Source organism: Macaca nemestrina, chromosome 19 (assembly GCF_043159975.1).
Source record: "Macaca nemestrina isolate mMacNem1 chromosome 19, mMacNem.hap1, whole genome shotgun sequence".
In the NCBI taxonomy this organism is placed as follows: Eukaryota; Metazoa; Chordata; class Mammalia; order Primates; family Cercopithecidae; genus Macaca; species Macaca nemestrina.
In genome coordinates, this window is record NC_092143.1 from 59,211,737 (window position 1) to 60,344,500 (window position 1,132,764).

Here is a 1,132,764-nt window from a genome sequence, read left to right on the forward strand (position 1 = left end):
TTACTAGGGAAGTTTGTTTGAATTTCCCTCATACAAATTTGTAAAATACCTTGGTGTTCTCTCAAATTCTGTGTGCATCTTTAGTGGTACTAACTGAAGAAAGTCAGGTAATTAAACTTGTCTGAATTTGTCCAAATGTGTGCTAAGAAAGAGTGATCCCCCAAATATAATAGTTTGTTTTATCAAAAACTAATACAACTACCCCTTGTAAATTTGTTTAAGTTCCTTGTAGATTCTGGGTATTAGCCCTTTGACAGACGGATAGATTGTAAAAATTTTCTCCCATTCTGTAAGTTGCCTGTTCACTCTGATGGTAGTTTCTTTTGCTATGCAGAAGCTCTTTAGTGTAATTAGATCCCATTTGTCAATCTTGGCTTTTGTTGCTATTGCTTTTGGTGTTTTAGTCATGAAGTCTTTGCCCATGCCTATGTCCTGAATGGTATTGCCTACGTTTTCCTCTAGGGTTTTTATGGTTTTAGGTCTTATGTTTAAGTCTTTAATCCATCTTGAGTTAATTTTTGTATAAGGTGTAAGGAAGGGGTCCAGTTTCAGTTTTCTGCATATGGCTAGCCAGTTTTCCCAACACCATTTGTTAAAGAGGGAATCCTTTCCCCATTGCTTGTTTTTGTCAGGTTTGTCAAAGATCAGATGGTTATACATGTGTGGCATTATTTCTGAGGCCTCTATTCTGTTCCATTAGTCTATATATCTGTTTTGGTACCAGTACCATGCTGTTTTTGTAACTGTAGCCTTGTTGTTTAGTTTGAAGTCAGGTAGTGTGATGCTTCCAGATTTGTTCTTTTTGCTTAGGATTATCTTGGTTCTATGTGTTCTTTTTTGGTTCCATATGAAATTTAAAGTAGTCTTTTCTAATTCTGTGAAGAAAGTCAATGGTAGCTTGATGGGGATAGCATTGAATCTGTAAATTACTTTGAGCAGTATGGCCATTTTCACAATATTGATTCTTCCTATCCATGAACATGGAATGTTTTTCCATTTGATTGCATCCTCTCTTATTTCCTTGAGCAGTGGTTTGTAGTTCTCCTTGAAGAGGTCCCTCACATTGCTTGTAAGTTGTATTCCTAGGTATTTTATTCTCTTTGTAGCAATTCTGAATGGGAATTCACTCATGATTTGGCTCTCTGTTTGTCTATTATTGGTGTATAGGAATGCTTGTGATTTTTGCATATTGATTTTGTATCCTGAGACTTTGCTGAAGTTGCTTATCAGCTTAAGGAGATTTTGGGCTGAGACAATGGGGTTTTCTAAATATACAATCATGTCATCTGCAAACAGAGACAATTTGACTTCCCTCTTCCTATTTGAATACACTTTATTTCTTTCTCTTGCCTGATTGCCCTGGCCAGAACTTCTGATACTATGTTGAATAGGAGTGGTGGAAGAGGGTATCCTTGTCTTGTGCTGGTTTTCAAAGGGAATACTTTCAGCTTTTGCCCCTTCAGTATGATATTGGCTGTGGGTTTGTCGTAAATGGCTCTTATTATTTTGAGATATGTTCCATCAATACCAAATTTATTGAGAGTTTTTAGCATGAAGGGGTGTTGAACTTTATTGAAGGCCTTTTCTGCATCTATTGAGATAATCATTTTGTTTTTGTCATTTTTTTCTGTTTATGTGATGGATTACATTGATTGATTTGTATATGTTGAACCAGCCTTGCATCCCAGGGATAAAGCCGACCTGATCGTGGTGGATAAGCTTTTCGAGGTGCTGCTGGATTTGACTTGCCAATATTTTATTGAGTTTTTTTGCATCAATGTTCATCAGGGAAATTGGCATGAATTTTTCTTTTTTGTTGTATCTCTGCCAGATTTTGGTATCAGGATGATGCTGGCCTCATAAAATGAATTAGAGAAGAGTCCCTCATTTTCTATTGTTTGGAATAGTTTGAGAAGGAATAGTACCAGCTCTTATTTGTACCTCTCGTAGAATTCAGCTGTGAATCCTTCTGGTCCTGGTTTTTTTGGTTGGTAGGCTATTATGAATAACATGGGTTTGAACGACACAGGTTAACTTATACACACACTTTTTTTCAATAAATATATTGAAAACTTTTAGGGGGGATCTGTGACAACTGTAAAAAACTCACAGATGAACCACATAGCCTAGAATTATTTTTAAAAATTGAGAAAAAGTTCCATTAGGTCTATTATGAATGCATAAGATATATGTAAATCTTAGTCTATTTTATTATTTACTACCATAAATTTATACAAATCTATTATTAAAAGTTAAAATTTGTCAAAATTAACACTCGAAAACCTTTGCAGACTGTCACGGAATCATTTGCAGTTGAGAGAAAGGCAAACAAATGTAAAGATGCAGTGTTTAACCATACTGTAATAATTTTTTAGCCACCCCCTGTTGTTACTGCAATGATCATAAGCATTAGGAGTATCCACTTAAAATGCCACATGACACTAACAATCTTCCTGTGACCAGTCCAGTAAATTACATAGTGCAATAAAAAGTGATCATTTGTGGCTCTTGTGTATTTCTCATTGTGTTTATCACAACACTACAAGCATTGAATTGAATACAAAGTGGCACTAGTGATGCTGGAAATGTCCCCAAGAAAGAGAGAAAAGACATGACGTTTCAAGGAAAGGTTGAATTGCTTGATCTGTAACATAGATAGAAGTCTGCAGCTGTGTTACTCATCATTTCATGATAAATGGATCTAGCCTAAGAATCATTGTTAAAAAAAAGAGAAGGAAATGCATGAGATTGTTGCTGCAGCTATGCCAGGAGGTAAGAAAACATTGCACTTTTTGTGAAATACCTTTTTATCTTATATTGAAAATGCAACTTTTGTGTGGGTGCAGGATTGCTATAAGAAAGGTGTGCCTATAGACTGTAATGTGATTCGAGAAAAAACGAAGTCATTATATGACATCTTAAAGCAAAATAAAGTAAACAATCTAAAGCTAGATAACTCAATACCAGCAAAGGACAGTTTGATAATTTTAGAAAGAGATTTGGTTTAAAAAAAAAAGTCAAGATAATAGGGGAGGCAGTTTTTGCCAACCAAGAGACAGCCGACAAATTTCCCAGATGCCATTAAAAAAGTCAGGAGAACATGGATGGAACTGAAGGTTATCATCCTTAGCAAACTAACGTAGGAACAGAAAACCAAATACCACATGTTGTCATTTATAAATGGGAGCTAAATAATGAGAATACAAGGACAGAAAGAGGGAAACAACAGACATGGGACCTACTGAAGGTGAAGGATGGAAGGAGGGAGAGTTTCCAAAAAAAAAAATACAAACAAACAAAAAAACAATGAACTGTTGGGTACTATGCTTAGTTCATGGGTGACAAAATAATACATACACCAAACCTTAAGTCATGCGTTTACCTGTGTAACAAACCTGTACATGTACCACTTAACCTAAAATAAAAGTTAAAATATTTTTTAAAGGGAAAAAAAAGAAAATCATTGAGGAGAAATGATGTTTGCCTGAACAGGTTTTAATGCACATGAAAATGTCCTATTTTGGGGGGTGTGGGAAACACACACAAAGGACATTAATTAGTGAGGCAGAGAAGTGAGCACCAGGATTTAAGGCCCGAAGGGGTAGGCTAGCTCTACAATTTTGTGCCAATGCAGTTGAGTTTATCATCAAAACTGCCCTTATGTATGAAGCTACTAACTCTTGAGCCTTGAAGGAAAAGATAAGCACCAGCTGCCAATCTTTTGGTTGTACAATAAGAAGCCTTGGACAAAGAATTCTTTTTCTGGATTGGTTCCATTGATGTTTTGTCCTTGATGTCAGGAAGCACTTTTCTAGTAAGAGCCTGTCTTTTTGTTTTTTGTTTGTTTGTTTGTTTATTTGTGACTGAGTTTCGCTCTTGTTGCCCAGGCTGGAGTGCAATGGCGCGATCTCGGCTCACTGCAACCTCCACCTCTCAGGTTCAAGCAATTCTCCTGCCTCAGCATCCCAACTAACTCGGATTACAGGCATGCGCCACCACACCTGGCTAATTTTGTATTTTTAGTAGAGATGGGGTTTCTCCACATTGGTCAGGCTATTCAAATTCCCGATGTCAGGTGATCTGCCTGCCTCGGCCTCCCAAAGTGCTGGGATTACAGGCATAAGCCACTGTGCCTGGCTGGGCCTGTATTTTAAAGTTCCTTTGACATTGGGCAATGCCCCTGGCCACCCAGAAACCCATGAGTTCAATACAGAAGGTGTTAAAGTGGTCTACCTACCCCCAAACAAAATATCTCTAATTTAGCCTCTAGTTCAGGAATCATAAAGACCTTTAAGGCTCATTACACACTCTATGGAAGAGAACCCTGATAGAACATCATGAAAGTCTGGAAGAATTACACTATTGAAGATGCCATTGTTCCATTGTTGCTATGGAAAAAGCCATGAAAACTATCAAGCCCAAAACAATAAATTCCTGCTTAAAAAAACTATGTCCAGATGTTGTTCATGACTTCACAGGATTTATGATGGACCCAATCAAGGAAATCATGAAAGAAATTGTAGATATGGCAAAAAGGTGGGGGTGTGTGAGGGATTTCAAGATATGGATCTTGGAGAAGTTGAAGAGCTAATAGACACCACATCAGAGGAATGAACAGAAGATGACTTGATGGAAATGAATGCTTCTGGACCCGTGCCAGATGATATGGAAGAAGACATAAAATATGCTTTGCCAGAAAACAAACTGACACTAGACAATCTGACATCAGCTCTTTAATTACTCAAGACTGCTTTTGACTTCTTTTATGAGATGGATCCTTCTATGATATGGGCACTGAAACCAAAGCAAATGGTGAAAGAAGAACTGGTAATGTTTGGAAGCATTCTTAGAGAAATGAAAAAGCAAAAAACTCAGACAGAAATTATGATGTATTTCTGTGAAGTTACACAGAGTGTGTCTGCCTCTCTTGCCTGCCTTTCCCCCACCTCCACCACCTTCATCCCTGAGACAGCAAGACCAATCCCTTTTCTTCTTCCTTCACAGCCTACCAAACTCAAAGATGATGAGGATAAAAACCTTTATGATAATCTGTTTCCACTTAATGGATAGTAAATATATATTCTCTGCCTTATGATTTTCTTAATAATATATCCTTTTCTCTAGCTTACTTTACTGTAGGAATACAGCATATAATATATATAACATACAAAATGTGCATTAATTGACTGTTTATGTTTTCAGAACGTTTTCGCATCAACAATAGTTAATTAGTAGTTAAGTTCTTAGAGAGTCAAAAGTTACATGCAGATATTTTACTGTGTGAGGGATTGGTACCCCTGACCCCCACTTTGTTCAAGGGTCAACTGAACAATATCAACCAGTATTTATGCATCATTTTATTTTTATAAATTATTTCATGTACCTTCTTATTTTCTAACAATAAGAGCTATTATGTATGAAGGACTTTCTGTTTGCTAGTCATTAGGCTAGAAAATTAATATGCATAGTTCTGTTTGATGTTAAAAAATCTCTAAGACAAGTATTATAATTGCCCCCAATTTATAGATTAGAAAACTGAGGTTTAGAGGAATTGATAACTTGGCCTTACAGCTAGTAAATTACAGAGGCGGAACTTGAGCCTAGTTTTCTAACTCCAAAACTTGAATCTTTTCTACTAAAACACACTTTGGAAATTTTATTTTGTGTTATTCTTATTGAAATACTCCAAATTCTTTATCAGAAGTTTGTTTCAAAACACTGTGGTTTGGGATTTGCTGTTTTTTGGAAAGCTTACAAAAAGATTAAGAGTCTTAGAATTGATGTTATTTTTTAAGAGTCACAGAGCTAACAAAGAATATTACCAAACCCTGAAATATTTGGTTAGGACTACAGTCCTGGAAAGGTACTTGGTTAATGCCTTTTACAAATTTAGCATTTAGCTAGGTGCTAGGGTATTTTTTAGAGGCTTTTTATTTTCCCCCATCTTCTAAGACTATTTTTAGTTTTTATTTTTAATGTTTTTAAAAAATACTATTTAAGCTACATTTAATAAACTATTGAAGTATAATACCCCAATTTATAAGTATAATTAAAAATGTACTTAAAATTATTTAAATCAATTCCTAAATGTTGTATTTATGTTCTCAAAAAATTATATTCTCCTATCTAATAGTATTTAAGAATAACACAGAAAGAATACTGGTCTCATCCGTGTGACTCAGTAACTATCCTAAGTTTGTGCTTTCTATTAAAATGAAGACAGTAAGTCAATCTTTGCAGTGCATCATAAGTCAGTAAGTATTAACCTTTGTCAAATGTCTTAATGTTAAAGTTATGGTTAGAAAATGGAAACGTTTAAAATAAGATCTCCTCTCTGTGCTGATGGAATAGACTTAAAACTCCCATAGATTTTCCCCCTAATTCATCAGTCAACCACAGTTAATTAATTATGTATTTAGGTGTTCATTTATTTAAAAACATATGTTTTAACAAGTATAGTCTCTAATGCTAGAGAAGCAGAGAAATAGAGACCAAAAAAAGAGTAAGACATGGCTATGCAACAGTTTGTGTTTATGATTCCTTTCCTGCAATTAAATTGTATTGACTCAGATGGTGTATTTGAATCTATTGCATAATCAAGTAAAATTTTATACGTGTTAGCACTTTAAAGACTGAAAAAATGCTACACAATTTAAGGTGTTATTATCATTAGTGCTATTTTAGTACAAGCTGAATCATCTTATTGCCTGGCCCAGTTATCTGTAGGCTGAAGATGGATGAGATAAAAGTAATAATATAATTAAATGTTTGATGGCCAACATGTGAGAGTTTCTCTAGGATTTCACTGGAGTGGATACATTAAGGAATGTTAATTTGTCAGCATTCTTGGTGGATTGATTTGAAGATATGACTAGACTCACTCTAGAACACTGATTCTCAAAGTTGAGCAGGCATCAGAATCACCTAGAAGGCTTCTAAAAACACAAATTACTGGGCCCCACCTTCAGAGTTTCTGACTCAGAAGGTCTGGGGTGGGATCCAAGGATTTGCATGTCTAACAAGCTCTCAGATAAGGCCAATGTCAGGGATCATACTTTGTGAATCACTGTTCTGTCATAACCAGGGTCACACCCAACTTTGGAATGTGAAATTTAATAACAAATTATCTGTGCAAGTGGATCTGTTGCCATCCCATTAATGAATGTATTAGTAAAGGTAATTGTGTTAACAGTTGTAACTGCGTTTGTAGCAGAAAGAGAAAGAAAAGAAAGCAGGGTTAGGGGGAAGCCTCTAATAAATAACTTCAATAACTGAGCCAACTAGTGAAGGAAATAGAGAATCTTACTCTGCTTGCTGTATTTACACATCATCTTAACTTAAAAGTCAGTAAGGTTTAGAAGGGCTGTCCCTCCACAAAGATAATGACTTGATAGCATCAACTTTGGAATTAGAAGAAATAAAAACCTTAATGGGAGAAAAGAAATACAGTTTTTCCATCCTTACGGTAAAAGAAACACTTCAAGGAAGCTTTGAATGTCTTTAAGACACTGCATTTCATCCATATGTAACAGTCTTTGCCTTAAGTCTGATAAAGGTTAACTTCATGGAGCATAGAGGGCACCACTAAATGATCAATTGCTTTAACAGGCAATCGAGATTCTTGTATGTACAGGTGTCCTTGGGGCTGCTGCCCTCCCTAGAACCCCCTTGGCCAGCTGCAACTGCAAACCTGCGTTCTGTGGGCACAGCCAAAGGCACACATACCTTTCTGCAGTTGTAAGCAAGACCAGGAGTAGGCCTCTGACTCCTGAGCCCACAGAAACTTAACAAAATCACTACCGGTATTCAGAAACACCCTCACCCTCACAGTCAATAATAATGCTTGGGAAAAGTCGGGGTCATCTGAAGTGGAGAATTTAGCCTGAAGTGAATTTATAACCCTAAATGGGTTTCTCTACCAGTTAGTAATCTCATTCATCTACGAATAACAATGATCCTGTACCCTCCCCAACAAGGGATAAAATATGCAAGGTTTTAACTCTTTTCATGTAAAAAAAGGTCCAGTCATAGGCAATCCAGAACTAGTTCAGTGGGTTCACAAATCTTCAGAGACCCAGAGCCCTTCCAGCTCTCTGACCCACCAGTCCTAGGTATCAGCCTTGTCCTCCCAGTCCAGGCTGTGCTACTGGAGCTGCAGCAGATAGAGGCACAGTCTAAGCAGAAGATTGAAGGAAAGGAAGAAAAAGGTCACATGCCCATCCTTTGAGGGAGACTTTGTAAGTCCCATACAAAAGCCCCCTTTGTATCTAGCTGTCAGGGAGGTTGACAAATGTGAACTGGGCAGCAAGGAGCTCAGGGACAAATTAAGTTTCCATTACTAAAGAGAAAGGGAAATATGAATATTGGGTAAATAAATAGTAACTTATGCCATCAGGTCCAAGAAAATGAACATTCTTCCTTTCCACCATAGAAAGTGGTAAAAGGGGCAGCACCTCAAAACACACCTACATGACACTGTAGGTCCCACACTTTGGGGAATGTAAGAGCTACTTGGAATACTTGTTAGAGTCCAGAATTCTGGAACCCTCAAGATTCTAATTTAGCAGGCTTAGTGGTTATTGTGATTTAGGAGGTGCCAAGGACCACACTTTGAGAAACACTGCTTTATGGTTTTATTACTATTTGTCAGCCAATTGCTGCTGCCTGAGTTGTTATTAATTATCCTTGGTAACAAATTCTGTTCTGTCCCTTTTTAACTCTTTTATTCTCCATAATTAGATCTTGTAAATGGGTTGGACATGCTCCCTAAATGTTTGTTCCATCAGTACAGCAAGATTGAAACAATAATGACAGATGCATTTTTAGCAATGAAATAAGTCCTTCCTTGAAGGCAAGCAACAGAAAGCTTCCCCAGGAGGAGTTAACCTGGGTTCCAGAGTGGAGCAGCAGAGTCATGCCTTGTGGTGAGTCCGATGGCTAGAAGTAGCCAGGGTCAGGCATGACAATCAATCTAACAGTGATGATTAATAGCCAAATAGAATCTCTGGAGCTTTATTCCTTAGCCTCTGCTCTGCCTCCTCTTTAACACTCAGGTAAATGTCAAAATAGGAACTAGGGATTATAGCTGACAAGGGGTAAATGCCTTCATGTTGTCCTCCAAAGGTTAAGGTTTCCCAGACTTAGTGGAAGCCCCAATCTCCAATAACCATTAATCCACTCTACACTGGTAGGAGTGAGTATATTTATGACTACAGTCACTAAAGGGTGAAATAAAGATTAGTTTTTAGTTAGGAACGCAAAGCTTTTGAGATCAATACAAACACACTGCTGAAATCAATCTAAAGTTTGGAATTTTTAAGTAAAGATTTACTAGGCTTCTTTGTACAGTTAATTTTCCAAAGGGAAAATAAGCTCAGAAATGTAACATAGTAATCAAATTGAGTAAACACTAGTCAGTTTGTAAACTGACCTTGGTTATGCGCATATCAAGTAAGTGTGTAAAGCAATAAAAATGCCCATGATGTGGACGGTAAATTTGCCAATCAAACAGGTAAAGCCAAAATACACATATAGATTTACATGATAAGAATACTAGCAGCTACGTTTGCCTATTTGAAAACATAAATAATCAATAGATGTTAATATTGAAGTTATTCATGCATTTCCCTATTACTGTGCATATTAAGTGTTTCAATTATTTCTACTTAGTTTGATAGATAAATGCAGAGCCATATTTTATGAAACCCTTTAAAAAGAATATAGAACTGTTCTCAAAAACAAAAGCTACTGTTTGGATGAAAGAGCAAGTGGACTGGAAATACACAGCTTGTTACAGTCCTCTGCTGTTCATGTTTGATGCATGTATACAATTTATTATGCAATTTCTTGAGATTTGACAAAGTAATTGTCTGGCAAACCATAGCTTTAATGACTCTTTTTCTGTTTCATATGAAAAGACTGTAGGTATTTTAGGAAAATGGCTTAATAGATCCGTGTCTATAAGTACTCTTTTGCTTGTTATGTATGTGTAGGTTGCGGAGACCCAGAGATATTTTCAGAGGAGTGTGATTCCATGTAGTAAATTCATTTTCTTCAGCAGAGTAAGTGCATGAAAGCTTACAGTAAGCTATAACTTGCAGAGATTGTTTAAGCTACCCATGGACCCTTATAGTGGAGCTGCATATCTTCTCAGTAGAGAATGGAGAAGAAAGAACGCGACAGCACCTCCGATGGGAAGAGGATACTGGGATGCAGGCACAGCCTTCAGTTAATGCCGCTAGGCTACTGTGTAACAGGTTGACATTATCTGCAGTTGTTAGAGGGCGGAATTATCAACCACACTCTAACTGACTCTGCAGCTGAGATTCATTTGCCACTGTTTGCTGCCTGGATGCCAGAGATGGACTCCTAAAGCTCTTTTGCCTAAAGCATATTCCGTCCATTCACCCGGTGCTTTGGGGCAGAGATGTACAGAAATTTGGGTTCAGGAGATTGATGTTGTCCTCTTTGAAATATTTAGAGAGCACAACAAAATACTTTTAGTTGTTTAATGTCAGCATCTGCCACCTAATGCCACACTCTTGGGAAATAATGCCAATATTATTATTTGAATGTGCCAATAATTCACACTCAAAGCCAGTGAGCGCATATGTGTATATATTCTTAAATAGTAAAATCCACACTGGTCATAGGAGACAGTAATTTTTGCTCTACTAATGCTATCACGTAGGTCCTAAAACAACATTTTAGCAGAGCATACTCTCCAAGAAAGGGTAAAATAATTCTTAAGTTCTATGAATTGCACATATGCAGTAATTACAATCCTACATATACATGTATATGCACATACATAGAAATGTATTGAGTAAATTCCTATGTTTTGTGTAGCATACATACTATATATGTACACACATATACATATAAACATAGATATATACCTACAAATAAAATCACTATGTCTGCACCAAGATAGAGAACTTGACACCCAAATTGTTGTTCAGGTGTTTTGATCAATGATACGTCACTTTCCAGAATAATTCAGCAAACTTTAAATTATTTTCATAAATTTTACTTTTAATTAGGAGATTCATTTAGCAATCAAGATGATCCACCCTCAGATTCTGAGTGTTAATGACATGTGACAATTGGAATAAAGAAGTTTGGAGTGGGGATAGCTAGGTTGCCATCATGAATCCATATAATTACAAGAAAAGCCAGCTTAAAGTTATGATACTGGAAGAGTTCCCAGGTTTCTGTAGATTTCAGAACCATATTGATGAGCAACAGAGGGTTTAAATGATCAGCTTTTCTTTTTTTTTTTTTTTTTGAGACAGAGTCTAGCTCTGTTGCCCAGGCTGGAGTGCAGTGGCCGGATCTCAGCTCACTGCAAGCCCCGCCTCCCGGGTTCACGCCATTCTCCTGCCTCAGCCTCCCGAGTAGCTGGGACTACAGGCGCCCGCCACCTCGCCCGGCTAATTTTTTTTGTATTTTAGTAGAGACGGGGTTTCACCGTGTTAGCCAGGATGGTCTCGATCTCCTGACCTCATGATCCGCCCGTCTCGGCCTCCCAAAGTGCTGGGATTACAGGCTTGAGCCACCGCGCCCGGCCATGATCAGCTTTTCTAGCAGCACCAGTTCTTCCACTGTACAAGTCTCTAAATATTTGTTCTAAGAATCAACATATAAACACAAAAGCCATCTTATATATAACATTAAATGTTTTGTTGAACAAATCAATGAATCAATGATAAATGCATAGTGGAATCCATCTATGAATCAGCACAACTAGAATAAGCAAGTCTAAGTCTCCAATCCCCAGTGATGACAAGCTAATTTCCTAAGTGGCTTCCAATAGTTAATTGGGCCCTTGGGAGCCACAGTATTCTTCTAGGTCAGTAAGGGAGGAGGTTGCACAAACAGAAGGAGAAATCCTAAGAGCCCGGGATTTCTAGGAGAAGGAAAACACTGAAGGCATGGCTCTAGGAGCTTCCAATTCTCATTTCTCAAGAGAAGATTCCTGAAATGTAAAGAATCTAAAGGAAAATCTATATTCAGTCCTACATCTTTGTGTACCAGAGAAATCCATCTATTTCCACAGCTACTTGTTACAGATTCTATGTGTTGGCAGGATTCTCAAAGAAGCAAATGTAGGGTAGATACAGGGGCAAGTACACATTCTATGGTGCATAACATTACAAATTTTTAAAGCTAACAATACCATAAACATTGCCAAATCCAGGAAAATAATGTAACATTAATTAACTGTGTGACAGACCTCTACAATACTCCTTTCCCTGAAATTTTGGCTTCATATTATTAAAGTAGCAAACTGACAAAGGTTTTATAATGCCATTTTCTAGAGGAAGAAAAGTAAATCAGTTAATCTGTCTTCTAATGTGATTGATCAAAATTTCTTTTCTAAGGCTGAGGCAGAAGGATTGCTTGAGCCCAGGAGTTCAAGACCAGAATGAGAAACATGGGGAGACCCCATCTCTACCAAAAACAAAATAAAACAAAAAACCCAGGTGTGGTGTCAGGCGCCTGGGGTCACAACTTCTTGGGAGGCTGAGGCGGGAGGATCTCTGAGGTCTAGGAAGTCGAGGCTGCAGTTAGTGGTGATCATGTCACTACACTACAGCCTGGGTGACAGAGAAAGACTGTGTCTCAAAAAAAAAAAAAAAAACTAAGAAAAAAATTTAATTGTTTTTATTATTAATAGCTTAGTAAGTTTTTTTTTCAGCTTCCCAAAGTTTCTCTAGAGTTTCATGTCTTGTTGCTATGTAAGTCAGCACAGTGGGAAGTCAGAATATTCCTAGTAGTCCTTCCTACATCAGGTCAGCTTGCAACAATTTAACTCTACATGGAAGCAGTTGTGAACCACATAAATGCATCCTTCTACATCAATCCAAACCAGATTCCCGAATCAACTTCCCTTTAGCTATGTCTCAAAGTATTCACAACTCCTCCAAAGCCATCTGACATGAGGGGAAGTCAGAGTAGAAATGGCACTCTTAGTTGATTACAGTAAAAAATCTCATTTTTGTAAATTTTACACATTGCGAGTGCCCCTCCTAGACCCTTGGAGGGGGCCCATAAGAGTGAAGTGCCTATCTAGTGGACAATTGCCTCTAATCACTCAATTGGGGTGTAGTTTTTCTGTGGCCCCTCATAGCTAAGTTGGGAGGGCCAATCCCTCCACTTATATCAAGGGAATTTACCCAGGCCCTGTTATGAACTAGGATCCCATATCCCATGCACCAATCAGCATTTCCGAAAAACAGAGAGATTCAGAATATGAACTTTATAGATGGAAAGAAAGGACATTAGCAACCACGCAATCCCCTTTCCACCCCTCAGATGATTAAACTGAAATCCAAGGAAGGTTAACATGTAGATAGATTTATTTCTCAGTTGTCTTGTGAATCAATTATTTGGGTTTTACTAAACCAACATTGAGTATTTTCCAGGTACAGGGTATTCTCCCATCAAATCCTTACAATGAGCTTATAGGATAAATGAACCCCATTTGACCTATAAGAAAAGTGAATCAGAGAAATTAAGGGTCTGTGGCCTTATTTCACACAATTGGTAAATTGCATAGTTCGGGTTCACATTCTTGCCCACTATGCTATGGCATCTCCAATTATCCAATGGGTATGATCTCCTCCCACTAAAGATAATATAAATAATAATTCTTTTGTATTATTTTATTATTTCACAAATTACTTTCACACTTCACAGTTTTCTTAATTATTACACTGCCGCTTAAAATAAATTTTGTAGGAATTAATACTATCCACTCTATGAAAAAAACTAAGGTTTAAAGACACTGGGATACTTGTGTTACCAATAAACGATGAAAGTAAGCCTCAAGTCCATTTTATTTCTAGTCTAGGTCCTGAATTCTTCCCTCCTACTCCCACTGGTCAGTGAGCCATTAGGTGCACTGTAGCTACAATTACCCCCTTATAGAAACTTTCAGTGACTGTCAAAAGCCATGACCTATAAAAGTAAAATCAGCATCGACTGAGATCCTTTTCTTATAGCTTTCTCCCAATAGGTCTGTGTTTGAGGCCTTCTTCTAAAGCTAGAAGATCCTTACAACTCTCTTATTGAAGATAATGGATTTCAGTTGCAAAGTATTTATTTTCTGCATGTTACACTAAAAGTATTTGAAGTGTAACCCTAGTAAATAATAAAGTTGAAAGTTGTTACTACAGGATGTAGTTTATTCCTTCATTATGTCCTGTGAAAGCTCAGTGTAGTCTGTGGACTCATCAACTCCAAAGTAGGAACACTGTGTTGCCTGTTCTTCCTTCTCATGTCTTTCCCATATAAACCTGTTAAGTTAAAATAAAGTTGGCCTATAATGTATTAGGGTTGGAGACATGAGTATAATCTCACATTTAGCTTAATTTAAATATAGATGGTTATACATATGTAAACATGTATAGATATGTGTAGATATAGGGTTAGTATACACACATATTTCCGTGATCTTTCAGCTCAGAGAATCTAAACGAAACAACACCTCAGTAGCAATGAGCACACTTAATGGCCAGAGTTTTATTTCCAATACCATTCTCCAATAACAGGATGCAGTGTTCCTTCAAGAAATGATTGATTCTAAGATTGGGGTATAAAATATACAAGATGAGCCTGCAGTATATTCTTGAGAAGGAAGGAAGGAAGGAAGGAAGGAAGGAAGGAAGGAAGGAAGGAAGAAAGGAAGGAAGGAAAGAAGGAAATATATGTCCTTTTAAAGCTGGAATAGTTTAATCAGGAAAATAAAGCAGTATTGGATTATAATCCAAAGTGTAAAATAAATATCCACGAGTTTCTGTTGATATAAATAAATAAATGGGGGTGGGAATAGACAAATTTTTCTTGCAGGTGAATTCCAAGTAATTTATGTAAATACTCCACCCAGAAGGAATTGAAGAAGTTGCTCTCCACTCCTTAAGATTGGACTGTGCATAGTGACTTTTTTCCAAGAAGTACAATATGGAAAGAGTAATAAAAAGAAAATAATATCTTATTATGGAGAAACATGACAAACACTAAATCAGCTAGGTGAACAAGTTTAACATCAGCAGTGATGGGTCATATTTATCACACATATCCCTGATATTAGGTAATGAAAAGAGGCTTTACCATGGTGGTCCTCCTCCCCAAAACCCATAATCCCAGTGTAATCATGAGAACATCAGACAACTTTTAACTGAGGATCATTCTACAAATTATCTGACTGATACTTCTCAAAATCATCAAGGTCATCAAAAACAAGGAAAGTCTGAGAAAATATACAATCAAAATGAACCTAAGGAAACATGACAATTAAATGTTATGTGGTCTCCTGGATGGGATCCTAAAATCGGAAAAAGAACATTACATAAAAACAAAGGCAATCTGAATAATCTATGCATTCAGCTGGTAATGATTAATTAATATTACTCATCAGTTATAACAAACGCATCATACTATTGAGATATGTTAACAAAAACTGGGCAATGGGTATATGAGAACTCTGTATTCTCTTCTCAATTTTCCTATAAATCTAAATATGTTCTAAAATTTAAATGTTTATCTTAAAAGTACTCTGTATCTTAGAAAACAACTAAATAAATTTTTTATACTAATAATAGTTTCAAAAGATGAAGTTAGCACATACTAACAGCTACCCATGCTGAGAAATACTAACTTTGGGAAACAACAACAAACACACAAACACACACAATTTCACCTTCAAAATTAAATACTGTACCTATTACCTAAATAAAATCATCATATTTTCGTTTTCCCCCAAACAGCTACAATACATTTCATTAAATGGGCAAATAAACATTTACATATAAGATTCAACTGACAATTTTTACCCATTTCAGAGACTCCATAGAATTTTGTGTCAATAATATATGTATTTCAGGTTTATGGAAACAATTACATTAAAAGCATCTCTCAAAGATGACAGCTGTAAAAATCTGCATCTTACACAATTAGAGTGTTTCTCTTTCACAGGGAGTGAAATTCTCTCTGCAAGTATTTAGCTGCTTTTGACACTACTGTTAGAAAGTCAAGAAAATTAATACACATAAAAAGGAATAAAACAAGACCAAATACTCTAGCAGTTGGAATTTAAAACCCTACAGAAGACTTGAATCGGTCCTTATCTTGACCCATGTTTTCCTCTAAGCTCAATTACGATATAAAGACAAAATGAAAAGACTTCGGTGCAGATGTATCGTGTTGTGTTAGCTGTGACTACATGTTACTATTTGATTTTGAGAAAATATATCCTTTAGTTCCTGGGTTGTCTCTAAACAACTAAAAAGAAATACTCATCAGAATTCTTGATTTGTCACCTTAGACAATGGACTCCCCAAGTTTATCCAAACTTTCAGACAATACTTCAATAATTACTATATTAACTCAGAATTTAAACAATTTGAACAACTTTACTGGTATACTATGAAATATGGTATTATAAAATAAACAGTAGAAATGGAAATAGGATTGGGTGTACTGGGGTGGAGTGGAGGAATAAGGAGGATAAAGATAAACAGAAAAACAGAGAAATATTTTTTTAAATGGAAAGTTGGAGAGATTTGCACTAACATCAAAGAAGCAAAGAGCAATAATAAATAAATACCACAAGATATAAACAGGTCACCTGTAGGGAATCTAGCACTGCAGTCAAGGTAATAGATCCTTGTAAAGATATAATGATATTTGATTACTATCTGGACATATAAATATTTGACTAAGAAATTTAGATCATTTATTTCCATTAACTGTAAAACTTTCAATGGGCTGCTGAATATTGCAACATAGCAATACATATATTCATTTTTAAGAATTGGTAAGAGAAAGAACAAAATTATTGCCACAAATGAAAGAAAAATTTAAGGGTGGAGAAGGTGATTTTAATAATTTGCAAATTTGGATGATAACTCTTTATGATAAAGATTCATTATCTTGCTTATAGAGAGTTTCATACCCTTCTAAAATGAGCACTCAGAATATAAAAAATACTTTCCAATAAACTCCAATCCTTTGAAAACTTTTGATGCATATAAAATAATTTGTGAATATAAGTAATATAATTTCTGCCAATGCACTCAAAATACATTGACATGTTTTACTTGTTGTTTGTGATGATTTCCACAAAGATGACTGGGTAAATTCTTCTGACCTCCAGCCTCTGGGAAGTTTTCAAGGGGAGAAGAATATGTTCCTCCTTATTCTCCTGTTTAACCTCCAACTTATCCTGCAAATCACCAGGAGAGCTCCCAGTTATACTTTGGGGAACATTCAGTTCACTTTTCCTGAATGCAAGCCTATACAGTAGTTAAATGAAGGAAATGCTCTCTCTCTTCACATATGGGAAAACTGAGACCTGAAAAAAGGAAAGTGATTTGTCTAGAGGCCCAGGTAATGTCAGAGACAGAAGCCAATCACAACACCCTCTCTCATCTCAGTCATCATCATGAAGGCCTAGTGCCAAAAAGCTACTTTTCAGAGTCCTGCATCTATTAAGCAACCTGTTATTAAATCATCATTAGTAATAAATATCCTTAGTTTTTAATACCCAATTGTGTTTATTGGGATCGTTCTCCATCCATCTTGATTCAGAATGCTTTTAGTGCTGCTTCCTCCTGCAGGAAAATCTGTACATCCTGCTTTTTCTCCTGTAGGCTGGCGGAGGACAGTGCAGCAGCCAACACTCACAACCATCATTGGTGCATGGCTAAAGACCATGGCGATTTTACAGCATCTTGAACATTTCACATCCACAAAGTAGGAAATGGAGCGCTGCATCAGGCACTTCTTGTGTTTCCTCTCCTCCTTTTTTGAAGAAGGATGAAGAATTTCCTTTACAAGAGGCATATTCTCATGGGGAGATCATCACTGCCAGAAAGGCGAAATATCCTTAATTTTTAAAAATCTTAATTACTCAAGACATGCGTGAAACACCAATGTCCCCAGAGGGAAAAGTGTGATGGTTTTTAAAACTACAGGTAAACAGCATATATAGACATAAAATATCTAGAGAGCAAAGCCAAAAATAGTAGTACCTTCATTAAAGTGACTAGTTGCCTCTTGAATAGCATCATGAATCCTTACAACCCTAAGAAAAGTAGATGTATTCTTTTCATCATTCAATATTTGTTAAGCACGAGGCATAATCTGTAGAAAAGAAAAAAAGGAAAACTAGGAAGAGAATTCTCTAGCTACATCTGTCTACTTTTTATTTAACAAATGTTCACAAAGCATTCACTATGTGTCTGGCACTGTTTTAAGGACCTACAAATATTTACAACAATTTAAACACCGTAAGATCTGTTGAGATAGGTGCTATAATTATCCCATTCTCAAATGAAGAAAGCAGGCACAGGGAGGTTACTTGCCCAAGGTCACACCAATAGAAAGTGGCAGAACAGGATTCAATTCCAGGGAATCTGCTTCCAGAATCCATGTACAGAATTGCAGCTCTGTGCTACCTTTGTTGAGTAGTTTAATTACTATTAAAGCAACTACTCTCTTCAAAGTTTTGAAGAGCTTTGCTGGATGATTGTGGCTATAGGTAAAAAATTTGGATGAAGCACTTACTGAGGTCCCATCAAACTCTTAGCTATGTGCTGTGAGTAATAACTTCACAATAGAATAAATATTTTATTAATTTTAAGACAGTAGATCATTATAATCTGGAGATTGACTAATACCAGTTTAGTCAAATACCTGACAGTCTCTGCTTGTTAAATTCTTCCCTTGTTCTCTCTGCTCTTTCTCTGAGACATTTGAAAATTCACCTGCAATAGTCCATCAATATATTTACTGAATTACGGCTATGGGCAAGGCACAAAGCTATGTATTATGGGAGATTTTTACCAGAGAGAGGGCTTTTTCTCCCCTTGATGCTTATAATCTAGTTAAGATGGTAACAGATTTCCCTGAATAAGCAATTAACAAAGCAGTAAATAATAAATGTTGAAAGAGTGTTACAGACAATAAGTACTCTGAGGAAGTTAGAGATGTGTTTCTTTCTGCTTCAATAATTCCTTATACATACTCTTATCAGAGCAATTATCAAGTATAATTATTCACTTGCTGAAGCTAATTTACCTGCTTGTCTCTTCTACTAGAATGTAAGCCTCTTGAGGACAAGAATGCAGTTTTATTCATCATTGTTTCCTTGATGTTTAGCACAGTGTTTGGTATTCAATAGATACTTAATATATACTTGATGAATGAATGAATGCATGAAGAAATAAATAAATGTTTCCTAGAGGCAGGCATTTCTTTTGTGGCCAGTGCAGTAGAATGGTAAATCCCTGGAGTCAGGCTGTGTTGGTTTGAACCTAAGCACTGCTTTTGAAAAGTTGTGTGATTCTGAAAAATTTACCTGATTTCTCTGCATTTCATTTTGCTCATTAGTAAAATGAAAATAATAGTACCTTTCTTCAGCAGCTAATTTGGCTATGGAACAAATTACCCCAAAAGCTAATGACTTGAAACAGCAGCCATTGATTTAACTCAGGGTTCTGTGGATCAGTCATTTGGAATATGTTGGTTCTCCTGTCTCAGCTGGGCTCATTCACGCATCAGAGTTCAGCTATTGGGCAATCTGGGGAATGTTTTGTCCATGTGATGTGTCATCTTCTACCAGGCTAGCCTGGGCTTCATCACATGACATCTGGCAGGCCTCTAAGAGGGAGAGTTGAAACACACAAGGCCTCTTGAGGCTTAGACTCAGAATTGGCACAAGGTCGCTTCTGGGGCACATTCCATTGGTCAAAGCAAGTTACAAGGCCAGCTCACATTCAAGGATTGGGTAAGTCGAATCCACTCTTGATGAGAGGAGCAGCAAAGCCACATTATAATGTGGTATGTATACCAGGAAGGGTGGAGACATTGAGCTATGTTTGCAATCTGCCATACTCTTTCATAGGATTAGCAAGAGGATTAAGAACATAAAACATTTAAAGGACTTAGAACAGTGTCCACCACGCAGTAATAAACCCAATAAGTAGTAGCCATTGTTATTCTGTTGGAGGTTGCCAGGAAAGGTTTTATAGTGGAAAGAAATCTGAGTTTACTCTTGAGAGGTAAGTGGGATTTCTATTTGTAGAGAACGAAGGCCTCTCAAAAGGACACAGCCTAACAATAGGTGCTGTGGTTTAACAGTGGAGCGTGTCCAGAACAGGCTGCCCAGAGGAGCTAGAGCTAAACACTGGGAACCTAGAATGCCAGCCACAGAGTTGGGCTTGACAGCAGAGCAATATCAAACCATTGGCTTTTGCCTAACTGTTAGCCAATAGCACCATTTCTTATTGTTATTTCAGATGCTGTGTTCTTTAATAAGCTTCTCAGTGCTGATGGTTCTGTGGTATCTTTGACCCATCTACTCAAGATTAAAAAAATAAATAAATAAATAACTAGAAATCTGTGAGTTGTGTCTGGATTTTGCTGCTCCCTAACTTTGAAGGAGCTATGTGGTCCTTCTTTACTCAATTTTATTCCAAGTGTAAAATGGAATAATTTCTTGCTTTATCCATCCATTCCACAATAATGGTAATCTTAAAGGTCAGATCACATTGAAGTAGTGTTTACTATCCAAAAGACACAGGGGAGACCAGGCTCTGATGTTTATGCAATTTGATGATAACTCATAAATCCCAAGCAGAAAAGTCAAGAATAAGGAAAATAAAGTTTCAGTGTGGCTGCACCTATATGTCAAGCAGCAAAACATTTCTAGAACTGCTCTAAAGATAATCTTCAGCGCCTCCAGTCCAGTGAGACGATCCTGAGCAACTGGAGCCACTGATAGGCCTGGATCTCTGCCACCTTGAAGGCTGACCAGACCACTAGAAGCTAATGGCAGCTCTAGTAGACTGCTCAGTGGCTATGGTTTCAGAATCTTTCCATTGTACATGGTTTAAATGCAAATTCACTAATGAATAATTTTGATAATTCTATGGAAGTATGAAGATGATTTGCATTAGGCGACTACACAATCATATTTAATTTTTTTAAAAAAAGACAATTCTGGCTCTTCTTATGCCATGTGAAATCCATCCTGCTGAGTGCTCCTGACTAGTCACGTCCTTCCTGCCATTTTAAAAACAATAGTGGCAGAGATGCAAGCTGCTGATAGTGCTCAGCAGGACAGATCAAACACACAGATGCAATTTCTGTATGTTGAACACTGAAGTAGGATAAAATTCAAATACTTACAATCGCTTAGTAGCTAGCATCTGATTGCTGCAAATTGAATCTTTCATAACGAGATTTATTGTAAATAGTGTCATCTCATTTGTGAGTTCTGCAATAATTTCAGTCAAAGCCAGTATAAGATACTGGAGGTGTGAGATTTATAGGACATATATGCTAGTTTATGCACAGATTATGAAGAGACGTTTTATTGATATTCTTTTTTAATTGCTTAGAAAATAACCAGAATTGTATTTTTTTCTGAAATTTAAACATTATCAGATAACTTTAGAATGCAGAAGAAAATGTTTTTATCCACTTCAACAGACATTTTTGGAATTGCCAGCTCCCAATCCCATTCTCTTCCCCTTCAACCCTAGTTGTTAAATAAGCATTAACATTATAGGTAGCTAATATGTTTGAAATGTGGCTTTTATATTATTTGGAAGCAATAAAGAGCCTGGTAATCATAATTCGTGACCAATATATCCTATCCATAGAAAAACAGAAATTTGAAACTAAGCTATTTTGAGGCCTACGAACATACTTTCTTTCATGATAAAACAGGAAGGTGGCCATAATTTAAGTGATCAAATACTATTATTGTCTTTGGGCTTAGTTCCAAATACTTCATGAGAAGTCCATAAAAGATCAACATCAAAAGCATAAATAAAAATTGCACTTTACATGTATGAGAGTTTTATGACACCCCACATACTTAATAGCTTTAATTGCTAGTGACACAGAACTCCAAAAATGTTCTACCTTAGAGTCACATGATCTTCCTGTTCAACACCCAAACAAGGGAAATTTAAAAAAAAAAATCAAAACAAATAATAGGGCCGGGAGAATTGGATAATCTGTTCTCTTTCCTCTGCCCTAAACAACAGCAAAATTCTTTTATATGATTTAATCATGTACTGGGGCATTTCCATTATAAACATAAATATGAGAATGCAGCATCTCAACAGGATCTGAATAAAGAAGTCTTACTCTCAGATAATCTAGAACCTTGACAAAAAAAGGGGGGGGGGCTTTTGTGAGGGTTAAATGTTTCAGTTTGATCCTTCTTCATTTATTTAAGAGTGAATATCCCATGTGCATGTTAACATTATCATTGTAAATGGGGAATCTCTATTTCTGAACCTCAGAATTGTTAGTTTTCCTCCCTTTCCTAAGCAGGTGTCTTTCCATCTCTCACAAATCAAAGAGATGATGGGGGGTGTGAATAGATGTCTTGCAGTGGTGCCCTGATATGTATTTTAATAAGTTTACTCATCAGAGCACATATAAATTAGAATGAATCATATTCATATATTTAATAGCAAACAAAGCTCAATTTAGCTCATGTCCAGTTTTCTTCGCGTTCATTTTACTTAAGGGCGTGCCTTCCTTTTTCTGCTTCTTTTTTTCTTTCTTTCTTGGACACCTCCAACCCCCATTGATGACCGAAATGCAGGGCTATAAATGTAAGGGTGCAATACATCATGAGATAAGTCTGGAGAACATGTCCTCTACCAAAATGCACATGAATCTCTAGTACAGCTAAAATTCCAGAAACATGCTGGGGTTCCTTTTGCATGGTAAGCAGGGTCAAAAATGTGAGCACTAGGTAGTTGCCCTTATATATCAGATGAGTTCCAAAGTTGAAAGGTTACATTTGTGAAATTGCAGCTGGGTTTCCTAGCACTTGATTCTACCTCCTGCAAAATAAACACTCCTAATTGAAATACAAATCCAACAATATGATAATCTTTCAGTAAAAAAAAAAAAAAATGTGACTTCTGCACCCTTATCTGTTGAAGAGCTGACAGAGAAGTTCAGAGGCAGTTGTTTCACCAGACAAAATGATAGAGAAAATATGTTTTCAAATAAGATCATAAACCTTGCATAGTGCTTTATGGGAAGCAAATGTAAAGCAAAGGGCTGTCCTCTATTCTGTCTACCAGCACTACTCCCACCACCCTGGTGTGTATCCTCAGCCACTCACCTTTTAGGCAAGGGCTAGTATCTTCTAGATCAGACCCAAATCCCAAATAACAAAACAGAATAAAGTGATATCTTAGCATACTTTGAGATCAGACTGTTTCTGCATTTCATAGTGCTGGGGGTGAGGGGGAGGTGTGGGGGGAAGGGAAAAGCAGCATACCAATGTAGTGAAATCTGGAAACAACAGCATATATACAGACACAAAAAAAGTTTGCATATTGCACAGAGCGCTTGAAGATCATAAATCTATGCATGAGAAAGATGTAGTGGAAATTTTGGGGGGGATTAGAGTTTATTTTTGTCATCTCTGTGAGACAGCTACTCATTCATCCAGATCACAGCTAAGAAAAAAGCTGGTCACAGAAATTAGCAGTTTCAGCTCAGCAGCGAAGTCGCCAGCCTGTGAAGGCAGAGAGAAATTGACTAATTAGCAATGCGCACTAAAACTTGACGGTTCTTTATAGAGAGAGAGAAGAGAGAGGGAGAGAGAGGGAGAGGGAGGGAGGGGGGGCTCGCTTTTTCCCCTTCTTTCTTCCAAAGATGTTTGAAATCGCAGTCATTTACGCTCGACAATTTTTACAATAGCCTTGAGCCATAATTTTGCGAGTCTCTCCAGCATCCATCCCCCTGTATGGTCTCTCTCTACTGGCCAAGCACGACCGTTTCTCTCCCCAACCGTGGATTTCCTATTACTCTCGTTACGACTCACTGAGCCCCAGGCCCAAGGATAATGATGTGTTGTTTCTTGGTAGCATAATTTGTCACACGTACATTTTTTCTTCTTCTTCTCTTGCAGAAAGCTCTGCTCCCTCTCTCTCTCTCCCTCTCTCTCTCCCTCTCTCTTTCTCTCTTTTCTCCCTCTCCTACATTTTCTTGCTGTTGCTAATTCATGGTGATCAAATGATGTACGACAAAATAAATTGTAAAGAGTGACTGCCTGGAGTTGGGAACCAGAAGGTGTTTTCCCCCTCCCAAGGAGAGAGCAAACCTTTAAAAAGGAAGGACAATTGATTTTTGGGGGGAGCTTAAGTGAGCCTTGACTTTGCAGCTGGTTGAGAGCAGGTAAGTTTCTGGCCTTGTGTCTGCCTTGTGTGTATTTTGTTCTGTCTTTTGGGTTGTTGTAGGGGGAAGGGCCGGGGAGGGAGTCTTTCAGAGGTGTTGGGGGGGTAGTTGTATGGCAAACGCTCATAAAGAATAAAACTCCTATTGCAAGAAATAAGCAGATGAGGAGGAAAGGCAAGGGAGGAGAACAAGAAGGAAGGGGAATAGGAAAAGATGGGGGGGGGGAGACAACGAAGCGGAGAGAGCTAGAGAGAGGTATGACCGGGTCCTCTTAAAGGGAGAGAGACTCTAAGATGTTTCAGGCAAGCCAGAGCTTTGGGGGCGGGCGTGGGGGTGCTGCCGAGGGAGGGAGCGCGAGGGAGGGTAGGGTCCACCTGGAACGGGATGGGAAAGTGAGTGGAAAGGAGCTCAGTCCGGTATAAATAGGAAGCCGGCGATCCAGGACCGGCGCCAGGCAGGGCAGAGTGAGCCGCAGTGGAAGGGGCAGGTCCGGCGGGATCCCTCTGAGCCGGGAGGCGGCGGCGGCGGCGGCTCTCCCGGGCGGGCGGACGGGCGGGTGCGCGGGCGGGATGCGAGCAGAGGGTCCCTTTCTGCTCAGCCCTGGAAGGTGCAATTACAGGTTAAGGACCGGGCGTATCGATTTCGCCTCGCCTCCCCCACCCTGCCCTCCTCCGCCTAGATGCCGGCGGCTCAGACTTTTTACAGAAGTAGTTCCAGGGCCGGGGGAGTGGGGGTGCCCGAGTGGGGGGCCGCTGGGGGCTCTACCGAGGGGGTCAGAAGGCAGCTGCGGCTGCCGGCCACGATGCTGGGTGGGGCGCAGAGACCCCGCACCCCACTGCGCCCCCGCCCCCCCACTCGTTCCACAGCCCCCACCCCTCCCCCCAACACCTGCCTTCTAACTTGAACTTCTCATAGTTACTGGAGTTAAAGCGACTGCGCCTGGTGCCCGGGAGAGAAAACCGTGCACACGAATCCCTCCCGGCCTCCCGGCCTCCCGGCTCCCGCTCCAAACGCGTCCTCGCAGCCCCACTTCCTCCCCTTGGGTCCTCGGTGCTGCCCCGCACTGGAAGGGGAGATAGATGCCCGAACTTCCGGGCTTTGAAATGAGCGAGACGGGGGAAAGGGGGCCACCGGGTGGGGGTGGGGGTGGTGGAAGGATTCTCCTGCCAGGTTTAAAGGCGTCTCTGAAAAATTAGCCAAACTGAGTGGTGACGGGGAAGCCAACAGTTTGCGAAGCAGGGAAGCGGGCAGGGCCAGGGTGAGGGAAATGAGCTCGAATTGATAAGGACAGCTCCCGCCTCTGCCGAGTCCACTGAGCGGGTCCTCACCGCGCTCCGCTGCACTTTCCCGGGAGAAGAAAGGGCTTTATCTCCTCCCTCAGACTACTAGCCTAGGAGTTTCTCGGGGCAGCATGGATAATCGAAGGGGGTCCCAGCTTTTGGAGAGCTAAGATCGCCCACCCCGCACGCTTGTCGGGCCCCTGTTCCTACCCCCTCCCCCAAACTGGGCCAACTGCGAAAAGCAAAGCTTCGGGCATAAGTTGACCTGAAACCTTCACCGTCGGTCGCCTCTGCGCTTTCAGGGCACCCCCGGCTCCCCACTCCCCAGCCTTTCCCTTCATCCGGCCCGGCATGGACACGAGCCCACGAGGTGCCTCGGCCTCAGCCGCCACTTTGCCGTCGCTGCTGCCACTGCTGTTGCTGCCAACAGCTGAGGTGGTTTTAGGAAAGTGAGGTACGAAGTGTGTGGGAGGTGGCGAGAGGAGTCGCAGGGAGCAGAACCGGCGCCGGGACCCCAGACAGGGCCCTTCTGGTGGCGCTCACGGATCCAGCGTCTTCGGACTTTCCTCCTAGGGTCGGGGTCCGGAGCGCGCCAGGAGGGAGCCAAGCTGAGCCTTGTTTCTTGTTCTTCGCCCTCCCCTCCCCTCCACACCCTTCCCCACCCCGACCACACCCCACCCCATCCACCACCCTGCTCCCCTCCCTCCCATCCCCCACCCCTGTCTGCCAGGTTGGAGGAGGGTTTAAAGCCAGGTGCACAGAGTCAGCTCGCCATGTCCAGATCCGGGGACAGGACTTCCACCTTCGACCCCAGCCACAGCGACAACCTGCTGCACGGCCTCAACCTGCTGTGGAGGAAGCAGCTGTTTTGCGACGTGACCCTGACGGCCCAGGGCCAGCAGTTCCACTGCCACAAGGCCGTGCTGGCCTCCTGCTCGCAGTACTTCCGATCGCTCTTCTCCAGCCACCCCCCTCTCGGGGGAGGGGTCGGCGGCCAGGACGGCCTGGGGGCCCCCAAGGACCAGCAGCAGCCGCCGCAGCAGCAGCAGCCGTCACAGCAGCAGCAGCCGCCGCCGCAGGAAGAGCCCGGGACTCCTTCTTCCTCCCCCGACGACAAGCTGCTGACCAGTCCCCGGGCCATCAACAACCTGGTGCTGCAGGGCTGCTCGTCCATCGGGCTGCGCTTGGTGCTCGAGTACCTCTACACGGCCAATGTGACCCTGTCCCTGGACACGGTGGAGGAGGTGCTGTCGGTCAGCAAGATCCTGCACATCCCCCAGGTCACCAAGCTCTGCGTGCAGTTCCTCAACGACCAGATCTCGGTGCAGAACTACAAGCAGGTGTGCAAGATCGCCGCGCTGCACGGCCTGGAGGAGACCAAGAAGCTGGCCAACAAGTACCTGGTGGAGGATGTGCTGCTGCTCAACTTCGAGGAGATGCGCGCCCTGCTGGACTCGCTGCCGCCCCCCGTGGAGTCGGAGCTGGCGCTCTTCCAGATGTCCGTGCTGTGGCTGGAGCACGACCGCGAGACCCGCATGCAGTACGCGCCTGACCTCATGAAGCGCCTCCGCTTCGCGCTGATCCCGGCCCCGGAGCTGGTGGAGCGGGTCCAGTCAGTGGATTTCATGCGAACCGACCCGGTCTGCCAGAAGCTGCTGCTGGACGCCATGAACTACCACCTGATGCCCTTCAGGCAGCACTGCAGGCAGAGCCTGGCCAGCAGGTAGGAGACAACAAAGAGGAGGGCGGGGGTGGCGGGGGTGGGGGGGAGAGCCAGAGAGGCCGGAGGGAGGGGAGGGGGCAGGGAGGAGGGGAGAGATGGGTGGGCTGGGCGGGTGGCTCTGGCAGGATGAAAACAAACGCAAACAATTCAGAGTGTGTTGGGAAAGTTGATTTCAGAGTCCCTGAAAGGTCAATAGGGAACTGGCCTAACAGCATCCCTGAGCGCTCCAAAGCCGAGGTTCTAGATATCTCCAGAGTGTAAACATGGGAACTGTGGACTCAGACTGAAATTGACAGGCAGGTGGGGCCAAAGGCCAGGAGAGTTAGAAGTGTAGCTTTGGCAGTCTCTCTAAGCCAGTTCTACCTACAAATCTCAAGATGGGCTTGTTCTAGAAAAGGGATCCTGTGGTGAGGAATGCCCACTCCACCCCTCTTCAGTTCTGCCTTGGGTGAGCAGAAGAGCCCAGGCGATGCTTGCAAAGGAAGGCTTTCATGGTCTTGCTGTCACACACTCAAGTTGTTTCTTCATGACTGGGATCTGCTCCCTGTGAATGTCAGAGCTCCAAAATGCTTTGTCTATTAGGGTCACTATTGGAAATGCTGGTATCATGTGCCCAGGCAAACTTTTCTATGTTGTGGAAAGCCTTTCCTTTTCACTTTTAAAGGAGAGTAAAGCAAGAGATTTCAGGGTGATGGGGTGAATCTTGCCTAGTAACTCCCATTTCTGAGAAGAGTGCAGTTGAAAATTGGGATGGGGGAGTGGAGAGGCTTCTAGCTCCAGTTGGGCTGTGTGCCTGCTCACCAGTGACAAAGAAGTTGGGGAGTTGTTGCTGCTCCTGTTGTTGCCAGTTAGAAACGTGGCTGTGTGTGTTGCAAGTAGGATTTCAGGGGAGAGAGAAATGATGCCTTTTAAAAATGCTGCTGAGATAAAAAGGTTGTAGGAATTGACAATCGTGTTTTATTGGCTCCAATTTTAAAACCATTTTTAATGAGCCCTAGCAAAGGGTTTCTTTCTCTTTTTAGAAAAGAGAAACAGTATCCTCTCAGTTTCTCATGATAAAACATCATGATTCCAGATGCTAGGCTACTCCAGCCTAACCACCAAAGTGTTACATTAGTAAAGCAAATGGTTTGAAAATCTAGCACGGCATTTTCCCAATCAGAATGATGTCTAAAGGATGGGGCCCACCTTGTGCAGCCTTATAGAATTAAATGGTGTGTGTGTGTGTGTATGTGTGTGTGTGTGTGTGTGTACTTTTCATTGTATTTCCAGCAGACCTAGGTAACTAAAGTTTCAAGAAATGGAAGATATTCTCTACACTTTTTTAGGCGGCTCTAGTGTTAAGGAGAGGCCAAGAGTAGGCATGAGGAATTTTGAACTTGTAACAAAACGCTGTAAGTTGATTTTTCTAACATCCGTGGGAGATGAGTTAATGAATCGTGGTGTCAAAAGATGATAATAGGACAATAGAAGAAACAAGAATCTAAATCCGCTTGTGCTTTTAACAGTGAGCACAAGAGGCCAATGAGGAAAAAAAACATGAAAAGTATTTTTATTTTATTGGAATTTTTCGCTTGTCTAAACATCCAAATGGCAAACTCAGTGTGATGGGCAGTGGGCATTGGTGATTAATATTCTGTCATTTTAATATTTACCACTTTTAAATGACCTACAAGTATACTTCATTTAGCATATATCATACATAGTCAGTAATTCAGACAACACATTATAGTTCTGCACATACATTTACTCATACTTTTAAAAATATGTATAATGCGGTATAAATTCAGAAACCCAGAGGAATAATCAAATTAAGATTTAACTTATTCTAAAAGTAATTTTGGCAGAGGAGCTTTATAAATTTGATCCAGTAAATAATTTCTGAAGCTCTCAATGCACTTTTATTTAATAGGTATGTCCTAAGATTCAATGTTAGAAGAGTTGACTTTCAAAATGCAAAATCCATTTCCCACTTTAGTCAAGATTCAGCACACCAGCTAAGGCCTGCTGGCTCTGTCCTGGTGGATGACTGAGATACCAGGCTGCCTGCCTCCGTGACGACACCTTCCAGCTTCACTGGGCCACATCATTTGAAGGATATGTAGTGGTGTCTGACCACTAAATGCTTACAAGTGTCATGGATGCTGGAAGAATCTGATACTTCTGCAGTAGGAAGAAAGCTGTATTTTCTTTTAAAAGAGAAAGATATAGAAAAGAAAATAGTTCATGCGAACCTGTCATTGACCTCAAAATAATATAATTTGGGTTTTATTCCATTATTCGTAAATGTAGCACTTTGAATTTTACAGACTAATTACATTATTTTAATTTTAATTCACAGGAAGAATGCCAAAATAACCATGAAGTTCCTAACTTTAAAGTAGACAAAAATGCTGTAAGTTGCAACCAGCAGTATTAAATCAGCCCATTTATTATAGCATCAGTGTAATATAAAAATGTTCCCTCAGCCTTATGTGTCGCTTAACAGGGGGATAAATGTGTTAACCAATTGGTTTTGAGATTACATCACTTTTATTGAAGACAATTGAATAGAAGGACCTTGTATTTATTACTTTTTATCCACCTGTAGTTTTTAAACTCTAAATATAAAAGAGTTTATTAAATTCAGAGAGGGAGATGAAAATGTAAAATTGACCAGTCTTTTGGAGTAAGTACAAAGTATAAGCAAATAGAATAACTTCAAAACAGAATTGACTTGTTAAAGAATATATTATCTATAGAAAGTAGAGATATTAATATAATCACAATTTAAGCATTTTAAAGATCATTAAATAATTTTGCATTTCTATTAAGTCTAGAAAAGTAAAGGAACTCAAGTATAAAATCTTTATACAAATGCTCAAATTAATTTAAAAGATTCCCTCTTGTTGCTTAGTTTTTCTAAGTTTACCGGTTGCACTCAAATTCGTATTCCGTTTTACCAAACTTAACATAAGGACAATAAGTAAAACAAGAAACTTGTCACTCTGTATTCAAATACACACAAAAGTAATTTAAGATGACAAGACTTGACAAAGGATATAAAGTTTCAGTTAGACAGGAAGAATAAGTTTTAGTGATCTATTGCGTCAGCAACGTGACCACAGTTATTAAAAAAGTATTACATATTTCAAAATTGCTAAAAGAGTAGATTTGAAACATTCTCAACACAAAAACATGACAAAGAGGAGAGGTGATGGATAGATTAAATCAGCTTGATTTAATCTTTCTGCAAGTCAATATTAACATCATCTAAAGCATGAAAATTTAGTTTCATAAAGTGACATGATATGCAGTGTTTAGTACATTAAATGTAAATAACAGAAGACTTATAGTCTAAATTTAGCTTAAGTAACCCAAATAGTTTTTTTATTTGCAGTTTGAAATTTTAATATATAATTTAGCAATTATCCCAAATAAATCAAATTGGACTAGATATTAATTAACTGGATAAAATTAACTAATGTTTTACATTTTCATTGCACCTCACACAATGTAACACATAAATGCTTATTAAAAGTTGAATGAATTAAGATTATGAAATAAGAAAGGCTCAATGTTGTACTTCATCAATACATTAATCTACGTTACTATTGCACATAACAAAAGTTTACTGAACCTTCTCCAAGAAAACACCTGTAATAGAAATACATTCATGAAATGATCATATTTTTTAAGCATTTAACAACTAGCTATTATGTCCTGTGTGGGGTTCCATATCAAAGTGTAGTTTTAAAGAAATTATATTTTATAAACAACAGGAGACTACCTAAGATTTCATTTACTACAAAACATAGTCTATTCATAGATTTCTCATAAATTAATGTAAAAATCTATTTAAACATGAAGGGTACTAATTATCTATCTGCTAAAATGACTTGCAATAACTAAAATGCCATTACATTTCCTAATATACAGTTTTGATTCCTGGCTTTGGTGCTTAGAAAGTGTTTCATTAAATGTAGGACAATATTTTCTATTGGTTCTCTTTCTAAGAACTGAATAATAACCTTAACAAAGCAAACTAATCTTGTATCCATGCATTCTCTAAATTGTTACTTCCCTTTATATCAATTTGATACCCTCAGATTAAAAATTGTTAGGTAGTTAAATTTTGTATCAGAAATTATTCAACCATTCAGAATACAATTTGTTTATTATCTGAAACAGGACCATTGATTACAAAATTACATCAACCGGTGTGGGAGTCAAATAGTTACATCCTACAATCAGAAGGCAATTAAAAAGGATACGAATGCATTGTATTGAAATAGAGGACTTACTGTTAAAAGTGGACATTTTCCAGTTTTAATTCATGCTTGTATTTTTACCATTTTTATGAACATGAGGTTCACTCATTACCTTAGCAAATTCTAAGTATCCCAATTTTCTTAACTTAAAAAAACAGTAAAATATTTGTTACCTTTTTTGCAACTGCTACTGAGTAACAGGTGATGTTGACGCACTTCACAAAACCTTAATTAATTGAATTTTCATAATAGCCCAAGGTATGGGTACCATCATTAGCCTCATATAGATAAAAAACTGATTCACAGAGAAGTTAAGCATTGCTCCCTGATTGCACAGCTGAACCCAGGCAGTGTGGCACGTCTATGTTGTCATTCACAGTGTGCTGTTTTTTACTATCACTCCTCAAATGCTAGCCAGGCTGTAATCTAGTAATTGACTGAAGAGTTACATGTAGACTTAAGACTTTTCTTTTAAAAAGAAACTTGTGAGGGTTAAATATTAATGTATCTGATTTTAAAAAATTAGGAGAGTTGTTTTTCCAAGCCAGGGGTCAGCAACTTTTTTTCTATAAAAAGCAACACAGTGTTTATTTTTGGCTTTGGGGTCACAAGGTCTCTGTTGCAACTGTGCTACTCTTCCCCTGTTGTGCAAAAACACAACTGACAGTACATAAATGAATGGTCATTGCTGTGTTACAGTAAAACTGCATTTGTGGGCACTGAAATTTCATATAATTTTCACATCATGAAATATTATTCTTTTAATTTTTTCAACCTCTTGAAAACATAAAAGACATTCTTAGTTTTCAGGCTACACAAAAATATAAAAATAAGAGGTGGACTGGATTTATTCTGTGAGCCACGGTTTGCCAACCCATGTACTAGGCACTTGGGATATATCAGTGAAGAAAATGGACAAAAACAATTTGCCCTTATTCTAGTGGAAAAAAATCCCCATTAGTCTTCATCCTTCCATTTGGAAAGAACTCAAGTCTAAATAATTCTACCATGCTAAGTTAGAAGTTAATTTTTCCAGAATATGACTTAAGGATTTGAATAGTGATCCTTGGAAGCTAAATAGTGATTAATTAAAACAATGGATGAGTTTCTCATTTTTTCAAGCATACTGGATATAAAACCTCCTAATGTAGAATGGTCATCATTATTCAGAAGAGGCTTAAACATTGTTTATATGATATTTTAATCATTTCGAGTAGGAAATCAAAGTAGGCGAGTATATTTAACACACTATTTTTCTGAGATTAACGGGCACATATTCAGCAAACTAATCTAGGCAAACTAATCTAAACTAAATGAACATGTGAACAATTATTTTTCTGAGTGTCAGTCTGTATCTCCAGCTGCTTTGATCAAATGGCATGTGTTATCAGGATTCCTGACTTCTGAGTGGATCAACTGGATTGAGTATAGATCCTGCCTGCCTTCTGCAAAGTGAACAGCCTCTGGAGGAATACTTACCCCATCGTAGGTTTGTCTTATGTGTCTGTCTCAGACCCCAATAGACAGTGACTTCTCTGAATATTTGTAACCAAAGCACTTAACTCAGTGCCTGACACTTGATCCAAAAATGTAAGTTCGTTATATATTGCTATTGGTCTTAAATATAATTGAGATAGACACTTAAGGTTGGCTCAGTGTCAATCAACAAAGCTAATGTGCAATAAAAATTTAGGTAATTTTAAAGATGATTACACACACACAAACATACACACAACCTGTTATTTGCCAACAATAATAGTAGCTATCACTGACTGAGCAACTACCACAAAGCTTGACTTATCACTTCCAGTGTTTCTAATCTTTACAGCACCCTTTCAGCCTTTTTAAAGATTAGAAAACTGGGACTCAGAGAAGATAAGTAATTTATCCAATTATCTGAAGAGCGTTGAGTCAGAGGTCCTTATCACCAGGGGAATACCCTGCCATTGTGAGTGTATATTGGAGATGTGGCATCGACAAAAGACAAACTCTGATCTACACCTTCCACTTCTGTTTTACCACACCACAAAAGTCATTAAAAGTTCTGCCATCTATCTCTTCTTCAGGCCACTCAACCAATGAAGAATGAGGGGAAGACATTAGAAAGTCAGAATTCTATCCTTCTGGTCTACAGCACTTAATTATTAGTTCTGAATTAAGGGGCTAAATAATGAAGTTGCTGAGATTTGGCACTATAATATTGACTTACTAAAAATAGAATGAGCCAATGCACTTTAAATAAAGAAAGAAAAATAAGAACTTTCAGTTTAACTATGAAAAATAACTATGGGGGGGAAAAAAAAACAAAACAAAACCTTGAAGCTTGAATTTAAAGCAAAAGTTGTTTTTCCTGGATTTCTGTGCACTGAAGTACCAGAGGGGTGTCAGATTTGTTTTTGTGACAGTAAAACACTATTCATGTTGGTGATGCTTTCAGGTGATTAAATAACCAGGTAGAAGCTGGAATTATAAAAATACCTGTATATTTTACTAACATAAAATAAGACCTCTCTAACTGAAAATTCATTCTGTTTATGTTTTGTTTCAAGAGAATCATTTTAACAATTGTTAGATCATAAATGTTTGTCTTCTCTCATTCATTCAGAATTCAGAAAATACGTTCATTTTCCATGTCCTTTTCATTGATTTCCAAGATAATTCACAATACATGAATTACTACTGATGATTTCTTTAAATTAAAACAAAACAAAAACACTATTTTGATATGGGTAGGAGGGTGACTTAACCAGAGAAAGGCTATCTGTTGTAATAAGATGATATAATGAGTGTGTTCATTTTACTGTAAATACCAGAGAGGTTTATCTATTCACAAATGATATTAATGCATATAGGATTAGAACTATTTGCAACATTAGAAGTAAAGCAGAAAGGTGCTAGGGAATGCCTACCATAAAAAGTGAACATAAATTATAGGGTAATGAGAAAAAGAAGAAAAACAAGAAGTAAGAAAAATGCAAGGAAATAAGGGGCATCAAACAAGTTATTAAGAATGTGAACTATCTGAAAAAGGAAGAAAAAGAAGATGGGCAAGAAAGTTCTAAAGACTGGAAATTAGGTGTTCAATATTTACAAATCAAGATAAGTACAAATCAAGACACACTTAAATCATGGCATACCCAACCTTATATAATATAGAGTTATAGACAGAGTTTCATTAAAAAGAAAACAAAAAAGTCAGTCCTCAAAAGAAAGAAAATATTGTCACAAGAAAAATGTGTCAATCATGGTACCTTACCGCCTATAATTCCATTCAGTTCAATAACTATGTATATGTAATCTGAGTTAATAAGATTTTTTTTTTGTTTTTTTTAAACCCATTGTTGTGCTAGGTAATGCAGTAGTTTCAGAAGTGTCAGAGTTCAAGGGGGACAACCCGTTATGTGAATATAACGAGATAAACATATAACTGCATTTGTTGCAAAATCATCTTAATTCCCACTGTAATTTGACCTGGCAAAACACCTGAGAAACAAGGAGAACTTCAGGACCTCTGACAGCTTTTTAAATGCAGGCCGATGACTGTGTCACACTGATAGTGAAAACTTAGAGTGATGTACTGCAATTTACTAGTAATCAGAAGTTGTTCTGTGGAATATCCCCCACATTTGTATTGAGCATTTATGGTACATCAAGCTCTGAGCTAAGTTCTGAGATACAGAGTTGAACAAGACAGACACATTTCTGACTGCATGCAATTTACAGTAAAAAGAGAAAGAGTAAATAATAACACAAAATAATCACACTGGCGATACATAATCTACAAGAGAAAAGTGACATGGGCTGGGACACTTTGTAACAGACAGCTGTAACCTTATCCGAGTGACTGGAGAAGACTTTCTCTGCAGCAAAGGTATAAGATGAGCCTGAAAGATGAGCCATTCTAAGTAAGGGGCCTGGGGAGAAGGCAAAGTATGCAATTGGAGAGGCAAAGCTGAGAGAAAACCACGTGCAAAAGCTCCCAGGCAGAAAAGAGCTTGGCACCTTCCAGGAACTAAAATAAAAATAAAAATAAAAAGGGTGTGTGGCTACATTTGTGGCAAGAGGGGTTGTCCAAATCATACAGGAAGCTGTAGGCCCTGCTAAGGATTATTTACAACATAGATACATTTTAAAATGGAAAAATCAGCATGTTTTTCAGTTGAACTGAGAAAAGAAGTAATACTATTGTGGAAACACGGCTGCCTTTGAAATCATAAACCTAAATGGGCCTGGTTCCACTTCAGTCGAGTCCTGCAGCAGTAAAATGGGCTAATAGTAATAGTTCTAACTACTTACCAGGGTTTGTAGAAAGATCAGCTGAGATTGTAGAAAAACTGAACATAAAATGCTGTTTTAAGTTTGTATATTATTAATTTTAAAAGACATATTTAGCAAAATTTACCTGAATGCACTTTTGCCTATCAAAAAAACACTAGGACGTATTCGTGATGTCACTGATAGCACAGAAATAGTCAGAGACTGTTAACACCAGGAGAATGAAGTTGGAGGGAACCAAAGGTGAAACCAAGGGCATCAGAAGAAAGTGGGAGCATTAGAATTTTCGACAGCTCTCAGCAATTTATATTTCATTCTTCAAAAGGAACATGATGGCTGGTTGAGTTACAAATGTCTTTCATTTCTTCCTTTCATAGAAGAGAGTTCCTTTTCTTTTTAATCTCATAAACTTAAGCTTAGATACTTTCTTTTCTGCTGCTCCCAAAGCCTTTCACATGCATATGTCTGGCTTCTTTGCTCCCAGAGCACTTGTGAGGGGGTTGGTAAATTGCACCTGCGCGGGGACTCTGAACTTCCTCAGAGCTCAGCTGGGCCACCGTATGGAGACTGGCTCACTGGAGGCTGCAGAGAAGTGAACTGAAGAATTACAGTCGGTTTCACTTCCCTGCCTTATGTGCCTTCAGGTGCCTCTGAAGACAGGCGAGGCTAGTGAAATGGAGAGGAGGAAGAAGAGAGAAAGCAGCAATATCTGAGAAGAAAAAGTCCTTGAAAATGTAGAGGCATTGTTGAAAAATATGGAAAGATGAATGTGTGTGTGTGTGTTTGTGTGTGTGTGCCTGTGTGTGTGTACACAGTCCAATCGCATATCGTTGGGTGCTCCCTTCAAATTTTCTACAGAGTGATTTCTGAGATGTGTTTTTATCAGATAAATGTCTATTTTGAATGTCAGGGTCGGGGTGGGATGGTCCACAATTCACAATCTGGCACTGAGTGAGGAATTATTGGGCTGGGAGGGTCAATTTGTCACCAAAAAGAAAATAGTCATATTTGTAAATCCTTCTTAGAGCAAAACAACAGACGGCTGTCTGGCTCTGATTTTGAGCACCCCTCAAAACCAACCACATCAGAGCATCCCATGCAAAATGATGGGATTAAAAGAGGGAATAACCTCTGAGTCAGAGAGGGAAACTTTAAAGGAAGCACTTCAATGCTATCAGGGGTACACTAGGCCCTCACCACTTTCTATTTCATATGCATTAACAGGAGTTCACTGATACAGTGAGAGATCCCAGTCAGTATGGGTGTATTACAGAGGCAGAAGTGTGTGCCCAGTAGCACAGATGAATTTGGTGGATTGGTTACTATAGCAACTGTACCACCATGTCAGTGGCAATTCCTGTAATCTCCCTCTCCTAAGGTTTCGTAAGCATTCACTCCAAAATGACGAGAGAGAGAGAGAGAGAGAGAGAGAGAGAGAGAGAGAGAGAGAAGGTTATAATGCAGATATCTTAAACAGCTGTATTGTGTAGTAATTAAGACCTGAAAGTTAGACAAATGCTAGTTTAAATCTCACCTCTACCACTTACAAGCTGCTTCTCCTTGGGTAATTTACTTAACCTATTTTCAGATTCCTTACCTATAAAATGCACATCAGAATACCCACTTCATTAGGGCAATTTTAAATGTTAAAATAATGTATGTACATCACTTAGTATAGTGCCTGGCTATAAATATTCAATGATTGATAGCTTGGAGTTTTATAGGAATAGTTCCATTTACATCTACTTACCTTTCTGTTCAGTTGTTAGGACTTCCACTTCCATACAAAATGTTTAGAGTTGGATTTCCACATGAGTCCTGGTACTGTTCTGATAATGATTATGCTTCTGCTGAAGCATTATCCATTTTAGTCATCATTTTAAGTTTATGTTCACTTTATCCACCTTCGAGTGATGTACAGAGCCCAGGCCAATCCTGGAATTTTATTCCATCCTTTTGATCTATTCATGCAACCAGAAAATTTAGAAAACCCATGGTAGATTCACATTGAGCAGTTTTATTGAGATGTAATTAACATACTATACAATTCACCCACTTAAAATATATAATTCAGTGGTTTTCAGTATATTCACAGAGTCGTGTGGCCATCACCACAATTTTAGAACATTTTAATCACTTCCTCCCCCCAAAACCTCTATCTGTTAGCAATCACCAATCATTCCCTCACCACCACCGTCATCTTCCCCACTCTTAGCCCTAGGTAACCACTAATCTACTTTCTGTCATCAGAGATTTGCCTATTCTGGACATTTCATTTAAATAGAATCATCCAATATATGGGTTTTTTTGAATGGCTTCTTTCATGTAGTGTATTTCCAAGGTTCATCTATGTTTTCGCAGGTAATACTACGTTATTTATTTTTATGGCTGAATAATAATAAACTACATTTTGTTGTTTATCCATGAACATGTGGGCTGTTTCCACTCTTTGCTATTATGAATAATGCTGCCCTGAGCATGCCTATACAAGTTTTTGTATGAACATATCTTTTCATTTCTCTTGGGTATGCATACACCTAGGAGTGGGAATGCTGCCTCATATGTTAATTCAGTTAACATTAAACAAATATTTAACCTTTTGAGGAACTGCCAGATGGCTTTTCAAAGCAGCTGCACCATTTTACATTCACACCAGCAGTTTATGACAGTTCCAATTGCGCCACATCTTCACCAATACTCATCTGTCTTTTTCATTATAACCATCTTAATAGATGCGAAGTAGTATCTCATGGTGGTTTGCATTCCCCTAATTGCCAATCATGTTGAGCACCTTTTCATGTGCTTATTGGCCACTTGCATATCTATTTTGAAAAATGTCTCTGGGCCTGGTGGTGCATGCTTATAGTTCCAGATACTTGGAGGCTGAGGCAGGAGAACTGCTTGAACCCAGGAGTTTGAGGCTGCAGTGAGCTATGATCGGTCCACTACACTCCAGCCTGGGCAATAGAGCGAGACACCGTCTCTAAAAACAAAAAAACAAAACAAAACAAAAAATACAAAAGAGAGAGAGAGAGATGTCTACTCAAATTCTTTGGCCATTTGTTTTTTAGTTGTGCTATGTGTCTGTTTATGATTAAGTTATAAATATCCTGTAAGCATCATAGGACTTCTTATGGTACCTAGATCACAGCTGGGGCTACCTTCTGCAGGAATAGGTTATACTATTTGCAAAAATGAAAAGAAAATACATGCAGATGTACAGTGAAAAATTCTCTAGATGATTTTATATGACACTTATGACTATTATTAAAAATCTTGGTATTTGGTATGGCAGAGAAAAATATCTGTGATTGATTTTGGTATTGTTTATTTTCCTCTTCATGTAATCATTTTAGCTTTGATGACTTGGGCATCATATTTCTTAAATGATATTCTGGACTTGGATAAGCAAATCTTTCATTTCAAGGAAAATATTTCCATTACTTGAGTTACTTAAATTTTCTTAAAGACACATAAGAAATATTTTTTTCAAGCAATGTTAATACAATAATTACTTTAGGAAAATAAGGTGAAATTTTTTTAAATTCCAAGACGTGATATCTGTTAAGAAGCACTATAGAAGAAGAAGTACTGCATGTCAAAAGAAAACAAAACAAAAAAAAACCCAGCAGCTCTCAATTTAAAACGTTCCTTGTGGGGATCAGCAGGAAACAGCAAAGCACGGGATTTTCAGTCAAGGCTGAGATTCGATGGAGGGCTTCACCACACATAGCACCAAGTGGATTCCAACATGGAAAAGCTAAATTTATCATGAGAATAACTTATCTGGTTTCATCTTTCCTTTGCTACAGTCTCCCGGCAGTTTTCCTTTGGGACAAAAACTGCTGCTACTGCTGCTCTTGAAGAGAAATTACTTTTACTACTCTTAGTAAGTTGGGTACCGTTACTTCATTGTCGCTTCTAGTGTGTGGATATGGAAGACTGGTCAACAAATTGTTTCTTGGGCTTAATGTTTATGCTGCTGAATAGAACAATTTCTATTTTGATTATGTATTTTCATGAACAATCAAATTCTTGCTTTCTCTGAAAAGATTTACATCTTTGATACTTAAGAAAGAAGACTGAGTCACCATGACAGGTCTGAGAGCAAGATGGTATGGATTGTAATGTGGATTTCTTTATGTTTCACGGACACAAGGTATTATCAAAAGTATGTGATTATTTTATAGGTTTTAGAATGTATTTTCAACAAATCCCAAGAATGCAGAAAACCTCTTGAAATTAGTTACAAGTTTTTGTCTTCAGAAGACATCTTCTTCCCTTGGCAGAAGTTCTAGTCATGTAGAGAAGGTACCAATTCTAGACAGTCACTTCAGAACACCTGGAATCTGGACAAACTTCAATTGGCATTCTTGTATTCAAAATTGAAAAGTGAAAATAGACAACGCAAAACTGAAATCTTTAAACACCACCCTTGATGCACTCAAATAAATTCAAGATTCGGGATTTTTCCAGGGTTAAGGAGCAGCAAATGAAACCAACAGAAAGTAGTCTAGGTAAAAATCGATGCCAGGAAAAGGGACACCTCTCATGCAGGAAAGAGCCCCTCAAGCCTTCCATCAGTTTAATCAAACTGACAGTCCAACTTCCAGGAAACAGTCGTTCTTTTGACCTATTAAGAGAAGGAATCATTTCACCTTAGAAAGGTTTTTTTGCATAGTGTTTCACATTTGCATGCGTGTGTTTGTGTGTGTGTGTGTGTGTGTGTGTGAAAGAAAGTCTAAACCCTAAAGTCTCCAAGTGGCTTAACGAAAATTTATTGTCTCCAATTTCTGGTGGTTGGAAGTTCAAGACCAAGAAGCCAGCAGGGTTGATTTCTGTGGAGCTTCTCTTCCTGGTTTGCAGACAGCTGCCATCCTGCTGTATCCCCATATGGCCTTTTCTCTGTGCTTACATGCAGAGAAAGATCTGGTGTCTCTTCCTCTTCTTATAAGGACACCAGTCGTATTGGATCAGGGCCTCACCCTTATGACCTCATTTAACATTAATTACCTCCTTAAGACTCTATCTCCAAATATAGTCACTTTGGGGGTTAGGGCTTCAACACATGAATTTGGAGGGAACACAGTTTAATCCATAACACGGCCAAGTCTAGGACACAAAATTAGAAAACAGGGAAATTAACTGAAATACTACTTTTCAACTAGATCCATACAAGCAAAGTTATCTAGGCAGTTGAGCAGTTATCCAAGTCAGCAGTGTATAAATAGCTCTTCCAGTAATGTAAAGCTAGTAGAGGAAAAAAATGCAGATCCTTTTTCCTCAATTCCAGAAAGATCTTGCCTAGATCAGTAGCTTTTTAAAGAATCAACCATAGAGTTTTTAAATAAAATATATCTTCCCTAGCTCCACCCCAGAGATTCTAAATAAATTGATCTGAAAGGAGGTCCCAAGAACCTGCATGTTTAGCAAGCGACATAGGTAGTTTTGCTACCAGTAGATTTTGGACCACATTTTGAAAATCATGGAACTAAACAAATCATTGCTTCTGTTTTTTGAATTTGCTACATGTCTGCAAAAGATAGGAGAAAATACTGAGAGTAATTTATTAAAAGATAAGTTCGAGAAAAATTTTTGCAAAATTAAAAGAAATTTGATTAATTGATATGAGAAAAAGGGAAATGAGTCATAGGGAAAGTTGCTGGAATGACCAAATTCTGGGGGATTTATTTCCCCGAGATGAAATTTGGGTCCCTACCATGCTAGAGAATTTGCGAAATAATTCAAGCCACACAGTATAGCATCCACAATTCAGCTTCAGAGAATATGGTAAACTTTTCAGAATAATTTGTTGCTGCATGTCAAAGATCTGATAAGGAAAAGAATATTGCTCCAGATTAGCTGATTGGGTGAGTCTCAGAGGCTTCTGTGCATTCCCTTTCCAGCAGGGGATGACCTTGGAGGGTTTCCTAGACACCATGGAGCCCTCCACCTAGGGTTCATTGTGGCACCATTGTCCCTCGAGGGTTGGTGATACAACAAAGAAGAGAAAGAACTGGCTCCCTACAAGGAGGGAGAGGAAAAGCAGAGGAAGATAAGAGATTCCATTTCACCCACAGCAGCAGGGTGTCCCTAAGCAGGATTCCACAAGCCACACTTCATTGTCTCCACAGCACACACACCCACCAGGGCCTGCCTCCCTCCCTTGCTGCAGACCTACCCCAAACTAAGGATAACCTTCTTCTTTTATCTTTACCCTGGGATGATTTCACAGCATTTTTCTTTCCCTAAAAATAAATGTTGAGTCCTTTTAGAAGGAATCCACTGAAAGTCCCTTCTTGAAAATGGACACCTGTTTGTTGCCATGAATATTCCAGGAGAAGCCTGGAGAAAACTATCCTGTTACTAACTTTTCTCACTATCTCCCTGCATGGCCACTCCTGCAGTGACTCTCCGACTGGAAACAGCCTGCTTGGCAGGAGGCTGGCTCCAGTTCCTCAGAAAGAGCCTCACAGTTTCCCCACAAGGAACCTCCCCTTGGAGTTAAAGTAATGAATGAAATTGGACTTTAGATCAGGAGGCTGTTGTCCCACATCATCTTGAATGACTGAACTTCTTTCTTCAGAATGTCATGTTGCTGTCAAAATATTCATTTCTACCATTATGTCTCACTCTCTGAGAGATAAAATTTTACTGGAAAGATGTTGCATCCTTCTGAACTTGAATTTTCATTCTTATTTTGCGACCTTGGCGTCTTTCTGCACTTTTTCTTCTGCAGCAGGTGCCAAAGTTTCCTTAGGTCAAAAAGTCACTCTTATCTCTTCCAAAAGCCAGCCAGATGGGAGGGAGAGATAAAAAGAGAGGACGAAGTCTCAGTAATGAGATTGGCTCTCAGGAGGCAGCGTAGTCTAATAATTGGGCTTTATTAGGAATTTACATGCAGGCATTACTTACGAGTCCATCACTAGCCTCAGAGTGATGCTTTATCTCCTTTCGTCACTAGGCTATACAGAACTTGAATGACTCCACTGTGACAGGCTGCACAGAACCACTTCTCTCTTGAACAAAGAGAAGAGCTTTCTCCTGTCACGCACATATTGGTTGTCTCCACCAGCTTGCTCAGTAGCAAGCATCTGTGCTAGAGAGCAGCAGGACCCTGCATCGCACTTGCAGGCAGGAGGATTAGTCTGAGAGCTAATGCTTGCCACGCAACTTCCTCACAGGGATGTGGGGAGGATTAATGAGATGCTATTTCCATTGCAATTTATGCTCTTCAGAAGAAAGGTGCTAAGTACTAGGTATTAGAATTAGGGATTATATAGGTAATCAAGCAAAGAAGATATTCAGCTGCTTCTAGTTACTAAAGGAAGCTTTAATCTGGGAGGTGGGGAAGGAGGGGGAAATGCAGTGAGTATAAACTTGGCTGGAAGCCGTTGTCCCTCATGAAGCAAACGACCAAGAAAGAAGTGTCAAGTGCTATGTACAATATAAAGATAAACTCGTCCTGATCCTTGGGGCTTATGAGCTAAGGCTTGGGTGGTGGGGGTGGGCTACATTTCATGGATTCAGATAAAGGTCTTATGACTTTTTTGTTATATCTGCCGCTGCCATCACCAGCCAGTCTATAAGTTTGGTGCCTAGAGGAATGTGGTAAAAGCATAAGCCAACTCCTCTAACTGCATGCTAGAGGACACAGTAACATTCTGGAAGAATTGTGGAGGACCGGTGTGAGCCACAGGGGCGGGATGAGAAGTGAAGGGGTGGTAAGATGGCTAATCAAAATTGCAGTGTGTAAAGCAACAGCCAGCAAAGATGTTGATCTTCACATGGTCACACAGACGGGAAGTGGCAGAGTTGGAATGTAACAGGTTTTCAGAGCTTCAGATATTAAAGTCCTGGTTTCTTCCATTTCTTATAGTGCATCCCCAAGTAGTATTTATCTGCCACTGGTAGAATGTCAGACAATTTCAGATGGTACACAAGAAATCATTTTAACATTTATAACAAGCTAGGTATTGTTATTTTTTAATGTGTGTTCGAGATAAAATAATTAACCCATGAAGCCCACGATTTAGTAAATATAATTGCTTAGAAACATGGTTCTCAATACTGGTTGCATGTTATTAATAGAATCAGTCAGAAAGCTTAAAAGACACACACACACACACACACACACACACACACACATGCACACACAAACGATGCTGGGTCCCATCCCAGATCATTGAATCAGAGTCCCTGAGAAGTTCTGATAGCTTATAAAAGTTCCCACAGCCCACATTGGGAACCACTACGATAGCCTGGGATTTTTAAGGAAGCATTTTTTTAAGTGAGGAGTTTTAAATAAAATATTTAGTAAATAATTTCAAAGTGTGTAGCTATGGCAAAAACAATGAAAGTCCTTTGTTGTACTGGTAACTGAAGTTTGGTAAACATTGTACTCTGTCATGGTAGGTAGGCTCCTATTCTATAAGACAACACTAGAACTAAAGAGCAAAGATAAGCAGAGACATCCAAAGAAGAATGATGAATGTGATAATGTACGAAGAGAAAGACTCATTATTTGGACATGCGCAGACAGGGATAAAAGGTGGAGGGTCTAGGGCAGTACATAGTAAAAATAGCAGCTTAGATTTGGGAGTTCGTTGATATGAACGTCCTTTCCCCCAATATACAGTTCTGAGTCTTCCACCCTGTGGTTCAGAAATGTCACTTTTTCCTTTTTCCCAGTTGCCTTTTGACACCTCTACCCCCACGACTGAACCTTGAAACAAGTAAGGAATAAAAGGATGTAAAGAATCTATAACATCTTCCTGGATAGGGATTACAAGTGACTTTTAGTCTTCCCACCTATTCCTTCTTTGTTGTTGTTGTTGTTGTTGTTGTTTTTGAGATGGAGTCTCACTCTGTTGCCCAGGCTGGAGTGCAATGATGTGTCCTCGGCTCACGGCAAACTCCACCTCCCAAGTTCAAGTGATTCTCCTGCCTCAGCCTCCTGAGTAGCTGGGGTTACAGGCACATGCCACAACCCCCAGCTAATTTTTGTATTTTTAGTAGAGACGGTGTTCCACCGTGTTGGCCAGGCTGATCTCGATCTCGAGCTGCTGACCTCAAGTGATCTGCCCACCTTGGCCTCCCAAAGTGCTGGGATTGCAGGCATGAGACACTACGCCGGACTCTATTCCTTCTTTTATTCGTCATATCTTCATTTATACAACAAGCATTTATTGAGCACCTACTATGTAGTAAGTTCTTCTTGCTTTTAATTATAGTCAGAATTTTTTTCAGTGAGCATGTATTATCTTTATGATATGATCAAACAAATCTTAAGGTTACTTCCATCTTAGGAAGGCACATGACTGACCATTCTCCAGTCACCACATAGCCAGACTCCACGTCTGAGGAAGAAGGGGAGCCCAAAGTCAGACTCTGGGAAGTAAGGCATTTTCAGCCACACCTGAGAGCCAAGAAAAGTTGTGTGAGAAAACCCTGGAGATGTTTCCTGTGTGAAATGGAGGAAATAAAACCCATCCTGCAGCACTGGAAAAGCTGCTCAAGCCCCTTTTCCTCTAGTCTTTCATCTGTTAAATGGGGATAATGATACTTTGTGTTTACCTACCTCAGAGAGGCATTATCAGGTCTATTTAAAGGCTCTTCCGATGAAAGCTGCTGTGTAATTACCAAGAACAGCTATGATAAAGAAACCTAAATACAACAGCAAATCAGCTGGAACAAACTCTCAAGGGAGTTTACTTTGCTGGAAAATTTTAAGAGAAGGGTAGCAGCTCTCCTTGGGGGAGTTTTGGGTACCATTCAGGCTGGAAGTTTAGGGAAGGCTAGCTGACTTTCAAAGCTTCCTTCTGGCCAGGCCAATTACTCGCAGTGGAGGGCCCTACCTCTGTTTACTTCTTCCCCATGATCTGAGCAGTTTCCATATGAAATTCCCCTTTCACATTTCTCCAGATCTGGACCCACAAACTCTTTTATCCCTCAAATGAAATTCCAGGAAAACATTTACCAATAGGAGAAAAAAAGAAAGGAAAGAGAGGTTGTAATAAGTAATTGGGAATTCAATGGTTTTTATGAAGAGGACTGATGTAATTGATTATTAATGTTTGGCTTTGCTAAAATTCATTTGACAAAATATGTAGTGTAGATTAGATGGGGATAGGGGCCCAGAAAGCAGGGCTACCACTTTACAACAGCTCAAGGGAGAACCGACACAGCTGAATCCAGCTGATGGCAGCTCGGCTGGAATGAAGGGAAAGATTTAAGAAATATTACAGCCTTAGAAACTATACAATATAGCAAGAAAATGGAAGAGTCAGGGATACCTTGAAATTTTGCGACTTGGATATCGTAAGATTTGGTGACTATCCTAACAGAGGCAGCTGGCAGCAAAGAGAGTAAGTAGATTATATTGTATGAATGAGATCTGAGTCAATACCATTGTAGGAAGTCCAGTGGTTTTATATTTTTGTTAAACTTGCTTATGCAATCAACGTTCTGGCTATTTATATACAATGTAACATATGGTATCTGCAAGGCTTCTAAGCAATAAAAACTCCATTTCCAAAGATGAATTTTCAAATGAGTACTTTGTAAAGTTAATAATTACACATAATAATAATAGCTATCATTTATCAGTTTTGAACTATATAAATATTTTGTTTCTATGTAACCCAGATTTCAGCTGGAGGTGTAACAGATCTGGTAAAGAAATTACTATGAACCCCTATAATCCTATGGCCTGTGGAAAACCAAAACTATTTTGGTATGGTCTAAATGTTTGGGTCTGCCCCTTAAAAATTCATACCTTGAAACCCTAATCACCAATAAGATAGCATTTGGATATGGGACCTTTGGGAGGTAATTAGGTCATGAGGGTGGGGCCCTCATGATGGAATTAGTGGCTTTGTAAGAAGAGAGAGGAGAGCACACACATGTGCACTTTCTCTCTTTCTCCTCTCTCTCTCTCTCTCTCTCATTGCCCCCCTCACCATGTGAGAACATAAATGGAAAGTGAGCCCTCACGAGGAACAGAATCTGTCAGCAATCTGATCTTGCACTTTTCAGCCTCCAAAACTGTGAGAAATAATTTTCTGTTGTTCAAGCCACACAGTCTATGGTATTTTTGTTACCGAAGCCTGAACTGACTCACACACCCATCCTCATGTCTGTGAGTCCCTGGAGCTTGTGTTTTCCTGGCCTTTTCTACCTCCCAAATCACTCCCATACATTGCTGCTGTACTATCAGATGTGCAACTGCCCATTTACTGCTTTTATGCAATACTAACCTATCAAGAGTTTAGTAAAGTCCACTGGAATTGGGAGGACATGGGAAAGAGTCGAGACTTCTTTCCATTTTCCACAGCCCCTTCCTACTGGATTATGTTGAAAGTATCAATATTTTCCCCCTTCAGTATGCAGAGACATTCATCTTTCAAGCAGCACAAAGGGCCTTTCATTCGCTGCAGGGACTGGCTCTACAAGGTGGTTTTTGTTACAAGCAGAAGGCATTTATTTTCCTATTACACCTAGATGACTTTGTTTAACCCTTACAACATTCTTGTAAGAGGGTACCATTATTCTCACTTTACAGATGAAGCAACGGAGGTTTAGAGTCAATCCAAGGAGATAAACATAAGAAAAGGTAGAAGATTTAAATCCAGGTCTGGTGACTCTTAACTTGCAATTAACTTGGCTTCTGAAAGATGGGATAATGATTATCTACTCTGGATCACTTTGCTGCTTCAAAACTGCTTCTTGTTGTTGTTGTTGTCGCCATTTTCCTTTTTTCTTTTAAACTTTTTTTTTCAATCAAATCTCCATGTTTCAAAAAACAGTCATACACTCCCAAAGACCCTATGCAGAGAATTAAAGTAAAAATTCCAATGATTTAGTATCATTTCAGGAAGAACGAGTTAGCATAATTAAAATAACAAAACCACTGAAGTACAACTCTTTATTATCTTTAAGTTATAAAACTGGGATGGGGACATAGGCCACCTGCTTGTCAAACCTGCAAATTACATAAAGGAACAGATAATACTGATGATAATGAGGATGAGGATGAGGAGGATAATGATGATGTCAGTAACTATGCAGATGATGATTGTGGTAATGATAATTAGCATTTATTGAGCACTGTTTTAAATGCTTTACATATATTATGTCTTTTAATTCTGAAAATTAAAGATGCCTGTGCCTTAGATCTTGTTAGTGTTATCCCTATTTTATAAATAAGGTTAAAGAGGGGCAAAGAGGCCAGGCCCAGTGGCTCATGCCTGTAATCCTAGCACTTTGGGAGGCCGAGGCCGGGGGATCACTTGAGGTCAGGAGTCAGAGACCAGCCCGGTCAACATGGTGAAACCCTGTCTCTACTTAGAAAAAAAATAAAATAAAAGCCAGGTGCGGTGGTTCATGCCTGTAATCCCAGCACTTTAGGAGGCCGAGGCGGGTGGATCACCAAGTGGAGACGGTGAAACCTCATCTCTACTAAATATACAAAAACTTAGCCAGGTGTGGGGGCGGGCACCTGTAGTCCCAGTTACTCGGGAGGCTGAGGCAGGAGAATGGCCTGAAACTGGGAGGCAGAGCTTGCAGTGAACCGAGATTGCACTACTGCAATCCTCCCTGGGTGACAGAGTGAGACTCCATCTCAAATAAATAAATAAATACATACATAATGCAAAAATTAGCCAGAAATTGCTTGAACCCAGGAGGCAGAGGTTGCAGTGAGCCAAGATCACGCCACTGCACTCCAGGAGACTGGGCAACAGAGCAAGATTCCATCTCAAAAAAATAAAAATAAGAGGGGCAAAAAGGCCAACCTAAGTTCACTTAAAACAGCTGAAACCAGGCATCTCACCTTAGCTAAGAGGTCCGCACCCTTAACAACTAGGCTACTTTGCCTCAAAGACTGTGATGGCTTCCATAGATGTCCCCACTAGGGTGGAATTAAGTACCACAGTGAACAAGGAATTTACTCCTCTTGCTCCCATTATTATCTCCAATTCTTAGAACACTACCTGGAACATAGTAGGAACTCAATTAACAATTGCTAACTGTAAACGAATTGAAGCAAAGTGTCTATATCAGTAGAGGACAAAAAATGTTAAACAATAGTCATGCATAGCTGTTCAAAATATCTTAATTAGAAGAAATATAGGATAGGAAAAACTTGGCTTGAAAACACTTGTTTTTGTTAAAAAAAAAAAAAAAATCGATATTGATAATCAGCTAGAAGCTGAACAGGGGCCCAACATTGCACTGCTAAAAGACTACTGTGATTTTAGAAAGCCTTAAAAGAAAACTGGTATTTTAGTGTTCTTTAGTCCGTGGCCTGTTAGGAACTGGGCGGTACAGCAGGAGGTGAGTGGTGGGCGAGCTAGTGAAGCTTCGTTTATATTTACAGCTGCTCCCTATCGCTTGCATTACCACCTGAGCTCTGCCTCCTGTCAGCATCAGATTATCATATGAGCGCAAACCCTACTGTGAACTGCACATGTGAGGGAACTAGCTTGTGTGTTCCTTATGAGAATCTAATACCTGATGATGTGTCACTGTCTCCCATCACCCCTAGATGGGACTGTCTAGTTGCAGGAAAACAACGTCAGGGCTCCCACTGATTCTACATTATGGTGAGTTGTATAATTATTTTATTATGTATTAATAGAATGTAATAATAGAAATATAATAATAGAAATAAAGTGCACAATAAATGTACTGCATTTGAATCATCCTGAAACCATCCCCCTGGTCCATGGAAAAACTGTCTTCCATGAAACCAGACCCTGGTACCAAAAAGGTTGAGGACCACTGCTCTAGGAAACCTAGGTAGGTTTTTCAGCTCAGAATAAGAGGAAAAAAATATATCTAACACAACTGTCCAACAACTTTTAACAACAGAGTGTATTTGAAAATCTAAGATTCATTTCAAATTTCCAAATACATAAGAATAATTACTTATTTAAAAAACTATTAGAAGGATTTCTACATGATGTAGGGGCCTAGACCAAGTCAGTGGCTCCAACTCTGGCTATGTGTTAGCATCAACTGGAAGGCTGTGAAACGGCATTGATTTTTTAAGACTCATCCTATTGAATCATAATCTCTGAGAGACGAGAAGTGAAAATCTATACCTAGAATCCAAAATTTCTAATGCCCTCAGTTGATCCTGGTAACTTGCTAGGGTCTGGGAATCACTGAACTAGATTGCCTCAAAGTTCTCTTCAAACTCTATGAATTAATGATTCTTAGAACATTGCAGAATATCTTCTTTCATAAATGAGAATTATTTGTTACCTGTAAAATGAATTTTGCCTAAATGTGCATTGGTGAATTTAAAGTGCCAGCATATCAGCTGATTTCTTAAATAGGTTAAACGTTTTTTTTTGCAATCTAGTTCATGAAAACTTTTCTCATGTATCATGGAAAGGAAAACTTTATCTGGCCTGTTTCCCAATTATTGAAGTTCCAAATCACTGAAATATAAATAAATGAGATTTTACAGTACTTAGAACACCAGTATGATGAAAAATGTGTTTACACCAGGAGGTGTAGGTCATCCTTCAATCATTCATCCCGGGAATGCGTGGTATGCACGCCAGCACTCACGCATACAGACGCACACACACGCCCAAATGTGACACATGGTAAATGTTGGGCAGTTACTGGGATGGAACAAAGGAGACCTTCAGATTCCATCGCCTTTGCAACCTTACATTTTTCTATGCAAGAATCAAGGAACTCAAATCAAAGACATTCAAATATTATCAACCACGATATACTCAACGTTTTGTTTACATTTCTATTATTCCTTGTCTTTCAATACATACTTTGGTCTGGGTTGGGCAAAATGGGTAAAATGAAGAGTGAAAGGAATATTTTAAAATAATAAAAGGTATGAAGAGAACATATTAATTTTGGCTAAATTGGTTCCCTATGTATAGAGCTTCTAAAAAGTATAATATGTTGCCATGAGAAGAAACTCTAGTGATTGCAATGAGGCTACATTTATAAATTTTGACTAATCTAAAATTAAACCTGTAAAGCTCTGCTGGAATTATTTAAAAAAGAATAATTAAAACCCCCTTCAGCACAGTTAGTTCAGCTTCTCTTCATTTTACTTTTCTAGTTCACAGGTATCTTTTTTTATGGTGTTTTCAAATTGAAGTTCACACACATCAAATAAATAGTATGATAATCAGAAGTTCAGTATTCAATATGCATTCATTATTAACTGTCGTTATTGTCATTGTCACTATTATAATTGCGCATTGTAAAAAGAATGGAAGCTTTTCCACAGGAATTATTCACGTGTATTGCTTTCTAGGAGTAATTGAATAGTTGACATTGCATTTATATCAAAGTAAAATATGTGATGGTTATTCTCATTTGTATTATTCTTAAGCAATAAGAAATGTAAAGTAATCTCCATTAGGTTTCTTCATTTGGATTCAGAAATCTTCATAGTTTTCTGTAATGTCCAAATGTGTACTTTCTTATAACAGCTATGGGAACTTTCTCTCCTCTCTGTAAAATGGAGAGTTATATCTACCACGTTGAGCTGTTGTGAGAGTCAATGGAGAAAATAGTGAGAAAACCACTCAAATGTGTTTTGTTACTTGATGTGTTCTTTCCTCTTTATGATCCAACTTCTTACATGTTTTGTCTTATTTTGGGTTTCGATTTGATTCATCTTCACAAAGTAGAGCTTCAAGTTTTATTTAGAATTAAATAATATTGAGACTGGCTTGGAAAATTGAATAACACAAGATTTAGAGAAAAAATTAAGTAAAATGTCATGACAAATTGAATGAATGATGATGTAAATATAACAATGCAAAAGATTTGGAAGGCATCTTGATTCACTAAGAAAGCCATACATAATGGCTTCAAAGCACTGCCCCTTTGTAGAAAACACACAGCCATTGAGGGTAAGTAGGATTTCCTTTTCCTCCACGTAATTCTTTATTACAGTGTCTGCAGAGGCCTGAGTAGCTTAGAAATTTACCTTAGTTATGTGGAATCTTTCTTTGCTGCTATGCTAGCTAGCCCTTGAATCATGTCACTGTTGGCGGGGTGGAGGGTGTTACCATTTGCCCACCGTTCACTGGCTTTTGTATTTGTAGTCAGTCCAGTTCTTAGAGGACAGATGGCAATGGCTGGCAATCTGGGCAGAGAGAACAAAGACATTAGATCCTCTCCTTATCAGCAGAGATGGTCCATCTAAATCAGGATGGAGAATCACCAGTGTAACTTGTCCAGGGAAGTTCCTCTTATCAATGAATGAAATGACCTTACAAACATGTGTGAGTCATGCATTCATCTCCCTTTGCCATCCATTAAACACATTTTTTTTTGAGATGGAGTTTTGTTCTTGTTGCCTAGGTTGGAGTGCAGTGGCATGATCTCGGCTCACTGCAACCTCTGCCTCCTCAGTTGAAGCGATTCTCCTGCCTCAGCCTCCCAAATAGCTGGGATTACAAGCATGTGCCACCACACCCAGCTAATTTTTTTTTTTTTTTTTTTTTTTTTTTTTGACATGGAGTTTTGCTCTTTTTGTCCAGTCTGGAGAGCAATGACACAGTCTCAGCCCACTGCAACCTCTGCCTTCTGGGTTCAAGAGATTCTCTTGTCTCAGCCTCCGAAGTAGCTGGGATTACAGGCGCCCACCACCACACTTGGCTAATTTTTTGTATTTTTAGTAGAGATGGGGTTTCACTATGTTGGTCAGGCTGGTCTCGAACTCCTGACCTCAGGTGATCTGCCTGCTTTGGCCTCCCAAAGTGCTGGGATTACAGACATGAGCCACCACGCTGGGCCCCATTAAGCACATGTTTTAAGCACTTAATTTATTTATATACTAAAACATATTTAATTATGTTGCTTTTGCACAACCACCACTTCAGTGAGTTCTTTCCTCTGTGTCCATCCTGTTGATATTGATCTACCCCCAACTGCAGTCTGGTGGCATGTGGACAAGTGATGTTAGGACAGCCACAGAATCATGACTTCCAGTTGAACAGGTCTGTCTACACATGGTCATTTGCAGCAACCTAAAAAGAGTATTTGTTTTCATCTTGACTTCTCTTACACACACAGAGTAGTTGATTATTTGGACTAAAGACTACAATAAGAAAAAAATATTCATATATCAGCTCTGTGGCCATGTATTTAGGAGATTATATAGCATGTGAATTATGCATGTATGTTTTCTAAATGAAAGAGACGTACTGACTGCACTGATTTTTCTTAACCCCTCTTGCAAAAACACCCCAATCACTGAAATCCTCCAACTACGGGGGCTCTTTGCTGTTGTAACAACTACTAGTTGTTTGCCAACTACTAGTTGCCAACTACTAGTCTATAAGGCATATGGGTACAGTTCGAAGGTACTTCAAATTCAGAGTTTGGGTTTGTTTACCTTTTGGCTCAACTATATCCACAGAGTGGCAGAATTAACACTGCAAGTTGCCATCATATTACTCCTTCCTCTGTAAGTACAGCTCCCTCTATCGATGAGTGTCTAATATGGGCAATTCTCCAGAAGGTATTTTTCCCACTGAGGCATAATAATGCATTCAATGGCACCAGAGTTTCATCAAAGGAATTCTCTTGTTCCCTTCCTTCACAGGGAGATGTCATTAACTGTGTTAACTCTCCGAATGTTAGGTTCTTAACCAACAAACAATGCTTCTCCACAAGGGCATACTTCGCCAAGCATTCTTGAATCAGAACGAGCTGAATATGTAATCATAGACTCAGAGCCATGCCATGGCTTGTGATCATCACTAAGAGGAACCCTTTTGTATTTATTGACTTTTTTCCTTCAATCATTGTTGTTCCGTTTCTTCCACCACCACCTTGAGCCTTTCAGGTACATGAAAAGTTCAATTATATGTAAAGCGACTGTTAAATCAGCAGGCCCTTTGTGGGGGTCTGGGCCTCCTCTCCCTGCTTCAAGCACAAGTGTGCTCAATCCATTACTGTTCCTGAGGATTGTACATCCATCAGGTCGAGTGTGCCGGCCAGGGTGCATCTTACAGCTTTTACTGCATATGAGACATTGCAGGCCTTTCTCAGGAACTGCCAGGCGGACTGGGAATCACAGTCACGGTTAATAGCAGCGAATTGCCAGCTCTTGATGGGTGGGTAGTCACTCCTTTCAGTGGTTGCCCCCTGGGGGAGAAGGTAGAAAAACAGAGGGAGGGAATTAGAGTGACTTTGCACAGTTGAGCAGGTTCATGCCGCTGGATCAGTGGCAAGCATTGGCAGGGCTCCACTCTGGGGAGGCTCACAACAACATCACAGTCTCATTTTTACCAATTGGTGCTGCTATATCGCCAGTGGTGCACAGGGGGAGAGCAGAGGGGAGGGGGAGAGCAGAGGGGAGGGTGAGCTGGGAGTGGGGGAAGGGGAAGAAGGCAGAAGTCTAAGCTAAATTAAACAAACAAAAAAATGCATGTTCAAACTGGTTAACCCACCCCAGTTAGCCCTGTGCTACTAATTGTACCAAACTGGTATTTGAAGTTCCCTGGGTGATTAAAGAGTTGGCTCACAAACTCCCTGCATAACCTTAATTTTTTCAAGGTTCTTTGAGTGGAGAATGGCTTATAATAATGATTTTGACTAATACGATTTTTGACATGCAACTTTAATGCTTAACCTTAGTACAACTCCAGAGCATTTCATGTGTACTCAGCTGTAAAGAGTGATGATTTAAAGGGATAATATAAGAAAAAGGTCGTTCTAGAATGAACCTCTAACAAATTGCATAAAGGGAGCTTATTATTCTATGAGTATGGGGATGTGCAGCTCTTCTGATCATTTTTCTGCTTGGTTCAAAAAAATTGTTGAGACATGAATGGGGGAAGAAACAGGAAAAAATGAAATAGATATCTGCAAGCAAGGAACATTCTTTGATGGTTATGATTTCGTTGCCACTAAAAAGATTCTACAATAATGTGGTTATTCATCTCCTCTTTTGTTTTGGGTGAAGAATTCGCTCTAACAAGAAAATGCTGTTATTGGTTGGAGGGCTGCCTCCTGGACCGGACCGGCTCCCCAGCAATTTGGTTCAGTATTACGACGATGAAAAGAAGACGTGGAAAATACTCACAAGTGAGTGCGTTATTTATTTATTCACTCACCTATTTATTTCAGGTTAGAGCTGTCTTGATGAATTTGAAAACATGGTTAATCAAATTAGACATTTTATTGATTTGTTCCCCTTTGGAGGTTTGTTTATGTATCACGGGGGATTTAGAGTAAAAGACTAAATTAACATTGCAGAGGTGGCCAATTTGGTAGTCGAGTAGGCCTAGCCTAAAATCACTGTACTGGTTTATGTTTCTGTATGTGCTGCCATGGAGGGTGTGGGGGAGGAGCAAAGATCTTCCCCCCAAAATTCTTCTGTTCTTTTTGTTGTTGTTCATTGAAAAGCAAAAGGTTGGTTTGTGGCACTCACTAGTAAATTTTCTCACATCAAAATGGTTGTTTAGTTCATTGTCTCTGTAACTAACATTCATTTTGCTTTTCAGGCATTTTTGCTCATTAATATTTAGTCTGTGGAACTGGGTGTTTAGAGAAACGTCCCCTTATACTGCTGCATAGTTTGAATGGAGAGATGTATTTGTGGCCTATTCCAGCTGCAGGAAATTGTGCTTGCAAACTTCTACCCGGGATTCTTCTCCTCCCCTTCTTAAAGGGCAATTGTGTTTTACAGCAAACCTCTTGCCTTGGGCACTGAGATTTGGAACTTATTGTTATATTGGTTATGATTCCCAATCGGACTCACTCATGGAATCAAAAATCATCGTTTCTTGAGTGCAGCAGGCTGTGTGCACCAGTCCCCTCGTGGGCACAGTGGCTGCACTGGTCAATAAAACTAAATTTTAACTGTCAAAATTGCCTAGAGCTGTATAGATAAAATAATAAATGAGCAATTTTAATCCATAAATCAAAGCCATACATTTGAAACCAACAAAAGCGAATGTTAGATTTTCTTATTGCATGTGTCTTAAACAGTTACATATTTTATCATGTTTATTTTTCAAAAATCGTTTCCTTTCCTCTTCCTGAAAGCCCTTTAAAATAATAGAAACTGGACAGCAGTTTACCCATAAAAGCAGAAGAGGAACAGAGACATGTGTGGTGGTGCTTGAAATAATACATTTTGGAGCTGGCGTCCCCCAGCGAAACCTGCAGTAGCATTGTCCAGGAACTGCAACAAGAAAGCTCCCTGGACACCAATGCGCTACGGCTGTAGTAAAGAAGTAGTGGAATAGTAGCAGTGAGATTAAGGAGAAGAAAGAAAGAAAAATAAGTTACTGATGTCTTAAAATGATTTTTACTTGTCTTTTGGACAAAACTACCATTACTAGTGGTTTAAACATCTGAATGAGCGGCCAAGCTGAATTTTAAACGTTCATCAGAAACAAAAGCTAAAGCAAAACCAAGGAATTTATTTTTTAATACTTGACCAATAGCAAAAGCCTGCATAGAAAGAAGCATGGAGACTAGGAGGAGGAGAGAGAAAAGAGGAAGGACAAAAGATTCTCAAAGAGAGATGACAGAGCGATAATACACTCAACCAGTAAATGATATTCATTCATAAATCCATTTGTTTTCCCAAATACACCAAGCTAGGTCCAATTTGTTACTTGCTTGACATCCTTCAGTAAAGACAACAAGATTAATTACAGCATTGTGAACAATACCTTAGAAAAGTCTTACGTGGATTTTAAACCTTGCTCAAAGATAGGTTGATTGTTAAACATTGTCCATACTGGGGCATTTTCGAGCATGAAAGGGGAATCTATTAATTACGCTAGGATAACAGGTATAGACTGGAACATATGGTCACCTTACTTCAAGTTTTCACATTGCCTGAATTAACTCTCCGCTTGGAGGGATGTAGGAAGAAAACATGAACTTTGAATCAGACAGACATGGTTGCAAACCCAGATCTAGGACCTTGAGAAAATCATATAAATATTGGGAGTCACGGTTTCTTCATTTTGTGCAAGTCACTGTAGTATTTTTAAAATAAAAATGGTGCTTATAAATCATCTAGCACATAGAATGCACTCAAAAAATTGCAGGTACTACTGCTATCATTGTAACATCACTATCAACATTAGCATAAGGACTGACCTTTATTCCTAGAGGCATCAGTGAATCAATGCAAGCTCTCCATGCAGACAAGTAACACAGCAACAGACATACCACTTCAACCCACTGCCCTGGAGTAGGGAGCATATTCTCCATAGTTTTCATATGTTAGATTTAATAATGTATGGATTAAGAAGTAAAGAGAAAAAGGTATCTGTTGACACTATTTATTAGATTTGAAATTGAAGGAAATAAATTGTGTGTGTGTGTGTAAAGTTCTAATAATGGGAACATATTTAAAGATCTTGAACTCTTTTTCTATACTCAGACATACTTATGGCTTTGAAATAAATGTTTACTCTACTTAACAATGTTCATTTCACTGGGACTTGTATTTAAAAATATATAGTTTATTACCTGCTAGGCTATGACTATGTGGCCCCAAGTGAAGGCATATTTTTTACATTTGTTGAAGAAATGTAGACAGTTTACCTAGATAATTTCTGCTTTTTGTTTTATTAAGATATCTTATTCTGCAAAACTGAAAAAGGTAACTGATAGATTGCTATGCTCTGGGCCATGTAATAATAAATGAAGAAATCTTTCTCATCAGAATCCCAGATTCTTCCCAAATTTAATAAAACCTAAGGGTTTGGAGAACTTTCCACTGCCATTCTTTTTGCCCCAGAAGAAATACTAAGCTAATTTGTCAGGGAATGGAAGATGACAGCTAAAGGTAGGAGACAGTCCCCTGGTTTGGGGTCTACTTATTTGTTGGATGACTTTCTCCATGCAAACTAACAAATTACCTAGCAGATACCTAAAACATGAGGGTGGCTGGAGTTTCTGAATCTCAGCATACTTTGCCCACTTACGTTGAGCAAACATTTCTCAGTGTGCCACACAGACATGCTCCTCTTAGAAAGAGGCCAGCCCACAGGCAGGTGCACATATACTCACTCATGGGAGCCGCCACTCCATTTACACACCTTATATCACAGAAGAATTAAGAGGAAGGCTAGTTTTCTTTAGATCTTATCCTGTTATGTTATTTATATTTCGGAAATATGGTGTAAGGGGTACACTTAAGTAATAGTGAGTTGAATGGGGTGGAGGGGAATAGGAGTGAAAAAGTGGGTCTATGTAACACAAGGAAAACAACATTTAAATAGCAGGCCAATCAGTTGTTCCTTTCCCAAACAGTAAAGGAAACAATTATTCTCACCGAAAAGATTGTTTTGGTAACATGCTGGCACAGACTGCATGTTTATCTTCCTTTTTGGAAAAAATCATTTCATATATCATCATAAAAACTGATTATAAAAAAAGCTTCTATCAGAAAAGTATGGAGAAATAACATGTAAAAATGATGCAACATCTTTTTGTGAATGTGGAGTGTTAAGTAATAACATTATAAGTTTGGCATTGTTGTTCTCTCGCCTGTTAATAATAAAAGGGAAGTAGAGATGCACTTTTGTTCATCTTTATTTCTCAGCACTGCTTTTCTTGCATCTCTCACTCCTGCACGCAGTCTCCCGTTTCATCTTAACTTATTAGAAAGCAGTACAGGAGACATGAATACTAAAACGGCCAATGCAAAAATCATGCCTCTTGCACTTTGCAGGCCCTAAATCCTCTGTGCAAAGATTAAACAGAACAATTTCTGGGGCTACCGTGTACTTTGGATAACAGATTTCTTATATATCAAAGTTTTTATGAAGTCCACATGTGGAGACCCTTTGTATTTCTCCCCACAGGGCAGCACTGGAGAGCTCTCCATTCCATTTTTATTCCCTGTGGACCAATTTCTTTACTAATGGGCAAGGTATTTTCCAGGAACTGGCATCCTTTTTCCAACGTTTCAAATAAGACATTCTATTTATTAGTTATTCCTTTGTTGCCTTTTGTGACCAACAACAGAAAAAAGGGGACTTTAAAGTACAGATTTATCCTTCCATGTACCAATGATGACTTCTTTTTAATAACGTTAGAATGAAAATTATGGAGCTAAGTAGAAAGGCGTGTTCCTTCTCTTGATAACTCTTAAGTTCTCTCTGTTAAACGTAGAGGAAATGCCTTTTGTTTCTCTCCCCTTCTGTTGATTTACAACTCTTTTCTCTTCTTTGTAGTGGAAGGATTTGGGAATTCTCTATTGTTCAGTTGTGAACACCCAAAGGAAACTGTTGGGTGGTGGTTTCCTAGGTTGTCTCCTCTGGCCCATGAACGACATTTAACGTGATCCCATCCAAACAGGAGGAGTCCTGGGTCTGGTTGTTATTTCTTTCTTTAAGAGGAGTCACAAAGATCAGAAAACTCATGGATTCTTCACACTTTTGAAAAAATATGCTTTCTATAAGTGGTGATGGAATAGTCATAAGCAAACAAAGCTTGTATAAGACTTTGAACTTCAGTTCTAAACGATAAATATAGGTTTGATCATATTCAGTAGCCAAGCAATGCAGAATGGTTTAGTTGTTGCTTATTCAGGGAATAATTAATATACCTGCATGCTGATACATTCAAATGGACTTTTTTCCTTGGCCCTTCTGTTTCTTGATTTCAGTTCATTTCTCTTCCCTAAGGATATAAAGAGAGGAAAGTAAAATTAGTCTAAACCTAATAATCATTTATCATTATTTGTCTTGAAGAAAATAAAATGTAAGGTAAATTAAGGGCTTTGTACCTGTGCGTTTCCTTTATTCATATTATCTTTATTACCAAGAACTAAAACCCACAAACCATTTAATTTAATGTTATTTCTAGACAGGTAGGTAGAGTTCATAGATAGTGCATTTCTCATTGCAGGAGAACTTCAGAAAATGACTCTGAAAGTGCCTAGGAAGAATTTAGACTTATTTATAGACCTTATTCCTTTATGCAATAAGCAATTATTGAATACCCACTCTGTGTTGGATGGTAGGATAGAACATGCACAAGATAATCTCTCCTCTCAATAACCTAAGGAAGTAATTATAATACAGGGTGCTAAGAGATACATAGAGAAATTCTAGGGTGCATTGGGAACACGAAAAGGAGCCTCTGATGTAGATATGAGAGGTTAGGAAAGCTTTCCTAAAAGTAACCATCTGTAACTCTGAAAAAATGGGTAGGAAGTACCTAGACAAAAGGTAGATGGGGAAGTATTTTAGTTAAGACCACTCAGTATTGAGAATGCCAAAAGGCAAGAGGGAGTATAGTGTCTTTTGGCAACTGAAATAAATTTGTGTATCTATAGGAAAGTCTGAAGTTGGACTCATAAGTGATGGGGCTGCAGAATTAACCAAGAACCTTATCACATGGAGACTATTTCAAGGAATTATCAAGACAGATTCAAGAATTAAGAATTGCAAGTAGGGATACCCCTCTAATTTTTGTTTTCAGTATTACTGAAAACACAGTGATATAAATATTACATAGAGTATCATAGCAGTTGGTGTCTCTTAGCTTGGAATTTTTTGTTTCAGTTCATGGAGCAATCGTTTCCATGGCTTTGGACAAAGAAGGAGAGACAATTGTGTTTGGACTTTTTAAATATGTTAGCATCTAATTTTACCTTCAATGAGCTCAATTCTAATTTGAGATACATGGCTGCACATTGCTATATATCTTGAATTATTTGCTACTGTGTATTCATGCACCAGTGCATTAGTGGATTTCTCATAGATTTTTAAGAAAATATGTGTGGTGGTCACTCCAAATACCGTATTTCAAGGAAGATGGGTACCTAGAAAAACTGGTTGACCTTCTTTGGCCATCTCTCATTTATTTCTGGCTTACACCTCTCTTGAATATAGCAATTGTTTTTTCTCCAGAGAACAGCATGTGTACAAATAATTCTGATACCTTCTTTAGACACAAGCTGTGGTATGTGCTACTGAATCTGAAATGAAGGAGGTATGAGTCACGCAGGCTGTTTAAATTTGCTGTGTGTCATTCCTGGGCAAATTACAGACTAAGTCTGGCAAACCATTGAATGTGAGTACTGAAAGATTAAATGATCTCCATGCCCAACCCTCTCATTTTACACACTCATTTCATTCATTTAACAAATATAATTGGTATCTCCTATGTAACAGAGATTGTGCTAAGCACAGAGGATACCACACTGAGCCAAAACAAGTATCACCATGTTAATAGTTTAGAGAGGGAAACCAGCATTAATATATAATCCCAGGTAGCAATATATAATAAGAAAATGTGATAGTGCTCTGAGAGAAGGGTATAAAATCTATAAGATCTGGCAATGGAGAGTCCTGATCTAATCAAGGAGTCATGGAGAATATTACTAAAGAAATGGCATTTGCACTGACAACTAAAGGATGAGAAGGAGTTAGGCAGTGTGCCGGTGAAGATGTGAGATAAGATTGTTCCAGGTTAGTTAATAGTAAAGGCAAAGATGCTGCAAAAAGAAGGTGCACGGCTGAACTCAAAGAGTGAGGGGGAAACAGATAGGAGATGTAGCTAAAGACACCAGCAGAGACCAGGTCGTACAGGAACTTCAGTGGCGGGCTCACAATTTTTTCATTTTGGCTTTTACTTTAAGTTATGCAAAGAGAGGAGGTGCTGTATACCTAGAGTCACACAGTGATTTAGTGGAAGGGTAAGGAACGGAACACTGGTATCTGTGTTTCCATCAAACTATGCTGCTCCAGATCCCACACCAATTCATCTCACCAAAAAGTGCCATTAGTCAAAAAGTCCAAACAGATGAATGGAATTTAATCTGTGCTCACCCATTTCACCCATGAAAATCTAAATGGATCCAATGTATTTGATGTAGTACCATGTTCATAGAATAGAGTAGAATAGGCTAATTGAAATAACAACCTACTCTTAGAGGTCAATAATATAATCTTGGTTTATGGACTAAACTGCAAATTACGATGTTTAAGTGACAAAATTTGCATTTAAGATTATGGACAGACCACAATTCAATGCAACTTCTTGACATTTTAACTGTGTCTTGGAAGCAACATAGTGTCAAAAATGAAACAGCATGTGCACACACACACACACACACACACAGTAACATCTTTAGAGACAGATAGACCTGAATTGAAATACACACAAGATATGTGTTGACTCTGTGACTTTGGGAAACTGCTTACTCTCTGATCTTTTAATCTCATCTGCAAATTAAGAATAATTATACTCACCTCACAGGGTTATTGTGAGAATTAAATCAGACAATACAAATAAATGTCCAGGCTCAAGATCTGGAATCGAGTTGTTCCTCAATACATTTTTATTGTATTTTTGCTAACTTTGCATTATTTTTTAGCAAAATAAAGAAAACCAAAATATTGAATCTTATCTTCTGCTCATCTAAAGTTTGAGAAAGAAGACACAGTTTGATTCAGAACGAAATCTCTATGTCTAGCATGAAGTTTATGTGTATCAGTCAGGATGGGCTAGATTATGCTGCAGTAATAAACAACTCCAAAAGTCTCAGGAGCTTAAACCAACAAGAGAAAATGATTTCTTGCTTATTCTACATGTCCAACACAGGTCGATAGAGAGCATCTGCTCTGCAGAGTCATTCAGGGATCCAGGCATATGGGGGCTCCATCTTGACATTCATTTCCACCATGGATGCAGCAGGGAGAAGAAAGAGCTGCAGGGTCTTGCACTGGTGATTAAAAGTGACATACATTATTTCTTCTCAGTCACAGAACTACACCCCATTTCAGGGAAGCAGGAAAGTGCAAGCTCACCAGGGTTCAGAAGGAGGAAAACCAGAGAATTTTCAAACAACACAATGTGATTATCCTAATTATACTACTAGACATCAAATATTCAGTGTACTCTTCTGCTGTGCTCAAAGCACTCTCGCCTCTCCTCCAAGGGGAGATTACCCCAAATCATCAAGCTCACTGTGGAGGATCTCTGAGTGAGAAGAATAGTCATCCCAACATCAAGCTGATTTGAGACTCCTCTTGACCCGGAATGAATAAACTAAAGAGACTAATTATCTAGTCCCTCACACATAATGCACCATGATGGAATAGGGACAGGATCACCCCAGTGAACACATTCATTTGGAAAGACTGTAGCCATTTGGCAATTCTACCAAATAGACATTTTGAAGGGCACCTGTCCAAGAGGTGGGTTGTGTACCTTGATTAGGGTCCTGCCCAATTCTGTTCATTATTATTATTATTTTTTTTTGAGACGGAGTCTCGCTCTGCTGCCCAGGCTGGAGTGCAATGGCAGGATCTCAGCTCACTGCAAGCTCCGCCTCCCGGGTTCACGCCATTCTCCTGCCTCAGCCTCCCGAGTAGTTGGGACTACAGGCGGCCGCCACCTCGCCCGGCTAGTTTTTGTATTTTTTAGTAGAGACGGGGTTTCACCGTGTTAGCCAGGATGGTCTCGATCTCCTGACCTCGTGATCTGCCCGTCTCGGCCTCCCAAAGTGCTGGGATTACAGGCTTGAGCCACCGCGCCTGGCCCTGTTCATTATTTTTTGTTGTTCTCCCATGGTCCCTGCTTCTCCCCGTGGGAGATCCTTCTTTTCCCGTTATCTTCATTGGCCATGTCTGAAGGGACCCTGATGAATATGCTCTTCCTGGGAATGGAAGAATTTGCTAAGTACATTCCATGTCTGTAAACACTTAGAGGACCATAGTGGTTTTAGGCATCAAATTGTCAACAGCTTCTTTTACTCAAGGCTGGCAGTTCTTTCGGCAATTAACTCTCAAGAAAACTTAGCTGTTTTCTTATGTCTCCAGCTACTCCAAGGTCGGTGACCATGCTACATTTCTTTTCTGGTAAACTTCTCAGATTGCTTTTTCCTTTGTTTTCTTGTGCCCCTCTCTCTCTCTCTCTCTCTCTCTCTCTCTTTCTCTCTCTCTCATCTTTCTCTCCCTTTCTCTTTCTCTGTCTCTCTCTCACATACACACCACCACCACCTAATACTCTTTATATTTCTGTATCTGTAAGACTTCAGTGGGAGAGTTTCCTTTTAACTCTTTTCTCTGAATTTTTAGAATTTACTGGTGGTTGTCTCAGCCTTAATTGAAACTTTCTTCTAAGACATCCCAACTCAGTGAAAGTCACACCTTTAATTTTTTTCTCTCTCACTAAGCTGAGTTTTAACTTACCTTACCCGATGAAATTGAAAAACATCCATCTTCCAAGGCTACACACCCTAGATTTCTGGACTCTGTTTCCTTTCAATACTGCTCATCAATGGGCCAGCTTTTTCTGAGATCATCTCTTTTTTTGTAAATCTTGCCAAGTCCATCCAACAGCAACCAACACATAGAATCAACATTCTGTTTTCAACCTCTTCCCTTGGAAGTAGAAGTTCATTAAATAACTGATTAGCCTTCCAAGTAAGAGCAAATAACATTTGTACCCAGTGATGTTTCTCACCGTGATATCCATTTCTATCTTTCCACTCTTCCATCTCAGTTTCCTTATCAGCCACTGGACATTCCTTTTAACAGCAATTGTATCAGTCAGGTTAGGTGGTGACAGCAATCCCCAAATCTTAGTGGTTTATGTAAGTAAATAGTTGTTTCTTTTCATGTCACATGTCTATTGCAGGTTAACTGGGAGCCTGTTCCACATCTTCTCATTCTAGTCCTCAGGTTGATAGACTCCACTATTTGACATATGACCATTTTCATGGCAGAGAAGAGGAAATGTCACACTGACTCTTGAAATTTCTGCCCTGAATAACATGGTGTATCAGCAAAAACAAATTGCTTGGCCACATCTAATTTCAAAGTAGCTGGAAAAGTGCAATCCGTCCAAGGTCTCAGAAGGTGGATAATCAAAATATTTACTGGCCCCTAATGTTTATAACAGTGCACCCTTATGTTCTCAAACATTTGTTTCACTCTTCTTGTCACATGCAAAATATTCTCACTTCTCCCGTGAGGGGAAGTTATTAGTCAGAATACAATTGTTCCATGTATCTTTCTATCACTTTCTACATAGTTTATTGTCAGGAATGATATTCATTACCAGGATGTAAAACCATTTCTTTTTTCTTTTTATTCTTTTGAAATGGAGTCTTGCTCTGTCTCTCAGGCAGGAATGCAGTGGCACAATCTCAACTCACTGCAACCTCCACCTCCCGGGTTCAAGCAATTCTCCTGCCTCAGCCTCTCCAGTAGCTAGGACTACAGGCGTGTGCCACCACACCCAGCTAATTTTTGTATTTTTAGTGGAGACAGGGTTTTGCCATGTTGGCCAAGCTGGTCTTGAACTCCTGACCTCAGGTGATCCACCCGCCTCAGCCTCCCAAAGTGCTGGGATTACAGGTGTGAGCCACCACACCCAGCCAAAACCATTTCTATTAAAAGGAAGTTTAGAAAAACACTCTGAATATTATTATGATGCATTTTGAGTGAATTTTTTAAAGTCTTATTTCCCTCAGATAGTTTTAATATGTCTGAGTTTATACAGTTGTCATTGTTTCTAGTATTTATTGTATGTAAACTATTATACATCTAAAATATAGTTATGAAAATATGTATATATATAAATTATTTATATAGATATATACACATAGATCTCGTAGAACAGGATGGTTTTCAACATTTAGAGAGACCTCATTTAAAAAAACAGCTGAAACGACTTTCTTTTTTTTCAATTTATATTTTAGGTTTGGGGGTACATGTGAAGGTTTGTTACATACATAAACACATGTCACAGTACATATTATTACCTCACTCAGGTATTAAGCTCAGTACCCAATAGCTATCTTTTCTGCTCCTCTCCCTCCTCCCACCCTCCCCCTCAAGTAGACCCCGGTGTCTATTGTTTCCTTCCTTGTGTTCATAAGTTTTTATCATTTAGCTCCCACTTATAAGAGAGAACATGCAGCATTTGGTATTCTGCTCCTGCATTAGTTTGCTAAGGACAATAGCCCGAAATGACTTTCAACATGACAACAACAACAAAACAAATAGATAATTTTGGCCAGCAATTATTATGGGTACATGTCCCCATCAAATAAAGACGTAATGAAGGCAAAGTACAAATAAGTCAACTGTTTCTTTTCAAATCCATGAGGTGACTCTATGGTGACATCATTAACTAAACCTACATTTTAGGAATAGCCAGCCACTTGGAATTTTTGGTTTTGTGGATCATACATAAATTGACTCCATTGCTGGGGAGTGTATGATTACTCTACAAGCAAACCTTTCTAGTCATTAAGTGTCTCCGATGGAGCAAAGAGCTGTGCTGATACCTTAAGGACCTGGCCACATTTAGCTGGGCTAAGGATGGTTTTGTGAAAGGGGCGTGCTGAGCAGACACTTTCATACCTCTGTGCCTGGTTGTCAAGGCAGACGACCGCTCCTCACAGCGTGTTCTAATTATGAATCCTACCGACCTGCCTTGCTTGGTCATTAAGTCTTAATTTATTTTTTAAAACATTGAGATTGAATTCTAGTTATTTAGCTAGAACAATAATCTTTGTGAGTTTCAAAGACCAAAATGTTCCCACATTTTTATGTTGAGAACCGCAAAGCACTTTCAGAAAACCCTACTGCTAAGGCAATGATGTATCACTTTCACTTTCATTATATGTTTTTAATCAGAGCGTGACTTCACACTAGACAAAGTGATGCTTTATGCATGGTCTCACTTGTTTTTGCTAAAATCTTTTGACATGATTAATTTTACTTTAATGCTTTTGTCTTGTTGTAATGGTAAGGATGATGGGTATAAACCAGACAAAAATACATGCTTTTCTATTATAATGCCTCTGAGCATTAAAAATATCTTATATGAAAGGGGAAAAAATCACAGGAGACTGGTCTGACTAGAATTAAATTTCTTGCTACCTGAACACAGAGTACATGAGATTTTTGTTTTAATGGCTCAGTCATTGTTTTTGGTTTTATTTTTGGTATTTTCATAGCAATTTATTCATCTGTATGATTAGATCTGAAGAGGAGGAGAGAGATCGTAGCTCACAGATTTCTTGATCTCATTTGTTGCTTTGCAGCATTTCCCTCCTTCACAGTGTTAAGGGAGCAAACATTAACCAATTCTCTACGAGGTCCATCTCCAGCAGATCAAGGTGAAGCAGGATATACTTCTCCATGCTGATCTCTGTCATTAGATATAAGCCAGTTTCTGGCTATACTGATTTTCAGTCTAAAAGAATTGAATATAGTAAATACCCTTTGTTCAAACTACAAAAAAGCAGTGATGTACATGACTTTAAGATGAAAACAACAGACCATTCAACAAGTGAGACCTGCCTTGTGTGCAGCTGTTGAAGTGTCAATTCTACCATATTCTCTCTTCCTTTTTCCTTAATGAATTATGGAGTTGCTTGTCTGTATTACAAGAGCATCTAAGTGTAGTGAGTTGAACTGTGTCCCCATGAAAAGAGATAAGTCCTTACTCCCAGTACCTGTGAATGTAACCTTATTTAGACATAGCTTTCTTACAGACAAAAGCAAGTCAAGATGAATCCTATTGGATTAGGTTGGGTCCTAAAACCAATGATATTATGACAATGACATCTTTCCATTTTCTACCCAACCTGTCTGCTTACTGTCCTTGTCTCCTAAACAAATCCTATTACAATGTAAATATCATCTAGCGCAGGCCAATAGCACTTTACACAGGGATGGAAATGTCCTGTATCTTTGCAGTCTAACATGGAAGTCACTAGCCCCATGTGACTATTGTATGTATTAAATATGACTAGTATAACTGAGAAACTCAATTTCTAATTTTATTTTTTGTAATGAATTTAAATTTAAGTAACCCCTGTGGCAAGTGGCTTCTGTGTGAACAGCACAGCTCTAGGTAGTAGAGAGTTCACATTCCCACAGAGGCACTGCCTGCCATCCTCACCCTGCCCATCTCCCTATAGGCAAGGAAACAAATAGGTGACCCCCACGAAATAAGGAAAGTCAAAGAACACCCAACAAACTACGTGTGAGCCTCGTTCTAGGTACTGAGATTTCATCTTTTGGCTTCTCATTTTCTCCTTCCACAAACCCCAACTTCTAGGTTACCTGTAGGATTCGTTTTCCAGGGCTGCCATAACAAAGGACCACATATTGGGTGGCTTAAAACAATGGAAATTCATTCTCTCACAGTTCTGCAAAGTAGTTGAAATGAAGGTGTCAGCAGGGCCGTGGTTCCTCCAAAGACTCTAGGGGAGAAGTCTGGATCTTCCTCTTTCCTAACTTCTGGTGACTTCCAGTCCTCCTTGGTATTTCTTGATGACAGCTTCATCACTTCAATCTCTGTCTCTTTCTTCACATGGGCTTCTTCCCTGTGTCACTCCTCTGTATCTCTGTGTCTAAATCTTCCTCTCCTTTCTCTTCTAAGACTTTAATGCTGTTGTTTTGTTGTAATGGTAAGGATGATGGGCAAAAATGCATCCTTTTTTTTTTTTTTTTGACCAGGCAAAAATACATCCTTACCATTACAACAAGACAAAAGCATTGGCATTAGGGCCTACCCTAATCCAGTATGACCTCGTCTTAATGATTTTATCAGTAAAGACTCTTCCCAAATAATATCATGTTCACAGGTACTGGGAGTAAGGACTTGACATAACTTTTCATGGAGACACGATTCAACTCATTACACCTAGAGAATGACACACATAAGAAAAAGGTATCACAAAATTCTAAGCACTTCACTTGCATTTGTTAATTTAATTCAGACATCAGCCCTCTACCATGGTAGGCACTATTATTTTTCTACTTAAGATGCAGAAATAGAGGCACAGAGACATTAAGTAATTTGCTCAAGGTCACACAGATGGTAAATGGCAGAGCCAAAATGTGTACCCAAATAAAGCTTCAGAGCCTGCAGTCTTTGCTATTTCTCATTACTGTAGTTAACCACAGAGTGCATATTGTAAAGAATCAAAGGTGAAGCAAGACGAACAGGTTACTTCAGCATTTCATGCAGAATAAAACTGAACATCCTCTGCACAAATAGAGTATACCAATATCCTAAATATACATGTATATTTGTTGAACCTTCTACTATCCTCTTTGTTATTAATTAAAGATTGAAGAAAGAATATAATATTAGATTATTTTCTAGATGAAAATTATTTTAGAATGAGGCGATCACTTCCAGGGGAGTTGCAACTTCTACCGTTGCTTTCTGTGTATACTTCCTCACTTGCAAAAATCACAATGGTAAGGTCTGTGTGCCAAGATGTAACTTTCTAAAGAGAGAAAAACTGTATTTGTGCTCTTGGTTCTCTGAGGACTAACGACATGGGGGTACTCCTCTGTCTAATACATATTGGTAAATCTCAGATCTTTGTTTTGTGTTCATTCATACATTTGTTTGAAGTTTTTCATTACCATAATCATTAACTTCATCAAATATCAGTAGCTGCTCTTGTGTGTACATAAACATTTCATGGGATTAAATTACTTCTTCCACTTTAGAGCTTTCAGTTTAAAAAATGATAAAGCATCCTTTTTTTGTCCTTTTTCTTGTTAAAAACCCAAATCATTTCCCCCACCTCAACAATAATGAAAGGACGTACGTGCACATAAATTAAGGGCATGTGTAGTGGTTATTTGTTTTCAATCTATCATTACAATTTGCAAAGATTCAATATGCTATATTGTGTTTGTCACAAATACATGTAAATAAGTTTCTAGATGTAATTCCAAAGATAATCCAGGATGGTTCTCACAGTTTATATGTATCTTTAGTGCCCAGTTCATCTGCTAATCTCAGCACTGGGGCTTCATCTTCTATGTCTTACTCCATCTGATGTCAGCCCTAAACGTAAAAGCCTGAATAGATATGGATACAATGTAAAACCAGGAGGCGGGCACTACTGAGTACTTCTGCTAGACAGGATAACCTTTCTTGGCCATTGGAAAATTGTTAAGTTCCCCATACTTTGTTTTAAAAAGACCAGAATTATAAAATACATACCTTTTTCAGAAGCAGCTTTTGTTCCTTTTACCAAATAAAATGTAGTCATTCACAAATATGGTAGCCAACACCTGATTTTATTGCGGCCTGCATAAAGCCAAGGATGGGAGTTCACTCCCCTTTATAGCTCAGCTGCCTTCTCATATAGGGAAATTCTTTCTCCAAGCTACAGGCTGCACCCCAACCAGCTTGCCCCTTATAAGCATATGTGACTGTGGATAACGGAAATCCATTGAAAGAGAAGATGGAACAATGCAAATCCAGGAACACTACTGGAAAATAACAGGACGTTTATTCTGCTGAAAGTGGGTTAGTAGCATCATCCTCATGCATGATGCTTTTTTAAGCAGAACTGATGAGGATGAAGAGAGCACATGGTAGACCCATCCGAGGCCTTCTCGGTTGCACTTATCACAGTGTGTAATATGTCCCTTGAAAGAATGCAGAAGCATGAATATACACATATTTCCCAGAATAAATCATTGCTGTGCCAATTTTTTCTTTTGAGAAAAATATGTTTTTATTTTATTTTATTTTTATTTATTTATTTATTTTGAGACAGAGTCTTGCTCTGTCACCCAGGCTGGAGTGCAGTGGCACGACCTTGGCTCACTGCAATCTCCGCCTCCCGGGTTCAATTGATTCTCCTACCTCAGCTTCCCAAGTAGCTGGGATTACAGGCGCCCACCACCACGCCTGGCTAATTTTTGTATTTTTAGTAGAGATGGGGTTTCAACATGTTGGCCAGGCTGGTCTCAAACTCCTGGCCTTAAGTGATCCGCCCGCCTCTGCCTCTCAAAGTGCTGGGATTACAGGCATGAGCCACCATGCCCGGCCAAGAAAAATATGTTAATAGTAGTTGTCTATCCAGGGGTCAGTCAGCAAACTTTTTCTGTGAAGGATTAGGTAGTAAATATTTTGGGCTTTGTGGCCATAAGGTCTCTGTCACAGCTACTCAGCTCTCCCATTATAGCACAAACACAGCCATAAACTATACCTAAGTAAATAAGCATAGCTGTGTTCCAGTATGACTTTATTTATAAAAATAGGTAGAGGGCTGGATTTGGCCAGCAGGCCATATTTGCTAACCCTTGCACTATAATCTAAGGCCATAACTATTTCACTCACAAATCACACCACTTGGTAATAAGGCAATACTGATAGTAGTAACTCTAACATATTAGACTGACTGGGCCACTTACATGTATTAATTCATTTAATCCTCACATCAACCATATGATGCAAATTCTACTAGAACTTCCATTTCATAGTGGAGGAAACCAAGGCACAAAGAGGTAAAGTTGTACGACACCATGACTAAGAAGCAAAGCCAAGAATTAAACTCAGATAGTCTAATTCCAGAAATCACACCTAAAGTCACAAGCTGTACTGATTCTCAGGGGATATTTTGTGACCTTCATCTTTAACTTCAGAGGCAGACTTTGTTCTGATTATAAAAGAAACACTTTCTATGTCAGCAACATGAGGGCAGATATTATGTCTACCTCCATGACTGACAGCTCCCCCATGCCTAGCTCACGGGACATATTCCACAGACACTGGACAATTCTTAATCAGGGAATTAACTCTTGTGCTGTGCCAGGGCCATGGGCAAGCACCAAAGGGGGCCAGACATTGGCTCATTAGCCGTGGGTTCCTCCAGTGGAGCATCTGCTGGTTGTACTGAGACAACAACAGCCTTTCAAAGATATGTCCAGCTCTTAAATGTATGTAGTGTGATTTTTCTTCTTAATACTCTCTTTGAACTGCAAATATCTGTTACATAAAATGAGCCTATTTGATGACTCCATATGCAAAAGAAGTAAGGAATAAAAAGGCAAGGAAGGCCAGGTTTGGTGGCTTACACCTATAATTCCAGCACTTTAGGAAGCCAAGGTGGGAGGATTGCTTGAGCCCAGGAGTTTGAGACCAGCCTGGGCAACAAAGCAGGACCCTGTCTCTACAAAAAATTAAAAAGTAAGTAGTCAGGTGTGTTGGTGTATGCCTGTAGTCCCCTCCCAGCTACTTGGGAGGCTGTATCAGGAAGATTCCTTGAGCCCAGGAAGTTGAGGCTACAGTGAGCTCTGATCTCTGATTGTGCCAGTGCACTCCAGCCTGTGCAGCAGGGTAAGATCTTGTCTCTAAAAAAAAAAGCGGGGGGGAGGGAGGGGAATTTTTACTTTAGCAACACCATGCTAAACATGGTAATGGACATTTTAATTGAGCACTTATTATGTGTCCAGCATCATGTCAAACACATTACAAACATGGTTTCATTTAGTTCATAAGGCAGATGTAACTAGCTTGATGAGGATGGAAAAACTGAAAACTTAGAAAGATTAATAATTTGTCCAAACTTAAACAGTTAGTAAATATGTAAGTTAATATTCCAAGGTATGAAATTTTTAATTTGAAATCTGGATGCTCAACCACTGTATGACACTCTGCGTTGAAGTGCTCTCTCTGCACCTCTAATGGCTTGAGGCTAACATAGACGAAGAACTTCTATATACAATACATTGTGCTCTGTTTCTAACATAAATTATCTCATTAAATACTCAGAGTAACAATGTGAGGTCAATAGCATTACCATTCCTTTTGTGTTGATCAGAAAACTAAGGTCAAGGATGTGTCCAAGCTACTTTGTTCTGCAGTCCAAGCAACTGGCTTCAGAGCCTGCCTCTGAAACCCAACACTGCACTGCTTTTATCTGGCTGCTATGATTTTAAGGATAAGAGTAAGGACATGTATTGAGGGCTCTCTAGGGTAATGGAGGTTTACACATTTATTTATTGGATAAATGTTATCCTCATCACCACTCTGGGTAATATCCCTGTGTAATCTTCACAGTTGGAAAGCACTTTCAAATCTGTCATTTATTGGTTCCCCCATAATTACCCCAGGAGATAAACAGGTCACTGTTTATTATCACTATTTGACATATGAGGAAACTTAAGATCAGAACGGTTAAGTGACCTGTCAAGGTCATGCAATAACTGATGAATTTGTGACTTAAACCCTTGGCTTCTGACCTACTTTAGTTCAGTGTTCTTTCTATTAAGCCATGTTCTATGAAACCTTATTAGGAGTTCTTTGACCTGTAACTGACATTATTTGATCTCTTTCTAACATGATATATTTTTTTCCAACTGGATTTATTCAGAAAAGTGTTTATATATTGGAAGCTTTTAAATCACTATGGCCACTTTGAAGTGAAAATAATTAACTCTTTGTTTGCAAATAATGCAGAGAGGAGAACCCACAAAGTGCCATATTAAAATTGAGCATGCTTGGTATATAACATAGGGTTCCAATAGGAAACAGATGACACTGTTTAATAATAAGAGAGCTACTTTGAGAGCTGTGGTCAAAAGGCAAGAATATCTTAGAACGAGTGTACCCCCCTCTCCAATCCCTGGTGCTAGTAAAAGGGGCACTGTTCAGTTGGGCTCATAATTTGACTCTAGCACAAAGTAGCTTGGACACATCCTTGACCTTGGTTTTCTTACCAACGCAATGGAGATAGTAATGCTATTGACCTCACATTGTTACTCTGAGTATGTAATTTAAGCTCTCAATACATGTCCACAAGGGAAGAGAGGATCACCAGAACCAGACACAGAGAGGGCTCTGTGGAAAGGGCCAACTGAGGAACTTCATTAAGATGAGAAAGGCAGCTTGCACTGACCCAGAAAAAGAAAGCGAAGAGTAAATACCCTGACCTTCCTCTCCTACCTCCCTCAGTCTTCTGAAAGCATATCCATCCAGAAGCCAGAGGCAAGAGAGCCCCTAATTTGGTCAGTGGAAGAACAGAGTGGAAGCACAGAGCAAGGACCTGGGGTGGAGAGTGCATCTGTAGGGTCAAAATCAAAAGATGCCAGCATCCTTGGATTCACTACCTTTCATTAGAGATCAAAATCAACTATTTAAAATGTCAAAATACAGATACATTTTTGGTTCTTTGGAACTGTAATATCTAGTTTGGCTTAACCAAGCTCCTTAAAACCTTAGCTGCTTTATGTTTTCTATTGTGTCTAACTGACCCAATAGCAAATAAACAAATTGAAATGGAAGCAAAGGGGAGTGACATGATTCCACTGCACAAGCCTGTCCTCCATTGAAGGAGGAGAAAACCAGTGTTATCCTAGGCCCATTCCCTACAGTGAAAATGACCACATCTGTTAGGTTTTTGTTTTTGTTGTTGTTTTTTTAAAGACAGGGTGTCACCCTGGCACCTAAACTGGAGTGCAGTGGTGTGGTCATGGCTCCCTATAGCCTCCAACTGCCAGGCTCAAGCGATCCTCCCACCTCAGCCTCCCAAATAGCTGAGACTACAGGTGTGTGCCATCATGCCTGGCTAATTTCTTAATAGTGAGACGGGGTCTCACTATGTAGCCCAGGCTGCTCTCAAACTCCAGGCTCAAGCAAATCTTGCCTCAGCCTCCAAAAGTTCTGAGATTACATGTGTGAACCACTGTACCTGGCTGGATTTTTAAGATGGATTACTTTTTTTTCCTCTCCCATGATTTTCTTTGCCAGCTGAAGGTAGTGTTCATGGTACAGTGTTGTGTTGTGCACACATTCATGGTTATGGAGACAGGTTTGATTCACCTGTCTCAGAACGTACAAGTGGCATATTCGTGGTGAGAACTGAGACCATGGTGTCTTCAGTACCATGGCTCCCTGCTGGGCTCTAAGAGTTTTTATTTGAAGAGCTCAGCTCTGTTGTGACATCTCCTCTCCATTTTCCCAGGTTCCTTCTGGTTAAGCTTCTCTCGTTTTTTGGTTGTTGTTGCTCACAGCATATTGGGCTTGAGGCCGTTTCTGGTAAAGTCACTGCATATTTGACAGATGGCACAGGTTTGAGCTGGAGACTCCTGATGGTCACAGAATGCTGAAGGAAAATGTATTAGTCTGTTCTCACACTGCTAGTAAAGATATACCTGAGACTGGGTATTTATAAAGGAAAGAGGTTTCATTAACTCACAGTTTCACATTGCTTGGGAGGCCTAACAAGCATGGTAGAAGGCAAGGAGGAGCAAGTCACGTTTTATATGGCGGCAGGAAAGAGGGTATGTGCAGGGGAACTTCCCTTCTGTAAAACCATCAGATCTCATGAGACTTATTCACTATCACAAGAAGAGCATGGGAAAGACCTGCCCCCAAGATCCAATTACCTCCCACCAGATCCCTCCCAGGACATCAGGGGATTATTACAATTTAAGGTGAGATTTGGGTGGAGACGCAGAGCCAAACCATATCAGAAAACCACGGCCAGGAGGATTCTGGAGAAGGGTCACAATTTTTAGGTCACGTGGGTATTCGTGGATTTAAATGGGTGAGTCAGGTAGGTGGGTTCACTATGGCTGTGATTTGAAGAGACATGATTGGTAAAATTTTTCCCAACTTTGTTTACACTGGAGAATTAAATATAACCTTTTTTACCACATGAAGAGTTTCAGATTGGTACCTGAGGAAAGCCAGTCACGCGAAAAAGAAGAGTTGGAAGAAGAGTTTGATTAATTATCCATTGAAAAATAACGTATCAAGGTTGGGAGAGAAGATCCCTTCTCTAGAGTGAACAGAAAATAGGTAGAAATACAAATTTCATGGGAATAAAGCCTGAACAAATGCTCAGTAAGTGTAGATATCAATAATGAATCATTTTTTAGTATTATTAACTTTAAAAATTCCAGTTTGAAAGTCATTTTTTTCCTTTCTTGTATCCCTGACATATCTCCCATTAGGAAGAGCTTATGTCTTAGCTCTTAGCTCTACCCATTCTTATGACAGGTGGCACAGGGGTATCAGAGTGGCAGACAACTGCTGCATGCCCAGCCTCTCTAACAGTGCACAAAGGTGAAGGTTTCTCTGCAGACTACAAATAGAAGCCTGTGTTTTCTCTCAGTAGGATATCAAATGTGGGTTTTGCCCCTTTTTTTGTCTCCTGCTGCTGTGGTTATCTAAAGTGTCCAGAGGCATGGAATTGAGGGCATGATTATTGGAGTGCTCAAAAACCGCCAGCCTCAAAGCACTGCCAAGCTCCTGGCCCATGTGGAAGTCAAGAGCCTTCTCTGTAGAAAATACACTTTGTTGGCAATTGTGCTTTCATTTTGCCACTTTGCCCTCTCATTATTCTCCCATATTTCCATTTGATGAAACCAGTGTGAAAAGGATGATCTTAAAATACACGTGCTACCAAAGGAGAAGAGGAAGGACTTGAGGAAGAGGAGAGTAATGACCATTGTGAACATGTGAAGAAGGCTGATGGGCATGGCATTGAAATCATGAAGAATGCAGAGTATTTTCTTTGTCAATGACTTCTGGTCCAGAGACAATTCATTTCGTACTTGTAGTAGTGGTGAGATGGCCTTCATCTCAGTGAAAGTCACATCTCTCTGGCTAAGTCATCTACTTGGAAAGCACAGCTTTGTGAAAAATGTGCTTCCTCATGTAACTTCCTGGATGCCTTTTTAATTCTAGTTACTCTTGAAGCATTAGTGTTTGGCAGCATGTCATCCCAAGCCCCCTTCTCATCCTGAACATTCGTCCTTGTGACAGCAGCCATAAGAATTGTTGGGTGACCACTAGTCTGAGTTTCCTTCCCAGACTTCTCTCTTGAGGCAGACTACTGTATTTCTGACTGCAAATAGAAACCCAAACATCTCCAGTTGGCCTTAAAATTACCTTGCCTTTGAACCCATTCTGTCTTTGTTGTTCTCTGTTGGGAGAAATACCATCTTCATCTCTCCAACCTGAAATCCTATCTGTCATCCCTGACCCCTCTTTCTCCTCCAGCCCCTTCCTCAACCCATCATAAGTGCTGTCGCTACGATCTTCTGCTTCCATTCTCATCCATTTCCTCATCCCATTCTCACTGTCAAGCCTTAGCATATAATCTTTCAATGAATCTTCAGAATGTACAAGATGAAATCCAACTCTTTAGCAGGGCTCCTAAAACCTCCTTCTCAGATTTACTTTCTCCTGTCTCTCCTATCCCACACATCTTCCTCCAGTTTTTGCTGAATACATGCAGACCTCTAAAATGTGCTGCTGACATCCAGGCCAGTGGTCATGCCTCTTCTTCTGTATGGAATGTTTTTCAGTCCTGTTTAATTCTACACACAATTATGCTTTGTGCAGGAATTCTGGATACAAATACAACAAGGCCCACATTATTAAGGTCTCCACAATTTTCACAGAACACATAAATTAGTCAGTTACATATACTGCCATTGGCTGAGAATGAAGTAGGTACAGGCTGTGAAGGGAGAACATCCCATTACACCCACCTGGCTATGCACATCCTTCTGACCAAGCACCAGGATAACTCCTGACCCACCTCTGACAAATGATTGCTATCTCCTCTGTGTTGTCACAGTTCCCTGTCCATAGGTACCTTAGAAAGCTTGTTGTTTTGTGACATAGTTGTTTAAATGTCTGCCTGCCTATGCTGAAAGCAAGGATATCATGCCTTTGGAAAATCTTTTAGCCACTGTGTCAAACACATGTAGTAATTATTGAATAAATGAATGAATAGTGCCTAAACGACAAGAGCAGCTTAAGCAACCCTAGCTATCTTTAAACTGATGACATACGAGTCAGTTTACCTTCACATCTTATTTATACAGGGATCAAGTCAGACGCATTATATCAACTCGTTTGACATATATAAAATGTTATATAGTGAGGCCTCAAAATGCTTATACTTGTTAATAATGAGAGAAGTATACATTCATACATTCATCCTCATCTTTGACTCATTCGTGGACTTACAAGATATAGACACAGTATACTTCAAGTTCAAAAATTCTAAATTTTTAAAATGTATTCTTTCCTATGGACAGTTTTATTAAGTGCCTGCCATTGGTGTACAAAACAGGCATTAGCTTAACATTAGTTGAAAGTGCAGGTTTCCAGCTTGGCGCAGTGGCTCACGCCTGACCAGGCTTTGGGAGGCCGAGGTGGGTGGATCACCTGAGGTCGGGAGTTTGAGACCAGCCTGATCAACATGGAGAAACCCCGTCTCTACTAAAAATACAAAATTAGCCGGTTGTGGTGGTGCATACCTATAATCCCAGCTACTCGGGAGGCTGAGGCAGGAGAATCACTTGAACCCGTGAGGCAGAGGTTGCGGTGAGCCGAGATTGTGCCATTGTACTCCAGCCTGGGGGACAAGAGTGAAACTCCATCTAAAAAAAAAAAAAAAGAAAGTGCATGTTTCCATCAAATTATAGCATGATATAGTGAAAATTGTGATGAAAGTAGCAGGTACCATTTTTACAAAATGTTTATGGAAGCTAGACTGTATCGATATTGTCAGTATATCTATATCACTGTAAAGATACACAAAGTTTAAAAAGAAGGTAGAGTTTATCATAATAGCTATAAAATGTTGAAACTATTTTTTAAACTCTGATTAGTGTTATAAATCAAAAGATACATGGAATTTTAAAATGGGCTTTGCTTTCTGTGTAAAAGAAACCAAATATTATATATGACACCAAATATTAATGGAAATCTGTATTCTGAATTCATGTTGGCGGTAAAATACTACACTTCATCCTAATCTGTTTTTTGGTGCTACTGCCCACTGATGTTTAGTATCTGGGCTCTCTTGCTAATCATAAGCAAGATTAGCTTGCTCAGTATGTCACCTACACATTCAGAACCTTAACTCTTCCAGCTTTAATTTTGGGGGGAAATATCTCTGCCTACCTCACAGAAGGTGCATGGGAAATTTCACTGTAAACTGGAAAACAACATACAAATGTGATGGGTTCTTATTGTGCCAGGAGAAAGAGGATAATGTGAGCAAGGCAGAATTTGACATTGCATTTTAAATTCAGGAAGTTGCTCAGAGTTGGGGAACTCATGAAAGGTGGGTTGAGATCAGGTGTAAAAGATTATGTGAAAAGCATTTGGATCCTATTCTATAGTCAATGGAGAGTCACCAAAAATCTTTGAGCAGATAAATAACATAATTAAATCTGTGTTTAAAAAGCGAATTTAGGATGAATTGGAAAAGGAGAGACTGGAGGCAGGGTAATCATTTATTTCATAACCCAGACTAGGGATAATAAGGGTCTGATTTACGGCAATAGCTATGAAAACGATGAGACGCTAGCAAATGTAAAGCTCGTTTTATAAATAGAGTTGACATCACTTGGTATCTGCTGGGCTGTAGAAGTAAGTGACAGCCTGGCTTGGTTGGCCAAATTGAGCTGATGCCTTTGGTCAAAAGATGAAACCAAGAAAATGAACTTTTAGAGGAGGATGGAATGCAGTTAGTCTTCAGTATGTCAAGTCAAAATATCTATATTCATCATACTCAGACTTGCCCGTGGCACATGATAGGTGTTCAACGAATATTTAGTGAGTATATCAATGAAGGAAGGAAGAATATTAAAGACTGAGAGAGATTCAAGGGAAGTTCTACAGAAAGAACTAAAAAATGTTGGTCTACATGACAGAGGAGAAAAGAGTAGAAATACCAATTCAGAAGTCAGCATTTAAGCAAATAGCATCATTGAGATCTGGAAGGGGGAAGAGATAGAGAGGAAAGAGGACAAAATACCCAACTCCAAGAAAATAGGATTACGTATGCCCAATCCTTGGCATAGAATAGGGTTCAGTAATAATCATTCATTGACTACATGAATGAAGAAATGCATGAATACCAACTTTTCAGGGGTAGATGAAGAAAGAGCAGCTGGGAGTCTCAGAGTAGCCCTTGGTGTTTTCTGAGGCATTTCGTATGAATCATAGACTAATTCTACAGTTCAACATCTGGCTCCCATGAGGATATGTGAATGACATACTCTAAATTTCAAGCAACCATGAGGAATTTCTTCCTCTTGCTTTTCTCACTTAGACATGCTTTATTTTTTATTTGACTTATTTACTTAAATCTACCATCAAATTGCACTTGCAACAGATTATTCTTTCCTTAAGATTTCACATACTACATCAAAGACAGGTATTTATAACGTTTTCTCGCGTAACTAAACGTGGGCCAAAGAGAATAAAAATACTCATTCCATTCACCTTATTTACTATGGTACAATCAGGTTGACCAGAGGTTTTGGAGCTATTAGTTCAACATCTTGCCCGTTATTTGGTAAAGCCCTCCAATTTGGAGAGAGAGGATATTTCAATCTTGTTCTGAGTTGGCCTTTCTCTTATAGTCCCAGTCTAGACATCTGTCTAGCAGATGAGGATAGTGGGACAAATAAGAATATGTAAATAATAGAAAATTAAAATTAAACTAAAGCTTTTAGGAGTCATAATGTAAAAGGCTTATATCTACAAAAGTCATATTTGAAAAAAATAAAAATATAAACTAGGTATAAAACAATGTAAAGGAAAACTGATCAATTTTTAAATATCAGCTATATGAAGTGAAGGTATAAAATTGATTGTTAAAAGTGAAGCAAGCTAGGGCTGGGTGCAGTGGCCCATGCCTGTAATCCCAACACTTTGAGAGGCCGAGGTGGGCAGATCACCTGAAGTCAGGAGTTTGAGACCAGCCTGGCCAACATGGCAAAACCCCATCTCTACTCAAAAATACAAAAAAAAAAAAAAAATTAGCTGGGCGTGGTGGTGGGTGCCTACAATCCCAGCTACTCAGGAGTCTGAGGCAGGAGAATCACTTGAACCTGGGAGGCAGAGGTTGCAGTGAGCTGAGATCGTGCCATTGTACTCCAGCCTGGGCAACAAGAGTGAAACTCCGCCTCAAAAAAAAGGCTAGCAAGCTAAAAGCTTCACAATTTATAATAATTTTAACTTTCATCATTCTGTTCTCTCACCAAAAAAGCCAGTGTTTTTCTACAGCTGATACATGATTGATAATTTGTATTTACCACTGCCCTTTGGCTTTGCCCACTCTCTGAAGAATTAAATAACAAAAAGACAGGTTGAAAGGAGGTAACTGAAGAAATAATAATATTGGAATAATATATAAACCAGAGCACTGGTCATTGAATAATCATGAGTTGCCTATATTTTAAAAATATAGTCATCGTTTATCATTATAATCCAAGAAATCTTGTTTCTCAGTTAATAAAAATTTTTCCCATAAAATGACTTCTAAATGTCAGATGAATGTAATTCAAAGAATGAGAACATAAAATTAGTGTCTGTTTTCAGAAGCACCATTAAGGCCTTTTAGTAATTTCACTGACTTTTTAGATTTTCCAATTGAAGATCCACCTATAGACATTTCTTTCAACTCATTACTGTGTAGTAGAAATAAACTTTGGGCAGCTCTTGTCAGCTCAAGAGCCCTGACTGGTTTGAAAATTATTTTCCCCATAAAGGATGATTATATAGATTTGCTACAGTCATCTTTGACTATTAAGGATTAGAAAGTTAACTGCTACTTGAGGTGAGGAGCTATAATTCATAAAGGATCTAGGTTAAGATGACAAGAAAGATTAGAAGGTATGTTGAAACTGTTTAATGAATAAAGATCACCCGTATTGAAATATATGTGTATTTGCAAAAATCTGAGAGGGCACCTTAAGGTAACTTAAAGACTTTTTATCTTTTCAACTTTGTCATTAAAATGTTTGCTCCTAACTTAAAATAATTTATTATATAAAAAAGTGATTTCATTAAAGTAAAAGATAGGTTGAAGCTACTAAAAAAAAAACCATCCATTGGTAAATACCAATGCATTTATAAAAATCTGAGACACCTCTTTAAGGTAAGGAGGAAGACTTTCTCTTTTAACTTCTCTAAAATGTTTGTCTCTTAAAGCAATTTACCCATTTTGAAAAGTGAATTTAATGTGTTTGACTCCGGTGTGAAATTATTTCCTGAAACTCAAAGAAAACCATATCATTTTTCCAAACACATATACACCCTATATAGAAATGCAAGTTTATATTGAAACATGGATCAAAGTTGCTTATAGACTAAAGGGCAGAGCTAAATTCTAGCTCATTACATCTCTGCTATGTCAACACCAGGACTTATCTGCAGATTTTTCAAGATATTGAGAAACCTGACCTATTTTTAAACATGTATGTTTAACAATATTAGCATAGGGTATGCCTGCTAGGTGTCTGTACATATGAGTTTCTAAAGGAGAAACTATTTTATAGTGCCTTCAGGACTCATGTATGAAATTCAAAAATAGGTTGCTGTGAAAGGTTGAAACAGATTTTGGTCCAGCTCAAATATTTGGTATACTAAGGAAGAGTAGAGTCAAGAAAATAATATTGACATTCTCCAACTCAGTGTAATCTGCATCAGAAAAAAAAAAAAAAGATGAGCACCAGAATTTTAAAAGAGAGACCCTTAATTTTGGCCTTAGTGTTGTAAGTTTTCCTCTTTGTTTTTGTTGGCCTTGAAATCCTGTACCTGAGCACAGTTCTTGATGCTTTTTCTGGGGGGTAAGCAAAGAACAGTGTACACCATCTAGTGGCTCAGTTCAAAATTGCTGCAGTTAACGAAAGGCGAGTTTGAACAGGAAGCAGCAACGGGTGTTTGCAACCATGGCAATTAACAGACCTCATTCTTCCTTCTACATTTCTCCAAGAGACTGAGAAACGCTGAAGTGGTTGCCATGAATTCCAGAGAGAAGCTCTCACAGTACATAAAAAGATTCAATCTAGGAAGTTAATTTAAATAGCCCACAGTTAAAATCCTACTTTATTTCAACTATGTATCTATAATTACTCTGCTTTAATGAGAACTTTTTACTTGCCTTCTTAGTACCATAATTAGTATTACTACTGTAATACTTTGTTCTATCAGGAAGTGGGCAGCTTGGATGAAAGAGGAAATGCGTTCCATTTGTGATCATATGCTAAATGAATTGCTTCTTTAAATAATCACCAAAGCTGTGGTCGCCAGCCTTTAAATTCATAGACAGCCATGGAGCTAACACATAAGGGATTCCTGAATCCACAATCAGAGGCACATTCTCTATAAATTGAAAGTATAATGTCTTCTATGTACACTGGGTTCACCACTGCAGTTCAAATGCAATTAGTAAAAGAGCATTACTAAATTATCAATAATTTACTTGTTACATAATTTTCATCAACAAATATTGTATATCACCCTCATCCAGGAACATGCAAAAATATGTTTGTTTATATGTAAATGTTATCAAAGGTAGATTTTTTAAAAGAAATTTAATGGTGTTGATTCCTGCAGTCCCAATTCTAGGAATTTACTTCAAGAAAATAATTATTCACATGTTCCAAGATATTCATTTCAGTGTTGTTTATAACAGCAAAAAATTAGAACCAAAATTAAGTGTTTTACAATTACAGATGGTTGAATAAATATTAGTTTAGCCATACCAAAAGAAATAGCATACTACTATTAAAAACTATTAATGAACATCTACATTTATTAAAATGAAAATAGCTTACCATATATTTAGGTGAAGACAGCATATTAGAAAAGCATATACACCATAATTCATGTTTATGTATTAGTGAGTGGGCAAAGAAAAATGTCTAAAGGTTGTTATTTTCTTTATAATAGAGATGGGGTCGCCCCATGTTGCCCAGGCTGGTTTCAAACTCCTGGGCTCAAGGGATTCTCCCACCTCAGCCTCCCAAAGTGCTGGGATTATGGGCGTCACCATGATCACCTAAAGGATATTTTTTATCTCAAGAGAAATAAGTCATTTATTTTACAAAGCATAATAGAAAGAGAGGAGTCAGGATGACCCCAAGGCTTTTGTCCTGAGCAAGCAGAAGGATAGAGTTGACAATGGCTTAGGTGGGAAGGGGAATATTTGGAGAGAAAAGTCAGGGGTTTGTTTGGGGGCACTGGTAAGTTGAAGAGCCTATTTGATACCCAAGTGGAGTTAGATTGCGGTTTTTAAAGTCATACTCTGGGGTTAACTTTATTAACCTTTTCTGGGAGGAGGAAGACAGTAGATATTTTAGGCTTTGCATGTCATTAGGTCTCTGCTCCAACTATTCAACTCTGCAGTTGTGGCACAAAAGCAGTATAAACTGTTGGGAGTGGCCATGTTCCAATAAAACTTTATTAACAAAAACAAAGTATTAAGTGTGGATGGAGGTGAGAAAGATTTACAAGCAAGCTCTTGGAGCACGCTGAAGTTTACAGATTGAGGAGATGAAGAGCAACCAGCAAGGAGTATGAACAGGGAGCAGCAGCCAATCAGGTAAAAGGAGGATCCAGAGAAAATGATCTCCTGGAAGAACACATTTGAAGGCGTGATCTACTAGGTCAAATGTTTCAGGTAGATGATATGAGGTGAGCGTCGAGAAGTGACATTAGATTTAGCAACATGAAGGTTAATTTAACAACACTGTGTCCATGGAATTATGAAAGTGAAAACCTCATTGGAACAGGTTGAAGTGAAAATGGGAAAAGATACCCTAGAAATCTTGAGCAAAGACAACTTTTTTGAGGACGGTTTATATAAAGGTGAAAAGAGACATGGGATAGGTAGAAAGAAGGGGATATTGACTCAAGACATGTCCTTTTTTTAAAGGGACCAATATAGCAGCATGTTTCCCTGCTGATAGGAGAGATCTGATAAAGAGGGAAAATTAATGATGCAAGACATGATATAATTGCTGGAAAAAAACATCCTTGAGTATTTGAGAGGACCTAGTACACAAATAGAGGGCTTGACTTTAGAAAGGAGCATGGAAGGTCCATCCATGCTAACAAAAGGCAGGCAGAGTACAGGTCTACTGATGCAGGTCATTTGGTAGGTATGAGGCAGGGAGGCTGTAGGAATTCTTTTCTAAATGTTTGTATTTTCTTAGTGAAATAGAAAACAAGGTTATCAGCTAAAAGTAAATCAGGGAGCAGATGTTAGAGACTTGAGGAGAGAGAACAAATGTGAAATAGTCATTTAGGACAAAGGTAGGCAAACTTTTTCTGTAAAGGGAAAGATAGGAAATATTTTAGACTTTGCAGATCATTAGGTCTCTGCTGCAACCATTCAACTCTGTGGTTGTGGCACAAAAGCAGCCAGAGACAATACATAAATTGTTGAAAGTGGCTGTGTTCCAATAAAACTTTATTAATAAAAACAAATGGTAGGCCCATTTTGGCCCATGAGTCCCTCGATTTGAGAGAATAGAATAATTAATGGACTAAGAAAACATAATAGGAATTTTAGGCAACAATAACATGAATGTAAAATGAGGTTTATTCACATAGTGATATAAATTTATCTAGTCACATTCAGCCCTGTGGGTGTTCACATGGGACTGAATATAGGCAAGATTTGGTTCAGCTATACAACTCTGAAGAATAAAGCAAGAGGCAAGAGAGTTGAGTGTGTATGCCAGGAAATTACTGCAAAGATGAGCTATGAAAACTAAACGGAGTCAGGAGGGAATAAGGATATGATGGTACGATGTGTGAGGAACAGTGAAAAAGAGTCAGGCTTAATGGATTTAGGTCTTGCTACTAGCCCTTGATGCTCAGATACTCTTCCTGAGGGAAGAGGACAGTTCATTAACTACTTTATTAAAGAGTAAGAGATAAATTGTGACTCAAACTTGTTGAGTGACTGCATAGAACAGCCAACGTTTTGCAGGGTAAGAGTGATGTTGCTCCCCATTTTATCACCAGGAAAAACAGAATCCAAATCTATTCAGAAGTAGTACTTGAATAAATCTGTACTGTAAACACAATACATTGAATAGATTTGTATTGAATAGATTGTATTTTAAAGTCTTGTTTATAATAATATCTAGTTTCTTAGTTATTAAAATTACTCCTTTTCTTCCTCTTTATATTACATAAAGATGTTCTTGCCTATTCCTTCTCCCCAAATACTACATATACCCATTGTCACATGCCAATTAATGGTCTTTTTTCTTTTGCTGTCCCACATTTTCTTTGCCTCTTAAGTTTTACATGCAGCTGTGCTTTATTTTTTCTGGGCTGTGACTTGAAGAGTTTTATACACTTCATATTTTTTCCCTAGAGACCTTTCTTTTGTTGGATTTCCACATTTTGAGATGATGGCTTTTTTATTTTGGCAGATTCTGCACAGGTGATGAATGTGACCAAGATCTAAGGAGGGGGCCTATTTGCTGCTCATACAGTTCAGGATTTACTCCCCTCCTTAAACTCTTCCAGGCCTTTCTACTGAGAGCAGTAGAGTTTGTGGAATTCAGGGACCTCCACCATCTTGGCTCTTGTTATTTTTCCACTTTACATCCCATTGCTCCTTATACCTCCCCTACACGCCAGCCAACTGTTAGGCACCCAAAGCTGCACTCCAGCCACCATGCCTTTGTGCACACAGATGACATTGGTGGGACCTCCCTGAAACCCTCTCCATCTGTCCACTTCTCACTCTTCCTTCAATGGCCCAACACAAATCCACCTGTAGTTACTATTTTCCAAGACAACTGAAAAAAGCGATTACTATTATCATGCCTCATCTTTTTCTGTACTTTGGACCTCTATTACATCATTAACTACAGTCAGCTTTATGTTAAATTTACATGTGCATATAAATTATCTCTCTCTGAGACATGAGCTCCTGGTAGAGATGCTTACATTCTTTTCTGTTTCATATACAGCACATAGTAGGTGTCTGATACATGTTAGTTAAAAATTAAATGACATCGCTTATCCTTCTCATGCAAATATGAGCTGTTAGCTAGTAAGTTTAAACCAATGTAACTCTGAAAAATACGGGTACCTGTGGCACTTCATCCTATCCACATGTCCAGATATCATCATCTTCTGGAAACCAAACATTCCTGCCCCCTTATAACTCAAAATAGTATTATGATTCAGTTCTGTAGTAAATCCATGCTTCAGCAAACTTTTGTTAAGTAGTTAGTATCTCAAAGACACTGTTTATTTGGAGATGTTTTGCTTGGAGAATATTTGTGAAGAAACTACAGAAAGGGGACAATGAAAGAACAATGTTTTACAGTTTGTTTGTAGTGAGCCTTGTACTTTACGTAAGTTATCCAATTCAATAGAATTCTCACAATAGCTCTGTGAGGTAGATATTATCATCAACATTTTACTGATGAAGAAAATCAAGGCTCCTAAACTGACACAGGTAAATGATATCAAACCTGATTTGTATGACAATACACTGTCTTCCATTTTAAAAAGCAAATTGTACATAAATCTGTAATATTGAACCAAGTATATAAATCTACATATTTAATTACCTTTTCATCTTAACCAAATTGTTTTTCTTTATTTAAAATTTATAGTGTTATTTGCAAATAACATAACTCCAATTCTATATCACTTTAAACTATTTTGTCTTTAATTTAACAAACACTTATTGGGCATCCACTATGTGCAAAACATTTTTCTACACATTAGAATTTCAGTGGTGAGCAAGACAGTCCTTGTCTTACTTATGCAGTTAATACACTAGCATAGAAATAAATCACTTGAGGCCAGGAGTTCAAAACCAGCTTGGGCAACATAGCAAGACTCCATCTCTGCAAAATATTTAAAAATTACCCAGATATGGTGGCACACACCTGTAGTCTTAGCAACGTGGGAAGGCTAAGGTGGGAGGATCCCTTGTGCCCAGGAGTTGGAGGCTGCCGTGAGATATGATCACATCACTGCACTCTATCTCGGGTAACAAAATGAGACCCTGTCTTTAAAAAAAAAAAATTCTAAAGGTAGGCATTATCAAGTGTTATCGAGATCACAAAAGAAGGGTAAGGGAGCAGAGAATGATAGGCAATGGCTTTCTAAATGGCACTGTCAGGAAAGGTCTCTCTTCCAGCAGACACCTGAATTAAATGATAGAGTGAACCATGAGAATATTCAAAGGAAAAACATGTCAGAGGCAGAGAGAAGAGCAAGTGCAAAGGCCTGACACAGGAATGTGCTTGGAGTGTTGCAGAAGCAAAGCAGTCAGTATGGCTGGAGCACCGTCAGTGAGGCAGAGTGTGGAAAAGGAGCTTGGAAAGGTAGCCAGGGCCAGGCCATGCGATCTTTGCAGACCGTTCTGGAAACTTGAAAATGTATTCCAATGAGAAGTAAGGAAATGACTGAATAGAAGGGAATGTCATCACCTGACTCTGGTTTTGGAAGGACCTTTCTCAGTAAATTGTGAAAAATAAGCCAAAAGGGGACAAGAATGAAAACAAGGAGACCCGTGAGGAGGCTGTCGCAAAGGTCTATGGAATATAGGGGGTTTACTGGGCCACATGACTGGGAGGGCAAGGCAGTACTGGCCTAAGAATGACTAAGAAACCAAATTTCAAAATCCCATCAGGATGGCTTCTCTGAAGGTCTCATTTCTCACAACACGAGCTCCTTCTTTGCTCAGACCTGCTTCTCCATTACTGTAAGCAGTTCCAAGATTTGTGGTCAGAAAAGAAACGACTCTCCTTTCAGCTCCAGTGTGAAAACCCCTTGCAAGTACCTGGCTGGATCATGCAACCCTCCCTAGACCAATCACTCACATTCTATTGCTGTGTGTACAAACCTGGCTTGGGGGGTCAGGTAATGGGGTGCTCTAGAAGGGGCAGCTAGAAGGGAGAGCAGGATGAAAGAAGTTTGCATTTTCTTTATTTTTTAAAGATACAGCAGGGGACCTGTGAAGACAGCAGAAGAAGGTAGTGTCTGGGGAGAGATTGAAGAGGGCATGCTGCTACCTAACTAAGCCAAACCCCAGTGATTTCTCCTATCTCTAGATTTTGTTTTGACATAAATCTTCTATACCACCGCCCTATTCCTTTCAAATGGCCTCATATGGATCTGTATCAGTGTTTCAAATGCATTGCAAATGTCCCTAGGGCATAAAAAGGGCGATAATGCCAATTTCTCTGACAAATCCTCTAGTACCTCTGGTGGGATGGTGTTGGGCACTAGTGGATTCTCAGGAGAGATACGCACATTGGCTCCAACCAGAGGAAAATGGAGCCATGCTTTCTTAAAAAGTGTTCCTCGGGAGCCCAGAAGCAGTTTGTCAGAAATACATCCATCCATCCATAATCAGTTTACTGAATGAGCTTCACATACGAGGCCAGCCAAAAACAACTTGATTTTTTTCAGCCACCGATTTTCAAACCCTCTCTGTTGGATGATTTATCTCTCCCTGCGGGTTGTACCTTGAAAAGTTCTAAAGTGGACCCAGTCACTTTGGACCATTAAATCATCCACTAAATACATTTAAAGTGTCTCCATCTCCTACTGTATCAGGAATTCTCAAGACCACCCCCGGGTTCAGTGACTCACTGGGAGAACTAACAGGATTATGGAATAGCCATACGCACAGCTGTGACTTATTACAGCAAAAGGATACAAAGCAAAACCAGCAAAGGTTAAAGGCACACAGGGCAAAGTCCCAAGGAAACCCAGCTCAAGCTTCCTAGCGTCCTGCTCCCGTGGAGTCACACAGGACACATTCATTTCCAGCATCGAATTGTGACAACACGCTTGAAATGCTATCTAGCAGGGAAGCTTGGTTAGAGACTCCAGCCACGGGTTTTACTGGGGGCTGGTCAGGTAGGCATCTTCTAGAACGTACCAAAATTCCAGACTACCAGAAGAAAAGGAAGTGTTCAGCGTAAATCACATTGTTTATACCAGCAGTTTGGGTACAGAGAGCTACTCTTATCAGCTGAGGTAGTGGGAATGCTCCTGAAGTCTTAAGTTCTCAGATGCCAGCCAAAGACTAGTTTTGCAGGCAGCCCTTTCTGAGGAAGCAGCCTCAGGCCTGCTATGTGAACTCTTTCCTGCACACCTGTATTAACATGAGAGTGAGCCAGGCTGGCCTGCCCTGAAAGAAATCAGCCATGCTGTGTATTCTGGTTTCACCAGGAATACAGCTAGAGGAGGGTGTGGGGTAAAGGGAGAAAAGCTCTTATTTGCCTGGTTTCCAGGACCTGGCTTCCTGCTCCTCAGGAGGCAACTGATACAGAGCTGAGTTTCTCTGGTGATGAGCTGTCTTTATAAGTTCTGTTGTGAGCCTCTTTCTGAAGACATCCTACTGCCCCATGGGCTATACCCACCACATAGCTTTTATTAGGGTCACCTTCGACTGCCAATTAATCTTCTTGTGGTGGAAGGGGGTGTCCTTTCAAAACAGCTCTGGCCAAGCAAGCCTCCACTGCACCAGCTTAGCCTGCAGGAAGGTGCCAGGTACCATCGTCCCACCAAACCCAGAAGTGCAGGTGACTTCTCCCCCAGCTCTCCTCGTGACAGACAGCTTTCCCCCAGCCTCTTGCCTTCAGACGTCTCCCTGTGCCTGTCAAGCTCCAGGAGACATGCACACATCTGATTCAAGAATTGTCCCACTCTCTGCGTTGTCTTTAGGGTGGAGGGTGAGAGGATCATTATTTTCTCTTGTTGATGGAAGATGCACAGTATTCCCACATCTACTTAAAAAAAACTACTCACCAATTGTCTTTAACATCTTTGTACATATAGACTGAATACGTGTGTGTGGACACACAGACAACCAGTTCAAACCAGTTTTAGGGGCCGAGTTATCAAGTCCGGTATGTAGCTTTAGATTGTCTTAGCACTAGGGTCTCGGTCTATATTCTAAGACTGGAGAAGTGGCAAATATTCATATCATTCATAAATACATTCATAAAAAAATATTACTTAGTATTCAGTGGATGTCTAGTTTTGCCAGTTAAAAAACAATGCCAAAAAAGGGGTAAAGGGATTCATCATGTTGTTCTACATGCTCTGACCTGCACTGCTTCGGTTCTTCACCTTTTCCCAGCAATCAAGATTGCAGAACGTCCTGGAAAGATGGCTCTAGGCCTCATCATGGCCCTGACCATCCACCTTGGGCTCATCTGCTAAGATCACGGACTGCACCTTCATTTCCCTTATGTGTGACGAGCTGTTGACTCAATATAATCCTGATGTCCTGCTCTAGTACTTACTGGACATAACACATACACCTGCACACACCATGAAATGGCCGTTGGAGGACTGTATGACAGAGTCTTCTGAATCTTTGCAGTGAAATCGGCTTTGAAGTCAAATAAGTGCAATGGCACCAATAACACACCGAGATAGCTAGAACAAATGCAATGACAGATTATCTAGCAGGAACAAAGGTATTGCTCACAGTTCTGATAATGCTACCAACTGCTTCCAGAATGATTAGGTGGCTCCACATGTCAGGAAAGATTTAATTACAGCAGAGGCTGTGATCACCGGATTGTGTAAGAAGAGAGTGGTCCAGAAGGAAACCTGAGTAGGTAGAGCAGACCCGCTGTCCAAAAGGACAGTGTAGATAAAAGCACGTTCCTCTTATTTGCACCATTGTCTCCCAACACATTTTCTCAGACCTCAATTAAAAAGTTGATTCTGTAATAATTTAACATTTATTTATTTGTTTGTTTAGTTAGTTAGTTAGTTAGTTAGTTTGAGACAGTCTTGCTCTGTTGCCTAGGCTAGAGTGCCGTGGTGTGATCTTGGCTCATTATAACCTCCACCTCACAGGTTCAAGTGATTCTCCCGCCTCAACCTCCCGAGTAGCTGAGATTACAGGCATGTGCCACCACAACCAGCTAATTTTTGTATTTTTAGTAGAGATGGAATTCCAACATGTTGGCCAGGCTGGTCTTGAACTCCTGGCCTCAAGTGATCCACCTGCCTAGGCCTCCCAAAGTGCTGGGATTGCAGGCATGAGCCACCGCACCCGGCCATAGTACAATAGTTTTTAAAATTTTATTTTGTTTTGTAATTGACAAATAATAACGTATAGGGTACACAGTGATGTTTTGCTACATATAATGTATAGCAATCATATTAGGGTAATTAGCACATTAATCATCTCAAACATTTATCATTTCTTTGTGTTGGGAACATCCAACATTCTCCTTCTAGCTATTTGAAGCTATATGATATGTTATTGTTAACTGTAGTCATGATACAGTGATATAGAACACTAGAACTTATAAGAAGATTTCAGACATTGATCTAATTCTAATAATTCATTTTTTTAAATTTAAGCTAATATTTAAAAATTATATCACAGGGCCTCGCCCAAGGCCTGGCACTTAGCAGGTGCTCAGTAAATATTTGTGGAATCTATGTGCCTTTTCCTGATAATGACACTTACTGCTGCAACAGCCTGGAAAAATCTCTTTTCAGCCTTATGATTAAGCTTAAGCCTCACTTTCTCACTGAAGTTTTAGTCATTTCCTCCCTAGAGCATCTATTGCTCTTCTACCTGGAGTACTCTGTATCCTATTTATCTGTTCTCATGTTCTCTCTCTCTCTCTGTCTACACGGTGAGCTCTGGGATGAAGGAATGGTATACAATTCATCTTCATATACTCAGAGGTTAGCATACTAACCCATAGGTACACAGTACATATTTTTGAATGAAATGAATTAGCTGCTTGAAATATGATTTTTTTTTTTTTTTTGAGACAGAGTCATGCTCTGTTGCCCCGGCTGGAGTGCAATGGTGCGATCTCGGCTCACTGCAACCTCCACCTCCTGGGTTCAAGCAATTGTCCTGCCCCAGCCCACGAGTAGCTGGGATTTACAGGCACATGCCACCATGCCTGGCTAATTTTGTATTTTTAGTAGAGACAGGGTTTCAACATGTTAGACAGGCTGGTCTCGAACTCCTGACCTCTGGTGATCTGCCTGTCTCGGTCACCCAAAGTGCTGGGATTACAGGCGTGAGCCACTGTGCCTGGCCCGAAATATGATTCTCAATTAGACCTTCTGATACCTTGTAGGTTTTCAAATGAACCACTAGAGTTCACTTTCCCATATTTGAGTATGAGGGTTTTGCATCAGAAAATGCCTCTTATAAATCCTCATTATGTAGGCCACACCCATTTCCTTCCTTCTGCCCTCAATAACTTGGGGCAACTATGGGGCCATCATCCAAGATAATTTAAACTACATAACAATCATTTTTGCTATCCTGTTGCCATATCATCCACCTTATAAATCGCCCTGACTCCCTTAACCTTTGTCAAAGATTTTATTATCAAATGCTTAAAGAATATATGTTGCTCTACTACTTTAATTCATTTAGAAGGTTTACTATTTTTTACATGATCCTTTTGGGGTGTAGAACAATAAAAAGTATCAGAGTGGTACTTTCTCCCAGAAAAATATGATGTGGAAGATACTGTGTTGACACTTGGAAAAGGGCAATCATCAAAGCTCTAGAGTGTTTCATTGACATGTGTCTGAAACACACAACACTTTGTGAAACAGGAAGAAAAACTAACCTTTGAAAGAGAGGGCAGCTTTCATTCCCAAAGATGTTTTATTCTCCAAAAGTAAAAGTAAAACTATATTTAAGTTCCTACTAGCATGCCAGGAAATATTCAAAGTAAAACAGTTGATATTAAAATAACATGATCATAATTTAGGAATATATTAGTGAAAATATTTGAACTAAGATAAAAATAAGACTTTGAAGGTCAGTTTTGCTTAAACAGGTAATAGAAGTACAATGTGAAATCTCATGAATCTCACTGCTTATCAGCACTTCCCCAAGTTAAGTGTTCAGAACTAAAACTGTAAATCAACAAGGTTTTACTGAAAACCTTTGCCCTTGGCACAATTAGGTGTTATCATAGTTCTGGAAAGAAATAATATATGGTCAGCCTTTGAAAAGCTTACAAACCTCCTTTGCTTAAAACTGACATACGTGTTGCATGGTGACATCAATCCTAGAAGCCATAGAATCCTTACCAAAGGCACCCTTTCTTCTTCTTTTCTTCTTTCACTTCCTCCCTCCTTCGCATCTTCTGGCATCCATCACAATTTTTTCCACCTTCCAAAAAAGTGAATTCCATAGTCTCTTAGCTAGCACTCAGTCATTTGTGCTATTCATTGATCAATAAATCAACATTTACTGATTCATTAATATTTCTGATTACTATGTTATGCCTAAATGCTATAGGGATGCCAGAGTCTGGCCCAGTACTATATGCTGGGTTCTGTGCTAGGCATGAAGCTATGGAGATGATAGCATCTGGCCTTCAGGGGCTCATAGATCTTTTGGGGGTGACAAGCCAAAAGCAAGCCATTTTAATACACTGTTTCATCACTTGGCAAGTGATACAGTAAAAGCATGCATTTAGTCCAATCATTGCACAAATGAGGGAGTGATTAAATAATCTTCATAGTCAAGAAAACTGACCCCTAGATACAATTTTGAACTATGAGAGACAAGCTCTCTTGGTTCTTGCACAGCCTCCTAAATGCACACTTTTTTTAGATTCATACACCTTAAACTCACTTAAGTAAATTCATCTCCAGGGATTATGAAAATCTGGCTTGATATGTGCAGAACAAGTCGGAGGTAAGGGAGAAAGTGCTGGCCACCTTTGGGTTAATTCAGAACATTTGCCAACTCATAACTGGATTCAGACCATAAAAACTCTTACAGGGTTAAACTTTCCAGACTAACTGTCCATAATGATCAAATCATCCCCCAAATATACAAAATGTTTCCATTTATTTGTAGTTTGAAACTATAGTAGAGTCGAAATATAAAAGAAAAAAAGTAGCAGAGCTTTTTCTATGGATTATTTATTCAATAATATCTATCAAGCACTTTGTAATGTGTAAAATGTTTTACTGTGTAGCTGTTGCTATCTCCAGGAATGCATTAGCCAAGTTGCTAGATCTTTGCTGTAAGACTGAATGGTAGGATTAAACTAACTAGCACATTTTAAAACATTTATGTTTCTCAATTGCATTTACTTAAAATTGCAGAATTTTTCTTTTTTTTTCATTTTTTTTTTTGAGACGGAGTCTCCCTCTGTCGCCCAGGCTGGAGTGTAGTGGCACGATCTCGGCTCACTGCAAGCTCCACCTCCCCGGTTCATGCCATTCTCCTCCCTCAGCCTCCCAAGTAGCTGGGACTACAGGCGCCCGCCACCACGCCTGGCTAATTTTTTGTATTTTTAGTAGAGACGGGGTTTCACCATCTTAGCCAGGATGGTCTCGATCTCCTGACCTCGTGATCTGCCCACCTTGGCCTCCCAAAGTGCTGGAATTACAGGCATGAACCACTGTGCCCAGCCAGAAGTTTTCGTTTTGTTTTGTTTTTGTTTTTTTTAAAAAAACCTTCTAAGATCCCATGGCAAGGAATATTCAATATTATTAAAGTGAAGCATCTTTCTTTCAGGTTATTTGTTTTCAACAGCATGTAATTGCTATTTGAATTTGCTTCAATGAGTAAATATTTCACAAACATATATTCTAGCAGTATGATGCTTCCAAAATATCATTTATTTTGTTTATTCCTAGAAAAGAATACCTTAAAAACAGAAATTATGTAATTATGAGTAACAAATTATATCAAAAACTCAAACTCAACAAAAATGTGTAAAATACAAATGGATTTTAAATGTAGGAACACTTGCTGCACCTGTACCACAAATAAATAAAGATTTAGATTTTAACTAGACATGAATTGTTCACTCACCATATTGGCAAAGATACAAGTGTAAAAATGGGTACAATATGATGATATCCATCAAAATGTAAAATGTACCTATTCTTTGGCCCAGAAATTTCACTTACAAGAATCAATCCTACAGATAAACTATGCACGTGTGTTCTGTATCTGCAAGGACACTCAACACAGCACTGCTTGTAACAGCAGCAACCTTCAAAGCATGAACCTTCTGTCCATCCCTACTGTCCCCTCCCGGCCAAGCCTCCATCTTCTCTCATCTAGATCACAGAAGGAACCTCTGCTTGGTCCCCCTCTTTTCCTTCTTTTCCTCCTACAACCTCAATAATAGCCAGACTGATATTTTTAAAACATAAATCAGATTATGTCTTTCTGCGACTTAAACCCCTCCCATGCCTTTTCATCATGCTTAGCATAAAATCCACCATGCTTATTCTGGCTCATAAAGACCTGCATTTCAGCCTGTGTCTGCCTGCTGACTTCATCCCATGCCTGTTGGGCCCTCACCCAAGGTGCTCACAACACACAGGCTTCTCGGGCACAACCAACTTGCTTCTCAGGCACAACCAACTTGCTTCTCAGGCACAACCAACTTGCTTCTCAGGCACAACCAACTTGCTTCTCAGGCACAACCTGCTTCTCAGGCACAACCAACTCATTCCCACTTCTGGACCAACTGCTTCAACTAAAATAATAGACAGGCACTCACTCTCTAGCACATCGTCCCATTGTATTTCTCTTTATGTCATCTGTCATCACCTGGCTGTGCTTCTGTTATTTATTTATCTGTGTTGTTCTTCCTCTCTATCATATAAGGTCTAGGAGAGCAGGGATGTTGTCTGCCTCGTTCAGTTAAGTATTATCAGCAACCAGAAAGGCGCCTGCACCTATTGAGTGTTTAGTGAATGTTTGTTGAATGAATTAACCATCAGAAGGAAATGGAATCAATGATAGAATGCCCATCAAATGGAACACTGTGCAGCCACTTAAAATATTTCAGTGGACAATAATGCCAGCATTATCTTCTGACCATGTCCTTCCACACTGCACGGGTCTGCCCTGGGCCTCTCTCCTCATCCTCATCTCAGATCCCTGTGTTCTGGTCTTCTTGCCGTCCCTCACACATTTCAAACCTGTGCCTCAAGGTCTTTGCATTTGCTGTTCTTGTACCTACACCCTGGACAGCTCCCTCACTCACTTCATCTCCTCACAAGTCATCTACTCAGAAAGGCCTTCCCTGAGCACTGGTAAAACTCACTAACCTTGCCACTCCCTCTCCCCGACCCAGATTTATTTTTCTTCTTACACTTATCATTTGAAACAAAAGAGCTTATTTCTTTGTGTCTGTGTTTATTATGTGCTTCCCCTGACTAGTGTGTGCCTGGTTTGCTGCTTACCACGACCTCCCCTGCAGGTACAACATTGCCTGGCATGGAGTAGCACAAAAACACATACTTGATTAATGGACAAAGAATGAATGAATGTATTATTAAGTGCGAAAAAGCAAGACACTAAACAGTATGTCTCTAGTTTGCTGCTGCCATTTGTGTTAACAAAAATGACCCAGATGTATAATGTCTCTGGAAAGAAAACCCAAGAACATAGTAACAGAGAGTGCCTCTGTGGTAGAGAACTGAAAGGCTGAGGGCGGGCCGAGGGTAAGAGGAAGACTTATTTGTTCTGTATGTCCTTTTTTTAAGATTGTATTTTTACCATAGGCATTAATTATTTTTTCAAAACAATTGAGAACTTTGTTATATCTGACAGTTTTGCAAGCTTATGTGTTTGAGACTAAAAATATCAAGGCCTTCACAAATGTTACATCTAATTGATAAACATTCAATAACCATCTAGTTAGCAAGTCTATATTCTTGGCACAGCCCTATGCAATCTCTTGTTCGGATATTCATGAAAATTTGGGGGTTGCAAAGGATACCTATGCTTTCTGCGGAAGAGGTTTACATTCCGTAGATGTAAAATGTGAGAAGAGGAGACACAGTAGTGTGGATCTCTAGTACAATAAGGCCCTTCAGGAATACAAACAAGACCCCTGGACATTTTATAGGCCAGGAAAACAGCCTCTGTAACCAAGATATTTCAAATTTCAAGGTTGAAATATGTCCTCATTGCTTAAAAAAAAAAAAAAAAAATCTGCCAACAGACTCTACCCACCCTTAATGGCTGATTTTCTCAGTGTTTTTTCTGTCTCTATCAAACAAATGTACTCTGCTTTAAGAAAACCAGCTATTCGAATATCCAGATTTATAGGAAATCATTTAAAGGAATATCTTCTTGCTTTAAGGATTCATTCAAATATCATAGTAATAAACACGTTTAAAATACGATTCAATATAAAAAATTATACACAAATTTCAAAAACACCATCACTGAACATTCAGGAACTCAGTAATTACTTGCTGGATGGATGAACATACCTATTGAAAATCAGTAGAGTGAAATGGATAAGGGCGTGAGTCGGGGTCCAGATATCCCCATGTTTGGATTCTATCTCCGCCGTTTGGTACCTGAGTCTGACCTTCAACAAGTGACTTACCCTCTCAAGGCCTTTTAGTATTTCTTAAAAAATGAAATGAATGAGTAATGCCTCCTTTACGATTAGTCGTATTAAATGAAAGATGTGAGCCAATTTAGGTAGATATACTATCAGTATATTTTATCATGTATTATTTCCTTCACTTAATTTCTGCTTGGCCAAAAGTGAACAAATGAATAGCAAGAACGCAACTGTTTTTGTATTTCCAAAGTCATAATATAGATAAATATAATTATGTATTTAATGTACATATATGTGGCACATAGTAAATGTTTGGTCAGTGCTGGTTATTATTGCAAAAAATAATAAAGAATTCCCAGAGAGTTTCACTCCGTTTTCCCATCCACAGAGACCAATTTTGTGCATAAGATCTCAGGACATTTTATTGCTCTGGTACAGGGAGGGGTAAAAGACTGTGTAAATGAGATTTTTATGGCCTTAAAGTTATGGGGAAACAATTAACAGGTACATAAGTTAATTGTGGCAGAGATTCAGCTTGTTACAATTGCTAACATCTATTTCCTGCGTGATGATTAGTCATTCTGCAGAGTAAATACTGTGACAATATCCTCTCCAAGTTTATTTTATAGCATTACCTGATTCCTACTTTCTTAATTGAAAGTATTAAATGTAAATGTTTTATTTAATTTCCCAAGACTAGAATAGAATTTTGAGTGCTTGGAGTGGAAGGGAACAATGGTACAAATTGCTTGAAATTTAGAGATGAAATGAGGTGCCCCTTCAGGTGATGAAAAGTGTTTTCTTCTCCAATTTTCTGGCTTTTTTTTTTTTCTTTCCTCCTAGCACTACCTGTTTGTTTAATAAAGTTGAGAAGTCTCGCAAAGGGCCTTATAAACACGTGTTATTAGATTTTAAATCTGATCTGAAAGTGCCTCTCTCCTACTCCGAGTAAAGTGACCTTTTTAAATGGAGGGAAGTGGGTTTAGATGACAGTCATGATAAATGCGGTCATGTTCACTCAATAAAATAAGGCCCAGTGCATTTGAGGATAAATCAGTGAAATGTACAGCCCCACCTGTCTGTCTCCATCATTCATTTCCACTGTCACTTTCACAGTGGCTGATGGATCACAGTTGCTGTAAAATTAGACAGCCTTTAATCTCATTTCATCCTGATTAGCTTCTCTTTCCCCTTTCCCTCTAACTCACTGACTGACACGCTAAAAACTCACACTGGGCTGTATGTGAACCTGGAGTACAAACCTCCCCAACTACCTGCTTGTGAGGGCGAGACACTTGTCCACCTCTGGAGAAATCTGGAAAGAAGCAGGCATGTATCTGTTATTTAAAAGAAAATCAATAAGTGCAGTACCCAAGGCCATTTTAAACAATTGTTTGCTCTTGTTCACTACCCTATTTATTTTGCTTTTCTTTGGGCTTAATCAGAAGTCAAAGAAATTAGGTCTTTTGCAAAATTCAAACATTGATTGAATATAGATTTTTTAAAATAAATTTGGGAGAGTTTTATATTCAGAGTAATTTCAACGAGCATTTGAGTATATTTATAGCCTCTCAATCCACAGTAATAATTCAGAAAAGACAATAATTCAGGAATGAGAATACTGAAATGCTCAGCCAAGAAATATAGCAGACAGGTTTTAAAACAAGGGTAAAAATGTGTAAATAGATGAGAATTCCTTCAAGTAGCCTTTAAATTAGGACTTCAAAGACCTTCTTTTCTCTTATTTTGAAGAGTTCAATAGTTAGCTTAGTGCAATAGTTTCATTTGTTTGCATAAAGCATAACAATAGGGGTAATCAAATGAAAAAGAGGCTTAAAAATAAATCATGTATTGTTTCCTTTACTTAATTTCTGCTTGCCTGAATGAGAGCAAATGAATGGCAAGAACAAAACACAAGTGTCATTTTATTTTCAGAGACTGTACTTTATTATGAAGCTGGACTTCTGGTTTAAAAAATAATAATACCATTTTTCATTATTTATAAGATCTGGGCAAAATGTTGAACTGACTGAAAGTTTAAAAGAAATATTTGAAGAGCTGTGGTCATAGAATAAGTTCGTTGCAGCTGATGGCCTCTATGACTGCTCTGTATCTCATGTGAATTGATGCATACAGCTGACAATTAATGCTGAGTAAGTTTACCACTGGCCAGAGGACGTTACCGTCAACTGGAGTGGCACCAGGTTGTTCACAATATGATAACGGAAGCTTCGTTTTGTTTTTGGTATTTTGGAACCAGCATTATGCTCCAAACAATGATGAACTAATTAAAGGGAAGAAAATCTTTCAAACATATTCCACCTCTGTTGCTCAATGAGCCTCACGTATACTCTGCCACAATGAATTCTGAGTAGTGAAGGCTGCAGGATCTACACAGGTAAAAGTGTTTTTCAAAGAGAGAAACTGAGGATTGATGGGCTAAAGGACATTCTTGAGATGACTCTCAAAGTCAATTGACCTGATTCATGGACCGCACAAACCACTGCCCACCCAATTTCTACATTATCCCCCAGATTGGAGGTTTACCTACCAATGCCTTCTGCCTTGTGGGTATAAGTTCAAAAACAATGCATATTTACAGTACAAATAAATAAGTCAGTAGGTAAATAAACAAAACAAAACTCCTAAAATCCCATGGTAAGAAGCTTACATGATCTGATTTGCTCTTTCAGAGGCTGTGTTGTAAGTCTCAAACCTGTGCCTGTTTCTTATTTTTTATTTACATATCTTAGCCAGCATAAATGCTTCCTGAGAAAAATAAAAGATAATAAAAACAAAATGAAATGAGAGCTATATAGCACCCAAAATAAGTCAGGCGTGAGATAGGTCTCCTCACTTTCTCTCTCTCTGCATTGGCAAAGGAGCACAAAGTAAGAGTTGGCCCTGACTCATATTGATTTCCCACTGCACTGGTTTCTTAAGTGCTCTGTTGATCCGTGTCGAGGAATAAGTTCCCTGCCTGAACATGCACATCACCTCCCCATTTGTCCTCACCTAGATTTAAGGTGCCCATATGATGAGCTGAACAAGGACATCATTTTTCCTACTGGGCCCAAACCACTGTAGGAGATATAACGAATGCTCTATACGTTTACATTTACCATAGGATATTATTGTAGCAGAGACTAACACTGCACAGCACGAAAGGAGACAGGAGCATCCTATTCTGGTATTTTGTGTCTCCCTAAAGGAAATGTAAATCAGAACAAATACAGAGAAAGCTGGCATTAGTGGGTTTCTGAATAATGTCCCCTCCTCACATCCACCACATTTGGGCAGAGAGAAGGGAGAGGCAAGGAGAACAGATATTTGTGATGTTCCTGACAGTTTTCATCTTTGTTACAGAAGAGCTCCTAAGCAGATAGATAGAAAATGTGTGATTGTGCTGCTAATGACATTGTACAGGAAATTAAGCGTATACATTTGGAGGAGGCATTAAATCAGCAGGACCTTAATTTAAAAACTTAAAACTGTATGGAAATTCAGCTTGTTCATTGCTGTGGAATAGAAAGCTACCAAGCACCCTGAGTCTGTTTATGGAAAGACTGCCAGCAAACCAAGTTGGGCAGAGCATCTTAATGGCTCCAAGTGTATTCAGGGATACTTCTTCCAAGAAGTAACCCCAGCCCTGACCATTTAGGAGTGTCAGTCGTTCAGATCACCATCCACATCATCAGGCAGGTTAGGAGAACCTAGGAATTGAAAGCAGCATGACAGGTTGTTCTTGACTAATTTCTGGAATAACATTATGTAAAATTAGTCAAAAGGGGTTGGGTTTGAAACCACTGGGAACACACCGCTGAGTCACTGCATAGGGATCCCTGGATTGGTGACTAGTGGCTTGGCTACCTGTGCGTTCTTCTTCCTCTGAGTCAGTCTCACATTTTATGCACTTCAGTGAAACAAATAGCCAGTGAGCCAAGGTAGAAAATCCTGAGATGGAAAATTTCATATGTCTTTTTTTTTTTTTTCTTAATTTCAGTTATGCCATACAACAGTGCCCACCACTGCGTTGTGGAGGTGGAAAACTTCTTGTTCGTGTTGGGTGGAGAGGACCAGTGGAATCCGAATGGTAACTATTGAACAACTTAATTGGAGGTGCTCAGCAACTATGTGTGTAATGAAGGGCATCAGTAGCAGTCCATTTTGTAATTAGTGTGGAAAATACATTTCTGTGCAACGGGGACAAATGAAGTAGTCAAGAAATGGGGCTGACAATTGGAGAGAGGGTCAATCATTGAGCTAACTGGGGACATGTGTAGCAGAGCGATCACTCATCAACTGTCTGGGGATTTGGCTTCGCAGTGATACCCCAGCCCCTCTCCTTATCCATCCCCTGAGGAATGCTACAAGCATGAGCACAAACTCCCTAGAGGAAGGGAGGAAGCTGCAGCTGTTAAGAATCCTCACCATCTTCTCCAACACCTTTCTCCCATTTTATCAACAGAATAATGTGGGTTGCAATACACAAGCATTATGTCCAGTCATGCTGCACATAACTTTAGCTGAAGTTATTTTGCAGCAGGTATTACTCGACATCCATTCCAGTTGCTGTACCTTTTGCAAGCGCTTCTTCCATAGATTATCCACCATCCTCCCCGTTGATGTGATTACGTCATAAACTTATTGCAAAGAGAAATTAAACATTTTAACGCACTTCCCAAATCGAACACAAGAAGAACACTGTGGCTTGCAGAATATGCAAAATTATCAAGATATTTTTGGAAAGCTTGCACATGAAGGAGGAGTTGCAGTTGTAGCCTTCTGTGTAACAGAGATAATTATGACTGAGAAACTATAAAACAGCTTGCAGGTACACATTTTTACTTTAAAACCCCAGAACATCCAGCTGAAATTACATATACTGCATATATTTTATTGTGAATGCTCTCTTTCAGCATCTGCACCAAGGCAAATTATAGAAAATTGTTACAGCTGTTCACTCTAGAAAATCTTCAAGGAAAACAATCCAGGCCACCCTCCAAGAACATTTCTTTTAAGAGAGGGGGACATTCTTTCTCAAGACCTGCAGCTTTGTTGTGCCACATTTTCTAGTGTTGGAAAGAAGACAGTTCCTGGGCTCTGTGAGAAACAGATTTGGAACAGGAGCAAGGATGATACTTCATGTCTCTCCCCTAACTTACTTTTATAATGATAGATTCGATATGTTACCAGAAAACCCTGACATGCGCACAATGCATTGTAAACTCCTCATTTACTATTTAACTTATCCTTCTTCAGAAGTGATTCGAACTGTAAGGAGCATTTGTAAGCAAACACACAGTGTGCAGCCACTGGGTTTACCTAAGCGAATAATCTGCAGAACATTCTTTTTGAAGGCCTGGTTAAAACTAAAACATGACAAGAGAAAACAGGAACGTCTTCAGCCTACTGCGCTTCGCAGGTAGAACAGGCCTTTGTTAAAATAGCAGTCTTGGTGCCACAGTTCATTCTCACAAAACACTGTGAATCTGCCTGACTTAAGGTCTTAAGTCAGACCTTAAGCAGCAACACAGAAAACCTGTTCCACAGGCATATGCAAAGAAAACAAACAAACAAACAAACAAACAAACCTGTAGCTACTTGCTGTTCAATTTCTAATCAAAGACACATCTGAGAGAACTGGGTGGAGGGAACAGGGGAGAGTTGAAAGGACATATTCCTTCCTCTAGTCTAGAGAATCAAGATTTTATCTTTGAACTAATTCAGACTCCCATAAAATCATGCTGTTGGATTACACTGATTTTCTCTTTCCCGGCCCTGAGAGGAACAGCAGTTGGGTTTAAAGCCATCAGTGAATATGCTGTGAGAAATGACTAGAAACAGCACACAACTGCATTTACCATAGGGATGGTTCTCACCATTGCCACTCATGGGCTCCCTGTGAAGCCCCAGAGGATAAATTCTTTAGACCAAAGTACTGAGGCATTGTGTGCTTTTGAAAATTATTACTAATGCTAACCATGTGACTATTGTGTCTCTTCTCTTTGCTTTAACCACTAGGATGCACAGAACTAAATTTTAGTATAACTTTAATTACTATATTTTAATTTTACCTTTAGCCTTAATACAGGCCTGGGAGTGCTCTCTCTCTCTCTCTCTCTGTGTGTGTGTGTGTGTGGGTTTAAGATCCCTTTTTAGAATTTTGGAAGCTTCCACATGAAAGGCTGAGTCATTGTGTCCCTGACTCATTTGGCAAGTGAAGTCATTTAGCATAGATTTGGGCAAAGGAGGCTGGACCATGGGCTGGGCTCACCTAAGTAGAGGAGAACTGGTTATGCCTTACGGCAAGCAGGCCAGTCTTATGCACTTCATGTCAGTCATTGGCTAAAGCCTTCCCCCAGGTGGGGCATGAGGGAAGGCAATGAGGTGGCCTGTTCAGCAGCAGGAGCTGCCGTGACCATGAGCAGCCAGCATTCAGCAGCCAGAGAATGGGTGAACCGGTCTGGTAAAGGAATCTGGGCTAAGGACCAAGAGCATCCACCACAATCCCATGAATCATTTCCATACTCCATCCATCTGGTCAACAATAGTTAACTTCATTAGTATTATTAGTAGTACTTATTGAGTACTCCTTATTGCCAGGAACTTTGCTAAGCACACACCTACATCATTTCACTTAGTCCTCACAAGCATCCTGCAAATCATTCCATGGTAGCTCTAGTTTTACTATGAGAAGACTAAGCCTGAAGAGGTTAAATGACTTGCCAGCAGACATAGCTTACAAGAAGCTGAGCTGATTTCATCCTAGGTCTATCTGATTTCAGAGCCGTCATCTTTAGCCACTGTAATATACTGTGTTTCACATAACCATATGTATTTGGTTAGATGTGTAACAGTCATGTTTTGCTTTTGATCTTGATCTTGTGAAATTAAATCAACATTGGATCACATGGAAAGTGGCTCCCACTCACTCACAAGGAACTCTTCATCATTCCTCATTTTAAAAACTGTGAAGAGACTCAACCATCTCTAAAATATGAGCGTCTTGTATTATAATACCTCATGCAATTAATACCAAAACATATAAAGGATAGTAATTCTATGATAATATATAGCATGCTTTAACATCACTGCTGGCACGAAGAAAGCTTTTAAATCCGTGGGTTCAGATGTTATGTATGTCAGTCCCAAAGATGAAATCTTCTTAAGTTAAACATTAGTTCTTATGACAATGGTATCTGAGATGTGTGCCCTTGAAGTACAAAATTGCAAATTTCAATACATGCTCATAAAACACAAACATATACTCATTGAAATAAATATAATTATATCTATTGATGATCTATTGATGACCACAACTTGAAGTCAGCAAATATATTAGTTATGGGAAATATAATCAAAATATACACATAAGGTTTTCTACTCAGATATAATTATTAACTCCTATCAACTCTCTTCATGTCATTAGTGATAGGAATGCATGATCCTCTTCTAATAGATATGCATAGACTCTGTCAGTGCCCCAGCTTATAGAAACCCAGTTTACATTTGTCACTTCCTGATAACTGGCTCCCAAAACAACTGCTCATAGGGAACTTCTTTTCTTCCCACCTCCTTCTCCTCTACATTGGCTGGAAACCGCCACCCTTTGCCCCATTCATCCCATCAGCCCAGTGCTAAGCAACAATGTTGGTGACAGGGCACCAGCACAAAAAAGAAAAGTGGAGGAAAATGAGAAAAAAATATGAAAAGGATGAGGAAAAAACAGGATGTGTGAAGATAATCCAAAATTTCATAGCATATGGCCGCCACTCTCAGGCTGCTGGTAGCATCTCCATAGTAGCCACAAGGAAGGAGAATAACCCCATTTCATCTCACCTTCCTCACTCTACCACACTCATTTCTCCTGAGGTTCATTATCCTCTCTGCACCTCCTTTGCCACCTCCAGAATGCCTTCCTTCTTTTCGTCTTCCCGGTCCTCCATTCTTGCCCTATTTTTGCGTCGTCTTTGGGGGTTCTGGGGACAGGGTCTCACTCTGTTATCCAGGCTGGAGTGGTGCAATCATAGTTTACTGCAGCCTTGAACTCCCGTCCTTGAGCAATCCTGTCACCTTAGCCTCCTGAGTAGCTGGGACCACAGGCATAAGCCACCACACCCAGACTCTTTTGCATCACTGACCCTGCCTCTGGAAACCATTTTCTCATCTCACATCCATGTTACACCAGTTTCTGCTTAGCCTCTTCTCTGAATCAAGGCCACTACCATTACAACCCAAAGTAAACACTGCTAGTTTCTACCACCACTGCTCAGCACGTGAAGGCACTCTCAGCCCCATTGCCAGGAGGAGGCAGATATCATCTTCCAAATGGAAATTCTAAACCAAATATCTAGAGAAACATTCCTATACATAGTGGGTAGGTTCTACTTTCTTATGAATATCATTAATCTTCACCTGAATTTGGGAATTAACCTTGGAACTTGACTAAGAATGATGATATTTTTTCTACATGGAAATGATTGCAGATTTCACAAAAACTCACTTATTAACCAGCTCTAGACATAATTCTTTCTTGAGTTGGAGCCTCCTTATGTGAAATACAAATCTTCTGAGTCTTCCTTTCCCCCTGGTACTCTTATTTCTTCCTGTGTGTCCCCAAATAAAACTCAATTTACCACTCAACCTAACCATCCAAACTTTCCCACATGATTCCTGTAACTCATGATCTCACATCAGCAAAATATCTATAATCCTTAAATTCTCCTCTGAGTGGTTCCTTTAACTTCTTTTCTAATCAAAACCTAGCACTGTTTTCTTTTGTTTTGTTTTTGTTTTGTTTTGTTTTTATGGAGTCTCACTCTGTTACCCAGGCTGGAGTGCAGTGGTGTGATCTTGGCTCATTGCAACCTCCACCTTCTGGGTTCAAGTGCTTCTCCTGCCTCAGCCTCCAAAGTAGCTGGGATTACAAGAGCCCACCACCATGCCTGGCTAATTTTTGTATTTTTAGTAGAGACGGGGTTTCACCATGCTGGCCAGGCTGGTCTCGAACTCCTGACTTCAAAGGTTTGCCCACCTCGCCCTCCTAAAGTGCTGGGATCACAGGCATGAGCCACCACGCCCGGCCAAAACCTGGCTATCTTCTGAGAGTACTGCTTTCCTACCCACTCTTTCTAATGGGAGCCAGTGTATATCTACTTCCCCCACACACGTTATATTATTAGAGGCAAGCAGCTTCTCTGTTTTCTCTTTATTGCCATTCTCAATCCCTTAAAACCCCAAGCACTTTAAAGGATATCTGCAGATTATACCATTTGCTGTCTCTTTATGTGGCAGTAATCCACTGTTTTGCCGGTAATGCCACCTTTACACTGACCATCATCCCCTCGTGACCTTACTTCCCATTTTACTGAGCTTAGCTTCTATGGCCCATCCCTACAAACACTCTCCTCATACACCTGCCTTTTGTTCTCTCTCTCCTTCCTCTGTATTTGCCTGGCAATACTAGTCCTGGTTAAACCTAACCCTCTTCCCTCTCTCCCCTGCCCCTGAGCAACTAAATGTGGATAGAGAAAACCACACAGCCAAACTGGCTACTACTCAGCTCCACTAAATTTCTGTGGTCAATGCACCTTTCTACCCTCCAAGGTAACTATTTCATTCCTCAGTCTTTTCAAATGCCTCGTTCTTCAAAGTCACCATCCTCACTCTCAGTTGATGGCCTTACTTTTTAATTCAATAGAAGCACTCAGAAGATAAACTCTTCATTTTACTACCTTCAATCTATTCACTTATTTCCATTGCAACTTATATATTCTGTCTTCCCCCTATTATTGTTTCTGCCCCAATCCTAAAGTCTATTCCTCATTCCTTCTTGCCTGCTCAGGACTTTCCAGTGTGACTGAACTTTAAAAACAACCAAACAAACCTTCCTTCAAGGCTGCATCCTCCAGTTATAACCTTCTTTCTATTGCAAAAGTCCTAAGAAGCAGTGCCTCTCCTCTTACCTCCACTTTCTTACATCTTAGTCTTTCCTGAGTAGTCTGCACTCAGGCTTTCATCCCCTCCGGGTCACTGAAGCAATGCCTGTCGAGGCCACAAGCAACCTTCACGCTGCCAAATCCTATAGTCACCTCTCAGCTGCTCACCTCCCTTCCTTTGAAACACTATTTGCTTTCAAAATACCACACCTTTCCCCCTATTTCTGAGCATTCTTTTCCTTTGTCGGTTTTGCTTCTTCTATTCCAGGGCTCACTCTGAGGACCCATTGTCTTTCATTTTCATACACTCTCCATAAATGGTTTCACTCAACCCTATGGTTTTAAATAACCCTGGACTAATGACTCCAAAAGTTGCACCCATAGCCGCATTTAGCCAGTGGCCTACCAGACACTTCCTGTTTGAGATCCTATAGGTCTCTTAAGGTTAATTCCAAAACAGAGCTCGTAACTTCTCTTCCCAACTCCCTAGCTACTCCTCCTTGGTGTTCCCCACCTCAGCAAATTGCAAACCTTCCATTCAATTATTCAGGCTAAAAACCTAGCAGTTATCCTGAATGACTCACTTTTTCTCATACCAATGTTCAAGCCCGCAGGAAATTTTATTTGGCTATGCCTGCACAACAGATTTAAAACTCAACCATTTCTCACCACCTCCACCTTCATTCAAGCCACTACAGCTCTTACCTTGATGATTGCAGTGGTCTCCTGACAGTTCCCCTCTTCCACAGCGGCCCCCTATAGTCTACTCTTTACACAGCAGCCAGCGTGATAGATTAGACTGTTTTTCACTTGCTCAACACTCTCCAGTGACTTGCTATTGTCCTTATAACAAACTATACAATCCTGCATCAGCCCACAAGGCACACTATGTTCTGGCCCTTGACCCCTTTCTGACCTCTGTCTAGTCACCCCAGCATTCTTGCTGTTTTTGAACTTACTGCCAGCCCAGAGACTTAATTCTTTCCCGCCCCTTTGCCTGAGAGACTCATTCTGTAGATATTTGCATGACTTGCAAAAGACGTCTGTGAGCAGGTGACTCTCCTACTTAAGCTGGCCTCCCTTTATCATTCCTGGCTTCACTTTTTAATAGCATGCATCACTACTTGATATTATACGTTTGTTTATTCATTTATAAGGATACGGACTATGTCTATCTTGCATACCAAAGTATTTCTAGAGTCTAGAACACACAAAACACACAGTAGGTGCTAGGTGCTTGATATATATTTGTATATATCAAGGTAATAATTGTATTGGGTGGACATTTCTGTGTGAGTATATGCACACACACTCACACACCCCTATCTGTTCAGTCCTGTAGTGAAGTTGGGTACCCATCTCTCAATGTTATATGTATAGTTACACATATATAAATAAAGGCAGACTTAGAGTTAAGGCTTCAAGTTCTCTAGATGATTATCATCTCAGGTGCTACACAGAGAATGTAATATATTATTTTGCTTCCATTTCTTGTCTTATATATAAAATAAGATTCATTTTAATACTTTGGAGGCATTACCATGCTTCTCAGGCTCAACAGAGGGGATAAGCTAGTTAAGCAGCTCAGAGGACTCATGTTTCCCATTTCAGCACATACACCTGTGTATATGTCACAGCAACTGTGCTTCCCCCAAATACACACACAGAACTTACATGGTATGTGTAGAACAAAACTAACTTTCCCAATCAGGCTCTTTTTGTAGTGGCTATATTATTGAACACAGAGAATCCCCCTGATAGAGAGGCCGTGCACATGTGAGTGGAACTGATAATTTACAGACAATAACTTACTGTGTTTAAAGCATTAAAACACCAATAACACCCCAGATATTTTTATCCTAACACTGTAATAAAAGCCAGTTTGGTAAATATAGTTGCTTTGATTCTTGTGGTTGATTTAGTTTTATCCTAACTCATTGCAAAAACAGAAAAAGGAAAGAGAAGGAAAGAGGAAAAACACTTGAGGCGGCACATTTATTTTTCCATTGACTCGTCGCCTGTGCTGTGGTAGGCATTCCCTCTACTTAATTCATCTATTTGTTAAACCTGAGAACAGAGACGTCTTATAAAATACGACTACATGTGCAAATCAGCAAAAGAATCTCAGTTTTAAATGTCTCAAATACATTTTTACAGGCAAACACAGTACAAATTTTGTCAGCCGTTATGATCCTCGATTTAACAGCTGGATTCAACTTCCACCCATGCAAGAAAGGTAAGTGTTTATTTCTTGCACCTGAAGTGTTTGTGACGACTTTACAGGGGGCATGGGTGCTAGGTGATTTTTCATGAGAAGGAATGCTAAACAGAGTCAATGAAAGACGTATGAGGCAAAATACAAAACTTGGCCTAGCCAATTTACATGACCTTCCTTGTTAATTCAATAGAGAAAAATAAGTCAATTATTTGTCCTAATGTAGGAAGAAAAAAAAAATGTATGACTTGTCTTTCTTGATTATATTGACTGGTATTTTGCAAACAGAGCTAAAATTTCTCTGGCTGTATCACTCTTTTTGGAGATAATATATTTAAACCCTAAAATTGAAATATAAAACACTATACTTGCAATGATGTGCATTTTGGTACAGACATTTCAATACTCAATATTAAATTATTTAATATTAAATTCAATATTCAATATTAAAATTCAATATTTAAATATTAGACGTTTAGATAATTAGATATGAAATATTGAAATTTAACATTTCAATAGTAAATTTTGTCTTGTTTGCATTTACCTCCCCAAATGTCTTTGAATCCATACATTCAAGAACAAGTCATTCGTTAGGTTTAAAAAAAAATTAGTCTTCCAACGTGTCATCTCATTTTTTGCATACCAAGTAGTTAGTTATCTCAGCCAAGTCTCCTGGCTACCAAAGGACAAGATGGCTACTATATTTACACATAGTTTGTCTCTCCTAGCTGTTCCTCAGGCATGACACCATGTCTTTATCTGCATATGCAAATTCACAGCCTAGATTTTGAACACTTGGTTCTTTTCAAATAATATCTAGACATCCTCTTGAGCAAATTCTCCAGTGTGATAGACAGTAAGCTGCATCCTATTGCCTCTTCAGCATGCACTTTGGGAGGCCAAGGCGGGTGGATCATGAAGTCAGGAGTTCATGACCAACCTGGCCAACATGGTGAAACCCCGTCTCTACTAAAAAATACCAAAAAAAAAAAAAAAAAAAAAATAGGCAGGCGCGATGGCAGGCGCCTGTAATCCCAGCTACTTGGGAGACTGAGGCAGGAGAATCGCTTAAACTCGGAGGGCGGAGGTTGCAGTGAGCCTAGATCGCGCCACTACACTCCAGCCCGGGCAACAGAGTGAGACTCCATCTCAAAAAAAAAGGAATCATCAGCATTCTTTCTCTTTTCTATTTCTTACATGATCTCTCACCTGAATATCTCTCTTTTTATAACACTCAAGTAGATTACCCTGAGATTAAATTGGATTCTTAATCCTAAATTCCAAGCTAAAAGAAATTTTCATACAATACCATTTATTGAAAAATGTACTTATTGCAGCAAGACAGCATGAATCCATGCTCTAATGAAACTCAAGACCCCTAACTTTCTACTCTATATACAGGTAAATATATTAAAACTCTCTTAGAAGACTAAAGGCTATACAGTGAAAATGATGAGGCATGCATGATACATTAAGGACCAGAGACACTTTTAGGAATGTCTAGTTCATAGGTACCTGAGGAAATAATTCTAAGTCAATTAATAGTTTGACCAACTTAATGAATCTGAAGCTTCCTGGTATCTTTCTGCAGTGCACCCTGTTTCTCTCTTTTGGAGGTTATTTCCTGGTTGCTGTTATTACAGCTGCATCACTTTGCCCTTTAATCAAAACTATTCCAAAAAGTTTTACTTAAAACACAACTATCAATACATGTTTGAAATGTCATCATCTCATCACCACGGACCCCTTTGCTGGGGGCTGTACACCATGATAATTAACCTTCATGCCTTCGGCTTGGGAGGCATAACTCACGTTGTGGTCAATTATCCCACTGTAGAACCCCTAAGGATGGGAAGTATTGCTGCAAAACCTAATTAGTAATTTTTTTGAAAATGTGTATTGTTTACTTGATAGTCTGTAATGACTTCCTCTGAGGCACTATGGCCTATCATGGCAGGGTCCTACTTAGACAATTTTTAGCAGCTCATTGACCTGATAAAAAGACCTGCCACGGTCTGTCGGCGCCCGGCAGCCACCATTGACAGGATGGACTGTTCAACGTTTCTTTCTAAGTCATTATGGTATATCATGTCACGTCCCTAGTAAAAGAAGTTTTTTTTTAGATTTAGAACAATCAACTCGATAGACCAAATAAAGAGCTCCTTACAGCACTGAGTGGGAAAAGGCAGATCTCACAAATGCCCCGTCAATCTTGCAGCTCCATCTCTCCTATGGGCTGGTTGACCCAGGCAACAATCCATAACTTAAAATGAAATTTTTCTGTCGTTGCCAAGTTTCCATTCAAAATAGCAAGTACAATCAGTTACTAGTGTAGATTAATTGGTGGTTTTAAAAAAAAGAGGAAAAAGAATCTAGAAATATATGAGACACTCTTCAGATCAGAAAAGTTGCTTAAAACATTTAGTTAATTTTACATTGTGTAGATCATGAATGAAACCGGAAGTTCCCGCCTACCCCCTTCCCTTATGCTGCTACCAAACTGCTGAAAAATTATTATGCTGAGAAATCACCAAACCAATTGAGAATAATGAAAACACATTGTAAGCCACCTCCAGGGTAACCTACCCTTACAGAGCTGTGCTTGCTACTTTGAATGGAAGCTTGGTAACGATAGAAAAATTTCATTTTAAGTTATAGATTGTTGCCTGGGTCAACCAGCCCACAGGAGAGATGGAGCTGTAAGATTGACGGGGCATTTGTGAGAACTGCCTTTTCCCACTCAGTGCTGACAGATTGAGTCCCAGGATACCCTACCTAGCCAACCCTTCCAAAAGAATAGAGAAAAAGTGCAGAACACCTTCCCAGTTTAGCAGGGAAATGGGCCCATGGCCTTCAGACTCACTCAACCATGAGTCGGCTCATGAATTGCATACCTGCTGGCTATGAATTTACTGTCAGAAATGAATAGATGAAAATATAAATTTAAATGTAGTGCCAATGAATTGTTTTGCTCTCAGATTTAGAATTTAATTCTTCAGTAAGGAGAGGAAAAATTAAAAACTTGGATCAGTAGAAATGTTTTGGTAACTTAATTTTTTTTTCAGTAAAACTTGACGTTTGAAGTATTATTCTTATGGAGATCTTACCCCCTAGCTAATCTAAAAAAAATAGAAGAAAAAGCAGTTTGGGAAGCGTTAAGAACAAAGCCTCTATTTCACAGAGTAAATAAAAGACAAGAATTTCATATGTCAAAAAAATGCGTCAATGTTTAAATATTTTGTTTCTAGTAATATTTTGTGTTACAGGAAACGATGGGAGACAATATTCTTTTTAACATATCTATTGTTTTTAATCCAATGACAAAAGTCAAAACTTCAAGCTGGGTAAGGATATAGTAATCCAATCTCATGCTTTAGGATATAAACTGACAACTCTAAGGGCCAGAAAGAACTTGTAAAGATGTGTAAAATAAGCCAGGTTTAAAGTATATTTGTATGCATTATTATTAATCTTTTTAAAACTTATCTCACAAATACTGAATATTGCTTCTGGCAGTGGGGGCAGGGGAGGCTGAAGGAGGGAGAGATGAACAATTTGAAATAGAAACAGTGTAATCACACTAAAAAATCTTTAACAATCTTGAACTTACTTTCCTCTCAAAATAAAATAGCCTAAACCTTGTATGTTCTTCATGTGGCGAAGAGGGACAGGGAGCATTGTCAAGAGAGACCTGATATGGTAAGATTTTAGCCTAGAGCAAATGTTCACAGTTGCTGGCAGACCATTAACAATCAGGTTTCTAAAATGCATTTCAGGAACTCTCACTTTGGGCACGCAAGGGAATAAGTCAAAGATTCAGAATCTTTACTGTTGGAATTTCTACCTAAAAATGCACTTTTCCTCAGGAAGTGAAACCTGCTGATTTTTTCCCATTTAGATCCTAACAGTGACACTGTGTGGATAAAGCTAGGAGTACACACGAGTGTCACATGAAGAACGCCTTGGCTAGAAAATAGAGCAGGTTCTGACAGGCTGACCAGGTGTCACGGTGAGGAAGGAACCAGATCATAAAAAGTGAAAAAACTGAATTTTAGACAAGAAAATGAGTTCACCAAAGGGAGATCTTCCTCTTATTCTCCAAAATCTAAACTCAGTTAAATAGAAGGTTTTCATACTAATTGGCATCTTTTCTTCTAAACTAATGCTGCACAGAACTCACCATGACCAGCTTACAACCCATATAGTCCCAATTCTTTAAAGATGGCCCATTAGTGAAAAAGAAAATGTACTGCTTCAGAGGCCCCTAGACCTACTATAGAATCACATGGAAGAAGTATACCGAACTACCCTAGTGTCAATGGTGGAAAAAAAAATATGTGTTACTTTAGGACGGATTTTTGTAGACATGTGTCAGTCTTTTCAATGAAACGCTTAAACTTGAAAAGGTAAACGTACTAGTAGAATAACTTTGACCTATCATATTCAGTGAGAAAGTAACTGAAGTCTGGTTGAGGAAATAGAAGGAATCAGTAGTTTATCTGTATGCACTTAATTTTGCAACTGCTTTGAAATCTTATTTTATATTTAGATGAGTTTTTAGTCCCTCATACCAGAAAAATCTCAATTTTTTTAAGATCAGAAATCCCTTTGATGATCACATTTAAAAGCTGCCTCTGGCCAGGTGCGGTGGCTCACGCCTGTAATCCCAGCACTGTGGGAGGCCAAGGCGGGCTGATCACAAGGTCAGGAGATTGAGACCATCCTGGCTAACACGGTGAAACCCCATCTCTACTAAAAATACAAAAAAATTAGCCGGGCGCAGTGGCGGGCGCCTGTAGTTCCAGCTACTCGGGAGGCTGAGGCAGGAGAATGGCGTGAACCCGGGAGGCGGAGCTTGCAGTGAGCCGAGATCATGCCACTGCACTCCAGCCTGGGCTACAAAGCTAGACTCTGTCTCAAAAAAAAAAAAAGCTTCCTCCAAAAAATGCACATGTGCAAAAACATCTATCTACAGCATTTTATTACAATTTCAGAGCCTCACGAACCCCACAGAAGACATGGACCCAGTTAAGTCTTTACTTCATGAAATCTGACTCATCTTCTCTTTATTTTATTCCTACTTTTCTTCCTACTACTGTTTTCATTATTGTTGTTCTTCATCATCTTTCTGAATTATCCAAGGCACATATTTCCTTCAAATATATCAAGAAAATCTAGAAAAAAACCAAACATAGCTAAAATACTGCTCTAAAATTATCAATGATGTCTATTAGGATAATTTCAGGACTATTAAAAAATGAATACATTACCATCCATAACAAATATCATGCCTGTATGGTAACAAATCATCTAAACGAATATTAAAGAATTTAGTTGTCACTTAAACATTATTCGGAAACGTTTACATGCAAACATCTTGATGGTCAATTTTTAAAAACCTTTTATCTGGGTAATATTAACTGACAGTTCCTGAACATGAACAAAATGCTGGACACTATGACAAGCACTTATATGTATTTGCCAATAGCCCTGTGAGAAAGAGACCATTATCGTCCCCAAGTTCCAGATGAGAACCTGAGGCTGAGAGGGGTTGGGTGACATGTCAAAGGCCACACACCTAATACATCATCTAGCCAGGCAGTCTTACTCAAGAAGCCAAATCGTTAATCACCATGCTACACACTACCTCCTAAATGTTTTGGTACTTCCTAAACACAACCTGGACAATCTCAAAGCAACATGTTTACTTGATAAAAACCTGTAGCACTCCTTGTCTTGCAATCGACATTGCACAAGAATCTTGGCATCTATCTTAATAGAGATCATTAATTCATTAAATATAAACTACATTATCTGAGGGACACGGCACTTAACAGTTTATACTTATTCAATATTGGATCACATGTTTTCCTTGTGAAGTATATTATTCCAGTAGTATCAATGAAAAAAAGAAGCAAACAGTCAAAAGCTTGCTTAAAGTTTCAAACTAGTCATCCTAACTCCAAATTTTTGACTGCTATTTGAACGTTATTCTCCCTGAGCTCCCATATTTTATTACTTGCCAAGTTTTACATTTTCTAACTTTAAAATATCTTTTGCATCACCCCTTTCCATTTCTTCTACTACAGCTCTAATTCAGGTCCTCAGTATCTTCAAATCTCACTCCTAAATGATGGCATATCTTAGGATTGTTCTGTCTACAGTCCTTCCAACACAGCTTGTATCTTTTGCTTTGATGGCATAATGGGATAATATAGTCAATAGCCTCTCTTAAAAAGGGACTTAAAATATCTTATAGCCTTTTAAGAATCAATACAAAAAGCTACTTAGATGAAATTCCTGTAACTGGTTATATAAGTGCAAAATTTGAACGTTATATGAAGTTCACAAAAGTTATTCTATTTGTAGTAGTACTAAGGGTAAAAAAAAAAAGTGATAATTGAAGAAAAATTTTGATGATGTAGTTCTCTTATAAATTGGGAACAATGACCCTTGAAGGACCATAAAGAAAGTGAATGTCAAGATAATTTATTATTGTTACATTATCTACTTCATTTTTCACTTTGTCTTACAGAGCTACGATATCCTCACAAGGTACCGAATATCCCAAATATTAATGAACACTTAACAGTGTATAAAAAGCAAGATAAAAAGGGCTGAAACAAAGAGTTGGTGAATTTCTCCTCTACTATTACTTTAATATCAAGAATATTAACCAGAAAGGGCAATACATATGATTACTGTAGAAGGTCTCAGACTTACAAGGTATATGTGTAATTTTTAAAGATTTGCAACCCTTTCTGAAGCAGAATGCACCCCTTTTCCTGACTACCTGGGTTGGTGCTTACCTTATTTCAAAAGGTAACATTTCACAGCTCCTCTTGTGATTTACTGTGGGTTGTTTTCATTGTAGAAGAGCCAGTTTCTACGCATGTCGGTTGGACAAACATTTATACGTTATTGGCGGAAGGAATGAAACCGGCTACTTGTCCAGTGTGGAGTGCTATAACCTAGAAACAAATGAATGGCGCTATGTGTCCTCTTTGCCACAGCCTCTGGCGGCTCATGCGGGAGCAGTGCACAATGGAAAAATATACATTTCAGGCAAGTAATTCCTCCACTTTTTGTTACAAAGTTCAGTTCCAAAGGACTCTCTTGACTTGTATGTCTGTGTTTATTTCACAGGGGGTGTACACAATGGAGAATATGTCCCATGGCTATATTGCTATGACCCAGTAATGGATGTCTGGGCTCGAAAACAAGATATGAACACAAAACGCGCAATTCACACTTTGGCTGTAATGAATGATCGCTTGTATGCAATTGGAGGAAATCATTTGAAAGGTCTTTTTTTGTTGTTGTTTTGTTTTTTTAGTCACAATAACATTTGCATCTCATATTTCTTGCTAAGGGGGTTTCTCCTTAGATAATGATAGTTAATCAAGTAAAAAACATGTTGATCTAATAAAATCTACTCTGTGTAAATTGGCAGTACCCTTGAGCAAGCATTTATTTTGGCTTTTCTGCAGATAGGATTATTTTTTAGTTACCATACACATAAAAGAAATGAATAATGATGTCTACAGAAAATAAGAAACAGGAGCATTAATAACTGAAGAGCACAAACAATTTGTTGTAACAATGAATTCACTGAAATAAATTATTTCTTATCACCAAAGTGGTAGTAATAAATTTTTTCCAGAAAAATTTTTTTTGCAGTAATCATAAAGAACTTTAGTCATAAGTGCACAAAGCTAACATGATTTTTTAAAAGGTAATATTTATCAGATTTTTATGTCTAAATTTAGAATTTTTAAAGAATTGAATAGCAAACCACTTATGATTATCAAATTCTGTTGCTTTTTTCAATAAAAATCTTAAGGCATAGCATTTTCAGAGATATGTTTTGGCACCTTTCCTGCCCCAGATATGTATGTGACTGCAACTTCTTGTAGTTTATGTGTACATATATAACATTATGTGCAAGCATGTAACACTGAATGTGACAGGAAAATAGGGAGACCGATGATATCGAGAACATTATTGAACTTCTTTGGGCCTCCGTTTCCTCATCTGAAGATGAAGAAACTGCTCTATGATCTCTAAAATCTCCTTCAGCTCTGTTAGTCTATGATCCCTGAAATTGAGCTAAATGGGAAACAGGCTATCTAAGTATGGTAGATAACACATATATGTGCATTTACTTTTTAATAGTATATACATCTTTTTAGATGGTTTAGACCTAGATGTTTTTTCTATTTTCCTAACACATGTTTACCTGTAAATGTAATAAAGTGTGAACAGGTGTAATTTTTACGTAGATACTTCCAAGTTCATGTTCATTCAGTCAAGTTCATGTTCAGAAATGCCAACAGCCTAGTGCATGTCTGCTGCTCAGCTTAAGTGCTCTCTCCAGTGGGAAAAGATTTTATTTACTACTGTGACTCTTCCCTTTTTATTCTTTATCTCTTTCAATGGTGCCCTTTCATTTCAAGTCACACACCATTCCTTTATGTCGACATGTTTTATATTAACTTTGTATCCTTTTATGTTAAAATGTGATTTCTTTTCATTTCTTCTGCACAAGATTTTGTCTATATGCTCTAGGATCTTCTCACATTTAAGGTTGGGTTTGGACAGAAAGACTTAGGTAATGACAATCTAAATGAGAAATAGTGCACACACATCAAAACTGGGTTAGCTCAAGGAGGCATCGTGGTGAGGAGAGGATATAGACATTGCATCTAAGCCTGGGTTTGATTCTAGTTATGCACTTTCTAGCTGTGTGGTCTCACTCAAGACGCTTAACCTCATGTCTGTAAAGGAGAGATAATTAATCTTGTCTTTGTGGTTTCTATGAGGATTACAGTCCCCATGTATAACACTGGTACAGAGAAGGCATATATATCTTCAAATGATGCCTCTAAGGTCAGAACTTGGAATTTGCCCAAGTGCCCATTCTAAGTGTATATGTTTCAAAAATCATCATCAATAATCTTAATGGTAAAGGAAAGGAATATACTCTGGAGTTGCAGTGAGCACATTGTTCTGTTGTTTCACCATCTATGTGATTTATTTTCTGTAGGAAGTTAGTAACCAAAATAACCTGTCTACCTCTTCAAGAACAAAAATTTCTCTACTTTCTGATTCATCTTCTCAATTATTTTAAAGAATCCAGTATGTTGGTTACTTTAAAATACACACTGTGATTGTCAGCTAGCAAATATCCATAGCCTGCATTTAACTACAGGAAAAAATAAAATAAATAAAAACATTAAGGGTTTGATCTGCTTGGTGAGTATGAAGCTCCCACTAGGTATTTCTCACCCTTTAAATTAAAGGCAGGGCTCCCGTAGAGTCCAGGAACTTAAGTTGTTCTCAGTGACCTAGGTACTGCCCCAGACACTGGGAACCCTATCAGAAGCGGTAGGAGAAGCTCTTCAGTGAAAGGTACTCAGCCTCCTACTCTAAACCTTGATTCTTGGTAAATATTAGAAACCATTTACATCATCGGAGTTGTTTATAAACATAGTCAAATTGTGAAAAAGGTAAAAGATGCTGAACAACATATTTTTAATTTATCAAAACATTCTGAGAGAGTTAAATATTCATTTGAGGAAAAGCAATACAATTTAGTATGCAAGAGTCTGAGTTCTGAAGCCTCTCCCGGATTCAAATCTCAACCTGTCTACTTACTGACTTGTGACTTAACTCAAGTAATTGACTTTCTCTGTCCCCAAGTTCCCTTATCTATAAAATGAAAGTAAGGACAGGGACTATCTCATAGAATGATGGAAGGGATTAAATGAGTTCATTTAAATAAAGTCTTTAGAAAAGAAAACTAGCATATTGTAAGTGCCCTGTAAAATGCTTGCTTAAACTATTATTTTAAACCTTTTTAAATAAGGTTTTAATAAACCATTTTAATAAGATCTATCCACATATAATCAACCTTTACTAATGACATCTGCTCAGGTATTCTTGCTTTGAAGTAATCTAAAACAACTAGAGTTTCTTTGGGGTTTTTTAGGTCTTTCTGACATTTCTCCCAATCTCAGTGAATTTATGCTTTTGTATCTTCAAAACCATAATTATCTATTTTGGCTTGAGACCTGTTTTTAAAAGAAGGCCTAGCATTGAATTGGGACCCTGAGCATTTATTATTTTGTTGTTCCACTTTGTTCTGTCACTTAGGTTTCTCCCACCTTGATGTAATGCTTGTGGAATGCTATGACCCGAAAGGTGACCAGTGGAATATACTCCAAACTCCCATTTTGGAGGGTCGAAGCGGCCCTGGCTGTGCAGTGCTTGATGACAGCATTTACCTTGTGGGAGGCTACAGCTGGAGTATGGTATGTGTCCACATTTACTGCATGTTCCTTTATTTTGTTTGTGCTTACTTTTTCTGTATCCTTCCAAATGTGTTATCTTCCACACATGTACCTTTTAAAAGTATCATACTTACACGCAAGCAGTCAGTTGCTTTAGGTAGTAAAACAGAATCAGCCTGGTGGCTGCTGAACGGGCTTGCTGGCTGATCAACAGCATGATAAGGTGCGGCAGGTCTCTTTCTCTCCTATCTCTATGATCTTGTGATTCTGGCTTCTCAACTAAAAGTCAAACTGAGGTGATTTTACAAATGGTCTGCAGTTCATTAAGAGAGTCTGAAAGGTTTCTGACTAGTAAGGCATGAAAAATGGAAATTCATTCTCCAATATTCATGAAGTCTATTTAGGATATATGATTTGCCATTGATTTTTCCCCTTATTTTCCCTCTTTATCATGAAATTTTCTAAACATACACAAAAATCGAGATTAGAATGGGCCCTCATTAACCCATCATTCAGCTTCAACATCCATCAACATTTTGCCACACTTCATTTATCCCCTCTTTTAAAATCTTTAGCTCAGGCAATATGAAGTAGATCCCAGATGTCATATCATTTCACCCTAAATGCTTCAGTATTTACCTTTTAAAAATTGTTAACTTACGTAAATACATTCTCCAAAAAATTAACAATAATTCATTTATAACCATTTTATATTCAGATATTTGCCAATGACTTAAAAAAAAGATGTATTTTTCAAATTGATATATCCAAATCAGGATCCAACAAATCTTTCTTATATTTCATCATTATTTCTCTTATATCTCTTGCAATCTAGAACATTACCCAGCCTCTTTTTGTTTCATGCCATTGACTTTTTGACAAAAGAGGGTCAGTTATACAGAATACCCTACATTCTGAAATTGGTTAATGACTTCCTTGTGGAGTCATTTGAAATAGTCCTCCGTCTGCATATTTTCTAGAGACTGGAAGTTAGAGATAAGGGCATAATTAAATTCAGCTTTTTTCTTTTTCCTTTTTTTATTTCCTTTGCTAACGTCTTTCTTCTTTTTTAGCAAGAACACCTGAGAAGGTGGCTTTGTAGTTCAAATTACAGTACATCAGGAGACACATCGGGTCTAGCAGATTACATATTCACTTTTAAAATGATGAACATTTGTATATTTTCCTAATTACCTGTGTTCGTTTTATAAGATTAATTTGGGCCGGGCGCGGTGGCTCAAGCCTGTAATCCCAGCACTTTGGGAGGCCGAGACGGGCGGATCACGAAGTCAGGAGATCGAGACCATCCTGGCTAACACGGCGAAACCCCGTCTCTACTAAAAACACAAAAAATTAGAAGGGCGAGGTGGCGGCGCCTGTGGTCCCAGCTACTCGGGAGGCTGAGGCAGGAGAATGGCGGGAACCCGGGAGGCGGAGCTTGCAGTGAGCTGAGATCTGGCCACTGCACTCCAGCCTGGGTGACAGAGCGAGACTCCGTCTCAAAAAAAAAAAAAAAAAAAAAAAAAAATAAGATTAATTTGGTGATTTTAATAATATTATTTAGTTTTATTTCTTTTGCCTCTAACAAGATTGTGACATAATGTTTTGGGGAGCTTTAAAACATTATTAGTTATATGTAGGCAAATATGTATTGACATATATAACTAGATATTCATATATGCACTTGTTTGCTTGTACAAATTGTTAGCTGCAAGAATATATACATTTGGAAGTAGACATTGGGGCATTTTCAGAAAAATAATTATTAGGTTGGTTGGCTTTTCTGTTTGTTTCCTATGATAAACACAAAGCTGCCTTGGTTTCGGGAGGGAAATGTTACACAAGCACTAGCCTCTAAAGTTGACAAAGAAAACAAGATTAAGGACATTTTATTTCTCATGTGACCTCTTGAAAATAAATAAATCAATATATGAGAAAGTTGACAAACTTTCATGTCCAGTTTACTTTAAACTGGTTTTCAATCCTAGCTCTCATTCTTCACAGTAGCAGAATAAAAATGGAAAAGTGAGACAACAATCTGAAATATCATTGTCTTAACTATTTGAATGTTTAAAGTAAATTTGTTCTTTTTTTTTAAACTTAAACCAGCTGGATAACTTCTATTTTTAGTATATTATTTTTATTTATTTATTTATCTATCTATTTATTTATTTAAGCCAGGATCTTACTCTGTTGCCTAGGCTGGAGTACAGTGGCATGATCAGAGCTCACTGTAACCACAATCCTCCTGTCCTAGCCTCCCAAGCAGCTGGGACTACAGATGTGTACTATCAGGCCCAATTTGTTTTTATCTTTTTTGGTGTGTATGTAGAGATGAGGTCTTGCTATGTTGCCCAGACTGGTCTCAAATCCCTGGGCTCAAGTGATCCTCTTGCCCTCCCTACCAAAGCTCTGTAATTACAGGCATGAGCCATTGGGCCCAGCCAATTTAGGATTTGTTGAGCATCCAGGATCCTCTAGGTATTTATTTGACTTTTATTGTTAGTCACACACACAAAATTTTGTTTTTAATTTTATCAATCTTAACTTTTACCTTGGAATAGAACAGTTTAAAATCCATTGCTTTCATTTGGAATTATTTAGCAAGAATGGAGAACAGATATTTTCTTTTCAATATATTAATAAATGTGATCAGTAACATTGCCGCTGCACTTCTCTGACTTCCTTCTCTAAATTCTCCCTCCTCTGTCATTACAGGGGGCCTACAAGTCATCTACAATATGCTATTGTCCAGAGAAAGGAACCTGGACAGAACTCGAAGGTGATGTAGCAGAACCGTTGGCAGGCCCTGCCTGTGTGACAGTTATTCTGCCCTCTTGTGTGCCATACAATAAATAACACCAGGAAACTCTGGAATTAACGGTATCACATTCTAGGAAGCAATGGCACGCGACATCACTATTATAATAGGAACAATGCATTCTAATGGTACAACTGCCAAAACCCACCCCTGGTTTCTGATGATTTATAAGTAACTACAAAAGGAAGACACCTGTTCTTGAACATATACTGTGTCTGTAACCCAGATCGTACCAAACTTCCTGTGGTGACAGACTCTTCCATTTCAGACTGGTTTTAACTTATCCCAGCTTTACAAAAACTCTTCATGTGAATCTTAACTTTCAAAAGGAGAAAGATAAGATACAGAAGACTGGCCCCAGAGAGACCTGAGATCAGTATTGTGCATTGTAGTCTACCTGCATGGGATCTATGTTGACATTTCGGGGATATTGTGTTCAAGAATGATTCCAAATTTGAGCCAGCAAAATATACTGCATTACAGAAATTGCCACTTGATTCTGTATTCTTAACCTTTGGCTACTTCACAGACTCCATTGGCAACACTGTTATTGAAAATCATATAAGATTAAAGAGAGGCATTTTCGTTTCTATACAACTTCATTTCATACACCTTCTGCCCTTATAGCACCTCATGGGATCAGAAAAGAGAAACATGTTGGCTCTTGTAATAAATGCTTTCTACCCTAGGTTCTAAGCTAGACAATGTCATCATTTCTGTATCCTCAATTTTATCTGAAAGATTAAAACAAAACACATTATGTCACTATTCAGTTCATGGAGGTTGTGCTTTTTCCTAACATGTTATTTACTTCAAAAGACAGGATTGACAAATTCAGTCACATACTATTTTAGAGATTCTGTTATATGATATGTCTGACCCAAATTTAATCCATAATAAAAAAAAATGAGAGATTGTTTTCAGGAATTCAGGGACGAAAAGAAAGAATAATTTCTGTTAAGTACAATTCCAGTTGTCTTTCTGTTTCTAAAACACAGAACTTACAAGAGCCACAGGAGCCAATTATATATAGCACCTGACAAAATACTTCTCCTCTTCCTCACCTTTGGGTGGCTCTAGACACTTGACTTACGATCGTTATTCCCCCAATTCATCATATTTTGTTTGTTATCACCAGAGATGCTTGAACTCAGTTAAGCGAGCAATTGCTAGTTGTCTTGAGGAGCATGAGGAATTCAGGAGCAGAAGGTCAGGATAGCATGAGATAGTCTCAGTGTGGCCAACCAAAAGGACAAAACTGACAGGAATGCACATTCGATTTTCACGCCCTTCAGAGCTTGAACAACAACTTTAGGAGTAAATAAAAGCCTAAAATATTTTTTAACCATCCAGAGATGGCGTTGAATCCTTCAACAAATGTGTCATTCAAAACAATAATTAGGGAAATCCCACAGATGAAAAATGCCTTGGTGATAAGCTTTCATGGCAGAGCACGTCAAGATAAATGGGTATACTGGAATCCAATGCCGTTTCTACAGTAAAGTGCAATCTTCATTGTTTTTGTATTTATTTGTATGTTCAGATCCAAAGGATCCGTTGTAAAAATATATATATAAATATATGTATATCCAGTGCAATCAACTTTCATTTCTTTTTCCTTGAAAACATATGAGTATATAGAAAGAAAAGTTACAGTACTCTGTGGGAAAATCTCAGCTGACATCATGAATAGAACGAGGTCTGTTTCAGAACCTTTTGTTGTCAACTGTCACTGTTTCTTCCAAAAGTCACAGTTTATACAAGAACATTTGCTTTCCTTAGACTTGTTCTGAATTTTATTTTTTATTTCTCGCCAAAATAAATAAAAGCATTTATGAGAACTATAAGTAAAGCTTTCTGTATTTCAGAAAGACATAAGTTACTAGAAAGTGAAAAGTGAATAAATAAGTCACAGAGAATGTAAATTTTGTACAGTATTAGAATGTGTAAATGAAGCTTGCTTGGAAGGGGAAAACTTTAAATAAAAACTTTATGTACTAATTCAACTGTTTCTCATATCCTACTTACATAGCATATGTATAAATCTCTACATTAAACTGTTTGAAGGTTTGTGATATGTAAATGCCTAAATATTTTCGTTCTGAAGCTATGATTTACAAGTGTATTTGGCTTTCTCACAATATGTAAATGTATACAGTATGGACAGTGCTAAAATTATGGAATACTTCTGGAAAAGGTTGTCAGTTAAAAATCATATGGAATCTGATGTTTTCACTACAAGGGTGTTACAATAAGACATAACTTACCTGAGATCAAATAACTAAATATTTACACACATTATTAGAAGTACCATATGTGTTAACAAATACTTTTTAAAGGATAATGAATCACACATTTTATTAAATCAATGATCAAATACATAGTATTTAATTTTATTCTCTTTTAAAGATCTGATGAAGTGGTTGTACAGGGCAATTAAAGGGGCTATGGGAGACATAGGGGGAGCTAAGGCTTGTAGGTGAGGGTAGTAACTGGGCAACCTTCCAGGCAAAGAGCTATGTAAGATCAGGAGCTAGGCTCGGAAGCCTGTAAACTTGGGGGAATTTACTTTAATGCTTCCCAGACAAATCTATCATTAGTGATGATTAAACTCAGAATTAAAGGATCTTTTGATCCTCCCTAGTATTCCACGAGAAAGAGTAATGGAGTTTCTTTCTCCTTCCATTGGATCTTCTCCTCCACATACTAGAGTAGCACACTGAAAGAAGACCCGTCTCCTGAGCCAAAGGCTGGTTGCTGAAGTGCTTCTCCAAATCCCCTGAAATACCCAAGGCTCCGGTGCTGACTAAATATTATGAGATGTTAAGAAGACATGCTTATCTTTTCCCTAATCTCAAGAAACCACCTACTTGGTGTCCCTCGCTAGATGGTACTTTCATGTTTTATATTTAGTTAGTTAATACTTGAAGGAATTTTGGGTAAAGTGGAAATATACTGAGGGGGCAAAAAAAGATATTTTTTCTAAGAATACGTCTTAAAACTGGCTAAAACTACAGACCAGAGTTTTTAAATTAATTAAGCTGTGTCTGTGAGCTTGAAATTAGTGTCTGCATTTGTTCTATCCTAGTCAGTCAGACGCATATTTTCCCAGCTCTTTGACACTTATATCACTTAACAAACTATATCATTATCAACATGGTAAGTATCAAGTATTCACTGAATATATCCCAAAGGGCATCATTATAAATGCCAGATTTCTGATTAAACTTAATTCTTCAGGTCAAAAGAGTTTTAAAAAACAAATAAATAAGCTAAAATAGGATTAGTAAAGCACACCGAAGCCAACTAATACACACTGATGAGAACCTTGATAGACTGAGTTCTCACAGAAAGGACTGATCATGACTGATCATGCCTGACTTTCTAGAAGCACCTAACCTTGAGGATATGAAAACTTCGGTGGGAAATATTATGCCAATAAGAAGAAGCAGAAGGGTCTATGGAGGAATAAAATATTCAAATGCATAGTATATTTGCTTTGTGTAGCTGTAGCTATATAGTGCTGCTCTGAATTGTAGAATAAATATACACGAAATATAGGGTGGGGTGTCTTTATGGAGGTTATCTTAGTCCATTTTGTGCTGGTAGAACAGAATACCTGAAAGTGGGTAACTTATAATGAGCATAATTTACTGGTTCACAATTCTGAAGGCTGAAAAGTCCAATACCAAGTTTCTGCCATCTGTCCAGGGCCTTCTTACTGTGTCATCCCATGGTGGAAACCAAGAAAGTGAGAGACCCAAGAGAGGCCCAATGTGCCCTTTTATAACAGCACCAATTCCACCCACGGAGGTGAGACCCTGTGACCTAAACACCTCTGAAAGACCTCACCTCTTAACATTGTTACAATGGCAATTAAATTTGAATATGAGTTTTGGAGGGGACAAACATTCAGGCCATAGCAAAGGTATTCTATATTTGTTGACTCCATAGGCTTGGTGCAATAACAAAAAGTGCATTTCTAGATATGCATAGTAAAAATGTGCTTCAAGAACCCAACACAAAGTTTAGAATAAGAAAAATTTTCTGTAACTTGAAGCTTGAGTGGCCTATTCTATTCTGTTCATTCTATTCTATTCTAGGTTGTTGCTTAACTTATATTAAGGACCCAGTAAATGTTAATTCTCAACATTAGCAGCAGTAGTATTATTTTAGTGTATTTTAGTTCACTAATGATGCTAAAGACAGGACAATGAAGTAAATTAATGTATGGGACTGTCTATTCCTCAAGCACAGAAGAATTATATCACTTCAGATAGAGTAATAAAGTGATCCTTGATTGTAATCTCCCTTTCCCTTCTTTACTTATTAAGCTGACTCTTATTCTGTGGCCTTCCAAATCCCTTACATACAACACAATGATCTGTAGGGGTAAGCCGGGGAAAGGTGAACATCTGGTTGCAGGGAGATAGCAGGCTCTTTGCTTCCAATCACGTTGCTTAAATCTGGAACATTTGACCCATCAGTCGCCTCAGGTGCACATGTTCACCATAATACCAGTCCCACAAAACCTGCCACCAGCACCCAAGCATACCATCGAAACCTGAGAATCACCCCACCTCATCTGCCACCACTGACATCTGTGCACTCTTCTTGGAGGCCGGAGAACAGGCCCACCCAGCACCACCACCACCACCACCCACACATGTCACCAGGGGCCTGGAGACTGCCTCACCCAGCCATAGCAGCCACCACTGACACCAGCTCATGCCATCTGAAAGCCTGAGGTTATCTTACTACTGATACTGCCATCATGTATGCCATACCCACTGCCCAGCAACCTGAGGCCTGCCCAGCCACCCAGCCCATTGCTGTCACTGCCATCGTGTAGCCTGGAGGCCCAAGAATTAGTGGGTCTTTCTAGACCCACTAATACCAGTGCCCATGTATGCCACCAGGGGGACCCAAGGACAGGTATACTTAGCTCACCACTGCCACTACAGGGGCCCAAGGACTGGCCCACCTGGCCTCCCCATCCTGAGCAACATCTCACCACAACCTCCACTAACAACTTCAGCCTAAGTCACTGAGGAAATCACAGACACCATTGACACTACTTACAGCCAAAGAAATCATAAACATAAACATACTGCACATACCCAGAATCAAAACTAAAGTACCCTACCCAACTAATACCATACATACATCTACAGGAAAAAGTCTTTGTTTATGAAAGGCAATCCAAAACCTGGAAGAAACAACTGTTATACCAGATGTGCAAATATCAACATAAAGACACAAGAAACATTAAAAAAAAAAAAAAAAAAAGGAAATACGACACCTCCAAAGGAACACAATTCTCCAGAAATAGATTCCAATGAAAAATAAATGTATGAAATGCCTGAAAAAGAATTCAAAATAACGATATTAAACTAGCTCAGTGAGATACAAAAGAACACAGATAAACAATATAAAGAAATCAGAAAAACAATTCAGGATATGAATGAGAAATTCACCAAAGAGGTACATGTCATAAAAAATTAACCAAATAGAAATTCTAAAGCTGAAGAATTCAATGTATTGAAATAAAATATACAACTGAGAGCTTCAACAATAGGCTAGATCAAACAGAAGAAAGAATTTCAGAACTTGAAGACAGGTCTTTTGAAATAACCCAAGTAGACCAAAAAAAGAAAAAGCAATTAAAAAAAAAAGAATGAAAGAGGCCTATGTTACATATCAGACATCATAAAGTGACCAAATGTTCAAATTTTGGGTGTTCCAGAAAGTAAAGAGAGTGGCAAAGGCATAGATAATCTTTCTAAAGAAATAATAGACTTCTTTTAAATTTATTTTTTAAATTGTTTAAAAATCTATTTAGAAACAGATTTTTATAAATATAAATCTTTATCTTTATCTTTATATATAATATTTATGAATATATAAAATATTTATAATATATAATTATAAATCTATACAAATTTATATATCTTTACAAAAATATTAATACATGTCTATAAAAGTTTATATTGATAAAAATAGATTTTTATAAATAAAATTCATAAAGAAATAATAGATTTCTTTTTTTTTTTCCAAGGCAGAGTCTTGCTGTGTTGCCTAGGCTGGAGTGCAATTGCCCAATCTCAGTTCACTGTAACCTCTGCCTCCTAAGTTCAAGTGATTCTCATGCTTCAGCCTCCTGGGTAGCTGGGATTACAGGCATGTGCCACTACACCCAGCTAATTTTTGTATTTTTAGTAGGGATGGGGTTTCACCATATTGGTCAGGCTGGTCTCGAACTTTTGTCCTCAAGTGATATCCCTGCCTTGGCCTCCAAAAGTGCTGAGATTACAGGCATGAACAACCATGCCTGGTTGAGAAACAATAGATTTCTTTAAAATTTATTTTAAAGACTTCCTGAACAAAAGATTTAGATAAAAGAAGCTCAAAAATCCCCAGGTACCCAAAAATCCCCAAAAAGGTCTTCTCCAAGGCAGATTATAGTCAAACTGTCAAAAGTCAAAGAGAAAGAGAGAATTCTAAAAACAGCAAGAGAAAAGCATCCTAGCCCCATATAAGAGAACTCCCATCAGACTAATAGTGGGTTTCTCAGGAGAAATCTTACAGACCAGGAGAGAAAGGGATGATATATTCAACGTGCTGAAAGAAAAAACTGCCAACTAAGAGTACTATACCTAGCAAAGCTATCCTTTAAAAAAAATGAAGAAATAATCTTCCCCAGACAAGCAAAAACTGAGGGAATTCATTACCACTAGACTGGAGCTATAAGAAATGCTTAAGGGAGTGCTATATCTAGAAGCATAAGGATGATATCTACCATCATGAAATCTGGAACATTAAGAACTGACTGAACTAAATTAAGAAAAAGAAATAAAAAGAAGGGGATTCAGTTAATAATTCAAAGTTGTTATATTAATAGTATCTTCTACAACAACATAAAATGTCTATTAACTTAATGCTTATTATGAATCAGGTCCTAGGCTGAACATTTTTTACATTTTCCCATTTGCTACTTTGAACAACTTTCTAAGATAAGCATTATTGAAGGTAAGGACACTTAAGCTCAGAAAAGGTAAACTAAATAGTTAATAGATAATGTTAAACAGCTGAGAGTGGAGCTATAATTAGTACCAAGGCTTTATTCTAACGTCATTTTCTAGCCATCATACTTGGCTGCCTACAAAAAAAAAACTTAAATCAATTATTTTAAGTCATGTGAATTTCCTGGTGGCTGCCTTTTTCACACATAAATAGGATGTGCTAGAGAAAAAAGTGATCAATTATGATGCATTATGACAAATGCAACATATTTTTGGTGTGAGTGAACAACTAGGAGGCACAATACGGACAGGAGAAGAAACTTGCTCTGTGATTTTGGAGGGTCATTTAGTTTTTCCAACTTTAGTTTTTGTTATCTGTATATGGGGTGATAATCTCTTCTCCAAAACATTATTATGAAGACCACATGTAAAGTATATGAAAATACTGTACACCTTGTAATATACACATATTAGCTCTTAGAATGCAATGACCATGTCCAACTTTTAGCCTAGCATGCAAGCAATCTAAAATCTGGTCTCTACCTCACTTTCAAGTCACTTTTTTTTTTTTTTTTTTTTTTTTTACTACTTTGTTCATTGAGCAATGTGGATCTTTGCTGTTCCACAAATATAGCAATGCTTTTTTCATCTTTCCCCTTTTGCTTGTGCATTTTCTTCACAAAGAATGCCATTTCATGCTCAACAATAATCTATTAAATGCCTATCCTTCGATGTCTGTTTCAAACTCTCCTGCCTTGAGTAAGCCTTCATGATCACAATAGTCTTACATGAATATTTTTTATCTGACTTCCTCTGGCTTGATCTATTTCACACTCTTTGTTAGATATTATATGTCTTACTCTCTTACTAGTTTTAGAGTTCCTTGAAAGTAGAAATAATATCTATTACGTCTTTGAGTCCACCATAAAGCCATTAAATATTTGTTGAATAAAAGTATTGTTTTAAAAATTATTAATATAATAAAATTACAAAATGTTTAGGAAGTATAGGGGGAGAAGAAAATTATCTTTAGTCCACCATCTAACACTACTTTTATCTTCTGGGGTCTGAACTCTTCCCAGTTTTAGGTTTGCACTTTTTGCATCCTGTGTAATTGAATTCTATGCAATTGAGTAGTACAACAACATAGTTCCCTGGTTTCATGTGATGAGGTGGTCTTTATAGTAATTATTTTCTTTTTTTAAGGCATAATGCCTTGCTTTGTGGTCCAGGCTGGAGTGTAGCGGTGCGATCATAGCTGCTACCTCAAATTCCTGGGCTCAAACCAGGGATCCTCCCACCTCAGTCTTCTGAGGAGCTGGGACTGCAGGCACGAGTTGCCAAGCCCGACTAATTTTTTTTTTTTTTAATTTTGTGTAGAGACAGGGTCTCACCATCTTGCTCAGGATGGTATTGAACTCCTGGGCTCAGTCTATGGCCATATCACCCTGAAAGTGCCCGATCTTGTCTGAACTCCTGGGCTCAAGTGATCCTCCTGCCTCAGCCTCCCAAAGTGCTGGGATTATAGGCATGAACCACTACACCCAGACTAATATGCTGAATGAATATTTAAACATTGGCAAATTTTGATTTACGTCCTGGTGTCACAGATAGTCCTCAAACAGCATTCTTATGTCTGTTTTTTTTTTTTTTTTCTGATTTCCTTTCACCAGTTTCACTCTACAGTTCATGTTCTACCCAACTACTAATATAATTTCACCATAACACTTTGAAATCTCTAAGTTTTGGCTCTCCAGAGACATTGTTTATTTGGTTCATCTCTGATCCTTTTTTTCATTTAACATTTCTGATGAGAAACACTGCAGCTCCTTCCGCCTGCAGGCTCTTCCAGAATAGCTGTGGTGAATTGTACTTTTTAAATGAATAGACTTAGACCACCAAGCTTCCACACCAGGCCGGATGGCATTCATAGACTTTGCCAGGAAGTTCTTTACTTGTCTTACAAGTTTTTCTTAAAAGCAATTGAGACTATTAAAGCCAGCTGGGATGGAAAGACATATTAAGTTTATTCATTTCTCTTCCAACACAATTGGTTATATCAATCCAACTTACAGGAAAGAAAGAAAAAAAGAAAAGAAAAGAAAAGGAACTTTAAAGCCAAAGTCCCTTGAGGCTACATAAGCTACATGAGGCTATATGATGTCCCGTGAGAGGATATAATCCAGGTCTCTGGCAGGACCACCCGTAGAATGGTCATCATCTCCTCTACGTCCTTAGAATATTTACTAGCTGCATTATTCACATAGCTTCTGTCACATATTTTCTAATATTGATGTTGTTTTATTTGTAATATTTATGCCTTGTTTTAACTATGCCTCTTGGTGTAGAAGGGGCAACGTCTGAATGTTGTGTTTCCCCACAGTGTTTGGCTCACAGCAGTGCTCAGTTGCTCAAATGGTGGTTGATTTTAGAGGTATTAGAATTCCTGGAGTAGCAGAGTCATTTCTGACTAAGAAATTTTATTTGCATAATCTTGAAAATGTAAGTTGTACATGGATATTCTAGACCCTAACTGCTACTGAGAGGTGACAACGTGCTAGCAGCCCTCGCTCTCGGCACCTCCTCGGCCTCGGCGTCCACTATGGTGGTGCTTGAGGAGCCCTTCAGCTTGCCACTGCACTGTGGGAGCCCCTCTCTGGTCTGGCCGAGGCCGGAGCCAGCTCCCTCTGCTTCCTGGGAGGTGTGGAGGGAGAGGCACCTGCGGGACCGGGGAGGCACACAGCGCTCGTGGGCCAGCGCCAGTTCTGGGTGGGCACGGGCTCTGCAGGCGCGCACTGGGAGCAGACGTCAGGCACCCCCTGCCCCAGGCAGTGAGGGGCTTGGCACCCTGACCAGCAGCTGCCGAAGATGCACCAGGTCCCCCAGCACTGCCGGCCTGCCCATGCTGTGCTCGAATTTTCACTGGGCCTCAGCCCCCTCCCCAGGGGGCAGGGCTCGGGACCTGCAGCCCACCATGCCCCAGCTGCAGAGCTCCCAGGAGGCCCCAGCCTCCCTAACGGGTGCCACCCCCTGTTCCTTGGTGCCCAGTCCCATCAACTGCCCAAGGGCGGAGGAGTGTGGGTGCGCAGTGCAGGACTGATGGGCAGCTCTGAACGAGGTCCCAGCAGCATCCACTAGAGGAAGCCAGCTGGGCTCCTGAGTCAGGTGGGGACTTGGAGAACTTTTATGTCTAGCTGGAGGATTGTATATGCATCAATCAGCACTCTGTGTCTGGCTCAGGGTTTGTGGATGCACCAATCAGCACTCTGTATCTAGCTAATCTGGTGGGGACTTGGAGAACATTTATGTCTGGCTGGAGGATTGTAAATGCACCAATCAGCACTTTTTGTCTAGCTCAAGGATTGTAAACACACCAATCAGCACCCTGTGTCTAGCTCAAGGTTTGTAAACACACCAATGGGTGCTCTGTGTCTAGCTAATCTAGTGGGGACTTGGAGAACTTTTGTGTCTAGCTAAAGGATTGTAAATACACCAATCAGCACTCTGTGTCTAGCTCAGGGATTGTAAATGCACCAGTCAGCACTCTGTCAAAATGGACCAATCAGCTCTTTGTAAAATGGACCAATCAGCTCTCTGTAAAATGGACCAATCAGCAGGATGTGGGTGGGGTCAGATAAAGGAATAAAAGGAAGCTGCCTGAGGCAGCAGTAGGAACGCGCTGTAGCCATCTTAGGCACTGTGGAAGCTTTGTTCTTGCACTCTGGAATAAATCTTGCTGTTGCTCACTCTGGGTTCACACTGTCTTTATGAGCTGTAACACTCACTGCGAAGGTCTGCAGCTTTATTTCTAAAGCCAGCAAGACCACGAACCCACTGGGAAGGAAGAAACTCCAAACACGTCCAAACATCAGAAGGAACAAACTCCCAACACACCATCTTTAAGAACTGTAACACGCACCACGAGGGTCTGCGGCTTTATTCTTCAAGTCAGTGAGACCAAGAACCCACCAATTTTGGACACACTACCAATATAATAAGCCCTATGATAGCTTTTGATACAAGGATCTGCAAGTATGTGAAGACTAGTTGCCTTTGTCATATTAACCATGTTTCTCTTATTTAGTGGCGGTGAAAAACCAGAATTTTAACCCTACTATTATGAAAATCTTTTTTCCAAAAAGCAAATGGATGGTTCTGGTGTGATTCTTGCCTCCAGCTCAGGAAACATTCACAAATATTGCTTCCTAGGTGGTCTCTTCGCAAACAATGAGGATTAGTATGTAGTGACTCACTTGGTATCCCCAAAATGTAACCCCAGTATTATAGTCAGTCTTTTATTTATTGATTCCTTCCAGTGTGGATGAAGCTCTTAATATACCTAAGTAACCATAATATAAAGTATATGTGCAATAAAATCATATAAATAAGGTGTTGCAGGAGTTCCAGAAAGAAGTTTATGTCCAACTAGGGGACTCAAGGAAGACTGAGGCAAAGGCTGTATACAAAGTCGGTCATGAAAAATAGGGAGAAAACGAGAGACATTTTTCAATTAGTGTTTGTAAGGTAGTCCTTGAAAATAGAGTAAATAATAACACAGCCATTTTCACTTGGAAAAGTGCTAGATCAAAAATAATATAATAATTTCCAGATTAGTGTATTGAATGATCGTTTGAATAATGAAGTGTGAGGGGAAGAACCTTTATGTCCAGATAGAATAAAGTAGTCCAGAGCAGGCCAAGACTTCCACTGTGACAAAACAACTAGCAAAAGATGAACGGTATTTTATTTAATATTTTTAAAGGCATGAGAGATCTATGAAAGCAATTAGGACTAGATTAATTAAAATTCCAGAGGGGAACAGAGTTCGTACATGAGCTGAATAGTGCCACTAATTTTTTCTCTAGGAATGTTTTCCAATTCTGACCAAAAGTTGATCAACCTTGGCTCAGAAAGAGGCTATGCTACTGGAAAGAGAAACCAGCAAAAGTGTTAGCTGCCACACAAAACTGGACTGACAAAAATGAAAACTTGAGCAGCCTTAAGCACATAGCCAGTTTTCCTTGAAGGGAATTTTGGAGTTCTGGTATTGCCCAGGAAGATAAAAAGCTAGGCCAAAAACTTCCAAAAGGCAGAAAATAGCTCCCACAATCTCACAGTGCTTAGAAATTAAAGATTTTCAAGGTGAAGAAAACTATTTCAAATGCATGAAGACATTTGCCAATATTAAAATAGCATGATTTGTGAGGATAAAAAGTTACGCTGATGGAAGCAAGAAAATTGCTTGAGCCCAGGAGTTCAAGACCAGCCTGGGCAACATGGCAAGATCCCTTCTCTACAAAACATACAAAAATTACTTGGGCATAGTGGTGCATGCCCGTATTCTCGGCTACCCTGAGGCAGGAGGATCGCTTGAGCCTGGGAAGTAGAGGTTGCAGTGCGCCGAGATAACGACTGCACTGTAGCCTGGGCAACAGAGTGAGACCCTGTCTCTAAATAAATAAATAAATACATACATGTTAGGCTGAACTCCTCTAAAGGGAAAATCTGAATCTCCTGCAAACTGCAGGACTGAGGAAACACTAGACTCTCAGCCAAAAGCCTGGGAGGGCCTACCCTAGGAAGAGGGACAAACCGAGTATAGATTGAATCTTACTAAGTTTCAAGCAAGCTCGATCCCTGAATGAATTAAGATAATCACTTCATCACTCTATCAGCATAACACAAAAGGGGACTCCTTTTCTGATAGAAGATAAAACCACATGGAGCCTACAGTTATTCCATACACAAAAGCATTGCATTCAGCCAAAAAACATTACACTTGAAAAAAATGTCATGTGAATTATAATCTACAGAATAAAACAATGAAGAGAAATAGACCCACTGATGATCCAGACGTTTGAATCAGCAAACAAACAACTATGATCAATATGTTAAATAGAAAATAGTAGAAAGTATAAATGAAACGATGAAGACTCTAACCACAGAATTAGAGTCTATTTTTAAAAAATCAAGTAGTTACTCTAGAACTAAAAAACGCAGTATCTTAAATTAAGAATTCAATGGATGGCATTAATGGCAAATTAGACACAGGATTGGTAAACTGGAAGAGAGATTAACCAAGTATACAAAATGAAGCACAGAGAGAACAAACAATAGAAAAAATATATAGATTGAAATGGAAGAGACTTCCGACATGCTCAAAATGTCTAACATATGTATTATTATTGTTCAAGAAAACAAGAAGAGAGATATTGGCCAAGAATTTTCCAAAACCATTAAAGGGTATTGACTCCCAGATTTAAGAAGTTCAACAAACACCAAGCAGGATAAAGACAAAGAAACCACACAGTACATTTCTGAAATGTACTGTATAAAAGTACAGTAAAATTCCTAAAAAACAGAGATTCTTAAAAATAGCTGGAGAAAAATATATTATTTTCAAAGGAGCAATAACGTGACTTTCAACTTAGTTCTGAACAGAAATGATAGAAGCCAGAGACATTAGAATAACATTTTTGAAGTGCTGCAAGAAAACAAAAACCATTCCAGAATTCAATATCTGGTAAAAATACTCTCTCATCACTGAAAAAAAAAGACAATTTCAAGGGGGAAAAAAAAAAAACTAATGGAGTTCATTGTCAGTAGGTCTGCATAAAGGAAATACTAAAGGAAGATTTTCAGGCAAAGGAAAATAATCACAGATGGAAACATGGAAAAAAAACAGGAGAAAATTAAGAACACAGGGGCCAAGTGTGGTGGCTCACGCCTGTAATCCCAGCACTTTGGGAGGCCAAGACAGGTGGATCACGAGGTCAGGAGATGGAGACCGTCCTGGCTAACACGGTGAAACCCCTTCTCTCCTAAAAACACACACACAAAAAAAATTAGCCGGGCATGGTGGCAGGCACCGATAGTCCCAGCTACTCGGGAGGCTGAGGCAGGAGAATGGTGTGAACCCGGGAGGTGGAGCTTGCAGTGAACCGAGATCACGCCACTGCACTCCAGCCTGGACCACAAAGTGAGACTCTGTCTCAAAAGAAAAAAGAAAAGAACAATACAGGAAAGGATAAATATGTGAACATGTGAATAACTATAAATATAGATTGTATAAAAACTGTGAATTCTTGTGAAATTTTAAGTTTATAGGCACCTAAAATGTATAACATGAATTATTCAAAAGGCAGGAGGGAAAGATAAAGCTCAAAGGTTCTAGGTTTCTAGTAACATTAGGAAAGAGTTCAGAGTAATAATTTGTAATGTCAAGGATGTATGTTGTGTTCTCTAGGACAAATATTAAAAGAAGAATAAAGTGTAAAATTAATAAATGAGCAGAATGAAAAAGAAATAATGTAAATATTTAATTCAAAAAATCAAGAAAGTAGAGAAAAGAGAATATTAATACAGACAAAATAGAAAGCAAATAGTAAGATGGGAGGTGTAAAACCAAACATACCAGTAATTTCATTAAAGAAAAAGGAACTAGTCTTAAGTAAAAGAATAAGTTTGTCAGATTGGTTTTAAAAACGAATTATGCTTATAAAAGACAGCATTTAAATATAAAGATAGACCAAATGAAAGCTTATATAATTATAATACTATCCGGCATAGCATGAAGGAAGACTAAACAAAGTTCATCAAAATGGCCTTTCTTCTACATTGAAAGCCTAGGACCTCTGGGTTGACTTTTTAAATAGCTCATGACCTTGAACTGATAGAGACGTAATGTAATATTTTGGCAAATTAGATGTTTTATGGATAATAAATCAGTTGTAGGTAATCAATGTTTTAAGAAATAATGTTGTATAATTATTTGACTTGAAAGAAACAAGAAAGATAGATGAGAGAGAGAGATGGATGGACACAGGTAATCTTGAATATTTGTTATAAACTCTCCAGGATTTATAGCTGGGAAATTTAGGTTTACATTTCTTTTTTTTTCTTTTCTTTTCAAATTTAATTAATTTGTTTATTTATTTGAGATGGAGTCTCGCTCTGTCACCAGGCTGGAGTACAGTGGTGTGATCTTGGCTCACTGCAACCTCCGCCTCCTGGGTTCAAGGGATTCTTCTGCCTCAGCCTCCCAAGTAGCTGGGACTACAGGCGCACACCACCATGCTCAGCTAATTTTTGTATTTTTAGTAGAGATGGGGTTTCACCACATTGGCTAGGCTGGTCTCAAACGCCCGACCTCTTGATCCACCCACCTTGGCCTCCCAAAGTGCTGGGATTAGAAGTGTGAGCCACTGTGCCTGGCCAGCTTAAATTTCTAACATGAGTCTTAGATATCGAGGCTATCCCCTACAGTATGCTTTCTTCAACCACAGTGCACACCCTCCAGGAGGTCTGAATGGCATGAGTCCAACACCTACCTTTCCACAAACAGCCCCCTCAGCAAAGGAGACCCTGGCACAAAGAGCCCTAAAGCTGGTGGGGCAAGGGTGTAAAGTCATGTTGGAGGCAGTATGACATATTCTGAGAATCAAAAGATAGGGGTTTGTTCTGCAGAAAAGAAATATATAAAGGAAATATCGTTCATCCTAAAATTTCAAAAGAAAAGTTCTATTTGACAGTAAAAAGTTGATATGGTTTGGATCTGTGTACCCGCTGAAATGTCTTATCGAATTGCAATCCCCAATGTTGGAGGAGGAGCCTGGTGGGAGGTAATTGGATCATGGGGGTGGGTTTCTTATGAATGGTTTAGCACAATCCCTTTGCTACTGTTCTCCTGATAGTGAGTTCTCACAAGATCTTGTTCTTTAAAAGTGTGTGGCACCTCCCCATTCTCTCTTCCAGGAGAGAAGAGAGGGTTCTCTGCTCCACCCATGTGAAGATGCCTGCTCTGGCTTTGCCTGGTACCATGAATAAAAGCTCCCCGATGCCTCCCCAGTACAGCCTGCAGAACCACGCATCAACTAAACCTCTTCTTTCTAAATCACCTAGTCTCGGGTATTTCTCTATAGCAATGCAAGAACGGACTAATACAACAGTCAAGAACTATGTTTCTGGTATGTATGACCTCAGATATCAGTTTGACTCTCAGATAGAGGTTTGACCCTTTAAAATGCCAGCAAAGGCACATCAAATGGATTGTGTGAGAAGGGAATAGCTAATAGGAGAGGGGAAATGATGTTAATAAATTCCAAAGGGCTTGTTCCATCAAGAAAGATTCCACTAATCTGCAGAAGTCTAACTCGTAGGACTTCATAGGACACATTCTGTTAGTGTCAGTGTTCCACACCAATTACAGATTTCTGAAGGACCATCAGAGCAAAACTATGCCTTTAATATGTAAGCCAACACTGCTGTAACTAAGATTGCAATTGGACTGGGACAAATCTCTATGATCTTGATATATGAAAATCCAAATAGATGGTTTCCATAGAAATGAATAAAAACATTTCCAAATTACTTATTCAAGATTAATCCACTGTAGCTGTGCAAAGCAAATACATTTGATGAGGCTCAGTAAAGCAGCCAATAAAAAATAAACTAAAATTGTCCAATAAGGTGGTTCCTTTCATAACAGAAAATCCATGCACAGGTAAAATATGTATTTAGACAAAGTGTTATTTTTTAATTTCAAGTGTATAAATCCATAACATTAATAATTGGAAACACCTTAAGGATTACTGGATGCAGTTTGAAATAGATGAAAAGAACAAACACTATATAGCCACCAACCCTTCTATCCAAATTTTTATCCTATTGTGTCCTAGCTAGGTTAACTTGGGCAAGTTAAATTCTTTTTTCTCAGCCTTAGTTTTGTCATCTGCAAAATGGGAGTCATAATACTTTCTTCTTGGGTATAATGAAATAATTTCATATTTTTCAAATCAAGAAGGCATAATGCAGAGAGATGGAGGGATGCATTCACAACTATCGTTAGTAAGGGAAAGAGATAAATCCAGGAGCCAAGTGGCTGGTCTCAGTCCCAAATCAACCCTCTTCTGTTAGTGTGCCATTTCCATTATAGTTGAGTTTCCATTTATACAAGTAAACTGAACTAAAAACCTGGAGAATTATCTCAGGAACCTATACTAAAATTATTTGTCTCAAATGTTCTATTGATTCCAGTTTACTCCCCCATTCAACCACCCAAAAATGTTTTCGTTTTAAAAATTTGGCATTAAATCAAATATTCCAAAATTTGAAACTACAGCATAAGTAGCAAGACATTAAATGGGATTTTTTCTATTGTCTCAAGTTAGAATTTTAGCTAAGTCTTCAAAACAGAGGACAGTGGGCATTAAGTACCAGTGTGTTAGTTTGGGTTCTCTGAGAAAACCGTAGATGTGCAATAGATGTATTGGGGGAAATGCCTACTAGGGAAAAAAAAAGGGCACCAGTGGAAACAGAAAGAACCTTGAAAATGCTGTTCTGCTTTGACTCCTGTGAAGGAGAAAGGGAACAAAGGGTTGGATAGGAAGTTACTCAACTTACAGCAAAACTCTTAGTTCTGGAGCAGACCAATGGGAAGTCCTAAAACCAAAGTTATGCTTCCAAAAATTTCACAGTAGAAATAGGCCTGTCTTAGTATCCCTGACACATTCAATCACTGGCTTGGCTGGGAGTCAACTGTGGGAATTGTGGCTTTGACACAAATGCAGTGATGGATTCAGAACAAGTAGCTGGGATTGTCAGTCAATTATGCCTTCTGCAGGAGATCTGAGTGGCACATTTGCACAGGTACCACACCACATTTTCTACATATGAGTCACATACCCAGAAGACTTGCTAAGAAGTAGGCAAACAGATCCAGTGACTACAACCTTCAAGCACTTCTGAAAGCAAAGACTGTAAATTAATTAAAGGGAGATCACCAAAGAGCATCTGTAGCAGTGAAGAGTGCTGGGACATTTCACATCCTCCTGAACACTCAGAAATTGGAGCCATCTTGATTGGATAGAAGCTGAGATTCTCATCTCCTTCTTACCCCAAGCTACTTGGCTGTTAAGATACAGAACACAGAGCATGCCCAGTCCTGTTTCCAGAGCAGAAAGCAAGAGTATCCTTAGCAGAACCTAACACCAAGGAACAGTGCCTTCCTTTAATCTGGAGAAGCCTGGGAGTGGGATCGTGGTTGAAGAACTTCTGGTTTGTGCATGTTAAATATACCCTCTTCACATCGGCTCTCTCTGTTATTTGGGAGGCAGATTTGTAAACCCACAAAGGGCAAAGGTGGTGCAATGACAGTGTTCTTTGCCTTGCCACTTATTTGTGACTTGAAGTAGATTATATTACTTCTCTGAGTCACAATTAACTCCTCTATAAGTGAGAATAGCAACTTCTACTCCAAAAGCTTGTTTTCAGAATTAAATGAAAGAATATATTTAAAGACCTCAGAAACCTCAACAAATAGTAACTATATTCCCAAGAAAAAAAGTAAATTTAGTGCTCTGTAATCCTATTTATATTTGAGGAAACAAGACAAATTTGTAATTTAAAAATCACTTTTAAAGAATTTGCTGCCTGTAAGTAATTTTCTTTTTATTTTCATTTTTTTAATTATTATACTTTAAGTTCTGGGGTACATGTGCAGAACGTGCAGGTTTGTTACACAGGTATACATATGCCGTGATGGTTTGCTGCACCCTTCAACCCTTCATCTATGTTAGGCATTTCTCCTAATATTATCCCTCCCCTAGTCCCCTACCTCCTGACAGGCCCCAGTGTGTGATGTTCACCTCCCTGTGCCCATGTGTTCTCATTGTTCAACTCCCATTTATGAGTGAGAACATGTGGTGTTTGGTTTTATGTTCTTGTGATAGTTTGCTGAGAATGATGGTTTCCAACTTCATCCATGTCCCGGCAAATTACACAAACTCATCCTTTTTTATGGTTGCATAGTATTCCATGGTTCCATGACGTATATGTGCCACATTTTCTTTATCCAGTCTATCATTGATGGGTATTTAGGTTGGTTCCAAGTCTTTGCTATTGCGAACAGTGCCGCAATAAACATACATCTGCATGTATCTTTAGAATGATTTATAATCCTTTGGGTATATACCCAGTAATGGGATTGCTGGGTCAAATGGTATTTCTGGTTCTAGATCCTTGAGGAATTACTACACTGTCTTTCACAGTGGTTGAACTAATTTACACTCCCACCAACAGTTTAAAAGTGTTCCTATTTCTCCACATCTTCTCCAGCATCTGTTGTTTCCTGACTTTTTAATAATTGCCATTCTAACTAACATGAGATGGTATCTCATTGTGGTTTTGATTTGCATTTCTCTAATGAACAGTGATGATGAGCTTTTATTCATATGTTTATTGGCTGCATAAATGTCTTCTTTTGAGAAATGTCTGTTCATATCCTTCACCCATTTTTGATGGGGTTGTTTTTTTCTTGTAAATTTAAGTTCTTTGTAGATTCTGGATATTGCCCTTTGTCAGATGGATAGATTACAAAAATTTTCTCCCATTCTGTAGGTTGCCTGTTCACTCTGATGATATTTTCTTTGCTGTGCAGAAGCTCTTTAGTTTAATTAGATCCCATTTGTCAGTTCTGACTTTTGTTGCCATTGCTTTTGGTGTTTCAGTCATGAAGTCTTTTCCCATGCCTATGTCCTGAATGGTATTACCTAGGTTTTCTTCCAAGGTTTTTATGGTTTTAGGACTTACATTTAAGTCTTTAATCCATCTTAACTTTTGCATAAGGTGTAAGGAAGGGGTCCAGTTTCAGTTTTCTGCATATGGCTAGCAGTTTTCCCAACATCATTTATTAAATAGGGAATCCTTTCCCCATTGCTTGTTTTTGTCAGATTTGTCAAAAATCAGATGGTTGTAAATGTGTAGTGTTATTTCTGAGGGCTCTGTTCTGTTCCATTGGTCTATATATCTCTGTTTTGGTACCAGTTCCATGCTGTTTTGGTTACTTGTAAGCCTCGTAGTATAGTTTGAAGTCAGGTAGCGTGATGCCTCCAGCTTCATTCTTTTTGCTTAGGATTGTCTTGGCTATGCGGGCTTTTTGGTTCCATATGAAATTTAAAGTAGTTTTTTCTAATTCTATGAAGGAAGTCAATGGTACCTTGATAGTGATAGCATTGAATCTATAAATTACTTTGGGAAGTATGACCATTTTCACGATATTGATTCTTCCTATCCAAGAGCATGGAATGTTTTTCCGTTTGTTTGTGTCCTCTCTTATTTCCTTGAGCAGTGGTTTGTAGTTCTTGAAGAGGTCCCTAACATCACTTGTAAGTTGGATTCCTAGGTATTTAATTCTCTTTGTAGCAATTATGAATGGGAGTTCACTCATGATTTGGCTGTTTGTTACTGGTGTATAGGAAAGCTTGTGATTTTTGCACATTGATTTTGTATCCTGAGACTTTGCTGAAGTTGTTTATCAACTTAATGAGATTTTGGGCTGAGACGATGGGGTTTTCTAAATATACAACCATGTTATCTGCAAACAGAGACAATTTGACTTCCTCTTTTCCTATTTGAATAATCTTCATTTCTTTTTCTCGCCTGATTGCCCTGGCCAGAACTTCCAACACTATGTTGAATAGCTATGTTGAATAGGAGTGGTGAGAGAGGGCATCCCTGTCTTGTGCCAGTTTTCAAAGGGAATGTTTCTAGTTTTTGCCCATTCAGTATGATATTGGCTGTGGGTTTGTCATAAATAGCTCTTATTATTTTGAGATACATTCCACCAATACCTAGTTTATTGAGAGTTTTTAGCATGAAGGGCTGTTAAATTTTGTTGAAGGCCTTCCTGACTCTATTGAGATAATCATGTGGTTTTTGTCATTGGTTCTGTTTATGTGATGGATTATGTTAATTGATTTGCATATGTTGAACCAGCCTTGCATCCCAGGATGAAGCCAACTTGATTGTGGTGGATAAGCTTTTTGATGTGCTGCTGGATTTGGTTTGCCAGTATTTTATTGAGGATTTTTGCATCAACACTCATCCAGGATATTGGCCTGAATTTTTCTTTTTTTGTTGTGTCTCTCTCGGGTTTTGGTATCAGGATGATGCTGGCCTTATTTTTGAGATAGGGAGGATTCCTTCTTTTTCTATTGTTGGAATTGTTTTAGAAGAAATGGTACCAGCTCCTCTTTGTACCTCTGGTAAAATTTGGCTGTGGATCTGTCTGGTCCTGGACTTTTTTTGGTTGGTAGGCTATTAATTATTGCCTCAATTTCAGAACCTGTTATTGGCCTATTCAGGGATTCGATTTCTTCCTGGTTTAGACTTGGGAGGGTGTATGTGTCCAGGAATTTATCCATTTCCTCTAGGTTTTCTAGTTTATTTGCATAGAGGTCTCTATAGTTTTCTCTGATGGTAGTTTGTATTTCTATGGGATCAGTGGTGATATCCCTTTTATCATTTTTTATTGTGTCTATTTGATTCTTCTCTCTTGTCTTTATTAGTCTGGATAGTGGTCTATTTTGCTGATCTTTTCAAAAAATCAGCTCCTGGATTCATTGATTTTTTTAAGGGTTTTTCATGTCTCTATCTCCTTCGGTTCTGCTCTGATCTTAATTATTTCTTGTCTTCTGCTAGCTTTTGAATTTGTTCGCTGTTGCTTCTCTAGTTCTTTTCATTGTGATGTTAAGGTGTCAATTTTAGATCTTTCCTGCTTTCTATTGTGGGCATTTAGTGCTATCAATTTCCCTCTAAACACTGCTTTAAATGTGTCCCAGAGATTCTGGTACATTGTGTCTTTGTTCTCATTGGTTTCAAAGAGCTTATTTATTTCTGCCTTAATTTCATTATTTACCCAGTAGTCATTCAGGATCAGGTTGTTCAGTTGCCATGTAATTGTGTGGTTCTGAGTGAGTTTCTTAATCCTGAGTTCTAATTTGATTGCACTGTGGCCTGGGAGGCTGTTTGTCTCTGTTTCCATTCTTTTGCACTTGCTGAGGAGTGTTTTACTTCCAATTATGTGGTCAATTTTAGAATAAGTACGATGTGCGGCTGAGCTGTAAGTAATTTACTGAAGACCTGGTGACTCAGCTCAGTGGTCCTGGGGAAAGTTAATGAATGTTTCCAGCACCCTATTATTTGAGGACAATATTTTAATAAGACCCAATGTTTGATTATTTAATAACCCTAATTATCCTACAGATTGCTTGGTGTCAACACAGGTGATATGTGATACAATAACGAACCATCAGAGTTGACCTGAGGTTACCATGGAAAGTGTTGCATCTCAGAGAACCCCTCAGTTCCAAGCAAACCAGAACATTGAGTCAATTTTATGTGAAGCTCCTAAAACGTTGTCAAGAATATTTTGAGGCATTCAGTAAATATTAACTATTAGTGTTATTACTTCAGTTTATTGACATTTTGATCTGTCCTTTATTAGCAAGACTGTGTTGTGCTTTTGAGTACAAAGGTGATAAGGCTCAATATCCATTCTGAGTGGAGCTCCAGGGTTAGCCTAGTAAATAGGAGAATAGACATCGTATTGACTCTCAAAATTAATTTTTGATACAATGCACCCTTTTCATCTCCATAGAACCTTTACAGGGTAAATATAATATATATACTTTCTAAAAAGCATAAAGGATGGGAATAATAGCAATAAAAACAAAGATTAAATGTATTGTCAGAAATTGTTAAGCAGTTTCCTTGCTGAAATATTGTCTTGAAAAGGGCTCTTCACAAAGTTTACTGAATTTCTTGAGCTTCCTACAAACTGGAGGCAAGTCTAATTGTCCTATCAAACTGTTTCTCTTCAATGCATTTTCATTGAACTTTACAAGTCAAATGAATTTGATGAATTGAAACTAATGGCAAATCAATATGGCAAATCTGCAATTCTTAAAAGATCACCATTGAGATCCATAATGTTTCATTTGACCAATTTAGATATAGCCAAAAAAAAAGAGCATTGACACCCAGTTCTACCTTATAAAAATCCAGCTTGTACTTCATGCATACCATGGGCCAGGTCCTATGACCAGCATTAAAATGAAAACACATCTTGTAAATTTTCCAGGACTTAAAACTGAGGGAATTCTTGCATGCATGAAGGGACCTGACTCAACCTTCAAGAAAGGAAAGGTAACTATTAACCGTAAAAATATATAGCTCAGAGGTAGGCAGAGCGAGATGGTGGCATAGAAGTCTCCACTGATCATCCTCCACCCCTCAGGGACACTGTCTACACACACCAAAAAAGCATTTTAATAAGAATCAAATATCAGGTGAGCACTCATAGTACCTGGTTTTAACTTCACATCACTGAAAGAGGCACTGAAAATGTATTAAAAACCATATTGAATTGCCAACGCCACCCCTCTCTTACTCCTCGGCAGTGGCAGCATAGTGTGGAGAGCATTTACATGCACTGGGGAGAGGGAGAGCCAGCAGTTGTGAGGCATTGAACTCACTGCTGCCCTTGTTATAGCAGAAAGCAAAACTGGACCAAACTCAGCTGATCCCTGCCCACAGAGGAAGCATTTCAACCAGCCCCAGCTAGAGGGAAATTGCCAATCGCACTGGAAACTTGAGTTCCTGCAAGCCTCACCACTGCAGGCTAAAGAGCTCTGGGGCCTGAAATAAACTTGAAAGGCAATCTAGGCCACAAAGACCACAACACCTAGGTGAGTTCCTTATGTTCATCAGTCTGACCTGGGCCCAGAGCCAGTGGACTTGGGGGGAAGGTGGAAACATAACTTACTGGGACTACTGGGACATTAGTTTGGACAGTTAAAGGAGTGCTAGCATTACCCCTCCCCTAAGCCCAGGCTGCACAGCTTATAGCTAAAAAAGAGACCCCTTTCTTCCACTTGAGAAGACAAGAAAGTGGGGAGGATTTTGTCTTGCATCTTGGAGACCAGCTCAGCCACAGCAAGATAGGGCACCAATCAGAGTCATGAGAGCACCTTTCCAGGTCCTAGCTCCCAGATGACATTTCTAGGCATACCCTGAACCTGAACGGAACCCTCTGTCTTGAAGAGAAGGAATCAGTCCTGGCAGCATTTATCACCTGCTAACTAAAGAGCCCTTGGGCCCTAAATAACCAGCAATGATTCCTAGGTGCTACATCAAGGACCTTGAGTGAGACTCTGAGACTTGCTGGCTTCAGGTGAGACTCAGCACATTCCCAGCTGTGGTGGCTGCCGGGTAGGACTCCTGCTTGAGAAAAGCAGAGAGAAAAGAAAAGGGGGCTTTGTCTTGTACCTTAGGTATCAGCTTGGCTACAGCAGGGTAGAGTACCAAGCAAGTTCTTGGGGTCCCCAATTCCAGGACTTGGCTCATGGATGGCATTTCTGGACTTGCCCTTTGCCACAGCAAAGCCCAATCGCCCGAAGGGTGAGTCTCAGGCAAGTAAGCACCACCACAAGCTGAATGAAGAGCCCTTGGGCCTTAAGGGAACATTAGCGGTAGTCTGGGAGTACTCCCTGTGGGCCTGGGGTGTCAGTGGCCATCAAGCGAGGTTCCTTTGCCTTTTGAAAGGGGAAGGAAGGATGGGAAAAACTGTCCTGTGGTTTGAATCCCAGCTCAGCCACAGTACAAGAGAACACCAGGAAGACTTCTAAAGTTTTTGAATCTAATCCCTGACTTCTGGATGGCACACTGAACTCACCCAGGGCCTGGGGGAACTTGCTGCCCTGAAGGGAAGGACACAGGCCTGGCTGGCTTTGCCATCTGCTGATTGTAGAGTCCCAGATCCTTGAGCAAATACAGGCAGTAGCTAGTCAGGGAGTAGTTACAGCAAGCCGTGGGCAAGACCCCATGCTGTGCTAGCTTCAGGTCTGACCCAGGGCAGTCCTAGGGTGGTGGCCACAGGGATGTTTGTGTTATTCCACCTCCAGCTCCAAGTAGCTCAGAACAGACAGAGACCCTGTTTGTTTGAGAGAAAGTGAGGTAAGAAGACAAGAATCTCTGCCTGGCAATCCAGAGAATTGTTCCAGATCTGGTCTGATACCATCAAGCCAGTACCTTTATGAGTCTGCAAGAACCACAGCATTACCAGGCTTGAAATCCCCCCTAAAGCAGATACAGCTTGGATCACAACACCCAAGTCCTTCTGAATATTTGGAAAGCCTTCTCAAGATGAATGGTTACTAAGAAGCTCGGACTGCAAAGACTACAATAAACACCTAACTCTTCAATGTCCAGACACAGATGCTACAAGTATCAATACAATTCAGGAAAACATGACATCATTAAATGAAATAAATAAGTGACCAGGGGTCAGTCTGGAGAAACAGATATATGACATTTCAGACAGAGAATTCAGAACAGCTGTTTTGAGGAAACTCAAAGAAATTCAAAAGAACATGGAAAACGAATTTGGAATCCTATCAGATAAACTTAACAAGGAGATTGTTAAGTTAAAAAGAATCAAGCAGAAATCCTGGAGCTGGTAAACGCAATTGGCATACTGAAAAACACATCAGAGCCTTTTAATAGCAGAATTTATCAAGCAGAAGAATTAGTGAATCTGAAGACAGGCTAATTGAAAATACACAGAGGAGAAAAAAGAATAAAAAATAATGAAGTTTATCTACAAGATCTAGAAAACAGCCACAAGATAGCAAATGCAAGAGTTATTGGCATTAAAGGGGAGGTAGAGAAAGAGATGGGGTAGAAAGATTATTCGAAGGGATAATAACAGAGCTTCCCAAACTTAGAGAAAGATATCAATATCAAAGTACAAGAAGGTTGTAGAACACCAAGCAGATTTAACCCAAAGAAGGCTACCTCAAGGCATTTAATGATCAAACTCCCAAAGGCCAAGGATAAAGAAAGAATTCTAAAAGCAGCAAGAGAAAAGAAACAAATAACATACAATGTTGCTCCAATACGTCTGGCAACAGACTTTTCAGTGGAAAGCTTATAGGCCAGGAAACAGTGGCACGACATATTTAAAGTGCTGAAGGAAAAAAACTTTTACCCTAGAATAGTATATCTGGTGAAAATCGCCTTCAAACATTAAAGAGAAACAAAGACTTTCCCAGACAAACAGAAGCTGAGGGATTTCATCAACATCAGTTCTGTCCTATAAGAAATGTTAACATAAGTACTTCAATCAGAAAAAACATGTTAATGAGAAATAAGAAATCATCTGAAGGTAAAAAAAAAAACCCACTGATAATAATAAGCACACAGAAAAACACAGAATACAATCACACTATAACTGTGGTCTGTAAAATACTCAAGTAGAAAGATTAACTGATGAAGCAATCAAAAATAATAACTTTTTAAGACACAGACATTACAGTAAGATATAAATAGAAACAGCAAAGAGTTTAAAAAGTGAAGGGGCAAAGTTAAGGCAAGTTTTTATTGTTTTCATTTTACTTATTTGTCTGTTTCTTTATGTAAAAAGTGCTATGTTGCTATCAGCTTAAAGTTGTTATCAGCTTAAAATCATGGATTATAAGATAGTATTTGCAAGCATGCTAACCTCAGACTAAAAACATATAACAGATACACACAAAAAAAAGCAAGAAACTAAATCATATCACCAGAGAAAACCACCTTCCCTAAAAGGAAGACAGGAAGGGAGGAAAGAAGAAAGAAACAACCAGAAAACAAATAACAAAATGGCAGGATTAAGTTCTTACTTATCAATAATAACATTGAATGTAAATGGACTAAACTCTCCACTCAAAAGACATAGAGTAGCTGAATGGATGAAAAAACAAGACCCATTCATCTGTTTCCTACAAGAAACACACTTCACATATTTATAAAGACATACATAGACTGAAAATAAAGGAATGAAAAAGACATTACATGCCAACAGAAACCAAAAAAGAGCAGGAGTAGCTATACTTACATCAGACAAAATATATTTTAAGACAAAAACTATAAAAAGAGACAAAGAAGGTCACTATATAATGATAAATGGGTCAATTCTGCAAGAAGATGTAACAATTGACTGGGCATGGTGACTCATGCCTGTAATCCCAGCACTTTGGGAGACCGAGACAGGCAGATCGCCTGAGGTCGGGACTTTGAGATCAGCCTAGCTAACATGGTGAAATCCCATCTCTACTAAAAATACAAAATTAGTTGGGTGTGGTGGCACACGCCTGTAATCCCAGTTACTCAGGAGGCTGAGGCAAGAGAATCACTTTAACCCAGGAGGCGGAGGTTGCAGTGAGCCGGAATCGTGAAACTGCACTCCACCCTGGGCGACAGACTGAGACTCTGTCTCCAAAAAAAAAAGTAACAATTTTAAATACATACACACCCAACACTGGAGCACCCAGATACATTCAGGAAATGTTATTAGAGCTAAAGAGAGAGATAGCCCCAATACAATACTAGCTGAAGACTTCAACACCCCACTTTCAGCATTAGACAGATCTTCCCTACAGAAAATCAACAAAGAAACATTGGACTTAATCTTCACTGTAGACCAAATGGACGTAATAGATATTTACAGAACATTTCATCCAAGGTTGCAGAATGAACATTCTTTTCCTCAGCACACGGATCATTCTCAAGTATAGACCATATGTTAAATCACAAAACAAGTCTTAAAACATTCTAAAAATTTGAAATAATATCAAGCATGTTCACTGATCACAATGGAAGAAAAATTAAAATCAAAAAGAGGAATTTTGGAAGCTATACAAATACATGGCAATTAAACAATAAGCTCCTAAATGACCAGTGGGTCAATGAAGAAATTAAGAAAGAAATTGAAAAATGTCTTAAAACATGTGATAATGGAAACACAACATACCAAAACCTTTGGGATGCAGCAAAAGGAATATTCAGAGGGAAGATTATAGCTATAAGTGATTACATCAAAAAAGAAGAAATATTTCAAATAAACAACCTAACAATGCACCTTTAAAAACTAGAAAAGCAAGAGCAAACCAAATCAAAAATTAGTATTAAAAAAATACTAAAGATCAGAGCAGAAATAAATGAAATTGAAATGAAAATAGCAATACAAAAAATATCAATGAAGCAAAAAGTTGGTTTTTTTGAAAAGTCAAACACAATTGATAACCATTAACCAGACTAAGAAAAAAAGGGAGAATATCCAAATAAATAAAATTAGAGGTGAAAAAGGAGACATAAAATTGATTCCACAGTAATGCAAAGGATTGTTAGTGGCTACTATGAGCAACTATATGCCAATAAATTGGAAAATCTAGAATAAATGGACACATTTCTAAACACACATACAACCTACCAAGATTGAACAAGAAAGAAATCCAAAACCTGAACAGACCAATAACATAAAGAGATTGAGGCTGTAATAAAAAGTCTCTCGGTTAAAAATAAAAATAAAAATAAAAAAAGCCCAGGACTCAGTGCCTTCACTGGTGAATTCTAACAAACATTTAAGAAAGAACTAATACCAGTCCTATTCAAACGTCTTTGAAAAATAGAAAAGGAGGGAATACTTCCAAACTGATTCTATGAGCCCAGAATTACCCTGATACCAAAGGCAGAAAAAAAAAAAAAAAAAGAACTACAGGTTAATATGTCTGATAAATATTGATCCAAAAATCCTTAACAAAATACCAGCAAACTGAATTCAACAATACATTAAAAAGATCATTCATCATGACCAAGTGGGATTTATCCCAGGGATGCAAGGATGGTTCAATGAGAATCAATCAATGTGATGTATCGTATCAACAGAATGAAGGACAAACACCATATGATCATTTCAATTGAGGCTGAAAAAGCATTTCATAAAATTCAACATCCCTTCATGATAAAAAAAAAAAAGAAGAGTTTTAGAAGGAACACACCTCAACATAATAAAAGCCATATGTAACAGACCCACAGCTAGTATTATACTGAATAGGGAAAAAATGAAAGCCTTTCCTCTAAGATCTAGAACACAACAAGGATGTCCCCTTTCACCACTGTTATTTAACATAGTACTGAAGTCCTAGCTAGAGCAATCAGACAAGAGAAAGAAATAAAGGGCATCCAAACTGGAAAAAAATAAGTCAAATTATCTTTTTTGCAGATGATATAATCTCATATTTGGAAAAATCTAAAGACTCAACAAAAAAATTATTAGAACTAATAAATTCAGTAAAGTTTCAGGATACAAAATCAACATACAAAAATCAGTAGTATTTCTATTTGCCAACAATGAACAAGTTGAAACAGAAATTTAAAAAGTAATCTCATTTACAATAGCCACACATAAAATTAAATATCTAGGAATTAACCAAAAACTGAGAGATCTCTACTTTGAAAACTGTAAAACACTGATGAAAGACATTGAAGAGGAGACCAAAAAATGAAAATATATTTCACATTCATGAATTTTAAGAATCAATATTGTTAAAATGTCCACACTACCCAAAGCAATCTATAGATTCAATGCAATCCATATTAAAATACCAATTACATTCTTCACAGAAATAGAAAAAAAATGCTAAAATTTATATGGAACCACAAAAGACTTAGAATAGACAAAGATATCCTGAGCAAAAGAACTAAACTGGTGGAATCACATTACCTGACTTCAAATTATATTACAGAGTTTTAGTAACCAACATAGCATGGTAACAGCATAAAAACAGACACATAGACCAATGGAACAGAATAGAGAATCCAGAAACAAATCCATATGTTAATAGTAAACTTGCTTTCAACAAAGGTGCCAAGAACGTACATAGAGGAAAGGACAGTTTCTTCAACTGGAAAAACTGAATATTCATATGCAAAATAATAAAACTAGACCCCTACCTCTTGCCGTATACAAAAAATCAAATCAAAATAGATTGAAGACTGAAATCTAAGACCTCAGACTATTAAACTACTACAAGAAAACACCGGAGAACCTATCCAGGACATTGGTCTGGGCAAAAATTTCTTGAGTAATACCCCACAAGCACAGGCAACAAAAGCAAAAATGGGCAAATGATAACACATCCAGTTAAAAAGCTTCTGCACAGCAAAGGGAACATTCAACAAAGTCAAGAGACAGCCCATGGAATGAGAGAAAATATCTGCAAACTACTCATCTGAAAAGGGATTAATAGCCAGAATATATAAGGAGTTCAAACAACTCTATAGGAAAAAAAAATCAAATGATTCAATTTAAAACTGGGCAAAAGATGTAAATAAATATTTCTCAAAAGAAGACATACAAATGGCAATAGTTACATGAAAATGTGCTCAACATCACTGATTGTCAGAGAAATGCAAATCAAATCTACAATGAGATATCAAATCACCCCAGTTAACATGGCTTATATCCAAAAGACAGGCAATAACAAATGCTGGTGAGGATGTGGAGAAAAGAAAACTCCCACATACTGTTGGTGGGAATGTAAATTAGTAAAACCACTAAGGAGTTTGGAGGTTCCTCAGAAAACTAAAAATTAGAACTACCATATGATCGAGCAATCTCGGTGCAGGGTATATACCTAAAAGAAAGGAAATCAGTATATCGAGGTATCTGTATTCCCATATTCATTGCAGTTCTGTTCACAATAGCCAGGATTGGGAATCAATCTAAGTGTCCATCAACAGATGAATGGATAAAGAAAATGTGGTACACATACACAATGGAGTACTATTCAGCCACTAAAAATGAGATTCAGTCATTTACAACAATATGGTTAGAACTGGTGATCAGTATCTTAAGTGAAAGACAAAAATCAAAGTTCTCACCTATTGGTGGGAATCTAAAAATTGAAACAATCGAACCCATGGAGACAGTAGAAGGATGGTTACCAGAGGCTGGGAAGGGTAGTGAGGAGAATAGGGAGGGGTGAGGCTGCTTAATGGATTTTTAAAAATTGAATGAATGAATAATACTTAGTATATGATGGCACAACAGGGTGACTATAGTCAATAATAATTTAATTGTACATTTTAAAATACGAGTATAATTGGATTGTTTGTAAAACAAAGGATAAATGCTTGATGAGGTGGATACTTTACTTTCCATGATGTGAAGATTACACATTACATTCCTGTACTAAAACATTACATGTACTTCATAAATACATACACCAATTATGTATCCAAAAAATTAAAAATTATTTTAAAACATATATATATGTGTGTGTGTGTATATATATAGCCCAAAGTCCAACAGGGATGTGCATGCTTTATATGCATTATCATATGTAGTTCTCAACAACAACCCTAAGAAGGGAATATTATTATACAGATCAATAAACTGAGGTTCAGAAAGATCAAGTAAATTGCTCAATATCCCATAACTAAAAAGCAGCAGAGGAAAATGAAGTCTCTCTCAGACTCCATAGTTTATGTTTGTCCATAATGCAATGTTCTTTACATTAACAAAGAATAAAAATAACTATGGAGCAATTGTGATGGATAATGTTATGTGTCAACTTGACTGGGTCTTGGTGCCTAGATATGGGGTAAAACATTCTGGGTATTTCTATGAGAGTATTTTTGGATTAGATTAACAACTGAATTGGGTAGACTGAGTAAAACAGATTGCCCTCCATAATGTGGGTGGGCCTCATCCAATCACCTGAAGGCCTGAATAGAACAAGATTGACCTTAGCCTAGCAAGAGAGAATTCTGCAAGCAACCTACAGACTGGACCTGCAGCATTGGCCTTTTGCGAGTCTTTGGCCTGCCAGTCCACCCTGCAGATTTTGGATTTACTAGCCTCCATAATCATGAGACAATTCCATAAAATAAATCTCTTCATATATATATATACACACACATCCTACTGGATCTGTTTTTCTGGAGAACTCAGACTAATACAGTAACCTATCTTCATTGTTCATTTGTGATGTTGGCATGTCATATCCATCTAAAAGCTAGCATTTCAGAATCTTCTCTACTGTCAAGGACACCTGACTGCACAAAATCAATTGAGTACCACATTTAAATAGGAGGCAAATTTTTTGTACTTGTTGTGATTCTTTGATAACTGTAAAATCTTCAATTTACCGGCTTGCTAAATTGAGGTCAAGAAAACAAACTATTGAATAAATTAAAACAGTGTTCATTCGACAAGAAAAAAGCAAAAAAGGTAGCTTTAAATCTTCTACATGCTAGGAGGCTTTGAGCAGCAAAGCACTTAGGAAAAAAGGCAGATTAATCATCTTGTTTTACTCTTCTTCACCAGTGGCAATAGATTTAGTTTTCAGGACAAAATATTGCTTCCTGCTTTTGCAAAGTGACAATTTTCTTATTTCTCTTCATGTTCCAATTCGTGGTATTTCTAGTGGCAGGGAGATGTTTTACAACATTAAACAACTCGTATTATTCTTGAAATACACACACACACACACACGTATATCTAGCTCAGTGGTTATCAACCAGCAGTGATTTTACCCCTTAAAGAACTTTCAACATGTCTGGAAACATTTTTGTTGTCACAACTGGTGGGGGAAGATACTAGCATCCAGTGTATAGAGGATAGGGATGCTGCTAAACATCCTACAAGGCACAGAATAGCTCTCACAACAAAGAGTGCATGCATGAATTTATACTAACTCTTTACCCTAAGATACACTCTAGCTGTTACTTTGAGAGATGGCGACAATTGCAATATAAGGGATAGTGCTGTGTGTGATTCAATTAAAATACATTTAATACTTGCTGCATGTAATGATCAGTTTTGTGTCAAGTTGTCTAGGCTACACTCCCCAGTTATTCAATCAAACACAAATCTGGGTGTTGCCATGAAAGTACTTTGTTGATGTGATTAAAACTTATCATCAGTTTACTTTCAGTTAGAAAAATTATCCTAGATATCATAGTGGGCTTGATTCCATCAGTTGAGCTGCCTTATTTATTGCATATTTCAAAATAACTAAAAGAGTGGAATTGGAATGTTACTAACACAAAGAAATGATAAATGTTTAAGGTGATGAACATCCCAATTACCCTGATTTGATCGATACACATTGAATTCTTGTATCAAAGTATCATATGTACCCCCATAAATACATGCAACTATTATGTATCCATAAAAATAATTCTTAAAGAAGGAAAAGAAGAAGGAGGATGACAAGGAGGAGGAAGGGAATGGGAGGAAAACGAAGAAAAGGAGAAAGAAGAAATTCTATCTGTGAACTGCATCTTCAGCTTGTGCCTGAGGGTTCCAGCCTGCCCTTTTCAACAGCCTACTATGTGGATTTCAGTCTTGCCTAATCAGTCCCCACAATCTTATAAACCAATCCAGAGATAAAGACAGAGATAGGTCCATATACATACACACACACAAACACACACAGATCTCGTGCTGGTTTTGCTTTTTTTATGGACCCCTAACTGACACACTGCATAATAATAATTTATAATATGCAAAACCATTGTAGTGTTTAAAGGTGATAGATAAAATTTGTGTTTATTTCATAATCTAAGTGTTGCTTTAAATTTTTGATTGGTAATTCCAGTTGCTATTGTCTCAGTAAAAGAAAGTGTATTCAATATGTAGGCCTTCACATCCCCCATATACTATGAGCAGGCCTGAAATTTAGGCTTATTTATATAATTTTGGTTTCTCCACCCTTACCATGCTATCCAAATAAATTCCCAAGTTTCTGGGCCCCATAATAGTGTAATTTTTCTATATTATCAAAAGTAGGGCCGGGCGCAGTTGCTCACGTCTGTAATCCCAACAGTCTGGGAGGCCGAGGCAGGTGGATCACTTGAGGTCAGGAGTTGAAACCCTGTCTGTACTAAAAATGGTGAAACCCTGTCTGTACTAAAAATACAAAAATTAGCCATGTATGGTGGTTCGCTCCTGTAATCCCAGCTACTTGGGAGTCTGAGGCAGAAGAATTGCTTGAATCCAAGAGGTGGAGGCTACAGTGAGCCAAGATCATGCCACTGCACTCCAGCCTGGGCAACAGAGCAAGACTCCATCTCAAAAAGAAACAAGTAGTACGAATTTTTCTATATTACCAAAAGGTTAAAAAATAAACAGAGTTGAAAAAAATGCAAGTAGAACTGAATGGCAAGGGCTATAAGAAAGACAGACTGACCTGAATGGACCTGATGACCAGAGGTTATTGTAGGATCATGGGCTTCAGGGAAGATGTCAGTTGCCATATATATCATTGCCCTAAAGAATAAATTCCCTCCTGGCAGTAGAGTGTGACGAACAGCCAATACACCTACCCTCAACCCTGATACTCTGAAGCTCTGTAGACACCATTTTGGAATGAAGGGTTGGGGGAAAAAATCTTTGAAATTACTACATATTAAAATCTGAGATGGAAAACCCAAAGAATTTGGCATCCTGATTTCTGCCTCAGGGAAGATGGAGTAGATGTACTTTTCCTTATTCCTCCCGCAAAATACAACTAAAAGCCCTGGATGTTATATGTAAAACAAACATAAGAAGACTCTAAAAGATGGAGGGGGAAAGGGCAGGTCTACTAGGGACCTCGGGAACCAAGGAACAACATGGTGATGAGTTTCTTGGGTTTTCTTTTTGCCTCATCCATTCAAGATTTGGAGCTGAAGGAACCAGCAACTATAAAACACCAGTGGGAACACAGATACCCACACAGAAAAATCTCCAACAGAAACTCACTCTTGCTAACTAATGGCCCAAGAAAAGCACAGCGGAGGAAGACAGAAAAAGCTTGACAGTAAGTGGTCTACTTCATTCAAACACCACCCCACCCCTACCAGTAAGGGCCAAGAGGCAAGGCTAGACTTCAAAAATATACCCTTCAAACATCAATCAAAAGAAAGCAGGAGAGGCTATACTAATATCTGATAATATAGACTTCACAGCAAAGATAATTACTAGAGACAGACATTTTATAATAACAAAAAGTCAACCCACCAAGAAGACATGGCAATCCTAAATGTGTATGTAACTAAAAACAGAGCTGCAAAATATATAAAGAAAACACTGATAAAACTGAAAGGAGGAAAAGATAAACCCACAATTACAGTGGAGACGTTAATACTTTTCTCTCAATAACTGACAGAACAATCAGAAGGAAAATCAGCAAATATATAGAAGAAATAAAAAATACCATCAAATAGCAGGATCTAATTAACATGTATAGAATACTCCACCATACTACATAAGAGTACATTCCTTTACACATTCTTTTAAGGTGCCCACGTCCTAAATCAAGATATAACATATTCTGTTCTATAACACAAACCTCAACAAATCCTAGAGTGTATTTTGAAATCATACAGAATACATTCTCCAACATACATAATCAAACTAGAATTCAATAACAGAGGTAACAGGAAAATTTACAAACATTTAACAAATAAATAACACTCCAAAATAATTCATGATCAAAAAGGAAGTTTTGACATTTTTCTAGATTCCACATAAAAGTGAGATCATGCAGTATTGTGTGTGTGTGTGTGTGTCTGTGTGTCTGTGTGTTTCTGACTTACTTCTCTTGACATGATGTCTTCCAGTTTCATCCATTTTCCTGTAAATGGCAGACTCCCCTTTTTTTTAAGGCTGAATAATATTCCGTCGTATATGTTTCATAATTTTTTAATTCATTCATCCATTGATATAGACCTCAAATGTTTAGCATAAAAAAGAGGAAGTCTCAAGAGAAATAAAAAATATATTGAACTGAAAGAAAAGGAAAATACAACATAACATTTATGGGATACAGCTAAAGCAATGTAGCAAGGGAAATTTATAGCACCAAATGCTTAGATCAGAAAAGAGGAAATGTCTCAAATCAATAACTAAGTTCTCATCTAAAGATAAGTAAGAACAAAATAAACTCATAGAATCATAAGAAAAGAAATAAAAAGCAAAAATTAGCAAAATTGAAAACAATAGAGAAAATCAATTAAACAAAAAGTTGTTCCTTCAAAAGATTAATAAAATTGACAAACCTCTAGCAACACTGACAAAGAGAAAAAGAGAGGAGACAATTTACCAATATCAGGAATTAAACAAAAGATATCACTATACACCTGCAGACATCTAAAAAATAATAAGGGAATACTATAAACTCTGCACAGATAAATTTGACATCTTACGTGAAATGAACTATTCATCAAAAAAATGTGAAATGCCACAAATAAGCCAATATGAAATAGATAAACTGAATAGCCCCATAACTAATAAGAAAATCAAATTCATAATTTAAAAACTCCACCAAAAGAAATCTCCAAGCCTAGTTTCACTGAAGAATTTTATCAAATAATTAAACAAGAGAGACACCAGTTTTACACAATCAATTCTAGAACCATTAAACAGGAAGGAACAATTACCAATTCATTCTATTGTCCTGATACCAAAACTGGTACTGCCCCAATATCACAACCAGACACATAAATTACAAAAAAGAAAACTTCACACAAATAATCCCACATGAGAATGGGTACAAAAATCCTTAAAATATTAGTAAAAAGAATTCATCAATATATGGAAATATTCATCATAACCAAATGTGGTTTATTTGAACCACATTTGATTCACAAGGCTGATTCACTATTTGAAAATTAATCAATGCAGGCGGAGCAAGATGGCCGAATAGGAACAGCTCCAGTCTCCAACTCCCAGCGTGAGCGACACAGAAGACCGGTGATTTCTGCATTTTCAACTGAGGTACTGGGTTCATCTCACTAGGGAGTGCTGGACAATCAGTGCTGGTCAGCTGCTGCAGCCCGACCAGTGAGAGCTGAAGCAGGGCGAGGCATTGCCTCACCTGGGAAGCGCAAGGGGGAAGGGAATCCCTTTTCCTAGCCAGGGGAACTGAGACACACAACACCTGGAAAATCGGGTAACTCCCACCCCAATACTGCGCTTTAAGCTAACGGGCACACCAGGAGATTATATCCCACACCTGGCCGGGAGGGACCCACACCCACGGAGCCTCCCTCATTGCTAGCACAGCAGTCTGTGATCTACCGGCAAGGCAGCAGCTAGGCTGGGGGAGGGGCGCCCGCCATTGCTGAGGCTTAAGTAGGTAAACAAAGCCGCTGGGAAGCTCAAACTGGGTGGAGCTCACAGCAGCTCAAGGAAACCTGCCTGTCTCTGTAGACTCCACCTCTGGGGACAGGGCACAGTAAACAATAAAAAACGCAGCCGAAACCTCTGCAGACGCAAACGACTCTGTCTGACAGCTTTGAAGAGAGCAGTGGATCTCCCAACACGGAGGTTGAGATCTGAGAAGGGACAGACTGCCTGCTCAAGTGGGTCCCTGACCCCTGAGTAGCCTAACTGGGAGACATCCCCCACTAGGGGCAGTCTGACACCCCACACCTCACAGGGTGGAGTACCCCCCTGAGAGGAAGCTTCCAAAGCAAGAATCAGACAGGTACACTCACTGTTCAGAAATATTCTATCTTCTGCAGCCTCTGCTGCTGATACCCAGGCAAACAGGGTCTGGAGTGGACCTCAAGCAATCTCCAACAGACCCACAGCTGAGGGTCCTGACTGTTAGAAGGAAAACTATCACACAGGAAGGACACCTACACCAAATCCCCATCAGTACATCACCATCATCAAAGACCAGAGGCAGATAAAACCACAAAGATGGGGAAAAAGCAGGGCAGAAAAGCTGGAAATTCAAAAAATAAGAGCGCATCTCCCCCGGCAAAGGAGCACAGCTCATCACCAGCAACGGATCAAAGCTGGACGGAGAATGACTTCGACGAGATGAGAGAAGAAGGCTTCAGTCCATCAAACTTCTCAGAGCTAAAGGAGGAATTAGGTACCCAGCGCAAAGAAACTAAAAATCTTGAAAAAAAAGTGGAAGAATTGATGGCTAGAGTAATTAATGCAGAGAAGGTCATAAACGAAATGAAAGAGATGAAAACCATGACACGAGAAATACGTGACAAATGCACAAGCTTCAGTAACCGACTCGATCAACTGGAAGAAAGAGTATCAGCAATTGAGGATCAAATGAACGAAATGAAGCGAGAAGAGAAACCAAAAGAAAAAAGAAGAAAAAGAAATGAACAAAGCCTGCAAGAAGTATGGAATTATGTAAAAAGACCAAATCTACGTCTGATTGGGGTGCCTGAAAGTGAGGGGGAAAATGGAAACAAGTTGGAAAACACTCTTCAGGTATCATCCAGGAGAACTTCCCCAACCTAGTAGGGCAGGCCAACATTCAAATCCAGGAAATACAGAGAACACCACAAAGATACTCCTCGAGAAGAGCAACTCCAAGACACATAATTGCCAGATTCACCAAAGTTGAAATGAAGGAAAAAATCTTAAGGGCAGCCAGAGAGAAAGGTCGGGTTACCCACAAAGGGAAGCCCATCAGACTAACAGCAGATCTCTTGGCAGAAACTCTACAAGCCAGAAGAGAGTGGGGGGCAATATTCAACATTCTTAAAGAAAAGAATTTTAAACCCAGAATTTCATATCCAGCCAAACTAAGTTTCATAAGTGAAGGAGAAATAAAATCCTTTACAGATAAGCAAATGCTTAGAGATTTTGTCACCACTAGGCCTGCCTTACAAGAGACCCTGAAGGAAGCACTAAACATGGAAAGGAACAACCGGAACCAGCCATTGCAAAAACATGCCAAAATGTAAAGACCATCGAGGCTAGGAAGAAACTGCATCAACTAACAAGCAAAATAACCAGTTAATATCATAATGGCAGGATCAACTTCACACATAACAATATTAACCTTAAATGTAAATGGACTAAATGCTCCAATTAAAAGACACAGACTGGCAAACTGGATAAAGAGTCAAGACCCATCAGTTTGCTGTATTCAGGAGACCCATCTCACATGCAGAGACATACATAGGCCCAAAATAAAGGGATGGAGGAAGATTTACCAAGCAAATGGAGAACAAAAAAAAGCAGGGGTTGCAATACTAGTCTCTGATAAAACAGACTTTAAACCATCAAAGATCAAAAGAGACAAAGAAGGCCATTACATAATGGTAAAGGGATCAATTCAACAGGAAGAGCTAACTATCCTAAATATATATGCACCCAATACAGGAGCACCCAGATTCATAAAGCAAGTCCTTAGAGACTTACAAAGACACTTAGACTCCCATACAATAATAATGGGAGACTTCAACACTCCACTGTCAACATTAGACAGATCAACGAGACAGAAAGTTAACACGGATATCCAGGAATTGAACTCATCTCTGCAGCAAGCAGACCTAATAGACATCTATAGAACTCTCCACCCCAAATCAACAGAATATACATTCTTCTCAGCACCACATCGCACTTACTCCAAAACTGACCACATAATTGGAAGTAAAGCACTCCTCAGCAAATGTAAAAGAACAGAAATTATAACAAGCTGTCTCTCAGACCACAGTGCAATCAAACTAGAACTCAGGACTAAGAAACTCAATCAAAACCGCTCAACTACAGGGAAACTGAACAACCTGCTCCTGAATGACTACTGGGTACATAACGAAATGAAGGCAGAAATAAAGAAGTTCTTTGAAACCAAAGAGAACAAAGATACAACATACCAGAATCTCTGGGACACATTTAAAGCAGTGTGTAGAGGGAAATTTACAGCACTAAATGCCCACAAGAGAAAGCAGGAAAGATCTAAAATTGACACTCTAACATCGCAATTAAAAGAACTAGAGAAGCAAGAGCAAACGCATTCAAAAGCTAGCAGAAGGCAAGAAATAACTAAGATCAGAGCAGAAATGAAGGAGATAGAGACACAAAAAACCCTCCAAAAAATCAATGAATCCAGGAGTTGGTTTTTTGAAAAGATCAACAAAATTGACAGACCGCTAGCAAGACTAATAAAGAAGAAAAGAGAGAAGAATCAAATTGATGCAATCAAAAATGATAAAGGGGATATCACCACTGACCCCACAGAAATACAAACTACCATCAGAGAATACTATAAACACCTCTATGCAAATAAACTGGAAAATCTAGAAGAAATGGATAATTTCCTGGACACTTACACTCTTCCAAGACTAAACCAGGAAGAAGTTGAATCCCTGAATAGACCAATAACAGGCTCTGAAATTGAGGCAATAATTAATAGCCTACCAACCAAAAAAAGTCCAGGACCAGATGGATTCACAGCCGAATTCTACCAGAGGTACAAGGAGGAGTTGGTACCATTCCTTCTGAAACTATTCCAATCAATAGAAAAGGAGGGAATCCTCCGTAACTCATTTTATGAAGCCCACATCATCCTGATACCAAAGCCTGGCAGAGACACAACAAAAAAAGAGAATTTTAGACCAATATCCCTGATGAACATCGATGCAAAAATCCTCAATAAAATACTGGCAAACCGGATCCAGCAGCACATCAAAAAGCTTATCCACCATGATCAAGTGGGCTTCATCCCTGGGATGCAAGGCTGGTTCAACATTCGCAAATCAATAAACATAATCCAGCATATAAACAGAACCAAAGACAAGAACCACATGATTATCTCAATAGATGCAGAAAAGGCTTTTGACAAAATTCAACAGCCCTTCATGCTAAAAACGCTCAATAAATTCGGTATTGATGGAATGTACCTCAAAATAATAAGAGCTATTTATGACAAACCCACAGCCAATATCATACTGAATGGGCAAAAACTGGAAGCATTCCCTTTGAAAACTGGCACAAGACAGGGATGCCCTCTCTCACCACTCCTATTCAACATAGTGTTGGAAGTTCTGGCTAGGGCAATCAGGCAAGAGAAAGAAATCAAGGGTATTCAGTTAGGAAAAGAAGAAGTCAAATTGTCCCTGTTTGCAGATGACATGATTGTATATTTAGAAAACCCCATTGTCTCAGCCCAAAATCTCCTTAAGCTGAGAAGCAACTTCAGTAAAGTCTCAGGATACAAAATTAATGTGCAAAAATCACAAGCATTCTTATACACCAGTAACAGACAAACAGAGAGCCAAATCATGAATGAACTTCCATTCACAATTGCTTCAAAGAGAATAAAATACCTAGGAATCCAACTTACAAGGGATGTAAAGGACCTCTTCAAGGAGAACTACAAACCACTGCTCAGTGAAATAAAAGAGGACACAAACAAATGGAAGAACATACCATGCTCATGGATAGGAAGAATCAATATTGTGAAAATGGCCATACTGCCCAAGGTAATTTATAGATTCAATGCCATCCCCATCAAGCTACCAATGAGTTTCTTCACAGAATTGGAAAAAACTGCTTTAAAGTTCATATGGAACCAAAAAAGAGCCCACATCTCCAAGACAATTCTAAGTCAAAAGAACAAAGCTGGAGGCATCACGCTACCTGACTTCAAACTATACTACAAGGCTACAGTAACCAAAACAGCATGGTACTGGTACCAAAACAGAGATATAGACCAATGGAACAGAACAGAGTCCTCAGAAATAATACCACACATCTACAGCCATCTGATCTTTGACAAACCTGAGAGAAACAAGAAATGGGGAAAAGATTCCCTATTTAATAAATGGTGTTGGGAAAATTGGCTAGCCATAAGTAGAAAGCTGAAACTGGATCCTTTCCTTACTCCTTATACGAAAATTAATTCAAGATGGATTAGAGACTTAAATGTTAGACCTAATACCATAAAAATCCTAGAGGAAAACCTAGGTAGTACCATTCAGGACATAGGCATGGGCAAAGACTTCATGTCTAAAACACCAAAAGCAACGGCAGCAAAAGCCAAAATTGACAAATGGGATCTCATTAAACTAAAGAGCTTCTGCACAGCAAAAGAAACGACCATCAGAGTGAACAGGCAACCTACAGAATGGGAGAAAATTTTTGCAGTCTACTCATCTGACAAAGGGCTAATATCCAGAACCTACAAAGAACTCAAACAAATTTACAAGAAAAAAACAAACAACCCCATCAAAAAGTGGGCAAAGGATATGAACAGACATTTCTCAAAAGAAGACATTCATACAGCCAACAGGCACATGAAAAAATGCTCATCATCACTGGCCATCAGAGAAATGCAAATCAAAACCACAATGAGATACCATCTCACACCAGTTAGAATGGCGATCATTAAAAAGTCAGGAAACAACAGGTGCTGGAGAGGATGTGGAGAAATAGGAACGCTTTTACACTGTTGGTGGGATTGTAAACTAGTTCAACCATTATGGAAAACAGTATGGCGATTCCTCAAGGATCTAGAACTAGATGTACCATATGACCCAGCCATCCCATTACTGGGTATATACCCAAAGGATTATAAATCATGCTGCTATAAAGACACATGCACACGTATGTTTATTGCGGCACTATTCACAATAGCAAAGACTTGGAATCAACCCAAATGTCCATCAGTGACAGACTGCATTAAGAAAATGTGGCACATATACACCAAGGAATACTATGCAGCCATAAAAAAGGATGAGTTTGTGTCCTTTGTAGGGACATGGATGCAGCTGGAAACCATCATTCTTAGCAAACTATCACAAGAACAGAAAACCAAACACCGCATGTTCTCACTCATAGGTGGGAACAGAACAATGAGATCACTTGGACTCGGGAAGGGGAACATCACACACCGGGGCCTATTATGGGGAGGGGGAGGGGGGAGGGATTGCATTGGGAGTTATACCTGATGTAAATGACAAGTTGATGGGTGCTGACGAGTTGATGGTTGCAGCACACCAACATGGCACAAGTATACATATGTAACAAACCTGCACGTTATGCACATGTACCCTAGAACTCAAAGTATAATAATAATAAAAAAAGAAAATTAATCAATGCAATTCACTAAAGAAGATAAATGACACGATCATATCGACTGAGACTGAAAAAGCATCTGACAAAATTTCATACCTCTTAATGATGAAATCTCTCAGAAAAAAATGGAAATAGCAGAACTTCAATTTAAGAAAGAGCATCTAGGAAAAAAATAAAAAAAAAGTAAAACCTACAGTTAACATTATACTTGATGGTGAAAAACATAATCGTTTCCTGCTACGATTAGGAAGAATGCAAGAGTGTCTACTCTCATTACTCTTATTTTATTCAACAGAGTGCTGAAAGTTCTAACCAAGGCAATAAGGCAAGAAAAGAAAATGCAAGGCATATAGATCAGAAGGAAAGAAACAAAACTGTTCTTATTTGCACACGGCATAATGCCTGTAGAGAAATTTCAAAAATCTACCAAAAATAATCCTAGAACTAACAAGTATGTTCAGCAAGGTTGCAGGATACAAGATAAACATTCAATTGTTTTTCTCCATGCTATCAATGAACACATGGACACAGAAATTAAAATTATAATACTATTTGTAATTAATAGTATTAATTACAGTATTTTTAATTAATAGTATTAGTATTAATTAAAAATAAAATACTTAGGTATAAATCTAACAAAACATGTGTAGGTCTGAAAAACTTTTGCTGAAAACTACAAAATGCTGATGAAAATAATCAAAGATCTAAATACATGGAAAGACACACTGTGTTAATGGATCTGTAGACTCAGGATAGTAAAGATGTCAGTTTCCCCAAATTGATGTATGGATTTATCACAATTCTTATAAAAATCCAAGCTTCTTTACATGTATAGACAAGATTATTCCAAATTTTATATTGAAAGGCAAAGAAACTAGCATAACTGAAACTATTTTGAAAAGAAGAACACAGTGGGAAGAACCAATCTACCCAATTAGGTAATAGCTACAGGAAAAAAGACTGTGACGTCTTAGCAGAGAAATTAACAGATAAACCAGTGGAACAGAATAAAGGACTCAGAAGTAGACCCACACAAATAGGCTCAGCTGATTTTTTACAAAGTGCAAAAGCAATTCTATAGACAAAAGACAGCCTTTTCAACAAATGGTGCTGGAGCTATCTGACATTAGTAAGTGATGGGGGAAGAAATTTTGACATAAGTCCCCAAAGCTTCTGTAAAGATTAACTAAAGTTTGATCATGGCCTTAAATGCAAAATATAAAACTAAAACTTTTAGAAATAAAAGGAGAAAATTTTCAGGATATAGAATTAGGAAAATTGCTTGTAAATTTGACACCAAAAGCATGACACATAAATGAAAATAATGATAATTGGCGCTTCATTAAAGTTACAAACTTCTGCTTTGTGAGAGACCCTGTTAAGGGAATGACAGGACAGCCACAGACTGAGAGAAAATATTTGCAAACCCCATATTTGACAAAGGACTGGTATCTAGAAAAAATAATAGTAACTTTCAAAACTCAATGGTAAAAACACAGAAAATCCAATTTGAAAATGGGCAAAAGACAAAAACAGATATTTCACCAAAGAGAATATACAGATGGCAATAAGCAGATGAAAAGATACTCAACATCACTAGCTGTTAGAGAAATGAAAATTAAAATCACAATGTGATAATCCTATATGCCCATCAGAGCAGCTAAAATAAAAAGTAGTGATATCACTAAATGCTGGCAAGGATGAGGATTATTCAAACAAATCTAGTGGTAATGTTATACAGCCACTCTGGAAAAGCGTAGCAGTTTCTAAAATTCTAACTACGCCACTACCATATGATACAATAATTACACTCTTGGTCATTTATCCCAGAGAAATAAAAACTTATGTTCACAGAAAAACCTGTACACAAAAGTTTAGAGCAGATTTGTTCATAATAGCACCATCCTACAAACAGAGAAAATTTCTCTCATTAGATGAATGTTGAACATACTGGTACATCCATACCATGGCACGATGCTCAGCAACAAATAACCTAGATAAGTCTCTAGAGAATTATGCTGAGTGAAAGAAGCCAATCTCAAAAGTTGACATGCTCTATGATTCCATTTACAGAACATTTTTTAAATGGCGTAAAGAATGGAGAACAGATGAGTGGTTGTCAGGTGCTCAGGAGGAGGTAGAGGCTGGAAAAAGGTGGATATAATTACAAGAGGACAGCAGGAGCAATCTTGTGGTGAAGAAAATGTCTGTATCTCTTTACTTTGTCATTGTTAGTATCCTGCTTGTGATATTTAACTACAGTTGTACAAGATATTACTCTTGTGGGAAACTAGATATGTAGCACACAAGATCTCTCTCTATTATTTGTTACAACTCTGTGTGACTTTCCCATTACCTCACAAGAAAACACTTAATTTTAAAAAGACTGAAAGTCTAAGAAAAGTTCCAAAGTGGTGTAGTTTAATTGGAATTTACTAGATTATGTTACCTACCACTATAGGAAATGACAATTGGAAAGAAAGATTGGGATGAGTTGTCAAAAACAGTCAATCACAGTTAAAAAAAAAAAAAAAAGAAAAGAAAAGAAATAAAAAATTTTAAAGAGACACAAAACACATTAAGCATTTTATTGTAACTTAAAATATATAAATGTACATTTATTTGATGATAATTTGTTGCTGTAGAGCCACAGACTGGTCTTTGATTCTCAATTGTTGCTAGAACCATGTGTGGTTGCACACACCTGTAGTGTGCTGTCAACCATTTCCAGTTTGGTTCTTTAAAGGAAAATACAAAAAGTTTAAAGAACTTGGGACACAATCAGGGTGTTTCATTCCTAGATTTTTCAGGGTTTTTTTGTTTTGTTTTGTTTTTCAAGTATTTTACAGCAGTGATTTCTCACACAGGTCTAATTCAACAGCACTTTTTAAAGCAGCTCTCTGGTTCTCTCCAAAGGAACCATAAAAATAAAATAACTGCACTAGTAATCCCTCCTCCAGGGATAACTACACTTAATATGTGGATCCTTTTGCGCAGATCAAGTCCCATGAATTTTTAAATGGAAGTGAATTTTTAGATGTGCTTATTTGTATTTTTTCCTATAAAAAAGTATTACTTTTATAGTAAAAAAAAGTTATTGAAAAATTAGTTATTAATGTGTCTACAATAAAAAATCAGCTAAATAAATTCATGTTTTCATAATAAAAAAGGTATTAACGTCCCCACAGTCTTCCTTGGTCTCCTTTCCACCCCCACAAAAAAAGGGACGTTTGCTTCTCTGTCCACGGCAAATGTCTTATCCATTTCCTTCTCCCATTGCATCCAATACAAACTTGGACTACGTCCTCCAACTTCAGCTCATATATGTGTGCAGGAAATTTAAACTAATTTGCACTATCAGTTATAAGAAAGTATAACTAGAATGGGAACTATGCTATATAAGGACACTTTTATAGTATATTCCAAATCCAAGTGTAAGTTGCTTGAGAGAATTCTTGGCTTTGTTGTCCTGGTGCATATTAAACAGGTGGAGCAATTCATTAATGAAACAACAAATCTGCAAAGGTGAAATAAAATTAGAACATATAAGGTATTCTTTTTTGGGAGTTCACACAATAGTTGTGTGATTGCTGTAAACCCCTGTTTAGTGGTAACTGGGTTGCCCATTTTATTAGTCTGTTTTTACACTGCTGATAAAGACATACCCAAGACCGGGCAATTTACAAAAGAAAGAGGTTTAATTGGACCACGTGTCTGGGGAGGCTTCACAATCATGGTGGAAGGTAAGGAGGAGCAAGTCACATCTTACATGGATGGCAGCAGGCAAAGAAAGAGCTTGTGTAGGAAAACTACCCCTTATAATAACCATCAGATCTTGTGAGATTTACTCACTATCATGAGAATGGCACAGAAAAGACCTGCCCCCACGATTCAATTACCTCCCACCAGGTCCCTCCCACAACAGGTAGGAATTCAAGATGACATTTGAGTGGTGACACAGCCAAACCATATCACCCATGTTTTGGAAGTAGTGTTCATGATCACCAGGGACCTTTTGCTCTGCCTAATTCAAGTATGTCCCTGTACAGAGAAGTTTGGTTGCAGAACATTCTGTGTGTATATATATGCGTGCTTGTGTGTGTATATATATAGGTGAGTGTGTATATATGTGTGTATATATATACGAAATAATCAGGTAAATGTATAATTACCTGAAGTAATGGAATATGTGCATTTGTACATAAAAGATTGCTGTCTGTGTGTGTGCATGAGCACTCATACTTGTAGAGAAGATTAAATCTTTTGATTCTATTCCAAAGCCAAGTAGATACTATAGATGACATGTTGTACTGGAAAGACCACTGGAGGAGAATCCAGGAGACCTCCCACCAACTCCATCTTTGATAATCCAATTATCATGCTGACTTTGACTTCCTGCTTAGAGCACCAATGCCTCTGCTAGCAAACTACCTGATGACACTGATTTCTTAGAGACACTGAACAGAAAAGAGAAAGTGACTGAAAGAGAAATAAGTACACTCAGAATGAACCCCACAAGGGAAACCTGAATCTTGAGGCTTAGAATTTAATTTTTCTGGTAATGGCATAATTCTGCTCTCAAGTGAATCACTCCTTAATCCACTTTATTTTGCACATATTATCTCTAAGGTACAATTTTTAATCTATAATTATCTTACCATGTGATTTAAACCTGGTATACAGCAGTAAGATATGCATTATACAAAATAGTCTGGTGCTAAAAATGTTTTGCCAGAATAGGTCTTATCATTCCCATTTGTTTAGACCTCTTTCTTGAGACCCCTACTTAGCCAAGTAATGAAATTATGAAATCTGCATAATAATGGTTGTGAAAATATTAAAACAAGCCCCCAATAAGCTTCTCAGTCAAAAGGTTGGAAAAGGATGATCAGAAAATATTCTGCTTTCTGCCAAAGGAAGTTTAAAACATCTCATCTCATGTCCTCCCTTCTCCAAGAACCTAAGAGTCTATAGAAAGAGTGAAAAAGTGGAAGTCAGACAGAGTCACACCAGGAAAGAAAGGAAAGGAAGAAAAAGAGGGAACAGGGGAAGAGCTGGGAGAGAGACAAGGAATTCTGAGTGCAGAAAAGTGACAGAACCTGGAAGAAGAAAGTATAGATATAATTAGGGCAAAGGCTATTTTTTCAGTCATCAAGACTATGAGACACAACCAATTTCTTTGCCTTTTTGGGTAATCTCAACATTTACCTCTACTGTTTCTTGCAGAGTGTAGCATAGTATTAATACTTAATCTTGGGATGGGTGCTAAAACAAACAAACAAAAGGACTTGAAATATCCATCTATGGCCCATCTTTTCTGTTTTTGGTGGGAGGGCAGCCCTTCTACAGGAAAAAATCTTACAACTTCCAGCTCTCTTTCTCTGGGTTTCCAATAAAAATACCCCCAAAAATCTCAGCTTCCCTTATCCTTTGTAAATTGTATAATAAACAGAATCTCATTTGAAATTTTGTTCATTGTCTACTGATGATGTATCTATACCTGAATTTATATTAATCTGTTTTTACTTTAGCTGCGAGTTTCTTTAAGAAATAAAACTGACAGCAGATTCTAAGCAAAAAACTGGTCCAAATTTGCAAACATTTGTCCAGCCTTCTCATACCATCCCAAAGTGTCTAACATTGAAATTCCAGCTTCAGTGAATTCTATTAATGCATATTTTAATTAATGCAAACTGTGAGGTCTAGCGATGTAGTGGAAACATACCCTTTAAAAAGAGAAACAGCTCCAGAAGGATATATGGATTTAACTCACATTCATAATTTTTAAGGAGCTTATTCCTAATAAATATAGGAATGTCATATTACCTGAAAATTCCAGTAACTTTAATTAGTGATTATATGAAAACTTTAGAGTGTATCATGCCAGTAAAAAATGAATGAACAAACATCAAATCACTGAAGGAAATATATTATTGAATGTGTCTTCTAGGGTATTGCCCATAGAGTGTTTTAATGGAATCATTTCTCATATTTTTAATTCAAACTCTCATCTGAAATTCACCAAAAGATTTGTAAATAATAGTGCATTATTTTCAAAAGTCATTTCATCCCAGTACATGTATGGATGCATGATACCTTATAGTAAAAGTTAGTCAAAGGATATAAAAACAAGGTGGAAATCTAAAAATAAAAAGGTTTTCAACTGAAGTAAGGGCAAGCAGGACAGGCGATATTATGCTGCAGTTACAAACACCACTCCCCACAAAATGTTAGCAACTTCACAGAACAGAGATTTATTTCTCACTCAAAACTTGCTGTAGGTCAGGATGACCCTCCAGAGCTTCACTCTGACACTGAGGACACTCAGTGAAGCAATTCACTGATCCACATGGACAGAGCCTCCAGTCCCTGTCAGGAACACATGATTTCCTGATTCAAGAGAACCAAGAGGCGGATGGAGAATCAAACCAACAACTGTGTGCCTCCACCCAATTCACATCTGCTCACATACCATTGGCCAAAGCAAATTCCATGGCTGTCTTTAGGGATAAAGGAAATTTAATCTTCTATGTTACTAGAGAGGAGACCAGATACATTGGCTAACAAGAGCAACATATACATCCCAAGGAGACAAAGCAAGTTGTGGGGGTGGAACTTGATTTTTCTAATTATATATGGGATGACTTTTTTTTGCCAGGAAGTATGTCATTTATGCAAAACCCTGCTAAGTAGGGCTACAATGTAGAGGAGAGGGAACCAGCTGCAATCTTACACCAATTCTGATGTGCCCCCAGGATGCTCCCCTGTCTCCACCCTACTGTCCCTCACACTCCCATCTCATCTCCACTTTCATTTAAGATATTCACCATCTTACATAATCCTCCTAAACTGGATTAGATACTCTCCTCTTATGTGATATCAGAGCATCTAGTAGTTACTCTTATCTATCAGGGTATTCAAATAAAAACCAAATGTCTTGATGCATGTAAATGCAAATAAAATATATACTTGACATGTAGCAAATATTCAAAGAATTGTCATCATCATTATCATAGCACCTAGCACTTTTCATCTATTAATTTAACAGTCACTCTCACAGCACAGTGAGTTCTTTAATCTCAGGAACTATGACTGAGTCACCATCATATATACAATGTCTAGCATGAAGGCTGCCACATAATAAGTACACAACAGATATTTGAATTGAATGAATGAATCAATCTTTCAATTTTCCTAGCCTTTTAAAATAATGAATTAGTTTCCTTCTGACTATCTTGGGAGTGACATTTAATTCACAAGCCATCTCAGATAAGCCACCTCCCTCCCTATCCTCCTACTTCAGTCTTGCTTGAGGACACATTCTACTCCAGGTCACTCTGCTCCACCCAGCTCATTCCAGCACTGACCATTGACCTGGACTTGAGTCTCTCACAGGCTCTGCTTCTCAGTGGCTCCATGTACCCACTCCGTCAATGACCTGAAATTCCTTTGTATTAACCTTCTTCTACAGATGTGTTTGGACTATTACAGAACATATAGGAACTAAGTCTTTCAGTTACACATATACACATTAGTAAATGTTTCATTTGCAATGAAAATTGATAGCAGGGCATTCCAACAGTTAAATTAAAGAAGCAAATGTTCAATAATGGTTACTGTCAACTTCCATGCATAAAGTTATTCCAGGTAATTTTTTCTGACAGCCTATGTAACTGTCATATGGTTACAGTAAGGATAGTTCTTTTTCAAAGTGTATTTGTCCAGTATCTTTGCACTTTTCCTAGAATTCCACAAAGCCCTTTCACTTGTTCAGACATCAGACATGATTTCATCATTGAAAATAATTTACATATACAATATTTAATATACATATGTTCTTCTATACATGTATGTCACTTAGTCAGCAATAGATCACTTTAAAGCTCCTCTTGTAAGATTCATATTGAAATTAGTGTATCATAGGATAAATAACCAGTACCAACTATTAATTTTATCATAGAGTGGCACAAATTAGCATCTTATTTTTATACACATTTGTAAATGTCTTATTAACATTCACTCTAAAAATAGGTTTTATGGAAATACTCCATGTATCTGGTTTTCCTAAGAATAACTCCTGGCTTCTTGGGGTGTCACCAATGTCTTCTCCCTGTAGAGTAAAACTCTTGATCTTCTCATCAGTGTCAGCCATGAATAATTTTACAACCTCCCCAGTAGGTTATATGCTTTGAAATTTTTCATTGGCCTGTGAAACATTTATTATATTCTGAGAACTTATTAAGCATGGTATAAAACATGGAAAAGATATAGTCCCTATCCAGTGCCCTCTCCATCTAAATAGCATGAGCGACCAAATAAAAATAGTATGTCGCAAAGATTGGTTTCAATTTCCTTCACTTCTTTTTAGGATTATGATGTCATTTTTCAAAGACCATGTCTGGGAGCTTCGGTCTAAGGAGAGCCTGTGGTCATATGAGATTAGAGGATGATTCACCAAAGAAATGAGTTTTGAGCAATACTCACTGAAGCAGAATTTGGGCCATACATCAGAAGAAACGCTGAAGTAAAACTTAGCATAAAAGAACCAAAACACGAGCTTTTTAGGCAGAAAAATCTACTATAGATAAAGCTCTGAATTTAGAGTAAAGAAATATTTAACTTACTGGTCCTTGTTCTCAATAATGATGAATTCTGTGACCTTAGAAATGATTTCACCTCTTTCTTCTTCTGTTTCCCCAGGTATGAAAAGGGGATAAATTTTCTGTTCTGTACTGCTTCCAGAGATGTTGGTGGAAGTACACAGAATAAGACACCCAGTGAGCAGTTAAGATTCTTGTTTGAAGGAGCCTAAGCACTTTGTGTTTGGATATTAGTTCTTTTCTTCCCACATAAAAGGAGCGGATCAATAGAGCATTCATAATCCAGGAAGGGTCCAAGTCTCCAACTTGTCTGCAGCACATGGAGGAGAACCATTCTCCCTTCACTTCTACCTAGATCACCTTGGTAGCTTGGGGAGAGAACTAACATCCCTACAACTTCATCATGCTGCTCTGTCCATAGGAGTGGCCAAGATCTGTGGACACTAGCAGATACGGTGTAGCCAGGGAAGCCACTCTGAAAACATATGTACAAGATGATCATGTGCGGAAAGATCTGGCAATGTTTCTCGACTCCAAATTATGTTAACTAGCATTTACTCAGGGCTTAACCATTTATCAACACTGTATTATTTCATTGTGTTTTCATAAGGCCTCAAATGGTACCATCCAAGAGCAATGCTGTATAGCAGTAGGGGATTAGACTCTGGAGACAAGCAGACCTAGATTTAAATTGCACCTTAGCCATTCAACAACTATTTAACTTTGCCCAAAACACTCCACATCTCTAAGCCTGAAATTTCTATCTACAATAAAAGGATCATGAAAAGGGATCTTATAGAAAAATAAGCATAAATTCAAGCATGGCACTTAGTGCAGTCTGGCTCATTGTAAGCACTCCATAAATGCTGGCTATGTTATTAATGCACTTGTTAAAAAGACATAAAAAGATTGTGTAATATGCTTACAATGGTTGATTTTATGTGCCAACTTGACTGGACTAATGGACACCTATATAGCTGGTACAACATTACTTCTAGGTGTGTTTGTGATAGTGTCTCTGGAAGAGATTAGCATTTGAATCAGTAAATTGAGACAAGAAGATCCACTCTCACCAATGTGGGCAGGCATCATGCAATCCATTGTAGGCCCAAATAAAACAAAACTGGTGGAGGAAGGAATAATTTTTTCTCTGTCTTCTTGAACTGGAACATCCATCTTCTGTCCTCAGATGTCAGAGCTCCTAATTCTAAGGCCTTTGGACCCCAGGAATTACACAATGACGCCCATTCTCAGGCCTTCGGCCTCAGACTGTGAGTTAGACCATTGATTCCCCTGACTCTCAGGCTTTTGGACTCTGACTGAATTCCACCACGGGCTTCTCTGGTTCTATAGCTTGCAGATGGAAGACTGTGAGACTTCTCTACCTTCATAGTCACGTGAGCCAATTCCCATAATAAATCTCTTCTTATATACCTATATATCCAACTAGTTCTCTTTCTCTGGAGAACCCTGACTAATACAATACCCTGTCTCATACAGCCAGTAAGCAACTAGTCAGGATGTCAACCCACCATTGCCATCTAGCCTCAGGTGAACCCACATCACTGGCATATTCACTGACATGAAAATGTAAGCCCCACTTTGAAGGGATGGTCAGTAGACCTTGACTATTTCTGTTGTTGGACAGAAAGTCTTATTTGAGTAGAAAGAGAATCACTACTGGAACCCCAGATGGATGGGTCTGGGGCCTGTGGTGGAACACAGAGAGCTACCACAGGAAGCTCCTGTTTTCTCTCTGACCCCAGAGCAATGTCCCCCCAACACAGACTCTGATGCAGTGGGTCCGGGCTAGGGCCTGAAATTCTGCATTTCTAACAAAATCCCAGGTGATGCCATGCTGCTGGCCCATGCTCTAGATTTTGAGAAGGAATGGGGCTAGCCTCTCTTGCTCTCCATCCAGGAAGACAGAGGTCAGAGATGGAAATACAGAGATAGCTACAAATAGTTCTTTACCGAACAAAAATGACTCCTAAACGTGTGGGAGGACAGCATGGGGAATTTACCATGGAGCCGATGCCAGAGGCCAGAAGAACTGCCCACTACAGTGAGGAGAACAGCTAAAGACCACGGATTCAGAGATCAAATGTGGCTTTCTCCATGGTAACAAAAGCTTCAAAACAAGACATATGAGTGAACCTGCAACTGCTGAGAGAATTCTGGCTGATGGGCAGAGGGAGGAAACTACCTGGGGAAATAAACCAGAAATTTCTTGAAAAAGAGAAGAGAAAAGAAAAAACTTATAAGCTGAGAGCCCTCACCATGGCACAACCCTGAAAGATAAGAAGGAAGGGACTGAGTTGACTCCCAGATGTAGCAAGAGCCCAGCTGAAAATGGTTTTCTCTGCTTCTTGGGCTGAGAAGTTGACCTTTCTCAGATGGATTTCAGCTACTAGGCAGAAGACAGAAATGTTTCAACAATTCATTCAACAATTCTTTATTAAGTATCTATCACATACTAAGTACTAGCCATCCAATGGGAAGGGCGCAAAAACTACTATGGTCCCTGTTTCCATGGAATGTGCATTTTACAGGAAAAAACAAACAAATAGTTACAAATTGCAACAAATGCTACAGAGGGGAGAGAAAGAGGGCTGGAGACAGATTATATGGAAGCAAGCCGAGGACATTCTTTAGAAAGAGAAGGCCTCTCTAAGAAGGTGTCATTTAAGCTGAGATTTGCAAGATGAGAAGCTAGCTATGCAAAAAGCAGAAGAGAAACATTCTAGGCTGAAAAGTACGTTAACGTTCCTGATACGGCAAAAGAGGGGAAGAAGAATTTCATTTTAGTCCATTTGTCAGGTCCCAGGATCTGGGTCCAGCCCATGCTGAAATCCTAGAGGAGTGGGTGGATGGGCAGAAAGAACATTCGGGGATGGGGGGAGGGGGCATAGGCTGGTGAATACGGTTTTATTCAGCAGCAGCTCTCATCAACAGCTTACTCACACTAGGTCTCTCACTCTGTCCAGCCTGTCTCAGCTGCTTGAGCAAGTAGTTCCTACACACAGCTGTGCAGCCGGCTCTCCCTTGCCTTCAGGATCAGCACATTAACTCTTCTTTTTTTTTTTTTTTTTTTTTTTTTTGAGACGGAGTCTCGCTGTCTCGCCCAGGCTGGAGTTCAGTGGCGCCATCTTGGCTCACTGCAAGCTCCGCCTCCCGGGTTCACGTCATTCTCCTGCCTCAGCCTCCCGAGTAGCTGGGACTACAGGCGCCCGCCACCACGCCCGGCTAATTTTCTGTATTTTTAGTAGAGACGGGGTTTCACCATGTTAGCCAGGATGGTCTCCATCTCCTGATCTCGTGATCCGCCCGCCTTGGCCTCCCAAAGCGCTGGGATTACAGGCCTGAGCCACCGCGCCTGGCCAACTCTCTGTCTCTCGGCACGAGCAAGCTGAGCTATGTTCTTGCTCCCTCCTGTCCGTCTGCAAAGACAGACTTGGCGCGCTCTCTCTCTCGGCACCAGCACGCCCTTCATGTCAAGCCATGTTTTGCCGAGCCAATCCCCAAGAGCCCCTGTACAGCACTAGCAGGGCAATTATACCTTTTATAGACAATAGTGATTCAGAGCCACATGTAAACTTACATAAACAGGTTATATAACAAGTGGAGGTATGCACCCGCACACCAAACCTGCTAAGTCATGCAGGCCTGGATATCTGCTTTGGCCTATTCCTTGACCAAAGCACATCCATGTACCTTACACCATTTATTCTACCTGTCATGTGGAGAATGGTCTATAGGGGAGCAAAAGGAGGCAGCAAAAGAACTAGCCAGAGGACGCTGCAAGCACTCAGAAAGGAGACAATGGAATTCAGGCATTTGGTGCTGAAATAAAGCAGAAAAGATGCCCTGGCAGAAGAGAGACAGCCAGGAGCAAATGACCCTGAGTTTTCTATCTCTGTCCTCAGCATCAAGTCATTCTACCCCAGAAACAACAAAAAGGTGCCACAAAGAGAGAAAATAATCCACAGCTTTCCTCATGGTAAGGAGGAAGCATATGACCGTGGCTGGAAGATTCTCCAGGCAGTGGCAGTGATACTGAAACTAGACAATGTCCCAAATCTCTCAAGCTGTGCTGTCCAGCATGGTAGCCACTAGAGCCACATGTGGCTAAATTTAAATGTAAATCAATGAAAATTTAAGAAAGTTAAACTTCAGTTTTTCAGTCTCATTGGTCACATTTCAAGTGCTCAATAGCACACATGGCTTCTGGCTATCATATCGAACAGCACAGATTCACAGAACATTTCAATTATCATAGAAAGTTCTATCACACAGTGCTGCTCTAGATGGCTAAGACACAAAGGAAAAGAAAGGAAAATGCCAGCTCACAGGACAGTCCCTAAAGGAATAATATTTACTATTTTCTGGCACATGAATGCTAATGTGGCCTTATTCTAGAGGATATTTGCTATGCAAATAAGCACGGGCAAAAATATGTGGTGGGACTTCCACAGGATGAAGATTAGAAAAAGAAGTACTATATGATAAAAAGTGAGTAGGAAATTGAAGTTACGGGTATAAGAATCATTTTATTGCCAAATTCAAAAGAGCCAGCCCAAGCAGGAAATTAACTGAAGCCAAATGAAAACAAATGGATCCTGAGACTGAAAACTGAGAGTAGGAAAGAAATGGGAGATCTGGGTACTGATGAATTAGGGAGAATGAATGGGAGTGGGCAAAGTGAAAAGTGAGTCCAGATAAGGAAATCCTATGGTCTGAAATCTTGGAGGAGAAAAAGCCTGGGTGATGTGGAAGTCCAGTATGTACCGTTGCCCATGGTAACTGACACAGAGGTGAAGAATGTATTCAAGAACTCTAAGACCAGGATTTTGAAAAGAGTCATCAATATGGAGTGTTTTAGCTTTTTGCTATGAAAAGCTTCGATCGTGTATAAAAGTAGAAAATTAATATAATAAATACCAATATATCCTTCACTCAGTATCAACAATGAATAATTTGTGGCTAATCTTATCAACATGGATTTTACTGTTACCATTAAAGACATTGAAAGGTCTGGTCTTGGTGTGGAGAAAGGAAAGTGGGAACAGGTGGTAAAAACAGGAAAAGAAGGATGGGAGGTCCTCCTCCCATGGGTAACAGTGGAACAAATAGAAGAAGTGGAATTGGAAGTGGTGCTATTGCAAGAACAATGGAAAGCACCTAGCACAACATCTGGTACAGAGTACAGACTCAATAAATAAGAAGGCAGAAAGGGATAGAGATAGTGAAGAGCAAGGAATGTCTTATTCCCATCTCACTACATCTGTGGGGAATTTAAGCAGCAGGAGACAAACACAATGAAAGAGCAACCCCTTTAGAAAAGACTTTGAATTTTTAAAAAATCTAGGTTGCAGTAATGGATACAGCCCCCATAGCTTGTAATTGTAATAATCCAGTCAAGCCACATTATATCAATAAAATGTTGAGCAAAAATGACACAGCAGAGTTCACTCCCTGCTGACATTTGAAAATAAAACATGCTACGAAGAGTAATCTCCATTAATGTGACTCCCACCAGCCCTCTGTCACCTTTCCCTTGTCCTAACGAAGATCAGCCTCACCTGTGTGATTTGCCCTCAATAAGCACAAATATTCTCCATGGCCAGTGAGCTACTCTTTCAGGTTAAGTGGGCATGACTACAAATGTATAGTCCTATGATGCCTCAAAGGCCTTCAGTGGTTTTCCGTATTTCTTTCCATTTTACTAGAAATTTGCAAATGACAAAAGCCCAAAATCACAGCAAATGCTGGCTTCAAAGTTGGCCTCTTGGGACATTCTTAGTCCTAAAAATCTAAATGCAGTAAGTAAAAGCATTCCTGTGTGTTTAAGAAAATATGCTAAATTTACCTTCCCTTTCCTAGAGGTAAAAAAAAAAAAAAAAAAAAAAAAACAAGAAAACAAACAAACAAAAAACTCTAAAGTCTCCTGACATCACACAAGTTCAATGTTTGGTTTCCTAAAACACTCTGGTTCAGTTTCAGCCTGTAAGTCTATTGAACTAGTAAGATGGGTACCACTAATACATGTGGTTTACATTAATGCTATTCATGATGTTTATCCTAACTCTCTGCAGGAAGCAGTTCCACCATATGGTATTCATGTTTGTGTGTTGCTAAAATACATTCAGAATCCCCATTCTAAAGAATAATTCATCAGTTGCAACATAAATAAAACACATGCCTCTGCATTTGTTATTTAAAGAGCCGTTTTCAGAGTGGAAATACTGCAACAGTACACTCAGAATTAAATGTTAAAATCAGAGTCTTTCCAAGCCTGAATATTGTGATTTGGGATCAGCTGATACCTGTAAAACAAAACAGATGCTTAGAAATGAGAATTTCAAATAAGTGAGAGTTTGGTGGCTTTAAAGAGGAGAGCAAGTGATTCAGTGCTAAAAAGAGTAAATTTCCTCAGCACCTTCCTAACTGTGAGGACATTGTGCTCATCTCAGGCGGATAGTAAGTGATGCAGTAAAGCAGCAAATTAGAAGAATGTAAATTCTTTAGTAGGAATTGCACGCAGGGGAAAAATGCCTCCTAATGCTCATATTTGTTTTCATGTAAATAATGTACACTCTTCCTAAAATCAGACTGTCACGAGGCTAAGTAAGATGTCAAAATCTACAATAGATAATAAGCTGGACTCCAAAATGGCAGGTAGAGTTATATTCCTTCTTGGGTGCAATTCTTCCTGGTAAATGAGAAAGACCTACTCAACGTTGAAATCCAGCAGTTTCCGTCTTTTGCGTTCTCTCTTATTTTTGGTAGGCGCATGTGTTCTTGTTCTTATCCTCTCTTTTTCTCCCTTTCTCTGATTGCTTATTACACTAAATTGTATGCTAATTGGTTGAGTGATCCCAGATGATATCATTTCTATTTTAATTGGCGTAACTGTTATTGTTATTCCTCCTTCATCCCTCTGTTTGTCACCTTTGCACAGAACTGGTGATGCCTGTAGCTCTCTCTGAGGTTAATCGAAGCCTCATTGTCCCACAGTGGGTGAATCAGAGTTCTGTGTGTTTTCCTCCACTGTCTCTTACAACTGGGTGACTTAGGACAAAGGCTTATAGCCCCATCTCTGAAATGCTTTTAATTGGCTTCCTATCAGCCTCACCTTTGTTTTTCTATGCCTAACCACGTTTATGGCACTTACAGACCATATCCCAAAATTTAGCACCTAACTGTAATGTGCCTGGTATTCCACCCTCCCAAGGAAGCTTCTCAAGGGTTCACATGATGGAGCACAAGGGGTCATTTGCTGCCTTCTGCTCTGCCCTGGCAATGAGGAAGGTCCTGCCCCAGCTCTCGGGGAGCTCACAACCTAACGGCCAAGACAAACAAGTTAACAGGATTTACAATACAGTGCTCAGAAGGGAGTTAGCACAGGAGGTTTAAGATATCCTAGGAGGACACCTGGCATATTTGGAGAGTCTAGATTTCTCTGTATAAAGGGATATCTGAGATAGGACCGGAAGGATGTGTAACAGCAGGAAAAGGACTGGGACAAAACAATCTCAGGCAGAGAACATAGGTCAAAGTCTTTTTGGGAGGTGGGAGCAAGGCAGTTGAGAAAGCAGCAAAAACCACATCACAAAACCAATGAGATAGCACTCAAGTTCAGAGACTCTCAAGGAGTATGTATTAGGTTGAATCATATGAAATTGCAAATCTTTAGAAATGTCTAACCAGAAGTATAGCATTTTTATACACTATGAAATGTAACGTTCTTTCTTTGTTCCAATCATGCTACCTATGATTTTAACATATTCCCCTATAGACAATGTTGTGTAGGTAGTTTTCATCTAGCTGGAGAGAGGGGAGTCAGCTGCTCTAATTGAGAATATCCATTCCAGGGTGGTTGGATAGAAATTGAAAGCCTCTAATGGAAACTTCACCCTCCACATGAGGCTCTATCAGTATTTCAGCAGTCTTGACAACTGGTCAACTCCAGAGACTTTGTTAGCATCATAGATGTAAAAAGTGATTTTTCACTGGTGAAATGAGTGATCAAGATGTGTGTATTGACCAAAATATTGTGCAGGCATTCCCATTCGTGCATAATCAAGAATCCAGCAACCTCGATAGCCTATGCAGTTCACAACGGTGCCTGAGGCTTGATTCGGGAATTATCTTGGGGCCAGCTGCTGACTCAGAGGTTTCTCCTCTCCTGAATCTGGCTGTGACTTTAGCTAAATCCTGCTACTAAACTACTGCCTCTGTGTCTCTAGTGAAGCATTCATGCAAGGAGCTGTTGGAGCACTCACAGGGACCCAGAGCTAGGACTTTGTATCAAGCTTATAGAACAGGTTCTCTGACTCTCTTTGTGACTCTTGGCTAAAACAAATGTTTGTATATGCAGCAGAATTCAAGCTGAGACTTGCTGTCATTAAAACCTGATATCAAGCTTGTCCCAAAAGAGATTTATCACTCTCACCAGCTTTCAATTAGTTGAGGCTATATTTATATGCTAATACCAATATACCAATATTTTTCCCAAAAAGCTTAATGTGAATGATCAAATTGGCTTTGTTTCGTTCTCAAAATCCCTCCAGCGTAGTGATAGGCATGTAGTAGGCAGTCCATCAAACTTAATTAAATTAGGATTTTGACACTGGTTGAAACTATAGGATTACAGATACATACGGGCTAATAAGAGAATGTTACAGATATTTGGGAAAAGATACTTTCTAAGAAAACATCAGAGAGAACAGCCAGTGTTTTCTCTAAGAGATGTTTTGTTCCATAATCAGAATGAATCTCAGCCCTGACCAGGTTTGGCACTATGAAATTTTGTATTCTGGCCTTCACACTCAAGAATGATCCCTAACATGCCCTTAGGTATGTAGAGTGTTTCCATAGAGATGATGACAGTGTACAGAGTCATCTCTAAATGGTTTTTTACCATAAGTGACCATTCCTACTTATCTGACCTCCAGTTACAAGTTGAAATAGTTTATTTCACTGTACAGTGGCTCTGAAACTCCATAGTCTTCTGATCCTCCATGGGGTCTTTCTCAACTTTTTTGAGAATTACCCACAGTTAACAGATAGAGAAGATGAGGCCAAGCGATCTTTAATCACTTGGCCACAGTTTCACCAAAACTTCATGACAATTACCATCACAATCCAGGTTTTCTGACTCCCAGTAAGGTGTTTATTTCACCATACAAGACATGCATCACAGTTCACAGCTTATTAAAACACAGACTGCTGGGCCCCATCCCTCGAGTGTCTGATTGAGTGTGGGATTGGGGGGAGTATTTTGCATTTTAAGAACTTCCCAGGTAAGACTAATGCTGCTGATTCAAGGACTACACTTTGAGAACTCCTGCACTATATCATACTTCTTTCTTGCTTCTTAACCACCCTGGCCCTGTAACCAAACACACTCCTTCCTATGTAATCTGGATCAACCAAACACACTCCTTCCTGTATAATCCGGATCAGCTCCACTTATATGACCTCCAGCTGCAAGTTGAACCAAATACACTCAAAATACCACTCCATCTTCTTGTGACACTCAGCTCTAGGCCCTGCATTCTCATCCTACGTTTAACAAATGGTCTATCTTCAGGGAACTTCAAGGGGACTTTATTTTCTTTTTTGGAACCTTGGATGTCTGAGAAGATATAATGTAAGTTGAGCCTGGAAAAACTTCTTGGGGCCAGATCACAGAGGGTCTAGATCACATTAAGGAGTAGAGACGCCAACTTTTCTGCTTTAGCACTAAAAGTTCTTCATCCTGAAAAACTTCTCAGGATTTGGCAAACCAGGATAGTTGTTCCTTCTGTATAGCATGGAGTTTGATTTGTGATTTTAGACAATGAAATCCAGCCATTTTTTCAGCATATATGAGTTACCATGCTTTGTTCTAGCATTATGTCAGGTCCAGGAAGATGACATACTACTCCAGACCTTCGTGATCAATTGAAAGAGAAAGATAAGTAGGCAACAAATTATCTTATTATAGGGTACATACTTTAATAGAAACTGTCTGCACCATAGTTTTGGGAGCAGTATTGTGCTTTAGAAATAGGAACCAAGAGAATAAAAAGCATGTAATTTTCAAGGACATGATTTTTATAATAGAGAATGCTGAGTATGTTCACAGGAAAGAGGGTGGGAGATAATACAGGGGAATAGTTCTCAGTTGATGGGAGAGAATAAAACAGAGATAGTAGAATTACATGGAGAGGTTTTGGGTTTGTTTTCATTATACACCCCATACCGTTAACTTACCTTTCCTGTTGAAAGTGAGCTTTGTTGAGAATCACCAACGCAGTGGGAGAAACTAAAGGTATGAAAGAGAGGAAAAATTAATAGAGATTGTCCTAGAAGAGGCAGGAGGAGGAGGAATCAACAGTATAACTGGAGGGGTGAGCCCTGGATAAGCAGAGTGCCTCATCTTTCTCAGATATTAGAAGAAAGGATGTGTCTCTTTGATGTCCTTAATCTCTGTTCTTAAGCCCTTTATCTCCCAGGGCTCTTTTTGCCCCTTTTTGAATCCCAGATTCATCCGGTTCCTGCTGAGTAAATCTGAGGAAATCATCTAATTTTGCTGAATCACAGTTTGCCTATTTAGAAAATAGAGAGAGCATCACCCTGCAAACTCCTATTTGTAGCTCCTCTTTCAGTTACCTGTAACTCTTAACCTTTAGGAAAAGCACTTCAAGAAAGCTCTAGGTACACCTTGTCTCCAGAAAAGTGCTTATCAATTCTAAATACTATTTCAGGGGGTAGACCAACACTTTGGAGCCCATCATGGATTTTCCCAGATTAAGACCTCGCATTTAAGAGCGGGAACCAATGAAGAAGAATGTGCCACACGATCTATTAGGGATTGGGAGAAATGCATAATTGATATACATTTATATTTTCATTATTATTTGTGCATTAGTATAAGGTATATAATATTGGTGCTATAGTACATACATACATACACACACACACACACACACACACACATTTTTTTTTTTTTTTTGAGACAGAGTCTTGCTCTGTTGCCCAGGCTGGAGTGCAGTGGCACAATCTCGGCTCACTGCAAGCTCTGCCTCCCGGGTTCACGCCATTCTCCTGCCTCAGCCTCCCAAGTAGCTGGAACTACAGGCACCCGCCACCATGCCCGGCTAATTTTTTGTATTTTCAGTAGAGACGGGGTTTCACTGTGTTAGCCAGGATGGTCTCTATCTCCTGATCTCGTGATCTACCCGCCTCGGCCTCCCAAAGTGCTGGGATTATAGGTAGGAGCCACCGCACCCGTCCAGTATGTGTATATTTTAAGGTAATAATAAACCTATTTGGGGTGCTCCTCAAATTCACTAAAGGGTAATATTAAATTACTACCCACTTAGAAGAAATTTATATTTTAAGTGACTAAGGCTTAAATAATAAAAGAAAGTAATAGAATTTCAGAGTGTCCAGTACATGAGGGAACACTGGCAGTCAGGAAGGATTTAAGGCTTTCCTGGAGGTCTTTGTGATATCCTGAAACCTCCCCCTCGGCTGCTACCTGCTACTTTTCTGCCTAGGCATAGCTCTGAAAGGAAGGAAGAGAATGATTACTATCATCCTAGCCCACAAAGACAAAGAGAGAAGATTTATTGCTGTTTAACACTTAAGACCTCTATATTCTGCCATCATCCATTCCCCCTTAAACAAATGCTGGTAGTCACCAGATGATTATTATTACTATGCAGCCCAGATCCTCTGATGAATCGAAGCTGATGAAACACTCCTCTCAAGTAAAGAGACTAAACTATTCCCAGGTGGCCTGATTTATCCCCTGGAAGTTGTGGTTTTCCAAGTGGAACCCTGGTTGCTGAAAAGCATTCCCTCATTGCAGTAGGATGGAAAGTTAACCCTGAAGAGCACTGTATTAGTTCCTTCTCATTCTGCTAATAAAGACGTACCTGAGACTGGGTAATTTATAAAGAAAAGAGGTTTAACTGACTCACAGTTTGGCATGGCTGGGGAGGCTTCAGGAAACTTACAATCATGGTGGAAGGGGAAGCAAATACATCCTTCTTCATATGGTGGCAGGAGAGAGAAGTGCAGTGTGAAGCAGGAGGTGTGGAGGAAGCTCCTAATAAAACCATCAGATCTCGTGAGAACTCACTCACTATCAAGAGAACAGCATGGAGGTAACCACCCCATGATTCAATTACCTCCCACTAGGTTCCTCCCATGACATGTAGGGATTATGGGAACGACAGTTCAAGATGAGATTTGGGTGGGGACACACAAACCATATCAAGTAAGTTTCTCCAGAACGGGAGATGGACGTGAATGTACATGCAGGTGACAAAAGAAGAACAAGATTGTTCCCATGGATCTCCCTTACAGCAGCATCCTCAACCTTGAATGTTTGTAAGAATTCCCCAGAGAGCATATAAAAACAGGCTCCCGGACACCATCCCCAGGGATTCAGATTCACAAGTCAGGGCAGGGTCTATGAATTTGCATTTCAAGTGAGCCCACAGGGATGTCTGTGCTGCCAGAGTGGCAATCACCCTTCAAGTTACAGAGCTGCCTGGCAAGCACCCTGGTTAGAGACCCCGGACAGTGTCATATCAATAGCCTCCCCGGTGGTCTGCCTCCCTCAGTACTCCCTGCTTTTGCCTCTCTAATTTGCTGGCTGCTAGAATGACCTTTCTAACACCTTAATGTATCCTTATCTTGTTTAAAATAATGTTGACTGTGGCCCCCAGCTAATTCTACAATAGGTCAACATGACACCATCAATGATGTAATACTGTAGGCCAAATTTGTTTTGTTTTGATTACAGTTTTCAGCTGTGCCAGCACAGGCACATACACATCTCCTTTCCAGGAATTCCTTTTTCTCCTGTTAGAGAAAATCTGAAGATGCTCAGGGACATGCCAAGTCATATCAGAAGGTCAGTGAGGTGACATTCACCAACCACATGCTTTCTCTTAGATTCACCTTCATGAAGACACCTTTCCACAGCACACATCACAATCTTATTCTCACCAAAACTAGAATGTCCCAACTCCATGAATTTTTCTTTTCTTACTTGCTTTTAATAAAATGAGAGTGTTTCCTCTTCCAAGAGATTTTAAAAATATGGAGAAATAGAGGGGCTAGACTCAAACTCCTGGGCTCAAAGGATCCTCCTGCTTCAGCCTCCTGAGTAGCTGGGACTACAGGCGTGCATCACCATGCCCGGCTCAAAAGTGTTTCTTAGTCATACCCTTAGTCTAGGTCATTCTAAGAAAAAGCCATTTGTTTCTCAGCATTGCTTGGCAGTATACTGTGAGAATTGAGAACACGTGACGATCTTAGTCTTCCTATCATAGCTGACATCTAGAAGTTCTCCTGTGTGTTTCTGTTTTAAGTCAGCCGGCACCAATGACCCTGTATTGGTCATCTTGTTAACAGTCCTACTGTACTGAGAGTGGGAGAAACTGAAACAGTCACAATTGCGGAAGGCAAAAAACACTTTGGAACTGTCCACCAAGGCCTTTAGAAGAAATTCTGTCTAAAGACCTCTTATTTAGGTAACCACTGAAACAACTGAGAGAAGAAAAAACTAACCAAACATATCATTGGGAAATTAGTTTCTGTTTAAGAAAGCCTAAGGCATTCTTGGGAAGATATCCCAAAACAGTGTGTCTGAATCTGCAGTGCCCAGACCAAGCCCCACCTCAGAACCTGACTCCACCATTCTGGCCCTTCTACTTGCAATTTCCAAAACCAAAATGTTCAGGAATTTAATTCTTAAGTTTTCAAATTTTTATTTCAAACAAAAACTGTGAATAGATTTTCCTTAAAGAATAAATTGATTTGATCAAATAATTTAGAAATGTATGTTTATTGTAGGATTTATCTAAGTCCTTAGCTTATTAGAGTAGAATCTAGATGTGAAACCTGGCATGTATCTACACACACACACTCACACAATCACATGTATGAAACTTAATTCACTTGCTACATTAACAGCCTTGCTGGTACTCTCTCATCTTTCAAGAATGGTATGGTTGGCTGCCTTTATGTTTTCATTTAGCATCTCAAAATGGGCACTTCTTATTTGAGAAGGGTTACTGCATGACTCAGCCATTTAGTTAATCTGACTAATTAGCATTCTGTTGCCCATTAACAGCACTAAAAACAACAACTCGAGTTCCAAATATTTCTGATTTCCAAATAGACCTTTTCAGTGTCAAGGACATCTGTTGCTTCCTGACCTTGGCAAATTTTGGCCTAGTTAATGCCCCAGAAGAAGCCCTCTTACCACCCTGAACAGAGAAGGCATCATTTTAAATGACCCCCTAAATTGGCAGCCTCCTAAACCGTACCACCTTTTCAAAAATACAATTCCAAATTAAAATTCTGTGTCAGGAGGAAAACATTAACCGAATTGCAAGCGTTCTTATGCGCCTCATTTAACTCAGGTGCATGAAGTTGAGAAGGCAAATTTACATAAAGCTTGTTTTGAGTTTGAAACTCAAACTCAAAACCAGAAGGCGGGGGCGGGGGGAGTGGGATCTATATATTTATAACTGTGAAAAGGCTGTAGCTAAAATTTAGATATAAAATTACAAAATTAAAATTCAGCATTTGCTCTAGGGCAGTGGGGAGGAAGAACAAGAAAGCTAGCTAAATATTGAGACAGCATAACAGTATGTGGACTGCGTGCCATGCAAACTTATCAGGTTCCCTTGATTCAAAGAGGGAAACCTAAGAGGCAACTTCATTGAAAGATTCAAAATACTCATGAATCAAACCAATGTTTTTAGTATTCTTAATTTCTCATTTATTTTATGTACACTTTTGCTGTAAAAATGTGAGAAAAATGCACAAATATGTTTGTGCAATTTGTCCTGATTGTATGCTGATGATATAGAGAATAAAGACATGATTCTTAATATGAAAGAATCCACCCTCAAGGGGGAAGACCTTCGGGAGAACAGTAATGTAACTGAAACGGGCAGACATGACCAGAGCAAAGAGGAGACCCCCCCACCCCCATCCATAGGCAAGGGAGTGGGTCAGGGAATGTGTTCTGGAAGAAATGACCCAGGAAGTGAACCTTTTTACTTCCTTTTCTAGCTAGGCAAGCACTTCCTTTCTAGGTCTGCAGGTTTCTTCTCATCTGGGTTATTTATTTAGTAGTTACTATAGGTAAATGTGTTAATTGTATTATACATATTTTCTCAATTATTCTTCCCCAAATCATATGAAATAGGTTTTACTATTATCACCTTTGTTATGGGATAAATGGTGTTCCCTGCAAAATTAATATGTTGAAGTCCTAATCCCCTGGACCTTAGAATATGACTATATTTGGAGCTGGGACCTTTAAAGACATAACTAAGTTAAAACGGGGTCATTAAGATGGGCTTTAATCCAACATGACTGGTGTCCTTACAAGACGCAGTGATCAGGATATAGAGAACACAGAGAGACAACCAAGTGAGGATGCAGCAAGACGGTGGCCATCAGCAAGCCAAGGACGGGGCCTCTGAAGAAACCAAACCTGACCTTGGACTTTTAGCCTCCAGAACTCTGAGAAAACTTCTACTGTTAAAGCCACCTAGTCTGTGAGATTTTGTTATGAGAACTCTAGCAAACTAATATAGCCTTTTTGCAAATAAGGAAACAGAAACTTAGAATAGTTGCTCAAAGTTATACAAAAAGTATCAGAACCAGGATGTGAGACTGGGTATCTCTAATCCAGAGCTTCAGTTAACTCTCAAACACAACTGCATCCTATGAGCCCTTGCCTTTCTAGGTGTGCTCTGAACCCCACCAGGAATAATCCCCTTTGTAGGGCTTCCCACTCCCTTTATGAGCCCCTCTTCAGCACACCTAACTCTCATTAAATGAGAACTTGCACCAGCGGTGTATTCATTAGCATGGCAAATTCTCTCTGGGACTTAGGATCAGAGACAGACTGGGACCTGAAGGAAATCACAATCCCATGGGAGACGAAAAGTAGCAGTTAAATAGCATCCCAAGGAATCAAGTGAATGCTGAACGACTAGTGCAGGTGACAAAGAAAGAGCTATCTACCTCCCCATTGCCATACTCTCCCTTACTACTATATCCGGTCCCCATCCCTAATCTGAAACTGCACTTGCCATGGTCTCCTAGTTTCCAAATCCAATGGACACTAATGCTCTTATGTGACACATTTGTAAGTTTGACAGCACTGGCTCTGCCTTTTAAAAAAAAAAAAAAAACAAAAAACCCTTTTCCCTTAATATTCTTGGCATGATTCTCTGGTTTTCATTTTTTCTTCCTGATTACCCTTGTTCTGTATCCTTTTATGGTTCCTTCTCTTTATCCCATCTTTCTATATTGGTGAGTCTTGGATTCTTTTCTCAGTCTATCTCTTTTCTCTCTACATACTCAACCTTGATGATGACATCCATTCCCATATTGTCAACCCCACCCACCTATGACTCCTAATCTATAGCTCTGGCCCAGACCTTGTTTTTGAGCTCTAAATCCACACATCCAGCTGCCACAAAAAAGAAACAAAGTATCTTCTCCCAAAACTTATTCCTTCTCAATTCCACTTCTTGGTGAATTGCATCCAGTCACTCATGCCAGAAGCATAGGATGCACAGTTTAGAAAGTTTAGGATAGGCAGGTATGGAAACCATGCAGGTCTTCATTTACACTAAGATTTCATTATTCCTTACTTAATTTCTTTGATCTTCAGTGTCCTCATCTATAAAAATGAAAATGATAATATCCACCTGAGGAAGCTTTTGTAAGGATGCAGTTCCGAAGTCCCCAAACCACTCTGATGTTCCATAGTTGGCCAGAACTCACAGAAGTCAGAAATGCCGTTATGCTCTCGATTACAGTTTCTTACAGCCAAAGAATAAAGACTCAAATCAACAAAAGGAAGAGGTGCATAGGGCAGAGTCCAGTAGAGACCAAGCACAGAGCTTCCAGTTGTCTTCTCCCGGTGGATCACATGGACAGCAATAACTTCTCCTAGCAACAGTGTAGCACAAAATGCATGGAGTATTGCCAACCAGGGAAGCTCATCTGAGCCTTAGCGTTCAGAGTTTTTAATAAGGGTCAGTCACATACACATGGTTGACCACCCAGGTGGCTAACTTTAGCCTCTCCAGATGTGAAGCCCAAAGCCCCCACTATAAATCACCTTGTTAGCATAAACTATCTGGCATGGCCCAAGGCTCCAGGTAAACATCGATATTCTTATCAGGCCTCCAGGTTGATAAGAACCTCTGGGTTCCCAGGCACTGCTCAAGGGTCAATACCTTTATTGCACAGAGGATTAATGAGTTCACCCATGTAATGTGTTTAGCACAGTGCCTGACACATAAGTGCTCAACAAATGTTAATTGTTGCTAATATTTTCACTTTGTGTTCTTCTTTACTTGCCATGTTTGGTCAGCTACCAAGTCCTAACAACACCATCCTCTTTCTTTTCTATTTTCCTTTATGCCCTTCCTTTATATAGTGGAGGAAATATCATAATGAAATAAGAAAAGATGTAAAATGAACAGGTGAATTTGAAAAAAAAAATCCAAATAAAACTTCTCAAAAAAGTGATCTTTGAAATTAAAAACTCAGTGACTGTCATAAACATCAGATTAGCCACAGATAAAAGAGCAATAAAAATTCCAACTTTAATTTTATCCTAATTTGTCCACTTTTTCATAAGAAAACATGCAAAAGGATTCATTGTTCCATTATTTGAAATAGTAGGAAATTAGAATCAATATGGAAGTGCATAAAAATAATGGTGTATTTTCCATGGGATACTATGTGGCCATAAAAAGGAATGAGATCATGTCCTTTGCAGGGACATGGATGAAGCTGGAAGCCATCATCCTCAGCAAACTAACACAGGAACAGAAAACCAAGCACCACATGTTCTCACTCATAAGTGGGAGACGATCAGTGAGAACACATGGACACAGGGAGGGGAACAACACACATCAGGGCCTGTTGGGGGTTTGGGGGCAAAGGGAGGGAACTTAGGGGTCAGGTCAATAGGTACAACAAACCACCATGGCACACGTATACTTGTGTAACAAATCTGCACATTCTGCGCCTGTGTCTTGGAACCTAAAGTAAAATAAAAGAATTAAAAATAAAAATAAATTTTAAAATAATGTATTTTTACAATGGAATGAGATTCAGAAGTTAAAATAAATGAACTAGATTTCAATGTATAAATTTGTATAAATGCATAATAAATTATAGTAGTGAAAAAGTAAGGTAAAAATGGATAAAGTATTATGCCATTTATGTAAATTTCTAAACCTCAAACTATAACACTCAGTACTTTATACACATTTACATATTTTGAAAATGTATAAACATAGATTAGAAGGAGACACACCAGATGTAGAATATTTCTTATCCCAGGAGAGGAGGGGTAGTGAGCGGGGAAGTCAAGAAGAGATTATAAGATTTTTCTACTGCATTCTATTGTTACTTTTTTAAAAAAAATTTCAGCCTGGGCAACATAGCAAGACCCCATCTCTACAAAACTTAAAAATTTAGCAAGGTGTGGTGGTGCATACCTGTAGTCCTAGCTACTCAGGAGGCTAAGGCAGGAAGATCACTTGAGGCTACCCAGGAGTTCAAGGTTGCAGTTAGCTATGACTGCATCCCTGCACTCAGCCTAGGTGACAGAGTAAGACCCTGTCTCTAAAAAACCTAAATAAATAAATTTTTTAAATGTAACTTGAGCAAACATAGCAAACATGCACCACGGATTACTTTCAGTTCTACAAACGTGTCATGCTCTTTCTTTCTCTTCCTTTTCCCATATCATACCTTTGTATTAGCCAGGGTTCGACCACAAAGAAAACCCAGTAAGAGATATATATAGTAAAGAATTATTACATAGAATTATCATATGACCCAGCAATTTTATTCTTAGGTATTTACCCACAGGAATTGAAAGCAAGGACTTAACACAAATACTTATATTTCAGTGTTCATTGTAGCATTATTCACAACAGTCAAAATGTTCAACCCAAGTGTCCAGCAACAGATGAATGGATAAATGAAATGTGGTATATACATACACTAGAATATTATTCAGCCATAGATACATGCTACAACATTGGCAAACTTTGAAAACTTATGCTAAATGAAATAAGCCAGACACAAAAGAACAAATATGATTCTACTCATGTGAAATATCTAGAAGAGTCAAATTCATAGAGACAGAGAATGTACTGGAGGTTACCACGACCTGAAAAGAAAGGAAAAGGGAGAATTATTGCTCAATGGCTACAGAGTTTCTGTTTGGAATGATTTAAAAAATTTTGGAAATACACAGTGGTGATGGTCTCACAACATCGTTGATATAACGCCACTGAATTGTACACTTAAAAATCTCTAAAACAGTACATTTTGCTAGCTCTATATTTACCAAAATTTAAAAAATAATAATAATGTAATATATCAAAATCCATTGATTTGTAAACTTTAAATAGGTAAATTGTATTGTATGTGAGTTATGTATCTAAAAAAGGGAAAGAGATTTGTTGCAAAGAATTGGCTTATGCAGTTGTGGAAGCTGTCCAGGCAGTGGAAATCCATGGGACAGGCTGTCAGAAAGGGCAGTTTGGAAGGCTGATGTGCAGACTGAAGCTTCAGTCCATAGGAGGAATTTCTTCTTCCACAGGGAAGCTTTTCTGCTCCTTAGGCCTTGCGACGAATTAGATCAGGCCCACCCAGATTGTCTGGGAGGATCTTCCTTACTTGAAGCAAACTGATTGTAGATTTTAGTGACACTGCAAAATATCTTCATAGCAACACCTTGATTCATGTTTGATTGAATAACTGGCAGGAGCCTTGCCACATTGACCCACAAAGCTAACCATCGCACTCATGGTTTATGTAATGAGTACATCTTCTTGTCCTTGACACTTACATGGATTCAAATGGCCAGAAGTTCCATAGGGTCCAAAAGTACTATGGAATCATTTTGAAAAATATGAATTACTTAATGTATGATATGCAAATTATGAGTATCATAATAACCCAGTGGTTTTTAGTATCTCCTGACAAAGGATGATGATTAATATATTCTTTAAATGTCTAGCAGAAATTCTACACTTATCCTTTAACAAAAATAAAGTCTGTGCCAGGCACTGAGCTTAGGTTGAGGATATTAAAATTAATAAGGCACAAAAACTGGCTGAAGGGAGTTCCCAGTCTACTCCTATTTACACGATAATAAAACATGAGCCTTCCGTAGTCACAGGATGATGGACTCCACTGATTACCTGGGTCTGCCCTGCCGTCCACTCTGGCTCAGATGTCTGTGTAAACATCCTCTGCTGACTGGCTTCCAAACCTCAGGCAGAAGGCTATACAAGTTGGAAACTTCAACAGTAAAAAATTAAAACACCTCCCATTCTTTCCAAAACATTACAGCCATTTCTCTCTGCTATACTTCTTTTCATGAAGAAACTTCCAAAGGCAAAATTTCAAACTTTAAAAGAAGCAAAAGCAAGACATTGTTTGCAACTGAGATGTAAGACAACAACGGTCTCCATATCTTAGGGAGTCTCCCTGTGCTACAGTTTATCTGCTTCTCATCTTCTCCCCTACATTCTTGCTCCTGCTCTTCTTATCTAACTCTTCTTCTATATCTTTATTTTCCTTGGCCCCTTCATCATTTCCTTGATGATCATTTCATCCTGTGATAGCACTCAGGATTAAAGAGAATGCCATTCAGAGAAATGCAAACCAAAACCACAGTGAGGTACCATCTCACACCAGTCAGAATGGCCATTGTTACAAACTCAAAAAATGACAGATGGCAGACGCTATGGAGAAAAGGAAATGCTTACACACTGCTAGTGGGAATATAAACTAGGTCAGCCACTGTGGAAAGCAGTTTGGAGATTTCTCAAAAAACTTAGAACTACCATTTGACCCAGCAATCGCATTACTGGAATATATCCAAAAGAAAATGAATCGCTCTACCACAAAGACATATGCACTTGTATGTTCATCACAGCACCATCCACAATAGCATAGACATGGAATCCATCAATGGTGGACTGGATAAAGAAAATGTGATACATATATAACATAGAATACTATGCAGCCATAAAAAAAGAATGAAATCATGTCCTATGCAGCAACATAGTTGCAGCTATCACGAGGTCAGGAGATCGAGACCATCCTGGTCAACACGGTGAAACCCCGTCTCTACTAAAAATACAAAAATTAGCCAGGTGTGGTGGTGGGCGCCTGTAGTCCCGGCTACTCGGGAGGCTGAGACAGGAGAATCACTGGAACCCAGGAGGCAGAGATTGTAGTGAGCCAAGATCACGCCACTGCACTCCAGCCTTGGCGGCAAAGTGAGACTCTGTCTCAAAAAAATAAAAATAAAAAAGTAAGCCATTATCCTAAGCAAATTAATGTAGGAACAGAAGCCAAATACTGCACTTCCCACTTTTAAATAGGAGCTAAACTTTAGGTGCATGTGGAATAAAGATGGGAACAACAGCCACTGAAGACTACTAGAGCAAGGAGAGAGGGAGGAGGGCAAAGGTTGCAAAACTACCAGTTGGGTATTATGCTCACTGCCTGGGGGATAGGATCATTCATACTGCAAACCTCAACGTCAGGCAATAAGCCCATGCAACAACCTGTACATGTATCCCCTAAATCTAGAATAAAAGTTGAAAAAAATGAAAATAAATATTTTCATTTTTTAAATGAACAGAATTCCACAATTCACTTTCTAAGCTGTTGGGTGGAAAGATGCAAAAAAAGAGCAAAGCAAAGAAAAACTCTGTTCAAGGTGAAATGGTAAGTAACTGGAACTTCCAAAATTGTTTTCTTTAAGTTTGTCTAACAGTATAATTTTTAAAAAGATGCCCAATAGTTATTTCATGTTGATGATAATAATGAACTACAAATGACCTTGTACTTTCCTAAAAGTTGGGAAAAAGGTTGTCTTCATGAAAAGACAACCACTGCTGTAATGTTGCAGCATATTCCTTTCTTAAGGCTTAGGAGTTTTGCCTCCCCACATTTTCACTGCCTTTAATTCTTGAATGTCTTTTGAAAAATAAAATCAATATTTTGCAAACTGAAACTACAATCTCCACCCTTATTGAACATCAGAAGCATGCAATCATGCATGTAAACTTAATTGTGAAAAATGAATCGGAATTCTATGAAAATTAATTTAATTATGCTCTCAATGTTTTCCTATTGATAGAATGTGCATATAAGTCCTTTAGGACAATAACATGGATTATGAAATCTAACTCATATGAGCAAAGGGGTTTTTGTTGTTGTCGTTGTTATTGAAATTATTTAATTTCTCGTTTCTCTCAGGAACCATTTCATTCAAGTGAGCAGTTTCATTGCCATTCTAAAGGAGAAACTGAGGCAAATATATGATTAAACCAGGAGATTCCTAAGCAACATTACGACATATATTCCTGTTTATTTGCCTTCTATGCATCGAAATATCAGTGCAATGTTGTATGCTATTAGGCAATACAGAATCCCAGCACTGTATATTTCCTGACATTTTGGTTGAGCAAATACCCAAAGGACCTTCCCAGGTGGATGTAACTTGGCTCTGGGCAATTAGTGTCCAAAGCCACATTAATGTTGTCTTCCCGAATCTGCAACTTGACAGTCTGATAAACAATAGCACTGAGAGAGGTGTGAACTTCCACTATTTATCTCAATGGGCTGTTAACTTTGAAACCTAATTATGATCACTTAAATGCCAACACTCTTAATCATTTCACTGCTGATCACTGTACCAGAAACGTCCAGCCACAGTAATGTGCTTCTTCCTGGGGCTGCTGGACTCAATTGCCATGTCCTGATGTGTTTTTTTAGAATATCCTCTTGTTAGTAGTGTCAACCTCAGACTGGCTAAATGGGTATATTCAGTACTTGAGTTATTGGGTAAGCAAAGCACCTATGATTGTGCTTTAAACAAAGAAAAGGAATGAATATCTGTTGCTTCATTTTGTTTATTTCTTTTTAAATACTGGGCTTGATGACTTTTCTTCATGGAAATCTCTTAAGTCCTTACAGAAATCGAAATCCTTCAGAATACCAGAGTCATCACTGGGAATTATGTAACATAGGAGCAGAAAAGATGATTTTCCAAAAGTCACTGGCATGAATTTACAGTATAATTGAACTTGAGAAATTTCCAATGTCATACACTTCAACCTCCTATCTAAAGTGGGAAATATTTTATACAGTCTGACCAAAACCATGCAGCCTCTCTCTTAATATTTTCTGATTTAGGTAACTTACTGCCCCACACAGAAATTCATCCCATTGTTTGCTTCTTGCTTCTTACAAGGTTCTTTCTTGTATTCAGTGTAATTTTCTATTTATCCTTTGGACCGAATTATCTTATCACAGAGAAAATATCCTTTCATCATCTTCAAATATTTTTAGCAGTTCTTCCAGATCTTCCATCCTAAATAGCACGTCATTGATAACAGCCTCTTTTATTGAACATTTATGTGCCATGATCTTTGCATGTAACTCATTTAATTATCAACACTTCAAGAAATAGATAAATTACCACTTTACAGATTAAGAGATTAAGACTCAGCAAGATTAAGCAAAAAGGGTTGGTAAGTGAAAAGCTGGGGCTTGAACTACCAGCTGGCTCTCCTGTGTCCTCACCACGCTGCCTTCCAACCACAGTTTCTCCAATATACCTTCTCATTGCAATATGGCCCCCTCTTTTGAATCTCTTTCCTAGATTAACAGTATCATCTAATGAATACATATTATCATCCTTATTTTACAGGGAAAGAACTGAGGCTCTTCTAATTCCTGTATCACTGTTTCAGTACTTATTGACATTTCAGGATCACATTGCTTGATCTTTCCTATTTGCATATGATATTAAAACAAGCCAGAGTCCGCCAGCATGGGATTCACATGCAGCCATGTTCCCCACAAGACTCAACATTGACGTGACTGATGATGGCATTCTTCCCCACTGAGCTCAGATACAGTCAAAATTTTTCTCAATCAGGGCTCCAAGCAGCCATTGTATACCTATCAATCAACAGAAAGCACAAACCCTGTTAGGCTCTTCAACAATGGCCACTAATGGGTTTATAGAAATAACATACTAAATTGAATATGACAAATTTCAAATGTGACAAATATGGGTACATTGGGATGAAGAACCTGACAAAGATATTATAATGAGAAAAATGTACAACAGCAGCCAGGCAAAAGGCCATCATTAAATAAAGAGCAACCATTTACCAAAAACACAAGTCCAAATGAGGTCTTGGTCTTAAAGGGTATACAGTTAGTTCATTGATGTTCAACACTCAGAAATTCAATAAACAAAGACTAAGAGCAAAATAAAACTGGTTCCTTCCCACTCCAGAAGGAATTTGCATTGTCACTTGTTTGCAGTGCAGAAGAGGCATGCATAATATAAATTTATTTTGTCCAGAAAAATCACCCAAAAGGTAGTAGGTGTTGCTTCACATATGGAGAAAGAAAAGATGATGGAAGAAAAATGAAATGAAGGGCACAAACTGTCTTTGAGTTCAGTATATGTTATAGCAGGATTTCACTCTGACTTAAGTAAAATAGGCATACAATAAAAAACAAAAATCAGCAGAAAGTGGAAGGAAGGTCCCCTGGAAAACAAAAGTTCAGTCTTCCCTGAGGGAATATGGAAAAAAAAGACTGAATATTTTCTTTCTAATGAGCTTCCCACTCTGAGGCAAGAGGCACCGTACTGTCACACAGGAAAGGACCTGGGCAGTTGTTCTCTAACTGTGCTCCTAAAAATGCAAATTCTCAGGCTTACCCTGAACCAAATGACTCAGACACTCTGGGAGAGTGGGGTGTGAGACTAAAACAGCAAGCATCCAAGGATCCTCGTGTTCTCTGAAGTCTGAGAACTATTGGTCTATGGGAAGCCTACAGTGAAGAAGCCAGGATTGGCCCAGCCACAGCCAATATTGTCTTTATTTGAAACCAGCCACTAACTAGTTCTCTGCACTTATTACAATTAATTTATTTGCAAAATTAAGAAGAAGGAAAATCCATATACTCATACTTAAAATCTGTGCTCCAATGCACCACTGTCCAAACCCTGCCTGGGAGCTCACATATTTAGGCTATTTTTTCACACAGTGTCCTGAGTAAAAGGACTGAATTTTTTCACACAAACCCTGCGCCTGAGCTGCTAAGCAGAAAATTTTGGAAGAGATTAGATATGTGCATGAAATTTTAAATAGTTTGAATAAAACCTTTGGGTTCAACCTTTCAAGTGTACGTCTCTTGCATATAACTTAGGAAAACATTCCTAAAATCTACTGAAAATTGTCGACAACTCACAATCTTTTGCCTCATATTCTGAAAATGCACAGTATTCAAAATCATTTTATTAAAATAAAATTGTTATTCTTTGTACACTCTAATGTTCACTTTTTCTGAGCCAACTCTACAACTATAGTTCCTCCAGTAAACTTGTAAGATTTTCTCAAACAAGTGTTATTTATTAAAGAGCGGCCCTTTTCCTGAATTCCTGTTTCTCTTGGCCCTAGATAGGTTCTGTTGTTGATAGATGTGTGCCAAGCCCTAAAATAAAAATCCAGGTTGAGTGATTTTTCTCTATGTTTATTTTATCCATCCAAATGAGTCCACATCCCTTAAGGGCACCAAGCAAGTCAACTCAGCAAGGTCCTCGTCTATTTTGCAAACTTAGGTTGGAAGCTCTGTTTCAAGATATTCTTAACCACAATTAAGCTTCTTGGCTACCTCCAGAAAGTTATTTTCTCATTTGTACATTGTATTTGTTATTTAAGAGAGGTGGAGAAGAGCAGGAGCTGACACCAGGGATATACTAAATGACAGCAGTTCATCAAAGATATTTGGATCATCGGAAGGCAACTAGTTCTCTCAAAATATCACATTATTTTTTAGTTCTGGTGCTTTACTAGTAGTTGAAAGAATCATATGCTGTATATGGAGGCAGTCAAAAACGATGAAATGTCTGGGAGGAAGAGGCTGATTAAGATGGCCAAATAGAACCCTCCAGCAATCATCCTCCCCACAGTAACACAAATTGAACAACTATCCACACACATAAAAAGCACCTTCACAAGAACCAAAAATCAGGTAAACAATCACAGTACCTGATTTTAACATCTTATCAAGGAAGGAGGCACTGAAGAAGGTAGGTAGAAAAGACAGTCTTAAACTGCTGACACCACCCTTCCCCATCCCGCTAACAGCAACTCCATGACACAGAGAGAGAATCTATGTGCTTAGGGGAGGGAAAGCACAGTTGTTTGTGAGATTTTGGACTGGAACTCAGTGCTGTCCTACAACAGCAGAAAGCAACACAGGGCAAAAATTGACTGGCACCTACAGAGGGAGCCTTTAGACTTGCCCTAACCAGTGGTTGGAATATGAGTTCTGGAAAGTCCCACCTCCAAGAGCTAAAGCCCTCTGGTGTCCTAAATAAACTTGAATGTCAATCTAGGCCACAAGGACTGGAATTCCTGGGCAAATCCTCATGCTGTGCTGGGTTCAGAGCCAGTGGACTTGCGGGGCAAGTGACTTAGTGAGACACCAGCAGGGATGCCCAAAGTGTGTCACCTTTCCCCCAAACCTAGGCAACATAGCTTGCAGCCTCAGGAGAGACTCCTTCCTTCTGCTTGAGAAGAGAGAGGATATTAAATAGGGCTTGACCTTGCAATTGGGTTACGGTTGCCAGCTCAGCCACTGTATAAGAAGGCAATAGGCAGAGTCCGGAGGCCCCAATTCCAGGCCCTAGGTCCAAGAAGAAATTTTTAAACACACCCTGGTTCATAAGGGAACCCACTGCCTTGAAGGGAAGGACCTAGTCCTGGCAGAATTCATCAGCTGCTGGCTAAAGAGTCCTTGTTAAGTTTTTTCAGTTTAAAATAATGTGCTATAAGATCTTATTTGCAAACTTCATGGTAACCTCAATTAAACAAACATGCAACCAAGAAATAAAAAATAAAAAGCAGGAAATTAAAACATTCCACCAGAGAAAATCACCTTCACAAAAGAAAAGAAGATAGGAAGAGAAGACAACAAAACAACTAGGAAACAACAAAATGGCAGGAGTAAGTTCTTACTTATCAATAATAATATTGAATGTAAATGGACTAAACTCTCCAATGAAAAGACACAGAGTGGCTGAATGGATTTAAAAACAAACAAACAAACAAACAAAACAAGACCCAGTGATCTGTTGCCTACCAGAAACAGACTGCACCTATAAAGACACATGTAGACTGAAAATTAAGGGATGAATAAAAGGTATTCCATGCAAATGGAAACCATAATAAATGCAGGAGTAGCTCTTCTTTGTCTGATACTTATATCAGGCAAAATAAATTTCAAGACAAAAACTATAAAAAGTGACAAAGGTGGTTACTATATAATGATAAAGGGGTCAATTCAACAAAAGAATATAACAACTTTAAATATATATGCACTCAACACTGGAACACCTAGATATATAAAGCAAATAGTATTAGAGCTAAAGAGAGAGAGAGCTCCCAATACAAGAATAGCTGGACACTTCAACACCCCACTTTCAGCATTCGTCAGATTATCCAGATAGAAAATCAACAAGGAAACATCAGACTTCATTTGCACTATAGATCAAATGTACCTAAGAGATATTTTTAGAACATTCTATCCAATGGCTGCAGAATACACTTTCTTGTCCTCAGCACATGGATCATTCTCAAGGATAGACCATGTGTAAGGCCAAAAAGCAAGTCTTTAAAACTTCAAAACAATTGAAATTATATCAAGTATCTTCTTTGATCACATTAGAATAAAACTAGGAATCAACAACAAACACATGGAAACTATACAAACACATGGAAATTAATACATTACTGAATGGTCAGTGAGTGAGTCAATGAAGAAATTTAAAAAGAAATTAAAAAGTTTTTGAAACAAATTAAAATGGAAACACAACATCCCAAAACCTATGGGATATAGTAAAAGCAGTACTAAGAGGAAAGTTTGTAGCAATAAGCACCTACACTTAAAAATTAGAAAAAGTTCAAATAAACAACCTAATGATACATCTTAAAGAACTTGAAAAGCAAGAGCAAACCAAACCCAAAATTAGTAGAAGAAAACAAGTAATAAAGATTGGAGCAGAAATAAATGAAATTGAAATGAAAAAAAAAATACAAAAGGTCAATGATACAAAATGTTCCCTTTTTGAAAAAAATAAACAAAATCAACAAATCTTTAGCCAGACTAAGAAAAAAGAGAAGACCCAAATAAACAAAATAAATATTTTATTAAGAAAAAATAGCCAAATAAATAAATATTCTATTAAGAAAAATGAGAAAAGACCCAAATAAATAAAACTAGTTATCAAAAAGGAGATATTACAAGTTGCAGAAATTCAAAGGATCATTACAGACTACAATAAACAACTTTATACCAATAAACTGAAAAACCTAGAAGCAATGGATAAATTCCTAGATATATACAAACTACCAAGATTGAACCATGAAGAAATCCAAAACTTGAACAGACCAATAACAAGTAATAAGATTAAACAATAACAAATAATAAGTAACAATATCAAAGCCCAGCAAAGAAAGTCCCAGGACTTGATGGCTTCAATGCTGAATTTTACCAGGCATTTAAAGAAGAACTAACACTGATCCCACCCAAGTTATCCTAAAAAATAAAAGAGGAGGTAACACTTCCAAACTCATTTTATGAGGCCAGTATTACCCTGATAACAAAACCAAAGACACATTAAAAACAAAATTACAGGCCAACATCCCTGATGAACACAAATGCAGAAAATCCTAAACAAAAGACTAGCAAACTGAATTCAACATGTATTAAAAAGATAATTCATCATGACATGATAAATCCCATCAAAGTGGGATTTATCCCAGAGATGCAAGCATGGTTCTACACAAAACAATCAATGTGATACATTATATCAACAGAATGAAGGACAAAAACCATATGATCATTTCAATTGATGCTGAAAAAGCATTTGATAAAATTCAATATCCTTTCATGATAAAAACCCTAAAAATAAAACTGGGTATAGAAGAAACATACCTCAACAAAATAAAAGCCCTATATGACAGACCCACAGCTAGTACCTTCCAGAATGGGGAAAAAGTGAAAGCCTTTCCTCTAAGATCTGGAACACAAGGATGCCCCCTTTCACTACTGCTATTTAACCTAGTACTGGAAGTCCTAGCTAGAGCAATCAGACAAGAGAAAGAAATAGCTGGGCGCGGTAGCTCACGCCTGTAATCCTAGCACTTTGGGAGGCTGAGGAGGGCGGATCACCTGAGATCGGGAGTTCAAGACCAGCCTGACCAACATGGAGAAACCCCATCTCTACTAAAAATACAAAATTATCCGGGCATGATGGCGCATGCCTGTAATCCCTGCTACTTCGGGGGCTGAGGCAGGAGAATCAATGGAACCCGGGAGGCAGAGGTTGCAGTAAGCTGAGATCGCACCATTGCACTCCAGCCTGGGCAATAAGAGCAAAACGCCATCTCAAATAAATAAATAAGTATAAGTTAAAAAAAAAAAAAAAAGGAAATAAAGGGCATCCAAATTGGAAAGAAAAACGTCATATTATCCTTACTTGCAGATGATATGATCTTATACTTGGAAAAACCTAAAGATATTATCAAAAAACTATTAGAACAGATAAACAAATTCAGTAAAGTTGCAGAATACAAAATCAACATACAAAAATCAGTAGCATTTCTATACACTAACATGAATAATATGAAAAAGAAATCAAAAAATCAAAAAAGTAATCCCACTTACAATAGCTACAAATGAAATAAAATATCTAGGAATTAACCAAGGAAGTGAAAGATATCTATAATGAAAACTATAAAACACTGATGAAAGAAATTGAAGAGGACACAAAAAATGGAAAGATATTCCATATTCATGAATTTTAAGCATCAATATTGTTAAAATGTCCATACTTCCCACAGCATTCTACAGATTCAATGTAATCTCCATCAAAATACAATGACATTGTGCACAGATATAGAAAAAAAATCCTAAAAATTAATTTGGAACCACAAAAGACGCAGAATAGCCAAAGCTATCTGAGCACGAAGAACAAAACTGAAGGAATCACATTACCTGACTTCAAATTACACTACACAGTTACAGTAACCAAAACAGCAGGCTACTGACATCAAAACAGACACATAGACCAATGAAACAGAAAACAGAACCCCAAAATAAGTCCATGCATCAACAGTGAACTCATGTTTGACAAAGGTGCCAAGAACTTACATTGGGGAAAGGACAGTCTCTTTAATAAATGATGCTGGGAAAACTGGATATCCATATGCAAAAGAATGAAATTAAGCTGGGTACGGTGGCTCTCGCCTGTAATCCCAGCACTTTGGGAGACCAAGGCAGGCGGATTATCTGAGGTCGCAAGTTGGAGACTAGCCTGACCAATATGGATACACCCCATCTCTACTACAAATACAAAATTAGCCTGGCATGGTGGCGCATGCCTGCAGTCCCAGCTACTCCGGAGGCTGAGGCAGGAGAATCACTTGAACCCAGGAGGCAAAGGTTACAGTGAGCCAAGATCACACCATTACACTCCAGCCTGAGCAACAAGAGTGAAACTCTATTTCAAAAAAAAGAAAAAGAAAAAAGAAAGAAAGAAAGAAAGAAAGAAAGAAAGAAAGAAAGAAAGAAAGAAAGAAAGAAACAAACAAACAAACAAACAAACTAGACCCTTATCTCCTCTCACCATATACAAAAATCAAATCGAAATAGGTTAAAGACTTAAATCTAAGACCTCAAGCTATGAAATTATCACAAAAACAAAAACAAACAAACAAACAAAAAACTTTGGAAAAACTCTCCAGGATGTTGGGCTGGGCAAAGATTTCTTGAGTAATACCCTATAAGCACAGGCAACCAAGGCAAACATGGACAAAGGGGATCACATCAAGTTTAAAAATTTCTGCACAACAAAGGAAAGAATCAACAAAGTAAAGAGACAGCACACAGAATGACAGGAAATATTTGAAAACTACCCATCTGACAAGGTGTTAATAACCAGAATATATAAGGAGCTCAAAAAACTCTATAGGAAAAAATCTAACAATTCAATTTTAAAATGGGCAAAAGATGTGAATAGACATTTCTCGAAAGAAGACATACAAATGGCATGACATCATTGATATAGGGCATGACATCATTGGTTATCAGAGAAATTCAAATCAAGACTACAATGAGATACCATCTCACCTCAGTTAAAATAGCTTTTATCCAAAAGACAGGCAATAACAAATGCTGGCAATGATGTGGAGAAATGCGAACTCTTCCACACAGTTGATGGCAATATAAGATAGTGTAGTCACTACAAAAAACGGTATGGAGGTTCCTCAAAAAAAACTAAAAATAGAACTACCATATGATTCAGCAATCCCACTGCTAGGTATATACCCAAAAGAAAAAAAAAATAGTATACTGGAAAGATATCTGTACTCTTATGCTTATTGCAGCACTATTCACAATAGCTAGTATTTGGAAGCAACCTAAGTGTCCATCAACAGATGAATGGATAAAGAAAATTTGGTACATATACACAATGGAGTACTATTCAGCTATGAAAAAAGAATGAGATCTTGTCATTTGCAACAACCTGGATAGAACTGGAGAACATTATGTTAAGTGAAATAAGGCAGGCACAGAAAGACAAATTTTGCATGTTCTCACTCATTTGTGGGAGATAAAAATGAAAACCATTTAATTCGTGGAGATACAGAGTATAATGATAGTTACTAGATGCTGGGGAGGGTAGCGGAGCCAAAGGGAAAGGCAATGGTTAATGCATACAAAAATATAGTTAAATAGAATGAATAAGATCTGGTATTTGATAGCAGTATAGTGTGACTACAGTCAATAATAATTTATTGCACTTTTTTTTTTTTTTTTTTTTTTTTTGCTGCGATGGAGCCTCACTCTGTTGCCCAGGTTGGAGTTCAATGGTGCGATCTCGGCTCACTGCAACCTCCGCCTCCCAGGTTCAAGCAATTCTTCTGCCTCAGCCTCCCAAGTAGCTGGGACTATAGGCGTGTGCCACCACGCCCAGCTAATTTTTTGTATTTTTTGTAAGAGACGGGTTTCACCATGTTAGCCAGGATGGTCCCGATCTCCTGATCTCATGATCTGCCCTCCTCCACCTCCCAAAGTTCTGGAATTATAGGCGTGAGCCACCATGCCCAACCTATTGCACATTTTAAAATGACTAATTAGAATGTTTGTAACACACAGAAAAAAATAAGTGATAAATGCTTGAAGGATGCTGCATTTAGCCTGATAGGATTATTGTACATTGTATGCCTATATAAAATATCTCCTGTATCCCATAAATATATGCACCTGCTATCTACCCATAAAAATAAATAAAATAAAATAAGTATGAAGAGTCTGAAATTTTATTTTTTTAATGTGTTAAAAATGTTGAAAACATCATGTTGCTTTCTTTTTTGTTTTTTTAATTATTATTTTAATAGTTTTTGGGAAACAGGTGGTGTTTGCTTACATGGATAATTTCTTCAGGTGTAATTTCTGAGATTTTGGTGCACCCATCACCCGAGCACATGTACACTGCACCCAATGTGTAGTATTTTATTCCTAACCTCCTTCTCACCCTTCTCCTCAAGTCCCCAGAGTCCATTAGGTCATTCTTATGCTTTTGCATCCTCATATCTTAGTTCCCACTTATAAGTGAAAATATGTTTGGTTTTCCATTCCTGAGTTACTTCACACAGAATAATGGTCTCCAAACTCTATCCAGGTTGCTGCCAATGCCATTATTTCATTCCTTTTTATGGCTGAGTAGTATTCCATGGTGTATTTATACATATAAACCATATATATATGTATATATATGTATGTATACAAATATATGGATAAAGATATATATATATGTCACATTTCCTTTATCCACTAATTGATTGATGGGTATTTGGGCTGTTTCCAAAATTTTGCAATTGCAAATTGTACTGCTATGAACATGCATATGCAACTGTCTCTTTCACATAATGACTTCTTTCCCTCTGGGTATATACCCAGTAGTGGAATTACTAGAACAAATGGTAGATCTACTTTTAGTTCTTTAAGGAATCTGCGTACTGTTTTCTGTAGTGGTTGTACTAGTTTACATTCCCATCAGCAGTGTAAAACTGTTCCCTTTTCACCAAATCCACGCCAACATCTATTTTTTATTTTTATTTTTAAATTCTGGCTATTCTTGCAGGAGTAAGGTGGTATCACATTGTGGTTTTGATTTGCATTTCCCTGATCATTAGTAATGTTGAACATTTTTTCATGTTTGTTAGACATGTGTATGTCTTCTTTTGAGAACTGTCTGTTCATGTCCTTAGAACACTTTTTGATGAGATTATTTGTTCATTTGTTTGTTTCTTTGTAGATTCTGGATATTAGTCCTTTGTCAGATGCATAGTTTGCAAGAATTTTCTCCGACTCTGTGGGTTGTCTATTTACCCTGCTGATTATTTCTTTTTGCTGTGTAGAAACCTTTTAGTTTATTAAGTACCATCTATTTACCTTAATTTTTGTTGCATTTGTTTTTGGGTTCTTGGTCATGAAGTCTTTGCCTAAGCCAATGTCTAGGAGGGTTTTCCCAATGTTATCTTCTAGAGTTTTTATGGTTTCAGGTCTTAAATTCTAGTTCTTGATCCATCTTGAGTTGATTTTTGTGTAAGGTAAGAGATGAGGATACAGTTTCTTTCTTCTACTTGTGACTTGCCAATTATCCCAGCACCATATGCTGAATAGAGTGTCTTTCCCCCACTTTATGTTTTGGTTTGCTTTCTTGAAGATCAGTTTGCTGTAAGTATTTGGCTTTATTTCTGGGTTCTCTATTTTTTTTCTATCGGTCTATGTGCCTTTTTTTTTTTTTTTTTGAGACAGAGTCTTGCTCTGTTGCTCTATCGCCTGGGCTGGAGTGCAGTGGTGCGATCTCCACTCACTGCAAGCTCCACACCCCGGGTTCACACCATTCTCCTGCCTCAACCTCCCATGTAGCTGGGACTACAGGCACCCGCCACTGTGCCCGGCTAATTTCTGTATTTTTAGTAGAGACGGGGTTTCACAGTGTTAGCCAGGATGGTCTCGATCTCCTGACCTCGTGATCCGCCCGTCTCGGCCTCCCAAAGTTCTGGAATTACAGGCGTGAGCCACCGCGCCCGGCCTATGTGCCTGTTTTTATACCAGTTCGATGCTGTTTCGGTGACTATAGCCTTGTTGAATTTGGGTAATGTGATGCCACCAGATTTGTTGTTTTGCTTAGTCTTGCTTTGCCTAGGTGGCTCTTTTTTTGTTCCATAAGAATTTTAGGATTGTTTTTTCTAGTTCTGTGAAGAATGATGATGGTATGTTGATGGGAATTGTATTGGATTTACAGATTGCTTTTGACAATATGGTTATTTTCACAATATTGATTCTATCCATCCATGAGGATGCGATTTGTTTCCATTTGTTTGTGTCATCTATAATTTATTCAGTGGTGTTTTGTAGTTTCCCTTGTAGAGATCTTTTGTCTCTTTGGTTAGGTATATTCCTAAGCATTTTTTTTTTTTTTTTTTTGCAGCTGTTGTAAAAGGGGTTGAGTTGTTGATTTGATTCTCAGCTTGATCACTGTTGGTGTGTAGTGTTGCTACTGATTGCTGTACATTGATTTTGTATCCTGAAATTTTACTGAATTCATTTATCAGATGTAGTAGCTTTTTGGATGAGTCTCTAGGGTGTTCTACATATCATTGGTGAACAGTGACAGTTTGACTTTCTCTTTATTGATTTGGATGCCCTTTCTTTCTTTCTCTTTTCTGATTGCTCTGGCTAGGACTTCCAGTACTATGTTGAATAGAAGTGGTGAAAATGAGCATCCTTAATTTGTTTCAGTTCTCAAGGGGTAATGCTTTCAACTTTTCCCTGTTCAGTATAATGTGGATGGTGGCTTTGCCATAGATGGCTTTTATTACCTTAAGATATGTCCCTTCTATGCCAATTTTGCTGAGGGTTTTAAAAATAAAGAGTGGCTGGATTTGGTCAAATGCTTTTTCTATGTCTATTGAGATGATCACATGATTTTTCTTTTTACTTCTGTTTATGTGGTATATCATATTTATTCACATGTGTATGTTAAAACAACCCTGCATCACTGGTATGAAACTCACTTATGATTATGTGTATTATCTCTTTGATATGCTGTTGGATTCAGTTAACTAGTATTTGTTGAGGATTGTTGCATCTATGTTCATCAGGGATATCAGTTTATAGTTTTCTTTCTTGTTGTTGTTATATCCTTTCCTGGTTTTTGGTATTAGTGTAATACTGGCTTCAGAGAATAATTTAGGGATGATTCCCTCTTTCTCTATCTTTTGGAATAGTTTCAGCAGAATTGATACCAATTCTTTGAATGTCCGACAGAATTCAGCTGTGGATCCTTCTGGTCCTGGCTTTTTTTTTTTTAATTGGCAACTTTTCATTACAGTTTTAATTTTGCTACTCGTTCTTGGTCTGTTCAGAGTTTCTATTTCTTCCTGGTTTAATATGGGAGGGTTGTATATTTCCAGGAATTTATCTACCTCCTCTGGGTTTTCTAGTATCAGTTGTAATATCTCCCACTTCATTTCTAATTGAGCTTATTTGGATCTTCTCTCTTCTTAGTTAATCTTGCCAATGATCTGTAAATTATCTTTTCAAAGAACAAGATTTTTGTTTCATTTATCTTTTGGATTGTTTTTTAGTTTCAATTTCATTTAGTTCTGCTCTGATGTTTGTTATTTCTTTTCCTCTTCTGTGTTTCAGTTTGGTTTGTTCTTGTTTCTCTAGTTCCTTGAGGTATGAGCTTAGATTATCTATTTATGCTCTTTCAGACCTTCTGATATAGGCATTTAATAACATGAATTTTCCTCTTAGCACTGCTTTTGCTATATCTCAGACGTTTTGATAGGTTGTGTCACTATTATCATTCAGTTCTATGAATCTTTTAATTTCTATCTTGATTTCATTGTCAACCCAAAGGTCATTCAGGAGAAAACTGTTTAATTTCTGTGTAATTGAATAGCTTTGAGGGCTCCTTTTGGGGTTAATTTCCAATCTTATTCCACTGTTTTATGAGAGTATTTGATATACTTTCAATTTCCTTAAATGTATTGAGACTTGTTTTGTGGCCTACTATATGGTCTATCTTGGAGAATGTTCCATGTGCTGATGAAAGGAATGTATATTCTGCAGTTGTTGGGTAGAATGTTCTGTAACTATCTGTTAAGTCCATTTGTTCTAGGGTATAGTTTAAGTCCATTGTTTCTTTGTTGACATTCTGTCTTGATGACCTGTCCAATGCTGTCAGTGGAGTATTGAACTCCCCTCCTGTTATCGTGTTGCCATCTATCTCATTTCTTAGGTCTAGTAGTAATTGTATTATAAATTTTGGAGCTCTGGTGTTACATACATCTATATTTAGGATTGTGATATTTTCCTGTTGAACCAGTTCTTTTATCATTATGTAATGTCCCTCTTTGTCTTTTTTTTTTTTTTTTTTTTTCTTTTTTTTTTGACAGTCTTGCTCTATCACCCAGGCTGGAGTTCAGTGATGAGATCTCAACTTACTGTCACCTTTGCCTCCCAGGATCAAGCGATTCTCCTGCCTTGGCCTCCTTAGTAGCTAAGATTACAGGCACACTCCACCATGCTCAGCTGATTTTTGTATTTTTAGTAGAAACGGGGTTTCACCATATTGGCCAGGCTGGTCTTGAACTCCTGAGCTCAAGTAATCAGCCCATCCTGGCCTCCCAAAGTGCTGGGATTACAGTCATGAGCCATCACTCCCAGCCCCCTCTTTGTCGTTTTTAACTATTGTTGCTTTAAAGTCTGTTTTGTCTGATGTAAGAATAGGTACTCTTGCTTGCTTTTGGTTTCTATTTGCATGAAATATCTTTTTGCAACCCATTTTCCTTAAGTTTATGTGAGTCCTTATGTGTTAGGTGAGTCTCTTGAAGACAGCAGATATTGGTTGGTGAATTTTTATCCATTCTGCCCTTCTGTATCTTTTAAGCGAGGCATTTAGGCCATTTGGATTCAACATTCTATTTATCATACTAGTTGTTGCCTGAATATCTTGTTTTTGTTTTTTTTTTTTTTCCCATTGTGTTACTGTTTTATAGGCCCTGTGAGATTTATGCTTTAAAGAGGTTCTATTTTGGTGTATTTTGAGATTTTGTTTCAAGAATTAGAAATCCTTTTAGCATTTCTTGTAGTGCTGGCTTGGTAGTGGCAAATCCTCTCAGCATTGGTTTGTCTGGAAAAGACTTTATCTCTCCTTCATTTATAAAGCTTAGTTTCACTGGATACAAAATTCTTGGCTGATAATTATTTAGTTTAAGGAGACTAAAGATAGGATCCCAATACCTTCTGACTCGCAGGGTTTCTGCTGAGAAATCTGCTGCTAATCTGACAGGTTTTCCTTTATAGGTTACCTAATGCTTGTTCCTCATAGCTCTTAAGGTTCTGTCCTTTGTCTTGACTTTACATAACCTGATGACTATGTGTGGAGGTGATGATGTTTTTGTGATGAATTTCTCAGACATTCCTTGAGCTTCTTATATTTTGATGTCTACATCTCTAGCAAGACCAGGAAAGTTTGCCTCAATTATTCCCTCAAATAAGTTTTCCAGACTTTGAGATTTCTCTTCTTCCTCAGGAACACTAACTACTGTTATGTTTGGTCATTTAACATAATACCAAATTTCTTGAAGACTTTGTTCATTTTTGTTTATGCTTTTTTCTTTGTCTTTGTTGGACTGGGTTAATTCAAAAGACTTATCTTAGAGCTCTGAAGTTCTTTCTTCTATTTGTACAATTCTATTGTTTAAACTTTACAGTGTATTTTGGATTTTTCTCAGTGTGTCTTTCATTCCCAGAAGTTGTGATTGGCTTTTCTTTATGATATCTGTTTCTATGGAGACTTTTTCATCCATATCCTGTATTTTTAAAAATTTCTTTAAGTTGGTTTTTACCTTTTTCTAGTACCTCCTTGAGTAACTTAACAATCAACCTTCTGAATTCTTCATCTGACAATTCAGAGATTTCTTATTGGTTTGGATCCACTGCTGGAGAGCTACGGTGATCTTTCAGGGAGTGTTATAGAACCTCATTTTGTCACATTATGAGAATCACTTTTCTAATTCCCTCTCATTTGGGTAGACTCTTTCAATGGAAAGATCTGGAACTCAAAGGCTGCTGTTTAGATTCTTTTGTCCCATCGGCTGATCCCTCAATGTGGTGCTCTCCCCCTTCCCACGGGGATGGGGTTTCCTAAGAACCAGACTGCAGCAATTGTTATTGCCTTTGTGGGTCTAGCTCCCAAGCAAGGCTACTGGGCTCCAGACTGGTGCTGGGGAAAGTCTGCACAGAGTCCTGTGATGTGATCCATCTTCAAATCTCCCAGCCATGGATACCAGCACCTGCTCTGGTGGAGGTGGCAGGGGAGTTAAGTGGACTCTGTGGGAGTCCTTGTTTGTAGTTTTGTTTAGTGTGCTGGTTTTCTCAAATGCTGGTTATGCTAGCAGTGAAGTTGTCATGTGGACAGACTGAGGACTTCTGGTTAGCCAGGGTGTAGTAGGTGGTGGAATTAGCTGTTTTTTTCTCTATTTTTGGAGCAGGGTTGTTCTTTTATGAGTTGCTGTGATGGTTTGAATTGGTTGGCCTCCTGCCAGGAGGTGGTGCTTTCAAGAGAGCACCAGCTGAAGTAGTAAAAGGGGGATATAATCTTGCCCTGCACTGGCCAGGATGAATACTTGGGTTTTTCAGGCAATGGGTGGGGCGATAGAGCTCCCAAAAATCTTTTGTCTTTGGCTGCCATGGCAGGTAGAGAAAAACCATCAGGCGGGGGAAGAGTTGAGGTCTGAGTTAAGACTGTCCTTGGGTGGGGCTTGCTCTGGCCACTGTGGGGGATAGTAGTAGTTCTCAGGCCAACGTTCCCAGGGGGATTATGCCTGCCTCTGCTGCATCATACAGGCTGCCAAGGAAGTGGGAGAGAGCTGGCAGTGACAAGTCTCACACAGCATCACCCCAGCCAGCAAGGGCAGTCTCATTCCCACTGTGCCCCCTTACCCCCACCACCAACTGCAGAGTTTATACCCAGGCAGCCAGTGAGCAGAGCTCAGATCTTGCCCCAGGCTATAAGCCTCCCCACTGAGAAAGCAAGCAGGGTTCTCAGGCCTCACCCCTCCCTGCCTGCCCACTGTGGTTTCTGCACTCATATCTGCATTTCCCCTTCATTCCCTACCCCCACCCCAGATTCTGTTCAGGAAACTTTGGGCTCAGTCAAAATTATTACAAAATTCAGCAAGGAGCATCCTTCATTGTGGCCCTTCCCCAATTTCACTAGCTGCCTTCCCTTCCCCAAGGACCTCTGTGAGATAAGGCCAATAATGGCTTCCCTGGGCTCAAGCTGGGGACTGGGAGTTCCTACAGGGCTCTTCCCACTGCTTCTACTTTTATATTTCACTTGGCTCCCTAAACCCATTTCAGCCTAGGTAAGGCTGAATCATTCCCATGATCTGGATTTTCTGATTCTTCCATGGAGATGTGTGTTTGGAGGCTGACATTTCCCCCTCTCACACTTTGATAATTCAGTTTTTCATCTATATTATAGCATTTGCAGCAGCAGGTGCTTCTTTCAAATGGTCTGTGAATTCTTTCAGTTTTCCTGGTATGTTCCTGACATGGTTCTTGGAGCAAGAGATCACAGTGTGAGTCTCCAGACACTGTTTCGCCTGTCCAAGTGGGAGTTACACGTTAGCCCTGTCTCTCATCTGCCATCTTCTCTATTTGAGATTTTAATCTAATTGAAAGCTAACAAGTTAGCCTCCCACAGTTTCATAGAAAAAGACATGATACTCAGATCAGAGACAAAGGATTTTATTACTCACAATAGTAGTATCCAGAAGATCAGCATTCATACCAGTTACTCTAACCTCAATTCTCACAAAGTGATGCAATGAGGGCCAGGTAATGCCTGCACACATGCAGTGGCTTGCATTATAGGAGAGGAATCATGAGCTTGGGGTACCTGCATCTTTTTTTTTTTTTTTTTTTGAGACGGAGTCTTGCTCTGTTGCCCAGGCTGGAGTGCAGTGGCACGGTCTCGGCTCACTGCAAGCTCCGCCTCCTGGGTTCACGCCACTCTCCTGCCTCAACCTCCTGAGTAGCTGGGACTACAGGCGCCTGCACTACGCCTGGCTAATTTTTTTGTATTTTTAGTAGAGACAGGGTTTCACTGTGTTAGCCAGGATGGTCTTGATCTCCTGACCTCATGATCCACCCACCTCGGCCTCCCAAAGTGCTGGGATTACAGGTGTGAGCCACCTTTCCCAGCATCTGCATATTTTATAATGAACGGTAAGCCTGCCTAACTAGAGCCAAAGGCACTGGAGAAGACCATCTTCCTGGGTTCAAATCACAGCTCTCAGTATGCTTCTGAGAGAAATTCAAACTTGGATTTCAGCCAGATATCTCCTTTGGACAAGACGCAGAAATGTGGGCTGGAAGAAAACACAGCTTGGTAGACTTGTAGGAGGTTGAAAAACCGAGTAAAGAACTTCAATTAACTAGAGGCAATAAGGTTTAGTAGGAACAGCATGATTTAGACAGATGTAGAATCAAAATCTAAGTTCAGTACTTGCTAGCTTGTGTAACTCTGATTAAAGATTAAATGTGATAATGTATGCAAAGAGTTATTTGTAGTATCAGAAACATGGTAGATGTTCCATAAAAGCTGTTTTCCTTCCATTTCCCCCATTAATTAATCCACGCCAACCCACAGGAAATTTTGTAGGGCTTGAAGAGCTTTGTCTCTGTCCTCCTCACATTTTCAATTATTTGGATAAAGGTGACAATGGTATAATTATAATATTTGCAAATGGCACAAAGCTGGGAGAAACGGGCGATATACTGAATAGCGGAATCTCTATTCCTAGAGCACTGAACAGCCTGGAAACTTGGCCTCATTCAAAATCACAAGATGACATTTAATAGGGATAAATATAAAGCCCTCTACTTGGTTCCAGGTTCCAAAAGTTTAGCTCCATAAATTACGTGACAGAGAAACTCAGACTTGTAATATTTTTAAGTTAACAAGAGCTGAATATGATTCAGTGTTTTCACAAAAAGTAGATTGTGAATGTCTTTCAGTTCCAGGCTCTGGGGCTGACAGTCCAATCTGTTTTCCAAATTCCGACTTTCTTTAAATCCCAGAGTTTGTGGGCAGAGGAACTGTATCCAATACTACAGGATTGCTGCCTGTTTTATCACACTTTCCTGAATGGCATTTGGCATGCAGTCCCCTTGCATTCAGCTGGGGGAACTTGAAACAGAAGGCCTTTCAAAGGGACTCCACAGGCATCTACCAGAGTCACCCTGGAGAGATGCAAGCACCTTCCTTCCCCTCCAAGGCTGAATGCTTTCACCACCTCTCCTGCTGGGGCTGCTCTAAAGCTAGCCTTATATTCTCAAATTATTAAACAATTTCATTAAAGAAATTAAATTACATTTAAATTATTGACATTTAAAAGGACTTCATGTTAATAATATCAGATAGGAGAAAGAGAAAAGGACATACTTAAAAACCAATTATCTTGACTAAATTCAATCTTGCAATTTGCCTGCAATTCATACAATGATTCCAGCTGTGTTTCTTTTGGCTTTTGCTGCTAGGAGTACTTTAGTGAATAGTCCCCAAACCTACACTGTGTCTTTCTTGATTCCCCTTAGGAATCTTTATAGTGAAATCACCAGTTTTTCCTCCCTGATACCTCAATAGGATCACATGATAAATTCAAAAGACTATGGTACTATCGTTAGAAATAAAGGGCAAGGGCCTGAATCTCCCCTCTAAGTTTAGGAAGTGCTGACTTCAGATTCCAGATCGAGTGGAGAGGAGCTGCTTTGCATCCCTTCTGCCACCATAAATTCTTTCTTCCTATGATGCTCTACCTTATCCCCTCATCTTGCCTGCTGAATTGCTGAGCTTGCTTGCTCTGAAATTGTAGTCCTGGCTATGCCCTGGAATCTAAGGACAATCTTATATTCACCCTAGGAACTGGGAGCATGCTATGGCAATGCTGGAGTGCTTTGGCATCAGCACAGCTTAACTTCTAGTCCTTCCAGAACCTTGTGTCCAAGCAACTGGGCTTTGGTCCCAACATGCCCTTGTTCCTAAGCTCCACTGCAGAGTTGCCATTTCATTTCCCTATGCCTGAATCCCTTTTCTACAGAGTGAGTGTCCCTCTCCTCAGTTGCACTGAGTCCCTTCATTTGATAGATAATCCCTCACCCTTTCCCCAAAGTTCTGCCCTTGAACTCATGAGGGTGATGAGGAGTGCACGGAGAATGCTATAATCTGCTTCCTGACATAAACTGAGTTCTATTAACATCACCCAATGAATCCGTTCTTTGTTGTTTCTTAAGGTAACCAGTGACTTCCTAATCACCAAATTCAATAGACAATCCTTAGTTGTCATTTTAATCCATCTCGTTTTTAAGTATTTAACACTGTTGATCACTCCTCTGTCATGATTCGCTCCCCTACCAAAGACAATTTAGTGTCTTTTCAGCCTTCAAACATATATTCCACTTTGCACTCATGGTAACACCATCCTTCTAGGCACCCACTAAAACTCTGAGTCTTCCAAGAACTCCTTCCACCCATTTGGTTCGTGTATCCATCTTTCATAAATCCCGTCGATTCTCCCTCCTAAGAACCTTCCCCCTCTCACAATCATCTCTGCCACTGCTTTAGTTCAGTTCTGATGATCTCTGAGACATTTGTAAGAGCCTCCAACCAGCCTCTTGCCCCTCCACGCCATCCTCCATCCCATTGTCAAGGACAGTTTTCTTAATCAAAGATCATGCCAGGAAAAGATCCCAGTTTCGAGAAGGCTGAATATTATCCAATTGGAAGAGCCCTCTGTAAAGTAAATGATTTTTTATATCTTACTTTTTCAAATTTTAGAAAGACATACGACCACAGGGATACACTGCTTGGGATCTTCCCAGGTTCTTGGAAGGGTCCATGCAAGTGACAGGCCCTAAAGCTTTATTGTGATTAGTTTCATGGTAACTGCATGTCTAGCAAATGCCAATCCCATGATGAAAACTTTCAGTGGCTCCCTGCCAGCCGGAGGATGGTATTCAAAGTCTCTTCTGAACACCCATCTGGTTATCATTACAGTCACATATCTTTTCACTTCCACTATACACGTTACACTCTAAACTCTTAGAATTAGTTACCATTCTCCAAGATGCTTTTTCATCCCTTCATCCTCTTTTACAAGCTGTTCCTATATCTATAACACTTTTCCTTCTTCTCAACTTGGCCAAATTCTGTGAACCTTCCAAGGAACATGCAACTTTTACCTCATTTACCTAATTTGTGAGCACTTCCCAGTATGTTTTAGTGATTTACTTTCCTTGGATTCATAAAATTTTGTGTTTAACTCAATTCTACACAACCCATTGTATTGTAATTGTTCAGATTTTGCTTCCATCACTGGGCTGTAAGGAAGACGCTATGTGTTATTCATCTTGTATTTATACCGCCTAGTATAGTGGCCGTCCCACAAAAGACACTTAATTAATGCTTAATGAATAAGTAAATCAATGATTCTAAGCTTGAGGTCTCTTGCTTCAAAACTTGTGGACATCATGCCCTGTCTAGCTTACTTACGCTCCCTTTATGAACCACCCTGACAAAGCCCAACTTTCAGAAGTGTTATCTACTGCCCCTACCTGCTGCCTGTCATCACACTCCTTGAATAACTTTATCCACCTGGCTGGATTCCTTGTTACCAACTACTGAGTCCACCTTTCTATTCCCCAAGCACATGCTTCAGCCCAAAGGAGATATCTTTTTATGTGTGTGTCACAGACATTGTACTGGGCACTAGTTTCTTCTTTATATCCATTCATTATCTTAAGCAAATAATGTTGCAACGTAAGAGTGAGGGGGTATAACTTGAACAGTACATTACTATAACTACCACAAGTTATTGCAATGTAACTGTAATTGTAATAGGGACAAGTGTAATAGGAGAAAATAACTACATCCTGCCCGGAACATACATATCTTTCACTTTAGAAAAGTCTTCTAGTAAAACAAAAGATGTAGGAGAATCACCTCTGCTTTTTGTTCATTGGCTTTCCTATAAAGCATGCCATTTTAATGGCCTCTTCTTCCTTGTTGGTCAGGCAAATTGAGCTAATACGATATATTGGGATTGGGTCTCTCAAAACTTGCTCCTCAGAACCAGCCATATTTATGTGCAAACATTTCTAAGAAACAATTATCCTTTGAAATTGCATAATGGTAATGAACATGGTAAAGAGTAGAGAACATCCATTCTAGAGTCATCAAGCTGACCTGTCTGGGTCTCTCAGAGTGTTTGCTGTCTTCAGGCCTATGGAATCTCAGTACTACCTCTTATGATCTGTGTTAAGATATGTCCAACTTCTTGGACAAGTTATTTAACCTCTCTAAGCCTGTTTGCTCAGCAGAAAAATAAACAAAGTTAAATGAGATTTTGAACATAATGAATTTAATGCGAGAGTTTAATAAATGTTGTTATAACTCTTAACCCATCTGCTCTTGGCTAAACACACACACACACACGCGTGCATGCGCACACACACACATTACTATTTTACAGGTAACTTAAATGCCTGCTAAATAAATACCTTTTACTGACTACAGTTAGACAAATTGCACAACTTAAATGTGGTGCTGTGGATTTTAGCTCCAAAATATAACTGAAGTCAACTATACTAATGTAGGAAAGAATCAAAATATGAAATAAATAGAAGTTTGTATTATCAATATAAAACAGCTACTAGTTCCCTAAATCTAATTGTTAAACCACTGTATATATGAAGCTCTACTCAAAGTAAATTGACAGCATTGCATTTAGGCTGTACAAGTATAATGTAATCATGTTACATAAATAGCAAGGTCCTGTAATTGACCAAGAGATGTTCAAGATAGAGTGACATCCCTGATTTTTACTGTCCTATCAAGTTCTTTGTTTATGCCTCTAAATTCAATTAAAGATGCAATTATGGATGTTTCAATATATTTATTTGCTCTGCCCAGGGTTTTTAAAGCAACTATGATAAATTCGTATATTCCTGTTAATTGACACACACTTTGCATCCAACTGGTAAATTCTGGCTCTTTTGCTTTGGAAATTGAGGCAAAGCAAGCCCATGCAAAACTGATTCTACACAGGTTTCATCACTACTTTTCCAGCCACTCCAACTGTGAGCAGTATTATGTTTCCCACAAGGGCTGCTGCTTAGAGAGGCTTGGATGAAGTCATTTTGCCAGAAGAGTCTCCAGGGTGGGCAAGTCAGCCATGAAAACAGTTTTGAGATAGGCCTAGAGTTCAAGATGAGAAGAAAATTTCACTGTTCAGAAATAAATATTCCCAAAGACACGAGTTAAAAACAAAATCCAATCTATGGTTGGCTAAAAAATATTTCAAAGAATATGCCTGAACACTTTGGAGGGAAAAAACAACCAGCATCTTTTAAAAAAAACAATGAAACTCAAACAATATAAGACTCATTAGCTTGAAAATGGAAGCTTTTATCAGCAAAAGATACCCCATAGTTTAGATGGTCCTGCCTTTTGCCTAAAATGTATTTCATGATGTTAGCTGCGTTAAAATTTTCATAGAACACAGGAGAGCATGAACACATATAGCTGAGTTCAAACGCCGAATGTTTGGATTTGATCCTTCTGGGGTTTGTTTGTTTGTTTGTTTGTTTGTTTTTGCTTTTAGTCCCTGAGTGATAATATTCAATCAGACTTTGTCAAATATTTATTAAGAGTTGCTTTTTCTATAAACTGATATGGAATGATTTTCAGGTTACATTTTTAAATTCAAAAAGCAAGGTGAAGAAGAGTTATAGTAGGCTACTTTTTATGTAGTGAAAAAGAAAAACATAAGGATATATAAAATTATTGGGTTTTGCCAAAAAGAAAGAATTGTAAACCAGAAACTAATAAATTTGATGATCTGTAATGGGGTGGGGGCAAGAGATGTCAGGGAGAATAACCTCAGGAAAAAAAGAATCAATTCAAGTAACTTTTGAACATAATATTCTGACCATTGATTTTTGTGAGATATGATCTAAGGATTGTAAAGTAACCATATGCTTTAGTTAGTGGACCTATTGCTAGAGTAATATTGGTATTATAACTTTCAAATTATTGTATGTGTATTGTGGGATTAAACAAATAAGGAAATCCATTAATGGTATCAGGAATATAGATTTTCACTGTAATAGAAAAATGATACAAATATAAAGCAAAAGATAGTGAAAATAAGTTATCTTGAGATGCTAAATTTGAATTGAAATATCAGCACACTTCTTACCTATTTCTGTTGAAATAGTAAAGAATAGTGTTTCACAGAGTATGTTCCATGGTCTTTGCATCAGAATTAAGTCCAGTTATTTTAAATTTATTGAGATTTGTTTTTTGTTTTTTTTTTTGTTTTTTTTTGAGACGGAGTCTCGCTCTGTAGCCCAGGCTGGAGTGCAGTGGCCGGATCTCAGCTCACTGCAAGCTCCGCCTCCCGGGTTCACGCCATTCTCCTGCCTCAGCCTCCCGAGTAGCTGGGACTACAGGCGCCGCCACCTCGCCCGGCTAGTTTTTTGTATTTTTTAGTAGAGACGGGGTTTCACCGTGTTATCCAGGACGGTCTCGATCTCCTGACCTCGTGATCCGCCCGTCTCGGCCTCCCTAAGTACTGGGATTACAGGCTTGAGCCACCGCGCCCGGCCTGAGATTTGTTTTATAGACCATTTTTTTCTCTATCATTCATGCTTTCTTGTTTCTTGAGGGTCCGAGATTTCTTTTCTCAGTTCCTTCTACTTAGGGAACATCCTTTAAGCAATACTTTGAGTAGATCTGTTGGTGACAAATTCTCTTAAGTTCCCTTCATCTCAGAATGTCTTCTTTCTCCTTCATCCTTGAAAGATAGTTTTACTGAATTTAGAATTCAGGGTTAACAGTTCTTTTCTTTCAGCACTTAAAAATGTTGTGCCACATACTTACCTGGCAGGGGAGATACCATGATCACGAAGGTGGTTTTCCCAGGGCGAGGATTATCCATTGCACTCCGGATGTGCTGACCCCTGCGATTTCCCCAAATGTGGGAAACTCGACTGCATAATTTGTGGTAGTGGGGGACTGCGTTCGCGCTTTCCCCTGAGTTATTGTCGTTTTCAAAGTAGATCTTGTTCGTTGCAGGAGCAAATACTAAGCGTTTAACGTGAGTTGACACACAGATCTCCTTTTCCCGTCTGTAACTTACGCTGAAACTAAAGATTTTATCAGGTAGTGGTTCTCATGCTTGTAATCCCAGCAGTCCGCGAGATATGGCCAGCGATATGTTTATGTTAATGTCGTTCGAGCTCAGGAGTCAAATATGGTGAACTCGTCTTTACTAATCTCTTAGCTTTTTTGTTGTTGTTGTTCTATAAAAATAAAACTAAGTTTTTTAAAACAAAAACAAAAAAATGTTGTGCCACTTCCTCTTGGCCTCCATGGTTTCAGAAAAGAAACCCCGAGTCATTCAAATGGTTTCTCCCCTATAGGTAAGGTGTCATTTCTCTCCTGCTGCTATCAAGTATTTTTCATTGTCTTTAGTTTTCAGAGGTGTGACTGTGATATATCTTGCTATGGATTTCTTTGAGTTTATCCTGTCTTGGTTTTACTTGGCTTCTTCAGTATCTTGGTTTATGTCTTTTTCCAAATTTAGGGAAAATTTTAGCTATTATTTCTTTTGAGTACTTTTTCAGTCCCACCCTCTTTCTGAGACTCCTTCAGAGATTCTGGTGCATGAATATTAGATCTTTTATTATACTCCTTCAGGTTCCAGAGGCTTTTTTCCCCCCAGTCTATTGTCCTCTGTTGTTCAAATTGGAAATTTTCTTTTTTTTTTTTTTTTTTTTTTTTTTGAGACGGAGTCTCGCTCTGTAGCCCAGGCTGGAGTGCAGTGGTCGGATCTCAGCTCACTGCAAGCTCCGCCTCCCGGGTTCACGCCATTCTCCGGCCTCAGCCTCCCGAGTAGCTGGGACTACAGGCGCTGCCACCTCGCCCGGCTATTTTTTGTATTTCTTAGTAGAGACGGGGTTTCACCGTGTTAGCCAGGATGGTCTCGATCTCCTGACCTCGTGATCCACCCATCTCGGCCTCCCAAAGTGCTGGGATTACAGGCTTGAGCCACCGCGCCCGGCCCAAATTGGAAATTTTCTACCATTCTTACTTCCAGTTCACTGATTCTTTTTTCCTTTGTCCCATCCATTCTGATGTTGAGCCCATCCACTGAGTTTTTTATTTCAATTATTCCATTTTTTAGCAAAATTTCCAGTTGGTTCTTATTTATATTTTCTATCTCTTTGCTAAGAGTTTCTATTTCTTTACTGACACTTTGTATTTTTTCATTCGTTCCATGTGTGTTTGTAATTATGTGTTGGGTCATTTTCATGATAGCTACCTTAAGGTCTGTTGTATAATTCTAACATCTCTGTCATGCCAATACTGGCATCTAATGATTTTTTAAAATTAGGTTTACGATCTTCTTGGTTCTTGGCAGGATGAGTGATTTCAATTGAAACCTTGACATGTTGGGTGTTAGGTTCTGAGAATCTGGATCTTCTTTAACCTTCTATTTTATCTGACATTAGTCTGGCAGAGGAAGGCAGAGAGCACCACTTTGTACTACCAAATGGAGTAGAAGTCCAGTTTGCCCACTTTCCCTTTGGTAATCCCTGAGAGGTGAAGGCTTTTCGTTACTGGTAGGTGAGGGTGGGAAGTCAGACTCCCCTACAGTTTTCCACTGATACCTCCCTGCCTGGGAGGAGTAGGAGTGACTCATTACTTCTTTCCAGGTAGCCTCCACTAACATCATGGTAGGAGTGCGGAGGTGGTTTTGCCACTGCTGGGCAGTGGTGAAAGTCCTAGCTCCCTACCAGGCTCTCCACATCGTCTCCACTGACACTATAGTGGGGAGAGGGCTCATTACTGTCCAACAAGGATGAAATTTCTGGCTTACAACTCAACTTGCTCTGATATCCCCCGAGTAGAGATACTGGGGCTCTGTGTTACAGCCTTGTGAGGTTGGAAGTATAGATTTCCCACCCCGCCCTTCCTGGCCTTGGTGCGAGTGAGGCCAGTTTTTCCTTTGGTGTTTGGCTGGAATCATGTAGCTACTGTCTAAAAGACCTTTATTTTGTTAGGCCACCCTTTTCCTCAATCTTTGACTAGAGGAAACAGTCCTTTGTTTTGTTCCTGTTACGCCCACTGGTCGGTCTTTCTTTCTTTCTTTCTTTCTTTCTTTCTCTCTTTCTCTCTCTTTTCTTTTCTTTTCTTTTCAAACAGTCTCACTCTGTCTGCCCAGGCTGGAGTGCAGTGGTGCAATCTTGGCTCACTGTAACCTCTGCCTCCCGGGTTCAAGTGATTCTCATATCTCAGCCTCCTGAGTAGTTGGGACTACAGGCGCACACCACCATGCCTGGCTAATTTTTGTATTTTTTTTTTAGTAGAGACAGGATTTCACTATGTTGGCCAGGCTGGTCTTAAACTCCTGACCTTCAGTGATCCACCCACCTCAGCCTCCCAAAGTGTTGGGATTACAGGCACGAGCCACTGCACCCAGCCTCCACTGGTGTTTCTTGATTGCCAGCTTCTTCAGCTCCATGTCTGGAAAATATGAGGCAAAAAGGAAAATCCAGCCAGTCACGATGGTAGGCACCTATAGTCCCAGCTACTTGGGAGGCTGAAGAAAGAGGATTACTTGAACCCAGGAGTCCAAGGCTATAGTGCACTATGATTACTCCTGTGAATAGCCACTGCATTCCAGCCTGGGCAACATGACATGACTCCTGCTCAAGTAAAATAGAAAGGAAGAAAGAAAATCCAGGGAACTCCCCACTATGTCATTCCTTGTTCCCTGAGGTCGCTAGCCAATCCTACTTTTCTTCACTTTGCAGAATCTTCTTATTTTTTTCAATATGTCTAATGTCCAGGTTTTTTAGTTGTACTTAATAGGAAGAATAGGGGAAAGAACATCTACCCTATCTTCTCAGGCATGAAATTCTCAGGAATATAAACTGTTAAAAGCTCCCTAGATTATTTTTAATGTCTCTAAAGTCTAAGGACAAGTGGCATGGAAGCAATGGCTCCCTGGTAGCAAGGAGGAGCTTGTAGTCTTAAAATACTATTTTCTACAAAAGGAACCAGGTCTCTCTGTAGGAATGACTGATTCTAAGCCTGGAGCAGGGAAACAAATGGTGAGACCAAGTCTTCTTGTGTTAGAAAGTAAGAAGATGCTCAAGAACCAATGGTGGACTAGTAAAAGGATTCTGAGAGCCATGGTAGAAAGCCATAGAACTAGAATACTCCCCAGGCTCACTCCCAACCTCAGCAGTCTGTACTTCTAGGACTCTCAGTGACACCAGGAGCTATGGGGTACTCAAAAGCATATGTCACTTCCCGGTGTGGTGGCTCACACCTGTAATCCCAGCGCTTTGGGAGGCGGAGTTGTACGGATTGCTTGAGCTCAGGAATTCGAGACTCATCTGGGCAACATGATGAAACCCGTCTCTACAAAAAATACAAAAATTAGCTCAGCGTGGTGGTACATGCCTGTAGTCCCAGCTACTTGGGAGGCAAAGATGGGAGGGAGGATCTCTTGAGCCTCTCAGGCAAGACTGCAGTGAGGCAAGATCATGCCACTGCACTCCAGCCTGGATGACAGAGCAAGACTCAGTCAAAAAACAAACAAACAAACAAACAAAACTGCCATTGGCTAAAAGCAGTTACATGGAATCTTCAAGCTCTGAAAACTCTACTAAAATGATAATAACCATTATGGGTGTAAACTATAATCAAGACATTACATATCTTCTCATTATATTTATCAACCCTGTTAGGTAACTTTCATTGTTTCCAGTTGCCAGTTTTAAGGAGTTCTCACTGGCCAAACTTGGGACAATTTGAAAAATAAAAAGCATATTGGCAATAATGAATTACAACTGATTGAATAAAGAAAAATCCACTACTAATACAAAAGAGAGAAAGAAGAAAGCTCATATATATAGAAAACTGCCTACTAATAAATGTAAAAGAAATGCTTGAATTAGAGAAATAACCATTTTGCAACCACTAATATAATAATTAATTCTGGTAAGAATTATTAATAAATATTAAAACTAATGGTGAATAGTTTTGGAGAAAGTATATATACCCATCTCAAAGTATTACCCCATAAATCACTTACTAATTACAAAAAGACAAAGGCCCTTTTACAAAGAAGAGATTTGGCAGCCACACCTTAGCCAAGTGGTCAAAGTTAGCATCATTAATAGAGAAAAAACGACCTTATATGTCACCTAATGTTACTCTGACGCAGTAAGAAGTATACAACCTCACCTGTGCACTACTTTGACAAAAACAAACTGAAATTTAATCATGAAAATTAAATTTCAAGGACTCAAGCAGACATTTGCAAACCATTGTTTATAGCAACATTATTCACAACAGCGGAAAGATGGAAACCACCATACACTAGAATAACAGTAAGCTTCTTTTTTTTTTTTTTTTTGAGACAGAGTTTCACTCTTGTTGCCCAGGCTGGAGTGCAATGGTGCAATCTCAGCTCACTGCAACCTCCGTCTCCAGGGTTCCAGCGATTCCCCTGCCTCAGCCTCCCGAGTAGCTTGGATTACAGGCACGTGCGACCACGCCCAGCTAATTTTTTTGTTTATTTAGTGGAGACCGGGTTTCACCATGTTAGTCAGGCTGGTCGCAAACTCCTGACCTCAGGTGATCCACCCACCTCAGGCTCTCTTACTGCGGGGATTACAGGCATGCGCCACTGCGCGGCTAGAGCTTTTAATAAGAATAAAGTTTTGACACATAATTCAACATACATGAACATTGAAGACATCAGTGTCATCACTGAATGGCATTAGATCAACATTGAAGACATCAATGTGAAATAAGCCAGACACAAAGGACAAATATTGTATGATTCCACTTACATAAGGTCCCTAGAAGTAAAAATCATAGGGACAGATAGCAGAATGGTGATTACCAGGGAATGGGGGAGGACAAACTGGGGAGTTATTGTTTAATGGTTGCAGAGTTTTAATCTGATGAGAAAAAAAATTCCTGGAGATAGATAGTGGTGATGGTTGCACAACAATGTAAATGTACTTAATGCTAGTGAACTGTAAACTTAAAAATGGTTAAAACTGTATTTTTTCTAATATATACACATACGTGTGTGTGTATATATACATATGCACACACACACACACGTGTGTACATATATATTACATCAGTAAAAAAGATCTCATCATGAGAAAGAAATCAGAAAATGTTGGAATGTGGAACATTCTACCAGAATGTTTAAAAAAGAAAAAGCAGTGTTATGAAAAACATAAAAAGGTGCAAGTATTGTTTTAGAGACTTAGATTAGTGACATAATGACTAAACACAATGTGTGAACTTTAATTGAATCCTAGGTTCCTTTTTTAAAAGCTATAAAAGATATTTGGGGACATCAGAAGATAGGCTATATTAGATTACATAGAATTATTGTTAATTTTCGTGACAACAGTATTGTGATTGTGACGGGGAATGTCCTTACTCTTGGCAGATTTTGTGCTGAAGTATTTTTGAGCTGTGCTGTGATCTACCACTAAATTTCAAATTGTTCAGCAAAATATAAGCATAGTGAGAGACAAAACAAATGTGGCAACATGTTAACAATTGGTGAATCTAGATGAAGGGTATATGGGTAGTCATTGAACCACTTCTTCAACTTTTTAAAAGTTTGAATTTTTCAGAATTAACCATTTGGCTTGAGGAGTACTGTTTGCTGACTTCTCTTCAGTATGGCAGATTGGGCAGAAGCAAGAAATTCTCCCAGTTCCTACTCTAAATATGTAAAAATTCCATATAAAAATATGTTTTTCCCTTAATACATGGTGAGGCTTGCAAGCAAGAAAAAGAAATCTCAATTTCCAGAAATGAACAGAATTTAAAGGCAAAGAGTTGAATAGAAGCTTAATCAAACAGCCCAGAAGCATCCAAACCAGGAAAGGGTGTTGAGGGCTGGAGGGGACCATTCCTGGGTGTCTGCTGACAGGGGCTCGACTATCCTTCTGGGATAGTCAATAAAAGCCCCTCTCATATACGGAATCTGTTTGTTTGTTTTGAGACAGAGTCTCGCTCTGTTGCCCAGGCTGGAGTGCAGTGGCGCAACCTTGGCTCACTGCAATCTCTGCCTCCTGGGTTCAAGAGATTCTCCTGCCTCAGCCTTCTGAGTAGCTGGGATTACAGGCAGGCACCACCACGCCTGGCTAATTTTTGTATTTTTAGTAGAGACAGGGTTTTCGCAATGTTGGCCAGGCTGGTCTTGAACTCTTGACCTCAGGTAATCTGCCCACCTTGGCCTCCCAAATGCTAGGATTACAGGCATGAGCAACCACACCTGGCCCCATATATGAAATGTAAAAACAAAAAACCCAGCCAAGCACAGTGGTTCACGCCTGTAATCCCAGCACTTTGGGAGGCTAAGGCAGGCAGATCACAAGGTCAGGAGTTTGAGACCAGCCTGACCAACATGGTGAAACTCTGTTTCTACTAAAAATACAAAAATTAGCCAGTCCTGGTGGTACACGCCTGTAATCCCAGCTACTCAGCAGGCTGAGGCAGGAAAACTGCTTGAATTCCAGCCTGGGTGACAGAGTGAGACTCCATCTCAAGATAGACAGACAGACAGACAGATAGATAAGATAAACAAATAAATACAAAACACCCTCGACCTCACAGACTCTGCATGTCTGCTGGCTCTCTGCCCAGAGATATGAGTGGAAAAAGAAAGGGAGAAATCAGAAACTCAGCCCAGCCCCATGAGTGGGTGTGGGAAAATTCCCCACTGCTCCAGAATCTATAAAATCCCAGCGAAAGCAAATGGGAATGAGTCCTGCAGGAGCATGTCCATGATCCATGCAAGAAGAGAAGCCAGACTGGGATAGAAATGAAAGAATTTGTTGTTACTTCACTTGGCTTTGCTTTTAAAAAAAAAAACAAAAAAACAAAAAGTCAACTCTTGGTAAATGTTGTTAGAATTTCCCTTGCCTCTTTGCCTCTTTGCAGGAACTGGAGGGTAAGAGAGAGATATTTCAAGGTGGTGTGGCCTTTCCTCCCTAACCTAGCATCTGGAAATACGTTTTAAACCTAAGCATCAAATGTTTCTGTGTGGCCTTAATTAAGTGCCCTATTATTAAACAACTAGTATTACTCAGGGGAAGGAGTGTCATTTTCTCTTTTATTTGGAAGCAAAGGGGCACAGATTGTTTCCTGTTAATGTAGCACTCTGGATATTTCAAACCTTCACCAAAATGCATCCTCTCTTCCTGCTTTGGTTATACATTTCTGAAAGTGACTTCCTCCCAGAGAACTTTCTGTCTTTAATGTTCTGATGATTTACTGAAGAACTTATTCTTCCAGTTCAGTGACCTTTCCTTATCTCTTAGCATTTTCCTCTTCACTGTTCTATAATCTACTAAGTGCTGCTTGTGGCTTCCAACATCTGACAGCTTACAAGAATAAAGGACATTTATGCACACATTCCCAGTTAAAAGAGCATTGCTTTTTTTTTTAATGCTAGATATTGTCCTGATTGAAATTCCCTTTTCAGTATGAAAAAATGGAGATTGATTTTATAGAATGATCATAGTGATGGTAACTATATTTGGCTTTTTCTACTCTTTCTGCAGTCATTGCTCATCTCATAGCTTGTGGCCTTCTCTCAGGACCTAAATACTTTTCGCAAGGCCACTTAAATCATGCCCCTTCTACTAGAACACGTGCAATGATAGGGGCTCACTGGCAAGCCTGTTGTTCTCTTGATGGACAATTATAATTAGTATAGGGAAACACGCTTTTTGAAGCAATGTGAAAACTGCTCTCCTAGGATATCCACCAGTCAGTCCCAATTCTTCCCTCCATAGGTAGTCAATCCTTATGATTTGCAAATTCTGTATTTGCAAATTCACCTACTCACTAACATTTATTTGTAACCCTACAATTAGGACTTGCAGCATGTGCAGACTGGCAAAAAGACAGAGTCCCAAACATGCACAATCCCAACTGAAGTCAAACAAGGCAACATTCTGCCTTCCTGTTTCTGCTTACATATACAAGCATCCTTTTCATGGTCTATTTAGTGCCCTTTTTCTTTTTTTTTTTTGCATTGTTGTGCTTTTTTTCAGTGATTTTGCTATTTAAAATGGCCCCCAAGCATGCTGCTGAAGTATTGTCTAGTATTCCTAAGCACAAGAAAGCTGTGATGTTCTTTACAAAGAAAATATGTGTGTTTAAATAAGCTTTATTTAGGAATGGATTGTAGTGCTGTTGGCTATGAATTTAGCATTAATGAACCAACAATATATATTTTAAAACGTGTCTAACAAAAACACACATAAAACAAGGTTACATGTTGATTGGTTGACAAAGGAGTTGTGACCAGAGGCTCTCGGGAACCTAACCCTGAATTTCTCCTAAGAGGAATGGTTCATTATTTACCAAATCAGTGTTGACAGTGAGTTTATAAAACATAACTACCTTGAATAATGGAAATTGACTATACCTCTTTATGCTGGCACATAGTTCACTTGTTATTCAAGAAAACAAACAGCTTTATATGGGTTTCACTTCTTTAGAGATGGAATAGATGAGGACAATAGTAGAGATTAGTGAGGAGGAATGGGGAAAGCTGTGGACACAGATAACCTTTGAATTTTTCTAAGTTCTTGTTAGAAATACACTGGGTGTCTCTCAGTACATGTTGAGAGTCTGAGAATAATTACACTAAGAGTATTTCAATCATAATCATCATAACAACCACTTCACTCATGGTGTACTTCACATTTTATGAAGTGTTGTCATAGGCATTATTTCACTTGCCCTTTGCTTATAACCACACTGTGAGATAAGGCAGGGTGTTATCTTTGTTCCTAAACGAGGAACTGCAGGACTTACAGAGGAAGCAGATTGATCGGGTGTTACAGCTTGTCAATAGCACAGCTGGAGTTAGTTGCTATTATACCACGGTTTTCCAAGCAAGCTGTGGCTCTCCTGCCTCTTTTTGCTCCTTCCCTTTATAAGTGCATCATAATTGACCCTCAATTTCATAATCCATCAAGCTAGATTATTACTAAGGACCAAGCCCTCAAAAGAAAAGATACATGTCTTGGCTGCACATACAGCAACTTAGAAACATACCATTGTTAAAGAATCATTTATCGCCGGGCGCGGTGGCTCACGCCTGTAATCCCAGCACTTTGGGAGGCCGAGGCGGGTGGATCACAAGGTCAGGAGATCCAGACCATCCTGGCTAACACTGTGAAACCCCGTCTCTACTAAAAATGCAAAAAATTAGCCGGGCGAGGCGGCGGGCGCCTGTAGTCCCAGCTACTCGGGAGGCTGAGGCAGGAGAATGGCGTGAACCCGGGAGGCGGAGCTTGCAGTGAGCCGAGATCGCGCCACTGCACTCCAGCCTGGGCGACTAAGCGAGACTCTGTCTCAAAAAAAAAAAAAAAAAAAAAAGAATCATTTATCAAGAGCAGGTTGTATGCCCAACTCTAGACAATGGGAACAGAAAAGTAGAAGTTTTGTTGGTCTGGGAAGGCAAAATAGACATATGTAAAGCTGAGTAAATGAGGACTGTGTAGTTAAACCATTACCACTTAAATCATTTCACGGTTGGGGCATGCTGGTAGTGCAATCTGGAGACGGTAGTGATTTGCTCGTTGGCAAAGGAAAATTTAGCTTTCAGTTTGGAATATATCTGCACATCTAATATGGAGTACAGCCATACCCCCATTTAGTGCTGAATATACATTCTAGAGAATGAAGAGGTTAAGGGAATCAGCAGAGACCTTTCGGAGAAGCAGTTTCAACATCATTTGTATTGCCTATAATCACAGCCTACAACCACTACTCAACCAGGGGGTGATTGGCTGTTATTTATATATCTCCGTATTCTACAGAGTTGTTCTAATGGTGTACCTAGGTAGGCCTAGGTAGCCTAGGTACTATCTAAGTAGACTCGAAGCTGCATTTACCTGACCAATGATTACCTATATCCAGTCAAACTTGCAGCTGTTAACCTTTAAAGTAATGTCATTTATTTATCTTTTGGGGAACAAGCAAATTATTGGCTATGAATTAACAGACTATGATAAACAAATAAGCTACTAAAGGCCAAAAATGTCCCTATGAAAAAACAAAACAAAGAGATGAGCTAGCGTTTGTCAAATTAAAGATGGCAAAGTATGACAGCCTCTACTTTCTCGCTGGTCCATCAGCTGCTCAGCCCCAAAATGAGGTGGCTCTAAGGAGATAAGGCTCTGCTGGATACAATGATTTCAAAAGCTCAGAATCAGCCTACCTAGTGATGTGGTGCATGGAGTAGCCCTACACACACACACACACACACACACACACACACACACACACACACACACCCCTGCAGAGAAGTACCTTGCAAACTCTGGGGAATGCGCTGGGTACTTTAGAAAAGCATCCCTTAGGGTCACTTACCTGGGGATAGGGAAAGAGTGAGGAAGGGGTAGAAACCCTAAAGGTACTCTAAATTTATCTTCAGGTCACATATGTAACAGTCCACATAGTCCACATTCTCCTTCCTGAAACTGGAAACAGAGTGGATGCAGAGAAAGCTGGACAGACAAATAAAGCCCCTCTCTAGATACTCCCCGCTGCTGACCTGGGGCTTCCAGACTCCAGAAGGCCATCCTAACACCCACGCCATTTATCTTCCTGGGCTGAAAATTCCCAGCCAATGGAGCAAGGACTCAGAGAGATGAGAAGGGAAAGACTTCAAAGACCCGAAAGATAATGTTTCTTAAGGAAATACTAAGGGATAGTAAGGCTGGGAAAAGAGGTTTAGGAATCAGATACATTTGCCATGTTTTAATAATTGAGAAATACTAAAAATATCTATTCTATTCAGAATTAAATGCTAGTTTAAAGGATAGGTGAAAAGAAAAGCTCCACTCATCCACACTCCTGGTCTCACCTGGGCAGGCGGGGATGGAGAGAGCCAGTCCTTTTGAACAGAAAATATTTGCTGCTGCGGCTGCTGTTATAGCTATTATTATTATGAGCAATCTACTTCCTTAACAATGGAAAAATGTATTGACTTATTCACCTGATCAAAACCGTTTTGAATGTCTAAAAGCCATTAGCAAATAATTGGGAAGGGGCGGGGATGACCCATTGCATTTCTACGCTTTCCTAACTGTCACCAACAGACTTTGGGTTTGTATTTTACATAAGAAGGAGACTGGGATTCTAGGTCTGCCCCTCAGTGAGGGGGAAAAAGAGGAGGAGGGAGGTGAGTAGCAGGTCACTCATTTTTGCCTTTCTGACAGAAAGTGACATTTATCCTTACCACTCTGCCAGATTCCTGAAACTCTCGTGTCTTTACAAAATATTTTTCTATTTAGTTGAATCAGGCAGCACAACTACAATATGTCTTCTCTCTGTGACTGCCTTTCACAGCCTTTGCCTTCACGAGACTTAGATGAGGTTTGGGTGATTCATGGCGCTTAAACTTCTCCAGAGCACTTTTTCAATTGGAAAATTCTCCTAAACTGAATGCATCATCAGCAGGGTTGTCCATGCATAAAAGAACTACAAGCAAAACAATGAGCACCATTTTTTAAAACCTACGCTTAAGCCAAGAAAAACAGTTATATCACAAAATGTTAAAAGACCTTATTTTTCAGTTTCCAGGAATCTTTCATGGAGAACATGGCCTATCTTAGTCTTAGAGCCCCTTATTCTAGGCTTTCTAAATTACAAATAAAAGAAATAGTTTATATTCAGTTTAGCTTGTTTTCAAGTTATTAACATGATATATAGCAACATAAGTAATTCCACCTGCTATATTTATGTAGAAGTGATTATCCTTCACCCTCATTAATTCTTTTCTGCATTCTCTGGGGAAATGCTTAGAAGTTTTTTGCATTTTAGGTGGTTTTCTCATTATTTTTATTTTTTATGCATTAAAGAAGCAGTCCTTTAAAATATTTTAATGTAGAAGATAGTCTTTTGGGAAAACATAAGTTATACTGATAAGCCCCAAATCTTACCTGGAACTTCAAATTAAAAATAGTTGCCTGGATTTTTAATTCATAAGTCAGCATTTTATAATGCCAAAGGTGTCTTAGTAAGAGTTGAGAGACACAGGCTCTAGTTCTGCTCATTATTGACTCAGTTTCTCCAAAGGTAAAATGGGTATCATATCCCAGTGTCAGAGATATTTATTCCTTCATTTAACAAGTAATTACAAAGCATAACTGTAAATCAGGGAAAGCAGTGGAGGGCACTGGTTAAGAAACTGACTGTGTAAGATTGAATCTCAGCTCCACCACTGACGAGCTATAAACATCATTTCTCCATCTATAGAATGGTACCCACGTCCTAGGTTTATTGTGAGTATTAAACAAGTAAAACATATGCATCTGTGCCTGGCACACATAGTAAACACTCAACATGTGTTAGGCACTATCAATATTGTTTTAACTGTTTTCTAAAGATTTTTTAAAGGGAAATACACAGCCCCTGTCCTCAGGAGGCTTACGGTCTAGTGTGAGGTAGGTAAACAGAAGAAACCAATGACATAATTTCTACCACAGTAAACAGTGTAAGAAGGTAGTGGCACACACCTGTGGTCCCAGCTCCTCAGGGGGCTGGGGTAGGATTGCTTGGGCCCAGGAGGTCGAGACTGCAATGAGCTGTGATCAGACCACTGAACTGCAGCCTGGATAACAGAGAGAGATCTTGTCTTAAAAAAAAAAAAAAAAGAATTTAAAAAAACCTAAAAAATAAAGCTATGTAGGAATGACTTGAGTAGAGGTGAACTTCACTTGCCAGGTTCGGTTGAAAAAAACTGAAGCTACTTTGTTCTTCCAAAGTTACATTTGAATCCACAGGGTTAAACATATGCTGTTGCATTGTGTCTTCTCCTTGCAAAAATGAACATTTTTCACACCAATAAAAATGTTAGAAATTTTTATAATAGGACTTGAAATCAGAAGACATGATGTATAAGTTAGAACTCTTATTATATGGAAAAGAAATTCAAATCAAATTCACTTAAGCAAAACGAGAATTCATTGCCTCATGTAGCTGGGAAATCAGAGTTCAGCTCACTTAACAAGGTCGGTATCTCCCACTCCTGCTTTCTTTATTCAATGTGTGCTTCCTTCTCAGGCACAGTCTCCCCAAGGTGGGACCAGAAACCTCCAGGTTCATGTTCTCCCCTTTAAGTAGACTTGGCATGAATAGAACTCCTCTGCCCATAGGCTCCAATCAGTCTCCCTGTGACTCTGATTGACCTAACTTGGGTGACAAGTCCATTCCTGAACCAGTAGGGGGATGAACTACTTTGCCAGATTTTGGTCACATACCCACCTTCGGAGCTAGGGGTGTGGTTATTTCCATCAGAACCACATGAAGTAAAAATGAGGAGTGGGCAGTTCCCACAAGGGAAAAGGGATGGTGTGGCATGGAAAGGGTCATTACAGTCAGAGGAAATGGGTGCGATGTCCTGAGACAACAAAGAGCACGAAAGTCGGACATAGTGGTATGTACCTGTAGTCCCAGCTACTTGGGAAGCTGAGCAAGGAGCATCTCTTGAGCCTAGGAGTTCAAGACCACCCTGGGGAATATACCAAGACCCCCATCTCTACAAAAACATGAAAGAAAGATAAAAGGAAAGAACATGGAATTTTTGGTAGGCTGCAAGTATGCTGGAGGGCATGTGGAGTGGGGAGATGAAAAACTGGTAGAACCATGTCATGATGATACTTTATGCCCCTTCCTCCTGTGACCACTTGAGAGTGTCTCCTGGTAGACACTGGGGGTTCTAAGGGAAAACTTTAAAGGATGAAATGGAGAGAGGCAAGACTTACATATCTGAGAAATGTTGAGGAGATGCTGTTAGACACTGGAGGTTCTAAAGGAAAACTTTAAAGGATCAAATGGAGAGAAATAAGACTTACAGATCTGAGAAATGTTGAGGAGATGGACAAGACAGTATTTGCTCATTCAGTGAATAATTCTGACCTGTTTAAATTAGATCAATGAAACTTTTAATTGACAAATTACATGCATAAAAGAGACAGAAGACAATCTCATTCAGGGATGTTTGTTAAAAGGTGCATTTTTTTTACTCATATTCTCAGCAGTTAATCTTCTAAAAAATAGTTCATAAATTTATGTTTCCAAAGTACCAATATTGAAACCAATGTTCATCATCACATATGATGTTGAACGTTTCCTGCACAGTCTTCTCTTCCTATGGCTGGCTTCATCTTGAAAGCTTTCAATAGGTGCCCTATGACTCAACGCCATAGTAACACTTTGGTGACCGTCATTCCTAATTAAATCCAAATGGCTATTTTCTACTCCTTATCCACGTTTCAGCGTAAACACTACTTCCTCCAGGAAGACTTTCTTGATCTCCCAATCACCCCCATCCAAGTTAAGAGACTTTTCCAAGTATTCCCAGAGCCTCTGCCCTTCCACCGTCATAGAACTCACCTCACTGCATGATAATTGCCTATCGGTCATCTGTCTCAACCACCAGAATGTTGGCCTCTGAGGACCATAACTATGTTTAGCATGTTTACTATTATCCCCTTAATGTTTGATTCAACATCTGTCACACAGTGAGCACTCAATACTCCTTGAATAATCAAATCAATGCATGAATAAACAAGTAGGAATTGAGAGAATCACTGTCGATCAATCACCATTGCACAATTTATAAACATATAGTGAGTGCTAGCTATGTTCCAGGAATAATGACAATGTTGAATTTATATTTTAAAGGACAATAGGGGGCGGTTCCAAGATGGCCAAATAGGAACAGCTCCAGGCTATAGCTCCCAGCGTGAGCGACACAGAAGACAGGTGATTTCTGCATTTCCAACTGAGGTACCGGGTTCATCTCACTGGGGCGTGTTGGACAGTGGGTGCAGTCCAGTGGGTACAGTTCACCAAGAGAGAGCTGAAGCAGGGTGAGGTATTGCCTCACCTGGGAAGCATAAGGGGGAAGGGAATTCCCTTTCCTAGCCAAGGGAAACCGTGACACACAGCAACTGGAAAATTGGGTCACTCCCACCCTAATACTGCACTTTTCCAAGGGTCTTAGCAAATGGCACACCAGGAGATTATATCCGTGCCTGGCTTGGAGGGTCCCATGCCCACGGGGCCTCCCTCATTGCTAACACAGCAAGTCTGAGATCTAACTGCAAGGTGGCAGTGAGGCTAGGGTAGAGGCGCCCACCATTGCTGAGGCTTGAGTAGGTAAACAAAGCAGCTGGGAAGCTTGAACTGGGTGGAGCCTACCGCAGCTCAAGGAGGCCTGCCTGCCTCTGTAGACTCCACCTCTGGGGACAGGGCATAGCCAAACAAAAGGCAGCAGAAACTTCTGCAGATTTAAATATCCCTGCCTGACAGCCTTGAAGAGAGTAGTGGTTCTCCCAGCACGGAGTTTGAGATCTGAGAATGGACAGACTGCCTCCTCAAGTAGGTCCCTGACCCCCGAGTAGCCTAACCAGGAGGCACCACCCCATAAGAGCAGACTGACACCTCACACGGCCAAGTACCCCACTGAGACGAAGCTTCCAGAGGAACGACCAGGCAGCAACATTTGCTGTTCAGCAATATTCACTCTTCTGCAGCCTCCACTGCTGATACCCAGGCAAAGAGGGTCTGGAGTGGACCTCCAACAAACTCCAACAGACCTGCAGCTGAGGGTCCTGACTGTTAGAAGGAAAGCTAACAAACAGAAAGGACATCCACACCAAAACCCCATCTGTACGTCATCATCATCAAAGACTAAAGGTAGATAAAATCACAAAGATGGGGAAGAAACAGAGCAGAAAAGTTGAAAATTCTAAAAATCAGAGCACCTTGGCCGGGCGCGGTGGCTCAAGCCTGTAATCCCAGCACTTTGGGAGGCCGAGACGGGCGGATCACGAGGTCAGGAGATCGAGACAATCCTGGTTAACACGGTGAAACCCCGTCTCTACTAAAAAATACAAAAAACTAGCCGGGCGAGGTGGCGGGCGCCTGTAGTCCCAGCTACTCGGGAGGCTGAGGCAGGAGAATGGCGTGAACCCGGGAGGCGGAGCTTGCAGTGAGCTGAGATCCGGCCACTGCACTCCAGCCTGGGTGACAGAGCGAGACTCCGTCTCAAAAAAAAAAAAAAAAAATCAGAGCACCTTTCCCCCTCCAAAGGAACACAGCTCCTCACCAGCAACGGAACAAAGCTGGATGGAGAATGACTTTGACGAGTTGATAGAAGAAGTCTTCAGACAATCAAACTTCTCCGAGCTAAAGGAGGAAGTTCAGACTCATTGCAAAGAAGCTAAAAACCTTGAAAAAAAGATTTGATGAATGGCTAACTAGAATAACCAATGTAGAGAAGTCCTTAAATGACCTGATAGAGCTGAAAACCATGGCATGAGAATTATGTGACAAATGCACAAGTTTCAGTAACCGATTCGATCAACTGGAAGAAAGGGTATCAGTGATTGAAGATCAAATGAATGAAATGAAGCAAGAAAAGTTTAGAGAAAAAAAGAGTGAAAAGAAACGAACAAACCCTCCAAGAAATATGGGACTATGTGAAAAGACCAAATCTACATCTCATTGATGTACCTGAAAGTGACAGGGAGAATGGAACCAAGTTGGAAAACACTCTGCATATTATCTAGGAGAACTTCCCCAACCTAGCAAGGCAGGCCAACATTCAAATTCAGGAAATACAGAGAATGCCATAAACATATTCCTCAAGAAGAGCAACTCCAAGACCCATAATTGTCAGATTCACCAAAGTTGAAATGAAGGAAAAAATGTTAAGGGCAGCCAGAGAGAAAGGTCGGGTTACCCACAAAGGGAAGCCCATCAGACTAACAGCAGATCTCTCAGCAGAAATTCTACAAGCCAGAAGGGAGTGGGGGCCAATATTCAACATTCTTAAAGAAAAGAATTTTCAATCCAGAATTTCATATCCAGCCAAACTAAGTTTCATAAGTGAAGAAGAAATAAAATCCTTTACAGACAAGCAAATGCTGAGACATTTTGTCATCACCAGGCCTGCCCTACAAGAGCTCCTGAAGGAAGCACTAAACATAGAAAGGAACAACCGGTACCAGCCATTGCAAAAATATGCCAAAATGTAAAGACCATTGATGCTAGGAAGAAACTGCATCAACTAACAACCAAAATAACCAGCTAACATCATAATGACAGGATCAAATTCACACATAACAATATTAACCTTAAATGTAAATGGACTAAATGCTCCAATTAAAAGACACAGACTAGCAAATTGGATAAAGAGTCAAGACCCATCTATGTGCTGTATTCAGGAGACCCATCTCATGTACAGAGACACACATAGGCTCAAAATAAAGGGATGGAGGAAGATCTACCAAGCAAATGGAAAACAAAAAAAGACAGGGGTTACAATCCTGGTCTCTGATAAAACAGACTTTAAACCAACAAAGATCAAAAGAGACAAAGAAGGTCATTACATAATGGTAAAGGGATCAATTCAACAAGAAGAGCTAACTATCCTAAATATATATGCATCCAATACAGGAGCACCCAGATTCATAAAGCAAGTCCTTAGAGACTTACAAAGAGACTTACACTCCCAAACAATAATAATGGGAGAGTTTAACACCCCACTGTCACTATTAGACAGATGTACAAGACAGAAAGTTAACAAGGATATCCAGGAATTGAACTCAGCTCTGCACCAAGTAGACCTAATAGACATCTACAGAACTCTCTACCCCAAATCAACAGAATATACATTCTTCTCAGCACCACATCACACTTATTCCAAAATTGACCACATAGTTGGAAGTAAAGCACTCCTCAGCAAACGTAAAAGAACAGAAATTATAACAAACTGTCTCTCAGACCACAGTGCAATCAAACTAGAACTCAGGATTAAGAAACTCACTCAAAACCACTCGACTACAGGGAAACTGAACAACCTGCTCCTGAATGACTACTGGGTATGCAACGAAATGAAGGCAGAAATAAAGATGTTCCTTGAAACCAGTGAAAACAAAGATACAACATACCAGAATCTCTGGGACACATTTAAAGCAGTGTGTAGAGGGAAATTTATAGTACTAAATGCCCACAAGAGAAAGCAGGAAAGATCTAAAATTGACACCCTAACATCACAATTAAAAGAACTAGAGAAGCAAAAGCAAACACATTCAAAAGCTAGCAGAAGGCAAGAAATAACTGAGACCAGAGCAGAACTGAAGGAGATAGAGACACAAAAAACCCTTCAAAAAATCAATGAATCCAGGAGCTGGTTTTTTGAAAAGATCAAGAAAATGGATAGACCACTAGCAAGACTAATAAAGAAGAAAAGAGAGAAGAATCACATGGACACAATAAAAAACGATAAAGGGGATATCACCACTGACCCCACAGAAATACAAACTACCATCAGAGAATACTATAAACACCTCTATGCAAATAAACTAGAAAACCTAGAAGAAATGGACAAATTCCTGGACACATACACTCTCCCAAGACTAGATCAGGAAGAAGTTGAATCCCTGAATAGACCAATAACAGGCTCTGAAATTGAGGTAATAATTAATAGCCTACCAACCAAAAAGAGCCCAGGACCAGACGGATTCACAGCCGAATTCTACCAGAGGTACAAGGAGGAGTTGGTACCATTCCTTCTGAAACTATTCCAATCAGTAGAAAAAGAGGAAATCTTTCCTAACTCATTTTATTAGGCCAACATCATCCTGATACCAAAGCCTGGCAGAGACATGACAAAAAAAGACAATTTTAGACTAATATCCCTGATGAACATCGATGCAAAAATCCTCAATAAAATACTGGGCAAACCAAATCCAGCAGCACATCAAAAAGCTTATCCACCATGATCAAGTGGGCTTCATCCCTGGGATGCAAGACTGGTTCAACATACACAAATCAATAAACATAATCCAGCATATAAACAGACTCAAAGACAAAAACCACATGATTATCTCAATAGATGCAGAAAAGGCCTTTGACAAAATTCAATAGCCCTTCATGCTAAAAACTCTCAATAAATTTGGTATTGATGGAACATATCTCAAAATAATAAGAGCTATTTATGACAAACCCACAGCCAATATCATACTGAATGGGCAAAAACTGGAAGCATTCCCTTTGAAAACTGGCACAAGACAGGGATGCCCTCTCTCACCACTCCTATTCAACATAGCGTTGGAAGTTCTGGCCAGGGAAATCAGGTAAGAGAAAGAAATAAAGGGCATTGAATCAGGGAAAGAGGAAGTCAAATTGTACCTGTTTGCAGATGACATGATTGTATATTTAGAAAACCCCATTGTCTCAGCCCAAAATTTCATTAAGCTGATGAGCAACTTCAGCAAAGTCTCAGGATACAAAATCAATATGCAAAACTCACAAGCATTCTTATATACCAATAACAGATAAACAGAGAGCCAAATTATGAGTGAACTCTCATTTGCAATTGCTTCAAATAGAATAAAATACCTAGGAATCCAACTTTCAAAGGATGTGAAGGACCTCTTCAAGGAGAACTACAAACCACTGCTCAATGAAATAAAAGAGGACACAAACAAATGGAAGAACATTCCATGCTCATGGATAGGAAGAACCAATATCATGAAAATGGCCATACTGCACAAAGTAATTTATAGATTCAAGGCCATCCCCATCAAGCTACCAATGACTTTCTTCACAGAATTGGAAAAAACTACTTTAAAGTTCATATGGGACCAAAACAGAGCCCGCAATGCCAAGACAACCCTAAGCCAAAAGAACAAAGGTGGAGGCATCACACTACCTGACTTCAAACTATACTACAAGGCTACAGTAACCAAAACAGCATGGTACTGGTACCAAAACAGAGATATAGACCAATGGAACAGAACAGAGCCCTCAGAAATAATACTACACATCTACAACCATCTGATCTTTGACAAACCCGACTAAAGCAAGAAATGGGAAAAGGATTCCCTATTTAACAAATGGTTCTGGGAAAACTGGCTGGCCATATGTAGAAAGCTGAAACTGGATCCCTTCCTTACACCTTATACGAAAATTATTTCCAGATAGATTAGAGACTTAAATGTTAGACCTAAAACCATAAAAACCCTAGAAGAAAACCTAGACAATGCCATTCAGGACTTAGGCATAGGCAAGGACTTCATGTCTACAACACCAAAAGCAATGGCAACAAAAGCCAAAATTGACAAATGGGATCTAATTAAACTAAAGAGCTTCTGCATAGCAAAAGAAACTACCATCAGAGTGAACAGGCAACCTACAGAATGGGAGAAAATTTTTGCAGTCCACTCATCTGACAAAGGGCTAATATCCAGAACCTACAAAGAGCTCAAATTTACAAGAAAAAAACAAACAATCCCATCAAAAAGTGGATGAAGGATATGAACAGACACTTCTCAAAAGAAGACATTTATGCATCCAACAGATACATGAAAGAATGCTCATCATCAATCGCCATCAGAGAAATGCAAATCAAAACCACAATGAGATACCATCTCACACCAGTTAGAATGGCAATCATTAAAAAGTTAGGAAACAACAGGTGCTGGAGAGGATGTAGAGAAATAGGAACACTTTTCCACTGTTGGTGGGACTGTAAACTAGTTCAACCATTGTGGAAGACAGTGTGGCAATTCCTCAAGGATCTAGAACTAGAAATACCATTTGACCCAGTCATCCCATTACTGGGTATATACTCAAAGGATTAAAAATCATGCTGCTATAAAGACACATGCACATGTATGTTTATTGTGGCACTATACACAATAGCAAAGACTTGGAACCTACCCAAATGTCCATGAGTGACAGACTGAATTAAGAAAATGTGGCACATATGCACCATGGAATACTATGCAGCCATAAAAAAGGATGAGTTCGTGTCCTTTGTAGGGACATGGATGAAGCTGGAAACCATCATTCTCAGCAACCTATCGCAAGGACAGAAAACCAAACACCACATGTTCTCACTCATAGGTGGGAACTGAACAATGAGATCACTTGGACACAGGAAGGGGAACATCACACACTGGGGCCTGTTGTGGGGTGGGGGGAGAGGGGAGGGATAGCATTAGGAGATATACCTAATGTAAATGACAAGTTAATGGGTGCAGCACACCAACATGGCACATGTATACATATGTAACAAACCTGCACATTATACACATGGACCCTAGAATTTAAAGTATAATAAAATATTAAAAAATTAAAAAGTATAATAAAAAATAAGTAAAATAAATAAAACATAAATAGAAAAAATAAATAATAAAGGACAATAAATGTAATCACTTTTTTCCTCTTACCAAAATGAAATGGCATTATAAGAAATATTGCTTAATCATTCAGAAGATTGTTTTTTAACTAGTTAGTAGATAGTAGTCAATTTTAGTCTTCCCAAGATGGTCATCTTTGGAATGCCAAAATCGAAATGCTTAGAAAGACCATAGATCAAAATAAGCTGTAGCAGCCCCATGCAGGAAAGGCTACCCCTAGAGACCCGACAGAGGACAGCCACAAATCAAGTGAGCTCTTTTTATTTACTCCTACAAAATTTATCACCATTAAAGCTTTTTAACACTTTATTGCCAGCATGTGTTGTTAACACAGTTCTTATCTGTTACATCTATTGTAAAGATCACTTAACCAGCAATTGAAATGTTGTGTCAATATAACTAGAGACAAGGTATATAAAGTATAGTAGTACAAAATGATCAGTGCCTAACATGAGGCAGGGGCTGGGAGACTTGGGCGTAGATGGGATTCAACAACTGAGTTTTACCGTCCAGTAGAGGAGTGTGGTTGTGAGGGGAAGAAAATAGAGCACCTGCTAACTAGAAAGTGGGAGGATATTTAGGATTGCAAGGATATTCTAAATGAGTTGATATTTTAGTATATCTGGGTCTGCGAGGAACGTGTCAATAAAGAGGGAAAAATTGAAAACACAGAAAAGAGGGAGGAAGAAGGCCAGAGAACAGTCCAGAAGGCTCCAGAAAGACAGGAGAGAGGACACACCTAGAAAACATCTACCTGGGGAAAGTCAATGGAATCAGAGGATGCTCACCAAGGAACAATCCTGGCAATGCTTAGAGTCTAGTCCTCCAGGGTACTACTTCTCATCCAAGCTTCACAGAACCCTGGGACCAGGGAATTAGTACAAGGGGTCCAGGAATTCAGAAGTGAGCTAAGCATTATAAGCTGACAAAATAAACACTTATTCTCAGCTGGACTATTTATTTAAAGTACATAGATGCTGTTGTGAATACTTCCATACAACTGCAGTTAAAAGTGTAGTGAATCCATTCTAATGCGGAAATAAGGTGCTTCTCTTTTTTTAACTTTAAAAGGCATCCTTATTACTCTGAAAGATCGGGAGTTTGGGTCTAGATAATGTGGAATCATTCATGATTCCTGAAATAGGGAATAACATGATCACTGCAGAGTTTTTTGAAAGATCCATGTGTCAGTAGTGGATCAGGTGAATTGAAATAGGAGAGAGAATCGAGGCAGGAAAGTCATCCAAGCCAATCCGAAAAGCCGTGAACAACTCTCTGCAAGCATCTCACAGCACCTATACATTCTGTCTCTTCCTGACATTTCCTCTCGGCTTCCAAAAGAAAACAATGCTCCCAAGGATCCAATGTCATTTAAAATAGCAAACCTGGTTTTTGTTTTTGTTTTGAATGCCCTCTTTTTCTGAAGATAAAATCAGCTGCAGCATCTGGACAAAACAATGGAATCTGTGGTTCAATCCCGCCACAGCTGTGCTCTGTCCTTTCTAAAGAGTGTGTCTGTCTTAACTTGATAGAATTCTGCTGTGAGAGCAGCAACAGCCGGCTCTGACTACGGCACTTGCAGCCCCCTAGTGGGGCCTCGGCGGTTCCAAGTTGTAGTAAGACTAACTGAGAACAAATGCAGATAAAATAGTAAAACCATAGTAGGTGAATATAAGAATGTCCTGAGATGTAATGAAGTATTTTCTATAAAAGTCCCATCATGGAAAAAAAATACAACAAACAATAACAGCAACAAAAGCTAAAGCTGAGACAATGAGACTGAGTTTAAGAGAAACTGAACATGGAGACAGGAGGAATGCTGAGAAAAAAAGATTAAAAGAGCAACATCGTTTGCAAAATGGATGTATGTGGAAATGTAAATGACAAAACTGTCGTCCCAATGAGAGAGTAAGGGTCTTTTCCTTTTTTAATTTTTTTTTTTATTATTATTTTTGAGACAGAGTTTCACTCTTGTCGCCCAGGCTGGAGTGCAACGGCGTGATCTTGGCTCACTGCAACCTCCGCCTCCCGGGTTCAAGCAATTCTCCTGCCTCAGCCTCCCAAGTAGCTGGGATTACAGGCGTCTGCCACCACGCCCAGCTAATTTTTGCATTTTAAGTAGAGACGGGGTTTCACCATGTTGGCCAGAATGGTCTCTCTCTCCTGACCTCGTGATCCGCCCACCTCGGCCTCCCAAAGTGCTGGGATTACAGGTGTGAGTCCCCGCGCCCGGCCAGGGTCTTTTCACAAAGGGCAGGCAGCACAGCCTGCAAGGCTGAGGATCACAGCCATAGCTTCACTGGGTCCCCACAGTCCACAGGGTTTTCTTCTGGTGGTGTCACCCTACTAGATTCACTGCTTGCTTAATTTGGAAACTTGGGGCTGGTTAGGGGAGGAAGAATCGTTGTTTTGTTTTGTTGTTTTTCTCTAGAATTTTACTATCTTTTCAAACACAAAAGTAAAAATGGTGACGCTTAGACCTGCTGTGTCTCTGTGCTAATTACCACCTTCCATACAGTCCTGTTGGGTCAAAATGCAAATCACACTGGTAGCTGTTGGTGACTCACGGATAGTTACCAAGCTTGTTGGACTCTCTGAGGAGCATAAACTGCATGAAACCCGGGACTGCAAGTTGGCAAGTCACATCTAAGATGTGGGACTAGTAGAGAAAGGCCATTAATCTCTTCATCCCTCTCATCACCCCACAGCCCCCCACTGCACTCACCCTCCCTTCACTGCAAACTTAGGCTTCAGTTCAGGATCCTACTTTGTCCAAAGAGAGAGAAATCTATGCTACTCGAATATCCCATGCTCCCTTGTTGATTCACACCAATAAATAATTCTCACAGTCTGGAAAGTCTTCCTTATCTTCAGCCAAAATCTAGGGAGGCTCTGTCCACCCTATTTCTTCTTTTCTGTCCTCAGGGAAGATATACTAAAGTTGATCATTATGTTTCGTGTAAGAGCCCTTTGTGTCAAAGAAAAATTAGATTTGCTCCTGATCTTAGAGAAACCTCACATTTTACAGCTGGAAGTGATATCAGAAATCATCTCAAGCAATTACCCTCTCATTTTCATCCCACCCTCCACAACTTAAAATATGAAGGAACTGAAGCCCAAAGAGTTTGGGTGACTTGGCTAAGGACACACAGTGAATTAATCGGGTTTTTCCAGGGCACTACGTATTTTTCCCTGGTTCCTTTAACATTTCCTCATGTATTTTTCAACTACAAAGAAACGCTGGGTTTTCTTGGAAGTAACAACCTGTACCCAGGTGATCACAAGCCCTAATGCACACAGAGGCTCCCAAATGTGAGGGGAGGAAGATAACATAATAGGAGTGGTGTATTAGTCTGTTCTCACACTGCTGATAAAGACATAGCCAAGACTGGGTAATTTATAAAGGAAAGAGGCTTAATGGACTCAGCTCCACATGGCTGGGGAGGCCTCACAATCATGGCAGAAGATAAAGGAACAGCAAAGGGATGTCTTACATGGCGGCACACAAGAGGGCATGTGCAGGGGAACTCCCCTTTATAAAGCCATCAGATCTCATGAGATTTACTATCATGAGAACAGCATGGGAAAAAAACATCCCCATGATTCAATTACCTCCCACCAGGTCCGTCCCTCGACTTGTGAGGATTATTACAATTCAAGGTAAGATTTGGATGGGAACACAGAACCAAACCATATCAAGGGGCAATACTGTAGCAAACTAAATTTCCTATGTCTAGTACAAAGATGGCAACCCTGCAGGATGGTTATCATCGCTATTATTCAAATTGAAAACTATGACTCCAAGTGGCTAAGCAGCTTGTCCATGGGCCCCAGCAGGTGGACAGCACAGGCAGCCTCTGAACTCAGCTCTGCCTCCAAAGTCTTAACAACATAGGATATATTGGCTCTGATTAAGAACATTGATTGCTATTAAAAACATAGGGCATATTGAAAGTGCTTTTTTAAATTAACAGAACATTTGTTCCTAAAGTATTACAATGCTTTACTTGTAAGTTCTGCATTGAATCTTCAAGACTTCATGTAGAAGTTAATCTGAGTGTTGTCCCTTTTAGCCTGTAAGATGCTGGAGAACAGATATCATATTTTTTAGAAGAGTTGCACAGGCAAATATGCAATAACTAATACTGCATTTTACTGGTCTGAAGTTGGCAATGCTGAGTACAAAAGGAACATTTTCTCCAGTATCAAATATGCCCTGCCTGTGCTTATCACTGAACTAATTTTGCTTTTTAAACCAACTGGCTACATGGCTGGCCCAGATGCAGTGTCTATTCTGCCATTACTGCTCATTACAACTACATGCACTACCACATGACATATTTCATGTAGCCCATCGCCTTCCCGTTGTTTTTCAAAGGTTGTTTTTATTTCCCCTGCATAATCACACCACCTTTCACTGTCCATGCTTCCATCTCTCCTCCCAATTCACAGGGTCACTGTAGATTCTGATCTTACTCCCCAAGGATCTAGACACCTGATGACTCTGTTCTGCCAAGCTTTGGAAAATGTCTCTCATTAACTGACGTACTGTAGTCGAGGCTCTTCTTGTTACATGGAAAATAAATTCTCTCATGCCAGATCAAGAAAGCAAGAGGGGTCTGTTCAGAGAATGTGAGACAATCTCACGCTTTCTAAGGGCAACAAGTAAAATGGACTATTATTTCCAATGTCTTATGCTTTGTGTATACTTATCCTTCTGCATTTAATGTCTCAACCTTCTGTATATGATGGTTCATCTGAGTGCTGTTTCTTTAATATTATAAGCCTGTAGAGAGCAGAGGCGGTATTTGTTATTTTAGATGGGCTCCAAAGTCAAACATGTGTCTCCTGGGATAGGAGATGGGAATTGAAATGTGAGGCACAAAGCGCTCTCAGTCTCTTTGAAAAGTCTTTTCTTCTGTCTAGTCTTTGTCATCATCTCTTTCTCCAATGTTATCTCTGCACTCTCTTCACCATCTTTAGCACCATTACTATCTCTTCATCATTTCTTAACATTGTCATTTTTCTTTCTCCTTCAGGTTTCCTTTCCTGTGGATGACCCATTATTTGTTCCCTCAGTCCCTAGGTCTGCATGAACTTAAAGCTCAAGGGTTCAGAACCAACCATCAACAATGCTCTCTCCTTTCCTTCACTGCAGTTCTCAATAGGGATGCTGACTTGGCATCAGTCATCCATGGCATCAGCTGGTCTCGGCTGAGAGTCCGTGCCTGGTAGCCACAAGGGAAATGGTTTAGGTAGCCACATGGGGAATGGTCGAGGAGAGAGATGTGTCTCCTACTGAGCTGCTCCAACCAGCAGCAGTGAGTCCAGCAGGTTCTCTAGGAGGAGCCAAAGCAGTATAGTCAATCAAATTTTTCTGGTACATTCCCCTGCCATGGCATTTGCAATTCTAAAGGCATGTGTACATACCTGACATATTTAGAGTATCCACATTAAAATCATAATTACTTTTACCTCTACCCAACAATCCAAGATCACAGACAGCTATTCTGTCCTGAGGTGATGCCACGAAGGTATTTTTCTCCAAGTAAAGTCTTCTCCTCTTATAGCTCTACCTCAGTTTTTCACATTATGGATGCAATCATAGATTTAATCACCACCTCCAAACATATATTAACAGAGGAAAAACAGAATGCCTACCAAAAAGATAGAGGAGAAAAAGAAAAAGGTCTGCAAGATGGCACCAGTTTAAAGCACATACACCAGAAAATAGAAGCTCTGCCTTACCATCCTTCCCCACCCCAGACACAGACACATACTTTGTTGCATCAGGACCCATGACTGGCACTGGAGGTGAGATGATCACATTATGGTAAATTATAGGACAGGTTCAGCAAACCCCAACCACATCAGCCTACTGACATTTTCTTCGCAAGCTAGCGAACTGCCTTAAATTTGATGTAGGAGGAAGGCTGCCCACTGGAGGATTTCTCCTCTCCATCTTCCATCAATGAGACTAGCACTAGGGAGCATTCCCACCTCTCGAACACTGCAGCAGTCCATTTTTACAGACATAACACTTTCTGGAGATTTGACTCTGACTTGGAAATTACTTGAGACAGGAACCTACCTGAAGTCTTGGTCTGAGTTGAAGGCCCTTGTCTTAGCTCTTACGTCCAGTTCCCTAGAAGCAGAGCCTGACATAGGGAAATTTTATTTAAGGGATTTATTGGAAGAGTGCTCTAGGAGAAGGGCAGAGGAACAGCGCGGAGACCTTATCATATTAACCCCAAGAAGAAGTGGCTCTTATTTGTCTGAGGCAATTCTCTGACAGGATGCCAGCAGCATCCACTCCGTGTCTTAGTTCAAACTCTCAAAAACAATCTGAATTGTTGGTGGCCAGGGCTGTAATCCCATGGCATTTAGCCCTGCCCCTTTTAGAGGCTGTGAGTGATGCAAGCTTTTTGGAAGTTGTGGGCAGAGTAAGCAGTGAAATCTGCACATATGTAACATAAATTAATGAATATTTATTTTACATCCGTTTTATCTGCATAAGACTGTGGGAGAAACAAAGGAAAATAGCAGAGTTTCTGCCTTTGAAGAAATGTTAATGTAATTGGAGGGCAAGATAACCACACCTAAAAATAACAACACATGATAATAAATTAACAGTCAGATGACTGTATCAGAAAATAAATACTGGCTGGGCACAGCAGCTCATGCCTGTAATCCCAACACTTACGGAGGCCAAGACAGGAGCACTGCTTTAGGCTAGGAGTTCAAGACCAGCCTGGGTAATACAGTGAGACCCCCATCTCTACAAAACAACTAAAAATTTTAAAAAGCTTAGTCAGACATGGTGGCATGCACCTGCAATGCCAGTTCCTCCAAAGGCTGAGGCAGGAGGATCATTGAGCCCAGGAGTTTGAAGCTGCAGTGAGTCATGATCATGCCACTATACCAGCCTGGGCAACAGAGTGAGACGCTATCTCAAAAAAAGGAAGGAAGGAAGGAAGGAAGGAAGGAAGGAAGGAAGGAAGGAAGGAAGGAAGGAAGGGAGGGAGGGAGGGAGGGAGGGAGGGAGGGAGGGAGGGAGGGAGGGAGGGAGGGAAGGAAGGAAGGAAAAACCAACACAGGAGTTCAGAAGAATGATCAATTTTGTCTCAGAGAAACTAAGATATGTGCCAAGCTAAGTGTAGGAGTTGGCACACTTTTTCTGTAAAGGGCCAGAGAATAAACTGTTTAGGTTTTATGGGTCACACAGTCCTTGTTGCAATTGCTCAACTTCACCATTGTAGTACAAAAGTAGCCGAGATAATATGTAAACTAGTTAGCATGGCTGTTTGCCAACAAGACTTTATTTACAAAAGCAGATAGTGAGCCAGATTTGGCCCATGAACTATAGTTTACTGCTGTGGACTGAATGTTTATGTTCCTCAAAATACATAAGTTAAAGTCCTAACCTCTGGTGTGGCTGTATTTGGAGATGGGGACTCTTAGGAAGTGATTAAGGTTAAATGAGGTCATAAGGATGGGGTCCTGGTGTGATACAATTAGTGTCCTTACAAGAAGAGCCATCAAAGGGCTCTCTCTCCACTCATGCTCTCTTCCTTGAATTATCTCCCAACCCCCAAGGGCATGCATGGAGGAAAGGCCATGCGAGGACATAGAGAGAAGGTGGCTGTCTGCAATCCAGGAAGAGAGTCCTCACCAGAAACTGAATCAACCAGAGCTCTGATGTTCGATTTCCAGCTCCAGAAAGTGTAAGGGAAAAAGTTTCTCTCAAGGAACTCAAGATTTAAGACACCCAGAGTGGGGTATTTTGTTATGGTAGTCTGAGAAGACTAATACCTTTACTAACTCTTAGCTAAACGTAATTTAATACACAGGTAAGGAGCAGAGCACTTGTACAGGGCAAAGTGTGAAGTTGGACTCTCATAGAGGGCTCCAGTGACCCCTTTACTCCCAAAGCCAGTGGTCAATGCTCTTCTAGTCCTCTTCTTACCTGACCCATCAGCAGCATTTGAAGCAATGGATTCCTTTTTTCTTCTTGGTAATCTTTCTTCATTGGGCCTAGAAGCCATTGGTTTCTTAGTTTTCCTATTCTGTCCACCCTAGCTCTTCAGTCTATCTGATTGGTTATCCCCATCTTCCTTCCACTCTCTTAATGTTGGAAAGATCCTGGACCTTGTCTTTGACCCTCTTCCCTTCTCCGTAATCTACACTCACATCCAAAAAAAATTACAAATGAAATAACATAAGAGAGTGTTTTTGGAGTTTAGAAGGCTTATGTAAATTAAGCCCTCACTCCTTTTTTAGAAAAATGTCAATTTGGGGGGAACAGGTGGTTTTTGGTTGCATGGATAAATTATTTAGCGGTGATTTCTGAGATTTTGGTGCACCTGTTACCCAAGCAGTGTACAACATATCCAATGTGTAGTCTTTTATCCCTGACCCTCCTCCCACCCTTCCCCTGAGTTTCCAAAGTCCATTATGTTATTCTTATGTCATTGCATACTCATATTTTAGCTCCCACTTACAAGTGAGAACATACTATATCTGGTTTTTCATTCCTAAGTTATTTCACATAGAATAATGGCCTCCAACTCCATCCAGGTTGCTGCAAATGCCATTATTTCATTCCTTTTTATGATGAGTAGTATTTCATGGTATATAAAGAGAGATATACCACATATTTTTATCCACTTATTGGTCGATGGGCATTTTGGTTGGTTCCATATTTTTGCAATTGTGAATTGTGCTGCTACAAACATGCATGTGCATGTGTCTTTTTCATATAATGACTTCTCTTTCTCTGGATAGATACACAGTAGTGAGACTGCTAAAATCGAATGGTAGTACTACTTTTCATTCTTTAAAGAATCTCCATACTGTTTTCCCTAGTGGTTGTACTAATTTACATTCCCACCAACAGTGTAAAAGTGTTCTCTTTTCACCATATTCACTCCAATATCTTTTTATTTTTTTAATTTTTAAATTATGGCCATTCTTGCAGGAGGAAGGTTGTATCTCATTGTGGTTTTAATTTGCATTTCCCTAATGATTAGCGATGTTGAACATTTTTTCATATGTTTGCCAGCCATTTGTACATCTTCTTTTGAGAATTGTCTGTTTGTATCCTTTACTCAGTTTTTGCTGGGATTGTTTCTATTTTTCTTGCTGATTTGTTTGAGTTCCTTGTAGATTCTGAATATTAGTCCTTAGTCAGATGTATAGTTGGAAAATGTTTTCTCCCACTCTATGGATTGTCTCTTTACTCTGCTGATTATTTCTTTTGCTGTGCAGAAGATTTTTAGTTTAATTAGATCCCATTTATTTATTTTTGTTTTTGTTGCATTTGCTTTTGGGTTCTTGCTCATAAATTCTTTGCCTAAGTCAATGTCTAGAAGAGTTTTTCCGATGTTATCTTCTAGACCTTTTATGGATTCAGGTCTTAGATTTAAGTCTTTGATCCATCTTGAGTTGATTTTTGCATAAAGTGAGACATGAGGATCTAGTTTCATTCTCCTACTTTGCGGCTTGCCAATTATCCCACCACCATTTGTTGAGTAAGGTGTCCTTTCCCCGCTTTATGTTTTTGTATGCTTTGCTAAAGATCAATTGACTATAAAGATTTGGCTTTATTTCTGGATTCTCTATTCTGTTCCATTGGTCTAATATGACTATTTTTATACCAGTACTATGCTGTTTGGGTAACTATATCCTCATAGCGTAGTTTGAAGTCAGGTAATGTGTTGCCTTCAGAATTGCTCTTTTTGCTTAGTATTACTTTAAGCCATCACTCCTGATTAAAATTTTTAGTGTGATACAAATAGAAGCAACTTACTAAAATTGACAAAGGATATAATACAGAAATATATGACAAACATCTTACTTAAAAGTGAAATATTATAAATATTTATGTTAAAACTATAAACTGAACAGTGGTGCCTGCTAACAATACTTCTATTCCACATTATTTTCTATACCTCTATATCCTAATATTTATTCATGAGAAGACAACAGTATTTTTGTGGAGGTGATATAATTGTATATCTAAAAATATCCAAAATAAGTAACCGAAAAACTATGAGGACTAATAAATATACTTTAATGATGCACTAGATTGAAACATAAATTAATTGCTTTCCTATCTAAAAGTAATACTCAGTTAGACACAGTAAAAAAAAAAAAATTAATTGACAATTGCATACCAAGAAACAGTATGCCTAGAAATAATCTTTAAAAGCAAGCAAGAAATATAGACAGGAAATAATATTTTGCTGAAGGACATTTTTAAGAGGGACTGAGAATAGAATACATTACCATCATCTTGAGTGAGAAAACTCAATATTCTAATTGCTCTTAAATAATTCACAAAGTCAATGTAATTCCAATAAAAATCTCATTGAGAATGTATTTGTGTGCCTGTCAAAATTATAAAGTTTATCTAGAAAAGAAAATGTACAAGAGCCAAAATATTTTGGGAAAAGAATAGTTTAGTCAAATTTGATCTACTAGTTATCAAAGCATAGTATTATAAAAACACTATAAAGTTATAGGAATTAGAACAGTGTGATATTAAGGTTGGTAGAGAAAGATGAATTAGCCAAAGTAGAAATACATACACAGAGCCACGTACATATGAAAATTTAGTACACCATTATAATGGCACTTCATAATAATAGGAAAGGATATAGTATTCAGTAAGTAGTATTGTTAGAGGCGGCAGAGATCTGAGTTACACCGAGTTACCAGAGGCGTATTCGTATGGGTCTGTAGCAACTTCAGCCCTTGCCTCCTCAGAAGAACGAACTTGACTGAAGGACATAAAACAGAAAAAGAGACTAAGGCAAGTTTCAGAGCAGGAGTGGAAGTTTATTAAAAAGGTTTCAGAACAGCAAAGAAAGTAAAGAACCCTTGGAAGAGATCCAAGTGAGCCCCTGAAGGTCAAGAAGAAAAGAAAGACAAAAGAAGCACCTTTAAACTTGATCCTGGGACTTTATAGGCTCACCTCTTTCCCATGATTCTTCCCTCAGGGTGGGTTTTCTGCATGCGGTGCCTCCTTACCCTTGCGAATTGAGCACATGCAGTACATTTAGGATTTGTATTCATGCCCATCTGAGGCTTTCTTCCTTTTTCCGGCGGAGTGATCCGGGAAGATCATACTTCGCCATTTTTGTCTCTTAATGTGCATGCCCAAGAAGCTGCTTCTCTCTGGGGCCTGCATTCAATTAACATTTTAATGTTAACAGGTGTGAACCATCAGAAAATGGCCTCTCCCTGGCGCCAGCTGCCAATTTATCACTTTTAGAGATGCAATGCAATCATTGCCGAACCATCACCCAACATTTCTAGTGGGTGGTGGGAAGAGCCCTCTCCTGCCCCACTCATGCCTATCTACCTGTAACAGTATTGAAACAATTAGCTACTCATTTGGGGAAAAAATTAAGTTTAATCTGTATATTATGCAAGTCATAAAAATATCATTCCAAAAACGTTTAAAAATCTAAAAGTTTTTAAATTAAAACATCTGTGTAGTAAAAAAAATACTACATCTGTGTAGTTAATTGACCCAAACAGAGGTATGACCTTTGTGCCAGCCTTGGGAAGTAATCTCTAAACCCTTAAAATATCTCCAGTGATTGGAGTGCCTTTGTTATTCAGAAGGGGATCCTCAGACCACACCTGATAATCAGATGACTCATCATGGGCCCCTAGATAGTTTGTGCTAAAGAGTTAACTCAAGATGAGAACTGGCCACACCAGAAAGACGAAGGCCATGATTAAAGGATTGAGGCTTTGAGCCACATGGTATCAAACTGATCACCCCAACAGAAGGGGCTGGAAATTGAGTTCAGCCACATGGCCAACAATTCAATTATCCCTATGCAATGAAACTTCAATAAAAACTTTAGATATCAAAGCTTGGGTGAACTTTCCTGGTTAGCAACACTCTGAATATTGTCACACACCAGAGCTGGAAGCGGTAACATGATGAAGGAATCCACAGGGAGAAGATAACTGGAAGCTTTGCATTTGGACCCCTCCCAGATATCAGCTATGCATTTCTTTTAGCTGGTTCTGATTTGTAATTTTTTGCTATACTAAAATTGTAATCATAAGTATAGCACTTTGGGGGCATTCTGTGAGTCTTTCTAGTGAATTATTAAACTTGAGGGTAGCCATAGTAATCCCTGAACATGTAGCTAGTTGGTCAGAAGTAAGGGTGACCCCAGAGACCCCCAAACTTGCAGCTGACATCTGACATAAGAGCAGTCTTGTGCAGGGCTGTGCCCTTAACATTGATTTTCACAAACATTTTAATGTTATGGTTTGAATATGTCCCCCCAAATTAATGTGTTGGAAACATAATTACCATTGTAACAGTGCTAAGAGTTGGGGCCTTTAGGAGGTAATCAGACCATGAGGGCTCTGCCATCATGAATGAATTAATTCCATTATCACTAGAGTGGGTTAGTTATCACGGGAATTTGGCCCCCAGCTTGTCCTTCTGTCTCCCGCACTCACTTCTGCTTTCCACCACAGATGACCCTTGCCAGATGCTGGCACCATGCTCTTTGACTTCCCAGCCTCCAGAACCATGAGCCAAATAAAATTCTGTCCTTTATAAATCACCCAGTCTGTGGTATTCTGTTACAGCAGCAGAAAATGGACCAAGACAACATCCAAAATAAAATAGAGGTATACAATAGAATATACAAGGCCTTCCTAGCACAACTCAAAACATAGAAACTATAAAGAAAAAGATGGACAAATCTGATAATATAAATATGTAAACTTTCTGTACAAAAAAAAGGATACCATAAAACAAAATTAAAAGATAAGAGACAGATAATGAGAAATATTTGAAACCCATGATAGAAAATGAAATGTTATTTATTAAAGGAATTTCCTTAAATCATAGGAAAACGACAACTCATATTTTTAAATGGGATTCATAGAACTACAAACATCAAAAAAAAACCACACCAAAAAAGAGACCTCTTCAATCATAATCCAAAAATGCAAATTAAGCAGTGAAATATTATTTTTTAGTCTTAGAATGGCAAAAAATAAACATCCAGTATTCACAAAGACTTGAGCAAAGAAAGAACCTTCTGAACTGGTCAGTGGAAGATACTTTGTTTCAATATTTTTGCTGTTGAAATTTGGCAATATCTGACAAAATTTAAATATGGATGTTTTTGAATTTTAGGAATCTATGCCATAAAATCACTCACATTGTAGTGTCCCCCCTTCCCTCTCAGCTTTCTTTTTGTGTCCTGACCAGAAGTCACAGAGTGCCTTGACCACTCCGTGACTCAGCCAGCTGCAGGATTTTTGAACTCAAACTGGGACCTTGAACATTTCCAGGCACTGATAAAGGTTTCTACATTGTCGCCCAAAACACTGAAAGAAACTGGTCCTGGCCTTGTACCAAATTCCTTAAACTCTCACACAGACTTCATACCCTAACCCTCTTGCTGTAGACAAACCTAGATAGAACACCCCTTTTCTCTTGATGTCCATCACAAACATTGCTGCAGTACTCTATAAGTAGGTACCCCTTATAAGCGCTTTGGACTGATTACCCTGGTATTTAGTGCTTGTTTCTTTGGAATCCCAGCCAGCCTCATATCCAGTTTGGGGCATTCTCTTGTGGGAATTCCCCTGCTACCATTTTTGGGGCAATTCCAACTGCATGTTTGGTGGATGAAAACACACATATGCACCAAAATGTACATGCAAGTATGTTTCTGCTGCAGTTTTAGTTCCAGCAAAAACTAGAAACAACTTATATGCACATGCCGGACACTGTTAAAAAAAAAAATAATGGGCTCCATTCACATCCACTCATGAAGAAAGCTCTCTAAGACATATTTTGTGTCACCATACAATATGTTTAAACATATTATACTTTTATAAGTCATATACTAGGCCGGGCGCGGTGGCTCAAGCCTGTAATCCCAGCACTTTGGGAGGCCGAGACGGGCGGATCACGAGGTCAGGAGATCGAGACCATCCTGGCTAACATGGTGAAACCCCGTCTCTACTAAAAAATACAAAAAAACTAGCCGGGCGAGGTGGCGGGCGCCTGTAGTCCCAGCTACTCGGGAGGCTGAGGCGGGAGAATGGCGTAAACCCGGGAGGCGGAGCTTGCAGTGAGCTGAGATCCGGCCACTGCACTCCAGCCTGGGCGACAGAGTGAGACTCCGTCTCAAAAAAAAAAAAAAAAAAGTCATATACTACACATGTAACATAATTAGGAAAAGCTGTATTAAAAAAAACAACAAAAAAAAACTAAAACAGTTCACCACATTGTGGAGGGTAGTGCAGTTTGGCTTTCTCAGTCACCTTTATGGCCTCATCCTAGTTCAAAAGGTTGAAAAGCTAAAAATCACTAGGATTCTGGATACGAATGAGGCTTAGCATATTACAGGAACTCAACACAAGATTTGGGGAGGTGGCTCTCAGGCAGAGGCAATTTCCCTGTTCATCTTGACTGTCTATTTTGCTTTTTCTTTTTTTTGAATTTTTATTTTTCTGAGACAGGGTCTTGCTCTGACACCCAGACTGGAGTGCAGTGGCGCCATACTCCTGGGCTCAAACAATCTACTCATCTCAGCCTCCCAAATAGCTGGGACTACAGGCACATGCCACCATGCCCAGCTAATGTTTTTTTTGTTTTGTTTTGAGAGACAAGGTCTCCCTAGGTTGCCCAGGCTGGTCTCAAACTGCTGAGCTCATGCAATCCTTCGTCCCCAGCCTCCCATAGGGCTGGAATTACAGGCGTGAGCAACTATGCCCAGCCTTGGCTGTTTATTTTGGCAAGCAAGGTTATAGAAACAGCTTTTCTTCAGAAATATTCTAGCTTCCTGGTGCTGACATGCAGTTGTGGCGACAGCTGGTATAGTAGTGGATGCTCGATTCTGGCTTTCTAATCCATCACTTACAGCCACAGGTGTCCACCTTCCAGCTTTCTGGATGTCAGGAGGCTGTTTCAATAGTGACTTTGGCAGCAGCAGCAACTTTTTGAACTCGGGGTCACATCTACAGTGATGAGTTGTTGAACTCATGTTAGCTCCCCTAGTGAGTCAATTCTAGATCATTCTAGAATCCCAGCCTATACCTTATTCCTATATCCCTTTCAATGATTTTGTAAGCCCATAAAGCCCTGTTATGGTTTGAATGCTTGTCTCCTCTAAAACTCATGTTGAAATTTAATTGCTATTGTGATGATATTGGGAGGTGGGATGTTGAGAAGGGTGTTTAGGTAATGAGGACTCTGTGCTCACAAATGGACCAATGCTATTATCATGGGAGTGGATTTGCCTCCTTTTACTCTTTCTTGGGCACCATGTGATGTCTTCCATCATGTACAGTGCAACAAGAAGGCTCTCACCAGATGCTGGACCTTGATATTGGACTTTCCAGCCTCCAGAACTATGAGCTATCATCTTTCTGCTCATTATAAAGTACCCAGTTTCAGGTATTCTGTTACAGCAGCACAAAATGGACTAAGATAGTCCCTGTCTTCAATCTCTCTTTGTTTAGAATGCCTAGAGAGTTTTTCATTTTCTTCACTGAATCCTTACTAGCTGAGAATAAGGAAATTGGTGCAGAGACCCAAATCATTTCACACTAGGAAATTCTCAGGTGTTTCAGTCATGTTTCATTTTGAGATGCAATGCTTTAGGAAGTGAGTGTCTGCCTCAAGTTTCCCAAATGTATCTGTAATACAATTTGGTTGGCTTCCTAAATGCCTCAAGACTTGGGGTATCACCTAGAGGCTTGGCAACAAAGATGTCCCTATTGGGTAGCAGGGCCTCTAGTTAGCTATACTAGAGCTTACTAAGTTTATAGGTTTGGGAGGAGTGAGGTCAACACAGAATTACTTGAATTACTTATCTGACAAGATACAATAAATTGCCATCTAAAGAATAATTTTTCCAGTTTTAATATAATTTAGGGTTTCCTGGTTTGATAGATAATCACAGAATACATTATGGTCAAGTTTCCACAGTTCACATATAAGTTAACAACTAAGTATAAAACATTATGCCTTTAAAAGAACTCAGAAATCCTAACTTGCATTCTAGTGCTTTTTTTTCACCCTAACACTATGTAATAGACATATGATGACTTTATTTGCCCAATATCCTTTTTCCCTTATTTTGGTAACAACATCTCAGTGTTCCCTCAGGAAGCTATGCCTCCCCACCCTCAGTGCAGAGTGAGCAGGCCAGTCACTGAGCCCATACTCGTAAGCCCAATGATTGGCTTCAAATGGGTACATAACCATTTTGGTCCAATTAGACTCCCTTTCAATATTGTAACTGGAAAGTCTGGGAAAGAGAAGCTTTCTTTTCATTGGGGGTGACTACCCTGGAGCTGCTGCGGGGGAGATTCTACCCAGGAGTGAAGCCACACAGACCCGAGAGACAAGGATCCTGGAGGCATTTTGAGGACCAGCACCTCTTCATGCTTTGCAACTTCATGAAGCAGTAAACTTCCTTTTCTGCTCAGGCCAGTTTGAATTGGGTTTCTTTCACTTGTGGCCAAAAATCCTGACAACAATTGCCCTAAAAATTATAAAATAAAAACAATTGCCCTGACTTATTAAAAAAAAAAGTCTTCTTGGCCTGGCACAGTGGCTCATGCCTATCATCCCAGCACTGCGGGGGACCAAGGCAGGAGGATCACTTGAGGTCAGGAGTTTGAAACCAGCCTGGCCAATATGGTGAAACCTTGCCTCTATTAAAAATGCAAAAATTAGGCCGGGCGCGGTGGCTCAAGCCTGTAATCCCAGCACTTTGGGAGGCCGAGACGGGCGGATCACGAGTTCAGGAGATCGAGACCATCCTGGCTAACACAGTGAAACCCCGTCTCTACTAAAATACAAAAAAAATTAGCCAGGCGAGGTGGCGGGCGCCTGTACTCCCAGCTACTCGGGAGGCTGAGGCAGGAGAATGGCGTGAACCCGGGAGGCGGGGCTTGCAGTGAGCTGAGATCCGGCCACTGCATTCCAGCCTGGGCAACAGAGCTAGACTCTGTCTCAAAAAAAAAAAAAAAGTGCAAAAATTAGCCTGGCGTGGTGGCATCCACCTGTAGTCCCAGTTACTTGAGAGGCTGAGGCAGGAGAATTGCTTGAACCCAGGAGGTGAAGGTTGCCGTGATTTGAGATTGCACCACTGCACTCCAGCCTGGGTGAAAGAGTGAGACTCTGTCTCAAAAAAGAAAAATAAAATTCTACTTGACCATCTACTATTTGGTATTTATAATTCAAAAAGAAATGAGGCAGCCAGTTCTTACTCCTCCTTCAGAGATTCAGTCTTAGAGGAGACATATAGGTTTTTGGGGGGTTTTTGTTTTTGGGTTTTTTTTGTTTTTTGAGACAGAGTCTTGCTCTGTTGCCTAGACTGGAGTGCAGTGGCACGATCTCAGCTCACTGCAACCTCCACCTTTTGGGTTGAAGCGATTCTCCTGCCTCAGCCTCCTGAGTAGCTGGGATTACAGGCACGTGCCACCAAGCCCAGCTAATTTGTTTTGTATTTTTTAGTAGAGACCGGGGTTTCACCATGTTGGTCAGGCTAGTCTTGAACTCCTGACCTCATGATCCGTCCACCTCAGCCTCCCAAAGTGTTGGGATTACAGGTGTGAGCCACCGCGCCCAGCTGGTTTTGTTTTTTAATGTAATACAATGAGGGAGGTCACAAAGGTCAAAAGAGCTCTTGATGCAGAGATGGGACAAACTAAAACAGCTTGGAGGTTGGTCAAGGTCTTCATAGGGTTTCCCCCAAATAAGGAAGAAAATGAAATCAAGGCGCTTCAAGTGGAGGATTTTCAGGTCAAGAATGGCAACTTGTTCTGCGGAGCTGAAGTGCACAGGACACTGGAATGAAAACCAGGGGAGGAGCTGGAAAGGCAGATGGGAGCCAGCATGCAAATTTCGTTACTGTGACAGGGTAAGGAAATTAGATTTTCATCCTGGAGACACTGTGCTGAGATTTTGAAGGATTTTCAAAGGATAGTGTTATGATTGGATTTGCACTTTAGAAAGATAATTCTAGTTGTACTGTGGAGAGCAGATCACAACATGGGACCACTAGGAGCATGTGGCCACCATATTTAGGAGTCTGTCTGCAGTAGTTCTCCACATGAGGAATAATATTAATAGATGCTTCATCAAGATGCAAAGGAACCTGGGATCTATTTAGCAAGACTCAGAGACTTAAAGAGTAATTACGCATAATGGACCAGAAGGGCAAGGGCAGTGGAGAGTTAAGATTTCTATCATGAGAGGCTGGGCACAAGAGAGGAACAGCTTTGAAAAGGAAAGTAATGAATGGCTTGGGACATAATAAATTGGAGGTGTTAGAGATACATCAAGGATAGAAGACAAAGATCAGCAACAAAAAAGATGGGGTAATTACAATCAGAGAGGCAATAAATAACTACTGAGATAACATACAGGCCTCAGTTAAAAAAAAAAAAAAAAAAAAAAAAAAAAAATCTTAATTCCAGACCAGGTGCAGGAGCTCATGCCTATAATCCCAGCAATTTGGGAGAAAAAGGTGGGAGGATAACTTGAGGCCTAGATTACCCTGGGTAACATAGCAAGACTCTATCTCTACAAAAAATTTTAAAAATTAGCCAGGCAGGTTAACACACACCTGGAGTCCAAACCACTCAGGAGGCTTAGATGGGAGGATTGCTTGAGCCCAGGAGTTCAAGGTTACAGTGAGCTATGATGGTACCACTGCACTTAAGCCTGAGTGAAAAAGTGAGACCCTGTCTCTAAACTTAAAAACCTTAATTCCACCACGTTATAACTGTGGAATCTGTTTGAGATTTTTCTGATGTGTATAATGGGAAGAACATCACTTCTCAGAGTTGTTGAATGAACAATATGAGACCACACATGGAGAACAGCTACACACTTCATGACACAAGAAATAAACCCTAAATGTTAGTATCTTTCCTTCCTCCTACTGGCTCTTGCTCCCTGAAATTTTACAGCTAACCTATGTGGCCATAGGAGTGAGGTAATGACCATTGCTTGGATACATCTACTCTGCTGTATTTGAGAGAAAAGTACAGTGTAGTGGTTAAGAGCAAGACCTATAGTTCAGGCATTTAATCACAAAGACTAGGGCAACCTTGCCTGTTCTTTACAGTCACATAAATATGCCACACTTTTAACACAACTGCATACATTCAATATATTCTGAAGGAAGAAAAGGTAGATTATAATCACATATTCCCATATGTGGGTTTAAAGAGGAATGCTAACTTTACCAGTAAACCACCTTCTCTTCTGGCCCATCAACTGGAGTTTTTGTAGTCCTGTCAATGAGCCTTAAGCTCTTGTAATTGGTAAATTTAATAAGTACTTTATTGACTATGAACAGGAAGTTGATTCTTAAGGAAAGAAATATTAAAGATTGATCTTGCAACTTTCCATTATGTTACATGATGGTTGGTTTCATATTAAGAAACAAGTTGCAGATTTTTTTTCAGAATAATGATCAATGTCAGTGTATGATATTTATGGGTATTTCTTGAGAACATGGAAAATTTTATCTGAAATCAGTGAGCTCTCTTGGTGTTTCTTATTTTTCACTTTTTCCTGACCAGTTACTAAAATTGCTTGAAATGTCATATAAAGACAAAGAATTCAGGCATGCAATGAATATTGACTTGTGTATTTTTCACTAACATTTGCTGACCTCTTAGGTCAATATGTTTTGAAGTTTACTTAACAAGTCAATATGATTTATTTCAGCTGAGATTTAGATTGTTTTAAATTGTCAGAATTGTTTCTTGTTTACTCATACAAAACCACTGCCAGAGTATAATAACATATATGTTAAAAACGAGTTCTTTTGAGAATTAGAAATGTCCTGCAAGATTATGTTATTTTTCCAAATAATATAAGCAAATTGAAAATGACCCTTTGTCTTTCTCTCTTTCATTTCATGTGCCCTTATTTCCTTTAAAGAGCTCTAATGTCTAGAAAGCTGTACAAACAATTAAGCTAAATCATTTTGTAAGCGGTTCTACGAAATGCAAGAGTGATTTTTTTCTTAAAGTCCAAATGTGTAACTCAGCTTACATGAGCATATAAGCATATTTTGCTTAAATTACATTTCCATCTGACAATATTAATTTCATCAAGGAAGCTTAGTATAAAATTAATTATAGCTATCATTTATGTTATTTCATCTTCCCCTTCCATTGAAGCTTCAATGAGAATTCATCAACTGAAGGGCATGATTCACATTTTAACAACAATAATAAAGAAAATAACCAAAACTACATTTTTCCCCCTCCTACTAGAATTCCGTGACTAAAGACCTATCTCTTAATGTCATCCGAAATGTAATAATGTATTTTGAGGTTCAGAGGAAATGCTTCCAATGGATATAATGAGAGCTCTTCTAGTCATATTCTCCTGCTGACATAGAACATTTCAGTTTCATTGACTTTGGTGAATAACCTCCTGTGATTGTTTAAGAAACAAGTTTCAAGAAGGAATCTGTACAAGTACTCAAATGCCATACTGTTAAACATGCAGACAAGGACACCAGCTTTTATTCACTCACCAATTCCAGAACATCAAGATTTACATAGAAAATAACCTCAGCTGGGCACAGTGGCTCATGTCTGCAATCATAACGCTTTGGAGGCTGAGGCAGGAGGATCACTTGAGGCCAGGAGTTGGAAACCAACCTGGAAAATAGAGCAAGACCCTATCTCTATGAAACAATTTACCAGGCAAGGCGGTACACACCTGTGGCTCCAGCCACTCAGGAAGCTGAGTATATTGCTTGAGCTTAGGAGGCAGAGGCTGCAGTGAGACATGATTGAGCCACTGTGCTCCAGCCTGGGCAACAGAACAAAACCCAGAAGAAAAGGAAGGAAGGAAGGAAGGAAGGAGGGAGGAAGGGAGGGAGAGGGGAGGGGGGGAGGGAGGGAGAGGGGAGGGGGGAGGGAGGGAGGGGGGAGGGAGAGGGGAGGGAGGGAAGGGGGAGGGAGGGGGAGGGGGGAAGGGGGGAGGGAGGGGGAGGGGGGAAGGGGGGAGGGAGGGGGAGGGGGGAAGGGGGGAGGGAGGGGGAGGGGGGAAGGGGGGAGGGAGGGGGAGGGGGGAAGGGGGGAGGGAGGGAGGGAGGGAGGGAAGGGGGGAGGGAGGGGGAGGGGAGAAGGGGGAGGGAGGGAGGGAGGGAGGGAAGGAAGGAAGGAAGGAAGAAGGAAGGAAGGAAGGACCAACCCATATTTTAGAACTCCACAGCCCAATTTCCCATGAAAGTTCACTGTTGGCAATGGAATAAATGCTTCTAGGAATTGACAGTAAGGCATGATCCACGTTGCAGGAAGCAACATCAAAGCAAACAATAACAATACACACCTCAGCCTGGGCCAGTGGTTCATGCCTGTAATACACACCTCAGCCTGGGCCAGTGGTTCATGCTTGTAATACACATCTGAGGCTAGGCTAGTGGTTCATGCCTGTAATCCCAGCATTTTGGGAGGCCAAGGCCAGGAGTTTGAAACCAGCCAGAGTAACATAGTGAGACTCTGTCTCCATCAAAAATTGAAAAGTTAGCTGGGCATGATGGCACATGCCTGTTGTCCCAGCTACACAGGAGGCTGAGGGGCAGGAGGATCACTTGAGCCCAGAAGGTTGAGGCTGCAGTGAGCTATGACTGTGCTACTGCACTCCAACCTGGGCAACAGAGTGAGACTCTGTTTCAAAAAAAAAAATACACATTTCAGATATCCAACAAAGTGAGAAGATCCCTGAAAAAGACAAAGACTTTCTGAGGTGTACAGAGTATGGATAATTATTTTAAAAATCAATTTTCATGTCTTCAACTTTATTTGTACATCTTCCCAGAACTGACCTGCCTGAGAACCTGGGGGAGGATTAGCCTGTTTCTCTTTCATTCCTTCCCCTCCACAGCTGTTCGGTACTGGAGGGTTTCCACTTCAGGAATAAAAGACTCACCTCTCACACACTGTGAACTGAATTATGGTGTAAAAACTTCCAGGACGACACAGAACGGGACATTCCAAACACTGGTACAGGTGAAGCCTCCCTCGGCCATCATGTTCATTCTGCTGGAGAATGGGGAGGCAGAAGTGAAGACTATTTCTTTTAACCTTACCTCTTCCACCCCCTAATTATGGTCAAAGAATGAAGCACTTCTGAGAGAGGAGCCTGGGAAGGCAAAGCAACAAATGTGGGTACAAATGGAAAGAGTGTCACTCTTATTCCATCGAGGTGACAACACCCAGCAAGATTCCAGGCCTTTTCTATGTATCTCACAATAGGAGATGTTCGTAAAAAACAAAACAGAGGGTGCTGAGAAACACCAATTTGCTGCAAAACCAGTCTTTCTGCATTTTCACCAATTTCAGTACTAACAGTTTAGTGTCAAGATCTATAGATGAGATACTTACTGCATCCTATTGTCTACCTTTTAGGCCCACCTTTGCATGCCAGCCAACCAACTGCATTCCGGGATAACCTCGTTATCACTCATCTTCTACCCCAGTGCCTTCCTGCTGCTGCCATGTGGGATGCTACATTTGATGTTTGCATAAACCTGGAAGTGGGGTAAAATTAATATCTCATGAGGTGACCCTTGACCAATAGTAACAAGACCCAAAGGCTAAATACTCCTCTAATACATCCCTTGGGTGGGCAATTTTGAGGCGTATCTGACACGGTTCCTCAAAGGGTCCCTAAGAGAATTGAACTGCAGTTGCCCACAGTGGTGACCCAACTCAGTTAACATTCACCTTTAAATAGCTTTTCCTTCTTCTTTCTTTCAACCCTTCCTATCTCCCACTCCCATTCCTTGGGAATCACTTCTCAAAAGAAGCCATCTGCATGCAATACCTTGTCTCAGGCTCTGCTGTTGGGGGAAGCCCAGGCCAGGGTGTCTTCGTTGCATATTTTGCATGATTTCAGAACAAAAGACCAAAATTTCCATTATCACTTCTGTAGAAGGACGGTATAACTTTGAGTATAAAGAATATATGGTAATAGGTAAGTTAATGTCTTTTTTTAATATTATTCACACAGGTAGAAGAAACATTTTATTAACCTTTGCCAAAGCATTATTAGCTATAGGCTGGGTGCGGTGGCTTGCACTTGTAATTCTGGCACTTTGGGAGGGTGAGGCAGGTGGATCACCTGAAGTCAGGAGTTTGAGACCAGCCTGGCCAACATGGTGAGATCCCATCTCTACTAAAAATACAAAAATTAGCTGGGCATGGTGGCACGTGCCTGTAATCCCAGCTACTCAGGAGGCTGAGGCAGGAGAATTGCTGAACCCAGGAGGCAGAGGTTGCAGTGAGGTGAGATCGCACCACTGCACTCCAGCCTGGGCAACAAGAGTGAAACTCTATCTCAAAAAAAAAATTTATTAGATGCTATAAACAGGTATTCATTTTTCATTTGGGCACAAGTCTCCCATTTGCCTGCATTTGTCAACTACATCCATGCGTATATAATCCACAGACTTCAGAGTTTAAGATTAAAATAAAAGGATTATGTTATCGGCGTCTATCATAAATCATGTACTGAGAGCAATATTTAATTCATCTTTTAATTTAGTGCATCTTTTAATTTAAAACATCTTTTATAAGCCCTATAATTAATAATGGTCTACAGTTTTTATGTCAATTTTTACAAAAACTTAAACCTATAGTCTTAAAACAGAATATCCTCCTATATGCAGGTGTCAGACAAAATGTTTCCATATCATATTCTAGTACATAACATATTAAATCCTAGAAAACCAGCTTCATTGAATTAGAATTAGTTTCTCTTTTGAGGATTCAAATCTGTTCTAATTCTGTCAAATACATAATTATAAAAATTTATTTTCCATTAAAACATAATATTAGAATTTATATATAATTCTCAGATGTCATGACTTTTAAAGACTTTTGAAATAATTTCCTAGATAATTGAAATTTGGCAATAATATATAGATCTCTGCTCAGAAAAAAATGGGTACATTCCTAAAGTACAAAGCATCCAATTTATGGAGTTATTTTTACCCCAGTTTTATGTCATTTTAGCCCCATAAACAAGGGTCTCTAAGTTAAAGACTAATGGGAATAATAGCTAATAAGTTGTATTCAAGTCTTTTCAATATACTTCCTAGATATTGGGAAATTAAATGATTTGCAAAATCAGAGGGTTTCCAATGCTTGCATTTGATAAAACTACATGAGGTCATCAGCTGCCAAATAATTAAAAATATTTTTGATTATGGATTACTATATTGTTCTGGCATACAACTTAGAAGGACTTCAAATAACTGAATGATAGTCCTATCTCAAAACTCCTTCCATTCCGCCAACTTTTGCCAGCAACATTTCTCAGGACCCACCCCTAGGTTAAGAAAGAAAGGGAAAAAGAGAATGAGGAAGAAGGATGGAGGAGATGGGGAGGCACAGAAGGAGGAGAAAACTGAAGGTGAATTCTGTCCCTTTATAGAGATAAGAAATATTCATCTGCAGATTGGCAAACTGATGGGAGGAAATGCCATCTTTATCTATTTCAATGGGAGATGCATTTTTCAATAAACTTTACACTTTATATTTTATAATTATGAATTTTGCAACACATTTACATGCTTTTGATGAAGTCTATACAAGTAATTTTGTAGACAATTCAGCACATTAAAAACTGTTAGCAGTTACAGACTCATCAAGGGTAGTAACGGCTCTTTAATTGAAATGTGCAGGCATACTTTTATTGTCATAGCAGTGTGCTTCTAGGAAGCAATTTTAGCAATCCAGGCTTGAGATTATTAGGTCGCAGACTGACGTGACTTTAGATGTAGAAAGGAAGGAGCAAAGCTCAGATATTTTTTAAAAGATTCTAAAGGCACGATGACTTACAGGATATGGGAGATGAGATTAAAGAAGGTATAAAAGAAGACTCAGGAATTTTGACTCTGGGTTCCTGGGAGAATTGTGATTTTAGTGACCTGATAATGATTAGGCCACTGCTTTTGTGAAGCTAAGGCTTGCGAGGGTAAGTCAAAACTAGTGTTCCACAAGGTCTTAAAAATGCAGAAGGTAGGATAGCAGGGGGCTTGTAGTCAGAGTTTCATATCACCTGGCATCTTTACTTTTTTTTTTTTAAATATTTCAGCAATCTTGGACCAAATTAGGCAAGCTTGGACCTTGCAGCTAGGCTCCATCTATATATAATGGTCATCTCTATTTAGATTATTAGTGGCCTCTGACATCATTTTAATTTGAAGAAGTCATTATGATTTTATTCTTGTTTTTCACAACACTCATTGACTAAAAGCTTAAGCACCAACTGTGCCCACTTTTCTCAGGAATCCTGCGGCTTCACTGTTCTAAAGAGAAGGTACCAATTTTGCTAAATCTGCCCAACTATTCTGTATAAAGCCATTCCCCAAGAGTTAAAATGCTAAATCACAAGCACTTCCTTGCTTTCAGACATGACTCATTCTTCAACTCCAGACCTGAGGGGTTGATGCTTTTTACAAAATTTAATGCTTTTCAAAATGCATTTTTTAGAGCTGTGCACATCTCTCTGTAATTACATGCCACATGACTCAAGTTTGAGACGCATGTTTTTCTTCTCCCCAGTGACGTCTGCTATCACCAACTTCTCAACCTTGTCTTATTGTTAAACATTTATTTTAAGTGACACCAACAGCATTTTAATTTCACTTGAAAAGATGTCGAAATTAAAACAATAAGATGGGCTGGTTTACTTCAGCTGCTGCAGTGCCATGTTGTGTATGAGGCCATTCTCACACTGCTATAAAGAACTACCTGAGTCTGGGTAATTCATGAAGACAAGAGGTCTAATTGACTCACAGTTCTGCAGGCTGTACAGAAAGCATGGCTAGGAGGCCTCAGGAAACTTAGTCAGGTGTAAGGTGAAGGGGAAGCAAGCACCTTCTTCCCAGGCCGGCGAGAGAAAGAAAGACTGAAGCGGGACGTGCCACACCTTTTAAACCATCAGATCTCGTGAGAACTCACTCACTATCACGAGCATAGCAAAGAGGAAATCCACCCCCATGATCCAATCACCTCCCACCAGGCCCCTCCTCCAACACGTGGGGATTACAAGTCAACAGGAGATGTGGGTGGGGACACAGAGCCAAACCATATCATTGTTGTTTTAGGAAAACTACATTGGGGGCCGGGCGCGGTGGCTCAAGCCTGTAATCCTAGCACTTTGGGAGGCCGAGACGGGTGGATCACGAGGTCAGGAGATCGAGACCATCCTGGCTAACACGGTGAAACCCCGTCTCTACTAAAAATACAAAAAATTAGCTGGGCGTGGTGGCGGGCGCCTGTAATCCCAGCTACTCGTGCGGCTGAGGCAGGAGAATGGCATAAACCCGGGAGGCGGAGCTTGCAGTGAGCTGAGATCCGGCCACTGCACTCCAGCGCGAGACTCCGTCTCAAAATTAAAAAAAAAAAAGAAAAAAAAGGAAAACTACATTGCATGGCTCATGTAATGGTCCATATTTTCATCTGCTTTTAATAGTCTTTTCCACATTGCAAGTTCTATTTCATAAATTTGTCTACTTGACAATAGGTTAATATTCCTGCCATCATTTGTTTACTGACTTTACTGTATAAATCACTACATGTTGACCAATGAAATTATGCTTACTTCTGCTCTACCAAACTTCAAATATTATGATTCTTGAAGCATATGGCAACCAAAGATTATTTTGCTTTTTTGTAATTTCAAATGGCTCCCCACAAAAATAATTTTTCCCTTCTTTGTTAACAGTGCCTCAAATGGCTTTTTTTTCTGCTTCTCTTTCCCATTCCCTGTAATCATGTTTTGTCTTCCTCATTCTACTTCATTTAGCTAACTGCAACTCCACCTATATTTCTTCTAACATCTGGTGTAACTTCATTCCTCTCCCATTACCATGTGTATTTTTCCTTTTCACTTATCTCCTTCAAGAAAGGAGAAATAGGTAGGATGGGTAAGGAAGGGAGGGAGAGAAAGAGAGAGGGCAGGCACCTACAATGAACATTGACAGTTCTGCATTCCTCTTCATGCTTGGACCACTCGAAGGCCCATTCAGCTGTATGTCCTTCAAATAAATTGTGCCTTATTTAGCCAAAGGCATTTACTGATGACATCCATCCATACACATATTTCTCTCTTCATTATTGTTACAGGAGTGAGTTATGCCTTCCTGTGCATTCTACTAGAACTAATAGAAAGGTGATATTAAAAATTATTACTTTTACCCTAAGCAAGTCAATCTTTCATGAGGTCTAGAGTAGGCTAAACTCCTACATATAAAGAATAAAACCATGCATGCCTTTGCCAGTACTGCAGAATAGTTTCTTGGGTTTTCAGTATTGCTTTAGGAATGTGGAAGCAGTGAAGTCGCAATATCTGAAACTCCATCATTTATATAGATAGCTCATTTCAAGATTGTTTTTAAAAACTTTGACTTCGAAAGTCACTTCTATGGAGCTTATTGAAAATGATCATTTAAATTGAGTTTTTAACAAAGAAAAAAATCTTTGACTTTATAATATGTTTCTAATATCATTAAAAATTTTATCAGGAATTTTAAATTTGCTTTTTAACATATCATTCTAACACGTCATTTTAACAGTGACAACTTTTTAGAGCATTAAATTTATTCTCTGTTTCCGTGACTCTTTTTTATACTAAGAATCATACAATCTTAAACACTCTTGGTAACTCATTCTATTTCTTTCTCATTGGAGATCAAGAGAATTAATTTGTCTAGAAGCCAAAGACATTCATAGAGTTGATGAATTTTCAAGGATATATGTGCAAAGGCCAATCCTGCAAAATTATAAAATATTCATACTTCATCTTGAAATATGCAAACTTTGTGCTTTGGCCTGTTGGTTTTGAACATTTTTCCCAACTTTAAAATGATCCTTTTTTCATCTGCCAAGCATCCACTAACTTCATGCTCACTCTGTTATAACTGCCTTTTGGAAGAAAATTTGACACTAATTCTCATTGGACTGTAATTATTGTTTTCCAGGTGGGGATGTGAGGCCAGGAACTGCTCCAGCTGAATTGAATATAAGTCTTTAAGCTAAAAGATTCAATCTTCTACATAGGAATTTCAGAATGCTGTTGGAACAAGATGTGTCAATGTGAAGATCTCCAGCTGTTAAGGTTCACTAGGCTCTCATGCCAGCCTATATTTTCCGGGCCCTTAGCCTGTGGTACAGGCTAGGCCCTCCTACTTGGGGTCCTGCCACTTCTCACGAAGAGGACTTACCCAGCATACTTTGTGCCTTTAGATAAAACCACTACCATTCTATCACTTTGGAGATTTGAAATTACAAAGAAACTTTTCATGAGGCTTTCTCCTTTCTGTGTATTCTTTCACTGGAAAAGTAGGCCCTGGCCTTAGTGAAGATAAACCTAATGTGGGAGGTGGGGAGGTGAGAGCCAAGTTACAATAAAGTAAGATAAAGGTTTTAAAGAGAGGACATTGGTATCCTCTAAAAAGAGAAAAGGAGCACTGATCCAGGATTAGGAGGTCAAGGAGGGCTTCCTGGCAGAGGAAGCTCAGCTGAGCCCCAAAGACCAATCGGGATTAGCCAGGCAAGGAGGATCACAAATATAGTGAGAAGAGTAGGGATGCAAAGGCTCTGACGTGAAAGTGACTATGTTTCACTTGAACAGCCACTTCCAAAATAGAGAGTGAATGGCGCAGGAAAAGGGAAAGAAGGGAGCTGGACGGGAAATCAAGGCTCAGGTCCTGGATGACTCTGTAAGTCACTTTAAGGAATTTAAACTTAACTCTAAGACAACAGGAAACAATTGTAGGGTTTTCAACAGAAAAACGTCATGCAAGTTTATATTCTAGAAAGTCTTTTCTGGCAGCAGTGTGAAGACTGGGTTAAAGATGGGCAAAACTAGAGTCAGGAAGACCAGTTAGAAGGCGGCTGCAGCAATAACTCAAGCCAGCAATACTGAAGGCCTGAGCCAAGATAAGAAAGGCTGAAGTGAAGAGCAAATAGCCACAAGCATTCCTAGATAGTAGGAGCCATAGGACTTGGTCATTGAGTGGACAAGGTGGTGGTCAGGAAGAGAAACCAGCATTGCTAGATAGTAGGAACCACAGGATTTGGTAATTGAGCTGATGAGGTGGTGGTCAGGAATAAAAGTGCCAGCAATGACAAAGGAATGAAGGGGGCATCATACCCGGATAAGGGCTTTCAGAGGGGCAATAATGAGTTCACTTTGGGTCATGTTATGTTTGAGATTCCTGAAGAAAGCCTGCTGCAGTGCACTACCTAACCCCAGGGGGATGCCAGTCACATAGACTACCATGAGAATGGCCCCCCATGGAAGTACAGGGACCAAACTGTGTCAATGTATATGGTGGCTCTGGCTGGAGCTCAGGAGAGAGATTCTTGTTGGAGATGAGGACGTAAGGGTCATCAGCATGTAGATAGTATTTGAAGCTCAAGAGTAAATGAATTTCTCCTGCCCCTCAAAGAGAGACTGTAGAGTAGGAGGGTCAAGAACCTAAAGAAACCACGATATTTACTGAACAGATGAAAAAAGAGAAACTCACAGACAAAAGTGAGAAAGAAGAATCAGTAGGAAGAGAGAAGGCAAAGAAAAGTAGTCACCAACACCAAGGGAAGAGGTACTTGCAGTTTAGGTAAATTGCCACCAGGTGGAGTGTGGTCTCTGAGTAAGCGTCTCTTCTTAAAATCAGCTGCGAGGGTGTCGGGCTGGCAAACGGATTCGCACACCCTATAGGTCACGTGGTTCCTGACTCCTAATAGACCCATAAAAAATGGAGGAACAAGAGTTTCATGTAATAATGTAGAGAAGAAGAGCATTGATAGAGGAACAAAACTAGGTTCCAGTCTCACCTTTGCTACTCTCTAGCAAGAAAACCTTAAGTAAATCTCTTTCTCTCCCTGTCCTCAGTTTCTACATATTCAATATAAAAAGGTTGGATTAGGTGTTTTAAAGCCCTTCCAACTATAGCATTACGATGAGAAAATAACAGGCCAGGCACAGTGGCTCACACCTGTAATCCCACCACTTTGGGAGGCCGAGGCGGGTGGATCACCTGAGGTCAGGAGTTGGAGACCAGCTTGACCAACATGGTGGAATCCCATCTCTACTAAAAAATACAAAAATTAGCCAGGCGTGGTGGCATGCGCCTGTAGTCCCAGCTACTCGGGAGGCTGAGGCAGGAGAATGGCTTGAACCTGGGAGGCGGAGGTTGCAGTAAGCCGAGATCACGTCATTGCACTCCAGCCTGGACGACAGAGCAAGACTCCGCCTCAAAAAAAAAAAAGAAAAAAAAAAACGAAAAGAAAATAACAATGACAAACACATATACAGCACATATCTGGGTCTGATACTATGTTGTGAGCTAGAGATGAAAAGTAAAAAAAAAAAAAAAGAGAATAGAACAAAGTCAATTCCTGCCATTGCAGGTCTAATACACTAGCGGGTTAGATACACTTGTAAGCTCGGAGTCACAGCAGTGTGGCAAGCGCTGTAATGGTCGTACACACTGCTATGGAAGCACAGAGAAGAAGCTAACTGCTCTCAAGTCTTCACGGAGGAGGTGACCCTTGAATGAACTTTATTTTTTTTTTTTTATTTTTTTTTTTTGAGACGGAGTCTCACGCTGTTGCCCAGGCTGGAGTGCAGTGGCGCGATCTCGGCTCACTGCAAGCTCCGCCTCCCGGGTTCCCGCCATTCTCCTGCCTCAGCCTCCTGAGTAGCTGGGACTACAGGCGCCCGCCACCGCGCCCGGCTAATTTTTGAATGAACTTTAATCGCGAGTAGAAGTCTTCAAGAGATCATGGTGAAAGGCATCTTACCCAGAAGATATAGGCTGTGCAAAGGCCTGGAGGTATATGACAACGCTATGTTTTCAGTTCAATATGGCTAAAATAGAAGCACACGGAGGGACATAGATGCAACTGGAAAAGTGGACATGGACCAGAGAGGTCACTACAGGTCTTAAGTATTATAGTACATGTGTATGTTTAAACCTTATTTAGTTAACAAACATTTCTGTAGAGATAGCTGTATACTCCAAGTACTGTTTTAAGTGCATTATGAGTATTAATTCATTCAAACCTTGCAAAAATCCTACACAATATATACTATCATCAGCCCCTATTTTACAGTGAAGAAACTGACACAGAGGTTAAGTAACTAACCCTTGTATAAACATAAGCCTATCAAGTGATGGAGTTGGGGTTCCAGCCGAGGCTGTTTAGCTCCCAAGCTCCTGTTCTTAACAATGCCATATGCTATCAGAGGAGAGAGTCAATTAAATTTAACTGGGAATAACAGCATCTAATTTGCATCTTAGAAACGTCAACCAGCAGAGGTGCAAAGGCTGAAATAGAAGGAATGACACGCGGGGGAGGGGGTGGGATGCTGTTACAGTATCTCAGGTAAAAGACAACATGTGCTCAAAGCAGTGGAAATTTTGAAAAGGAAGAGACTTACAAGGTGTTTAACAAGTATTCTTTCTGGGCGTGGTGACCAATTGAATGGGAAAGAAAAAGAGCAAGAGAAATCTAAAATAACACCCAGATTTCTGACTGAGAGTACTGGGCAAATGAGCACATATCACATATGTGACTAACTGAAATTGAGAATAGAAGAATTTTGAGCATATTGAGTTCAATATATAATAGATCATTAAAAATGTAGGGTCTGGAACTCAGGAGGAACATCTGGATATTGACTTGGGACTTATTAACATGAATGGTAGGCCGGGAGCAGTGGCTCACGCCTGTAATCCCAGCACTTTGGGAGACTTAGGTGTGCGGATCACCTGAGGTCAAGAGTTTGAGACCAGCCTGGCCAACATGGCAAAACCCCCGTCTCTAGTAAAAATAATAATAAAAAAAAATTAGTGTGGTGTCGCATGCCTGTAATCCCAGGTATTCCAGAAGCTAAGGCATGAGAATCGCTTGAACCCGGGCGGCAGAGGTTAGCGAGGCTGGCAGTGAGCCGAGATTGTGCCACTGCACTCCAGCCTCAGTGACAAAGCAAGACTCCATCTCAATAAAATAAAAAATTAATAAAGATAAAGTGAATGGCGGTTGAAGCAATAGAAATGAGTAAGGTCATCAGGAGAGAATGGGTAGAAAAAGAAAGCTAAAATCAGAACCTTAATGTTGAACAAGCAAAAGAAAAACAAACAGGGATAAGGCTATAGAAGACAGGAGGAAAGCCAGGTAAGAATGGTACCACATTTTCATTATTTAATTTTGTGATTGTTGTTTCTAAGAGATTACTTGAAGTTGTGTGATAGAATAGAGGTATAAGATATGACATCACATGTCTACAACTTTATAAGTTCTTTGTGGGCAGGAATCATATTCAATTCATTTGTATTTCTCCATACCTAGAATAAAACAGATCCTTGATAAATACTTGCTAGATAAATAAATCTTCTTAATTTGTAGGCTTTGACATTCTAACAGATTTAACCTTTTCTCACTTCTCTTGGATACCCACACCACCTTGGCAAAAGATCTCATCCAGTATTCCAAAAGATGAACAGTATATCATTTTGGTATGACAAATACTTATTCTTAAATGTGCCCAAAAATGAATACATTAACTGTGGGTCTAAATTCTGGATCGATCCCTTAAAAAAGTCATAAGGCATCTCACCACCCTTTCTTATGCCAAATTCAGGCAGTAAGCTTTGCAAAAACTATGGGCTCTGGAGTCAGGCAAATCTGATTTCAGCCCACAGCTCTGGCAGGCCCAGTTCTCTGAGTCTGGGCAAGTCACTTGATCTTGCTAGGTGTTGGTTTTCTCAGCTGCCAAACAGTGATATTATATACAGCATAGGGCTGCTAGATGAGATACACAAAGTCCTAGAGTGGTTCCTGTCCTAAAGTAGATGCTCAGTAAGTATTAGACCCTTTCTCCTCTTTGGCAGTATAGCAACTGAATCATATTCACTGAAAAAAGAATTGAATTTGTAAGAAATGCTCCCCAGAAGCTAAAGGCTTCCTCTGAGCCTTTACTCCTGCAACGTCATCAAAAGCCACCAGGTGGTGGTGGTGCCTGTTAGGGGACCCTAGGTCAGGCATCCTTCCCAGTAGGGTAATTACCTTCTCAGTGCTTAGCATGGAATTCTGTATCTCATATGCTTCTTTCCATAGTATTTTATATATAACCTTACTAAAATAGCAACCTCTACAGATTAAACATAAACCACCCCCACATGTGCATGTTAATGATAATATATACAATTTGAAATAAGATTAAATGAAAAAGAAATACTTAGGTACACATCACATAACTTCCTGATTCCCTTAAACGGTTTTTAATTATTTTTTGACTTAATCTAACCTTGATTTTAATTCCCTCACATTACTTGTGATTCATTCTCATATTGGCAGAAGGCTAATAGCTTTTGGACTGTGCTTAACCTTAGAATCTGGCAAAACACTATGGAAAGAGCCCTTTGTCCTTTTCACCTGCTGGGAGATGAAATCCCCTAATTAGCAGGCTTAGATGAGAGCCACTTCAGCCAGTACTTAAGAAAATCTGGGCCTTTGTCTGCCATTTCAGAGCTCAGCTGTCTTGGTGCTTCCTGTATTTATCCATGCTGAAATAGGAAATTACTCACTGGTCTCTCCAAGCCCCATGACCACTGACTTCTAATCAAAACCCGGTTCCCAGAGGTCCCTTGGGTCCTAAAAGGGTACCCTGATTCTCCATGCTTGCTAACAAAGCTACTCCACAAGACCACTCTGCTTTCTTTTGAATGCTGCTGTAGAGTCAGGTTTGGGTTGCTTTGTGTCCTGCAGTTCTTGGTACCCTGTGCCCATTTAAGCCCTCTGCTTATAGATGTCAAGCATGCTTCCTAAACTTTTAAGCAATATTGAGTGCTAAAAACAAGTGATTTTTTTTTTTTTTTTTTTTTTTTTTGAGACGGAGTCTCGCTCTGTAGCCCAGGCTGGAGTGCAGTGGCCGGATCTCAGCTCACTGCAAGCTCCGCCTCCCGGGTTCACGCCATTCTCCGGCCTCAGCCTCCCGAGTAGCTGGGACTACAGGCGCTGCCACCTCGCCCGGCTATTTTTTGTATTTCTTAGTAGAGACGGGGTTTCACCGTGTTAGCCAGGATGGTCTCGATCTCCTGACCTCATGATCTGCCCATCTCGGCCTCCCAAAGTGCTGGGATTACAGGTTTGAGCCACCGCGCCCGGCCGATTTTTTTTTATTAAGGTGTCATTGTCTATAGGGCTGTCAAAGTGCTCTGTGTGATGCTATAATGGTGGACACATGTCATTAAATATTTGTCTAAATCCATAGAATGTACAATAGCAAAAGTGGACCCTAATGTAAACTATGGACTCTGGGTGACAATGTGCCAATCAATGAAATTAGTTTCATCCGTTGTAACAAATGCATCACCCTGGTGGGGATGTTGATAGAGGGTGAGACTATGCAGGGACAGGGGAGTAAAGGTACTTTCTCTGTACTTTCCACTCAATTTTGCTGCAAACATAAAGCTGCTCTTTTAAAAAGTCTTTTTTTTTTTTAATAGTGTCACTGCCCTGACAATTTTGCACTGTGATGTAGGTCCTTGAGGCAACTGTGGAGAAGGAAACAGGAGATGTGCTCTTGAGGGTGTGTTTATCAGATTGTTATTAAGCACCCACTCTGTGCTGGTAACTGTGTTGCTGGAGGAGGGGATGAATTAGGCACATCTGGCCCCTGCCCTTAGAAATCCTGCAGTTGAAACAGAAGGAAAAAAAATTAAACATCACATAAGCCACCTAATTAATTACTTAATTTCACTGTGATAAATGCAAAGAAGGTGCTCTGAGAGTGGTTCCCAGGGAGCAACTGGAAAGGGCTATGCCTCTTCCCCGTCATTCATTCTTTCCTTCTTCAACAGCAAAATGTTGAGTAGTTGAGTTAGAGCAGTAGGTATCAGTTGCTCACTCATTTGACACCCCAATCATGTTAAAAGCAGGCCTTTAAGACCCAGAGAGCTGAAATATGACTACTGTGAGCATCTTTGAGCTTATACCTGTGCTAACCTCAGCCGGGCCCCACCAAAGAAGCAATGCTGTAGTTCCAAAGCCATCCAGAAGTCAAGAGGGTTCAGCCTCCCCCAGCTGCCCTCAAGCTTCTAATTTATGTACTTGCAAGCCAGCATGGCAAGCCAGGCAGAAGGCCATCAGACCCTTTGTCTCCACCTGTCTCCTCTATTTGTTCTCGCCTCTCCTTGCCTCCTGCCTTTCTCCAAAATGTCTTTTCATTTGGTGTGCAACAGAGAAAAGGGAGAAATGTAGACCGATATCACATAATAGGAAATTGTATCTTGAGAGTATTTTCATCAGACTCCGTAATTGTCATCTTGAACATGTGTAGGGAAATGGACACTGTCATCCATTGTTGGTGAAATGAAAGAACCTTTCAAGACAGTGATCTGCCATCTTCCAACAAAACAAAAGTATCCATAACTTTTGACCAAGCCATTCTACTTTTGGAGTGTTTCTTTAAGAAATCAGGAGTACATCCATGAGGATATCAATTGCAGCACTATTTAATATAACAAAGAAATAGATAACTCAATGTCCATCAATTGGGGATGGTTAAATTATGGGTGATCTGTACAATGAAGTATTATATATTTGTCAAAAGACCATGAGGGAGAACTGTATTAACTCAATGGAAAGAAGGCTAAGATACAGAAAGTAAAAACATTATTCTAGATATACTGCAGAACAGTGTTCTAGAATATCTAGACTATACAGTGTTCTGCAGTGTATCTAGTGTATCTAGAATAATCTCATGTTATTTAAAAACAGAATGCTTACATATGTGTTTGATATGCATTATTAAAAGTCTAGAAGTATGCAGATGACTTTAAAACAATTTCCCCTAGGGAGTAAAATTTAGGAGAAAGGAGCTTTTTTTTTTTTTTTTTTTTTTGAGACGGAGTCTCGCTCTGTCGCCCAGGCTGGAGTGCAGTGGCCAGATCTCAGCTCATCACAAGCTCCGCCTCCCGGGTTTAGGCTATTCTCCTGCCTCAGCCTCCTGAGTAGCTGGGACTACAGGTGCCCGCCACCTCGCCCGGCTAATTTTTTGTATTTTTTTGGTAGAGACGGGGTTTCACCGTCTTAGCCAGGATGGTCTCGATCTCCTGATCTCGTGATCCGCCCGTCTCGGCCTCCCAAAGTGCTGGGATTACAGGCTTGAGCCACCGCGCCTGGCCAGGAGAAAGGAACTTTTATTCTCTAGATGAGAGAGTAGCACTTTGGGAAGCCGAGGCAGGTGATCACTTCAGTCCAGGAGTTCGAGACTGGCTTGGGCAACATGGTTTCTACAAAAAATACAAAAAATTAGCTAGGCATGGTGATGCATGTCTGTAGTCCCAGCTACTAGGGAAGCTAAGGTAGGAGAATCACTCAAGCCTGGGGAGCTCAAGGCTGCAGTGAGTCATGATCACATCACTGCAGTGCAGCCTGAGCAATAGAGCAAGACCTTGTCTCAAAAAAAAAATAATAATTTCATTTAGTTTGACCGTTGCGTATAGTGAGCATGAATTACTTATTAAGGAGAAATAAATTAACGAACCAGCATTAAAAAAAACTTATGTGCTTTAGAACAGGATAGTAATAGTAGACTCATCGGTCTATTTAATGTAATGTTGATGCTTATTTTATGACAGTTCAGTATTTGATTGGAAACAGCTCCTTTTTTTTTTTTTTTTTTTTTTTTTTTTTTTTTTGAGACGGAGTCTTGCTCTGTCACCCAGGCTGGAGTGCAGTGGCCGGATCTCAGCTCACTGCAAGCTCCGCCTCCCGGGTTTACGCCATTCTCCTGCCTCAGCCTCCCAAGTAGCTGGGACTACAGGCGCCCGCCACCGCGCCCGGCTAGTTTTTTGTATTTTTAGTAGAGACGGGGTTTCACCGTGTTAGCCAGGATGGTCTCGATCTCCTGACCTCGTGATCCGCCCGCCTCGGCCTCCCAAAGTGCTGGGATTACAGGCTTGAGCCACCGCGCCCGGCGGAAACAGCTCCTTTTTTAGAGCCTCTCTTTTTCCCTATACTTGGCACTTCATATAAAATACATATCTGGAGATTGTAGAGATGGAAAGGTAGAGAAGAAGGCACAGGAAAAGGAAGGGGATTCACGAAGAAATAAGGACTTATCCAAATTTTAAAAAGCCATCAAAATTATGTTTGGGGGAAATTTTATAATAAGGTGAAATATAGATAATGAAAAATGCCAAATTGAAAGATGCATAATTAGTATGACTATTCTAAGAAATAAATGGCCTCTTCCAGCCTCCAAAAAGGATGCTGGAGAAAAGTAAACCAAAATGTTAACAATGATAGACTCTGGATGGTGTGACTTTAAGAAATGTTTCGGCTGGGCACAGTGGCTCACGCCTGTAATCCCAGCACTTTGGGAGGCCAAGGCGGACAGATCACGAGGTCAGGAGATCGAGGCCATCCTGGCTAACACGGTGAAACCTTGTCTCTACTAAAAATACAAAAAATTAGCCGGGCGTGGTGGCGAGCGCCTATAGTCCCAGCTACTTGGGAGGCTGAGTCAGGAGAATGGCATGATCCTGGGAGGTGGAGCTTGCAGTGAGCCGAGATCGTGCTACTGCACTCCAGCCTGGGCGACAGAGCGAGACTCCATGTCAAAAAAAAAAAAAAGAAATGTTTCATTCCTCATTCTAAAATGTTTTTAATGAATTGATTAGTTTTATCACATAAACAGTCACACTTTTATTGAAGATACGCCTATCATTACCCAACATTTTACCCTCCCAAAATACCAACACAAGTACAGGTTATACAAGGCAGAGCTGTGTCTAGTTTTAGTAGAGATGGGGGTTTCACCATGTTGTTCAGGCTGGTCTTGAACTCCTGACCTCAGGTGATCCACCCACCTCAGCCTCCCAAAGTGCTGGGATTACAGGCATGAGTCACCGTGGCCGGCCCCTAAACTCATTTTTGAAGCCTGGGTATCTTGAGTCTGAGAAGCCCATTAAGTTTTGAGTCTTCCCTTCTCTCTGCATTAGAGCAACAACTTAAAGATTCCTTTATTTTCATAAAGAATACAGTCTAGGGAAGTAAATTTCAATGGGTTGTTTGATCTGTGACTGGGAGATAGAGTATAATATTCATTGAAAGTATTCAGTACCTCAGGGTAAGAATCCATAACGTAATGTAGATTGTCTTTATTGCTTAAATTTTATTCACAAAGTTGAAGTGAGAAACTGTAGGAGTTCAACAAAAAAATCAGTCTCAGCCCCTCAAATCCCTTGCTCTGGATTTACTGAATTTTTTTTTTTTTTTTTTTTTTTTGGCCAGAAGGCACTCACACCCAGTATTTTCTGGTGAGAATTTATGTTGGCCTGCTGTTCTTGGTTTGGTTTGTTTGCTAACAATTGCCAACTGTGCAAGCTCCCTCTATAATTTCTTGTAACTTTTTTTTTTTTTTAAGAATAGAGCCTCAAATACAGGGTTTCATGATAAGATCTCAAGTTCTATGTAAAGTGGAAAATGTTCAGTACCAATGCATGCCAAGGAGGGGTGGGACTGCTTTACTCCCTTTAACCACTTCTAAGTTAGAAAGACGTCCTGTCCCTGTAAGCCAGGTTTCTCCGAAAGTATCACAGACTCAAGAGAAGAGATGCTAGTTGTTTTTTAACTTTGAAATCTATGAGTAAAAATAGCCCCTGTCCCTAGATTCTTCTCCTTGAAAGCTTATCAAAAAGGGACTTCTGATCCCTAATCTTATCCTTTAATACTCACTCACTCACTGCATTTGACAAATAATTCTATCTTGAACAGTAGATCTGAAGAACTATGGGTAAGTGTTCCTTTACCTAAGAAGTGCTAGTCCTTTTTAATCTAAGTTTCTCCTATTATCAGAATTCAAAATGTTATTGTGGCTTACTTTGCATTTATAAAATATTTGACTTCTAGTACCCCAAGTAGACAAGAACTTATACTGACATGAGCCATGAGTTTAATATAAATATATAGTTTTTCTTTTAATTTTTGCAGTTATTTGATAATTTTATAAATGAGGAAATTGAAGCTCAAAGATGTATATAACTTGTGCAAGGAGAGGCCACACTGCTGTTAATTGTAGAGTCAATTTCAAGTCTGTTTCCATCAAAAGTTCATGCTTTTTAGTTGTATCCTGTTGTTTCTAACAACTTAATACAAGAAAACCAGTATTAATTGGCCACTTATGATACAACAGATGTTTTCAAGATATTCTTTTCATCCATAACCAAAACCTATTCTACTAGTAGTTATCCTATTTTTATAGAAAAACCTGGGGCTTATAGAGGTTAAAAATGTGCCCATGACATAGTTTGCAGGAGACAAATCCAGGATTGAATCCCAAGTCTATTTGTCTCCAGTGCCTCTACTTTCTATGCTATCATGTGTAGCATTTTACATGAATTCACTCACGAGAACAACTTCGAGATGGGTCCTATTATCATTCCCATTTTACAGATGAGAAAAATCAAGTTTCGAGACATTAACTAACTTGTCCCCCAAGTCTAGTTAGAGTGTAGGAAAAGGAGATTAAGTCCCAGGCAGGCTGACTTTGGCATTCTCAATCACTTAATGGACTATCCCTTCAGAAACACTTTTTAAGAATCAATGTTCTAACAAAAGTGAGAGAAATTTTCTTAGGTGTGCAAAATACAAAATGTAATTTTAAACACAAGAAAAGATAAAGAAACTATCTGTCAAACTTGGCCATTAGGGTCTAGCTTAGAGAATGCTCCTCCACAAATACCTCATACAAATTACTAATTAATGTTCCCAGAATTTTCCATTAGCATATTGTCTCATTCCTCTTAACTACTGCACTAGTGAAACCTTGCAACTTCAGAGGAAAAGGAGGGCAGCTCTGGAGTAGTATAAACAAGAACATTGTGCAATGAACCCTGTGGGTGCTGGTAAGGCATCTAGTATTCAGTCCCTCTGCATTTTAAGATTAGCTTACTCATCCTCAGGATTCTGGGTCAGGAAAACACTCTGCCAAATGAAGGAATGGGCCATCCTTCATAGGTGAGGCCAGAGCCACTGACCCAGCATCAGGAGGGCATGGCTTTGAAATTGCCAGTTCAGTAGTGGTGATGAATTTGCACGTGTCTCTATGTGAGCTCTCAGCTCCTCTGGCCCACTGTGAGTAATGACAAGTACTTCGGAGGGCATTAGAAGTCAAGGGCCATTGTTGTCATGATATATGAGATTAGCAACAATTTAAAAGTTTAGCTACTTGGGAGCCTAAAAAAAAGAAATGGAGCAGGATTTCATACGAACTTAAACCCCATAAATGTGTGACCCAATTTCTCTCCAGCTTTGTCTGTGCAATTAAGGGAAGAGATAAGAAACTATTACAAGATGCTATGTTTTTAATGTCAGCAATAGTTCATTTTTCCAGGAATAGGATAAAACAGAACTCAAGCAGGGTACCATAAGCCTAGTCTAAGACAAGTTCTTTTTATGGATATGTGTTAGATTTATATACCTCCAACTTCTATGCTTTATAACAAGGCCATCCAGCATGAATCCCCTTAGTGAGACAGATGCAATATTTCCTTCGAGTGGGAAGCAAGGAAGCAGAGGAGGGATGGCCGGCCTTATTATGCAAAGAAGCTATAATAAAGCTGCTTTTCAGCACTCCAAGTGGCCCTTTGAGAAGATGAGTAGTGAAGGAGAGCATGCAAAGGGCTATATGTCTATTTATCTAATAAAACCTGATTACAAGCAACAGGTGCACTCGCATATAAACTACCTAGGAGTCATCAAGAAATCCTGAAGAAAGCTGCATCAAATTGCAAATGATATGACTTTCATCTAATGATAGGTATTAATTATACAGAAAAGACTGCGATAGGCCCATAAAATGGGTGTTCGCATCCTCATTATTCAGTATTTCATGTCATGATGATAAAGCAATAATGACAGAATAATAAACAAGCTTTTTATTTATTTATTTGCCTCATTGAAAATGAGACTTTGAAAGTCAAATCTCAAAGTTTAGAGGAAGTGGGTAAAAGACTTACAAAGACACCTGCAAAAGGTGAGCAGAGATATCAGGGATGAGAAGAATAAAGAAGAGACCAACGAGATAGATGGGGGAATAAAATCAATAGATAGATGTTTTTCTCTATGATAAACACACTCCTAAAATTCAATCGGAATTAAGATGGCAATTTTCCCTTGTAGGTAAGAGCAGCATTTTGTTGATGTGTTTGAAAATGCCTAAACCCTTGGAAAGAGCAATAATTCCTTTAGGTAACATGATAGAGGGGCCGTGATGATACTGAGGGGAAGGAACACATGGGGTCCCCTGTCTTGTATGCAACAGCACCTGTCACTTTTATGATTGCTAAAAGCTCTACCAGCTCATGAGGCCCTAGTAGATCACACAGCCAGGAAGTGAGAGATGAAGAGTGGGTAGGAAAGAACTGGAAGGACTGAGATTGCTTGGAAGGAGAGAAGTGAGAGCAGGAAGTGGTGGGCGGAGAGGCAAGGAGAGCGGTACAGGGGAGAACACTGGGAGCAAACCAAACCACCACCACACATGTGCAGAGGGATGGCCACAATGTTTATCATGATAATTTACTAAATAGTGCCTCATAAAGATTAAGGGAAAATGGGGAGAGGAATGTGGTGAGTTGGGAGAGAGGGGAGTCACAAGAAATGACTACTTGGAATCCTAAAATAACCCTCTCAGAAGAAATTCTGCCCAGAATGCCCCATTTGGTTTAACACAAATAAACCTGCATCCCGACACCATCCAGCCAGATCTCCTTCCTGCCTGCATGCCTGCCTCTTCAGTATTTCTCAATGCTTTGAACTCTCATCAGTTGTATGTTTGGATAGATGTATTTTACGAAACATTGGAGAGTCTTGATTGCTTATGACTCAACTAATTTTGTCCTAATGAAGATGAGGAAAATATTTTTCTTTAAAGAAAAATAAAGTGACCTAATTGTGTATCCATGGTAATTTTTATTTGAATATTATCTCTGGAGACAAAGGCAGAGGAGTCATTTTGGGTGTTTACAAATTATGTTAGTTGCATACAGATATAATCTCACCTAGTTTATCTGGTTACTGATATGGGCACGGAAAACCAAACTGGAAAAGACAGACGATGGATGAATGTGGAAAACTCATTAAGTTAGATCCCACTAATTCAGAAACGGTGACATATCCAGCCTTGAAAAAACGTACCTCTCATTTATTTAAAGAAAACAGTAGGCAAATTAATAATGTAAAAATAGTAGAAGAAAATACTGTTTGACCTACTAAAGCAAACAATACCTCACCTTACTCAGATATCAAGTACTATACATGTCTAAGTTTCAAATAGGAAAATCATAGCCTATTTTTCATGAACACGGTCATGAAATAAGCCAGTGGCAGACTTTTTCTTTTAAAATTTGGAACAATCTCTTGTTTATAAAGTAAAATAAAAGCGTAGCTAGAATACTTTGTCAACTTAAAAGGACACTCTCGATTTACATACAAGATGTATGCTGCTATGTTCTAAAGTTAAATTTGTATTTACCTAGTAGTTATTTTATTTCTGGATCCTGGGACACTTTATCCCAAGGAACAGAGTCACTTTATTCAGCAGACTCCAAAGTTCCCTGATCTTTGGTGAGATGGCTGCAGAAAAAAAGACTTAATCATTGTCTGGAACACTGGTTTTTATGTGTACATGGAGGATTTTCACAAAAACAGGTGTCAAGATGATTCAGGGCGATTATATCTTCTGAGTGGGAAGAGAACAAGGAAGACAGAGATGTGACACTATCACTTGCTCCATTTTCACACCTTAAATATTTTTTTTTTTTTTTTTTTTTGAGACGTAGTCTCACTCTGTTGCCTAGGCTGGAGTGCAATGGCATGACCTTGGCTCACTGCAACCTCTGCCTCCTGGCTTCAAGTGATTCTCTTGTCTCAGCCTCATGAGTAGCTGGGATTACAGGTGCCCGCCACCATACCTGGCTAACTTTTGTATTTTTAGTACAGACAGGATTTCATCAGGTGGGCCAGGCTGGTCTCGAACTCCTGACCTCAGGTGATCCATTGCCTTGGCCTCCTAAAGTGCTGTGATTACAGGCATGAGCCATTGTGTCCGGCCAAAAGCTGGGAGATCATTGGTAACACTTGTCATTCGCTCTATCTAAATTCCACAGGAACCTACTGGCTTATTTAGACTTTGGAAGATATGTATGATAGCTACAAGTCCTCCCTGAGATACTTCAAATATGAAAATTCAAGAAGGGAACCCAAGGTCTCTTCACAAAATTTGCCTGGGCTCATTCACCTACGTTCATTGATTCATTGGTTCCATGCATACTTACTGGGTCCTATTACATATACAGTAATTAGAAAAAGTAAAGATTTAGATTGCCTTCCTCCTAAAGTATGTATAGTCTGGAGGTTCTGGAGTTAGGGGTAGCACTTTGAGCAAGATTTGAATGGAAGTAAACATAAAACAGTAAAAAAATAGAAAAACAGCCACCTTTGCTCTTTTTAAATGAAGCAGCAAAATGGAGTAGAAAGGGAGAAAAATCATTTTCCTGGGAGGAGACTTGAGAAAGTATTTAGAGAATATAGTGGTAGTTGAGGTGGATTTGCAAAATTGTTTTCAGGATGACATGAAAGTGAGCTGTCCAGGAAAGAGTAACTTGGGAAACTAAGAAATTGACATGGAAAACTAAAAATATAGGGTGATGTTAAAATCATAACTTGGGATTTAGGTACACGAAAGGAAATATTAGCAAAGACTTTGGAAAGGTAGAATAGGCTATTTATTCAACAGACATTTGTCAAAAAGTCTGCTATGTACCAGACCCTCTACTAAGCACGGGGGATAAAAAGTTGGATAAAGACTTTTCTACCAATAGTAATCCCCTTAGACTAACAGCAGTGGTGTCACCTGGGTCTTATTAGGAATGAATCAGATTCCACTCCACATCTAATGAGTCAGAACACGCATTTTAACAAAATCCCTAGGTGACTCCTACTAACCTTAAGTTTAAGAACCGCTGACGTAATACATTGTTCATATTTAAGGAGCTTACAAATTATTGGAGGAGACAAGCAAACCCGTAAACACAGTGTACTATGATAAAGGCTGTGAGAGGAGACAGGGAAGCCTACTGAGGTAAGCAAGTCAAACAGGGGGAAATGTCAAAGGAGGCAGAAAAAGAATGCAGTTGTAAACCCATATTACAAATGCAGCACAGATGTGCCAGTGTCATCTAACTGAAGCCATTTACCAATTGATAGAACATTTATTTTATTCTTTTTTTTTTTTTTTTTTTTTTAGAGACAGGGTCTTCCTGTCACTCAAGCTGGAGTGCAATGATGTGATTGTAGTTTAGTGCAGCCTCCAACTCCTGGGCTCAAGCAATCCTCCTGCCTCAGTCTCCCAGGTAGTTAGGACTATAGGCTAGCACCACCATGCCCAGCTAATTAAAACAATTTGTGTGTAGGGAGGGTTGGGTTGGTAGAAATGAGGTCTCACTTTTCTCCCCAGGCTGGTCTCAAACCCCTGGACTCAAGTGGTCCTCCCAATTTGGCCTCCCAAAGAGCTGGGATTACAGGCATGAGCCACTGCATTCGGCCACTTTTTCTTGATTGCCTTTGTGTACCAAGTTCTATTCGATCAATTATTTTATTTAATCCTTCACCTCCACTTGTTTGGTTCAAGGCACCATCATCTCTTGATTACAGGATGTGTTAGCCGCAGCCTTAGCTGGCTGATAAACTCCACCCATTCTTCTCCCCACTAGTTGTATTTTGCTGCAGCCTGAATAATCTTTTCAAAACCTGAATCTAATTTTGCCATCCACTGTTTAAAGTCTTCAATAGCTCCCTATTGCTTCACACCTCAACATGCTTTATAATGCTCCAGTGATCCCTCTCCTGCTGCATCTCCCTCGCAGCACTCCTGAGTGCTCTCCATTCAACCAGACCTTTTTTCAGTCCTGTGTACTCTTTACACTGCCTCCTGCCATAGGCAATCTAAACATGTTGCTCCCTCTGCTTAAACACGCTCCTGTTTTTCTCTTATCCATGCTAAGGCTGGAACACCCCTCAGATGTCCATGTAAAGGACTTTCCACAGGAGCAGCCTTGCCTCACCTCTCTGATGAGGTCACATCTCCCTGTTGGAGGATTGCTTGGTCACCCTTTTCACAACTGCAATGTTAATTACTTGTGTGATGAATTGACTGTCTCACCCACCAATTAAGCTTGAACTTCCAGCAAGGATCAAGGACCTCATCTGGTTTTGCTCACCACTTTTTCCTCAGGATGGTGCTGGTCCATACCAACTTCTCAATATTCGTTTGTTTAATCAATCACCATAGAGATTAGATTTTAGATAGAAATGTTGATGGTCATATTTTGACAAAAAGTCAGCAGTGTGAGATGCTTCAGAGAGGTTTAGTGGATTGAGCACTAAGAAATAATATATTTTGTGACTAGAAGATCACTGATAGTGGCTAAGTAATTTCAGCAACATCACCAAATCGGATAAATGGTGATGAAATGGAGGCCCAGATGTAGACAACCTGATTAGCAATGAAGAAGAAACCACGATTTAGAGAGAAGCTCAAAAGAGGTAACAAGGTCAAAGGAAGGGATGATTTTAGAGTAAGGAAGGCTTAGGCATATGTGTTGGAAGCAGAAGGAGCAAGCATAGAACATAATATTGAAAGGGAAGAAAGAAGGTATGTAACTGATGAACAAGACGAGAACAAGGTTAACATCCCATGTGAGAAAGCACCCTTGAAAAGAGACTAACACATCTTGCTTTGAAACAGGAGGGAAAGAGATGAAGATGGGTTAAAATACAGAATGGCTTTTTGGTTTTGTTTGTTTTTTATTTGCTTGTTGGGGTTTGGTTTTGTTTGTTTTGAGACAGGGTCTCATTCTGTTGCCCAGGCTGGAGTGCAGTGGTGCAATGGTGGCTCACTGCAGCCTCGCCCTCCGGGGCTCAGCAATTCTCCCTACTAAGCCTCCTCAGGAGCTGGGACTGCAGGTGTGCCCCACCATGCCCTGCTAATTATTGTGTTTTTGGTAGAGATGAGAATTTCACCATGTTTCCTGGCTGGTCTCAAATTCCTGGGCTCAAGCAATCCACCCTCTTTAGCATCCCAAAGTGCTGGGATTACAGGCATGAGCCACTGTACCCCATCAAAATATAGAAATGTTGTTACTCGGGAGGCGGAGCTTGCAGTGAGCTGAGATCATGCCACTGCACTCCACCATGGGTGACAGAGTGAGACTCCATCTCAAAAAAAAAAAAAAGACAAAACAAAACAAAAACAAATTTTGAGTGTGATAAAATAGATGACCTTGAAGAGTCTCTCTCATCATCTCTATCACCCTCCTTCCAGTTTGTTTCTTGTTTTTTGACATTCCTTGAGGATAGAATGATGGTTCACTACACAGTCCTCTTTATTCTCATTTTGACCTTCATATTTTTTTCTCTGCTTCTCTGCTTTAAAAGGTCATTCTCTCTACTTTTTACCCTTGTCATCACTGGTAATCAACACACAAGAAACTCTCTCACCTTCTGAGACTTCAGCCCTGGTTCCCAGTCATCCACTTTGCCTTAACCTATGGACTGCATAGTGCATAATAATGATCCTTTCAACACAATGATCTAAAACTTTCCCAACTAAAACCCCTACTGAAACTGTTCATCATTCATTTTCATTAAGCAAATAAATACTTATTAAACACCTTCTCTGCTCCAGGCTTTATGCTAGGGTTTGAAAATACATAGGTGAATAAAATATGGCTCCTGTCTTCAATGAGCTTACAGTCTGGCATATGAAGAGAATTATTTTTAGTGATAAAAAGTGGTAGATAATATAAAGCATATAGGCCAAGGGCGGCAGGTTGGCAAATTCTATCTTGGAGGGCTCAGGAAAGACTTCAGAGAAAGTAGCCTAATATATGATGTTTAGCCCCAGAGACTTCATGGCAGAAATTGGGGTCACCCAGGTTTCAGGTTGAGAACACAATGAGGGCTCACCAGGAAGTGTCAGAATTCACGCATTCAATAAGCATTCGGTGGGCACCTATGGGTGGCAGTCACTGTGCAAAGATGATACCCAACATGAACCCACTCACAGGCTAACAGTCTGCTTTGACTCTCAGGAAAACTGTGGAGCAACTCAAATTTGTCCATCACTACCTCCATTTCTGAATCTTTTGCACTCCTTATTCATGGAGCTCTTCTTCCTCACCTCTGCAACGTCCACTGATATTCAGGAAGTCGGCTGGGGGAAGAATATATAGTTGCCCAATATACTAAGTAAAAGCCATTTGTCTATGTCCAGGCTTTGAAATCCATCACCAACAACAAAGCAAAGGCAATAGCACTTCCACTTCTCCCTCTCAAAGAGTTTTAGGCTTAATAAATAATAATGAAGATAACACTAATAAGTTCAAGTAGCATTTATTGAGCAATTAACAGTGTTCCAAGCTTTGCGAAAAGTGTTTTAGAGGAATTATATTTTTTAATTCACATAAGAATTCTATGATGTAAGAATAACGATTTTACAGAAAAGGAAACTAAGTGTCATGTTGCTAGTAAACAGTGCCTCAGACTTCCCTGTTTATGGCTTTTCTTCTTCCAGGCAATCAATCAAGTTCATCTTAACTGAATTTTATATATAAATTATGCTGAAGCAAAGAACTGGCTCAGGCCTTAATTAGAAGTAGCCCTCTCTAGATGTTTCTCTACTTCAAAGTGTTTATTAATAGATACAGAATTCACTAATGTTGTCAATAGAGGTATTTTAGACTAGAGGGGTCTTCTACCACCCTTCAAATAATCCTAGGTATATAACCCCAGTGGATCTGCCCATCCTACCTTAGAACTGGCCTTTGTTCTACAGTTTCAGTCTCCATACGTATAATAGGCCTACCATCTGTCTTTATTATGACTAACCACATAAAATGTTTAATGGATTTTTAATAGATTTCAAAGGGCTTTTTTTCTGTCTAGCTCTCTGTAATTGCTGCTTTTGTTACTCCTCAAGCAACTACTTCGACATTCTACAGTTATTGTTAAGACATGAGCTGCTTGTTATTTTATTCCACCTAATGAATACTGTAGCAGGCACAATAGTCTCCCAAACATGTCCACACCCTAATCTCTGGTACCTGTGAATGTGGTAACTTGCGTGGTCAAAGGGACATTGCAGATGTGATAAAGTGAAAGATCTTGTGACAGGAGATTATCCTAGATTAGTTGGATGTACCCAAGGTAATCACAAGCATCCTTATAAGTGAAATGAAAAGGCAGGAGGATCAGAGTCATAGAGGTGTGAAGATACTGCACCGCTGTATCTTTGAAAAGTATCTTTGAAAGTAAAGGAAAGTGGCCGGACACAATGGCTCACACCTATAATCCCAACACTTTGGGAAGCCGCGGCAGGCGGATCACCCAAGGTCAGGAGTTCAAGACCAGCCTAGCCAACATGGTGAAAACCCATCTCTACAAAAACACAAAAATTAGCCAAGCATGATGGCAGGTGCCTGTAATTCCAGCTACTTGGGAGGCTGAGGTGGGAGAATTGCTTGAACCTGGGAGGCGGAGGTTGCAGTGAGCCAAGACTGCACCATTGCACTCCAACCTGGGCGACAGAGCGAGACACCATCTCAAAAAAAAAAAAAAAAAGAAACGAAAAGAAAAAGTAAAGGAAAGCACCATGAGCCAAGGAATGCAGGCAGCTTCTGGAGCCTCCTGAAGGCACATAATCTGCCAACACCTTGATTTTAGCCCAGTGGAGTATATTTCAAACCGGTGACCTCCAAAACTGTAAGATAACACGTTTGTTTTCTTTTAATTTGTGGTGATTTGATGGAAGAGCAATAGGAAACAAATTCAAATTATTTTTTTCTATTCTTGATACTTTGGTATTTGTCAGGCCTCTGAGCCCGAATTAACCCATTATATTCTCTGTGACCTGCATGTATACATCCAGATGGCCGGAAGCAACTAAAGAATCACAAAAGAAGTGAAAATGGCCGGTTCCTGCCTTAACTGATGACATTACCTTGTGAAATTCTTTCTCCTGGCTCAGAAGCTCCCCCACTGAGCACCTTGTGACCACCACCCCTGCCTGCCAGAGAACATCCCCTTTGACTGTAATTTTCCACTACCTACTCAAATCCTATAAAACGGCCCCACCCCATCTCCCTTCACTCTCTTTTTGGACTCAGCCCACCCGCACCCAGGTGAAATAAACAGCCTTGTTGCTCACACAAAGCCTGTTTGGTAGTCTCTTCACACGGATGTAGGTGACATTATTGGAAATACTATATGCCCCATAAAATGAACAGGTTAAATTACCAGTATATCAGTAGCCCCAAGTTTCTTTTTCAGAAGTACTCACGTGATAGCTTTAGAACTAAGTCCTCTACTGAGTCCTCTATTAGTGTTTCTCAAACTTGAGAGTGTATCAGAATCACCTAAAGGGCTTGTTAAAACACAGATGGGTGTGTAGTAGGACAAGCCGCAGACAAAACTCCTCAGACACCGAGTTAAAGAAGGAAGGGGTTTATTCGGCCAGGGGCATCGGCAACACTCCTGTCTCAAGAGCTGAGCTCCCTGAGTGAGCATTTCCTGTCCCGTTTAAGGGCTCACAACTCTAAGGGGGTGCACGTGAGAGGGTCCTAATCGATTGAGCAAGCAGGGGGTACATGACTGGGGGCTGCATGCACCAGTAATTAGATCGAAACAGGATAGGGATTTTCACAGTGCTTTTCTATACAATGTCTGTAATCTATAGATAACATAACCAATTAGGTCAGTGGTCGATCTTTAACTACCAGACCCTGGGTGTGGCGCCAGGCTGTCTGCTTGTGGATTTCATTTCTGCCTTTTAGTTTTTACTTTTTCTTTCTTGGAGGCAGAAATTGGGCATAAGACAATATGAGGGGTGGTCTCCTCTCTTAGGTGGGCCCCACCTCTAGCATTTTCTGAGTTAGCTATGCTAGACACCTTGACTGTACAGGTGAATAAAATGCAGTAAGAGCTAGAATGGGTATGGAATGACACTAAATTGTTAATTCAGAATGAGCGCAAAGTCTGCCATTCACTATATTACCACTTACAACTAGGCACAGTGCTTAATGAACGGTTCTTGAACGAATGGATGAATGAATGACTGTTTGTCGTGACAGCAATTCTTCATTCACTCAGTTGCTATTTATTGATTGTCTCCTTTCTCCAGGTTCTGTTTTAGGTGGTCTTATGGGAACATAAAGTAGGGAACCAAACAAGAAAAAAAAACAAAACAAAAAAAAAACTCTTTGTGGTAGACTGAGATAAATAAGAATAAACTAAATAAGTAAGCTATGTGAAATAGTAGAAAGTGTTAATTACCATGAGGAAAAAAATAAAGCAAGGAAAAGAATCCAGGCTGGGGAGCCAACTCTAAATTTAAATAGTGTGGTCAGAGCAGGCCCTTCCTCAATCCCCTCAAGCACTACAAACTCATTCACAAAGAATATGTTTGTCCTTATGCTGCCATAACAGAATACCTGAGACTAGGTAATTTACAAAGAATAGAATTTTATCTTGTCATAGTCCTGGTGGTTGGAAAGTTCAATTCAAGGAGCATCTGGTTGACCTAAGAGGAGGTCCTTCTTGCTTCATCCCCTTGGAGCAAAAGAGCAAACTAGGCTAAGGCTTTGTGAAGCCTCTTTTATAAAGGCCTCAATGCCATTCACAAGGGAAGGGGTCTTACTGCCTAATCTCGTCTTAAAGGCCCACCTCTCAATGTTATCACATTGGCAACACCTGAATCTTGGAGAGGACACATCCAAACCATAACAACGTTCCTTGAACTGCAATTCGGCTGCAATTTGGACTGGACCCCAAGATACCACAAATACAGAGAAGCAGCATGTAGTCTTTGTCCTCCAGGAGTTTACAACCCGTAGGCCCAATCTAGAGGATGTAATGACCTAATGCCTGCCCAGCTGTGCCCATCTTCTAATTATAAGAACTTAGATGTAGCTGCAGAAAACACAATCATTCTTCATGGGTAAACCTATGAGCACTGGGAAGTCAGTGGAAGAAAAGTCACCTTTTTTTCTAATCTTTGGGCTATTACCTTCCCAAGCTTTAAAAAGAAAACGTTGAGAAAGAAAAACGTTAAAAACATTTTTTACATTTTTACTTTACATTTCAATATTAGTGTCTTTTTCATTTTCAAAGCTCTTCTACACATTATCTTACAGGATCAAAAGAGGGGAATAATTTAAAAAGCTAGTTCAACTTTACAATCCCAGACCGAATTACTCTTCTAAAACAAGTGGATGTAAATTATACATAGCCTCAGGTATCTTGGGGGAAGGAATTAAGTAGAATACGCAAAGCAATATGCAAATTTTTTAACATTTCAATAAAGTAATGATGGAACTAATTAAGCTCTTTCGGAGATGCTTCCCCTTCCACTTGAGAAAGACTCAAGAGCCAACCTGCCTGTCTGCACACGTGACTGGAAATACAGACCACAAATCAGTCTTGTCTGACTACACAATGAGTCCGATGCAACAAAGCAGTTCTTGGCTTCTCATGTAAGTATGTACAAGACTAGAAATACTGACACTTCCTTTAATATACCGGTACAGTAAAACCACAATACTTTGAAAGGTTCTTCTTGAGGTCAAAGCAAATTCGTTCATCTTTAAAAAAAAAAAAAAAAAAAAGATATCTCTATTACTATCATCTGTTCTTTTCCCCAGCCTACTTCTAAAACACTAGTTCTCAAACGTTATTTTTCATCAGAATCACCAGTATGGCTTGTTAAAAACAATTGCTGGTCCCTATCTGCAGATATGATCTGATATGGGTCGGCTTTGGGGCCTAAGCATTTGCATTTCTCACAATTTCCCAGGTGATGCTGATGCTGCTGGTTTGGGGCCCATGTTTTGAGAAACTCTGTTCTAAATAAAATTGAAGTAACCAATTGAAATTACTCTTCTTAGCCATTATAATAACCAATACACTTAAAGAAAGTAATAAATAACTATCTTAGTTTCTCCTCAGGATAAACCCTTCAATCAGATTTTATCTTCCAATTAATATCCCTTTAATCAATTCTTCTGCTCTTCCTTAAATTCTCTGGGTAAAATAAATCACCCTGAAAATATAAATTAAAAGTGGACATCATGTGTTATTAAGGACCTAATAGACAGTGAATTAAGTGGAAGTAGCGTTCCCCAGCTCTTGCAAATAACCCAATAACTTAAAAATATCCAAGTATCGTATTAGTTTTTCAGGTTAAAGCACAACATTGCTCATGAAAGTCCCCATGACGCTAGTCTATCAAGCAAAACACTTATTGTTTGAATTTCCTGTTTATTTAATAAATATGTAGAGATGGGTAGTCTATTTTCCTTTTAATATTTTATAATTAGAACAATTATTTTTAAAAATCTATCTTCCCAAACCACATTTTAAAATAAGGGTTAAAAATTATACAAAAGGACAACAAATTTATTTTCCTAACTGATTAAATGAAACAGGACTCCTATAGCAACTAATAAAGCATGTCTTTTAACATTTGTAAATTCAGTAGATGCCACTTTAATACAATGTAGAAGTGTATATTGGTCCTCAGTTCATTAGTTTTAGTATGCCCTGTTAAAATATCTTACTTGCATTTTTGTATCTGCCAGGATGTCAGTTCTGACATGACTCTCTTCAGGCGAAATGTAGTTGGCCTTTCCTCATTTTTCGCTGACACAGAAAATGAACAATTTCTTAACATCATTTAGGATAATGCTATCTGAATCATAGCAAGTTCAAGTATAAATTAGGTGCACATGTTAAGTCATCTGCAGAAAGGTACAATTTTACAACTGGCTGAATTAGTTCAGGGCATGAAAATTTAGCAGCCAGACTCACTAATTCTAGAAGTACGTCTAACAGGAGAAAAATTTCAAAATACATAAAGACAACCAGCCTTTAATGGCCTCATTTCCACTTGCATATAACATTGGACTTTAATCTAATGTATATGCAAGTTGCTTCCTGCAATGTTAAGCATTAACTATAACGCACCCTTATCTAGAGCACATTTGATAATTTGGGTTGGCCATTAAAATATTTAAATTGAGCACTTAAGTACAGTTCAGAAAATTATATTCTCTACATTTGAAATAACTGTAAATAAAACTCTCTTTAAATTATTATGGAAGAATAATGCTAAGTGAAAAAAGCAGAATACAAATTGAATCTACACTGTAATTGCAACTATATAAAATTGGTTATGCATGCAAACAAGACTGGAAAAAAACATGGAAAATACGTGACTGATTTGTTAAGAAAATAGATTGAAGGAGTTTCTTTACAAAAATGCTATAGTTTGTATAAAGTGACTTGTATCATTTTCAAAAATATTAAAACAACTTGGGGGAAGAAACTGTTTTCTCCTTAGATTGAATGTTTTCTTATGTTGGATGGTAATTTAAATTATCAAAACATAGGAAAGATAGTTTCAGTATTAGAGTAACAGAAAGCTATCTTCTTTCCTTCAAAGAAATTCATTTTTAAAGCGCATATTGTTGTAGATATATTAATGCATATTCTTTACATGCACACATTGTTATTGCCATTCATCACTAACATTACAATTCTCAAAAATACTAGTCTTCTAACCAGAAGTAATCACGGAATCATAATAAAGACAAATGAACTAAATTACTGATGAAGTTGAAAGTTGCACTATTTTGATTAAACAGCCAGCAGGAATTGTCAGACTAATTAACTAAGGGTCAAGTTGCTGCTCAACCAAATGCCAGAACTATCAAAATCCAATACAAGCTATGCCCCGTTACTTCACTAAGACTATGTATTTGTACTTAAGAGTAATGATCTGATATGTTAAGAAAGTTTAGCTCAGTAAAATAACTGCTGTTGAAAACTGTTTGTGCCAGGGCTGTTGTCAGCAAATCACTCAAGTTCTGATAGTCAAGTTAGATCTTAAATCTGAAAGCTAGGGATGCCTGGCATCTTTATAGGTAATGCACAAGTGGGCTTGGGCAGGGTCCATAGTCTAATGTTCATATCCCTGACCACAGTAATATATGGTGAGAAGCAGGGATGAACTGAGGCCTCAAGAGAACCAGAGCACCCTCTTAAAGACTCGGGATTAAGCTGATAGATATTAGTCGTTATGCAAGAAGCAAAATGACCCATGAGCCAGAACTGAGCTCTTCTTACCCTCTTCATCCATTCCCTACAACCCCCAACATTTGTCCCTAAAGTTAAGATTTTGAGCCAGGTGCGGGAGCTCACGCCTGTAATCCCAGCACTTTGGGAGGCCGAGACGGGTGGATCACGAGGAAAGGAGATGGAGACCATCCTGGCTAATACGGTGAAACCCTGTCTATACTAAAAACACAAAAAAGGCCGGGCGCAGTGGCTCACGCCTGTAATCCCAGCACTTTGGGAGGCCGAGGCGGGCGGATCACAAGGTCAGGAGATCGAGACCACGGTGAAACCCCGTCTCCACTAAAAATACAAAAAATTAGCCGGGCGCGGTTGTGGGCGCCTGTAGTCCCAGCTACTCGGGAGGCTGAGGCAGGAGAATGGCGTGAACCCGGGAGGCGGAGCTTGCAGTGAGCCGAGATCGCGCCACTGCACTCCAGCCTGGGCGACAGAGCGAGACTCCGTCTCAAAAAAAAAAAAACAAAAAAACAAAAAACACAAAAAATTAGCCGGGCGTGGTGGCGGGCGCCTGTAGTCCCAGCTACTCGGGAGGCTGAAGCAGGAGAATGGCGTGACCCCGGGAGGCGGAGCTTGCAGTGAGCCGAGATCGTGCCACTGCACTCCAGCCTGGGCAACAGAGAATCCTTCTCAAAAAAAAAAAAAAAAAAAAAAGATTTTGAGCACTTAAACCACTCTGGTCTAATTTGTCTCCTTCCTTTCTCAGTTTCCTTCATTGCTTTCATTATTATAGTAAATGTTAGTCCATTGTACAGATATTTAGAGAGTCTACTTAAAGTTACTAGCCCAAGTTGCAAGTCAGTAAAATGTCTTAAGCTGTTAGAGTAGTGATGTTAACTGCCCACGCTTCCCTCCCCCCAAAAGCTAACAAACAACTGAAGTAGATTTTCTAGCTTCAATTTAAGTAAAAAGTGGGATTGAGGCCCGGCACAGGGCCTCATGCCTGTAATCCCAGCACTTTGGGAGGCTGAGGCAGGCGAATCACGTGAGTCCAAGAGTTCGAGACCAGCCTGGCCAACATGGTGAAACCCTGTCTCTACTGAAAATAGAAAAATTAGCCGGGTGTGGTGGCGAGTGCCTGTAATCCCAGCTACTTGGGAGGCTGAGGCAGGGAGAATTGTTTGAACCTGGGAGGTGGAGGTTGCAGTGAGCCAAGATTGCTCCACTGTACCCTAGCTTCAAAGACAGAGCAAGACTTCCTCTCAAAAAAATAAAAGGCCGGGCGCGGTAGCTCATGCCTGCAATTCCAGCACTTTGGGAGGCCAAGGCGGGCAGATCACAAGGTCAAGAGATTGAGACCATCCTGGTCAACAAGGTGAAACCCCGTCTTTACTAAAAATATAACAATTAGCTAGCCATGGTGGTGCACGCCTGCAGTCCCAGCTACCTGGGAGGCTGAGGCAGGAGAATTGCTTGAACCTGGGAGGCGGAGTTTGCATTGAGCCAAGATTGCACCACTGCACTCCAGCCTAGTGACAGAGCAAGACTGTCTCAAAAACAACAAAAAAAGTGAGATTGACTAGGAAACCAGATCATTATTGTACACATTAAATTGGATAAGATATAATGGGAACATGATATTCAGGTGTACATTGGCAGTTTTCAACCAGGGCAATATTGTATACTTGTCACAAATGAGGGAGAGGGGAAGATGCTACTGGCGTCTATGTGTAGAGGTCGGGAATGCTGCAAAAATATCCTACAAACACACAGGACCACCAGCTACAGTTTTTTAAAAAGTATCCAGCCTGGAATAGGCTGAAACGTTCCATTTTCCTACCTCCCTAAACCTTCCTGGAACTCTCTCCAGATGATTCTAACAAATCTAATGAGGACTGTAGTGATTGGAAATCAGATTTCATCTCCACTCCAGTAACTATACATGGGAAACCCATTTAACATCCTAACTGGATATAGTTTTGGGTTTTTGTTTTGTTTTTTTACCTCCTCAGATCCAATGACCTTTACTTCCTCTTCACTCCAGTCACATAATCACATAACCATTGCTTAGACCTTGTCACCATGAAAACTAATGACTTTGTCTACCTTCTTTCCAGCTCCTCTAATGAACATGGACCTATCCAGGTTAACCAACTCTCCTAGGGGGAAAGAAGGGAAAACCTGGTCTTTTTTTTTTTGTTTCGTTTTGCTTTTTTCAAGAGTGTCTGGAGGTGGGGGGCATGAGGATCCAGGCCCTGTTACACATATATCACCAGTAGCTAGGTCCCAAATATCCACTGACTCTCTTACGTGGTGATCTTGGCTGACCTATATTGGAAAATCAGTTCTTGTATCTACATTTAGCCCCAGATTAAAAGTTTAAACAGTTTATTCCACCCCCTTTCCCCTAGACTCCACCAGATTGCTCTGTTTGGGGGAGGTGTTTCTGCCCAAGTGTTTCTTGCTGTACCTGATGAGACAATTATCAAGACTGATAGCAGAAAACAGCCAACAAGAGAGACAAGAGGAAGACAAACCGAAAGAGAAGCAACCCAGAGAAGACGATCTCCCTTCAGAAAAGTGGGTCTCAGTTGGATTTTTGATTTTGATCTTAGTATGGCTTCTACATGGGGGTAAACACAGATGAGAGAAAGGGCCTATGCCCCCAGGGGTTCACATGTATCCCTAACGTTTCCTTTGACTATTGCTCCTTCTTCAATGACCCCAATGGACTTAACAGCCAACCCTAAGGTCATCTACAGGTGTTGAAGTCCCTCTCAAGGAAGAAGAGTAGAGAAGATTAGACCTGTCTGCCCCCTCCGAACCATTCCCCTACATATCCATTCCAGACAAATGAAATGGATGTTCCAGTTGCTCACGGGCCTTTCCATCTCCAGGTTTTCCCTTCCCAGTCCTCCATTTTTGCTGATCCTTCTTCTACGGCTTCCTTTTCTGTGCCTTCACTCTTGCACTCTCTGTGCCCTCACTGGTCTTCCCCTTTTCTTCATCAACTGACATGAATTCCTTTGTTGTTCAGGTAGGTATTTTGAAGCCATCCCTGATCCCCTGAGTCTGGAAAAGCAACCCCCAAATTTTTGTTCACAGAGTATTTATATATATCACTATTGTTATTACCATCACATTATACTGAAAATATCCATTAGGTTGGTGCAAAAGTAATTACAGTTTTTGCAATTACCTTTGCACCAACCTACTATTCAGAAATAGTAGGTCTCCTCCTCTGGAGTCTGAAGTGTTTTTAGGCAAACTCATCCTATTAACTTTTTTATCCTCTGCACTATGCCTGTCACAAAGAATACACACAATAAATGTTCAAATGAATTAACTAAACATATTGTAAGAGAACGTCAACATACAGTCAATGTTTCATTCACTCAACACACATTTACTGAGTATCAACCAAGTGCTAGGTATATGCAAAGCTATTCAATTATATACTTTTATTTTCTGTAGGAATGCTTTTCACGTGTAAAAATTTTGACCTTTGCAAATATTTAGCACAAAACTATTTTATTGCAGTTAAAAAGAAACTTAAAATGTTCCCCTACAATCAACTGTGCATTAGCATGCACAGCCTAATTAAAAAGCAAGAACTGTAACAGGAGAAAGGAGATGGGCCATACATGGTTTGCAAAGAAATAAAAAGAACTAACTTGTACAATAAAGATAAGACATTCTATATCTTAAAGGTCAAATGAACATTGTCAAACTAGTTTTTCCACTTGGGCCCCTACTTATAAGATTGTAGATACAGCATTTTAAAAATCACATATAAATATATTTTTGTCTTCACTTTATAAAGAAAAAACATATCCTTTTAAATAATGGAAAACGGTCTTTGTCAAATCATAACCTTCAAATAGGCCGAGACCCTAAGTGTCTTATCGCTATCTTTGGTTGGTATAAATGTGATCTCAGCAACTAGGATAGGGTCATCTAAATGTTCTTATTCAGAATTGTTCAGCTATTTTGTTATTTACAAATTAAATTATTCTGGAGGATTAGAGGACTAGTGATCACTTTTTAGTTAAGTTAGAAAAACTGCAAATTTCCCAGGAAGAACATTTTACTTTGAGGGTAGAACCAAGGAATTGCAGGGACTTAAGGCTTCATTTTGAAATTTAAAAATTAAGCTAGGATAAAACTATGAATCTATTTATGGTAAAAACCATGACTTTCATCTTTATGTTCCACAAGCCTAGTACAGCACCCCGTGCAAAATAAGAGCTAAATTAATATGTTTAATTTTTAATGGACATATTATTCTCTCTTTATTACCATTTAACTCACTAGTTGTTCCTTTGTTATTTCTATGCAATATTCCATGATGTGAGTGATCCACAGTTAACCATTTATGACACATTTTGCCATTTCCAGTTTTGAGAAATTACAAATAAAGCTGCTATGAATGTTAATATCCAGGATTTTGTGAAGACATAAATTTTTATTTCTCAGAGATAAATTTCAAGAAGTATGACATAGTTATTTCAAATATAAGCCATGAAGTAAAGCTACATTACGTAATAGTGCAATCTATAGAGTGATTGGCATACCATAATCAGAAATTTCATTTCATTTGAAGAAAATCTAGCAGAAATGCTTGCTAGCATTTCTTTAAATGGCATATGCTTTGCACATTTCAGATTTCTGCCTCTGCTTCCAGAGATCTTTGTGTTTTTACTTCATATGAAATTCATGTCATTCTCTGCTAGAACGCTTTAAAAGCTATGTTTGATGATGAATACACTTGTATTCTTACGCCAGAGATTCTCGGAGTGTGGTCTGAGGATGCATGTGTCTCAATGACTTTTTAAGGGAAACTGTGAAGTCAAAACAATTTTCATAATAATTTGAAGATATGACTGGCCTTTTCACCCTCATTCTTTCCCAAGTCTACATGATACATGTGGACATCACTACTAATGGAATATATGCTTGTATACTAAAATTTGTAATTAAACTTTTTATATATTTTATATATATATATATATATATATATCCCATATAAACAAAAGCTTTTGGGGGTCTTTAATACTTTTTTTTTTTTTTTTGAGACGGAGTCTCACGCTGTTGCCCAGGCTGGAGTGCAGTGGCGCGATCTCGGCTCACTGCAAGCTCCGCCTCCCGGGTTCCCGCCATTCTCCTGCCTCAGCCTCCTGAGTAGCTGGGACTACAGGCGCCCGCCACCGCGCCCGGCTAATTTTTTGTATTTTTAGTAGAGACGGGGTTTCACTGTGGTCTCGATCTCCTGACCTTGTGATCCGCCCGCCTCGGCCTCCCAAAGTGCTGGGATTACAGGCTTGAGCCACCGCGCCCGGCCGGTCTTTAATACTTTTAAGAGTGCAAAGAGTTTCTGAGACCAAACAATTTGAAATCACTAGTTTTCATTATTTCTGTTATTTCTAGTAGTTCTGTGTATCTCCTTATACTATAGAGTTTCAATGGCAGGAACTATATTTTTGCAATTCTTTACGACTATCAATAGTGCTTATAACAGTGATATGGGAACACAACAAATAGTGATAAACGGATGATAAAATGAAGATGCGATAATCGAATAATAGCTTTGCTTTTCTGAAACACGTTTATAAAATGTAGTGTAAGAGGGAAATTATTTGAGCTATAAGACAACTTTCATTCTTAAGTTTCAGATATAGGCTTCATGATTCTATTTGAAACAGAATCTGAAAAGCATCAGAAGCAAACTTATTTGGGTAGAGGTTTTGGGAGAGAACTGATATGTTTTATCATTTACCCAATGTCACCCTCTATTGGAAGAATAATTAATAGGATAGAACTTCGAATGGGTCCCTACTCAGCTACCTCCTGCCACATGCTCATATACTAGAAAGAAGCCATTTTTCATAGAAATAATAGATTAAAGATCTATTATTTCATTTTCAGGGGTAGAATAACAACACATGTATAGAAGATGGAAGCTCTCTTGCCTCCTCAAAATTTCCTAAACTGGCCAGGTATGGTGGCTCAGGGCTGTAATTCCAGCACTTTAAGAGGCCAAGTCAGGAGGATCACTTGAACCCAGGAATTCAAGACCAGCCTGGGCAACATAGCAAGACCCCATCTCTATAAAATAATTTTTAAAATTAGGTGTGTGCCTATAGTCCCAGCTACTCTGGAGGCTGAGGCAAGAGGATCACTTGAGCCCAGGAGTGCAAACCTGCTGTGAGCTATGATCCTGGGTGACATAGTGAGACCCTGTCTCAAAAAAAAAAAATTCTAAACTGTTTTGTTTTGTTTTGTTTTGTTTTGTTTGTGAGGGGAAGTTGGTTGTATATAGAAAGACAAACTATTGAAACGTAACATTTATATGGATCTCTGAGTGAAAAAATTAACTCTTAAAAGGTCACATATTGTATGATTCCATTCACATAATGTTCTCAAAACAAGATTCTAAACATGGAAAAGAGATTAGTAGTTGAGAATTACTGTTTAGGGATCATGACAAGGGAGGGGGTAGGGAGATGAACATGACTATAAGGGGGTAGCAGGAGGGAGATCTTGGTATTGATGGAATAGTTCTGTATCTTTTTGTGGTGGTCACATGAATCAACAAGTGTTGAAATGTCACAGAGCTATACACACACATTTTACCAATGTCAAATTTCCTATAAAAATGTAACCATCACGAGAAACTAGGTGAAGGGTATACTGAACTTCTCTGTACTATTTCTGGAACTTCCTGTGAGTCTATAATTATTTTAAGATATAAAGGTTTTTGGTTTTTGGTTTTTTGAGATGGAGTCTTGCTCTGTTGCCCAAGCTGGAGTACAGTAGTGCAATATTGGCTTGCTGCAACCTCCGCCTCCCGGGTTCAAGCAATTCTCTTGCCTCAGCCTCCCAAGTAGCTGGGATTACAGGCACCTGTCACCATGCCTGGCTAATTTTTGTATTTTTAGTGGAGATGGGGTTTCACCATGTTAGCCAGGCTGGTCTCAAACTCCTGACCTCAAGTGATCTGCCCACCTCCGCCTCCGAAAGTGCTACGATTACAGGTGTAAGCCACAGTGCCTGGCCTAAAAAGGATTTTTAAAATAATTTTTAAGATGGAGAGACCTCAGTATGAACCCCTGTTTAGCTTAATATAGACAAATGGTTACATTCAGAAATATTTATAGACATGTGTGTTGTTATGAGCTGAATTTTGTCTCCCCCAACCACATAAATTCATATGTTGAAGTCCTAATCCCCAGTACCTCAGAATGTGGCTGTATGTGGAGATAAGGCCTTTAAGGAGATAATTAAGGTAAAATGAGGTTATGTGGGTGGGAACTAATCCAGTATGGCTAGTGTCTTTGTAAGAAGAAGAGATTAGGACAGACACACACACAGGAAAAACCATTCAAGGACACAGAGAAGGTGAACATCTACAAGCCAAGGAGAAAGCCCCAGAAGAAATCAATCTTGCTAACACCTTGATCTCAGACTTCCAGTTTCCAGAATTTTGAGAAATTTCTGTTGTTTAAGCCACCTAATCTATTGTATTTTTACAATAGGTTATTAAAGCAACCCTAGCAAACTAATGCATATATATATAGGTTTGCATTTATACATGTTTATATATTCATACATATATTTTCTTTCTGTGTCAGCTGAGAGGCCATAAATGCAATGACACTCCAGTAGTAACAAGCACACCTAGCACCCTAAGTCTTGGTTTCTAATACCATTCTCTAATAAAAGAGGCCAAGGCTACTTGGAGTAATGGCTGATTCCAAGATTAGGGCAGGAAATCTACAAGATGACTTGGGAACGTCTTATATTTCCAAAAAAGAAGGCAGTGCTGAAAAAGAAAACCACAGTGATGGTGATATGTGAAAAGGGAACAGGAGCCAGCTGAAAGGGCTCCCAGTGGCCAAAACTGGAACAATTTGAGCAACAAAATAAATAAAATATGATAGGATTGGCCAGGCATAGTGGCTTACGCCTGTAATCCCAGCACTTTGGGAGGCTGAGACGGGTGGATCACGAGGTCAGGAGATCAAGACCATCCCGGTTAACACAGTGAAACCCCGTCTCTACTAAAAATACAAAAAAATTAGCTGGCATAGTGGTGGGCGCCTGTAGTCTCAGCTACTCTGGAGGCTGAGGCAGGAGAACGGTGTGAACCCGGGAGGCAGAGGTTGGCAGTGAGCCGAGATCATGCCACTGCACTCCAGCCTGGGCAACAGAGCAAGACTGTCTCAAAAAAAAAAAAAAAAAAAAAGTATAGGATTATCCTCAAAGTATAAAATAAAAATCTATCAGTTCATCCTGTATACGTAAATAATATCCTTTTTTTTTTTTTGTAGACAGGATCTCACTTTGTCATCCAGGCAGGTGACAATGGCACCATCTCAGCTTACTACAGCCTCAAGCTCCTGGGCTCAAGTGATCCTTCTGCCTCAGGCTCTGGAACAGCTGAGAGCACAGGCACACGCCACCAAACCTGGCTAATTTTTATATTTTTTTGTGGGTTTTGTCATGTTGCCCAGGCTGTCCTTGAACTCTTGGGCTCAAGCAATCTGCCCACCTCAGCCTCCCAATGTGCTGGGATCACAGGCGTGAGCCACCACATCCATCTTGATACACGTACATTATTGAATAATGAAACAAATCAAAAAGAAGAGATCAAGCTCCTGTGCAGAAGAATTCTACATAATTTACGTAACTATTCCACCCTCAGAAGTGGAGCACAACTCCCATTTTCAAGCTTTGGCTATGCATACTGACTTCCTTCCACTAAGTGTCAGCTATGTATAGTGACTTACTTCAAAAGGATTCAGTATAAAATGAGGTTAAAAGAAAAAGAGTAACTGTACAGTGGAGAAACCTGACAAAGATTATCTCAGCCAGGCGATCAAGGTCAACATTAAGGGGGATGTCACGTAGGGCCTGACATGGTGGCTCACACCTGTAATCCCAGCACTTTGGGAGGCTGAGGCAGGTGGATCACCTGAGGTCAGCAGTTCAAGACCAGCCTGGCCAACATGGGGAAACCCCGTCTCCACTAAAAATGCAAAAAATTAGCAGGACACGGGAGCAGGCACCTATAATCCCAGCTACTTGGGAGGCTAAGGCAGGAGAATTGCTTGAACCCGGGAGGCAGAAGTTGCAGTGAGCTGAGATTGTGCCACTACACTCCAGCCTGGGCAACAGAGAGAGACTCAAAAAAAGAGTAATGTCATGTTGATATTATGTACCCTTGATATGATGGCATGAAAATGGTACTTTATGTTCATGGTCTTGCTCCAAAAACCACATAATCTCAACCTAATCACAAGGAAAACATTATATAAACCCCAAGTAATGGACAGTCTACAACTACCTGTCCAGTAGTCACCAAAACCATCAAGTTCATTAAAAGCAAGGAATGTCTGAGAAACTGTCACAGCTAACAGGAGTTTAGGGAGACATGAGAACTAAAGGTAATACGGTTTTCTGGATGGGATCCTGGAATAGAAAAAGGAGCTTAGGTGAAAACTAAGGAAATCTGAATAAAGTATGAATTTTAGTTAATAATAATGTATCTTTCTCTTTCTTTTTTGTTCTTCCATTTTGTTTTTTGTTTTTTGTTTTTTTTGAGATGGAGTTTCACTCTGTCACCTAGGCTGAAGTGCGGTGGCACAATCTCGGCTCACTGCAACCTCTGCCTCCCCAGTTCAAGTGATTCTCCTGCCTCAGCCTCCTGAGTAGCTGGGATTACAGGTGTCCACCACCACGAACGGCTAATTTTTGTATTTTTATTAGAGATGAGGTTTCACCATGTTGGCCAGCATGGTCTTGAACTCCTGACCTCGTGATCCACCCGCCTCGGCCTCCCAAAGTGCTGAGATGACGGGCGTGAGCCACTGCACCTGGCCTTGTTTTGCTTTTTTCATGAATTCTTTTAAATTTAGTAGGCCATGGCATCAAACTTAGATTTGTTCAAGTGTAGGACAAGATAGAAGAGTGGTTTACCATTTAATAAGATGTCATGATTGTAAGCCTGAAGGCCTTAAGTCTGATATGATCCTAATCAGAAAATTGCTTCATATTCTTGCAAAAGAGAAAACTACCTATTCTAAGCAGATATGTGTAAGTGAACTGGAATCAGAAGAGATTAAAATTGGTAAGATTAACTCAGAATTTTGCAATAATGCAGGTGAAAGATATCAGAATGCCTATGAAATATTTTTTTGCTTGAGGCTTTTTATGTCTTTTCGTCTTTGGCATTTAATATTTGTAATGACAGACATATCTTCTAACTATCTTTTTTCTTAACATTAAGTCCTTGTTAACTCATTAAAATGTGGGAGCTTCTGCAGTATATAATATGTTTATATACAATAATACCACTTAGCTAACCTTGATAAAGAGCTTAAGAGAGGGTTAATTTTTACTTGGGGAAAGGGTAAAAACTATTCTCTGAGTATCAGTACCATGTAAGTAACTATTGCATTGCAGAAAAACCAAATGGTTACTTTCCTATGTCGTCTTTTGTTGCTTTTGTCTCCTGTGTTACTTTCCTATGTCAGATCAGATTGTAAACTTTGATTGCAGGGATTGTATCTTACATTATTTGTCTCCAGATTAACATTTAGCTTACTGCCTTACCCGATGCTCCATGCATTGTTGCTGATTTTGGCTTTATAAAATAGTCATCATTTTCAGAGAGAAAATTTAAAGGAATGACACCTTGTAGTAGCAAAAAATAAAGAGTCTATGACTCAAATATTAAAATCTCAGGATTGATTAATGTATCTCCATTCTAAACAATGGGATTTTTAATTACCAATTAGAATAATTACCAACTTTTAAATGAAGATTTACTATGGACCAGCCACTGTGGTAAGTGCTTTACAACCCTCAATATTATCTCATTTAATCCTCTTAACAATGCTTTAGTTGGCTATTATCATTATTCTCCTCATTTACAGATGAAAAACAGGCTTAAGGAAGTTAATGGTGAAATAATTAGTTAATTACATTTTACTAATGCATTCTTTCTTAGTATAAAGCCTACAAGTTTATTTTCTAACTAATCTTTATTTTCTTTTCTGTGAACTCAAAATGTCTTAAATTGTCTAAGTTTGTTACTAAATACAGGCTTTCTTAAATTACTACTGCTCTTCCTTAAAGAAGATGTTAGTATGATTCTAGTAAAAAGCAAGTTATCTTACCAAGAACTAGAAATCAGCTGTCCTATTAAATACAAGACCATCATTTAATGCTTTTTTTTTTTTTTTTGAGACGGAGTCTGGCTCTGTCACCCAGGCTGGAGTGCAGTGGCGCGATCTCGGCTCACTGCAAGCTCCGCCTCCCGGGTTTAGACCATTCTCCTGCCTCAGCCTCCCGAGTAGCTGGGACTACAGGCGCCCGCCACCTCGCCCGGCTAGTTTTTTGTATTTTTTAGTAGAGACGGGGTTTCACCGTGTTAGCCAGGATGGTCTCGATCTCCTGACCTCGTGATCCGCCCGTCTCGGCCTCCCAAAGTGCTGGGATTACAGGCTTGAGCCACCGCGCCCGGCCAGAGATCAATAACAGTCTTTAAGAAAACATTATACAGTTAAAAAGACATGCTAAATTTTTAAATAAACAAAACAATACTACAGAATATATAAGACATTACCTTGAGAAAAAATGATAGTAGCTTGACAGAAGTGGATATAAGGAAAGTTGAGGCTGCTAAATGATAGAAAAGAGAAAACTGAACAAGATCTGAGAGTATCACTCTCAATAGACAGAGTGCAGGGCCAAACAAATAAGAGGAAACCTGAGTGTGAAAATACAAAACTGGGCTCCTCTATGGCTTGCTGCTTTCAACCCTGCACTTACTTTCCAATTTGCTGCTGTTACTGTACTTGAGACCACAAAGCATTAACGTGCTTGAAAAACTGATATACTATTTTATTCACATTATTTCTCGATTCTTCCATCCCATATGAGCTAATTTTGCTAATTCTAATTTCAAAAATACATATCGTAGCCAAACAAACCTAACCTGAAGAGATTACCTTTGCCGCTCATCTCTAGATTAGTGAATACACATCCAATGTATTAATTATTTACTAGATTTTAGTCATTTAAAAAATCTTATAAATAAATTAAAACCTTATTATATGGAGCCTTAATTTATTATACCCACAACATACATGTTAAGATTAGATTTGGAAGAATAAGATAGCCATTAGATTTTCTCAGTGTTTCCTTGGGGTTTCTTGTGTATTCAGTTTGGGATTTTTAACACTTGAAAAATTTTTAGACACACTTTTTACCCCATTTTAAGCCATAATTTCAGGTTTATCTAAGTAACTTTTAAGCTCTAATTAAAGTGGGTTTGAAATAAATCGCTTCAACATTTTATTAGTCCTGTTATGTGCTGCCAAAGGTACTTTTTATTTCACTGAAATTAAAACTTTTCATGAAACAAAAATACAGTTGTTATATAGTTATTTTTAACTTTTTAATGTGCTTTCACACTTACCATTTTATCAGAAGTAACTATCCTCTGGAGAGTCTGAACTATACACCAGATCTACTTCTGCTACAATTTCCCTAATAATGAGTCCTTGGATCCTCAGTATGAAAATTATTTTTTCAAGGCAAATTATTTTTTATGGCAACATTTCATCCAAATAATTTCATTCTCACCTCAATGTTCTCACCTTAAGTTAGTTTAAGGGCACAGATGTTACCTTTATGAGCTTGGTTTCCAGGTTCCTTGACCGTTCAAAGTTGTTTGTTTTTTAATCCCCAGACAGGTATACTTCTTTTCCAGACTTTAATCTCTTCTCCGGAAATCCACTTCTCTGCTTCATTAAGCCTCCCTGTAATATCCAGAATTAAATCTCATACCTCATTTATTGTTGTGGCTGTGGGTTGCGTTTTTTCTCCCTGCAACACTGGAAACAACTTTGAAAGGAATGACCTGAAGTTTTCATCATTCAATTTATAGTAATTTTTACTTCTAGATAGTTGTGGAATAAGAATTCATTTAACCTAAAAAAGAGAGAGAGAAAAAAAATTCATTAAAAGTATTGGGAGAGGGGAAAGAAGGGCAATAATGGCTTTCTGCTAATAATCAAAGGGATTTGTCATGTGAAGAAATAGTATTTTTCTGTATAGTTTTCAAGATAGAGCCAGGACCACTTGGGAAAATTCGTAAAATGCACAAGACTTCTTATCAAATGAGTTTATGAGTCTGAATCCATTTTAAGTCTTTCGTGTCTTTTTTTTTTTTTTTTTTTTTTTTCAGGAAAACTCTCCCTCTGTTGCCTCGTCTGGAGTGCAGTGGCGCAATCACAGCTCATTGCTGCCTCAACCCCCTGGGCTCAAGCAGTCCTCCCGCCTTAACCTCCTCAGTAGCTGGGACCACAGGTGTGCACCACCACAGCCAGCTAATTTTTTGTAGAGACAAGGGTTTCCCTATGTTGCCTAGGCTGGTCCTGAACTCCTGGTTTCAAGCAATCCTCCCACCTCGACCTCCCAAATTGCTGGGATTACAGGTGTGAGCCCTCTGTGAGACTTTGACTAAGGCCAATTACAGCAAAACAGAATCCTGCGGTGCGTTAGAACAAAGACAATGAGGATGAATGAACCAGGTTCAAGTCCAGATTCTGCTGCAGGCAAACTTGTATGACATTGGGTGAGTTTTTTAACTTCTCTTTGCCTCAGTTTCCTTGCCTATAAAATGAGATTGAAAGTCGTGTCATAGAGTTTTTGTAAGGAGTAAATTAGTGTATCTAAAACATGCCTGACAACCTGTAGGCATCGTCTGTTAACTCTAAATATTAAGCTATTTTGTAAGAATTTCTGTGCTCTTCTAAATTTTTTGGAATTGGAGAATAAAATGGAAGGCAGCCTATGCTTCTGAAAATTCTTCCTTCCACTTTCCATAAGTACACAATACATTTTCATGAAAACGCACAGATTCTCAAGAACAGGGACCTTTGATTTGTTCAATGCTGATTCCCAAGCAGTAGGAACAGCTAGTCTGTAGTAGGTGCTCAGTAAATATTGAGGAGCCCTAATTAGGGAAAAGGAGTCAGGCTGGTGGAGGTAGCAAGGGGAAGTAAGGAGATAAAGCAAATAAGCTATAACTCTGCCTGTCTTCATGGTCCAGGACATATAAACAAAAGAGGAGGCAGATGAGCTATAGGTCTGCTTTTCTTTATGGCCCAGGATAGATGGTCCTCCTGCACAGATAACATACATAACTCACAAACTTCCTGCTTACCATCAGATGCCTCAATTTATCTAATGCCTTGGCTGACAGAAGAATGCAATTTAAGCTCTCTGGTGCCTTGGCATTATCAATCAACCCAAGAACCATCCTATAAAATCTCCAGCAAGCCTTTGTTTCCTTGCAGTCAACCTCTCTTCTGCTGGTCTGCCCATTGCCTTCTCACAAGATATTTTCCTACTTTCTCTAATAAATCTGTGTTTCTTTACTTACAACTGCCTTGGTAAATTCTATCACCCCTGCACCACTGGCCCAGCTAGTCATCGCTCACCTGTGACAAAAATATATTGAAGAAATAGATGAAAATATCCAATTGCCTCACATTCTGAAGAATAAATAGATGTATTTAGAAAGGTTATACCATGATAATTCCATTAAACCAATATGAAGGCCTTGTTTGTCATAATCAGGACACTCAAAAAAAAAAAAGTCCTCAAAGTCAGGAAATGTCTAATTTCTCTGTTTTGCTTCTTTTAAAATCTACACTGGGCCAGGTATGGTGGCTTATTCCATCATTTTGAGAGGCCAAGATGGGAGGATCATTTGAAACCAAGAGATCGAGACCACCCTGGGCAACATCGTGAGACCCCATCTCTACAAAAAAATTTAAAAATTAGCTGGGCATGGTGGTGTGCACCTGTAGTTACAACTAATTGGGAGTCTGAGATGGGAGGATTTCTTGAGCTTTAGGAGTTCAACGCTGCAGTGAGCCATGATCACACCATTGCACTCCAGCCTGGGTGACAGAGCGAGACCCTATCTCAATCAAGCAAGCAATCAATAATCTTCACTGGAAATGATCCCTTGATGTATTAGTTTGTTTTCACACAGCTGATAACGACATACCTGAGACTGGGCAATTTACAAAAGAGGTTTTTTGGACTTACAGTTAGTTCCACGTGACTGGGGAGGCCTCAAAATCAAGGGAAGGTAAAAGGCACATCTCACATAGTGGCAGACAACAGAAGAGAGCTTGTGTAGAGAAACTACCCTTTTTAAAACCATCAGATCTTGTGAGACTTATTATTATCAGGGGAACAGCAGGGGAAGGATCTGAGCCCATGATTCGATTACCTCCCACCGGGTCCCTCCCACAACACGTGGGAATTCAAGATGAGATTTGGGTGGGGACACAGCCAAACCATATCACTTGATAAGTGATATGTGACACTTTTCTATTCTTGGCATTTTAAACATCAGTGTAAGTCTTTTGGTGAGAGGGCAAATATATGGAGCACAGACCAGGTGCAGAGCTGACCCGCAGTAAGAAGGCTCCAGAATTTTTATTTAAATGATAACAAACGAGATTAGTATATAATATGAACCCTGTAAACCATGTGTTTCACTATCAAACGATCAAGGAGTAAACATTTTAAGTGCATTGATGGTTTGGTAGATCTTGGCATGGTCTAAGGTGTGTGGTTTTCTGCTGTGAATGGATGACTAAAATCTACTCCAACTGATTATTGTTTCCCCAGCCTCTCCCACTCCTTTATGGATCCCACCCGTGGCAAAGGAATTAGCTCATTTCCAAATAAAAATTAGATAATTAGTTTGACGTATCAACAAATATATAAACTGTATAAAGTTTCTCCTATTAAATCTTTCAAAATCTGCACATAATACCACAAAATTTACATCTTATACTGTGTGAATGACCATGTTAGTGTCATTAATACTCAGATATTTGTACCTGAATGAGGTTCAAGATGGGACTAGGAAATCTTAGAAAATATCAGCAAAATATCAACCACTCAAAAGACCTAGGTTTATTCTTTCATTTACTATGACTTGGACCAACTATTTATACTCTCTAAATTTCAGTTTACTCATTTATAACACAAGAATGTTAATCCCACCTTATAGAAATATTGTGTTAAATGAGATAATGTAAGAAAACTGCCACATAAAAATATTAAGAAAAATGTTATTGTGAATAATAATACTATTTATGATATTCATCAATTTATTAAAAATATTTACTGAGGACTAAATATACATCAGGCACTGCTCCACCCTGTTGATACTAAGAGGCATTCATTTGACTCTAGAGAAAAATAAACTCTTTTTTTTTTTTTTTTTTTTTTTTTTTAACAGGGTCTGGCTCTATCCCCCAGGCTGGAGTGCAGTGGCACCATCTCAGCTCACTGCAACCTCGGCTTCTCAGGTTCAAGTGATTCTCATGCCTCAGCCCCCCACCAAGTAAATGGGACTACAGGTGCTCAACACCACACCTGGCTAATATATATATATATAAAATATATATGTATATATGTATATGTGTGTATATATGTATATATACATGTCAGTGCAAAATAATTTTAATCAAAGGATTGTACATTTTCTTCCCACATATCCTGCCTGGTATTAGGAAATGACATTATGATCTATTTCATAACAAGTAAAATATTTCTTTTTTTTTTTTTTTTTTTTGAGACAGAGTCTTGCTCTGTCACCCAGGCTGGGGTGCAGTGGCTGGATCTCAGCTCACTGCAAGCTCCGCCTCCCGGGTTTAGACCATTCTCCTGCCTCAGCCTCCCGAGTAGCTGGGACTACAGGCGCCCGCCACCTCGCCCGGCTAGTTTTTTGTATTTTTTAGTAGAGACGGGGTTTCACCGTGTTAGCCAGGATGGTCTCGATCTCCTGACCTCGTGATCCGCCCGTCTCGGCCTCCCAAAGTGCTGGGATTACAGGCTTGAGCCACCGCGCCCGGCCAATATTTCAAAATATTTTACAGGAAAATATTAAAAGTAACCCAAACACAAAAGGCAAGATGAAATAAACTGGCTTTTCAGAAATCTCTACTCCAGTGTCCACAGCACATAAGAAGACAGTCAAAACAAATAAGCAACTAAGATCCTCCTGATCACAAATTTCCAAAGGGGAAGAAACAGGATGAAGATAGTTGTGTGAAAGGGAATGGATTTTAGCAGCACTGCTTCAATAACTGATCTATTCTGAATGAAATACCCTCTTTTATGTGCAGGAAATTCTGAACAAGGCTAAATTTTAGGATATTCCTTGAACTGAAATTAGAAAATACACTGACAATGGAAGCAGCTCTTTCATCTAAGTTTAAAAAGGGCCTCTTTTTCCATGGGCTACTGTTGTGAACAGAGGCCTGTTCTGGCATCAAAAGCTGTCACAGTAGCCCTTCCATCTCTTTCATGAAAGCCTCATAGACGTCATCCTTAGTTTGTACTGAGACAGGAACCGAAGGACCAGATTTGGGTGCTGCTTTGGCAAGAGGCACAGGAGAATTATCCTCTAACTTTCTTTGGGAAGCAGCAGTCGCCCTTTTATTCTCCCGACATACTCTCAATGCAGTGGGCACAAATCGAGTAATCTCTGCCTTGGGATTAGTGATCTGTGGCTTGGCACTGATGGTTGTTGTGGCTTTCTTCTCAATGGTGGCTGCACTTGTATCCTCTACCTTGGGTCGCTGAATCAAGTTGGGTGGGGCACTTAAAACCCCAGGGTTTGGCAAAGGAGCTGGTGGCAAAAGTCCGGGGGGGGGCAGATCCCAACGGGAGGCACCAAAGGTGGGTGCATCATGCCAGGACAAAATATACTTGCGTTAGTAAGTATATTTGCTCTTGTATTTGGTATTTGGACTAAAAGCCAAAATGAGCTTATGACAAAATATACTTGCGTTAGTAAGTATATTTGCTCTTGTATTTGGTATTTGGACTAAAAGCCAAATGAGCTTATGGTGAAGCCTACAAACTCCAGGAATACCTGGAGGTGCAGGGGGAGGTATCCTTGGTGGGAGTCTCCGAGGAAGGAGACCAGGAGGCAGACCTGGAGGTGGACGTAGGAGACGTAGTAAAAGTTGGTGGTCGTGGAGGTAAAAGTCAGGGTAAAGGCCGAGTCCTGGCATTCCAGGTGGTCTCAGGAGGAGCTCCTGGAGGCGGTCCAGGAGGAAGGTCCATAGGTGGCCTAAGAGGCCGTAATGGTGAAGCAGGTGGTGATCCAAGAGGTAGTGGTCCTGGCATGGGTAGTGCTTGTATCTGAGAAGGAGGAACAGACTGAGGGGGAGTCTGCTGCTGTGAAGAAGCAGTGGATGTGCCATCAGAATGCGATTCCTCTTTATGGAATCGCTGTTTTTATGGTTCCTTTTCTGCTTCAGAGTCAACAGAATCATCTTCATCACCGTCCTCTGAAAATTCCTCTACTTCCCGTCCCTCCTCTGGGATTTCTTGACCTGCCATACGAAGCATCGTGGCTTGAAGAGGAGTCAGTTCCCTCATATTCTTCTTTTCCTTCGATTTTCCAGGTATATCTGCAAACCATACACTCAGACCTGTCTTCTTTTCTTCATTGTTGTCTCTCTCACCATCATCACGGTGCACACTTTCTCAATCCGATCCGTCGGTGTCACTGTCATCAGTACTGCCATCATGCTTATCTTGATCCATGTCCTCAGGATAGCCATCATCTTCACTGGTGCTAAAAACATCATCATCACGACCTCACTGGGCAATTTCAGGACTATGTAATATGTCTTCATTTCACCTAGGAGGGGGAAGATCTAGGGCCAAACCCACTTTACGGCCATATATCTGCACGACTTGAGAAGGAGGTGGAAAACGGCGAGGACCAAGAGTTTTTCTGCCAGGGGGCAAATGTGGAACACCATGTCCCAAGAAGAGGAAGGATAGAAACTGCCCAAGTTGGAAGTCCATAGGCTGAGGGTTTCTTAAGGATGGAGGGTGACTGGACACCAGGAAGTGGAATGTCCTGGATCCAAATGTTAGAAGGAGCCTGCGGCATATCTGGCAAAGGAATACTCTCCACTTCCACATGCTGAGCATGCTCCACAGCATCCAAATATTGATTAAGTTGAGCCCTCTTCTGTTCATACTCTATTTCTAGCTTTCTCAATTCTTTCTAAATATCTGGATTCTCTTTTTCATAGAGTCGTAGAATATGTTCAAAGGTTTCACGCAGCTATTTTTACACTTGTCTTTCTGTACTTTCTCATTTAATTGTGGCTGTTGCACTGGGTTAAACTCCATTTCATCCAATTTCTCCATGTCTCGGATCATCTGTTTGGGATCCTTCATCTTTAAAACTGCAGCTGGAACCATCATAAGCGGTTTTTTGTTCTTCAATTCTCTCTTCCGGGCTTCCTTTCGGGCTTGGTCTGTGGCGTTCATAAATTTTCCACTCTTGGTGGATGATGTAGATCCCCTTCCCATGTTGACAATTTGTATGGCTTACTTGTTCATTTAAAAAAGAAAAAAGAAAAAGAGGCCAGGCGCGATGGCTCACGCCTGTAATCCCAGCACTTTGGGAGGCCGAGACGGGCGGATCACGAGATCAGGAGATCGAGACCATCCTGGCTAACACGGTGAAACCCCGTCTCTACCAAAAATGCAAAAAAATTAGCCGGGCGCAGTTGCGGGCGCCTGTAGTCCCAGCTACACGGGAGGCTGAGGCAGGAGAATGGCGGGAACCCGGGAGGCGGAGCTTGCAGTGAGCCGAGATCGCACCACTGCACTCCAGCCTGGGCGGCAGAGCAAGACTCCGTCTCAAAATAAAAAAAAATAAAAAAAAAAGAAAGAAAGAAAGAAAAAGAAAAACACTTCTGCTGTGCTCCCACGACTGCGAGAAGCCAGGAGGGGGTGATTCCCAGCCTCTTTCACTTCGTAAGGGCCTTCAACTCAGCCTCGCGCTCAACCCCTCAGCCCCACCATCTTGAAACCTCGCGCCCCTCGACAGTCCTTACGTCATTTCCCATTCTTCCGTCCCGCTGTCTCTCCAATTTTTGTATTTTTAATAGAGATAGGGTCTCGCCATTTTGGCCAGGCTGGTTTCAAACTACTGGCCTCAAGTGATCTGCCCACCTTGGCCTCCGAAAGTGCTGAGATTACAGGTGTGAGCCACTGCATCCAGCCGAACATAGACTTCTTCATAAATGGTACAATCAAATATGCCTGGTTGTGTGATGTAAGTCTGCAGTGGGTTCAGTGAGAGCAAAAAACTTCAATTCTACCCAAAGAGGTGGTGTCGTAAAGAACCGTACTGTATTAGTCATTGTCCCAGCAAGAGAGAGATAGCACACTCAAAAGCTACATGACAAGTGTTTACTGGAAGGACTATTTAACGAGACAGGGCAGGGTTAAAGGGACTCACAGGGATGGTGAAGGTCCCAAGGATGAACAGGAATGGGAAGAAGTTAACACCCCCAGGCTGAAAAGGATGCAGAGGTTTGTTTCCAGTGTCAAGCAAAAGCTGTAGCCATGGGAGCTGTGGTGTTAGTTAGAGGAGCAAAGCCACTGCTAAACCACAGTCCAGCAGGGATGAAAGTGTGGGGAGGTGGAGGTCAAGTGATTCGGTTAGATGGTGAGGGCATTTAAGGGAGGTAGTACTACAAAAACAAAAATACAGAGGCGTGGGAGAAAACCATGTCACATTGCTGGAATTGGAGTGTAGGATGAAGTAGAAGTCAGATCATGAAGGGCCTAGTGTATCGTGCCAAGGCATTTGGACTATATCCTATATAACCAATAAGAGCCTGTGCCCCATAAATGACTAAAAGAATCTATTGCTAATTAAGTCTTTGTGTTTGTCTTGTGGGTTGGGTTGGGGGAGTGGGGGAGGGGGGGAGGTTGAGAGATCATTTTGAGTAGTTTGTGTCTGTTCCCCAGCTTAAGACTTTTCTGAACCAAGGCTGCTAATACAAATCACATATGTTATGGAGGACACTGTACCATTCCTAATTATTTTAGGGTAATGTATTTAGTTACACACTAAATTAACACTAATTGAAGTTGGAAGAGGTTCAGAAAGCAATTAAATATTATTTGGAATTGAACAGTGGAGTAGGATATGTTGCTCTTTCAATACAGAATTCATGCTGAATGATTGCACTGGGCTAAATTGACATTTTTCCCCTGAATTCCAGCAAGCAATCCTGTCTTCTTCACTTTTATCCAAATCACATGAAAACAAGAGAAAAGATGCTAATATAAGTATATTTGCTCTTGTATTCAGTATTTGGACGAAAGGCCAATATGAGCTTATGGTGAAGCCTACAAACTCCAAGTCACATAAGATGAATCATCTGTTCTGCTTCTTTCCTACTCTTGCCCATGGAAGTACAAGGGAGGTACTCAGAAGCTTATTCAAAGAGAAAATTGAAAAATCGTTATTAAAAAGAGCTCTTAGACACTGTATCTATGGCTTTTTTGGTCCTGTTTATTATTATTTTTTTTTTTGTAAAAAGAGATAGAAAAGATACACTAATTTTCTTTGTATACAAACACACATTATAATTTGCAGCACTTTTTTACATAAAAAGCAGACATTCATTTTGCAGCAGATATTTTTGTGGCACAATCTGGGGCCACAGAGCAGCATGGCTCATACTAACCAATTATAATAATTAAACCCTCAGTTCTAGCTCTATTGGCTACTATAACCTGAACTAAAAATTAAGCCTGTTTGTGGAAGTTTTTTTTTTCTGTATGTATATTAGGTTTTATAGCATGAAAGAGTATCAAGTTATACTTGCTACCTAACTGTATTTTGGCCTAAGTCAGTTATTGCTTTCTATCCAGTTTTAGAGTGTTAAAAGCAGCAGACTAGCTTAACTTGTGGACAGTACGTGATGGTATGCACAGTTCTATTTGCTAAGCTTATATACATTCTGGATTTTGATCAAATTAATTTTTAATTAATTTGTTGCATCTTAAAATAAGTGTGGGCTTAAAACCCTAATCTGATAATGTATTTACTCAGAGATTTCTTGAGAGTTTAGCTGGAATCAGAGGAATAATTAAATTACTTTGGGTCACTAGTGTATCATGGCAGTTCAGAAGTTCAAAAAAAGATTTGCTCCCTCTCACAAGGAAGGTTTTCTACAGTGGAAAGAAGTAAGGATGAAAACTCAGAGGAAATGATGACATCCAAGGGAAGAAGGGAAGATTTTACTCCAAAAGGAGAATGATTTAGACCAGTTACTCTGAAGCCCGAGGAAGAAACAGACCATAGACATTCAAGAACTCTAGCTCATCTTTTAATGAGCAAAAAGAGAACCTCCTCCAGGGAGGAGGCTGTACATCGTTCAGTGTTGCTGGAAGGCAGAATGTGTAGGAGGAAATGGTGTCAGGTAGCTGGAGAGTGGTCCTTAAATAGATAATCATGCCAGGAATGTAAACATCCTTCTTAGGAAGAGGAGGGGTATGCTAAAATTTGCCTTTCAGAAATATCACTTATAGTAGTATGGAGGCTCCATTGAAGAAAGGTGAGCCAGGAAGCATCTTAGTAGATGGGGATAATTCAAGCCAGGTTTACCAAAAGAACTATTTACACAGCCGCGGATAGAGTGCAGGAAAATATAAGAGACAGCACAGAACCCAGGGGCTAGGAGCTGTTAATACCCCTAGGCCTGAAGAATGAAGGAAGAGAGCAGTTACTGGAAACCCGAAGGGGAGTATTGTGGGAAAGAGACCACCTTGGGAGGAACCATGACCTTGGGCAAGGGTCACAGCCAACTTAAGGCAAACCTGCAGTGAGAAAGCTGAAAAAATGTATACCCTCACCTCATACCCCTCCTTCCTCCGAATATCCTACTTGGTCTCCTCATTGGCCAAGCCCAATGAGAAAACAGAAGGCAAGGAGGATTTTCGATGTAATTTATACAGAACTGTCTCCTGGAGCAAAGAGTATGGTGGAAAAACATGGCAAGAGGATCTAGAAGGACAAATGGAAGCTATCTAGCACAGTCCCCATTTTCTGCCCCTCCACATCCCCTGTTCTTCTCCATTCATTTGAAAACTTTATGTCCCAAGCCACAGTACACATGAAGTTCCATCAGCTACAAAATCATAGCAGGTTTGCATGCTTATGCCATGTAATCGCAAAAGCAGTTGGAATAGAATGGTAGAGTAGGATATGTTGTTCTCTCAATACAAAATTCACGTTGAATTGCTAAATGATTGACATTTAGCAATTACATGGTGTATGCATAACTACTACTGGTGTGTGTGTGTGTGGCTAGTCTAGTGGTATATGAATAACTACTACTGCTGTGTGTGTGTGTGTGTGTCTGTGTGTGTGTGTGTGTAGGCTAGTCATTTAACAATGACTAGCTAGGTGACATATAGCAATTACATGGTGCACGCATAACTACTACTACTGTGTGTGTGTGTGTGTGCGTGTGTGTGTGTGTCTTAGGCTAGTCATCGGAACAGCCTCTCTCCTCTACCCATTCCATGTTCCCCTTACTCTCTGCCAGCACCTCAGTTGGATGGGCTTCTTTACCTGGTAGAGACCAAAAACTTCATTTATGTACACGAGTCTTTGGTGGTCTTGTCTTTATTAAACTGTCTCGGTTTTCTATCAATAAAAACATTAGAAAGGAATACTAAACAAAAAGGAGTACAACCCCATCCTCCAAAAAAAAAAAAGCCCTCTGAGTTCCAGACACAGTCCTCCTTTTTCCATGGTGTAGCAGCAACCCAATTTCCCCCATAATCAATTATCCAGGCAGCACAATAACTGGGGAGATTGGCTACAAGTCAAAATCCTATGTGTAATCTTCCAGGCCCTAGCAGAGGTAATTTCAAAGGCTGGGGAGGTGGGAGGGGGGGTGCTAGTGTGGGACGGGAGAGGGCATCTGTTTTTCCCACGCCAGACTCGGTGCACAGCTACTGCACTGCCACCTTTGCAGGGAGTTACAGGCAAGAATTCAGGCCCCCTGGGTCAGCCATGCTCTTGTGCGTATCCGTATTCCTGCCTTGGCGCCTCCATTTGGAAGGCTTTTTACTGGGACAGGCCTCCGGTGAGACATTGTTCAGATGGTTCTGACAAAGCCTCCTTATTGAGGGGCCCTGAACACTTTTTTCCCGTCCGACTCAGAACTTTTTTGACTCTACACTTTTCTACCACTAGCCCTTCTACCTCTCCTCCCCACCAGTCCCAGAGACCATAAAACAGCAGGAACTTTTTATTCGGAGCTCTTCCAGCATGAGACAATCCCCTAGTCAGTATGGACGCATTCTCCCCTTGCCCGTGCCATTTCATAAGGGGTAAGTGGGACATTGGGGAGCTGTCACCCTTTCTTGTTTAGCCTCTTGTTTATACTGTCAAAGTAAGTAAATAAAGAGTTACTTTCAGTTTGGCTCATGGTCTTAACCAAACACCTTGACACCTGGCTTCTCTCTCTCTCTGAAAAATAATGACCTCCTTCCCTATCAATTCCATGGCAGGAGGAAGCTAAAGTTATTATGGAACAATCTCTGCTTCCAATTTAACCCCCAGCCTCTGCCAAGAGAGTAACCTAAAAACAATGCCACATCCTGGGTAGAATGGGAGGTCTTAGTCCCACTATTGTACTCCCATTTATTTCGCCAGTCTGGCCCGCAGAAAACCTGGGTAGGTAGAAGACAGTGGACCACCACAAATGTAACCAAGGACAAACTCCAGTCTCAGCTTCTGGTACTGAATGCACTATTGAATGCATTCCCTTTAATACCCATGAGAAAGAGGCATCAGAAGCGATTCAGATTTAACCGAGATGGACAACAGATTATATCTGCAGTCTTGTCCTTCGGCTCTCCTGCCCTTTATCATGATAAGGGCCAAATGAACATGGACCATCTGAACATTCTAGAGAACATTACATGTGTCTGCTATATTGTTGATATCATGTTACTCAGACCAGATGAGTAAGAAGCAGTAAGTACTCTGGATGGTCTGATAAGACCCAGGTATTCCAGAGGGAGGGATATAAGTTCTATAAAAATTTAAAGAGCACCACAACAGTGACTTTTTCAGGAGTCCAATAGTCTGGGGCATGCCAGGACATCGCCTTCAAGGTAAGGGGCAAGTTATTGCACTCGGCACCTTCTAACACCATGAAACATAGCATTCGGTAGGCCTCTTCATGTTTTGGAGGCAACATACTACGGTTGGGAATACTGTTCCAATCCATTTAACATGTGATGCAGAAGGCTGCCAGTTTTGAGAGAGACCTAGATTGTTCTGGTGGGACTATAGTACAAGTATAAGCCAGATTGTAATACAAATCATCTTGTTGCTTATGCTGTACGACAAGGTATACCCCATTATACTAGAAGTATATATGATAGATCAATAAATCATAAGGAATATTTAGCAAGCTCCAATAGGAAGCTGCAATATGGACCTCCTAGAGTTCTGAATTAAGACCATGCTAAAAGCAACTGCTGGCATATTATTAGGTTTTGTTACAAACCAAGCTCTGACCACTAAGGTCACTAAGGGAGTATTTGACTAGAGGTGCCCATTATGAGTTGGGTGCTGTCAGACCCACCAACTCATAAAACTAAGAAGGCCCATGAGCAATCTGCCATACAATGAAAATGATGCATTTTGTATCAGGCCCAGGCAGATCTAAGGAGCACAAGTGAGCTGCATGAATAGGGAGCCCAGAACCACACGTAACCCATTACTACTGCATATATACTTTGCCTTCAGCTTCTTACTACGACCTTATCAGAGTTCTCTGTGACCAGTTGATCAAGGGTTGTTGTGTAGATGGGATGGCTCAGCATTTTGGTAGGAAGCAAAAATGGATTGCTATTCCACTATAGCACCCCCGGGGTGGGGGGTGGAGATCCTAAATAGTGATAAGGGAAAATCCTCCTGGTGAGCAGTGCTTTTGGTGGAGGGAGAAGGAGTCAAAATAAGAATATGTATAGGCTCAGTGGCAGTGCTGAATACTTTGGCTAGTCAGGGACTGAAAGGAGCAAGATTGAAAGACTGAAGACAAAGAGATCTGAGGGAAGAAATATGGGGATAGACCTATGGGGGAGGATACAGAGGGAGAGGATCTTTGTATCACACATCAATGCCCAGCAGACAGCCTCCACTGAAGGTGAAACACAAAACAACTAAGTGGAGAGGAAGAGTCAGCCAGTAGATGTTGGCTGGCTCTCTCCTCAGACTTACCAATGTTTGTACACTGGACACATAGTTGTAGCCACAGGGGCTATACACACACTGTGCAGGCACCTAATAAGTTGGACTTCCTCTTTCCAAGGCTGATCTAGCTACTTCTACTGCTGGGTATGTTGTGTGGCCTGCTGTCAATAGAGAAAATGCTGAGACCCCACTTCAGTATATCCCTCAGGGAACCTACTTAGCCCAGTGCTGGCAAGTTATTGGGCCCCTTCCACCCTGTTAACACCAACAGGGATTGACGTGCTTTCCAAACATGGGTTTGACTTTGCTGACTATGCTTTGACTGATACCTATATGAGAGTTCTTGAGTGTAAGGTTTTCTAACATGTGTTCCTGCTTCACTTCACTTTGTACCAAGGGACACTGTTTGGCAAAGGAGGTAGGTCAGTGAGCTCATGACCATGGACTCCATTGGTCTTATTATATGCATCATTATCCAGGGCCTGGCAGCTTGATACAGCATTAGAGTAGACTCAAAGGTGAGTCTAAGGCACCATTTTAGAGATGTCATTCTTCGATGATGAGTGGATGTTCTTCAGAATGCACTATGTACCTTAAACCAATGCTGATATAGGATGCTGTAACCCCAATAGGATATGTTGGTCAGAGAATCAGGGAGTAAAAACAAGAGTGTCCCTTTCTACTGCTACTCCTCATGACCCACTTGGAGAATGTGTGCCTCTCCTCTCTGCAAGGCTCTATGAGTCCAGAGGCCCTCGTTCTTAGGGTACACATTAAGAGTCTCACTAAATTGAAATCTACAGCTGGCATCTGGTAACTTTGGGATCATTGTGCCAGTAGGGCAATAGGCACCAAAGGAGTTAACAAATCACTATAAAAATATGAAGTTGCTACTAAATAGTTTTGGCATAGAAAAACATGTTTGTCATTCAAGTGATCCCCTGTGGTATCTCTTGCTATTCTCTTGTCCACTTTTAACTATTAATGGACAATTACAGTAACCACAGTCTGTTAATGTCTGCACCACTCTGCAAGTAGTAATAGTCAAACAACTTTGATGATGGTTAGACACAGTTGGTAAGCCTATGTACAGCTTGGTGTACATTCCTGTCACCATAGCCTATTAAGCATGCACTTAAGTATCTGGAGAAAAAGAGTAACTGACAATGACCGAATGAGTCACCTTGCCCATCTGATTATTGAGAGGCTCTTCTACTATGAATGGTCTCTGATGGGCATTTACATGGGACACAAATATGTTCATGTTCTGTTCATTCCAAGAAGCCCATCCACATCTCTATCTCCCCTTCCACATTGTGATCAATATTCCAATAGTGTCCTTTCCAAGTTCCTGAGTGTAAAAAACTATTATCAACTGCTCTTGAGTGAATGTAGATCTACTTCTGAGGCCATTTCTCTCCACACACAAAGTGATCAACTGTATATGCAGCTCAAGGTTGAGCCCACCAGCAGTGGGATCATGGTACAGCAGCCATCCCTGTTTTCCTATTGCCAGCACACCAGACAGATCCATCCATAAACTGAGCCTATGTCTTTTTCTCTGCAGTTAACTCATCATAGAGAGGGTTGAAGGCAAAGCAGTAGGAGCAGATGCCAGATGGGAGTTGGAGCCACTGGCTCTCCTGGGACAGTTTGTTGTACCTTCTGGACCTGCTCAGGTGTGGCTTCATATATACCAGGAACTGACAAACCACAGCTCATGGACCACATCCAGCCTGCCACCTGTTTTGTAGCTTGCATTCTTTGCAAGCTAAGAATGAGTCTTCCATTTTTAAAAATGGCTGGAAAAAATCAAAATAAGAATAATATTTCATGATACATAAAATTATCTGAAATTCAAATTTCAGTGTCAATAAATAGTTTTTATTGGAACACTGCCATATGCATTCATTTACATCTTGTTCATAGCCACTTTTGTGCCACAGCAGCAGAGTTAAATAGTTGCAACAGGAACCATATGGCCCACAAAGCCTAAAATATTTACTATCTGGTCTTTGATAGATAAAATTTGCTGACCCTCTGATATATATTACTTCCATTTTATAATGCAATGCACTGTGCACATCCAATTTTATGGTTCAGTGAATCAGAAAACAGAAGTTTGGCAATTTGGATATCCTATGGTCAAGAATTCAATCTGTTCCAAGACCAGCACAGTCAGGATCTTTTTCTCTAATGAATAGTTGTTGGCAGAATAGAACATAGCCTCATTCCAAAACTCTAGGGTGTCTGTCTTGTGATTCTTCTACTGGGGCTTGCCAGATGCTCTGCGTAGCAATTCTGTCTGCCACTGACAGAGCAGACCATTGGTTTGGCTTGGTCACAGGGTCCATGTGGCAAGACTGGCTGAACTGCAGCCTGAACTGTCTAAGAATTCTTTCTTATTTCAGGTTCCAATCAAAACTGTCAACTTATGAAGGTACCCAGTAAGCGGGTTGGTACAGCATGCCTAATGTGGCAGATGTTGCCTCAATAACCCAAAGAGGACCATAAAGCATTCTGAGTGGTACAAGGTACAGTAACTTCTCTTCTACTTCAGATGGATGTCCCAATATGACTCAGACCACTTGTCCTCCATAAACCTCAATATTGTAGGCTCTTGACCTTCACAGACTTTCCCTCTCATCCTTGGGCAAACATGTACCATACTCTTTTCACAGGTGTTGATCTTTATGGGGATATGTTTATGCTAATTAACATTCTGAATGCTTAGCTCCTTTTCAGAGAGTGCTTTCTGGAGAACTCAACTTGTGAGCCCTGGAGCAAGATTGTAATGGCATATTGCTGTCCCTGCTATGTAAGTGCAAGCCATTTCTGAGTCCACTTACTAACAGAAATAGAAAAGAAGGTATTTTTATACCAGGTGCCAGTTGTTCTATCGATTTGCACTAGTAAAGATACTACATCTGGAACCTCAGCTATGCTAGGTATCACCATCTGTAGTAGAGTTCTTTAAAGAATATGAATATTTAGATTTGGATTGTGATGGCGGAGGGGAGGCAGTACTAGATTGCAGCTCTGACTCGGATGGACAGAGCAGCATGCAGAGGCTCGCATTGTGAATTTTAGCTCCAGAACGACTGCGAGAATAAATCAGGAATCCTGAAAGGAACCACAGACCCTCTGAAGGAAGTGGACTACTCTTGCAGGATCTGGGAGACACCCCAAATACTGTGAGACCCCAAACTGCAGAAGTGGGAAAGGGAGTTCCTCTGCCGCTGAACACACATCCCCACTGGGGAAACTGAAGGTCTAGTTTGAAAGTTAAGATTCCAACCTTATCTGGAGTTGAGTCCATTTAAAGAGCTGAGTGAAATACAGGGGTAGAGCAAGCAGTGGGAAAGGCCCTGGGAGCTTGCTGGGTCCCCAAGCAGACCATTCCTACCTGGCATCACAGGGATCCTTCAGGAGGACTGCCAGCAGCTTTGAACTGGTCGAGAAGCCTCCTGGCCAGAACTCAGGGGAGGGCGTGAATCTGGTGTGCAGACTTCCCAAGCGGAGGAAGAACTAAAGCCCTTTTCTTTTGCAGCTGGGAGGCGGGTAACCTGGGGCAAGTTCTCAGCCCTGCTTGCCCACTGCCTGGAAACAGACTCAGTGCTGTTGGCAGGGGCACGGTTGAAGTGAGACCACCCCTTCAGATTGCATGGGAGCTGGGTGAGGCCTATGACTGCTACTTTCCTCCATTTCCCTGATAACAGCATGACTCAGCAGAGGCAGCCATAATCTTCCTAGGTACACAGCTCCACTGACCTGGGAACCTCAACCCCATCCCCCACAGCAGCCACAGCAAGACCCACCGGAGGAGAGTCTAAGATCAGACATGTCTAGCCCCGCCCCCACCTGATGGTCCTTCCCTACCCACGCTGATAGCTGAAGACAAAGGGTATATAATCTTGGGAGTTCTAGGGCCCCACCCACCCCAGGTTCCTCTCCATACTACCACAGCTGATGCTCTCTGGAAAGTGCCACCTCCCTGCAGAAGGCCAACCAGCACAAAAATAGAGCATGAAGCCACCAAAGCTAAGAACCCTCAGAGAGTCCACTTCACCCCCCTGCCACCTCCACTGGAACAGGTGGTGGTATCCACAGCTGAGAGACCCATAGACGGTTCACATCACAGAACTCTGTGCGAACAACCCCCACTACCAGCCTGGAGCCTGGTAGACTTGCTGGGTGGCTAGACCCAGAAGACAGATAACAATCTCTACAGCTTGACTCTCAGGAAGCCACATCCATAGGAAAAGGGGGAGAGTACTACATCAAGGGAACACCCCATGGGAAAAAAGAATCTGAGCACCCTTCAGCCCTAGATCTTCCCTCTGACAGAGCCTACCCAAATGAGAAGGAACCAGAAAACCGACTCTGGTAATAAGACAAAAACAAGGCTCTTTAACATCCCCTCAAAATCACACTACCTCACCAGCAATGGATCCAAATGAAGAAGAAATCCCTGATTTACCTGAAAAAGAATTCAGGAAGTTAGTTATTAAGCTAATCAGAGAGGCACCAGAGAAAGGCAAAGCCCAGTGGAAGGAAATCCAAAAAACAATACAAGAAATGAAGGGAGAAATATTCAAGGAAATAGATAGCATTAATTTAAAAAAAATCAAAACTTCAGGAAATATTGGACACACTTAGTTCAATGCAAAATGCTCTGAAAAGTCTCAGCAATAGAATTGCACAAGTAGAAGAAAGAAATTCAGAGCTTGAAGCCAAGGTCTTCAAATTAACCCAACCAACAAAGACAAAGAAAAAAGAATAAGAAAATATGAACGAAGCCTCCAAGAAGTCTGAGATTATGTTAAGTGATCGAACATAAGAATAATCAGTGTTCCTGAGGAAGAAGAGAAATCTAAAAGTTTGGAAAGCATATTTGGGGGAATAATCAAGGAAAATTTCCCTGGCCTTGCTAAAGACCTAGACATCTAAATACAAGAAAAGCACAAAGAACACCTGAGAAATTCATTGCAAAAGGATCATCGCCTAAGCACATTGTCTTCAGGTTATCTAAAGTTAAGATGACGAAGAAAAAAATTTTTTTTTTTTTTTTAAGATGGAGTTTCACTCTTGTTGCCCAGGCTGGAGTGCAATGGCGTGATCTCGGCTCACTGCAACCTCCGCCTCCCAGGTTCAAGCCACTCTCCTGCCTCAGCCTCCTGGGTAGCTGGGATTAAAGGCATGTGCCACCACGCCTGGCTAATATTTTTGTATTTTTAGTAGAGACAGGGTTTCTCCATGTTGGTCAGGCTGGTCTTGAACTCCTGACCTCAGGTGATCTGCCCACCTCGGCCTCCCAAAGTGCTGGGATTACAGGGGTGAGCCACTGTGCCCAGCAAAGAAAAGAATCTTAACAACTGTGAGACAAAATACCAGGTAATCTATAAAGGGGTGGGGACTATCAGACTAACTGCAGATTTCTTAGCAGAAACCCTATAAGCTAGAAGGGATTGGGGTCCTATCTTCAGCCTTCTCAAACAAAACAATTATTAGCCAAGAATCTGTATCTAGTGAAACTAAGCATCATATATGAAGGAAAGATACATTGTTTTTTAGACAAACAAATGCTGAGAGTATTTACCACTACTAAGCCACCACTATAAGAACTGCTAAAAGGAGCTCTAAATCTTGAAACAAATCCTGGAAACCCATCAAAACAGAGCCTCTTTAAAGCATAAATCTCACAGGACATATAAAACAAAAATACAATTTAAAAAACAAAACGAAACAAAAAACCAAGGTATACAGGCAACAAAGAGCACAATCAATGGAATGGACCCCCACATCTCAATCCTAACATTGAATGTAAATGACCTAAATGCTCCACTTAAAAGATATAGAACTGCAGAATGCATAAGAATTCACCAACTATCTTCTGCCTTCAAGAGACTCACCTTACTCACACATAAGGACTCATATAAACTTAAAGTAAAGGGATGGAAAAAGGCATTTCATGCAAATGGACACCAAAAGTGAGGAGGGGTAGCTATTCCTATGTCAAACAAAAAAACTTTAAAGCAACAGCAGGTAAAAAAGACAAAGAGGGACGTTATATAAAAGGCTTTGTCCAACAGGAAAACATCACAATCCTAAACATATATGCACCTAATGCTGCAGCTCCCAAATTTATAAAACAATTACTAATAGACCTAAGAAATGAGATAGACAGCAACACAATGATAGTGGGGACTTCAATACACCACTGGCAGCACTGGACAGGTTATCAAGACAGAAAATCAACAAGAAACAATGGATTTAAACTATACCTTAGAACAAACAGACTTAACAGGTATATACAGAACACTCCATCCAACAACTGCAGAGAACACATTCTATTCAACAATGCATGGAACTTTCTCCAAGATAGACCATGTGATAGGCCATAAAACGAGCCTCAATAAATTTAAGAAAATTAAAATTATATTAAGCACTTTCTCAGACCACAGTGGAATAAAACTGGAAATCAACTCCAAAAGGAACCTTCAAAACCATGCAAATACATGGAAATTAAATAACCTGCTCCTGAATGATCCCTGAGTCAAAACCAAAATGAAGATGGAAATTAAAATTATTTGAACTGGGCCAGGTGCAGTAGCTCATGCCTGTAATCCTAGCACTTTGGGGGACCAAGACAGGTGGATCACCTGATGTCGGGAGTTAGGGTCCAGCCTGGCCAACATGGTGAAACCCCGTGTCTACTAAAAAATACAAAAATTAGCCAGGCATGGTTGCAGGTGCCTATAATCCCTGTTACTCGAGAGTCTGAGGCAGGAGAATTGCTTGAACCCAGGAGGCGGAGGTTGCAGTGAGCTGAGATTGCGCCCATTGCACCCCAGCCTGGCTGACAAGAGCAAAACTCCATGTCAAAAAAAAAAAAAAAAAAAAAAAAAAATATATATATATATATATATATATATATATGTATATATTCGAACTGAATGACAGTAGTGACACAACCTATCAAAACTTCTGGGATACAGCAAAGGCAGTGCTAAGAGGAAAGTTCATAGCCCTAAATGCCTACATAAAAAAGACTGAAAGAGCACAAACTGACGTTCTAAGGTCACACCTCAAGGTATTAGAGAAACAAGGACAAACCAAACCCAAACCCACCAGAAGAAAGGAAATAACCAAGATCAGAGCAGAACTAAATGAAACTGAAACAAACAAACAAACAAAATGCAAAAGGTAAATGAAACAAAAAGCTGGTTCTTTGAAAAGATAAATAAAATTGATTGACCATTAGCAAGATTAACCAAGAAAAGAAGAGAGAAAATCCAAATAACCTCAATAAGAAATGAAAGAGGAAATAATACAACTGACACCCCAGAAATACAAAAGATCGTTCAAGGCTATTATGAACACTTTTATGCACCTAAACTTGAAAACTTAGAAGAGATGGGTAAATTCCTGGAAAAATACAAACCTCCTAACTTAAATCAGGAAGAATTAGATACCCTAAACAGACTAATAGCAAGCAGCAATATTGAAATAGTGATTTTTAAATTGCCAACAAAAAATGTCCAGGACCAGAGAGATTCACAGCAGAATTCTACCAGACATTCAAAGAATTGGTACCAATGCTATTGACACTATTTCACAACATAAAGAGGGAATCCTCCCTAATTCATTCTATGAAGCCAGCATCACCCTAATACTAAAACCAGGAAAAGACATAACCAAAAAAGAAAACTACAGACTGGTATCCCTAATGAACATAGATGCTAAAATCCTTAACAAAATACTAACTAACCAAATCCAACAACACATCAAAAAGATAATCCACCATGATCAAGTGGGTTTCATACCAGGGATGCAGAGATGGTTTAACATACAAAAGTCAATAAATGTGATATACCACATAAACAGAATTAAAAACAAAAATCACATGATCATCTCAATAGATGCAGAAAAAGCATTCAACAAAATCCAGCATCCCTTTATGATTAAAACTCTCACCAAATCGGCATACAAGGGACATACCTCAATGTAACAAAAGCCATATATGACAAGCTCACAGCCAACATAATACTGAATGGGGAAAAATCGAAAGCATTCCCTGTGAGAATGGGAATGAGACAAGGATGCCCACTCTCACCACTCCTCTTCAACATAGTACTGGGAGTCCTAGCCAGAGCAATCAGACAAGAGAAAAAAATAAAGGGCATCCAAATCAGTAAAGAGGAAGTCAAACTGTCACTGCTTGCTGATGACATGATCATTTACCTTGAAAACCCTAAAGACTTCTCCAGAAAGCTCCTGGAACTAGTAAAAGAATTCAGCAGTTTCCAGATACAAGATTAATGTACAAAAATCAGTAGCTCTTCTATACACCAACAGTGACCAAGTGGCAAATGAAATCAAGAACTGAACACCTTTAACAATAGCTGCAAAAAACAAAATAAAATACTTAGGAATATACTTAACCAAGGAAGCAAAAGACCTCTACAAGGAAAACTAGAAAACACTGTTGAAAGGAATCATAAATGACACAAAGAAATAGAAACACATTGTGCTCATGGGTGGGTAGAATCAATATTGTGAAAATGACCATCCTGCCAAAAGCAGTCTACAAATTCAATGCAATCCCCATCAAAATACAACCATCATTCTTCACAGAATTAGAAAAAACAATTCTAAAATTCATATGGAACCAAAAAAGAGCCCGCATAGTCAAAGCAAGACTAAGCAAAAATAACAAATCTGGAAGCATCACACTACCTGATTTCAAACTATACGATAAGCCCACAGGCACCAAAACAACATGGTACTGGTATAAAAGTAGGTACATAGACCCATGGAACAAAATAGAGAACCCAGAAATAAACCCAAATACTTACAGCCAACTGATCTTTAACAAAGCAAACAAAAACATAAAATGGGGAAAGGACACCCTTTAAACGAATGGTGCTGGGATAATTGGCTAGCCACATGTAGGAGAGTGAAACTAGATCCTCATCTCTCACCTCATACAAAAATCAACTGAAGATGGATTAAGGACTTAAATCTAAGACCTGAAACTATAAATATTCAAGAAGATAACATTGGAAAAACTCTTCTAGACATTGGCATAGGCAAGGATTTCATCACCACTAACCCAGAGCAAGTGCAATAAAAACAAAGATAATTAGTTGGGACATAATTAAACTAAAGAGCTTTTGCATAGCATAAGGAACAGTCAGCAGAGTAAGCAGACAACCCACAGAGTGGAAGAAAATCTTCACAATCTGTACATCTGACAAAGGACTAATATTCAGGATCTACAGCGAACTCAAATCTGCAGGAAAAACAAACAAACAATCTCATCAAAAAGTGGGCTAAGGACATGAATAGGCAATTCTCAAAAGAATATATACAAATGGCCAACAAACATATGAAAAAATGATCAACGTCACTAATGATCAGGGAAATGCAAATCAAAACCACATTGCCGTACCACCTTACTCCTGCAAGAATGACCATAGTCAAAAAAATAAATAAAACAATAGACGTTGGCATCAATGCAGTGAACAGGGAACACTTCTACACTGCTAGGGGAAATGTAAAATAGTACAGCCACTATGGAAAACAGTGTGGAGATACCCTAAAGAACTAAAAGTAGAACTACCATTTGATCCAGCAATCCCACCACTGGGTATCTACCCAGAGGAAAATAAGTCATTATTTGTAAAAGATATTTGCACACACATGTTTATAGCAGCACAATTCACAATTGCAAAATCGTGGAACCAACCCAAATACCCATCAATTGACAAGTGGATAAAGAAACTGTGAGATATATATATGATAGAATACTACTCAACCATGAAAATGAATGAATTAATGGCATTTGCAGTGACTTGGATAAGATTGGAGGCTATTATTCTAAGTGAAGTAACTCGGGAATGGAAAAACCAGACATCTTATGTTCTCATTGATATGTGAGAGCTAAGCTATGACAATGCAAAGGCATAAGAATGATACAATTGTAACAAGGCTGCACATTCTGCACATGTATCCCAGAACTTAAAGTATAATAAATAGATTTTGAAAAGAATGATACAATGGACTTCGGGAACTTGGGGGGAAAATTGGGAAGGGGAAGAGGGATAAAAGATTACAAATAGGGTGCAGTGTATACTGCTCGGGTGATGGGTGCACTAAAACCTCACAAATCACCACTAAAGAACCTACTCATGTAACTAAATACCACCTGTACCCCAATAACTTATAGAAAAATTTAAATAAGAATATTAATATGTTATTTGTTTATTTATACATGTATTTTTATGTACACATACATAAAGCCAAAGATTAATGCCACTCCCAGGTGCTCAGGAGACCCTAGTCAAAACCTTGAATAAATTGATTCATCTCTCTTGCTCTAGCACTTCTATATATGTTCCCAGGCTTTTGCTGATTAGAAAGCTTTGGTAACTCTTTCAAGATATCCTCCTTGAATAGGCATTTTACCTCTCCCTCCATGTTCTGTTGGGAACTAACTCCCATGTGGGCTTAGAAGAAATGAGAAAACAGTGAGAAGAATTGGCATCAATTTATGAGTTTTAAGGAGAGCTTGAGGATCAAAGTTCTTAGAGGCAGCCATGATGCTAATGTGACCATATTATCTGTTTGGAGGTCTCATTTCTTATCCAATATTGCCCTTACCCTAGGCTTGGTTCTCAAAGCTATCTGTCATGAAACCATAGAAAAGAGACACTGCTTTAACGATGCCATGGTAGATTTCTGGCTTTCCACACATATTCTTAATTTAAATTTGTAAAGCTTTTAAATTCTCTTTTTCTTTCTGTATGCCCTCTAGGGCCATAAAAGCCAAGTGACTCCACAATATTGTATAATCCTTATTGTTGCCACAGCAACTATGTGCCACATCATTTGCTCTCCTACAGCCCTTGTCTTCTATGGCTCTCCATCCTCTGCTAACACCTGTGATCGTATGAATATCATAATGACACCACCGTAATGCTATTGATTACCCACATTGCATTTCTCCCTGGAAAAGTGTTTATTCCTGCACTCCTCAGATATATGAGAAACTAATCCCAGAATCCTATTTTAAGGATCTGTTTTCTTGGGTCAATTATGGAACCAATCACGGTATTGGTCAAAGTTGAAGCAGAAAACAGATGGCAAAAAAGTATCAGGATAACTCTAGAAAAAATTCATAAAGGAACTATCCACAAAAGTGTGGATGAGATAAAAGAAAACTGCAAGAGATGGTAACCACAGAACCAACACAATCTCTAGGCCCAGCAGATATAACCTCTGGGCCCAAAGGGAAGAGAGGAGACACTAGTTCCTGGGACCCAGAAAGAGTCATCTAGCGGGGCTGCCTTGAGGGGAGTAGTGACCTTCAGTTAACTTACACAGCCAGCCCAAGAGGACCCTGATGCATGGGAGTTGGGGAGATAAATTCTCTCTTCCCTCCTTTTGATCTCCCATTGTGGTTTCCCATTGGTTCAACTCAATCACAGTTAGTAAGGGAGAAAAGAGTCCATCGGTCTAATAAATACACTCTTTGAGTAATAAAAATGGCTTCCAGAGGCAGACAGCAGGATAAAGAAAGGTAGAAGGTGCATTCAGAGAGACAAGTGGAAGATACCAAACACAGATCAAATAGAAATTTGCAGACTGAATGACAAGACCTTAACCCAAGCCCTTTCTTGGGCTATAATATTCTTCTTTGTAGAACTGAATACCTCCAGAGGAATGATATACAGATAAGGACTCTGGAAATCTCCCAGTAAAAAAAGTCAGCTTATTGCCCAATTATCCTACTGCAAACTCATAAATATAAAAGCCTTGTCCGTGTAGAGAGAATATCAGATCATTTTTAATGCTTTGATCTCAAACATGAAAGTACAATAATGAAAGCTTACTAAGTGAACAATGGCTGAAACAATCAAACAGAATAAAAAAGAATGAAAGAATAAAACAGGGAGCAGAAAAAAATAGTCTAAATATTATTAATTTCCTAAGAGGATTAAAAGGAAAAATTATATTCATGAAATAATAAATAAATAGCTGTAAGAAGCCACAATAATTTTTTAAAGTTCAACATTTTGAGTCTAAATTTAATATTCAGTGGAAGATTTTTAAGGTAATATCAAGGAACTATCCAAGAAAGTAGAACTAAAAGACATATATATGGGCAAGAGAAAAGGTAAGAAAATTTAAAAGGAAATCCAGAGAATGCAAGATGTCACTGATGGTTCCTCAAGTAAAAAAAATATTGAAGGAAATTATCAAAGAAATAGTGTGAGACAGTGTCTCAACACTGAAAATATTGAATCTCTAGACTAAAGGGACCCCCATTTTAGCTTAAGGATCATGGAGAAAAATCATTACCAAGGCACATCACCTCAAAATTTCAAAACATTGTTAATGATGAGTAAATGCTTTCATAATGTAAAATGTCAAAAATTTCTGAAATTAGTATAGTATTGTTGAAAGCTAGAAGACATTGGAGCAGTGTCTTGAAAATCAATTGAGAAGGTCTAACAGACATTTGCAGACATGAAAATAATCCAATTTATTTCAGGCGCATTGTTCCTTGAGAAGGGATGGACAGAAGATACGCATTTTAAAATGAGGATGGAGAGAACTACTCCAAGAGATAAAACATGAGATTCAAAAGAGAGGGGATTCCAACACTGGAAAGCAATAGAGCGAAGTCCCAGAACAACAGTGATATAGCAGACACAGACAGTACCTCTCTAGGTTGGAGTTGGAGCCTGAAGTTCTCTAGGTTGGAGCTATATCTCTAGCACATGATAGATCATCTGCTGCCTTTGAATTTACAGAACATTATATCAAAAGTTATTTTATAAATATGCTGAATTTGGGAATAATTTTTAATATATATATTGAAAACTAAGCAAAAGAAAAATGAGTCAATAATTCATAAAAATCCAAAAAGTTCATGTAAGGATATATAATTGTTATACTCTACTTAGCTCAGCTGTCAACAATATTTACATAGTCAAAAAAACATAAACACTGAATATCGATATAAGAATATTGAGACAGGCCAGGCGGTGGCTTACACCTGTAGTCCCAGCACTTTGGGAGGCTGAGGTGGGCAGATATCCTGAGGCCAGGAGTTCAAGACCAGCCTGGCCACCATAGTGAAACCCTGTCTCTACTAAGATTGCAAGTTAGCCAGGTGTGGTGGCGTGCACCTGTAGTCCCAGCTCCTTGGGAGGCTGAGGCACAAGAATTTCTTGAACCCAGGAGGCAAAAGTTGCAGTGAGCTGAGATCACCCCACTGCACTTCAGCCTGGGTGACAGAACAAGACTCCATCTCAAAAAAATATATAAATATTGGGAGAATGTGGGAATGGGAATGAGGGCATAAGATAATTCAATCCTTGTCTAATATAATAAGAAGTTTATTGACAATATCTAAAATTAATCAAGCAAGGATATTACTGATAGCTTCTTAAGACTCTGCCTTCTGTCAACCCATACTAGACTCAATTTCCTACATTGTCCTAGTGCTGGGCCTGAGCAGTACTGTCATGTCAGAATAGGTGGCATGGGGATAGTGGTGTGCTGGTGGACGTTTAGCAGTTGGATCTCCAAGAGAAAAGAAACCCCTGCTTTGTAGCATTTGCCCATGTCCATGGTGTAAATATTCTCACTGTGGCCAATGTCAAGCTACCAACATGATGTCACTGAACATAGAGTTGGAAAGAGGTGCACACAATAGGTGCTCTTGAGCTACCACGAGCCAGCCTCAGCACACCACTGTGTGTGAGAAAGAGTTCATCCTTCCTCTCCTGACAACTGTCCCTCTTCCTGCTCTAATATTAGCAGCAAAAGCATCCCAATCTAATGCCTTCACCTCTCCTCAAACCCTGCTGTACAATGAAAAACTGTGAAGAAAGAATAATCTTTTATTTTTATTTTATTTTATTTTATTTTATTTTTTTACTATTATACTTTAAGTTCTAGGGTACAGGTACACAAAGTGCAGGTTTGTTACATATGTACACATGTGCTATGTTTCTGTGCTGCCCCCATTAACTCGTCATTTACAGTAGGTATATCTCCTAATGCTATCCCTCCCCCATCCCCCCACCTCACAACAGGCCCTGGTGTGTGATGTTCCCCTTCCTGTGTCCAAGTGTTCTCATTGTTCAATTCCTGCCTATGAGTGAGAACATGCAGTGTTTGGTTTTCTGTCCTTGCAATAGTTTGCTGAGAATGATGGAGAAACAATAATCTTATGATTGTAGTATGCTATTTTGTTATCAAATCTTATGATAATTATATTGTCTTAAACCATGTATAGGCTTATAGGCCCTTAGAAGAAGCTCCCATGCCAGGGATCCTTTTCTCTGGTAATTCTGAGTCAAATGGAGGAAAGTATAGAATAAACCGTTAGAGCAATCCAGCTAAATAGCATCAGAAACCTTGACTTACAACAAGATGACTATTACATTTTTTTGTACATCTCATATGTATTCTCCTCTTTGCTCTTTTAGTAAAGTATTTTTGTAAATTTTAGCCTCACCTATCTAATAGAAAACCAGGTAAGATTTTAAAATATTATAAAAATATATTAAGATAGTCATAATAGGCCTGGCATGGTGGCTTATGTATGTAATCCTAGCACTTTGGGAGGCCAAGGCAGGGGGATCACCAGAGGTCAGGAGTTCGAGACCAGCCTGGCCAGTATGGTGAAACGCCGTCTCTACTAAAAATACAAAAATTAGCTGGGCTTGATGGCGGGAGCCTGTAATCCCAGCTACTTGGGAGCCTGAGGCAGGATAATCCCTTGAACCCAGGAGGCAGAGGTTGCAGTGAGCCGAGATCACCCCATTGCATACCAGCCTGTGTATCACAGCGAGATTCCGTCTCAAAAAAAAAAAAAAAGATAGTCATAATAGTTTATCAAGTAAAATATAGCAGGATGCACACAGCATGTCCTGAATGATCTCATTTTTATAAAATATATAGATGTAGAAATATATGGGAAGCTTCAAGAACATCAAGATTCAGCATCCTAGACTTGGACCAATGACATTCTCTTTATGATAGGCACTTTTAGCATCACATTATTAATAATTATTTCAACAGCAATGGAGAGGCATCTGTCAAAATGCACTGAAAGGAAAGGACTTTTGTTGAGAGAAAGACTAAACAAAAGAAGAACATGTGGATGTCTCATGACCATTGTCCTAATAGAATGACTTAGAGGTACAATTTAAATTATTTTTATCATAGAAAATAGAACAAAATAGCATAATGAACACTTATGTATCCATGACCCAACTTCAACAATTATCAACTTGCAGTCACTCGATCTTGTGTTATTTATATCCAAATCTACTACCTTCCCTTAGCCCTGGATTATTTAAAAGCAAGTCACAGATATCATTTTATTTTTATTTTTAAAACTTTAAAATTATATACTATATATCTCTAAGACCTAAGGACTCTCTTAAAACATAACCATAGCACATTAGCATACCTAAAAATTGACAATAATTACTTAATTTCAAAACTAAAAGGTCAGTGTTATAATTTTCCCAATCATCTCCCAATTTTATCTCAAAATTTTAGTTAAGTCTGGATCAAGTTTAAGTCCACACATAGACATTATGTGGTTTGTCTTTGAGTTTATTTAATCTTTAGGTTTCCCTCTCAACTCTTTTTTTTCCTTGAAAATTTCCCTGAGTATCTTATTGAAGAAACCAGGTCCCACTGTGTTGATTCACTTATTGCATCATGCTGGTGTCATTAAACATATTCTTCTTTCTTCTGCATTTCCTATAAATCAGTAGATAGATCTAGAGCCTTGATGAGATTCAGGCTCAATTGTCTTGTCTAGCCCACTTCACACATGATGTTGGGTACTCCCATCAGGAAGCACATAAGGACTTACTGTCTCCTTTTTATGATGCTAGTAGGCCTTTGTGATCATCACGCAGGTCCATTAATTCAGTAGGGGTTGCATAACAGTGATAAGTCTTTGTTTGTTGACTACTTGGAATCCTTCTATTAAAGAATATTTTACCTCATCAACTATCTGGCTACTCTAAGATACTCTGTATAAAAAATAGGCAGGATAATGCTTGAATTGTTCTCTTTATTTACCAATATTAAAAATATTTAACCAGTTCTTTAGTACTTTCCAATGGTGACCAGTTAGTTTATTGGTAAATATATTTAATGAATTTCAATCCAATTTATTTTTATTTTATTTTATTTTTGAGATGGAGTCTCACTCTGTTGCCAGGTTGGAGTGCAGTGGCACGATCTCGGCTCACTGCAACCTACACCTCCCAGGTTCAAGTCATTCTTCTGCCTCAGCCTCCCAAGTAGCTGGGATTACAGGCACCCACCACCACGCCCGGCTATTTTTTTTTTTTTTTTTTGCATTTTCGGTAGAGATGGGGTTTCACTATGTTGGCCAGGGTGGTCTCAAACTCCTGACTTCAGATTATTCGCCTGCCTCGGCCTCCCAAAGTGCTAGGATTACAGGCATGAGCCACCATGCTCAGCTTCAATCCAATTTAAATATTGACGCTCAAACTGACCAGTGAGAGCCTACCAGGTGGCTTCTGAGTCCTTTGAACACATCTTTGTTAGTCTTGGATTCCTTCCTGCTTTCATATATGACAAGATGCTTCAGGTTCATATTGTAGAATTATTGTCCCATATCTGTAACTAGTCATTTCCTGAGGAGTATGGGTTCCTTCTCAAGGGAAATGGTGTTTTGAGATACAATCTAAGTGCTAAGAATGCTGATTGCCACTGTAATGATTTTTCTCAGCCTTTTCAGAGGATATAGAAAATACGTATTTTTAAGATCCTGTTGATACTTCCTATCAAAATCAAGACTACAGGATTTTAATTTAACCTCTTTCTTCTTACTTCTGTATTTCCTTTCTCCTGTGCCAAAAATTCAAGTAATTAAAATAAGCCAGCATATTTATTTGATTTATCCTATGATATGCATCAACAAAATAGGAATAGCAATAACAATGTCTCATGAGAACATTTAAAGAATCTCTTGAGGACTTTCAGATATAATTTTTGAGAAACTAAATATCCTGTGTGAGCAGGTATGGGCAAAAACAAATACAGGAGTTATTAGACAGAATGTGCCATAATTTGTATTCAGAATCTAGTGATCTCTAAGATAAGCAGGGTATATATTCATTGGATATATTGTGGGCCACGGGCCTTAACCACATATTGTAAATTGCATTAGAAATGCAATTTATTATCAAGCAATTTTCACATATTTTGAAGAGTAATACTAATTCATCAATTGAGGACTTACTGTACTTTTTCTTTTCCTAATAGATATTATTGATAAAACAAATCAGCAACATAATGGTTGCTTCAAAAATATCAACATTGGTGCAACCTCTTACAATTCCTAGTTGTATAATTCTATGCCCCAAAGTGAAACTATAGGTAGAATGAGCAGTACCAGTTTTCTAGGTAGCAGGAGGAAAACCAGTTGACTGTGCTCCAGAGAGAGATCTAATGCATCTCTTTAGAACTTACCCAATCTTCAACAGGGACTATGAAGTCAAAGTGAATGATCATCAAGAGAAAAAACAAGGTAAGTGCCCAAGCAGCATCTGTTTAATGAGAAACCCACAAAATACAGGAGTCCTCTCTACTGAAAGGATTGTTCTTCTGTAGTGAACAGAGAGGGGGATAATTCAGAATGTACTCGTATTTTCATTCCAGGACTTAGAGAATTTTCTGTCATCTCAAAAGATGATATCTAGTATACATAACTTAAAACGTTCTTGGCTGTGATGTCCATGCCTATAATTCCAGCACTTTGGAAGGCCAAGGTGGGAGGATCACTTGAGCCCAGGAGTTCGAGACTAGCCTGGGCAACAAAGTGAGATCCTATCTCTACTTTTTTTTTTTAATAGCTGGGCATTGTGGCATGTGCCTGTGGTCCCAGCTACATGGGAGGCTGAGGTGGGAGGATCACCTGAGCATAGGAGGTCAAGGCTGCAGTGAGTCATGTTTGTACCACTGCACTCCAGGCTAGGTGACAGAGCAAGACGCTGTCTCAAAAACAAATTCTCTTTCTGTCATTTAGGCAACTAGCTTATTTCATTTTTTTCAGAACGTTTTCCTATAGGACTGGAGGTTCAGAAGTAATTTGTAAAGGAAATTTGTAAGGAAAAACATTTACAGCCATGTGACTTAAAAGTTGCCTTGCAAATATGTGTCTTCATTAGTCTTCTTAAAGGCCATGTTTCCTTTACTTTGTATCATGCACTTTCCTTCACTCACTAAATTTGGTCTGCGTCTGTATTAAAGGCTACATTATTGTCTTCTGACTTCCAGACAAACTGCTAAGCACCAAGAAAGAAAGCACTTAGCTGCTTTTAGTCATGATCAACAGTTTGCTCATAAGAGCCTAAAAGGATCAGAAGTGGGCAGGGAAAGGATATAGAAAACCTCTAATAGATCACTACAAGACATCTGAGGTTGTTTATAGAGAAAACATCATGTTTAGACTTCATTACAAGCACAGTTTGGCTTATAGAGTAGTGACTGACAGGTAATGATCACAACTGATGTTGTTGTAATTCTAGATGGGATGTAATAGTATGTATATTTAATGTACAATATCTGTATAAAATTTATGTCACATCCTATTCTAATGCTCCCATACACTTCTGCACAGGAATAGAAGGAAATGGCATTCATGTTCTCTTTAATCTCTCTCTGGGGCATTAACCTGTGCCTGGGGAGCTTCTCCACTCATTTGTCTCTGTATTGGTTTGGGAGTAGTCCCAAGACAAATAAGTGGTATTAAATAAAGAGGCATTAGCTAGAGACCATATAGACAAATCTAACTTACTCATAATTTTTCGAGAACATGCATTTCTAGGGGTAATAATAACAATAATGATTACCAGTTATAGGATAAGCATTATCTTATTTAATCCACAAGTACTGTACCTTCATCCCTGTTTTACAGCTAAGGAATCTGTAGCCTGGGGAGATTAAGTAGCCTGTCTAAAGTATTCAGCTAGCAAGGAATTAGAATAAACATTAAAGTGCAGATATGTATGACTGCAAAGCCAAATTTATGAATATCATCATCATCATCATCATGTACATTAATGTTCATTATCAGCCTTGAATTTGCCTTAAATTCCTTCGTAGATTATAAGCATATAGAACATTGATTTGCAGCCCAGGTACCACATCAGGAATGCCCTGGACAACTGATTTGATGATCATTTAGTATAACTGGCATCCCGGATTTCTAGGTGTTAGATTCTAGAAGGAATACTCATTCCTAGAGTTAAACATGTCTCAATTAAAAACAATGTCATACATTCAGAGGTAAATCATGTGATCCTAAAAAAGACTTCAGTGAGAAATATGTTATATATTTTCTCTATGGTGTGCTTTGAGAGGCTGTTGATAGAGGAGGTGAAATATGTACTGATGTCCTTAGAAGCTTAGTTTGGGGCTGGGCATGGTGGCTTACACCTGTGATCCCAGCACTTTGGGAGGCCGAGGCCAGCGGACCACCTGAGGTCAGGAGTTCAAGACCAGCCTGGCCAACAGGGCAAAACCCTTTCTCTGCTAATTTTAAAATACAAAAATTAACTGTACGTAGTGGCAGGCACCTGTAATCCCAGCTACTAGGGAGGCTGAGGCAGGAGAATCGCTTGAACCTGGGAGGCTGAGGTTGTGGTGAGCTGAGATCATTCCACTGCACTCCAGCCTGGGTGACAGAGAGAGACTGGTTTTTGTTTTGTTTTGTTTTGTTTTTTTAAAGAAGCTTTGTTTGGTTTTGGGAAGAAAGGAAGCAGGGGTGAAGGGCACTGCATGGTTAGGTGAAAAGAACACAAGGTTAGTCCCACCTTCTTCGTGTACTGGATGCTTGGCCTAGGATGACTAGCTTAATCTTGTTGCCCTTAGTTTTCTCATACATTAAAAGGGATTAATAATACATACTTCATAGGATTATTATGGGAACAGAAGGGAAAACTTCTTTACCTTTTTTTGCAAAAGGTCTCAAGCATAGTACACACTCAACAAATAGTGGCACTTAATTTTTACTTTAAGAAAATCTAGTTCAAGAAAGATTTGTTGAGCCTTTGCAAGTGCAAAACAGATTTTTAAAATTATTAAGAAACAATCCCCCATAAGCTAGAATAGGAACAGATGGGTAAACAGATACCTGCATTGTGAAATTCAAAGTGCTACTTAGCAGAATGGACAAAGTGGGAACATTAAGAAGAGAAAGGTTAATTCTTTCGTTGGGATATCAAAAATCTTTTGCAGAAATGGTAGAGTTTCAACTGTATTTATAAGGAAAGAAATGGTATGGATTCTGAAAGTTTTCAGCTCATGTAAGGTTAATAGAGATTTGCATGACACTCATCCATTCATTCTAACATTTCTTGAAAGCCTCCTATGTGCCAGGCACTGTTATAACCTAACAGGGTGAACCCATGGTACTTCCTTCAAAGAGCTTACAGAGTAGTGATTTATACAGAGAGACACTTTGTATTTTTATTCTGAAATTTCCTATAACTTACTATTTTGAAAAAATTAATAGTATCCTTGCGCATATTGTAAAAAGCAGTCATTGAGGCCATAACTCAGATCGGTAATAAAGTACAATGGAAATTCTAGCACCATTGCCATTCTTTCACAGTAATTTGTCATAAAGAAAAAAATCACTCTGTAAATTCCCATTTTTTCCTTCTTCCCTCTACCAAATTAAGACTTAGCTCAAGTCAACCTTTGAGCTTCAATTGTATGCACTAGATACACAAACATGAACAAGACACATCCGTCTTTGAAGAGTTTACAATTTAGGGAGGGTATGAAACATTTAACATCATAGATTATGGCAAAATTCCTTCCCAAGATTTGTTTTCTATGAAAACCTAAGGGAAAAATAATAGAAAGCGAAGTAGAATTTATTAAATTGTTCTTGTAGTGCACCTGCAGAATCATTTCTATCCTAATTTCTGTAGGCACACAAGGAAACCAAATTAAGTCTTGGGTTTATTGCCTGTGTTGGGCATCTTGATGTGCTACTGTGTAAACTTAAATTTCTGTTTGCTCAAAACTGTTAGCCAGAGGCATCTTGTATTTCTCACTAAGAAATTTTATAAAAAACAGACAAAGGAGATTAAGGCAATAGATAAATTGGAATGGCTTAAGTAGACCTGGCATTCTTCCACAATAAGTGCTCCTGTTTCTAAGACCAGATCGTATTTTTTGAAAATTCAGCTACACATTGTTTTTAAGAGACATTCTTAAAACATAATGGCACAGAAATATGTAAAAAAAAAAAAAAAGGGAAATATATATTAGGCAAACATCACCCAAAAGAAGGCTGACGTAGGATATCAATATGTAAGGCAAATATAAATAAAGATGGATAACATAAGAATAGAAGGAATAACACATCAAAAAGATATGACAATCATAAACTTTTATGAACCCAATGACAAACCAAAATGGAAAAAACAAGGCAGTTACAAGTTGAAATTGACAAATCCAAATCATAGTAGGCAATTTTAACGAATCTCTATCAGAAGCAAACATATCAAGCAAACAAAATTTTACAAGTGAGAAGGATAGAAAACATTTCAACAGTAAAATTAATAAGCTTGTACAAATGAGTGAGTATAACAACCTGCAGTGAACAGAGAGAAAATATACACTTTAAAGTATACATAAAACATTTATGCAAATTGATCATAAATGAGTCACAAAAGAAGTCCAGTGAATTTTGAAGAATTATCTACTTAATACATTTCTTGACTACAAAGCAACAGTTAGGAATCAATACAGTTGTCTCTGGAACAACATGGGTTTGAATTGTGTGGGTCCACTTATGCTGAGATTTTCTTCTACCTCTGCCACCCCTGAGACAACAAGATCAATCCCCTTTCTTCCTCCTCCTTCTCAGCCTACTCAATGTGAAGATGACGAGGACAAAGACTTTTATGATGATCCACTTCCACTTAATGAACAGTAAATATACTTTCCTTATGATTTTCTTAATAACATTTTATTATCTCTAGATTACATTATGGTAAGAATATAGTATATAATATACACAACAAATAAAATATGTATTAATCGATCATTTATGCTATTGGGAAGGGTTCTGGTCAACAGTAGGCCATTCGTAGTTAAGTTTTGGGGAAGTCAAAAATTACATACGGATTTTCAACTGCATGGAGAGTCAGTCCCCCTAACCCCCACATTGTTCCAGTGTCAACTATAATTGGAAAAAAATCAAGATGTTTATAATGTTTTAATACATCCCTCGTAACTCATCAAAGAGGGACTCATCATAGAATTTACAAATTATTTTGGTTACATCAAAATATTTTGATATATTAAAACATGTAGGATGGAACCAAAGTGGTTCTTAGAAGCAAATTTGGAGCCTATAGATATATTCATTTTTTTAAAAAAAAAGAATAAAAGGGATTGAAAATAAACTAGTTAAAAATTCAGCTCGGATGTTAAAAGACAACAGAGTAAACCTGAAGAGAATGAAAGGTAAATAAAGTATTGGAAATTAATAAAATAGAAAATAGAGGAAAAGTAGATTGACCAAACCAAAAACTGGGTCTCCCCAAACAACTAACATATTCGTAACTCATAATTTTTAAGATGATTTTTACAGTAATCTTGTAGACACTTAATGTTTCACAATGGAATGTCAATTCAATCTTTCTTCACATTCCTATGTCGTAGCCCATGTTGCTGGACCAAACAATAAAAGTTTCCATTTCATACCAAAGGGAAAAAAGTGAGACGTTTGTACTCGAGTAATCAAAATGGAATATGTGTTGGCTTAAATCAGCATCTACATATGTATGAAGCACTGTTCCCACTGGTGTATGTTACAGATGATTAAAATAAATTTGGCTTGGGGTCTCAGACATCAATAATGGATTTCTCAGGACATAAGAAAATTTTACATTCCTGTACCCACTTTCAAGAAAATAAAACTTACTGCCACAAATTAGATTTTATCTTATGATTTCCCTCCCCTCTTCCCTCCCTCCTCTCACAAACCTAGCTCCCAAATTTTGGATTGAAGTTTTCTGCATATCCTTCAGTGTCCCGATAACCCCCAGCAACACAGTTCTTCCCCATGTCCATAGCTTGGTTTCTGCCTCAGGCACCCCACAGCTCTCCACTTCTTTTGTACCACCTTGACTTTCCTTTTTCATTTTCCCCATTTTCAGGTTTTCTCTCTCTCCGCTCTTATCCTGTCTTTTAAACTTCTCTATTGCTTTAGTCAGACAAGTATAACAGGACATTCTCATCTTTACTTCTCAGGGAACCTGATATGAATTCATCCTAGAAGATAGTAACCTTATTTCCCTTGTCATTGTTTCATTTTATACCTTGACCATACAATGTAAAGAAAGCGGAAAGACCCACTTAGCCAACTGCACTCTTCCAAGTGTTTTTTAATCCTGAGAAAAGGTGACATAAACTGCTTACTGAGGGGGCTCTCTGAAAAACCAAAGGCACTAAATCTCACATGTACGTCAATGAGACACAAGAGTGCTTACTTCAAATAAAAGTAAATTAACTACGTCAATGCATATCTTGACATCAAAGAGATTTACTAATTTAAAAAAAACCTTATTAACTCTAAATGGAATTATGGCTAATATGAAAAGGCCAAATGCTTTATTAAATTACTGCCATCTTTCCTCCAGATGTGGGATTTGCTTTTTGACATTGCACAAACCCAGTGGCAACACTTAACAAAATTCTGAAAGCACCAAATGGATTTCATCAGGATTTTTTCATTTTTACATGAAATAAGCTTTAAATAAATACTCTTGTCATCTGCCTTCCACTTCCTGATTTGGTCTGACCTACTGACGTTTTCTGGGCAGAATAGCAGGACATAAATAAGAAATCTTTGACTCCCTCAATATCTTTGAGTAATTATTATTTATAAGTACAAATAATATCAGAGGATTCTATATTAAAATAAAATTTTAGGAGCAACTTTCTAGATCTTCAAATAATTTTGAAATTAATACCTTCCCTCACTACTAGAAATGTAAAATATTGTAATATTGAACATGCATTCCTCTGGGGAGTCTGATTGCTTCCTTCCAGTTAAGTATCAGTGTATTCAAAGATCAACCCCAAATAAAATGAGGAGCAATTGAAAAATTCATTACCTTTCTTTATAGACAGGTATGAATCACATAACCCATACTAAATGAAACGGACAAGACCTTGGAAAGACACAGGGCACCAATATTTAAATTGTCTAGGAATAGTGATAATTTATTATACTTCTTAGGAATAAAACTTGGTAATAATGTCTTTCCATGATCTATGCAGTGATTTACCACATCAGAGTATAATTTTTTCTTAAGTTCAATAGTAATCTTAAAATTTTATGCTACTACAAATACATTTCTGGGTTTAACATATTTGTGCTTAAAACTTCTTTTCTATAGTTAGATTAATTTATTTGGGGCAATTTTTCCAAAATTGAATTGCTGAGTAGGCATTTAAAACCTCATTGAAAATAGCCAAATGCAGATATAAAGATTATACCAATTTACATTTCCATGAACAAGGTATGAGAAAACCCATTTAATCATATCCTTGACATCCAGCCTGCTTTTGATGTAAAAAAAAAAAAAAAAAAAAAAAAGAGAAAGAAAAAACTTTCTGAAGGAGTAATCTACCAGTTTACAAACATTTAGCAGGAATTGGTGTCTTCATTTTCCTTTCTTTGGCTACTTTAAAGGGTATAAAGACTGCTGGCATTGTTGCCAAAGAGGACCGGAAGTGCTTGAGGAGGAGCAAACAACCTTGTCAGTGCTGCATCATTCAGATTGCTGAGCTCGTCCACATATTCCAGTTGATTTAACATATCTTAGTTGATCAAGTATTATGTTCTAGGCCCTGTTTTAGACTAAAGGAAGCAAAAAGGATTAAGATACATTGTTATTCTCAAGGAGGTTATAGTTATGACTAAACCATTTTTCTAAATAGCTTATATCAGATGTTTAAGGCAACCTTCATACTGCCTATTATAATTCTAGGGGAACATCTTCTAAACCATGGGTCCCCAACCCTTGGGCCATGGACTGATAGCAGTCCATGGTCCCTTAGGAACTAGGCCGCACAGCAGGAGGTGAGTGGCTGGCAAACAAGCAAAGCTTCATCTGTATTTATAGCCACTCCCCTTTGCTCACATTACCGCCTGAGCTCTGTCTCCTGTCAGATCAGCAGAGGAATTTGATTCTCATAGGAGGCGAACTCTATCATGAACTACACATGTGAGGGATCTAGGTTGGGTCCTGTTATGAAAATCTAAGCCTTATGATCTGTCACTGTCATCATCCCCAGGTAAGACCATCTAGTTGCAGGAAAATATGTTCAGGGATCCCACTGATTCTACATTATGGTGTATAATTATTTCCTTACATATTACAATGCAATAATAATAGAAATAAAGTGCACAATAAATGTAATGTGCTTGAATCATCGAGAAACCATTCTCCACTGACCTGGTCCATGGAAAAACTGTCTTCCACAGAAACAGTGCCTGGTGCCAAAAAGGTTGGGGACCACCGCTCTAAACTATCTCTGATGTTGATATCATTTCTAAGTCATTATTTCAACAACTATTTATTAGCAACTTTCATACGCAAGGCACTAACCTGGGAGATGCAAGTGGCACATAAAAATACACAAGACATTAAGCATGCCTATTGAGAGACAATATTCATGGGTCTCTAGGGTTTCTGAACATCTTGTGAGCAGGGGCATTGACACCTTTTGTTCTAGCTCATCTTTTGGAGAATGTTTGTATCATGAACAGCCTTAGAAGGTAGAGATAATGTCTCCCTTTGGATCAGAGGGCAGTGTCCGTGCTGTCTAGCATAATAAATTCAAGGGCTGCCTCTGGAGGAAAAGGTAGGTCAGGTTTGCTTATAAAGGATTTGGTTTCCTAATCTCTGCTATAACACAAGCCCACTCTGAGTGCAGAATCTACTTGGGCCTCTCTGAGTCACCTCATGAGACTTGGGGAAAGAGGGGACTTCGTGTGAACATGAAGTTCATGCTGACTGCTGCGCCAAAAGCAATCAATACTTTGTCTGTGATCTAGGAGTCTCTTATCTTCTGCCAGCTTCCATGTAAGTGTGGCACGCTTACTTGTTAGCTTCCAAGCAGGTAAACTCTCAGACTTTCACACTTCTTGATTTACTGTTTAATAAGGAGATTAAGAAATGCACAAAGATAACCATGATAACCACAATACGTTATTATTGTGGTAATAGTCACTCAAAATACTATAGAGAAGGACAAAATTGATTCTGACAAACAGATGTTTTCTTGAAGGCAGTTAAAGATGAGCCTTTGGCCGGGCGCGGTGGCTCAAGCCTGTAATCCCAGCACTTTGGGAGGCCGAGACGGGCGGATCACGAGCTCACAAGATCAAGATCATCCTGGCTGACACGGTGAAACCCCGTCTCTACTAAAAAATACAAAAAACTATCCGGGCGAGGTGGCGGGCACCTGTAGTCCCAGCTACTCCAGAGGCTGAGGCAGGAGAATGGCGTGAACCCGGGAGGCGGAGCTTGCAGTGAGCTGAGATCCGGCCACTGCACTCCAGCCTGGGCGACAGAGCAAGACTCCGTCTCAAAAAAAAATAAAAATAAAATAAAATAAAATAAAGATGAGCCTTGGAGAATTTTCAAGGTGTAGGAAAAGAACTTGTGCGGGAAAAGGAAAGCCTAACAATTATAATTCGATTCATATTTCTCTGACTATTCTTTCTCGGTATCTTCTGCTTTGTCCTCCTCTGTGACCCTTAAGTGTTGGTATTCCCCAAGATTCTGTCATTTGCCCTTCTCTCTTTGCAATCTATGTCCTTTCTGGGGATATCACATCTGTTCCTATGACTTAAAATGTGCATCTCTTTCCCTAATTTCTTTCCAAGCTCCAGATCCTTATTTCCAATTGTCTACTTCATATATTTTACAGGTGACTCAATCCAATATGTCCACATCGAACCAATTCTTTCTCTTTCCCTTCCTCCTCCTGTTAACGGAATAATCATTCCCAGGACCCAAAGCAAGGAATCTACAAGGATTTCTCACTACTTAGGCGGGCAAGTCACCAGAAAAAAGAAAGTCAGTTTAATAGCATCAGTCTGATATCAACGACATTGCTAGAGTTCACTAAATGTTGAGACTGTCAATAAAACCTGCTCTGACCTGGGAACTATCTTGTCCCTTCAAGGTGACTTTGCTTCCAAATAGTGGAAGTGAAAATTCAAACATTTCTGGAAAGTAGATTTTCAGTTTATATCAAAAGCCTTTAAAAAAGTTCATACCTTCTAATACAACAATTCCCCATGTAGGAAATTATATTAAGGGGAAAAATGTCATGGTTATGCCCAAAGATATATCTACAAGGATAGTCATGAAGGAATTATTAATAATAAAAAATTATAAACAATAAAAAGGTCAAATAATAAAGAGTTGGATAAATTACAGTATGTGCATATGATGAAATACTACACAGTCATTAAATATCACCTTTTGGAATATATATCAATGTGGAAAGTGTTGACAATATATTGTTAAATGAGAAAGGTAGACTACAGAATTATACTATAGTTTAATCCAAACTAAATAGATATACACATACATATATAGAAAAAGTAAAATACACAGCCAATATGAAGAGTGATAAAAAGTTAACTTGGGGTGATGGGATTATAGGTCATATTTTTCCTTCATTATATGTTTTGTATCTTAAAATGTTATAAAATAGATATTTTAAACACAATTTTTGGGAAAATTTTAATTTGCTTCTGAGGTGGGGGAAACGCACAAACTCTTTAAGACATGGGTTTGGAAATGATTAGAAGGTCTACTAGGGAAGTTAAGTATAATCTTAAGCAGTTCTAAGTACATTAATGTGATACTCTCAAGCCATCAGAGACCAGGAACTTAATGTGTCCAGTTTGAACAAGTATAGCCCAGGGAGGTACCCAGCATAACCACCATCTTTCTTGTCTTTCCCTTCTCCCTGCTTACTACAAGAGATGGGAGAAGAATCTGCAACCTAGGAAAATATGTATGACAGCCTTTCTTTAGAGGACTTGTCAGCAGGGAGCTAAGATCTCATTATCTTTCTATGGAAGGCTTAAAACTGGAAGCAGTCTGTAAGTCACTGACACTGAAACTCCTTTCAAGATTCAAATCATCAGCTCAACAACAAACTCGTATACATCCTTGGAAGATTTGGGGCACTAATAAATATTTAATAATACGAATGATTAGTTTGACACTAAAAATAACAAAATGAAAGGTTTCCTACCTCTGCTTTGCCACATTAAGTCAATAAATACATTGAGAAAAATCTAAATTATGTCATAAACCATAGACTCTTGTAGGCGCAAAGAACCTCAGCTTATTTAGTTAATGAATGACATAACCAATTAAGCTATCTGTTGCTTTAACCAATAGTTTAAGTGTAGTATTAAAAACAGTTCATTCACATACGCACAATGAATAGTGATTAGTTAGCAATTCTGCTTTATTTTCAGAAAGAATTTATTCAAATGGCAGAAAAGCCACACCCCACGCAAGACCATTTCTCACTACCAGCAGCTTCTCAAGAGGAGGTCTTGTGCTCAGTTGAGAGTAAAAGTAAAAGCACCACCTACAAAGAGGTAGCTTTTTCATAAACCCAAACTTACAACCTATGAAGTTACACATACACATGCATACACATACACATAGAGACACATATATGATGATTTTGGTAAATTAAATAATTAAGTTATCATCTACATTTTTGCTTCTGAGTGTTCACAAATTTTAGAAACTCCTACAATTTTAACCTTTAATGCCCCCTCTTTTGATGAAATGTAAATACTTAATGCACAAAAGGAACTATTATTTTGAATGGTGGATTTTAAATTGCAGGTTGTGGCCGATTATAGACTGTGAAAAAAAGTCAGTGGGTCATAATTAGCACTAAAAATAAAGAAATAAATAAAAAGTAAAAGATCAGGAGGCAGTAGATACGATAAATATGCAAATAAATATTGTTTGTATAACTTTTGTTTCAATTTATATGTATGTGTGTACCGGGTCACAATGTGATATGTATTTCTAAATGGCGATTTGTTATGTATTGTTTTGAAAGCAAACAAGCCTGCATCAAATTTCATTTGCAACTGGTGATATTTTCCTTAATATTCCTATATTGGCACTGTAATATCTGTCTTATCCAGTGATCTACTTAAGAAAGGCATGTCCTATATCAAAAGGGAACAATGACAAAGTAAATTTGAGCTTTTTTTGGAGACAGAGTCTTGCTCTGTCGCCCAGGCTGGAATGCAGTGGCATGATCTTGGCTCACTGCAACCTCTGTCTCCCAGGTTCAAGTGATTCTCCTACATCAGCCTCCCCAGTATCTGGGATTACTGGCACGCACCACCATGCCTGGCTAATTTTTGTATTTTTAGTAGGGATGGAGTTTCACCATGTTGGTCAGGCTGTAACTACTGACCAAAAGTGACCACCCGCCTCAGTCTCCCAAAGTGCTGGGATTACAGGTGTGAGCCACTACACCCAGCCGGTTTGAGTATTTTTTAAGAGACTTTCAGAAAGTGTCCATATGAGATATGCTTTTTTATGGTACTTTTATCCATTCAACATATGTATATCAAAATATACATATGCATGCATATATGTCACTCTATATATCTATTCAACACACACACACACATACAGACAGTCTACTATATGCCAAATGCTAGGGATGCAGAGATAATAAAGAAAGCTCTTCTGGGGGTAAAGTCCTAGTAAGGAAGATAAAAAATTAACAAACAATAACACATATGCTAATGATTTTAATACATGTTAGAACTGCTAGTCTAGAAGCATAATCTCTAGCTGGGTAATAAGAGTGCAGATCTTGAATTCAATGAAATTCCAATTTTCAGATGAATAAAAAGAATTGGGGCCAATCTGATAGGAAACATTGCCATTTGGAATTAGAATCTCAAAAATCTTGAACATTTCTAGACTTGATGAATATTGTTTATAATCAAGAGATTAGAGCAGCGTGAAAAAGAGGCAAGAGTGACCCTGGGACTGAGCAAAGCCTGCAAGCTGCTGCATCTCTGATTCCAGCACTTATGTCCCAACCTGCAGTCGCCAACCTGCCCAAGAGAAAAGATGAAGGGGATGCTAAGAAGTTGAAATCAAGGTGAAGGATGGACCACAGAAGACTTGCAAGGTTGTCTGCTAAATCTGCTTCTCCTAAGCCAGAGCCCAAACCTAAAAAGGCCCTTGCAAAAGAGGGAGAGAAGGTACCCAAATGAAAAAAGCATTCCTGATGCTGGCAAGGATGGGAATAACCTTGCAGAAAATGAAGATGCCTAAACAGACCAGGCACAGGAAGCTGAGGCGCTGCAGATGCCGAGTGCAGTGTGTGTATTTTCGATATCTGTGTACTCTGGTGACAGCACTTTGAAATAGGATTTTTTACTTTGAAATAGGATTTTTTACCAAATTATATGAAACTGCAGAATTTTGTTTTCCTGTTTTTTTAGGCTATGTTGTTAGCACACCGAACACTTCATTGTGGTTTTCTGAGGAAGGGGCATATATTACCAATAGAATGTTCCTGAAGCCGGATTGATGTGGGAAAATACCTTTCCTTTCTAGTTTTGAGAGTCTTCCTCTTGGCGTCCAGGAGGAAGGATTCCCTGAGGCTGACACACATAGCCACCTTGGCACAAATGCCTGGTGGTGTGGAAAAACTAAACTGCATTTTTATGTCCTCCTCTCGCTCTCTGCCTTCAGCGTAGACTTAACTCCCTTAAACCCAGTCACCTGTTGGAACCAGACCTTCCCAAAATCAGTTACCCGTGTGCCAGGCAATCTGGACTTTCCAGTGGTACCATTCAGATGGCATCCCTCAAAAGAGCAGCGGTTCCTGTTCTAGATTGTGGCTTGTCAGATAAATTCCACCATTTCTTTTCATTTCTTGAAAGTCAGGGTTGGCTCATGAAAAGTCAAACAACATGCTAAATGTGAAATGTCAACCCTTCATCTAAACTTTGCCTTACATGTTGGTTTTCCTCATAACAGAGTGTCCTGGCTCACATAATATTCTCGCGGTCAAGTGTGATATCAAAGTTCACAGCCCTAGTGATTTTTTAGGTCTCCACATTCTTTTCCCTTTCACTTAATTGCCATGTGATCCCCAGAGCTAACTTGAAAGACACTCCCTGGCTAACGCCTTTTGCAATATCTATATCCTCATTGTCTATGAAATTAAGTGTAAAGCCCTTGGCATGGCATAGAAGGTTCTTCCCTTATGTGGCTGGGTCAGGGTATCAAATGAAGAGTTCGTTTGGGTTTTAGAATGGCTTTCTGATTTGAATAGTCCATTGAAGGAGAGAATTTGAAAGCTGTTCTATATTCTTAATGACTGTCTGCACATGTCCTGCCTGATACCATGATTGTTTACGAAAAGTATCTTTTTTTTTTGAGATGGAGTCTTGCTCTGTCTCCAGGCTGGAGTTCAGTGGCATGATCTCAGCTCACTGCAAACTCCTCCTCCTGGATGGCGATTCCCCTGCCTCAGCCTCCCAAGTAGCTGGGATTACAGGCACGCGCCACCATGCCTGGCTAATTTTTTGTATTTTAGTAGAGATGGGGTTTCACCATGTTGGCCAAGATGGTCTCAATCTCCTGACCTCGTGATCCACCTGCCTCAGCCTCCCAAAGTGTTGGGATTACAGGCAGGACTTGGGGGCCTGGCAGGAAAGTGTCTTAATAAAACTGGATACAAGGCCAAGCATAGTAGCTCCCAGCACTTTGAGAGGTCTAGCTGGGTAGACTGCTTGAGCCCAGGAATTCAAGACCAGCCTGGGCAACATAGCAAGACCTAGTTTCTACAAAAAATAAAAAAGATTTTAGCCAGGCATGGTAGTATATGAGTGTAGTCCTAGCTACTTGGGAGGTTGAGGCAAGAGGATCGCTTGAGCCCAGGAGTTGGACGCTGCAGTGAGCCATGATAGTGCCACTGCATCCAGCCTGGGAAACAGAGTGAGACCCTGTCTCAAAAATAAATAAATAAAATAACAAATGAAATGAAATAAAATAAAATAAATAAAATTTTAAAGCTGTATACCGTTTGGCTTGGGGGAAAAAAAGGAGTTGCAGTGACCTACAAAATAATATAGTGTGAGAAGATGACAGTGCACTGATTACTCAATTCAACAAACATTACTTGAGCACTTGCCATGTGCCAGGCATGGTAACAGGGGCTGGTGAAACAGAGGTGAAAAATAATACTCTTTTTATGTCCACAGTCAACTGTTGTCTAGTAGGCAAAGCTAATATAGGAAGATAATTAATCAGAGCACAATTAGTACAGGCAAAAGAGGTATTGCAAGTGCAATGGTAACACAGAAAAAGGAATCTCCTTGGAGAAGGAGACACAACAGTTCATGGAATGCAAGAAGTTGGAGCTGGAATTAGGTTTTCACAGTAAGAGAAAAGGAGAAAGGCATTCTAAGCTGACAGAACAAGCTCTGCGAGGGTATGCATTAGCATGACACATTTGGGCAACTACAAGCAGGTGCTACCCCGGATCATAGGCTATTAGAAGGTAGCCAACAGGAGTGAGGTTAGGGAGGCAGACCCAGCCACATAAGGGAAGAACTTTCTATGCCATGCCAAGGGCTTTACATTTAATTTCATAGACAATGAAGAGATAGATACTGCAAAAGGCGTTAGCCAGGGAGTGTCCTTCAAGTTAGCTCTGGGGATCACATGGCAATTAAGTGAAAGGGAAAAGAATGTGGAGACCTAAAAAATCACTAGGGCTGTGAACTTTGATATCACACTTGACCTCGAGAATATTATGTGAGCCAGGACACTCTGATATGAGGAAAACCAACATGTAATATTTTTATCTTACAAAGCTGATAATGCAGAGAATTAACAAGTTATGCATATATAAACAGTAGACTCACAGTTAGGAAGCCGGCAAGTGTCTGTCACTTGAGTCCTGTAGTGTCATCTACCTGATTCACCTTTGGGCTTATCAATAGCATATACAGAGTCGTCATGATCACTGCCTGGGTCTGCTGGTAGCAGGCTGGCTCACTGTGGAATAAATTAACCCCGCAGACTCTAGATTTGCAATGAAGTCCCCCAGCTAGGTTTTTCATTTAAAAAGTGTTCTTCTATTCGTTGCCTGATATAACTATTTTCCCAAATCTAATCATTTCTTACTTTTCAAATCTATTCAAATCATCATTTGTCTCTTCATCTTTTCTGTAAATTTTGCCCTTTAAAGCCAATGGTTATTTTAATAATAATAGCAAATGTTAATACTTCCATAGCACTTCCTAGTATTCCTAGAATAGCACTATTCTAGTATTCTGATACTAGAATAGTATCAGGCACTATTCTAAATGCTAAATGTATACTAAATGATTAAATCCTCATATCAACCCTATGAGATGAGTACTGTCATTATCTTCATTTTTCAGAGGAGGAAACAGCAAGTTTCCCATGACACTAAATAGGAGCAGAGCCACTAATCCAATCCAATCCATTTGGTCCTGGAGCTGATATTTTAATTCACAAGCCTTAGTTTGTAAAGGTACTCAGTAGGAACAAGGGACCAGTGCATCAAATGTTGCCTCAAAGAAAACTTTTCTTGGATATTCCTTTTTCATAAACTTCAAAGTCCTGTAAGTTTTGCTCCTGCACCAAGTTGTAATGCTTTTGTAAACATAGTTTGCATTGTTCCAACAACCTTAACAAACATGTTTGGAAGTACAGTTCAGCCAGACTGAAAGATTACCACTCTCAACGGTTTGGTTTTTTTTTTTTTTTTTTTTTTTTTTGGTTTTTGACAGTTTAACCTATACTTTCCATCTCACAAATAAGATCCTTCTGTAAGAGTTCTTCCAGGACATGAAACTTACTAAGGATTTGCAGCTCATTAAAATTTCCTCCTTTTAATACTCAAGATTGAAATAAAACATTTTCTGCAAGGTCAGCAATAGCAGATCTAATGTAAGTCCTTTATTGATTTTTAAAAAGTTGACTACATTAATCTTTTTACTTTTTATCTTGTCTTTAGGTCATAAGTCACCAGTCCTTTTGTGAGAGGAAACTACTTCTCTTATTCTCTGAAGCTTTTCAAGAGAATATAAAAGTAACAAAGTAATTTTTTTAAAAATCAGCCTACCATGTAAGGGTTTAGGATCTACTTAGAGGTTGAAAGACCCTCGACCCTGCACAGTCTTAGATGTTTCCTATGCCATTTTTGGAGTCTCAGCTTTATTTCCAGAAATGATTAATCATTCAGAAAAAAAAAAAAATAGTTGCCACTTAAATCTTTAAAGTTTTGAAACTTTTTTTTTTTGAGACAGAGTTTCGTTCTTGTCGCCCAGGCTAGAGTGCAATGGCAAGATCTGCGCTCACTGCAACCTCCGCCTTCTAGGTTCAAGCGATTCTCCTGCCTCAGCCTCCCGAATAGCTGGGATTACAGGCACCCGCCACCACGCCTGGCTAATGTTTGCATTTTTAGTGGAGACGGGAGACAGGGTTTCACCACGTTGGCCAAGCTGCTCTCAAACTCCTGACCTCAGGTGATCCGCCTGCCTGGGCCTCCCAAAGTGCTGGGATTACAGGTGTGAGCCACCGCGCCCGGCCGAAACACTCTATGTGAGCCATTCTTAGAACTTTATGGACTTCTGATTCTCCATACACTCTATAGTAAACTACTCCCCACTTTTTTCCACAATTTTTTCAAAAAATCAATGTGAATGACTCAAAGGGCAAAACTTTCAGATGAATTTTGTGAAAATTATAGCTAATGCTTCAAAGGGAGAGGATCAGGAAGGTGGGTGTAGAAGAATCTGTTTTTCTTCAAATGTTAATGGAGTGGTTTATTAGCACAGACCTTTTAAACCAAGCCAGGAAAAGGCAGCGGGATGTTTTCAAGTCCCCTTGGGCTGGCGAAGTGGGTACTTGCTGTACCTTATCAAGCACTAAACACTGAATACGTGTTGAAAACAGCTGATACGCATCCTTAGCAACCACTCACCTCTGCTATTTTAACAAAATGTCAAGCAAGCAAGAGAAAGAAAGAAAGAAAAAGAAAGAAAGAAAGAAAGAAAGAAAGAAAGAAAGAAAGAAAGAAAGAAAGAAAGAAAGAAAGAAAGAATTAGCATACAAGGCAGGACATGCCACCTTTATATTCTGAGCTCTGTCCACAGTGAGCAGGCCGTGCCAAACATTGGGAGAGACAGAATGGTTGATCATGCAAAGCAAACTGTAGGTTTGAATCCCAGCACGGCCATCTACGAGTTATGAAATCTTGCTAAACTACCTAATGTCTCGGTACATATACCTAGAAAACGAGAATGATCCCAACCTTTAAGATAAAAAGGGAACTGAGTGGGAAAAGCGGATGAGAACAGCCGACCCAGGAGCCTCCCAGTAACCTAGTTTTCCCTTCCCATCTCTGTGTCTACGGTGTTTGGTGGCCTCACCATCTCCCGCCGCCTCCAGCAGTTCCTTCACTCAGTGAAGGTCCTAGACCGAATGGCCACCTTCCTGTATGTGGGTACTGATCACCCACCACCTTTCTGCTTTTCAGTGCTATGCCCTTTTTATCTTGTCTAGCAGCCAAAGCTGAGACTGGTGGGAGTCATTTCCAGCTCCGATGGTGGAGGAGTAGGGTTGACGGGAAATGCCAAGGCGTGCTCCACGCCTGCTGTCCCCAGCCGCGTTGGGCTGTGGCACTCTCCTGACCAATGTCTGGGTCACCAGGAAGCAAGACGGAGCGCCACTAAAGGTCTCTTGTGCCCTGTATTTCGCCACTGCATTGCTAGGATAGGAGTGGATGCGGACGGTGTCCGACACCAAGACTCAGGGAGCGATCCCTGAGCTCGCTCGGCAATTCCCGGGCTCCGGGAACGGGCCTGGGCGGGGAAGGAGTCGGGACGCGCAGCGGCACCCGGCGAGACTGCAGGGCGCCCGAGCGGTCGGACGGGGGAGCGAGAGCTAAAGCTTGCGGAGCGCGCCGAGCCGCGGGCGCTGGCGGCCACCGCCAGGGAGCTGACGCCGAGCGGAGCCCGCCCGGCCGCGGGAGCTGCGGGAGGCGGAGGACGAGTGAGGGGCGGAGCAGGCGGCGCCGGGGAGGCGGAGGCGGTGTCTCCCAGAGCTGCGCAGGCGTTGCTCGCACCTTGTTGATTAGTCAGTGCTGGGAGCGCTGCTATGGCGTTTCTCAGACCCGCGGCTCCTCCTCACACGCTCGAGGCGGAGGGAAGGAGGGGTAAGAGGAGGAGGAGGCGAGCGGGCGGCCGCCGCAGCTGCAGACCCAGGGCCAGAGGAGGAGGCGGAGCGGGAGCCGCCGCAGCCACCCGGGCCGCTGCCGCCGCCGCCGCCGCCCGCAGCCGCGGGGCTGCTCTAAGTCTTCTCCGGGCGTGAGGGCACGCGGGGCGCCCCAGCCATGCCCCGCAGCGGCAGCTGAGCCGGGCGCCGGTCCCCTCCCTCTGGGCCGCCCCAGTCGCCGCGCCCCCCGGCTGCCCGCGGCCGGAGCTGCCCGGCGCCTCCCGCGCGCCCCAGACCGCGAACGCCAGCAGCGGCGGCCGCTGAGGCGCGGGTGGTGCCGGCGGCGGCGGGGGAGATGGACCCGGCGCCCTCGCTGGGCTGCAGCCTCAAGGATGTGAAGTGGAGCTCGGTGGCCGTGCCGCTCGACCTCCTGGTCAGCACTTACCGGCTGCCCCAGATCGCGCGGTTGGACAACGGTGAGTCCCAGCTGGGGCGCGGGGCAGACGGGCGAGGAGCAGACGGGCGAGGACAGCCGTCTCCACGCGGGTGTGCGCGCGTGTGCTGGAGAGGGTGGGACCCGAGGGGAGTGGGCTGCCCGCCCCCGAGCGCCGGAGTTGGCCGGAGCGGCTGCCGCAGCCCTGGCGCGTTGCTCTCAACTCCCTCCAGCAGCAGACAGGGAGGTGGAAATCAGAGTCCTTGCAGTGTAATTAAAAAGGACGCCCTAAAAAAAAAGTCAACATAGGGAGACCTCTGCAGATCGTAATTTTGGACGCCAGCGATCCCTCCCCACCCGCCTGCAAGAATTACTCAACTAGGGAAACCCTGAAGAGTTATCTTAGGCAACTTTCTTGAGACTATCATTGTGCTCTGGGTGGCATCTTAATTTGGGTGCTCTCCTCCCTGTCTCCCCCATCCCCCGCCAAACAGATTTAAGAGGAAAAGCTCCTGGGTGACCATTGAAAAGGATCATATTTCTCAGAGAACTTGTATTACCGCTTGTCTGTTTTGTTTAACCCAACCGAAAGTAATTTAGGTCTGTGTGTAGAAAATGTTTTTAGCAGAAGTGATGGTATGCTTAAGGTTAATTATTAGGTTAGCTCATTTCCAGCCTGGAAAAAAAAAATAAATCACCAAAACATATTGATTTGGAACCTGAGCTCAGAACTAACAAGGGTGTATTTCCTGAAACTGACCACCAGAAACCCACCCAGCTCCTTCCCCCAACTGTTTATTCTGCGGTGTGACAGCTGCAAACACATCGTTGCGCATACTGTCAAGCAAGTAGACACCTTTCAGTTTGAGAATGATGACATGTAAGGTGGCAATTTAGGTGTGTTTGGGCTTCTCTTGTTTTCATCATAACTTCAGTGGGCTTTGGCTTCATGCGATTTTAGACTGTTTGCAGAAAGAAGCCTGCCCTGCTGTGGGGCAGCTGTGGAAGTACCCGGGCCCAGGCTGGCAGACAGGCAGGCAGAGCTGTGGCTGCACAGGCCAGGTCAGGAGAACACTAAGCAGAAAGATGTCATTTCGAGTCACAGGCACTAGGGTTACTCCTTGTTTCCTAGGGTAAAAGAGTGGGTAACATGAGATGTATACATATACAAAGGAGTTTTTATTCTGTTTCTTATCTGTGGGGTTTGATTAGACATTTGTATATCTGATGTGAAAAATAAATGCAGGCAACTTCGTGAAAGCTGGAAAACAGCCTTGGCTTGCTTGCTATCCTCGTTTGATTGTTGGTAGTAGTAGGGTGCATCGGAAATAAGCTGGAAGTTTTAAAACTAGTGATGAAGTGCAGATCACAGTAGCTGTTGAAGCGGAGGGGGGGATTGGGCGGGACACACGGGTGGTGTGCTGAGGCGTTTCTGCTTAGAGTGGGGGTGGGAAAATGTTGTGTGCTTTAAATAGCATCTGCAGACCTGAATTGGTGTGTGTGTGTGTATTCGCAACGTTTCATTTCCTCCTCCAAAATTGTGTATATTGGAAGGTTGTGAGTCCTTACCTTTTCCTACCTTCTCTCATCTCTGCACACTGCCAAATTTGGTAGCTAGGCAGAGACCATTGCTGCATGTGGTATAAAAGTCACTCAAAAGCTTCATTAAACTGAAAGTTTAAAGGGGCGGAATATCACTTTCAGACATGACTTTTAGTTTTATTTCCCACTGTTCTATCCCTGCCATTCATAAAAAGGATCTGAATCAGCAGTGTACTCATCCCACACTTCTTTCTAAAATGAGGACGTGGGTAGTGAGTCTTAACACTGTGTCCTTTCAAGCTGCGGAATGGATTTTGATCACTACATGTAATTCCAATTCTTCATTGTAAATTTCTCTTATTTCCTTATTGCCGCTTGAGAATCATAGTGGCACATACACATTTGGAATCATTGCCAGATACTGCTTTATAACTTGCTTCTTTCACTTAACAGTCCCATCTCATTTAAACATTTTTGTTAACATGATTTTTAATAACTGCCAAAGAGTTCATGGGCTAAGCTATACCATGTAATTTCTGCCCCTATTGTGGACATTATTAAGCTATATCATTTTGTGCTATTAAAAATTGTGGTATAATGAATACTCTTGTACATACATCTGGGTGTTTTTTGGTTAGAATATATTTCTACTTTGCTGAACAAGCATGTCAGTACTATTAAAATCCTTGATACACATTGTCAAATTGCTTTAGCGACTAAAGGAAATCCTCATTTACACCAACGTGAGCATTGTGGTAGTATCAGTCTGCCCACATCCTGAAAATACTAAGTATTTACAAAAAAATTCTCTACTAATTTGATTGGGGAAAGTGTTGTTTCAGCAGTTGAATTTGGGTAGACTTTAAAAGAGTCAATTGTAGATTCTGTGCATGTTTTTAAACATGTTTCACACAGTTTAGGACAGGTTGAGGACATGCTGGCATATTTATAAATGTTATAGGTGAAATCTTAAGTTTTGTGCTATCCTCATCCTGTGTTTGCCTTTTCCCCAGTTTTAGTACTGCAGGTACATTTTACATCGCACACGCCCACCCTATACTTAGACATGAAAGGTAGTCATTTTCCAAATCACTTGTTTTTAAAGAGACTAGAACAAAATTGAAAAACATGCCAGTAGTTGACATTATGCCAAGAGGAAATGATTGGCTAATTTTAAATACTTTTTAAAGAACATTAAAAAAATCTAATTTCACAACTATTGACTATCAAAAGCCTACTATGGGCTGGTACATTTCTGGATGCATAATATGTATTGTCTCAAATCCTCAGCAACACAATTTTTAAGAACTTCAGAAACCTAAGATTCAGAGAAATTGACTTGCCTGAACACTCGTACCTAGTAAATGGTGGAGTGGAATTTCCAGCCGACCTTCTGACTCTGAAGACTGACCTCTTATCTCAAACTGGGCTACCTCCTTATGCTAAAGGAGAGAAGGGTTGAGGTTGTTCTGACATCTGCTCTAAATAGGTTCAGTGTGTCTCTGAGAGCTTGAGGACTGGAAAGTCAGTATTTTAAAAACAATGTAGATACCAAATTAAGTGCTGGCCTCATCCATCATATATATGACTTTCTGCTTCCCAAAGGAGTGGCTGAAAAGAGGCAAGAGGCAGTGGGGAAGAAGAGGTTACAGAACAGGAGAAAAAAAGGAAAACATTGGGGTTCGAGGGCCTAGTAATGTAGATGTGTCTGTTGAGATGACTCTTCAGGACATTCGCCATCCCTAGAATATTCACTACACGATATGTAAAGAACTCTCCAATTCTTTGTATTATATGTGCCACTCCTGAAGTGCCAGGTAGATAGATGTGTTCAATATTACATCCTTGATGGTGAAATTTGCCTTTGTATGATAAGATAAATACAAAATAAGTGAGCCTTTATAAATATTGCCCCATAAGTTTTTCTGGAGAACCGAAGGAAAGGTACTCTAGCAGTTCTCCTTGGGAGATTTGATGAGATATATCTCATGAGCTGAGGTCTAAGCCCAGTCAGCAGTACAGTTAAGATCAGATATTTAAACTGATTGATATCAGTCTTATAAACTGTTGGCTGTAGAACTGGGTTCAGCAAATGTACTTAGGACCAAGGAGAGGATGGAGAAAATACTAATCCTCACTCCACCCCCAGCCATCCTCACTGAAAACTGGATAGGTGGGAAATTGTTCATTTTCTCTCTCCTCCTCATTTCATCTTGGATAGACCCTGAAAGCTTGTATTAGAGTACCATTCTTACAACCTTTTTGCTTCTATGCCTTGTAAAAGATTTGGTGAAACTCTATCCCTAAGCACATTCTTCAGTTAAATGCTAAAACTTTTGATCCTAAGTTTAAATACTTCCAGGGGATGTAATTTCTCAGCATATTGTAACTGTTAATATTTTAAAGTATTACATCATTCTAAAAACTCTAGTAAAATATATATTTGATTTCCAATATCATTTGTTTAAAAAATTCATGAGATTCAAGAATCAATCTTTTGAAAGTTAAACATTTTACATCTTTTCTTTATCTCTTTAAATTCTTACTCCATTTCCCTTCCACTGTATAGAATTCTCTCTCAGTGTAATATATTTTTATGCTTGAAAGTGTTCTATTGATCACTCTGCCATACTCTCTGTAACTTAAAAAAAAAAAGTATATAGATTGAAATCCAGTATTTCATATTTATTTTGATCATAAGACTTTACATATTTAATGATTTCTGGTTGTTTTTTAAAACAAAGAATTGGAAATAACCTGACTTAACAGAAATAGTTGTTACCTAAGTACTAGAGGCTTTCACCCTGCAACATGAGTCAATATTTTTGTTCCTTTGTTTGGTTCTCTACCCAAGGTCTTTGCACCCTTGGGCAGTGCATCTTAGAAAGATGTAGAGAAAGTAATACAGGTGCATTACTTTTGTAAAGTGGTTGAAGAACCATTGTGAAGGGGAGATGGTGAATGACAGCTTCCTTCCATCACAGTGAAGGTCATCACTGGATGGATGTCCAATACAATCGTGGACCCAAGCCCATTAATTTTTAAACAAGAGTACTTTTGGAAATTTCAAATATAGAAACTGATTCCTTTACAGTTGTGATGATGAGACCCTTGGGAAGCGTTAGCTTTGCCTCAGACATGTACCCCAGTTTAAAGAATGCTGGTCTAGCACAGTAAAAGATGTATTAATGGCCCTGTTTGCTGAAAGGAAAAGGAAGACCAAGGCTGTATGGAAAGGCAGGGAGAGAGAAGAAGAGAAGGTAGTAGGGGTAGGAGACCACTAAGTAGGTAGAACAGGAGCAGTGACCGTGTCTTTGTCCTGTGTGTAGGAATCACATCGGATTCTAAGTCCCGGATTTGTTGGGACTGTGGGAACTTTGGTCCTTGCTTTACACTCGGAGACTTCTGCAGCTTTATCATTTACCGGCCTCTAGGAGCAAAAGCATGGACACTTAGGCCCCAGGGAGGCTCCAAGTGTCTGTAAATGTCAAAGGTCTTTCTCGGATCCATGTTTTATCACTGAAATTGATGTAAGTTCTCAAAATCTACTTTGTAATTGATGTCTTTTTCTTTTCTTTTTCCCAAAGTAACTTACTTTTGCTCTTGGAAGGTGTTCTGTGTTTATCTTGTGGCTTCATTTCTCCTGGCCTTCTGTATTTTAAGAGAGTACACATGGCCAGGGTGGGGGGAATGGTAGTTTAAAGAATGCTGGATTTGGAGCCAAGAGACCTTCGTTCTGTTAGAGGTACTGCCATTTCATAGTCATGTGATCTTGGTCAGGTCTTGCAACCCCTTTGATTTGTAGTTTTCCCATGTAGAAAAATTGGACATTATACTTGCCCATATTCTTCATTCAGTAAATTGTTTATTAAGTCAGCTAACACTTATTAAGCCCCTACTATGCGACAAGCCCTGTTACAGGTGTTGGGACTACAGCACTGAACAAATCAGACAGAAATGTCTGTTTTTGTGGAGCTTACATTCTTGTGTATCTACTTATTATCGGAATTAAATGCAGTATTATATGTCAGATACATGTGTGAGATAGCTGTGGTAGAGCTACAGATCAGTTGAGGGAGGCTTCAGAGTATAGCATATCATTCAGGCAGCAGCAGCTTTTATTGTCTTTGTACAGAAGAAGAAGCTGAGAGAAATGCTCTGGGTGACTTGAGTGTTTCCATTTGAGTATTCCAGGTTACTGATGTAGTAATCCACAGGTTATAAAAAGGTAGCAAAAGGTCTTTATCAGACAGAAAGTGTTATAAGCTGACTAATCTAACCAAGATTGGCCTTCGGAGGGACTGGAGGAGTTAGGAAAGGAACTTTTCTTTTTTTAAAAAAAGGGATGGGTTCACGTTATGTTGCTCAGGTTGCCCTCAAACTCCTGGGCTCAGCTGATCCTCTGGTGTCAGCCTCTCAGGTACCTGGGACTGTATAGGCCTGAGCCACCACATTAGGCCAGGAACTTTTAATTTAATCCAGAATCACAGGTGAGTTTTACCAAATGGTACCAAAACAATGAGCTTAGACACTTGTATCTTTTTTTTTTTCTTTTTGTGTCGCACAGCCTGGAGTGCAGCGGCTCAGTCTTGGCTCACTATAACTTCCTTCTCCTGGGCTCAAGCAATTCTCCTGCTTCAGCCTCCCGAGTAGCTGGGATTACAGGCATGCACCACCATGCCCAACTAATTTTTGTATTTTTAGTAGAGATGGGGTTTCACCATTTTGGCCAGGCTGGTCTTGAACTCCTGACCTCAAATGATCTGTCCGCCTTGGCTTCCCAAAGTACTGGGGTTACAGTCATGAGCCACTGCACCCAGCCTTGTTTTTTTTTTTTTTTTTTTTTTTTACCATGTACTCATCATTATATTCACTGATGGATGATCATTTGTTTGTAACTATAGTTGTATAATGGTTTACAGGAAAGAGGTGCCTACTATAATATTATACATAAAGTGAGTGATTTTAAAAAGTGTCTTTAATATTCATTGATACATGGTGTACTTTCACTTTCTTTCAGTTTTCACCTATTCTGACTATTGCCTGTGCCTAAAAATGATGAGAAAAGAACAAGAGAGGACATTGTAGCAGGCAGTGGACAGTGACAAACATAGACCCACAGGACAAGATTTGCAGATAGCTCTCTTCCAGTGTCTTTTTTTTCAAGTAAGATGGCTGTTTTGAAAGTCTTATTTTTTTTTCCAGAGAACAGTACTGTAATATCTATTTAGAAAGGAAAGCAAGTATCTTGAATGTAAGGTGAATATTCACATATTCTAGTTAAAAAGTATAACTTTTTAATTGACACAATCATTAATACATATTAATGGAGTACAATGTGGTGTTTCAATATATGTACACATTATGTAATGATCAAATAAGGCTAATTAGCCTATCCATCACCTCAAATATTTATCTTTTTTTTGTGGTAGGAACATATAAAATCCTCTCTTCCACTTAAATTGAGATATACAATACCCTATTGTTGACTGTAGTCACCCCACTTATTCTTCCTTTCGTTTAATTGTAACATTGTACCCAATGGCCACCCTCCCCCAATTGCCCTGCTTTTCTCTGCCCTCCCCAGTCTCTGGTAGCCACTGTTATATTCACTACATGCTGATTTCATGTCCTTTTTATATATACTCCGTAGTGGGATTGCTGGACCGCTATCTATCATCTATTACTGAACCCCTATTTAATGCCATATATAAAAATCAACTCCAAATGGATTAAAGACTTAAATGTTAGACCAGAAACTATGAAACTACTCATGGAAGAAAACATAGTAGAAACACTTTATGACGTTGGACTAGGCAAGGATTTTTTGGATAAGACCTAAATATATAGGTAACAGAAGCAAACATAGGCAAATGGGATTACATCAAACTAAAAGGCTTCTGCATGACAAAGGAAACAACAGAGCAAAAAGTCAACTTGCAGAATAGGAGAAAATATTTGCACACTGTGTATCTGAGTGTTCATATCCAGAGTACAGGGAACTCAACTCCATAGCAAAAAGACAAATAATCCTATTTAAAATGGGCAAAAGGCCTTAATAGGCATTTCTCAAAAGAAGACAAACAAATGGCTTATAGGTATATGAAAAAAATGGTCAACATCCGTCATTAATCAGGGATGGCAAATCAAAATCGCAGTGAGAGCTCATGTTACTCTAGATAGAATGGCAAAAAGACAAGATATCCAAAAGACAAAAGGTAATGTTGGCAAAGATGTGGAGAAAAGGGAACCTTGACATACTGTTGGTGGGAATGTAAGAGTGTAAATTTCAATTAATAAAGTCATAATGGAAAACAGTATGGAGGTTCCTCCAAAAATTCAAAATAGAATTATCTTGTGACTCAGCAATCCTACTACTAGGTATATATCCAAAGGGAATAAGTCTTAACTGAAATGAGCGTCCACATTGTCGGTAAAAACCTTAAGACACTCAGTTCATTTCTAAAAGGAAAACTGGTTTGACTGTTGTGATCAACTGCATTATAGTTTAAAGAGGGAGTATTTTAGTCTCTTTCACTCATTGGCTGCCTTACTGAAATAGCAAGTTCTTGTGGACCAGCTTGTAAACTCGTTTATTTTTGTTTGAGATTCCTGAGGTATCTGTCTTTTCACTTACTGAGCTGCTGGTTCTAGGAAGACTCCTAAACTCCCCACTCATCTTCAGCAGGACTGTCAATCTTAAGAACACCAGCTATGATATGCCATGGGAAAAGTAACTTTTATTTCTGGTTTATGTAGTTTTTGTAAAATATAAATACCTGCTAAAATATTATTTATTTATTTATTTTGTGAGACAGAATCTTGCTCTGTCCCTCAGATTGGAGTGCGGTGGTGCGATCATGGCTCACTGCAGCCTTGAACTCCCAGGCTCAAGTGATCGATCCTCCCACCTCAGCTTCCTGAGTAACTGGAACTACAGGCACTTGCTACCACACCCAGCTAATTTTTGTATTTTTTATGGAAATGGGGTTTTGCCATGTTGCCCAGCCTGGTCTTGAACTCCTGAGATAGAGCTGTCTGCCTGCTTTGATCTCCCAAAGTGCTGGGATTACAGGTATGAGCCAACACCCCTGGCAGGATGAATTCTTTTAGACCTTTCCGCATGAAAAGCCTCCCCTAGCCCAGGTGCCGTGGCTCACGCCTGTAATCCCGGCACTTTGGGAGGCCCAGGCAGCGGATCACAAGGTCAGGAGATCGAGACCATCCTGGCTAACACGGTGAAACCCTGTCTCTACTAAAAAATACAGAAAAAATTAGCCGGGTGTAGTGGTGGGCGCCTGTAGTCCCAGCTACTCGGGAGGCTGAGGCGGGAGAATGGCATGAACCCCAGAGGCGAACCTTGTAGTGAGCCAAGATCGCGCCACTGCACTCCAGCCTGGGCGACAGAGCAAGGCTCCGTCTCAAAGAAAAGAAAAGAAAAGAAAAGAAAAGCCTCCTCTACCACCCTGCTGTACCCCTACTCCCAGTTTCATAAGAATTGCTTACTTGAATTTCAGGTTAAAGGCATCTAAAATTATTTTTGCGATTTCTCAGCTCTTAGCACAATGCCTGGCACGTAGGACGCACCCGATAAACATTTAATAAATGAATGAGCAAATCTCGGTACTAAAAATTATCAGGCCCGAGATATCTGTATTACTACAGCAGTGTATGAGCTCTGCAAATCTGAAATAGAATGTCACTTTTGTTTGATTTGAGGTGACATTTTATATTTTTAAATATATAAATTGGAACTAAGATGGCAGGTCTTAGTATTAGCAGAAGGAAAAACAGAGACTATCGTGATTTATAAAATAATGATTCTTAGGGTCATTAGTTATCCATAAATAAAGTATTTCTGGAAAGTACAGCTCATTTTTCGATTTTTCACTTTTTTGCTAGTTCTTTTCATTCTGAAGTTAAGATGCCTCCTTTACATATTATGTGTTGCCATGTCACTGAATTTTTAATCTTTGGTATTATCATGCTCTTCATATGACTCTTGAGTATGTGGACTAAAATGCAGTATATCTTAGAAACTCGTCAGTTCTTAACAAAGACCTGATGGCATAGTCAGCTAACTATTTATCTATATCTCATCTCTGGGCTCCACGAATTTTACTTCTAAGCAAACAAGCCATTTGGTTCAAATAATGTTACAAAACTACAACTGCTAATTTGGTACAGTTGTCATCTTCCTAGAATAGCCCCAAGTTTGACTTGAAAAAGTAGTGTCTGAATCCCAGACAATGAGTTTCCTTTTATGCTGTGCGGGAGCATTACATGGTGGTAAAAGAAGAAAAAAACAGTATTCCCAAGCTCCTTTCCAGTTCTGTGGATGAATTGCTTTACAATTACAGGGCAAGTTATTTTAATTGATTCTGCTAATTGTTAACCTAGTTTGAAGTATTTGAATACCACGTGGGCTTTGATGACCTTATGGTTGTTTAATAAATCCCAAGTTATTGAGCTTAAAATACAATATGAATTCTTTATAGTTATGAAGACATTTTAGTTAATATTTAACATACATAGTAAATTGTTATGATTAAGCTTGGTGATAGTGTTGAGAGGAATGTAACTGTCTCTGAGCAGTGCTTATGTAAGTGTCCCTGGGAAGATTTAAAATGAGTTGTGTTCTGTTGTTTTTTCTCCAACTAGTAGAGAAAAATTTCCTTGGTCAGACTTTTTTTTTTTTAAATAAGATGACAGTTTTCTCAATTATCAGACTTTAGGATGTTAGAAATGAAAATTTGCCTTCCTAGCAGGAAACTAGAGTTTAAATATCTAAAAGTGCCAGAAAAAAGGTAAATGTTTATTTTAAAAATTTTAAAACATATCTGTTACTATTAGGTAATTAGAAAGCACTCGTCATAATAGAGTCTGTCATCCACTAAAGAAAAGGTTAGTGAAATACCTGAGGAGGCCCACTTGAATACCCCCAGAACAGCTGTCTGTGCAGATGCTAAATTCCATGATTGATTCTCATTTTGGATTGCTGCTCTCTTCTTTTAGCAGCAATGGGCAAGTAAGGGTTGGTTTGAATAAAAAAACTAACATTGTCATTTCTGGTCCCCAGTAGTTTATGCTCCTAGATCTTCATTTTTAGCCTGCTTTAGGTTTTTAAAATAATGCAAGATTCATTTTTTACCTTTGGATCACTGACCCACAAAATCAATCAAGCACTAGACCCAAGTTAAAAACTATTTAATTGGTTGTGTCGAGAGAGAGACAGAGCATGAGAGAGAGAGAGAGAGAGCATGCACTTTAGGAGGTTCAGATTACTTATTTAAAAATAAATAACAAGTAACCAAAAGCTTTATTAAGATATTCTACTCTTATTTTTTTCTGTTTATTTTGGTCCTGTCTTTGGCCAGTTAAGAGGAAGTCAGCCACTAAGAGAAGATAGGATCAGAGGGAATCTTCATAGCCTCATTATGGCCAGGGACATCAGTTAAGGTTAATTTCAGTTGTATGTAAGATAGATGAAAAAACAATAGCAGCTTATACAACATTGAGAGTTTATTTTGTTTTGTTTTCATATAGAGGTAGTCTGAAGATATGTAGTCCAGGACTGATAGAGCAGTTCCACAGAATGAAGAATCTAGACTCTTTCTTTCTGCTCTGTCGTCTTCTGCAAGTAGTTTTCACTCTCAAAACTTCATGGTCCTAGATGGTTGCTGGAGCTCTAGCTGTCATGTCTACGTCCCATACAACAAGAAAGGCAAAAGGCTATGTCTTACCACTTGTCCTGCACAGCAGTTCACTTACATCTCATTTGGTCAGCACTTCAACAGTCCTATATGGGAGTACAGGAAGGCAGAAGCTGAAGTCTTTTAACTGGGCATAATGCCCAGAGCTTCCTACTGCAGGAGAAGGGGGCATTGGATATTGGGATCCACTTAGCAGCCTTTGCCATCTAGATTGTTGCTGGGATGCCTTTCTTCACTTTTTTTTTCCTACTAACAAACTTATTAAAATAGCCATGCATTGGGCCCTAACTCCTTGACATCTCCGGAGTAGCTGGGATTACAGGCATGAGCCACCATGCCTGGCTAATTTTGTATTTTCACCGTGTTGACCAGGCTGGTCTCAATCTCCTGACCTCAAGTGACCCTCCCGCCTTGGCCTCCCAAAGTGCTGGGATTACAGACATGAGTCATTATGCCCAGCCACTTATTTTACTAGTAAGGACAGGGTCTCGCTGTATTGCCCAGGCTGGTCTTGACTTCCTCAGCTCAAGGGATCTTCCCACCTTGGCCTCCCACAATGCTGGGATTACAGGTGCTAGCCATCACACCCAACCTGATTTGATACACACAATGATAATAGTAGTTCATTTAAAAAAAAAATAGAGATGGGGTCTTGCTGTGCTGCCCAGGCTGGAGTGCAGTAGCTATTGACAGGTGCGGTTATGGCACACTGCAGTCTCAAACTCCTGGACTCATGCTGTCCTGCCTCAAACTCTCAAGTAGCTGGGATTACAGGCATGCCACTGCCCAGCTTAGTTGTCCAGTTTTTTTAGAGGTGCTTTTTTTTTCCTGCGCTATTCCTTTTGTCAGAGAGACTTTATGTTTGTGTTTAAAAAATAATATTTACTCTTCTCCCCAAAAATATTACCATTATAGACAGCTTGGAAAATATAGACAAGGAAAGACAAAAATGAACATCAGTTTTAATTCCAGATATTGTATAACTTGTTAAATAACCATGACCAACATTTTGCTAATATGCAGGCATGGGATGTAAATCAAAAATACATTTACAAATGGGACCAAATTATATATAAAACTGCTTGTTAACATTTACATTAGATCATGAGCCTTTTCCTTCATTATTAATATTCTTTGGAAATAGACTTTTTGTAACTCAATGGAATTCTGTTATTACCAATCAACTATTATTTATTTGACTGTTGTGAGACATTAGTTGTTTTGAGTGTCCTGTTTTTGAGACTTTTTACTTAAATTTGCCAGTTTTACATCATTTTATTATTTGGGGTTCCTGGAAGTGGGATGATTGTTTAAAAGTCGTTATTTTTGGATTGTTGGTATGTATTGGTAAATTGCATCCAGAAAAGATCCTACCTTCAGCAGTGGATGAGTAAGCTCATGACTCTGTATATCATTGAATATCATTTTTTTTTTTTGGCCTTTGCTAGTTTAGATAATTAAAACGTTGTATTTCTTTGCTTGATAGTAGAATAGCTTTAGCTTCAATAATATCATATTTTGTTTGTGAATTTCCTGAGCTCTTTGTTAAATTTCTTTTGCTAGAGTTTTTTTTTTTTTTCCAAATCTTCTGTAATAAAATATCCTCCTGTACGTTTTTCTTAGTTTTCTATGGGATGTTTATAAATAATGTTTCGGTTTCATGTGGGTTAATCACTTTTTAACTTATTTGTCTTCAGCAGTTAATGTTCATAACTACTAATAGCTATTACCTCTGGTTTTGAAATTGAATAATTGTGATTCATTTACTTTTCTTAACCAACCTGGATATTGGATTTAAATATGATATGTTCACTCTTGTATTGCAACTGTCCTCTGAAAGAATCCCCTTGCATTGTATGAAATCAAATAGTCTCATGAAAATCTTGGTAAAACCATGTTGTGTGTTCACAAATATAGTTATATTTGTGTCCCATTCATGCAGAGTTCCCCAAAGATACTTCATTGTTGATAAATTCCTGTGCATTGCATGAAACAAAGCTGATGAATGATTGTCATTTTTTGGCTTTAAATACTAATAAGTAAATGGACATGTTTGTAAAAATATTTAATTATTTTTACATGTAATACATAAACTGAAGTGCCACATTTGGAATAATTAGATAAGAGATAGACGACAACAACTTCGGAGTCTGTTGAAGTTTAGTATCTATGTACGGACACTAGTGAATAAATAATAGAAATTCACAGATCACTTCCAGATATGGGGAGAAGCACAGGTGATAGTTTGAAAGTCATTTCATTTTTTTCTATTGAATATCTGTGTAAATATTGACTTCACTGTAATGACTAAGAAGAAGATAAATTAAAAGTCCAGTTTACTTCTCTCTGGACATAGATCCAGGGGTCGATGGGTAATAAAGTACATATCACCAACAGGACACATGTATACATATGTAACAAACCTGCACGTTGTGCACATGTACCCTAGAACTTAAAGTATAATTAAAAAAATAAAATAATGAAAAATAAAGTACATATCACTCTGCCAATTTAGCACCTGAGGACTCTATAAATAGTTGTATTTATCAGAGTGTTGAGGTGACAGTTGCTAAAAGTGAAATAACAAGATAGCTTTAAGAGAATCTTTTACTGCCAAACCAAAGAAGCTTCAAATTAACTTTATAGTAGATCAGGTAGACTGTGAATTTTACTCACCCCTCCCCCATCTTCTGTTTCTTTTTTTTCCCCCTTGACTCGACTGGGAAGATACGTATCTGAGTAGATTGTGTACAATTGAATCCTGTGTGTTATCAGAGGAGAATTTCATGCTAAGCAGAGACCACAGAGTTGGGAGGGAGGAAGTGTATGAACTAAGTATAAATACTATTTGTAGTCTTCATTCCCCTCTGATTGTAAACATATGTATTGTGAAGAATTTGAATACCTAAAAATATTTAAAAATAAAGGTATTCTGAAGTCTTGGGATAACCACCAACATTGTGATTCATTCTCTGTTCTTTCTCTGCACACACACACACACACTCTCTCTACACACACACACACACACAATTTTACATAATAGTGGCATTTTAGCTACTTTTTTAACAAACTTTCTTCCTTCATAACAGACCCCATTCCTCCAACCCTGCCTACCTACATAATCCAAACGTAATCCACTCTAACAGTCCAGTGCATATTATTCCTATCTTCTTCATACTAATGGAATCCTACATCACTATTACATATACATACAGACATGAAGAATTCTGTCATTGTTCCATAAAAATTGGATTATATGACAAATACTTTTTGGCCTCTTGCTTATATCACTCATGGGAATCTTTCTAAATCACCCGGTATAATTGAAATTCATAACAACTGCGTAATATCCCATGATGTGAAAATACTCATTCTTTTATTGACAGGAGTTCAATTTGTTTCCTTTCATTGGCCTCTGTGAATTATACTTCACTAAACTTTCCTGTACATATCATTAATTTGTTCATGGTTTCTGTAGAATTCTGTGATTTCCAATAAGTTTCACTTCTCCAAAACATTTTTGATAACATTGTTTTCCTGATTCTTTTCATTTCCTATGCAGCTACCCAAACTAAATAATTTTAGGAAAAAAAATGTAGGGGAAACATGATTGTCTAGCATCCCAATAAAACTCAGTTCACAGAAGTGGAGTTGATTTAATAGATTCTGCCAGAATGCTATCCAAAAAGTCCATAGCAATTCTCATTTCTATCATGGTTGTGTGAGAATACCATTCCTCCAAATCTGTGTCAACCATAGTTATTATAATGTTTTTTAAAAAATTCGCCAGCGTAATGGATATAAAGATCTTATTGCTGTGTTAATTTGCATTTCCCTGACTATCGGTGATTTTGGGGGCTCTCTTTTTGTATATCTGTTCATCACTTGGACCTGCTCTTCTATGGCTTAAAATCATACTTTCTGTTGGTTTTTCTGTTGTCGGCTTGTTCTTGTCAATTTCTAGATGCTGTTTGTATATAATGGAAATATTTTCTCTTATTTACATTTTTGCTATCAAATGACCTAATATACATTTTTCCATTTGAGAGTTTTAAATTTTCACATGTACAGATAAGTCTCTTGTTCCTGTTTTCAATCTTGTCTAAGAAAGTTTCCCTGACACCTAGATTGTACATGTGGTCTCCAAGATTTTCTAGGAAGATTAATTTTTTTTGTTTTTAATCCATCTGGAATTAATTTTTGCATATGATGTAAGATTTTTATTTTCTTCCAGGCTGTTGTGCCAGCCCATTTATTCAAAGACCTGTTTATTCTTGATATGAACTATCTTTGCCAAATTTATTTTGCTCTTTTAGTAGTAGAAAAACACTTCAGCAACACCTGTCTTTCAGGGACTACCTTGGGCTGTGTTCCAAGAACACATAAAGTTAATGAAATCGGAAAACAATTATTTTATTCCTAAAGAAGTGAAGTTGTAGCTAGAACTGTTCCTGATCCTGACTTATCCTTCTTCTCCAATGGCTGTGAGAGGTCTGATATGTGTTTTTCCAAAGAAAATTTAAATACATTTTGAAGCCAGTGTACCCTGGTGAGTCTCTGAAGTAATAGTAACTTGTTAAATGCCTTCTAGAAGGATAGTCCAGATGCTTTGGCAGTAAGTTTTCTCCAGGGAAGAATTTGCTTTTAAAATGATACTTTACAAAGCTGCTGCTCAAGTAAGTGTGTGTGCGTGTGTGTGTGTTTCAGAATTTAAGAAGGATTTGCACATTGCACTCAGCTTGACTACTTAGTTGAAAGTGTATTCCCCCATTATTTTTTGTAGGAGGGGCAACTTTCACGTGCTATTCTCAATGTATACGTGTGTCTCTTTCTTTGAAATCCCATAATGACCTACATCTGTAGACTTAAAAATTCTTAAATTTCTCTTATATTTTGTTTACTTTTCCCCCAATTTTTCATGGCCTTATCTTCCTGATTCCTCTTAATCTCACGTGCAAAGACCAGAATGAAATATACATTTTAGAAAAAAAAAAAAATGCAGGGCAATGTGAATCTCACATCTTAATGTCAAAACCCAGACTGAATAAATATAGGAGAAATGAGTGTGAGAAGAGGACTCATAACGTAGATTAGTCCCTGAGATTTTGTCTACTACATAACCTTTGTGTAAGATTATAACAAAACCTTGATCCTGGATTCCATGCAGATTTTATTAGGTTGGAGTTGTGTGTGTTTAAAAGTTTTATTACTTCCTTTTTCATATTTGTCTTTCTAAGCTGTCCAAGAGCAGAGAGCAGGAATCCTGCCTTGTCTTTGCACTGTTCATTTCACACGGTTCACATGATCTGGTGTGATGTTCCAAAAGATGGATCAAAAATTTTGTCTGAATGACTCATCTACAGAGTTGTTGGGATACTCCAGCCTATCCCTAAAGTATTTACAATCTTCCCCGACTAATACACAGGTGCACACACTCTGTTCTTTACAATCTGACTTTTTAGCAGGTTCTGGGCAAGGAAAGAAGTGATGATTCCAGCAGCCTCTTCTTGCTCAAGGAATTTAGAGTTCTTTCTCAGTCTCTGACTTTTCCAACTATCTCAAGCCTGGAAGAGACCCAGCATATGAGAATATGTCCTACTTTTAAGAGTTAGTGAATTATATTTACATATATTAGCCTGATGGAAAGAGGTTGAAAAATACTCTGAGGCTTGTGAAGCCAATTCAGCATTAAAATTTTGCTGGGAAATCATTGAGATTTGGCCATACTATTTAATCAGAAGCTGTTAATTTGTCTGGATGTATTGTAAGAATATATTTCAGAATGGAAATTAACATGTTTCATTGATTCTAAGGTGTACATTTTAATATCTCTGAAATCAGCATGTAACTTATAACTAATAGTGTGACAGTTTTATCAACAGTCTTGGTTGTTGTCAAACAATGATTGTCTTGCAAGTGATGGCATTCTAAATTGTATGAATTATGGTAGTGCCATGGAGTATCTTTGGGTCCAGTAATTCAATGTGCAAAGCAAACATATGAAACAAGGACTTTTTGTGAATGTCCCAGTACAGGGTGGGAGATAATCTAAACTGAAAATCAAGTAGTATTCCCCGAACCCTCCATCCCTAATGGAGAAAGTGTTAGCTTACTCATTTAACAGCAGGTAAGATGAGGTCACTATTATATACAACCATGGTGTAATTTTTTCTCATACTACATTTTCCAACTTTAAAGAATAAATTAATTTTCATATTCACCCCACCCCCCCTATAGATTCTGACTCTATGAAGGCAGAGATTGTGTATTTCATGTTCATCATTGTGTCCCCAGCACCTAACACAGTTTCCAAACTGTGTTACCTTGGTAACATGTAGGTGTTCAATAGAGCCTTGTTTAAGGAGTCTTCTTTGTACAATATACAACACATATGCACACAGGCATGTGCACACACAGTGTAGTTGATTGAATGGGGGGCCTACCAAAAGATTTGTCCACATCAAAATCCCTGGAACCTGTGAATGTTACTTTCTTTTGAGAATAGATCTCTGAAAATGTAATTAACAGTCTTAAGAGGAGGTCATTCTAGATTACCTGAGTGGGCTTTAAATCCAATGACAGTGTACTTATGAGAGAAAGGGAGACAGAGTTTTGACACAGAAAAGGAGGCAGGGTAACGATGGTTGCAGAGATTGGGGTAATGCAGCCACAAACCAAGGCTTGCCTGAGCCACCAAAAGCTAGGAGAGGCAGGGAACAGAATCTCTCCTAGGACCCTCAAAGTAAGTGTGGCTGTGCCTGCAGCTTGTTTTTGGACTTTCGGCCTCTAGAGCTGTGAGAGAATAAATTTTCTATTGTTTGATGCCATTCAGTTTGTGGTAGTTTATTATAGCAGTCGCGTGGTTTGGCTGTGTCCCCGCCTAAATCTCATCTTGAATTATAGCTCCCCTAATTCCCACATGTTATGGGAGGGGCCTGGTGGGAGATAATTGAATCCTGGGTGCAGTTTCCGCTATACTGTTCTCGTGGTAGTGAATAAGTCTCACGAGATCTGATGGTTTTTTAAGAGGTTTCTTCTTTTGCTTGGTTCTCATTCTCATTCTCCCTGTGGCCACTTAAGACATGCTTTTCACTTTCCACCATGATTGTGAGGCCTCCCCAGCCACATGGAACTGTGAGTCTGTTAAACCTCTTTTTCTTTATAATTACCCAGTCTCAGATATGTCTTTATTAGCAGCATGAAAATGGACTAATACAAGCGGTCACAGTAAACCTGTTACAGACACATACTCAAACACACACCCACGTGTAAACACACACACACATACACACACACATAAATTTCGCTACCCTATAGTTAATAACATGCCAAGTTTCTTAAACAAAAAAACTTGTAAGTGTAAAACCTCCTTCTCTGGATTTTCAAAGTAACAGTTTCCCCTAACATTCATCAATAGGCTGATGGGTAAGTGGGAGTACGGAATGTGGTTTCCACAATGCTATTCATTTATCAGCTGTGGAGCATGTGCCTGCTGCTGTGCAAGCACAGTAACAAGGGCTAGGCGCCCAAAGATGAATACATGTGATACTCATTCTCAAGGGGTTCAGAGGCCCACCGAGTAGGTAGGTTCTTAGACAATTAAATGCTGTCATGTGATAAGCAAGGAAATGCTTCAGCCCAGAGGCCGGTTAGTGTTGCCGACAACACTTGGGACAGGTTTTACCGAAAACATTAATTGACCACTGAACTAGTTGTTGAATGAGTAGAATTTTGCGAGGTTTTAAAGAAGAAATGGTGGCCTGACAAAGGTTTGGAACGCCCTGAACAGAAGAATGTGAGGGGAGGGCAAGTTGGGAAACAGATTTTGAAGAGCCATAATATACTGACGTTTGACCTTTCTCCTCTGGCTAACCTAGTGGTTCTTAACTTCCCTTCCCCTTCCGGGACACAAGTAACAGAGGGTGTTACAACAGAATGGATTGCAACAGAATTCACTGGGGTCCTAAATTTGATGAACTCTATTATAAAAATGGTTAACAAACTACAACGATGTATGTTATAATCATATGTAAGCTGCTAACACCAGTAGAGTCTCAGGAGGGACTTGATGCAGAATCTTGGGCCATGTGCACATCTTGGCTAGCTAGTGATGACCTCCATCTCTTCTCCATCTCAAGAAAGCATGTCAGAATATGAGTGAAAGTCAAGTCTTCATAGAACTTGAATTAACTCTAAACTTGAATTAACTCTAATTTTTATTTTAAAAATACCTTTTTCACAGATTTCAGTATTTTACTAAATGCTAGTATCAGGCAACATTCTGCAGCTGGCTCTGTCACTGCATCATGTTGAAGATCATTGTCCAGGCACATGGCTCATCCTCATTCCTGTGATACCTAGCACAGTGCCTGTTTGCAAATATGCCCCTCCAATATTTGTTATGCCAACAGTGGGAAGTGCTGAAGGGCTGTAAATATGGGAAAGGCCCAGATTTTTTTTTAATTATTTAACAAGGGTTATTCTGGTCATTTTGGAAGATCATTTAGAGCAGAAAAAGTTTGGAATTAGACAATATTTGGAAGCTGTAGGGTTTATAATCAAGGAGAAAGAGGGCCTCTAGCCAAAACTAGATTTGTGGGAATGTAGTGGAGCAGGGTGAGTGGGAAATATTTTAACGTAAGATTTCCAGGATTAATAACTGGATAATGGGATATGAGGAAGAGGGAAGCATTAACTAGTCCTGAGGTTACTAGCTTGGGTGCTAATGCCCTTATCAGAGATAGAGAAGCAGGTTGCAGGTGAGTGTATTAGGCAGAGTAGGCCAGATTAGGTGGTGGTAACAACTCCAAAGTGTTAGTTGGTTTAAAACAGCAAGGGTTTATTGCTCACTTGTACTGCATGAAATTTTGAAGAATTAGAATAGCTGTAGGAATAAGAAATAATAATTTTGGTCTTCACAGTTGAGATGAAACGAGCTGGCTTTGGGGGGGGGGGGGCGGGGTAGGGGCTCTGCTCTCCGTCATCATCCTCATTGAGGATCCCAGGCCTAAGAGCCTCAGTTTGTGCTTCCATGGTTGTTTTCATTCTTGTTTTTGTTTGAGACAAGGTCTCACTGTGTCATCCAGGCTGGAGTGCAGTGGCACGATCATGACTCACTGCAGCCTCAGCCTCCCAGGCTCAAGTGATTCTCCCACCTCAGCCCCTGTAAGTAGCTGGGACTATAGGTGTGTGCCACCACACCTGACTAATTTAATTTTTTTTTTTAATAGAAATGAGATTTCCCTATGTTGCCCAGGCTGGTCTCAATCTCCTGGGCTCAAGCAGTTCTCCTGCCTCAGCCTCCCAAAGTGCTGGGATTACCACAGTAGTTGAGGAAAGATAGAATATGGTAAGTCATGCCCTGGCCCCTTAAAGCTTCTGCTCAGAAGCGATGCACCTTGTATCCCTCTTACATGTCATTGTTAGTGGCAAGTCCCATGGCGACACCTAACTTTCAACAGGGCGAGGTACCATCTTTCCGTATGCTGGGATTATGACTCCAGTAACTGTTAAAGGCTGGAGGTATGGGAAAGCAGCAAGATAATTTGTGGCTGTGTTGAGGTATTGAAGGGGAAATTCAGTTCAGGAGTCAGAAATCTGCGCTTGCATCTTGAGAGAGTTCAGGGCCAGAGAAATAATACTGGGAGACTTCAAAGTAATGGTCATAAATCAAGCCATGGAGTGAATCACATTGATCAAGAGGGAATTGAGCCAGTGCTGATGATGGTAAAGATCAAGGTTAATGTTTGTGGTTACAAGTGTCGCAACCCCTAAACAGCTTTTTTTTTTTTTTTTTAAGCAGCTTATTAGAACTTTTAAATAATTTTATGTAGCAATTGGCATAGGGGTTGAATTAATCACTTAAACAGGATTTAGCTTTTTTAAACTCCAGATTTGCTGATTTGCATTTAGGGATTTAAAAGATACCCTTAGACTTTACAATAGGATTTCAGCCAGTTTTCTAATCCAGCAGGGAAGAAAAAGTATTGCAAAGGATAGCCTTTATAGTTGGAACAGAAGATCAGTTATAAGTTGATTGATACTGATTGCTGACTACTCAGAATATTAGAATATCTTCAAAAATTTTCCGACTGGTTGTGCCACAGACAGCAAGATATTAGCTTAACCTTACTGTAATAATACTCTTTTTGTAGCTCCAATTACTGGCAAATGGAGGTAGTTAATGGCACCTTTTCCCATTGGCTAGTGTTCATACATAAGGAGATTTGCTTTTTCTCTCCATTCTTTTTAAAGGTTCCTATGCCTTTGCCTGACCAACCTCCATAGGGCTCTCCACCTAAATTATTCACCTTTTAAACTTTTTATGTAGACATTGGTGATTACCCAAAATAGACTCTCCTCCCTTCAAGATTATGTATTAACAGGAAAATGAAAAAAACAAACCTGGTTTACTGCATGTCACCATTCTCTCTGCAAAGGAAATTTTGAAGAATTAGAATAGTTGTAATGATAAGAAATAATAATTCTGGTCTTCACAGTTAAGATGAAAGAATATTTATTAAACTTCTACCACGCCTGCCCCACAACCCTTCATTTTTTGAAACAGAGTCTCACTCTGTCGCCCAGACTGGAGTGCAGTAGCACAATCACAGCTCACTGCAACCTCAGCCTCCCACCTCAGCCTCTTATGTAGCTGGGACTACAGGTCCCACCACACCCAGCTAATTTTTTTTAATATATATTTTTTGTAGAGATGGGGTTTCGCCATGTTGTCTAACTCCTGGGCTCAAGCAATCCACTTGCCTCTGCCTGCCAAAGTGCTGGGATTGCAGGTATGAGCCACCACGCCCAGCCTAAACTTCTACTTTTTAATAACACTTTACTATGAATGATTAAAAACTTAAAAAGGAAGCTATAGCTTTTACCTTCTTACCAAAGGCACGTAAAATTGTTAAAAGTAAACAAATCCACTGGTGTTTCTTTCTCTATAATAATTATAGTTAGCGTTCATTGAGGACTAATTATGGTGCCAGCTGTTGTACAACACTTTACGTACATTATCTCATTTACTTTTCAAGAGCTCTTTAACATAAGGAATAATTTGCTCAAGGTCACATGGCTGAAAAGCGGAGAAGCCAGCAATGGAGGCAGTTCTAGAGCTTGTACTTTAAACTCTGGCCTGCCTTTCCTAATTCTCAGACCAACAAGTAGTGTTTTCCCATTCATATTGCTTATCATAAAATGAGAGAGTCTTCTGTCCATCATCTTTATTGAAAGTTGAACCACTGTAGGCAAAAATATCAAGGATAGGTCTGATCCCACTAATTGAAATAAAAAGAACCATGAGAGCCTCGCAGAATTGTTAATAGAGGATGGGAACTCAACTGGACCTTGGGGATTGCTCACTGAAGAAGGTTTTCCATTTTGAGTGTTTATTGTCTTCCTACCCCAGTCTCCCCAACAAGAAAGACTAGGGGTGGAAGGTGACATGTAACAGCAAAGTAAGAACTGTTTGCATTTTTCCTTTTTGGTTTGTAAAAGAGTTGTTCCCAAATTGTCCTCAAAGGTACATTAATACATACATACGATATTTGTATATATAAACACATATGTATAGTAATATCCTTCATTTACCTTGGGGTGAGACTTGAAGAAGCTCCAGCCTTCTTTCTAGAGAGCCTCTGCTTCTGATATTTACCTGTCACAAAGCCCATACCTGCTGCTAAACCCTTTCCATTAACTGAGGAGCAGTGCATTTTACGATTGTGGAGTAGAGTAAGTAGCAAATGCTATGGAAACTAAGCAGAAACAGGCCAGTGCCATCATAAATGACAAGAGCATAACAGACATGATCGGGGATGTGGTCAGGTCCTACTTAGGTTCTGACATCAACAGATAATCTCCCCTCCCCCAGTATACATTTGTACCAGGTGATAATTTTACATATTTTATTGATTACAGCATTAGCAGTGATTCTTGCTTAGCTTTTTGGAGATCCTATGAAAGCTGCAAATGAACATAGGTATAAACACAGTTCTTCACATAATTTCAAAGTTTTCATGGACCACCCTCCACCTGCATGAAGCCAAGGACTCAGACCCTGAGCTAGAGTGTTCTGACATTGCATGGTTCCTGGACAGCACCTCACTGTGGGGGCGAATCCCCATGCAGAGTTCAGTCGCTGATGAAATTAAGAGTGGAAAGGCCCTTTTATTTTATCATTTTATATTAAAATCTTTAGTTTGCTGGCTAGCATTCAATAGGTAGTGGTTTTATCAGAGTGGGAGTAGAGGAGGTGGCAATGCTTTGGGGGTAGGAAATGATAGAGAAGGCTTCTCAAAAATGAAATATGTGGTGGTCATACAAATCTGATTTTGCTTTCAGTTCTCCCCTACCAAATGGCAAGGAGTTTACCCTAAGCCAGGGGTTGGCAGACAGGCCCTTGGGGCGAACCTGGCCTACTGTCTGAGTAAGTGAAGTTTTATTAGAACACAGCACACCTGTTTGTTCACCTCATGTCTGTGGTTGTGTTTGCACTACAGTAGCAGAAGTAGAGGTGTGGTAGACACTTTATAGGCCACAGGCCTGAAGTCTTTACTACCTGGCACTTGACAGTAAAAGTTCACCAAAGCCTTATCCTGTGCCATCTGTTCTTCTTTGAGACCAGTGTTTTTCATCTACACAGATGAAAGTAGAGATGTCTATAGATTCTATAAAATTAATGTGGATTTAGGCCAGCCTTATGTATAGAAACTCCAGCCTTCTTTCTAGAGAGCCTCTGCTTCTGATATTTACCTGTCACAAAGCCTATACCTGCTGTCAAACCCTTTCCCTTAACTGAGGAGCTGCATTTTACAATTATGGAGTAGAGTAGCAAATGCTATGGAAACTAAGCAGAAACAGGCCAGTGCCATCACAAATGACAAGTAAGAGCATAACAGACATGATCGGGGATGTGGTCACACTTAGGTTCTGACATCAACAGATAATCTCCCCTCCTCTAGTATATATTTGTACCAGGTGATAATTTTATGTATTTTATTGATTACAACATTAGCAGTGATTCTTGCTTAGCTTTTTGGAGATCCCGTGAAAGCTGCAAATGGATATAGGTATAAACACAGTTCTTTATATAATTTCAAAGTATTCATGGACCACCCTCCGCCTGCGTGAAGCCAAGGACTCAGACCCTGAGCCCTTAATAGTGCTTTGATAAATGGTAGGTGTCTCTTTGACAATGGGGCAAGAGAGATCCCACAATAAATCCCTTTAGAAATACACTATAGCAATTCTTTATTATCTGTGTCCATATTATTTATTTGTGAAATGACGTAAGTTTCATTTTACACCAGGTTCTCCAGTGCTCTCTTACAGTATACTTAGCCAACGCCAACTGATTTATTGCATGTAACACACAGTGTAGGATTAGGAAGGCAACACCTCAGTAATAACAAAGAATTTCAACAACATAACTTCTAAATTATGTAGTTTCTTGGTTCATCCATGGCACATCTTTTAATTAATATGACTTAAGAAATGTCTGTAGAAATAAAAACAATTTTGTGAATGTGCCTATCATGTGTAAAGCGGATGGGGAAGTATAAGGTCCCTACCCTCAAGAAATTTCAAAATTTGGTACTTTTAGTACTGAAGTTACATCAGTTCTTACAACTGTTTCTATAAATTTGAAAGATTTAAAAAGGACCAAATATGTACCAATCCTGAGAGGTAACAAGTCATCATTTATTATTTTCCTGTAAAATAAATAGTTTTCTAGACTTCACCACTACACTGATATGATGTGACAAGAAAATGTTGCATTAATATTAATATGACTATGTATCTTCTTTTAAAAGGCTTACTTTTCTATAAAGTCAAAGGAATTTATAATATGGGGAGAAGGAGTGTATGCCCGTAAGAGTACGACTGAGAAATTTATTTGACGAATGGTTTTGTGTAATAAGCTTTTAAATATGCGAAAGTAAAACTTCAAAAGTAGAGAATTTAGTTGAATGTTTTGATATATAAATAAGTTAGCTAGTTTCTTAAAGGTATGTATGTATATATGTAATTCCAACCAGGAAATAGTCTTAAATTTGGTAATATTTTATTCAGAAATTTGGCTCAAAACATGGAGGAGTAGTGTAGTAAATGTAAATGAATTATCAGAAACCCACACACAGCTTCCTACTGAATGTAAATTAGGTGGTGATGGTTGCTGTGAAATGGTTGTAACTGCTGTTTGTGCACACTTGTAATAGAAACAGTGTATATAGTTTTAAAAGCAGCAAAGTTGCATGTGATTAGTGCTCTCTATGGATACAGGACAATCAGGGCCATTGATGGCCTGTGGCAGTTGAGCCTGCTGGGATGATGTATACAGTAAACGTCCTTTAATAAGATACTGCTCCTCAGTTACTGTTTGGAGGTTGTGCCTGATGACACTCACCACGGCTGGATTTTTTGTTTCCACTCTGCACTCACAGAGTTTTATCATCCCAGTGTCTTGAAGTTTTAACCCCACATTTATTTACCTAGAATAATTATAGGAATTGCAAGGGGATTTGAGAAAAAGTGTAGATGGAAGCACTATTAATCAGCTCAGGAAGCCTCATACAAGACATATTGATGAACTCACAATTATAACAAAATAGGGAAATAGAGAAATATTGGTACTACATTCATCAACTTCTGTTTTTTGTTTGCTTTGGAAGTTGTTATTCTTTTAAGCCAGTCAGATACGGATTTCATTTCCAATTTCCACTTGTCCCTGTGTGTGAACTTGGGGAATTAAGAAACTTTTCTGAATTTGTTTCCCTCTTTGGAGAATCCCAGCATCCCGGTTTGGCCAGGATAGTCCAGTTTGCATTTCTTATGCCCTTTTTCATTCTCAGAAGTGTCTTGGATTGGGCAATACATTTTATGGAAATTGTATTTATAGGTGAAGTGGAGATAATACCTACCTCCTTGTCTTGTTGTGATGATTAAATGAAATAATATAAAGTGAACTCTGTGGTGCTTTTGGTTTACAAAAATTTTGTTACAGCAGATAACCTTGAATATTGTGTTAATGGTGAGCAATTCTATTGTTAACACACACACACACACACACACACACTATGGGGAACTTGCAGTCTGAGAAATGGATAGACTATTTTGGTAGCCATTTATTGTGTACTAGTAATCAACAGTCCCTGTGTTTTGAAAGGAATAATTACTACTGTATTTATGTCATTAGAGATTTCTACTGCACAGCTCTGTGTATCATTGTTTCAATGTCTCCATCTGTTATTTGAATTAATTTGAAGGCTGTGCTACCCCCGTGGCAGAGCATCATGTAAAATTAAGAGCATTTCTCTTGATGAGCAACATGCATTTTACCTCAACATGATACTTCCTGGAATAACATGGTTCTGCTACTGAAATAATTTGTGAGACTAATTTCTACCATGCTGCTATTGCCTTAACCTATATTTTTTTGCCAGAAAAATGAATTTAGTTTAATACCCTATGGCTTGATTCTGGGATTATTATATATGCATATCAGATATTTATGACTTACTATAGGGATTTTAAACTTTTTTAGGAGGTGGAAATAATTTATTATGTTCTAGTAAGATGATTGAGCATTAGATTCCTGCAAAACAAACTAAATCACATTTACACATACAACTTTGACTAGTTAAACTAGGAGTCTTTAGCTTCAACCAGTCAGCTTGATTATCTTACGTCAGAAGACTTCTGGTTTATATTCATTAATTCATGAACTTGAAATATTACTATAGCAATAGCTTTGACAAGACTATTGATGCCATTCATTTTATTTTCTTTCTCTTTTTAAAATAACAATGTGAATGGGGTTCTGGGGGAGAATATATACCCCTACTGCAGGAGCAGGCTGCTGGTAAGCATTTCTGGTGAACTATTTTACACAGAGATCATAGGTGTACTGCTTACAAATCAATTCTTTTATCTTCATGAAAGATGCCCAGATAATAGTTCTTTAGTCTTTTTTTTTTTGGCGGGGGGAAGCAGGGGCTGATCCTGAGTGAAAGTAATATATCTTTTAATAATTCTGTAATTTACCCTTTTTACTAATGTGCGTATATTTTCCCACCTGCATTCATTAGTTTGTATAGATGCTGATGCCTTTCCAAAATGAGAAATCAAAGAGTAGGTTTGCTTTGGGGAGTGGGAAAAGTAAGATGATGAGGTCAGGGGTTGAATGTGCTGACTTTGAGTTGCTGATGGGACACCCAGGTGGAGATGTACCCCAGGTGGTGGTTTTCTCTCTCATTCACCTGTGCGCATCCATGGGCACAGGCATTCTGGAATCTCAGGTCATGGACAGAGCCATAGTGATGGCTGGGAAGGGAGGCCGGATACGCTCCAAAAAGGAAGTATTGCCTATGCTGAGTCTTGAAGAACAGATAGGAATTAAGCCAGATGAAGAGGGCCTGCTTTATTTTCCTGTATCTCTCAAACATGTCTATTAATTTTACAAAGTCATACCCACTTAAATGTTTGTGCCTTAGGAACATATGCATTCGATCTAGAATTTGCTGAACCAGCCCGTCTAGGAAAAGGGATATAGAGAGTTTTTCACTTGGTAGCAGTAGGTTAATTCATCGGGGCAGGTTGGAAAGAACTGGGGTGAGACCTGGCATTGTTGGGTGTTTGGAATTCCCAGGGATAGCTTAGTTCAGCTGGTTTTACTGTGATTCTTTCTGTTTTTTGGAAATATTAACCCTCTTGATGGTTATTTCTCATGTGATGACTATACTTAAACCAGAATAGAATGTGAAATTTCTAGTGACTCCCAAATATGCAGTGGAGTTGCTGCTGTTATGTTGATATCTGGCATGATCATAGAATCATCCCGTTGAAACTAGAGGCCTTGTTTTCCTAGCACCCTAGCCAAGCAGTTAACATAGGTGGCAACTGAGGTTCACAGAGCCATTGTCTTTTAGCAAACCTGGGGGCAAAAGCAGAGCAGGACTTGAGCCCCTTAACTCTGAGCCCATGCTATCTGCATATAGTAAATTACTTTTAAAAAGACTTTATTAACATGTTTCATTGAAGAATAATTCACGTACTATAAAATTTACCCTTTTAAAGTGTACAATTCAGTTTTTTAGTATATTCAGAGTTGTGCAACCATCACCACTCGTTAATTCCAGAACATTTTTGTCACTAGCAAAAGAAACCTTGCACCCATTTGCAGTCACCTCATTCCTTCCTTTCTCTACTGCTTGGCAACCGCCAATTTATTTTCTGTCCATGTAGATTTGCCTACACTGGACATTTTGTGTAAATGGAATCATACAATATGTGGCCTTTTTGTGACTGACTTCTTTCACTGAACATAACATTTTCAAGGTTCATAATGTCGTAGGATGTTTCCACACTTCATTTCTTTTCATGGCTGAATAACACATCATACCGATCTACCACATTTAGTTTACTTATTCATCAGTTGATAGACATTTGGATTGTTTCCACTTTGGGCTGTTATGAATATTGCTGATGTGAACATCTGTGTACAAGTTACTATGTGGACATCTGTTTTCATTTCTGTTGGATTCATACCTAGGGCTGGAATTGCTGGGTCATATGATAACTCTACGTTTAATTGTTTGAAGAACTATCAAACTGTTTTCCAGAGTGTCTGTGCCATTTTACATTTCCAGAACAATGTATAAAGTTCCAATTTCTGCACATCCTTGCTGTTTCTCTTTTTGATATCAGTCATCCCAGTGCAGTGTGAAGGGGTATCTCACTGTGGTTTTCATTTATATGTCCCTGATGACTAATGATGTTGAGCATCTTCCCATGTGCTTGTTGCCATTTGTGTATCTTCTTTGGATAAGTGGTTATTCAAATTCTTTGTCCATTTTTAATTGGATCACTTTTCTTTTCATTGTTGAATAGCAAGGGTTCCTTGTGTATTTTGGATACAAATTCTTTATCAGATAAATATTTTGTAAATACTTTCTTCTATATGGGCTATCTTTTCACTTTCTTTCTGAAGCACAAAAATTTTAATTTTAAAGAAGTCTAATTTAGTTTTCTGTTCTGTTGCATATGTTTTTGATTTCACACATAAGAAACCATTGCCAAATCCAAGGTCACAAAGATTTACTGCTAGGCTTTCTTCTAAGAGTTTTATCGTTTTAGCTCATACATTTGGGTATTTGATCCATTTTGAGCTGATTTTTATATAGATTATTTTTTAATGAAGAGTTATCTGTGTTTCTTAGCTGTTTTATCTTCACTGTGTTTCTAGTGTTTGAATCCACATGAAATTACATGAAAAGTTTTAAGAAAAATACCCATTTCATTCTTCTTTGTCTTATTTTTGGTCATTTGGTGGAATCCACTTACTGACATAGAGTTATTAATTTTAATTTTCTTTAACCTAATGCTATTGTGAGTTGAAGAATACACATGTTCTCTTTTACAGTAGCAAATACAAGTCAGTGTAGTGCTGAAGGCTCTTGCTCTGTTAACCTGAACAGTTGGTCTCTGTTCTAGAACAATATCTTCATTTTCTGAGAACATTTGTTTGGGATCTTTCATTGAAAGCATCTCTCTTCCCATCAGCCTCTTATCTGCACAATGAACAAAGCTACTGAGTAGAGGGCAAAAGCTTAAGACATGCAGGTGACTTGGGAACTGCCACATCCCATATGCTGTCAGTGCTGACAGTTAACATGCATACTAAAGTTGAGTTCTGGCAACTTCACAATATATTCTCTTCCTCAAATAATATGCTGTAAAGTTTTATTATAAAGTCATCTTTTAAATTTTTTATTAAAACAAGATTATTTTTTCATCCTTTAATATGCTTAATTTAGCATTTCGTGATACTGCTCTTTTTATAAATAGCATGGTTTAAATTTAAAAGTGTTAAGATCTCTTAAAATGTACTTTGTATTTCAAAGAGCTTCTGCTACCCTGAAATATCACATGCCGAGTAAAAAGCTGAAATGGAATTTTTGCACTGAATTCACATAAATTTGTTTCTATTCTTTGGTTATTATTTTGGTATACTTAGCTTATCAGGTTGTTAAATAATTTGTTATAAATAGCTGAGCTTCACATTTTATGGTTATAAAAATTGGTAATTATCTGATAAATACTGCTGTAGTTGAGATATAACAGGCAGTGAGCATTGTATCAAGCCATAAAATAGTTTACTTAGCAGTGCAAAGTAGAACAACAGATTTTCAATATAAATTTTATTTTAAAATGATAGATCAAGAATATTTTTCATGTAACAGCTCAGTAATTTAGCTTAGTATTTGGCAAAGCTGCTTCTAGCACTTCAGAGGGATTTTTTTGTTCTGTAAAACAAATTGCGATTTGCACCTGCCTTGAATATGGATGGAAGTAGCTTTCAGCTGCGTGGTGTTGTATTCTGGGGGTTGTTATGAATTGCTTCAAGTTCTGTTACAGTGACCTTCCAGGGGACTCGGTAGGTTGCATCAGGGACAGGAAGTCTGCTGTATTTTGGAATGCAAGCAAAAATATTGGCACATTGTTTCTCCAGCTGACTCTAAGAGCACTTTTCTTTCTCTGCAGGGTTGGGAGGGTAGCCTCTATGTGGAGAGATTTGCCGTGTGGGTTGGCTTGTGTCCGAAGAAGGAGCCCTTTCAGATTTGGAGCTGATGACTGAAACGGGGAAATAAAGCAGCAGTCGGGCTGCTTTTGTTTCTGGATATAAGAGAAGGCTTCTGTATGTTTAAAAGATGTTTGTGTCTGGGTGCGCAGTCAGTAAATGGAGAACACAATCTTGGAAAGAGTTTTAGTCATGCACTTGAATATAGTATGTTTCAGCTTTACTTATCTGCTGCTTTAATTTTTCTTTTCAAAAGCTGTGTTTTCCTGATTGTTGGCTACTAGGAGTAGCTCACATATATTGAATATTTACTCTGTATCAAGCAATATTCTTTCTTTAGATGGATTATTCAGTCCTCATAACAACTGCAGCTGAGTTCAGTATTGTTGCTATTCCCATTTTACGCTAGATGTTGTTATTGGACTTTGGCCGCTAGTCCACATAGAACCCAAATTCTTAAATGAATTTTAGAAAAAAATTGTGAAGTATTCTTAGTTAAAGTATACATTGTCTTCCATATCTTTAAATGTATATTATCTGAGAATTTGCTTCTGTCCCTCTAGGCTTTCTCAGGGGGACTTTTCCCTCTCGAAAAAAACATAGGAACTAGAGTCTTGATGTCTTTTAAGTCTCTGAGTCAACTGTTAGTTACGATGCTAACTTCTACCTTTTATTAAATCTTAAGCGTCACTTGTGAGAGGCACTATTTTTTATATATACAGCTAAGAAAGAAAAAGATGTCATAAAATGGTGCTTCTTAATCACTTAAAATTGTATACTTGTTAAACTCTTTGAGACTTATGTAGACACAGATTTTTACTCTTGGGCTCATAAAGACAAAAATGCATATGTGAAATAAATGAAGGTATTTCTAAGACTTCTTTCCATTCACAGTTGAGGAGTTCTGCATTGCTTTTCCACGCAGCTGCAGATGTCCATGTATTTCCACACAATATGGTCCTCTGTGCCATCAAGAGCATCACTGATACAGCATTTCTTAGGAATGCCACTGTTGTCTACAGAATTTTCTTCCAAGCTGCTGACACTCGTTCTGTAAGTTCTATGGGTATGCACAGGCAATGAGGATACATCACAACCGCCACCTGCTCAGCAATGATTGTAGGATACATTCCAATTTTGGAGATTCATTGTAGAATCAAAACTTAGTATTGTAATCTTAAAGGAAGAAGCAAAATCAAAGGCTGAGATTTCTTCACTTCATCACCTTTCACAGGCTCACCATTACATTTTCCGTATGTGCTCGTGTTAATTATTAGTAATGGTAACAGAGTACAGACAGTATACTAATTATAGTATTAAGCAGGGCTGGCTGGTTATTTCTCTCTTGAGAATTTGAACTAGGACATATCAACAGCCTTGGGATCTGAAGCTATAATAACATGTGATAGAGAGGTTCCCAAAACCTATTAGTGTCATGTAGAAGCCGTGTGATCTTAAGCAAGTTATTTAATTGCCTCACTTTCTTCAACTAAAAAAAGTAAGGATGATAGTTTCCATATCAAGAGTTTTGGATTTAATGAGTTAATATCTGTGGAGTCTTTAAAACATTGCTTGATGTACTGGTAAGTGCTATTTGTGTTAAATAAGCTAATAAACAATCAAATAAATGCCTAAAATCATCAGGAATTAGGGAACAATGTATGAACAGAAGAGGCCAGCCAACAGAGAGAGGAGAATGGAGCAGATGTGCAGAAACTGTGCAAGAGTGCCCACGTTGGTCCTAAGGGACTAGGCAAAGATGCAATTTCTAGAGCTAACTCTTGGGACTGGGGGATGAGGAATGGGAGGCAGCGCTTGCACCTTCATTCACCTTCATTCACTAGAACCATCCCTGAGTGTAAATAAAGGTCATTTGTTTGTGTGACCGTTTTTGTAAGAGAGTGTGTGTGTGTCAGAATGGAGGTTGGTGGCTGATGGAGACTTAGAGGGGGTGGTTGGGAATGATGGATGCTGAGGCTCAGTACCCAACATTGCCCTTACTTAACTATGTCAATCAATGACCTCTTGTATTCTTGCCAGAAATAACCCCACTTTTTAAAAAGTGCTTTTTAAAGAAAAAAAAAAAAAGACTTACTCGGTCACTCTGTTACTTTCTAACCAAAACATTTCAGGTGTTTTGTCAATATCTTTGGTCTAGAAATGGCCCACGATGAGGTCCAACCTGCAGGGCTGTCAGTCTGCTAGGTTCTCTTGAGTTGGAGAGGTTTAATAGGGCTGGATGAACCCCCTGGAGCATCACCTTATCAGAAGTAAATTGACTTAAGCAATCACAGGAAGTTTCTCCTTATACAAAACGTTGCCTGCTTTGGGCTCTTTCTGTGCTTATGTGATGTCAGCCTAGCAATAGAACCAAGGCTCTTATTGTCACCTAATTCTGGTTTTTCCTTCCATGTGTGTTCTTTTGAGAAAGAACTCTTCTTTCTTTTCTCTATAATTCTTCATGTTAAATAACTGAAGTTGTAATGATAGGTGAAGAAGGTGGGCCTTAGAATTCTATTGACCGACCTTTCAGTGCCCAGCAAGCCTTCAGAGCCTCAGTCTTGATGTCTGTCTTGAGGATCCTCTGCAATTATGCTGTTTAAGCTCCAGGTCTTGCAAATAATAGTATTGACTCAATAAAGGCAGTGACACCTGTTCACAATTAGAGCAGCGGGGTGAGGGTGAGATTGAGGATCAGTATATAACACGCCCCCTCCACCTGCATCTCACCACCAGAGTCCTTACTGAAATGAGTCACTGTTCCTCATGGGAGGATGTGTGGGGGATAGGAATGAAAGCTGTGCTACTTCTGTTCTCATCCCTTCCCATCTTCCTCCAGTTCCTAGGGCTCTTGCTTAGCAGACATGGTGCCTTCAGATTTGTCACCTTGAGGGGCTAACTACTTATTTCAGTGACAATTCCCTTAAATGTTTCTTGGCAGTCCTATATTTTGAAAGCAATCTTGGAAGGTAATATCATAGATTTTATTTTATAGATAAGAAAACTGAGATTCAGCAGTTGGGTAATTCCCAAAGATAGAAGTAAAAGATAAGTTCCATTATAAACTTATAAATCAGCCCAAGTTTCTTGCTTCCATATTTAAGTGTAATTATCACGATGAGGATTTGACATGCATTTGTTCTTGACTCGCCTTTGTTGCAAGGTCTGGAAAGAAAGGAAGGCTGTCATTGTCACTAACCCCTGTCCTCAGCAGCAGTTAGTTCCTGTGGCTCACGGCCTCCCAAGGGGAACAGTCAGTTTGACAATGGGTTCAGCTGCCTCTAGGGCAGAAGGGGCCGTGTGGAGGAGCTTTGGCTGTCATCACAGGAGCCAGGCAAGCCAGGCAGATGGCCAAGGTGAGGAAAGTGTGAGGGCTTAGCACGACCTGTGAAAGGAAGTTCACGGATGGAAGCCATCAATTCACAGGGCTGGTGGCTGGCATGGGAGTCTAGCTTTCGACCATAGCAAACAGACCCGCTCTGCCAGATAAAGCCGGTTTATTTTTGTCCTTTATTTAGTTGTATATCGTAGGCCTTCTCTCTTCCTTGTTGTTTTGCTTGGAGTAGGAATGGCAGCTGAAGTTCGTTCCTTTCCAAGTAAGAAAGAATATAGAACTGGGGGAAGGTACATGTTTAGTTCCTCATACTTTTGGTGAAAGCAGTAATTTGTTCAAGCAGTTGTTTTTTTATCTTAGACTTTAGAGGTGCTGGGGTTTGGTTATTTTGGACTTTTCGACATTAGTTTACCATTGTAATGAGATCAGTTCTACTGTTTTTTGATGGAACATCATGAGAGTCATGAAAATGCTGCTTAAAGGTAAGCTCAGTTTGTCTAATTTAAGAATGAGGAGCACAGAAACTGAGTAACAGCAAATTGTAAATAATTTAAAATAATTTAAAAAGGAAACATTCTTTAAAACTTCTATTTGCTGGCCGGGCGCGGTGGCTCACGCCTGTAATCCCAGCACTTTGGGAGGCTGAGGCAGGTGGATCATGAGGTCAGGAGATCGAGACCATCCTGGCTAACACGGCGAAACCCCGTCTCTACTAAAAATACAAAAAACTAGCCGGGCGTGGTGGCGGGCGCCTGTAGTCGTAAACCCAGGAGGCAGAGTTTGCAGTGAGCCGAGATCACGCCACTGCACTCCAGCCTGGGTGATAAAGAGCGAGACTCCGTCTCAAAAACAAAAACAAAACAAAACAAAACTTATATTTGCTATTGTCTATGTGGGATTTTTAAAGAATAAAATATGGGCCACCACTGAAGGGTCATTTTCTTCCTCCCACTTTCTTGTGTTTGAAAGCTCCCTGATTTGCCGTCTGTAGGTAAATCTGTCTCCGCATTCAGAGGTGGAACTGCCTTGACTTTCTCGGGGTATTCAGCTTGGCTCCCTGTTTCAGGATTTAATCATCATCCTTGTTGTTCATTGCCCCTGCTGCTCATTTTCTTCTTTACCTTTAACCCCTCTAGAAAGTCAGTTTCCGCTGGTCATGAAATTCTAGACACTGAAGATCTTGGGATAACCCCTCCAGTGTGCAGACTATCGGTTGTCTTCTCCCTTTTCCTTTTCTTTAGAACTAATTTCAGTTGCAGTTTTTACAACATTGCTCACTGATGTCTTTCTCAAGCACCCAGCACGGAATAGTATGTTGAGCTCTCAGGATTCTGTAGCTGCAAGGAAGCCCTGAGATGATCCCATCCCATCCCCTTCCTATGGCAAAGAGAACAGCAGGAGAAAGCAAGCATAGGAGCTACTGTAGTCCTCTCAAGGTCATTGCTGAGTCACACGTGAAGTAACAGCTAAAGCCCACGTCTCCTCGCTCTGTCTGGTACTATTTTCACTATAACACATTGCTTTGCTTGGTTATACTTGCTAGTTGCCCATTTGTCACTTTCATCATTTTAATGATTGTATGTCATTATAATGGTCTAAATCCAGGTGTAAAATTAAGAGCATGATATAGTTACTTTCCCTCTACCTGTATTAAAGGCTCTCTCTCTACAGGTGCTGGATTGGGATTTATATGTGTTATTTCTCATTTAATTCCATGATGACTTTTCAAGTGGGCTGCACATTTATTGACTCAAAAGATAAGGCTTGATTAAGGTCCGCCAGCTAGTAAGAAAGGAGGTTAGAATTTGAAAAAGGAGTCTAGGATTTGAAACTGTTCCTCCGTCTACAAAATCTGTGTCCTTTCAGTACCTCCTAGTTACATATTCAGAATAAATAAATCTCTCTCACTTGAGATTTTGTCCATTTTAGGTTTGAAAATGCATAATCAGAATAATGGGTTTTTCTTAAACTATTATCCTACCTTTAATTTTAAAATGAAATTCAAGGGAAATTGTTGGTACAAATAAGGCATTACACTTAAACACTCCTAATAATGAAGTTGTTTAAACTTGCAGAAATGACATTTGACTTTAGCTGCTTCGTCAGGTTAACTGTGTAAGAAAGAACATTGGTATTTAGCAACAGACAGAGGGCTGGCTTCTAATTTTGTAAACTTTTACCCAGAATTTAAGTTACAGCTGCTAATACGAAGTGTTTCTTTTAGGTTAGAAGAATATAGATAAATATATGTCCTCTTGTAATTATTTTTCTTGTGGATAAGATGTTGCAAGTCATACACACACACAACTGGTAAACTAGAGCTAAAATAAATTCAAGAGTGTGACTGTAATGGCTCTATGTTCTGCCTGTTTCCCTTTAACTTGACCTTCAGAGGTCTACAGGTTGGTTCTGTGCTGCGTTTCTTACATCCCTTTTCATATTTCCCCAACTCTGAAATTCTTGTGAGGAGAGCGCTCATCTAAAACCTCTTCCACCGTTGTCTTCCCTTTATCATTTAACAACTTAATTGGTTCTACCGTATACCATCTTTAATCACATATTTTTACTCATCCCCTTTGATATATTTTATTCTTCCTGCTAGCCTCTAAGTTGTGCCCTTTACCAGAGGAAATTACTCTCAGTTTTTCATCAGATGCAGTAAATATAGAGAAGAGACTTTAAACTTTGACTTGAGATTGAAACTCAGTTCTACTGCTTAACTAGGAGACCTTGGGTGCAATTTTTTTACTTGTAAAGCAGGGCTAGTAATAACCTTTCTCACAAGGTAATAAGATTAGCTAAGATTATGCGCCAAGCCACTTAAAACTGCCTGGCACACTCTAGGAATTCAAACATGAATACTTCTCACTTGCCTTTCACCCCTCCCAGATTCCGTGTGTGAAATTAGCCATAGCAGCTCTTCAGAGATTGCGTGGGATTTTACCTCGACAGCAACATCTTTCTCTTCTTTTAATTTACTACTTTTTATCATATAACAACGTTTTCTAAAACCCTGATTTTTATTCTGCGTCACCATTTTTCATTGTTATTGTTACACCTATACTAGTTTCTCCCATTATTTAAAAAAAAAAACCCTCCTTGTTGGCTAAATAGACTTTTGTGAGATATCTTAGAAAATCTACCAGTGATGTACAGTTGTTCTGCAGACAAATGTGATCTAGTATTCAGACAGCCAATTAATTAATGTTAAAACTAAAACTTGTTTTTTCAGCTTTTTATTTTGAAATAATTTTAGACTTAAAGGAATTAGAAAAATAGTTTCCCATATTCCCTTAATCCATCTTCCCCTAAATGCTGTAGTATAATTATCAAAACTGTAAGATTAGCATTCATTCATTAGTACTAAGTAAACTGTTGACTTCATTTGGATTGTATGAGTTTTTTCACTGCTGTTTTTTTTTTTTTTTTAAATCTCAAGATTCAATCTAGTATCCCACATTGCATTCAGCTGTCCTGTCTCCTTTGGCTTTTTAAATTTTTGACAGTCCCTCCGTCTCCTTGTCTTTATTGATCTTGACACTTTTGAAGAATTCTGGTATTTATTTTGTAGAATGGCATTCACTTTGGATTTGTCCAATGTTTTATCTTGATTGTGTTGAGGTTGTGCATTATTGGGAAGGATCTGAGAGGGAAAACATGCAGAGATGAGACGATGTGCTCTTCCCGGTGCATTGTGTTTAGGGATACGTGATGTCAATATAGCTCATTATTGGTGATGTTAACTTTCCTTATTGATTAGAGTGGTCTCTGCCAGAGATCTCTATTATAAAGTTACTACTGCTGTCTTTATAGTTAATAAATATTTGGAGAGAGTTACTTGGAAATGTGTATCTATCCTGTTCCTGCTTAAACCTTTGCCCACTCATTTTAGCATTCACCTGTGGATCTTGCCTGCAGCAGTATTATAGTGGCGTTCTGATGGTGATTTTCTGTTTCCCTCCTTCCTTCTGTGTTTACTAATTGGAATTCTTCTGTAAGGAAGATTTATCTTCTCCCATATTTATTTCCTTATTTGTATTATTAATTTATATCAGTATGAGTCATGGATATTTTATTCTTTTGGTTTATAATCTAGTATTATTCCTGTTTAATTTGTTGCTCAAATTGTTCTAGCTTTGGCCATAGAGAACTCTGATTTTGGCTTTTGTGTCCTCCAATGTGCCTCCATATTTTCTAAAAAAAGTATTTTCTTACTTTCTGACACATCACAAGATGCTCCTGCCCTTGGTTTGGAATCAGTGACCTCTCCAAGGAGCCCTCCTTTTTTAAAGATCCGGGTACTAGGCGTGCTTATTACTACTAGTGACAGCCCTAGGCTTCTAGAAGCTCACAGTTAGGAAATACATGTATATCTAATAACAAATGTCCACACACACCTATATATTTTATTCTGGATCCATCTGTCTGTGTATGAACTCAGGAGTTCATACTGTATAACTGATACCTAACACAACAAGGTTCTTTTTAATAGTCCTCGTTTTCGTATTTGGAACTTCTTTTTTCAACAGTGAGAAGCTGGCTTTCATTATCAAAAACTGATTGGCTGTATTTGGGTGGATCTATTTTTGGATTCTCTATTCTGTTGTGTTGATCTGTGTCTCTCTCCATTCACCAGTACAACACAGTCTTGATTATAGTTTAGTCTTATATAGTGTGAGTCTTCCAATTTTATTCTTGTGATTAAAAATCACTTTGACAAATGTGATTCCTTTGCCTTTCCCTATAAATATTAGAATCAGTTTGTCTGTATCTACAAAAAAATCCTGCCAAGATTTTAATTGTATTAATTCTATAAACCATTTTGGACAGACTGACGTCTTAACTATAGTGAGCATCCAATCCATGAACATGTTATTTCTTCATTTCTTTACATCTTATTTTGATTTCTCTCAAAGATTTTGTCATTTTCAGCATACAGATTCTGTACATATTTTATTAGGTTTATACTTTTTTGAACTATGTAAATGGTATTGTATTTTAAACTGTGTTTCCAATTGTTTATTGCTAAGATAGAGAAATGTGATTGACTTTTGTGAATTGGCTTGATACTCTTAAGCTTTGCTAATTTTACTCATTAGTTCCAGGAACTTAAAAAATAGATTTTAAAGGATTTTCTATGTAGATATTTATGTTCTCTGAAAATGGGGACAATGTTATATTTTCCTTTCTAATCTATATGTTTTTAATTTCTTTTTTTTTTTTTTGTCCTTAATTGCAATGGTTAGAACTTCTAATATTGTGTTGAATAAGAGTGGTAAGAGTGGGTATCCTTTCCTTGTTCTTGATTTTAGGGGGAAAACATATGTTCTTTCACTGGAAAGTATGATGTTATTGTGGGGTTTTTGTAGATGTCTTTTATCAGGTTAGAAAGACTCTCCTCTCTTCCTAGTTAAAGTTTTTTTTTGTTTGTTTGTTTGTTTTAATCATAAAGGTATGTTGAGTTGTGTGAAATGCTTTTTCTACATCAACTGATATAATCCTGTGTGAGTTTTTTTTTTTTTTTGGCCGGTTAATGTGGTTAATTAAATTAACTGATGTTCATTTGAACCATTTCAAATACTGAATTCCTGGGCTAAATTCTATTTGGCATTGATATTTTGATGTTAATATTTTGTTGAGGATTTTTACTTTTGGGTTTATAAGGGAGATTGGTGTGTAATTGTCTTTTCCTGTACTCTTTTTGTCTGGTTTTGGTAACATGGTAATGCTGGCCCCATAGACTGAGTTAGGAAGTATCCCCTTGTCTTTTATTTTCCTGAAGAGATCTTATGGAATTGGTGTTATTTCTTCTTTAAATGTTTGGTAGAATTTGCCAATAAAACTGTCTTGGCTTTGGGATTTCTCTTTTTGAGGAAAGTTGTCTCACTACAAATTTAATTTCATTAATAGGAGACTATTCAAGTTATCTGTGTCTTCTTCAGTGAGTCTGGTAGTTTGTGATTTTCAAGAAATTCGTCTATTTTATCTAAATTGTTGAATTTATATGTATAGAGTTATTCTTAGTGCTACCTTGTTATCCTTTTCATGTCTGTTAGATCAGTAGTGACATTCCCTTTTTTCTAATATTGATAATTTTTATCTCTTTTGTTCTTCGTCAGTCCAGCCAGACATTATCAATTTTGTTGATCTTCTCAGAGAATGATCTTTAGATTTATTGATTTTTGTCTATTGTTTTTCTGTTTTTAAACATTACTGATATCTGCTCTCATTTCTAAACTCTTTAAAACATTTTTCTTTTATTTGTGTTCTTCTTTCTTTTGGATTGCTTTCAAGTTATTCTGTTCTTTTTTTCCAGTTGCCTAAAGTGGAAGTTTAGATTGATTTGAGCCCTTTCTACTTTTATAATGAAAGCATTTAATGTTACAGCTTTCTTTCTAATCACTGCTTTAGTAGTATCCCATAAGACACTGAAAATCCCAAAAGACAGTTAGAGTTTTTCCTTTGAACCATCATACTTATTTTAAAGAAATTAAGAAAAGAATAGTCTGTGGTATTTACCCAGATATTTACTGTTTCTGTTGTTCTTCCTTCATTCCTGATGTGTCCAGTTTCCTTCTGTTACCATTTCCCTCTGTTTGAAGGACTTTCAAAGCATTTATCTAGGGCAGATCTGCTGACAACCGATATTTCTCTTAGTTTTTCTTCACATAAGAATGTCTATTTCACCGTCATTTGTCAAGAATATTTTCACTGGGTATAGAATTCTGGGTTGACAGTTCTTTTAGGACTTGAAAAATGTTCCAGTTCCTTTTGACCTCCATGATTTTTTATTTTTGATGAAAAATCAACAGTCAATTGAATCTCATTTTTTCTATAGGTAGTTGTTGTTTTAATCAGGTTGCTTTCAGGACTTTTTCCTTCGTCTTCAGTGTTGACCAATTTCGTTGTGATGTGTAAGGGCATGGATTTCTTTAAGCTTACCCGGTTTGGTATTTGCTGACATTTTTGAATCTGTGAATTTATGTCTTTCACTAGATTTCTAGAGCTTTTAGCCATTATTCCTTTATTTATTTGTTTATTTTTGAGATGGAGTCTTGCTCTGTTACCCAGGCTGGAGTGCAGTGGCATGATCTCGGCTCACTGCAACCTCCACCTCCTGGGTTCAAGCAATTCTCCTGCCTCAGCCTCCCCTGTAGCTGGGATTACAGTCATGCACCACCACACCTGGCTAATGTTTGCATTTTTAGTAGAGACGGGATTTCACTGTTTTGGCCAGGCTGGTCTTGAACTCCAGACCTCGTGATCCTCCTGCCTTGTCCTCCCAAAGTGCTAGGATTACAGGCATGAGCCACCATGCCTGGCCTTTCTTTATTTTCTTTTTTAGTACCAAACTCTCTTTTCCTTCTGGACTCTCATAACATGAATATTAGACCATTTGGTATTATTCAGTAGTATCCTGAGGATCTGTTCATTTTTTCCCCTTTAGTCATTTTTTAATGTTTTTCATATTGGATAGTTTCTATTGACTTATCCTCAAATTTACTGACTTTTCTCTATATATCAGATCTGACCTCTGTGTACATCACCCAGTAACCAGTCTTGGTCTTGGGTAGTGGTCTGTACTGCAGTTCAGTTCTTAAAGCATTTGACAAGTTGTTTACGGTCACATCCAGGCTTGCAAAGCTTTCATACAAAGGGATTCATACTCAAATTTATAGGATCACTCTGTTGAGCTCCCTTCTTTCTGTGATATCGCTGACATTTTCTAGCTCTCTGAAACCCCCTTCCCAGTCTTCTGGCCAGAAAGTCAAAGCTTTAGCTTTTCCTCTCTGCCCGGCACTCCCCACAATTGCATTTACAGGGCAAGTGGCAAGAGTACAGAGATTTAAAAACTAACAGTTATTTGCCCTATACTCTTGGAAACACAATTTCTCTAGTCAGAGAGGATTTTTAGGGACCTGCTTAGCTGTTACTGCCACTGTCATTGCTTGTGGATTGCTTGAAGAGCCTAATGTGATGCTATATCAAATTCATGCCCTCTTCTCCTGGCTGCTCCTTACTTTTTAGAGTCCTGAGAATGCTGCCCCATGCACTCTCTCCGTGGTTTGTAATTGCATTCAGTGGAGAAACAGGGTGAGGTGTCCTGTATCTCTTAAGGAAGAATCCTTAAGAGGCTGTGGCTCTCCAGACTGAGGCTCCCTTCCTTCCAACATATTTGTTTATGTGTTCAATTCTATTATATATAGAGAGAGAGTTTGTGAATCCATACTCTTGTGAGAAACAAGTTTAGCAACTAGAGTACAGTATTTGTGTACAGGTCTTTTTTTCTTTGTATTACAGCATGAAGTCAAAAATACTATTTCCAAAACTACTAGGGACAGCTCCCTTCATGCCTCTCAGTGTGTTTGTATATGCCATTCATTTGTAATATAGTTGATTCATTTGGTAAGAGAGTGTTCTAAAGGTTGGTTTTCATATTTCTGAGATACCCTGAAATACTAGCATTCTCTGCCATGATTTTGTCTTTGGTCTGTTTTCTGGGTCTGACAGCCTGCAGAGTTGTACTTCAGTGTTAATTGTTTCTTCCACTTACCACCCTTCGCTTTGATCCCACTCAGCAAACAACTGTTTCAGTGTTCAAATGAAAATATAGTACAGTGACATGGTGTTTGAAACCAAATTGTTTTATCATGTCCTTCAGTTTCATGTTACTCGGTTGTCCATGACAAGCCATGGTTTCTAGTATTTTTGAACTTGTTTACCAGTCTTTGCAGTGCAGAAAGTGGTTGAGTATTCAACTGTGTTTTGTTTTTGTTTTTTTGTTTTTCTATCTTACATGCATACTGTAGGCCAACAGCAATTAAGATTGAAGAATGTCATTCCTCCTGTGCACCAGGAAGGCGTGAGATAGAAAGGCTGTTCATTTAGAATTAAAGTTCACCTTTAGTTGGATTAGTGCTTTTCATTAAAGGAGTAAAGTGTCTTTTATCAGCATAGATTAAAATGGTATCAAGCACCTAAGCCGGAAACACAGCCGGCAAGCTGAAGCACTTTCTGGCTTTTCTCAATTCATAGCTTCACAGCTTGAATTCTCTTTTAGTATTTGAAGTACTGTGTTGTGGAGTTCAAAAATATCGTGGTAGCAACAGAATTCAGACTGGCATGCAGCCTCTCCTTTAAGGTGACTATGGCTACAGTGGAATAAAGGATTTGTTTTGTTAGAAAGATTTAGGCTTGGTTATTGAATATTAACAATAGTGATTCTGGGAGGTGGACATTACCCAGAATGCTGAAGTTGTTCTTTGAACTATTTCTATTTGATTCTTGCGATAGAAATAATCCTAAGTGACTTTTGATCCTTTTTGGATCCCTTGATCCAAAGCATCATTGACTCCAAAATTACTAAAATGATTTAGAATATCACTGGGAAGATCTAGGAGAAATAAATCTCTCATAGTGTAGAATGACATATAGTTTTATTAAGTTATTGATGTAAAAGCAGTCCAACAGTGAATCAAAATTTGAGACAGGGCATTTCCCATTAATTGATGGAGATGATAAAAGTTAATATGGACGATAGAGACTCTGAAACTTATCTTACCCATTTCCCCTCCCCCATAAAAGGAAGGTGTCATTGCAAGTCTTTAGAGAGTTATTTTTTGAGAGGAGAGGGTAGTATATAAAGAAACATAAATTCATTCTATAAGCATTTTTAAAACTGTAAATTTTGCTAGGGCTTTGCAGCTGATACAAAAGATACGAAAATTTTGCTAGGGCTTTGCAGTTGATAGTATCAAGGAATTCAAGGGCAAGAATGCAGCAAAGAACTAAAACAAGGAACCGAAAAGATGGAAGATGATTCCACATATTCATTCTTGAGCCAATCAACTGTGTCTGGAGAGTTGAAGCATTTAGTATTAAACGTTGTGTCTGAGGGTAAGAGTGACATTTAATGGTTGTATCAGTCTGTTCTTGCATTTCTATAAAGAAATACTTGAGACTTAAGTAATTTATTTGAGAAAGAGGTTTAATTGGTTCACGGATCTGTGGCAGTATAGGAAGCATAGAAGCATCAGTTTCTGGGGAGGCCTCAGGAAACTTAAAATCATGGCAGAAGGCAAAGAGTAGTGAGGCATCTCACGTGGCTGGAGCAGGAGGAAGAGAGAGAGGGGAGAGGTGCTGCACACTTTTAAACAACCAGATCTCATTAGAACTCACTCACTGTCCCAGCCACAGAGGGTGATGCTAAACCATTCATGAGAAACCGCCCTCATGATCCAGTCACCTCCCACCCGGCCCCACGTCCAACACTGGGGATCACAATTCTGTGTGAGATTAGGGCAAGGACTCAGATCCATACCCTATCAATGGTTAAAGGGTAAACTATACAGAACTCGCAAAAGCTGTCTTTTACAATACAATGTTTAAGTTTCTAGCTTATAATAATTAAAGCGTCTAATGGTGTGTGGCCATCAGGAAGATTACAAAATTTATCAAACTTGCAAATATAAGTTTTTTAACCATTTTTGTTCATAAGCTTGTCAAACCGTTTTAACAATTTTCCTCCAGGTGGCTGCTCTATATCTTAAAGATCACTGCATTTTTAATGGCATTATATTTTTTAAAAAGATGATTTCCTTTTCCTCTTACATAATCTACCACCATTTTTAGAACTCTCCGTATAATACACTTTCCCTCCAGACATAGTCATATTTTTTCATGCACTTTTACTTAAATTGCATAGGATCCCTTTCTTGCTCTTTATTCATTGTGTGTTGGAAGTTTTTTGAGACCTAAGAAATTTTAACTTTCAGATTTAGAAAATATAGCTTTAATATACCCATAAATGATGTGGCATTTTTTGAAAGGTCACATTTTTTATGGTTGGAAGGAAAATTGGAAATATTTGTGAGTCATTTTAGTTGTCCGAGTTTAATGCCAGTTTTTCTCTCCAAGGTTAGATGCTTAATTTAAACACAGAGTATCACTTATCTTCACGTGTCTGATTTTGATTTTTGTCATGTGACAGAATATAATAATACAGTCCCTTGGAGGAGAAATTTTAATGGGCATTTGTGGGTGAATAAGCATGTTGCTGCCATCAGCTTTTCTGTCCATGCCTCTGATAGTAGGGACATTGCACCAGACCTCAGCTCCCTCAAACATCACCATTGCAATCATTTCACAATTGAACTCTCAATTTCCATGTCAAACTCAGGGAGGCAGACATTCCTGGTTCTCTCTCCAGCTCTGTCATTTATTAACAGAATGATTTGGGGCTGGTTACCTCACCTCTTTGAACTTAAGTTTTTCTCATCTATAAATTTGGGAAGAATAACTTATATACCTGTTGACTGTTAAACACTTAATATGTTTCCTGGAAAATAATTGCTGCTCAGTAAATGGTAGCTACTGAGCATACTTAATGATGTAGGTGTTTCCTTTGCAATATAACTTCCCCAGTGAAAAGTCCCTATCTTAGTTCATTTGATATCTCTTTTATTGATTTGCAGTGCAGATGTATATGGCTCTCAAAAGTTGGAGATCCCAGAAACTACCATGGGAAGTTGGGACAACGAGAGTAAAACAAATTTAGGAATAGAATGGATTAAAATTTCTTAGGTCTCAAAAAACTTCCAACACACAGTAGCATGAATAAAGGGAAAGAAAGGGATCCTATGCAATTTAAGTAAAAGTGCATGAAAAAATATGACTATGTCTGGAGGGAAAGTGTATTATATGGAGAGTTCTAAAAATGGTGGTAGATTATGTAAGAGGAAAAGGAAATCATCTTTTTAAAAAATATAATGCCATTAAAAATGCAGTGATCTTTAAGATATAGAGCAGCCACCTGGAGGAAAATTGTTAAAATGGTTTGACAAACTTATGAATACAAATGGTTGAAAAACTTATATTTGCAAGTTTGAGAAATTTTGTAACCTTCCTGAAGATTACAAAGGTTAACAAGCTCATTAGCTAGTCAAGTAATATTAAATTGGTGGAGTTGATTGAATTGTGAAAACACTTAAGTAGAGGTGGAAGAGGAATTTCTGTAGAAAAAGAAAATGGTTGTAATACATTTGAAGATGTACATGGAGATGTACAATTGAAATATATGAAGTAGAAAATGGAAACTGAAAGAACAGATCTGTATATAGTAGAGTGAAGCATAAGTTGAAGCCAGAATTTCTGTCATGTGTGTCTTTTACCTTAGATCCTGGATTCCTATTTTAATGTCAATAAAATAATATAATTTTTAAGAATAGGAAAATAATCCTGCTTTGCCTGTTAGGCAGGCCATTAGTCAAACATCCTATTTTCTCTTTCAGACTCTAGAATCAAAGAAAGAGGCTGGGCGCGGTGGCTCACGCCTGTAATCCCAGCACTTTGGGAGGCTAAGGCGGGCAGATCACGAGGTCAGGAGATCAAGACTATCCTGGCTCACATGGTGAAACCCCATCTCTACTAAAAATACCAAAAACTAGCCAGGTGTGGTGGTGGGTGCCTGTGATGCCAGCAACTCGGGAGGCTGAGGCAAGAGAATTGCTTGAACCTGGGAGGCAGAGGTTGCAGTGAGCCGAGATCACACCACTGCACTCCAGCCTGAGCGACAGAACAAGATTCTGTCTTAAAACAAAGAAACAAACAAACAGAATTAAAACTGGAGAAAATTCAGAGAAGAGCAGTAGAAATAATCTTATTTATTAAAAATAAGGCCCATGAATGAGGAAAGGGTAAAGGAGTTGTGAATCTTTAATTTGAAGAAAAGTTTAAAAGACCACTTACCTGTCTGAATATGTAAAAAAATTGTCATGAAAAAAAGGCTAAACAACTGTTTTCCTTCTCACAAAAAATTGAAGAAAGAGAAACAGTTGAAGAGCTACTTAGATTAGATGAAAAGACGTATTTCTTGCAAAAGAGAAATCCATAGGAGTCCGACTTACTGTTCAACATACCTTTGTTTGGCTGTGTTCTTAGGAGGTAGGGTATGAGCCTTTACTAAACATTTGTTGACTTACAGTCTTGGACACAAAATTAGCACTCAGCCTCAAAATTAGCATTTTATCTCTCAGTTTTCTTTATTTCTTGGTTCTTTTATGCACATTACTTTCTCTTTTGTGTCTCCAACCCCTGTTTCTCTGTTCTAAGTTATGAGGTAGTACAGAGCACAAAACAAATTCTTGTGGCCACTAAGAGACTTTCCAGGAACTGATCAGTTAGCAGACTATGGAGGAAGATCTTTTCCCACAATGTTTATGAAAACACTTGGAATCACCGTTTACCTCAAAAGATAATTTTTACTTAAAAATGGTAGGACCTTTCTTAAAGAAATCTTCCCAGTAGTTAATGGGAAATGTCTCCAAATAAAATTTTGTGCCACAGTGATGGTTTAGTAAATTGGTTAACTGTGTTTCCTGTCATTAATGTGGAAAAAATATATATTTTTAAAGTGGGAGCTGCTGAGTTAATAGGGTTTAAAAGCTAAGTATATAGAAAATACTAAGCACATTTATAGTGGAATAGTTAAGTGAGTAATAACAAATTAACATATGCCCAACCCATTGAGATAAAAATAGTGGAGGGGAGGAGCCAAGTGATCATTTGGTTGACCCTTTACTCAATCACAAACACTAAATTGGGACTGGTACAGAATTTTAAGTGCCTTTTTCTTGGGCCTTACTGTTGTGATCTTTCTTTAGAACAGTTTGATATACCCTTTGGAGGGCTGGCCTCTGTAGATGTTGTCTGTGCCAAATTACAACCAGAACAAGGGACTGTTCTGTTTCATTTACTGAGAATAGTGCTTAATAAGTACTATTTGACAACATGCTGAATTAAGAGAATGTTATAAGGATGTTTCACAAAGGAAAGTGAGTAAAACATCTGATGTTCACAAGTTCTATTTATATGTATGTTGATAGCAATATAAAGCCATGCTTAAAGCTTTATTTTTAAAATTTTATTTAATACATGTGAATATGTATGCTGAGAGAAAATGACCTCATCTGGTTCCAAATATATACAGTATCTTGATATAGTTAATGCTATTTCAGAATGCAGTTTCTTTTTTGTTGTTTGTTTGTTTTTTGCCTTGTTGGTTTGAAATATATTAGACCCTGGTAAATTGATTTATGTTAACCAAAACACATGCAATACTGACTTGTAACCTGGGACATAGTCATGATTCTTTCCTTTCTCTTGCCTTTATCTTATCCTAATATCTTATCTTACTTTATCATCATAAGTAACTATGGTTTCCTTTCTAAAAATGGAATCTCAAGTGGAAATTATACTGAGTGATCATACATTTATGTAACTGTGTTTGCACAGGTATAAAAAAGATCAGTGAGATTTAATATCCAATGGAGAAATAACTGTCAAAAATTTTTATAAAAGTTCTATTTATACTTCAGTGTCACAGGCTAAGCATTTATGTTGAGTTTAATTCATCATAGATTTTAGCAGATGGAAGTACTCCTGTGAGACATTTGCTTTTTTTTTTTCTTCCCAGCATGATCTGAGCTCACTGCAGCCTCTATGTCCTGGGCTCAAGCGATCCTCTCACCCCAGCCTCTTGAGGAGCTGGGACCACAGGCATGTACCACCACACCCAGCTAATTTGTAAATTTTTTTGTAGAGACAGGGTCTCCCTATGTTGCCCAGGTACGTCTCAGACTCTTGGGCTCAAGTGATCCTCCCACTTCAGCCTCCCAAAGTGCTAGGATTACAGGTGTGAGCCACCATGCCCAGCTCCATTTCTTAATAGACATCTATACTCCATAATCAGGTCTAACATATGAAATAATTAACTTGTGTGTTGAAGTATAAAATACTATAATTTGTCATTTAAAGGAATGTAAGATTTAGATGATCCTTAATGCTCCTTGCAACTTAAAGATTCTGCACCTCACTGACATTAAGCTTGTGTGAGACCTGTAGTCTGTTTGAATACATAAGCAGCTACCTGTGTCACACAGTTGTAAGGTGGTATTATACTTGTGATGATTTTAAAGAGTTATTTCTATTTTGTCACTGACAACAGAGTCTAAGAAAAACATGAATTATTGCATAATCAAATAAGACCTAATATCCCTTTCTTTTTCTTACCTTGGAGCTGGTATAATTCTCTTGAACAGAGCAAAGGCCAGCATCAAAACAAGAGAAAGATTAAGGATAAACAGAATAATGAAGTCGTGACTAGTTTTCACATTCACATGTGAATGTATTTTTCAGTGCGAACTAAAATACAATGTAAACTAATACCTATTTTATATTTTATTTTATTAATATCTGACACTCGTGTAACATTTATGATTTGCAGAATGCTCTCACTGGTGTTCTCATTTAATTCTCACAACAGTTTCTGAAAGAAGTACTGTTCTTACATTGCAGATGAGAAGACTGCCCGCGAGTAGTTTAATCAGGAGCACACCGCTAGTGGCCCACTGGGATTCTAACTCTGCCCTTGGACTTCAAAGCTGGCCCTTCTCTCTGTTGCTTCACTGTGTTCCCCTGGGCTGGGTTTGCTTTGATATTACATTGAGATACACAATTTAGGTCAATGTGTATGTGCTCATATGAAATTTGAGTATCTCATTTATTTTATAGAATAGGCGATTTAGTTTTCCCTCTCAGATGGTGTAATGTTTGAGACCAAGAAGCAGGAGGCCGAGTTCTAGTCTTGCTATTGCCACTGACTGATAAGGGGCCTTGTACATATTTCCTTAATTATAAAAGGAAAGCACTTGACCTTTAGTTTCTCCAAGCAACCTTCTAGTTCTAAAATTCTGTGATTCCAAATTTGTTCTTGTTCCACTCAAAATTGTTGCTTTAAAAAACTCCAACCTCATATGATTAGCCCAAGTTTTTACATATGTTGTTTCTAATTGTCTAAGCCAGGAATTTTTAGCCTTAATGTTTTGGATAGTGTGGTAATAAAATCCCTTTGTAATGATACAAGAAAACCTTTCTTCCAAAAAATTCTATTCTGTAATAAATAGTGTTCCTTAGTAAAGCTCTCATCTTGAATTTGGAGAATGGAAAATGACAGCATAATGCCAGTTACACAGGAAACTTAATCCAGGAAACATACATTAAGCATCATTATTAAGTACTGGAGTTGCTAAGACCTTGAGCTCTCAGGCTAGTGTGGAAGGCAGACCTACAAATACGAAATGCCACTGCCGTTACAAGAACCCTGGGGAAGAGGTGTCCCAGGGCCAAGGGAGTGAAGGGAAGGAATCAGTTCCATCTATTGGATGGAAGATGGAAGGCATGCCAGCAAAGGCTTCACTGGGAATGGGAATTAGAAGTCGGAGAAAGGATAATTTTAGGCAGAGGGAAGTGTGTACAGAGGGGCAGAAGCTGTAAGGTTTGTACTTTGAGAACCTCAGGTAGTTTGTTTGTATCACCTGCTGGAAGAGGATGATGTGCTGGAAAGGTAACTTGTGTCTAGCTTGGGAAGGTTTTATGTGGATTTGGGAATATCCTAGGCATTAAGGAGACTGTTAAGAAGGGAAGGAAAAACAGATCTCTTGCAAATATGACAGAGGAGACTCTCCCATTTCTAGCTTGGGTAACTATAGGGGAAGGGCTTTCTAGGCAACAGAATAAGCGTGAGAAAAGAAAGCATGGAGGCCTGAGATAGCCCCTGGAGTTGTGCTGGTCTTTATCTGTACACCTTTCTTTGATTCTGCCTTCTGGTATACATTACCAGTGTTACTGCTGTGGCTGGGTCCTAAAGGGTTTCATGCTGGACCCCATGGCGTTTGGACTTTTTTTTTAGAGTAGTAAAGAGCCATTGAAGGTTTCAAAGCAGGAGAATGATGTCAGCAGATTGGCATTAGGAAGGTTCTCATAGCTCCAGAATGGGAACCAGTTTAGATGGGTGTTAGAATGTAATCAGCTGGGAGCTGCTGGGATCCTTCTTAAGCCTAGAACAGAGGGGATGTGCAGAAGAGGATGGACCTGAGAGACAATGAGTTAGAACAATGACAATCAATTTACCCTGCTTTATTGAGTGCTTACTGTATACCAAGTGCCTGGTCCAAGTGCTTTGCATTTACACACACATTTAATCCAGCCTACAACCTTACAAAGTAGACACTATTATTATTAATATCTGCATTGTGTTGATGAGGGAAGTGGGTTAAGTAACTTACTGGGCCTGTGCTTGACAATTATGTATAACTTTAAATATTATACAACAGCTATCAGGATTAGTGAAGCTTAATATAGTTTCATTGGCCCTTTCATAATTGCCCTCCATCCGAAGGACTCTGAATGGGACTTGAGTTTATGTCCTTTCTGTATCTCCCTGGGTATATTTATAAATGTTACTCTAAATAGGTAGATCCAGCGCAGATACTGAGGAAGGAACTCCAGCTGCTGTATAAGTGAGAACAGTCTTAGGTGCCCCAAGGTTGTTGAATTCTCTGTAATGAAGACAGAGCCACAGCAGAGAATGTTCATGTTTATTAAACCAATGCAGTTAAGTACTATGTGACTCTCTTGCATCCAGTTTTAGAATTCTTTTTTTTTTTTTTTTTCCTTCCATTTTTGAAGAGAAGGGCATCTCACTATGTTGCCCAGGCTGGTCTCAAACTCCTGGACTCAAGCTGTCCTCCTGCCTTGGCCTCCTAAAACATTGGAATACAGGTGTAAGCCACCGCGTCAGCCGGGATTCTGTTCTTTGCAAATTAAACGGAAACGTTTCTTTACAAACTTCCCCATGGGTATATGGTTTCCCAGTGGTGGTCGTTTGGATGGATGAGTGCCCCAGGGTGGCAGTTCAGGGTCGGGAATAGTGAGTCCATAAAGTAGGGGAGTCAGTGCCCAGCAGCAGTCGAAACCATTAGCTGCATCCCAGGAGGTGGAGATGGCATTGGAGTTTAAATCATAGCGCCCATTTCCCTCAGTATCAGTGGCCAGCAGGGTTTTTTGGTTTTGTTTTTTTTTTTTCCTCTGTTTTTAAATATTTTCTGGTTCCTAATATAGTTCTTTTGGCAAAAAAACAGAAAGACTTCCCTTTCTTCTTTCCCCTTCCTATCTAGGGTTGAAAAGTACAGTCAAAGGAGAAAAGAGAGGAAGTCTCAAGACCTCAGCATGACAGTTAGAGTAATAATTTTAAAACTATTTAAAGCTATGATAATTCTGTTCAATTAACTTTAAAAAGCCAAGTGAAATTGTTGAAAGTTATTTCAAACTTTATTCTTAAAGACTAATAGGTTTTGGCTGCTTTTATTTCTCAATTAAATTTGTCTGAGTTTAAGATTCTGTTTCTCTCCAGAGCCTGTGGAGTGTGTTCTTTTGGCCTAGTGGCAATGTAAATGAAGTAGGCTGGGCTGCTATGTGGCTCTTCCACTCACCTTAGGCGAGGTGACAACTGCTTTTGTGTCATAATATCTCAAAGTATAAAATGGGTTTTGGTTGCTTTTTACCCATAAAGTCTTCTTGAAAGGTACTGTATAAACACAGCACTTGACCTGTCATTCTCTTCAATTCTGTGTCTACTCTGTACTGAAATAACGAGCTTCCTTCCTATATTAGCATGTGTGACAGGCAGAATTCTGAAATGGCTCCCTTGTACTCATCCCCTGATGTTATGCTAGATTATGTTATGTGTATGGCAAAAAGGGATTTAAATTTTACAAATGTAATTAGCGTCCCTAATTGGTTGAATTAGTGTCTTAGTTCAGGCTGCCGTAACAAAGTCCCATAGACCAGGTGGCTTATAAACAACAGAAATTTATTTCTCACAGTTCTGGAGACTGGCATTCCAGGATCATGGTGCCAGTATGGTCAGGTTCTGGTGAGGGCCATCTTGCAGATTGCAGGCTGCTGACCTCTCCTTGTATCACATGGCAGGAAGAGAATGAGAGAGGTGCCTGGGGTCCCTTCACTAATCTTACCCATGAGGCTCTATCCTCATGACCTACTTACTTCCCAGATGCCCCACCTCCTCATACCATCACCCTAGAAGTCAGGATTTCTCACTTTGGGAGAACACAAGCATTCAGCTTATTATCCATGCAGGGAGACTATCTTGGTGGCCCACCCTAATCAGGCAAGCCCTTTTGAATGCAAGAGATTTCCCTAGCTGGTCACAGAAGAGAAAGTCAGAGATACTTGAAGCCTGAGAGGGATTTAGCATGAGACAGGTTTTCTGGTGCTGAGAAGGGGATGGGGCCACTGGGCAAGGACCTGAGAATAGGAATCAAGAGCAGTTTCCAGTGAATACCCAGCCAAAGGACAGGGACTTCAGCCTTAACAACTACAACGGAATTCTGCCAACAAGAATGGGCTTAGAAGAGGACCCTGAATTCCAGATGAGAAAGCAGCCAGCTGACACTGATTTCAGCCTGAGTGGAGAGCCCAGCCTTGGAGTGCTAGACATCTGACTATATTTAAGCTGCTCAGTTTGTGGTAACTTGTTGCACAGCATTACAAACTAACGCATTATCCTTCTCTTCATTTCTGTCTACTGATGCTGATTATTGGTCTTGAGAGTTGCAGTGTTAGCATCTCTCAAGCTTACAATATGTTTTCCATCTGTGGCGGTAACAGCCACTGTTGCATTGAATGAAAGAGAACCCCACTCATTTCTTTCCCTTTGTCTCTTTTGAAACCCCAAGTTCGATCTTATTGGTTCTGTTGTATTATGATACTTGATGTGGATTTCAACCTCTGGGGCAGGTAGGAAAGACCTTAACCTCTCAATTGAGAGGTTACTTATTAAAGTATCATCATGCTTAAAATGATTTGAGGATACAGGTTTCTTTCCCTTTTACTTTACTGAGTTAATTCTTGGTGATTTTATGTCATGCTCACCTTACCCTTTGGAGTGAGTCTGTTATTCCCATTTCATATGTAGAAAACAAGCAAAAGAACAGTATGTAGCTATTCCAGAGCGAGGTGGAATTGAGCCCTAGAACAGAGAGAGGTGTGTGGGATGAACAGAGGGTGTTTACAGTACACAGCAACCAGGAGCCGTTGACTTTGGCTCATGGACTTTGACACCATGGACATCTGAGACTCATCAGGGAACTCTGTAAGCATAGCAAGAAGAAAGTCTCTAATTTTGACTGTCTCACAAGGGGGAAAAGAACATGCGTTACTGTATTACATGCATGTGATTATTCTATTTTAGTCTCCTTGGTGTTTTTAGACACTTTATCTACTTTCCTTTTGCATCTAGAAAATATTGAAATGGAAATATTGAAAAATGTGAGATGGAAGAAAATATTCTCATTAAGTTGATGGAGAGTTGGAATGGGGTAGAAAGGTTTTCATATTCATTTTTTAAAAAATTTTGTGGTTACATAGTAGGTGAATATATTTATAGGCTACTTGAGGTATTTTGGCACAGGCATGCAGTGTATAATAATCACATGAAAAGTTGGGTATCTATCTCCTCAAGCATTTCTCCTTTGTGTTACAAATAATTTAATTATACTTTTAGTTATTTTTTAATGTACAATTAAATTATTAATATTGTTGACTATAGTCCGCCTGTTGTTCTATAAAGAGGGTCTTATTCTTTTTAACTTTTTTTGTGTGTGCCCATTAACCATCCCCACCTTCCTCCCACCCCCACTACCTTTCCCAGCCTCTTGTAACCATCCTTCTATGTGCTGTCTTCATGAGTTCAGTTGTTTTGATTTTTAGATCCCACAAATAAGTGAGAACACGTGATGTTTGTCTTTCTGTGCCTGGCTTACTTCACTTAACATAATGACCTGCAGTAGCACCCATGTTCTTGTAGATGACAGGATCTCATTCTTTTTGATGGCTAAATAGTACTCCATTGTCTATAAGTACCACATTTTCTGTATCCATTCATCTGCTGATGGATGGACGCTTAGGTTGCTTCCGCATCTTGGCTGTGATGAACAGAGCTGCAACAAACATGGGAGTGTAAATACCTCCTTGTTATACTGATTTTCTTTATTTTCTATCTATACTCAGCAGTGAGATTGCTAGATCATATGTTAGCTCTAATTTTAGTTTTTTAAGGAACCTCCAAACTGTTCTCCAAAGTGGTTGTACTAATTTACATTACTACCAACAGTGTACGAGGGTTCCCTTTTTTCCATGTCCTTGCCGGCATTTATTATTGCTTGACTTTTGGATAAAAGCCGTTTTAACTTGGATGAAATGATATTTCATTGTAGTTTTGATTTGCATTTCTCTGATGATCATTGATGTTGAGCACTTTTTCATATACCTATTTGCCATTTGTATATCTTCTGAGAAATGTCCATTCAAATATTTTGCCCATTTTTAAATTTGATTATTAGATTTTTTTCCTATAGAGTTGTTTGAGCTCCTTATATATTCTGGTTATTAATCCCTTGTCAGATGAGGAGTTTGCAAATATTTTCTCCTATTCTGTGGGTTGTCTTCACTTCAATGATTCTTTTCTTTGCTGTGCACAAAGCCTTTTTACTTTGTGACCTCATTTGTCCATTTTTGCTTTGGTTGCCAGTACTTGTGGAGTATCACTCAAGAAATCTGTGGTCCAGTGTCCTGGAGAGTTTCCCCAGTGTTTTCTTTTAGTAGTTTCATAGTTTGAGGTCTTAGATTTGAGTCTTTAATCCATTCTGATTTGAATTTTGTATATGGCAAGAGATAGGGGTCTAGTTTCATTCTTCTGCCTATGGATATCTAGTTTTCCCAGCACTGTTTATTGAAGAGACTGTCTTTCCCCCAGTGCATGTTCTTGGAACCTTTGTCAAAAATGAATTCATTGTAGGTGTGTGGATTTGATTCTGAGTTCTCTGGCCTGTTCCATTGTTCTATATGTCTGTTTTTATGCCAGTACCATGCTGTTTTGGTTACTATGGCTCTGTAGTATTAACATAATTTGAAGTCAGGTAATGTGATGCCTCCAGTTTGTTCTTTTGCTCAGGATAGCTTTAATTATTCTGGGTCTTTTGTGGTTCCATATAAATTTTATGATTGTTTTTCTGTTTCTGTGAAGAATGACATTGGTATTTTGGTACGGATTGTGTTGAATCTGTAGATTGCTTTGAGTAGTATGGGCATTTTAACAACATTGATTCTTCAAATCCATGAACAGGGAATATCTTTTCATTTTTTTGTGTCCTTTTCATTTCTTTCCTCGGTGTTTTATAGTTTTCATTGTAGAGATCTTTTACTTCTTTGGTTAAGTTAATTTCTAGGTATTTAATTTTATTTGTGGCTATTGTAAGTGATTGCTTTTTTGATTTATTTTTCAGATGGTTCACTGTTGGCATATAGAAATGCTGTTGATTTTTGTATGTTGATTTTGTATCCTGGAACTTTACCAAATTTGTTTATCAGTTCTAATAATTTTTTGGTGGAGTCTTTAGTTTTTTCTGGATATAAAATCATATATCATCTGTAAACAAGGACTTTTTCCTTTCCAATTTGGATGCTCTTTATTTCTTTCTTTTGTGTGATTGTTCTAGCTAGGACTTCCAGTACTATGTTGAATAACAGTGGTGACAATGGACATACTTGTGTTCCAGATTTTAGAGGAAAAGCTTTCCGTTTTGCCCCATTCAGTATGATACTAGCTGTGGGTCTGTCATATATGGCTTTATGATGTTGAGGTATGTTCCTTGTATACCCAGTGTTTTGAGGGTTTTTATCATGAAGGGATGTTGAGTTCTATCAAATGATTTTTCAACATCAATAAAATGACCATATGGTTTTTGTCCTTCATTCTGTTGATATGATGTGTCACATGGATTGATTTCTGTGTGTTGAACTGTCCTTGCATCCCTGGGATAAATCCCCTTGGCTTTGATGAATGAGCTTTTCAGTATATTGTTGAATTTAGTTTGCTACTATTTTATTGAGGATTTTCTGCATCAATATTCATCAGATATAATGGCCTGTAGTTTTTTTGTTTGTTTGTTTGTTTGATTTGTTTTGGTGTGCCTTTGTCTGGTTTGGGTATCAGGGTAACACTGACCTCGTAGAATGAGTTTGGAAGTATTCCCTCTTCCTCTATTTTTCTTTTTTTTCAGAACAGTTTGAGTATGATTGGTATTAGTTCTTTTTAAATGTTTGTTAGAATTCAGCAGTGAAGCCATCAGGTCCTGGGCTTTTATTTACCAGGAGACTTTTATTATGGCTTTGATCTCATTACTTGTTATTAGTCTGTTCAGGTTTTGATTTCTTCCTAATTCAGTCTTGGTAGATTGTATGTGTCTAGGAATATATCCATTTCTTCTGGATTTTCCAATTTATTGGCATGTAAGTTGCTCATAGTAGCCACTAATGATCCTTTGACTTTCTGTGGTATCAGTTGTAATACCTCCTTTTTTATTTCTGATTTTATTTATTTGAATCTTCCCTCTTTTTTTCTTAGTCTGGCTAAAGGTTTGTCAATTTTGATTATCTTTTCGAAAAGCCAAGTTTTCATTTCATTGGTATTTTGTATTGTGTTCTATATTTCAAATTCATTTATTTCTGCTCTGATTTTTATTATTTCTTATACTAATTTTGGATTTTGTTTGCCCTTGCTTTTCTAGTTCTTTAAGATACATCACTGGGTTATTAATTTGAAGGTTTTTTTCCTTTTTGATGTAGGCACTTATAGCTATTAACTTTCCTTTTAGCACTGCTTTCGCTGTATCCCATAGGTTTTAGTATGTTGTGTTTCCATTATCGTTTGTTTCAATACGTTTTTAACTTTTCTTCTTAATTTCTTCGTTGACCCATTGGTCACTCAGGAGTATGTTGTTTAATCTCCATGTGTTTATATAGTTTCGAAAATTTTTCTTGTTACTGATTTGTAGTTTTATTCAGTTGTGGTCAGAAGAAGATGCTTCATATTATTTCCAATTTTTTTTTTTTGCATATTTTAAGACTTGTTTTATGACTTAACTGTTTTTTTTTTTTAATGTAACCACTTGCTGCAAGTAAACTTCTTCAATTAGTTACCCTTGTCTGAAAAAAAAACTCATATGTTTATATATGCTTAATAATATTCCAGCCGTCTTTCTTCATGTCTGTATACTCATCTATTTGTCTGTCTGAGAAATTTAGAAAATAGTCACTGGATCAAGTCGACACAGTGATTTGCTGATGGATCATGGTGAAGGAGAGTCTTTAATTTATTGAGCCAAGCTGTACTGATCCCTTATTTTGTCATTGTCTGTGAAAACCTTAAAATGTTATTCCAATTTAATGTAATTTAAACTTTGCAAATAGCAACCTTTTATCTATAATTTTTTGTACACTTTCAGTCATTAAAATAGATTTTTCATTTAAAAAAAGTATATGTGTATACAATAAACTTATGAACTCTCACAGCTATAGCTTGCCTCCCCTTAAGCCAGATAAATATTCCATGTCTCAGATTACAAGTTTAGGAAATATTCCTATGTAAGTGTGACTAATGTCAAAATGATTTTCTTTTGTTACATTTTGCCCCAGAAAAGTATACTAGTCATTTATTCGTAAGCAGTATAATTGCTTGGGAATGTAACTAACCACAGTACCAATTTAATTGATGATATCTTTCAGTCAATATCTGTAAACTCTTGGGGTTGGTTTTGGTGGGTTTTTTTTTTTTCCTCATCTTTAGAGTTTTAAAAAGAAATGATAGCTGTTTTGTTTTCCAGTTCAATTTTAAGGAGTTGCACCCTACTTAACAGAAACACTTATTTTACTTCTTTTAGGCCTATTATATCTTTATAGACCTATCTATAAAATTTAATGATCTGGATTTTTTTAGTGTTTGCTTATTTCCATTATTTGGATATAGTGCCCTTTCACGTTGAACTTTTTTATTGTGTGCATTTTGAAGTCATGGATGTAGAATGTCATCTAGCCACTGTCTTCAGGGCAACCCACCTGGCAAAATAAAATAGTCTGCATTTTTCTTATTAACCCTCTGTTATGCGTACAGATAATATTAAAATTCAGTGGTTTTATATATTGATACTGGAAACATCATTAGGTTTTCAACATTGACATTTGTATGAGTCTTTGTTTCTTTCAAGTTTTATGTGGTTTTGTTTTTAAGGCGAAGCAGTATTTTTGGAAATCTACTTAATGTGAGTGACTCCCCCGAACTGTCAAATATGTAGTTGAAATATTTTTCTGAAGGATATATATTTGGTATAACTTCTGGTACAATGAATTATATTTTATAATTTGATTCTCTTGTATTTTTTGTTTGTTTTGTTTGTCACATAATAAAGTTCAAAGGAAGCTATGTCAGATTTGAAACTGACACTGAAAATCCCTAACATTTGACCTGCAATCCCAGCTACTTAGGAATCTGAAGCACGAGAATCGCTTGAACCCGGGAGACGGAGGTTGCAGTGAGCCGAGATTGCTCCACTGCACTCCAGCCTAGGTGATGGAGTGAGACTCTGTCTCAAAACAAACAAAACAAAACAAAAAACCGAAGTCATATTTGTTGAGACTTCTATCTACACAGTACTATATTGAGTCCTTTATATTTATACTCATAAAAGCATCTCAACTTCCTTATGTAATTGTTAATACTATTATTTTAAATGTGAGAACACTGAAGGCTCAAGATGTTAAGTAATTTACCCATGATCATATAGTTAATTAATAATAGAACCATGCTTTGGGAGGCCAAGGTGGGAGGATCTCTTGAGACCAGGAGTTTAAGACCAGCCTGGGCAACATAGGGAGAGATCCTGTTTCTACAAAAACTAAAAAACATTCAGTGTGGCAGTGCATACCTGTAGTACCAGCAATTTGGAAGGCTAAGGCAGGAGAATCATTTGAGCCCAGGAGTTCATGGCTGCAATTGAGCTATGATCGCGCCAGTGCACTCCAGGCTGGGCAACAGAGTGAGACTGTCTCTAAAAATATATCAATAAATATAAATAAACCACAGTTTCAACTAAATCTGGCTGTAAATCCAATCCTAGGCTATTTCTGAGAGAATGCACACTGTGTCTCACCTACCAGGTAGAATAATAAATTCATTTAAGTTACTGGAAGCAGAGAGTTGGGAATGGAGAGGTTGGGATCTTAGAAACATGGCTGGTCATTTGGCCTCTGATGTCTGGTATAGCCTGAGATGACACCTGTCTGCTTCTGTGATTCTCTTACTTTCTCTGTCTTCTGTGTGCCTTTTATGGTGTGAGCATCTCTTCACACAGTGTTACAGATACACACATTGCACACACCAAATGCATCATCTTACGACCTGTCCAACAGTGGAGGACAAATGGATGTATCAGACTTACTGAGAGGAATGTCTCTATATTGTTGTTTAATGGATTTTCAAAGAGTAATTCTCTTATGTAAATCTGAGCCCCCTCTCTCACCTGCCTGCCTGAAATATTCCATGGTATGTGTCATGTCTTGTGCTAGGAGATTTAGTATATTTTTTGCAGAAATACTGGTACTGCAGTTGCTCATCTGTTTTTCTGAAAGTTGCTTGGTGTAGAAATCTTATCTTTTAAATATTAGTTACAGTTCAGTATTTCAGGGTGTAAAATTTCAGATTTGAATTAAGGCATACTTCTGTTTCATACAGCAGGAGTCTATTATATATAATTTCTGGTCATTCTACTGTTGAGAAAGGAGTCTTTTGTCCAAGGGTTCATTTGAAAAGAGGTAATAATATATCCCTAATCTTTTTTTCTCTTTTGTATCATGCATTCCTTTTTGCTTAGATTTCACCTTGAAGTTCTTTGACTTCATTACCACATATTGCTTTGTCTAGATTAATCTCGATTTTCTTCTTTTCTTGCTGGGACTTCACAGTAAACTGTAAAATGTAGAAACAAAATTCTTTCACTTGCTTGGAGTTCAAGTTTATAGTCTTTGGGCCTTTGAATAAAGTACTCACCCAAAAATGGGATTTTAATGTAGCTTTGTTGATGTTTAAGGTAGGAAGATATCAATAGAAAATACTTGAAAAAAGTTTTCCTATATATTCTGCTTTCTTTGAGGGGCTTAAATGTTGAAAATCTGAGTGCTTAATTTATATTTAGATGTATTTGATATGAACATTCACCAATTTATACCTAAGATAGTTCATGTAGAAAGCAGTTTTTACACATCTGCTCTATTGCCTAGTGGTCTTGTGGAATGCAAACAGCAGAGAAAGAGATGGTGTTGAGTCTAAAGAGCTGATAGGCTAATTGGGGAGACGAGGGTTTCTGCTTGTTTCATGGTGTACACCCCAAGGAAAGACAGGTGCTGTGGGGACTTAAGTGCATCTTTAGCACTTATTCTGTCATTACTTTTCTAAACATTTTATACTTCTAGTAAATATAGGAATTAGAAGTCACTTTTAGATTAGTCAACCTTATATGACAGCAGATACATAGCTTAACTTAATCAGAATGTTTTCCCAGAACAAAAATATTCTGAGGGATTCAAAGGAAAAAACCTTTCTGATTTGATTGGCATATAGATTCTGCTTCCAAAAGTTAAGTTGCTTTCTTTTAAATTTTTGGACATTTTCAGAAAACAGGGAGCTCCTAATCATGAGTTGCACTAGAATTTCTGTGCTGCATGTTTAAGGCCTACGGTACAAGAGAAGGGATTGAGAGTTGGTTACTGGGTATTTAGTCTTAACAATGGTCAAATGGGTACAGAAGCCACAGTCTGTGCAGTGGCTTTCCGTTTCTGTTGTACTCACTGTTTGATATCAGTCAGGTATTAATGCTGACGTTAAGTTCTCCTGCTTATGGTTAATTCCAGGACAGATGTTTCATCTGTATTCCTCACAATTTTTTGCCATTAATATAAAAGCACTCATTGTTTTTCTCTCTGCATTGGGGATACTTGTTATCACCCCATTTAGACTTATGCCCCTGACTTAGTTTATCAATAACTTAGAATCAAAGCATATAATATATACGAATTTAACCATTCAAATTGTGAGTTAACAAATACCTCTTTTTTGTAAATAGACACAAGTAAGGAGTTTTTTTTTATTAAAGGTGTGACAATATTTTTAGTGATTTTAGGGTAATCTTGGCTTTCTGAAGTAATCTAGAGTTAGCAAAAGTAATACAGCCTCTACAATCAGAAACTAGTTAGGAAGCTTGAAAGAATATATTAGAAGCATAATATTGGTAAATACTGTAAACCCAAAGGAATTATTTTGAAGTTGGAAAAAATTAGATACCAAACCTTGTTCAAAATTTACAATCTAGAACCAGGCTTAGACGGTACTTCCTTAGATTGACACCTTTAGTAAAGTTGGTTTTTTTTTTTTAAAAAAACAAAACAAAACAAAACTCTACTTTTGTGTGTTGAAAGTAGTTCATATATTTTGATTGAGCCATGCAGGCATTGCAGTATTTCTACTTTATTTAAATGCTCTTGTGCATCAATTTCAGCTGGGACTCAAATCACAGAGACCCAAAGTGAAGTCTAGCTAGGAGATCTGAGGTTGATGTTGCTCAGGATGACAGGGACCCAGGTTTTTTTCTCAGTTGTTGCTATTTCCTGGCCTCAATTCCAGTCCTAAGATCTGAGATGGTCGCTGCCACTCTAGTAATGTCATCTACATTCCATCTGTCAGAAAGAATAAAGAGGGAAAAGAAGGGCCCATTCTCTTTAAAGATAGATCTTTGTTGCCACTTATGTTCAGCATTGTACTGGAGATTCTAGCTAGGGCTGTTAGGCAAGTAGAAGAAAAAACATGGCATCCAGTTTGGAAAAGGAGAAGTAAGACTGTGTCTTTTCAGAGATGACATGAATTTGCATACAGAAAATCCTAAGGAATCTATTTGTTTTTGGTTTTTGTTTGTTTGTTTTTGAGACAGAGTTTCACTCTTGTTGCCCAGGCTGGAGTGCAATGGTGAGATCTCGTCTCACTGCAGCCTCCACTCAGAACCACTGTCACCGTCTTCCTTAAGGCTGCCGATCCTTCTCACACACAGGGACCATTGGCCCTGAGACAAGCAACTGTGTTCTCATTTGTACACATGATTAGAACAGGACAGCAACTAAACTCAAGTGCCACTGTTGCTGTCTATAGTGGTTGTTTTTCCAGAGCACCACGTGTCTTAGTATCCACAAAATAACAGCACCCAGTAATGCACTGCATTGTTGAAGTGAATGAGAGTAGAAACGTAGGCACTTGCATAGTGTTGGAGGATCATTTGGGATAGCTGAATGTTAGAGGTGATTTTTAGCATAGTAATAAAATTATTCATTGTGGCTGCTCAGATTTAGGACACTGATTTTCTTTTACATTCCTGGTATCTGTCCAGAAACTTTGTCTCTTTAAAATCCATACCATGCTTTGCAGGAAGCTTTTATCATCAGGTGGCTTCAGATAGTTTTATTTGATTGATACCAGTGTCTGTTCCTTCCTCTTCAGTCTTATACTTTCTTATAATACCTCAACCATTGGGCTAAAAGCAGTTTCTTCTCTTGTTCCAAGAGCTTTCTTTTCCCACTGAAGACATTTTGGTTTTTTCAGTTTCCATTGACTTCATTTATTACCTGTACTTCAGTGATGTCCTATAACCACATCCTTCCTTATCACTTTATCATTTCTCCCTCTTAAAAGATTAGTTGCCAATTAGTTATGTCTTTCAGAGTTCTCCTCCTCTTTTTTGACTTTCTGTTTGGAACACCTTGCTGCCTTTTTGCAGACAACATTTTCATTTTTTGATTTCATGATTGTTCTTTCATTGTTTTATAGCAGTTTTCTATGATTTCACCTCTTTCCCCCCACCACATACCCTTTCTTTACTCATCATGTAATTTGGTTATAGTCCATCGGGACAGAGAAATACTACCAGAATATCACGTTGTATTCTCACAGTAAACAGTTCTTGTTTGTTTATAAGACAGGAAAACAACTAAGACATCATTTGGTTTAAATGTGTGAGGATGCTAGGCTGGGCGTGGTGGCTAACGCTTGTAATCCCAGCACTTTGAGAGGTTAAGGCGGGTGGCTTGCTTGAGTCCAGGAGTTTGAGACCAGCTTGGGCAACGTGGTGAAACCCCATCTCTACAAAAAAGAAAAATAAAAAATAATGTTTGAAGATGCTAATTAAATAGTGTTTAATTATATCCCTCAGTTTATAGAATCAAATGTAACTAAAAGAATGAGGAATAGCATTTTTTAATCTAAGCTACCTTTGCAAGGTGAAGGTAAGTTTGTGTGTGTGAAGAATAGTTAGAAAGAACAGCCTGTGTAATAAAACTTTAGTGATTATTAGAATCAGAAGACTGCTGGTGTTGAGGGTTATGTATATAGATGTTTTAGTTTGGGTAGGCTAACTGCTGTAACCAAAAAGAAAAACTGCAACATATCACAGGCATAATATCACAGTAGAATGGTATTTCTGACATAACAACTCAGTATGTGACTGGTCAGGGCATAGGTAAGTGGTTTGTTTGAATACATATGAATTGAGAAAACCGGCCTGCTTCCAGCTGTGCTATCTTCACTTTGTTCCAAGGTATTCCTGAGAATCAGTATTTAGCCATTGGTCCAGAAAAGAGCACAGAGGATAGCTTATGAGCAGCTTTCATGGGTAAGGCCAGGACAGGAAGTAGGAAATGTCATTTCTATTCACACATCATTGGCTAGAACTCAGTGACATGGCACACTTAACTACAAGGGCAGTTAGGGATTGTGGTCTACTGTGCACCTGGAAGGAAGAGGACTCTTACTTGGTAGTCAGCCCCTTCCATTGAAGGTATTTTGAAAAAAGTTTAAATTGTTAAGAGAAGGCTGGGCTCAGTGGCCCAAGCCTGTAATCCCAGCATTTTGGGAGGCGAAGGTGTGTGGATCACTTGAGGTCAGGAGTTCGAGACCAGCCTGGCCAACATGACAAAACCCCATCTCTACTAAAAATACAAAAATTAGCCAGACATGATGGTGTACGCCTGTAATCCCAGCTACTCAGGAGGCTGAGGAAGGAGAATCACTTGAACCCGGGAGGCGGAGGTTGCAATGAGCCAAGATCGCACCACTGCTTTCTAGCCTGGGTGATAGAGCGAGACTCTGTCTCCAAAAAAAAAAAAAAAAAAAAAAAAAAAAAAATTGTAAGAGAAGTACAGTGGTTTGGGTATTTGACTCAGTAAGTTTCCTTTCTATGTGAAAAGGACAAGTAAACATAATTAAAATTATGCCACACTATTTATTAAAAGAGGAAGAATAAGTACAGTATTATAACTTGAATAGCTTTCCTTTTGATGTTGGTAAAATAATACACAACTGTTAAATTAGATTTATAATAAGTGCCAAGACAGAAGTCATAGAACTTATTAAATTATTCATTGTTTAATAGATCTAGCTAAGACGTAAGGAACAGTTTATGTCTGTGACAGATAAAAACAATATCAAGTTCAGCCAATCTGATTCTTATTATATATGTGCTAACAAATCAGATTATTTCAGTGGAGCCATATTAGTCAGTCAACAACTATTTAAATGTCCACTACTATAGACAAGGCTCTACCACAGTGCTGAGAAAAAAATCAGGCTAATGAGGAATAAAAACATATTTTAAAAAGAAAAATAATCTGTCATATAAGATTATATATTTGCAAAGTTAGGTATTTTGGAGTTGAAAGGATTAAACGTGCATGCTTTTTGCAGGGATACAGCTTCAGATGGTTTACCAAGCCGGTTACTCTGATGTGAAATACAATACTCTAAGTACAAAGTAACACAAATGTGAAAAAAAAAAAAAACCTTAATATACGAGCACACAACTTAATACTTGCCTTTTCTTTGTTCTGTCAACTGGGGTTTGTTTTGTGCAACATAAGAATGGCAAGAAACAAACCCAAAAACCCAACATGAGCGTGTGTCTCTTTTGTTCTCTGGATTCATCCCAACCTTAAAAGAAAACTCATCAGTAGTTAAGCTAACAAGTTTATTATCCGCATATTATATTTAGTCATCCGAATGTCTTTCCTCTTCATGTTTAAAAATAAAAAAGCATTTAATAGAGATTTGGGTTCTGCTGTGACAGATGTTACATAACTACTTACATTGATTCACAACCATCCTAAGTAATTCAGAAGGGTGCTTTAATTCATAAAGGCACTATAGTTATGTGGTAATTCAGATACATTCAACTGTAAGGAAGGTAATGACAATTTGGACAAAGCTAAAATACTTACAATCAGCATAAAAAAATAAGATTCAGTGTCCAGGGAGAAATATTCTAAATTAAGATTAACAGCATGTTATGGTCCTGCATACCTTTGTTCCTTATTCCCTACAACCATGTTTCTCAAAGTTGGTGAATGTATAGACCAGTTTTAAAAGGGAAAAAAATGCTTGTAATTTCTACAGGTTAAGTTATTTTTATTGTGTTGGCATTTAAATATTAATACATAAACATTAAAAAGTTGATCTAAGATTTGTGTACTCATAGCTTTAAAACAAACTTATAAATTCAGCATAGACTGTAAGCAAAGCTATAAAATCAGTGCAGTTTAAATGAGTAGGATTAGGACCAGGGCTGGGCTCAGTGGCTCACACCTGTAATCCTAGCACTTTGGGAGGCTGAGGCAGGAGGATCACTTGAGCCTGAGAAGTTGACGCTGCAGTGAGTTGTGATTGGACCACTTCACGCCAGACTGGGCAGCAGAGCAAGAACCTGGCTCAAAACAAAAACAAAGAAAGATTAGGATCAGGAAGACATTCACAAAGGTAGCACTTGAGTTAGGGTGAGGAACTGGGTAAGTAAGGATTGAGAGATAAAGGCCAAGGCACGGAAACTGAAGTGAGCAGAGGGCTCATATAAGTGAGAATACAGCATGTATGTAAGCAGGGAACAGTCCCTTTGGGTTTTGTGTAGGTTGGGAGCGGGAGGGGGTAACATAAGATGGTAAACTATTAGAAATAAATCATGGGGACCTTGAGTATTGGACTCAGGGCCTCATTCTGTATGAATGGAACTGTTGAAGGCATGTGAGTAGTACTACATTTTCATTTTTTAAAATGTTATCTGCAACAATATTTAAATACATTAGGAGAATAAAAAGATTGAGACCGGGCACAGTGGCTCACTCCTGTAATCACAGCACTTTGGGAGGCCGAAGCAGGCAGATCACTTGAGGCCACGAGTTTGAGACCAGCCTGGCCAACATGGTAAAACCTAAAAATACAAAAATTAGCTGGGTATAGTGGTGCATGCCTGTAATCCCAGCTACTTGGGAGGCTAAGGCACGAGAATCGCTTGAAGCTGGGAGACAGAGGTTGCAGTGAGCTGAGATTACACCACTGTACTTCAGCCTGGGCAACAGAGCAAGACTCTGTCTCAATAAAAGAAAATGAAAGAAAGAAAAGATGGCAAATCCAGCCAAAAGGTCCACTCCACAAGCACAGGTACATGGTTTGTTACCAAGTGTCCAGGTCCTAGAACATAATTGGCCCTCAATAAGTGTGTGGTGATTGACTATATGATGCCTAATGAAGGGCAGAGGGACAAATAGGACTCAGAATAAAAGTTAGCAACTGGTATTAACAAGGATTTCGGAGTTGTCTGCAACTAATTGAATTCTTTAGAAATATGTAAGATTGTAGAGGAGACAGGGTGAACAGGCTAAGGGGTGGAGCCTCAATAACTCCTACAGTTATGGCAAATGTCGAGGAGAAAGCACTGAGAGAAAATAGCAAGCAGGGATCAGAAAGGTGGCTCAGGAGATCTGTTGGCCCAGAAGCCAAAGGAGCAGAAAAGAGAATTACCCATTTGTGCATGTCCAGCTTATAAATATTTATTTTGGATTTTGAAATTGAATCCTTTTTTTTTTAAGCAGACTAACTTTGCAGGTTTCATGGATTCTAGTTATCCTAGTGTTAAAAATTATTTTAACAGGTAGGTAAGACTTAATGTTGAAAGGATCAAGGTCAAATGGGGCAAGTAAAATCCAAGCATATCCCAGAAGCATGTTAAATGTGGGGAAATTTCAGGATGGCATTCACATATTTTGGAATTTAACATGCAGTTCTTTTAGACTTCTCCTTATTACATCATTGAGTTAAATATGTAAATTTTAGTACATTATATGTAGTAGTTAAGCAACAGAATAATTATGTCACAAAATTGTTTACTTTATGAATTCATTTAGTGTAATGTCTCTATTAGTGGCCTACCCTGGGATATTTTAAGTGATTATATTAAGTTTTATTTCTGGACAATTTTTCTGGAACTTATTTTGCCTAAAGCAGGCACACAGCTCAGTTAAAATAAAAAAAAATACATAAGCTCAAAAATAGGCATTGGTTTCTTACTACTTTATAGCTTTAAAAATCATTCTGAATCCTCTTACTGGAGTGTTTACTACACCAGCTAGCAGTAGGACTTAACATTACATTTTCTTTTTGATTAACTTGACTGCAGTTGTTTCTTGGCTGCCTCTTTAGAGCCCACTGTGGGATAAAATTAAAACAGTTTTTATGATACAACAATTTAGTTGCAGAAAACAACATGTTTTCCCCCCTGAATGGCAGTGTGTTCTACCTCTGGGTTTTCTACATACGCCCCATGGCTCTGGTTTCTCTCTTCTCCAATCCACCTTTTAGAGTTCCACCAGATTAATTTTTCTAAAGCAGAGCTTTGGCCATCTTCTCATCCAAAACCCTTCAGTGTTTCCCCTTGGCCTCTCTCTTACCTAAGCCCAGCTCATTTTTCAAAGAAAGAGCAGCTCACATGCTGTATTTGCCCTTTCCCATTTTTCTCAATCTCCTCTGCTGGAATCCCGATCTCTGCCCTGCATTTCTTATTCCTCTTGCATAGCACTCATCATGGCTTCTCTTGTGTAAAATTACATAGGAACCCACCTCACCCTCAAGAATGACTTCTTGAATGTAGGGACCAAGTCTTCTTTATATTTTTGCCCACTCGCTCATTGCCATTTGCATAAAAAATAATAAATGTTTGTTGGATAACGAATGAATGTTTGTTGGAATAGTTAAAAATAAATGTGTGAACTGTCCCCTGTTCTAGATAATCCTGATCCTCTTACCCATTACTTCCCCCACCCAGCATCTCTCACCTTCGAATTAATTTGTCATGTAATTACTTATTTTTGTTACTGGTATTGGCTGTTTTCTCCCTGTTGGATAGTAAGTGCCCTAGGGCAGTGATCTTGGGTTTGTTCACTGGTGTGTGCCTAGCACTCGGAACAGTGGTTGTCATATTGATTGAGGGAATGAATGAAACTTGAAGCCAAAGGTCAGTTTCTCCCTGTTCTTTGGATTATTGTCAGTGGTTTTCAAGGTAAGGGACATTGTGGCATTGGAAGAGCAGGAAAGAGATGGAGAGAGACCCCAAAGTCAGCTTCTGCCACTTACTAAGCTGTGCGCTTTGGGCAAGTTTCTCGACTCCTCTGAAGGTCATTTCCTAATTTGTTAAAGGTTAATATAACTTGAATTGCAGTATTTATAGAAGCATTACATTTTAGGGGGAAAAAAGCGTACCATGAAATTAATACCTTATGTGTCCTGATCACTGCTAATACCTGCTAGACCTGGTGCTACACACTTGCCATTCAGTGTCTCTGTGCATCTCCACATCCACGCTGTGCAGCAGGGCCTGTTGTATTAAGAACTCTGTCTCACAGGTGACAGGAGGAGGTTCCTGCCCAAGACCACACCGTGGTGGGTAGCAGAACATCGCTTGAGACCAGGTCTGTGGGACTCTAAACCTGCTGCTTGTAACTCCTGCAGCAGGTTACAATGATTTCTCCTTTGGAGCAGCAGTTCTAGATTTTTCCTTCCTGCTCTAAGGTGGTTGAGGGAATACAAAGGGCTCATGAGTACCACTGGCCCCCAGGCAGTATCTTTCTGAAAAAAGGAGGCCACATCTTCACAAGAGGTGATGGGCAGCAGAGCCTGATTTGAAAAATCCCCCCTGATGAATTGGATTCTGCCCCTCCTGCTAATGTACCTCTACTTCCAGATCTGTTTCTTTTCTCTCCCTGTCCTCTTATAAAGTTTTTAACTCTTTGTATTTTGTACTATAAAGTATTCCTGCTTTGAGACTGTTTTAATCTTTTTATTTTATTTTATTTTATTTTATTTTTATTTTTTAAGACAGAATCTCGCTCTGTTACCCAGCCTGGAGTGCAGTGGCACAATCTCAGCTCACTGTAGCTTCCACCTCCCAGGCTCAAGCGATCCTCCCATCTCAGCCTCCTGAGTAGCTGGGACTACAGATATGCACTGCCACACCTGGCTAATTTTTTTTTTTTTTTTTTTTTGTAGAGATGGGGTTTTGCCTTGTTCCCCATGCCTGTCTCAAACTCCTGGACTCAAGCAGTCCTCTCAGCTGGAGTGCTGGGATTATAGGCATGAGTCACTATGCCAGGCCAACACTGTTTTAAAGGTTGTTGCATTACTGTTTTGGAATCAAATTAGATAGTTTAGGTTGGGATAGCCAAGTTGATTATTACAGTCTCCTCTATTTATTGCAAAAGTACTGAAACTTTTAATAATTTTTGAGAGATCTACAAATGCCATTTCAAAACACACAGTTAAATCACTAATAGCTTAATTACTGTAATATAGTAAGTGTCAAAATAAGGAAGGCTGTTTTCTATATAAAAAATTAGCCTTTTCAGGTATTTTCTTTGAGCACTTAAAATTACTAAACCAGGATTAAGGGGATGGATTATTTCAGCATCTAGAAAAACATCTTTTAAGTTTCAGGGAATGAATTTCTCTTTTGAAATAGTTTGTCGTCAGTTCAAATGCTGAAAAGTTACTTCAGAAAATATTAAAATGAAAAGAAATTTCATTTGTATGCTATAAATCATTATTTTTAATTGATTGAGAAGTTTGGTAGGAGGCCAGAGAAAATTGGCAAACATAAAATTTAAAAGGAACTGTGAGCATTTAATTTCAAGTACTCTCTCAACAGAGATAAGATTATTTATTTTTGTAGCTTTATTGTAGTGATTAAATCATAAGCTTTCAATCCATCTGACCTAGCTTTGAATCCTCGCATTTCAGTTTATTAAATCTGTGAGCTTAGGCATGTTAACATTTCAAACTTTGATTCTTCTCACCTATAAAGAAGGAGCATTACCTTTTACCTACCTCCTAAAGTTATCTTATTACATGAAACAGTATATGCAAAGCATCTAAAGAGTACCTAATGTATCCTAGGCACTTAATAAATGTTTTATTATCATTAAAATATAATCATTTAGGTATAATGTGATATTTGAATATCTATTTGCAAATCAGTGGGAAACATTTTTATGGACTTCTATGTACAGTTGTCAGCTTGGTGTGGAATACCCTTTAAAAAAAAAAACCAATTCAGAGGTAAACTTTATCTCATCTTGGGATGAACTATCAACTTCTGCATTCGTCAAGTTTTAACTAATGAAATTTTATTGCAAAGTATGGAGTAAGCAGATGATGAATTCTGAGTTTCTCATATAAAATTATATTTCCTAGGAGAGTGCGTAGAAGGGCTGCGGGAAAATGACTACCTGCTGATTCATTCCTGCCGCCAGTGGACCACCATTACTGCCCACAGCTTGGAGGAGGGTCACTATGTCATTGGGCCAAAGATAGAGATTCCGGTACATTATGCAGGTAAGACTCCTCCAAGGGCCAAGACGAGGCAGAGAGACAAAGGGGATGTGAATAGCTAAACTTTTCCTCTAAGAATTGTTTGTAAACTAGAAAGTAGAATGACTTAGAGAAGCAAACATTTGTGTGTGATTATCGATCAGTGAAAGCTCAGATTCATATTGTTAGAAGTCTTTCTAATTAATGCATGTAGTTAAATGGGGATTCTTATTAGGTATTTATAAGATAGAAATTTTACAAATAAAACACCTCTATTGTCTTGGAATTAAAATCAATACATGTAGCCAACCTCGGAGCTTCAGGGGGTCATGTCTCTGAGGAATCCTATATACAGTTTGAGCATTGCTTTTGTGAATGACTTTGTGAAGATTTCACAAGATTCCATGTCACAAATTAACACTGTGGTCTGATTTTAAAAGTATTGGATTGGTAGCTCATATACCTGGATATGTCTCTCCTTTCAGTAGGCATTTAGATTACAGGCAACTGAGATGCCTTCGCTGCTTTAGTTAAATGAGGGTAATACCTGCCTTCTCACCTCACTTTGAACTCGACTCAATGCAACAGTGCCATTTAACTGATGTTTATTGAGTATATTCTGTGTGCCAGTACTGTTCTAGGAGCTTGGGATACATTTAGTGGCTTAAATAAGCTCTAAATAGTGATAGCTTATAAATGCAATTTTAAAAAAAACTTATGTTACCATATGCTTTTTCTGGCACTTATAATACATTATATAAAGGATCTTAGTCTTTTCTCTATTATTGTTCAGTATTTTCCAAGTCTGTTCAGAATATCTTAATCAACTAACCGTAAATTGTGTAGCCCTGGACTGCCATTGTGTTCTCAAATAACCCCTTTACAATGCCCAGAGAGTTATTATTTGGAAAAGGGACCTTACTGTATTCCCACTGTCTAGACACAGCAAATGGTATTTGTTTGATGAATATTTAATGAATGAATGAATAGTTTGGTACCATTTTTGATTCCTGGGAATCTTCAATTGCTGATACAACCCAAGGATTACTTAGCTTCTCAAAAATCCTTACTCAAAAAAATTATAAGAAAAAAAAAATTTCTCTGGCCTAAAACTTAGTCCTCTAGAATTGTATTTCCTAGCCCTAAGAATAGCCTTCATGGAAGAAGAGAGAAATGTGCAGTTGTAGAAAGCATTACATCTGTTAGATTGTAACTCAGGCAAATGGGGCAATTTTCATAGGGGCAGAGAATGAAACAAACCCCCTACCCTACCCGTTCTTTCATCAGAGTGGTTCCTACTAGCAGTGAGATCCATGCTATTTTCAGCAAATCCAAATTCTGTTTCTTTGTGGAAAACTGGAAAGAAAGGTAAATTGCTACGTTGCTTCATGCTATATTCTTTTACCTAATCTGCTGTATTCTTCTATGAGGAAATTACATTTTAGTCTTTCCCCCAAAATCATTGTGAAAAGCTCTGTCAAATCAGTCTTGCCAAGAGTGCCCTCACTTTATCACTTCCTCAAACCCCTTTAGAGACTGCATCCTGCCACTAGATTCTTTGACTTGTTGAATGCCTTCCAGAGGCTGGTTCTAGTCTACTTCTCCAAACTGATCTTTTCTACTCCAAAGAGTGAACCTCCCACTCTCTAGCTACATTAGTCATCTCACTGTTTCCTGAACATACTAGACACTTTTCCTTTTACACAGTCTCTGACTGGCTGGAGTTGCCTCCCTCAGCTCATCATTTCATCAGGAGGGTGCAGCCATCCTCCGCAGCCCCACGTGGTCTCCTGATGTGTCCCATTCATTTAGCACACGTCCTCAGTCTTCATTGTTACCTTTTCCTGTGTGCACACTCACCAGTTGGACTATACAGTCCTTCACAAGTTATACCAATTATAAAAAACACCTGAAGCCTTTGGATCTGCACTCAAAAGATAATTCTTTGTGGCCATGGGTGTTCGACTCAGGGATCTCAAACTTGGTTATACATTAGATTCACCTGGAGAGCTTTAAAAAGACTGATGTAGGGTCCTACCTGCAGAAGTTAATTGGTCTGGAGTGTTGGCTGGATACCAGAATTTTAAAAAGCTCCCCCATGGTTAAAATATACAGCCAGTGTTGGGAACCCATTGTTCTAGAATGAGCATCCACAATGTGAGATAAGATTTCCTCAAACACCCACAAATGTTTGTAAATATTTTGGTGTTTGGAACTTCTTTTTTTTAAAAGAACCATCCAGCTTCCATTGGGAAGAAAGATGTGATATTGTTGAGCAGCTTCCTTTTGATCCATAAGGAAGATGATAGATTGTGTTGCAAATGATACATTTTTAAAAAATGAAATGGAGGTGCCAAGACTAAGAGGAAATATGGGCACGAAGATCACGTCATTCAACAGAAAGGAGAGAAAATATATTAAAGAAAGAAGAGCTTGAAATAGGACCAAATAGTTCATGATCATTTGCCATTAATCAAAATAGAATGAATGGTTGGTCATGAGTGTCTAAATGTTCTAAGCTGTCTTCCTGAATTTTCAACAAGAAGTTTAAGTAGAAGTTTTGAGGTACAAATAGATTCCAGCTGATCATTTTGTTTTGGGTTTCATGTCTTAAGATAGCACCATGAAACTTGCTTTACAAAGACAAATTCAGTGATTTAGTAGTTTTTTTAAAAAAATTTTACAAACAGGTAAATAAGAAGGCAGTGTGGTTTTATAAGTGGTTTTTGTTTGTTTGTTTTGAAACAAGGTTTCACTCTGTCACCCAGGCCAGAGTGCAGTGGTGTGATCATGGTTCACTGCAGCCCTGAACTACTGGGCTCAGGGGATCCTCCCACCTCAGCCTCTTGAATAGCTGGCACTACAGGCTTGTACCTGGCACCATGCCCAGCCAACTTTTAAATTTTTTGTAGAGACCAGTTCTTGTTTTGTTGCTGGTCTCAAACTCCAGGTCTCAAGCCATCCACCTGCCTTGGCCTTTCAAAATGTTGGGATTACAGGTGTGAGCCATCACACCTGGCCTGGGAGTATGTTTTGATTACAGTGTAAAATGGAGACCTATGAGTCTTGATATGATTGATCATTTCAAGGTTATAGTAGATACATTTTGTTTCCAAGAATCTATTTATTGCCAGGTTTAGCCCTTGGAAGAAAGAGAACATATAATACATTGTGGAGACCAAAAATCATTTATGTCTCCCTAGCTTATTTGTGCTCTACTTTTAATTAGAGGAAACCCTTATATATGTATATGTTACCAATTTTTCAGAATTTCTTCTAGGTTGAAATGAATCTCACATTCTTTGAGGACAGTTAATAAACAGTAATTTAAAATGTTTAACAGAGTAGTGAAGCCCACCAGCTTTGTAATCAAACGACGTAGTTTGATTTCTCATTCTGCCATTTTTTGTCTATATTACTTTGGGCAAGTTACTAAACCTCTTTAAACCTTTGTTTTCTCATCTATAAAGTGAAGATAATTATAGTGCCTTTCTCTTAGGGTAATTGTGAAGATGGAAAGAGAAACACCTTTCAGAGTGTTTACCACTTAGTAAGCCTCCATAAATGTTAATGGTGATGATTATGATCATGTTAGCAACTAAATGTTTCTAAGGATTTAATTCTTTCTCCTGCACTACTAATTACAAGTCGAATTACTTTTCTCTTTATTCAAGCTAGTTGAATACTGACACCCCTCAATGTTATTTGGGCTGCTGTTGTTTGTTTTGCTTTTGGAATTTTATTTTGAAGTTGCAGTAGTATAGTTTACTGCCTTGTGCCATTTCCCCAGTTTTACCCATTTTTAGCATCATTTTGCCACATTTGTTTTTCATCATTCTTACCCTCCTCCCTCCCCACCAAATGCACATAAAAATACAGACAAACATACTATTTATTTTTTTCTCGGTTATTTGAGAGTAGACAGCATACATCCCCCTAATACTTCACTGTGTATTTCCTAAGAACAAGGATATCTTCTTATGTAACCACAACACTGGTAGCAAATTCAGTACATTTAATACTTTAATCTACTGTCCATGTTCCAGTTTTGTTGATTGTCCCAATAAGACCTTACTGTATTTTTTTTCCCCTCCAGGACCACAGCCAGTCTAGGACCACTTATAGTATTTTGCTCTTGTATCTCTTTAGTCTCCTTTAATCTGGAACAAGTTCCTCAGCCGTCTTTGTGTTTCATAATATAGACATTTTTTAAAGAATACAGACAAATTATTTTCTAAAACAACCCTCAGTTTGGGTTTCCCCATGTCCTCATGATTGGATGAGGCGACGCAGTCTTGGCTAATCTGCTCTGTGTTGTGATAGTGCCAAGGGATGTCCTTTGCTCCTTATTGGTGATCTTAGTTTTGATCATTTGGTTAACGTATTGTCCAGTTTCTCTGCTGTATAATTACCATTCACTTACAATAATTACCATTACTGGGAAATTTGAGAGTATATACTTTTAGACTCTGTAACTCTCTTGCTGTTTCCCTAAATCTTCTCCCCCCACCACTCCCCTTTTAAGTAGCTGTTGATGATTACTGTCTGATTCCATTTTTACTATGAAGGTGGCAAAACAGTGCTTTTCTAACTTAACTCCATCATTCCTTCTTGTATTTGTTAGCCGTCATTCTCCTGTAAGGAAAGGCTTTTTTTCTCTCTTCTATTTATTTATTTTTTTACTTACCTGCTATTATGAGCATGGACTTGTGGATTCTTATGCCATTCAGTGTACTATGATATGTTGCTGTCCTTGTTTCTTCAAACAGTCCTATGTTTCTGCATTTGGGTATAGGCTGGCACCTGTGTCTCTGTGACATGCCCCCTTCATTTTTTAAATCATGTCCTTATTTTCTGGCACACGTAGCAGCCATTCTTTTCAATCAGTATTCTCCTTTGATCAAGGCTCCTACACTTTCCTGTTCCAAGTAGTACTCCTTGCTTTGTGATCTTCATTAAGACAGTCTCTTGGAGTTGGGCAGTGCACAGCCTGGGCAGCCATAGGCCACAGCTCCATTCATGCATATTTTGGAAAGCGATAAAACTCAGCATTTTAAAGATATATGCTACATCAGAGATTTTCATGAAATTCTTAATATGAAAAATAATTTCGTAAGACTTTGAAAAAAGATAACTATGACTTCCGTAGTTCTTATCAGAACCTCATGCTGAAATGGTGGTGATAAGAATCTCCTTATTCTGAATTCTGAAATTATTTAGATGTGCCTTGGGGAAATAAAGACATTCCCTATTCTGGCAAAATAAGTTTTAGACAAAAGGTGTTTTCTTGGTATACCTAATAATTGATTCTGAGAGAATGTGTCCAGTCAACATCATGTATTTTGCTAATAGTAGAGAACCCACTTAAGAAAAATTGACAGTGTTTTTTTAGAAAAGAGATTGCCACATTCATAGAAATTGTATTCAAAAGGCATCACAGATAAATGTAATCTGAACTTTCCTACTTCACATTGCTACCAAAGGGGCAAACCTTTCCTAAGAAATGTACAATACAGAGCTCAGATTTTTTCTGCGTTCTGTGTACTCAGAACATTAACTCCAAACTGCCTGGACCTGTGTCAGACATTGCTAGCTCAACATGCACACCAACTCTTCTTCCCACACTTTTACCCTGACTTATTAAACAAAAACAAATATTAAATTTTTTAAACCTAGCAACTTAATTCTAGCCAGGAATTTCTAAAGTTGAATGGTTTTTATTCTACAATTAATGTATCTATTCATCAAATTCCTTTTGTCTCTGCAGCTCAGCATGATCAGTCACGCAGATCCCCAGTTGGTTACCACTAAAGCTGGTGTCTCAGAGGCCCTTGTTTATGCTGACCCTTTCTAGGGCCTGAAACCTAACTTAGTATGCATAATGTGACTTTAAAACAAAACAAAAAAAAGAATATAAACCTCAAGCCCCACGAAAGCCTAGATATGCCATTCTCTCTGGAATTTTATTTGCTGTCCTGAGCTCCAAGTCTCCACTCTATAAAATGGAGATCTGCTATAGAAAAATGTTGTGCAGATTCTCAGAGATCTGACTTGCGTAAATGGCTCAGCACAGTGCTGGCACGTGAGTAATACAAAATAAATGGTATCTCCTGTCACTCCCCTCTGTCATGAAAGACAACAAAGAAAACTCTACCAAGAGACAGCTTTGAGAAACCAAATGGATCAGAATGTGAGGTGTCTGTCTATCAGTGGCCTGCCGATTTGCAAAGTAATGGAATTCTGATTGGGTTTATGAAAATTTATAGCATTCCGTGGCAAGTGTGCTGTCATCATGGATGAACAGATACTGTCATCATGGATGAACAGATTGCTACTTGAACATAAGCATCTGAGATAAACTCCAGCCACGTTTGGCTTCTATTTTTAAATTCTCATCCTCCTGCAAATCTGGTGAATCTATAACAAGCTAAAATGATCTCAGTACTTTCCCTCTTAGTTGTAATATGTACAGAAGTAAGTGACACTTGAGCACAAGATGGGTAAGAATTGCTTATGCAGTTTTCAAGGCCCTTATTCAGCAAGCACCTGGATTTATATCAGCAGTGCCTGTTTTTAAAAATTGTGGGATGTGCAGTGTTTGTCTCTTGGGCAAAATTATAGTAATGTGGCATCTAACATAACCTTGAATTGTAATTACTGAACAAAAGGAAATGTTGAAACAAGCTAATTTTATTCTCCTGGGTTGCAAGTTTAATTAGCATGAATCATCCATTTATAAAAGTAACTACTAGTGTTGAACAACACCTGGTGTACTTTCCCTGTTACATGGGATAAAGCTTATGTGATGAAATGGAAAATAACCAAACTTTCTTTTCAGAAGTCCTCAGAACTAATATAGTATGCTGAGGAACATTTATCTCAGCCATTCTTGCCATTAAAAAATGTTATAGCTCTAAAAAATAACCATTTTTGATGATTTAATTTTTAGGTTATCGTTAACAATAACTAAAATTTATTTAGTGCTTACCATTTCTTAGGCACTTTGTTAACTCAGCATTTTACTTTTATTTCTTCATATGACTTTCACAACAAACTCATGAAATGGTTGCTATTATCTATATTTCATACAAGTACAAACTGAGGTTTAGAGATGCTAAGTTTTTGTAGTAATACGCAGTTAATAAGTATGATTTGAACCCAGGATATGTGGCTTCAGAGCTTGCCCCCATCTCCACTATTCCCTGGAAAGTGCTAGGAGGCACTTTTACTTGGAAGTCATCCTAGAGAGGAGAGATCCGTTAGAATTAACCGAGAAGCTGGGTAAAGCTTTCATTTTTCTTCCTTTCACAGTAGCTCCCTACTTGTATTCTGACTCTAGGAAAAAATTAAGTAGCTATATAAGTCTTGACTTTTTTCACTTTTACAAGTCATCTGCATACAGGTAACATTCCCATTGCTCAGTAAATTTCCAGGAAGAGCTTCCAGGGGAGCCCCTTGGGCCTCCGAGGGGACAGCTGCTGGGCCTGGGGAGGTGATCAGATCAGAGGCTGGAGGCCTGGGGAAAGAGTCTTTTAAGTGTTGAAGAGGGAATTGGGTGATGTTCAACAGGGCAGTCTCAAGTAAGGAAACTGAGGAAAATTAGATTACAAAAGAGAGTTAAAAATGAGTGAAAGGTGGGCAGCAAGCAAGGATCAACTATTTTTGTAAAGATATTTTGTATTAAAGGGAAACCAGTGACATTTGATTTGGGGGGAGCAAAGTAAATATAAAATTTTATTTAAAAAAAGGGGAAGCCAAGAAAGAGGACGTAGGAGTGAAATCGGCTTTCCAGTGTTTCATATTTTTAAGAATAATGGAATCTGAGAAATCTTTCTAGACTAAGGGAAATGATTCAGAAGAGGAAAAAAAGAGAAAGTAATTAAGTAGTATATTAGCCTGCTGTCTAGGAAATGGTCTCTACCAGTTTTTTCCTCAAGAGTCAAAAATGTTATTCTCTTCCTCTCTGCACTTCATTTTACTTAAATTTCATAGCTGCTGTAACATAGTTTTTGTGGTTAGAGGGTGAATGTATTTTTCACACATTGGTATTCACACTCATATTTTAACGCAAAACAAAGATGAAGCGATTATCTGAGTGTGTCTTTGCTGCAAAAATGGATTGAAGATTGTCACCAATCTTTAGTGTAGCTTTCTAGTCCTACTTCACATTGCTTAAGAATAACTCAAGGAAATTTGAATATGAATGGTATTCATGATGAGATGATTAGGGAATTATTGTGAGTTTGTTATTTGTAGTCAAGTTTGTATTATAGTATGATGGAAAATATCCTCACTTTTTAGGGAGACATACTGAATTATTTAAGGGTGAAATGTGGTTATAAAATGCTTGAGCAAAAGTGGACATAAAAATAGATGACTCTGGCAAACAAGTTGTTAAATCTAGGTAAAAGGTATATGGGTGTTCATTACCCGAATTTTCCATATGTTTGGAAATTATTGTAATAAAAAGGAAAAAATTGACTCAGCACAACCACCAGTGGCAAAATAAATTGTAGAGTTGAACTCTTATATGGCATTTTTATCAAAACCACTCTGCCTCCATCCTTAAATCCTATTTATAGTCTTAATGAATTTTTCTAGGAGTGAAAATTCATCTTTCACTGGGTTGTTTTGTTCCAGTGTTAAATGTTTGTGGCAACAACACAGTGAAGGGTGAATTCAGGAAGAAATGATGTTGTTTTCACCATGTGGTAGAAGCTTCGGGCTCATGGCTTCGTATGGAAACCTGATTGCTCCCAGCTGTGGCTGGTTTCTAGCAGCTGACCCAGTTGATAGTAGTGATTTAAGTATTAAAGGGGAAAATGTTTGGATTGGTGTATGTAAAACTTGGAAAGAAAGGAACTTTTTAAAAAATTATTTTCTTAAAATAAAAACGTTATGAGAGACATGGAAAGGGAGAATATGAGCAAATACATTGCAGAATTATTTGGTGACATACTCTGTGGCTTTTCTAGATTGCTCTATAAATGCCAGTAAAGCTCTAAAAATTTTAGAGTCTTTTGATTGCTATTTTCACATTTCAGCCTGTTTATTCAGAATCCTTGCAAATTATTTACTGAATCTACAAACAAAGTATAGTATAAAAAAAAAAAAAACCATGAAAATTATAGCACAAAACAGGGATGGCATCTGGGGTCCAAAACCCCTAGGCTACTGTTTTCCATTTATTTATACTTACATTTAGGTACTTAGTGGAAAGTTGGTTACTTGAAAGGGCTAACTCCAGTTTAAATATAATTTAACTTATGAGATAATGTGAGTAACATCAGGTGGAAAGTTTGAACAAGCTGCCTGTGACCACACTGTTAATGGAGTGTTTATAGCATAGGTAGGAAAGTGCTTGTCTCACTTCATAATTTGATTTCCATATTGGATTTGGACCTCTAAGAAGTAGTGTGACCTTTTAAAAGGTTCTTTTTTAGGAATTTCTTTGAGGTTTTTCTATTTGTGGAAAACAGACTTCATGGATTCCAAAACTGATTGCAGTGCTAGCACAACTTCCTGAATTGAAGTCACTCTGCTCCATTTTTTAAGCTTGGAATCACTTGCCATTGTGAGTCACTATCCAAGGAAGTCGTGTGCTGGCTTTCTGTTAACCCTGACCCATTTCTGTAGTTGTTGAGTGTACTGCAACAGGAAAACAACAAACTGTGTGTACCATGTGAACTTTTCTGACATTTGGAGCAAGACCGTAGATGATTCAGACATGTCTGTGTTGATTTTTGGTGAGGTATACATTGCATGGTGCCTCCAACATGTTAGAACTGGTTTACAGAACACCATAGGGTTTGTCCCTAATAGTGAGTCAAGCCAGTGCGTGAGTGTGAGACAAGCAAAGTAAACAGAGCTTTTATTTTTTAGATGTTAAAAATCACTGTAGGTAAACCAAATGCAGTGGACACATAGACATGTGAAGGATTCCGTTTCTCTGTTCATGCCTTCTATATTCCATACGTTTCTCAGTGGCAATTATATTTTTCCTTACAGCCCTTCATAGCATTTTATAGTCCCAACTCTTTTCCTTTAATAAAACCGGTCACCTTGTGTGGGAGTCCCAGTTCTCTAGCCACCTAGGGTCCTTTCCTCCTGACCCACAGAGTGATTATGCAGCAACTCTTGTTGATTCTCTGTCTACACAATTCCTTTCAAAACTCCTCCTCCTTTCCAGCCTACCCTGACTGTGCCTCCGTTTCCTCCTCCAGTCAGTCATCTGTGTTACTGTCAGATTATTTTTTCAAGTACAGCTCTGTTATTTTAGCAGCTAGCCAGGAGTTTTCAGAAATGTTTCCTTTGTGAGTATAAACTCTGGTCTAACGCTGGGCCCTTCTGAGGTCTGGGGTTCCTTTGACTACACGCATCATTCTCCAGCAGACACCCCAGCAGGCACTCGCCACACCAGGCTGTTTGTGTTGCTCAGGTAGGCTCTGCCCTGCCTTGTTCCCTCCTGTGTCTCCTGCTTGTAGGGCTCCTACATCATAGCTACCACCCAATAGGAAATCCTGCCCCAACCACCACCACCTTCCTCAAGAAGAATAGTGAAATCCGGCTTCAACTACCACCTTCTTCAAGAAGCTTTTCGTAATCTTTCTCACCATGTAGATCCTGCCCCTTCAGAATCCGTGTATTAATTTGCACCCATGACTGTTTATCTTGCTCTCACTCCTCCCACCACTAAAGGCTCCTTGAGGACAGTCGTATCTCATACAGCATCTAACACAGCCTTGAATAGTTTAAGGACTCAATAAATAATTTTAACCCAACTGAAATGGATTCTTCTTTCAAAGAGAAACAGCAAAGATGCCTGAGAACTACCTGGAGAACAAGTCAGGTGTCTAAATTCCCTCCAGTCAGGCAGGTGCAGCTCTGAGATATTGACAGGGAATGGTGATTGTGAGTGCTCTAACAGGTGCAAGCAAAATGCCATGGAATTGTTGAGTAAGGAGTCATGATGGCTGTCCAGGAGTGGGAGGCGTTCAGGTGAACGAGGTCAAGGGCATTCTAGATAGAGTACCGGGCACCATTCCTGAAGGTAACAACTGGCTGTGGGATAGAGGGGAAGGAGTATTTAGGAGATAGAGTTAGAAACCTAGTTTGGAGCAAATTCCAGACTGAATAATGGGAACTGTAATCTCTGTGCCCTGGGGAGTTCCTCCCAGAATCTACTTTTAAGAAAGATTAAGTGAAGGCAAGCGTCCTCCCTCCCCTGCAGGTGAGTTAAATTGGTCAGGAATGGAGGATGAGAAGATAGTGAGAAACTGCAGGTAGAACTAGTTAGGAAGTTGTTAAAATAGACCTGATAAAAGATAATTAACACCTGATCTAGGCTGGGAGGGAGATGCTCAGGAGGAAACAACAGATACGTAGATAAGAGGAATGAGGAAAAGGGAGCGAAAGATAATTCTGAGAAAAATTTTAAAATTTTTTCCCCTTGCTTTTAAGGAAACATTTTTAAAAATTAACTTCCTTAGCACAGGCACTTGCTTTTGCACACTTTTTCTTACTCTGTTTATTATTAAAGGAAGAATTTTTTAGGTTCTTCCTAATAAGAAATAGAGTAAGAAACCAACAACAACAACAACAAACCTTTTTGCAATCTTTTGGGACCCTCAGGGTTTTCTAGCAGAGAAGTTTCACATCTTGTCAGGTATTGGGCCTCTAAACTGGCAAGAACGTCCTTTTAGTTCTTGGGCTTGACAGATACGTTAGAGATCGGAGATCCACAGAAAAGTGCATTTGGAGTAAAAGATTGTGTATTGGAGAAAAATGGTGCACAACAATCTCAGGCTCTAAAAGACTGATACCATAAAGGTTTGATAGTTTTACGTATATTTGGGAATTACTTATTTTCTGCCTCTAGTAGGAGGAATTCTTTGTTCTACATATAAAAATCTAGAAAAATCTGATGAATGAAATATTCTGGCTATATATTTTCAGTACTATGACAGATTCATCTGTGTGGGAGAATATGTTTGGTAGGTTGACTTGTTGGGATCAAAACATCTATTCAGGAATTTGTCACAGTTTTTAACTCTCTTACCTCCTTATTTGAGAAAAACAATTCTCAACAAAGTTGAGTTGGTTCTCAACAAAGTTGAAAGTTTGCACCCGCTTCCCCACCCCACGACAGGAGGTTGGGAAGATAGTGAAATCTGGTAGGCAGAAGCCAAGGATGTTGCTGAACATCCTACACTGCACAGGACAGCCTCTGTGTGACAAAGAATCACCCAGCCCAAAATGTCAATGGTGCCCAAGGTGGAAAACCCAGATATTTTATAACTGTTAATACCTTTGTTGTTGGTAATCAGTTTTATTTTCTGCTGCATTAGCAAAAGCTCTCCCTTTTTGGACAGAGGCTACCAGACTTGATTGCTTGCTTGCTTGCTTTTTTTTTTTTTTTTTTGATGGAGTCTCACTCTGTCGCCCAGGCTGGAGTACAGTGGTGAAATCTCCGCTCTCTGCAACCTCCGCCTCCCTGGCTCAAGTGATTATCCCACCTCAGCCTCCCAAGTAGCTGGGATTACAGGCACATGCCACCACACCCAGCTAATTTTTGTATTGTTAGTAGAGATGGGGTTTTGCCGTTTTGGCCAGGCTGGTCTTGAACTCCTGACCTCAGGTGATCCACCTGCCTCGGCCTCCCGAAGTGCTGGGATTACAGGCGTGAGCCACTGCACCCGGCCCAGACTTGATTTCTAAATCATAACCAGTCATTGCCCAGACTTACAGGAAAAATGTTCCACAGATTGTTAATCAACATTACTTTCTGTGCACACTGTGTGAGACTGATGGCAACCATGCGTGTCATGGTGGAAAAATTCAGGAGGCAGCAATGGAGCCATCCCTTTAGTTGCAAAGCTTTGTTTATTTTCCAGAACTATCCTGGCTCTTCTTCCTTTATTTTAAAAAAGGGTATATCTGTAAATGCCTAGAATAAACAGATTTTTAAGGAATTAAAACAAACCTGGTCTCCCTGCTTCAGATTGTAGTATACATCCATATGACACGTGATTCTTAAATGGTGTTGAAATTAAAATTTTCACATGTATCTGTATGAGGTCAAGATTTGGGACTCCCTTACTCAGCTTCCTTAGCCCCCCAAGAGTATTTTCCATTTCTCTTCTATTGCTGATTTTCTTCCCTTCCCAACGATTTTTTTTTTTTTTAGACTGAGTCTCGCTCTGTTGCCCAGGCTAGAGTACAGTGGCGCGATCTTGGCTCACTGCAACCTCCGCCTCCTGGGTTCAAGTGATTCTCCTTGCCTCAGCCTCCCGAGTAGCTGGGACTACAGGTGCCCACCACCACGCCCAGCTAATTTTTGTATTTTAGTAGAGACAGGGTTTCACCATATTAGTCAGGCTGGTCTTGAACTCCTGACCTCATGATCCGCCCACCTCAGCCTCCCAAAGTGCTGGGATTACAGGCATGAGCCACAGTGCCCGACCCCTTCCCAGCGTTTTTTAAGTTTGGGCAACTTCATAGAAAGTCCAAGTCTAGGAAGGAGAGACTCCATTGAAACACTGTTGCTGCAGGTCTGTGGATCTATTCAGATATTAACTGAATAATTGAAGACCTACTAGATGCTGGGCAGTGAGTGAAGAGGGGACAACTGGTGACGAGGCAGTGTGGCAGTTAAGACCCATAATAGTGAGTACTCTGGGAGCACCTCTCATGCAGTATCTGGGCCAGGGCTTCATACACTGATGTGATCTCATTGAATATAGAAACTGTCCTTTTCGGGATGAGGAAAGCAGGCTTTGGGACCTTAGCCAAGGTCCTACCATCTATAGGTGGTGAAGTTGAGATTCAAACCCAGAGCCTCCCAGTTGGAGAGCTAAGCACTCAATGTACACCCTGCCTCAGGGGGCCAGGTGGCAGAGTGATTAGGAACCTTTTGAATTTGGTCTGTCTCCTGTAAGCAGTGAGCTCACTCCCCTGATACCATATTTGTGTTTTAGAGATAACCCTTCGGCAGCAGATGGGAATGGCCCTTTGTGACTAGCAAATTGCATAAGTAAAGTGGAAATAGCAAATAGTACATTCCACTGTTCCCTGAGTCTGCTGAGGAGACTCAGAGGCAGGCTGTGTGGGTCAGGAAGAGAAGGATGGCACACTCTCGGATATGAGAAAGCGTTTGTTTTTTCGTCTTTCCTTTACCTTTAACCCTCTTGTCAGCCAGTATCATTAGGTAGTGTTTTTAACCACAGCTCTTCTGTAGCAGGAAAAGCTCACAAGTGCCAGGGCTTTTTGTTCCACCTCCCTCCCATTGGAGCATCATGCAGAAAAGTCTTCTATGTTTTCCCAAGGTGTAAACGGGCTTGGGAAAGATTTGTTTTTTGTTTTTGTTTTTTGTGAGACAGAGTCTCACTCTGTTGCCCAGTCTGGAATACAGTGGTGTGATCTCAGCTCACTGCAACCTCCCCCTCCCAGGTTCAAGAGATTCTCGTGCCTCAGCCTCCCAAGGAACTGGGATTACAGGCGCCTGCCACCATGCCTGGTTAATTTTTGTATTTTTAATGGAGACGGGATTTCACCATGTTGGCTTGGCTGATCTCGAACTCCTGACTTCAAGTGATCCACCTGCCTTGGCCTCTCAAAGTGCTAAGATTACAGGCATGAGCCACCACGCCCAGCCAAGCAGTTCTTTTATTTGAGCAAAAACCCAATGTCTAGATTGAAAGAACAGACAACTATAGAAACTTAAAGAATGAAGAGATGTAAACTGAACTACAGAATTCCTGGTATTTATCACTTCACTTCACCTCAACCCTGCCCTCCTCCAAAACACACACACACACACACACACACACACACGCACACACACACACACACACACACACACACACACACACAGTGATATAGCAAGTGATCTTTGGGATCTTGGCTGAGATCCCAAAGCCTGCTTTCCTCATCCAGTAAGTGGTTAGTCTTTTGTGAGGTGGTAAAAGGAAAATCATATGATGCATTTGACCTCTTGCCGGAACGGTTAAGAAATAATCTTCTGGCCGGGCGCAGTGGCTCACGCCTGTAATCCCAGCACTTTGGGAGGCTGAGGCGGGTGGATCACGAGGTCGGGATCAAGACCAGCCTGGCTAACATGGTGAAACCCCATCTCTACTAAAAACACAAAAATTAGCCAGGTGTGGTGACATGTGCCTGTAGTCCCAACTACTTGGGAGGCTGAAGCAGAATTGCTTGAACCCGGGAGGCAGAGGTTGCAGTGAGCCGAGATTGCGCCACTGCACTCCAGCCTGGGTGACAGAACGAGATTCCGTCTCAAAAAAAAAAAAAAAAGAAATAATCTTCTCTTTTTTATCCTGGTTCTGATGAGTTCCCATGTGGCAGCCGTGGAGCATGTGGCCATTTAGAGGGAGGTGGACCACAAGTGTTGCTAATGTCCCAGTCACCTTAGACCACTGTCTTCACATTTGGCAGCTGGGCAGTGCCTCACTTGCCCAATAAGAATGCTAGATCTTGGATGACACAGGCTCTGAGATGTCCAGGTGGAAGGAACCACCTTGGAACACCTCTGTGATGCCTGCTGGAGACTCAAGTTCATCCCCTTCTTCCTTATGGCTTAAAACAACAACAACATATTACTGATCCTATTAGAATCAGGAATAAGATAAAGGCTCCCACTTTCATTTCTACTCTTCTGTGGCCTAACACCTTGGGGTTTTCTTCCCAACTGAATACTCTGTAAATACTCTGCCAAAATGACAGTGTAAAGAAGAGCTCATTGTCCTGGTTCAACTCGTTAGTGGCCATGTGGTCTTATATATGTTGCCTAACCTTCTTTGTGCCTCAGTTTCATTATTTCTAAAATTAGGATAATAATACTTATCTCATAGGTATCTGTCATGAGGATTAAATGAATTTGTAACTAACATACTTTAGAAGAGTTACAGCTAACACACTGGCTTATACTAAACACCATGTAAGTGTCCTGCTGCTGTTGCTAGTGTTTTTTGTTTGTTTTTGGTTTTTGGTTTTTTTTTTTTCTGAGACAGAGTTTCGCTCTTGTTGCCCAGGCTGGAGTGTAGTGGCACGATCTCGGCTCATTGAAGCCTCCGCCTCCCAGGTTCAAGCACCTCTCCTGCCTCAGCTTCCCAAGTAGCTGGGATTACAGGCATGTGCCACCACGCCTGGCTAATTTTTGCATTTTTAATAAGATGGGGTTTTGCCATGTTGGTCAGGCTGGTCTTGAACTTCTGACCTCAGGTGATCCACCAGCCTCAGCCTCCCAAAGTGCTGGGATTACAGGCATAAGCCACCATGCCCGGCCGCTAGTGTTTTGTAGTTAATGTAAGAAGACAAAAAAGAAATTCGATTTTAAACATTGGAAAGAGAAAAATATTTACAGTTTTCATGATTGTCTCACCAGAAAATCCAAGTAAATCAACTGAACAAAAGATTATAACTAGTATCAGATTTTAGTGACCAGATGTGAACATCAATGATGCTTCAGATATACTTGAAATAACCAAGTGGAAAATGTAATTTTTACAAAGTAGTACAGAGCAGCATCCAAGACACATTCTTGTTTACCCTGTAAAGTCCTTGGCCTGATCTAAGTGGAGACAGTTAAATCTTGAGATGTCAGTGCATCACTTATTCAGTTAGACAAGTGATTCTTTGCTGGCATGTAAAAACATGTTAAATGTTATGTATAAATTTGTACATTTAAAAGTCTTTCTCTTATGTTTACATGGAGGATTTTATCGATAGGTTTCCTCTGGAAATTATTAATCTGTACTATACTTTTAATTCAGCCGTTTGCCTGAATGTAATAAAGCATGATGATACAGTGTTCATAACATTATTGCCCAGATTTTTTTTTTTTACATTCAACTAAGTTCATGCAGACTTCTGTTAGAAATTAGGATGCCTAGAAATCCACTTGTGGCTGCACAGCAGTGATTATAGCAGTGGGGATTTGAGAAAAATAAGTGATATTCAACCCTTTTATGAAGACCCCTGCCCCAATCAAGTTTTTGCTCTGGGGTGGCCATATGAAGTCAATATTGAATCTTGACCAAATCTATTATATTCCATATAAAGTAGATGTAGATTGGATTGAAGAGGCAGGCAGATCCTATTGTCTTTTATAATCTATTCAATATTGGAATCAATTCCAAATCACTGCCTCTTAACTTCCAGACATTGCCTTTAATCAAATGATTTCTACTTTGGCTGCATGTAGGAACAACAGAATATCTAGAATGACAATTCTGTATCTATGTGAGACCTAAGTCAAGGAAAGGATCATTCCAGTTGGCAGTTTTTGAATGGATTGGTTTCTCAAGTGATTCTTGACTCACTAATCTGATGACAGCCAATAGAGTTAGACTGGCATTGAACTCAGTTTAATTGGTCTGAATGAGTAAGATATGAAGGTCATCCAAACTCAAATGAACCTGTGAAGAAACCTATGTAGCTTGGGATTTACAGCCTCACCAGTATTTAGAATGGCTCTTTTGGGTGTTCAGACTCCAGGGTAGCTATGGTGAGGTAGAATCGGTAGATTCTAGTGCTTGCCTCCACAGTTTACCAGCCTTATAACCTCAAAAACTGTCTATATAGTTTCTAAAACTCAGTTCCTAAAATGTTTAAATAGTGATAATAATACCTAGGTTGCCAGATATTCAGAATATTAAATATATCTCAGACCATATAAATTTCATACACTATAATTTATATACATATATAGTATGTGTATATATAATTTATAATAATTGCAAAGTATTACTTTTAGACTAGAATTTCCTGGACCTTCATATTTAGCATTTTCTTTAGGAGAAAGTAGATGCCTTTTGTGCTTAAAATAAATGGCATCTGATCTCTAAGCCTGTTGAAAGGGTCTTTTCTTCTAAATCTGATGGCACTCTATTGGAACCATGTCTGCACTTCAGTATATAAAATGCCTTTTACATACATCTGCTACTTTCCTGAGAGTTCTTGAATATAATATTTCATTTATCTTTGCATTCTTCACAGTACCTTTGTGGTGTGCCAGGTACACAGTAGATGCTTAAATGATTTAACACTTAAATACCCAAACAGATGTTAACTTACTATACATCTTATTCCCCGTGGAAAATTCTTCTCAAGGCACATATTATACAGAACAGTTTTATTTTTAGAATCATTCAGGCATTTTCATTTTACCTTTCATCCTCTACTTTTCTGTTTTCCCTTATTATCGTGTTATACATACTTCTGCATAAAACTCATGCAAATTTTAATTGCTTTTGTTTGAGCTATATTGTTTTGCTAAGAAAGAGTCTAGCATAAGGTCTAGCACACTTGTTTACTATCAGTGTAGCTTAAGCTGCAGGTAGAACATTCTCACAGGGGCACATGCTGACAAGGAGAGCAAAACTTGCAGAGAAGGCGGGGAGTTCAGTTGTTCATCCAAGAACATGTAGACGTCTATCTAGAAAACCAACCTGCAAATTAAAGGAAGCACTCTAATTATTGTCCAGGGCAAGAAGTGGAGTGAGATGTAATGACTGAACACAATGTAGAAAGTTGGCTAGCTGCCCAGAAAAGGAATTTATGACTGTGTGACCTCATTTTGCCTTCAGCAGAGTGTCACTTTTCTAATATCTACTTGAATGTTCCTCATACCTTTGAAGACCATGTGTGAAATATGAGATAGGAGATATGTTGTGTGAATGCTGGGTTCATGGTCTTTGGTGGAAGCTGAAATATTTCACATCTGAGAGCTCAACCAAGTCATGTCTCAGTTTATGAAAGCTGCTGAACTCACACATCAGATTTTAAGCATTCAAAATTCCCAGGGAGTGTATTGGCAAAGTGAATTCTGTAAGAACATTGTCCATCATTAATGAACACTATATTGGCATGGTTTACTTAGGTGGATACCAGTGTGTTCATTTTGCCAGGAATTACCATCTATTGTTTTATAAGACCTTAAAGACTGATCTGTAAAATAATTCTGAGACTTCCCATGCATTGATACCATTGGCAATAAATCTGGTCCACTGTAAAGCAGGTGATGGAAAATTACCAGGTTCATATCTCCCTGAAGGTTGAAAAGAAACCAAGATGTCACCTAGTGACCAACCTTAGAGATATGCTTATAGAAATGCTTGCGGGCGGCTGGAACGGAGCATGTGTCAGCTGTCCCCTTTGGCATTAGATTCTTCCAGATGCCTTATTTTCAGGTGTCTTTGCTTAGAAAAGTATCCGTGAAGACCTGGAAAATAAGTTGTTTCACTATTTCTTGTCAGAGTCTTCTTGGGAAAATGTGAAGGAAGAGAAAATGTAGGTCTAGGTCTCTCTGATAAGGGCAGTTCCACTCTCATGCCCTAATCACCTGCCAAAGACCCTACCTCCAAATACCATCACATTGGGCATTAGAGTTCAACATCTGAATTTTGTGGGGGATACAGACATTCATCAGCTTAGAGTAGTGGTAGAAGGAAATCCCTCCTCCCAAATGGGACTTAGTTTTTATTAAGTAGATATTATTTCCTTTTATTAAAATATATTCAGAAAGAGTTGAGTTTTGACATTGTAAACAAGAAATAGGATTCTCTTCCAAGTTGATACAACAATTTTATGTGAACCCTTCAGCTAGACTGTTTGACTATTTAGTTTTTCATTCTCCATTTAAAAATAAAAATTGAGATATTTATATACTATATAAAGAGATACAGCATGAATACTTGTAAATCTTCTATTGTTTACAGACTAGGGAGAGTGATTAATACAGAAAAGCATTATCAAATATGTTCCTTCTGATGTCTGCCAGGATAACTTCCATGGAAGAGAATTAGCTTAAGCATTGAGAGTAGGAGTGTGGGTAGAGGCGGGAGAGAGCTGCAATCAAGATGAAGCTGCCTGGGAGCTGCTCTGCTCCTCTACTAAAAAATCTACACAACTCCCAGTTTTCTACAGGAACCACCCCACGTCCTGTTCTCTTTTCCGGAAGTATTTGTGGGCCACCTTCTCTGTGTTACAATTCTGACCTCTTACCCCATTTCCTGGTAGGGCAAACCCAAGCCAAATCCAGTGGCCATTCAGCTGACTAGGCCAGTTTAGCCAGTATTCCCAGTTTTGTTGACATTGCAACACCACACTAGAGAGCTTTGTGTGTTGCTCTTTTCCATGGTCGTGAAGCAGAAGGCAGGTGTGGAAGCTCCACAGGGTGGGTCTTGTCCCTTTCTGATGACTCACTGGGTGTCACTCTTTGGGTGTATATTGTCAGTACCCCCTTGCTAAAAGGTTGTTTGTTTTCAGAGTCATAGCTCCTAGGGCTCTACTCATAAGATTGTGTTTAAACCCCTGGAAACATTTCAAGTGGGTAATTTCTAACATCTAAAAATCAGTAGGATTGGGTGTGTCTGTTTCCTAGGCTGACTGTGCTGTGTTGTTTCTCAGTAGTAAGAAACAGATTAGTGTGCGTCACATGGAAGCATTGGGTTTTGATTTAGAAGAGAAACTATACTTCCTTTTAGGTGTATGTTTACAATTCTGATAACTTAAAGAGTGGTTTGGGGTAAATATTTAATTCGCCTTCTTAGTACATAATAATCTTGTGGACAATAAATATTTTACGTCTGCCTTGTGTGTGTACGCATATACACAGAAGAATGTATGAAAAGATCATCACCAAAACGTCAGTGTTGGTTAGCTGTAGGTAGTGACATTTCAATTAATTTAAAAAACAAAACAATCCAATCCACCTTTAACCCCGTTTCTACATTTAACAGCTACTCAGTGAAACGTCTCCATTCCTTACCTCTTACCTCTCATTTATTTCATAACTCATTGTGGTCTGACTTTCTTATAACTTTACTGAAATAGCTTTAACTAAGGTCTTCAGTGCATCCTGCTTTCTATATCTAGTGGTATTCCCCGGCCCTGACCTGGCTGGGCCTTTCTACTGCATTGAAGATTGTCACTTGTGCCTTTTTCCTTGGCATTCTGGACCTCAGGGCTACTAGGACATCACCACATGCTCTTGGCTCTCCTGCCCTCGGTGCCACCTCTCTGTGGTACTTGGTATCATCCAGAGTACCATCCTAGGCCCACTCCTTTCCCTCCTGGGATATGTCTGTAGGAGTGTCCAGCTCCACTCTCTATAGCCAGACCTACTACCCACCCTTAATCCCACTCTTCTTCCTGTATCCTGTTTGGTGGTATCACTGCCCAAGCCAGAAATCTGGGAGCCCTCCCACGACTTCATCCCCCACATCCTGTGATTAAAAATCCCACGGATTCTATCTTCTCTGCATATCAGATGTGACTTAAGAAGAAAACAAGAACATACTTCTGCTGCCCTAATTCAAACCCTTTTCATTTTTCACTTATAGGGGCCTTTTAACTGCCTCCAGTTTTGTTCCCCTAAAATTTGATAAACCATCGGAGTATTTAAATCCTCAGTATTTAAAAACACTATTTAAAATCTATCCGCCTCAAACTTTTGGCATAAATCCTTTTGAGGATCTCCATACCAACAAGAGAAAGGCCAAGCTCCCCAGTGTGACCAAGTAGGTACTCCCCGGCCTGGGTCCTGCCAGTGGCTCTCTTCAGTGTTCAGTGTAGTTCCCTATACATGTCACCTCCACGTCCTTCCTTTGGCCACGCTGTCCTCTGCACCTGGAAGATTGGGCTTCATCACCCATCATCTAGGAAGCCTCTTCTGATGCTTCCTGGGTGTTCCTGTAATCCTCTGTCTCTGACATTGAATGTCCACATTTATCATTCTTGTTTCCCCCAATAGATCCTGAGCTCTTTGAGGGCATCTACAGAGTTTCTTTTGTATCTCTAGTGCCTATCAGAGGATTTGGCTTGCAGTAAGACAGTAAGTTTTCAGATCAATGATGTGTCTATGTAGTTTGGATTGCTGATAGGAAATAGGGTGTGTATATATATATATATATAAAGATTGTAAACAGCAGGTAGTTTGAACATAATCTTAACGTTAGTATTAGCATCTACTACTGATCGCCAATCTAAGTGGTGAAGATGAGGAGAATTGTGCTCAGTCAGTTTGGAGGGGCACACTCCATATTGAAACTTCTCTTGTTTTATGCACCACACTGTTTACTTTATGTTGGAATTTCAGATACACAAGGAGCATGAGAAAATTGGAAACCAGAGGAATATGATATATAAATTAAGGAATATTGACAAATAATATAGCAAAACATGATTGTAAATATTGTGTGTTATGCCTATGGTAAAAATTCACCTTACGCTTTTTTTTTTTTTTTTTTTTTGAAACAGAGTCTCGCTCTGTTGCCAGGCTGGAGTGCAGTGATCTCGGCTCACTGCAACCTCTGCCTCCCGGGTTCAAGCGATTCTCCTGCCTCAGCCTCCCAAGTAGTTGGGACTACAGGTGTGTGCCACCATGCCCGGCTAATTTTTTAGTTTTTAGTGGAGATGGGGTTTCACTATGTTGGCCAGGATAGCCTTGATCTCCTGACCTCGTGATCCTCCCGCCTCAGCCTCCCGAAGTGCTGGGATTATAGGCGTGAGCCACCGCACCTGGCCCACCTTACACTTTTTTAAACATGTTGATATGAGTGATATAGCCACATTTACTTTAAAATTGCCATGAAGTAGTGTGCGCCCTACCAGTCAGTGGAAACTTTGTAATTTTCTTCATGTACAACCTGTTTAAGAGCCTTGTCTCAGGTTCTTTCTAGCGATGCATGTAGCAGCTTACAGCTCCAAGTGAAGGGTCACCTTGTTCATCCCCCAAACCTCACAGCTGAAGAAAATGAAGGACACGTACACAGTTAGCAGCAGACCCAGCACTAGCAGCCAGGCCTCTGTAGTCATCTGCACATTACTGTCTACATAATATGGACAAATCCATATCCAGAGGGAAATGCCAGAATGATGATGATTGTGTCAGAGTGATGCTAAGAAGCCTAAGGGTATAGGTGGTTTTTTCTTTATTTACAAGATACCCTGTGATATGGTTTAGGGAATCAGGAAGAAATTAAATAAATGTACTTTGAATGATACCTGACCTTCCCTTCCACCAAAAAAAGAACCCTTGATGTTTTCAACAAAAGTATTATTAGCAACCATAAAATTGTCATTCTTTTATTTTAAAAGATTCTGGGGGGTTGATATTGATCTGTCTATAAATCCCTCCATCCATCTCCGTATATTCTATCTGTTTATAAATCCCTCCCTCCACCCATCTCCATATATCATACACATAGATAAAACATAGCCATATAAAGTGTACACGTTTTTAACCTCCAACCAATGCCATTACCAACAAAATCTGTCTGCTAGTGCTGAAAGTAGAAGGAAAGAGTTCCAGACTGGTAAAGTGACAGGCTTCAGAAATACTCTCTGACTAATTTCTAACTATGTCTGCTCAAAAACATATAAAAATTATTTGACATATGCAGACATGAAGTAATTGGCATCATTGTCCAAATTCATGATGTGAAAAGCCTTTCCGCACCTTTCAAAGCAGCATATGGGCCCTGAAATGTGAATACACACTTGGAATTAGCTTTGCCTTTCACTCACTCACTCTCAGGATGTCTCTGATAGCACGCACTTGTGCCAGAATGTAGTCATCTGTAGAGCTTATTTGTGGGGAAGGCAATAGGATGAAAGTAACGTTTGGATGCCACGACAGTTCAGATCTTCACTAGGAACAGTGGTATGGGTGTACTGTTGAGATCAAATACAGACTAATTATTCACCTTCTAAATGGGCAGTTATTACATTTTATGTTGAATTCACAAAGCAGATTTTTTTGGCTCGCTATATTTAAACTGAAGTGCTAGGCATTACCTTTTTTTGGTTTAATTTTACTGGTGTTATTACCAGGAAACTAAGTTTCTCAGATTTCTGATCAAAAGACAGAGCCTATTTGTGAAAAGCCACATTCATATTGCGTGTGTGAGAGACACGAAGAGAAAGAAAGAAAATATGTGAAGGAATGAGCTAGAAAAGTATGTAGGACAAGGTTGTAGAGGGTCTCTATAGATCCATTTCATTCATTAAAATTAATAATTTAGCCACTTGGTACTTAGCACTAGGGTCTGTGGACACTTTAACATATAAGATAGACTTTCTGCCATCTAGAGGTTATAAATAAGGCAGTTGAGCAATGATTCAGAGTAGAAAAAGGAGACTAGTGTTTTTACCAACTGGAGAAACCTTGAGCCCTCTCTTTTAATTCTACTAGGCGGAATTTTGGCCTGATATTCCAGGAAAGTAACTTGACAACTGTGACACTTTGCAAATGTTGCAGCAATCCAGAGGTACATGGAAGTGCAATAAAGTTGTGAAATAATATGACTCAGTGCTGATCAGTGGCTCCTTATTGGCAGCAGACATTCATTAAAACATAGCAAATTTCCCAGGCACTGACGTTACAAGGGAGAGGCTAGCAGGACATGGCCCTATGCTCGAGGACAGAGAGACCTAAGCTTGGAGACAAGTTCCAGCACAAGTCAAAAGCACCCTGGATCTATTGAGGAATACCATGAGAACTGTAGGAGTTAGTTTTGGAGGGGAGGAGGGAACGAAAACTGCCAGGGCTTCTTGGGAGATCAAGGCCTGGCTTGAGCTGGGCCTAAAAAGGCATCCTGGATTTAAGCATGTAAAAGGGAGGGGGAGATAAAAGAAAGGGGGTAAGCACGGATAGGAATGTACTTGAGATGTTTAGAGAAAAGTGAATAGATGTACTTGCCTGGAGTAGGATCTTGGTTTAGGAGTGAACATCTCAAACATTTCATGGTCTTCTTTCACTCTGCCTTGTCTCAGAAAGGCCCTTCTCTATGCCCATCCCTCAAGCTCCAGACTCAAAGTCACCTCCGGTGTGAAATCTCACCTGGCTCCTGTAGGCAGACAGCCATCCCACCTGTGAAGGTGCCTGACTTCTCCTTCTTGTCTCCCTGTTGCTTTGTATGGTCATCATGGTTCGTATATGTCTCGCTGGCTTGCTCAGAATTGGGACTCAACCGTGTCTGCCATCCTTGTATCCCTAAAACCTAAGAGAGTGGCCAGGTTGGAAATGTCCGATCAATAAAACAAAATAAAAAATAAAATTTGGACTTTGGCAATGAGGACCTGAGAGATTGCTCTTCTTGTATTTCTTTTGTAAGAGAGGTAATCTCAAACTGGGTGAATGAAGTATGAGAAATTTCTCAAAGGATTTTATCTTCTATAAATCAATGGAGTTTGGATTTTTCCTAGATGCTGTGTAAATCTATAAAACTAAGTATCTTAGGAGAAGAAGAGGCTTAGTCTGAGTTTTAGACTCAGTGTATAATCTTAGACAAGTTTATGGCCTCTGTGAGGAAAAGCAGGCTGCTACCTATATTAGCTGTTATTACATGTATATATATACCTGCCAACCAGTCAGAGATCAGTATCCCATGAAAACTTTAAGCACTATTGCTATTAGGTAAATGGTATTTCTTTTAAAATACTGTTTGAAAATAGTACTTGATCCGTTTTATAAATAGAGACTATTTTCTTGGGCTTTGCAGAAATGAAAGTATTTATATAGATATATTTTAAAAGAGAGTACGGTGTCCTGTTTTTATTTTGTGTGGTTTTGTTGTTTGACATGAATGAATTTGAAAACCTGAAATACAAGGTTAAATATTAAAGACATTAGCACTGCTAGAGGGCTGTGGGATTAGGAAAGAGCTTAGGAGAGATTATTCAGAGTACTTTTTGACAGGGTGTTCACCGTGAAGTGTGTGACCCTAATATCATGATACTTGGTTTCTCAAGCTTACATTTCACCTGTTGACAATAAAAGCTGTATTACTGAGGACCCAAATTCCATCCACCGGTTTTTCCAGAATATTTGCAGGACTTTCTCAACAACTAAGAGCTGCCAACCCAGTTTTGGTATGTAGACCTCCCAGCTAGCCGGAAACAAAGCATAATTTAAATCACTCTTTATTGCATAACTGCCCACTGACTGTACCATTTAAGTTAATGATTTTAACCAGAGTTGATATATTATGATGTGATCATTAGACTCTCTTGTGAAAGTAGACGAGGAAAATAATTAAAAGTGCATTGTCTCAGCTTTCTAGTCCACCAGCCATTTTAGGTTTTTGAATGGATGGAACTCCATGAATAACAAAGTTTCTCTATTATATAGAGGTTGCCTTTCCTATAAAAATATATAAAATGTAGTATACTTTAAAGTCTCTTTCTTGCCTTCTCCTGGGGTAGCCCTTGCCATAACTTTATTTATCAATTCATTCATGCAGCAGATATTTGTTGAGGACTCTTCTGTGGGACGCCCTGGACTAGTCTTTGGGTCACAAGGAAATCATAAGCCCGCCTGAAGGGAGGCGTGCTTCTGAGGTTTACCATTACGATGTTTACTGTTACAATGTGAGGTAATAAGTAGTATTATAGAGGGAAGCATTAGGTGCTATGGGACCGTTTAGAAAGGGCCTCCTAGCTGGTACTAGGTACAGTTGGGGGAACTAAAAGGTGATGTTCTGCTGGGTCCTAGGATGTGTTAGGTGGGCGGGGTGGAGTGAGGGGAGGAGACAAGTGTGGCAGGCAGGGAGAGGTAGCAGTATATTTCAATGAAATAAAACTACTCATTTGAAACTACTGGTGCTAACAGTTTGAAGCAAGAAAATGGAGAGATGGAACTGAACTGATAAACAGGAATCCGATCTGGAGGATCTTTTGTGATTTACTAAGAACTATAAACAATATTTAAAGGTGTTCTGGAAATGCACCTGCACCTCTACAAATCCTCCCCAACCATGGAATTCCCTCATTTAACTTTTACTTACCAAATGTATTACTTCCAGAAGTGTAACTCATAATGAAAAAGCTTCATACTACTTTGTGCATTATTTTAATGGGGTTGCTTTCTTTCTAAGATGAGCCTGAGGGAGTTCGGATTAGTACCCAGAGTGCCTTTTGATGAGGTGCTGGTGACAGAGGTGGGAGATGCCACAAAGTAGTGAGAGTGTGAAGCAGGGCAAATCCTGAAATGAGACTGGGGTGGGATGCAACAGGCCAGTGGGAGTGGGAACAAGTCAGAAAGTACATTGTCACCATCCTTGGAGTTTTGGCCAACCCTACCTGCTCTTTTCTACTTCCCATTTCCTCATCGTGGTATAGAAAGGTTATTTACCTATGTTTTCCATAGTTTTGTACTACATGTGAGATATTTGGGTCCTTAAGTATTGGATTTATAGGAAATCTCATTGATATATATGCATAGTGAACAGATTATTTGAAATCAAAATAATCTCTTCAGTTGCTTTAGTAGACTTGGGTTTGGAATGATAATATTTCATGATATGAAGAGCTAGTATTTTTTGTTCTGTTGAATAAAATATCATTGCCAGAATAGAACATCTGGCAATGATAAATATTGGAATATCAAAATGATATTTATTGTTTCCCAACAAAAATTAAATCAGTTCCACATATGTAAAGGTTCTGGTTATATTTTAAATTATTGTTCTGAACCAATATTCTTTGTGAAGACTAGGAGTAAAGACAATTCCATCTCACAGCCCTCCACTCATTGTCACCACAGTGTTAGCAGGAAAAAAACATTCTATAGATGGCTAAGGGCACAGGTTTTGCACAATCTTGGGTGTGAGTTTTTGCTTTGCCACTCACCACTCTTTGATTTCATTAACACCCTGAAGATCAGTTTCTTTCTCATTTTGTTTTAGAAGTAATATATCGAGAAGTCTGGAGAAGTGAAACATATAAAGTGTTTGATTTGTGTGTGTGTGCTCTTTTATGTGCCTCGCACATGATATTCTCGTATTTAAAAACTTTCATCTGATTTTCTTTGTTCATCTCTGGTGTACTTTTTCCACATTTTTCTACTGCTGTGTTAACATGTCTTGTGTTCATAAAGAATTTTTCTGTACATCAGTGCTACAAGCTAGATTAGACAATTGTACAAGTATATTTTACCAATCTTAATTTGTTCACTAGAAATATTATGTTAACACTGGCACATCAGACTTTTTAAAAAAATTTAATTGTAAATTCTGGGATACATATGCAGGATGTGCAGATTTGTTACGTAGGTAACTGTGTGCCATGCACACCAGACTTTTATAAAATCAATAAATATAGTTCTTGCTTTTAGATTGTGCTTGTCTACCATACTTATGGTTTCTGTGTTACATGCTCTGTGTGCATGCACACACTTGCACGTGCATGTGTGTGTGCACATGTGTACGTGTGAGTGGGGGTGGAGTGGTGAAGACAGGGGTAAATACTTTTGGAGGTAAGATATTAAAATGATAACCTTGGCCAGGTGCAATGGCTCATGCCTGTAATCTCAGCACTTAGGGAGGCCGAGGCAAGCAGATCACTTGAGGCCAGGAGTTAAGAGACCAGCCTGGCCAACATGGTCAAACCCCATCTCTACTAAAAATAAAAAATTAGCTGGGCATGGTGGTGGGTTCCTGTAATCCCAGCTACTCAGGAGGCTGAGGCAGGAGAATCGCTTGAACTTGGGAGGCGGAGGTTGCAGAGAGCTGAGATCGCACCACTGCACTCCAGCCTGGGCGACAGAGCAAGGCTCTGTCTCAAAAAAAAAAAAAAAAAAAAACCTATATATATATATGTGTGTGTGTGCGGGGGGGGGGGATGTATATGTATTTATAATTATATATTTATATGTGTGTATATATATGTATATGTGTGTATGTGTATATATATATTAAAAAAACCTTGACCAAAATATAATGAAAGATAACCTTCACCAAAATAAGCTTTAAAGTCAGCTCTGGCAAGGGTTTCTCCTGTGACATTTCAAAAAGTTCTAGGAAGATTACCTTGAGCCTCTTCAAAATAACCTTTCCTTTTACATGTCGATGACTGAAAATCACAAACTGTAAAGCTTTGTCTCTTTTGAAAGTTCAGAATCTGCCAGTGTTCCTGTAACAGGGAGGAAGGGGATTGATTTAACTCATTAAACCTTTTCTAATCTAATATTTGCTTTTGAAAATTTGCAAACTTTTCAGATCCTTTACTAAAACCTGATTAGTTAGGGGTGAAGACAGAGAGTTAAGCCTTCAGTGCCTGGTTCAAAAAGGATTCTTCACCAAGATTCAAAAATCTTACTGAATCAGGGAAATGCAAAAGAAATTGTATCTATTTTAGTTTTACCTACTGTAAATAATTTATACATATCATCGATAATTTAACCAGGAGAGTTAACTGTACAATTATAACATATTTACTTTATTAAAAAACAGTGTTAAAGTAATGTCCAAGGTAACATTTACCTTTGCAAAGGAATGGAACCATGGATTACAATTACAGTTAATGGCTAGGCAGTTGTTTTTCATTTGCTTAAAATAATTGGTGTTTTAAAGGTGTACTGTGTTCTTAAGTAAGATTTTTTTTTTTTTTTGCCTTGAGACAGGAAAATATTTTTTTCTCATAAGAAACATGGATAGACTTCTGCAATATTCGCTAGGGAAATTTTGGTATATCCAGTTATTCAGGAATATTTGTTTTTATTACGACAGGCCTATCAATTTGGATTCAAAACTAAACCCCTAATATAACTTTTTGCCATAGCTGAATACTTACAAGCTACAATTTTAGTTTACCCCAATTTAAGCAAACTTGATGGATGAATTCAGATATAAAGGTATATAAATTAAATTATACTTGACATATTTGCCATAGGATTCCTTGGAAGAGCAGTCTTGCTAGTTGGTATGAAATGATTCAGTGTAGATGCAAATATACGGTTTTGCAAAGAAGTACACAAATGAGTAAGCACATAATTAGTGGGATACTACTGTTTTTCAAATGCATACATGGCTGATAAACATCTCTCCTTTCCTCATTAGTATCCATCTCTTGTTATGATAGTTACAATATCTTGAAATTTGCTGTTTTGCAACTGAAACTGGAAGGGCAGGTTGAAGCATAAGTGGATGGTTAGGTGATCTCTGATGTCTTGCAAAATATTAGAGGTTTTATCCCAGTAAACACCAGCTTAGTCATCGTTTGGTTAAACCATATAAATTTATCTCTTTTAGTCATTTCACAATTAAGGTTTTCCTGGTTCCCAGGAACTTCTCTCTCTTTTCTGTAATTTGCCTTTAAAATTGATATATAGAAAACAGAAAATCACACATTGCAGTTATTATTGACCTGCTACATATATTTAACAACCAAAGGAAAATACATAATTTCAAATATTATTTGTAATTTAAAGTGCATCTAAATTAGGAATACACTAGGAATTAGATCATTAACCCACAAAAAGTCTCATAAAGGTCTTTGCAAAAGACAAGGAAAGATATTACTCTAGACAGTGACTTGTTCCAGAGAGATACATTGTTTGGGTACCATAAGGATAAATGTACATGAATGGAAAGAAATTGTGGATAGTGAAGACTGATGAGAAAGATGAGTGAATGAGAGTCTGTCCTGGAATCAGAATCCTTGGAGCTACAACATTTGGTATGGGAGATGGTGAAGAGCATGGCAGTGCAGGCCACGAATTGGGGATTTACATGTCTCATCATTATTCCTCTGGCTTCCCATCCTCCTTGTCAGACCAAGCATGATAGTTTTTAGTTGCTATTGGAGGTGGCAGAAGTGGTTTATATACTTTGATTTTTGTAACATTGCTTGAAAGTAGTCATTTTTCAAGTATAATTCATACACTTAAAGTGGAAATATACACTCATGTAAAGATATGTACTGTATTCAACATTTACATTTTTAATCTGGTACATATGTCTCCAAAAAAAGGATCAAACAAAGGATTCAAAGGAAAGAAATTCCATTCCATTATTCTACCTGTCAGTTTAACCCTCTTGATGTTGATTTTATGTAAGGTAAACATCGTACATTTTATAAACCCTACTAGGAAATAGAAACAGTGTACAAATTTTTCTAAAATAATTGGCTTAAACAGGATATTGGGAACTTATAAAATACTGATGTAAAAGTCTTTCCTAAAATGTCTTAATTTCATTTCCTGTTAGTTTTGTAGAGGAAAGAAGGAATGTCAAATTTCCAAACACTTTTGTTTGAAACTAATTCTCTTTGTAAAATCAAAACTTGAAGAGAGCTCGCCTGTGCACCAAATGAATTTGTGGTTAATTATATTATTAAATTGTTATAAGATCCAGTTGTTCAGAAGTAATATATTCTTCTTAATTTCACTGAGGCAAAACAAATACCCAAAAATATTTTCATTTAATTTTGCATTTTGTTTTGTTTTGGTTTTTTTGCAACAGATTTGCCTTCCTCACCATGCTTGCCTGGCTCTAACATTAGAAAATAGCCAAGATCTTTAAAAGGCTCAGGCCAACAAAAAGTGAATGAGGAAGTAGACCAGGTGTATGTGGTTATTGATAGGGAAGTAAGGAGCCAATGCAAGATTTCAGGATTATCTGTAGGTGATCCCCAAGGCAGATAATCTACTTAGGAACTGTGTGGGGCAATGTAGGCAACGACAGTGATGTCAGGGAAGAAAGAAAAACCTACCTGCCTAAGACCTGACAAAACTGTGCTTCATTTTCATGTGGTTGTATGGCAAAATCTAACAATGAGATAAAAAATCAAAAGTCTATCATTTTTGAAAATTTTATTTCTAAAACAGTATTAATTAGGAGAATATTTTGACATAACTGGAACTGTTGCATCATGAAGAGTGTTTTTAACTCTGAGGCAAAGGGAGAATGCTGATTCAATGTGCAGCTTGAGCGCAGGTGTTTAATACTTCTTCTCTCCCAAAACAAAGGAACAAGAAGTGAAGAACAAATCGGGTACAGGCTCTTAAGAGCAGACAGGAGAGTGAGATCACAGAAAATGAAAGATTAACAAATCTCTGGAATAAGTTACAGAAATTTCAAGCCTAATTTAATCAGTTTTCAACAGAATGGAGCTATAGTGACAATGACATGCCAGTAGTATAAACAAGAGCCCTGTGAAAGTCAAAACCCCCACTACAGTCCCCAAAGCCACTTGGTTTTGTGGTGTTTGCTGGCCAGGCATAACTCCTATAGCAGGAGGATTCTTTTTTGGAAAAATGCCCCCCCAACCCCCCCAAAAAGATCTGTAGATATAACATTTGAGGGTCCTCTAATAAACCAATAGGCCAGTAGGCTTCCCAGGTGACCATCTTGCAGTGAGATTAACCAGTCAACAAGCCCCTTTCTTGCACCTAAAACTTCCATCTGAATTTTAGTGTTTTCCTCTTAAATGAGAACTGGCAACCAAGGAACATCAGACTTGTGAGGAAGGTCCATAATATGACTGTTAGGAACAAACAACAAGCCAGAAAAGAAGAATCTTGGAAGAAATACCGTATAGGAACCAGAAAAAAAGTTCCTTAATTGCTTGAAAGGGATCAGGGAATAGAGGATATATGTATTTTTTAAACAGGATTTTTTTTTCTTTAAGAAGCAGCTGGAAACTAAAAATTGCAGAAATAAATTCAGAATGATTGGATGACTGAAGGGGAGGAACTTTCCCAGAAAGTCAGAATTTTCAAAAGGAGAAGGGCGTAAGATAGGAAAGGAAGAAAACAAATTAGAGAATGTCTCCATGAGGATCAACATTTAAGTAATAGATGTCCCAGAAAAGGAATAGAGGTGATCATTTTATACATTGTATAGATAGAGGTGATTCTATTTATTTATTTATTTATTTATTTAATTTTAAGAGACAGGTTCTTACTTGGTTGCCCAGGCTGGAGTGCAGTGGTGCAGTCATAACTCACTGCAGCCTCAAACAGCTGGGCTCCAGCCATCCTCTATCCTCAGCCTCCCATGTAACTGGGACTACAGGCATGTTCCACCACATCCAGCTAATTTTTTAAAAAGCTTTTGTAGAGATAGGCTCTTGCTATGTTGCACAGGCTGGTCTCAGTTGATCCTCTCACCTCAGCCTCTCAGAGTGCTGGCAAGGATAAGAGAAAACTGATAGATCACGTGATGTGTTCGACCATATTGAGACAGGTTTTCTGCTTTGGATTAACAAGACCTTGTGATAGTTATGTTAAAGACAAAGCAACTGTAAAAGGAAGGCAGTTACCCTGGGCTGGGGAGTGGGGGCATTGCACAGGAAAGGATATATAATCCATTTGGCTCCACTGTGAACTGTATAGTATAAACTGAATTTTTATTATAATCACCAAACTGTGATAGGCCAGATTGGGAGGATCGGGGAGGGAGAATGTGGAGTGTGAGTGTATGTAGTGTGATAAGCTTCCTACATAATGGAAAATCAGTACATAACATATACAAGTCATTCGTATTTAGGAACATGGAGACAAGTATCAACAGAAACTGCTCCAAGAGTTAGAAATACATACCTCTAGGGAGAAGGAATCAGGTGGGAGGTACGGGGCAGGGGGCTGCTGTTTTTCTTTTATTAATTATAAACCTTTTAAAACCATCTGATTATTAAAACCATGGGCATATTTTAGTTTGACTTAAAAACTAAAGCAGGCAGCACAGTTTTTTGCTTTTTCAAAACCTACCACTTACAGTTTTGAAACAGCACACAAATATCACAGTATGAGGGTTGCAAACTGCACAGCTGAGGACGGCTGATGGGTTCTTCCAGTCAGGTGTGGCTTCACAGGCGAGCATCCCGTGCAGTGAACAAGGCCCAGCACTTGGTTTAATACTCTGCTGTTTCTGTTTTGAAATTCTTAATAATTTAGGCACAAGAGAGACCCCACGTTTTTGTTTTGCACAGAAACCTGCAAATTATGTAGCCAGACCCGCTTCTAATAGATACATTGTTTGGATTCTGGCGTGAGTGAGGTTGCTACTACTTCCTTCGACCCTGACCTGCTAGTGGCCTGCTGTTTTCACCACTCACATATTGATAAGGCCACCAGGATTGACGTAAACTGACATCCCTCACAAGGGAATTTGGAAGTCATGTATTGCATGGTACAGTAGAAGGTTGTTATGGTGGCTTTTATGGGTTAATTCTCTGTCCTTTTAAGGAAGACATTTGGTGTGGGAAAAGGTTATTTTTTATTCTAATTAATTATGTACTGAGGGAAATGGTTTTCACAGGAAAGAATGTCAATACTTCACGACAGAGAAGCGGAAAGCTAAGCTTGTAGCACCCTTTTGGGGGAAAGGAAGAAGCTTAGTTCGTCGTCCAGATGGGAAGTCTGTGGTGACCCTGGGGTGTGAGGAGACCCCTGTGAGCGAGGACACAGAGAGAACTAAAATCTGGCCCCTTTTGACAACCTGAAGCCCTCACTTGACCTCCTGTAATGAGCTATGGCCCCTGCAGGCAGTTCCCTTCCCTTGCAGGGGACATATCTCATTGGTCACTGTGTGGCAGACTGGGAGTCCCACCTGTGAGATGGGGAAGGTGTCATGGGAAGCACACAAGCCAGGTGTGCTCTCTGAAAGGGTCCCTGTGAAAGCCTCCGCGTGGGGTGAGATATCATTGAAGCTTAGTCGGCAGCGGGGCGGGGCTCAGCTGAGTAAGTCACATAGAGAGAGGGAGGGGATAGACAGTGCCAACTAAGGAGTAATAGCTTGTCACCTTCCAATGAGAAGGCAGGTTTTCTTGTTTGGTTAGTAAAGTAATTTTAAAGGCAGTTACCAAAGAGGAACCTTAGAAATATGTAGAGTAACAATAGTGTATGAGTAGTCATTGCACAGCCCCCACCCACATGATGTAATAGAATTCAAGGCACCACTAATTCGGGTATATGTGTTCTGCTGTATTTCTTAAGTTATTTATAGTTATAGCTTATTTATTCATTACAATTATTTATAATTGCAATGTTCCGGAGATAACCGTGTAGCTATGTTTAGTATAAGGAAGCATTTGTCTTAGATAAATTTTTTTCTTTTCCTGTTTTGCATTTTGGATAAAACAGTTTTATAAAGGATGGAAGCTCCAATGCAAGTAACATGAACTCAGGCATGCCTGGGAGTGCTAGGTAGAGCTGATGCAACAATCAGAGCCTTCCTTCTTCTCAGTCTGTGATGGCTTTTGCTGTCCCTTCGGGTCCTGTGCCCATCGCTGTGCTAGACAGCAGAGATAGAGGGCTGAACACAAATCAAGTCTGTCTCTGTCATTGGGGAGCTCACGGTCCAGAGAGAGTGAGAGGCTAAGCACTTGCACTTTGAGATAAAGGCAGCACGTGAAAAGTTCCAGGTTTCTTGAGAGTTTAAAAGGAGAAGCTACTTTAGGTTGAGTTCAGGCAAACCTTTTTAAAAATCTTATGTATTTTTAATTGAGACAGGGTCTCACTGTGTTGCCCATGCTGGTCTTGAACTCCTGGGCTCAAGCGATCCTCCTGTTTCGGCCTCCCAAAGTGTTGGGGTTACAGGCATGAGCCACCGTGCCTGGCCAAGGCAAACCTTTTTGTGGAAATGACTTGTAAGCCGAAACCTGAGTGACAAGCAAGGAGGAAGTATTGCAAGTACAGGGAACAGAGTGTGTGAAGGATGTGAAGCAAGAACAAGTTCTTTGTATGAAAGGAATCCAGAGAGTCTGTGTCCCTACTCTCAGAAAGGAAGGAGCAGAGTGGCACGGGATTGTGCTACGAAGGCTGTGGGGCCGGAGAAGCTAGGACCAAAACCTCCATTAGGGATTTTCATTTTAAAATTATACATACAATGGAAAGCCCTTGATTGCCATTGTTGGGGTTGGGGGTGGCGGTTAAACAGCAGAACTTAAAGTCTTGGATCTTCAAATATCAACATAATGATGGTTCTCCTAGGAGACAGTTTTCACACTTTGACACTTCACTGAAGGTTTTTGGATTCATCAGATTAAGGTGGATTTGAATCCCATTTCTCTTGTTCATTGTGTGGCCTGGGACAAATGACTTAATTCCACTGAGTCTCAGATTTCTACCTTGTAAAATTGGTGTGATAATACCATATGTCATAGGGGAGATTGAAGGATATATGATATATAAGACAGTTGTACAGTATCTGGCATCTAATAAGTTTTCAATATATAATAGTGATGGAAGTAGTAGTTCTTGAGTTTGTTATTATTATGTATTTAGGACATTAAACAGGTGTAAGTGGACAGAGGAGCAGAATAATAAATAATTAACCTATTGGGTCATTAAATAGGAGAGGGATATATAAAAGAATTTGTTCTAAGAATCAAAGAGAGGAGCTAAAAAATGATATTTGTCTTTGTAATACCAAAACTCAAAAAGCATAGCAGTAAAATGTGAATAATTTCACTCCTTTTCCTCCTGGGTGTTTTTACTTCGTGGAGTTGCAAGGTTAAATAGCTTGTATGTAAGAGTTCAGAAAGCAAACATGGAGATGAGTGTGACTGGTCATTAGACATATTCAAATATTCCTGGTATATAATTACCAGTGCATTTTGAATTACTCATTTTCTCAAGGAAAAGTTTTTGGAGACTTATAACTTTTTTAGAAATGGGAAAAAAATGCTAACCTGACCTGTTTCATGGTGATTCATTCCTTTCTCATTTTGCTCCTTAAAACAAACCAAGAAGCCAGATGTTTAGTTGCCTAAGATGAAAGCTGTTTCCTTAGAAATCCTGAATGAAAGAAAAACTGCTTCTCTAGAATGGCAAAGTCCATTTAGAAGGTAATCATGACCTGATTCAGGCAATAGAATGTGGTTGAAAAATGTTGCTCATAGCAACCAAGAACACTTGTAGATAAATTAGTTTTCTAAAATAAGCCTTCTCCAATAACTGTATATGGAATTTTCCTGTTCAACTGTACTGTGCATTCTTTTTTGTCCAATGATTGTATTGACCTAAATAGTTCTGTTTGGTGGGCTTATAACCTTTTGATTATATCCATTTGCTTAAAAATCTTCCATTTCTTTTATAAAATGTTTTTCACCTGTCAACATACTCTTGTTCTTTCTTTGAATTTAAATTGAATGTAATGGTGTCAAGGTACTAGAAAAAAGTCCAAGTTCCCTATAAACAGCAGACCGAAATTGGTAATTTTTAATTGTCATTACTTAAAAAGATAAAAATGAAATAAATTACTAATATGTCTGTTGATTTTTGTTTCACTCTTGTTAGAGATGAAACGTTGAGCATAAAGCCCTGAAACACGAGTGTAAAATTAGTATTTTGACCACTTTTCTCTCTACTCTTGATTCCTTAAGGTAAAATTTATGAATATCATAAATAGAAATCTAGATAAAATAGTCATATCTAAAAATGAATCGACTCCAAATATGCAAAAAACCTTTCACAAAATAAAATTTTATTTATCCACAGATAGGGTTCTAGGCAGCATTACTTCATTATTCACCATAGGCTTCTTGCTTTGTGAGTTGTTTTTTAAAAAGGAATTAGATGTAGATTTGTAAAAGTGTGAAACTCCTAGATAGATGTAGAAAAAGAATACCATAATTAGACACAAGTTCTTCAATATCTATAATGATCACAAGACTTTAAAAAAAAAATTTTTTTTCTTCTATCTTGATACCACAGTTTAGGCCTGACCAGTTACCCTACTTTCAGATTCTCAGCACATTCTTTGAAAAGATGGATTAAAATATTAGTTTCCGTGCCATAGAGAAATGCCTGTGAAAAGTAATTTTTTTCTTCGACGTAGGTACACAGCTGTTAATTTCTCCTCCTCACTTATTTCTAATTTTTATTCTTTGCATCACCTGTAGAGATAATTTTGTTTATGGAATTTTCTGGAACAGAGTTCATTGACACAGTGGTCTCCATGGTAAATTTACTATCAGGCAAATACCGTTGCTGCTTCTGGCACTCCCTCTTCACTTATTTGCCTGTGTCTTCTGGTTTCTTACAAAACATTCATTTAAACAGTCAGTAAGGAGCAGAAACACTGGAGATCAGAGGACTGAAATTCCAGTGACTGCTCTGCTTCGTGACCTCAGCCACACCACTTCACCTCTCTGGGCCATGTTTAGCCAGTGGAGGGAGTTGACCCCACTGTCTCTGCAGTCTCTTCTAGCCCATTCTGGATGATCAAAATATTCAATTTTGCTTTTGCGGAGAAGCTTTAGAGAGGAGGATTGTAGCTTGTTTCTCTCCTAGCTTCAATGTGTTGTTCAAGTTTTAAATTTGTATCGTAGATGAAAAAGAAACACACTTTCATCTGGAGGGAGTGCTGGAGGGAGGCAGTTGGAGTTAATTTTGGACTCTTCTGATGAAAACTGCAGTTCTAACCATAGCCTATCTCCCATTTCTCTTAAAATGTATTCAGTCAAGTAACAAAGATTTATTGACCTATGTGCCAGACACTCTCTTTGGCGCTGAAATCCAGTATATTATGTAATATAGTTGTCTTAAAGTTGGCACCTGTATCTTGAAAGTATGATGCGTTCATACTTTCAAACTAAGTTATTATTGTTTATAAATGTACACAAAAGCTGTGAACTTCTTTCACATAGTCCTTTCTTAATTTTGTTTTGCTTATGATATAAAATATAAATGGGGAACAGATAAGCCACAACCTCTGGTACTAAATTATTCTTTTATGTTTACTGCTACCTTGTAATGCTAATGAATTTGTCAGTTTCGATTTTCAAAATGATTTACATATGTTATTTGTGGTTCCTTTGGTTTTACTGATACTCATCAATTCATTTCTTAACATATAACAATAGGGCATCTTTTATTTGTAATCATCTATTTCTAATTAATCAACTTGTTCAGAGATTTTGTAATCTAAGGACAATAACCTTGTTTTCTTACTTTGAGCATTTTAGTTCTCCCTTTTCTTCCTTCCCCTTCCTTCTCTTCTCGTTCTTCCCTATGAAGTCCTTCCCAGATTTCTATCAATTCTAAATCATAAAGGCCCAGGTTCAACTTTCTAGTATTTCCATATACTTGTAGAACAGCACAGAATTATTCCATGGAACACCTTAGAATTCACCTGCCAGTGGTGGTATGATTGTAATGAAGTCAAAATGATTAGCCATTTTCTCCTTTTGTGACTCATCTTTGTCTCCTTATTCTTCATCTGTTGGTAAACCTGAGGTTATTTTTAATGTGCTTTTACCTAATGTAACTCAGAAGTCAAAGCCCATAGGTAAAGAAGGCCCTATTGTAATTAAAGCAAGAAATTCAGTACTTTAGGCCAGTTACTTGAGGACTTATAAAAGTGTGACAAATTATTTTAACCCTTATAGTTGGGCTAAGTTCAAAAGCTGGCTGTACACTAACAAAATAGCTATTAGGTAAGTAAATAGTGGTCTGAGAGACCAGCTAGACATTGAGTAGCTGCCTTGTTTAGGTGGAAGTATTGTTGCTAAGAAATCAAAGTAGGATCGAGAACTTGGAGGCCATACCACTGTGTCCCCTACGCTCAGAAAAGACATGGCCCACAATATGCCCTCAAAAGATATTTGTTGAAAAAAAATGTTTCTGGCTTTGTTGTCATCTGATTAGAACTTTTGCACATTTCTTTATATGTGGACATTTTAAAATATTAATGTAACAAAAATGGACTAAGGTCAGTGATAAATGATATACATACAGGTTTTCATTCTAAATAGAAAATCACTTAACTTACCTATCTGTTAACATCTGACTTATCTAAAAATTCAGTCTGCTAGCCATGTAGTCAGGGTATGGAAATTTGTAACTGAAAGATTGTGTGAGTTGGCCTCTCATTAATAAAAATTAATTGACTCCTTTGTTTATATTTTATGTCTGTTATGTTATCTGCTTATGCCACTTCTATATTAGTGCTAGTTCCAGAAGGAAGGCATTGAGAACTACTCTGTCCCATGGCCACTGCTGGGGAGTTTCCTCTTCTACAGACTCTGAAATCAGCCCAGACTTCTCTCGCCTCCAGCCCCATCCTCCTTAAACCCTTCTTCCATGGAGATTCTTTCCTTCTCTCACAATCCCAGGTGTGATCACAGATGTTCCCAGGTGTGATCTTCTTAATCTGATCCTGAGGAAAGAAAAGGTAAATCAGAGAAACGAGGGAAAAGCCCTCACTGGCCTACCCTAAACCCCCTCTCCCCTCCTTCTGTTCCACTTTCCACTCCATCTCAACTCATTACCCTCATCCACCTCCTTCCAAGTTCCCGTTTCATTTGTCATCCCCAAGCCCTTGGCTCTGCCCCTCACCTCCCCGAAACTGTAGCCCTCTTATAGGCTACTCTCCATCCCCTCTCATGGCGTCCCCACCCCACAAATCCCCAGGAGTGACTGTGAAAAGATTCTGAGCTTACAATGAAAGAAACAGAATTCCCTGCTCCGGCCAGCAAGGCAGGATAGGAAGATGCTCCTGCCGCCCCATGTGGTGCTGGCCATGGGATGCATTTTCCCCAGTGTTCTGAGGAACTCCTGGCCCTGTCTTAGTATTATGTTTTAAATCCAGTTTTGTGGGCTGATCTGACAGCTTAACCTCAAATTTTATTCTTGTTTCCCTGGGAAAATATTAAAATTTTGAAGAACTGACTAATAAATTAACTTTTGGAATACCGTATGTTTGTAAATGGGTGACTGCCTGTTTTCTGATAAGGGTGTAGCCTGTAATGTCTCAGAATGCCTTTGTTTGGGTTTGGAGGTGACGAGAAAGAAAGGTTGTTGGTTTGTTTTGACACTGAGAATTTTTGGCTCTAAAAGTACTTTGTAAATCATTTTAATTTTTATTATTATTTCATTTAAATTGGGGCATTTGTACCAAAAATGTCTTTCAGATTCACATAATTCCTTATATCTATTAACAGCTGTGTACCTATGCTGAAGAAAAAATTACTTTACACAGGCATTTCTCTATGGCATGGAAACTAATATTTTAATCCATCTTTTCAAAGAATATACTGAGAATTTGAAAGTAGGGTAGCCGGTCAGGGCCTAAACCTTGGTATCAAGTCATGCTGAGTAAAAAATGGCTTTTCATATAGTTGTTTTAGTGATGTTTTCTGTTTGTGTAAGTAAAAAGAGAGAGAGAGAGAGAAGGTATTACTTGAGAGATATTTACGTTTCCATTTTTCTGTATATTTTTTAGAATATTTATTAACCGGGTTCCCAGGACACTGTGTGTGTAGCATCATCCTGAAAGTAATTATCCACACACTTCTCTTGGTTAAACTCAACTGCATAAAGTGTGTCCTCAGGAACTTAGCTGAACTGTGTGAAACCCATTCAGTTCACACAGGCCCTTGAATGTGCACTTTAAAGCATTTCATGGAAAATGTCTGAACCTTTATTAATATATTGTTTATATCTGAATTAAGTTAGGGCCAAGAACTGTAATTATTATCCTCCTGCTTGCATCAATAGTTTTACATACACCTTCTCTGCTGATAAATTTGAGTCAGATTAATGAGTAATAAATCTAAAGATAACCTTTTAAAACCATTGGAGAGCCAAGAAAGTGAACATATAATTATGATTTAAAAGGATATGTGACTAAGGCACTCAGATGTGTTTCATCTGGTGCATGGGTGTTCATTTCTAGTTTTAACGCAATTGAATGAAAATTACTTCCTAATTCCATCAAAATAGCATCATTGGCTACTTTAAACTTTTTAGAATTGATATTAGGAAATACACCAGTACACCATAAAAAATCAGAAACTGAGGAATCGGAAGTACCAGAAGTTCAACCATAGGACTAAAAAATAATAAGTTGCTAGAAAAATTCAAGTCAACTTTTTCGACATAACATTTTGCCAATATTTGTACTCTTCCTAATTAAGAATGAATGTACCATTTTAAAACATACTGTATTTATCAAAAGTAGGAATTTGTCTAATAAATTGAAATTTTGTTTAAACATCATGCTTTACATTCCTGATATGCCATAAAACTTAATGGTGGGCCAGAAATGTAAAACCTTGACCAGTTGGGTTTCATGTATACTTTGAAACTAGAAGGCCGTCACTTGGTTGTTTGTTTCTGCAGTAGAAATGGAAACAATTTATTGTTTGCTAAATAATGGACACACTTGAAGAATTTTAAAGTGATTCATAACCTTCAAGAGTTTACTTGGCATGTACAGCTATTTTTAAAATTGCATTGAAATGCTGTTCTCAAATATCCTAGAGTTAAGGGGTCTTGTTTTTAGTTTGAAGCAGTATCAGATCACATATATAGTCAGAAATACCGTAAGTTTGACTAGAAATGTTTATCCTTCCTTCTACCTAAATTAAATGCCTTTGGATCCCTATTTAATGTGTTGAGAACCCTGACTCTATTTTTAAAGAAATTGAGGCAAGAGTATACTAATATTAGCCAAAAATCCTTCAGTTGGATACATTAAATAATTTTAGGAAACAAAACAAAAAATCGAATCAGTGCATTATAATAGTAGTTTCATTAAGGTTGAACTGTTAGAGGTGATTTTATTTCTTATTTTCCAAACTATAAAGTGGTTATATTACTTTCATAAATAGACTTTTAAAAACATGTCTCCATGTGTATATATATTTAGAGAGGAGAGAGCCTCTGAATGACTCATTCTGGGAAAAAAAGGGGGGCAGTTTTAAACGTTTCAAATAGCTTTCTTTTCTCTTCTTCCCATTTCTTCACTGAAAATTGCCAGTTACTGTACATAAAAAGTGTTCCTTTTCTTTTAACCATCTCTGCTTGCTGCCAAGGTGTAAATCAGAAAGCCCAAGTTTCTTTCTCCCACTTCATAAACAAGACTTCGTTCTGCTTCAGACACTTGGAGCCCTGCCAGAGTTGTCATGATGATGTCAGTTTACCAAGAATGTTCACATTTCTCATGCTGTGTTCCACATTCCCTGGACTCGAGCAAATGTCCTTTTAGAGCTCACTGAAGTTTCAGGATTGGACTTAAAAAGCATGCCTTGTTTTCAGTACTTGCCCTTCATGTGCTACCTTTTCAAAATCAGAGATCCATTTTTAACAGCTTGACAGTTTACAAGCCCACATGATACATTTTGTATTTATTAATTAAATACAAAATGACCGTGACCAAAAGTTTATCAGTTGGTGAAACCAGTCAAATTTGCTAGTTTAATAAATTGAAATTTTATTAATAGTATTCTCTCATTTAGCAAGTATTTATTTTATATTTATATTTATAATTAATTTACAATCTTTCATTGATTTTTCAAACTTCCTTTTCACAAATAACAATGATATCTACCTATTTTGGGGGAAGTAATACCTCTATATAGGAGATGGAACTTATCAGATGAATTCTGATACCTTGTATTATTTCTTGGTTCTTGGCTAGCTGATTGGAAACCACTATGATATACATCATTGTATCTAATTATTTAATAAATGATTTGAGCCTGTAAGCCATAAATATTAGAAAATCCAGACGGTTTTTGAAACTTACTTAGAGAGATGGCTGTGATTGGAGGGAGTAGTTGAACTTTGTGTCTACCTTATCCTGGTAAACTTAATGGACATCTCGTTTATGCAGAAGTTAAGAGGGCCATGAAGAGTTCAGTCCTTCTAACATTTAAAATGTGTGAAGCCCGATTTTATGGATTTTCATAGAACAAAGGTTTAAAATAAAACCTGTTCTATTTTATATCTGCTGCATTTGATCTAGTTATCCCATGTAATTCAGTACTGTGCAGAATTTTATTTCTGAAATGATCCTTGAAAATCATTTAGTCTGACTATAATTTTACAGGTAAGTCTTGGATAACTGAGTGATTCTGGACAGTTTTAATTACATGTTCAGAAAATTGGACTAAATAAGATAAATTCTGTGAAATATATTAGTCCTCAGAATTCTTTGTAAATGCCCAACAAATATGGATGTGTTTATATGGATTTATTATAGTAGTTGCACATTGATGCCCTAATTAACCTAAGAAACAAAATATCAGTACGTTATTATTTATATTATAAACATTTGATTTTTTAATATCCCCTTAACTTGAGTTGGCAAATTACATCTTTACAAGGAAAGAAAGGGGGAATTTTCTTTATTGATTGATTGATTGATTGATTTAGAGATGGAGTCTCATTCACTCGGTCACCCAGGCTGGAGTGCAGTTGTATGATCTTGCTCACTGAAACCTCTGCCTCCCAGGTTCAAACGATTCTCCTGCCTCAGCCTCCTCAGTAGCTGGGATTACAGGCACGTACCACCACACCCAGCTAAGTTTTGTATTTTTGGTAGAGACGACGTTTCACCATGTTGGCCAGTCTGGTCTCGAACTCCTGGTCTCAAGTGATCTGCCCACCTCAGCCTCCCAAAGTGCTGGGATTACAGGCATGAGCAACCGCGCCCAGCCTTGACTTAATTTTAAAGTGGGCTTTGTTTGACTTTCTAGGCTGATGTTGAATATTGCCTACTTTTCATTTCTCTTATAATAATGTGAGGTACAGTTTTCTTTTAATCACCAAGTTTTGATTCACTCAAAATAATAGAACTTCTTGAGATGGGTGCCAGCCAAAACACTAAGAGAAGTATTGTTAATCATAGGAAAACCCTGGTCCTCAGTCCTTTGTTCTGATTGAGTGGCATAATGACTTGCTGAATTCCAGTTCATAAACTCAAATCATTGTGAATTTTATGTTTAATCCTCCTAGCATTGTTCTATGGCAAATGTATCCTTTTGATAATTTTTAGAGCATTCCCTTGCGGCTTTTTATAGAAGTTTCAAAACAAGTTTAAACTAGGCAAATTAAAATCTAGTTTGAATACAGAGATTTTTAAATCTCTATTTTAAGAAATAATTGCAGATTCTAAAAGTAGTTTTCAAATTAGCAAGGAAGCCTCAACCAGTGTTTCATTCCCATCTTTGAACTCTTCATCACATTCTCTAGAATTTCAAGAGTGAATTTCCAGCGAGAAAAGGACCTGACACACACGTGAAATAATTACCTGGCATGAAAGGATACACAAGATGGTCTCCTAAACCACAGTTGTACTGTTTTTCATATTACCGTTGTCTCTTTATGGATAAGAACTGTCTTATAAATCCTGATATCCTGTTTGTCCCACTTGTATGCATTGTGTAAAATAAGTAAATGTTTTGTTAATTGACATTGATTCAGTCTTTCTGTGGTTTTGAGTTTAAGTTGTTGCTGTGTGCATCTTAAGGCATTTCTCCAGGAAGTATTTCCTAATTGACCCAGTTTACTTTAGGAAAGTTTCCTCAGTTCACCTTTGAAAAGATTGTTTTTCTAAATGTAGTGCTATTTAAGATTTCTCTTCTCTCCTTATTTTCCACTATGAACTTGAGTTTCTTCCTTTGTTGCCAGGCAGCCAGCTAGAGTACTAGAGGATACTCCCTCAGCAAGGACATGAGGTTTATTTCCTTTGCTGCAGAGCAATGCTTTCCATAAACTAGAGGTGCACTTTGTTTTCTTTTGTTTGTATTTATAATTATTATTATTTTGAGACACAGTCTCACTTTGTTGCCCACGCTGGTCTCGAACTCTTGGCTCAAGTGATCCTTTCACTTCGGCCTCCCAAAGTGTTGAGATTACAGGCATGAGCAGCCATGCCAGGCCTTGTTTTTATAATGGTATTGTTACTAAGACTTTAATCTTTTATTCTCTCAAGTATTTCTTTTTATCCTTAACTGTCTTAAAAGTCACTTCCTTTTTTGTTGTATGCACACAGCTAGCATTTGAGGACACGATGTATGCATATTTCCATAAATTAAAGGCCTCAAACCTGGCTCTCTTGGGGAAGGTTTATATTCAGACTTCTCCAAATTCTGTTTCCAAACAGAAATGTAGTGTGAACAAAGCGGAGACTGAAGAGTGAATTGCACTGAGACGGTGCCGACACAGCGTCTCCTCTCTCCTCTTCAGCCCTGGTGACCGGCCTCCTTCCCTTTTGTAGGAAGTTCTTTTCAGATCGGTAGCTGTCTGCAAGGCCTTTTCTCCCCTGCATTTCAACTCTACTTTGTAAACATTCTTTTAACGTTAGCTTTGTGTTTTGGAACCTTATTAAAAGTTTTTGAATCAGATTCTCTCTTAAGTTCTCCAAAATGCAGTGATTCTGCACCGCTTCCCTTTCAATGTCTGACACAACCAGGAGTAGTAATTCAGTTGTTTTTCTGATTCCTGTAACATTAATGCATGAAAACATAAGCAGAACAATAAACCATTTGTTCTCCTACCCTGAAGGAGAGCCCAAATCCTTTGGTTGTATTGGAATTTTATTTTCTTTTTTTTTTTTTTTTTTTTTTTTTTTTTTTTTTTTTTTTTTTGAGACGGAGTCTCGCTCTGTCGCCCGGGCTGGAGTGCAGTGGCCGGATCTCAGCTCACTGCAAGCTCCGCCTCCCGGGTTCCGGCCATTCTCCTGCCTCAGCCTCCCGAGTAGCTGGGACTACAGGCGCCCGCCACCTCGCCCGGCTAGTTTTTTGTAGTTTTTAGTAGAGACGGGGTTTCACTGTGTTAGCCAGGATGGTCTCGATCTCCTGACCTCGTGATCCGCCCGTCTCGGCCTCCCAAAGTGCTGGGATTACAGGCTTGAGCCACCGCGCCCGGCCTGGAATTTTATTTTCTATGTGGTCTGCAACAAACCAATCATTGAACCCGTGCTTGGTCACCTTTTTAAAATAGCAATTTATCTGTGATAATAGCTATCGCTTTATAAGAGGATTCACTTTATATTGATGAAACATTTGCTAAACACAAAGAAATTCCCCAAAATGATGGTCCAATTATAATGGTAGTTTATATTGGTCAATAATTTTATTTTATGTGAGAGTATCTTGAAATATTTGTATTTATTACATTTAAAATTATAAATTTGCTTGATTTTTGCCTGGTTTTCAGTTATGTTTATAATGAAGCAGTATGTTGATGTTGATCTTGTCAACTTTTGATAAACATGCCCATTTACGTGGGAAATGTATTCTATCTTAAAAACCAGACATGTGAAGAGACAAGATAAAATGATTATTTTATAAAAAATAAAGCAACAGGCAATAAAAACAGACCACAAAGGAGCCAAATTATGAAGTTTTCAGACACATGTTTTGAAGTAACTATACTTGTTATATTCAAGGAGTTAAGATTGAGAGTTTAGCGGAGAACTTGAAACTGAAAAAAGAATTAAATTCTAGACTGTAACTCGTCTTTTTATTCTTAATTGTCTTAAAATTCACTTTAAGGTAGTTAACGATAAAAAGTTAAAACCAGCCCAGAGTGTGATATAAAATAAACTTAATATCACCTTAATAGAAAGCACATTTACTGTTTAGACCATCAGGATGATTAACTGCTGCACCATCAGTAATCTGCTTTTGACCAGCTGGACCCTTTTTCTGACCACCCATTTCAATAGTGCCATTATCACCCAGTTCTCAGATCCAGGTCAAGTTGCCCCAGTGTCACTTTCATCATCTTAGCGATGTGAATCCCAGCCAGAAATTCATCAGTTACTTTTCATTCTGGGAGTCCAATAAGCATTTGCTTGTTTGGGCATATTTGACCAGAAACTGGCATTTTCTTTGTTTATTGCCAACTTAACCAAATCATCATTGCCTTTTCAAGGTTTTAGAGAGAGGACGTCTCAAAAGTGTTCCTATTTTTTTACTCCACTTGAAGACCTTGGTGCAGGTTCAAATGGAATACATTTTTTCTTTATCTAATTTATATCATAAAGTTGTGTTCTCCTAGTTTATCATTTAATGATATTTCTGCCAATTAAAATTTTTTCCCAAATTTTAGTTTGGGTTTAGATTTCAAAAATGTAATTAGATTTCAAAAATGAAATATGATAGGAGAAGACTCCCTGTGCTATATTGGTAATACTAGTTTCCTAACAATGGTCTTTCTAGTACGTAAATATTTCACTAGTTTGTAGTTATTTTAACCATTTCATGAATGAAATCTTTATGATTAGTCTGTCCTTTGGAGAATTGAGAATTAACTGTACTCTGCATGTATTTGATTTGCTTATATATTTTACTTGTCTGATTTGCTTATAGACTGCAGACTGTTTCTTTGTTTGTTTGTTTTTTGTTTTTGTTTTTGTTTTTTCGAGACTGAGTCTTGCTCTTTCGCCCAGGCTGTAGTGCAGTGGCGCGATCTCAGCTTACTGCAGCCTCTGCCTCCTGGATTCAAGCAATTCTCCTGCCTCAGTCTCCTGAGTAACTGGGACTACAGGCATGCGCCACCACACCCAGCTAATTTTTTTGTATTTTTAGTAGAGACAGGGTTTCACCATATTGGCCAGGCTGGTCTCAAACTCCTGACCTTATGATCCGCCCACCTTGACCTCCTAAAGTGCTGGGATTACAGGCGTGTAATCCTGTAATCCTGGATTACAGGCTACTGCGCCTGGCCTACAGACGGTTTTATTGGAGACTATTCGTTAGCTTTCTGACCTGATACTTCATTATTACAAATTTTATATAAATGTATACATATGTATTATCATTTGACAGTGTTTATTTTGAAATTTTTTTTGTAGCAGAAATCTTTACAGTTAATTTTTTTAACCCAAATAATTTAATTTCCAAAATACTATTCAGGTAATTAGGCATTTCTAGATAGAGTAAATTGCTATTTACTCAGCATAGTGAGCAGTTACTTTTTTCCCATTTAGCATGATTCGGCTCAATTATGGATAATTTCTGTTGATAATCTGTTTTGTACCTTATAAATCCAAACATCAGTGCAACATGTTGAGCTGCTTTACATGTCCCAGTTGTCCACATTGGCTCTTAGCAGAAGGTTGATGTATATTGCCAAGCCTAAGAGAGAGAAAGTTACCGGTCAGCATTGCTCCAATTTTGAGAAACTTTGAAAGCCCCTGAGTTTTAAGGAAGAGGTCAGTGGTTCAGGACCAGATTTCAACAGGAATGCAGCCTATTTACACTAAGTCTAGTTAAGTATCTGGGTCCAAAAAGAGATCAAATCCTAAAGAAACAGTGTACAGTTGGAGACTGGGAGTGAGAAGGTTGGGAGGAGGGCAGCACAGTTCTGTGACTATAATGCAGAGGTGTTATTAATACCACTTGTCAAGGTGGGCATTTCCAAGACTTCCTTCGAGGTGAGATGGGAGGAGACCAGAATAGGATACACACAAGCCCCTGGAGATCTGAGCCTTGGCAAAAACAAAGCAAGGAATGACCTGAAGATTTCAGTGTGCCTAGGAGGGTATCAGAGAGGCTTGTGGGGGAAGGGAGCAGCCCATCTATATTCAGGTGTGGGGCAGCAGAGCTGGGAGTGGGAGGTGCCTGTGGATATCCTGGACAGCCGTCCTCCTAGGCTGCGAGGAGTGGGTGACTTACTGACACTCAGATGTCCATTCTGACTGCTCACACGGATCTAGGCAGTGCCAGATGGCAACAGTATTTCCTATGAAGTTGCCATAAGTGCATATTAGGCAAATGGTAAAATGTTATACTAAGATATTAATATATCATAACCTGGAATATATGAAATTGATTATATAATGTACACATTTTGTTTCATTTTCTTTGAACTAGCTTAGTTTAAAAGGACTCTTGTGGTCAGGCATGGTGGCTTATGCCTGTAATTCCAACACTTTGGGAGGCTGAGGTGGGCAGATCACTCGAGGCCAGGAGTTCAAGAGCAGTCTGACCAACATGGCAAAACTGTCTCTACCACAAATACAAAACAAAATTGGCGGGCGCCTTTAATCTCAGCTACTCTGGAGGCTGAGGCAGGAGAATCACTTGAACCCAGGAGGTATAGGTTGCAGTGAGCTGAGATCGCACCACTGCACCCCAACCTGGACTACAGAGCAAGACTCTGTCTCAAAAAAAAAAAACAGTGAGGGAGAGTACTCTTTTAGCTTTTCAGAAATTACTTGAGGATTCTCAGTGATGGTGCTTTTTCTCTACCTGCCTTCCAGTTTGTATCATTTTTTTGCCAACTCTGGCATTTTCTGCATAGTATGCTTTCTGGAACTAAATTTGTTTTTTACATTTATGGCTGTGTAGCAGAAAATTCAACAGTAATTGTCCGAAGTTTGGTTTGAGCAATTTGGGAAGATAGCAGTTCATAAAACAACTTAGCAACGTTCTTACCACATGGGATGAATATCAGAGATACAGGGAGACTGACTGTCAGACATGTTGTCTTCAAGGCTCAGAGCAAATACTCTGATTTGAGCTCAGGTTATCGCATCTACAGACTGGAGATAGTATCTGCCAAATTGTTTAGTACAAAGGAAGCATAGATAGTACATAGACGGGGCAAAGGAAATTGTGGCTAGAGTGGGTCGGTGGTCGTGGTACCATAAAAGTAGACCTCTACCTGTCTTTGCTGCAAAGTCCCCTGAGCTTTTATTCATGCAGCACCCCCTTCATTTATTCAACAGACATTCGGATGTATATAGTATTCAATTATTTACTCTTCCTTTCCATTCGTATGTATAAGGGGTTGGGGATTCAAACCAAAGAGACTGCCCTCAAGAAGCTTCTGTTTGTTGGAGAGACAGTCAGACAATTTTGCTGCAGTAATTGCTATAGCAGAGTAAGGTTGTGGAGTCCGCTGTGAGCTGAGGTGTGCAGGAAGCGTAGAGGACAAGAGGAGAGGTGTCACAGACACAGGAGAGAGCACTGCCTTCCCTAGCTATCCCATGTGTCTCAGTCTCAGGGAAAAAAGTCACAGGACAGGTTGGTGGGGTCTAGATCATGCAAGGTTCTGTGTGCCATACCAAAAGGGTGGTAAGCAGAGCCCTGCAAAAGTTTAGGCTGGGAATGACATGATCAAGTGAGTGTCCAGCAGCAGCGTGGAGGATGAGATTAGCATGGAGGAGAGCAGGTCATTTCAAAGGATACTGAGATAACACAGGAGAGTTATTGATGGTAAATGTGCTTTAGGGCTCTGACTCTCTTTAGCTTCGAGACCTCAAGCAAGATGCTTAACCTCTGAGCCTCATTTTTTTTCACGTGTAAAGTGAAGATAATAATAGTACCAACTTCAAAAAAAGGTTATGGAGTGGCTAGAAATGATGCTTATGCAATGCCTGGTGTATAGTAGGCTTTTAGTAAATCGCAGTGATTATTATAATGCCAGGTCTCAAAGGTCCTTCAAACACAACTAATTCAAAATAAACATTTTTTGTTGTTGTTGGCCTCCAAAATCAGTGTTCTCCACCTCACTTTGTCATCCTCCTAGATGTACCTCATCACCAGCAACATCAACATGATCCTTGACAGGACCCTCTCCCTCCTGTTATATGGGCTTTATCACCCATTGCTGATGATTTTATCCTCTGTGTAAATCTGGAATCCACTCACCTCTCTGCAGCTCTTCCATTACGACTGTCTTAGCCCAGAGGATTACATTCTGCTATTAAATGGTTGCTGGGTATCTCCTCTCCATTTCACCTCTCCCTGCTCCACCCCATTCTCCACTTGGGAGCCAGAGTGTGACGATCTTCCAAAAACAGAAATTAATTACATTGCTGCCATATTAAAGAAAGAAACTCCAGTGATTTCCCATTGCTTTAAAGAAAAATATCAACATTTATCTTACACTGTTGGTGGGACTGTAAACTAGTTCAACCATTGTGGAAGACAGTGTGGTGATTCCTCAAGGATCTAGAACTAGAAATACCATTTGATCCAGCCATCCCATTACTGGGTATATACCCGAAGGATTATAAATCATACTGCTATAAAGATACATGCACATGTATGTTTATTGTGGCACTATTCACAATAGCAAAGACTTGGAACCAACCCAGATGTCCATCCACGATAGACTGGATTAAGAGAATGTGGCACATATACACCATGGAATACCATGCAGCCATAAAAAAGGATGAGTTCATGTCCTTTGTAGGGACATGGATGAAGTAGAAACCATTATTCTGAGCAAACTATCACAAGAACAGAAAACCAAACACTGCATGTTCTCACTCATAGGTGGGAATTGAACAGTGAGAATACTTGGATACAGGGTGGGGAACATCACACACCGGGGCCCGTCACGGGGTTGGGGGAGTGGGGAGGGAGAGCATTAGGAGATACACCTAATGTAAATGAACAGCTGGACACAGGGTGGGGAACATCACACACCGGAGTCTGTCATGGGGTAAGGGGAGGGGGGAGGGATAGCATTAGGAGATATACCTAATGTAAATGATGAGTTAATGGGTGCAGCACACCAACATGGCACATGTATACGTATGTATCAAACCTGCACATTGTACACATGTACCCTAGAACTTAGAGTATAATTTTAAAAAAGAAGAAAAAAAATCCAATACACATCAATTCTTTTTCATCCAGTTGTTTTTATATATTTAAACACAGAGAAACCCAAGCAAGGGCATGTAACATACTTTACATCAGTCTTTAAGGGGTGAGATTGGAGGTGGGGCCAGTTGGTGGCTCTGAGCTGGGCTCTAGAACTAGACTGCTTGGGATATCTAGTTCTCACTTGCTAACTTTATGGCGTTGGGCTTTTACTTTGCACCTCCCTATGGATAATAACAGCATGAAAACACTTAGGAAGTACCTAGCGTCCAGTAAGTACTATATAAATGGCATGCTGCTATTATTTCTTTTCCTATTGTTGAGTTGTTGCAGTAAACATACTTTACTTTTACAGCCCCCTAAAATTTTTAAGAGAAAATTTTAAAGAAAGAGAGCTGGAAGAGTCCAAGGAAGTCTCGGTGAAATCTCGTTACTGCCTGCACGTCCCTGTGACAGGCCCCTGCCTATTCTGCAGCTTCATCGTGTGCTGCTTTTCTTCCCCTTGCTTTCTGGACCCGAGTCATGCCAGTCTTCTTTCAAGTCCTGCAGCCTGACCTCTGCTCATCTTTCAGGTCTCAGGTCAAAGTTACTTCCCTGGGAAGCTTTGCCCTGGGTCTCTTAGACAAAGTCTGATTCCCATGATCTCACAGCACTTTTTCTCTAGAGCATGGATCCTAGTTGTAATTACATACTCCTTTGAGTGATTGTTTAATAACTGACACCCATCACTTGACAAGAATCTCTAAGAGGCCGTGACTGTCCATTTTGCTCATCATTATAGCCCTCAGGGCCTAGCGCAGCAGTTTGCCTAAGTAAGTAGGAAAAGGGCATCCCACAGAACCAGGAGTAAGGCCAGGTTTGAAGTAGATAATATAAGCTCCTTGAGGACATCGAAGAAGTGCCACTGGAGAACACGGTAATTGCTGTGTTCTGAAGGAAGGACTTTGAATTGTATCCAGGTACTTTGAGGAGCTAGTGACAGATTTTAGCCAAGGCCATGATTATAGAATTAGATAGCACTGTAGAGCAGTCACTCCAGCACCAGTGTGGTGGATGGGTGGAATACAGGGTCAGAACTTACACAACAGGCATGGAGCAGCTGGAACAGCCTCGGGAAACATTTGGATGGAAGGACTTATGGTACTATGTGTGGAGTGGATGTGAAGCGATGCCATGATGATGAAGATGACTTCCAGTTTCCTGGTTTATATTACTTTCTGAATTTTGACTTTCATTTGGGAAGTTAAGGAACAGAGAGTGAAGATCAGATTTAGAGAGAAATACTGTGAAATTAGATTTGTACATGTTAAACACCTGCAAGGCATTGTAGAGGAATTGTCCAGTGGAGGCAGGCATAAGGTGGTCTGGGCTAGGAAGAGATTTAGAAGACACAGGTCTGCACAAGGTGGGTGCTGTAGGTGTGAATGGGATGGACCAGACAGCAGTCCTTCCCACAGGTCCAGCCCAAACCTATCTTCTGTAAAGAAAAGTTCAATCTATGGGGATTCCAAGTTTTTTGCCGCAAGTGCTTCTTAATATTCAGAAGTTTTTCTTAGAGGCCTGCAGGGAAGCTGTAATACACAGAAATATCTGCCCTCAGAGATTTCCCTACATAGTAGGATAGTGTTTTCACATAGTCGTTCTGCAAGAATCATGGCAGGTGTGCTTCCTCCACACACTGATCAGTGGGCCGTGGACCAGGCATTCATATCAGCAAGGGAAGTGGAAGCAAAGGTCAATAAGAAATAAATATTCATGGTTTCATGTTACAAACCAATTAAGAAGGGTGAAACCAGTATATCTGTCATACTTCTCCAGAGAAACAGAACCAGTTGGCAGCAGAGTTGGGGGATAGGGGGTGGTATTTATAGATAGAGGCGGGGAGATTTACTTTAAGGAATTGGTTCACACAGTTATAGAGGTACAAGTCCAAAGTGCAGGATAGAGACCTAGCAGGCTGGAGACTTGGTGAAGAGCTGCAGTTTGGGACCAAGGGCCATCTCTTGGCAGGATTCCTCCTTTTTTTTTCTTAAGGCCTTTAGCTGATTGGATGAGGCCCTCACACATTATGGAGGGAGTGTGCTTTACTCAAAGTCTACTGGTGGAAAATGTTAATCCTGTCCAAAAATAGAACTTCACAGAGACATCTAGAAAAGTGTTTGACCAGATATCTGTATAGCATGATCAAACCAAGTTGACACAACATTAACCATCACACTCAGTAAGCTGCCCTGTCTGCTTCAGGAAAGCTCTGCAATGCTGCAGGTCTAGAAAAGATGGCCTCCATGTGAGGTTCTGATTATCTAGAGCTTAAATGTCAAGTGTCCAAAACATTCAAAATTTCGAGACCTTAAAGAACCAAAGGCCATTACTTGTTAAGGAGCTTTGCTGTTGCTTTAAGGGTGTTTAATGCATCATGGTTTCTTCATTTTGTCTTACAGTTTGTATTACAAAACTAAACATTCATGCACTCACACACAGAAAATAAGCATTTCATGGTTCCTTTCCATTTTACAGATGAGGAAACAGGTCGAGCCAGTGTTAGGTTCCATGCCAAACTGAGGACCATTAAGTGGCTAGTTTGAACCTAAGTCTTCTCCCTGTAAATTGAGCCCTTCCTCTCCCTCCCTGCCATCCCCCAAACACCTTATTTCTAAAAGAGAAGGAAGGGAGAGAGAGAAAAACAGAGCAGACTATGGGAATGAATATTTACAGAACTCCTACCTGAATTCACAGTAGGAGAACTAAAAATAAATTGACCAGATTGTATACCTAGCTTGATCCCTCTGGGGCTGCAGGTATTTCAAGCTACTTGGAAATTAGAGGAATTTAAGTTTGCAGTCCATTCCTTCCTCAGTCTGCGTTTTTTGTATTTGTGGATGAGTAAGTTTTGAAACTCTGAAGAAACCACCTCCTTCACTCACTCAGGTCACCTCCCTGCCGCCCCGTAGCCTTTGAGAGGGTGATTTCACAGTCATCGAGTCTGCCGGGTTTGGGTCTTGTGGTATGCCTCCTTCCAGTTTGTTTGGTTAGTTAGCGAATGTGTTTTGCATTCAACCAAGGAAGTTCAAAATACTGTCTCTGAGAGAGCCGGCTAAGGTAGAAATGCTGTCCAAGTTATGAGTGGCAGACTGGCTGAGTTCTCTGGGTGATGATTGAGAAAACCACCCACTAATTTTAGGCTGGAAGAGCTTGGAGCACAAATTGAGTTTTGAGTAGAAAACAAGGTCCTACTGAGATGTCCTATAGTCATTGGAAACACCTTCTGGCTCCTTAGCTCTTGGCCACTGGGAAAGTTCATATCCCTTACTCATTGTCATATCAAATGTGGTCAAGATCTTAGTTTTGAATATTCTGCATTCTACCTAAGATCATTTAGGTCTCAAAGGTCATGGCAGCAGAACTTGTCCTTCTTTCCTATGACTAATGCAGATGGGAAGCCATAAGCCTCAGGCAGCAGTCTCACTTTTAAGTGGATAAGCCGGGTAATAGCACACAGAATTACCACGTTACCAGTTTCAAGCTTGTGGGCCAGATACTAAATCGTAGTGTCCCAAAATGTGTATTCACTCACCCCACTTACATACATATTGTAACTTTTCAAAGAACTGTCCTGGGTTCATCAGATAGTTTCATCTGCTTTGTTTTGCCAGGATGACATTTAAGTGTGTGGCCAAAGCTCCAATTGGTCTTTCACAAGGAAATTGCATATGGCTCTGTTAGTCCCAATTCTGGCACCTTTTCGAACTTTCTGGAGCCATAGCCAGGACATTAAAAAGTAAACATATTTTCCAGGAATTGATTTCCCAATGTATTTGTGCCTTGAATGTACAGGTGCTCATGTCTAATTCTTTATGGCTTTGAGTATCTCCCTAGAGACTCTTACTGGGTTTTCACAGCAAATCTGCAGTTGGCAGAAAAGCTGATGTCATTACTATTATAAAATAAGCAAAAACAGAGGAATGGTGTTTACTTAAGGAGCCCTAGACTGCATATTTTTAGCAGTCACCATTTTCTGTCACTAACTTTGAGCCAGGAATTGTGCTATCTGTTTTACAGACGGTCACTAATATTATTTAATCCTCATAACAACCTGTGAAGTCAGGAAGGTAAGTTTCAAGGTGGTTGTAATTTTTCAGGTAGTTTTAGTTTTACCGAAGGGCTGGTAAGTGGAACCCATCTGGTCTAAGGCCCATGTTTTTTCCGATTCAAGCTGCACTTCATTTCAGGTTGATACTGTTAAGTTCTATGGCTATTTATGATCCATGTTTAACTTTTCATCCATCAGAGTGTTTGAGTGGTGAGTAAATAGGTCAGAACTGATGTAGATTTAACTTTTGTTGGTGCCCAGCCTCACTATACGCAGACTTCAATTAATTGTATAAATTCCTGTATTTACATTTTTATGACAATTGAGATGTTTCAATCAGAAAGAAAGTATAGCATGAGGGAATTAAGATATTTAAATTTGACAAGTACTTACAGAGCACCAGTATTTGCTGGGCACTGTGATTGCTGCTTTCATAGATACTGTGTGATTTTTATAACATCCCTGCAGGCCTTAATTATAGTTTGTTTACAGATAATGAAATAGATCCTCAAAAAAGAATACATTACTTGGGGAAGGGCACACAGCTAATAGTAAGTAGAGCTGGACACAAACTGGCATCTTTGAACCTCACGCCCGTTACTCTTTCTGGTGGTGTCAGCGTTCGCTGCTTACAGTGCACTCCATTGCTGCTGTGGTCACTCTGCTTTTCCCCAGCCCACCATCACCCCAACCCATTGCTTGCTATTTGCATACCCTCACTTGTGAACTTCAGATTATTTAAGCATCAACCCAGAAAGCATTTCCTGAATTGTAACTAGAATTGTCTACAGGAAATCATGCATCTAAAGAAGGTATTATATTATGCAGTCATTAGCATCTTGTTTAGAAACCTGTGCTTTTCAGAATTAATTTCACAGAAAGCAGTGGAGTTATCTATCCAGCATTTCTGAGAAATAAATACAAGAGATGGATACATGTAGTTCAAATCAGGACAGCTCATTAAATCTGCAGTGGGTATTGAAGGAGTCCTGAGGTAATTGAACATAGTAATTGCATTGCTCTATCCGAAGGGTTTCACTGACACCTGTTTTGTTTGTGTTTTGCTGGAGCCCATAATTGCAGAAATATTCTCCCATGGTGATTAGTTCCCAGTTCAAAATGGACGTTTCATTAAAGGTAACTCCATAATGAGACCAGTAAGGGCGCAGGCTGTGTCCTTTAATGAGAGTAATTCCCTCCTCACTTGCAACTTGACCATGTGCACACAGAACCGTGTGAGTCAAAGCCTCCAACTTAAGGCCTATTTGAACTGCAAGAAAAGAGGAGGTTGAATTACATTGCCTTTAAGGTCTGTTCCAGCTTTAGCATTTGTGATTCTTTGGAATATTCGCCAAATAGAAGTTCAAAAATTGATTCAGCTTTCACACTGAGAGAGAAGAATGCCCACAATTGAATAAAAGATTAGAGGCTGGAGAGAGGAAATCGTTGTCTTGAGTGAGTTCTTTTATTGGAAATCAGCCTTGGACTACTGGACAGGAAATTAAGTTCTTGCCTGGGTCATTAATCATTGTGCCGATTTGAAAATTGGCAGTGGGGGGAGGTGGCTATATTTGAGGAGGAAGGAAGGAGTGGGCGGAAAGAGCGGTCCTCAAAGCTCCCAGTCTGAGTGGACATTCGCCAGCAAAGAGAGGGTAGTATCAGCCACCGCCTTCTGGCGGAGGTGTCTCGATATTTTTGTCAACTCTCCTGAGGGTGCCCACATATCTCCTACCCAAACCTGTTTCCCACTTCTACCACGAGGAGGGAAATGGAATCACGGGATTTTCACTGGGTAAGGGCAGAGAAGTGATCTATCAGAGGTTGTATTTCTGTGTTTAGCTCAAGAGAGGTAGACAAAATTAGGATATCCTTAATTTTTGTCAAAGTTAACATTGATAAGAAACCTTTAAAACCAGCAAAAACACAGGGAATAGGTTATGCCGTGTGAGGGCTGCCTGTGCCCCTCAAAACTACACCATCTTTTACTATCAACTGTTCCTCCCCTTCCACGTGGAACCCACGCGGGGGAAATGTGTTTTGCTGTGTAAAGCCGGAATCTCCCTCTGCATCTGTTCCTTGGGCTAGAAAAATATTAAGACCCTCCTGGCTTTTGCTTTTTCATCCTCCCGCCACTCCCTGTGACTGTTTAAGAGTATTTACACTTTTCTGTTTTTCCTGTAGGGTGAGACGTTTTGGTAAATAAAAACTTGGCAGCAGGTTTTATTTCCACAAAAATAACAATCTTGACATCTCAGGGTGTCGTGTGTTTTAAAGCCATTGCCGGTAGAGTCTAAGTATACCTCTGGGCTTTCTCGTCGCTCATCCGAACTGCCTGGAAAATGTGCCCCCCTCGGGGTGTGACTGACTAAGTCTTCTATAAAACTCTGTCTTCTCTTATAGATTTTTCTGATGGGAAAGTGGCTAAGTTAGATTGGGAATTGAAGTGTCTGGCTGGGTTACACTTTGTGTGGGTTTTTCCTCTTTCTCTCAGGACACCTGCTTCTTTCCGACTGCAATTTCACAATGTTCCGAACTGCTCAGTGCACAATATGGTCCTCAGTATCCCTGACAGCTCCTGCCCTGAATCATCCTCCGGAGCCATCTAGGGACTGGCCTGTGTGGTTGTGGCTTTCCTGCTTAGGTGGAACAAATAGACTCCTCTCTTCACTCTGCAGACTGCACAATAGCCTGTGTAGCAACCTGAGTCCTGACTCCATGCTGGTCACAGCTGCTCCTGCCCCCATTGTTGACACCAATGATAAGCACCTAGAGATCATTTCCAAAACTGAAGAGGAAAAAAAATACCAAATGCAATCAGGTTGAGCGTCATTGTCAGCCGAGGAAGAGCATTCGGAGCAGCTAATGATGTAGAGGATGAGATCTATTGCCGTGGAGCCACCTCTTCACAGGAAATCACACAGGCTTTCAGTAGTGGAGGTTCCTTTGAATTAAAAAGAGGAGGTGAGGTTTCCACTTTACTGGAGTTTATATATTGGCTCAGGAAGGGATACAAACTACTCAAGAACTCCTGTAGTTCTGACTTGGAATACTGGATTGCGGCAATGCCTGCAAGGGGCCTCAATCTGCTCTTTTGGCCCTTGCCCTTGAAACTTGGCTTCTGACATAGCAGCTTCTCACCATCAGACCCAGGGTCTTTCCCTTGTCTGCTCCTTGGCCCTCTGTAGCACTGGACACTAGTGCGAACTCTCCTGGGACTCCTCTTCCCACTCTCCCTAACATTCCATTCTCCCAGCTTTCTGTCTACTGTTCATTTTCTCCTTTTTGGTCCATCCACTATGTTGACCTGAAGATTCAGTGCCTGTTCCCTGCCCCCTACTCCCCTTCCTTGTCTCTCTTCCTCCTCCTCCTCCTCCTCCTCCTCCTCCTCTATCCCTCTTCTTCCCTCCTCTTAATGTGTCTTTCTTTTCCCTCTCATCATCTCCACAGAAAACGTAACCCTCCTACCTTCCCTGCCACCTGCTGTAGGTCTCACTCTTTAATCAACTCCCTTTCCAAAGTTCAGCAGCCTGCTGAATACATTTCCACTTTTTTATTTTATTATCATCTCAGCCTCAGCTTCTCTAAAGAAAAAAAAAAATTCTCCCCTAACAGCACCCCCCTCTCCTCTCCTGTGTCTATTTTTGTCAATGTCATTTCAATCCACGTCCTAGGCCACTATATTGGCCACTGATACTCTCTCTCTGTCAGGCCATCGTTTTCAGGAAAGAGTCTACACAGGCGCCTAGGGCACAGATAGGAGGGACCAGCATTAAGAGCTTAGAAACAACAGGTTCCATCTCTGAAGCATCAAGTGCCAAGCACTGCACTGAACTCTCTAGGCTTACTCCGTTTAGTCCCAACAGTGTCCTGTCAGATGGTAGGGTAAGAGACACAGCAGGGACAGTATGGTGGGCTTGGTGACAGGTGGGGAGGCTGAAGGAGAGTGGGATTCAGCTACTGAAGTGCTGAGAGCAGAGGACTGATAGGATTGAACTGCTGCCTCCACAGCCCTCCTTGTCCAGCCGCGACACTGCACTTACAGTTCCTCAGGTACAAGGAAAGCCACACCAGTGCCAAATGCCCCTACCAGTTACAGCTTCTGCATGCCACCTTTCTGTAGCACTTACTGCAGTGTCAATTAAATCTTAGCTGCAAAACTGGTTGTAGAAAGTGTATTTCCCAAGCTCCACATGTGAGCATGAGGGCTGGGCTGCGTCTCTGGTGGTTACATGGCGTGCCTCTGTGCAGTAAACACCGCATCCCCTGAGCGAATGAACAGCAGCATTCAGGACCTCAGACCCAAGCTACTCAGAGCACAATGTGCTCTTCCCGGCCCCGCCATTGCTCTCTCAAAACCTGTTAGGCAAAGACTACACTAAGCCATGTAGTTCTCACTCCTCTGAGCAGAGCCAAAAATGTACTCCAAAGGAAGGCACACGAGAAAGTCTTAGCACTCCCAAAAGGGAGGATAAAAGAGGAAGAGGACGCAAGTCCTCAACCAGAAATTCCCCAACTGAGTTGCCTCCGTCAAGCAACCTAGATGATACTCTCTTCACCCTTCCTGTGCGAAAGGACACAGTCAGTTCTGTGGGTCTAGAAGGGAGGAAGGAAAGACCGATGTCTGTTCCCGTCCCCTGGGTCACCAACCGTGTGAGACTGTCCCTGCCATGCGTCCTTGCCACCCATGGCTCTGCCTGTGCCCAGGTGTTCTCACCACTCCCAATGTTTCTCTCTTCACTCTTCCACTTTCACCTTCTTTTAATGACCCAAAACCCAACTCACCCCCAGACCTCTCTCATATCCCAGTTTCTTCTCTGTCCTAACAATACAATTGTGACCTGTCCCTCCTCTTATTATTTAGGCCAGGAGTTCTCAAAGGGGAACCTTGTCACCTGGGAACTTGTTAGAGATGCAGCTTGATCCCTATCTGACACCTTCTAAACCAGACACAGTGAGGCCCAGCAATCTGTTTTCATGGCCTTCCAGGTGATTTTGAGGTTCACTAGTGCTTGAAAACCACTAGTTTATGTGACTGCTGTAGAACTGTACTATGTGTTGCCTTATTTTCTTATTTCATATACAGGATTAATATTTTGCTTCCACACTGAGATAATAAGTCCACTATTTCACCCACATATGTGTTTTTACATAGTGTTAACATTTAACAATTTAATATACATTTGGCTAAATCACTGAAAACTAATTCAGTCAATTTTTACCTCCTTCCATATGGCTAATAATTTCATCTTGATCTGCTTAGGAATTCATAGTGTGTGTAGAGAAATGTTAAACTCTTCACAACCTCTGACATAGGGTTGTGAAGGGTGTAACTCCAAACCCATTCTTTGCAGGGTTTTTAAGTATGAGGGAGAAATGTTCTTGAAATTTTAAATTATTGCTACCCATCAAAGGAATAATAATAGAATTAAAGAGGGGAAAAAACCTAGAGTTATCTATGATGTCAGTTTTCTAGAAATGATCAGAGAAAAGGAGGAACAGACTTTTTGTGAACTACAGCGCTTGGTTTGGTTTTGAGGTTAGTATGTATTTATGTCAGAGCATGTCTCTAGGAGCCTATATGGAACTGTGAAGAGTGCTGGAAAGGCAGTCATTTCAAGAAAGAATGTTTTAATTTTTTGATCAAATGCAGTGCTTGGCTGTAAGACTCTCAAAATGTTCCCTTCTTTCCTCCTTCCCTTTTCCCGCCTTCTCTGTTTCCTTCCTGATATGTTAAATAAATGTTTAAAATACTAGTCTTAACTTTTCTCCCCAGAAATAAAAGTGTGGGGAAGATTTTGTTTTATCCCATTTCATCCTGATAGTACATTCCCCTCCCACCCTCCCATTTAAATTTATTTCTTGTGCCTTTTTCCTTTGGCTCTGTTTTTCTAAAAGTGCAGTGGTTTGTATACAAATACTTTAAATTTACATAAATTGTATTGTGTTTTAAGTCTCATGTTTTTCATTTAACATTATTTAAAGATCCACTCTTGTTTCCAAATCTATTCTTTTTTTAAATCATTTCAACTTTTGTTTTAGATTCAGGGGGTACATGTGCAGGTTTGTTATATGTGTACATTGCATGATGCTGAGGTTTGTGATACAAACGATCCCATCACCCATGTAGGTGAGCATAGTACCCAATAGTTAGTTTTTCAACCCTTGCCTCCTTCCCTCCCTGCACAACTAGTAGTCCCCTGTGTCTGTTGTTGCCATCTTGATATCCATGAGTATCCAATGTTTAGCTCCCACTTGTGAGAACATATAGCATTTGGTTCTCTGTACCTGCCTTAATTCACTTAGGATAATAGCCTCTACCTGCATCTTTGTTGCTGCAAAGGACATGATTTTTTCTTTTTTATGGCTGTGTAGTATTCCATGGTATATATGTACCACATTTTCTTTATACAGTCCATCATTGATGGGCACTTATGTTGATTCCTCATCTTTGCTATTGTGAGTAGTGCTTGATGAACATATGAGTGCAGGCATCTTTTTGGTAGAACAATTTATTTTCTGTTTGTCAAAATCCATTTTTTTTGCTCTGTGTGTGTATGATCTCCAAAGGGTGAGCAGCTAAAATGATGCTGCCACAAATGTCCTCATGCATTCCCCTTACACTCTTGTGTGAAGTTTCTTTGGAACTTACACACAGGGGTAGAATTGCCAGGTGTTAGTAATATGAAGAGTTAATTTGACTAAATGGTGCCAGATCACTCTCCACAATGACTGCCCCAGCCCCACTCCCACTGTAGCCCAATAAAATTCCTTACCCACATCAGGAATTTATTTTTTTAGCTTTTCAATCTTTCTTTTTTTTTTTTTTTAATGGAGTCTTGCTCTGTCACCCAGGCTGGAGTGCAGTGGCGCAATCTCAGCTCACTGCAATCTCCGCCTCCTGGGTTGAAGTGATTCTTCTGCCTCAGCTTCCCAAGTAGCTGGGACTACAGGCATGTGCCACCATGCCTGGCTAATTTTTGTATTTTTAGTAAAGACAGGGTGTCACCATATTGTCCAGGCTGGTCTCAAACTCCTGACCTCATGATGCGCCCGCCTCGGCCTCCCAAAGTGCTGGGATTACAGGCGTGAGCCACCGCGCCCGGCCGGGTTTTCAGTCTTACTAGGTGTGAAGCAATACCTTTTTTTTTCCCCCCCAAGACAGGTTCTTGCTCTGTTGCCCAGGCTAGAGTGTGGTGGCACAATCATAGCTCACCGCAGCCTCAAACTCCTGGGCTCAACTCACCTTCCTACCTTAGCCTCCTGAGTAGGTAGGACTATAGACGCTTGCCACTACGCTTGACTAATTTGGTTGATGTTGTTATTGTTGAGGTGGGATCTCCCTGTGTTGCCCAAGCTGGTCTAGCATTCCTGGCCTCAAGTGGTCCTCCCACCTAGGCCTCCCAAAGTGTTGGGATTACAGATGTGAGCCACCATGCCAGGCAGAAGTAATAGCTTTTAATTTGCATTTATTTGGCTGGTTGAGCTTCTTTTCACATGCTTGCTAGTCTTTAGGGATACCTCCTTAGTAAATTGCCTGTTCATCGTGTTCTTTGCCCATCATTGTATTGGTGGTGGTGTCTTTCTTGATTTTCAGGATTTTGCTGGTATCAGGTAGGAATTCATTTTCATTTTTCTCCATGTAGTGAGCCAGTTTTACCAGCACCAGAGACTAAGTGATCTTTTCCAGTTGGCTTGTGGTGATATCTTTATCATTATTATATAAAAATGTTTTGCATTTACCTAACCCTCTCTAACGTCATTTATTCCACAAATTGCTTAGGTTAAAATGACTCAGAAGGCTAGAGGAAGAAGCTGCCTCCTGATGACTAGCAGGAATAACAGTCATGAAAATAATGTCAAAATGCTCTTATCCTGGCCTTGGAAAGTTTCAGCTAGACTTTAGGTGGAAATATAGTGTAACTGCTGAAAGAAGCTATTACTTGTTTACTCTGTTCTACCTACAGATTATCAACCATACCAGTCAGCATAAATTTAGGTCCTATCCTACTATCTCCTGTAGTAATTGAGTTTATCAACTCTCTAATCATTTTGTATCTAATAATTATTTATGGGATATTCAAAATAAATATGCCATCCTAAATCACTCGTCTTAAAAATTGAATGGACATTGGAAAAAATTCAAATCCATATGTAAATGAAAGACAAGGACTCACAGAGATTTCAAAGTATAGTTCTGAGTGCTTTGAAATATCCTTAGCACTTCATATACTGCTTTGAACAGAGTAATACATTGATACATACCTTTGAAATTGTAATATTTTGACTAATAGTTTAAATGGGGAGGAAAAATTAACTTGGCCTTTATATTTAATTCTCTTATGGAATCTTGATAATAAAAAATAATATTCATATTATTAATCATATTACTATGAGTCAGGGACGTCTTGCCCTTTGTTGAGCATTGTACATATATGGCCTCATTTAATCCCTGTAGCAGTCCCACGAAGTAGGTATCAACGTCCTCATTTTATATGTGAGGAAACTGAAGCCCTGAAATGTCCTCCTCCCAAGGTCACATATCTGCTAAGGCCAAGGCTGAGATTCAAACTTGTCTGTCCACTCCAAAGCTGGGCTCTTGTTCACTACTCACATTGCCTCATATTAGTCTCACTAAGTGATGTCTCACTAAATGAGGTTGTTTTAAAAAATATTTGAATACCACATTGTGCATTTCATGCCAAGAACCCAACCTCAGACATTTAATATCCAGTCACACTATAGGTTTTACAATAAAATTGTAAACATAATCTTACTCCTTCACTTTCTACTCATTCTTTTCTTGTCATGCTTATTTGCTAGTGTCCAGTTTTGGGTATCGCAATCTCTGTTTGCTTTTATCTTACCCGCTTTCTTCATCATGAGCTATTGTCACCTTAATATAATGAATTTTCTGTGTATAATCCTTTGTTTGCAAGGCTAAATACTTCATCACTTGTCCCATGTACTAGATATTAATGAAGATAATGCTGTCTTTCAACAGTAAACATTAACATGAGTACATTAATGAATCCATCTACTCATTATCTGATGATTATGTTTCTTATTTGTTATAAAATATTAGCCATAATTCCCATTCAGCATCTGTATAGGTTCTTAAATATTAATCAATTCTGAAAGTAGCCTTTTCATATCTCTGGCACTTAAGATGTTTTTGGTTTTTCTTTTTCAAGAAATAAAAAGTTACAACCACAAAATGAAAAAGTTGATCCCCTTTGTACAATATCAGAAATCATAATTGCTGACTCAGTTATTACAGTTCTTTTTACATTTCTCCCAGTGATTCCTGTTTTTAAAAAGCCTGCTCTTACATTAGAAACAAGAGTGTTTTTTAATTTGGAATGTATCACTGTCCCCTGACAAAGCCACTCCTCTCTAAAAGTACTTCTTCTTTCCAGCCTTGTTTATCCCATCAGACATTCCTGCCAGAAAGCAGCCCTGTTGGCATAACTGCCCCTGTTGGATGGAATATTTTACTGAGCAACCATCCTACCCTTGCACCACAGCCTGTTTAACATGGAAGAGGGTCAAAACCTGAAAGGCACTAGAGAATGCTCGCTAAGCTGGATCTGTACTGAATAAAAGCAGAGGCACGGGAGCAAGAGCGGGCATTTTGTCAGCAAAGACTAAAGAAAACAAAAGAAGAGAGTGTCGGTCTCTTGTGAGGGGGTGGAAGGGAAAAACCGTTTGCTGGTTTGGGAGTAGGACAAAGGTATGTATTGACTGTTTGAAAGCATACTCATTCATTAAGCACTTCAGCAAAAATGGAGCTGCAGGTCAGCGGAGGAGCAACATGGCTTTTTGCTTCTCTTCTCCATTTTTTAATTAAAAGAAAAAGACTTAGCAAGAGTGAGGGGCTCTCTACAATGTAGGGCCTTTGTGTTTTACTAGCCTTTCTGTTTTTACTGCAGTTTTGACTGATTCCTAACAAGCATAGGACTCTATGCCACTGTCATTATGGTCACAAACTTATTACAAGAATTATATTTTAAGCATGAGCCATTTTAATTGCATTTGCTCTTGGATTGAGCAGAGTTTAGTAGGTAGCTTGTCCTGGAAAAGAACATGCTTGTTATTTCGCAGTCTCTATCTTTCCCATAACCGGAGTCTCCAACCCGGTGGCAGTGAGCCACCCTGAATACCTTCTGCATTGCTCTTTCCTCTCTTCTTCCTATCTACCAAACTACTGATTGTGCCATCTTTTTATCTATGTCAAATTTAGAATACTTTTTGATGTCTCATATTCTGGAGGAGTTTTTCCAGCGTTACTGTAAGAAGGAGCTAATAAGTTTCTCCTATTCAGTAGGTAAATCAGAATAATAGTGTGATTACATTCCTTTTCATTCATGACAAGTGTATCTTCATCCCAAACTTAGACTTCTCTCTGACATACATGCTCATTGAGTCCTTATCATGTGCCACTTACTGTGTTAAGCCCGTCATATATGTTAGTCATCCTCCTAAGTCCAGTGTTGGTATTATTGTCCTATATTATAGAACTGGAAAGCAAATGGAGGTGTAGAAGGTTATGATGCAACCAAAGCTGCATGATAGGAGGGAAAGCCAGGACTCGAACTCTGGAAGTTAATACACTACCTGCTGTGCAAAGACGTAGTGGCAAAATGATCATCAGTGAGTATATGTTGAATCCAAAATTAACATTCCTGTGCTGAGCCATGAGAACAAAACATGCCTGACTGAGGCTGTCCTACCTGAGTCTTGAATCAAATGGAAGACTTTAAGGAGTTGCCTTCCTTTTTTCTATTTTCTAAAGGCTTAACTTTTTAGAGCAGTTTTAGGTTCACAGGAAAATTAAGAAGAAAGTAAGGAGATTTCCCATGTACTTCTTGCCCCCATACACGCAGAGCCTCCACCATTAACATCCTACACCAGAGTGGTATATTTGTGACAATCGGTGAACTTGTGTTGACATGTCATAATCACCCAAAGTCCACAGTTTACATTAGGGCTCACTCTTGCTGTTATACATTCTGTGAGTTTGGAAAAACGTATCATGACATGCATCTACCATTAAGGTAACATACAGAATATTTTCATTGCCCTAAAAAAATCTCTGTGCCACACCTGTAATCCCAGCACCTTGGGAGGCCGAGGCAGGTGGATCACAAGGTCAGGAGTTCAAGACCAACCTGGCCAATATGGTGAAACCCTGTCTCTACTAAAAATACAAAGATTAGCTGGGCATGGTGGCACATGCCTGTAATCCCTGCTACTCCAGGGCTGAGGCAGGAGAATTGCTTGAACTGGGACTCAGGAGGCAGAGGTTGCAGTGAGCCGAAATCGCGCCACTGCACTCCAGCCTGGGCTACACAGCAAGACTCTGAAAAAAACAAACTTCTGTGTTCCACCTATTCATCCATTCCTCCTCCCTAACCCTTGGTAACCACTGATCATTTTACTGTTTCCATAGTTTTGCCTTTTCCAGAAATGTCATTTATGGTATAATTTTTTTCAGATTGGCATCTTTCACTTAGTAATAGGCATTTAAGTTTCCCCCATGTCATTTCATGGCTTGATTGCCTTGCTGTTTGTAGCTTAAATTTTTGGTGAAAATGTATCTCTAACCTTTACAGAAATGCAGTGCGGGACCTATAGAGTATGTTTTTATTTTACTTCGTGTCTTTGCTAACTTTCCCATATCCAAGTCAATGCACAGGCCGGCGTGGGTGTTAGAATTTGGACTGTCCTCCAATCCTCTTTTGATAATAGTGTGTGTGCCCTATACTCCACTTTTAAGAAACCATTCGTGTTTCTGTACATGGAGTTTTAATCACTTCAGTTTTGGCACAGAGGTTAAAAACTAAATCTCTCATAATCAAGGAACTTTTTTCCTAATGAAAACCACAGCTCAAGCAGCTGCTTGTATTATAGTCTCTCCTCTGTGGTCCCACTGGTGTGTGGGAGTTTACTGTTAGGCTGTGGAAAAGGGAGCAAATAAGAAGCCAAGAACAGGGTCATGTTTCAATTGAGAAATAATGGTGGAATGTTAAAATCCTTGAGTGTTTTCCTCACCCTCCTCACACTCTGTGTACGCAGTCTGGCTTTCTTTTTCCTTTCCAAATACTTCCATAAGGCATAGAAGAGAAGCATAAGCACCATAGTATTGAAAATTCCTAGACACCTCAGCTTTGATTCTACACAGCTTGCCTTCACTTTTGCCTGTAGTTGTACAATGGTAGCGTAGCTTTAAGGTCTGTCTCTGCTGCATATGTCCATCTTTTGTCCATCTGTGTTGGCGTGGTCTTCCTTTCGTTTGTCTGGGTTGAAATCATGTTTATTTGCGTAACTGTCATTTTCATAGGTCGATTTCTATGTCTCGTTTTCTTTTTGTATCTATTTCCCTTTCTCCCTCTCTCCCCATTTTTCTCTTCCCTTTATATTTTCTACTCACCTTTGTTTTCCCCTTCCCTTTTCATACTAAATAACTTGAAATTCTACAAGTAAAAATTAAAGTGTAATTTTTGCTGCTCTTAATTTTTTATGTAGATTTAAAAATGGATCATTTTATATTTCTCCAAAAGGTTCTTCCTCAAATAAAATTGCTTTTTACATATTAGAACCTTGATTGATCGATTGATTGATTATTTATTTATTTATTTATTTGAGACAGGGTCTTACTCTGTCGCCCGGGCTGGAGTGCAGTGACACAATTTCAGCCCACTGCAACCTCTGCCTCTCGGGCTCAAGGGATTCTACTGCCTCAGCCTCCCAAGTATCTGGGATTACAGGTGCGCACCACTACACTTGGCTAAGTTGGCCAAGCACACCACGTTGGCCAGGCTGGTCTCGAACTCCTGGCCTCAAGTGATCTGCCCACCTCAGCCTCCCAAAGTGCTGGGATTACAGGTGTGAGTCACTGTGCCCAGCCAATAGTATACATCTTAAATGAACTTTCTCTTAATGCTTATGCTAAAAGCTGTAAAGAGTAGCCTACCACTTCAGGACCATGGTTTCAAATGAAGGTAGAATGAAGAGTTCCTAGACCCTAGACTTCCCACACATTTCTTGACCAACATTAACCCATTCACAAATACAATAGCATCAGCTAGATCAGTGATGTTATAAGCCCTTGCTCAATCCACACCTATGCCCTACTCTCTAAGAAATACAGAGCAGTTTTGGGGCTGGGCGACGTTTTTTATTTGAGCCATCTATTAAAAACCATTAAAAGGTAAACACATTTACATAAAAGTTTCCTGCCTCTGGGATCCAGCAGGTGCTGGAGCTATGAGGTCATCATTTCTATGTTTATCGATTTTACCAATTTACAAGACTTTGTGGTCTCATAAGTATTTGAGTTCAGGACTCCGGAAACTATGTATTTCTCCTGCTCTAAACACCTACTCTTCAAAGAAAGCATTTGTTCAGTTTCTAGTTTGTACTCACACTCAGCTATCAGAGAAGCAGAAGACATGATTCCAGCTGTTAGGGCACCATGGTCTAATTAAGAAGACAGCACAAAAGGAAGTAAAATAAGTAGAGAATTGGTAAACAAACTCTGGTAATCAACATAAATGAAAATCATTTGAGCTGAAGTTGTCAAGGAACACTTCATAGATTATTTTGGACTTGAGCTGGCTCTTAAGCTCCTTCATTCAACCATCATTTATTAGGCACCTTCTGTGTGTCTTGCCCAGTATTGAGTACTGGGAATAAAAAAGTGATTTACACATCTGCTGTCTTTACAAAGTTTACTGGTTAGTTTACAAAGACAAGAAAACAAATAAGGACAATAAAATACTATACATGCTTTGATAAAAATCTGTAGATAATGAAATCATTCAAAAGATAAGATTCTTTCATATATATAACTGAATCTTTATAGTTTAGGTAATAAGTGAATTGATTTTGGAAAATAAATATATTGGTGAAATCTGGGAATAGAGGAAAGGTATTCCAGATGGTGCATTTGGTATAGTTCACTGTGGATGGATCTAGATGGGTTTTAGCATGATGAAAGGAAAGTGAGAGCCAGATCTTGGAGGGCCTGTATACACATCTCCTATGTGCCACCCCCTCCCACAAATCTACTGTCTACCACCTCTACCCTGCTCCACCCCAGAGGCTAACCTGTAGGGTTAAATCAGCAGACTGTCATGCCTTTTAGTTTCAGCCAGTGGCTAAATCGGCTCAGCCAGAGGTGGGCAGGAACAGAGTGAAGTCAAGGTCTTTTTTCTCTGTTGGCTTCCTCCCTTAAGAAAATCACTAGAGCCAGCTGCCTCTCCTTTTCTCAAAGCCAGGGTATTTATACAACTCTTTGTTTCCATAACTAGTCCCTCTCTTGTCCCTTGAGGCCGTGGTGGTAACATCTTCTCTGATACTATCCCCAGGTTATCACTGTGGTTCCCCTATAGCCTACCCACATCATGACCAATAGTCCCATTTTACATAAATTCTGTGCAGATTATCCTAAATTGAAATATGGTTAGATTTGAATTTTAAGCAATGGTATAAGGATGGTTTCCTGGGGTGGAAATCTAGAGGCAAGATAATCAACTAGGAAAACTGGCCAAAGTGAGAGATGCTGTGGTTGGGAATATGTGGTAGCAGTGGAGACAGAAGGAATTGATCGATGTAAGAAAAAGAATGGAGCTGAAGTTGACAGTAATTGAATGTGAGAGATTAGGGAAAAGAAAATGTCAAGGATGACCATCCTTTCTGACCTGTATGGTTGCTTGATTGAGGAAGTAAAAAGATGATTTTAGTTTTGTATATGTTGATTTTAAGATTTTTGTGGGAGAGCCCTTGGAGAAGTATACCAGGTATTAGATAGGCTGATGTGGAATTTAGGAGAGATCCTGCTAGAGAGAAAGGTTGACGTATTGTCAACTTATATTAGGTGGTCCTTGGATCCAGGATGATAGAGGAATTCCCCCAGGAGAGTTAAGAGAGTGAGAAAAGAAGCAGAATGAGAGAGGAAGATGGCCGTGCACAGAACTCAGAATGTCATTTAAAGGGTCTGTATTTTTGCACAGACTGAGAAAAGGGCATGAGCAAAGGCAAAGTGGAAAGAGTGAGTATTGGTTGCACAGATGGCGGGGAAATGTTTGCATAACCTAAGTGGAGTCAGATCATGGAGGGACTTAAACAAAAGCCAAGGCAGAGGAGTCTGGGCTTGGTGGTTAGAGATTAAAGAGCTATTATATGTTTATTTATTCATTTATTCTATGAGTGTTTATGGAACACTTAGGTTCTTGAGTGAGATGGGTTTGTTTTAGGTTGTATTTTAAGGCGAATGTGTGATAATGGAAGGGCAGAGATGGAAACAGCCTTAAAATATGAAGTAATACCATTAGCAGCAATACCAAATAGCAGTAATACCATTACAGAGTTATGAGAATCAAAACCAGAATAGTAGCAGTGAGTGCTCAGGACAAAGAGATTTCAAGGAAAGAAGTGCCAAAATTTCATAATGTATTAGCAACCATGTTCAATCTAAGACCTTTTCAGGTTCCATCATGTTTATGATAAATTTGTCTCAGAAAATTTCTGGTAATTCTGAAGAAGCAATTAACCAATGAGATACAATGAAAAGTGCAGTCTTCCCATTTTCAAAAAATAGGGAAACCAATTTGCATGGTGTGAAATGGTTTGGCTGCTTAGAACATAGATCCCAGAATGGTCCAGTTTTGAATTCTGGGCCTACTTAAGTTCAAGAATGTTGTTTAAGAATTGAAAGTAATGGTCTGACCACTTGCTTTATAAAATCTTAGATGGAGAAATAAATAGAAATAACCACAGATTATCTATGGTACAGTTCATTATTTTTGATTGATACCTTCTTTTCTTTGGTTTTAATTCCAATTCTCTGTGGTTGTATGTTTTGTATTGAGACTTTGTATTGAGACTTGTTCCTTATACCTCCTTTCCCCCAAGTCCACTTCCATTTCCTCTGCTATGAAAAAATAGTAATTTTAGGAACTAACTACAAGTGATGTAGGTAATCAGATTTTAAAATAGGGAATGCCATGTTGTAGAATTTCAAGTTTTTCTTTTTATCATTAAGACTGTGATTGAGGTCAGCAGAAATTTCAAAGATTGGGAATAAGAAAATGAACAGAAAAGTCACAGAATATAAAATATAAATTATTTATAAAATAATTATATCCTTTATAATAAGAAAAACACAATTACAATCCCAATGGGATACTATTTTTCACCTATTGGATTGGCAGTGATTATTTTTCAGTTTGGTAATGAACTATTGGGAAAGCGTGAGGAAATGCATTGTTGTAAGAATGTAAGTGGACACAGACCTGTTAGTTTGACGATATGTATCAAGAATAAAAATGCATTTACCCTTTGGCTTAGCAATTCCTCATTTAGGCATTTTCCCACCAATGTACTTGGATTAAGTACTCAAAGCCTTCAGGACAAGCATATTTAACTTCAATATCACTGTGGCTGCAAAAGATTGGAATAAATGTGGGTGTCCATCAACAGCAGACTGGTTAAATTAGTTATGGTATATGCATGGGATGAAATAGTGTGCCGTTCTTTAAAAGAATGAGACAGATTTTTATGCAGTGATGGAATAACTGTACAGAATGCAACCATTTGTTTTGAAAAGGGTGGCATTATGTGTGTAGACTATATCAGATACTGCCTCTGGACAGATGTACAAGATACTATATAGCAGCTGCTTCAGCAAGAAGATCTGAGGGTAAGATTGGGAGGGAGAATTACTTCTTCACCCTACACTCTCTAGTACTCTTTGAATTGTTTGGCATGTACATATGTTAGGTAATCTTTAAAAGTCTTCCACCTTACTCAAGGAAAGAGAAGTGAGGTAGCATTCACTGTTGATGAAGGGTTTAGGTAAATGAGGTTTCATACACTTAGGGGAAGTGAACATTTATTTATACAAAGTTTAAAAAGGCAATATATATTGGTTGGTGCCATACAAAATGAGGTGCTGCTTATCTTTTATGGGACAATCCTACTTTTACATTTTAATCCTATAGAAACTCTAGCTTACATGCGCACATAAGATTAAAATACAAGAGTGTGTTTGAACTTTGGTATTGTTTTGTAAGTCCACATTCCTACCCAGGTTTATTTACTTATTGAAAAATGGCAACTGGCTAGTTGTTTCTGTCACTTGAGAATTGCTGATCTCATCACATTTGGATATGGGCCAGTGGTTTGAAGGGCCAGTTATTTGAGCCATTTTAAATGCATTTTGTTTGTACAATTGACTTGGAACCATCTAACTTTGTCTGGGGCCTGTCTCTGAGAAAGGTAAGAGAAGAAAAGTTCATTCGTTCACTATTTAGTGAGCACCTGCTTTATGCCATGTGTGGTATGATGCTGGAGGCACCACACTGAATCACAGACCTGGGCCCTCCCCTTCATGGCCTTTTCAACATTCTGGGCTTCCTTTTTCTTAATCTTTTTCCTCACATTAGCCATTTTTAGGTTTCTTTGGTGTTCTGGTGCCATTTCTGTCGCTCTTGCTTTCTTTTCTACTTTATCATTTTGGGCTGGTTTCAGCAACATTTTTCTGCTCCCAGTCATGGAGGAGATGACAACAGAATGTTCCTCACTTGAGTTGTGGGTCTACAGATGGACACTGTGGGCCTCAGCTCTCATTCCGTTTCTTTTCATTTGATACACAAAGTAGACTGCCGTGCTGAAGGGATGGCAGACAGTAAAACTATAGCTGCAAAAGAGGGGCCACCCCAGGTCGTGCTCACTGCCAGCAATAATGGCGAACAGTGAGGCACACGTCATGGGGAGCTGCATCCTCACTGGTGGCACAGAATGGACTTCCCACTAACCCTAACTTCCCAACCAGAAGCAAAATGGACAGACCTGAATTTGACCCCCTCTAAATCTCCCTTTTTTTTCTTTCTTTCTTCTTTTTTTTTTTTTGAGACGGAGTCTCTCTCTGTCACCCAGGCTGGAGTGCAGTGACGCAATCTCGGCTCACTGCAAACTCCACCTACCGGGTTCACACCATTCTCCTGCCTCAGCCTCTGGAGTCGCTGGGACTACAGGTGCCCGCCACCATGCCCAGCTAATTTTTTGTATTTTTTTAATAGAGACAGGGTTTCACCGTGTTAGCTAGGATGGTCTCGATCTCCTGACCTCGTGATCGCCCGCCTCGGCCTCCCAAAGTGCTGGGATTACAGGTGTGAGCCACCACGCCCGGCCCCTTTTATTTCTTCATATGTCAGCATTGTTGCTGTCTTCTTAATTAGCAAAATTTGTTTCCACTTTTCATTTCTGACAAGTGACCTTTCCCTGTAAGTAAAGGAGAGTGAAGCTTAGTCCCTTCAGCCCCATACAGATGATCGAAACTTAGATGAAGGAAGGATTTGTAGCGTCTTAACTGATGTGTTGTCCATTCTGAAATAACTCACTGTGGCTATCTTGAGGGGCACACACAAAATGGATATTTTCTAGATGACAGTTATTTCATAATGTCAGTTATGAAATACAGTTTTAGAAATACATCATGAAATATAGCTTCCATCTTTGCTTTTTAAATATTACCATAAATTTATTTAAACCATAGTTAGCGAGCATGTCATTGGTGTTGAATTTGTGCCTGGAATTTTCAGGGGCCTGCAGATGGAAAAGCTCTTACAATGGAGACATTTTATGAAACCATCAAAGCTCCTGAAAGACAATGCAGCTTCCTCCCTTTCAAGAACAGAGTTTGACAGTAACATCTCAGAACAGATGTTTTCAACAATCTCCAAATGTTTTTATTTTGTGGCACAAAGACTCTGTTATTCGTGAAATGGTCTGTTAAAAAATTAGTTCCTCCATGTGGGGATTGTGGGAATATGTGTCATGTAAATTGATTTCACTTTTGGCAGGAAACTGGCTCTTAACTCTTTAGATTGTCTCCAAGATTGGACTCCAAGTTCCGATTTCCAGGCCACAGCCATCACAGAGGAGGTAGTAATACTCAGCATTTTTCCCAGAGTTCTTAACGTTGGCTAATCTGAGAATGTTACATTCTTTTTTAAAAAAAAAGAAAAGAAAAGAAGAAAAAGAAGAAGCAAAATAAAAGTTCATAGAAATTTTATCTTGCAAAAACACAGTGAGAAAATGTAGGCCTTCATGTTTGCTGGTTGTTTACATTATTCTTTTAATATAAGTCCACTTCTACAGCTTTTACTTGTTGATATTAGATTCCTAGTTAAAGGGAAAACTGCCTTTCAAAGACAAACATGGGCAACTTAGAATGTGATTTCAGGTACCTTACAAGAGACCCTGGTATGACTGTTCAGTGGTATGCAATAAAAGGACTAGTCATTTTCTTTTTTTTTTTTTTCCTTCCTTCCTTCCTTCCTTCCTTCCTTCCTTCCTTCCTTCCTTCCTTCCTTCCTTCCTTCCTTCCTTCCTTCCTTCCTTCCTTCCTTCCTTCCTTTTCTTTCTTTCCTTCTTTCTGTCTGTCTTTCTATCTTTCTTTCTTTCTGTCTTTCTTTTGTTTTTGAGACAGAGCTCTGTTGCCCAGGCTGCAATGCAATGATGCAATCTCAGCTCACTGCAACTTGTGCCTCCTGGGTTCAAGTGATTCTCCTGCCTCAGCCTCCTGAGTAACTGGTATCACAAGCATGTGCCTCCACTCCAGGCTAATTTTTGTATTTTTAGTAAAGACGAGGTTTCACCATGTTGGCCAGGTTGGTCTTAAACTCCTTGCCTTCAGTGATCTGTCCGTTTCGGCCTGCCAAAGTGCTGTGATTACAGGCGTGAGCCACCACGCCTGGCCCATTTTCACTTCTAATGTCTTGTCTTGCCACTTCCCTGACCTATACTTTCCACTCCTTCCAGCAGGACACAGGTCAGCACACTGTGGCCTGTTTTCGTAAATAAAGTTTTTTGGAGCACAGCTGCTCTTATTCACTTGTGTATTGTCTATGGCTGATTTTGCCCTACATGGCCAGAGTTGAGTAGTTATGAATAGAGACTGTTTAGTTCATGAAACCTAAAATATTTACAGAACAAGTTTGCCAACTCCTGCAATAGGAAGTCACGTGTGTATTGTGACCCAGTGTTTAAACATTACATTAAGAAAATATTTTATAGGTTTTAGCTGTTTCTATTTTAAAGACATTTGTGGGGTGCAAGAAATGCAAAGTAGGGCTGTGTGCAGTGACTCACACCTGTAATCCCAGCACACTTTGGGAGGCTGACGTGGGCAGATTGCTTAGGCTCACAAGTTCAAGACTGTCCTGGGCAACATGGCAAAACCCCGTCTCTACAAAAAAATACAACAATTAGCTGGGTGTGGTGGCATGTGCCTGTAGTCCCAGCTACTTGGGAGGCTGAGGTGAGAGGATGGCTTGAGTTTGGGGGGCCAGTAAGCCAAGATGGTACCACTGCACTCCAGCCTGGGCAATAGAGCCAGACATTGTCTCAAAAATAAGGAAATGTAAGGTAGTGTTTGGTTTTCAATAATTTAACATCACAGGAGAGTGTTTAAAATATAATATATGTACACAAATATGTAAATTAAAATCTTCCAGGACTACCTGAAAACACTATGGAAAAGAGAGGAGAGAAATTAACTGACAATTGGGTATTCACTAAACAATTAAAAGAACGAATGAAAGGAACCTATTCATCTGATATACTATATGCATAAATGTTAAAAGTTGTAGCTTTTGGTCATATTTAGCTGTTAGTTTTTCCCCTTGTTCTCTTATCTGTGTGTGTTAATCGTTCTCAGTAGAATTTCTTATACATGATCCCGTGCATATGTGATTCTGAAGTCTTTCTGTCCAACAGGATGACAAAACACAGGTGATTATGCCACGTAATATGGACTCTATGACCATACCAAAAGTGATTATTCATTTGTTCTATATGCCAAAATATGTTTGAGGCTGCTGATAGTACAAGATCACAGACACAATAGAAAAATAATTAAAGAACAAGAACCCAAGTTAGGAAACAAGGGGATAAAGGTGGTTATATCAAAAACCAAGATTCTGTTATTTAAGCCAGAAAATCGGCAATCATGGCATACAGGGCAAAAAGGAAAATAGGAATTCAAAAGCTCTTCTTATTTCATGAGAAGAAACATTTTTCTTTTTCAGGAAATACATCTTTTTCCCAAAGAGGATTCTATCATGTAATCTTTATTTAAGGACTCGAACAATACCTGCAATCACAGTTTTAAGGGAATGCAGAGATATTCGAGACCTGTACCTACTGTCCAGTATAACAGCCAGTAGCCACATGGAGCTATGGAGCATTTGAAATGTGGCTAGTCTGAACTGAGGTGATCCCTAAGTGTAAAACATACACCAGATTTAAAAGACTTAATGCAAAAGTGTATATATATACATATATACACACATCATTAGTGATGTTTATATTGAATTTAGATGTATTGGTTTAAATAAAATGTGTTATTTAAATTTTACCTCTTCTCTTTAAATGTGGCTACTAGAAAAAATATAATTGCACATGTGGCTTGTTATATTTCTGCTAGATAGCTCTATAGTGTATCTATATCTGCTAGATAGTCTGTAGTGTAATGTTTGATATATTAGGGTGCAGGGATGCATCCTTGGCCTATGAGTACATTTCTGAAGGGACAGAATGGAATTTATTACAGGCATGATGCTTTCAGGTAACCTCTTACCTCAGAGATTGAGCATCTCTGGACTACTCGATGAGTGGCATACATATGAATCCCTGCATCTTGAGAACATTTTTCTAAAATATTGATCATAAAATTACAATAAATTAAACTTACTAAATACTCTTGGAAAGATACCATTTGCAGGTTTTCATGAAAATATACCCGGCTTAATGATAGCTTGAATTGTGTTCATATTCCAAATCTATAATTTCTTTTGTTAATCAAAAAAATTGGCCGGGCGCGGTGGCTCACACCTGTAATCCCAGCACTTTGGGAGGCTGAGGCGGGCGGATCACGAGGTCAGGAGTTCGAGACCAGCCTGACCAACATGGTGAAACCCCGTCTCTACTAAAAATACAAAAATTAGCCAGGAGTGGTGGTGTGCCTGTAATCCCAGCTGCTCAGGAGGCTGAGGCAGGAGAATGGCTTGAACCTAGGAGATTGCAGTGAGCTGAGATCGCACCATTGCACTCCAGCCTAGGAGACAGAGTGAGACTCTATCCAAAAAAAAAAAAAAAAGTGACCCAAGAAATGACAATCTGTATACATCTTGAGAAGAGGAATAGAAGCTAGGAGTTGTTGAATGGTCACTTATGCTAAATACTTTGGATGCATCATAGCATTTAATCCTCATGGCAGCCCTTGAAGTATCCCCATTTTACAGGTGAGGAAACAAGGCTCAGGCGGATTTGTAACTTGCCAGCACCACAAAACTTGAAAGTGGCAGAGTCTGCAGTTAAATTAGGCATCTGTCTAACTCAAACTAATTATGTAAGAATGGAAAAACAGTCAAATCCATTATGAAATGCTGTGCAGACACGGGTGTCATTGTATGGGGAAATGCTCAGCTCGGCGGGCAAGGGCATGGTATAAAACTGTAGAACACCATAATTGTTAAGAATGTGTGCATGGACCAGGTAAGAATAGAGACAAATGAAAAGTTTAACTTGTGACAGAATTTGTTTTAGTATATGTGCTGCCGAAGCGAGCACCAGAATTTGTTTAAATAAGTATTATTTTGAAATTGCCTTATTTTTTAAAAAAGAAACTTATTTTTTGTCAAAAAGTATGTACTGTAACATATACTGTATATTCAAATGTATTATTCATACCCCTACATATTTCTACGTGGCATATTAGCTGTTCTTTCATGTCTAGATTTATCCTCTGTGTTCTCCTTATCACCTTCCTCTTAACTCCTGAAAACTCCTCCCTCATGGTCCGTCACCAGCAAAACGTCTATATCCTTAAAGCCTCCTCTGAAATTACTTTTATCTTGTTAAACCCGAACTTGGATATTCCCTGAGAGAAGCCCTTTCTGGTTACAGCTCTATTTTTTGCCCCAAAGTAGAGGAGTATAAATGGTCTCTTTATTCTTCCTCATCACCTTTACCATTCCACTTCACAATTCCCTAAAACTCTATGCTTTAAACCACTTGTCCACCAGGCTTTAAACCTCTTGTTCATCACACTGTATCACCCACTACCCCATCATTGTTAGTTACCTACTAAGCCTAGGATTCTGTCCTCACTGTGACATCATTTTAGTTCCTGGCTCACTGTTATTCTCTCCAGAAATACTTCTCTCCTTATCAAGGAGGATTTTCCTTAGAAATATGATCCTTTTAATACCCCTGGGTTTCTCAGTCCTTTAGCTGTTTGCCATCTCAGCCTTTAGCAGACATCATCACCAACAACTCCATCATTCCATTTTCTCAACTGCATACACTGACTTCTCTCCTCTGCATGGCTTTTGCGCTCACTCCCTCTAGGGTTCAAAACTCAATTCCATCAAAATCCATGATCCATTGATCCCATTACTTTTTTCCTGGACCCCCTTCCCTCCCACCCAGGATCTTGTGTCCATTTTATCCAGCTCAGGGTCCATGTTCAGATGGCGTAATTGCTCCCTGTGACATCCTGACTCCTTTGCCCCTCTCACTTCTCATATTCACTTGGTAGTCTCAGCTCTGGCTGAATCCGAATCTCTGGCTACTTTGTACCAGCCTCTGTGCATCTGACTTTGGCTGGACAAAAACACAACCGTACTCTGTGGTTTTACTTTTAATTAATGACCATGAACCTCAAGTAGGAACTTAAAAAATGCTGCCCAGCAATCATACTACGTTGTTCACTCTGATTGGACTTTTTAACAACCTTCTCCTCTTTCCTTAACCTTCTAACAACTCCTCTCTCAACCTTATTCTCAACCGATACCTTCCTTCCAACTTTGGCTGGAAAAATTAGAAGCTTCCAACAGCTTCCACTGCTGCATCTTTTGGGGCTGGAGATGAACGACCTATGCTCCTGTCTGAAAGCAGCTCCTCCATTTCAACATCAGATGCACCTTCTCTGCCTGCTCAAGGATTGGGTTCCAATCATTCCTCCTGTCATCATCTTGTCCCCCTCTGCTGGTCGTTCCCATCAGCATGCAAGCATGCTTGTTTCTTCTCCCATCATACTAAGGAAAATAAAAACATTCCCTACATCTCACTTCTGCTTCCTGTCAGTAGCCTCTGTTCCATCTCTCTTCTCTGTTTTATAGCAGAACTCCCAAAATATCATCTGGTGTCCGTTCTTATTATTTCTGGTTTCTCTCTTCCCAGGCTGCCTTCAATCCAGTTCAGCCAAGCCTTTGGCCTAGCTCTTGAAGTCTTCTGCTGCTGCTCTTGTTGAAGTCCTCAATTAAATACAAGTTGCTGAATCCTACAGTTTTCAATCCTCATTTCACTGTCCAGTAAGCAGCATTTGACATCCCCTCCCTGCTCATGGGAGGAATCAGATCACCTTGCTTCTTGGATGCACCCCTCTTGGTTTTCTTCTCACTCCCCTGGCCAGTCCTTCTCAGTCTCCCAGGATTCAAACCTTAGACCTTTTCTCTGTCCACACTCAAGCCCATGGTCATCATCATCAAAATGTCATGGCTTCAAATAGCATCTGTGTGCTGATGAATGCCAGATTTATTCTTTCCAGCCAGACTTCTCTCCTAACCACTACACTTCTGTGTCTATCTAAGAACTTTTTGAACATCTCTGTTTGCATGTCCAATAGACATCTCAGACTTACCTGTCCTGACTGAACCCCTGATGCTCCCTTCACCCTCCAAAGCTGCCCCGTCTCAGTCAATGTCAGCTCTGTTCAGAGTTGTTCAGGCCGGAATCCTCACACTTTGTCACCACTTCCCAGCCCCTGCCATGTCATACCCAAATTATTGTAGGAGCCTTCTACCTGGTGTCGTCTTCCTCTGTGCCTTGCACCTTTATGATCTTCTCAACATGCCAGCTAGAGGGATACTTCTGTAGCATTGGTTAGATCACCTCCTCTCTGCTCAAATCCCCATTCCACTCAGGTGAAGAGTGCAACTCTTTAAAGGCCGTATACAGTCTGCCTACCTGCTACTGCTCTTTCTTTTCCCTCTTCCCTTATCCCACTCCAGCCATAGTGGCAGTACGTCAGGCAGGCACCCCACCCACCTGAGAGTCTTTGGGCAGACTGTTGCCTAGTCTTAGAATTCTGAGACCTCTACCTGCAACTACCAAGCACTACCCTCCCTCACCTACACCAAAGGTCACCGTCTCAGCAACACTGACTGTTCTCCCTGCGCTCTCCATCCCCCACACCCTGCCCTAAATTTAATAGCACTTCTCACCTTCTACCATGGTATACTCTTACTCGTGTATTATAGTATCCATCTCCTGCTGGAATGTAAGCTTTGGGAGAACAGAGATTTGTGTTAATTCCATTAATTGATGGATCTCCAGCATCTAGAATAATGTCTTCACCTAGTAGATGCTCAAAAAATTGTGTTGAGATTATGAATGAAAGCTTTCCTGTTTCTGCCTGAGAGATCTGCCCCATGATAGCTTTTAATTCCTTTTATGTTTCTGAAGTATTATATTATAGCCAGGATTCAGAAAACAACTACTAAGAAACACTGTATCCCTGACATGGTTGCGTATGGTCTTGATTCCAAACTGAAAACCCGTCTTCTCAAATGCTGCAGCAGGGTCACAGATACTGAAAATGTAAACAACATGATAGATCCTTGATATTTTAGGAATATGTTCAAAGTTCTTCATAAATCCTGTGAATTGTGGAGACCGTGATGTGGCCTACTCGCATGATTTTCATATATAGCAGTAAAAGGAAAGAAAGGAGCCACGTGGAGCTCCAGAGGCTGAGTGGCCGGTGGGCTCAGTGGTTGGAAGGAAGCTCACCAGACAGCTGTCTGCTGCTGCTCCATGCTTCTGCCTCAGCAGCATCACACATTACAGCAGCTCATGAGCCCTAGACATGACCTGCATATTGTTGTAACCAAGAATATGAGTTTTGTGAAAGCCAGGAATCCATTATATCGTTTTGTTCTATTTGCAAAAAAAATGTAAATACTAATTTTAAAAACTTAGCTCTCCCAGGCTTCTAAGACTTGGTTTTGGAATGTAAATGTGTGGTTCTTATTACAACTAATGGGCAAGGTAACTTCAATGTTTAACTTACTGTTAGAAACAACCATTTATAACAAAGTGAGTTTTCACTTTGAAATCAAACAGCAAGTAAGCATTCATTCAGTTTGATTTTGGACATCTGGGAATAAACTCTAAACGTAAACAAAAAGAATGCAGTTTATTTTCATTTTAAAGCTGATTTTAAAATCTCTCTACCTTCTAGTTTGATGGAACCTACCATAATGCCTTTTTTAAAAAAATTAATGATGAACAGGAATCTTTGACAAGGAAGGGCTGGACTAAAGAGAGAGGATGCTGTTGCCGTGGTAACAGCAGTCCAGCATAAACATCTTAGATCTCTTCTGTTTATCATGTGTTTTAGGGCAATTCAAGCTGCTGGAACAAGACCGAGATATAAAGGAGCCAGTGCAATATTTCAACAGTGTGGAGGAGGTGGCTAAGGCATTTCCTGAACGCGTGTACGTCATGGAGGATATCACATTCAACGTGAAGGTAGCTCTTGAAGCACCAAATATTTACATTCACTAAAGATAATTTAACTTTCAAGTCTGGATGTTCACAGTAAGTGTTCATCTGTGTCTCCCAGGAGAGTTTCACCTTCCTAATGGGTTAGTGGCAGTAGCCAAAAACCACGTATATTGTAGCTGCCCTGACTCCCTGACTGCTTCTGTATTTATTAGCATTATCTTTTGTTAGAATTTAAAACTGATATCTGAGTTCAAAACTGTAGCTGTTGAGGCAGATAAGTGATATTTTTTTTTAAATTTGGACTTCATTTCCTAATATGTATCAGTGTTTAGCCAGATCTCCACTTCTGGGAGCAAAAGGGATATGATGAAACTAAAGAATACCAAGCACTTATTTTAAAAAGAAAGAAAGAAAAAAATACAGAGAAAGAATAGGTGTCTAAGCATTGCTTGAAGTCAGCATGTATTCATTCCATTTTTTGCGGACTATCTATTTCACTATACACAAAGAAAACTGATGTCGCCCAGAGAAAAGCTATATAGTGTTTGCTGTGCTCCATTTGTTCTGCATTCTTAAAGGGACAGTACAGTCCCCGTCCAGATGTTGAGTGAGGTTCTTTGACTAGCCTTGCTGCTGAAGAGGGACTGACCAGAGAAGCAAGCCACCAACCAGGCCCATCGTGTTGCCTGCAAATCCTCTACGTTTTCTCCAGCAATACCCACAGTTATAAAACACTTTAGAAAGTGTTCACATTGAAGGGGTTTTCTCCTTAATGTCATTTCAGCCCAAAGTCCACCTAAATCACATTCTCGGAACATTTCAAGGTTTAGCGGGGCAAGATTCCTGTTTCTTAGAAATCCACTCTATGTGAAAAACAGACTACATGGTGTGTTGTTGGCCCAAGAATGCAGCAGTGTCTTTGTGGATGAGTCAGTCCACCCACACTCTTCAGGAAAGGGAGGAGATGTCCAGAACAGCCCCTTATTGGAGAAAGGGTTCTGCCCATTTCATTGTCTAAGCTAAGTCATTTCTTCTTCCAGTTCTCAAATACAGCTGCTTTGGTCTACGCTCTTTTAGTTTTATTATTAAGATGAGTGAGATTTTATATTTTGTAAAAATCTTTACTAAGTAAATTATGCTTACATACAAAAATATTTATCATTTTTAACTTTTTCAGTGGCCCTAGTATATGAGCGGTCAAGACAGCTTGCATTTGTTTACAGTGAAAACTTGTGCAAACATGTTCATTTTTAAACATACCTAGACTCATTGGTCAGAAGTTAAATCCTGTTCCTTTAGTGTTTTGATATGATTTAAATTTCTCCCTAAAACATATTTAGAATTCTCTAAATGAAAAAAAGTTTTTTTTAGAAAGGAAAGTTAGTAGTTTTAAACTCCTTTCTAGAAAAATATTTCATTTGCTAATAAACAATAAGAAATCAAATGTAAATTTTAAAGTGATTTTTAAAGATTTTCTCCAGTATTAAAATGCAGCATTTCCATCTTTGGTCACATATTGCTCATGTATACTGTTTTTTTAAAAATGCCTTTAGCAACTTTTCTTGGTGAATTTGTATTAAATCAGGAATGACTGAGAGGATAATACTGAAATTTATACATTTTGTTAGAGTTCTTTTTTAAATATAGAGTACCATGACTGAATGTATTCATTAAAATGTGTTTGATAGAGAATATCATTTAAGAGTTCAAAGGCACAGTTAAGTGTGTGAAATGTGAGCTTATAGCATCCATAAAACTAATTGGATTTGGGTTGAGTTCCGTGCTGTGCAAACATAAATATTTAATATTTCTAGTCTGTTACTTATGGAGTTTTAAGGTGCCATCACCTCTAGCTTACATGAGTCATTTATTCAATTCTGTTCAAAGAAGGATTGTTACAGGAACCTCAGGAAATTTACATAAAGATATACACAAAAGGTTTTGTGCTTAGTGATAAACACACAAGTAAATAAATAAACTAAGGATAGTTATCGAAAAGTTTGTCTGGATACTACCTGGACCAAAAATAAAGGCTGGAAGTCATGGTCTTCTTTAATTAAAAATAGACTGGATTAAGCCAGGGCATGGTGGCTCATGCCTATAATCCCAGCACTTTGGGAAGCTGAGGCGGTTGGATCACCTGAGGTCAGAAGTTCGAGACGAGCCTGACCAACGTGAAACTCCATCTCTACTAAAAATACAAAAATTAGCTGGGCTGGTGGCACACACCTGTAATCCCAGCTACTTGTGGGGGTGCTGAGACAGGAGAATCGCTTGAACCCAAGAGGCAGGGATTGCGGGGAGCTGAGATCGCACCACTGCACTTCAGCCTGGGTGACTGAGTGAGACTCTGTCTCAAAAAAAAAAAAAGACTGGATTATTGTCTGTGTGAGAACTAAGAACTAAGCAGGGGAGGAGTTAAAGAAATGGGATTTTGGTTATTCTCATGGAGAAGGTAGGAAAAAATTAAAAACAATACTCTTTACTCATAAATGTAGCTATTATCCAAGAAGCAGTTTTTTAAAGAAAGATTTCAAACCTCCTTAGAAGATTTCACCCTCTGTCCTCTACTTCAGATACAGCATAAATTAAACCAAAAGGATAAACCACTGAGAAAAGCACTTGCAGTTAAAAATTGATAGTTATCTGGCATCATGATAGTCAAAAGACATAATTATTATTAGAAATAAATATACATATGTATTTTGATATATGTATTTACAAGTCCAAACTGAAATTAATCATAATGAGAATATAAAATAAAGCAAAAGTATTGAAAGAATGGGAACTCTAGTTCTGGGTTTCTTCCCAAACTGTAGCAAAATTTAAACTTCAAATTTTAAATGTACTGGCGAATACTAGTACTATTTATACATTTGTTTAAAAATGAAACGTTATTTTTAATTTGGAACTAAAATTTGTCTTTAAAAGATACCTTGATGTGTTGAAAACTACCTGCTTGATTGCCCCCATCATTGATTAACTGCATGAAATGAATTCATATGTATTAAGTGTTTAATTCTTTAACCAGCACATATATTTTGAGCACCTACTATATGCCCAGCACTACTCCAGGCACTGGGGCTGAATGGTGAATATGCAAGTCCCTCACTGCATGGAAATTAGTCTAGTAGGGGAGGTAGAAGATAAATACATAAACAAGCATTAATACTATCTCCAAGTGGAGATACCAAGAATCAGTTGGATCTGCAGGCCAGGAGCTTAGATAATAGGCTCAGAATATATAGCTGGGACTCATCATCTTCTGGAAGACATTTGAAGCCACGGGTCTAGTTGATTTTACCTATACCAGTGGTTCTCAACCAGGAATGACTTTGTCCCTCAGGGGACATTGGCAGTGTCTGTACACAGTTTTGATTGTCATGACTACGGGGTGGAGGATGTTACTGTTATCTAGTGGGTAGAAGGTGGGGTTGCTGCTAAACGTTCTGTGATGCACAGGACAGGCTCTCATAACAAAGGATTATCCAACCCAAAATGTCAGTAGTGCCAAGGTTGAGAAGCATTAACCTACAGACAAGATTAAAAGGAGAAGAGCTCTGAGGACTGAGCCCTGGAGTACCCCAGCAGTTAGGGGTCTAGAAGAGAAGACTGGATGGGATAGCAGTGAGGTAGGAGGATGGCTGGGAGCATATCGTGTCCCAGAAGCCAAGATTCAAGAAGGAATGAGCAACTGTGTCAAATGCTACTTAGTAATTGAATTAGATGAGGACTGAGAACTAACCGTAAAATTTAGCAAAATGTGAAGGTCATTAGTGGCCTTGATAGGAAGCAAATAATAATCAGCTCTGAGACTGGAAAGTGAGTTAACCAGGACAGTACAGTGGGGTGGTCCTAGAGTTTTGTCAAGGTAAGTTTCAAGTGAGATTACTCAGCACCACCCTTTCTTTCTTGCAGCCATTTTCAGCTCCCTCGATGCAGGTATAGAGTAGAAAAGGAGCTGAGTTTAATCAGAGTTGAGGTTCTCCCAGTGAATATAGCAGAGATCAGAAAAGATGTTGATGGAGTGTTCCCTAGAGTGAGTGACAGGTCGCACTGAGCCATGGAATCCTCACTGGGGGCTGGGTGCAGTGGCTCATGCTTGCAGTCCCAGCATTTTGGGAGGCCAAGGCGGATGGATCACTTGAGGTCAGGAGTTCGAGACCTGCCTGGCCAATATGGTGAAACCCAGTCTCTACTAAAAATACAAAAATTAGTTGGGCATGGTGGTGCCCGCCTGTAATCCCAGTTACTCGGGAGGCTGAGGCAGGAGAATTACTTGAACCTGGGTGGCAGAGGTTGCAGTGAGCCGAGATTGCACCACTGTACTCCAGCCTGGGTGACAGAGTGAGACTCCATCTCAAAAAACAACAAAAAAAGAAGAATCGCTACTGGCTAACCAAGTGTGAATAGAAGTGTAGCCCCAATGAAAATTGGACTTATGAGATAGATATGTTTGAGAAAATGAGATGCGAAATAGGAGGTGGTGGTAGAGTATAAAACTCTTGAAATTTAACTTTAGGCAGTGAGGTCAGTAATGACAGGAGTAGCTCTATTTTCCAATCTAAGTATGTCCATTTGAGTGAGCAGCTGAGGTAGTAGAAACAGAAAATGGAGATGAGAGAGTCAAGAAAATAAAAGGCTATGTGGGCAGGATACCTCTCACTGATCATTTGTTTATATCTCCTCTAATCCCTGCAAAGCTAAAGGAATTCCATGTTTTGGGAATAGCAGTCACCTGTCTCTTTCACATTTTTTTTCTTTATCCATCTGGTTTTTAGTTTTCAGGGTAAGAATACTGTTTTTGTTTACTTGCTTTCCTGCATATTTGTGGGGTTTTTTTTTTTAACTGTAATAGGCTTTTTCTCTTATCTCTCTTCGTTTTTTCATTAACCACCTTTCTTCTCATGTTTACTTCCAAAGTCAGAAAATGTCCTCTTTCTGAGTTGCCCATTCCAACTGAAGGCTCATACCCCTCCTTTTAATAATAAAAACAGCTGCACTAACAATTTTCAAGCCATATATTTTTCTCCAAGCAGGCCACCATGATCTAAAGAGTGAGTTGGACTGTGTAGTGGCTCAGGCTCTGAACTCAGAGCTGAGTTCAGAACCCTGCCCTAGGCATTGACTCTGACCATGGGTGGGTCACACAACCTGAGCCCACAGTGTCTTCACCTACAAAATGGAACTGATACTACCCACCTCATAGATTTGTCATCAGAATTAAGTAAAGTAATGCACTCAAGTACTTTGCAAATGTCTAATAAGGGGGCTGGCAAGCTAGTCTGTGGGCAAACTGCCTGTTTTTGTAAATAAAGTTTTATTGGAACAAAGCCATGTCCATGTGTTTATGTATTGTCTATGGCTGCTTTTATGCCAACAGCACAATTAAGTAGTTGCAGCGGAGACTATATGCACAGGACAGGCTCTCATAACAAAGGATTATCCAACCCAAAATATATAGATATATATATCTATATAGCCTATAGAGCCTAAAATTATTGCTATCTTGACCTGTAAGGTAAGGTTTGCCAATCCTTGGTTCAGAACATAAAATCATAAAAAGTTTAGTTTCACATTTAAAAAATTCCCACCACAGATTAAGATTATTTCACTTACTCCTTCTGTTTCTTTTCTTTTCTTTTTCTTTTTTTTTTTTTTTTTGAGACAGAGTCTCACTCTGTCACCCAGGCTGGAGTGCAATGGTGTGATCTCAGCTCACTGCAACCTCCACCTCCCAGGTCCAAGTGATTCTCCTGCCTCAGCCTCCCGAGTAGCTCGGACTATAGGTGTGCGCCACCATTCCTGGCTAATTTTTGTATTTTTATTGGAGACGGGGTTTCGCCATGTCGGCCAGGCTAGTCTTGAACTGACCTCAAGTGATCCACCCTCCTCGGCCTCCCAAAGTACTGGGATTACAGGGGTGAGCCACTGTGCCTGGCCTCTTTTCTCTTATCCCTCCTCTCCCCTTCCTTCCTCTCCCTCCCTCTTTCTCTGTTTCTTTTTTTCACCTCTCTTATTTCTCTCTCTCTCTCTCTCTCTCTCTCTCTCTCCCCCTCTTTCTTTTTTTTAAGAAACATGCTTTGTCACTCAGGCTGGAGTACAGTGGCGCTCTCATAGCTCATTGCAGCCTCAAACTCCTGGGCACAAGTGATCCTCCTGCTTCAGCCTCCTAAATAGCTAGGACTACAGGCATGCACCACTACACTTGGCTGATTTTTAAAATTTTTCTGTAGAGATGAACATCTCACAATGTTGCCCAGGCTGGTCTTGAATCCCTGGCCTCAAGCAATCTTCCCTCCTCAGCCTCCCAAAATACTGAGATTACAGGCACGAGCCACCATGCCTGGCCTGCTTACTCTTTATGTAATACTTTCTCCCTAGTGACTTACTGTTAACAACTCAGTACATAGTAGCTGTTCTTTGTTGTGGTTTCGAAATACCCCTTCACTTCAAATACTTTTTTGGAGACCTTACTACACTACTAACTACTGAATTATTTTAAATGTCTTCCAGCCTTTCAAACTCAGCCCAATAAAGATGAGAAAATTTACCCCGCCTGCATTTCCTGCCATCAAAATAATGACTAACCAATTAAGTTTTAATTTAAGTTCTATCTTTACTGTGACAGTTATAGAGAGAGAGGGGGAAAAGGGTGGCCTTCGATTTGGCACTGGGTCCGAGGCATCCTGTCTTCACTGATGTAATCCAGAAGCTTTCTACATTAAAATTACGACTCTCAAGTCTGAGAGCCCAAATACCCTAATCTGTATACTATAATGTTGCTATTTTAGCTCCAGCTAGCTAGTAAGAGCCATACTTTCAGCTGTTCCAGCATAGATTTCCCCAGAGGCAAAGTAACAAGTTTACATTGTCTCCATTAGAGAAAGTTACCCCCTCAGGAATGTGAAGTTCAGTCAGATGTGGTATACAGTCGCCGCCTCTGCCTGCCTCAACCTCTTCAGAACCACTTCCGTACTGTGTGCATCGTCTGGCCAGGAGCTGAGGTGACAGCCCTGTCACCAGCATATCAGCTTCTGATTAACTGCTTTGGTACCTGCTGTGGGCTGGGGTGTCAGTGCCTAGCAGCAGAGCCACTGTGATGTGGGGAGAAGGATTTCAGTGGTACCTTTTCTTTGGATATTGATAAAGTGATGCTGTGATACACGTATACAGTGTGGAATGGTTGAATCAAGCTAATTAACATTTCCATCACCTCTCAATACTTATTTTCCCCCATTCTACCTGGAACATGTACCCTTTGACCAGCATCTTCCCATTCTCCCCACTCTCCAGCCTCTCACAGCCACCATTCTCTCTGTATCTATGAGTGTGATGTTTTTAGTTTCCACATATAAATGAGACCATGTGGTATTTGTCTTTCTGTGCCTGGCTTATTTTGCTTAGCATAATACCCTCCAGGTTCATTCATGTTGCCACAGATAACATGATTTTCCTCCTTTTTAAAGCTGAATGGTATTCCATTGTGTATGTATACCCAGAGGTGCCTCTTTTTAATTGGAGAAAACATAAGTTTCAGAGAACTTAAGTGAAAAAACTAGAGTCTTGCAAAACTAAGAAACGTGACCAAGAGTAAAATGATAAAATACTATATAAATTATCCAACAGGACTAGGAAGTTTACAGACTTTGAGTTGTTATAATCATCACATTTGAGATCTGGAAAGGCCCTTCCACGTTGCCTAATCATACTTCTTTTAGCAAATATGAAAACTGAGAAACAGCTGTGTTAGCTGACTTCATTGATTCATGTGAAGCCACAAAATGACTCAGCAGCAAAGCCCAACATAGAAACCAGGTCTCCTAATACAATCCAGTCACCTCTCTGCTCCATCACACTCTGTGGATTTGAGATAAGGCCCAAGATTGTGATCAGAATGTACTTTCACTTTGACACAATAGCTTGTACAGTTTAATTTATTGTCCTTTTTAAAAAATACAAACATGTTCAATCATTATGGCATGTAGTGCAGTATAACCAAAATCCTGTCATTTGTATTTCTGAAACATTTATGGTCTGACACACAGGATTTGGCAGCTTTTATGAATGTTATACATGTACCTTTTTATATCTTATTAATAGTAAAGTATGGTGCCAGTATTTAAAAAATAAAATCTTGCAGCTTATATGAACAAAAGTTCTCTGAAATAGGAATTTGAAGGAAAGACTCTTCCAGTGAACAATTTGCAGACTGTGGAGAGATAGCCTTCAGTGTAAAATGAAGATGCAATTTCAGAGAACAAAGGGAGGGTCCCGGGTTTTATAGCAACAGTGCCCACTCAAGCTCTCAGTCAGGTCCATATAGCAAATGAAGGATTGAAACACAATTAGTTAGTGCTGCTGAGCCCTGATTGCCTGAGGCTGGTGAGTTCTAATTGGTTGGTTCGCATTAGCTCTGAAAGTCCCAAAGTTGAATGGAGGCATGGGTTTTCCAGGAGCTCAGAGCACATGTGTGACCTTCAGTCAGCAAATGGTTGGTTGGCTGTCTTTTAAATTTAGACCCGGTTAGCCATTCAGGATCCATCTTAGAGGATTGGCTCTTTCATGTTCACATTTGTTCACACTTATTTTGATCTTTTCACTCTATCAATATCAATGTAGTTTCTGATAATTTAAACATCACATGTCAGAATGAACTCCTTCAAACTCCATAAGGTCTTAACCCACAATTTTTAGAGTGCTAACCAGTATTAATAAAACAGCCAGACCAGAGGTTGGGGTCTTATATTGTTGCTTGAAGCAGTGTTAAAGATACACCGACATGACTAAAATGCATTGCTGAATAAATAAACACAGATTTTAAAGTTTAATATGATTAATGCAACTTGATACCAAACTCTGAATGTCTTCCAAGACTTCCAAGTTACTGAAAAGCAGCCAATATATTTTCTAAAGTCGTAGATTTGATGCAATCCATGTGCCTTTTATTTTAACATATTAGTTACACTTTTAAAAGTTGCCATCTGAAAAAGTGCTGAAAAAATGAAGACTTTTCACTTCTGCTGACCAGTTAGACTGTGCCTTCTCTTTTGGGGGGCGGGGGGCGGGGGGGAGACGGAGTTTCACTCTTGTTGCCCAGGCTGGAGTGCAGTGGCGCAATCTCAACTCACCACAACCTCTGTCTCCCGGGTTCAAGCAATTCTCCTGCCTCAGCCTCCCGAGTAGCTGGGATTACAGGCATGCACCACCATGCCTGGCTAATTTTGTATTTTTAGTAGAGACAGGGTTTCTCCATGTTGGTCAGGCTAGTCTCAAACTCCCGATCTCAAGTGATCTGCCTGCCTTGACCTCCCAAAGTGCTGGGATTACAGGTGTGAGCCACTGCGCCCTGCCTATGTTACTTTCTTTATTCATTTTAGCAGAAAAAACTACAGACTGGGCCGCTTGTGATTCTACTCTTGTTATAACTACTTATGCTCTGCCATCCTCCTGGTCATTTTTTGTCTTTGAAAACACAAAAATAGTTTATTAGTAGACTTTGCTCTGCGTACATGGGCCATCCTGTGGTTGTCCTGTAAAATCATACAAGCTAGTAGTACTGAAACATTTAGTATTCTTCGGGGTTTTTTGTTTTGTTTCCAGAGTGTAGTTCAGTTGTAACTCACCATTCCTTGTTTAAAATGTGATTCTTAGTTTCCATCTCAAGAATTCAGAAAAAGAATCATGCGTTTTAAGTTAATAATAATGTCAGAGAGACCATCTTTTCCTGTGATTTTTCAAAATGGGTAAGAATTACTTGCTCCAGCATTTTCTACCTACTCTCTGGAGTCTTTAGGGCATGAGTAGTTCTAACTAGCCAGTTTTTGGAGTAACTGTGAATGTTAACAGAATTTTGTCCAAAATGACTATAATTTCCTTTCAGTATTTTATAATACATTTTCTACTATCTTAAAGACAGTACTTGAACAAAATTTAAACTTGCCACTGTCTCCGGTTTTATAATTGATGAAAGCACTCAGCCCCACTTGAGATGAGTATAACTTTTGCCTTTATATGTAGAGACCATCAGCCCTGAGAATTTGATATTTTATGGTCTCATAATTTAATTTTTTTAAATTTTTTTGTTTAAAAACCTTGAAAGGTTTGTTGTCTTGTTTGCCTCTTGTGTCTTTTTCAGAATATCTTTCTTAACAGTCCCTATTTTTAGTTTAATTTTTCACTTCAGTTTTGCTAAGGCTGTAAATTGGCAATCATGTTTAGTGGAGTTTTAGGAATCAGTACACTGATTTAAGGACCTCACAGGCTTTCACCATAAGACCTAACGTCAACAACATCCCATCGTTTTGGTTAGCTCACTGCCTCGTTCTTGGCTATGGTCCAGAGAGGTCAGAAATTACTGATTCCTGCGCAACCTGAATTTCGTCAGATGTGAAAAGGGATATTTAAAATGAAAATGGAATGTATTTAGATATAGCCACTTTTTATTTTCCAGTTTTTCAAAATTATATGTTTCCTTTAGGGTGAGTCAGATGTCATTATTTTCAAGATCCATTCAGAATGATAAATTGGATACAATTGCGAGGTTAATTATTTCAATGTTTGAAGATAGCTGTGCTTTTTTTGTCATCTGAGATTTTGGGCCCTCTGAAAAACTACCAGTTGGCAAGCCCTCTGCTGTGGCATCACAAATGAAACCTTTGCCATTGTACTTGTCATTCTTGCCCTATTTTGTGTTAAAAAAAAAAAAATATATATATATATATATATATATATAAAACCCCTAGGATTAACATTTATCTTAACTCTTAATGCAATTTTCTTTCATTTGCTGTCATTTTCCTAAAATAAAGAGTAATGAAAATTTAATTTGGGAAGACATAACATAATACTAATCAAATATTGTCTATATAACCTATATATCAATCAGATCATTCCTGATTTTATCTTATGAGTTGGAATTTTAACCTCTTACATGTTTGAACAATTGTTATTAGAACAATTGTTAGAGAACAGATTTCCTATTGCCAGAACCTTCAGAGAGAGAGAGAGAGAGAGAATGTGTGCATGTCCACAAGCTTAAAATTTTACGTCAGTGTTTTAAAATGTTTCTTGACCATGGGATATTAATTCTGAGCGGCATTATGAGCAGTAAAAAGTAAAACCCTGATAGTTTCCTGGATTAGACCTATTAGAGTTGTTTAGATAACACACTTCGAATTACTTCCTCTCAGGAAACACTGAAACTGGAAATGTTAACCAGACACACATACGGAAGCACTTAGACAGAATGCATTGTTTCTTTTGCTATTAAAAAAAGAGGAAAGAAATTAGGCAAATAAATTACATCTGTAGAAACCTGAGGAGACGATTTGGCTCTACTGCTAAGGAAAGAGAAGTTATTTATGAGATTTTTCATCTGTCACTGGCAGTGACCACAAAATTTGGTCAGTACGTTAGTTTTATAATTTATTCAGGGCTAATTGTTAGCATTAATAATGACTTCAGAGTTGGAAGCATGGGATTGCAGATTGTTCTCACATATGTTACGCATTTTTATGTATGAGAGTAGGAGTAAGTTACTTAAGAAGTACACACCTACACGAAAATGTAGACAAAACTGTTGAATGTGCCCAGATAGTGACATTTAGTAAGGATAACTTTGATCTGCTTATATTCTGTATGTGTACTGTCTGATATGAGTCTCAAAAACTGGTGAACATTATCTTTCAGTTCATTTGCTGTGCAGTACTTCACTAGACTTATTTCTTAATTCTGGAAGGTGTATGTTTATAAAGATAAATTAGGAAAAATTTAGTAAATATTGATTTAAACAGATAGAAACGTATTTTTTAGTTTGCAGATCCCTGTCTGCATCTTCATCCCTGTCTCCATCCCTGTCTCCATCTTTATTCAAATGGGTGACTCGCCAAGTTTTTCACAAAGTTCTAATAAAAAGGAAGTATAACAGTGCAGCTGAGAGTTTTGCAGACTAGACTATTCTAAAATGGTATATTTTGAATTATTTCCGTATGTTCACATCCTTTGGGATATAACTGTAATGATATTTCAGGCTCTATTCTGGCATTAAGTTTTATTCTGGGATAACATAGTCAATAAAAACATGAACAGTATTCAGTACAGAGAGAAGGATAGTGCTTGGAAGTAGTGGTTTGGGCTTGAACACAGTAGGAAACAAAAACTTAGAAATCCATGTGAAAATACAGAGATGTGAAAGGCAATGTGAAACAATTTAAAGAAGTAAAATGGTTTGTTAATAAAAATAATAGGGTAACGATGGCCTCCATTTATTGAGAGCCTATCATGTGCCAAGCACTGTAAGCATTTGTTTACATACATTCACTTAGCCTGCAAAATAGATGGTGGTGTTCCATTTTATAGGTGAGGAACCTAAGGCTCAAAAAACTAAAAGCATTTTGTCTGTGGTCACTACACTGTAAAGGCAAGATTCAAACTCAGCTTGTAGTTTAGCTAATAGTATTGTACCTGTCAGTTTCCAAAGGCCATGGTTCTTTTCATCCATCTATACCCAGTATCAGCAAACTTTTACTGTAAAGGAACAGAGAGCGTGTATTTTAGAGTTTGCAAGCTGTACAGTCACTGTTGCAGCTACTCAGCACTGCCATCATAGCGTATAAACAGCTATAGACTATTTATAAATGAATGGGTGTGGCAGTGTCCCAATAAAACTTTATTTACAGAACCAAGTCGTGGGCTAGGTTTGGACTGTGGGTAGTAGTTTACTGACCTTTGATCTATATTTTTATAAGTTTAACTAGATGCTGGTTGCAAGTAAAAGCCTTAGGGATAAACCAAAAGCTAAAATTGATAGCAGATGATTCTTGGTGACCTAAGTCAAGAGATAAAATAACTGAAACCAGGACCCAGGCAAAGCAGCCTGTTCCTCTAGTCCCAGCCACTTGGGAGGCTGAGGCAGAAGGATCACTTGAGCCCAGAAATTGAAATACAGCTTGAGCAGCATAGCAAGACCCAGTTTCTTTAAAAAAAAAAAAAAAAAAAAAAAAAGCCGAGAAAAAAAAAATAATAATAACTGAAAACTTGAAACTGCAGGTCCTGTGGAAAAGGAAAGCCCTTGTATGTGTCAAGCACTGTCATTTACACATGATATATTAGCTCTAAACAAACAAAAACCCTAAGCTATATTCTTCAAAACTGTCAAAGCCTTAGAAACAAAGCCAAGAAATTCACAGATCAGAGGACTAGAGGCGATGTAGTATCCTGGCTTGATCCTGGGATATCAAAATGACACTCATGGGAAAAAACTGGTGAAATCCAAATAAAACTTGTACTTTATGTAACAGTATTGTACTAATGTAAATTTCTTAGTTTTGATAAACATGCCATGGTCACATAAGATGTTAACAGAAGCTAAGTAAAGGGTATACAGGAACTTTCTGTACTGCCTTTGTAACTTTTCTGCAAATCTGAAATTATTCCAAATAAAAAGCCGCCCGGGCGCGGTGACTCACGCCTATAATCCCAGCACTTTGGGAGGCTGAGGCAGGCGGATCACAAGGTCAGGAGTTCAAGACCACCCTAGCCGATATGGTGAGACCCTATCTCTACTAAAAATACAAAAATTAGCTGAGCATGGTGGCACGTGCCTGTAGTCACAGCTGCTTGGGAAGCTGAGGCAGGAGAATCAAATGAGCCCAGGAGGTGGAAGTTGCAGTGAGCCAAGATCACACCATTGCACTCTAGCCTGGGCGACAGAGCGAAACTCCATCTCAAAAAAAAAAAAAAAAAAAAAAAAAGGTAAAATTTATTTAACTTCCTAGGCTTGAATTTAGATCCCTAGCATCTATGTTAGAACCAGATGAATACTGAAGTACTAAAAGTAAACACAGTTAGGTTGAGATCTTGTTAAAAAAATAATAGCAATACTTATCTGAATCATCCAAAATGGACTCTAAGCCTTAGCAGCATATATTCCCGTTAAAACAATATTGTGCTGTGATTTCTGTACTTATAATGTCTCCTACAGAGAAATTCACTTCACTATGGAAACAACAAAGCTGTTTGTTTTTTACAGTACTAATGTTGATTGACAAATTACTTGTTCCAAAGATTAAAATTATACAGAGATGACCTAGAATAGAAGGTAAGAAATTATTTACAAAGGTTGCTTTTCCTAGTTTTCTAAACACATATTGCTGATCGCCACTCAGTATGTGGTATGAATATTGTCAGTTACTTTACCCAGACATTTTTATTAACGTGAGAAAAAAATTCAAGCTTAGGTTTAATGTAAGCCTGATACCAAAACCTGATAAAACATGCATAGTAAAACTGTAGGCCAGTCTTATCTGTGACAAAGATGACCACATCATAGATCAGGTACTATCAGAGAATTATACAATATTGTCTTAAGTGTACTATGATCATGTAGAGATTATTTCAAGCATGTAGAATTATTTAAATATTTGGGAACCTATTATATCATCAGTGTATTAGAGAAGTGAAAAATGAACATATGGGCCAGGCATGGTGGCTCACTCCTGTAATCCCAGCTACTCAGGAGGCTGAGGCAGTAGAATTGCTTGAACCCAGGAGGCAGAGGTTGCAGTGAGCCAAGATCAAGCCACTGCACTCCAGCCTGTGTGACAGAGCAAGACTCCATCTCAAAAACAAAACAACAACAACAACAAAAATAAACATATGACCATCTTAATTGGATATAGAATCAACATTTTATTAAAACTTTTAAAAATTTTATTTGTAGAAACTTTTAGAAAACTAGTATTGGAAAGACATTACTTACATGATTAAGAATATCTTAAACAAACTTCTCATATTTTTATATTAAAACACTGACAATATTCTCATTAAAATCTGAAACACTAAAATGCTCACTGTCACCACCACCACTCTGTTATGAGAGAGAATGGATGAAAATTGAAAGGATAAGGATAAATTTTTCATCATTTGTGTAAGATATAATCACCTAATCCCAAGAGAAGTAACTGAAAAAAAGAACTATTACAGTAAGACACTGGACATGCAGAATAGCAGTAAAACGTATTCAACAACTATGACTCAACAGCAGTGTCCAGGGGTTGGTAATGCAGGCAGAATTAAATACTAATAAGGGAAATAAAAGATCTGAATAAATGATGAGAATTATGTGCCTCTTTGGAAATGCTATTACAATGATGTCACTTCTTGCCAAAACACCATGTAGATTTAATGTACTACAATAAAATTATCATTACAAACCATAGACAAAATGATTCTAAAGTTTATGTGGAAAAGCCACATTTTTCAACCTTTCATTTTTAAATTATTTCAGTTCTAAAGAATTGTTGCAAGAATAAAAAGAGGACACCCTATCACTTTACCCAGATTCACCAACTTTTGTCTTTTTAGCACATTTGTTTTACCCGTTTCCCCAGTCTCCACCCATATACACATACACACATGCGTAATGTAACTTACCTTTTTCTGAATGCATTATGTCCCCTACCCCTTAATACATTAGTGTATATTTCCTAAGAATAAGGGTTTTTTCTTATGTAAACACAGTATATTCAGGAACATTAGCAGTGATAACAATACTTTTATTTATAGTCCTGATTCCAAGTTGGCCGGATGTCCCAAAAGTGTACTTTATTGCTTTACTTTTCACTTCTCTTTATTTCATGTTAATCTGGAACAGTTGTTCAGCCTTTCTTTGTCTTTTCTGGCATGGACATTTTGTTAAGAATATACACCAGGTATTTTATAGAATATTTCTCAGTTTGGGTTTGTCTGATATTTCCTCATGATGAGATTTCCATAATAGTTTTGGCTAGAATGGTACATAAGCAAGGTCATGAACTTCTCAGGAAGTCACATTCAGAGGTAGAGGATGTCAGTATGCCTCTCTTTGGTGATACTAAATTTGATAACCTGGTCAAGGTACTGTCCAAGGTATATTCTCCACTGTATAGTTACTTTTCTCCCCTTGCAGTGAATAAGCATTCTGGGAAAAGACACTAAGACCATGCATATAACCTCCTTAATCAAACTCCTATAAATTTGGCATCTATTGATGATTCTTATATAAAATGATTTTTTACTATAATAAAGTTATAATAGTAGAAAGTATAATGGTAATAAATAATGAAGTAAATAATAAGTTGCAAAATTATGATTTTCCAGTCTTCCTTGTTTGTCATCTTTTTGCTATCAGCATGGACTTAGGTGTTCCTGTTTATTCAATAGATTATAATTCATTGTGGTCTTTATTTATTGTGATGCTCAAATTGTCCCAGATTTTAGCAGTAGGAGCTCATTTAGGCTGGTTGCTGTGTCTTTTTGGCATGTTCTCATCATCTTATGAGCACCTTACTTTCTGGCACGACAAAATGTTCCAAGCACACCTTGTACCATTTCTGCCCTACCCTTGGAATTCATAATTTCTCCAGGGAGCCCTGGTTCGTTTTAGTGGGGAACGATTTGGGCGGTTTCTGGTTGCTTGGAAAGGAAAAAACTAAGATATACGTTTGTGTGTCTGTGTGTGTGTGTGTTTGTGTGTGTGTGTTTATGTGTGTCTGTGTGTGTGTGTGTGTGTTTATGTGTGTCTGTGTGTATAACTGCTGAAAAGTGTGAGTTAATATGGATACCTCTAATTTCAATCCAAACCCCAAGGAGTTCTGTCTTGCCTTTCCTGCTCTTCATTCCATGTTTCTGTCTCTCCTTCCAAAATGAAATCTCTGTACTCCCAAGACATCAATATATTTACCCATTCATTCAATCTTACAATACACATACATATGATTCAGAGTTGTTCTACCCTTATCCCTATGAAAAACAAATCTACCAAAAGGATCAGAGTATTTATTGGTGTTTTTTCCCTACTGGCATTATATGGTCAAAGTGTATTAGTCCGTTCTCACACTTCTATAAAGAACTGCTCAAGATTGGGTAATTTATAAAGGAAACAGATTTAATTGACTTACAGTTCTGCATGGCTGGGGAGGCCTCCGGAAACTTACACTCATGGATAAAGGTACCTCTTCACAGGGTGACAGGAGAAAGAATGAGTGCCCAGCAATGTGGCAAGCCCCTTATAAAACCATGATATCTCGTGAGAACTCACTATCATGAGAACTCACTCGCACGAGAACAGCTTGGAGGAAACTGCCCCCATGATTCAATTATCTTCACCTGGATTATTACAAGTCAAGGTGAGATTTAGTTACAACCAAACCATATCAGACAGCATTCCAAAGCTACTTGGATTATTTCTCTTTCCCCAGAGTGGTTATTTTGTTGATTTAAAAAACAGTTGAATTTTGCATTTGTTTCCATTTGCACTCAGTTTTAAAATAACTTAAATTTACAAGAAAAAACACCACCAAAAAGTGGGTGAAGGATATGAACAAATACTTCTCAAAAGAAGGCATTTATGCAGCCAACAAACATAAGAAAAAAAAAGCTCATCATCACTGGTCATTAGAGAAATGCAAATAAAAACCACAATGAGATACCATCTCACGCCAGTTAGAATGGCAGTCATTTAAAAGTCAGGAAACAACAGATGCTGGAAAGGGTGTGGAGAAATAGGAATGCTTTTACACTGTTGGTGGGAGTGTAAATTAGCTCAAACATTGTGGAAGACAGTGTGGCGATTACTCAAGGATCTAGAAACAGAAATACCATTGGACCCAGCAATCCCTTTACTGGATATATACCCAAAGGATTATAAATCATTCTACTATAAAGGGAGATTTATTTTGCAGCACTGTTCACAATAGCAAAAACTTGGAACCAACCCAAATGCCCATCAGTGATAGACTGGATAAATGCGGCACATATATACCATGGAATACTATGCAGCCACAAAAAAGGATGAGTTCATGTCCTTTGCAGAGACATGGATGAAGCTGGAAACCATCATTCTCAGCAAATTAACACAGGAACAGAAAACCAAACACTGCATGTCCTCACTCATAAGTGGGAGTTAACAATGAGATCACATGGACACAAGGGAGAACATCACACACCGGGGCCTGTTGGAGGGGGGTGTCTAAGGGAGAGAAGATAACATTAGGAGAAATACTTAATGTAGATGATGGGTTGATGGGTGCCACAAACCACCATGAAACACATGTATACCTATGTAACAAACCTGAACATTCTGTACACATATCCCAGAACTTACAATTAAAAAAAAATTCTTGTTGACCTAATTTTTAAAATATGTAGCACATTAGCATACATCCTTGAAGTCAAAACTCTGTGGCAAGGTATACTCAGAAAGGTTTCATTTCCTCCCTTGTCCCTAGCTCCAGTAAGTAACCAGTTACATTGTTTTCTGTTTTTCCTTGTGCTTGTTTTTGTTTTTGTTTTGTAACAAAAATAAACAGAAAATGTATATACTAATTTTTCCTTTCTTCTTAAACAAAAAAAAAAAGTATACTGTATAAACTTTTTTTGCACTTTGCTTTTTTTTATTTAACAATATATTCTTGAAAGTAATTTCATATCCATTCCTTGGATTCATTATTCTCATTGTCTTTTGCATAGTACCAGGAAGTGTGTGTACCATAGTTTATTCAGTCAGCCTCCTATATTTGAGCATTTAGATGAGTTCCAATATTTTGCAAAGACAAATAATGCTGCAATGAATAACCTTATACATGTGTACTTTCATATTGTTGGAGGAATATCTTCAGGGTAAATTCCTAGATGTAGATTGCTGGATGGAGGGATAAATGCGTATGTCATTTGGCTTGATATTGCCAAATTCCCCACCACACAGGTTGTATCATGCTGTATTCTCACCAGCTATGGACAAGGATCCTTTTTACCCCATAGCCTTACCAACTGAGTGTGATGTCAAGCTTCTGAATTTTTAATCAATGTGTTAGGTGAGAAATGGTATCTTAGTATAATTTTAATTGGCATTTCTCTTATAAGGAGAGAAGTTCAACATATTTTCATAGGTTTGAAAGGTATTGTACGTCTTGTTAGTTAATTAATTTTTCATATATTTTGCCTATTTTTCTACATTTTTGTTTTTGTTTTTGTTTTTTTCTTTTTTTCTTTTTTTTCAGACAGAGTCTCGCTTTGTCACCCAGTCTGCAATAATGCAGTGGCGCAATCTCAGCTCACTGCAGTCTCCGCGTCCTAGGTTCAAGCGATTCTCCTGCCTCAGCCCCCCAAGTAGCTGGGACTACAGTCGCGTGCCACCATGCCCTGCTAATTTTTTTGCATTTTTAATAGAGACAGGTTTCACTGCATTAGCCAGGATGTTCTCAGGTCCTTACTTTTAAGAAGCTACTTGTATATTAGAGATATTAGCTCTTTATCTGTGATATGTTTTGCAAATATTTCAGTCTGTCCTTTGACTTTTGACTTTATTTCTCTTGTTTTCTGCCATCCACATACTTTTTGAGTCAGAATAAACACAATTCAGGGCTTTTGTTATCAGATCTGAAAATGTAAGATGAAGACAAATTAAAAACAATATAGTTAAAGTGGGAAAATAGAAAGGTCACTAAGATAAATGGCCCCCAAATAAATGCAAATATGGGTATATATTTGAATGTATTTTATGAACTTAGTATATAATACTTTATATATTTTACATTTATGATACAAAAGTATATAATATTAGTATGCAATAAAAGTGACACTTCAAATTAGTGATGAAAGGGATGGCTATTTAGGAAGTGTACTCAACACTCAGTTAATTTACACACACACACACACACACACACACACGCAAACCTACCTTAAATAATCCACCAGAGTAAATAGAGTTACGTTCCCTGTTGGGTTCGGATTTAAAAAAAAATAGAGCTACATAGCAAAGTATTAAAAGAAAACACTGGCAATTATGCCAGCGTTTCTCAACCTCAGCACCACTGAGATTTTTGCACTGGCTAATTCTTTGCTGTGGGGAGCTGTCCTGAGCATTATAGCATATTGAGCAGCTTCCCTGGCCTCTATCCACTAGATGCAAACAGCAGCTTCCCCAGTCGTGGCAATCAAAACTGTCTCCAAACATTGCCCCCTAGTGGGTACAATCACTCCTGGTTCAGAATCATGAATCTGTATCATCTTGGCTAGAAACATAGCACCCAAGAATGAAATCACAAAGGAAATTTTGAAAATATTGACTACATTTTAAAAAAGACAACTTTAATAGTTAAGCTATAAAATTGCCATTCAAACAACAAATGGAAAAATGCATAGCATAAATTACATTTTCATTTACATAAAAAGTAATCAGTAAGAGATCTAAATAATTAGATAAATACTGAAAAATGAATATACCAATAAATATATTTAAAATAAAAAAATTAATTCAGCATGGATGCTTTATCTCTCATACTGGTAAACATGAAATAAACTTCAGTATGAGTATAGGGAGTCATAATTTCATAAAGTGATAAAAGTATAAATAAGTATAACATTGATGAAAACACAGTGGGCAGTGCATATTAGACCTTTCAAATATATGCATATTAGCCAGGGGTGGTGGCTCACACCTTAGTCTCAGCTACTCGGGAGGCTGAGGTGGAAGGATTCCTTAAGCTTGGGAGGTCAAGGCTGTAGTGAGCTATGATCATGCCACTGCACTCCAGCCTGGGCAGCAAGATCTTGTCTTCAAAAACAAAACAAAACCAAAAAACAAATATATGCATAGCTTTTGTCCCTGCAGTTTTTCTGGTACTTTATCCTAAGGAAATAATTGAGCTGTAAAAAAGTTCATTGCAGTACTATTTATAATTGCTAGACATTGGAAAAAATCCATCTATATTTTTATTTTAGAGTAGGGAGCTAGTCAAATAATGCACATTCATACAAAATGGAATACATTAGGTTAGTATTACTATTGATGAAGTATATGCCCTGGGGAAATGGATACAGTTAGAAACTCAGGTAACAGAATTGTGTATATATGTATCTGTTTGTATCTCTGAGATAGATGAATCAATTCTATTTCTTTTTTCTATTTATATTTGACAGATTATCTTTAGTGATAAGATAGCATAGAAGTTCTTCATTTTTATATTTGTATTTTTAAATATTTCTTCCAATTAAATAATGGATGTATAATTTTTTAAAAATGGAGAAATACCACATTTTTAAGTTCTTTATCTCAATTTCAAATTTTAAAAATTTAGTAAAATTTTAAAAAGTAAAAAATTTAAATTTAAATAATAGAAAACAAGGAATTTTCTACATCAGCCTTCATGAAAACATTTATAACTAAAAAAGAAAAAAAATTACAATGTCCCTGTTAGTATCCATATGATAGACTACTCTGCATATATAAAGCAAAGAGATGTTTATAAAATTCTAGACTAATATCATCTTGAACAAATAGTAGTTATTGTTAACCACATAAGTATAATAAAAATAAAACCAAGTGTCTAAATTTAGTATTAAAGAAAAGCACAGCATTTTCATCTGTGTATGTATTTGTGTGGGTCTTAATAGGAAGTTCTTCTTTGCATGAGTAGATCAAAGGAAATGAACCTAAAATGTGCTTTATTATATTGTAGGTTGCTTCAGGTGAATGCAATGAAGACACTGAAGTTTACAACATCACCCTGTGTACTGGGGATGAACTCACTCTAATGGGGCAAGCAGAAATCCTTTATGCAAAGACATTCAAGGAAAAGTCACGACTCAACACAATCTTCAAAAAGATTGGGAAGCTCAATTCCATAAGCAAGCTGGGAAAAGGCAAAATGCCATGCCTCATTTGCATGAATCACCGGACCAACGAAAGCATTAGCCTTCCATTCCAGTGCAAGGGCAGGTTTAGCACCCGAAGTCCCCTGGAACTTCAGATGCAAGAGGGCGAACACACCATCCGCAACATTGTGGAGAAGACCAGGCTTCCTGTGAATGTGACTGTGCCAAGCCCTCCACCGAGAAACCCATACGACCTCCACTTCATCCGTGAGGGGCACCGCTATAAGTTTGTGAACATCCAGACCAAGACGGTGGTGGTTTGCTGTGTGCTGCGGAACAACAAGATCCTCCCCATGCACTTTCCTTTGCACTTGACTGTCCCCAAGTTCAGCCTCCCAGAACACCTGGTGAAGGGAGAGGGATGGCCCGAAACCCTGGTCCATCACTGGCTAGGTATCTGCCAAGAACAGTTCGACATCGATGAGTATTCACGGGCTGTCCGTGATGTGAAAACCGACTGGAATGAGGACTGCAAGAGCCCCAAGAAGGGCCGGTGCTCTGGCCACAACCACGTGCCCAACTCCCTCAGCTACGCCCGCGATGAGCTCACTCAGTCCTTCCACCGACTCTCGGTCTGTGTGTATGGCAACAATCTCCATGGCAACAGCGAGGTGAACCTTCATGGTTGCAGGGACCTGGGGGGAGATTGGGCCCCCTTTCCTCATGACATCCTGCCCTACCAGGACTCTGGAGATAGTGGGAGTGACTACCTTTTCCCAGAAGCTAGTGAAGAATCAACAGGCCTCCCGGGAAAGTCAGAACTTCCCTATGAAGAGCTGTGGCTGGAGGAAGGCAAGCCCAGCCATCAGCCTCTCACTCGCTCCCTAAGCGAGAAGAGCAGATGTGATCAGTTTAGAGGTTCTGTCCGATCTAAATGTGCAACTTCTCCTCTTCCCATCCCTGGGACTCTGGGAGCAGCAATGAAATCTTCAGATACTTCCCTACCTCCACCTCCAGTGCCTCCCAAATCTGAAGCCGTAAGTCATTTCTGTTTTTGAATGAGGTGCCAGTCTTACTGTCTCTCTGCTCAGTCATCCACTACTTTATTTTCTTAAAACTCCCCAACTGAAGATTATCAGAGTGAGCAAATTTGTTTAGTTTGGAGTGAGATATACATGCTAGCTTGATTATTTTGACCAGTTAGAAATTACAGTTTTACTCTATGTCTAATGAGAACCTCTTGGAGAGTTTTTAACAGTAGAGTTTTAAACATGACTTTTGCTGCTGCCCAGAGAATGGATTATAGGGAGGAGAGAGTGGAAGGTGGGAGGCAGAGAAGAGGCGACTGCAGTAACGTAGGTGTGAGGTGGTGAGGCCCTAAACCGCGGCAGCTGGTAGTGGCTGGCAGAGAGGGACGACTGCTTCAGACTGTTTCACAGGTAAACCCAACAATATTTACTTGTGAATTGGATGTTGGGCATGAAAGAAAGAGAGCAATCAAAGAAAACGCCTAGATTTTTAACCTGGGCAACAGAATGGATATTATTGTCATTTACTCTGATGGGGAAGACTGAAGGAGGAGTAAATTTATTTGGTGGTGGGAGGGGAAGCAGAGGAAAATCAAGAGGCAGCAGCCTCACTTACAACTCTCTCCTATACCCCTGAAGTTACTTTGAGATCAAAGCATAGTGGATGTGCTAATGTATACACACACACCCCCCCCCCCCCCACAGAACCAGGTGCCAGGGCAGTTCTGTTTAACACCTTAAACGTAACTCATTCAGAGCTTGATTTTAATGTAAAACTAAAATTTTGGTACAGTTCTGTTTAGAACAAAAGAAAGGGCCCTCTATTTTGAGCATGTTCTTCGACTGACAGCCACTCTGAACCTTTGCTATTCATTTTTAATCATTGAATTTCGTTATCCCTGAGGGAGAAAGGGCTACAGGTACTAAGTGTAATTTTATTAATTTATTTGACAATATCTGTTACAGTGGCTTCCTTTTTTCTATCTCTAGAAGAATCCTTTTTAAAAGAATTATATGAATCCCAATATATAGAAGAGTTCAAATCAAAACCTATCTGACCAAAGCACATATTGTGGGGAAGCGGTCTTCCTTGGGTCCCTGCCCACTCTGCCCCTACCAGGTGATCTTAGGATACCTTTCTAGAACCCTGGGGCTGTGCAGAACCCGGTTTTTTAAAACTATGGAATTACTAGGCTAGATGCTAGAAATACAGGCACCAAGAAAACCTGGACTCTAGCCTCTCGTACTTCTCAGTTTTACAGGGAAGGTAACAGATGAAAAGAAATGACTGTTATACAAGTTAAAAGGTGATAAACAATAGGAAGATGAGAGAGAGAGAATGTATGGGGAATTCAGAGGCGACAGAGAAACTTCTAGTCGGGGGATGAATGAGAGGAACCTCCGTGGAGATTGTGACATTTTAAATGCGTTTAGAAAATGTACCTGAATTGGAAGAGAAATGAGAAAGAAGGACATTCTGGACAGAGCAGCATGAGCAACGAGCTGGAAGCTGGGGCAGCTTTAAGCATGTACGAGGGAAAACAAGGAGTTCTGTGGGGCAGTTAAATAGGGATGGGCAGTGCTGACTGAGAGACTGGCACCAGGGCATGGACAGCCCTGGGTGTCAGGCAGCAGTTTGTGCCAGGCTCCATGCTTAGCTGTCCATAAAGAGCCCTCATTGCTGCAAAGCTTTCCTAAGAGGACCCACCTCTGGCCTTTTGTTGCAGGGCGTGAGAGCTGCCCAGCAGCTACAGATCTGGACTTGCCCTTGCTCCTTACAGGATCCTGTGGGGACCATCAGGCACAAGCCCAGAGATCCCTGTATTCACTAAATGTCATGGACTGTTTAGGGAACTTAATGGTAGAGCTGGGGTCCTTGGCCCTTGTGTTTATGTCAGTGATTCCCTAAGAATGTTCATCAAAAGCCAGGTAAAAAGTAAGGGGGCAGCCCTCCAAACAAGTTCTCCCGGAACTTGAGGGATGTCTTAATTCGGCTATGTATTTCGTGTTACTTGAAGGTTGGGACTCTGACCTTCAATAGAAACATGACTGTATGAGCTTTTCCTACTGAACTTGGGTCCTACCTGGCACACAGTGGGGACTCATGTTTGTTGACTGACTTACAGACTCATCCGAGATGGTCACACCCAGGGTCATTTATGTAACCAAGTCTGGAGGTAGGAAACTAGCATCACTTGTTTTTTCTGTGGCTAATGAAAGATGAGTAAGAACATAAATATTAAGAGGTCCAACTCTGACCTTGGTACTAAAAAAGAAACGCTAAATTTGAAACTAAAAGCAAATCTCACAGAAGAAAAAAAAAAAATTGGCCTCCAGTCTAAGCTGTAATTTCTTATGACGTAAGAGAATCTTTTCAGAGCGTGTCCAGTGTTTGTAGAATGCTATAAACCTAATGAGTTTTTTAATAAACACCTGAAATCATTTAATTTGGTTTTTTAAAAAAATTTAGGCATTTCAAATGAAGTCATGTTTTTTATTGGTTCTGTGACCATGAAATGAATTTTCCATTTTTAGGATGTGCGTGGGATCCAGAGAACATCATAGTTGTTAGATGTGGCTTCAGCTTGTAATTTTCAAAAGGGAACTTTAATGGGGCATAAATTTAAGTGCTCCCACAGAATTAAGTAAAAGTTCTTTGGATAGTTCCGGTGGAATGAGGTCTTGGGAGAGAGATGTGCCATGTGTCCAGCCAACTCTCCTACCCAGTAATTAAAGATGTTGGCTTCACTTGAAAGTTCACCAGCTAGATATTAGCTGGGAAGGTGACAACTCTCACAAGGTCCTTAGGAATAGAAGGTGCCAGGGCAACGGAAAGGAGTCAAAGAAAGGGTGTCTTCCTCCCCACTTGTGCTGCAGCTCTGGCATCCTCTGGGCTCTGCTTGTCAACCCTTTTCTGTTTGTGTCTTAAACAGGGAAACTACATTGTGAGCCAAACAGAAAATCGTTGGGGGCAGAGTCATCCATTTAATCCCGTTCGTATGTTTTGTTAATATACCTTGCATATTCACTTGTATTTGACGCTCTAGTCCTTTTGTATCTTTGTATTTGATGCTCTAGAATTGTGTGCTCTAGTCCTCTTATATCTTTGTAAAGATTGTTTAAGAATTATTTATGCTTGTTTTGTTTTGTTTGAAACAGAGTCTTACTCTGTTGCCCAGGCTGGAGTGCAGTGCACGATCTTGGCTCACTGCAACCTCCGCCTCTCCAGTTCAAGTGATTCTTGTGCCTCAGTCTCCTGAGAAGCTGGGATTACAGGCACGTGCCACTACACCTGGCTAATTTTTTTGTATTTTTAGTAGAGATGGGGTTTCACCACGTTGACCAGGCTGGTCTCGAGCTCCTGACCTCAAGTGATCCACCCACCTCTGCCTCCCAAAGTGCTGGGGTTACAGGCATGAGCCACTGAACCCAGCCATGTTTAATAAGTTTTTAAACAAAACACTGACACTAACCTCTCTGGAATATGAGAGGCCGTTCTCTTCCTAACGGGAATGTCACAGGGAAAAGTAAACAGTTCCTGGTTCAAGAAATAGACAAGATGCAACACCTAGAACTGTTGCATCTGAGCCCAACTGAGGGAGCATGCCCAGTCTGGCATTTTCCCTTTTTAAAATTTTGCAAGCTGCCCCCAGATCAGAATGACCTGACAGTCCCTTTTGAGTGGATTATCCTTATAGATCTAAACACATTCTCTATTCTATAACATTGCAGGCGTCTATTCATCAGGTAGATTTTCTGGTTATTGGCTGATATGTAAAGTATTTACCCAGATGTACTCTACAAAAGGCAATCTTCAAGAGCAATCTTCTTTTCCCCCTCTTTAGAAAATGCCATTTTGGAGAGCAATGCTGGGAAGACTTTATATTGCACAAGATGCTATAAATAGAGCATTTGACTTCCAGTCTGTTCTCCTCTATGCAATGAGTTACAAATAGTTATCAAAACTGCAGGGTCAGCCTGGTATGGTGGCTCACGCCTGTAATCCCAGCACTTTGGGAAGCCGAGGTAGGCAGATCACTTGAGCTCAGGAGTTCAAGACCAGCCTGGCCAACATGGTGAAACCCGGTCTGTACTTTAAAAAAAAAAAAAAAAAACAACACCTGGTGTGGTGGTGCATGCCTGTAATCCCAGCTACTCCGGAAGCTGAGGCAGGATAATCAACTGAACCCAGGAGGCAGAGGTTGCAGTGAGCTGAGATCGTGCCACTACACTCCAGCCTGGGTGTCAGAGCAAGACTCAGTCTCAGAAAAACAGACAAAATAACCCTGCAGGTTCACAGCTCTTCTGAAACCATTTGTGTAGCAGTATCCTATCTGAGGACCCCAGCACCCAGCACCCAGTGGTCAGTGTTCTCTATCTGTCCTTTTTTTTTTTTTTTTTTTTTTTTTTTTTTTTTTTTTTTTTTTTTTTTTTTTTTTTGAGATGGAGTCTTACTCTATCACCAGGCTGGAGTGCAGTGCTGCAATCTCGGCTCACTACAACCTCCACCTCCTAGTTTCAAGAGATTCCCCTGCCTCAGCCTCCCAATGAGATGGGAATAGAGGCTCACGCCACTACACCTGGCTAATTTTTTTTGTTTGTTTGTTTTAGTAGAGACAGGATTTCACCATGTTGGCCAGGATGATCTTGATCTCCTGACCCCATGATCCACCCGCCTTGGCCTCCCAAAGTGCTGGGATTAAAGGCATGAGCCACCGTGCCCAGCCTCCATCTGTCTTTAATAACAGAAAAGAAACACATTCCCTCTTGGATAGTGGTTGATATTATAGCAATTCCTGGTAAAAGGAAAATCATAAAAGAAGCTCTTTTGTGAACCACTGATTTCAACCATGTTTTACTGCAGTGTTGATGAATTTGTGAACCTTTGTGATAGAGAAGATTGCCCCACAGCTTATGAGAAACAGAGTTTAAGAACTAAGTTTTAAGATGGGTTGGTAGCATGCATTCATTGTTAGAAGGCCGAAAGTTCATCATAAAGTTTCTTTAATGAAGCACACTGTGTTGTTGGTGTTTGAGAAAAATGGGACTTAAAGAGTAAATTTAATGCCAGATTGATGGGCCTAGCCTAGTAGGTGCTTGCAAAAAACTGATTTAACTATAGAGAAGTCTGTTGGGGCATCTGAATCTGCCTCAGCCAGGCAGAACCCTCGCTATGTGATAGATAATTAGAGGCGTGCAGCATTGCATGTGAGAGCTGTATATCGATTTCAATCCTCACGCTACCACTTTGTAGCTTCATACCTTGCACAAAATATTTAACTTCCCTGAGTCATTTCCTGTGGGGATAATAACATCTTCACTGCATTTTTGTACTGTGCAAAGAACTTGGCACTTCTCCCTGGCACTTGGTAAACATTTATAATAAATAGCAATAATTTAATATAGGATGGATTCCAGTTTAGGGTTAGGTAGACAGTCACTGTTTAGAGGTTTTTTCCCGCTGTCTTTCCTTGACTAAAGAGTGGAGAGAGGAAGTCACACTTTCCAGGTACATAAGGCCCCTCCAAAGAGTCAGGAGGTGGGTGGGAGTGGACATATCCACCCCGACAGCAAATGGGCAGAGCCAGCTACCACGGGGGTCAGTCAGCCTCTCATTCCAGAAGTGGGTGTGCTAATTCATTCTGCTGGGTTTCTGAGATATGATACAAACACACAATTGGTTTTAAAAATAGCAAAACATTCTTTTAATCTGACTTTTAAAACGTCTACTTGGTAAGGTAGGTATTATGTTTTAGTTACATAACTGTGGAATCATCACAAACTTTGTAATCATCATAAGCCCAAAAACAGAGCTCCAGAAATGCTTGGCACCCTGTGGATCCCAATAGCATAATCTTTTAGTGGCAGAGTCAGGGGTTTTAAGAACTAGAGTGCCTGTGAAAAAGCCACATGAGGCTCTAAGGCTGTGAACAAGTGTCAAGAAACTGGTATTACACAGAAATATCAAAGGTGAGAAGTGGCCTTGGATAACTGACTCCCTTCCTCAGGCTTGGCCAGGCCAGCTCCTGGTGCTGCCAGGTCTCATTACTTTGGATATGCCCAGCCTACAGAATTAGTGGCCTCACATGACTACTCAAGTTAAGAAAGTACCATAAAATATGTTTGTTGATAACAAGCTGTGGGAAGTAGCTAATAATTGATTCTACTCTGCATTTTTATTTTATTTTGTCTTTGGGCTTTTTCTCTCTGTAAAATATTAATATTAGGTATTGACAGATTTTCTTAAATCTGATGTATTAATATTTAAGCTTAGTGATTATTTACTTTTCAAAATAACTGCTCTACAAAAAGATACAGTCAGGATTCCACTAGTTAATGAGGTTTCCTAGGGCATTTGATGTTTAATTAATTTTAATTACAAGCTTTGAGGAGTATTTTGTAAGCAAGCCATACCTAAGTTCCCATTTGTTAATTGAAATAAGGACTAAATTATTATTGTGTTTGGTAACTTTGAAACTAATTGCCTTCTGTTTCATGTAGTTTCTTTTTAAATGAAAGCTTCTAGGTCAAGATGTATTTTCTTCTTCTTCTGTGTCCATTGAAAATCTTAATGATTAGAATGATAATAAAGATAATTATAATATTCTGTTGCCACAGTCCCCAACCTTTTTGGCACCAGGGACCAGTTTCATGGAAGATAATTTTTCCACAGACCCAGGGTTGGGAGAGGGAGTGGTTTCGGGATGACTCAAGTGCATTGCATTTATTGTACACTTTATTTCTATTATTACTACATTGTAATATATAATGAAATAATTATATAGCTCACCATAATGTAGAATCAATGGGACCCCTGAGCTGCTTTTCCTGCAACTAGATGGTCCCATCTGGGGGTGATGGGAGACAGTGACAGATCATCAGGCATTAGCTTCTCATAAGGAACACGCAACCTAGATTCTCATAAGGAACATGCAAAGTTCCCTCACATGTGCGGTTCACAGCAGGGTTCGGGCTCCTATGAGAATCTAATGCCACCACTGATCTCACAGGAGGCAGAGCTCGGGCTGTAATCCGAGGGATGGGGAGCAGCTGTAAATACAGATGAAGCTTCACTGGCTCACTAGCCAGCTGCTCGCCTCCTGCTGTGTGCTGCCTGGTTCCTCTCAGGCCACAGACCAGTACCAGTCCATATCCCAAAAGTTGGGGACCCCTGTTCTATTGGGTAAGTCTTGTTCCAAAGCTGTACAATTAAGTACGTACCATTTGTATAAAATCACATTAATAGGAAGGTTATACATGACTGAAGTATATTTATCACATAGTATACTCCTTGCTCAGGAAGGATCTTTATTCTACTCTTCAATGGCATATACTTTCTGAGTCCATGAAAGCACCCTACATTTTAAACAAGTACATCTTTTCAGAACCACTTGCCTCTCCTGCCACTGAGTGAGTGGCTGCCCACTCCTTCCCCTGGGCCTCCTTTGCCTGAGGCTGGAATATTGGAGACCATTTCTGAGAAAGATCTGTCTTAGGTCCTTATCATCAATGTATAAAAATGGAAAAAAGAAGCTCATATGTCTAAGAATCAGGATTTTGACTGTAAATCACATTTGCCCTCATGTAATTAATCAAATAGAGGTTCATTTATTGTACTTTGTCATTATAAAACTTTAATTTTTGTTTGGCTGAAAATATCCACTGATGGTTACGCGACAGGGTTATGAACTCTTTGTATAAAAGCCTCTTTATAAATAAGATTTCTTACGGCTGTAATGATTTTGTTATCTGGGAGTGAGGGAAGAAATGTAAAATACAGGGCAGAGGGCAGTCAGTGAAGGCAAAGTTACAAAGTTCAAGGAAGCATGGTTACAAAACTCCTTTCTTTAGGTTGCTGACTTGTCCTGCATTTGGCTTTTTAGGGAAGAAAATGCACAAGAAAGGTGAATCTCATTTTAAATCAAGCTCCCCTGCAGTGTATGTATTTTCTTAATCATTGTCAATATGGAAACAAAACGATCCTTACTCCACCTGAGTGTGCCAAAATATCTTTATTGATTGTCCACAATTCCGAGCAATATGATCTTTGAGACAGGAGGTATACTCCCTCCCCCATGCCCCTGCCAGGCATGTGACAATTGGTTCTAGAAGGTTAACTAAGGAAATACATGGCCCGGTCAGCAGATGTCCCTAGATCCATTGTCTTGTATGTAAGATTGAGCAGCCACCACTGCTCTGAAACTGATTTTTTTCCCAAAAGGCCATCTGAAAACTGTTAAGTAAAGACCATGCCATAGTTAACTGTCCTTTCACCTTTCTTAAGCTCTTTGGTCCTGTTAGTGACTGCATGTGAAAGTTGTGTTTCTTCCACAGAACAGAGGAGTCGAAGTTGTGAGAAACAAAGGCTTTCCAAGAAATGCTGTTGTACCAGAAAGCCCCCAGTCTTAGTGATGCTGTTTCATAAACCCCTAGGAAGTGTCAGAGAAAAAGATGTAACAGAAGAAAGAATTTCATAGATACTATGTAGAAAACACTCCAATTGTATGTGTGTGTCATTTTTTTCCCTCCAGAGATCTACATGTAACTCTGCTTTCCACTCATGCAATCATGAGCTTCCTACTGTTAACAAATTCTCATGCATTATTTTCAACATGTGGCAATTTAGAGGAGACCTTGTTTTCCACTTTTCAAATTACTGATCCTTGACCTGTGCTCAGTTCCCTCCCAGCTAAGCAAGAGTTAGAACTGTAAGAAAGGGAGAAGGGAAAAGAAGGTTAAATGTCTATTCTAGGACTCAGGAAATGACGTTAAGCTCTCTGGGCAGTATTCTGAAAGTAAAGAAAATAGTTCCATTTTATGATGTGTTTGATTTGGACCATGGATTGGAGTTGCACTTGACTTTGTTGACCACCTCCACTTAGAAACATGAAGCTTTCCAAAGCGTTTGTTCTATTAGGTGTGTTTCATCTTTGCTTTCACTGCTAGATGATATGCTACCATTAATTATTTTTCTAGCTTTATGTGGCCACTGATGGCATGACAGAGGCAGGGAACAATGGAAAAATGGTCTCCCCTTTATCTTCTTAAGTTAAAGGAGAGCAGAGTCCCAGGTGTCAATGTGCACTTGACCTCCAGCTTACATGCATGCATATACATACCCAGGCACATTTTTTCAAGTTTCTTTGAAGTTTTTTTGAAAAGGCATGCCTCCTTCAAACCAGTATCCTTTTCTAACAACTACCTCACTCCTTCCTTTCCAGACAATTCCTGAGAAGAGTGGTCTGCCCTCACCAACACCACTCTTCCCTCCTGTCTAGCTTTGACGCACTAGAGTCTGGCTCTGCCCCCTCACTTGACTCACACCTCATTTGCTAAGATCACCAGTGACTTGCTAACTGTCACATAAGGGGAACCTCTTCCAGCCCCTTTTCTGACTTCGTGACATCTCTCCATCTTTGCACTGTTGTTCCCCTGCAGCTCTCCCTCCCTTGGCTTCCTTGATGCCATTCAAGCATGATTCTGCTCTGTGAGCATTAAAGTGCAGTTACCTGTTTTTCCCCTCCTCTGTCTTCTCTTCTGCCCATCCCTTGGGGGTTCAACCTTCTTCGCTTCTCATCTGGGATCTCAGTGCCACCATAACTTCAGATTCTAACTATCATTAGAACACTGAGCTCAAAGTTAGTATTTTCAAAACCGACCTCCTCTGCTTCTCCCAAGCCCTGTTCTTTTAAATTTCTGTCTGATGAACAGCACCAGTGTTTTGTTTCATCATCTAAGCCCGCAGACCAGATCATCATTCTGGTTCTTCTTTCATGCCATGTTCTTTTATCTTCTACCTTTTGCACACTCATAATCCCTCCTAAGACTTTCTCAGTAAAATCACCTGTGAATTTGTTCTTCTCCTGCCACCTTGAGTAAATTCATGGTGATCCCATGAACCTTGCATATACTTCTATTATTACACTTACCAGATTGTATTTTAATTATGTGTTTGTTTCCCTCCCTCATAAGTCATTCCATGAGTACTCACTGTTGTAACTCAACGCTAACTCAATGAGCACATGATAGGCACTCAGTATATTTGAACAAATAGCAAAGTGGAATTAATAGAGGCTGTAGGAAAAGAGAAAGCGACAGCCATGTTCTTCAGACTTTTAGGGATGATGGAAGTCGATGCTTGTGATCCCGGCTGGCAGCCCCCAGGACAGACACCTTTTACAGTTTAAGCCCCCACTCTTAGATTATTTCAGTTGCCTGAATATGCCTCTCTAGGAATAGGCCTCATTGACTAAAGAGGGTGAAGTTCAAGAAAGAACAGAACTCACCATTTCTACCTCTTTAATAAGTGAGCTTTCTGTTTAGCTCTGCATTCGCGATCTGCCATGTGAATACCAAGGAGACTTGTATCAACACCAGGTTAGTGGTGTCTCATGCTTGATGATAATTGAAACACTGAACATTTTAGAAAAGAGACAGACTTACTCTGAAGGAGCAAGAGGAGAGACGTATGCTCGCGGTGGAGCCGCTGCGAAGAAAAGCTTTAGGCCAGGGAATTGCTCAGGAAGCAAGGCTTTGGGTACTCCCTGTATCCACACTGTGTCCATTGAGCCTGTCATCAACAGGACTTTGGTTCCAGGAGCTTCTCTGTGAATACTCAAGGTACTCATAACCAGAAATTAACTACACATAGGCAAAGATCACCGTCATCTGCAGTGGACGGTAACACCCACCTCAAAACAGAATGCCAGCTCTTCACTGAGCACGAGGGTTGGAGGTTCGTTCCTGATACTACAGGGGCCCCTCTCTCCTTGTGTTGCCAGTGGAAGTCCAGTCGTAAACGTTGCATTGGAAACAAATAGTCCATTAGGCACAATATAGTCCTTTAGATCTTCATTTTAGAGTAGTCATTACTCTGGGGTATGCTAGATTAAAGCCACAGCATTTCCTAGTTCAGGAATACTGTCATTGTCATTTTCACCGTGACACTGTGTCAACGGGTGGTGGTAGAGTTGGTGGTGATCGTATGTGCCAGGTCTGCTGGTGCCTTTTTTTCCCTAAATTGACTCAGTGTCACCAAAAAAAACTTAACATCCAGCCCAAATGACTTGTCAATAATAATTTCCACATAAACATATAAAAGATATTCTATGGTATATGAGTTTTTTAAGTGCCTTTTTTTTTTTGTTTGGTATTTTTTGTGACATTCCTTAACATCTACCAGGCATTCTGTGTGACATGCTTGTGCCAGGAGTGACAAATTCCCAAACTCTGCTATCCCCAGGATGGTGATAACAAGTATGGCAGTCCCTACGTTTTAGCGCTCAGGCTCATTAAATATAGATGGAGAGTAAGTAAATATGAACAGTGTGTGGCACACAGAGTGTGTAATGTGTGGGGCTGGCCCACAGGAACTGGTGTTGAGGTGTGGTGGGCAGTAAAAACTGAACCAGAGAAAGTGGCAGGGAAGCACAGGGTGTGCTGGGGGGACACTGAGTCCGCCACTTTGCAGGGACCTGTGTGCCCATATAGACTAGGAGCAGTGGGAGAGCTTGCTAGAAAGATGCGTGGGACCCTGACTGCACAGAGCCTTGGGTGGCAGGCAGGGGAGGCCGGCCTTTATCCAGGAATCAGAGGGAGCCACCGGAGACAGCCAGTAACATGATGAGAGCCACATGCTGAGGCTTCCAGAAGGGATGTGCTGAAAATTGTACACTTAAAAGCTAAATTGAATATGAAGGAAAACTGGAAATAGGGTGATTGACCGTCTAGTCTTACAAATTGTCTCTTATTAACAGATAAAACTCATCTAAAACACAGCTACCTTCCTCCTGGATGTAAATATCCCACGTGAATCAAATCAAGAAGCAAAGAGTAGTAGAACTGTTACTGTTCCGATAGTAAGAGATAGAATGTAAGATGGTACAATATACCCTCACTTTGTCATTTCTGAATCCCAAAATGCATACGTCCTACCACAGCATGTCATTCTTCCCTTAAGATGCAGATAAATAGGCCATCATCAGAGCGGCCACCCATGCAGCAACAAGTTGAAAGTTATAATGCCGCTTAGCGATGTGTCTGTGGAGTCCTCAGCTGTGCCCACCTGCCATGGGCTGCCCCCCACCTGCCTGGCGTAGCGCAAGCCACTCACTCTGTGCCTCAACAAAATGACACTCGAAATTCTTGTCATGAATGGAGTCCCTTTAAAGTCATCCTTTAAAAAAAGAAAAAAACAAAACAACAACAACAAAAAACCACCTTTCTCTAAAGTGAGTTTCAAGTAAGCCTAATTCTTTTACCTTGACCTCACATAGCAACACCCAGATTGCCCTCCCATCACAACAGAAAAAAATCCTGGCCTCGTATTCTTGCTTCATCACTGACAACATCCCATCTCCTAAGAGTAAGAATCAGCTTGTTTCTCTCTCTGTCTCTCTCTCTCTCTCTCTCTCTCTCTCTCTCACACACACACACACACACACACACACACACACACACACACACATATATTAGTTCTTTAACTCCCTTCAGGAGTCATGTGGCCACCCCAAAGGCTTTCCATGTCTCAAATTCTGTCTTGAGCGCCAACCATAAACACTCCAGTTGGCCCCGGCTACCTCCTCACCAGGCCCTGGAGCTTGGAAGTGTTTCTCTTCACTATCGCCCTCTCCTCGCCATTGTGGGAAACCTGTTAGCCTCAGGAGTCCCTAGTTATGAAGGTGGCGGAACCAGCTCTAAGTGACCTTGGGTACCTGGGATTGGTTATGAGAACAGGAAGAGGGGAGTTCCTTTAGGTCAATTTCAACTGCAAGTGGCTTTTCTGAGTTTATAGACCGAAGTCAGCCGACTATTGTAAATTAAAATGCGTATTGTAATTGGCATCTGAGCATATTACAATTGGCATCTCAGGTAAGTGTTTCCTAATGAAATGTCATATTTAATGGCTAATTCTAAAGTTTTGAAAATGCTAAAATGAATCCAGCTTAACCATGTTTTCCTCATGTTCCACTCTAATCCAATATTGGGAAGTGACTAAGTATTTATTTTAAAATTAAAAAGTTAACTGACAGAGTCCTTATCGTCTCGCATTTTCCATGAGCCCTATTACTATAAACATAAATAGAACCAAGCACATCTGTAATGAAGTGACACCCATCCACCCTAAAGTCTACAGATATTCCCTAAGAAACAAACACATTTGGCTACCTTACAGTTCACTAACAAGGCAGTGGAAGATAAACCAAAGCCAGAAAGCGGGGTCGCCCAGCCTAAGCTGCAACATCCTGGTCAGTTCTCAGCCTCTTAAGAAGACCCAGCTGGCCAAGGAGGGTGGATCACCTGAGGTCAGCAGTTCGAGACCAGCCTGGTCAGCATGACGAAACCCCCTCTCTACTAAAAATACAAAATTAGCCAGGTGTGGTGGCGCATGTCCGTGATCCCAGCTATTCTCAGGAGGCAGAGGCAGGAGAATCGCTTGAACCTGGGAGGCGGAGGTTGCAGTGAGCCGAGATCACGCCATTGCCCTCCAGCCTGAGCAACAAGAGTGAAATTCCGTCTCAAAAAAAAAAAAAAAAGGAAGACCCCAGAATGGTGCAAGGGTCTTTCCTGGGCCAGCCCCGCCAAGCATTCCTCTCATGTCGTTATCCAAACCTCATTTCCTGGTGGGCATCCTTTCTGCAGTCATCCACCACCTTTTTAAAAGCTCACAAGGGGAAAGCCTGCATCTATTGTGGAAGAAATCTGCTGCTCCGAATATTTTCTTTTAGTCTACAGAGCTTCTCCAGATGAAACCATTCCCTCTCCCCAACCCACTGGGCCCCAGTAACCAGGGCTGTCGGCCCTGCAAGTAGGAGCAGTGATCAGCAGCCCCGGGAAGAAATGTAGCCAATGAGAGACTTGCTTCCATTTCATTTAGAATTGGGTTTACTGGGCTACCCATAGCCATGCGTCCTTTCTTAATGGCTGGTTTTCTCTGGCAAGTGGATCAGGCCTGGGGTGTGAGGTAGAGATCCTGGGTGCGGTGTAGATAGTAGGAGATGCAGTGTGATGACATGAACCCATTTCATTTCAGCTTAAGCAAACTCAGTACCAAAGCTAATAGGAGCTTGCTGTTTTCTTGTCTTATCCCAGAGCTGCTTGGCCAGAAAGGAGTTGAAAGTGAAGGTGAAAAACTTGGTGGGGACATAGCCTAAAAGTAGACCGGGAGAGCATTTCAAAGCATAGCATTTTTGACAGAGTCAGAATTGGCTATTGGCTCTATTAATATTTTTACCGCTATAGCTTAGGGTAGACTGGCAGAGCCAGGTATAAACTGCCCCCTGCTGCCTGACACGGAGAAGTACATGAAAAATGTCGCTTCATTGGTGATTATATTCTGAAATGCCTGCAAGGAATGGAAAGCAAATTAGGAGAACAGCAGGCAGTCTCAGAGAAGCCATGGACATCACAGATCAGCTAGATCCTCTCCAGTGTGAAGACGAAGGAAAGGAGAGAGCTAGAAGCAGCTCTTTTAAAAAGTACTTTCCGGATGTAGAGAGCCGCTTCATGACTCCTTCTGCAACCTTGTCAGTGAGTGGACCGTGGTCCAGTAGCATCAGTATCACCTGGGAACTTGTTAGAAATGCAGATTCTCAGGCCCCACCCTGTGTCAACAGAATCAAGATCTGCATTTTAAACAAGATCCTCCAGTGATACTCACATTTACATTTCCGAAGCCCTTGCCAGGCAGGCGCAGTGTCACATACCTGTAATCCCAGCACTTTGGGAGGCCCAGGCAAGTGGATGACTTGAGATCAGGAGTTCAAGACCAGCCTGGCCAACATGTTCAAACCCCGACTCTACTCCAAATACAAAAATTAGCCGGGCGTGGTGGCAGGTGCCTGTAATCTCAGCTACTCAGGAGGCTGAGGCAGGAGAATCGCTTGAACTCGGGAAGCGGAGGTTGCAGTGAGCCAAGATGGCGCCACTGCACTCCAGCATGGGCAACAGAAACTTCATCTCTACTAAAAATATGAAAAATTAGTCAGGTGCCCTCTCGGGAGGGTGATGTGGGAGGATCACCTGAGCCCAGGAAGCAGAGGTTGCAGTGAGCTGAGCCAAGATTGTGCCACTGCATTCCAACCTGGGCGACAGAGTGAGACTCCATCTCAAAAAAAAAAAAAAATTCCCTGAACATGACTTCAGAAGGAGCTTTAGCCCTGGACCAGGTCCAGGGTTCTCTAAGGTTTGGATCAGATTGAATTCAGCTTGAACAGTGAAAAAAACACAACCTAATAGAAGAGATGAATCCTCAAGTTAAATTTGTGAATGCCTTATGTTCTTATTTTCTTAATACTTCCTTTTTATCCATCCTCACATGTCACTAGCTCTTTAACCATAGATACTTTAACTTGCCATATTTCATATTACTTTCTGTATTTCAGTAGCAGCCAGCATTTGCGAAGCAGTTTCTTTCAAAAGTCATTCTGTCCCAGCAAGTGTGTGACAGGCGTCTGATTTGCTCTCTGGCAGCCTCTGTGCTTCCCATCATTCTTGTTTACTTCAATCTTCTCTCTGCCGTGCTTACACCCTGCTGTTATGGTTTAAGAGGAGTGACTTGAGCAAGTCTGCAGGATTGAGCTGGCCCCCAGTGGCATTGTCAGTCTGTTGCTAACCTGGAGTGTTCTTTTCTGCGCCAGGTCAGAGAAGAATGCCGGCTCCTGAACGCCCCACCTGTTCCACCCCGAAGCGCAAAGCCTTTGTCCACCAGTCCCTCCATCCCTCCTCGCACAGTCAAGCCAGCGCGGCAACAGACTCGCTCTCCCAGCCCCACCTTGTCCTACTATTCTTCAGGGCTACACAACATGTAAGTCTTCTTGCCAGGCCCCGCTGCACGCTTATCTTCTCATCCAGCAGTTCATGGGTTCTTGAGAGCATTTTCAGGGTAGCCCTAACTGAGGCAGGGTGGTGGGAGAGGAAATGGCTTTTTAGTTTTTTAAATAATTTCACTGGGTGAGCATGCCGGGGCCCCTTAGCTAGGATGGAAGAGCCAGTGTGTCTTGGGAAGAAAAGATACCACACCAATCTGAGAAATTCAGAGGTAAAGGCCAACTAGATTCTCCTGGAAACACCCCAGGGGCTGCCGTCAGTTCTCACAGATCAGCATCTAGTTCTTTCCACTCTGACTTTGACACGAGCAGACAGTACCTTCAGCAGACAGCACCTTCGACCAGGACCTGAAATGGAAAGGGTCCCATTGGCTGTCTACTCTGAATTCCCAGACAGGAGTCCCCTTTTGACCATCACTGTTGGGTGGTCATTTCCTTTTGTCTGGATACTTCCAGTGCTCTGAGCTCATTCTTCTACAACACAGCTCATTCCATTGTTGGCAAGTAGCAGTACTTAAAAAAAAAAACAAAAAAAAAAACAACTATATTATATTGAGTTGAAATCAATCTCTATGTAACTTTCAATCATTTCTTAGGTCTAAAGAAATAAAAATAGGTCCATCCCGTATCTCTTTGTCGACTCATGAAAATTCCGAGTCAGCTATGATAAAAGTCTTCTCTTCTCCAAAAGAAACATCCGTGCCTCCCTCTGCTGCTTCCCTGACGTCACTGTCAGACCCCTCACCGGCCTGCTCACCCTCCTTTGAGCACACTCTAGTTTCCTGTTGCTCTTAAAACACGGCCCCCCCAGAGCCTAATCCACCACTCCACATGCGCTCGTTACAGTTTAAAGTAGCTCTCTTTGCAGGTATTTTTTGTTCTCTGGACATTTAAATCCTTGTGCTAATGTTACTCGATTGTTCAGAAACCAAGGCAAGGATTAGCATTTTATTTGAAACATTTCCTCCTACCTCAGACTTTTAGATGGAAATAGAGTCACGGGTGGTGTGATGCCATCATGTCATTGTAGCGCAAGCATGGCAAGCATGCGCCACCCATTTACTATTCTCTCACTCTACCCTTGCTCACTGCAGACATTATTCATCCATCATGGCACCTGTTGGTGCAGAGCCTACACATGACTTAATAATTTTCCTCATCATAAAGACCCAGGCACCTATTAACAACGATTTTCTTACTAGGTGAAATACTTATTTTATCTCCTCTGTAGCATTTTAAATCATTATGTACATATCTAAAATTACCAATGTATTTTATTAAAGATTCTTTAAAAAAAAAAAAAAACCAGTGAAGTTAGCAGGAACTTTATTGAATTCAAAGCTAACTGCACTTTTCTATTCAGCATTAACATCTATAAATAACGAAAGCCTTGGGATTTGGCTTTTTTCTTGTAAATGATTTCTCTTTTTGTGTTTGCTTTTAAGCAGCGTCACTAAAACTGACACAAGTCCTTCTGAAAGCACTCCTGTTTCCTGCTATCCATGTAACCGAGTGAAAACTGATTCTGTGGACCTGAAATCCCCATTTGGAAGTCCTTCTGCTGAAGCTGTGTCCTCTCGGCTCTCGTGGCCTAATCATTATTTGGGAGCATCAGAGAGCCAGACCAGGAGTGACTTCCTTCTGGATCCAAGCAGGAGTTACAGTTACCCTAGACAAAAGACGCCAGGCACACCAAAGAGAAACTGCCCAGCACCTTTTGATTTTGATGGCTGTGAGCTCTTGTCCAGCCCCCCTAGCTCAGTCACTGCAGAATTCAGTAGCAGCGTCTCTGGTTGTCCCAAGTCAGCCAGCTACTCTCTGGAGAGTACAGATGTGAAAACTCTTGCAGCTGGCGTGACAAAGCAGAGTACTTCATGCCCTGCCTTACCCCCCAGGGCTCCAAAACTAGTAGAAGAGAAGGTCGCCTCCGAAACATCTCCTTTGCCTCTGAAAATTGATGGTGCTGAGGAAGACCCCAAGTCTGGATCACCAGATCTCTCTGAGGACCAGTATTTTGTTAAAAAGGGCATGCAGGACATCTTCTCTGCCTCCTACCCTTTCTCATCCCCGCTCCACCTCCAGCTGGCCCCCAGATCCTGTGGCGACGGTTCCCCGTGGCAGCCACCGGCTGACCTATCAGGACTCTCTATAGAGGAAGTGGCCAAGTCACTACGGTTCATTGGTTTGTCCGAAGATGTCATATCCTTCTTTGTTACTGAAAAGATTGATGGGAACCTGCTTGTTCAGCTAACGGAAGAAATCCTCTCAGAGGATTTCAAATTGAGCAAACTGCAGGTGAAGAAGATAATGCAGTTCATTAATGGCTGGAGGCCCAAAATATAGCCAAATAACCCTCAGCCAGCATGGAACAAAACTGATCAATGCGTGTGCTAGAAGGGGTGGGCTGGGACACAATTTCATGTTTTTGCACTAAAAACCTTCTCTGTAAATAGGGATAAGAGAAACTCTTACTATGCAGATTACGTTTTTGAATGGTGAACAGGCTATTTTGTACATCAATAAAAATGCTGTACAGAACACTTGGAGGTGTGCCTTGTACGTCACTCAACAAACACTCAGCAGCTGCTAACAGGAAAAAAGGCATGTGCAGAGAAGTCATTCTTACCCAAGTAGGTTTATGCGAGAAGGTATGATATTTATTACAAAACAGCCAAAGCTGAAAGACATAAAAATCTTTAAAAAAAAAAAAAAAAAAAAAAACACTTTGAACAACAATTCCCTTCTTTTAGGAGGGTTGACTTTAGACAATTAACTATGTTCTGTGCTCCGTCATTCAGATTGCTTCATGCTAATTGTTTTACTCTTGTGCCTGAAAATGTTAGTGATATGAATTGACACTTTAATGTTATATGCTTGGTGGGGATCTTTTTATGAGAAGGCATTTTCCAAAAGTCATGTGTTGATAAAGGGATATATGTTGTCCTTAGAAATCACACAAATCATGACCACAATAATTTATCTGTAACTGCTGCTAATTTTATTGAGCAGAGAAAAAATAATATACATATATAAACATGTCTAGATGCATACACAATACACCCGGATATGTTTTACACATAATTTTGATTCTGATATTTTAGGTAACATCTGTTCACTTTTAAATAATCCACTGAGGTTTGGGGACTGTTATCTACATTGATTCTCTTAGGATTAGTGGACAGGATGACTCCAAAGATTCTCAGAACCCTGTCACTTGAAGCTCAGTCTTATTTGGGTTCATCACTGAAAACTTAGAACAAGTCAGTAAAGAGTCCTGTATTGAAGAATTAAGTTTGAGTTTAAGCCCACTCACTGCAGGGCTGGTTTTTGCATGTAATACTCCCATGACATCTGGGGAAATGACAGTTTCTGTTGAATTATAATTCTCCGGTTTGAGGGTCTCCTTCCCCTGGTGTCTGATGACGAGAGGTCTGAAGAGCATTTGTCAGCATGCATTACCCTTTCTCAACCTGCTTCGTGCTTTACGAGAGCTCAGAAATCAGATGCACCAGCCTTTCTTATTATATATGCCACATCTGTTGAGTATTTTTAAAATACCTAGAAGAGGACTTGTTTATTTCATAAACCACTTCTTCCCTCTCTTTCAAAGAAAATACATTATTACCATACTTTTACATTAGTCTCAGAATTTTTGCTAAATATGATTAAGTATTCCAAAATATAATGGCATCGTCATTATTCTTTTTTAGAGAATATACATCTGAGGATTGTGTTAGTTCTCAGAGCAAGGCATCATCTACCCCCCTGCACCCCAGAGTCTGGCCCCAGATTCCAGACGTGCGGACAGCCCATGACCGAGGTGCACACCGTGCCCTCTTGAATAGCAAGGTCAGCCAGCGAGGCGGCAGCAAAACTTGCAGGATGGACTTACATCTTATCTCTTCCTGCTACCAAAACAAAAAAAATAAATTGGAAGACAAGACCCACCAGTCTAGTTTTATAGACCTGTGAAACGTGCCTCTGTTTCTTGGCATTAGAAGAAAGATACTTTTAATCCATATCATGGTTTAGAGTTGAGGTGAATTGATACCTAATTTTCCATGTTAGATCTCATTTTCCATCTTAGATCTCCTTTATCAAAAAAAGTATTTTTTTCTCCTAACATGTCTCCCAAAATGTAAATACTATAGGCAAAAAGAATACTCTGTAAAATTTTCACGCTGGAGCACCTCTTCAAAAGTCACTGACAAGTCAATGAGGAAGTGTCTGGTACTGCACTCACAGGACTTGAGACCCATGAGGCTTTCGTGTTCTGAAAGCATCCTTCTGTGTGAGGGGGACTGCCTCCCTTAGGAAAGTAAATCTCTCAGAACTTCTTTCTAAAATAAAAACAGGCAAGATGCAGTTACTAAGCGGCAAATTTTCATTGGCAAACCTAGCTGAATCCGTTTTAAAATACTTAACACTCAGACACGATTCTCAAATTCAGGAAGAAGGAACAGGGTTGGTTTGGGTTTACTATGAAGGTTGCCTCACAAAAACAACTGACTCCTTTTAGCGTTTTTTTGTTTTTATTTTTCTTTTTGTAAAAACTTTACACAAAATAGGGTTTTAAATTCTTTTTGCTTGTTTGGGACTTGGCGTATTTTTGTCAAGTTTATATTGATTGGCAATGCGGAGACTTCTTGAGGGCAGGGACTGTGGCCTTTGGTTCACTTATGCATGAAACAGTCTAGTATCACTCTACAGTGCTGAGTAAAAGACACAGCCCCTGCCCTCTTGGAGATGATATTGTTTATATTTGAAATCTCAGTTGCTAAGAGTACGTATGTGTGGGTAAGAAAGATGTGAAGTCCTCTGGGCAGCTGGGTATATGGAGAATTACATGTGTCCTGTCTTTAAAATGTCAGCCTCTATTAAGGGGTACAGAACACCCCAAGATCACTAAGATCTCTCTCACTGCCTAGTGTGTTGTTTCTTTGTTTTGTTTTGTTTTGTTTTGTTTTGACTGACCTGCAATTCTTTTAATTGTAATAAATATCTTCTGTCATCTCTAAAAGCCACAAATACATGAAATTGCCATTCCTAAGCCGAGCACCTGTCTATGAAGGACCTTGGCGCCCTGACTAGACAAAGCATTCATAGCTCCAAGAGAATCCTGACAAGATATGCAAAGCAGTGATAATAAGGAGACAGCAGAAAAGTGATGCCCAGAGATCCACACACAGAACCTTTCTAACCAACCAGGTCAAGGCTTATCATCTTATGTCCTCTGGCAGGTCCCCTATAATCAAAAGAGAGGAAGTGTCTGTCTAAACAAGACCCTTTTGGGTCCTTAGATTCATGGCAAAAATCATCATGGCCCCCATCAGAAAAGAAAATCAGCAATAAACCAAGCCAAGCAGCTAAAATGTATAATGTGGGCCTGACTCATGTTGGGAGGCAGAATTCAAACACTCACAGATCAATCTTGCAAGTTTTCTCTTCTTTAAGTTGAGCTGCTCAACTTTATGAACTGTGAAATTTACTTACATTCTTTCAACCCACATATATCATTGCAGTTTATGAAGTTGCAGCAGACTGCCCATTCATCTAAATTGCAGTGTTTATTCTTGTCTCATGTCGAAATACAACAGTCTTATAGGAAATATTATGACAGTCCATTCCAACTGTTTTCAGACACATGCATAAACAGTCTCTGCTCACATTCCACAGCCACCTGCATGTTATCCATACAGCTCCCTGAGAAGTCCAGGGATAGGAGGCGGGGTGTGGCAGGATGGAGGGTCCTTCATTTTCTAAACACTTTGTATAACTCACTACTCATCGTGCCTAGCAAGTATAAGATTAACATTTTGAATAACAAACTGGAAAACAAATAATCCTCTGAAGAACCTAGTGAACTGTTCAAAGGAAATTTTGATTTCAGTCTACCAGAAAAGTTAAATCTGTTGTTGGACATAGGAAGTTTTCAGAAACATGCCTCTTTTATCAATTTCCACTATCTTTCAAGTTACCTAAAGGCACCAGGCTGCTTGAGCAAGAAGAATAAAAGGCCTAGAGTGCAAATTATGTGAAGTAGAGCTTTTAGATTGTGGGATTGTAATAATATGGGATGCTCATGGTCGCATCATGTTAAATCACACCGTTTAGTCTTCAAAACTTGGTGTTTTAAAATGTGTCTCATTGTGATAGCCAGAAACAAGGAATAAACGTGATTTCAGTTTAAACTATATACAAATATCTTCTGTAATTTTGCTGCTCTAATTTTTAGGCTATAAATTTTGTAATAGAGCTTATCAGATTGCGAATTTCCTTTGTTTACAATCTCATGTAGTAGGGCTCAGATAATTTCTTAGCTATAGCTATAAACCTTTTCTCCCACTCTCATATTAAGTTTCATTTAAAATATTTAAGCTAAGCCTAAAAATTGAAATCAGTTAAGAATTTGGAGAGTTTATCTTAAATGGAAATGGTGTATTCTTTTCAAAGAATTTTGTAACCGTCTTTACAGTTTCTTTGCTTGGAAAACTTGGGTTGTTAACTATCAGTTAACAGTTGCATTACTTTCCAAAACATTATCTAATGGGCCCAATGTGTACCTCAAGATAAACACAGTATGTTATGTCTAAAAATTTCATTGTCTGTTGATTTAAATGGTTCTGAAATGTCTCTAATAAAGAAATTTTCAAAGTTGCTTTTCTTGCAGTTGTTCCTCAGTGGTCAGACCTAGTGGATAGTTTTCCAAGGACTTGTTTCCCATCCTCACTTAGGAGTAGGGAATTTGGAGGGAGTCCCAATACTGCAAGCCCATTCTGTATTAATAAAGAGATGGAAGACTGTGGCTATTGTGCATAGTCAGAAGATGCAGGTAACTAGGTGACTTGATGGCACACAGAGAATCCAGTACCTGTGTGGTCAGGAGATAACGCAGAAGATAAAATAGATGAACTGGTGAGGAAAAAAAAAAAAACTGGTCCAAAGATAGTTGTCTCAATTGATCGTTCACTGTCAGTTACAGATCAAACTCCTTGTTCTACTCTTTCCCCACTCTCACTACTGCACCTGACTAACTCTTAAAAACTAAATAAAAGTATACATTTGAATGGGGAAAAGAAAGATAACAAATTTATATCTCTTCGGCTTACATACAGTTTAACTGATGTAACTAGCAAATAGCAGAGATGGCTGAGGTGACTAAAGAAAAATTGAGTGCTCAATATGCTGCAGCATCCAATGGGAAATGTTACACAGAAGCTGGAGAATTGCCAGTGGAGTTTGGTTAAGAGAACTTGTAGCATAAAATAGTTTCTCAATATTTTATGCCCCAAATCTTCCTGTCTTCTTTTACTAGACTAAAAGCATCCCCAAATTATTCATTCCATCTTAAGCCTTCAACCCTTCTTTCCTGTTTCAACAGGGATAAACCTGTGACTAAACCCATACGTGGCCACGTTACTGGATTTCAGGAATGTGTGCTAGAAGAACCTATAGGCTTGACTTAGATTGACCAAAACTTCCTGAGATCTATCTCGAGATTTAGAGTATTTCATCAAGTAGTATACACGAGAGCATTTGACTCCAAAAATCAGATATTGCAAAGTAAATTTGAGTTTAGAAATAAGTTGGGTTAGAATCAGATGTCCTTTCATTCCTTATATGTCTGAAGTTAGAAAAAGCCAAATCATTGAAAACAATAAGTGCTGATTCAATTCTTATTACACTGAAATGAGTAAAAAGATGTGCTCAGCCCCTTCTTGCTTAGGTGATTCATGCACATCCTTCAGGATTTACCAAGTGTCATCCCCAAGCTGATTAGATTTCACTCCTTTGCACTGATATAGCTCTCTGTGCATATCTCGGTCCCCTGGAAAGCTATAAGCTCTTTGATATCAGGGCTTATGTTTTCATTGTTGTATCTTCAGAAGTAGGTGCTGTTTGAGGTTCTGTTGAATGACAATGTGAAAATCACATTCCTGATGGTGGCCGGTCTTTGTGCCGTCAAGCTCAAGACTGCAGCCATGTGACAATGTAACGAAGTAAGGTCAAATGAGTGATATCAATGAAACTTGTACTCATCATAAAATATCTGAGTGCCTAAAAATGGATGAAATGTAAACTTGTCTAGAAATCCCAGGTTGAGTTTGTATCGCTTCCCAATGAATAAATTTTTCTTAGTTTATTTAATTCAATGACTTCCATTTAATGGCTTAAAAAAATGACTTGAAAGGATGCGTTCCCATAGATTGACTCAAATACTAGCTCTAAAAGACACAGGCAACTGAAAAGTAAGAGATATGGTTGAATGACCTAAGCTAAGAGTGGTCTCAGGGTCAGAGGCAGTGATAAGTAAAGATAAGAAACAGATTGTGTGTGCTCAGAAACACATGGCCGGGAGACATAGTGCCAAGCATGGAAAATACCATCTGTAGGCAGATTATAGAAGTTTAGAGACAGAGGGGACCTTGGAAAGGATCTGGTCTCCCTCCTTATAGGAATGAAACCCATAGAGGGTGAGTGACGGGCCCCAGACCTCATATGGGTCATGAAATAACCAAGGCTAGAAATAAAATCTCCCGGTTCCCTGTTTTGTATTCCGTCCATTACAACACTGTTGCCCAGTTCCCTCAGCTTTTAGCTTTCAAAAATAACTTGTTTTCTTAGTGCATGGAATGCCCTACCCTGATGCTCCAACTTCTTTGTCTAAGACTGAAAAACAGGACAGTCCTCAGTTGATACTCCTCAGTCAGTGTTAGGTGGAAATCAAGAGAAACCTATGTATGAAATGGAAGCTCTGGGTACATCTGCTCTTTGATAACACGGATCACTCAATGGAGACACTAAATGAGATGAATGGGACAGAAAATGGGAGATTCACAGATAGCACACATTTCATCCAGGCTAGCTGCTAGGAAGAGTTTACAAACTGTGGCACCTAGGAAGAGATGCAGCTCTGTAGCACGAAATATGGCCACAGGGTGTGGAGCTTTTCCACCCAGCCAGTGCCTGTGCAAGGATTACCCCGGTCAACTCTTAATGGAGTACAGTGGAGAGCCAGGGATTAGGAAAGAGTAAAATTTCAGTCCAGCCATTTTGGAGGTCTCTCTTTCCATCAGTCACTTTTCAACTTTCCTCAGTTAGCCAAATGCATTGGAATCCTAGTTATAGAAATGAATAAACAGAAGTAGCTCAAGAAAGATAAGGGGCCAGGGGCGGTGGCTCATGCCTATAATCCCAGCACTTTGGAAGGCCGAGGCAAGTGGATCACTTGAGGCCACTTGAGGAGTTTGAGACCAGCCTGGCCAATATAGCAAAACCCTGTCTCTACTAAAAATATGAAAATTAGTCAGGCATGGTGGTGGGCACCTATAATCCCAGCTACTCGGGAGGCTGAGGCACAAGAATCACTTGAACTCGGGAGGCAGAGGTTGCGGTAAGCCGAGATCACACCACTGCACTCCAGCCTGGTCAACAGAATGAGACATCTCTTTAAAAAAAAAAAAAAAGAAAAGAAAAAAAGAAAGATAAGGAATTTGAGGATGGGGCACTATGCATTTTTTCACAGGTGTCCACTGGGGAAGAGAGTAGAAAACTGATCTGTCATATGCCTTGCCACCTCTTGGTTCTGAGTCTGGGATTTTTTTTTTCTTTTCTTTATTTTTTTTTTGAAGTGGTCTCATTCTGTCGCCCAAGTTGGAGTGCAGTGATGTCATCATGGCTCACTACAGCCTCAACCTCCCTGGGCTCAAGTGATCTTCCCACCTCAGCCTCCTGAGTAGCTGGGACTACAGGTGCGCGTCACCACACCTGGCTAATTTTTAAATTTTTTTGTAGAGACGGGGTTTCACCATGTAGGCCAGGCTGGTCTCGAACTCCTGGGCTCAAGCAGTCAGCCCGCCTCAGCCCCCCAAAGTGCTGGGATTACAGTCGTAAATTAGCATGCCAGGCCTGTCTCTGAAATTTTAAGAGTGAATAGCTTGAGTCAGAAGCTCTTGAGTAAAAAGAAGTTGTACTTTAAAAAAAAAAAAAAATCCATTGGTTTGTTTTGAAAAACAAAACCCTCAACCTGAAACTAAATATATCAACTAATATTATGCTAAAACTGACTTTCAAGTTTGGATTGAGAAGCCATATCTCAATCCTCCTCCTTGGCCTTCAGAGTCAAACCATGAACCCACCCAACTGGCCATGGGAGAAAGGACAAAGAAAAGATACATCATAATTAAGAAAAAGAGAATCATCAATCTATAGTTTTTGCGTAAATGTTTCTGCCTCATTCTGTGTGCCCTTTACTACTCTTAGGAACACAGTTATTGACAAAGTAAAGCAAGTCTGTTTTTCAATTCACCCTTTGAGGAGATGACTGATTTTTATAAATCCAGTAAACTACCAACAATTTCGTTTTCCATAGTTTAAGTTGCCATCTTGAAGCAGTATAATTGCCTGTTAAAAGTTTTCATGGCTGGGTGTGGTAGCTCATGCCTCCCAAGCCCCAAAGGGATTACAGGCATGAGGCACCACGCCCAGCCATGAAATGCACTTTGAGAGGCCGAAGCAGGTGAATCGCTTGAATTCAGGAGCTTGAGTCCAGCCTGGGCAACATGAGGAAACTCCATCTCTACCCCAAAAAATACAAAAATTAGCTGGGTATGGTGATGTGCCTTGTAGTCGCAGCTACTCAGAAGGCTGAGGCAGGAGGATCACTTGAGCCCAAGAGATCAAGGCTGCAGTGAACCTAGATTGCACCACTGCACTCTAGCCTGGGTGATAGAGTGAGACGCTGTCTCAAAAAAAAAGAAAAAAGTTTTCATATAATCATGTTTTTATCACACATCAGTGATTCATGAGTAAGAGTCATGGGGTAATGTGATTGTTCTGAGAGTAGACCACAGGTTTGTTTTGTTTTGTTTTGTTTTTAGACGGAGTCTCACTCTGTCACCAGGCTGGAGTGCAGTGGCGAGATCTCGGCTCACTTCAACCTCTACCTCCCAGGTTCAAACAATTCTCCTGCCTCAGCCTCCCGAGTAGCTGGGACTATAGCCGTGCGCCACCATGCCCAGCTAATTTTTGTGTTTTCAGTAGAGATGGGATTTCACTGTGTTAGCCAGGGTGGTCTCGATCTCTTGACCTTGTGATCCACCTGCCTCGGCCTCCCAAAGTGCTGGGATTACGTGAGCTACCACACCTGGCTGACCACAGTTCCTGTTGTAAAATCGTCTGCTCCACTGGCTTTATGTTTTTAAAAAAAAAAAAAAAAAAAAAAAAAATCTTAACCCTATCCTGCACACTATGCCCTCGCTTTTGGTTTCTTTTCTGTGAAGGCTGTATAGAATCATGCCAGTTCTGCATCTGTATCCTATTTGCCCCCGTCTAAAGCTGGAGAAGTTTAGCCATGTAAATTACCATTTTCCCATTGAAGCAAATGCAGTCTTGAGAGGACATGTGACTGACCTCCCATCCTTGAGGCAAATCACTCACAAACCCACTTAGTCTCAAAATCTCAGTCCTGGACAGGACTTCAGCCTCCTCAGGCTGTGATGATCTCTTCCTGTATTTAGAGATCTCTATGGAAGTTTCTGTTCTGACACTGAACAGTTCTCAGTTCTTTCTTCTCTGCCTCATTTTGCAACTTAAATCGTTCACCTACTTTTATGGTATGTGAGTTATATTTCCATTTTTTTAGATGTTTACCTATTTCTCCGTGGAGATAAATTGCGAATCAGGTCATTTTCTATCCTATTGTTTCTCAGGCCTAGAGAATGTTACTTTTCTTTCTAGTTGTCCTATTACATGAAAATAGCACTCGAGTTCTTGTCACTGTGATTCAGTTCTGTGTGCACCAGTTATCTGGAGCATATTTGGGAGAAATATGATTTCCCTGCATTAGTTATTCTGGATAATAGATGTGGACATTATTTGTTCTGGCAACAGGAAAAGGCAACCTGTAGAGACACCATTATGATAGCAACCTAGAGAGGACTATGATCCATGAATCAGTTAATCGCTAAGAGCCTGTTCTTTGGAAGGCTGAGATAACTAACTTATCTTTCACAGATAACTCACTGTAAAAGAACAGTTTGAAATATGGACTGGGAGAATGAGGGACATGCCCTTATACAGTTAACTATTAGGTACATCTCACTAGAATTCATGCTTGAGGGGGAAATGCTCTTATTTTAACCCTTGCCAGCTTCTTCAAGAGGAGTGTTGTTTTATTTAAATTTTTTGCCTTAGCGTGTTGCCAGTGTTGACAATTTTTGGAGCATCTGTCTTTTGTCTATTGGCTTTGTCGCCTCCCGACTGTCGCCCAGTGTCAGGGCCTGATTATGTTTTAGGAGGATTGAAAAGGAGAAGTGAACAGTTGCTGCTGGAGGAGAACCTGATACACAGCAGGTGTATCCAGCACCCATTTCCAAACTGTGGATGATCCCATTACCAGCTTATCTCCTGACCTCACTCAGGTGTTCTCCCAACTTACTGTTCACAGAAAGAGAGGATCCCCTCTACCACTGTGCCTTCTGTTCTAGGTTTCTGCTCATACCCTGAGACTTCTTGTATTTTTACTCAGACTTAGCCCAAATTTCACATTTCCTTGAATTCCCTTTTTTCTCTTTTATTCTATCTCCAGCTAGCTCATTGTGGTGCTTTAAAACATTCTGTAATCTGATTAGGTCTGCCAGGGTAAACAGCATTGGAGAAATTCTGTCGGTCTCCTAGGCAGATGGAGGGAGGAAGGAAGGGCAGCTGGTGTGTGCTTGTATGGGTTCATTCACTGAAGTAATTTGGGGGAAGTACCTAACATCATTTCCAAACAGTAAAAGTTTACCCTTCAGTAAATACCAGATCCACTGAATGCAGAAGACAGGTTAGAAGTTATTTTTAATATCAATCGATTGTTTATCTGCCAGCTCCCCATGCCCTGGCGTGCTCCTAAGAGACTTCCCCAGAATGTTTCAGGGAAGGCGTGTTTCATTTGTGCCTATGTTGATCAACACAGTTATTCTCTGGTTCTCAGCCCTGGCCACAGCACCCAGGCCTGCCCTGGCCGCAAGCTCACTTCCCACTAGTCATCACTGCCAGGAGCTCCCGGGCACAGCCTTTGGTTAGACAGCTAGTCCTGTGAACAGGCACCACCTGAGAGGTGCATGGGGCATTTCCTGTCTCCACTGTGACTTCTTCTCCCCAGTGCCACTATATCATCCATAGGAAATCACATGCATACATGCATTATTTCATTTAATTTACACAGCAACATTAAGAGGTAGCAACTACTGTTGTTCCCTTTTTTTTTTTTTTTTTTTTTTTTGAGATGGAGTCTTGCTCTTGTGCCCCAGGCTGGAGCGCAATAGAGCAATCTCAGCTCACTGCAATCTCCACCTCCTGGATTCAATTGATTCTCCTGATTCAGCCTCCCGAGTGGCTGGGATTACAGGCATGTGCCACCGTGCCCGGCTAATTTTGTATTTTTAGTAGAGATGGGGTTTCTCCATATTGGTCAGGCTCCATATTGGTCACCCTGACCTCAGGTGATCTGCCACCCTCAGCCTCCCAAAGTGCTGAAATTACAGGTGTGAGCCACCGCACCCAGACTGTTGTTCCCATTTCTATAGATAAGGAAACTGCATCTAAAAAGGATAACCCACCCAAGATCACATAGCAAGTAAATGGCCAATCCCAGGTTGTAACCCATCTTTCTGACACAGGGTCCGTGCTCTTATGAGGGGATATATACACCATGCTCCGAGAGCTCGCAGTTGTGGGGTGGGAAACTTCACTGTGTCTTAGAGCTCAGAGAGGGCGTCCTGATAAAAGTGATGCCTAAATAGGAATCTGAAGGATAAGTAGGAATTAGGAAGATAAAGGGGAGGCAGGAGAAGGTGGCTGATATTCAAGGGAATAATACAATACAATCATCCCTTAGTTCCAGGACCCCAGGGAATACCAACATCCGAGTCCCTGGTATAAAACGATGTAGTATATTTGTATATAACCTATGCACATCCACCTATATACTTTAAATTGTCTTTAGATTACTTATAATACCTAATACAATATAAATGCTATGTAAATAGTTCTTATCGTATATTTTGGGGGTTTTTTTTATTGAATTGTTATTTCGTGGAGTTTTTTCGGATGTTTTCCTTCAGTGGTTGGTTGAATTTGTGGATGTGGAACCCATAGACATGGGGGGCCAACTGTATTTGCAGAGTCCTAAAGATCCAAGGGAGCCGGGCGCGGTGGCTCACGCCTGTAATCCCAGCACTTTGGGAGGCTGAGGTGGGCGGATCACAAGGTCAGGAGATCGAGACCACGGTGAAACCCCATCTCTACTAAAAATACAAAAAAAATTAGCCAGGCGCGGTTGTGGGCGCCTGTAGTCCCAGCTACTCGGGAGGCTGAGGCAGGAGAATGGCGTGAACCCGGGAGGCGGAGCTTGCAGTGAGCCGAGATCGCGCCACTGCACTCCAGCCTGGGCGACAGAGCGAGACTCCGTCTCAAAAAAAAAAAAGTAAAAAAAAAAAAAAAAAAAAAAAGATCCAAGGGAGCACACGTTGCTTACAGAATTGTCCAGTAGGACTGGAGGGTAGCGAATAAAGAACACTGGTGAGAAACAAAGTGGCAGGAAGGAGTCTTTGCATGAAGATCAACCACAAGGCAGATGAGGGAGTCTGTTCTTTCATCCTGAAAGCATCAGAGAAACTCTGTCACTGAAAGTAGGGGTGATGTGACATGAACAGACAGGACTTCTGTGAATGCAAGGTGGAAAATAGAATGAAAGAAGGCAGACCTGGGGGCTGAGAGGTCAATCAGGAAGCTATAGGAATTCATACAAGGGATGAGAGGAGCTGGGTGGAGTACCACCTGTGGGGATGTAGAGAAATGGACCAAGTAGGGCAGTGTTTATGAGGTAAAACTGAAAGGGCTTGGCAATTCATCAAACATGGCAGCCAGTGTTTACCTTTGAGAGCCTGTGCCTAAAGCTCCCATAGCCCACATGCTTGCGAGTCTCTCAAACTTTTGTCACTCCCCCTCCTAATACAATACGAGAAAGGAAACTAAAAGATTAATATTATAATAGTATTTCAAGGGCTTCTAGGTATAAAAAGAAACAATAGCATATGAATTTTGTGACAAACCATAGCGCTTGCTGTGTCCCAACAAAATTCCTATGTTGAAAACTAATCACTGATGTGATGGTATTAGCAGGTAGGGCCTTTGGAAGATGATTTGGTCATAAGGGCAAAGCCCTGATGAACGGAAGCAGTGTCCTTAGAAGAGACCCCAGAGAGCAAGCTAGCCCCTTCTGCCATGTGAGAACAAAGCAAGAGGTGGCATCTGTGAAGAAATACACCTTCACCAGACACCAAATCTGCTAGTGCCTTGATCTTGGACTTACCAACCTCTAGAACTTTGAGAAATAAACTCGGGTATGGTATTTTATTATAGCAGCTCAGACTGAGAGTGCTCAAGCCAGAATCCCTGCCAGATCCTCTTTGCGCAAAAAGATAAAACAGAGGCTCTGTCACACAGACTCCATCTGCAGAGAAGCTCAGTAAGGAGCTACCAAGATGGTGGCCCCAAACCAGAGTATCCCTCTCTCCACCCAGCCACACTGGATTCTGCAGCACCCAAATACTGCAAGCAGGGATTTCCTCAAAGTCAGAAGCGCTGGCAACTGCCTGCCAGGAGCTTGAGAGGTTGCACTCGGTGGGTCGCAGTGGCTGGGTAGCAGGGGTTGTGCTCAGAGCACCTTTGGTGGCAGCAGCACAACAGGTGTCCCAGCTAACAGCAATGAGGGAGGAGCAGGAGTGAAGATGGCATCCAGGTTGTCCACTTGGGCAACTGGATAGAAAAGAAACAGAGAAGCAGCATGAAGGAGATGCTCACTCAGCTTTGGGTGTGTTGCATTTCAGGCCCTCCACCAATCAGGATCGCGTTTGGCCACACAGACCTAAAACCCAGCTACAATGGCTTTGTCAAGTAGGGGTGTGTTCTTTTGAATAACAAGAAGCTCCAAGAAGGCAAGTTAGGACTTTTGCAGCTGCTCAAGTGGGTCATCCAGGAACCAGGACCCTTCAGCTCTCGTGCTGCACTGCCCTCACCAGGGGCTTTAATCCTCACCATCATAACTTGGACCCAGTACATACAAGCATTTTTACTGACTTCCAAGAGAAAGAATGGTTGGAAGTGTCAAGAGGCAAAAACAAATGGCAACTGAATCTTTCCCTTTTTCTTTTTCCTTGAGATGGAATTTCACTCTGTTGCCCAGGCTGGAGTGCAGTGGCATGACCTCGACTCACTGCAACCTCTGCCTCCTGGGTTCAAGCGATTCTCCTGCCTCAGCCTCCAGAGTAGCTGGGATTACAGGCATGCGCCACCACGCCTGACTAATTTTTGTATTTTTAGTAGAGATGGGATTTAACCATGTCGGCCAGGCTGGTCTCAAACTCCTGAGCTCAAGTGATTCCACCCCACTTGGCCTCCCAAAGTGCTGGGATTACAGGTGAATCTGTCCCTTTTTAATAAGGAAATATATTCCTCAGAAACGCCACCCATAGATATCCAATTGGGCAAAACTATGTCACATGATCACCCAGCTGCACAAGTTGCATTGCTGTGTTATTTCTTTTTTTTTTTTTTTTTTTTTTTTGTTGAGACGGAGTCTCGCTCTGTCGCCCGGGCTGGAGTGCAGTGGCCGGATCTCAGCTCACTGCAAGCTCCGCCTCCCGGGTTTACGCCATTCTCCTGCCTCAGCCTCCCGTGTAGCTGGGACTACAGGCGCCCGCCACCTCGCCCAGCTAATTTTTTGTATTTTTAGTAGAGACGGGGTTTCACCGTGTTAGCCAGGATGGTCTCGATCTCCTGACCTCGTGATCCGCCCGTCTCGGCCTCCCAAAGTGCTGGGATTACAGGCTTGAGCCACCGCGCCCGGCCTGCTGTGTTATTTCTAACCCTGAACTAATAGAGACTCTCTATGAGCAAGGAAGAAGAGGAGATCAGATATTGGACAGGCAACCAGCAGTGTCTGCCATGGACTTGCAGTGAATATTCATTGCCTCCATGTTGACTGTAGGAATATAGGACATCCTGGTGGGAATTTTTTTTAATTTATTTTTTATTTTTTATTTCAGTAGGTTTTGTGGGGATCAGGTTGTGTTTGGTTACATGGATAAATCCATTAGTGGTGATTTCTAAGATTTTAGTGCACCCAGGACCTGAACAGTATACGCTGTACCCAGTGTGTAGTCTTCATCCCTCCCTGCCCCCCACCCTTTCTCCTGAATCCCCAAAGTCCAATGTATCTTTCTTATGCCTTTGCATCCTTGTAGCTCAGCTCCCACATGTGAGTAAGAGCATATGATATTTGATTTTCCATTCCTGAGTTACTTCATTTAGAATAATAGTATCCAGGGCCAGGCACAGTGGCTCACAGATGTAAACCCAGCATTTTGGGAGGCTGAGGTGGGTGGATCACCCGAGGTCAGGAGTTCAAGACCAGTCTGGCCACCATGGTGAAACCCCATGACTACTAAAAATACAAAAATTAGCCAGGCCTGGTGGCATAGGCCTGTAGTCTACTTTTGCATCCTCCTCATTTTCTCTTGCCACCGCCATGTAAGAAGTGCCTTTCACCTCCTGCTATGACTCTGAGGCCTCCCCAGCCATGTGGAGCCGTAAGTCCAATTAAACCTCTTTTTCTTCCCAGTCTCAGGTATGTCTTTATCAACAGCATGAAAATGGATTGATATAGTAAATTGGTACCAGTAGAGTGAAGTGTTGCTGACAAGATACTCGAAAATGTGGAAGCAACTTTGGAACTGAGTAACAGGCAGAGGTTGGAAAAGTTTGGAGGGCTCAGGAGAACACAGGAAAATGCAGGAAAGTTCGAACTTCCTAGAGACTTATTGAATGGCTTTGACCAAAAGCCTGATAGTGATATGGATAACAAAGTCCAGGCTGAGGTGGTCTCAGATGAAGATGAGGAACTTGTTGGGAAGTGGAGCAAAGCTGACTTTTGTTATGTTTTAGCAAAGAGACTGGTGGCATTTTGCCCCTGCCCTAGAGATCTGTGGAACTTTGAACTTGAGAGAAATTATGTAGGGTATCTGGCAGAAGAAATTTCAAAGCAGCAAAGCATTCAAGAGGTAACTTGGGTGCTGTTAAAGGCATTCAGTTTTATAAGGGAAGCAGAGCATAAAAGTTTGGAAAATTTGCAGCCTGACAATGTCATAGAAAAGAAAAACCCATTTTTTGAGGAGAAATTCAAGCCAGCTGCACAAATTTGTATAAGTAACAAGCACCCAAATGTTAATCCCAAAGACAATAGGGGAAATGTCTCCAGGGCATGTCAGAGGTCTTCAAGTCAGCCCCTTCCATCAGAGGCCAGGAGGCCTAGGAGAAAACGGTTTCATGGGCCAGGCCCAGGGTCTGGGTGCTGTGTGCAGCCTAGGGACTTGATTGAATGAATTTTTTGACAAGGCCCATCAAGAGATTAGAGAAACTCTCCAGACAGCCAGAGCTAGACCCAGGCACCCAGGCAAATTCTAGTGAAGCTCAGGATCTACTTTTCAAGCACCAATCGTTTTGTCAAGTTTATCTGGAGTTCTAAAATTTAAACTTATGCCAGTGAGTAGGAGCTAGTCATGTGACTACGATGAATAATTCCCCGACCCCCAAGCATACAAGCAGCAACCACAAATCTACTTGGTCTTCCACATTGAAGGAAACACCTAAAAACAGGAACATAGTTTTCATAATTGGAACTAGGTTGCAGATCCTCTTAATTAGGAATTTCCTTTGAAATCTCTGGAAGTGGGCAAGAATGATGTAATGGTTTAAACAGACTTACCCATAAGACCAACTAAGCAACAAAAAATAATGAAGCTGATTTCTCTAGACTTAGCTCCAGGCAAATATGCAGTTTTTAATTTATTTGTTCACTGTTCTACCACTTTCAGCCTAAAATATATTTATATCAATGACTCTTATCACCACAGCCTTCGTGAATGGAATGCAACAAGGTATTAAACACCTTGTAGGAAAAAAAAAAAAATGTGTAGTATTCCACAAAGGGTAGTTAATGAGTCAATATACCTTTCTATCTAGGATAATCCATGCCCAACTTTCTTTGACTTTAAAAAGCTTAAGCAGAGTCTTGGGAACAGTATCAAAGAAATAAAATTGCCTTTGGGAAGCAAGATCCAGGCTTTCATTTCTTTGAAAGAGGAAAGTTAAACCCAAAGGAAAACAAAAAACCATCAAAATGACAAGGCTTATCTATTAGCAGAAAGAGGGAAGGAAATTCTCTGTCATTGTTTGTCATGTAAAGTGGCAAGATAATGAACCAACAAGGACTGACCTTTTCACTGGAGGGAAAGAGCTGGCATTTAGATTATTTTTCTGAGGTCAGGAACTGGGTCTTATTCGTCTTTACATCTCCCTCACAGCAACCAGCACAGCAATTTGTCTGCAGTGGATGTGTGGTAATATCTATTGGTTATTTGATGGGTGAGTGGGTGGTGCAGTGCATGGGTTGGTTGACTGGTGGATTTAAATTAAGCATCTTTCCTCCTCCAAGCCTATATAGCAACCTCTTTCTCCTGGTCTCCTGCCCATAATGCCTTGCCCCAGTGCTATCACCAATGTTGTCTGAACGAGCATGCATGTCCTTGTATCAGTACCACAGGGCCATTCCCCTCTAGAAGGTGAATGGGTTTCCTCCAGAAGGCTTCTCCTTTTACCACTGAATGGTAAACTCCTATGTCTCATTTATCATTGTCCTGTTCTCCCAAGGCTGTCCCACCTGCTCCTCAACCTGTCCCTCCCAATAAATATTTATGTCATTGGCTTGGTGAATGTAAGCAAATTGCACATTTAAATTCTGTTTTTGAAAACAAACTTTTCTTTAAGTAATTTTTTTAAAAAGGAAGATGAATGTTTGCCAAAAGTGCTAAATGTCTTAAGATACCTGTATTTACCTATGTAAGAAATCTTTTTTGTCCTTAAAATTGAAGTTTACATTTAATTTTCAATCCAGTGAAATAATCTGTCATAGCTTTAAAAAAAATACAAGGCACTCACTTTTCCTAGCTTTTTTTAGTTTTTCTTTTCTCATTCAAATGGTTTTTTAGAAAAGTATTCAACTTACTGAATATATAATTCTCTGTAACATATAATGTGATTTACTCTGTAAAATTTGAAACATTTGCCTCTGTTAGGTTTCTTTCTCTTCCTGTGTTAACAACCACATGCACTGTGCTAGATTTGCCTCAAAGCAGAGGGAACATCGGTATTGAAGACCTCTAATTCTCATAGACCATTTCATAGCAATCTTTTTACCAGTTCCTTCTTTAAGCTTTACGAGAGCTCAAGTCAAAAACAATACACAGTTAGGGTTGTATCTGAGATTTAGAAAAGACAGGCAAAGGTTAACAAAAATGCAAAGAAAATTCAACTCATTCCATTTTACTGAAAACAATTTCCAAGTAGCTTATCTGTTATGAAGATAACTTCATCCAAGCATTTATTTAATAGTTAATTAGCAGCAGCTCTTAAAATATTTCTGCAGCTTAGAAAACACAGGGCCATCATCCTAGCTAATAATATCACACTGATGAGCAAAGACACAGTACCTACGTTTTCAGCTGATGATGTGGCAAAGATCATGAAATTCTGCAAAACTCAATGTAAAGTGAGTTATAAATTGCACAAATACCAGCTAATGGATAATGAGATTCTATTCTAATGTTGATAATGTGCAATGTAAGTGTTTCCTGTTTCTTAAATAGGATATCTTTGACCATTTAAACAAGTCTTTAGTACCAGGCATCCACAGACATGAGTATATTAAAAAACCCATTTTGTGTATGCTGCTCGGAGGTAATGAGAAAGTGCTTTTCAATGGGACACGCATAAGAGGAGACATCAATGTCTTATTAATAGGTGAGAGCATGCTGAGTTAATAGTGCATTGATAACTTATTTTTATTGTCCCCTGCTCACCACGCTTGTGTGACTCGGTGATGTAATATTAGCAAGAAAACAAAAAGCCAAACCAGCACAATTACTGTGTCATGATTTTCTGGTATAAAAATGTGCTTGCCTTTTATTGGAAACATTTTTTATCCTTGAGAACATCATTTGACCTTTTTCACAAATGTCTTGTGTCCAATACATCAACCTCCTACCCTAAATTCCTCTTTTCTTCTCACTCCCACCCTTTTATCCAGCACCATGTCCCAACTTTGATCTACTGAAAAATCCCAAAAAACACCCTGAAAAATCTGACTCTCTTTATTGTCTAAATCTCTCTCTAACCTAGGCTGTTCCCCATCTTTCCACTGTATCTTTTCAGCGAAGGTTCAAAGACCAAGTACAGCTTGAGCCAAGACTTCGGGGTGCTTTCATCTGTTTAAGAACTTGAAATCGGCAAATCTTCATCCACTACTAACTCTGTCCCTCTTGATGCCAAGCACTCGGGGGAACACAAAAATACATGTGATACAATATCTGCCCTTTTGCCTAGTTGTGGGATGAGACAAATACATTTATTGAACATACATTTATTAAATTCTTACTCCACGTCAGATATCGCCAGCCATGGACAAAACAAAAAGTGAGAGATACAAAGCTTGTCCTTAAGGGACTTATAGTAGAGAGCAAAGGGATAGACGTGGAAAGGAATTAGTGCCTCAAAGTGATCTAGGTGCTATGATCGAAACATAAGCAAAATGTTGAGAGGGCACTAACAGAAAGTACCAGAAAGGGGATATTATTCAGAGGAGGAAGATATTACACAGGTGGGAAAGGAGGAGAAGTTTCCAAGAGTAGGATTTTAGCTTTCAACACCTCCTCTTTAATGGTCGTTTCAAGAACTTGTTAGAAAATATTTGTAAAGAGGCTATAGTTACCAAAACAGCCTGGTACTGGCCAGCACAGTGGCTCACACCTGTAATCCCAGCACTTTGGGAGGTTGAGGAGTTCAAGACCAGCCTGGCCAACATGGAGAAACCCCAAATCTACTGAAAATACAAAAATTAGCCGGGCGTGGTGGCAGGCGCCTGTAATCCCAGCTACTCAGGAATCTAAGGCAAGAAAATCGCGTGAACCTGGGAGGCAGAGGTTTGCAGTGAGCCGAGATCATGTATTGCACTCCAGCCTGGGCAACAATGCAAGACTCTGTCTCAAAAAACAAAAACAAAAACAAAAAAAACAGCATGGTATTGTTATAAAAATAGGCACATAGATCAATGGAACAGAATAGAGAACCCATAAATAAAGTCAAATACTTACAACCACTGATCAACAAAGCATACGAAAACATAATTTGGGGAAAGGACACCCTATTCGATAAATGGTGCTGGGAAAACTGGCAAGCCACGTGTAGAAGAATGAAACTGAATCCTCCTCTCTCACTTTACACAAAAATCAACTCAAGATGGATCAAAGACTTAAATCTAAGGCCTGAAACCATAACAGTTCTGGAAGATAACATCAGAAAAACTCTTCTGAACATTGGCTTAGGCAAAGAATTCCTGACTGACCCCAAAAGCAAATGCAACAAAAACAAAAACAAATAAATGGGACCTAATTAAATAAAAAGCTTCTGCATAGCAAGAGTAATAATCAGCAGAGCAGACAGACAGCCCACAGAGTGGGAAACAATATTTGCAAGCTGTGCATCCCACAAAGGACCAGGATCCAGATTCTACAAGGAACTCAAATAAATCAACAGGAAAAAGACAATCCCATCCAAAAGTGGGCAAAGAACATGAAGAGACATTTCTCAAGAGATTATATACAAGTAGCCAACAAACATATGAAAAAAAAAACTCAACATCACTAATCATCAGGGAAATCCAAATTAAAACCACAATGAGATACCACCTTACTCCTGCAAGAATGGCCATAATTTAAAATTCAAAAAATAAAAGTTGTTGGTGTGTCTGTGGTGGAAAGGGAACACTTTTACACTGTTGGTGGGAATGTAAACTGGTACAACCACTATGGAAAACGGTATGATTCCTCAAAGAACTAAAAGTAGAACTATCATTTGATCCAGCAATTCCACTACTGGGTATCTACCCAAAGGAAAATAAGTCATTACATGAAAAAGACACGTGCACATGCATGTTTGTAGCAGCACAATTCACAGCTGCAAAAATATGGAACCAACCTCAGTGCCCATTGACTAATGAGTAGATAAAGAGAATGTGTATATACACCATGGATACTAGTCAGCCATAAAAAGGAATGAAATAATGTCTTTTGGCAATTTGGATGGAGCTGGAGACCATTATTCTAGCGAAGTAACTCAGGAATGGAAAACCAAGTATCGTATATTCTCATTTATAAATAGGAGCTAAGCTATGAGGATGAAAAGGCCTAAAGGTGATATAATAGATTTTGGGGACTTGGTGTGGGGAGAGTGGGAGGGGGTGAGGGATAAAAGACTACATATCCGCTACAGTGTACACTGCTCATGTGACGGTTGCATGAAAATCTCAGAAATCACCACTAAGTAACTTCTCCATGGAACCAAAACCACCTGTACCCCAAAGACTATTGAAATAAAATAAATAAATAAATAAATAAATAAAGCAATGTTGGAATAAAAGTAAAAAAAAATCGTAAAGAATATCTGTTTTCATAGTATTCCTCAGTATCTCCCACACTTATGCTGTAATTTATTTGGATTTTCACTTAATTATCACCTTCAGGAGGTTTGATTGGACTTCCCAAAATACAGTAACTACCCAGGCACTCTCTCTTATGTAAATGGATGTCATCCTTTTTCTAACACTTTCAAAATCTACCGTTTTGTTCTCTCTTGTCTCCCCAGTGCCTAGAACGGTTCCTGTCACATAGAAGGTGCTCAATGATTTTTTTTTGAATAGATGAATGGTAAATTCGCAGGATTTTCTCAAATCAGCTTTGTAGACAGGCCATTTTCCCTTTCTCAAACCTCTATATTCTGCACACTTTTCCTCCACTGTCATCAGCTTTGAATCAATAACCAGTATTGTTCCACAGAGAAATAAGTTTTACAGCTGAGAATGCTCATCGCACCCTATTGCCCTTTCACGGTGCTCGGGTGCCTTAGACAAAGGTCATAGTCAGAGCCAAAGCCTGTGGCAACTAGGAAACTAGCTAAGTCTGCACAAATGTCAAATTATAATATCAATTTTAAACAAAATATAAGCTATGTAAGAAAATGAATTCTGGACTATAGAAAACTGTTGTCTTTTTGCTGTAAGTTTATTGTCTTTTAGTTCAGATTACATGAGGATTTAGAATTTGGAGTGATGTGTTTTACTTATTTCCCAATATTTTATGTCAAACAGAAGGACGGTCATTCTGAAAAGAGGGAAAATGGCACGATTACATTTGAAAATAAATATTATTTAGTCCTAGCTAGCTGATAATTATAATAATACAAATGAGATGTTATCTCTGCTATAAAGCTTCTTCTTAAAAAATAAAACATGCAGCCGGGCATCATGGCTCACACCTGTAATCCCAGCACTTTGGGAGGCTGAGGCAGGTGGATCACCTGAGGTCAGGAGTTCGAGACTAGCCTGGCCAACATGGTGAAACCCTGTCTTTACTAAAAATACAAAAATTAACTGGGCCTGGTGGTGCATGCTTGTAGTCCCAGCTACTTGGGAGGCTGAGGCAGGAGAATGGCTCAGGTCCAGGAGGTGGAGGTTGCAGTGAGCCGAGGTTGCGCCACTGGGGGCACTCCAGCCTGGGCGACAGAGCGAAACTCCGTCTCAAAAAAAATAAAAATAATAAAAAGAAAACATGCTTGTATTTATTGTTACCGTGCCTTTGAATATGCTAATCTGTTCAACTCAATTTCACAAGTATTTACTGAGTACTTCCAGATAGTGGGAAATGGGTTGGGGGTGCTGCTAGGTATGTAAAGATGAATAAGAACCTCAAGAAGCCTGAAACCTCGTGTCTTACCATGAGTTCTAGAATGTTTTTATACTAACATCTCATATTTAAAGGAGAATTTGGCCAGGTGAGGTGGCTTACGCCTGTAATCCCAGCACTCTGGGAGGCCGAGGTGGAGGTGGGTAGATCACTTGAGCTCAGGAGTTTAAGACCAGCCTGGGCAACATGGTAAAACCCTATCTCTACCAAAAATACAAAAAATTAGCTGGGCATGGTGGTACACACCTGTGGTCCCAGCTACTTGGGAGGCTGAGGTGGGAGGATCACTTGAGCCTAGGAGGCAGAGGTTGCAGTGAGCCGAGATCATGCCACTGCGCTCCAACCTGGGTGACAGAGTGAGACCCTGTCTCAAAAATAAAAATAAATAAAAGAACATGCCTCTCTTCACTTTGTGTTTTCAATATTCAAAGTGGAAACGAAGTCAGGGAAAGCTATGCCGCAGTAGCAGAAGCCCTTGCTAGTGGTGTAGAGTCCCCCAACCCCCAGAACTGCATGGTTGTAGTTTTCCTGGTTGCCTTCTCCACGGGAAAATTAGGGGAGCATCTGTTGCTCTGAGCTCAAAAACAAAAACGTGCTCTGCTGCTCTAGGAGATAACATCCACAGAAGGCTGAAAATTAAAATAAACTAAACAGAGGACTGCAGATTGTTCAAATTAGCCCACATGAAAGCCAAGGGAATAGCCAGTCATTTAACTGTTAAATTAGACTGCGGCTGCAGCTGATTTGAGAGGACAGATGACTGAATGACAAGTGTTAATAAACTCGGGAAAAGGTGTAAAGTAAGCCACAGGGAAGCAAGGGAATGCAAAGCAGATGGACAATTGGATTTGAACAGAAGGAGAAAAATTAAATTTTTAGATTGAATTTTTTAAAAAGATAGCAATAACCTATATTTCCACAGACACACTCTGTTTGTTTCTGAAAGATTTCTAAGTCCTTCTTTTTCTGTTTACTGTCTAAAAGGAAGGGACAGGGGCTGCTGATAAAATGTTACAGATAAGAAATACCTGAGTGAGAATGTCGGATGCTTTCCATAAACCTCCAAAAGCGTTGCATCACTTGATATGTTGTTAGCATATATAGGCATTCTATGAGATTTTAAGCCCAAATACAGGCCAGTGAAATCAGTCAGTCAATGAACATAGTCTATTTCTAGTAGGCTGAGATACAAAAGAACTATTCATTCACTGCCATTTGAAAATGAATGATTTAGGTGACAAGTCTTGCCCTTTTAAGAACCAAAACTTTTCCATTTGAAACTTGGTGAATTCTGAATTTTGAAATTTGAAATGGTGAATGCCACAAACCGGGTCGCTCACCATTCATACATTTGTTGAACAAATATATGAATAAAACTTTTTGTTGAATGAGTGTAGTAATAAAATCTTGTTGAATAAATGGATGAATGAATGAATGAAATGGATTATGCAATTGCGTTCAGCAGTAGGGACTGAAAATAATTTCTTGGTGACGCTGTAAACAGAAGTTATACTGCAGTCCCACCATATGAGAACAACCTTGAGGGCTCAAATGTGAGTTGGGATTACAACATCACTTGGGTAGTTCTCACTTGGGGAATTGGATGTAATGGAGAAAGTCTAGAACATCAGTGGGATCGGCCCAGCAGAAGACTGCCAGTGATGGTCACTAGGGCACCTACTGAGGGAACGTCACCTGAGGGGCAAATGATCAGACCTCACAATTTATTAAAAGAGCAGTACCAGGTTCCTTGGAAGCGAGGTGAAATTTTGAGTTCTGCACATCATTAGTGAGTCTGATCGTTTTCCTCTAGGCAGCTTTCATGGACTCATATCTAAGTCTTAGGGAAACAGTGAAATGTAAAGAGAAAAACAAAGAAATTACTCTTATATAAGCTCTCCACACAACGCTGGTAATACTGCTTTGAAGAAATGAGTTCTCTTCCATTTGGCACAAAACTTAGCATCGTTTCAGAGAACATGGGACAGCTCCAACATACCAGCTGCATCCAGCAGCACCCAGCTTCACCTAGGCTGCAGCCCTGACCACCAACAGTGGCAGCACAAGCAGTAGTGACCCTCCACTGAAAAACACCCTCACGACAGCCACGTCCCCAGCACAATCACAAATTATCCACCGCGACACAGCTGCACTGCCAGATCTGTGGGCACTGGCCCTGGGTGAGGATTGGGCTATTGTTAGCTATCCAGGCTGACTGAGCACAGTATATCAGACTCTGGGCTAAACTCTGGTGACACAGTGACAAATAAGACACACTTGACTTGGTCTCTGCCCTTGTGGCACTTGCATTTCGGAAAGGTCTTGGCAGGTGTCTTAGTTTCCTAGGGCTGCTGTAACAAACTGCCACAAACTGGGTGACTCACACAACAGGAGTTTACTGTCTCTCAGTTCTAGGGGTCAGAAGACCAAGATTAAGGTGTCAAGATTAAGTGCTGATTCCTTCTGAGGGGGCTGTGAGAGAGAATCTATTTCATGCCTCTCATCTACGGTGTTTGCTGCAGTCTTTGGTGTCCCTTAGCTTGTAGAAGCATCACCCTGATTTCTCCCTCATCTTCACATGATGTTCCCCTTGTATGCATGTCTGTGTCCCAATGCCCCCTTCTATAAGACACCACTCAGATTGCGGCCCACCCTAGTATGCGGCCCACCTCTAGTATGACCTCATCTTAATTAATTACATCTACAAGTACTCTATTTCCAAGTAAGATCACATTCTGAGGTACTAGAAGCTAAGACTTCAGCATTTGAATTTGGGGAAACACAATTATAGTGGAGAAAATTTTTTTCTTTACCCTTCTGAGTTCTCAGCTGGGACTCCTGGATCAAAAGACAGATTAACAAGAGAAAAGCAAGCAGAAGTTTATGAACATGTATATTTCAAATGTACATGAGAGAAAACTCAAGGACAGAGTAACCCTCAAAGAGGTGGCTTAGATCTCCAGCTTATAAAGCATCTTCAACAAAGAATTAGTACATTTTTAGAAAAGTGACAAGGCGAAAGGAAAGAATGTTAATTAAGCCTGTAAGTAAGTGCAGCAGTTGTGAGAAGCCAACGATATAGAAAACTCATGGTAAATAGAGACTAATTAGTAAAGTTTGTTACGTAGATTCCTCTGGTGCCCTCCCCAGGCTGATAAGTGTCTAACTGTGTCTCCAGTGACCAACCTTTGCCCTTCCTGGTAGAAAGGGAAGGAGGGACACATTTGTAAATTTATGTCCTGCTTTTAGACTAATGGGGGGGGCGGGGCACAGAGCTTTTCTTGTATCTGATTCTTCTCAACTGCCTTTAGCTCAAAATAATCTTTATACCAAAGTGGCACATTTTGGGGTGGCATATTCTGCTCCCTCCACTATGCCACCCATAAGAGCAGAGAAACACTGGTGGGAGCTGAGCCACAGGGGGTAATGGTGGATGCCACATGTAGCTGAGAGAACATGTTTTTGAGCCCATGTGAGAAAACCCCTGAAATTCCAAAAACTACGATGGACCCCTTGTGAGTGGTGGAAGGTCTCACAGAGCAGATGGAGGCAAAGGACAGAAAAATCTGACTTAATACTCGAAAACCTCAATTTTACTGCCTAGGCTAGGAAACATATGTTCATATGTTATTCTGTTTTCTTCTAGTTTTTCACATATTTTTAAACGTTTAGCCATCTGAACGGTTTCAGATTCGTTGTGGTATATAGAATAAGCATACTTCTAATTAATTTTTCTCTCTCCTGATATCCACTTACCCCAATCATCTTTATTAAGCAATGACTTGAGAATAACATATAGTGAGTTTTTATTCTATTGCAGTTGTAATCCAAAAGGTTGTCTGACACAGATCTCAATCAGTTTTGAGGTTTATTTTGCCAAGGCTGAGAATGTGCCTGGGAAAAAGAAACACAAGTCACAGTAGGATCTGTAGCTTGTGCTTTTTCCAATAAGGGTTTTGAGGGCTTCAATATTCAAAGGAGAAAGAGCACGCAGGAAAGGAAAGAGAAAAGAAAAAAAGGGGGAGGGTAGATAATGAGGCAAGTGGTCTCATTCTTGTAAGGCTTTGATTAAGGCTCACTGAATCCACATTTTACATGTGAAAAGAGAGGAGTGGGGAAAGTCAGTTGTGCATTTGTTTCATGCTCAGCAGATCTGCATTTTACGTAAGTGTGTGAAATTACAGCTATCTGTTTAGGAACAAACAGAAGGCAGTTTTTGCATGACCCAGTTCCCAAGCTTAACTTTCCACTTTGGCTTAGTGAGTTTCGGGTCCCGGGATTTTATTTTCCTTTCACATAGTTAAGAAAGCAACTCTAACCCATTGCCCTATCATCAAATGATTATTCTAATCTATTATAAAACATGTCTTAAGGTTTATAACACTCTGTAAAAGGATGCTTTTCTAGTGTTATTTTGGAGGAGCTCATGATATAGCAACATTGAACCGTTCTAATAAAAGTTGAGAATTAGATCACCAAAAAAAAAAAAAAAAGCAAGCAAGCAACTCTGTCAGCCATACCCATTCAAGCCTTCCCTTCTGCTTGAGACTCCCAAAAAAATTTGCTACAAGAAATAGCAAATAAGAAAGTACTGGTTTGATAGGACTGAGTTGGTGCCCAATACCCCAAGTGCAACCCTGCGATGAAGCAGAGCTGGAGCATGCAACTGGGCCTGCAAACTGAAGCCTGCTCCAAAATCCTGAGATAATACCATTCTCCAGCCAGACGCAAGATCCAACAACACACCCAATCTGTGCCTTTCGACGTGTGTGTAGAGAAGAGAGAAACCTGGAAGGCCCTAAGTTCACTTAGCACCCAACACATGAAAGCAGCTCAGACCTGGAGGCAGGGAGGCAGAGGCAAGCTGAGCGCCATAGCCTCCCTCTCCAGTTGTCATATTGCTTCTATTTTGCCTTACATTCATTTTCTAATAGATGTACAATAGAATAGACTCCTCTGGTTAGTTTATCCTCTTTTGACCCAATGGTATACTGTCTTGGTTTTTATTACTTTCTAAAATGTTTCAAATTTGATAGAGCAATTTTACATAAACATATACATATTTACTATTTCATATCAAGTCCTTTAGTTCTCCAGGAGACTACCAAATTGTCAAGTTCTGTTTTCTGTTCTGCTGTAACTTCAACTGGTAATGCATCAATGATGCAAAAACCTATGTGTTGTATTTAGTTAAGAATTACTGTCTTCTTTACTTAAAATTCTCAACTGGCAATAGCATATATCTGTCCATTTATTCTTGTCCTCCTTTCTCTTTCATGTTAGGATTTTATGATTTCCTTAAATGTTTTGTGTCCTGAGTTAATTCTCAGTAATTCAATATTTATACAAACAAAAAAAGCAATCTTTTCTTAGCATCATATATTTTAGCATTATGGCATTCACAGGTACAAATAATAAATCTTGCAGACTTATTTCATATGTGCATTTAAGAGAACTTATTACCTCTGATAATTTTTGATAGATCCCTTTGAATTTTCCAATGATAGACTCATAAAATCTACAAAAAGTAAAATATGTATTTATTTCCTTTATTTGTAATTATTGTTTTCTTCTCAACTATCACTAGAATTTTTGAATAATTAGGGTTATTTTTTTCCATTTGGGTATATTCTTTCTGTCCGCTAAGTCTACCTCTAATGCTAAGTTAAGTAATTTTTTTATTTCTACAAGTCTTAACATGTGCTGTTTTTAAGATCACATGGACCAGGCATGGTGGCATACACCTGTAGTCCCAGCTTCTCCAGAGGTTTAGACAGGAGGATTACCTGAGTCCAGGAGTTCAAGGCCACAGTGCACTATGATTGTGCCTGTGAGTAGCCACTGCACTCCAGCCTGGGCAACATAGCAAGACCCTTTATCTTTTTAAAGAATCACTTGGAAGGAGCTATTTGTGATTAAGCATAAGAAATTCAAACGCTAAGTAGAGTAGCAATCTTTCATTTCCTTTAATGAATTAGGAAAACATCTCTAAAGAGTTAACTATTTGGGGCACATCTCAGAAATCACTAACTTTTGAGGGCCATTAATTGCTTTCTGTTTCCCTGAAGTCTTCAAGAATAATGCAGCTTTGGGTGAGGGTTTGTGGGGGAAGCAAAAGGATGGGATTCTGATAGTCAGGGCTAATCATGTCTAGCAGAAGAGTACCTTGGAGAAAGTCACTCTCCCAGCTCTGATCCTAATGCCTGTGGGTTTTTCAAATAGATAAGCGGATAATCAATGAGTCTAGTTCCATGGGCAGCTGGTTAAGGGATGGAATCTGCCTTCTAGCATAACTGCTTTAAAAACACTTTATCCTTTTAAAAATTATTAGTATTATTATTTTGAGATGAACTTTTGCTCTTGTTGCCCAGGCTGGAGTCCAATGGTGCATTCTTGGCTCACTGCAACCTCCAACTCCTGGGTTCAAGCGATTATCCTGCCTCAGCCTCCTGAGTAGCTGGGATTATAGACGCCCACCAGCACGCCTGGCTAATTTTTTGTATTTTTAGCAGAGACGGAGTTTCGCCATGTTGGCCAGGCTGGTCTCGAACTCCTGACCTCAGGTGATCCACCCACCTCAGCCTCCCAAAGTGCTGGGATTACAAGCCAAAATTATTGTTTTTTAAATCATTCCAACATTAGTTACTTGTAGCTGACACAAAATACAGTGGCCTCTCAATCTTGAGTTCCCAAGGCCATGTTTCCATCCCCCTCCTTGGCCACAGGGCTGAGTACTTGAGCCAAATTGAGTCAATCATGACACCTCACCCCTGGCCACAAGAAATTGGCAAATTACTAAGTCAGGGCAAGCAAAATCTTTCACCACAATGCTCCAAAATGGAGCTGAAGGCAGAAAGAACCATGTCCTGTCTGTGGCAGAGCTGTTATGACCTAAGTATGGCACCGCCTGCAGCCGCATCGCCTGCCACAGAGAGAGAACTGGTTGGATAGAACAAAGTCAACACACAGACAGAGGTGGAGGCGGGAGAGCAGAGGACAAGAGGAAGTCCTGGTGGCATGCAAGTTTCTGATTCCTGTCATTCCTGGGGCCAGCTTGGGTCCCAGCCTTCCCAAGTTTCAAACTTGCAAGCCAGTAAGTCCCCATCTGCTTAAGCCAACTTGTACATTTTTCACTTATAACCCAAGGAGTCTTGAAGCTGTTCCTAGATTTTTTTCTCCCTTCTCTGGATTCCGTTGGGATATCTATCACTAACCAACAGTCACTGCACTGTCTTTAAAGGCAGCTACAATTTCTCTGTCATTTCTTATACACTCTGCGACTAAATACAGGGACTCTTGAGTTATGAGTCTCCCTTAGTCCCCCTACTTCTCGCTCCCTAGTCAAATCCCAGCTCCAGCACTTATTAGCCGGAAGACCTAAAAACCCACTGTGACACCTGGAGAAAGTGGTCTGTTTCGGTGGACCCTATTTAATCGGAATTCCTTCTTTTTTGTGGGCTGCTTTGTAGGTTGGCAATCACATAGCTTATGAATGTCACTAATCCGGGGGCTGCTGGAGCATTATCTCAAGTACACATTCCCATTTGGTCATTCAGGGCCATCATTCCTTAGCTTCCCCTTCCTTCATTATTCCTTCATATACTACACTGCCGTTAAAAATGATCCAAAAAGCTAAAACCAGAAGAAAGAATAACACATAGGCAGCACCTGCCAAAAGAAGACACAAATGGGAGGGAGATTCAGAGTAGAAAATGGATGTTTCTTGGGACTGTTGGAGCTTCCAAGGAGAGAAGTGTATTGTGTTCTTTTTTGATATTAACTATCTTCTTCTTCTTTTTTTTAAAGATGGGGGTTTCACCATGTTGGCCAGGCTGGTCGTGAACTCCTGGCCTCAAGTAATCTGCCAGTCTCAGCTTCCCAAAATCTAGGATTACAGGCATGAGCCACCATACCCAGCCAATACTAACTATCTTTTTTTTTTCTTTCTTTCTGTGTTTAGAGACAGTGTCTTGCTTGCTCAGGCTGGAGTGTAGTGGTGGGATCATAGCTCACCACAGCCTCTAACTCCTGGGATCAAGGGAACCTCCCACCTCAGCTTCCTGAGTGGCTGCAGTCACAGGCACACGCCACCATGCCCAGCTATTTTTTTTTTTTTTTTTTAGGATAGGGTCTCTCTATGTTGCCCAAGCTGGCCTCAAACTCTTGGCCTCAAACAATCCTCCCGCCTTGGCCTCCCAAAGTGCTGGAATTACAAGCATAAGCCTTGGTGCCCAGCCAACTGCCTTTTTTATATTTACCCTAATATTGGTTTATAAGCTGTCAGAGGACTACGAGAATTAATTCACGAAATACTGCCAAACTGGAAACGGAGAATTTCCTCATGAGGAGAGTGCTGTCGTGGCTAAGGTTTACAGATAAGCCAGTGTTTGTTACTGACTGTACAAGCGCTGCCTAATCAGCTGGTGCATTATCCTGACAATTCCACGTACTTATTACACACAATCCTTTTCCAACGATCCATCTAAAGTGAAATGTTTCGCAATCCTAGCTGCTTTAAGGTGTACCAAATCACTGTCATTAAGGTTTATAACAACTGAGTCATCTGCCAGGAAGGGGAAACCTTTACCCTAGAGCTCTTCATCCAGAGAAGGTAAGTTCTTGAGGACCTGGGATGTTTTTTGTTTTTCTTTGTTATACAATGATCAGAAAGATAACAAAATATTAAATCTTTTTATTATGACCATTAGAGTAAGAACACAAGAAAACCCCAAACTAGTAATATTTGAAAATACTTGGAAAAGGAAAATGTAAAAGCCTAGATAGCTAACCCAGCGCAGTATCTAAGTTATGGACACTTGAGGCAGTTATATAAAGGATATAGAAATCAGAACCTTTAAAACAAATTCCCCTCACAGAGTAGATGTTCTCATTGTAGTTATTGGAAAAATATGTTAAAAATGTAATCACTTAAATTAAAAAGGGAAATGTTGTACTTCTCTCTTTCTCCTTCTCCTGTCTGTGTATACCTTTCCTAGGCCCCTCGGAGATCTGTTCAGGTACATACACATGTGTGGGTAGAACTGTAGCAGGAAGAGGACCTCAAGCTCTCCTTCTGGAAACTGCTCTAGCCATCAGCTCCTGGGCAGAAGGGTTTACTGAATTTTGAAACCTGGAAATTAGCCTTAAGTCTTAGGGAAATGAAAAGCAGTTAAAAGCAGAGATGAGAAAAGGCCTTAGGTGAGAGGACCAATCCTTTTATTGGCAGGTCAAGTTCCCTAGTACAGCAGGCTGCTGAGTCTGAGGAATGGCTTTGTAGTCTCAGTCAAATTGCAAATCAGATTTTTACCTCCATTCTCACACTTATTGGTCTAATTTCCTTTCCATTCGTTTTGGAGGTAGAGCATTGATTTGTTTGGGCTCTGCTTGGTAATTTACCACCTTAAAGATCTCCATGTAGGTTCTGTGTAAGTTGCACTTAAAGAGGAGACAGGTTGCGCCCTCTCCCCCTCCTGAGGCATGATGGGACCCTCCTGGGGTGGCGTGTGCTGCCTGGGGACTGCGCGGTGGTCTCACAGAAGAGACATGACTTGATGGCCAGACTGACAGAATTCTAAACCCAGTCTTTCTCCTCCGCCAAAAAAGGATTAACAATGTCCCCTATCACAAAAGACTGTTTGGAGGATTAAATAAGATCATGTACAAAACACCTGACACAGAGGCTAGACCTGAGTACAGTGTCCCTTCCTCCAAAACCGCATTATTCCGTCAGAGCAGGGAGTGATAATCTAAAATCCCAAAACTCATGCATGTCCACCTTGAAGAGTCTGTTTCCGCCTCCCAAGCTAGTCTGAAATGAAATCTCATGGCTATTTAAATGGCCAGTGATTAATTATATCTTTCCAAAACAGCTTTTCACAGGCATCCGAGAACACTGAAGAAATTTCTTGTAATTGGCAACTGTAAAGATGGCAAGCCCTCCATTTCTGATGTAAAATACAGCTCACACTGGGGTTAATGTTATAGAAGCTTCTAATCTAATGACTCTAGCAGTCAGACTTGACTTCAGTGGTGAAATTTGGTTTTATGTTAAGACCGTAGATACCAAAGGATAATTGTCTTTCCTGCAGTCCACACGCTTATTTAAATACGATTACTGATACGGAAGATGATCAGAATCTGAATGGAGTCCTATTTTTTCCAGGGCCTAACTAGTGATATCAGTAGAAATGCAGGAACTTTAAGGCCATTTTGAACCCACAGATTAAATAATGTTCAATCTCTCCCTGGTATTTAAGAAAATAGATTAACTCATCAATTTCCCTGGGTACCAATAGGCCCAAAAGAGAGAATGAGTGTTCAACTACTAGAGGATAATTTTGCCTATGAAATGTGATGTGGCAAAATTCTATGCAAAATGTGGAACTTTAAATCTGAAATAACACACTATTAAATGCAGGCATCAAGTCTCTGTACAAAATTTAAAATAATGTGAAACATCCCAAATTAAAAACTCTTCAAGAATCTCATCATTTTAAAGCTAGTAGTCCACATGAATTGAAACTAATTATGTGACAGCCACAAAGCAGTCCATTTTCCACAAATATCCATTGTCCCTTGTCAGTCAAAACTGGTAGAACCCAATGGCATCACAAACGTGCCACGATAGGCATCACAAACTTGCAATGATACACAAGTCTATCTTGACAGCTTGCTGTCATAAGGGGTATGGAACTATCAAAGGCTAGCAGGGAACCAAATCTGGAGATTAGCAAAGCCAACCCCTTTCTACAGCACTGAGACCTTCCATGGAGGGACCTATTCTCTGCTTTGAAACGATACTGAAAATTCTTGGATTCCCACTTGGGAAGCAGTTAATTATTACCTTAGAACACTTATCTTAAATAATCACAGGGAACCATAGAAAAAGTAATCAAATGAAAGTCTCCTGGTACAATCTGGTACTCCTGGTACTCATTGTAAGTACTGGGCCATGACAGGCTAACATGGTTCCATTTCCCCTCTTGCTTTAAAGATAACTGGATGTGGGATGGGAGTTCTCCTATAGTTGAAAAAGAGGAAACGTTTGCTACCAATTATGCACGACTACGTAAACTGTTATATGCCCTAGACATAATCTTTAAAAACAACTATAAAACAAAAATCCATATACTATCAAAAAATTTAAAGTCTAAAACTAACAGGTCACTAAAATTTGGACCAAATATAGCTACATGATATTTTAAAAGGCATTTGACTAAAATGTATAGATACCTGCTCATTGGTTTGTCCTTATAATACATTCTTATACTACATATGAGTAATATGATTATATTCCCATGTAAGAAATTGAAGGTTTTTTTCTTCTGTTGACCCTAGAGTAAAATATAAAATTCTTAAAAATTTATCTCGATCTCAATTTGAGAATTTTTTTATTATGGAGCAGCAACAATTTACTCATAACTTGGTAGTGTTAACCACCCAAGGGAACCGTAGAACTTGTGGCTCAAATGGCCATGACCCTACATAGAAAACAATGATGAGATCAACCTTCAAAGGGCTGACTTTTCTTAATCAGGATTTTTATTGTAAACCATCGTAAACACATACTGCAAGGAAAGGCACATATGCTATTGCTTTTGCTTATCAGACTCATATTAGTTTATTTTCACTCTGCCATAAAGAAATACCAGAGACTGGATAATTTATAAAGGAAAGAAGTTTAATTGACTAACAGTTCTGCATGGCTTGGAAGGCCTCAGGAAACTTACAAGCATGATGGAAGGGGAAGCAGGCATGTCTTACATGGCAGCAGGAGAGAGAGGAGAAAGCAAAGCAGGAGAGCCCCTCATAAAACCATCAGATCTCGTGAGAACTCACTCACTATCAGGAGAACAGCATGGAGGAAACCACCCCCATAATCCGTCAACTCCCACCCTCGACACATGGGGATTACAGGTCCCTCCCTCCACAAGTGAGGGTTACAATTCAAGAAGAGATTTGAGTGGGGACACAGATCCAAACCATATCACCTATTGAAAAACCACTTTCAATCCGTTCCCCCTCTTTATCCTCCTTCTTCCTTTCTCCAGTTCACGGAGAATAATCTGTTTTTCTCTAATGTTCTTCCTCCTGCTTTTCTACCACCCCCTGCTTTCTATCATCCCCTCATATTTCCTCTTCTAGCACTAGCTGTTTTTACTTACACAGAGCTTATGATGTGCCAAGCACTATTCTAAACACTTTACGTGTGTTATGTAATTTAATTCTTGCAACAACATTACAAGATGTGTATTTTTATTACTCATTATAGAGATGAGGTAATTAAGGCATGGAGACATTAAGTAACTTGTCTAAATGCACACAACTAGTTAGTGTGTGGCTGGGATTCAAACCCAAGCCATCTGGCTCCAGAGTCTCCACCTTCACCACCAGCATGTGGGCCACAAGTATTCTTCTGTCACTAAAGTGACTTGCTACACCTTCCTTTTTGGGGGGTGACCACACTTCCAGGTTTGCCAGGGACAGCCAAAGTCTGCTGTCCACAGTGTTTTGTTGTTGTTGTTGTTGTTGTTGTTTGAGATGAAGTCTTGCTCTGAAACCCAAGCTATAGTGCAGTGGTGTGATCTTGGCTCACTGAAGCCTCCATTTCTCAGGTTCAAGCAATTCTCCTGCCTCAGCCTCCCGAGTAGCTGGGACTGCAGGCATGCACCACCACATCCGGCTAATTTTTGTATTTTTAGTAGAGATGAGATTTCGCCATGGTGGCCAGGCTGGTCTCAAACTCCTGACCTCGGGTAATCTGCCCACTTTGGCCTCCCAAAGTTCTGGGATTACAGGTTTGAGCCACTGCACCCAGCCCACAGTCATTTTTAACATCACCTTTTTCACCCTCAAAATTGTTCCTGTTTAGGTAATAAAGTATATCACACTTTTAAAACTACCTACTTTTTATATCTACCATTTGTTGAATGCCTGCTGCATACCAAAAAATCTGTACTTATTATTTTATTTAACCTCATGGGAATTCCATGGTGCAGTGATTACTGTTTCCATTTTATAGCTGAGGAAATTGAGGTTCAGAGAATTAGGAAGCCTCCCAAAATTGCATAACAGCAATTACTGGCCCAGGATTGAAATTCAGGTCTATCTGATGCAAAAGCTCATGGTCTTAACCACTACCCCCGTATTTACCCCTTATGAAAGGCAAGAAGCCATGAAAAATCATCTGAAATGTCACTAGCCAGGTAAAGAAAGGTCTACCATTACTGCCTGCATAGCGTTCAACTAGGGCAGTTATTCTGAAAAGGTGATTCACAGACCCTGGCAACCTCAGATCCTTCCATGGGTCATTGAGATTCAAAATATTTCCTATTGTTACTAAGATGTTATTGGCCTCTTTCACTGTGTTGACATTTGAACTCCTGGTGCAAAAGTAATCGTGAGCCCATGACAAGATACCATTTCACACCCACTAGGATGGTTACAACTTTTAAAAAGAAAAATAATATTGGAAAGAATATGGTGAATTTGGAACTCTCACACATTGATGGTGTGAATGTAAAATGGTTCAGCTGCTATGGAAAATAATTTGATGGCTCTTTAGAAAGTTAACACAAAATTACCATATGGCCCAGCAATTCCACTCCAAGATATATACCCAAAATACTACAAATAACAATGCACACATAACTTGGACAGCTTTGAAGAAGTTGATCAAATTTTTTGAAAAACAGCCACTATAACCTTCATGAAATATGAAATAGATAATTTGACTAGCCCTGTAACTATTTTAAAAAAAGATTGAATTCATAATTTTAAAACTCCCCCAAAAGAAATTCCAGGCCCAAATAATTTTACTGAAAATTCTACTAAATATTCAAAGAATTAACACCAATTCTACACAATCTCTTCCCTCTCCCCCAACAAAATAGAAGAGGAGGCAACATTTTCCAGTTCATTTTAAGAAGCTAGTAGTATCCAGATATCAAAACCAGATAAAGACAATACCAAAAAAGAAAACCTGACTGGGTGCTGTGACTCATGCCTGTAATCCCAGCACTTCGGGAGACAGAGGCAACTGGATCCCTCGAGAGCAGGAGTGCGAGACCAGGCTGGCCAACATGGTGAAACCCCATCTCTACTAAAAATACAAAAATTAGCTGCGTGTGGTGGTGGATGCCTGTAATCGCAGCTACTTGGGAGGCTGAGGCACAAGAATTGCTTGAACCTGGGAGGCAGAGGTTGCAGTGAGCCAAGATCATGCCACTGCACTCCAGCCTGGGCGACAAGAGTGAGACTCGGTCTCAAAAAGAAAACCCAACAGACCAATATCCCTTATGAATTTAGAGGCAACAATATTTAACGAAATTTAAGCAAATACAATTCAGCAATACATAAAAAGAATCATACGCCATCACCAAGTGTGGCTTGTTCCAGAGAGTAAGGTTGGTTCAATATTCAGAATCAATCAATGTAATCCACAGTATTAACCGGTTAAAGAAGAAAAATCTCATGGTTATATAGATTGATACAGAAAAAGCATTTCAAACAATTCTACACTCATTTATGATAAAAATTTCCAGAAAAACAGAAATAGAGAACTTTCTCAGCTTGATAAAGAGAATCTATACAAATCCTACAGATAACATTATACCTAATAATGAAAGGCTGAATGCTTTTCCAAGACTGAAAACTAGGCAAGAATGTCCACTTCCATCACTCTATGCAGCGTAGTTCTGGAAGTTCTAGTCAGTTCAACAGGCAAGAAAAGGAAATAAAAGGCATACAGATTAGAAAAAATAAAACAGGCCCGGCGCGGTGGCTCAAGCCTGTAATCCCAGCACTTTGGGAGGCCGAGGCGGGCGGATCACAAGGTCAGGAGATCGAGACCACAGTGAAACCCCGTCTCTACTAAAAATACAAAAAATTAGCCGGGCGCGGTGGCGGGCGCCTGTAGTCCCAGCTACTCAGGAGGCTGAGGCAGGAGAATGGCGGGAATCAGGGAGGCGGAGCTTGCAGTGAGCCGAGATCGCGCCACTGCACTCCAGCCTGGGCAACAGCGTGAGACTCCGTCTCAAAAAAAAAAAAAAAAAGAAAAGAAAAAATAAAACAAAACCATCCGTATTTGTGAATAGCATGATAGTCTAAGTAAAAAAAATCTCAAAGAATCTACAAAAAAAAAAATCTCCTAGAATTAAGTGAGCTCAGGACACAAGTTCAATATACAGAAATCAATTACATTACTGTATACTAGCAATAAACACATGGGCACCAAAATTTAAAATATGATAGCATTTATAATAATAGTTTCCTTGCTGGGCGTGGTGGCTTACACCTGTAATCCCAGCACTTTGGAAGGCAGAGGCGGTGGATCACCTGAGGTCTGAAGTTTGAGACCAGCTGGGCCAACATGGTGAAACCCCCGTCTCTACAAAAATACAAAAATATTAGCCGGATGTGGCGGCAGGCACCTGTAATCCCAGCTACCCAGGAGGCTGAGGCAGGAGAATCACTTGAACCTGGGAGGCAGAGGTCGCAGTGAGCCAAGATCACACAACTGCACTCCAGCCTGTAATCCCAGCTACCCAGGAGGCTGAGGCAGGAGAATCACTTGAACCTGGGAGGCAGAGGTCGCAGTGAGCCGAGGTCACACCACTGCACTCCAGCCTGGGTCAGAGAGTGAGACTCCGTCTCTAAATAAATAAATAAATAAAACGTTTCTCCTAAAATGAGATACACACAGATGTAAATCTAACAGAGCATGCACAGGACTTGTGTGCTGAAACCTAGACAATGCTGAAGGAAGAACTCAAAAACTAACATAAGAAAGGGAGAGAGAAACTGTGCTCATGGATTGGAAGACTCAACTTAGTAAAAAGGTGTCGATTCTCCCAAAATTGATATTCAGATTTAACTCAATTCTTGTCAAAATCTCAGCGAGAGTTTTTTCAGATATAGACAAGATTATTCTAAAATTTATATAGAAAAGCAAAGGAACTAATATAACTAAAACAATTTTGAAAAAAATAATAAAGTGGGAGGAATCAGTCTACCCAATTTTACAACTTACAACACAGCTATAGTATATGTGTAGTGATCAAGACTGTATGGCATTGGCAGAGAAAGACTATATAATCAAGACTGTATAGTAATCAAAGGTATATGGTATTGGTAGAAGAGTAGATACATAGATTAATGAGATAGAATAGAGAATCTAGAAATAGACCCACACAAATATGTGAAACAAAAAATGCAAAAACAAATCAATAGAGGAAAGATAGCTTTTCAACAAATAGTACTGTAGCAATTGGACATCCATAAGCCCACTCCCCCCAAAAAATGAGTCTTAACCCAAACCTCACACCTTATACAAAAATTAACTCAAACTCTATTACTGACTTAAATGTAAAACTTAAAATTATAAAACGTTTTTTTAAGATATAGGAGAAAATCCTCAGGATGTAGGGCTAGGCAGAGGGCTCTTAGGCTTTACACCAAAAGTTCAATCCATTAAAAGGAACAATTGATAAATTGGATTTCATCAAAATTTAAAACTTTTGCTCTGCTAAACACCTTGTTAAGAGATAAAAAGACAAGCTACAGAGTGGGAAAATGTATTTCTAAATGACATATCTGACAAAGGAATGGTATATAGAATATGTAAAGAACTCTCAAAATACAATAATGTAAGAACAAAAAAGCATGGGGCCAGGAGTGGTGGCTCACCCCTGTAATCCCAGCTACTGAAGAGGCTGAGGTTGAGAATCACGTGCATCTGGGAGGCGGAAGTTGCAGTGAGCCAAGATCGCACCACTGCACTCTAACCTGGGTGACAGAGTGAGACTGTCTCAAAAAAAAAAAGAACAAAAAATCTAATTAGATGATTAGAGCATGAGCAAAAGACATGAAGAGATATTTCACTCAAGAGAATATGCAGATGGGAAATAAACACATGAAAATAGGTTCAATATTATTAGCTATTAGGAACTGCAAATGAAAATCACGCAATATCACCGCATATTTATCAGAATGAGTAAAATAAAAAATACTGATGATAAGTGAAAAAGGTGCATCTAAAAAGGCTACGTACCATATCATCCCAACTCTACGATATTTTAGAAAAGGCAAAACTATGAAGACAGTAAGACTCAGTGGTTACCAGTGGTTGGTGGGGAGGGAAGGATGAATGGGCACAGCATAGAGGATTTTTAGGGAAGTGAAACTATTTTGTATGATACTACCATGGTGGATACACGTTATTATACACTTGTCAAACCTATAGATTGTACAACTCCAAGAATGAGCCTAATGCAAATGATGGACTTTTCAGTGAAATTGATGTGTCAATGAAGGTTCATCAGTTGTAGCAAATGTACCACTCTGGTGCAGGATGTTGATAGTTGGGGAGGCTGTGTATCTGTGGGAACAGAGGTATATGTACTTTTGTTCAGTTTCATTGTGTGTCTAAAACTGCTCTAAAAAATAAACTCTATTTTTAAAAAATCATGACAACACCAAGAACTAGAGAAAATGCAGAGAAACTGGATCATGCATCTATTGCAGGTGGGAATGCAAAAGGGTATAGTGCTCTGCAAATCATTTTGGTAGTTTATTTAAAAACTAACCATGCAATATCCCAGAGAAATGAAGACTCAAAAACTTGCACACAAACATTTATAACAGCTTTATTTGTAATAAACAAAAAGCTGGTAACAACCCAGATGTCCTTCAACAATGAATTATTCAACAACCTTTAGTCCATCCATATCATGGACAATACCAGTGAAAAGAAACAAACTGCTGATGGGCATGATAACCTGGATGAATCTGCAAAGAATTAAGTTGAGAGGGCAGAGGGAAGCAAATCCCAAAATGTGCCACACTGAATGGTTCTATTAATAGAATGTTTTAAAAATAACAAAATGATATAGAGAACATATTAACAGTTGCCGGAGGATAAACAGGAGGTGGGAGAAGAGAGAAATGGATGTGGCTCTATAAAGGCAACTTTAGGGATTCCTGTGGTGATGGAAATGTTCTGTGTCTTGATTGTATCAATGTCAATATCCTGATTATGCTATTGTAGTGTATATAGTTCTGCAAGATGTTACCATTAGGGGAAACTGAGTGAAGGGTAGATGGATCTCTCTGAATTATTTTTTATTACTGTGTGTGACTACAATTATCTCTAAATAAAATTTGAATTTAAAAAATTGAGTAAAGTGAGCCTGATGCTACAAGAAAGATGGGATTTATTGCCAATGATAAAATTTAATATTTCAAACAAAAGTTAAAATTTTGGAAAATTTGTTTCTGCCACCATGAGCATAACAATTTCCCAAGACTTAAATACTTATATATATATAAATAAAAAATTGGGGGGTTTTTAGTCATGTTTTTACTTATTTATTTTGACATGGAGTCTTACTCTGTCCACCAGGCTGGAGTACAGTGGTGCAATCACAGCTCACTGCAGCCTGACCTTCTGGGTCCAAGCAATCCTCATACCTCAGCCTCCCAAGTAGCTGGGACCACAAGCACGTGCCAACATGCCCAGATAATTTTTTTATATAGAGAGAGACAGAGTCTCCCTGTGTTGTCCAGGCTGGTCTTGAACTCCTGGACTAAAGTGATCCACCTGCCTCGGCCTCCCAAAATGCTGGGGCTACAAGCATGAAAGACTTTAAAATGAGATCAGTAGTGCAATTAACTAATGTTGTTTTCATACCGTATAATGAAATGTGTCAAATGTTGTAAGAGCTGTATAACTCAGTGAACCAATATTTTCTAAATTATCAATGCACAGTATTGCAAAATCAGACATAGCTGAAAGACTCAAAATACAAGATAGACTGATGGATTTTACAGGACAGAATACAAAAGTTCATTGATATGGTTTCGGATTTTGATTGCAACTAACCTTTAAGAAGTTACCATTGTCAACTTTTAACAAAATTATTTCAAAAGAATATTCATATTTACCTGAGAAAGCTATTCAAATATGCCTTCCTTTTCCAAGAACATATTTGTGTGAGGTTAGATTTTCTTCACATCCTTCAAACAAATTAATATATCACAACAGAATAAATGCAGAAGCATCTGTGAAAACTCAGCTGTCTTCTATTGAGCTAGGCATTAGAGATTTTCCCAGAAAATGTAAACCAATGCCCCTCTCTTTGCTAAATATTCTCGTGTTTTGAAAAATACAGCTATTTTTCATAAAAATATTTATGTTAGTATAGAAGGGGCTTATTTTTTGAGATTGATAAATACATTAAATTTTTCCTGGTTTGAATTTCTAATAAACACTTATTTAAATCAATGAGCTGCTTGTAAGCAAAATAGATCCTCGGTAATCTATTTGAGATCCTCAGTAATTTTTAAAATGTGAAGATTCCTGAATAATCTATTTGAGATCCTCAGTAATCTGTTTGAGATCCTCAGTAATTTTTAAAATGTGAAGATTCCTGAATAATCTATTTGAGATCCTCAGTAATTTTTAAAATGTGAAGATTCCTGAGTAATCTATTTGAGATCCTCAGTAATCTATTTGAGATCTTCAGTAATTTTTAAAATGTAAAGACTCCTGAGACCCAAAAACTTTGAGACTTGCCACTCAAAGAGTGAAAGGTTTTCTTGCTGATTATAGTCATTTGCTCAATCAAATTCTAAACCAAGCTCATGTACCATAGGGACTATATAAGAAAACAAGAGAGTAGCCGGTTGTGGAGAAGAATGTATATTAACAGAGAGTGGGGAGCTATCCCATTACCCTTCCCAATGCTGGGAAAGGATGGCACTGAAATTGCTGCAATTCCGCATGGAGGATCATTCCCACTGGGTGTTTCTAGTGGGTTTCTAAGGAATCACTTGTGAGGACACCACACGTGGCCCCCATATGGAAGGATCAGTAATTTGAAAAGCAATCTCTAACTGTTGCTCTCCCTTTTTTCTAGACAATATTATACTTTCAGAAGAGCCTGAATTGCTTTTCTCTCATTTAAAAGAAGGAAACACAAACAGTATTTCACCAAATTGACTTTGACCAAAATAGTGATTTATAGTATTTCCAGCTATTTACAGAAAAGATCCATTTTTAGAAGAATGAGGTGGTTGTAATATCTCTTAGGCGAATCCATGACGAAGAATCCTTTTTAATTTCATTTGCTGGCCGTATTGTCGAGTTAATCTTCAAAAAGCATGCTGCTAAAAGAGGAAAGAACAATTGATGATTTAATTTCTAAATTTAAAAACTGTTATTTAAATGAATCACAGGAAAACGATCTAGTCTTTAAATGAAGTCCCCATCAGTAGTCTCCTGGCCTCCCTCCTAGCTGGCAATGGCTCCTGCTCCTGGTCTCCATTTAGAGCCCTGGCTTTTTGAGCCCACATTATTCAGATGCTAAAACATTATGGTGAACACATACATTTGCCTCAGAAAAAAAGGTCATTCTGATTTAAGATCTAAACAACATCTGTGAGATCTGTTATCAGTGAATTAACTGTAGAAATGCCTAGCCTAAGATAATGTAAGTCAACTGCCTTGTCCTTGGGAATGTGTTTAAATGACCCAGACACAAAATAGTTCTGTTGTAATATTATGGAGTGTGTGTGTGTGCGTGTGTGTGTTTCCACTTACTATCCTTACCATGTCCCTGATACTCTCATGGTTTCCCCACTTTATTGACTTAGTTTCCTTCTGTCTCTTCTCTTTGGTTTTGTCACTTTTCTTTAACTCCTTCCAATTTTTACTTGCTAAGTTAGAGTCCTTATAACAGCTGTTACACTTCCCATTGTCAAGGAAATATCCTGGCAATCCCATCCACCCAGTTAACTTGTCCCCTCCTGCCCTGCCACTGCTCCACCTTCCATGCACCAACTTCTGGCTCATCCCAATGGCCCAGGAGACCGAACTTGCAGGCACAGCTGCCATCAGGTTGACATACCAGGCCAAGTATTTGCTGATTTTTCCCTTTTATTTTGAGTCATAAAATAAGCTGAAAGTTGTCTTAAAACAAAACAATCTGTTTATATTTTAAGCACTTTTGTAATAGTTTTGTGAGGTAATTGATCTATTGCCATATTATTAGCATTAAACATCTTCCTGATGTTGAGGAAATAGGACAACAGCCTACGATAATACAACGACTTCCTTTCAGTTCGTTATCATTGTCCAGGTTTTGACTGACTGGTCAAACATGTTTTTATTATTTTATATCTTGATATAAATAATAATATCTTGATACCCATCTGTCCCCTTTAAAAACTCAAAACTTTAAATATAGTATGTCTTGAATAATCGTTTTTCTTAAGAAAATGTACTCTTGCTTTAGCCAATTGCGGTATTTTTATTTTTGGAGATATTCTAATTGGGCATGTTTTCTGACTGGCTTCAGTAGCAATTTTCAGAGACTCCAATTGGAATGAACTAGAACTGGAAGAATTTTAGGGCTTCATTTTTAGGTAATGTTCAGATTTCATGCCACTTTCTCTGTGCTCCTTTGCGAGGAAGAATATGAATCGGCATGTAAAACTCTGTGCTCTACTGCTGGAGTATGTAGTGGATGCTAGGGCACTGCTGCTTGGTTCTGTCCTTTGAATGAAGGCTGTCATGCAAGAAATGCCCTCCCCCAAAGGCCGTTGCCTTGTCCAATTTTATGCCCCTCTTTGGGGGCAGCCCCATTCCAGCGATGGGAGTACAAAGGCCTGGCCCCCCTCCCTTGATTCAGGATGTGCCTAAGAAGGAATCATCCCCACTCCAGAGCTCCCTGGAGGATGGGCTAAGGCCTCAGCTGCAACCACATCACAGTCTAACCTCACCCTCTGCCCAGGCCAGCTCCCTCGGCCTATTATATGTGTTCCAGGAGCCCTCCCCAATCAACCTCCTGTGTACAAATATCCATCTCAGAGTCAGCTTCCCAAGGGACCCACTGGAAACAGGGTCGTTTCAGGAGTCTATTCACATTTTAGAGATTTTTTGAGGGAAGACTAAATCCTTTACTTGAAAACTTGCCTTAGAATTAGTTATTCCACGTGAAGCCAGAATGAACTGGAACCTTCTTTAATGCAAAAGCTTCCCCAAACATGCCTGCATCCCCCTCCTACGGGCCTCAGCTCAGCACCACTCTAAAGCCTTTAGAACAAAAACACTTGCAGGCCACCTCTCCACTTTACCAGGAAGGTTTGAACTTGCAGGCAAAATCAATTGTGCCTTTCAGGTCACAGACCACACCACACTCCAGGAAAAAAACCCCTACACACAACTGTACACAATGTTGTATACAATTCCAGGAGGATAATGAACCTCCATAAATCCCAATTTAAGAATTGTTGATTTACAGTGAAAGTAATAGGAACTTTTATAGTCTGAAATCAGTTGTCCCAGCATAGGAAGCAAAGAGAAGAAGGCAAGAACCAAAGTATGTCAAAAATGTCCTAGTTCCTCTCCATAAGATTTCACCAATAGGTTGTGAATAATCAAATATCAGCCTCAACTTACATTTTGCAGAGTCAGATTTGGTCCATTTGAGCTCATCCTTTCACGATATTTCTTCCTGGTACAATAGACACTGACAAGAGTGATGATGAGCATCAAGGCAAACACAGCGACAGTAGATGAAACGGCAATGACGATGGTGTCTTGGGTAGAGCCTCTCTTTTCACACCTTTCTCCCATGTACCACCAGTCTTCCCCTGACCGGCACCTGCACATTGAGAGTGTGACTCAGAGTTATGAGTTGATATGTAACTCCAGAAATCTTCACAGTTAAAGATGTGGATCACCTTTAGTCTATTTGATCACCAATAGGTCACTGCTATATGGAACTATTTTACCCACTCTGGACTGGAGAGAGACAAGCACCTAGAGCACAGGTGTAAGCAATGGAAAGAAAAAATGGAATTCCTCCTAATCTGATACTAAAACAGCATCTGCAAGTTAGGAAAGGCTGTTAGCACAGGTAATAGAGAAAGTTTAGTTCTCAGCGTCCCATGCCCACCACCCTCCAGCTTCACATCTTGGCCAAGGGCTCCTCAGAACGTCAGTATCTTCATCTAGGAAATGGAGGCAGCTACACTTAAAATGACTGGACTGTTGTGAGGACTTTTTCAGACAATTAGAATATAGTGTAATATTTTTTTCATAAAAAATTGTGTTGGCTATCACAAAGATAGTTTTTGTGGTTATCCAAAGCCCCAAAAGGAAGACAACACCACAAAAAATTCTATGAATGACTGTGAGATGGGAATCAACTGATTTCATTCATAAGAACTATCAAGTATTTAATCCTACATTATGGGAATAAAATTTCTAACCAAAGAATGGAGAGATCTCTTCCAAATGATCCTTACCTGCACTCAGCTTTGCCATCTCGAACAGTGCAGACACCATCATTTTCACAGGTGGTTTTTGAGCAGAGGTCTTGGACACTAGGGGTTGGTGTTGCCTGGATTTGCGTAGAGTTGAGGTGAGATATGTCTAGGAAGATGGGGAAGAGTGTGGATGGAAATCAGCTTTTGTTTAACAATCATTTGATCTTTAAGTTTCTTTTTCTTTTAATGTCTCTTTTTTCCTTTTTTCTTTCTTTCTTTCTTTTTTTTTTTTTTTTTTTTTTTTTTTTAGAGGTAGGATCTTGTATGTTGCCCAGGCTGGTCTTTGCTCCCGGGCTCAGACATTCTTTCCACTTCAGCCTCAGAGTCCTGGGATTGTAGGTGTGAGCCATCATGCCAAGCCCAATCTTAAGTTTCAAAATAGACAATGATCAGATTTTAGGCTTATGAGAAATTCAGGTAACCTTGAAGCACAGTCTAGCAACATTGATATAGGCAGCGAGATAAGAACTAGGCAAAGGGAAACTAGGCCAGCCTGCTGGGGCTCCAACTCAACCACATGCTGGCCTGGATTGTGGGAGCCCAGAAGGGTACAAGCCCCTGATGCCAACTTTCAAGAGACAGATAAGGAAACCAAAACTCAGAAATGTAAAGTAATTGAGGGCATTGCCCAAGGTCAGAGGTCTCTGGCTTGGTAGAGCAAGTTGGTGGAGACTTGGAGAAAGACACCAAGTGCCCTGACAAATAGTGTTATGCTCTCTGCAGTATGTTATTGCTTCTGGTTGAAATCGCTATGGTCAAAGAGAACTGATGCATATCTGATTTTTTTTCTCTGCTACATAAAATGTTTTCTCTCTTAACAAAAGTTATTTCTGAATAATTTCTCCAAGAGGTATCATCTAGATTTACTCTAATGGACACTGGAGTCAAATTTTTGTGGGTTTTAATTGCACCACCTTTCATCACAAACGACAATCTGATTTACTGAGACCCAAGTGGGTCTTTAATAGAAAATGAGTTAAAATCCTACCACATAAAAAATGAAAACCACCAGAATTGCTGCAAAATGTATTTATTGGCTGCAGGAGTAAGAAATTTAACATTAATCTAACAAGAGATTAATATCATTTCTGCCTATATATATATATATATATATATATGTGTGTGTGTATGTATATATGTATGCATGTATGTACATTTGAAACAGATAAGACACAGCCGTTTCCAGTCATTTCATGTGCTGATGTCATATTTTTATTTCGGGAATCCTAGAGTATAATTGTTCTATTTTAATTTATTTCTTTTTTTTTTTTTTTGAGACGGAGTCTCGCTCTGTCGCCTAGGCCGGAGTGCAGTGGCCGGATCTCGGCTCACTGCAAGCTCCACCTCCCGGGTTCACGCCATTCTCCTGCCTCAGCCTCCCGAGTAGCTGGGATTACAGGCGCCCACCACCTCGCCCGGCTAGTTTTTTGTATTTTTTAGTAGAGATGGGGTTTCACCGTGTTAGCCAGGATGGTCTCGATCTCCTGACCTCGTGATCCACCCATCTCGGCCTCCCAAAGTGCTGGGATTACAGGCTTGAGCCACCATGCCCGGCCTATTTTAATTTATTTCTAAAGAAATTTCCCAACCTAAAGATTTCCACTATAACTTCATGTGGTATTCATTAAATTCTTTATTCTGGAGTCCTTACTGTTTCAAATTAAATTATTTTCATGTTGTCAATAATTCATGTTCCCCTCACACCCCACTCATGCCCATTTCCCCCCACATCTCTACATAATACACCTAAAAATGGAATGCAGAAATAAACAGAAAATAATCAGTGGCCACAACAAAAAACTAGCTTATATAAAACTATTTTTATTGACATACCTTCCACTGTCAGTAGGATATAAACATCATCTCCTTTTATAAAATCTCTGCTTTTCAGCCTCTCATGGGTTATAAAGGCACTGGTTCCATAGCCACCACCTCTTCTAAACTGAGTTCCATTAGGGAAAACAGCCACTGCTCCCACTTTGGAAGGCCTGTCCCAAAAATAGCTTCCATTATCTGAAAAAGCAATTTATATTAATGGAGTGTGTTTATCATCATCGTAGCTTTTGGTGGTAGGAAAGAACAGGCAATGTGAAACACAATTAGGCTGGAGCTCAAAATAATTAAATGATGCTATTGGCCTGTGATGTATTCCCTGGCAAATCGCTGGGGCTTGTTCATTTATACTGTCCTAGAGGAAATGAAATTACCTGGCAGGGAGGACCACACTGTAGAATAAGAGTGGAGAGGTACCAGAAGTTTCCTAGGTGCCAGATATTCCTGGGAATATCATATCTCTACTTATTGAACGGTATAGAAACCCTCCTATCTATTAGAATAATTTCTTAGTAGCCTAAGGCTACTAAGAGAGTCCTTTTACAAAGTTACAGTTTGTCTAGTTAAAGCAATATATTGCTGAGAGACTTTTTAATATCAGCATAGAATGATTTATCTTATTAACTGAATTATCCACCTAACAAGCAAAGTGCTTCAGAAGTAGAAGACAAGAAGAAGTACTGCTTCTGGGAAAAGATAATGACCTACCCAGCCCTGAGCTGCTTTTAATGTCATTCAGGAAGAAACACTTTAGGAAAAAGTGAAAAAATTCTGAATGTCAAGTCCCTACAATTCCATTGGTGAATATTATTGTTTTCCTATGAGATTAAGTTGGATTTTTTCTATGCCAATTTGGTCCATGTTTTTCATATACAGAATTCACATTTGGCAAAAATATTCAGCTTGCCATAATTTCATTGTTTTCCTTTATGAGGGTCTCAGAAGCAAAGAGTTATTAAAATTAGAAGTGTGATCATTGCTTTCAGTGGGTTACTTCTTTTTGAGATGGGAAAGATGGGGAATGATGTCACGATTAGCAAATCCTCTGTAACTTTTTACTAAGAAATTATAATGTATTCTCACACCCTTCCCACCAACACTTGAATGCACCTGCTCAATACCTTCCTTCTGGTCAAAAACTACCCCCATTTCCAACGCTGAATTATTTTTGACATTCCCAGTGACGTGAACAAGGTAGCATGAGTTAGAAAAACCCAACATCTGAGGGCCTCTCCACTGCAGGCCTTTCCACAGCTTCCACACTTGACCTGTACTAATTCTCATAGTAAATCTGTGGAATGGTTACTACAGCCCTGGCTTTACAGTTGAGGACACTGGGGCCCTAAGAGATTATCTGCTCAAGGTCACATAGCTAATGAGAAGCAAACCTTGGACTTGAACTCAGGCATGTCAGACTCTAAAACCAACACTTCTTGCACAGAAGTGGAAATCTGAGGAGGGCCATCAATTCCCAGGAATACAGTCAGTATCTTCTTTATTTGTTGGAGTCCTTGCTGACATTTCTGATGAGCTCCTGTCTGAAAGACTCTGTCCACAATTCTTGAAACCTTTCTCCTAAATATCTTAAGATTTGGGACTCAAATTTCCCTAGGTAACTAACTGTGCAATCTCTCATTCCCAAAATTATCCATCCCTCCTAGAGCAATGATTGTTTATTAGCAATAAAGAAAATGAGTTACGAACTGGTGGTCATAAATGGGTCCGTAGTTATACTCCGCTGATTGGACATACGCTGTCGAATGTCAGGATTTTGATCCAAAAGTGTCATTGTGGCTTGTTGCCAAGGACATGGCCACTGTAATTGATCATCATTGGCTCCAGAGATCAAGTGGAAATATATCCCTGCATTAGTCACATGGGTTAGATTTAAGTAAATCTGAAAGGCATAACCTTTAGAAGAGTAAAATGGAGGGCTATACAAAGTTCCATTTGGGCTGCCAATGAACTGTGTGAAATTCCTTATATGCCAGATATGATGAGGGCACCGTGTTTCCGAAAGATTGATGTCATCAATAGACAGACCACCCAGTGATGTGCCAGAGCCTTTGCGTCCTTCAAACACCACTCTAAACTTCTTGGTCACTTTCAATGTTACATGATAAAGTTGCCAGCTCCCAATGGGTATTTCTGCAAAAGAGTTATTATTATTTCAAAGACAAAGAAGTTTAAATTATGTACATGTCAACATTAGATTTCTAGCTTTCTTAGACAAAGGATCATCCAAAACTGATTTATTTCTATGGGTCAGAAGTATGGTTTTGCCAAAGCTCCAGCCTAGAATTATTTACTTAAAGGTGCTTCTATGGGGTCACACTGTTCTCTGGAATAGCTGAATATTTGTCTAGCTGTTTCTCAAATAGATCACCCTTTCCTAGAGATCAGAGAGCAAATAACAACATCTAGCTCATGAGTACTTCATGCCCTACCTATGAGTTACCTGGCATTCTCCATTGTTAAACAGCCAGCAAGCCCAATACTCGTAATACTTCTACCCAAGATTCCTGTAATACTCAGGCAAAGCCTTCTTTAATATATTTATGGTTTGATTGGAATACTTCCCTCACATACAAAATCTTCAATCAACCTTTTGGTAATATTAAACAAAATCCACCAAACCCTGGAAAGCCCACATCCCGCAATCTACTCTTTAGATTACTTCCCAGTGACTCAGCATTGTAAGTATTTATCTGATATTTGGTACCACCTTCTTTCTTTCCAACCTGCACTCCCTCCCCAACTATTAGCCCATAACCCTCGCTAGCAGCACATGATATGCCATTTTGTCTGATTTTCTTATATCACATACTCAAATAAGAAGCAGTATACTAAATAATCTGCAGAAACCCCCAGATGGACAGCAGCTGAGAAATTCATGTCAAACTAGTGGTTAACACAAAGTCTTAAAACAAAAATATGTTGGTGCTTAATGTGAAACACAGCTACTTGAGAATAAGTTAGACATACCCAAATGACAGAAAATAAGGAAGTTTCTTAAGTGCCTTTTTGTGTTATTGTGTATCAATGACACACCCACAGATTGCTAATAGAAAGGATCCCCCTTCCAATCCTGGACAATTATATATATTATAGATACATTATATCAATATTTATATTAATTTATATATTAATACATAATATATAATATTTATAGTAACATATGGCTTATATATAAGACTTTTATATATTTAATATATAATACATATTATATATAATTATACTTTATATTTTATTTTGTTACATGAATAATATATATGTATAATATGTGTATATTCTTAGTGAGCTTAAAAACCTCACTGCTTATAGGTGTTCACAAAGAAAAATATCACCTGTATTTCAGATTGTTTCTCCTTGTTAAACACAGGAGGAAAATGGCATACTATATTGCATAATATGGATCCAATTGTGGAACAAATTGAATTACTCAATTCATTCAAGCCAGGAGATGATTAAGTGGAATAGACAGTAATATATCTGCCAGCCCACAGCCCCTCCCTTTCTCAGTCACCCCCTTAACCATCTACTTGCATAGGTGCTCAACATGGCTCTCCTCTCCGACATATTGTTGGTAAGAAGGGTGGGTACTCACTTCCCACTCAGGAATTGCTCCAGAGGCTGTGTTTGACTGAAGTCATAAGCATCCCAGTTCTTCACTGGGATTTATTTTCTAAGCTTTATATTAGAGGAAGAGTCCTTTTTCCAGACTGATAGCAAATTTGGTCAAATGTAAGCTGGGAAGTGAAACAACCAAAGTACCAGTCCTATAAAGAAAGCCATTCTGAGGTAAAACAAGAGGTGCCCAGCAATGTTCAGAGACAGAGCTATTAAAAATTCCCCCTCAAGCCGGTGTCTCCCTCATCTGTCCCACAGGCTGTAACTACCCTTCAGCCAGGAACCTGTCCTATTTTGCCTAAGCTAGTTCGCATCGTATTTTCAGGTATTTTATTTTATTTTATTTTATCTATTTTTTCAGAGATAGAGTCTTGCTCTGTCGCACAGGCTGGAGTGCAGTGGCGTGATCTCAGCTCATTGCCACCTCCGCCTCCCGGGTTCAAGCAATTCTCCTTCCTCAGCTTCCCAAATAGCTGGGACTACAGGCGTGTGCCACCACTCCCAGCTAATTTATGTATTTTTTCAGTAGAGACAAGGTTTCACTATATATTGACCAGTATGGTCTCGAACTCATGACCTCAGGTGATCCGACTGCCTTGGCCTCCCAAAGTGCTGGAATTACAGCTGTGAGCCACTGCACCCGGCTTTGTATTTTTATTATTTGCCAAGAACTGACCTCCATAGTGCCAGAGACTGATCTACAGTTTCTTAAGTGAGTGTCACATAACAGAGCACTCAGAAAGAGTCTTCATTCTAGCTTCCTTGCCACCACTTAAAACAAGAAGAATCTAGTTCTTAGTTGAAGGGTAGTGACTCAGTAGCCCCTGCCCTATTGTAAATTGTTGCATTAACTAAAGAAAAGACCTAAGATTGCCTCAGTTTGAATCCAAACAATAAGAATGTTGACATTGTACCTTTTATTTCTTCCACAAGGGTTAAATTGCCATCCACATTGTCTGTAGAATACTCCCTGATGTAGATGTTCAGTTGATCACTTTCACTGCCACTGTTATATAAGTAAAATTGCAAGCACTGAAATCCTCTTTTAGGGTACAGCGTTCTACTTTCCAGCACTGCTGTGGCCCCCACATTTACAGAGCTGCTATCGAAATGCATGAAGAAACCAGAACCTGTTAAAGAAAAGCAGAATTGAGAGAAAACAGATACTGGGTATGGAAATGTGTGTTTGTTAATAGTGGTGCTAGATTCTTTACACGAGGCGTAAGTAACATCCATATATAAATCGCCAGGGAGAAACGACAGAAGCCTAAGCTACATATCTGGCACTTGCAAAAGCTAGCAGATTGACATAACAGTATAAAACTCAAACTTCTCTATTATTTATAAGACGTTTACTTACAATAGTAGTTTTCCGTGGGCACTAATCCTTGCTTATCTTCGTTTGTTATGAGCTATAAAGATACAGCAAGTTTAAGTATCAAATGCTAATTTTTTAAAAATCCACTGTAAGGCTGCAGGTCAAGACCAAACAGCAGGGCTAAAAGGTAGAGTCTACACAGGACACCTTTCAAGTGTCTGCAACCCTGGTCCAGCTCCAAGTGGGAAGAGCTACCACTGGAAAAAGATGCTACAGAGGGTTGTTCCCCTCTAAGAATATGAAAAAGGAAAATGGAAATTAAGTCAAAAGGAGGGTTTGAAACTTGGGTGGGTAGAGAGTTGTAGCATCTGTGTCTCCCAAGGCTAATTCAGCGTCAACTTCTAGGTCTTTCTGGAGAGGTGAACACACAATGCGGACAGGAGCGAGAGCCCAGCCAGGAAACCAGGGCCTTGGCTGCCCCCTTTTTTTAAAAAAACACTTTCTAACTTCTTTGGCTTCAAACTGTCACAAAAAAAGAAGGAAGAATAAAAGAAAAGAAAGAAAGAAATTCAACTCTCAGAAGATACTGTAACTACAGCAACCATCTGGGGAGATTCACATTTTAATATTTTTTAAATGATATTTGTAATGAAAAAATAGAGAATAACTGAACCTGATAATTTCAGAGGTACCTCCCAGTTCTCTGCTTTCATTATCTGCAATACTTAATCTTCCAAGCCATCTCTAAAGAAGGCAGAGCTAGTGATTCTGGTTTGAATGTATATATATTTTGTTTCCTTTTTTTTTTTTTTTTTTTTTTTGAGGCAATGTCTTACTCCATTGTCCAGGCTAGAATGCAATGGTACTATCTCAGCTCACTACAACCTCTGCCTCCCGGGTTCAAGTGATTCTCCTGCCTCAGTCCTGCAACTAGCTGGCATGCGCCACCACACCCAGCTAATTTTTGCATATTTAGTAGAGACGGGGTCTTACCATGTTGGCCCAGCTGGTCTCAAACTCCCAACCTCAGGTGATCTGCCCACCTTGGCCTCCCAAAGGCCTGAGATTACAGGCATGAGCCACTGCACCCGGCCCAATTTTCTTTATCTTATTTCAAGTATTTGCTTAGTTTCCACTATATGCAGGGAATTGTGTTGGGCATTTAAATATGGTTCTAGGAGCAGGCAATTTCTGAAAGACACAACGTTAGGGAACCTTTCCCTTACTACAGAAATTAGCTTTCAAAAACAGAAAAAAGTGAGAGCTGCCTGGTCTGGATTCTTCTTCCTTTCCTCCCTCCCTCCCTATCTACTTTCCTCTGGTCTGAGGAGGACCACTATCCGCTATCCAAATATGCATTTAAAAAGAAAAATAGGGCCGGGCGCGGTGGCTCACGCCTGTAATCCCAGCACTTTGGGAGGCCGAGGCGGGCGGATCACAAGGTCAGGAGATCGAGACCACGGTGAAACCCCGTCTCTACTAAAAATTACAAAAAATTAGCCGGGCGCGGTTGTGGGCGCCTGTAGTCCCAGCTACTCGGGAGGCTGAGGCAGGAGAATGGCGTGAACCCGGGAGGCGGAGCTTGCAGTGAGCCGAGATCGCGCCACTGCACTCCAGCCTGGGCTGGGCGACAGAGCAAGACTCCGTCTCAAAAAAAAATAAAATAAAATAAAAAAATAAAAAATAAAAAAATAAAAAGAAAAATAAAAGGAAAAGCACCTTTTTGCCATTGAAGGCCTCCAATTCCTGCCTAGATCATCTAAGCTATTATTATTAAGCACTGGCCCTAAGTTCTGAAGTCTAGTTTTACATATTTGTTGCCAGAATAAGCAAATAAGTAAAAATGTGGTCCTTGTAGCCAAATAGCTACTTAAGGCAAAACAAAATGAAAATGGAAAAGGATATGCATCTGAAGAAAATTAAATAAATGGTGCTTTTTAGATATTTTTGTAACAGGAGCATATAATCACATCCAGCTACAGTTCTGAAACAATAGTTCACAGCCTAGTGCTATCCATTGGGAAGAGTCTCTTGTATTCTGCAAACTTCTAGAAAACAATAGTACTGCCCCTGAGATAAAAGGCCTTGCAGGAGGCCCACTCTGGTATGCTCTCCTATGGGAACGCACTGGTAGAGGCATCACAGAGCCCAGCTCTGACTTGTAGAAAGAAAAATAAATGCAGAAGGAAAAGCAATTAACAATGTCTTTATCAGGTGCAAGACCTACTTCTCAGTAGTCACCTAATGAATAATCATTAATTAATCTGATAGAAATTAGAGATAAAATCCCAGTCTTTCATAGAGAAGAACGTGGCTGTAGCCACTGGGTATACAATCTAGGAGTATCCCACTCCTGTTACCTTGGCACTGGCCCATGTTGGAGTGATCATTCTCTGGCCCCCTGGGAACCTGTGAAACCCGTTGCCAGTCAGCATTATCTCCTGAACTTTGGATCATGCCACACACATTTTCCAATTCAAAACTGCACGAGTCCATAAAACTCAAGGAAGAGGCTACAAAAGCAAAAAACAATTATTGACACTCATACAACATGATAATCTAAGTAAGAAAAACTGAACTTATTACAGTATTAGAAATGCCAGGTTGGTATTACAGGGAACACCTGACTGATTCTGGGTGATGGTGGCTCAAAGATCCCTCTTCATTTGCAGAACCCCTACAAAGAAGGTAATGAATTCTGCACATCTGAATAAGCTCTCTGCCCCATCTTTTTTAAAAAAATTATCTAATTTGTAGAAATCTGAGTCTACACTCCCCTAGTTATTCGAATCATTAAGCCACAATCCAGTTTATTTGATCCCATTCATATTACAACTAGACATATCATTCTAGCTAAAAGGAAGTGTGAGTATCAGTCTTACCCATGTTTGAATTAGTAACAGCTTTTAAAACCTGCCTGAGGCATATTCCTACAGGACCCAATTTGTTTTTAGATCTCAACACCAGACGTGGTGAAAAGAAAAATGCTGCTTCCAAGGTGTAGATTGAGATCTGAGTACTATTCTGTTTACTTCCTGAATATCAAGTCTCCATAATCTCAGAAACCCCACCGGTGCTCGACGAAATGGCACAGACCATCATTTTTTCCTACATAACAGAGGGAAATACAAGTCATTTCAAAGAACCTGTCACATACAGCAGTTATACAGTCGATTCAACTTTAGGAGATCAGAGTCACTGAAATCCATTCGTTGGCCAATCACATCCTCGAAGTCTGAGATTCTTGTGACAATTGTCGGCTCTGTTCCGTTTTGGAATGCAGTTTTACTGTAGTGCATTACTGAAGTGTAATCATAGGGAACGTTCAGGGAATCTGATACGCTGTCACTATAGGTGTTAAAATTGTGTTCTCTGCCTAAAGGATAAATAAAAAATCTTTACTTGATGTTCAGAAAATTCAGCTTATCTTACTCCAAATACTGCTCACTTAGAAATGGAGAATATAATAAACTCAAACAATTTTTGCTACAACTAACAACAGTTTCATTATTCCCATCTTACAATATAACATTCAAACTTAGAACTGTAATACAAGCAGTGACACTGAACATATCTAAGGTTCTATTGCAGCCCATAGTTAGGACACTGGCATTTAGTCTAAGGCTGTAAAAACTGCTGGTGGAAAGGAGGATTCTAAAAAGTGTTGCTAACCAGCCGGGGCAACAAAGTGAGACCTCATCTCTAATAAATATTTTAAGCCCAGGCGTGGTGGCTCACGCCTGTAATCCCAGCACTTTAGGAGGCCAAGGCAGGCTGATCATAAGGTCAGGAGTTCAAGACCAGCCTGGCCAACATGGTGAAACCCCGTATCTACTAAAAATACAAAAATTAGCCTGGCGTGTTGGTGCGTGCCTGTAATCCCAGTTACTTGGGAGGCAGAGGCAGGAGAATTGCTTGAACCCAGGAGGCGGAGGTTGCAGTGAGCTGAGACTGCACCACTGCACTCCAGCCTAGGTGACAGAATGAGACTCCATCTCAAAATAAAATAAAATAAAATAAAATAAATATTTTAAAAATTAGCCAGGCGTGGTGGTGCATGCTTGTAGTACCAGCTACTCAGGAGGCTGAGGTGGGAGGATTGCCTGAGCCTGGGAAGTCGAGGCTGCAGTGAGCTGTGATCACGCCACTGCACTCCAGCCTGGGTGATAGAGTAAGACCCTGTCTCAAACAACAACAACAAAAAGTGTTGTTGAACTACTCAGGGCATTGGCCAGCAGTGATGGCAGGCTGAGGACATCCACCGTAGATGGAGATGGAAGTAAGAAGACTTTGAAGGGATGGTGAGATGAAACCTGGGAATGATAACTTTCTAGTTATCCTACAAAGAAGTCATTAGAAAGCGTTGACATGCGGTTATTGACTAACCATAATTCATGGTTACTAGAATATGTGTAGATGTATTTAAAGCATGATGAACCAGCCTGGCCAACATGTTGAAACCCCATCTCTACTAAAAATACAAAAAGTAACCAGCTGTGGTGGCGGGCGCCTGTAATCCCAGCTACTCGGGAGGCTGAGGCAGGAGAATCACTTGAACCCAGGAGGCGGAAGTTGCAGTGAGCCAAGATCATACCACTGTACTCCAGCCTGGGCAACAGAGCAAGATTCTGTCTCAAAATAAATAAATAAGTAAAGCACGATGACTATAGTTAATAATAATGTAGTGTATATTTCAAAATTGCTAAAAGAATAAATCTCAAATGTCTCACCACAGAAATGATAAGTGAGGTGATGGCTATGTTAAGCAGCTTGTTTTAGTCATTCCACATTGTGTACACTTGTCAAAATATCACTGTACCCCATAAGTATTTACAATTATGATTTGTCAGTTTAAAATAATAATAAAAAACAAAAATGAATCTATTTAGAGAAGATATCAGGCTGTTTAGCATTATACCAATGGGCAACTGATTCCAACTTGAAATGGAATGATTCTGTGGACACATTGAGGTGGTTCTAATCTCCAAAACATAAAGATGTGTTATCAAATGTGGGCAGAAGTTTTGATCAAAAATAAGACTTTGGGAATCCTAAAGAGTATGGCTGTGGATTAAAGCTAAACACTGCTGTTTCTCTAGAAATCTTTTAGTTTGCTGCTATGCCTGACCCCATTTGAGATAAGCAGAGGTGGGGGATGAAGAGCAAGATCTATGATTTCAAGAAGTGTGGTGTCAGGGGGCCTTGTGTAGGGCACTCCTCACAGTGCCCCAGACATAATAGCAATGCCCTTTCCTCTGTCTCGCCCCGCACAGGCAGGACAGATGAGGAAGCTGAGTGTCACTGTGGAATGTGGAAAACATGAGCTCTAGTCAGACATGGTTATTAAGACTTTGTGACTTTGAACACAGAATCACAAACAGTTCATGCTACTCAACTATTACTGAAAATTGTTCCATCAAACAATAAATCCAAATACTCTACAAGCTACTCTGCAAAAAGAAAAAAAGACCATGATCAAATCATTTTGTAAATCACTTTTCTTAGAGATTTACAATTCCTGTCAACCTAATAAAGACTCAGAGCAGTATAGTGGGATAAATAAGTCTAATTTCTTTTAACCTAGGTGCTATGGCTTGAATATGTCCCCCCCCAAAAGCATGTATTGGAAACCTAATCCCCACTGCAACAGTGTTGGGAGGTGAGGCCTAATGAGAGGTAATTAGGGCATGAGGGCTCTGTCTTATAAATCGATTAATCCCATTGCTGCAGGAGTAGGTTTGCTACTGCAGGGGTGGATTCCTTGTAAAAGGACAGATTTGGCCCTGTTTTTTCTGACTCTCCCTTGCCCTTCTGCCCTCTGCCATGGTATGCGACACAGCAAGAAGGCCCTCATCAAATGCCCACCCCTTGATTTTGGACTTTCCAGCTACCAGAACAATGAGGAATAAATTTCAGTTCTTTATAAATTACCCAGTCTGTGGTGTTTTGTTATAGCAGCGCAAGATGGACTAAGACTTGGGGATTTGCTAAACTAATTTGGGCACAGACTCCATTCCACGTAATACTCAGGAACATATTGTGGGACTGAATGTGCTTTAAAACCACAAACCCAGTTTCTAAGAGCATATCTAGCTCATATGGGTTCTGGAATACCAGTGTTCCAATAACTCAGAATGAGTTTGAGCTGAATGAATTAAGACATCAAAACATCAAAGTTTTAAAATTATTAACAGTTGCCACAGATGACAAGAGAGGACACATGCTTAGAAATTCAGTCCTTGACTAAAAACATAGGAAAATAAGAGAAATGTACCTGACAGAATTCTGTCCCACATTATCCTGACATAGTCATCCCGGTCAGAACGCGACTGCTCATGCCAGAATCCCAGAGCGTGGAGGAACTCGTGTTGAACCGTTGCTATTCGGTCACAGTTTGCCCCGATGGAAAGTTCTTGCTTCCCAGCCCGCCTATTTCCCACTGAAGACCAGCAGCTTATAGGAGAGTTTACAAGAAAGGGGGAAGGGGATGTTACAATCTGAGGTCTTAGGGCAGAGTCTCCACTGCCTAGTCCACCTCATTACCCACCTAAATCCTTTGCTGTTACATCTGAACACTGTGCATTTCTCTCATAACCCAGGTGATATAGTTTGGACAATTGTCCCTACTCACATCTCATGTTGAAATGTAATTCCCAATGCTGGAAGTGGAACCTCATGGGAGGTATTTGAGTCATGGGACAAACCCCTCATGGCTTGGTGCTGTCTTTGCAATAGTGAATTTTCATGAGATTTGGTCATTTAAAAGTGTGTAGCACCTCCCCCTCCCCACTCTTTCTCTGGCTCCTGCTTTTGCCATGTGACATGCCTGCTCCACCTTCACCTTCCACCATGATTGTAAGTTTGCACAGGCCTCCCCAGAAGCTGAGCAGATGTCAGCACCATGCTTCCTATAAAGCCTGCAGAACTGTGAGCCAGTTAAACCTCTTTTCTGTATAAATTACCGAGTCTCTGGTATTTCTGTACAGCAATGCAAGAACAGCCTAATATACCAGGTATTGTATAATATTAAAAAACCTTGTAGACCAGGTGATCTTTAAAGAACTTGCCCTAACGCCAGATATTACATAGGAGCAAATCATCCCCAAGGTGGTCCAGACCTGGTTTTTCCTGTGAATTTCAAAGTCTTTGAGATCCTCCTTGGTATGCCTGTGCCCATTAAACAAGGACTTTACAGGGACAGCAATCACTCAGAATTGCTGAGCTCAAGACAAATAATACTGTCGCCTTCTTAACTCAAGAAATAAGAGTGGTTGGGTTAAAATAAGCTTAAATACAGACATGGACACGCATAAATACACATTTTTTTACTTGAAAGGGATAAAGAGTATGTAAATTACAAACGGCCTGAAATTCACAAGGTTGTGGGTCTGATGGCATGCAATCCCATCCACTTTGTCTAAAGGTGGTTACATGTATGGGAATATAACTTCTATGTCTACGAAAACTAGATCCAGTTGTTTTTTACTCTCCAGCAACTAGCAAGAAAGTCCCCACCCCTTCCTAAAGATCAGAGCCTAGGACGATTGCTGTAATGTAACGTCCCAGGCACTAGAGTTCTCCTTAGATGCCTTGGAAGACTAAGTCTTCAACTTACCCACTGCCCTTGATCACTGATATATAGTTTGTTTCTCCAGCCCAAGGCTTAAAGTCAATACAGGTTTTTAGGCGATAACGTTCAAATGCATTGAGGATAACTCCCTTAGCATTCATTTCTGAAGGAAGAAAACAAACAAAAATATACTTATTAAAACAATCACCATTGAAAAATCTACCATGGAAGCAGGCCATTGTAATGTATTGCTTATCATGAGTTAGTCTCTTCATGAATGTTGAGTCTTTTATTTTTACAAAAATGAGAATTCAGTACCCATTGAATATCATATACAGTATCTGCTTATTCTTCAGATCCCTTATTTGGCCTCATATTTCTCTAGCACTCACTAATGGTGCATTACTAAACAATAAAAATGCATTTCTTTACCTCAGAGAACATATCCATTAGATCACAGGCAATCAAAATAGATAATCACCATCACATACTTCATCTGAGAAGACATAATATGTATTTAAAGCCGCACAGCTGGGCTTTTAATCTGAGGATCTTGAGATGGGAGAGTCTGTGAACAGCCTGAAATAGTATGCAAAGCGTGCAGTGTGTGTGTGTGTGCGTGCACATCTACATACGCAAAGTGCATTTTCTAGAGAGAGCTTTCATGAGGTCTGCAAGTGAGTTCTTGGCCCAAAATAGGGGTAAGAGCCAATGCTTTGGATATAAGAGTGATATGGATATGGAGCTCAAAGAAGGCAGAGGCATGGAAGAAACAACATGCAGGAAAAGAAACTTGTGAGTGACCAGGAGGAAGGGGCTGTATCAGATGCACATGGAGAGGCATCATATGGACCAGGTCCTAGTGAAGTGAAAAATGGGAGCCTGCCAGGAGGTAGGAGACAGTATGGCAGAGGGGAAAGTGCTTGGACTTTGGAGCCAGACACACCTAAGTTCTTCTCTATCCTCACCACTTACTTTTGACATAAAACTTTTGCCAATTCAATCAACCTTTGGAGCTTTGGTGTTATTATCAGTTAAGTGAGGAAATAAAATCAACTTTGCAGGATATTGTGAGGATAATAAGAGAAAGTAAACGTGAAGTTCCAAGTAAAATTAGCATTTGTCAAATGTTCATTTCCTTTCTCCCTTCTTGAGTAACCATTGCATAGACATTCAAGGAAGATTACTTGGTATGCCTCTGTTGAGGCAGGTCTAAGAAGATCAAGAACAGGATTCACATAGGGAAGACCCTAAAATCCATAAGTTGTAAAAGGCACTAAGTTCAGACTTTTACAATACCACATAAGTAATACACTATCATTATAAATAAGTTAAAATGTTGATATGAATAAAAAGAAATTTAAAATCCTATCATCCAGGTATAATCAGTCACCCTTACCATACATTTTGCCTTTGAATATACATATAACATACATATGTTAATATTTCTATAAAAAATAAAGTCACCTACATAGCATTTTACCAACTATTTTTTCGCTAAATATTATGTCATCAAAATCTTTTTTCATCACTGAGTATTGTTTTTATCACTTTAATGAATAGAGGATTACAAATTGGATCCATTGGACATTGGATCACAGGCAATCAAAATAAATTGTCACCACATACTTAATCTGAGAAGCTATAATATGCATTTAAAGCCTCACAGCTGGGCTTTTAATCTGAGGACATTCAGATGGGAAGGTCTATGAACACCCTGAAATAGTATGCAAAGTGTGTGTGTGTGTGTGTGTGTGTGTGTATCTACGTATGACTGTAACATTCAAAATGTTCTGTCCTATAAGTATCATGTTTGGGTCGTTATTTCAAATGTAATATTTCCTTCAAATAAGGTATGATAATACTGACCACCATATCACTGTTTTAAACAGAACTTAAAAGAGCATACTAGTTTAGGCCATTTATCAAAACTTAATGAGGACAGTTTCTTGAATTAATAAAGTAACATGTGAAAGCTTTATAAACACTGAGGCCCTTTACCAAGATAAGATCTTTATTTTCCATATGCCTTTATTTACCAAGGGCCTTAGTTAACCTTGCTTTATAGATATAGAAAGCTCCACTTGGAACCATATCATAGAAATCCCCAGGCAAGTTGCTGGCAGTCCTAGGAGTTCAGTAAGCAGCTGTTCAGGATTGTTTCCCCTTAGTAGCCCCTTCAGGTTTCTTTTTTTTTTTTTTTTTGAGACGGAGTCTCGCTCTGTCGCCCAGGCTGGAGTGCAGTGGCGCGATCTCGGCTCACTGCAAGCTCCGCCTCCTGGGTTTACGCCATTCTCCTGCCTCAGCCTCCTGAGTAGCTGGGACTACAGGCGCCCGCCACCGCGCCCGGCTAATTTTTTGTATTTTTTTTTTTTTTAGTAGAGACGGGGTTTCACCGTGGTCTCGATCTCCTGACCTTGTGATCCGCCCGCCTCGGCCTCCCAAAGTGCTGGGATTACAGGCGTGAGCCACCGCGCCCGGCCACCCTTCAGGTTTCTAGCACCTTCCCCTTCATTTCTATCCCCAACTCTTTACCCTCAGCCTCCCCCACTGCCTTTTCTCCCTTGGTGCTAAGGCAAGGAATTATAACTTAGGCCCTGGAAAGTATAAATGGCTGCTTTGAGTGTTACTCCTTTCAGGGAAGTTGCATCTACCAGCCAGGTAACATCTGAAGTTCAAGCTCAAAGACTACAGTCCTACTGGTAGAATTTCACAGGTTGACCTACTAGAATCTGAGTAATAGGGTCTTCCAGAAATCAACCCTTCATGGGCATTTACTTTTGCTACCTGTAAGAGTGGCCTTGCTTAGTAATTTTCTTAGTCTGAGTCATTTGAAGATGGTATACATTTCTGAAACATAAGGATACTTTTCTTAATTTGAACATAGAAAATAAGTTGAATTCTACAATATTAAACAAAGGTGTTTTCTAAATAAGAAATAATCAAAATCACATAATTTAAAAAATTAGTCTATAAAAATTTGAAGTTTGATTCTATTATAAAGACTATACAATACGAAAAAATGCAATAACATTAAATGAAAAATTAGAACAAAAAATTTAAGACGTCATAGTTATAACTACGTAAAAATGTGCACAGTTTGGATGGTAGGATCTAGGCTGAATTTTTACCTAACATTTTTCATTTATATATATATACATATGCTTATCAATTTATTTCAAAAATATTATTACATATAACATGCTAGAGACTATGTTAATCCTCCAATTTGCAAGATGAAAAATAGCTCTTGTCCTCAAGGCATTCATTATGTTGTTTATAATGTTGTTTAAAAAATAAATAAAGCTTATAAGGTTAGATGGCTTTGGTTAAATACATGGCAAAAAAAAAATATAGCCTAAGAGATATATAAAATTAAAGCTCCCTAATCTTTCATGGAACATACTTAGGAGAATAATTTAAAAAAAAAAAAAAGAAATATAGCTGGATGTGGTGGCTCACACCTGTAATCCCAACACTTTGGGAGGCCGAGGCGGGTGGGTTGCTTGAGTTCAGGAATTCAAGACCAGCCTGGACAACAGATGAAACCCCATCTCTACCAAAAATACAAAAAATTAGCCAGGCATGGTGGCATACATCTGTGGTCCCAGATACTTGGAAGGCTGAGGTGGAAGGATCACTTATGCCTGGGAGGCAGAGGTTGAAGCCTGGGTGATGGAGTAAGAACTCATCTCAAAAAAGAGAGAGAGAGAGACAGAGAGGAAGGAGGGAGGGAGGGAGGGAAGGAAGGGAGGGAGGGAGGGAGGGAGGGAGGAAGGAAGGAAGGAGGGAGGGAGGGAAGAAAGGAAGGATAATTAAAATAAAAGAACTTAAAAATTTTTTAATCAAAAGACTAAACTAAAAAACATATATATTCAAAATCTTTCAGGTTCCTGATTCCAAAAGTCAATGAACCTCTTTCTCTCCTCATGCTCCCTTTGCTCTTTATGGCTTCCAACCCTGCTAACTACTCCTGCCCTGGCTTTCCCTACCCTACTGTTAGTTTTTCATCTATGTTTCTGGCCAATTCCCTCTTCTCAATAACTTCCACCAGATCTTCCTTCTATACCAGTTCCAAAACATGGCACTGAGTTTCATTCTCGACCATCTTCTTACTTATTCAACACAACCTTCCAGGATAAATCAATAAAATCCAGTTATCTATGGAGCACCTGTTCTATGCAAGGCACTGTGTGAAATGCTCATCCATACTCACAGCTTCAACCATCTCTTATATCCTAATAACTCCCAAATATTTCTCGATCTTGAATGACCAGGTCATATACCAACACTTTATTTAGTATCTCCACCACAGTGACTCTGATACATTTCAAATTCTGCATGCCAAAAGCTAATTTCCACCACACTTCTCTGTCTCATGCTCCTCAAGGTTAAATTCTCCATTCTTGTTAAAGACATTACCATCCACTCAGCTACCCAGGACTGAATCCTGAGCACTAGAATCTCATTACCTACATCCACCTTCTTTTTGACCTCTTATAGTCAATCACTAAGTCTAACAAATGCCTCCCAAATAGCTTTTAGATTTATCCACTCTTGTCTATCCCCATTGAGAAAGTCTTGGTTAGGAATCTCTTAATTCTTTCTCTGAATTTCCTCACTGGTCTTCTAACTGGTCTCCCTACCTTCTTTTTACCCCACTAACGACACATCTTCTATACTTCAACCCAAGTGATTATTTTAAACTGCAATTTTAACAATCTCACTGCCACAATAATACTTTTGGTGGCTCCATGTTATTAGTATACACAACAAGTTCTTTAACACGGGAAAGACCCAAGTCCTTTCCCACCTGGGTTCTGCCTACCTGCTCAACTTCCTATCTCCCAACTCTCAATCTGAATTCCAGCTCAGGGTTTTCTCCCTTCTTCAAGCCTTAGCAGATCGTGGTGAATCTGGCTAAAGCACCCTTCCCTTGTTATCAGAGGCCACGCTAGCCCACATGGTGCCTGTGTGCAGATTAGAAAGAGGCACTACATCTGAGCAGGGGGTGCAGTTGCTGGCTGTCCAGACAGGTGAACAGCACTTTCACACAAAGAAACAAATGCCTCCTGGTGAATAGAAAGAACATACACCTGGTATCAGCTCCACTTGTTTCCTGGCCCAGCCACCTGAGAGCAACCTCTCGAAACAGCTCTGCATCATTAATGGCATTCTTCATTCATTCCTCTCAGTCAAAAAGTCTTGCAGAATCTGAAAGCTGAGGTGGCATGGCGGCACCAGCTCCAGGAGGTCATGTCTGTTGTATAGTGTACAAGTTACACAACCTTTGTGGCAGTCCTGCTATATAGTGTCCTCTGCTTATAATGCATATGCTTTTCTATCCAGGTTGAGTTTAATGCCCCTCCAATGTGCTCCCATAGCTCTTTGAACATATCACTAATCATGTTTATTCCATTCTATCATAATTCACTTTTATGTGACTCTCCACTGAAATGCATGATCCTTAAGGAAAATAGCAGGGTTTTCAAATACCATATGTTTTCCCATAAGTGGGAGCTAAATATTACATACACATGGATGTAAAGATGAGAACAAAAGACACTGGGGACTACAAGAGGGGAAAGGGAGGGAGAAAGGGTTGGAGAAGCCACCTATTGGGTGCTATGCTCAACTCCTGGGTCATGGGTTCATTTGGACCCCTAAACTCAGCATCATGCAACATACCTGTGTAACAAACCTGCACACTTACCCCCGAATCTAAAATAAAAGTTGAAAATTAAAAAAACTATAACAGGCTGGGTGCAGTGGCTCATACCTATAATCTCAGCACTTTGGGAAGCCGAGGCAGGCAAATCACTTGAGGCCAGGAATTTGAGACCACCCTGGCCGACATGGCGAAAGCCCGTCCCAACTAAAAAATACAAAAATTAGCCAGGTGTGCTAGCACATGCCTGTAATCCCAGCTACTCGGGAAGCTGAAGCAGGAGAATTGCTGAAACCTGGGAGGTAGAAGTTACAGTGAGCCGAGATTATGCCACTGTACTCCAGCCTGAGCTCGTGCCACTGCACTCCAGCCTGAGATCGTGCCACTGCACTCCAGCCTGAGCTCGTGCCACTGCACTCCAGCCTGAGATCGTGCCACTGTACTCCAGCCTGAGCTCGTGCCACTGCACTCCAGCCTGAGATCGTGCCACTGCATTCCAGAGCAAGACTCTGTCTCAAAAAGAAAAAAAAAAAGAAAAAGAAAATTCAAAAACTATAGCAGGGTTTTTACTCAAACTTTCCCCAAACAGCAATTTCTACACTAATGCTGGTCAGTGACATCATTGTCACTAGTCCATAGATAAAATGAAGACCATGTTTAGAGTTTTCCAACACATTTAAGTTTCTTCTATAGAAAAGCTGCCCTTAGTTTTGAATTTGATTCTTCTGACTTTTTAACATTTTAATACTAAACTAATAACATTATTTATTGTATGAAAAGAGGATGATAAAAGCTCTTTTATCATGTTACGTTGTTGTTGAAGTTCCTGACCTGGCAAAATAAAATGTTGATAGAACAATGCCAGTTCTTCAAGTTGTGTTTAGTTGTTTATTTTATGCGTTTTGTTATATGTATACTTGGTCACAGGGGAAACCACTGCTTTAAAATAAAGACTGGCTCCCTGTGAGCCCATCAATCAGGCCCTGCACCTGTTTAGCAAAGTGTAGGGAGCAGTGCACGTGGAGATCTGCGCCTGCCTGCGCCTCCTCGCCCGCCTCCACTACATCATGGGCGAGTACGCAGAGGCCCTGAGAAGCCAGCAGGAGGCAGTGCTGATGAGCGTGCGGGTGACGGGCATCGAGCACCCCAACACCATCCAGGAAAACACGCACCTGGCCCTGCACTGCTTCACCAGCAGGCAGCTGTCTCCGGCCCTGAGCCTGCTGCGGGGCGCCGGCTACCTCACGCTGCTGGTGCTTGGGGAAGACACCCCGAGGTGGCGTGCTGGACAACATCGGGCGGTTGCTCGACCTGTCGCCACTCTTCCTGGACAACGCGCTGGCCGTCAGCACCAAGTACCACGGGTCCAAGGCCCTCAAGGTGGCCTTGGCCACCACCTCATCACCTGGGTCTATGAGAGCAAGGCTGAGTTCCGGTGGGCCCTGCAGCACCAGAAGGAAGGGCTGCACACCCTCCGTAATACCCAGCTGGGCGAGGACCAGGAGAAGACCAAGGAGAGCTCCGAGTACCTCAAATGCCTGACCCAGCCAGCCGTGGTCCTGCGGAGCGCCATGAATGAGATCTACCGCAATGGCTCCAGCAACAACATCCCGCCCCTCAACTTCACAGCCCCTGGCATGGCCAGCATCTTGGAGCAGTTCAGAGGCATCAGTGGCATCCTCTTCATTCCTCTCAGTCAAAAAGACTTGGAGAATCTGAAAGCCGAGGTGACACAGTGACACCAGCTCCAGGAGGCCAGTAGAAACAGGGATAAGGCCGAGGAGCCCAAGGCCACGAAGCCCGAGTCAGTGGAGGCACCAGAGGACCTGGGCTCCCAGCCCCGGGCTGCCAAGGACTCTTCTTCCCCAAACTTGCAGGGATAGAGAGGGACAGGCAGACGGACAGTCAGTCAGTGGCCCCATTCACCAGGGATCCAGACTCCAGGAGAAGGAGGCATACCTGCCATGGGAAGAGGAAGCAAGGCCCTCTTCTTCCATGTTTCACCCCTACCACACCCCCAGTATCCTCCCAGGACCCTGGCCTGGCCTGCCTGCTCCCCAAAAGATGTTTTTGCACTGGTTCAATGAATATATGAGGCAGAGCCCCTCCCCCACAAAAAAAAGACTGGCTCCCTAATCGTTATGTCCCTAGCATAACACAGTAGGCTCTCCATAACTGTTGGTTGAATGCATTGCTGTATTGGTCAAGACACTAAATATTTCAGACAGAATCATTTAGGTTACGTTCATTGTTCATTTTGCTTATTTTTTTCAAAGTAAATGTACATAGCCACACAAAGGAGCAAATCAAACAAAACCTTAAAGACCACATAAGCCCACCCTTTGAAACATTGTAATCATATTTTATCAGAAACATACATTAGTTGTGAATACTCCAAGGCGCATACTAACCCAAGCTATCTTCTAGAACATATGGAATGGTACGAGGCCATCTATAGTTTTCTCCAATGATGGAATTTCTAATTTGTGCCTGTCAAAAATAAATGCAAAAGGGCTAGTTAAACGAATAGGGCAAACACTTAGGAAACAATCAGTAGTTAATCTAGAAATAAATGAATTTTAAAGCTCTCCCAGTTCGCACAAACTGTGTGTGTGTGTGTGTGTGTGTGTGTGTGTAGCCCTACTTTTATCATAATATAACAAAGTTTCTAGGAAGAAATTACTAATTTCTATCATTAATTTTGTTAATATAGTTGAAGAAGGAATAATGCAAAAAATAACTGTTGGAAAACTGAACTACAAATATTGGTAGATTTATAGGTTAGTTTCCCACACTTAAAGATTAAAAATATGCAAGAAAACAGTGATAGCAAGACCTTGATAATCTGGATATCACAATATCAGAAAAAGTCACACATGAGCTGGGCCAAAGTTTTCAAAAATGTTTAAAGGATTTTAAACTGTGTAATGGAAAATGGGAATAATATTTTACTAATGTATTTACCGAGTCAACAAATGGAATATTGTCCTAGAGAATAGAGAGTCCTTGGCAATAAAGGTCCCTGGCTTCATGGAGCTTATATCTAGTGGAGGAGAGAAACAGTATGAAAAAATATATATGTTTAAGCAGGATGAACGCAACAGGGAGGAAATTAGAAAGACAGATGTGAACAAGGGCAGAGGGATGAGGGAGTACATGAGATGGAGTGATCAGGACAGGCCTCTCTGAAGGGATGACATTTAAGGGGAAATAGGATCGCAAGAAGAACCAGGGTTGAAAGGGGTCCTGGGAAGGTGGTTTCAGGGAGAGGGAACATTAGTTATTCTGCTTCTGAGGTGGGAATATGCCTGGTATGTTTTGAATATGTGTTGAGACCAGTAGCCTAATGAGTGAAGAGAAAACATGGATGAGATAGGAGGAGAGGAAAAGAGAGGAGAGGGGAAGGGAGAGGGGAGGAGAGAAGCAGGAGCTAAGTCATGCTGGGCTTAGAAGGCTAGGGCTAAATCCGGAGATGATTCTAAACCCATAGGTAACTATGGAAGGGTTTCAAGCCAGGAGGTGAAATGAAGTCACTGCCTGTTTGAAAAATGACTTTGCGTGAGAGATAAGGACAAGTAACAGGGTAGAAAAGATTATGGGGGAACCATATCTGAAATAGAAAGATAAATTAGGAGGCTAATGGAAAAAGCCAGGCAAGAGATGATGGGGCCTGAATTAGAGTGCTGGAGAAAAGTAGACAACTTGCAGTGTGTGTTAGAGCTAGAAATGACAGAACTTGCTGATGGGCTGGATGGGGAGTGAAGGAGAGAAGAGAAGCAAAGGTGACTCTTGAAGTTTTTATGTGTTCAGTTGAGTAGAGTCAGGTTGTGAGGATGACTTTATGAAGAGAGGAGAGTGGGGAAGAACAGTTTGGGGGGAAGGTCAGGGTTCACATGATCAGAGGACACCTTAGGTCTGAGATGTCTTGTAGACATTCAAGTGGAGCTGGCAAATTAGCACTTGGATAGACCAGTCTGGAGCTCAGGGAAAGGAAAGGACCAGAGATATGCCTTTGGATTAATTGGCATGGAGATGACATTTAAATCCCTGGACCAAGGTGAGATCAAGAGAGAGTACAGATAGAAGAGTAGGCTCAGGACTAAGCCTGGGACACTGCAGCTCTGTTTCCTGAGGGTGGGAGGACTGTAAGGGATGTTGATGCTTATGACATAGGAAGTAAGGGAGTGACTCAGGACTGTGTTGGAAGGAAGAGCAGAATTTTACACGAAAAGATCTACTGGATAATTTCTAGGCCATATGGTGTACATATTTTAAATTATGATAGCTCTTATCAAATCAAATCTTCTTTCTTTTTTTCAAGCTTATATACTCTCCAGTATAATAACATGTTATAAACACATTCCTAAACAAGCATACTGGTTTCTCTCTATCATCACCAAAAGGGATAGTAAGTAGTAAGTTTCTTAATATTTTTCAATCTAGTGGACAATAAACTATATCTTTTCTTTTGAAAACTAGTGCTTATTTCCATTCTGTGAGAGAACACTGAAAAAAAAATAGTGCTTTTATGATAATGAACTTTTTAGTCCCCCTAATCTACATGCAAGGTACCTGTGTTTATCTGTGTGGCATGATGACTTAGATGAGAATCAGCACTCTTTATGAATAGGTTTGGGAGGGTCTTAACTTGGCAATTTTTAGCTAAGGCCAGGGTAGAAGTCACAAAATCTATTTTTTTGTGTGTGTGATAAAAAGCCTGATTCATTGAAGATGTTTACAAATTCAGTTTAATTTTGCTTCCACCAGATTGAATCTGTGAGGTCCTATTTTAAAATGAAAATGTCATATTACTCCAATGATGAAAATCAGTCAAATCAATAAGACTAAGACATATGTAATGAGTTATGGTGGCTTGAACCACACAGAAATTTGAGTAATGAAAGATGAAGACACAATTATATGCATTTCTTTGAGTATAACATATTTATTGAGTAAATGTGTCGCCATGATTCTACACCCTTAGAGATAGTTGGGCTTAACAAAATTCATGCTGTCTAATCTTTCTTAGTTACTCTGAACTTGGCTTGCAGTGGTTAATGGAAGATTCTTCCTTACACTGTTTCAACTCACCCTATCAAGTCTGATGTCACCCTCAAAAAGATCCAGTCCCAAACCTAAGAGTAAAGATAAAAATTCATGTTAGCAAATTGGATTCAAACTCTATACTTAAAAGATTATGTAAAAAAAATCCACAAACCTTCATTGATATCGAATATGTCCTGGTCCATTCCGCCATCTACGTCTTTGATTAAAACAACAACAACAAAATTGAACATTATGTTTATAAAAGGAGAAAACCTTTATCATTTATATAATCAGAACTAAGTGAGTTTCTTTTGGCCTCAAGTAAGTTACTACTAGATTCAGACTCAACATACATTGATTAATTGATTGATTGAGTGATTGATTAAGAATCTCCTATGTGCCAGGTTGGGCTCCAAAGAGCTTTTATGTATGTATTCTGTCCTATCGACTTTCCTTGAATGTCAAATGACTTCAGGAATAAGAAATTGGTCACTCCATATGTTATTAAGCTTAATTTGAAAGACTAGAAGACTAGATTAAATAGGAAACAAATGATTAAATTTGGTCAAACTAGCCCAATCTACTCATACATGTATATCACTTGCTAGTAGTATACCTTGGAACTTTCAAGCAAAATTCTTAAGTTAAACTTGAATTATTATTTTAAGTTGCAAAGGTGTATATAATATGGCCAAATCTCTGAGTATGCAAGTGAATACTGAGTAGACTGTTATTAATAGGTCCATCTGATTTGACACAAAAAAACAATAACAGCAAGCCTTTATGGGATGTCTATGTGTCAGTCACTGTGCTTGGCCTTTCCTATACCACCATCTATTTCTCTGCTGGGCATATGAACCTTGGAACATGGACAATAAAATGTCGCTCCACAAATCAAAAGAATCCAGTGTTAGATCAAAGTTCAATGCAATTATGCATCAATTATGCATATGTAATTATGTATGATATTTAGCATTAAATACATCCTAGGTTCTCTATAGCCTAGAGCAAAACTCAAAATAGACTCACCAAAGTTTTCTGGAGTTGACTGGGAAATAAACACATAAACAAAATATATTATTATAATGCCCATGAATGGTCTTCTTGGATTCAGTTTATATCTAACCATTTGTTGTTTGTTTGTTTTGTCATTAATATTATGGATTATTTCCTGACATGTATTTAGGATGGCTAAATTGAAGTCTAAGATGACTTTTTGACCAAAGGGTCTTCTCATTTCGTATAGAAAATGAAACTGCCTGTTAAATCAATTTGAAGGTGAAGGAAACAAGAAACCAACTTCAAAAAATGGGGGGAAAAAAGGCAGAACGTAAGACTCCAGCTCTCAAATAAGTGCTCACTTTACACATGATTTTCTAAAGCATTCATGGAGCAATGTTTGAAAAAGCTAATAATTTATATTCTCAATGTTGAAATAATATTGTAATTTATAACAATTCTTTAAAAAGAAATTTTATTCATGACTCATTTATCAAGTTATTTTACGTTCATGTTTCTCCCAGAATAATTCTGCCTTCAAAGACAATACAAATATTTAAGGAAAAAAAGGGGACCTTTTGTGATTAATTTTTTTCCCTGAAAATAGATTCTCCACAAATGGTCAATGAAACTCAGACTGCACGTCCAAAGAAAAAAAAAAAAACTAAGTAAACCTGAGAAATGTCTTAGTGTAATTAAATAAAAAAGCTCATAGGACTGTCTGGGTTATGTTACTGGTTCTTCTAACTAAGGGTAATTCAGTTCACCTTCCAAGTACTCAAACTATCTATAAAATATGGTCAGTACCTGCTTTGCCTGGGTATTGTGAGGGTTACAGTATATAATGTGAAAGAAAGCACATTGTGAGCTGTAATAAATTGTCACAAAAGTGTAAAGTACAATTTTATTCAAATACAGCTTACATATCTAAATATTAGAACCATTTGGAGTGTTTAATAAAATGTGGGAATGAACTGGATGGAAGGTTACCATCATTTTTGACATTAACAAGTGCTTTGCATGTTTCACACTATAACCACACACAGGCATACACTCCCAGAGGAATGCCAGGGCACCTACAGAATAAAATTATCAAGGATTTATTCCTAATTACAGTTTAATATGTATTCATCAATATCTTTTGTTTGCAATGCTCTAGTTCCTATTTATTGAATATCACCCCAATATAATAATTGTTATTTTAAAATAACAACTGAAGGTTTTCCACCAGCCATTTGAAACCTCATTTAAAACCTGGAGTTGGTTTGTGATACAAACTACCTGATAGAAAAGATTAGTCCAAATTGTAGAAGGATTAGTCTGAATTGATGAAGAAGCAGAAGAGAAATACCATGTTACAAAACTTTGTAAGCACTGACGATGCCTGTGACACTCATTTATGTCTCAAGTTAACTGTGGAGCAATCTGCATTTCATTCACCAGCAAAAATGGAATGATTTTCAAAATTCACATTTACAATCTCATCAAAAGAAAACTTGTTACACAATGATGAAACTAAAAGGAAAACATAACTTTATGTCAACATCTCTACTCTGGTGTGGCTATTTGTCACCTCCTACACCCTGCACACCTCTACTCTCCAAGAAGAAACACTCATTTGAGATCAACATTTCAAGATGTATAAAGAACAAAAAATTAACAAACAGTTGTTTTTTGACAATCAGTATCAACTGTCCCAAAATTTTTAAATTGTTTTCTATATATTGTTTACTTACCAAGCCAGAAATCATGAGAAGAGCATCCAAGAACAGAAACCAAGACAGATTCCATAAATCCATGTTGTAGCTTCCAGTTGAAAGTAGCTAACTATGACATTCAGGGTTGAATTTACTTTTTTAAAGGCAAACATTATAATTTATAGCCTTTGATCTCAGTGATCCATATTGCAGGTCAGCTTGACGCTATAGTAATACCTCCAGTCGAGGGATGAAAGTCCAGTATTTTTAACCCCGCTCTGCAGAGTTGTTTCATTGGGTTTTTTTTTTTTTTTTTTTTTTTTTTTCCTGTGTCAACAGTTTAGTGCCTGGCTGAGACGTCTTAATGAATACATTCTCTAATATGTATGTACTGGTCCCCAAGACTCGTAAACACCACTTGAGCAAAAAGTATATATATCAAATGAATTTTTAATCTTGATCTTATGAAACTCCTTCTGCTCATATAGCCCCATGCCGCTTTAATAGTTCCAGTTACGTCCACTGCTTTTTATCATTCACTCATTTAATAAAAATTTATTGACTGCCTATAATTTATTGAGTTATAAAATCCATTAACGTGCTAGAAATCAGGCACACCCGTTATTCAGATATAAAGTAGTAAGACAGCAATGTACCTCATCCCTAAAAATTCCCATCAAGCAAACACTGGTGGGACATGGGTCATAAAGGTAGGAATGGTCACTGATTTTCTAATAAAATAATGTTCCCATTCATCTGTTAATTCTTTCTCACTTTTTGCTTCTTTTCTTGGGATAATTTCTCTTTAGAAACAACCTGCTCTCTCAGTTCCCATGGCTTCAACTTACTTATGATGCAGTTATTCAAGTTACTTATGATGCAGGATAATATTTTTCAAATACTCATTTTGGCCATGGTGGCTCACACGTGTAAGCCCAGCACTTTGGGAGGTCAAGGTGGGTGGATCACCTGAGGTCAGGAGTTCGAGACCAACCTAGCCAACACAGTGAAACCCCATCTCTACTAAAAATACAAAAATTAGCCAGGTGTGGTGGTACATGTCTGTAATCCCAGCTAGTCAGGAGGCTGAGGCAGGAGAATCACTTGAACCTGGGAGGCGGAGGTTGCAGTGAGCTGAGATCGCACCACTGCATTCCAACCTGGGTGATAAAATGACACGCCATCTGAAAATAATAATAATAATAATAGTAATAATATTTTTCTAGTTTCCCCTTCCCCTCTCCAGCTTAGCCTTCACCCCATTTTGTGCTAATAAGAAGACTATCAAGAGACATGTAGCATAGACAAGAGGTTTGAGAGGTTGCTCTTGAGTACAAGCCAGCCCTTCCCACCCTATGAGGGTAGGATGAGAATTAAAAGGGAAAATTGAAAACTGTAGTTATAGTCAGTTCTTCACTTGATCCCTGAGATCCCCCAGATATATTGTAGGATCCAAAATCAAATGGGCCTGCTTCTTGGCTAGAGCTACAAGGAAGCAAAGGGACTCTACAGAAGAAGGCACATCTTGGGAAGAGGAGAATAACTCCTGAGGCCAAGGGAAGCACAGAAGTATCAGAAAAAGCTGCCATGCCTGAAGGGCCATGTGGATAGGAATAAGGATGTCACCATAGCAGACTGCATAGAATCACAAATAAGGACCAGACAGAGGGACTGATATTTTAGAGGATGCCTGTGAGGATAGATGACATCAGGGATCATAAGGGACCTTCCCAATGTATTAGGACTATTAATGAAGCCTAAAGGTAAATGTGAGTCCTGAATTGGTCGCAATTAAATTTTTGACACCTGTGTGAATGGGAGCCTAAAATATCAATTATTATAACAGACCAATGGAACAGACTAAAGAAGCCAGAGAAACCAGATGCCAAGAACTTACATTGGGGAAAGGACAGTCTCTTTAATAAATGGTGCTGAGAAACTGGATATCCACATATGGAAGAATAAAACTAGATCTCTGTCTTCCATCATATACAAAAATCAACCCAAAATGGATTAAAGATTTAAATGTGGTCAGGCATGGTGGCTCACGCCTGTAATCCCAGCACTTTGGGAGGTCTAGGTGAGCGAATCACAAGGTCAGGAGTTCGAGACTAGCCTGGCCAACATGGTGAAACCCTATCTCTACTAAAAATACAAAACTAAGCCAGGCGTGGTGGCACACACCTTTAATACCAGCTGCTCTGGAGGCTGAGGCTGGAGAATTGCTTGAATCCAGGAGGGAGAGGTTGTAATGAGCCGAGATTGCACCACTGCATTCCAGCCTGGGTGGCAGAGCGAGACTCTGTCTCCAAACAAACAAACAAACAAAGATTTAAATGAAACTATAAAACTACTCAAGGTAAACATTGTAGGAAGATTTTTGGGGGATAAGACCTCAAAGACACAGGCAACCAAAGCAAAAACTGACAAATGGGATTACATCAAGCTACAAAGCTTCTGCACAGCAAAGGAAACACTCAACAAAGTGAGGAAACAACTCACAGAATGGGTGAAAATGTTTGCAAACTATCCTTCTGACAAGGGATTAGTAACTAGGATATATAAAGTACTAAAACAACTCAATACCAAAAACACAAATCATCTGATTTTAAAATGGCCAAAAGACCTGAACAGACATTTCTCAAAAAAGACATACAAATTGCCAATAGCTATATGAAGAAATGCTCAACACCACTAATCATCAGGGAAATGCAAATCAAAACCACAATGAGATATCATCTTACCTGAGTTAGAATGGCTATTATCAAAAAGAACAAAAGATAACAAATTCTGGAAAGGTAGTGGAGAAACAGGAAGACTTATACACTGTGAAAATGTAAAGCAGTAGAGCTATTATGGCAAACAGTGTAGAGGTTCCTCAAACAACTAAAAACAGAACTCCCATATGATCCAGCAATCCCATTGCTGAGGATATTCCCTTCCAAAAGAAGGGAAATCAGTAAATTGAAGAGATATCTGCACTCCCGTGTTTATTGCAGCACTATTTGTAATACCCAAGATATAGAATCGACCTAAGTATTTGTCAACATACAAATGGATAAAGAAAATGTGGTCTATATACACAATGGAATATTAGTCAGTCATAAAAAAGAAATCTGTCATTTTCAGCAACATGAATGGAAGTGGAGGTCATTATAAGTGAAATAATCCAGGCACAGAAAGACAAATATCAAATGTTCTTACTCGTATCTGGGAGCTAAAAAAAATATTTATCTCATGGAGGTAGAAAATAGATTGGTAGTTACCAGAGGCTAGGAAGGGAAGGAAAGGGAGGAGGAGGAGACAAAAAGAAGTTGGTTAAGGGGTACAAAATACAGTTAGATAAAAGAAATATTTTAGTATTTGATAGTATAGTAGGTAAATTATAGCTAACAATTTATTATATATTTTTAAATAGCAAGAAAAGATTACTTGAAATGTTCCCAACACAAAGAAAAGATAAATGTTTGGGTTGATGGATACCCTAATCACCCTAATTTGATGATTATACATTGTATACAGGTATCAGATCATCATATGTACCCCCAAAATATAAACAATTATATATCAATAAAAAGTTTAAAATCAAAAGAAAAGAGTATGATTATAGAAAAATAAAGACAGGCCGGTTACAATGGCTCAAGTCTGTAATCCCAGCACTTTGGGAGGCCAAGGTGGGGCAGATCACCTGAGGTCAGGAGTTCAAGACCAGCCTGGCCAACATGATGAAACCCCATCTCTACTAAAAATACAAAAATTAGCTGGGAGTGGTGGTTGGCACCTGTAATCCCAGCTACTCAGGAGGCTGAGACAGGAGAATTGCTTGAACCCAGAAAGCGGAGGTTGCAGTGAGCTGAGATCATGCCATTGTATTCCAGACTGGGTAAAAAGAGTGAAACTCTGTCTCAAAAAAGAAAAAAAGAAAAAGAAAAGAAAAGAAAAAAGAAAAAGAAAGACATTTATTAAGCACAGTTGTTTCTGGGAGCTTGTGAGCTAAGATCTGTAACTGAAACACCTGAGTGAATTCTCTGTGTTGATAAAGGCTGTTCATATTTGAAGTTGGGAAAAGTGGAAGCAGGAAGAACAGGAAGCGATCATTCTTACGATGTTGGAGTCTGTTTTGAACCCTAATTACAGGACATGGGCAGAGCCTCACTAGGAATTTCATGGAAGTCATTGAGGCATGGCTGAAATCCAATTTCCAAAAAATGTATTTTCCCAACAATAAATAGATATCTTTTACAGTGTGTTCTTTTCTGAGGTTGTCAATGAAGCTCTACTGCAGAAGCTACACTTGGCTGGTCTAACATACCTCCAGCTTCCATCACTTGTATTCTGCCTGTAGGAAGCCTTTCCAAGCTTCATCATGGCATTAGGAATCTGATCCCAGAAACCTGTCTCTGCCTTTGGTCATTGGTCCACCTCTGGTGTTCATTTCTCCCCAGGCAATATCATCAACAGGAAACCCAATGCTGAGATGATAGGATTTATATACTGCTCTGAGATCCCCTGGCACCATCAGGAAAGCATACTTCTCTTAGGAATGTAATTCTTAAAAAGTTTTTGTAAGTTATGTCATGCTTCCCAATACTAGCTCTTTATGAAATCTTACAAACATTTCCCTAACATATTAGAAAGTTATATATATATATTTGAATTTCAATTAAATTAAATGGATTTAGGAAAAAGAAAAAAATGAAGATAGAGTAATTATAGAAGTCCCTGGGAAGAGAGCACAAATTCAATTGGAGTCTTCTATGAGAGCACAAATTCAATTGGAGTCTGGCCAACGAAGGGGTGGAAGGGCTCATAAGACATCTTCCCAAGACATCTGTATTGCCCAGTATTGGACAGACTAAATCACATATTTCACACAGATCTTCCAAGTCCCTCCCCCAAATTACCATCTTTTACCCCATTTTTCAAAATTATAGTATGTTACTATATTAGTCAAGGTTTACCAAAGGAACAGAACCAATAGGGTGTGTATATAGATAGATTGGATTGGCTCAAATGATTGTGGAGGCTGGCAAGTCCAAAATCTGCAGGGTAGGCCAGTAGGCTAAAGACCCAGGCAGGAGTTGATGTTGCAGCTAGAGTACCATGGCAGTGTGCTTCTTCTTCCTCTAAAGACCTAGAGGAAGAAAAGGAAACTCTTTTCTCTCTTAAGGCTTTCAACTGATTGGATGATCCCCACCCATATCTGGATGGAGTAATCTATATGTTAATTTCATCATTAGAAAAAAATACCTTTGCAATTATGTTTAGACTGGTGTTTGACCAAACATCTGGGTAGCATACCCTAACCTAGTTGACACATAAAATTAACCATCACAGTTACTTTTTTTTGCTTCTTTTCTTGTGTTTCCCAAGGATGGGATTGTGTGTACCCAACACTAACATGATTTTAAAAGCCATTCATGGGATTTCCAGTTTCCAGTCTGGCTTGTGAGAAGTCACCACTCTGCCCTAACAAGAAGTGAAAATATGAACAAACTGAAAAATCACCAATTCTTCTTAGATTTATAAAAGAAGTTAGGTTAGAGGAGAAACTGCTGGTGCTAAAGTGGGAAAGACCAACGGGTGAATACAAAGAATCACAACAGGGCAGAATCTGCCGTAAGGAACCATCACTGGGTTAAGGAAACCTGAACTGTAACTGACAAGTTCCTGGAGGGTCAATGTGGACAAATCTGAGTGATAAAAACTCCAGGGGGATCTGTCATGGGGAAGGGGTGGAGGGCATGCTTTTCCAAGTTTTACCTCCAGAAGCCTCATCAAGCCTTCACAGTGAACATCAGAGAAAAATTCCCTCATGATTACATCAAGAGCAGCTGAAAGAAACTATTCTGAAAACCACAAAAGCACTATGTTCTTCTTAACAAGGAGAAAGTAGTTAACCACAGCCTCACCTGCTGGGGTTTTACCAGAGCCTAACTCACCCGAGGGAAGGAAAACACCCAATTCCATCTGATTCTACCCTGCCATGTGGAGGAACTACCCAACTCCAGTCCACTCTAGCCATCCTGCCCCACCTATGGGGGTGAGGTGGAGAGGTCTGAGAAGCACATGTGGAGTCCAGAGGCACAGGCTTGCTAAAACACTGAGATCTAATCATAAGAGTATAGAATGCTTCCCCTCCCTCCACACCTTACCAACACATCAATAAAGATCTAGTTACAGCAATTCCTTTTTACCTGGTACACTATGTCCAGCTATCAAGAAAAAAATGCAAGGCATACTAAAAAGCAGAAACACAGTTTGAAAAGACAGAGCAAGCAATGGAACAAGACTCAGATATGGCAGATATGTTGGAATTATCAGACCAGAAATTTAAAACAACGATGATTAATATGCTAAGGGCTCTAACAAATAAAGTAGACAGCATGCAAGGGGACATGGGTAATATAAGCAGAGAGATGGAAATTCTAAGAACCAAAAAGAAATGCAAGAAATAAAAAACACTGTAATAGAAATGAAGAATGCCTTTGATAGATTTATTAGTAGACTGGATACAGCTGAAAGCAATCTCACAACTAGAGGAATCTCAATAGAAACCTCCAAAACTGAAAAACAGAGAGAAAAAAAAGACTGAGGGGAAAAATCCAAAACAGAATATCCAAGAACTGTGGGCCAGTTACAAAAGATGTAATGTACACATAATGAGAATACCAGAGGAGAAGAAAAAGAGAAATGAACAGAAGAAATATGTGAATCAGTGACTCAGAATTTCCCCCAAGTTAGTGTCCAACACCTTAACACAGATCCAGGAAGCTCAGAGAATACCAAGCAGAATAAATGCCAAAAATCTACACCCAAACTTACCATTTTCAAACAACAGAAAATCAAAGATAATGAAAAAAAGATCCTGAAAGAAGACAGAGGAAAAAGAACATCTTACCTATATAGAAACAAAGATAAGAATTACATTAGAATTCTCAGAAATTATGCAAGCAGAAAGAGAGTGAAGAAATGTTTAAAGTGTTCAGAGAGGAAAAAAAATTACCCAAGAATTCTTTACCTCGGGAAATTATCATTCAAAAGTGAAGGAGAAATAAAGTCTTTCTTGAACAAACAAAACTTGGTGAAATTTTTTGCCACTAAACCTGCCTTGCAAGAAATGTTAAAAGAAGTTATTTAGAGAGGAAGAAAATGATATAGATCAGAAACTTAGATCTATATAAAGAAAGGAACAGCATGGGAGAAGGGATAAATGAAAGAGAACACCTTTTATTATACATATTCTTAATTGATCTAACAGATAACAGTTTGCTCAAAAATAGTATAGCAATGTATTTGATTATATATGCACATATATATGTCCATGTCTGTTTATATATAAGTGAAATGAATAACGGCAATGATAAAAGGATCAGAAGGAGGAATTGGGATTATTTTGTTATTATAGGGTGCTCACAACTGCCCATGAAGTTGTATAGTCTTATTTAAAAGCAGACTTGGATTAGTTGTAAATGTATATTACACACTGTAGGACACCACTAAAAAAAGTTTAAAAGGCAGTATAACTGATATGCTAAGAAATGAGAGAACATCCAATAATATAAAATGCTCAACAAAAACCACAAAAGGCAGAAAAGAGTGAAAGACAAAAATAGGAACATAGAAAAGGGCAACAAACAGAAAACAGCAACAAATGTGGTATATATTAATCCATACATACAAATAATCACTTAAAACATCAGTGGCCTAAATGCACCAATTAAAAAACACAGTTTGTAACAGTAGATCATAAAACAAGATCCACGTATACCTTGTCTATAAGAAATCACCTTTTTTTTTTTTTTTTTTTTTTGAGATAGAGTCTTGTTCTGTCACCCAGTCTGAAGTGCAGTGGCACTATCACGGCTCACTGCAGCGTCAAACTTTTGGGCTCAAGCAATCCTCCTGCCTCAGCCTCCCAAGTAGCTGGGATAACAGGCATGTGCCACCACACCTAGTTAATTTTTTTTAAATTTTTTTGTAGAGACAGGGTCTCACTATGTTGCCTAGGCTGGTCTCCAACTCCTGGGTTCATGCAGTCCCCACCCTCAGTCTTGCGAAGTGCTGGGATTACAGGTATGAGATACTGCATCTGGCCAAGAAACCCACCTTAAATATAAAGATACAAAAAGATTAAAAGCAAAGGGATGAAGAACATCAAACCCAACTATGTATAAAAAGAACTGTATACCACAAACAAGTGGGATTCTTCCCAGATATGCAAGGCTGGTTCAACATTTTAAAAACTCTTGAAACTTGGCCGGGCGCGGTGGCTCAAGCCTGTAATCCCAGCACTTTGGGAGGCCGAGACGGGCGGATCACGAGGTCAGGAGATCAAGACCATCCTGGCTAACACGGTGAAACCCCGTCTCTACTAAAAAATACAAAAAACTAGCCGGGCGAGGTGGCAGGCGCCTGTAGTCCCAGCTACTCGGGAGGCTGAGGCAGGAGAATGGCGTAAACCTGGGAGGCGGAGCTTGCAGTGAGCTGAGATCAGGCCACTGCACTCCAGCTTGGGCGACAGAGCGAGACTCCGTCTCAAAAAAAAAAAAAAAAAAAAAAAAAAAAACTCTTGAAACTTAACAATAAGAAAACAACAACCAATTCAAATATGAGCCAAAGACCTTAACGGATACCTCACCAAAGAAGATACACAGATGGTGAAGGAGCATATAAAAAGATGCTCTGCGTCATATGTCATCCAGGAAATTAAAATCAAAACAATAATGAGATACCATAACAAACCTAATGAGAATGGCCAAAATCCAAAACACTGACAACACTAAATGCTGGTGAGGATGTGGAACAACAAGCACTCTCATTTATTACTGATGGGAAAGCAAAATGGTGCAGCCACTTTGGAAGATGGTTTGGCAGTTTTTTACAAAACTAAACATAGTCTTACTATGCTCTGGTTTCTCGTCAGAGCATATAAATCTTTCACCTCTTAAATATATCCTTACCATATGATCCAGCATTTGTGTTCTTTGGTATTTACCCAAAGGAGTTGGAAACTTACGGCCACACAAAAATCTGCACATGAATGTTTAGAGCAGCTTTATTTCTAATTGCCAAAACTTGGAAGTGACCAATATGCACTTCAGTAGGTGAGTGGATAAATAAACTGTGTTACCTCCAGACAATGGAATGTTATTCTGCACTAAAAAGTAATGAGCTAGCAGGCTGTGAAAAGCCATGGAGGAAACTAACTGTATATTACTAAGTGAAAGAAGCCAACCTGAAAAGATTACACACTGTGTGATTCCAACTATATGGCATTCTGGAAAGGGCTAAATTAAGAAAACAGTGACAAGTTCAGCGATTGCCCAGGGGTAGAGAACAGGAAGGGATGAATAGGCAGAGCATAAACGACTTTTAAAAGAGTGAAGCTATTCTGTACATTACAATTGTGGATACAGGTTAGTATACATTTGTCAAAATAAAACATACAGCACCAAGAGTAAACCCTAATGTAAATTATGAATTCTGGGTGAGAACGATGTGTCAATGTAGGTTCATCAGTTGTAACAAATGTACCATGCTTGTTGGGGATGTTGATGTGGGGAAGCCATGCATGAGTGGGGCGAAGGATATATGAGATATTTCTGTACCCTCCACCCAACTTTGCCATGAACCTAAAATAAATAAAGTCTCTAAAAAATAAAATCCAAGAAAAAAATTTAATCTAAGAAATAAAAACCATTCAATATTTTAACAAAAACACGTAAGCTGAGAGTATCAAGTGTACATGTTATAGGCCCCTGACACAGGATCACCAAGATTCAGTTAACCCACTTTAACCACTAGCAGGTGGCTTCTTCTGTGCGCCCAACACTGAGCATCATCTTGCTTCTGCTCTACTGCATTGACTTTCTGTTTTGTTTTACAGTGTGTGCCTTCTGAGAAAACTACTAGAATAACAAACATTTTCCAAAGGATGTAAATGACACTACCTGCAGTCAACAACAGAAAGAGGCCAAAAAGTAAACAGGGTCATACACTTAGTTCAAGACTACGCTGTTGCCTTGGAGACTGCACTACAACGTGTTCCTGAAGTGGGAGGGGGTCCATGGCATTGTTTAAGCATTCGCTGTACCTCACAGTAGAAAATATCCTGCACAAAAGCAAAAAAAAAAAAAAAAAAAAACACTTGTCACACACCCATGGGTAGATGGGTGGATGGATGAGCACGTCTCCCGTGCTCAAGTTGACTTCAAAGAGAAATGTAGTTGAAAAAGTTGAAATAGCCTTTTGGATAATTGTGGCTGTTCTACTTAAGTACTACGCCCAAACTCAACAAGCTGTAGTTTCTTAAACCACATCAATGAACTCTTCATATTCTGTTATTTTTAAGTCCATTTCGTATGCCGTTATATTCAAATCTATTGGTCTACCTTACATTTGAATGGATCCTTTACCTAAGCATGATTTTCATTTCATAACATCATTCATCTTTTAGAAAAATCTAGGTTCACTGAGTTATGCAGATCTTCCAAATGTTGACACATTTAGTGATACTTTATGAAATAAATCACTTTGTTAATATCACCACCAATCTCATCAGAAAACTTTAGATGTGTCTGGGAAACTGTCAAGTTCATAGTAGCAGATACAAGCTTTCTAAAATTCCAACTTTCTCTTGAAACCTTAATTTTTTTCATTGCCAGTAAATGCCATCAATTGATTTCCTTGATGTTTTAGGCTCACTCCATTCCTTTCTTTTTTTTTTTTTTTTTTTTTTTTTTTTGAGACGGAGTCTCCCTCTGTTGCCCAGGCTGGAGTGCGGTGGTGTGATCTCAGCTCACTACAACCTCCCCCTCCCAGGTTCAAGCGATTCTCCTGCCTCAGCCTCCTGAGTAGCTGGGATTTCAGGTGTGCGTCACCAGGTCCAGCTAATTTTTGTATTTTTAGTAGAGATAGGGTTTCACCATGTTGGTCGGGCTGGTCTCAAACTCCCGTCCTTGTGATCCACCCACCTCAGCCTCCCAAAGTGCTGGGATTACAGGCGTGAGCCACGGCGCCCAGCCTCCATTCACTTTCAGGTACATGTCTGCCAAATGCCTAGTAACCATAGTTTGCATGTCAGTTGTTCTTCAAGTAAATATGATGTACCATGAGAAAGGCATCTTTTCCACAACTCAGTCACACAAATGCTTTTCTTCCAAATGTGTTCTTCACATTTTGTCATGCAGAATATTAAAAAGGTGTGTACTCAAGGGTCTAGATATAATAAAATTAATTTTTATAGCATCATCTGGACATTTTAAAGTGAGACTGTTTTATTATTATTGTTTTTACTGAAAGTGCACAGTGGTGAAAAATACAATGACTACTGTTATCACTGCTTTTGTACCAAGATACTGTTCTCAACATAGTTTGTTTGTTTGTTTTTAAGACAAAAAAAAAGTCAGTATTATTGTAAAAATAGTTTTGACCTGTGGACTCTGAGAGAGTCTCAGGGACCCTCAGGATTCTATGGAACACACCTTGACACTGTTGCTTCATGGTGATGGGAAGATAGAGCTGCACTAAAAAAGACGGGTTTGAACCCTTAGCTGAGAAGTTCAGCTTTGTATTAGCCACCTGAGCATAAGAAAGTTAAACTCCTTGAGCCTCAACTTTTTTTTTTCTGTACAGATGGGGTCTCCCTATATTGCCCCAGATGGTCTTGAACTCCTGTGCTCAAGCAATCCTCCCACCTCAGCCTCCCAAAGTGCTGGGATTACAGGCCTGAGCCACTGTGCCCAGCCTCAACTTTCTTACATATAAAATGAAAGTAATAAAAGGACAGGATTAGCATATTAAAAATTATGTATGTAAAGTAAGTGCCTGGAAATTAGAACAAACACTACAATATGGACCACAGACATGTATGTAAGGAAGTTCATGCACAAGGGAATTCTCATGCACAAAGGAATTATTACAGAAAACTAAAGTGTTCTTTAATTGACATATTCATGCATTCATTCAAAATATTTATGGAAAACCACATCCTGGCATTGTGCTAGATACTGGGGACATAGAAACAATTGGCATGATCCCTGCTCTTAAATAGATTACAGGGGGCACAAGCATTTAAATAGACTGTAAGGGCTTCATCTGATCAGTTATAAGAAAGGTATCCACCAAGTATAAAGGTCAAGCAGTGAAATACTTGCTCATAGTCTGTATCTGGACCTCGGAAGCCAATTTAAAAGGGAGGACCCCCTCTACTTGGGTCAGTCCAAGTAGAGAAGAGAACAGAGAGCCTAGTTTTGGCAAGGTTTACTGAGTCACCTAAGGGCCTGATGGGCTGAAAGGGAGAGAGGGAGCCGCACCATTCTGAACTTCAAACTCTGCCCTTGGATGGGGAAGTGGGTCAAGGCGAGAGTGTCATGTGTGCTGGGTTTTCAGATCCCCACCACAGTGGTGAGAAGAAGCTGCTTCCCCTACATATGGACTGTGGGAACCCTAGGATCTATGATAATACTCAGCTGTTCAATGACTGAGGACTTCTGCTTTGACAGCTGCTGCATGTGCTGGGCCTTAGTTGTTGACTTTGCTCCGTGTGGCCAGAAGGGCCAGATGAGCATGGAGTGGGTGAGATGTGACTCATTGCAGGTTTTGGTTACAGTAAAAGGGAAAGAAAAACATTTGCTTCCCAGTTCAAATGTCTTAACTTAAGTCACAGGTAAGTGTTTCCATGGAGTCAGCTACCAGATGAGAGTTCTGAAGGGGTATCCCAGGGCCCAGAACACAAAAGAATACCACCATACAGGCACGGAATATTAGCTTATCATTTTTTTATGACAAAAAAGAAAGGAAGTACAAGCTGCTGGTCTGTCTTCATCTGAGAGAGGAAAGAAAAAAAAAAACCAGAGAAATAATGAACAGTCTTGGAAATCATGACCACACTTACATGTGGGATAGGCAATTTTACTATCAGTATTAGACATTTGAGATCTGAGGACCAGAAGTCAAGAATAACTACCAGTTTTCACAAATTGGCCCAAAAACTGCATAGTGCAATGACTTGATTTGCTTCAATTATGCTGGAAACATCTGAGGATGACTTTAGCATGCACAATCTTTTGCACTAATGTAGATATTTCTTACTATGAGGTTATGAACAAGGGGAGAATTTGAAAAGGGAGGTAAGTTACACATTCATACCTTTATGGTGTGGGCTCATTACTAAATGGATGGATCGATGGATGGATGGGTGGGTGGATGGGTGGATGGATGGATGAGTGGATGAGTGAATGGGTAGATGGGTGGGTGGGTGGATGCATGGATGAGTGGATGGGTAGATGGGTGGATGGATGGGTGGGTGGGTGGATGGATGGATGGATGAGTGGATGGGTAGATGGGTAGATGGATAGGTGGATGGGTGGATGGGTAGATAGGTGGGTGGATGGATGGATGGATGGGAAGGTGGGTTAGTGGGTGGTTTGGTGTGAAGTATGAACTTTAAAGTATATAAATTTTAGAATGAAATTAAAAGCTTCCAAGGTAGGGAGGCTCAGGAGAGCTTTTTGGGGGCCATTTGGTGAGAGAATAGAAAGCAGACTTGAGAGTCATAATCTTGGCCTGGAACAGGAGATTAGAAATCCTGTGAAATTGTCTAGGACTCTGTATCAGCAAAGCCACTTACTTTCTGTTCCACTGATACTATATCAGAAGAATTCAAGACAGTGTCTTTGGGAGCTGAGAGATCCATAGACTCTGCTTCAGAATCTCTCAAGCTTGAGAGTCGTATGGTATCTATAATCCTCTCGCCATAATAATTCACCAAAGTGGGGACATTCTTCACCTCCGTTGATCTTAATTTGGGGCCCACAGCCATGGATAGAAATCACAGGTTCTGAGAATCAGAAAGAAAAAATAATTACACCTTAATTTCATTAGCTTGTAATTAAAATGTAGCATTTCTCTCCATTGTGAAAATAGACATCTACATCCTTACCACCCTGAATCCACCCAATCTTGTTTGATTTCCAAAGCTAAAAAGGGTCAATCCCAGATAGTATTTGGATGAGAGCCAGCCTGGGAATACTGGGTGCTGTAGGCTTCAAAAATAGATAGATAGGTAGATAGATAGATAGATAGATAGATAGATAGATAGATAGATAGATAGATAGATACACAGCTAGATACACAGATAGATACATACATAGAAATTTTAAAAAGAAAATAGGCAAAAAGTCATAGTCATGGTATAAGTACCTGTGATTTTGTCATCAATAGACACATCAAATATTTTCATATCAGATCACATTAAGGTCCTATATCTCAAAATATTGTTTATACTCATTGCTACTTTGAAATTACTATAGGTCTTAGGCTCACAGCTAGATCTTGTCATTTAATACTTAAAAAAAGAAACGTGTGTATTACTATATCACGAATTTATTCTTTTTCCTAACAGTATCTCAATAAGAATTGATTTCCTTTGTAATCCTATGTGTATTTTATATTGCACATCTAAAACATTATTCTGAGGAGGCATCCATGAGCTTCATTAGACTAACAAGTCCATGGCTCAAAACTGTTAGAATGGAAGCTGCCTCTTTCAATTGTCCCCACTGTCCCTGCATAGACATTGCCCTGAATTCTCATGAAGGGATAGGCAGTGTTTTCATGGCATTTCCAGGAAGCAGCCCAAACCATCAAGTCAGAGGACTGTCAGCAAGCTGTTTTATCCATTAGGAACCATAGAAACAGGGCCCAGGGCCAATGAGCTTGAACAATGCAGTCTACAAACATGCCTGAGACAGACCTAGGGGGAAAAATTATTTGCTCCTAACTAAAAATAAAGCTACAGATGTGAATCAATAAATGTCTAATTAAACATTCTACCAAATAATATGTCAAACTCATCTGTCGCTAAATTGAATATTCATAAATATTTTTGCATTAAAAAATGACATATCAAATTTTCTCACTTTGCAAGAAGCCTCAAGTAAACATGGTTATGAAGAAAGGCATAAAAGATTAAAAGTTACTCAGAGCCAAATGTTTTCAAAGGCAGAATTATAAAGATATGCCCAATATTTTATGGGAAGAAGAATCTATTTATGTGATGTGGAATGTCTGCATTTTAATATGTTTGACAAGGTGTGAGGTGGGCTCTAAAACAAGATGGGAAAGGGGTGAAGTCTTCCTAGGTTGCAAAACCATGCCAACTCTAAGTCGTGACTTGTCCTCTCGGCTCAGAGTTTAGGACTTGGGAAGATTTCCAGCATTGACATCCCTTTCCCCTTCCTCCTGTGGGCTTCCCAATCCTCCCGCTGCCCTCTCCAAGCCCTCATTTTCAGCCTCACTGCCCTCTCCTGGGCACTTCACTCTCTAAGAAAAGTAAAGAAGCCCCAGTTTAGTGAAAAAAGCCAGGCCTGGTGGCTCACTCCTGTAATCCCAGCACTTCGGTAGGCCGAGGTGGGAAGACGGCTTGAGCCCAGGGGTTCAAGACCAGTCTGAGGAACATAGCGAGATCCCGTCTCTACATATCAAAAACTAAAAATTAGAAGAAGAAAAATTTGAAAAGTATTTGAAATTTGATACATTTATTTAAAGGGCATCAAAGACAGGGAAAAATCAAAACATTAATGTTCTTCCTCACACTTACACTAAAATGTAAGATTTGTGCAAACAACATTGTCCCAAAGCCTAGACTTGGAAAGAACTTCTCATGGGAAAAAATTAGCATTCCTGATAAAACTAATAAGCCATTTTCTAAGGAGGTTTTTTTTGTTTGCTTGTTTGTTGTTTTGTTTGAGACCAAGTCTCACTTTTTTGCCTAGGCTGGATGGAGTACAGTGGTGTGATCTCGGCTCACTGCAACCTCCACCTCCCAGATTCAAGTGATTCTCCTGCCTCAGCGTCCCAAGTAACTGGGATTACAGGCACCTGCCACCACGCTCAGCTATTTTTCGTGTGTGTGTCTGTGTGTTTTTAGTAGAGACAGGGTTTCACCATGTTGGCCAGGCTGGTCTTGAACTTCTGACAGGTGATCCACCCACCTCGGCCTCCCAAAGTGCTGGGATTGCGGGTTTTGAGCCACCACGCCCAGCCCTGAGGAAGTTTAATAGGACTAAGATTTGTTCTGGGAATCTAATTCCCTGCCCCCTGTTTTACTGTTAGCTGCTTTTGACCAACTTGTAAAATTTCTGTATTTAATCTAACAAGGATTATATAAATATTCTCTTTTTCTATAAAATAGTCCTACTGAGCATAAATCTTTCAGTTTGCCTCCCAAAGGCCTCTCCCTGTTTATGCAACATTGTCATAAACTTTATCTATTTATGATTAAATCGTCTGAGAAGTTTAGCATGTCTGTTGTTCTTGTTTTCAAATAAGAGGTTGGGCAATATGTTCTTTCGGAAATTTAAGTCTAAGCACGGTGGCTTCTGTACAGTTGAATTACTTTATAAGCATATATTACATTTCTAGAAGAATTCCTTTAAAGGGTGTAAGCAAAGGAATTTGCTTTAATCACATTTCTCACATAGTTTTGTTAAGGCACAATACAACTACAATACAATATTTAGAAGCTCATATTATGACCCTCATGCAAATATAAAATGTATGTATGTCAAAGATTGTATTCAATCAAGAAAGAAACCAGTAAGATGTAAGAACCAGTTTAAGAGAAAATTTGAACAGTCATATATACACAGAGGCAATTAGGAATGCTGAAATAAATATGCTAATGGTTGTAAAACTTATTAATATTATGTAAGAAAATGAAATGCAGCATTTGGGATGATCTTTCTACAGGTCAGAAATCAATTATATCTCTACTGGACAAAAGCATTTGCATTTCTGTTGACAAGAATTGTTTGCCATGACTACCAGTTTCCTGCAAGTTCAATTCTGCCCTAGTCATTAGGAGACAATCAAAGGTACACATCCCTATAAAATCAGATAACATTCTCTGGACTGTACATAGAACTCCACTGAAATTGGCATTCTGTTTAGCCAATTTTTATATCTCGGACTATTTTTCTTGATAATACATCATTTTATCAACAATTTTACCTTATCAAAAACCAATGCACAGAACAAATTAATGGTAAGGACTACACAAATTATAGTTGAACAATTGCTAGCTCTTCCGTTTTCCTCTTTCTGACTTTGTAAGAATAAAATGATACTTTATAAAATTGTTTATAATTATAGTAGTTTCAATCTAAATCCCTTTTTTGTTTTGAAGAAGGAGAAATGTGAAAAAAGAGATTCTAGCACTCACTTGGAAAAGTAAGCATCTGAAAATAGTCAAGAAAATTTGACCAAAAATTGACTGATATGGCTAGGCACGGTGGCTCACATCTGTAATCCCAGCACTCTGGGAGGCCAAGGCAGGTGGATCACTTGAGGCCAGGAGTTCGAGAGCAGCTTGGACAATACGGTGAAACCTTGTCTCTACTAAAAATATAAAAATTAGCCGGGCAGGGTGGTGCCTGCCTGTAATCCCAGCTACTCGAGAGGCTGAGGTTCAAGAATCACTTGAACCTGGGAAGCGGAGGTTGCAGTGAACTGAGATCATGCCACTGCACTCCAGCCTGGGCAACAGAGTCAGACTCAGAAAGAAAAAAAAAAGAAAAAAATGGAAACAAAAAGTCTCAAAATAAAAAGAAAAAAATTGACAGATGGGGTGGTGGATATTAGTAACTATGTAGGAAAAAGGTGGAGACGCTTGCCTTCCCTCACATCAGATATTAAAAGTCATTTGAAATTTTTAATAATAAAAATAGTAACAACACAGGAATGGATGTATTAATAGATTAAATAATATAAGGCCCCAAACCAGACCTAAACGTAAGAATCTACCACATGCTGGAGAAGACACTGAAAATCAGTGGAGAAATGATGGGTTGTCAACAGATGACGGGACAGATAGATACTTCATTATTTCAAAAAATTTAAAAGACCAGGGTATTAAAACATCAACTGGAGTAAGCTGGATGGAGATGAGAGAAGAAATTCAGACATTTTAGACAGAGGGCACCCAGAGCAAAGGAATTACAGCAAAGAAAGAGTTGCTGCGTGCATGAATGAAACAATGGATTCAGACAAAGAACCCAATCAATTCCCAGCAGAGAAATGTCGAGAGATGAGGTGGGCAGAGCGGTCAGGAGCCAGCCATGTCAGCTGAGGATGCCATTCGAAAGAGGCTTGAACTTGATCCTAAAAAAGTTGGGAAGCCTCTGCAGTTTTTAAACAGGAAACTCTCATGATCAGGTGTTCCTTTTAGGAACAGGTGTTCCTTTTGGTTACTCTGCTGCCTGTTTAGCAAATGGGTTCCAAAAGGTTAAGATAGTGATATGGTTTGGCTGTGCCCCCACCCATATCTCATCTTGAATTGTAGTCCCCATAATCCCCACGTGTTGTGGGAGGGACCAGGTGGAGATAATTGAATCATGGGGGCAGTTTCCCCAATCCTGTTCTCATAATAGTCAGTGAGTTCTCACGAGATCCGATGGTTTTATAAGGGGCTTCCCCTTTCACTAGGTACTCATTTCTCGCTCCTGCTGCCACGTGAAAAAGGACGTGTTTACTTCCCTTTCTGCGATGATTGTAAGCTTCCTGAGGCCTCCCCAGCCCTCTGGAACTGTGAGTCAATTCAACTTCTTTCCTTTATAAATTGCCCAGTCTCGGGCAGTTCTTTATAGCAGCATAAGAACGGACTAATACAGATAGGATGCAGAGAGACCATTTAGGATAGTTACATAAGAAGGAGGTTCCAGAAATATCTAGGAATAGGAGCCAGATGGTAAAAGCTTCAGGGAGGAATTGATGGAAAGAAAGAGTTGTCAGCACTATCCTCACGATTTAGGATTTGGGTGGTGAGAGAAAGGAGAAAGGTAGGGTAGTAACGAAGGGAGCAGCAGGTTCTAACAAAGCTTAGACCTAGCCTTGGCATGCTGGCAGCAGAGCAGGAGCCAGTGGAGACAGGGGAGAGGAGAAAACGAGAGGGAGGCCTGGGGAGAGTGGGGAGGAGTGGGGCAGGGAAGGGTTGGGACACAGCTGAAGACCCATCGATTTAACTTTACGAAAAGGAGAAAGGGGCTAACTTGGGGAATGGGCTAGTGCCATGAACTAGGCAGGCCTCATACTCAGCCCTCACGTTCTTGTCTTTACCAGTTTTTGAAAACTGATTCTAAAAGGGTAATATGCCTAATAAAAAGGACAAATCAACTTATTGCTCTAGAAAGCTCATAATCATCCATGTAACGTATTTCCCGTAACTGTTTTCTGCCGGTGTTGTTCTCAGTCCTGGGGATGAGGCAGTAAACGAAACAGATAAAGACCGTGCCCTTGTGGAGCTTGCATTCCCGTGGGAGAGAAGACAATTACCAATTAGTTACCACGGAACACAATGTCAGGGATACATAAGTGCGGGGAAGAAATAGAACTCGAGAAAGGAGGCAGCAAGGCTGAGGAGGGGAGCTATTTTATACGATGTGGTCAGAGGAGGAATCTCCAGTCAGATGACATTTTTCTTAGACCAGAGAGCATAATTTAGTGAATGGTGGGCATAGTAATCAAAGTTCCAGGATTAGCCTCACGTCTACCCAAGACATGACTTCTATGACTTCTATTCTTAAGTCACTATTAAATGTTTTTCTGAGGGGGGAGTGGGGGAAGGACCTTTCAGGATTAGAGATCCTGTAAAACACAACCTTCTAAGAAAATAAGTAAAAGAAATCTAGGCTAGTTATCAATTACACAGTGGCATTTCCCAACTAAAGATTTATTTGGGCCTCAAATCAACCTTCCCTTAATCCCAAATGTGATTTGTCTCATTATAAACTGCGACTTAATATTTATTTCTGGTTCCAAAATCAGAATTTTGGAGAACTGAAGGATACAGTTGGTATTATAATATTTCAATTTCTGATAAGTTTCCGTGGAAAACAATGGGGAAAAACTAAGAAAAGCCTGTAACAAATAGCTGGGATGTCTAAAATGTTTTAAATCTCTTTGTAATTTAGTTGTTGATCAAACATGGTGCTGTGGGTCTTCAAGTGCCGAGCACTGGCCTGGGCACCAAGGGCACAAGTTTTTATCAGCCCTGTTCTCTAAGATCCCACTGCCAGGCTGGGGGCGAGACTCATTTCTGTAATCCCAGCACTTTGGGAGGCTAAGGCAGGCGGGTCACTTGAGGTCAGGAGTTCAAGATTAGCCTGGCCAACATGGTGAAACCCCATCTCCACTAAAAATACAAAAATTAGCTGGATGTGGTGGCACGCACCTGTAATCCCAGCTACTCCGGGGGCTGAGGCAGGAGAATTGCTGGAACCCTGGAGGCGGAGGTTGCAGTGAGCTGAGATCGTAGCACTGCACTCTAGCCTGGGTGACAGAGTGAGACTCCGTCTCAAAAACAAAACAAAAACAACCACCACCACAAAAAAAAGATCCCACTGCCAAAAGGGATGGCTGTTGGAAAACGAATTACATCAGATGGTTACAACAGAACATGGTCAAAGTATTGGAGAATATAACATCAGAGAAAGTAGTGTCTCAGAAAATCCGCTGTAACTTTTCCAATTGCTCTGTAAAGAAGATACTTCTCAATCTCTTAATCATCCATTATGCTGCCTTTGGCTCTACTGAATATTTCTTCATTTTAGAAACTCTCTATGTCCTGCTTACCCTGAAACCTCTCTCCCTTTTTCTCTAACCTTGCTGAATTCAGCCAGATTGGCAAACATACCATATTCTTTTTATGATCTCAGTAGCTCGCAAGATACCAGACATATGATAGGTACTCAACAAATATTTGCTGAACTAAACCAAACCAGGTCACGCCTTGACAAGTTCCAAGAATTCTTACTCAGGTTCTTCCTCTGCCAGACCCAGGGTTCTATTCTTGCCGCATCCTCCCATACTACGTTCATTCACTCAGTAAATATATGTGGAATGGCTATTAAGTGCCAAGATCTGTTCTGATAAGATAGAAATGTACAGAAAAGGCTTCTTTCTATACAAGAAACTAGGGAAGGAGAGTTAAAATAGTTGCCTTGGTATTAAAAAAAAAAAAAAAATTTTGGCTGGGCGCAGTGGCTCATGCCTGTAATCCCAGCACCTTGGGAGGCTGACATGGGTGGATCACTTGAGGCCAGGAGCTTGAAACCAGCCTGGCCAACATGGTAAAACCTCATCTCTACTAAAAATACAAAATTAGCAATGGCGTACACCTGTAATCCCAGCTACTCGGGAGGCCGAGGCATGAGAATTGCTTGAACTGAGGAGGCGGAAGTTGCAGTGACCTGAGATGGCACTATTGTACTCCAGCCTGGGTGACAGAATGAGACTCTGTCTCAAAAAAAAAATAAATATAATAAAAAACAACTTTAACATATATAGAAGCTATCATAAAGGGGCTGTTCTACATGCTCATTTTTAGAGATCAAACTTACTTGATAAACTTAATTTTATGATTATATAAAAGGGCAAAAAAGGCCGGGCGCGGTGGCTCGCGCCTGTAATCCCAGCACTTTGGGAGGCCGAGGCAGGTGGATCACGAGGTCAGGAGATCGAGAGCATCCTGGCTAACACGGTGAAACCCCGTCTCTACTAAAAATACAAAAATTAGCCAGGCATGGTACAGGCACCTGTAGTCCCAGCTACTTGGGAGGCTGAGGCAGGAGAATGGCGTGAACCTGGGAGGCGGAGCTTGCGGTGAGCCAAGATCGTGCCACTGCACTCCAGCCTGGGTGACAAAGTGAGACTCTGTCTCAAAAAAAAAAAAAAAAGCAAAAAAATCTGTTCTGAGAGCCAAGAATACAGCAAAACAGGCAAAAATCCCTGCCTTGATAGAATTTACATTTCAAAGTAGGACACAGATAACTAAAATATAGAGCATGGGAGAAGGTGCTAAGAGATGTGGGGGAAAAAAATAGGTTTATTAGGATTTGACCAGAGAAACAAGACCATTAAGAGGTATTCACAGTGGTGGGCTGGAGCTGGCTAGGACTGGACTGAGAGAACTATTAGCATCTTCTCTTCTCTCCTTCCCATTCAGTGATGTAACATTAGTGGCTTGAAATTGGCCGTAGTAAGAATATTTATACCAGGGAAATTGGCAAATGCTACAAATTAGGGTTTTTTGGGTTTTTTTTTTTCTTCCAGAAAGCTGGTTGTTAAACATTTATCCACATACCACACGTAAACATGTGGAATGGCTTATTATAGGCACTTATTATAGGGATTTGCCTTTATGCAAATGTGGGGGCTGGTTAAACAGTCTATATGGACACTATTGCTTCTGTGTCAGGCGCTGGTGCCTGAAATCAACAGGGCAGGTAGTCAGGAAAGGAAGATGGACATGAAGTAAGGGAAGCAAGATGGAACCTACACAGCTGAGCTGTAAGCCAAGAGGATTGACTGGAATTCTTATGGAACTCTCACTGTCTCTAAGCATCCAACTTTGGTGATGTGGAGGGTGGGAGGAGGGATACTGAGGGAGAAGCTGGCCTCCTTCACCATGAAGCTAAATACATCCCTCACCTAAGAGTCTGAAAAACTAGAGGAAGATCCAGCTAGAGCTAGAGGAGTTGTCAAGGGTCCAGCAACTGCCATGTGCTCATCAGGCCAACAGGTAGCAACAGTGCACTGAGCTGCGCCAGTCTTCTAAGTGTAAAACAAGATGGTGGTTCCTTCAGTTCTGCCAGGTCACTTTGTCAAGGCGTGACCTGGTTTGGTTTAGTTCAGCAAATATTTGTTGAGTACCTATCACATGTCAGGTTCCTATGTGTCTGCATGTGAGACACCTATCTGTGGCCCATGTGACTTCAGAGCTCTCCAGGAAAGAGAATCTGGGAATAACTCCAGCTCAGCTAAGTTAGCACAACACTCATCCACCATGGTTAAGAGAGGGAATAAAGAGTGTCAGGGGAGGGGAAGAAATATACAATAGGATTGTCAGGGAAGGACTTAACAAGGAGGTGACATCTGAGTAATTATATGAAGGAAGTGAGGGAACAAGCTCTGGGGATTTTATGGGAAGAGAGTTCCAGCCATAGGAGATGGCAAATGCAAGGCCCTGAGTTGTGGAGCAAATGAAGAGAGTAGCAAGAGGGGAGCTCAATTTGTTTAAGGAGTGGGGTAGAGAGAGGGAAGGGCTTGTAGGACATTCCAAGACTTTGGCTCCTCCTCGCTGTGGCATAAGTGTCCATTGGATGATTTTTAAGCAGGGGAATAACAAGATCAAATGAGTCTTAGCAGGATTATTCTGGCTGCTCTATTGGGAATACACTGAAAGATTGACAAATGCAGATTATGAGGTTATTGCAGAAATCCACAGGGGAACTGAGGACAGTTCAGACCAGGGGAGCAGCAGTGAGGATGGTACAGAGAGGTCAGATCCCAGGAATATTTTAAAGGTGAAGTCTGTGGAAATTTGGGCTGGATGTGGAATATCAAAGAAAAGGAGGAATCCAGGCCAGGCATGGTGGCTCACGCCTGTAATCCCAGCACTTTGGGAGGCTGAGGCGGGCGGATCACGAGGTCAGGAGATCGAGACCATCCTGGCTAACACAGTGAAACCCCGTCTCTTCTAAAAATACAAAAAAATTAGCCGGACATGGTGGCGGGCGCCTGTAGTCCCAGCTACTCGGGAGGCTGAGGCAGGAGAATGGGACACGAGGAGTTCAGGGACATGAGGAGGAATAAGCAAAAGAAACTAAGGGAGTGAGCAGAGAGGTAGGATAAGAACCAAGAGCTTGGTAGCCTCCGACTCCAGTGACGGAAGAGGGAGGAGGTGATCAGCTGAGTCAGGATGCTTCAGACGGGTCAAATTAGATGAGACCTGAGAGCTGATTGTTGGATTTACCAAAATGAAGGTCTTTGGCTACCTTGTTAAGGACAATTTAGACAGAGTGGAAGCCATAAAAGCCATACCAGCATGAGTTCGCATGAGAATGAAATAGAGAAGGTAGAGACAATGAGTACAGACAATTCTTTTGAGGTGTAAAAGGAAGGACAAAAATGGAACATAAGCTGGAAGGCAGAATGGGGTGAAGGGTTTTGGTTGTGGTTGTGGTTTTGGCTTTGTTCGAACTGGGAGAAATGATAGTATGTTTGTATGCTGAGAGGAATGATCCATAGAGAGGCTGGATTTTATGAAGGACAGAGGGAGGGGACAATTGCTGAAGCAATGTTATTTTAGTAGGTGTGAGAGGATGAGATCTATTCCACTGTGGAGGGGTTGCACTCTGAGGAAAGTTATTTTCATCCATAGAAGACCAAGCACTTGAGGTCAGCAGACTGAGGTGGGTAGATAGGTAGGTGTGGGGGTAGGGAGACTGGAAGTTCTCTTATTATTTCTAACCTCTCATTTCTACATAAATAGGGTTTTGGGAGAATTAAGTAAGTTAATACATATGAACACATAGAAGAGGTGTAGTGAATGTTAACACCTATTAGATATTATTCCATGTTAGTCTGGGTGACCTAATTTGTTCTCATGGTTTCACTGACCTCCTATCCTTAACCTTCACATTCAAAATCCAGCTCCTGCTGGACATATCTCAAAATCAACTCATTTAGAACTCAATTCACTTTGTTCCTCCTAGAGAAAATCTATCTCCTGCAAGCTTCTCTTTGTTAATGGCTCCTCCCCCTACCTGGGCACATCACTAAGAACACCTGAGTTTTCTGGACCTCATCCTGTCCTTCATATTCACACCTAAGCCATATCAAGCATGACTCATTTTTCCTCCTCAACATTTTGGAAACCCCCTTCTCCTCCCCACCCATCATCCCTACCACATTATCCTTTCAGACTCTCAGCATCTCTCTCTTCTGGACTTTGGCCTCCTAACTGGCTCCTTCTGCCAACATGACCCCCTCTTCTGTATGTACAGAGTGGTCTGTCCAAAATGCAAGACACCATGTCACTTTCTGGGTTCGGCCCTTCAGTGGCAGCCTATAAGCTACAAGAGTCGATGCAATCTAGACAGCATGGCGCTGGAGGTCTTCCCTCTGTGTTTATAACTTTGCCTAGTTGTTGATCTCCCATCCCCTCCAATCTTGTACTTGATATGCCAATTATACCAAGTGTTTACAGCTTCCTTGCACATCCCTCCCCAAAGCTACATCCCCCAAACAGTTTTGTTTTGAGACAGTCTGACTGTCACCCAGGCTGGAGTGAAGTAGCATGATCACAGCTCACTGCAGCTGTGATCTCCAGGGCTCAAGTGATCCTCCCACCTCAGCCTTCCCAGTAGCCAGGACTGCAAGCGCACCACGATGCCTGACAAACTTTTTTGATTTTGATTTTTTTTTTTTTTTTGTACAGACAGTGTCTCACTATGTTGCCCAAACTGGTCTCAAACTTCTAATATCAAGTGATCCTTCTGCCTCGGCCTCCCAAAGCACTGGGATTGCAGGTATGAGCTACTGTGCCCAGCTTGTCTGGATGACTTTTATAAAACAAAATAACATCTAAGTCTCTAATTAAACCCATGTCAATATATCCTGCATAATCTTTCAAAAGTTTAGCCTCCACCACGTCATTACCCTGTTCAAAGGCCTGCAGTGCCTCTGGGGTAAAGGACAGACTCTGAGGACAGACTCCCAGGCGTCCTCAGGATCTGGCCCCTCTGCATCTCAGTCTTATCTCCCCATGCCACACCCTCCTGAACTTCTGCTCTGATCACCCTGTTCTCACCCTCACCTGAACACACCTTCCTGAGCCTCTGCCCCAAGAATGCTTCCCGCTCCTGTTATTATATAGTTATGATTCACCTTCCAAAGTCCAGGCCAATGCTAATCCCTTCTACAAAGACTTCCTCCCTCCTCTGAGCATCTATAGCACCTATTTTTGCCATATTTTGTCGAAACTGCACTTATAGATATGTTATCATTTTCCAGTAAGTTATAAGTTCCTGGAAACAGGATGATACCGCACCCTTTGCCCTATATCCATAGTTTTTACCCTACTGCTGGTCTGAGAAAATATGATTTTACTAAAATATAATTTTGATTTGTTGGAAGTTTAACAAAAGCTATGTTTTAGGTAGTATCTATCTATATGGTTTATTGTAAATAACATTTCCTTTTAATTCAGTAATTTCCCACATTCGTGTGGTTCTGTGCTTAGCTTTTGGACTTCTTATTGGGTGGGTTAAATTTATAACCAACCTTTATTAAATGCCTACTCTGGGCAAGGTATGCAAATATGATCTTTCAGACAAGGCATTGACTCTTATGTCATTTGTCTTCTAGAAATCTAAAGTTTCATGATTATGTTATAAAGGCTGCTGTTCAAATCACTAGAAGGACATGTAGACATTGTGATAGTATGGGTCAAAACAAGGAAGGGGGGCTGGGCATAGTGGCTGACACCTGTAATCCCAGCACTTTGGAAGGCCGAGGCAGGTGGATCACCTGAGGTCAGGGGTTCAAGACCAGCCTGACCAACATGGTAAAACCCCATCTCTACTAAAAATTTTTTTTTTTTTTTTTTTTTTTTTTTTTTTTTTTTTTTTTGAGACGGAGTCTCGCTGTGTCTCCCAGGCTGGAGTGCAGTGGCGTGATCTCGGCTCACTGCAAGCTCCGCCTCCCGGGTTCACGCCATTCTCCTGCCTCAGCCTCCCAAGTAGCTGAGACTACAGGCACCTGCCACCACGCCCGGCTAGTTTTTTGTATTTTTAGTAGAGACGGGGTTTCACCATGTTAGCCAGGATAGTCTCGATCTCCTGACCTCGTGATCCACCCGCCTCGGCCTCCCAAAGTGCTGGGATTACAGGCTTGAGCCACCGCGCCCGGCCTAAAAATATTTTAAAAATTAGCCTGGCGTGGTGGTGGGCACCTATAATCCCAGCTACTTGGGAGGCTGAGGCAGGAGAATTGCTTGAATACCTGGGAGGTGGAGGTTGCAGTGAGCTGAGATCATGCCACTGTACTCCAGCCTGGGCAACAGAGTGAGACTCTGTCTCAAAATAAAAAATAAAAATAAAAATACAAAAATTAGGGCCAGGCATGATGGCTTGCACCTGTAATCCCAGCACTTCGGGAAGCCAAGGCAGGTGAATCACCTGAGGTCAGGAGTTCGAGATCAGACTGGCCAACATGGTGAAACCCCATCTCTACTAAAAATACAAAAATTAGCCGGGCGTGGTGGCATGTGCCTGTAGTCCCAGCTACTCGGGAGGCTGAGGCATGAGAATCACTTGAATCCGGGAAGTGAAGGTTGCAGTGAGCCAAGATCAAGCCATTGCACTCCAGCCTGGGCGATAGAGCGAGACTCAGTCTCAAAAAAAAAAAAAAAAAAAATTAGCTGGGTTTGGTGGCTCGCATTTGTAATCCCAGCTACTTGGGAGGCTGAGGCAGGAGAATGGCTTGAATATGGGAGGCGGAGGTTGCAGTGAGCGGAGATCATGCCACTGTACTGTAGCCTGGGCCACAGTGAGACTCTGTCTCAAAACAAACAAAAAAACTAGGGAACGGGACCTTGAGTTTCATGGACCCTTGGGTACAGCAGGTTTGCTCTGAGAAGTAGCAGAGAGGTGGATATTCTCTTCTCTCTTTTGCCCCTTTATGATCCTCTACACTATGTTGAAATACTCCTCTGCTACTGTGTCCACACCTTTCATTTTCCAAAATATATATTCTGTTTCCCTTCGGTTCAGCAGACATATATTGAGCAACCACTGTTTCAAAGGCATGGTAGAAAGCACTGGTTTCCTGATTCATCTATTAATGCTACATATTATTATAATAATGTATAATATAGATGTATACAGTCTATAATATATGGATTTCTATATGTATATTTTTATAAGCAGAGTAGAGTAGCAATTTATAAGAGAGAGGTTCTAAAGTAAATGTTACATGAACCCCAATGAAAGTAAAAGTACTCTTAAGAAGTCCTGGCCGGCGCAGTGGCTCACGCCTGTAATCCCAGTACTTTGGAAGGCCGAAGTGGGCAGATCACCTGAGGTCAGGACTCGAGACCAGCCTGGCCAACATAGTGAAACCTTGTCTCTACCAAAATATATATATATATATTTATGCAAAAATACAAAAATTAGGCGGGCATGGTGGCATGCGCCTGTAATCCCAGCTACTCAGGAGGCTGAGGAAGGAGAATCACCTGAACCCGGGAAGAGGAAGTTGCAGCGAGCCGAGATTGCACCACTGCTCTCCAGTCTGAGCAACAGAGCAAGACTCTGTCTCAGGAAAAAAAAAAAAAAAAAGTCCTTAAATAGCCTATAAAAGCTCCCCATAAGAGGTACGAAGGACATGAGGCCACCTCAGGAAACAGCCAGTTAGCTACAGCAGAGGAGACTCATTCTGGGGTTAACATTTCTTAAGAGAGAAATTGATGAGTCTTTGCTGTGTATATGTGCTTAAGTGTGTGTGCCTGTGCTTTTTTCTAGGGCAAACAAAATTATAAAGATGTGTGCACCAAGTACAATAAATCATGGTCTCTTTTTCCTTTCCCGGTTCTAATTGCCCCAATAAACCCGCTCTCCACTCTCCAGTCTATCCTATTCCCCCGCTGTTCAGTCTTTGAATGGTCGATGCGTAATGTCACGGTTCTAAGCTGCCACCTTGTGGCTGTCCCGCGTGTGTGTTTTAAGCAGCCTCTTCAATGTGCCGCTTGCCTGGCTGCACTTGTAATTTGATGCGGTTCCTTTTGCTTTCTGCGTTTTTGCTTCCTTCCTCCAGAGCTGCTAGTTGTCCTGTCGTAGATTCACGAAACTGGATTACACTTGACATCATTCAGGATAACAAGTATACCAAGAGCTTAAAATCATGGCAGAGTTGCACATTGCTTTTGAACTCTAGTAGACACAATTATATTTTTCTCCCGAAATACTTTGTAATGTTTATTTTAAAGCCCCAATATCCGAAAAGCAACAACAAATTCCTTTCCCAAGCATTGATTGGGCACCTATTAGCCACTGCCTTCAGGAGTTCCCAGCCTCATGAGGCGACATATGGGACCATGTAGCAATTGCAAATAATGCAGGTGAACCGCTGTACATTGGGAACCCGGGAAATCACTCTAAAATCTCTCTGAAGGGGTCAGCAATGCCTTCACAGAAGAGTCCAGACTGAAGCTTAAGTCTGCAGGTCAGAAGGCCAAAGTTGGAGACAGGTTAGACATCCCAGACAGAAGGAAAAGCAGCACTATTTTGGTGAGGAAGTGCACACATCATTCTTGGACTTGATCCCCAGATCTTTGCCAGCCCAAACAGCACTCCAGGTGCTTTTAAGAATGTATTTATGCCAGGCACAGTGGCTCACACCTGCAATCCCAGTGCTTTGGGAGGCAGAGGCAGAAAGATCACATGAGCCCAGCCTAGTGATTTGAGACCAGCCTAGGCAGCATAGTAAGACCCTGTCTGTACTACAAATTTTAAAAATTGGCCAGTCATAGTAGCGCATTCCTGTAGTCTCAGCTACTTGGGAGGCTGAGGTGGGAGGATGGCTGGAGCCCGGGAGTTTGAGGCTTCCATGAGCTATGAATGACCCACTGCACTCCAGCCTGAGCAACAGAGTGGGACTCTGTTTCAGTTTTTTTTAAATAATGTATTTAAATATCCTTAAGAGAACCACTCCCTTTTTACCCAAATAAAATATACTGAACCATAAGGGCTTTCTGAATTAAAGTTTGACCAACCACTGCATTACCCAATATTTGTGCTGTCTTCCCTTAATAGAGTTTTTCCATATCACAACTACTTATTCTAAAGCAATACTAGGTCTTTTCACAGCCTGTTCACTCTTGAAACTGGACTGCAAACTGACACTGATGTCCCCAAGAAGCCACTGAAAAAATGGACTTTTGGTACCTAGTAGCAGAGGACAGAGAGAAGAAAGCTCCTGTTTTCTCTTGTCTCAACAGTACATGCCCACGAATTAGCTCAGAGATGGTAACTCATGGGCAGCAAACCCTTAGGAGCCTTAGACACTATCAGAGGGCCACACCTTGTGGCAAGTGTTATCTGTATAGTAATAACATCCCACAAAAATAAGAAATATGGCTCAAATGTATCTAAAGGTTGGGTGATTAATAAATTATAAATCCATTTAGAGTTGTTAGTGGATTCATAGGACTGTATATATTCCCCAATCAGCTACTCTGAGCCTTCCGCAGAAGACCATTAAAAAATCAGCTACTCATCATGTAGAGAGGTCTGAGAAATTTTGCGAGGTTCAAAATTTTACCATGCTGGACAAGACAGGAAGCACTAGTTTAGTTTTGTACAACACTTTTGTCAGGTTAATGCCTACTCTTCCCTCAGATCTGGCTTTAACTGGGATCTTTTCTGACCTGCCTGACATAACTAAATTCTGCTATTATGTGCTCCATAGCATCGCAGCACTTAACACAGTTGGAGTTTTAGAGTTGTGTGTGAGTGTGGATGTAGACTGTCTCTCTCCCACTACTGTAAAACATCATACGGGCAGGCCTTATGTCTTTCTAATCATTATTGTCTGTCCAGGGTTCAGCGCAGTTTCTAGCACACACTAATAACTCAGTGAATAAGTACAATAAGCTAAAAGTTCCTGTGTCCCAGTCCTAGGAGATAAATCCAGGGATGACATGTCAAAGTAAACCATCTAAAGGAACTTGGTGGCTGGTAGATTTCTCCAGAGAAAGTGGGTCTCATAGGAGAGGAGACCCAGATATGTAGAGGAAGGGAAATGTGAAGCTCATAAATGCATCCTGCCTAACAGCCAAAGTCAGGAGCAATTCCGCCTTTTATGGACAGTTCTGTGTGTTAGAAAGAGCATTAGATTAGGAACTACATAGTGGGTTCAAGTTCTGGATCTACCTACCATCAACCTGGCATGTAACCTTGGATTAGACATCTAACCTCATCAACCATGAATCGGATTCGTAATCTGTAAAATGGGGATGATGTCGTCCCTATCTACATCATCATCGTGAAAATCAAGCAAAATGATGGGCCCAAAAGTATAGTGAAATTATAGAGTATTCGCTAAATATAAGGGTGGCATTTTTTTCTAAATACAGTAAGTCCTCACTTAATGTCATCAATAGATGCTTGGAAACGTCAACTTTAAGCAAAACAAAACCAATTTTACCACAGGCTAATTATTATAAACAAGAGTTTAGTTTCTTGTGGCATTTTTCTGGTGACAGAAACATCACCAAACTTCTTTTTTTTTTTTTTTTTTTTTTTTTTTTGAGACGGAGTCTCGCTCTGTAGCCCAGGCTGGAGTGCAGTGGCCGGATCTCAGCTCACTGCAAGCTCCGCCTCCCGGGTTCACGCCATTCTCCGGCCTTAGCTGGGACTACAGGCGCTGCCACCTCGCCCGGCTATTTTTTGTATTTCTTAGTAGAGACGGGGTTTCACCGTGTTAGCCAGGATGGTCTCGATCTCCTGACCTCGTGATCCGCCCATCTCGGCCTCCCAAAGTGCTGGGATTACAGGCTTGAGCCACCGCGCCCGGCCAACCAAACTTCTAAATAAAGACACAAAACTCCTAATATTAAACATTGAAATAAATGTGAGCTATACATTTAAGAAATATTAATAAAAACAAGTAACATAATTATTTACCCAATTTTTGGTGAATCAGTGAGTGACAGGGGTTGCAGTAGTGGTGGATTAAATCAAGGAATAAATGCTTGCAAAGCAAAAAATATCACAGCACTTCCTACCACTATGCAGCTCAAAAACAATCACAAACATGGCAGGCTCAGTAAGCGCTTTTGTCCTGCATCATTTATTTTCATGCATGTATTAGTCTGTTCTTACACTGCTATAAAGAACTGTCTGAGACTGGACAATTTATAAAGGAAAGAGGTTTAATTGACTCACAGTTCTGCAGGCCTGTGGAGGCCTCAGGAAACTTACAATCATAGCAGAAAGGGAAGCAAACAAGTCCTTCTGCGCAGGGCAGCAGGAAGAAGTGCCAAACAAAGGTGGAGGCCCCTTATAAAACCATCAGATCTCATGAGAACTCACTATCATGAGAACAGGATGGGGGAACTGCCCCCATGAGTTAATTATCTCCACCCGGTTCTGTCCTTGACACATGGGGATTGTTATAATTCAAGGTCAGATTTCAGTGGGGACACAGACAGATAATATCAATGTATTTATGATTTTCATATATTTTGTGAATTTTTATTTTACCATCATATGTATTCATTCCTGTATTAATTTTCTAACCCACTTATTTCAGTTCAGGCTCACAGATGGCTGGATTCTCTTCCAGAAGCTCAGGGTGCAGGGTGGGAACTGACCCTGGAGAGGATGTCATTCCATTACAGGGCACACTCACAGACACCCACATGCTCACTCCAAGTGGGACCGTGGAGACATACCAATTAACCTAATGTGTACAGCTTTGAGATTTGGGAGGAAACTGGAGTATCCAAAGAAAACCCACTCAGACATGAGGAGGATGGACAAACCCCACAGAGACAGTAGTCCCCATTGGGAATCAGTTTTTTCTTTTTTTTTTTTTTTTGAGACAGAGTCTCGCTCTGTCACCCAGGCTGGAGGACAATCGAGTGAACTTGGCTCACCACAACATCTGCCTCCTGGGTTCAAGCAATTCTCCTGCCTCAGCCTCCCAAGTAGCTGGGATTACAGGTGTCTGCCACCACACATGGCTAATTTTTGTATTTTTAGTAGAGACGGGGTTTCAACATTTTGGTCAGGCTGGTCTCAAACTCCTGACTTCAGGTGATCCACCCGCTTCGGCCTCCTAAAGTGCTGGAATTACAGGCAGTTTTTCCACATTACAACAAAACCATGTTGAACAAAGTCATGTTATTTGAGGCCCTGCTGTGCTTCTTTTTTATGATTCTCTTCTTCAGCTTCTCCTAATTTATAAAACATTATTTATTTTCTTTTTAACCCTTCAGTTTTCCCATTTCTTTTTTTCTTTTTTTTTCCTGCACAATCACAGCTCACTGCAGCCTCAACCTCCTGGGCTCAAGCAATCCTCCCACTTTTGCCTCCCGAGTAGCTAGGAACATAGGCACACACCACCACACCTGGCTAATTTTTAAAAATTTTTGTAGAGACAGGGCCTTGCCATGTTGCCCAGACTGCTTGTTTCTATAGTTTTTCTGGATATTTGTTAACTTTTATTGATTATGCATCTTAATAATTACCTAAAATAAACCAAATTTCTTAAAGGCCCCATAAAGACTATTTATCTTAATGCCTTAGCAACTCAGTGAAACAAGAGCCAATATCATTTCTTCCTACTGTCACAAAGCAGATCAACAAATACTTATTGATTACCCCACTACATGTTAAATGTTAGGTAATACCAAATAAGTAATATAACATCAAAGTTTCAAAAATTTCACAGCCGGGAGACTCCTGGTTTCAAAATGACAGTGTAGAGGTAAGCTGATTTCACTTTTTCCCCAACAGAGTACCAAAAACTATATATACGGCACTGAGATTTTCACCAGCAACAATCCAGAGCTTAGGTCTGAGGATGAGACAGTTTTCAGGGCCTTAGAGAAATGGAAAATCTCTGAGCAGACAACAGGAGTAATGGATTTCTAGATTTGCAATGACCCTCCCCACAGATTCTGCTCAGTACCAAGTATGTGAAAAATCTCTCCCAAACTCACAGTTTCTACAATAGAAAGTGAAACCAAGGTGATCAACCAGCTTCCCCACTTTCTTGGGTTCCCTGGCAGGAGCCCTGTCCTTGCTTTAACCTATGGGAAGCATTGTGACTGCCTGATGACAAAAATATCCCTGAGAACAGGAAGAGACAAAGTGGGGAGACAGGACTACCATCTCCAGCCCTAGGACCTCTGCTCTGTAACTCTGCCAAAGGAGATGATAAATCAGAATGGCTGTTCAGCAGCACCACACTGTACGAAGTAAGTCCCACAGGTCCCCTGGGCATGAACCTCTAGCCAGCCTTCTGACACTGTCAGGATTATCCCTTTGGGACCTCCTCCATTTAGGACCAGAAGCACTCTGAGCATTAACTAAAGCTGAGGCAAACCTGGGCTTAAGGTGTCACCTAAAGCTGAAAAGGAAGCAATGATCTGCAGGCAAAGGTATGCTAAGCAAATACATTCAATAAAAAACAAGACAGAGAAAACGGATAAATAATCATTCAATGCAAAGACCGAGACATCCACAAGAAAGAGCAGAGAACCATGACCTCTCCAAAAGGATAAAGCAAAAATCCAGTAACTGACCCTAACAAGACAGCAATTTGTGAGCTCTCTGACCAGTAATTCAAAATGGTAGTTTGAAGGAAACTCAGTGATCTCCAAGATTGCACAGAAAAGCATTTCAGAAATTTATCAGATAAATTTAACAAAGAGATTGTAATTAAAATATAGAAATCTTGGAATGGAGAAATACATTTGCGGAACTGAAGAATCCTTTAGAGGCTCTCAACAGCACAATGAATCAGAGGAAAGAATTGGTGACCCCAAAGACTGGCTATTTGAAAATATACAGTCAAAGAAGAAAAATGAAAAATAATGAAAAGGAAAAAAGACCACCCACAAGATATAGAAAATTAGCTCAAAAGATCAAATCTAAGAATTATTGGCATTCAAGAAGGAGCTGAACATGAGCAAGGGGTAGAAAGCTTATTCAAATAAATAAATAACAGAAAAGTCTCCAAAACTTGAGAAGGATAAATATCCAAGTACGGGAAGGTCTTAGAACACCAAACAGATTTAACCCAAATAAGACTAACCCAAGGCATATAATAATGCAACTCTCAAAGGTCAAAGGCAAAGAAAGGATCTAAAAGCAGCAAGAGAAAAGAAGCAAATAACATATAAAAGAGCTCCAATTCGTATAGCAACAGACTTCTAACAGAAACCACAGAGGCCAGGAGGGAATGGAATGAAATTTTCAAAGTGCACCAAGAAAAAAACCAAAAAACTATCATTCAAGAATAATGTATACAGCAAAATTTCTCATTTAAATATGAAGGAGAAATAAAATCTTTTCCAGACAAACAAAAGCTGCCAGAATTTATCAACACCAGATCCATCTTACAAGAAAAGCTAAAGGAAGTTCTTCAATATGAAAGAAAAGCAAAAACATACCAACATCCCAAAGAAAACATTTCAAGGCATAAAATTCATGTTAAAATTAAGTACAAAAACAAACCCAGAATACTCTGTTACTGTATTTGTGGGGTACAATCCACTCATAACTCTATTATGAAGCCCAAAAGATAAATCTATTAAAAACAATAATAGCTACAGCAACCTGTTAAGATATAGGTAATATAAAAATATATAATTTGAGACAACTAAATCAAAATGGAGGAGGGGATTGAGTTCAAGAATGGAATTTTTGTGTGTGTGCTTTTCTTGGCCTTTGTTTGCTTCTATTCTTTTACTTGTAATCAAAGATAAGTTATCAACTCTTTAAAATAACTTGTTATATGTGTAAGATGTTTTCTGTAAGCCTCATGGTAACCACAGTACAAAAACCTATAATACAATTACTAAAACTAAAATACAAAAAAAATTAAAATATACTATCAGAGAGAATCACTTAGCCACAAAGGAATACAAAAAAGAAGGAAAAGTGAAAGAAGAGTCTCAAAACAATGAGAAAACAAGCAATAAAATGGCATTAATAAGCCCCTATTAATAATAACACTGAATGTAAATGGTCTAAATTCTCCAACTAAAAGGCATAGAGTGTCTGCATGAAAAAAGAAACAAGACCCAACTATATGCTGCCTTCAAGAAACCCACTTTACCTATAAAGACACACAGATTAAAAGTGAAAGGGTGAAAAAATATGTTTCAAGCAATTAGAAACCCAAAAAGAGCAGGAATAGCTGTTCTTATATCAGATAAAATCAGATGAAATACTTATTTCAGACAAATCAAAGACTACAAAAAAAGACAAGGTCATTATATAATGATAAAGGGGTCAATTCAGCAAGAGGATATAACAATTATAAATATCTATGCAACCAACACCAGAGCCCCAACTATATAAAGCACATTAATAGATCTAAAGGAAGGGCTGGGCATGGTGGCTCAGTGACAGGCTCAAAGTGCCTATAATCCCAGAACTTTGGGAGGCAGAGGTGGGAGGATTGCTTGAGGCCAGGAGCTCAAGGCCAGCCTGAGCTGGGCATGGTGGCATGTCCCTGTAGTCCTAGCAAATTGGGAGGCTGAGGTGGGAGGATCACTTGAGCCTAGGAGTTTGAAGCTACAGTTAGCTATGATCACACTATTGCACTCAGCCTGGGTGACAGAGCAAGACACTGTCTCCAAAAAATAAAAAATAAATAGATCTAAAGGGAGAGATAGACTGCAATGAAACAATAGTAGGGGATTTTAATACCCCAATCTCGGTAATGGACAGATCATCCAGATTATCTGCAAAGAAACAGTGGAGTTAAACTGAACACTAGCTCTAATAGGCCTAACTAACATTTATAGAATATTTCACCCAACTGCTGCAGAATACACATTTTTTTTTCATGAGCACATGCAACATTCTCCAGAATAAACCCTATCTTAGGCCACAAAACAACAAAATTTTAAAATTATCGCCAGGCATGGTAGCTCACACCTGTAATCCCAGCACTTTGGGAGGCAAAGGCAGGTGGATCTCCTGAAGTTGGGAGTTCACGACCAGCCTGACCAATATGGAGAAACCCCATCTCTACTAAAAATATAAAATTAGCTGGGTGTGGTGGTGCATTCATGTAATTCCAGCTACTCAGGAGGCTGAGGCAGAAGAATCGCTTGAACCTGGGAAGTGGAGGTTGCAGTGAGCCGAGATCGTACCATTGCACTCCAGCCTGGGCAAGAAGAGTGAAACTCTGTCCAAAAAAAAAAAAAAATTTACAAAGTATCTCTTCTGACCACAATGGAATAAAACTAGAAATCAGTAACAAAAGAAACCTCAGAAAATACACAAACACATGGAAATTAAACAACATGCTACTGAATAACTAATGGGTCAATGAAAAAATTAAGAAGGAAATTAAAAATGTTCTTGAAACAAATGAAAATGGAAATACAACATACCGAAATGTTTCCATATGAGATACGGAAAAAGTAATAATAAGAGGTAAGATTACAGCAATAAATGTCTATATCAAAAAAGTAGAAGGACTTCAAATAAATAACAGTGCACCTCAAGGAACTAGAAAAGCAAGAGCAAACCAAACCCAAAATTAGGAGAAGAAATAATAAAGATCAAAGCAGAAATAAATGAAATTGAGACTAAAACACAATACAAAAGTTCAACAAAAGGGTTGTTTTTAGAAAAGATAAGCAAAATCAACAAACCTTTAGCTAGACTAAGAAAAAAGGAAAGAAGACCCAAATAAATAAAATCAGAAACAAGAAAGAGATCTCAGAAATAGAAACATTAGAGACTATTATGAACAACTATATGCCAACAATTGAAAAGCCTAGAAGAAATGAAAAAATTCCTGGACACATACAACTTACCAAAGATGAACCAAAAAGAAATAGAAAACTTCAACAAACTAATAACAAGTAACAAGATCAAAACTGTAATAAAAGGTCTCCCATCAAAGAAAAGCCCAGGAACTGATGACTTCACTGCTGAATTCTACCAAATATTTAAAGAAGAACTAATACCAGTCCTACTCAAACCCTTCAAAATAACTGAAGAGCAGAGACTGCTTCCAAACTCTACAATACCAGCATTACCCTGATACCAAAACCAGACAAGGGCACAGCAGAAAAAAGGAAACTATAGGCCAATATAATTGATGAACACAGATGCAAAAATCCTCAACAAAATATTAGTAACCCAAATTCAATATTTACAAGATCATTCACCATGATTGAGTGAGATTCATGCCAGAGATGCAAGGATGGTTCAATGTATAGAAATCAATAAATCAAGGAAATGAATATGTAAAAGAGATATCTGTACTCCCATGTTTATTGCAGCACTACTCACAATAGCCAAAATATGGAATCAAAGTACCCACCAGTGGATGAATGAATAAAGAAAATGTGGTACATATACACAATGGAATAATATTCAGCCATAAAAAGGAATTATGTCATTTAGCAACATAGATAGAACTGAGGGGCCATTATGTTAAGTGAAATAAACCAAACACAGAAAGACAGATATTGCATGTTCTCTCTCATATGTGGGAGCTTAAAAAGTGGATCTCATGAAGATAGAGAGTAGATTCATGGTTACCAGAGGCCAGGAGAGGGAGAAGGGAGGATAAAGGGGAAAAAATAATAAAAGTGTATTTTATTGCCACTAACCTGTACCTTAAAAATGGTAAAGATGGTAAATTATATATGTATATTTGGTCTAAATAAAAAATGCAGAAGTAAATAGAAGATATTAAACAAACCAAAAAATAAAAATTGAAGTGCAAGTTAAAAGCAAAAAAAAAAAAATTTCACAGCAGTTCTTAACTCTGGCTGTACATTAGAATCATCTGGGCCCTGCCCCAAACTAAATCAAAATCTCTGGAGGTGGGACCTGGGATATAGTTGTTTTTCCAAAGATTCTTTCCAAAGATTCTCACGTGATTCTATTGAGCAGACAATGTTGAAGATCTAGCTGGGAAAGAGACTTACACAAGTTGATGGTAATGCTGTGATAGAGGCATGAAAAAAGTGCTACTGAAATCATACATTCTGCTTGGGGCTCCAATAGAATATGAGCTCAATGAGGATAGAAGCCTTTATCTGTTCTGTTTACTGATATGTCTCAAGTACTAGAGCCTTTATTTCTAGCATAGCCATTCAATTCATATTGTTGAGCTGTAGCTTTAAGAGTGAACAACTAGAATGTCAGCAAGGCAAGGTATGGGAAAGGCATTCAAAGAAGAGGTACTTGGAAAAGAAAAAAACATAAAAGTAAGTGCAGCACATATGGGAAAAATTTCAAATAGTTGACTAAAGCTAGATTATAATGTATAATCTATAATGTATGGTATATAATGAACTAGTGTAAAACTCCTTTTATTTCTATAGAAAGAAATTTGTTCTGTAGTGTGCAAAAATTGGTAAGGTACCAAAGAACAAAATGGTACACAATTTATAGTTTTCTTTTTTTTTTTTGAGACGGAGTCTCACTCTGTCGCCCAGGCTGGAGTGCAGTGGCCGGATCTCAGCTCACTGCAAACTCCGCCTCCCACGTTTATGCCATTCTCCTGCCCCGAGTAGCTGGGACTACAGGCGTCCGCCACATCGCCCGTTTAGTTTTTTGTATTTTTTAGTAGAGACAGAGTTTCACCGTGTTAGCCAGGATGGTCTCGATCTGCTGACCTCGTGATCCGCCCATCTCGGCCTCCCAAAGTGCTGGGATTACAGGCTTGAGCCACCGCGCCTGGCTCACAATTTATAGTTTTCAAAAGGATTACAGGCTTGAGCCACCGCGCCCGGCCCACAATTTATAGTTTTCAAAAGGATTACAGGCTTGAGCCACCGCGCCCGGCCCACAATTTATAGTTTTCAAAAGTAACACTCAAGTTCTAAGGTTATCAAACATTTCTCTTTATGGACCTGGATTCCTATTAACACAATAACTGCCTCCATTTTTGTAGTGGAAGAAAGTTGATGAGGTCAGTCTTCCTGTGTTTAAAACTCCACTAATAGTTTGATCAAAGAAGCTGAACTGGTAGATGCCTGGCTTTTGTTACAGAAGCACAAGACACAAACAGAGATTACACTAGAGATGCAATATTGAAATATTGGAATTTACATACTGAAAATATGTAACACTGTTGGAAATAAGTATCTCCTAAGATAAAGGAAATTATAAAACTTTTTAGGTACGCCTGAACAGAATTCTGAACTTAATGTCTTAACAGATTGTAAAGGCAATTCTTTAAAGAAAATTTCTTTTTGGAGGAAGACTCATGAATTAGTGAAAAAAAAAGTCATATTTCAACAAGTTCCGACTAAGGTAATATGATCCTTAGGCAAGAGATATTAAAAAGAAAAAGTAGAGAGGATAGTCTAACAATGTTATTATAAATTGATCCCAATGGGGAAGGAAAGGGGGAAATATTTGAAGAAATTAACTGCCATTCTAACAAGATGAAAAATCAGTGTATAAAAGAGACATGTATACAAGGATAAATAGCAGTGAATCATTTCAAGAAGGTTAGTACCCCAGATATCTAAGACTCTTGAAAAATTCTGAAGATTTTATGTTTTAACCTTTTAGAGAAATTTTTGGAACAAGAGAAAAAAAGATTGATAGGTTTCTGTTAGGAGCGGAAGATAATAATGTCATTCATTTACTCCAGTGGTTCTCAAACCTTGCCTGCATGAGAATCGCATGGAGGCCTTATGAAAACAAAGATTGCTGACCTAAGCTCCAGAGCTTCTGTATTCAGAGGACTGAGATAGGACTTGGGAATCTGATTTTCTAACAAGTTCCCAAGTAATGCTGATGCTGCTGGGACAAGCACCATGCTCCAAGACTGACTTAGTGTGTGTCTTGGTTTGGATTCCACAAAAAGTAGACACTAAGACAAGGATTCAAGTGTAAGTAATTTATTTTGGAGGTACAGAAAACACCTGTAGGGGGCTGAGCACATTGACGAGACTCTGTCTCAAAAAATAATAAATAAATACATGCTTTCCTATGTTATAAATTTCACAAGCCTCAGATCAACTTGCTTTTTTTTTTTTTTTTTTTTTTTTGAGAAAAACCTCGTGTTGTTTTCTATAGTGGCTGCATTAATTTATCTTCCCACCAACAGCATGTAACAGTTTACTGTTCTCTGGAACCTCAGCAGCATTTTTTTTTTTTTTTTGTCTTTTCAATGAGAGCAATTTATTCAAATTGAAGCAAGATTATATCACATTGTAGATTTGATTTGTATTTCCCTGAGGATTAGTGACACTGAGCATTTTTAAATTTATTTATTGGCTATATGTATTTCTTTTTTTTTTTTTTAATACTTTAAGTTCTAGGGTACATGTGCACAACGTGCAGGTTTGTTACATATGTATACTTGTGCCATGTTGGTGTGCTGCACCCATCAACTCGTCATTTACATCAGTTATAGCTCCCAATGCCATCCCTCCCCACCCCACCATAATAGTCCCCAGTGTGTGATGTTCCCCTTTCAGAGTCCAAGTTATCTCATTGTTCAATTCTCACCTATGAGTAAGAACATGTGGTGTTTGGTTTTCTGTTCTTGGGATAGTTTGCTTAGAATGATGGTTTCCAGCTGCATCCATGTCCCTACAAAGGATACGAACTCATCCTTTTTTCTGGCTGCATGTATTCCATGGTGTATATGTGCCACATTTTCTTAATCCAATCTGTCACTGATGGACATTTGGGTTGATTCCAAGTCTTTGCTATTGTGAATAGTGCCGCAATAAACATACGTATGCATGTGTCTTTATAGCAGCATGATTTATAATCCTTTTGGTATATACCCAGTAATGGGATGGCTGGGTCATATGGTATTTCTAGTTCTAGATCCTTGAGGAATCGCCATACTGTTTTCCACAATGGTTGAACCAGTTTACAATCCCACCAACAGTGTAAAAGTGTTCCTATTTCTCCACATCCTCTCCAGCACCTATTGTTTCCTGACTTTTTACTGATTGCCATTCTAACTGGTGTGAGATGGTATCTCATTGTGGTTTTGATTTGCATTTCTCTGATGGCAAGTGATGATGAGCATTTTTTCATGTATCTGTTGGCTGTATGCATGTCTTCTTTTGAGAAATGTCTGTTCGTATCCTTTGCCCACTTTTTGATGGGGTTGTTTGTTTTTTTCTCGTAAATTTGTTTGAGTTCTTTGTAGGTTCTGGATATTAGCCCTTTGTCAGATGAGTAGATTGCAAAAATGTTCTCCCATTCTGTAGGTTGCCTGTTCACTCTGATGGTAGTTTATTTTGCTGTGCAGAAGCTCTTTAGTTTAATTAGATCCCATTTGTCAATTTTGGCTTTTGCTGCCATTGCTTTTGGTGTTTTCGACATGAAGTCCTTGCCCATGCCTATGTCCTTTTGGTGTTTTAGACATGAAGTCCTTGCCCATGCCTATGTCTTGCATGGTATTACCCACGTTTTCTTCTAGGGTTTTTATGGTTTTAGGTCTAACATTTAAGTCTCTAATCCATCTTGAATTAATTTTCATACAAGGAGTAAGGAAAGGATCCAGTTTCAGCTTTCTACTTATGGCTAGCCAATTTTCCCAGCATCATGTATTAAATAGGCAATCCTTTCCCCATTTCTTATTTTTCTCAGGTTTCTCAAAGATCAGATAGCTGTGGATGTGTGGTATTATTTCTGAGGGCTCTGTTCTGTTCCATTGGTCTATATCTCTGTTTTGGTACCAGTACCATCCTGTTTTGGTTACTGTAACCTTGTAGTATAGTTTGAAGTCAGGTAGCATGATGCCTCCAGCTTTGTTCTTTTGACTTAGGATTGTCTTGGCAATGCAGGCTCTTTTTTGGTTCCATATGAACTTTAAAGCAGTTTTTTCCAATTCCGTGAAGAAAGTCATTGGTAGCTTGATGGGAATGGCACTGAATCTATAAATTACCTTGGGCAGTATGGCCATTTTCACAATATTGATTCTTCCTATCTATGAGCATGGTATGTTCTTCCATTTGTTTGTGTCCTCTTTTATTTCACTGAGCAGTGGTTTGTAATTCTCCTTGAAGAGGTCCTTTATATCCCTTGTAAGTTGGATTCCCAGGTATTTTATTCTCTTTGAAGCAATTGTGAATGGAAGTTCATTCATGATTTGGCTCTCTGTTTGTCTGTTACTGGTGTATAAGAATGCTTGTGATTTTTGCACATTAATTTTGTATCCTGAGACTTTGCTGAAGTTGCTTATCAGCTTAAGGAGATTTGGGGCTGAGATGATGGGGTTTTCTAAATATACAATCATGTCATCTGCAAACAGGTACAATTTGACTTCTTCTTTTCCTGTCTGAATACCCTTTATTTCTTTCTCTTGCCTGATTGCCCTAGCCAGAACTTTCAACACTATGTTGAACAGGAGTGGTGAGAGAGGGCATCCCTGTCTTGTGCCAGTTTTCAAAGAGAATGCTTCCAGTTTTTGTCCATTCAGTATGATATTGGCTGTGGGTTTGTCATAAATAGCTCTTATTATTTTGAGATATGTTCCATCAATAACGAATTTATTGAGAGTTTTTAGCATGAAGGGCTGTTGAATTTTGTCAAAGGCCTTTTCTGCATCTATTGAGATAATCATGTGGTTTTTGTCTTTGGTTCTGTTTATATGCTGGATTACGTTTATTGATTTGCATATGTTGAACCAGCCTTGCATCCCAGGGATGAAGCCCACTTGATCATGGTGGATAAGCTTTTTGATGTGCTGCTAGATTTGGTTTGCCAGTATTTATTGAGGATTTTTGCATCGATGTTCATCAGGGATATTGGTCTAAAATTCTCTTTTTTTGTTGTGTCTCTGCCAGGCTTTGGTATCAGGATGATGTTGGCCTCATAAAATGAGTTAGGGAGGATTCCCTCTTTTTCTATTGATTGGAATAGTTTCAGAAGGAATGGTACCAACTCCTCCTTGTACCTCTGGTAGAATTCGGCTGTGAATCTGTCTGGTCCTGGACTTTTTTTGGTTGGTAGGCTATTAATTATTGCCTCAATTTCAGAGCCTGCTATTGATCTATTCAGGGATTCAACTTCTTCCTGGTTTAGTCTTGGGAGAGTGTAAGTGTCCAGGAAATTATCCATTTCTTCTAGGTTTTCTAGTTTATTTGCATAGAGTTGTTTGTAGTATTCTCTGATGGTAGTTTGTATTTCTGTGGGGTCAGTGGTGATATCTCCTTTATCAATTTTTATTGCGTCTATTTGATTCTTCTCTCTTTTCTTCTTTATTAGTCTTGCTAGCGGTCTATCCATTTTCTTGATCTTTTCAAAAAACCAGCTCCTGGATTCACTGATTTTTTGGAGGGATTTTTGTGTCTCTATCTCCTTCAGTTCTGCTCTGATCTTAGTTATTTCTTGCCTTCTGCTAGCTTTTGAATGTGTTTGCTCTTGCTTCTCTAGTTCTTTTAATTGTGATGTTAGGCTGTCAATTTTAGATCTTTCCTGCTTTCTCTTGTGTGCATTTAGTGCTATAAATTTCCCTCTACACACTGCTTTAAATATGTCCCAGAGATGCTGGTATGTTGTATCTTTGTTCTCATTGGTTTCAAAGAACTTCTTTATTTCTGCCTTCATTTCGTTATGTACCCAGTAGTCATTCAGGAGCAGGTTGTTCAGTTTCCATGTAGTTGAGTGGTTTTGATTGATTTTCTTAGTCCTGAGTTCTAGTTTGATTGCACTGTGGTCTGAGAGATAGCTTGTTATAATTTCTGTTCTTGTACATTTGCTGAGGAGTGCTTTACTTCCAACTTTGTGGTCAATTTTGGAATAAGTGCAGTGGGGTGCTGAGAAGAATGTATATTCTGTTGATTTGGGGTGGAGAGTTCTGTAGATGTCTATTAGGTCCGCTTGGTGCAGAGTTGAGTTTAATTCCTGGATATCCTTGTTAACTTTCTATCTCGTTGATCTGTCTAATGTTGACAGTGGGGTGTTGAAGTCTCCCATTATTATTGTATGGGAGTCTAAGTCTCTTTATAAGTCTCTAAGGACTTGCTTTATGAATCTGGGTGCTCCTGTATTGGGTGCATATATATTTAGGATAGTTAGCTCTTACTGTTGAATTGATCCCTTTACCATTATGTAATGGCCTTCTTTATCTCTTTTGATCTTTGATGGTTTAAAGTCTGTTTTATCAGAGACTAGGATTGCAACCCCTGCTTTTTTTTGTTCTCCATTTGCTTTGTAGATCTTCCTCTGTCCCTTTATTTTGAGCCTATGTGTGTCTCTGCATGTGAGATGGGTCTCCTGAATACAGCAAACTGATGGGTCTTGACTCTTTATCCAATTTGCCAGTCTGTGTCTTTTAATTGGACCATTTAATCCATTTACATTTAAGGTAATATTGTTATGTGTGAACTTGATCCTGTCATTGTGATATTAGCTGGTTATTTTGGTCATTAGTTGATGCAGTTTCTTCCTAGCATCGATGGTGCTAGGCATTTTGGCATGTTTTTGCAATGGCTGGTTCTGGTTGTTCCTTTCCATGTTTAGTGCCTCCTTCAGGATCTCTTGTAGGGCAGGCCTGGTGGCGACAAAATCTCTAAGCATTTGCTTGTCTGTAAAGGGTTTTATTTCTCCTTCACTTATGAAACTTAGTTTGGCTGGATATGAAATTGTGGGTTGAAAATTCTTTTCTTTAAGAATGTTGAATACTGGCCCCCAGTCTCTTCTGGCTTGTAGAGTTTCTGCCGAGAGATCTGCTGTTAGTCTGATGGGCTTCCCTTTGTGGGTAACCCGACCTTTCTCTCTGGCTGCCCTTAACATTTTTTCCTTCATTTCAACTTTGGTGAATCTGACAATTGTGTGTCTTGGAGTTGCTCTTCTTGAGGAGTATCTTTGTGGTGTTCTTTGTATTTCCTGAATTTGAATGTTGGCCTGCCTTACTAGGTTGGGGAAGTTCTCCTGGATGATATCCTGAAGAGTGTTTTCCAACTTTTCCCCCTCACTTTCAGGCACACCAATCAGATGTAGATTTGGTCTTTTCACATAATCCCATATTTCTTGGAGGCTTTGTTCGTTTCTTTTTCCTTCTTTTTCTCTAGACTTCTCTTCTCACTTCATTTCATTCATTTGATCTTCAGTCATTGATACTCTTTCTTCCAGTTGATTGAGTCAGTTACTGAAGCTTGTGCATTTGTCACATATTTCTCGTGTCATGGTTTTTATCTCTGTCAGTTCTCTGCATTGATTATTCTAGTTATCCATTCTTCCATTCTTTTTTCAAGATTTTTAGTTTCTTTGTGCTGGGTATGTAGTTACTCCTTTAGCTCTGAGAAGTTTGATCGACTGAAGCCTTCTCCTCTCAATTCATCAAAGTCATTCTCCAACCAGCTTTGATCTGTTGCTGGCGATGAGCTGCGTTCTTTTGGAGGGGGAGATACGCTCTAATTTTTTGAATTTCCAGCTTTTCTGCCCTGCTTTTTCCCCATCTTTGTGGTTTTATCTGCCTTTGGTCTTTGATGTTGGTGATGTACTGATGGGGTTTTGGTGTGAGTGTCCTTCCTGTTTGTTAGTTTTCCTTCTAACATTCGGGACCCTCAGCTGTAGGTCTGTTGGAGATTGCTTGAGGTCCACTCCAGACCCTGTTTGCCTGGGTATCAGCAGCAGAGGCTGCAGAAGATAGAATATTGCTGAACAGCGAGTGCTGCTGTCCGATTCTTGCTCTGGAAGCTTCATCTCAGGGATGTACCCTGCCATGTAAGGTGTGAGGTGTCGGTCTGCACCTAGTGGGGGATGTCTCCCAGTTAGGCTACTCAGGGGTCAGGGATCCACTTGAGCAGGCAGTCTGTCCGTTCTCAGATCTCAACCTCCATGCTGGGAGAGCCAATGCTTTCTTCAAAGCTGTCAGACAGCTATCAGACTCCACCTCTGGGGTCTGATGACAGGCAGGCCTCCTTGAGCTGTCATGGGCTCCACTCAGTTCGAGCTTCCCGGAGGCTTTGTTTACCTACTTAAGCCTCAGCAATGGCGGGCGCCCCTCCCCCAGCCTTGCTGCCACCTTGCAGTTAGATCTCAGACTGCTGTGCTAGCAATAAGGGAGGCTCTGTGGGCGTGGGACCCTCCGGGCCAGGTGTGGGATATAATCTCCTGGTGTGCCATTTGCTAAGACCTTTGGTAAAGCGCAGTATTAGGGTGGGAGTTACCCAATTTTCCAGGTGTTGTGTGTCTCAGTTTCCCTTGGCTAGGAAAACGGATTCCCTTCCCCCTTGCACTTCCCAAGTGAGGCAATGCCTCGCCCTGCTTCAGCTCTCGCTGGTTGGGCTGCACCAGCTGACCAGCACAGATTGTCCGGCACTCCCCAGTGAGATGAACCTGGTACCTCAGTTGAAAATGCAGAAATCACCCATCTTCTGTGTCACTCGCACTGGGAGCACTGGGAGGCTGGGGCTGTTCCTATTCGGCCATCTTGCTCCCCACCCCCTTCTTCTTTTTTTTTGAGACAGGGTCTTGGTCTGTCACCCAGACTGGAGTACAGTGGTGTGATCTTCGTTCACTGCAGCCTCAATTTCCTGAGCTCAGGCAGTCTTCCTCCCTAAGCCTCCTTGTGTAGCTGGGTTCATATGCACTTGCCCACACCTGGGTAATTTTTGGGCTTCTTGTAGAGATGGAGTCTCACTTTGTTGCCCAGGCTGGTCTTGAACTCCTAGGCTGAAGTGATATGCTCACCTCGGCCTCCCAAAATGCAAGGATTACAAGCACAAGCCACTGCAGCTGGCCTCAACTTGCTTCTTTAACATGATATTAGCCCATATTACAAAATAAGCAGCAGGATATTTATGAGACATATGAAAGAAACAAGGCTGCAAACTGAATTTCACTTCAATTTAGACATATTTGTACTGAGGAGTCTCATACTCCTGATGTCATAGGCCCTTGATAAGCCCCAGCCACTCAGTACTTAAGAAAGCCTATCTGGATCAAACTGCTCCTGATTTTTTGTTGCAAGACATACTTTCATCAGAAATGCCCCCCAACATCCATGGCCCAAATAACAAGAGGAGGAAACAAAAACTTTCAGCTCTTTTGCAGTAATACACCTATCACCAGTGAAGCATATACAACATTTTACATGTGGTCACCTTTTAGTGATATATATATATTTAAACATTTTGTAGAGACAGGGTTTCGCCATGTTGCCCACACTGCTCTCGAACTCCTGCATGCAAGCAATCCACCCTCCTCGGCCTCTCAAAGTACTGGGATTACAAGTGTGAGCCACTGCACCCAGCTAACCTATCTTTCCAGAGAAAAAGAATGCGTGTTCTGGAAATTACCAGTGAGAATCATGTTGTTTGACAAAATTATAGAGTATCTGACTTGTAAGCAATTAGAAAATGAAATAGTAATTAAAGGACCCAAGGTGTATTCACTAAGTCAAATCAAACTAAATACATTTCACATTTTAACACATTTAATGGGCCAGAAGATTAAGAATTGTTATCATTGCAAACAATATGCTATGCAAGGGCTGGAGACTAGAACATTTAAGCATAAATACTAAAGTAATAGTTTAATAACCACACTCAAAGATTATTGATTAATAGATGAATCCCAGTCTAAAGTAGCCTTTAATGATTTGTTCCTGGGCTCACCTTGGTCCTGTGCAATAAGGTGAAGGCCTTGCTTGTTAGTCTGCACATGAATCTGGGAGTGGTAGCTAATATGTTGAGTGCCAAAATCAAAATTCAAAACATCTTCATAGGTGAGAACAATGGCCAAAACTAAAAACAATGAAATTCAGTAGTCATAAATGTAATGTCCTAAATTGTGAAAAACATTTTAGGGATTATGATTGACATAAACTGCCATCAGTGGTCATGTAGTCTTGAGCAATTTTGATTAAAATGTGGTTTCTCATACAATACATGTAATGGTACCAAATTATTTTGCTTTGATGGGAAAACAATTTAAAGCACTGGACTGGAATTAAGGAGCCAACAATTTAGGGCATTGACAAAACTGAACTGAGGCCAGACAACGAAAACCAGGAAGAGAAGTGATCCTAAAACCAGGCCATGAGGAATGATCAAAGCAAATGAGAATGTTACCCTGAAATGAAGTAAAATTTTGCTGATATTGTAAGAAACTCGTATGCATTCAAAATTACATCATAAAAGGACAGAATTTTATGTCATTTATTTTGATAAGACGAGAGTATAGAATTACGAAGTTGTTTTATGGCAATCACTTGGATGGAATGTTATCATGCCACAGCCTGAAAACATTCTGTAAAAGCCTACTAGCTCAGAAAGTCCTCCTCTCAGCTCCATGGCACTAGTTCCACAGAATTAATTATTATGGTTTTGTTATTTTTTTGTTTTCTTTTTTTTTTTTTTTGCTAAACTATCATATCGGCTTCACTTAATCTTCTTCATAATCTGCTGCAGTTTGCTGCTTGTCAGTTGAAGACATGGTTTACATTTCAAAAGACACAATGTAAACTTCTTTCCTTAATAAAAGTACTTTTTAAAAAAATGTTAATGCATTTGTTAGTTCCTTTTGAAATAAATCCAAACTTAAAGAAAATTTGCGGCTGGGCAGCCAGGCGCGGTGGCTCACGCCAGCACTTTGGGAGGCCAAGGCAGGTGGATTACGAGGTCAGGAGATGGAGACCATCCTGGCTAACATGGTGAAACCCCCTTTCTACTAAAAATACAAAAAATTAGCCGGGCGTGGTGGTGGGCGCCCGTGGTCCCAGCTACTTGGGAGGCTGAGGCAGAAGAATGGCCTGAACCCGGGAGGCGGACCTTGCAGTGAGTGGAGTGAGTGGAGACGGCACCACTGCACTCCAGCCTGGGCAACAGAGCGAGACTCCGTCTTATGATCCCAACACTTTGGTATTACAGAGAAAAAAAAAAAAAAAAAAAAAAAAACCAAGATGCAATAAAGAAGCCAGTCAAAAGCTGTCAAAACCAAGATGGTGACCAAAGCGACCTCTGGCTATCCTCACTGCTCATTATGTGTTAATTATAATACATTAGTATACTAAAGGAAACTTCCATTAGTGCCATGACTGTTTATAAATGCCATGGCTACATCTAGAAGTTACCCTACATGCTCTAAAAGGGGCACAAACCCTCAGTTCCAGGAACTCCTCACTCCTTTCCTGGAAAATTCATGAATAATCCATCTCTTGTTTAGCATATAATCCAGAAATAACTAAGGATAGCCAGTCAAGCAGCCCACACTGCTACTCTGCCTATGGGGTAGCCACCCTTTTATTCCTTTACTTTTTAATAAACGTGCTTTTGCTTTACTCTGTCAGCTCACTCTTGAATTCTTTCCTATGCAAAGCAAAGAACCTACCTGGCCTTCTGGGCTAAGCCCCAGTTTTGTGTTTCACCCTGTGACAGAGTGGTAAGACACATAGATCAATGGAACAGAATAGAGAACCCCAGAAGAAACTCATGTATGCTCAAATGATTTTTTACAAAGTTGCAACAGCAAACTCAATGCAGGATGGATAGTATTTTCAACAAATGGTGCTGGATCAATTGGAGAATGATAAGCAATAACAAGATAATGTCAGCCTAAACCACACCACTTATATAAACATCAACTCTAAGTGGAGTAGATTTAAATGGAAAGCATAAAATTATAAAGAATTTTAGAAGAAAATAGAAAAAATCTGCAGGACATAGGACTAGGTAAAGAGTTTTTAGGTATGATACCCAAAGTATAATCCATAAAAGTAAAAATCAATAAATTGGATTTCGTGAATATTAAAAACTTTGCTCTCTTAAAGGTTTTAATTTATTAAAAACGTATGTATTTTCTCCCCATCTGCATCTGTTATTTCCTCCTTCCCTGTAAGATGAGAGATCCAGTATATGAGAGACCCAGTTTCTCTGCATCCTTACCAGCATTTGGTATTATGATTATTTTTTCTATTTTAAACATTCAAATAGGTTTATAATGACATTTCATTTGTGGTTTAAATTTTTATTCTGTAATAGATCGTGGTATTTGACATCTTTTATATCCCTTATGTCCCTATAAGAATAAGTAAACAACAGATACAGATGGGGAGAAAATATGCAGTAGAAAAACAAATAATTCAATTAGAAAATGGGCAAATGATAAGAACATATAAAAGGACATTTCACTAAAGAGAGATGGCCAGTAACACACTAAAAGATGTCAAATACCATTAGCTATTACAGAATAAAAAATTAAATCACAATGAAATGTTATTATATATCTATTTGAATGGCTAAAATAGAAAAAATACTCATAACCATGTGACTTGTGCTTGTAATTCCAGCTACTCCAGACACTGAGGCACGAGAATCGCTTGACCCCGGGAGGTGGAGGTTGCAGGAAACTGAGATCATGCCACCGCACTCCAGCCTGGGTGACAGAGTAAGATGCTGTCTCCAAAAAAAAAAAAAAAAAAAAAAAAAAAAAAAAAGCTATAAAATTTTAACCCTTAAGTACAAGTCTTTTTTAATGTTCTGGAAAACAAAATGGGGAAGACACACAAAGCATATTTCCTGCATAAGGAGGTGCAATGGTTGTCTCAAGGAAATATATTTGTGCAAATTATATTGAGTTATGACCTCAACCAACTTTTTTTTTTCATGGCATGGCCACTTTCACTTAAAAGAGTGGCTGGCAAAATATTTATATGTGGGTATTCGGAGGGAGAAAACCAGCATGTCACTTCAGGGTAACAACCATTTGTTGTCAAAGATAAAATTTGAGGTTTTAAGCAAAAACCAGAGTTTTGTAAGCTTCCTGGCTTCCCAGTTTTTAAAGATTTGATGAGATCCATGGTGATATTAATGTAATTGCTACAGTATAAAAAGCGAGTCAATATTTGGAAGATCTCCATAACTCTTTTGGACTGATCGTCTTTTGGACTGTCTTTTGGACTGACCATTACATAATGCTATGCAATCACATGCAGGTAAAAGGTCCATTCAAATACAAGGTAGATCTATGGATTTTCCTGTTAAGTGTACAAAAAATTTGATATGGTTCGGATTACAACTTTTTTTTTTTTTTTTTTTTTTTTTTTTTGAGACGGAGTCTCGCTCTGTCACCCAGGCTGGAGTGCAGTGGCCGGATCTCAGCTCACTGCAAGCTCCGCCTCCCGGGTTCACGCCATTCTCCTGCCTCAGCCTCCCGAGTAGCTGGGACTACAGGCGCCCGCCACCTCCCCCGGCTAAGTTTTTGTATTTTTAGTAGAGACGTGGTTTCACTGTGTTAGCCAGGATGGTCTCGATCTCCTGACCTCGTGATCCGCCCGTCTCCGCCTCCCAAAGTGCTGGGATTACAGGCTTGAGCCACCGCGCCCGGCCCACAACCAACTTTTAAGAAGTTACTATTTGTTCAGGAGGCTGAGGCAGGAGAATTGCTTGAACCCGGGAGGCGGAGCTTGCAATGAGCTGAGATCGTGCCATTGCACTCCAGCCTGGGCAACAAAAGCGAAACTCCATCTCAAAAAAAAAAAAAAAGTTACTATTTGTTGTTTTTGTTTTGATGTAGTGTGTAAGAATACCCAGTCAACCTTTTTTTTTTGAAACTGAGTTTTGCTCTGTCACCCAGGCTGGAGTGCATGCAGTGGCACAATCATGGCTCACTTCACCCTCGACCTCCCTGGGCTCAAGAAAACCTGCCACTTCAGCCGCCTTGGGTAGCTGGGACTACAGGCACATGCCACCACACTCATTTAATTTTTGTTTTTTTTGTTTTTTTTGGTAGAGACAGGGTTTTATCACATTGCCCAGACTGGTCTCAAACTCCTGAGCTCAAGCCATCTGCTCACCTTGGCCTCCCAAAGTGCTGGGATTACAGATATAAGCCACCTTGCTGGGACTCAGTTATCTTTTTTAAAAGGCTATTAAAATATTCTTCCCTTTTCCAACAACATTATCTGTATGAGACTAGATTATCTTCATATCCTTTAAGCAAAATAACCCACAATAGGTTGAATGCTGATGCATATATGAACAATATGAACAATCTAGCTGTCTTCCATTAATCTAGATATTTGAGAGATCTGAACATTTTTGTCAAGTTATTTTCCATTACAAGTGTTAATGATAATGTAATGAGCTTATTATTTTAAATGTTAATGTTTTCACTTTGTCAATTCCTTTTTTTTGTTTGTTTGGTTTTGATTTTGGTTTTTTTTTTAGAGACAGGGTCTCATTGTGTTGCCCAGGCTGGTCTTGAGCCCCTGGCCTCAAGGGATACTCCTACTTTGGCCTCCTAAAGTGCTGAGATTACAGCCATCAGCCACTGGGCCTAGTCCACTTTATCAGTTTCATATGTGATAAACATGTGATAAATACAGTCACGCATTGCTTGATGACAGGAATATGTTCTGAGAAACATTATCATTAGGTGATTTCCTCATTGCGTTAACATCACAGAGTATATTTACACAAACCTCAATAGTATAAGCCTATTACACACCTGGATTACATGTTGTGGCCTATTGCTCCTAGGCTACAGAACTGTACGGCATGCTACTATACTGAATACTGTAAGAAACTGTAACACAGTTTATCTAAACACATCTAAACATAGAAAACATATCTAAACATAGAGAAGGTAGAGTGAAAATACAGTATTATAACCTTAAGGGACCACCATTGTGTATGTGGCCCATCAACAACAAAATGTCTTTATGTGGTGCATGACTATATTCACAAAAACAAAACTGCTTTTGGGTTCTCAATAATTTCTAAGGGTAAAGGGCTCCTGAGGCAAGAAGTTTGAAAAGTGTGAGCTAAGTAAACCTAAAATTACTTCATAAACACAGAAAATGCTGTTGTGACATATCAATTATATCTGGAAACAGAAACAGTTGGTACAGAGTAGTATTCTCAACCATTACTCATAAAATTTTCAAAAAGGTCAGAAAAACTATTTTATACCCTTTGATACTACCAAATAACCTAGATATCATATGTAAGCTAGTCAAGTGATTTGCTAATGTTGCAAAATAATTTTTCTCCTAGAGACAATAGTTTCATTGTAATTATTGGACTAAGAACCAAACATGTTAAAAAATGGGTGGGTTAAGTAAATTTCTCATCATAAATCCTAGGTATACATTCAATTGAGAAGTATGATCATCAGCTGATTGTTCTTTATTATTATTCTTCTTTTTTTTTTTTCTTTATTTTGAGGAGTTTCGCTCTTGTTGCCCAGGCTGGAGTACAATGGCACAATTATTCTAAAAGATATGTTTTATTTAGAATTCCTCATGTGTGGGGTGTTTGTACTTCTCGGAAACAAAGACAATGTCTCAGATCTTCCCACAAAAGTTGAGGCTAGCAAGCCAGGTGCAACACACACCTGTAGTCTCAGCAACTTAAGAGGCTGAAGATCCCTTGAGACAAGGAGTTTAGGCTCAAGGGATTGAGGCCTTGAGGCCAATGCAGGATGATCACTTGAACTCAGGAGTTTGACCCACCTGGGCAACATGGCGAAACCCTGTCTCTACAAAAAATACAAACAGTTGAGGCCAGCAAATAAAGACTAATAACTCTTTAGACTCTATCTTTAAGGGGGGAAAAAATCCAGACTGTCCTGACAGGATTTTAGACTAAAGTAGGACCTGCCAGATATAAATACAATAGGTTGACTTGTATTGGATACACAGTAATAGTAAACATAACATGCTCTCTTCCAAGCTCTTTGTAATATTAACTAATTCAATCCTCACAAACCATAGAGGCAAAAGGGGCTAAGAAATGTGTCCAAACCACACAAGTAGCAACCAGCAGAATCATCAAAACTAGGCTGTCTGGTCCAAGAAAGTAGGCTCAGTTGTTTTAAACGTGTGGTCTTCTGACAAAGATCTACCCAACACCTTCTGTATCTGCTGTAACCCCTTTTGTTTCTATTGGTGGCTTCAGATCCTATCCCAGAAAATATAGTCCTTAAATACTTATTAAAATCTCATACTTCCCATGATTTGAGGGAGCCTAGCAAAAAAATAAAATAGAAAAATAAAATTCTATACCTACAAAAATGCCTTGAAAAGAAAACATCCAGGCTGAGGTAGGGCATGGTGGCTCACGCCTGTAATCGGACTTTGGGAGTCCGAGGTGGGCAGATCACCTGAGGTCAGGAGTTTGAGACCAGCCTGGCCAAGATGGCAAAACCCTGTCTCTACTAAAATACAAAAATTAGCTAGGTGTGGTGGCGCATGCCCGTAATCCCAGCTACTTGAGAGGCTGAGGCAGGAGAATCACTTAAACCTGGGAGGGGCTGAAGTGAGCCGAAGTCACACCACTGCACTCCAGCCTAGGTGACAGAGTGAGACTCCATCCTCCCAAAAAAACAACAAACCATCCAGGCCCTGCACGGTGGTGCACACCCGTAATTCTAGCACTGTGGGAGGCCAAGGCAGGCGGATCACTTGGGGCCAGGAGTTTGAGACCAGCCTGGACAACATGGTGAAACCCATCTCTACTAAAAGTATAAAAATTAGCCAAGTGTAGAGGCACACCTGTAATCCCAGCTACTCAGGAGGCTGAGGCAGGAGAATCATTTGAACCTGGGAGATGGAGGTTGCAGTAAGCAGAAATTGCACCACTGCATTCTAGCCTGGGTAAGAGTGAGACACTGTCTCAAAAAAAAAAAAAAAAAAAAAAAAGAAAGATAGAACATCCCATACACAGCTCATGGAAAGTCAGGTAAGAGCAACGGAAGGTCATTTGGCTAGGCTCTTCACTTCCTTCCTCAGTTATGAGGAGAAGACCAACCTGTTTTGTTTTTAGCTACATTTGGCATCCCCAGGTGCCAGCATACATAAAAGAATCACTTGTAATACATTTAATACAACTTTTACAAATATTAAAATGTAACTTTAGAAGACTAAGCTTTCCTGTTCTGGACAAAGACAAGTCACTGCTGCTGTAAACACAAGAAAAAAACAGAAAAATCACAAAACAATGTTATAAAAGCCAAATATAAAATAATATTTACTGTGTGCTTCCACTTATCACAAACCCATGTGTGGTATTAGAAGTTACATACTGATAGTAGTTAGTTGTGACTGGAAGTAGAAACAAAAAGACTTAGGAGATTCTAGTAATGCTTTTTTTTTCTTCTTGACCTGAGCATGGATTACTTCAGGTTATTGTTTACTTTGTACACTTTCAGCATCATGTACCATTATTGCCCACTTAGACAAATATGAAATCTCCCTCACATCCTGTTTTCTTCCTCTCCATATCCTCCACCAAATGGCTGTGACTCATCTGGTTACCAGTCTTCCATATTTATTCCCCTGCCTTGCTCGTCTTAAATTCTGCAGTATGTCTTTCACTATTACAATCTTAAGAATTCCTGTTTTTTTGGCCGGACATGGTGGCCCACACCTGTAATCCCAGCACTTTGGGAGGCTGAAGTGGGTGGATCCCCTGAGGTCAGGAGTTCAAGACCAGCCTGACCAACATAGTGAAATCCTGTCTCTACTAGATACAAAAAATTAGCCGGGCGTGGTGGCGCGTGCCTGTCATCCCAGCTAAGGCAGGAGAATCGCTTGAACCCGGGAGGTGGAGGTTGCAGTGACCTGAGATCATGCCATTGCACTCCAGCCTGGGCAACAACAGCAAACTCCATCTCAAAAAAATAAAAATCCTGTTTTTTGTTTTGTTGAGAGAGTCTTGCTGTTATCCAGACTGGAGTACAGTGGCACGGTAACAGCTCACTGCAGCCTCATCCTCCCAAGCTCAAGCCATCCTCCCACCTCAGCCTCCTGAGTAGTTGGGACTACAGGTGCACACCACCACACCCGGCCAATTTTTTGATTACTTGTAGAGATGGGGGTATATGTTCCTCAGGATGGAGTTCGTTATACAGGACATAGTACAATATAGTTTAAATTGTTTGTCAATAAAGTACAAAATGGAATAAGCCCATTTTACTCCTCTTGGGGGAAGAATGCAGTGTATGTCATCTTTCTCAATCCCAGGACTGGACCACTGTTGTTGAAGCGGGGAGACAGGCTATAACACCCATTTTCCTGAGATTCCTGTATCCCCCTTTAACTCACCTCCCTTCCCTATCTTTTTTCAAAACTGTACTGCACAGAGAATTATGTTACACACTAACTGGTATCATGGAATGGGTGCTTTACTTATGTCTATTATGAGTTTTATGTGTATTTACATGTTTTCTGGGTCACACCTTTTCTACATAGTATGATAAAAAATCACATTTCTACAAGGGGTTTGAGTAGCAGCTGTAAGGGGTTTCTGTAGAAGTTATGATGTATTGAAGATCGTAATTAATACTTACCAAGCAGCCCATAGGTATATGACATTGTATTTGGCAATGCAGTCTTATAATCCTGATATCTTACTTAAAAGTATCTCCATATAAAAGTATTTATTAAGCAATGAACAATCTTTCTGCCTAGCTAACAGGGCTTGAAGATCTTGCTCCATGGACACTTCATAAAATTGCTTTATAAGGTGATTAACAATTTGAAATGGATAAAATAGGTTTATAAAGTTAAATCTGACATATAGCACCAGCATGTGGTAGCTTTTTCTTATCCACGTTTTTAAATGCAAAATAATGGGTTATCTCCTATATGTCTTTCAGGGTGAATTATGAGAGTTAAATGTTTGCCTCCAGACAAAATTTTAATTAGACACACAAGTAGGAGAAAACCACTTTTAATTGAAAAATAAAGCAATACATCTCAAATAAGGCTCTGTTTAACAACAAAACTGTAATTTGTTGAAATAGCTTTCCTAAGTGGTACTGTGAAATTTAGGTATTGGGAGTATCAATACAGTTTCCCTCTTTTAATCCTGACTCAGCTATAATATTAAAAATAAAAACTTTTCCCCATAAATTTAATTTCCATAAATTAAATCTGTAAAGTCTATCCCTATTCACTGACAAAAAGAAGGGAAATTTTAAACAATCATTTTCATACTGAGAAATTCTCAGATAAAAGCAAATAGTATTTTCCTTATGAAAAAGCTGGTATGTGAGACACACAAGACTATCAATGATATTTAACTCATTCACAAAACTTTAAAACACAATTCCATCAAGATGACCTCTACTACAATTTTCCTTTAAAGAAGTTCCCAAATCCCAGAATGGTTTAACTTGACATATTGGATGTATTAAACTTTGAAAGAAACTATGAAAGTTACTGCTTTAAACTGGAAAAAACTATGGTCAAAAGTCTCTTAAAAAGGAGCTGTTTTTTAAATTACACCCATGTAACTGCAGAGAAAATGCTCAAGCACATACATAGTAAACATCACTCTTTAAAATGACAGAACAAAGGCATATGTTATTAAGATGTATGGCTTTTTTTGTGGTTATTACAATCCATAAATAAAGTCTTTACTGTTTGACTGAAAAAGGTTTTTACAAAACTCCACTTCCAAAATTAACATTTTTATTAAATCAAGTTAAAAAAACGTTCAGTGTAGAAAAGTCAACAAGGGTTTTAACAAAACCAAAATATACCTTTTTATACAATATATGTATATATTAGCAGCAAACTACTTCTGAGATTCTCTTTTATGTTTAGTTATTTTAAAGAAAGCATAAACAATGTATATTAGTATGGAATGTCAGCGAATCCATTCTTAGTCCTTTATTCTGTGATTTGGGCCTTCTACAAAATACTTTATGATTTTCACTAATGAATACTAAGAACAAACCCAATTTTGACTAAAAAGTAGTGAAACAGTGGTTGGTAGAATCTTTCTCATTGTATCACGGTCACACATTATATTTGAGAATAACAAATGAGCACCATATACACAGGTAATTGTGTGTGTGTGTAAACTCAATTTTTAAGGTGTAATAGCAGCCAACTAGATCACTTAGCACTGTGACTATCACTTTTTAATTTGGTGATATACAAAATTTTAACAAATCAGATAAACACTTCAACCCCCTATTGCTTGTCCATTTAAAAAATCCTTAATAGAAATTCTATATATAACCTGACAAACTGCATACATACATACGTGTGTGCATATATACACACAAAAGTATATGTATATATACATATACATCTTTAGCTTTGAATAAATTTCTAAACTGAGATGAAGTCAAACCTCTCATTTACATCTTCTAGAATACAATATCACCAACTGAAAGTTTCTAATAAGAGTTTCAACTTAGTTAATCAGAAATACTGGCTACTGAAAATTCTGAGGCCAAAGAGCTGTTATTCAGCTTAGTATATTCCAGGCTTACAAATCAGTCAAATACTGAAATTACCAAATGCCCATGAAAGAAATAAATTTTTCTCTTTGTATTTCCTTCTAATAACAAAAAGAAAGTATCTTTACAACAAGCTTTCACTTTTTAAAGAACTAAAATTATTACAGAAATCTCACTAGTCTTCAAAAATAGCAAATGTTATATAAATACAATTTTCTTATAGTTGAATTTTTCAGCTAGAATCTGCATTTTAAAAATTTCCTTTGGATTATTCCATTTAGCACTTCAAGTTTCTATTCTGCAACTCTAATAACTGGCTCAGATTTGTTAGGTTATATCAATCACATCGTTCAAAATTTGATACTGTGTGTTAAATGTGTACAATAATAAAGTAAATGGGAGGAATGCACCAAATTCCAAAAGCAACATAATAATGAAAAATTCAAGAATATTTAATATTACAAAAAGATAAAGTACAACAGGGATTCTCTTTTACCATTACATTAGTGAAACATCTTTTTTATGCTTTTAAAGCTCATGTCATAACTTTCATTTTTTAACTTATCAAGAGGATGAAGTTTTGAGAAGCCCCACCTTTATTTTCAATAAAAAACTAAAATGACTGAATTACTTTTATTAATATACACATCAAGTTACTGAAACGGTGACTTCATGTAGTTTCCCCCTTAAAGATGGCACTTGCAGGTACAAAGATGCAGAGATGTCTACAGCCTTCAGATGTTTACTTGAAAAGATTCTTCAACAGCAGTTTGATATTGGGTTTCTTCATCTAGCTGAAGATTCTAAAAACAGTAACAACATTCATGTCAACAGGAAAAACATACTCAACTACTCAATACTTTGCCCAATACATTAGACATCTTGATACACATTACACACACTCAGGACAGTTATGTACAACATATATAACGGTATATTTTAAGATACAAGATTTGAATACCTAAACTTTAATAAAAACTTAAGTTCAGTTGTAAAACAGAGAGATCAGCACAGAACAAAATCTGAGTTTTATAATGCCTTATAAGTCATTAATAAAAAACGTGGTTAATTGTAAAGCTGGGTAAGCATGCGCCTGTAGTTGCAGCTATTCAGGAGGCTGAGGCAGAAGGTAAGTTTGAGCCTATAAGTTTCAGGCCAGCCTGGGCAACACAGGGAGACTGTCTCTTTAAAAAATAAAAATAAAAAATGAAAAACACAACTGAAGTTAATCATAACACACAATCATAAATATTTTTTGATTTATGAATGTTTTGAAAATTTCATCTCTAGAAAATAATGCCAAATATCTGAGAGTAAACTGATTTTAAGAAAACAAGCATTTATTGAATTATAAGTTGAGTAAGAATTTTTTTTTTTTCGGGAGTTTGGCTCTGTCACTCAGGCTGGAGTGCAGTGGTGCAATCTTGGCTCACCACAACCTCCACCTCCTGGGCTCAAGCAATTCTTATGCCTCAGCCTCCCAAGTAGCTGGGATTACAGGTACACACCATCACACCCACCTAATTTTTGTATCTTTAGTAGAGACAGGGTTTCGCCATGTTGGTCAGGCTGGTCTTGAACTCCCGACCTCTGGTGATCCACCTGCCTCAGCCTCCCAAAGTAATGGGATTACGGGCATGAGCCATCGTGCCCAGCTGAGTAATAAATTCTTAACCATCACATGAAGTCTACAGCTTATTCAATCAGTTATAAAACTACTCCTTAATTTTAAAAATTACATTTGCTATATTTGCTATCAATTTTATGCCCTATGAGTTTTGCTTTAAAATTAAGGCCTCTATTTGACAATGTGAAATAATTAGATTATTGACTTTTCTTGTCTTTTTTTTTTTTTTTAATACAGAATCTCGCTTTGTCATCCAGGCTGGAGTGCAGTGGCATGATCTCTGCTCGCTGCAAGCTCCGCCTCCTGGGTTCATCCCATTCTCCTGCCTCAGCCTCCTGAGTAGCTGGGACTACAGGCACCCGCCACCACACCCGGCTAATTTTTTGTATTTTTAGTAGAGACCGGGTTTCACCGTATTAGTAAGGATGGTCTTGATCTCCTGACCTTGTGATCCGCCCACCTCTGCCTCCCAAAGTGCTGGGATTACAGGTGTGAGCCACCGCGCCCTGCCTAGATTACCTACTTTTCTATGGCAAGGTAAAACAACTTGACAATTAGATCAAAAGTGGTTCACAAATTTTTGTATTTCCAAATACATTACAATCTTTCTTACAATGAGAATTTAATAATAATCTAGAATCAACACTGGAAGGCAGACAAAAATGTAGATTTTGTTCATGTCACTGTGCTTACCTAAACTGGAAAACAAATAGCCATTCTTTGTCAGGGCTAATTTTAAATAAAGTTTTGATTAAACTGAAGTTGAATAAAATGCAATTTAACAATTAATAAAACAGGTATTCACCTAATTTTAAAAGTACATCACACATATTTAGATGTAGAAATTAATCCATTTTGCTCTATGAATTCATTTTTACATTATATAACTTCTCTTACACTCTTAGTCTCTTTGTAACCTAGCTTTGCCTGATAACTAAGCTCCCTCATTTTAAAAAGGATGTGTCTTACATGCTTGTTAGATGTGAGAAATCTAAGATTTCTAGCATAACACAAGCAACTTATATGACATGAGAAATATATCCTCCATATGTTGTACCAATTTTACTTCTCTTGTAGGTACAATTTTCCCTTAAATCTACACAGAGTTTTCATGTAAATCCTCATTTTGCTAATCTGGGTGCTTGCTGTTCCTCTATTAATTCTCTTTAGTACAGGAGGTAGAGAATAAACTCCATTTTTACCATTTCTACAAGCTAAAGTTCACCAATATTATTAAAAACCTAAGAACTTGCTCTAAATCCATCCAGTAAGATACAACAGCTTGCTACAAAATTTAAGTCTAGATTTTTTTAAAAAGTTATTTTAACTTGAATATTTAAACAGTACTTTTTTAATCTTGAAGAATTCACTTACCACAAATTCTCCATAATCAAACTGATGTCTCTGATTTAGATGACTAACAAAATTTCTGGTAATCTGGCTAGGATCTCCCCAAGGAAGAGACACACAAATAGGACATGTCTATAAGAAACGGATTGTTTTAAACAAAAATTAATAAAAACAATGAAATATTATACAATTATTGAGACTATTAAAATAGCACAGGGATATGTAACCAAAAATATCTACGTGAGAAGCATTTTTAAAGGCCAAGTTCCATGACTAGATCATTTCCCAATTAATTACCTTAGATAAATGACATTAATCTAACACAGTAAGAATATCATTCTATTCCTTAAATCTCTTATTACACAAATGTTTCAACAGAAACAGCACATCTAGCTTTTAATAATACCAACTGTAATAGTTATCACTAACTGGTTGCCTGCAACATACCCAATATATTATCTCATTTGATCTATACAATAATCATATAATTAGTATTAGTTTTATTTCATTTGTAATTAAAATAAAAATGAAGTAAACTGGAAAATTTACTTTAAATTGTATCCTTAGTTTTTCTTTTCTTTTTTTAAACTAGAGACACGGTCTCGCTGTTGTCCAGGCTGGGTCTCAAACTCCTGGGCTCAAGCAATCCTCCTGCCTTGGCCTCCCATAGTGCTGGGATTAAAGGCGTATGCCACCACACCCAGCCATATCCTTACATTTAAATGAAGTACATCTTAAAAAGTGAATGGAGGCCGGGCGCGGTGGCTCAAGCCTGTAATCCCAGCACTTTGGGAGGCCGAGGCGGGTGGATCACGAGGTCAGGAGATCGAGACTATCCTGGCTAACATGGTGAAACCCCGTCTCTACTAAAAATACAAAAAACTAGCCGGGCGTGGTGGCGGGCGCCTGTAGTCTCAGCTACTTGGGAGGCTGAGGCGGGAGAATGGCGTGAACCCGGGAGGCGGAGCTTGCAGTGAGCCGAGATCATGCCACTGCACTCCAGCCTGGGAGACACAGCGAGACTCCGTCTCAAAAAAAAAAAAAAAAAAAGTGAATGGATAACATAATTGTAATAACACACAAAAAACCTTCAGTAATTAAACTCTAGTCAAAGTTTATGATACATCGAATATTATGCAGAAATGAATAAAAATTTGGTAATCCAATATAAAACTAAGTAAAATCTTAAATATCAGCGAGATTTCCTGGAATTTCTTTGGCACTGTGTTTGTCTAAGCATAACTGAACCCATTCTAATAAGCAAAGTAGGTAGTACACCTTCTTAGGTGGTATGTGAGAGCTTAAGATCATCCCTCAATGGTTATTGAAGGATATTCTTTTTATTTTCTTTATTTTTAAATAGACAGGGTCTCACTATGTTGCCCAGGCTAGTCTCGAACTCTTGGGCTCAAGCAATCCTCCCCTCTTGGCCTCCCAAAGTGCTAAATTACAGGCATGAGCCACCGTGCCCGGTCCTGAAGCATATTCTTTCACAACTCTTCCTAGCATACTCAATAAAACAACTTAGAAATATCTACAATTCTTATTGATAACATTTTCCTTCCTCTTCTTTCTGAAGACAGTATTTATATATCCAAATGTTCAGCTGAAAGGGAAATATCTCTCCCAGCTCAGTTTCTCCTGTTCCATTCACAGCTGAAATAACCTACCTGTGAAACACTTCTAGGATCATTGTATGCTGGAATCCTGAATTCTGCTCTATCTCCCTCACTATCAAAAAGCTCTCACCATTTTCTTACATACTCTCAAAATGTCATAAAAAATATGTAGGCATCAAATAGAAAGTCTGAGTCTTTTCTTTCCTTGCTTTATGCATTCACATACTATATTCTGCAAGAAAACAATAAAAAGACCTGCTGACTTTATTCTTACTTATAGGTATTTTCACCTATAGCAATCTACCTGACTAGATCTACTTGTCTGCCATCTACAGAGCAAGTAGTAACTGAGGCCTCAATGGACAGGTTGTGCTACTGCGCAGGAATGAGTTCCCAGTTCATCTTTCATTACTTCACTCTTCTCCAGACTGCTATATTACCTCACACTATGCATCTCCCTTTTTATAATGAGAGTTACTGCAATTTTAAATATCTCATTTTGCTTCACAGTCATCAATCCTTTGTTGACAAAAATCTTACCTTACTGATAAAGCCCCAACCAAATATAAATCAACTACTTTCCCTCGTATACATAAAGTGAAATAAATAGAACAGCACATTTTATTCTAAGCAGAAGACTGTCTTAAACATATGTACTTACCACAGGAACTATCTGAAATAGGTGATTACTGTTACAGTGATCCAGTAAACGCTGTCTGGTAAAATTTGATTCTTGACACAGGGGACACTTAAAAGTAGGATGACCAGAAGAACTATAAAACAATTTTAAACGAAACATACTTACTTCAAAATCATAACATAAAAATAATGCTCTCCTATTTTTTGAGGAATCACTACACATTTTTTAAAAAGTTATAATTTTTAGACTATTCAAAGATTCTCTCATTTTGAACATGTTTTCAGGAAATGATGCATTACAGAGGTTCCCAATCTCAGTTTACAGTACTTTTAGTGTCCTCAGTAAATTTTTTCATGGTGTCTCTAGGTCAAAACAAAAACAAAACCAAAAACCTAGCTGGCTCCATTTATTGCGTAGTTAGGTCCAAACTTAATTGTAGTCGTTTGTGTGATGCCAATAGCTGTCATTGTATGTCCCTTGAAAATTTTTAATATTCTGTAGTATTCCACATTTTGCAAACCTTATATCTAGGAACTTAAAACTTGTAAAAGACTTCCATCAATATTGTATCTCTAATAAATATCAGGCCCTAGGAATCCAACATCCAAAATTCAAAGGAAAAGCAAAAAAAGCACTGATCATGAGAATGAAATACTCGAAAACATTCTAAGTGCCAAGCATCACTGAGTTTTAATACTTCTGAATTTCAGGAAGGGACAGTTCAACATGGACAACTTTACCTGAATAATGTGTGGAAGAAACCTGACCACAGTGAAAGAGAACAGCTAAACTCTTCTAACCTAATGTGATTCTTAAAAGCAGTAACTGCATTTTCTATTTCTAAACTGCTAACTTCAAACACTATGCCTAATGATTTAACTGAATTTTTAAAGTTTAATTTACAGCCAGGCACGGTGGCTCATGCCTGTAATCCCAGCACTTTGGGAGCCCGAGGTAGGTGGATTATCTGAGGTCAGGAGTTCGAGACCAGCCTGGCCAACATGGTAAAACCCTGTCTCTACTAAAAATACAAAAATTAGCCAGGCGTGGTGGTAGGCGCCTGTAATACCAGATACTCAGGAGGCTGAGGCAGGAGAATCACTTGAACCTGGGAGGCGCAGGTTGCAGTGAGCCAAGATCACACCACTGCTCCAGCCTGGGCAAACAAAGCAAGACTCTGTCTCAAAAAAAAAAAAAGTTTAATGTAAAAAGCTATTTGATAAAGTAATAAATATATTATTTGCTAAAGTGGCAGGATTTTTCAAAAGCTTACCTTGTATTCTCTTGGTAAGTTTCTGTGTTATCAGATGTGGATGTTTCACTCCTATTGCTTAAGAAGCACAGGGGGAAAAAGTTAGTACCTCAAAGTTATGAAAACACATTAAAGGTTCATTATCTTGAACCATTAATGAAGAAGACTAGTCTGAATTTGTTTTAAAATTCTGAACTTCAATACTCCTTTTTCCTATTGAGTCTCAAATGGTTCTGAACTATGAAATAATTACAATATTAATTACTTTTAAATAAATTGACTGCTTACTAGATTCTTATTCATGTTCTTTAAAATTAACTTATGCACAGTTACAGAAGTATGGAGAATTTTGCAGAATTACCTTAAATCCCATTCCTCTACCTTTACCTAGACTAGTAAGCTTTTAAATGCTAGGGTAGACTCAAGAATTTGTGAACTTTTTTACTTGAAACTAGGACGTGGTATAAGGTTATGCCCTCCAAAGTGGAGTAATTTAAGAAAATATGTAAATGTTCATTATGTTTGTATTTTATTTCCAAAAAGGAAAGAAACCAGGCTTCACTAACATTTAATATATAGAACAACTTGACATCTCTACTTTTACCATATGCCAAAGAGTCATGTGTCATATGGAATATCAGAGGAATCCTGAGGGAAGAGTAAGTATTCCATACAGGGACTGTCACTTGTGTGCTACGGAATTTGATCAATGTGGTCAATTTTTATTTATTTATTTATTTATTTTTTGAGATGGAGTCTCAATCTGTCGCCGAGGCTGGAGTGCAGTGGTGCAATCCTGGCTCACTGCAACCTCCGCCTCCTGGGTTCGAGCAATTCTTCTGCCTCAGCCTCCCAAGTAGCTGGGATTACAGGCGTGAACCACCACGACTGGCTAATTTTTGTATTTTCAGTAGAGATGGGGTTTTGCCATGTTGGCCAGGCTGGTCTTGAACTCCTGAGCTCAGGCGATCCACCCACCCCAGCCTCCCAAACTGCTGGGATTACAGGCGTGAGCCACCACGCCCAGCCCAACGTGGTCAATTTTATAAAAGCAAATGTCTTTCAACAGTAAAAATCTTAACACAGTAAGAAGATAGGTAGTGGCTAAGAAAAAATTGTACAACACAGGTTGGTTCTATATCTCAATGCCAAAGTTTAAAAAGTTGAACTTAAACTGGTTATTCATTTTTCCTTTATAAAAAGACAAGGAGTACTATATCATCTACCTAGCAGCTGATCTTTCTTTTCTGTTTACTTTCATAATAAATGTATACACAACAATGTGTACACAGTGAAAAAGCACCATTCCAATGACAGTTCACTTCTGTGAAGATAACCATGTTATGTCTCCACACATAGCCCAAGCAAGCAAGCAAACTTCACTGTTAAAATACATAACCTGGCTGGGCGCGGCAGCTCACGCCTGTAATCCCAGCACTTTGGGAGGCCAAGGTGGCGGATCACAAGGTCAGGAGATGGAGACCATCCTGGCTAACACGGTGAAACCCTGTCTCTACTAAAAATACAAAAAAATTAGCCAGGTGTGGCGGCGGGTGCCTGTAGTCCCAGCTGCTGGGGAGGCTGAGGTAGGAGAATGGCATGAACCCAGGAGTCAGAGCTTGCAGTGAGTCGAGATCCCACCACTGCACTCCAGCCTGGGCAACAGAGCAAGACTCCATCTCAAAAAAAAAAAAAAAAAAAAACCACAACCCAGGCTGGGCGCAGTGGCTTACACCTGTAATCCCAGCACTTTGGGAGGCCGAGGCGGGCGGATCACAAAGTCAGGAGTTCGAGACTAGCCTAGCCAACATGGTGAAACCCCGTCTCTACTAAAAACAAAAATTAGCCGGGCGTGTAATCCCAGCTACTTGGGAGGCTGAGGCAGAATTGCTTGAAACCAGAAGGCAGAGGTTGTAGTGAGCTGAGATCGTGCCACTGCACTCCAGCCTGGGCAACAAGAGCAAAACTCTGTCTGAAAAGAAAGTACATAACCCAAATAGACTATTAAACTACTATTTGCACCTTTCTGGAACTAAAAACTTGCTCTTCAAAATAAAGTCAAATTATGGAGAGTGCATTTATTAAGGGAGTGTTATATGATTTTGTTACCAAAAAAAGCATGTGTCACCAATTAAACAACTCATATCTATACATTTAAAATTGGTAGATTTTTCTAACCAGCTTAAAAACCTTCCAAATTAACATAATCAATAGGTTTTAAATGTGCCCTTTAAAAATACTATAACAACTTCTAATTGGTTTATAGAACTATAACATCATTGGGGAAGATGCAAATTTCAGCAACAGTCCTTTTTATATTAGAAAATAGGCTTAAAATTTTGGGGCTTTTTTTTTTTTTTTTTTTTTGAGATGGAGTTTCGCTCTTCTTGCCCGGGCTGGAATGCAGTGGCACAATCGTGGCTCACTGCAACCTCCGTCTCCCGGGTTCAAGTGATTCTCCTGCCTCAGCCTCCTGAGAAGTTGGCATTACCGGCATGCACGACCACACCCAGCTCGTTTTGTATTTTTAGTAGAGACAGAGTTTCTCCACATTGGTCAGGCTGGTCTCGAACTCCCGACCTCAGAAGATCTGCCTGCCTTGGCCTCCCAAAGTGCTGAGATTATAAGCGTGAGCTACCACACACAGCCAGGATTGAAAATTTTTATTTTATCCTATGGCATACATTTTCCATTTGGATCTACTTTTTTTTTTTTTTTTTGAGACAGTCTTGCTCTGTCTCCCAGGCTGGAGTGCAGTAGCGCAATCTCGGCTCATTGCAAACTCCTCCTCCTGGGTTCAAGTGATTCTCATGCCTCGGCCTCCCGAGTAGCTGGGTCTACCAGCACATGCCACCATGCCTGGCTAATTTTTGTATTTTTAGTAGAGCCAGGGTTTTACATGTTGTCCCAGCTGGTCCTGACCTCAAGTGATCCACCCACCTCGATCTCCCAAAGTGCAGGGATTACAGGCGTGAGCCACCGCACCCAGCCAGTACTATGCATAGCTTTAAATAAACAAACACTGGGGGTACATACTCAATTATTTTACTGATAGGGTAATGCAATCACAAAACTTCTGATTTAAAGCATTTAATATCAAAGTTAATACCCTTTTTAAACATGTTCTCCTTTCTATCTACCATTGTAACTTCAATTTTTCCATTATTACTATCATTATCATCATTCTAGTTCTTAGTCATCCTTGTTTCATGCCTGGCCTGTTGTATTCATCATGCCTGCTCATCCTTGTATCATGCCTGCTCATTTAGCTCAGAATAGGTTCAACAATAGAAAATCAATTACTGACAGTAAATTATTATTTTTTAAAAATTACATGATTTTATCAGATACAGAAACACCAATAAAATTCAATCTCCATAATAAAACAAAAACAAAAATTTATTTTCCCATAGTTATGTCTGTTGCTTTTAAATTTAATGTTCTATATCTCACTTGGTTTACTGCATTTAATAGGATCTCTATCCAATGTTAAAGAGTAAGCAAAATGCTTTTTAAAAATATAAATGCCTAGACTCCAGATATCAGAATATCTGGAACTCTAGCCAGATGTATATATGTTTTTAATTTCATATATGATTCTGATTTGAGTAAAACTATTTAATGGGGAAATCTTAAATTCAGGGTAATACTGACATGGAGCAGATAAACTGTAAAACTAAAAGATCTATGCTAAAAAACTATAGTAAAAATTATACTTATTTGTAAAATTATAGGTGTATTCCCACTAAAATCAGGAACAAGAAAAAGGTGCGTGCTATTTAACACTGACTAGAAAACCTACTCAATGCAATAAATCAAGTATTATCTAGAACAGTAGGTTTAAAAGGAGCAGACAAAACTGTAGGAAAATATGATTTTCTATATAATAAATGTAAAAGAATCAACAGATTTTAAGAACTACCAGATTAGAACTATTACAACTAATAAATCATCAAAGTTGCTGAAAACAAGATTAACATAAAAATCAATTGATATTTCTACTCTCTAGTAATAACTAATTAGATTATCAAACAGGGAAAAAAGGGCTCATTTTTATAGCAACAAAAACTATAAGGTTTTACTAGAAAAAGATATAAAACATTTACTCATGTTCTAAATGAACTGTTAATGCATTTTTTTAAAATGAGAAAGAGGCTGGGCGCAGTGGCTCACTCCTGTAATCCCAGCACTTTGGGAGGCTAAGGCAGGTGGATCACCTGAGGCCAGGAGGCCAAGACCAGCTTGGCCAACATGGCAAAACTCTGTACCAAAAATATAAAAATTAGCCAGGCGTGGTAGTGCATGCCTGTAGTCCCCGTTACTCGGGAGTCTGAGGCAGAAGAATCACTTGAACCCAGCGGCGGAGGTTGTAGTGAGCTGAGATAGCACCACTGCACTCCAGTCTGAGAGAGAGAGTGAGACTGTGTCTCAAAAAAAATAAAAATAATAAATAAAATAAAATGAGAAAGAGGCCAGGCACCACAGTGGCTCATGCCTGTGATCTCAACACTTTGGGAGGCTAAGGCAGGAGGACTGTTTGATCCCCAGAGTTTGAGATCGGTCTGGGCAACACAGACCCTGCTTCAATAAAATAAATAATAAAATAAGAGAGGTCATATTTCTAGAGGAATGAAAAATGGATCACCTCCTACTGCCACCCCTCTACCCCCGGAAAAAACACCAGAATGCAGAGATGTGTAGAACAGAAGTGGCATTATAAATCAGTAGACAAAGAACCGGCTCCTCAATGAATGGTACCAAAACAAATGGTTTATCACATAGGGAAAATTTTTCCTATCTCACATTATACATCTCAAATAAATGTGAAAAGCTCAGCTTTTAAAGTTTAAGAAGAAAATATCTTTTATAACCTTGATGTAGAAAAAATTTCTCAAGCATGATATAAAAAGAAAATTAAAGAATATACATATACATGTAAATACAAGTGCTGTGATCCCAGCACTTTGGGAGTATAATACATGTAAATACTTTTCTATGTCAAAAGACACCATACAAAACCAGCCAAAGACTAAACAAAGATATCTGCAATGCATGTAACAAAGGATTTTTTTTTTTCTTTTTTTGAGACAGAGTCTCGCTCTGTTGCCCAGGCTGGAGTGTACTGACACGATCCCAGCTCACTGCAACCTTGGCCTCCCAGGTTCAAGCAATTCTCCTGCCTCAGCCTCCTGAGTAGCTGGGATTACAGGTGCACATCACCACGCCCAGCTAATTTTTGTATTTTTAGTAGAGACAAGGTTTCACCATGTTGGCCAGGCTGGTCTCAAACTTCTGACCTAGTGATCTGCCCACCTCGGCCTCCCAAAGTGCTGGGATCACAGGCGGGAACCACCGCGCCAGCATTATCATTATTTTTTGAGAAAGAGTCTTGCCCTATCTCCCAGGCTGGAATGCAGTGGCCAGATCTCGGATCACTGCAACCTCTGCCTCCCGGGTTTAAGCAATTCTCCTGCCTCAGCTTCCTGAGTAGTTGGGACTACAGTTGTGTGTCACCACACTTGGCTAATTTTTAGTAGAGACAAGGTTTCACCATGTTGGCCAGGCTGGTCTTGAACTCCTGACCTCAGGTGATCTGCCCACCTCAGCCTCCCAAAGCTGGGATTACAGGCGTAAGCCACTGCACCCAGCCATAACAAAAGATTATTATCCAGAATATATGAAGAATACCTATAAACAAGAAAAAGAGGCCGGGCGCGGTGGCTCAAGCCTGTAATCCCAGCACTTTGGGAGGCCGAGGCGGGTGGATCACGAGGTCAGGAGATCGAGACTATCCTGGCTAACATGGTGAAACCCCGTCTCTACTAAAAATACAAAAAACTAGCCGGGCGTAGTGGCGGGCGCCTGTAGTCTCAGCTACTTGGGAGGCTGAGGCGGGAGAATGGCGTGAACCTGGGAGGCGGAGCTTGCAGTGAGCCGAGATCACGCCACTGCACTCCAGCCTGGGAGACACAGCGAGACTCCGTCTCAAAAAAAAAAAAAAAAAAGAAAAAGAACATTTTAATACTATGCCAGATTTCTTCATAGTTATTTAGCCACTTAAAATATTAAACAATCTGGAGAGAAATTTATTAGGAAAAATAAAAGACTGCTGGCAATTTTCCTTTTTTAGTTTTTGTGAAGAGCTGTATTTGAAATAAACTGTATGAGCCTACTGATACCCAGTTATTAATGTTTACAAAGAGTCAAGATTAGTTCGAACAGTCTGAAAACAGACCAAATGATTTCCAAGGAAGATAAAATTGAAATGTCTTCTGTATCTTAATGATTACATTCATCTTCCCTCCTCCTCCCCACCTCCTGTGGTTAAAGAAAACAAAAATATATAACCTTATGTTAGAAGCAGAATTTTGTTATAAAATAGGAATGGCCTTAGTAAAATTAGCACTGCTATCTAATTATTATGGGAAACTACCCCACACCAATGCAAGAATTTTACTAAAACATCCTCCAATATTTACTAATTTATAGTAAACAGTACTACTCTGAATGATATGAATGAAAATGGCATAGATTATTTTAGATGGCTCAACTGGAAGTTATAGCTTACAGTTAGATATATGGAAAAAATAATGTCTGTTTTACCGATTCCTGTATATTCAATAACATGTGGAGTGTGTCCAGCACTTCAGAAGGTATAATAAACAGTATGAATTTGTGAAATGATCTATGAATTTATTTTGCAATTTTTTTTTCTACTCAGATAATGCCACTTTAAGAATTTCCATAGCCATGCTCTATTCAGCTGTCTTCTTCAGGTTCTGGTATCTATTTCCTCCTCTCTCCTGCTTTCAGCAGACCCAGAGTACACCATTATTCCTTGTGGCTTCCTATACCCTACTTATATAGTGTACCTAATATACTATTCTTTGAAAATAGTCCCTTTACTAAATTCTCCTCAAACTGCATAATTAGAGCCCACTGTTTCCTGCTCAGACCATGAGTATACCATGGATCACATCTTATTTTTCCTACCATTAAAACAAACAAACAAACAAAAAATTTCTGGCTGGGCACGGTGGTTCATGCCTGTAATCCCAACACTTTGGGAGGCCAAGGCAGGTAGATCAATCACCTGAGGTCAGGAGTTTGAGACCAGCCTGGCCAACATGGTGAAACCCCATCTCTACAAAAAATGCAAAAATTAATTAGTTGGGAGTGGTCGTGGGCACCTGTAATCCCAGCTACTTGGGAGGCTTAGGCAGGAGAATCACTTGAACCTGGGAGGTGGATGTTGCAGTGAGCTGAGATCGCGTCATTGCACTCCAGCCTGGGCAACAAGAGCAAAACTCTGTCTACAAATAAATAAATTAAAAATAAAAAAAATAAACATTTCTGGCTGGGCATGGTGGCTCACACCTGTAATCCCAGCACTTTGAGAAGCCAAGGCAGGTGGATCGCCTGAGGTCAGGAGTTCGAGACCAGCGTGAGCAACAAATTGAGAACCCCAGCTCAATTTGTTTAACACCAAAAACTCCCCGCCCAAGGCCGGGCGCGGTGGCTCACGCCTGTAATCCCAGCACTTTGGGAGGCCGAGGCGGGCGGATCACAAGGTCAGGAGATCGAGACCACGGTGAAACCCCGTCTCTACTAAAAATACAAAAAATGAGCCGGGCGCAGTGGCGGGCGCCTGTAGTCCCAGCTACTCGGGAGGCTGGGGCAGGAGAATGGCGTGAACCCAGGAGGCGGAGCTTGCAGTGAGCCAGGATCGCGCCACTGCACTCCAGCTTGGGCGACAGAGCGAGACTCCGTCTCAAAAAAAAAAAAAAACTCCCCGCCCCCCAAAAAATCAAAAATTAGATGGACGTGGTGGCATGCGCCTGTGGCCCTAGCTACATGGGAGACTGAGGCAGAAGGATTGCTTGAGCTCAGAAGGTTGAGGCTACAGTGAGCCATGTTCACGCCATTGCATTCCAGCCTGGATGACAGAGCAAGACCCTGTCTAAAAACAAAACAGAACAAACAAAATAAATTTAAAAATTAAAAAAAAAAACACTTTTCCTTCCTTTGCCAATTTTCTTACTGACTAAAAATCCATATGCAAACTCAGTTATTCCATTGCAATCAGAACTCTGCATAGGATATAGAAATAAATAAGACTAAAAAGCTCATTCTAGGTGAGGAGACAGGCTGAAATAAATAAATAAATACAACAGTTCTACCAAGAAGAAGAAATTCTAGAGTTCAGGAAGAATTTTACTGAGTAGCTAATACTTGGTCTAAGTCTTCAAGGAGAAGAAAAAGTCGACCAGCTGGCAAAATGCAGGTTGGGATATTACTGGTAAAAGTGTGGAGGTGAGGAAGTGATAATGATGATGAGGAAGAAATAACATTTTTCAAGCAAAGTACCATTCAAGTTTCTTTACCTGTATTAACTCATTTATTAACTTCAACCCAATGAGGTCCTAATATCATCATCGCCTCTCATACCTTTCCTTAAACAGATGAGACAACTGTGGCAGTTTCTTGCCAGTGTAATACAATTAGTAAGTGACATCTGAAATTTGAACCCAGCACTCTGGGTGCAAGCCTACATTTTTAACCACAGTCATATTGTTTTTCAAGAATGGCAAAGATACGGAACAAATAATTCAACATGGCTAAGGCATGTGATGCAATGATGGATAACCAAGAAAGAGGCTATAAAAAGAGAGGAAAGGGCCAGATCAGAAAGGCTTTGGAATAAGGAATTTTGTCGGGTGTGTGTGTGTGTGTGTATGTGTGTGTGTGTGTTTTAGACGGAGTCTGACTCTGTCGCCCAGGCTAGGTTTCCTAGGTTCAAGTGATTCTCCTGCCTCAGCCTCCCAAGTAGCTGGGAATATAGGCACGTGCCACCACGCCTGGCTAATTTTTGCATTTTTAGTAGAGACAAGGTTTCACTATATTGTCCAGGCTGGTCTTGAACACCTGACCTCAAGTGATCTGCCCACCGTGGCCTCCCAAAGTGCTGGGATTACAGGTGTGAGCCACCGTGCCCAGCTGGAATTTTGTCTTTTATACTTCATTAATATTACTTTGGCAACAGAATGCAACACAGATTAGAGGATAACTACCAACTAAAAGGCTATTATCATAGTTCGAGTGAGAGATGATGAGGGCCTGAGCTAGGGAAGTGACAAGATAAAAGTATAGATGAGGAATATTGCTATTAGGAATCAAGTGTCTATGACCAAGTGGATCTAAGAAGTAAGGGGGAGGAAGGCCTGTCTCCTGACAAGAAAATTTGGTCATTAAAAGCAGTGATTATAGTCATGTACACTAAGAACTTTACTGAAAGCTGGGGATATGCTCAACAAGATAAACACCATCCCCTCACACAAGAACAGTCTACTGGGTAAAAAAGCAGATAGGAAATTACAATAAAGTAGAAGTACAACAATAAGAAAAACATAGAAATGAAGAAACCTAGAAGGACTAAACAAAACTACAAGAGCAACAAATTTCAACCAAATTTCCTTGACACTAACAAATCAAGTAAAATGAGAACCTGAAAAGATTTTTCAGACTAGGCAATCAGAAAATTACTACAGATCTTTACCAGACAATCACTAAAGATCTTTACCAGAAATTTCAACTGAGTAGGGAAGACGCCCAATGTAGTATGATCAACATGAAGTGCTCACGGGCGCTTAAGTTACTAAAAATTAGCAATATGTAAAATGAAAAGCCACTAAAATAAAATCTTACAGACTGCTTAACATACTGCCTCCTGGGAACCTTTCTATAATAGTGGCAATATTGTCTTTCCTTACACAGTTATGTGTGTGCTTACTACTGAAGTTTTCAAAATTAACAATGCATTGTTATAGGGATACATGCATGGGTGATGATACATAAAGAAAATCAAAGGAATGAATAATCCAAATAAGAGGATAGTGGTTGCATCTAGGAGTATACGGTTCAAATGGGGCAGGAGTTCACATAGACATTCTAAAGTTCTGAAAAATGTCCTATTTCTTGACCTGGGTTAATAGGTAACTGGATGTTTATCATTATTTTTTTAAACCACAAGTGCATTTTGGCCATTTTTCTGTGTAAAATACATTTCATAAAAATGTTTAATGTACATAAATCTGAAATAAGATACAAATCAATCCAAATCTAGTTGTTTAAAAGAAATGAGACTCAAATAGAACTGCATTGCACCTGGTTTCACTTTTACATGACATTTTAGAATAAAAATGTCAAACTCTAAGTCTATCCCTTAGATAGCAAAGAAAAAATAGGCTGTAGTTTGCAAATACATTACTGAAAAGATTTTTCTATAGTTTTTCAAATCACTTCAGTTGCAAAATCAGTAAGAGAAAAATCTCCAACTGATTTTTTACTCAAAAATGAAAATTCTTAGAATGATTTTAAATAACATAAGCTTAAGTTCATGAAGTTCATCTCCCAGATGAGATCTTACGTGTGCCAAACAGATTTTGAAGGCAAATGCTGTAGTTCTGATACTTGGCAATTCACTTTAAAAACACATGTGTACATACACACACATATCACCCCAAATACCTTATCATATAGTTCCCAAAACAATTTCCATTTCAATTATGAAAATTCTGTATTTAGGAATAAGTATTGCTTACCTGTTCCCTACTGAATCTTGAGAGATCTGAAAGTTTGGAATGATAGAAGAAACACCATATTCATCCTGATACTTCTTACAAGATTTGTAATGATGTCTCATGCGATAGAATTTAATCTGTAAATTATTAAAATGTGACTTTTAATTTAAAATAGAACTCATAAGATTTGAGATAGTGTCAAAAAGAGGGAAAAAAAACTAAATACTCCTTTTAAACAAGAGTTGTATTTTTTTTTTTTTTTTTTTTTGAGACAGAGTCTCGCTCTGCCGCCCAGGCTGGAGTGCAGTGGCCGGATCTCAGCTCACTGCAAGCTCCGCCTCCCGGGTTCACGCCATTCTCCTGCCTCAGCCTCCCGAGTAGCTGGGACTACAGGCGCCCGCCACCTCGCCTGGCTAGTTTTTTGTATTTTTTAGTAGAGATGGGGTTTCACCGTGTTAGCCAGGATGGTCTCGATCTCCTGACCTCGTGATCCGCCCATCTCGGCCTCCCAAAGTGCTGGGATTACAGGCTTGAGCCACCGCGCCTGGCCCAAGAGTTGTATTTTTTTTAAGTAAATGATTTCATCCTTAAGTAGGAGTTAAAAATAGATAATACATTTCTGTTCATTAAATGAAGAGATGGAGAAGAGTCCATCTGTCCATAAATTCACTGCAAAAAATAGCAAATAACTTCACACTTGAAAAGATACTACTAGTAGTAGACAAAAAAATTAAAAGCACTAAGAGGATGCCAGATGCTATTGGGCATGTCTTATTATTTAACTTCTGCAGCCTGGCAGAGTTAGAAAGCAGTTTTAAAAAATTAAGTTCCTAGCTGGGTGCGGTGGCTCACACTTGTAATCCCAGCCCTTTGGGAGGCTGGGGCGGTGGACTGCTTGAGTTCAGGGGTTCGAGACCAGCCTGAGCAACATTGTAAAACCCCGTTTATAAAAAAAATACAAAAATTAGCCAGGTGTAATCTCAGCTACCTGAGGGGCTGAGGCAGGAGGATTGCTTAAAGCCTGGGAAGTCAAAGCTGCAGTGAGCCAAGACTGTGCCACTGTACTCCAGCCTGGGTGACAAAGTGAGACCTTGTCTCCAAAAAAAGAAAAAAAAATTAAGTTCCCAGGAATACTTGGAACATTTTTCAGTTTCTCACTGAGAGGAATAGCCAGAATCCCTCAAGTGTGTTTTCTAGCTTCAATTCATTGCCCTGTCAAACACTTCCTTCAAAAAGATGGAAAAGCAGATCTGACTTGTGTGAATGCATGAAATAGCAACTAGTTTTGCTCTGAATTCATTAGCTATTAGAAAAAATGTCGGTGATAAATCTATAGACACATGGATATACTCAAAGCCTAACCACCCCTCACTATTTTATTCCTTCTCCAAATGCTAGAACAATAAAATCCAGATTAGAGAATTAATGCTGGTTATTTGTTAACACCTGATTTTCCTACATGTTCCTTAAAATTAACCAAATATGTTGTGATTTCTTTTTTTTTTCTAACAGTTTTGTTCTTGTTGCCCAGTGTGGAGTGCAATGGCACAATCTCAGCTCACCACAACCTCCACCTCCTGGGTTCAAACAATTCTGCCTCAGCCTCCCAAGTAGCTGGGATTATAGGCATGCACCACCACACCAGCTGATATTTGTATTTTTAGTAGAGATAGCGTTTCACCATGTTGGTCAGGGTGGTCTCGAACTCCTGACCTCAGGTCATCTACCCACCTTGGCCTCCCAAAGTGCTGGGATTATAGGCGTAAGCCACCATGCCCGCAGCTTGTGATTTCTTAAATACATAAATATATAAGTAAAGTGAGCAGCTAGAGAGTTCCTTAACTACATAAATCCATGTGCCCAAACTAGTAACATGTCTATGTGCAAAGCTGCAATAATGATGCTACCATGAGAAAAACTTAAGGGTTGAATTTGTACCAGAATGAGGTTTAAATGAGCTAAATGCCAGTTTGCTAATTTAGTTACTTTAAGTAAGTAATCAATGAGAAACTACTTTTAGAAAAATGCCATGCTAAATATCATGAAATTCAGTGATTTTTTTTTTCAGTGTCATTTCTCAGTAAGTTTATAATCTAGTAAGATCTATGACCACAGCTTTTTTTGGCCTTTTCTATCCAATTCCCAGTCTAAATATCTTTCATCTTTTAAAAAAAAACAAACAAAAAAAGCAGCAACCAAGAAAATTCAAACAAGAATTTCAGAGTAGAAACTTGGCTTCCAAAGAAGAGATATGTCACATTTACTCTACCTGTTTTGCACAGCATCTGCAGCTACCAGAAAACTTCCGCATTATATTTTCAAGGTCTAAGGCCCGTTCAGGACATGCTCTCTCTCTTCTAGTCACATTTCCACGACACAGGGGACAATGTGCTCCGCTTTCCCTCATTGCAGTCAGGAAACATTTTCTACAGAAGCTAAACCAAACATTATGACACATTAATTACAGAAAAAAATTACTCTTTTCATCTCTATAAATACAAACAAGTGATTATAAATATGTATTCAAATTAAATAAGTTAAGCTACTCATATGCACATAAATCTCAGAAGTTTAAGAACTGTATATGTAGTTATCAGAGAGTAAGACTGATAACTGGACTAGATGGTAAGGTTTTAAAAATTACACTCAAGTCTTCTTTACAACTTCCTAACACAGTATATGATGAATAAATATTAATGCTACATATTAATAATATTACTAGAGGAAACATGGTACAAAGGAAGAACTGGATCCTGGCTCTGCCATTTAGTAGCTGTGTAATCTTAGGCCAACAAATTAACCCACACTGGATCTCCATTTCCCCCCCTTACAAAATAAAAGGATGAATGACATAAGCTTTTGTCTCAAACTGATGTATTTGTGACATATTGTTCCACAAGACATAAACAGGTCTACTACAAAAGAGCACACAAATGATTTGGGAAGTTCTAGAATAAAGTTAATAGGTTTTACCCAAAGTTAGGTGTTACCCAAAGTTATCTGCGTGTTAATAGGTGTTACTCAAAGTTATCTGGTCAGGAAATAGGAAAATTTCCCAAACTGTGCAATGGAATGTAATTTGAGAAATATTTAAGAATACTTCCGGCTTTAAACATTTATAACCAACTTTCTAATTAGAATCAAACTAAAATCTTTTTATCTTCTCTAGCCCTACCAAATACCTTATTTGATCATTTTGCTTTTAAGAGAACCAGTTAAATTACAGACATATATATCTGGGATCTAGAATATATATACATTTAATCCAATCTTCTATAAATATATATGAATATTCCTCATAACAAAAGTTGAGGGGAAATGGTGCAGTAACAGATCACATAACCTGAGTTTCCTAACCATGTAGCACCTTTTTTTTTTTTTTTTTTTTTTGAGACGGAGTCTAGCTCTGTCGCCCAGGCTGGAGTGCAGTGGCCGGATCTCAGCTCACTGCAAGCTCCGCCTCCCAGGTTTACGCCATTCTCCTACCTCAGCCTCCCGAGTAGCTGGGACTACAGGTGCCCGCCACCTTGCCCGGCTAGTTTTTTTGTATTTTTTAGTAGAGACGAGGTTTCACCGGGTTAGCCAGGATGGTCTCAGTCTCCTTACCTCGTGATCCGCCCGTCTTGGCCTCCCAAAGTGCTGGGATTACAGGCTTGAGCCACCGCGCCTGGCCAATGTAGCACTTTTAAACAAGTCAGTTTTCCCCTATAAAATCCGTTTCCTCAGTCATGAAATATTAAAAGTATCTACAATTGACTGGGCTGTTCAGAGGATTAAAATAGATAACACATATAAAATGCTTAACACAGTATTTGTGATAGTCAGGAAAGTGCTCAACAAATGGTAGCTAACATCATTAAAACAGCACTAGAAGTCATTACCAATTAATACTACAAACCAAAACATTAGGCAGGGTGCAGTGGCTCATGCCTATAATCCCAGTGCTTTGGGAGGTCAAGGCTGGAGGATGGCTTGAGGCAAGGAGTTGAAGACTAGCCTGGGCAACATAGCAAGACACTATCTCTACAAAAATTAAAAATAAACAAAATTAGCTGGCTATGATAGCATGCACGTCCAGTCCCAGCTACTCAGGAGGCTGAGGCGAAGGATCACTTGAGCACAGGAGGTTGAAGTTGTAGTGAGCTATGAAAGTGCCACTGCATTCCAGCCTGGGTGACAGAGCAATACTGTCCCTCAAAACACAATAACAATTAAAAATATTTACCATAGCCAGAAACCAAAATAACGCAAAGTAAACAAGATGCCAGTTTTCACTTGTCAAACTAAAAACTAATTTTATTTATTTATCTTTACTTTTTTGAGACAGAGCTTTGCTCTGTCGCCCAGGCTGGAGTGCACTGATGCAATCTCGGTTCACTGCAACCTCCGCCTGCAGGGCTCAAGTAATTTTCCTGCCTCAGCCTCCCCAGTAGGTGGGACTACAGGCACACACCACTGCGATGGCTAATTTTTGTACTTTTTGTAGAGATGGGATTTCGCCAGTTGCCCAGGTTAGTCTTGAACTCCTGAGTTCAAGTGATCCAGCCGTCTCGGCCTCCCAAAGCGTTGGGATTACAGGCGTGAGCCATGGTGCCCAGCAAAACTAGTTTTAAATATAGTAAAAGTAACCAAATCTGGGCACAGCAGCATGTACCTGTAGTCTTAGCCACTTGGGAGGCTGAGGTGGGAGGGTTTCTTGAGCCAATGAGTTCAAGGCCCACCTGGGTAACACAGCATGACCCTATCTCTAAAAAAATAGTAATAATAAAACAATGGCACAGTGGCTCACACCTGTAATCCTGCACTTTGAGAGGCTAGCGCAGCAAATGGCTTAATCTCACAAGACCAGCCTGAGCAACATGGCGAAACCCCATCTCTACTAGCCTGGCATGGTGGCGCATGCCTGTAGTCCCAGCTACTCAGGAGGCTGAGGTAAGAGGATCACTTGAGCCTGGGAGGCGGAGGTTGCAGTGAGCCAAGATTGTGCCACTGCACTTCAGCCTGAGCGACAGAGTGAGACCTTGTTTCAAAAAAAAAAGAAAGGAAAAAGACAAAAATGAAAAAGGTAGGAAATACCAAGTGTTAGGGAGGATATGAACCAACCTAAACTCACATTGGATGCTATGGGAGTATAAATTTATACAACCATTTGGAAAACTGGGTGGCAATATCCATTAGAGCCCATAAATTCCACTCTGAAATATATACCCATCAAACCTATATACATAAAACCATGGGCAGTGGCTTATGCCTATAATCCCAGCACTTTGGGAGGCCAAGGCGGGAGGATTACTGGAGGCCAGGAGTTTGAGGCCAGACTGGACAACATAATGAGATTCTGCTCCTATAAAAAATTTAAAAATAAAAATAAAATATTAGCTGGGCATGGTGGTGCATGCCTGTAGTCCTACCTACTTGAGAGACTAAGGAGGATTGCTTGAGCCCAGGGGGTCAAGGCTGCAGTGAGCTATGATCACTCCATTACACTCCTGCCTGAGCAAAAGTGAGACCCTGCATTTATTTGAAAACAAAAATTACATATATAATCAGAAAAAATTTGCTAGAAAGTTCTTAGCCACACTATTTATAATAGCCCCAAACTGAAAACTATACATAGGTCTGCCAACAGAAGAATGCATAACTAATTATGGTATATTCACAAAATGAAAACTACAATATGATGTATTGAGAATGAAAATGTTACAGCTATAAGCAACAACATGAACATAATGATAAAATGTTGAGTTAAGCCAGATATAAAAGAGTACAAACTGCATGATTCTATTTTTAGAATCTACAAAAAGCAGTTCAACTATTTAAAGGTCAGAATAATGGTATCCTGAAGGAGGTGGGATATGTTCCCTTGGTGAAGGGAACATTAAGGGAGTTTCTGGGATGCTAATGTTCTGTTGCTTGACATAGGTGCTGAATGGTTGCTTGATATGGGTGTACTCAATTTGGGAAAATTCACTGAGATGGACATTTGTGATAGGGACACGTTTCTGTATGCATTTTATACTTAAATAAAAAATATTTGGCCAGGCATGGTGGCAAATGCCTGTAATCCCAGCACTTTGGGGAGCCGAGGCGGGTGGATCACCTGAAGTCAGGAGTTCAAGACCAGCTTGGCCAACATGGCAAAACTCTATCTACACTAAAAATACAAAAATCAGCCAGGTGTGGTGGAGGGTGCCTGTAATCCCAGCTACTCAGGAGGCTGAGGCAGGAGATTCACTTGTACCTGGGAGGCGGAGGCTGCAGTGAACCGAGATCACGCCACTGCCCTCCACTCTGGGCAACAGAGCGGGACTCTGTCTCAAAAAAAAGAAAAGGAGTACCCCTTACACAAGGGGAGTTATATTAAAACTGTTATAAAAATAACTAAATAAGACCGGGAGCAGTGGCTCACGCCTGTAATCCCAGCACTTTGGGAGGCCGAGGCGGGTGGATCACAAGGTCAGGAGTTTGAGACTAGCCTGGCCAACATGGTGAAACCCCGTCTTGACTAATGATACACAAAATTAGCCAGGCGTGGTGGCGCGCGCCTGTAAGCCAGCTGCTTGGGAGGCTGAGACAGGAGAATCATTTGAATCTGGGAGGCAGAGGTTGCAGTAAGCTGAGATCATACCATTGCACTCCAGCCTGGGTGACAGGGTGAGACTGTCTCAAAAACAAAACAAAACAAAAAACAAACAAAAAACTAAATTAAGATTATCTTCTAACTGGCCTTAAAAAAAACCCTAAAATTTAAAAAAGAATGAATTACTAGAAAAAAAAGAAAGTGGGCCAGGTGCAGTGGATCACACCTGTAATCCCAGCACTTTGGGAGGCTGAGGAGGGCGGATTGCTTGAGCTCAGGAGTTTGAGACCAGCCTGGCCAACATGGTGAAACCCCGTCTCTACTAAAATACAAAAATACAAAAAAAATTAGCCAGGCATGGCGGCGTGCACCTGTAGTCCCAGCTACTCGGGAGGCTGAGGCAGGAGAATTGCTTAAACCCAGAAGGCAGAGGTTGCAGTGAGCCGAGATCACGCCACTGCACTCCAGCCTGGGTGACAGTGCGAGACTCCATCTCCAAAAAAAGAAAAAGAAAAAAAGGAAAGTGAATTTAACTAGAGACAATTAACACATTAGAGCCCTAATCCAGTGGCCCAACAGCCACAGAAGACAGACAGAGAAAATTATGTTTAAAGAAACAAAAGGAGAAAGTGAGAGTGTGAGGGGAATTTCCAGAGCTAAAAAATATGTCAGCAGAATAGAGACAAGTGAATGACCTGTACAATAAATTTAAGAGTCACAACCAGATAGATTACTGGAAAAAATTTCAAATAATAATTTTTCGGCCAAGCGCGGTGGCTCACGCCTGTAATCATAGCACCTTGGGAGGCCGAGGTGGGTGGATCACGAGGTCAGGAGATCAAGACCATCCTGGCTAACACGGTGAAACCCTGTCTCTACTAAAAATACAAAAAATTAGCCGGGTGTGGTGGAGGGTGCCTGAAGTCCTAGCTACTCAGGAGGCTGAGGCAGGAGAATGGCATGAACCCGGGAGGTGGAGCTTGCAGTGAGCCAAGATTACACCAGTGCACTCCAGCCTGGGTGATAGAGACTCCATCTCAAAATAAATAAATAAATAAATAAATAAATAAATAAAAATTAAAAAATAATTTTTCAACTTCTAATATCTTCCACAGAGGAAGTAAAAATAGATCACCTACTAAGGAAAGAGAATCAGATTAGCATTAAACTCATGAGCAATAACAAATGACAAAACAATAGAATGATGTGTTCAAAGTTCTAAGGAGAAATGATTTATAACCTAGAACTGCATCTTCTGGATACTAAATCATTTAGTATCACTTAAGGCATTTCTGATATAATGTAACATATGAAACACTGAAAAACTTTGCATTCTGCATACCTGCACACTGAAACTTATAGGGCTTATGGAAAAAAATGGTTGGAATAGACCACTCGTGCAACCTTGTTTCCTGACGACCAACAAAACCCAAACAATCCAAATAAAAATACGAACGATTCTGAAAAGGTATATAAAGTTCCTAACAAACATTTCACCCTAAAATTTTTTTAAAAGAAAAGAGGGATAAGTGGTTGAAGCTGGTAAATTATGGAAATAAATTTAAAATGCACAAGGGAAAGGTACATGCAATAGGTATTCCAAGAGAGAACTCATAGCCAAACTGAACTAAGAAGATGAAGGCTGGGCACCTTGTGTCACAGTGCTTAATTCCATGGTTTGTTATATTCAGCTATGTTTTTAGTGTGCTTTGCTTCAGCTGCCATTTGTTGATGGACCAAAACAATTTTCAGGGGAAAAAAAGTCACATATAAATCTATCCATTCTGATAATCTGTTGTAGCAAGCAGAACAGACTACATTACTGTTTAGTCCATCATTTGTCTTTAACCTTGCTTGTGGTCTTCTGATATGGACATTTTTTAACTTTCAGTCATGGCATTTTCCTAAAATTATGGTTTATGTTTTTGCAGTCTTAAGAATTCCCCACTTCAAGATCAGAGATATTCCCCCACATTTCCTTCTAAAGTTTAAGCTTTGCTCATTAAAGTTTTCAATCCATCTACAAATATTATTATGTATAGCACACAGCAGAGATTCTACATATAAAGCTATTGCCCAAATACTATCTTACTGATCAAAGCCACCTTTTCCTCATTCATTTGCAATGTCACGTCTATCAAAGATAAAAAGTTTCAAAATATACGTGGAACTATTTCTGGACTCTATAGTATATTCTAGTCATTTATCTACCGCTGAATGAACACAATATGATTTGGCCAGGTGCAGTGGCTCATGCCTGTAATCCCAGCACTTTGGGAGGCCGAGGTGGGAGGATCAGTTGAGGTCAGGAGTTCAAGACCAGCCTGGCCAACATGGTGAAACCTGTCTCTACTAAAAATACAAAAATTAGCCAGGTATGGTGGCAGGTGCCTGTAATCCCAGTTACTCAGGAGACTAAGGCAGGAGAATCACTTGAACCCAGGAGGCGGAGGTTGCAGTGAGCCAAGATGGCGCCACTGCACTCCAGCCTGGGACAGAGAGGGAGACTCCGCCTCAAAAAAAAATAAAAGCATATGATTTTTTAATTTTCATCTTGTATGTTTGTATTTTTAATAACATTTTGACAGGAAAATCAAAGAAGCCAACCATACTATTTTAATTACTATTGTTTCCTAATATCTCATTATATCTGATAGGGTTGTGCTATCTCTATGTTCTTTTTCAAATATTTTCTTAGTTATTCATAGTCATTAACTCTTCATTAGAATTTTTTAATCCATTTTTCAAGTTCTACCAAAACATCATGTTGGGACTTCACCAGAACTGTATGTTTAGAACTGTGTGGAGAAAATTGATACCTTAAATTTACTAAATCTTTCTAACCATAAATGTCATGTTCTCTTATGCTTTTCAATAAAGTTTTGTAATTTTCTTCAAGAAGCTGTGTATATTTTTATTGTTTAGTCCAAAGAACTTTATAATTTTGTTACTATTGTAAGTGAGGTTTTTCTTTTATTAAATGTTTTATCTGATTGATTACTGCTGGCATAAAGATATGTTGTTGATTTTTGTCTGTTCTTGCATCAAATCTCTCTGTACTCTTTTGTTTCTCTCGCTTTTAATCGACAAGTTATGACATTTTATCTCTTCCTTTTCAATCTCTGTGTATGTTATTTCTTCTTTTCTCATTGAATTGTCTGAAACACAATGTTAAATGTCAGGGGTGATGCGGACATCTTTGACTACTTCCTAACTAGAAAAGCACCTAAAGTTTACAACTAGGTATATTTGCTATAGATTTTAGGGAAGCCACCCTTAAGGTAGATTTTTTTGTTTGTTTGTTTTTTAAGTTTTAGGCCAGGCCCCGTGGCTCATGCATGTAATCTCAGCACTTTGGGAGGCCGAGGTAGGGGGATCACTTGACCTCAGGAGTTCGAGACCAGCCTGGCCAACATGATGAAACCCCGTCTCTACTAAAAATACAAAAATTAGCCAGGCATGGTGGCGTATGCCTGTAATTCCAACTATCTGGGGGGCTAAGTCACCAGAATTGTTTGAATCCAGGAGGCAGACATTGCCGTGAGCCAAGATCAGGCCCCTGCACTCTGGCATGGGTGACAGAACTGGACTCTGTCTCCAAAAAAAAAAAAAGAAAAAGTTTTTGAGCCTATTCCTAATTTGCTATAAAGTTTTCAAAAGCTCAGCATGTATTCTGGTCTAAAAAAAAAATTGTAATGATAAAAAGGGATAAAAAAATGTTATTTAGTGGAAAATTGCTGTTTAGTGATTGTATTCCTTGAAGGACAAACCTTTTTCTTTTTTCTTGGTGCCTTGAATATCAGGTACACAAAAATGTTTAATCAAATGCTGAATGAGACCAGACACAGTGGCTCACACCTGTAATCTCAACACTTTGGGAGGCTGAGGCAGGAGGATCACTTGAGCCTAGGGGTTCAAGACCAGCCTGGGCAACATTGTGGGATTTCCCCATCTCTACAAAAATTTTTTAAAATTAGTGAAGTGTGGTGGTGTGCACCTGTAGTCTCAGCTACTTGCAAGGATGAGGCAGTAGGATTCCTTGACTCCAGGAGTTCAAAGCTACAGTGAACAATGATCACACCACTGAAATCCAGCCTGATCAACAGAGTTAAATTAAAATTAGTCTCTAACCAAAAAATGAAAAATAAACGCTAAAGGAATTTTTACTAAAAAGGAGAAACAAAGCCAATAATTTCTATTCAGCATTTACTTTCAAAAAATACTGACACACAACTAATAAACCGAATGGTCTGGATTCAAAATATATATATACACACACACACACACATATATATAGGCTATAAAAACAAAGCAAATATTTAAAGGCAGAAAAATACAGAAAAGCAAAAAATCAATTTAGATCACAAAACGATTTTGTTAGAAAATCCTAAATTGGCAGGGCATGGTGGCTCACACCTGTAATCCCAGCACTTTGGGAGGCCAAGGCAGGTGGATCACCTAAGGTCAGGAGTTCGAGACCAGCCTGGCCAACATGGTGAAACCCCACCTCTACTAAAAATAAAAATTAGCTGGGCGTGGTGGTGCACCCCTGTAATCCCAGCTACTCGGGAGGCTGAGGCAGGAGAATCACTTGAACCTGGGGGATGGAGGTTTCAGTGAGCCAAAATAGTGCCACTGCACTCCAGCCTGGACAACGGAATGAGACTCTTTCTCAAAACAAAACAAAACAAAACAAAACAAACAAACAAAAACAAAACAAAAACGAGAAAAGAAAACCCCAAGTTAACCTCCAGAATTATTACATGTGATAAATCAGGTGACAAACTGTACAATACAAACTCTTCAAATATTAATTGCATTACTACAGACTAGTGATATTATTAAAAACATTCATATAAGAAACTAAAAAAAGGTCAGGTGTGGTGGCTCACACCTGTAATACCAGCACTTTGGGAGGCCAAGGTGAGAGGATCACTTGAGTCCAGGAGTTTGAGGCCAGCCTGGGTAACATAGCGAGACCTCCTCTCTACCAAAACAAACAAACAAACAAAAAATCAGCCAGGCATGGTGGTGCACGTCTGTAGTCCCAGCTATTTGGGAGGCTGAGGTGGGAGGATTGCTTGAGCCTAGGAGGTTGAAGCTGCAGTAAGCCATGATTATGCCCCTGTACTCCAGCCCGGGCAACAGAGTTAGACCCTGTCTCAAAACAAGCAAGCAAAAATGTAATATGGAAAAATGCATGCAGTCTTGCTAGCAACTAAAGAAATACATTTTAGGCCGGGCGCGGTGGCTCACGCCTGTAATCCCAGCACTTTGGGAGGCCGAGGCGGGCGGATCACAAGGTCAGGAGATCGAGACCACGGTGAAACCCCGTCTCTACTAAAAATACAAAAAATTAGCCGGGCGCGGTTGTGGGCGCCTGTAGTCCCAGCTACTTGGGAGGCTGAGGCAGGAGAATGGCGTGAACCCGGGAGGCGGAGCTTGCAGTGAGCCGAGATCGCGCCACTGCACTCCAGCCTGGGCTGGGCGACAGAGCGAGACTCCATCTCAAAAAAAAAAAAAAAAAAAAAAGAAATACATTTTAATGTGACTTCTAGACACCATTGTGAACTGTATTAAAATAGCATAAAAATGCTTAAACAAAATTGGCAAAGATGATGGATTACAAATATACTTTTATAGTACTAATGGCATTTTGTAAATTAGCTCAGTTTTGGAGAAAGCAACATGACATGTATGAATATAGCAGTTACCATTTATTGAGTACATAATATGTGCTAGGTGCTAGGCTGGGTCCCAGAAACTATCCATTCATGATCTTGAATTCTTAAAAAAAAAAAAAATTTCTTAATAAGTTCCTTTATTTTACAGATGAGGAAACTACGGCTTAGAAAGTAAAATGTTAATAAACCTATAAGAGTGAGGCGGGCAGATCACTTGAGGTCAGGAGTTTGAGACCGATCTGACCAACATGGTGAAACCCTGACTCTACTAAAAAAAAAAAAAAAAAAAAAAAAAAAAAGAAAATTAGCCAGGAGCGGTGGTGCATGCCTGAAATCCCAGCTACTCGGAAGGCTGAGGCAGAACGGCTTGAACCTAGGAGGTGGAGGTTGCAGTGAGCCAAGATTGCATGAGCCACTGCACTCCAGCCTGGACAACAGAGCGAGACTCTGTCTTTAAAAAAAAAAAAAAAAAAAAAAAAAGACACCTATAAGAGGTTGAAGCCCAGAAGATGCTTCTGTCATTCAAATACAAAGCCCTGCATGTTCCCTCCTACCTCAGGATCTTTGTTCAGAATGTTTCCTCTCCCCAGAATGTTCTATACACAAACACAGCCCTCCACAAATTAACACCTATAACTCACTTAGATCTCAGCAACAATATCGCTTCCTCAAGAAAGGGTCATCGATACTCACCCACTAGATCTGGTCCCTCTCTTATACTCTCTCAAAACCTATAAATTTGTAATTACACCATTTTTCTGAGTGTTTATTTTAATTTAAATATATCTCAGGCCAGGCACAGTGGCTCAGACCTGTAATCCCAATACTCCAGGAGGCCAAGGTGAGCAGATCACTTGAGCTCAGGCGTTCAAGACCAGCCTGGCCAATATGGTGAAACCCAGTCTATACAAAAAACACAGTCCAGGTGCGGTGGCTCCCCCCTGCAATCCCAACACTTTGGGAGGCCGAGGTGGGTGGATCACCTGAGGTCGGGAGTTCAAGACCAGCCTGACCAACACGATGAAACCCTGTCTCTATTAAAATTACAAAATTAGCCAGGCCTGGTGGTGCATGCCTGTAATCCCAGCTACTTGGGAGGCTGAGGCAGGAAAATCACTTAAACCCGGGAGGTGGAGGTTGTGGTGAGCTGAGATTGCGCCACTGCACTCCAGCCTAGGCAACAAGAGTGAAATTTCATCTCAAAAAAAAAAAAAAAATTGGCCGGGCGCGGTGGCTCAAGCCTGTAATCCCAGCACTTTGGGAGGCCGAGGTGGGTGGATCACGAGGTCAGGAGGTCGAGACCATCCTGGCTAACACGGTGAAACCCCATCTCTATTAAAAATACAAAAAAACTAGCCGGGCGAGGTGGCGGGCACCTGTAGTCCCAGCTACTCGGGAGGCTGAGGCAGGAGAATGTCATGAACCCGGGAGGTGGAGCTTGCAGTGAGCCGAGATTGTGCCACTGTACTCCAGCCTGGGCGACAGAGCGAGACTCCGTCTCAAAAAAAAAAAAAAAAAAATTAGTTGGGCATGGCGATAGCACATGCCTGTCGTCACAGATACTGGGGAGGCTAAAGGGGGATCACTTGAGCCCAGGAAGGTCAAGGCTGCAGTGGGCCATGATCATGCCACTGCACTCTAGCCTGGGCAACAGAGCAACAGAGCAAGAAACTGTCTCAAATATATATATATATAAAATAATAAAATAAAATAGAGGTATTCAGGTCTTTTATCTCCAATTTTACTGTTCCTTCCTCTGTACAACCAAGCATGTTTCCATATATATCTCAATCACTAACACCCAGCTCCAAAGGGGCAGGGATCCTATCTATTTGCTCTTTACAACATCCCTGGCACCTAACAGTGCCAGGCACCTATTAAGCAGTCACTAATATTTGCTAAAGCAATGAATGCCAATTTACCTTAATTTAAAAATTATTAAATCGCTTAACCAAAAGATATAATTGACAGTTCTCAAATCAAAACCATGAGCACGTTCCATGAACAAGACACTTCACTAGGGCTGCAACCATTCTTGTGTGATGTATCAGAAATATTTGTTTGTATCTACCCTTTGACCCAGCAATTCCATTTGTCAGAATTTAGCTGGCAGGAAAAACTCTCATATGTGAAACGATATATTAGTAGGCTTAAATAAGTAAAAGCAGATCTTGGATGCTGCCTTTATAAAGCTTGCAGTCTAACCAGTGAAAACGACATTGGTCAAATCATCTGATTCCAAAAATGTTTTGATTACAAACTGTGATAAGAGGTACAAAGAATGGCTGGGTGCAGTGGCTCACACCTGTAATCTCAGCACGTGGGAGGCTGAGGCGGGCAGATCATTTGGGGTCAGGAGTTGGAGACCAGCCTGACCAACATGGTGAAACACCATCTCTACTAAAAATACAAAAAAATTAGCCAAGTGTGGTGGCGCATGCCTGTTCTTCCAGCTACTCGGGAGGCTGAGGCAGGAGAATCTCTTGAACCCATCGGGTGGAGGTTGCAGTGAGCCAAGACTGCACCACTGCACTCCAGCCTGGGCAACAGAGCAAGATTTCGTCTAAAAATAAAATAAAATGAAATAGAGATATTCAGGTCTTTTATCTCCAATTTTACTGTTCCTTTCTCTGTACAACCAAGCATGTTTCTTCAGACACAAAACGAATTATTCTCATCTCACTTTGGGCTGGAACAGAAAGTGCTAGACAGAATTATTTCAAAACAAAGCAGAAGTAAGGAAAATGGTACAAATCAAGAATTACTAAAACTAATTTTCATGTTTCTGAAAAGGCCTGTATCTTCAGAATAGGGCATTACCCTATAACCAAAAAAGTTCTGTTTACATTTCTCTCAACTTTAAACTAGCAGATGCTAGATGAATTTCCGTTACGCATTCTCCCAACAAAAGGCTAATCAACAATACTGGGAGAGTGAAAACAATAGTCCCACTCGTCATGCTCCCAATTTCAGTATAAATTAAATAATTTAAAATCTGGCACTTAGTCTATCTATCTTCCTAGTCTATAATTGAGATCATTCCCCAAAAAAACTTAAAAAAAAAAAAAAATCAAAGGTTTTAAATTAGTCTTCAAGATTTAAAATGAAGTCAACCTTTTGTTATATAATTAAATAGCACAGACTTTAGGAAACAAAATTATTTTAAAGTATATACTTAGAGCACAACTTCTCAAGTAACAAGATACCAATAAAGCTGTTAAAATTACAAAAAGCCAGATGCTGTGGCACTTACCTGTAGTCCCTGCTGCTCGGATGGGAAGACCACTTGAGGCCAGGAGTTTGAGATCAGCCTGAGCAACACAGCAAGACCCCATCTCTAAAAAATTTTAAACTATAAGAAATATATTGCCAGGCGCAGTGGCTCACACCTGTAGTCCTAGCACTTTGGGAGGCCGAGGCAAGCGGATCACTTGAAGTCAGGAGTTCAAAACCAGCCCAGCCAACATGGTAAATCCCTGTCTCTACTAAAAATACAAAAAATTAGCGGAGGCCGGGCGCGGTGGCTCAAGCCTGTAATCCCAGCACTTTGGGAGGCCGAGACGGGCGGATCACGAGGTCAGGAGATCGAGACCATCCTGGCTAACACCGTGAAACCCCGTCTCTACTAAAAATACAAAAAACTAGCCGAGCGAGGTGGCGGGCGCCTGTAGTCCCAGCTACTCCGGAGGCTGAGGAAGGAGAATGGCGTAAACCCGGGAGGCGGAGCTTGCAGTGAGCTGAGATCTGGCCACTGCACTCCAGCCCGGGCTACAGAGCAAGACTCCGTCTCAAAAAAAAAAAAAAAAAAAAAAAAAAAATTAGCCGAGTGTGGTGGTGCTCACCCGTAATCCCAACTACTTGGGAGGCTGAGGAAGGACAATCACTCGAACCAGGGAGGTGGAGGTTGCAGTGAGCCGAGACCACACCACTGCACTCCAGCCTGGGCAATAGAGCGAGATTGTCTCAAAAAAAAAAAAAAAATTATACATATACACACACACACACACATATATGTATGTGTGTGTGTATATATATATATATATATATATATATATATATATATATATACACACACAGCCTGAATAACAAAGTGAGACCCTGTTTCTAAATTAATTAATTAGGCCAGGGCCAGTGGCTCATGCCTATAATCCCAGCACTTTAGGAGGCCAAGGCAAGCAGATCACTTGAACTCAAGGGTTCGAGACCAGCCTGGCCAATATGGTGAAACCTCATTTCTACTAAAAATACAAAAAAACAAAAATTAGCCGGACATGGTAGTGCATGCCTGTAGTCCAGCTACTTGTGCCTGTAGTCCCAGCTACTCAGGAGGACGAGGCAGGAGAATCGCTTAAATCCAGGAGATGGAGGTTACAGTGAGCCAAGATCCTACCACTGCACTCCAGCCTGGGCAACAGAGAGAGACTGTCTCAAAAATAAATAATTAATTTAAATTTTTTTTTAAATTAAGGATTAAAAAAAGTAAATATGAACTAAAAACTCAGGAATTGGATATTCAAGCTGGTCAAATAGGAAATTACACAAATTTGTGCTTAACAAGAAGTAGAAGTTCATTTTAAAAGATGCCTACTTACAGAGAGGCCTAAAAGCAAAAACAGATTAGATTTCCATTTTTAAGAGTTTAGCAAAGAATCAAACTTGTTATTATATGTAATTTTTATTGCAATAGTAGCTTACTTCTGCCATGTACAAGAATTATTTCCTTGACTGTTCAAAACAAGGAAGAACAGAGGTTTCCAAGAGCCTTTGAAGATTACAGAATAAACACCAAAAGAGATAAACACCTTACTCCTACACCAGTCTGTACTTTCTTCTGAAACCTTGCTTTGACTACCTGCTCAACTTTCATACTAATTTGTCTTAACATGTTTTCAAAATATTACATCTGCCAGGTGTGGAGGCTCTTGCCTGTAACCCCAGCACTTTGGGAGGCTAAGGCAGGAGGACAGCTTGTGCCCAGGAGTTAGAGACTAGGTTGGGCAACAAAGCAAGTTTAAAAAAAAAAAAAAAATTTTAACAGCCAGGTATGGTGGTGAGTGCCTGTAGTCCCAGCTACTTGGGAGGTTGAGGTGGGAAGATTTCTTGAGCCTGGGAGGTCGCGGTTGCAGTAAGCTATGATCATGCCACTGCACTCCTCACAACAGAGCGAGACCCTATTTCAAAAAAAATAAAAACAAAATTACATCTGACCACTCTAAGGCATCTGACAATGCTGACTGCTTCCTTAACAGTCATTTGCAGATTATTTGAATCCTCAGTTTCCACTCACTTTATTCCTGGTGTTCTTCCTATCCTTCTGTTCATTCCTTGTCAGGCTGCAATTTTCTCCACTCAGTATTTAAGTACGTATTCTCCAGCACTTTGCTTTATCTAGATGCTCTTCAATCTTTCCATTTATATACCTCACTCGGTGACTACGTCGACACCCACAGCTTTAGCTCCATGTATTCCAGATCTACATATGGTATATACACTTAACTACTGAACACAGTCAACAAATCTCACACACTGTCCTTAAAATGTCAGGAGTCTCTCTGCTCCATTCCTACTATCAATTCCTTAGTTCAGGTTCTAATCATTTCTCTCCCTGACACATCAATGAATGACCTCTTCACTAGTCTCACCACTACCAAGCTGAAAACCCTGCTATGAAGGTAAATTTTCTAAAAATGAAATGTGACCATGCTGCTCCTCTGCCAAAAATTATTTACTAGGTCTAGTATTATTCATTAGGTTATCTAATTATTTAATAGGTTTTCAGGAAAACGCTCAAATTAGCTTACTCAGTAAGTTCCTGCCAATAACTCTAAAAGCTCCATCTCCACTACGCTGTCTTTGGCTCCAGCCAAATTTCAAAGTCCAGCTCACATTCATCCTCTGTTCCCTCCTTGACTCTGGCATTCCCCACAAACCCTGAACACAAACGCTGACCTAAGGCGTTACTTCATCTAGGAAATCATCCCTATCCTTTAGGCTAATTTAGATACCTGCTCTAGATGCTCACATAAAATATCTTCTGTATCAATCACACTCATGTATAGGTCTCTCCAGCGGACTATTAACAGTCTCCAGGGAAACAGTACTTAGTAGTCCCTGCACCAGACAAAAAGAAAGCATTCAACAACTGCAGGGAACGAATGGGGATTAAATGGGAATTTATATTTTAGTAATGTTATTCTAATGATAATGAACTTGCTCCTTTAACTAGGAGAGTCAGTAGTCAAATCCTGTACTGTCATTGAAATGGCAATTAAAATTTTTCATTTTCTAACTGATCCACAGTAACCCAAAGTCCTTATCATTTCAACTCTCTATTCATGAATCAAAAATTGATTTTGTAGCCAAATATAAATTTCTTTAAAGGCACAGGTCTGTCCTTTGTGAAGAAGGCAGGGTAAATGACATAGATAACTATGTTACTTAAAAAATAGGTCAGGCGCCATGTCTCATGCCTGTAATCCCAGCACTTTGGGAGGCCACGGCAGGAGGCCAAGGCAGAGGATGACTTCAGCCTGGGAGTTCAAGACCTGACTGGGCAACATAGTGAGGCCCTGTCTCTATAAAAAAGAAAACAAAATTAGCCAGGCATGGTGGCATGCTCCTGTAGTCCCAGCAACTTGAGAGGCTGAGGCGGGACGGTTGCTTGAACGGGGGAAGTCAAGGCTGCAATGAAACGTGATCACACCACTGCACTCCACCCTGGACAACAGAGCAAGACCATGTCTCGAAAAAATAATAATTTTTAAAAATTCTCTCCAATTCCCCCACTAAACTCCAACTGATTAAGATCCTGTTCCTCCATTACCACCTCTTCCAAATTAAACTTTTTTCTCCCTCTGCCTATTCTTTAATTCATTGTTCAGGCAGAACTGTCTAAGCATAATGAGTTGATTTGAGAAAGGTCCTGAATTAAATACAATCATCTCCAACATTTTCCACAGTCTTGAGGTCAAACCAAATTATAGTCCTTGATTTAAAATGTCCCACAAGGTAAGTGGACTAGAGCAATCTACACGGAATTTTGGGGAGTGCTAAAAAATTACAATGAGGCCCATGAGGTCAATGACCCAAAGGATAATTAGAATGATTCTATCTAAAAAAAATACCTGCTTTGTATATATACAGTTAGCAGCTATTACAACTTCCTCTCACCTTGCCCTCCTCCCTCCCTTTTATCTACCCACTGCCAACACAGCACTTAAATTTTTTTATATATTGGAAAGGGACCAAGTTATGCTAGATTAAAGGTGAAAGATCTATATTGTGCCCTAGACACCTCCAAACCTTTTTTTTCATGTCAAATGGGTAATGTGTTGACCTTGTAACAAGGTTTGAGGGTGGCACATCTCACACATGCCTGTGAACACTCAATCATCACATTATGAACTACAAAAGGATCCCTCAAAACATTTCTCTAAGAATCTGCATTTGTTGCACAAAATAATAAGATGTCATTCATCTCCCTTCAAGAGCGAAAGCGTAACTGGCATAATCTCTATCATGAAAATCCACACACTCTTGGCTCACACAACCAGCACAAAATAGAAATAAAGTAGACAGTGCAGTTAAGATTGGGGAACAAAATGAGAAGAGTTGGTATCAAGAAAACAACCAGAGTAAGGGCATTTGCAATTAAGACCCAAAAATTCAATCCATCCTTTACAAAATTATAGAGCCTTACCTCAAAAAAAAAAAAAAAAAAAAAAAAAGTGGAAGGAGAATGAAATACATTTAGAAGGTTAGTCAATTCTTTTCGGTTGTTTGCAAGCACACGTAACTTTCAAGCCTGAGTGTATTTTTTAAAAATAAAGATTTCCAGGCCCCACCTGCCCAAAAATTCTTTTGTAAGTTTGGAATGGAGCCTGGGAATTGGTATGTTTACTTAAAAAGCTCCCGGGGGACTCTGATCATCAGTCAGGTCTGTCAGAAGGGCTATACACCTTTTCAAGAAGGGCGCTTTCCAACCCTTACTCACACCCTAGCCGTCCATAAAATCTTATCAAAGTTCTTGTAAATATGCCTGCCAATCAAACGCACGCGTTATCTCACCCAGCCCCTTTGTGCTCTCCCCCACCCTGGGGAGCATTTCACTTTCGGCCCATTCCTCGTAACAGAAGTCTGCCTTTCTCCTCTCCACCCTTGTATTAATCAAGTAATAAGCAGAAAGGTAAAACAAAGGGGAACGCACACTTCCATGCCCGAAAATCCTGTCGGTTTTCACAGACCAGAGAAGAAAACTCATTCTAGATCCCTCTAACACACAGTGGACTGGAAACGAAACAAAACGCTCTGGAGGGTGTTCTGTGAAGCAGGGTTGAGGGGAAGTTACAGAAGAGCTCTTGGACCGAGGGGACGCACCAAGGTTCTGAAAGAGGAAACTTGAAAGCTGGGCAGGTCGCGGGGCGAGCGGGCCCGCGTGGGCACCGCCGGCCGCTTTTGACACTCGACACCCCAACCTTCACCCGGGTTGCTAAGAAACAAAAAGGCTCCAAGTTCCCTGCAATTCCTCCCGGGCCTGGCGGAGACTACAGGGGCCTCCGGGGCCTGAAGACGCCGCAGGGAACGGCCTGGCCACTGCCCCGGGGGCGCGAAAGCCAGGGAGAGCGGGAGAGCGGGAGCTCGGGCTGAGGGGGCAGGACGCGCAGAGCGGGCCCCGAGGCTAAGGAGGAGGGCGGCCCGGGGCTCTGAGGGGCAGGGAACGGGACCTCGGGGGGCAGCGACGCTCGAGCAGGCCGCGGCGGGCTCGGTTCCCGCCAGGCGGCAGCCGGGGGTCCCGGGCCGGAGGCCGGGCCTAAGCAACAACCCGGCTCCGCGCGGGGGAGGGGGCGTCTACTCACACGTGCTGACAGGCCGCGGTCCGCACGGGCGTTTTGAGCACCTCCTGACAGACGGGGCAGTAGAAATCATCTTCGGTGTAGGACGTGGCCGCGGAGAGGTCCTCGGCCATGGCGGGGGATGGGGAAACAAGGCGATGGCGACAGCGGCAGCGGCCGAGGTGACGGTGGCGGCCCGGGGCCCGACTCCCTACGCGAACCCGGAGGGGGGAGGGGGATCGCGTCAGGATGCGGCGCGCGCCAGGAAGGGGGCGGGGCCCTGGGTAGGGCGGGGCCGAACGCAGAGACGCGACTGCCGCACGCGCCGGGCAAGAGGCGACCCCTCCCACGGCTCCTCCCACAGGGGCTGGATGGGGGCGGTGCTTGGCGGGAGGCTGGGCTTGCAGCGTGCCGTGGGCCCGCCCGGCTCGCCCCCAGGCCGCGGCCTCACGCCCCAGGCCACGCCCTCACCGAGCTCCAGGCGCGGGCTGTGGCTCCGCCCTCAGCCGTCGTCTTCGCCCAAGGTCTTCCTTTTCACCGTTTTCCCGCTCTTCTCCTCACCCCGACCCCGAGCCCCGAGCCCCCAGGTCGTGTCCGCGACTTCCTCCCCGCCTCGCTTCCCGGCACCCCGGCCCCTCCACGCTTCCCCCGGGGGGACCCTCACCTAGGAGCCCCGAAACGGTGCTGTGGACGGAGCTGCTTTTCCTTCACGTGTTCGTAGAGACGCGGCCCTGCGCTTTCCTCGGGCTTCCTGTCCGGCCGCCACTACCTTCGCAGCCGAGGCCCCGGGGCAAATGGAGGGCGGCCTGCGCTGTGCTTATCGGCCCCAAACGGGGCCGGACCGGAGGCTCATGGTGTAGGGAGATTCGCCCGCCCCCGCCAGCAGCTCTCTCTTGGCATCGCGCTGCCTACAGCCTACTCGGCCGTCACCGAACGCGGGAGCGCCTGGGAGCCGGGACGGGGTGTGAAGCGCGGCCTCTATAGCAACCGGCGCGTGGCACCTTCTGCGGGTTGTGACATAAGCAGCTGGGCGCCCGCGGTGACACCTGCGCCTCCCCGCCCTGCCTCCCTAGGCCCGGGACCCCAGCCACCTCTCCTGTCAAATACATTGGGCTTTTCAGGAAGTTTTCGTCAATGTTCAAGATTTAGTCTTTACTATTTGCCCCACCAGAATGTTTTGATCTTGTCAAGATGTGTTATAAACAAATATTTGTTATAGGATTTTAATCCTTTGGGGACAGGATTAAAGTTTCCTTGAGAGGATGTCCACTTTCTCCTTTAACGGCATGACTGATGCTTAAATACGGTCGCAGATGCAGTCTTCTACCCACACCTTTGCGTTGATTTTTGATTTTTTCTTTTTTTTTTTTTTTTAGCTTTGAAGAGAAATGCTGTAGAAGCATGGACGTGGATTTTCACCAAGGTTATTCACTAATTTAAGTGTTTTATTTTATTTTATTCTTTTTTTGTTTGTTTTTTTGAGACAGGTACTCACTCTATCTCCCAGGCTGGAGTGCAGTGGAGCGATCTTGGGTCACTGCAACGTCTGCCACCCGGTTTCAAGCGATTCTGCCCCCTCAGCCTCCCATATAGCTGGGACCACAGGCGTGTGCCACCACACCCGCTAATTTTTGTGTTTTTATTAGAGACAGGGTTTTACCACGCTGGGCAGGCTGGTCTTAAACTGACCTCAAGTGATCCACATGCCTGGGCCTCCCAAAGTGCTGGAATTACAAGCGTGAGCCACCACGCCTTGCTTGTTTTTTTGTTTTGTTTTGTTTGTTTGATGAGCCCTTAATTTCCAGATATATCTGCACAATTGATAATTTATAAGATGGTTCAGCCTGGATAACAGAGTGAGACTCCGTCTCAGAAAAAAAAATAGAGAAGGCTGGACGCACGCCTGAAATCCAAGCACTTTGGGAGGCCAAGGCGGGTGGATCACTTGAGGTCAGGAGTTCAAGACTAGCCTGGCCAACATGATGAAATCCCATCTCTACCAAAAATACAAAAGTTAACCGGACATGGTGGTGGGAGCCTGTAATCCCAGGTACTCGGGAGGCTGAGGCACGAGAATCGCTTGAACCTGGGAGGCAGAGGTTGCAGTGAGCTGAGATTGTGCCACTGCACTCCAGACCTGGCGACAGTGAGACTCTGTCTCAAAAAAAAAAAAAAGAAAAACAGAAAAAAAGGATAAATCTATAAGATGGGATCACAATGACCTGAAAGAAGCTAAGGAAAATCTGGAACATTATATAGCATATTCAATTAGCTTCAGAGAAAAGAAAGGTTTTATTACCATACTTTGTTAAAACCCTCCCCCATGGTCTAAATGAATAAATAGAAGCCATTTAAGGGACTAGTTAAATCAATTCTGCCATTTATTGTCTATGTTGACATTGGCACTGTTAGGTGTTATGCAGATGTCATGAACTTTGCTTTCAACTAGTTTACATTATTACATATCTATCAGAATGAGAGAGAAAAAATGGTATTTGCCAAAGTATCAAATTTTGCATTAAGCGATGGCTATAATGAGGATCAGAAATGGAATGGTTAGAAATATATGGATTTAACAGAAAACGTTATGGAGGAAACGGGTTTTAGTGTACATCTCAAAAGCAGCCCAGGAGGCGGAAGTTGCAGTGAGCTGAGATCACACCACTGCACTCCAGCCTGGGTGACAGAGCAAGACTCAATCTCAAAAAATAAAAATAAATAAAACTCTCTAGTCAAATGAGATAGACCTTGATATGCTAAAGAGAAAAATAAAATAATTTAGAATACTGATTTCTTGACAAGGCCTGGCTTTATCTTACTACAAACCCTCAAAATCCTGTTTTGCTGGTAAAAGTGATCGCCTTTGAAGAAGTGAACTGGGAAGCTGGAGGATGGAACAGGAGAGAGGCTCATGTGTCACTCTCTACCCTTTGGTATCTTTGTAAATTGGTACCACGTGCAGTGTTGACGCTCACCTGGTTTGTACCAGTACCACTTTCCCGGTCTTTTTCAGCCTTGTCCATCCTGATTGGTCAGTAGTCTGTTCTGAATGACCAGCGCCAATTTGGTTCCAGTTGCTAAATATTTTTAATATTACTCTTGACTATGTACATACATGACTGTTCCATGAAAGGGCTATATATGCAAAGTGACTCTCAAATGCAGAAGAAGCCAAAAATCCAAAGAAGAGGCAAACAAATCCAGGAGTTCGCTGGGAGCAGGTGATTTACTGGGGAACTTATGGATGGAAGTGTGGTCTTGGGCAGCAGCAAGACAGGTGGGTCTTTGTACTGTTATCCTGCAGACCCAGGGCTTTTATACCATTAGGAAAGGGTATACATAATGTGTAGGAAAATTAAAGTTCACCCCTGAGGGAAAGACAAGAATACTATGTGGATTACAGCCTATAATTTGCTTAAGGGCAGGATTTATGATTAAGAACATGCTCTTTTTACACAAGGAATCATAAAGAAGAACTCTTAGGGGCATTCCTGGAACTAGGGTTAATCGGAAGTTAACCTAGCATGTTAACATCCATGATGGAGTTCTTTAAGCTCCACGATAACCAATTGTGTAGGGAAAACTCTAATCCTATTTTACCTTTACTCTCATACCACCACAACAATCAACACAGAAGAAGACTTCTGTGAACAAATATGTGGGGGTTTTTCCCCTCGCACCAAGCAGCAGACAGCAGCTGGGTGTCCCCTAATTCAGTTCCTACCTACCCAGAGACAGTGTCAGATCCCACAGGTTGGGGGCCCAGTTCCCAAGACTGGCTTCCATACCCCCAGACACCACTTACAAGTCCGGGCCTCCAGAACTTCCGACCAATGAGCTTCAAGTTGCGGTTCCCACAGTCCACTCTTTGGGTTTCATTAATTTGCTGGAGCAATAACCTTTATAATACACCAGTAATTGTGTTTCTCTGAGTTCTGTGCGCTGCTCCAGCAAATTAATGAAACCCAAAGAGTGGGCTGTGGGAACCACAACTTGAAGCTGGAGCAGCGCAGAGAACTCAGAGAAACACGATTACTGGTGTATTATAAAGGATATTGCAAATGATACAGATGACGAGATGCATGGAGTAAGGTATGGGGGAAGAGGTGCAGAGCTTCCATGCCCTCCCTGGATTGGCCCTTTCCTCTTACCAGTGGTTTAAGCATGAGTCTGTATGTGACTCAATTATGACCAAAAGGCTGTGAAGGAAATTATTATGAGGGGCATCAGCAAGTACTTTTCTTTGATGATCAAAGACAAGGCCAGGCATGGTGGCTCATTCCTGTAATTCCAGCACTTTGGGAGGTTGAGGTGGGAGAAGAGCTTGAGGTCAGGAATTTGAGACCAGCCTGGACAACATAGTGGGACCCTGTCTCTACAAAAAAATTTTAGAGAGCCGGGCGCGGTGGCTCAAGCCTGTAATCCCAGCACTTTGGGAGGCCGAGACGGGCGGATCACGAGGTCAGGAGATCGAGACCATCCTGGCTAACATGGTGAAACCCCGTCTCTACTAAAAAATACAAAAAACTAGCCGGGCGCAGTGGCAGGCGCCTGTAGTCCCAACTACTCGGGAGGCTGAGGCAGGAGAATGGCGTGAACCCAGGAGGCGGAGCTTGCAGTGAGCTGAGATCCGGCCACTGCACTCCAGCCTGGGCGGCAGAGCGAGACTCCGTCTCAAAAAAAAAAAAAAAAAAAAAAAATTTTAGAGGCCAGACATGGTGGCTCACACCTGTAATCCCAAAACTTTGGGAGGCCGAGGTGGGTGGATCACCTGAGGTCAGGAGTTTGAGACCAGCCTGATCAATATGGAGAAACCCTGCCTCTGCTAAAAATACAAAATTAGCTGGGCATGGTGTTGCATACCTGTAATCCCAGCTACTTAGGAGGCTGAGGCAGGAGAATCGCTTGAACCTGGGAGGCGGAGGTTGCAATGAGCTGAGATCATGCCATTGCACTTCAGCCTGGGCAACAAGAGCAAAACTCCGTCTCAAAAAAAAAAAAAAAAAAATAGAAATTAGCATGGTGTGGTGGCTCACACTTGTAATCCCAGCTACCCAGGAGACTGAATTAGGAGGATTACTTGAGCCTGGGAGGTCGAGGCTGCAGTGAGCCATGATCACTCCACTGCACTCCAGCCTGAGCAACAGAGAACCTGTCTCAAAAAAATAACAAAAAACTACAAATATCTAGGTGCAGTGGTGTGCACCTATAGTCCCAGCTATTCGAGAGGCTGAGGCAGGAGGATTGCTTGAGTCCAGGAGTCCTACCTAGGCAACATAGCAAGAGCTTGTCTCTTAAAAAAAAAGACAAATCTACTCCCCCATCTAGATGTTTCTGTGTCTATATGTGCTACGTGGAACTGCTGCAAGCAGGATGAAACCATGCAAAGAGTCAGCTGTGAAAAGATAAGCCAATGTGCTGAAGGTGGCAAAGTTGAAAGATGGAAAGAATATATAGGTTCTTGATGTATTAATAGTTGAGTTATTCAATTAGTCAACCCCGAAACTGCCCTGCCTCCTATCAATCAAGATTAATTAAACACCTTCTAGTTTGAACCATTCTCAGTGGGTTCTTTGGTTATTTGTAGCTGGAAGTATCTGACCTAGGCATTTGCTTGTTCACAACTCAATCCCTTTCCGCATCTCTTTCCCTGTTCTGCTTTGTGTTGTTGGAGCTGACTCTTATAAACTGTTTCCCAGTTTCCCTTGCCAGCTGACATCTGGCTATATTCAGCCAATACGAAGCACCAAAGAGAGATCAGGAAGGAAGGAAGGACAAAACCAAGTTATTCCTCCCTCTCTCTCTCTCTCTCTCTCCCTCTCTCTCTCTCTCTGAGAAGGAGTTTCACTCTTGTTGCCCAGGCTGGAGTACAATGGCAGTCTCGGCTTACTGCAACCTGCACCCCCACGTTCAAGTGATTCTCCTGCCTCTGCCTCCCAAGTAGCTGGGATTACAGGCGCCCGCCACCACACCCGGATAATTTTTTGTATTTTTAGTAGAAATGGGGTTTCACCATGTTGGTCAGGCTGGTCTCAAACTCCAGACCTCAGGTGATCCTCCCGCCTCGGCCTCCCAAAGTGCTGGGATTACAGTTGTGAGCCACCTCGCCCAGCTCTCTCTCTCTCTCTCTCTCTCTCTCTCTCTCTCTCTCTGCTTCTGGCAGTGGTTTCATTTCTTCCTCAGTTTTGGCTTCTGTGAGGCTGCACTTCCTTCGGTCCTGCTTCCTGCTGGGCAGGCCCTTCCTTTTCTCAATGCCTTGTGTATTTGCCTCACTGTCGCACTTGGCCTTTCCGCTCTTTCAATGTCTTTGTAATTAGTTTCCCATATCAATCATCCTGTACTGAACCACCCTTGCAAGCTCCGCTTTCCTGAATGGCCCCTGTCCCATTTTCCTAGCTGAATCAACAGTTCAGAAGGAGAGGAGAGGCAAGTGAGAAAGAAATGCCGCAAAGTGGTTCTTCCTTCCCAAATACAAGGAACTGGGTTACTTTTCATTGTAAGCTTAAATTCTCTCCTCACAGCTCTACAAAGTAGCTGAAATGGAAGTTCAAAAGTGAGATTAAATTAACTATAGAAAATGAAGGAATTTATCCTTTTTGAATTCACCCCAGTTTGAGACAGTTACATTTCAACTTCTTCATAAATGTCGTTATGAACATGAACTTTCATGACATTTAATTTCATATCATCCATATTTTATGTATGATTATACAGCTTCCATTTTTAGCAGTGTTCCTATGAGTAGCCCCAGTGACCCTGTTCATCCTGTGGGATCTGGCCTCTGTGTTACCGTTGATTAGAATAGAGGTGAATATAATCCCAGCCTGTGACAGCCACTCTCTCTCTCCCAAGTCTGTGGAACTGAGATTTTGATATTCTAGTTAGTCTATATTAAATCCCTTAATTTGGAAGGCATGTTAACACAGGAGCTGTGGGGCAGCCACCTTCTCCCTTGCCCAAACACACAAATCAGTTAGTAGAAAGAGAGCAAACCAACAGTGAAACGGATATTCAGAATGCAGCTAAAGTCGCTTCACTGAATAAACTATGCTGTCCTAGGAGGCAGAGCCCTAGATTAGATCAGTAATGATGAATAGATTTCAACAAAACAAATCTCACATTTCAACTTTTATTTGATACTGTTCTTGGTTTTTTTGTTTGTTTGTTTGTTTGTTGTGGAGACAGAGCCTTGCTTTATCCCACAGGTGGGAATGCAGTGACGCGATCTCAGCTCACTGCAACCTCCATCTCCTGGGTTCAAGTGATTCCCCTGCCTCAGCCTCCCAAGTAGCTGGGATTACAGGCATGCACCACTAAGCCTGGCTACTTTTTGTATTTTAGTAGAGATAGGGTTTCACCATGTTGGCTAGGCTGGTCTTGATCTCCTGACCTCAGGTGATCCACCTGCCTCAGCCCCCTAAAGTGCTGGGATTACAGTTGTGAGCCACCGCGCCCGGTCAGTTGTTTTTTAATCTTTGGGAGAAACATTTAAATTTGAAGCTAAAAGATCTTTCTCCCTTTCTCTCTTGCTCTTCTCTCCCTTTCTCCCTTCTTTTTCTTATCTTTCCTCCCTCCCTCCTTCCTCTTTTTTCCCTTTTTGTTTTTCCTTTACTCCACATTTTTTTTTTCGAGACAAGGTCTTGCTCTGTTGCCCGGGCTGTAGTACAGTGGCACAATCACAGCTCACTGCAGCTTCAAACTCCCAGCCTCAGGCCATCCTCCTGCCTCTGCCTCCTGAGTAGTGGGAACTATAGGCGCACACAACCACACTCAGCTAATTTTTGTAGAGATGGGGTTTTGCCATGTTGCCCAGGCTGGTTTCAAACTCCTGAGCTCAAGCAATCTGCCTACCTAGGCCTCCCAAAGTGCTGGGATTACAGGCATGAGCCACTGCACCTGGCCTTCTCCACATTTACTAACATCCTCTGGGCATTGTTCTGCCCTGGCTTCCTCACCAGGACAGAGGCAACTATAACAAGATTAGTTCCACTATCACACTGGAGGCAAAAACCTGACACCAGTTTTAAAAAGCAAACAAAGCCTACATTTTAGGGAAACAGAAGAACCCTCTAGCACACATATAAGCCCTTCTTTCTGTACATGAAGTTCAGTTATTCCAGCCTTCCCCTCAATACATAGGCATTTATTATTTTCTCAAAAGGAGGTAATCCAAAGTCCCTCCTAGCAGCAATGTCACAAGGTCATGAGACCACTATTTTTCCAGTTCAGTATCTCAAAAAAATTAACTTTCCCTTTACTTGGGTCTTAATCTGGTCCAACTTTGAGATCTCATGATACTGCAACCTTAGACCAAATAAGAAATGTAATTCCTATCAACCATCTGTTATATACCACAATGGAGAGCAAATACAACTACAATGAAAACTTCCATTTAGAACATGGAGGCCGGGCGCGGTGGCTCAAGCCTGTAATCCCAGCACTTTGGGAGGCCGAGGCGGGCGGATCACAAGATCAGGAGATCGAGACCACAGTGAAACCCCGTCTCTACTAAAAATACAAAAAAAAAATTAGCCGGGCGCGATGGCGGGCGCCTGTAGTCCTAGCTACTCAGGAGGCTGAGGCAGGAGAATGGCGTGAACCCAGGAGGCGGAGCTTGCAGTGAGCCGAGATCGCGCCACTGCACTCCAGCCTGGGCAACAGCGTGAGACTCCGTCTCAAAAAAAAAAAAAAAAAAAAAAAAAAAGAACATGGAAAAGGGGGAAGAAACCACAGGACATGTACCATCTGTTGCTGGACAGAATTAATAAAGCAAAGCAGAGAACCACAGCATCTCATGGGCATCATTTGGTTGACATTGCAACAGTGAGAGCTCTATTGCCAACAAATCTAGCTTCTCTGATACTGCCTTCTGGGATTATTTCTATTGTCAAGGGAGCATCTGAAAGGACATTAGAGGAGACTACCCTGTTTGGGGGAGAGAGGATGGATATATCTCACTTACAATTCACTTTTTGTTAAAGGCACTGGAGTCCAAAAATGCCCTGAGGACCTTAGGGTCTCCAAAGAACTGGTTTTAATAAATCACAGGCCTGTTATACAAATTGTGTTTTCCCAGTGCTATAATTCTAATAAAAACTTAGTCACCTGACCATCAGTTTCATTTTAGGGGAAATTCCTAAAAATAAACACCAAAAATGTCAGGTCAGCAGGGCTGCTAAATTGAAGAGCCAAGGCTGGCCTACACCCATAGAGTTTCCATTTCTTAGCAGCAACTCTGGGGGCAATATATATCCCAGTACACTCTGCTTGACAAACTTTATATCAGGACAGCATGAAGAAGACTGACTGGGCTGGCAGAGAGGTCCTCTCTATTCCCTAAAATATTGCCTGGTGATCTGAATTCACAGCATCCTGAATCTACGCTCCCAAGTTGCAGACCTCAAACTTGGCCCAAATAAACTCTCTACTTACATTTAAACAGACATATAATATAAATACAAATATAATATATATGATGTGTGTGCATGTATATATGTATGTGTGTTTGTGTGTGTGTATATATATGTACCAGTCCAATGTATTTTTACAGGTAGTGACATCCTATTTGATTTGCCAGGAGAGAAACCAGTGTGAAGTTTTGATTTCCTATTTGATTTGCCAGGAGGGAAGCCAGTGTAATGTACTGAATACCAGTCCAATGTATTTTGTACTGGTAGTGACATCCTATTTGATTTGCCAGGAGGGAAGCCAGTGTGAGGTCCTCTAATGTAGCTCAGGGAGCCAAGATTCCCCAAACCCTCCATTCCATTCATGCCTTCCCACTCCAGTTGCCAGGATCTCAAACTTTCCCACTCAGCATTTCACACTTACATACAGAAAAGGAAGTGAATCAAAGAACTTGACGTCTGTACCTCAGTCCATAAAATGATTACTTTCTTCATTCGGACCTCCACATTCTCAATTCCCAACTTCCTTTTTTCTACTCACATCCAGAAAAATCTCCATGGAAGAATGGAAATTTCTGGTTGTACCTATTGAAAGTACTCAGGAAAAATCAACACAATCTGATTTATCAGTCTGGGTCTAATCATGAGATAGAAACCACACAATAATTTGAACAGAGAAAGTTTAATATTAAAAATTTTAAATTGTAATATATTTTATAGGCTGAACCGTATCCTTTTCTCTCCCCAATTCCTATGTTTAAGTTCTAACCCCCAGTACCTTAGAATGTGACTCTTTTTGGAGGTACAGCCTTTTAAAAAGTAATTAAGTTAAAATGGGGGTGATACTAACTATAACTGGCAACTCAATAAATACCTAAGAGATGGTACAACCACTGCAAATGGTGGGGGAAACAAGCAAACAATGTTCTGTGCTTTAAGCTTCATCCAAAGTTTGGAGAGAGACCAGTGGGTGAAAAAAATAGCAACAGAGAGTAAAGTTGTTGTCTCTATATTTAAATACTTTATTTTTGAAACCCTAAGAACTTTGCCAGTAAGATGACATTTCTTCTTTCCTAAATTTCACTGACAATTATAATTTCCTAAACTGGGTGTCATAGAACTATATATACGCCGTGGTATTTGCTTAAGATTTTTTGTTTGTTGTTTTTTTCTTTGTGTTTAAAAAACACAAAACATGACATTTACCATTCTGACCTTTTTTTTTTCAGATGGAGTCTCGCTGTGTCACCTAGGATGGAGCCCAGTGGTGAGATCTTTGCTCACTGCAACCTCTGCCTCCTGGGTTCAAGCAATTCTCCTGCCTCAGCCTCCTGAGAAGCTGGGATTACAGACTTACAGGCCTGCGCCACCACGCCCGGTTAATTATTGTATTTTTAGTAAAGACAGGGTTTCACCATGTTGGTCAGGCTGGTCTTGAACTCCTGATCTCGTGATCCGCTTACCTCAGCCTCCCAAAGTGCTGGGATTACAGGCGTGAGCCACCATGCCCGACCCTTATTTGTTTGTTTGTTTATTTATTTATTTATTTATTTTTGAGATGGAGTCTCGCATGGTCACCCAGGCTGGAGTACAGTGGCACCATCTTAGCTCACTGCAAGCTCCGCCTCCCGGGTTCATGCCATTCTCCTGCGTCAGCCTCCTGAGTAGCTGGGACTATAGGCATCCACCACCACGCCCGGCTAATTTTTTGTATTTTTAGTAGAGACGGGGTTTCATGACCTTTTAAACCTTTTTTAAGTGTATAAGACAGTAGTGTTATCTATAGTCACCTTGTTATGCAACAGATCTCTAAAACTTTTTATCTTGCGGAACTGAAACTCTGTACCCATAAACAACTCCCCTTTTCTACTTTCAACTACCATTCTGCTTTCTGTTTCTAAGACTTTGATCACTTTATTAAGTTTTTTAAATTAGAAAGTTACTGTTCCTCTCTTTAAGGTAGTTTTAAAACCAGCATGCCTCAAGGCCAAAATTTCTGGAGGATACATCCTTGAAATCCTGTCAAAGGACAGTATGATTTTGTTATAAGACTTTGACCTTCTTGCATACATTACTAAGAGTGTTTCAAAGGCACAAAGTGAAACACCCTTAGAGGTATATCAAAACATAGTGGATAGGCCGGGCGTGGTGGCTCATACTTGTAATCCTAGCATTTTGAGAGGCCGAGATGGGCAGATCACCTGAGGTCAGGAGTTTGAGACCAGCCTGGTCAACATGGTGAAACCCTGTCTCTACTAAAAATACAAAAATTAGCTGGGCGTGATGGTGCGTGCCTGTAATCCTAGCTACCCGGGAGTCAGAGGCAGGAGAATCGCTTTAACCCAGGAGGCGGAGGTTGTAGTGAGCCAAGATTGCACCACTGCACTCCAGCCTGGGCGACAGAGCGAGACTTCATCTCAAAACAAAACGAAAACAAAAACATAGTGGATATGAGAGCTAAATATTTTCTTTTTTTTTTTTTTTTTTTTTTTTTTTTTTTGAGACAGAGTCTCGCTCTGTCGCCCGGGCTGGAGTGCAGTGGCCGGATCTCAGCTCACTGCAAGCTCCGCCTCCCCGGTTCCCGCCATTCTCCTGCCTCAGCCTCCCAAGTAGCTGGGACTACAGGCGCCCGCCACTGGGCCCGGCTAGTGTTTTGTATTTTTTAGTAGAGACGGGGTTTCACCGTGTTAGCCAGGATGGTCTCGATCTCCTGACCTCGTGATCCACCCGTCTCGGCCTCCCAAAGTGCTGGGATTACAGGCTTGAGCCACCGCGCCCGGCCGCTAAATATTTTCTTCATTTTACCTGATTACCTAGGTTAGTCCATTTTATTTGGTTACCCAGGTTGACTCTGTAGCAGATTATTACACTGTATCATCTAGAGCCAATTAAACTCAGCAACTATAATATATAATATACAGTTGCACTTCAGAACTAGCACTGTAGCTTTAAAATGAACACAAAATAATACTGCTTCTCCTATAAGAGCTATATCACTGGACTAAATCTTTACTTTAGAACTCTGTCCAGGAGAGAAGTTGTCTGTAGTTGGGTTCATTTGATGGGCATATCTCTAAAGAGAAGGAATGCATCTGGCTTGAAGACATTATTCATGAAGAACATCTTGTGTAAGCTTGTCAAACTACTTAGTCACTAATTTATTTATCAGATGTTTATGTAGTGCCTACAGAGATGCATGACACTGTGCTAACTTCCGGAAACAATAATGCACAAATTTAGACATACGGCTGCTTTCTTCATTATAATTTTGCTCCCCATGTAGGTTTTATTACTAAGAAAGTACACTGAAAAGCTAACATGAATATTTTCATCCATTTTTTAGCCATTCATTCATCTAGTCAATGAACATGTTGTTATGGACTGCATGTTTGTGTCTTCCAAAATTAATATGTTGAAGCCCTAACCCACCATTTGATAGTATTTGGAGATGGGGCATTTGGATGGTAATTAGGATTAGATGAGGTCTGGAGAGTGGAGCCCTGAGAGGAGATTAATCCCCTTATAAGAGACTCCAGAGATCTCTCTTTCTCTCCCTCCCCACCATGTAAGGACGCAGTGAGAAGTCGGCTGTCCAAAAATCTGTTACTGAAGTCACCCAGTCTTTGGTATTTTTTTATTGTAGCCTGAACAGATTGACACATGAATTGAATTTCTAGTAAAGCCCTGTGATTACAAAGATAAATCCCAACCTTTGCCCTTAAGGAACTCCCCATCTCGTGGATCTCAGATACATTTAATGTGATACCTATAGCAATCGATGTATGGTCAAGGGATACTGGTGATATAAAGGATGGTGTGACTGACTCTACTTGGGTGGGTCAAGGAAGTCTCTGTAGAAAAATAATGAAATTTATTTCAGGCTGAGGAAAAAGTGTGCAAAATCACAGAGGAATGAAACAACATGATGTGTTGGGGATGGAAGGACTAGGGCAACAATAAAATATTTCCTAAAACAGAAGCAGTGACAAGGATTGCTCTATGAGAATTAAATTAAAACTAACTAAAGCAAAGTTTAAATATAGTAATTTAAAGATACACATTTCTTCCCAAGCTAACTTGACAGTAAACTGAATGATGTATTTTTTTTTCTTTTCTTTTTTTTTTTTTTTAGAGATTTGGTCTCACTCTGTTGCCCAGGCTGGAGTGCAATGGCATGATCATAGCTCATTGCAGCCTTGAACTCCTGGGCTTATACAATCCTCATGCCTCAGCCTCCCAAGTAGCTGGAACTACTACAGGCACATGCCACCATGCCCAGCTATGAATGATGTATTCACCAATCTTTTTTATTATTATTATTACTATTTTTAAGCTATATCCTACAGGAAGGATATTCACTTATCTAATGGCAATAACAATTAAAAAGTGCCACTATTTAACCGTTATTAGACTTTATTACATACACTCCTTTTTTTGTCGTTATGAATGGTGTTGCAATAAATTTCATCCTGCATATAGATTCCATTTGGATTAGAGTGCCAGGAAATATTTCCAGATGTAGAATTACTGGGCCAAGAGGTAAGATATCACTACCAACTTGCTTTGAAATGTGTAAGTTATACCACTATCACCAGCACAATATGCCATATCATCCTTTCATGAGGGATTATTAATTGAGAAATTTTGCTAATAGACTGAATCAAAAAATATTTATTGAAGACTGGGCCTGGTAGCTCATGCCTGTAATCTCGGCACTTTGGGAGGCTGAGGTGGGTCACTTGAGCCCAGGAGTTTCCAACAGCTTAGGCAACATAGTAAGACCCTGTCTCTACAAAAAATTTTAAAAATTAGCTAGATGTGTGTGCCTATAGTCCCAGCTACTCAGGAGGCTGAGGCAGGAGGATCACTTGGGCTTGGGAGGTCAAGGCTGCAGTGAGCCATGTCACACCACTGCACTCCAGCCTGGGTGAGAAGGTGAAACCATGTCTCAAAAAAAGAAAAAAATTTATTAGAGGTAACACTATGCCACACATTATGCTAAGAGAGAAAAATGGTACATGATTAGAGTGGTCAAGTTAATGTCTTTGATTACTGGTAATATTAGAATTTTTTTCTTCTTTCAAAAATGGGGTTTTATGGCGAGGTGGCTCACACCTGTAATCCTAGCAGTTTGGGAGGCCGAGGTGGGTGGATCGCTTGAGGTCAGGAGTTCGAGACCAGCCTGGCCAACACCACCTCTGCTAAAATACAAAAATTAGCTGGGCATGGTGGTACATGCCTGTAATCCCAGCTACTCAGGAGGCTGAGGCAGGAGAATCGCTTGAACCCGGGAGGCAGAGGTTGAATTGAGCTGAGATCACACCACTGCACTCTAGCCTGGGTGACAGGGCAAGACTCTGTCTTAAGTGCTGGGATTTCATGTCTCAAAAAAAAAAAAAAAAAAAAATTGGGGGGAAGTGTTGCTATGTCGCCCAGGTTGGAGTACAGTGGCTATTCACAGGCACTATCATAGTGCACTATAGCCTCAAACTCCTGAACTCAAGCAATCCTCCTGCTTCATGTTGGATATTTTATATATGTGTTATCATCACACACTGATGATGTATATGCGTATATATCATCAGTAGTTCTCATGATAGATTAGACAGCTGAAATATTTACTAAGTACCTGACATGTGCCATTGTTTCAGATTTTGTAGACTTTAGTGGTGAATACTTGCAATCAAAAATGTATATTCTAGAGAGAAGAAATAAACAATAAAAATGAAAATAAATGCATAAGATAACTTCCCATTCTAGTGCAGTTATGGAGACATTACAATAAAACAATAGACAAATTTGGTGGAGGAGTGACTTTGACTGGAATTACAAGAGAATTCCTTTATGAGAAGATGACATTTGAGCTGAGAGTTGAATAATTTAGAAGGCAGTCATGTCAAACTCCCAGGGAAGAGCTTTTCAAACAGAAGGAATACAAAGTGCCAAGATACAGGACTCACCGTAAGTTTGGTGTGTTTAATAAACCTAACAATGTGGATGAAGTATAAGGATCAAGGGAGGCCGGGCGCGGTGGCTCAAGCCTGTAATCCCAGCACTTTGGGAGGCCGAGACGGGCGGATCACGAGGTCAGGAGATCGAGACCATCCTGGCTAACACGGTGAAACCCCGTCTCTACTAAAAAATACAAAAAACTAGCCGGGCGCGGTGGCGGGCGCCTGTAGTCCCAACTACTCGGGAGGCTGAGGCAGGAGAATGGCGTGAACCCGGGAGGCGGAGCTTGCAGTGAGCTGAGATCCGGCCACTGCACTCCAGCCTGGGCGGCAGAGCGAGACTCCGTCTCAAAAAAAAAAAAAAAAAAAAAAAAAGGATCAAGGGAGAGAGTGGAATGAGATGAAGTTAGAGAGTTAGGCAGGACCAGGCTGTGAAGGGTTTGGAAGGGCATGGAAGGGCATAGAAGGGCCTTTAGAATTTATTCTCATAATGATGGAGGCTGGGCATGTTGGCTCACACCTGTAATCTCAACACTTTGAGATGCCAAAGCAAGAGAATGTCTGGAGTCCAAGAGTTAGAGACCAACCTGGGCAACATAGTGAGAGTTTCTACAAAAATTTTAAAACTTAGCCCAGCATGGTAGTGCATGTCTGTGATCCCAGCTACTAGGGAGGGTGAGGTGGGAGGATGGCTCGAGCCCAAAAGGTCGAGGTTGCAGTGAGCTGTAATCATACCACTGCACTCAACCTGGAAGACAGAGCGAGACCCTGTTTCAAAAAAAACAAAAAACCTCTTTCCACCATCTTTCCACATCACCACAATGGTGCACATAAATGTCCTGGCTGATGCTCTCAAGAGAATCAACAATGCCAAACACCAGGTTCTTATTGGGCCATGCTCCAAAGTCATCATCCGGTTTCTAACTGTGATAATGAAGCATGGTTACATTGGTGAGTCTGAAATCATTGATGATCAGAGCTGGGAAAATTGTGAACCTCACAGGCAGGCTAAACAAGTGTGGAGTGATTAGCCCCGGATTTGATGTGCAACTCAAAGATCTAGAAAAATGGCAGAATAATCTGCTCCCATCCTGCCAGTTTGGTTTCATTGTACTAACAACCTCAGCTGGCATCATGGACCATGAAGAAGCAAGACGAAAACACACAGGCGGGAAAATCCTGGGATTCTTTTTCTAGAGATGTAATATATATTTACAAAGAAACTGACTCGTGGACACACACACACACACAAACAACAACAAAGAAAACAATGGAGGCCCTGGAAGCATTTTAAGCAGTGAGAACGTGGCATGGCACAATCAGATTGACGCTTTTAAAGATCTCTCCAACTGCTGTATGAAAAATGGACTTTTTTTTTTTGAGACAGAGTTTTGCTCTTGTTGCCCAGGCTGCAGTGCAGTGGCACAATTTCAGCTCACTGCAACCTCCGCCTCCCAGGTTCAAGCAATTTTCCTGCCTCAGACTCCCGAGTAGCTGGGATTACAGGCATGCACCACCATGCCCAGCTACTTTTGTATTTTTAGTAGAGTCGGGATTTCTCCATGTTGGTCAGGCTGGTCTTGAACTCCTGACCTCAGGTGATCCACCCGTCTTGGCCTCCCAAAGTGCTGGGATTAGAGGCGTGAGCCACTGTGCCTGGTCAATTTTTTGTATTTTTAGTAGAGATGGGGTTTCATCATGTTGGCCAGGCTGGTCTCGAACTCCTGACTTTAGGTGATTCACCCACTTTGGCCCCCCGAAATGCAGGGATTACAGTCATGAGCCACCATGACTGGCTGAGAAATGGACAATTTCTTACATGTAGGCACGGAGTCCAATTACATAGCTCTAGGGATCCAGGCAAGAGATGCTAATGGATAGAATAGAATTGTAAAAATGGAGGTGATGAGAAATGGGCAGATTGGAATACATGTCAATGACTTCCTGATGAATCCATAATTTCAGATTCTGTACATCTGGAGAGGGCCCAGGAAAGTGCAGTTATATAACAAGTATCCCAAGTGGTTCTGATGGCAGCACACAAGGAGTATACTGAGAAAATACTGTTATAAGGGACAGAGAACATATTTGGCATTTTTGTTAATAAATAAGAAAGAACGATTCAAAAAAAGAAATCACTATCTTATGTCTGAGAAACTGACAGGTCTTTCATTTGGTAAAATAATCCCAAACTTTAAGTAAAATTAACAAAAATATTACCATGGCAGGGCCAGGCGTGGTGGCTCATGCCTATAATCCCAGAACTTTGGGAGGCTGAGGCAGGCGGATCATCTGAGTTCAGGAGTTTGAGACCAGCCTGACCAATATGGTGAAACCCCGTCTCTACTAAAAATACAAAAATTAGCCGGGCATGGTGGTGCATGCCTGTAGTCCCAGCTACTCAGGAGACTGAGACAGGAGAACTGCTTGAACCTGGGAGGTAGAGGTTGCAGTGAACTGAGATCATGCCACTGCACTCCAGCCTGGGTAACAAACCAAGACTCCATCTCAAACAAACAAAAAAAGAAAAATAAAATATTACCATGGCAAAAATGAATATCACTTCATGTTTTAGAAAGCTAGTCTCATTTTTACTTTTCACCCCTTCTTTCCACACATATTTTTAATGTCTTTACCCTGTGTACTTCCTGTCTTTGTCAACTCTGCCTGGCTTGTACTTTCATGGTTGGTATTACTATTATGCCCCAGTATCCAGTTCTCTTCTACATGAGAAGACTGCACTTCCTCAATGCCTTGACATTACATATGGCCATGTGACTTGCATTGGCAAATAATGAACAGAAATTACCTGTGTAGCCAACACAGCAGCCTGTTGTGAGGGGTGATATAGGAACACACAGTGATATACAAATGCCATGAGATGAAAGTACCCTGGAATTCTGAAGCTGGAGAACAGCTTCCCTAGAGAATAGCCAGGAACCACTGTAGACTTTGGGTGAGCCCTGGGATTTGGGACTTGTAATTGTAGCATAATCCAATTCACCTAGATCAATACTACTCCCTGTGATTCTCCTTCGTTGGGCTTCTTATATGGCTACTTCGGTGGCAATGATTAGCCTTAAGATCCATGCACTGTCTTCACTGAAATATTTAGGATTAAGACATCACATGATTTTCTAGTAATAATACAAAAACATAACTATTATCTTCAAGGATCTCAGACATGAGTATCCCTCTGTAATATTTTGTCTTACTTATTTCAATAAAGATAATCTAAATGATAAAGGTAAATCTTCTCAACTGATCCTGGGTTCCCTCAATCATCTAGAACGTCACTCAGCAAACAGAGAAGCATCAGAGGTTTCGTCAGTAACACTTGTGTTCTGTCCTGTACATGTTCTTGCAAAAAATCAAAAAATTAATATGCTCATGACATATGGGTACACATGGCAGCTACGGCCATTCAAAACTTAGTATGGATTTAGCAGGGGGAAGAATCTATCTACATCTTACCTTTTAAATTTCAGTGAAGCCTCTTGCTAGCAGAATGAATAATTCCACAGTGCTCAGTATTATGTTGGCCAAATCAGTTTCTAAGCCTTGGCACTATTGCCATTTTGAGCAGGATAATGCTTTGTTGCGAGGGGCTGTCTTGTGCACTGTAGAATGCTGAACAGCATCCCTGACCTCTATCTAGATCTCAGGCCACTAGTACACCTGAGCCCTGTTAGGACAACCCAAAATGTGTCTAGACATTGCCAAAGTCTGCTGGGAGACAAAATTATCCCCAGTTGCAAACTACTGGCCTAAATGAATGTATACCTTTCATTCATCATTGTTGCTCAATGATGAAGATTTAAAAAGCATTACTAGGTTTGAATAAAAAAGTAACCAAGATTAATGTTTAAGAATAGACACAGTAGATATTTTAATAAAAACAATGGTCCTGCCATTTTTTATTTATCATAGCAATATATACTTACAGAAGAAAAAGAATTGTACATTTTAAATTCCAATCATTACACTAATTTTTTTGTAGTTGAATAATAAAAGAATGAATCTCTTAGTGACTTTTTAATGTTTGAAAAACTTAATGTTTGAAAATACAAATTATGATATGATAAACATTCAATAACTGGAGTAAGTTCACTTCCAAATGAAAGACACTTGGCACCCAGTAACAGTAACGAAATGCAACATCACTGAAGACAGTAAGGAGGTCTGCCTGGAGGTCTCTAAGGAGGTCTGCCTGGGACCATATGTTTAGTGTAGATTCACAATCAATCCACTCTTTCAACCTACATTTTAAGAATTTAGCTTTAGAAGAATAACATGTGAATCAGTTTTTCTCTAATAAGCCTTGAAAAAGTTGTATCCTGAGGCACTATAAAGACAGTGAAACTTTTTTGTTGGTAATCAATAGCTTCAAATATTGGTTTTTACCAACGAATTAGAAATACCTTTTTATAAAAGGCCAAAGGCACAGTGAAACAATGAGTATTTGCACTTTACCATTTTAGAACTCAAAATAATTCAGAACACAAAATAATTCAGGCGACCAGCACCTAATCTGTCCTGTAGGTGGCAAAATTATCATAAGAGGAATCCAGGCACAGGAGTCAGAATTGCTGCATTGAGGTTAATAGTGACAGATGACTTAAAGCTTTATCCAAAATACAATTTTTTTTTTTTGACACAGAGTCTCGCTCTGTCACCCAGGTTGGAGTGCAGTGACCGGATCTCAGCTCACTGCAAGCTCCGCCTCCCGGGTTTACGTCATTCTCCTGCCTCAGCCTCCCAAGTACCTGGGACTACAGGTGCCCACCACCTCGCCCGGCTAGTTTTTTGTATTTTTTAGTAGAGACGTGGTTTCACCACGTAGGCCAGGATGGCCTCAATCTCCTGACCTTGTGATCCGCCCGTCTCAGCCTCCCAAAGTGCTGGGATTACAGGCTTAAGCCACCGCGCCTGGCCTATCCAAAATACAATTTTTAACTTTTTTCAAGTTTTATAGATTCAAAGGTGCCTTTTGTACTGCTCTGAATTAACAGAAGTTTGTCTGCATGGTCAACACCAATGCTTAAAAATATGTTTTCATCTCTCAGGCGCTAGACTTTCAGTCTGATGATCATTTTTCTTTTTATGATTATTCCTGAAAAATTCCTCTCCTTTTTCTCTTGTTTCCCAACAGGTTTTGCTTGATTTTTATTTATATTTAATTATTTATGTTTTTGGAGACCAGGTCTTGCTCTGTTGCCCAGGCTGGAGTGCAGTAGCATGATCATAGCTCACTGCAGTGTTAACCTCCTGGGCTCAAGTGATCTTCCAACCTCAGCCTTCTTAGTAGCTGAAAATAACAGTGTGCATCATGCCCAGCTTTTTTTTGGTTTTTTTTTTTTTAAGAGGAGTCTCACTATATTGCCCAGGTTGGTCTTGGAACTCCTGGGCTCCTGTGACCCTCCACCTCAGCCTCCCAAAGTGCTGGGATTATAGGTGTGAGCCACTGTAATCAGCCAGGTTTTGCTTTATTGTATGATCCATCCAAATTTAAGAAAGAGAGGTTGTGCAACTAAAAATTAGTTGTTACTTTTTAGCAGCTGTGAAAAGCAAACTTAAAACCAATATCTAAAAGGGAGGCTATGAGGCTCACCAGATTTCACTCAGCTTTACATTTTCCCAGTTATTTGTACTGAATAGAAGAACTGTAGCAAGACCTTTAAGGAGTTACAATAACTTACAGAAAATTTTGGGTACCATGGTTATGACTATGCTTATATGTAAGGAACAAAGAAGTTTATAAATGATCACAATTAAAAAGCTAACTCTAGTCAAATAACATTTTATCCTCAGGAGTTGATACCACTCATTTTCATGGCTTCTTTGCTTCCTTTCAAGATAGAGATACTAATCTATGCCCTGGATTCATAATTAAAGGGTCAGATATGAGAAACAGTCAGAGCCATCAAATAAACACTGGGGGCAACTGCCTGGCGCAGTGGCACACGCCTGTAATCCCAGGACTTTAGGAGGCCAACACGGGTGGATCACTTAAGGTCAGGAGTTCAAAACCAGCCTGGCCAACATGGCAAAACCCATCTCTACTAAAAATACAACAATTAGCTGGGCGTGGTGGTGCCCACCTGTAATCCCAGCTACTTGGGAGGCTGAGGCAGGAGAATTGCTTGAACCTGGGAGGCGGAGGTTGCAGTGAGCCAAGATCACACCACTGTACTCCAGCCTGGTGACAGAGCAAGATTCCACCTCAAAACAAAACAACAAAAACTGGGGTAAGTGTTAAATACACAGTTGAAGAACTAAGAATAAATGGGGGATAAAAGGAAGAAAGTACAGTATGCTATACCAGTATGTTCTGAAAATGTTGATATAGTATAACTATTTTAAAAATTGGGGTGCCAGGCGCAGTGGCCCACGCCTGTAATCCCAGCACTTTGGGATGCCAAGGTGGGCAGATCACCTGAGGTCGAGAGTTTGAGGCCAGCCTGACTAACATGGAGAAATCCCATCTCTACTAAAAACACAAAATTAGCAGGGTGTGGTGGCACATGCCTATAATCCCAACTACTCAGGAAGCTGAGGCAGAAGAATCGCTTGAACCCGGGAGGCGGAGGTTGCAGTGAGCCGAGATCGCACCATTGCACTCCAGCCTGGGCAGCAAGAGCGAGACTCCATCTCAAAAAAAAAAAAGAATAAAAAAATAAAATTAAATTAAAAATTGGGAAAGAATGGGAAAAGCAAATGGAACACTTATTTCAATTGCCATATTGGTTGTGGTTGTATTCTGAGGCAATTGCAAGTGTAAGGTAAATAAAAGAAATGAGTAATTGTGGGATGTTCTAATTCTATCATGCTCTGTGTTCTTGAAAACCAGGACTCTCAGTATAGAAGAAGAGTGGTATAGTTGTAACAGAAAGGTTAGATAAAAACCCTGTAGGCCGGGCACAGTGGCTCAAGCCTGTAATCCCAGCACTTTGGGAGGCCAAGGTGGTCGGATCACAAGGTCAGGAGTTTGAAACCAGCCTGGTTACTATGGCGAAACCCCGTCTCTACTAAAAATACAAAACTTAGCCAGGCGCAGTGGCTAATGTCTGTAATCCCAGCACTTTGGGAGGCCAAGGCGGGTGGATCACTTGAGGCCAGGAGTTCAAGACCAGCCTAACCAGTATGGTAAAACCTCCTCTCTACTAAAAATACAAAAATTAGCCAGGCATTGTGGTAGTCCCAGCTACTTGGGAGGCTGAGACAGGAGAATTGCTTGAACCCGGGAGATGGAGGTTGCAGTGCCCACTCCAGCCTGGGCAACAGAGAGGAAAGAAAGGAAAGGAAGGAAAGGAAGGAAAGGAAGGAAGGAAAGAAGGAAGGAAGGAAGGAAGGAAGGAAGGAAGGAAGGAAGGAAGGAAGGAAGGAAGGAAGGAAGGAAGGAAGGAAGGAAGAAAGACACCATGATTTACAGTCTTGCCAAAGGACTGAACCAAAGTCTTCTCAAATACAATGTGCCTGAACCTGCCCCATGTGCTAATATCTAGAGGACAGGGGAATGTGCTGAACTGTGCCATGAGTGTGCAATCAGCAAAATACAAAGTATGTGAAACTCTATAGGTCCTAGGATCAGGTTCTTCACCAGGTAAATTCTAAGGAACTAGAAAGAAGAGGGAACTTCTAGATTAAAAAAGAGATGTAAAATAAAATATACATTTAATAATTTTAAATTGATAATATTAAAATATAGATATATGCATTTAGGTGTTGCAGCAGTAATCAAATGCAACAAAGTGATTACCATTTAAATCAGTCTAGTGGTTACTTTTGTGGGGTTGTAATTGTGACAGGATACAAAAAGGACACGTGTGGTGACTGGCTGAGTCCTAAAAGAGTATTTGCTTATAATAAAGCATTCAGCTATAAATTTTGTGTCTGGTTTTCAGTACTTTTATTTCATAATTTTTAAAATGTTACAATCAAAAAAGAAATCAAAACCCTTAGGGTTTTCTACTAAAAAGTTTGGATGTTAATACTTCTACTGTAAGTATCACCTGACGGTTTTTAAGAAATTGCCTATATTGTAGAAATATTTCAAAATAAACTACAAATATTTGAAAAATGTTGAATTCTTATGTATGCAGTTACAAAAAGTCAAAGAATTAAGTATACTTTTCTAACACAAAACTTATTTTGTTACAGTATTATGTAATGTAATTTGGTTAAATGGATTTTTTTTTTTTTTTTTTTTTTTTTTTTTTTTGAGATGGAGTCTAGCTCTGTCACCCAGGCTGGAGTGTACTGGTGTGATCTTGGCTCACTGTAACCTCTGCCTCCTGGGTTCTAGCGATTCTTCTGCCTCAGCCTCCCAAGTAGCTGAGATTATAGGCGCCCACCACCACACTCAGCTAATTTTTGTATTTTTAGTAGAGACGGGGTTTCACAGATACCAGTGTTGGCCAGGCTAGTCTCAAACTCCTGACCTCTTGATCCGCCCGCTTCAGCCTCCCAAAGTGCTGGGATTACAAGCGTGAGCCACTGCATCTGGCCTAAATGGACTTCCTTGACTTCCAAAATGTTCCTTTCCAACTCCCGTACAAGATTATTAATGTTAATCTATTAGAGATTAGAGCAAGGGCATTGGAGCAGATTTCTTATTTCTTTGAATGTCTGCATTTTGTTTCACTCTCTATTTTCTTACATAGAACAAAGATTAGTTATCGTGCCTAACCATGATGGTAGTTATTAATATGTAGTATTATACACAGAGTGTTATCTAATTTGCAAACCGAGATCCTCCACCCACTTGCCTACCATGTGCCTTTTCCATATAATAACGACTGATATAGACGGTTTTTTTTTGTTAGATGTGTAGGAATCTCAAGGATGTAAAACAGATTTAAATCATCAAAATTAAAGCAGTTTTTAAATGCACTATAACAATAAACATGGACAAACATATAACTGTGTTGTACATTTTTGCCCATCAAGCATTGACAACTTCCCTTCAATTTGTTCAAGCAGCATCTTAAATGGTGCAATTCAGTGGTCCCTTTTCCCTTCGTTTTAATAAAATTATGTGGCGTTCGACTGATTCACATATTCAAGAAGTGACCGGTCTAAGACTCTTCGGATAAGAGCTTCCTCAATTATATTAAAATCCTATAATAAAGAAAAATAATTAGAAATATTCAGAGTCAATAGTATTTCAGAAACTGGAGGATGAGGGTCAATCCAACACCCTCATTTTGCAGGGAACTAAAGTTAGGAGACTTGTTCAAAGTTCCACAAAGCTTGTCATAGAACCCAGGACTTTTGCCTTGGGGCTAATGAATTTTCTCCTTCACTTTGCTGCCTATCAATTAACTAGTTACTGTCATAATAAAAAGCCTTGATTCAAAATTTGAAGTTTTTATCTGATATAATGAGAAGTTTTTAGTCATCATTACAAATCCTGCTCAGAGTGCTATGTTCCACACAAACCTGTAAAATGGAGCAAAGTTCAGGCACCCCCACAGGCTTCACCAATGCCAGCAGTACCACTGAATAGCTATTTCCGAAGAAAATGTTAAAAACAAAACTTTCTCTTTACCTCCCTATGTGTCAAAGTGGAATTCAAAATTCTATGTCAGCACATTCTATAAGTAAAACAAAAACCATTAAGAACCCTATCCTCTGCAATCCCTCTCCTCTTCCACAATAACAAAAGATGAAATCTCTATTCAAAGTCCATTCTGCAACATAAAAACAAAAAACAAAAAAAACTCCACAAAATCCAAAGGAAAGCCATAAAGCACAGCAGAGCACAAGGTTTGGTCTTCATACTGGCTTGTTCTTAGGTAATTTAGTTAACCTTTGAGCTTCAGATATTTCAGTTAAATGAAGATAAAAATACAGTATTCACTTCACGGAAGTTGCTACAACTTATGTACATATCACAATTTATTGTGATATATACATAGAGTGCTTAGCTTAGTATATAGTAGTTCAGGAAGCAAAAAATCAAAACAAAGAACACTACTTCAAGCTCACTTCCACACCCAAGAAGATGGCTGTGAGTGGCTGCAAAGTATTCTTATCAAAGTGGCTTCATCCTGCCTAGCTCTGGATCATGCTTTGTCTGAAAGATCTTTTTTTTTTTTTTTTTTTTTTTGAGACGGAGTCTCGCTCTGTCGCCCAGGCTGGAGTGTAGTGGCCAGATCTCAGCTCACTGCAAGCTCCGCCTCCCGGGTTCACGCCATTCTCCCGCCTCAGCCTCCCTAGTAGCTGGGACTACAGGCGCCCGCCACCTCGCCCGGCTAAGTTTTTGTATTTTTAGTAGAGACGGGGTTTCACCGTGTCAGCCAGGATGGTCTCGATCTCCTGACCTCGTGATCCGCCCGTCTCGGCCTCCCAAAGTGCTGGGATTACAGGCTTGAGCCACCGCGCCCGGCCTGTCTGAAAGATCTTGAGAACAGACTGAACATGATTAGCCAGAAGAGCCATAGAATCGACCTGGCTTTAGAACATCTCATAGAGCTAAGGTAAAGAGAAACCTCTTGAGATGGAGTCTCCCTCTGTCGCCCAGGCTGGAGTGCAGTGGTGTGATCTCGACTCACAGCAAGCTCCCCCTCCCCGGTTCACGCCATTCTCCTGCCTCAGCCTCCTGAGTAGCTGGAACCACAGGCGTCTGCCACCACGCCCGGCTCATTTCTTTGTATTTTTAGTAGCGATGGGGTTTCACCGTGTTAGCCAGGATGGTCACGATCTCCTGACCACGTGATCTGCCCATCTCGGCCTTCCAAAGTGCTGGGATTACAGGCGTGAGCCTTCCAAAGTGCTGGGATTACAGGCGTGAGCCACCGCACCGGGCCAAGAGAAACCTCTTTGTTTTACCAGAGAGAACACACAGACCAGAACCAAGTTCTGTTGAGGCCTGTGTGCCGTATGGGCCACAAAAGACACATGCTTAGAGATATGGAGCTGAGGATTTAAAGCCTCTGTCATGTTCCTTGTTCAGTTCCTCAAGTGGTCCTAACAATTCTACTCCTATCCCATCTCCAATTTGCCAAACATCTGTGCCTGAACTGTGCAAATCACTTTATATACATTATCTCATTTAATCCTAAGAAGAGTTTTGAGAGTAGGTGCTTTTAATCTCTTCCCTTAACCAATGGACAAACTGAGTTTCAGAGGTTAAATGCCTTCTGCAAGGTCGCACATATGTGACAGAGCTGTTGCTTAAAACTAGTTTAGAACCTGAGCTCCTTATGTTCAACCTGGATAATAATAATTGGCAGATAGAAAGCATGGAGAAAATTCTCAAATGACGATCTTGAATCGTTATTAAATTTTATCTTGAAATTGCTTTTTTTTTTTTTTTTTTTGGAGACAGAGTCTCACTCAGGTGCCCAGACTGGAGTGGAGTGGCACGATCTCAGCTCACTGAAACCTCCGCCTCCTGGGTTCAAGCGATTCTCCTGCCTCAGCCTACGGAGTAGCTGGGACTGCAGGCGTATGCCACCGCCTGGTTAATTTTTTTATTTTTAGAATTTTTAGTAGAGATAGGATTTCACCATGTTGCCCAGGCTGGTCTTGAACTCCTGACCTCAAGTGATTTGCCCACCTCGGCCTCCTGAAGTGTTGGGATTACAGGCATGAGCCACTGTGCCAGGCCAAAACATTCTATTTTCTTGATTTCTTACATAATGCTAATACTCAACACTATAGCTATATATACATTTTTTCCTCTATAATTTTATTCACTTGGATCAGAAAAGTAAGCTTAACAAAGACAGCATAAAAACATAATGTAAAAATAAGAAAATATACTTACTATGAAATCATCATAAAACAAAGTGTGACTAACTTGAAGATGTCTTATTAAACTGCCACTGAAGCTGCTTGGATTCTCATCGGGTATTAAACGGCAAAGTGGACAGAACTGGAAACAAACAATATCAGGGGTTCAAGAAAGAATTTAAAACAGTTATTAGTGCCAGAATTAAAAACAACGGCCGGGTGCAGTGGCTTATGCCTGTAATCCCAGTACTTTGGGAGGCTGAGGCGGCCAGGTCACGAGGTCAAGCGATGGAGACCATTCTAGCCAACATGGTGACACCCCGTCTCTACTAAAAATACAAAATTTAGTCAGATGTGGTGGTGCACACCTGTTATCCCACCTACTTGGCAGGCTGAGGCAGGAGAATTGCTTGAAAAAAGATTTCACCAGGTTTTGCCTGTACTCGTATCTTTCAGTATGTGTGTGTGATATCGTTTGGAAACTTGTCCCCACCCAAATCTCATGTTGAAATGTAATCCCCGGGCACAGTGGCTTGGGCCTGTCATCCCAGCACTTTGGGAGGTGGATCACTTGAGGTAGGAGCTCATGACCAGCCTGGTCAACATGGCAAAACATCTCTACTAAGAAGACAAAAAAAATAGCCAGGCGTGGTGGTGCACACCTGTAGTCCCAGCTACTCCAGAGGCTGAGGCAGGAGAATGGCTTGAACCCGGGAGGCAGAGGTTGCAGTAAGCCGAGATTGCGCCACTGCACTCCAGCCTGGATGACAGAGTCGGACTCTGTCTCAAAAAAAAAAAAGATACAGACCATTCTGTCACTACAAAGGAATGTCAGTGCATTGCTATCCTTTATTTCCTTCTCTCTCCCTAACCTCTGCTCTGTTCCCCATATTGTTATTATTACTATTTTGAGAAACTTGTATAAATAGAACTATAGAGTATTTAACCTTTCGAGATTGGCTTTTCCCATTGAGCATGACTTTGAGATCCATCTAAGTTGCTGGGTGTATCCATAGCTCCCTCCTTATTACTGAGTAGTATTTCATGGTATGGATGTCCCACAGTCTGCTTATCCATTTATTTTGTAAAGGGCATTTGGGTTGTTTCCAGTTTTTGGTTGTTACAAATAAACCTGTAAGAAATATTTGTGTACAAATGTTTGCATAAACATAAGTTTTCATTTATCTAGGACAAATTTTCAAGAGTGTGACTGCCTGGTTATATGATAGGTATATGTTTAACTTTGTAAAAAACTGCCAAACTGTTTTCCAGAGTAGCTGTACTATTTTACATTCCCACCAGCAATGTATGAATTATTCAGTTTTTCCTTATTTTCCCCAACATCTGGTAATGTCCAAAATTTTTTTTATTTTAGCCACTTTGTTAAATGTATACTGGTATCTCACCATGGTTTTAATTTGCACTTTCAACATTTTGGCCAGGCTGGTCATGAACTCCTGACCTCAGGTGATACACCCACCTCAGCCTCCCAAAGTGCTGGGATTATAAGCATGAGCCACCCCACCCAGCCCATGCATTCATTTTTTAAAGTATGAGACGCAGACTCATTACTGAGTGCCAAGTATGTGTTGTTAGGTAGTAAATTAGGTGGTATTCTCATTTGATCCTCACAAAAACTCAGTGAATTCATTGCTATCCTTATTTTGTTGATGAGCCCAATTTCAGAGAAAAAAAAATAGCTTGAATTTCCTCAGCTGTAAGTATCAGATCTGGAATCAACTTTAGTTGATTCCAGTGCTCTTTTCACATTCTAACAGTGTCCAATGTATCAACTTGGGTGATAACGTTTTTTTTTATTTAAATGAGGTTTTTATATACTTCTTTCTTATTGTTTTATGAGGATCTCAGTTTCAATATGCTCAATTTCTATAATTAAAGGTCTGAATTTTGCTCAACTTCGCTAATTTTTACATCTTATTTTTAGTAAAATTACATCCTTTTAATTATTATTGAATTTACAATCATTTACAATTTCCTAATGTTCTTGGTTAATTGGCACCACTGGTCATTCCAAGACAGCATTTAATTTTCCCTGATGCCACTACGTGTAATGAGAACAGAGCTGAGACCGAGAAATATTTCAACAGAAGAGCACTATTAATACTTGTAGTGTGGGAGAAGGAACCTGCTTACAGAAATTTGTTCATCCAACACTCTTTATTATGCCCCTACTATGTGCTCGGCACTTAGAATATGGAGATCAGTAGGATACTTTGAAGTTAGATACTTTGGGTTCAAATCCTTGCACCAGCAGTGTGATCTTGAGCATGTAAGTTTCCCTTTCTGTGAAATGGGGATAATATCACCTGCCTTGTAGAGTAGCTGTAATATTTACAGATAATGTCTTCAGTGTGCCAGGTAAACATCAAACATTCAATAAATGCCACACATTTACTACTATTTGACCCCTGTCCTTGAAGAGTTGGAGCTCCCCAGGGGAAGAGAATACCATGTGTCTAGTTGATCCCTACATTCTTAGTACCCAGAAAATAGTTTCCAATTTCATCTCAGCCTCTTGCTGATTTTCTGTGTCTCAGAGCTGTTAGATTTAAAATCATACACCATTTAATATTATAAAGCTCAGTCACATTAACTCAGTCTTTAGCACATGTAATAAACAGCTGCCATTATTATCACTTAAGCAGATACTTTCAAGAGTGTATCATGCACCATATTCAAGATGTGAACAGACAACTATTCAAGACCTGTAAAGGGAATTACTAATTTTGCCCAAGGGTTCAGAAAGGCTTCAGCAGAGTTGCTGGTAACTGAAGTGGGTCTTGAAGAATGAGCCAGCCACGCCAGCAGGGAGGAGCATCACAGCAGAGGAATCAATGTGGGAAAAGGCAGTAAATCCTAAAAGAAAAAGGCCTGCTTAGGGCAATGGAAAAAGCTCAGTGTAACTGAAGGTAGGGCAAGTTGGGGAAGTGGCGGGGGATGAGTTTGGAATGATAAGTTGGAACTAGCTCTGCTCCGTATTTATTCAAGCACCTGACATGGTTTTGGTAGACTTGATGCAAAAAGTCAGAGGTACAGAGATGTCTATTACCTTGATCCCTACCATTAAGGAGTTGATTAGAGTCTAGTGGAGAAGACAAATACAGAAAACCTGGAATTTTAGGCCGGGCGCAGTGGCTCACGCCTGTAATCCCAGCACTTTGGGAGGCTGAGGCGGGCAGATCACAAGGTCAGGAGATCAAGACCATCCTGGCTAACACGGTGAAACCCCATCTCTACTAAAAATACAAAAAATTAGCCGGACGTAGTGGCGGGCGCCTGTAGTCCCAGCTACTTGGGAGGCTGAGGCAGGAGAATGGTGTGAACCCGGGAGGCGGAGCTTGCAGTGAGTCGAAATCGTGCTACCGTACTCCAGCCTGGGCGACAGAACAAGACTCTGTCTCAAAAAAATAAAAATAATTTAAAAAAAACCTGGAATTTTAAGCAAAGAAGTTTTTGTTTTGTTTTTGAGACGGGATCTTACTTTGTTGACCAGGCGAGTCTTGAACTCTCAGATTCCAGCGATTCTCCCGCCTCAGCCTCCTGAGTAGCTAGGATTATAGGTACAAGCCATTGTTAATCTGACGTTGATAGGGAACTATTGGAGTCTTCAGTCTCTGGTGTACATAAAATTTAATTGTGTGACTAAAGACACATCTGTCAAAACAACATTGCAAACAATGGGCTGAAGTCAGTACTAGTGGAAAAACTTCTTTTTGTTTCTTAAATTGGGAGATTAGACCTGAGGGAAGAGAGGGTAAGAATAGGAAGGAGAAAGAAATGGTAGATAAGAGACAGACTGAAGGTTACCTAAGTATTGACTTACACTCAATGTTGTCCATTTCCTAATATCAGCTCATCCTTTCTTGCTTGTCTCTACTCAATTACTTATATTAAGAGCCAACAACTGTACCGTGTACATTCAAAATATGTTGGCTTCATCTCTGTATGGATTTTTTCTGATGGTGAATGCAATGGGTGAATAATAGCTACCATATTAGAAGCTACTACCAACTTCAGATAATTGAAAACTGTTTCTAAGATTAGCCTCCCACTTATTATGATAATATCATAATAGTGATATTATCATGTCCTTATGCTCCCACCAACCTGCCCCAAACAATGACAGGTCTGTAGTGGATAAGCTTACAGCCCATTCACTGTGCAGGCCAGTGTGTCAGGGACCGGACATCTGCCTGTCCTGATTTGTGACCTGGCAGCTTAGAAGAGCTTCACCTCATCCTACTGATGCCTTCAGTTGATCCCCTCAGCCCTGCGGTTTCTATTTTCTGGCCTTGAGCATGTTGACTCCAAATAGGCCCTTTCTGTGCAGTGAATCTTCATTTATTGTTCTTTCTTTTCAAGAAATTATAAAGCCAAAAATAACCAAAATCATTCAGTAGATTTTCTCTACCTTTGTTTTACAAATGACCAAATTGAGGACCAAAGAAACCCTCTTGCTAGGAAAAGGGAAGAGATCTCCTGACCAAGCCTGCTTTAATAGGATTAAAACAAAACAACACTTGATGTGGATGGAAATCAGATGAGGAAGATTCTTTTGAAAGGATATTTATTCCTCCAAAACCTTAGGATATAGATTATTCAATGCTGGTCAAAATATAATCAAATTTTTAAAATAGTCCAAATCAAAATGGATTAAAGACTTGAATCTAAGACCTCAAACTATGAAACTACTAAAAGAAAACATTGGGGAAACTCTCCAGGACATTGATCTGGTCAAAGATTTCTGGAGTAATACCCCACAAATACAGGCAACCAAAGGAAAAATGGACAAATGGAATCACATCCAAAAGCTTCAGCACAGCAAATGAAACAATCAATAAAGTGAAGAGACAACCCACAGAATGGGAGAAAATATTTGCAAACTCCTCATCTGACAAGGGACTAATAACCAGAATATATAAAGAGTGCAAACAAGTCTACAGGAAAAGAAATTAGCAATCCAATTTAAAAACGGGCAAAAGATTTAAACAGACATTTCTCAAAAGAAGACATATAAATGGCAAATAGGCATATGAAAAAGTGCTCAGCATCATTGATCATCAGAGAAATGCAAATCAAAACTACAATGAGATACCATCTCACTGCAGGTAAATGGTTTTTATCCAAAAGTCACACAATAACAGATGCTGGCAAGGATGTGGAGAAAAGGGAAACTTCATACACGGGTGGTGGGAATGTAAATTAGTACAACCACTACGGAGAAGAATTTAGAGGTTCCTCAAAAAACTGAAAATCAAACTATCATATGATCCAGCAATCCTACTCCCAGGTATATTCCCCAAAGAAAGGAAATCAGCATATTCAAGAAATATCTGTACTCCCATTTTTATTGCAGTACTATTCAGAATAGTCAAGATTTGGAAGCAACCTAAGTGTCCAGCAACAGACAAGTGGGTAAAGAGAACGAAGTACATACACACAGTGGAGTACCATTCAGTCATAGAAACGAATGAGATTTTGTCATTTGCAACAACACGGATGGAACTGGAGGACATTATGTTAAGTGAAAGAAGCCTAGCACAGAAAGACAAACTTCATATGTCCTCATTATTTGTGGGATCTAAAAATTAAACCAATTGAACTCATAGAGATAGAGGGTAGAATGATGGTTACCAGGGGCTGGGAAGGGTAGTGGGGATTGGGGGAAGTGGGCATGGTTAATGGGTACACAAATATAGTTACACAGAATGTGTAAGATTTAGCATTTCATAGCACAACAGGGTGATTACAGTCAACAATCATGTATTGTACATTTAAGAGTATAGGCCAGGTACAGTGGCTCACGCCTGTAATCCCAGCACTTTGGGAGGCCAAGGTGGGTGGGTCACCTGAGGTCAGGAGTTTGAGACCAGCCTAACCAACATGGTGAAACCCTGTCTCTACTAAAACTACAAAAACTAGCTGGGCGTGGTCACGTGAGCCTGTAGTCCCAGCTACTTGGGAGGCTGAGGCAGGAGAATCCTTGAACCTGAGAGGCAGAGGTCGCATTGAGCCAAGATCGCACCACTGCGCTCTAGCCTGGGTGACAGAGCAAGACTCCATCTCAAAAAAAAAGAGTATAATTGGATTGTTTGTAACATAAAAGAATCCAACTATATGCTTAAGGTGATGGATATGCCATTTACCCTGATGTGATTATTACACACTGCATGCCTGTATCAAAGTATTTCATGTGCCCCATAAATATATACACCTACTGTGCATCCACAAAAATTGAAAGTACCTATATGTTCATACTTCTCACTTGCCTTCTCTTTAATTTTTTTTTTTTTAGAGATGGGGTCTCACTGTCACCCAGACTGGAGTGCAATGGTATGATCATGGCTCACTGTAACCACAAATTCCTGGCTTTGAGTGATCCTCCCACTTTGGCCTCATAAAATGCTGGGACTACTGGCATAAGCCACGGTGCCTCGCCACTTCAGCCCTTTAAAGGAAGCAATGGTTCTCAGCGTGAGGTCCTCAGACCAGCAGCATTGCCACCATCTGGTAACTTATTAGAAATGCAAATTTTCAGGCCCTAGCTCAGACCTATTTTATCAGACACTCTAGGGGCAGAAGCCAGCAATCTATGTTTAAACAGGTCTTCTAGGTGATTCTCAAGCATGATAAAGTTTAAGAACCACTGCCTTAAAGACAATGTAATTTCTTTCAGAGAGACAAGAGAAAATAGTAGGTGAACAAATGAGAAATTCTACATCTAATACCTAGGCTGTAATGGAGAACACCTTTCTTAACTCCAGTACCTATAAAAAAAAACAGTCATTTGGACCGGGCGCGGTGGCTCACGCCTGTAATCCCAGCACTTTGGGAGGCCGAGGCAGGTGGATCACCTGAGGTTAGGAGTTTGAGACCAGCCTGACCAACATGGAGAAACCCCGTCTCTACTAAAAATATAAAAATTAGCCGGATGTGGTGGCATGCCCCTATAATCCCAGCTACTTAGGAGGCTGAGGCAGGAGAATTGTTTGAACCCGGGAGGCAGAGGTTGCAGTAAGCCGAGATCGTGGCACTACACTTCAGCCTGGGCAACAACAGTCTCAGAAAAAAAAAAAAAAAAAAAAAGTCATTTGGGGTTCTGTTTTACTAAGAATCATTATTAGGCCAGAAATATGACTTAATCATAAAAAAGCTAGTACAGTGCTAAATAATGAACTGTATGGATAATATTCAATTATCTAGAATAATGGTTGTTTCCTCTGTTCTGCATCCACTGACCATACTTGGAGTGCTGTGCTCTATTTTAAGTGCTGGGTAAGGAAAACATCAATAAACTGCAATAGACACAGAAGCGAAATGAAGATGTTGAAAGGTCTAGAAACAAAATCCTTGTAATAACTGAGTTACCATTCTGGAAAACTGCAAGCGCTCACACAGTAAGTTACTTATCACCTTGAGAAAGAGTCTACATTAGATCACCTCTGAGGACCCTTTTCTCTACGACTGTGTAAAAACCTTTATTAGCTCAAGACTATAAACAGTCCAAATATATTGTAGAAATAGAAATGCCGCTGTATGTCTATTATGTAGAAGCTTGAGGAAGAGAGGAAGAAGGTTTGTAATTTTTTGCCATGTAAAAAAAATCATTGTTGGCATAAAGCCAAGGGCATTGAGTTTCTTTGTACCTGTTCTCATTCTTCTACTGTAATCCACAAGAATTAGAAAAACTTCCCACTCCTTTTGCTCTTTTTTAAAAAAAAAATTTTTTTGAGATGGAGTTTCGCTCTTATCTTTTTTATTTTTTAATGTTATTATCTTTTTTTCTAAAATCGTCTCTTTTTTTTTTTTTCCTGAGACAGAGTTTTGCTCTTTTTGCCCAGGCTGGAGTGCAATGGCGCGATCTCGGCTCACTGCAATGCAACCTCTACCTCCTGGGTTCAAGCGATTCTCCTGCCTCAGCCTCCTGAGTAGCTGGGATTATAGGCATGGGCCACCATGCCCGGCTAATTTTGTATTTTTAGTAGACACGGAGGGGTGGTTTCTCCATGTTGGTCAGGCTGGTCTCGAACTCCCGACCTCAGGTGATCTGCCCGCCTCAGCCTCCCAAAGTGCTGGGATTACAGTTGGGAGCCACCGCACCGGGCCAGTCCTTTTCCTCTTTATTTATGTGAGTCATTTTCTCAGAGCTTTGTAGGGCAATTTTAGAAAAGTCTAGATTTACGAGGAGTCAGAACCTAAAGTCTGTTCACTTTACAGAAAGTCTACGAAATCTCTCCTTCTTCCCACATGATCCACTTACTTTTGTTTTCAGAAATATTGAAGAGAGTTAAGAGTCCTTGCAAATTCCAGGAAAAAAAAGTCCTATATGATGTTTAAAAAAAAAAAAAAAGTGTCTTTTATAAAGGCAGCCAGAAATAATAATGGATTTCTTAAGTTTCTTAAAATTAGGATTTAAATCTTTTTTAATTTTAATTTTTTTTTTTTTTTTTTTTTTTTGAGATGGAGTTTCACTCTTGTTACCCAGGCTGGAGCGCAATGGCGTGATCTCGGTTCACTGCAACCTCTGCATCCCAGCTTCAAGCGACTCTCCTGCCTCAGCCTCCCAAGTAGCTGAGATTACAGGCATGCACCACTACAGCCGGCTAATTTTGTATTTTTAGTAGAGATGGAGTTCTCCATGTTGGTCAGGCTGGTCTTGAACTCCCGACCTCAGGTGATCCGCCCGCCTTGGCCTCCCAAAGTGCCGGGATTATAGGCATGAGCCACCGCACCTGGCCTAAATGTACTCTTAATAATCCCCACAATCCCCAAGTGTCAAGGGAGAGACCAGGTGTAGGTAATCGAATCATGGGGCAGTTTCCCCGATGTTGTTCTCATAATAATGAGTTCTCACAAGATCTGATGGTTTATAAGTGTGTGGTAATTCCTCCTGCGTTCATTTTCTCTCCTGCTTGTGAAAAAGGTGACTTGCTTTCCATTTGCCTTCTGCCATAATTCCTGAGGCCACCCCAGCTATGTGCAACTGTGAGTCAATTAAGCCTCCTCCTTTCTTTCTAAATTACCCAGTCTTGGGCAGTTCTTTATAGCAGTGTGAGAACAAACTAATACAGGGAGCAAGATGTTGGAACGGGAAAAACTAAATCAGAATAACTTGGCCTAATTTTTTTTTTTTTTTTTTTTTTTAAGAGACATGGTCTTCTTTTGTTGCCCAGGCTGGAGTGCAGTGGTACCATCATAGTTCACTGCAGCCTCAAACTCCTGGGCTCAAGGGATCCTCCCACCTCAGCCTCCCTAGTAACTGGGATTACAGGTGTGCACCACCAGGTCCAGCTAATTTTGTCGTTGTTGTTGTTGTTGTTGTTGTAGAGACAGGGTCTTGCTCTGTTGCCCAGACTGGCGTTGAACTCATGGGGTCAAACAATCCTCCCACCTCGGCCTCCCAAAGTGCTGGGATTACAGGTGTAAGCCACTGCACCTGACCTAAATTCTTGCTATGTTAGCTTGCATAGGATTTGGCACATAATACAAGCTCAAATTCAATTTTTCATATCTACAGTAGGAATAAAATATATAATTTGCAGATTAGATAATATATATTTTATTCAAATTTTCTTCTTCCTTAGAATAAAGGATCCTAGGGCAAGAACAAATCATATTTACCTTATTTCCTTACGCCTAGACCTAACATAACTTGACACACAGTAGACACCTCATGAATAAAGAATTCCTTTTTAGGATAAAGATTTCTGGTACTTTTCTTTCTCTTCTGATGGATTTTTGCTAGGTTTTAGGTTTTTGTTTGTTTGTTTTTTCCAAATGTCTTCTATTTCACATCAGTTCCTAAAACAGAGCACTTGGGCAGGTCAGAAATGGGAGAAGAATGGTTGATACACAGAATCAGATGGGAGTTCTTTTTCAGTGACATTCCCTTCCTTCCCTAAATTCTGATACAACCACATTTTCCCCCCAGAGGAGTTCTCACCACTCTTATGCGTCACTATTACTTATGGGAAAATAAGAATGATTTCATTCAGCATTATATTTTTTAGGTGATAGGACAGGGAAAAGATTAGGAATCACCAATGTAAGGGCCTCTGAGAACACATAAAATGTACAGGCCAGGTGCAGTGGCTCTTGCCTGTAATCGCAGCACTTTGGGAGGCCACAGCAGGAGGATCACCTCAGGTCAGTAGTTCGAGACCAGCTTGGTCAACATGGTGAAACCATGTTTCTACTGAAAATACAAAAACTAGCCGGCGTGGTGGCGCATGCCTGTAATCCCAGCTACTTGGGAGGCTGAGGCAGGAAAACTGCTTGAAGGTTTCTCAAGGAGGTGGAGGTTGCTCTGAGCCTAGACTGCGCCATTGCACTCCAGCCTGGGCAACAAGAGTGAAACTCTGTCTCAAAAAAAAAAAAAAAGTACAAACATCTTCACAGGATTATATGAGCTTTGATCATCAGGATCATAGGTGAGAGCATCTAACATGGGTCCATTAGGATACATTTCCTAAAGTTTCTCACACCAAACACCAAAGACACAGAAATGGATTTGATACTGCTTCATGGATACATGGAGTCAAATATCCTGTCTCCCCCCTAGTCTTTTTGAACTGGTCCTTACTAGGGTTTTCAATAAGACACCCCTCCCTTATCCCATTAAGAATAAAGGCAATATTACTGACAGATCATAACCAACAGGGTAGTCGGCTTTCCAGTTCTCCTATTTTTCTTTTTTTTAAAGACAGTGTTTTACTCCCATCACCCAGGCTGGAGTGCAATGACGCGATCTCAGCTCACTGCAGCCTCTACCTGCTGCGCTCAAGCAATCCTCCTGCCTCCTACAGGTGCACTCCAATGTAACCGGCTAGCTTTTTAAATTTTTTTCTGCAGATGGGATTTCACCACGTTGGCCAGTCTGGTCTCGAACTCCTGACCTCCTGACCACAAGTGATCTGCCTGCCCTGGCCTCCCAAAGTGCTGGGATTACAGGTGTGAGCCACCATGTCTGGAGAGTTCGCCCAATCTTGACAGTGTTTCCCCATTTTTGTATTGTTATAGGGAATCCCTAAAAGTATACCATACTCAGTGCAGGTCTGACAGCCCTCACTGTGAATGACAAGTATTTTCTTTCTTTTTTTTTTTTGTTTGAGACAGAGTTTCACTCTTGTCGCGCAGGCTGCAGTGCAATGGCATGATCTCGGCTCACTACAACCTCCACCTCCCAGGTTCAAGCGATTCTCCTGCCTCAGCCTCCTGAGTAGCTAGGATTACAGGTATGCACCACTATGCCCGGCTAATTTTGTATTTTCAGTAGAGACGGGGTTTCTCCATGTTGGTCAGGCTGGTCTCGAACTCCCGACCTCAGGTGATCCGCCTGCCTCAGCCTCCCAAAGGGCTGGGATTACAGGCATGAGCCACCACGCCCAGCCCATGACATATATTTTCTACTATAAAACTTGAATTCCATTTCTAAAGTCTGTACATGACTGATTTAATATTTAATAGAAAATAGGTGTGTCAGAACTTAATTTTTTGCTGGTACCCTTTTCTTAGGTTCTAATAGCATAGATGCATGAACACCATATTTTACCTTTGAGGGCTTTCAGTTGCCAAGTACTTTGTATGCAATCTACTATCAATGATCCTTAGTGAACAGCATGTTCTATCAAGTTCTCCTGAAGCCAGAAGATGAATTCTAGGAGTACAAGTGTAAAAGAGCTGGAAGACAGTGCACTCATGTTACAGCCATCCCAAGATGCAAAGGATTCGATCCTTCGCAATATATATGATAATGGACACTCTGCTCTATCTGTGGCTTAGATTAACCTCCACAGCAACTCAGCTGATTATAGAACCCTTTCCATGTGATGACAAGTGCCATTTGAGGAGGTAATTAGAGGTTACTCAATTCAATACCCAAAGAAGAAAAAAGGAACATGCACTGAAAATATTCACAGGCAACTATGTAATTAAAATCAAGGTACAAGGCTGCATACCTAATTTTTTTTTCTTTTTTTTGAGACGGAGTCTCGCTCTGTCACCCAGGCTGGAGTGCAGTGGCACAATCTCGACTCACTGCAACCTCCACCTCCCGGGTTCAAGCGATTCTCCTGCCTCAGCCTACTGAGTAGCTGGGACTACAGGCACGTACCACCATGCCCGGCTAATTTTTGTATATTTGGTAGAGACAGGGTTTCACTCTATTGGCCAGGCTGGTCTTGAACTCCTGACCTTGCGATCCGCCCACCTCAGCCTCCCAAAGTACTGGGATTACAGGCATGAGCCACCACACCCAGCCACTGAAAGCAAATCTATTGGAAATTTTTTTTTCCTTCCAGAATTATTACCACATAGATCTTCACTGTCGCATCAAGTCACAGATATTCTAAGTACTCAGGGAAATTAACTGCTATGGGGAGGGGTAGCCCAGTATGTAGTCACCACAGTTTACACTTCAAACCAAAAGTCCTGTCCCTTCCTTAAGGAATAAGCCCCCAGGGTAAGGCAGAAAATATAGAACTCAGGCTGGGCGCGGTGGCTCACACCTGTAATCCCAGCACTTTGGGAGGCTGAGGTGGGCGGATCACGAGGTTGGGAGATAGAGACCATCCTGACCAACATGGTGAAACCCCATCTCTACTAAAAATGCAAAAATTAGCTGAGTGCGGTGGCGCATGCCCGTAATCCCAGCTACTCAGGAGGCTGAGGCAGGAGAATTGTTTGAACCAGGGTGTCGGAGGTTGTAGTGACATCGTGCCACCACACTCCAGCCTGGCGACAGAGCAAGACTCCGTCTCAAAAAAAAAAAAAAAAAAAAAGAAAAGAAAATACAGAACTCACTGGAACCTTTGAATCAGGGTGAATGGAATCATGTCTTTTTTTTTTTTTTTTTTTTTTTTTTTTTTTTTTTTTAAGACAGAGTCTTGCTGTTGTTGCCCAGGCTGGAGTGCAATGGCGTGATTTCGGTTCACTGCAACCTCTGCTTCCTGGGTTCAAGCAATTCTCCTTCCTCAGCCTCCTGAGTAGCTGAGATTACAGGTTCCTGCCAACATGCCCAGCTTATTTTTGCATTTTTAGTAGAGACGGGGTTTCACCATGTTGGCCAGGCTAGTCTCAAACTCCTGACCTCAGGTGATCCACCTGCCTTGGCCTCCCAAAGTGCTGGGATTACAGGTGTGAGCCACCGCACCCAGCCTGTCTTTCTTTACTACCCTTTTTCCACATCAGTACATCCTGCTATGTTCTAGGCACTCTGCCAAGAACTGGGCATACAGTGTTGAACGAAGGACTTAGGTCCCATAACTCCAGAAGCCTAATAAATTAGAGGAAGAGACAGACATGAAATGAATATGCAATTTTAAGTTGTGGTAAATACTGAAAAGTACAGGGGAGAAAAGCAAAAGCTGAAATTAATTTGAGTGTCAGGGAGGGCTTCCTGGAGGAAGTAAAATTTAAGCTAAGTTCCAAAGCATGAGTAAGAGCCAGCCAGTGAAAGAAAGAGCACCTAGAGGCCTGGCGCCATGGCTCATGCCTATAATCCCAGCACTTTGGGGGGCCGAGGCAGGGGGATTGCCTGATGTCACAAGTTCGAGACTCAGCCTGGGCAACATGATGGTGAAACTCTGTCTCTTCAAAAAAAAAAGAAAAAAGCACTCTGGACAGAGAGACTAGCTGGAGAGCATGGTTCTTGCTAAAACATCTTCCCTTTACAGAATAAAACACATTTCTCTCAAAAGTAGTCTCATTAATGTTATCTACATTTAAGGAAAAAGAAAAAAAGTGGTCTCGTAATACAGTCTAAAGCATGCTGTTTGTGTCATCTGCTTCCTTTGAGTCTAATATTCCAGAGATAGAATTATTAAAAAAAAAAAAAAAAAATGACCGAGCTTAGTGGCTCATGCCTGCAACCTCAATGCTTTCAGAAGCCAAGGTGGGAGGATAGATTGAAGCCAAGAATTTGAGACCAGCCTGGGCAACATAGCAAGATCTCATCTTTACCAAAAAAAAAAAAAAAGAATTATCCAGTTGTGGTGGTACACACCTGTAGTCCCAGCTACCCAGGAGGCTGAGGTAAGGATCACTTGGGCCCAGGAGTTTAAGGTTACAGTGAGCTACTACTGCACCACTGCAGTTCAACCTGGGTGATAGAGAAAGACTGTCTCCAATTTGTAAAAAATGGCAGAATATAACAATATAATTACTGCTTGACAAAAAGGAGCTATTGGCTCTTAAGGCTGCATATAAGAAAAGTCAAAATCCCTTGATGTTTTTTACATACATTTGATCATTCTTGAACAGCTCAGAAAGAAAAGATTGCTTATCTTGTGGTTTGATCTCTGAGTTACCTAATTATTTTTGGAAGTCAGAAGAATCATTTACCCAGGAAATCTCCAACTGCCAGGAAACCTCTTATGTGAGGTAGGTCAGATAATGTCACTGATCTTATCTGCTTGCAAAACCTGTAATCCAGTCCTTTAAAGCAATAATTCCTGGTTAACTTCCACACCCATCCAGAATCAGCATGGGACCCAGCTCTCCTTGCCCAGGACTTCCCTCAGGGTGTTTTCACCCACATGTCCCCATCAGGGATTCCTAAGCATGTGAACCCCAGCTATACCACATATCTGTCCCCTGCCTTTTCCTAACCATGGGGTAAATCATGACTTCTAGCGGCTCTAGATCCTTCAGAGTGACATGCTCTTGAGCTTCTGCTCAAGAGTGAAACACTAACACAGGACACCTGAAGGTCTTGTGTTCCAATTACCACCTCTAGACAGCCCTAGGGTATTACAGAACCTCGGATTTCCGAACAGTCTGCTCCTGCTTCAATGCCATGACAGCATCCTGGTCTTTGTGGTGAGATTTTACCACTTCACTTCCCCATCCTCCTCCTCCCCGCCACCCCCCAACTCACACCATCACCCCATGTGGGTTCTCTAACTGTGAGAGGACATCACTTCCTCTAAGAAATCTTCTCTAGGCCCAATTTTATAGAATTGAAAAGCATAGTGAACCTCCACTATCACCACCACCCTCTTCTATTAATGGAGTGATCGCCAGGTGACAGTGCTTACTTTATTATATGCCTGATTGATGTACTACCTGTGAAAAAGGTATGAATGTCATCACCATCCGCATTTTACAAATGATGAAACAGTGCAGAGAGAATGTAATAGACTTCCTGTGATTAGAACCAAGCCTATCCCCTTTAAAGCCTAGGATTTAACTACAAAATCCCATAGGCAATCTGATCCCACCATTCCTAGTTTGTTTCCCTGCTTAGGTCAGCTGTCTTCAATGACCCTGAAGACCTGTAAAATCACAGAGGACCTAGTTTCATGGGCCACCTTCAATTTGGGCCAAACTGAGCAGCACATGGACTGGATTTCTGCTGGAGCAGGGACACAGTACCACAGAACTGACCAATCTGTGGCCAATCTGTGGCCTGCCCCAGATTGCTGCTTAGATGCAGCCTAGGACCACAGTCCAGAGGGCCTGGCATTCTTCCAGCCAAAGCAGCACCCTGGGTACTAATAGTCAGGGTTCAACCTTCTTCATAGAGTTGCTAGGAGACAAGAAAGTACTTAGAACTCAGTAAACTCCGTGATAGTAGTCACTATCATTCCATCCTTATGCTTTCTTCTAACTTCCTCTAGCTCCCCAGGGACCTATTGTGAAACAACTCCCTAGCCCAGTTCCTCCTACAGAGCAACTTGAGCAGGAAAAGCCCATGACCATCTCCTCTGCTCCCTCCACATCTAACAAGCTCCTACTTAGCCATTCCAATTGTCAACTCCCTAGGCCATTAAGATCAGTAACAAATATCTCTGCATGCTTTTCTCTTGAACTTGCTATAGACCACAGGGGTTTCCCACGCAGCCCTGGAGCTAGATTACTGTATTCAAATTCTGTCTTTGTTACTTACCAGCTGTGTGACCTTGTATGATTGACTTAACCTCTCTGAGCCTCAGTTTATCATTTTTAAAATGGGGATAATCATCAAGCCTATCTCACAGGATTGCTGTGAGGATTTTCTCTGTCTCCATCTATTTTTCTTTTGAGACAGGGTTTTTTTTTTTCTTTTTGAGACAGAGTTTCACTTTTGTTGCCCAGGTTGGAGTGCAATGGCGTGATCTCAGCTCACTGCAGCCTCTGCCTCCCAGGTTCAAGTGATTCTCCTCAGCCTCCCAAGAAGCTGGGATTGTAAGTGCCCCCCACCACACCCAGCTAATTTTTTAAAACATATTTTTAATAGAGACGGGGTTTCACCATGTTGGTCAGGCTGGTGTCAGACTCCTGACCTCAGGTGATTCACCCGCCTCGGCCTCTCAAAGTGCTGGGATTACAGGCGTGAGCCACTGCGCCTGGCCTCAGACAGGTTCTTGTTTTGTCACCCAGGCTGGAGTGCAGTGGCACGATTTCAGTTCACTGCAACCTCCGTCCCCCTGGGCTCAAGCAATCCTCCCACCTCAGCCTCCCGAGTAGCTGGGACTGAAGGTGCACGCCACCACGCCTTGCTAATTTTTGTATTTTTAGTAGTAGAGATGGGGTTTCACCAAGTTACTCAGGTTGGTCTTGAACTCCTGGTCTCAAGTAATCTGCCCACATTGGCCTCCCAAAGTGCTGGATTACAGGTGTGAGCCACTGTGCCCGGCTGTATGTATCTTTCTCTTTATTCTCTATTATCTTCCTATCTATTATCTATCTACCTACCTAATATACTTATGTTTCAATCTCATCCACTTTCTGAAAGGATTTTATGGAAAAAACCCTAAAACTGAAAAACCTCTAAAAACTTATATAAGAAAACAACACACACCCATTTGTGTATATATTACATAAAAATACATACTACATAAAATAATCTTCAAAGTATCATTTTATATTTGTTGAGCCAGGGTAAATTAAAAATAAATGTTCCTAATTATAGCCCATTAAGGTCAAAGTGGTTTACTCATAGATTGCTGACACAAATATAAATTGACTCAGACTTTTTGGAAAGCACTTTAAAAGTACATTTCAAGAGCTTTTAAAAAGTCTGCATTATTAATTGCAGAAACAATAATGTAAAGAATTTCCTCTTAGAAAAATTCCAATATAAGGAAAAGTTTAAATGTACAAGAATAGGAACTCAAATTCTAAAAATTGGTAACAATCCAGGCCAGGAGTGGTGGCTCATGCCTGTAATCCCAGCACTTTCGGAGGCCAAGGTGGGTGGATCACGAGGTTAGAAGATTGAGACCTCAGCCTCTCTAGTAGCTGGGATTACATGTGCCTGCCAATGCACCCAGCTAATTTTTGTATTTTTACTAGAGATGGGGTTTCACCATATTGGCCTAGCTGGTAAACTTAGATCTTTGTTTGTTTGTTTTTGTTTTTTTTGTTTTGAGACAGAGTCTCGCTCTGTTGCCCAGGCTGGAGTGCAGTGGCCAGATCTCAGCTCACTGCAAGCTCCGCCTCCTGGGTTCACGCCATTCTGCTGCCTCAGCCTCCCGAGTAGCTGGGACTACAGGCGCCCGCCACCTCGCCCGGCTAGTTTTTTGTATTTTTTGGTGGAGACGGGGTTTCACCATGTTAGCCAGGATGGTCTCGATCTCCTGACCTCGTGATCCGCCCATCTCGGCCTCCCAAAGTGCTGGGATTACAGGCTTGAGCCACCGCGCCTGGCCCGCTAAACTTAGATCTTAATTGTGCATTTTGGATCATTTTAGTTGATTATACCCATGATTACCTGTTAGAGATAATGTGTAATTTCATAAATGAGTGATCACACATTAGTCATTCTTATCAGTTTCAACGCAACACTTTCACATATCATGAATAGTCACAGAGTTACCATAACCTTAACATAAATCATTATCCTTTATAATATATCTATAAGTAGAAATCTATTAAATGGCTTTCCTAATGTGTCCTGAATTCAGACACTGCTGTAATACGTATAACAAAAATCCTTACCACAGGCCTCCTTTCCGATCTGTGATGAGTAATACAGTGATCCAGCAAGCTGTCTTCATCCAGTTCCCTTTGACAAAAGGGACATACACACCTGGAAATAACACAGAATACAAATATTACTAAAATGGTTGGCAACTAGATAGTAGTCACTTTTTTTTCTTTTTTTTGAGACAAGAGTCTTGCTCTGTGGCCGAGGTTGTAGTGCAGTGGCATGATCTCAGCTCAATGCAACCTCCCCACCTCCAAGGTTCAAGGGGTCCTCCTGCCTCAGCCTCCCAAGTAGCAGGGATTACAGGCCCCCACCACCACACCAAGCTAATCTTTGTATTTTTAGTAGAGATGGGGTTTCACCATGTTGGCCAGGCTGGTCTCAAACTCCTGACTTAAGGTGATTCACCCGCCTCGGCCTCCCAAAGTGCTGGGTGGATTACAGGTGTGAGCCACCACACCTGGCCACATATCTGAATTTGGACTAGCCACATTTCAAGTGCCCAGTGGACACATCTTGGACAGCACAGATAAGGGACAAATATTCCTAAGTGTACATAAGGATTTAACAAGGTAGCTGCAGGTCACTTTTCTTTTTCTTTCTTTCTTTTTTTTTTTTTTTCTTTTTGAGAGGGAGTCTCACTCTGTCGCCCAGGCTGGAGTGCAGTGGTGCAATCTTGGCTCACTGCAACCTCCACTTCCTGGGCTCAAATGATCCTCCTGTCTCAGCCTCCCAAGTAGCTCAGACCACAGGAACGTGCCACCATGCTAATTTTTTGTATTTTCAATAGAGGTGGGAGTTTCAACATGTTGCCCAAGCTGGTCTCAAACTCCTGAGCTCAAGCAATCCACCCTCCTTGACCTCCCAAAGTGCTGAGACTATAGGTGTGAGCCACCTTGCCCAGACTGCAGGTCATTTTTCATTCTTCACTGGAAACTAACAACATAGACTTACGCGTGTAGTTATATGCTAGTGAAGGTGGAAAACAAATAACACCCCTAAATGTTATGTGAATTTGGAAAGGGAGGAAGAAAAATGTAATCCAAGGACAACTGGGTGCTGCAATCCTCAATTTCTCAGTTCATGCATGCTCAGATTGCACTTCTCTCCCAAAGAGAAGTGCAGTGAGCCGGGATCGCACCATTGCACTCCAGCCTGGGCAACAAGCGTGAAAAGTCTATCTCAAAAAACAAAAAAAAAAAAAAAAAATTCAGATTTGCTGGATGTATAAGATACACACTGAATTTTGACGGCTTAATGTAAAAAGAAAAAAGAATGTGAAATATCTTGATAATTTTTATACTGATTACATGTTCAAATGATAATATTTTAGCAATATTAGGTTCGATCAAATATATTGAAGGGTAATTTAAACTTTATCTTCTTATTTGTTTAAATGTTGCAACTAGAAAATTTTGAATTACATGTGATTAACGTTATATTTCTAGGCCGGGAGCGGTGGCTCACAGCTGTAATCCCAGCACTTTGGGAGGCCGAGACAGGTGGATCACGAGGTCAGGAGTTCAAGACCAGCCTGGCCAAGACGCTGAAACACCGTCTCTACTAAAAACACAAAAATTAGCCAGGCATGGTGGCACACGCCTGTGATCCCAGCTACTCGGGAGGCTGAGGCAGGAGAATCGCTTGAACTCGGGCAGCAGAGGTTGCAGTGAGCCGAGATCGCGCTTCTGCACTCCAGCCTGGGAAACAGAGCAAGAGTCCATCTCAAAAAAAAAAAAGAGAAGAAAAAGAAAAAAAAAAATCATTATATTTCTATTGGACAATACTGCCTTAAGTTCTTAGGGACAATATGGAGTCTGTTACAGACGTAACTTCCTGTCCCCCAAAACTTGTACTCTGGACAAACTCTATGTGTAAGAATTTTTACAATTTGAATTATGTGGTAAATTCTTCTGTAAAGCAAAGATTTTTTATCATAAATCCAAATATTAATTTATCTTGTAAAATAATCAACAACCTTCCCCATTTTCTATTATTTTAATTCTTTACTATTTAATTCTAACCAGTAAAATAATTGGGATTCAAATTAGCTTTCATATATTTTTAAATTTTCATAAAAGTCGTCAACCTTGCAATCAAACCCACACTTTCTCAACCTGTTTGTAATGCTTCCTTCCTATTGGTCATTGTGGTCAATCTAACAGGATCCATACTCTGTTTATAGCTAAAATACTCATTTGAAATTTATAATGTCAGGGTATAAAGCTAATCCTATAATAACAGGTGCTTTTGCAAGGCAATCTCTAGTAAAACAAAAGGAATGAAGTGATTGTTTAGACTTTTAATTTTGAAATGTAAGCTCTATTTTGAGTGTATTTTCTAAAAATGAGCAGAACTAACATTTTTCTCTGGGAGAGAGAAACTATACAGAATACCAATATTGGATACATGAATGTGTAGACAGATTAATGTCTGGAAAGCCATCAACCTTTGCTAGAGAGCACAAATCACTTTATTTGGTTAGTAGGAGCAGATTACAAACTTTATAATTACTCTGATGCAGCTAAATGTCCTTTCTCATCGGGACAATAATAACCTAGATGTGTTTCTTTCTTTCTTTTTTTTTTCTTTTTTCCTGAGACAGAGTCTTGCTCTGTCACCCAGGCTGGAGTACAGTGGTCAGATCTCAGCTCATTGCAACCTCTGCCTCCCAGGTTCAAGTGATTCTTGTACCTAAGCCTCCAGAATAGCTGGGATTATAGGTGTGCGCCACCATGCCCAGCTAATTTTTGTGTTTTACTAGAGACGGGGTTTTGCCATGTTGCCCAGGCTGGTCTCGAACTCCTGACCTCAAGTGATCTGCCCATCTCACCCTCCCAAAGTGCTGGGATTGCAGGTGTGAGCCACTGCACCCCATGAATGTTTCTTTCTCTCTTTTTTTTTAAAGAATAAAATATTATCAATATCCTCCATTACATCTACCAGCTACCTCCCTCCTTCCCCTACCCCCATACCAGATTACCCATCAAAAAGGCAAAGGATTCAGGATGCCTGCCCAGCCTGTTCTCTTGTATACTGAGATGCTGCTGTCTATATTCTAAAGAGAAACAAGCAAAATGATAAAGAACGAGCTGGTGAAATGAGCAGTGGTGACAGAAGATGGATAATCCCAACCACGATCTACTTCAGGAATCATCTATTGGAAAACAAAGCCTAGCAGAAATGTAACAGTTCTGCATTCTATTTTTGGATCTGTGTTAACACAAACTTGTTTGAGGAAGTTGCCCCAATCTCTCCAGTCTGTGGTTGGTTGCCCCTGGAAATTTTTAAAGTAGAGAGAGCAAAATTCTTCAACAATGATTGCTGTCAACAAATGATTACCAGTACCAGGTATTATAGTTGAGAACGTAAACATAAATACATAAATATTTTCATAAGAATGTTAAAGTTTCCAGCCCATTAAATTCTTTATAAACATTATCAATTATAGCATTAAACTATATTGTATGGAAACAAACCTTGCTGCTGTCTCCTCAAGTTCTTGTAGTGGTCCATACTTATCTATGTACTTCTGACAAGTCCGAATATGTGCCCTCATTTCACTGAGGCAAACCTACATAAAAACAAATTCAAAATGAACTCACTGTTAAAAAAAGGCTCAATGAAAGCTTATGCGATCCAGCCTTTTAACTTTCAAATAAGGTCATACTGTGGGATCAATTGACTAAATAGATGCATTCATAACACCAGTACCACCAAAAATTAAGGCATTATCAGGAATACTACTATTTTTCAAATTCTCCAACACTTAGAAGACCCAACTATTAAGTTCTTGAATTTGGTTCTTCTAAAAAGCATATACATTTTTTAAAGTAGATAGATGTGTAGCAACTCAAATTTACTTCTTTTGCATGCCATTACATAAACAGGTTTTAGAAAGAAGGAAGGGGGGAAAAGGGTGAAGAAAAAGAGCGAGAGAGAGAGAGAGAAAAGAAGAAACAATCTAAGATAGAAAAAGAGACAGAAAAAAGAAATGGAGAGATAAGAAGAATAAATGGATAAATTTTAGAGGTGCCTATAGTAAGCTAAATGAAACACTGTGCCTTAGGGAAAGATATCAATACCATGGTTTTATAACACCCCCAACAGTATTACATGAATTCACAATACACCGTATACTTAATGGTCCCATTAAGAGCAAACATAAAAGACAGCTCTTGCAGTCCATTTTTATCAATGCAGAATAAAGAGCCCTTGTTCTTTCACATATACATTCAGAGATCCTAACCATGAGGGATCTGTTGCTAACATAACACACCCTATTAAATGTTTCATTAGAAACTCTGATAAGATCTTGTGCTAAAGGAAGCTCTGTACAGCTGTGGTAAGGTGGCCGACCCACTCTGCTTCATTTTGCCCAAGCTACGGAAGTTAAACCTCAAACATGAAATTGCCATGTCAAGGAAACAGTTATAATTGTTTAACAAAGGGCAAAAATAAAAGCCAGTGGAAAAGTAAGAACAAAACCCTGGCTTTACAAATATCCACCTAAAAGAGATAAAAACTAGGATTGATCTGCATAAGCTGTCTTAAACAGATGTATTTTACAATCTGTAACATCCAACTTTGCACATTAGCACTCTGTCATGTCTTTATGACTTTTGCTAGTAAAAATTTCTATTTGTATTCTTTGTTCAACAAAGATATGCATTAGTCATGAAAATTAACAAGCTGTGGACTACTGACAAATGAATTGATCAATTCATAGTCTAGACACAAAATTATCTGAGACGTTATAAAAAATGGCAGAAGAAATGTAATTCATTGTGCCTATTCTAATGGTGCTTATAATCTAATAGAGGAAAAAGGATGTGTAGACAAGTAGATAAGAAATTGTCTGATATAGGTGCTGGGCATGGTGGATCACGCCTGCAATCCCAGCACTTTGGGAGGCTGAAGTGGGTGGATTATCTGAGGTCAGGAGTTTAAGACCAGCCTGATGGAAGCCCCTCTCTATTAAATTAGCTGGGTGGGGTGGTGTGCACCAGTAGTCCCAGCTACTTGGGAGGCTGAGACAGGAGAATTGCCTGAATCTGGGAGGTGGAGGTTGCAGTGAGCTGAGATGGTGCCACTGCACTACAACCTGGACGACAGAGCAAGACTCTGTCTCAAAAAAAAAAAAAAAGAAATTGTTTTATATAGGGAACTGGAATACTAAGGCCAGGTCTCAAGGAATGGAGATCTGGTCGGGACTCTGAAGAACACAGAGAGTGCAAAATGGGAGAGGGCAAAATGTGCGTAGAAGGAATGGGGAGAATTCCTAAAAAGAGGGATAACACAGAAAGGAAAAGACAGAATATAAGAAGTATCTCAAGGCTGGGCGCAGTGGCTCATGCTTGTAATCCTAGCACTTTGGGAGGATGAGGTGGATAGATCACCTGTGGTCAGAAGTTCAAGACCAGCCTGGCCAACACGGTGAAACCCCATCTCTACTAAAATACAAAAATTAGCCGGGCGTGGTGTCGGGACCCTGTAATCCCAGCTATTCGGGAGGCTGAGGCACGAGAGTCGCCTGAACCCAGGAGGTGGAGGTTGCAGTGAGCTGAGATCGTACTACTGCATGCCAGCCTGGGCAACAGAGTGAGACTCTGTCTCAAATAAAAACAAAAATAAAGATATAAGCCCGATCTTGGCACTCCAAAATTTGCTCTCTTTCTCTGGCTTACTATTGCATTTAAGATAAAATCTAGAATCTTCTCCATAACCTTCAAGACTTTACATGATCTGGAGAGGCTGATATAGTACCCAAGCTGAAAACTGCAACAGGCAAGGTGTGCTTGATAGAGACAAATACGGCAAAGTTCAGATTAATACAGGTGGAAATATGTCACTGGGTTTGATAATAAAGCATTGGTGGCCTGCAATAGAGTAGTAGAAGTGGAGGACACATCATAGAGGATCACTGGAGTAATGGGAAGAAGGGAAAATGGAGGTGGTCAATGAAAGCATTTGTTTGACAAATTAGGGGTGATGGCAGGAGTTCAGGGTTTTTTGCAGAAAAAAAAAATATATATATATATATGAAATTGGAGGCTGGGTGAGATGGCTCACACCTGTAATCCCAGCACTTTGGAGGCCAAGGTGGGCAGATCACTTGAAGCCAGGAGTTTGAGACCAGCCTGGCCAACATAGCAAAACCCTGTCTCTACTAAAAAGACAAAAAAATTAGCCGGGCATTGTGGCACATGCCTGTGGTCCCAGCTACTCCAGACGCTGAGGCATGAGAAACACTTGAACCTGGGAGGTGGAGCTTGCAGTGAGCCGAGATTGCGCCACTGCACTCCAGCCTGGGTAACAAGGCAAGACTCTGTCTCCAAAAAAAAAAAAAAAAAAAAAAAAAAAAAAAAAAAACATGGACCCAAAGAGTGAGCGGTAGCAAGGTTTCTTGTGAAGAGCAAAAGGACAAAGTTCCCACAGCCTGGAAGGGGACCCAAGCGGGATGCCACTGCTAGCTGGGGTGGCCCGCTTTATTCTCTTATTGTCCCCTTTTTTCAATCCAACCCGCGATTGGCTACTTTTAGAATCCTGCTGATTGGTGCGTTTTACAGAGTGCTGACAGGTGCATTTCATAGAGCAGTGATTGGTGCGTTTCATAGAGCAGTGATTGGTGCGTTTTATGGAGCGCTAATTGTTTGACAATCCTCTTGTAAGACAGGAAAGTTCCCCAAGTCCTCATGTGACCCAGGAAGTCCAGCTGGCCTCATAGCTCACCAGCACTTTGGGAGGCCGAGGCAGGCGGATCACGAGGTCAGGAGATCGAGACCATCCTGGCTAACATCGTGAAACCGTGTCTCTACTAAAAATACAAAAAATTAGCCAGGTGTGGTGGCACGTGCCTGCAGTCCCAGCTACTCCAGAGGCTAAGGCAGGAAAATCGCTTGAACCCGAGAGGCGGAGGTTGCAGTAAGCCGAGATCGCACCACTGCACTCTAGCCTGGGTGAAAGAGCGATACCCCGTCTCAAGAAAAGAAAAGGTGAGTACCATGGGGTCAGAAGCAGAGGTGAAATAACTTTCACAGGGACTTAAGCTGGTAACCATGAACATAGGTGGGGTCACATACCAGGGTGTCACACTCAGCGCAGTTCTTATACTCTGATTTCATTCTTTTGGCTACATCAGTTGCTGGAACTCCTTCTGAAGGAAGATATGCCCGGCAATAAGGACAGGTCCATTTGTTGTTCTTTAGACTGGTAGCAATACAGGAACGGCAGAATCTATCCCAAACAAACCAAAACTACATCACTTTCCTTGAAAGCTGTAAGGAGCCACCACCATGTATTCATTTGTGTAAATTGTAATTTAATGACACCTTGTACCCCATGAGCCATACTACCAAATTACAGGCCCACTTGCACCCTACACATCCCGAGAATTGCTTAACTTCCCAGCAAGACTTCTTCAAAATCACACATTCTTACCATATGCACTTTCACGCATTTCAAGAAAAGTAAGAATTCAAAGTGGGTGAAATAGCTTTCCTAATTTAAAGAATGTCTACATTAGATTTTACCTCAAATTTCTTGAGAAAATATGTCTTTCTTCTGTGCGGTTCTGTGTGTCACATAAGCAAATGGCAGGAAGTCAAGGAAGTAAAAATACCAGACACATTATAATTCTCTATAAAACCATTTTCTCCTTCCCTCCCTGCCTTCCTCCCTCCCTCCCTCCCTCCCACCCTTCCTTCCTTCTCTTTCTCTCCCTCCCTCTCTGCCCACCTCTCTTTTTCTTTCTTTCGAGAGCCAGGGTCTCGGTAGGTTTCTTAGGCTGGATTCAAACTCTTGGGCTCAAGAGATCTTCCCCGCTTAACCTCCCCAATGGCTGGGACTACAGATGCAAGCACCACACCCAGCATAAAATAATTTTAAAGTCATCCCCAGATATAGAAAATTAGCTAATTAAGATGACCACTATTAGGAATGTCTTCCAAGTCAAGAAATACGTTCTCTGGTTTATTTAAAGGTGCTCATTATGAAATCTTAACATAATCAACATTTCCAGAAAATTCTCACCTATTTATAAGAGTTGTTGAAGGCTCCATGAACATAGAAATAAAAATGAGCATTTAGGTATTTATACACATCAGCATGAACCTCATACTTCTTAAACTACTCAGCACATAATATCTATTTGGGAGTATTAATACATGTCAAAAGGTAGGCTTTTTAAATTTAAAGTATACTATACATACTGGAAAGTTCTTATATCATAAGCATATAGTTGAATGAAATTTCAAAATTGAACACATCCATATAACCAGTACCTATAACAAAAACAGCATGGCCAGCCCCTAAAATTTCCCCTCTTGTTTCCTTCTTTTTTTTTTTTTTTTTTTTTTTTTGAGATGGAGTCTTGCTCTTGTCACCCAGGCTGGAGTGCAATGGTGCGATCTCAGCTCACTGCAACCTCCACCTCCCAGGTTCAAGCAATTCTCCTGCCTCAGCCTCCTGAGTAGCTGGGATTACAGACACCCACCACCATGACTGGCCAATTTTTTGTATTTTTAGTAGAGACAGGGTTTCACCATGTTGGTCAGGCCGGTCTTGAACTCCTGACCTCAGGTGATCCACCTGCCTCAGGCTCCCAAAGTGCTGGGATTACAGGTGTGAGCCACTGTGCTCGGCCTCCAGACACAATTCTAACCCCTCCAAAGTAATCACTGACTTTTAAAAATGTATTTTAACATATAAAAATTATACTTATCAAACATTGTACCAGCCTATAGACCACAGCTTTCTCACCCCTGCTTACTGTCTTTGGTGGTGGTAATCACTGACTTCTAATAACAAAGATCAGTTTTGCCTGTTTCTGTACTTCCTGTAAATGGAACCCTCTGGTATGTATTCTTGGTCTTCTTTAGCTCAATATTATGGTCAGAAGATTCACCCATATTGTTGTACATAGTTGAGATTGTCCATTCTGATTTTCTGAAGTCTATGGTATGAATACACCCAAATTTATTTACCATTCTGTTGTTAATGGGCATCTGAATAGTATTTAAATACTTGCAGATGATAAACTTTAGTGATGAGCAGGCACAGCTATTTTCCAAACCATTCTTCTTCTTTTTTTCCTCTTTAACTCCTAATTATATTAGTCATTACTGATTTTTTCCCTCTTTATTTTTTTCCTTCTTACTATGTTTCAATTTGGCTTGGATCATGACTGATTCATAACAATATTCTCTTCTGCATCTGTTATCAAATTACTACAAGCACACAGAGGATGCTCAGTCGTGCGGTGATTGAGACATCTACTTGTTTATACCTGTCCAGCATCCATTCCTCCTTTTTCTTGCAATAGCATCCTGCTCTTGCTCTGCAGGAACAATACCTCTTATATTACATATAGACACAGTGGGACCTCAGTCAAGGTGCCTGCCAACTCCTGCTGAAGGTGCGAGCACCTGGCAAGCCAAATCATGTACAGACCATGTCTCTGGAAGTTGAACACTGCACACAGTGACATAATGACTGATTCAGTAGCAACTAGATGGAATTTTTCTCCGTTTACGTAGAACTCCATATCTGCCTTGGTTCCTACCCTTTCCTTCTAGCTATTTTTGTTATTTTTTGGTAATTTTTTTTTTTTTTTTTGAGACGGAGTTTCGCTCTGTTGCCCAGGTGCATTCTCAGCTCACTGCAATCTCCATCTCCCAGGTTCAACCAATTCTCCTGCCTCAGCCTCCCGAGTAGCTGGGATTGCATGTGTGCACCACCATGCCCAGATAATTTTTTTTTTTTACTTCCAGTAGAGACGGGGTTTTGCCATGTTGGCCAGGCTGGTCTCAAACTCCTGACCTCAAATGATCTGTCCGCCCGCCTCAGCCTCCCAAAATGCCGGGATTACAGGCGTGAGTCACTGTGCCCAGCCAGTAATTTTTTATGTCTGATTTCAAGCTTGATACACTGGCTCTCTACAAAACTTTGTGAAAACACTTCCATATACCTTAATTCACTTAACCTTAATAAACTCCCAAGAAAGATCATTATTTCCACTTATAGATAAGGAAACCGAGGCACATATAAGGTAAGTTGCTTCTGCAAGATCACCTAAAGGAGCAGTGTGAAGAAGAAGCAAGAACAACCTTCAGACCAACTATAACCCATATGCTGTTGCATCCCTTACCCAGGGTTTATGTCCCACTGCAGCTGCCGCCCTGCTCAAGAGAAAGACTGAGCAGGATGCTAAGGAGATAACGCCAAGGTGAAGGACGAACCAGAGAAGACCCACAAGGTTGTCTGTTAAACCTGCTTCTCCAAAGCCAAGTCTAAGGAGGCCCTTGCAAAGAAGGGAGAGAAAGTACCCAGAGATAAAGGGAAGAACTGATGCTGGCAAGGAGGGGAATAACCCTGCAGAGAATGCAGATGCCTAAACAGACCAGGCACAGGAAGCCAAGGTGCTGAAGGTGCCAGGTGAAGTCTGTGCATTCGTGATAACTATGTACTTGTGATGACTGTACAGTTTGAAATACTATTTTTATCAAGTTTTACAAAAATGCAGAATTTGGTTTTCTTTTTTCTTTCTTTCTTTATTTTAAGGTACATTGTTAGCACACAGTGCACTTCATTTTTGTTTTCTGGGGACGGGATATCTGCCAGTGTCACTAATAGAACGTCTTGAAGCTGGATTGATGTGGGGAAAACACCTTTCTCTTCTAGTTTTTTGTTTGTTTTGTTTGTTTGTTTGTTTGAGACAGAATTTCACTCTTGTTGCCCAGGCTGGAGTGCAATGGCAAGATCTCTGCTCACTGCAACCTCCACCTCCCAGGTTCAAACGATTCTCCTGCTTCAGCCTCTTGAGTAGCTGGGATTACAGGCATGCGCCACCACACCCAGTTAATTTTGTATTTTTAGTAGAGATGGGTTTTCTCCATGTTGGTCAGGCTGGTCTTGAACTCCCGACCTCAGCTGATCTGCACACCTCACCTGAGTGCGGCCTCCCAAAGTGCTGGGATTACAGGCATGAGCCACTGCACCCAGACCTTTTTTTTTTTTTTTTTGGGGGGGGTCGGAGTCTTGCTTTGTTGCCCAGGCTGGAGTGCAATGGCATGATCTCGGCTCACTGCAACCTCCACCTCCCGAGTTCAAACGATTCTCCTGCCTCAGCCTCCCAAGTAGCTGGGATTACAGGCATGCACCACCATGCTTGGCAAATTTTTGTATTTTTAGTAGTAGAGGAGGGGTTTCACCATGTTGGCCAGGCTGGTGTTCCCTTGTAATTTTGAGAGGCTTCCTCTTGGCTCCCAGGAGGAGGGATTCCCTGACTTTGACAAACATAGACAGCTTGGCACAAGAGCCTTGTGGTACGGAAAAACGAATTTGTTTTTATGTCCTCTTCTCCCTTTCCATCTTCAGCATAAACTTAACTCCGTTAAACCTAGACACCTGTTGGGGCCTGAGCCCCAGTCATTGGTTAGCAGTGTGTCAGGCAATCTCGACTTTCCAGTGATGCCCCTGAGATGGGGCTCCTCAAAAGAGCAGTGGTTCCATTTCTGTACTGTGTATCTTCAGACAAATTCTGCCATTCTCATTTCACTCCCTGAAAGTCAGGCTCGGCTCATGTTGAACAACATGCTAAGTGTGAAATGTCACTCCTCGCCCTAAACTTTCTTGTTCAGAGCATCAAATGAATACTCCATTGGGTTTTTTTTGTTTGTTTGTTTGTTTGTTTTGCCAGATGTCTTGCTCTGTCACCCAGGCTGCAATGGCGCAATCTTGGCTCACTGCAACTTCTGCCTCCCAGGTTCCAGTGATTCTCCTGCCTCAGCCTCCCAAGTAGCTGGGATTATACAGGCGTGAGCCACCAAGCCCGGCCCTCCACTGCGTTTTAAAGAGGCTTTATGTTTTTTGGTAGTCCATTGAAAAAGGGAGTTTGAAAGTTGTTGTATACTGTTAAGGACTGTCTGCCCATGTTCTGCCTGAAATACTGTGACTGTTTATGGAAAGTATCTTTAATAAAGCTGGATAAAGTTTGGCTTGGGGGAAAAAAAATCACATAAATAGAAAGTGCTTGAGCTTGGCTGGGCATGGTGGCTCACACCTGTAATCCCAGCACTTTGGGAGGTGGATGGATCATCTGGGGTTCGAGACCAGCCTGGCCAACATAGAGTGAAACCCTGTCTCTACTGAAAAAAAAAAAAAAATGCAGCCAGGCACAGTGGCTTCAGCCTGTAAACCCAACACTTTGGGAGGCTGAGGCGGGTGGATCGCTTGGGGTCAGGAGTTTGAGATCAGCCTGGCCAACATGGTGAGACTCCATCTCTACTAAAAATACAAAAAATTAGCCAGGTGTGGCGGCACATGCCTGTAATCCCAGCTACTCGGGAGACTGAGGTGGGAGAACCACTTGAACCCAGGAGGCGGAGGTTGGAGTGAGCCAAGATCGTGCCACTGCACTCCAACCTGGGTGACAGAGGAAGACTCCATCTCAAAAAAATACAAAACAAAACAAAATACAAAATTTAGCTGGGTGTGGTGGTGCATGCCTGTAGTTCCAGCTACTTGGGAAGTTGAGACAGAAGAATCACTTGAACCCGGGAGGCAGAGGTTGCAGTGAGCCGAGATCGCGCCACTGCACTCCAGCCTGGGCAACAGCAAGACTCTATCTCTCAAAAAAAAAAAAAAAGAAAGAAAGAAAAGAAAAGAAAGTGCCTGAACTTCGTTGGTCTTAGGCTGGGGTTTTCTGATCCAAATTTTGGTAACCTTTTATTCCACCACCATAGCTACCCCAGTTGGAAAGAGCAATATTTTAAGATCAAGATATCTGCCGGGCGCGGTGGCTCACGCCTGTAATCCTAGCACTTTGGGAGGCCAAGACGGGCGGATCACGAGCTCAGGAGATCGAGACCATCCTGGCTAACACGGTGAAACCCCGTCTCTACTAAAAAAAATACAAAAAAAAACTAGCCGGGCGAGTTGGCGGGCGCCTGTAGTCCCAGCTACTCCGGAGGCTGAGGCAGGAGAATGGCGTGAACCCGGCAGGCGCAGCTTGCAGTGAGCCGAGATCCGGTCACTGCACTCCAGCCTGGGCGACAGAGCGAGACTCCGTCTCAAAAAAAAAAAAAAAAAAAAAGATATCTAAGTCCTCTGCTGTACATATTTTACTTCTTTCTATCTCAGCTGATTATAAGTTCTAAGGTACAATCTGACCTTGGATGTCTCTGAGTCTCTAAGAATTGGTTTTCAAAGTGTAGTCTATGAATGAAATTTATGACAAATGGCTCAAATGCTCAACTCATAATTAACATTTCGAATACACCACCTGTGGTTCTGACATGAATTATCTGCTTACATTATTTAGAGGCAAGCAGATAACATTTTGTTTTTTGTCAACTAGCATTTTCCCTTTTTCTTTTCTCCCCCACACTCCCCACAATTTGAGTTGTATGCCAGTGCAAGCAGAATACAAATACTGGTGCCGAGCCTTATGGGGGACACTTGTATACATTATCCCCTATTATTATAGGCTCCTACGATAATTCATAAAATGCTGCTGTGCTAAGCTGGGCGTGGTGGCTCACGCCTGTAATCCCAGCACTTTGGGAGGCCGAGGTGGGCGGATCACGAGGTCAGGAGATCGAGACCATCCTGGCTAACATGGTGAAACCCTGTCTCTACTAAAAATACAAAAAATTAACTGGGTATGCTGGCAGATGCCTGTAATCCCAGCTCCTAGGGAGGCTGAGTCAGGAAAATGGCATGAACCCGGGAGGCAGAGGTTGCAGTAAGCCAAAATCACGCCATTGCACTCCAACCTGGGCAACAGAGAGAGACTCTGTCTCAAAAAAAAAAAAAATGCGGCTGTACTTTCTCCTCATTTTATTGATGGCAAACTAAGGTTCAGAGTAGTGTAGCAATGTGCCCAGTTTATGCAGCCACAAACAGTAGTGCTCTGATCCTTAAACAGTTTGGGTAGGGCCTCAAATTTTGTAGTCTTTTCAAGAAACCTCAGTTCTTCCCAGTGACAAGTGGAAGCCACAAATATAAGACCATGAATGTGCCTATATAACCAGGAGTCTTGATATAATGAATGTGTCCCCTAAAGTTCAGGCATAACTTGGTTCCTGTTTTGGTGGTATTGAGAGGTGGAGCCTTCAGGAGACATTTAGGTCATAGGGGCTCTACTATGATGAATGGATGAATGCCATTATCACAGGACTGGGCTAGTTCTTGCAGAAGTGGCTTTGCTATAAAAGTAAACTCTCTGAGGCAGGAGGATCGCTTGAGCCCAGGAGTTTGAGTCCAGTCTGGACAACATAGTGAGACCCCCATCTCTAAAAAATAAAATAATAAAATAATAAGCGAGCTCTCTCACGTGCATTTTCCCTCTCTTCTACCTTTCCACCAGGGGATGACCCTAGCCAGGTCCCAGCACCACGCTCTTGGACTTCCTAGCCTCCAGAACTGTGAGCTGAAAAAATTATTTTCTTTATCCATTACCCAGTCTGTAGTATTTGATAAATACCCATTCCCATCATAGCCTGAACTAGTGTTTCTGGTTTACTTTAGAATGCCCTTGGCAGAGAGGAAAGGTCCATTCAGTTGGTTGGGGGCCTTAGAATTTTATTTTTGGTTTACACTGGGATTACACATGTCCTGTAAGAATGAAAGCATTCATGCATATTTCTGGATCAATTTTAAATTCACCAGGAAGACTCTCAGACTCTACTTAGGAAACCACCAATTTAGTGCAGGCTTTACTGCTCATACTTGACCACAAATTGAACGTTTCAATCCATTTACCTGAAAGTACTTCAGAATTATCCTAAACAGAGTTTCATTTTCTAAAAATTAGGTACATTCACTGCTGGGTGGGGTGGCTCACGCCTGTAATCCCAGCACTTTGGGAGGCAGAGGTGGGCCGATAACCTGAGGTCTGGAGTTTGAGATCAGCCTGGCCAACATGGTGAAACCCTGTCTCTACTAAAAATACAAGATTAGGTGGGCATGGTGGCATGCGCCAGTAGTCCCAGCTACTCAGGAGGCTGAGGCAGGAGAATCTTTTGAACCCAGGAGGCGGAGGTTGCAGTGAGCCAAGATCGCGCCACTGCACTCCAGCCTGGGTGACAGAGCAAGACTCTGGCTCAAAAAATAAAATAAAATAAAATAATACAAAATAAAAATAAAAATTAGGTACATTCTATGACTTAGAGCAGTTATATCTGAGGTCAATGGAGACTTGGCTCTATCTTATAGTGTGCTCCAGTTCATTGAGCTCTCTTCGGCCCATTCTCAACCTCTAGATGCTTTTTAGATAACTCAGTCTCTAGCCCTGATCTCTTTCCCCCAGTCTATTCCTCCAGAGCCTTTGGCTATTTCCATTTGGATATCTGCCTATCAGACCGCTGTACATTCAGCAGGCCCATTCATGAGTGCACTCACTTCCTCCTGGGCCAGTATCTCTGACCCTGTTTATCCACCTGCCTTAAAGCCCAGCAGTTGGCTTTTATATCTTTCTCCCTTGCATCTACTATTTTCAATCTGAAAACAAATGTCTTTGAATATTTCCTTTAAATGTAAATCTGTTTTTTGTTTTTGTTTTTGTTTTCTTTTGAGGCAGGGTCTTGTTCTGTCACCCAAACTGAAGTGCAGTGGTGCAATCACTGCTCATAGCAGCCTCCCGAGCTCAAGTGATCCTACCACCTCAGCCTCCCAAGCAGCTGGGACTACAGGCATGCACCACCATGCCCAGCTATTATTATTTTTTTTTTTTTCTGTAGCAACGAGGTCTCACTATGTTGCCCAGGCTGGTCTCAAACTCCTGGGTTCAAGCAGTTCCACCTCAGCCTCCCAAAGTGCTGAGATTACAGGCATGAACCACCACACCCAGACTTAAGTTCCATTTATACAGCTCCAAGTTATCTACTGGCTCTCACCACAGCTCACTAACAGAAGATAAGGCAGAAGTGAGAAGGCTTTTCCCTCAAATCTATTTTTTACAACTGATACAGCAATATGAATAAAGTCCATTTAAAATTATAAAACATTAAAGTGAAACTTCTTAAAGTCCAACAAACGAAAAAGAACTAAGCTAAAAGTGAGGCTGTCTGAGACATCTTGGAAATGTCATAGATCAACCTTTCGTGGCACAGTGTTCTTCCAAAAGAAATACAGAGATAAGAAATAATACCTGTTCCTGTGGGTTTCGCTTATGGAATGACTGAAGGAAACAGAAACCATGTTTTGAGCCTTTACCATAGGATATCTTTACATTTTAAATATTCATAAAAATAGTACTACTCACCCCGTTTTACAAATGAAACTTGAGATTCAAAGACATTAAGCAACTTAGTAGTAAAGAAAATCGGCTGGGCAGGTGGCTTAACCTGTAATCCCAGCATTTTGGGAGGCTGAGGTGGGCAGATCACTTGAGGCCAGGAGTTTGAGACCAACCAGGCCAACATAGCGACACCCCATCTCTACTAAAAAATACAAAAATTAGCCGGGCATGGTGGCACACGTCTGTAGTCCCAGCTACTGAGGCAGAGGTTGCAGTGAGCTGAGATCACGCCACAGCACCCCAGCCTGAACAACAGAGCGAGACTCCATCTCAAAAAAAAAAAAAAACAAGCCGGGCGCGGTGGCTCAAGCCTGTAATCCCAGCACTTTGGGAGGCCGAGACGGGCGGATCACGAGGTCAGGAGATCGAGACCATCCTGGCTAACACGGTGAAACCCCATCTCTACTAAAAAATATAAAAAACTAGCCGGGCGAAGTGGCGGGCGCCTGTGGTCCCAGCTACTCGGGAGGCTGAGGCAGGAGAATGGCGTAAACCCGGGAGGCGGAGCTTGCAGTGAGCTGAGATCCGGCCACTGCACTCCAGCCTGGGCGACAGAGCCAGACTCAGTCTCAAAAAAAAAAAAAAAAAAAGGAAACAAAATATTTTACCCCAAAAAATAATTATTTGACATACTTCGAGATGGCTATTGAGATGGCCTGCAGAAAGGAAAACCCCTGAAAAGCTGCATGTTGTGGGGGAGAGCGGCATTGGTAAAGTCTACGTTGGTGAAAGGCTTTCTCTGAGGTCTCCTTTGCCCCATCTAGGATGATTAACCAAGAGTCTGAAATGTTTGAAGGTCTAACAAAGAAACTTACCATGGACTACTACCTATTCGTTTTTTTCTTTTTAAGATGGGGTCTCGCTCTGTCGCCCAGGCTGGAGTGCAGGGGCGTGATCTCGGCTCACTGCACGTTCAGTCTCCCGGGTTCACGCCATTCTCCTGCCTCAGCCTACCGAGTAGCTGGGACTACAGGCACCGGCCACCACGTCCAGATAATTTTTTGTATTTTTAGTTGAGACGGGGTTTCACCGTGTTAGCCAGGATGGTCTCGATCTCCTGACCTCGTGATCTGCCGGCCTCGGCCTCCCAAAGTGCTGGGATTACAGGCGTGAGCCACCATGCCCGGCTGACTAGCACCTGTTCTTTCTGAGAGCTGCTACCTGTCTAACTTTCTTCTGTATAACAAGACCGCCTTTGCCCCTTGCCGTTTTTTTCCCTCTTATAACCTCTCGTGCCATCTTGCAATCCCCCATTCTTCTGTAACCTCAGGTATAAAAACATCAAGCATCTGCCGGGTGCAGTGGCTCATACCTGTAATCCCAGCACTTTGGGAGGCCGAGGCGGGTGGATCACAAGGTCAGCAGATCGAGACCATCCTGGCTAACACAATGAAACCCCGTCTCTACTAAAAATACAAAAAAATTAGCTGGGCATGCGCCTGTAGTCCCAGCTACTCGAGAGGCTGAGGCAGGAGAATGGCGTGAACCCGGGAGACTCAGCGTGCAGTGAGCTGAGATGACACCACTGCACTCCAGCCTGGGCGACAGAGCGAGACTCCGTCTCAAAAAAAAGAAAAAAAGAAAAAAAAAATCAAGCATCTGGTCCTTTCTTTCACTTTTCATATTTTTTATGACTCCCATGCCCATATGTACATTAATAAATGCGTATGCTTTTATCCCATTAATCTGCTATCTGCCTGTTTTATAGACTCAAAGTATCTAATCTTTAGGGGAAAAATTTAAGCTTCACTAAATTTTTGGTATTGTGATCTGGATATAAGTCATTTTGTTCATTCTAGAGCCAAAGAATGGGATCTTGGAACAACAGATGAAAAGCCAGCAAAGAAAGGCAAACTCATTTTTTTTAACCAAGTCAGTTCTCCTCTCTGATCTCTGCCTACAGTGCCTGGTCAAATGTGGATGGGATGAGTCTCTGTGTTTTACCTTTTCTAAATTTGGATCAACAGGGAAAAACATATAAATTAGTTCTTGTATTGGTCTGAATCGCTTTTAAAATAAATGAATGGCTATATTTAAAAGAAAACTTTTTAGAGCTCACATCTTAAATAGCTACCTTATTGGTACCTATGAAAAGATAGAAAAGGAATACAGGTTTAGAAACTCCCTCGGCAAGATTGTTGAAAAGTAGAAATCAGATATAAAACAAAGTTAAAATTCTTTGTACTCAAACTGCATGCTTTAGATCCCTTATGAAATTTGTTAAAAAAAAAAAAAAAACTCCATCCTGTAGTCTAGTGGTAAGGATTCTGCACTTTCACCTCTGCAGCCTGGATTCAATTCCCTTTCAGGGAACAAGTCCCTAGGAGACATAAATCCTTTAACTCAGGAAGGAAAAATAAAAGAAACACTTGGAAAAAATTGGTTTGAATTGTTTTGAATTTATATTTGTATAACTTCTTAACCTTTGGGGTACCCGTTCCTATTGTAAGCCTCTCATCCAGCTGTTGTTTTCCTCTGTCTTAAACAGTAGAGAAGGCCGGGCGCGGTGGCTCAAGCCTGTAATCCCAGCACTTTGGGAGGCCGAGACGGGCGGATCACGAGGTCAGGAGATCGAGACCATCCTGGCTAACACAGTGAAACCCCGTCTCTACTAAAAATACAAAAACTTAGCCGGGCGAGGTGGCAGGCGCCTGTAGTCCCAGCTACTCGGGAGGCTGAGGCAGGAGAATGGCGTGAACCCGGGAGGCGGAGCTTGCAGTGAGCTGAGATCCGGCCACTGCACTCCAGCCTGGGTGACAGAGCGAGACTCCGTCTCAAAAAAAAAAAAAAACAGTAGAGAATATGGCCAGACAAAAATGTGGGTTGTACCCTATTCGCGGCTGGCAAAACTTTCCTTTCTTTAAGCTGTTGTAGGCAATGATCTGGATTTTGAAAGGGTTGCAACTTTTGCTCCCTCTTAGGAAACCTTGGTTAAAGCCATCAAGAGCTTCTTGGTTTCAGTCTCAAATGTTCTTATTTGTTTTGATTTTGAGTTATTTCCTTTGGTTAAAACGCTGGTTTATACTTAGAGTGTGATAGTAACTTTTTCCCCATTAATCTGCTTCCTCTACAGAGAGACATACCTCCTGCTACGGCTGGGAACCAAACAGATGAGGAGAGGTGGGTACCCCTCAGACAGGGGGTGCTGGGAGGGTCTGGGGAGAAAGAGGCACGAATGCCACAGCTACCATTCTCTCTGCTCCCACAAAAGACTGGGTGCTCAGGCTGGAGACAGTGGTTCACACCTGTAATCCCAGCACTTTGGGAGGCCAAAGCAGGCAGATCACCCGAGGTCAGGAGTTTGAGAGCAGCCTCATCAACATGGTGAGACCCCGTCTCTACTAAAAATACAAAAATTAGGTGGGCGTGGGGGCACACCCCTGTAGTCCCAGCTACTTGGGATGCTGAGACAGGAACATTGCTTGAACCGGGGAGGCAGAGGTTGCAGTGAGCCCAGATAGGGCCACTGCACTCTAGCCTGGGTGACAGAGCAAGACTACGTCTCAAAAAATGACTGGGTGCTCAGAGGACAAAATGTTTGCTGCTTGCATATTTAAAAGGATTTTTAGGCTGAGGCATGAGAATCGCTTGAACCCGGGAGGCGGAGGTTGCAGTGAGCCGGGATTGCGCCGTTGTACTCCAGCGTGCGCAACAGAGCAAGACTAAAAAACAAAAAAAAAAAAATTTAAGAAAAATGGCTCTGTGGTCAAAAGCCAGCTTAATTAATAGCTATATTCTCTATTCTCTTTCAAATCCTGTTTATCCCATGGGAACTTCTTAGTCAACTAGACCTTTGTTTGTTCCTCAGACTCCTACTAACTAAAACTGTATTGGCCTTTTGAAAGCTTAAAATCTCCCCAAATTGGCTCCTCTAAGACTTGTCCTTCCATTTCCTTCCCCTTCTGCCCCTCCTCCTTTTTGCCATTTTTGATACCACATGAAGAGGCCTAGAGGGGACCTCTATCAACTGTGAGACTCCTTGAGGAACGCACACACATGCATACACAAACACAAAAGCCACCAGTCGCCCCTCTTTAGGGGTCCCCTGTCTTCTTCTTCTTCTTTTTTCTTTTTTTTTTAGACAGAATTTCACTTTTGTCACCCAGGCTGGAGTGCAATGGCGTGATCTCAGCTATTGCAACCTCCGTCTCCTGGGTTCAAGTGATTCTCCTGCCTCAGCCTCCCGAGTTGCTGGGATTACAGGTGCCCGCCACACCCCTGGCTAATTTTTTTGTATTTTTAGTAGAGATGGGGTTTCGCCATGTTGGGCAGGCTGGTCTCGAACTCCTGACCTGAGGTGATCCACCTGCCTCAGCCTTCCAAAGTGCTGGGATTACAGGCATGAGCCACCGCGCCTGGCCGTTAAGGGTCCTCTGTCTCTCACTGAGCCACAGAAGCCATGGGCAGGGTCCATCCTCTCATGTCTAAAGTTCTGCTCTCATGCATTAAACATCCTAATCTCTTTGGCTTTTGGATACTGGGGTATGCGTGTGATATATGTTGTGTCTACATGTATATATATGTTTACACGTGTGTTTGTACAGTCTGTGTGATACCAAACCGACTTCTAAATAAATGAGTACTCACAAATTAACTATCCCAAATGTTTTTCAAAGTTCATATGACTTTAGTAATCTTTGGTAAATCAAGCTAGGATTTTTGTTTGTTTGTTTTTGTTTTTTGAGAACGACTCTCACTCTGTCACCCAGGCTGGAGTGCAGTGGTGCGATCTCAGCTCACTGCAACCTCTGCCTCCTAGGTTCAAGCGATTCTTCCACCTCAGCCTCCACGTGCACCACCATGCCCGGCTAATTTTTTTAGTATTTTCAGGAGGGACAAGGTTTCGCCATGTTGACTAGGCTGTTTTCCAACTCCTGGGCTCAAGTGATCCGCCTGCCTCGGCCTCCCAAAGTGTTGGGATTATAGGTGTGAGCCACTGTGCCCAGCAATAAAACTAGTTTTAAATTGTTGGTTGGCTGGTGTGGTGGCTCATGCCTATAATCCCTGCAGTTTGGGAGTGCTCATGCCTGTAATCCCAGCTCTTTGCGAGGCTAAGGCAGTAGGATCACTTGAGCCTAGGAATTCAAGACTGGCCTGGGCAACATAGGGAGACCCTGTCTCTATAAAAAAATAAAATTTTAGCAGGGTGTGGTGGGGCATGCTTGTCGTTCCAGCTACTAAGGAGGTTGAGGTATGAGGATTGCTTGAGCCCGGGAATTTGAAGTTGCAGTCGGCTATGATCACATCACTGAGTAGTTTATTCTTAGATCATGTCTCTAAAAACAAACAAAATTACTGGAAATAAAAGAAACAATTCTTCAGGCAGAATATACAAAAAAAGCAAGATTATGTTTTTGGAGAGAAAGGTTATAAGAATGGAATGAGGCCGGGTGTGGTGGTACACGCCTGTAATCCCAGCAACTCGGGAGGCTGAAGCAGGAGAATCGCTTGAACGCAGTAGGCGGAAGTTGCAATTAGCCAAGGTCATGCCACTGCACTCCAGCCTAGGTGACACAGTGAGACTCCGTCTTAAAAAAAAAAAAAAAAAAAGCCGGGCGCGGTGGCTCAAGCCTGTAATCCCAGCACTTTGGGAGGCTGAGACGGGCGGATCACAAGGTCAGGAGATCGAGACCATCCTGGCTAACACGGTGAAACCCCGTCTCTACTAAAAAATACAAAAAACTAGCCGGGTGAGGTGGCGGGCGCCTGTGGTCCCAGCTACTCCGGAGGCTGAGGCAGGAGAATGGCCTAAACCCGGGAGGCGGAGCTTGCAGTGAGCTGAGATCCGGCCACTGCACTCCAGCCTGGGCGACAGAGCCAGACTCAGTCTCAAAAAAAAAAAAAAAAAAAAAAAGAATGGCATGAAGTGTGACTTTTTTGTTAATGGAAAATTAATTTTGTCCAGAAGTTATTTAAAGATTGTTTCAAATTGAAAGAATAAAAAAAGATATAGATAAAACTAAATGAATACAGAAAGTTGGAAATAGAAGAAAAATTCTAAGAGGTTATAAAAGATATGTAAATCTTACCTTGTGTGGTCAAAGCTGACTGAAATTGGATGGACTTGTTTATTAGGCTTTATTTAAATTAGCTTTATTATTGATATATTGATTCAAAAGTAAAATACGGTTTTCCCTTGAACAAGACTTTTGTGTATTAGAGATGGGGTCTCGCTATGTTGCCCAGGCTGGTCACAAACTGCTGGTCTCAAGTCATCCTCCTGCATCGGTCTTCCAAACTTCTGGGATTACAGGCATGAGCCACTGCACCCGGGCAAGTATACTTTTGTGAGCAAAATAATTTACCTTTTTCTCTTTGGATTGACAAACTGTTTTTTGCGTATTCTTATTTCATGGCAATATAGTTACATGCATAAGTTCAGTAACAATCTGAACAGGACATAATTGGAGACAGTGGTTATTTTCCCAAGGCTTTAACTGGAATGTCATACTTAGATACATGATCAAACTGCTTTGAGGGACTGAGATTGACATTAAAACACCAATAGACTTACAAAAAGATTGGCCTGGTACCCTGTGTATATAGTTCCCTTACAAAATCCCTGACCTTGCGGTATGTAAAGAATTGTCACTTTCTTGGCTGGGTGCAGTGGCTCACTCCTGTAATTCCAGCACTTTGGGAGGCCGAGGCAGGCAAATCACCTGAGCTCAGGGGTTCAAGACCAGCCTGGGCAAAATGGCGAAACCCTGCCCCTACAAAAAATACAAAAACTAGCTGGGCATGGTGGTGCGTGTCTTTAATCCCAGCTACTAGAGTGGCTGAGGCAGGAGAGTCACTTGAACCCGGGAGGCGGAGGTTGCAGTGAGCTGACATCACGTCACTGCCCTCCAGCCTAGGCAATAGAGTGAGACTCCATCTCAAAATAAATAAATAAGTAAAAAATAGCCAGGCATGGTGGCAGGCACTTGTAGTCCCAGCTACGCGAGAGGCTGAGGCAGGAGGATTGCTAAGCCCAGGAGGTAGAGGCTGCAGTGAGCCATGATTGCACCACTACACTGCGACCTAGGTGACAGAGTGAGATCCCACCTCTAAAAATAAAGTAAAAAATAATAAAAGGAAATAAAGGAAATGTTAAAATGGGGGACTCAAGGAAACTGAAAGTATTTCACCCCAAAATGTACTTCTTTGATATATTCCCGCATACAGGAATAACCCTAAAAAGCTGCCTTTTGTGGGGGAGACTTGTATCTGTAGAGAAAATCTACACTGGTGAAATAAACAACCAGGCTTTCTTGGAGCCACCCCCTTATCCGTACCTAGGAAATTATTAACTGAAGGTCTGACACCTAGGAAGGTCTGACAGAGCAACTTAACACAGGCTCATGCCTATTCTTTCTAGGAGCTGCTATCTATGAAGTTTCATCTGCATAACTAGACCATCTTTGCCCCAGTCTCTTCTTTCTGTTGCCCTCCCATAACCATGTTCCAAGCCCCTATTCTGGTGTAACCTCAAGATGGTATAAAAGCATCAAGCATCTGGCCCTTTCAGTTTTCATAGTTTGATGACTCCCGTGCCCATATGCACATTAATACATTTGTAGGCCTTTCCTCCCCTGTTAATCTATTAGCAGTTTGTTTCATAGACTCAAGTGATCAAACCTTTAGGGGAAAAAAATCAAATTCAAATTTCCCTACAGTGGTCACACAGCTTGCTAGTGGCAGAGGGGAATTTCAAATCCAGCTTTCTATAAGGGCCAGTTACTACTGCATCACAATACAACTTATAAAGTGCTCTGTACATATTCAGTCAAGGTACTGCTGTTACTATTAAACTTGTTTGACTTGAAAATCAGCATAAACCACCTAGTTCAATATGTCTGAAACTGTAGCTTCAATATGGGATAATAAAATACAGAAGGTTCATTTGCATTTATTCATTTTCCAACTTAATTTCAATGGAAAAGAGTAATTCATTTAGAATGTACAAATGGCATTAACAACGCTCATAATCTCTACAGCAGAAAAGACTCTGGTTAACATTTATAAAGTGGAAGGGGCCCAAGTAAGTTTGCCAAAAGGAGGAATATGGAAATTCTGCCCACAGCTAGAACAATGGACATAGATTTGTCAAAACAAAGAACAGTAAAGAGAGGAAAGGCAATTTGTTCAGCCCTTGTAATGCTATTTTATGGTTATTTTTCCAGTTGCTAGTTTCCTATTCACTTTAACAAAGAAAAAGATTAAACAAAAAATTTAACATTTTGCAAACTTACATTATCCTTTAGTAGAAGGAAAAATATTGTAAATGGTAAGTTGTACTATTCAAAGTCCAAAACAGGAAAACAATCTCCAGTCAGATAATTGAATTAGCAGCAAAGCGGTCTATTCCAAAAAGAATCTTCAAAATGCCCACTGTTTATGTTTTGCACAACTTCAAAGTTTTAATGCTAATAATGATTCAATTTAAATGGAGGTATCTTTAGGCTGTTATTGCCCTAAAATAATCAATATATTTTATGACTCACACAGCCCATCTTGGCTTCCAGATTGGCCTGTGGATATTACGTTAATGAGCTACATCTGGACAGCTGAGCAACAACATTAGTAATCAGAAAGGAGGGTAAATTTAAGCCTCGAGTTTTAAGAACAAAGCTGAAACAACAGGCCTCGAAAATACAGCTACGAAATAATGCCCAAAGCACTCTTTATTTATACATTGTGCAGGCTGCACACTTTTTTCCCTGGCTCACAGGTGGGCAGTGGTGAAAACTGCTTTTCAGATACAAGGCTATAGGTATTAAGGATCACCTAAGGATTCCAGGTGTGAGCCACCATGCCCGGCCTCAAAACTTCTGAATGCAAGTGCACAACATGTTTTTAAGGACTACCTAAATCCTTTCAAAAGTGATCCTCAGAAGCAATAATGCTATTTCTTTCTTCCTGCTAAGCCAAATACAAGTACATGCCACTGTGGTATCACACAGGGCTTCATCATACTATAGTCACCCTTCAAAGGGCATTAAGTAGGCTTCCGCTTCTGATCCGTGCAGACACACACACACACACACACATCCACGAACAAAATTCAAACCAAAGAGAGAAGGCTGGGTGCAGTGTCTCACACCTTTAATCCCAACACTTTGGGAGGCCGAGGTGGGTGGATCAATTGAGGTCAGGAGTTCAAGACCAGCCTGGCCAACATGGTGAAACCCCATCTCTACTCAAAATTCAAAAACTAGTAGGGTGTGGTCGTGGGCGCCTGTAATCCCAGCAACTCGGGAGGCTGAGGCAGGAGGATCACTTGAGGCGGGGAGACAGAGGTTGCAGTGGGTGGAGGTTGCAGTAAGCCGAGATCCTGCCACCGCCACCGCACTCCAGCCTGGGCGACAGAGTCAGACTATCTCTCTCTCTCTCTCTCTCATACACACACACACACACACACACACACACACACACACACACACACAAAGTAAACAGAGAGCACGAATTCACAGATCCAACTCCACCAGTTACTCAAGCACACATTAAGCATGTGCCAATTTTATATAGGAACTTTGTTCTTAAACTCTTCTTAGAAACGACCACGGCTTTGCACCAACTGTGAGTTTTAGCTAAGTACTATGCCGTTTTGAGAAAGTTATTTTACTCTGTAATTTCTGCCGGTTTGGAGAGACGGCGTGTAAAGCAGGTAGTCTGCCGCCTCCTGTCACGTTGTGGCTGGGTTTTGGAGGAGTACATTCAGGGGCTTGCGGCTAACGTCCAAGCCCCACCCTAGCAGGTTGTTAAACTCTAACGACTTGTGGAAAGTCACTCGGAAGCTCCAGTTTGACTTGCTCTTTGAGGGGATGGGTGTCTGTGTTGGGAAAGGGTAGCAGGGGTGGGGGTGGAAAAACACTTTGCACAGATCCTTGTTTGCTTAAGACGAGCCTCTGTGGGCATTCTGGGAACACGTGCACAGCTCCAGCAAAACAAAACGGACCCGGGTTTCTGGGGCAGAGGGAAGCGCAGCCTGTTCCACCGTGTTCAGCGGGGTACCTGCGCTTTGAGGAAGCCCCTGCCTTGCAGTTGGAGCTCGTTTCTTTTTCGTGCCCGGGCGAGCGCTCGTTCTCCAGCCAAGAGCACCCTCCCCTGTTGGCGAGCCCTGGCTCTGGGCGGGACCCGTGCCTGGATCCCCTTCTCTGGAGCTCCGCACCTGGACTTCGGGAGGAGGCAGCGCAAGAGGGCTGCAGGGCCCGATTGTTTCTTTTTTCTCCTCCCGAAATCCTGTGTCACCTTCCGACCGGCGTTTTCCCCGTGGCCCCGCACCCGACGGGTCCAGGTTTCTCTCTGCAGCAGTTTCCTAAGGCGCTGTCTTCCGTCCCCCTCCTTCCCCACACCATGCCCTCAGCTTCCCGACATCGCCCTCCTTAGGGGTGGGCCCAAACCGAGCTCCCCTGGCACTTACACGTGGCCACAGCGGGTCCGGACAGGCTGGTGTAACACCTCAAGGCACACGGCGCAATCGAAGGACGTGACGGGCAACTCCGGGTCCCCCCTGCGCTCCAGGGCCCGCGGGGTGGCAGAGGGGGGAGCCGATTTGCCGCTGTCGCTGCTCAGCACGGAGCCCATCGCTGTGCCTCTCGCCCAGACAGCTGCCAAGCACTCAGTGCCTGCTGCAGGGTTGTTTTGTTGTCGTGCGGTGGAGGAAGGAAGTCCCGGCCCAGCTGCGATCGCCGCCTCCCAGCGCGCGCAGCTCGCGCAGCCAAGAAGCAACCTCCGCCGATGCGCCCAACCCTGGTCTAGGGCAGGGAGAGTGCGCGGCCGCGGGGCTGAAATCTTCGGCAAACCGCCTAGGTTAAGGCGCGGAGGCGGAGGCGGCAGCCGCCAGGTGCTTTGTCTTGTGGTATTGGGAGGATTGAAACCTGAAACCTCAACTGCAGAGAAGAGGACTTGAGGCAGTAGTAAACCTTCCAAGCTGTCACACACAGCCTCTTTCCCCACTGTCAGAAGTTAAGTGCGGGCGTGGCCATGCTTAATGGTAATCAGAGAACAGCCGCTTGTAAGGACCATCCTCCACTGTTGTAATCACAATAAGCTGCAAAGATTGAACTATGACCTATGATTGGACGTCTCCTAAGACGGTGCTATCATTACTCTGTCGTCCAATCAATAGTCCATTAATGGAGAGAGAGCCTGGGTAGTGGAAAGAGTTCTGGAGATTCAGATTCCAATCCTACCTCTCTTACAGATATTCTAGTGCTAAACCCTGCCGTCTCCAGTTTCCTCTGCGGCTCAGGATTTCCTCTGTTGTTTGTACTCTCCCCATCCCGCCCTTTAAATGTGATCAGCCGGGCGCGGTGGCTCACGCCTGTAATTCCAACACTTTGGGTAGGCCGAGGCAGGTGGATCGCTTGAGGTCAGGAGTTCGAGACCAGCCTGGCCAACATGATGAAACCCCGTCTCTGCTAACAATGCAAAAATTAGCCGGGCGTTAATTCACACTTTTTTCGAAGACTTATTTCGTGCCCACTGCACGCCAGACTCAGTTCTGGTGATGGAGACACAACTGTCAACAAGCAAACAAAATCCCAGTTCTCACAGAACTTACTTTAAAAAACAAAAACAAAACTTTACTTTGAGGTAATTATAGATTTGCATACAGTTGTAAGAATAGTACATAGTATATAATACACATATACAATAATATATAATGTAACACATGGGATATAATAACGCATATAATACATGTATGTATTTAACAGGCCGTAAACTTCATCCAGTTTACCCCAGGCTTTACTTTTAATTAGGAGATATAGGCCGGGTACTGTGGCTCACGCCTGTAATTTCAGCACTTTGGGAGGCTGAGGTGGGAGGATCACTTGAGCACAGGAGCCAAGATCACGCTACTGCACTCCATCCTGTGCGACGGAGCGAGGCCCTGTCTCAAAAAACAAACCAAGCCGGGGCAGTGGCTCACGCCTGTAATCCCAGCACTTTGGGAGGCCAAGGAGGACAGATCACCTGAGGTCAGGAGTTCGAGACCAGCCTGGCCAACATGGTGAAACCCTGTCTCTACTAAAAATACAAAGCTGGGTGTGAGCTACTTGGAAGGCTGAGGCACAAGAATTGCTTGAACCCGAAAGGTGGAGGCTGCAGTGAGCCGAGATCATGCCACTGTACTCCAGCCTGGGCAACAGACGGAGACCCTGTCTCAAAAAACCAGAAGAGGCTGGGCGCAGTGGCTCACGCCAAAGTGCTGTAATCCCAGCACTTTGGGAGGCGGAGGCAGGTGGATCACGAAGTCAGGAGTTCAAGACCAGCCTGGCTAACATAGTGAAACCCCGTCTCTACTAAAAATACAACATTTCTTTAGTAAAAATTTTTGTACTAAAAATACAAAAATTGGCCAGGTGTGGTGGCACATGCCTGTAGTCCCAGCTATTCGGGAGGCTGAGGCAGGAGAACCGCCTGAACCCAGGAGGTGGAGGTTGCAGTGAGCCGAGACCACGCCACTACACTCCAGCCTGGGTGACAGAGGGAGACTCTGTCTCAAAAACAAACAAACAACAAACAAACAAAAGGAAGATATGTATAATCAATCAATAAACAAATAAAATCATTTCAGATAATCAGAGCCATGAAGAAGATAAGACAGTAACTGACAATGAGGAGAAGAATAAACTCAGAATAATTTTTGGATGAAGTGACATTTGAGCAGAGCCATGAATAATGAAAAGAAGTGAGCCGTTCAGAGATTTAGGAAAAAGTGTGGTAAGCACTGGGAACAGTGAATGAGACAGGACCAAAGAAAGGAAAGACCTATGGAGCTGGAGCATTGGGTGGTGGGGGGCAGGCAGTGGGGGGAAATAAGATGAAAAGATAGTTATTCCTATCTTCAAAAGGAAAACAAAAACCTCCCTTTCATCCCACTTATGCCTCAACTCCTGCCCCATATCCCCTTCAAGGCCAAATCTCTTGATCTGATCCTCTACATTATGTCATCATTTCTTATTTATTCACTTCTTATTCAGTCCATTCTGAGTTCTGAGCCAACCTCTGCACCTCCATCTGTCCAAAAACTGCTTTATTATCAGTGTCACTGGTGACGTTCATGTAACTCATTCCAATAGATTCTTTTCAACTATTTTTGTGCTTGACCCCTCGACTATTTTTGTCAGTGCTGACCATCCCCTCCTGGAAGCACTCTGACTTTCCTTCTTTCTTTCTGGCTGTTGTTTCTCTCCTTTGCCAGAGTCCCCTCCACTGGCTCTGGGCTAGAGATCCTAGGATTCTGTCTTAGCACCTTTTCCCTTCTCCTCTCTGTCTCCCTCTCTCTTTCTCTCTCTCTCAAAAATCACACAGATTCTGTCACTATTTTGGTTCCAAAGACTTTCACATCTTTATCTCCACCCCAGGCCATTCAAATGCCCAATAGCCCAATAGCTTACATGACTGACCATTTGACATAGACACCCTCAGCCCAATGTCTCCAATAATGAACTCATTAAAGCAGCCACCACCTCACCTTCTCCAGTGGTTGATCTCTCTGTTAGCAAATGGCACTATGATCCATTTTATAGCTCAGTCTAGACACCTGGAAGTCATCCTTGATTTCCTCCTCTTATTCACATTGAATCAATCATAATCACAATCCTGCCTCCAATATGTATCTCAATAGTTATTTTTTTTCTGAGATGAAGTCTGTCTCTGTCACCCAGGCTGGAGGAGTGCAATGGCAGGATCTCAGCTCACTGCAACCTTTGCCTCCTGGGTTCAAGTGATTCTCCTGCCTCAGCCTCCCGAGTAGCTGGGATTGCAGGCACATGCCACCACGCCCACCTAATTTTTTTGTATTTTTAGTGGAGACAGAGTTTCACCATGTTGGCCAGGCTAGTCTTGAACTCCTGACCTCAAGATCCGGCTGCCTTGGCCTCCCAAAGTGCTGGGATTACAGGTGTGAGCCACCATGCTCATTTTCTTCTATTTCCATAGCCACCGCTTATTTTAAATCACTGCATTCTCTTGCGCGACTTATGGCAATAGTTCCTAGCTGCCCTACCTGCATCCATCGTTGCCTCTCTCCAGTTTATTATCCACATGGCCACTAAAGTGATCTTTCAAAAAGCAAACATCTTGTGTCACCCCATGCACAAAATCCTTTAATAGGTCTCCTAATCCTTAGGATTAAATTCCAAATCCTTAATATTATCTAAAAAGTCCTGCAAGAGGCCGGGCGCAGTGGCTCATCTCACTGCTGCAGTCTCAACCTCATGGGCTCAAACAGTCCTCCCACCTCAGCCTCCTGAGTAGCTAGGAGCACAGTCATGTGTCATCACACTCAGCTAACTTTTGTATTTTTTGTAGAGACAGTGTCCCAATATGCTGCCCAAGCTGGTCATGAACTCCTGGGCTCAAGCAATCCTCCTGCCTTGGTCTCTCAAAGTACTGGGATTATAGGCATGAGCCACCATGCCTGGCCTTGGAAACCTTTCCACATCACATTCATCTCATACTATCCTCTTAGTCTTCCATAGCCTGCTATATTTGCCTTCCTATTTATCCTGATAGTGGCTACTCTGAGGGCTAGAGGACCTGGCATGTGAGAGGTGACAAATATATTCACATTTATACATGTCTTTCAATAATTATCTCACAAGGTCAATATTATTATTCCCATTTTATATGCTCAGATTATTTAACTTAGCAAAAGTCACATAGGAAATAAGTTGTAGAACCAGATTTTAATTCTAGATTGTCTTTTATTTTAAAAAATCTATGCATTTTTTCACTAAGTCTCTGCTGTAGAGATGAGAAGCATAAAAATTCTTAGAAAATAATAAAACAGTATTCAACAAAATGAGGCAGGCAAATAGATATGGGAGGATAAAAGCATCTGATATAATAAGATGCTTTTGTAGAAACGGGGTCTTGCTGGGTGCCGTGGCTCATGCCTGTAATCCCAACACTTTGAAAGGCCAGGGTGGGCAGATCACCTGAGGTCAGGAGTTCGAGACCAGCATGGCCAACATGGTGAAAACCTGTCTCTACTAATAATACAAAAAAATTAGCCAGGCATGGTGGTGCATGCCTATAATCCCAGCTACTCGGGAGGCTAAGGCAGGAGAATCACTTGAACCCGGGAGGCAGAGGTTGCAGTGAGCCGAGATCATGCCACTGCACTGCAGCCTGGGTGATGGAATGAGATTCCGTCTCAAATAAAGAAAAAAAGAAACAGGGTCTTGCCATGTTGCCCAGGCTAGTCTTGAACTCCTGGAGGCAAGCAATCCTCTCTCCTCAGCCTTTCAAAGTGCTGGGATTATAGGCATGAGCCACCACACCAGACCAATAAGACTCCTAATAAATCAATCTCTTTCTTTCTTTCTTTCTTTTCTTTCTTTCTTTCTTTCTTTCTTTCTTTCTTTCTTTCTTTCTTTCTTTCTTTCTTTCTTTCTTTCTTTCTTTCTCTTTCTCTCTTTCTCTCTTTCTTTCTTTCTCCTTCTTTCTTTCTCTTTCTTTCTCTTTCTTTCTTTCTTTCTTTCTTTCTTTCTTTCTTTCTTTCTTTCTTTCTTTCTTTCTTTCTTTCTCTTTTTTTCTTTCTTTTTTTGGAGACAGGGTCTTTCTCTGTGATTCAGGCTGGAGTGCAGTGGCGCGATCTTGGCTCGCTGCAATCTCCACTTCCCAGGCTCAAGTGATCCTCCCATCTCAGCCTCCCAGGTAGCTGGAACTACAGGCGTACGCCAACATGCCCAGCTGATTTTTTGTATTTTTTGAAGAGATGGGGTTTCACCATGTTGCCCAGGCTTGTCAGTCTTTAAACTTGTAGATGACAAGGGTGATGATGATAACAGTGATGGTGATGGTGTCAGCCTGAAAATAAATTCACAATTCCGTTTCTAATCCCTGAAGTATATCAAAAGTATAGATTAGTACAAAGAAAATTTGAAAGGCCTATAATCAACATCCTGTCACCAAGAAGACTAATGTATCTCTCAACCAACCCCAAAAAAACAAAGATACAGCTCTTTAAAACATCTAGGAAAATATGTACTTCACTTATTTATTTCCATGGAAGGGATGAAAAGAAATTAGTTCATAATTTCAAGCAGTGTTGAAGAAATGAGAAAAACATTCCTATATTCTTTGAAGTTTATTTATCAACAAAACTATTAGAAAACCTGAATGTTCATGATAGAGAAATGTTTTTCTAAAGTATGATAAATTCACTCAACAAATAGATAAAACAATGTTAAAAATGTTTGGCCCACCATTTTTAGGTCCATTAGAAAGTATTTCATAAAATAAAAAAAAGTACATAGACAAGATAATATATGGATATTTACTGTAGTGTTGTTTGTTATAGCAAAATATTAGAAACACTTTATTTTTGAGATATTTTATTTATTTATTCATTTCTGTGTTTATTTTATTTTGAGACAGTGTCTAGTTCTGTCACCCAGTCTGGAAAGCAGTGGCTCACACATCACTGCAGCCTTGGCTTCCTGGGCTAAAACAATCCTCCTACTTCAGCCTCTTGAGTAGCTGGAACAACGGGCACATACCACCATGCTCAGGTAATTTAAAAATGAGTTTTTTGTAGAGACAGAGTCTTGCTATGTTGCACAAGCTGGTTTTGAACTCCTGGGCTCAAGTGATCCTCCTGCCTTAACCTCACAAAGCACTTGGATGACACTCATGAGCCACTACAGCCAGCTAGAAACATTTTAAATATTCACCAATAGGTGACTGGTTAAATAAATTATGGCTATCTCCAGATTGCCGTGAGCCGAGACTGCGCCACTGCACACCAGCCCAGCGACAGAGTGAGACTCAAAAATAAGCAAATAAATAAATAAAGGCATCTCCATACAATGGAATACTATGCAGCCATTAAAAAGCAAGTCAGCTTTATAACTGTCCTAGAGAAACCCCTCTGAGATGTATTATTAAGTGAAAAAAGCAAAGTACACAACTGTATTTATTGTACACTATCATTGATTTTTTTGAAAGACTATACATGTGCACACACGTAGGTATAAGGGTTTATGTGTATGTATAACATATGTAGACACACAAAATGTATATATACTGTTTATGCATATTGATTTTTTGAAAAGATACACAGGAAATGAATAACTGTGGTTGTTGCTAGGGAGGGGAACTGGTTCCTGGGAAACAGGAATGAAAAAAAGACTTTTACCATATGATCTTTTGTGCATCTTGAGATTTGTACTGTTTGTATGCAGTGCCAAGTTAAATATTAATAAATAAAAATTAATAATTTTAGCCAGGCATAGTGGTGTGTGCCTGTAATCCCAGCTGCTCAGATGGCTAAGGTGAGAGTGTTACTGAACTGAAACTGCCTTTGCCAAATTATGACTGAGACAGTGAAAGAGATCTAACTTAATTGACTCCATCCTGCTTCTAACCTCCAAGTTGTCCTTGTTCATTTCCTGGGCATAGGCTGAACTAGCTTTGGGAGAAACTTAGTTTATAGTTTAAAACAAAGACAATAACAGCCCATTTCCAAAGCAGACCTCCTTGCCTGGGGACTAGACTGCCTTTGTAGGACTAACATTAGCCACAAGTTTAGAAATTACGGTTTAGGAGTCATGCAGCTAGAGGCTACAAGATTCTGACCCTCCCTAAACTGCTCCTCAGATGAGTGCTTGAGACATTTTACAGATCCTGCACTTGATGGATCAGCTGGTACCACCCAGATCAATAAACTGGCTCATCTGATCTTGCGGCCCCCACCCAGGAACTGACTGAGTGCAAGAAGACAGCTTCGACTCCCTGTGATTTCATCTCTGACTAATCAGCATTCCTGGCTCACTGGCCTCCCCTCTCCGCTGTCAAATTGTCCTTAAAAATTCTGCTCCCCAGGGAGACTGATTTGAGTAATAAAACTCTGGTCTCCCGTACAGCTGGCTCTGCATGAATTACTCTTTCTCTGTTGCAAATCCCCTGTCCTGATGAATCGGCTCTGTCTAGGCAGAGAGCAGGGTGAACCCTTTGGGCAGTTACAAAACTGGGCCTGTTTTGCCCACACCACAGTAAGCCAACCATGAACATAATGAGTTTTGTAGCAGAGAAAGAATTTATTTATGTGGGCCGCAAGGAGATGGGAGAACAGGTCTCACGTCTGCCTCCCCAAAGATGGAGTTTAGGGGCATTTATGGGATAGAAGAGCAGGGTGGTCTAAGGCATGGGGAAACATAATTAGGCATAAGGAAAAGTGAGGTAATCAGTGTTCCGTAAAAGTGTAGTCTAGATTTTTGGTTCTTCATAGGACACATGTTCAAAAAATGGCAGCATTGGCCAGGCACAGTGGCTCAGGCCTGTAATCCTAGCACTATGGGAGGCTGAGGCGGGAGGATGACTTGAGCCCAGGAGTTTGAGGCTGCAGTGAGCTATGATCACAACACTGTATTCCAGCCTGGGTGATCCTGTCTTTATAAAAAAGAAAAAGAAGGAAGGAAAGAAGGAGGGAAGAAAGAAAGAAAGAAAGGAAGAAAGAAAGAAAGAAAGGAAGGAAGGAAGGAAGGAAGGAAGGAAGGAAGGAAGGAAGGAAGGGAAAGAAAGGAAAGAAAGGAAAGAAAGGGAAAGAAAGAGAAAGAGAGAAAGAGAAAGAAAAATCACGAGAGAGGGAGGAAGAGAAGGAAGCAGGGAGGAAGGGAGGAAGGAAGGAAGGAGAGAAAGAAAGAGAGAGAAAGAGAAAGAAAGAAATCAAGAGAGAGAGGGAGGGAGAGAAGGAAGGAAGGAAAGAAGGAAGGAAGGAGAGAAAAAGAGAGAAAGAAGTCGAGAGAGGGAGGGAGAGAAGGAAGGAAGGAAAGAAGGAAGGAAGGAAGGAGAGAAAGAAAGAGAGAAAGAGAAAGAAAGAAATCGAGAGAGAGAGGGAAGGAGAGAAGGAAGGAAGGAAAGAAGGAAGGAGAGAAAGAGAGAGAAAGAGAAAGAAAGAAATCGAGAGAGAGGGAGGGAGAGAAGGAAGGAAGGAAAGAAGGAAGGAAGGAGAAAGGAAGGAAGGAAGGAGGAAGGAAGGAAGGAAGAGAGAAAGAAAGAAAGGGCCGGGCGCGGTGGCTCAAGCCTGTAATCCCAGCACTTTGGGAGGCCGAGACGGGCGGATCACGAGGTCAGGAGATCGAGACCATCCTGGCTAACACGGTGAAACCCCGTCTCTACTAAAAATACAAGAAAATTAGCCGGGCGAGGTGGCGGGCGCCTGTAGTCCCAGCTACTCGGGAGGCTGAGGCAGGAGAATGGCGTGAACCCGGGGGGGCGGAGCTTGCAGTGAGCCGAGATCGGGCCACTGCACTCCAGCCTGGGGCACAGAGCAAGACTCCGTCTCAAAAAAAAAAAAAAAAAAAAAAAAAAAAGAAAGGAAGGAAGGAAAGAAAGAAAGAAAGAAAGAAAGAAAGAAAGAAAGAAAGAAAGAAAGAAAGAAAGAAAGAGAGAAAGTAAGAAAGAAAGAGAAAAACGTGGCAGCATTAGCATGATCTGAGGTGGAGCTCTCAGCCCTCTGATGTCAAAAGGTCACCCATCAGACATGCGCGCAAGCCCAGTTGAAGGATCAGTGGTCTCACCTGGTATGAGCTGAACCAAAGCTGATTCTATGTTCCTGAAAAACAACTTAGGCAACCGTTACCTTTGTGACCCACACATCAGAGATGTTATTTATAGTAAGGCTGAAGGGGCCCTTTCTTTAGGAAAAGAAAACAAAAAAACAGCTGAAAGCAAGTGACATCAGCGTCAGGTTTGCCCTCACCTTCAGAATTGCTTGAGCCCAGGAGTTTGAGACCAGCCTGAGCAAAATAGCAAGACTCCATCTAAAAAAAAAAAAAAAAAAAAAATAGAGGACTTGGGGGAAAGGGGAGAGAGAGAGCATTAGGACAAACCTAATGCATGCGGGGCTTAAAACCTAGATGACGAGTTCATAGGTGCAGCAAACCACCATGGCACATGTATAACTGTGTAACAAACTTGCCCGTTCAGCACATGTATCCCAGAACTTAAAGTAAAAATAATAATAATAATAATAATAATAATAGTAACTTTTTTTTCCCCTTGAAATGGAGTCTCGTTCTGTTGCTAGGCTGGAGTGCAGTGGCGCAATCTCAGCTCACCACAACCTCCACCTCCCTGGTTCAAGCAATTCTCCTGCCTCAGCCTCCCGAGTAGCTGGGACTACAGGTGTGCATCACCATGCCCGGCTAATTTTTGTATTTTTAGTAGAGACAGAGTTTCACCATGTTGGCCAGGATGGTCTCGATCTCTTGACCTCATGATCCACCCACCTCGGCCTCCCAAAGTTCTGGGATTATAGACGTGAGTCACCACGCCCAACCTAATAATAACTTTTAACATACATGTACCCTTTATCTCAATGATTCTACTTCTGGAATCAATGTGTAGACAAACATGTGCACAAGGAGGTTAAAACAGAAATGTTCTTTTTTTTTTTCTTTCATTTTTTGAGATGGAATCTCACTCTGTTGCCCAGGCTGGAGTGCAGTGGCATGATCTCGGCTCACTGCAGCCTCTACCTCCTGGATTCAAGTGATTCTCCTGCCTCAGCCTCCCGAGTACCTGGGATCATGGGCACCTGCCACCACGCCTGGCTAACTTTTTTTGTATTTTTATTGGCGACAGGGTTTCACCATGTTGGCCAGGCTGGTCTCGAACTCCTGACCTTAGGTGATCCAGCCCCTCCTCAGCCTCCCAAAGTGCTGGGATTACAGACCTGAGCCACTAGCCTCGGCCTGTTGTTCTTTGAAACACTGTCTATAGTACCAAAAATATGCAAGCAACAAAATTTCTGTTTATTAGAGGGATAATTAAATGTTACAGTGTAATATATTTAAAATATAAATATTAAATGCAGCAGTTAAAAATAACTTTTGGTGGGGGGCAGTGGGGACTGGATCTTGCTCTGTCATCCAGTCTGGAGTGCAGTGGCTCACTGTTCACTGCAGCTTCAACCTCCTGGGCTCAAGCAATCCTCCCACCTCAGCCTTTAGGTAGCTAGGACTAGAGGTGCCCACCACCATGCCTGGCTAAGTTTTTTATTTTTAGTAGAGACGAGGTCTCACTATGTTGCCTAGGCTGGTCTCAAACTCCTGGGCTCAAGCAATCCTCTTGTCCCAGCCTCCCAAAGTGCTAGGAATACAGGCATGAGCCACAGCGCTTAGCCTAACAAACAAAACTTTTAATAGCACTTAACTATGTATCAGTTATTATTCCAAGTGCTTTATATGTATGTGTTAACTCATTTAATCATCATAATAACTCTATGAAATAGGTAACTAATGTTATCATCCTGCTGTTTCCAGAGAAACAGAGGTACAGACATCCAAAAACTTACCTCAGATTACATTTATGATAAAAAACAGCTGAGTTGAAGCCAGGACTTCTGACTCTAAATGTTAATGAACTTAACCCCTACACAATGTTGACCTTCTTCTATTTTTTCCAAGACATTGTTAACTAAAAAGAGATGTTACTGAAGAACACAAAAATCAGGCCGGCATGGTGGCTCACACCTGTAATCCCAGCACTTTCGCAGTCCGAGGCTGGCAGATCACCTGAGGTCAGAAGTTCGAGACTAACCTGCCAACATGGTGAAACCCTGTCTCTACTAAAACTACAAAAAGTAGCCGGGCATGGTGGCAAGCACCTGTGATCCCAGCTACTAGGGACGCTGAGGCAGGAGAATTGCTTGAACCCGGGAGGCGGAGGTTGCAGTGAGCTGAGATTGCGCCACGGCACCCCAGTCTGGGCGACAGAGACATACTCCATCTCAAAAAAAAAAAAAAAAACTGTGGACAGCAGGCTTTGCTTGTTCCTAGCAAACCTGGAAGTGTGTCCCTTTTGTAATTGTTTATATTCTTTTTTTTTTTTTTTGAGGCGGAGTCTTCATTCTGTCACCCAGGCTGGAGTGCAGTGGCGCGATCCTAGCTCACTGCAAGCTCCGCCTCCTGGGTTCGTGCCATTCTTCTGCCTCAGCCTCCCGAGTATCTGGGACTACAGGTGCCCGCCACCGCGCCCGGCTAATTTTTTTGTATTTTAGTAGAGACGGGGTTTCACCGTGTTAGCCAGGATGGTCTCGATCTCCTGACCTCGTGATCTGCCCGCCTCGGCCTCCCAAAGTGCAGGGATTACAGGCATGAGCCACCGCGCCCGGCTTATTGTTTATATTCTTAACCTTAACATTAAATTACGGTTAATTTGGAAAGAACTGCCATGTTTACAGTGCTGAGTCCATAAATAAGGTATATCTCTCTCTTTAAGTGCTCTTTCAAATTCTTCAGTTTTTTGTTTGTTTGTTTGGTTTTGAGATACTCCTGCCCCTCAGGCTGGAATGTAATGGCACAATCTTGGCTCACTGCAACCTCTGCCTCCTGGGCTCAAGCCATTCTCCTGCCTCAGCCTCTTGAGTAGCTGGGATTACAGGCACCTGCCACCACGCACAGCTAATTTTTGCACTTTTAGTAGAGACAGGTTTTACCAAGTTGGCCAGGTTGGTCTTGAACTCCTGACCTCAGGTGATCCGCCAGCCTTCACCTCCGAAAGTGCTGGGATTACAGGAGTGAGCCATCGTGCCTGGCCACATATGCTTCTTATGGAGAAAAAAGATTCTATATTTCTCACTGAGGGAAGTCAATGCCCACACACTCAAGGCCACAGCTTTCTCTTGCTGAGTGTCCTTGGCAAGTTTTTTCTTTAGTCTTAGGTTCCCCATCTGAAAAAACACGGTGTTTACCTACAGAATTGTTGTGAGAGGTTAAATGCAGTAGCAAGTAAATCCTTAAGTCATTGCCTGGTAGGTGGTGTTAAGTATCAGTTCTCTGTCTCTCTGACTTCAATCATTCTGAAAATATTCAATAAAAGCCTAATTTGTGTTAAGCACCTCATTAGACATTGGGGACACAGTCCAGAGCAAGGCCCAATGGAGTGAACAGCTATTGTTTTCGGCTGCCAAGCACCTCTTCAGCTTCTTCTGTGACAGCACCATACACCCTTCCTTCGAGGGAATTGTTCTTTCATCAAGCCACAGATAGCATTTTGATTGATTACTATGAACTGTCTCACGTGTCTGTGTGAAGAGATCACCAAACAGGCTTTGTGTGAGCAACAAGGCTGTTTATTTCACCTGGGTGCAGGCGGGCTGAGTCTGAAAAGAGAGTCAGCAAAGGGTGGTGGGATTATCATTAGTTCTTATAGGTTTTGGGATAGGCGGTGGAGTTAAGAGCAATGTTTTGGGGACAGGGGGTGGATCTCACAAGGTACATTCTCAAGGGTGGGGAGAATGACAAAGAACCTTCTTAAGGGTGGGGGAGTTTATAAAGAATCTTCTTTTTTTTTTTTTTTTTTGAGACAGAGTCTCGCTCTGCCGCCCAGGCTGGAGTGCAGTGGCGTGATCTTGGCTCACTGCAAGCTCCGCCTCCCGGGTTCACACCATTCTCCTGCCTCAGCCTCCCGAGTAGCTGGGACTACAGGCGCCCGCCACCTCGCCCGGCTAGTTTTTTTGTATTTTTTAGTAGAGACGGGGTTTCACCGTGTCAGCCAGGATGGTCTCGACCTCCTGACCTTGTGATCCGCCCGTCTCGGCCTCCCAAAGTGCTGGGATTACAGGCTTGAGCCACCGCGCCCGGCCAAGAATCTTCTTAAGGGTGGGGGAGATTACAAAGTACATGGATCAGTTAGGGTGGGACAGAAACAAATCCCAATGGTGGAATGTCATCAGGTAAGGCTGTTTTTACTACTTTTGTGGATCTTCAGTTGCTTCAGGCCATCTGGATGTGTACGTGCAGGTCACTGGGGATATGATGGCTTAGCTTGGGCTCAGAGGCCTGACATTCCTGTCTTCTTATATTAATAAGAAAAATAAAACAAAATAGTGGTCAAGTGTTGGGGCGGTGAAAATTTTTGGGGGTGGTATGGAGAGATAATGGGCGATGTTTCTCAGGGCTGCTTCAAGCGGGATTAGGAGCGGCGTGGGAACCTACAGTGGGAGAGATTAAGCTGAAGGAAGAATTTGTAGTAAGGGGTGATATTGTGGGGTTGTTAGAAGGAGCATTTGTTATATGGAATTATTGGTGATGGCCTGGATGTGGTTTTGTATGAATTGAGAAACTAAACGGAAGACACAAGATCCGAATAACAGAAGGAGAAAAACAAGTATTAAAGGACTAAGAACTGGGAGGAACCAGGACATCTAATTAGAGAGTGTCCAAGGAGGTGTTAGGGGGTTTAGTGTAATTACTTGCTTGGTTGGCAAGTTTTTAGGCTCTATCTTTGAGTTTTTTTTAATGTTGTCATATACCAGGCCAGACTGATTTAGGGAAAAACAACACCCTTCATTTAAAAATATGCAGAGTCCTCCTTTTTCAGCAATGAGTAAATTGCGGTACTCGGTGATTTTGGAGGAAAGAAATGCAAAGCCAGCAATTGTTTGTAAAGAAGGATTAGAAATGGCTAGGAGAGAGTGAGTGAGATTGATAGTGTGGTGGAGATAGCTGGGGAGAGGTAGAGGGTGGCATAAGAATGGGAAGAAGAATAATTGAGTATAAAAGTAAAGAATAGGACTTCATCAGGGTGAAAGTGTTGGAGTGTGTCCTGTCAACAGAGATCATCTGTCCACTCCAAAAAGGAGTCAAGAGTAGAGGACTGGGGGTACATGTTCACAATGGAAAGGAAATGAGAGGTTAAGAGGCAGGCTAACAGCTTGTAACCTACATGGAAGAGGTTATGAAATGATGACAGAATAGAATGGGCCTGTGGGTTGGAAGGAGATATTTTCCTTGGTCCAAGAACCATTTGCCTTGTGTGGGAAGAGATTGATAGGTGGAAACTTCAGTAGGAGAGTAAATAGGAGTGACCAATGAGAAGGAGAAAAACTGGCCATGAGGGATAGAAGTTGGAATACTAGCTGCTTCTTTAGTTACCTTATTAGCATAAACGTTGCCCTGAGCGATGGGATCTGATGCCTTTTGACAGCCCTTGCAGTGAATGACTCCAGCTTTCTTTGGAAGTAAAGCGGCTTTGAGAAGAGTTTTTATTAAAGAAGCATTAATAATGGAGGACCCTTGCATAGTGAGGAAATTTCTTTCTGTGCATGTAACAGCATGGTGGTGCAGGATATGGTAGGCATATTTAGAGTCAGTATGAATATTGACGCGTAGTCCCTTTGCAAGAGTGAGGGCCCAAGTTAAGGCAATGAGTTCGGCTTGCTGAGAGGTAGTGGACGGGGGCAGAGTGGTAGCCTCAATGATAGATGTGGAAGATACTATAGCATAGCCTGCCTTTTCTGGTGAGTAGCAATTAGGCCTAGTGGAACTGCCATCAATAAACCAAGTGTGATCAGGGAAAGGAACAGAAAGAAGGAAATATGGGGAAATGGAGTGAATGTCAGGTGGATCAGAGAGATACAAGTCATGCGGGTCAGGTGTGATATCTGGAATAATGTGGGAGGCGAGATTGAAGTCTGGACCAGTAACAATGGTAATTCTGGGAGAATCAATAAAGACTGAGTATAGCTGAAGGAGCTGGGGGGCAGAAAGTATATGCGTCAAGTGTGAGGAAGAAAATAGATTTTGAAAGTTATGGGAACTGTAGAGAGTAAGCAGAGCATAGCTTGTGATTTTGAGAGCCTCTAAAAGTATTAAAGCAGCAGCAGCTGCCGCATGCAGACGTGAGGGCTAGACTAAAACAGTAAGGTCAAGTTGTTTGGACAGAAAGGCTACAGGGCACAGTCCCGGCTCTTGTGTAAGAACGCTGACCACACAGCCCTATACTTTGGCTGTGTGTAATGAAAAGGGTTGGGATGAGTTAGGGAGGGCTAGTGTGGAAGCAGCTTTTAGGGCTGTTTTTTAAGGAATGGAAAGGGGAGTAGGGGAAGGATTTAGGATTTCTGGGGTCAGCTAGGTTTATCTAGAACAGAATGGTTGTGGAGGGAGGTATTGAGGTTAGGAGAGTATATGGGTTTGGCACCATGGGGTAGATAGGCAAGACAATTTGGTTGATAAGGTGCAGATCCTGAACTAACCTGTAAGCCTTGTCTGGTTTTCGGACAGGTAAAATGGGGGAATTGTAACGAGAGTTCATAGGCTTTAAAAGGCCATGCTGTAACAGGTGAGTGATAACAGGCTTTAATCCTTTTAAAGCGTGCTGTGGGATGGGATATTGGCATTGAGCAGGGTAAGGGTGATTAGATTTTAATGGGATGGTAAGGGGTGCATGATCAGTCACTAAGGAGGGAGTAGAGGTATCCTATACTTGTGATTAAAGTGGGGAGATACAAAGAGAGGATGTGAAGGAGGCTTTGAAGTGGCGGAAAGGTGGCAATGAGGTGTGGCTGTAGAGCAGGAATAGTCAGGGAAGCAGATAATTTAGTTAAAATGTCTCGACCTAATAAAGGAGCTGGACAGGTGGGAATAACTAAAAAGGAGTCCATTAAAGAATGTTGTCCAAGTCGGCACCAGAGTTGGGGAGTTTTAAGAGGTTTAGAAGCCTGGCCATCAATACCCACAACAGTTATGGAGGCAAAGGAAACAGGCCCTTGAAAAGAAGGTAATGTGGAGTGGGTAGCCTCCGTATCGATTAAGAAGGGTACGGACTTACGCTCTGCTGTGAGAGTTACCCAAAGCTCAGCGTCTGTGATGGTCTAGAGGGCTTCCGAGGCGATGGGGCAGCATCAGTCTTCAGCCGCTAGAAGATCTGGGAAGGAATCGGTCAGAAAGCCTTGGGCCAGAGTTCCAGGGGCTCTGGGAGTGGCTGCCAGGTGAGTCGAACAGTCCAATTTCCAATGGGGTCCCGCACAGATGGGACGTGGCTTAGGAGGAATCCTGGGCGGCAGGCATTCCGTGGCCCAGTGGCCAGATTTCCAGCACTTGAAGCAAGACCCTGGGGGAGTCGGCCCTGAAAAAACGCCTGGCCACTGCGGTTCAGATGTTTTGAAGCTCCTGTGTGCTGGAGATGTGGCTGGGGTTTCTCTCACGGTGGAGGCAAGGAATTGCAACCCAGAAATAGTTGAAACTTGGCTGCCTCTACTCTATTATTGTACACCTTGAAGGCGAGGTTAATTAGGTCCTGTTGTGGCGTTTGAGGGTTGGAATCTAATTTTTGAAGCTTTTTTCTAAAGTCAGGAGCTGACAGGGTGATAAAATGCATATTAAGAATAGGGCGGCCTCCTGGCCCCTCTGGGTCTAGGGCGGTAAAGCGTCTAAGGGTTGCTGCTAAGCGGGCCATGAACTGGGCTGGGTTTTCGTCTTTACCTTGGGTAGTTTCTTTAAGTCTGTCATAATTAACAGCTTTGTAAGCTGCCTTTTTAAGTCCTTCAACTAGGCAGGAAACCATGTAATCTCGCCTAGCTCTACCTGTGGAATCTGCCGGATAGTTCCATTGGGGATCCTCCCGGGGAACTGCTCTAATGCCTTCCTGGAGGTCTGGCTCATGAAGCCAGCGGTTATCTGTGTGAGACTGGGCCGGAGAAAAACTCTTTCCCGTTCATCTGGGGAGAAGGTAGAAGTCAGGATGACATTTAAGTCACTCCAGGTTAAATTATAGGATGGAGTTAGATATCGGAATTCCTGTATGTATTTAGTGGGGTCTGATGAGAAAGAGCCTAAACGCTGACTGATCTGAGAGAGGTCTGATAGAGAAAAAGGCACACGTACCCTGACTATGCCTTCAGCTCCAGCCATCTCTCTAAGAAGAAATTGTTGAGCAGGTGGGGGAGGGCTAGTCACGGAACGAAACTGTAAGCCAGACCGGGTGTGGGGAGGGGAGGTGATAGAAGGATTATAGGGTGGGGGAGCAGAGGCTGAGGAAGAATTGGGACCCGGCTTGGCCTGGTGAGGAGCAGCCTGGGGAGAAGGGGAGAGGTCAGATAAGTCTGTAGAAAAGGATTCAAAGGACTCAGAGCTTGGGGTGGAGACTGAAGGAACAGACAGGAGAGAAAGATGAAAGATTTGGGACGAGTTTCATGGTGAGCAGAGACTAGGGAGGGACCAATGTGTCAAAAAATGCCTGGACGTCAAGCACCTCAGACCATTTGCCCATTTTTCGACAAAAATTATCTAGATATTATAGGATAGACAGATCGAAAGTGCCATTCTCTGGCCACTTGGAACTACTGTCGAGTTTGTATTGGGGCCAAATGGTATTGCAGAAGAAAATAAGATGCTTAGATTTTAGGTCAGGTGACAGTTGAAGAGGTTTTAGTTCTTGAGAACACAGGCTAAGGGAGAAGAAAGGGGAATGGAGGGTGGAAGGTTGCCCATAGTGAAGGAGGCAAGTTTAAAGAGAAGGGTAGAGACACCGAGAAGGGGGTGGTGAGCAGCCACAGCAGACGTCCTTGCAATTGATTTGCCACCAAGGGAATGTGGGTGAATGACCAAGGCAGGCATCCCTGCGATGATCAGAAAGGTGAAAGGTGGGTGAATGATCAGGCAGGCGTCCCCGCAGTGATCAAACACCAAAGGAAGACTGTTTTCCAGAGTCCGTGACTGGCACCGGAGTTTTGGGTCCGTGGATAAAATGTCCTTTGTCTCTAATAGAGAGGAAAAAGAACTGGAATTGGAAGGACGGAGATTGAAGGGTAGTGATAGAGGCTGAAGAAGAGTGAAAAGACCACTTACCTGATTTGAAATCAGTGAGATGTTCTTTGGGCTGGCTGGTCTGAGGACCCGAGGTCGTAGGTGGATCTCCTCACAGAGTGAGGGTGGGGACAGGGGACTGGTCTCCCGAAGGAGTCCTCCTGTCCCGGGTTTCTGCACCAAATGTCTCACGTGTCCGTGTGAAGAGACCACCAAACAGGCTTTGTGTGAGAAACAAGGCTGTTTATTTCACCTGGGTGCAGGTGGGCTGGGTCTGAGAAGAGAGTCAGCAAAGGGTGGTGGGATTATCATTAGTTCTTATAGGTTTTGGGATAGGCGGTGGAGTTAAGAGCAATGTTTTGGGGACAGGGGGTGGATCTCAAAATGTACATTCTCAAGGGTGGGGAGAATTACAAAGAACCTTCTTAAGGGTAGGGAAGATTACAAAGTACATGAATCAGTTAGGGCGGGGCAGAAACAAATCCCAATGGTGGAATGTCCATCAGTTAAAGCTATTTTTATTTCTTTTGTGGATCTTCAGTTGCTTCAGGCCATCTGGATGTATACATGCAGGTCACTGGGAATATGATGGCTTAGCTTAGGCTCAGAGGCCTGACATGAACTACACACAATGTTAAATGTAATGTATGTGTATGTGCGTATGTATGTTTCAGTGATGTAACAATGACCTTGTTGAGGCTGCCACTGATAGTCTCTGCTTTTTATGCTTCATGACCCTCCTCTGGCATAGGTAGAAGTTCCTATTGCTGTGACCTGTAGCTTCCCTAGTGTCTGCCCTTCCTAAGCACAGTTGAAATACTTCTTTTTTCTCTCTTACTTATGCAGCATCTTACCAATACTTCTTTCTTTCTTCAGATTTGAGTTCTGTTGCCTGCAACCAAACTAACCAACACATTTATCCTGTCCTCAAGACTTTCATGGCCTATTATATAATATGTATGGAAAAATAGCCCTTGAGGCCACGCGGTGGCTCACACCTATAATCCCAGCACTTTGGGAGGCCGAGGTGGGGTGATCACCTGAGGTTGGGAGTTCAAGACTAGCCTGCTCAATATGGAGAAACCCTGTCTCTACTAAAAATTCAAAATTAGTTGGGCATGGTGGCACATGCCTGTAATCCCAGCTACTCAGAAGGCTGAGGCAGGATAACCTCTTGATCCCGGGAGGCGGAGGTTGTGGTGAGCTGAGAACACACCATTGCACTCCAGCCTGGGCAAAAAGAGTGAAAGTCCATCTCAGGAAAAAAAAAGAAAAATAGCCCTAGCATTTATAATTCCGTATAAGGCTGATGATACAGATCTACAAAGAGAAAGAGCAGCCATGTTAACTTAGTTCAGGGGATGTAATGAAGGGGAGGATGAAAGAAAGAACATTCTAGATAGAGGAGCCTGGAAAGAAAAGGAAGGAAGAGGCCGGGCGCAGAGGCTCATGCCTGTAATTCCAGCACTTTGAGAGGCCGAGACGGGTAGATTGCCTGAGGTCAGGAGTTTGAGACCAGCCTGGCCAAAATGGTGAAACCCCGTCTCTACTAAAAATACAAATATTAGCCAGGTGTGGTGGCAGGTGCCTGTAATCCCAGCTACTCGGGAGGCTGAGGCAGGAGAATTGCTTGAACCTGGGAGGCGGAGGTTGCAGTGAGCCAAGATTGCGCTATGGCACTTCAGCCTGGGCAACAGAGCCTAGATTGTGCCATTGCACTCCAGCCTGGGTGACAGAGCAAGACTCCGTCTCAAAAAAAAAAAGAAAAGAAAGGAAGGGAGGGCATTCCAGATAGAGGGGACCTGGTCAGCGCAGACAAGGAGACCAGAAGCAGAAAGCTCTGTTTGCAGAGACTGCAAACAGTTCCTTGTTGCTGGAATTTTAAGCACACAGCACGCAGCAGGGAGAGAATAAAACTGGAGACCTAGGCAGAGAAGTCATTAAAGCTGTATTTGACAGGTTGAAAACTTTCAACTTGCTTCTGTGGCTTTGTGGAGCCAATTAAGGGTTTAGGTAGAAGAAGGAAAGAGCCCTAGCTACAGTTTCGACAACTCATTCGGTTTAAGTCAAGGGTTCTCAAACTTTATCTTGCATCAATCACCTGAGGAGCTTGTTAAAACGGCCCCATTCTGAGATATTTCAATTCAGTGGGTTGGGATGGGCTGCAAAAGCCACATTTTTTAGCAGTCCCTGGATGATTCTAAAGGGGTCAGCAGATCATTCTTTGAGATACACGGTCCTACATGATGGACCACAGGAGACTCTGCAGGTTACTTTGACAGCAGGAGGGACGTCAGGTGGCAGGAGGGAGTTACTCACATTTTTTCTAGTGTCTTCTGCCCACAACTCTGCCTCCTCACTACTGGATGACATTACACTGGTTAAATATCCTGGCACTGAAACATAAGCTATTTCTACAGTTAATAAGATAATTTTTAAAAAATTCTTATCTATAAACCTATTGAGAGTAATAAAGTTTCACAGTATTCTACAGAAATACAAACATCTGAGATATGAATTTGAATAGCACACCTCCTCAATCCGAAGCATCATTTGATGGTAAAACAAGGCACCATCTTTTAAAGCCAGAGGGACATAATCACAAATAAAATTCTGCTGAATGAAGGATTTATGAGTTCACCCAGGTAAGACAGCCAAGGACCTGAACTTTCTGCCTTGATTTTGGCACAGTTGGGTTTTCAAACTTGCATATTGCCCTCAGTTCTTCTGCTAGCCAATCTCATCGCTATTTGTTGCTAGGCCCTCCAGATAGCATATTGGGGGCAGCTGTCTTCTTGACATTCCGACCATTGTAGCTTACTTCAACTGTGGGCAGTCACATTACAGCACATCTTCAAAGCATGCTGTCTTCCTCCAGGAATAACTCAGTGAATATTTCAGTAGCTGTCAGTTGGCAACAAAATTGGGTAACGTTTGCCAGGCGTGGTGGCTCACGCCTGTAATCCCAACACTTTGGGAGGCCGAGGCAGGCGGATCACCTGAGGTTGGGAGTTCGAGACCAGCCTGACCAAGAGGAAGAAACCCTGTCTCTGTTGAAAATGCAAAATTAGCCAGGCGTGGTGGTGCGTGCCCTGTAATCCCAGCTACTTGGGAAGCTGAGACAGGAGATTCGCCTCAACCCGGAAGTGGAGGTTGTGTTGAGCTGAGATTGTGCCGTTGCACTCCAGCCTGAGCAACAAGAACAAGACTCAAAAAACAAAACAAAACAAAACAAAAAAACTGGGTAATGTTTGAATCAACTCCACATTCATGGTGTTCCAGCTCAATACGCATGAAATCATGGCATATTTAGAATGGGAAAAGTCAAAAAGGGCATCTGACCCAATTCTCTAATTTTGCAGAGAAACAAACTGACTCTCAATGAGGCAAAAGCATATTGTATCTGGATATTACATCCTTCATTCCAGATCAACACATTTGAAATAAAAATTAAGTCATTAAGTGTACAGTACTTAGAAAGGACTGGCCTATTTAGAAGGGATGTAACCTATTTGGTAAGGTAAAACCACAAATGGTAAAAATATAAAAAACAATAAACTATTTAAATAGTAGTTTAAAACAAAATTAGGCTGCGCGTGGTGGCTCATGCCTGTAATCCCAACATTTTGGGAAGCTGAGGTGGGAGGATCACTTGAGCCCAGGAGTTTGAGAACAGCCTGGGTAACAGAGTGAGACCCTGTTTCTACAAAAATTAGCTAGGGCTAAGTTTGCAGCATGAGGCTGCAGTGAGTCCTGCTCATGGCACTCTACTCCAGCCTGGGTGACAGAGCGAGACCTTGTCTCAAATAAATAAAACAAAATTAGAAGCAATATAACAAAGCAGTCCATGCATGATTAATTGCAGGCAATTATAAGATCTTTTTGTAATTTTGTTTTTTGAAATGGAGTCTCGTTCTGTCACCAGGCTGGAGTGCAGTGGCGCGATCTCAGCTTACTGCAACCTCCGCCTCCCAGATTCAAGCAATTTTCCAGCCTCAGCCTCCCGAGTAGCTGGGACTACAGATGCACACCACCACGCCCAGCTAATTTTTGTATTTTAGTAGAGACAGGGTTTCACCATGTTGGCCAGGATGGTCTCGATCTCTTAACCTTGTGATCTGCCCACCTCGACTTCCCAAAGTGCTGGGATTACAGGTGTGAGCCACCGCACCTGGCCTTTTTGTAATTTTTTAATTTTTTACTACACCACACCAACAATTATATCAATAGTTTTCTATTGGACATTCTTCTACACAACTAACCATCTTTTGTCATTTTGTCACAGAAGAATGTCAGTGCTTCATTCTTTACCTCCTTTTTTTATATTTTTTGAGATGAAATCTTGCTCTGTCGCCCAGGCTAGAGTGCAGTGGCGCCATCTTGGCTCACTGTAACCTCTGCCTTCTGGGTTCAAGCAATTCCCCCTGCCTCAGCCTCCCGAGTAGCTGCGATTACAGGAGCCTGCCACTATGCCCACCTACAGACTTTACTTTTAAATAATGTGATTGCTTCCTGTGCTGACACTATAAGTAAATAATATAGATAAGTTATATCTTTCACCTCGGGTAAGTAAAAATATATTTTATTCGTACATACATGTGTATACAAGTATGTTCCCACTATGGAAAGCTCCTTTAAATTAGCAGAAAACAATAAAAATAACAACAGATCCGATTTTGATTGATTACTATGGACCATGCAGAATGTTAAGTGTAAAAATGTAATACGTGTATATGTATGTGTCAGTGTTATAACAATTAAAACATGTATATATGCATATATACACATAAACATTTATATACATATATGTATACATTACACTTGTGCGTATAGTTTAATGTTTACAACAACACTTTCTTGTTTACCCTTTTTTCAAAATTGAGGCTCAGAGAGCTTAAGTAACTTGCCTAAGGCCAAACAATCCCTATGTGGTAGAGAAGAGTTTGATACTCAAGTTTTAGACTCCTAAGTCTTTGCTTCTGACCACTATGCAAGCATACGGGTTCATAGTACCATTTTTTCCTACTATACCATCAAATAGCTAGGTAGGACTAAGTCTGTTCTGCTGATGTTGCTTGTTTTCTTTAATGTATTAAAAGTTCAGCACTCTGAATGCTCCAATCCAGAAAATATTATAGAATATGGTGAAAACAGGCAGACTTGATTTTTTAAAAGATATAACATAGGTAACTTAAAATATCTTATAGTAGTAAAGATGTCCCCAGAATACAGCAGATATAAACTTTATTATTCCCATTTTATAAATGGAAAAAAAATACTCAAATAGGCCTCACACACCATTTATTTCTAGCTGTGCCTCCATAATTTGAAACATAGGGCATTTGAAGATATAAATACCTGGAAATTATGGTAGCGGTTAAATCCTAATGATCTAGAAATGGCAACAACCACTAGTGTAGGGATTTTATTCGCCCACCTTGGCCTCCCAAAGTGGTGGGATGACAGGTGTGAGCCACCGCACTCGGCCAGGCTTATTACTTTAAAGACTTCAACTAGGATCATCAAAATAAAAGTATAGCAGGGCAGGCGCAGTGGCTCAAGCCTGTAATCCTAGCACTTTGAGAGGCTGAGGCGGTGGTTCACCTGAGCTCAGGAGTTGGAGACTAGCCTGGGCAACACGATAAAACCCCGTCTCTACTAAAAATACAAAAAAATTAGCTGGGCGTGGTGGTACACACCTGTATTTCCAGCTACTTGTGGGGCTGAGGCAAGAGAATAACTTGAATTCAGGAGGCAGAGGTTACAGTGAGCTAAGCTCGTGCCACTGCACTCCAGCCTGGACAACAGAGCTAGACTCTGTCTCAAATATAAATAAATAAACGTGAGTATAGCATTTCTTAACTTCAGTGCAATAGACCAAAACAATAAATAATCACTGGTAAACACAAGTTTATTGAAAGCACAATATTCAAGAGTACATAAATGATCATATGAAGAGAAGTAACTTAAATCCATCAATCCTCCTTCAAGACACTGGGGATCCAGTATGATGACAATATGCCACAGTTTTTTTTTTTAGTTTATGTCTATTGCTCTAGTGAATTGCATTAGCCTTCTTTCTTCTTCTATTGATCTAATACAGTACCGACTTCCCTCCCAATATATTAAGGCAGCTACTATTAAAATGCCAATGTTGGCTGGGCGCGGTGGCTCACACCTGTAATCCCAACACTTTGGGAGGTCGAGGTGGACTGATCACTTGAGGTGTTTGAGACCAGCCTGGCCAACATGGTGAAACCCTGTCTGTACTAAAAGTATTAAAAAATTAGCTGGGCGTGGTGGCCCGCGTGCCTGTTACCCCAGCTACTCAGGAGGCTGAGGCAGAAAAACCACTTGAAACCAGGAGGTAGAGGTTGCAGTGAGCCGAGATCATGCCACTGCACTCCAGCCTGAGTGACAGAGGGAGATCCTGTCTCTAAATATATAAATTAATTAAATAAAAATAAAATGCCAATGTTGCTGTGGTGAGCAACTTTGTGATCAGGAATATAAGAATACAACCTGTCAAATTGGAGGTGATTAATTATTTTAACATGAGACTGATTAAAGATGATTCTACTTAAACAAAAAGAAAGCAGCTGTGAGTTTGTCTTGTATTTAACCTTCGTATTCATAATTGCTGACCATAATACATAAATGAGCAAAAGATTTCATGGCAATGCTAGTTCATTCCATTTGTTTCAGGATACTCCAGCAGCACATAAACAAAAATTGGAATAATACGAAGAAGAATAGCATAATTTTTTTAAATTAAAATTTTAAAAATTAAAAAATCAAGAAACTAAAAAAACTTTAAAAAAATTTTTTTTCAGGGAAGCATCTGGCCCCATTGCCAAATGCGAATTAACAGCCAAGCCAGGTGTGGTGGCACCTGTAGTCCCAGCTACTCTGGAGGCTAAAAGGGGAAGATTGCTTGAGCCCAGAAGTTCCAAGCTGCAGTGAATAATAATCGTGCCTCCGCACTCAAGCCCAGGCAAAAAAGCAAGACCCTATCTCAAACAAAACAAGATAAAAAGAGGCCAGGCACGGTGGCTCACGCCTGTAATCCCAGCAGTTTAGGAAGCCAACGTGGGCAAATCACGTGAGGTCAGGAGTTCAAGACCAGCCCCGCCAACATGGTGAAACCCCATCTCTACTAAAAATACAAAAAAGAGCTGGGCGTGGTGGCGCACGCCTGTAATCCCAGCTACTTGGTAGGCTGAGGCAGGAGAATCACTTGAACCTGGGAGGTGGAGCTTGCAGTGAGCCGAGATGGTGCCACTGTACTCCAGCCTGGGCAACAGAGCGAGACTCCATCTCAAAAAAAAAAAAAAAAAAAAAAGAGAGAGAAAGAATGAATAGCCAAAAGGTTGGTCAAAAATGGAAGCAATTAATAGCTTCCAGTAACATAAATAACTTTATGTTACCCTAACATAAAAATTGTTTCATTTAACATCTGGATGTCCTTTGTATTACAGCTACTCTATAGTACTATAGACAAAAGACATCCAGATGTTAAATGAAACAATTTTTATGTTAGGGTAACATAAAGTTAATATTAACGATGGGTTAATTCTACCCTAAACATGTCTTATCCGAATAAAAACTCAACAAAAATTTTAAACGGAACTACAGGGCTTCTGGCACACATAAGACCTAACTCAGAAATGATGTTTTTTTAATACAGCACAGCAGTGCCCTTTTTCTAGCTTGTCTCTGTGTTATCGAAGTGAATAAATGAAGAAAAAAAAAAAAAAAAAAACAGATGATTCTAAGTCAGCAGTTGCAGAGGTAAGAGAAGAATCATTGTTTCCTTCACTTTAAGGCCCCTAGAGAGTCCTCCCTCAGGAAGTACAGTGGAAAATCAATGCCAGATGGCGCTCAAGGAGATGCTGCTAATGGTTCTGCTATTGTTAAATCTCCTGTGGAGAAAATTCCCTCACAGTTAATCAATACAGTAATGTAGCTCTACAGACTTTCCATCTCAGAAACCACTGACCTCCATTGTAGGTGACCACCTGGCTCAGTGTCACCCCACAGGCCCCAGCAAAGACTATACCTTATGGTACCAATAATTTATAACTTTGTTCAGACAAAGCAGCAGATATATCCCCCCCTCCCGCCTTTTATTTGTTTTTAAATGGTATTTTAACCTATTAAGGAAAATTCATAAATAATACCAGCTACTACTTATAAGGCACTCATTATGTACCAGTATGGTGCTGAGCATATTACATCGATTAACTCATTGCATCCTTCACTTTTGGACAGGTGTTATCCTCATTTAAAGTTAAATAAATGGCACAAGGCTATGCAGCTTGTAGGTGGTGCAGCAGGAATGTAGGTGGGGTTGGGGGCCGGGTGAGTGTGACAACAAAGTTTCAGTTTTTTATCTGCTGTATTATGTTTTCTTTCTCTTTTTTCTTTTTTTTTTTTTTTTTTTTGAGATACAGTCTTGCTCTGTCGCCCAGGTTGGAGTGCAGTGGCTCCATCTCGGCTCACTGCAACCTCCACCTCCCGGGTTCAAGCGATTCTCCTGTCTCAGCCTCCCCAGTAGCTGAGATTATAGGCACACTCTACCATGTCTGTCTAATGTTTGTATAGTTTTATTTTTATTTTGAGACAGAGTTTCACTCTTGTTGCCCAGGCTGAAGTGCAATGGTGTGATCTCGGCTCGCGGCAACCTCTGCCTCCTGGATTAAAGCGATTCTCCTGCCTCAGCCTCCTGAGTAGCTGGGATTACAAGCATGCGCCACCACACCCAGCTAATTTTGTACTTTTAGTAGAAACGGGGTTTCTCCATGTTGGTCAGGCTGGCCTCAAACTCCTGACCTGAGGTGATCTGCCCACCTCGGCCTCCCAAAGTGCTGGGATTACAGGCATGAGCCACCAGGCCCGGCCAATTTTTGTATTTTTAGTAGAGATGGGGTTTCACCATGTTGGCCAGGCTGGCCTCAAACTCCTGAACTGAACTGAAGCAATCTGCCCGCCTCAGCCTCCCAAAGTGCTGGGATTACATGCGTGAGCCACCATGCCCGGCCTGCATTATGTTTTCTATTCTAAAATACAAAATGTAAAATAATAACCTCATAAATCATCTCATAAGTTTGATAAATGCTTTCGTTTTCTCATATTCCCCTTCATTGTTGTTCAAGTATATATTGCACTTCTTTTCTCTTTATTGTTCTCCACTCCTGTCTATCTGTTTGGCGCAGCAAGAGTACCCACTTTCCTAGAAGTGACCTTCAACCCAACACCCCTTCCCCAGCCACCAGCCACTGTTCATTAGTTCAAGAATGGCCACCTGACCCAAGCTGGGCTAAGTTTGTTCTGTAGGAATTTTAAAATTCAGAGAGATTTCAAAAGTTAGAGAGGAAGGGAGGAAGAGAGGGAGAGAAAATAAATCAGTCTCTCTCTGCATTAGCTGTAACATGGAAAATTCAAAAGCCGTGTGTAGTTATGTTCTTAATTGTGGACTGAAGAACAGAGGCAGCCTTTCTGGCAGTAAGAAAAAGGCACTGCAAAAAGATGAAGAAAAAGGACTCTTGAATTCCTTACAATTGGCTTATTCCAGAGGCCAAGCTGTGACTCTGTCCTTGGATTCCATGAAATGTCCCGGTTTTCCAAAAAGTCCTCTCTTTTGCTTAAGTTAGCTACAATTTACTCTTGTTACTTGCAACCAAAAGCATCCAGATTAATACGTTTTTAAAGGCCGTAAACACTTTCTCAATGGTCTGGAGGGGAAAGGGCTGGAGTGAAGTCTGAAGATGCTCCTTCTCTCTGCCAAAAGGGGAGATAGTCCATGTCACGCTGACTTAAATGGTGAGGAGACTTAGTGGTTCCGGAAGCTACGAGTCCGGAGGAAGTGCGGGTTTCTGGGATGACTTAATCCAGGGACTGTAGCACCATTTCCCTGCTGTTCTTCTGATTTGCCTCCTCTATGTCCACCTCATCCTTGGGCAAGTGGTGAGATAACTGCTGCCTATGAGTGCAAGGAAACTTTTCTAATGTTCCCCAGCACATTTTCATCGGGCTGAATTCTTGTTTTTTGCTTTTTTTTTTTTGAGACAGTGTCTCGCTCTGTCACCCAGGCTGGAGTGCAGTGGCATGATTTTGGCTCATTGCAACCTCTGCCTCCTAGGTTCAAGCAGTTCTCCTGCCTCAGCCTCCCAAGTAGCTGGGATTATAGGCGCCTGCCACCATGCCCTGCTTATTTTTGTATTTTTAGTAGAGATGGGGTTTCACTATGTTGACCAGGCTGGTCTTGAACTCCTGACCTCAGGTGATCCACCTGCCTTGGCCTCCCAAAGTGCTGGGATTACAGGTGTGAGCCACCATGCCCAGTCTGGCCCTAATTCTTGTAACAATTCCTGTGACCAGGGTACAGTCATGCGCTGAGGTTAGGCCCTGAACTAGCATCTGGAAAGCAGGATGAAGATCCATCAGGTTCACTTTCCGGAAGATGTGGCTGCCACTCTAGAGCCTGGCTATTTGACGGAGATTCTACCACAATGTCACCTTGGGCTCAGCCAGGGGTTTGTTATCGGCCTTATACATGCCCCTTCCCCTTCCTTACTGAGAAGCAATATATATGGTATGAATAGCGCAGGCTGTGAAGCCAGCGTGCCTGAGATTTTTCAGATTCTTGGCTTTCCTCTGGGTCTTTTTCCTGTTCTCAGCAGCAGCTGCCCCTGTCCCATTCTTTGTTTAAAGGAGACACTGGAGTCTTTGGTATGTGTTATGGAGCCTGTGCTCCCCGTAACCTCTACATGGCCAATGACTGCCCCTTCCGAGACAGCCCAAGAAGCTAGAGGTGACCTGGGGAGCGCCTACAGTTGGTGATCCTGTTGGCCATAGGCAAGCTGAGCCCACTGCCACATTTTATCCGGTTTGCATCTGCTTCTTACAGCAACTTGATATTTTTCTTGGCCTTGAATTTCTCTGTAGTGGTGCTGGGTGCAAGGTGTTGGCATGTCATGAATACTATCCAAGTGTCTCTGAGATAGTAAAGAGTGCAGTACTCTGCAAACAGATTGCCTAGGCTTGCATCCTAGCTTTGGCACTTACCAGCATGTGAACTTGGACAGCTTAACTGAACCTTTCCGTGCTTCATTCTTTCCATCCATAAAACAAAATTAATAATAGCACCTACTACATTGGGCAGTGAGAATTAAGTGAGTTAATATACATAAAGCATTTTGAAGAGTGGTTGGCTCATAATAAGTCCTAAGCATTTCCTACCACATTATTACTATTATTGCTATTATTATTATTATGTTTTGAGATGGAGTTTCACTCTTGTTGCCCAGGCTGGAGTGCAATGGCACAATCTCGGCTCACCACAACCTCTGCCTCCCAGGTTCAAGCGATTCTCCGGCCTCAGCCTCCTGAGTAGCTGGGATTACAGGCATGCACCACCACGCCTGGCTAATTTTGCATTTTTAGTAGAGATGAGGTTTCTTCATGTTGGTCAGGCTGGTGTCAAACTCCTGACCTCAGGTGAGCCGCCTGCCTCGGTCTCCCAAAGTGCTGGGATTACAGACGTGAGCCACCGCACCCAGCTTCCTAACATTATTATCATTATTATGTATTATCTTAGGTTACATTCCTAGGAAGTAGACTTTTTTCTTAGATGGAGTCTCGCTCTATCGCCAGAGCAGAGTTGCAGTAGTGTGATCTTGGTTCACTGCAACCTCCGCCTCCAGGGTTCAAGCGATTCTCCTGCCTCAGCCTCCCGAGTAGCTGGGACTACAGGCATGCACTCCCATGCCCAGCTAATTTTTAAATTTTTAGTAGAGACGGGGTCTCATCGTGTTGGCCAGGATGGTCTCTCTCTCTTGACCTCGTGATCCACCCGCCTCAGCCTCCAAAAGTGCTGGGATTACAGGCGTGAGCTACTGTGCTTGGCCTGAGATAGACTTTTTTATATTAATTTTTTTTTTTAATTAGAGACAGGATCTTGCTCTTTTGCCCAGGCTGGAGTGCATTGGTGTGATCACAGCTCACTGCAGCCTCAAACTCTTGGGTTGAAGTGATCCTCCTGCCTCAGCCTCCTGAGTAGCTGGGACTACAAGAATATGACACCCAGCTAGATAGGGATTTGGGTGTAGGAGAGTTATTGGGTAGTACTTTTGGGATCAACCACTGTGAATAAGAGAAAGAAGGAGGATTGGGCAGAGAGAGGGGTTGAACAGTGACGCAGATGCCACAGAGACCTCAGCCTTTCCCCACGGGAGAGGTGCAGCAGGGATGACACTTGAGGCCTTTCTACCACTCATCATTCCACACTTCTGTTTCCCTATTTCCCTGAGAGTATGTTGGGTGTAGGCTTTCCCTGAGGACAGGTGTAATTTGGAGACAGGACAATTCCTAGAGTGGGACTTGGCTATGGGCCACTAGCCGACTTCACTCCTGGCAGCTGAGAGGAATGAGTGCTTTGGTCATAAACCCGCTTATATGAGATGCATTCACCTAGGAGTCAACCCAAAGACCCATCTAATTATGACATCAGCACCTAGCTCAGCGATCTGGGCATTGTGTTGTCATGTTTATCAGTCCTGGCTATAGCTTCTCAGAATGATAACTTACCTCCCAACACCCCACTACTCAAAGAACAAGATTACTGATTAAAAAGTTGGAAAATAGGCTGGGCACTGTGGGACATGCCTGTAATCCCAGCACTTTGAGAGGCTGAGGTGGGTGGATCATTTGAGGTTAGGAGTTAGAGACCAGCTTGGCCAACATGGTGAAAACCCATCTCTACTAAAAATTAAAAAATTAGCCGGGCATGGTGGCGCGCACCTGTAATTCCAGCTACTCGGGAGGCTGAGGCAGGAGAATTGCTTGAGCCTGGGAGGCAGAGGTTGCAGTGAGCCGAGATCGCACCACTGCACTCCAGTCTGGGTGAGAGAGTGAGACTCTGTCTTAGAAAAAAAGTTGGAAAATAAGAGACTGGGCGACAATACACACTGTCCGCTGTTCCAGAACACATACCAGCCACATCCTGTTGGACAGGAATAGCAAGAGCTCTGTGCCATGCACAAGGTTAGGCCCTTGATTAACCACACTGGCAGTCTCAGGCAGTACCCCTGAGAGGACTGCCCTTTCTATTCCCCTTATTGAGCCCTAGTTCTGTCTTCCAGAAGGTTCTCTTTTATCCCATGTCCTTGGCCATATATGAACATCAGCATAGATCCTCTTCTAACAGCAATATCAATTAAGCAACTTATTTCCTGATGATAGACTTTCCAGGTCATGGAAATTACCTGAGAATTGAATGGTCAGAAGATATTCAAAATGACACTTTTTTTTTTTTTTTTTGTGAGATGGAGTTTCGATCTTGTTGCCCAGGCTGGAGTGCAATGGTGCAATCTCGGCTCACTGCTCCCCCTCCCGGATTTAAGTGATTCTCCTGCCTCGGCCTCCCGAGTAGCTGGGATACAGGCATGTGCCACCACGCCTGGCTAATTTTGTATTTTTAGTAGAGACGGGGTTTTCCGTGTTGGTCAGGCTGGTTTTATTAATCTGAATCAGGTTATATACCGTCTCAAAATAAAAATGGTCTTAATAATTTAGGCCTAGGATCCTGAAGTAATAATTGGGCAATGGAATGGGTTTATCTAATTGGGGCACATTCCTATAACTGTTCCCCATTTCTCAATCATTTGGCTTAAAAAATAGTAAAAGAAGTAATGGATATTGAGGAATCATCTATACATTGCTTCATTAGTGACTCAACTGGATTAACTTGTTTTATGGGCAAGATATATAAAGCATGGACGAATTTGGAAAATTTTGCAATATAATCTCCTCCAATTGTACTCAAGAATCCAAAACTGTACTTTCAGCCAAAACAATTGCTAAAGAGACATAATTTATTCTAGAATATAGTTTAGAGATAAATGTTTAACAGGTGATTGTTAGTGGCAAGGAAAGGCAATTAACAAATTAATTTATTTGGTTTTACTTATATTGCTTTTATAATGGTGGCTTATTGTTCATTTTACATTAGATGGTATGATTTTGCAATCGTTACTGTCAGGGGATAAGTAAAATTGCCAAAAAATAAATAAAAATGCATAATGTCCATGGTTAAGTAAAGTAGGGTGTTTTGTCTGTTTCCCCAATTAGGAACTTGATCTCATTCAGCTTTATAAATCTGACATTTTATCACAAGGTCTTAACCATGGTGGAAACATAACCAAAGGCCAGACATGATGGCTCACGCCTATAATCCCAGCACATTATAGGCCAAAGTGGACAGATCACTTGAGGCCAGGAGTTTGAGAACAGCTTGGCCAACATGGTGAAAAACCATCCCTACTAAAAATGCAAAAAAATTAGTCGGCCATGGTGGTGCATGCCTGAAATCCCAGCTACTTGGGAGACTGAAGCACAAGAATCGTGTGAACTCAGGAGGTGGAGGTTGCAGTGAGCTGAGATTATGCTACCCCACTCCAGCCTGAGTAACAGAGTGAGATCCTGTCTCAAAACAAAAACAAAAACACACAAACAAACATGAACAAAGATTGTTAAATGGCAAATGGAAGTTCCTGTTTACTAAGTTGTTCACAATTATTCCACATTTACTAATATTTTAAAAATGAACTCTTCAGGGTGAAACTTTTTCCATCTATCTATCTCTATAAACCTAGCATAAACTGCAGAAACACAGTGAGTTCTTGAGAAATGAAATTACTAATATTAATGTCAACATCACCTTACTAGCAAAACGAGTCTTCCAAGTTAGTTGAAAGTGGTTGAAAACAATTTGCTTTTCTAAAATGTATAAATATATATCATTTGTATTTATGTAGTGAAAATTATTCTTTTTGGGAAAAGTGAAAATGAGAAAATTTTCCAATGCTTTATCTGTCTGTAGAAGACATGCACATATATTAATAATCATCTTTCAGGGTCGGGCACGGTGGCTCATGCCTGTAATCCCAGCATTTTGGGAGGTTGAGGTGGGAGGATCACTTGAGGTCAGGAGTTCGAGACCAGCCTGGACAATGGGGTGAAACCCCACCAACTAAAACTACAAAAATTAGTCCAGTGTTGTGGTGCACGCCTGTAGTAACAGCTACTCAGGAGGCTGAGGCATGAGAATCATTTAAACTTGGGAGGCAGAGGTTGCAGTGAGCTGAGATCTTACCATTACACTCCGGCCTGCGTGACAGAGCAAGACTCCATCTCCAAAAAACAAAAAAAATAGGCGGCGCATGGTGGCTCACGCCTGTAATCCCAGCACTTTGGGAGGTCAAGGCTGGCAGATCACGAGGAGGTCAGGAGTTTGAGACCAGCCTGACCAACATGATGAAACCCTGTCTCTACTAAAAATACAAAAATTAGCCAGGCATGGTGGCACGCGCCTGTAATCATAGCTACTTGGGAGGGTGAGGCAGGAGAATCACTTGAACCTGGGAGGCAGAAGTTGCAGTGAGCCGAGATTACGCCACTGGACTCCAGCCTGAGTGACAGAGCAAGATTCCATTTCGGGAAAAAAAAAAAAAAATTACAATAATAAATAAATAAAGCTTCAGTGAACATCCTGGTAGTCAAACCTTGCATATTTCCTTAAATTTTGCTTTAGAATCATAATTGCTAATTTAATCTGCTTTACATGCTTCTTAGTAACAAGGAAATGATTTCATATGCCCTCAAGGACTGAATAGTTTTCAGAATTTGGAAGAGCAATTTGATAAAAATAGAAAATATTAACAATCATACCATGTATACCAGCTTAATTACCAGCTACAACAATTCAAGGAAGAGCTGTCCACTGGCTTAGGACAACTATTTTCCTGGCTACACTGGTTTTGTTTAGAAACTGTTTACCATCAAGCAAATGATGTGCTTTTGGAACAATTTTTAGATGTTTTTATTGCTTGGCTTAAAATACGTAATTAAGCCATTTGAGTCTTTAAAAAAGTACAACTGAATAAGGACGAAATGAGCTCCTTTAATTTTACTATTTTCACCTGTTTAAATAATGCAAACATTTAAATAGAAGTAGTGTTTGTGTAAGAGCACATTCCAGAGAAACCAATAATGGGATCTCTAGTGAGGGCAAAGAAAGGACATAAGGAAGTTTCTTTTTTTTTGGGAGACAGAGTCTTGCTCCGTTGCCCAGACTGGATTGCAGTGGCACGATCTTGGCTCACTGCAAGCTCCACCTTCCGGTTCACACCATTCTCCTGCCTCAGCCTCCTGAGTAGCTGGGACTACAGGCGCCCGCCGCCACGCCTGGCTAATTTTTTGTATTTTTAGTAGAGATGAGGTTTCACCGTGTTAGCTAGGATGGTCTTGATCTCCTGACCTCATGATCCGCCTACCTTGGCCTCCCAAAGTGCTGGGATTACAGGCGTGAACCACCACGCCGGGCCTATAAGGAAGTTTCTAAAGCAGAGCTGGTTGTTTGAGTTATTAGGACCATAGAAAAACTCCTAGCTGAAATCTGGAAATTAGGAAGGGTACTACATCTGCAACATTTATACCAGTTTTGCTTTGTTTCTTCTGCTAGTGTCTTGCCTGTCAACCAGAATCTAAACTTGGTTTGCCAGAGGCAAATCTCAGGCCAATTCTCTACCCCTTATTCCAGTCTTCTTTCTTTTTCAGAGACTGAGTCTTGTCACCACAACCCTTATCAATAGGTGTGGTGTTTTGTTTTGTTTTGTTTCGTTTCTTGAGACGGAGTCTCTCTTGTTGCCTAGGCTGGAGTGCAACAGCACAATCTCAGCTCACGGCAAGCTCCACCTCCTGGGTTCAAGTGATTATCCTGCCTCAGCCTCCCAAGTAGCTGGGATTACAGGCATGCACCATCACGCCTGGCTAATTTTGTATTTTTAGTAGAGACGGGGTTTCTCCATGTTGGTCAGGCTGGTCTCGAACTCCTGGCCTCAGGTGATCTGCCTGCCTCAGCCTCCCAAAGGGCTGGGATTACAGGCGTGAGCCAGCATGCCTGGCACCAATAGGTGACTTCTAATAGATCTCCCAGTCACGATCACTACAGTAAGTGACTTACAAATTAGGTCTCTACCTAAAATAATATTAATAGCTATCATTTATATATATATGTACTACACACCACACTAAAATCTTTAATTATTAGGATTTATTCTCCCAATCACCCTGGGTTGCTATAATCTGCAAGTAACAAACCTGACTCAAATTCACTTAACAGTAAGAAGTTGTATTAGCTCAGCCGGGCATGGTGGCTCACACCTGTAATCCCAGTACTTTGGGAGGCCGAGGCAGGCAGATCACCTGACGTCAGGAGTTCAAGACCAGCCTGATGAACATGGGGAAACCCCGTCTCTACTAAAAACACAAAATTAGCCAGGTGTGGTGTTGCATGCCGGTAATCCCAGCTACTCAGGAGGCTGAGACAGAAAAAAATCGTTTGAACCTGGGAGGCAGAGGTTGCAGTGAGCCAAGATTGTGCCATTGCACTCCAGCCTAGGCAACAAGAGTGAAACTCCATCTCAAAAAAAAAAAAAAAAAGAAATTATATTGGCTCAAATAACAGAAAGTGCCATAATATTACACTATTGACTTCAGGTATGATTTGATCAGGGTTCTCTCTCCATTTCCCTGAAATTCTGCCCAATTGTATACATCAGCTTTGTTCTCAAGTTGGTTTCTCTGGTGGGGTGCAATGGGTACTGGTAGCAGTTGGCACTATTTCTGTGTTTTTTGATATACGAAGTAAGAGACTTATGGTTTCCCTTAGAAGAGCAAGGAAAAACTTACCTAGCAGCCTCCATTACCTCCTTTTTTTTTTTTTTTTTTTTTTTTTTTTTTTGAGACGGAGTTTCGTTCTCGTTGCCCAGGCTGGAGGTTAATGGCGCGATCTCGCCTCACCGCCACCTCTGCCTCCCGGGTTCAAGTGATTCTCCTGTCTCAGCCTCCCGAATAGCTGGGATTACAGGCATGTGCCATCATGCCTGGCTAATTTTGTATTTTTAGTAGAGACGGGGTTTCTCCATGTTGGTCAGGCTGGTCTCAAGCTCCCAACCTCAGGTCATCTGCCTGCATCAGCCTTGCAAAGTGCTGGGATTATGGGCATGAGCCTCCGCATTGGGCCCATTAAGTCCTTTTTGTCAGTCAGCTCAGGTTGACATAACAAAATACAGAAATTTATTTTCTTACAGTTCTGGAGATTGGAAGTCCAAGAGCAGGGTGCCACCCTGGTAAGGTGAAGTGAGGACTCTCTTTCTGGCTTGGAAATGGCCATCTTCTCATTGTGTCCTCACATGGCATAGAGAGAGAGCAAGCAAGTTCTCTGGTGTCCCATTGCATTCTTTTGCATATTTCATCAGCCATCCCTGGACCAATCATTAGCAAGGAGAATGGGATTATCATGATGGCTTTAGATGGATCAACTGAGGTGGAAAGGATTTGGGGGAGTCAACCACAAAGTCTAACATAAAGTAGTTATATTTCATAACTTAGGAAACTGAATCTGAAAGATGTTAAGTGACCAGCGGAATGTCATACATGTAATGAGCAGGAAAGCCAAGATCTAAACTCAACTGACTCTAAAGCTCTTGTATGACATGACACTAGCATTTCTTATTTTCTTTTCTAGTTTGCAGGTTATCTGTACCTTCTAGTTTTAGCCTATATCCTCTTTTGATATCAGAAACCTTGTCCTTGCCCTTTCAACCTGAATGGGCACAACCTAGGATCCTGAGCTCCATGCCCTATCTTTGGCTCCATGCATAGAGGGCCAAGCTCAAACATAAATAGTTTCCCATGACTCTTTGCACTGCTATTTAAGGCCTTTCACAAACTACTCCTTCCTTAACTTTTTAGGTGGAATGCCACCTTTTCACTTTCCTGAAATTTCTACATCTATCAAATAGGGCTATTTGCAGAACTCCAAACATATCTTCCATTATTAGACTTATCTGAGCTTGTTTACACTGTTCAACCTGACTGGAAGCCTCTGGTTTCTTTTCTTTTCTTTTTCCCCCTTCAGAAAAAATAGAAACTTTGAAGTAACATACATATGGGTCTGAGCCTCTATGCTTTTTACTGGCTGGGTGACCTAGGAAAAGTTGCTTAAACTCTCAGCGTCTCAGTTCCCTTCTTTGTAGACTATGGATACCAATGCCTATTTCATAGGATTGTTCTGAGAAATAAGAATCCATATGTGAAAATGTTTGACAAATAGTAAGTACTTAATAAATGGGAAGTCCTTCAAGACCTGATGTCCCAGCTGGGCGTGGTGGCTCACACCTGTAATCCCAGCACTTTGGGAGGCTGAGGCGGGTGGATCACCTGAGGTCAGGAGTTCAAGACCAGCCTGACCAAGATGGTGAAAACCTGTCTCTACTAAAAATACAAAAATTAGCTGCGTATGGTGGCATACACCTGTAATCCCAGCTACTCTGGAGGCTGAGGCAGGAGAATCGCTTGAGTCTCGGAGGCAGAGGTTGCAGTGAGCCAAGATCATGCCACTGCACTCCAGCCTGGGTGACACAGTGACACCCTGTCTCGAAAAAAAAAAAAAGACTTGATGTCCTGTTTCCTGCAAAATATTTTTTTTTATCTTCCTAATCTGAAGCAGTTACTCTTTCTCTTTGAACTCTCATAAAAATTACAGCTAACACAACTGGTTTGACTATTAACCAGGCATGAGTTTTTGATAACTCTTCTGTTGCTCTCTTGGACTGCTATTTAAACCTTTTATAATTATTTAACTTTCCAATTAGATTATAAGCGACTTGCAACCTCTGCATGATGTAGCACAGTGTCTTGTCCATATACTTGGAAAGAATACCGTGTGCAAAACATTCTCTTCTTCAGGGATAGTTAACACTCTTTCAAATGTTAAATAAATAGCAGTGATTCTCAATGATGAGTCTGATAATAAAAATACCGATATAGGAAGACTATCTCCTCCTGCATTTTGGAGGATTGCAGGTGCCATTGTTAATAAGGACAAAGACCCTCATTGCTTTCTGCACGGAATACGGGTAGTACTGTCTCTGAGATGTCTAGTAACTACAAGGACAGCCTGCTTTTCCAAGGTGGGCCATAGTTCCCACCTTGATTCTTTCTTGCCCCAGTTTATAAAGCTGGCTTTTGCCTTGGTTCCTGTTGCAAAGTTGTTTTTCTGGGGATTCTTCCAAGTATTCCGTGCCAAAAATGACATATAATTTATTGTCCTAAGTAGGAGCCTGTTGAGGACAAAAAAGCATGTTATTTATCATTATATCAAGACAGCAGGCATCATACGGTACTGCCAGGCCCACTCTCCATACTTCTGGCATGAGAGTTTTGCCTTGCATCTGCCTACTCTCTCCTTGGGACTTGAGAGCCTGTCCCCAAAACCCAGGCTGGTTGGTGAATGGAAGTCACCACCAAGCCACAGATGTGCCAGACACGAATGGCTTTACCTGAGGACATTGTTCTTTGCCCTCCTGGCTGGACTTCCATTGTCAGTTGAGTCAGACTCTCCCGCCCCCTTCCTATGTGAGCCAGGGCCAAGTCCCAAAATTAGTGCCTCTTTTACTCTGAGAAAATAATCACGCTTCCTGCCATAGGGCAAGCGCTGCTGTTAATCCAATCATCTGGTGAAAGTACAAGCAGTTCTCAATTAAGGGCCCACAGGAACAGGGTGTTTTGCACTTATAAGGCTCTGTTGTTACACTTTGCTGTATTCTACAGCACTCCCAGCCTTGCACGAAGTAGGTCATTGGGTCAGAATGCTGGGGAGTTCCAGCACATTGTAGTGCTGCCTTGGCTGTGATGCCAGCTGCCTTCCTCCCATCCCGTCTTTTCTCTTGAGGGTCTTTTCAGTCTCTTGGCCAACTCATGGACTTGGGTTTCTCTGACTCCTACTTTTAGGCACTTGCCATGAAAATACTTTCCAAAACATCTCTGCCTATCATTATAATTTCCCCTTTATTTAAAAACACTAGCAGGAGCGGTGGTTCATGTCTGTAATCCCAGTAGTTTGGGAGGCCGAGGTGGGCGGATCATCTGAGGTCAGGAGTTCAAGACCAGCCTGGTCAACATGGTGAAACCCTGTCTCTACTAAAAATACAAAAATTAGCCGGACATGGTGGCGGGCACCTGTAATGCCAGCTACTGGGGAGGTTGAGGCAGGAGAATGGCTTGAGGCTGGGGGGCAGAGGTTGCAGTGAGTTGAGATTGTGCCACTGTACTCCAGCCTGGGCGACTGAGTGAGACTCCATCTCAAAAACAAAATAAAACAAACAAACAATAAAACTTCCTTGGAGTGAGTTCAGTCGCCTTTTCCTGGTCTGTACGTTTCTCCGGTGACCTCCCCATTTCTGGAAACTCAAGTAAATTCAATTCAACAAGCATTTATTGAGGCCTACTTTGTGCACAGCATTATACTAGGTGATACCAAGAAGAATAAGACATAGTCCTGGCCTTCAAAACACTCAAAACCTTGTGGGAGGCTGGCCACAGTGTCTCATGCCTGTAATCCCAGCACTTTGGGAGACTGAGGTGGGCAGATCACCTGAGGTCAGGAGTTTGAGACCAGCCTGACCAACATGGAGAAACCCCATCTCTACTAAAAAAAAAAAAATACAAAAAATTAGCTGGATGTGGTGGCGCACGCCTGTAATCCTAGCTACTCAGGAGGCTGAGGCAAGAGAATCACTTGAACCCAGGAGGCAGAGGTTGCGGTGAGCCAAGATCGCGCCATTGCGCTCCAGCCTCGGCAACAAAAGCGAAACTCCGTCTCAAAAAAAAAAAAAAAAACATTAGCCAGGCGTGGGGTACACACCTGTAGTCCCAGCTACTCGGGAGGCTGAGGCAGGAGAATCACTTGAACTTGGGAGGCGGAGGTTGCAGTGAGCTGAGATTGTACCACTGCACTGCAGCCTGGGCAATGGAGCAAGACTCTGTCTCAACAAAAAGAAAAAATATGTGTATTTTATGAAACCTTTGTCTTAGTTTTACCTTTACAAGTATGTGTGTACTGGTTTATGATATGAAATCACAGTTTAAAAACACCAACAAAAAAAGAAAAACCATTGTCCCCAAGTGGATTCCCTTGGAAAATAAGTTTGGAAAGTCTAAGAACCAATTTGCCTTTTGGAGATTTAAAACTCATGTTAGTATGTTAAAGGCATTATACAGTCTTGCCGTGAAGAACTCTGTGTAACTACAATTTTTCCAATGATTGGCTGCAGAACTTTTTGCTGTATTCCAAGGACTATATCTATTCACATGCCCCAGTACTGATGTCGAGAGAAGCCACTGTCATCTGTGCCATCACAATCTCTGAATTCTACTGGCAAATTATAATCTCTGAGAGTGCTAATTTTTGTCCCTGAGTTTTAACTACTGCAGTCTAACCCAGATTGTTAGCAAGAGGGACAATCGTGCATGTGTGTAGAGAAGTATAGACCATTGACAGTAAGGAAACAACAGCACCTGTCAATTTGCTCAGTCTTAGTCTGGTGTTTAGAATTAAATTGCTCCACTATGTCTTGCTTGTGCTCTCTCAGAGTTTCTTCCAGGTCTGTGGCTAAGACTTCTTCTCAAGCTTCCTCCAATCTGAGCATGCTAATCTGGAGTCAGAGTGCAAGATCCCAGAGTCTTCCTATGATGATTCTTCCCGCAGCTCCACTAGTGTTACATAAAGACTGAAATCCAAAGTCCTGGCCAGGTGCAGTGGCTCAAGCCTGTAATCCCCAGCACTTTGGGAGGCCGAGGCTGGTGGATGACTTGAGCCCAGGGGTTCAATACCAGCCTGGGCAACAGAGGGAGGATACCTTATCTCTACAAAAACACAAAAATTACCCAGACTGCACTCCAGCTTGGGCAACAGTCACTCTGTGACTATGTGCACGCACGCGCGCGCGCACACACACACACACACACACACACACAGCAGTCCAAAGTCCTAACATCTGGGAATGACACAGTAACCATCTAGCCTGAGATATTATAACCCTGGGAAGTTACTGAACTCCTCTGTGTCTCCAGTTCCCATATCTAAAATAAGGAATTTGGACATAGATATTGGAGATCCCCTCTTGCATCAATATTTGGGCTTTTATCTAATGTTCCTGAAACTTCTTTCCTCATTCTCTTGGCTTTCCTCTCTTCCTCCTTTCTATATTTACTTTCTAATTTTTTTTTTTTTTTTTTTTTTTGAGGATCTGCTTTTTACCAAGCATTGTATCAATTGCTGGAGATACAACAGTAAGCAAATTGTTTTTACATTCTGTTCCCAGTAATCACCTGTTTGGACAAAATGGTGATTCCTTTAGATCAGGCCATTCTTTAACATGATCACTATCATCACAGAAAATATTGCCGCATTTCAGAGAAACATGTAATCTGCTCAAAAAAAACAAATCTAAGCCAGGCACAGTGGTTCATGGCTATAATCCCAACACTTTGGGAGGCCAAGGTGAGTTGATAATTTGAGGACAGGAGTTCAAGACCAGCCTGGCCAACATGGTGAAACCCTATCTCTAGTAAAATATAAAAAAATTAGCTGGGCGTGGTGGTGGGCACCTGTAATCCCAGCTATTCAGAAGGCTGAGGCAGGAGAGTTGCTTGAACCCAGGAGGTGGAGGTTGCAGTGAGCCACGATCATACCACTGCACTCTAGCCTGGGCAACAGAGCAAGATCCATCTCAAAATAAATAAATGAATAAATAAATAATAAATATATGACTCATATTGACATTAGAAAACAGATCATGCCAGTTTCCTGTTGGGGATGCTTCCCCAGATAACATTCCCCTTTCACTCTTGGAGAAAAAGCATGATATCATTTATTGCTACCAATATCCAACAATAGCTGGTCAACATTCACTATGTATTCGTGCTTGGAGTAGGTCTTATCCAGTGGAATTCTATTCAGGCAAGAATCACTTCTGAGCTGACAGATTGCTTTAAAGTTGAGTTAAATGAAAGTAGTAAGTGGGAGCTAAACACAGAATACATATGGACACAAAAAATGGAACTATAGACACCGGAGCCTGCTTTAGGGCAGAGAGTGGGAGGAGGATGAGGATTGAAAAAGTGCCTATCAGATACCATGCTTATTACCTGAGTGATGAAATAATCTGTACTCCAAACCCCTGAGACATGCAATGTACCCATATAACTAAACTGCATATGTACCCTTGACACTAAAATGAAAGTTAAAATAAATAAAAAAGAAAGTGGCTACTGATGCTAATGAAACTGATCCTTGAAAAAGGTGAAGTATTCATGTGAAGCCAGCGTATCAAATATACTGAGAAAGTGGCTACAAAATTAAAGGTCCCATAAAACTTTAGCCTCATATTCTGCAAGTTTGCTTTTTTTTTTTTTTTTTTTTTTTTTTTTTTGAGACAGAGTCTCACTCTGTCACCCAGGCTGGAGTGCAGTGGCATGATCTCAGGATCTCAGCTCACTGCAGCCTCCACCTCCTGAGTTCAAGCAATTCTCCTTCCTCAGCCTCCCGATGATGGAAACAGTGAGTTCCTCTTCAAAGGGTCTGCTTATCCTCTATTTTCAGAGCCTAATTTCCTTGCCTCCTTGCTGCCAGTTATGGTAAACAATTTCCAGCTCTTCCCAATCTGTAACCCACATCCATTCCCAATCTGTAATCCACATCTGTTCCCAATCTGTAACCCACATCCGTTCCCAATCCGTAACAACCCACATCTGTTCCTTATTTGATGCCCTTAGTTCCGAAACTGCTCTTCCCTCTGCTGTAGCTCCCACCCCTGCTCCATTTTGAAGTAGCCAGTTGGGATCAGCTTAGGTTGTGTGGTCTGACCCCAGCCAACGGGGACTGGACACAGTAGTAGGGACTGACTGTGTAAGGGATAAAAACCCATTTCCTTCTTTGTTTGGTGTGCCCTTGCAGTGACCAGAAGAACGAGCAACATGCTTCTGCAGAGGTAAATTTGCCTTGCTGAGAAATCCTTTATTTGAGTGCTTGTTTTCTTTGTAACTCCGAGCTTTTATTTCCCGGGCTCATCTGGGATTCCCATTCTCCTCCAGGAAAGGGTCTTCAGTCCCCTCTCATGAGGAGAAGCACCCCACTGCCTTGTTGTAGTGGCCTCAGAGTAAGGAATCGGGCCCTACCAGGTGTGATGAATAAACCTGGACACTCAGCAACGTGGGCGGAAAGGATCCTCACATACTGCAGAAACCAGGTAACTCTGTGCACAGACAAAGGTAAGAAATGTCATGGGGGTGACAAAGTATATCCTTGGTGGTCGGGATAAAGGCAACAAATCTCCAGTAAGTGGGGGGTTGAGCCTTTAGAGAAAGGAAAGGCAAGAAATCTCCAGTAAGGGGGGGTTGAGCCTTTAGAGAAAGGAAAGGTAAGAAATCTCTAGGACAAGGGATTGGGCCTTAGGTCAAATCTCCAGGATGGGAAATACCCCAATTCTCCTTTATCCCCTAAAAGCTATAGGAGGTAAGTCAGAAACCAACTCCTTGGAAAAGAACAGGGTCCCTACCCCCAAACAGTCCACCAGAGTATGGGATCCCCTAGACCACCTCCCCCTGCTTAATACCCCGATCCTAACCTCCCTCCCCTTCAGACAGCCACTGCTGCCCCAGATCCTGCCCCAGATCCTTCCCTTCCTGATGTTGTTCCTCCTTCTTACAACCCTGACTCTTGGAAATTATTGCTCCATGATCCTGCTCCTAAGTACCCTTCCCTAAAAGGACTTCAACATGAGGTAGAGCAATGTAAAAAGGATATTCAGCACTTCCCTTTCCCCTCTACCTCTAGGGAATCAGTTCCTCTTCCCCTTAAGAGAGGTGCCCGTAGGAGGGAGAGCCATTGACTTTGTGAATGTCCCCTTAACCAGCTCAGAAGTTCAAAATTTGCAAAAAAAAGAAAAAAAAAGTCAACCTACTGTTAGATGACCCTTATGGAGTGGCAGATAAAATTGACCAATTTTTAGCACCCCAATTATATACTTGGGCTGAATTAATGTCCATCATGGGCATCCTCTTTTCAGGGGAAGAAAGGAGCATAGTCCATAGAGCTGCTGTGGTAATTTGGGAACATGAACACCCTCCTGGTCAAAACGTTCCCACCGCGGACCAAAAATTCCCCACCTAAGACCACTCAAGGGACAATAACAATGCAGCTCACTGGGAAAATATGAAGATTCCCCTCAGGCAGGGAATGCTAAAGACAAAAGAGAATTGAAAAGACAGTCCTATCAATGAACTCCTTAGAGAAGCTCAGGAAGCATACGTAAGCAAAAACAAAAAGCAAGTATTATATTATCCACCTTCCAGCAGGGGGCTCCAAAGGATAAGGCCCACCAAAATTACTCTCCATTGGCCTCCTTAACCATTTCAGAGAAAAAGGCTTACAGGTTTCAAAGGGAAAGCTCCAATTTGTAGAGCCTGAAGTTAAATACTTAGGGCATTTAATAAGTAAGGGCAAACGAAGGATAGGACCTGAGTGAGTTGAAGGAATTGTATCCTTACCTTTGCCTAAAACTAAGCAGGAACTCCTAGAAAAGCCATTTCACCTCTTCGTTAATGTAAACAAGGGGGTAGCTTTAGGGGTACTTACCCAAGAACATGGGGGCCACCAGCAACCTGTAGCTTTTCTATCAAAGGTTTTAGACCTCGTAACTTGTGGATGGCCTGAATGTGTTCAATCTATTGCAGCCACTGCTTTGTTAACTGAAGGAAACAGAAAGCTAATTTTTTGGGGGAATTTTGGTTGTAAGCACACCCCATCAAGTTAGAGCTATTTTAAACCAGAAAGCGGGAAGGTGGCTCAATGACTCAAGGATTTTAGAGTATGAAGCTATCCTATTAGAAAGAGATGATTTAACACTAACCACTGATAATTCACTTAACCCAGCAGGTTTTCTAACAGGGAATCCAAATCTAAAAGGACCTGAGCGTCAGTGTTTAGATTTAATTGATTATCACACAAAAGTCAGGTCCAATTTAAGAGAGACCCCTTTCAAAACAGGACAGCATTTATTTATAGATGGCTCTTCCTGGGTAATTGAAGGAAAAAGACATCATGGGTATTCAGTAGTTGATGGGGAAGCTCTCGCAGAAATATAGTCAGGAAGATCGGCTAATAATTGGTCCACCCAAACTTGTGAATTGTTTGCATTAAATTGGGGTTTGAAACACTTACAAAACCAGGAAGGGACTATTTATACTGATTCCAAGTACGCCTTGGAGGTGGGTAGCTCACACCGGTGGAAAATTTGGACTGAACGAGGTCTCACTAATAGCAAAGGCCAAGACCTTGTCCACGAGGAATTAATCACTCAAGTATTAGATAACCTCCAGCTGCCAGAAGAGACAGCTGTTGTTCATATCCCAGGACACCAAAAAGGTCTTTCTTTTGAAAGTCGAGGGAATAACCTTGCAGATCAAATAGCCAAACAAGCTGCCATTTCCTCTGAAACATCCATTTTTCACCTAATCCCTTGTCTTCCTCCCCCGACGAGTCCCCATCTTCTCTTCCACTGAAAGGGAGAAATTAATGAAAATAGGGGCCAAAGAAAATTCAGAAGGGAATTGGGTGCTACCAGACCAAAGAAATGTTATCCAAACCCCTCATGAGAGAAGTCTTGTCTTACCTGCATCAAAATGGGACCTCAAGCTATGTGTGATGCAGTTCTCAGGGTTTATGGATGTATAGGAATTTATACTCTGGCAAGACAAGTTACAGATAGTTGCCTAATATGCAAAAAGACTAATAGGCAGACCCTGAGAAAACCACCCCTTGGGGGAAGAAGTCCAGGATTAAGACCATTCCAAAGTGTCCAAGTTGATTACACGGAAATGCCCATAATCGGTCGCCTACAGTACTTATTAGTGATAATAGATCACCTTACTCACTGGGTGGAAGCTATTCCCTTTTCAAGTGCAACTTAATAATGTAGTCAAAACATTGAAAATATTATACACAGGTATGGACTAACAGAAAATATTGATTCAGATAATGGGACTCATTTCACTGTGCATGTCATTAAGAAATTAACCCAAGCACTAGACATAACATGGGAATACCATACTCCCTGACACCCACCCTCATTGGGAAAAGTGGAGAAAATGAAGAGTCACTTAACCAAATTAGTCTTAGAGACTCGGTTGCCATGAACTAGATGCCTTCCCATTGCCTTGTTAAGAATCTGAACTGCCCCTCAGAAAGATGTTGGTTTATCTCCTTATGAGATGCTATGTGGGTTGCCCTATTTATACTCCACTGCTGACATTGCTACGTTTGAAACAAAAGATTGGGTTCTCAGAAATTATATACTTGGTCTATCTTCCACTTTCTCTTCTCTCAAAACTAAAGGTCTTTTAGCACAGGCGCCATACCTAGAGTTCCCAGCACACCAGCATCAGCCTAGGGCTTACGTCCTCATCAAAAGTTGGAAAGAAGGAAAACTCGAACCAGCTTGGGACCCTACCTAGTGCTTCTAACCACCGAGACTACAGTCCAAATAGCAGAAAGAGGATGGACTCATGATACCCGAGTCAAGAAAGCGTTGCCACCTCCAGAGTCATGGGCCATTGTTCTGGAGAAGAGTCCTACCAAACTAAAGCTAATAAAAATTTAACCCTCCTATACCTCCTTTATCCCTTCCATACCCAATGACCACTTGGATGGTCTTCCACCCGACAGGGCATGAGCTGTATGGTAGCTCTCTTCCAAGACCCCACAGCCTGGGGTAATGAATTCTGCTGATCTCTCTTTCTCTGCTCTTCCATGAAGTCTGACACCCTGTGGGTCAGCCCCCAAGGGCCATCCAACCTCCGTTTCCTGATGCCAGTTTTACCTCGTGTCCCTCATGACAGGAAGAAAACTTAGCATTCCTTGGAGACCTAATGGGATGCAGTGATCTTAAGCCCTTCCAAGAGCTTACCAACCAGTCTGTCCTGTCCTTATTCCATCCCTAATAACACAGCCCCCAGTGGAACAATTACAAAGGCATTATAAGGCCTTACCTCTTGCAATTGTTATAGGTGTACTTATTCTTAGATGCTGCATCATGCCCTGTATTCATGGATTAGTGCAGAGACTTATAGAAACAGCTGTCACCAAAACCTTTAATTCTCCCCCGCCTTACTCAGATAAACTTCTACTTTCAGAAAACCAAGCAGAACAGCAGAGTCAAGACATGCTAAAATGTTTGAAGAGGAAGAATTATGAAAATCAAAAGGGGGAAGTTGTTAGAAACAGTGAGTTCCTCTTCAAAGATCCGTCGTCCTCTATTTTCAAAGCCTAACTTCCTTGCCCCCTTGCCCCTAGTTATGGTAAACAATTTCCAGTCATTCCCAATCTGTAACCCACATCTGTTCCTTATTTGGCATCCTTAGTTCTGAAACTGCTCTTCCCACTGCTGTAGCTCCCACCCTTCCTCCATTTTGAAGTAGCCAATCAGGATCAGCTCAGGTTGTGCAGTCCGACCCCAGCCAATGGGGACTGTACACAGTAGTAGGGCCTGTGTTAGGGATAAAAACCTATTCCCTCCTTTGTTTTGTGTGCTCTTGCAGTGACCAAAAGAATAAGCAACACCCTTCCGCAGAAGCAAATTTGCCTTACTGAGAAATTCTTTATTTGAATGTTCATTTTCTTTGTGACTCCGAGCTCTTATTTCCAACACCGAGTAGCTGGGATTACAGGCATGTGCCACCGTGTCCAGTGAATTTTTGTATTTTTAGTAGAGAAGCGGTTTCACAATGATGGCAAGGCTGGTCTTGAACTCCTGACCTCAAGTGATCTCCCCACCTCGGCCTCCCAAAGTGCTGGGATTACAGGTGTAAGCCACTAAGCCCAGCCTGTTTGTTTAAGAGACAATATCTTATTCTATCACCCAGGCTGTGGTATCATGGCACATTATAGCTCATTGCAGCCTCGAACTCCTGGGCCCAAGAAACCTCCCATCTCAGTCTCCTGAGTAGCTAGGACTATAGGTGCAAGCCATCACAACTGGTTAATTTAAATTTTTTTTTTTTTTTTCAGAGACAGGGTCTCACTATGTTGCCCATCGTGGTGGTGGACTCCTGGCCTCAAGTGATCCTCTTGTCTCAGCTTTCCAAAGCACTGGGATTCCAGGTGCAAGCCACAGTGCCTGGCCTTGTTCTGCAAGTTTTCTTAAAAACAAAAACAGGCCAGGCATGGTAGCTCACACCTGTAATCCCAGCACTTTGGGAGGCTGAGGTGGGCGCATCACAAGGTAGGAGTTTGAGACCATCCTGGCCAATATGGTGAAACCCCGTCTCTACTAAAAATACAAACATTAACCGCGTGTGGCAGCAAGTGCCTGTAGTCCCAACTACTTGGGAGGCTGAGGCAGGAGAATCGCTTGAACCTGGGAGGCAGAGGTTGCAGTGAGCCGAGATTGAGCCACTGTACTCTAACCTGGGTGACAGAATGAGACTCTATCTCAATAAATAAATAAATAAATAAATAAATAAATAAATAAATAAAATAGAAAAGCCAGCATGTTTTGCTTGATTTTTGTTTTTATTTTTTTACTTTTTTTTTTTTTTTTTTGAGACAGAGTCTCACTCTGTTGCCAGACTGGAGTGTAGTGGCATGATCTCGGCTCACTGCAACCTCCACTTCCTGGGTGAAGCAATTCTCCTGCCTCAGCCTCCCGAGTAGGTAGGACTACAGGTACCCGCCACCTTACCCAGCTCATATTTTTGTATTTTTAGTAGAGATGGGGTTTCACCATATTGGCCAGCATGGTCTAGATCTCTTGACTTCATGATTGGCCTCCGCCTCCCAAAGTGCTGGTATTACATGCATGAGCCACTGCACCCGGTGTCTTTTCTTTATTCTTTCTTTTGGTCTCATTCTGTTGGCCAGGCTAGAGTGCAGTAGCATGATTATACCTCACTGCAGCCTCGACTTCCTGGGCTCAAGCACTCCTCCCACTTCAGCTTCCTGAGTAGCTGGAACCACAGGTGCATGCCACCATGCCTGGCTAATTTTTAATTTTTTTGTAGAGAAGGGGGTCTTGCTATGTTGCTCAGGCTGGTCTTGATTCCTGGGCTCATGTGATTCTCCCACATTGGCCTCCTAAAGTGCTGGGATTACAGGCATGAGCCACCATTCCCAGCCTGGCTTCTCATTTAACATTCAGAAATACTTTTGGATTGCCAGCTACATACATTCCAATAGCTGTAAAACTTTTTTTCTTTAACTTCCTGTTTGTTAAATGACATATAAGAAGTACACTGTCAAGATGGTAGAGAACAGTTGCATTGTACTTCATACTGGTCAGATCTCATCTGGAACTGCATGTTCAATTCTAAGCATTGCATTTTTAGGGCAACACAGGCAAATAAAAATATTCTTATAGAAGAGAGGAAAATGGAGAGGGAGTTTAAAATCATACATAAAGGCATGTGCTAAAGAAGGTGTTCATTTTGGGCGGGGCATGGTGGCTTATCCCTGTAATCCCAGCACCTTGAGAGGCCAAGGCAGGTGGATCACGAGGTCAGGAGTTCAAGACCAGCCTGGTCAAGATAGTAAAACCTCATCTGTACTAGAAATACAAAAATTAGCCGGGCCTAGTGGCAGGTGCCTGTAATCCCAGCTATGCGGGAGGCTGAGGCAGAGAATTGCTTGAACCCAGGAGGCGGAGGTTTCAGAGAGCCGAGATCATACCACTGCATTCCAGCCTGGGCAACAGAACGAGACTCTGTCACCCCCATCCCCCCCCCATAAAAAGGTGTGTAAGAGAAAGGCAGATGATCAGGGCACACAAAAGCTAACTAGCTCTCTTCAACTATGTCCAAAGAGATAGCATTCTCATTATATATCGCAATGGCAAGTAAAACCCAGAAAAAGGCTAGAAGTCATGAGAAGTCATGTTTCAACTCAATCTAAGATCTAGGTTTGGTCTTTGCTTTGGTATTCAATGACTTCTGGATTATCACCAGTAAACAGGCTTAGACTAGACTACCACATTGCTGGAATATTGTAACTTTTTTTGAGACAGAGTCTCACTCTGTCACCCAGACTGGAGTGCAATGGCACAATCTCGGCTCACTGCAACCTTTGCCTCCTGGGTTCAAGCGATTCTCCCACCTCAGCCTTCCAAGTAGCTGGGACTACAGGTGCCCACCACCACACCTGGCTAATTTTTGTATTTTTAATAGAGACAGGGTTTCACCATATTGGCCAGGCTGGTCTCGAACTCCTGACCTCAAGTGATCCACCCACCTCAGCCTCCCAAGTGCTGGGATTACAGGGGTGAGCCACCGCGCCTGGCATGTAACTTTTAATTCTATTTTGAATATTAGATTTTATGTTCCTTCTTGATCTTTAGTCAATGTGGAACTCAGAATCTGATGAAAACTTAGGCCACAAATTGTAATTCTACAATACATTTGAAAAACTTTAGCTTATATAATTTGACATAAACCTAGGTATTTTTTTGAAACCCTGTTACTCACTGCTCTTAACTAATTGCAGAGTTGTGCCTGATCTCATTCCTATTTCTAATGTATATTTCCAAGGATAAATAGTGTAAAATATCTCATGAACTCAAGGACAGAGTTTGGAAATACGGATTACTTACAGAGCCAGAAATACAGCTTTTCAGCTTTTTAAAAATTGAAACTTCAAGAGTATTTTTTTAAAAAAATAGATTGAGTTCAACTTGTCCTGCAATTTTCTGGAAGAAAACCTGCTATCAGTTTTCAGAGAATCATTCTGGGAAGTGCTCTCTGACATTCAGAAGTAGGGTGGAAATCATATCCTATGTATATCGCATCCAGTGGATGGACAGAGTGCCTCTAGAAGGTATTACTCATGGGTGCACTGCTCTGAGGGGTGAGTGTGAGGGTCACAGGATCCAGGCAATGCATACGTTGGGGGGCGGGGCAGGCAGGGAGGAGAGAAGTAGGAGGATGCAGATCAGCAGGAGAGGGGGAGGACTGGCAGGTGTCACAGAAAGTGGTGGTTAGAACCTTCAGCAGAGCAGCTGAGATTGTGCAAAGATGCATGCATGCAAGGAAACTGTGGAAAAAGCAAGTCTCTTTCCCTTTCCAGATGGATACTTAGATGGATGAAAGGAGAATTGTATAATCAGATTTCAATCCATTGATGTTGAAAATGGAGACACAGATTCTGATGAGGGTAATAACACTTCTTTATGTCTCAATGCTATCTTATATTTTTCAAAATTCTTTCACATTTTATGGGACCAAACAGAACATTGTAGAAATGTTAATATTTTCTTGAATCTTTTGAAGCCCCAAACTTGCTTGCTGACTGCCAAATTCAGAGTATCAAATTTCATTAAAGGTCAGTGAATTTAGTGGGTGTCTGTGATGTTGTCTGCATTTTACTCCTGCAATAACTAATACAAAGATCATGTTCCCAACCTCACATTCTAGCCTACTGTGTAGTTTGGAAGGCTAGACTTAGTAGTTCTGTGGTGCAGAATATTGTCCAAAGAGAGTTTGGTCAGGACACTCACTCAAATGCTTAAAAGCATGAAGGGTCTAGGATGCATTTTATATATTTATTCTGGTTTATTCTAGTAAACTTTATGTTAATGTAGTTTTAGGTCTTGTGCCAGTGATTCCTCAAACTAAAGCAGAAATGTTGAGTATTATTTTTCAAATTAATAATAGCCTTTTTTTTTTTTTTTTCAAGACGGAGTTTCACTCTTGTCACCCTAGCTGGAGTGCAATGGCACAATCTCGGCTCACTGCAACCTCCACCTCCCGGGTTCAAGTGATTCTCTTGCCTCAGCCTCCTAAGTAGCTGGGATTACAGGCGCCCGCCACCATGACTGGCTAATTTTTCTATCTTTAGTAGAGACGGGGTTTCTTTTTTTTTTTTTTTTTTTTTTTTGAGACGGAGTCTTGTTCTGTCACCCAGGCTGGAGTGCAGTGGCCGGATCTCAGCTCACTGCAGCCTCCGCCTCCCGGGTTCACGCCATTCTCCTGCCTCAGCCTCCCGAGTAGCTGGGACTACAGGCGCCCGCCACCTCACCCGGCTAGTTTTTTGTATTTTTTAGTAGAGACGGGGTTTCACCGTGTTAGCCACATGGTCTCGATCTCCTGACCTTGTGATCCGCCCGCCTCGGCCTCCCAAAGTGCTGGGATTACAGGCTTGAGCCACCGCGCCCGGCCCTGAGACGGGGTTTCACCATGTTGGTCAGGTTTGTCTCGAACTCCTGACCTCGTGATCTGCCCACCTCGGTCTCCCAAAGTGCTGGGATTATAGGCATGAGCCTCTGCACCCAGCCCCAAAATATTCTTATAGAAGAGGGGGAAAATGGAAAGGGAGTTTAAAATCATACATAAAGGAATGTGCTAAAGAAGGTGTGTATTTTTGGACAAGAGAAGGGCAGATGATCAGGGCACACAAAAGCTGGCTAGCTCTCTTCAACTATGTCCAAAGAGATAGCATTCTCATTATATATCACTATGGATATATATTGATGGCCACAAATTAAGCCTTGTAACGTAAGGTCTTTCTCTGAAAATGCCAACTCTATTATTTCTCAAATACATATTAAGAATTATATTCAGACCCACTTAACAAGTGTTAATTGAGGATACAGCCAAAATACTAGTTATGACATTATGAAGCATTGTGGCAACAGAAGGGATATAGTATATAATGGATAAGAGTATGGAGTTGGCCAGGTGCCATGGCTCACACTTGCAATCCCAATACTCTGCAAGGCTGAGGTGAATGGGTTGCTTGAGCCCCTGAGTTTGAGACCAGCCTGGGCAACATGGTGAAACCCCGTCTCTACTAAAAAATACAATAGCTGCGGTGGTGGTGTGTGCCTGTATTCCCAGCTACTTGGAAGGCTGAGGTGGGAGGATCGTGTGAGCTCAGAATGTTGAGGGTGCAGTGAGCTGAGACTGTGCCACTGCACTCCAGCCTGAAAGACAGAGTGAGACCTTATCTCAAAAAAAAAAAAAAAAAAAAAAGTAACAGTAGGGAGTCAAGCCATACTGTTTAAATTCTATGTCTGCCCCTTACTACATGGGATTTCTGAGGGAAGTCAATTAATTTTGTGCCTTTGTTTCCTCAGTTGTGAATAATAAGATCTACCTCTGAGAACTGTTGTGAAGTTTCAATGAATCAATACATGTAGAACACTTTGATATTGCGTGGCTTTAGGTAAACACTCTGTAAATGGTAGCTATCATTATTCAAGGATGTCTACTTGGAGTTCTAAGAATTAAGCAAAAGTCTTCTTTTTTTTTTGAGACAGAGTTTTTGCCTTGTTGCCCAGGCTGGAGTACAATGGTGCAATCTCCATTCACTGCAACCTCTGCTTCCTGGGTTAAGCAATTCTCCTGCCTCAGCCTCCCAAGTGGCTGGGATTATAGGTGCATGCCACCACACCCAGCCAATGTTTGTATTTTTAGTAGAAATGAGGTTTCACCACGTTGGCCAGGCTGGTCTCGTACTCTAGACCTCAGGTAATCCACCTGCCTTGGCCTCCCAAGGTGCTAGGATTACAGGTGTGAGCCACCACGCCCCACCAAGTTTTCTTAACTTACCACAGAGTTTGAAGAACAGGAGAAGAATATTAGAACCTTAGACCTTTTTAGAAAGTATCTTCTTGCTGTTTCCAAATTTTATTTATTTATTTATTTATTATTTTTTTCAGTCAGTGGAAAGACATTTAATTTGAAATTAAAGAAACAAGATTATTGGCCGGGCGCGGTGGCTCAAGCCTGTAATCCCAGCACTTTGGGAGGCCGAGGCGGGTGGATCACGAGGTCAGGAGATCGAGACCATCCTGGCTAACACGGTGAAACCCCGTCTCTACTAAAAATACAAAAAAAAAAAAACTAGCTGGGCGTGGTGGCGGGCGCCTGTAGTCCCAGCTACTTGGAGGCTGAGGCGGGAGAATGGCGTGAACCCGGGAGGTGGAGCTTGCAGTGAGGCGATATCGTGCCACTGCACTCCAGCCTGGGCGACAGAGCGAGACTCCGTCTCAAAAAAAAAAAAAAAAAAAAGAAAACAAGATTATCAGCCAGGTGCGGTGGCTCACATCTGTAATCCCAGCACTTTGGGAGGCCGAGGCAGGTAGATCATGAGGTCAGGAGTTCGAGACCAGCCTAGCCAACATGGTGAAACTCCATCTCTACTAAAAATATGAAGAATAGCTGGGCATGGCGTCGGGCGCCTGTAATCCCAGCTGCTCAGGAGGCTGAGGCAGGAGAATCATTTGAATCTGTGAGGCGGAGTTTGCAGTGAGCCAAGATTGTGCCACTGCACTCCAGCTTAGGCAAAAGGGCGAGACTCTGTCTCAAAACAAAAAACAAACAAACAAACAAAGAACAAGATAACCAAGAAAGAGCATTTGTTTCCTCCTGTCTACCAGAGTCAACTCCCCATCAGATGTGCAGCAGGACAACCCTTGCTGCCAGACCCACTCTGAGGAGGAAGCAGACAAGACCTGCCTCTGCCCACCTTCTGCCCAGATGTACAGAATGAGACCCACAGAGTAGCAAAGGGCCTTACAGACCCCTGAACCAGAGCAGCCAAGGGGCTAAAAGTCCCTTCATAACCAAAACTCAACCCAGACCAAGGACAATTTGCCTGGGCTGCCAAAGGCTCAGTACTGAGGACAGATTCAAGCTCTGTGGGGGCCACCGCTCCCTAAGCCCAGGGACACCCATCCCACCTGTCACCCATTGCTGCTGCTCTGGCAAAGGGTGAGAAGCACTTCCATTACTCACAGCCATGGTAGGAGCCTGGGGATCCCCGGCCTTGCCATACTCCTGCTCCAAGTGGCTGGTGGAGAGGTTGGGCTGGCTGGAGCCTCGCCCAAAGGTGATCTGGTTGCTGCCCATGCCAGTGGCAACCTGGGCCATGTGCTCTTTGGTTTTGAGAGCCTGGGCCCTCTCAGCCTTCAGCCATTCCTCATCTTTGAGGAGGGTCACCAGTTGCTTTGACTTCTCATGCACGTTGATGCCCTGGTCCTTGCCATCTTGGTCAATGTACTGGAAGTCCTTCAGGGTCTGGATGGTAAAGATGTTCTCACAGTACTCCTGGGCCACACACTCGGAGCTGTCTTGATGAGGTAGTCCAGCAGCAGCAGCTCCTTGTACACATGCTGCCAGTTCTTGCTATGGTCATTGAGCCGCTTCCACACCATGCTCATGATCTCCGAGAAGGCCACCATGTTGTAGGTCAGGTTCGCAATCTTGGTCATCAGAGAGCTGGACGGGCCCCATGGGTCATTGGAGGTGGCTTCCCAAACTTTGCTTTCTGCCTCTGAGTAATTGTTCACAATGTTTTTCATCTGCTATCTGATAAAGTCATCATTCTTCTTCGTTACACATTTAAATCCCTTCAAAGAGAGAAACTTTCCTATCCTTGGTAAGTGCACACCCTGTGAAGGTTCACTTTCCATAATTGAGCTGGAGCAAGATCCCTGAATGGTCATTTCCTCCTTTGGAGCCTCAGATCCAAAAAGCTGGAAGCCATGACCAGGCTACAGTGAAGTCCATGTCTGTTACATGAGGCTCCGGCCAAGTTTGGTAACCTCCATCTGCCTCATCACCAGTGAATACCTAGTACTAGCACTGTGCCCGACACAGAAATGAACACTAAAATCCTTGGAATCTCCACAGTGATGTCTTTTTGCCTGTGAATGATTGACGGAGGGCTGGCAGCCCCTAGGCAGCTTCAGGATGAGGCTGGTCACCAGAAAGACCAAGGCAGGATCAGTCCCGGGAGGGGACTGAAGGTTAAGTTGATCACCAATGGCCAATCATTTAGTCGATCGTGTCTCCATAACGAAACCTCCATAAAAACACAAAAGGACAGGTTCAGGAAGCTTCTGGATGGCTGAACACATGAAGGTTCCTGGAGGGTGGCACCTAGGTATGGCATGGAAGCTCTGCATTTCTTCTCCCATACCTGGTCTATGTGTCTCTTCATTTGTATGCCTTGCAGTATCCTCTGCTCCTCCAGGCTGTTGTGGGTGTGCCACCAGCGCTGGGGAGGCGGAAGCTACCGGAGCCCGTGGAGCCATGGCCGCCGCATCTGGCTCTGTTTTCAGAATTTTAAATCAATGGACAAAAGTAAATATAATATTTAGATATGTATCATCTTTTTTTAAAAAAATTGGAGAATTTAGATATATGTAGATTAAGGGAGTTGCCCAAGGAATGAATGAGGAAGACTGGCATAGGGATTCCGTCTTCTGATAGTCTGATAATCTCTACAGCATTGCTTACACATGTAAACCATAATCTTCAAGCAAAAGTAAATACCCAGAGCTTACTTTGGGTTACATATATCATTAATACTTTTGTGCCCTTTGGTGTCTTTATAAACATAGTTTTAAATGAAAAGTGATTGATATGGTTTGGATGTGTTCCAACCCAAATATCATCTTGAATTATGGTTTCCATAATCGCCACGTGTGTGGGCGGGACCAGGTGGAGATAAATGACTCATGGGGATGGTTTCCCTCATCCTGTTCTCCTGATAGGAAGTCAGTTCTCACGAGATCTGATGATTTTATAAGTGGCTTCCTCCTTCTCCTTTCTGCTGCCATGTAAAGAAGCACATGTTTGCTTCCCCTTCCACCATGATTTTAAGTTTCCTGAGACCTCCCCAGCCCTGTGGAACTGTGAGTCAATTAAACTTCTTTCCTTTATAGATTACTCAGTCTAAGGTACGTCTTTATTAACAGTGTGACGGCCAGGCGCGGTGGCTCAAGCCTGTAATCCCAGCACTTTGGGAGGCCGAGACGGGCGGATCACGAGGTCAGGAGATCGAGACCATCCTGGCTGACACGGTGAAACCCCATCTCTACTAAAAAATACAAAAAAACTAGCTGGGTGAGGTGGCGGGCGCCTGTAGTCCCAGCTACTTGGGAGGCTGAGGCAGGAGAATGGCATGAACCCCGGAGGCGGAGCTTGCAGTGAGCCAAGATCACGCCACTGCACTCCAGCCTGGGTGGCAGAGCGAGACTCTGTCTCAAAAAAAAAAAAAAAAAAAAAAAAAAAAAAAAAAAACTGTGAGAACGGACTAATACAGTGAGTTAAAGTCCAAGGTGAATTTATCTAGTGAATTGAGTCATTTTACCTCTCATTTGCCTTTCTGTGCCAGCAACTTTAAGAGGATCCATACCCAGGCAGGGTAGAATAATTAAACTGGGAAAAGGAAACCATATAATTCAAGCCAAATGACCTGTTTTGGCCTGAACTATCCAAATAACTATAACTAAATTGGTTGTTCTTTGGTTGTTGTTGTTTCTTTGTGTTTTTTTTTGTTTTTTTTTTTTGAGTTGAAGTCTCACTGTCACCCAGGCTGCAGTACAGTGGCGCCATCTCAGCTCACTGCAACCTCTGCCTCCTGGGTTCAAGCGATTCTCCTGCCTCAGCTTCCTAAGTAAGCTGGGATTATAGAATGTGCCACAATGCCTGGTTAATTTTTTTGTTTGTTTTTTTGAGACAGAGTTTAGCTCTTGTTGCCCAGGCTGGAGTGCAATGGCACAATCTCAGCTCACTGCAACCTCTGCCTCCTGGGTTCAAGCAATTCTCCTGCCTCAGCCTCCCAAGTAGCTGGGATTACAGGCATGTGCCACCACACCTGGCTAATTTTGTATTTTCAGTAGAGATGGGGTTTCTCCATGTTGGTCACGCTGGTCTCGAACTCCCGATCTTGTGTGATCCGCCCACCTTGGTCTCCTAAAAGTGCTGGGATTACACGTGTGAGCCACCACGCCCAGCGTTATTATTTTGAGATGGAGTCTCAATCTGTTGCCCAGCCTGGAGTGCAGTGGTGCAATCTCGGCTCACTTGCAACCTCCGCATCCCAGGTTCAAGTGATTCTCCTGCCTCAGCCTCCCGAGTAGCTGGGACTATAGGCACCCACCACCCGCCTGGCTAATTTTTGTATTTTTAGTAGACACAGGGTTTCACCATATTGGCCAGGCTGGTCTCAAACTCCTGACCTTCTGATCTGCCCATCTTGGCCTGCCAAAGTGCTGGGATTACAGGCGTGAGCCACCATGTCCAGCCTAATATGTGTATTTTTCCCATCCAAGTACTAACCAGGCCCGACCCTGCTTAGCTTCCGAGATCGGACGAGATCAGGCGCGTTCAGGGTGGTATGGCCATAGACAATATGTGTATTTTTTAGCAGAGACAGGGTTTCACCATGTTGGCCAGGCTGGTCTCAAACTCCTGACCTCAAGTGATCTGCCCACCTTGGCCTCCCACAGTGCTGGGATTACAGGCGTGAGCCACCACACCTGGCCTTTTTCGTTTTATTTTTAAGTTTACTTATTTTTGAAACTAGAGGATCAGCAATAAAAGTGGATAAAGAAAGAACTAAATTATCCAAACTACCTCAATTGTCTACCCAGGGACGGTCAGTGTTGATCTTTATTTTTTTATCAGTCTGATGTAGCTTTTATTGAGTAAAGGAAAAAGGGAATTCAGCCACATGAGACAGAGGTTCCAACTGATCAGAGCGCACAAACACCCTTCCTGTCTGTGTGATGGCAACCCCACCAGCACATGGGGCACAAGGAAGCCACTGCTGCAAGGAGGTGGTTCCCACTCCCACACACAGGAACAGCTCCTGGTCAGTCCCAAGAGGCAAGGACAGAGGGCACGGTGGCTCTCACAGAGTTACTTTACAAATAAACTGTGTGCCTTCCTCAGGAGTCTCTTACAACACTTTTAAAAAAGATCTGGGCCGGGCGTGGTGGCTCACACCTGTAATCCCAGCACTTTGGGAGGCCGAGGCGGGTGGATCACCTGAGGTCAGGAGTTCAAGACCAGCCTGGCCAACATGGCGAAACCCCATCTCTACTAAAAATACAAACATTAGTGGAGTGCAGTGGCATGTGTCTGTAGTCCTAGCTACTCGGGAGGCTGAGGCAGGAGAATCGCTTGAACCTGGGAGGCAGAGGTTGCAGTGAGCCAAGATCGCGCCACTGCACTCCAGCCTGGGTGACAGAGCGAGACTCCGTCTCAAAAAAAAAAAAAAAGATCTGAACAGAAAATAGGGCAAAGGGCCAGCTGGCAGTGCCATGAGGCACATGGAATGTCCTGGTCTGTGGAATCGTGGAGGGTGACAGCAGCAGCATCATCAGGTATTGTATGACGAGGATGACACATTGCCACCGTGGCCTGTCCAGGTGGTGTGGATAAACTGCCCTGGTTTGGCCAAGAGTTCACAGGTGTGAGCCCCGAAGTAATCCCGCTGAGCCTGGATGAGGTTGGCTGGAAGCATCTCGTGTCTGTACTTGTCATAGAAGAAGAGGACAGTGGTAAAACAGGGCATGGGAATGCCAGCCTGGACCCCAGTGCTGACTGCCTGCCACCAGAAGCCCTGGCAGTTTTCAACAGCTGACTTAAAGCTGTCAGTAGGAGGTTCTGAAGTTCTGGGTTTTGATCAAACGCACCCTTTATCTTTCCTAGGAATACACTTTTGATGTTGTAGCCCCCTCTCCACATCAGGGCAATGCCACCATAATTGAGGGTTCAGCCAAAGTAGGTAGTGCTGCCTTAGCAACATAAAGCCTTGAGCATAAGAGATGATCTTGGAAGTGTAGAGGGCCTTCCAAATGTCCTCCAGGAATGATTTCTTATCACCATCAAACTGGAACTTTTGGGGACCCTTCAGCTTTTTGCTAGCTTGAATTCTCTCATTCTTCAGAGATGACAGGCACTGAGCAAAGACAGCTTCTCCAATGAGGGTGATGGGTACACCGTACTCCAGGGCGGAGATGGTGGTCCACTTCCCCATGCCCTTCTGCCCCGCACTGTCCCTGATCTTTGGCAGCAAGCGTTTGCCATCAGCATCTTGGAACTTGAGAATATTGGCTGTGATTTCAATCAGGAATGAGTCTAGCTCTGTCTTATTCCAATCCTCAAAGGCCTGGGCCATTGTGTCCCACGCCATGCCCAGCACGTCTTTCATCAGGTGATATGCCTCACAGATCAGCAGCACGTCCCCGTACTCTATCCCGTTGTGCACCATCTTCACGAAGTGGCCTGCTGCCTCATCTCCCACCCAGTCACAGCAGGGCTCTCCAGTTCCTACTTTTGCAGCAATGCCTTGGCAGATGGTCTTGATGTGGGGCCACGCTTCTTCGTTCCCTCCTGGCATGAGCGATGGGCCATACCGGGCCCCTTTCTCTCCACCACTGACTCCGCTCCCCACAAATAAAATTCCCTTGGCCTTGAGGTCTTGGCACCGTCTTGTGGTGTCCCTATATTCAGAATCTCCTCCATCAATGATGATGTCACCAGTGTCCAACAATGGTACCAGTTTTTTGATGAAATCATCCCCAGCTTGCCCGGCCTTCACCAGGAGGATGATCTGCCAGGGCTTCTTCAGCTTGGAGACCATCTCTTTCAGGGACTGGGCACCCACCACTTTGGTTCCCTTTGCTTCACTGGCCAAGAAATCATCCACTTTGGAGACAGTCGTATTAAAAGCACAGACCACAAAACTGTGGTCATTCATGTTCAGAATTAAGTTCTGGTCCATGACTGCCAATCAGATCAGCATGATGTCAGCTTGGGCCGTGGTGGTGGACAGAGCAGAACCGAAGAGCGGCGAGGCACGGAGGACGAGTCTGATCTTTAAAATTGATAATAGGAAGTGCTGTGAAGTCATTTTACCCAAAAAGAAGAACCCTAGGCCGAGTGTGGTGACTCATGCCTGTAATTCCAGCACGATGGGAGGCTAAGGTGGGAGGAGTGCTTGAGCCTAGAGGTTTGAGACCAGGCCACACAACATAAGGAGACCCTGTCTCTCCAAAAAAAAAGGAAGGAAGGAAGGAAGGGAGGAAGGGAGGAAGGGAGGAAGGGAGGGAGGAAGGGAGGGAGGGAGGGAGGGAGGAAGGGAGGGAGGGAGGGAGGAAAAACGGAAAAACTAAGGTGGGAGGATCACTTGAGCCTGGGAGGTTTAAGCGCAATAAGCTGTGATTGTGCCACTGCACTCCAGGCTGGGTGATAGAGCGAGACCCTGTTTCAAAAAAAAAAAAAAAAAAAAGAGCCGGGTGCAGTGGCTCACTCCTGTAATCCCAGCACTTTGGGAGGGCAAGGTGGGCGGATCACGAGGTCAGGAGATCGAGACCATCCTGGCTAGCACAGTGAAACCCTGTCTCTACTAAAAATACAAAAAATTAGCCGGGCATGGTGGTGGGTGCCTGTAGTCCCAGCTACTCGGGAGGCTGAGGCAGGAGAATGGCATGAACCTGGGAGATTGAGCTTGCAGTGGGCCAAGATCACGCCACTGCACTCCAGCCTGGGCGACAGAGTGAGACTCCCTCTCAAAAAAAAAAAAAAAAAAAAAAGAACCCTAGCTCCTGTCATTTCATGTGATAGCATAACTTCTATCTAAATTTAGCTTTTTGTTTTAAGAGTATTGACATTATGAAAAATATAGAGGCCAGGCACGGAGGCTCATGCTTGTAGTCCTAGCACTCTGGGAGGCCAAGGTGGGTCAATGACTTGAGCCCAGGGGTTCAAGACCAGCCTGGGCAACATGATGACACCTCGTCTCTACAGAAAATACAAAAATTAGCCAGGCGTGGCAGTGTGGGCCTGTGGTCCCAGCTACTCGGTGGGCTAAGGCAGTAGAATAGATTGAGCCTGAGAGGTGGAGGTTGTAGTTAGCTGAGATCGGGCCGTTGCCCTCCAGCCTGGGTGACAAGAGTGAAACCCTGTCTGAAAACAAACAAAACAAAACAAAACCCTCTCTCAAAAAAGAAAAAAATATTTCTGTGAAGAAAACTCCAGTTTCAGTGCTGAAAATTTTTTAATATTCAGGAAAGAAATAACATCAATCATATATAAACTCTTTCAGAAATAGAGGAGAAAAGAACAACTCCTCGTTTTTAGAGATGGGGTCTCCCTCTGTTGCCCAGACTGGTCTCAAACTCCTAAGCTCAAGTGACCCTCCTGTCTTGGCTTCCCAAAGTGCTGGGATTACAAGAGTGAGCCACTGAGCTCAACCCCAATTTGTCCCTCCCTCCCTCCCTCCTTCCCTCCCTCCCTCCCTCCCTCCCTCCCTCCCTCCCTCCCTTCCTTCCTTCCTTCCTTCCTTCCCTCCCTCCCTCCCTCCCTCCCTCCCTCCCTCTTTTCTTTTCTTTTCTTTTCTTTTTTCTTTTCGAGACTGAGTTTTGCTCTTGTTGCCCAGGCTGGAGTGCAATGGCGCAATCTAGGCTCACCACAACCTCTGCCTGCCACGTTCAAATGATTCTCCTGCCTCGGCCTCCCAAGTAGCTGGGATTACAGGCACCCACCACCACGCCTGGCTAAATTTTTTTTTTTTTTTTGTATTTTTAGTAGAAACGGGGTTTCACCATGTTGGCCAGGCTGATCTTGAACTCCTGACCTCAGGTGATCCACCTGCCTCGGCCTTCCAAAGTGCTGGGATTACAGGCATGAGCCACCGCACCCAGCTGTTTTTTGTTTTCTTGAAACAGAATCTCACTCACTTGCCCAAGGTAGTGTGAACACAGCTCACTGGAGCCTTGACCTCCTGGGCTCAAGTCATCATCCTGCCTCAACCTCCTGAGAAGCTGGGACCACAGACGTGCACTACCAGGCCTGGCTAATTTTTAAACATTTTTTGTAGAGACTAGGTCTTGCCATGTTGCCCAGGCTGGTCTAAAACTCCTGGGCTCAAGCAATCCTCTCGCCTCAGTCTTCCAAAGGGCTAGGATTATACACGTGAGCCACTGCACCTGGCTACTCAATTTGTTTTATGTGGCCTTAATAACCACGAACTAGACAAATATATTACAAAATTAAATAAATAAAATAATATACTAATATCCCTCATACTCAAAGATTGTTTACAAAAGATTAGTAAATTTAATCCAACAACATATTAAAAGGATTATATATGTAAATATATATATACACACACATATATATACACACACACATATATATGTGAAACCACCCCCACAGGATTGACAAGAATTCCATGTAGGGTTCTGGACAGATATGTAGTTATAACTAAGTGTTAATCAGGCTATACTTTGGCCCACTTCCTTGTTGCTAAAATTTAGGTAGCACCAGGTACTGACAATTTGTATTCCCATTGTTCTTATAGATAGGATTTCTGAAGTTAGGGTTGTAAGGCTGTTTAAGAATTGATTTGCTTTAACCTGAGGAAGGAAATTTAAAGAAAAAAAGAAAGAAAAATAAATAAATAAAAGAATTGATTTGCATCCCCTTTGTTCCTACCGACAGGTTTTCTGACATTGGAATCATAAGACTTTTGTTTAAGAATCACTTGTAGGCTGGACACAGTGGCTCACGCCTGTAATTCCAGCACTTTGGGAAGCTGAGGCAGGCAGATCACGAGGTCAAGATATCAAGACCACCCTGATCAACATGGTGAAACCCCATCTCTACTAAATACAAAAATTTAGCAAGGCGTGGTGGCACATGCCTGTAATCCCAGCTACTTGGGAGGATGAGGCAGGAGAATCGCTTGAACCTGGGAGGCAGAGGTTGTAATGAGCCGAGATTGTGCCATTGAACTCCAGTATGGGCAACAAGAGTGAAACTCCATCTTGAAAAAAAAAACAGAAACAAAAAAAACAGTCACTTGCTGAACACAGTGGCTCAGGCCTGTTATTCCAGCACTTTGGGAGGCCAAGGCGGGTGGATCACCAGAGGTCAGGAGTTCGAGACCAGCCTGACCAACATGACGAAACCCCCTCTCTACTAAGAATACAAAATTAGCCAGGCATGGTGGCAGGCGCCTATAATCCTGGCTAATTGGGAGGCTGAGGTTTCAGTGAGTCTAGATGGCGCCATTGCACTACAGCCTGGGCAACAAGAGCAAAACTCCATCTCAAAAAAAAAAAAAAAAGAATCACTTAACACCATGAGCGATGGCTCACTCCCATAAGCCCAGCATTTTGGAAGGCCCAGGTGGGCGGATCACCTGAGGTCAGATCTTGGAGACCAGCCTAGCCAACATGGTGAAATCCTGGTCTCTACTAAAAATACAAAAATTAGCCAGGAGTGATGGCAGACGCCTGTAATCACAGCTTCTCGGCAGGCTGAGGCACCAGAATCCCTTGAACCGGAAGGTGAAGGTTGCAGTGGGCCGAGATTGCGCCACTGCACTCCAGCCTGAGTGACAGAGTCAAACTGTCTACAAAAAAAAAAAAAAAAAATATATATATATATATATAAAAAACTTAAGATGTTTTTCACAGCCTGACTTCCAGCAACTAGTTTGAAAACTCCCACAGATAAATGTGATCAGCATGAGAATACGTCTTCATTTCCTTGTCCCTTGTCTTCATCCTGCATTCTTTTTTCTATTGATTAGTTTTTATTTTTGTGGATACATAAGTGTATATATTTATGGGGTACATGAGATGTTTTGATACAGACATGCAATGTGAAATAAGCACATCATGAAGAATGGGGTATCCATTCCCTCCAACAAGCCAATTATACTATTTTATTTATTTATTTAGAGACGAAGTCTCACTCTGTCACCCAGGCTGCAGTGAATTGGCACTATCTCGGCTCACTGCAACCTCAGCCTCGCCGGTTCAAGCAATTCTCCTGCCTCAAGCTCCCGAGGCTATACTCTTTAGCCGTACTCTTAAAATGTACGGTTATTGGCCGGTGCGGTGGCTCATGCCTGTAATCCCAGCACTTCAGGAGGCAGAGGCGGGCAGATCACCTGAGGTCAGGAGTTCGAGACCAGCCTGCCCAACATGGAGAAACCTGTCTCTAATAAAAATACAAAAAGTTAGCCGGGCCGGGCACAGTGGCTCACGCCTGTAATCCCAGCACTTTGGGAGGCTGAGGTGGACAGATCACCTGAGGTCAGGAGTTTGAGACCATCCCGACCAACATGGAGAAACCCCATCTCTACTAAAAATACAAAATTAGCTGGGCATAGTGGTACATGCTTGTAATCCCAGCTACTCAGGAGGCTGAGACAGGAGAATTGCTTGAACCAAGGAGGTGGAGGTTTCGGTGGGCAGAGATCGCGCCATTGCACTACAGCCTGGGCAACAAGAGCGAAACTCCATCTCAGAAAAAAAAAAAGCAGTGGGAATAATATCTGGTTGGTGTTGATCTCTAGGAAGAAGATACTTTTTTTTTTTTTTTTTTAAAGAAAAGAATGACAGACTCAGAGCTTCACATGTAAATGAATATAAGAAATCTAGTCCCAACTTTCTAAGCTTAAAGATAAATAATGCTAGACTCAGGCCAGGCACAGTGGCTCACGCCTGTAATCCTAGCACTTTGGGTGGCTGAGGCAGGCAGATTGCCTGAGCTCAGGAGTTCGAGACCAGCCTGGCCAATATGGTGAAACCTGTCTCTACTAAAAAGACAAAAATTAACCGGGGGGCGGGGGCATGCGCCTATAATCCCAGCTATTGGGGAGGCTGAGGCAGGAGAATTGCTTGAACCCAGGAGGTGGAGGTTGCAGTGAGCCAAGATCGTGCCATTGTACTCCAGCCTGGGCAACAAGAGCAAAACTCCATCTGAAAAAAAAAAAAAAAAATTATATTAAACTATATACTGGCATAGCATATACTTGATGCGATTCTTCCATTTGAGGAGAGAAAGAAACAGTCTCATCTTCAGTACTGGGAAAAGAGGTCCTTAATTGCTTGTATTATTGTTATTAATTTGTCCAGCAAGCTTCCTCTCTTTTAGTGACAGGCCCTGTCCTCTTGGCCTTGAAGGCTGGCACATGACCAAACCTGGCTAATCACAGCTTCTCGCTTTTACTGGACATGATAAATTGTCCAAAGAGCATGTGATGCAAGCAGGGCCCAATGCCAGATGATTCAGAGAAACAGACAAGTAATGTGATATCCTAGACCCCAAGGAAATACCTCTTGCTGGGTACCTCATTCCTAATAAAGTGTGGTGACGATCCCTAACTATTATCCCACATTCATTCTTCTCCTTTTCCTTTAGCAACAGAATCCTTGGGCCTGTTTTCCAGCCTATTTTTGAGATAGGTGTGTCCATGAGACTCACTGAGGCCAGTGGGATTGACTGAAGTTATTGAATGGCATTTCTATGATTTGACTTTTTAAAATTAAAAAAAATTTTTTTTTGAGACAGAGTCTGGCTCTGTCACCCAGGCTGGAGTGCAGTAGCACAATCTCAGTTCATTGCAATCTCCGCCTCCTGGGTTCAAGCAATTCTCCTTCCTCAGCCTCCCGGGTAGCTGGGACTACAGGTGCCCGCCACCAAGCCCGGCTAATTTTGTTGTATCTTTTAGTAGAGACGAGGTTTCACCCTGTTGCTCAGGCTGGTTCTGAACTCCTGAGCTCAGGCAATCTGCCCGCCTCGGCCACCCAAAGTGTTAGGATTACAAGTGTGAGCTACTGCGCCTGGCTGTGATTTGACTTTAAACCATTAGGCATGTACTTTTTCATTCTCTTTTCCCTATTCCTGCAGGCCAGAAAGCAGACGGGGCAGTGACTCAGCTTTAATCCTGTAGAAGAGAATAACATCTTAGAAGATGGTAGACCAATAAGCTAGAAAGAAGATCTGTTCCTTATTGATTTTTGTCTCCAACTACTCTAGAAAATCCTTTATGATCATTCCCAAGTCATTACAGTTTTGCAAACAAGAAGTAGGTGCAGAAATAAAGAGAATATTCTACCTCTGTCTTTCCCATCTCTCTTAGGAATGGCCTTGGAGGATATTGACTAAGGGATATCCTCCTAGCAAGCAGGACTGGAGGTAGATGAGTTTGACCACAAGATTCATTCCACTGACTGGAGAATGAATTTTTGCTGTCCTTGTCCAGTGGCCATTGTAAATTGTCTTTCCTTTAAAATATGGTATTAAGATTGTCCTGTATTCTTCCACTGTTGACTGGGGTTGTTTTAATTTATTTTATTTTATTTTTAAGGTCTGGACTGAGATGAAATGGGGTTGTTTTTATTTAAAATTTAGTCATTTGAAATAGGACCGTGAAGACCTGACCAAGAAGAGTACACATCCTCAAGACATCCCTCACTTTGGAACTGGGTATGGTGACTGGATGTGATTTTTTTTTTTTTTTTTTTTGAGACAGTCTCACTCTGTCACCCAGGCTGGAGTGCAATGGCGCGATCTCAGCTCACTGCAACCTCTGCCTTCCGGGTTCAAGTGATTCTCCTGCCTCAGCCTCCTAAGTAGCTGGGATTAATGTCCAGCTAACTTTTGTATTTTTAGTAGAGACGGGGTTTCACCATGTTGGTCAGGCTGGTCTTCAACTCCTGACCTCATGATCCACCTGCCTCGGCTTCCCAAAGTGCTGGGATTACAGTCATGAGCCACCGAGCCCGGCCTAATTTTTGTATTTTTAGGCAGACGGCGGTTTCATCATGTCAGTCAGTCTGGTCTTGAATTCCTCACATTGTGATCTGCCCACCTCTGCCTCCCCAAATGCTGGGATTACAGGCATGAGCCACCGAGCCCGGGCTAATTTTTGTATTTTTAGTAGAGATGGGGTTTTACCATGCTGGTCAGTCTGGTCTCAAACTCCTGACCCCGTGATCTGCCTGCCTTGGCCTCCCTAAGTGCTGGGATTACAGACGTGAGCCACTGTGCCTGGCTGGATGTGATTTTTTGCTTGTTTTCCTTTGGATGCAGGATAAGCCTATTTTCAGTTTTTTTTTTTTTTGAGACGGAGTCTGGCTCTGTCGCCCAGGCTGGGGTGCAGTGGCCAGATCTCAGCTCACTGCAAGCTCTGCCTCCCGGGTTTATGCCATTCTCCTGCCTCAGCCTCCTGAGTAGCTGGAACTACAAGCGCCCGCCACCTCGCCTGGCTAGTTTTTTGTATTTTTTAGTAGAGACGGGGTTTCACCGTGTTAGCCAGGATGGTCTCGATCTCCTGACCTCGTGATCCGCCCGTCTCGGCCTCCCAAAGTGCTGGGATTACAGGCTTGAGCCACCGCGCCCGGCCCTATTTTCAGTTTTAAAGGGGATAATTACTATTTAGCAGCATTCTTAGAATCACATATATGGGAAGAAGGGTGTGTGGGTATGCTGAGAAGCCAGTGGGTAGTTTGTGGTATATGATGGGTATTGCTTTTGTTTAGCCAGTAAACTTTCCCATTCCCATTTTACTCATCATAGTTTCTATGTCCCTGCCTACAGGAATGAAAATATGATCTATGCCTGGCCAGTAATATCACCCATTTACCTGGAAATCGATTGGTTCAGGGTGTCAACAAAAAGAGTCAAACCGTGTAAGATATTTGAAGAGATTTATTCTGAGCCAAACACGAGTGACCATGGCCCGTGACACAGCCCTCAGGAAGTCCTGAGAACATGTGCCCAAGGTGGTCAGATGCAGCTTGGTTTTATACATTTTAGACAGGCATGAGACATCAATCAAATACATTTAAGAAATATATTGGTTTGGTCCTGAAAGGCAGAACAACTCAAAGCAGGGGGGCTTCCAGGCTATGTGAATTTAAACATTTTCTGGTTGACAATTGGTTGAGTTTGTCTAAAGACCTGGGATAGCTAGAAAGGGAATGTTTAAGTTAAGATAAAGACTGTGGGGACCAAAGTTCTTTTGAAGTCTTATAGTGGGTGCCATTAGAGACAATAGGTGACAAATGTTTCCTATTCAGATTTTAGTTAATCTCTTTAGGATTGGGAGGGTCTGGAAGAAAAAGATCTATGTTAACAGAGATTATCCCCACCCCCCTACCCCGCCCCAGACTGTCTCCTCTGTCACCAGGCTGGAGTTCAGTGGCGGGATATTGGCTCACTGTAACCTCTGCCTCTTGGGTTCAAGTGATTCTCCCACCTCAGCCTCCCCAGTAGCTGGAACTACAGGCGTGCGCCACCATATCCAGCTAATTTTTGTATTTTTAGTAGAGACGGGGTTTCACCATTTTGGCCAGGAGTTAATAGAGATTCTTGGCCGGGCGCGGTGGCTCAAGCCTGTAATCCCAGCACTTCGGAGGCCGAGACGGGCGGATCACGAGGTCAGGAGATCGAGACCATCCTGGCTAACATGGTGAAACTCCGTCTCTACTAAAAAATACAAAAAACTAGCCGGGCGAAGTGGTGGGCGCCTGTAGTCCCAGCTACTCGGGAGGCTGAGGCAGGAGAATGGCGTGAACCCGGGAGGCGGAGCTTGCAGTGAGCTGAGATCCGGCCACCGCACTCCAGCCTGGGCGACAGAGCCAGACTCAGTCTCAAAAAAAAAAAAAAAAAAAAAGAGATTCTTTACAGATGCAAGTTTTCCCCACAAAGAACAGCTTTGCAGGGCCATTTCAAAGTATGGCAAAGAAACATGTTTTGGGGTAAAATATTTTGATTTTCTTCTTTGTCTCGTAACGCTATGTCAGAGTCAGGTTGGAAAGTAAATTATGATATATAGGGTTAAATAAAACCCATCTGATGATAATTTAGGATTTGTAGGGCATGACTCCCAGACTCCTTAGGAATTTGGGCAAGATAAAATCAGAGTTTAGTCCTCAAGAAAGGCTTGTGATACACGCAGGGAAAATCAGAGGCCTTCCCTGGGATTGATATATTGATCCTTTCCAGGACCCCTGGAGGTTCACTGAAAATCACTGACATGAGGCAGGTTGATTAATAGGAGAAAAGGCATACACGTCTATTATTTATTTATTCATTTGAGACAAGGTCTTTCTCTGTTGCCCAGACTGGAGTGAAGTGGCATGAATACAGCTCACTGCAACCTCAACCTCCTGGGTTCAAGCGATTCTGCCACCTCAGCCTCCCAAGTAGCTGGGACTATAGGTGTGCACCACCACACTCAGCTAATTTTTTTTTTTTTTTGGTAGAGACAGCATCTTGCTATGTTGTCCAGGCTGGTCTTGGACTCCTGGGCTCATGTGAAGCCCTTGCCTCTGTTTCACGTGTCTGTGTGAAGAGATCACCAAACAGGCTTTGTGTGAGCACCATGGCTGTTTATTTCACCTGGGTGCAGGCGGGCTGAGTCCGAAAAGAGAGTCAGCAAAGGTGGTGGGATTATCATGAGTTCTTATAGGTTTTGGGATAGGCGGTAGAGTTCAGAGCAATGTTTTGGGGGCAGGGGTGGATCTCACAAAGTACATTCCCAAGGGTGGGGAGAATTACAAAGAAACTTATTAAGGGTGGGGGAGATGATAAAGAACATTGATCAGTTAGGGTGGGGTAGAAACAAATCACAATGGTGGAATGTCATCAGTTAAGCTATTTTCACTTCTGTGGATCTTCAGTTGCTTCAGGCCATCTGGATGTATACGTGCAGGTTACTGGGGACATGATGGCTTGCTTAGCTTGGGCTCAGAGGCCTGACATTCCTGTCTTCTTATATTAATAAGAAAAATAAAACAAAATAGTGGTCAAGTGTAGGGGTGGTGAAAAGTTTTGGGGGTGGTATGGAGAGATAATGGGCGATGTTTCTCAGGGCTGCTTCGAGAGGGATTAGGGGCGGCATGGGAACCTACAGTGGGAGAGATTCAACTGAAGAAAGATTTTGGGGTAAGGGGTGATACTGTGGGGTTGTTAGAAGGAGCATTTGTCATATAGAATTATTGGTGATGGCCTGGATGCGGTTTTGTATGAATTGAGAAACTAAACGAAAGACACAAGGTCTGAATAAGAGGAGAATAACAGGTATTATAGGACTAAGAATTGGGAGTACCCAGGACATCCAATTACAGAGTGTCAAAGGGGGTTCAGCCTAATTATTTGCTTGGTTGGTGAGTTTTTGGGCTCTATCCTTGAGTTTCTTTATGTTGTCACATACCAGGCCAGATTGATTTAGGTAAAAACAACATTCTTCATTTAAAAACATACAGAGTCCCCTCCTTCCCCCCTTTTTTTTTTTTCTTAGCAGTGAGTAAGTCAGGGCCTCATAGAATTGAAGAAAGAGAAATGCAAAGCCAGCAATTGTTTGTTAAAGAAGAATTAGAAACGGCTAGGAGAGAGTGAGATTGACAGTGTGGTGGAGATAGCTGGGGAGAGGTAGCGGGTGGCATAAGAACGGGAACAAGAATAAGAGTATAAAAGTAGAGACTAGGACTTCATCAGGGTGAAAGTATTGGAGTGTACTTTGTCACTGAAGATCTTCTATCCACTTAAAGAGAGACTTAAGGGTGGCAGTTTGAGGTAAAACCAGGAACCACTAAATACCAAGAGCCTGAAAAACTGCTTGGGTGATTTGACTAATAAAGGGTGGTCTGTTATTGGACTGTATAGAGGTGGGAAGGCCAAACTGAGAAATTATGTCTGACAAAAGAGAAGAAATGACCGGGGTGGCCTTTTCAGACCATGTGGGAAAGGCCTCTACCCATCCAGTGAAAGTGTCTACCCAGACATGTTTCCTGACTCGAGGCATGTAAGTAAAATCAATTTGCCAGTCCTGGGCAGGGGCAAATCCCTGAGTTTGATGTGTAGGAAAGGGAGGGGGCCTGAATAATCCCTGAGGAATAGTAGAATAGCAGATGGAACACTGAGAAGTGAGTTCCTTGAGGATAGATTTCCACAATGGAAAGGAAATGAGAGGTTCTAAGAGGCAGGCTAGCGGCTTGTAACCTACATGGAAGAGGTTACGAAATGACAATAGAATAGAATGGAAGGAGGTATTTTCCTTGGTCCAAGAACCATTTGCCTTGTGTGGGAAGAGATAGGTGGAAGTTTCAGCAGGTGAGTAGGTGGGAGGGGCCAGATGAGAAGGAGAAAAACTGCCATGAGGGATAGAAGTTGGAATGCTAGCTGCTTTTTTAGCTACCTTATCAGCATAAGCGTTGTCCTGAGTGATGGGATCTGATGCCTTTTGATGGCCCTTGCAGTGTATGACTCCAGCTTCCTTTGGAAGTAAAGCGGACTGGAGAATAGTTTGTATTAAAGAGGCATTAATGATGGAGGACCCTTGCGTAGTGAGGAAACCTTTCAGCCCATAAAACAGCATGGTGGTGCAGGATATGGAAGGCATATTTAGAGTCAGTATAAATATTGACACGTAGTCCTTTTACAGGAGTGAGGGCCTGAATTAAGGCAATGAATTCGGCTTGCTGAGAGGTAGTGGAGGGGGCAGAGCAGTAGTCTCAATGATAGATATGGAAGATGCTATAGCATAGGCTGCCTTTGCTGGTGAGTGGTGATTAGGCCTGGTGGGACTGCCATCCATAAACCAAGTGTGATCAGGGTGAGGAACAGGAAAGAAGGAAACATGGGGAAATGGGGTGAATGTCAGGTGGATCAGAGACCGTCATGGGGGATCCGGAATAACGTGGGAGGCCGGATTGAAGTCCAGGCCAGGAACAATGGTAATCGTGGGAGACTCAACAAGGAGTGAGTATAACCGAAGGAGCCGGGGAGCAGAAAGTGTATGTGTCAGGTGTGAGGAAGAAAACAGATATTGGAAGTTATGAGAACTGTAGAGAGTGAGTTGAGCATAGTTTGTGATTTTGAGAGCCTCTAAAAGTATTAGGGCAGCAGCAGCAGCCACCACACGCAGACAGGAGGGCTAGGCTAAAACAGTAAGGTCAAGTTGTTTGAACAGAAAGGCTACAGGGCGTGGTCCTAGTTCTTGTATAAGAACTCTGATCACACAGCCCTGCACTTTGGCTGTGTGTAATGAAGAGGGTTGGGATGAGTTAGGGAAAGCCAGTGTGGGGGCAACTTCTAGGGCTGTTTTTAAGGAAAGAGGAGTGGGGAAAGGAGCACCATGGCTGTTTATTTCACCTGGGTGCAGGCGGGCTGAGTCCGAAAAGAGAGTCAGCAAAGGTGGTGGGATTATCATGAGTTCTTACAGGTTTTGGGATAGGCGGTGGAGTTCAGAGCAATGTTTTGGGGGCAGGGGGTGGATCTCATAAAGTACATTCTCAAGGGTGGGGAGAATTACAAAGAAACTTCTTAAGGATGGGGGAGATGATAAAGAACATTGATCAGTTAGGGTGGAGTAGAAACAAATCACAATGGTGGAATGTCATCAGTTAAGGCTATTTTCACTTCTGTGGATCTTCAGTTGCTTCAGGCCATCTGGATGTATACGTGCAGGTTACTGGGGACATGATGGCTTAGCTTGGGCTCAGAGGCCTGACAGCCTCAGCCTCCCAAAATGCTGGGACTACAGGCATAAGTCAATGCCTGGCCACCACACAAATGTATTTAACATGTATAGTTGGGAAACTTCAGCATGACCACTCACCCCCTCAGTTAGTTACAGAAGCTTATATACCATCTCCTTTTTTTTTCTTTTTAAATAGAGATGGGGTCTGGCTCTGTTGCCCAGGCTGGAGTACAGTAGCAGGATCACACCTCACTGTGACCTTGAACTCCTGGGCTCAAGTGTTTCTCTTGCCCAAGCCTCCTTAGTAGCTAGGACAACAGGCAAGAATCACCACACCTGTCTAATTATATACCATCTTGAGGCTACAGAAAGAATGGGAGCATTAAGTCCTTGCAAAACAGGTTATGGGAGTGAGGACAAGAATTATGTTGCGGGGCACTAAATGATTACTGGGGAGAAGGACTGGATCAGAAAACAGAAATTAATGTGTAAAGAGTTCTCTTTGAAATGCAAATGATCCTTGGAGACAGTCATTATACTTGTTAAAGGGTCTGTTCAGGTGTGGGTACATCTGGGTCTTACTTTCTGCAATAGATGAGATTACAGGGAGGGGGAGAAAAAAATAATAGTTTTCCTTGGTAGGTCTGGATCTTAGGTAAATAAAGAACTTTAACTTCAATGGGGGAGGGTGGGTCAAACAGATATTGCAGCTTCTTCAGTTCAGCAGGTCAAAACACCTTATTTTGAGGTATTGATGTCTGAGGACTAAACTCAGATTTTTTAAATTTTGCCCAAATTCCTATCTGAAGGGTCTGGGGAGTCGTGCCCTACAAATCATAAATTCTCAACAAATGGATTTTATTTAACCTTATATATTGTAACTTACTTTCCAGCTTCACTCTGGCATAACATTACGAGACAAAGAAGAAAATCAAAATGTTTTACCCCAAAACATGTTTCTTTGCCATACTTTGAAACAGCCCTGCAAAGCTGTTAGTTGTGGGAGAAATTTTGCATCTATAAAGAATCTCTGGCCGGGCACAGTGGCTAACACCTGTAATCCCAGCACTTTGGGAGATGAGGCGGGCAGATCACGAGGTCAGGAGATCGAGACCATCCTGGCTAACATGGTGAAACCCCGTCTGTACTAAAAATACAAAAATTAGCTGGGCATGGTGGCCGGTGCCTGTAGTCCCAGCTACTCGGGAGGCTGAGGCAGGAGAATCACTTGAACCTGGGAGGCGGAGGTTGCAGTGAATCAAGATCGCGCCACTGCACTCCAGTCTGGGTGACAGAGAGAGACTCCATCTTAAAAAAAAAAAAAAAAAAATCTCTATTAGCATAGCTAGTTCTTTCTCATCCCAATCCTAAAGAGATTAACAAATATCTGAATAGGAAACATTTGTCGTCTACTGTCTCTAAGGGCAGTCACTATAAGACTTAAAAAGAACTTTGATCTCTACAATCTTTATCTTTTTTTTTTTCTTTTTCTTTTTTATTTTGAGACAGGGTCTTGCTCTGTCGCCCGGGCTGGAGTGCAGTGGCACTATCTTGGCTCACTGCAACCTCCGCCTACTGGGTTCAAGTGACTATCCTGCTTCAGCCTCCTGAGTGGCTGGGATTACAAGCATATGCCACCATGCCCTGCTGGCTAATTTTTTTGTATTTTTAGTAGAGATGGGGTTTCAACATGCTGGCCAGGCTGGTCTCGAACTCCTGACCTGGTGATCCACCCACCTCAGCCTCCCAAAGTGCTGGGATTACAGGTGTGAACCACTGCATCTGGCCACAATTTTTATCTTAACCTGAACATTCCCTTTCTGTTTTTTGTCTTTTGAGATGGAGTCTTGCTGTGTCTCCCAGGGTGGAGTGCAGTGGTGCGATCTCAGCGGACGAATCCCAGTTAGACAAACTCAACCATTTATCAACCAGAAAGTGCTTGGTAACCCAATCCCCTTGCCCGACTGAGTTGTCCCATCTTTTGGGATCAAACTGTAGCAGGACAAGCCACAGACAAAACCCTCAGATACCGAGTTAAAGAAGGAAGGGCTTTATTTGGCCAGGAGCTTCAGCAAGACTCATGTCTCCAAAAACTGAGCTCCCCGAGTGAGCAATACTGTCCCTTTTAAGGGCTTACAACTCTAAGGGGGTCCGTGTGAGAGGGTCGTGATCGATTGGGCAAGCAGGGGGTACCTGACTAGGGGCTGCATGCACCAGTAATCAGAATGGAACAGGACAGGACAGGGATTTTCACAGTGCTTTTCCATACAATGTCTGGAATCTATAGATAACATAACCGGTTAGGTCAGGGGTCGATCTTCAACCAGGCCCAGGGCGCGGCACCAGGCTGTCTGCCTGTGCATTTCATTTCTGCCTTTTAGTTTTTACTTCTTTCTTTGGAGGCAGAAATTGGGCATAAGACAATATGAGGGGTGGTCTCCTCCCTTAAAACCAGTGTATTTCTTAAATGTATTTGATTGATGTCTCAAGCCTCCTTAAAATGTATAAAACCAAGCTGTGCCCAACCACCTTGGGCACATGTTCTCAGGACCTCATGGTCGCTCATATTTGGCTCAGAATAAGTATCTTAAAATGTTTTACAGAGTTTGACTCTTTTTGTCGACATTCTGAGCCTCAACAATATGATGTGGGGATGTAGGCAAACTCTATCATGTAGACAGAGGCTTCCTGAAGAAGGAAGCCTAACAGAATTAGAAACTAGAGATAGAAAGACTTGCTGGAGGCCGGGCGCGGTGGCTCAAGTCTGTAATCCCAGCACTTTGGGAGGCCGAGATGGGCGGATCACGAGGTCAGGAGATTGAGACCATCCTGGGTAACACAGTGAAACCCCGTCTCTACTAAAAATACAAAAACTTAGCCGGGCGAGGTGGCAGGCGCCTGTAGTCCCAGCTACTCGGGAGGCTGAGGCAGGAGAATGGCGTGAACCTGGGAGGCGGAGCTTGCAGTGAGCTGAGATCCGGCCACTGCACTCCAACCTGGGTGACAGAGCGAGACTCCGTCTCAAAAAAAAAAAAAAAAAAAAAAAAAAAAAAGAAAGACTTGCTGGTAACAAGTCCTGGCCTTTGATCTTTGAAGCCATTATTTTTGCAGCTCTTCCTTCTTTCCTGTGACTTTTATCCCACCTCTGCCTGTAGTTTGAGCCATTAAATTCTCTAGTTTGCTGAAGCAAGTATAAATTTAATTTGCTTTTTTTGTTTTTGAGATGGAGTCTTGCTGTTTTGCCCAGGCTGGAGCCATCTTGGCTCACTGCAACCTCCACCTCCCAGGTTCAAGTGATTCTCCTGCCTTAGTCTCCCAAGTAGCTGAGACTACAGGTACATGCCACTATGCCTGGCCAAGTTTTTTATTTTTGGTAAGGACAGGTTTCAGCATGTTGGCCAGGCTGGTCTCAAACTCCTGAGCTCAGATGATTCACCTGCCTCGGCCTCCAAAAGTGCTGGGATTACAGGCATGAGCCACCGTGTGCCTGGCCTAATTTGCTTTGTTTTGACATTGAAAGAATCCTGACAAAAAGGTCTGCTACTATGGTCACAGTAAATATTGTCAACCAAAAAAGTATCAAACTCTTTAAAACATTTAAAGAGGTTTATTCTTTTTTTGAGACAAAGTCTCACTCTGTTGCCCAAACTAGAGTGCAGTGGTGTGATCCTGGCTTACTGCAACCTCAACCTCCCAGGTTCAAGTGATTCTCCTGCCTCAGCCTCCTAAGTAGGGGACTACAAGCATGCGCCACCATGCCCGGCTAAATTTTTGGTATTTTTAGTACAGACAGGGTTTCACTATGTTGGCTAGGCTGGTCTTGAACTCCTGACCTTGCGATCCACCCACCTCGGCCTCCCAAAATGCTGGGATTACAGGTGTGAGCCACCACACCCAGCCCTAAAGAGGTTTATTCTAAACAAAATATGAGTGACCAAGGCCTGAGGCACAGTCCCAAGAGGTACTGAGAATATGTGCCCAAGACGGTTGGGTTACAGCTTGGTTTTAATACAACTTAGGGAGACATAAGACATCAATCAGTACATCTGGGGCATACACTGGTTTGGTCTGGGAAGATGGGACAACTTGAAGAGGGTTTGGGGGAGAGCTTATAGGTCAAAGGTGGATTAAAAGATTTCCTGATTGGCAATTGGTTGAGAGTGAAGTTACTATTTAAAGACCTGGAATAAACATAAAGGAATGCCTGGATTAAGATAAGGGGTGGTAGACACTAAGGTTCGTATTATGTAGATGAAGTCTCCTAGGTGGCCATCCATAGAGACAATAGATGGCAAATGTTTCCTATTCTGACCTGTAAAAGGGGCTAGACTCTCAGTTAATCTCTTCAGAATTGGGAGGGCCTGGAAGGGGGAAGACACCCAGTTATGTTAATAGAGATTCTTTTTTTTTTTTTGAGATGGAGTATTTTGCTCTTGCCCAGGCTGGAGTGCCATGGCACAATCTCGGCTCACTGCAACCTCTGCCTCCTGGGTTCAAGTGATTCTCCTGCCTCAGCCTCCTGAGTAGCTGGGATTATGGGTGCCTATCACTATGCCTGGCTAAATTTTTAGTAGAGATGGGGTTTCACCATGTTGGCCAGGTTGGTCTCAAACTCCTGACCTCAGGTGATCCATGCGCCTTGGCCTCCCAAAGTGCTGGGATTGCAGGTGTCAGACCCTGCACCCAGCCAACAGAGATGCTTAACAGATGGAATTACCTCTCTCCCCACAAAATGGCTTTGCAGGGACATTTCAAAATACAGCAAAGAAATATATTTTGAGGTAAAATACTTTGATTTCCTTTGTCATGTGATGTTATGCCAGAGTCCAGTTGGAAAGTAAACCATTTTATGTAAGTTTACATAAAACCCATCTGATAACTTTTTTTTTTTTTTTTTTGAGACAGAGTCTTGTTCTGTCACCCAGGCTGGAGTGCAGTGGCACTATCTTGGCTCACTGCAAACTCCGCCTCCTGGGTTCACGTGATTCTTCTGTCTCAGCCTCCTGAGTAGCTGGGATTACAGGTGCACATCACCACGCCTGGCTAATTTTTTGTGTATTTTTAGTAGAGATGGGTTTCACTATGTTGGTCAGACTGGTCTCGAAGTCCTGACCTCGCAATCCACCTGCCTCAGCCTCCCGAAGTGCTGGGATTACAGGCGTGAGCCACCGCGCCCGGCCAATTTGATAACATTTTATGGTTTGTAGAGTGTGACTCCACAGGCCACTTAGATAGGAATTCGGGGAAGAGGGGGAAAAAAGTTAGAGTTTAGTCCTCAGTATCATCGAGACTTTAAGGTGTTTCCACAGTTCAAACAGTACCTTGCCAAAAGAAAGAAGAGACCAGGATAGATTATGAAAGAAGTAGATTTACACAGTGAAGTTACTCACTGGAAACACTGTGTATGGGTGTGGTATTAGATTGTGAAGTGAGTCTGGGTGCCGTGGCTCATACCAGCAATCCCACCATTTTGGGAGGCTGAGGCAGAAGGATCACTAGAGCCCAGATTTTGAGGCCAGCCTGGGCAATACAGTGAGCCCTCATCTCTACATATTAAAAAACAAACAAACAAAAAACCCAAAAAAACCCTGCAAAGTCAATGCATAAGACAAAAACCCATTTAGGCTCAGCCATAAAAAGGAGTGAAGTAATGATTCACGTAACATATTGCTAAGTGTAGTAATATGTGTACAGAGGCCAAATATTATACAATTTCACTTATATGAAATGTCCAGAATAGGTAAATCTACATAGACAGAAAGTAGATTAGTGATTGCCAGGGGTTGGAGGGCGTGGCAGGGTGCAGAATGATAAAAGCCTGTACCAGGCTTCTTTTTGGGATGAACATGTTCTGGAATTAGATAGTAGTAATGGTCACACAACTTTTGGAATAAACTGAAAACCACTGAATTGTACACTTATTTGAAGGGGTAAATTTTATGGCATGTGAATTATATCTCAGAAAAATCTATTTTGGCTAAATTACCATTGAAATTCCTTTTCAAACAGTCTAATTCAGCTGTTTTTACTTTCAGCATAAAAACAAATGGCCTTTGAAACTTTTTAGAGTACTAGGATAAATAGTATGTTTGCATTTAGGAGTCCTGTTATAAAAAATGTAATCTTACAACCTGAGTCACACTAAATTATACGAGATTCTCACATTATAAAGGGTAAGGAAGTGTATCAGAAGCATTGAAAAGGGATTGTGTGTACCCCTAGGGATTTAATATAATTTCCAGACATAGATAGTTTCAAGGAAATGAATTTCCAGACCCTTAACTAGCAGATGTTATCTCTTGCAAAAGGAAATTAAATTTTGGGACCCCAAACTGATTTAGCCAAAGGGAAAAGTCAAGCTGGGACTGGTCAGGCAAATCTGCCTCCCCCTTTTGGTTCCTAAATAAGATGGCTGCAAGATGAAAAGCTACACGTCTCCCCCATATTTTGCCCATAAGGAAATCCTTAGTGTGCTGTTAAAACTTCATGGCAATGCAAATTGATAGCTTATCTTTACAGGTGGTCATCCCAGCCCACCAGACACAAATGCACATCTGATTGTTCCCCTACCCAATTTTGTCTGTTATGAAAAATGCAGATTCCCACATTTTTCCTCTGCCCCTTTTATGTCATCTTATGTAAAAAATGCAGGTTCACTGAGTCAGACAAAGGCAAGAATTACTATTTTCTCCTAACCCCCCCCGCCCCCCCGCTTACACGAAAACTGTGTGCTTCTCAATATCCCGCCCATTCCCCTTTAAATTTGGAGCCCTCGGCCGGGCGCGGTGGCTCAAGCCTGTAATCCCAGCACTTTGGGAGGCCGAGACGGGCGGATCACGAGATCAGGAGATCGAGACCATCCTGGCTAACACGGTGAAACCCCGTCTCTACTAAAAAAACCAAAAAACTAGCCGGACGAGGTGGCGGGCGCCTGTAGTCCCAGCTACTCGGGAGGCTGAGGCAGGAGAATGGCGTAAACCTGGGATGCGGAGCTTGCAGTGAGCTGAGATCCGGCCACTGCACTCCAGCCTGGGCGACAGAGCGAGACTCCGTCTCAAAAAAAAAAAAAAAAAAAAAAAAAAAAAAAAAAAAAATTGGAGCCCTCAAAATCATCTTCGAAGAAAGGCATAGACCTGTTTCCCGGGATCGTCCTTAACTTTGGCAAATAAATCTCCTAAAGTGATGGACACTCTTATAAATTAATCTGTAGCCAATGCATGCCATCAATATGTCCTACTATGCCTTCCTACCTCCCATTTATCAACTTACATGAGAAGCCTACATCTTACTTGTCATAAATTATTACCATAGTTAAAAACCTGAGGGTGTCAAGAAGTCGAAAAATTTTGAGACATTGACGTTGGGGAAGACTCCTTTAATTAAAGCACCATAAAATCATGACAGAATGATACATTTTTCCCTGCCTTATCTTTTTGGCATGCAATACAGAAGGAACTCAAAACAATTGAGTGACACATTAGTAAAATTCTTTTCATTCACTTTTACTTACAAGGCACACACCATTGACCTTTCCGCCCCCTCCCCCCTTTAAAACAATGTTTGAAAAGTTAGGAATGAAAGCTGGTTCAGGACAGTACACAGTACATAAAAATACTGGCTTCCCCTACCTCCACCACCAGTAAGTAAAGATCCTAGCAGAGTGCAAAAAGGAAGAGGCTGAGGACGAACCACGCAGACATCTGCAGGCACACCCTTTCCCTGCGACCAACAAAAATGCAGTAGCGCAATTACACGCTAGTGAATTGCAGCACTCACAACAGCACACATTCTGTTCAATGGTTAAGTCCACATAAAGTGACAGTCCGTTTCTAAAAGCATGGCTGTATTTAAAGGATACACGGTCTGTTCAGGTCCGCTTCAGGGAAACCCCAAGCACTTCCGAGAGATCCACACCCTCTCCCCGAGCAGGTGCAACTCACTGCTCCGCCGGCGAGCGTAGGAAGCAGCGCGACCAACCGCATCGGTTGCCCACAACAGCCAGCGAGAGAGCCTTAGGGACGTCAAAAAGGCCGGGCCTGCGTGGAAAACGAGCGTGCGCCTCCATCACTGCGACAGCACCCGTCCCGAGGTTCCGCGGGCCGCTAGCAGGTCGCTCTCAGCTCCGCTCTGCCAAGGGCGAGCTAGAGAACCTGGCCTAGAGTTGCCCACCTCTCTCTGCCCCCGGCCCCGCCCACCGCACTTGTAGCCCCGCCCCGCCCAGTGGGTGGGGGAGCTTCCGTCACAGCACTTCCGGCTCCAGCCTCCCAACCGGCCTCCGTCGCTCTCCACTTCCCTCTTCTCAGCTCTCTTCCCTTGCCCCTACTGTCTCCTTTAACAGTCACGTGAGGGATGCGCGCGGGGGCAGCTGGGAGTAGTACTGCCGGTTGGTCAGCGTTCGGCCTCAACATGGCGGTTCCGGCCGGGCAGTGACCAAGGTTTTGCCGTCCGAAGGACTAAGTGGTGACTCTCGGCGTCTCCACCTATCGGGGTGGAATGCGAGCACGCGGAGACGAGCGCTGAGGATCGGCGGTGACGGGAAGGGGGGGTTCAGTGGATTGTGCCCCAGAAACCGAAGCGGCGGCGCCTGTTCCTTCTACTTGTCTCTAGGCTCCAGTGCGTTCGGGGCCCCGCCCGGCCGGGCCAGGCCGGCGGGCGGCGGCGGTAGCTGCTGCAGCCGCAGGATCACCTCTCAGGGTGGGCCGGAGGGCCGGCGCCGCCTCTGCCTCTGCCGCGGCGATGGCCCAGTGTGTACAATCAGTGCAGGAGCTAATCCCGGACTCCTTCGTCCCCTGTGTCGCTGCGCTGTGCAGCGACGAAGCCGAGCGGCTCACTCGTCTCAATCACCTCAGCTTCGCGGAGCTGCTTAAGCCCTTCTCCCGCCTCACTTCCGAGGGTATGTGGTATCCTCCCTTTTCCAGTGGGCTCTCGCAAAGCCGTGATGGGAGAAGGAAGTTGCGGGCGTGCAGGGGAGAGAAGGGCAGTGTTTACGTACCGGAGCCGGTACCGTGGCGTCTGGGACTGTGGCCCCGCGGTGCTTCGGGGGCGGCCGGAGGAGGGACCATGAGGTTGTCAAGACAACGCAGTCCTAAGCTCCAGTATTTCTGGGCACTTTCTTTCTTCCTCGGACAACCTAGGTCGTTAATTGGTTCAAAGATAAACGTGAGTCTAGGAGAACGGCATTGATACTGTTCTCCACGGCCATAGCGAAGGAATTAGGCAGTTGCAAAGCAGCTAAAGTAGGAAAATGTTGCCTCTTAGACCGACAGGGTCTGAGTAAGGAAGATCTGTCATCCTCCCTTGGATGTTAAACTGGACTTTCAAAGTAGTTCTGGATGTTGTTACGTTCTTGTAGCGTTGAGGGTCATCTCTGAACTACCGTTTAGCTGTTTTACTAAGATATTCTTAGCTCTACGGTATTTTGCTTACCTCTCAAGAAAATTAAAAGTATTATATGACGAATAAAACTTGAAACAGCTTTTTGCCCGAAGGAAAAGGAAGCAAGCCCAAGTTGTGGTTCATTTGACCTAGATATTTGGAGTTATCTATACTTATAGGGATGGAAGTGTCTTCTCTTGTTAAGGAATGTATTGTTAAGGAGCTACCCGTTTTCTCCAGATTTGGATTTTTTTATTAGGAGAAAATAATGTAGTAAAGCTTCAAACATGTTTTAGCCAGTATCTTGCAAACAACAAAGTCCAAGTAAAGTTTTTTTTATTAAGGTCGGTGAGAACTGAAGGGTTTCATTATAAGTCTGTGTCAGGCAAACGACTGTGATGTTTATTAGCTTAATATGACTTATCCACAAAAAAAATTAGTGCTGTACCATAAATTCATGTATTTTTGAGCTACCGTGTTTTGTGGGAGAATAATTCCATTACAAATTAGCTTTTGTTTTTAGCAGAGAGAGGGAGCCGTTCAAAAAAACAAAGTTTGGAAACTTTTGGATTTTCTTTAGCCTGTATCAGTCTCAGTTCCTTCAATGTTGGACGTAACAAGAACAACATGCCCTACGTTTTTAATTTTTTTTTAATTATTTGCTTATTTATTTATTTATTTATTTGAGACGGAGTTTCGCTCTTGTTGCCCAGGCTGGAGTGCAATGGCATGATCTCGGCTCACCACCACCTCCGCCACCCAGGTTCAAGCGATTTTCCTGCCTCAGCTTTCTGAGTAGCTGAGATTACAGGAATGTGCCACCACGCCCGGATAATTTTTGTATTTTTAGTAGAGAACGGGGTTTCTCCATGTTGGTCAGGTTGGTCTCAAACTCCAGATCTCAGGTGATCTGCCCGCCTCAGCCTCCCAAAGTGCTGGGATTACAGGCATGAGGCACCGCGCCTGGCCTTGAATTCCTAAAAAAAACACAACACTTGAGCTAGTTTGACTTTTATATATATACTCTTTCCTACTTTGTTAATAAGTAATAATAATGCTAATACTTGATACTTGCTTCGTGTAACTTTTTTAGTCCTCATTGAATCCTGTGTTATTGCAATTTTAAATTTGGACCTTCAAGCATGGAAGTGTTAATTTGTTCACAGTTTTGCATCAAGGAAAGATTTGAAACAGGCAGGCAGTGTGACTCAAGACATTGTGTTCTTAATCATCTTATCTCCTGACAATGTTTAGAATTACGTATTTACACCATAGAGCAGTGATGTCTAATTGAAATATAATGTGAGTCACAAGTATAATTAAAAATTTTTGGCCGGGCGCAGTGGCTCACGCCTGTAATCCCAGCACTCTGGGAGGTCGAGGCAGGTGCATCATGAGGTCAAGAGATGGAGACCATCCTGGTTAACATGGTGAAACCCCGTCTCTACTAAAAACAGAAAAATTAGCTGGGCATGGTGGTGGGCGCCTGTAGTCCCAGCTACTCAGAGAGGCTGAGGCAGGAGAATCACTTGAACCTGGGACTGGGAGGTTGCAGTGAGCCGAGATGGCGCCACTGCACTCTAGCCTAGCACAGAGTGAGACCCCATCTCAAAAACAAAAACAAAAAAATTTTAGGGCCGGGCGCGGTGGCTCAAGCCTGTAATCCCAGCACTTTGGGAGGCCGAGACGGGCGGATCACGAGGTCAGGAGATCGAGACCATCCTGGCTAACACAGTGAAACCCCGTCTCTACTAAAAATAGAAAATAGCCGGGCGTGGTGGCGGCGCCTGTAGTCCCAGCTACGCGGGAGGCTGAGGCAGGAGAATGGCGGGAACCCGGGAGGCGGAGCTTGCAGTGAGCCGAGATGGCGCCACTGCACTCCAGCCTGGGCGACAGAGCGAGACTCTGCCTCAAAAAAAAAAAAAAAAAAAAAAAAAAATTTTAGTAGCTACATTAAAAAAGTAAAAAGAAACAAGTGAAATTAGTTTTTTTTTTCTTTTTCTTTTGGAGATGGAGTCTTGCCCTGTTGCCCAGGCTGGAGTGCAGTGGCACAATCTCGACTCACTACAACCTCTGCCTCCCGGGTTTAAGCAATTTTCCTGCCTCAACCTCCCGAGTAGCTGGGATTACAGGCGCCCGCGGCTTATTTTTGTATTTTTAGTAGAGATGGGGTTTCACCATGTTGGCCAGGCTGGTCTCAAACTCCTGACCTCGTGATCCACCCACCTCGGCCTCCCAAAGTGCTGTGATTACAGGCGTGAGCCATCGTGCCCGGAGGAAATTAAACTCAGTATTTCCAAAATGTTACTATTTCAATGTGTAATCAATGTGAAAAATATTCATGAGATATTTTACATTCTTTCTTATTGCTTGGTCTTTGAAATTTGGTGTGCCTTTTATGCTTAACATCTCAATTTGTACTAGACACATTTCAGGTACTCAGTAGCCATATGCAGCTGGTACCTACTGTATTGGACAGGCTCATTGTCAGTACACTTCTGATTTCCTTCAGGAAACTGGGGAAGATTAGGGAAGGAGTTTTTTTTTTTGTTTGTTTTTTGTTTTGAGACAAGGTCGTGCTCTGTTACCCAGGCTGGGAGGGCTGGAGTGCAGTTGTACCACTGCAGCTCACTCACTCACTGCGTCTCAACCTCCCAGGTTCTAGCTATCCTCTTGTCTCAATCTCCCAAGTAGCTAGGACTACAGGCACATCATGCCATCATGCCTGGCTAATTTTTTTTTTTTGAGACAGAGTTTCGCTCCTGCTGCCCAGGCTGGAGGGCAATGGCACAATCTCGGCTCACTGCAACCTCTGCCTCCCGGGTTCAAGAGATTCTCCTGCCTCAGCCTCCTGAGTAGCTGGGATTACAGGCATGTGCCGCCTGGCTAATTTTTAAATTTTTTGTAGAGATGGGGTTTCTCCGTGTTGCCCAGGCTCGTCTCAAACCACTGCGCCCGGCCTAGTGAAGGAGTATAATGAGTTGGGCGTTAGTGGATAGGTAGACAGTTGGTAGAAAGCAAGAGGGCAGTCATTCCCTATGAAGGAGTGGTATGAAGTTAGAATGGTACGGACAAAAGGTCTAAATTATGACTGAATGGTTGGGGAACAGGGAGGAAACTCTCCTTACTGGGGTACACAGTAGTAAGAGAGGATGCTTAGATAAAGGGAGGCGCTTGAATTCTAGGAAAGGGATTTGAGATTTTGTATCTGATGGTAAGTGTGAGTAGATTCTTGAGGGTCTGAAACATTTGGACACTAATGAGTTGAGAGTTTTGGAGATAAGTGAGTTGTATGGTTTATAAGGATAGATGTAAGTAGATGCAAGTTTTACGTTTCAAGATGATCATGGACTATAGTGGTAGCATTAGAAATTTGGCAAAAAGGACTTAATTTTTCTTGGTTTTAGTTTTTTGCTGGTAAATACATTTTAGAATTCTTTGCCATCCAGAACAGGCTGCTTTTTGTCTCAAGTGTGGGGATTTTTCAAAGACAGCCTTTTTTTTTTTTTTTTTTTTTTTTGCGACGGAGTCTCATTCTGTCACTGGGCTGGAGTGCAGTGGGGAGATCTTGGCTCACTGCAGCCTCCGTTTCCCGGTTTCAAGTGATTCTCCTGCCTCAGCCTCCCTAGTAGCTGGGACTACAGGCTCGCACCATCATGCTCAGCTAATTTTTGGATTTTTGGTAGAGATGGGGTTTCACCATTTTGGCCAGGATTGTCTCTATCTCTTGACCTCGTGATCTGCCCGCCTCGGCCTCCCAAAGTGCTGGGATTACAGGCATGAGCCACCAAGCCAGGCAACAGCTTTTCTTTAGGAAGTGAGGCATGAAAATATCATTTCAGGCAATGTAATTTAAGAATACAACTGACTAAAACAAGCTAACGTTTCCTTAGAGGGAGAAAACAAGTAAGAAGACTCAATTTCTGGCCTGTAGGTATGCCTTTACTTAGGGTAAAACTTTGCCTTGACTATGGAGATATCAAGTACAGTGCCAAGTATTGTCAGGAGACTTGTTTTTAGATTTTAGTAGAAAACACATGGTTTAAAGCTATACTGAAGAGAGGGTTGATAGAAGAGATTTGAGAGGGTTGATAAAAGAGATTTGAGTACTATTTATGTGTAGTGCCTTCAAAATACAGTTTAGACTTTTGATGTATTACACAATGGAGAGCCATTTTGGGTTCCTTAGAGACATTTTAAAACTTGAAGAGTATTAAATTATGTTAAAATTAAATTAAAATATATAATTAAATTTATTATATGTATTTTCTGTGATTGTTATGCTTGATGTATGTTTGAGACTTAACGTAGTCATTATTTGACACAAACTTTGAGATCCTAATACTCGAAGAATTTCCACTGGCCATGTTTCAAAGAGTCGTGGTATTAATCAAGCAAAACACAACAAAAAATTAAAATTCGGCTTTATTGTTTTTGCTTAGTGATAGTTCTTTGATAGTTCTAAACAATGTTGCAATATATCATTTAGATGTTCTATAAGTTTTAAGAAAATGTCACTTAAACACTAACTTGGAAGTATGTGGGTTATACATTATTTTATTTTGAAATTAAGGTTATTAAAGGGATTAAAAAGTAGGCCAGGTGCAGTGTCTTAGGCCTGTAATCTCAGCACTTTGGGAGGCTGAGGTGGATGATCACCTGAGGTCAGGAGTTTGAGACCAGCAAGACCAGCATGGCCAACGTGGCGAAACCCCATCTCTACTGAAAATACAAAAATTAGCCTGGTGTGGTGGGCGCTTGTAGTCCCAGCTGCTCGGGAGGCTGAGGCAGGAGAATCACTTGAACTCTAGAGGCAAAGGTTGCAGTGAGCCAAGATTTTGCCCCTGCACTCCAGCCTGGGCAACAGAACGAGACTGTGTCTCAAAAAAACAGAAAAAAAGTAGACTAGGATATAACTTTTGAAGGCTATTTAATATCTCCAGTTTTCTTAAATTTCTTTCTTTTTCTTTTCTTTTTGAATTCTTGAAAAGAAAAACATTGTGTGATCCTTGTGCAGGAGCTATGCTAATCTTCTCTGTATCATTCCAATTTTAGTATATGTACTGCTCAAGTGAGCAGTTTTTTTAATTTTTAATTTTTTTTGAGACAGAGTCTCACTCTGTTGCCCAGGCCGGTCTCCAACTCCTTGGCTCACTACAGCCTCAACCTTCTGGGCTCAAAAGATCCTCCCACATCAGCCTCCCCAGTAGCTGGGGTTACAGGTGTGTACCACCAACCACACCTGGCTAATTTTTGTAGTTTTTGTAGAAATGAGGTTTTGCCATGTTGCCCAGCTGGTCTCAAACTCCTGGACTCAAGCCATTTACCCATTTTGAGCTCCCAAAGTGCTTTGATTACAGGCACAAGACACTGCGACTGGCCTTAAATTTCTTTCCTTTTTTTTTTTTTTTTTTTTAAGACGGAGTCTTGCTCTGTCACCTAGGCTGCAGTGCTGTGGCATAATCTTGCCTCACTGCAACCTCTGCCTCCCATGTTCAAGCAGTTCTCCTGCCTCAGCCTCCTAAGTAGCTGGGATTACAGGCACGGGCCACCACTCTCCGCTAATTTTTGTGTTGTTAGTTGAGTCAGGATTTTGCCATGTTGGCCAGACTAGTCTTGAACTCCTGACCTCAAGTGATCCACCTGCCTTCGGTCTCCCAAAGTGCTGGATTACAGGTATGAGCCATTGCGTATGGCCCCTTAAATTTCTTTTAGTTGGAAATATTTCATCAATCTTAACTACCATGTTGATATAATGAAGTAATTAATCTCCATGGTATGGAAGTACCAAACTTTGAATAAAATTCAAGTCAATTTTTCAAAATTTGTTTTTGTTTTGTTGTTGTTGTTGTTTTTTTTTTTTTGAGATGGAGTCTTGCTCTGTCACCCAGGCTGGAGTGCAATGGTGCGATCTCGGCTCACTGCAAGCTCCGCCTCCCGGGTTCCCACCATTCTCCTGCCTCAGCCTCCCGAGTAGCTGGGACTACAGGTGCTCGCCACCTCGCCCGGCTAATTTTTTGTATTTTTATAGAGACAGGGTTTCACCATGCTAGCTAGGATGGTCTTGATCTCCTGACCTCGTGATCCACCCGCCTCGGCCTCCCAAAGTGCTGGGATTACAGGTGTGAGCCACCGCGCCCGGCCATTGTTTTGTTTTATTTATTAATTTTTTGAGACAGGGTCTTGCTTTGTCACCTAGGCTGGATGCAGGGGGCATGATCATGGCTCACTGCAGCCTCAACCTCCTGGGCTCAAGCGATCATTCCACATTGGCCTCCTGCATAGCTGGGATTACCAGGCTTGCACCACACACTTGGCTAATTAAAAAAAATTTTTTTTTTGTAGAGTTGGGGTTTTGCCATGTTGCCCAGGCTGTTCTTGAACTCCTGGACTCAAGTGATCTGCCATCCTTGGCCTTCCAAAGTGTCGAGATTACAGGCTTGAGCCACTACACCCAGCCAGAGGGTTTTTTAATACGGTAAAGTTTTATAGGTATAAAGTATACAAGATCCTCCTACCTTAGCCTCCTGAGTAAGGTGTGTACCACCACACCCAGCTAATTTAAAAAAACGTATAGAGATGGGATCTCGGGCCGGGCGTGGTGGCTCACGCCTGTAATCTCAGCACTTTGGGAGGCCGGGGCGGGTGGATCATGACGTCAGGAGTTCGAGACCAGCCTGGGCAACGTGGCGAAACCTTGTCTCTACTTAAAAAATTAGCTGGGTGTGGTGGCGGATGTCTGTAATCTTGGCTTCTTGGGAGTCTGAGGCAGGAGAATTGCCTGAACCTGGGAGGCAGAGGTTGCAGTGAGTTGAAATCGCACCATTGCACTCCAGCCTGGGGACAGAGCAACACTCTGTCTCAAAAAAAAAAAAAGAAATGGGGTCTCTCTCCCTCTGTTGTTCAGGCTCGTCTTGAATTCCTGCGTGCAAGTGATCCTCCTGCTTTAGCCTCCTAAAGTGCTAAGAGTACAAGCTTGAGCCACTCACTGGGTACAGTGGGTGCAGTGGCTCAAGCCTATAATCACAGGCTTATTTATAAAGCGTGCTTTTTTTTTTTTTTTTTTTTGTTTCGCTCTTATTGCCCAAGCTGGAGTACAATGGCGTGATCTCGGCTCACCACAACCTCCGCTTCCCAGGTTCAAGCAATTCTGCCTCACCCTCCCGAGTAGCTGGGATTACAGGCATGCGCCACCACGCCTGGCTAATTTTGTATTTTTAGTAGAGACGGGGTTTGTCTGTGTTGGTCAGGCTGGTCTCGAACTCCCGACCTCAGGTGATCCGCCCGCCAAGGCCTCCCAAAGTGTTGGGATTACAGGTGTGAGCCATTGCGCCTGGCCTAGCCTGTTGTCTTTATAAAGTTTTATATGCTGGGTAAAAGCATAAAAGGTGTCATTATTTTCAAAATACATTTTATTTATTTATTTATTTATTTATTTTTGAGACTGAGCCTTGCTCTGTTGCCCAGGCTGGAGTGCAGTGATGTGATCTCAGCTCTCTGCAACCTCTGCCTCCCGAGTTCAAGTGATTCTTCTGCCTCAGCCTCCTGAGTAGCTGGGACTACAGACACGTGCCATCACATCTGGCTTGCTTGCTTGCTTGCTTGTTTATTTATTTATTTATTTTGAGACAGAGTTTCACTCTTGTTGCCCTAGTCTGCAGTGCAATGGCGCAATCTGCTCACTGCAACCTCTGCCTCCCAGATTCAAGCAATTCGTTTGCATCAGACTCCCGAGTAGCTGGGATTATAGGCATGTACCACGACTCCTGGCTAGTTTTGTATTTTTAGTAGAGATGGGGTTTCACCATATGGGCCAGGCTGGTCTTGAACTCCTGACCTTGTGATCCAACTGCCTCGACCTCCCAAAGTGCTGTGATTACAGGTGTGAGCCACCATGCCCAGCCTCTTTGTTTATTTTTTATTTATTTAATCTTTTGAGACGGAGTCTCACCTTGTCGCCCAGGCTGGAGTACAGTGGCGCGATCTGGGCTCACTGCAAGCTCTGCCTCCTGGGTTCACGCCATTGTCCTGCCTCAGCCTCCAGAGTAGCTGGGACTACAGGCGCCCGCCACCATGCCTGGCTAATTTTTTGTATTTTTAGTAGAGGCGGGGTTTCAGTATGTTAGTCAGGATGGTCTCAATCTCCTGACCTCATTCATGATCCGCCCGGCTCGGCCTCCCAAAGTGCTGGAATTACAGGCGTGAGCCCCGTACCCAGCCTGTTTGTTTATTTTTATAGAGGCTAGGTCTTGCTATGTCGCCCAGGCTGGTCTTGAACTCCTGGGCTCAAATGATCCTCCTGCCTCACCTTTGCAAAGTGTTAGGATTACAGGCATGAGTTTTGAGCCACCATGTGTGGCCCCCAAATACTTTTTATCAAACAAACACCAGATGTTTTAGGTGCTCCCTTGAAAAAGATTTTTGTGGTGAAATAAGTTTGCTTAAGGTAGCATGTGTTTGGGAGTATTACAGTATGGTTTAGCAATTAAGGACTCTGGAAAGACCTGTTATAAAGAGACCTTTAAAGACTTAATCCACTATTTCTCAAATTTATTTGAACACAGAATCATTCAGAAACATTCTTTACTTTTCTTAAGGAACCAGTATTCCATGGAAAATTCTGGGAAGTATAACTTCAAAATACAGTATTAAAATACAGTATTTAAGAACTTAAAAATGTAACAGTAGAGCTGAATTTCAGTTTGAAATTGAGATGTTATATGATAAATAAATTCAGTGAAGTCTAAATATATTTACCTGAGGCTTTTGAATTTTTTGTGTCTGACTTAAGAGCATTTCACATTTCTCTTAGATCATTCTTTGCTCTTGCTTCATTAGATTGGGTTTCTGATATCCCAGTGTAACTTATCTGTTGTGTAACAAATTACCCCAAAAATGTGTACCTTAAATCAAAAGCATTTATTATTTCTCACTTCCTCTGGAATCTGGGAGTGGCTTAGCTGGGTAGCTCCAGTTCAGGGTCTCTCATGAGGTTGCAGTAGAGCTGTCAGCAGGGGCTACAGTCATCTGAGGCTGGAGTTCTTTTTCCAAGCTCACTAGTATGGTTGTTGGCAAGCCTCAGTTTCTCACTGGCTATTAGCCTGAAATCCCAGTTTTCTCACTCAGTTATAAGCTCCCTGAATGTTCCCATAGTGTGGCAGTTGGCTTCTCCCAAAACAAATAATTAAGAGAGAACCCAAGATGGAAGCTGTAGGCTTTTAAAACTTATCTCAGAAGTGAAATACCATTGTTTTTTCTGTCTTCTTTTGGTTACACAGAATTACCTAGTAACTGATAAAGCCACATTGAATATAGGGCAAAACTAGAATATCCTTTTGTGTTAATACTTTTTTTCTAATTAAAATTTTTTTCCTGTGTTAACACTTATGAATACCAAAAGGTAGTTAAAGCGAAGTTTAATATACATATGGCTACTTATGTTATTTGACAATTATGAAGCAACTTTATTTTGTTATTTATTTATTTTTTTTGAGACAGAGTTTTGCTCTTTTTGCCCAGGCTGGAGTGCAATGGCCTGGTCTCTGCTCACTGCAACCCCCACCTCCTGGGTTCAAGCGATTCTCCTGCCTCAGCCTCCAGAGTAGCTGGGATTACAGGCGCCCGCTACTATGCCCGGCTAATTTTGTACTTTTAGTAGAGACAGGGTTTCACCATGTTGGCCAGGCTGGTCTCGAACTCCTGACCTCAAGTGATCTGCCCGCCTCAGCCTCCCAAAGTGCTGGGATTACAACAGTGAGCCACCGTGCCTGGCTGCTTGTATATTTTTTTGTATATATATTTATATTTACAATATAAATACACATTTGTACCACATACAGTATTTTAAAAATGTTTTTGAGTCTTTTTTTTTTTTTTAAGTAAAAAATGTTAGAAATCAATAGAACACATAGGAAATTTAGAAAAGTCTGTGTGGATATAACTTTATTTAAAATACAGGCAGGCCTCGATTTTGGTATAAGGCATTTTCCATTGAGAAGAAAGTCATTCTTTATTTGTAGGTACCCAGACCACTTACCTAAAGTTGCCTCTTATTTGCCTCTTATTTGTATATGATGACCCGTGATGCAGTTGAATGGGTGATGTATCTGCTGCTGCTGCTATACTGCCTCCATTACATATTGTTGAGTGTGGTGCTTAGTGCTTTACAATTACTATCTAATAGCTCACCCAAATCCCTAAAATGATCCTGTAGATAGTAATCACATGTGCAGGTGAGGAATTTGAAGCACAGAAGAGTTAAGTTGTTCAGGGTAACCCAGTTGATAAGTAGTGGGTTGGGATTTAAATTAAGGTCCAACTCCAAAAGCTAGGTGCTCAATTGTTATAATGGATTACTTTTTTTTTTTTTTTGAGACGTTGTCTCACTCTGTCGCCCAGGCTGGAATGCAGTGGTGCAATCTTGGCTCACTGCAACCTCCTCGTTCAAGTGATTCTCCTGCCTCAGCCTCCCCAGTAGCTGCGATTACAGGCACCCGCCACCATGCCTGGCTAATTTTTGTATTTTTGTAGAGACGAGGTTTCACTGTGTTGGCTGGGCTGGTCTTGAACTCCTGACCTCAGGTGATCCACCCACCTTGACCTCCCAAAGTGCTGGGATTACAGGTGTGAGCCACTGGGCCCAGCCCTGTAATGGACTGCTTTTAATGCTACTGTGGAACATTTTGTCTGATTATGTGAAAAAATATGCTTACATTTTGTTCTGGTTCTGTGGACGACACTGTCTTCTTGCTGTGCCTCAGAACCTGTTCCCTGTCCTGAAGCTCTGAACTACTTACTGGTTATAAATTGTATAGGCTGAAGCAAGGACTATAGCACGGTGGAGGCAGGAAGTATTAGGGTGGTAAAAGGGATCCGGACAGTTTTTTGTTTTTGAGACTGAGTCTCTGTCACCCAAGCTACGGTGCAGTGGTGCAGTCTTGGCTCGCTGCAACCTCCGCCTCCCGGGTTCAAGCAATTCTCCTGCCTCAGCCTCCTGAGTAGCTGGGATTACAGGCTACCACCACCATACCCAGCTAATTTTTTGTATTTTTAGTAGAGACAGGGTTTTGTCATGTTGGCTAGGCCGGTCTCCATCTCCTGACTTCAAGCTATCTGTCTCGGCCTCCCAAAGTGCTGGTGATTATAGGCATGAGCCACCGCACCTGGCCAGAGTTTTTTTTAAGTAGACTCTATTTTTTAACAGTTTTAGATGAATGACAAATTTGAGCTGAAAGTACAGAGAGTTTCTACATATCTCTTGCCCCTGCACATGCACAGCCTCCACCACAGCATCGTGCACTGGAGTGGCCATTGATTTTTATGAGAGTGAAAAAGAGGCTAAGAATGCAGGCTGACTAGGGAAAGCAGAAGGAAACCTAAGTGCAACATTTAACTCCCCTTTCTTTTTCCTTTTACTGCTTTTAGTGTTAATACCACAGGTCTTATGCTGCCTTGGACCAGCTTTAGTGTGAGGTGAGAATTAGAGAAGTGGTCTGGAAAGTGGTTGGTTTCTGGCGACTCCAAACATAGTAGGAAAGGAAAGGACCTACAGTAGGAAAGCTGAGCAGTGGTGAGAGGGGAACGAATCCTGCGGTTAATAAACTGTCTAGCTAGCCCTTTTGGTATATGAGGGAATGTTGTCAACCATTTATATTTCTGGAAGAATGTTCCACTTGGAATTCCTGGCTTCTGCTTTGTACATCCTTTTTGTTTGTAAATCATTAGCCCAATTTTGGGTTATTATGCATTGTATAGAATTAATTTCAAGTTTTTTTCTTTTTTTCTTTAAAGTTCATATGAGAGATCCTAATAATCAACTTCACGTAATTAAAAATTTGAAGATAGCAGTAAGCAACATTGTCACCCAGCCACCTCAGCCTGGAGCCATCCGGAAGCTTTTGAATGATGTTGTTTCTGGCAGTCAACCTGCAGAAGGATTAGTAGCTAATGTGATTACAGCAGGAGATTATGACCTTAACATCAGTGGTATGTAACAAAGTTGATTGTTATTTTTTGAGTGAAATTTCCTTTTGTTAGAAAAAGCGATTCTGTGACTTGGGAGATCATCAACATATATTTAAGAGCTTAGTAAGTGCTAGAGGCTGAGAATACAATGTTGAAAACAGTCCTAGGAACTTTGCCTATGTATTTTATTCCAGAACCTAAAGTAGTATCTAGAACATATGCATAATAAATGTTTGTTGAATGAAAGAACTAACAGTAAATTAAAAAAATTCTTCTGTGACATAAGTAATACTATAATTAAATAAAGAGCATTAAGTTTATTGTATTTTTATCTTGCTTGGTGTTAAGTGGAGGAAATGTTTATAAAATATGTGTAAATATGTAATGTTTTGTGAGTATGTCTTTAACTTGAATGGTAAATATTTTCATAACAAGATTGGTAGGTAAAATCATATATATACACACATGTATTTTATTTGTTTAATTAAATGTTTATAGAGATTGGGGGGGGGGTCTCATTATGTTCCCCAGGCCGGTCTTGAACTGCTGACCTCAAGTGATCCTCCTGCTTAGCTTCCCAAGTGCTGGGATTACAGGTGTGAGCCACTGTTCCCAGCCTGAAATTATATATTAATATGTGAAGTGAGTTAGTAGTATTTGGTTTAACTGTTTTCCAATATTAAAAAGTCTTAATTGACATGGGGTAGATATTTTAGAGGGAAAATACTCAAAGTACATCATCAAATTGGCATATTTCAGCAGTCTAATAAAATAATCTTTTTAGGCCAGGATAATTTATAATCTAATACTTTAATACTTCCTAATATCATATTTAAAGATTTTCCTAAGCAGTCAGGTGTGGTGGCTTATGCCTGTAATCCCAGCACTTTGGGAGGCCAAGGCAGGCGGATCACTTGAGGTTGGGAGTTCAAGACCAGCCTGGCCAACATGGTGAAACCCTGTCTCTACTAAAAATACAAAAATTAGCTGGGTGTGGTGGTAGGTGCCTGTAATCCCAGCTACTCAGGAGGCCAAGGCAGGAGAATCACTTGAACCCAGGAGGCAGAGGTTGCAGTGAGCCAAGATAGCACCATGGCACTCCAGCCTGGGCAATAGAGCGAGACTCTGCTTTTTTAAAAAAAAAAAAAAAACTTTTTCCTAAACATATGCGCAGAATTTGAAATGGACATATTTTAAGTCACCAAGTTAGTTGTTTTCCCTTGTATAGTTAAAAATATTTGTAGAATTATTTTGTTAAATGTTCTGTATTTTTTTCTTCTTTCTTTGCCTTTAGTTTTAATTCCAGCAAGATAAGTCAACTTGATAATTTTAAGTTGAGAATATTATGGTTATCTTTACCAGTCAAAAAAATCTGAATTTCAGGATATAGTATATAGTTGGACAGGTCCTACCATATGTTTTCAATATGAAGCAAAAATCTGGGTATTTCTTGGAAAAAAGAATATAATTTGAACTGTTATTTTTCTCTCATCAGTGTTGTAGTGTGAAGGGCAATGAATCAAATGCCAGAGTGTCCGAGTTTTTATACTACCATAGTCATTAGTTAGTTAGATAACTTGAATAAGTCACTTAGTGTTTCCTTTTATTTTTATTTTTAGTATGTTTTGAGACAGGGTCTCACTCTGTTGCCCAGGCTGGAGTGCAGTGGTGCTATCACAGTTCACTGTAGCCTTGACCTCCCTGGGCTCAGGTGATCCTCTCACCTCAGCCTACCAACTATGCCAGGCTAACATGTTTTTTTAAAAGAGACAAAGTCTCTCTCTCACACAGGCTGGAGTATAGTGGTGTAATCATTGTTCATTGCAGCCTTGAACTCCTGGACTTATGCAATCTTTTCACCTCTGCCTCCCAAGTAACTAGGACTCCAGCTGTACACCACCATGCTTGGCTACTTTTAAATTTTTTTTGTAGAGACGGGGTCTCGCTATGTTCAAATGATCCTCTCACCTTGGCCTCTCAAAGTGTTGGGATTACAGGCATGAACCACCATGCCCAGACAAGTCACTTAGTGTTTCTGAGACTTTGTTTCCATCTCTGAAAACGGGAGTTTGGCTGGATTCTTTTTTTTCTTTTTTTGAGACAGCGTCTCACTCTATCGCCCAGGCTGGAGTATGGTGGCGTGATCTCGGCTCACTGAAACCTCCACCTCCCAGATTCAAGCGATTCTCCTGCCTCAGCCTCCCAAGTAGTTGGGATTACAGGTGCCCACCACCACGCCTGGCTAATTTTTTGTATTTTTAGACGTGATGGGGTTTCACCATGTTGGTCAGGCTGGTTTCAAACTCCTGACCTCAAGTGATCCACTTGCCTAAGCCTCCTGAAGTGCTGGGATTACAGGCATGAGCCACCACTCCTGGCCTGGCTGGATTCTTTCTTAAGGCCTACCCTAGAGCTTTATATGTGATTCTGTTTTGCAGGATCTTAACAATTTTATTAGCCTTGCAACAAATATTTATTGATTTCTGCTGTATGCTTTGTATTGAGATACAGAGATGAACAAGACATGCTTGAAAGTTTATAATCTGGTAGGGAGACAAACATGTTAGCCAGTAATTATAGTATGGTCTAATTTATCATATATTAATATCACAATGCATTGTAATAGAGCTGTGGCATATCTGGTATGCCAAAAGTGCTGAAGGGGCACAGAGAGGGGTTACCTATCATATTTAAAAAACAAAAGTATCTTTTTCTCTTATATTTATTTTTATTTATTTATTTATTTATTATTTATTTATTTATTTTTTCTTATTTTTAAGAGACAGAGTCTTACTCTATCACTCTGTCTAAGGCTGGTATGCAGTGGTATGATCACAGCCCACTGTAACCTTGAACTCTTGAGCTCAAGGGGTCATCCCATCTCAGCCTCCTGAGTAGCTGGGACTATAGGTGTGTACTATGCTCGGCTAATTAAATTTGTTTTTTTTTTTTTTTTTGTAGAGGCAAGGTCTTGCTGTGTTTATTAGCAGGCTGGTCTTGAACTACTGGCCTCAAGCGATCCTCCTACCTTGGCCTCCCAAAGTGCTGGAATTACAGCTGTGAGCCACTGTGCCTGGCCTATATATTTTTAATTTAATTTAATTTTAATTTTATTTTCTGAGTCGGAGTCTCTATTGCCCCGGCTGGAGTGTAGTGGCATGATCTTGGCTCACTGCAATCTCTTCCTCCTGGGTTCACACGATTCTTCTGCCTCAGCCTCCTGAGTTTCTGGGACTACAGGTGTGCACTACCACACCTGCCTAAGTTTTGTGTTTTTAATAGAGAAGGGGTTTCACCATATTGGCCACGTTGGTCTAAAACTCCTGACCTCAAGTGATCTGCCTGCTTCAGCCTCCCAGAGTGCTGGGATTACAGGCATGAGTGACCGGGTCCACTCATTCGCTATGTTGCCTAGGCTGGTCTCAAACTCCTGGCCTCAAGTAATCCTCCCACCTCTCAAAGTGCTGAGATGACAGGAATGAGCTCAGGTGCTGACCAAAAGTATCTTTTTCTTTCTTTTTTTTTTTTTTTTGAGACAGAGTTTCGCTCTTGTTGCCCAGGCTAGAGTGCAATGGCGTGATCTCAGCTCACAGCAACCTCCGCCTCCCAGGTTCAAGCAATTCTCCTGCCTCAGCCTCCCAAGTAGCTGGGATTACAGGCATGCACCACCACACCCAGCTAATTTTGTATTTTTAGTAGAGATGAGGTTTCTCCATGTTGAAGCTGGTCTCGAACTCCTGACCTCAGGTGATCTGCCTGCCTCAGCCTCCCAAAGTGCTGGGATTACAGGCGTGAGCCACCACGCCTGGCCAAAAGTATCTTTTTCATACTGCAAATATTTTGCTAACCTCCAAAGCCCATATACCTGTTACTTTTAAAAAATTCATCAAGGCCAGGCACAGTCGCTCAGGCCTGTAATCCCAGCACTTTGGGAAGTGGAGGTGGGAGGATCACTTGAGGTCAGGAGTTCAAGATCAGCCTGGACAACATATTGAGACCCCATCTGGACAAAAATTTTTTTAAAAAAATTAGCTGGTGGCGAGGCATGGTGGCTCACACCTATAATCCCAGCACTTTGGAAGGCTGAGGCAGGTGGATCACTTGGAGTCAGGAGATCAAGACCAGCCGGGCCAACACAGTGAAACCCTGTCCCTACTAAAAATACAAAAATTAGCCAGCAGTGGGCACCTGTGGCTCCAGCTACTTGGAAGGCTGAGGCAGGAGAATCACTTGAACCTGGGAGGCAGAGGTTGCAGTCAGCCGAGATCACATCACTGCACTCCCTCCTGGGCAACAGAGTGAGACTCCGTCTCAAAAAAAAAAAAAAAAAAAAAAAATTAGCCGGGTGTGGTGGTGTATACCTGTAGTCCCAGCCACTCAGGAGGCTGAGGTGGGAAGATCACTTGAGCCTGGGAGGTCAGGGCTGCAAAAACAGTGATTTTGCGACTGCACTCCAACCTGAGTGACAGAGCAAGACCCTGCCTCAAAAGAAAAATAAATTTATCAAAATGATATGTGTTCGTAGACATAATGATAAAAAGACTTCAAGGAAAAAACAGCAGTGATCTGTACCTTGCCCCACCAATTTCTGTAGTCTTTTCCTCGGGTATTGATTATGTGCTTCTAAGTAATATTTTTATATGGCTGTCTATGGCGTAATAAGTTTTAGATTTAAATAAATTTTATTTATTGACTTCTCATTATCACTGATAAGGGTTTGGCTTAATTACTCCTCATCCTTTTCCCTCCATCTCATAGTTTTTGGTTAATATTCACTGCTAATAATATGACTAAATGTCGTTGACTTCTTCACTGCTTAGCCAGTTATTGGGCTTTCTAATACAGTATTTTGTGTTTTCAGGAGTTAGTAATTGTCTTTTTCAAAACATCTTGCTGCCAGGTGCAGTGGCTCACACCTGTAATCCCAGCACTTTGGGAGGCCGAGGTAGGTGGATCACCTGAGGTCAGGAGTTCGAGACCAGCCTGGCTAAAATGGAGAAACCCTGTTTCTACTAAAAAATACAAAAAAAAATTAGCTGGGTGTGGTGGAACCCAGGAGGTGGAGGTTGCAGTAAGCTGAGATCGCGCCATTGCGCTCTAGCTTTGACAACAAGAGCGAAACTCAGTCTCCAAAAAAAAAAAAACACCACACACACAAAAAAACACAAAACATCTTGCTCAGTTCTTTGTGTCTGTTGCTAGTCTCTCAGACTTCTTCAATTGGATTTTCTTTTTTTTTTTTTTTTTTTTTGAGACGGAGTCTTGCTGTGTCTCCCAGGCTGGAGTGCAGTGGCGTGATCTCGGCTCACTGCAAGCTCTGCCTCCCGGGTTCATGCCATTCTCCCGCCTCAGCCTCCCGAGTAGCTGAGACTACAGGCGCCCGCCACCACGCCCGGCTAGTTTTTTGTATTTTTAGTAGAGATGGGGTTTCACCGTGTTAGCCAGGATAGTCTCCATCTCCTGACCTCGTGATCCACCCGCCTCGGCCTCCCAAAGTGCTGGGATTACAGGCTTGAGCCACCGCGCCCGGCCTTCAATTGGATTTTCTACTTGTGAGATTAATTTGTCAAATAACCCATTTATCAGGAGCTCCTTCAAGAAATCTCTCTTGTTACTACATACATTTTCATTAAGGATGATATCATTCCTATGTAGTAAAAATTGGTCCTTAGGGGACAAAAAAGTCTTAGCTATTATAATGGCTCTCCAAAGGGTCTCCATGCATAAATAGATACACGATACAATTGTGGTGTTATTTAAAAAAATACTTTGGTCAGGGGAAAGGATTGATTAGGGAGAAGCTCTAAAACATAGAGAATATGATGAAATAAAATTTGGGAAATGGTGTTCAATTTTATGTTGGACTGTTTGCTGTCCAAGGCCCACTCCACAGCTGTCATCCTGAGGATTTCCTTCCCTTCACTTCTCTGTAGTATTTCATTTATATATATTTTTTGTATATTTCCTTAATCTGGTGAAGGACATCTCTAGTAGCTTCCTGAGAATGGGTGCTTGGAAAATAAAATTTTTGAGGAATGAATGTTGGAAAGTTTTCTTATTTTATATAGTTGATCGATGGTTTGACTGTGTACATTGTTATAAATCATTTTCCTCAGAATTGATCCACTTTCTTTTAGCTTCAAGCATTGCTCTTAAAAAAGCTAGAAGCCATTATATGTATTACCCCCAACCCTCCAGCTTTTAGAAGTTTTTGAAGGTCTTTATCCCTGCTATTTTGAAATTTCATGTTGGGGGTTATAACTCCTTTTTCACTTATTTTACTGGACAGCTTCTTTTGACAGTCTGGTCATGCACTTTTTAGTCCTTAGAGACTGTCTTGTTTTTCTTAAATTTCTCCCCTATTGTTTTCTCTGTTCTTTCTGAAACTACTGTTAGTTGGATGTAGAACTTCCTGAGTTGGTCCTCTAATGTTGTTACCTTTTTTTCTAAAATTGTCTATCTCTGTCTTTTTGTTTTATTTTTCTGGGTATGAATATCCTTGACTTTATCTTCTGACTCTTCTATTGAAGTTTTAATGTTTGATGTCTTTTTGTGGTTTTTTTGGAGCTATTTTCTTCTCTAGATTTTTCTTTATTATGCCATCCTATTCAGGTTTTATGTTATAGTATCTTAACTCTGAAGATAGTAATAAATTGTTGTTGGCTGTTTGTTTTTAAGTTTTCTTCTATCCTGTGCCTTTTTTTTTTCATTCATATTATTTTTATCTGTTTTGATTTTTTCGTTTTGGACACTTACCTCAAATGTTTGGTAAAAACCATGCATTATTTTCTATTTCAAATTGAGACATTAAAACCCTGACTGAGTATAAGAAAACTTACCAGTTAGTAGACTTCTTTATTGGGTGGTAAGGCTAAGAATAGGTTTAAGTGTTGCCCAATTTTTATGGCTTACAGTTTTTTTCCTTTGAGGCCATTTAGTTTATCCAGAGAAGGATTCTCAAATCTGCCTCTGGCTATCTGTGTCCTGGGCCTTTTTTTTCTTTTGAATTGGTTTGGCAGATCGTTTATAGGAACAATGTAGTTATGATTTGATTGTAGGAGATTGTTTTATCTAATTATATTACTTGCATTCTCAGGTCCCTGCCAGCATCTCCTCATATGGGAGGATTTATTGCTATTTGCATTTAAAAGCAGGTGGAGGCAATTACTGTAGCTTATTAACTCTTCAGGCAGATTTTATTTTATTTTTTGAGACTGAGTTTCCCCCTTGTTGCCCAGTCTGGAGTGCAGTGGTGTGATCTTGGCTCACTGCAGCCTCCACATCCTGGGTTCTCCTGCTTCAGGCAGATTAAAAAAAAAAAATATTATTATTATTATTATTTGTATTTTCAGTAGAGACAGGGTTTCACGATGTTGGCCAGGCTGGTCTTGAACTTCTGGACTCAAGTGATCCACCTGCCTTGGCCTCCCAAAGTGCTGGGATTACAGGTGTGAGCCACCACTCCCGGCCATTTTTTTTTTTTTTTTTTTTTTTGGTGGGGAGGGATGGAGTCTTGCTCTTTTGCCCAGGCTGGAATGCACTGGCGCGATCTTGGCTCACTGCAACCTCTGCCTCTTAGTTCAAGTAGTTCTCCCTGCCTTAGCCTCCCAAATAGCTGGGATTACAGGCGCCCACCACGACACCCAGCTAATTTTTATATAACTATTTTTTGAGACGGAGTCTTGCTCTTATTGCCCAGGCTGGAGTGCAATGGCGTGACCTCGGCTCACTGCAACCTCCATCTCCCGGGTTCAAGCAATTCTCCTGCCTCAGCCTCCGAGTAGCTGGCATTATAGGCACCCGCCGCCATGCCTGGCTAATTTTTTGTATTTTTAGTAGAGATAAAGTTTCACCATGTTGGCCAGGCTGGTCTCAAACTCCTGACATCAGGTGATCCACCCATCTCAGTCTCCTAAAGTGCTGGGATTATAGGCATGAGCCACTACACCTGGCTAATTTTTGTATTTTTTAATAGAGGCAGGATTTTGCCATGTTGGCCAGGCTTGTCTTGAACTCCTGACCTCAGGTGATCCACCCACCTCAGCCTCTCAAACTGCTGGGATTACAGGCATGAGCTACCACACCTGGCCTTATTATTTTTAAAACTAGAGGCGGGGTCTCACTATGTTACCAAGACTGGTCTCCAACTCCTGGGCTCAAGTAGGATAAACTACACACCAGAAGAACAGTTGTTTTTTTTTTTTTTTTAGCTCCTTTCCCTTTTACTGTAAGGGACCTCCTTTCAACTTTATTTTTATGTTGGCCATAAAGACTGAGAATGATATATGATGAAGTACTAAGTTAATTTTAGTAAAATTTCATTATAACAGAATAATACTCTTTGGAGATCATAGAAAAGTGGTTTTATCCATTTTAATAAGGTACTAATTCTTACATATTCAGATGTATGCTTCTAATTTTCACCATTAATGTGAGTCAGCATACTTTTCATTCATTCTGTTAAAGAAATAGATGTTAGATATTTACCTCATAAACTTAACAATGCTGTGTTTTCTTCAGATCGGTCATTGAAAGCTACTGTTCCTTGGTACAGTAATTGGAATGACACATTGCTGGAGTTGAAAGTCTTTGTTATATACAGGGATTTCTTGTGATGGTCTCAGTTTTCTAGATTTTTCTCGCTTACTTCGTATCTATTGTCTTTTTTTCCCACTTAGGTACTATTTTGTATTTGTCCCAATTGACATGTCTAATTTTTCTAAAATGAGGAAAGTTTAATGATGCTTTTTCAACTTTTATCTATTTTATCATCCATTATCCTGTTTACTCTTACATGTTTATCTATTAAATCCAAGCATTGTCTTTGAATGGTATATTTTGGGCTGCATCTTATTTTAAAAGGAAGGAAGACCATATTACCTTTCCTTACCAAAACAGTACACTCTGCGTGTGGTTTTTTTTGTTTTTTTTTTTTGAGGCAGGGTCTCATTGTGTCACCCAGGCTGGAGTGCAGTGGCTCCATCTTGGCTCACTGCAACCTTTGCCTCCTGGGCTCAAACGATCCTCCTACCTCAGCCTCCCGAGTAGCAGGGACTACAGGTGTGGGCGACCATGCCCGGTTAATTTTGCATTTTTTGTAGAGATGAGGTTTTCTCATGTTGCCCAGGCTGGTCTCGAACTCCTGGGCTCAAGTGATCTGCCTGCCTCGGCCTCCCAAAGTACTGGGATTATAGGCGTGAGCCACTGAACATGGCCAGAAAACTTTAGTAGGAAAACATGGTTGCTATTTCAATTCTGGACAAAGAACATGTAGAGATGGAAAGGGGTATGAGGAAAATAGTGATTTTTATCCCAAGATAAGTGCAAGAACATTTTTTCTTCTTTGTTCGTTTTGAGCCAAGGTCTAGCTCTGTCGCCCAAGTTGGAGTGCAGTGGCGCCATCTCAGCTCACTGCAGTTTTGACCTCCTGGGTTCAAGCGATCTTCCCACCTTAGCCTCTCGAGTAGCCAGCACTACAGCCTGATATCCCACTCCCGAGTAATTTCTGTACTTTTTGTAGAGACGGGGTTTACTGTGTTTCCCAGGCTGATCTCTGACTCCTGGGCTCCAGTGATCCCTCCGCCTCAGCCTCCCAAAGTGCTAGGATTACAGGTGTGAGCCACTACACCCAGCCACAAGCTACCAGTTACTACTAGTATTTAGAAAGTTATTATTTCAATTTAAGAGTATGTCTGTATGTGTATGTATTTTGCTTTTTAATTTATTTTTCATTATGTGTACATTCACAGAGTTTCAAAGTCAAAACTATATAAAGCAAGATAGAGAGGAGGCTTGTCCTCTGTTCATGTCCCTTCTTTTTTTTTTCCCTCAAACACGTAGACCTATTTAAAACGCAATAAAAATCTAATTACAGTTAACTCTTTTAGTACTTTTATGATGAACTTTAAGAAATAAATGACAGTTTGGGGTTTCATTCTTCTTTTGTCTTAAAGAGGCAGAAGCACTCATGTAATATAGTTTTCAAAAGATCTTTTGCGTAATTAGGGGGAACAATTGATAAATTTGATTTTATTCAGTTTTCAGGCAATAAGAAAGCGCCATAAACATTTTGAATTTCCCCTTCATTTCTTCCTCTAAATATATATGTAATTGGATAATTTCATCCTGAGAGTAAAACCCAGATACAAGAAAATCAAAGAGTAATGAATGAAATATTTAATCAGATTCCCTTTTCCAGAAGGTGAAATGAGAAAGCTACATTATACATTGCAGAAGGCTCCAAGGCTGACAATGTGGATTAGAGGCTTTTCTGACTGAATCAAATCTCAAAGATACGTTTTTTTTTTTTTTTTTTTTTTTGAGACGGAGTCTCGCTCTGTCATCCAGGCTAGAGTAATGCAGTGGTGCGATCTCCGCTCACTGCAGCCTCCATCTCCCGAGTTCAAGCCACTCTCTTGCCTCAGCCTCCCGAGTAGCTGGGATTACAGGCATGCATCACCCCACCCACTCAGATTATTTTGTATTTTTAGTAGAGACAGGGTTTCTCCATGTTGGTCAGGCTGGTCTCAAACTCCCCACCTCAGGTAATCCGCCCGCCTCAGCCTCCCAAAGTGTTGGGATTGCAGGCGTGAGCCACCGCGCCTGGCCTAAAGATCTCTTTATTCTACAGGACTTGGTAGATCCCTCTCCTTTCTTATCTCTCTCCTTTCTTTTCTCTCTTGTATAGATAATTAAATGTAGTAGATTTATTCTATTACTTCTCTTTGAAACTATAAGGAAATATAGGTATGGCTGTTCATATTTTCCTTTTCTTGCACAAAAATGCATACTTTTCTGCTGTCGCTTTTTTCACTTAATATATCTGGAAGAGCACTTCGTTGTAATATGTAGAGATTTCTCCCCGTTCTTTTACAGCTGCTAATGTATCTTTTTAATGGATGGGCCATAATTTATTTACACCTCAAGAGAATGCTGGGACTCAAGATGTGCACCACCACGCCCAGCTAATTTTTTTTTTGAGACAGAGTTTCGCTCTAACATGTTGGTTTCACCATGTTGGCCAGGCTGGTCTCAAACTCTTGACCTCAAGTGATCCGCCTGCCTTGACCTCCCAAAGTGCTGGGACTACAGGCATGAGCCACCGTACCCAACCTCCAAAGTGTTAGGATTACCGGTGTGAAGCATCATGCCCTGCCTATTTCCTGTTTTATAACAATGAACATGAAATCGTGATAGTAGTTGCTCTCCTAATCAGACTATATGTAATATATGGGTCATTCTCATGAGGCATTGGCTGGAGTTAAAATTTCTGTGTATTTGGAACCAGGTTAGAATGCTATTTGGTTAAGATGAATGACTTTTTCTTCAGCCCTTCCATTTGTTTAATATAGTATTATAATGTAAGCAGAAAGAATATATTTGCTGTTTTCAGTGGTTAAGATGAAAGCAAAAGGAATATAAAGTTTGATAATCAGCATAAATCAGCATAGGAATGGAGTCCTTTTAGTAAAACTGTGATGTAGATAATCTGCTTAAAACCTAATGAAACCACTAAGTTTTACATAAGTTCAAATAAAAAGAATAGTTGTGATACAAAATACTTGATGTGGAACAAGAGAGTTGACTTTTTAAGAATCACATTATATACGTTTATACAAACAGTGAAAATACACTTCTTGTATTTGATTATAAGGTAAGTGTACTTTGAAATTTCATTCAGAGGCTTTGTTAGTGTCATATTCAAGTAATCAAATTACAAAGTAAGATTTATCAACCATACCACCATTTACATTTTGAGCTAGATACTTCTTTATTGTGGGGACTGTCTTGTCTTGTCTTGTGAGATGTTTGCATTATACCTGACCTCTTTGATGCCAGTAGCATAACCCACCTACCCCAGAACCGATAACGAAAAATATCTTGAGAAGTTGCCAGATGTTTCCTAGGGGTCAAAATCATGCTCAGTTGAGAACCTCTATGCTAAGTGTTATTTCTGAAAAGGATCTACTTATGGCAGTGTGATTAGTGGCAGGGTCACAGAACTTGAGTTCTAAAGAAATAATCTCTTTACTCATGTAGGTAATATTTAGAGCATTAATAGGTAAGTAGGTTGTGGGAACACTAGGTTTGGGAATAATTCAATTTTATTTTTGCAAATATATATATACTCATGAATATATGAATATATTCTCGTGTGAATATATTCTTGTGAATGGCTTAAAAGGTATGTGTACATATGTACTCAGTTTATTATTATTATTAGTATTATTATTTTGAGATGGAGTCTCGTTCTGTCACCCAGGCTGGAGTGCAGTGGTGTGATTTTGACTCACTGCAACCCCCACCTCCCGGGTTCAAACAATTTTACTGCCTCAGCCTCCTGAGTACCTGGGATTACAGTCACGTGCCACCACGCTCAGCTAATTTTTGTATTTTTAGTAGAGACACAAGGTTTTGCCATGTTGACCAGGCTGGTCTCGAACTCCTGACCTCAGGTGATCCACCCACCTTGGCCTCCCGAAGTGCTGGGATTACAGGCGTGAGCCACCGTGCCAGACCCTATACACAGTTTATATGTACACACATGTACATCTGAAAGCACAGGTGAAAAATGCTTGTTTACTGTTAGAAATTATTTTTTTACACCTTTTAGGAATATGGACTTGAAATTTTGTCTGTTGTAAACTGATTCTGTTGAAGAATTTTAACTGTTTTGTATATTGTTAATTTTAGCCACTACTCCATGGTTTGAGTCTTACAGAGAAACCTTTCTTCAGTCGATGCCAGCATCGGATCATGAATTTCTGAACCACTATTTAGCATGTATCCTTTGACATTTATGTTCTCCTAAAATCAAATGTTTGGAAATTATTAATCTCAGAAATAGTTAATGAAGGGAAAATTGTTGAAGATATAGAGAATAAATTATTTTTTATTGATTGACGATGCATGGAGTCTTTGTTATTTTGTTAAATGGCCTCCTAGATATAGGACTGCTGTAACAATTTTTTAACCAATTTAGTTTTTGGTTGTAAAATAAGACTACAGAGGGCTTGCTTATTTTTCTTTAGCCCCCTAGCTTGAATATTTCATGCTTAATAAGTTTTTTAGCTATTTGAGAAAGAAAATGTAAACAATGTTAACTGCTTTCACTGATTGCTTCAGAATTGACTGCTTATCCTAAGACTCATGAAAAATAATTTTGGATATTTTTAGTAATTTTTTAATGGGTATTCTTTTTTGATGATTGTGGCTTAGTTTTCTTAATGCGGTTATTGACGAAAGTTAAGAGGTAGGATGAAATTTGTAACTGCAGTGAGATAGAATGGAGAGAAGCAAGATGCAGCAGAATTCATTCTGCTGAAGCCGTACAGTTGTCCATTTTTATTTTTATGAGTTTCCTTATTATGTATATAAAGGCCTAAAAAACTGTCAACAAAAACATCTGTTAGAATTATCTGGAGTATTGAATTATTTGGAGGGTTGGAGAAATTATTTTGCGCTTGCAGTGAAAACCTATGAAATTGGATTACCTGAGAAAATATCGCTGGGAGCGGTGGCTCATGCCTAAAATCCGAGCACTTTGGGAGGCCGAGGTGGGCTGATTACCTTAGGTCAGGAGTTCAAGACCAGCCTGGCCAACATGGTGAAACCCTGTCTTTACTAAAAATACAAAAAATTAGCTGGGTGCAGTGGCTCGCACCTGTAATCCCAGCTACTCTGGATGCTGAGGCAGGAGAATCGCTTGAACCTGGGAGGCGGAGGTTGTGGTGAGTCGAGATCGTGCCACTAGCACTGCAGCCTGGGCTACAGAGCGAGACTTTGTCTCAAAAAAAAAAAAAAAAACTCCTTAAAGTTTATCTCTATAGGACAATATTTATCATTGAGTAATAAGCGATAATTACCTTAATAATATGGTTTACAAGGTATGTTGGTAGCGTCATCTAGTGAAGCTGAACCTGTGGAACAGTTTTCAAAGTTGTCACAAGAACAGCATCGAATTCAGCACAACAGTGATTATTCCTACCCCAAGTGGTTTATACCAAATACACTTAAATATTATGTACTTTTACATGATGTAAGTGCAGGAAATGAACAAAGGTAAGTTTTTTTTTTAATTAAAGATTTTTTCCAGTTAAATGATTTTACATTAATTTGGAGATAGCTTGTTTATGTTTTGGATTTATTTTTGATACAAGAATGTAAAAGTTTAATGTGAATTTTATTAATAAAGCATTTAACTTTGTTTTATCCTGGCATTATATTCAACAGCCAGGTTTTTTTTATGTTAGGTTTCTTTTTTTTTTTTTTTTTTTTTTTTTTTCTGAGACAGGGTCTTGCCCTATCACCCAGGCTGGAGTGTAGTGGCATGATCTCGGCTCACTGCAACCTCCGCCTCCCGGGTTCAAGCAATTCTCCTGCCTCAGCCTCCTGAGTAGCTGGAATTACAGGCGCCCACCACCACGCGGAGCTAATTTTTGTATTTTCAGTACAGATGGGGTTTCACTATGTTGTCTAGGCTAGTCTTGAACTCTTGACCTCAGGTGATCCGCCCACCTCAGCCTCCCAAAGTGCTGGGATTACAGGCGTGAGCCACTGCGCCTGGCCCCCCCTACCTTTTTTTTTTTTATAGGGTTTCACTCTGTCACCTGTGCTGGAGTACGGTGGCACGATCTTGACTCACTGCAGCCTCTGTGCTTCCTGAGTTCCAGCAATTCTCCTGCCTCAGCCTCCCGGGTAGCTGGGATTACAGGCACATGCCACCATGGCTGGCTGATTTTTGAATTTTTAGTAGAGATGTTGTTTCACCATGTAGGCCAGGCTGCTCTGGAACTCCTGACTTCAGGTGATCTGCCCGCCTTGGCCTCCCAAAGTGGAAGGATTACAGGGATGAGCCACCGCACCTGGCCTTATGTTAGATTTCATATGCTTACCCACACTTTCTTTTTAATGTATAATTCTTACAGTCTGTACAGAAACACTTGTCATTTCACAACTGTAGATCTTAGCTGTTATTTCTGGTTTTATATAAAATTATTTATCTTTCTTTGTTCTTTTCTGCTTCCCAGTTTTCCACTTTTCACTTCCTGACTTGCTTATAGGCACTTTTTCACAGTCCACTTTCTTGTGACTTCATATTTACAGCCTTGATATTTTTCATAGTCTTAGAAATATTCAAATATTTTAAAATGTTTCCTTTAATATTCATTATTTGTTGTTTGCAGTAGTCCTTTTGTATTCGGGATATGTGAATAGATTGTCTTTAAAAATAAAATAAATTCTTGAAAAATAAGGTAAACACAGTAATTTTACTTGTATGGCTTTGGAGCTTATTTTGGCTTTTGGTTCAAGGTGTGGAGCAGATTAATGTTTTGTCTGAAACTATTCTGATGCCTTAGTGCCACTGAGGAAATGTAGTGTAATAATTATTACCTGCCCTTGTTCTGAGCATGGACCACCATCTTTTTATTAAATTTTCCTCTGTAGAGCCAAATAATTACTCTGAAGATTTCTAATCTTTAGGATATTTTGAAATGTCTGTAACATGTTGGATAAGGTGTACTACTATATTAATAGAAAAAATTTGAAATGACTATTAGAATTAGTTTATGTCAGTTGAATTTGGAGTGTGTCTTCCATATTGAACGGTTGTAACTAGGATATTTGAGGTAATTCAAGTATCAGATGAATGGTTCTTAGATTTAGCAGTATCATTAGTAATGTAAGCAGGAGTTTGCTTTATTGTCCTTGAGTGTGTGTACACACACACACATCTGTATTTATACAAATTTTCTATGACTATTTTACTTATCCAGCCATAATTTTTTAGTGCTAGGCTTGTTGCTTACATAGTATTAGTATTTGCATTTGAATGTGCTTTAAAGTTTTCCAGGTTTTTTTTTTTTTTTTTTCATGTTTTTCCTCCTTTTTTTTTTTGAAATGGGAGTCTCACTTTGTTGCCTAGGCTAGAGTGCAGTGCCTGGGCTCAAGCAGTCTTCCCACCTCAGCCTCTTGGGCAGCTGGGACCACAGGTGTGTGCCACCATTCCTGGTTAATTTTATTTTTGGTAGAGATGGGGTTTCCCTGTGTTGCCTAGGATGGTCTCTAACTCCTGACTTGAAGTGATCTTCCCACCTTGGCCTTCCAGAGTGCTGGGATTATGGGCGTGAGCCAGCCACCACGCCAGGTCAAAACACTTGTTTTGTTTGCTGTAGTTCCCGCTCAATCTAGTTTGACCACCAGAGCTCTCTCTTTGAATAACATAGAGGAGTTTATCTTGCAGAATTTTATTCCATGGAACACACTTTGGTAACTGCTTTAAGGTGGTATCTAAGCTAGCTAAATTTCAATTGCGATCATGATTTTTGTTTTAGCTTTTAGGTTATTCTGTCCTAATTTTCTGTTCTGCCTTTTTTGGGGATTATTTTAATGTTATTTTTGTACTACTTTAGTATCTGTTATTGCCTATGGCCTACTCCTCTTTTACTTCAGATTTTTTTCCATTTTCTGTTTTAGAGCTGAATCAATTTATGAAGAAATGAAACAGAAATATGGAACTCAGGGTTGCTATTTACTTAAAATTAATTCTCGAACGTCTAATCGAGCATCAGATGAACAGATACCAGATCCTTGGAGTCAGTATCTCCAGAAAAATAGTATTCAAAACCAGGTATATGTAAAAAATAAAATAAAATGAAGCAAACCACAAAAACTATACTTCAGTTTTTACATTTTGGTTTAACTAGTATAATTATTAATTATGTGGAATCTGGTCAGTTTTGATCTGTCAGAGGTGAGCTCTTAGATCAGTGGTTTAAAACTGTTTTTAACAAACTACAGTAATCCCTTATGTGCACTCTTTTCAGGTGTGTAATATCAGTGTGAATTGATCTTTTTTTTTTTTTTTTTTTTTGAGACAGTGTCTTGTTCTGTCGCCCAGGCTAGAGTGCAGTGGTGTGATCTCAGCTCACTGCAACCTCCGCCTCCCAGGTTTAAGTGATTCCCCTGCCTCAGCCTCCCAAGTAGATGAGATTTACAGGCACATGCCACCATTCCAGCCAAATTTTGTATTTTTAGTAGAGGTGAGGTTTCACTATATTGCAGGTTTAAGTGATTCCCCTGCCTCAGCCTCCCAAGTAGATGAGATTTACAGGCACATGCCACCATTCCAGGCAAATTTTTGTATTTTTAGTAGAGGTGAGGTTTCACTATATTGGCCAGGCTGGTCTCGAACTTCTGACCTCAAGTGATCTGCCCGCCTTAACTTCCCAAAGTGTTAGGATTACTGGTGTGAGCCACCGCGCCTGGCCTGATCTCTTTCTTAAAAGATGAAAAGTGAATTACACATTAAGAATTGAATTAGATAGGCTAGACATGCAGAATAGAATTTTTGACTTGTCCGTTTAATTCATTATGAATGCCTACAGTCAATTCTTTATTATCTACATGCTCTGGGGTTGCTCCCTACATTTTCTTTTCTTTTTCTTTTTCTTTTTCTTTTTTTTTGAAACAGAGTCTCACTCTGTCACCAAGGCTGGAGTGCAGTGGCGTAATCTCAGCTCACTGCAACCTCCACCTCCTGGGTTCAAGCGATTCTCCTGTCTCAGCCTCCTGAGTAAATGGGATTATAGGCATCCACCACCCACCACCATTTTTTTTTTTTTTTTGGAGATAGAGTCTCGTTCTGTTGCCCAGGCTGGGGTGCAATGGTGCGATCTTGGCTCACTGCAACCCTCTACCTCCCAGGTTCAAGCAGTTCTCCTCTTTCAGCCTCCGAAGTAGCTGGCACTTCAGGTGCACACCACTACGCCCAGCTAATTTTTGTATTTTTAGTACAGAGAGGGTTTCACCATATTCGTCAGGGTGGTCTCGAACTCTTGACCTCAGGTGATCTGCCTGCCTTGGCCTCCACAATTGCTAGGATTATAGGCATGAACCATCCTGCCCAGCCTCCTTCCTACCTTTTCAACATGCTTTTATAGCCACCTTCGGGAACTCATACTTTTTAGGTGGATGGGCATTTCCCTCCAACTTTCCCTTGATTTCCCTTCTTTCTGTACTCTCAGGAGTTACTGTTTCTTTTCTTTTTTTTTTTTTTTGAGACGGAGTCTCGCTCTGTAGCCCAGGCTGGAGTGCAGTGGCCGGATCTCAGCTCACTGCAAGCTCCGCCTCCCGGGTTCACGCCATTCTCCGGCCTCAGCCTCCCGAGTAGCTGGGACTACAGGCGCCCGCCACCTCGCCCGGCTAGTTTTTTGTATTTCTTAGTAGAGACGGGGTTTCACCGTGTTATCCAGGATGGTCTCGATCTCCTGACCTCGTGATCCACCCGTCTCGGCCTCCCAAAGTGCTGGGATTACAGGCTTGAGCCACCGCGCCTGGCCTGTTTCTTAATTACTCCTTTCTTAACCTTGAGTTCTGGAATAAGATTGATTGTCCTGTTGACTTAAGTTGATTTGATGTTTTGTCAGACTTCTAAGGTACAATGCCACTTGGTAGTGGTCAGATGCCAAGTTCATATGCTTAGTTCAGATGATCAAGAGTCACTGTTCCTGTTTTTTGTTTAGAATAATTTTTTTTTTTTTTTTTTTTTTCTGAGACAGGGTCTCACTCTGTCTCCCAGGCCTTGGCCTCCCAAAGTGCTGGGATTACAGATGTGAGCCACCATGCCAGCCTAGAAGAAATTCTTTTTTTTTTTGGAGACAGCGTCTTACTCTTGCCCAGGCCAGAGTACAGTGGCACAATCTCGGCTCACTGCAACCTCTGCCTCCGGGATTCGAATGATTCTCATGCCTCAGCTTCCCGAGTAGCTGGGATTATAGGCACCCGCCACCACGCCTGGCTAATTTTTGTATTTTTAGTAGAGGTAGGATTCACCATGTTGTCCAGACTAGTCTCGAGCTCCTGACCTCAAGTGATCCCTTGCCTTGGCCTCCCGAAGTGCTGTGGCTACAGGTATGAGCCACCATACCTGGCCAGAATTTTTTTTTTGAGATGGAGTCTCACTCTGTCGCCCAGGCTGGAATGCAGTGGCGAGATCTCGACTCACTGCACCCTCTACCTCCTGGGTTAAAGCGATTCATTTTTAGTGGGGACGGGGTTTCACCCTGTTGACTAGGCTGGTCTTGAACTCCTGACCTCAAGTGATCTGCATGCCTCAGCCTCCCAAAGTGTTGCTATTACAGGCGTGAGCCACAGCGCCTGGCCCAGAAATTCTTAAGTAAATGGAAAATATATTTATATTGTTCAATTAAACTGTATTATGCACTCTGTGTGTGACATTTAAAAATCAATTATAAAGCTTATGTAATTTTCAATCTTCTAAGATAAGTATTGTTTAATCTGTCTATTTGCCTTATTTTTCTGTCTCATAAATGGAATCTTTAAATCTAGATGCAGTGCTATTCTGGTATTTTACTGACTTTAGAATTGATTACTGACGTTCTTTAAGATAATGCTGGGGAAAAGTCTCTGAGCAAAGAAGTACCAGTTGGATGTGAAGGAACTTTATTTTTAAAAATGGTCTTTTAGGGCCATTCTAAGAATAAGAACAGTACTGAAAAAAATTCACTTTAGAGTTCATTCACCTAAGGTTGTGAAGGGGAACATAAAGAAGATTGTCCAGTATGAGAACTTTTCACAGAAGGCAGAAATATCAGAAATCTATGCCTTAGAATCCTACAGGCTCAAAGTTGGAGAATAGTTTGGAGGTTTTACATCCAATGCTTGATCTAATGCTTTAATTTTGTTTAAACTTGCGAATGACTGCATCTGTTGACAGTACTCACTGTATTCTTATTAAGTGACCTATTGCATGTCTGATCACCCAAAAATTCTCTTATTTTGCTTGAGGATCAACCATAAATTCTTGACCTTTGCTTGTATGCTTGATCCTTTGGGGGTGACTATGTCAGTTTTCTGTTAAGACAACTTTCAAAATATAGAAGGATAATTCTCATGTCTTCTTTTGTATTTTTCCAGTCTAAATATGCCTAGTTTCTGCAACTCTTTCTCAAGGAGTGGCTTCAGACTTTCTTGTCCTGGTCACTTTCTTCTTAAGTTCCAGTTTATGTAAATTCCCTCAAAGTGTGACACTCAGAATAATATATCATATTTACTGGTCTTGTAGAGTTGTCTGGGTATTTTTAGTTTAAGTGTTTTTTTGTTAACTGAGAAACCAGTTTCTTTGCACAAATAAACATTGCATTAGATATTTTTCTAAAACACTTCAATATGTTCAGAATTCACTCCAACCTGCTTAAACCGTGACCCAAAAAATTTCATACCTGTGCCTCTCTTCTTTCCCTGTCTGACTCTAGTAGTCCATCTCTCTTGCCATTATTCCTTACTTAAGATGCATAGCATATGTATGTGCTTGTATGACACTCGTGTGTATACATATCATATATAAGTAGATACCCTGAGAGATAATTTGAATTAAGAATTAGGATAGTAGCTTGAATGTGCAAGGGGATTTAAGAATATACTAGGTGTGAGTTGGAGTGATAGAATAAGATCTGTGGAAGAAGTTATGAATTTGGAGAAAGTGCTCACTGTAGCAAATAAATGAGGCCAACAGCAGAGTAACCATAGTTGTTGATGGATATGATAGTATATTAAATATGATTAAGTATAACTGCTAATGCTTTTTAAATTTTATTTTGATAGGAATCATATGAAGATGGCCCTTGTACTATGACTTCAAATAAGAATTCTGATAATAACTTGCTTTCATTGGATGGATTAGATAACGAAGTCAAAGGTCTTAATATATTTTCTCTAAGTTTCTCTTTTGATTGAAAATATGCACTGTTGTCAGATCATGCTAACCTTTATAGATAAAAGATGGGGGAGATTTTCATAATACAGAAAGATATTGGGCAGGTTAGTTTTTCTTCTGAAGATTTTACTGAGCCACTTGAGTTTTGATTGTTTTTGACACTTAAAAATTTATTTTATATGAATAGTGTATAGATTTCTTTTAAAATATTTTGAAGCAAGGGAAGATGTGATGTACAGCATTAATTTTTTAAAAATTTACATGATTTTGAGAGCTTTATTTCTGATTTTAAATTATGGTTTTCATAATGATAACTAAAATTTTTTTTTGTTGTATTTTTCTTATGGCTTAATTGTGCCATTTAAAAGTCATTCTTTATAATATTTAAAATAAAGTATTTTTCTTCATTTCCTGGTGTATACAAATTTTCGAATTTCTAGTACAGGTACCAAAACAAATATTAACTCAAGCTCTTTTTTTTTTTTTTTTGTTTTTGTTTTTTTGTTTTTGTTTTTTTTTTGAGACGGAGTCTCACTGTGTCTCCCAGGCTGGAGTGCAGTGGCGCGATCTCGGCTCACTGCAAGCTCCGCCTCCCGGGTTCACGCCATTCCCCCGCCTCAGCCTCCGAGTAGCTGGGACTACAGGCGCCCGCCACCACGCCCGGCTAATTTTTTGTATTTTTAGTAGAGACGGGGTTTCACCGTGTTAGCCAGGATGGTCTCGATCTCCTGACCTCGTGATCCGCCCGTCTCGGCCTCCCAAAGTGCTGGGATTACAGGCTTGAGCCACCTCGCCCGGCCTAACTCAAGCTCTTTAATTTCGGGGCTGCAGGATGTTACTGCTGTTTTATCTTACACATTTATGTATACAGAAAGAAAGGATTTTAACATTCTGCTTTTTTTTTTTCTTCTTCTTTAGCAGTATGATAGTATTATCACTATTTTCTGTTGCATTCTGAGAGTAAAAGATGTATCTCTTTTTCAGTAGGTGGCTTACCAAATAACTTTAGAGCTCACCCACTTCAGTTGGACCAATCCAGTGACCCTTCTAACAGTATTGATGGCCCAGATCATGTAAGATCTGCTTCATCGTTACATGAAACAAAGAAAGGAAATATTGGAATAATTCATGGTGCATGTTTAACACTTACTGATCATGATAGAATTCGACAGTTTATACAAGAGTTCACATTTCGGGGCCTTTTGCCACATATAGAGAAAACAATTAGGCAATTAAACGATCAGGTAAGGTTTCATTTTTTGGATTAGTATTTTTAAAATTTAAGTAAATAGTAAATTTAAGAATTAATAAATGTATTTGAAGTTTTGTTTTCATTTTAAGATAGGCCAATATTAAGACTTCTCAAAATTACTTCATTGTGGTGAAATTCTGTTCAACTGTGGAAGAGGCTGATTGATTTTCACTAGGATTTTGCCAGCATATTAGACAGTTTTCTTTAAATCAGTTTTGTTAAAATGAACATTTGCTATTAAAGCTTTTTAGTTAAAATTTTTTTTATGTAAAAGAAAAATACTAAATTATATTTGTCAACATATTTAATCTCTTTTTTAAAGCTAATATCAAGAAAAGGTTTGAGTCGATCTCTATTTTCTGCAACTAAAAAATGGTTTAGTGGCAGTAAAGTTCCAGAAAAGAGCATTAATGAGCTGAAAAATACATCTGGCTTGCTGTGAGTAAAGTGTTGTTTTTGTTTTTCCTCTGTTTACCGCTGACTAGTATTTGATTGTATTGTATGATATCCTGAAGAAGATAACTATCTCTTTGATTTCTTAGTTTCTTATTGGTGAAAATTCAGGTAGATAAGAAGAGAGACTCTTAAGTAAATCATATTAATTTTTTAAAAACTAAGTACTTGGACATCTAAAAACAAATGGGAAGGTCACTTTACTTTTGGTCTGTTTCATTATTTGTAAAACAATGAAGTTAGACTAGTTATCATTAGTAACTGTTCTATATCTAAAATGTAATGACTTGATGATTCTAAGACAAGGGACACATTCAATAAATTTTGCTTTACGGGCCGGGCACGGTGGCTCACGCCTGTAATCCCAGGACTTTGGGAGGCCGAGATGGGCGGATCACGAGGTCAGGAGATCAAGACCATCCTGGCTAACACGGTGAAACCCCGTCTCTACTAAAAAAGTACAAAAAACTAGCCGGGCGCGGTGGCAGGCGCCTGTAGTCCCAGCTACTCGGGAGGCTGAGGCAGGAGAATGGCGTGAACCCGGGAGGTGGAGCTTGCAGTGAGCTGAGATCCGGCCACTGCACTCCAGCCTGGGCGACAGAGTGAGACTCCGTCTCAAAAAAAAAAAATTTTGCTTTACACAAAAAACCATTTTAAGGGAAAAATATAATTAATACATTTTGGATTTTAATGTTTCTCCTGGTTGTATATAAATGTGAGTTACTTGGAATTAACCATTTACTTCATTATTCGACCATGGAGAAAATGTTTGCCTGCCTTTGAGACATTCTCAGGGCTATAAATAATAAAACAAGGAACTTTCTGTTTCCAGATATTTTTGAGAACTGACACTTTTGTTGGAGGTAGAATTTCTTTAAAATAGCATTAGTTTTCCTCATATTCTAGAAGAACATGGCAGCTTGTTAGTATATTTTATAGTGGTTTAGGGGGTAATAAATTATGCATTATTTTCTTTTGTATTTACAGGTATCCCCCAGAAGCACCAGAACTTCAAATCAGGAAAATGGCTGACTTATGTTTTTTGGTGCAGCATTATGATTTGGCTTACAGTTGCTATCATACTGCAAAGAAAGATTTTCTTAATGATCAAGCAATGCTTTATGCAGCTGGTGCCTTGGTTGGTATTCTGTGGTATTATAATTCCTTAATTCTGCTACCATAAATGCTTTAGAAATTTCTCTTGGTGGCAAACAGAATCCTTAGGGATAAAGTTGTACTCCAAGAACACATAGTGCTTTATAGATTGTGAATTCCTTAATGCTGAATTGATGGATTTCCCTCAGACTAGTTCATTAGCTGGGTATGGTGGCACTATCCTGTAGTCCCAGCTACTTGGGAGGCTGGGGCAGTAGAATTGCTTGAGCCCAAGAATTTGAGACCAGCCTGAGCAACATAGTAAGATTGCATCTTTAAAAATAAATGGAAAAAACTTATTTCTTAAAAACAAAACCCAAAAAACTGGGTAATTAAAAGATGGTCATATATCAGGGTTTCTTAATTAGTACTTTCTAACTTTTTCATCAGCTTTCAGAATTGAATTTCATTTTCTAATATATTCAAAATACAAACATTTTTTAAGAAGTTTTTTTAAACCATGACATTTTTAAGTTGCTTGATGTATGACTTCATTATTAGTCAAGAACATGTACTTTAGGTGTGAGACACTCTCTCATCTTAGGCAAGTTATTGAATATCTCTAAGCCACAGTTTTCTCACCTGTAAAATATGTGAATCCTAACGGTATAGGATCAGATAAGGTATAAGGCATGCACTTAGCATAATGCCTTATATGTAATAACCTGTCAATAAGTATTGGTGGTGTTAGGTTTGTAATTGATTACAAAGCCAGGTATTTCAGAAGAATTTTCTATACTTGTTGCCTAAACCTTTTAATGTTTTTGAAAAGTTACCACAAATATATGTGTTATCTGCTTTATGTGTTCAGAAAAGAGTAAAATTAGCACTGTTAGTTTCTATTTAATCTTTTAAAAAACGTGTAAGCTTATAAACAAAAGTGAAGAAAAAAATGTGTAAGAATAATTCATTGGTAATTGTGTAGATACTTTTTTTTAACTAGAAAATATTCACAAGTTGACAGATACTTATTTAATTAACTGGCATTTGTTTTGCATTTATTTTAATACTGTGCATATATAAAATTAGTAACTTAAAAATGGAAGCCAGAATAGCAAAATTATATTACTGTTGCTTTCTGGTTCTCTAATTTTTTTAATGAAAAAAGTCAGCCCCCTTTTTTTTTTTTTTTCCTGGAGACAGAATTTTGGCTCACTGCAACCTCCACCTCCAGGATTCAAGTGATTCTTGTGCTTAAGTCTCCTGAGGAGCTGGGATTATAGGCACACCCCACCATGCCCGGCTAATTATTTTTGTGTGTGTGTGTTTTTAGTATAGACGGGGTTTCGCTGTGTTGCCCAGGCTGATCTCGAATTCCTGACCTCAGGCAATGTACCGTGCCTGGCCAACCCAGTTTTTAAAAACCTTTCATAGAAATGGAAAATATGCTATGTTCATGAGAAGCGTTTGAAAACACAAGTGAATCTTCCTTGGCTAAATATTCTCTGATTGCTCATTATAGTCATCATAGGAAATCACAAATACTTCATGTTATTATTAATACCTTATAACCTAGGTATGCATTTGTAATGACAAAATTTTATTTAATGTATCTGCAAGTAGAATGTTTGATAAAAACTACATTTAAGCCATTCAACTGGAAGTATTAGTAGCTGTTTGAGAGAAAATAATATAGCACTGGAAAATAAAGGCATATTTGCTCTTACATATTTGTGCACCTGAAAATCATTGTAGCCTTTAAAAGCTACCCTAAAAATAATAGGCTTCTGAGAAAAGTTGGGATACTCTTCTTGAAACCTATTCATCTTTGTAACCAGAGCACAAACAAAAACTTTAAACGGTACCTTGGAAGATTACCTAAATAATCTAGATAGGCAGCTTAGCATGGCTGAGGATTCCTCAGGGAATATAAAAAATAAATTTTTTATAGGGATGGGGGTGAGCAAGAAGAGTTCCTAACCAGGGGAGCTGCCATGAAGCCGATCATAGAAGAAAGTACAGCCTGCCCTGAGCCCAGAGCTGTGGAAGGCTGGTAGTGTGCTGCTCTGGAGACAGAGTCCATACGCACCAAAGTGTAGGCATTCGTTTTTAGCAGCTTGAAAGAGAGCCTTTCTGTGCAGCAGCTGAGCTCAGGGCTTTTTCCTTTCGTTCTGAAGGATATAAGTTTATAATACTGCTATTTTTGATTCCCTTGCCTAAGAAAAATTATGTATGAATAAATAAAAATTTAATTTGAACTGATACCACTTCCCTTGCCATTCACGTTAACTAATTGATAAGATCAAAATGTGTTGTAGTAGAATAGACTAGATCGTATGCCTTTTTAGATGAAAATTGTAGAAGATATTTAGTCATTGTAACTACAAAGGCAAAATAAATATCACAGCAAAACCAGTAATAGGAATTCTTTTTTTTTTTTTTTTTTTGAGACGGAGTCTTGCTCTGTCGCCCAGGCTGGGGTGCAGTGGCTGGATCTCAGCTCACTGCAAGCTCCGCCTCCCAGGTTTACGCCATTCTCCTACCTCAGCTTCCCGAGTAGCTGGGACTACAGGCGCCCGCCAACCCGCCCGGCTAGTTTTTTTGCATTTTTTAGTAGAGACGGGGTTTCACCGTGTTAGCGAGGATGGTCTCGATCTCCTGACCTTGTGATCCGCCCGTCTCGGCCTCCCAAAGTGCTGGGATTACAGGCTTGAGCCACCGCGCCCGGCCAGGAATTCTTGAAGACTTTTTTTTTTTTTGAGACGGAGTCTCACTGTGTTGCCCAGTCTGGAGTGCGGTGGCCTGATCTCAGCTCTCTGCATCCTCCACCTCCTGTGTTCAAGCCAGCCTCCTGCCTCAGCCTCCCAAGTGGCTGGGATTACAAGCATGTGCCACCACACCCAGCTAATTTTTGTATTTGTAGTAGAGATGGGGTTTCACCAAGTTCGCCAGACTGATTTCGAACTCCTGACCTCAAGGGATCTGCCTGCCTCAGCCTCCCAAAGTGCTAGGATTACAGGCGTGATCCACTGGACCCGGCCAAGAAAACATGTTTTAGAGCTGTACGATATTTTGTCACATGGACATTATGTATTTTTACTTAGCTCCTTCAATGAATTTTAGAGCAGATACTGCTGAGTGCTGAGAATGCAGAGGCATTCTGAAATAGATATGGTTCATATTGTCATTCAGGGAACTATCAGGTTAAAGGCTTTAATCATATTTCAGTTCCCAAATCATTATTTGTTTTTTCTTCTATTTTAAAAAATGTGGCAGAGAAGTACATTTGTTTGTCTTAAAAGTGAATTATGGCTTTCCCGTCCTGCTATTCTCCTGTCTCAGCCTCCCGAGTAGCTGGCATTACAGGCATGCACCACCACACCTGGCTAATTTTGTATTTTTAGTAGAGACAGGGTTTCTCCATGTTGATCAGGCTGGTCTCGAACTCCAGACTTCAGGTGATCTGCCTGCCTCAGTCTCTCTCAAAGTGTTGGGATTACAGGCGTGAGCCATTTTCATTAAAACTTAGGTGATTTTTTTTTTTTTTGGAGGCAAGGTCTTGCTCTGTTGCCCAGGCTGGAGTACAGTGGTGTGATCATAGCTTATGTAGCCTCAACCTCCTGGGCTCAACTGATCCTCCCACCTCAGCCCCTCACAGTAGCTGGGACTACAGGCGTGCACCACCACGTCTGGCTAATTTTTATATTTTTTGTAGAGATGGCATTTTGCCATGTTGCCCAGGATTGTTTTGAACTCCTGAGCTCAAGCATTCTCCCTGCCTTGGCCTTCCAACGTGCTGGGGTTACAAGCATGTGGCACCGTGCTAAATCTTCATTTCTAAATCCTTTGACCACCATTGTATATTATTTGAATTATTAACTAAAGTCCTAGGCATTGCCAATAGAATGAGGTTTTTTTGTTTTTGTTTTTTTTTTTGATCTAGATCTCAGTATGTTGCCCAGGCTGGTCTTGAATTCCTGGGCTGAAGCAATCCTCCTGCCTCAGCCTGCCAAAGTGCTGGGATTACATGTGTGAGCCACTGAACCCATCCAGAATGAAGTTTTAAAATGAAATATGACCTAGGAAATTGACAGTAATAATAGGTTTAAGAAAAATGGTCTTTGCACCATCTATATGATAGTGGATATAAACTAGAGTTTGTAATTGGCAGAATATATTGACAAGGCAAGCCGTTGTGAGCTCTGATTTTATATTGTTACCAATAAATTGGAAAGAGATGTACTTTATTTTTTCTCTTTGTGATCCATCATTGGTCTGTTCTCTACTTATTGAAGGTTAGTGAAGAACAGGGAGGAGGGTGTTAGTAGAAATCTTAAACTAGGCTAATTTGATAGTATATATACACCATAGTTTTTTTTGAAAATCTCATTTAAATATTGAATGGAAGACTTAGGATATTGACTAGAGAATTTTAAGATTGAAAGCTTATATAAATGTATTACTTATATTACCATAGTAGATAATTCTTTTGAAAGTACAACACTAGGCCGGGCGCGGTGGCTCAAGCCTGTAATCCCAGCACTTTGGGAGGCCGAGACGGGCGGATCACGAGGTCAGGAGATCGAGACCATCCTGGCTAACACGGTGAAACCCTGTCTCCACTAAAAAATACAAAAAACTAGCCGGGCGAGGTGGCGGGCGCCTGTAGTCCCAGCTACTCGGGAGGCTGAGGCAGGATATGGTGTGAACCCGAGAGGAGGAGCTTGCAGTGAGCTGAGATCCGGCCACTGCACTCCAGCCTGGGCGGCAGAGCGAGACTCCGTCTCAAAAAAAAAAAAAAAAAAAAGAAAGTACAACACTAAATCACTCTTGTCATAGTCTCTGCTCCTTTTCCACTAGCAAATATTTGGAAATTCATTCTTGGAGCATTTTGGGTCAAAGCTTCTCTCTGGGTGGAAAATTGTTTCCACTTCCAGTGTCACAGGGAAAACACACACACACACACACACACACACACACACACAATCAAAAAGCAGGACACTGGAGAGGAATAGGGGCTATTTTCAAACAGAAAACCCAGCAAACAGGTTAGAGGAGCACAGTCCCAACTGCAAAGTGGAGACTGACTCCCCCATCTCCAGTGGCAACCTAACATGCTGGTTATGTTGGGCCTGGCCAACCTTTTTTCCCTTTTGTGTCTATAACAGATGATACCACAACCATAACTGTGTTATATCTCAGCATATCAGAGGCCCATGGAGTAAAAATAAATGAAAAGACCTTTCAAGCTAGTTTGGAAAAACAGATGATTTAGATAAACTGACTATTCAACCTCCCACTTAAAGCTGTTAGGCAGCTATCTGGGAAAACACTGCGGGTAAGATGCTGCTTAACAGAAATAACCTCTTGCTCTGACCAGCGTAGGGTCAGCATATTTTTTGTTGTTGTTGTTTGTTTTTTGAGACCAAATCTTACTCTGTCACCCAGGCCAGTGTGCAGTGGCACTATCTCGGCTCAATACAACCTCTGCTTCCCAGGTTCAAGCGATTCTCCTGCCTCAGCCTCCTGAGTAGCTGGGATTACAGGTGCCTGCCACCACTCCTGGCTGTTGAAGGTGTTCAGGAATTTTTGTATTTTTATTAGAGACAGTGTTTCACCATGTTGGCCAGGCTGGTCTCAAACTCCTGACGTCAAGTGATGCATCCGCCTCAGCCTCCCAAAGTGCTGGGATCATAGGCGTGCGTCACGCACCTGGCCAGTTTAGCATATTTTTGATGGGAAGAGATAACTGTCAAATACTACAATGATAAACAGGGGAAACATAAGTAGCTCTAGAAAACAGAAGATTAAAAAATCTGGACAAAATAAAGAAAAGTGATAGACAACACACCTAACCACTAGGCCTGACATAGCATTCACTCATAAGCACATTGTGTATACATGCACTCACTCACACTGCTACACACAACATTCAGGTAGACACCCAAAGGAGGACAAATCCAAATGTCTGCTCTCTTTGGAATTTCCGTGGCAAATCTGAGTCTAGGCAAAAGTAAAGACCTCCCTGGGGTCTAAGCAATCTTAGGAAGCAGTCTTTGCTCCGCATGTAGCCAGTGGTGCCCTTATATTTGCCTGAGCCTTTTGTAATTGTCTGAACACCAGAATTCATTCTTTATATTCCTGCAGTTTAACTGCTAAATCTTATCCAATCTAACTTTGCCTGTAATGGAAGCATCTCCCTTTTGGTCTCTGTATTCCTCATGTTCTTTCAGGAAAAACACATCCCCAGACAGTGGTCATTAGAGGGTGTTCAGGAGTTGGAAAGTGTAGGAAGAGAGTAATATAAATACAATAAGGAAATGCCTGTTACTGTCATGATTTCTCTGAGACCAGGTGGCTAAGGAGCCCGTAGTCTTTAAGGATATGTTTTAGAGGCCTTAACTGAAGGTACTGCAGTCTTGCTCACAAGAGCTAAGACATTACTACGTGGAGGTTTCTGTAGGACTCTTACTCATTACTTATTTGAATTCTAGGTACTCTTTTGATCTCTCTGACTTCAGTCTTTCCAGAGTCAGATCACCCATCTTCTCTAATGAGTGACTGGGCTGTAAATGTGTTTTTCAAATCTGCGTTAGGCTATAAAGTTTATACATGTGTATCCAGTTAAAAAAAAAAAAAAAAAGCAAATTTCATGCTAACGTTTAGTTTCCTATCTAAACTGTAAGACTGTTTCTTTTGAAATATGTAAACTATATCTTTTATTTTAGGAAATGGCAGCAGTGTCCGCTTTTCTTCAACCAGGAGCACCTAGGCCATATCCTGCTCATTACATGGATACAGCAATTCAGACATACAGGGATATCTGCAAGTAGGTGACTATATAAGATTTATATTGTATCCAGTTAGAGATCAGTTTGTTCTTTTTTTTTTTTTTTTCCCCATTCCTAAACTCCCAAATCAAGTTAATAGAGACAAGTTGAGGTAATTTTTAAAAAATTAATGTTTCATTATACCTTTTTCTTTTCTATTTTGTTTGGATTGGCAGGTAGGAATGTGTTATATAGAGATTATATGTTACATTGAAGGTAATTTGTATTGTGGGGACATTTCTAACTTTAAACTGCTGTCAAGTTAGGAATTAGTCATTTTGCATTTTCTTTGTTAAATAGGCAAAAAAAAAAAAAATAGTTAAACAATATTGTATTCATAGTGCTTTCTGTTGAACTCTGTAAGAGTGAGAACTCACCACCTATAAGGAGACTATGAACTGGTGCCCAGTGGTCAGGGGAGATTTCATGGGATATTTGATGGGTAGACCTTGAAAGAAAAGTGGTTAGGACTTGATAACTGTGAAGATGTATCAGGAATTGTGATTGGCAGGCATAATGTTTTAGATGTGCATTATTGGCTAAAGAGAAGAAAGCCCTGGCTAGGTTGGAAGGTTTCTGTATAGGGAAAGTACTGGATGATAAATTTGGAAAGGAGATTTGAGATAAATATGTGTGAGGAAGCTTTACTGTCGTGTATTATTTTTATTTTTATTTTTATTTTTTTTTTTTTGAGACAGAGTCTTGCTCTGTCGCCCAGGCTGGAGTGCAGTGGCTGCGATCTTGGCTCACTGTAACCTCTGCCTCCTGGGTTTGAGTGATTTTCCTGCCTCAGCCTTTGGAGTAGCTGGGTTTACAGGAGTGCGCCACCATGCCTGGCTACAGTAGAGACAGGGTTTCACCATGTTTGCCAGGCTGGTCTCGAACGCTTGACCTCAAGAGATCCACCCACCTCAGCCTCCCAAAGTGCTGGATTACAGGGATGAGCCTCCATGCCTAGCCCATGTTTTTTATTTTTTTATTTACTTATTTATTTTTTTGAGACGGAGTCTCGTACTGTCACGCAGCTGGAGTGCAATGGTGTGATCTCAGCTCATTGCTACCACCACCTCCTGGGTTCAAGTGATTCTCCTGCCTCAGCCTCCCAAGTAGCTGGAATTATAGGCATCTGCCACCATGCCCAGCTAATTTTTTGTATTTTTAGTAGAGACGGTGTTTCACTATTTTTTCGGCCAGGCTGATGTCGAATTCCTGACCTCATGATCTGCCCGCCTTGGCCTCCCAAAGTGCTGGGATTACAGGCATGAGCCACCGCACCACACTCATGTATTATTTTTATTAAGCTGCAGTGAAGACTTACGTAGTAGTAAATGGAAAATTACCAAATATTTGAGTAGGGACTTAACATAATAGAAGTTACTTTTTGGAAAAATTAATCCGACTTTTCTGTTGTTTCAGAATAGATGCATTGGAAGACAGATATAGAGGCAGTTTTGATCCCTATAATGTTGAAGTAAAAGTAGTCATCGTAATGGTAACATGGTTAGAACAGAACAGCATCATTAATAAGATAATAATAAACATTTTTTGAGTGTTCAGCATTTGCCATCATGCCGAAGAAATTTATATGCACATTTAGTCTTAACAACAAACCTCTGAAATCGTGCATGTTATTATTACCCTTATTTTACAGATGAAGAAACTGAAGTAATTGACTATATGGGATAAATCGTTTAGGAATCAAACATAAGTGTTAAGATTTAAGGGAATTTATAAAATTTACTGAAGAAAAATCTTTAAGAACTGAACCTGTTAAATAAGTAGTTGATAGTATATAGGAGTTAGTCTTTTGTGTTCATCAAAACAATCTTAGGTATTCATAAATACCTGACCTCCAAGGAAGAAAGGTATGATTTGTAGAAAGTTTATGGCAAGTCAGTATAATAATTTTTGAATTTTTGAAAGGAGTAAATTGTGTTTCTAAAATAAATACTATTCATTGTTTAGAATGGACTTCCAAAGTAAGTTCAAGTTAGCAAACTTTGGTTATATTAATAATTTTAAAGCCAAGTGATATTTTGATTCTATAAGGATTAGAAAGTAAAAAGAAAAACTTTTGCTGCTGTTTGCCAGCAATAGGATTCCATCTTGTAATTTCATAGTAAGAATGTTTTCATTTGTTTTTATTCTTTTCTAAAATGGATAATCTAATTCTAGATTACTGATATAGTAGTACACAAAATCAACTGATTGTATTTTTACAAAAAAAACTAAAATTGGATCAGGAATCAATCAGACAACACTGGTTCTATGCCATCTCTAGCAGAAACATCTTAATGGTACTACCAGGGGGAAAATACCTAAGTATTCCTCAAAGTAGCCAGCAAAATGAAACACAATCAGAATTTGCATAAGGAGAGAGAAAGAAATACGTGTGACATGTTTATATTTTTCTGTTCAAAGCAGACTTTGTTAAATATGTTATGGAACCAGTTCTAGCTTTTTTGCATACAGGAGATGGGACTTTGCATTATATTCTTACTGCCAAATTACATGATAATGAGAAGTTTTGATGAGTTATGAGAAGTTTTTGAAGATTTTTTAAGAAAGCCTTTTTGGTAGGTGCCAAACAAGGACATAGACTTCTTTTCTGCTTTTTATAGTCAGCCCTGTGTGTCTGAAGATTCGACCAACCACAGATTAAAAATATTTGGGAAAACCCAACAATAAATAATAATATAAAAATTAAAAATACAAATGAAAAATAAAGTATGACAATGATTTACATAGTATTTACATTATAGTAGGTATTATAAGTAATGTAGAGATTATTTAAATTACACAAGAGGATGTGTATGGGTTAATATGCAAATACTATGCAATTTTATATAAGGAACTGGATAAACCTTGGATTTTAGTATCCTGGAGGGTCCTGGAACCAATTCCCTGCAACTGTCCTCTAAAATTGTAATTGGAATCTTTTGCTGAACACATTTACTTTGATGTGCTAAGGTATTATTGTGCTGATTTTATTTTCTTGTCCTTTTTTCTACAGGAATATGGTGTTGGCAGAAAGATGTGTGTTGCTTAGTGCTGAACTTTTAAAAAGCCAAAGCAAATATTCAGAGGCTGCAGCTCTCCTAATACGGTTGACCAGTGAGGTACTGAAACTGTGTAGTATTTCCTTTAATTAGCGTTGTTCATTTTTTAAAAAGACGTATCTTCTTTCTTGAAAGGGTTTACAAAACATAAAATTAGCCAGGGAAATCACTCTTTGGGAATTTACAACATGGCTATTTTAGTTTTTTGTTGAGTTAATTTTAAATGTAATTTTTTATAAATTAAATTTACATATTTTAAGGCTACATTTCATTATTAACTATAGACGTGTATTGAGCACACATACTCTGTGACTTATTAGGTTTTTGTCCTTTGAATAAGAATATTTAAAACAATGTGCATGTGCGTTGTTCCTAATATAAAATGATATTTTATTTTTTATTTTTCATATTTTGTTATCTGAGTCTGCTAGGGAAATAAAGCTGATTTTAAAAGACTAATCACTAAGGAGTTTTTAATTTTACTTTCAACTAGCATGAACTTTTTAAGAAAATCATCTTAAACATTTAAAAAACCTATATTGTGAATATTTTAAAAGAGAAGAAAGTAATTCATTTATAGTTGTTGAAGATTTTACAACAAACATTATTGAGTTGCATTGACTACAGGCTTGTAAAGAATGGTAGTAATTCCTTTATAAGTATTGTTAATAACGTGTTTTTTTTTTGTTTTTTTTTTTTTTTTTTTTTTTTTTTTTTGAGACGGAGTCTCGCTCTGTCGCCCAGACTGGAGTGCAGTGGCGCGATCTCGGCTCACTGCAAGCTCCGCCTCCCGGGTTCACGCCATTCTCCTGCCTCAGCCTCCGGAGTAGCTGGGACTACAGGCGCCCGCCACCACGCCCGGCTAATTTCTTTTTTTGTATTTTTAGTAGAGACGGGGTTTCACCGTGTTAGCCAGGATGGTCTCGATCTCCTGACCTCGTGATCCGCCCGCCTCGGCCTCCCAAAGTGCTGGGATTACAGGCTTGAGCCACCGTGCCCGGCAATAACGTGTTTTTTAGATGACTACTGAAGAATGAAGGAACGAAATCAAACATCTCCTTTGTTTGCTCCTTAAATGTTAAATATCCTAGGATTTTAGTCCTTGGACCACTGCACTTTTTAACTCTTTACGTTTTGGGGATGATCTTGTCCACAGCCATGCTTTCCACTTTCAAATCTGTCTTTAACCCTGAGCTTTCTTTGAGCTTTAGATTTGTATGGCCAACTGTCTTTAAGATTTATCTACTTGCGGCCAGGCGTGATGGCTCACGCCTGTAATCCTAGCACTCTGGGAGGCTGAAGCAGGCGGATCACCTGAGGTCAGGAGTTTGAGACCAGCCTGGCCAACATAATGTAATCCTATCTACTAAAAATACAAAAATTAGCTGGGCGTGGTGGTGCACACCTGTAATCTCAGCTACTCAGGAGGCTGAGGCAGGAGAATTGCTTGAACACAAGGTGGGGGTTGCAGTGAGCTGAGATCGCGCCACTGCACTCCAGCCTGGGCGACAGAGCGAGAGCAGCAACAAAGATTTATCTACTTCCTGTTTCGAAGGCATCTTAAATTAACGTATAATAAACCCATAAAATTTTTTACCTGATATATCATGATCTTCAGTTATGTTATCACTAACAAGCCCTTTATTTGCTCAAGGCAGAAATGGCTTGAGATATTCCTGTATTCTCCTATCCTGTCTGTAATCCAATGTAGAATGGAGGTGGGGGTGGGAGTAATTTTTGTTTTCAAGCTCTTAAACATTATTTATTTAATTAAAATAATTTTAATCTTTAAAAATATATTTTCTTTTTGTATCTCCATATAGTTTACTTATCTCTTTCTTTTGTTGGTTTTTTTAAAACTTCTCCTACTGTACTAGTTCTCATTCTTAATATTTTTTATTTGGGACTGTGGCCTTTTCCCTCTTGCTTTGTCTAGTTTACTAGTCATGATATCAGTTGTGTACTTCAGATAGTCTTGCCTAGTACACCTGTTTGTCCTGAGTGTCTCTGTTCTGCTCTCTCATATAATGCTGTAAAACCTGACTTACCATATTATATTATATTGGAAATTATGTTTAAGCTTCTTAAGCTGTTAGCTTCTTGAGGTCAGGGAACCGTGTTGCCTTCTGTTTTTATTCCTGTTGCCTAACACTGGCCTTGGCACGTGGATTAGATGCTCTACAAGTGTTTGTTGGAACTGAACCATTAATTCTTCTACAAAAGTTTCTGTAAGATCTGACTAGTTAGGTTAAGAAGTGATATTTAAAATGTTTAATAATTGTTATTGCATGGCCACTGACTAATAAATATGAACAGGTAACAAACTATTTGTAGAGCTGAATATAGGCTTTTGAGTATTCTGATGTTCTCTATTATAATAAATAATCTTAACTTGGATTTGAATGTGTTGCTGTGTTTTTCAACCTAAGGATTATCAGTGAATGTAAAAAGAATTTATGGTTCAGGAGCTTGAATAAAATTCCTTTTTTTCTTCCTTGCTTAAATGCTTTTAATTGCCATTCTATCCACATATGTGAATAAAATTTCTTCAGAGCAAATTCTCCTGTCTGCATTATAACAGTGTTATTTTTTGTCATTTTTCTCTTCTTTCCAACTCTTTGTTTTCACTTTCTCAAATCTGGATGATTTGTTTTATCATGAAAGTCTAGAAAATGTATCATTGTTATTTACTGCCATATGGTGGGGAGAGGGGGCAGGTGGTGGTGCATGTACCCAGAAATTGTGATTCTCAGTGGCCTTTTCTGCAATACCTGTCATAAATTTCTTTGGGGTAACTTGAAACTAATGATTGTTGGGCATAATGTTTATAAATTATGTTAAATCTTTACCAACAATTTACATTTATTATATGTATTTTGTTAACTAGAAAGGCTGTATAATATCAAGAGGGGCACACTGGTTTTGAAGCTGGAGAACTGAGTTACATACTCTTGACATGCCTGAACTGTGTTCCCTAGAGTTTTGCTAATACCGTCATAGGGAAAGATAGTTAATGAGGCCTGGGCAAGAGGAGGAGCTGTGCTTTGACTTTATGTACTGCAGATTTTTGGGCAAGTGGATCTTATTTTTTGTTTTATGCCCTGGGATTCTCAGAATGGCAGAGCAAACCCAGTTTAATGATAAAACATGCCACATTTATCACCATATAGGATATATATGAATTTGGTGCTTAAGACATACCTGCTTGTATCTGTTTCTGTATTGAACACTTATTCTGGTCTTACAACCCATTTTTTCTGTTACTATATTTAAATATGAAAAATCAGTTTCTAGGGATGCTAATATCAGTTTTTGTAAGTTTCTTCAGCTTGGGAGTAACTGGTCTTACGGGAAATTTATCAGCTGAAAGCACTTTTCTTTCCTGTTAACTTCATCGTTATGCAGAGATGAAATCTTAAAAGCTTAGAGCCGTCTTTTTTGTTTGATGTTTGATTCAGTTAGTTAGCTACAACTGGTGGCTTTATCAACTGTGTTTTTATTGAAGTGTTTATTGAGGCCTCTACCTCAGATGAATTTTTTTTTTTTCTGTACATAACCCTCATATTTTAAGTTATTGTTGTCTTTTTATCTTTTGTTAAAATTATCTCTTGGTTGTGGACAGAATTTTCATAGGCCAGAGTTCTTAATGAAATGCTATCAACAGGTTTTTTTTTTTTTTTTTTAGTTTCTTACGGAACATATATAAAACTTGTTATTTGATAGTATGAAATACACCACTATATTAAAATTTTATCTTTCAATTCATTTAAAGCCTTTGCTTTCTGGATAAAACCATCACTTTGTAAAAATCCTTTTATTTCTCTTCCGTCAACACTGATAGCAGTTGTCATTCTTTTCAGGGCTATTTTTCTCCTTTCAAAACAATGTTTTTACCACTTTGGGTGTCACATTAAGAATCAGGGTCTAATGAAGAATAAAGCTGGACTAAGATATGAAAGCACGGTATTCAGCTCTAGAAACTGATTCTCATTCAGTCTAGAAACTGATTCTTTACATGCAAGAGTCAAAATTTTGTTTCAGCCAAATTAATACAGGCCATGGACTTCCACATGTGCCTTCAGTTGGTCAGTTCTTGAGTGTTAAATTTGGAAATGCTAAGAGTTTCTCGTTTTGGTTTTTAACTGGATTGTACATTAGAATCATTTGCAAACCATTAAGTATTCTCAGGGGATATTCTTAGCTTTTTAGAATGTCCAGGATTGCTACCCATTTAGGTTTTGCAGTTTAGTGAAGCTTCATAGGCAATAAAGAAGTGTGTGTGTATATATTATTTTATTTTATTTTATTTTTTCATGTGTGTTTGTATGTATGCATGCATATGTGTGTTGTGCTAAGAATAGACTTAAGAAATTACAGCACTTAAAAAACAACTCTGTTGAGGTCTAAGTGAAGTTGTGAAATAGAAACAATAATTAGGGAGAATTACCTATTTTGGATATTAAAATATATAGATACTAAAATATAAGGCTACAGAAAGTAAAACTCTATACAGTGATAAGAATAGACATATTAATGGGCTAGAATGAGAATTTAAATACTGCATATGGTTAAGGTATCATTTAAAATTAGTGGAGAAAGCTAACTTATTCACAAAATGGTATTGTGATACCTAAGCAGCTGTTTGGGTTGGAATCTTAGCTTATTCATTGTGTTTTAATATATTATGGCTTGATTAAGCTATAATAAAAAATGAAACCAGAGTAACACACACACAGACACACACACACACACACACACACCACACCCCTAGAAGCAAATACTAAGAGAGCATTTTTTAAAGTCCTGGAATGATAACATCCTTTCTTAGTTTGATACAATATCTTGACACCATAAAGGCAATGATAGTGTGCTGCCCTGCGAAAGAATAAACTCTTGTCAAAACTGGAAAATACTGTTTGCAAAATATATCACAAAGGACTAATATTAAGAGTATACAAAGGGCGCTTACAAAGCAGAAAATCACAACAAACCATTCACAAAAGAGCATAAACAGGCAATTCACAGGAAAAGTACAAAATCCCCTAAACATATGAAAAGATTAACAGTCCTACGATAAAGTGTATGTTAAGGAACAAGGTGTTATATATATATATTTTTTCCCTTTTTTGAGACAGGTCGTCCTTCTGTCACTAAGCCTGGAGTGCAGTGGTGAATTCATGGCTCACTGCAGCTGCAGTCTCCCAGGCTCAGGTGATTCTCCTGCCTCAGCCTCCCAAGTAGCTAGGACCACAGACACCATCATGCCCAGCTAATTTTTGTAGAGACGGGGGTCTCTTTCTGTTGCCCAGGCTGGTCTTGAACTCTTTGGCTCAAACGATCCCCCACCTTCACCTCCCAAAGTTCTGTTATAGGTGTGAGCTCCCAGCTGTCATTTTTCTTTTATTAGCTAAAAATTTTGAAGATTTTTGGCTGAGTAGAGTGGAACACATATACTCTTATTCTTTGTTGATGAGAGTATGTATTGGTGCTACTTTTTTTTTTTTTTAGCAGCTTGGCTATATTGATTAGAATCTGAAGTAGTGTATGCATAGCTTTCATTAACTCAGCAGTTCTACTACCAGAAATTTCTCTATTAAAATATTTGAATAATTATTCAAATATGTTTCTATAAAGACAGTTATCAAAGCATTTTATGTAGTAACAAAATATGAAACAATAATCAATTGGTAAGTTAGGGTACATTTTATAATGGAATACAGTGTAACTTTAAAAGAAATGAGAGAGATGTAGATGTCTTAGAAAGATGTCCATTACATAAGTGAAAAAAGCAAGGTACTCTATATAAATACCACTTATGTATCAAAATATATGTGTATTTTAAAAAATCCGTATGTTTTAGGCATGTAAACACATGCACATACATATACAGGAGGGGTGACAAAGGACACAACACTACTAAGCTGTAAAGAATAGTTACCTCTGGCAAATGACATGAAACATGGGCTAGGAAAGAAAGATGTTCATTTTTTCTTCAAACACGTATTCTTTTTTAAAAAGTTAGTTTGTATTAATACTTTTTAAAAAGAAAACATTTTTCTAAAAAATAAAGTAAGCTCCCAAGCTCCCCTAAGTATTTCTGACACAAACCCATTTTTAAGAACCACTAATTAATTACGTATTCCTGACTTTTTTACTTACTAGCTTTTGGATCTTAATTACTAGAGCAATCATCTAATCATTTAGTTTTTATCAGGAGGAGGTTGAAATAGATAATAGCTGCCATTTACTGAATGCTTTCTAGGTGGTTTCCTCGAGTCTATTTCAGCTCTAGTATAATTCTATGATTGACGCAGAGATAGTTTATGATAATCAATGGTCTGTGAACACTTTTGATGTAACTATAATTTGTTGAAATTATTGCATTTAAAGTCAATGTTTTCTGTTTTCAACTTTCCCTGGGGAAAATAATGGCAGCAGAACACATGGAAGGGCATGGTAAGTTCAGCTTGAGAACAGCTAAAAACCTGGAGAAAGTTTTGGTGAAAATGTTGTTGATATTTAATCAGCAACCTTCAGTACTTTCTCAGTTATCTGTAAAATGATGACTCTTTCAGTCGAAAGATTTGTCTTAAGGGTGGTGACGTAATGTAGTATGTGGTTTTGTAGTTTCTGTACTGTGAGGGTCAGTTGAAGTGGAAACTTTCTTGAGTTGTATTCTTTATTAATGTAATAATAGCAGGTGAAAAGAAAATCTTTGAAACTGAAGCCTTCTGAACTTTTTAATGAAATGCAGTTGATTTGGCCCTCTGGAATATAATAGCAAACGTTGAGGATTCCTTTAAATACAGTAAAATTTTACAGAGAATTAAGGAGTAGATTAGAATATTTCATAATCTATGTACATGTTTTCTTGGGTGGATGAAAATATGCTAACAAGTCAATTTTCAGAGGAAATCAGATTGGTGTAAATGTTTTCTGGTTTATTTTTTATCGGTATACCTGTAATAAATTTGTAGTTGACAAACTTTTTTGCCATTTGAGAAGGGATTGCAGTTACTCACAGATTTTGGTACATGGCACATATCATAACCAGACATTTGGCTTTTATGAAAAGCTAAGTATTTCATGGTAGAAAATGTTTTCAAAGCTTAAAAGAATTTTGTGTTTTTGGAAGAATCAAGATTGGTTTGCCCCTTGATCTTTGCCCTCATATACTCTTAAGTTAAACATTGGATATGCTATATATTAAGATATTAAATGTTTTTTCACTAGTTATCTATTTACTTTTAACTTGGTGAAACTAACCTTTTTCTCTTTTAAACATTCACTAGGATTCTGATCTTCGAAGTGCACTTCTTTTGGAACAGGCGGCACATTGCTTTATAAACATGAAAAGTCCCATGGTTAGAAAATATGCATTTCATATGATATTGGCAGGCCATCGATTTAGTAAAGCAGGGCAGGTGAGTGCTTTTGCTTTACAATGAAAAGTTGCTATTTCTTTTATAAATGTGTGTCATTTGTCCATTTTTTGTTATTTAAAATGAATCTTGAAAACTAAATGAAATTTTGTTCTGAGGTAATTTATTGGTAAGGGCATGAGATTTGGATTTAGACAAATCTGGCTATGAATTTTGATCTTCTATTCACAACTTTGGTCAGGCTGCTTCTCTGAGCCTCAGGGTTTTTTTATTTATAAAATTTGTAATTTTACTCAAATTTTGGTTAGGTTAAACTAAATCACATTTGTGAAAAGCCAGATAGATTGTATGCATTCAAGTAGGAATGAATTCTCCCTATTTCAGCTCTGATCCTCTGTTCTCTCTCAAAGTAATTTTTAAAAAAATCCTGCTCTTTCTGTTTCAGAGTGCTTTATAATGCTATTGACTAAATACTTAATGTATAGACATCTTCTGTCTCTTGTCTCTTGAAGCAGTTGAGTTGCTGGGATCTTTACTGATTTATAGAGATTTATCCAGCCCCAGTTGTCCTAGAACCATTAGTCGGAGAGAGCTAGCTTTCTTGGAGGCTGAGAGTAGCAGTAGGGAAATGGTGATTTACTATAAATATAAATAGAAACTTGAATTAAACAACCATTAAACAACCATCTCTATATTTCAGAGACTATACTAGGAGCTGAACATACACCCATAAAATCAACATGGTCTTACCTCTTAAGGAGCTTTTGATCTATTAGGGGCATATGAAGGTCTTTTAAAAATTTAGTTAATATGGGCCGGGCGTGGTGGCACACTCCTGTAACCCTAGCACTTTGGGAGGCTGAGGTGGGTGGATCACGAGGTCAGGAGATCGAGACCATTCTGGCTAACACAGTGAAACCCCGTCTCTACTAAAAATACAAAAAAAAATTAGCCAGGCGTGGTGGCGGGCGCCTGTAGTCCCAGCTACTCAGGAGGCTGAGGCAGGAGAATGGCATGAACCTGGAAGGCAGAGCTTGCAGTGAACCGAGATTGTGCCACTGCATTCCAGCCTGGGCGACAAAGCGAGACTCCGCCTTAAAAAAAAAAAATTTAATATGAATATACTAAGTATGAAATGTAACTGTGAACATCCTTACATTTTTGTAAGTCTGTGCTAACCAAAGCATCCCAGTGTTTTACACAATATACATTATTTCAAAGGTACAAAGAAAAGTAAAGATGTTCGAAATTACTGTCAATTTCATGTAAAAATACTGTACTTTTTTAAAACCAACATTTCAAAATTGGGTTCCTTCCTCTCTTTTTGGAACCCGTGGAAAGTTAGAAAATATGTGGAATTGCTTAATGTTCATTGAAAAAACCTTTCAAATCTTAATATAAAATTAAATGTCTTTATAATAATTGATACACTCCATGAATTAGAATTTCTCAGGCTCTAACATGGAAAAAACTTAAAAAAAAAATAACTATTATTACTTTTCATGGCTTTTCTTCAGTAGTAAGTGCAAGTGCATCTGAAACATGTTACCCCACTGTGTATCTCTGGTTAAAAGGTTTCTGTTCAAAAAATGACAAAATGTATTAAGCAGGTTTCCTTTGCTTGAAAGAAAATATATGTCCCATTGGGAATGGTCTGTTGTCTCCTATTGAAAATAAGTCATCATTTTTCTACATCTTTGTCCACTTTTATGAATGGTTTCATTTGTGAGAATGGTAATGTCATTGGAACTAGAAACAGCTGCTTGTATCTTACCTTCCCAAATTATAGGGCATACTGCTTCTAGGAAATACCTAACAAGTTAAAAATGCTACGTTTGTGGTAGGTTGAGATATATTTGCTGTCTGGCTTGATAATCATCTTCTTACTGTAGCATATAACCCTGCGAAGTTAATGATTCAAGGTAGCTGGGTTTGCTATTTCATGACCACTCTATACACTCTGAACCCAAGACAGCTCTTCCACGAAACAGTACAGTTTGTGGAAATCTGAGAATATGACTATAAATTAAGATCTACTGGATAAGTCAATACAATATATATCTAACTGAAGCTGGCCAAGAACAGTCTCTTCCTTGGAAGTTAGGGTGCATAGAACACATATAATTCTGACTGAGGCCGAGTTTCTGAGAAGCACCAACTTTTTTTTTTTTTTTTTTTTTTTTTTTTTTTGAGACGGAGTCTCGCTGTGTCTCCCAGGCTGGAGTGCAGTGGCGTGATCTCGGCTCACTGCAAGCTCCGCCTCCCGGGTTCATGCCATTCTCCCGCCTCAGCCTCCCAAGTAGCTGAGACTACAGGCGCCCGCCACCACGCCCGGCTAGTTTTTTGTATTTTTAGTAGAGACGGGGTTTCACCATGTTAGCCAGGATAGTCTCGATCTCCTGACCTCGTGATCCACCCGCCTCGGCCTCCCAAAGTGCTGGGATTACAGGCTTGAGCCACCGCGCCCGGCCTAACTTTTTATTATTTAAAAAAAAATTTTAAGTTCCAATGTACGTGTGCAGGATGTGCAGGTTTGTTACATAGGTAAACGTGTGCCATAGTGGTTTGCTGCACCTGTCAACCCATCACCTAGGTATTAAGCCCAGCATTCATTAACTCTTTTTGCTAATGCTTTCCCTCCCCCCACCCTACCCCGCAACAGGCCACAGTGTGTGTTGTTCTCCTACTGTGTCCATGTGTTCTCATTGTTCAGCTCCCACTTATAAGTGAGAACATGCGGTGTTTGGTTTTCTGTTCCTGTATTAGTTTGCTGAGGATAATGGCTTCCAGCTCCATCCATGTCCCTGCAAAGGACATGATCTCTTTCCTTTTTATGGCTGCATAGTATTCCATGGTATGTATGTATGTGCCACATTTTCTTTATCAGTCTATCATTGATAGGCATTTGGGTTGACTCCATGTCTCTGCTATTGTGAATAGTGCTGCAATGAACATAGGTGTGCCATAAAACAGAATTCTCCTGCCTCAGCCTCCCGAGTAACTGGGATTACAGGCATGCATCACTACGCTCAGCTAATGTTGTATTTTTAGTAGAGGCGAGGTTTCTCCATGTTGGTCAGGTTGGTCTTGAACTCCCAACCTCAGGTAATCTGCCTGCCTTGGCCTCCCAAAGTGCTGGGATTACAGGCGTGAGCCACCATGCCTAGCTTTGACTTTTTAATAATCACCATTCTGACTGGCATGAAATGGTATCTCATTGTGGTTTTGATTTGCATTTCTGTAATGATCAGGTTTTGATTTGCATTCCTCTAATGGTCAGTGATGTTGAGCTTTTTTTTTTTTTTTCATGTTTGTTGGCTACATAAATGTCTTCTTTTGAGAAGTATCTGTTCATGTTCTTTGCCCACTTTTGGATGGGGTTGTTTTTTTCTTGTAAATTTGTTTAAGTTCTTTGTAGATTCTGGATATTAGACCTTTGTTAGATGGATAGATTGCAAAAATTTTCTACCACTCTGTAGGTTGTCTGTTTGCTCTGATGATAGTTTCTTTTGTGGTGCAGATGCTCTTTCATGGTTTGGTTCTCTGCTTGTCTGTTGTTGTTGTATAGGAATGCTTGTGATTTTTGCGCATTAATTTTGTATCCTGAGATTTTGCTGAAGTTGCTTATCAGCTTAAGAAGCTTTTGGGCTGAGACAATGGGGTTTTCTAGACATAGGATCATGTCATTTGCAGATGAAGACAATTTGACTTCGTCTGTTTGTATTTGAATACTCTTTATTTCTTTCTCTTGCTTGATTGCCCTGGCCAGAATTTCCAATACTGTGTTAAATAGCAGTGGTGAGAGAGGCATCCTTGTCTTGTGCTGGTTTTCAAGGGGAATACTTCCACCTTTTGTCCATTCAGTATGATATTGGCTATGGGTTTGTCATAAATGGCTCTTACTATTTTTTTGTTTGTTTGTTTGAGTTGGGAGTTTCGCTCCTGTTGCCCAGGCTGGAGTGCAATGGCGTGATCTTGGCTCACTGCAACCTCTGCCTCTCGGGTTCAAACAATTGTCCTACCTCAGCTTCACAAGTAGCTGGGGTTACAGGCACCCGCCACCACATCCGGGTAATTTTTTGTATTTTTAGTAGAGACGGAGTTTCACCATGTTGGCCGTGCTGGTCTTGAACTGCTGACCTCAGGTGATCCGTCCACCTTGGGCTCCCAAAGTGCTGGGATTACAGGCGTGAGTCACCACGCCTGGCCAGCTCTTACTATTTTGAGACATGTTCCTTTGATACCTAGTTTATTGAGAGTTATTAACATGAAGAGATGTTGAATTTTATCAAAAGTGTTTTCTGCATCTATTGAGGTAATCGTGGTTTTTCTCTTTAGTTCTGTTTATGTGATAAATTACCGTTATTGATTTGCGTATGTTGAACCAGCCTTGCATCCCAGGGATGAAGCCAACTTGATTGTGGTGGATAAACTTTTTGATGAGAAGCACCAACTTTTCATGACATTTAAATTTAAAACAGGGTTGTATTGATAGGGATGAGAGAAGAAGTTACAGAGTAATGCCGTTTCTCTTAGTCCTCTCTTTGAGAATTCATGCTGAATTGCTTATCTTGCCCCAGAAGTGTGTGTGTATGTGTGTGTGTGTGTTGCCCAGCCTGGATTGCAGTGGCGCGATCTCGGCTCACTGCAACCTCTACCTCCCGGGTTCAAGCGATTCTTTTGCCTCAGCCGCCGGAGTAGTTGAGACTACAGGTACGTGCCACCACACCTGGCTAATTTTTGTATTTTTAGTAGAGATGTGGTTTCACCATGTTGGCCGGGCTGGTCTTGAACTCCTGACCTTGTGATCTGCTCACCTCAGCCTCCCAAAATACTGGGTAATTACAGGCGTGAGCCATTGTGCTTGGCACGACAGAAATTGTTTATAGTTCAATTATTTTTCATTAAGAATATCAGAAAGTAAAGTGCATTTTAAAAAGAAGTGGCGTGAAAGTTTAGTCAGTTAAAAAAAAATTAAAATGCTGGGGAAGAGTGTATGTGATTAGACAACCTTTCTTTCTGTTCTTACTATAAAAAACTGACTCAAACCTTGTACCTCATTTAAATTTCTTTTCCAAAAAAATCTTCAAAAATACACTTGAACACTTTCGAAAATCCACTTGAACACACAGACACATTCGATTGTTTTTCTGTATCTATCAGTTTTTAATAATGTGTTCCTTTACTAAATGCTAAAGATAGGGTTGCTTTTTTCTTTTTTTTCCCAAGAAACATCACTTAAAAATTAATTTAGAAACAGGCCATGCATGTTGGTTCACACCTGTAATCCCAGCACTTTGGGAGGCCAAGGTGGGCTGATCACCTGAGGTTTAGAGTTTGAGACCAGCCTGACCAACATGGAGAAACCCTGTCTCTACTAAAAAGACAAAATTAGCTGGGCGTGGTGGTGCATGCCTGTAATCCCAGCTACTCTGGAGGCTGAGGCAGGAGAATTACTTGAACCTGGGAGGTGGAGGTTACAGTGACCCAATATTGTACCATTGCACTCCAGCCTGGGCAATGAGCAAAACTCCATCTCAAAATAATAATAATAATAATAATAATAATTTGGAAACAATCTCAGCTTTATAGAAAAGTTGCAAGCAGTGTTCAGAAATTTTTCTTTTTGCCATTTGAGTGTTAAGTGGTTTATCTATTGCCCTATTATCCTCAAATACCTTAGGACATATTTCTTATTTTCTAGAAACAAGAACTTTCCGTTACATAACCATAGCATAACCATCAAAATAAAAAAATTGGCATTGATACAGTGCTACTGTGTAATCCTCAGACCCCATTCAGATTTTGACAGTCATCCCATGCATGTCCTTTATCAGAGGGCGTAGGATGTTTTGTCCTTTTTTAGTCAAAGGATCATTTGACTTCATGACTTAAACACTCATGAAGGTTAGTCCAATTATTTTTTATTTATTTATTTTTTTGAGACGGAGTCTTGCTCTGTCGCCCAGGCTGGGGTGCAGTGGCCGGATCTCAGCTCACTGCAAGCTCCGCCTCCCGGGTTTATGCCATTCTCCTGCCTCAGCCTCCTGAGTAGCTGGGACTACAGGCGCCCGCCACCTCACCCGGCTACTTTTTTGTATTTTTTTAGTAGAGAGGGGTTTCACCGTGTTAGCCAGGATGGTCTCGATCTCCTGACCTCATGATCCGCCCATCTCGGCCTCCCAAAGTGCTGAGATTACAGGCTTGAGCCACCGCGCCCGGCCAGTCCAATTATTTTTGTAGATTGTCCCAAGTTACATATCTCTGCTATTTTCCTCATGGTGAGATTCAAATTCGGTATGTTTATAGGAATATCACAGAAGACATCCTGTATTCTCATTTCATGCCATCCAGTGGCAGACTGTTTTTATTTATCATTTAATCAATAAAGTGTTCCTTTTTAAAAAAAAAACAACTTCGTTTTTTACGAAATAGGGTCTCACTGTGTTGCCCAGACTGGTCTCAAACTCCTGACTTCAAGAGATCATCCCACCTTGGCCTCCCAAAGTGCTAGGATTGCAGGCATGAGCTACAACAGCCAGCCAAGAAAATACTTCTTTAAAAAAAACCCTCAAAGACAATTCTGACAATACTATAAGGCACGTATGGAGGACAGTGGAAACTGGTATATTTTGAAACAAAAGTTTAGTGAAAATAAAGCCTTTTCTTGGTACCACATCCCATTTTTTAAGATGGAGGTTGTCTGAGTTCAGAGAGTGGCAGTGATAAGTAATTTATGCCAAATAGCTGCTTATGCTTATGATAGGGTGCAGTGATGGCCAGAAGAAAAGAATACCAAACTCTATCACTACAGAACAAACCAGTTGTATAAAAATGTGCTTATATCATAAATATATACAAACACATAAATACACACACACATTTACTATCTACTCATGTGCAGTTTTAGCACACGCTGGTATTTCCATTCAGGCCAGTGCAGTGGTATAAAGAGGGATGACCACATCAAAATTAAATTTCATGAAATAGCTTCCAGTTATAAGATAATAACAAAGCCTCTAACTCTATCCATGACTCCATATGCTAATGCTCTGGAAACTCCCATCTGGTTTTGTTTTTTGTTTTTGTTGTTTTGGCAGAGTTTCGCTCTTTCGCCCAGGCTGCAGTGAAGTGGCTCCATCTCGGCTCACTGCAACCTCCGCCTCCCAGGTTCAAGCGATTCTCCTGTCTCAGCCTCCAGAGTAGCTGGGATTACAGATGTCCGCCACGAAGCCCAGCTAATTTTTCTATTTTTAGTAGAGACGGAGTTTCACCGTGTTGGCCAGGCTGATATTGAACTCCTGACTTCAGGCGATCCACCCGCCTCAGCCTCCCAAAGTGCTAGGATTACAGGCCTAAGTTACCGTGCTCAACCTCCCAACTGGTTTTTCACAGTCATTAGTATTACTGAGTTCATATACTTCTTGCCTTTGAACAAAGCAGGTGCTTGCTTGTTTCAGGACTTTCTCTTGGTTTTTAAACTGCAGGTCTAAAAACTTTTAGGTTTTTAGAACTGTTACCACTTTTGGATTTCTTCTGTCTGGTTAATTTGTCTCTATTTGAGATTCCTGTTATTAAAAATCAGCCTTTAACTTTGCAGTCCTCTTTTCTGTTTTGAAAACATTTGATCCTTTTGATGTAGCATCTTCTTCAGTGTTCACTTCTTTCATTAGTTGGGCAGTGATGGCCAGGTGGTTAGTACCTGGTGAGTTCAGAGCCAGATCTGGAGGAAAGCTGTCTCCATGAATTGTGATTTACTGGAACTTGGACCTTTTTCTTTGGAATTTTATTTTGATGTAGAGATGTGGGAAGTCTTCTACCCTGTTACAGTGGGTGCTACCCACTCTACTGTCTATCTTCTTTTTGTGGTGACTGACATCGAATAACTGCTTTGGTGTTTTTGTTGCTTATTTTGTTTTCTACAGGGTGTACTTTTATAGTGTGTTTTGTCAGCATCAATTTCCCATCCCTTCTTTTTTGGTCATCTTTTCTGTCAGACATACTGTTGCTGGCACTGAGAGGTGGTCTGTACCTATCTCTCTCTTTTTTTTTTTTTTTCTTTTTTCTGAAACGGAGTCTCGCTCTTTCACTTAGGCTGGAGTGCAGTGGCATGATCTCGGCTCACTGCAACCTCCATCTCCCGGGTTCAAACGATTCTCCTGCCTCAGCCTCCCAAGTAGCTGGGATTACAGGTGCGTGCTACCATGCCTGGCTAATTGTTGTGTTTTTAGTAGCGATGGAGTTTCACCATGTTGGCCAGGCTGGTCTCGAACTCCTGAACTCGTGATCCATCCGCCTCAGCCTCCCAAAGTGCTGGGATTACAGGCGGGAACCACTGTGCCCGGCTGTACCTCTCTTTTAAAACAATAGTTACAGAGGCCAGGCACAGTGACTCACGCCGGTAATCCCAGCACTTTGGGAGGCTGAGGCAGATGGATCACGAGTTTAGGAGTTCGAGACCAGTATGGCCAACATGGTGAAACCCCATCTCTATTAAAAATACAACAATTAGCCAGACGTGGTAGTGTGCGCCTGTAATTCCAGCTACTTGGCAGGCTGAGGCAGGAGAATCACTTGAACCTGGGAGGCAGAGGTTGCAGTAGGCCGAGATCACGCCACTTCACTCCAACCTGGGCGACAGAGCGAGACTCTGTCTCGAAAAATATAAAAATAAAAATTACAAGTTCAGGAGGTCCATGTCCGGGTTTGCTGCATGAGTATGTTGTATAATGCTGCAATTTGGGCTTCAGAGAACTAACCCATCACCCAAATAGTGAATATATTACCCAGTAGGTTGTTTTTCAACCCTCACTTCTTTCCCTTCCTCCCTCTCCCCTTTTGGTGTACCCTTTGTCTATTATTTCCATCTTTATGTCCACGCATGCCCATTATTTAGCTCCCACTTATAAGTGAGAACATTCATATTTGATTCTCTATTTCTGGTTTATTTCCCTTATGATAATGGCCTCTAGCTCCATCCATGTTGCTGCAAAGGATATGATACCATTCGTTTTTATGGCCATGTCATATTCCATGGTGTGTACGTGCCACATTTTCTTTATCCAGTCCACCATTGATGGGCACCATAGGTTGATTTCATGTTTTTACTACTGTGAATAGTGCTGTGATGAACATAAGAATACAGGTGTCTTTTTGGTAGAACAATTTACTTTTCTTTGGGTACATACCTAGTAATGGGATTACTGGTTGAATGGTAGTTTTGTTTTATCTGTTGGAGAAACCTCCAAATTGCTTTTCACAGTGGCTGAACTAACTTACATTCCCATCAACAGTGTATAACTGTTCTCTTTTCTCCATAGCCTTTTAAAATAGCCATTCTACACTGGTATGAGATGGTATCTCATTGTTTCGATTTACATTTCTCTAGTGATGTTCAGTATTGTTTTCACATTTTTTCATGGCCGATTGTGTGTCTTTTGAGAAGTGTCTGTTTATATCCTTTGCCCACTTTTTAATGGGATTATTTGATTTTTTTTTTTTTTTTGATTTAAGTTACTTTTAGATTCTGGATAATAGTCCTTTGTTGGATGTGTAGTTTGCAAGTATTTTCTCACATTTTGGAGGCTATTTATTCTGCCAATAGTTTCTTTTGCTGTGCAGAAGCTTTTTAGTTTAATTAGGTACCACTTGTCAATTTTTGTTTTTGTTGCCACTGCTTTTGAGGACTTGTTCATAAATTTTTTGCCAAGGCTGATGTCCAGAAGGATATTTCCTATGATTTCTTCTAGGATTTTTTTATAGTTTGAAGTCTTTAAGTCTTTAATCCATCTCCAGTTAATTTTTTGTATATAGTGATAGGTAGGGGTCTAGTTTCATTCTTCTGAATATGGTTAGCCCAGTTATCCCAGCACCATTTATTGAATAGGGAGTCCTTTTCCCCATTGCTTATTTTGTTGACTTTGTTAAAGATCTGCAGGTATGCTGCTTTATTTCTGAGTTCTGTATTCTATTCCATTTTTCATGTGTCTATTTTTTGTACCAGTACCATGCTGTTTTGGTTACTATAGCCTTGTAGTGTAGTTTGAAGTTGGGGAATGTGATGCCTCAGGCTTTGTTTTTGCTTAGGACTTTGTTGGCTACTCAGGCTCTTTTTTGGTTCCATATGAATTTTAGAATAGTTTTTTCGAATTCTGTGAAATATGACATTATTTATTTGATAGTTTGTTGAATCTGTAGATTGGGCAATATAGTTATTTTAACTATATTGATTTCTCCTTGTCTGTGAGTATGGGATTTTTTTTTGCTTGTTTGTGCCTGTACTTTCTTTTATCAGTGTTTTGTAGTTCTTTTTCCTCCTTGGTTAAATATATTCCAGGTGTTTTGTTTTGTGTGTGTGTGTGTCAGTTGTAAATCGAATTGAGTTCTTATTTGGTTCTCATCTTTAATTTTGTTACTGTATAGAAACACAACTGATTTTTGTGCGTTAAATTTGTGTCATGAAACTACTGAAGTCATTTATCCTAACGACTAGTGTCTTTAGGAGGAACCTTTAGGTTCTCTAGGTATAGGATCTTGTCATCATTGGACAAGGATCATTTCACTTCCTCTTCCTATTTGGATGCTTTTTCTTTCTTTCTCTTGCCTGATTGCTCTGGCTAGGACTTCTAGTACTATGTTGAATAGGAGTGGTGTGAGTGCAGAGTGTACATCCTTGACTTGTTCCACTTCTTAGAGGGAATGCTTTCCACTTTTCCTCATTCAGTATGATGTTTGCTGTAAGTTTGTCATATATGGGTCTTACTATTTTTAGGTATGTTTCTTACAATACTTAGTTTGTTAAGGGTTTTTATCATGAAGGGATTTTGGACTTTATTGAATGCTTTTTCGGTATCTATTGAGATGATCATATGGTTTTTAATTCTCTTTATGTGGTGAGTAACATTTATTGATTTGCAAATATTGAACCATCCTTGTATTTCTAGAATAAAACCCACTGGATTGTGATTAATTTGACTTTTTGATGTCCAGCTGGATTTGGTTTGCTAGTATTTTATTGATGATTTTTGCACCTGTGTTAATCATGGGTATTGATTTGTTTTCTTTTTGTGTGTATGCCCTTGCCAGATTTTGATATCAGGATGATATTAGTTAAGGAGGAATCTTTCTTCCTTTATATATATATATATATATAAATTTTTGTTTTTGGAATACTTTCAGTAAAATTGGTACCAGCTCTTCTTTGTGCATATGGTAGAATTTGGCTTTGAATCCAGCTGATCTTGGGCTTCATTTGTTGATTTTTTTTTTTAATTACTGATGGAATTTTGTAACTAGTTAATGACTTATTCAATATTTGAGTTTCTTCCTGATTCAGTCTTGGGAGATCTTATGATTCTAGGAATTAATCCATTTCCTCTAGGTTTTCTAGTTGTGTGTATAGGGGTTCATAGTAGTCTCTGAGGATCTTTTGTATTTCTGTAGTATCAGTTGTGATGTCACATTTGTCATATCTGATTGTGCTTATTAAAATCATATTTTCTTTTTCTTGCTTAATCTTGCCTAGTATTCTCATCAGTTTTGTTTGTGTTTTCAAATAACTTTTTATTTCGTTGATACTTTGTATGATTTCTTTGGTCTTGATTTCATTTAAAGAATTAAGATCTGCTCTGATCTTTATTTCTTTTCTTTTGCCAGCTTGGGCTTGGTTTGTTCTTATTTCTGTTTCCTTTAGGTGTGACATTAAGTTATTAATTTGAGATCTGTCTTTTTGATATAAGCATTTAGTGCTATAAACTTTCTTCTTAACGCTGCTTTTGCTGTGTCCCGGAAGTATTGATATGCTCTCTCTATTTTCATTTGTTTCAAAATTTTTTTAAATTTCTGCCTTAATTTCATTGTTTACCCTAAAGTCATTCAATACCAAGTTTTTTAGTTTCCATGTACTCGTATGGTTTTGAGAGTTCCTCCTGGTATTGAATTCTAATTTTATTCCACTATGGTCTGAGAAGATCCTTGATAATGATTTTGACTTTTTTGAACTTATTGAGACTTGCTTTGTGACTCAGTATATGGTCAACTTCAGAGACTGTTCCATGCGCAGATGAGAAAAATGTATATCCTGTGGTTGTCAGTTGGAATGTTCTGTAGATGTCTATTAGGTCCATTTGGTCAAGAGTCCAATTTAATTCCAGAGTTTCTTTGTTAGTTTTCTTCCTCGATGATCTGTCTAGTGTTGTCAGTGGGGTGTTGAAGTCCCCCAGTATTATTATATGACTGTTTGTCTTTTCTTCGGTCTAGTAGTATTTGTTTTATAAAATTGTATGCTCTGGTATTGAGTATGTATATGTTTAGGCTGGTTAAATCTTCTTGTTGAATTGAACTCTTTATCATTATATAATTCCCTTCTTTGTCTTTTTTTTTTCTGTCGTTGGTTTAAAGTCTGTTTTATCTGATAACAAGTATAACAACCCCCTGTTCTTTTTTGTTTTCCATTTGCATAATTGATCTTTCTCCACCCCTTTACTTTGAGCTTATGGGTCTTATTACACAGACCTATATTCTGTGTAATAAGACCCATCTTATTAGGTCTTATTAGGTCTATCTTATTAGGTCTTGTAGGTAGCATATGCTTGGATCTTGTCTTTTGAGTGGAACAATTAAGCTATTTTCGTTCAAGGTTAATATTGTAAGTGAGGTTTTGTACTTGTCATAATGTTGTTAGTTGCTTTGTAGTCCCAATTATATAACTGCCTTATAGGATCTTTGAACTTTGTACTTACATGTACTTACCACTTTTATGGTAGCAGGCAGGTATCATCCTTTTTCCATGTTTATAACTCCTTTGAGCATTTCTGGTAGAGATGGTCGGGTGGTGATAAATTTTTTTAAGCATTTTCTTGTCTGGGAAAGACTATTTTTTCCTTAATTATAAAGCTTAGTTTGGCAGGCTATAAAATTCTTGGCTAGCAGTTTTTTTTTTTTTTTTTTTTTGTCGTTAAGAAGGGTAAAAACAGGCCCCCAATCTCTTTTTGTTTGTAAGGTTTCTTCTGAGAAGTCTGTTTGTTAGTCTGATAATATTTACTTTGTAGATTATTTGATCCTTTTTTCGGGTGGGGTGCACCAGTTACTCATCCTGAGCAGACAGAAGCTTCCTTATCACGCCCCTGTCAGAGGGCTCACAACCATCAGTTCATGTAGACTTTGTCCATTGGGCCCTGGCCAGAGTACACTTCCACCAAAATGGGCAGCTACCACCAAAATGGGTTCAGGGCAGAATTTCTTCCTGTAGTACAGAGTAAACAACTTTGCGGCTTGTCCACCTTCTGTTGCCCAGATGCTTCTCTGTAGGGAGGGAGAATTGGGCCTTGCCATTCCTGCAAGCCCAGTTGATATGGGATCACTTTTTTTTTTTTGGAGACAGAGTTTTGTCACTTGTTGCCCAGGCTGGAGTGCAATGGCACGATCTCAGCTCATTGCAACCTCTGCCTCCCGGATTCAAGCGATTCTTCTACCTCAGCCTCCCAAGTAGCTGGGATTACAGGCACACATCACCACGCCTGGCTTATTTTGTGTTTTTAGTAGAGACGGCGTTTCACCATGTTGGTCACGCTAGTCTCGAACTCCCAACCTCAGGTGATCCACCTGCCTCGGCCTCCCAGAGTGCCTGGGATTATAGGCTTGAGCCACCATGCCTGGCCGTGGGCTCGTTTTTAACTGGATGGAGCCATCACAGAAAGCATGAAAAGTGCTTTCCCCAAGAATACATCTGCCAGCTCCCAGCAGGGAGAACCTCTCCTGTGTCCACAATAGTGGATGGGGTGGGCGGGAAATGAGCCCTTCTTCATTTTCATTTCCAGCCACTGGGGCTGCCCACTTCAGCGATTGTTGCTTGTTTGCATTACCTTTGTCTCAAGGTGGGGCTTTGGCAGGCTGCAGTCCCCGCTTCCTCTAGGGGCAGCCTAAGTTAGGGGTTACATCTCCATGGGTCTCACACCTTCTCTGAGGACCCACTGGTCTCCTAAACTTGCTAATGTCACAGCAGTTGTGAACATGTTAGGGATCTGGTGATGCAGCGGTGATTCAAGAGCAGAGATTTCCTGGACAAGGCAGTGGTATCTACTATCTCAGTTCAGGCCTGAAAGGAGGGCGGGCATGCCTGTGTGAGTTGGCCACCCCCATCCTTGTCCCTGGGACGTTCTCAAACTGCCACTGTTAGTGTTGTCCTGGGTCATGAGGGCAGAGGGACTCACCATCAGTTGGATGGTGAACAGATGATCAGAGGGGAGAGGGCAGCAGAGAAGTACTCCCACTTACCCATTCTGTGGGGTTTTGTGTACCTCAGTGGTCGATCCCTGCCAAACTCTTGTTGTTTTCCTTTCCTGCACTCTAGTTTCTTTCCATGCGCTCTTCATCTGATCTTGGTTGTCTTTTTTCAGTTTTCTGTTTGGACCATTAATTACTTTGATCTTTCTGAGGAGAGCTGGCATCTGAGGTCCCTAGTAAGTGATCATTTTTTTTTTTTTTTTTGAGACCGAGTCTTGCACTGTCGCCCAGGCTGGAGTGCAGTGGCACAATCTTGACTCGCTGCAGTCTCCGCCTCCCGGGTTCACCTAATTCTCCTGCCTCAGCCTCCTGAGTAGCTGGGACTTCAGGCGCCTGCCACCTTGCCTGGCTAATTTTTTGTAGTTTTAGTAGAAATGGGGTTTCACTGTTTTAGCTAGGATGGTCTCGATCTCCTGACCTCATGATCTGCCCGCCTCAGCCTCCCAAAGTGCTGGGCTTACAGGCGTGAGCCACCCCTCCCGGCTGTAAGCGATCTTGGAAGAAAATACTCTCCTTTGAAAAAAATTGGTCCATAGTAGACATACATAGTTTGGGGTATATGTGATAATTTCATACATTCACATAATTTATAAAGGTCAAGTCAGTGTACTTGGGATATCCATCACCTTAGAACCATTCAAATTCTCTATTTTGAAATGTAGAGTAGATTGTTGTAAACTATAGCCACCCTGCTGATCTAACACTAGGTCTTCTTATTTCTTCTATCAAACCATATATTTGTACCCATTAATCAACTTCATTCTCCTTCACCCACTCTCCCTGGCCTTTGGTAATCACCAGTCCACTCTCTATCTTCATGAAATCCACTTTTTTAGCTCCCACATATGAGTGAGAACATTCAGAATCTGTCTTTCTGTGTACCTCTTTTGATTTTTTACATTGGTGATGTTTATCGCCACAAATACTGCATTCTTACTACAATACTCATAAGATTTTGGCATTCCTTGCAATTTTCCATTTTGAACACACGTTTTGTATATCATTCTGGTATATTATTAATCTCTTGCTCTTCTTAAGTCCTGCAGTAGATGCACCGAACACCAGGAAGTATGCCCTGACACTTGGCAACAGCACCTTAAAAAGGAGGCTGTGGTAGCACCTGATGCAGTCCTGTCTGGCCCAGGCAGTGTTTACTGTGCTGCTGTCCTAGCCCACTGCTTTGTTTGAACTGCATGAGGTATAACCTTTCAGTGGTCACAAGACTGGCCAGTGAGTTCTGGCTGGCAGGCAGGCAGGCAGGCAGGCAGGCAGGCTGGCAGGCAGGCAGGCAGGCAGGCAGGCTGGCAGGCAGGCAGGCTGGCAGGCTGGGATCAGCATGGTTGGTCCAGTATGTGAATTGTTAATGTAGGAAAAAAAAAGTTTATTTGTATATTATTAGACTTTGTGCTGTGGAATACTATGGCGTATGTGTACTCTGGCATATGTAGCCACATACATTCAACGTAAGTCTCTGTAGGCAAGAAAAAAGTTTGATAAATGTGTTTGATGTTTTACTTAATATGAAGAAACTCTTTGAAGACAAAACATGCTTCTAGTTAGAGTATGAAAACATTTTTTTCATCATAGTATTAGTGAAATCTAACCATTTTAGATGTTGAAGTTTGTTTGTTTACATATTCCTTGGCTTTTTTCCAGAAAGAATTTGAGGTAGATAAAGTCAAGTTGAGAAGTAAACTCTTTCCTCTGAAGTTGACGTTTTGAAATTGTGGCTCGGAGAAGTAGTGGGCAGATGTCAAAGCAGTCTGGTCTCCCTTACCCTCCTTTATGTCCCCTATTCCTCTCTAACATACACACACACACACACACACACACACACACAATGGCTCAGGTAACTTAATCTATATCATGCCGTATATAGTTGTGAAGGGATTATCATAAATGTTAGTTTTATTTTCTTCATTATCCCAGTCTCCCTTAGAGGAAGAACCAGTTACTTAATTGTTTCTATGTGTGTGTTTGTATTTGTTTTTTCTAGTTCAAACAAATTTGGAATATAATACATTATTTTGTTTATTTTCTTACAGAAAAAGCATGCTTTACGCTGTTATTGTCAAGCCATGCAAGTTTATAAAGGAAAAGGCTGGTCTCTTGCAGAGGATCACATTAACTTCACTATTGGGCGCCAGTCCTATACTCTTAGACAACTGGACAATGCTGTGTCTGCTTTTAGGCATATTTTAATCAATGAAAGTAAACAATCTGCTGCTCAACAAGGGGCTTTCCTCAGAGAATATCTTTATGTTTACAAGGTGAATGCTTATTTTCATTCAGGAGTAGATATTAAAACTGTATTTTAGTGAAAAGTGTTTATTTATTACCTTATCTTAGGATAGTTTTATTAGAATATATGTAGTTATCAGTCATAAACAAGCTGTGGCAGGCTAGGCTTCTTGGCTATAGATCTTGGTTACATCGCCCCTTCCACAGTTCTTGAAAAGAGAATTTTAATATTACAATGAATACTTGATTTATGGTTATTCTTAGGATCTTAAAAAAAAAAAAGATTCCATGGGTTTTCTGGATTCTTTATTCATCATGCTTTTATAGACTCATAACCGATTTTACAGTTGGTTTTAAGTGGGTTCTCTTTACCATCCTTTGGAGATGGACATTCTATGTTCTTTTCCTTGTGAAAGATGAGGAGGTATGGATCTGTGGAAAGTAGACAGGCTATTATGGTGCAATGCCAAAAAGTTAACAGGAAGAAGGACTGTTTCACTGAGGCAAGCAGATACAACATATAAAGCATTGTTTTATGGAAAAAATGGGAAGTTGTAAATCTTTTCCCAGGGCCTATGAATAGAGCATATTATATCTATCCTGCAGAAAATAACTACCCTTAGGGTCTAGACTTTATTAATTTGAAATTATATGGGTTAGAATTTTGGCAGATAGGATGGTATAATGAGTCATAAGAAGTAAAACGCTTACTAAAATAAATTTTGCACGTTTAACATCCAGATAATCAGCTGAGTAGCCTCAGTAAGATTCTTTTGAGACAGAATAAATATCTGAAGTTCTTCCGAGTTGTAAAATTTTATGACTGATACGTGAAATAAAACTAGTAATTGTATATCTTAATATTCTTGCTTAACATCTTTTTAATGCCTTGTGTATTAAGAAATGAGGAAACAAAAATACCATTTTCACAAAAACTACCTCTTTTTTTCCCTTTTATATTTCTCTCAGAATGTAAGTCAGCTGTCACCAGATGGTCCTTTGCCACAGCTTCCTTTACCATATATTAACAGTTCAGCAACACGGGTTTTTTTTGGCCATGACAGACGACCAGCAGATGGTTAGTGAAGTTTTATTTAGCCTAATTACCTAATGACAATTTAAAAAAAACTTTTTTTCCTTTCTCCATTTAAAAAACGATGTATAGTTGAATATTTGAAAATTAATAGCTCAGCCAGGCGCGGTTGGTTCATTCCTGTAATCCCAGCACTTTGGGAGGCTGAGGCCGGCAGATCATGAGGTCAGGATCGAGACCATCCTGGCTAACATGGTGAAACCCTGTCTCTACTAAAAATACAAAAAAATTAGCTGGGTGTGGTGGCACACACTTGTAGTCCCAGCTGCTCAAGAGGCTGAGGTAGGAGAATGGCATGAACCTGGGAGGCGGAGGTTGCAGTGAGCCAAGATCACGACACTGCACTCCAGCCCGGCGACAGAGTGAAACTTTGTCTCAAAAGAAAAAAAAAAGAGAGAAAATGAATAGCTCTTTATTACTTCTTTTGTCCTGCCACCTGAAGATAACTACTATTTTGGTGTTTTTCTTCCCAGCTTTAAAAACTAAAAACAATGAAAACAAAACAGTTGTAATTACAACAGCTTTTCTCACATAAATAATGCTTTTGTTATTATATAATCTTCATAAACTTTTAATGTTAGTAAGATACTCTATTCAGTGCTTATAAAGTACTTTATTTTAACATCCACTTGATATATATAGACTGTTTCCATCTTTTGCTTATATAAAATTATATTGTGGCCAAGCATGGTGGCTCACACCTGTAATCCCAGCACTTTGGGAGGCCAAGGTGGGCAGATCATGAGGTCAAGAGATTGAGACCATCCTGGCCAACACGGTGAAACCCTATCTTTACTAAAAATACAAAAAACTAGCTGGGCGTGGTGGCATGCACCTGTAGTCCCAGCTACTTGGGAGGCTGAATCAGGAGAAATGCTTGAACCCAGGAGGCGGAGGTTGCAGTGAGCCGAGATCACACCACTGCACTCCAGCAAGACTCTGTCTCCAAAAAAAAAAAAAAAATCGTATTGTGATGGACATCTTTGTAGATAAAATTTGTTTTTTAATTGTCTTATTATGAAAATTTTCAAATGTACATGGAAGCAGAGAATACCAATGTTCTGTTACCAGTGTTCTGCTGTTCTTTTAAGACTATTTTAAAAATGCAGCATTATTTCTTTAGGATTGAGCCCTAGGATGGCAATAATGGAACAAAAGTGTAAATATATTAAGCTTTTCATTATTTTATGTTAAATAACTCAGAAACAGAAAGTCAAATACTACATGCTCTCGTTGATAAGTGGGTTTGGAGCTAAATAATGTGTACACATAGACATTGAGACTTGGGAGGGTAGGGAGTGAAGGATGAGAAATTACTTATGGGTACAATGTACACTATTTGGTTGATAGCTACACTAAAAGCCCAGACTGCCACCAGGGAAATATATCTGTATAACAAAACATCACTTGTACCCCCTAAATCTATACAAATGTATTGTATAAATACATATATTTTAAAGCTCTCGATGGCTGTTAAACTTTGTAATTTTAAATGCTGTTATATTTGAATTTAATCAGTATGTTTGTCCTTGAGATATGATTTAGTATTTTTTTTAAGAAATTGTCATATTCGTAGTAGCATTGTTTGTAATAGCAGAAGAGTGAAAGAACTAGAATTCCTAATAGAGAATTAATTGATATATTTTTGTATATTCACATAATGGATTTACGCTGCAGTACATGAGAATTCATGCTAATTCTACATTTCCCACAACATGATGCTGAGTGAGGAGTCAATTACAGTATAAGTTTCAAACATACAAACTAATTTTATGCATTGTTTTTGTATATACTTATGCGGTAAAATCCTGGATGAAAACGATACACTTTAACTTTGGAATACCTCTGCGAAGAAGTAATGCCAGTAGGGGGGAAGGAGAGTAATAAGATTGAGGGGAGGAGTGCAGAGAGGACATTGACTCTATCTGTGATGTTTGTTTTATAAAAAATATTTGGGATCATAGGCAAAAGTTGACATTTGTTAAATTTTAGTATACAAATATTTGTTATATTAGTCTCCATGCCTTTTCTGTATATTTGAAATGTTTCATATAAAAATTGCTTGTGGACACAAGGGAAAATACATTCTTTCAGAGTCAGGAGGAAAAGAACATCAGTATCATAAGCAAAATCCAGATAAGCTAGGGTTAATGAGAGTATATTTTTCACTCAGAATTAGAAATAGGCAAGTGTGAATGTGTGTATATATATATTTATTTCTGTACCTTATATTTATTTAAAGTACATTTTATTTGTGGGCAAGTCTTCATAAACGTGTTGTTACAAATTTTTTTTAGGTGAAAAACAAGCAGCTACTCATGTAAGTCTTGATCAAGAATATGATTCTGAATCCTCTCAGCAGTGGCGAGAACTTGAGGAACAAGTTGTTTCTGTGGTTAACAAAGGAGTAATTCCATCCAATTTTCATCCCACACAATACTGTTTGAACAGTTACTCAGATAATTCAAGATTTCCACTTGCTGTTGTAGAAGGTGATATACTTGAATTTTTATTTGTTTTTTGTTTGTTTGTTTGTTTGTTTGTTTTACTTACAGCCTGATCAAGATAATTTATTGTTTGGCAAAGATAATTGGTGCTGGGGATGCAAAAATAAATTAGGAACTCATAATTTACTGAGCTGCATTTATAAAACCAGACAATGGGGACTCTTCTACAACAATTTGCAATGTGATGTTGGAATATAGAAGAGGGAATGGCATCCTTTAGTACAGAGAAATTGGGGAAATCTTTTCAAGGAGGTAATGTAGTATTACAACTGAATCCGTAATACGTGGACATTTATAAGGTGATAAAGGACAGTCTTGGCAGAAATGCAGAGCTATGAAAGCAAGATGCATTTAGAAAATCGAAGCTGAGCATGAGGTGTGATGTTTATTAAAGTTATTAATTGAGGCTTTTTTTTTTTTTTAATAGAACCAATTACAGTGGAAGTGGCTTTTAGAAACCCTTTGAAAGTTCCACTTTTGTTGACTGATTTGTCATTACTTTGGAAGTTTCATCCTAAAGATTTCAGTGAAAAGGATAATGAAGAAGTTAAACAACTAGTAAGTTATTAAAAGGTATTTGTAATTATGTTTCAGTTACAGCCTAACAGATGCTGTAGTAACATTTCAATTTACTCTGTTCAGTGAGCTATACTTCTTTTTGGTTTATTTTTCCTTAGTTATAAAAATTGTGATACGTACTTATTTTTGAAAATTGAAAATACAGAAAAACATACGGAATAGAAGCGAAACCATCTGTCTTCATAATATTTAGAAATAACCACTTTAACATGTTGTTGTGTATCTTTCCAGTTTTTTTTTTTTGGAGACAGAGTCTTGCACTGTTGCCCAGGCTGGAGTGCAGTGGTGCGATCTCGGCTCACTGCAACCTCTGCCTCCCAGGTTCAAGCGATTCTCCTGCCACAGCCTCCTGAGTTGCTGGGATTATGGGCTTACCCACCACGCCCAGCTAATTTTTGTATTTTTAGTAGAGATGAGGTTTCACCATGTTGTCCACACTGGTCTCCAATTCCAGACCTCATGATCCTCCCGCCTCAGCCTCCCAAAGTGCTGGGATTACAGGCATGAGCCACCGCACCAGGCTTCCAGTTATTTTCATTTGTATGTTTTTCCCACATATTTGGGATTCCTTCATGCTATGTATGTTGCTTTTTACATTCTGTGTTTTATAGGCATATTCTGATATCAAAGTGACTTAATATTTTATTTTTGCATAATATTACATCATATGGGTGAATCATAAACTATTTTACTATCTTTGGTAGTTTTTTTTGGAAGTTTCCATTTGTTGACTATCATAGTAATTCTGTGGTGCACATTTTTGTGCGTGGCTTTTTACCTTTAGATTATTTCTGTGGGGAAGATACCAGGGCATGAAGTGAAGATTTTAGGGAAAAGTATTTTAGTGCCCTGCTGGTTTCACAAAAGTTCATACCAATGAGCTTCTTACTAAGCAGCATATGGGTTTGGGTGTCTCATCTTTATGACAGTAAGCAGTATTACTTAAAAACTTTATTGATTTGATATTTTAAAAATGCCATCTTAACTTTTATTTTCCATTTCATTGATTGCTGGTGAAGTTGAACTCTTGTATTTGTTTTTCCTCTTTTGTGAATTGTCTATTCAGAACTTCATTTGTATTTTTTCTTTTCATTTCCATGTCTAATAAGTCTTTTATATATTTAAGATATTTAATTTTGAAGCAGAAATGATCTGGCCAAATAGTTTATTAATATCCAACTGACTATAAATGAAATAACTTGGACAAATATATATATATATACACACACACACACGCACATATATATATATTTAACTACTAATTTATTAGTTTATTCATCAGTATCTGTTATATAACTTGCTTTTTTTTAATACTACCTTGCTAAATGCTTTAATAATGTGGCAAAAAATAAAGGGGGCGAGATTTTGGAACTGGGAAATACCCCAGCATTTTAGTGCTCAAGTGTTTTGATTTTTTAAAGATTGCCTTATTTTATTTTAAGTCTTGCTTTAGCCTAGGCAACATAGTGAGACCTCCATCTCTACAAAAAATTTAAAAATTAGCCAGATGTGGTGATACACATCTATGGTCCCAGCTACCCAGGAGGCTGAGGTGGGAGGATTGCTTGAGTCTGGGAACTTGAGGCTGCAGTGAGCCGAGGTCATGCCATTGTACTCCAGCCTGGGAAACAGAGCAAGATCTTGTCTCAAAAACACACAAAAAACAAATAACAAACAATAAAATTAAATAAATAAATAAGTCTTGCTGGTTAAATTTGTTGAAGATATTTTGTATTATTTATATTCATTGTTAATAATTTGAATGACTGAGATTTCCCAGACTGTATTCTGACTTGAATTTTAGCAACTTCTGCAATTTTCTAATGTTTTGGATGCCTGGAATACTCATTAGAAGAGTATGAACAATTACACTTGGAAACGTTTTTAAAAAGATTTGTTAGCTTTTTAAGTATATTAGTCTATTCAATATGGGAGATTTGAAAGGAGGTTTAAAGTTAAGTGAATATTTTCATTTTGTATGATGAAGTATTTCTTAAAATAATTTTTTTTTTTTTTTTTTTTTTTTTTTTTTTTTTTTGAGACGGAGTCTTGCTGTGTCACCCAGGCTGGAGTGCAGTGGCCCGATCTCGGCTCACTGCAAGCTCCGCCTCCCGGGTTTACGCCATTCTCCTGCCTCAGCCTCCGAGTAGCTGGGACTACAGGCGCCCGCCACCACGCCCGGCTAGTTTTTTGTATTTTTAGTGGAGACGGGGTTTCACCATGTTAGCCGGGATGGTCTCGATCTCCTGACTTCGTGATCCACCCGCCTCGGCCTCCCAAAGTACTGGGATTACAGGCTTGAGCCACCGCGCCCGGCCAAAATAATATTTTTTTTTTTATAAATTTCAAACTCTTTGGATTTTTTCGTGACTAAGAAATGAAGAAATTGACTAAGATGGTGATGGACTAAGATGCCGAACTGGAATGTAGGGAGTTTTTTGTTTCTTGTGCTAAATGATGTCATAGTAAAAGTATAATAGTGTTTATGAGGATCAGGTTTATCGCCAGTATGAGGCAGTTAGCTCTGCTTTGCTACATGACCAGAGAATGCTTTAGGGGAAACAGGCCTTTTTTGCCTCTCTTCCACTGCTCTTTTTGTCCACCTGTCTGCCTTTATCGTGCTTAGCCCACCATTACCTTTTCTATGTAATTGACCAATTTTGAAAAAGAGGCTGGTCAGAGCAAAAGAAGAAATTTGCTATTATTGTAAGATTAAATTAAATGAGCATTTTGGCCATTGTTGACTATGAGCAACTAGGTATTTTCTCTCAGGGTTTTATTATCTTGGTGGCGGCATCTTTGATATGCTCCCCCGTTTTGAAACAGAGTCTCACTGTGTCGCCCAGGCTGGAGTGCAGTGGCACCGTCTTGGCTCACTGCAACCTCTGCCTCCCAGGTTCAAGTGATTCTCCTGCCTCAGCCTTCTGAGTAGGTTAGATTACAGGTCTGTGGATAGTGGCATCTTTGAATCGATTGCTTATCCTTCTCAGTTGAGTTGGACTGAACAAAATGAAAAAAATATATATTGAGTGCCTACTATAGCCTGGGTCTACTCCAGGGGTGGAAATAAAAACATTTTGTGTAGAGCTCAGCATGTGGTAAAAAACCTAGTAAATGCAGACTTCAATTAGTGTTATTGTTTCAAAGTATTGATATATAGGAGTGTTAATCTGATATTTTGCTCATTAGAATGTATAATTTATGAAATTTATTTTTTAGGTTACAAGTGAACCTGAAATGATTGGAACTGAAGTTATTTCAGAGTTCTTAATTAATGGCGAAGAATCAAAAGTGGTAATTATTTTATTTCTCTGCTTTATGCATTTCTGAAAGTAAGATGAAAACAAATTTTTTAATCTTTATTCAGTTTATTTTATATTCTAGTTTTCTTAAGAACTAAAATTTGGAAGATTAGGAAATAGGAATTGCTCAGGAGGAAATTGGTGATTTGCAGTGGTCTTCAATTTGTTAGTTTCCTGAGAAGCCTGTTGCTTTCTCCTTGATGTCCTTTTTATGAAAAGTTATTATTGAGGGTTTAGGCCTATAATTGTTAAATTTAGAGATTTTCTTTTGAAGAGGATGCTTTTCATAAATTAATTGGCATTTTAAAAGTTTAGGTCATGAGTTTATGTTTTTGCAACATTATAGAATTAGGTATTGTGCTATTTAAGATATTATGAAAGCATAATAAGAGTGACTTAAATATCTCCACAGGCAAGACTAAAGCTCTTTCCCCATCACATAGGGGAGCTGCATATTCTGGGAGTTGTTTATAATCTTGGCACTATTCAGGGCTCTATGACAGTAGATGGCATTGGTGCTCTTCCTGGATGTCACACAGGTAAAGGCTATAGCATTGGTAAACAATTAGAAAACTTTCTTAAATCATTCTATAGAATAAAATGAACAAAAACCTGGTATTTTCTAAATAGGTTTAATGTATCGTTAAATAAAGGCATTTAGCCAGATCTAAGAATGACAAATTTAGATTTTAACTTCTAACATCATCTCTAGTGTCAAAAATAAACAACTTGATTCCCTTCTGATATGTTTTCTTTTGTTGATTTTTAGACTGTATGCATTTTTTTCTGTTATTGATCCAAATTTAGTAAATTCTAACCAAATAAATTCTAACCATTGATCGTCTGCTGCAAATATAAAACCCATCTTAATATGTTCTATTTTTTGAATATTTCCTTTTTATAAAACATGGAACAAATTAAAGACCTATATTTCCACATTGTTGGATATTAAATACCTTAAGTTATATCTTCTGTCTTGAAAAAAGAGTAGGGCTTTAGTGTTAATCTGATATTCTTTGTGCACTATACAGTATGTTCTACATATTTTTGAAGGGTAAAACTACACAGTATGTGCATTTAACATAGTTTTCTTTGTTTTTTAAACTTGGGACCCTTCGCGATTTAACATTACCATGTAATTACTGTATGTAGTTAAATTTGAGTTTAAGTTGGAAAAGTGCTCGGAGACGGAGTTTACCATGAAACTTCCTACTTCTGGCTCTTCATTTTAATAGATATGTCTTATGTTATAACAAATAGTCCTTGACAAACATGAATTTAGCATTTACAAAAGCTGATTATTAACATTGAGAAAGTGGGAACATGGAAAATTTGTTGGTTCTTCAGACTTTCATTTAAATATACTTGCCTGGATATCTAGGATAATTCAGTACATCATTTAAGAAAAATAAGTGAAATGAATCCATAGAAACTAAAACATTTTACTAAAGAAAAAAATTTGCACTAAAATTGAGTAAGGTAGTCTGCATTTTAGTACTGTATTTGTATTTTTTGGTTGACAAGTACCAGACAAGGTTTATTTGTAATTTATATAATTTATAATTTAAATTATTTATAATTTAAAAATGCTAATTTATTGCATTTTTAAAGCAAGATAACTGGATATTAAGAGCTTTTGGACTCTCTTTTCACACTTGTACATAACTAGGATCTTAATCAAGTACACAAATTTATGGTTGTCAGTAAAATGGTAGTTTTATTTAAGGCACCAAATATATGCATTAAAATACTTTATATGTTAATGTATAATATTAATGGGAAGAGACTCTGAATTAACTGTTAAAATCCTATCTTCTAAGCAGAGTTTTCATGATTTAGTGTAGCTCATTATTATGTAAAATGCTAATAAGGATTTCGGTCACATGAAGTGTGGGAATCAATATATTTTATATCTGATTTGAGATTATTACAGTGACTTTCAGCACATTAAAGGCTTTAAGTAGTCCCACAAGAAAGATAGTTATTATACTCTTAAGTTTTTTCACACATATATGCACTACATGGAAGCTTTTGGGAAAAATTTCACATGAATATTAAATAAGTTTAATTTTGAGAAAACTATGCTATATTTAATTTTCTTTGTGCAGTCTCTTGAGAAGATTCAGTTATTTATATTCCAGAAATAATTCAAATTAGTGTATATATTTGAATATGAGTGAAAGTAAAAAGTTGACCTTTTCATTGCTTTCCACTTCTTTTCTTTGTGAATAGATATCCATTCTCATGGCCTAAATTAAATTATTGGGCCTAAGATAGTTATTCTCTCAGGTTTTGTTAGTTAATAGGCACATGGTTAAATACAGATTTCAGAGGACTTCCTGTTGAGTAATGTGTAGTCTTTTTTGCAAAGTAAATCTAAAACCAAGTGAGAAATTAAGTAGCATACCTTAGTTGGTGTTAAACATGAGATGAAAATTTACTAAATTCCTTGATTAATCATGTTAATCAAAATTGTCTAGAATTTTTCTAGAAATAATCTGAAACTTACAGTATTCACATATTCAAGTTAAATTGATGTCAGTTAACATACCAAATTATTTTAGGGCATTAATTTTTTTTTATTTCAGGAAAATATTCCTTGAGTATGTCAGTCCGAGGGAAGCAGGATTTAGAAATTCAAGGTCCTCGACTTAACAACACAAAAGAAGAGAAAACATCTGTTAAATATGGTCCTGATCGACGTTTAGATCCCATAATCACAGAAGAAATGCCACTGTTAGAGGTATTTCACTTTTTTAAAATTTTGTGGACTTAATGTATCTATATGAGCAAATATTCTGAGTAAATTAATTTTAGGCTCTGAGGTTTTTGATACTACATTGAACTATACTTTTAAATTATCATTAAACTAGTGTTAAATATATTTAATTCACAATGTAAGACAATCATGCAAATTGCCATTAAGTCATAGCCGGGCTATAAGATATAATCCTCAAAATATTAATGGAAATTGGGAAAAATACTTCTAAAAAAAAACTCTGGCTATTTTAAAAATCAGTGACTCTTTTTCATAAGTTATGAAAAATAATTTGTGAATGAATGCTTATAAAAAAACTTAAGCAACATAGAAGTGTCTGAATAAAAAGCAGTGTTTCTTCACCTTCTTCTTATCTTCACCTTCTTCTTATCCCATCCTGTGCTACTTTTATACCATACAACTTAAAAGTTGCAAAAGATAGAAACTGTTGCTAGGTAGTATAGCCAGAGAAAGAGAAATGTATTATTTAGTTGAAGGACCTTGTTCTATAATACTAAAGTATTACCATATTTTATATTTTATAGAACATATATATTATATAATATAAAATATATATATTTTATATTTTATGGAACATATACTTTATTATTATATTATAATTATATTATATTAAAGTATTATAATATGTTCTGTAATACTTTCGTATTATAATACTAAACAAGAAGTGGCAGAAGCTCCAGGGAATTTAAGAGCAAATGTTTTTAAGCCTCTAGAAAGCATTGCTTTTGATATAACCCTAGTCCAGCAACTTTCAATCTTTGTGTCACTTCAAATTTCAAGTTTCTAGAGGAAAGATGTGGTCCACTTTGGATCAGGCTTATACTTGAGGAGCAGGGCAAAGGTGGTAGGGTCATGTAATGTAAGGGTGGACACTAAAAAGAGGCCCTTCCTCTCACATCCTAAAGAGTTATTCTATCTAGTAGGGAATTTACAAGGATAGCAACCTACCTCCAAAAGTGCCAGTGATACTAAATTGCTGTTTATCTTTTCAGACCTTGCATTGTTCACTTATATATAGTTGTAATAATTATAGGTGGAATCATACTATACATGTTTATCCTGTACTTGCTTTCTGTCTTTAACAGCATAACTCAGTCTTCTTTTTAACCATTAAATATGGTATTCTTTTATTTGGATATACTGTAATATATTTTCATGCTCTTAATGGGTTTACTTCTAATTTTTCATCAGTACAGACAATTTTGCAGTAAATATCATTATGTATATATTTTGTCCATGTTCTAGATTTGACTAGACTTTAAAAATGGAATTACTGGGTGGAGAGATATATACATTTTAAATTTTGCAATATATACTACAAAATAACCTTCAGCAAAGCTATAGTAAATTGCACTTTTCTTCAGAGTGAGAGTGCTTGTTGCCTCCCATCTGTGCCATTCTGGATAATACCAGTTTTTGTTTTTTAATGTTTGCAAATCAGATTGAAAAATGACATTTTTATTTACATTTCTCTGATAACTGATAGGGTTGATCAGTGTTTTTTGTCTGTATGACTTTTTTCCCCTCCATGTGTTCATATGATTGCCTGCTTATACTCTTTTTTTTTTTTTTTTTTTTTTGGAGACCGAGTCTGGCTGTGTCACCCAGGCTGGAGTGCAGTGGCAGGATCTCGACTCACTGAAATCTCTATCTCCCAGGTTCAAGCAATTCTCCTGCCTCAGCCTCCTGAGTAGCTGGGACTAAAGGTGCCAGCATGCACCGGCTAATTTTTTGTATTTTTGGTAGAGACGGGGTTTCACCATGTTAGCCAGGGTGGTCTTGATCTCCTGACCTCGTGATCCACCCACCTCGGCCTCCCAAAGTGCTGGGAACTCTTTTAATTGGATGTTATTTCTTCTTATTGGATGATTTTTATGATAGTAATCTTATACATGTAGTGGTGATATAGGTAACATACTCAAGAAAATGGTGATGGGTGGTGTGTGCTGAGAGGTGAGTATTGCTGAACTACCTGTATTCTGTCCACATTTAACCCTTGCTTAATTATGATGCATGTAAAGAATTTTGTAGGGCAATAAAAAAAAAACTTATGGACTGACCCAAGTGCCAGTTTCTGGTTGTCAAGCGATAAGGCTCGAACTTTGTTTTTTAGTTCCAGTACCATTAATAGAATGTGGACAACTCATTGTGCCATCTTTCTATTATATTCTGAAAGTATCCATACCAGGTTTTCTTTTGGATGCAGTCTACTCTGTTTGATAATATTTCCTTATTTCTTTCTGTGTCAGTACTATACTGTTGCTTTATCATTTTTTTTAAATCTGGCAAGCCAAGTCCCTTTTATAATCTTTAATTTTTTTTCATTTTTCTTATACTTGTGCCATTTTTGTCCAAGCTTTTCAAGTTTCCACAATAATTTTGATTAGAATTGCATTGGTAAAGCCTAGGAGTTAAAAAACTGATGATGAATTGAAATGAGTTAAGATCCAAATGTTATTTTAGGGCTATTCACCATTATTGTTTAAAAATCATGAACCAGGCCGGGCGTGGTGGCCCATGCCTGTAATCTGAGCACTTTGGGAGGCTGAGGTGGGTGGATCACGAGGTCGGGAGATCAAGACCATCCTGGCTAACATGGTGAAACTTCGTCTCTACTAAAAATACAAAAAAAAAAATTAACTGGGCGTGGTGGCGGCAGCCTGTAGTCCCAGCTACTCAGGAGGCCGAGGCAGGAGAATGGCGTGAACCCGGGAGGCAGAACTTGCAGTGAACCAAGATCGCGCCACTGCACTCCAGCCTGGGCAACAGAGCAAGACTCTGTCTCAAAAAAAAAAAAAAAAAAAAAGTCATTAAGTAATGAACGTTTTGTTTGGAATTATATATGTAAAAATTTGTTAGAACTTACTTTCAGATAGGAAGATTCTGATCTGTGTAGTCAAAATAAATCAGTGTAAGACACCAAAATATACTGTTTTTAATGATTCTGCTAGTTGCTAGCTTATGATTTTTTTCTCTCCTCCCCAACCCCCCCCCTTTTTTTGGAGACAGAATTGCTCTGTCAACCAGGCTGAAGTGCAGTGGCATGATCTCTGATCACTGCAGCCTTGGCTTCCTGGGCTCAAGTGATCTTCCTGAATAGCTGGGACTACAGGTGGATGCCACCACACCTGGCTAATTTTTTTGTGTTTTTTGTAGGGACGGGTTTCACTATGTTGCTCAGGTTGGTCTCAAACTCCTAAGCTCAAGCGATCCACCCACATCTGCTTCCCAAAGTGCTGCAGTTATAGGCATGAGCAACCATGCCCAGCACCTACAATTTTCAATAAGCCATATCATTTAAGTATCCTTCAGTTATTAAGATTGTTAAATGTACAGATGGTTTTTAATTGCAGTGCTTCTCAAATAACATATTCCTATGAATAGAGGTTTACTTTTACATTGTTTAAGCCTCATCCCTAATTATCTGGCCTTCATTTTCTAAATGAAAGTTTTTTTCAGTTAGAAAGGAAGGAAACTTAAACCAGATGATATCTTGGATTTTTAACTCTGTTAAACTTAACAGTCTTTATATTTACATTCATCTGGTTTTTGATAGTGCTAGGTCTGTATTTAACTTTGCTTCTCGCATATCACAATTTTAGAAAAATTTTGTTATAGAGGCAGTTCTTGAAGAGGGTATTGAGCAGAGGGCCTCTTATTCTACATAATAACAAAAATGGTGTTTGGTTGATGAAACGAAGCTTGTAAAGTGAAGAACAAAAAAATTGGTAGATCCATACCCTAAACATTTTACCTTAATTTAAAACATACTGATGTACATTTATTCACCATTTCTGGGGGGATGGATTTAGAGCAGAGACCTTTTCTATGAGTGTTGGTATGGGTTTCCTGATAGGAGTTTCATCTTGTTTCATGCATTAAACTACATCCATAAGTTGCACCTTAAGTTTCCAGTTTTGGTTTCTTCAGAGTCAGAATCTGGACAATTTGTCAAATAATCTAAATACTGTGTATGTCTAGATTTTTATCTACAGATAAAAGCTATACTTTCAGCTACAGATGAAAGCAGTTTACACAATACTTAATTTATGTAAACAAGTTTGGGAATAGATAGTGACTCTTGAAAGGAGAATATGATGGGCACTATAGAAAGCCTAAAGCCACTGATGTTCAGTTCCATAAACATCACTCAGTATTTTCTAGTAAGAGAATAGAGAAGTTGGTTAATTCAACAAGGTAGTATGATTATGATGGAAGTCAGCTAATAGGCCATTTATTATATTTGGACAATGGAAGACATCAAAACTGGTGAAAAAATTTGTAGAATATTCCTGTGCCTAATATGTCAGAAATATTTTATGGAATTTGAGATGTTTGTGAATAGTAGAAGTAGTTACCCATCTATACTGTCTGATGAAATAATCTGTAACAATATATATTTATCAAACGGGTGAGAATGAAAGTTACTGTAGCTCATTGAGAGAAGATAAAAATAAGAGTCATTTGCATACTACTATGTGTATAGCATACTGAACTCAAATAATGAGCTATGTGGATTAGAAATCTTTCCCCCTAAATCTTTTTTTTTTTTTTTTTAAATACAGTTGTTTCTGTTAGGAATAATTTTAACATGTAGAGAAGCAAAGCGCAAACTCCTTTAATTTCTCACTGCATAAGTACTGTTATATATATATGTATCATTCAGCTAGACCATTTGATTTATATCTAGTCATTTTCTGTTACAGATAAAGCCACAATGAACAATCCTAAGCATGTCATTTTGTACTCACACACATATATCTTTAGGATAAATTAGAAGTGAGATAGTGAGTTCTTGGTCTTGTTTTCCATTTATATTTGAAGCTATCACAAATATCAACTATTTAAAAGGATTTTCAGCAACTGAGCATTTGAAGTAAAGGCTAAATGTTCTTGTTCTTTTTTTTTTTTTTTTTGAGACGGAGTCTTGCTCTGTCACCCAGGCTGGAGTGCAGTGGCACAATCTTGGCTCACTGCAACCTCTGCCTCCCAGGTTCAAGCGATTCTCTTGCCTCAGCCTCCTGAGTAGCTGGAATTATAGGCGCGCACCACCATGCCCGGCTAATTTTTGTATTTTTAGTAGAGATGGGGCTTCACCATGTTGGTCAGGCTGGTCTCAAACTCCTGACCTTGTGATCTGCCCACCTCCCAAAGTGCTGGGATTACAGGTGTGAGCCCCTGCACCTGGCCTTGTTCTTCTTAAAGAGTCAAAATAGTATATTTAGTAAACCTGTGTTCTGAAGGAACATGTGATCCTGTACATAGTTGGTACCACTGGTCTTTTATGTGTTCTGTCACTGTTACCATTTTACCAATGCTGTAACCTTCTTGATGGTATCTAGGTGTCTGTATGTATTTTAGTGTGTTTTTACACACTAAATACTCTATTTCACTTTTTATTAATGCAGCTGCGTTGGATGTAATAACTCAAAAGTAATAATTCCTCCATAAGTTTTAGCTTGACTATAAGCTTATTTGACACTGACTAATCAGTACAGAGAGTCAGTGTCTTCAGTATAATGCTATGTCTGGCTTATTTTCTTATCCTATTAAATCTGTATGTGAAATTTCTACATTAATCCCTTGTTTTCTCATTTATTTTTAAAGCTTCTGATGTCCCCAAATTTCATCTGATTTTTTTTTTCTTTTTAAGAATATGGCCATAGTGAAGTCCCACTCACATTTAGATTCAAAACATATTTTCACTGGAATTTCATGAAGTGACTGCCAGCTATAACTATTAGAATGTTTCACTCATGTTGTTACCTTTATCTTCCTGCTTGCTGTTAGTGTAGTTGTGACATTTAAAGTTTTTTTTTTTTTTTTTTTTTTTGAGATGGGGTCTCACTCTGTCACCCAGGCTGGAGGGCAGTGGCACGATCTTGGCTCACTGCAACTTCCACTTCCTGGGCTCAAGCAGTCCTCCCACCACAGCATCTCCAGTAGCTGGAACCACAGGCGTGCGGCTCATTTTTTGTAGTTTTGGTAGAAACAGGGTTTCACTATGTTGCCCAGACTGGTTTTGAACTCCTGAGCTCAAGGGTTCCACCGACTCTGGCCTCCCAAAGTGTTGGGGTTACAGGCATGAGCCATGGTGCCCAGCCAGTATACTTAAAAGATCTTTTAAATACAGATAACTTATTGTATGATTTCATTAGCCCAAATTTTCGTCTCTTTAAGCACAAGTCCACAATCCCTCATCTGAAATCTTGAGGCCACATGTGTGTTGGAAATCAATTTAAAAAATTTTTTTTAGATGTGTGTGTGTGAAGTTATGTAAACCCCATTGCTTTGTGGCAGCACCTAGTAATCAAACACATTAATATTTCTTGAATGAACTATATTAATATCACACTAAATGGGAAAGACTATAAAAAGCCTCTATTAGGTCAGGTTTTGCCCCTACATGAGTTACTAAAAGCCTGAGGTTGGAGTTTTTTGGATTTTAAAATTATGGATATGGAATCATAGATCTGCCCATTCTTTCACTTTAAAACCCATGGTAAATCTGGCATATCTTTTCATCTTAATGATATAGACATAAGTAGTTGAGCTGCTTCTTTAGTTGACAGCTACAAGGGTTATAAAACTGATATTTACTTCATAAAGCCGTGTTAAATTACTTTCAACTTTTCTGGTCCATAATCTACCAAGTTGTGAAAGTTTTGACATGTTAGCCCTCTTGTGTACTGATAATATACCTTTAATTCCTAAGTCTAGAATCACTACTGAGTGGCAGAGTAACATTCTTCTGTCTCATCATATTTTCTAAAATGGAGTCATTAACTGCCACATATTCAGGGAGATACCAAAGAATTAATGAAATAACTTGTAAACCTTTAGTTTTAAAAAAAAAAAAAAAGCATCATTAGAGGTTCAAAATTTTTAACAGACAAATAATAATATTTTTTCCCTCCAATGCAGGTGTTCTTTATACATTTTCCTACAGGGCTCCTCTGTGGAGAAATCCGAAAAGCATATGTAGAATTTGTCAATGTCAGCAAATGTCCACTTACTGGATTGAAGGTTGTTTCTAAACGTCCAGAGTTCTTTACTTTCGGTGGTAATACTGCTGTTCTAACACCACTGAGTCCCTCAGCTTCTGAAAATTGTAGTGCTTACAAGACTGTTGTGACAGATGCTACCTCTGTGTGTACAGCACTCATATCATCAGCTTCTTCTGTAGACTTTGGCATTGGCACAGGAAGTCAACCAGAGGTGATTCCTGTTCCCCTTCCTGACACTGTTCTTCTACCTGGAGCCTCAGTGCAGCTGCCGATGTGGTTACGTGGGCCTGATGAAGAAGGTGTCCATGAAATTAACTTTTTGTTTTACTATGAAAGTGTCAAAAGGCAGCCAAAAATACGGTTAGTATTATAAAACTTGTAAAATTTAACATCTTTGTTTAATGTATATGTGCATATTCAGATAAACATTTTGATATTTACTAACATTAAGAAATTACTCCCTTCCAGATTATGCAAGATATTTATATATGAAATTGTCTCAAATAGAACTATAAGTTCTAGGTGCCCAAAAATGGAAAAATAAAATTTAACTGCACACATTTTTTGAGTTGCTTCTCTCTATCAACTTCTCAATTGTTTGATACGATTAAGTACTACGGACAGAGCTATCACATAGTAATGAAATTAACAGGTACCATGTATTAAAATAGGGCATCATTTGTGTATGAAGACAACCTGCCTAGTCGTCTCAGGCATACTTTTTTAAGAAAATTGTTGCCGGGCGCGGTGGCTCAAGCCTGTAATCCCAGCACTTTGGGAGGCCGAGACGGGCGGATCACGAGGTCAGGAGATCGAGACCATCCTGGCTAACACGGTGAAACCCCATCTCTACTAAAAAATACAAAAAACTAACCGGGCAAGGTGGCGGGCGCCTGTAGTCCCAGCTACTCGGGAGGCTGAGGCAGGAGAATGGCGTAAACCCGGGAGGCGGAGCTTGCAGTGAGCTGAGATCCGGCCATTGCACTCCAGCCTGGGTGACAGAGCGAGACTCCGTCTCAAAAAAAAAAAAAAAGAACAAAGAAAATTGTTTTGTTTTACCCTTTCCCTGATGTTGCCCCTTGCCATGCAAGATTGTATGAAAAACAGTACATATTTACAGAAGAGATGATTATGATGGTGTTACAATAGATGGTCACTGAGGAAATCAAAGCTAGCTGGCTCATCCAGGATCCATGACCTATATTTTGTTCAACAGAGTATTTTCTTTTGATACCTCCATTGTCATTTTTACAAAATTAACTAGGAATAACTTGGGAGGCTGAGGCAGGAGATTCGCTTGAGCCCAGGAAGTCAAGGCTACAGAGAGCCATGTTTATACAGTTGTCCTCCAGCTTGGGTGACAGAGCAAGGCTCTGTCTCAAAAAAAAAAAAAAAAATTTAGCATTTGAATATCAAGGGAGGAGTATGCAAGAGAGTAGTAGGTATTATTCCAGGGAGCGGCTGTGTATATTTAATTTGTAAAGATTTACAGGTTAGAGAACATAAACTGAATGTAGTTAGTTCAGCCACAGTGTAAAATTTTTGTAAAAGAAGAGGAAGAAACCTTTGAAATGTAAAGCTTATATGGTGAGGAGTTTTGAATACCAGGTTAAAATTCGAATTTTATTTGGTAGTCATTCAGTAGCTTCAGAACCACTATTAGAAGCAAGGCTGGGCACAGTGGCTCACACCTATAATCCCAGCACTTTGGGAGGCTGAGGTGGGCAGATCACTTAAGGTCAGGAGTTCGAGACCAGCCTGACCAATATGGCGAAACCCCATCTCTACTCAAAATACAAAAATTATCAGGTGTGGTGGTACACGCCTATAATCCCAGCTACTCAGGAGGCTGAGGCAGGAGAATCGCTTGAACTCGGAGGTAGAGGTCGCAGTGAGCTGAGATAACCCTACTACTGTACTCCCACCTGGGCGACAAAGTAAGACTCCATCCCCCCAAAAAAAGCACAATCAGAACATTACCATATGAAGATTATTTTTATGTGTTATACAGATGAATTTGATTAGCAGGGCAAAAACTGTTTTTTGTTTTTGTTTTTTTGAGATGGAGTCTTGCTCTGTTGCCCAGGCTGGAGTGCAGTGGCATGATCTAGGCTCACTGCAAACTCCGCTTCCCGGGTTCACGCCATTCTCCTGCCTCAGCCTCCCGAGTAGCTGGGACTACAGGCGCCCGCCACCATGCCCAGCTAATTTTTTTGTAGTTTTAGTAGAGACGGGGTTTCACTGTATTAGTCAGGATGGTCTCGATCTCCTGACCCCGTGATCTGCCCGTCTCGGCCTCCCAAAGTGCTGGGATTACAGGCGTGAGCCACCATTCCTGGCCAAGCAAGGCAAAAACTTAGACAGGGAGACTAGTAGTTTCCTTCCAAATTGGATAGAAAGAATTGAACTGAAGTTAGGCTATGTAATTTTACTTAATGTATTCTATGGATTTTTAGAGTATAACTCGTCCTGAGAGTGATCTGTTTTTAAAATCTTTATTTGGAATTAGATAATTATAACATAGAGACTCTTAGATTAAATGTGTGTTTTTTTGTTTGTTTTGTTTTGTTTTGTTTCAGGCACAGAATATTAAGACACACTGCGATTATTTGTACCAGTCGGTCTTTAAATGTACGGGCCACTGTCTGCAGAAGTAATTCTCTTGAAAATGAAGAAGGCAGAGGAGGCAATATGCTAGTCTTTGTGGATGTGGAAAATACCAATACTGTAAGTTGGTTTAAAACTGAATTTTGTTTTTAATTATATTTGAAGTGTTTCTCTTGTTTTTAGTAGTGGGTGTCCCCCCCCCCCTCCGCTTTACAAGACAGCATAAGCTAGGGATTTTAGGAATGTTCATGTAGAGTAGTATGAATTCATCTTAATTCTTCATTAGATTTGTAATTTCATCCCTTAGCCTCTCTTCAAATAAAAAGATCTGATATTAATATGGTATACACTGATATGCTATAATAGTTACATATGCTAGTAATTCATTCTGAAGGATCTCATAAAATGCTTTCTAGATCTCACCATTGAGATCCATTGGTGTTATTAAATTGTGAGGTTCTGTTAATATATCACATTCAGATTAACTTGGTAATCTTCACTTGCACATTTCTAACAGTACTATTTCTTTTATATATTAAATTTCTGAAATATTGCCATTCCTGTTTAGGCACTCTATAAAAATGAATATATATATATTTTTTTCTTTTGAGACAGGTTCTCACTGTCACCCAGGTTGCTCACTGCAACCTCCGCCTCCTGGGTTCAAGTGACTCTCGTGCCTCAGCCTTCCCAAGTAGCTGGGATTATAGGCACGTGCCACCATGCCTGGCTCATTGTTTTGTATTTTTAGTAGAGACAGGGTTTCACCATGTTGGCCAGGCTGTAAAAATGAATTTTCTTGAAGATGAGAGCGTGATCTCTCATGTTTGAAATAGGACCTTAGCATTAGATTGATTCCGTTCAGGTACTTATTTGAAATGTTAATTCTGTAATGTTCTTTATTTCTAACTTCATAAATTTGTAAGGTGTCTGCTTTCTAGGATAGTTAGGGTTAATGTGCTGTACTTTGGTGATCTCCCCCCGAAAATCAATATTTTTATAGTAAGAATGAGAATATTTTAATAATTTCAGATTAGCTTTTATTCAGGAGAATTAAAAAAATACATACTACTTAAATAATTTCATGTGTGCTGACCATATATTAGGATTCTGTTATGTGAGTTTTTTGTTGCTTGTTTTTTGCCTAATAAGAATGAGATAACTCAGAAAGAGTAGAGAAATAAAAAGAAAATGCCATAATTTTGATTAAAAATTGACAATTTTTGATCTTTTAAATACTACCAATAGCTCATTGTGATAGACTTTAATAACTCAATGGCTTTCAGTATTTTAAAATGTACCAATGAGTATGTATTATAGTCGAAAATACTTCTTGGAAAAAATGTTGATGTTTCTGAAAATGTTTAGAAAGGGATTTAAATAAGTTTTTTGAAATGTATGTTGTAATTGCATCTTATGTTAGTTGAGATTGACTTTGGTAGCAGTGTCTGAAATTTGTTCTCATCGGAACATTCTGATTTAGTTAGTGCTTCTAAATCCTGAATGACTCTCCTATCTTTTTTTTTTGACAGAGTGAAGCAGGTGTTAAGGAATTCCATATAGTGCAAGTATCAAGTAGTAGCAAACACTGGAAGTTACAGAAATCTGTAAATCTTTCTGAAAACAAAGGTTTGTACATTTTTCCTGCTACATAATAAATTTTGAAATTTCATTACTTGGTTTTCCAGAATAGTACCAGAATGTCTTAAGATTATTAGGATTAACTTTTTTAAGCATTAAATTGTGATTTCATTAGTTTACCTAACTATAAATCAAATTACCTATCTTGATCCAGTCTTTCCCATTTTTTTTATTCCCTTCCACATCTCTTATACTTGTATTTTCTTCTTTTTGGTTTTTATTGTAAAATCAGTGCTTGGCTACATGATTACTGTCAAAAATTCAACCAGGGTTGGGCGTGGTGGCTCATGCCTATAATTCCTGCTCTTTGGGAGACCGAGGCGGGCGGATCACTTGTGGTCAGCAGTTTGAAACCAGCCTGGCCAACATGGCGAAACCCTGTCTCAACTAAAACTACAAAAAATCAGCTGGGTGTGGTGGCAGGCGCCTGTAATCCCAGCTACTCGGGAGGCTAAGGCAGGAAAATTGCTTGAACCTGGGAGGCAGAGGGTGCGGTGAGCTGAGATCATGCCACTGCACTGCAGCCTGGGCAACAGAGTAAGACTCTGTCTCAAAAAAAAAAAAATACAAACAACCAGTACAAAAATATATAGAATATGGAATTTTCTTTTTGTTTCCTTTACCACTGGTGGGTTTATCTGTGAATAGCCTTACCTACGTACTGACTGGCTGTTCTGTGAATTGTCATGTTTATATAACATTCAAACAAAAGAATGTGTACCAGAAATGTACTTGAAGTACCATTTTAGAAGTGCCTGCAATTGTGGGAAAACATATTGTAGAGTGTGTTCATATAGTAATATTGGTATAAATCATGCATATGAAACATACTGAAAGGAAATTAAGAAATGATAGAGTGGCAGGATTATGGGCTTTCCAGTCCCCGTGTTCTGATCTTTCAAACTTTGTTTATCTGAAATATTGCATATATGAATACATATATATATATATATGCACACACATGGATATGTATTTTGAGAAAATTGAAATTTATCCTTTTTAAGACATCACTTCATTGAGATAAAAACAAAGATGTTCTTCATTAAACATTATTTATAATTACGAATTATTTTCCATTTGACCACGGAAGTCTAAATAATGAATTGGGTTTTATCATGTGATGAACTGAGAAACATCTTTGAGATTTCCCTTTTTCTTCCTAGATGCCAAACTTGCCAGTAGGGAGAAGGGAAAGTTTTGCTTTAAGGCAATCAGATGTGAGAAAAAAGAAGGTAAATTCGCTTTACTTTTACACTTTACTAAATGGTCATTTTATATTTTTGCCAATGATATGATTAGTTTGTTTTCCCCTGTTTTTTAGCGGCCACACAGTCCTCTGAAAAATATACCTTTGCAGATATCATCTTTGGAAATGAACAGGTATGCAAGTATGCATAGTAGTGTTTGATGTTAAGTCATAGTTTATGGCATGGCTGCCTGTTTTGGCAAGACTTATCGCAGTAGTTCCCAAATTCTTTTTTTTTTTTTTGGAGACAAGGTCTTGCTCTGTCGCCCAGGAGTACAGTGGCACGATCACAGCTCACTGCAGCCTTGACCTCCCACCTCAGCCTCCCGAGTAGCTGAGACTACAGGCATCAGCCATCTCACCTGGCTAGTTTTTAAAATTTTTTTTAGAGACCGGGGTCTCACTATGTTGCTCAGGCTTGTCTCCAGCTCCTGAGCTCAAGCGATCTGCCTGCCTCAACCTCCCAAAGTGCTAGGATTACAGGTGTGAGTCACTGCACCTAGCCTCCCCAGACTTCTTTGGAGGATAAACATCTCAACTTTATTGAGTTTTGCAACCTGCCTTCAATCCCCAAAACAGACCAAAAATGTTTATGGACTACACCATTTTAAGTAGTTATTTAAAATTAACTTTCTTTTGAGAATATCATATGAAATAAGTATAGTTCTTGGGATTTTTTTTAAGAAAGCAAGATTATATGAGGGAGCTTTTCTATTAGGGAAATTGGTTACAATTTAACATGTAGATGATAACCCTCTAAATTTTGGCGTATCATATCATATATTCTGAGACCCAGATAATAAGGTAGATACATAAGGCTCTAATGTGATTATAAAGCTATTACTGTCTAGGTCAGTGATATTCCATCCTAATTATGTATAACAGTTACGTAGAGGGCCAGGTGTGGTGACTCATGCCTGTAATTTCAGCACTTTGGGAGGCTGAGGCAGGAGAATTGCTTGAGGCCAGGAGTTCAAGACCAGACTGGGTATCAGAGACCAAGGCAAGACCCTGTTTCTTAAAAAAAAAAAAAAAGAAAGAAAAAAGAAAAAGAGCCTCCTAGAACAGTGGTATTCAAAGTTTTAAAACGTGTACGTATAAGTTATCAGAAATGTTGTTAATATGCACATTCTGATTCCATAGGACTTGGGTAGAACCTGAGGTTCTAAATTGTTATAAGCTACTGGGTGAGGTTGACGTTGTTAGCTTGCAGACCATAATTGGACCTAGATATTGTAAAAATACAGGCTTTGCCTCCCTACCTCTAAAGCTCTGGTTGATTATATCTTGGGTGGACTTTGGGAGTATGCATTTTAAGCTATCCCTGAAGATAATTTGCAGTAGTGGCTGGCTTTGAAAAATGCTGAATCTAGGGTGTAAAAGTTCATATGATTGTGTGCTCTTAGTGGGATGATTTCTTCTTTGTGTTCGTCTCCTTGATAATTCTAAACATCCTTATATTTTTGTACTTCTTTTATCATTTGCTTTCATCTGACTCATCATTACTATCTTTTTACCATTTGAGGAAACAGCTATTTAGAAATATCTCCAAGTTTCAAAAGCTCAGTAATTTCAAAACATGCGTTACTTTCAGAGATACTATGTTTCCTGAATGGTTGAATTAATTTTCAGGACTTTAGTTATTTTTTTTTTTAATTTCTTTAAAAACTTCTAAAATTCCAGAAACATCAGCAGGACTCTTGTATTGTAATTTTTATTGTATTTGTTGTTAAATAATTTAGTGTAAGAGCACTGGCAAAGGCAGAAACAAACACATTTTTCATTTTGATGAATCTGGTTGAATAAATAGAACTTGCCAAGCACTACAGATTAGTGAGAAAACTATGGGGACAGTGTTTTGTAAGTTCACTTGTAAGGAGAAAAACATACATAATTATTAATATTTAATACTTATTTAATAACTTGAAGTTTAACATCTACATAATATATACAGAGCCTGTAGTACAGGAAGCCATAAATATGAAGATGTTATTATGTGGCACAATATTCATTAATTAAAGGAAATCCTGTAATTGAGTCCATTTAAAATTCTTATTTCATGCTTTCATTGCTCAAGCATAAAAGTCCAAGTTAATGCCAATAATTCTATTCACATTCTGCTTCATTGTGTATTGCCTAGGATTTAAATGAGAAATATTTATGTCATTTTAAAATATGGATTTTCAACATTTCATTTTCTTGGTGATACCCATTCATTCTCCCTAGATAGTTGGAAGGTCAAAGCTAATGTTACGGGAGTGTAGCTTAATTATTTTGGGGTGATGGCTTTTAAGATTCAGGGTAACTTGCAGCTGGGCGCAGTGTCTCACGCCTGCAGTCCCAGCATTTGGGAGGCCGAGGCAGGGGAATGCTTGAGCTCAGTAGTTCAAGACCACCCTGAGTAAAATGGCAAAACTGGCAAAACATTGTCTTTACAAAAATTAGGCGGGTGTGGTGGTGCGCAGCTGTAACCTAGCTACTCGGGAGGCTGAGGTGGGAACATTGCTTGGGCCCGGGAGGTGGAGGTTGCAGTGAGCTGAGATCGCACCACTGCACTCCAGCCTGGATGACAGAGTAAGACCCTGTATCAAAAAAAAAAAAAAAAAAATTTAGGGTAATTTGTACCAAATCTTTTGAATGTTCAAGTGGCCTCCCTGTATTCAACTACATTGACAAGAATTATTGAATAAGTGTTTGGGGTATATATAAGCTATAGAAATATAAATTTTGACAGGATATATCTAAAGCTATGAGTTATACAAAATAAAATTTGACAGAACATAATTAAAAGCATTTATGAAGACAAGTGGTTTTCTTTTAACAGATAATAAGTTCAGCAAGCCCGTGTGCAGACTTCTTTTATCGAAGTTTATCTTCTGAATTGAAAAAACCACAAGCTCACTTGCCTGTGCATACAGAAAAACAGTCAACAGAGGATGCTGTGAGATTGATTCAAAAATGCAGTGAGGTGGATTTGAATATTGTCATATTATGGAAGGTATGTGCTACTAAATTATTTCAGCAAGCCTCACTTGTAGATACTTGAGTCTTAAGCTGAAGAAAAAACGTATATTACTGTTTATATTTTTTATGCGTATCTTTTCTAGTTTCAATATTGAAACTAACCGTTACATGAGGGTTTTTTTTGGCCTCAAAAAAGAATTCATTCAAATTAGATAACATTCTTCTGTGTTACTGTTATTTCTGTGTGTTACCGAGAATATTGTAGACATGATAAGCTTTGAAAGCAGATAGTATTAAACTGTTCAGGGCATTTCCATTCTACAGAGGGAAAAATAGCACCAAGAACCTCTGGAAATCCACTACATTGGCTCCAAAAACCATTAATTTTTTGTTATTCATATTTCATATAATCCATTTACCTTCCCTTTTATTAAATTGTTAATTTTTTTGCTGTAGTATTTTTAAAATGACATATTTCATCTGTAAATGCTTCTGTATGTATTTTTCACAGATGAAGACTTTTTTGTTTAATGTAACTGCACAGTATTATCTTTCCCAACCAAATTAATAATTCTTAAATAATTATCTAATTGGTCTGTGTTCAGTTTTTTCCAGATTATTTAAATATACTATTTTACCCTGTTAAAAAAAGTCAGATTCAAATAAACTTCACACAAGGCAGACCCGAATGAGATTATTTAGACATTAGTATTCCCTAAGATTAACTAAACTATACTGCAGAGGAGTCCTACTTCTTACATTACACCCTTTTGTATCATATGCATGTACTGCCTATTTTTAAAAATGATTCTGCAGTGAAATGAAGGATCTTGTCCAAGAATAATCACTGGAACTTTGTGACAAGGTTTTGATTTTTTGTTGTTTGATACAAGAGCCAGCATAAAGACATGTTCATACTAGGTAATCAATACATGTATTTTAAATTGACTCAGAAGTTTTTATAAAGTGTTCTTTTTTTTTTTTTAACTAAACCATGTTTTTAAATAAACTTTTTTTTGAAACCAAGCTGACTTTGCGTGTTTCAAATGAAATCTAAATAAATTGATACTCTTGTTGATTATAGAAGAAGTTTTATGTTAAAAAGATCAGTTATACATTATTGGCGAAATCAAATTCTTCTGAACTTTAGAATCATATTATATAAGTGTATAAAGCTCTTTGGTTTACTTCTTCATTCAACAGGTTTATGCCATGTAGCAATCCATAATATTTCGGAGACAAGGTTCTGTATAATGTATTCTGTACTCATTGTTAAGTGCATGGTGTTCTTTGATGAGGGGAAAAGTGTTATCTTTTAAGAAATGGCCCTGAACCTAAAGCCCACTGCTAGTATCACTAATCACATAAAGAAGAAAGTTATCTAAGATTGTGATGCTCCTTGGCTGGGAAATGGAAGTTTGAATAGATTAAATAATGGGTTATTAAGTTTGGTAGTGGCTAGTACCTTGATAAGTTTATAATTTACTCAATGGAGAAAGTGACTGGCAGATTTTTGTTTGTTTTAGTTAGAGTTCTAGATAATGCAAAAATGATTCATTAGATTAAAGAAAATTTGCAAAGTCATTAAAGTCGTAAGATGCACAGGAAGCATAGGACTCTTGAATAAAATATGATTCAGGAGAAAACCAATAGCTCGAACATTTTTGTGAAAAAAATAGTTGAAAAAGGGACATAATACAACTCCTAAACAATTTTAATCAAAAATAAAGGTTAGTTTTAAAAATCTAAGGTATTGTGCAAGCAGGAGGATGCATTATAGAATTAGCCATGGCTATGGGTGACTGTCACTCAATGCCATAACATCATCAGAAAAGACATCTGACAAGTCTCAGAACCTTATCTGTCAACTCTTACCCCTTTTTGAGTAAAGATTACCCTATCAGGTGTTTAACTTCTCCTGCCTTTCTGGGTTTTGCAAATATAGATACTGAGCAGATCCTGAGCCATCCTATGCTTTACTGCAGCACTACTCAAAGTTTGTTCTGTGGATGGCAAACTCACTAGTCCATTATAAGTACAGAAATTGAAAGTAAACGATAAGAAACTTTGATAGCATTTTGACTAATTTTATGTTTTTTGAACCTAATAAAAATATTGGGCTAGTCAAAAGAATTAAGCCTTTGTGTTTGCATAATGTGATAATGACAGTAAATCAAAGCCATTTATAGATTATATTTTCCCCAGCGCCAAAGCAATTCAAGAGAGAGAAGAGTTATAAACTGAAACAAGTATTTTAATATAAAGTCAGCTCACTATATTGGAAGAAAAAAGCCTTTTTTATTTATTTATTTTTTTTTTTATTTTTTTATTTTTTTGAGACGGAGTCTCACGCTGTTGCCCAGGCTGGAGTGCAGTGGCGCGATCTCGGCTCACTGCAAGCTCCGCCTCCTGGGTTCCCGCCATTCTCCTGCCTCAGCCTCCTGAGTAGCTAGGACTACAGGCGCCCGCCACCGCGCCCGGCTAATTTTTTGTATTTTTAGTAGAGACGGGGTTTCACTGTGGTCTCGATCTCCTGACCTTGTGATCCGCCCGCCTCGGCCTCCCAAAGTGCTGGGATTACAGGCTTGAGCCACCGCGCCCGGCCTAAAAAGCCTTTTTTAAAGCATATATATTTATATTTACGAACATAACATTTCCAGTTAAAGGATTTATGATTGTACTCACTGATTTTGCTCAGCTATGTGATAAACCCTAGGACATTTCAGAAGCTAGACTGTAAGAATAAGCCTTTTGGCTGTATATTGGTAGTTCAATAAAGAAAAAAGCTTGTTTTATGGCATGGTTCTTTTAAAGTAGTTTCTTAAGGATTCTAAAGAATGTTGGAAAGGATTTTGCGACGTATCTCTCTCAAATATCCAGGCCAACTGTGTTATATTGAGGCAAAAAAGATTTGTTTTTTTGGATACTTTATTGATTGAATGAATAACTAAAAGTAGAAATGGTGACATTGCCAGGAGTGTCAATAATTGATAGATATTGGCCATAATATTTCCACTTTCCATCAAATATTGGGTTGGTTACTTTAGAGGTTACTGTCAAGCAGGTAACATTTTTGTGCTTTGCATTTTTTAGGCATATGTTGTGGAAGATAGTAAACAGCTTATTTTGGAAGGTCAACATCATGTTATTCTTCGCACTATAGGAAAAGAAGCCTTTTCATATCCTCAGAAACAGGTGATAACATAGTTTGCTTTGCCGTTTTCTGGTGAACTTGTGGGGTTTGGTTGGTTGGTTGGTTGGTTGGCTTTTGTGTTTTTGAAGGGGTCTGGTTTTTTCAGGTTTTTTTTTTTTTTGAGACCAGATCTCACTTTGTCACCCAGGCTGGTGTGCAGTGGCACAATCATGGCTCACTGCAGCCTTGACCTCCCCAGGCTCAGGTGATCCTCTGGCCTCAGCCTCTTGAGTAGCTGAGACTACAGGTGTGTGCCACCACACCTGGCTAATTTTTGTATTTTTTTGTAGAAATGGAGTTTCACCATGTTGCCCAGGCTGGTCTCGAACTCCTGGGCTCAAGCGATTTTCCTGCGTTGGCCTCCCAAAATGCTGGGATTATAGGCGTGAGCTACCATGCACCACCATGTTCAGGTTTTTATATTGGTATTTGGATTGGGTGTTGGTGACAGAAGAATGATTAAAAGTGAACATAAATTGATTTTAAAATTCATCAGCACCTTTATCATAGTATTAAGATGCAGTTATGAGTTTTGGGGTTTCCTCAGATACATTCCATATTGAATCCGGAATTCATAGGTATGAAAAGAACTGATTTGCTTAAGAGTAGAGAAACTGTATCTCTATATTTTCTTATTTGTTATAACAGGATATCATTGCAGAGCTCCAAGGATATACTGTAATATGTAAAAGGTGGCCCCTGGAGTTGTGTAGCAGCTGCTGATAGCATTGAATATGCTTTCTTACTTTTCCTAAAATAATACTTAATGTTACCGAAAAATTTTCATAGTAAATATGAATGAAATATAAGCACATTTAGTCTAGTAATTCAAACAGTGGCCCTGTATTTTGCTTTTAAATAACAGATCTTAATTTTCAAGGCTCCCCCTCCATTATTATTATTATTTTTTTTTTTATTTCACCATGGACCTGAAGGCAACCCCTACCATTAGTTTTGATAACTTTTTATTTTGAAATAATTTTCAAACTTACAGAAAACTTTCAAGAACAGCGTAGAAGACTCCCTTATAAATAAGTTTCATTCAGGTTACTAGTGGCTGACATTTTGCATTATTTGCTTTGTTGTTATTTACATATGTATTAATTTTTTTCCCTTAATCATTCTTAATTACTCTCAGGTAAGTTGCAGACATCCTGTCACTCTGTCCCTAGATATAATGCTTCATTGAGTATTCCTAAGAAAGACAAGACAGACAAATCTCTTACATTTAAAAAAAAAAATCTACAACATTACCACATTCAGGAAGTTTAACATCGATGCAGTACTCTTATATATAATCCATATTTAAATGCCATCAAAGGTTTTAATTCCATCCATGTGACTATTTGCTCTTTTCTATGCAGGATCTAGTTTAGGATCATGCTTTGCATTCAGTCGTTATATCTCTTTAGTCTCCTTTAATCTGAAACAGTTTCTTAGCCTTTATTTGTTGATTATGACATTGACATTTTTGAAGAGCTTGGGCCAGTTATTTTCTAGAGTAATACTTCTTTGGGTTTTTCTCGTGTCTCCTCATGATTAGATTAAGTTTATACTAAGTGATGTGTTGCGTAAGAAAGCGCATGATGTTAATTTGTCTCATGATCAGTATTGGATCATTTAAGGTGGTGCCATGTGTCTTCACAGTCAAGTTACTGTTTTTCCTTTCATAATAATAAGTAATTTGTGCGGAGATAATTTGTGGTGGTATAAATGTCTGGTTTCTTTCTTTCTTTCTTTTTTTGGAGACAGAGTCTCGCTCTGTCACCAGGCTGGAGTGCAGTGGCACAATCTCGGCTCACTGCAAGGTTGCAGGTATTCTTTTAAGGCTATTGTTCACGTGTTTTCCTCCTGACAGGTGGTATATAGAAATGTATTCAGTATAATTTAGAAGTCTCAAATAAATAGCTTGTATTTTTTTGGTGACTTGAATACATAAATAATACATTTTTGAACTTTTTGCTGAAATGTAACATAAGTACAGAAAAGTAAATAGCTTATTGGATTTTCGTAAACTGAAGAACACTCCAAACGAGGACCCAGATCAAGAAATAGAACCTAACCAGCACCCCAGAAGTTCTGCATTTGTTCCATTCCAATCAGAAATCTTTCTCTTCCAGACCAAACTTCTAGTCACTTCTTTCTGACTTATAAGTCAAAAGCAAAGCTACTTCTTTTGAATTTATATAAATAGTCATACAATATATACCTTAGCTTCTTTTATTTAACTTCTGTGTTGGTGAAGTTTACCCATATTGTTTGGTATACTTGTAGTTTTTTTTATTTGCAGCAAAAATTTCATCTTAAAACTTACTGACTATTCTCCAATAAAAGGAACCAGAGTTCCTTGGAAAAATGCTTGATTCTAGGGCTGGGGCAGAGAAAATGCAAGATGAGCCAGAAGATTTTATGGTACTGGAAAGTAAGGATATGTACCCAAACTGATTGAGAGCATATTGAATTTGTGTTTCTTACAGGTTACAAAGTGGCTTTTATTCTCCTTTGGTCCTCATACTCTGTAAGCAAGGCAGGTAGAATTACCCTCATTTTACAAATGAGACTCTGTGAAATAAGTACAGCTATAATATTTCATAATAATTGTCAGTTTTAAAATTGTCTGAGAGCAAATAGAAATCTGTTGATTGAGGATGTGTGATTTATCAGTTTTCACATTGTTCCATCCATCCCTCAGGTAGACTTATTTATTGAGGTTGAAATTTTTGCTTTATTTGCTATTTTACTACAACCTCTTGGGATAGTGCTACCACATAATAAGTACTTGGTAATTATTAAATGAACAAATAAAGAAAGCTGAGTTACCAAATTCATTCCACTGCATTAAGAAACCAAAAATATTTTAACCAGATATGAGTGGCTCTGTCATACTAATAGTTTGCACACAAATAGATAGTACACAGTATTATTTTACCAATGCAACAACAAAATCTGTTTTCTTTAGCACATATTCTATTTCCAGAACTTATATGTGTGCTTATGCATTTATTACATATTAAGTTCATGTAAATATTCATTCAGCTCACTTAATGAATGGTAAAATTTTAACCAAAAAAGAAAAAAGACAGAAGAGGTGATATTGTTTAATAAACTACAGGTTTCATTGAGTGGTTGTTATAATTATAAAAATAAAGGAATTATAATTTCCCTTTTGTTATCTTTAAATATTTAAGAGCCTGCTAAATTGGTTGTATTGCAGATTAATATACAACCCGTAAGTTTAAAGTGTTTTAGAAACATTTTTCCTTAAGAATTTATAAAAGGAAAGTCTTTCTACTTTTTATCTTACAATTTTGTACATTAATTTTTTTTGCATTGAAAATATATTGCACTTTTAGGTCTTTTTCTTTTCATAAAGTGATTTATTCACATAAAAAACAACAACTATGTAATGGATCAGAAATATGCAAAATTTGAAATCGCATAAATTTTGCAAAAATTGCAGAAATATGCAAGATTTGAAAAAGCATTCCTAGTCATACACAAACTGAATTCAGCCTGAGAGAAAATAAGAAGAGATTGAGTATCCCTTCTCTGAAATGCTTGGGACCCAAAGTGTTTTGGATTTTGGAATATTTGCATCATATACCTGCTAGGTGAACATCCCTAGTCTGAAAATCTGAAATCCAAAATGCTCTTTTTAGAGCATTTCCTGTGAGTGTCATGTCAGCACTCAAAATTTTTTGGATTTTGCAGCATTTCCGATTTCAGAGCATTTCAGATTTTGGATCTTTGGATTTGGGCTGCTCATCTGTATAAGTAAAGAAAGAAACTGTCCATCAGTAGGGGAGTTGGTCAGTTGTAAAATTACAGAATTAAAAAAAGACATTGCCAATATTCATCCAACCATTTTCATGGGATAAGTAGGTTCTGCTTACCCACATTAGTATTTGTTGTCTCTGTAGTTACATCTTCATTGTGCAGGTGATCAGCCTGATGCCAGTCATCATTTATGTTATCTCACTAATGTCCCTTGTCTGATTTTGTGCTTTGTAATCAGTGTTCTGAAACTTTGATTCCTGAGTATTCTACCAACAGAAAGCCTGTGCTCATTGTTCAGTTGATAGCAAGTTATATTTATCACTATACATTGGCATTCATCCACATTAACTGTGTTGTACTGATTAACATCTCACCATTACTTAACTCCGAGAAAATGGTGGGATTAAATACCTGATTCTGTAAGGCCAAATGGCTGACCTTGGACCAAGATAAAATCACCAATATAAGTGTTATGTTTTGAGTCCTGTGAAAAGCTGGCAACTATCCCATACATACATCAAGATGCTTGTGTACCGAGAGTATACTAGTCTTGTATTTAAATCTCTGATTGGCCAATCTAAATTTCCTTAAAGTCTGAAAGAAGCTGAGTGTGGTGGTACATGCCTTTAGTCCCAGCTGCAAAGGAGACTGAGGTGGGAGGATTGCTTGAGGCCAGGAGTTCAAGACCACCTTGGGCAACATAGCAAGACCCTGTCTCTTAAAGAAAACAAGTCTGAGATAGTTTATTTTTTAAAATAAATTTTAAAAACATTCAGCTAGAGAAAATTATCAGATACTGGGGGATAAAGTAATCCACATAGGTAAATAACAATAATAGATACCATTAATTAGGTATTTGGTATTTGTCAAGTGTTGGTTCACATCAGTACTTAAAATTCCAACCCTGTGAGGTGTAGGTAGAAGTCCTCATGATTTGACTCCTCTGTTTAGGCAACAGAAGGCATATAAAATTGTAATTTTAAGTCATATGATTAGCAAAAGGAAAATTTAATTGCCAAAGCTGTATAGCACAGTAGTTCAAAATAGAACTGTATTTGTATATAATCTCTGCCACTTAAAAAAGATCTTCAATTTTTTTTTAACATTTCTGAATTAATTTTCCTCTTTTTAAACATAAAAATACTTCCACCTACATCCCACATGTGAAGGCTACTACATTGTATCGGATAGTTTCTATCTCTGGTTTCCCCTTAATCACACTTCTGTTCTCTTTTATATACTCTGGTTTATCTGATTTTTAAAGATTTTTATTATAAAAGTAGTAATTTTTATTCCAAAAAAATAAAATATCCACAAACTGTCAATTGGAAAGATAAAAAATTTAAGACAAAAAATCAAATATACAAATGAGAAAGCGAATTCTGCTTTGCTTTTCTCTCTTCAGGGCCACTTTTTGAAGTTACCCATCGTCAAGTTCCTTTTCTATTCCAGAAATGTTCCATGCTTATGCAAATATTAAGTATTGGAATATATGTATTTGTAACATGCTGTTAAACTTTATTTGACTACTATATGATATTTTTGGTCAATTTTCATATATTTGTATATCATACCAGTTTCAAATATTTTGCTTTTTACATATTTTGTGGGACAGATTTCTAGAAATGAAATTTCTGACCATATGATTATATGCTTGTCTATTACCAGTGACTAGGTTATAATCTTTTTTTGTTTGGGTTTTGTAAAATTTGTCTTTTTTTTTTTTTTTTTTTTTTTTTTTACCAGTAGCCCCAGGGTGTTACTTGAATATAATATGGTTAATTTGTTACTTGTTAATGGGCTGAATTTGGAACCAGTGCCAGCTTTTATTTTATTTCCAGCAAAGTTAGCTCTTGCTTTTGCAACTGTGTAGATAAGGGGTCAGCAAACTTATTCTGAAAAAGGCCAGGAAGTATTTTAGGCTTTGCTCACCAGATTGACTATGTCATAATCACTCATTTCTGTCATTGAAGTCAAAGAGCAGCTATGGACAGTATGTTAACAAGTGGATGTGGCTGCGTTTCAATAAAACTTTACAAAAACAGGACACAGGCTAGATTTAGCCCGTGGACTATAGTTTGCCAATTGCTGGTATAGATCAAAATCAAACTCAGCTATCAGAAAATTATAAATCAAATATTCTTCTGGGGGGTGAGGGAAAATAGAGAAAAAAAAATTAACCAAGAAATAAAATAATAGTAGAAATGGGATGTTTCTCCACTTTCATCTTTCTCTCTCTCTCTCACCCTCCCCAACTCCCTGCCTCCCTCCCTCCCTCTGTCTTTCCATTTGTTTTGACACAGAGCCTCACTCTGTTGCCCAGGTTGGAGTGCAGTGGTGCAATTTTAGCTCACTGCAACCTCCACCTCTGGTTCAAGTGATTCTCCTGCCTCAGCCTCCTGAGTAGCTAGGATTAAAGGTGTGTGCCACCACACCTGGCTAATTTATATAGTTTTAGTAGATGGAGTTTCACCATGTTGACCAGGCTAGTCTCCAACTCCTGGCCTCAGGTGATCTGCCTGCCTCAGCCTCCCGAAGTGCTGGGATTACAGGCGTGAGTCACCCTTCCTGACCTCTGTTTTCATTAAATGATAATGATTATTTGTTGAAATAGTCATAATGTGCCTGACAAATGCTATGTTAATACTTTTCACATGCATTTTAACCTTCAGCTACTATAGTTGAAGCACTATAATCTATACAATGCAGCAGGATATTTTCAGAATGAAATATTAAGACAGTTTTAGATTTTCAGCTATTGAAACAGGTGCTATGCTATGGCATATCTGCAGTTCTAAGTCCTGTGCAGTATTATCATATGAGAATCACAACAACCTTTGAAGTTATTATTGTCATGAACTTTTTACATATGAAGAAATTAATTATTAAAGTATTAAGTAACTTATCCAAGATCACAGAGCTAATATGTAAAGCTACTGAGATTCAAGTCTAACTCCAACATGTAATAAGTAAGGAATGAATAAATGATTCCAGATACTGATTTTTTAATCCTAGATTATACTGCAAATGATAGCAGCTATTTGCTTAATAGCAGAAAAAGTACTGTTCATGCATTACATTATCTCTGCTGATTTTAGCTTTTGTATGTATACACTATGCTTGCTTTTTTTTTTTTTAAACAAGGCAGTGTTCTTAGTGTCATATGTTTTTTCTTTCTTTTCTCAGGAACCACCAGAAATGGAACTATTGAAATTTTTCAGGCCAGAAAACACTACAGTTTCCTCAAGACCATCAGTAGAGCAGCTTTCTAGTCTCATTAAAACGAGTCTTCATTACCCAGAATCATTTAATCATCCATTTCATCAAAAAAGGTTTGAGCTTTATTATTGTTAAAAATTTTCTACAACACATTGGCACATGTATTTGTTTCTTTCTTTATTTTGGCAGTGACATTAACCCAAATATTGAAGAGGAAATTTAGAATGTTTTTGAGTCTATAGAAACTTGAACTAAACAGTTCAAGTATAGACAATATCAGTTATTTAAGATTTATTAAGTACTAAACTTCATGGCAAATGTGATATATTTGTAATTTTGGTAAATAGCTTGAATATATAAACCTCTAAAATTCTAAAAATAAGTCCTGAATCAGGCAACATTTCAAAAGGTTGCCAGTTTTGCACATATAAGAAAAGATGGGAAGCCTATTAGAAACAATCTAAGTAATAATTGAAGGTATGAATTTTGGTGAAGTCACCCTGGATGAGGATGGGGATAGGATGGAATAGAACAGAAAGAGAGTGGTGACCTGTGGAACAGTGACATCTGAGAAAGAAGCTAAGGAAAAAGAAGCCTGTGAAGAAGACTGAAGAAAAGGACCAATTAAAAAATTAGGAAGAAAAGACCAATAAAAAACTATCTCAAAGGTTAAGTGAGAATAGTTCAGCAGAAGTGGTTAATAGTTTAAGATGCTACAGAAAGGTCAAATAGTAAATGGGCCAAAAGGTCATTGGATCTGACAGTAAGGAGATCATTCATGATTTTTGAGAAGAATGCCACTGTATAGGGGGTAGAAGCATGACATCATAGGTTGAGAAGCAAATAGGAGGTAAGAAAGTAAAGATACTATGTTGACCATCCTTTCAAGAAACTGGGCTATGAAAAGGGATCAGGGAGTATCTGTTCTTACTAGGTAAGATATAGGTATGTTTGTGGTCTTGAAGAAAATGATGAGATACAGGGAAAGTAACAAAATCCTTAGTAGATGGAAAGATACATGCTCTGAAGAATTACAGGATTTGCTTTGCACTAAAGAAGGGACCTTACACATTATGGAGTGCCTCCATTTTAGGGGGTAGTTATAAGAGCAAGGTTAGCTAATTCATCTAGGAGATAAGTGTAAAGAGTAGAGAATTTGAAAAAAGTAAAATTTTAGGATAGCTACTGAGAAGATGCTAGCTGAGGATGCACAGAAGGAGTACTGAGCAAAATTAAGACCTTGACAGTGACTTTAAGAGGAAAAATATTTTAAAAAGTAACTTAGAGCTGGGCATGGTAGTACACACCTGTAGTTCCAGCTACTTGGGAGGCTGAGGCAGGAGGATCACTTGAGCCCATTAGTTTGAGGCTACAGTCAGCTGTGTTTGCACCACTGCACTCTAGCCTGGGCAAAACAGCAAGACCCTGTCTCTCTTTTTTATTTTTTTAAGTGATTTTTTTTTTTTTTTTTACAAAGCTAACACGTAAATAATTACCTCTGTAATCTCTATGCAAGTAGAATTATACAGAGTATATTCGTATGTCTAGCTTCTTTCATTTAATACTATATTAGTAAGAGTCAGCCATTGCATGAACCTGTAGAATTGATTTTCATTGCGTATGAATATGTTTGGATATACCAGAATTAGTTTATCTACTTAAGTGTTAATGGACTTTTAAAATATTTTCTTTTTTCTTCTTCTTCTTTTTCTTTTTTAAAAATTTTTCTGAGACAGAGTCACAGTCTGTTGCCCTGGCTGGAGTGCAGTGGTACGATCTTGGCTCACACTGCAAACTCTGCCTCCCAGGTTCAAGTGATTCTCATGCCTCAGCCTTTGAGTAACTGGGATTACAGGTGTGCACCGTGCACCAGCAGCTCAGCCAACTTTGCTATTTTTAGTAGAGATGGAGTTTTACCATGTTGGCCCGGCTGGTCTCGAATTCCTGGGCTCAAGCAATCTGCCCGCCTCGGCCTCCCAAAGTGCTGGGATCACAGGCATGAGCCACCACGCTCAGCCATAGAATAGTTTCTGGTTTGAACTATTTTGAATTCTGCTGTGAATAATAATTCTGCACCTTTCCTTGTACATCTGTGCTTGCCTTTTTTTTTTACATAGGAACTTTTCCAAAGTGGTTTCACTAATTTGCATATCCCAATAGCAGCATATGCGAATTCCTTCTGCTTGATACCTTCATCAGCACTTACTTTTGTTGGATCTTTAAAAAATTTTATCCTAAGTTATTTTTTAAATACGTGTGGTCTTAAGTCTTTGTCGTGATCTTAATGTTGCCCACCCACTACTCATTCTTTGTTCCTTTCTCCGATACAGATGTGTGCAGGGTTCACCTGGGAAAATGTAAGAAATACTGAAGGATGGGCCGGGTGCGGTGGCTCATGCCTGTAATCCCAGCACTTTGGGAGGCCAGGGCGGGTGGATCACGAGGTCAGGAGATGGAGACCATCCTGGCTAACACGGTGAAACCCCGTCTCTACTAAAAATACAAAAAAGTTAGCCGGGCATGGTGGCAGGCAGCTGTAGTCCCAGCTACTCAGGAGGCTGAGGCAGGAGAATGATGTGAACCCAGAAGGCAGAGCTTGCAGTGAGCCAAGATCGTGCCACTGCACTCCAGCCTTGGCAACAGAGCAAGACTGTGTCTCCACAAAAAAAAAAAAAAAACAAAACAAAACTGAAGGGTGCTTCATTCAGTCCTACCCCCAGAGGTTCCAATTTGATTGGCCCAGAGTAGGGCTTGGCATCTGGATTTTTCTTAAGTTCTCCAGGTAATCCTAATATGCAACCATAAGTGAAAGTAAAAATGTTTATATTTTATCCTTATTGAATCTCATACACTTCTATGAGCAATTTTGATTCCCTGATTCATTTTAACCCAATCTTCTACTTCAGCTCTGTTTATTAAACCTGTCCTGCTTCATGTACTTTCTGAATACCGTTGGTGCTTCTTTTTAACCTTAGTGTTTAAAACCTTTGCTACATTTACAGGCTAGTATGTTTAGGAGTTCTCTACATCATTCTACTGGGGTTAAAAAACCCTATAGAATCTATGTGAAACAGGAAAGTTTTGATCAAACTAAAGTAGAAGAGTGGGTTAAATGAAGCATTCCAAAATCAAAACTCTGCATGGAAGTATGTAAAAACAAGGCAGGTTCAAGGATAAAATGTGGCGGTTTTCTCCTTGGCTGCACATTAGAATCACTTGGGAATTTCTGAAATTTCCAATGCTCGGGCTGAATGATTCAGTCAGATTCTCTGGAAGCAGGGTTCAGGCATCTCTAGTTTTAAAATGTCTTCAGATCATACCTATGTCCATCTCTATTAGTCATTGTTGCCACAATAATGCTTCATAACAAATCATTTCAGAAATCAGTAGCTTAAAACAAAGCATTTATTTCCATACTCATGGGTCTGCTGGTTGATAATTTGGCTGTAGCTCTGCTTTGGTCTATGTGCTGTTTGGATTTGGCACCTGAAGAAACTTGGGTTCACGTCAGTGCCACATATATTTTGGGCCCAGTTCAGAGGAGCAACTGCTACCTGGAGTATGTTCTGGTGGCATGGCTCCGGAGTATAAAAAATGAGCCAAATTGCAAAAGCACATTTGAGACTTTTGCTTGCATCAAAAGATACTAATATTTCATTGGCCAAATAGCCTCACTTCCATAATCAACAAGGATTATTCACAGTCCCACAGTGGGTGTGAATAACTGCTAAGTAGTACTCACAGTTACCACAGTAACCAAGGTTGAGAACCATTGAAATGAAGGATCAAGTGATTGGGTGTCCGTGTAAAACTCAAAAACAGATGAGAGAGTATAATTGAGAAAGCTAGAGAGATGGGAGATGGTGGTCAGAGTGGGGTAACCGAGTATTATGTTAGGGATAGTTGTCTAATGTGATAGGGAAAAATTTCCTGGTTTGGTCATGGAAGTTGTGTGGCTGAGTTTTGAATAGTACTGAAGATTGTGGAGATGGTAGGTCCAGGATTTGGGAAGGTATTGAATAAGTCATCTACCTACACAGTGAAGTTGTCCAAAATGATGACAAGACTTGGAGTTGAAGGAAGAAAACAAACTTCCCTGACACTTTTAAAATTATGCCAATAGATGGTACAAAAGAGGTAGCCAGAGAATAGTGTCTTACTAGGTGTATGGCTCTGCTTGACCGATACAGCAGGTGAATTCACAAATGGGAAGTAAAGGAGATGTTCAAACTACACATGCTTCATCTTTACCTCAAATATTTCAAAAAATCAATTTCCTCCCCCTTCCCCAAAGAATTCTCGCTGTCTCACTGTGTTAGTTTATTGGAATGAGAACAGAAAAAAGAATACAAACTTTAAGGTAGTTTATGATGAAAGAGTGGAGGCATCTTTACAGGAGAGGTAGTAGGAAGAAATCATTAAGAACTATATCAGTCACCCCGAGATATGGAAGATGTTGGAAGAAATACAGCATCTTTTGTTGAGAGGATGATACAGTTAAAGATAGATGTAGAAACACAAAGAGAAGACATGGAGGATATAGGGAAGCATTCTTAATTTAATGGGGGTTTCAGAAAACAAGTAGAAATGTGAGGAAATGGGACAGTAGGAGGTTTGGTCATGGTAGTGGGACACAGAGCAGTAGAGGTATGAGATTAGAATAAAGAATAGGTGACAGGAGATAACAAAGATAAAATCATACTGGGTTTAGCTGCCATGAGCATGAGTTGTTATATTAAATAATGTTTCTGGAGCTTTTGAACATATGCTAGTCACTATTCTCAGCACTTAACATGTTTTGTCTTACCTAATCACCACAACAAACCCAAGAGGTAGAATCAATTATTATTCTTTGCAGTTTACAGTTGAGAAAACTGAGGTGCAGGTAGCAGTCTGACTCTAGGGCCCAGCTTTTTCATTGGGTGCAGCGGTGGGAGAATAGTTGTCAGAACTTTGATTTCTCAGCCCTGTTTGTGGTTCATTAGATTAGCATTTTAGAAAAACTACTGTGTAAAGCAGTTTTCAAAATGTTGTCCCCGGGCCAGGCCTGGTGGCCCACACCTGTAATCCCAGCACTTTGGGAGGCCAAGGCAGGCAGATCACCTGAGGTCAGGAGTTCAAGACCAGCCTAGTCAACATGGTGAAACCCCTCTCTATTAAAGAATTAAAAAATTAGCTGGGTGTGGTGGCGAGCACCTTGCAATCCCAGCTACTTGGGAGGCTGAGGCAGAATAGCTTGAACCTGGGAAGCGGAGGGTGCAGTGAGCCAATATTGCACCATTGCACTCCAGCTTGGGTGACAAGAGCAAAACTGCATCTCAAAGAATAAATAAATAAACCACCATCACCACCACCAAAATGTGGTCCCAGACCAGGAGCATTAGTATCATCTGGGAACTCAGAAATGCAATTTCTTTTTTTTCTTTTTTTTTTTTTTTGAGACGGAGTCTCGCTCTGTCGCCCAGGCTGGAGTGCAGTGGCGCCATCTCGGCTCACTACAAACTCCGCCTCCTGGGTTCATTCTCCTGCCTCAGCCTCCTAAGTAGCTGGGACTACAGGCGCCCGCAACCGCGCCCGGCTAATTTTTGTATTTTTAGTAGAGACGGGGTTTCACTGTGTTAGCCAGGTTTGTCTTGATCTCCTGACCTCATAATCCGGCCACCTCAGCCTCCCAAAATGCTGGGATTACAAGTGTGAGCCACTGTGCCCAGCCTAGAAATGCAATTTTTGGGGCCACACCCCAGACCTATGGAATTAGAATCTCTGAGAGTAGGCCCAGCAGGTTTTTTTTTTTTTTTTTTTTTTTTTTACAAGCTTGCCAGGTATTTCTGGTGCATGCTCAAGTGTGAGAAACATGGTTAAAGAATAGATTGCATTGTGGTGCTAATTAAGAGGCTCTTGCAGTAAAATGAGACATAAGACTTGAATTTGTAAGGAAAATGAGATACAGTGAAGTAACCAAGTTCCAGAGAAGTGTAGGTGAGAGAATTGGCAGGAATTTGTGAAGAACATTGGGAGTGGAGGTTAGTGAGTGTTAGGAGGAGTCAGTATGATACTTACAGTTTGCCGGGGTAGATGGGGGTACTCTTCACTGGAATGAAGATGATGAGTTTCACTTTGGACCAGGAGATATCCAGATGTTCACAGTTCTTCCTCTACTAGAAGCATTTGGATAAGGTACAAAGAATTTGACATTTGAGGATCAAATGGGAACAGAATAGCATAAGTTCCTGAATATTTACTTTGGGCTACAAATTGCGCAATTGAAATTTAATTTAATGAGATGCTTCAGACTGACTGGACACCTACCCAGTAGTCTCTGTTGCCCTTCTTGCTACATGAGAAGTTTGGGGGGGAAGTTAGGGCATAGCATCAGTACAACCTGGTATGGTTTTTAAATCATCTTAGTTTTTGCTTAGGGAAACCTGAGGTTTGCAGTTTGCAGTATTGTTTAAAAAGTATTTCTCAGTAAGAAGATATAAAATTTCTGAAAGTGTAAAATATATTATCTGAGCAGAATTTAAAAGTTAATGTGTATGAACTTACACGGTTACTATTTTTTTCTTCTTTACTATCTTTGTGTTTATAGAGTAAAATGTCTATAATAGTATATAACCGTGCTTCATTTGTACATATGTTATGTTCATTTCTTGCATTCTTGATTTGAAATCTGTACTACTCTATTCACATGTCCTCTTCTATCACTGCCTGTCTTTTTTCCTACGCTTTAGTAATTTATTAAATTATAACATGGTATCAGAAAGTAGGCTACCTGAGCAAAATGAATCCACTCTAAAGGGATTTCCTCACAACTATATAGAAATCATTCTCATGTTCTTCAGAACATGATGTTTTGCAAATTTGATAGAAAAACAAATGTCAGTCTAGGCCAAGTTCTCAGAATTAAGTAATTTTTAATAAGCACAAAGATAACAGTATTAGTTGTTGGCATTTTCATGGTTTACTTTTTCTTCATTGATTTAAGTTGAAATTTTGTTTTTAATTTTGTGAAATATCTAGAAACATCTTTATTTTTAGATTAACTGTAATAAATGAAAATAAAATAGTTCTATGAATGTATATATTCTGATATTTAGTATTGTCATTGTATTAATATATTTTTTATTTACAAAACAATTTGTCTTGAGTGATTTTGGAACTTGATCTCTTTCCTTCTTGAATCTGGTTGTTTTTAAGGAGCTTATGCTCTGTTACATATTCTTAAGTGTTATTTTCAGGAAAATTGCTTTTAAGAAGAAAAAAGTATATAACTTTTTTGTTTATTTTTCTTCCATAGCCTTTGTTTAGTACCAGTCACCCTTTTGCTTTCCAATTGTTCTAAGGCTGATGTAGATGTCATAGTTGATCTTCGGCATAAAACAACAAGGTAAAGATTTGTTTAGTGCAAGGTTATTTTGTAGTTTAAGGTTCAGAGTGATTTGGGAGCAATTTAATATTTTGAAATTATGCAAATAATTTCATGGATAAGAAAGTTACTAAAGCATGTCCTGGTTTTTTGTTTGGTAATACAGAAGGCTTACAGATGTGTTACAGAGGTTTTAAATATTAAAGATTTTTTTTCTTGATTATAAAATAGTACTTAAAAAAAATTCAGTTCCACAATCCCACATCACATACTCCTAGAGCCAAATGCTTTTGGGAATTCAGAAATTTTTGAATTTTTGGAAAAATACTATGAAGCATGCACTTAATATTTTTGTATAACACCCCAAACAGGATCTGAGACAGTTCTCTGAAATCCAAACACACACCTATATATATGATTTTGTGTATCATAAATTTATTAACAATACTTTATTGGGGGTACTGGATTGTTTTCCATTTTTCAATATTATAAACAGTTTCAATATTATAAGCATTCATGTACACACATTTATATATGGCTAACTAAGGGTTTAAAAGCTTAGATTTGAAACCAAGTTCTAATATACTCTTATGGGCATTAAATGAAATAATCCACTCTTAGCATTGTGCCTAGAAAATAGTAACTATTAATAATAAATGTTAGCTGTTATAGTAATGATGTTGCTATTAATAAACAATTGGCTTCATAAAATAATTTTTAGAAATAGAATTGTTAGATGAAAGGCATATGTATGTTTGTTTTTTTCTTGAGATGGAGTCTTGCTCTGTCATGGGCTAGAGTGGAGTGACGCAATCTCAGCTCACTGCAACCTCCACCTCCCAGGTTCAAGCGATTCTCCTGCCTCAGCCTCCTGAGTGGCTGGGATTATGAGCATGTACCACCATACCCGGCTAATTTTGTATTTTTAGTAGAGATGGGGCTTCATTATGTTGGTAGACTGGTCTTGAACTCCTAACCTCAGGTGATCCACCTGCCTCGGCCTCCCAAAGTGCTGGGATCATAGGCGTGAGCCACCGTGCCCGGCAGAAAGGGATATGTTAATGTGACTTTGGGGAAAAAAATTATAAAGAAAAAATCCTGCAACTTACCATTTTCCTCCTCCCTTAGTCCAGAAGCACTGGAAATCCATGGGTCATTCACGTGGCTTGGACAAACACAATATAAACTTCAACTTAAAAGCCAGGAGATTCATAGTCTGCAGCTGAAAGCGTGCTTTGTTCATACAGGTGTTTATAACCTTGGAACTCCTAGGGTATTTGCCAAGTTATCGGACCAAGTTACAGTGTTTGAAACAAGTCAGCAGAATTCCATGCCTGCCCTGATCATCATCAATAATGTGTGACAACTTGGACATTTGTACTGAAATCCACGATAATCAGTTTGTGCTGGATGGGCTTTACAGCAGTATTTGATATACCTAACTTGTTATGGAGGTTGATTGATATCTTATCCCTGCAAAATACTTTGACTTGTCATTTTGTTTATGATGCAAAGCACGTTGGACTGAGAATACTTATATTCTTTTCTGTATTTCTTTAAACCCTGAGAATAATTTACATGCTCATAATACAGGATTTCAACATTTATCTGTGCACCTTATTAAGCCCCATCTTAAGAAAACACAAAGTCTAAGTCTGCTGTTACAACTTGTCAATGGCATATGAATATTAGGAGATGATTCTGAGAAAGGAAAGGCGTTGGCAGTACTCCTGTTAAGCCATTAGTCTCTAAATTCCAGCTTTACTGTGAAGTTCTATAGAGTGTTAAATACAAATTTTCCTGTCTTGCTTCACACAGTTCCTTAAAATCAGTTTTGAACTTTGGTCATAGAGTCTTCATATTTCAGTATCTGGTGGTCCCTATGGCTTATACATAACTTTGTAAAAAGAAAAAAAAATTTTTTCTGATGCTTTGAATATAGTTTTGAAAGGAGTTTTGACTTTTTTCCCCCTCATTCATCTCAGTAGAGTGTACTATTTCACAATACAATTTTTGTCATTAAAATTATCATATTCTTTATTATATAACGTTAACAATTGAGTTGATCTGTTTAAAATATAAATCTCAAGTTAATTAAAAATAAGCTTTTCAAAAATGTATTATATTTATAACAAATGTACTGTAAATAGAATAAAGACATGCTATTCACTGTATAGAGTATCTGTTGATTAGAAAGTCTGGTTTCAAAATAACTTTTTATTCAGCGAATGGGCATTTGGACATAGGAAAGTTCAATTCAGCCCTGCTGCAGATAAAGAAATGGGAGCAAGGGTGTTTCAAATGAAGCTCTCTTGTAATTGGAGAAGGAGGGAAGACAGGGTGTAGGGGTGGGTGGCAGGGAGTACAAGAGCCAGGGTCAGCCAAGTCTGGAGCAGATGGGGTCCTTGTGCCATTGACAGCTACCATGGTTTGTTCCATCTCAATCCCGGCACTAATCAGAGCATACCGCACCAAAGTGGGGAGAGATCAAAAGACCCCGTTTTCAGACAGAAGATTCCAAACTTGTACTTGAAACAACTCTTCTTGAGAGAGGGGTGGTTAGTCTGTGTGCCTCTCTGCAACTGCTGCTTATGCTTCTGGATCTAAAGTGGGTCTCTGGCTTCTCAGCTCCTTCCACTCTGTGTCTTAGCAGGTGTGGGACAAGGTGGAGAGGAAGGTCACATTCTAAGGACACTCATTCCCTTCTTGAGAGTTTAGGGCCATGGGCTTATAAAAAAGTCTGAGGAGCAAAGGAATAACAAGAATGAGAAGGAGGCATAATCACAGTGGTATCTCATATTTAAACCACTCAGCTGAATATTAAATTGAACAGATTGTTAGACACTAATAAAAAAATTAAACTACATAAACCTACAACTGAATATATTAAAAGTAAAGGTAATAAAGCACTCAAAATTACCTTGTAAATATTACTCAAGATTATTTCTATTGCATCTGTATCCTGGAAATATGTAATGGTGTGTTTCTGCTCATCTCTTGCCAACCCCGCATTCAGTGACTTGCTGGTAGCTTGAAATCGATAATAGTGGAATGTTTACCTCAGGAAAATCGGCAAATGCTATACACCAGGGCTTGATTTATTTTTGTTGTCTATGCTAGACCTAAGAAAGTGTTGGAGAAAATGTTAGTGATGCGTATTAAATTTAAAAGTGTTGCGTATTTGTAGCTATTAGGAGTAGCACAAATAGTTTAGGAAAATATTCCTGCAGTATCTGAAAAGTGTTAACACTTTTCAACTGTTAACCCAGTTCAACAAAGAAGTTGCCTATATCACTGATGAACTAGTGAAGATCCAACATGTGTTTTCTCACTTCCTCTTCCTCCTTAATAGAAACAAAAATATCAACCAGCATTCATACTAAAATTATTCTTGCTTATCAGTTGCAACATAGGTTTGTTTTCTATACAAGAGCTCAGCAAAAATCAAACTACCCTGAGAATCAATTGACTTTTTGGAATTTACAAAAGAGTATTGCATATTTTATTTTACTTGTAAAGTGTGTGCTATACAAACTTTACACAAACGCAGTTTAAAAGATTTTTTTTTCCCCCTGGAGAATAATTTGATAAACATTCATCAGCGTACCTCTGGGCGTAGACCATGAGAAATATTCTGACGTCTACATTGCAGTTGGCCAAGAACTAAGGAATCTTATGGAATCTTCCAGCTTTTAGAACCCAGTAGAGCAGTGGTTCTCAAAATGTAGGCACATAATCATTAGGGCATTACTAAAAGTGTAATAACAGAGGTTCTACCTCCTTAACCCAATTTTGTTGGTCTGGTTTGGGGATGAAACTTTGTTTTTGTTGTGAATTTCCATTTGTTTTCAAGTCTGGATTTTAACAAGCCCCGGTTCTGAAGAAAGGATCTGCATGGTACACTTTGGGAAACATTGTCCCAGGAAGCCTGAGAAGCACTTTATAACGTCGATTGAATTGTCAGGCACATCATGGAAATGTTAATCTTTCAAAGTTCTAGGTAGCTAGGCCAGTGTTTTAAACACATGCCCCTAAGATATTGATTTGTTCAAAGAGTAATTTTCTACTTCAAGGATATTGAAATATTGAGTTTCTGGTAGCTCATTTGTTCAGTTAGGTTAAACATTTAATAAGGCTGGGGTTGACAATCTCAGCTTGCCTATCAATTTTATTATTTCTTGGCTATTGATCAGAACTATGAACTCTTACAAAGGTTTTGGTGTTGGTTGGCCTATTTTGCCATTCACAATTATTAGGTTCTTTTGGGCAGATACATGCAGTCCCTACTAGGTATAGGTAGATGAGAGTTATAGATAAGATGACCACATAAGTTTTCATCCCAAATGAGACATTTTGAGAATGAAGGAGGGCACTATTAACAATTACAATTATGGGGACAATGGGATAAACTGGGTCTGTTCTGGGCACCGAGATGTAGGGGCCAAGGGAACGCTTCCCCTCTGCCTTCAAAATGTTCACTGAAAATAAACTGACAATAAGCGGATATAGAAAAAGGCATGTGAAACTTATTTAACCTGCTTAAGCACAGGGGAGTCACATGAGAATGATTTCCCAGTAACCCAGTGAGGTCCAGATGCTACTATACACTTCACAGGGGAAAGGGAGACTTGAGGTGTGGCAATTTTGAGGAGTAGTAAATGATTGTTAGTGGAGGTGAATGAACCTGGAGGCAGTAACCTGTAAATGATTCTCTTTGGAATTTGAATGAGCCCAAGAGGCAAACATTGTCAGGCCTCTGAGCCCAAGCTAAGCCATAATATCCCCTGTGACCTGCATATATACATCCAGATGGCCTGAAGCAACTGAAGAATCACAAAAGAAGTGAAAATGGCCGGTTCCTGATGACATTACCTTGTGAAATTCCTTCTGCTGGCTCAGAAGCTCCCTGACTGAGCACCTTGTGACCCCTGCCCCTGCCTGCCAGAGAACATCGCCTTTGACTGTAATTTTCCACTACCCACCCAAATCCTATAAAACGGCCCCACCCCTATCTACCTTTACTGACTCTCTTTTCGGACTCAGCCCACCTGCACCCAGGTGAAATAAACAGCCTTGTTCCTCACACAAAGCCTGTTTGGTGGTCTCTTCACATGGACGCACATGACATTTGGTGCCACAGACCCGGACTTCTTTGGGACACCAGTCCCCTGTCCTCTCCCTCACTCTGTGAGGAGATCCACCTACAACCTCGAGTCCTCAGACCAACTAGCCCAAGGAACATCTCACCAATTTCAAATCGGGTAAGCTGTCTTTTCACCTCTTCTCCAGCCTCTCTTGCTACCCTTCAATCTTCCTCTCTCACTACCCTTCAGTCTCCCTGTCCTTCCAATTCCAGTTCTTTTTCCTCTCTATTAGAGACAAAGGAGACACGTTTTATCCATGGACCCAAAACTCCAGCACCAGTCACAGACTCAAGAAGACAGTCTTCCCTTGGTGTTTAATCATGCAGGGACGCCTGCCTGATCATTCACCCACACTCCACCGGTGTCTGATCACCACGGGGACGCCTGCCTGATCATTCACCCACACTCCACCGGTGTCTGATCACCGCCGGGACGCCTGCCTGACTATTCACCCACACTCCACCGGTGTCTGATCACCGCGGGGACGCCTGCCTGATCATTCACCCACACTCCACCGGTGTCTGATCACCGCGGGGACGCCTGCCTTGATCATTCACCCACATTCCCTTGGTGGCAAGTCAATTGGAGGGACACCTGCTTTAGCTGCTCACCACCCCCCTTCTCCGTGTCTCTACCCTCTCTTTTCTCTTGGCTTGCCTCCTTCACTATGGGCAACCTTCCACCCTCCATTCCCGCTTCTTCTCCCTTAGCCTGTGTTCTCAAAAACGTAAAACCTCTTCAACTCTCACCTGACCTAAAACCTAAGCATCTTATTTTCTTTTGCAACACTGCTTGGCCCCAATACAAACTCTATAATGGTTCTAACTATCCAGAAAACGGCACTTTTGATTTCTCCATTTTACAAGACCTGGATGATTTTTGTTGAAAAATGGGCAAATGGTTCAAGGTACCTGACTTGCCGGCATGCTTTTACACATTGGTCCCTCCCTAGTCTCTGCTCCCAATGCGAGTTGTCCCAAATCTTTCTTCTTTCTCTCCTGTCTGTTCCTTCAGTCTCCACCCCAAGATCTGAGTCCTTCGAATCCTTTTCCACGGACCCATCTGACCTCTCTCCTCCTCCTCAGGCTGGTCCTCGCCAGGCTGAGCCAGGTCCCAATTCTTCTTCAGCCTCCACTCCCCACCCTATAATCCTTTTATCACCTCCCCTCCTCACACCCGGTCCAGGTTACTTGTTCTGCAACTAGCCCTCCCCCACCTGCCCAACCATTTCCTCTTAAAGAGGTGGCTGGAGCTAAAGGCATAGTCAAGGTTAACGCTCCTTTTTCTTTATCCGACCTCTCCCGAATCAGTTAGCGTTTAGGCTCTTTTTCATCAAATATAAAAACTCAACCCAGTTCATGGCCCATTTGGCAACAACCCTCAGACGCTTTACTGCCCTAGACCCAGAGAGGCCAGAAGGCCGTCTTATTCTCAATATGCATTTTATTACCCAACCCATTCCTGACATTAGAAAAAGCTCCAAAAATTAGATTCTGGCCCTCAAATCCCACAAGACTTAATTAGCCTCACCTTCAAGGGGTACAAAAATAGAGTAGAGGCAGCCAAGTAGCAACGTATTTCTGAGTTGCAATTACTTTCCTCCACTGTGAGAGAAACTCCAGCCTCATCTCCAACACACAAGAACTTCAAAATGCCTGAACCACAGCGGCCAGGTGTTCCTCCAGGACCGCCTCCCCCTCCCCCAGGATCTTTCTTCAAGTGCTGGAAATCTGGCTACTGGGCCAAGGAATGCCTGCAGCCCGGGATTCCTCCTAAGCCATGTCCCATCTGTGTGGGACCCCACGGGAAGTCAGACTGTCCAGCTCTCCTGGCAGCCACTCCCAGAGCCCCTGGAACTCTGGCCCAAGGCTCTCTGACTGACGCCTTCCCAGATCCTCTTGGCTTAGCGGCTGAAGACTTATGCTGCCCCAATCACCTCAGAAGCCTCCTGGACCATCACAGACACTTGTGGAGGGTAAGTTCGCCCCCTTCTTAATCGATACGGAGGCTACCCACTCCACATGACCTTCTTTTCAAGGACTTGTTTCCTTTGCCTCCATAACTATTGTGGGTGTTGATGGCCGGGCTTCTAAACCTCTTAAAACTTCCCAACTCTGGTGCCAATTTGGACAATATTCTTTTATACATTCCTTTTTAGTTATCCCCACCTGCCCAGCTCCCTTATTAGATCAAGATATTTTAACTAAATTATCTGCTTCCCTGACTATTCCTAGGCTACAGCCACACCTCATTGCCGCCCTTTTCCCCAGTTCAAAGCCTCCTTCACATCCTCCCCTTGTATCTCCCCACCTTAATCCACAAGTATAGGATACCTCTACTCCCTCCTGGGTAACAGGTCATGCACCCCTTACCATCCCATTAAAACCTAATCACCCTTACCCTGCTTAATGCCAATATCCCATCCCACAGCACGCTTTAAAAGGATTAAAGCCTGTTATCACTCACCTGTTACAGCATGGCCTTTTAAAGCCTATGAACTCTCGTTACAATTCCCCCATTTTACCTGTCCGAAAACCAGACAAGTCTTACAGGTTAGTTCAGGATCTGCACCTTATCAACCAAATTGTCTTGCCTATCTACCCCATGGTGCCAAACCCATATACTCTCCTATCCTCAATACCTCCCTCCACAACCATTCTGTTCTAGATAAACCTAGCTGACCCCAGAAATCCTAAATCCTTCCCCTACTCCCCTTTCCATTCCTTAAAAAACAGCCCTAAAAGCTGCTTCCACACTAGCCCTCCCTAACTCATCCCAACCCTTTTCATTACACACTTCCCCTTTGTCTTTATACGGGGGAGCTTCTTCCATCTTCTCCCTTCTTTCTTGCCTATTAAACTCTTCACTCCTTAAAAACCACTCTACGTGTGTCTGTGTCATTTTATCTAATTCGCGTGAGACAAGAGCCCTGGTGTTCCTCCACTCATCAGAGCCATATCACTAACACTGGGATGTGTATTCACATTCACTACAGCTCTCCTCCTCTCAGGCTGTCTACCCACTAGTCTGCTACAATAAATTTGGCCACATGTACAAATATTTCATATTAACAAGACAATCATATGATTACTTAGATGCCTGGGGAAGTTCCAGTTCCCCACCTTTTGGCAGAAGGGTTCACTGAATTCGGATATGATGGACAACAAGGTTCAGCTAAACTTCAGATTGGAATCAAGGGACAGAACCCTCTGATAGCTTAGTGACCGGAACCAGGACTGAATTTTAGCCCTGGGTGGAGAATGCCACTCCAATGGGTATGTTACAGGAAAGGGGCCCCGATCCAGACCCCAAGAGAGGATTCTTGGATCTCACCCAAGAAAGAATTCAGGCCGAGTCCGCAGTGCAAAGCAAAAGGGAGTTTGTTAAGAAAGTAAAGTGGTGAAAGGACAGCTACTCCATAGATAGAGCAGGACGTTCCCAAAAGTAAGAGGAGGAACCCATCTACCCTAGGTACAATGCTTGTGTATATGGGGAGATGTGCTCTGCTACAAGGGTTTGTGATAAAGAATTAATTTTCTTAATTACTATATTTTGCAAGAATAGAGATTATCATCTTTAAAGCAAAATTAGGAATGCCTTTGTTCTTCTGGATCTGTTTTAGTAAACTTAATTTGTTCCCTTAACTGTAACATCTAGAGGCTAGGAATGCCTATTTTTCTGAGAATGCAGCCAAGCAAGTCTCAGCCTCATTTTCCTAGCCCTCACTCAAAATGGAGTATCTCTGGTTCGAATTCCTCTGACAGGTATAGGCTACTGGCCTAACTAGTTTTTTTTTTTGTTTTTTTTTTTTTTTAAAAGACAAGGTCTCACTGTGTTGCCCAGAGTGGAGTGCAGTGGTGTGATCTTGCCTCACTGCAACCTTCACCTCCTGGGCTCACGAGATCCTCCCACCTCAGCCTCCCAAGTAGCTGGGGTTACAGGTGCATACCACCATGCCTGACTAGTTTTTGTATTTTTAATAGAGACAGGGTTTCACCATGTTGGCCAGGTTGGTCTCAAACTCCTGGCCTCAAGTGATGCACCTGCCTTGGCCTCCCGAAGTGCTGGGATTATGGGCATGAGCCACTCCACCCAGCCCTTAACTAGATTCTTAAGCCACTTCATACACTTGTACAATATCTCTAGTCAAAACACTTAGTTCGAACACCACTCATATATTCTTAAAGTTGTAAATCAAAAATAAAATCCTAAGCCCCCAACCAACTGAACAGAATTTTAGGCTTGGCCAAGGGGATCCCAGAGAATCCTGAAAAACTAAATTCCAGGCCGTAACAGGAAGGGAAGTGAAACACACCTTGTTATACCTCCTCTCTTTTGGAGTTCAGACATAGCTGACCAGCATTAACATTAAATTACAGATCACAAGACTGACAAAACAGCCTCTGGCAATACAATACCAAATTGCAATCTGACTGGTACAGCATCCCATGACAGCAGACCATGAGGGAAATAAAAACATTTTCCCTCAAAATACATTTCTTTGACATATTTTTAAATGGCCCTGCAAAGGTATCTTTTGCAGGGGAAGTTTGCATCCATAGAAAATCTTCATTATTACAGTCAGGTCTTCCTTAGATATAGGAGAGATTAACTAAGAGTCTGACACCTTTTAAGGTCTGAAAAGAGACATTTATCATCTATTCTGTCTGAAGTAGGCTACCTAGAGGCTTCATCTACATAGAAGAACCTTGGCTTCCACAACACTTCTTATCTTAACTATTTCTTCCTACTGACTTCAGATTTTTAGACAAAGCTTAACTCTTTCAACCAATTGCCAATCAGAAAATCTTTGAATCCACCTATAACCTGTGAGCCCTCCACTTCAAGATGTTCTGCCTTTCTGGGCTGAATCAATGTATAATTTATGTATTCCACATATTGATTTATGTCTTTACCTGTAACTTCGGTCTTCCCAAAAGTTTATACAGTTTGATATAAAACCAAACTGTAACCTTACTGCCTTTGGCACGCTTTCTCAGGACCTCCCAAGACTATTCCCCGGGCCACAGTCATGCATGTTAGCTTGGAATAAACCGCTTTAAATATTTTACAGAGTTTGCTTTTCTTTTTGTCAACAATGTTGATTAACAAACTCACTAGTGGCCGGGCGCAGTGGCTCATGCCTGTAATCCCAGCACTTTGGGAGGCCGAGGCGGGTGGATCACGAGGTCAGGAGATTGAGACCATCCTGGCTAACACAGTGAGACCCCGTCTCTACTAAAAATACAAAAAAATTAGCCAGGCATGGTGGTGGGCGCCTCTAGTCCCAGCTACTCGGGAGGCTAAGCCAGGAGAATGGCGTGAACCCGGAAGGCAGAGCTTGCAGTGAGCCAAGATTGCACCACTGCATTCCAGCCTGGCCAACAGATCGAGACTCTGTCTCAAAAACAAAACAAAACAAAAAACAACAAAAACTCACTAGTGCTATCGAGACAGCTGATATTTGAAAGTCTTATGGTAGCCACTTCTAGAATATGGCCTGATCTGTGTTTTTCGAAGGCTAAATAACCACCCAGGGTTAGGTACCCTGGTTATATTTTTATTTTTCACTTTTTTCATGTCATTATTATCATCTTATCTCTGTGATCTTATATCTCTGCCTTGTACTTTTGTTATGTAAAATGAATTGCTTTCTTAAGTGTTAGTTTTTACATTTTTATGGGTATATCTTTGGTTACATATTTTGTCTGCTCCATAACATCATTCAGACAATTTTTCTCTTCTTTCTTCCTTTTTTTTCTTGTGTTATTTTCTATCTATACCTAGTCTGGTTTCTAAACTTATTTTTAAAAATATGTTAAGACAGGGTCTTGTTATGTTGCAAGGCTGGTCTTCAACTCCTGGGCTCAAGTGATCCTTCCACTTTAGCCTCCCAAGTAGCTAGAACTACAGGCATGCACCACCATGCCTGGTTAAACTCGTTTTTAAAAGGAGTTTCTTGGCCAACTATTTGCAAGATGGTACTGTAGTAATACAGTGTTCCAGTAATTTACCTTATGATCAAAACTTATATACACAACTAATTTTAGCTTTTGCTACTTTTCAGCCAACCAAGATTAGCAGATGTAGAAATTGATGCTGAGTATTTTACCTCCACCCTGCTTTATTGCAAGATTTTTTTTTTTCATACAAAAATGAGTTGCCAGTAAAATTGTTTGGCCCTGCCTTCTGTTTTTCTCCAGATTCCAATTCAAAAAAAGGACACTCTCATCTTGGCTGTCATAACAGACACAGAAAAAGCACTTTGAAGATGCTTTTCCATGATTATTAACTGAAAATTCTATGGAAGCATGGAAATAAAAGTGGGATGGACACACTTCTGGTTTTCCTCTAACATTCCTGAAACTCCTTTCAGTCTCCTTTTTTTTTTTTTTTTTTTTTTTCAAGATAGGGTCTTGCTCTATTGCTGAGGCTGGAGTGCAGTGGCATGATCTTGGCTCACTGCAATCTCAACCTCCTGGGCTCAAACAGTCCTCCCACCTCAGCTTCCAGAGTAGCTGGTACTACAGGTGAAATGGCCTCATTGCCTGGGGTGGCACCCGAAGTTCTTGGTCTCATGGCTGAGGAAATCAAGGACATGGACAAACCAAGGGTGAGGTTAGAGCAGAAGTTTAATAGGCAAAAGAAAGAACAGCTCTTTGCTGCAGAGAGGAGTCTCGAAAAGTGCTGCCGCTTCTACAGTTGAACGTAAAAGCTTTTATAAGAAATTGATGAGGGCTGGGCATCTCATTTGCGTAAGGCATGAATTTATGGTAGCTCCACCCCAAACCTTTATTATGTAGGTGGGTCCTTGGCCTGAGCTACTCCATGTTGCTTATCTCTTTCCTACTGTGCATGTGCTAAAAAAGAAAAAAAAGGGGGGGGGAGGTGAAGCCCCCATGGTTGACATGCCTGGCACCAGGTACCCCTTCCTCTCAGTGCAGCTGCAGGAATACCCATGCAAACTTTCAGCTTCCTTATCTGAGTATGTCCAAAAAAGGAAAGGAATGTGCTTACTGGGACCCCCCCCCCATATGTAAGTGAAGCTTGCTGATTACCCAGGAAGCTCCCCTTCTTTGCTGGAGCTGCTTCCTTATCTTTGTTTGCAGCCCAATCTTCCAGGCTGCTCTTTGTTAGAAGAGAAGTGATTTCTGGGGCTGCTTTTTCTTAGAAAGGAAGTTCTGCTGAGGACTCTTTGCCCTAACTATCTGCCTAACTAGTTTCTTTTTACCTCCTCTCTCACAGGCATGTGCCACCACATCAGCTAGTTTTTGCATTTTTAGTGGAGATGGGGTTTCACCATTTGGGTCAGCCTGGTCCAAACTCCTGGCCTCAAGTGATCCACCCACCTCAGCCTCCCAAAGTGCTGGGATTACAGGCATGAGCCATCATGCCCTACCTCAGTCTCCTTTGTAAACTCATTTTGCTTTATTCAACCCTCAAGAGTCAGGCCTAATTATTTGTTAAAAGGTCTACTAGCTGGTTTTGGCACAGTATGAAATTTCCATTAAAAAGCAGGGCTAGTTTCTACTCCTACTTTTTTACTTCCATATTCTGTGGAATCCTGCGTTAATAATCATGGAAAATCATATTAAAAGTACATTTTCTTCTGAATATTTGAGGTGCATAATTAAGCATTTAAAAATTGACCATGCTCAAAAATGAAATGAATGAATAAAGAAGACAACAGACCAGACATGGTGGCTCATGCCTGTAATCACAGTGGTTTGGGAGGCCAAGGCAGGCAGATCACCTGAGGTCAGGAGTTTGAGATCAGACTGGCCAACATGGTGAAACTCCGTCTCTACTAAAACTACAAATATTAGCCGGGTGTGGTGGCACGCACCCGTAATCCCAGCTACCCAGGAGGCTGAGGCAGGAGAATCACTGGAACCCAGGAGGCAGAGGCTGCAGTGAGCTGAGATCATGACACTGCACCCCAGCCTGGGTGACAGGGCAAGACTGTCAAAAAGAAAAAAAAAAAAAACAGAAGACGACAAAGAAACAGCAGTATAAATAGGAAAAAAATTCCAGAGTAACAAGATTAAATGAATTTTTTTTTCCTTTTTTTTTTGAGTGGAGTTTCACTCTTGTTGCCCAGGCTGGAGTGCAGTGGCACAATCTCGGCTCACTGAAACCTCCACCTCCCGGGTTCAATTGATTCTCCTGCCTCAGCCTCCCAAGTAGCTGGGATTACAAGCGTGAGCCACCATGCCTGGTTAATTTTTGTGTTTTCAGTAGAGACGGGGTTTCACCATGTTGACCAAGCTGGTCTTGAACTCCTGACCTCAGGTGATCCACCCGCCTCAGCCTCCCAAAGTGCTGGGATTATAGACATAAGCCACTGTGCCTGACTGAAAATGAATTTTTAAAATATTGTTATACAATAAATGAAAGCTAAGCATAGTGCTATTCTTTAGAAAGCAATTCTTCTATTATGAAAAAAAGAATTGTTGACTCTAAGAAAACACAACATTATAAAGTAATGTTTCCCAAAATATGTTTCAATGAATATGATATTAATAGGTCTTTGGTGAAAAAAGAATTCCCGAAGTAAACTAATTAAATAAATACAGAATTAAAATTAAAGAGGTTTCTTTACTGCTTAATGTATTAATGGAGGGTTTCCCAAACATATTCAACTGGGGACTAGTCTTTCCTAGCCAAAGTATCTTTCAGAACTAGTGATATGTTCCATGATTAGAGGTTAGTGAACTTTTTTTTGTAAAATGACAGATAATACATATTTTAGGCCTTGCAGGTCATACAGTCTTTGTTGCAACTACTCAGTTCTTTTGTTTCAGCACAAAAACCACCAGACACAAATAAATGGGTACGGCTATTTTTCTAAATAAACACCTGTTTTGTAAATAGAGTTTTATTAGCATTAACACTGAGTAACATTGTCAGTATATCTTGGGAACATGGACAAGACCAAAAAATAGAGGAAGAGAAAGGAGAGAGGACAGAGTATAGTGACAGAGCATTCCTTTTTATGGAAAGTTTCACTAAAACCCTAGCAAGTGATGCATGAAACCAACTATATCCACTAGAGGGCACTAGGAGTGCAAGTTTGCATCAATGTTGTCCATAGCCTTTGCCTTTAAAATGTTGAAATTAGCATTATATGAGGTAACACATAGCAGAATTTGGAGTAGTTCACAAAGAAAAAATGTGACCTGAGAAGGTGGCCAGATGATTGAAACTTATATACCATTTTAGGCTAAACAAAAGAAAGGGGGATTTGGGCTGGAGTTGGGGGCAAGTTCTGGGAAAGAGAATGAGAGGAAAAGCATGATAACTAAAAGTTGTTTCATCATGCTAAGAAGAGCCTCTCAGGTGGTGTATTAGTTCATTCTTACGCTGCTAATAAAGACATATCTGAGAATGGCAGTTAATAAAGGAAAGAGGTCTAATTGACTCACAGTTCAGCGTGGCAGGGGAGGCCTCAGGAAATTTACAATCATGGTGGTAGGGGAAGCAAACACGTCCTTCTTCACATGGTGGCAGCAGGAGAAGTGCTGAGCAAAATGGGGGAAAGCCCCTTATACAACCATCAGATCTCCCATGAACGAACTCACTATCACGAGAACAGCATGAGAGGAACCACCCCCATGATTAGATTGCCTCCCACCTGGTCCCTCCCATGACATGTGGGGATTATGGGAACTACAATTCAAGATGAGATTTAGGTGGGGACACTGCCAAACCATATCAGGTGGTAAGGGTTGTCTCCAGGAGCCTCTCTTCTTGGTATGGAGACATCTTTACGATGGAAATTTCCTTTATAAATATAAATATCCTTTATGAAAGGAAAATTTTATACTTTCTTTTTAGATAGTGGGAAGTAAAAAGCTTTTCCTGCATCTACTGGTTCTCAGTTGCCTATAACTCAAAATAATTCTTGTCAAAGTGATATATTTTTTGTGGAGCATATTCTGGTACCTTTAAATTTCAAAATCGATATCCAGATTGATGTATCAAGTTTATAGAAAGTATTTGAATATTTTAAGTATTTGAAGGTAGGTTGTAATATTTTCTAAACAGTAATACATTTTTGGATGTATAAGTTTACTTGCAAATAACAGGCTATAATATAGTTTGGCTGTGTTCCTTCCCACCTGAATCTCATCTTGAATTGTAATCCCCATAGTCCCCAGGTGTCAAGGGAGAGACCAGGTGGAGGGAATTGAATCACAGGGGCAGTTTCCCCCATGCTGTTCTTGTGATAGTGAGTTCCCATAAGATCTGATGGTCTTATAAGTGTTCGGTAGTGCCTCCTGTGTTCATTCTCCCTCCTGCTGCCTTGTGAAGAAGGTGCCTTGCTTCCCCTTCACCTTCCACCATGATTGTAAGTTTCCTGAGGCCTCCGGAGTCATGCAGAACTGTGAGTCAATTAAACCTCTTTCCTTTATAATTTACCCAGTCTCAGGTATTTCTTTACAGCAGTGTGAAAACAGACTAATACAGGCTGTCATCTCTGCAAACAAGACTGCCTTGGAAGAGCTAGTATCGAAAGGTTCCTAAATCACACTACCCAGGTTTCAATCCATGGCTTTACCCCTTACCACATATAAGACTTTGGGACAGTAACCTAACCAGCTATGAGTTTTTTCATTTGTATAGTGTAGCAACAATAATTCCTATTTCACTGGGTCATTGTGACGATCGGCTGACCTAATTCCATACATTTCTTAGCTCAGTGACTGACAGTAATAAGTACTCAAAAAATGTATTATTATTATTATTATTATTTTTTTTTTTTTTTTGAGACGGAGTCTGGCTCTGTCGCCCAGGCTGGAGTGCAGTGGCTGGATCTCAGCTCACTGCAAGCTCCGCCTCCCGGGTTTGCGCCATTCTCCTGCCTCAGCCTCCCGAGTAGCTGGGACTACAGGCGCCCGCCACCTCGCCCGGCTAGTTTTTTTTTTTGTATTTTTTAGTAGAGACGGGGTTTCTCCGTGTTAGCCAGGATGGTCTCGATCTCCTGACCTCGTGATCCGCCCGTCTCGGCCTCCCAAAGTGCTGGGATTACAGGCTTGAGCCACCGCGCCCGGCCAAAAATGTATTATTTTAAAACACGATTTACTTAAATTCCATTTGAACTTTGTAAGGCCCTTTGTAAGGCCCTCTAATAGATGTGATTTCAAATGGCTGTATGAAACCTAAATAATTCAAACTTAATTGTAATTTTTGGAAGCCTAAAAATTATGTTGAGCTTTAAAGGAAATGTGACTGTGTGGTCTGAGCACATGCATGTGGCTGCAGTTTCTGGTTCTCGGATTATAGATTCATTCTTTCTCGTTGCTCTTGGGAACAACTAAATGGCGCCAGACATAAGACCCCCCCTCCTGATGATGGCTAGCCTTTCTTCCTTTATTATCTTGCATCTAATTCAGATCAGATGGTGCAGAAGACCCCATGACTGTTATATCCTCAATGTGGAATGTTAAATATACCTTTCCCAAAAAGAACACCACCTCAATTAATCAGATTACTGTAACTGTGTGCTAGCCTTGTGTGGAAAATGTTGAAACCTTGTTAAGCTTCCCAAACCTTATTGATATAAATGACCCCCAAAACTTCTCCACTTTGAAGCACTGGCTTCCATTCTTTGGAATCTGTGTTCCTGGATGGCTATCCTCAAAATTTGTGCTTGACGAAACTCCACATTTAACCATATTTCCTGAATCTCTTTATTTAAGGTTGACACTCTATAGCAACCACTGCACTATTTTAAGTTTCCAATTCTGTTCAAGATTCTAGGCTTTATTTTGATTGTGAACTTGGGGCTTGTGCCCATCAACTGTGAGATTTGCCTCTTTCATATCATTCCTTAATACTTAGAACAATGCAGGACACATACTAGAAATTCTTGTTGAATTGAACAGGAGAAATGAACTGATGAATGAAATATTGAGTACCATAACTCTTTTGACCAACGCTCTCCGGTCACTTTAAATTTCAAGAACAGCCTGAATTTCAATAATTACATTTTCCAAGAAGTTTAATAACCAACATTCTGAATTTCATAAAGTTAACATTGGCTTCTCTCCTGGGAAGCTTTCAGTTTGGGAGGAAGATGGCCAACTTCTCCATTTTTCTACTGTGTGCTTCTCCTTCCTGTCTCAGTATGCTTGGCTGCCTCTGAATCTTCCAGAATTTGGTAAGAGTAACTAAGTAGGAGGAGCAAGGGTGTAGAAATGCCTTACCTCACCGGTACTGTGATAACCTGGCATTGATGGTCTCTGGGCACTCTGGTCTTGGTAGTTTTCTCAAACTGAGTCTATCAGGGAATGTTTTGTGGGTTCTTGAGAGACCTCCCGTTACTGGGAATCTTCCACAAGGTGGAAGCCATGTGTCGAGGATGGAGCGACAATTTAGTAGAAGCCCACGGTCCCAATGATTGTAGAGTCTACGTAGTGGCCTGGGACTGTCTATCTGGACCTTTGTGCAAAAGAAATAAAGTTTACTTTTATTAAACCTACTGGTATATTTTGCTGAACATACTCTAACTAATAAAACTGTGTTGCCCTTGCCAGTAATGTGTGTTGTCCCCTCTGAGTGTTTAAGATCCTGGCAGGAAGTCATGTCGTTCATCATGTTATACCTATGGGTTTTGTGCAGTGCCTGCGCATAGACTATATGTTCAAAAATACTTGTCTGATGATATTTTTATAGGGGCAGGCTGGTTTGATGTGCCACATTTTATTATTGAAACCCAATGTTTAATACAGCAGTTAATTTGGTTCAGTTTAGTATTGTTTTTGTTGACCACTTATCCCCTCAATTCTCATCTCCCAGAGTTATTTTTTTTTTAATACCTTAAGTTCTGGGGTACATGTGCAGAACGTGCAGGTTTGTTACATAGGTATACACGTGCCATGGTGGTTTGCTGCACCCATCAACCCGTCATCTACATTAGGTATTTCTCCTAATGCTGTCCCTCCCCTTGCCCCCCCAACCCAACAGGCCCCAGCATGTGATGTTCCCCTCCCTGTGTCCACATGTTCTCATTGTTCAACTCCCACTTATGAGTGAGAACATGCAGTGTTTGGTTTTCTGTTCCTCTGTTAGTTTGCTGAGAATGATGGTTTCCAGCTTCATCCATATTCCTGCAAAGGACATGAACTCATTATTTTTTATGGCTGTATAGTATTCCATGGTATATTTGTGCCACATTTTCATTATCCAGTTTATCGTTGATGGGCATTTGTCCCAGAGTCTTTTTTTTTTTTATTTTTATTTTTTGAGACAGAGTCTTGCTCTGTTGCCCAGGCTGGAGTGCAGTAGTATGATCTCGGCTCACTGCAACCTCTGCCTCCCGGGTTCAAGCAATTCTCCTGCCTCAGCCTCCCGAGTAGCTGGGACTAGAGGTGTGCATCACCAAGCCTGGCTAATTTTTGTATTTTTAGTAGAGATGGGGTTTCATCATGTTGATCAGGTTGGTCTCAAACTCCTGACCTCATGATCTGCCCACCTTGGCCTCCCAAAGTGCTGGGATTACAAGAGTGAGCCACCACACCTGACCCAGAGGCATTTTTTAGAAGTCTAGTCTTTGGGCTGGGCACGATGGCTCACATCTGTAATCCCAGCACTTTGAGAGGCTGAGGTGGGTGGATCACGAGGTCAGGAGATTGTGACCATCCTGGCTAACACGGTGAAACCCCTTCTCTACTAAAAATACAAAAAGTTAGCCAGGCATGGTGGTGGGCGCCTGTAGTCCCAGCTACTCGGGAGACTGAGGCAGGAGAATCATTTGAACCTGGGAGGCAGAGATTGCAGTGAGCCAAGATCACACCACTGCACTCCAGCCTGGGCAACAGAGCGAGACTCCGTCTCAAAAAAAAAAAAAAAAAAAAAGAAATCTAGTCTTTGACCAGGTTCCCCTCATCATCCACCAAGGCACTCACAGCCATCCGGGTTGTTCTTGTCTGGGCAGCAGCTGTGCTGGATTCTAGGGTTGCCTCTGGCCATTGGCAGGTAACAGGCTTCTCTTTGGCCACAGCTTTTTTCATGCTGCTTTGTCCCAACTGTGGCCAGTCTAAGCCCTTCCTTAAGGCCCCAAAGCACAACTAATACTATAAGCTGCAGCACTGAATAAGAAATTAGTGAAGACTTGGGGTTAACAAGGGCACCAACTGCAGTCTGTTTTCTAAACGAGTGAAATTGCCCAAATAGCAAAATTTCCACATGGAAACGAAAGTTGAAATTTCAGTCTTCATTGTTCCATTTGTCTCAATGGGCTTTCATGGGTTGATTGCGGGGCAACATAGATTCAAACTTCGGTTTCTAAAATATTTATAAACTCTCTATTATAAAGGGCTACAAGCAAACCTGGCTGACCTTCACTGTAGGGGGATATGTTAGCATTGTTATACCAGACAGGAAACAGTCAGCTCTCAGTTTTACAGAGACACAGATCTCAATCTTCCAAGGCTGGCACAAACATCTAGGAAAAGGTAGTCTGAAACAAGATGGAAGTTAATGCTTTGGCTCATGAGAGATGCAGAAATGCAACAGATTCATGGATAATTATCTCCCAACAGAAAACAGCCGTTATAGCCCTTGAAAATACCTTTGCACATCTGAGAAGCTTTTTTTTTTTTTTTGAGTAATGTTAAGAGTAGCAAAACAATTTTAGAATGCAACCCACTTGGAAAATTATCCTTAGAGTAAAATCTTAAAGGAAAAAAAGAAGTATCATATCAAGAAATTGTTAAGATTGCTAGCCAAGAACCAAGGAGTAAGGATAGCCTTAGAAACCATTTTTATATATATCCTCTAGTGTAACATCATAAACAGGAAGTCTGTGCTAGACATTTATTTCTTAGTATTACACCACAACAGTCTGATGATAAGCAGAAATTCTTTCAGATCAAGACGATTGTTCTGCAGTCTGTATGTCCTCAGATGACTGATAAAGCAATTCTAGGGTTCCCAATACTCACACAAACTTTTCTCTTTGAGGAGGCTGACACCTGGTTCACAGCTTATTTCCTTTTTATTATTCGCCATTTTGGCTTTGCATGCATTCAAGATGTTCTATATTTAGTGTAACTCTTTTCCCTTAGGAGATGGTGTGATATTATAAAGGATTTTTAACTCTTTGCAGGAAAATTAGTTTTACCTTTTAGTCCCTTATTTATGACAGGGATATCACAACTCTCATATTTTGTGGTATTTTTAATTGTTTTTTATTTTTTTCTGGGATGGAATGCTATGATAGGAAGCATACAATTGTAAAAAAGAAAAGCTGATCTTAATTGAAAAAAATTAAACTCTGATTTATATTAACTTTTAAATGATTGTAGGGTTGGGATTTAAAATTACATGTTCTCCATTTGTGCATTAGAAAATGTCGTGTGTGTGTGATATTTCCTAGTTTGTAACATTAAAATACACATATGTGTATATTTAGTTAGTGATCCATAAAGAGATACTTTGAAAATTAAAATTATTTGTAATGATCAAAACAATGTCCCACTAATAAAGTTTTATACAAAGAAAGCTCTTTAATTTGTTAATTTAAATTAAGTTCACATTTTCACCTGTTAAATTTTCTTTTTTAATTTTTATTTTTTATTTATTTATTTTTTATTATACTCTAAGTTCTAGGGTACATGTGTATAATGTACAGGTTTGTTACATATGTATACATGTGCCATGTAGGTGTGCTGCCCCCATTAACTCATCATTTACATTAAGTATTCCTCCTAATGCTCTCCCTTCACCCTCCCCCTACCCCACGACAGGCCCCGGTGTGTGATGCTCCCCACCCTGTGTCCAAGTGTTCTCATGATTCAATTCCCACCTATGAGTGAGAACATGCGGTGTTTGGTTTCTGTCCTTGCAACAGTTTGCTCAGAATGATGGTTTCTAGCTTTATCTATGTCCCTACAAAGGACATGAACTCATTCTTTTTTATGGCTGCATAGTATTCCATGGTGTATATGTGCCACATTTTCTTAATCCAGTCTGTCATTGATGGACATTTGGGTTGGTTCCAAGTCTGCTATTGTGAATAGTGCCACAATAAACATACATGTGCATGTGTCTTTATAGCAGCATGATTTATAATCCTTTGGGTATATACCCAGTAATGGGATGGCTGGGTCAAATGGTATTTCTGGTTCTAGATCCTTGAGGAATCGCCACACTGTCTTCCACAGTGGTTGAACTAATTTACACTCCCACCAACAGTGTAAAAGTGTTCCTATTTCTCCACATCCTCTCCAGCACCTGTTGTTTCCTGACTTTTTCAGGATCGCCATTCTAACTGATGTGAGATGGTATCTCATTGTGGTTTTGATTTGCATTTCTCTGATGGCTAGTTATGATGAGCATTTTTTCATGTGTCTGTTGGCTGCATAAATGTCTTTGAGAAGTGTCTGTTCATATCCTTCGCCCACTTTTTGATGGGGTTGTTTGATTTTTTTCTTATAAATTTGTTTAAGTTCTTTGTAGATTCTGGATATTAGCCCTTTGTCAGAGGGGTAGATTGTAAAAATTTTCTCCCATTCTGTAGGTTGCCTGTTCACTCTGATGGTGATTTCTTTTGCTGTGCAGAAGCTCTTTAGTTTAATTAGATCCCATTTGTCAATTTTGGCTTTTGTTGCCATTGCTTTTGGTGTTTTAGTCATGAAGTCCTTGTCCATGCCTGTGTCCTGAATGGCAGTGCCTAGGTTTTCTTCTAGGGTTTTTATGGTTTTAGGTCTAACATTTAAGTATTTAATCCATCTTGAGTTAATTTTTGTATAAGGTGTAAGGAAGGGATCCAGTTTCAGCTTTCTACATATGGCTAGCCAGCTTTCCCAGCACCATTTATTAAATAGGGAATCCTTTCCCCATTTCTTGTTTTTGTCAGGTTTGTCAAAGATCAGATGGTTGTAGATGTGTGGTATTATTTCTGAGGGCTCTGTTCTGTCACCTGTTAAATATTCTTATAGTACATTTTATACTGTTGCCATTTTGAATGTTAAGAGATGAGCCTGCTTATGTAAATTTAATGTTAAATTTCTCAAAAGAGAGAGAAGCCCAGGTGTTGCCAGACTAAGCCTGGCTGTCAATCCCAGGAGTCTTCACAAATGGTATTTACCTGGGCTGGTTCGCCGCTTTCAAGTAACTGTTCTAAAGTGTTTAATTCTCAGAAATAAATCTCTTCCTAGTTTTCTGTCAAAGCCAGAGATTTATTACTTGTATAGATTAAGGTGAGCACACACACGCACACATACACACACGCACACACACACCAGCACAGTGTTGCTTTTGTAAATTAATAGATGTGATACATTCCTATCTGTTCACCTCAGTTACTGTAATGACTGAAATCATGCTTCAGAAGCCTTTGCTATGCCCTTGAAAGGGCATGCTCCTATAAAAATCCTTTCTTCAAGAAGTAAAACAGTGAGTGAATTAGGTCTTTCAGGGTATCTCAGGTGGTGGGGGTTTATTGTAGGAAACCAAAGGAAAGTTAAGAAGCAGAAGAAAACATCCCAGTTACTGAGCTTTCAATACCATGGACCTAGCACGGCCATTTTGCATCCGGGTATCACATGGGCAGCTCGTGGGTCTACTGCTCCACCATCGCTTCGGGTTCTCATGGTACTTCCGTTTTAGTGCTGTTTCTGCTGCCAATCCCTCTAATGACTCTAGGTAATACCACCTTTGCTTAAATTTCTATCTTTCCCATGGTCTCTACCTATGAATTTACAGTTGTCTCTCTGAGAGTCTCAGATTTTGCTGTTCCAGGACTCCGTTTTCTTTTCTTTTCTTTCTTTTCTTTGTTTTTGTTTTGTTTTGTTTTTGAGACAGAATCTTGCTCTGTTGCCGGGCTGGAGTGCAGTGGCATGATCTTGTCTCACTGCAACCTCTGCCTCCTGGGTTCAAGCGATTCTCCTGCCTCAGTCTCCTGAGTAGTTGGGATTACAGGTGCCCGCCACCACACTTGACTAATTTTTGTATTTTTAGTAGAGACGGAGTTTCACGATGTTGGCCAGGCTGGTCTCAAACTCTTGACCTCAGGTGATCCACCCCCTTCGGCCTCCCAAACTACTGGGATTACAGGCGTGAGCCACCGTGCAGGGCCAGGACTCTGCTTTCTATCCGTGTGTGTCACCTTCCAACACCCCAAGGGAAAATCTGATTGGGTGTCTTCCTCACAGTCCTGTTGTGAAGAAGTCTCAGGCCTCTTTGCATGTCCCTTTGTGTTCTGATTGTGGGTTTCCAAACTTCGTTAATCATCAGAATCACCTGGTGGGTATTTTAAAATATAGAATTCATACCCCTTTCTTGGGAAATATGATCCTGTAGCTCTGGGCTTGTTCCTACAAGACTGGTTTATAAGAAATGCTCTAGATGATTCTGAAACACTGCGTTAGATGGCTGGCTATATTTGTGTCAGGCATGCATTTCTGGTCTAATTGGTTACGTTTAGATTGTAGGGTCAACTACCCAAAGAACAAGGGAACCGTGTTTTGCTGCTATCCCAAGAAGAGACAGGGTAACTGGCAGGCCCTTTGAGGGCCAGCACCATGTTGGAAATAGGTGGTACATTAGAAGCAGTGTGAAGCTCATCACTGGAGTTGAATTTCAGACTTGACTCATGGTGCATGAAAGTTTAATTGTGCTTCTGACATTTTGATAAATGAGCCATATTGTCTGGAACGCAACTTGTTTGTTGTGGCTTCTCTCTGGTAGCCTGTGTGTCTACAACTTTTAAGTTCAGAGCAAGCTCTGCTGTATACTCTGTAGAAGTAAGACCTATAATGCATGCTCATGGGAAATTTAGACATGGGGGTTAACAAAATTAACAATGTTGTTTTTAAAAATATTGAATATAATATAGTTACCAACTCAGTGGGATTCCTTTGAAAGACAAAAAGATTATCTTCACTTGTAGGTGACATTTTCTTTCCTGCATAAAGACTAGAGAGTGAAACAAAGTGAAACGCCTATTACCTCAACGTAGAAGATTCTGTTTGTGGGTAACGTGTTAACTAACCAAACATACTAGTTGGCATATGCCTGTTGAAATGAGAATGGCCATGTTCCAGGAAGTGAGGAGTTGTAGTCTGCTTTATATTTACTGGCTAATGGAGCCTTGAAATAAAACATGATCTGGCTGGTATTTATTGAAGCTGTGTTTAGGGGCTGGCATGAGGGATGCGTTTATTTGTATTCTTTTTGTTGCAAGTGAGAAAGCCAAATCAGTTCTAATCAGGAGTAATTGGAAACATGGCTATCAACAGCTCCAAGCCCCTTACGTTTTATAGTTTCTCTGTGAGACTACATATCTATATTCTATATATCTATACACATTCCATATGATTCTCTGTATCCATCTGATTCTACAATCATGTTGATTCTAGAACCTCTAGATTCTGTATATGATTCTTTCTTGGTACCAAGATCTCAAATCCCCGGAATGGGCCACAATGGCCTCACCTGAGGTAAGTCTGCACCCCTGCCCAATCCACTGTGGCCAAGGAGCAGAAGCAGGGAGCGTGATGTTCTCAGAAAAAGGAAGGTAGAGGTGAGGGGGAGATTGTGGAGGGAAGGCCAAAAAAGGACATCCAGGAGACATCCAGAAATAAAGGAGGAGAAAAGAAGAGCAGCGACATAGAGGAGAAGAGAGTCAAAACACTCTGACAGCAATACCAGGCAGTACATTCTTACAGCAGTGGAACTTCACCGGCTGGGCTTGGTCCACAGGCCATACAGAGCAGAGTCGTTGGTGGTGGTGATGTTGATAGTGAGAAGCAGCTATTAGTTCATCTTATTGTATTAGGCTCTCAGTGATGATGTATTCATGGAGGAAGAGAGATTTAAAGAATTGGTTAGCTTAGACAAGTGCAGCTCTCTGAAGAGGGAGAGTACTGCAAAGGAAAATTGAGTAAAGACAATGAGGGTGGTCAAAGAGAACAGATGGGGAAAAGAGGCAAGAGAGAATTGGACAATGGGGCTGGGACAGGGAACTGTTCTTCCCTCTACTCCCTTCATCTCTTTCCCCCAATGCCAACCTTGAGATGGAAGATGGGAGACTCTTATCTTCTTCATTTTTCTCTAGTATCTTCAGAATACGAATTTTCTGTTTTTCCTCCAAATCTCTCCCTTCCCCATGCTTTGTATGGTGAAGTGGCATTTAACATGGAAAAGATTTTGGGATTTTGGTGTTTTGGGTGGGACTGAAAAACGAAAATGCATGTTGTTGGTTTCATAGAACTGGCAACAGGATCTGGGCTTTAAGAGAAATGGATGAAGAGGATCTGGAAGTTTCTTTTAATGTTAACCTGCCTGCTCCCCAGGTAGGGACAACAGCCCTTTTGTTCTTGCTGGAAGACAAGAGGATAATTGACACTACCCTTGTGAAACAATTAGGGAGCTGATTATGGGATCAGAAAAATAGAAATAGCAATTTAAAACACTGAAAGTATTGAATAGAAACTAGACATCTCTGATTCCATTTGTAAAAACCATCTCAATTTGTTTTGGGTTCTGATTCCGTTTTTAAAAACCACCTCAATTGCATTTTCCAAGTAGATTCCCAGTGAAAAGAGATATTTCTAACTAAAAGTGTTGAAATTGACTTTCTGTACCAAATTAGTCCATTTTGAGCCTGCATGTTGTAACACAATATTCTCTGGGCCTAATCCCTCTGTATGAACAAACACTGAGATTCCAGAACTGCACAGCAGAGGGCCAAGGGCTAGAATGTTCTAGAGTAACTCTGAGGCTGTTCTTGACCACCCCTTTTCCTACAATTTCAAGAAGGACGTAAAAAGACTTTGAAAACAAAATCTTTTCAAAATGGGCATAAATAATTGAGTGTGATTTGGCACTCTAGACTCCCCTTGCTTTATGTAATAAATGGATGGTTCCATTTAAAGTAAATAATAATTGTTGATTCCTTGCACAAACTTTTTTTTTTAAAAAAAATAGGATCTTGCTATGTTGCCCAGGCTAATCTTGAACTACTGGGCTCAAGCAGTCCTCCCATCTAAACCTCCCAAGGTGCTGGGATTATAGGCGTGAACCACCACGCCTGGCCCTGTACAAACATTTTAAAGATAATTAGTTGTATTTCTCATTGATCTGTGTATTAGTGTATTAGTCAGGGTTCTCTTAGAGGGACAGAACTAATAGGACATATATATATATATATGTTTATATAGATACAGATGTAGATATATAAAGGGGAGTTAATTATTAACTTACACGATCACAAGGTCTCACAATAGGTTTTCTGCAAGCTGAGGAGCAAGGGGAGCCAGTCTGAGTCCCAAAACTGAAGAACTTGGAGTCCAGTGTTCAAGGGCAGGAAGCATCCAGCACAAAATATGTAGGCTGGGAACCTAGACTCATCTTCTCCTTTTCACGTTTTTCTGCCAGCTTCATATTCGCTGGTAGCTGATTAGATTGTGCCCACCAGATTAAGGGTGGGTCTGCCTTTCCCAGCCCATTGACTCAAATATTCATCTCTTTTGGCAACACCCTCACAGACACACCCAGGATCAATACTTTGTATCCTTCAGTCCAATCAAGTTGACACTCAGTATTAACCATCACAAGTCCACTGCTTGTCTACTTGAATCCATACACATCTGAGATCACAAATAATCTTCAAATAAAGACAATAATAAGGTAATAACTACACGTAACATAATACTATTCTTCATACAACTGGAAATGCACCAATCCCTAACCCAAATACTATTACATGAAGTTAACAATACTTTAATGCTGATATGAAGTCAATAAATCTTACGTCACATGATAAAGAAGAAAGGAAATAAAATGAAGATATTTTCTTAGTACAAGTATATACATGCACAAACATGTTTTTAACAAAAGGAGGAGGAAATTACTCATGACAATTACAACCCTCATTTCTGTAGCTGGTCACGTGGTCATAGCTGGTATTGATGACTACCTTTTTCTACTACCCATTCTGTATTCCCTTTGCCTTCAGCAAGCACCTAAGCAGGCTGTGGTTTTTTTCCTCATGGAGTGACCCAAACCTTCATTCCTGAAGGGTCTGGGTCGTTTGTAGTCCTGCCTGAATTGGGCTTTGTAGTTTCCCATTGACCTTAATCACAGGGCATGGTAAATACTAAGAGACACCCCAATGGATCTCTTGTATTCCATGCGAACTCTTCTGCCCTCCGTTGTGGAATAGTAGACTGATTTCATCTTGATAGTCCGGGCCAATCACCCCAGCCAACACTGTAACTCCCTTCTTAGCCTGTTGACTTAAAGGTAGGAGGAGCCCAACGTGTCCAGGTGGCAATCTTAACTTCCAGTTTAATGGAATCGTTGTGTCTCCTGATGGCAGTGTTCCTCCCTCTGGAACCAAGACCTCTAGACCAGCAGAACGTAATGTCGTGGTAACAGGAAGGAAAAATTTTGCTAATGGATCACTAGGGGTAATGGTGAGTGGTGCCACTTCCACTTCCACCCCTGATTCCTGGACCCATAAATCCTGGCTATGGGAGAAACAGTACCATATATTGGAGGCTGATTCAGAGCATATATGGCCTTCTGGAGAAATTTGCCCCAGCCCTGCAAAGTATTGTCACCTAGTTGGCATTGTAATTGTGACTTCAAAAGGCCATTCCACTGTTCTGTTAATCCAGCGGCTTCAGGATGATGGGGAACATGGTAAGACGAGTGAATTCCATGAGCATGAGCCCACTGCCACACTTCTTTAGCCATAAACTGAGTGCCTTGGTCAGAGGCAATGCTGTGTGGAATACCATGATGGCGGATAAGGCATTCCATGAGTCCATGGATGGTAGTATTGGCAGAAGCATTGCATGCAAGATAAGGAAATCCATATCTGGAGTAAGTGTCCATTTCACTGAGGACAAACCTTTGCCCTTTCCATGATGGAAGTGGTCCAATATAACCAACCTGCCACCAGGTAGCTGACTGATCACCTGAGGAAGTGTGCCGTATGGAGGGCTCAGTGTTGGTCTCTGCTGTTGGCAAATTGGGCACTCAGCAGTGGCCATAGCCTGGTGAGCCTTGGTGAGTGGAGGTCCATGTTGCTGATCCCTTGCATAACCTCCATCCCTGCCATCATGGCCACTTTGTTCATGGGCCCATTGGGCAATGACAGGTGACTGGGGAAAGAGGCTGAGTGGTGTCCACAGAACAGGTCATTCTATCCACTTGATTATTAAAATCCTTCTCTGCTGGGGTCTTCATTGGCTACAGCCCATGAATCAGTATATAATCGCACATCTGGCCAATTCTCCTTCCATGCAAAGTGCACAACCAGGTGTACTGCTCAAAGTTCTGCCCCTTGGAAAGATTTCCCTTCTGCACTGTCCTTCAGGGATGTCCTGGAAAAGGGGCTGGAGTTCTGCGGCTGTCCGCTTTCAGTGGTGCCTGCATATCGTGCAGAGCCATCTGTGAACCAGGCCCTAGTCTTCTCTTCCTCTGTCAAATATGATCCCTATGAGGTCATCAGTTCAGGCTGGGGAAGAGAAGGCATGGTGGCAGGAGTGGAGACCATGGGCATTTGAGCCACTTTCTCATGTAACTTACTTGTGCCTTCAGGACCTGCTGGAGACCAGTTACATATATACCACTTCCATCTGATGATGGAATGCTGCTGTGCACAACCCGCTTTATGGCTAGATGAGTCACAAAGCACCCAGTTCATGATAGGCAGTTCGGGTCACATGGTGACATGATGACCCATAGTCAAATGTTGCGTTTCCACCAAAGCCCAGTAACAGGCCGAGAGCGGTCTCTCAAAAGGAGAGGAGTTATCTGCAGAAGATAGCAGGGCCTTGCTCCAAAATCCTAGAGGCCTCTGCTGTGATTCACTTATGGGGGCCGACCAAAGGCTCCAAAGAGCATCCCTGTCTGCCACTGACACCTGAAGCACCATTGGATCTACTGGGTCACATGGCCCAAGTGGCAGAGCAGCTTGCACAGCAGCCTGGACCTATTGCAGAGCCTTCTCCTGTTCTGGACCCCATTCAAAACTAGCAGCCTCTTGGGTCACGCAATAAATGGGCTGGAGTAACACCCCCAAATGAGGAATGTCTTATTTCCAAAAATCCAAATAGGCCCACTAGGCATTGTGCTTCTAGTCACTGGCTAGGCCAGTCTCTCCTTGTCACGTTTTTCTGCCTGCTTTATGTTCGCTGGCAGCTGATTAGATTGTGCCCACCAGATTAAGGGTGGATCTGCCTCCCCCAACCCACTGACTCAAAGGTTAGCCTCTTTTGGCAACACCCTTACCCAGGATCAGTACTTTGTATCCTTCAATCCAATCAAGTTGACACTCAGTATTAACCCTCACAATCTGCAATGGGGAAACTTCCTACATTTTCCTGCCTCAGCTTCTTTCGCGAGTACAATAAATCGTTTGCTTTCCCCAGTTTAATCATTCTACCTTGCCTATGTATAGATTCTTTTATACATACATTTTTGTTGTTGTTGTTTTACTTTAATAGAGATAGGATCTCACTAGGTTGCCCAGGTTGGTCTCAAATTCCTTGGCTCAAGCCATTCTCCCACCTCAGTCTCCCAAAGTGCTGGGATTACAGGCATGAGCCATTGTGCCTGGTCCTTTTTTCCCCACTGGTTCACAGACACATAGATCCTGTCTTTAGGTCGCTGGCACGGAAGGGCAAATGAGGGGTAAAGTGACTCAACTCACTCATAGATATTCACCTTGATTTTTAACTCACCTTGTATTTAAAGCTGTGTTTAGAAAAAGCCAAAGGGTACAAAGCAGTTAATATCTGTGATATGATCTAAAGTTGGCTCTGGATATTTATTTACTTTGATTGCAGATTCTGCTTTATATGTTTAAGCAATATTCTAAAGATTATCATATTATCAGAAGACCAAATCCATGATCCAGCCTTCCCATTCACTCCTTGGGCAAGTCCTTGATCGACATATATTTACATTTTCTAATTAAATAAAAGATGATAAATATCTAATTATATTTACTTTTGTGGACTGATTTAAACTTTTGAAAACAGACCGGGCGCGGTGGCTCACAACTGTAATCCCAGCACTTAGGGAGGCCAAGGCAGGTGGATCATGAGGTCAGGAGATCGAGACCGCAATGAAACCCTGTCTCTACTAAAAATATAAAAAAGCCAGACGTCGTGGTGGGCACCTGTAGTCCCAGTTACTCAAGAGGCTGAGGCAGGAGAATGGTGTGAACCTGGGAAGCGGAGCTTGCAGTGAGCTGAGATCGCACCACTGCACTCCAGCCTGGGCGACAGAGTGAGACTCCATCTCAAAATAAATGAATAAATAAAAATAGAATAAAATATTGAAAACCATGAGAAGTATAAAAAGGCCTAAGACCTTTCTAAAAGGGCCTAAGAATCTAAAATTTTCCTATTCTTCAAAATACATTGTGAGATTAAGGAGATTGCATTAAGTTAGCTGAATTCATTTATTATATTTATTATATATTTATTATAGTTAATTACACAGCAACATATTTATGTTAAATTCCCAAATATATTGGTAAAATTATATTTTCCAGAAAATACATCCTGATCCTCCACATGGACGTGCAATTTGCCACATGTCCTTGTTGAGGCTCAGAACATAATACCCAAAGTATGGTGTCTTGGCATGCTGAGTACTTTGAACTAAAGGAGATTGGAAGGTCTCAAAAGAAGGTCTTTCTGATCTTCTCCTGCCCTCCCATCTTTCTCCCCTCCTTTTCCCACCAAGTGAGTCATAGACGGCAATATTCCCCTTTCCCAAGGGGAGTCATAGAAACTAGAACCTCTGTTACCCACAGCAAGTCATAAAACCTAGAAAGGTCACTCGCTAATCTCCCTTTGCCCTTGAAGACCCTCATGTGACAAGTGTCCTCTCCTATACCCAGAGGAAAGGAATGCCCCACAGAGAGGCCAAGAAGAATCTGCATCAGTCTTGCTGGGTCCCCCTGAGTCTATTACCATTAGATCATACCCTTTGTCTAACCACATTTCACACAGCTGTCCATTCTTTGTCAAACCTAAGCAAAAAAACAGTTTTCTCTGGGTCTTTGAGTCTTCATTTCTGAAGGCTCCCATGTCACGTAAAACTTTGATTAAGTAAATTTGTTGTGCTTTTCTCTTGTTAACCTGTCTTTTGTTATAGGAGTGTTGACATGACCCTTAATGATGCATGAGGAACGGGGTGACTACCTTTCTAACCCCACATTCTCAACCATTCATTGAAAAAAACTTTCTGTAGTTTAGTAATTTTTCTCAGCAGTCTAGACTCGCATAGCATGACGGATTTTCAGTTTGATTTTCAAAATTTAACCTAATTTCCGCATTGCAGGGAACCCTGACAACATTGATTTGCTGACAAAATGAAAACAAAAATTATACCATTTTAGAGACAATGCTCTGCTATCCCTTGATCAGAGCTTGCTACACTTCTGATTGTCCCACTAAGCTTTCTAATTGACCATTTTTTTTTAGTGAAATAAACTTGAATTACATTTTGTCATACATCAAACCCTATTCTGGCCCTTGAAGATGTTGTCTTCTTATTGTATTTACTGGAATTTAATTGTATAAATAAGTAATCCACTGATTTATGTGGTATTTATCTTTGGTATTTGGATAATTTTCCAGTAATGACATCAACTAAGTTTTTATATTCTATTGTCTAAAATAAAATACTTAAAGATTTTAGGTTTCTCTAAATATTTTACAGACCAAATAGAGCTAAATGTATTCATTTGTTCTAGCAAATAAAATGCTATGAGAATAAAAATTGATACATTAGACTTCATTTGGGTTGTTGTGAGAATTATTTAACTCATATATTTTATTTACATATATAAATTAAAATATGTAAGGTATTTAATATAGGCTTTGGCACATATAGGCTCTTAATCTATGGTACTTTTAGTTATTATTAAACGACTCCTAGAACTAAGTGTCTAAGGTCACACAGGTTGTCAGTAGCCAACCAAGTTTAGAATTCAGATCTGGTGATTCCAGTCCTCATGCTTCCCACCTCACCATGATGACTTTCTATTGGCTCCTGGGACAAGCCTCAGCTTCACCTACTGAGAAAATGAAGTCATAGGATAGCTCAGCCTAAGCAGGGCCTGAGGGTGCCTGGCCCACACTACTGCTGGGACAAGTGGATGAGACCACAATTAGTCCAGAATTTGAATTTTATTATGGTGGGTACCAGGACCCTCTCTCCCAAAAGTCTGGGACTACTCTCAGGTTTCAGAAATAAAAACAAAATTCTAAGCCCACTCACCAACTGAATGAATCCCCCACTTGCCCAAGGAGACCCCAGAGAAAGCTTGGAAGCTGAGTTCCTAGCCTTGACGAGATGGGAGATTGAATATCCCTCATTATACCTCCTTCCTTGCTGACGCCACTAGGGCTTTCTTCCCTGATGGTTAAACAGAAACTAGCCTTTTTGGTTCTCAATTTTTAAAAAATGTTTAAATTTTTATGTATTTATTTATTTTAATTTTTAAAAAAATATGAGACAAGTCTCGCCATGTTGCCCAGGCTAGTCTCAAACTCCTAGGCTCAAGCCATCCTTCTGCCTCAGCCTCTCCAAGTGCTCAAATTACAGGTGTGAGCCACCTTGCCTGGCCAGAAGCCAGCCTTTTTTTTTTTTTTAATTATTAATATTATTATACTTTTAAGTTCTAGGGTACATGTGCACAACGTGCAGGTTTTTTACATATGTATACATGCGCCATGTTGGTGTGCTGCATCCATTAACTCGTCATTTACATTAGGTATATCTCCTAATGCTATCCCTCCCGCCTCCCCGCTCCCCACAATAGGCCCCAGTGTGTAATGTTCCCCTTCCTATGTCCAAGTGATCTCATTGTTCAATTCCCACCTATGAGTGAGAACATGCGGTGTTTGGTTTTCTGTTCTTGTGATACTTTGCTGAGAATGATGGTTTCCAGCTGCATCCATGTCCCTACAAAGGACACGAACTTACCTTTCCTATGGCTGCATAGTATTCCATGGTGTATATGTGCCACATTTTCTTAATCCAGTCTGTCACTGATGACAGACTGGGTTGATTCCAAGTCTTTGCTATTGTGAATAGTGCTGCAATAAACACATGTGTGCATGTGTCTTTATAGCAGCATGATTTATAATCCTTTGGGTATATACCTAGTAATGGAAAGGGAAACCAGCCTTTTGGAAAGACGCCACTACAGTTGTCAGTCAACAGCCAGATGCTGCCCTTCCCTTTTGCAATGTTGACACAACCACCAATCAGGCTTCCTTCCTAATGATAGAGCACTTACCACAGAGTGGTTCTGGCCAGTCCACAGAGGATGCATAGTGAGGGTTTTTGTGTCTTCTGCTTTACTTTTTGATGTTAGAGGGCCAAGATCGGATCTTGCCAATGCCACCATTTTTTGGGACCTATGAAGGGGCATGAAGCTCAGCTGTGCATGTACATGCTTCTCCTCTCATAAATATTCATGACTCCTCCTATAGCTTTTTAAATGTGGGGGGTATTCATATCAGAATTACCTGAAGAACTAAGATATATATATCTGTGACTGATCGTCCACCCTGCTTGCATAAATTCCTGTTCCCTTTCACCCTCCCTCAAAGTGTCTGTTTCTGGCTTCTGACTGAAGGCTGTGCTTCCCAGCCTGTCAGAATTGCCACCATACAGGCTGCAAGCCTTGCTGAGAATTTAAGCTCTCCTTTCCAAATTTATGAACCTCCTTATTCTTCAGTTACAGGTTACATAGAGGAGTTTGAGAACTGTCTGACTCAGAGAATCACAGACTATCCACAGGAAGATACCTCTAGCTCAATGGGAAGGAACAAAGCTTTGTTCAAAGCTCATCCTTGTGACATAAGAGGACATAGAAATCAGGATCCTTTTTTTTTTTTTTAATGACTTTGTGTTCTCTCTGGGCATTACCTTCTTTCTGATAGCACATCACGTATATCTCACCAGGTGAATCATATGAATTCTGGTTCATAAAACCTCATGTCCCAAAATTTTGTTTAAGTGGCATGGGACTTGACCGGGATTGAGGATTTTGACTGGATTAGAAAGTAGTAAAACCCAGCAGATGGGCCAGGCATGGTGGCTCATGCCTGTAATCCCAGCACTTTGGGAGGCTGAGGTGGGCGGATCACAAGGACAGGAAATCAAGACCATCCTGGCCAACATGGTGAAATCCCATCTCTACTAAAATACAAAAAATTAGCTGGGCGTGGTGGCACACACCTGTAGTCCTGGCTACTCGGGAGGCTGAGGCAGGAGAATCTCTTGAATTTGGTAGCTGGAGATTGCAGTGAACCAAGATCACGCCACTGCACTCCAGCCTGGGCGACAGAGCGAGACTCCATCTCAAAAACAAACAAAAACTCCCAAAAATAAAAAATAAAAATTAGCCAGGTGTGGTGGTAGGCACCTGTAGTCCCAGCTACTCGGGAGGCTGAGGCAAGAGAATCTCTTGAACCCAGGACGCAGAGGTTGCAGTGAGCCGAGATCTTGCCATTGCACTCCAGCCTGGGAAACAAGAGTGAAACTCCGTCTCAAACAACAAAAACAAAAACAAAAGAAAACCCAGATGTAGCAGAAGTGTTCTAAAGCAATTAGCTGAGATAGCACAAGCTACAGAAGGAAGGTCATTATACAAACACAGGGCCATTAAATGCCAGTCTTCTTAGCCTAATGTTAGAGCCTGCCTTAGACCCAAAGGACAGGGGGATAGCTGCATGTTTTCTTTCAGCACAAGCCACCTCATGCTGTCTGAGCTGTCCCTATTAAGCCAGGCTAACAGGTTTTTCTTAACAACAGAGACCAGCAGATGATTTCTGATGTCAATGATGTTCATCTCGTGTTCTGGTTTGGTTTCCTTTCACTACCTTCCTTCTCTGCTTTGAAGGTTTTTGTCCCTCAGTTTTCAGGGTCAAGGAGACTCAGGAAAATATGCACGGCAAATAATGTTTTTTAAATGTAGCCCATTTTCCACCTTTTTTACGTCTCATTGGCTGTAATGTGTGTTTGTAGAGACAATATATATCCATTTTGCTTCACCAGCTAACAATACAAAGAATGAGAAATGGCTCCTCCTCCTCTTCCTCCTCCTCGCAGTCTTCTCTTCCCAGAACCTGGCCCCGTTAGTGTTACCTTGCCTGAGGACTCCTTGCTGAAGGAGGAAAGGAGTAGGTACTATAATTCTTTGTCTAGTTATTACCTAAATTAAAAATTCCTAGATAAATAGTGTTTGCATCTCAAAGGGTGAAAGGGTAGAACAATGGCCTTGTGCTGTTTGTATATACTCTGTAACAACCAAGGAATAGGATGGCACCAAATCAGGAGGAATATAAAGGGAAAGCATTCCAGGCAAGTAGGAAAGTGCGATGGCATTGAGGAGGCTTGACCAGAAAGGGCAGGCAGAGCTGCAGGACAAGCTTCTGGTTTGGATTAGCAATCCGAGAGGGGAAATGTCTTTGAATTGGAAGCTGAAGATCTGGGTGCTAGATCAGTTCTATAGTTCTGCTAGTTCTAAAATCTTGCCTCAGTCAACCTCAGCAATATGAGTATAACACCACTATCTTTCCTCAGCATATAAGAGATAGATGAAGTCCTTTGTAAACTGTAAAGCAGAATCTAAATAAATATGAAATCTCAAGAGCCGTACACTAGAGATGGCTCAGCTGGGAGCTACCTGTGGAATTAGGAAGCAGCTGTCCTCTGCTTCGCTTTGCCTTTCCAACCTGCATTCCTGCTTTTCCATAAACCACAGCTTCCCAGAAAAGTACTCTCTGGTGACTGAGTTTCTCACATTCAGTGTTTTTTCTTTCCAGGCTCTGGGTTTCTTCTTCCTGGGCTCTGATGAATGGCTTCTCATTATCCAATACCCATCTATTACCTTCATGTAGACACCATCCTCTGCTCACCTATTCTGTGTCTGATGTGTCCACAGGAGTGATAAAGCTAGTCTCCTTTTGTGTCCAATCAAGCATCAGTTGCCCTTATGTGTTCTTCCTGTTTATGGCCTGGGAGAAAGTATAACCTCTAAAGTAACCTTTGAACAGGGCGCATCACATCTGTTAGGTTGTAATCTATTGGTTTCACGCTCAGGGGTCAATATTGTATCTCAAGATTTATCTGGCCGGGCGCGGTGGCTCAAGCCTGTAATCCCAGCACTTTGGGAGGCCGAGGCGGGTGGATCACGAGGTCAGGAGATCGAGACTATCCTGGCTAACATGGTGAAACCCCGTCTCTACTAAAAATACAAAAAACTAGCCGGGCGTGGTGGCGGGCGCCTGTAGTCTCAGCTACTTGGGAGGCTGAGGTGGGAGAATGGCGTGAACCCGGGAGGCGGAGCTTGCAGTGAGCCGAGATCACGCCACTGCACTCCAGCCTGGGAGACACAGCGAGACTCCGTCTCAAAAAAAAAAAAAAAAAAAGATTTATCTGGGCACATTTCACCATCACATCCATATACTTGGCATGTTTAGTAGGTGGAAGTGTCAAGAAAAGGGAGGTTTTAAGACGGAGGGTACTGTTGGCTTTTGCTATTGCCATGTCTGAGCCATGAAGCCACACCACATGGTGAATGTGAGGGTTCCTCCCCTGAGGGGAATACCTGGTTCTACTGCCAGTCATCCTGAGGTAGGACGGAGTGGGAGAGGCCATCCCCTGGGGTGCAATTGGGTCTGAACTCAATTTGTGGGGATGCTTAGAGATGCCTGGAGAGTCAGGCCTGCTCTCGTTATGAGGAGGTCTATTGCAAGCTCGCCAGGAACTCTTGAGGTTATGGTTAGTAGCAGTTATAGGATAGTTTCTGCATCATTTTCTGTCTTCCTACTTTACTAAAAATTAATAAAAACCACTGTCTGGTCTGAACTGTCCTCCAGGGAATTAGTGGCAACAGGGTCTGCACACGGGGGGCAGAGTGGAAGCACTGGAGTGGTCACCATGAGGGACAGCTGTCCCCACCAGGGGACTATTTTACAAAGATGGTCAGCGCTGTGTGTTAAGAAGCAACAGGGATCTGTTGTATAGTTCCCTTGAGGCAAGACCTAGAAAAACTCCCACAAATGACCGGCAAGACACTTTGAAGGAAGTAGACCAGTGGGTGTTAGAGTCATAAGTTGAATAAGCAAAGAGGATGTAAACCAATTTTGTGGTCACAGGCCCATGTCACTGGCAGCATTGAGTTACAGCAATGTCTTTCAGTACTCTTCACTTCTCTTTCTTCTAAAACCATGCTCACCAAGTGACCTTCGAATAATAATTGAGCTTCCCAAATATTTACCAACGGGGAAAGAATGCCCTTGCAGTGACAGAGTGTATTCCAGTTCTCTGGAGGCTTTATTTTGCTATGTTAATCAAATTACTCTTCTGGTCTATACAGCAACTTTTTATGAGTTTGGTAAATATGAGTGAGTTCTGGAATGACTATTTATCATGTAAACAAACAAAATTAGATTTTAGTCCTTCAAAGACAAAGGTGAGATCCTGGGCCATGCCCTCTGTGTGAGTCTCCTAGGGCTGCCATTACCAAATACTGCAGACTGGATGGCTTCAGAGAAGCTTATTTTCTCTCAGTGATGAAGGCTGCAAGTCCAAGATCAAAGTGCAGGCCTGGTTAGATTCTCCTGAGGCCTCTCTCCTTGCTTCGCAGATGGCTGCTTTCGCACTGTGTCCTCACATGGTCTTTCGTCTGTGAGTGTGCACCCCTGGGGCTTCCTCCTCTTCTTATAAGGACATTAGTCATGGGGGTGAAAGGATAGAACAGTGGTGGTGTGCTGTTTCTATATACTCCTGTAACAACCCGGGCACAGCACCACGAAGGATGGCACCAAATCAGGAGGAACACACAGGGAAGGCTTTATATGCTACTATCCTTTGGGTCTGAGGCAGGTTGTGACATTAGGCCAAAAAGACTGGCATGTAATGGCCCTGTATGAGCAAAATGAGGTAATGACCTCATTTAACCTTAATTACCTCTTTAGAGTCCTTATCTCCTAATACAGTCACATTAGGGATTAGGGATTCAACATATGACGAGTTGGGGGAGACGGGCACACAATTCAGTCCATAACACTCTCGCTCTCCTGTCCGCCACTCCAGGAATACCACTCCGTGAGGCCTGAAAGAGCTAATTGCTCTCCCTAAATGACCCCAGTCTTTTAACCACTCTCTATGGACAACGTCACCTCTCCGCACCTTTCCCTGTTGTCGCCATTGATTGAACATCAGGAGTCTCCCATACACATGATGACTGTCACCCCAGAATCAAATCTTCCTTTCTACCCTCACTCCTGCTGCCACCCTGGGTGACTTCCATGAGTGTAAGACCCCACGCCCCGAACTCACATGTTTACAACCTTCTCTGTTAGACCTGTGTGTTCAGGTTGACCAGTTGAACTACTCCTTTCTCCAGCATTTTCAGCTCGTAGATCCACTATGGTTCCACACAACTCATTTTGTAGGCCTTCAATCTTGGCTACATCTTAAAGTCTACTTTCTATTCTCCAACAACTGGGGGCTGATTGACTCTACAGAAAGTTTAAGTCTTTAGATTAGTACAACAATTAATCTACAGTCTATGACCTCATTTGGACATCAGAGAAAATTCATTTTACCTTCCTCTCTCTCTCTCTCTCTTTTTTTTTTTTTTTTGAGACAGAGTTTCACTCTTGTTGCCCAGGCTGTAGTGCAATGGCATAATCTGGGCTCAATGCAACCTCTGCCTCCCAGGTTCAAGTGATTCTCCTGCCCCAGCCTCCTGAGTAGCTGGGATTACAGGGGCCCTCCACCACACCCAGATAATTTTTATGTTTTTAGTAGAGATGGGGTTTCACCATGTTGGCCACGCTGGTCTTGAACTCCTGACCTCAGGTGATCCACCCACCTCAGCCTCCCAAAGTGCTGGGATTACAGGTGTGAGCCACCATGCCTGGCCTAACCTTCCTCTCTTAATGCTTTCTTGCGAAGTTCTCACGAATCTTCCCTACTCTCCTCAGACCTCCGAACAATACTATGTGCCAAGCACTATTCAAAACACTTCTCATGTATTAACTTATTTAAATTAACAACCCTGTGAAGGAGATACTATTATAATCTCACATCTGTATTTTATAGATGAGAAAATTAAGGCACAGATAAGTTATATAACTTGCTTAGGCTCACATAGCTGTTACCACTAGGGAATGTATCTGAGTCATGTGGCCCCTCAGAAGAAAGAATTTGACCAGGGGCATCAGGCGGACTGAGAGACCCAGGCAGGTTTTAGAGCAGAAGTGAAGGTTTATTAAACAGCTTTAGAGCAGGCACAAAAGGAAGTAAAGTACACTTGGAGGAGGGCCCGGTAGGTGACTTTAGAGATCAAGTGCAGTTTGACCTTTGACTCAGGGTTTCACACGTTGGACATGCTTCCGGGTTGCGTTACTTCCCCCCTGATTCTTCCCCTGGGGCGGGCTGTCCACACGCACAGTGGCCTGCCAGCAGATGGGAGGGGCCGCATGTGCAGTGTTTACTAAAGTTGTGCGCATGCTCACTTAACGCATTCTTTCCTCACCAGTCCAGTGTTCCTAGAGGACGGTCATATACCAGTTAAACTCTACTATTTTACCTCTTCGTGCACATGCTTGAGCCCACTCACCCAGTTCCTGAGACCTTATCGGGAAGCTGTTGATCACCAGTTTCAGGTGTTTTCTGTCTACTGGGAGACTGCCTTTCTCTGGCGCTGGCTGCAACCGATTATTATTTTAGAGAGACATAGACATTTAAGAACTGCCTGACCATCTCCTGATGGTCACCTGCTATTCCCATCGGGGGTGGGTTGGGGGGACCCCTCCCGTCCTGCTCATGTTTGTCTACCTACTGTAACACGGCTGCTAAGTAACAGAATTGGCATTAACCAGGATTCTGTCTGCAGAATCTCTTCACCACGATGTGGTATTGCCTCTATCCATTTCCTGGACACTCAGGCTTTGACCAAGGTCCTTTTTCCCCTTTCAGAGGGAAAATGAAGGCACAGACACCATTATCTTCTTGTTTCCCGCCTACTCAATTCTAGTCTTATAAGCAACTTCATCCCCTGTAGGCTCAGAAGGAGAAATCCTCTTTTTCCTGTCCCAAGTAAATTTCTCTACCTGGGCTGTAAATCACATTCCTTCTTCTGAGACTAATTCTATTAGTTATTCTGGGTCTTCAAATTCTGCCTCTCATTACCCCTTCCTCTCATTACCCATCTCATTATCCCAGTAACGCTTTGGGAACTCCCACAGCGTTATTATGCCAGCATCCATCAAGTTGAGTGAATTCATGGGAACTGATACATCACACAACCCTCAAAAGTGGCATCCTAATGTATTAATTTATAATGACAAGTATAATTTCCAAGGAAACCAGGCAGTCATTACTGTTCCTCTGAGAGAAAGCTTAAGTCTCCTCTCCTTCAAGGAGTCTTTTGTGCTTTGTTCTTTAGCTTTCCTTTGGCACTTAGCATATACTGCTGTGTGTTATGATTATCTTATTTATCAGCATCCTGCATCACCCAACTAGACTGAAGATCCCTTGAGAACAGAGAGTATATCCAATCTTGCTTTGTATGTCTGGCCCAGCATCTTGTACACAGCAATTGCACATGAAAAATTTTGATCCTTTCAGCATTGTTTTCGTTCGACAATGATCGAACTTCTACTGTGTACCAAACATGGTTTTAGACCTCGGGGAGTCCACAGTGTGTAAAACAGACAATGAATCTGATCATATTGAGTTTATGTCCTGGCAGAAGGAGATAAATAGGAAATAAATATGTGTCAGGCTATGGTAAGTGCTATAAAGAAAGATGATGCAGAAGACAAAGTTGGGGACTTGGCAGGGGATTGTGGCATTATTTTACAGAAGGGGGTCAGAGATAACTGAAAAGGTGGTGTTTGAATGAAGACGTGGATGAAGTGAGGGAGCAAAGTGCTGGCTTTATCAGCACAAATATTTATAAAGCTGCTGACTTAGGAACTTGAACACTACTTACTAGCCACATAATTTTTTTTCCTCAGTGTTTTACTACGAAAAAATTTTAAACATTTAAACAACTTAAAAAAATTGTGTACCATATACCACTGTATACAAAGGTTCTACCATTAACATTTTACTTTATCACATATCTCTCTATCCATCCTCTGTTCATCCACCAAGTCACTTTTTTTAATATATTGCAAAGTAAATTGAACACATCAGTATATTTCCCCCTAAATACTTCAGCATCCATGTCATTAGTTCAACTTTTTTTAGTGTTATTTTTTCCTTTAGATAAAATAAAATGCACAAATCTTAAAGTGTATATTTGCTGACTTTTGGTAAATGCATGCACGTGTAACCCAAATTCCTTCTGAGCTATAAAGCATTATCATCATCCCAGAAAATCCCATCATATCTCATCCCATGAGCCCCTGTACCCACTCACCTATAGACAACCACTGTTCCATTTTTTTCCCCTATAGCCTAGTTTTGGCTGTTCTAGAACTTCATATAAATGGAATCATACAATAGTACTCTTTCAGGCAAGGCTTCTTTCACTTATCCTAATGGTTTTGAGATTCCTCTGTGTTACTGCATGTATTAGTAGCCTCATTATATATAAAGCTGTAGTCCAGTGGTTCTCAATCAAGTTTTGCTCCCAGGGGGCATTTAAAATTGTCCGGAGACATTTTTGGTTGTCACAACTGAGGAGTTGCTACTGGTATCTAGTGTTTAGAGTCCAGAGATGCTTCTAAATATTTAACAATGCCCAGGACAGCCTCCTGCGCAGATCCCCAACTTCAGCACAAGGACTTATCTAGCTCCAACAGCAGTAAGATTGAGAAACCCTGCTCTAGCCGGATATAAAGTATCATTTGTGTATTTACATCCAATCAGTATCTTCTGTCAGCTATCGTTTATCAACTGAGGCATTAAATATAGACCTTTGTTTAGTTTTAGTTTTCTTGGGATCTTTTTACATTTAAAAAAAGGACAGTACTTTAAGCAAAGTCATTTTTCTTTAACAGTGGAAAATTCAATCACCAATAGCAGACCCACGTAGGAGGAGATTTGGGTATGAGTCTTTCCTGAGAGCCATCACATTTTATGACATTCAGACTTCTTGAAAAACCCAGGTTGGACAAGAACTACACTGGCTTCTGGGGATGACTGGAAGAGATGAGAAACCTTCACTTTCTTTCCTTTAAAAATATTCTTAGGAGCATGGGGAGTAATTGATTAAGAGAAGGGTCTGGATGTATTCTAGTTTCACTTGTTCACTTTCAGAGCAATATTTCAAGAACAGATAGCAGCTGTCTGGGATTGGGTAGAAACGGCCGGTACTTGGAAATGTTCTGTTGCATTTTTCAAATAAAAGTCATTGACTATGATACGAGAAAATTAGATTCATAGAAATTTATTGGAGAAAGGTTACATTACGTGTTTCATCAATTTAATGGCTGTTGTTTTGAGCTACCTGATAGATTTTTTCTGGTAAAAAAAAAAAACATTGTCAGGAGGCTGAATTTCTTGTTTGCATGAGAGTCACAATTAGCATTCAGATAGCTCTCAGGCACCCCTGAAAGTGGGATTAAAAACAGGAGAGCATTGCTCTTAAAAGTCAGCTACTGTGAAGCTCTCCATTTATGAGGTGATTATTATTCTCACCCATGTTGAATTTGTATTTTAACTATTTCTAACCATTTTTTTATTTTAACTATTTTAAACATTAATGAGCAAAATGAATAAAATCATGGGCGTAAGTGCTGTATTTGTAACTTCTGATCTTATTTTTATTTCTCTGACTTTTCTTGGTTATAAATGTAATATCTAATTTTTGATAATGAGTGGTGTTCAATAGCAGCTTTTTAAGATCACTATAAGTTAAACTATTTATTAAAAAATAATATAATATAATATCTGAAATACGCAGGAGAACAAGCACATTCAAACTGTTATCTAGTATTACCTGTCAACTAACATTTACATTCACATTAAAAAAATAACTTTCTGATCCCAGCACTTTGGGAGGCTGAGGCGGGTGGATCACAAGGTCAGGAGTTCAAGACCAGCCTGGCCAAGATGGTGAAACCCTGTCTCTACTAAAAATACAAAAAAATTAGCTGGGCGTGGTGGCATGTGCCTGTAATCCCAGCTACTCCGGAGGCTGAGGCAGAGAATTGCTTAAACCTGGAGGGGCGGAGGTTGCAGTGAGCCGAGATTGCGCCACTGCACTCCAGCCTGGGTGACAGAGACCCCGTCTCAAAAAAAAAAAAAAAAAAAAAAAAAAAACCTTTCTGGCTAGGCGCAGTGGCTCACGCCTGTAATCCCAGCACTTTGGGAGGCCAAGGTGGGCGGATCACTTGAGGTCAGGAGTTCGAAACCAGCCTGGCCAACATGATGAAACTCTGACTCTACTAATAATACAAAAATTAGCTGGGTGTAGTGGTGCATGCCTGTGATCCCAGCTACTTGGGAGGCTGAGGCGGGAGAATTACTTGAACCTGGGAGGTAGAGGTTGCAGTGAGCAGAGATCGTGCCACTGCATTCCAGCCTGGGTGACAGAGTAAAACTGTGACTCTCAAAATAATAATGATAACTTTTTTTAAAAAGTATGTTTCTTCATAAGTAAAGTTCTGTCAGCTGCTGCCTTTCAGTCCCAAGCTTCTTTCCAGTGACTCTCCCCGGTCGCCTCTTAAGAAACTTGTAACAGGAACCAGAGGATCACTGCTGTTCACCGACATTCTTTTCCTTGTAACTTAGTTAAGGAATTATTAATCCTCTCAAGCCATACATATTTATTTTTGCTGCAATTAGCTTCTTACTGAGTGGTCCAAGTGATAATTTCCTCATGAGTTCTTTCAAAAATGCCAGAGCTGATCCTGAGTTCCAGGTGAGAATGTTGTCTCTCTGCTACACAGTGGTGTTGTATGAGTTTGTTAGGGCTGCTGTAACAAAGTGTCACAAACTCGATAGCTTAGGAACCAAAATTCATTATCTCACCGTTCTGGAGGCTGGAAGGTCAAGATCAAGGTGTTGCAGGGTTGCTCCCCCTGAGGACTGTGAGGGAGAATCTGCTTCGGGCCTCTCGCCTTGACTTGTCTTCATGTTCGCACAGCTTCTTGTATCTGTGCCTGTCTCCAAATTTCTCCTTTGTATGAGGACAGCAGTCTTATTAGATTAGGGCCCAACCTAATGACTTCATGTTAACTTGATTACCTCTATAAAGATCCTGTTTCCAAATAAGGTCACGTTCTGAGGTACTGGGGTCTGGACTTCAACATATGAATTTTGGGAGGACACAATCTAACTCATAACAAGAGTCATTTTCTAAACTTCCTGAGAACTCTTACAGAGCCCAATACCTATTCCAATAAAAATAAATGTATATTATAGCATTTCATAGGTATTTTAAAAACTTACTCATTTAAAAATAATAAAAATCACCCATAATTCACATTTTATCACAATATCAAATGTATTTAGAAAATGAAACAAAGATGAAAACATAGGTAGTTCTTTTCCATAGAACATTCTCTTATTGTCATTTAGGGAATGATTACGGAGGATAGCCAAGATCTTTAACAGCTCTGCTGATGACTAGTTGGCATGTAGTATGCTGCACATATTTCACATCTACAATTCGATAAGTTTTAATATATGTGTGCACCTGTGAAGCTACCACCAGAATCAAGATAATGAACATATCTTTTACCCACCCACCCACCCGCCGAGAGTTCCCTGTTTCGTTGTTGTTTCTCCTCAACCATTCATCTGCTTTCTATCATTATGCATTAGTTTGCACTTCCTATAACCTTACGTACATGGAATTTTAAGCATCTACTCTTTTTTTTTTTGTCTGTCTTCCTTCATTCAGCATAATTACATTGCAATTTACCCATGTCGCAGTCCGTATCAATAGTTTGTTTCTTCTTATTACATAGTATTCTACTTTTTGGATATACTACAATTTATTCATTTACCTATAGTTGAGCATTTAGGTCATTTCCAGATTTAGGTTATCACAATGTACATAGCTAACAGCTATGAACTTTTGTGTACAAGTTTTGTGTAGACATGTGTTTTCATTTCTCTTGGACAAATTGCTGGGAGCGGAGTTGCTGCATAATATAGTAAGTATAAGCTTAGCCATGTTAGGAATTGTTGGTGTTTTCCAAAGTAGCTGTGCCATTTTATATCACCACCAGTAGTAGATGAGAGTTTGAATTCCTCCATATTTTCATCAGCACTTGGTATGGTCAAGTCTAAGTTTTAGCCATTCTAATAGGTATGGAGTAGTAACTTAGAGTGGATTTCATTTACATTTCTTACATGAATAATTATGTTGAGCATCTTTCCATGTGCCTTTTGATCATTTATTTAGAAGAGTTCATTGTCCTTAGACAAATTAGATATTGAGTTTGTATCAGAATTTATTAATTTGCTAGTGTCAATGGAACCTGTAAAGTGAAAATGGGAGGGAGAGAGAAAAAGAGAGAAATAATAAGACAGAGAGACTGATAATAAAGGGGTGAAATAGGAAAGAGAATAATTGCATAGGCAGCTAATGTTTTTTAATATAAGAATAGTTTGCAGTTTCATTTCCTACATTTGTAGGTCATTTCATCATGACCCTATCCGTGGTTTGAAAAAAGTCTGCAGTAAGGTGGTCTGAGATGCTAGGCAGCTATCTACCAGTCAAGAAAGAAAAACCATCTACAAGCAAATGACGAAGATACATCTGTGGTGCTACTAATTGGAATAACAAAGTTTCATCCCCTGACTGAGGTGCTGATTAGGCCAATCAACGTGAAAAGATCAAATGGGGCCAATACAGTGATATTTTAAACAGGTTATTGCCTGTAATTATTTTATTCAAGCTACAAAAGGTGCAGAATACACAGTTCTTCCATTTCTTAGTTTGGGAACTGCTTTTTTCCCCTTGATATCACTAAAGAGCATGGTTGAGTTTAATTGCTTTACATAATAAAGTGAGGAAATTAAATTTCTGTGGATTTTCTGAGGAAGTGTTCCTCTGGGAGGAGGATGGTGTTGGAGGTATGCAGGCCACGAACAACATGGCAAGGTAGCCAAAGGAAATCGAAACACAGGCTTCCTCTAATTTTCAAGTTGTTGGAAATGCAGAATTGTGCATGCCTCTGTCAACTCCAAACCTCAGTAAACTCTGCTATACACATGAATGCCTTGTATGAGTTCATGTGTGTGTGTGTGCACGCATGTGTGTGTGTAAACCAAGGACAAGCAGTTGAATTTGACATCTAGTTTGGTATACAAGAGGCGACACCTCACTGAGATTCGTAAGTCCTGCCAGAGCAGAAACCATGAGCCAGAATTGCACATGAGAAGGTAAACCCTGGGAAAGCTGCAGAAATCTTTAGACAGCATTAGATCTCCTACACTTTGTAGGTAGGAATGTTTCAGCTAATTTTGTTTAAATCTTCAGTTACAGAGTGACATTTGCTGATATTTGAATTTTATGTTACAGAGTGACATTTGCCGATATTTGAATTTTATGATTATTATGGCATCATAGGTTTATATTGGTGTCAATTCTTTATTGTTTACTTGTTTTATTTTTTTAAATTCTTGCTCTGTCTCTAAGCTGGAGTGCAGTGGCCAGATCATAGCTAACTGCAGCCTCGAACTCCTGGGCTCAAGCAATCCTCCTGCTTCAGCTTCCCAAGTAGCTAGGACTGCAGGCTCCCACCACCGCACCTGGCTAATTTTTAAATTTTTTGTAGAGTCGGGCTCTCACTGTGTTACACATTGTGGTCTTGAACTCCTGGGCTCAAGCAATCCTTCTGCCTTGACCTCCCAAAGTGTTGGGATTACAGGTGTGAGCCACCATGCCCGCCTGGTGTCAATTCTTAATGTAACAAGTGTTTTAAAAGAAAACATTAAAAAGCACATTAGTGAAGATACGCCTGTTTTGACATGTAAGTGCTGTTGTGACAGTAGTAATCGTCAGTCCTTAGTTTAATATCCCTGATTTACATGGACTCCTGAACTTGGGAAGGATATGCTCAACTTGGATGTCACATTTGGCTGGCATCAGGGACGAAAATCATGTTCTTTTCCTCCCTTCCTCCTGGGGCATCAGAGGACCCAAGCTTCTGTTTGTCCACTTTGGCTCTCATTGGTGCATTTGGCTGGCACGCTGGCAGCTGCTGGGTCACCTTCTTCCTTAGCCCCATACTTCTACCTCCCTTTCCCCTCATCTGAGGACCAGTATGTTGGCAGACTACCTAACCATCTTTCCTTCCCTTTCTTACCACCCATTGCTCATTGCAGGATTAAGAAATAGCAATGAGTTAAAGTGACCTTGATCTGGCCACTCAGACTGTATCAAAAGATAAGATTTTTGTGTGATATATACCAGCCTGAGAAATACTTTATAATGGTACACGTGTCATAATGATACTTTAAAGAAACGACAAAGCAGTAATAGTGCTTTCCAGCACTTTTTGTTGCATATATACACTCTGATTTTATATACAAAAAACCTATTCCAAGTTTAAAACACTTGATGAGCCTTTGCATCATAGGCTATGAAAAGTTGGAAAACAAGAGCTTTTTCAATGTTAAAATTGATAATAAAAACAATCATTTTAAAAGGAAGGATGAAAGAAAACGTCTATTTAAGTCTTTAGCCCATTTAAAAAAATGAGTTATTAGTTTTCTTGTGAGTGAGTCATAGTTCTTTATATATTTTGGAAATTAACTCTTTATCTGATATATGGTTTGCAAATATTTTCTCCCATTGCACAGGTTGCCTTTTACTCTGTTGTGTCTTTTGCTGTACAGAAGCTTTTCAGTTTGATGTTGTCCTGCTTGCTTATTTTTATGATTGTTGCCTGTGATTTTGGTGTAATATCGATGAAATCATTTTCCTCAACAAATTAAAAATAGAACAACCGTATGATCCAGCAATCTCACTTCTCAGCATTTATCCAAAAGAATAGAAATCAGGATCTTGAAGAGACATTAGCACTCCCATCTTCATTGCAGCATTATTCATAATAGCCAAGGTGTGGGACCAACATAAGAGTCCATGGATAGGTTAATGGATTTAAAAGATGTGGTATATACATTCAATGGAATATTATTCAGCCTTGAAAAAGGGAAGGAAATCCCATAATATACAACAATATGAATAAACCTTAAAAACGTTATGCTAAGTTATAGAAGGATAAATCCTGCATGATTTCACTTACATGAGGTAGCTAAAGTAGTCAGACTCACAGGAGCAGGCAGTAGAATAGTGGTTGCCAGGGGCTGGAAGAAAGGGATCATTACGAGTGGCTAATCGATCTGCATAAAGCCTGGATTATGCAAGATGAATAAATTCCAGAGCTCTACTGTACAACCTCGTGCCTATAGTTAACAATGCTATATTGTACACTTAAAAATGTGTTAAAAAGATAACTTTCATGTTGTGTTCTTGCCACAGTTTTTAAAAAGGGATGAAAAAAGATTTCTGCTTCTAGCCATGTCTGAGTACCTAGTACCAGACTAGGCCTCTTGCTGAATGAAAACAATAAAATCATATGAGGCAACAGTTTTATAAATTGGGTAACAGGTAGAAGACTGTGATCACTGAAATAAGAAAAACTCATAAGATAAGCTCTATATTCATCTAGAATCTCTGTCTGGGGGTGATTTCCAGGCTATGGCATAGGGAGGTGGAGCCTTTGCCAAGATGAGTGGTCTTTTTGAGCTAAGGAGGCAGAGATCAGAGTTTGGGTTGCCAAGATGCCTGGAATTGGTAGGCCTGGGAATGGGGAAGGAGGCATCTGTGCAAAATGGGGGGTGCAGGTATGTGTTTGTGGGATCTCTTTGTTTTTATCTGAGGACTGGGTTGTACAGGCACAGATTGAACCTTTGGGAGTCTTACCAGAGAGTTGCTGCTGTACAGTTGAGTTTGGAACAATATGAGAAATCGAACAGTGCTGACAGACATTGAAACTGAGTTCCAGCCAGAGTAGAGTGACCTCATTAATATCCCAGGAATTTATAAAGGCCATGCCTTAGGGATGAGGATTATGTCCTGGAGCAAGGCCTATTCTAGATCACTCTAAAAAAAAAAGCCTCTAAAACAAAGCCTTGTCAAAATCTACTGGGTAAACAGAGATTGGAATTTGATTTCTGTGAGCTTAGTAAATATCTTGGGGCTTCCACAGATTTTCCCTGAGGAAGCCCATGCAACTTGAAAGTGATCAACCATCATTAACAGCTTAAAAGCGTAGCTTAACATTATTTAGAGAATGACATATTGAAATTCAGGATCTATAAAATGTATCACCAACAATGTCTACTAAACAATAAAAAAAATTAACAGACATGCAAAGAAGAGCAAGAGCTAAGAAAAGAAAGTCGAACAGATGCTGAGATAGCTCAGACATTGGATTTAACAAATACACACTTTTAAAAAGCTGTTATAAACATAAACATACCAAGGACTTAAAGAAAATATGGTTTTAATGAATAATCAGAGAAATGGAAACTATAATAAAGAACTAAAGAAAAATTATAGAATAAAAAAGTACAACAGTCGAAATTAAAAATTCATTCAGTAGGCTTAACAGATTAGAATTGGTAGGAAAAAAAGTTCAGTAAATATAGTAGCTTTCTATTGCTTCATAGAATTGTTTTGCAACAAATTACCACAAATTTAATGACTTAGAAAAACACCCATTTTATTATCTCACAGTCACTATAGGCCAGAAGTCCAGGCACAGTTTCACTGGGTTCTCTTCTCATGCCTTCACAAGGCTACAATCCAGGTGATGTTTTTAGGATAATAGTAACATGATGAAAATCTCTGCTAATGTTGTCTGATAATCCCTATAATTTGGAATTTCTTTTTTTCTTTTTTCTTAATTTGGCTCATCCCAGAAAATTCTAACCTTCTTGTAGTTTTTATTAGGAATTACAAATATCGTAATCACCTGATGGGTTCATCTAACCCACTTCACATATAAAGCCAATTCACTGAGACAGTGGTATTGCAGCAGAGAAAAAGTTTGATTATCATAGGGCCAGCCAAGCAGAACAACAGGAGATTAATTCTCAAATCCGCCTCCCTGAGAGCCTGGAGGCTACAGTTTGTAAGTATAATTTGGTGGGCAGGGGGGTAGGGAATGGATGCTCCAGATTGGCTGGGAATGAAATCATAGGAGTGCCCAAATGGTTTTGGCGTGCTGAGTCAGTTTCTGGGTGGGAGTCACCAGTTGAGTCAGTTCCTTCATATGAGTCCAGGTGGAATCAGTTGGTCATCAGAATGCAAAAGTCTAAAAAATATCTCAAAGACCAATCTTAGGTTTGACAATAGTGATGTCATCTATAGGAGCACTTGGGAAAGTTACAAATCTTGTGACCTCCAGCTTTATGACTCCTGAGCAGTAAGGGATTCTAGAAAAGCAAGCCAGGGAATAATGGTTGGTTAGCATTTAACTATGCCTATATTGTAGCAGAATTTGGGCTCCTCCCATCATCTTAATCTTGTGATCTTTTATTAGTCTTACAAATGTGGTTTCAGTCCCTGAACAGGGAGGGGGTCAACTTTAGGGAGGTACTTTGCTTCCAAGTTAAACTAAACTAAATTCCTCCCATGGTCTGATGGGCCTATGCCCAGGAATGAGTGAGGACAGCCAGCCTATGAGGCTAGAAGCAAGATGGAGTCAGCCATGCTAGACTTCTCTCAGTGTCACAATGTTTGCAAGGTGGTTTCAATATCCCAGTAATAATTTCTGACCATTGTTGCCTCTGTTAATGCAATGACTAGTAAACACTGCCAGCAACTAGTTAGAGAAATTTTTGTCCACTTTGAGAGACTAAATCTCAAAGAAAATAGTCAAATGAGTCCCTGCTCCAAATAACAATCTATAGTAATATCTTAGAGGCATCATTAATTTAGCCTTTTTTTAAGATAATGACGGGCTTTTTGAGATCAAAGAACCATAATTATCTCACCATAGAACAATGGATAAATATTAGGTACCCAACATGCTGCTTCCCCTACTTGTATCTGGAGTTGGCTGCCTTCCCTTGTTCAGTGGTCATTGTCTGAGTGTACTCAAAGTGTGCTTGGAGGAGCAGCAGCTCTGGCATCATCTGGGGCCTTGTTGGAAATGCAAACTCAGGCCCTACCCCAGATCTACTGCATTTCAACAATAACATCTTCAGGTGATTCATATGCACGTTACATTTTGAGAAGCACTGCTCCAGAATAATAGGAAATGAGGAAATTTGATTCATTTCTGCTCCCAACTCTGCAGTGGGCCACTGTTCACATACCTGCTGGTAACTGTGATAGTCTCCTGTTATAGGAAGCCACAGTCTCCTGTTACAGGAAGCTATTCCTCCCACATCAGTAATAGCTTCATTTAATTTTCCCTGTAGTCCAAATGAAAAGCACAAAAATTTAATCTCTCAAAAGTGGTCCACCTTGTGCAACTCCTCAAATCCTAGCCTCCCTCCCCTGTCTTCCAGTTCACAACTTTCTCTGAGAGAGTCTTCTTAGAAGCCTACCCCCCCTTTTTTTTTTGTAAATCCTGATAGAGGCTGATAATTTGGCTCTAGGTTGCCATCCCTCCCCATCAACTCCCACCTTGCCATTGTAGGGGAAAAAAGATTTCTCACTCATTGCTAAGTTCATGGCTGAGGCACCTGTAATAAAAGATAAATTAACAGGAGAAAAGCACACAAATTTATTTATGTGGGAACCCTCAAGAAATGTGACCCAAAGAAACAGGGAAGTTTCTGTATTTTTATATTAAATTGGATGAAAAGGTGGACAGTTGTGGAGAAATAAGATTAGGGGACAAAAGTGTCAACCTGAAAAAGAAAGACACTAGAAAAAAATTCTCTCTAAATATGTTGAGAATAGTCGGGAATAGAAATAAGGATTATAATCTAGGATGCATGAAGTAAATGCAAGCCACCAGTGCATTCTGTGAGAGAAGGGTAAAGCAGAAGTTTTATTAGCAAAAAGAAAGTTAAACAAGCTGCTTAGAAGCAGAGTTTATTAGTTCTGGAGGGTCAAAGCCAGAGTTGTTGTCAGTTCGTTGGCGAAGATGCCATTACTCAGCAAGTGTTCTTCCGAGTGCGTCTTACCCGAATTACTGCAGTCCTAAAGGATGTCTAGTGATGAGCCTTATCAAAGCAAAAGATGCATGAAGGGTTTTTAGAGAGCCCTTGGAAACAGTTCTTTTCTCAGACACGTAGCATGAGCCTCTGCTCCTTCAGGCCTTCTCAGTTCTATTTTGTCTGGGTCTGACGAAAGTGCTTTCATCCTGGTATGTGCAACTTTCAAAAGGAAATGATGTAATGGTAATAAACTAGGGAGAACTTAGCAAGGCCTGGTTGTTCAGATTCTTCGGTGTGCCCCAGTGTGACATTCCTTTCTTCCAGGTGTTTGAAATACTTGTTCCCCATGCCGTAAAGAAATACCACTTGAACATTAATTTATTTAGTAAGGCCATTTTTACTGCCTGCAGAAAGGATACACTCACCAGCAGTTTTGCCAAGAGAGTACACTGAACAAAGGAGACAGGGTCATTTATAACCTGACGCATCCACCCTACTGCTGCGTCTGGTTTCCACTGGCTGGAACGGGACCTCACATTCTGTATTTGTCCCGTTCAGCTAGCAACTTAGAACTTTTTAAAAGAGGCAAAGGTAGAGAAGAACAAAGGAAGGAGGAAGTAACTTGTGGAATGCTGAGAAAGGTAAAAACACTTTTGAATAAGGAAGAGGAACAGGCTATGACCTAATGCTTGCTTGGAACAGTATAAGCATGCCAGGGCAAATATTTAGGCTACATTGTGGGAGCTGAGAATATAAAGTACATTGATTTCTTTATTATGGCTAGCAGATATTTAAGAATGTTAGCATGGGTCTTTGAATAAATTTTGATTCTTAGAGAGGTTACTATTTATTCCTAATTAGGGAGGAAAGTCTTTGAAGAGGAACCTCTACTTTACTTTTTAAACAGGTATATGGCACATGAGGGCATTATGACCTACTTCAGTGGAAGGCCAGAGAATTCTTTCATGGCCTGTCTTTAGAGGGGAAGGGCAGGAGAAGATCACAGTAACCATCTTGCTTCTGCTGTTTCCTCAAATGCCAACCAAGATGCCATATTTTGAGGTAGCATGTCCTGAACCCCATCACCATCTTGAGTAGCTTGTGGGATGTGGTAATCCTCAGCACGAGGTTTCCTAAGTCTAACTTACTCAGTCTTCAGCAGCACCAGTGAGGAGTGGAGCTGGGATATTGGAATTTGAGCAGCTCAAACCAAGGGGCCCTTGCAACTCTCAGCATCAAAGAACAGTCCATTTTCACCTTTGCCACTTCAAGTTGACTCCCCTTTGTGGTCTCCATGGCAACTGCAGACACAAACATGTTTCTTCATCCTTTCAGAACTTCCAATGGGTAACTAGTACATATATCAATTAGACACACACACACACACACACACACACACACACACACACACACACACACAGAGTACGCTCCCCAGGACAAACATTGATTCTCACACAAATGCCAGTATAATACATTCATATACCTTTTTCTATCTGCAAAATACTCAGGATGCTTGCTCCAGCCAAAAAATACAGTTAAGTAAAAGATCAAAAACGGAGGCACTTGCCTTTGTTCCCTTTGCTTTTTTCAGACGGTGCCTTGGAATATATTAAAGAACAAAGCCCCTAGTAATGCTCATTCCTAAGCCTATCAAAGGCTCTAAAATAAAAAGTTTGTTCTGTCTAGTTTTGGTGTTGTATTGAATTTTTAGACAGTTTTTCAGGTAAGCTTTCTAAAAGAAAGAGAGTTGGGGTGGGCATCTATCATTCTCAGGTCCTCAAATGTGTGGGAGAGGGCTGCTTTTCTTCCTGTTACAGAGTAATTTTAAAGAAATGCAGTTGTTTCAGAAACCAACTTCCAGTTCCATGTCACGAAGACCTTCAGCCACTGTGGTTAAGAAAATGATTAGTTTGCCTGTGTGGTCTGTTGTCCTCTTTCAGAGTCTGCTAATATTTTCCTCTTTCCCACATTCTTGTTTCCTACCCTCCGCTACACTAACGTATCATTTTCTTGTGTTAGATCTCTTTACTATAGCAACTGTCTATTATCCACAATTCCAAAGTCCAAGAACTCTGAAAATGAATCTCATTTGGTGGCGAAACTGCCCTCTCCTGCTCTGATTTGCCTGTACAACCATGCTTGAGTCAGAGAGAGGCTAGTCACACTCCTTACCCCTTCATATAGGACATTACTAATAATTGGTGGCGGAAGTTTTAATTTGTTTTATATGAGACGTTGCTACACGTCCTGCAAGCGGTGTTCCACGTTAGTTGGGTTTTCATAGTGTCCTTTCTAAAATCCTGAAAATTCTGATTTCTGAAACACAACTGCTTCAAGGGTTTCAGATGAGAGATTATGGATTTGGATTTGCAGACAGTTTTTAGTCTTGACATCTGGAAATATGAACATTTACTTTAGGAATTGAATCTAAGTTCCTCAGTTGTACCAAGCAAGTCTTTGCTTCTCTCCAGCATGCCTTCCTGTGCTGAGAACTTCGTGTGTGTGTGTGTGTGTGTGTGTGTGTGTGTGTGTGTGTGTGTGTTGAGAAGGAGTTTTGTTTGGCTGTTGCCCAGTCTGGAGTGCAATGGTGCAGCCTTGGCTCACCACAACCTCCATCTTCTGGGTTCAAGCCATTCTCTTGCCTCAGCCTTCTGAGTAGCTGGGATTACAGGTGTGCACCACCGTGTCCCAGTTAGTTTTTGCATTTTTAGTAGAGACAGGGTTTCACCATGTTTTCCAGGCTGGTCTTGAACTGCTGACCTCAGGTGATCCGTCTGTCTCGGCCTCCCAAAATGCTGGGATTACAGGCATGAGCCACCGAGCCCGCCCTATTTTTAACTATTAATACATCTTTGTTGGGAAGAGTCACTTCTGTTGGGGTCTGAAGCATAAAGAGATTTTCCCCTTACATAGCACCTGGATGGATCCCTGTAACACCATTAACTCATTTTCCAGGAGGCAATGGTTTTAATTTGCCAAATGAAGATTTTATTTAAAATATGAATATTGACAATCCTAAGGAAGGAGGACCTTAAAATCTGGTTTGAATGAAAGTATTAGTGCTTCAAATAAAATATTCCAGAACTGGGGACTTTGTTTAGCATGGGTATTAATCAATTAAAAAGGTTTTTTTTTTTTTTTTTTTTTGAGATGGAGTCTCGCTCTGTCCCCCAGGCTGGAGTGCAGCAGGGCGGTCTCGGCTCACTGCAACTTCTGCCTCCCAGGTTCAAGCAATTCTCCTGCCTCAGCCTCCTGAGTAGCTGGGACTACAGGCACGTACCACCATACCAAGCTAATTTTTGTATTTTTAGTAGAGACGGGGTTTCACCATATTGGCCAGGCTGGTCTCGAACTCCTGACCTTGTGATCCGCCTGCCTTGGCCTCCCAAAGTGCTGGGATTACAGGCATGAGCCACCATGCCCGGCCATAGTTGCCAGTTTCTATTGTTACCATATTTAGATCCATGAGCACCCAGTGTTTAGCTCTTGCTTATAAGTGAGAACATGTGGTATTTGGTTTTCTGTTCCTGTGTTAATTTGCTTATGACGATTGTCTCCAGCTGCATCCATATTGGTGCAAAGGACATGATTTCATACTTTTTTATGGTTGCATAGTATCCCATGGTGTGTATGTACCTCATTTTCTTTATGCAATCCTCTGCTGATAGACACCTAGGTTGATTCCATGTCTTTGCTATTGTGACTAGTGTAGCAACGAACATACAAGTGCATGTATCTTTTTGATAGGAAGATTTTTTTTTTTTTTTTTGAGACGGAGTCTTGCTCTGTCGCCCAGGCTGGAGTGCAGTGGCGCCATCTCGGCTCACTGCAAGCTCTGCCTCCCGGGTTCACACCATTCTCCTGCCTCAGCCTCCTGAGTAGCTGGGACTACAGGCGCCTGCCACCACACCTGGCTAATTTTTTGTATTTTTATGTATACCCAGTAATGGGATTGCTGAGTTGAATAGTACTTCTGTTTTAAATTCTTTAAGAAATCTCCAAACTGCTTTCCACACTGGTTGAACTAATTTACATTCCCACCAACAATGTATTCCCTTTTCTTCAGCCTTGCCAGCATCTGTTGTTATTTGACTTTTTAAAAATAGCCATTCTGACTGGTGGGAGATGGTGTCTCATTGTGGTTTTGATTTGCATTTCTCTGATGATTAGTGATGTTGAGCATTTTTTCATGTTTTTTGACCACTCGAATGTCTTTTTTTGAGAAGTACTTTTTTTGAGAAGTGTCTTTTTTTGAGAAGTTCGGGTCTTTTGCTACTTTTTAATGGGGTTATTTGTATGCTTAATTTTGTAAGAAATGGTCTTTCACATGGCTGTACCATTTTGCAATCCCACCAGGAATGAATGAGTGTTCCTATTGCTCCACATCTTCACTAGCATTTGGTATTGTCAAGTGTTTTCGATTCGGGCCATTCTAATAGTCAGGTAGTAATATTTCATTGCTGTTTTAATTTGAAATTCCTTAATAATTAATATATTGAGAATCCTTTCATATGCCCATTTGCCATATGTATGTCTTCTTTGGTGAGCTGTCTGTTTAGATTTTAAAAATTGGTTTGCTTGTTTCCTTACTGGTAAGTTTTTAGAGTTCTTTGTATATTTTTGATAACAGTCCTTTTCTATGTGTTTTGCAAAGATTTGCTACCAGTCTGTGGCTTATTTTTTTTTTCCTTAAACAGTGGTGTTTTGCACAGAAGTTTCTAATTTTAATGATGTACAACTTACCCTTTTTTTCTTTTATGCTTTTGGTGTGGTATCTAAGAATTCATGCCAAATCCAAGGTCACCTAGATTTTCTCCTATGTGATCTTCTAGTTTTATAGTTTGTATCATATAGTCTATTCCATTTTGAGTAAGTTTTGTGAAAGGCATAAGCTCTAGGTCTAGATTCATTTTTCTCTTTTTTGTATGTGGATGTCCAGACGTTCCAACATCATTTATTGAAAAGACCATCCTTTTTCCATTGAATTGCATTTGCTCCTTTATCAAAGATCAGTTGACTATATTTGTCTGAGTCTATTTCTAGCCTCTCTTTTCCATTCCATTTATCTATTCGTCTGTTCTTCTGCCAATACTTCAATGTCTTAGAACATTCTTTTAATCAGAGAATTTTTCTCTGCTTTTTCCCTAAATTTGTCCCCTTCTGATTTCCAAGAATTTCTTTAACTCCCTAGCAGCACCCCACAAAATCCCTAAACTCAGTTTCCCCCTTCCCCTTCCTTGTCTTTGTCTGTATTCATTACAAGCCAAAGAGCTTAATTTGTTAGGACTTTTCACTCTGGAAGAATATGTTTGATGCTGTCAATGCCTAGATTTACTATAATACAAATATCTTGAAATCCGAATCTATGGTTACCAGATTCAGATATTTGGTGAATTTGCTTGGCTGATGAGTGTAATTATATTATGAATGAGAATCTCTAAGTCAGAATACCTTTTAAGCATGTCTTGTGTATGTTTTCACTCTTCACAGTATCTGTGTACAGATAATTGATGAAGAAAGGAAGTAAAAAAGGAAGGAAAGAAGAAGGAAGGAAAAAGGGGAAAGCAAAAGAACAAATAAATAAATGAATAGATAAACTAACAACTACTCAGGAAGAAAGGGGTCCTCAAAAGAGGGTCAAATGCAGCCCTGTGCTGTTGAAGCAAAGATAAGGTGGTAGGCAGGAATAAGCAATTCAGAAACAATATAACTATTGCAGAAAGGGACCACACCAAGGGACTCAGACTGGATGTAGTCAGGTTAAAGCTGAGTCCTTCCAAACCTGAAGGAAGTCAACCTATGATAGCTTGAAATGGGAGCTTCTTGTGGTGGTTTTAACATATGTCCACAAATTTGTTGACATATGTTAAAATTCCTCTCCTCAGTAGGCTTTTCCTCTTTCTTTGGATATGAGCTGGACTTATTTACTTGCTTCTAACAAATGAAATGTGGTGGAAGTGTAGATGGATGAAGGCAAAGTCATAAAAGACATTGTCACTCCTACCTTCACTCTTGTATCCCTCAGACTGAGGAAGTTGGCTTGCAGACTGCAAGACAACTTAGGCAGCCTCTTTAAGAGGCCCCGTGGGGAAGAACTAAGGCCTTCTGCCAAAAGCCACCTCTGACTTGCTGGCTATGTCAGAGAAAAAGCATACAACTTTCTTTAACGTGTGTACACATGAGCCTTCAGAATGAAGACCCAAAGATACAGGGGACATTGTCCATTTTTTATGCTTAGGTTCAACAAAATATAGACATCCATATGGGAATATGATTGGACAAAAAGGGTTTGATCTAAGGTTAATAGACTGAGTGGGGAAACCCCACAAGGCCTGTCCATCTAGATTCTTCTTGGCCTCTCTGAGCAGCATTCCTTTCTTCTGGGTGTGGGGCAGGGCCCTCTCTGGAATGGAGATCTTAGGACCTACAGTCAAAAAAGGTTAGATAATTTCCCTATGATCAGTTTTTACATGGAAAGATGGAGGCAAAGTTAGAGTGATGTTTTTAGGCCTTATGACTGACTTTGACCAAAAGGGGCTTTGGTTTCCATGATCCACCTTGGGGAAGAGGAATTCTAGTTTCTACGGCTAGCCTCGGGAGAGGATGGGACTGAGAGACAGGAGGGCAGGAGAAGAACAAAGAAAAACTTTTGCTTCCAAGGCTGCATCCAAGGTCTTTATTTTGGGGTACTATTTTCTGAGCCCCAGCATAGCAATAGACGGCTAATATGCTAGTCCAGGCCTTCATCTGTATTACTGTGCTGTGCTGCCTTTGGTGTGAATCATAAATGCCCCCAATGCTACTGAGGAATTGATGGATGACAGATGATAACGAAGAGTGTCTGAGGGAGAGGATGCTATGCTTCCTCCACAGCACATGTGGTCTCATCCACCTCCCTCCTTTGTGTATCACTGTTTTTCTTGGTTCTTTTGATTTCTTTCTCCATTCCTTTCTTTTCTTATTCTGTGTCATTAGCAGACACCATTGGTTACCTCCCCATCTGCCACTCCTGTTTCCTCTTATCAGGACACCAGTTTTGTTTGCAGTGCCATATGCCCTGGCTGGTCTCAGCTAATGTGGTAATTCTATTCTCCTTGCCAGTGATTGATCTAGGGGTGGGCATGCAACAGAGAAGATGTAAGAGGAGGTCTTTTAGGGGCTCCAAAGAAATGTCTTCCTCTCATCTAAAAGAAGAACATGTTACAAAAAGAAATCTATTTTCCTTTCAAGTTTGAACAGTGTCATCAGAGGACATTGTACTTGATTTTCTGCAGCTGTCATGTTTCGTGGGGAAGGTCAAAGAAATGGCAGAGATATGGAGTCAGAGCTCTGACATTGCTGGGGCTGTGTGACCTCCAGGGTAGCCCTCCTCTTGACTTCCTGGTGAGTGAGACACCAATATTTTTATTGTTATACCACTTTAGCATGTGTTCTATTACTTGCTGTCAAAAACATTCTAATTGATATATTGTTTCCTTCTCTTCCTTGCTTTTTCTTCTCCTGTCAGGAACATCAAGAAGGCTCCAAAGTTGTTGCCTTTTTTTTTTTTTTTTTCCCGATTAAGGCCTTTTTGGGTTAAAATGACTTCTGACTTGTGGTCAAGAAAAAGTGAAAGTAGGTGGCGCACGGTGGCTCATGCCTGTAATCCCAGCACTTTGTGAGGCCACGGTGGGCGGATCACAAGGTCAGAAGATCGAGATCATCCTGGCTAACACAGTGAAACCCCATCTCTACTAAAAATACAAAAAAAAAAAAAAAAAAACAACTAGCTGGACGTGGTGGCGGGTGCCTGTGGTTTCAGCTACTCTGGAGGCTGAGGCAGGAGAATGGCGTGAACCCGGGAAGGAGAGGTTGCAGGGGCCAAGATCATGCCACTGTACTCCAGCCTGGGCAACACAGCGAGACTCTGTCTCAAAAAAAAAAAAAAAAAAAAAAAAAGTGAAAGTACATTGTTATCTTGCACAGTAAGAAATACAGAGGTGTGTTATTATAGGTGTTGGATTTCCTTATTAGTCCTGCTTTACAAAATTGAGGTTAAGTAACTTGCCCAGGGTCACACAGCTGGCCAGTGTGGATTTGAACCCAGGGGTCAAATTCCAGACTCTTTGATGCTAACCTCTGTACATTACTGCCTTTTGTCTGAGCTCACCTAGTTTGGATGGGCTGATGCTCTTTCTTTAGATGTGGGCTTGATATTCAGGTATGGGCAATGATATATGAGGAATGATATATTTCATTCCTCTGGCCATAAGGACTGGTTCATTGTTGGACATGTGACTCCAGTTAGGTCAATGAGTTTCCACCCCAAGACTTTTCTGGAACTATATGTAAAGTGAATCTATATCAAATGACATTGCCAAATGAACAGTTTGTACACATGGAGCTGTTTCCAACCATCACTGTACCACAGAAAGAGCCAATCCACAAAAATATAATAAAAAGAGACAAATGGCTCGTGCTGACGTTATGTGACCCTGCATCCAGCCTAGACCAATCGCTACTGACTTTTCAGTTATGAGAGACAACACATTCCTTCTTTTTGCTCAAGCCAGTTTGAGTGGCATTTTTGTCACAGAAAGACTTCTTAGGAGCTGAACTGTGTCTCCTTAATTCATATGTTGAAGTCTTAACAGTACCTACTACAATAGCTCAAAATGTGACTGTATTTCCATAGGATCTTTAAAGAGATAAAGTTAAAACGAGTTCTTCAGGGTAGGCACTAATCCACTATAACTGGTGTCCTTATAAAAGGAAATTAGGACACCGACGCACAGACTGGGAGTTGGCCATATGAGGATGAAGCAATCAGGTGGCCATCTGTAAGAAAAGGAGTGAGGCCCTGGGAGAAACCCACCCTGCCATCACCTTGATCTTGGACTTCCAGCCTCCAGAACTGTGAGGAAATCAATCTCTTTTGTTTCAGCCACCCAGTCTATGGTACTTTGTTATGACAGCCTGAAAAAACTAATACAAGGCTCTGAACACTTTCTAAATTCGTATCTGGAAGTGAGAGAATACATGTTGCAGATTGTGAAATAGAGAATCAGCTCACTCAAGGTGGGGTGGGGCAGTGAGGACCTCTCGATTTTGAGCAGGAAGCTGGCAATTTCTGTTGTGCAGTAGCAGCAAGGCAGTGGTTAAACTGTATCCTATTTTATCTTGGTGCTCTGACCATGGGGCTACTGAGGTTGAAAGTTAAAGAGAGATGATAGAAAAGCATCAGGCTGATGGAATAAGATGAATTTATTTTGTAGCCTTCAGTTAGGTCCTACCAGAAAGACAAGTTTTGTTAGAAATCAACCATCTGAAAGCAGCAAGGGAAGAAAAGACAGCTTTGCTACGGGAGGCCCTTTCTTCCTATAGTTATCAACTTAGAAAGTTAGATGTCTCTGTCTGGGCGTGGTGGCTCAAACCTGTAATCTCAGCACTTTGGGAGGCTGAGGCCGGGGGGATTACCTGAGGCCAGGTCAACCTGACCAACATGGTGAAACCCTGTCTGTACTAAAAATACAAAAATTAGCCAGGTGTTGTGGCATGCGCCTGTAGTCCCAGCTACTTGGGAGGCTGAGGCAGGAGAATCGCTTGAATCTGGGAGGTGGAGGTTGCAGTGAGCCAAGATGGTGCCACTGCACTCCAACCTGGGCAACAGAGTGAAACTCCATCTCAAAAAAGTTAAATAAATAAAAGAAAAGAAAGTTAGATAGATGTCTCTGAGCTTCGCTGAATTGAAAAGTGAGATTCTCTGTCATCAATTAATATTACTTCTCACAAAGCCTAGGGTGTGGAAAACATATCAGAAGATAGGAATCAGAGAGAAGCTTCATTCCTGTTCTTCTAGGCTTCTTCCAAACATCTTTCAGATATTTAGCAGCCTGAGAAAGGTGACAATGGTCTCACTGTAAAGAGTCATCCATCAGACATAACCAAGGGGCAAGGGCCAAGTTATCTGTGCTTTGAGGGTGCTGGTTCTGTCCTGGGGCAGCCAGCATGGACAATATTAGGTTGAGGAGTAGGTGGGATGGCAGAGCATTAGGGCCTATGCTGAGACAAAAATCCCACAATAAAGGGTCTGGAATCTAGGACTGTGACCAAACATGTTTGACGTGGGCCATCGGTCAATACAGTTGCCTGATTTTTTTTCTTTTTTTTTGAGATGGAGTTTCACTCTTGTTGCAATAGAGTGCAATGGCGTGATCTCAGCTCACTGCAACCTCCACCTCCTGGGTTCAAGCGAATCTCTTGCTTCAGCCTCCTAAGTTGCTGGGATTACAGGTGTGCACCATCACACCTGTCTACTTTCGGTTTCACCATGTTGGGCAGGCTGGTCTCGAACACCTGACCTCAGATGATCCCCCACCCCAGCCTCCTAAAGTGCTGGGATTATAGGGGTGAGCCACCGCGCCCCCCCCCGCCCACCCCCGATTTGCATGATTTCAAACTGTGTAGTTATATTGCCCGAGAAACTGCAAGCTTGGACAAAAAAAAAAGGTGGCAATGGCTCAACTTCCAAAGCAATTTTCCAGCTCCTCTCATCTGCACCAATGGCAGTGGGATGTGTGGCTTCAGAGGGAGAACACTTCCTAATACTTTTCTAGGTCCTGGTGGTTTGGGTGGTAGGCAAGATGGGAGGCTTACCTCCTTCTGCCCCCTTTACCTGACAAGTGCAGGATGAGGCAAGTGACTCAGGTTTGATTAGCATCATTTTCCATCCCTCTGATCCCAGTGATTGGTTCAGACCAAGTAACTGCATTACAACTCGATCCTAGGGTGGTTTTGCAGGAACTGTTGGGAAAGTGAAGCACTTCATCCTTCAGTTGCTAAATTAGCAGAATAAGCTTCGGGTAGGATGTCACTCTATAGAAAGAGCTGACTGAAAATGAATTAAAACTGAGGAATGTGTAGCTGGGAAATATATACGTGGAGAGAGGTGTTAAGTACTTGTGATGGTGGTTGACCTCTAGGATCCAGCAATGCCTGAAGTGATTGCTACTTCTGGATTTCTCAACTTTTTCATTACAAGAGCTAATACATTTCTCCCCCCGCTTCACTTTTTATTGTTATTTTCTCACAACCATACTTCCCACCTTTCTTTCCTCTTTTTCAAAGGAATTCACTTGCCTCATCTGGCACTTGTTGGGTGCTGGGGCAGAAGGAGGTAAGTACTCCCCAGAACCACCAGGATCCAGAAGCGTATTAGGAAACATTCCCCTCTGCGGCCACATGGCCCCCTCCTACTGGTGCAAATGAGAGAAGCTGGAAAATTGCTTTAAATGTTGTCCAGATGCCACCTTTTTTTCTCCTTTCTTGATTTCTTACCTCCTTCTCTTCTCCTCTTCCTCCTTCCTGCTCCTTTCCTTGCCCCCTAGATTTGCTTGCATCAGTTGGAATGGTACTTTCGGCTCTCATAACCAAGAACCATGAGTAATACAGGAGTCATCAACACTCTTTACACTCTTTAGCAGTTGGAGACCTAACCAGATGCCCGGGCACTGGGGACACAAAGTGGAATAAAGTTGAATGAGAAGTGGACTGTGTCTTGGAGAAGCCCTCAGCATTGTGAATCATGGACATTGTACAGTCTGACACGTGCTACACTCACAGTGTATATAGAGTGTGATGTGGAGAAAGGGTCCTCATTTGGACTGAGGGGTTAGTGAAGGCTTCCAGAAGCTGAGTAGGAACTAGAAGGAAGGACGTTTCAGGCAGAAGGAATAACCGAATAAAGACAAAGGAGTGTCAGATGGCACATTATCCTTCATTCTGGAGGCTCCAAGTAGTTTGATATGGCTGGGACGGAAGGTGCCTTTAGAAATGTGAAGGCAGATGGTGCCGAGGGTAGGAAGACATCAGACCATGGGGGACCTTTGTCCTTCAGGTATAAAATCATTTAAAGATTTAAGTGGGGGAAAACGTGGTCACATTTGTTACTAAGATGATCACTTTGGCTGCAGTGTGGAGGATGGATTGAGAAAAAGCAATTATTACCTTACCATAGGATCATGAGAATCTTTCTTCAATAAATGCGAGAAAGGGCACTCTGTTTTTCATGATATTCTGATTGCCAGCATCTTGACAGAAGGGCTATGGCAAAACCGAGAAAACACTATGAACATTAGGCAAAAAAGCAAAACAAAACAAAAGAAAACAAAGATCTCTTTAGCCCCAACAGTGCTAATTTTTGCATACCCAGCAATTACTTTTCTAATGAAAGTCATTGCTGCCAAAATCAATCAGTATAAATGTTGGAGACTCCTTTCTCCTTCCATGAAAAGCTTTTACTATTTCGTTTCACTAAAGCTTAAAGAGAACTCGGTGTTTATGGTTCATTCTAGAGCGATCCACCACAGGCATGCTTTAGGATGATGGTCAGGGAAACTGTCATTTAATCTCAAGGATGTCATTTGATTCCATTCAAAACTAGGCAGTACACATCAGCAGGCAATATAGTCTGATGCTGTGGCCTACTTTGTTGGCTGAAGCCTTCCACTGTCCTGGGAGGGAACTTATTTTTCTTTCCTTTCATCTCTTATACACATACATGGAATATAAACGTTGGTCACTCTAGAAAACACATGGATAGTCCTAGAGCAAAATGGGTTTCAAGGTTATTTAATTTATGCCTCTTAAAACCTCAAACACTTTCCTCCCAGTAAAATTTCATGCAGTATACAGAACTTTTATTAAAAAAAATTATTCATCTCCTCCTTACTTCTCTTTATCACCTACTTTTTTCTTTCTTTTCTTTTTTCTTTTTTGGATGGTGACAGGGGTCTTGCTATGTTGCCCAGGCTGGTCTCAAACTCCTATCCTCGATTGTTCCTCCCGTTTTGGCCTCCCAAAGTGCTGGGGTTACAGGTGTGAACCACTATTTACAAAGTTTCACACTCCCTTAGGGAATCCACTGGGAACACATCTTTACAGTGTCCGTGGAAAAGGTTATGTGATTTAAGAAACACTTGTAGCGTCTATACCATTTAATATCTAGGAATTTGTTGACTTTTTAGGATCTTTGGATGAATGGGTTTTTAATTTTATCCAGCTTATTTAGAAGAAATTGCCATGCTTGCTTTAAAAGGGTTTCTTTTCGGATCCCAACGTCGCCGAGTGTCGCGCTCCGCCCCCGCCCGGGGGTCGGTCACGGTCTGCGCCTGCGCAGGCCCCGGTTTGCCCGCCATTCTGCGGGACGCTGGCTGCGATGGATTGGGGAAATGGACGCCTGGAGAACGGAAATCCAGTTATCAAAATGGACTCGAGAAGAGAGAACCTAACGGAAGAATAACAATGGAAGAAATTGGGAACATTATCACAAAGCTATCAACCTGCCAAATTCCAGGCTCAGATGATGTCACAAGTTAAAAAAAGTCCTTCATGAAAAAGATCTTAAGCAACGTGATGGATTCAGAAGCTCATGAAAAGAGGCCACCAGTACTTACATCTTCAAAACAAGATATATCACCTCATATTACAAATGATGGTGAAATGAAGCATTACTTGTGTGGCTGCTGCGCAGCCTTCAACAACGTCGCAATCACATATCCCATTCAGAAGGTCCTCTTTCGACAACAGCTGTATGGCATCCAAACCCGGGATGCAATACTTCAGTTGAGAAGGGATGGATTTCGAAATTTGTATCGTGGAATCCTTCCCCCATTGATGCAGAAGACAACTACACTTTCACTTATGTTTGGTCTGTATGAGGATTTATCCTGCCTTCTCCACAAGCATGTCAGTGCTCCAGAGTTTGCAACCCGTAGTGTGGCGGCAGTGCTTGCAGGGACAACAGAAGCAATTTTCACTCCACTGGAAAGAGTTCAGACATTGCTTCAAGACCACAAGCATCATGACAAATTTACCAACACTTATCAGGCTTTCAAGGCCCTGAAATGTTATGGAATTGGAGAGTATTATCGAGGCTTGGTGCCCATTCTTTTCCGGAATGGACTCAGCAATATCTTGTTTTTTGGCCTTCGAGGTCCCATTAAGGAGCATCTGCCTACCGCAACGACTCCCAGTGCTCATTTTGTCAATGATTTTATCAGTGGAGGTCTATTGGGTGCCATGTTGGGATTCTTGATTTTTCCAATTAATGTTGTAAAAACTCGCATACAGTCTCAGATTGGTGGGGAATTTCAGTCTTTCCGCAAGGTTTTCCAAAAAATCTGGCTGGAACGGGACAGAAAACTGATAAATCTTTTCAGAGGTGCTCATCTGAATTACCATCGGTCCATTATCTCTTGGGGCATAATCAATGCAACTTACGAGTTCTTGTTAAAGGTTATATGAAAAAACCCATCAGTTAAGTGCCGTTTATCAACTGAATAGACCTTCTAAGAAGAATGCAGTTTGGCCTCTTTCTTAACTGGCCAAACACAAGTTGGTGTCATAACTCCGGGCCACAGTGAGTTATGGGCAAAGCTGTTTTCCTTAAGCATCAACAAAACAGAATAAAATGTTCCAATAGGAAAATATAAGGGTTTTATTTGTTTGTTTTGTTTTTTATCATTACCTAACAGCTTTAGGCTAATTGCCTGGTAAATAGCTGTCCATCTGATGGCCTTTGACAGGGAACCTAATCCCCAAGATAGGATTCTTTTTCTCAAACCAGTCTTGAACTCCTGCGTTGAGACATAAGTGGCTGTGACCGGCCGGAAAGACGGTCCTCAGGGGCCAGGGGCTCCTCAGGCTTCCTTTGTGACTCCATTGCTTGCTTCTCTGCCCTCAGGAGCAGCTGCAGAGGATAGTTTTCATTAAGCTCAAGCATATGACAAAGGGGCAGAACAGAGAAGAAAAACAGCTTAATAGGTATAGGCTTTTCATGATAAATTGCCTGTATTAGTTTTGAAACTAAGCACCTATCAGATAGTCATTATACTATTTCTATTTAGATATGGTAGATCAAGGAGCTCTGAAAGTTCCCATTTTGTTTTCTAGGTTTGAAAGTTTTCTGTTTGATTCTGACTGTGACCTTCAACCCTTACAAAATATTCTTATGTTAATTCCACTTATTTCATTGCCGAAAGATGAAGGGACTTAAATGTTGTTATAGGTGTTCCATGCTGTTAAGAAGTTTGCATATTGTGTATAGATCAAATTCTGTTTAGCTTAGTTTCTTTGAATTATTGATGCCATCTCAGCAAAGGTCTGTGGTTATTTTTCCTGTGCAGTAGGAGTTGGTCATATTCAAGCATCCTGTTCTCTTAAAACTCTCCTTTTAAAAAATAAACACTTTCATAACATTTTGTTTTGGCGGTCTACTAATGCAATCCCACTTTTCCCCCTAGTTTCTAAATGTTACAGAGTGGAGGGGAAAAGACTCAGGATGGGTTTCACCTCACAGTGTTCGCTGTCTTTTATTTTACTCCTGGAAATAGAGACTCCATTAGGATTTGGATATTTTGGGAACCCAGTTTACCACTGTGTCAGTAAAACAGTAAGATAGTTTGAGAGCGTATGATCTAAATAAAGACATTTGAAGGGTTAGTTTGAATTCTAAAAGTAGGTAATAGCCAAATAGCATCCTCATCCCTTAACAGACGAAAACTTCGGAATTAGAAAATGTGAAAATATTTTTTCCAGACGAAACTCATGCCACTTCCAATTGACTAATGAAATATAAGAGACAGATTGAAAAAGTGGATTATGAATCTTAAAACCCTTTCTGTAAATATTATGTAGCTAAAGATTATTTCCAGCATCTGACATGACGGTAGGTTTCTTGTTAACCAGTTTTTCTTCTTTCTGGGTAATTGCATGTGAATATGTGCACATACTGACCAAAATAAAGGCCTCGACTTCGTAGTTTACTGAAAGTTCCTGGGCAAATAGTCCATAAAAGCTGTTTACCTCTGAATGCATGGTGGCTGGTTAAATACAGTGAACATCCTTTTTCCAGCTGTAAAGGATGAAGCGTATTAAGCATTAGCCAGACATTAATAAAGCTAAATAGCCATACAGCAGCAGCTCTGTCTGACAATGTTGTGCTGGATATTACAGTTTATTTTCAAGGTGCAGATGTAAAGATTTTAAAAAGTAATAATTTGTCACCAAATAAATATGAGTAGCATCCTTTGGCCTATTAAATAGAGTCAGGATTTGAAGGGAATTGAGTTTGAGAAATGAATAAATAAAGGCACCTTGGTGCCTGACACCCTCATTCATGTGTGTGACTTTGAGCACTCACAGGCACTTCTAGCTACTCAGCCCAGGGCAGGTGGGTTAGCCTGGGGTTATACCTTGGCCCTGGAAATAGACACCATTGGGCCTTTGGTTTTGTTAGGCTTCCTTTTGTCTTTACACTCCATACAGGTGGTAGAAATCTGAGTTCTAAAGCGCTTTTGTGAAATATAAGCTAAGTGAGAATTCTAAGTAAAATGCTTTGGTTTCTGCTGTCTCAAATAAGTGGCGTTTAAAACAATTATTAATAAATATTTTTAATGGTTTTAACTCAGCATTTTTAAAAAAATTTCTTTGTCACTCTTTACAGCTTTTGAAGACCAAACTGCAAATACATTACCAGGGATGATTTTATGTTGTCCTATAGACTTCTTAAATTTGACAAAAAAATTAGCAGGACTTGTAACCAACAGCTTTGTCTGAACTTGAAGTCAAAATGTGTTGTTAATAAGAGATGCTAACTATTGCTTTTACCTTCAGTGTGAACTAGTGTGGTAATAACTTTGAAAAGGCACGCTGGGCACGGTGGCTCATGCCTGTAATCCCAACACTTTGGGAGGCCGAGGCTGGCGGATCACTTGAGCTCAGGAGTTTGAGACCAGCCTGGTCAACATGGCGAAACCCCATCTCTACTAAAAATACAAAAAATTAGCCAGGTATGGTAGTACCCACCTGTGATCCCAGCTACTCGGGAGGCTGAGGCAGGAGAATCACTTGAACTTGGGGGGCGGAGGTTGCAGTGAGCCGAGATCGCGCCACTGCACTCCAGCCTGGGCAACAGAGCAAGACTCCATCTCAAAAAAAAAAAAAAAAAAAAAATTGAAAAGGCAAACATGATTGAATATCTGAAAAGCTTTAAAAGTGGCCTTTCTGTTACGTATGTGGCACAAATGGCTCATAAGTGCAGGACACTTATGGTCTTGTGTCCTATACTTCGTGTGTGATGCCACCAGAAATGTTATGGATTCTGTATTGAACACACTGAGAGTAGTATGAGCCCTCAGGACTACACCACAGACTAAACACAACCTTGATATGGTGGCAAATATGTGTGTCTTTCTTGTTTCATTAGTGGTTGGGGAGAAAATGGATGTTTTTGTCTAAATAGTCAATATTCATCTTAACATGGTTGGCTGTATAATCACCGGCTATATTGTGAACTGTGCAATAAAACAGAATCGTTTGTGTGAATAATTACCTTCGCATACCTGAAATTCCCAAGCTCAGTTACAATGCAATACTCAGTATAAGGCTGTGCAAACATGTAAAGGAATAATGGTGGTTGATGGGATATATATGAAATGGGATCTAGAGAGCTTCAAGTGAAGCCAATCATGTTGAACTAACACTGGTTCAGTGTAGATGAAATAGAGTGAGGGGTATGCAGTCATAAAATGAAGGGTGGACAGGAGATTACATGTGAAGAAAGGGTAAGCACTCAGACTTGGTTTCTTTTAAATTAAAATATTTCTTTTCTCTTGTGCAAATGTGTATCAAAGACTTGAACAGGCATTCTCTTGAAATTTGAAGATTTTTAGTTTTGAATGCTGTATTTGCTTAATATTAAATATGTGTTGCCTAATGGCTCCCAAATTGTGTGGGAGTCTCGAAGGTTCGTTATTGAAAGTGGTTAAGCGCACAACGCTATTTTTGTTTGATAGTTTGAGTTTTATGACCATATGAGTTTAAATGAAATCTGTTAAATGTTTCAGAGTTAATACTCTTTTTTTTTGATAATTTGGAATAAGGTTTGTTTTTTAAGCCCCTCTCCCCCCAAAACTAACTAACTAACTAACTAACTAAATAAATAAATAAATAAAAGGGTTTCTTTTCACACATCAGGCAGTTGTGGGATGGGAGTTTATTCAGACTACTTTTACGTTTTGGTTGATGCATAGGACTGTGGGTTCACATGAGCCTTAGTTAACCTTCTGTCAGTATAGTGGTGTCTGACATTCTGCATTAAGGAAATTTTTTTCTCCCATCAGAATCTGTAACTAATGGTGGTAAACTTCATGCATGTATTTCTATAATAACACACCAGATTTGTGGTCTATAATAACCAGCAGTATAGACCACAAATAATGAAGAATATAAGCTTTAGAATGACATATACCTGGCCAGGCATGGTGGCTCACGCCTGTAACCCGAGCACATTGGGAGGCTGAGGCGGACGGATCACGAAGTCAGGAGTTCGAGATCAGCCTGGCCAACATGGTGAAACCCCGTCTCTACTTAAAATACAAAAATTAGCTGGGTATGGTGGTGTGTGCCTGTAATCCCAGCTACTCGGGAGGCTGAGGCACGGGAATTGCTTGAACCCAGGAGGTGGAGGTTGCAGTGGGCCGATATCACACCACTGCACTCCAGCCTGGTGACAGAGTGAGACTCCATCTCAAAAAAATAAAAAGTAAATAAAAAGAATGAGATATACCTGTGTTCAAACTCTAACTCTGTTACTGACAAGTTATATGTCATTAGGCAAGTGACTCTGGGTTTTTCTTTCATCTGAAAAATAACATTTACTGCAAATGGTTGCTTTTAATTATCAGTAAAATAAAATGCCAAGTAAGCCACTTACTATGGCATCTATAAATAGGCTTTCAAGACACAAAACTATTATCATTATTCTCTTTTCCTTTTTCTTTCACCTTTCGTATTTCTCCCAATATCTTTTTGCTGTGGAAATAGCTTCCACTTGACATTTACAATGTTGATTCTATTTTAATCTTTGGCTACTCTTTCAAACATATAATTCTTCCTTTCTGATTTTGACCTGTTATTTTGGTTTTTCTCTAATGTTTTCACTGCCTGGATATAATAACTTTACTTTATTTTGCCCATTTTATTTCCCCTACTATTTGAGGTCTCTTTTCTTCTTGACTGGTTATACTGATAACTATGATCAAAGTTTCTAACTTTAGACATCAAATTTCATCTCAGGGTAATCTTAGAATCTGCCAGTTGACATGTTATTTATTGAAGAATGACTTGGAATGTACAGGCAACCTTTCCTGTTTTTAAAGAACAACCTAAATGTCCCAGTTCCCCTGGAAGCCAATCTCTGAATGGTTACGCATCTAAAAGAAGCACAAACTGGACTTTCATGTAAGTCTTTACCAAACAGTTCTTGAGGATTTAGGAGCAGGGAATTAATATTGCACGATGCACATACACCCAAAAAAACTTCCTAGTACTCACATTTAGATAACTCTTCCTCTCCCCACAGTTCCAATCTTCACAGATGCTCTCATGTCCTTTCTCTTTCCTGTCTTATTGTCTCTTTTGTACATTCTCCTTTATACCACCAAATTAGTTCTCTTCTCTCCCCAGTACTCAGTTTGCCAAGCTCTTCCTACTTTCTCCAGTTCCCTTATTTCTTATTTGAGTATCTCCATGCTTGCTCTTACGTGGAACAATTCAGCCATTCTTAGATTCTCCATGTCTTCTCTTCACCTTGTATACTCATTAATTCTAACAAGGGCAAATACCTTACAAGTATGTCGATTCTTATAAAAGACTATAGGCCACTGCTATCGTTTGAATATGTTCCTTCCAAATTTATGTGTTGTAAACTTAATCCTCATTGTAACAGTATTAAGAAGTAGAACCAATGGGAGGTAATTAGAATTAGATAAGGCCATCAGGATGAAGGATGAAGCCTCCATGATGGGGCTGGTGGCTTTATAAGAAGAGGAAGAGAGACCTGAGCTGGCACACTCTTACTTCCTCACCATATGGTGGCCTGTGCCACCTTGGGACTCTGCAGAGAGTTGCCATCAGCATGAAGGCCCTCACCAGATGCAACCCCTGAACCCTGGCCTTCCCAGCCTCCAGAACTGTAAGAAATAAATATCTCTTCTTTATAATTTACCCAGTCTGTGGCATTCTGTTACAGCAAGAAAAAAATGGACTAAGAAAACTACCCATGTCAACATGACTTTGTTTTTTTGTTCCTGAAAACACCTATTCAGAAAATATAAGGTTGCACACCAATAAGTAATTTTACTCTGTGCTTCTGGAAATCCCAAGACCAATTAATTGGAGACAATACATTGAATTCCAAAATTCACAGACCAATTTATTGGAGACAATACATTGCTTATCTGGGCAAACCCTTGCTTTTTAACCACAGTTTACCAATTCAAGTTGCTGTGACTGCCAACTTAAACTACTATATAAACATATATATTTACATATAAACATTTTTATGTATCATTAAATACATAAACAATTTTTGTATATTATACATATAATTAACTTTGTATTGATACATTATAGAAATACATATATATTTCCCTATATATAAAACAGGTCTTTCAAGGCAGAGAATATATATATTCCTTGAAAGGCCTGTTTTAAAACACTTGGGCTCAGACCTCAGAGCCCTATAAATATTCCATTTCTGATTCCCCTTATGAGGTGCTGCCAAGACTGTCAAGGATGTATTCTTTCTTGGCAGAAAGTTCTAATAAATTTAGCTTTGATTTATTAAATATTGATATTTTGGGGCGTTCAACAGAGCAAATAAACATTTCTTAATTTATTGTATATTTTTGATAATTATGTGTATTTAAGGACTGCGGGTATTTATCATTTGCTTTTTGCAGATAATCCTCCTTTTAAATGAGAAGAAATAACTTAGCCCTATCTTACAGAATATCATTACTTGCTGAATGTATTTAACTTCTTTTTTAAAATTTATTTTTACTTTTTTTAACTTTACAAATAAAAATTGTATACATTTATGGTGTGCAACATGATATTTTGATACATGTATATGCTGTGAAATAATTAAATCAAACTAATATATTCATCACCTCACAATTTATCATTTTTTGTGGTAGGATTATTTATGATGTTCTCTCTTAGCAATTTCCAAGTATACAATACATTGTTATTACTACAGTTCACCCTTGAACAACAGAGGTTTGAACTGCGTGGGTCCACTTACATGACTATTTTCTTCTTCCTGTGTCACCCCTGAGACAGCAAGACCAACCCCTCCTCTTCCTCCTCAGCCTTCTCAACATGAAGATGAGGAAGATGAAGACCGTTATGATGATCCACTTCCATTTCTTCCTTATAATATTCTTAATAACATTTTCTTTTCTCTAGCTTACTTTATTTTAGAATATAGTATATCACACATGTAACATACAAAATATGTGTTAACTGTTTGTCATGGGCAAGGCTTCTGGTCAACAGTGAGATATTAGTAGTTACGTTTTTGAAGAGTCAAAAGTTATACATGGATTTCTGACTGCAAGTGGGGTTGGTGCCCCAACTCCCATGTTGTTCAACGGTCAAGTGTATAATCGCCATGCTGTACGATAGTCTTCTGAACTTATTCCTCCTGTCTAACTTAAATTTTGTTTCCTTAAGCCAACATCTCCCCCAAATCCTCAACCTCAGCCTCAGTAGCCACTATTCTACTCTTTGTTTCTATGAGCTCAGCTTTTTAGATTCTACATATAAGTGAGATCATGCAGAATTTGCCTTTCTGTGCTTGGCCTATTTTACTCAGCATAGCGTCTTCCAGGGTCACTTGTGTTGTCCCAAACGACAGAATTTGCTTCTTTTTTGAGGTTGAATAGTATTCCATTGTGTATATATATCATGTTTTCTTTATCCATCCATCTGCTGATGGACACTTAGGTTGATTCCATATCTTGGCTATTGTGAATAATGCTTCAGTGAACATGGGAGTGAAGATCTCCCTTTGACATACTGGTTTCATTTACTTTGGATATACACCCAGAAATGGAATTGCTGGATCATGTGGTAGCTCTATTTTTACATTTTTTGAGGAAGCTCCATGCTATTTTCCATAATGGCTGTACCAGTTGAACATTTCCACCATCAGCATGCAAGGGTTCCTGTTCCTCCATGTCCTCTCCAACACTTGCTATCTCTAACCTTTTTGATAACAGTCTTGGAATGTGCTTAACTTTGAACAGACATGAATGGATGTGATTACAGCTGGCTCTAAGCAAAGTCATGAAGTTCATTAAATTGAATTTCTATAAAATAACTTTGCTTTGTCTCCTAGTTTTCACTGACGCTTGGGCAACCTGCCAGAGGTAACCAGTGCTCTCCTGCTTTCCAAGGATCTGCACTATAGTTCAGTCAAATTGTCTCCCAAGTTCGCATTTATCACCTTCCATCTTCCTCTTTACAACCCATACCCCTCCCACCATTATCCCATTAATGATCATCACTCCTGGGCAAATTCTTGATTTTATAAAAGTTATCTTAGGAATAAGAGCAGGAATTCTGGTCTCTTTCTTAGAGCTCATGCCCAGAAGAACTCAGGGCCCCCGAGGGTCTGTATTGGTATATGTTAAAAATTTAGCTTTATCCATTTTGGGAGTAGGGGAAAATGGGAAGAAAGGGCATGAGAGTGAAGGGTAAGAGGAAAAAGGAAGAGATAGAGAGGGCTAAGAAAGGTAGATGTGCATGGTACCTCCTGATATGTATCAAAATAATGTAAGGTGTAGCACACTAAAGCTTTAGAGTTATGACCTTCCAGTTGAACCTTCTTGTTTAATATATGAAAACCAGAAAACTTGCCTAAAGCTGTATAATTACAGGCAGAACTGAAAAGACAGTTTACCTATGATTGCTCAATGTCCAAAAAGGGAGTTAACTAGGAAAAAAGTAGGTAATCTGTTCTTGAAGAGTTAGTTTCAGCTCCAGAAAGAGAGAAGGCTCATAATACTATTCCAGGGAGAATGAAATGATGGTAAGGCTAGCTAACATGAGGTTCAAGACATTATGTGAAAAATAATTATTTAGTAACTACTCTGTACCAGGTAAGAGCAATGGAAGATGTTTCATTTCATTCTCTTTTCTCAAAGTTTATTAAGAACTGAACATCATTAAGAATCACTGTAGTTTTCAACCTACTTGCAGTTTGTTTTCAAGTTGTTGAAATTTTAAGTTGTTATGGTGGGGAATTGTACTGTGCATGATAATTTACATCTAATATACTGACTCTGTATTATCATCATCCCATGTGCTGCTTAATTATAGAATGTCATAGATCAATTATTGTGGGATCTAATAATGAATTTCACTTATAATGAAGAAATTTCTTAATGACTAATATGCTGCAGTCAATCTGTCTGATAATTTTGGAGTTTTATAACCCTTGACAATTACTTGGGAAATAGCATTAATGTACTTTAGATAAAAATATGCTTCTCTTACTGCCTGTGCTCACAGAATTTATGCTGCATTTGCAACATTAAACTATGGTATGAAATGCTCTACAGTATGCTTTAATTATAACAGAACAGACTGTTCACTCTTCTCAATCCCTTGCTGACAGACTTTGTGTTGTGTCAGCAGATGATGACTCTTCCTCCTATTATGTTAGAATGATAAAATGTGCTTCAATCATACAACCCTCATCAGCATAAGAAAGACTACTAGATTACATCTATTTTATTCTTACTCAGATTACTCTGCCAAGAGGAAGTAGTGAAGAAATTTGGGTGAGAATACAGATCAGAAAAGCATTAATGAGAAGATACATGACGTGAAGGCTCTGTAGAGGGAAATGAGAGGAATAGGTGGCATTACAGAGAGCAAATACAAGAATCATGCAAATTTGGAAAGTTCTATGTCGTAAAGGAAATGCGTGAAGGAGAGGCAGAGGAGGCCACTACCCCAGGGAGTGAGACAATATAACCTGCATTTTTCCTTCTAGCTTTTATGTTCAGGGGTACATGTGTAGGTTTGTTATATAGGTAAACTTGTGTCATGGGTGTTTGATGTACAGATTATTTTGCCACCCACGTACTAAACATACAGTACCCAATAGGCATTTTTTCTGATCCTCCCCCACTTTCCACCCTTTATGCTCAAGAAAGCCCCAGTGTCTGTTGTTCCCCTCTTTGTGTTCATGAGTTCTCGTTATTTAGCTTCCACTTATAAGTGAGAATATGCAGTATTTGGTCTTCTGTTCCTGTGTTAGTTTGCTAATGGTCTCCAGCTCCATCCATGTTGCTGCAAAGGACATGATCTTGTTCTTTTTTATGGCTGCATACTATTCTGTGGTGTATATGTATCATATTTATGGTGTATATGTATTTTATATATATAGATATATTTTTTATAGTCTCTCCTGTTGTCCAGGCTGGAGTGCAGTGGCATGATCTCGGCTCACTGCAACCTCCGCCTCCCAGGTTCAAGCGATTCTCCTTTCTCAGCCTCCTGAGTAGCTGGAATTACAGGCACCCACCACCATGCCTGGCTAACTTCTGTATTTTTAGTAGAGACAGGATTTCACCATGTTGGCCAGGCTGGTCTTGAACACTTGACCTCAGGTGATCTTCCCACCTTAGCCTCCCAAAGTGCTAGGATTACAGGCATGAGCCACTGCGCCCAGCCTGTGTATCATATTTTCTTTATCCAGTCTACTGTTGATGGACATTTAGGTTGATTCCATGTCTTTGCTATTTCTCTAATGATTAGTAATATTGAGCATTTTCTATATGCTTTTTGGCTTGCATGTATGTCTTCCTCTAAAACCAACCACACAATTGGACATAAAACAATCCTCAGCAAATTAAAAACAAAAACCTGAAATCACACCAACTACACTCTCAGACCACAGCACAATAAAAACAGAATTCAATACAAAGAAAATTGCTCAAAACCATACAATTACAGGAAAAAATTTTTAAAAATGGTCCTTAATAGTTTTGTGTCAATAATAAAATTAAGGCAGAAATCAAGAAGTTCTTTGAAACTAATGAGAACAAAGGTACAATATCAGAATCTCTAGGACACTGCTAAGGCATTGTTAAGAGAGAAATTTGTAGCACTAAACACCCACATAAAAAAGTTAGAAAGATCTCAAATAAACAACATCACAGCTAAAAGAACTAAAGAAGCTAGAGCAAACCAACCCCAAAGCTAGCAGAAAGCAAGAAACAACCAAAATCGGAGCAGAACTGAAGGAAATTGAAACACGACAAAGCATACAAAAGATCAACGAATCCAGGAGTCAGACACTTGAAAAAATTAATAAGATAGACCAGTAGCTAGACTAATAAAGAAAAGAGAGAAGATCCAAATAAACATACTTAGAAATGACAAAGGGATGTTATTACTGACCCCACATAAATACAAATAAAACCATCCGCAACTACTACGAACACCCCTGTGAACACAAACTAGAAAATCTAGAAGAAACAGATAAATTCCTGGACACATACATGCTTCCAAGATTAATCAGGAAAAAATTGAATCCCTGAGCAGACCAATAACAAGTTCTGAAATTGAATCAGTAAGAAATAATCTACCAACCAAAAAAAGCCCAGAACTGGATGGACTCACAGCCAAATTCTACCAGATGTACAAAGAAGAGCTGGTACCATTCCTACTGAAACTATTCCCAAACATTGAGGATAGATGCCTCCCCCAACAAGGATAGATGCCACTGTCCTTGATGAATATAGATGCAAAAATCCTCAACCAAATACTGGCAAACCAAATCCAGCAGCACCTCAAAAAGCTAATCCACCACGATCAAGTAGGCTTTATCCCTGGGATGCAAGTTTGGTTCAACATACGCAAATCAATAAATGTGATCCATCACATAAACAGAACTAAAGACAAAAACCACATGATTATCTCAATAGATGCAGAAATACTTTTGATAAGATTCAACATCCTTCGTGTTAAAAACTCTCAATAAACTAGGCAGTGAAGGAACATACTTCAAAATAATAAGAGCCATCTATGACGAACCCACAGCTAACATTGTACTGAATAGGCAAAAGCTGGAAGCATTTCCCTTGAAAACTAGCACAAGGCAAGGATGCCTTCTCTCACTAATCCCATTCAATATGACCTAAAGGAAGTCTGCATGCGGTAGGGGGTGAGTCTGAGAAGTAAACAGAGCCAGCAAAATCATCAGGCTGCCGCAGGAGCTGGGGCTAATCCACAAGCAGCCAGGGCATTTGAGACATGGAACAGTTGCCTCAGGAGTGCCAGATGCTGTTCTTGCTGGACCAGAGAGTGAGGCCCACAGGAACACAGGGCTCCCTGCAGTGAGAAACCTGAGTGAATCCTGTGCAAGCAGTTGAACTAAGCTATCACTTACACAGCTTTCTGCAGCAATGGTTGGCGTTGTCATTGGCTTGAGTTCACATGCTCCCCGAGCTTCTCCCTTTGGAAAATGGCCCTTTCTATTTCTGTGACCAGATATCCCTCATACTATGACTTGTTTTACCCCTCAAACAATGGCAGATGTTCCCCTGGAATTATTCCTTGGACCACAGGTGACTTTGATAGGACATGTGGAGTCTGAACCTTGGATATTGGTGGAAGGGGGGCCGTTGGTGTAATCTAGGGGGAAAAATCACAAATGTTAGGGTTTTAGGTCACTGATAATCTACAAAATGTCAATCCTCACTCCATCCCTGAGCCTCACATGATTGCTGATTTGTATCCCTGGGGTGGTGGTCAGGGGCAAGAGTGGGGAATGAGGTGGCTCCAAATGGAATTAGGGAAGGAGTGATGGGTCTGAGTGAGGAATAAGGGACAGCTGGGAGAAGACTCTGAGCCAATTTGTTGAAGGTTAGAAATGGACTGGGGCAGGACTGCCTGGTAAAGTTCTGTACTTAGTATTAAACTGTTTTATAAAAAGTGACTTTGATAGGATCCTTTTATGTCGCACAGTGGCAAAATGTATCCTCTGTCAAAATATCTGCAGTAAAGTCATATTTTTGGAGCAAATCTTGTGGCAGCATTCAAGAGGAGTTGAAGGAGGGAAAACACTGTCTTATTAGAATAATCTAGATATGAAGAGATTGGGACTTGAATTAGAGATCCAAGAGAAGGTGTGATGCAGCATGTCTGAAAAGATCATGGAGGATAGATTAAAGTGGAAATCAGTCTGGTGACTCTTAAATGCTGGGGCATGTCTCAGTTCGATCACTTAAAAATATGGATTTCGGGGTTCATACCAGAAATTTTGATTGAGTAGGTATGACATAATGAAAAATGTATAAATTTGTTCTCTGCCCCAGTTACTGTCACAGAGCTCCTAAAGCACTTGTAATTTCCTGAGCAATAAGGGTGCTAAGTGTATCTTTTGTTCTAATAAGTCTTTGACCCAGTTCCTGGCATAGAGCTTCTAATCCCTTGGAATTTCTTGGGTGATAGGAGTGTCTTTGTTCGAATGAGGTGCCTCTTGGTAGGCTCCTGGATGGGGGCTGGTCTCCAGAAAGACCAAGCCATGGTTAGAGGCTTGAAACTTTCAGTCCCAACCCCATCCTCCGGGAAAGGGAGGGTGGCTGGAGATTTGAGGTAGTAATTGATTCTGCCTATGTGATGAAGCTTCCATAAAACTTCCTGAACCATGGGGTTTGGAGAGTTTTATGTGGTTGGCAAACATGTCAATATGCTCAGAAGGTGGCACACCCTGACATTGCTGGGACAAAAGCTCTTGTGCTTGGGACCCTTCTAGATTGGACTCTTTGTGTCTCTTTTTCTGGCTGTTGATTTATATCATTTAAAATGTCCTCTGTGGCTGGGTGTGGTGGCTCATACCTGTAATCTCAGCACTTTGGAAGAGCAAAGTGGGAGGATCACTTGATCCCAGGAGTTCTAGACTAGCTTGGGCAACATTGTGAGACTGCGTCACTACAAAAATAAAATAAAAAATTAGCTGGGCACAGCGGCATGCACTGTAATCCTAGCCACTCAGGAGGCTGAGGTAAGAGGATTGCTTAAGCCTGGGAATTCAAGGCTGCAGTGAGTTATAGTCACACCAGTGAACTCCAGCCTGGGTGACAGAGCAAGACCCTGTCTCCCAAAAATAAGTAAATAACGAACAAACAAACAAACAAAATTTCCTTGGTAATAAATTGGCAGTCGTAAATAAACTATTTTCATGGGTTCTGTGAGCTGCTCTAGCAAATTATTGAACCCAAGAAGGGGGTGGTGGGAACCTCTGATTTGTAGCCAAATCAGAGAGAAATTATGGGTAATCCAGGGACCTACTACTTGGAATTGTCATCTGAACTGGGCGACAGTTGTGTGGGACTGGACCCTAAACCTGTGGGGGCTGCACAGACTCCAGTTAGTGTCAGAATTGAATTGCATTGTAGGACACCCAGCTGGTGTCAGAGAAGTGATCAGTGTGGGAAAGCCCCACACACCTGGTCACAGAAGTGTACTGAGTGTGAGTGTAGTACAAGGAAAAACAGTGTTTGTTTTTCCAATCTGACAGTAGGTCTGTTGAGGACCTCATTGATGACTAGAATGTATACTTAAGTTTAGCAGCCATTTACCACCAATATTGAGGGTTTCAGTCATTGCGTCACATCAGAGCCACCCAATGAACTGCAAACTCAAAAGTATCTGAGACAGGTCTCAACCAATTTAGAAAGTTTATTTTGCCAAGGTTAAGGATACGCCCATGACAAGGCCTCAAGAGGTCTCGATGACATGTGCCCAAGGTGGTTGGGGTACAGCTTGCTTTTATACTTTTTAGGGAGACATGCACATCAATACAACCTGTAATATTACAATGGAATATGTACATTGGTTCAATCTGGAAAGGTGGGGCAACTTGAAGCAAGGTAGTGGGGGCCTTCCAGATTATAGGTAGATTTAAAAATTTTCTGGTTGGCGATTGTTTGAAACAGTTCATTATTTTCTAACAACCTAGAATCAATAGAAAGGAATGTCTAAGTTGTGATGACAAGGATTTGTGGAGACCAAAGTTTTATCATGCAGATGAAGCCTCTGGTAGCAGGCTCCGGGCAAATACATTGTAAATGTTTCTTATCGGACTTAAGGTCTGTGTTGATGTTAATGCTGGTCAGCTTTTCTTGAATTCCAAAAGGGAAGAGTGTATAACGAGGCACGTCTGACTACCCCCTTCTCATCATGGTCTAAATTAGTACTTCAGGTTAACTTTGGCATGTCCTTGGCAGAGAGGAGGGGTCCATCCAATACAGGAGTTATTAAGAAGTAATATTTAGGCAACTAGAAAGGGTGAAAGTTCTCAGTGGAATTTTTCTTTAATGAAAAGCAACCCCCAATACATTTCTTTTCTAACAGAAAGTGGCTTGAAAAACCAGGCCAGCAAGCGTTGATACGCACATGCTGTTGGCTGGAAGCTGGGTACGTTCAATATGGTGTCTCCTGCCCTCTTTTCCTTGTCGCCATGTGTGCCAGGTGTCATGGCAGCCTCCAGGTAAAGTCACATGTGCAGGACATCAGGGGAACACACATTTCCATTGTGCAAGGCCAGGAAAGGTTCTGAAATAACTGAGAGTTTCTGGCTGGGGCACACCCTGGTGTTATTCAAAGGCTTCTGGACTGGACCCAGCCTCTGACAGCCTGCTCTGGGTGTTGGTAAAAGATCCCCAGCTATCCTGTTGCAAAACTTTACTTCTTTTTATTTTATTTTATTTATTTATTTATTTATTTGAGACAGAGTTTCATTCCTGTTGCCCAGGCTGGAGTGCAATGGCACGATCTCAGCTCACCGCAACCTCCGCCTCTCAGGTTCGAGTGATTCTTCTGCCTCAGCCTAGCTGGGAGTACAGGCGCCGGCCACCATGCCTGGCTAATGTTTGTATTTTTAGTAGAGACAGGGCTTCTCCATGTTGGCCAGGCTAGTGTTGTACTCCTAACCTCAGGTGATCCACCTACCTCGGCCTCCCAAAGTGCTGGGATTACAGGTGTGAGCCACCATGCCAGGCCAAAACTTGCCTTCTTTTTCTATCAGTGGTCGTTATGTCTCTTATTCTCTCTGTGTGTCAAATGTGTGGGAATTTTTACAGCCTAGGGAAGAAGTAATCCGTCAGGCAAAATCAGGAAATGCTATAGTAACCATGGATATAGCTCAGGGAAATGCTGTTGTAATCTAGGAACAGAGGTCTCCCCTCCCCTCACAGTGAGGTCACTCACTAATATTCCTCTTGATATTTCTTTTTTATCACTAATATTCCTTGCTAATATATTTTTTTGCTAATATTCCTCATGGTATTCCTGTTTTTCTTTCTCTCTTTTTTTTCCTTTGGAGATGGAGTTTCACTTTTGTTGCCAAGGCTGGAGTGCATTGGCGCAATCTCAGCTCACCACAACCTCCGCCACCCGAGTTCAAGCAATTCTCCTGCCTCAGCCTCCCAAGTAGCTGGGATTACAGGCAGGTGCCACCATGCCTGGCTAATTTTGGATTTTTAATAGAGATGAAGTTTCTCCACGTTGGCCAGGCTGGTCTTGTACTCCCGACCTCAGGTGATCGCCTACCTTGGTCTTCCAAAGTGCTGGGATTACAGGTGTGAGCCACCATGCCCGGCCCAGCACATGGTATTTCTAAGCCAGCAGCATTACATAGTGGAAATAGAGATCCTCTTTGTAAGACACACTGCTGGTGCTCTGTGGTACACTGCAGCTTCCCAATTTTTCCTTTTTGCACCTTTCTACTGGAAACCAGGCTTCATGCTGCTCCTGTGAATGAGAAAATTCTGCCTTCAACAGTTAGGAGTAATATGTCCTCCGCAGCCAAATTTTGGTCCCAATACTCTCCCATCAGCAGGAAAATCACCATTAGGCCCCCACGGCCCCTACTCTGTCTCTGATTAAGACAGTACTTAATTAGTAAAGGGATTTTAAGTCCGGAAGTTAACCGGAACCATTTTTCTCAGGGTAAATGCTTTAGCACGGGCTATAATAGCAGGCAATCTACCACATTCCCTCCGTTCAAGGGGCCTTACCTTTCATGTAGTCTTTCCCAAGATCCATTTTTTTTTAGGGAGGTACACAGGTCACCAAGTCTAGGAAGTCAAAGGGAAATCATAAGCAGAGGACTAGAGCTACTTGGGTGAGCATGACTAGCCCCCAACGCTTAGTTTCTCTGGTGCCATGGCTTGGAGGGTCATGCCTACAACCATGGGTGGCACATTTAACAGGGTGCCGGGAACCAGGAACCAGGGAGGGAAAACAGTTGAGGGGATGCTCCCACTGTCTTCTTCTCCACCCTGGGTCACTTACAGAAAGGAAGGAGACTAGAGGGATGCCTTCTCTCACTTCTTTTTCTAGATGGGTAGCAGATTATCTTCAGCTTGACCCCTCTGGAGTTGCACTCTTAAACACTGGAACTTCTTTAATCTCAGAACTTTGAAAAGCGGCTTTTTTTTTTTTTTTTTTTTTTTTGCACAAGGGCATGGCATTTTTACTAAACCTTTTCAAGTGTTGTAAGATCAACCCAGCTCTTTTAGCAATCACATTGGGCAGGCCCAAAGAGATTAATTCCCCCAAATTAGAGAAGCAACTTCCAGGGGAACCATCTGAGGATCCCCCTTATTTGGGGCCCCTTGAAGTTCCCTTCTTATTACAGGACCTTAGGTAAATAAAGGGAGACTTAGGCCGACTTTCTAAAGACCCTGACAGGTATACAGAAATTTTCCAAAATTTAACTCAGGATTTGACCTCACATGGAGGGGTGTTATGTTGCTCCTAAGTCAGATCCTCACTGCAGCTGAAAATAACTGATTGTTTAAAGGAAGGGTGTTTAGAACAGGTCAGAAAGTTTGAGTATGTTGTAAGAGGGTCTGTGAAATTCAGTCATGAAAGAGTTTAGTAATTAAAGGAAAAGAATTATCAAGATTAACACTAAAGTTATTGTAGCCACCCAATAATGTATTTCTTCCAATCATATTGCAAGTTACAAAATGGCCTAAGCCTAAAATTATTCTCTACTGGCAAGTCAAGGGGGAAGTACATGCTTTTCTCAAGGAAAATATTACTTTTATATTAACGTTTCTGGTAATGTACAGCGACATCTAGTGGAGACAAACCAGTATTACAATCCATTGCTGTAACAGGTATCAAACTCTATTGTCATTGTTAGGGTCTATAAGACTTCCACTAACAGTGGTAATTTTTTTTTTTTTTTTTTTTCTTCAAAGACAGATTCTTGCCCTGTCACCCAGGTTGGAGTGCAGTTGCATGATCTTGGCTCACTGCAACCTCTGCCTTCTGGGATCAATCAATTCTCCCAAGTAGCTGGGACTTCAGGTGCATACCACCATGCCTGGCTAATTTATTTTTATTTTAATTTTTTTTTTGTATTTTTGGTAGAGACGGGGTTTCTCCATGTTGGCCAGGGTGGTCTCGAACTGCTGACCTCAGGTGATCTGCCCGCGTTGGCCTCCCAAAAGTGCTGGGATTACAGGTGTGAGCCACCGTACCCAGCCAACAGTGGTTATATTAATATTCATGTCCTAACTCTACATTTTAAACCTTCTTGTAAAATTTATCTCTTTTCATCTAGAAGCAATCAAACTCCAAATGGTGCTGCAGACAGAACCACACATGGACACACCATTCTTCTGAGAACTCTTAGATCAACCTCAGGCGGGGGCCCAACTGCTGTCCCTAACATGATGCCCCTTTTTCAGCAGAAAATAGCCAGAAAGAATTGTCATCCAACACCCTCTAACATCAGTTAAGTTTCCTTCCCCTGATGGAGAAAATAGTATGAGAGTTATTTAGAAATAATTTTTAGGCAGCTAGAAAGGGTGAAAGTTCTCAGTGGAATTTCCCTTTAATGAAAAGCAACCCCAAAAGCATTTCTTTTCTAACAGAAAGCGACTTGAAAAACCAGACTGACAAACACTGATATGCAAATGCTGGCAGCTGGAAGCCAGGTACATTCAATGTGGTGTCTCCTGCCCTCTTTCCCTTGTCACCATGTGTGCCAGGTGTCATGGTAACTTCCAGATAAAGCCACATGTGCAAGACATCATCGCAACCCGCATTTGCATATTAAAAGGCTGGGGTGGTAGGGCCAGTTTTTTTGCTGGCTACGTGAATGACACACCTGGTCAAACCAATCCCCTGGGCCCTATGTAAATCAGACACCGCCTCCTCCAGCCTCCCGATATAACTGACTGCTTTCCGCTGCACGTGGGGTTTTTGCATTTGGAGCCCCCCTCCTTCTGTACAGGGGAGCTGTTTTCTTCTTTCTTGCCTATTAAACTTTCGACCTCTTGAAACCACTCCATGGTGTCCGTGTCACTAATTTTCTTGGTCTCTCACATCCCACGATGTGAAGGAGCCATATCACATTCAGATAGTTGGGGGTGGAGGAGGGGTCTTAGAATTTTAATTTTGGTTTACAGAACTTTAAACAAATACTTCTGTCCACACTCTATCATCTACCATTTAAATCTGATCTTTGGGGGAGATTCAGGCACAGTATTTCTTAAAAGTTTGCCAAGCTATTTTAATGTGTAACCAAGATTGAGAACCCTTGCTCTAGAACATTACATGGTTGCAGTGATTCAGACTTTATGTTCTCAGAGATGAGACGAATGGCAAGGAGAAGCATTCCAAAAAAAAAAGTCACCTGGCTAACGATAATCTAGGGTGAAATATTTGGCATTTATTCCTAGATTTTTAGGAAGAATATAAAACAGAAAAAAAAGGTTTAATGTATAATTCAAAATGTCAGGATAGAGACATCTAGTGTTGAATTTAGATGCTTACTCAGAATTTCAATAATCTATTCCCCCTGGCCGCCCCACTTGGCCAGTGTTATTTAAGGTTAAATGCAGAGATATAATTTCCAGTAGTCTTTTAATTTGGAGTCTTCAGGACGACAAAGTGGATGATTTGGTGATTGTGTGGGGGTTGGGGTGGGCCTGTGCCAACATAAATATACTTCTTCTGGCCTTCTAATAAATTTGGGAAAGAAATGACATAAGAGCCATATGAGACTTGTTATAAATAAATTTTCAGTACTGCCAAAGAAATAGCACGCAAACATAAAGTTAATTTTCTCAGCAAGGCAATTTTTACTTCTATAGAAGGACACAACTTGTGGATGGAGCAATGGCAAGAGCACACCTGAACAAGGGAGGGGAAGGGGTTTTTATTCCTAACACAGTTAGCTCCTACTGCTGTGTTGTTCCCCTATTGGCTAGGGTTAGACCGCACAGTCTAAGGTAATTCCCATTGTCTATTTTAAAGAGAGCAGGGGTACGAGCCGGAGTGTCAGGGTGAGCGGTTTGGTGGGAAAGGCGGTTACAGAACACCTGACTCAGGATGAGTCAGGACAAAGCAGGTGACCAGGGGTGACTCAAGTTAAAGCTGGTGACCAGGGGAATAGATGTGAACTACTGATTAGAACTGGCAGGAAAGTTGTTTACTGAAACCAAAGGCAAGGGGACAAAGAGAACCAGGAAGTTAAACTTTAAAATGGAGAACAAAGAATAAGAAAGCTGAACATACTGACATACTGATTCTTTGAAGGGGAATACTATATTTAACAGGCTGAAAGAACAACATCAAATAGTTATCCCCAAACATAAGGCCTGTAGTGTGCTGAGTTGGATTAGATCTTCCTATATTCCTGTCCTACCACAAATCTAGAGCTTTTGCACCCATTTGCTCTAATTTGAGATTAAGATACTTGTCTCTCCAGTCATATGGAGAATCCTAGCTTTCCTCAAGACCTATCCACTGCACAGTGCTTTGGGCTCCTAGCAGCAGCCCTAGGCCCTTCCCTGGTACACTCACTGTGTAGCTCACTGTTCGTGGCTTGGCAGTGAGCTAGAAGAGAAATGAATCTGCAGCAAGAGTGAGAAAGAACCAAATGTGAACCTATTATTTGCCCCCTCTATCTCTGAACAGGTAAGTCTGTCTTTGTCTCAAGGAAAGCAGGGAGTTAGAAGCATTGAAAAGAAGTTTGAAATATTCTTTAGTACTGTGCCTTCTCTTTATAAAAATAAGCATTTCCCTTTCCTCAGAGGCACAAAAAATATTTTTTTGAGCAAAGTGTGTCATTTCTGTAAATTAATGTGCTTTAAATGTAAATGATAAGAAAACAATAAAGCTTAACTTATTTAGCATTCTCCTGAAATTCTGAAAAGCTATAGCAAATAGTGGAAATGTGTATAGAGGGTATACAATATAAAGTCTTCATGAAAATTTATCCTATTAAAAACAAAGGCTAGGTGAGGTGGCTCACATCTATAATCCCAGCACTTTGGGGGGCCAAGGCGGGTGGATCATCTGAGGCCAGGAGTTTGAGACCAGCCTGGCCAACATGGTGAAACCCCATCTCTACTAAAAATGCAAAAATTAGCCAGGTGTGGTGGTGTGTGCCTATAATCCCAGCTACTTGGGAGGCTGAGGAAGGAGAATCAATTGAACCCAGGAGGCAGAGTTTGCAGTGAGCCGAGATTGCACCACTGCACTCCAGCCTGGGCAACAGAGTGAAACTCTGTCTCAAAATAAATAAATAAATAAATAAAAATAAGATTCTGACTGGGTACAGTGGCTCATGCCTCTAATCCCAGCGCTTTGGGAGGCCTAGGTAGGAGGATCTCTTGAGCCTAGCAGTTTGAGACCAGCCTGGGCAACACAGCAAGACCCCATCTCTAAAAAAAACAAAATACTTAGCTGAGCATGGTGGTGCCTACCTATAGTCTCAGCTACTCGGGAAGCTGAGGCAGGAGGATCACTTGAGACCCGGTGTTTGAGGCTGCAGTAAGCTATGATTGTACTACTACACTCCAGCCTGGCCAACAGAGCAAGACTCTGTCTCTTTAAATAAAATAAATAAATAATAAATATTCCTATAATCTGGGGAAAGCACTTTGAGACTAAATGTCTCAGAATGACGAGTGCCATTAAAAGTATGCTGTGGGCTCCACATTAGAGAAAAAGTAAGGGCCATACGGAGATGAAAACCAGCAGTTAGAAGTTTCAAACTATGCTCAGATGGTCTTTATTTTTCATAACGATTTTTTAAAAATTTGTGAATAATATATTCTCTTTTCATTTAACTTGTAACAGAAATAAGCCCCAATGAAACAATTTGGACCTGAATTTTTCATGCTGAGGAATAGGCCATTTTGCTAATTCCATAATCATATCAATAAATAAACAAATTAGTGTTTATTCAGTTTGTTAGAAAATTTGGGGTCTCACTTGAGCAGCTGGCTGTCTTTGCTTGCCAAATTAATTGTAATGAATGATCTAATTTCTTAAGTAAATGAATTTGAAAAAATGTTGGATTAAATAGGTTTGTGACTAAATGGTAGAATTATTAGGTTACCCTACGTTCTGTTACAAGTATCCTGGAAACTGCATTTTGGAGTCTGGAACTCTATTAACAAATGTCACTTGATAGTAAAACATCCTTTGGTCATTAGTATACTCCCAAAATTAGCTGAATGAAGCAATCTGAGTATACTCTAGCAGTTTGAATTTGAGGGCCAATGCTATGTTTGATACGTAAGCATGGGACTGGATTTTCACTCCTATTTTTGAAGGCATGTTTCGGCAACACAGGCCCTACACACTTGGCCCATCCAGTTTTGATCACATTCAGTTGTTCCCATAAACAGAGAAAGCCCCATGGCCTTTCTGGAACAGCTTGTAGTAATAAGACATGATCCTAATATGTGCTATCTTCAGATTATATCTTTTGAAGGACCTGAGCACATTTATAATCAAAATAGAAAAGGATATCAAAAAGGTTTTCCCCCATATTTAAGCTACATATTTATTTCTCTTGCTTTACCACATTATCTATTATGCTCCCTGCAATGACTGTTGACCATTAGGGGCAGTAGACAGCATTCTTCTTTTTTCTATTTTAATGAAAATAATTTGCGTTTATTTGAAATGTTTGTAATTGATTTCTAGGAAATAAACTTCAACATGTTTGGAAGCTTTTCTTTATCTTAAATGAGTTTTAAAGAATGAAAAGTGTCTGGTTGAATTTGTAGCTTCAGTTATTATGATCATGTTTTTATTCTCTTTCCATTTCTTAACATATTAAATCATGTTCTTCCAGTGATCGAACTATTCTTGAATTCCTAAATTAAATCCTATTTTGTTAAATTCATTCTTTAATATATTGTTAGATTTGATTTGCTAGTTAAAAAAATATTTCTGACCTATATTCCTAAGTAAAAGTGATATTCCGCTGGGCATGGTGGCACACACCTGTAATCCTAGCACTTTGGGAGGCCAAGGCAGGAAGATCACTTAGGCCAGGAGATTGAAACCAACCTGGGCAACACAACCAGACTCTTGTCTCTACAAAATAAAAAGTGATCTTCAGTTGTCCTGTGTGTGTGTTTACTTTTTCTTTTTATCTTTTCACCAGCTTTATTAAGATATAGTTGACAAATAAAGTTATATATATTCAAGGTGTACAATGTGATTTTTTGATATATGTATACATTGTGACACCATTAAACCAAGCTAATTAACATATCTATCAATTCACATACTTACTCTGTGGTGAGAACATTATAAAATCTATTCTCTTAGCAATTTTCAAGTAGACAATACATTATTATTAACTATAGTCACCATGCTGTACAAGAGACCTCCAGAACTTATTCCTTCTGTCTAACTGAAAATTTGTACTCTTTGACCAACCATTTCCTCATTCCCATCCCAGCCCCACTCTGCCCCAGCACCTGGCCACCAGCATTCTACTCTCCACTTCCATGATTTCAACTTTCTTAGATTCTACATATAAGTAAGATCATGCAGTATTTGTCTTTCTGTGCCTGGCCTATTTGACTTAGCATAATGTCCTCCAGGCTCATCCGTGTTGTTGCAAATAACAGGAATTCCTTCTTTTTTAAGGCTGAATGGTATTCCATTGCATAGATATATCCTGTTTTCTTTATCCATTTATCTCTTGACAGACACTTAGGTTGATTCTGTATCTTGGCTATTGTGAATAATGCTCCAATGAACATGGGAATGAAGATATCTCTTTCACATAATGATTTCATTTACTTTGAATATATACCCAGAAATGGAATTGCTGGACCATATGGTAGTTCAGTTTTTACTGTTTTGAGGAATCTCCATACTGTCTTCCATAATGGCTGTGCCAAGTTACATTCCCACCAATAGTGTGCATGGGTCCTGTCTTCTCCACACCCCTACCCACACTTACTATTTTTTGTCTTTTTGATGATAGCTATCCTAACAGGTGTGAGGTGATATCTCTCTGTGGTTTTAATTTACATTTCTCTGATCATTAGTGATGTTGAACATTTTTTCATATACCTGTTGGCCATTTGTAAATATCTTCTTTTGAGAAATATCTATTCAGGTATTTTGCCTGTTTTAACATTGAATTATTTGTCTTTTTAATATTGAGTTGTTTCAGTTCCTTATACATTTTGGATATTAACCTCTTGTCAGGTGTACAGTTTGTAAATATTTCCTCCCCTTTCATAAGTTGCCTTTTCACTCTGTTGATTGTTTCCTATTCTGTACAGAAGCTCTTAATTTTGATGCAATCCCATTTCTGTCTTTTCACTATGTTGCCTGTGCATTGAGGGTCATATATGACCAAAATATCATCTCCCAGACCAATATCTTGGAGCTTTTCCCTTAGGTTTTCTTTGAGTAGTTTTATAATGTCAGGTCTTACATTTAAGTCTTTATTTCATTTTAAGTTGATTTTTCTTTGTAGGTGAGAGAAGGGTCTAAGTTCATTCTTTTGCATGTGGATATCCAGTTTTCCCAGTACCAATAATTGAAGAGACTGTGCTTTCTTGAACATTGTATGTTCTTGGTACCTTTCTTGAAGATCAATTGAACATAAATGCATAAACTTACTTCTGGGGTCTCTAATATGTTCCTTTAGTCTATGCATCTGTTTTTATGCCAGTACTACGCCGTTTTGATTACTATAGCTTTGTATACAATTTGAAATCAGGTAGTTTGAGACCTCCAGCTTTCTTCCTTTTGCTCAACATTTCTTTGACTATTTGGAGTCTTTTGTGTTTTCATACAAATTTTAGGATTCTTTTTCTATTTCTGGGAAAAATGTCATTGAATTTTGATAGGCATTGCATTGAATCTGTAGACTGTTTTGGTGCCAATTATCATTTTAGCGATATTAATTCTTCCAGTTCATGTATGTGGGATATCTTTCCGTTTATTTGTGTCTTCTTCATCCTTTCATCAGTGTTTTATAGTTTTCAATGTACAGGTCTTTCATCTCCTTGGTTAAATTTATTCCTAAGTATTTTTTTTTTTTTTTTGGATATAGTGTAAATGAGATTGTTTTCTTGATTTCGTTTTTGGATAGTCTGTTGTTACTATTTAGGAATACTGTAATTTTTCTATGTTGATTTTGTATCCTTTAACTTTACTAAATTTGTCTATTCTAACAGGTTTTTTTTGGTGGAGTCTTTAAGATTTTCTAAAATCCTAAAGATTTATAGATGAAATGTGATCATATAATCTATAAATAGAGACAATTTTACTTCTGTTTTTCCAACTTGGATTCCTTTTATTTCTTTTTCTTGCCTAATTGTTCTTACCAGGACTTCCAGTACTATATTAAACTGAAGTGGTAACAGTGGGCATTCTCATTGGATTCCTAATATTAGAAGAAAAGCTTTCAATTTTTCACCATTGAGGAAGATACTAGCTGTGGGCTTGTCATATATGGCCTTGATTATGTTGAGGTATATTCCTTTATAGTTGATCTGTTGAGAGTTTTTATTATGGAAGGATATTAAACTTTGTCAAATGCTTTTTCTGTATCTTTGAAATGGTCATATAATTTTTTTCTTTATTCTCTTCATGTGATCTTACATATTTGCATATGTTAAACCACCCTTTCTCTGGGATAAATCTCACTTGGTTATGGCGTATGATTCTTTTAATGTGTTGTTGAATTTGGTTAGTATTTTGTTGGGGATTTTTATATCTATGTTTATCAGGAATATTGGTCTGTAATTTTTTTGCAGTGTCCTTATTGATTTTGGTGTCAGAGTAACAATAGCCTTCTAAAGTGAGTTTGGAAGTTTTCTCTTTCCTTCAATTTTCTGGAAGAGTGTGAGAAAGATTAACATTAATTCTTCCTTAAATGTTTGGTAGAATTCACCAGTGAAGCTGTTGGGTCCTGGGCTTCTCTTTGTTGAGAAGTTTTTGATTACTGATTCAATTTCTTTTTTTTTTTTTTTTTTTTTGTGATGGAGTCTGGCTCAGTCGCTCAGGCTGGAGTGCAGCGGTGCGATCTCGGCTCACTGCAAGCTCCGCCTCCTGGGTTCACGCCATTCTCCTGCCTCAGCCTCCTGAGTAGCTGGAACTACAAGCCCCCGCCACCATGCCCGGCTAATTTTTTTTTGTATTTTTAGTAGAGACGGGGTTTTACCATGTTAGCCAGTATGGTCTCGATCTCCTGACCTTGTGATCTGCCCACCTCAGCCTCCCAAAGTGCTCGGATTACAGGCATCAGCCACCACGCCCGGCCTACTGATTCAATTTCTTAGCTCATTATAGGTCTGTTCAGATTTTCTATTTCTTCATGATTCAGACTTGCTAGGTTTTATGTTTCTAGGAATCTATCCATTTCTTCTAGGTTATCCAACTGTTGGCATATAATTGTTGACAGTAGTCACTTATGCTCCTTTTTTTTTCTTTTTTCTTTCCTTTTTTTTTATATAGGGGCTAGAGTGCAGTGGTATGATCTCAGCTCACTGCAACCTCCGCTTCCTGGGCTCACCTGATCCTCCCACTTCAGCCTCCCGAGTAGCTGGGACCACAGGGGAGCACCACCATGCCTGACTAACTTTTTTATAGTTTTTATAGAGACAAGGTTTTGCCATGTTGCCCAGGCTGGTCTCGAACTCCTGAGTTCAAGTGATCTGCTCACCTTGGCTTCCTAAAGTGCTGAGATTTTCGGTGTGAGTCACTGTGCCTGGTCTTTATGATCCTTTTTTATTTTTGTGATATCAGTTGTAAATGTATCTTCTTCCATTTATCATTTTATTTGTACCTTCTCTCTTTTTTCTTAGTCTAGCTGAAAGTTTGTCCATTGTGCTTATCTTTTTTAAAAAATTAACTCTTATTTTCATTGATCTTTTCTATTGTTTTTCTACTCTGTCTTTCATTTATTTCTGCTTTGATATTATTTCCTTCCTTCTGCTGACTTTGGGATTAGTCTGTTCTTTTTTTCCAGTTCTTTGATGTGTAAAGTTAGGTTGTTTATTTGAGATCTCTCTCATTGCTTCTTAATGTAGGCTTTTATTGCTATAAACTTCCTTCTTAGAACTGCTTTTGCCGTATCGCTTAAGTTTTGGTATGTTGTATTTCCATTTTCATTTGTTTCAAGATTTTTTTTATTTCTCAAAAGGGTAATAGTTATGTTGTGAATAAGACTACCTGATGTCAGTATTGACCAGAGTCTAAGACTCTCCCAAATTTACTAACAGTTCTAAATCTGCCTGTCCCACAACCTTTCACTAACTAGCAGGGATGCTCTCAGATGGTCTTTGCAGGCAAAAGCCCTTCCATGTGAGTTTCAGGTTCGGAGATATGAAGTTTTTTGGATGTGAATCACTCACGAGTGGTCTGCAGCATGCCTTCTGACCTGAGGCCTCCTGCTCCTTCCAGGCAGCAACAACTCCTTCCAGAGACTCCCAAGGTCTCTGGAGACTGCAGTGGAGGCTGCATAGCTCTTTCCTCTTCTGGTCAGTAACTAGTTCTTTGAGATGAGAACAAATAAACAGCAATGAAATGATTCCATCAGGAGATTTATCTTCTAAAAACTGCTCTCTGGAGAAAGATGGTAGTGTTAATGGAGATCAAATACATACTTTCCCTATAGCCACTGAAAATTCTCCAAAGAAGCAATAACAAAGGAGAAAATTATACCTGGGATGAAGCTAACAAAGTGCTGAAGAGTGGACAATAAACTACAAGGAGTAAAGCACAATTTGAACAAAAATGAAAGACTTCAGCAGTCAACTGACAGCCGGACAGACGTTTAGTACATTGCTGGATGGTAGAAGGCAAGTGGGGTTAATACTGAGGTCTCCTGCTAATTCCTCTCACCTAAGAGGCACAAGGGCTAGATGCACAGCTTTGGCAAAGATAGGAAATTCCCTGGAGTTATTTTCTTCATGAAAGATGCCAAGACTGGCAGACCTGGAGGGTAGATTCATCCACCAAATAGTGTTGGAAGTAAAAGGAGCTCCTCAGCCAAACAATTTTTTCTTCTCCTTTAACCAAAGGAGCCAGTTTTTCCTCCTCTAAACCAAGGGAGCAGTGAGAGAGAAATGCCCAAAAGACTTCAGGAATACCAATCAAGGCCAACATGTAGTGAAGCAAGTTGTGGCATTGTCCCCTGGGCTCACCTGGTGCAAACAGCACAGATAACTCTTGCAGGCAGCCCTCTGCGGAGGAAAGGTGGCATGAGGAGGGGGAGGAGAGTAGGGCTTCATTCAGTGGTGCACTAACCTACAAAAGCTAAGCAAACCTGCACCAGCAGCCAATATCCAGAAGCCTCCTTTGGTGCTCCTCAAATTCTAGGGCATATAAGACTCCTCTAGACATTGTTTAAAATGCATGCTCCCGAGCCCCACCCCAGGAGGCTCTTGTTCAATAGTGAGGCCCTAGGAATGGTTTTTTCCCCCTCTTTTAAAAAAAGCAACTGATATTCTACCAACAACGCTTGGGAAAATGCCTGACCTTTTATTTATTAAAATAGGCAATAAATGGAAAATAATGAGACATTTGAGCAAGACTAGCAATCAGAGGGGATAAAGCTGAAAATGTAGAGCAAATGGCCACCTATAAATATAGAATCTAGAATGTTAACAACCACCCCAGCATACCAACAAGTGCATTTTAAAAGAGGAGTAGCAATTTATTATTTAAGGAGCAAACTAGTGTGTGCGTGAGCGCATGTGCACACACACACACAAATGTACACTAGAACCAATGAAACCATGAGTTTAATAATATTTAAACAATATGTAGGCACCACGCTAGGAACATTATGTGTATGAATTCATTTAAAAATGATCACATCCTGGGAGGAAAATTCTTTGGTTAGCTCTATACAATAGAAGAGGAATGGAGACTTGGAGAGGTGAGATAGTTTGTCCAAGACCATAAAGTAAAGTAAGTGCTGAGGCCAGAATTCTAGCCAAATTTAGGGGTCTGTTCTAACCACTGCACTATTCTTTGCAACACACTGCACTTGGAAGAGATTAATTAGAGAGTGTAACTATTCTGACCGGGAAAAGAGAAAAGATGAAATATTAAGACTGACTAATTTATTCATTCATTCCTTCAAAATATATATCCATTGCATGTCTACTATATGCCATACTGGACACTTTCAGCAGTGAAGGTGACGGAGAAATTCTTCATCCTCATAGGCCTTACATAACAGTTGAAGGAGCAGAAAACAAACAAATAACCTATATATTTACAATAAATATAAGTTTTAAAGAAAAATGAAGCAGAACAAAGGGATGAGATGGGTTGGGCAGGATGAGGCTATTTTAAATCGAGCACTCAGCTGTGCTTTTTCTGCAAACAGAACAAAAGGAGCTATGGGAGAGTCAAGCAAAATCTTGAGATGTGCATGCCAGACAATAGGAGTACACTAAGGTGGGCATAACCTTGGTGTTTTCAAGCAATGGCAAGAAAGTCAGTGAGGCTGGAGTAAAGGTGCAAGAGCAATAACATTACCAAATGACTTCAGATAGTCAGCTTTATTTATACTACTCCCTCAAAATATTGGAAGCTCCACCTCAGGGTGTATTCTGTTACACGGATACGATGACCTACACAAGCAAGCCATGTCCATTGTTCTGGAGTGCTAGAGAAAACATCTGAGAATACATGTACTGGTAAAGATGGATATTATATAGCAAAGACCTGGAATCAACCTAAATGTCCACCAAAGATAGACTGGACAAATGAAAATGTGTTACATATACACTGTGGAATACTATGCAGCCATAAAAAAGAACAAGATCATGTCCTTTGCAGAGACATGAATGGAGCTGGAGGCCAATACCCTTAGCAAACTAACGCAGGAACAGAAAACCAAATGCTGCACATTCTCACTTATAAGTGGGAGCTAAATGATAAGAACTCATGGGCACATAGATGGGTGGGGCCTACTGGAGGTTGGAGGGTGAAAGGAGGGAGAGGAACAGGAAAAACAACCAATGGGTACTAGGCTTAATACCTGGGTGATGAAATAATCTGTACAGTAAACCCCCATGACACAACTTTACCTTTGTGGAGGAAAGACTGGAGACAGGAAGAAGAGTTAAGAAATCAGGAAATGATTGAAATAGTGCAGGTAAGAGGTGTCTAGGGTCTGATCTAGGACAGGAAAATTTGACATTTTAGATAGTAAAATACCTGAACTTTAGACAGTAACACACCTGCACTTGTATCCCTGAACTTGAAAATTAAAGTAAAATAAAATGAATAATGCAAAAAAGATGGGTATTATAGTTCATGTATACAGTATCTCCAATGACTTTTTTTAAAAATCAAGTTAACATTAACATCATTCTAAGATTCATTTATTTGGGCTCAAATATCGGTCGACTGCACTCCAAATGGTCCCTGGTAAGTCAGTTCAGCACACATTTTCCCACAGCTATAGTGCTTCTGTAGTAGTTTAATTTTTTAGAATGAACCCAAAGTCCTATTTAGCACCTCTGAATTTATTTATTTATTTATTTATTTATTTATTTATTTATTTATTATTTTTTGAGATGGAGTCTTACTCTTGTCACCCAGGCTGGAGTGAGTGCAATGGCGTAATCTTGGTTCACTACAAACTCCACCTCTTTGGTTCAAGCAATTCTCCTGCCTCAGTCTCCCGAGTAGCTGGAACTACAGGCATGCACGACCATGCCCGGCTAATTTTTGTGTTTTTTACTGGAGATGGGGTTTCACTACATTGGCTAGACTGGTCTCGAACTCCTGATTTCAGGTGATCCACCTGCCTCGGCCTCCCAAAGTGCTGGGATTACAGGCATGAGCCACTGCGCCCGGCCAGCACCTCTGAATTTAATGATGGTAGTAGCAATAGTGCAAACCATAACCAGGATGACCGCATTATTTCTGGGAGGAAATTAACTCTGGGTTCCACTAAGTGGGACCAACTCACAGCTCCTTCAAAGCCCATTCTGGTTCTGCTGTTTTTATTGGGAATCCACAGCAGCAGTGAGGTTCCTAGAGTTCTTGTGGCATCAGAGGGAGCCCTGTGCAGTTAAAGAGGGTCCTGGTGACCTAGGTGGTAGTAGGGAATCCCCAGAATATCAGGAGCGGGCAGAGAGCCCCACTGTTCTCAGCAGTGGAAGGAAAAGGAAAGTAAACGTGATGGGAAGGGGCAATTCTGGCACAGAGGAGAGGGGGCCTCCAAGCAATACAGCCCTGCTGCCGATTCTAGGGGAAACTGTTCTCATTAGAGGGGCACCCCTCAGAATTCAGTGTCTCTGGAGTTATTCAATGTGGAGGTGAACTCCTGAATAAGACATTTCTGTCTGGGTGAGAGACGTTTATACATCAGGTAATAGTATGGAGAAAACTGTCTCAGAAACTTCTGCTTACATATTACAAACTTCTCCATATATTGAAATACATGTATATTTAATAAATCAGAAGATATAGTAGGGTTATTTGGCTTCATGCTTTTTCACAGACCCAGTTTTTGACCAAAAGTGATAGTTTGTCTCTGAACTGCATTTTGGATCCATCATTCTGGTTATGTTGTGGATGAATGTAGAGGGAGGAAAGACTGGAGACAGGAAGAAGAGTTAAGTAATCAAGAAATGATTGAAATAGTGCAGGTAAGGGGTGTCTAGGGTCTGATCTAGGACAGGATAATTTAACATTTTAGGTAGTAAAATTGGACAGGTTTGTAGAATTTGATATGAAAGCAAGGAAGGAGAATAGCATAGAACCCAGTACCTGGTTGACTAAGTGGGTGATAGTGAATGAAGGAACAGTATTGGGGGAATGACAGTGATTTCACTTTTAGACACATGGAGTTTGTTGTTTTGTTTTGTTCTGTTTTTTAGAACAGGGATCAGGCTGGGTTAGAGGAAAGTCAGCCTGCTCAGTGGGAATAAGAGGGTTGTCCTGCTGGACTGGAGAAGGTTCAACCTCCATAGTGACTGTTGTAGGTATGGTAACGTCTATATCCACATTTTTTACTGTGGTATCAGGCAAAGTTGAATTACTTCTGAATATTGAAGACAGATCTAGGGGTGAAAATACCATCTCATCATTCAGTGAACTTACAAAGGCTGAGGAGAGCTGAATTGGAGGCTGAGTTGTGGGCTCTTGATGGCCTGAAGGAAGTTCATCATTTTCAGGGGTATTTAGCTGCTGAATTATAATCTCTTGCTGGTCTTTCAAATGTTGAAACTGCTCAGGGGACATTAAGGACTGAGCTGGGGCCCCCTGTTGGGTTAAAATTTCAACCTGATTAGTGAACTCGAGTCATGGTAACCATGTGATCCACAGGTTTAACAGTGACATGGTGTAATATTGGCGGCGGAACTTAATCATGACTTAGAGGAGAAACTGTTACCTCGTGATGCTCTGGAGGTTGAACTACAAATTCATCAGGGAGCTCTGAAAGCTGAGCTGGGGCCTCTTGCTGGGTTGAAGAAGATTCAGCCTCCTCGGAGGTCTGCGGATGCTTAGCTGCAGCCTCCTCCTGGGTTGGAGAGGGGTTCTCCTCCTTAACAGGTTCTGGAGATTGGACTGATGTCTCCTGTTGAACTGGTAAAGGTCCAGCCTCTTCCGATGACTCTGGAGGCAGAGGTGGGCCCTGTGCTGGGTGGCAGATGGTTCTACATCATTAACTGGCCCTGAGAGCTGAGCTGTAGCCTCCTGGTGGGTTGGAGACGTTCCCACCTGTGCAGTAGGCTCTGTTGCTATGGTGAGCTGAGTATCTGGAGGCTTAATAGCGACATTGGGCACATCTGAATGCTGAGCTTGCTGGTGACCTGGAGGTGAAACTGTGACTTCATGATGTTACGGAGGCTGAGCTAGGGCTTCCTGCTGGGTCTCAGAAGGTTTAGCCTCCCTGGAAAACCCAGAAGGCTCATCTGGCTGCTCCTGCTCACTGCGGGGAAAGTTCAGGCTCCACAGGGGGACCTGGAGACCCAGCTGGGGCCTCCTCTTGGGTTGCAGAAGTTTCCACCTCCTCTGGAGGCTGGGTTGGGGCCTCCTGCTGGGGTGGAGAAGATTCCGTCTCTTTGGTAGGCTCTGAAGTTATGGTAACCTCCACATCCGCAGGTTTAACTGTAATGTTGGGCAAGTTATAATGAGCTTGATCTTCACCTGGAGGGTGAATTGTCACCTCACGATTCGGTGGAGTTTGAGCTGCACTCTCCATAGAGGACTCTGGAGGCTGAGCTGGGACCTCCTGCTGGGTCTCAGAAGGTTCAACCTCCCTGGGAAACTCAGGCGGCTTCTCCTGTTGACTGGAGGAAAGTTCAGGCTCCACAGGAGGACCTGGAGGCTCAGCTGGGGTCCCTTGCTGGGTTGCAGAAGGTTTCATCTCCTCAGGGTGCTCTGGTGTCTGAGCTGGGGCCTCTAACTGGGTTGAGGAAGAGCCTACCTCCTTGGGGTGTTCTGGAGGCTGAGCTGGGGCCTGTTCCTTACCTGGCTCTGGAGTTACCATAAGCTCCACATGCACAGATTTGACTGTGACACTGGGCAAGTGTGAGTGCTGAGCTTCACTCCAGCTTTTCAATGGAACATTTACCTCATGATGTATCAATGGCAGAGCTACGATCTCTTCAGAGGCAGGCAGCTGCTTTGCTGGGGCCTCCTGCTCTGTTGAAGAGGGGACCCCCTCAAGGGACTGTGAAGGAAGAGCTGGGGCCTCCTGCTTTGGTTGAAGAAGGTGCTACCACCTCAGGGAGCTATGGAAGCTGCGCTGCGGCTTCTTGCTGGAGTAGAGGACTGGATCTCTTTAACGGTTTCTGGATTTTGAGTTTCAGGCTCTAGATGGAACTGAGCAAGTCCAACTTGCTTAGGAGGCCCTGGAGGCTCATCTGAGTTCACCTGGAGTTCTGGAGGCAGGCTGCCCGGATACAGTATATCCATATTTGAATCTAAATACTCATTCTGCAGTTTGTTTCTGACGCTGAGGTTTTGATACAAATCGGTATGGAGTTCCAACAACAACCCTGGCAAGCCTTTGAGGCTGAGCTAGATCTTTCTTCGGGTTCTTGGGCAGAACAGTCAAGTTCGTTGCTTTTGATTTCTATCTAGAGGTGGAACAAGTATTTCACATGCCTGATGATCTGCAGCCTGATCTAGATCTACAGTTAGAAACTTACTTTTGAGGCGAAGAGGCCGAGCTGAGGCCTGGTTCTGATCCCAGTCTAGCGTTGCAACCACCTCTGGGAGCCTTCTTTGCCGAGTGAGCTTGTCATTCAGATCCCGGTGTGCAGCAGCGAACTGCTGTGGCCCCGGGGGAGCTCTCCAGCCGAACTGGTGTCCAGGAATGGAACCAAAGTCTGAGCCAAAGTCTCAGTCGGTTCCTGAAGCGGGGCTGACATCTTGGAGGAAGCAGAAGACCCCAGGTAATCAAAGCCCCTCCCGGGTCTGCCCGGGGGTGGGGAGTTAGCTCAGGCTGCGATTCGATTCGCGTGGGAGATCGGAGGAGCGGGAAGACCAGGGCTCACTTGGCCCCAGGGAGTCAGAAGTCAGCTGGAGCGGGTCCTGGACCCACTGCAGAGGCTAAGCCGCCTGGACTAGTAGCCACAATAGTTGCCATGTGAGGAGGGGCCCGTGGGGGCCAGAGACGCAGCCGGGACAAGACACGCGCTGGCGCTGCGCATTAGGGCAGCCCCGAGACGCTGGCGCCCCTGGCAACCGCGCGCCCCGTCCCGTCCTTTATTAACGTCACCTTTATTTACGCAGCCTTTATTAGGCTGGGGTCCAGATCCGTTCCCCATCACCAGGGCGATCTTATCCCACAATCCAGCCCCAACCTCCCTTCCGCCCCGCCCCGCCCCGCCCTGCCGGAGCACCCCTCCTCTCCCCTCAGCGAGGAAGGATGTGGGCCGTGGGGTCTGCGGTCCCAAGATTCCAGCAGCCTGGTGGAATGGGTGGGGTGGGTGGGGGCGCGGCAGAGCTTCCCGAGGAAGTTTCGGACCTCGCCTCGGGATATTCAGAAGTGCCAGTCCAGTTCGGGCAGCCTGAACTCTTCCTCCTCCAAGCTAAAATCCCAGAGATGCTTTTCCTCCTCTTGGCCATAGGGAAAGCAACTGACCTGCAAAATGTGTGCCAGTTAGGGTGGCAGGCAGAGCACACATTACGGTCATTTATTTCAAAATGTTGCCATTTCTGCTAAACCTTCCATATCCTTTGTTGCATGTTTGGTAATTAATTTACCACCCTATTAGGTAGGGGCTACCAGGGTATAAACGAGGACTCCAAATTTTCTGTCGGAGGGATTTAGGGGAGTGGGCAATTCAGACTGAGAGAGAAGGCTTTAATCCTAGTGAATAGCCCTTTGCACTAGCCTGGGAGGAAGCAGAACTGTCATCCTGCCTTGACTTAACACAGCCTTTACCCTAGAAGCTACAGCGCCACTCTTCAAAGGTCTACCCTGTGTGCACACATGGAGAATGTGGGGAAAATAAAGAGAGATCAGCCTGTTACTGTGTCTATATAGAAAGGAGTAGACATAAGAGACTCCATTTTGTTCTGTATTTGAGATGCTGTTGATCTGTGACCCTACCCCCAACCTTGTCCTTGCAAGAGACATGTGCTGTGGTGACTCAAGGCTTAATGGATTTTGGGCTGTGCAGGATGTGTCTTTGTTAAACAAGTGCCTGAAGGCAGCTTGCTGGTTAAAGGTCATCAGCTTTCTCTTAATCTCAGGTACCCAGGGACAGGTACACGGCCAAAGGTCGCAGGGACCTCTGCCTAAGAAAGCTAGGTATTGTCAAAGGTTTCTCCCCATGTGATAGTCTGAAATATGGCCTCGTGGGAAGAGAAAGACCTGATCGTCCCCCAGTCCAACACGGGTGAAGGGTCTGTGCTGAGGAGGACTAGTACAAGAGGGAAGAAGGCCTTTTGGTGGATGTTGGCAGTTAAGATAGAGAAAAGCATCTGTCTCCTGCCGGTCCCTGGGCAATGGAACATCTCGGTGTGAGACCCGATTGTATGCTCTGTTTATTGAGATAGGAGGAAACCGCCTTACAGCAAAAGGTGGGACTTGCTGGTGCAATGCTGCTAAAAGGTTTATGGAGATGTTTGCATATGCATATCAAGGCACAGCATTTTTCTTTAAACTTATTCATGTCACAGGGATCTTTGTTCATATGTCTTACTGCTGATTTTCTCCCTACAATGATCCTATTATCCTGCCACTCCCTTATCTTTAAGATGGTAAAGATAATTATCAATAAATACTAAGGGAACTCAGAGACCGGTGCCGGTGCCGGTGTGGGTCCTCTGTATGCTGAGCGCTGGTCCCCTGGGCCCACTTTTTCTTTCTCTATTCTTTGTCTCTGTGTCTCATTTCTTTTCTCAAGTCTCTCGTTCCACCTAACGAGAAACGCCCACAGGTGTGGAGGGGCAGGCCACCCCTTCAGAGAAGAAGCCTAGGTTGTTAAAGTCAGCATGTTACATAATTTTCTGAAATGCGACTATAACTAGAACCCAGCTGACTTCCCCCGTAGCCATTCTTACCTATCCTATTACTCATTGTCTGGCAGAATCACCTACTGACAGTGGTATTGACACCTACCTTTTGTTGTTTGAGGATTTCATGGGATAATAAATGTAGACTGCTTTGCAAACAGTGAGCTTTCAATAAAAGGCATCTATTATAAAATAATAATTAAAGAAATTAGAAGCCAATAAAAAATATTAACATTGCCTGATAGTGAAATATGTATTTGTATGTATGCTATATTGTATACATACATATGCTATATTGCTATATATATGCTATATTGCTAAATTATATGTTTAAATTTCAAAAAATTAAATAGTTCAAACATGTATTTTTCATATTTCACTATTCAGCTGCAGCCTGCAGTGAAAACATGTGATTACAAAGTCCTTTCTGTACATTTTGAGTATGTCAAGATTTAAAATCCAACCTCATGATTAGTATGTAATTCATTTATACGTCAGAGGTTACACTCATAAATATACGTGGATAATCATTCCCAACTTTCTTTTCTAGTTGATATTTTTTGATCCAAATTGAGGAATAAAGAAGTCTTGGTATTTCATTAGTAACTGAAGACCTCAAATTCTCTTTTACTGTGTGTGATTCTGCCTTTAAGAACAGGATCTTAGTAGCGCTGCGGTTTATTCAAGTTCCGATTCTTCCCACCGTAATAGCTACTGACTGCCAACATTACCGGAACTACTGTTGCTAGATGAAACGAAGGCAGGTAGCCAGAGGAAAACCATCCTGTAAGCATCCACTTCAGGCCTGTGCTCCTAGACTAAGCGGAGCCTGCTGATGAGGTGGGTCACAGAGACGTTCATCTCAAGCACTTCTCAAAGCCGCCTCTAGAGGGCAGAGCAATCACAAACCCGAGAGCACTACTGAGAAAGACTCATTGTAATATGAGCAGCCACCCAGGATTCTGCATCCTTTCTTTATAAATGTTATGTGGTGTGCCTTTTAATTCCACTCACAATTGATTTGTTTTCATGATATGTGGTACCAAGCTCTAAAGTTACAAAAAGATATTCTTATTCTCCAGAATCAATATTACCCAATATTAGCAATTCCTTATATATTCTTCCAGAGAATATGTGTGTGTGTGTGTGTGTGTGTGTGTGTGTGTGTGTGTGTGTGTGTGTGTGTGTGGTGTATACAATACCCTCGCTCCTTCCTCCTTCTATGTGAATGGTAGTAACCATATATTCAATTCTGTATCTTGGTTTCACTTAACATTATCTTGGATGAAATTCAATAAAAGAATACAGGAAGCTTTTTTTGTTTATGGTTGCAAATTATTCTAGCTATGTGTGTACTATAATTTTAAAATACTTCAGTAAAGGGCATTTAATTATTTATTCAGTACTTACAGAATCTTGTGTATGCATAATTTCACTTATGCATGAGTACAGCTGAGGGTGGAATTCCTAGTGTAGAATTCCTAGTTCAAAGGGTATGTGCCTTTGCAACCTGATATATATTGCCAAGTGCATCAGTCAGGGCTCTCCAGAGAAACAGAACCAATAGGACACACACACACACACAGAGATAGAGAGAGAGAGAGAGAGAATTGGCTCACACAGTTGTGAGGGCTGATAAATCTGAAATCTGTAAGTCAGGCTGCCACGTTAGAAACTCAGGCAAGAGTTAATGTTGTAGTCTTGAGTCTGAAATTTGTAGAGCAGGCCAGCAGGCTGGAATTCAGGAAAGATGGCTATATTTTAGCCTGGAGGTAAATTCCTCCTACTCTGGGAAATCTTAGTCTTTGTTCTGAGACCTTCAAGTGATTGGATAAGACCCATCCACATTATCAAGGGTAGCCTGCTTTACTTAGAGTCAGCTGCTTATAGATGTTAACCACATCTACAAAATATCTTCATGGCAATGCCTAGACTATTGTTTAACCAGACAACTGCACACCCTTGCCTAGCCAAGTTGACACACACTATTACAAAGACTTTCTGAAGGACTCTCATGCACATATGCCTGTAGTAAAAACTTCTGCCAAGAACTTCCTAAACTGCGGCTTGCTACATGAGTCACAAGGACAGCTAGCAGGATGTACAAAAACACTTGCTTGACACACTGTCTCCACGAATGAACCGATGTCAACTCCTGTGATGAGCCCCTGTAGCCAACATTCTCTGATTTAAAACAAATGGTGTATACTTCTCCCTTTTGCCTTTAAACACTTCCCGCTGCCTCAGCCACTTTGGATGTGCCTCCGGTCTCCAAAGCCTGCATATCCCAGATTTGCAAATTCTCTGTGTACTCCCAAATAAGCTCATTATCTTTCGAGAATCTTTTGGTTTGTTATTTAGGTTGACAGGCCTAACCTTGGTCATGAGGACCCTGTGGCATGGGTAGTGAAGGTGAGCACGGTGACACACATGACAATTCACATTATTTCAGTCCATTTCAATCCACACAGTCTATTTCAGGTCAATGTTCCATCTTCAAATTTGTTTCCCCCACGCCCCCCACCCCTGCACCAACCCCCTTTCTCTTCTCTAAATTGGCATGTGGATACAGTCAGGGTTAAGGAAAGATTCAGGGGACCTCATAGGGACAAGGAATTGAGGGACCTCTAATCCACGTAGTGGGGGTCAGTCCTTTTGGGACTTCCCTTGTTCCTGCTCCAGGTCTGGTGTCCTTTGAAGTGCTGCTGATTAGTTGTACCTTGTGGTGTTGGATATCACAATGGCACCCATAGCTGAAGTCCTGCCATTTGCCCATAATTTTGCAGTCCTTGACATCTCTCCAGCCCAGGCCTCAGGGAGCCCACTGGTTATCTCAGCACCTCTTTACCTGTTCCCAGGGAACACAGCAGTGTCTGGATCCACAGCGCACTCTGCTCAGAAGTGAGGGACTAGGGGCTGTATTTCAGGTTCATCCACCTGGCTTTCTTTGTATTGAAACCACCTTTGCAAAATTATAACTGAGGAAATTATGACAGTGAAAGAAATTAGACCTAAGCAACTCCATCTTGCTTCTAACCTTTAAGCTGTCCTTGTTCATTCCTGGGCATAGGCCAAACTAACTTTAAGAAGAAATTCAGTTCATGGTTTGACTTTAAAACAAAATTAATAACAGCCCTTTTCTGAAAAGACCCCCTTCTTGCCAGGGGACCAGTCTGCCTTTGCAGGACTAACAAATTAGCTACACGTTTAGGAATTACAGTTTAGGGGTCATGCAGCCTCTGGTTCCAAGAGTCTGAACCTCCCCAAATTGCTTCTGGGGATAACATCACTATTGTAAAACCAAAGATGAGTGCTTGAGATATTTTGCAGACCCTGCACTTGATGGATCAGCTGACACCACCCAGACTGGTAATCTGGCTCAACCAGTTCTGCCATATCTACCCAGAAGCAGAGGACAGCAAGAAAAACTCACTTTGACCAGCGATAATTCCATCTCCAACCTGACCAATCAGCACTCTCCACTTCCCCTGCCCCTACTCGCCAAATTATCTTTAAAAACTCTAATCCCAGAATGCTCAGGGAGACTAATTTCAGTAATAATAAAACTCTGGTCTCCCGCATGGCTGGCTCTGCATGAATTACTCTTTCTCTATTGAAATTCCTCTGTCTTAGTAAATTGGCTCTGTCTAGGCAGCAGGCAAGGTGAACAGATTGGGTGGTTACACCCTCAGACAGGACATGATCTTTTTCTGGAGGCTCTCAGCTCCCTTAGGTTATACAGGGTGAAGAAAACAACTAGCCCCAAGCTTCCCTCATATTTGCCTAGATGTGTCCATTGATTTTTCCCCTCTGGGAATTTGGTCCGGGGCAGGTTGCTGGATGAGTTGCCTCTTTTTGCTCCCGCATCTCTTTTCTCCTTGCCCCCTGCTCTGGGAATGGAGTATGTCAGCCCTACCCTTCCCACGTGGCAGAGGTCTCCCTTAGAGCATAGCCTGAGTTCTCCCTATTCCAGGCTTAATGGTGAAGTCAGCAAGGTCTAAGTCTTGATATACTGATTGGAATTTAAAGAATGCAGAAAACTATGTATCTCTCCAAAAAACTCTTACCTTGAGAGCTTGTTTGGAGGTTCTAGCAGGGGAGTGCAGCTACTTGTATATCCTTGACCAAAGACCAGTTCTCCTCTATCAGGGATGGTCATCCTCCCGGACCGAGCATGCAGCTTCAGGAGGGACGCACACGGAGGGGTGAGGGAGGAAGGGGACACCCGCCTAGCCAACCAGATCAGCTAAATCAATCCTGGCCATTAATGGGATGACATATGTCACAGCCGGATCACCCTCACATTCCCCAAAAAACTCTTATCTATCTTGGTAACGTCTTCCTGAGGATTCAAAAAATGCTACTTATGCAAATGCTACTTATGCTATCAAAAACCCAACATCTCAATCTCTCTTCTGGGAAGCAGTGGTTATGAGGGCCCATGAGGAGGTTAATGTGATGGAGTTGGTCCTTCCAGGAATCAGTGCCCTTCCTGGTAGCAGAAGGAGTGGAGAGGAGGCAGGGAGTGGAATATCACACCCTTTCTTTTGGCCATTCATGGCCAGTTCAGAGGTTTCTGCCTCTACAAGTATTCTTTTCTGATATGGAAGTCAGGGCTGGCTCTTAGTGACCTTGCACAACTGATTCTCCAAGAGCCATCCCTCCAGATATGCGGAGAGCATTGTGTTAGGTGCAGGAGAAGGCTGGTTGCCACTGGGATTTATGGAGATTCTGAATGAGAGGCAACTTCTGAACTGTTTGCAATAAAAGAAATAAGTCAACACTGTACTACTTCTGTCTTATAAACAGGCCCTATCTTATGTCCATTTAGACAGACCTGGGTTTCTTAACCTTGGCACTATAAACATTTTAGTACAGATGGCTGTTGTTGGAGCTGTCCTGTGCATTGTAAGATGTCCAGCAGCATCCCTGGCCTCTACCCTAAATGTTGCTGTCACTCCTTCCTAGTTGAGACTACAAAAATATCTCCATACATTGCCAAATGTCCCCTGGGGGACAAATCACCTCTACTGAGAAACACGAATTTAGACCTTGGTCTTATTTTGATGTTGCTGCAATGCTTTCATTTTGTGCTTTTAAAAAATGTGGAACTATCTTAATGATTTCTGTTTGAAGCAGTAAAACTCATCATAAAATGTTAGTAACCAGTTTTAATATCTTGGCAGTTTCATTTGTGCATGACTCCCTTTTCCTGTCCGTACCCATATCAATATTTAATATCATATTTTTTACAAAAATGGTATTCTCCATTCTGTTTTGGATTCTGCTTTTATATTTATTAATATATTGTAGGCATTTTTCTATGTCAATAAATACAGATCTATATCATAATTTTAAATGCATACTATTTCATTGTATGAATATATTGTAATTTTATTATTTTTTAACTAGCCATTTATTTCCTTTATTGAGGTACGTGTTTTACATGCAGAAAATGCAATTTGATAAGATGGTACTCAAGTTACCATCACCCAAATAAAAATATAGACATTTGCAGCACCCAGAAGCTTCCCTTGTGCCTCTTTTCAGTCAATTCCATGAGGTACCTCTTATTCAAAGAGACCACTGCTATTTTAATTTTTTGACTTTATTGCTAAATAGTATTCTTTTGTTTATTCTTTATTTTTAACAGCCTTAAGGTATAATTGATTAAATAGTATTCTTTTGTGTATAAATATCATAATTTATCCTTTCTCCTATGTTGAACATTTGGATTATTTCCATTTTTTGCTTATTTTGAATAAAACTGCTATAAACATTTCTTTCTTTCTCCTTTCTTCCTTCCTTCTTCTCTCTCTCTCTTTCTTTTTCTTTCTCCTTCCTTCCTTCCTTCCTTCCTTCCTTCCTTCCTTCCTTCCTTCCTTCCTTCCTTCCTTCCTTCTTTCCTTCCCTCTCTCTCTCTCTCTTTCTCTCTCTCTTTCTTTCTTTCTTTGATGGAGTCTAACTCTGTCATCCAGGCTGGAGTGTAGTGGCACGATATTCGCTCACTGCAACTTCTGCCCCACCCCCAGGTTCAAGTGATTCTCCTGCCTCAGCCTCCCAAGTAGCTGGGATTACAGGTGCCCATCACCACGCCCAGCTAATTTTTGTGTGTTTAGTGGAGGCAGGGTTTTACCATGTTGGTTGGGCTGGTCTCTAACTCCTGACCTCAAGTGATCCACCTGCCTCGGCCTCACAAAGTGCTGGGATTACAGGCGTGAGTGGTGCCTGGCCTACTAATTTTATTTCTTAGAGTTGAATGAATCTTTTCTAGCACATTAATGCCCCATGTAATTGTGGATGTGTGATGACTTGGGGTACCTCCAAGAGATTGCTCTCAACAACAAAGAGCTTATGGAGATGAGTTCCAGGGCAGATCAACTTCTGCCATCACCCCCAGGCATTCAAGTGGGGCAGAGTAGTTAGTTATCTGCCCTCTGGAGCTTAGAGCCTAGGTTTATGGTTTCCCTCTACTTCCACTCCTTTTATAGTGGTTACCTTTCTCTGACCCTGTTCACTGCAGTGTAGCACTCGGAGTCAGACGAGGCACAGAGCTTACTCATTACGTTACTGTAAGAAAATTCCAGGGTATGAACTAGGTGGTGGAGGTAAATTACAGGTGTAGTATCTCATTACATAGTTTAACAACAGTTTTTTCAGACATTCACTGTTGTCACTGCCATAACCAGTCCAAAAGCCAATTTCCATATTATTTTGATTGCATTATCCAGTTTGAACTTTCTCTCTCTCAGACGCCTTGATTCCTGGCGATGTGGGACTTTTTACATTCTGAGTCCCTGGTCTTCTCCTTCTGCTTCAGAATTGATTGGTGGGCTGGAAAGGTGTGACTCAAAAGAGTGGTAACTGGTGATGTGGCCATACTTTTAACAAAAAATTCTCTTTTTCTCTCACTCATTATTGCCATCCCCTTTCACTCACAGCCCTGAATAGATCGATAAATATTGAAATGGGAAGCCAGAAGACTTGAGTTTGGGTCCTAGGTATGCCATTTATTGGTAGCTTTGCCTGAAAAATTTAAGTATCTGAGCCTCAGTTCTCTCATTGACAAGGTAAGGAGATTTTTTGTCTCTTTTACTCTACAAGGTTGTTGTGATGATCAGATGACATAATGAAGGTAATAGTCATGAGTAGCTTGATGTTCCACTACAGGAAACTGTGATTCCATTAAAAAAGACAGTTCCTGTCCGGGCGTGGTGACTTATGCCTGTAATCCCAGCACTTTGGGAGGCTGAGGCGGGCAGATCACCTGAGGTCAGGAGTTCAAGACCAGCCTGGTTAACATGGTTACACTGTTTCTACCAAAAAAAAAAAAATTAGCCAGGCATGGTGGCACATGCTTGTAATCCCAGCTACTTGGGAGGCTAAGGCAGGAGAATTGCTTGAACCCAGGAGGCAGAGGTTGCAGTGAGCCGAGATTGTGCCATTGCACTCCAGCTTGAGCAACAAGAGTGAAACTCCATCTCAAAAAAAAAAAAAAAAAAAGACAGTTCCAGACCAGGTGCTGTGGGTCATGCCTGTAATCCCAGCACTCTGGGAGGCTGAGGCCGGAGAATTGCTTGAGACCAGGAGATCAAGCCCAGATGGGTCCATATAGTGAGACCCCATCTCTACAAAAAAGTTTTTAAAAAATTAGCCAGGTGTGCTGGTACATGCCTGTAGTCCCAGCTGCTTGGGAAGCTGAGGCGGAAGAATTGTTTGAGCCCAGGAGTTTGAGGCTCCAGTGAGCTGTGATCATGCCACAGCACTTCAGCCCGGGTGACAGAGTGAGACCCCATCTCTAAAACTAAATGAATGAATAAATAAGAAAATAAAAAGACAGTTCTAAGGAGACAGAAATTGACTAAGAAATGAAACACTTCCCAGAGGCAGGTGAGTTAAATATAATCAAAGTTCCTAAACCTGAGCAAGCTTGAGAATTTGTGGGTCCAGCAAGAAAGTATTTTTATAAAAAGGGCCATTGGTGTAAAATTTCCAGATAAAACACACATTGCATTGCATACTGGACATACTTGTGCTAAAAAAAATTCATTGTTTATCTGAAACTCAAATTTAACTGGGAATCTTGTATTTTCACTGGTTAAAGCTGGCAAGCCTATGGAGGTGATCCTCATGGCCAGCCTACTTTTGAGACTACTGACCCAGATCCTGAGTAGGGCCTGCCAAGGAGCCAGGGAAATGAGCTGACAGCCTACAAGGTAAGAGTTCAGATGCTTCAGGGAGATGATTGTGGTCTTCTGCTATGAGAATATAAAATCCTGCTTCACCATCTCCCCTAGGCTTGACATCTTACTCTTGGAATTTTCTACATTGTAAATATCAACTTCCAAGGCAGGGGTAGAAACTTCAGGTACATATCCATTATGAATGCTTTACTGTAGTTGAATGACCTAGACATAAGTTTTCCAGAGTGGGCAGAGATTATTAGGCCCTGGTCTCTGTTGAGAGGGGAGGGTGGTGGCCTGACTGTAAGTCCCAGAGTCTCAGAGCTGGGACTGGGAGATGCTAAAGACACACTTTGCCTTCTTCCCAGGCTTGCCAGTCTGTGCAACCCCAGCCGGCTTCATGTCAGACCCAGGGGAGGTAGGTGGGATTGTCTGTGCAACCTCTGTCTGTTCAGATGAAAGAGAAGGGTCCGGAGTGGTCCTGGGGGAGCAGTAACTTTAGCATTCTGGTACAAGTTGGTTATCACGATGGAGGACAAAAAAGCAGCTCTGATTTTCTTTTTGCTCCAGTTCAGTGCTGTCTGATAGAACTTTCTGCAAAGATGGAAATGTTCTGTATCGTCCGTTATAGTAGCCACATATCACGTGTGACTACTGAACACCAGAAATGTGGCTAGTGCAACTGAAGAATTGAATTTTTAATTTTATTTACACTTAATTAAATGTAAATTTAAATAGTTGCATGATGTGGCCTATGGCTACCATATTGGACATGTGCTTTATGGGCCAAGGTCAAGTCCATACTTGAACCACTCACTGGCTGGCAATTTGTGGGCTTCATAGACATTTAGTTTGTACAGTTAGTAAAACAAACAAATCTGATTTAGATGCTGACATTTAATAATTGAGAGATTTCAAATGAAAACTTGCATTTCTGTTTTCTTTTGAAAATAATAGGCTACCTGGCAACGCCTGGCCAACGATTCTTTGATGCACCAATTAACTCGAGCTTGTCAGCGGTTATTTTGCTTTTGTTTTGCTTTGCACTCTGCCTGCTTTCCCATTTATTTTACCTGCCTGGCTGCCACAGGCGTTTGGTTTGGGGAACCCTCGTTTGAAAAAAATTCGGTTTCACCTTTATGGAAAACATTAAACTCCTAACTTTGCTTTAGGAATTTGGACCTTAGGAGGGGTCTGAGATAGATGTCAATTAGAAGATGCCTCTCCCAGACTAACTAAGAAAAGGCCAAGTACAGGAAGGCAGAGGCTTCAAACTGTCTGAGCAGGCTTGCATGCTGCATCCGTCACATTCTAAACAGACAACTTTGGGCAAGTCCCTTCACCTCTCAGAAACTCAGTTTCTCCATGTGCAGCATCAAACCTGTAATGGTAGGGACCTTGTATTGCTATTATGAAGCCCTAATGAAATGAGGTGTATACAGTGCTTCAGGTCTATGCTCAGTAATAAACTTAAAATTTAGAAAGTAACTTATTTTTATATATATTTAAAGACTGAGTCTCACGCTATTGCCCAGGCTAGAGTGCAGTTGCATGATCCTGGCTCACTGCAGCCTCTACATCCTGTTCTCAAGCCATCCTCCCACGTCGGCCTCCTGAGTAGCTGGGACTACAGGCATGTGCCACCATGCTTGGCTAATTTTGTGTTTTGTAGAGACAGGGTTTCACCATGTTTTCCAGGCTGGTCTTGAACTCCCAGGCTCAAGTAATCCACCTGCCTTGGTCTCCCAAAGTGCTGGGATTACAAGCATGGGCCATTGTGCCTGGCCCATTTATAATTTTTATATTTAGATAAGAATGTCACTTTTGGAAAGAAACTGGTAAGAACCAAACAGTGCAAGGAAAACGACATTTTTTTGTTAATATATCAAAAATAAATTGCTGCAGCCTATATACAAGGAATAAAATAAAATACTGTTTTTATATGATTTCTGAGTTAATCTCATGGGTCACAATCTAATACACCATGCAAAAACGTAACTGCATTTTGAGCTTGTCAAGATGATGTTCGCTGCTTAGCGGCGTTCTTAATTTGGAATTGGAAAGGAACCAGAAATGGAAAAAGAAATCAAATTCAGAAGGAGCATAACAGCACCAAAAGCCCTGAAAAATAGGGCAATGAATGTAAATGTGAGCACACCCAAAGGATTAGGAAAGAAGAGATGAAAGTGTTCTTCCTAAACGATACTATGTGAGCAAAGCAAAAGGAAAGATGTAGAAGTGACTGGACAGGCATGGTGGCTCACACCTGTAATCCCAGCACTTTGGGAGGCTGAGGCAGGTGCATCAGGCAGGCAGATCAGGAGTTCGAGACAAGCCTGGCCAACATGGTGAAAGCCCGCCTCCACCAAAAATACAAAAATTAGCTGGGCGTGGTGGTGGGCACCTGTAATCCCAGCTACTCGGGAGGCTGAGGCAGGAGAATTGCTTGAACCCGGGACGTGTAAGTTGCAGTGAGCCAAAATCACGCCTCTGCACTCCAACCTCGGTGACAGAGTGAGACCTGTCTAAAAAAAAAAAAGAAAAAAAAGAAATGATGTCCCGTCCCAGTAGAATTGCAAAAAACAAGGGCAACTCTGAACTACTGCAGCAATCTCATGCAAAAAAGAAAAAGACTCCATTATAGCCTGTGTCTAAGTCACCGGACAGAGTAGTAGCCAGCAGAATTTGTCAGACTTTTAATTTTATCGATTTTTGGAAAATGACAGGAATTTAAACTTGATTATAGTCATTTGACTACAATCCTCTTAGGAGATCTGATTATGAGAAAAGTGCTTAGAAAACAAACATTTGGGTGTGTGATTAAATACAGGGTGGGAGGAGCAAGTGGTCAGGGCTGTGCTCTTAAAGAGCTATCATCCAGTTGGGGAGAGGTAGGAGAGAACAGAGGCCTGTCTGTGGGAGATAGACAATGACTGGTGAATTTGGTATTGTATGGTCTTTACTTTTTAATAATTCAATTTCTTTCAGTTTGAAATAGTGTTTGAAAGATAATTAGACAAAAGTTTATTTCTGACAAAGGGATAAGGAGCCAGCATGTTCAAAGGCTCTGATACTTAAAATAGTAAAAGAAGATGGGGAAAATATTATTCTCCAGAATGTGGTACACAGACAGAGTTGATGGCATGGCTTATATCAGTAGCAAAGTCATTTATAAGAATTTCAGGACATTGGAAAGGAGAGAACATGAATGAAAAACTGAACATGATGATGAAATTTTATGGCATGTGATGTAATTTCTGTGTAACCTCTGGTAATCTCACTAGGTTTAAAAATTATTTGTGCATTATCCTTAGCAAACTAATGCAGGAACAGAAAATCAAATACTGCATGTTCTTATAAGTGGGAGCTAAATGATGGGAACACATGAACACAAAGAGGGGGAAAACAAGAGACACTGGGGTCTACTTGAGGATGGAGGATGTGAGGAGGGAGAGGATCAGAAAAAATAACTATTGGATACAAAGTTAGTACTTGGGTGATAAAATAACCTGTACCACAAACCCCTGTGACATGAATTTACCTGTATAATAAACCTGCAATGTATCCTGAACCTAAAAAAAATGTAAAATAAAAGAATAATTTGTGGATACCAGTTCTGGGAGACTGTGGCAAGGATCAGTGGCAAGAGAGCGGACAGGGAGAACCACTGCTGGTAACATGCCATTTTTGTACCAATTTTTAAGAGATACCTCTTTGGGACAGAGTGACACATTTGTGTGAAAAACAGGCATTGTAGCCCCATGGCAGGGTGCATAGCTTTGAGGGTAGATTGCTGGTAGATTGCAGGCTGTGCATTACAGAAGGTCTTCTAGCCAGGGAGTCTGTACAACTCAATGTGGCAGCCTCAAACATGAGGAAGTATGCATGGAAATTTACAGGACACATGGAGGAGGGTTTTGGCTGTCACAGGTCATAGAAGTAGGATTTAGGCCAAGATCACCTAATCCTTAAAAGATTTAGGGATTATAGTGTGTGTATGTGTGTGTGTGTGTGTGTGTGTGTGTGTGTATAGTGTGTTCAGGAAACTAAGTAGATTAGTATTTTTGGAAACTATATTTTTAAAGAGGTGCATTCGTTTTCTGGGGCTGCCAGAAAAAATTACCACAAATTGGATGGTTTAAAACAGAAATTTATTCTCTCATAGTTCTGGAGGCCAGAATTCCAGAAGTCTAAAATCAAGGTGTCTGCAGGCTGGTTTCCTCTGGTGGCTATGAGGGAGTACCTGGTTCAGGCCTTTCTCCTCGTTGCTTGTGGCTGTTGGCAGTCCTTGGCACTGCTTGGCTTGGAGTGCATCATCCAATCTCTGCCTCTGTCTTCCCATTGTCTTCTCCTCTGATATAAGGATAGTAGCCATTGGATTTAGGGCTACTCCAAATTGCAGATTACATCTCTAAAGACCTTTTTTTGCAAATTGAGTAATGTCCACAAGTTCCAGGTAAATATATTTTTTGGGAGGCCGCCATTGAACCCACTATAAAAGGAGTCATGGTAAGACATTAGGCAGAAATCTAGCCGATATCATGTGATCACTGAATTTCTTATTTATATTAGTTTATGCTTCACTGTTATTCAAGTATTTGTCACTTACTTGGTGTCTGTTTTAGCCTTGGCAAACCTTCATTTTATACTTGTGTGACTTGGTTTTATTGTTACCAGACAATTGTCTGAATCAGAAAAGTGTAGATTTAATGAACACACTTATTTTTTTCTTTCTTTTTCTTTTTCTTTTTTTGGTTTTCTTTTGAGACAAAGTCTCTCTCTGTCATCTAGGCTGGAGTGCAATGGCATAATCTTAGCTCACTGCAACCTCTGCCTGCCGGGTTCAAGCAATTCTCCTGTGTCAGCCTCCCGAGTAGCTGGGATTACAGGCGTACACCACCACACCCGGCTAATTTTTTGTATTTATAGTAGAGATGGGTTTTTCATCATGTTGTCCAGGCTGAAACTCCTGACCTCAGGTGATCTGCCCGCCTCAGCTTCCCAAAGTGCTGGGATTACAGGTGTGAGCCACCACACCCGGCCACACTTCTTATTTCTGAAAGATGAAAAGTCCCTGACTACAGTCTTTGAATTTGAGGCTAAATTTCCTATTTGTCTGGAACTTGTTTTAAACTGTTGATATCTTACAGCATCATTTTCCCACTTATTAGTCTTTGCAGATTGATTTCCATGAAGTATTAAACCTTCATGTAATCGATGCAGGATTACATAGAAGGATATATCTACACACACAAACATATATATCCTACTGTAACCCTTCTCATCTAAGGTATATTGGATACCATATGTTATTCTGAAACACAGAGTGCCAAGAGAATATACCATATATATATATATATATATATATATATATATATATATATATATATATATATTTTCTCAGAGTCCCAAGAGAATATGCCATGTATAAATTGCAGAATGCTTATTGTCACATACTCTAATGCCCACAGGTTTTTAAATTAGCATTCAGTCAGGTGAGGTGGCGCATGCCTGTAATCCCAGCTACTTGGGAGGCTGAAGGGGAAGGACTGCTTGAGATCAGGAGTTTGAGACCAGCCTGGGCAACATAGTCAGACCACATCTCTAAAAAATAAAATAAAAAATACATAAATTAGAATTTTTAAAAAGTTCTTTTTCTGAAATGGGGTGGGTTACAAAATGAAACAAAATGTTCTTTCATGGAATTAAAGAATGATAGACCTGAAAGGGACTGTAGATTAATCTAGCTCACACATTTTACAGACAAGGAAACTGACACACAGAGAGGTTGACATATCACAGGTCACACATCTAGAGAGTGAAAGAGAGAGCGCTAAAGTCTAGTGCTTACTCCATTCACCTCTATTGCTTACAATTAAATTTGCAACAATTGTGAAAGTTAAGTACATAGATAGAAGCCCTGATGAAATGAAAATTGGCATTCCTGTTTCCTAATGGGGCACCTAGAATGAAAAACCTGGCCTCATCGTTTTTCATTCACTTATTCCAAAACCTGAGGATGGCCACTCTCCCCTGTTGCCATCACCATTTTGCATTTTTCTAATTTTCTCCCCAGATCTATCTAATCTTTTCTTATTTTTCCTTCCATGGAATGAGAAAAAGTGGGAAATTCAGACTCTGGGAGGGAAACAGGAAGAAAGGTGGAAAGAAATAAAGGGAAGAGAGAAAAATATAATTTCTCCTTCCAGCTTTCTATTTTTTTCTATTTTCAGGTGTCAATATTCTAGTGGGTTTTTTGTTTGTTTGTTGTTTGTTTTTGTTTTTGTTTTTAATTGAGATGAGTCTCACTCTGTCTCCCAAGGCTGGAGTGAAATGGCACAATCTCAGCTCACTGCAACCTCTGCCACTCGGGTTCAAGCAATTATCCTGCCTCAGCCTCCCGAGTAGCTGGGACTACAGGCATCCACCACCACGCCTGGCCAATTTTTGTATTTTTAGTAGAGGTGGGGTTTCACCATGTTGGCTAAGCTGGTCTTGAACTCTTGGCCTCAAGTGATCTGCCGGCCTTGGCCTCCCAAAGTGCTGGGATTATAGGCATGAGCCACCGTGCCCAGCTGTAGTGCTGTGTTTTTGAAAATTAGAAAGAAACGAAACGCATGTCAACAACAAATTCGTTAAATAAGTAGTTCTCAAAATTTAGTATGTTTCAGAGTCTCCTCCAAACACTACTAAAAATATGAACATTTGAGCCTCATGCCAGACCTTCTGTAGAAGCTGGACACTGGCAAGAGAAGAATGACCAAACTTCATAGGTGATCGTAACGCATACTGAAGTCTGCTAATTAACGCACCAAATCGTGATAAATTCATGCAAATGAATACTGTGCAATCATCAAAAAGATAATGTAGATCTATATGAATTGACGTTGGTAAATGTCCATAACATGTTGAGTGAAAAGGTCAGGTGAAAGAATAATAGGTTTAAGATGATTTCATTTATTTTGTAATATATATCATATAACATATGCATGCAATTATAGCATATTGTGAATATTCATGTGTATAGGTATAATATCAGAAAGAATATAGAACCATTGTTCTACAGTGGTATTAGGGACTTCCACTTTCTGCTCAATATAGTTCCATTTTTGAGTTTTATGCTGAGTCTATTATGAACCATGCATAATGTGAGGGGAAAGTATTAAAATAAGAAACTGCCTAGGAGATTCTGTCCTTAAATGACAATGTCAGGGAAGATTAAATTAATTAACACTATTTAAATAATTTACCACTGTAAAAATGTTTTATTCATCTTCTCCTTGAGCTTACTCTTTTTGACCATTCTAAATTACAGACAGCACATGTTTAACTTACCTTATAAATTAACCTCTTCATCTAGAACAGGAAAGAAAACAAAATTCACTGCCCACCTGTTTTTGTGGCAAAAGCTACGACTCGTAATGAGGCCAATTGACTAGCTTTCCTAAGAGAAAGAATAAAATAATCATCTTTCAGGACAGACACACTGTTTGGGTCACAGGCAATCCTGAACTATATTACTATATACTAACACTGGAGTATCTTGGAACGTGAGTGAATGTTTTATTGGAGACAGAGAATAGGTTCGGTTTTCCTACATGTCATTAAATGTTAAAAAAAAAAAAAAAGAAAAAAGAAAAAGAAAGAAAAGAAATTTTAAAATAAATTTACCATTTCTCACAGATAGGGCATGGTTAATAATTTTGAGTCCCTGAGTAAAAAGTTTGGAAAAAGTTGACCATACATTTATTTGCAAGGTAAATAGTTTCCCAGACACTCTGCTGTGTGGTCACTCCTATGAAGGAGAGAAAGGACAGAGCAGTAGAGGTAATGTATGTTTCTCTGTGTTGTTTCCCTCTGCCGTTTACACCTCCCACCCCCGTACATATCAGGGGCAGACAAATGTCCATTCAAGATGAGTGTTTGTAGATTCGCAACTCCTGCAATTTAGGTATATTAACATGGTTAATGTCTTAGAATTTTCACAGAGTACTCAGTAAGTTTCTCTGATGAAATAGCACAGTTCTTAGGAAGTAATCTTTATGACACTGCTATTGCTGTTTCTGATTTGGTCTATTTAAGCTCTTTCAGCTGGGGATCTTAAACCAAAATCAGGCTGGAGTACATTGTTACTGGTTATTAATGTTACATTTTGCTAGAAAACATTAAAATCAACCATAAAATTATGGAAATGAAGAGAGTCTTTAGAAGTTACATAATATTCTTTTTTTTTTTTTTTTCTTTTTTGAGATGGAGTCTCACTCTGTCGCCCAGGCTGGAGTGCGGTGGCGTGATCTCAACTCATTGCAACCTCCACCTCCTGGGTTCAAGCGATTCTCCTGCCTCAGCCACCCTAGTAGCTAGGATTACAGGTGTCCACCACCATGCCCGGCTCATTTTTGTATTTTTAGTACAGACAGGGTTTCTCCATGTTGGCCTAGCTGATCTCGAACTCCTGACCTCAAGTGATCTGCCTGCCTCGGCCTCCCAAAGTGCTGGGATTACAGGCATGAGGACTGTGCTCAGCCAAAAAGTTATATAATGTTCTTGATAGTGTTTGATAGATATAAATACATCTATATATTATATACCTACATATGTAATATATATTATAATACTCCTCTTGCCTGTATGTATTATGAACATAACTATGTATATGTACATCAAACACATTTATACATATACATATGTGTGTTTATTCCCTCTGTAAACAGAGCTGTATTTTTTTCTTATAATGTTGGAGGGATTAGGGCATGAAACTTAAATCTAACATTTACTGAACAGTTACTATGTTCTAGGCATGTTGTCCCATTTAACCAGCATAACTACCTGTCTAAATATAATTTCCAAAAAGCTAAAAACATGATTCTCACTCCAATGTAGAAGAAGCACATGTTAAAGATGTATTAACTCATTAATGAGGGAGTCAGCAAAATGACAAAGTGGTTTAAAGAGTATTTTGAGGAACTGGGTGTTTATATGCATTTGAGAAAACCATTAGAATAAGATTGTTCTATAGTGCAATAAAAAACCATAACATTTGAGGTTATCTTTTCTACCTTTCAGAAATTACTTGTAGCTCCACTGAATCTATCTATTAATACAAGTTACCATAAAATCACACAGAGTCTAAGCTCTTAATTTTTATACAAATCATACAAAAAGATCCATATAAAAGTCAAACGGACTGAGCGTGGTGGCTCACGCCTGCAATCCCAGCACTTTGGGAGGCCAAGGCGGATGGATCACCTGAGGTCAGGAGTTTGAGAAGAGCCTGGCCAATGTGGCGAAGCCCCGACTCTACTAAAAATACAAAAATTAGCTGGGCATGGTGGTGGGTGCCTGTAATCCCAGCTACTTGGGAGGCTGAGACAGGAGAATCGCTTGGACTCGGGAGGTGGAGGTTGCAGTGAGCCGAGATTGCACCATTGCACTCCGTCTCGAAATAAATAAACAAATAAATAAATAAAAGTCAAAGGAAAGTTGCCCTAGTTAATTAAATAATCCATAAGTGAGTTGGTTAAAAAAATGCCCTAGTAGGACCTTGAAAGCACATGTGGTACTCTCCTTGCCTTACATTCAAGTTTTAGATGATACCTTTTAACATACCCTGTTGTATAAGTACATTTATTATCCTTTTTCACTTGGTAGTGTTAAGCAAATAAATCAGATTTGTATATGTTAAATCACATATACTTAGATGGCAGTAAAAACACCTGAATTTGAGTAGGTCATCTCTAGTCTATATTCCTACCTATAAATACAAAATAACTATATCTGTCTAGTTTCATATTTATTACCTGACTTTTGTCTTATTTGTCTTGTTTGCCTGATTTGGCATTATATTGTGTCTGTGATTTTTTAAAATTACAAGTTACGTCAAATTCTTTTGGTAGGTAGACAGAATATTAATACAGTTACCTCAAAAAAGATTTAACTTTGTATGCCAAGTACGTTTCTCTACATATATCTCTCAAACTGTAAATTAATTATTAACTATGTGAGCCTTTTCTTTTTCCTAAGACTCTGAGCCACTTACTCTACTTGGTTATTGTATGTATTGTACACTTGAGCCTATTATAGGTTGTTTAACTTTAATATGAAAAAAAAACTCTTCCATGGCCATTGCTAGTATCCTTAAACCAACTGGTTAATTCACAAGTATGTAATGTTGGTGAGGAGAGAGCAAAACCCTACATATTGTATCTTCTAAAAATGCAACCCATTGTTACTCTTAGAAAAACAAGTCCAAATACCTGAGTGTTTATCAGAGATTTTAGATATTTGGAATATGGTACGACAAAAGTTGTACTAAAAATAGATGCAGACCTTTGATATAAGAAAGATCGCGGCCAGGCGTGGTGGCTCACACCTGTAATCCCAGCACTTTGGGAGGCTGAGGCAGGAGGAACACCTGAGGTCAGGAATTCGAGAGCAGCCTGGACAACATGGTAAGACCCCATCTCTACTAAAAATACAAAAAAAATTAGCTGGGCGTGGTGGCGCATTCCTGTAATCCCAGCTACTTAGGGGGCTGAGGCAGGAGAATCACTTGAACCTGGGAGGTAGAAGTTGCAGTGAACTGAGATCACACCAGCCTGGGTGACAAGAGTAACACTCTGTCTCAAAAAAAAATAAAATTAAATTAAAAAATCTCATGTTCTTTCATAAAAAGATATCGGTTTTGCCTAACCAATTATATTATTTCTAGATATCTTGAAATCCTCTTCAGGTTAGTAGCTAATTATAAAATTATTATTATATATACTTGATGTTTTTACATTTATTGCAAAACTTTTAAGATCAATTTTTCACATTCATTTTTTGCTGTTGTCATTAATGTTGTTTTTGTGGAAAATGGAGATAATAAAAAAGGATTAAAATTCTGGATGTATTGTGATCAAAGACAGTCTGATGGTTCGCCTCTTCTGAATCATAAAGCACTGACTATTAACTTTCAGAATAATGTTTAAACCTCTTACCCCTGCTGATATATATGCAAAAGAACCAGTGCAAAATACTTGAGCTCAGAGCTTTACATATTTTTCCATATGGATTCTTAGACATCTATGGGAATACCTGAGACAGATCTGTCCTTGAATGCATTTGTTTAGTTCTGCTTTAATTCTCTATGTATCACACAGCTCCCCAGGCATGCTCAAAGCACAAGCTATTTAGGCTCATTCTTTTCTTAATACTGGCTTAACCTCCGACCTCAAATATGGTGAAAATCTGCATCTCTCCTATACTGCAGAAGACTTTCTAGGGGCTTATGTTTTCTCAAGTCACGTTCTGTCCCAATTTCTGGTTGAGGATGAGAATTTCTCTTTCGTATTGATCTAACAGTAACTCTTTTTGATTCTTAGTCTTAAAACAATCCAAACAGGAAGCAGAGTCCCTATTCCTTTAATTTCTCCCCCTGACCCTAACTAACCACGTACAATAAACAAGGCAGTGGATGTGACTGGCTTTTCTGAAGGCTATGTATAATATGAAACTGAAAAATCTTGTCCTTAGAAATCTGTGTCATTCTTGTTTTCTTTTTCTCCTCAGACCCCAGCTACCCAGCATTTTCTGAGCCCTTGTATCTCTCCTCAAATTTTTCACTTTTCCCCACTTTCTGCCCATTCTTATGAAGACAGAATTGGTTATTTCCCCTCTTTTCCTTGCTCCTTTGCTTTTCAGACCTCCCTTTCTTCAGCTAAGATGACTGTCAAGATGCTTTGTCAAACCAAAGAGTTTTCCCTCTAAAAGAAATTCTGCCACCAGCTAATTTTTTAAATCAAAAGAATAATGCATGCATAAGATTAAAAAACTTTCAACAGTAAAAAAGAGAATGCAGAGAAAGTGTGATTTCCTTTCATCTCATACTGAAGGCCCCAATTCTCGTGGTTCTTACTCAAAGGCATCTCTTCGCGGCAGTTTCTTGGGTACATAAGTGTGTCTATATCCCCATGTTTTGAAAAGTGTTGTGCTGCGTACCTCCCGTTTCCCCTCCATATCCACTCTTGACCTTTCCTTTCTCACTTAGAGCTCCCCTTGGATGCATCCTCAGGCTCCCATACCTTGGGCTGCATGTTGGAAGATGAATGAAGAGAAGAGAAGTGGGGCCTTGGCCTGGTTTCCTGAGATCCCACTGTGGCTCTCTCCGGCTACTCTCTTCTTCCGTTTATGGTATTTGTGCCTTTCCTTCACCTGTTTAGTCCTTTTTGTGGTTACAGTGGCTCATCCTATTTCTAGAGGTTTCTCTGCACCCCACCCAGAACTTATAAACAGTCTCCTGTTAAAACTGAGATTATCTTGCATGACTGTGCTATTTGCTGCCTATAGGGATCCCAAAGATACAAACGGGAGCACCACATATATGATTTTCTGGAGCTTAGCTGTCAGCCTGTATCAACTTGCATGCAATCAACCTGAGGCCTTTATAAGCATAATTTCCAATTGCACTGATGTAATTTCTTTATTCTGTCCCTTATTCATGGCAATTAGGTTGTTTCCAGTCACCCTGTGTATAACTTTACCGCAAACATAGATCCCTGTGCTTGTATCTTTGCACATATGTATAAGTATTAACTGCAGGATAATTTTTAAAAATAGTAATTGTTACACCTAAGAGTATTTGTATTAGAAATATTAATAAGTACTGACAAGTGTGCCACTTAGAGGTTTGTATTAGTCGATACTGCCACTGACAGTGTCTTGCCATTATAGCATATTATTTGCCAAACCAATAGGTGCAAGAAGGTATCTTATTGCCATTTTAACTTGCATATTCAAAATTTAAGATGTGTAACAACTTTCCATGTACTTAGAATGATTTTTTCCTTGAGAACCTCCTTTCCCTATTTCTCTTATGTAAGTGATTTTTAAAATATTATGTAATATATTCTTCTTATATAAGTGCTTTTTAAAATATTATGTAATGTATTCTTATGTAAGTGCTTTTCTAAGTATTAAGGAAATTAATCCTTTGTCTCTCTTATGCATTTCAAATATTTATTTTCACATTGCATTGATTTATAACTTTACTTTTGAAACACTTCCAATAAAGAAAATTTAAATTTTGTGTAGTAACATTCGTCAATCATTTATTTCCTTTTTTTTTTTTTTTGAGACAGAGTCTCGCTTTGTCACCCAGGCCGGAGTGCAGTGGCACGATCTTGGCTCACTGCAAGCTCCACCTCCTGGGTTCACGCCATTCTCCTGCCTCAGCCTCCCGTATAGTTGGGACTACAGGCGCCCGCCACCACACCCGGCTAATTTTTTGTATTTTTAGTAGAGACGGGGTTTCACCGTGTTAGCCAGGATGGTCTCGATCTCCTGACCTCGTGATCCACGGCCTCCCAAAGTGCTGGGATTACAGGTGTGAGCCACTGCGCCCGGCTTAAAATATTATGTAATATATTCTTATATAAGTGCTTTTTAAAATATTATGTAATGTATTCTTATGTAAGTGCTTTTTTAAATATTAAGGAAATTAATCCTTTGTCTCTCTTATGCATTTCAAATATTTATTTTCACATTGCATTGATTTATAACTTTACTTTTGAAACACTTCCAATAAAGAAAATTTAAATTTTGTATAGTAACATTCGTCAATCATTTATTTTCTTTGTTAGCAAGACCTTCCCCACCCTGAGACAATAGAAAGGTTCACACTTTCTCCTAGTATTTTAAACATTTTACTTTTTACATTTTTATGTTTAAAACATTGAACTGTGGAAATTTTTGATATAAAAAATTAAGCAGGTCTAGTTTCTTCCAGATGTTAGCATTGTTCCTTCTCCACTTAATGACTATTCCAATGTTTCCCCATGACTTGAAAAATGCCACTTTTATATATGTATTAGTCGGTTCTTACACTGCTATAGAGAAATAGCTGAGACTAGGTAATTTATAAAGAAAAGAAGTTTAATTGGCTCACGGTTCTGCAGGCTGTGCAGAAGCCTGGCGACTTCTGTTTCTAGGGAGGCGTCAGGAGATTTACAACCATGATGGAAGGTGAAGGAGAAGTAGGAATGTCTTATGTGGCCAGAGCAGGAGCAAGAGAGAGGAAGGGAGGTGCTACACACTTTACAACAACCAGAGCTTGTGATAATTTACTCACTCACTATCACAAGAACAGCACCGTGGAGATGGTGCTAAATCATTCATGAGAACTCTGTCCCCATAATCCAATCACCTCTCACCAGGCTCCACCTCCAACACTGGGGATTACGATTCAGCATGAGATCTGGGCAGGAACACAGATCCAAACCATATCAATAGATACTGAATTTCCATGTTTATTTGGGTCTGATTCTGAATTTCTATTTTGTTCCATTGTTTTTGTTAATCTAATTTATTATTGTCATAGGTTACGCTATGCCATGATGTAAATTAGTCCTGAAATATCAGTCGCTTAATAAAACGAAGGTCCATTTCTCCCTCAGACTCTATATCAATGTGGATTGATTGCTGCCAATGGGTGTGGGGTAGGTCTTTGATCCACATCATCACTCAGAGAACCAGGTTGATAGAGGCAGCACTGATCTTATGACACCAAAGACCATCCTTGTAGTTTAACTAAAATATGGGCAATTTTGTCTGGGCATGGTGGCTCATGCCTGTAATCCCAGCACTTTGGGAGCCCCAAGCAGGCAGATCACAAGGTCAGGAGATCGAGACCATCCTGGTTAACTCGGTGAAACCCCATCTCTATTAAAAATACAAAAAAATTAGCCAGGTGTGGAGGCGGATGCCTGTAGCCCCAGCTACTCGGGAGGCTGAGGCAGGAGAATGGCATGAACCCGGGAGGCAGAGCTTGCAGTGAGCTGAGATTGTGCCACTGTACTCCAGACTGCGTGACAGAGCAAGACTCCATAACAAACAAAAAAAAGGTCAATTTTATAAATGTCTCATAAGCACTTGAAGCAAAAGTATATTCTCTTTCACAGAGTATGAAGTTTCACATATATTTTCGTTAGATCTACATGCTTAATTACATCATTTGATTCCTCTATATCTTACTCATGTCTACATGACTTTCTTAGATTAAGAAGAATAAATTATATTTATTCTACTATTTTTTTCATTTCTTTAGCTTTGCTGAACAATTTTTAAAAACTTAATTCTTTGAATTAAAAACATGTATTGAGTTATAACATACATATAGTAAAGGACACACCTCGTATGTGTAGAGATTGATGATTCTTTATGCATGACCACCAGGATCACAGGAGATGCTTTCTTGCCCTCTCCCTGTTAGTACCCTGCCACAAATAATTCATAGATTAGTTTTGCCTGTTTTTGATCTTCATATAAACTTCCTTCTTTCCCACCATCTGATTTTGCTGGATTTAAAATAATTATTTTGTAATTTCCTCTTTATTTTCAAACACATTAGATCTCTATCACTTGACTAATCAGCTTCAAACAAATTCATTTTCTTCCCTGTATGATAGATGGGGAAACAAATAAACTTACGTAACTACTGTCTATCTTCTCTTTGCTTCCTCCTCCCCATTTTAGTGAGTTATTACACATTATATACAATAACCTAAAATTGTTCAGTCTTTGTTCATTCTAAATTTCTATTGATTCAATGGTCACCGTTATTCCCTTCACCATTGTTTCTTCCTTTAGCACTTTGGGAGCCACAGTTCTCGTATAGCAGGGTTTTTTTTTTTTTTTTTTTTTCAAGAAGAGACTCATGGGAAGTGTATTTCCTGATTTCTTTCATGTTTGAAAGTATCTGTCTAGGCTGGGCGTGGTGGCTTACGCCTGAAATCCCAGCACTTTGGGAGGCCGAGGCAGGCAGATCACCTGAGGTCAGGAATTTGACACCAGCCTAACTGACATGGTGAAACCCCATCTCTACTAAAGATACAAAAAATTAGCCCGGCATGGTGGTGCGCTCCTGTAATCCCAGCTACTTGGGAGGCTGAGGCAGGAGAATTGCTTGAACCCGGGAGGTGGAGGTTGCAGTGAGCCAAGATCATGCCATTGTACTCCAGCCTGGGCAACAGGGCAAGAAACTGTCTCAAAAAAAAAAAAAAAAAAAAAAAAAAAGGAAATTATCTGTCTATTGTCTTTATTCTAAGCAACCATATGTGTGAGTATAAATTTATTACATGGTGTTTTCTTTCCCTGATGACTACTTCTGAAAATTATTTTAGAATTCAATGTCCCTATAGACAAGTCTGAGCCATTAAAGCCAGAAAAAAATTACTCTTTCTTTCTCTTTCCCTTTCTTTCTTTTTCTTTCTTTCTTTTCTCTCTCTCTCTCTCTCTCTCTCTCTCTCTGCAGTGGTACAATTTCAGCTCACTGCAGCCTCCACCTCCCTGGTTCAAGTGATTCTTGTGCCTCAGCCTCCCAAGTAGCTGGAACTACAGGTGTGCACCACCACACCTGGCTAATTTTTGTATTTTAGTAGAGACAGGGTTTCACCATGTTGGCCAGGCTGGTCTCAAATTCCTGACCTCAGGTGATCCACCCGCCTTGGCCTCCCAAAGTGTTGGGCTTTACAGGTGTGAGCCACCATGGCCGGCCTTACTTTTTCTTTTTAATGAGCTGAACTTTTTTTGCTTGGATGCCCTTAAGATATTTCCTTTCTGCTATTTACTGAGTATACTGGTCAGTGGTGATCAAATCTATATTATTTTTTTCTTGGGACATGTTGTGTTCTTTTTTCCCCCTTTTTTTTTTCTTTTGAGACAGAGTCTTGCTTCGTTGCCCGGGCTGGAGTGCAGTGGCACAATCTCGGCTCATGGCAACCTCCAACCTCTGGGTTCAAGCGAGTCTCCTGTCTCAGCCTTCCTGTAGCTGGCATTACTGGTGCATGCCACCATGCCCGATTAATTGTTTTGTATTTTTACTACAGACAGGATTTCACCATGGTGTCCAGGCTGGTCCTGAACTCCTGACCTCAAGTGATCCGCCCACTCGGCCTCCAAAAGTGAAGTGCTGTGAGTACAGGTGTGAGCCACTGCAACTGGCCAATGTTGTGTTCTTTGAACCTGTTGATTTAAGATTTCAATTTCTTGTAAGATGGTAGACTGAGTATCTAAGAGGGAAGCCTCCTTTCCCTCTTAAAGACATTGTAAAGGTCAAAAACAAGAAGAGAAAAGTAAGGCAATAATTGAATTAAATATACAGCTGAGAATCTAACACAGAATGAAGCATATAGAGATGAAGAGATGGAAAATTAAAAGAGAAGGCAAAAGACAGGCAGAGAATGGGAAGATCCAACATATGCGAAATAGAATCCCTGAAGGAGCCTATAGAGAGAATGAGGGGAAAGCAATATTCAGAGGGCTAATGGCTGAGAACTTTCCAGACTTTAAGAAAGATATCATAACACTGAGTCTCTACCAGGATAAATGAAAATACATTATTGAGAAACAAGATATTGAAACCACAGAGCATCAGAAAAAAAATGTAATAGTGATAGAAAATTACCTACAAATGAATGATAATTAGACAAATAGCAGCCATAGATACCATAAGACAATTAAATAATATCTTCAAAGGTTGGGGAAAAAACCCATCAACCTACATTTCTATACCAAGCTTACAATGTAACAGTGAAAAGGAGGCTTAGCATGACTAAATCCATTTTGTTCCTAGTCCCCTCATTCATGCAATATTTTTAGGTTAACTGTTTTTGCTTTCTTCTGCACATAGGCCAAGCTAACTATGGGAGGAATTTAGTTTGTAGTTTGACTTTAAAGCAAGGATGATAATAGTTCCCCCTAAACTAACCCGAAGAGATAATGAGGGTGTACACACAAGTAACAATGTTATGTTAAGGACTTCTAGAAGCAAGGACAAAGGACAAAGTTTCTCAATCCATCCCTCCCACCTACCCCCGACCCTTGCTGCCACCCAGATGTCTGTGATCACTGGTCATCTCTGTACCTCAACCCCCTCCTTCTTCCCCCTTCCCCTAACATTCAAGAAGTCTGAAATGTCTATTAACTTATGACGGTTCTTTAGGACATTAGTCTGTCTGCCATCTTCTCCATTTGCTGGCTCTCTCTCTCTCTCTCTCTCTCTCTCTCTTTTTTTTTTTCTGGGGGGAGACAGGGTCTCAGTCCATTGCCCAGGCTGGAATGTAGTGGCACAATCTCAGCCATCCTCTACCTACCAGGCTCAGGTGATCCTCCCACCTCAGCCTTCTGAGTAGTTGGGACTGCAAGTGTGCACCACTATGCCCAGCTAATTCTTGTATTTTTTAGTAGAGATGGGGTTTTGCCATGTTGCCCAGGCTGGTCTCTAACTCCTGGGGTCAAATGATCCACTTGCTTCAGCCTCCCAAAGTTTTGGGATTACAGGTGTAAGCCACCGTGCCCGGCCTAGCTGGCTCTCTTAAAGTCACTTGCTTTGCCACAACACTTTGTCTCTCTGTCATGCTGTGAGTGGTATGAGCTTGGACTCAACTACACAATCATTAGTAGTGAGGGCAAAATAAAGACAAAGTTCTGCGTTAAATGACTCAGGGTTTAATATCCACAGACCTTTACTATTAGAACTATAAAGGCTATACTGCAGGAAGGAAGAAAATAAGCCCACATGAAGCAACAGATCTAAAAAGCCATGGTGAGAAGAGAAATGGGTAAAACCTCTTAGAAAAATCTACCTAAGTATTACTCCTAAAAGCAATAGCAACAATTTTTTAAAAAGCAATTTGATGGTGTTTAAAGCAAAACGAAATGAAATAGTAGACATGGCATGTTATATGGAATGGAAACTATTTGGAGAGAAGCTAAATTGTTCTATATCTTTGGTTGAGAAACAGACACCAATAATTTTAGAACTACTTAAAAATAATAAAAATTAATACATTAAAAATTTGAAGATTATCAATAAAATAGTAGAATGTAGAAAAGTGAAGAAGAAAAGGCAATGAAGTAAAACTTGATAAATCAAAGGCAAGACTTGATAGGAATAAAATAAGCCAAGAGAATCTAAATTGAATGGAGGGCCTCCTTCTTTTTAGTTTAATTGTATTTTTGAACTTTTTTCTATTGCATTTGTTTTCTTCTTCAGCAATGCCAAATATGCATATGATGGATCATGTTGCCTGTCTTCCATATTTATTTTTTCTCTATTATTTTACTTTGCTCAGTTATCTCAAGCCTGCTATTTCACATCGAGTTGTGTTTTCAGCAACATCTGTTATCTTTTTATGTCTGTTCTCCATGTGCCCATGATTTTTGTGATGATATTGTTCTTCTCTTTCATTTTTCTTCTTGAGCTCTGCCAGCTCATTTTGCATCAGCTTTCGTGAACCCTTCCAACTCTCTCTCCATGTTTCCCAGGGATTGTGTGTCTGTGTGTGTGTAAAATTCATTTGAAGTTTTAAAAAAATCAATTTCAATCTCATTCTTCATATAATCTTTCTGGCATTTGATTATCTATCTTTCATATGCCATATTCTTTTTCTTCCTCTTCTTTTTGTGTCCTGGCTCCTTCTTTGTTATTTCTGCTTTGAATGGAGTTATTCCTGGTCTATTTGGAGGTATGGGCTAAGGAGTGTACCTGAGGAGCAACTGGATTACAAGATGTTGCCTATGAAAGTTTTCTCACTGACATTTTGCCTTGTGGCATGATTCTAACCTGGTTGGAAGAAGTTGCACTATTTTTCCCATGAATCTCCATATTATATAATTTTCTAGTGTGTTTACCTTTGCCTTAGCTTTCACAACTCTTCAGATTACAGAAATTGGCAGCTCAGGGCTGTGAGATGATCCAAGGTTTTGCCTCTAATTGCACATCAGTAGCTTGCTTCTTACAGAAACGTTGTGTCTATGCATTGCTGGTTGAAAACATCTTCCATTCCCGCATTGTCAAAAGAGGTCGGAGAGGTCCAGGCAGCCTAGATCTGGCCTCTCCTCCTACAGGAGGCAGTGGCTGCTTTGCCTCTGGGGGGGTTCCACTGCAAAGAATTCTGCTCTGTCCCAAGTGTACTGAGCAGGAATCCTCATGTGGCATTCTCCCTAACTGTGGGGATAATATTCCCAGGCTTTCTTCATATATTATTGTTCAGGATTTTAGGCATTTTCTGGCATCTTTGAATTTTTTTTTTTTTTTTTTCCAGGCAGGAGAAGTGGCAGAGCTATTTTTATTTCATTAAACTGGAAACGACCTTCTGCCAGTCCCTCCTTTAACAAGTTTTTCTCCTGCTACATGTGTAATACTTTTGTTCTAGCCTATTTTCTCTGTGGTAGTGGGAAATTTTTTTCTCAAAGATAGAAAAGTCACCCCTGTTTTATTTTAATGATTTGTACTTGATGGCATTAATATTCCTTCTCCATAGTATAGCATGATTCTTAAGAATTGTTATACAATGAAATCTAGGAGATTTTAATGTCATTTCATAAACGGGTCAGGAACTCAATCAAGAATGTTTAAAATTAAATATCTATGTATTGATCACTATGCAATTCATATTTCTAAAATTATTCTACCATTAACAGTTTAAAGACAAACAGGGTCTGGGATAACTCGTATGTGAAATGCAGAGGGGTAAAATTTGAGTTGTTTTGTACTCTTGGTTTCACAGTTACACACATTATTTTGAAATTTCATGTTGGTAAAGTGATATTTCAGTTGAAAATTTTCTATCATATAGCAAAAACAGGGAATATTTCTATTGAAAGAAGTTATTTTAAGACAACTTATATCAGGACTACAACCTAAGTCAATTATAACTCAGTAATAATTGCCAGTTGCTGCAAATATCCCTGTGAACAAAAGTCCTACAGGCACTTTTCATTCTTTATAGCAAAGGACTTTGATTGAAGTCATTCATGGCCTCTCCTTGGTACACTGGCTCTTGCAACTAACTGCAGAGTTTAGAGAGAGACTCTGAGTGATTGTTCTTTATCTAGTGCTCGGTTGTCCTGAAGAGGTTGGTGTGTTTGAAGATGTTCAGTTTTGCTTGGGGCACATCTGTGCCAAGGAAAGAAGTGTTGTGCTTAATGCAAGCAATAGTGTTTCCACCTACAAAGGCAAGTCTTGTTTGTATGTACTGATCTCTGGTTCAGACTCTAGAAGACTAGTCTGGAAGCTCTTCCTGTTTACAGCTTCCTGAAGGAAAGACTTCATTTACTTATAGAAAGATTAATCTTCTTTCTCAGGCATATTATTCATGCCTAGTCAGGTGAAGAATAGTGGAAACATAATTGGTCATGATTGTAAATATTGTTATGTTGAAGGGTATTTTCTCTTGCCATGGAGGCATGCTTACTGTCCTGCTTTTATCTATTGTAAGATAAGTGATGGTAATTCTCTAGCTTGGTTACTCTCCAACATTCATGGTTATATTTAGGAAGAATTCACATCTTTATAGTATTGAATGTCCTATCCTTTTCATTATTTATTTATGTATTTTATTTTTTTAAGACAGAGTCTCACTCTGTCACCCAGGCTGGAGTGCAATGGCACAATCTCAGCTCACTGTGACCTCTGCCTCCCGAGTTCAAGCAATTCTCTTGCCTCAGTCTCCCAAGTAGCTGGGATTACAGGTGTGTGCCATCACACCCGGCTAGCTTTTTCTTTTCTTTCTTTTTTTTTGAGACATGGTCTTACTCTGTCTCCCAGGTTGGAGTGGCACAGCCATGGCTCACTGCAACCTCGACCTCCCAGGCTCAAGTGACCCTTTCACCTCAGCCTCCTGCGTAGTTGGGACTACAGGTGTGTACTACCATGCCTGGTAATGTTTGCATTTTTAAAATAGAGACGGGGTCCCACTATATTGCCCAGGCTGGTCTTGACCTCCTGGGCTCAAGCAATCCTCCCGCCTCAGCCTTCCAAAGTGCTAAGATTACAAGCATAAGTCACTGTACTCAGCCAGCCCTTTTCATTTTCAAGCCTTCTTTTTTGTCTTCACTTTATTTTCTTCATATTAGTTCTGTATATTTCCTTTTCAGTTTATTTATAGTATTATGTATATTTTGTTGCTACTGCACTTGAGATCTTTTGGCTATTATCATGTGATCTCATGTTTACATTTGTATAAAGTAAGTTATATTTTATTAATTTTATAATATAATTAGGTATATCTCCCATTTGCTGTTTGTCTTTATGATATTTTAAAAAGTAGAATATGCTATATGTGTAACAGGTATTTACATATTCACCTATGATATTCTGTTAATAGGACTTTTCTTCACGCACTGAGTGCCATCATATGTTCCACCAGTGATGTACTGGTGTACTTGTGTACTGGTGTATGCAAGCAATAAGCAAAGTCCAAACCATTGTGAGCTGAGTGGTTCCACAACGTGTGTTGTGTTCTCGTGTTCTCTATCTCAGCCTCTCCTTCCAGTTTTTGTCTTGAGTTCTAGTAAATCATTTTTATATGTATTGACTTCCAAAGCTATGGTACTAACAAGGGCAGAGAATCAGAAGGTAGCTGAGGACACACATTTTCTGCCAACTTGTGATGCTTTTAAGGAAATATTTGAGGAAGCAGAGAATAAAGAAAATTAGGAGATTGGTAGAAGTCTTTGACATTTTGAAGGACATTCTAAACATTGCTACAACTGAGGATTAGGCAATCACTTAAGTACAAGACCTATACCACATCTCCATAGAAACTACAGGACCCCATATAAGTAAGTTCAGTTAGAGCCCTAACATCTAGGAATGTATCCCCACACTAAACTGGGTAAGTGTGCACGTTTCTTGATTGACTCTCTTCTGTTAGTTCTAATGAGTTTCCTAGTGAACGCTATTTTTGGGGGTAACAGTATAAACTACAAATAACAATAATTTTTATAACTTTCTTTTCCTTACTTTTACCTCTTAATTTTCTCATCCACATGCATTAGCTAATTCTTACCAATCATGTCTTTTCTTGTTATTTGAATGGAGATAATCCTACATTAATCATGTTGATCCAACTTGTTTAAGATAGCTCTTTACAAAATAAGAACACATCCTCTTATTCCTATTTTATGAAGAGTTTTAATATTAGAAATTGTTTAATCATATCAAATGCTTCCTAGCCTCTATAAAAGACACTGTACGCCAAAAATGTATGAAAACTGCTCAATCCCATTAGCTCTTAGAAAGGTACAAATCAAAACCAAAATGAGACATCACTATGCTCTACCTGAAATGGTAATAGTAAAATCAGGTTGGCTACAGAAAGTACTGATAAGAATGCGAGCAACTTGAATTTTTAAATGCTGCTGGCAGGAGCATAAATTGGTAAAACCAGTTTGGGAAAGTGTTTGCCAGTATCTCTTAAATCTGAGTAGACACACATCATAAAACCTGCAATTTTGACTACTAAGTATATAATCAACAGAAATGCATGCACATGTGCGTATATTTATGCTAGTTCAATTTAGTATTGACTCAAATTGAAAAGCAATGTTCATTAACAAGTAATATGATAATAGATATTTATATAATCACTCTAAAAAAGAAAAGATACTGTATTTTTTTCTTTGACTTCATATGTCGAATTATGTCAATAACTTGCTTAATGTTGCCAGGTGCTTCCATTTCTAGCTGTTTCATATTGGTCATGGCAAATTGGTATTATTACTTTGCAGACTGAAAAGGTTGGTTTCTTTCTCTCTTTTGAATAGCTCTGATATACCTAAACTTATTATTATTATTTTTTTACAGTAACTTAAATCATTCCTGTGACCATAAACTTGTGGATTTTAGCTTAAGAGAGGACCTTGCTATTCCAGAATTCCTGTTTCAGACACAGAAACACTGAAATCCTTTATCAAATTTACCTGAATCCTATTTCTTAATTCAATATTAACCCATTAAAGCTTAGAAACTATTTTCCCTCCAGAATGATTCAGTCACTAAAACAACAGACCGAGAAAATTTTATGAGCCTTATGACATTAAATATGATAATAAATGAATAGAAAATAGTCTAGAAATATTCTTCATTAAAAGTTATACTCTGTATCATAATTACACTGCTTGAATTGCTTCTCTTGGTCACAGGTATAAGATTCTTGATATGATAAAAGGACACTTTCATAGCAAACTACCTTTCATCTATATATTTTATCTTTTGCTTTTGTGAGTCATTCACCTATGAAGATGGCTCTTTTGATAATATGCTCTGGATGAGTTAAGGTGAACTAACTTGTATTCCATTACACAAAACCCGATATATATATATATATATATATACACACACACATATATATAATTTTGTGAGAGGTTAAGACTATGTTAATCCACTCATTCAATAATTACTTATTGCCCTGTTTTTGTGCTAGGTTCTAGGATAGTAACATATATCACCAAAATAGAATCATGTTCAGAAAATGACTTTTTAAAAAATTTTACTTTAAGTTCTGGGATACATGTGCAGAACATGCAGGTTTGTTACACAGATATACATGTGCCATGCTGGTTTGCTGTACCTGTCAACCTGTCATCTAGGTTTTAAGCCCCACATGCATTAGGTATTTGTCCTAATGCTCTCTCTTCCCTTGCCCCCGACCCCACCGACAGGTTCTGGTGTGTGATGTTCCCCTCCCTATGTTCTCATTGTTCACCTCTCTCTTTGAGTGAGAACATGCGGTGTTGGTTTTCTGTTCCTGTGTTAGTTTGCTGAGAATGATGGCTTCCAGCTTCATCTATGACCCTGAAAAGGACATGAGCTCATTCTTTTTTATGGCTACATAGTAAGAAAATGACTTTTAAAAGCATTAAATGACTGGGGACTGGGCGTGGTGGCTCACACCTGTAATCCCAGTGCTTTAGGAGGTCAAGGCAGGCGGGTCACCTGAGGTCAGGAGTTTGAGACCAGCCTGACCAACATGGTGAAACCCTGTCTCTACTAAAAATACAAAAATTAACTGGGCATGGTGGTGGGCGCCTGTAATCCCAGCTACTCGAGAGGCTGAAGCAGGAGAATTGCTTGAACTCACGAGGCGGAGGTTAGAGTGAGCCAAGATCGTGCCATTGTACTCCAGCCTGGGCGACAAGAGTGAAATTCTGTCTCACAAACAAAACAAAACAACACAACAACAACAAAATATTAAATGACTGCAGGGGTTGGGCATGGTGGCTTATGCCTGTAATCCCTATACTTTGGGAGGCTGAGGCAGGCGGATCACCTGAAGTCAGGAGTTTGAGAGCAACTTGGCCAACATGGTGAAAACCCATCTCTACTAAAAATAAAAAATTCGACAGGCATGGTGGTGGGCACCTGTAATCCCAGCTACTCAGGAGACTGAGGCTGGAGAATCGCTTGAACCCAGAAGGCATAGGTTGCAGTGTGCCAAGAGATCGAGCCACTGCACTCCACTTTTTATAAAAGCCACTTTTTATTGAGAAAGTCTATCTCAATAAAACAAACAAAAAACTCCCCAAACATTAAATGACTGAAGGTAGGCTATTTTGGCCATAATAAGTTAATTCTTTTGAACTGTGTCAAGTAATCGTTCTTTTATCCTTTTAAGAAAGATGCATGTGTCTACGAGAAAGCTATCTCTTGAGATTCTCAGGAGTAACACTGTGTAGAATTCAAGGAAGATCTAGTATTGCGGATACTGTTTTGTCTGTTCAGTAGCCAAGTTTACGAATTTTCTCTCTAGGGTTGAGTTGCCCAGCTGGTATGCACAATACCTAAGGTGCCCTGTGTGTCTGGGTTACATAGGTGACAAGACTGATTTCCCTCAACCTTCAGGGGGCTGCCTGGGACCCAGACAGCTTAAACCTCAGGTTGGTGAAGGCAGCCTCTTTTTTTCTTGTTTTCTTGCTCCGTTGCCCAGGATGGAGTGCAGTGGTACGATCTTGGCTCACTGCAACCTTCGTCTCCCGGGTTCAAGCAATTCTCCTGCCTCAGACTCCCGAGTAGCTGGGACTACAGGCATGCGCCACCATGCCTGGCTAATTTTTTATATTTTTAGTAGAGATGGGGTTTCACCATATTGGCCAGGCTGGTCTTGAACTCCTGATCTTGCGATCCACCCGCCTTGGTCTCCCAAAGTGCTGGGATTACAGACATGAGCCACTGTGCCCGGCCTAGCCTCTTCTATTTACCCTGGTGAATGCTTATGTATCATCCCTTACTATGGAAGTCAGTGGGCACCATGTTGTGTGACTGGACTCTTCAGTCTTCTATCTTTGCTTCTCCTTGTCTGCCTTCCCACCTTCCAACCTCATGGTTTTCTGAACAAATTCTCATTTCTGTTGGGCTGGCTTCTTTTTCCAGTCAGCCTAGGATTTGCTGGCCTTGAGTCCAGTCAGTGGCTACTGTTTGGCAGTTCAGATCCCCTGTAAGGCAAAACCAGCAATCTACTGAATAAACCTAGCATTAAGCTGAGAAAAATAATGAACAAAGCTAACACCATCCATTAATTTTCTCATTTTGACTTACCAACTGATGACAAGCAAGGACTAGATAGTGGGGCCTTCACTTTATGTACCAGTTTTTTCCCTATCAGTGTACCATGTAGTAGTATACTTTATATAGTTTCTTGGCAGAGAGGTCTAAGGCAAAATTGGTAAAGAAAGTTTGAAATATGGATTATGTATATTTATTTCTAAAAAATGAAAAAAAATACATGAAGAAAACACTTACCCTGATAGGCAAAATAATCTGTGTGAAGATGAGAGCTGGTGTGGTTTGTAGTAAGGGCAATGAACTAGGCTGATAACATCTGGGCTTTTTTCCCAGCTCTGCTACCTTTATACTATGTGACCTCAGGCCCGGTATTTTACCTCCCTAGCTTTGGTTTCCCCATCTCAAAAGGACATAATAATACTTGCCATACCAACCCTAAAGGGATGTTGTGAAAACGATATCAAAGTGGTTGGAATGCTTGAAAATGCTAGGACATTCGTATGATGTCAAAGAATGATCTTGGATCCAAGATCAAAGAGTTCAGGCACTTTGAGATTAGTAAGAAATTTGGGTCAAATGCTGAAGTAGGGCTGCTACCACTACAGCGGTTTTCTTTCAAAATTTTAACTACAATACAGAATTATCATAGAGTTATATATTATTTCACATAAATAGAATTATTAAAATTTGGCTTTAAAGTGATCATATTTGTTCTGAAATGGATATCTTATTTAAAATTTATTTTATATAACCTAAATAAGATACAAGGACCAATATCATTTTTCTCACCAGAGATCTGACCATATTCACAATGCAAATTTGTATTTATGAGAAGTATCTGTACCACAACATTTTGGAATTACATATGTATATATACATATATATACTCAATTATACGTATATAAATATTCCATTTGATGAATCATGCCAATGTCTTTTATATGATCTACAATTAAATACAAATTCAATTGTCTAAGCATAATTCATCAACCTAATAATTTTCTTTAGCTGAGTCTCAGATGCTGAGACCATGCATTTAAACAGATATAATTACTATCTTTAATCAGTGATTGTAACATGAAGATCTGAATCTTTAGCTACCGTAAAAGTGAGATTCTATATGCTATTTCCTTTCATTTCTTTCCCCAATTCACTGAAAAAAATTAGATATTTTTATTTTACCATGCTCACGAGCAAATTCAAAACACAGTGTATATTGTTCATCCTCACTCAGATAGCACAGACCAAGTAAAATGTCATCCATCTCATTAATAAGTACATTTTTCTTTTTTTAATTGTAAACTCTGCATATACTTATTAATACAACTAGAAAACCATTAATTATGACTTAATTTATTCCATTTGATACCCAAATATTTAAGAGCATGGTGTCCCTAGTGGACAGAAAATAATAAAAGGAATACTTGGTGGTAAAAAACTTAGAACAAAGCCATTAAAAAATATTTATTTCTGTCTTACTGTTGTAAGTTATATCTTACTATTATAGGATTAAGATCTTTTTAATGGCATTGAAAGATAGACTTTTAGATTTCTGCAAGGTCATTCCTCTGTTATGGGGCTTATTTGGCTCCTGAGGAAATATCAGTTGATATTGTGGGTTTGGAAAGGCTCAGTTAGCATTTCTTGGGCACTCAGTATTTAATCTATCTCTGTTTTAAACATGAGCTGAGACCCTGAGGCATCCCTCAGACTATTAGAGACAGACTTAACGGATGACCCACTAGGAAATTTGGTGTTTAAACAGAAAGAGATAACCATCATTTGTTACTGTGGACAGAGAGTGACTGAGAGACTTCTAAAAATATATTTTACATATACTCAAATACTACTTACCATGTACCAGCCTCTCCCATGCTCTTTACAGGCATTGATTCATTTAATTTAATCCTCACAACAATGACTGCACAGACTAGGCTTGTTTTCTGGTACAACAGATAAAAGTCTACTCCTGGGGAGAGATAATCAGTCTTAACAAGTACCGTGGGGGACACTTGCCAAGAGATAGGGTTAAAATTAGGAGAGATACCGATGGCAGTCATCTATGCCAGCTAGGTTCATCTGTACAGTCTTCAGATTTCTTAAAGATGAAACATCAAATTCTACCATGTTACTACTTCTCTCTTAGTTTTATCGTAACCTTTCCTTTGAATAAGCCAACCTTGCCTGAGAAGAATGGTCTACTACTAGGTCAGCAAAGGTATGTAACTCTCTTTTGACTAGTGGTATGGTGGTATTTGCTTTGTACTCAACCAGTCGAACTGATGCAAATAAAGAGAAATGAAAAGTCAATGGGATTGGAGAGGGGAATACCACAATTTTTGCTTCCTCAGCATTCATGACTTCTTTTGCTTGCATAGGTTTTATTTATTTTACAAGTGAGTTTCCTTTTAATGTTGTTCCACTTTGCATTTCAAATTTCCCTTAAGCAACTAAAAACGTTACAATATAGTGTCATTACCTTTCACATTAAATATCAAATTAGCCAAAGAAGTTGAGTTGTGAGTACTCCAACAAGCAAAATATTAAAGAATGAATTTCAACTTGCTGATTCCACCTAGTGAACTAACGGGATATAAGGGAACCTCTTACTTTCCAGACACCATGCTTAGCATTATGCACAGTTACCCATTTAATCTCACAGCCTTGCAAGGGGGTATTATATCCACTGTTTGAGGGTGGAGAAAACAGGCTCACACAAAGTAGTAGCTTCCAGGGGTCTCACAGTTAATACTAATGAAAGGCTTGGGCTTATAAATTAGGTGTTTCAGGTTCCACATTGCACAGCACTATCTCAGAGACTAGGGCATGGGCATCGTGATAAAAACGTACCAAATTTATTGGTTATCAACGACAGTTCCATTTGCAAATACTGAGCAAATAATGGCAG

General features: G+C 40.1%; 8 protein-coding genes, 6 long non-coding RNA genes, 2 other non-coding genes and 7 pseudogenes across 41 annotated transcripts; 10 read left to right on the forward strand and 13 right to left on the reverse strand.

The window, feature by feature from the left end:
- Positions 1–4,403: 4,403 nt before the first annotated feature.
- LOC105498388 (uncharacterized) lies at positions 4,404–11,265 on the forward strand. The gene is made up of 3 exons (XR_011616968.1): positions 4,404–4,827; positions 8,740–8,924; positions 9,993–11,265. It is a non-coding gene; the product is annotated as an uncharacterized lncRNA (long non-coding RNA).
- Positions 11,266–23,891: 12,626 nt separating this feature from the next.
- Positions 23,892–124,905, forward strand: LOC105498372 (kelch like family member 14). 2 transcript variants are annotated; one of them, XM_011770443.2, is made up of 9 exons: positions 23,892–24,222; positions 26,233–27,225; positions 54,718–54,839; positions 101,634–101,723; positions 109,729–109,807; positions 116,661–116,851; positions 116,933–117,091; positions 119,942–120,099; positions 122,797–124,905. In XM_011770443.2, exons 2-9 carry the CDS (start codon positions 26,276–26,278, stop codon positions 122,935–122,937), a joined length of 1,890 nt encoding a protein of 629 aa, XP_011768745.1. In that variant the 5' UTR covers positions 23,892–24,222; positions 26,233–26,275; the 3' UTR covers positions 122,938–124,905. The 2 variants fall into 2 exon arrangements, with proteins under 2 accessions (XP_011768745.1, XP_011768747.1); XM_011770445.2 differs by lacking the exon at positions 23,892–24,222 and adding an exon at positions 25,374–25,956.
- LOC105498364 (uncharacterized) lies at positions 51,476–360,251 on the reverse strand. Of its 10 annotated transcripts, XR_011616971.1 has the most exons (9): positions 359,891–360,251; positions 309,754–309,897; positions 265,514–265,615; positions 265,089–265,217; positions 264,617–264,729; positions 263,214–263,340; positions 77,801–77,923; positions 59,335–59,408; positions 51,476–53,897 (listed from the first exon to the last, which is right to left on the reverse strand). XR_011616971.1 is itself a non-coding variant. In XM_071085492.1 (8 exons), the coding sequence occupies exons 4-8, from the start codon at positions 265,126–265,128 to the stop codon at positions 219,292–219,294; spliced, it is 606 nt and encodes a 201-aa protein (XP_070941593.1). In that variant the 5' UTR covers positions 265,129–265,217; positions 265,514–265,615; positions 309,754–309,897; positions 359,891–360,251; the 3' UTR covers positions 214,059–219,291. The 10 variants fall into 10 exon arrangements, 4 of the variants coding, with proteins under 4 accessions (XP_070941593.1, XP_070941591.1, XP_070941592.1 ...); XR_011616974.1 differs by lacking the exons at positions 51,476–53,897; positions 59,335–59,408; positions 77,801–77,923 and adding exons at positions 214,059–219,538; positions 233,941–234,035 and having other exon boundaries at positions 264,617–264,726; XR_011616970.1 differs by lacking the exons at positions 51,476–53,897; positions 59,335–59,408; positions 77,801–77,923 and adding exons at positions 214,059–219,538; positions 233,941–234,035 and having other exon boundaries at positions 359,891–360,250.
- Positions 221,217–221,380, forward strand: LOC112423347 (U1 spliceosomal RNA). Its single transcript, XR_003013793.1, has one exon. It is a non-coding gene; the product is annotated as a U1 spliceosomal RNA (small nuclear RNA).
- On the reverse strand, positions 314,016–316,379 carry LOC105499739 (WW domain-binding protein 11-like; annotated as a pseudogene).
- LOC105498333 (GRB2 associated regulator of MAPK1 subtype 1) lies at positions 359,277–559,440 on the forward strand. 5 transcript variants are annotated; one of them, XM_071085488.1, is made up of 7 exons: positions 359,790–359,921; positions 366,441–366,586; positions 431,404–431,544; positions 514,185–514,315; positions 535,792–536,964; positions 552,594–552,760; positions 554,228–559,440. In XM_071085488.1, exons 4-7 carry the CDS (start codon positions 514,289–514,291, stop codon positions 555,123–555,125), a joined length of 2,265 nt encoding a protein of 754 aa, XP_070941589.1. In that variant the 5' UTR covers positions 359,790–359,921; positions 366,441–366,586; positions 431,404–431,544; positions 514,185–514,288; the 3' UTR covers positions 555,126–559,440. The 5 variants fall into 5 exon arrangements, with proteins under 5 accessions (XP_011768693.1, XP_011768683.1, XP_070941589.1 ...); XM_011770391.3 differs by lacking the exon at positions 366,441–366,586 and having other exon boundaries at positions 359,277–359,921; positions 554,231–559,440; XM_011770381.3 differs by lacking the exon at positions 366,441–366,586 and having other exon boundaries at positions 359,278–359,921.
- Positions 449,879–468,050, reverse strand: LOC139360041 (uncharacterized). The gene is made up of 6 exons (XR_011616976.1): positions 467,961–468,050; positions 460,350–460,452; positions 456,383–456,542; positions 454,188–454,285; positions 450,629–450,760; positions 449,879–449,987 (listed from the first exon to the last, which is right to left on the reverse strand). It is a non-coding gene; the product is annotated as an uncharacterized lncRNA (long non-coding RNA).
- Positions 559,441–596,025: 36,585 nt separating the features above from the next.
- LOC105498299 (meprin A subunit beta) lies at positions 596,026–628,908 on the reverse strand. Of its 3 annotated transcripts, none has more exons than XM_011770326.3 (15): positions 628,813–628,908; positions 627,107–627,125; positions 626,250–626,294; positions 626,123–626,166; positions 623,443–623,521; positions 615,409–615,526; positions 614,068–614,246; positions 610,951–611,169; positions 610,154–610,306; positions 607,390–607,605; positions 604,550–604,993; positions 602,846–603,025; positions 600,992–601,118; positions 600,141–600,345; positions 596,026–597,844 (listed from the first exon to the last, which is right to left on the reverse strand). In XM_011770326.3, exons 1-15 carry the CDS (start codon positions 628,873–628,875, stop codon positions 597,833–597,835), a joined length of 2,103 nt encoding a protein of 700 aa, XP_011768628.2. In that variant the 5' UTR covers positions 628,876–628,908; the 3' UTR covers positions 596,026–597,832. The 3 variants fall into 3 exon arrangements, with proteins under 3 accessions (XP_011768628.2, XP_070941588.1, XP_011768618.2); XM_071085487.1 differs by having other exon boundaries at positions 596,026–597,847; positions 604,757–604,993; positions 628,813–628,901; XM_011770316.3 differs by having other exon boundaries at positions 596,028–597,847.
- LOC139360040 (clustered mitochondria protein homolog pseudogene) lies at positions 621,925–623,744 on the forward strand (annotated as a pseudogene).
- A 17,975-nt stretch (positions 628,909–646,883) lies between the features above and the next one.
- On the forward strand, positions 646,884–668,578 carry LOC139360042 (uncharacterized). The gene is made up of 3 exons (XR_011616977.1): positions 646,884–647,364; positions 654,056–654,146; positions 668,548–668,578. It is a non-coding gene; the product is annotated as an uncharacterized lncRNA (long non-coding RNA).
- A 19,550-nt stretch (positions 668,579–688,128) lies between these two features.
- On the reverse strand, positions 688,129–726,723 carry LOC105498285 (ring finger protein 138). 3 transcript variants are annotated; one of them, XM_011770280.3, is made up of 8 exons: positions 726,337–726,705; positions 725,697–725,883; positions 706,847–707,012; positions 704,599–704,714; positions 694,019–694,075; positions 692,767–692,878; positions 690,511–690,618; positions 688,129–688,312 (listed from the first exon to the last, which is right to left on the reverse strand). In XM_011770280.3, exons 2-8 carry the CDS (start codon positions 725,804–725,806, stop codon positions 688,244–688,246), a joined length of 738 nt encoding a protein of 245 aa, XP_011768582.2. In that variant the 5' UTR covers positions 725,807–725,883; positions 726,337–726,705; the 3' UTR covers positions 688,129–688,243. The 3 variants fall into 3 exon arrangements, with proteins under 3 accessions (XP_011768582.2, XP_011768598.1, XP_011768591.1); XM_011770296.3 differs by lacking the exon at positions 725,697–725,883 and having other exon boundaries at positions 726,337–726,723; XM_011770289.3 differs by lacking the exons at positions 725,697–725,883; positions 726,337–726,705 and adding an exon at positions 725,048–725,070.
- Positions 724,155–724,257, reverse strand: LOC112423345 (small nucleolar RNA U13). The gene has a single exon (XR_003013792.1). It is a non-coding gene; the product is annotated as a small nucleolar RNA U13 (small nucleolar RNA).
- A 15,042-nt stretch (positions 726,724–741,765) lies between the features above and the next one.
- LOC105498280 (small ribosomal subunit protein uS8-like) lies at positions 741,766–742,432 on the forward strand (annotated as a pseudogene).
- On the reverse strand, positions 742,411–797,847 carry LOC105498269 (ring finger protein 125). Of its 2 annotated transcripts, XM_071085494.1 has the most exons (6): positions 797,404–797,847; positions 777,781–777,934; positions 774,178–774,272; positions 770,710–770,800; positions 752,804–752,911; positions 742,411–750,150 (listed from the first exon to the last, which is right to left on the reverse strand). In XM_071085494.1, exons 1-6 carry the CDS (start codon positions 797,565–797,567, stop codon positions 750,064–750,066), a joined length of 699 nt encoding a protein of 232 aa, XP_070941595.1. In that variant the 5' UTR covers positions 797,568–797,847; the 3' UTR covers positions 742,411–750,063. The 2 variants fall into 2 exon arrangements, with proteins under 2 accessions (XP_070941595.1, XP_070941596.1); XM_071085495.1 differs by lacking the exon at positions 752,804–752,911.
- A 30,260-nt stretch (positions 797,848–828,107) lies between these two features.
- On the forward strand, positions 828,108–843,966 carry LOC105498262 (uncharacterized). 2 transcript variants are annotated; one of them, XR_011616978.1, is made up of 4 exons: positions 828,108–828,225; positions 840,393–840,426; positions 840,530–840,706; positions 843,831–843,966. It is a non-coding gene; the product is annotated as an uncharacterized lncRNA (long non-coding RNA). The 2 variants fall into 2 exon arrangements; XR_011616979.1 differs by lacking the exon at positions 840,393–840,426.
- A 7,546-nt stretch (positions 843,967–851,512) lies between these two features.
- LOC105498251 (epsin-2-like) lies at positions 851,513–854,459 on the reverse strand (annotated as a pseudogene).
- A 1,787-nt stretch (positions 854,460–856,246) lies between these two features.
- On the reverse strand, positions 856,247–878,693 carry LOC105498218 (6-phosphogluconate dehydrogenase, decarboxylating pseudogene; annotated as a pseudogene).
- A 70-nt stretch (positions 878,694–878,763) lies between these two features.
- Positions 878,764–995,374, forward strand: LOC105498224 (trafficking protein particle complex subunit 8). Of its 6 annotated transcripts, none has more exons than XM_071085496.1 (30): positions 878,764–879,399; positions 891,672–891,866; positions 904,539–904,628; positions 905,732–905,906; positions 908,322–908,475; positions 912,471–912,564; positions 913,567–913,826; positions 914,157–914,272; positions 915,275–915,425; positions 922,111–922,211; positions 925,226–925,331; positions 931,707–931,727; positions 932,564–932,695; positions 948,982–949,206; positions 950,147–950,255; positions 952,568–952,762; positions 953,205–953,335; positions 956,576–956,650; positions 957,071–957,197; positions 959,247–959,401; positions 966,362–966,804; positions 969,024–969,171; positions 970,584–970,680; positions 971,856–971,924; positions 972,014–972,072; positions 974,763–974,936; positions 977,996–978,097; positions 985,059–985,204; positions 992,389–992,478; positions 993,586–994,995. In XM_071085496.1, the coding sequence occupies exons 1-30, from the start codon at positions 879,243–879,245 to the stop codon at positions 993,818–993,820; spliced, it is 4,332 nt and encodes a 1,443-aa protein (XP_070941597.1). In that variant the 5' UTR covers positions 878,764–879,242; the 3' UTR covers positions 993,821–994,995. The 6 variants fall into 6 exon arrangements, with proteins under 6 accessions (XP_070941597.1, XP_070941599.1, XP_070941598.1 ...); XM_071085498.1 differs by having other exon boundaries at positions 931,710–931,727; XM_071085497.1 differs by having other exon boundaries at positions 913,570–913,826.
- On the reverse strand, positions 884,868–884,956 carry LOC112423339 (U6 spliceosomal RNA; annotated as a pseudogene).
- LOC139360043 (uncharacterized) lies at positions 995,111–1,007,198 on the reverse strand. Its single transcript, XR_011616980.1, has 3 exons — positions 1,007,027–1,007,198; positions 995,378–995,579; positions 995,111–995,197 (listed from the first exon to the last, which is right to left on the reverse strand). It is a non-coding gene; the product is annotated as an uncharacterized lncRNA (long non-coding RNA).
- Positions 1,007,199–1,042,105: 34,907 nt separating this feature from the next.
- Positions 1,042,106–1,047,237, reverse strand: LOC139360044 (uncharacterized). The gene is made up of 3 exons (XR_011616981.1): positions 1,045,850–1,047,237; positions 1,043,910–1,044,920; positions 1,042,106–1,043,024 (listed from the first exon to the last, which is right to left on the reverse strand). It is a non-coding gene; the product is annotated as an uncharacterized lncRNA (long non-coding RNA).
- A 10,611-nt stretch (positions 1,047,238–1,057,848) lies between these two features.
- On the forward strand, positions 1,057,849–1,060,200 carry LOC105468038 (solute carrier family 25 member 52). Its single transcript, XM_011717968.2, has one exon. The coding sequence runs from the start codon at positions 1,058,070–1,058,072 to the stop codon at positions 1,058,982–1,058,984; it is 915 nt and encodes a 304-aa protein (XP_011716270.2). The 5' UTR covers positions 1,057,849–1,058,069; the 3' UTR covers positions 1,058,985–1,060,200.
- A 12,638-nt stretch (positions 1,060,201–1,072,838) lies between these two features.
- LOC105468043 (leucine-rich repeat-containing protein 37A3-like) lies at positions 1,072,839–1,093,640 on the reverse strand (annotated as a pseudogene).
- Between the last annotated feature and the right edge of the window lie 39,124 nt (positions 1,093,641–1,132,764).

Coding starts and splice junctions, on each gene's coding strand:
- LOC105498372 (XM_011770443.2), top strand. CDS start 26,276: ATGTCCAGATCCGGGGACAGGACTTCCACCTTCGACCCCAGCCACAGC. Junction 54,840..101,633: donor GACGTGGAAAATACTCACAA/GTGAGTGCGTTA, acceptor TCTTAATTTCAG/TTATGCCATACAACAGTGCC. Junction 117,092..119,941: donor TGGAGGAAATCATTTGAAAG/GTCTTTTTTTGT, acceptor TCTGTCACTTAG/GTTTCTCCCACCTTGATGTA.
- LOC105498364 (XM_071085490.1), bottom strand. CDS start 265,128: ATGCAGTTGGTTGGCTGGCATGCAAAG. Junction 234,036..263,213: donor ATCTTGATGTTCTGGAATTG/GTGAGTGAATAA, acceptor TCTGTTATCCAG/GCTGCAGTTCAGTGGTCTGA. Junction 219,539..233,940: donor CTGAGGAGCTGGGACCACAG/GTGTGTGCCACT, acceptor CTTGAACTCTAG/GCCTATCTCAAAACTGTTTT.
- LOC105498333 (XM_011770381.3), top strand. CDS start 359,801: ATGGACCCGGCGCCCTCGCTGGGCTGCAGCCTCAAGGATGTGAAGTGG. Junction 514,316..535,791: donor ATATCACATTCAACGTGAAG/GTAGCTCTTGAA, acceptor ATTATATTGTAG/GTTGCTTCAGGTGAATGCAA. Junction 536,965..552,593: donor TGCCTCCCAAATCTGAAGCC/GTAAGTCATTTC, acceptor TTTCTGCGCCAG/GTCAGAGAAGAATGCCGGCT.
- LOC105498299 (XM_011770316.3), bottom strand. CDS start 628,875: ATGGATTTATGGAATCTGTCTTGGTTTCTGTTCTTGGATGCTCTTCTC. Junction 615,527..623,442: donor TGTTCTAGAAGATAGCTTGG/GTTAGTATGCGC, acceptor TTCTTCCTTCAG/AAATGAATGCTAAGGGAGTT. Junction 603,026..604,549: donor GGACCCATTTATGACCACCA/GTTCGTAACTCA, acceptor TTGCTTTTTCAG/ATAATGGAAGCTATTTTTGG.
- LOC105498285 (XM_011770280.3), bottom strand. CDS start 725,806: ATGGCCGAGGACCTCTCCGCGGCCACGTCCTACACCGAAGATGATTTC. Junction 707,013..725,696: donor ACCGCGGCCTGTCAGCACGT/GTGAGTAGACGC, acceptor TGTTTGGTTTAG/CTTCTGTAGAAAATGTTTCC. Junction 694,076..704,598: donor CAAGATTCAGTAGGGAACAG/GTAAGCAATACT, acceptor GTGCTTCTTAAG/CAATAGGAGTGAAACATCCA.
- LOC105498269 (XM_071085494.1), bottom strand. CDS start 797,567: ATGGGCTCCGTGCTGAGCAGCGACAGCGGCAAATCGGCTCCCCCCTCT. Junction 752,912..770,709: donor GATCGGAAAGGAGGCCTGTG/GTAAGGATTTTT, acceptor GTTTGTTTCCAG/TTCTGTCCACTTTGCCGTTT. Junction 750,151..752,803: donor TGTTTTATGATGATTTCATA/GTAAGTATATTT, acceptor TCTTTATTATAG/GATTTTAATATAATTGAGGA.
- LOC105498224 (XM_071085496.1), top strand. CDS start 879,243: ATGGCCCAGTGTGTACAATCAGTGCAGGAGCTAATCCCGGACTCCTTC. Junction 959,402..966,361: donor AAGAAATGCCACTGTTAGAG/GTATTTCACTTT, acceptor CCTCCAATGCAG/GTGTTCTTTATACATTTTCC. Junction 969,172..970,583: donor ATGTGGAAAATACCAATACT/GTAAGTTGGTTT, acceptor TTTTTTTGACAG/AGTGAAGCAGGTGTTAAGGA.
- LOC105468038 (XM_011717968.2), top strand. CDS start 1,058,070: ATGAAAAAGATCTTAAGCAACGTGATGGATTCAGAAGCTCATGAAAAG.